The sequence below is a fragment of the Carcharhinus amblyrhynchos genome, chromosome 20 (assembly GCF_965287045.1).
Source record: "Carcharhinus amblyrhynchos chromosome 20, sCarAmb.v2.hapA, whole genome shotgun sequence".
NCBI classification, from domain to species: domain Eukaryota; kingdom Metazoa; phylum Chordata; class Chondrichthyes; order Carcharhiniformes; family Carcharhinidae; genus Carcharhinus; species Carcharhinus amblyrhynchos.
In genome coordinates, this window is record NC_137343.1 from 1,370,006 (window position 1) to 2,511,553 (window position 1,141,548).

A 1,141,548-nucleotide genomic window follows, 5' to 3' on the forward strand; every position below is an offset into this window, starting at 1 on the left:
CACCACTTTATCTGAAGACTACACTTATTCTTAATTCCTTATGCGATATGGAAGATTAACACCAACAACTTGTGTTTATATGGTGCCTTTATATAATAAGATATCTCCTGCTCTTCACAAGAGTGCTGTCATGCTACGTGAGATGTTAGGACAGACCATAAGGAGTAGGCTGTTTGGTCCTTCAAGTCTGCTCTGCCGTTCAGTAGGATCATGTCTGATCGACATTCCGCATGACCACTTTCCTGCCTGTTCCCCATAACACTTGATTCCCATTCTAATCAATAATTTATCTACCTCAGCCTTAAATATACACAAGGACTCTGCACCCTAGTTCTCTGTGGCAAGGAGTTCCAAAGATTCACAGTCAGCATGGTGGCACAGTGGTTGGCACTGCTGCCTCACAGCACCAGAACCTGGGTTCAATTCCAGCCTCAGGTGACTGCAGAGTTTGCACATTCTCCCCATTCTGCGTGGGTTTCCTCTGGGTGCTCCAGTTTCCTCCCACAGTCCAAATATGTGTGGGTTAGGTTGATTGGCAATTCTTAATGCGAGGGGGATTAGGACAGTAAATATGTGGGGTTACAGGCATAGGACAAAATCTGGGTGGGATTAAACTGATGGACCTGTAATTGCTGGGGCTATCCTAACAGTCCTTTTTGGACAATGGCGTAACATTTGCAATTCACCAGGCCTTTGGCCCCTTCCCTGAATCTAAAGGAGATAGGAAGATTATGGCCAAAACCCCTGAAATTTCCATTCTCACTTCAATATCCTTGGATGCATCTCATCTGGTCCTGGTGTCTTGTCAGCTTTCAAAACTGACGGTCTGTTCAACGTTTTCTCCTTATCCATCTTGAAGTCTTTGAGGAATAGTTTCCTAATCTATCATGATGGCTCGGATAGCATCTACTTCCTTGGTAAAGACAGATGCAAAGTATTCATTTATTACCTCGGTCATGCTCTTGGCCTCCAGGCGTTAATCCCCTTTTAGATCCACTTCTTAATAAGGACCAGGACATTGGCGAGAACTCCCCTGCTCAAGTTGTGTTTGGATTTTGAGTCCACCTGAAACGGCAGATGATTCAATATCTGGTTCAAGTTAATCTTGTTGGTGTCATAGTCCTTCGGTGCTAGAGTGAGAACTTTGTTACACACGCTCAGATTCTTGATGTGATGTTTTAATATATGTCCTCCTAGTTTCAGTGCTCTCACTGAATGGATTCTGTATGATAAAAAATTAGCAACTTTTTAACAGGAGGGCAGCTTATGTTTAGCTGGTGGCTTCCTTATTTACAACCCTGTCTTCTGCTCCTGCAGAGGAATAATCACATTCACCATCTGCATAACTGTGACAGCACTGATCGCTCAGTCATTGTGCGTTGCCTACAATCTGCCCATTGTCAAATCTATCCACGTGGCATAGAGCAGGTTTGATCGTGGTCTGATTACCAGATTACAGCTTGTAGAGGTGAACATTGTTCCCAAATCTCTGTCTCAGTCACATCTTTTTGCATCAGAAACATTGGACCTTTGATCGTAGAATTCCTACAGAGCAGAAGGAGGCCATTCAGTCCATCAAATCTGCACCAACTCCCTGACAGAGCATCTTACCCAGGCCCTCTCCCCCACTCTATCCCTGTAACTCATGTAGCCCTTTAACCCTGTAGGCATTTCTCATCACTAATCCTTCTAACCTACGTATCTTTGGATACTATGGGATAATTTACCATGATCAATCAGCCTAACGTGCACATCTTTCAGACTGTGGGAGGAAACCCACACTGACACAGGGAGAATGTGCAGACTCCACACAGACAGGGGCCTGAGCTGGGAATCGAACCTGGGTCCCTGGCACAATGAGGCTGTAGTGCGAACCCACTGTGCCGCCCACTGTTCAGCAAACTCAAATCACTCCATTGTTATCTACTTTCCAAAACCTTATTTCAAAGGCGCTAGACTACAAGGGGATGGAAATTCTGCTTTAGTTGTAAAAACTCTGATTAAAGTGTATCTGGATCAGTTGGACATTTGATAAGAGTGCCACAGGATAGGGGAAAAAGGCAGGTAAATGAACTTAAGATACAATTCAACCATGAGCTGATGGAGCCCATTCCACACTTCAATGGGATGACTGGCCTCCTCCTGTTCCTGTGATCATATTCCAGGTGTATTACTGAGAGTCTATGGGTGAAATAACCATGATGTGGAGATGCCGGCATTGGACTGGGGTAAACACAGTAAGAAGTCTCACAACACCAGGCTAAAGTCCAACAGGTTTATTTGGTAGTAAACACCACAAACTTTTGGAACGCTGTTCCTTCATCAGGTGTGTGGAAGGTTCTGATCAGAAACAGGGCATATAAAGGCACACAGTTTACAGAATACTGATTAGAATGCAAGTCTTTACACCTAATCTGCTATTCAAGTCTTGAAGGTGTAGATAATGTGCGTGGAGATAGTATTAAGCACAGGTTAAAGAGATGTGTATTGTCTCCAGACAGGACAGTTAATGAGATGTTGCAAGTTCAGGCAAGTCATACACAACACACGACAGCGCTGAGTCGCTGAGCAGAGACTGATAGCCAAGTTCTGCACACATGAGGACGGCCTCAACCGGGATCTTGGGTTCATGTCACACTATCTGTAACCCCCATGACTTGCCTGAACTTGCAAAATCTCATTAACTGTCCTGTCTAGAGACAATACACATCTCTTTAACCTGTGCTTAATACTATCTCCACACATTATCTACACCTTTAAGACTTGAATAGCAGATTAGGTGTAAAGACTTGCATTCTAATCAGTATTTTGTAAACTGTGTGCCTTTATATGCCCTGTTTCTGATCGGAACTCCCACTCACCTGATGAAGGAACAGCGTTCCAAAAGCTAGTGGCGTTTATGGTCAAATAAACCTGTTGGACTTTAACTTGTGGTTGTGAGACTTCTTACTGTGAAATAACTTCCATTCATTTAATAACTCTTTGGAAGATAAAGAACATCAAGTCAGTGGGTAGTAATCTCCCTGCCTGCTGTATGGCAGACCTGATATTAAAACCCATTCCAATCTGTTTATTCATTGGCTAAATCTTGTTGACCTATGCAGATTAGCATCTGCCAAAGGCAGATATAACCTCGCTGTTTGACCAAACGTTAATCATGCTCTCTCGTGTCTCAGTGTTAACGTTTATCAATGAAGCAGCTTGTAGAATGCAAGTTTGAGGAATAGAGACTGGATGGTGCAGGATGCTATTCAGCTTCTGCCAGACAGAGCAAGGCTGCCACCTGCTGCACAAGCACTGGAATTGTAGCCCAACTCTGAGAGAGCAGGGAATGGAACACACAAGCATTAAACCTACTGTGTGGGGGGTGGGAGGAGGGGAAATACATCACAGCCAAATAAATAATTTTTATCATTGTTATGTGAGAAAATTTGATAGTCAATTTGTGCAAACAAATCCCACAAACAGCCATCAAGATGAGTGGCTGGGTCCACTGATACTTGCTGGAAACTGTTTTTCATTCTCTCACAGGATGAGAGGGTTGTTGGTACTGCCAGTTTTTGTTGCCCATTCCTAATTGCCCTTGAACTGAGTGGCTTGCGAGACCATTCAAGAGGGCTGCCACATTGCTGGGGGTCTGGAGCCAGAAATAGGCCAGAATAAGGTTAATGACGGCAGATTTCCTTTTCTGAAGGATCTTGGTGAACCAGATGATCTTTCTGACAATTGAAGATAGTTTTGTGATCACCAGAACAGTCTAGGTTATATTCCAGATTTATTCCTTTAAATTCCACCAGCTGCCACGATGGGATTTGATTCCATGTCCCCTGTGCATTTGCCTGGGTTACTGGATTACTAGACTAGTAACGTTACCACTGATTTTTCCAGGAGAATATCCAGTACCCAACATTCATCTTCCACACGTTAATGGCAGTTTTGGATTTTATTGTGCCTTTAGCCCAGTGAAATGTCTACGAAGTGCTTCATCGGACACTGACACTGAGAAAGGAGATAATAGAACATGGAAGATCCATTTTGAAGAACATTTTAAATGACAGCATTAGAGGGGCAATGAGTTTAAAGTGGGAATTCCGGAGCCTCATCCCTCAAAAACTGAAGCTACAGCCACTCATCAAATCTTCCTATGGAGAGCAGAATTTTTTTACTCTACCTCAGTCAGCCTTGGGTCTGATGAACAGTGCTGTGCCAACATATCCCGGCTCACCCCCTCCCCCATCTCCACCTCCCTGTTCCCTGCACCCCCATGTGCGAAGATGGATTATTTTGTTCCTGATTCAATCTGTTTCATTGTTGTCTGATGAGGCAGGTTGCACATCACCAGGTGGTGAAAGTGGATTCAGGAATAATCTTTCAAATATAGATAAAGAGCAGGGAGGAATGGGACTAATAAGATATCACTTTCAGAAGTGGGACAGGCAAGATGGGCTGGATGGCCTCATTCCCTGCTGTATGACTCCTTGATATGTAGGCTAAATTCTTCCATCTCTCTCTCTTTCTCACATGAGGTGTGAAAAGTAAATTTTGCTGTTTTGAATCATTTGATAACCTGGTGTAGCCCAGGATTAAAAGGCTCAGATAAAGACAACACAAAACTACTTCCTCGAGGTGCTTGGATCGTCACTGCCTAAACAAAGGAAAACATTCTGATGTGAAATAATAAAAACAGAAAATGTGTTATTATCCCGTCGCCATCTCCTTACGTTCTGGATAATTTTTCTGGCATTCAATCTCCCCCTGTCTTCCACCCAACCTCAGGCTTTCCTGTTGTCCTTGTCCTTTCCACCCTTTCTCAAGAACAATCACAGTTCTCACTTCCCCAGTTCTCCTGATTGGTCACAGAGGTGAAACATTAACAGCTTTTTTCTGACTCCACACAGCCAACCGGCTGCAGTTTTGCCCTTTAGCTTTTAGATTTCTAGCATTTGCAGTATTCTGCATTTTGATTTAGATGTACTGTGTAGGAAGATACTTTTTGAACCTATTTGTGTACCTGGTCTGTATCTTTCATCCAATCTTCTCTCTAATTACTGTTACTAAGCAACCAGCATCAACACAGCCTCAAACAGAATGAGTCCAGAAAAATATCTCCCCTAACTACTTTCAGTCATCCTCACATTCCAATCATTATTCTGTAAATTGAGTTTGTGTCTTTATATGTCCTGTTTGTAATTAGAACTCCCACTCATCTGATGAAGGGGCAGTCAGTGCTCCAAAAGCTAGTGGCTTTTGATACCAAATAAACCTGTTGGACTTTAACCTGGTGATGTGAAACTTCTTATTGCCTGATGCCAGGGTTTGGGATATCTGCCTTGGGCTGGAGAGGAAATTGGATTGGGAAAGGGAGGATCCCATTGTCATGATCCATATAGCTACTAATGACATAGGTAGAATGAGGAAAGAGTTTCTGCATTGACAGCTTGAGGAACTAGGCACTAAGACAACAGACCTCCAAGGTTATAACTTCAGGATTATTACCTGAACTGCATGCAAACTAGCCCACGGTGCATAAAATTAGAGAGATGAATACGTGGTTCAAATACTGGTGTGGGAGAGGTGGATTTCAGTTTGTGGACACTGACATCAGTACTGTGGAAAGTCCTGAACTTCCTAACTCACAGACCACAATCAATAAGGATAGGCAACAACACCTCCTTCACGATCGTCCTCAACACTGGTGCCCCACAAGGCTGTGTTCTCAGCCCCCTACTATACTCTTTATATACCTATAACTGTATGGGCGAATTCCCCTCCAACTCGATTTTCAAGCTTGCTGACAACACCATCATATTGGGTCGGACCTCAAATAATGATGAGACAGAGTACAGGAATGAGAGAGAGAATCTGGTGAACTGGTATGGCAACAATAATCTCTCAATGTCACAAAACAAAGGAGATTATCATTAACTTCAGGAAGTGTAAAGGAGAATATGCCCCTGTCTAAATCAATGGGACAAAGTAGAAAGGGTTGAGATCTTCACATTTTTAAGTGTCCAGATCACCAATAACCTGGTATGGGCTCCTGCTCTGCCCAAGATCTCAAGGATCTACAAAAGGTTGTGAATGTAGCCCATCCATCAGGCAAACCAGCCTCTCATTCATTGACTCTGTCTACACTTCCCGCTGCCTCGGCAAAGCAGCCGGTATAATTAAGGACCCCACACACCCCGGACATTCTTCCATCTTCTTCCTTCGGGAAAAAGGTACAAAAGTCTGAGGTCACATACCAACTGACTCAAGAACAGATTCTTCCCTGCTGCTGTCAGACTTTTGAATGGACTTATCTTGCAATAAGTTGATCTTTCTCTACACCCTCATTATGACTGTAACATTGCATTCTGCACACTCTCATTTCCTTCTCCATGAAAGGTATGCTTTGTCTATATAATGTGCAAGAAACAATACTTTTCACCATATATTAACACATGACAAAAATAAATCAAATCAAATCAAAGCACAGAGGGATTTGGTGTCCTGGTGCATAAATCACAAAAGGCTAGTGTGCAAGTTCAGCAGGTAATAGGAAGGCAAATGGAATGTTGGCCTGGAGTTCAAAAGGAATGAAGTATAAAATAGGGAAGTCTTGCTAAAACTATACAAGGCCCTAGTTAGACCACACTTGGAATACTGTGAACAGTTTTGGTCCCAGTACATATCTACTGGTTTCCCTTTATCCACCCTACTTGTTACATCCTCAAATAGCTCAAATATATTTGTCAAACACAACGTCCCTTCCATAAAACCACGTTTATTTTCATTTTCTAAGTTATTAAGTAATGATTGATTCTAGCATTTTCCAATGACAGATGTTTGGTTAAATGGCCTATGCTTTACTGCTTATAGTTTCACACTTTCTGTCTCTCTTCTTTCTTGAATAGTAAGAAGTCTCACAACACCAGCATAAAGTCCAAAAGGTTTATTTGGAATTGCAAGCTTTCAGAGCGCTGCTGCTTCATCAGGTGAGTGGAGATAGGTTCACAAACACAGCATATATAGACAAAGACATAATTTCAAGATAACTACAGATTGGAATGTGAAGAATGGTTGGAATGTGAGTCTTTGCAGGTACAAATGGTGTGTGCGTGGAGAAGGATAATCACAGGTTAAAGAGGTATGAAATGTCTCAAGCCAGAACAGTTGGTAGGATTTCCCAAACCCAGGCCAAATGGTGGGAAAATCACCACATGACCCAATCTCAGAATAAGGAGCAGGCCACTTAAAAACTGAGGCAGGGAGGGTATTTTTCACTGGTGAATCTTTGGAATTCTTTACTCCAGAGGGCTGCTGTAGAAGTCATTGAGTTTATGCAAGGCAGAGATTGGTAGATCTGTAGATATCCGAGTTATCAAGGGATGCAGGGATGGTACAGGAACATGGTATTAAAGTAGAGCCACGATCTAGTTGAATGGCAGAGTGAATTTTGGGAGCCACATGGCTCCGACTTCCCAAATTCCCATGATGCAACTTCCGGGTGAGCTTGGAGAAACCTTTTGCTCAGTTCTCCCTTGGGATACATCCAAACCTGTTGTGACTTGAGCAGTGCTTGTGCACTGAGGAATTTCACATGGTGTTTTCATAAAGGTTGATTTCTGTATCTGGCAAAGCATTGTGCCAAACAAGATTCCTATTGGGTGAAAGAGCCCAAATCATCCATGATTCACTTGTCAAAAAGGGAGAGATGTGTCATAGGAATGCAGTTGTCTAAAAGTTCAAATACCTGAGGAAATCCTGTTACAAAGGATGAGCACGTTCTCGGGAGGTTTTCTTGTTGTAACCAAGCTTTCTTATTCCGAAGAGTTCAGTACAGTCTGATGCAAAGTCATTTAGCTAAAAGGTTAATTGTTTTTCTATCCACAGATGCTGCCTGACCAGAATATTACCGGCATTTTCTATTTTAATTTCAAATTCTGACCACCTGCAGGATTTGGTTTCTGTTCATTATTAGATTAGGGTACAGGCTTAAAGGTAGGGATTGCTCATGCCCTTGATACTAATATCATCAAAGCTTTTCACCATACACTCATCAGGACAGATAGAAAAATGCTAAATTTCAAAAGGAGCAACAATTTATACTGCATAAGGATGCTGATTGGTTGGCAAGTAAACTCTGATTGGTCAAGAACTAGTCATAGAGAATACACCTGTTGTTCCTCCACATATTTGTTTAATTCGAGTAAGATTGAATGCCTGAACGTGTTCTTTTTGTCTGCAGATGAAAGTTCCTCCGGACAAGTACTTTCTCTAAAATAGCAGGTAATTTATAGGAGTGAAAAAATTGTGTTCAAGATCTGGTGATTGCTGCTGCTAACACAGCAGGGACAAGTATATATGGTTTAACAAACCTTAATTAACTAAAAACGCTACTTGAAGAAACATCAGCAATCAAGATGAATACAAGTACAAAATCTTCATTTTTATATTTCAGTCACTTTGTACAGTAAAATTTACTTAATGATGTTGAGGTGATGTATATGCCCTTGTTTCAACTGCTCAAGAGGAGCCTTAGGTTATGCAGATTGACAATGAACCAAGTGCTACTGATGGAAATGGGAAAAGTACACTTGCTAGAATGAGTAGATAGTATAATTGTATTGGACTTCTAGAAGACATTGTTAAGGTGCCACACAAGCGACTGATTCAGAAGGTTCAGTCCCAAAGGGTTGGGAGTAGAGTTGTGGCTTGAATTGAGGATTGATCGACTGATAGAAAACAAAGGCTTTGGATAAATGGGACCTTCTCCAGTTGGCAATCTGTAACTAGGGGGTCCCACAGGGTTCAGTTCTTGGACTACGACTATTTACAATCTATATCAATGATCTACAAGCAGAGACAAAGTGTAACATTGCAAAATTTGCTGACAACATAAAAATTGGGGGAAAGCAAGCTGCGATGAGGAGATAAAAAGTTTACAAATGGATATTGACAGGCTAGGGGAATGGGCCAGAATCTTGCAGACGGAGTTTAATGTGGATAAATGCGAGGTTATCCATTTTGGCTGGAAAACTAAAAGGGCAAATTACTATTTAAATGGGAAACAGATTCAAAAGGCGTCTGTGCAGAGGGATCTGGGTGCCTTTGTGCATGAGTCTCTGAAAGTGGGTATACAGGTGCAGAATGTTACAAGGAAGGCAAATGGTATCTAGGCATTTATTGCAAAGGGTCTGGAGTTTATAAGTAGAGAAATGTTGTTACAACTGTATAAGACATTGGTGAGACCACACTTGGAATATTGTGTTCCGTTTTGGTCACCTTCTTTGAGGAAGGAAGTGGTGGCACTGGAGGTGGTTCAGAGGAGCTTCACTAGATTGATTCCGGGGTGAAGAGACTGGTATATAAGGGTTAGTTGAGTAACTTGGACTTGTACTCGCTGGAGTACAGAAGAATGAGGGGGGATTTGATTGAGGTATAAAAAATACTCAACAGGATTGATAAAGTAAATATTAATCAAATGTTCCCCTTTCTAGAACAGTTTAGGACATGAGGTCAGGATTGTAAAGTAGGAGGGGGGGAAAATCAAGACAGAGATAAAGAAAAGCTCTTTCTCACAGAGGATTATGAATCTATGGAACTCACTGCCCCAGAGTGCAGTGGATGCAGAATCAATCAGTGGATTCAAGAAAAAGATAGATAAATATTGGAGTTAGGATGAAATGGAGATCAGCCATGATCATATAGAATGGCAGAATGGGCTCAAAGGGTTGAGTTGTCTATATTCTTTAATCTGTTTTATTATTGCCACATGTATTATTATACAATGAAAAGTATTATTTCTTGTGTACTGTACATACAAAGAGCATTCTCTACATGGAGAAGGAAAAGAGTGCAGAATGTACTGTTACACTCATAGCTAGAGTGTGGAGAAAGATCAACTTAATATGAGGTAGGTCCATTTAAAAGTCTGATGGCAGTAGGAAAGAAGCTGTTCTTGAGTCGGTTGGTACATTTCCTCAGAATTTTGTATCTTTTTCCCAACGGAAAAAGGTGGAAAAGAGAATGTCCGGGTGCATGGGGTCCTTGATTATGCTGGCTGTTTTTCCAAGGCAGTGGGAATTGTAAACAGAGTCAATGGATGGGAGGCTGGCTTGCGTAACGGACTGGGCTTTGTTCACGACCTTTTGAAGCTCTTTGCGGTCTTTGCCAGAGCAGGAGCCATGCTAAGTTGTGATACAACCGGAAAGAATGCTTTCTGTGGTGCATCTGTAAAAGTTGGTGAGAGTTGTAGCTGACATGCCAAATTTCCTTAGTCTTCTGAGAAAGTAGAGGCATTGGTGGGGCTTTCTTGATTATAGCGTCAGCATGAAGAGACCAGGACAGGTTATTGGTGATCTGGACACCTAGAAACTTGAAGCTGTCCACCATTTCCACTTTGTCCCCGTTGATGTAGACAGGGTATGTCCTCCACTACGCTTCCTGAAATTGATGACAATTTCCTTTGTTTTGTTGACATTGAGGGAGAGATTATTGTTGCTGCACCAGTTCACCAGATTCTCTATCTCATTACTGTACTCTGTCTTGTCATTGTTTGAGATTTGACCCCCACTGCGGTGATGTCATCAGCAAACCTGAAAATTGAGTTGGAGAATTTGGTCACACAGTTATAGGTGTATAAGAAGTATAGGAGGGGGCTGAGAACACAGCCTTGTGGGGCACCAGTGTTGAGGATGATCGTGGAGGAGGTGCTATTGCCTTTCCTTACTGATTGTAGTCTGTCGGTTTGCTCCCAATTCCTATGTTACAAATTGTGTTTTTGATATGGCAGCTGTTCTCAATCTACAGTCCATAAAATGTGATTGGGGAATCAATTGCTGTAGATTGAGCAGAACTGTTGGTTGCTTTCTTGACTTCTTCATGGTTTCAGTTGCTGGTGGAAATATTCCAGTTTGGACAGATTAGTAAACAGCCAAGGAGGAGGAATATAAACCTGAAACAGCAGAGCTGTGCAATGAATAGGCAGAATAATGCTCAAGATATCATGACAATATTCCCACTGAGCTTAATCCCACCCCAGGAAGAGGAGGGAGATGTGGTGTGGTGCTGTATTCAACAAGTATGTTGCTGAACTTGTTAGGTCACCTATCTGAAGGGAGGATAAAAGTTTTCACATCACCAATTGCATCAATGTTGACAACATTGGAAAGGCTTGAAAATCCTTTAATTGACACTGATGAATTTTACATCCAGAAACACAAATGAGCAAAGCATTTATCGCACCGTAATTCACACAATCCGTGGGCAACACTCATTCAACTGTTCAATGCATCCTCAGCCAATAGAAAAATATTTTCCATTTACCCAATCTAGGCTTTGAAAATCCTTTTTCAGACTGCAGGTTAAATTTTACATTAAAAAAAATTCTAGGAATCGAAAATTGAAACCTCTGGAAATGCATAGCAGCTTTCTCTCCAGCCCTCACCCCCAAGTGGGGTTTTTGATAAGCAATATCTGTTCTTTTCTCCCCACCAGTCTATCTAGAAGCCCATTGCATTTACTGATTACTAATCAAGAAAAACTTCCTGATTTGGATGTGTAAGGATTTTTTTAGAATTTGCACAGTATGTTTGTTGCAATTAGCTCCACGGATATACATGCAAGTTTGTTAAAATAAACCCCTGAAGATGAAGTTAGTTATCAGAATGCAAAGGACTCAGCAAAAGGTAACTATTTGGCCCATTACATATGTTCTCCAAACCTATCTGGGATTAAGCTATCCCAATAATTGCATTATTCTTCCATTTTATATAAATTTAACCCCAATGACATAGTCAAACAGAGGTTAAAAATGTTAAATTGCATGATTACACATGTGCATTTTATAGAACTAAAATGTGTATTTTATTGACCTATTTATTTTCTAAAATACTGACAGCCATTCTGATTTACAATTTAGGACCTATTTATTTGTCATTAATTAGGATTGCGGGGGGGGAGGGGGGCATAGTGCTTAGCACTGCTGCCTCAGCACCAGGGACCCAGGTTCAATGGGGTTCAATTTCCAGCTTGGGTCACTGTCAGTGCTGAAGCTGCACATTCCCCTGTGTCTGCGTGGATTTCCTCTGGGTGCTCTGTTTTCCTCCCAGTCTGAAAGACATGCTGGTAAGGTGCATTGGCTACGCTAAATTCTTCCTCAGTGTACCCAAACAGGCATCAAAGTGTGGCAAGTAGGGGATTTCCACAGTAACTTCATTGCAATGTTAATGCAAGCCTACTTGTGACACGAATAAACTTTAAATTGTCGTTTGGGGGAAATTTCTATTTATGCAATGACATGTTATACCATAAATACCAAGTGCAAATAAATCAAAATATACCTGCAGAATTTTACCATGCTGTTTTAACTCGATTGTATTTGAATCCATTCATCAAGCTGTACTAATCTTTAATACAAATTAAAATCCTATCTTTTCATAAATTGATTCATTCATGGGAATGTTGACATTGCTGGTTTGGCCAGCATTTATTGCCATTGAAGTCATGGTGAGCTATCTTGTTGAACCACTACAGTCCATGTGTTGTGGGTGCACATAGGGCTGTTAAGGGAATTCCAGAATTTTAACCCAGTGACAGTGGAGGAACATGGACACAGTCCCAAGTCAGGATGTGTGCCACTTGGAATGGAACTTGCAGGTAGTGGTGTTCCTATGCACCTGCTGCCCTTCAAGGTGGTAGGGTCACAGGCACGTTAAACATACCCACACATGTAGAATTGACAGGAATATGAAAATCATTAATTATTGGAGAGGATTCTTCGAGACAGGTTTTATTCCCACTTGGAAATAAGTGGACGTGAAGGGAAGGTCGTGTCTCACTAACTTGCTCGAGTTTTTCAAGTAAGTGACAAAGATGATTGATGAGGGTAGGGCAGTGGATGTTGTCTACATGGACTTCAGTAAGGCCTTTGACGAGGTCCCTGATGGCAGACTGGTGCAGAAGGTGAAGTTGCACAGGGTCAGAGTTGAGCTGGCAAGGTGGATACACAACTGGCTTGGTCAAAGAAGACAGAGGGTAGCAGTGGAAGGGTACGTTTCTGAATGGAGGGCTATGACAAAGTGGTGTTCCTCAGGGAACAACCTTTGCTGTTTGTATATATATATATATAATATATATAAAAAAAAATGATTTGGAGGAAAATGTAACTGGATTGATTAGTGAGTTTGTGAACGACACAAAGGCTGGTGGATTTGCATATAGTGATGAGAACCATCTGATACAGAAGGATATAGATCAGTCGGAGACTCACAGAGAAATGGCAGATGGAGTTTAATCCGGACAAATGTGAGGTCATGCATTTTGGAAGGTCTAATACAGATAGGGAATATATAGTCAATGGCAGAACCCTTATGACTGCAAGCTCCTAAAGCGCATCTGTGTACAAAATATACAAAAGCATTAAGGTATAAAAAGTTCTAAAGATGCAAAGACCACCTCAGCACTGATCAGAATCCAGTTGTCTTCATTAGCTATCTTGATTGATTTGTGATGAGACTTAGAGCAAGCAAACCAAATATTTTAAATAGTTACACTATTTTAAAAGATGGAAATTTAGCTCATTGATAGGCAAAGGGATCTGGGTGTACAGGTACACAGTTCACTGAAAGTGGCAATGCAGGTGGAGAAGGTAGTCAAGGTATACAGCATGCTTCCCTTCATCTGCTGGATTACTGAGTTTAAAAATTGGCAAATCATGTTGCAACTTTATAGAACCTTAGTTAGGCTGCACTTGGAATATAGTGTTCAATTCTGGTCACTACACTACCAGAAGGATGTGAAGGCATTGGAAAGGGTACAGAAAAGATTTACCAGGATGTTGCCTGGTATGGAGGGCATTAGCTATGAGGGGAGGTTAGAGAAACTTGGCTTGTTCTCACTGGAACAGAGATTGAGGGGAGATCTGGTAAGTCTACAAGATTATGGAGATACATGGACAGAATGGATAATCCGAAGCTTTTTTCCCCCCCAAGGTGGAAGAATCAACTACTAGGAGGCATAAGTTTAAGATGCAGGAGGGTGGTGGATGCCTGGAAGGTAGCTGGGGGTAGTGGAAGCAAATATGGTAGTGACTTTTAAAGGGGCATCTTGACAAGTACATGATTAGGATGGGAAGAGGGATATGGCCCTTGGAAGGGTAGGGGATTTTAGTTCAGTCAGGCAGCATGGTCAGTGCAGGCTCAAAAGGGCCAAAGGGCCTGTTCCTGTGCTCTAAATTTTCTTTGTTTGTTCTTTGTTCATTGTTGAATTTTGAAGGCAAGACTCTCAATCAAAACCTCCAAATATAAATTCAGCACTGATAACAACCACCATAAACTGGAATATTGTAAATGATCACCAACATCCTTACCTGGTCTGGCCCTGAACATGACCTCAGTCTTATGTCAAAGTGGTGACTCTTAATTTGTTCTGTCAACTCCCCCCACCCCCAATTGTTAATGTTGCAACATTTGGGTTAGCATCACAATGGTCTGAGTGAACGCACACAGCTGACAATGTGAAACATAAATGGGTCATAAAGACCACATTGATTAGTTGTGTTTAATGACATGATTTCCTTGAGGCAATGAAACAGTTTCTATTCTGGTCAATTAGGCTCTAACTGCAACAATTCACCCTTTTGTTTATGCAAGATGGTAGGTTTGTGCAGCCATACAATTCATTTATACAGAAAACTAAATTACAATTGTTCAACATTGATGCATTAGTGGGCTGAAGGTGACCAGTTCCCATTCAGATAATTCAACAAGAGTCTCCAGGACACACTACACACACTACCCTGCAATGCAATTAAGTCACAGAGTTTATTTAAATATTCTTCAACATGAAGCTTCTGTATACAAACTTTAAATAGCTGTTTACAACAGATGCACAGGCAAATGATGTGAAGCCCTGCTTTAAAATTGAATCTAAGCTAATGTGAATAAATGCTCATACTTGGTATTCAGAAATGTCCAATTACAGCTTCCAGATGGAAGTGACCAAATTCATTACCCAGAATGTGAACACTTTCTAAAAATGGTTTATTATTTTATAAGTGACACCATTTGATCTCTTAAATATGCAGAAGTAATTTATAATTGAGCACAAAAGCAGACCTAGGTTGCTAATACTGTACAACTGCTCAACATTCTGGAATAGTTTATATAAAAAACACAACCTTCCTTATGACTGCAAGCTCCTAAAGCACATCCGTGTACAAAATATACAAAAGCGTTAAGATATAAAAGTTCTAAAGATGCCAAGACCACCACCTCAGCAGTGCTCAGAATCCAGTTGTCTTCATTGGCAATCTTGATTAAGTGCCACATCACAAATCAGAGCAAGCAAACCAAATATTTTAAATAGTTATGCTCTTTTAAAAGATTGAAATTTGGCTCATTGCTTCAGCCAGGGATGTGCAGCAATTGATGCTTTGCTTCGGTCTCCATAATCATAAAGCAGCTCCTCACCCTTTGCAATATCCCGAGATGCAACAAGAATGAGGTGCGGCTTCCCATCAACATTGTGCAACTTAGTTTGACAGTTCCCATTCTTGCTGTGGTTGATCAGGCGACCAAGTTGTGTAGTTTCCTTTGTGGCATCCACACTAAAAATATTTAAACATAACACTTAGAAAACAAATATTCTCAAGATTACAAACATTGGGGTAACTGTGCCTAGCAGCTACATAGAATCTATAGCACAGTCATTCAGCCCAACTGACAAACTTCCTCACACCCTATACTTTTCACCCCATCAACATTTTCTGCTCTTTTCTCCCTCAAGTTTATTAATTTTTTCCTCAAATGCATCTACAGTATTTGCTATGTTTAACTCCATACAACAGCAAGATCCACAGTTTAATTACCTGAGTAAAGAAGTCAAATTGGACAAAGTGATTTCTGGACAAGAGAAATTTGATTCTGCAAAATTCCCAGCAACTTTAATTGCAGTTGGTGAAGACTCGATGGGCTGAATAGTCTCTTTCTGTAGTGTATGGATTCTAGTGATTCGATGGCAGTCTTTAGATTAACAAAGACCAAAGCTTTTACATCAGCTGTCAAAATTACTGTTCTGATGAAAGGTTCCAATGATCACCCTCAAGTACAATTAATTTGTGAATGATATTCCACACCACTGAGGATATAAAATTGCACAAACTCATGAACGGAACCAAGGCTGTCACTTCAGCCCAGTCTCAGATTACCCTGATAGAGCAAGGTACCTCAAAAATTTGAGTAAGTGGATAAGCAAGCCGTTTTTTACTGCTACTACATGATAGTGACAAATGGTATTCACCACTATTGCTGCCGTCAAGCCAAAAAGGTGCTGTGCCTATCACACAAATGATTAAGGTAAGATATGAAATTCAGTGCCAGTGTAATACGAGGTAAGTAGCTGAACATCCCAAAGACTGGCAGATTGTATCAAACAGCTTGTCCTTTCTAATGTTCACAATGGGCAAGGTACAGGCTGTGCCCAACCACCCCATACTGCAAAACTTAAACCCAACATTTGGTGTGATTCTGTAGCTGGACAACATTTGGTAGGTAATCCTTCTGTGTTAAAAATTACACTGACTACCAAGATGGTCATTCAGGCTGAAGAGGCTACATATATTAGTATGCAGGGCCATGTTCTTTGCAGACAGAAAGAACCTGTGCATACATTACATCGGTTACAGGATAAGGCCACTGCTTCAGCAAAAATGGCACTGGTGTGAATTCAGTACTAAGTTCAAATGTTGCTACTACATTCAGGTTCCCCCATGTGGGAGTCACATTCCAATCCTGTTACCCCAACCACCACCACAACCACACCCCTTTGCTGGAAATGGGGTGGAGTCTCCATGACTCCTGTGAAAATCCAGGCCAAGGTTTTCAATATACAACTAGAAATATTGCTGGTAACAAATTCAGCAAGTGTGGCATAACAGAAGGCCACCAAGTACACAAGGCTACAGAGAAGGAGACTTACCAGTAAGTTTTACTGAGGTATTGAAAGTAGTACATGTAGCAGCCAGTAGAGGGATCTTGGGCATACTTAGCCTCTCGATTCTTGGCATCTGTAAATTCTATGAGGTCTCCACTGTACTCCACCACAAACTCTCCACGTTGAAAAGGTTTTGTGGCCACCACACCACGACCTTTTCCATCAATTATACCAACCTGTGAGAACAAAGAATACAGTTAGAAAAAGGGTTTGTCCAGTACAGCTGCTATTAGCCACAGGAGAGATTACGAACAATGTTTCAGCTTCAATTTAGTGGACAATACTTTGCACAGTTGTGTAACAGAGCATACGAATTAAGAGTAGAGTAGGCCACTTGGCCCCTCGAGTCTGCTTCGCCAAATAATACAATCATGGCCGATCTGATTGTAAACTCAAATGGCCGATCTGATTGTAAACTCAACCCCCACATTCCTATCGACCTCAGATTACCTTTCAGTCCCAGATTAATCAAGAATCCATCTGCTCTACTTGAAAAATATTCAAAGACTCTGCTTTCCATTGCCTTTTGAAAGAGTTCCAGAGACTCATGACCCTCATCTGTCTTAAATGACCAATCCCTTACTTTTAAAAAGTGACCCTTAATTCTAGATTCTCCAACTAGAGAAACTACCCTCTCCACATCCACCATGATCTTAAGCTTTAATCAAATCACCTTACTCTTGTAAACTCTAGTGGATACAAACTCAAACTCTCCAATCTTTGCTCAAGACTGACCCATTCCTAGATTTAGTTGAGTAATCTTCTCTGAACCACTTCTAATGCACTTGCATCATCTTTCCTTAAATAAGACCAAAACTATACACAATAATACCTTGTACAACTAAAGCATAACTTCCCTACTTTTGTAACCAATTTCCTTCACATTAAATTATAATCTATTGGTTTTCCTAATTACTTGCTGTACCTTCATACCAGCCTTTTGAGATTCATGCATCAGGGCACCCAGATCCCTCTGCAATCTGTTTAGGTAACACAAGTTTTTCATTCTCCCTGCCAAAATAAACAATATCACATTTGCTCACAGTATATTCCAATTGGATAAGTGAGTGGCTGAAAGAATGACAACGTTCATTTGTAGCCTTCTTATATCCTCTTCAAAGTTTACTTTGACTTATCTTTGTAGGTATGATAAATTTGCTGACAACACAATCTCTTCACCCAAATCATTTAAATGAATTGTAAACATTGATCCTTGTGGCACACCACTCATCACATCTTGCCAACCAGAAAAAAGGACATTTATGCCAAATCTTCAATCATGCCAATGTCACCCCCATACCATAAACTTTTATTTTCTGCAATAACCTTTGATGTGGCACGTTATCAAATACCTTCTCTAAATCTAAGTACAATACACCCACCAGAACTCCTTTTATTGTGAATCCTTCAAAGAACCCAATAAATTGGTTAAAACAAATTCCTTTTCACAAAACCAGTCTGCTTGATAGGTCTTCAATTTTTCCCACTGTCATGCTAGAACATCTTTATAATGGCTTCTAACATTTTCCCAATATAACTATTAGGCTAACTGGGCCAGTAGCTTCCTGTCTCTCTTCCTTTTGAATAAAGAAGGGACATTTGCTAAGTTTCAATCTGATGGAACATTCCCCAAATCTAGGGGAATTTGGGAGCAGTAGCTGGACAATGGGCCACCTTCAAAGAAAAATATTACAGGCAATGACAAGGTGTATTCCTTTAAAATGAGACAGGTAGAGCAAATAAATCTCGAGCACCTGAACGATGAGAGAGATAGCAGAGAAGGTGAAAAGGAAAAGTACACAGAACAGATGTCAGGTACAATGGAGAATCAGGCTAAATGTGAAAGGGCCAGAGAGGAAGTGAAAAAAACTAAGAAAAGGAGAGAATGAAAGGAGATTGGCAGCTAACAAGAGAATCCCAAGGCCTTCATTAAGCAGATACATGAAAGGATGTTAGAGAGTAGGGTTAATTAGAGATAAAATGAGACTGGCAGGTAGCAGCAAGAGAAATAGAGGAAGTATTAAACAAGTACGTGGCAGCTATCTTTACAAAGAATAATGATACTACCCAGGTTGTGATGAGGGGAGATAACTGGTACACCAGAAGAATTTACAATGGAGAAGGTGGTGGTGTTAAAGAGGCTATCTTTACTTAAAATTGATAAAGGTATCAGGACCAGAGGTCTTATAAGGTTCACGGTGGGAGATATAGGAGGGATGTCCGAGGTAGGTTCTTTATTCAGTGATTGGGGTGTGGAACAGACTGCCTGCAGTGATAGTGCAGTTGGACACTTTAGAAACTTTCGAGCAGTTATTAATAGGCACATGGAACACATCAGAATGACAGGGAATGGGATAGCTTGATCTTCGTTTCAGACAAAGCTTGGCACAACATTGACAGCCAAAGGGCCTGTACTGTGTTGTACTGTTCTATGTTACCTTCGGGTAAGCATTCTCCAAGGCAGCCTTCACAACACAACAGCACAGAGTCGCTGAGTAGAGACTGATAGCCAAGTTCCGCACACAAGGACGGTCTCAACAGGGATCTTGGGTTCATGTCGCACTATCTGTAACCCCCATAACTTGCCCGGGTTTGCTAAACCTCACTTACTGTACTGTCTGGAGACAATACACATCTCTTTAACCTGGGCTTAATGCTCCTTCCACTCATTGTTGGCCACTTTAAGACTTCAATAGCAGGTTAGGTGTAAAGATTTGCATTCTAACCAGTAATCTGTAAACTGTGTTGTTACATGGTCTGAGGTCAGAACTCTCCATTTGCCCTGACGAAGGGGCAAACCCTGAAAGCTTGTGAGTTTACTATCAAATAAATCGGTTGGACTTAAACCTGTTGTTGTCAGACTTCTTACTGTGTTTACCCCAGTATCTCCACATCATGACTATATTTTATGTACCAGATGATACATCCAAGCGTACTGAGGGAAGTGTGTGGAAATTGCAGAGGCACTGGTGATAATCTTCCAGTCTTACTTAGAGTGGTGCCAGAGGACTGGAGGATTAAGACTTTTACACCCTTGTTCAAAAGGGAAGCAAGGATAGAGCCAGCAATTACAGGCCAGTTTGACTTCAGTGATATGGAAACTTCAGTTCATGACAAAAATCAATACTGAGACAAATGCAAGATAAAAGGGAAACAGCATGGATTCATCAAGGGGAAATCATGTTTACTAACTTGGGAGTTTTGTGAAGAGGTAACAGAGAAGGTTGATAAGGGCAATGCCGTTGATTTGATGCACATGAACGTTGAAAAGGCATTGTTACAGTACCAAACAGACTTGGGCAAAAATATTATCTCGGAGTAAAAAGGAAAGCAAGTAGTTGGATAAGAAATTAGTTGAGGGGCAGGAAACAGTGTTGACAAATGATTGTTTTCCAGATTGTTGGAAGATTTGAAATGGAGGTCCCTATAGGTCAGTTTTGGGATACTTGCTTTTTCTGATATATATCAATGACCTAGACTGTGGCATTTGGGGCATGATTTCAAAATTTCCAAATAAGATTGGAAAAGTGAGGAAGAACTTCTTCACTCAAAGGGTGGTGAATCTCTGCCCGTTGAAGTGGTGGAGGCTACCTCACTAAATATTTTTAAGACGTGGGTTGATGGGTTTTTGATGAGGGGATTAAGGATTATGGGGAGAGGGCGGGAATGTGGAATGAGCCACGACAGATCAGCCATGATCTTATTGAATGGCGGGGCAGGCTCGAAGGGCTAGATGGCCTACTCCTGCTCCTATTTCTTATGTTCTTAAGTGGTCAACTGTGATGGATAGTCTGGAATTTCAAAAAGGAAATGCTGGTGAAATGTGAGGTGATTAATGTTGGCAGGAAGAAAATGGAGTGTAGAAAATAAAGGGAGACATTCTGGAGGAATATACACAGTACACACACCTCATCTGGATGTGTATCAATTGTGTGCACTATACTTGAGGAAGGATGTCAAGGCATTCGGATGAGTACAGAGAAAAATTCTTAAAAATATTCCAAGGATAACAAACTATAGCAGAAAGGATGGATTGAAGTGTTTAGGACTGTTTTCCCCCAGAGAAAAGGAGATTGATAGAGGTATTCAATATCCTGAGAAATAGCAAGTCACTGTTCCCACTCAAGAGCACAAGAAGATTGAGATGGCACAGGTTCAAAATAATTGGCAAAAGTAAAGTGATGAGAAGAAATATTGTTTCACCCAGAGGGGGTTTAAGTCTGGAAGAAGCTTCCTGAGAAGGTGGTGGAAGCAGATTTGATCAAGGTATTCAAATGAGAATTGGATTGCTGTCTGAAAACCTTTTGTGGCACCTTAAAGCAGGGACTAGGAAGAATGTTCTTTCAAAGGCAGTGCAGACTCCATGAGCTGAACATTCTCCTTCTACATTGTGAAGAGTGACAAGGAGAGAGATGTCTCCTAAGCCACAGCTGTCCCAGAATGTCAATTAGTGGGGGTCCACTGGATCACTGGCCAATTTACTGTTCACACATGGCAACATCCTACATGCCCAGGCTGGCTTTGAAGCCATCACTAAGTGAACTCACTGCACAATACTCCCAGGCAAGTCAATTTTTCTATATTTTAATGGTACCTTCATTCCTTCTTCCTTCCCACTGCGAATCAGATCATCAATTATTTTCTTTTCTTCTGACTAAAAAGAAAAAGATAGAGTTGATGAGTCTTTGGATTTTCCAATGTCAGTCTGTGCATTGTATATAAACCAACCCTCCATCCCAGCAACACAAAGCAGTTGAAAGGGTAATTTATTTAAATAAAGCACCACTCCCATGTTACACTAAGAGCTGTTACTACACATTTACCTTCAGCTGCCCTTCACACTTCCTGCAACTTCTACGAACAGGATAATAATCGGTGACCTTACGATTCCGGCCTGCTGAGTTCTTTACACTGAGGGAGGGGGAAAAATAGACCTTGTTTAAAAAGTACAGAACTGTCAGAAGCAGCACATACATTGCAGAATGGAAGCCAGAAACAGCATGATAAACATACAGCAAAGGTTTTTCAGTCCCCCACCTCCACCTGCCAAATGATTAAACATGGGTTATTTCCCTACTCCAGCACATGGCTCAGCCAAGGCAAACACACCAGCAACAAGGTCCCATCTTCAAACATTGCAACAATCTCTTCTGTGGAAATCAGCCCCTCCTTCCACAGTTGAAACAATTGCTCAATCGGAAATCAAATACATTTCAGGGGATGACATCACTGTACAAACACACCAAGTCAAGGTGGGGGGTGTTAGAACTCCAAACCCTCTCTCCCACTTCCCTGCTGCTTCCCAGGGCACTGAAAACGTTTCCTTTTAAACAAGTATTTACCTATTCCCTTAAATTGAATCTGCGTCCACCACCCTTTCAGGCAGCATATTCGTAGATTGGAACTTGCAGAGTAAAAATAATTCTCCCATCATCATTTTAAATCCATGCATTGTGATTACCATCAGCAGAAACAGATTTTCCCTCCTTATGTTATTGTAACCTTCGCTAGAGCAAGGAAAGCTCAAATGCAGATGATTAACAAAGTCACTATGAGTGCATAACTTACCGTGTACGTTTTGGAGACTTCCCTTTACCTTTCTGCTGAACAGACTTTGTGTTTGTTTTAGTGCCGTTCTTGCTGACAGAAAGCAGAGCAGTAGACTCATCCTTTATAGCAGTCTCACAGACAGTACGTGGGACGGCTGCTGCAGTCTCTGCTCCTTCCTCAATTACCACTTTTTTTTCACTGTCCAACTCCTTATTGGACTTGGTAGAACTGTCAGCACATACACAACCACTTTGGTCACCTGCAAATATAACAGATCTGAACATTACAAGCCTAAATTTAAAAAAATTCAATTCGAGGCAAGCCTTTCTGCTCACAATAAGTAGCCAACCTATGTTTCTGTCTTCACGAAACAAAGATGGCCAAATCTCTCATCAAGAGCAGAAACAAAATGAGAAATAAAAAGACTAAACCAACAATAACTTTAAAAGGGGAATTGGATAAATACTTGAAAAGGAGAATCCTTCAGGATCATGGGTTAACAGCTGGATGTAGAACCAATTAGTTGGCTCTTCCAAAGAGCCAGCACAGGCATGGTCAGCTAAATGGTCTTCACAGTTGAACAATTCTATACAATAATATTTCTTGAAATATAGCAACCCTGGTTAGTAGCTTCAACATGATGTAAATGGAACTACACAAAGTAGTTGCAATTATTCAAGGGCTACCTCAAGACCCTTCTCCAGAAGGAATGATGGCATGAGTCATTTCCCCACTCACTTGTACATCACTGACTAGTGGAGTGTGGTTGGGAAAAATAATACTATGCCCAGGTAGGTAATTAAATCAGCAGGAAATCTGACCGATAAAACTTCTCAAATCTTGTGTTTGCATTAAGGAAGACAGCTGGATATTTGACTGAAGGGCTTTACATGACTGAGGACTACATGACATATTGCTACTAACACCACTGTAGAGCTGTTCTACTTCCTTGAGGCACTATGTTACAGTATAACCAAAATGAAGCCAATCCAACACTGGAGAGTTTCACAAAACTACTAATTGAGCTCCTTAAAACGAACACTATAATATGGTCTGAGGGTGGAGTCCAGAACAAGGTGCGTAACCATAAATTAGCGAGAGGTTGTTCAGAGGCCATATCAGAAAGCACTTCACACAATGTGAAGGAGGTGCCACGGAGTTTTGCAGCACAGAAAGAGGCCCTTCAGCTCATGTCTGCACCAGCCATAAAGCAAGCACCTATATCTATCTTAATCCCATTTTCCAGCACTTGATCTGTAGCCTTGTTGGGCATGATTAAAATTTCCAATATGCGGATAGTTGAGATTGTTAGGGAGGGGTATAAAATCATATGGATCAGAATTAAACCAATTTAGGGATATAGCTTAGCAATAATCTAATTCAATGACAGAATGGGCTTGTGAACAGAATGACTTCGTGCTGTTCTTGTGTTTGCTAAACTGAGTTTAAAAATGCTGCTGAGCTCTGTGCTCTTCAAGGAATTGCTAAAATGTAATTGGAATAGATTTATTTACATGGGTAGAGCTCAGGCACTCTCAATGTGGGTGTTTGGATTTAAATTGCAGCTTCCTCCCACACAGGAGTTTACAGTTCAAACCAAGCAGCATTCATAATAGTAGGCCTGACTTGAAGCTGTGTTCAGCAACCACAGGCCACTATTAACGCACCATTACTGCGTAGCAGGGAAACTGTAAGCCATTCAATTCAAAATAAGCCAGCAAGTAGTTACATTATATCTGCACATTGCTAATGTGTCTCACTGCCACGACTACGCCGGCCTGAAGGATTATCTGGTACAATTATTTCTGTAATTATATAGCACATATGCAATTCTTACCCTACGAAGCAACACTGGATTTGTTGTCCTGCATCAACCATTATAGCGACACACTAAGTAAAATTAGAGGCCTTCTGAAACTGAAACTGTTTGCTTTCTTTACAAAACAGCCTCCTGAAACACTTGCAGCTGTTAACCTTGCATACCTCCTTCCTCTTTCTGCATTTCACGTTTTACAGTACATTTGACTTGGAACTTCATTTGTTTATTTGAAGCAGAGTTTTCATCTTGTAATGGAGCACGAAGAGCGGGTGTTTTTGCAGAGTTCAAACGATGGCAAATCTTTGATTTTACATGCGCATTCTCCTGTAAGGAAGGGAAAGAACTTATTCATACGGCACTGTGTCTACAGGACGTCCCAAAATGCTTACAAGATAAAATGTCTAAACAGTCCAAAGTGACCATGTCCAATCAAAAGATATATTATTAGACTACAACAACCAGCATTGCTGCTTGTAAACACTGGATACTGGAGCAATATTGCATTGTTGGTTAGGGCATCCCACTTTAAAAAATGGTTGATTTAACAAACATTTATAATTTTTGTAATCCAGAATGAAGCAGGAAGTGCTGCACCATTAACCATTAAAACAAAAGATGCCACAAGAACCATAGATGGTTCAAGGTGCATCACAGATGTCCCACTGGACAGACATTGACAGCGCAACGCTGAAATCAATGTCATTTTGATATAAATGATTGAATATTTTCAATTTTCTTCTCAAGCAAAGCTGACAAAAAAGATAAGTTCAAAACTATAATTAAGTTTCCAGTTTCAAGTAACATCTACAAGACCTGAAGAAACACCAAGGACCATTAGCCTAGCTGAATGTTTACAGTAACACTATGGACTATAAACTGATGAAATATTTTCCCTGTAGCGTGGAATTGGAGTTCAGTGGAAAGCCAGCTATAGGATTTTGCAGATGCTTCTGTACAGAGGGCAATATAAGGAACGACGTTACAAAAACTACCCCATCACGCTAAAAAAACCTGCAGGTAAGTAATCTCAAGTATACCCTCACTTCGCAGCTGGGAGGATATCAATTTATCAGCTCAAATTACTGATCAAAAAGATGGCCATTACAAACTATACACGTCAAGAATAAAATCAAAAAATTTACTATGACTGTTTACCAAAATACATTACCTCTACTGAGACATAACTGAAAGCACTACAGTCATTGTAAGCCTGCTCAGTGCTGTGACATAGAAGCCAGGGTTAAAAGCGTCTGTTATCTCCCCACTAGCTGAAATGGTGCGTCGGAGATGAACAGTAGCTTGGTTTGTACTTTTTTGTGGGAAGGAGCAGATGGCGATGCACAATTGTCTCATGTTGACCAGACTGATTTCAAGCCACATTTATTGCAGCTGCTTATTACTGGTGCTTTTTAGGATCACATTTCACAACCCCATCCATAAATAACTAGAGTAAGTCGGGGAAAATTAAAAAGATAATTTGATTTACAGCATGGAAGTAATTAAGCGTTTTTTTTTAGTAAACCTGTGGGGTGGTGGCCGGGGGGATTAGAAATATTATTCTGCAATTTATCGACGAAAAATCACTTCAGCCCGAACTCAGGGACAGAGAGATGGAAGTGAAGACGCTGCAGCTCACCGTACTCCCAGCCCTTTCCCCAGACACTGATGCAGCAGCAGCTTGGCAGTGGCTCAGCTGCGGTGCCACATAGGTACCGACTGTCCTCAGGGCAAGCAGAGTTAGGCAATAAATGACAACCTTAACCCACAAACAACAGGGTGGAGTCCCTATTTAAAAACAAGGGGTGGGTATCGGAATCAAATGTGTGTTTTCCTCAAGTTAATTCCACAAGGTAAACTTTATTTTCTTTATGATTATATTCATGTTTTTAATGCTTCGCTATTTTAATAGCGAGTTAACACTTGACTTCTTAAAAACGTTTTAAACATAAAATACGATAAATGTCAGGAGCTTGGAAACAAGCCTGGGTTCACACTGCGAAGCCTCGCTGGGCCAAGTGTTTTTTTAATTCGGAATTATTTATTGAATGTTTTGATCTATCGATGCCCAATGCCCCGGCCCACTCCTCCGTCCAGGGAGTGGGGGAAGTGCATCCACCCCGCTCTCTCCTTCAGCCTGGATTGTAAAGGAGCGGGAGGGGGTGGGGGGGGGGGGGGGAAGGATGGAGGAGACTCCCCCGCCCGCTGGGCCGCTCTCCCCCGCCGGGGCCGCCACACGTACCTCAGTCATGGCCAGTTGTTGGTTCTCCTTAGCGGCCGCGGCCTTATCTCCGCCGCTTCTCTTCCCCGCCCCTTGAGCTACAGCCTTGGCTTTCCCTGAAGGATTAAAACATGTTGATGAGAAATCCGGGGGTCGGGGGTGGGGGGATGGGGGCGGGGGCGGAGGTGTGTGGAGAGGCCGTTTTTCCGCCTTTCACTCAGCAGAAACCGGCCACCGAATCCAAGAGCGTGGCGACTTCGCCATCTTGAAAACGTTACCGTATTTATCCGAAACGCCGGGCACTGAGCCGCAGAGCCGCCCGCAGCCGCCAGGGGCCGCAGCTTACATATCGCAAACATCAACTGTTTTAACATCAAATAATAAGTAACAGGAATGAATAAAATACCCATTTTACTGCAAAAAAAATTGATTGAAGGAGAAAGAAATTTTAAGTAGTAATAAGATGAACTCTTGTTTATAGAACACACTGTTGTGAAGTGACTACACCAGAAACGGCTCCCGCTCTTCCAAAGCCATTTAAATGCCCGCTCTACCCTTCGACCTGACCGGGGGCGGGGGGGGGGGGGGGGGCGGGGGGCGAGATATCCTACAACCCGCTTGTGATTGGACAACAGTGGCGCGTGTCTCCGGTCGAATTCCAGACTCTCAATGCCGATTGGCTGGGCGCGCTGTCTGTCAGCGCCATGTCCTGCCCCCGCGCGCATGCTCACCTCTTCCGCCCCTGCGCTGCCCCGGGCATTTTAAATTACGCGCTTGCTTTCTATTGGTCGCGTTGACGTCAAGACGGCGGCCGATTGGCTGGGCTGAGGCAGGGGGCGGGGAAAGGGGCGCGCGGTCACGTGACCGGCAATTGCCGCCGGTGATTTGGGGACGAGAAAAAAATAACGTAAATTCAACAAAATTATGCCACATCTCTTAACTTTCTTAGGGGTGTGTCAGAATTCGGTGGCACCGTGCTTGTGTGAAACGATCCGCGGTCAGCGGCCTGAGCGGACGGTTGGCGGCGGCGCCCGGCTGGGGGTCACGTGATGGATGATGGCGGCGGCGCCTGACATGGCGGCGAGGGGTTAGCGGGCGGACCGTGCGCGCAGCTCTCTCCTCACCTCAGCGCAGCTCTGAGTAACTACAGCCGCTCTCATCTCTGCTCCCGCTACCCAATTGTACCCAAATCTACTGGGAAACCTTCCGACGGGGACCTAGCGTCAGTTTGAGGTAAAATCTCAGGGAAAAGGCCGTTTTTTTGAAAAAAAGATAATTCCCCGTCTCCTGACGTGAACGCGAGGCTCCACTCGGTCGGTTGATTTTTTTTTATTTGGTCGCCGTACCGCGGCCCTCGGACGCCGGGGGCTCTGATTTTCCCCTCTAAGTATCTCTTTATGTTATAAACTTCAAGACAAAGAGGAAAGCGGGTGTTGATTTTCGGGCAATTCTCGGCGTGAAGCGCCTGGGCCTGGCTCTATGAGAGTTCCAGTCTCTGAGTGCATGAGTGGGAGGAGGAGGGGGTGTTACGGTTTGTTTTATTACAGTTTCTCTTCCTCCTTTTCTCGGTTGTTTAAAGCGTTCAGGTTTCGGCCACGTTTGTCTGTAGTCACCATTACACAGCTATAAAACAACCCGGAAGTTTGCTGTATATACTGAGCACGTGTTACGACCAGAAAACTAAGGTTTCTCTCACTGCATTATTTTCTTTCCCCCACCTTCCCATCTCGTTTTGTAGTTTGTTCTTTACCGCTCCCTTTCCCTTTGGATCTGATTTCTACTTTACTTCCCCTCCTGGGACGGTCTCGTGTTCAATGGTTTAACCGTCCTGAGAATGTCTATCTTTGTATGAACAACCAGGGTTCCAGAATTGGACACCAAGGGTTGTAAACAAAGTTGTCCAAACCCCCGCCGAGGGTTTAGATATTGCTGAGCCTTCCCCGAGGATGGGGGAAACAGTATGTTGGGTGGGGGAACTACACATATCGGACTTTCCCTCTTTGTTTCACTTAGATGCAAGGTTTCTCCACTCTTCTGCCCCCCCCCCGCCACCAAAGCCCAGCTTTAATTTCCCCTGTGTATAATTCGCCATTATGGCAGGGAAAATAAACGCCTCGTTGATATATTGTGTTCTTTTTATGTTGAAAATAAAAAAATACAGTAAGAAGTTTTGTACTCTTAATTACTTTGAAGGGCAAATATCAAACGTGTGGGCATGTGATGTTTTGGGTGGTTCACTGAAAACCCCAGGTCTTTTCGTATAGGGGTAAGAGGGGAAGGTATACAGACCCCAGTTACTAATGACATTGTTTCACCACGTGGACAAAATATTTTTCCTTGACTCATAACCATTTTCAAGGAGTACACTTCAGCTATGGGTAATGGAATGTTTGAAGTTTAAAGTCACAAGTAAGCTTACATTAACACTGCAATGAAGTTAATGTGAAAGTCCCCTAGTTGCCACACTTCAGTGCCTGTTTGGGTACACTCAGGGAGAATTTAGCATGATCAATGCATCTAACCAGCACATCATTTTGACTGTGGGAGGAAACCCATGCAGACACAGGCAGAACTCTGCACAGACAGTGACCCAACCTGGGAATCAAACCTGGGTTCCTGGCACTGTGAGGCAGCAGTGCTAACTGCTCTGACAAAGGGCATCTGGGCTTGAATCATCAGCTCTTTTCTCTTCTTACAGATGCTGCCACACTGGCTGAAATTTTCCAGCGTTCTCTTCTTTGGGTGCTAACCACTGGGTTGTCCCATTGGTTTAAGTTTGCTGTTTAACTGGTTGGATTGTTTATAGGTTTAAATATCTGGGCATGTTCCAGTTATGTTTATGATCCTTGAATATCAATGGATACAGTGTTTTTATTTTTTAAACAGGCTGCTTTTGCTATTCCGTTGTATAGCTTTTAAGATTATTTAGTAATGATTTAAAAACAATGGCTGTTTGCAAGTTTTACACACAAAATGAGCAAAGAACAGTACGACACAGGAACAGGTTCTTCGGCCCTCCAAGCCTGCGCCAATCACGTTTATCAAGACCAACCACTTACATCCCTTCTATCCCCCATTTGCTCATATGCCTATCAAGATAAGTCTTGAAAGTGGCTACATAACTGCCTCAACCACCTCACTCGGCAGTGCAGTCCAGGCCCCCATCACTCTGTAAAAAAAAAAACCCCTGTACATCACCACTGAACTTTTCTCCCCTCATCTTGAACTTGTGCCCACTTGTAATTGTCATTTCTGACCTGGGAAAACACTTCCAACTGTTCACTGTATCTATACCTCATAATTTTATACGCTTCTAACAGGTTGCCCCTCAGGCTTCTCTTTCCAGGGAGAACAATCTCAGTTTATTCAATCTCTCCTCATAGCTAACATACCAGGCGATATCCTGGTAAAGCTGGAGTACTGTGTGCAGTTTTGGGCGCCGCACCTGCGCAAAGATATTTTGGCCTTGGAGGGAGTGCAGAGGAGGTTTACTAGGCTGATACCGGAGTTGAGGGGGTTGAGCTATGAGGAGAGGCTGAATAAACTGGGCTTGTACTCGTTAGAGTTTAGAAGAATGAGGGGAGATCTCATTGAGACGTATAAGATGATGAATGGGATGGATAGGATAGAGGTGGAAAGACTCTTTCCGCTCAAAAAAGACAGTAGGACTAGGGGGCACAGCCTCAAGATAAAAGGGGGGGCGGTTTAGAACGGAGTTGAGGAGGAACTTCTTCACTCAAAGGGTGGTGAATCTCTGGAATTCTCTGCCCGTTGAAGTGGTGGAGGCTGCCTCGCTAAATATTTTTAAGACGCGGGTTGATGGGTTTTTGATAGGAGAAGGGATTAAGGGTTATAGGGAGAGGGCAGGAAAGTGGAACTGAGCAGCGACAGATCAGCCATGATCTTATTGAATGGCGGGGCAGGCTCGAAGGGCTGGATGGCCTACTCCTGCTCCTATTTCTTATGTTCTTATTAAACCTTTTCTGTACTCTGTCCAAAGCCTCCACATTCTTCTGGTAATGTGGTGACCAGAATTGAACTCAGTATTCCAAATTTGGCCTAACCAATGTCGTAGACAGCATAATTTGCCAAATTCTATACTCTGCCCTGTCTGATAAGGCAAGCATGCTATATGCTTTCTTCGCCATTTCCATCTGTGTTGCCACTTCTAAGGATCTGTGGATTTGATTTGATTTTTTATTGTCACATGCACAACATACAGTGAAAAGTATTGTTTCTTGCACAGCATACAGACAAAATGTACCATTCATAGAGAAGGAAAGGAGTGCAGAATGTAGTGTTGCAGTCATAGCTAGGGTGTAGAGAAAGATCAACTTAACGCAAGGCAAGTCCATTCAAAAGCTTAACAGCAGCAGGGAAGAATCTGTTTTTGAATTGGTTGGTACTGACATCAGATTTTTGTCTTTTTCCCAAAGGACGAAGATCTGGGATCTGTACTCCCAGATCTGTGATGCTCCTAATTGTTCTGCCATTTATTTTATAGTTCCTACCTGAATTGGATCCAGCAAAATGCATTACCTTGCATTTGTCTGGATTAAATTCCATCTGCCATTTCTCCACCCAATTTTCCAGCCTGTCAATATCCTGCTGTATTCCCTGACAGTCTTCATCATTATCCACAACTCCACCAATCTTAGTATCATCCACAAACTTGCTCATCAACACAGCTATGTTTTCTTTCAAGCCACATATTATTATAAGCAGCAAAGGTCCCAGCACTGATTCCTGCAGGACACCACTAGTTACAGATCTCCATTCAGGAGAACGCCCTTCGACTGCTACCCTCTGTCTCCTATGGCCAAGCCACTTCTGAATCCATCTAGCTACTTCACTCCTGATCCCATGAGATTTAATTTTATGCACCAGCCTGTCATAAGGGACCTCGTCAAACACTTTCGACTATTATCTGCTTCATTATTGTATGCAGCTCTGGTCATCACACAATAAGAAGGACATGGAAACTTTGGAGACAGTGCAAAGAAGATTCACCAAGAGGTTGTCTGGTCTTGTGCGCGTTGGTTATGAGGAGAGATTGAATAAACTAGGATTGTTTTCACTGGAAAAACCGAAGTTTAAGGGAAACCTCTGAGGTCTACAAAACTGAGGCTTAGACAAGATAGATAGTCAGAGGCTTTTTCCCAAGGTGGAATTGTCAATTACAAGGGGGTGCAGGATCAAGGGAGATGTGCAGAAGTTTTCCACGCAGAGAATGGTGGGTGCCTGGAGCGTGCTACCAGAGGAGATGGTGGAAGTAGGCACATTTAGCAATGTTTAAGAGGCATCTGGGTTGGTACATTAATAGGGAGGCAATCGAAGGATATGGACTGAGTAGCGGTAGTTTTTTTCAGTTGGGGCATCATGATTGGTACAGACTTGAGAAGGGCCTGATCCTGTGCTTTGTTTTTTATTATGTTACTTTGGCTACCTAGAAGGCTGGTGTTTTTTGTTCTTGGACAACACTGTCAACACATTCTTAGTTGACCTGTGGATATTCAGTTAGCCACATGAAAATGGTGTCAAATATAGGCTCATCTTTGGCAAGTCTTAATGTTCTTGGGCAATGTGACATTGTGTGAGGGGGGGGAAATACATTTTCTCAACTTTTACCTTTTCTGGTTTGAAATCACAAACTCTGGGTTGCCAGTAAATCATGTTTCCCCCTGTGATAATTGTTCATAGTGCAGCTAACCCTCGCAATGAGGATGGATGAAAGCCAAGCCTCATGGAGTACTGTGCTGCTAATGGCTTTTGTTGTTTGTCCCCTTCCCTTAGTTAATTTAGCAATAAAAATGTGTTACATTGTGGACAAAGCTGTTCAGTTCAACTTTGCCTATCAGAAACAGTCTTTTGGAGTCTACTGCATCAATTACACACACCAGTAGATTCAGTTGAGTCGTGAATGGCATTGTATCATCTATTGTGATTTGTGATGTTTACATTTAGGATTCCAGCATTAATGGCAGAGACTGATCATTGCTTTGAGAAATGTGCTAATGAGTTTCTCTCTCAACTTGAGAGCTTTTTGCAAATATATTCTGTTGGTATGATTTACGTTGCATTTATTGAAAGATATCTGCCACAACTGTTTTGGCTTGATATCTGTAATATGACTGTCTGACCAGCCATTTCTTACATGAGTGGAAATAGATTTTCACGGTTGTGAGCCTGGATTAATTTTAATTGGATTGCTCTGGATATATTTTACTGAACGTGATGTAAATTAAAGGACAGTTTTGGTCTCCTTACTCGAGAAAGGATATACTAGCACTGGAGGGAGGGGCAGAGGAGATTCACGAGGTTGATTCCGGAGTTGAGGGGGTTGGCTTATGAGGAGAGGCCGACTAAACTGGGGCTATACTCATTAGAATTCAGAAGAATGAGGGGACATCTTATAGAAACGTACAAGATGATGAAGGGAATAGATAAGATAGAAACAGGGAAGTTGTTTCCACTGCCGGGTGAGACAAGAACTAGGGGGCATAGCTTCAAAATAAGGGGGAGCAGATTTAGGACTGAGTTGAGGAGGAACTTCTTCACACAAAGGGTTGTGAATCTGTGGAATTCCCTGCCCAGTGAAGCAGTTGAGGCTACCTTATTGAATGTTTTGAAGGCAAGGATAGATAAATTTTTGAACAGTAAAGGAATTAAGGGTTATAGCAAGTGGACGGGCAGGTAGAGTTGAGTCCAAGAAAAGATCGGCCTCGATTTTATTGAATGGCGGAGCAGCTCGAGGGGCCAGATGGCCTACTCCTACTCCTAGTTCTTCTGTTCTTATGAAATAGCCTTGTCTCACTTCATAAATGCTCCTTAAATTAATAAATATTTACATTTTGATCTAATAGGCGATTGGAGAGAGATTTGCCAGTAAACCAAATGTTCCTCCTGTGATAATTGACAACATGGTGGCACAGTGGTTAGCAGTGTGCCCTTCACAGTTCCAGGGACCCGGGTTTGACTCTGTCACTGTCTGCGGAATCTGTACTTTCTCCCCACGTCTGCATGGGTTTCCTCCCACAGTCGGAAAGATGTGCTGGCTTAGCAAAGACCATGCTAAAGTCTTCCTCCGTGTACCTGAACAGGTGTCGGAGTATGGCAACTAGGGATTTTCATAGTAACTTCATTGCAGTGTTGATGCAAGCCTACTCGTGACACTAATAAATAAACTTTTTAAGTGACAATACAGTTTCAGTTGGAGCTGTAATGTCATGTGACATTTTAATTTTACAAACTTTGCTATCAACAGTACTCTTCTGTCCCATTGTGGATTGATGACCTGCTCCCTGCTCTAGTTTGTGAAATTGAGCTTAATATTTTGGGAAATTCACTGAGAACAAAGAACAACACAGCACGGGAAACAGGCCCTTCGGCCCAACGAGCCCGCGCCGCCGTCCTACTGTCTGTGACCTATTCCTGATTTTAGTCTACGCCTAACGTTAGCATTTCATTGCAAGGTGGTTGAGTTTGATGGCAAAGCTGTCGCCAAACTTAAACATAAAAGGCTCGCATATCTTAGGGAAGTTGTAGCAGTTGCTAATGGGCAGGCCAATGCATAGTTATTTATATTGAAGTAGTTTTTTTTGTATTCATGGGATGTGGACATCATGGGCAGTAACTGCAGGTCTTGTCAATCCTTGATTGTCCTCAAGTGGTGGGGAGGCACCTTGAATTGCGACAGTCCCTGTGGTAAAGGTACTCCATTGTACTATGTGGAATTCTATGAGTTTGACCCTATGATAATGAATGAATGGCAATACAGTACTGACTGGGTGGTAAATGTATGTGACTTGGAGGGGAACTTGGATGGTGATTTTCCCATGTGCCAGCTCACATGCTTTACTAGATGTTGGGTTTGGAAGGTGCTGTCAAAGGAGTCTTGGGGAGTTGCTGCAGTACATCTTGTAGAGATTATATACTGCTGCCACTGAGTCAATAATGGAACCAGTGAATCAGAAGCTATCATGTCACTGCCAGCCATTGAGCAGCTATTTATTCTAATCCAATTTTCCAGCACTTGGTCTGTAGTCTTGTACGGCAATGAATTCCAGATTTTCTACCATTCTGGGTGAAAAAGTTTTTCCTCAAAAACCCTCAATCTCCTGCCCCTTATTGTAAGTCTATGCATCCTGGTTACTGGCCCCCCTACTAAGAGGAAAAGGTTCTTCCTATCAAGGCTACCTGTGCCTCTAGTAATTTTGTACACCTCAGTCAGGTCTCATTCTCTGCTATAAGGAAGACAATCCCAGCCTAGCTAGTCTCTTTCCATAGCTGAAACGCTTGGTGAATTTCCTCGGCACCTTTTCTACTGAAATCACATCTTTCCTATGATGTGACAACCAGAACTGCACACAGTACTCTAGCTGTGGCCTAACAAGCATTTTATGCAGCTCTGTCATAACTTCCCTGCATCTGTATTCTGTGCTTCGCCTTATAAAGGCTAGCATCCCATATGCCTTCTTAACCACCTTACATACGTGTCCTGCTGCCTTCAGGGATCGTTGAACATGCACCCCAAGCTCCCTCTGGACCTCTGTACGTAGCATCCTACTGTTCATTGTGCATTTCTTTGCTGCTTTGCCTCTGAAAATGTCCTGCCATCTGATCAGCTGTGCGCTTTCATCCTGTAATCTAAGGTTTTCCTCTGTGCTATTTTCCACAGCTCCAATTTTCATGTCATTTGTGAACTTATGATCTTACCTCCCACATGATGTTAGACTCACTGGCCTGTAATTACTTGGTTTTTCCCTATTTCCCTGCTTGAATAAAGATACCATATTAGCTGTCCTCCAGTTGTTTGGCATCTCTCCATAGAATCCCTACACTGCAGAAGGAGGCTGTTTGGCCCACATGCCCACCCAAACTCCATTCCCATAACCCCATGCATTTACCCTAGCTAGCCCCCCTAACAAGGGGTAATTTAGCACATTACAGCACAGTACAGGCCATTCGGCCTTCAATGTTGCGCCGACCAGTGGAACCAATCTAATGACCCTCTAACCTAAACTATTCCTATGTTATTCATATGCCTATCCACTGACCATTTGAATGCCCTTAAAGTTGGCGAGTCCACAACTGCTGCAGGCAGGGCATTCCACACCCTTACTACCCTCTGAGTAAAGAACCTACCTCCGACATCCGTCCTATAATTACCACCCCTTAACTTAAAGCTTCGTCCCTTCGTGTTAGCCATCACCATCCGAGGTAAAAGGCTCTCACTATCCACCCTATCTAACCCTCTGATTATCTTGTATGCCTCAATTAGGTCACCTCTCAACCTCCTTTCTAACAAAAATACCTCAAGTCCCTTGGCCTGGGCATTTAGCATGGCCAGTCCACCTACCTGCACATCTTTGGACTGTGGAAGGAAACCCATGCGGACATGGAGAATGTGCAAACACAGACAGTGATCAAACTGGGTCCCTGGAGCTGTGAGGCAGCAGTGCTAACCATTGTGCCGCCCTCCTGTGGTCAGAGAGAATTTGAAAATTAGTGCCAGAGCTCCTGCAGTCCCGTCCATTGCCTTACACAGCAGCCAAGGATATACCTCATTTGGGATGTATAAGGTATAGCATGAGGTGCTGATAAAGCAGGCCCCTTTATCCTGGATCACGTTGAACTTTGTGTAGGAACTGCACTCATCCAGGCAAGTGTATTCACCCTGCCTTGTAAATGGTGAATAGGATTTGTGGAGTCAGTTGAGTCACGTTACAGCATTCCCAGCCTATAATTGTAGCCACAGTATTTATATGGTTGGTCCAGTTAAGTTTCTGGACACTAGTGTTGATGCGGGCTATTCAGTTATCTGGTGCTCTCTCGTTATCCAAGTCATACTTGACACGGGCATGGACTGCAGCATGGCAGCACCTGTGGAGAGAAGAGAGACATTCCAAATGACTTCTCTTCATTTTCTGAGGAATTTCAAATGGAATTGAAAGTTGTGAAGTCGTGAGACTACATTCCTCCTTGGTTTACTCTTGTTTGAGGGGCTGTTGCTTTTAATTGCTGGTTTAGATTTGTCCTTTGTATTTGCAGACAAGCCTTACCTGGGCAGTATTCCACTTTGCCAGTTTTGAAGTTGTACTGGAACAGCTTAAACAAGGTTTAGTGGAGCAGGTAGATTTTTTGGGAAAGTATGAGGTTATGAACTGAAAATAATCAAGCTTGTTGATGCACGTCCTTGCACGTTCTTTAGATTTCCCTAATGTCATTGAGCACCTATTGTTATAGTTGAGTTGATTAATTGTGGGTGTGGGACTTAATGCCTGCTGGTAAATTTTCGTTTGAGAGTATAGTTTTTTTCTATATAGAGGCAGGAGTAGGCCATTCAGTCCTTTGAGCTTGTTCTATCATTCATTTTGATCATGGCTGATCATCAAATTCCACATACTGATCCTTCCCTCAATGTGGAATGCCATAAGCATAGACAAGGGTCATGGGTGGAGAGGGGACTCATAATGTTAAAATGGCAGCGCGGGCTCGTTGGGCCGAAGGGCCTGTTTCCTGTGCTGTGTTGTTCTTTGTCGTCCCCCCCACATATGCCTTTAGCCCCAAACATTTTATCTAATTTCTTCTTGAAAGTACACGTCTTTATCGACTACTTTCTGTAGTAGTAAATTCCACAGGCTCACCACTCTCTGGGTAAAGATATTTTTCCTCATGAGTTCTAAAAGGTTTATTCCTCATTGTCAAACTATAACCAAAAGATGTTTGGGTTAGATGTATTGGCCATTCTAAATTGCTCCTTAGTGTCCTGGGATGTGTAGGTTAGAGGGATTAGTGAGGTAAATAGATGGGATTATGGGGATAGAGCTTGGGTTCGATGGTTGTTGGTGCAGACACGATGTGCCGAATGGCTTCCTCCTATAGGATTTCTGCCCCTAGTCCTGGGCTCCCCCACCTTCAGGAATCGACCATGTCTAATTCCGTTAGAATTTTAAAAGTTTGAGATTCCCCTCCTCTCTTTAAATGCCAATGAATATAAATCTAACCAATGTAGTCTATCTTAACAGACCTCCATACCAGGAATCAGCCTGGTAAACCTTTGCTGCGCTCCTACAACAAGGACATGTTTCCTCAGATAAGGACACCAAAAGTGCACACGCTACTCCAGGTGTAGCTTCACCAACACTCTATGCAATTGCAGCAAAATATCCTTATTCCTATACTCAAATTGTCTTGCTATAAAGGACAACATAACATTTCCTGCCTTTACTGCCTGCTGTATCTGCATTCATTCTTTCAGCGACTGATACACGAGGGCACCAATGTCTTGCTGCATATCCACCTCTCAATTTGTGTCCGTTCAAATATGTATCTTTCTATTATTGCCACCAAAGTGGATAACTTCACATTTATCCACATTATACTCCATCTGTCATGCATATACCCACTCACTTAGCCTGTCCAAATCACGCTGAAGCATCTCTGCATCCTCCTTACAACTTACCCTCCCACCCAGCTTTGTATCATTTACAAATTTGGCGATAATACATTTAGTTTCCTCTTCCAAATCATTAATATATAATCTGAATAACTGGGATCTTAGCACAGGTCCCTGCAGTAGCCCACTAGTCACTGCAGCCAATCGGAAAAAGATCAATTTATGCCGGCTCTTTACTCCTGCCTGTTAACGAGCTTTCAATCCATCTCAAGACCCCAGTTGCAATCTCGTGGTTTAACTTTACATAGTAGCCTATTATGTGAAACGTTGTCAAAAGCCTTCTGAAAGTCTAAACAAATCATATCCACTAGTTCTCCTCAGCCAGCTCTACTCATTAGATCCTCAAAGAATCCGAATAGATTCCTCAGGCATGATTTCCCTTTGTAAATCCATGCTGCCTTTGTCTGATTGTACCACTGCTTTCTAAATGATGAGCTATGAAATCCTTGATAATGAACATCAGCAGCTCCCCAGTACCGAAGTTAGGCTCACTGGTCTCTCTACCTCGTTTTTAAATAGTGGGCTTACATTAGCTATCTTCCAGTCTGTAGGAACCAGTTCAGTTCTGGTTGAAAAGGATTTAACATGCTTTTGGGCCTCCACTAACTAAAGGATGTACAGCACAAAAACCGATTGTGTGATCCATTCAGTCTATGCTAGTGTTTATGCTCCACGTGCATCACCTCCAGCTTTACCATTGTAATCATCTTCCGTTTTTCCCCTTTTTAACTTCCCCTTAAATGCATGTTATATTTGCTTCACCGTTCTGTAGCAGATTGTTCTACGTTGTTACCATTTCTTGAGTAAAGAAGTTTTTCCTAAAGTCCCAGTTGGATTTCTTGGAGATTATTTTGAATTGAATGGCCACTGCTATTGCTCTTCCTTGCAAGAGGAAATATTTTCTGTTGCTACTCTCAAAACCTTGAATTGTGCTTCATGTTGTTTAATCCAACTGTGTCAGAGGTTTACAGCATGGAAACGGGGCTTCGGCCCAACTTGTCCATGCTTCCCAGTTTTTACTGCTAAGCTATTCCCAACTGCCTGCATTTGGCCCATATCCCTCTATCTTCTCGTGTAACTGTCTAAATGCCATGTAAAAGACAAAATTGTACCTATCTCTACTACTACTTCTGGCAGCTTATTCCAAACACTCCTTCTGGACCCTTTTGTATCTCTCCCCTCTCGCCTTAAACCTATGCCCTTTAGTTTTAGACTCCTCTATCTTTGAGGAAAGATGCTGACAATCTAGCTGATCTATGTTCCTCAGTACTTGGAGTACTGTGCTCAGTTCTGGTCGCCTCATTGCAGGAGGGATGTGGAAGCTATTAAAGGGTGCAGAGGAGATTTACAAGGATGTTGCCTGGATTGGGTGGCATGCCTTACGAGGATAGGTTGAGGGAGCTCGGTCTTTTCTCCTTGGGGAGACGAGGGTGACCTGATAGAGGTGTATAAGATGTTGAGAGGTATAGACCGGGTAGATTCTCAGAAGCTTTGTCCCAGGGCTGAAATGATTGCTACGAGAGGACACAGGTTTTAAGATGCTGGGGAGTAGGTACAGAGGAGATGTCAGGGGTAAGTTTTTCACTTAGAGGGTGGTGGATGAGTGGAACCGGCTGCCGTCGGTGGTGGTGGAGGCAAATTAGAACATAGAACATTACAGCGCAGAACAGGCCCTTCGGCCCACAATGTTGCGCCGACCAGTTTTTTTAAAAAAAAACACTGACCCACTAATCTAAACCAATCCCTTTTCGTCCATAAACCTATCCATAGATCTCTTAAACGCCCCCAAACTAGGCGCATTTACAACCGCAGCAGGCAGGGCATTCCAATCCCTCACCACCCTCTGGGTAAAGAACCTACCCCTGACATCGATGGGGTCTTTTAAGAGACTTCTGGATGAGTACATGGGACTTAATAGGATTGAGGGTTATAGGTAAGGCTTAGTAGGTAGGGATGTGATTGGTACAACTTGTGGGCCAAAGGGCCTGTTTGTGCTGTAGCTTTTCCATGTTCTAAATTCTGCTGTTTACCGACAGATGACAGACCCAGGTCAAGATCTTCTGCTTGCTGCTTTGAGCGAAAGTGGAATTAGCCCTAATGACCTCTTTGATGGAGATCCACTTGATACTGGCCTGATGACACCTCTGCCATCCAGTGGCATACAGCAGGTAAAATGGCTTTTAAAGATTACTTGGTATCTGCATTGAATTTAGTTCATGTTTTTCTTTTCTGAGTTGGGTTTGAAATTATTCACTTGCAATTCTGTGCTGCAACTTTCAGTGGTTCATATGTGAGGAAGCTGGGATTGAAGTTTTATGTATCTTTGGTCCATATTTTAATTGCAGCGATCTTGAATATGTACATAATGCAAAACATGTCATGATGTAACTTAGGACCACTTTATCTTTCTCGAACTTCTGAGTTCAGTATCAGCTTTCACAGAAGAGTTTGATAAACAACTTGTGATGGCCCATGTGCTTTTGGAAAACAAACAATTTGTTTTGTTAGGGTGATGGTTCCCTTTGAGAACCAGGTTTCTATAGGAGAGGATGTCTGGTGAAGCATCTGGCTTTCAGTAATTGATCATGTGACCAAGTTATCTGGTAGATGAGCAGGAAAAGGATCAAGGAGAAGTTTATTATAGGGGGAGTAGATGATATTGAGCTGGGTTTCATTTATAGATTTTGAACAATCTTGCTGCTGTAAAAATGTCTTTCAAGCAGAGTTCATTTGAAATTGTGATGGCTAAAATATAAGATCACATGGCCTAAGTCTGCTCTGCCACTCCACACAATTATGATGGATCTTTGGCTTCAATTCCATTTTCTTGCCTGCTTCCCATTCTCCTGAGACTAGAATCTATGAACCAGCTTAAAATTAGCATAGAACTCCAGTAGTGCAGAAGGAGGCCATTTGGCCTATCAAGTCTGCACTGACCCACTTTTTTTACGTCACCCAGATCCAATCCCCGTAACACCACGTATTTACTCAGCTAACTTCCCTAACCGACGCTTGGGACAATTTAGCATGGCCAATCCACCTAACCTTCGCATCTTTGGACTGTGGGAGGAAATGGGAGGAAACCCACACAGACACCAGGAAGAATGTGCAAACTCCACACAGTCACCCAACCTGGCATTGAATCTGGGGTCCCTGGCATTGTGAGGCAGCAGTGCTAACCACTGCCGCCCCAACCTTCTATCCCAACCTTAAATGTATTCAGTGATGGAGTATCCACAGAACTTGACATTAGAGAATTCCAATGATTTGCAACACTCTGAGTGAAATAATTTCTAATCTCAATCCTAAATGATCAGCCCCTTTCCCAAGATTGTGCTCCTATGTTTTAGGTTCCCCAAAAAGAGTTTAAAACATTTTTTTAACTGAAAGACTCCAGAGTGAGTTGAGCTTATGTTATAAATCTCTGCTGATTCTCTTTGTTGTTAGCTCTGATAAAGGGTCATCTATTCTCATAGATTTCCTTCAGTGCAGAAGGAGGCCATTCGACCCATTGAATCTTCACCTACCACAATCCCACCCAGGCCCTATCCCCATAACCTCATGCACTTGCCCTAGCTAGCCAGCACCCCCCCCCCCCCCCCCCCCCCCCCCAAACACTAAAGGGTAATTTAACAATCCATCTAACCCATGCATCTTTGAACTGTGGGAGGAAACCCACACAGACATGGGGGAGACTGCAAACTCCACCTAAGCCGGGATTCAAACCCGGGACCCTGGCGCTGTAAGTCAGCGGTGCTAATCACTGTGTAACCGTGCTGTCTTGAAACATTGACTCTATTCTCTCCCCACAGATGCTGTTGCAGTCAAACCTGCTAAGATTTTCCAGCATTTTGTTTTTATTTGTAGTTATTTGTATTCATATTTTTTGTCTAAAAATTCTTGTAAACCTCGAGACTTCATTCTTTTAATAAATATCTTGGTTTTCAGAATCTAAGTAAATCTATGACTGGTCTTCACTGAGGTCATGAATTGAATGGAAAGCATTTGTAGGGATGTGGGGAAGGAGCTGGAGCAAGGGACTGACTGAATTGGTCTAGCTGGTGCAAACAGTGCCACGTGGCCTCCAATATTGTGCTAGTCTTTGATTGTTTTCTGTTGGAGGGGGCTCCAAGTGTAAATCCTCTGATGCTGTTGCAGGGCTGAAAATGTTCATGCTTGATTGTTTAGCTGTTACGCTAGTGAAAACAAAGTACCAAGCCAGCTTGAGCATTGTCTGAAGTGCTCATGTTTATTGAAGATAACTCCACATCTTGTGGCACAGCGTCAGCAGTAAGATTTGAATTAAATGAAACAATTAATGTTTAATGTACAGCTAATTTCTACATGTATCGCAGAGGATCTGAGAGATTTTTATAATACGGATGGAGTCTCAGAAGCAAGAATGTTGAGGACCTCTTCAATAATTGATTTTAGATTCAAATAATTTCAAAATTACCATTTTGGGAGATAGGATGTAGCAAGACTCAGAATATTTGTTAACTTGCTTTCTAAGCCATTAATAGTAAATCTTGGGCTTTCCCCCCATTTGTTTTACCTCTGGGAGCAGGCAGCTCTGGACTGAAGTAGCAATATGACTGAATGGTAGGACCAGCGGCTGAGAGAAATTGCTTCTCTGTATAGGATGTGTTGGAATAAGTACTGTTTGAGAGAACTGAGTGCAGGAGTGGTATGTCTATGTATTTGTTCAATGGGTCATGCTGCCACAATTAGGGTGTTGCTCATGCTATTTTTCTTTGGCTAAGCAACATTAATGCGAGTGATTTCATGGGTAGCACTGAGGTTTCTGTATTGACTGGTGTGATTTTGTTTTTACTTTTATAAGTTTAAAAATTGTTTGATTTTTCTGATTCAGGTAGTCAAAACCAACCTGGAAGAACAGTAGTATGTTCTGCCAAGGTTTTCAAATATTTCGTGCACTTTGTGAGATCATTCAAGCATGCACTTTTTGTTCATTTGTGGGACATGGACATCGCTGGCTGGCCAGCATTTATTGTCCCTTGGAGGGCAGTTGAGAGTCAACCACATTGTGGCTGTGAAGTCACATGTTGGCCAGACTACATGAGGATGCAGATATCCTTCCCTAAAAGGGCAACCAGATGGGCTTTTCTGACAATCGACAATGGTTTCTTGGTCATCAGGAGATGCCTAATTCTCAATTTTTTTTTTATTGTATTGGAATTCCACTATCTGCTGTAGCGGGATTCGAGCCTGGGTCCCCAGAATATCAGATGAGTTTCTGGATTGATAGACTAGTGAAATAACTAGACCATCTTAACCCCAACCAGGAGTAAGTAATGTGCTTTGACCTGGAAAACAGATTTAAATCAGTCTTTAATTGCACATTAGCAAGTAACACATCTTTCTGATTGTAATCGAGATTGGTCTGTGATTTTTGACATTTTCTGGTGACTGAAGTTTGGTGATGGTGTTGATCATTCTCCCTTGAAAATGGCAATGAAGAGTTATGTTATTGAGTCTCAGCAATAGTTTTCAAAAACTACACAGAAATATTGAGGTAATTTGATCAAAGTCTAGTTGAAGACAGTAAATTATTGACATTGGCATAATGTTTTTCAATGTCAGAGCCTGGAAAATGTAGACTGTTGTATTAAGCTTTTTCGTCTTCTATTTTAGAAGATGAGAACTCATTGAATCTAAACCAGTTAACTGTTAAGTTAATACTCCGAATAATGTGGCACAACCGCTTTGTGTAATAAAGCTAGTGGTGTTTGCTACCCAATAAACCTGTTGGACTTTAACGTGGTGTCGTGAGACTTCTTACTGTTTACCCCAGTCCAACACCATCTCGACAGCATGTGTAGCACTTTATCAGTGCGCTTTGGTAGTCCACGTACGCCACCAACAACATTACTCCAGGCAAAACCCTGTTACCTCATCAAAGAAATCTCCAAGTTAAGTAAACATGATTTGCCCTTAACAAATTCATGCTGGCTTTTAATTGGCTTTATTTTCCCAGTTGACTAATTCTGTACCAAGTTATTGCTTCTTGAAGCTTACCTACCACCGATGTTAAACCAACTGGTAGTTATTGGGTTTATCTTTGTCATTTTTTTTGAACAAGGGTGTGATGTGCAATTTGCCAGCTGGCACAAATCAAGTCCAAAATAAATTGGGAAAATTGTGGCCAGCGCCTCCGTAATTTCCACCTTGACTTCCCTCAGTATTTGTAGGAAGTATCTCATCCAATCCTGGTGCCTTATTAAATTTAAATACAGACACACAATTTAATACCTTATCAATTTTAAACTCCTTTGAGTTCTGAACTATTTGCGCTTTCACAATGATCTGAGCAACATCTTCCTTGGCCGAGACAGACGCGAAGTATTTAATATCTACCTCCATGCAAAGATCTAATTGGCCCTTTTGACCATCCTTTTTACTATTTATATGCCAAGAAAACTTTTGAATTGTCTCTTAAGTTAGCTGATAGTCTCTTATATTCTGTTTGTTTCTCTTATTTGCTTTGTCAATTTCCCTCTGAACCTTCCAATTTTGGCTAAGTTTTTTCAGTTGGATTATCCACCTGACATCTGAATCTCATACAATGATCAACACCTGACCTACTTGGCCCACCTTGTTCTTAAGAACCAAGTTCAACGTTCCCCCTTGCTTATTGGACTGGAAACATATTCCGGTAGAAGATTTTCCTGAACACATTTTGGGAACTCTTACTCCTCTCCTTTACACCAGTCTATGCTTGGATAATTAAAGCCCTCCATTATAGCTACTCCAGAATTATTGCACCTCTTTTTAATTTTCTTGTAAATTTGCTCCCCTGTCTTTCCCAATAGTTAGTGGCCTATAGATTACACCAAGCAATGCAATTGCATCCTTTTTGTTCCTTAGCTCTAACCAAATAGATTCTGTCCTTGATTACTGCAATACTCTCCCTTTCCAGCACTACAATATTCTCCTTATTACACCCATCCCTCCTTTCCTGAACACCTTGTATCCAGGGGTATTTAATTGCCAGTCGTGCCCTTCTTTGAGCCAGGTCTCTCTTGCATTATATTTTGATGTGGTTGTCTATGCCTGCAGCTGACCAATCTTATTTATCACACTCTGCCTATTTGCATACATGAGGTGAAACCCTAATTTTGACTTTGACTTTCCCTCTTATGTTGAACCCATATTTCCCTTACAGGCTGAGCCTGCATAATATCTTAGTATTTCCTTCCGTCCCCACCCTCCTGCTTCCCCTCATGCACACTTTACCTGCCAAGTTAGTGTAAACTCTCCCCCAAAAACACTATCAAATCACCCTGTAAGAAAATTGGTCCCAGTTCTCTTTAGATACAACCCATCCAGCCTACGCAGGTTCCAGACAATTCCTAATCTTTCGAATCTAGAGGTTTGGCCTGCACTGTCTCTGCAGTAATGCATTCATCTGCTGTAGCCTACTATTCCTGTACTCATCTTACCTAGTTCCCTACATTTTGACTGCAGGACCACATCTCTCTCTCTCTACCTATATCATTGGTACTAGTGTGGGCCATAACTGGCTGTTCACCATCCCCACTCTTCAGAGCTCTGCAGCTGTTCAATGACATCTTTGATTCTGGCATCTGCATCCTGGATTCGGGTTCACGGCCACAGAAATACCTGTCTGTTCTTCTAACTATCAGATCTATCACTCACTTTTCCACTCATCTTTGTAGTTCCTGCCACATGCGCATATGTACTGAAGCTGAACCAGCAGTGGTTTTGTGGTTGAGGCTTTGGCTGTACTCCTTAATTTGATCATCACTATTCAGAATTGAGTACTGATTGGATGTGTTCGTGGGAACTCCTCTATCTGCCTATTACTACTTCAATGGCGATCACCTTGCATACTCTTAAGCTGATAGGTGATCATGTTAATAGATGCATTTTTCCTAAGTGCTGAACCCTGAAGATGCATCACAGCAACGCCAGCTGCTGCTCGAGCTCTGAAACGCATTAAATGATTGATTATTATTCCCTGTTCGTTTTTGGGGTTTTTGTTTCTACAATGCCTAAGATCAAAGTGTGAAGGCCTTTTTTCTGCTTATTTTTCTTAGATTTTTGTGTTTTTAAACTGTGCTAGCAGTTTAAAAACAAAATTTCCAATTAGAAAAATCATTGTAATCATTACTGTTTTCTTATTTAACTTGACATTTTGATCCTCCAAAGGGTTGGTGAAAAGAGGAATTTTGTAGGACACTGTTAGCAGTGGAAGAGAGTCTAGAGAGACTTCAAGATGCACATTATAAAATCAATTATTGATCTTCTTTCTCTTTCACTTATTCATTCTATTTTGTTGTCTTTGGATGTTGTAAGCCAATCAAATTTCGAGCAGGAGTGATTTGCAGGATAACTTATCTTCCCTCGGTCTTTGCGAGGAGAGGTGTATATGCCTCATGGGGCAGAGAGAAGTTTGATTTCAATCTCTGCTAAAATAGTGACATATTCACAAACAAATTACGCAGATTGTTGCTGACCTTTTTGTGGTAAGCTTGTTAATTTGGTCTCCAAGGTTTGTTAATTGTTGTATTCCCCAAATAATTTTACCAGTTAGGCCCCTGTGAAATCACTTTGAGCGGTATCACTTTCCCTTCCACCATTAAAATGGTGCCTTCATTTACTGGCCTAGTTAAAGCATTGTTGTCTTTTATTTACCTGGTAGCTATGTACTAAGCAACACTACATAGTGCAAGAATACAGTAAGATATCTCTCAACACCAGGTTAAAGTCCAATAGGTTTATTTGGAATCATGAGCTTTTGGAGTACTGCTTTTTCCTCAGATGAGTGGAGAGTCGGTTCACAAACACGTATAGATAGAGGTATAATTTGCAAGATAATTGTTGGAATGTGAGTCTTTACAGGTACGGACAATGCAAATGGAAAGAGGGATATATCCATATCCCACGACTCATTGGTCGGCAGTTCTGACATGCCACAGCGAAAAACTGCACTAACCACCTCAGAAGACAAACATGATACTCAACTGAAAGAGTATCCTTTGTCATCCAGTACTTCCCCAGAGCAGAGAAACTACAACAACATCTTTGGAGCCTTCAACGTGTCATCAATGAAGACGAACATCTCGCCAAGGCTGTCCCCACATCCCCTCTACTTGCCTTCAAACAAATGTGCAACCTCAAACAGACCATTGTTCGCAGCAAACTACCCAGCCTTCAGGAAAACAGTGACCATGGCAACATCTGCAAGATGTGCCGGATCATTGACACAGGTACCACCGTCACGCGTGAGAATACCACCCACCAGGTACACGGTACATACACATGCGGCTCCGCCAGCGTTGTCTATCTCATACACTGCAGGAAAGAATGTCCTGAGGCGTACATAAGCAGACCATGCGGACGCTACGACAGCAGATGAACGGACACCATGCACCAATCACCAGGCAGGAATGTTCTCTTCTGTCGGAACGCTTCAGCAGTCAAGGACTTTCAGCCTCCGATCTTTGGGTAAGCACTCTCTAAGGTGGCCTTCAAGACACTACAATGCAGAATCGCCAAGCAGAAACTGATAGCCAAGTTCTGCACGCGTGAGCATGGCCTCAAGCAGGATTTTGGGTTTATGTCACTACATATAACCCCCACCATTTTGCATGGGCTTGCAAAATCCTACTAACTGTCCTGGTTTGAGACAATTCACACCTCTAACTTGTGATTATCCCTCTGTCCACTCTCATTGATTGTACCTGCAAAGCCTTGATTACCTGAAAAGACTTGCTTTTCAACCATTATCTTGCAATTGCATCTCTGTCTATATATGTTGTGTTTGTGAACCCAACTCTCCACTCACCTGAGGAAGGAGTAGTGCTCCTAAAGCTCATGATTCCAAATAAATCTGTTGGACTTCAATCTGGTGCTGTGAGACTTCTTATGTGCCCATCCCAGTCCAATGCTGACTTCACAACATCGGTGCAAGAATACCAGCAAAGAGCATCTAGTGCTTTTGTAACAGTCGCATACACCTTGTCGATCTAAAAAATGAACTGAAGAAGAATTTTGAGTTTTAGATTAGTGCTTTCAGTGGAGCCATTTTCTTAACCACCATTTAAAACTAATTTAGTTTGGAAGGCTGAATCATTTGTTGTTATCCATGGCTGCTGATTATTTGAAATTAAGAAAAGTTTACAGTTCTTCAAAAAGACTCGGACCTCCATCTTCTGAACCAACAGGCAATGCCTAACCCTCCCAGTCGTTTCCATGGTTCTTAAATGTGTTGTTGCCACCTAGCTGTATGCTCTTCTGTTTCATGATTTCCTATTAAAATCCCTTCTTAGTATGAGTTTGTGCTGATTTAAATTCAGATGAATGCCACTATTGACTCTTTGCATTTTAGCCCAACTTGCCTTTTCAAACCCTCTGCGTTTGCTGTTGTCCGATCATTGCATCATTCTTCAGAGTGCCTCTTCTGTTGTAGTGCTGCTGTTTGGTTCCTTTTGGCTGTCCCAAAATAACACAAGACTGTGTAGTAGCTTTGCCTCTCAACTTGATTGTCATTGTGTTCCATAGTTAGCCATTGCCTTCTCATTTTTAAATGCCACAGTAACAACGCTAATTGAGTCTGGGACCAACCTCACTGAAGTATGCCTGTGGATGCCTAATATTGCCCAGAGTGTAGCTGTTGTCACAATTGAGTCCCTGCTTACTTCTCTGTGGACTAACAGTTGAACCGGAGCTTAAATGTAACATTTGAACAAGACCATGTCATTATTTTGGGCTCCTGTAATAAAATTTCTCACCCTGGGCAGATTGTATCCTCACTGATTATTTGTTTGGGCTGAACCAAAAGTATAATTCCATGTTTTGTTTGACCTCAAACTGTGCCTTGAACACATCACTAATTCATCCTTAAGAGAAACTACTACAGAACTGCAACATTTTGCATTTCCACCATTAAGCTCAACCCATCATGATGGAGGCCATCATGCACACCTTTGATGTTTTCATTGTCAGCTTCTGTGGCATGTTCCTTGTGGGCTTCCCCAACTCGTTAATAATCTCCAAATCATTCCAATCTGTTCCTCGTATTCCACAGACACGTACTGCTTGTCTATCTCTTCTGTTTATTGAGCTCCATTAGTACTCTTATGCTTTACCCAAGTCAAGTATCACCACAGAAAATTTAGGATTAGTGACTACACCCTGTTAACCTTATCTGTATCCTCAGTGCCTTAGTCTTTGGCAGCTTTAGCCACATGCTCAAATTCTGTTCCTTAACAGCTGTGTCCTGCTTCCCCTTTCTCTGACTTCAGATCTATTCTTTTATGTTTTTAAATCACCTCTCATAACTATTTTATCTTTTTGGTATTTTGACTCAAAAATGATGGTTGTAATTGAAGGTTAAATAGTATCGGAGTACAGTGTGGAACTAGCAACTTAAAGTGCAACAAATACGCTCATTCCCTGGGGCGTTAACTCAATTGAATTGTGATTATACTAACTGGTTGACATTGTCACAATCACTTCAGTTGTATTGTCAAGCATATGGTGAATGGCATTACAAGTAAAAATGCAGTACAGGGTTTTGAAACTGGCCAAATGAATTGCAGCTGCTTTCTGGTTGTGTATGTTGTCATGCCATGTCAAATAAGCTGTAACCTCCACGTTGGTATTTAGAAGAATAGGACTGAGTAGTGTTATACATAAGAACATAAGAAATAGGAGCAGGAGTAGGCCATCTAGCCCTTCGAGCCTGCCCCGCCATTCAGTATGATCATGGCTGATCTGAAGTGTCTCAGTTCCACTTTCCCGCTTTCTCCCCATAACCCTTAATTCCCTTGTCTATCAAAAACCTATCTACCCGTGACTTAAATATATTTAGCGAGGTATTCTCCACCACTTCAACGAGCAGAGAATTCGACATTCACCACCCTTTGAGTGAAGAAGTTCCTCCTCTACTCTGATCTAAACTGTAACCCCACCCCCCGTGACTTCTAGTCCTGCTATCCTTTCTACGCGGGAAGAATCTCTCTACCTCTACCCTATCCATCCCCTTCATTATCTTATATGTCTCTATAAGATCCCCCTTCATCCTTCTAAACTCCAACAAGTACAGACCCAGTCTATTTAGTCTCTCTTCATAGTCCAACCCCCTCATGTTTGTTATGTGATAGTGGAGCTCACTTGTACGTATTTGTACATAATCCTATGAATTTAGTCCTTTTCTACAGGGAAAATAATCTAATGCTTCAAATGGTTTTACTGTATCTTTAGTGCCCATCAGTTCTTTAGAACTTGGTGTGGGAGCTGGACCATTTTCTGCAATGAAATTGGCATCTGAAACTGGTGGGTGTAGCAATGCTTAAAATGTAGAGAGACGTCTTTTAAGCCCAATGATTCGTTCTTATGTTGGGGTTGTGTAGTATGTTGCTCTCTGCCAATCTTTAATTACAATAGCAACTTATTTATATAGCATCTGTCATGTAATAAAATGTCAAGATCCTTCACAGAAGTGTTATATAATAAAATTATACATTAAGCTACAGATGGCAGAAGCTTATTAAGTAGGTTTTAAGGAGTTTGATAAAGAAGAAATGTGGAAGGTCTTGGGGATGGAATTGCAGGCAGCTGAGCATACAGCTGGAACAGTAGAAATCATGGATGTTCAAGAGACCAGAATTAGAGGATCACTATCTTCAAGGGCTGTAGGATCAGAGGAGATTGATTGCACTGAGGGGTAAGGAAATGGGCGTTGACAATATGGATGAGAATCTCAAAAATGAGGGGATGCTTAACTGAGAACTAATTTAGGCTGCAAATGTGATGGGTGAATAGAGCTTGGTGCAAGTATGGGCAACGTCACCAGGTTTTGGATGGCCTCCAGTTTGAGGGAAGAAAGTAGGAGATCAGCCAGCAGCGCATAGGAATAGTCAACTCTTGTGGTAACAATGATTGACTGGGGGCGGGGGGGGGGGCGCGGTTTCAAGAGAGTTGAGGCAGGTTGGAGTCAAACGATATTACAAAGGTTGAAATTGACGTTCGTAGTAATGACATGACTACATGGTTGGTAGCCCATCTGAAGGCTGAATGTGATGGTATAGCTGTCAGTTGTCTGGTTCAGCCACAGCCAGTTGTCAGCAGAGGGATGGAGGCACTCATCCAGATGTGGATTATTCAACCTTCCCAGTATTTAATTGGAGCAATCATCCACTCACCCAGTACTGGATGTCTTACAAGCAGCCCCATAACTTGACAACAGTGGAGGAATTGAGAGGTGGTGAAGTTGCGCTGACTGTTGTCAGTTTACGTCAGAAACCTCCAGTATTTCAGATGTCACCGAAGAGCAGCATGTAGAAGAGAAATGGACTAAGGATAGATCTTTGAGGAACCCCAGAGGTAATGGTGTGAGAAGAGAGACATTGCAAGTGATTTTCTGGCTGCAATTAAATAAGAATGAAACCTATTGAGGACAATCCCATCCAGCTAGAGAAAGGTGAATAGATATTGGAGAAGAGTGAGGTGTTCAGCTGTCAGTGGCAGCAGACTGGTCCCAAAGAATGATGGGAAGTTTGCCGTGCTGCAGTCTCATAGAATATCATTTGAGACTAAGTGTTGTTCTAGCATGTTGGCAGGGATGTGTGTTTGGAAATCTGCTTTGAGGGATTCGGCAGGCATGAAGTTCTAGGAAAACGAGAGAAAATGCTGGAAAATCTCAGGTCTGGCAGCAATTATAAGGTGAGAAAAGAGCTGACTGTAGGAATGAAGTCCCATGTTTATATCAATGGTATACCAGTGCTTCTGTACGTGTACTTTGTATATTACCACGAAATGAACTAAAAATAGATAGCAAATAAAAGGAATTAATAACGTGAGGGAAAGTCCATGCTTTAAATTAATTTACTTTTCCAAAGGCACTGTTTTTAGTTTCTTCCTAAGTTAATAAACTTTGGCAAGGTGCTCGTTTGTAAGAGTACCGACAAGATGTATGGAACCTGACTATTTTGCTTTGAGTATTGAAAAGTGGCATTGGTTAGTTGTTCATTAGAAAGGCATCTCATTTTTTTCTCGTTGACTATCTTCCTGCTGTAATAAGGGCTGAATGATTTAATGGTGTACTGGAAAGGGTCAGTGTACATATGTGTAAGATGAAATTCCTTGGAAGGAATAAACAGTAAGAACAAACTTGCATTTATGTAACATTTTTCATGTCCACTGATTTGCAGCTGGTGAATTGCTTTGAAATGTGGTCATTATTATGTAGGCAAATGTGGCAGCTGATGTGGATACAAAGATCCCACAAATAGCACCATCTGTTTCTTTGGTTTTGGTGCTGTTTATCTGCTGAATAAGTTGATGTTTTTAATCCAACTTCAAATGGCAGATCTTTACATACTGAATTTAAAATTAAAGCACATCGATCTTTTTGAAGTCAAGATTTTGATATTTTCTCTTCCTCCCTTTTAAAATTTATGCTACTTTCGATGACTGAAGATGGTATAACCTCTTGCAAGCTCAAGTCAGTGTCAGTGTGTACTTGTTCACAAGGCAGTTCTGAAGTATTGCATTGGTTACCTAGAAAAGAGCCTGTCTTTAAGATCTCAAATCATTACTCCTGATGATGTAGCTCAAGATACTCTATCTCACCCAATATTTTAGAATCCCATTTACAAAACTGATTACATGTAGTTGGGCCAGAGCTATGGCTGTTGGCAGCCATGTGAGTTTCTGATTGAACCTGATTCTTCCATCACCATGTTCCCAAACAAAACTACAATTTAATTTCTAGCTTTTTTAGTTAAATCTGTGTATTTTTTTGAAACCTAACACATTATTCATCATTACTATAACTTGAAAGTGCAATATTTTGAGCAGTTTGGGTTGTCAAGCTTGTGTTTAAAATTTAAATAAGTAAATGAAACACAATGTGCTCTCTCAAATGATCTAATTTGGTGTTCTGTAGATTTGGAAGACCAAAAACCATCAACAAATATTGCTCAAGTCTTGTATGGTGTATTTTTATTGAATTATTCAGTGTAGTTCACGCCTACATTTTTTGGTATCTAATTTTTAGTGTTTAATTTTCAGTGAGTTTCATTTCTAAATTTGCTAACTGTGCATTGTTCTATTGGTAGCATACTAAATCATTTATTTCAAGTATTTGTCTAAACTGTTTGGTCATTTTGCAACAAATCATCCAATTAATGTATCCTATGGAACAAATGCTGATCTCAAGTCCTGCACCTTTTGTTGATTGCCAACTACAGTGAATGGGGGAATGGTCTTTATGGAACTGCAGAGTAATTGGTGGTGAGCCCTCAAGACTGCTATTTAATTGGATAAAAACAAATTACTGCAGATGCTGGAATCTGAAACCAAAAGAGAAAATTCTGGGAAATCTCAGCAGGTGTGGCAGCATCTATAAGGAGCGAAAAGGGCAACGTTTCGAGTCCAGATGACCCTTTGTCAAAGCTTTGTCGAGTCACCTGGACTCAACATCAGCTCTTTTCTCTCAAAGATGCTGCCAGACCTGCTGAGATTTTCCAGCATTTTCTCTTGTCTGCAGTTTAATTTCCTCTCTATGCCCTTTAAATGCAGCTGACAGAACAGAAGAATATGTAGCTGAAGCAAAGTACCAATCCATCTGTACTAGGCACTTCATGTTGTACGTACATACAATTTTCTATTTGGTTATGATCATGATGTCCAGAAATTCTCCTTGGGTTTCATGTCAAACATTCTTTTAAAGCATTTTATTCCTATGAAAATGCCTTTCTCTCAGCACAACATAGAACACTACAGCGCAAACCGGCCCTTCAGCCCACAAGTTGCACCGATCACATCTATAACTACCAAGCCATAGAACTATCTGTAACTTCCAATGCCATTAGATCCCATATACTCATCCAGAAGTCTTTTAAAAGACCCCAGCGAGTTCGCCTCTACCACCACCAGTAGCCGATTCCACTCACTCACCACCCTCTGAGTGAAAAACTTTCCCCGAACATCTCCTCTGTACTTGCTTCCCAGCACCATAAACCTGTGTCCTCTCGTAGCGACCATTTCAGCCCTGGGAAATAGCCTCTGAGAATCCACCCTATCTATTCCTCCCAACATCTTATAAACCTCTGTCAGGTCGCCTCTCAACCTTTGTCTCTCCAGGGAGAAGAGACTGAGCTCTCCCTCAACCTATCTTCATAAGGCATGCCTCCCAATCCAGGCAACATCCTTGTAAATCTCCTCTGCACCCTCTCAATAGCTTCCACATCCTCCTTGTAGTGAGGCGACCAGAACTGTGCACAGTACTCCAAGTGGGGTCTGACAAGGGTCCTATAAAGTTGCAGCATTACCTCCCGACTCCTAAACTCAATCCCTCGATTAATGAAGGCCAGTACACCATATACCTTCTTGACCACATCCTCCACCTGCGAGGCCAATTTAAGAGTCCTATGGACCTGGAACACCAAGATCCTTCTGCTCTTCAACCCAGCTAAGACTCCTACCCTTGATATTGTATTCCTGCATCCTGTTGGTCCTGCCAAAATGGACCACTACATATTTATACGCGTTGAAGTCCATCTGCCACTTCTCCGCCCAGTCTTGCATCCTATCTATGTCACGCTGCAACTTCTGACATCCCTTCAGACTATCCACAACACCACCAACCTTCGTATCGTCGGCGAACTGACTTACCCATCCCTCCACTTCCTCGTCTAGGTCATTTATGAAAATGACAAACAGCAAGGATCCTAGAACAGACCCCTGGGGCACTCCGCTGGTGACTGACCTCCATGCAGAAAAAGACCCATCCACAACCACTCTGCCTTCTGCAGGCAAGCCAGTTCTGGATCCACAAGGCCAAAGCCCCTTGGATCCCGTGCCCCCTCACCTTCTCAAGAAGTCTTGCATGGAGGACCTTACCAAACGCCTTGCTGATGTCCATGTAAACCATGTCCACCGCTCTTCCTTCGTCAATGTGTTCAGTCACATTTTCAAAGAAGTCAACTAGGCTCGTAAGGCACGACCTGCCCTTGACAAAGCTGTGCTGACTATTCCTGATCATTCTAAACTTCTCTAAATGCTCATAAATCTTGTCCCTCAGAATCCTCTCCATCAACTTGCCAACCACTGAGGTCAGACTCACCGGTCGGTAATTTCCCAGGCTATCCCTGTTCCCTTTCTTGAAAATAGGAACCACATCCGCAATCCTCCGGAACCTCTCCCATCTCTGTTGACGATGCAAAGATCATTGCCAGGGGCTCTGCAATCACTTCCCTCACCTCCCACAATGACCTGGGGTACATCCCATCCGGTCCTTGCGACTTATCTATCTTGATGGAATTTAAAAGTTGCAACATATCCTCTTTCTTAATATCCACATAATCTTTTCAGTCTGCCGCAAACCTGTAGTACAACCTCCCAGATCACTTTCCACCATGAATACTGAGGCAAAGTACTCATTAAGCACCTCTGTCATGTCTTCCAGTTCCACATGACTTTTCCCCCTTCACCTTTTATAGGTCCTATCCCTTCACTTCTCATCCTTTTACTCTTCACGTATTTGTAGAACACCTTGGGATTCTCCTTAATCTTACCTGCCAAGGCCTTCTCATGTCCCTTTCTGGCTCTACTAATTTCCTTTTTAAGGTTCTTTCTAAAGCCTTATACTCCTCTAGATCCTTAACATCTCTTAGCTCTCTGAACCTTTTATACACCTTTCTTTTCTTCCTGACCAGGTTCATCACAACCTTTGTGCACCATGGCTCCCGTGACCTACCAAAACCTCCTTGTCTCATCGGAACGTTGTCGTGCAGAGCTCCAGTCAAACATTCCTTGAAAATCTGCCACCTTCCTTCAGTACTTTCCTCAAGAACACCACCTTCCAGTTTACTCGTCCAATTGTCTGCCTGATGTCATCATATTTCCCCTCACTCCAGACAAACACCTTCCTAGCCTGCCTGATCCTATCTCTATCCAATGCTATCGTGAACGAGATAGAATTACGATCTCCATCCCTGAGATGCTCTCCCACCGAGAGATCCGTCTCCTGTCCTGGTTCATTAGCCAGCACCAGGTCACGTACAGCCTCTCCTCTTGTAGGCTTATCCACATGCTGTGTCAGGAAACCCTCCTGAACACACCTAACAAACTCCTTCCCATCCAAACCCCTTACCCTAGGGATAGGATGAGAGGAATTGGCAAATGTAGATTGGGGGTGCAGATTGGTCGGTAGGACTGCTGAGGAACAGTGGAGGATCTTTAAGGAGATCTTTTTCGGTGCTCAGCAGAAATTTATTCCGATGGTAAAGAAGGAACATAGGAGAAGGGATAATCAGCCATGGTTAACAAAGGAGAGTATTAAATTAAAAGCTGCTGCGTTTAGAGTGGCTAAAAGTAGTGGGCGAGTAGAAAATTGGGAGAGGTTTAGAAGTCAACAAAGATTGGCGAAGAAGATGATAAAGGAAGGATAGAATATGAAGCTAAACTAGCACTAAATATAAAGGAGAGTAAGAGTTTTTATAAATATATAAAGAGGAGGAGGCTGGCTAGGGTGAATGTTGGACCCTTAGAGGATGAGAGGGGGGATTTAGTAGTGGGGGATGAGGAAATGGCTGAGGACTTGAATAAGATTTTTGCATCGGTCTTCACGGAGGAGGACGCGAATAGTTTGCCGGGTATTAAAGCCGGCAAATGTTAGCAAGTGTGAGGTTATCCACTTTGGCAGGAATAATAGTAGAGGGATTACTATTTAAAGGGCGAAAAGCTGCAGCATGCTACAGTGCAGAGGGACCTGGGGGTCCTTGTGCTTGAGTCGCAAAAACCCAGCCTGCAGGTGATCAGGAAGGCAAATGGGATGCTGGCCTTTATAGCGAGGGGGATTGAATATAAAAGCAGGGAGGTCTTGCTGCAACTGTTCAGGGCACTGGTGAGGCCGCAGCCGGAGTACTGTGTGCAGTTTTGGTCGCTGCACTTGCGCAAGGATATTTTGGCCTTGGAAGGAGTGCAGAGGAGGTTCACTAGGCTAATACCGGAGTTGAGGGGGTTGAACTATGAAGAGAGGCTGAATAGACTGGGTTTGTACTCGTTGGAATTTATAAGGATGAGGGGGCATCTTATAGAGACGTATAAGATAATGAAGGGGATGGATAGGGTAGAGGTAGAGAGATTCTTCCCGCTCAAAGGACAGCAGGACTAGAGGGCACAGCCTCAAGGTGGGGGGGGCAGTTTAGTTTGGAGTTGAGGAGGAACTTCTTCGCTCAAAGGGTGGTGAATCTCTGGAATTCTCTGCCCGTTGATGTGGTAGAGGCTACCTCGCTAAATATATTTAAGAGACGGGTGGATAGGTTTTTGGTAGGCAAGGGAATTAAGGGTTATGGGGAGAAAGTGGAACTGAGCCACTTGAGATCAGCCATGATCTTGTTGAATGGTGGGGCAGGCTCGAAGGGCTAGATGGCCTACTCCTGCTTGTATTTCTTATGTTCTTATATTCCAGTCGATGTTTGGGAAATTAAAGTCTCCCATCATGACAACTGTTATTACTACATATCTCTAGCATCTGTTTCCCTATCTGCACCTCAACTTCTCTGTCACTATTGGGCGGCCTATAGAAAACACCCACCAAAGTTATCGTCCCTTTACTGTTCCTAACTTCCACCCACAGAGACTCTGTAGACTGTCCCTCCATGGCATCCATCTTGTCTGCAGCCATGACACTGTCCCTGATCAACAGTGCCACTCCGCCACCTCTTTTGCCCCCTCCCTGTCCTTCCTGAAGTATCTGAATCCCGGCACCTGAAGTACCCAGTCCTGTCTCTGAGACATCCAAGTCTTTGATGGCCACCACATCACATTCCCAAGCAGCAATCTACGCCCTACACTCCTGGCGTTAAAATAGACACACCTCAGACCCTCGGTCTGGGCACTTCCCTTCTCCATAACCTGTCTAACCTCCCTCTCATACTGTCTATAGTCCTTCTCTATCTGGGAGCTAACGTCCTTGCTCTGTCTCCTCATCTCTATTCCCTCCCCCCAACCTTTCTAGTTTAAAGCCCCCCCAGTAGCCCTAGCCAATCTTCCCGCCAAGATATTGGTCCCCCTGGGATTCATGTGCCACCTGTCTTTACTGAACAGATCACACCTGCCCCGAAAGAGGTCCCAATGATCCTGGAACCGGAATCCCTGCCCCCTGCTCCTGTCCCTCAGCCACGCATATACCCTCCACCTCATTCCATTTCTGCTCTCACTCTCTCGCGGCGCAGGCAACAATCCTGAGATTACTACCTTCGCGTTCCTCTTTCTCAGCTGTCTACCTAATTCCCTATAATCCCTTTTCATGACCCCTTCCCTCTTCCTGCCTATGTCAGTAGTACCTATGTGAACCACAACCTCCGGCTCCTCACCCTCCCCTTTCAGGATGACTGGGACGCGTCCAGAGACATCCGGATCCCAGCTCCAAGGAGGCAAACCACCATCTGCGACTCCTGTCTGCGTCTGCAAAAATGCCTGTCTGATCCCCTCACTATGGAGTCCCCTATTAACACTGCCTTGCTGCTCTTTTTCTTTCTTTTTTGAAGTACTGTGTCAGGCTCCACTCCAGAGACCTGGCCACCGTTTCCTCCCCCAGGTGAGCTGTCGCCCCCCAGCAGTACTCAGACAGGAGTACTTATTTTGAAGGGGGACATCCACTGGCGTGCTCTCCATCATGTGAGCTTTCCCCTTCCTAACAGTTACCCACTTGCCTTTTTCCCATTGCCCCGGTGTGACCACTTGCCGGTAGCTCCTGTCAATTACCTCCTCGTTCTCTCTAATGAGACGAAGGTCCTCGAGCTGCAGTTCCAGTTCCTTAACCTGGTCCCTTAGGGACTGCAGCTCCACACACCGAGCACAGATTTGGATGTCTGGGAAACCAGGAGCCTCCAGGACCTCCCACATATTGCATTGGCAACAACACACTGGCCTCACACTCATACTTCCCTTTTTAGAAATACAGAGATGAAGAAAATTAGCAATGAAGAAAATTTGGTGGAAGCTGAGGTAGCATTTGATTATGGTAGATGTGCACCTCTTAGTCTTTGTGGAATTTTGCATACTGATTGCAGAGTGATGTTTGCATAAATGTGCTGTGTTTGATTCAAGTGAAAAAGAAAACCACATGTAGAGCTGAGTGATTATTATCTAATTCTTTCCTCTTCCAAGGAAAGGTTAAGGAAGCAGCTCAATCCTTGATGTGATAGTTATGTTTAAAAATTCAATCCTCTAATACAGCCAGTTGGGCAGTCGATATGTCTGCTAGGAACGCAGCTCAGACTTTGAGAGCAGGATGATTATCCATTTCAACATTGCAAGTGGTTATGTTGAGTTAATGAACTTTTGTTTACTTAAGTTCCCCTGGGATTTTGGATTAGAGTGAATGACAGGGTCATGGGATGATGTGGTTTATGTATAGCCCTGGGTCTGTAACAGAGAAAAGGCCTGTGCAGAAAGGAGGTGAAGTTTACTGTTCTGGTTGAGGTTAGGGAGAATTTTACAGGCTTCTGGAAGCTTTACATCTCTCTGAAAACTCTCAGGGCAGTTCACACTTATAGCAAGTATATTTGAGATTGCTAATTATATTTAAAGTAGCCTTTAAGTATTTAAGAGGAAAGCTGCTCATTTGGAGCTGAAACAGTAAGTTAGACATTAAAGTTGCTTCCTTTTGTTTTTAAATATTGGTCAACTGTTAATGGTTAAGCTGCTTCATTTGTTAGTTACAATAGAACTATTATTAAATAAAGTTTTTTTCACTATAAAAACAAATGTCTACTTTGTCAGTGGAATTATTCCTCAAAGGAAGTATCTTTTCCTCACATTTATGCTAAAATAAGAATCTTGGTGGGGGGGGGCGGTGGTGGGTGTGTAGTGTGGCTTCCTAATGTAACTTGTAGTTCTGACTCAGAACCCCAACATTGTCCTTTGTCATATTTGTCTGAATTTGGACACGTTGGGTGTCTTCAGATTTTGAATATATTCTCAGGTTCATTTTATTGAATTGCAACCCAAAAAGAATTGTTATTAATAGATGCCAAGTGTTCCCTTTTGAACTGTTAGTGAATAAAGTGGTAAAATTGATCTGTTTCTGACCTTTATGTAAATGGGAAATAAAGACCTTAACAGAAACAGGCCATTTGGCCCAACAGATCAATGTTGGTGTTTGTTCTACAGAAACCTCCTTTCAACTCACCTCATCTTGCCATATCAATATAGCCCATTGATTCCCTCCCCCTCCATGCTTATCTACCTTTTCCTGTGCATAATTTCTGTTTTTGTCTCAAATACTCATTACAACAGGTTCTATATTCTCATTCTAAATTAAGTTTCTCTTATTGGATTATGAGCAATTGAGTGGCACGGTAGCACAGTGGTTAGCACTGCTGCTTCACAGCTTCAGTGACCTGGGTTCGATTCCCAGCTTGGGTCACTGTCTGTGTGGAGTTTGCACATTCTCCTGCTGTCAGCATGGGTTTCCTCCGGGTACTCCGGTTTCCTCCCACAGTCCAAAGATGTGCGGGTGAGGTTGATTGGCCATGCTAAAAATTACCCTTAGTGCCCTGGGATGTGTAGGTTAGAAAGATTAGTGGGTAAATGTGGGGATGTGGGGGTAGGGCCTGGGTGGGATTGTGGTCGGTGCAGACTTAATGGGCCAAATGGCTTGTTTCTGTACTCTAGGGATTCTAAATTCTAAAATCTATTTACAGCATCTAGTTTTAGACTCGGGAGCAAATGATAACATCTTCTGTCTTCCCTTTTGGGCCATTTTGTAACTTTAAAGGCATCTACTAGGTCACCCCTTGGTCTTCTCTCTTGAGAGAACAAAGCCCCAGCCTATTCAGTCTTTTTAGTTATTCTATTTGTAACATAAAATTAGTAATTTGAAATTTTATTTTTTTCCCCCTAACAGCCACCAACAGCTACCACTTTTGTGCTAAATCAGCTGAATCAGCTGCCAAACCTGGGAACAACATTAATTGTGACAAAGGCACCTGCTAATGCAGTATCTCGTCCCACAGTTAGTGTAGCAAAGGTTGTTCAGACCAGCTCACTTGCACTATCATCTACAGCTGCTCCAACTGTAGCCACAGCATCAACCAAGGATCAGATACAGCTTAAAGACTTACTTAAAAGCAACAGCTTGTCTGAACTGATGAAAATGAAGCCACCGTCCAATATTGTTCAGCCCATTACAACAGCAGCCAGTAAGTTATTTTTATTCAAATCTATTTTATTTGAAATTGTACATTTTATAGAGTTTTGGGGATATCAATTATACACTATACAAGTATTTCATTAAATGCTCTTTTGATCACATAGCATCTGCTTTAGCTTTGATTTGTTTAGTTTGTAAAAAAATTATAGCCATGAATTGAATGGACAAATTGAATTGGATGCAGGTAGGTGCCATTGGTGTATTTGCAATTTGTTTGAAAGGTACAATGGTTAGGCTGATTTATTTTAAATTTAGTACTGAATGTGCAAGTTTGAATAGTATGCATGTGCATTTGATAAATATTAACTTGTGGCACTAGAATTTTTGGTTTACTGACATTGGAATGTGTAAGCCCTCAAGTGGTGAAAGTTAGTTAAGCCTCCACCTTTCTTATAATTCTTGAAGGTCTGCATATGCCTTTTGCATGCTGGCTGATGTGCACATTCATGTTTTTTCAAAAATGATGAAGCAACGCAGCAGCATTCTCTGTGTGAAGGCTAATGCATGTTCCAGGATCACTTACCTGTGTTGCAGTTGCATGCCATTCAAGAGTTCAGTGTGAAGAGGCTATATGTTCTTGCATGGTAAATAGATCCTTTGCGTTGATTGTCTTTTCAAAATTAAAAAGTAATGGAGACAAAACATTAGTGAGGACAGTGCTGTTAGATATGTGCATGTAAAATATTGTGCAATCCATGGTGCAAAAAATGTTTCAGAAGCTATCCACAGCAATGAGTTCCATTTGAAATATGACTGGAGCGTCTTTAATTTTATGTGGCTTTTATTTGGTTTCATGCTTATCTAATTAACTGAAAGAAACACAAGCTACTTAATAGTTGTTTAAGAAGGGTGCCAGGCAAAAGGCAGGGAATTATAGGCCGGTTAGTTTAACGTCTGTTGTAGGTAAAATGTTAGAATCCGTCATCAAGGAGGAAATAGCGAGGCATCTTGAGAGGAATTGCTTGATAGAGCAGACGCAGCACGGTTCCATTAAAGGGAAGTCGTGTCTGACAAATTTACTGGAGTTCTATGAGGATGTGTCTAGGGCGGTGGATAGAGGAGAGTCGGTGGATATGGTCTGTCTTGATTTTCAGAAGGCGTTTGACAAGGTACCTCAAGAGGTTATTGCAGAAGGTCAGGGGACATGGAGTTGGGGGTAGGGTGTTAGCGTGGATAGAGGATTGGTTGTCAAATAGGAGGCAGAGAGTGGGGGTCAACGGGTGCTATTCGGATTGGCGGATGGTGACTAGTGGAGTGCCCCAGGGGTCGGTGCTGGGGCCTCAGCTATTTACCATTTATATAGATGATCTGGAGGAGGGAACCGAGTGTATGGTGTCGAAATTTGCTGATGACACCAAGATTGGTGGAAAGGCAAATTGTGCGGAGGGTGTGGAGAGTCTACAGAAGGATCTAGATAGGCTGGGCGAATGGGCCAGGAAATGGCAAATGGAATTTAATGTTGGCAAGTGCGAGGTGGTCCACTTTGGTAGGAATAATGGTAGGAAGGATTATTACTTACGTGGCGAAAAACTGCAGCAGGCGACGGTGCAGAGGGACCTCGGGGTCCTTGTGCATGAGTCGCAAAAACCCAGCTTGCAGGTGCAGCAGGTGGTCAGGAAGGCGAATGGGATGCTGGCCTTCATAGCGAGGGGGATTGAATATAAAAGTAGGGAGGTCTTGCTGCAGCTGTATAGGGCATTGGTGAGGCTGCAGCTGGAGTACTGTGTGCAGTTTTGGGCGCCGTACTTACGCAAGGATATTTTGGCCTTGGAGGGAGTGCAGAGGAGGTTTACTAGGCTGATACCGGAGTTGAGGGGTTTGAGCTATGAGGAGAGGCTGAATAAACTAGGCTTGTACTCGTTAGAGTTTAGAAGAATGAGGGGAGATCTCATTGAGACGTATATGATGATGAATGGGATGGATAGGATAGAGGTGGAGAGACTCTTCCCGCTCAAAGAATAGTAGGACTAGGGGGCACAGCCTCAAGATAAAGGGGGGGCGGTTTAGAACGGAGTTGAGGAGGAACTTCTTCACTCAAAGGGTGGTGAATCTCTGGAATTCTCTGCCCGTTGAAGTGGTGGAGGCTACCTCGCTAAATATTTTTAAGACGCGGGTTGATGGGTTTTTGATAAGAGAGGGGATTAAGTGTTATGGGGAGAGGGCGGGAATGTGGAACTGAGCCACGACAGATCAGTATGATCTTATTGAATGGCGGGGCAGGCTCGAAGGGTTGGATGGCCTACTCCTGCTCCTATTTCTTAAGTTCTTATTGCAAGAGAATTTCCAGCACTGGATATTAGAAACTTTTTCTCCTAATTAACTTTCTTACAGAAATTGTACTACTCACTTCTAAGATGATGAATAAATCAGGTAAGGTAATAGTGCCATGAAACCACCAGAAATACACAAAATGGGTGCACGTTTCATTTCTCTATGGTGGGAAATCTCCAACTTAATTGCAGTTAGCTGCATTATGTTACTTGTAGAAAGCAAGTCAATTCATTGTGAAGCTTACCTTCTGGTAATTAGAAATGCATGTAAGAAAAAGTGCTTTTATAAGATAAAAGTTGGAATTGTGTTACTATTTTCACACTAGCTGCCTCCTGAATCTAGTATCAAGAGCGTGCTTGCTATATTCCTTTTGGTGTCTGACAATTCTCACTTTGTCTCTATCCGGGTGTCACTTTTTGCATTTTGCATACATATAACTGTCATAGAATAGTGTGTTTGCACATTGGTGTTGGGGTGAAATACAATTGACCTAATTAATTGAACATAGCCATTTATTTGCACTTAGCATGTACATTCTGAACAACTGTATGCTACATCTAATAACCTGAAAAGGGTGTATCAAAATGTTTTATTGAATAATACAAGCCTGGTTATGAGGCTGTGAAATGCACTTTCAAACTTAGTGATGGAAACAACTTTTCGATCTGTAACCATAGCTTAGGTAGCTAGAAAAGCAGACTTAAAAGAATTTGGAAACAAGGCAATACATAAGCAACCCCACAGACTGGTTGGGCTGCATTGTCCACGCATAGAACGTTCATAGGGCTAATTGGGCTGAATGCCGTCTCGTGACTGCTTGTAAGCAGAGGTGTAATCTAATTTTGGCATTTAACAGTATTAGAGTTGTTAATGTTCAAGTGCTCAGCTGAGTGACATAAATAACACGAATTTAAAAATGCCAAAAGTCATGATGCCATTGAGATTGTAATTACGTGCATGTTTTGTTGTACCTAAAATCACTTGCGTGCAGTCCTGAAAATTTGGAGAGGCCTGTTGTTTAAAGTGGGTTTACTTTTTTTGGAAAGATGAGTTTGAAGTCAGAAAACCAAGATCTATAAAAATTGCTAGCTTGAGATGCATGCAGATTTCTGTGATCATGGGTGAAATGTGACTATCCAGGCAACATGATATGAACAGCGCAAGTCACAAAGAGGGAAAGCTTGGACTCTCCTACCTAGATCATTCCACTGTTGAGGAACTGCCGATCTAAAACATCCACTCAATCCATTTATTGATCAATTTCTCCCCCATCTTACTCCTTTCCTGAAGGCACCTACTCACTTGGAAGAACAATTCCCCAGGTGCTGGTTGAGCTCTGGACATGGACAGTAGGTGTTGGTAGAGTATCTGAACATTTCTGGGCATTATAATTGAGAAATATCAAGAGTTGAACTGTTACTGCATGTGCTGAATAGCAATCAGGCAAAAGGATCATGGCTTATCCTGTCCTTGTCATCCAAGCCACATACTGTATGTTCTCAAGTAGATGTAGCTTAGATTGCAACACTTAAAATTTCAAAGCAAAATAGCTGAAAATACAGACAAATATAGGCAGACAGTGGTACATGCACAAATTCTTTTCATGCACTTTAAGCCTATTGCTACTATCAATTTGAATGCTTGGTAGTATGGTGCAAGTTTAGGATCTCTAATTATCTGAAATGGACAGAATGATTAGGATTATAAAAATTCTGAATTTTGATTGGTGTTGAATTTGCACTTTACGTAGTCTGACTTTGATACAATGTGCTGAGAATGGAGCAACCAGTAATTCAAATCAGAAGTAAAATACAAGTGCAGATCTCTGATGTGTGTGTGGAATTTCTAAAGTTGTAAGTGAGCTTTCATAACACTGAAGCAAAATACTGTGGATGTTGAAAATCTGAAATAAAAACTGGAACTGCTGGATATGCCCAGATTAGGCAGAATCTATGGCGAGAGGAGCAGAGTTATTGTTGCAGAACAATGACCATTCATCAGAGCTAATGAACGATCATTGACCTCCAATTTTAACACATTTTTCTTGGCTGCTGAATATTTCCAGTGTTTTTGCTTTTGTTAGTGTTTGATACCTTGACTCAAAATTGACGAGCTCTTCATACCAAGTGTTGTTCTGCATGCAGTCCAAAAAGTTCATCACTTGTAGGTTGCATCTTCTCTTGGCAATGAAATGGCTAATAAGGTTTCTTGACGAAATGCAATATTATTGATCAGTCTAGTTATAGTCATATGTTAAGAGTTGACTTTGCAAGTACCATTAACAATATTTTATAGTTAGATTTTGTAGAATTTAAACACTGTACTTTATCTGCAGCTGACTTGAACAATGGTATTGTAAGGAAGGACTCATTGAGTAAAGAAGTGGCTCGGATATGGGTCAATGAAGATATCAAAATGCGAAGCTTTTCTCCAACTCCGGTAAATACACCTTGTTGAAGGGGTTTTCTTTTGAGGCTGTGTATAGCTAAAAGTTAAGCTAAATACAAAGACTCGTGAACTTGGTGTCCTGCTTCAAAGATGTCTTTATTTGACCATGACAAAGAGATGCCAACGTTGGACTGGGGCGGGCACAGTAAGAAGTCTCGCAATATCAGGTTAAAGTCCAACAGATTTATTTGGAATCACAAGCTTTCAGAGCAATGCTCCTTCATCAGGTGAGCAGTTATCCAAAAGCTCATGATTCCAAATTAACCTGTTGGACTTTAACCTGATATTGTGAGACTTTATTTGACCAATATGTATTGGGAGAGTGATGCAGGAAGGATTTCAACTTTTCTCTAAAGTTACATCACGTGAGCACAATTGATGCAGTATTTTTGAAGGTTTGTATTCTCTGCTCAATCTGTCATACAGACTGGATAGCCCAATTACATGAGTAAACATTATTTACCTTGGCCAGTAGCATTCTACTCCTGACATAATTAGGAATTCATTGGCTAATTGGACCCATAAGTCCTTCCTCTATCGTTCGCAACCTGCTCATGTACATCAGGCTGGTGTCAGACCATGAGAATTGATGAGAAGTCACTTTCCTTGTTAGCTGGTCATGCTTTTATCAGCAAAAGCTGATCTTATTGAATGGCGGGGCAGGCTCGAAGGGCTAGATGGCCTACTCCTCCTATTTTTTATGTTCTTATGTAATTCCATTCGTTGCAATTAGCACTTAAACACTTCTATTCATGATCTCAGCAATTCTCTAGCTGCAAGGACTTTAATAATTCTGTATCCTGTTGTTACCAGAGAATGCAGTCTGTTTGATTTCACTTTTTCCCATTATGCTGTGGGGCAATTGCTTTTGACCAAATCTGACAAATACCTTTAAAACTACATTTCAAAGTTACAATACTTGTTAAAAATACATTATATATTTGGTCAATAAACAGTATCTTTGCATAATATAGGAGGCGCATTGTGAAACCTTTGGTCCCTAGGCACAATGCCCCTAACAAACCTACTTTGGTCTAAAAGCTGCTTATGCAGCGGTCTCAGTCTCCCCTGCTACATTCCTTTATTCAGAATTTTGAACAATTTTTGCCTGTTATCTGTCTCTGCTTTCAAATTTTCAATTGGACACTTCTAAGCACACTTCTATTGAGACTGCTTACTTAACAATCAGTAGATTTCCATCTAAAGCTGTATGTGGCATCTAACATTCATTTATTGTGCAGCGATCCTTGTGCCCATTCACTGGCTCACAAATGTAGTGCCCACTTAAAATTAATTATGTTGGAGCCAATGATGCTTTAATTCGGTCACCAAGTGAAGCAAATGTACTGTTAATGGATGGTTTTGTGTATTTGTAATTCTTTGCAAACTGAATTAGGTATTGATGAACTGTAAAATTCGAGTAAATTCTACTATGGATGACCACTTGATATTGTTTTGTTCGTATTATACACTGTTTTGATTACATGCATTAGTGAAAACATTTTGAATTTTGCATTCCCATAAAGTAACGTGCATCACCAAAGCAGCATTTCCACCCTTCAAACTTCTTTACTTTGAAGTTTTTGGCCTCCTTGTACCTCTCCTCCATCCACTCAATTGAAGGAGCTGCCGGCATCTCTAATCTATTTATTTTGATGTGTTCAGATGGTATCAAAATTTCATTAAAATCTTTTGGAAACCAGTATTGGCAATCTTTTTATGTGGCTTTTTTCCCATTATAGAAAGTTTGTGAGCAGGAATGGACAAAAGTCACTATCAATTGATTAACTGCTATTCTTTACAGAAAAGAGCATCTTGGTAACATGCATGGGGATTTCCCCTCCCCCACTCTTGTACCAGTTTGTGAATGAGAATGCAACTTTTCACTAAAACATGACGTTCAATTTGAAGTCAGGATTTGTGCTGTGCATTTGTATATAAAATGTGCAAAACTCCCTTGCTGAGGAATGTCTTATCTGGCACTCCTTGGCGGGAGGCAATTCCACATTATTTGATGCATGTAAAAGTTCAGACTTTTTCAAAATAACTTAGATTTTCTTCAGCCCGTCAAGTGAAAGTTTCACTTCATGTAACAGTTTCTCTGGATGTTATCAAATGGCTCTACTTTGGTGTTCTTGGGCTGAAAAAAAATGGATTCAGCTTGTACTCATCTCTTATTTCAAATGATTCATAGAAATTACCTCTGAAAGATGAAGAGGAGCCTGAGGAGGAAGATGATGAGGAATTGGGCCATGCAGACACGTATGCTGAATATATGCCAATGAAGTGTAAGCTGCCTTCCTCAAAATTAAATTGAGTTGTCTGTCTGTTTTCAAGTAATAATTGCTCCATTAGGAATTACATAGTTGAATTTGGCTGCGGTACCTAATTCCACTGAAATTAATTGCAGTTGAGTGAATGGAAATTAGATTAGTCAGTAAGACACATTAAATAGAATTTCGTTCACACTGGGCACATTTTTTACAACGTAAGTTTTGTTTACCTTTTGATATAACTGGTTTCTGACCTCTCCTAAATTAACTAAATGTAAGCAAGGGCAGTATTTAGTCTTGCTGAAAAAAAGATGGTGTTGAGGCTTTTGATCTTGCACTCACCAGGGCAGTTTTTGAGAATACCAATACTAAAGGGCACAGCAATTCACGAAAAGGGAGTGCTGATTGGTTGGAAATTTCACCCTGATTGGTAGAGACGTTGCCGGTTAACTGTTGAGCTTTTGTTCAAATTCAGCCAAGCCAGTTGACTCTGGTCAAGGCATTACCATGAGGAATGCACTTGGTGTTCTTGCAAACCCTGTGTGTTAAGATGGAAATAAAAACAAAATACTGCGAATGCTGGAATCTGAAACAAAAACAGGAAATGCTGGAAAATCTCAGCCGGCTTGACAAGTAACATCAGCATGGCTCGTGACACTAATGTAATCCCATTTTCCAGCATTTGGTCCATAGCCTTGTATGCTGGTAATGTGTCAGTAATTTTCACAGTAACTTCATTGCGGTGTTGAGGTATGTTTATTTGTGACACAAATAATATTTCCAGTGTTATGCACATAATGCTGGAAAACTAAAATATGTTAAACCTGTTAAAACTCTGTTTAAATAAGTTTAAAGCACTTTGTTCTTTGTAGAACTGTTTAAAGCATTTATTGTATTTACTGCTTTAAGAATTCTGAGGGAGTGGTTAGAAGGAGTTGTGGCCCAGCAAGCTTTAAATCAGCGCCAGGTTTAAAAGGAGGCCTGGTCTCGACAGCGGGCAGTGTCAGAGCGGGCAGTGGAGTGAGAGGGAAGTACAGTGAGCTATTAGGGCTTAATATCAAAACGGCTTGAGAGAAAAAGGGCCAGGTGAGTTTGAGTGGAAGTTTTCCATATTACTACAGTGAATAATGGAGGGGCATGTGATGTGTGGTTTCTGTATGATGTGGGAACTGGTGGACCCCAGGGTCCTCCCCGGTGACCATGTCTGCAGTAAGTGCAGGTTGCTGGAGGAGCTCCAGCTCAAGGTAGATGAGCTGGCCTCTGAGCTACAGATGCTGAGGCTCATCAGGGGGAGAAAGGGTGCCATTGTCAACGGGGTGCAAGAGACATCCACCCCCCCTAGACTGGCTAACTCTAAGGGTCAGGAACAAGAGGGGGCTGCTGAGAGGAGGAAGGAGGGTGGGGAGAGGAGGCCTCAGCCTCTCAAGCTGCATAACAGGTTTGAGGTTCTTGCTTCCAGTCTGGACAAGGACGAGGGAGGTGAGGTCGGTGAGCAAACTGCACATGGTACAGTGATGCAGCAGGGCATAGGCAAAGAGAAGGTGAAAAGGAACGTAGTTGTAATTGGGGATAGTGGGGTGAAGGGTATTGACACTGTCCTTTGTCACAATGACAAAGTGCACAGAAGGGTGTGTTGTCTGCCTGGTGCTCGGGTCCGGGATGTCGCATCTGGGCTGCAGATGAACCTGGAGTGGGAGGGTGAGAATCCGGTCGTTGTGGTTCATGTGGGTGCCGATGACGTAGGCAAAATGCGAACTGAGGATCTGGGGAAGGAGTATGAAAAGCTGGGAATGGAATTACAAAGTAGAACCGACAAGGTGGTCATCTCTGGGCTACTGCCTGAACCGAGTGCAGACGGGCGTAGGGTTGTTAGGATTAAGGAAGTGAATGGGTGGCTCAGGGATTGGTGTGGGAGGAATGGGTTTGAATTTATGGGGCATTGGCACCAGTATGGGGTAGGTGGGACCTGTTCGGGCGGGATGGGGTTGGTCTGAACCGTGCTGGGACCAGAGTGCTGGCGAATCGTGTAAAGAGGACTGTAGACAGGGCTTTAAACTAATTGGGGGGGGGGAGGGTGCGAGGGTAGGTGACGTTACGAGGCCTAAAGTTAAGGAGAGGGTACAGGTAAGGGTGGAGGCCGAGGATGTCCCAATAACAAAGGGAGTAGGGGGCGTGAGTATGAATAGGGTCCAGGGGAAGGCTGGGATGAAGGCACTTTATCTGAATGCACGAAGCATTTGGAATAAAGTGGATGAGCTGGTGGCGCAGATCGACACAAATGGATATGATCTGGTGGCCATTACAGAGACGTGGCTGCAAGGTGACAGGGACTGGGAGCTGAATGTCCAGGGGTATCAAGTGTTTAGGAAGGGGGGGGGTGGGGGGGGGGGGGCGCGTAGCTCCGCTGATTAAGGATAGCATCAGGGTGGTAGCAAGGGATGATATTGGAGCCAAAGAGCAGAAAGCGGAATCGTTGTGGGTAGAGATTAGGAACAGCAAAGGGAGGAAGACGCTGGTGGGTGTCGTCTATAGGCCCCCGAATAATGATCTGGAGGTGGGGCGGGCTGTTAACGCGCAAATAAGTGCAGCGTGCAGGAATGGGACGGCCGTAATTATGGGGGATTTCAATCTGCGTATTGATTGGTCGACCCATGTTGGACGCAGTGGGCTCGAGGAGGAGTCCTTGGAATGCTGCCGGGATAGTTTCCTTGAACAGTGTGTGTTGGAGCTGACGAGGGAGCGAGCTGTTTTGGATCTGGTGTTATGTAATGAGGTGGGTAGAATCAGGGACCTTGCGGTGAAGGATCCTCTTGGGGAGAGTGATCATTGTTTGGTGGAGTTTCTGGTGCAGATGGAGGACGACAAAGTGGGTTCCTGGACACGCGTCCTTTATTTGAACAGAGGGGAGTACGGTAGGATGAGAGGGGAATTGGCGAATGTGGACTGGGGGAGCGCGTTGGAAGGTAGGTCTGCTGAGGAGCAGTGGAGGATTTTTAAGGAGATCTTTCTTGGTGCTCAGCAGAAATTTCTTCCGATGGTCAAAAAGGACCATAGGAGGAGAGGTAATCAGCCGTGGATAACGAAGGAGGTGAAGGAAAGTGTTAAATTAAAAGCGGAGGCGTTTAGAGTAGCTAAGAGTAGTGGGCGAGAAGAGGATTGGGAGAGGTTTAAATGTCAACAAAGATTGACAAAGAAATTGATTAAGAAGGGTAGGATAAACTATGAAGCTGGGCTAGCGCTAAATATAAAAAAGGACAGCAAGAGTGTTTTTAAGTATATAAAAAGGAAGAGGCTGGCTAGGGTGAACGTTGGACCCTTAGACGATGAGAAGGGGGACTTAGTGGTAGGGGATGGGGAAATGGCTGAGGTCTTGAATAACTTTTTTGTTTCGGTCTTCACGGAGGAGGACATGAATAATTTGCCGGGTGTTAGAGATGGAACGGTGGTAGGACTGGAGGGTCTCGATGACATTACTGTTACTAGAGAGGTGGTGCTCGACAGACTGGAGGGGCTGATTGTGGACAAGTCCCCAGGACCGGATGGAATGCATCCGAGGGTTCTGAAAGAAATGGCGGAGGTGATAGTGGATGCCTTGGTGGTTATTTTCCAGACGTCGTTGGATTCCGGGGAAGTGCCGGAAGATTGGAGAGCGGCTAATGTTACGCCGTTGTTTAAGAAGGGTGCCAAGCAAAAGGCAGGGAATTATAGGCCGGTTAGTTTAACGTCTGTTGTAGGTAAAATGTTAGAATCCGTCATCAAGGAGGAAATAGCGAGGCATCTTGAGGGGAATTGCTTGATAGAGCAGACGCAGCACGGTTTCGTTAAGGGGAAGTCGTGTCTGACAAATTTACTGGAGTTCTATGAGGATGTGTCTAGGGCGGTGGATAAAGGAGAGCCGGTGGATGTGGTCTGTCTTGATTTTCAGAAGGCGTTTGACAAGGTACCTCACAAGAGGTTATTGCAGAAGGTCAGGGGACATGGAGTTGGGGGTAGGGTGTTAGCGTGGATAGAGGACTGGTTGTCAAATAGGCAGAGAGTGGGGGTCGATGGGTGCTATTTGGATTGGCGGTTGGTGACTAGTGGAGTGCCTCAGGGGTCGGTGCTGGGGCCTCAGCTATTTACCATTTATATAGATGATCTGGAGGAGGGAACCGAGTGTATGGTGTCGAAATTTGCTGATGACACCAAGATTGGTGGAAAGGCAAATTGTGCGGAGGGTGTGGAGAGTCTGCAGAAGGATCTAGATAGGCTGGGCGAATGGGCCAGGAAGTGGCAAATGGAATTTAATGTTGGCAAGTGCGAGGTGGTCCACTTTGGTAGGAATAATGGTAGGAAGGATTATTACTTACGTGGCGAAAAACTGCAGCAGGCGGCGGTGCAGAGGGACCTCGGGGTCCTTGTGCATGAGTCGCAAAAACCCAGCTTGCAGGTGCAGCAGGAAGGCGAATGGGATGCTGGCCTTCATAGCGAGGGGGATTGAATATAAAAGTAGGGAGGTCTTGCTGCAGCTGCATAGGGCACTGGTGAGGCTGCAGCTGGAGTACTGTGCGCAGTTTTGGGCGCCGTACTTACGCAAGGATATTTTGGCCTTGGAGGGAGTGCAGAGGAGGTTTACTAGGCTGATGCCGGGGTTGAGCTATGAGGAGAGGCTGAATAAACTAGGCTTGTACTCGTTAGAGTTTAGAAGAATGAGGGGAGATCTAATTGAGACGTATAAGATGATGAATGGGATGGAGAGGATAGAGGTGGAGAGACTCTTCCCGCTCAAAGGACAGTAGGACTAGGGGGCACAGCCTCAAGATAAAGGGGGGGCGGTTTAGAACAGAGTTGAGGAAGAACTTCTTCACTCAAAGGGTGGTGAATCTCTGGAATTCTCTGCCCGTTAAAGTGGTGGAGGCTACCTCACTAAATATTTTTAAGAAGAGGGTTGATGGGTTTTTGATAAGAGAGGGGATTAAGGATTATGGGGAGAGGGCGGGAATGTGGAACTGAGCCACGACAGATCAGCCATGATCTTATTGAATGGCGGGGCAGGCTCGAAGGGCCAGATGGCCTACTCCTGCTCCTAGTTCTTATGTTCTTCTGAACAATTCTGGAAACATAGAGCTGGTGGTCAGTAAAGAATTACATTTAACCATTGGGATGCGCAGTTTTCTGAAAATGAGGAAACACCTCAAAAGTTACCCTTTTCTCTTTATGGCTTGTGGTTGAAATGTTGATTCTTATAATAATATAGCCTGAGGGTGCTTTTTATGGATTTTAGTGAAGTGCCCCAAATATGACAGAGGATAATTTTCTAAATGCAAATTCTATTTTGCCATGTGATTTTAAAAAAAAAATCAGTTATCCAAGAAGTTTAGTTAATTGCATTCAGTTTAACAACGAACCTGTATGTAATTGTTTACAACCTCAAATGTCTTTTGTTAACAGTGAAGGTTGGTTTGCGCCATCCTGATCCAGTTGTGGAGACGAGTTCTTTGTCCAGTGTAACACCACCTGATGTTTGGTATCGGCTGACTGTACAAGAGGAGACGATTGACAGTGGTTGGCTTTCTGCCTTGCAGCTGGAAGCAATCACCTATGCTGCTCAGGTATTGGATTTTAAAAACATTAGCTTTGCTGAAATAAATTGATACTCAATACATTTCATTGATATCCATTTAGAAATTTATTTTGGGTACACTGTTAATAAAATACATAATTGAATAATGCTTAAAAAAAAATGACCAATGACACAGTTCTATCCTTAAGATATATTAAGAACTATTTCAATGCATTAAAATAATCAGTCAGCGACTCCCACCTTAAGCACATATCCTGATCCAAGCATCAAACTCTTATTAAAATTCCTTCTAGAAAAGGGCCTTTCCCCTGAATGTGTCCAACTACAATTTTGAGGGTGATTCTCATTGTTCGTGCCTGGTTCAATAGTATTCTTAAAGAGCCTGCATTCCTAAAATAGTCGTGTCAGGTCAAATATCTGAAAAAGATAGCACTTAACTACAGCTGTGTAGACGTTTCACGATTGTAAGATCGACACAAAAGTTCAAATTTCTGAGATAGTATAATTTTGTCTCTATACTGTTCCCTTCAATTCAATGAATAGAATCATAAAATCTCTACGGTGCAGAAGGAGACAGTTCATCCCATAGAGTCTGCACCAACAGAGTATCTTATTCAGGCACTATCCTTGTAAACCCATCCATCCCCCCCACATGTTTATCCCGCTAATCCCCCTAAGCTACGCATTCTTGGGACATTAAGGATCAATTTACCGTGGCCAATCCACCTAACCTGCGCAGACTCGGTCTGTGGGAGGAAACTAGAGCATCCTGAGGAAACCCAAGCAAACACAGGGAGAATGTGCAGACTCCACCCAAAGCTGGAATTGAACCTGGATCCCTGACACTGAGACAGCAGTACTGCTGTGCTGCCCCATCTACTTTGATACCCAGATACTTGTGGGTAGTAGCAATTTCAGTGTCCACAACATGAATCTTTACAAGAACAACATCAGTAACTGGCTGTTTCTTTAAAATCTATAACTAGATCTTTCATCTTGTTTTCAACATTCTGTGGGGATTTGTAGTATTTAGTACAGCTATTGTTAAACAAAACATACGTTTATTGTTTAAACTGTAGCAACATGAAACATTCCTCCCTAATGGGGATCGTGCAGCCTTCCTGATAGGGGACGGTGCTGGTGTGGGTAAAGGAAGGACCATTGCTGGCATTATTTTTGAGAATTATCTTCTTGGTAGAAAAAGATCTCTATGGTAAGTTTAAATCAGCATTTATTCAAATTCTTAAAAGCAGATGTACTTTAGTTGGCTTCAGTTAAATTTTGTGCTTGTTATAGGTTTAGTGTATCCAATGACTTGAAATATGATGCTGAACGGGACCTGAGAGACATTGGAGCAAAAAATATCCAGGTTCATGCGCTGAATAAGGTAAATTACTAAACAATTCCTCTGTGTAAAGGCAGTACTTCATATCGAAAGCAGTGGTCCATTTATTTAGCATGTTTTTCATGGTCTCCTAGAGAGGTGAAGCAGGCTCGGCTGATCATTTGGTCTATTTCTTGTTTTCTCATCTACACAACATGTAAATTTTAGCAATGTACGTATTCCTTTTTGCCATCCCAGTGAGCCTATTAATGCACCCATCCACCCAAAAATATCTCATTAATTATCTCTTGTTTCTGTTTCTGGCCCTTTGAATCACCCATTAGAAGGACTGGGTGGACTTAACTTATCCTGACCTGAGGGGATATTTTTCTCCATGGAATGTTCCTCTTTCGATCTGGAATTGGGAATGCCGATGAAGGCTGCACCCTGTCACTCTGCAGCCAGTAACTATTACGTTACACCAAGTTTTGGCTTGGAGATATTATTGCTTAATTTTAATGATATGCAAATTGATGCTTCCTTAAAAAATGACTTGTCAGCAGTTTTTAATTTATAAATGCTTATTGCAGTAATAAATATCTCAGTGCCCAAACATGAAGTATGTCGAGTCAACATGGCTGTTTGAGAAGGAATTTTTGTTTAACCAATTTATTTGAGATCTTTGAGGAAGTAATGTGCTTGAAGATAAAGGAGAACTGTTGCATGTACTGTACTTAAATTTCCAGAAGGCATTTAATAAGTTGTTGCATCAAAGGTTACTACATAAAATAAAAGTTCATGATGTAGGGGCTAACATATTGGCATGAATAGAAGATTGGCTAGCTATCGGAAATAGTAGGCATAAATGGGGCTATTTCTGGTTTTTAAGCTTTAAGAAGTGATATATCACAGGGATCAGTGCTGGGACCTGATTTTTTTTTTTACAATTCACATAAATGACTTGGATGAAGGGACCAAAGGTATGGTAGCTAAATTTGCAGATGATGGGTAGGAAAGTAAATTATGAAGAAGACGTAAGAAGACTACATAAGGAGCTGAAGTGAGTGGGGGAAATCTCTCCAAATGGAGTATAATGTGGGAAAATGTGAAATTATCCATTTTGGCAGCAAAAATAAGAAACATATTACCTAAAATGGTGTGAGATTACAGAGCTTTGAGAAGCAGAGGGGTGTAAGTGTCCTCATGCATGAATCATAAAAGGTCAGCGTACAGGTACAACAAGTAAGTAGGAAAGGAACAATGTTAATTGTTCATTGTGAGGAGAATTGAATACAACAATAGGGAAAGTTGAAAGTTTATTAGTGTCACCAGTAAGCTTGCGCTGCAATGAAGTTACTGTAAAAATTCCCCATTCGCCACACTCTGCCTGTTAGGGTACCCTGAGGGAGAATTTAGCCAGTGCACTTAACCAGCATATCTTTTGGGCATGGCAGTTCAGTTATAGAAGGCATTGGTGAGACCACATCTGGAGTACTGTGCACAGTATTAGCCTCCTTCGTTGAGGACGAATATAAATGTGTTAGAAGCAGTTCAGTGAAAAGTTCACTAGACTAATACTTGTGATGAAAGGGTTGTCTTTTGAGGAAAATTTGGACAGACTGGGCTTGTATCCATTGGATTTTAGAATAGTAATAGGTGACTTGATTGAAACTTTTAAGGTCCTGAGGGCCTTTACAAGTGGATGTGGGAAAGGTGTTTCTTCTTGTGGAGAACCTCTAACTGGGTGCCACTGTTTTCAAAATAAGTTGTTGTCTATTTAAGACAGTTGAGAAGAAAGTTTGCTTGCAGAGGGCAGTGAGCCTTTGGAATACTTCCCCAAAGGTTGGCCACAGAGCCATTGACTGTTTTTAAGGATAGTTTAAACTCAAATCTGAATATGGATAATGTTTCACTCAGTGAATTGGGCAACATCTGTGAAGAATTTCCAACATTTTCTGTTTGTGATTATAAATTGATTATTTGTTCAAGTGGGTGTGGGTATATTTTAATTGATTCTAATCTATACATGCAAACGCAACTTAAACACAATGGAATGGATAATGATTATTAACAAAACCCTGACTGATTTACCCATTTCTCATGTGGGGACACTTAAAGCTAAATGTAAAACAATGAAGACTTGTCCTTGAAGGGCTCGAAGGGCTAGATGGCCTACTCCTGCTCCTATTTCTTATGTTCTTTATGTTCTTATTATGATGGTGCCTTTCACAACTGCCAGATGTTCCCAAGTGCTTGACAATCAATGGTGTACTTTTGATGTGTAGCCACTGTTGAACTGTAGGAAACATAGCTTATTTGTGCAGTGCAAGCCCCCACAGTGTTTTAATAACCAGATATCTTTTTATGGTGTTGATTGTGGAATATATGTTGATCAGGTTACAAAAGGTAACTCAGCTACTCTTGTATGAAGTAGTGCCATGGGATCCTTTATGGCACTGAAGGCTAATGGATCCTCATTTTAGCATCTGATCTGAAAGATGGCACCCCCAACAAAGCCGAACTCCTTCATTACCACACTGAGGTATCAGCTTTGATTTTTGTGTTTGAGCCCTGGAATGGGACTTCAAACAATAACTTTCTGACTTCAGTGAATGTTCCCAATTGAATGATGGCTGACACACAAGTATTATTACAGTTATTACTTAGATCAGCTGATCCAGTGCAGACCAGGAATTGAACTTGACACTTCCTGCAGACTTTACTAGCAGTATTCCCTGTAGCATGTGATTCCATTGAATTGCTGCCTCCCTATCTTGGGCAGGTACTAGAGGGTGATTTGCCCTTTTGGCAGCAATTCTCCACCAGAAAAATGTAGAAGAGAAGATTGGAAGTTTTTGTTCGATGGAAGGGCAAGGTATTTAGAGGTGGGGTGGGGGGGAGGGGGGGTGCCTGGAAGGGAATTGGGCTCCTCCCCACCCCCCCTGCATTTTGTGCTGCTCCAGTGATTCAACTTGGGTGGAATTTTTATGTTTTTAGTCACACTAGGATGCTGATTAAAATGTACTGTATAAGCTTATTTCTGGGGAAGCACTAGTTTTATTATTTTTGAACCAATATTTTATCTAAAATGCTTACAGTTGAATTAAAAATTCTACAACGACTTTTTTTAACTTCATCTCCATCCTTCCCATTTGTTTTGTATACTCCAGTTTTTTGTTCTGTCTTGGATTCTGCCATGCAGTAATGGAAATGCTGGAATTGGTTAGAGCTGCTGCAGCATTGCTGTGACATTACTTTGGCAGGAGGAAAATTTTGTGATTATGAATGTGATTCAGCCTATTTTAACAATATAATTGTTTACACTATTTTTTCAGTTCAAATACGGAAAAATATCTTCGAAACAAAATGGAAGCGTAAAGAAAGGTGTAATTTTTGCAACATACTCTTCGCTCATTGGTGAAAGCCAATCCGGTGGAAAATATAAAACCAGGTTAAAGCAACTTCTGCACTGGTGTGGTGAAGATTTTGATGGAGTTGTATCCTTTCTGGCTGTGCAAAAATTTAGATTTAGCTGGTGCTGTATTGCTACAGGCCTGCCTCTGCAAATGATATTTTGCAATCAAAATGTCTATTTTGCACAAAGATGTATTTAATAAAAGTTTAAAAAGCTGCTTCAGAGTTACCTATTTTGCTTAATTATGAAGTGCATGGTTATTCATCTTCTGTTTCAGAAGAGAAGATCCCTTTTCTCTTCCTTACTCTGACTCTTCATAAGGTTGCCTGCATTATTCTCTGCTGCTTTCTGTTCCAGTTCCCACCCCTGCCAGCTTTGAAGACTTCTGTAGATACATGATTTACCCACTTTCTTCTCTGGCATGCTGTCATTTCAAGGCACTGTCCATAGATATAGGAAGAAGTCTTAACACCAGGTTAAAGTCCAATGGGTTTATTTGATAGCACAAGCCACTGGCTTTTGGAGCGCTGCCTCTTCATCAGGGGAGTGGGAGTTCATTTCACCAACAGGGCATATAAAGACTGAAACTCAATTTACAAAATAATGATTGGAATGCGAGTCTTTACAAGTAATCAAGTCTTAAAGGTACAGACAATGTGAATGGGGGAGAGGGTGAAGCACAGTTTAAAGAGATGTGTATTACTCCAGCCAGGACAATTAGCCCAGGCAAATGGTGGGGATTGCAGACAGTGTGACGTGAACCCAAGATCCCAGTTGAGGCCATCCTTGTGTGCGGAACTTGGCTATCAGTCTCTGCTCAGCAACTCTGCATTGTATGTGGTGAAGGCTGCCTTGGAGAATGCTACCCGAAGATCAGAGGCCGAATGCGCATGACGACTGAAGTGTTCCCCAACAGGAAGAGAACAGGCTTGCCTGGTGATTGTCAAGCGGTGTTCGTTAATCCATTGTCATAGCATGGTCTCCCCAGTGTACTGTGCTTGGGACATCTTTTTCTGCAGCACATCAGGTAGACAATGTTGGCTGAGTTGCAGGTGCATACCCGGCGGATGGTGAGCCCATGCGAGTCGGTGGCATATGTGTTGATGATCCGGCACGTCTTGCAGAGGTTGCTGTAGCAAGGTTGTGTGGTGTTGTGGTCACTGTTCTTCTGAAGGCTGGTAGTTTGCTGTGACAGTCATCTTTTTGAGCTTGTATGGTTGTTCAAAGGCAAGAAGAGGAGGTGTGGGGATGGCCTTGGCAAGATGTTTGTCTTCTTCAATGACTTGTTGAAGACTCCCGGGAAGACGATGTAGCTTCGCTCCGTGGAAGTACTGGACGACAAAGGGTACTCTGCCACTGTGTCCCATGCCTGTCGTCTTCCAAGGAGGTCGGCACAGTTCCCTGCCATGCCGTGCCGGAACCATCGATCGATGAGTCGAGCGCCATATCCTGTTCTTATGAGGGCACCTTTCAGCGTTCAGAGACGTCTGTTGAGATCCTCCTCATCTGAGCAGATCGCTGTGTATATGGAGGATACATCGATGACACTTTCTTCCTTTGGACTCATGGTGAACAATCACCTGAAACAACTATATCAACAAGTTCCATCCCACCATCAGACTCACCGTGGACTATTCTCTGGAATCAGTTGCATTTTTGGACACACGCATCTCCATCAAGGACAGTCACCTCAGCACTTCACTGTACCGCAAGCCCAAGGATAACCTTGTGATACTCCAATTCTCCAGCTTCCACCCTAAACACGTTAAAGATGCCATCCCCAATGGACAAGCCCTCCGTACACAAAGGAACTGTGCAGATGAGGAGGATTGCAACAGATACCTTCAGAGGCTGAAAGATGCCCTCGTAAGAACAGAATATGGCGCTCGACTCACCATCGACGGTTCCAGCAGGGAACCGCACCAACCTTGGAAGGCAGGCACGGGACACGGCAGACAGTGCCCTTCGTCGTCCAGTACTTCCCTGGAGGGGAGAAGCTACAACATCATCTCTGGAGCCTTCAACATGTCATTGATGAAGACTAACATCTCTTCAAGGCCATCCTGACACCCCCGCTTCTCGCCTTCGAACAACAGCACAATCTCAAACAGACCATTGTCCGCAGCAAACTGCCCAACCTTCAGGAGAAGAGTGACCACGGCGCACACAGCCTTGCCACAGTAACCTCTGCAAGATGTGCTGGATCATTGACATGGATGTCGTCGTCTCGTGGGGGTACCATCCGCTGGGTACATGGCACATACACTTGGCCAACGTCTACCTGATACACTGTCAGGTAGACAACGTTGGCCAAGTGGATGTACTGTGTACCCGGCGGATGGTACCCCCATGCGGTAAGAACATCCCAGGGCATGGTACACTAGGGAAACCGTGCAGACGCTACGACAACAGATGAATGAACACTGCTCAACAATCACCAGGCAAGTATGTTCTCTTCCTGTCGTGGAACACTTCAGCGGTCACGGGCATTTGACCTCTCATCTTTGGGTAAGCATCCTCCAAGGCGGTCTTCACGACACACGACAACACAGAGTTGCTGAGCAGAGACTGATAGCCAAGTTCAGTACACGTGAGGATGGCCTCAACTGGGGTCTTGGGTTCATGTCACACTATCTGTAACCCCCACCACTTGCTTGGGCTTGCATAATCTCACTAACCGTCCTGTCTGGAGACAATACACATCTCTTTAACCTGTACTTAATCCTCTCTCCATTCATACTGTCTGTAAGTTTAAGACTTGATTATTTGTAAAGACTTGCATTCCAACCATTATTTTGTAAATTGAGTTTGTGTTTTTGCCCTGTTTGTGAATACAACTCCCACTTACCCGATGAAGGGGCAGCACTCCAAAAGTTATGGCTTGTATTACCAAATAAACCTGTGGACTTTAACCTGGTGTCGTGAAACTTCTCACTGTGTTTACCCCAGTCCAACACCAGCGTTTCCACGTCAAAAGATAGGGGTTCAGCTTTCACATGGTGACACTTGGCTCTGTCACTTCACATATCTCTTAACCCTACCACTGCCTATTGTCGAACCTCCTGTCTGTCATCCAGTTTTTGATGAGCTTACCTCTTATAAAGATTGGAAATTTTTGTGTGTCCTCACCCCGGTCGCTTTTTAGTTACCCCTGTCCTTCTCCAACTTGAGCAGAGCAGTTTATCCTATAGTGTCTCTACTACAAACACCATTTATTCCTACCTCAATTGTGATGTCCATCTTTACTCATTTGATACTGAAACCATCACATCTGCCTTTGTCTGGCCCAGGCTTGTGTCAAGTTATCTGAGCTGGTCTCCTGTCCTGCCTGTTCTCTACTGCCTATATGTTGCACAAAGTCAAACTTGTGCTTAGCACCAGACCTCTGATTTTTAATTCCCGTTTTGTGTCTTGATTCCTCCGTTTCCCCTTCCTGATTTCTGCTGCTATGACTTTATCCGCCATCAAACATTCTACGCTTCTGACTCGAGTGTTTTTTTTTGCATTTCACTTCTTGCTGCCTTCAGCTACCAAGCGCTCTCTTAAATTTCTTCCAAACCAAAGAAAATTTCTCAATACTCCGCTCAAAACCCAGCCCTTTGGTCATCTCACCTCAGATTATCATCTTTTGGCTTGATGTCAGTTTCTTTGAATCTCTACAATGCGTAGGTATATATTAACAACGCTATGCAAATCCTCGTTGTCTGTTGAAGTAGAATTCAAAGAATTGCAGCGCCTCATGATTTTGTGTGAATCTTAAACATCCGAGTGAAGCTACATGCATTCATTCACTGTGGTGGGCACTGCAGGTACCATGTTTCATGGTGAATTGACTAGTGACACAGTAAGCTGAAGGAAACCTTTGACTTACTGTTGCTACCACAGTGAAACTGCTTCAACGTTTGGTTCTGAACCATAAAATCAAACTTGGTTATAGTTTCCTGAAGCTGGTCACATAGTAATTCTGTTACCATTAATTAAAAATAGCCTTGACTGAATTATTTCAGATAGTGTTTGATGAATGCCACAAAGCTAAAAACTTGTCTCCGGTTGGTTCCTCAAAACCCACAAAAACAGGTCTGGCTGTACTGGAATTGCAGAACAAATTGCCAAAGGCAAGAGTAGTGTATGCTAGTGCTACAGGTATGCAAATTCCATTAGGTTTTTATTAAATAAGTTGTAATCTAACTGAAGTGTTGAAGCAGTTAATAGGGTAGAGAGAGAGAATGATTTCTTCTGGTGATCCAGAACAAAGGACCATAACCTGAAAGTTAAACCTTCATCCTTTAGGAGTGAAGTCAGAAAGCAGTTTACATAAAGGGTAATGTAAATCTGTAATCTTTGCCCCAAGAAGCTGTTGAAACTGAGAATCAGTTTAGGATTTGAAGTTGATTTTTGTTATACAAGGATAGTATCAGATAATGTAACTAAGACAAGACAGACATGAGACACAAATCAGTTGTGACTTCATTGAAGGGTAGATTTGCTTGAGAAGCTAAAAGAAAAACAATGCTGAAACTACTCAGGTCTTGCACCATTTGTGGAGAGGGAACAGTTTCAGGTTGTGACCTTTCATTAGAGCTAGAAAAAGTTAGGAACCTAATATCTTTTAATTAGGTAGAATGAGCCAGTTAGGATTATATTTGCTGGAGTTCAGAAGAATGATTTGATTTACTATTGTCACATGTATTAGTATACAGTGAAAAGTATTATATAGACAAAGCATACAGTTCATTGAGAAGGAAAGTAGTGAGTGCAAAATGTAGTGTTAAGTCATAGCTAGGGTGTAGAGAAAGATCAACTTAATGTGAGGTAGGCCCATTCAAATGTCTGACCGCAGCAGGAAAGAAGCTGTTCTTGAGTTGATTGGTACATGACTGAATGAGGGGGGGAATGTCGTGGAAACATACAAAATTCTAACAGGGCCAGGCAGGGATATTCCTGATGATGGTGGTGTCCAGACCCAGAGGTCACGGTCTGAGGATACATGGTAGACTGTTTAGGACAAAGATGAGAAATTTCTTCAGAGTAGTCAGCTTGTGAAATTCGCTACCACAAAGTAGGTGAGGCTAAAACAAAATGTTTTCAAGAAGCAGTTTTTATATATATATATAGTACTTAAAGCAAAGTGGGCTCAAAGGATATGGTGGGAATTTGGGATCAGACTACTGAGTTGGATGACCAGCCATGATTGTAATGAATGGCGGAGTAGGTTTTAAGGGCTACATGGCCTCCTGCTCCTATTTTCTATGTTTGTATGTAATGGGGGAGGGTGGGAAAAGTTGAAAGGGAAAAAGCCTGTTAGTGTGGAAGTGGGAGACATTAAATGACACATGATTTGGAAGTGCAGAGCCAAACACAAGTTAGTCCAAGAGGAGATGCAAATATCAGGACAAGAAACAAATGCTGTCTGAAAGCAAAGATGAGAAAAATAAGGTTAGGACTGACTCATGCAAAGAAAAGGAAACAAATAGCAGTGAGCAGAGATCATAGCCTGAAATTGTTGAACTAAATGTTAAATCCAGAAGGCTATCAAGTGCCTGATTGAAAGACAAGTTGCTGTTCCTCAAGCCTACATTGTGCCTCACTAGAATACTGCAGCATGCTGATGGCACGAAGGTCAGCTTGAGATCAGAACAGAATCGGAATGGCAGGTCTCTAGAAGATTGGAGTCATGTTTGTGGATTGAATAGAAACGGGTAACCGCTTTGTCAGACAGTCTGCATTTGGCTTCCCTAATGCATTGTTTGATTTAATACCTGAAAATTATTTGAGAAAGTAACAACCTGCAGATGTGATTCGAAAAGACATTTTTGTCTTTCTAAAAGACATTCGCTAAAGTGCCACAGCAAAGGTTATTTCATAAATTTCATAATTGTGTAGGCAGTAACATTAACATGGATAGAGGATTGGCTAGCCAACTGGCAGCAGAGAGAATGGAATCATACAAACATACAAATTCAGAACAGGAGCAGACCGTTTGTCCCCTCGAGCCAGCTCTATCTTTTGATGAAATCATAGTCGATCTGACTTTGACTTCAATACAGTAAAGGGTTCCAAGTACCCTTTGATTCCCTTGCAGACAAGAATCGATCTATGCTTTAAAAAATACTCAGTGACCCTGCCTTTATTATTCTCTGTGGAAGTGTGATCCAAAGGTTCAGAATGCTCTGGGATATAAAGAAAAAAAAATTCATCTCCATCTGAAATCAGCGAACCTTTACTTGTAAATTGTTTACTAGTTCTAATCTCACCCTCAAGGGAAAACATCTTTTCAGCATCCACCCTGTCAAGTCCCCTCAGGGTTTTGTATGTTTTAATAAGATAATCTCTCATTCTTCTAACCGCCAATGGATATAGGAGCGAACCTTTTCTCAAAAGATTCAACTTCCTCATCCCAGGAATCAGCTGAGTGAATCTTCTTGAGCTGTTAATGGAATTAAATCCACTTTTTAAATAAGGAGACCAAAACTGTATGCAGTTATCCAGACATGGATCTGAACAATGTTGTGTGCAACTGGAGCAAAACATTCCTCCTTTATATTTCAATTCTGCTTCGACTATTTATGATCTGTATTAATGACTTGGATGAGGGGACCAAATTATGTATGATGCGTACATTGGGCAGGGGGTGGGTGAAACAGAAAAGTGGACCAAAATCGAATCACAGGATTTTATTGAATAGCAGAGCCAGCTGTGGGGTCATCTCAGGACCATCTCTCAGGTTCCTTGCAGAGTGAGGGGGAGTGTGGTCAAGGAAGTTGTGGGAGTTGGTGAGTTGAAAGTGAATATTCGTTAAGCCTGTCTCCAGAAATGGAAATGTTTGCGGGGAAGGAACAAATCAGCTAGACCATGTGAGTGTGAAAGAAAATTAGAAAGTTGGCACGTTTCATTCAAATGTAAACTAACAATACATCTGCCTCCCTCTATTGTGCTTTGAACACTTCAGAACTTGTACAGAAAAGCTTTCAACAGTTCTGCACAACTATTTCATGCTGCAAGACATGATCAGTGGTGATTAATGCAGCAGTTGTCTTTTGTTGAAGCGGAATTTTTCCAATGCAGTTAGGTAAACTATCTTTCTTCAAAATAGGTGCATCAGAACCACGAAACATGGCTTATATGAATCGACTTGGTATCTGGGGCGAGGGCACACCCTTCAAGGAATTCAATGATTTTATTCAGGCTGTGGAAAGAAGGTAGAAAAAGCTGCACTATCAGTACAATATTTGGTGAATTACATTTTGTATTTTCCTAATGGGTTTGTAAAGAAAGCTCTCCAATGTTTGCACAGTAAGAAGTGTCACAACACCAGATTTATTTGGTGGCACGCGCCACAAGCTTTCGGAGCGCTGCTCCTTCATCAGGTGAGTGGGACTTGTGTTCACAAACAGGGCAAGTTGTTACCCACTCTGTAACCCCCACAAATTGCCTGGGCTTGCAAAATCTCGCTAACTGTCCTGACTGGAGACAATACACACCTCTTTAACCTGTGCTTAACTCTCCCTTTCTCCACTCACATTGTCTGTACCTTTTAAGACTTGATTACCTGTAAAGACTTGCATTCCAACCACTATTTTGTAAATTGAGTTTGTGTCTTTATGTGCCCTGTTTGTGAACACAACTCCCACTCACCTGATGAAGGAGCAGCGTTCCGAAAGCTTGTGGCTTGTGCTACCAAATAAACCTGTTGGACTTTAACCTGGTGTTGTGAAACTTTTAAAACAGAACATAAAAAAACTACACAAACAGGCCTTTTGGCCCAAAAGTTGCACCAATCATATTGCTAACTAATAGGCTTGCCTATAACCCTCAGTCCTATTAAGTCCCATATACTCATCCAGAAGCCTCTTAAAAGACCCTATCGAATTTGCCTCCACCACCACCGACGGCAGCCGATTCCACGCACCCACCACCCTCTAAGTGAAAAACTTACCCCTGACATCTCCCCTGTACCAACTCCCCATTACTTTAAACCTGTGTCCTCTCGTAGCAATCATTTCAGCCCTGGGAAAAAGCCTCTGAGAATCCAACCGATCAATACCTCTCAACATCTTATACACCTCTATCAGGTCACGTCCGTGTCTCCAAGGAGAAAAGACCGAGCTCCCTCAACCTGTCCTCATAAGGCATGCCACCCAATCCAGGCAACATCCTTGTAAATCTGCACACTTTCAATAACTTCCACATCCTCCCTGTAATGAAGCGACCAGAACTGAGCACAGTACTCCAAGTGGGCCCTGACTAGGGTCTTATAAAGCTGCAGCATTATCTCCCGACTCCTAAACTCAATCCCTTGATTGATGAAGGCCAGTACACCATACACCTTTTTAACCACATCCTCTACCTGCGAGGCTATTTTGAGTCTTATGGACCTGCCCATTGTGGGTGGGTCCCACTCCCTACTGTGCCCACCCCAGTCCAATGCTGGCATCATGGCTCCAATATTTGACCAAAATTTCTAAGGAGATTGAATTAAATCCCAGCACAATAACAGATTTTAAAACCTAACTGAATGAGTAAATGTGATCTTTATCATATGAGTACGAGAAAATGACCTTGAACATTTTTGTATCTCAGACTCAACTGGTTCATTCTTTTGAGAGAAGAAGGCCTACATAATTGACTTTCAATGTCCTGGAGCAAATGGTGAACAGTAAATTGTGCCCCCTTAGTGTTGGCCATATAGCATGTGCCAATAATGAAAGTAAACCGAATCCTGTCCCCCCTCACATCCTTATATACGTGTCAAGTGCGCTGAGCTATGTGACTTTTCCCCGACAGAAGAATTTCCCCTTCAATTGTTACAGAAGTTTGTGTACTTGTACATAATGTGAACATCTCTGTACTGATTTTAGTTTGCTTTAAATATAGAATTTTAAGGCATCTCAAATTTCCTAAGTGGAAAGGGTTTGTGCTGTTGGAATTTGTGGAAACAGAATCAAGTAATTCTTTAAACCCTTCAAGTTCTGAAATGATTCAGTGAGATTCTTATTAGTCAGAATTCCAGTAGTGTTATTTTACTCAGTATAAGTAAAATTAATGCATGCTAATGTCTGAATAGCAATATCTTAAGTACAATAGCATCACTATTTTGCCCTGTTTAGGATGAGAGCTCCGTGTAACTACTACTTCATAGCGCCCCAGATACTTTGCACAATTCACAGTGCATTCATAATCTTGGGAAATCCCCTCATACAGCAAAGCCTCCAGAAAATGATTTAGCTCTAGAATTTCATTGCTCTTGTTTGAACAGCCCGATTATAGATGTTATGGATGCATTTTCCTGCCCAGTGAGATCAGTACTGTCTGATCACAAGTGTGATCCTGAATCATAAAATACTCTTCTCAGTATTCTAGCTATATTTAGAGTATTCTCATGTAAGAGCTGATTTTCAGACACCTATTTGAGGGTGATTATTGTAAAATTGCTTAGAATTATGTCTGCATTTATTTTATTTTCTACTGTAACAAACCAGAGGTGTTGGGGCAATGGAAATTGTTGCCATGGATATGAAGCTAAGAGGAATGTATATAGCAAGACAACTGAGCTTTTCTGGTGTAACCTTCAAAATTGAAGAAGTTCCGCTCAGTCAAGATTACATCAAGATGTATAATAAAGCAGTTAAACTGGTAAGTTGTTTAAATTTCATCCTTTTTATTGAATGTGTGAAAATTGGAACTGAAACTGCTGTGACCCACAGTTGTCACTTGTTTCAAGCAAGGTTCTGTAGCGGATGTTCTGAAAATTTAAGGTTAAACTTCAAACTCCATTTAGTTGGCATTGATTTTAGACCTTGACCGCGTCAGTAGTTTCCATACATGGTTGTAAACCCCTGCTCTATTTTGAGGAAGCTGAGGAAATGATGCTGCAGCAGTAGGTTGCTCGAGTGTGTATGAGGAGTCAGTGGTCAAGTGCACTTGAGGTACAGTGGCACCAGCTAGCTACTAGCCTTACTGTAGGGAGAAAAGCTGATAGTAAGTAATAAAAGAATTAAGACCTGGAGTATGAAATTTAGCCCAAATATCTGCTTTTGCTGATATTAAAAAGTATTGTTTTCCTACATATTTAGCTTTCTGAGAGAAAGTTCTATGTAAATCAAAAGGTAATTCATCAAAACTGTAGATTGTGCTAAATGGAAAGACTTGGTATAGCATTTTTGCAATCTCAGGCCTTTCCAAAACGCTCTGCAGCCAATGAAGCACTTGCGTGGTGTAAACATTGTGAGAAATGTAGCAACTGTTTGATGCACAGCAGGCTCCATTGAACAGCAATTTGATGAGTAGAAATATTTTCTGTGATTCCTGAGGCATCCAGGAGAATTTCCTAGCTTTTTGAATAGTGTTACAGAATATTTTATAGCCGTGTTAGGGCAGTTTAACTGCTTTCTTGAACAATGACACCTCAGACCAGCACGCTCAGTCCTGCCTGTACTGTTTCCCTTGGCTGGGGCCTGTAACCTTCACTTCACATAATTTCTCAGTTGCTCGACCTGAGCATTTCAGATCAACAATTCCCGAGCTTTAATTTGTGGTTTGTACCAAGTTAACCTGAGCAGCAGTCTATATTTGGCCTTGAAGTCCCTCAAGGAGAAAAGTGTTTGCCAGATTTGTACCTCTAAGTCGTCCACATGTTGAGTTTAACTGACTTTGAGTAGTCCCCTGTCTAGAAACATTCATTAATGACTACAATGAACAAGGTACCTTTGGGGGAGGAGGGAGGCAGAAAATTGATTGAAAATTTCATTTTTCAATCCTTTTTTCACTACCCTTAAATCGTAAAGTTTGTGATTTAATGGCACTGGTGAAATTAATTAGGCGGCATTCATTTTTTTGTGTAAAGTAGGTTGTTTTAATTACAGTCTGTTCTATCTCTGTATCCTTTCATATCTTCCAGTATTAATGCAATTTTCTTTTAAATGATATGTCTGTCAGGAGTTACTGACAAATCATTATGTTCCAATAACCTTTCTGAAGATACGTTTTCATTGATAAGTTTAAAATATTCTACCATATCTGTTGTGAGAATATTATGGTTAGATAAGCAATTTTTTGTTCCTGGAATGAAACTGTCTTGAGTTGTATAAGACCAGATGTGAGAGCTGTTTTCTTTTTGCCTTTACAGTGGGTGGAGGCCAGGGAGAAATTTCAAATGTCAGCAGAGCTGATTGATGCAGAGCAACGGATGAAGAAGTCCATGTGGGGACAGTTCTGGTCGGCACATCAGAGATTTTTCAAATATCTCTGCATCGCATCCAAAGTTAGAAGAATTGTGCAACTTGCCCGAGAAGAGATCAAAAATGGAAAGGTAATGGGACATGTGTTCAAGCTAAAAGGACTTGTGTCAGGAAATCCTTTATTTATATGGCATGATCAATGTATAGAATGGAATCAGGAACACTAAATATAGATGCTCATTAATAAATCCTATAGGGAATTTGGGAAGAACCTTTTTACCCAGAGGATAGTTAACTTCTGGTAGCGAGTTCCATATTCTGAGGCAAACAGCAAACACCGTTCTAAGAGGAAACCAGTTCAGCATAAGTGGATGAAAGATAACGGATATGAAGTTCATCAAATGTTAGTAGATTGCCAACAGGAAAGTAAATTGCTGGATACTGAAAATTGGAAACAAAAACAAAATGTTCAGCAGGTCAGGCAATATCTGTGGAGAGAGAGAGTTACATTTTGGGACCAAGCAGGAGACTTCTAGCTCTAGCTAAAGCTTGGCAAATCCTCCATTCATAAATTTGATCTTTCCATTCCAGCATGACCTCTCACCTTCATTCCTGCATGGTAAACCATAGAAAATTTCAGCCTATACCAGCTCTCCCTCTCTTCTGGATTCTAACAGCCTAATCTATCCAAGATATTTTAGAAAAACCTATAACCTATATCATGGTGACTTCCTCTGTATCCTTCACACCGTAATCCATCATAATGGCAATGTCAATCACATGGACCTTGTATCCAGGTAGAGATTCAGCTTAGCTATCCTTGAGATGCTAATTATTTTATCTTGGAAGTGAAGCACAAGTATTTATAACCTGACATTGTCAATGCCTGTCTTTGAAGTTGGGGCTCTCTCTATTCACTATTTGGCACACAGGCTGCTGCCATTGTCTCCAAGTGTAGCCACTTTGCAACTTCCCAGTGAGACAATCTGGGCCAACTTTATTGCCAAACAAGCAAACTACTTTAGACTTCAGAATATTCATATGACCCCCTTTTAAAGAAAGCATTCCAAAACAAAACTATCTTTATTATTATCCACCTCAGGAGCTGATAAACTGTGCCTGGGGTGTATGTGACTTTAATATTGAAAATCGTCTGTTGCGATTGTAGAGGCCAATTGTGTGGCAGTCCACAGCTAGCAGAGATCAATAGCACTGGCCCCTTAATGTTTTTTTTCCTTTTGGCAGGCTCTTCTCAGCAATCTGGTTATGTTTTGTCCTCTGTTTCTTCCAAGCCTTTCCTGACTGCTTATCTCCATCTTAAATATCTTATAAACCTAATTATCTGCACAGGAAACAAAATGGGGTCAGAGGTTACAATTTGAAATCGTTGAACTTAATGTTCAGCTGGAGGCCAGTAAAGTGCTTAACCAATGAAGTGCTGTTCCTCCAGCTTGTGCTGAACTTCAATGCTGCAAGAGCTTGTCCTCCCATTCCAGGCCCCAAAGACTCCTTCTAGGTGAATTTTGTACTACTTTCACCTTGGTATACTATATTTACTGCTCACAATGCTTTTTCCTCTACATTGAGGAGACCAAATGCAGATATCATGATGGCTTCATAGAACTCCTCTATCAGTCCAAAAATGTGACCCTATACTCTCTACTTTGTTCTCTTGCTGAACTGTACCATCGATCTGAAGGGAGGGCATCAACTACTTCTCACACCACAAAAAGATGATGCCTGATGTGAGTAATTCCTGCATTTTCTGTTTTTCAAAACAGAAGTAGGCCATTCAACCTGTCAAACCTGACCTGCCATTCAATATGATCATAGCTGATCAAACACTTCAGTGTCTTTTACCCACTAATGCTTAGGATTAACCCAATATCACTAATTTGATAATAAATAACGGTTTGTTGGGCTGCAGTGTTGGCATATGCTCGACTATATTATCAACCGATAAGAAAGGACACAATTCCAACACTCTCCCACCCAATAAATAGTTGGAATATATTATTGGTAGTAATTAGGATAATTATTGAAATTAAAAGGTATTTATTTGATGAAGCGATTTGTATTTGGGTCAGAGTGCATTTACGAGAGGGTGAATTCGCCAATAGATCAGGTAGCATATAGGGCTACAGGTGTAAAGATAATTGAGTAGAGATTAACTTGAGCTTTAAATTTGATGTTGAAGGGGCCCACGTTTATCCAGTCTCAGTTGGTGACGATTAATTCTAAACCTTGGTGAAGAGAAATAAATAGAGGGATTAAGCTAATAAAGGAACTTTACAGCAGTTTTTACATAGGGATGATCAATTGGGTTTAAGCTCATTTGGTGATAGGAAATTAATGGGAAGATGAGACTAACAAAGATTGGTAGAAATGATGAGCTAAAGATAATATTTCCAAGACACTTACATTTTGGATCAGAAATTTCTGATCATCAATGAGAAAAAAAATCAGTAGAAACAAGTCATGGTGGGATGTGAAGTAAGATGATTAGTTTGGGACTTATCAGCAAAACCAGCATAAACACATTTGTGGTATAAATGCCTTCGGTTCCATAAAGTTCTTCATGGTAACTTGGGTTTACTGTGCTTGAGTTTATTGTGGCTGATCACTTTTAATTTGCCTTCTCTATGGCATGTTGCTCCTTGTTTTGAAGAATTTATATAGCTATTCTGTGACAGTCTTACAACTGCCACTATAGACCTGGTGATTTATTTTGATGATTCCACAAGAATTCGCAGTTCTGGAAGCCTGAGTTGGGTTATGCTGTGCCCACTGTAATTGGCTCCAATGATGGATCACTGTTTCAAAGTTTATACAAGTTATTTGCCTTTTTCCGGATAAAAGGTGGCATAATTCAGAACTGTAATATTCGTGTACTTGTGCCTTTAGAATATTGCAGGGCCTTGTCATTCTGACCTCGGTTCTGGATTTCATCTTGCATACTCTCCGCAGCAGAGTCAAGAGCTGACTATTGTGCCCTCGTCAGACAGTGTTCTGACTGAGGGGTCTTTTCAATCAAATCTATCCCATGCCTGTATTTGGCAAGGCTGTATTGGTAGCAGCACTTCGTCTTACGCTCCCTCTTGGTGTCCTCCAAGTTTGACACTGGATACTAGCACTGCAGTGGCTGTGATGCCTGACTTCCTTTAGTTACTTGATATCCGATGGACTTTGAGATGTTTTGTGCTGTAACTGTGTTCAGCATTCGTTGCTCCAATTTTCTGATCCGTGCACAACTCTGGGTTTTTTTTGCACCAGGCAGATTGTGTTACTTTATAAAGGTGAAATTGATCGGATGTCAGTTCTTGGACTAAGGGTCAATTCACAATGTTCTATGTGTGTCTTGCTTGAGAAAATTTTGAATGAAAAGTGGGGTGCCCCAGGGGTCGGTGCTGGGGCCTCAGCTATTTACCATTTATATAGATGATCTGGAGGAGGGAACCGAGTGCAGGGTGTCGAAATTTGCTGATGACACCAAGACTGGGGGAAAGGCAAATTGTGCGGAGGGTGTGGAGAGTCTGCAGAAGGATCTAGATAGGCTGGGCGAATGGGCCAGGAAATGGCAAATGGAATTTAATGTTGGCAAGTGTGAGGTGGTCCACTTTGGTAGGAAGAATGGTAGGAAGGACTATTATTTACGTGGCGAAAAACTGCAGCAGGCGACGGTGCAGAGGGACCTCGGGGCCCTTGTGCATGAGTCGCAAAAACCCAGCTTGTAGGTGCAGCAGGTGGTCAGGAAGGCGAATGGGATGCTGGCCTTCATAGCGAGGGGGATTGAATATAAAAGTAGGGAGGTCTTGCTGCAGCTGTATAGGGCATTGGTGAGGCCGCAGCTGGAGTACTGTGTGCAGTTTTGGGCGCCGCACCTGTGCAAGGATATTTTGGCCCTGGAGGGAGTGCAGAGGAGGTTTACTAGGCTGATACCGGAGTTGAGGGGGTTGAGCTATGAGGAGAGGCTGAATAAACTAGGCTTGTACTCGCTAGAGTTTAGAAGAATGAGGGGAGATCTCATTGAGACGTATAAGATGATGAATGGGATGGATAGGATAGAGGTGGAGAGACTCTTCCCGCTCAAAAAAGACAGTAGGACTAGGGGGCACAGCCTCAAGATAAAGGGGAGGCGGTTTAGAACGGAGTTGAGGAGGAACTTCTTCACTCAAAGGGTGGTGAATCTCTGGAATTCTCTGCCCGTTGAAGTGGTGGAGGCTGCCTTGCTAAATATTTTTAAGAAGCGGGTTGATGGGTTTTTGATAAGAGAGGGGATTAAGGGTTATGGGGAGAGGGCGGGAAAGTGGAACTGAGCCTCAACAGATCAGCCATGATCTTATTGAATGGCGGGGCAGGCTCGAAGGGCTAGATGGCCTACTCCTGCTCCTATTTCTTATGTTCTTATGTTCTTATAACTCGGCTTTGATGCAATATGTTTTAGAGTGTTGGTCTTCCTAGAATTTAGAGACAATAATACCTCTCGTTCAGGAGAATTGTCTGATTCATTGTCTTGGGTCTTATTAATTTGACTTAGTGTAGTTGTCAGTTGTGGCTCATTGGTAGTGCATCCACCATTCAAATCCAGCTCCAGCGAGTGGAGCCATAGCACCATTCAAAGAAGAGCTCACCTGATTACCAAGAGGGGGGAGTTCTGTCCAGTTTCTTGGCCAATCATTATCTCAACCATTTTACTTAAACAATGTGGTCGTTTTGTATTGCTGTTCATGGGAATTTACTGTGCACAAATTGACAGACGTTGCAATTACAGTTCAGAAACACTTAATTGACTGTAGAGCACTTTGGGATGTCCTGATGTTGTGGAAGGTACTTGTATAAATGCAGTGACATTTCACCTAGGACATGGTAATAGCATAGCCCTTTTGTTTTGTTATTGTGGTGACTTGAGATTACAATAAAGGTAATCAGGTGAGCTGTTTAAAAGAAGGATCGTATTTGTATAATAAAATTTTAATAACAGTAACTCAACAGAACAGTAACTGAAATCAAGAGCAACAAGTATACAGATCTTGCTTGCAGAACACGCTTAGGCAAACTAAAAGCCTGCATGTGCTCAGAACCCTCAGTAGATGCCAGTAATACAATTGCATAGGTGAAACGCTTAAGAACACTACTTAAAATGACACTAACAGTTTGCTAATGCTGCTTATGCACTCCTATTTTTGCCAGATGTCTTCTGATTTGATTTATTATTGTCACAGTATTGGTATATAGTGAAAAGCATTGTTTCTTGCATGCTATGCAGACAAAGCATACCATTCATAGAGAAGGAAACGAGAGAGTGCAGAATGTAATGTTATAGTCATAACTAGAGTGTAGAGAAAGATCAACTTAATGCAAGGTAAGTCCGTTCAAAAGTCTGATGGCAGCAGGAAAGAAGCTGTTCTTGAGTCGGTTGGTACATGTCCTCGGACTATTATAGCTTTTTCCCAACGGAAGAAGGTGGAAGAAAGAATGTCTGTCTAGGGTGCGTGGGGTCCTTAATTATGCTGGCCACTGTGCCGAGGCAGCGGGCAGTATAGACAGTCAGCAGATGGGGGCTGGTTTGCATGATGGCCTGGGCTTCATTCACAATCCTTGAGTTTCTTGCGATCTTGGACAGAGCAGGAGCCATACCAAGATGTGGTACAACCTGAAAGAATGCTTTATATGGTGCGTCTGTAAAAGTTGTAGTGGACATGCCAAATTTCCTTGGTCTTCTGGGAAAGTAGAGGCGATGGACTTTCTTAGCGTTGGCATGGGGGGCCAGGGTAGGTTGTTGGTGATCTGGACACGTAAAAACTTGAAGCTCTCGACCATTTTTACTTTGTTACCATTGATGTAGACAGGGGCATATCTTCCACTATGCCTTCTGAAGTCGATGGCCATCTCCATTGTCTTGTTATGTATTTGAATCTAATACTGAATTATGGGCAAACATCTCTTGTTCATTTTAAATGCCTTGGATGCAAGGAGTTGGGTGGTAAATGTGAAATTACAGCAAAAAAAATTGAATGTTAACATTCTTGTATCTGAAGATTGCATGTAGCTACCGTGAACAATGGGAAAGAAATCAGTGCTGTTTTGAACTGGGATTAAAGAATATTGGGCTGAAGTTACGAGAACTTTAATAATGAGTGAATTTGTGCTGTACCTGACTGAATACTGACAGTCACAAAAATGGATTTCCATTCCCTAGCATTGAAACCTTGTGAGAATGCATTCATCAAAAATTAAATGGGGAATTGTACAGACAGCTGTCAAGTAAAATGTAATCTTTTCTAATAGCTTTATTTTGGAATTGTTTCTAGTGTGTAGTCATTGGTCTACAATCAACTGGAGAAGCAAGAACCCTTGAAGCCCTGGAGGAAGGTGGTGGTGAACTGAATGATTTTGTTTCAACTGCTAAGTAAGTTTACCTGGTACAACTGTCCACAATTGTAAATTTTAATCATTTTTAAAAGCCATCAATAGCTGTATTAATTTTGATTTAAAGAATTCAAAACCTCAACTCTTTAAATTGAAGAAACTCAAGTACTCCGAATTGAATATGTAGGAGTTAATTGTATTGAAATTTTATTCTGCAGTCATTGTCAACTAGCATGTCACTTGTTTGCTGCATTTGCTTCAATATGTCAATTACTAATACAAGGAAGGAAAACTTTGTCTGAAGGGTTGAGGACTAAGTTTATTGCTTCTGTGTTTGCTTTATTAATTAGCTGGGAAGCCCTTCAGGATTTCCAGATGTCATCAGGCTGTATCTATATAAATGCATGTTTTATAAAAGTTCTGAAGAAACAGCAGGCATATAAATGTAAGGAAGAATTTTAAAAACCATCCACCGTACAGTTTATTGTTTGAATCTTTTTGCATGAAAAGATCCTTTTGAAATGTTTTTCATTGGCCTGTGTCAGCATTAGAATGTTGTATGTCCATGCTGGATTGTTGTGATTTGTTTGGACAATTTATGAATGCTGTATATAGTTTTAAGTATTGCTAACTATTACTGTAAGCAAACTGCACCAATGGTTTTACAAAAACATGCCATTTTACATATTAAAGCCATATTCTAAGATTCCCTGATGCTATACATGGGAAAATTTGGGGTTCACTGTAGTCCATGAATCAACGTAACCACTCGAGGCTTATCATTTGAACATGCACTATTGAAAAAAGATTTTAAAAAGAAAGATGTATTTATTCAAGACTTTCTCAATTTCAGGATGTCCCAAAACACTTGCCAGCCATGCAGTACTTTTTCAAAAGTTACTTAACTGTTGACAGATATGTGGGAACCAATTTCTGTACAATGTTAGAAAAATCTTCTGGTACTTCGGGTTCTAAACAGAAGATCCATGAAGTTGATCATTAATCAATATGTCTTCTGTTGGTGGCATGAAGTATATAAATGTGTTTTGTTTATGTACTCTTAAAATGTAGGTGAGGCTGACTCCCTGACTGATCAGTCAATCATACTGACCAGGAAAGATCTGTATTTGATCTGTACTGAGTTTTCTGTTCTCAGCCCAGGTAATTGTTGATGCTCTTGTTAGTCCACGGGGCGGTAACAGTTATTGAATGTATCCAGCCCTGATCATTGTTCGTTAAGTCCCTCTTGAAAGTGCATGGATTAAGATAGAATGGGATTCAGACCTGAAGACAGACAGCTTGTCAACTTGCTAAAAGCTGTAATGTGCACAATAGTAGTGGAACTAATAACGCCTATAGAAACAGTTGTGGTCGGAGGAAGTTTAAAATCTGTTCAGATTGAAGAATGTAGGACAATTGTTTAATTCTGTGAAAATGACTTATTTTATTCATGTGTGTTAACTATTTAATATTTGGTGTAAAATTGACAGTTCTTGGCATGAACAGCAGTTGACTGTGTAACTTAAAGAACTGTTGTAATCACTTCAGGGGAGTCCTACAGTCTTTAGTTGAGAAACACTTCCCAGCACCTGACAGAAAGAAGCTGTACAGTTTGTTGGGGATAGATATGAGCGTGTCCAGCAATCATGACTCTCCCATGGACAGCCCATCAAGACAGAGCAAAGGAAAAAAGAGAAAAGGTACAAATTTTCTTTATTCATGTTGCTAATTGTCACCAACGAGCACTTTCTACTGTGTGGCTGCCAGCCAAAGCATAAACGATGATCTTTCGTCATTGCTATGTAAACTGGATCTATATATCTCTCTCACACAATTGAGATTACAAATTTTATAGACTTTGTACTTGAGTTCATCTTTGCATAAGCAAACGTCATATCTATTTTCTAGTTGAGTAATAGTGTGGCCTGGAAATCATGACTTGGAATTCCTTTTGCATTCTGACTGTAACCTCATTGATAATCCATGTATATGCTTCTGTCTTTAGAATAAGTTAAAAGCATCAGCAGTGCAAGATAGAAATGTAAGCCAAAATGAAATCCACCAATTCCCTCACTTGTACACAATACTCCCAAGTGTAGCCTCATCGCCAACTTAAGCAATTATAATGTAATACCCTGACTGATGAAAGCCAGTGTGCTAAACTCATTCACCCTATCTATCTGATGTTGCTTTCAATGAATTATGTACTTGTATTCTTATGTCCCTCTGTTCCTCAACACTTCCCAGGGCCTTACAGTTCAATGTATAAGTCCTTTCCTGGTTTGATTTTTCCAAAATGCAACACCTCACAATGTACTGAAATCCATTTGCCAATCCTTGGGCCACTTCCCTAACTGATTAAGATCTCCCCCTGGATTTCCTCCAGGTCTCTGGTTTTCTCCCACATTTTGAAAGATGTGCTGGTTAGGTTCGTTGACCTGAACAGGCACTGGACTGTGCCTTCTAGGGGAATTTCACAGTAGCTTCATTGCAGTGTTAATGTAAGCCTTACTTGTGACTAATAAATAAACTTTAAAGTGAACGAAAATATATTTTCTTGCTATTCCAGGCCTAAACTTGTGAATTAAATGTTCCTCAATCACTTGCTTTGTCTTCCCCAGTTACAAGCCATATGCGTTCATGAGCAGGAGAGAAAGATAAAGATTATTCTTTGACCTCTGTCAGCTCTGTGCAGGAGATTGGCCCACAGTTATGTCAAAGTTATGTTTCTCCTTCAATGTGGAGCTGATGGTGCTGGTTTGCCTCTTTGGTTCATTTCTTCTGCTGGATATGCTGAATGAAAATGAGTAAACCTCTCTCTCTCCTAAAGCAACATTTGTTCTGCCTTTGTGCTAGTTGATGCAGACTTCCTGTCCCAAATACTGTGAAATTTCATGCCTTCTCTCTAAATTTCTCCATGACTTGGCCTCATCTTCTGTATTCTCCATCAGTCCTACCTCTTCTACCTGTCCACCCTTCCTATTTCTAAACACTTCACTCCTTTAGAATTATATTGCCTCCCCTCAGCCTATTATTTCAGGGTCTTCAGAAGCCTTGACTCTAATACTTGAAATTTTTTTCCAACAATGCTGATCTCTTCTAAGCCGTTATTGTGATCCAAACATGGGTAAAATCCTTGTCTTTCCTTTTTTTTTTGACTGAGCACCTGTTTACTTTGTGTCTACCTGAAGCACGCTGGGCATTTTTGTTCAGGATTACCTTCATTTGCAGCTTTCTATAACTATATGCATGTGAATTCAGGAAGTAGTTTTTTGATAGGGGAACCTTGTAAATTTTGTTTTTAAGCTAACGAGGACAAAAGGGAAGCAAAAAAGCCCCGCAAAAGCAAAGGTCTTGCTGGGAGCAGCTCTTCAGAGAGCGAATCTGAAGTATCTGAAAGTGAAGGCAGTGATGAAGAAAGTTTTCATTCCGTCAGTTCTGGTGATGATGACTTTAACCCTTTCAGAGATGAATCTTCTGATGAAGAAGATGGTAAGTCATTGAAAGCGACAAACGTAATTTTCTGATGGTCAAGAAAATGCAAGCAAAATTCAGTGTTATCCCTGTTATAATTCACTGCATTCAGCACAGTGAGGACTTAACACTGGACAACAGAATTTTAAACCATGTAGTAGACAACTTGCATAGTATCTTTGTTATAATCAAACAATATCCCAGAATGTTCCATAGGAGGTGGAGCAACTTTGATCCTGAACAGGAATTTGTCAGTTAGGGAGTAGATCAGAGGAGTGAAGAATACATTTTGAGGCTTTTGATGATGAGAGATATATTAGATTGGATTTAGGTACAAGGGGGAATTCTAAATTGGCTTCATAGCTGCAGACTGCCACCACAATTGGTGTCTAGGATGGAGAGGAGGATCCTATAGCTAGGCTCTGACAATTAAAAGGTGTGAGCTGATGTTTAAATGTGGTGTGCAACTTCAGGTATGGTCTGAAGTTGTGGGTTGCTTTGTTGTTGAAGATATTTGTGGTGAAATGGGAGTTATTGCTGATGCACAAGTTGGGAAGGAGCATGGTAGGCAGGTCATAATACAGAGATTGGTTTTATTGTGCAAATTGTGGTCTTGCTGAGGGATTGGATATAGGATCAAAATTCAGCTCCAGGTTGAGTGGGGTAATTGGAGAAGACTGGCCCTTGGGGTGTGTTTCTTTTGTGCAGTGATGCAATTTTCAAAAGAAAAAATGGAGATCAATGTTTGAGATACAACAGTTGCTTTCTTTGAGATTAAGGATATCAAAGGAATTGGTGAGAGTTCTGAAAGTTAGTTTCTCTGTGAGAAGCTCGAGTATGTTCTGGGAAGTGTAAAGGCTCGTGATGCCGCAGGATAGTGAACAGGTTAGATTCATCTCTGATACTGAGAAATATAGACTTCTTGTCCCATAGAGATGGAAAGAAGATGGGTTGTGCTGGAGGGAAGAATTTGAGTTTGTATCATGAGTAAAGTAACCAAAACTTTATACCAACTAAGGTGGTGTTATTGTGGATGGATGACCAGCATGAGAGTTGGGAAGGTGGTGTGCTGGTAAGAGTACCATGGCGCTTCTTCTGGATTGGAGGGTAAGGGTAAAAAGGAATCATTTGGACGTCAATATACTGAGGGTGACAAAGAAATATAGTGAAATCTCTTTGTAGCAAGATTAATTGGATGCCATGGTTGTGTTATAATGTCAGTTGATATAACTGGATGGGAAGATCCCAGAATGGAACTCTGGCTCAAAAGAATGTAATTTTTTTTTTACAGTTTTCAGTGTGGAGGAACAGTCACATGACCACAAATTAGCTTTAACAACAAGAACATTAATTAAAATAGATTATACTACAATACACTTTAGCTTAACAAAAACACACATTTTAACATTAACATGAATGACACAGTATAATTGAAGTTAGTGGTCACATTAGCACAGTCCCTTTGCTCACCATCCTTTTGACAAATGCAAGATGACTGCAGTCAATCATAGAACCCTTACAGTGCAGAAAGAGGCCATTTAGCTATTTGAGCCTGCATAAACTCTCCAAAAGAGCACCATACCCAGGCTGGCACCTCTACCCTTTGCCTGCAATCCTGTGCATTTACCATGGCAAATTCACCGAACCCACACCAAGTATGTTTGTGGATTTTTCCACAGAATCCCCCTCTTCCCCTGCTCCCCCTTAAAACTCCAAGGTGTTTTATGAAGATAGCCTGGACCCATTTTTACATTTGAGTTTGGCACAGGTGAGCAACTGTATTTAACTCCAGACATTATTCAAGTGACCCACTGGAAGCTTTTATCAAACAAAATTTATCTAAGAATACAGTTAACGTGAGAAAAAAGCTTAACTTTTACTACTTACAGGAATCAACATGATATAAACCTTAACAGCTAGTTATGATGTTCCAAGACAAGCAACATCCAACAAACACACATCTTTCTAGACTTCACATAAAAAAGCAAGTATGCTCATGTGATGCTGGATTTTGCAGCTTTTTAAACATCTGCTCCGGAGAGCTTCTAGCTGCTAAGAAACGTGTGCTACTTTTTTTCATGCTGCAGCGCTCTCAGCACAATAGAATCTCAGCTGGAACTGAAACCAACCCCCATGCAAACAAACGCCTTTTCTCCAGCATGAAATCTAACTACACTTTCCTTCCAGGCACAGAAATGATAAATTAAACCCACTTGCTTTTTATATTCATCCATACAAATAAAAATCCCTTAACCCTACCTTTGCAGATAGAGCTTTAAACTAGATAGTGGTGGGGAAGGTTCAGTTGAAGAATTAGGAAATCAAAGTTAAAGGAGAGGGTAAAAGTGCAGGTTAATGGAGCTGAGGGCTCAGGAGAAGTTAGTAAAATTTCTAAACCACGTAATAAAGCAGAGTATAGAAAGTGACATGAGTCTAATCTCAAATCAAAAAAGGTGACAAATATGAGAAGGGAGATGGTCAATGCAGGACTGAGGGTATTGTACCTAAACACACACAGTATACAGAACAAGGTAAATGAGCTTGTTGCGCATGTTGAAATCGGAAGGACAGGCAGATGGGCAAAGGGGGCGAAGTTGCATTGTTAGTGAAGAATGAAGTTAAATCGATAGCAAGTAGTGATATAGGATTAGAAGGTTTAGAATCTCTGGGTAGAGTTAAGGAATAGCAAAGGTAAAAAGACCCTGATGGGAGTTATGTCCAGGCTCCATAGTAGTAATCAGGATGTGGGACAGAAAATAAATCAGGAGATAGAAAAGGCATATAAAAAAGGTAATGTTACAAGAATCATGGGGTCTTCAATATGCAGGTGGATTGGGAAAATCAGGTAGGTAGTGGATCCCAAGTAAAGGAATTTGTGGAATATTTGAGTGTTTTAGAGCAGCTCGTGACAGTGCCTTCTAGAGAACAGGCAATTCTGGATTTGGTGATGTGTAGTGAGGCAGACTTTATTAGGGGGTTGAGGGTGAAGGGACTCTTAAGAAGCAGCGACCACATTATGATAAAATTTACCTTGCAGTTTGAGAGGGAGAAGCTGGAGTCAGATGTAACGGTATTACAATTAAAGGTAACTACAAAGGCATGAGGGAGGAGCTGGCCAGAGTTGATTGGAAAGGGAGCCTAGCAGGGAAGGAATGGCAATGGCAGGAATTTTTGAGTTACACTCTGAAGGCATAACAGAAATTCATCCCAAGGAGGAGGAAACATGCTGAGGGGGGGATGAGGCATTGTGGCTGATGGGGGAAATCAAAGACAGCATAAAAGCAAAAGAAAAAGTGTATAAAGTGGCAAAGATTAGTGGGAAGCCTTTAAAAGTGAGCAGAGGACAACTAAAGAAGCAATAACGGGGGGGAGAAGATGAAATGAGTGTAAGCTAACTAGTAACTTAAAAGAAGATAGGAAAAATTTTTTTAATATAAAAGGTAAAAGAGGCAAAAAAAAAGCCATTGAACCACTGGAAAATGAGGCTGGAGAAGCAATAATAAAGAAAGCAATGGCAGAGGAACTGAATAATTTGCATCAGTCTTCACAGTGGAAGACACCATTGGGATTCCAGAGCTGCAGGAGAATCGGGCACAGATGAGTGTAGTGGCCATCACCTAAGGAGAAAGTTCTGGGGAAACCAAGGTCTGAAGGTCGATAAATCACCTAGACTGGATGGACCACACCCTAGGGATGTAAAAGAGATAGCTGAGGAAATTGTGGAGGCATTAGTGGTGATCTTTCAGGAGTCGCTGGAGGCAGCTTGGGTACCAGAGGACTGGGAAGTAGCTAAAGTGACACCGCTGTTTAAGATGGGAAGGAGGCAGCAGATGGGAAATTATAGGCCGGTTAGCCTGACTTTGGCAAGATTTGAGAGTCCTTTACTAAAGCTGAGATCACAGAGTACTTGGAAGTGCATGATAAAGTAAGACTGAGTCAGTATGGCTTTGTCAAGGGAGGTCATGTCTGACAAATCTGTTTAGAGTTCTTTGAGGAAGTAACAAGGAAGTTAGATAAAGGTGAACCAGTGGACATGATGTATTTAGATTTCCAGAAGGCCTTTGACAAGATGCTGCAGAGGAGACAGTTAAAGTTAAGAGCCCATGGTGTTAAGGGTAAGATCCTGGCATGGAGCAAGGACTGGCTGACTGGCAGAAGGCAGAAAGTGAGGATAAAGGGATCTTTTACAGGATGGCAGATGATACAAAGGTATGTATTTAGAGGGACAGGTAGTATTGAGGAAGCAGGGGGCTGCAGAAGGACTTGGACAAGTTAAGAGAACGGACAAAGAAGTGGCAGATGGAATACAATGTAGAAAAGTGTGAGGTTATGCATTTTAGAAAGAGGAATGGAGGCACAGACTTTTATAAACGGGAAAATATTTAAGAAATCCGAGAAACAAAGGGACTTGGAAGTCCTTGTTCTAGATTCTCAAGGTTAATGTATAGGTTCAATTGGCAGTTAGGAAGGCAAATGCAATGTTAGCATTCATGTTGAGGGGGCTAGAATACAAGAGCAGGGATGTACTTTTGAGGCTGTATAAGGCTCTGGTCAGACTCCATTTGGAGTATTGTGAGCAGTTTTGGGCTCCATATCTAAGAAAGGATGTGCTGGCCCTTTGAAAGAGTCCAGAGGAGTTCACAAGAATGACCCCTGGAATGAAGAGCTGCTTGTATGAGGAATGGTTGGGTTTGTACTTGTTGGATTTAGAAGGATGAGGGGGGATCTTATTGAAACTTATAGGATACTGCGAGGCCTCGATAGAGTGGATGTGGAGAGGATGTTTCCACTAGTAGGAAAAACTAGAACCAGAGGACACAAGCTGAAGGGAAGATCCTTTAGAACAGAGTTGAGGAATAATTTCTTCAGCCAAAGAGTGGTGAATCTGTGGAACTCTTTGCCTAAAAAAGACTGTGAAGGCCAGGTCATTGAGTGTCTTTAAGACCGAGATAGATAGATTCTTGATTAATAAGGGGTTATGGGGAACGGGCAGGAGAATGGTGATGAGAAAAGTATCAGCCATGATTGAATGGCGGAGCAGATTTGATGCGCCATGTGGCCTAATTCTGTTGCGATGTCTTATGGTTTCCTAACTATGTGGAGAAATTGAGTGGTGAGGTTACTTAAGTACAGAATAGTTTAGTGTGATATTTAAATCAGCTGCCATGAGATCCACAGGTAGTTAAATTTCTTATTTAAAGTATGCTCAATTTCTGTTTATCATTTTATTCTTTTTGCTGTTTCAATCAGATCCTTGGTTAGTGAGGAAGGACCGCAAGAAGGATAAAGACAAGAAAAAGAAGAAGAAAAGTATTGATCCAGATTCTATCCAGAGTGCCTTACTAGCATCTGGCCTTGGATCAAAAAAGCCTAGCTTCTCCACGAGCACAGTCAGCAGCACAACAAATAATGCACTCCCTTCAGGTACAAATTTTGGAAATGTAAAAGTATTCAGCCATAGTTAAGAATTGAAATTACATTTCATACAAATGTTCAACATTTAAGTAGAAATAAGACTGTATTCATGCATGTACTTTGTATCCTTATTCTGGCACTGAGATTTAGACTAGGGATTTTTAAATCTGAAAATGTCAAGTCCCTTACCAATGTGACTTAATTTTTTCTTCCTCTCTGTGCTCTAATTAAAATTCAGGTAACAGCAGCCATAGTATCGTAGCCAGCCAGGATGCAGTGGAACGAGCTCAGCAAATGAAACGAGAGTTGCTTGAAAAGCTAGAGAGGCTTGCTGAGGATCTGCCTCCCAACACGCTGGATGAATTAATAGATGAACTTGGCGGTCCAGATAATGTAGCAGAGGTCAGTTCAAAGAGCGTGTTAGAACGTGCGTGCATTTACAACAAGAAGGATTTGTATTTATTTAATACGTTCAATGTAATCTAAAGACCCCAAGGTGCATCATAGAGCTATTATCCAACAACATTTGATGCTAATCTTCATGAAATAATACAACAAATGAGGAAAAGCTTATATGAAGTGCTTTAAAAGAAATAGAGAGGCAGAGGAAATGAATTTAGGCCGCAGTATTTAAAGTACAACTGACTGAAGCAATGTAAATCAGAATTGCACGAGGTGTCTTTCAGAGAGCCCATGCAGATTCGATGGGCTGATTGGCCTGCTCCTGCACTGTAAAGATTCCGTGTAGCAATCCAAAGACTTACTGTCACCCCACCTTATGCAACTTGGAAGGAGCCATTCTGCATCTGGTTCTGGGGAATATTATCGGCCTTTGAGAATGTGATGTTTCAGGCATACTGTTAGGAATATTACAAGAATGAAAAGTAGGGGAACCAAAGCTATGACTTTTTGAATGCTATGGGAAACAGAGAACATGATGAAACAAAGGCGTTCAACGTGGTAAAATAAGGAAGGCAATGAAAAGCTGTTCCCATTAGTTGATGGACCAGAAGGCTCAGATTTATGGCTTTGGGAAAGAATTGCCAAGAAGAGTGGGTATGGGAATGTGAGGAAGACCTTTATTACCCAAATAAGTAATGTCAAGGAATGGCCTCCTAGAGGATGATGGAAGCTGAGACAAAGGAAATTGAATTAATACATGAGGGAGATTAACTTAAGAGGTTGCAGGAATAGAGCAGGGAAATGGGACGAATTGGTTTACTTTACACTTAGCATACTCTTGATGGGCCACACAGATAGTTGTCATAACGACTTTAACTTTAAGTTCTTTGACTGCAGGTGAGTAAATAAGAATGGAACTAGCTGAGGGCAATCCCAACCAACTGGATAAGGGGAAAAGACATGGAGAGAGTGGGACAGTCAGTTCTGCCAGAGACTGCAGGCAGCTTTTGTCACATTCATATGGGATATCACTTGTGATTTTGGTAAAGACTTTTTCCTGTGGTACCTGACTGAAGAAATTCAAACTTGGAATTGTATGAAAAATGGGTATAGATTCTGCAAGGGTGTTCAAGCACTTTGGAGAGGAAAGAAAGGTCAGGAAAAGGATGTTAGTGTGCATAGAAGGAGGGGTCAAGGTTTTTTGGGTGAAGGACAACAGCTGCAAATTTACTGGGAGAAGATGGCAGTAGAGGAGCAACAGTTAACTGAGCGTTTAGTGTTGATATTCAGTTGTTACAAATGAGGTCTGGCTACGTGGATACCATGCTAACAATGCTGCATATCTGCCCCTTGGTGCTTTGATATACTCAGTAACTAAGAATAGCTTCCACTATTCATGTAGTTGCAGCTCCTTACTGTTGAAAATACTGTTGCTCATTCCTACCCCATTCCCCAGTCTCCCTCTTGGACTGCAGTGGCTCAAGATGATCTACCATTTGGGGGAAATTAGGGATGTGTATTTAATGTAGCTATCCTATTGGCATCCACACCTAAATGCTTTTAAATAAAAATCTCTGCAAAGCTAACAGCACTCGACCTGCTCTACTGAGTAGGTTGGCTTACATCCTCTACCTTCTAGCACTGCTGGAAAACCCACTGTTAAAAATGAGTTAGTTGTCATTGTCAATTGTCTCAAAATTTGAAGGTAGTGCCTACTTGGGACCATAGGTTTTTGTCATCAGTCTTAATATAACTGAGCAGGCTAATTCTTGGCCTGCAGGTCTTTGGGCACATGAGGCAGGATGTCCCACAAGCTTGTGGAATCTGGAGTTCAGAATTTGCTTCCTTTTTCCCTTTCCTGCTGCTCTGTCTCAAACCAATTTTTTGGCGGTGATTTCATAATTATTATATAATTTGGCTAAATGTATCATGTTTGTGAATGTTATTCTATTTTACTGTTGAATTTAATAAGACGATCCCTTTAAATCATATGAACAGCCAAATTTTTATTTAAGAACATAAGAAAATAGGAGCAGGAGTAGGCCATCTAGCCCTTCGAGCCTGCTCCGCCATTCAATAAGATCATGGCTGATCTGTCATGGCTCAGTTCCACATTCCCGCCCTCTCCCCATAACCCTTAATCCCCTCTCTTATCAAAAACCCATCAACCCGCGTCTTAAAAATATTTAGCGAGGTAGCCTCCACCACTTCAACAGGCAGAGAATTCCAGAGATTCACCACCCTTTGAGTGAAGAAGTTCCTCCTCAACTCCGTTCTAAACCGCCCCCTCTTTATCTTGAGGCTGTGCCCCCTAGTCCTGCTATCCTTTCTGAGCGGGAAGAGTCTCTCCACCTCTATCCTATCCATCCCATTCATCATCTTATACGTCTCAATGAGATCTCCCCTCATTCTTCTAAACTCTAACGAGTACAAGCCTACTTTATTCAGCCTCTCCTCATAGCTCAACCCCCTCAACTCCGGTATCAGCCTAGTAAACCTCCTCTGCACTCCCTCCAAGGCCAAAATATCCTTGCGCATGTGCGGCGCCCAAAACTGCACACAGTACTCCAGCTGCGGCCTCACCAATGCCCTATACAGCCGCAGCAAGACCTCCCTACTTTTATATTCAATCCCCCTCGCTATGAAGGCCAGCATCCCATTCGCCTTCCTGACCACCTGCAAGCTGGGTTTTTGCGACTCATGCACAAGGACCCCGAGGTCCCTCTGCACTGTCGCCTGCTGCAGTTTTTCGCCACGTAAGTAATAGTCCTTCCTACCATTATTCCTACCAAAGTGGACCACCTCGCACTTGCCAACATTAAATTCCATTTGCCATTTCCTGGCCCATTCGCCCAGCCTATCTAGATCCTTCTGTAGACTCTCCACACCCTCCGCACAATTTGCCGTTCCACCAATCTTGGTGTCATCCGCAAATTTCGACACCCTACACTCGGTTCCCTCCTCCAGATCATCTATATAAATGGTAAATAGCTGAGGCCCCAGCACCGACCCCTGGGGCACTCCACTAGTCACCATCCGCCAATCCGAATAGCACCCATTGACCCCCACTCTCTGCCTCCTATTTGACAACCAATCCTCTATCCACGCTAACACCCTACCCCCAACTCCACGTCCCCTGACCTTCTGCAATAACCTCCTGTGAGGTACCTTGTCAAACGCCTTCTGAAAATCCAGAAAGACCACATCCACTGGCTCTCCTCTATCCACCGCCCTAGACACATCCTCACAGAACTCCAGTAAATTTGTCAGACACGACTTCCCTTTAACGAAACCGTGCTGCGTCTGCTCGATCAAGCAATTCCTCTCAAAATGCCTCGCTATTTCCTCCTTGATGACGGATTCTAACACTTTACCTACAACAGACGTTAAACTAACTGGCCTATAATTCCCTGCCTTTTGCCTGGCACCCTTCTTAAACAACGGCGTAACATTAGCCGCTTTCCAATCTTCCGGCACTTCCCCGGAATCCAGCGATGTCTGGAAAATAACCACCAAGGCATCCACTATCACCTCCGCCATTTCTTTCAGAACCCTCGGATGCATTCCATCCGGTCCTGGGGACTTGTCCACAATCAGCCCCTCCAGTCTGTCGAGCACCCCCTCTCTAGTAACAGTAATGTCATTAAGACCCTCCAGTCCTTCTGCTTGAGTTAATATAGGCATTTCCTAATTAGATCAGTTTGAATTATCTCCTTTTTAATTAAACGCTGCCAGACTTGCTTAATCTTCAACTTTGTTTTCTAGATGACAGGTCGGAAAGGTAGAGTTGTGAGCAACGATGATGGCAGCATATCTTACGAATCGAGATCAGAACTTGATGTGCCTGTTGAAATTCTGAATATCACGGAGAAGCAGCGGTTTATGGATGGAGAGAAGGTATGAGTAATTTCAGCCATTGCCTTTAGAAAATAAGTTGTGTTCACTGTCAACAATCTGTCCTATTTGCCTTTCAGAATATTGCTATCATTTCGGAAGCAGCCAGTTCTGGTATTTCATTGCAAGCAGATCGTAGGGTTAAGAACCAAAGGCGGCGAGTGCACATGACTTTGGAGTTGCCTTGGAGTGCAGATCGTGCCATTCAGCAATTTGGTGAGATAATTGAACGTATTGTTTATTTCCCTAGTTTTTATTTGGTAATCATTGTGTATTAGGTATTATTGAAGTTGTCAGGCCATCTAGGAGTTAGATGAGAAAGCACTTCTTAATGTCATGGACGATAAAATTGAATTGTGAAATTTTTAATTGAAATTTTTGATCAAGCATAGCAATAGAAATGGTACAAGGATGAGTAAATGTAGCTACCGATCTGACATAATCTAAATGAATGGATCAGACTTGAGAGGCCAAGTGGCCTACTTGTGTTTCTGTGATGTGCTTGAGGGCCTCGGGTAACAAAAGGCTACTTGCGTGTATTGGGACGTGAATACAGTTATCTGAAGCAATCTCGTCATGCATCAGGAGTTCAGATCAGGAGATGGACTGGCATTTTACTGTTGCTTTTAAAGCTCCAATATTGCCTAATAGACCTGTTTAGTATGCCAATTACTACTGTGTAGGTGGCTTTGTGGAATTTCATCAGGCTGAGAAAGTGATTGTCTTGCTCAAGATTTTCTTTAAAACTTCTGCACAACAAAACCAAGCTTAAGTTAGAGGTACAATATTGGTTATTTTTTCACCTGGCTTTGAACAGTTATTTGCAGATTAGTGAGAATATTGGGGTTGTTTCCTTTATGAGATTACAGTGTGATTTGACAGGAATATTCAAAGTGAAAGAAACAAACTGTTCCCAGTGATTTGAAGGGTTATGAATGAGGGGCATATTCACAAGACTACCACCTCAGAGGACAAGGGGACAAACATATAGATGGTGATGCTCCTACAAGTTTCCTCCGAGCCCCTCCCTGGGCTACAGTGGTTAGGGAAGGTGGCTCACCACCACCACTGCCTTCTGGGCAATAAATGCTGGCCTGGCCAGTTTCAAAAAAGCAAGAAATTTTAGATCAGGGAACAGTCCAAAAATGTTCACACAGGCTGAGACTAAATGCAGTTGATTTGATTTATTATTGCCAAATGTATTCGGGGATACAGAGAACCAATGAATGACAGAACACCACAGCACAGAAATAGGCCTTTTGGCCCTTCTTGGCTGTGCTGAATCATTTTTCTGCCTAGTTCTACTGACCTGCACCTGGACCATATTCCTCACCTATGTACCTGTCCAAGTTTTTTTTTTAATGTTAAAAGTAAGCTTGCATTTACCAGTACATCTGGCAGCTCATCGTTCCACACTCCCACCACTCTGCAAAGAACACACACACACACACCCCCACCCCATATCCCTTTTTAAATTTTTCCTCCTTCACCCTTAACCCATGTCCTCTAGTTTTTTTCTCCCCTAGCCTTAGTGGAAAAAGCCTGCTTGCATTCACTCTATCTATACCCATCATAATTTTATACACCTTTATCAAATCTCCCCTCGTTCTTCTACACTCCAGGGAATGAAGTCCTAACCTATTCAACCTTTCTCTGTAACTCAGTTTTTCAAGTCTCGGCAATATCCTTGTGAACCTTCTTTGCACTCTTTCAACCTTATTAATATCCTTCCTGTAATTAAGTGACCAAAACTGCGCACAATACTCTAAATTCGGCCTCACCAATATCTTATACAACCTCATCATAACATTCCAACTCTTTATACTCAATACTTTGATTTATAAAGGCCAGTGTTCCAAAAGCACTCTTTATGACCCTATCTACCTGTGATGCCACTTTTAGGGAATTATGTATTCCCAGATCCCTCTATTCTACTACATTCTTCAGTGTCCTACCATTTACCTTGTGTGTTCTACCTTGGTTTGTCCTTCCAAAGTGCAATACCTCTCACTTGTCTGTATTAAACTCCATCTGCCATTTTTCAGCCCATTTTTCTAGCTGTTCCAAATCCCTCTGCAAGCTTTGAAAACCTTCCTCACTGTCCACTACACATCCAATCTTTGTTTCATCAAATTTGATAATCCAATTTACCACATTGTCATCCAGATCGTTGATATAGATGACAAATAAGAATGGATCCAGCACTGATCCCTGTGGCACGCCACTCGTCAAGGCCTCCACTCAGGGAAGCAATCCTCCACTACCACTCGCTGGCTTCTTCCATTGAGCCAATGTCTAATCCAATTTACTACCTCTCCATGTATACTGCTCCATGTATACCTAGTGAAAAGTATGAAGCAGAGACTATACCGACGTTTTAGAAAAGGATTAGCTGGGTAATTGGAAGAAAGAGGAACACAAAGATGAAGCAACATAGGATTAAGACGACCGCTCACCTGGAGGATAAGCCGAGTATGGTTGCCCTCGATTACCTGTTTCCATGTAGCTCTTTGTGAATATCTATCTGCTCTCCTTATTTTGCATTGAGTGACATAACCTGTGGTGAACTGTCTTTGCATGTACCTTGTGTGTTGGTATTGCTCTGTTGAAATAGTACAAAAATGTGCTCAAATGTCTTGCTGTTAATTGAACTGGATTGCAAAGTTGAGGTTTAACCACATCAATCCGATTTGCACGTCAAAATAGATGCAGGATTACAGAAGGAATGGCTCCTAGCTAGGCTCAACAGTATCTGGGTAACTGAGTTTGGTGTTTTTTGCTGGAAATGTGAAATCATGATTATTTTATTCACAGGTCGAACACATCGGTCAAACCAAGTGACTTCTCCTGAGTATGTTTTTCTCATCTCGGAATTGGCAGGAGAACAGAGATTTGCATCTATTGTTGCAAAAAGACTTGAAAGTTTGGTAAGTTGGTTTCTCTGAAAACAGTGAATTAAACATTATTGCAATTCCCCTTGTTTCCATAGTAAGTTCAACTGATGGACAGAACTTGAGCATTGATCTAAAATGTTGCCATGTTGTGATCCAGTTAGATGCTTGTTTATTTGCATCGCCTATCTTTCTCCTCCTTGTTCTGTAAGGGTAACTGACAACAGAATAAGATCTTTTAGCTGGCAGATATTTGTACCAAATGTTGTCTTTTTTTATTGCTTGTGTGATATAGTTAATTAAACAATTAGTTGTTGATATATTCTCAAGATTGTTTTGAAGTGGGTTTTCTTTTTTATATAAAAGTACTCTAGTTTTCATGAGTCTTTTTCCACCAGCATAGAAATAAAGAGAAAGAAGAAAGTCACCATACAAATTGAGCTCTCCTCCCTCCTGCAGTCATGCTGATTCTGTCAATATAACTTCCAGCAGAGAGCAGAAACAGTTAGCATTTTTACCAAATACTGTGGATTCTGGAAAGCTGTAAATTAAGTGGAAAATGTTGGAAAAGCTTAGCAGGTTTGACAGCATCTAAGGAAAGATGTTTCTAATGAAAAGTCATTGTCTTAATTGTGTCTTTCTCCCAGATGCTGCCAAACCTCGCATTTAGCATTTTCCATTTTTATTGCATTGCTGTAGTGTGCAGCATCTATTGGCATAGAAATTGAGATGTCCTTTGACATTTGAGACCATTTCTGAGGCACTTAGTGAGATGGTTCTTGGATATTTGATGCCCTGTCCGATAACTGGGTGTGTAGGAAGCAGGCATTTTCAATAGAATCGCAACAGACTAGCGTGATAGTGCATTACATAGTCTTTTATAACTATAATTGTTCCCATTGCTCCATATGTTGTTTTCATTGCTGCTGTGTTACGGGATACAAGTATTTATTCAGATTATACTTGGCATAATGAAAGGAATTACGTGGTGGTTGGGGGGGCGGGGAGGTGGGGTGGTGGCGGTAGTGGAGTGAAATTTCTGCTTAGTTTCCTCTAATTCTTAGAGCAAAGTTTTTGCTTCGAATTAATCATTTTAACAGAAAACTGCATTCATAACATGGCAATCATTCATCATATGCCTTTCCCTTAATGCCAGAGACAAGATCAGGGTTTGCTTATGTGAAAACTTTGTCAAAATTTTTTTTGCTTGATATATGGTAACATTTTGCCTTTTGGACAGGGTGCCCTCACACATGGTGACAGACGAGCCACTGAAACCAGAGATTTGAGCAGATTCAATTTCGATAACAAGGTAATTTTTTGATTATTTTGGCTTCAAGCATTTGTTGGAATTTCATTGTGTTTATTGTGACTTCTACGTAATAAAGTTTATCTTACTTGTCACCTCTGTCTAAGTCATTGTACGCAGTTTGCCTGCTTCAAACTTGGAAAATGTGAAATTATGTGACATATTGTCCACCAGAAAACAAATAAACAGGATAGGATGTATGTGCACTTAGAGCGTTGCGATCTGATTAAGGATACGCAGCATGGCTTTGTAAAGGGGAAGTCTTGCCTTACGAATCTGGTAGAATTCTTTGAGGAGGTGACAAAAACGGTTGACGAAGGACGAGCTGTTGATGTCATCTATATGGATTTCAGTAAGGCATTTGACAAAGTCCCTCATGGTAGGTTGGTACAGAAGATTAAAGCTCATGGGATATGTGGTCAGGTATCTAGATGGGTAGAGAACTGGCTTGCAAAGAGGAATCAGAGTAGTAGGGGAGGGGTCCTTTTCTAGCTGGAGGTCTGTCACTAGTGGTGTGCACAGTAAAAAGTCTGACAACACCAGGTTTTAGTCCAACCTATTTATTTGATAATATTCTCACAAGCTTTCGAGGGGTTACCCTCTTCGTCAGGTGAATATTATCAAATAAATAGGTTGGACTAAAACCTGGTGTTGTCAGACTTTTTACTGTGTTTACGCCAGTCCAACGCCGGCATACCCACATCATGACTAGTGGTGTGCCGCAGGGCTCAGTACTGGGACCTCTTCTCTTTGTAGTGTATATAAATGATTTGGAAGAGGGAGTAGTTGGTGTGATCAGCAAATTCGCTGATGACACCAAGATGGCTGGATTGGTGGGCAGTGAGGAGCAGTGTCTGGCAATACAGCGGGATATTGATAGGCTGGTTGATTGGGCAGATACATGGCAAATGGAGTTTAATCCAGATAAATGTGAGGTGATGCATTTTGGCCGGAATAATGTAGGGGGGAGTTATATGGTAAAGGGTAAGCCCGTAAGGAGTATAGAATCGCAGCGAGACCTGGGGGTGCAAGTGCACAAGTCTTTGAAGGTGGCAGTGCAAGTGGAGAGTGTGGTGAAGAAAGCCTATGGTATGTTAGCCTTTATAGGAAGGGGTATAGAATATAAGAGCTGGAGTCTAATGTTGCAGTTGTACAGAACGTTGGTTAGGCCGCATTTGGAGTATTGCGTCCAGTTCTGGTCGCCTTACTACGGGAAGGACGTGGAGACTCTGGAGAGAGTGCAGAGGAGGTTTACCAGGATGTTGCCTGGTATGGAAGGACTGGGGTATGAGGAAATATTGAAGAAATTGGGGCTCTTTTCCCTTGAAAGACGCCGACTGAGGGGGGATCTAATAGAGGTATATAAGATTATGAAGGGTATAGATAGAGTAAACAGAGGTAAGCTATTTCCTATGATAGAGACACATAAGACAAGGGGCCATGGACTTAAGGCGAGGGGGGAGAGGTACAACACAGATATTAGAGGGAGGTTTTTCAAACAGAGGGTAGTGGGGATATGGAATGCTCTGCCAAGTAAGGTGGTGGAGGCAAACACGCTAGAGTCATTTAAGAGTAACTTAGGCACATGACTGGGTTGGAGATTGTTTTAAATAAGGGTCATTTAGCATTGGGGCGACCCTGGTAAGGTAAATGGATATGGTATAATGTTTTTTTTCCCTTTTCATTCACAGGTTATAAGTCGGTCCGCCTCGTGTCCAATGAGGGGCATACACGCGATGGGTCGTACTGGGGCTGCTCTTGGTTGTTCGAGATTGGCCTAGTGCTTCATGTCGTTAGTGTGTGCCTAAACTGGACCAGATACTGAGCAAGACGACAGCTCAGTGACTATCACTGATTGCTGTGCAGACACATGGATTTGGGCCGGTGTCTGTGGGAGTTTGCGCATTCTCCCCGTGCTTGTGTGGGTTTTCTCCGGGTGCTCCGGTTTCTTCCCACACCCCAAAGATGTGCTGTTAGGCTGATTGGCAGGAATAAATTGTCCCTAAATCAGTTTCCCTCAATCTCCCTCATTAGACGGGGGTCATGGGTGGAGAGGGGAACAGGTGGTGTTGGGATGGCGGCACGGGCTCGTTGGGCCAAAGGGCCTGTTTCCCAGGCTGATTTTGTTCTTTGTTGTTCTTTGTTCTTTGCTGCAATTTTACTGTGAACAGCTTTAACGCAAATAAAATAATCTTATGCATTATGTGTATAGAAGTTTTGTTGTTAGTATGATGCCAGTATTGCAATGTGGTGACTGACTGTTTGACACTTCTGCAGTATGGAAGAAATGCCTTGGAAATAGTAATGAAGTCTATTGTAAATCTGGATAGTCCACTGGTGTCTTCGCCCAAAGACTATGTTGGGGATTTTTTCAAAGGTACAGTACAGATTTCTATCCAGCTTCTGTTCGTTTGGGTTAGGAGTATGGAACTCAATTTCATTGGATTCCTTTACATTGCATTTAAACAGTTTTTGATACATTAGTAGTCATTGTCAATTAACCAGGTTAATGTAACTTAATTTGTCTGTGGCAGCTGTAAAGTTTCTGATTTATTTGATTTTGCTTCCATGCTGATGTTTCCTGATTTGGTTATTTCCTATCAGTGAACCTTAGTTCAGTTGTAGATTTTTTACTCAATGACGACATTCGTTTAAGTTCTCATTACAATGTGTTGAGAACAAACTGAGTTGACACTTCTGTGCAGTGTTGAGAGTATATTTTACAGTTGGGTGAAATATTATACTGAGGCCCTGCCTCCCCCCTCAGACAGATGCACTGTCCAAAGGGCAGGGGAGTTGTCCTACCAGTGTTTATCACCTTGCTGTTGGCAAATTGTAACATTTCCTGTCTTTGCAACCATGACAGCACTCGAAAGTAATCAGAAATCATTTGAATCATAGACTCCGTACAGTGCATAGAGGCTGTTTGGCCCATTGAATCTGCACTGACACTTCAAAAGAGCATTCCACCCAAGCCCCTCCCCTCTTATCCCTGTAGTGTTGTGCATTTACCATGTGTAATCTACCTAATTACACGTTTTTAAGCATTAAGAGACAACTTAACATGGCCAATGTACCCTAATGTTCACATCTTTGGACTGGGGAAAGAAACCCACACAGTCACCCAAGGCCAGAATTGAACCCAGGTCCCTGCGCTGAGAGGCAGCAGTGTTAACGACTCTGCCGCCTCTCTTGATTGTGAAGTGTCTTTCTGAGGATGTAGAAGGTGCTATGCAGATATTTTTTGATTGACAGCAAATTTGGTAGTCCTCACTATTTCTGCTCATTAGAGGGGAGCCAATTCATCATTATACATATGAGATATTAGCAACATATTTATTGAATAGTCAAACTACTAAGCTTTAAGGTATTGATGAATAAAGATAAGTGTCGATAATTGGGGGAAGGCTAATTACAACAATATTAGGCAGGAATTGAAGAATGTAGATTGGGGGCAGATGTTTAAGGGCAAATCAACATCTGGCATGTGGGAGGCTTTCAAATATAAGTTGATAGGGATTCAGGACTGGCACATTCCTGTAACAATGAAGGATAAGTATGGCAAATTTTGGGAACCTTGGATAACGCGATATTGTGAATCTAGTCAAAGGGAAGCATTTGTCAAAGTTAGGCTGGGAATGCATGAAGCAAGTGTAAAAAACAAAGTAGAAAGAAAGTAAAGGAAGTTGTAAGGAGCGCTAAAAGAGGTCATGTAAAAGCACTGGCCAGCAGGATTAAGGAAAATCCCAAAGCCTTTTCGACATACATAAAGAGCAAGAGGGTAGCCAGGGAGAGGGTTGGCCCACCCAAGGACAAGGGAGGGAATGTATGCATGGAGCCAGAAGAAATGGGCAAGATATTAAATGAGTACTTTGTACCTGTATTCACCAAAGAGAAGGACTTGGCGGATGATGAGTCTGGGAAAGGATGTACAGATAATTTGTCATGTTGAGATCAAAAAGGAGGAGATATTCGGGTCCTTGAGAAACATTAAGATAGACAAGTCTCCAGGGCCTGATGGGATATACCCCAGAATTCTGAGAGGCAAGGGAGGAAATTGCTGGAGCTTTGAGAGCAATTTTTGTATCCTCACTGGCTACAGGGAAGGTCCATAACATCAGGTTAAAGTCCAACAGGCTGATTTGGTAGCAAAAGCCACAAGCTTTCGGTGCACTGCCCCTTCTTCAGGTGAGTGGGAGTTGTGTTCACAAACAGGGCATGTAAAGACACAAACTCAGTTTACAAGATAATGGTTGAAATGAGTCTTTACAGGTAATCAAGTCTTAAAGATACAGAAATGTGAGTGGGGGAGAGGATTAAGCACAGGTTAAAGAGATGTGTATTGTCTCCAGCCAGGACAGTTAGTGAGATTTTGCAAGTCCAGGCAAGTCATGGGGCTTACAGACAGTGTGACATGAACCCAAGATCCCGATTTGAGGCCGTCCTCATGCGGAACTTGACTATCAGTTTGATTGCCGAGTAACCCCCATGACTTGCCTGGGCCCGCAAATTCTCACCAACCGCCCTGACTGGAGACAACACACATCTCATAAACCTCTGCTCAATCCTCTCCCCACCCACACCATCTGCACCCCCAAGATCCAACCAACTGCAAAGACGTGCATTCCAACCACCATCCTGTAAATTGAGTTTGCGTCTACACGTGCCCCGTTTGAGGGGCAGTGCTCTGAAAGCTTGTGGCCTGTGCCACCAAATAAACCCGCTGGACCCCAACCTGGCATTGTGAGACCTCTTAAAATGTTTTTACGCAGGGTAGTGGGATGGCTGGAATTCACTGCCTGTGTTGATATTGCAGGGAGAGAATCTAAATGCTATGTGTTGCAAGCTACAGGACTACGAGCCGGGTGCCAGAAGCTGGGATTGGAAAGGGCTGCCAGCATCTCCACACTAAGAAGTCTCAACGCCAGGTTAAAGTCCAACAGGTTTATTTGGTAGCTTTCAGGGTTCTGCCCCACTCATGTGAGTGGGGAGCTCTGATCACAAGCAGGGCATATGAAGACCCACTCACCTGACGAGGGGGCAGAGCCCTGAAAGCTAGTGGCGTTTGCTACCAAATAAACCTGTTGGACTTTAACCTGGTGTTGTGAGACTTGCTGTGTTTACCCCAGTCCAATGCTGGCATCTCCACATACAGGGAAGGTCCCAGAGGATGGGAGAATAGCCAATGCTGTTCCTTTGTTTAAGAAGGGTAGCAAGAATAATCCAGGTAATTACAAGCTGGTGAGCCTTATGTCAGTGGTAGGGAAATTATTGGAGAGGATTCTTCAAGACAGGCTTTATTCCCACTTGGAAATAAGTGGACGTATTAGTGAGAGGCAACATGGTTTTGTGAAGAGGAGGTTGTGTGTCGCGAACTTGATCGAATTTTTCGAGGAAATGACGAAGATGATTGAGGGTAGGATAGTGGATGTTGTCTACATGGACTTCAATAAGGTTTTTGACAAGGTCCCTTATGGCAGACTGGTGCAGAAGGTGAAGTTGTATGGGATCAGAGATGAGCTGGCAAGGTGAATACAAAACTTGCTTGGTCAAAGAAGACAAGGTAGCAGTGGAAGGGTGTGTTTCTGAATGGAGGGCTGTGACAGGTGCTGTTCCTCAGGGATCAGTGTTCAGACCTTTGCAGTCTGTTTATATATATATATCTAAATGATTTGGAGGAAAATGTAACTGGATTGATTAGTAAGTTTGCAGACAACACAGGTTGGTGGATTTGTGGATAGCGATGAGGACCATCAGAGGATACAGCAGGATTTAGATCAGTTGGAGACTTGGGTGGAGAGATGGCAGATGGCGTTTAATCAGGACAAATGAGAGATGATACATGTTGGAAGATCTTAATACAAATAGGAATTATACAGTAAATGGCAGAATCCTTAAGAGTATTGATAGGCAAAGGGATCTGGGCGTACAGGAACACGGGTCACAAAGTGGCAAGGCAGGTGGAGAACATAGTCAAGAAGCATATGGTATGCTTGCCTTCATCGGCTGGAGTATTGAGTTTAAAAATTGGCAAGTCATGTTGCTTTATAGAACCTAAGTTAGGCCGCACTTGGAACGTAGTGTTCAATTCTGGTCGCCACACTACCAGAACGTTATGGAGGCTTTGGACAGGGTACAGAAAAGATTTACCGGAATGTTCCCTCCCATATGGAGGGCATTAGCTATGAGGGGAGGTTGGAGAATCTTGGTTTGTTCTCACTGGAGCAACGGAGGTTGAGGGGAGACCTGATAGAAATCTACAAAATTGAGAGGCATGGACAGAGTGATTGTCAGAAGCTTTTTCCCAGGGTGGAAGAGTCAATTACCAGGGGGCATAGGTTTAAGGTGCAAGGGGTAATGTTTAAAGGAGATGTACGTGGGTGCTTGGAACTCATTGCTGGGGCAGGTAGTAGAAGTAGATACAGTAGTGACTTGACAAGTACGTGAATAGAATGGGAATAGAGAGATACGGTCCCCGGAAGGGTAGGGAATTTTAGTTAAGTTGGACAGCATGGTTGGTGCAGGTTTGGAGGGCCAAAGGACCTGTTCCTGTGCTGTAATGTTCTTTGATCTTTGTTCTTTGTACTAGTTTAATAACTGGTGATGCTTTCTGTTTAATACATAAACAATACTGATTTTGTATGCAATTTTAAAAATTGGTCTTGAATTAAATGCTGGGATTAGTTGCTTCAACTACCTATGTTTATTTACTGTGTGGAGCTTTCAAGCAGCTCTTCCCATTTTTATTCCTTGAACAGCTGGGTGACATGCGTTCAGTACAAAATCTTTGTACTGTTTTACTGGCCATAATTCAAGTGCTGAAGAAACTGGAGATTTTATAAACTTCATAGAAATCGTAGAAACCCTACAGTGCAGAAGGAGGCCGTTTGGTCCATTGAGTCTGCGCTGACGACAGTCCCACCCAGGCCTTATCCCTGTAACACCACATATTTACCCTGCTAATCTACCTAATCTGTGCATCCCAGGACACTAAGAGGCCATTTAGCCTGGCCAATGAACCTAACCTACACATCTTTGAACTGTGGGTGGAAGCTGGGACACCTGGAGGAAATCCATGCAGACATGGGAAGAATGTGCAGACTCCACACAGACGTTGACCCAAGCTGGGAATTGAACCAAGACCCCTGGAGTTGTGCAGCAGCAGTGCTAACCACTATGCTAACATAATTGTATTATAGAGTCATAGAGGTTTACAATTTTAATTCATTTAATTGGATGATGGTGAGGGCATTGACGAAGAATTTACTTGAGCCATATAAATAGATTAAGCTGTAGTGTGCTTTTAAAAACAAGGTTCCAGTCTATCCTTCAAAAGGCTTCGTCCTTTACCAGTGATAGACAAACCACAGTTTTTTCTCTACCTGGAGAGTTACTCATACATGGAAACAACGTTATTAGTAAAATTGAATTTTTTAATATTTGGAAAGTATTATTAAAAAGCCAGGAACTGGGATAAGAGTGCATTGTTCCAGTTTTTAAAAACCCAGCAACAACATGTGAAATGGGCCCAATGGTCTCGTGCTGTGCTTTCTATCATTCTGGAAGAATTAAGAATGAACTGGATTGATATCTGTTGATAGTGGGATCAAGGGTAAATGACTTAAAAGATTTGAAAAGAAAATTAGTGGAAGAGGGACTAATTTGCAGCTATGTCCTGCATGACCAACTCTAGTCACAGTTGTAGTCCCCCTCCTCCACTCCTTATACACCTATGACTGTGACCAAATTTCCCTCTACAACCAACGGGTCAGATCTAAGCTCTGCACTCCTTACACATCCAGTCAGGAATGGTGGTGGGCAATTAAACAACTGACTGGAGGAGGAGGCTCCACAAATATCCCCATCCTCAAGATGGAGAAGTCCAGCACATCAGTGCAAAAGACAAGGCTGACGTGTTTGTAGCAATCTTTAGTCAGAAGTGCTGAGTGCATGATCCTTCTCTGCCTTCTCCAGTGATCCCCAGTATTGTGATACCAAAATACGGTTGGAGACGCTGGATACTGCAGGGGCAGTGGGCCCTGATACCAGTTCAGCAGTTGTATTGAAGACTTGTGTTCAGAACTTGCTGTTCCAATAGCCAAGCTCTTCCAATACAGCTACAAGACTGGCATCTACCCAACATTTGCCCAGGTATGACCTGTACGCACAGCAGGACAAATCCAACCCAAGTAATTACCGCCCAATCCGTTTTCTCTCAATCATCAGCAGTGTTATCGAGCAGCACCTGCTCAGTGACACCCAGTTTGGGTTTTGCCAGGGTCACTCAGCTCTTGACCTCATTACAACCTTGGTTCAAACATGGACAAAAGAGCTGAACATGGAACATTACAGCGCAGAACAGGCCCTTCGGCCCACGATGTTGCGCCGACCAGTTTAAAAAAAAAACAATGACCCACTAATCTAAACCAATCCCTTTTCGTCCATAAACCTATCCACGGATCTCTTAAACGCCCCCAAACTAGGCGCATTTACAACCGCAGCAGGCAGGGCATTCCAATCCCTCACCACCCTCTGGGTAAAGAACCTACCCCTGACATCCGTCCTATAACTACCCCCCCTTAATTTAAAGCCATGCCCCCTCGTGCTAGCTTTCTCCATCCGAGGAAAAAGGCTATCACTATCCACCCTATCTAAACCTCTAATCATCTTATATGTTTCAATAAGATCCCCTCTTAGCCACCTTCTTTCTCGCGAAAACAACCCCAAATCCCTCAGTCTCTCCTCATAGGACCTCCCCTCCACACCAGGCAACATCCTGGTAAACCTCCTCTGCACCCTCTCCAAAGCCTCCACATCCTTCCTGTAATGTGGGGACCGGAACTGCACACAGTACTCCAAGTGCGGCCGCACCAGAGTTGTGTACAGTTGCAACATGACGCTGCGACTCCTAAATTCAATCCCCCTACCAATAAACGCCAAGACACCGTATGCCTTCTTAACAACCTTATCTGCTTGATTCTGTGAGAAACACAGCTCACAGTTAAACAATTTAGTCAAGTTCTGAAGGAGCAAGATTTTATTTGTCGTTCTTGCAAGACCGGGTGTCTAGTCAAAATAGGCACACCTTACATAGATTTGCAGCACATTTTATACTGTTTTTCAAACATTGTGATGGCTTGTATTGTGTTATTCCCCCTTATTTGGCTGTTAACCTTGTTAACTTTAAACACTGTAAATGGCTTGTATTGTGTCATTCCTTCAATTAACACTCTCTCAACTCCCATTTTGCGCTTAATCTCATCACTGCGGTTATCTGTTTCGTGTAACCTAGTTAACTGTCTGTCATGTGCCTCCCCCTTTCTGTATGCTGCTGAACTCGTCCATCACTGCTGATTGTACTGTTAGCTCTTGCAGCCTTAAAAATTACACTACTTCTCACAATCCCCCCTTTTCTTTTTACTGTCTGTAATTTTTCACTAGCATCCCTTTTTCCAGGTTTAGTCCAGATATGCGCGAGTAGGTTGTTCCAGTTTGGCTAACATACTATTCACTTGCTCGTCCCAATCTTATATAATTTATCCAATCTACGTTCTTATTTATTGTTACCCACCAAAACAAGGATTCAAACCCAGCTGTAATCTGATTTCGAGCTTTAAATTCATCTGGAACTCCCCGAGGCACTCCTATGGGATCTAGATATATCTTTTCATCAAAAGAAATTCCTATCACTGATCTCTTGTTTTTCCTGATCCTTTTGATTTTTCAAATGCCAGGGTAAATGGTATAGCCAATTGGACAATTGCACATGTACCTTTCCACTGAGGGGGTAGAGTTGGCCTCAGTACCCTTCCTCCACAATACCACCATATATCTGCTCTGGGGATTTTCAGTGATGAATAGTTCCCTCCCATTCCGTTCTCTGTAATGCTCCTGACCTCTGAGCATGATTCTAACTCCCCCATATTATGAGTTAACTCTGCCCTTTGTCGGTTCACACATGAAGTGTGATTCACAACGGCAGTGAGAAACTGAGGGGGAGTTTTTAAGTTCTTTGCTTCCACAGGAGGGAACATCAGGGATAGGAATGTGCAGTTCGGGTTGCCCCATGCTTCCTTTTCTTGATACAGGGCTAACATGCACTCCATACCTCTTCTGTCGCGTTTCCATCCCAGAGGGAAGGGTACTATTTGGGCCACTGGCTTCCCAGACGCACAGGCATAGCAATTGCTTTTATTTAAGCTTTTTACAGTGTATTTGACCCATTCTACCCAGGCATTAGTCTCCTCATACCCAGTCTCTATTTCAAGGATTTGTTTTAGGTTGTTTACTTCGACCACTCTTACTGCCCTTGGGTCGTTTTGGGGAACCTTATCATTCTAGTCAGGTGTTTTCAAATTTTTATCTACATAGATTCGGAAACAACATTTCAATTTGCTATCTTTTCCTCCCTCCTTTACCCTAATTCCAAATACTGCCTGGTGCAATTGTTGGTCCCTGGTCCAGTTACCTGTAAAGAAGGGCCCACCAGCTATGGAGTACCGGGAGAGGTTCTTAGGATCTAAGACTGGACCGCTTATTATTTTTTTTTTCAGTCCATTTGGTCCCTATAAGATTGTATTCCTTATCTAGGCATTCTGATCTTGGCTGCATATGTTTCTGATGAAGGGATATTATGGAAGGGAGTTTACCCCAAGGATACTTTCCGTCGGCATAAAATTGTAAGGATTCTACCGAATATTTTCGCTGGCTCACCAGATCCCCACATATTACCAAAGAACACAGGTCTGTCTCTACTACCTGTGTTGTAGTGAGATCCAGAACCGTAACTGAGCTCATAGTGTTTCCCTTGTCCTCTTCTAACTTATCTGAATTATATCCCATACTTGTAAGTACTCTCTTGGACAAGAGGAAGGAAAGCATTATCCAGGTTACCCCTTCCATTCTATCCCTTTCTCGTTACCTTTTAGGAGAGAACTTAATTCAAAACAGTTCCTTTCCCGCGCTCACGACGCAACTAAAAATTGATTATTTAGAGTCTTTTAAATTTCAGCTTCAAAGGTTCTTCAGTCGGTTTGACCATCCACATGTTGGAATTATCTGGAGGTTTTACCAGTCCCTTGATTATAGTATGATGTGTCCACCCCTTTTCAGCAGTCCTGATTACTGTCTCAGTTGTTAGGAGTGCTTGATATGGTTCCTCCCATTCCGGTTGCAGCTTAGTTTCTTTCCATGACTTTACCAGGACCCGATCTCCTGGTTGAATTGTATGTACCGTGAAGTCGAGGGCTGGAGTCTGCGACAATAATCCTTGTTTCCTAAGGGAAGATATCGAGGAGGACAGGCCCAGTATATATTTCTTTACAAATTGATCATTCATTTCAGGAACCGGTAACTCCCCGACTGCCCCCATATAAGGTAGTCCAAATAGCATTTCATAGGGGGATAAACCCAAATCCTTTCGAGGAGCTGTACAAATACGCAAAAGTGCTTTTGGTAAGCACTTAGTCCAAGGGAGTTTCGTTTCTATTATCAGCTTAGATCCTCTGTCCACTTTAAAACATTAGGTTCTTCTTCTAACAGTTTCAAATATAGTTGTTTAGTTTTCTGTGCGTACCCTTTGATCCACAATCTACAGTATCCTACTAATCCCAAGAACCTCCTAAGTTCCTTTTTAGTCCATAGTATATTTAGATCTAGGATTCCTTGTATTCTTTCTGGATCTATTCTTCTCCTTCCCTCACTGATTAGGTGTCCAAGGTATTTAACTTCCTTCTCTACGTACTGCAGCTTTTTCTTTGGCACCCTGAATCCCTGTTGTCCCAGATAATTCAATAAGCTATTTGTGGCTTCTATTACCTTTTCCTTTCCTCCTCCTGTTACTAGTAGGTCATCTACATATTGTAGTAACGTGATTTCATCAGGCTTTTTAAATCTTTCTAACACCTGCTCTAAGACTTGACCGAAAAGATTTGGGGACTCTGTGAACCCCTGTGGGAGCACTGTCCACCTAAACTGCTGTTTCCGTCCTGTGATAGGATTTTCCCACTCAAAAGCAAATAAGTCTCGACTTTCTTCCACCAGTGGGCATGTCCAAAATGCATCTTTTAGGTCCACTACACTGAACCATCCGTGATCAGGAGGAATCTTGCTTAATAGAATATAAGGATTAGGGACAATGGGGTGTCGCATCGTCACTATCTGGTTCAGGGCCCTTAGGTCCTGTACCAGGCGGTACGTTCCCTCAGGCTTCTTTACAGGCAATATAGGGGTATTATAAGGGGACATGCAGGGTTCTAACAGTCCATCTCTAACCAATCCTTCAATTACTGGCTGTAATCCTTTTTTTCCTTGCAAAGGTATAGGGTATTGCTTAACACACACCGTCTCTCCTTTTTTTTTAAATTTATTTGCAGAGGAGGAGCGTCTAATCCCCCTCGGTTTCCTTCCCCTGCCCAGACTATCAGGTCTATTTGCTATTCCTGTCCATCTGTTAATACTGCCATGGTTACTGTTAATTGGTTCTTTTCCACTCCAATTGCCAAACCCAATTTAATTATTAAGTCTCTGCCTAATAAATTACTGCCAACTTCTGGTATGTATAAGAGTTGACCCTCTATCCGCTCAGTCTGGTATTTAAGCATAATCGGTTCAAACATGGGGACTGTAAAACCTTCCCCTTTTACCCCGATACCATTAATTTCTTATCGATTAACTTTATTCCTCTCGGTATAAAATTCAGAGAGGATCTAGTGGCCCCCGTATCCACCAGAAACACCGCATCTTCTTGTTGGGGACCCACCTGCAGATTTATCAAGGATTCCCGGTGGATCCCCGGGGGTAGGAACCCCTGACCTCCCTAGTCTTCATCCATACTCATGAGAGGGACTACCCTCTCTTTTTGTAATTCAGGGCACTGTCTTCTAAAATGTCCAACCATTCCACAGTGATAACACCCCTTTTGTTGGGTTCTTTATGTTACCCCACCTTTTAGTGCCCCACCTTTTCTACTTCCTCGTCCCTTCCTTTCAACATACTGATACCCTCGTGTCTTTCCCTCAGTTATTGGTTCCACCCTCTTCCTCACAATCTCATCTACGGCCGCTACCATTATCTTTGCCTTCTGTTTCTCTGTCTCATCTCAGTCAGCTCCTCTTTTTTTTTTCCTTTTCTATAAAGATTGGATTCAATCCACGGGGCATTAGGGAAATAAGGGCCTGCATCCTAATTGGTTGTGGGTTTAGGGTTGCTTCTTTTGCTATTTCATTGGCTAGCCTGTCCACGGGCATCTCCTTGATCCTTTGGAATATTAAATGTCCCAAATATAACACCTGTGCTTATCGTCTACTATAAAGAAAAACTTATCCTGTGAGTTCAAGTTCAAAGCTATATATCTAATACTATAAATACTTCCTGGGACAATGATAATACCAAAATTTGGCCTTTGAACTCCAGGACTGGAGTTTTCCCAGTGACACTAGGATCTGATGTCTTTCCCTGGTGTGAAGTATTTAAATTGGTCAATGGATTATTCACTGTTCCTCTCCTCGTTACCGGAGCAAGGTTAAAGACCTTCTCCTCAGTATTAAAGTCACCCCCAGGCGCTGTGAGTTTCATGGTCATACTGCCGGGGTAGGGAGGTGATGTCCCCCTGCAGTAGTCTTCTAACACTTGGTTTTGTTTCTCCAGTTCCCTTACTCTGAATTCTAATTCCTTAATCTTTTTTATCCCCACTCCACTTCTTAGTGGAAGTGACTACTTGTTCAATTAGTCCAGCTAACTGATGTATTAACAATACTGCTATTTTCTTTGTTTGGTTTCTCTTTTCTAACTCTCTAATCTGTGATTCTGACGTTTTAATTTTCTCCTTGTCGTCAGCCCAATATTTTTTTACCCAAGACTGAGATGTGTTCAATTAATCTGGTTTAAACCTGTTCAATTAATTCGAACTAAGAGAATTCCAATTTTCTTAGTTCTGTCCTTTTTTTTTTCAATCATTTCCATTGTTGATCTAGTGGGTGAAATGGATCCCACCCCTAGGTCGCTCTTATCACAGTCCGGTGATACCTATCAGGGGTGATCAGTCCCCTCCGTACCACCGCTTACACTCGTGAGCTTACACCTTTAAGCTCACACTATTAAGCCGGCTTTCTTTCTTACTCACGTCTGAACATCACACCCCAGGCATCCTTCTCTAGCCTTTACACCCACTTCAAACTCCTGAGCTTTGCGTAGGGGGCTACCCCTCTTAACAACTGGTCTAGGGCTAGGTGTAAAGACAGATGCCTCCTTGTCTGTACGTGCTCAGCTCAGACCTCTCACACACACTCACACTTTTTCATCACAGATGAGCACCTACTGTACTTTGATTCACTCCCTTAAATTTGGTAATCTGTTCCGGAGCTCCAGTTGTGGCCATTCAACCGGACCCGTAAACAGATCCCAGGTTTCAGCACCAATCCTTGTAGGTAAAGATACCTCTGAGACTAATTGTGAGTCAAAGTACAGCAGTTTAATTAACTAAAGCCTGATTCAGAAAATCCAAAATAAGATTTATTTTTATCACCATTAAATATCCTCACTAAATCAAGACCCTTGCACCTTCTTACAATTCTGGTACAATAAAACAAAACATCACTTGGAGCACAGATGCACGAAGAAATACTGAAAGCATTCTAATGTGCAATCTATATGTTTAATTATTTCTACAGCTCTGCCTTTGTAACCAACACAGGCAAGTACAAAATCAAATCTACTGTGTGCCTAAATGGTTATCTCTCCTCACAACTTTAAAATGCAATATAATGCCACCTTTCCCACTTGGCAGAATTCAAATCTCTGTCCGATCCCTACATAATTTAGTAAACTTAAAAACTTAAAGCAATTCACTTTGGCTATATCTATTACATCACATGAGGGTCTCAATTACACAGTTACACCCTCTCTCTCTCTCTCTCTGTACCATACAGAGTCAGCCTGCTTGTCTCTTTTTAACCCTTTACTGATGGGAGCTCACTGGCCTCTAATAAATTTGACCATGTTTGATTCGGGTGCCTCATGTCGTGACAAATCCCTTTCTCTCTCAAACAGTCATATAGTCATGCACAATTCCAAATACATAACCACTATTAGCGTTCTCCCCGCACCTCAGTAAAAGCCCATGTCAGGGTTCCCAGTTCCACTGACATACTTCTCTCTACCTCTTTCTGCTCAGACCAATTGTAGGTCCGTCCCATTCATGCTGATCCATCTATATACTTCGTGACCCATCCACAAACTCCAGTGCCCCTAGGGGCACCTCCCTTATTCGACTTTCCTCTGCTCCCTCATCACATAACCTCCCCCGCAGCCCCTAAATTAACATTATCCAGCAACTTGCATGATCAATTCCTTCCTGGGACGCCGGCTGCTTCTGTCTCACATATTTATTAAGAATCTGACAAACCCAATCCTCAACCGAACCGTACTTTGGCCAGAAGACGGACGGACTCCTGATTGGTTCCTTCACCCAAACAAAACACAATATTTCATCATTGTCGTCTTGTTTTTATCCCTAGTACTAGTGCCCAAACCTTCCAACATCCTTCCCAACGGACTTTCTGGAGGGATGTTCCCTGGGGCCCCACCCTTTCTCCGCGGATTCCCAGCACCTTTCCCGGGGGACTTTGTCCTACTACCCCCACTTCCCATGGTTTACCTACCACGACCCGGTCGCCAAGGCAATACTTAAAAGTCACTTTTCTTACCTTGGTCCGCAGCGTTGCCCGACCACATGACGGTGCCTATCGTTTCCCACTTACTCGTTCAGAACAACTTTCCTAGGATTCTCAACAGTCAGTGGCAGAGAAGTCCACCGATGAACACCTGGGACCATTCAATTTGGAATGGGACGCGTCTTCCCAGTTGTCACCGGCAACCTCCCTACCAGGGATGTTAGGATCCCGGACGAGCCCCCAATTGTGAGAAACACAGCTCCCAGTTAAACAATTTAGTCAAGTCAAGTTCTGAAGGAGCAAGATTTTATTTGTCGTTCTTGCAAGACCGGGTGTCTAGTCAAAATAGGCACACCTTACATAGATTTGCAGCACATTTTATACTGTTTTTCAAACATTGTGATGGCTTGTATTGTGTTATTCCCCCTTATTTGGCTGTTAACCTTGTTAACTTTAAACACTGTAAATGGCTTGTATTGTGTCATTCCTTCAATTAACACTCTCTCAACTCCCATTTTGCGCTTAATCTCATCACTGCGGTTATCTGTTTCGTGTAACCTAGTTAACTGTCTGTCATGTGCCTCCCCCTTTCTGTATGCTGCTGAACTCGTCCATCACTGCTGATTGTACTGTTAGCTCTTGCAGCCTTAAAAATTACACTACTTCTCACAATTCCCAACTTTCAGGGATCTATGTACACATACACCTAGATCCCTCTGTTCATCCACACTATTCAAAGTCCTCCCGTTAGCCCTATACTCGACACATCTGTTATTCCTACCAAAGTGAATCACCTCACACTTCTCCGCATTAAACTCCATCCGCCACCTCTCGGCCCAGCTCTGCAACCTGTCTAAGTCTCCCTGCAAACTATGACACCCTTCCTCACAATCTACCACACCTCCGACTTTGGTGTCATCAGCAAATTTACTAATCCACCCAACTATACCCTCATCCAGATCATTAATAAAACAGCAGTGGCCCCAAAACAGATCCCTGAGGCACACCACTCGTAACCGAACTCCATGACGAATATTTACCATCAACCACCACCCTCTGTCTCCTATCTGCTAGCCAATTCCTGATCCAATTTCCTAGACTACCCTCAATCCCATACATCTGCATTTTCTGCAGAAGCCTACCATGGTGAACCTTATCAAACGCCTTACTAAAATCCATATATACCACGTCAACTGCCTTACCCCCATCCACCTCTTTGGTCACTTTCTCAAAAAACTCAATAAGGTTAGTAAGGCCCGACCTACCTGCTACAAAACCATGCTGACGATCTCCAATCAATTCATTACTCTCCAAATAACTATAAATCCTATCCCTAATAATTTTTTCTAAAACCTTGCCCACAACAGAAGTAAGACTCACCGGTCTATAATTCCCGGGGAAGTCTCTGTTCCCCTTCTTAAACAATGGGACAACATTCGCTATCCTCCAATCTTCCGGTACTATACTAGAAGAATTCCAGAGATGAATTCCAGAGATGAATTCCAGAGATGAGTGACAGCCCTTGACATCAAGGCCACACATTTCACTGAATGTGGCAGCGAAGAGCCCTAGTGAAACTAGAATCAATGGGTATCAGGGGAAATCCTCTCTGCTGGTTGGAGTCATACCTGGTACATGGGAAGATGGTTATGGAGGGTCTGTCATCTCAGCTCCAGGACATCTCTGCAGGAATCCCTCAGGGTAGTGTCCTGACCCAACAATCTTCAGCTGCTTCATCAATGACCTTCCCTCCGTTATAAGGTCAGGAGTGGGGATGTTCGCCAATAATTGCACAATTTTCAGCACCATTTGCAACAATTCAAATATTGAAGCAGTTCGTGTTCAAATGCAACAAAATCTGATTGATGTCCAGGCCTGGGCTGGCAAGTAACGTTCGTGCCACACAAATGCCAGGCAATGACCATCATCAATAAGAAACACTCTAACCACTGCCCCTTGATATTTAATGGTGTAACCATCACTGAATCCCCCACTGCCAATATCCTTGGGGTTACCATTGACCAGAAACTCAACTGGATTCCCCACATAAACACAGTGGCTACAAGAGCAGGCCAGAGGCTAGGAATACTGCGGCGAATAACTCGCCACCTGACTCACCAAAGCCTATCCACTATCTACAAGGCACAAGTCAGGAGTGTGATGGAATACTCCCCACTTGCCTGGATGGGTGCAGCTCCAACGACACTTAAGTTTGACACCATCCAGGACAAAGCAGCCTGCTTGATTTGCATCACATCTACAAATATTCAACCCCTCCACCACTGACACTCAGTAGCAGCAGTGTGTACTAACTACAAGATGCACTGCAGCAATTCACCAAAGATCCTTTCAAACCTCTGACTGCTTCCATTCAGAAGGACATGGGCAGCAGATAAATGGGAACATCACCTGTATGTTCCCCTCCAAGTCACTCACCACCATGACTTGGAAATATATCACCGTTCTTTCACAGTTGCTGGGCTAAAATCCTAGAATTCCCTCCCCGAGGGCATTGCAGGTCAACCCACAGAATATGGACTGCAGCGATTCAAGAAGGCCATTCATCACCACCTTCTCAAGGGCAACTAGGAATAAGCAATAAATGCTGGCCAGCCAGCAACATCCACGCCCCACAAATTAATAAAAATAAAACAGCTTCTTCCCTGTTGCCATCAGACTTTTGAATGGACCTACTTCCATTAAATTATCTTTGTCTACATCCTAGCTATGACTGTAATGCTATGTTCTGCACTGTCTCGTTTCCTTCTCTATAAATGGTATGTTTTGTCTGTCCAGCGTGCTAGAAATAATACTTTTCACTGTATACTAATACATGTGACAATAAATCAAATCAAAAGATCCCCTCCAAGCCATAGAGGTTGCTAGATCTTGGTGTGCTGGTTTCCTCACGATCAGTAACAACCTATCCTGGTCCCTCCATGGTGACACTATAGTTAAGAAAGCCCAACAATGTCTTTACTTTCTCAGGAGACTAAGGAAATTTGGCATGTCTGCTATAGTTCTCTCCACTTTTATAGATGCACCATAGAAAGCATTCTTTCTGATTGTATCACCAGCTTTGTATGGCTCCTGCCCTATCCAAGACTGCAAGAAACTACAAAGGGTTGTGAACAAAGCCCAGTTCATCACTCAAACCAGCCTCCCATCCCACTGACACTGTCTACACTTCTCACTGCCTTGGAAAAGCAGCCAGCATAATCAAGGACCCTACGCACCCAGACATACTGTCTTCCTCCACCTTCTGTCAGAAAAAAAGATACAGAAGTCTGAGATCACATACCAACCAACTCGAGAACAACTTCTCTGCTGCCATCAGACTTTTAAATGATCCAACCTCACTTTAAGTTGATCTTTCTCTACACCCTAGCTATGACTAACACTACATTCTGCACTCCGTTACTTCTCGATGAATGATATGCCTTGTTTGTAGAGCACGCAAAAAACAATACTTTTCACTGTATACCAATACATGTGATAACAATCAAATCAGTAACAAACACGACAGCTAATTTGTGCACAGCAAACTCCAAAACTCAGTATTGTGATTAGCAGATAATCTGCTCTGATGCGATAGAGGGGCAAATATTAATCAGGACATCCATGTGGGAGAGAGAAACCCCCTAACATAGGGAGCAATGAGTGCTAGTGGCCTTCAACATAGTGAATTTAAAAGATTAAATGGTGTTTTCCAGATTCTGCTACTGCTTTTTATGAAGTAGGAGAAGTTGTGGGTGAAAGGTACTTTGATCCATTAATACACGGGGGAGGAGGACAGACGAACTGGTTAAATGTCAAAACTCTGAAAATCTACCTTTTCAACATAAGTAATTTGGCTTTTCACTTTTGATTTTTGTGATACTGTAGTGAATTTGTATCTTTGATCCATGTTAATTACCTGACACCCCAGAGACTAGGTTTATTTTTGGATTTCTTATTTTGGATTCTGTACTTGGTTTTCTTAAAAAAAAATCAAATGTTTTGGTGGCCAGTTCCTGACCCCTTCAATCTCCTCTCTGGCCATGTTGAGTCTCCTTTCTTTTATACAGCTTACATGGCCTCTGTCATATCTCCCAGTAAGAAGTCTCATAACACCAGGTTAAAGTCTTAACAGGTTAGTAGCAAAAGCCACTAGCTTTGGAGCACTGCTCCTTTGTCAGGTAAGTGGGAGTTCTGCCGCTCCCTGAGCTCCTGGTCCTGCTGCTTCACTCTCAGCCACCTCCCTCTCTCTAAGCAACTCAACTCAGACCCAGGCTGTAATCTGGACAGCAGTTGAGTTGCTTAGAGTGAAGGGAGCAGCAGAACTCCCAGTTACCTGATGAAGGAGCAGTACTTCAAAAGCTAGTGGCTTTTGCTACCAAATAAACCTGTTGGACTTCAACCTGGTGTTGTGGGACTTCTTACTGTGTTTACACCAGTCCAATGCCAGCATGTGCACATCATATCTCCCAGCCCAATACAGCCTCTGCCTAATCTGATAAGGGCTTGTCTTCCCAGCCACCTGTGTCCCAAGTGCTTTACATATGGCGTTACGCAGATAAGTGTTGCACTGTTGCCTTTAATCTGCCTGGTGCATTAGCACTAAGGGAGGGTAAATTTGTATTATTTTGAACCATTAAGTTGTGATAAATATTAACTGCATTCTTTGTTTTAATCATAGTGCTATTGCTCATTCAAAGTAAATTCTCTTCAAAATAATTAAGACTTTAAATTGTTCTTGGAATGCTGGCAAGTGCTGTATTTATTATTATTCTACAGCGATCTTGAGAAGGTGGTGGCAAGCTGTTATGACCATGGGACTGGGTCCTTTGCAGGGAGAGACAGAATTTATAATGAAACATGGGGAAATGACTAATAAATAATTACTTTGTCACAGAGGAGGTACAAGAAATAACAGCAAACTGAAGAACTAGTAAGAATGACGAACTGAAGGAAATTATTAATAAAAATAGTAGTTTTGGAGAAATTAATGGGATTGAAGTTCCTAATCCCTGTGACCTGATTGATATCCCAGTATGTTGAAAGACGTGGCCTTAAATTGTTTAGATTTTTGGAACGGTGCATGCAGATTTGAACATGGCAAATATTGCTCGCTTTTTTAAGGAAGGAGGGAGAGAAAACAATGAACCACAGATCTGGCATCAGCAGTCAGGAGTGTCAGAATCTATTATAAAGGATGTGATAACTGGACACTTAAAACAAAGATAGGATTGGGCAGAATCAAATGAAAGAGAAATCATGTTTGACAAAACTTGTTGGAGTTTTATGAGAATGCAACTAACAGAATAGATAATGGAGAACCAGTGGATGTGGTATATTTGGGTTTTCAGAAGGCTTTTGACAAGGTCCCACACAGCAGGCTAATAGCATAAAATTAGAGCACATGGAATATAGGTAATATTCTGGCACTGAAGGTCATTTGCCAGCTTGGAGGCTGTGACTTGTAGGGTACTGCAGACATCAGTGCTTTGGCCCCAAATGATTCCTATCTATATGAATGATTCAGATGTGGGAATTATCCAATTTTATGGATAAGATAAAACTAAATGGATTTGAGAATTAAGGAAGAGGCAGAGAGGCTTCAGGTGGATTTTACAGGTTTAGTGAGCGGCAGGAACATGACAGATGGACTATATTGTGGACAAGTGGGAGACGGAGCTGCAGAACACTTGAATGGGAGAGATCGGAAAGTGTTGATTTCCTAAGGGTTCTGGGTGTTCTTGTTCATTAGTCACTGAAAGCTAACATTGAAGTGCAGCAAGCAATTCGGAAGGCAAATTGTATGTTGGCTTTTATTGCTAGAAGATTTGAGTATAGGAGTAAATTGTTTCAATTGTATAGAACATTGGTTGGACAGTACTTGCTGTATTGATCCCCTTCCCTAAAAGGGTAGGCTTGTTGTCGGTGGGCAGGATGCAACAGAAGTTTACCAGACTGATTCCTGTGATGATGGGACTGCCCTTCTGACGAGAGGTTGAACAGATTGGGCATGCATCCTCTGCAATTTTGAAGGATGAGGGGTGATCTTATTCAAATTTAAATTCTTAGAGCTGGGCAGCATAAAGTCAGAGGTTTACAGCATGGAAGCCAACTTGTCCATGCTGCCCTTTCTTTAAAAACCCCTCAGCTAATCCCAATTGGCCCATATCTCTCTATACTTTTCGTACCCATGTAACTATCAAAATGCTTTTTAAAAGATAAAATTGTACCTGCTTCTACTACTACCTCTGGCAGCTTGTTCTAGACACTCACCACCGTCTGTGTGAAAAGATTGTCCCTTTGGACACTTAGGCATCTCTCCTCTCTTATCTTAAACCTATGCCCTCTAGTTTTAGACTCCCCTACCTTTGGGAAAAGATATTGACTATCTACCTTGTCTAAGCACCTCATTATTTTTTACAGATTCTATAAGGTCACCCGTCAGCCTCCTACGCTCCAGAGAAAAAAGTCCCAGTCTATTCAGCCTCTCCTTATAACTCAATCCATCAAGTCCTGGTAGCATCCTATTAAATCTTTTGTGCACTCTTTCTAATATCCTTTCTATAATAGAGTGACCAGAATTGCACAAGTGTGGCCTTACCAATGTCTTGTACAACTTTAACAAGACGTCCCAACTCCTGTATTAAATGTTCTGATTGATGAAACCAAACATGCCAAATGCCACCTTCACCACTGTGTCCACTTTCGAGGAGCTATGAACATGTACCCCTAGATCTCTTTGTTCTGTAACTCTCCCCAGTGCCCTATCATTAACTGAGTAAGTCCTGCCCTAGTTCAGACTACCAAAATGCATCACCTTGCATTTGTCTAAATTAAACTCCATCTGCTGTTGCAAGATCCTGTTGCAATTGGAGATGATTTTCTTCACTGTCCACTATGCCATCAATCTTGGTGTCATCTGCAACCTTACTAACCATGCCCCCTATATTCTCATCCAAATCATTAATATAACTGTCAAATAACAGTGGGCTCAGCACTGATCCCTGAGGCACACTGCTGAAAAACAACCTTTTACAACCATCCTCTGACAAGCCAATTTTGTATCCATTTAGATACCTCACCCTGGATCCCATGAGATTTAACTTTATGCAACAATCCACCATGCGGTACCTTGTCAGAAGCCTTGCTAAAGTCCATATAGACAACATCAACTGCACTGTCGTCATCTACCTTCTTGGTTACCCCTTCAAAAAACTCAATTAAATTTGAGACATGATTTTTCCATGCTCAAAGCCGTGCTGACTGTCCTAATTAGTGCTTGCACCTCTAAATGCCTGTAGATCTGTCTCAAAATACCTTCCACCAATTTACCGCCATCGATGTGAGGCTCACTGGCCTGTAGTTCCCAGGCTTTTCCCTGCAGCCCTTTTTAAACAAACATACAACATTTGTCACACTCCAATCTTCAGGCGCCTCACCCATGACTATTGATGATTCAAATATCTCAGCTAGGGGACCTGCAATTTACTCCCGAGCCTCCCATAGTGTCCTGATATATACCTCATCATGTCCTGCAGATTTATCTACATTGATGCGCTTTAAGACTTCCAGCACTAACTTCTCTGTAATATGTACACTCCTCAGGACATCACTATTTATTTCCCCAAGTTCTCTAACATTCATGCTTTTCTCAACAGTAAATATAGATGAGAAATAGTCATTTAGGACCTCACCCATCTCTTGCGGATCCACACATAAATGACCTTGTTGATCCTTAAGAGGCCCTACTCTCTCCCTTGTTACTGATTTGTTGATGCAGAAAGCATGTTTCCTCTGGCTGGTGAATCTAGAATGGGAGGGTTGGGGGGAGATACAGTCTTGGAGTAAGAGGCAATTAATTTAGGACTGAGATGGGACATTTCTTCACTTGAGGATGGTAAATTCTCAACCTCACAGGGTTTTGCAAGCTTAGTCACTGAATATATTCAAAGTGGTGATAGATTTCTTAAGAACATAAGAAATAGGAGCAGGAGTAGGCCATCTAGCTCTTCGAGCCTGCCCCGCCAGTCAATAAGATCATGGCTGATCTGAAGTGGATCAGTTCCACTTTCCCGCTTTCTCCCCATGACCCTTAATTCCCTTGTCTATCAGAAACCTATCTACCCGTGACTTAAATATATTCAGCGAGGTAGCCCCCACCACTTCAACGGGCAGAGAATTCGAGATTCACCACCCTTTGAGTGAAGACGTTCCTCCTCAACTCTGATCAAAACTGCCCCTCCCCCCTTATTTTGAGGCTGTGCCCTCTTGTCCTGCTATCCTTTCTAAGCGGGAAGAATCTCTCTACCTCTACGCTGCCTATCCCCTTCATTATCTTATGTCTCTATAAGATCCCCCCCTCAGCCTTCTAAACTCCGAGTACAGACCCAGTCTATTCAATCTCTCTTCATAGGCTAACCCCCTCATCTCTGGTATCAGCCCAGTGAACCTTCTCTGCACTCCCTCCAAGGCCAATATATCCTTATGCAAGTGCAGTGACCAAAACTGCTAACTATTCTTGCACACAGTATTTCTTGATACTAATCACATCCAGGGATAAGGGGATAGCACAGGAGAAGGCCCAAGGGGCTTATTACTGTGTGCAGACTCCACACACAGTCACCCAAGGCCAGAATTGAATGGCCTACTGCTTCTCTGTTCCTACGTTCTTCCAGAGGAGACCAGTCTGGCACGTTAAGCAACCTCAATCTCTCTGTAGGACATTGATGAACCGGTTGAGTTTGTACATTAACCAGATAGCTTTATGCTTGTTTTTTTTCCGGTGTCAACTCGAGCTTTATTGAATTCATTTTTGTCAGCTGCTGTACTGAATTCTGCCTTTTATCCATTCCAATTTGATGTTTCTAGTTTTTAAAAATTTGTAGCATTAAATTGAATGTTTAAAATAATATGGATTTTAATATTCAATGAATGATGGGCCTGGTTTAGGAATTTGAGTTGCATCTGCAGTTTGCTCGGCATTTTCAGGTTGGCAAACTTGAACTAGTGGCATGCCACAGGGATCAGTGCTGGAGCCTCAACTATTTAGAATGTATATCAAAAACTAGGATAAAGGGACTAAATGTACAGTAGCTGAATTTTCTGATGACAAAGATAGGAAGGAAAGGTATAAGGGTAGAGTCTACAAAGGAGAAAAAATGAGTTAAATAGGCACAAATATTGGCATATGGAGTATAATGTGGGAAATTGTGAACTTATCCACGTTGGCAGCAAGAATAGAAAAACAGTACATTATTTAAATCGAGATTGCGTGACTTTGGTACAGAGTATTCAGATGTCTGTGAATCTCCAGAAGTTAGTATGCAAGTACAGCAAGTAACTGGGAAAGCAAATGGAATATTTATTATTCTGATTTAGAAAAGAAAAATGATTGCATGAGAAGCAGTTCGGAGAGAGTTTACTCAACTCCTTCCTGGGATGAAATATTTGTTTTATGAAAGTTTGAAGAGTTTGGGCCTACATGTATTGGGATTCAGAAGAATGAAGCATAGATCTTGAAGTGATTTGATAGGGTGCATTACAGCAGGATGTTTCCTCTTGTGGGTGAGAGTAGAACTAGTGGACACAGTTTAACATATAACCATACAAATTAGAAGCAGTAATAGGCCATTCGGCTCCTTGAACCTGCCCTGCCATTCAATTAGATCAGGGTCAATCTGATTGTAGCCTCAACTTCACGTTTTGTCTACTCCTGAAAACCTTTGACACTCTTTTTAGTGACGTATCTATCTACCTCTGCCTTAAATATTCATTGCCCTGCCTCTACTGCTTTCTGGGAAAAAGCTCCAAGATTCACAACAAAAAGTTGTTCTCATCTGTCACAGATGGAAAATGTTATTTTTAAACCACATCTCCTTGTTCTAGTCTCTCCCACAAGGAAACATCCTTGCAATATCCACCCTATAAAATCCTGTCAAGATCTTGGGCTTTGGTAAGATCACTTGTTAATTTCAACAGAGGCAGGTTCAGTCTGTCCAACATATTTCCATCTAAGTCCCCAGTCCCAGGTATCAGTTGAGTGAACCTTCTCTGAACTCCTTTAAATAAGACCAAAATTGTGCACAAATCTCTGTGGTCTCATTAGATGTGCAACTGTGACAAAAGATTCCTACTTTTATATTACATTTCTCTTGCAGTAAACAACAATATTCCATTTACCTTCCTAATCACATGATGTAACTACCAACAAACATTTCCTCATTCACGTACCAGGATACCCAGTATCTTTCTATCCGCAGTTGCACCCTATTTAAATAATATGCTGCTTTTCTATTTTTCCTATCAAAATTCAAATTTTTCCACATTCTCCTCCCATTTGCAAACTTTCCTTCCACTGGCTTAACCTATCTACGTCGCTTTGCAGACTCCTTATGTCCGATGAACATGCAAAATAGCAGAAGTAAGCCTTTTATCCCTTGAACTTGCTCCGCCATTGATTTAAGATCATGGCTGTTCTGTTTTTTCTCAAATTTCATGTTCCCATCTATCCCTAATAACTTTATTCTTGATAGGCAAAGGAATCAATCAACTCTGCCTTAAAAACATTCAATGATTCCCACCTCCACTGCCTGTTCCAAAGTTGCGCAACCCTCGTGAAAAAATTTCTCTCCATCACTGCCCTAAAGGGTGAGCCATTATTTTAAGTACAGTGATCCCTAGTTCTGGACTCGTGTACAACAGTGAACATCCTTTCCATGTCCAACCTGTCAAAACCATTCAGGATCTCAGATATTTCAATTGAGCTGTCCTTCGCTCTTTAAACTCCAGTGGAAACAAGTCATAGAACATAGAACACTACAGCACAAACAGGCCCTTCGGCCCACGAGTTGCGCCGATCACATCAACACCTACCAATCTATAGACCTATCTATAACCCCCAATCCCATTAAACCCCATATACTCATCCAGAAGTCTTTTAAAAGACCCCAGCGAGTTCGCCTCCACCACCACTGACGGCAGCCGATTCCATTCACTCACCACCCTCTGAGTGAAAAACTTACCCCTAACATCACTTCTGTACTTTCCTCCCCGCACCTTAAATCTGTGTCCTCTCGTAGCGACCATTTCAACCCAGGGAAATAGCCTCTGAGAATCCACCCTATCTATTCCTCTCAACATTTTATAAACTTCTATCAGGTCGCCTCTCAACCTTCGTCTCTCCAGGGAAAAGAGTCCCAGCTCCCTCAACCTAACTTCATAAGGCATGCTTCCCAATCCAGGCAACATCCTTGTAAATCTCCTCTGTACCCTTTCAATAGCTTCTACGTCTTTCCTATAGTGAGGCGACCAGAACTGCGCACAATACTCCAAATGAGGCCTGACAAGGGTCTTATAAAGTTGCAGCATTACCTCCCGATTCCTAAACTCAATCCCTCGATTAACGAAGGCCATACACCATAAGTTCGCTGATGACACGAAGGTCGGTGGTGTTGTGGATGGTCTGGAAGGATGTCAAAAGTTGCAGCAGGACATAAATAGGATGCAGGACTGGGCGGAGAAGTGGCAGATGGACTTCAACGTGGATAAATGCGTAGTCGTCCATTTTGGCAGAACCAACGGGATGAACGAGTACACTATCAAGGGCAGGAGCCTTAGTAGTGTTGAAGAGCAGAAGGATCTTGGGGTCCGGGTCCACAGGACTCTTAAATCGGCCTCGCAGGTGGAAGAGGTGGTCAAGAAGGCGTATGGTGTACTGGCCTTCATTAATCGAGGGATTGAGTTTAGGAGTCGGGAGGTAATGCTGCAACTTTATAAGACCCTTGTCAGGCCTCATTTGGAGTACTGTGCGCAGTTCTGGTCGCCTCACTATAGGAAAGGCGTAGAAGCTATTGAAAGGGTACAGAGGAGATTTACAAGGATGTTGCCTGGACTGGGAGGCATGCCTTATGAAGTTAGGTTGAGGGAGCTGGGTCTCTTTTCCCTGGAGAGACGTAGGTTGAGAGGCGACCTGATAGAGGTTTATAAAATGTTGAGAGGAATGGATAGGGTGGATTCTCAGAGGCTATTTCCCCGGGTTGAAATGGTCGCTACGAGAGGACACAGATTTAAGGTGCGGGGAGGAAAGTACAGAAGTGATGTTAGGGGTAAGTTTTTCACTGAGGGTGGTGAGTGAGTGGAATCGGCTGCCGTCAGTGGTGGTGGAGGCGAACTCGCTGGGGTCTTTTAAAAGACTTCTGGATGAGTATATGGGGTTTTATGGGATTGGGGGTTATAGATAGGTGTTGATGTGATCGGCGCAACTCGTGGGCCGAAGGGCCTGTTTGTGCTGTAGTGTTCTATGTTCTATACGCCTTCTTGACCACATCCTCCACCTGCGAGGCCGATTTAAGAGTCCTGTGGACCCGGACCCCAAGATCCTTCTGCTCTTCAACACTACTAAGACTCCTGCCCTTGATAGTGTACTCGTTCATCCCGTTGGTTCTGCCAAAATGGACGACTACGCATTTATCCGCGTTGAAGTCCATCTGCCACTTCTCCGCCCAGTCCTGCATCCTATTTATGTCCTGCTGCAACTTTTGACATCCTTCCAGACCATCCACAACACCACCGACCTTCGTGTCATCAGCGAACTTACTTACCCATCCCTCCACTTCCTCATCTAGGTCATTTATGAAAATGACAAACAGCAAGGGTCCTAGAACAGATCCCTGGGGCACTCCACTGGTGACTGACCTCCATGCAGAAAAAGACCCATCCACAACCACTCTCTGCCTTCTGCAGGCAAGCCAGTTCTGGATCCACAAGGCCAAAGCCCCTTGGATCCCATGCCCTCTCACCTTCTCAAGAAGTCTTGCATGGGGGACCTTATCAAACGCCTTGCTGAAGTCCATGTATACCACGTCCACTGCACTTCCTTCATCAATGTGTTCAGTCACATTATCGAAGAACTCAACTAGGCTTGTAAGGCACGACCTGCCCTTGACAAATCCATGCTGACTATTTCTGATCATGTCAAACCTCTCCAAATGCTCCGAAGCCTCTCCATCAGCTTACCAACCACTGAGGTCAGACTCACCGGTCGGTAATTTCCCGGGCTATCTCTGTTCCCTTTCTTGAAAATAGGAACTACATGCGCAATCCTCCAATCTTCCGGAACCTCTCCCATCGCCATTGACGACGCAAAGATCATCGCCAGGGGCTCTGCAATCACTTCCCTCGCCTCCCACAGTATCCTGGGGTACATCCCATCTGGTCCTGGCGACTTATCTATCTTGATAGAATTCAAAAGTTCTAACACATCCTCCTCCTTAATATCCACATACGCAATCTTTTCCATCTGCTGCAAATCCGTAGCAAAATCTCCCAGATCAGATTCCACCATGAATACTGAGGCAAAGTACTCATTAAGCACCTCTGCCATTTCTTCTGGTTCCACACAGACCTTTCCCTCTTCACCTTTTATAGGTCCTATCCCTTCTCTTCTCATCCTTTTACCTTTCACATATTTATAGAAGGCCTTGGGATTCTTCTTAATCTTACCTGCCAAGGTCTTCTCGTGACCCCTTCTGGCTCTCCTAATTTCCCTTTTAAGCTCCTTTCTACAGTCCTTATACTCCTCAAGATCCTTAACATCTCCTAGTTCCCTGAACCTTTTGTACACCTTCCTTTTCCTCCTGACTAGGTTCACCACAGCCTTCGTGCACCACGGTTCCCGCAACCTACCAAAACCCCCTTGTCTCATTGGAACGTTGTCATGCAGAGCTCCAGACAAACATTCCTTGAATATCCGCCACCTTCCTTCGGCACTTTTCCCTAAGAACGCCTCCTTCCAGTTTATTTGTCCAAGTAACTTCCTGACTTCTTCGTATCTCCCCTTACTCCAGACAAACACCTTCCTAGCCTGCCTGATCCTATCTCGCTCCAATGCAATTGTGAAGGAGATAGAATTATGGTCACCATTCCCAAGATGCTCTCCTACCGAGAGATCCATCACCTGTCCTGGTTCATTTGCCAGTACCAGGTCAAGTACAGCCTCTCCCCTCGTAGGCTTATCCACATACTGTGTCAGGAAACCTTCCTGAACACACCTAACAAACTTCTCTAAAATGCTTCCAAAGCAACTACATCCATCCTTAAACAAAGAGACCAAACTTGTGTACAGTATTCAAAATGTTGCCTGCACGACACCCTTTTATGTTTTATTCCTCTTGTAAAAATGAACAGCGTTCTTTTAATTATTTGCTCTATCTGCACACTAGTTTTTTGTGACTCATGCATCAGAACTCATAGCTCCCTCTGAATTCTGAAGTTGCTCTCCATTCAAATAATACTTATTCTTTCTGCCAAAATGAGCAACTTCACATTTTCACACATATACACTATCTGCTAGATTATTGTCCACTTACAACCAATACACCATGCTAATGTGTAACCACTTACACCATGAGTTCTTATTTTACTTAGTTATGTTTGATATGGCATTTTGCAAAATGCCTTCTGGCAATCCATGTATAGCAGGTCACAGGTTCCCCTTTATTTGCTTGCTTGTTACTTCCTCAGAGAAGTCCAGTAAATTAGCCAAACATTTTCCTTTCAAGAAACCATGTTGATCGCTTTAATAAGCAATCTTCCTTTTAAGGTGAAGATGGAGAGAATTATTTTCCTTGAGTTGTTTGCCTGTGGAATTTTCTTCTCTTTCAAGTAGTGCAGGTTGAGTTCCTGAATTTATTCAAGGCTGAGTTAAATTTTTGATAGACAAGGGAGTTGAGGGTTATGGACATGAGACCACAACCAGATTAGCTAGTATAATTTCAAATGGCAGAGCAAGCTCAGGGCCAAATGGCTGCCTGATGTTCCTAATTCCTGTGTTCCAATGCATCAGTTATTGAAGCTTTGCTGGAGATTGATTAAATCCTATGGTAGTGTTTGAACTCAGCTTGGGTCAAGAACATTACCAGTTGAACCAACCTGGTATGGAACTCCCTCTCAGTATAGTGAGTGACTTTACTGGCATTGTGTTTGGAACAGTTTCATAACAAATTTTCTCAGTGCTTTTCATTGTTGCCATTTCTTATCGAGTATATTTCATGCAATGTGGCATTGTTTATTTGTGTCCTTAGATGTTCGACAGGGATTAATTGGTGTGGGTTTGATAAATGTGGAAGACCGTTCTGGATTACTCACGCTGGATAAAGGTAAAAATGTATTAAAATTTAAACAGATTATTGCTGGTATTTTTGTAATTTGGATTCCCATGTCTAACCATATGATGAATCAATTTCAGATTATAATAATATTGGGAAATTCCTGAATCGAATCCTTGGTATGGAGGTACACCAGCAGAACGCACTCTTCCAGTATTTTTCAGACACTTTAAGTGCTGTAATTCAGAATGCTAAGAAGAATGGAAGATACGATATGGGCATTTTAGGCAAGTCTTTGGTTTTCTAGTGCCCTAATGTGAAGTTTACTGCACAGCAGTTGCTGATTTACTTTTGTTTTTTGACAGATCTGGGTTCAGGGGATGAGAAGGTGAAGAAACTAGAAGCGAAGAAATTCTTAACTCCAGGGTATTCTGTATCAGGACATGTTGAAATTTACACTGTAAGTGCTTGATCATTCATATGGTGATTTTTTTTTGCATTTTGTGTTGCTTTCCTTCCCTCAACCCTAGGGATGTTGTCCTCACCTGAGTTCCCATTCCCCAAGTCTTCAAATCTTGTGCCAAAGTGTAAATGGAGCTAGGTCCAGTCCTCATCTAAGGCCTATGTGCATGCTGCCAAAGAGCAAGACTTGAACTAACTCTCCCTCCCATCTCTGCACTGCTGAGGCTGTTATTCTTTTGATGCTGTGGAAGTTACTATTGACCAAGAGTCGGGAGCAGGTCAGGGTCTGGGAATTCTTTCACGATATCTCATCGCCTGTCCACCGTCTACAAAGCACGTGCCTGGAGCCCAATAGAAACCTCTCCACTTGCCTGGATGTATGAAACTCCTACAACACGCAAGCCTGCAACCATCCCAGACAAAGCAACTTGCTTGATTGACATTTCATCCACCACCTTAAATGTTCACCCCTCCATCATCAATGTACCATACCAGCAGTGTGTACCATCTACTAGATGCACTGCAGCAGCTCACCAAGATTGCTTTGTCAGCACCTTCCAAATCCAAGACCTAGACCACCCAGAAGGACAAGGGTAGCAGATGCATGGGAACACCATGTCATGCAAGTTCCTTTCTAGATTGCACATCAGCCTGACTTGGAGCTATATTGCTATTCCTTCAGTGTAATTAGGTCAAAATCCTAGAACTCTCTCCCATTCAGTACTGTGAACTTCCCTGCATCACATGGAATGCAGCGGTTCAAAAAAGTGGCTCTTCTGAAGGACTTACAGATGGACAACAAATGCTAGTCAGTGATCCCCATGTACTGTGGAAAATGGAGACCGGTACAGACCAGGATTGAACTCAAAAGCATTCTAAATTTTCATAAATAAAAGCAAATTACTGCGGATGCTGGAATCTGAAACCAAAAGAGAAAATGCTGTAAAATCTCAACAGGTCTGGCAGCACCTGTAAGGAGAGATTAAAGGACCTTTGAAATCTCCTTACAGATGCTGCCAGACCTGCTGAGATGTTCCAACATTTTCTCTCTAAATCTTCATAGCTATGTACTAGTTGCTCCAAATGGGATTTTTTTTCATTCGTTTGTGGGACATGGGTGTTGCTGGCTGGGCCAGCATTTTATTGCCCGTCTGAATGCCGAAGGCATTGCTGTGGCTCTGGAATCACATGTAGGCCAGACTGGGTAAGGATGACTGATTTCCTTCCCTAGAGGGCATTAATGAACCAGATGTGTTTTTCCAACAATCGACAACGATGTCATGGTTATCAGTAGATTCTTAATTCCAGATTGTTTTTATTGAATTCGAATTCCACCATCTCCTGTGGCAGGATTCAAACCCAGGTACCCTGAGTTTCTGGATTAATAGTCTAGCGATAATACCACTAAGCCATCTCCCCAAAAAATACCCAATCCCAAGCAGCACAGTCAATAGACAGTTACAAAGCAAATACAAGTATCTCAACGCAGCAAACGTTGGAATGCCTAAATTGTTTTGTGGTAAATCAAGTTGTATGCTTAACATTTTGCTTTATGGATTATCAATGTGTATTTTAATTCGGTATTGATTTTTGTAGATAAGTGTTGAAAGAGGGATGTCCTGGGAAGAAGCTACAAAGATTTGGGCAGAACAAATGGGAACAGATGACGGCTTCTATTTGTCAATGCAGGTAAACGAGGAGAGAGAAATGAAGTGAGCAGTAACTCTTCATAGAATCCTACACTGCAGAAAGAGGCCATTTGGCCCATTGAGTCTGCACCAACCACAATCCCACCCAGGCCCTATCCCAGTGACCCCATGCATTTATCCTAACTAGGCCCCCCTCCCTAGCACTAAGGAGAAATTGAGCATTGTCAGTCCATCTAACCTGCACATCTTTGGACTGTGGGAAGAAGCTGGAAACCCACACAGACACGGGGAGAATGTGCAAACTCCACAATTTATCCTTTCGTAAATTGGAATTGATGAAATAACACTGCACGTGATATGGTTAGTTTGCTGTGCCTGCCTGTTCCCAGTCCTCTGCTCTGCGATTGTGTATGGATTGTGCAGCAGTAGAAATAGAGAAGACTTGGCAATAACCAAGCAGTAAGTGTAATCTATGTCGTGTTTGCAATACTGTAAAATGTTCAAGCCTTTGGGTTGACGGAGATTCTAGGTTCAGTCATTGTTACCCATGCTTGGTCTGAGTTTGAAGTGACCTGCATTTCTGAGGATCTGAAATGTATAATGTGAAATATGGTCATAGTGCTGTGTTGGTGAGGTCTGCTTTTTGTTAACAACCTAACAACTGAAGAATACAACATGGAAATTGCAAAGTACTGCAGATGCTGGCTAATGAATAGGTTTTTGCAGGTACCACAGCTGCAGGAGGAAAAAAATTAACTGGTTTCAATTATACCTTTCTGAAAACAGAAAAGAGGGCTGCAGCCAAAATAATCCATTCACTGACTTAGCTGCTATGTAATTTCAGTATTTCTTTTGTGAAACAGCAGGGAGATTTTCTTTTGTTCCCAAAAATAAAGAATTTCCTTGAACATAAAATGTCTCAAATTACATTTCACATAGGAGAGAACACACTGAATTAGAATTGAGAAAGGTGATTGATAGCAAAATTGACTTGAGGCTTGTCAAGGCAGGGAGAGAAGTAATAGGTTTGAGTGGAGGGGATTGAATTTGAACTTTGAATCTTTTCATTTCAATGCAAGAATTTTTTGCACTTCTGGTTTTCCAAATAGCTAGAGCAGATCTGAATGTGATTTGAAAACATTCATCGTATTCATTTGATTAGAGCATTTCATTTTCATTCTAACACCTAAGTATTTCTAGCATTTTCTTTCTTTAGTTGATGCTTCCCTGACCCACAACACAATTCTCCAGAATACACAGAAACCTAACACCTCCATGGCACCTTCCCATGCAACCGCAGAAGATGTAAAGCCTGTTCCTTTACCTCTTCTATGCTTATCATCAGAGGTCCAAAACACATGCTCCAGGTTAAACAGCATTTCACTTGCACCTCTTTCAATTTGGTGTATTGCATTTGCTGCTCCCAATGTGGTTTCCTCTATTGGAGAGACCATGCGTAGACTGGGTGATTGCTTTGAGCATCTTCATTCTGTGCGCAATCTGGATCCTGACCTTCCTGATGTTTGCCGTTTTAACACATGATCCTGCTCCTGTGCCCACATGGCTGTCCTTGGCCTGCTGGAATGTTGCAGTGAAGCTCAACACAAAGTGGAGGAATAGCATCTCATCTTCCAGTTAGACACTTTACAACCTTCTGGGCTCAACATCGAGTTCAGAAACTTCAGGTGATTAGCTCCACCCCATCTTGACCCCTTTGTTTTCATTTTATTTATTTTTTTTACTGTCGTCTTCTTTATATCTTTTTTATTGTCCTTCATTTTTCTTCCTCCTCTCCACGACTGTTTCCCCTACTTGATCCCCTTTTCCTTTTTCTCCATGTTTGCTTCCCCTTCCCCCTCCCAGCTTCTTCCCACAGTCCCCTTCCCTCTCCCAGCTTCTTCCCACAGTCCAAAGATGTGCAGGTTAGATGGACTGACCATGCTCAATTTCTCCTTAGTGCTGGAGGGGGGGTGGGGGGGCAGGTGGTGCTAGTTAGGGTAAATGCATGGGGTCACTGGAAAATAATGCTGACTGAAACTGGGATTTTTCTAAGATGCATTCTGTTGTGGGAATGCTGCGTCTCTAGCAAGGAGATTGAATTTTGATGGAAGAGTCAAATAACTTGAAGCAGAAACTGAAATTGAAATCCATGAATTACAGCGTGCTGCTCCACAGAATAAGTTGAGCTTTTGTGCGTGCTCTGACCACTTGAGCATTATTCTTAATTTGCAGCACACTGATTTATTAGTTCTTGAGCTGTACTGGAATTATCCAGACTTTGTACCGAGAATTGAAAGTGGAAGACTAGGATTCCCATCCACATTCACTGGTGGGTGATGAATTCTCCATCAGCAAACTCCTGTGATGCTGACTGGGGGAGTTGCTAAACAACTGTCACCAAATTGTGGAAACACCTCAGAGCTTTCCTCCTGAACTCTGAAAAGCAAGTTCCAAGAGATTGCTGTTATCTTTGAAGTTGCGCAGAATGTATTTCACAAATCCTTGCTGCTCTAGTTTTGTGATTCTTATTCTACATTTTGATCTCCAGAATTAAGCTAATTTAATTAACAGAAGTATCCTCCATCTTTTTTCTAGTTTTCTGTCTTCCTGAAGAGTGTATGATGCTGAATATTCAAGCCCCAGTCTTTGTCATCCTACAGCCATGTCGCTGTGATGGTTAACAGATCATACATATTTATTTCAATTTGTGCTGTCAATTTGTGTTTTGCTATGAATGTCGCATGCGTTCACGGAATCGCTGTCCAGATAATAAATTTAACAACTTACCAGCACCCAGCTCACCTTTAACAAGTAATGAGAGCAAAGTGCAAATTAAAGCAGCTTGATGGGTATTCGAAGCAGATGGATCCAGAAAGGACCAGATTTTATCATTGCAGGTCCTCTTCAGATTTGGCCTTTTCAGTTCTGGATCTGTAATTTGACAGTGCCTGGTCATATGAAAACACTGGTGCTTCTGAGTTCATAAAAAGTCTGGTACAAAAAGCAACTGGAGAAAACATGTTTTTTGTTGGTGACAATGCTGATGGGCAGTGTAATCTGTATCATGGGTCACAGCATTCCTAGAATGTAAATTTATTTTGGTAAAAACATCGATCTGAAAATAAATAGAGGGAGGATTATGTGAAATATACTAGAGATAAAACATTACAGACTTTAAACCCTATGCCGTCGTCTTGTGCACCTTCCAAGGGTCGACACTGTGCTTATAAATGGCACAGAATTAGAAAATTAGGTGGCTTTGTGAGTTTGTTCAAGTAATTAAGACAACGTAGAATTTTGCAAAACTGTTGAAAGCTGAATACAGTCAGGCCACTATCAGCATCTGCTTCAAATACCCATCAAGCTGCTTTGATTTGCACTTTGCTCTCATTACTTGTTAAAGGTGAGCTGGGTGCTGGTAAGTTGTTAAATTTATTATCTAGACAGTGATTCCGTGAATGCGTGTGACATAGTTTAAGTCACGGATAGATAGATTTCTGATAGATAAGAGAATTAAGGGTTATGGGGAGAAAGTGGAACTGATCCACTTCAGATCAGCCATGATCTTATTGAATGGCGGGGTAGGCTCAAAGTGCTAGATGGCCTACTCCTGCTCCTGTTCTTATTCATAGCAAAACATATAAATTGACAGCACAAATTGAAATAAACATGTGTGATCTGTTAACCATTACAATGACATGGCTGTAGGATGACAAAGACTGGGACTTGAATATTCTGCATCATTCACCCTTTAGGAAGACAGAAAACTAGAAAAGGGTGGAGTGATAGCTTTGTTAATTAATGATTACATTGGTTCAATAGAAAGAGATTAGCTTAATTCTGGAAATCAAGATGTAGAATCAGTTTGGGTAAAGCTGAGAAATGGTGAATCTAAGTCATCACTTGGGGTGGTTTTTAAGTCCCCGAACAGTAACCACAGGATGGGGTATACAGGAAGAAATAATGAGGGCTTGTAAAAGTATGGCGATAATCATGAATTATAATCTCTGTATAGATTGGATAAATCAGAATGATGATGGTAGCCTGGATGATGAGTTCATTGTGTTTTTGGGACAGATTTGGAGCAAGCTATCCGAGATCTGATAACGTGTAATGATACAGGATTAATTAATGACCTTAGTGAGGTATCCCCTAGGTAGCAGTGATCGTATAATTGAATTTTACATTGTTTGAGGGAGCAGGACTAGAGCTTTAAATAAGGCAATTATGAGGGCATGAAAACACAGCTGGTTCTGGTATCCAGGAAATTGGGTTGAGGAATAGGTCAGCCAATAGGTGACAACAATTTCAGAATGCTCAAAAGATGCATTCCAATGAGAAGGAAAGACTCAAGGACAGAATTTACTATCTGTGGCTAACTGAAGAAGTTACAGATACTGTGGCATCAAATTGAAAGTGTATAATTTTGCAACAGTGGGAAGCAGGTCAGAAGATTGGACAGAATATAAATAACAGTAATGAATGACAAAGATTGAGGGAGAAATTAGATATGGGAGAAAGCTAAGTAGAAATATTGAGTTTGTACAGGTCAAAGGAAAAATAGGGAGTGTTGGCCCTCTGGATTATTGAGAATGGGGAATGAACAATGGAAAAGAAAATATTGGATATATTGAACAACTGTTTTGCATCTGTATTTACTGTGGAGGATACAAATAACCACCCAGAGGAGGTGAAGGGGAGCAGGATATAAATTGCTTTGAAAATACTAAATGCGTGGTAGCTAAATTTGATGACACCAAGATATGTGGGAAAGTAAGCTGTGGAAAGGACTCGAGTCTGCAAACACATATGGAATCGTCGCAAAATTACAGAATGGAAGGAGGCTTTTCGGCCCATCTTGTCTGTACCAGCCCAAGGATACCCACATGCCCTTTCTAATTCCACTTTCCTGCACTCGGCCCATCACCTCGTAGCTTCCAGCACTTACGATGCAGGTCCAGGTACTCTTAAGAATTTAGGGTCCCTGCCGCCACCTCCAATTTGGGCAGTGAATTCCAGACACCCATCACCCTATGCATAAAAAAAAGTTCTACCTCATGTCCCAATTACACCTGCAGCCACCTATCTTGAATCTATATCCCCTCATTTTAGAAATTCTTCTCCAAAGGAAACAATTTTATCTTGTCCATTCTATCTCTTCCCCTCAATTTTATACCCCTAAGTCTTCCTTGTTCCAAGAAAAATAACCCCAGTCTATCCAAATTCTCCTCAAACTGCACTTTTCTAGCTCTGTTTATTCTCAAACTTCCTCTGCACTCACTCCAGAGCAATTACGTCCTTCCTGTAATATGGTGACCAGAACTGCGCACAATACTCCAGTTGTGGCCTCGCCAGTGTTTTATAAAGTTCAACATTATACCCTTCTGTATTCTATACCTCTGCTAATGGAGACCATTCCAGATAGCTTCTTTATGGCCTTGTCTACTTAAACTGCTACCTTTAGGAGCCTGTGTACGTGTATGCCAAGATTTCGCTTCATTTACCATTAGTACATTTTATTTATTGTGCATGTCCTTTTAACTGTTTGATCTCCTGAAATACATGAACTCACACGTGTTAAAATCTAAATGTGATGGAAACCACTTTACCGCCCACTGTACCAACCCATCAGTGTTGTTTTGGAATTATAGCTAGCTATCCTCTGCTCTATACCAACCAGACCAATCTTTGTGTGGCCTGCAAATTTTCCAATCGTGTCCCCTATGTTATCCAAATTGTTAATATATAACACACAGCAAGGGGGGGTCCCAGTATAACCCTGTGGAACACCACTTGGAACAACTTTCCATTTGGGAGAGCATCCAACAACCATTTACTTTTGTTTTCTGTTACTAAGCCAACTTATGATCCAGTTTGCCGTGTTACCCTGTATCCAATGGGCTTTTGCATTGTTGATCAAACTGCCGTGAGGGACCTTGTCAAATGCCTTGCTAAAATCCACATTTGTACATCCACCATTACCTTCATCAACCCTTGTCACTTCAAAGAATTCAATCACGTTTGTGAGGCAAGACCTTCCTTTAGCAAATCCATTCTGACCATTCCTGACAGGTCCATGCCTTTCCATGTGACAGTTAATCCTATTTCTCAAGATCGATTCTACTAATTTGCTCACCATTGGTGTAAGACTAACTGATCTATAATCGTTTGATACTTCCTTCAATCCCTTTTTAAACAAGGAAACTGTGTTTGCATTTCTCCAGTACCTCCCCTGTATACAATCAGAGTTGGAAAATCATTCGCACAGTATCTCTCTCTTTTCCCTGACCACATTCAGCAATCGATCCATCTGGCCCTGGTGACTTTTATCAGGATTCTTTCAAGGATTCCAACCCTTTGAATAGTTCCTCTCTATTATCCCATCCAATATCTCTGTTCCTTCTAGACTGTTAAATCTGCATCATTCCTTTCCTTTGTAAACACAGACAAAATATTCATTTGAAACTCTTCCCACAGCCTCTGCGTCTACACACAAGTTCCCTTCATCACTGATAGATCCCACTTTCTTCTTGATTAACCTTTTACCATTAATAGATTGGTAAAACATGGAATATAGAAACATAGAAAAACTACAGCACAAACAGGCCCTTCAGCCCATAAGTTGCACCGATCATTTCTCTACCTAGGCTTACCTATAACCCTCAATCTTAAGTCCCATATGCTCATCCAAAAGTCTCGTAAAAGACCCTTTCAAATTTGCCTCCACCACCACCGACAGCAGCCGATTCCACTCACCCACCACCCTCTGAGTGAAAAACTTAGCCCTGATATCTCCTCTGTACCTACTCCCCAGAACCTTAAACTATTCCAGCCCTGGGAAATAGCCTCTGAGAATCTGCCCGATCTATACCTCTCAACACCTTATAAACCTCATCAGGTCACCTCTCATCCTTCATCTCTCCAGGGGGAAAAGACTGAGCTCCCTCAACCTATCCTCATAAGACATGCCCCCCAATCCAGGCTACATCCTTGTAAATCTCCTGTGCACACTTTCAAAAGCTTTCACATCCTTCCTGTAATGAGGCGACCAGAACTGAGCACAGTACTCCAAGAGGTCTGACTAGGGTCTTATAAAGCTGCAACATTATCTCCTGACTCCTAATCTCAGTCCCTTGATTGATGAAGGCCAGTACACCATACGCCTTCTTGACCACATCCTCTACCTGCAAGGCTGATTTAAGAGTCCTATGGACCCGGACCCCAAGGTCCTCCTGATCCTCTACATTGCTAAGAGTCTTACCCTTGATATTGTACTCCTTCATCCCATTTGACCTGCCAAGATGGACCACTACACATTTATCCATGTTGAAGTCCATCTGCCACTTCTCAACCCGGTCTTGCATCCTGCCTGTGTCACGCTGCAACTTCTGATATCCCTCCAAACTACCAACAGCACTTCTGACCTTCGTGTCATCGGCAAACTTACCGACCCATCCCTCCCCTTCCTCATTCAGGTCATTTATAAAAATCACAAACAGCAAGGGTCCCAGACAGATCCCTGGGGCAGTACATCTTAGGTTTTTTTTTAACTTGCTAATCTTTTTTCATGCCCTCTCTGATTTCCTGTTTCCTTTTTTACTTTGTCCCTGCATTTTCTATATTCATCTAAGATAAGTGAGTGAGCAAATATTTTGCAGATGGTGTATAATGTAGGGAAACATGAACTTGTCCACTTTGACAGGATGAATAGAAGAACAGCATAATATTCGAATAGAAATATTGTGGAACTCTTAAGTTATGGAGTGATGGGACATTAAGTATTTAAATTGTTTCTGAAAAAGTATGGTGCTCATTTTTGGATAAGATTCTTGAAAGAACACAGAATTTTTGTAAAGGCCATTGAATATTTTGTTGCATTTTCATGCATTGAAATGGAGTGAATCATCAAGGTCAGCATTACCTGTTAATGAGCACATCTCACGCTCCCCACCCCTCCCCAAAATATTCTTAATTATGTTAACTCTAAGGGTGGAATAAACTCTAGAAATCCCATCTCAAAATCCAAATATATTTAAAAGCCTGTGGAAATTTAATTTGTAAGGTTATCTCACAATGAGCTGTAATGACACAGCATAAAATACCTAGTTTATCTTCCATGAGTTACAACATGTACATTTTTTTCTTCCAGATAAGAAATAATAAAAAGACGGCAATTCTGGTCAAGGAAGTTAATAGCAAGAAGAGATTATTCATGATGTACAGGCCAAACACTGGCAAGCAGCTCAAACTAGAGAATTATATTGACCTAAAGAAGAAATATAAAAAGGTGAAGGAACGTGGACTGAACTTTTAAGTTTTTGTTTATTTGTGTCGCAAATAGAGTTACATTAACACTGCAATCAAATTATTGTGAAAATTCCCTAAACGCTACACTCCAGCACCTGTTCAAGGAGGCTGAGGGAGAATTTAGCACAACCAATGTACTTAACCAGCGTGTTTTTGGAGTGCGGGAGGCACCTGGAGGAAACCCATACAAACACAAGGAGAACGTGCAGACTCCATACAGACAGTGACCCAAGCTAGGAATTGAACCTGTGTCCCTGGCACTGAAGCTAATTGAATGTGCATTGTGCCTGTAGTCTTGCTTGTGTTATAACATACATTGGAGATGATCTTTCTTTACCCTAAATTACCTTGTTTCCTCATTAAAGAGCCTGACATAGGTGAAACATTGCTGCATTGGTAGTGTTATTTTTAACTCTTCAAAGTCAAATGAATTGACAGATACCAAAGTTCTATTGCTATAGTAATAATTCTGTAGCTGACTAAAAGCAGGGAGGGCCACTTTTTTGTAAAATTGAGAAATATTTTTGCATCTGTCTTTATAGGTAACCTCTGGGGAAGCAGAGTCACATTGGATGGAACAGTACAAGTCATCTGCAGATACATGTACTCATGCATATTGGTTAGTATAGCCATTAAAAATAACAGTTTAAATGTTTCTAAAGGCTGTATCATTTTTCTTTGTGAATGCTGCAATTCCTCTATCTTTCTGAACTACTCCGCATCTACCAAATTTCCCCTCCTTTCTAAAGCCCATCTTTCCCACAATTGAATTTGAATCCTTTCAATCAGATTAAACCTGTTGCAGCAGTGACTGTTCTAACCCTGTGGTCTCAAATAATCGATCGCAATCAATTGTCGTTGGCTGCAGAAAATGCGCGGGTTTCAGGTTTCAGGCTTCTTATCACAACGAGCAAATCAGTTCATTGCCTGCAATTCAGCTGCCAATGAAAGGTGGCCTAAACTCAGTGAAGACAAAATGATGAGTAAGGGGCCAAGAGAGTACAAATCTTCACTGGGAATGGGAAGGTGAATTTATTCTTATGAACGTCAACGGTAAGACCATTTGTCAATAGCCTCGAGTAAAACAAGTAATTTGGAATGGCATCACAAGACAGACAATGCATGCATAATTTCAAGAAAATTTCCCTTTCGATTGCACCATTTGAACAAAGAAAGTTGGGTAGTTACAGGAAATATTACAAGTTCAAAAGTCACACTTTTCGAAACCTGTGGCTGAAGGCAAGGCTAGCAAAAAGGCATATTTCTGCATTGGTCATCTGCTGGCACAATGTAAGAAACTGTTCACCAATGGCAAAGCTATAGCAAGCAGCCTATGACGGATGCTCCTGACACCTTTTTTTAAAGACTTTAAAAACAAATGACAGCCATCAAGAGTAACAATAGACAGAAGGGTGGAATTGTTGTAAGGATGTATCAGCAAATACACCAAAAATTATCAGGCTGTCAATGTTTCTCATGGCAGTTTGAGAGGGTAGATATGATGCACGTGGCCAAGTTGATGCAATGCCATGCAAATGAAAACAAAGATGCAACAATAAAGCAGGACTTGACTTTCCTCATTCTCGCGCCACTTGGGACAAGAGGCAAGGATGACTGCTACAAATTTAAAAGGTGTGTGGCTATGAAAAACATTCTGATCAAGAAACTGGTTTCAGTCACAACCAATGGTGCACAGTCCATGCAGGCTTTGTGGCACTTTGCAGAAAAGATCCCGAATTCCCTTAATTTGTCAATTAGTGCTGTGTTAACTACCAACAAGCGTGAGCAAGCAACATTTTTGATTTTTCTTATATAATGACAGTTCTCGAGCGCTAACTCAATTTATGCCAGAACTCTGCAATATCACTTGTTCAAATCATTACTCAATGCCACCATAGTGAGCTAATCCTTCATGCAGATATGAGGTGGCTAAGTTGAGAAAAGTCCTCCTGAAATTGTCACCTTAAATCAAGACATGAGGTGTACTGCGAGCTGTCAGACAGCGCATGGTTCTGGACTTGGTGTTTCTTACGGACGTAATGCAGAATTGAATGAGCTGAACCGTGAACTGCAACGGAGGGATGGAGATCTGTCACGCATGATCAGTGCAGTGAATGTGTACAGGTTGAAACTGGGCTTATGGTCCTCCCAGGTAAAGAACAAAATTAGTGAGCACTTCTCAAATCTAGAGAAAATCCAACAGCAGGTCAAACAAAGGGTTCCACCCAAACAAATTCTGTAACCACCTGAACAAATTGGAAAAGGAATTCAACTGACGATTTCTGGAGTTAGACAAGATGGACCAAATCATTGTTTGCTTCATCCTTTTTTACAAGTAGACATTGGAGAACTGTCAGCAAAATTTCAGCAAGTGTTCAAACAAAACAGTGGGATTGGCATGGAAGTAATCACCAAGCAAAATGACATAGAGCTGAAAGCTAGGTCAAGAGACAAAGATTTTTGGGGACTTACAAACAGGGAGAAGTACCTCTTCTGACATGTGCACTAAATGTGAAGGTTGACTTTAGTTCCACGTACCTAATGTGAGGTGCCATTTTCCCTGGTGAAAATCAAGTCCAAATGTCATAGTTGTCTCACAGATGCCCATCTGATGGGACACTGAGACTGGCCATCTCAAGCTATAACCCAGACTTCACAGCATTGTGTGCAGGCATAGGTGTCACACTAAGAATTGATGGGTGTAATGCATAGGTATATTTTAGGGGTTTTGTAATGTTAAATTTTTGAGGTGATCACCTGGTGCATTTTGATACTAAAAGTGATCTTGTGATTAAAAGATTGGAGATTATCATTAGACTATTAAACCAGAAACTCGGCTAATGTTCTGGAGACCCAGCTTCGAATCTTGCCACAGCAAATGATGGAATTTGAATTCAATTTTAAAAATCTGAAAGTAAGAGTCTACTGATGACCGTAAAACCATTGTCAATTATCGGGAAAACCCATCTGGTTCACTAATGCCCTTTAGGGAAGGAAATCTGCCGTCCTTACATGGTCTGGTCTACATGTGACTCCAGACCCACAGCAGCGTGGTTGACTTCCAACTGGCCTCTGAAATGGCCCAGCAAGCCACTCTGTTGTATCAATCGCTACAAAGTCTCAACAAAGAAATGAAACCAGACAGACCACTTGGCATCAACCAAGGTACTGGAAAAGACAACGGCTAAACAAACAGCCCTGTTGACCCTGCAAAGTCGTCTTTGCTAGCACTTGAGGGCTAGTGCCAAAATTGGGAGTTGGTCTCAGACTAGTCAAGCAAAAGTCTGACGTAGTCATTCTCACTGAATCATACCTTACAGATAACACCCCAGATACCACCATTACCATCCCTGGATGTGTCCTGTCCCATCGCAGGACAGACCCAACAGAGGTGGCACAGTGGTATACAGTCAGGAGGGAATTGCCCTGGGAGTCCTTAACATCGACTCTGGACCCCATGAAGATTTCTGGTTTCAGGTTAAACATTGGCAAGGAAACTTGACTACCAGGCACCATCCCCCTTCAGTTGATGAATCACTACTCCATGTCGAACAACGCTTGGAGGAAGCAATGAAGGTGACAAGGATACATAATGTATGCTGGGTGGAGGATTTCAATGTCCACCACCAAGAGTGTTTGGACTGTCAGGTCCTAAAGAATGTAACTGCTAGCCTGGGTCTGCGGCATGTGGTGGAGGAGCTGACGAGGGAAAAGCATACTTGACCTCATTAGTCTGCTGGCTGTAAGTGCATCTGCCTGTGACAGTATCGATAAAAGTGGCCATCGCACAGTCCTTGTGGAGACACTGTCCCGCCATGATATTGAGAATAACTCCAGTATTGTGTGGCATTATCACTGTGCTAAACGGGAGAGACTTTGAACAAATCTAGCAACTCGAGACTGGGCATCCATGAGATATTGTGGGACATCCATGAGGCGCCGTGGGCCATCAACAGCAGCGGAACTGTATTCCAGCACAATCTGTAACCTCATGGCCCAGCATATCTCATCATTCAATCATTACCATCAAGCCAGGGAATTAATCCTCATTCAATGGAGTCTGCAGGAGGGCATGTAAGGAGCAGCAGCAGGCATACCTAAAAATCAGGTGTCAACCTAGTGAAGCTACTTGCATGCCAAACAGCAAGTGATAGCTAAGTGATCCCACAACAATGGATCAGATCTAAGCTTTGCAGTCATCAATGGTTAATTAAACAACTCACTGGAGGAGGAGACTCCACAAAGATCCCCATCCTCAATGATGGAGAGCCCAGCACACTCGTGCAAAAGATAAGATTGAAGCATTCACAGCTGGAAGTGCTGAGTGAATGATCTGTCTCGGCCTCGTCCAGCAGTCCCCAACATCTCAGATGCCAGTCTCCTACCAATTCAATTCACTCACGTGATATCAAGAAGTGGTTGGAAGCACTGGGTACTGCAAAGGTCCTGATAATGTTCTGGCAATAATACTGAACTCTGCCACAAAGAGCTGTTGGGGCAGAGACTATAGAGCCAAAGAATCCATACCATGCAATAAGAGGCATTCGGCCCATCGAGTCTACCAAGTCTGAAAGAGCTAACCATCTGGGCCTTCCCCTCCATCCTATCTTACGCATATTTAGATACTAAGGGGCAATTTAGCAAGGCTAATCCACCTAGCCTGTGCATCTTTGGACTTTGGATGGGGTCCTTGTATATGTTAATGGATAAGATTGATAGTTGATCAGTAAGAGAACCAAGAGTTATGGAAAAAGGGCAGGAAGTGGGTGTGAGGGATGTCTGATCAGCCATGATCCTGTTGAATGGTGGAGCAGACTCGGGCTGAATGGCCTTCAATCCCTGTCTCGTGGAATACACAGTGCTCTGTTCTTTGCAGACAGAACAGGTGCACAGATTGTGCCTGTTTCAGTTAAACAAAATAATTGACATTCATTCGCCGATTAATCCTTCATAGTCCGTGAACAATCTGGGTCAAGCTGTCAGGTTTAAATTTCAAACAGTGCTTGGCAGTAATCTGTCAGACACAATCAACTGGTGTATTCTCCATGGCACTGCATCTACCAATAAGTCTGCTTGCCAGCCAGCCCACCTTCTTCACTTGTGTAGTTGGTTGTTTTTCCTTTTTACTGACGTTCTTGTGAAGTGTTCCAAGGAGTGTAAGGCAAAAGGCTTCACTGTGTCTCTGTTTCAGCAATACACAAGTTCTATACTACCAAACAACTCTTTAATTGCACTTCATTGAAGCATTTTGGCATATTTTTGCTACATAAATGTACATGAGCACTCAAAACAAAATGGATGAATTAGTTGTGCAGATGGATGTAAATGGGTATCATATAGTTGGCATTGCGGAGACATGTCTCTAGGGCGACCAAGGTTGGGAATAAAACATTGAGGTCTATTGAGTATTTAGGAAGGGATAGTATTAGGTTCAAAGAAGTAGTATACAAATTGGCAAGAAAAAGCAATAGACCAGACGATTGGGAGTAGTTTCAAATTCAACAAAGGAGGACCAAAGGATTGAATAAGAAGGGAAAAAGAGTATGAAATTATGTTAGCGGGAAACATAAAAACTGACTGTAAGGTATGTAAAGAGAAAAAGATTGACACAAATGAATGACCCTTAGTCAGAAGTGGGAGAATTCATAGGGAATAAAGAAATGGCTGAGGAACTAAATTCATACTTTGTCCATGTCTTCCTTTGCAAAGATAGAAGCAATGTACCAGAAGTTCTGAGAGAAACAAGTTTTAGTGAGAAGCTGGAGGAAATGAGCATTAGTAGAGAAATGGTTTTGGAGAAATAAAAAATTAAAGCTCCAGTTGCTGATGATCTTCGTCCCAGAATACTTTCGTGGCCCTGGAAGCAGTAGATCCATTGGTCATTTTTCAAAATTCTTTGGACTCTGGACTGGTTACTACAGATGAGAGGGTAACTAATGTAACCCCACTATTTTAAAAGGAAGGTAGAGAGAAAACTAGACTAGTGAGCCTAACATCTGTACTGAGTTGCTAGACAATATTATCAAGGATATTATTGTAGCTCAGTGTTTGAAAAGCAGCGGTATAATCAAAGGGAAAATCATGCTTGACAAATCTATTGGATTCTTTGAGAATGTAACTAGTAGCATTCACCAAGGAGAGCAGGTGGATGCGATTTATTTGGACTTTCAGAAGGCTTTCGGGAAGGTCTCACATAGGCAACTATGTAAAGTTAAAGCGCGTGGGACTACGGATGGTATTTTGAGATAGATAGAAAGCTGGTTAGCAGTCTGGAAGCAAAGTTGACATAAATGGGTCTTTTTTGTTGGCTGGTGGGTACCATAGGGATCTTTCAGACCCTAACTGTTCACTATATAATTATCTGGAAGAGAGAACTGAATGTATCATCTCCAAATCTGCATATACAAAGTTGGGTGGGAGGATGAGGTGTGGGGAGGATGCAGAGATGCTTCAGCATGATTTGGACAGGGTGAGTGACTGGGCATATGCATGGCAGATGCAGTATTGTGTGGATAAATGTGAGGTTATTCACTTTGATAGCAAAAGTAGGAGTGTAGATTATTATTTGAAAGAATGTAAACTGAGGGGTAGATATTCAGCGAGACCTTGGTATCCTTGTGCATCAGTTAGAACATAGAACGTTACAGCGCAGAACAGGCCCTTCGGCCCACGATGTTGCGCCGACCAGTTAAAAAAACAATGACCCTCTAACCTAAACCAATCCCTTTTCATCCATAAACCTATCCACGGATCTCTTAAATGCCCCCAAACTAGGCGCATTTACAACTGCAGCAGGCAGAGCATTCCAATCCCTCACCACCCTCTGGGTAAAGAACCTACCCCTGACATCCGTCCTATAACTACCCCCCTTTAATTTAAAGCCATGCCCCCTCGTGCTAGCTTTCTCCATCCGAGGAAAAAGGCTATCACTATCCACCCTATCTAAACCTCTAATCATCTTATATGTTTCAATAAGATCCCCCCTTAGCCGCCTTCTTTCTAGTGAAAACAACCCCAAATCCCTCAGTCTCTCCTCATAGGACCTCCCCTCCATACCAGGCAACATCCTGGTAAACCTCCTCTGCACCCTCTCCAAAGCCTGCACATCCTTCCTATAATGTGGGGACCAGAACTGCACACAATACTCCAAGTGCGGCCGCACCAGAGTTGTGTACAGTTGCAACATGACGCTGCGACTCCTAAATTCAATCCCCCTACCAATAAATGCCAAGACACCGTATGCCTTCTTAACAACCTTATCTACTTGATTCCCAACTTTCAGGGATCTATGTACACAAACACCTAGATCCCTCTGTTCATCCACACTATTCAGAATCCTCCCGTTAGCCCTGTACTTGACACATCTGTTATTCCTACCAAAGTGAATTACCTCACACTTCTCCGCATTAAACTCCATCCGCCACCTCTCGGCCCAGCTCTGCAACCTGTCTAAGTCTCCCTGCAAACTATGACACCCTTCCTCACAATCTACCACACCTCCGACTTTGGTGTCATCAGCAAATTTACTAATCCACCCAGCTATACCCTCATCCAGATCATTAATAAAAATTACAAACAGCAGTGGCCCCAAAACAGATCCCTGAGGCACACCACTCGTAACTGAACTCTATGACGAACATTTACCATCAACCACCACCTTCTGTCTCCTATGTGCTCGCCAATTCCTGATCCAATTTCCTAGATTACCCTCAATCCCATACATCCTGCATTTTCTGCAGAAGCCTACCATGGTGAGCCTTACTAAAATCCACATATACCACGTCAACTGCCTTACCCCCATCCACCTCTTTGGTCACTTTCTCAAAAAACTCAATAAGGTTAGTAAGGCCCGACCTACCCGCTACAAAACCATGCTGACTATCTCCAATCAATTCATTACTCTCCAAATAACTATAAATCCTATCCCTAATAATTTTTTCTAAAACCTTACCCACAACAGAAATAAGACTCACCGGTCTATAATTCCCGGGGAAGTCTCTGTTCCCCTTCTTAAACAATGGGACAACATTCGCTATCCTCCAATCTTCCGGCACTATACCTGAGACCAACGACGACCTGAAGATCAGAGCCAGAGGCTCTGCAATCACCTCTCTTGCCTCCCAGAGAATCCTAGGGTAAATCCCGTCCGGACCAGGGGACTTATCTATTTTCAAACCCTCAAGAATATCCAGCACATCCCCCTTATCAACTGCAATACTGTCTAGTTTACACCCCTGCAACCCAGTGTTCTCCGCTACATTCATGTCCCCCTGCGTGAACACCGAAGAGAAATATTGGTTCAGTGCCTCTCCAATCTCTTCCGGTTCCACACACAACTTCCCTCTGCTGTCTGTAACTGGCCCTAATCTTGCCCTAACCAACCTTCTGTTCTTAACATACCTATAGAACGCCTTAGGATTCTCCTTAATCCTATCAGCCAAAGTCTTCTCATGTCCTCTTTTTAGCCCTTCTTAACTCACTCTTCAACTCCCTCCTAGCCAATCTACAGCTTTCTAGTGCACTACCTGAGCCCTCAAGTCTCATCCGAACATAAGCCTCCTTTTTCTTTTTAACCAACGAATCAACTTTTTTAGTGCACCACGGTTCCCTAGCTCGACCAATTCCTCCTTGCCTGACAGGGACGTACCTATCAAGGACTCGCAGTAGCTGCTCCTTGAAAAAACTCCACATTTTGGACGTTCCCAGTCCCTGTAGTCTCCTAGTCCAACCTATGCTTCCTAATTCTCTCCTAATAGCCTCATAATTACCCTTCCCCAGCTAAAACTAGTGACCTGAGGTTCATGCCTATCCCTTTCCATCACTAAGGTGAACGTAACCGAATTGTGGTCACTATCACCAAAATGCACACCAACTTCCAAGTCTAGCACCTGGTCTGGCCCATTTCCCAGCGCCAAATCCAATATAGCCTCACCTCTAGTTGGCCTATCTACATACTGAGTCAAAAAACCTTCCTGCACGCTTTGTACAAAAACTGACCCCTCTAACAAGCTAGAGCTATAGCAATTCCAATCAATATTAGTAAAGTTAAAGTCCCCCATAACAATTACCCTATTACTTTCACTCCTAACCAGGATCGTCTCCGCAATCCTTTCCTCAACCTCTCTAGAACTTTTAGGAGGTCTATAAAAGACTCCCAACAGGGTGACCTCTCCTCTCCTATTTCTAATCTCCGCCCATACTACCTCAACAGACAAGTCCTCATCAAACTTCCTCTCTGACACTGTGATACAGTCCTTGACTAATAATGCTACCCCTCCCCCCCTTCTACCTCCTTCTCTACTCTGACGAAAGCATTTGAACCCCGGAACCTGCAACAACCATTCCTGACCCTGCTCTATCCATGTCTCTGAAATGGCCACAACATCGAAGTCCCAGGTACTGATCCACGCTGCAAGTTCATCCACTTTATTGCGAATACTCCTCGCATTCAAGTATACGCATTTCAAACCCTGCTCCGCCCCACCCCCACGATGCCATGCATTGCAGTCCCCATCTATGCCCCCTCACTTTCACCCCCTCTACTCAGGATCCCACCCCCCCTCCGAATCAGTTTAAACCTCCCTGCATAGCCTTTGCAAATTTACCCCCCAGGATATTGGTTCCCCTCTGATTCGGGTGTAGACCATCACTCTTATAGAAGTCCCACCTTCCCCAGAATGAGCCCCAATTGCTCAAGTACCTGAACCCCTCCCTCCTGCACCATCCCCTCAGCCACGAGTTCAAACTTTCCCTCTCTCTATTCTGCTCTAAACTATCCCGTGGCACAGGCAAGAGTTGCTCAAAGTAAGCATGCAAACAGTATTTCATAGTGAGAGGATTTAAGTTTGGGCATAAAGATGTCTTGGTGCAATTGAATAGGGTGTTGGTGAGGCCACATTAGAGCACTGTGTGCAGTTTTTGAGCAAGGATGCCCAGCTATAGAGGGAGTACAGTAAAGGTTTACCAGGCTGATTCCTGGCATGGCAGATCTGACAGGAGGAGAGACTAAGATAGTTAGGATTATATCTATTGGAGTTTAGAAGAGGAGAGAGGGTCTCATGGAAACTTATCTAATCCTAACAGGGTTAGACAGGGTAGATTCAAAAAGAATGTTCCCAATGATGAGGGCGGCCAGAACTAGGGTTCATATTTGAGGATAAGGGGTAAACCTTTTAGAACTGAGGTGAGAAGAAATTTCTTCACCCAGAGTAAATCTGTGGAATTCACTACGACAAAGTAGTTGAAGCCAAAACATTCTGATTCCAAGAAGAAATTAGATATAGCTGTTGGGGCTAAAGGAATCAAGGGATGTGGGAGGAAAGGGGGGACCTGAATGTTGAATTTGATTATCAGCCGTGATCAAAATGAATGACCACCTGCTAGTTTTTATATACTGTGTAAACTTTGTACAATCCTTCTTTCCAGATGCGTTTGCATTTTTCCTCTGTTCTTTCTCCACATTATTCCCTGACACAATTTAGCAGAGGGCTCGGAGAGTTCCATTTTGTCACTGCAGAATCTATTGCTTGGCTTGGTGATTACTGCACTTAAAAAAAAAATTGGAGGATTGTTTGCCTTTCCCCATTTTTTTGGGACGTGGTGAGTTTCAAGACCTCAGTGCTCCAAGCTGGAGAGGCACTGCAAGTTGATTTGTCATCTTCAAGTTCTCGACATGAAAATACAAACTCATGTCTGAAGATACTTGGCTCCAGCAATTAAATAATGTATTGTTAAGTTATTGAAGACTGTGCTGTAATTCCATAGATAACTTCAATTAAAATAACCAGTACTCAACCCTCAATTAACTTATTGCATAGGAAATAGGAACAGAAGTAGGACCATTCAACCCCTCTGCCATTTAACTAGACCGTGGTTAATATTTCTATCTTTGCTATTACCTGTTGAGTTCGGTCTTGCATATACTCAACTTGAGCTTCCTTTGGGATACAATTCCAATGTTTCATCACCCTTCTTGGGAAACAGTAGGGTCCATAGACCAAACTGACAATTTGTGTATGGAGCTGGAAGACATCAGTGAGGTTTTAAATGAATACCATGCATCTGCATTCACTATGGAGAAGGATGATGCAGGTGTAGAAATCAGGATGGGGCATTCTGGTTTCCTTGAACAACTTAATATTGAGAGGGAGGAGGTATTAACAGTTTTAACGAGCCTAAAGTGAATAAATCCCCAGGCTATGAAGGGAGGCAAAGGAGGAGAATACAGCAACTCTGGCACTTCTCTGGTGGCCAGAGAAGATTTGAAAATTGCCAGAGGACTGGAGGGCAATTAATATAATACCATTATTCGAGAAGGGAAGTGGGGAAAAGCCAGGAAAATATAATCCAGTGAGTATAACTTTAGTGATAAGGAAATTATTGGAAAAAATTCTGAGACAGAATTATTCTCCAATTGGGGAGGCAAGGATTAATCAAGTAGTCAGCATGGTTTTTTCAAAGGGATTTCGTGTCTTTCAAATTTGATGGAATTTTTCCAGAAGGTATAGAAGATGTATAGATAAGGGTACTGTAGTTCACATGGATCTCGGTAGCGCTTTTGACCAAGTCCCATATGGGAAGCTGATGAAGGTAAAAGCCCAAGAGGTCCAGGACAATTTGTCAAATTGGATCCAAAATCCAATTTGACAAATCCACTTGGCAGCAAGTGGACAATGATTGGGAGTTTTTGTGACTAGAAGCTTGTGTCCAGTGATGTTCAGAATTGGTGCTGGGTCCCTTGTTTGTTGTATACATTAATGATCTGCATGTGAATGTAGGAGGTACAATTAATAAGTTCGCAGGTTACACAAAAATTGGTGGTAAATAATGAGGAGCAAAGTCTTAGATTGCAGGACAATATAGGTGGGCATATGGAATTTAGCCTGGTAAAGCATTTTGGGAGGACTGATAAGGCAGGGGAATGTACAAAGGATCGGAGGACGTTGGTGTGCATGTGCATATGTTGCTGAAGACAGCAGGACCGGTATAGATAAGGTGGTTGAGAAGGCATTTGGGAAACTTGCCTTTATTAACTGCGGCATTGAATATAAAAGCAGGGAGGTTATGATGGAGCTGTATGAAATGCTGGTTTGGCCACAGCTGGAGAAGTGTCCAGTTCTGGTCACCACACTATAGGAAAGATGTGATTGCACTAGAAGAGGGTATGGAGGTGATTCACCAGGATGTTGCCTGTGTTGGGGCATCTCAACTACAAAGAGAGGCTGGGATTAGAGCAAAGAAGACGGGGAGGGGGGGAACTGATTGTGGTGTATAAAATTAAGGGGCATTGGTAGAGTGAATAGGAAGGAACTTTCTCCCTTAGCAGAAGGATCAATAACCAGAGGCAGAGATTTAACGAGGTTTATAGGAAATGTGAGGAAAAGTTTTTTCACCAAGGGTGGTGGGAATCTGGAATTCACTGCCTGAAAGGATGGTAGAGGCAGGAACCCTCACAACATTTTAGAAGCATTTAGATGAGCACTTGGAAGACCATGACCTATTTTCAAGAAAGGGAACAGGGATAGCCTCAGTGGTTGGTAAGTTGATGGAGAGGATACTGAGGGACAGGATTTATGAACATTTAGAGAAGTTCAGTATGATCAGAAATAGTCAGCACGGCTTTGTCAAGGGCATGTCGTGCCTTACGAGCCTAGTTGAGTTCTTTGAAAATGTGACTAAACACATCGAAGGAAGAGTGCTGGATGTGGTTTACGTGGACTTCAGCAAGGCGTTTGATAAGGTCCCCCATGCAAGACTTCTTGAAAAAGTGAGGGGGCATGGGATCCAAGGGACTGTTGCCTTGTGGATCCAGAACTGGCTTGCCTGCAGAAGGCAGAGAGTGGTTGTGGATGGGTCTTTTTCTGCATGGATGTCGGTCACCAGTGGAGTGCCCCAGGGTTCTGTTCTAGGACCCTTGCGGTTTGTCATTTTCATAAATGACCTGGATGAAGAAGTGGAGGGATGGGTTGGTAAGTTTGCCGACGACACGAAGGTTGGTGGTGTTGTGGATAGTCTGGAGGGATGTCAGAAGTTGCAGCGAGACATAGATGGGATGCAAGACTGGGCGGAGAAGTGGCAGGTGGACTTCAACGAGGATACATGTGTAGTGGCCCAGTTTGGCAGGTCCAATGGGATGGAGGAGTATAATATCAAGGGTAGGACTCTTAGCAGTGTAGAGGAGAGAAGGACCTTGGGGTCTGGGTCCACAGGACTCTTAAATCGGCCTTGCAGGTGGAGGATGTGGTCAAGAAGACGTATGGTGCACTAGCTTTCATTAATCGAGGGATTGAGTTTAGGAGTCGGGAGGTAATGCGGCAACTTTATAAGACCCTTGTCAGACCCCACTTGGAGTACTGTGCGCAGTTCTGGTTGCCTCATTACAAGAAAGATGTGGAAGCTATTGAGAGGGTGCAGAGAAGATTTACAAGGATGTTGCCTGGATTGGGTGGCATGCCTTATGAGGATAGGTTGAGGGAGCTTGGTCTTTTCTCCCTGGAGAGACAAAGGTTGAGAGACGACCTGATAGAGGTTTATAAGATGTTGAGAGGTATAGATCGGGTGGATTCTCGGAGGCTATTTCCCAGGGCTGAAATGGTCGCTACAAGAGGACACAGGTTTAAGGTGCTGGGGAGCAGGTCCAGAGGAGATGTCAGGGGTAAGTTTTTCACTGAAGGTGGTGAGTGAGTGGAATTGGCTGCCGTCAGTGGTGGTAGAGGCAAACTCGTTGGGGTCTTTTAAGAGACTTCTGGGCGCGTACATGGGATTTAATGGGATTGAGAGTTATAGATAGGCCTGTTAGGTAGGGATACGATCAGTGCAACTTATAGGCCGAAGGGCCTGTTTGTGCTGTAGTGTTCTATGTTCTATGACATACAAGTGCTCGAAAATGGAATTTGAAAAGCTAGATGCTTGATGGCCAGCATGGACACAGTGGGCTGAAGTGCCCCTTTCTGTGTTGTAAGATTCTATGGCTCTGAGTCCTGAGTGCAGAAGTTCCTCCTCATCTCAGTATTAAATGACCTATCTCTCTTATTCTGAGACTTCTATTTTTCCCAGCCAGGGAAAACATCCTCTCTGCATCGAACCTGTCAAGTCCTTGAAGAATTCAATGAGATTGCCCTTCATTTATCTGGACTCCAGAGAATACAGGCCCGTTGTCCTCAGTCTTATAGGTCCCAGGGTTTAGTCTGGTAAAACTTCACTGCACTGCTTCTGACAGATATACCTTGGGTAAATACATCAAATTCCCACAATGTAGAAGGCCATTTGCTCCCATCAAGTCGGCGCCAAGAGATGTGGCATGATCAGATTTCTGTTCACAGCACCAGGGACCCAGGTTCAATTCTGGCCTTGGGTGACTGTGTGGAATTTGCACATTCTCTCTGTCTGCATGGGTTTCCTCTGGGTGCTCCAGTTTTTTTCCCACAGTCCAAAGATGAGCAGGCTAATTGAATTGAACATGGTAAATGTGCAGGGTTACGAGAATAGGACAGAGGGGCTAGGCTGGGTCAGATGCTCTTTCAGAGAGTCAGTGCAGACTCGGGTCGCATGGCTTCTTTCTGCACTGTAGCGATTCTGGTTCTATGGTTAATTGCAGCACGTCTCTTTCTTCCATACTCTAATCTTTTTGTAATGAAGGCTAATGAATCATTTGTCCTCCTCATTGCATGTATTCTTTGTGACCCAGGGCCCTTTGGAAATCAATCTCTCCCCAATTCAGAGCTTTTGTTTTTGTCATGCCTGTATTAGGCATTTATGGAAGGCTTAGAAGTTGCTTTTCAATTTGTTCACTTTCATCATGGCAGAAAGTAATTATTAATTGTCTACCCCAAAATCAAGTGAAAAGAAGTTGTGATTGAATTTATCTGGCATGTGGAAATATGTTAACCTTATTCCTTTAGGCACAGGACAATTGCACATCAAGTGCATTTCATGTGGCATCAGTGACTCTTTAAAGAGTGAAATGACTTGTTTTGTAATTTTCTTTTCATCCTAAAAGGCGTGGAAACTGCAAAAAAGTAAGCCTCGGAATGGCTTGTGAAGTCGGGTTGCGGTGCCGCACTTATCATGTCCTCTGTGGCTCAGTTCTTAGTGTCTGGACAAAAGTGGAAGGAGTCTTGGCCTCTGTAAGTGGGACAAATGTAAAAATGCAGATTGTGCGATTAAAAACAGAAGATGGGCAAAGGATTGTTGGTGAGTATGAGCAATGGATTAGCGTTATACTGCAAATGGAAATGCAATGTTTTACTTAATACTGAAGCTGGATGGTAAACTATCAAAAATGCAATTACTTCTGAGCCAATTGTTGTGGAGAAGATCAAATTTGTGCCTGTTGAGGACTTCAAGAGAACTTGGATTTCTTTGATCTAACCTTGATCCTGGCATCAGCATGGCAGCATACCATCCTGGAGTCATGTCTGTAGTTGCAAATATTCCTGACAGTTCCTCTAACAAATTTCCCATCACTATTGCACTACCATTCTTCCTATTCCACTCGTATGCATCTCACCTGTGGTGCTAGGAAATTGGCTCTTGCTGCAGTCCTCTGAGGAACCATCATTGTCACCAGTATCCAAAATGGCAAACCAGTTAGTGAGCACAATTGACCCTGGGTCCTCCTACATAACCTTCCCAGTTCTCTTGGATTATCTGGCGGTCACCAATTCCTACTCTGCCTGCGTGCTGCAACCTGCAGTGTGACCATCTCATAGTTTTCATCTTCATGAATGCACTGCAGTGATTTGCTATAGTTCAAATGTTAAACCCCTGCAATCAGTGACGATACGTTCAGGACAATGGTGTGTCAGTGATTTCTCACATTTCAGGGGATGCACATTCCATTCGACCATGCTGCCCTGCCATGCCTTAAACTTACAAGATGTTCATAATAAATAGAGTAACTTGCCAATCAACTTCTTTCTTCGACCCAAGTACCTTTCTAGATATTTTTAGATATTTTACGGTAACTAAATTGCAATTTACTGACTTCCCTTGATAGAAAAATGTACACATGAATTGAAAGACATAAAACTCTGACAAGGCTGGACAGACTGGATACAAGGATATTGTTTCCTCTGGCTGGGAGGTGTAGAACAAGGGGTCACAGTATTAGGACATGGAATAGGCCATTTAGGATTAAGATGAGGAGAAACCTCTTCACTCAGGATGGCAGACCCATGGAATTCTCTACCACAGGCTATTTAAGCCTAGACACTGAATATGTTTAAGAAGGAAATTGATATCTAGACTCTAAAGGCATCATGGGGTATGACAGGTTCCCCAGAGTATGGCATTTGGATAGAAGATTAGACATGATATTGAATGGAGGAGCAGGCTTGAAAGGCCAAATGGGCTGCTTCTATTTTGTGTTTATGTAATCTGATACATAGAATACCTACAGTGCAGAAGATGCAGATTCGATAGGGTCTTTTAAGAGACTTCTGGATGAGTTAATAACAGATGAGTTAATAATGAGATGTTTTAATAACAGAGTTGTCGTGATGGGAGACTTCAATTTCCCAAACATCGACTGGAATATCCCTAGGGTAAGGGGTATAGATGGGGAGGAGTTTGTTAGGTGTGTTCAGGAGGGTTTCCTGACGCAGTATGTGGACAAGCCTACGAGGGGAGAGGCTGTACTTGACCTGGTACTGGCGAATGAACCAGGGCAGGTGATGGATCTTTCGGTAGGAGAGCATCTTGGATATGGTGACCATAATTCTATCTCCTTCACAATTGCGTTGGAACGAGATAGGATCAGGCAGGCTAGGAAGGTGTTTGTCTGGGGTAAGGGGAGATACGAAGAAGTCAGGAAGTTACTTGGACAAATAAACTGGAAGGAGGCGTTCTTAGGGAAAAGTACCGAAGGAAGGTGGCAGATATTCAAGGAATGTGTGTCTGGAGCTCTGAATGACAACGTTCCGATGAGACGAGGGGGTTTTGGTGGGTCGAGGGAACCGTGGTGCACAAAGGATGTGTTGAACCTAGTCAGGAAGAAAAGGAAGGTGTACAAGAGGTTCAGGGAATTAGGAGATGTTAAAGATCTTGAGGAGTATAAGGACTGTAGGAGGGAACTTAAAAGGGAAATTAGGAGAGCTAGAAGGGGTCATGAGAAGACCTTGGCGGGTAAGATTAAGGAGAATCCCAAGGCCTTCTATAAATATGTGAAAGGTAAAAGGATAAGAAGAGAAGGGATAGGACCTATAAAAGGTGAGGGGGGAAAGGTTTGTGTGGAACCAGAAGAAATGGCAGAGGTGCTTAACGAGTACTTCGCCTCAGTATTCACGGTGGAAGCCGATCTGGGAGATTTTGTTATGGATTTGCAGCAGATGGAAAGGATTGAGTACGTGAATATTAAGGAGGAGGATGTGTTGGAACTTTTGAATTCTATCAAGGTAGATAAGTCGCCGGGACCAGATGGGATGTACCCCAGGATACTGTGGGAGGCGAGGGAAGAGATTGCAGAGCCCCTGGCGATGATCTTTGCGTCGTCAATGGAGACGGGAGAGGTTCCAGAGGATTGGAGGATTGCAGATGTAGTTCCTATTTTTAAGAAAGGGAACAGAGAGAGCCCGGGAAATTACCGACCGGTGAGTCTGACCTCAGTGGTTGGTAAGCTGATGGAGAGGCTTCTGAGGGACAAGATTTACGAACATTTGGAGAGGTTTGACATGATCAGGAATAGTCAGCATGGATTTGTCAAGGGCAGGTCGTGCCTTACAAGCCTAGTTGAGTTCTTCGATAATGTGACTGAACACATTGACGAAGGAAGTGCCGTGGACGTAGTGTACATGGACTTCAGCAAGGCGTTTGATAAGGTCCCCCATGCAAGACTTCTTGAGAAGGTGAGAGGGCATGGGATCCAAGGGCCTTTGGCCTTGTGGATCCAGAACTGGCTTGCCTGCAGAAGGCAGAGAGTGGTTGTGGATGGGGCTTTTTCTGAATGGAGGTCAGTCACCAGCGGAGTGCCTCAAGGATCTGTTCTGGGACCCTTGTTGTTTGTCATTTTCATAAATGACCTGCATGAGGAAGTGGAGGGATGGGTAAGTAAGTTCGCTGATGACACGAAGGTCGGTGGTGTTGTGGATGATCTGGAAGGATGGCAAAAGTTGCAGCAGGACATAGATAGGATGCAGGACTGGGCGGAGAAGTGGCAGATGGACTTCAACGCGGATAAATGTGTAGTCGTCCATTTTGGCAGAACCAACGGGATGAACGAGTACACTATCAAGGGCAGAAGTCTGAGTAGTGTTGAGGAGCAGAAGGATCTTGGGGTCCGGGTCCACAGGACTCTTAAATCGGCCTCGCAGGTGGAGGAGGTGGTCAAGAAGGCGTATGGTGTACTGGCCTTCATTAATCGAGGGATTGAGTTTAGGAGTCGGGAGGTAATGCTGGAACTTTATAAGACCCTTGTCAGGCCTCATTTGGAGTACTGTGCGCAGTTCTGGTCGCCTCACTATAGGAAAGATGTAGAAGCTATTGAAAGGGTGCAGAGGAGATTTACAAGGATGTTGCCTGGACTGGGAGGCATGCCTTATGAAGTTAGGTTGAGGGAGCTGGGACTCTTTTCCCTGGAGAGACGAAGGTTGAGAGGCGACCTGATAGAAGTTTACAAAATGTTGAGAGGAATGGATAGGGTGGACTCTCAGAGGCTATTTCCCCGGGTTGAAATGGTCGCTACGAGAGGACACAGATTTAAGGTGCGGGGAGGGAGGTTCAGAAGTGATGTTAGGGGTAAGTTTTTCACTCAGAGGGTGGTGAGTGAATGGAATCGGCTGCCGTCAGTGGTGGTGGAGGCGAACTCGCTGGGGTCTTTTAAAAGACTTCTGGATGAGTATATGGGGTTTAATGAGATTGAGGGTTATAGATAGGTCTGTAGGTTGGTAGGTGATGTGATCGGCGCAACTTGTGGGCCGAAGGGCCTGTTTGTGCTGTAGTGTTCTATGTTCTATGAGTACATGGGACTTAGTAAGATTGAGGGTTATAGATATGCCTAGTAGGTAGAGATATGTTCGGCGCAACTTGTGGGCCAAAGGGGCCTATTTGTGCTGTAGTTTTTCTATGTTCTATGTCCATTTGACTCATCAAGTCTCCCTTGACTTCCCAAAAAAGCATCGTACCCTGTCCCCACAACCCCTTACATTTATGGCTAATCCACCTAACTACACATCTTTGGAGTGTGGGAGGAAACCAGAGCACTCGGAGGAAGCCACTGGAGGCATGGGGCGAATATGAACAAATGGAATCTGGAAGGCTGGAATCAGACCTCAGTCCCTGGTGCCATGAGGCAGTGGTGCGAACCACTGTGCCATTACTTTGGTGCAGTTTATTTCCTAGAATTGGTTCATGCTTCTTTTTAAACTTGTAGGTCAACTAGAACTCCCCTCTGTTCCTCAGACAGGCTGTACCATTGGGAAATTGCCATACCAGGTTTTTTATAGTTTAATGTCCATTAGAAGCTAAATCTATATGCACAATTTGCATTACTAATAGTCAGCTTGCTGTCAAATTCCAACACTTGCAGATTGCAGACATTCATTTCAGTTTAATGAGTAACCATGCTCTTCAAGAGCTCTTAGATTAGCAAGCAGGATCTTTTTTTAGAATAAAAGTGTGCATATGTCATACCAGTTCAAGTGAAGCAAGAGCATTAGGCAGGTTTACTTTTTTTGTTCGTGGGATGTGGGCATTGCTGGCTGTTGTCCATCCCTAATTCATAGAATCCGTACAATGCAAAAGGAGGCCATTTGGCCCATTGAGCCTGCACCGACCGCAATCCCACCCAGTCCCTATCCCTGTAGTCTTGCGTATTTACCCTGTTCATCCCCCTGACATTACGTGGCAATTCAGCATGGCCAATCAACCTGATATGCACATCTTTGGTCTGCCTGCTCCTCCATTCAATCGTGCCCTTGCTCGGGGTATTTAAGAGTCAAACATGTTGTGGCTCTGGAGTTACATATACAGCAGCCTTCCTTCTTTGAAGAACATTAGTGGGTTTTTTATAGCAATCAAAAATGTTGATCAGCAGACTTGTAATACCAGATGGTGGGATTCTAGCCATGGTAGAATTTAAACTCAGAATGTTAGTCCAGTGACTACCCCAGCACCTCCCCATACAGTTTGACAAAAAGGGTTATTTGACCTGGGTGTCTTTGTATACCAGTCACTAAAGGTAAGCATGTAGTGCAGCAGTGGTGAAGAAGACCTTCATAGCAAGAGGATTTGAGTGCAGGAGTTGCAATTCTTCAGAGCTTTGAGATCACACCTGAAATATTGAGTGCAGTTTTGTTCTCCTTATCTGAGGACAAATATTCTTGCTATAGATGGACTGCAGGGAAGGTTTACCAGACTGATTCCTGTGATGGTGGGACTAACGTATGAGGAAAGATTGAATCAGTTAGGATTATATTCGCTGGAGTCCAAAAGAATGAGGGGGGATCTCATAGAAACCAATGAAATTGTAACTGGACTAGACGGGAGACGCAGGAAGAATGTTCCTGATGGTGGGGGTGTTCATCACCAGGGGTCATAGTCGCAAGGATAAGAGGTAAAACCTTTAGTATTGAAATGAGGAGAAATTTCTTCACCAAGAGAGTGATGAGCCTGTGGAATTTGCTACCGCAGAAAGTACTTGAGGCCAAAGCATTGTATACTTTTGAGAGATTAAATATAGTTCTTGTGGTGAAAGGTATTAAAGGATAAGGGGGGTGGGGGGGGGGGGGTGGAGAAGGAGGCAACGTGATCAAGCTACTGAGTTGAATGAGTTATGAAAATGAATGGTGGATCAGACTTTAAGGGCCGAATGGCCTACTCTTTGTTTCATGGCATACTGTTGTAAAATTTGTTTCATTTAAATTGGGAATTTGAAGCAGAATTTCAACAACACATTATTGTCTTTATTAAAAACTTGACCCAGTCTTGAACTTATATGAAGGCCAGAGATGGAAATTTTAATAAGAACATGTTTGCTTAATACAGTCCTTTCTCACCAGATTTGAACATCCTGTTATGTGCAGCCTTACAAAGAAGTCTTAAAGGATCCAAGTCCATTGCTCTCCTTCCACTAAAGTCAGAGGTTGACTTCTCAGCAAGCTTTAACTTCCCCCAGCTCCTAGTTGGAAGACAGTGTCCCTCAACTTTACCATTTTGGGGTTTCCGTTTGGATGCACATGGTTCCAGAGAACCAGAAGACTTTGATTAATTGGCAAAAGAAACAGTGAGGGAAACTCCTTTCACGTTGCAAGTGTTTAGGGTCAGGAATGCATTACTGAGAGTGTAGTGGAGATTGCCAATTGAGGCTTTCAAAAGAGAATTGGATCATTCTATGATTCAGCCAAGCTCCATTCTTACAGTCCTTCAGTTGGGAAAGGTGAATATTTTGTAAACTTCAGAAAGCAAGAATACATCAAATTTCTCATTGTGCTTGGAAGTTATCACTGACATTATTTAACTACTTTATCAAGAACAGATTTCTCATCACTGGCAATTATGACTGACTAGGGTGAGGCCTTTTTTCACCTGAGTAATGGCTGCATGCAGATTACAAAGTCCCATGTGACTGAAGCAGACAGCCTCAAAAGTTTGCTGTGCTTAATTTTGTCTACACATCGTAACACTTGAACTTTGTTGTTCTTCCTTGGTAGTTCAGGTGCAAAAAAAACTTGGTTGATTATTTTCGCAAATATTGGCTCGGTGTAACCCTGAAATCTGACTAAAAGGCTGTATTCTGCTTGCCGAAAATGTAGTTGATTGCATTGATGTATTTTTAATCCTTAAACCTACATCTTAAAACTTTGTATTACAGGTTTGATAATTCCTCAGAACTGTGTCTCACCATTGATGAACATTCTGTCAACGTCGGACCAGTCACAACAGCTGGCACTGCAGCAGCAACAGATGTGGCAGCAACTCCACCCTCAAAGCATGAGTCACATGAGCAACACATAGTGACGAGCTGCACATATTGAGACTAACCTTACTTGAAAACTGTAACTTACAGGAGTGCAACGCCATGTGACCTTCACTATTTTCAGAAATTCAGGGTCATATTCCAAAGAGATTCCTTGATTAGTGAAGTATTGGTGAAAATAGTGAATCTGGGATTACCCGTAATTAAATCAGAGACAAGTTCTGATTAACAAACGGGCGAAAGTTGAAGGCCAAGATGTTTGGACGCTTTACTTTTTTTCTCTTTCCCTTCCTACACTTCTTCATGTTAGCACTTTGTTCTTTACTGACAGCTGCTATAATTCTCCACTTTCATTTCTACTGTTTAAGTAATGGAAAGCAATGTGTGCACTCTTTGCACATCAAATGCTTCACCTTCAAATTAATTTCATTTAATTTCCTGTGTCTTGTTTTGTAGCATAAGTGAGGACATTTTGTAGCTTGTTACAAATGAGTGTGCACTGGTTCTGGAGACATGCTGAAGGCTACGTTACTTGCTGTACGTACCTGGAATGTTTCATGTTAAATACATGCTTATTGGAATTACAACCCTGTAAAATTCTTCCCATCTCTGGGCTGGGTTTGTAAACCCTGCAGTCTTAAAAGTGAACAAGCATTTATTCAGGGTCTGATTATCATGTATATCCTATAAGCAGGATGTAAATATGATACAAAAAATGCAAAAATCCTGGCCTATTTAAAAAAAAGGCAGTATAATTGAAACTTTATTGGGGAATTAATTACTTTATACAGAAGCTGTTTTGAATATGTTGATATGCTTTCTTTCTCCACAATGTGTAATTTCTGGGTAACTGCAAAATGTATGTTCTGTATTTGTTTCATGGCACAATCTTAAATTATCTGGTGATTTTATATTAAAATTCTGAGAACCACTTTAAAAGCTTCATCATATTTAATCACTAATCTAATGTTGGTTATTATTTTCTACCAAGCAATTTTATGCAGCACTTAGTGTAGTTTAGAAAACATCCTTCGACATAAAGGATCACAGTTTTTAAATAAAAACTGTCATTTGTGAAGTTCAATGGAATATTCTGGATTATGGTCATTGTGAGTGCATGCAGGTTGAGGCTGGTGAATACTGTCACCCCTCAGTCATTAAAAGTTAATAATTTAAGAAATGTACATCTTGTACTCTTGTTGCCCTCTGATTCACAAATATGCTGGTTGCATGTTTTACTCATGCTGATGAAGCTGGTTGCTTAGACTAGTTGTAAAATGTAAGGGAGAGCCCATAAGACCATCTCAGGAGCCTCTCAGACAACTGCACTGTGCAGTTTCCTCAAGTGCTGTTCACAGTTCAAAGCTATTTAAGAGAGCATAGTTATTACTTCAGTAAGACTTGTACTGTACAAATGTGTATAGGGTCAGCTATGATATCAATACTTTGTTTTGACTACAAATAGTTTTGTCAACTTTATCAGAATAGTGAGGGAAATTTTGCCATTTCATGCTGGCACAAGTTGCACTACTGAAGATACTGAATTGTTTGTAATTGTATATTTAAGTTAGAATTGTCAACAAAATAAGTTGCTGCAAGACACAGGACCCTTGCAGACTATTAATAAATCATATTGTACTAATGGAAACTAATGGTGTAGAGTTTTTAAAGATGAGAAAAATGATGTGTATTCCACAGGGTACAGAAGTATATCCTGACTGAACCAATTATAAATAATGGGATATTTCTTATGTTCTTATGTTCATATTCGATGTAAAATGTTACACTTCCCAGTTCTGTTTGTACTGTGGTAAGTATTAAAATTTCCCTTGTTCATCCAGTATTCAATTGGGGAAGGGAAAGAAGAAATATTGAAATGTTCTTTCTCTGACTTTTATCATTGCTGTTTTTGGAGGTGACCTTTCTCCTCAGTTCTGTAACTGGAGAATGTTTGCCTCTGGAATTAATATCTTATGGACCATTTAGTGTTTGAACCATTGAATCCATGGATCTGTCAATATTTTCAAGGCCTTATAATGTTGGCTCTTCTTTGAGCTCAAGATTCATGAGGGTTGTTCTCCATTAGTTGGGCTGTTTATATTTAGCATTTAAATAGGACGTCAGAAAGTTACTTACATTAGATTTTTGTTAAAAGGGGAAGTTACTTTTAATGAACCTTGCTATTATTACTTACGTGGCGAAAAACTGCAGCAGGCGACGGTGCAGAGGGACCTCCGGGTCCTTGTGCATGAGTCGCAAAAACCCAGCTTGCAGGTGCAGCAGGTGGTCAGGAAGGCGAATGGGATGCTGGCCTTCATAGCGAGGGGGATTGAATATAAAAGTAGGGAGGTCTTGCTGCAGCTGTATAGGGCATTGGTGAGGCCGCAGCTGGAGTACTGTGTGCAGTTTTGGGCGCCGCACCTGCGCAAGGATATTTTGGCCTTGGAGGGAGTGCAGAGGAGGTTTACTAGGCTGATACCGGAGTTGAGGGGGTTGAGCTATGAGGAGAGGCTGAATAAACTAGGCTTGTACTCGTTAGAGTTTAGAAGAATGAGGGGAGATCTCATTGAGACGTATAAGATGATGAATGGGACAGATAGGATAGAGGTGGAGAGACTCTTCCCGCTCAAAAAACAGTAGGACTGGGGGCACAGCCTCAAGATAAAGGGGAGGCGGTTTAGAATGGAGTTGAGGAGGAACTTCTTCACTCAAAGGGTGGTGAATCTCTGGAATTCTCTGCCCGTTGAAGTGGTGGAGGCTGCCTCGCTAAATATTTTTAAGAAGCAGGTTGATGGGTTTTTGATAAGAGAGGGGATTAAGGGTTATGGGGAGAGGGCGGGAAAGTGGAACTGAGCCACGACAGATCAGCCATGATCTTATTGAATGGCGGGGCAGGCTCGAAGGGCTAGATGGCCTACTCCTGCTCCTATTTCTTATGTTCTTATTATATTTGACCAGAATGAAGGGCTGTTGACTGGAATGAAGGGTGATATGGAAGTGTGTTCACATTCAAAGCCCCCTTTTTCTAATTGCAGTTCATGTTGGCCCAATTATCTTTCAAAATAACTCGTGCTATACCTATAAAATAAAATCTCATTGCTAACAAGGTTTGTGTTATCAAATTCTTGGGAGCAATCTTTTCTCTCTCCTTCCCCTCCAGCTGTTTGTTGAGTGGGGTATGAAGGTTGATCTAGATTCCAAGAAAGAACATTGTACATCTAGTGGCTAAGGTAGTATTAATCTAAAGATTTACTTCAGTTAAATATTGTGGATCATGTTTGATAAAATATACAGCAGTTTATACACCAAAGTTAAATCTGGGAGGGGAATTCTTATTGTTTTGTATAAAGTGTGGCATTTGAACATGTGAAAATGTGAAGATTGAAGAAAAAACAGAAAATGCTGGCAACACTGGTCAGACAGCATCTGTATGAGATGATTCAGGTCAACAATCTTTCATTAGAAGGCCGAGGTGAAATTGGAACAAATGGGCTTCAGAATCCAAGACATTCAATGTGGGGGCGTAGGGTTGATAGGATTAAGGAAGTGAATGGGTGGCTCGGATTGGTGTGGGAGGAATGGGTTTGAATTTATGGGGCATTGGCACCAGTATTGGGGTAGGTGGGACCTGTTCGGGCGGGATGGGGTTGGTCTGAACCGTGCTGGGACCAGAGTGCTGGCGAATCGAGTAAAGAGGACTGTAGACAGGGCTTTAAACTAATTGGGGGGGGAGGGTGCGAGGGTAGGTGACGTTACGAGGTCTAAAGTTAAGGATAGGGTACAGGTAAGGGAAGAGGCCGAGGATGTCCCAATAATAGAGGGAGTAGGGGGCGTGAGTATGGTTGGTGGCGTTACGGCAAATAGGGTCCAGGTGAAGGCTGGGATGAAAGTGCTTTATCTGAATGCACGAAGCATTCGGAATAAAGTGGATGAGCTGGTGGCACAGATCAACACAAATGGATACGATCTGGTGGCCATTACAGAGACATGGCTGCAAGGTGACAGGGACTGGGAGCTGAATGTACAGGGCTATCAAGTGTTTAGGAAGGATAGGCAGGAGGGAAAAGGGGGTGGCGTAGCTTTGCTGATTAAGGATAGCATCAAGGTGGTAGCAAGGGATGATATTGGAGCCAAGGAGCAGAACGTGGAATCGTTGTGGGTGGAGATTAGGAACAGCAAAGGGAGGAAGACGCTGGTGGGTGTCGTCTATAGGCCCCCAAATAATGATCTGGAGGTGGGGCGGGCTGTTAACGCGCAAATAAGTGCGGCGTGCAGGAATGGGATGGCTGTAGTTATGGGGGATTTCAATCTGCATATTGACTGGTCAACCCATGTTGGACGCGGTGGGCTCGAGGAGGAGTTCTTGGAATGCTGCCGGGATAGTTTCCTGGAACAGTGTGTTGGAGCCGACGAGGGAGCGAGCTATCTTGGATCTGGTGCTATGTAATGAGGCGGGTAGAATTAGGGACCTTGCGGTGAAGGATCCTCTTGGAAAGAGTGATCATTGTATGGTGGAGTTTCTGGTGCAGGTGGAGGAGGAGAAAGTGGGTTCCCGGACACGCGTACTTTGTTTGAATAGAGGGGAGTACGGTAGGATGAGAGCAGAATTGGCGAATGTTGACTGGGGGAGCGCGTTGGAGGGAGGGTCTGCTGAGGAGCAGTGGAGGATCTTTAAGGAGATCTTTCTTGGTGCTCAGCGGAAATTTATTCCGATGGTCAAAAAGGACCGTAGGAGGAGAGGTAATAAGCCGTGGATAACGAAGGTGGTGAAGGAAAGTGTTAAATTAAAAGCGGAGGAATTTAGAGTAGCTAAGAGTAGTGGGCGAGAAGAGGATTGGGAGAGGTTTAAATGTCAACAAAGATTGACAAAGAAGTTGATAAAGAAGGGTAGGAGAAACTATGAAGCTGGGCTAGAGCTTAATATAAAAAAGGATAGCAAGAGTTTTTATAAAAATATAAAAAGGAAGAGGCTGGCTAGGGTGAACGTTGGTCCTTTAGAGGATGAGAAAGGGGACCTAGTGGTAGGGGATGGGGATATGGCTAAGGTATTGAATAACTTTTTTGTTTCTGTCTTCACGGAGGAGGACGTGAATAATTTGCCGGGTGTTAGCGATGGAAAGGTGGTAGGACTGGAGGGTCTCAATGACATTATTGTTACTAGAGAGGCGGTGCTCGAAAGACTGGAGGGGCTGATTGTGGACAAGTCCCCAGGACCGGATGGAATGCATCCGAGGGTTCTGAAAGAAATGGCGGAAGTGATAGTGGATGCCTTGGTGGTTATTTTCCAGACATCGCTGGATTCTGGGGAAGTGCCGGAAGATTGGAAAACGGCTAATGTTACGCCGTTGTTTAAGAAGGGTGCCAGGCAAAAGGCGGGGAATTATAGGCCGGTTAGTTTAACGTCTGTGGTAGGTAAAATGTTAGAATCCGTCATTAAGGAGGAAATTGCGAGGCATCTTGAAGGGAATTGCTTGATAGAGCAGACGCAGCACGGTTTCATTAAAGGGAAGTCGTGTCTGACAAATTTACTGGAGTTCTATGAGGATGTGTCTAGGGCAGTGGATAGAGGAGAGCCGGTGGATGTGGTCTTTCTGGATTTTCAGAAGGCGTTTGACAAAGTACCTCAAGAGGTTATTGCAGAAGGTCGAGGGACATGGAGTTGGGGGTAGGGTGTTAGCGTGGATAGAAGATTGGTTGTCAAATAGGAGGCAGAGAGTGGGGGTCAACGGGTGCTATTCGGATTGGCGGATGGTGACTAGTGGAGTGCCCCAGGGGTCGGTGCTGGGGCCTCAGCTTTTTACCATTTATATAGATGATCTGGAGGAGGGAACCGAGTGTAGGGTGTCGAAATTTGCTGATGACACCAAGATTGGGGGAACGGCAAATTGTGCGGAGGGTGTGGAGAGTCTGCAGAAGGATCTAGATAGGCTGGGCGAATGGGCCAGGAACTGGCAAATGGAATTTAATGTTGGCAAGTGTGAGGTGGTCCACTTTGGTAGGAATAATGGTAGGAAGGATTATTACTTACGTGGAGAAAAACTGCAGCAGGCGACGGTGCAGAGGGACCTCGGGGTCCTTGTGCATGAGTCACAAAAACCCAGCTTGCAGGTGCAGCAGGTGGTCAGGAAGGCGAATGGGATGCTGGCCTTCATAGCGAGGGGGATTGAATATAAAAGTAGGGAGGTCTTGCTGCAGCTGTATAGGGCATTGGTGAGGCCACAGCTGGAGTACTGTGTGCAGTTTTGGGCGCCGCACCTGCGCAAAGATATTTTGGCCTTGGAGGGAGTGCAGAGGAGGTTTACTAGGCTGATACCGGAGTTGAGGGGGTTGAGCTATGAGGAGAGGCTGAATAAACTAGGCTTGTACTCGTTAGAGTTTAGAAGAATGAGGGGAGATCTCATTGAGACGTATAAGATGATGAATGGGATGGATAGGATAGAGGTGGAGAGACTCTTCCTGCTCAAAAAAGACAGTAGGACTAGGGGGCACAGCCTCAAGATAAAGGGGGGGTGGTTTAGAACGGAGTTGAGGAGGAACTTCTTCACTCAAAGGGTGGTGAATCTCTGGAATTCTCTGCCCGTTGAAGTGGTGGAGGCTGCCTCGCTAAATATTTTTAAGACACGGGTTGATGGGTTTTTGATAAGAGAGGGGATTAAGGGTTATGGGGAGAGGGCGGGAAAGTGGAACTGAGCCACGACAGATCAGCCATGATCTTATTGAATGGCGGGGCAGGCTCGAAGGGCTAGATGGCCTACTCCTGCTCCTATTTCTTATGTTCTTATGTTATGTTCTTATGTATTTTTACAGTCCAATTTGTGATGGGACATTGAAATCTGTGTACACATTTTGAATCTTGGAATTGAAGTTTAAGTGGGGGGGAGCTCTTAGCTGGAATGTAAAAGCACCTTAACCATTGCCAGACATCATCTAAATTGTAAACATGAAAATAAATTGGTTGACATTTACAAATCAAAGTCTTTGCCAAAACACTTCTTTCCCCTGCAGTTCTTTTGTGCCTTTATGTATCATTGTGTTTTTAATCCTCAACCAAGCTTATGGCAGAAATATCCTTGAACGCCTACGATAGGATCTGAACATTCTTAGTGATTATCTTAGACGGAGGAAACAATAGTGCTGTCTTCGTGCAACTAACTGCAAACCGCAGATTGGGACAAGAAGGCACCATCTGGGGATCCAAATCTTTGACGGAAGCAAGCCATTCAGCTCGACCAGTCAGTGTTGGTATTTACATTCCATGTTGTTTTCTTGAATTATCTCATGGGATGTGTGTCATTGGCAAGGCCAGTATTCATTGCCTTTTCATAATTGCCCTCGAAGATTGCGAGCTGCTTTGGATACTGCAATCCATTCAGTGTAGGCGCATCTGCAATGCTTTTGGCAGGGTAGTTCCAGGATTTTGATCCAGTTACAGTGAAGGAATGACTACATAATTCCAATACAGGATCATGCATGGCTTGGGGACATCTTGGGGGTGGAGGTGTTTGTAGGCATGTGTTGCCCATTTATTATTGTCACATGTATTGGTACACAGTGAAAAGTATTGCCTCTTATTCTATACAGACAAAAAACCATTCATAGAGAAGTTAAGAGAGGGTGCAGAATGTTGTTACAGTCATAGCTAGCATATAAAGATCAAAAATGCAAGGTAGGTCCATTCAAAAGTCTGACAGCATCAGCGAAGAGGCTGTTCTTGAATTGTTGGGACGCATTTAGATTTTGTGCCTTTTTCCTGACAAGAAGGTGGAAGAGAGTATGTCCAGGGTGTGTTGGGTCCTTGATTATGTGGGCTGCTTTTCTGAGACGGCAAAGTGTAGATGGACTTAATGAGTGGGAGATTGGTTTGTGTGATGGACTGGGCTTCATTCACACTCCTTTGTGGTCTCTTACAGTCTTAGAGCACGAGCTATACCAAGCTGTGATCCATCCAAAACGGATGCATTCTATGAGGCATTTATAAAAGTTGTTGAGAATTGCAGCAGACATGCCAAAAGTCCTTAGCCTCCTGAGAAATTAGTGGCTAACTATAGTGTTGGCGTGAACAGATTAAGACAGTTGGTGATCTGAACACCGAAAAACTTGAAGTTATTTGATTATTATCACACGTATTAGTATAGTGTATTGTTTCTTAGACGCTATACAGATGAAGCATACCATACATAGAGAAGAAAGAAGAGATTGCAGAAAGTGGCATTACAGTCATAGCTAGGGTGTACAGAAACATCAGCTTAATGCAAGGTAGGTCCACTCAAGTCTGATGGCAGCAGGAAAGAAGTTTTTGAGTCGGTTGGTATGTGATCTCAGACTTTTGTATATTTTTCCTGACAAGAAGGTGGAAGAGAGTTTGTCCAGGGTGTGTAGGGTCCTTGATTATGTTGGTTGCTTTTCCAAGGCAGCGAGAAGAGTAGACAGTAATAATTGACGGGAGGCTGGTTTGAGTGATGGACTGGGCTTCATTCACGACTATAGTTTGGATAGAGCAGGGGCCATATCAAACTGATACAACCAGAAATAATGCTTTCTATGGTGCATCTGTAAAAGTTGGTGAGAGTTGCAGTGGAGTTGCCAAATTTCCTTTTACTCCTGAGAAAGTAGAGGCATTGGTGGGCTTTCCTAACGATAACGTCCACACAGAGGGAACAGGGCAGGTTGTTGATGACCTATTCACCTAAAAACTTGAAGCTCTGGACTATTTTTACTTCATCTCCATGGATATAGATGGGCATGCCCTCCACTACACTTTTTGAAGTCATGACTTATCTCTATTGTTCTGTTGGCATTGAGGGAGAGATTATTGTCATTGCACCAGTTCAGCAGATTCTCATTATTTTTGAGATGTGACCCACAGCAGCAGCGTCATCAACAAAACTGAAAATTGAGTTGGAGGAATTTGGCCACATGGTCAAAAGTGTATAAGGAGTATCGTAAGGGGCTGAGGACACAGCCTTTTGGGGCATCAGTGTTGTGGATGGTTATGGAGGTGGTGTTGTCTATCCTGACTCACTGTGGTCTGTGAGTTAGGAAGTCTAGGATCAGGTTGCAGAGGGAGAAGCCGAGCCCCAGGCCACAAAGTTTGGAGATGACGCTCGTAGGCGTAATGGTGTTGAAGGCTGAGCAGTAATCTATAAATAGGAGTCTGATGTAGGTGTCTTTGTTAGCTTGGTGTTCCAGGGTTGAGTGCTGTGGACCTATTGCAACGATAGTTAAGCTCTTGTGGATCCAGGTCGTTTCATAGGCAGGAATTGGTTTGTGCCATGACTAACCTTTCAAATCTTTTCATCATAATGGACGTCAGAGCCATCAGATGATAGGTACAGGATGATGGTAATCTTGAAGCAGATAGGGACCTCAGATTGATGGAGAGGGAGGTTGAAGATGTCTGTGAATACTCCTACCAGCTGGTTCTCACAGGACCTGAGTGCTCGTCTGGGTACTTCATCTAGGCCAGTTGCTTTCCATGAGTTCACTTTCGAGAAGACTGCTCTGGCATCTGCAAAGTGACCTCGGATACAGGTTCATCCAAGGCTTCCGGGATGAAGGACGTGCTCTCATTGACCTCTTGTCAAAATAGAATGCATTGAGCTCATTGGGGAGGGATGCATTTGAGCTGGCAATTTTACCTGCCTTATCTTGTAGCCTGTTATGTCTTGCAGTCCTTGCCATAGTCAGCAGGGGTCAGTGTAGCTAGCCTGGGATTCTAGCTTAGTTAGGTACTCTTGGCAACTCTGGATCGCTGTAGATCATATCTGGCTTTCTTAGAAACAGAAAAACTACAGCACAATGCAGGCCCTACAGCCCACAAAGTTGTGTTGAGCATATCCCTACCTTAAAGATTACTAGGCTTACCTATAACCCTCTATCTTACTAAGTTCCACGTACTTATCTAAAAGTCTCTTAAAAAACCCTATCAAATCCACCACCACCGTTGTCAGCAGCCCATTCCACACACCCACCACTGAGTGAAAAACTTAGCCCTGACATCTCCTCTGCACCTACTCCTGAGCACCTTCAACCTGTGTCCTATTGTAGCAACCATTTCAGCCCTGGGAAAAAGCCTCTGACTATCCACTCATTCAATACCTCTCACATCTTATACACCTCTAACAGGTCACCCTTCATCCTTCGTCTCTCCAAAGAGAAAAGGCCGAGCTGCCTCAACCTATCCTCATAAGGCATGCTCCCCAATCCAGACAACATCCTTGTAAATCTCCTGTGCACCCTTTCTATGGCTTCTACATCCTTTCTGTAATGAGGTGACCAGTACTCCAAATGGGGTCTGACCAGGATCCTATATAGCTGCAATATTATCTCTTGACTCCTAAATTCAATTCCTCGATTGATGAAGGCCAGTGCACCATACACCGCCTTAACCGCAGCTTCAACCTGCGCAGCTGCTTTGAGCGTCCTATGAACTCAGACCCCAAGATCCTTCTGATCTTCCACACTGCCAAGCGTCTTACCTTTAATATTATATTCTGCAATCCTATTTGACCTGCCAAAATGAACCACTTCACACTTATCTGGGTTGAACTCCATCTGCCACTTCTCCGCCCAGTCTTGCATCCTATCAGTGTCTCGCTGCAACTTCTGACATCCCTCCACACTATCCACAACACCTCCAACCTTTGTGTCATTAGCAAACTTACCGACCCATACATCCACTTGTATAGGTTAGGGTCACCTGATTTGAACGCCTCAGACCTAGACTTCAGGCAATGGATATCCCTGTTCATCAATGGTTTCCAGTTGGGAACATATGGATTTTTGGTTGGGAAACAAGCTCAACCATTTCCACCTCATTCCTGATGATGTAGACAGGGTCATGTCCTCCATTATGCTTCCTGAAGTGGATAACTACTTTATTTTGCTGATATTGAAGGAGAGATTATTGTTGTCACAGCAGTTCACCAGATTCTCTATCTCTTTCCTGTATTCTATCTTGTCATTTTTTTGAGATCTGACCCACTATGGGGGTATCATCAGCAAATTTGAAAATTGAGTTGAAGAGTAATTTGACCACTGTCATAGGTATATAAGGAGTAAAGGGGCTGAGGACATAACAAAGTGGGGTACCAGTGTTGAGGATAATTGTGGAGGACGTGTTGCTACCTATCCTTGCTGATTACAATCTGTGGTTCAGGAAGTATAGGATCCAGATACAAAGGGAGGTGCTGAGTCCTAGGCTGAGGAGTTTTGTAGGGATAATGATGTTGAAGGCTGAGCTGCAATCAATAGGAGTCTGACATGAGTGCCCTGGTTATCCAGGAGTCGATGGTAGCCATGATGTGGAGATGCCGGCATTGGACTGGGATAAACACAATAAGCAGTCTCGCAATACCAGGGTAAAGTCTGACAGGTTTGTTAGCACAAGCCACTAGTTTTTGGAGCGCTGCTCCTTTATCAGATGCATGGGATTTCAGTTCACAAACAAGGTGTATAAAAACACATTCAATTCATAAAATAATGGTTGGAATGCAAGTCTTTACAGGTAATTACATCTTAAAACATGATAAAATGTGAGTAAAGAGAGTATTAAGCATAGGTTAAAGAGATGTGTAATTGTCTCCAGACAGGATAGGTAGTAAGATTTTTCAAGTCCAGGCAAGTGATGGGGGTTACAGATCGCGTGACATGAACCCAAGATCCCAGTTGAGGCTGTCCTTGTGTGAGCGGAACTTGGCTATTGATCACTAGTCAGCACCTCTGTAACTGTGAAGGCCACCTTGGAGAAGGCCTTCCCCAACAATCAGATCTCTGGTGTTCTCAAACAGGAAGCCATTACTCTTGCCTGGTGATTGTCATGTGCTGTTCATTCATCTGTTGCTGTAGTGTCTGCATGGTTTCCCGGGTGTACTGTGTCCCTGGACCTTATATTGCAACTTGAGTCTGTGTCTTTATATGCCCTGTTTGTAAACACAACTCCCACTTACCTGATGAAGGAACAGCGCTCGAAAAGCTAATACTACCAAATAACCCTTGGACTTTGACCTGGTGTTGGCTGACTGGCTTCTCCACGTGGTAGAGCCCGTGTCCAAGGGGCGGGGCCGATCCTGGGGTGGGCGGGCCCTGGGGGTGGGGGCGGCCCTGGGGGGGTAGGGGGCGGTCCTGGGGGGGCGGGGCCGGGCACTCTGCGCAGTGCCCGGATGGCGGCGCCGCTGGGTATTTTGGCGCCATCATAAAGCGTCCGCAGCCGCGGGTTGTCGGGATGAACAGCAAGGCGAGCGTGGGGCCTGCTCTGTCAGTGAGTCACGGTAAGAACCCCAGCCTCGGAGGAGAGGCCTCGGCCTGGTTAAATGGATGGAAATGATCGGAATCCAAGAACGTAATCCCGATCGGGGAAGGGGGGTGGTGTGGCGGGGGAGAGGGGCCGTCGCTGGTGTCGGTAAATGGTTGAGAGGAAACGGGTGAGGGTGGAGAGATGGTGCGAGTGATGGGTGGGAAATGGAGAGAGGGTAAAAAGACGGGGAGAGATGACGAACAATCCAGATGTTGTGGCAGTAAGCGTTTGCTCCCCCTTTTAGCGTTGCCGTTGAGCACTCCTGATTGCTCAACATCCGTGACGTTTTGCTGCGGTGTTTGCCTGAATTGTAAAATGATCTGGAATGTTCTCATAATGTCAGCAACAAATGGGAAGGAAGGAAGAGGCATAGAAGTTTAGTTTAAGTTGTTTTTTACAGCACAAGTAGGCTTACATTAACACTGTAGTGAAATTATTGTGAAAATCCCCTCGACGCCACAGTCCAGCACCTGTTAGGAGACACTGAGGGAGACTTTAGCATAGCCAATACACCATAACCAGTACGTCTTTCGGACTGTGGGAGGAAACCAGAGCGTTTGGAGGAAACTCACGCAGACGTGGGGAGAACATGCAAACTCCACACAGACGGTAACCCAAGGCCAAGAATTGAACCCAGGTCCCTGGTGCTGTGTCACAGCAGTGCCGTGCTACTGTGTGGGTGACCAGCTCCCTCCCCACCAAGTTTGGGCAGTACTTCAAGAGGAATCGATCTGGAGGTGGTGGTCTGGTACTTAACCTTTGACTTTCAGCTGGGTCCAGGCCTGCCCAACCTTCGCCCTGCTTATCACTTCTCTGCTTATCGCTCTTCTCTCAAGCCTTTGCTTGTTTTCCTGAGGGTGAGAGAGCAGCACTCTATAAACAGAGCAGACAACTATCTTCACAATACTCGGTGCTCGTCCAATCAGAGATTGGATTTCTCCTGTATTTGCTGCTGATAGACCTGGTAATTTATTGGAGAATCAATCTGATTCTGCACAAAGATGTTGCAAGATCTTTTGTAATTTGAAGAGTGAGTCCACGGACCACGCACAGAGGCTTCAGGGGCCGTGTTGTGGTCCAAAGGCTGGGGTCCAGAGTCTCCATCAAATATAAATTGGCTGAGTGACAGGTTACCAAGAATGTAATGGCTTTTGGACAGGAGGATGGTTGTAGTGGAAGTGAGGGATAGTGGTGGTGGTTAAGAAGGCATGTGGAATCGTTTATTAACAAGGTTTAGAACAAAAGAGCAAAGTTAAGCTAGTACTACAGAAAACATTAATTAGACTACAATTATGTGCAGCTTGGGCCACGTTACATAAAGCATGTAATTGCATTAGTGAGGTATAGAGTAAATTTACAGTGATGTTGCCAGGACTGGAAAATTGCAGCAGTGAGGAACGATAGGCTGGGGTTGTTCTCCTTGGAACAGAGGAAGCTGAGGGGAGATTTGATTGAGATGCACCAAATTGTGAAAAGCCCAGATAGAGTTGGTTTCATAGAATAGAATCCCCACAGTGCAGAAGGAGGCCATTTGGCCCATCAAATCTACATCGACAACTGTCATAATTGAAAAAGAAGTGGAAGCAGATTCAGTTTAAACTTTCAAAAAGGAATTGGATCAATTCTCGGGAGCAATTGCAGGGATTATGAGCAAGAACAGGAAGAATGGAGCTAATTGGATAATTTGCAGAGAGCTGACATTGGCATGATGTTCTGAATTGGCTGCAGTGCTGTATGATTCTGTAACAAAATTGGAATTGTTCTTGGAATAGCTTTTTTGCCAAGTATGAGGAAAACCTCACTGGACCCTCATGCATGCCTTCATACCCTCTAGATTTAGAAACATAGAAAACTACGGCACAAACAGGCCCTTCGGCCCACAAGTTGCACTAGGCCTACCTATAACCTTCAGTCCTATTAAATCCCATGTATTTATCCAGAAGTCTCTTAAAATACCCTAACGAATTTGCCTCCATCACCACCGGCAGCCGATTCCACTCACCCACCACCCTCTGAGTGAAAAACCTACCCCTGACATCTCCTCTGTACCTACTCCCCAGCACCTTAAACCTGTGTCCTCTCGTAGTGACCATTTCAGCCCTGGGAAATAGCGTCTGAGAATCCACCCAATCTATACCTCTCAACATCTTATAAACCTCTATCAGGTCACCTCTCATCCTTCGTCTCTCCCGGGAGAAAAGACCGAGTTCCCTCAATTATTCTAACATTCTCCTGGCTGGTTTCCCACGTTCTCCCTTCTTTAAAATTAGGTTATCCAAAATTCTATTGCCAATGTCTCCACTCAGAACTCGGGAAGGGACTATCTACATATTGCTTCAAAGAGCAATGTTCAAGTTCCTGGCACTAAAGACATCCAATCTATGTTCGGGAAGTTAAAATCGCCCATCACAACAACCCTGTTGTTTTTACATCTTCCCATAATCTGCTGACATATTAGTTCCTCCACTTCACGCTAGTTGTTGAGAAGTCTGTAGTACAATCCCAACAGAGTGATTGCACTGTTCCTGTTCCTGAGTTCCACCCATATGACTTCACTGCATGATCCTACCAAGGTGCCCTCCCTCTTGTGTATGACATTCTCCCTAATCAGTAAAGCAACATCCCCACTCTTTTGTCACCCTATCTTGCCTGAAACATCTAAATCCTGGAATGCTAACTTGGCAGTCATGCCCTTTCATCCAAATCTCCATAATTGCCACAACATCATAGTTCCATGTAGTAGTCCAAGCTCCATCCGCCTTGCCTGTCATGCTCCTTGCGTTAAAGCAAACAGACCTCAGACCATCTGTCTTGTCACATTTTGCACAAAGAACAATACAGCACAGGAACAGGCCCTTCGGCCCTCCAAGCCTGCACCGCTCATGCCCCCAACTAGATCATTCGTTTGTATCCCTCTATTTCCAGTCTGTTCATGTGGCTATACAGATGAGTCTTAAACGATCCCAGTGTATCCGCCTCAACCACCTTGCTTGGCAGTGCATTCCAGGCCCCCAACCACCCTCTGTGTAAAATATGTCCCCCTGACATCTGTGTTGAACCTTGCCTCCCCTCACCTTGAACCTGTGACCCCTTGAGTTTGTCACCTCCGACCTTCCCACTGTTCACCCTATCTATGCCCTTCATAATTTTATATGCCTCTATTAGGTCGCCCCTTATCCTCTGTGTTTCCAGGGAAAACAATCCAGTTTTTCCAATCTCTCCTCATAGCTAAGACCCTCCATACCAAGCAACATCCTGGTAAACCTTTTCTGTACTCTCTCCAAAGCCTCCACATCCTTCTGGTAGTGTGGTGACCAGAACTGGACGCAGTATTTCAAATGTGGCCTAACCAACGTTCTATAAAGCTGCAACATCACATGCCAACTTTTATACTCTATGCCCTGCCCAATAAAGGCAAGCATGCCATATGCTTTCTTCACCACTCTCTCCACCTGTGCTGCCACCTTTAAGGATCTGTAGACTTGCACACCCAGGTCTCTCTGTGTCTCTATACTCCTGATGGTTCTGCCATTTATTGTATAGCTCCGCCCTACGTTAGATCTACCGAAATGCCTCACTTTGCATTTATCTGGATTAAATTCCATCTGCCATTTCTCTGCTCAATTTTCCAGCCTATCTATATCCTGCTGCATTCTCTGACAATTTTCATCACTATCAGCAACTCCAACAATCTTTGTGTCGTCTGCAAACTTACTAATCAGACGAGCTACATCTTCTTCCAAATTATATATATCACAAACAGCAGAGATCCCAGCATGGAGCCCTGCGGAACACCACTAGTCACAGATCTCCAACAGGAAAAAGACCCCTCCACTGCTACCCTCTGTCTTCTATGGCCAAGCCAGTTCTCCACCCATCTAGCTAGCTTACCTTTTATCCTGTGAGATTTAACCTTTTGCACAAGCCTGCTATGAGGGACCTTGTCAAACGCTTTATATGGATTTTAGTAAAGCATGGATGTAGTCTATATGGATTTCAGTAGACTGCATCCACGGCCCTTCCCTCATCAATTGTTTTTGTCACCTCAAAAAACTCAACCAAATTTGTGAGGCATGACCTCCCTCGTACAAAACCATGCTGTCTATCACTAATGAGATTATTCTGTTCTTAACGTGTGTACATCCTATCTCTAAGAATCTTCTCCAACAATTTCCCTACTGCGGACGTCAAGCTCACCGGCCTATAATTGCCCGGGTTATCCTTGCTACCCTCCTTAAATAACAGGACCACATTTACTATCCACTCCTCTGGGACCTCATCTGTGTCCAGTGAAGAGACAAAGATTTCTGTTAGAGGCCCAGCAATTTCATCTCTTGTCTCCCTGAGTAGTCTAGGATAAATGCCATCTGGCACTGGGGATTTATCTACCTTAATGTTTCCTTAAAAAACCCAATACTTCCTCCCTTGTAATTGAGATTTTTTCTAACAGGTCAACACATCCCTCTGAGACACTACCGGTCAACATGTCCCTCCTTTGTGAATACTGATGCAAAGTATTCATTTAGATCTCACCTACTTCCTTTGGTTCTAAGCATAATTCCCCTCCTTTGTCCCTGAGAGGTCCGATTCCTTCCCAGACAACCCTCTTGTTCCTAACGTATGTATAAAATGCCTTAGGATTCTCCTTAATTCTGTCTGCCAAGGACATTTCATGACCCCTTTTTGCCCTTCTAACTCCCTGTTTGAGTTCTTTTCTACTGTCTCTATTCCTCCAATGCTCCATCTGTTTTTAGCTGCCTGGACCTTAAGTATGCCTCTTTTTTTCTTTTTGATTAGACTCACAATTTCACTGGTTATCCTTGGCTCTCGAATCCTACCTTTCCTATCCTTCCTTTTTGTAGGCACATGCCTGTCCTGCAGCCCCACCAACTGCTCCTTAAAAGAGTCCCACATGCCAGATGTGGATTTATCCTTGGACAGGCTCTCCCAATCAACAGCCACCAGATCCTGCCTAATCCAGCTGTAGTTAGCCTTCCCCCAATTCAGAACCTTACCCATAGGACAACACTCATCTTTTTCCATTACTATCCTAAAATTTACAGAATTATGGTCACTATTTGCCACATGTTCCCCTACTGAAACTTTGATGACCTGACCAGGCTCATTCCCCAGTACTAGGTCCTCTCTAGTTGGACTATCAACATATTGTTCCAAAGAACCTTCCTGTATGCATTTTATAAATTCCTCCCTGTCCAGACCCCCAGCCCTAAACGATTTCCAGTCTATACATGGGAAATTAAAGTCTCCCACTACAAAAACCCTATTTTTTCTGCACCTGTCCAGAATCTCCTTACAGGTATAGTGCCGGAAGACTGGAGGATAGCAAATGTTGTCCTCTTGTTCAAGAAGGGGAGTGGAGACCATCCTGGGAATTATACACTGGTGAGCCTTACTTCTGTTGTGGGCAAAGTTTTGGAAAGAATTATAAAGGATAGGATTTATAATCATCTAGAGAGAAATAATTTAATTAGGGATAGTCAACACGGTTTTGTGAAGGGTAGGTCGTGCCTCACAAACCTTATCGAGTTTTTTGAAAAGGTGACCAAAGAGGTGGATAAGGGTAAGGCAGTTGACGTGGTGTAGATGGATTTTAGCAAAGCGTTTGATAAGGTTCCCCATGGTAGGGTACTGCAGAAAATGCAGATGCATGGGATTGAGGGTGATTTAGCAGTTAGGATCAGGAATTGGCTAGCTGATAGAAGGCAGAGGGTGGTGGTTGATGGGAAATATTCAACCTGGAGTTCAGTTACAAGTGTGTACCTCAGGGATCTGTTTTGGGGCCACTGCTGTTTGTCATTTTTATAAATGACCTAGATGAGGGTGTAGAAGGATGAGTTAGTAAATTTGCTGACGACACCAAAGTCAGAGCAGTTGTAGACAGTGAGGATGGATGTTACGGTTTGAAGAGGGACATAGATAAGCTGCAGAGCTGGGCTGAGAGGTGGCAAATGGAGTTCAATGCGGAAAAATGTTAGGTGATTCACTTTGGTAAGAATAACAGGAGTACAGAATATAGAGCGAATGGAAGGACTCTTGGTAGTGTCGACGAGCAGAGAGATCTCGGTGTACATGTGCATAGCTCCCTGAAAGTTGGCACCCAAGTTGATAAGGTTGTTAAGAAGGCATAGGGTGTGTTAGCTTTTATTGGTAGAGGGATTGAATTTCGGAGCCGTGAGGTCATGTTGCAACTGTACAAAACTCTGGTGCGACCGCGCTTGGAGTATTGCGTACAGTTCTGGTCGCCGCATTATAAGAAAGATGTGGAGGCATTGGAAAGGGTGCAGAGGAGGTTTACCAGCATGTTGCCTGGTATGGTGGGAAGGCCTTATGAGGAAAGGCTGAGGGACTTGAGGTTATTTTCGTTAGAGAGAAGGTGGTTAAGAGGTGACCTGATTGAGGCATACAAGATGATCAGAGGGTTAGATAGGGTGGACAGTGAGAGCCTTTTTCCTCAGATGGCGATGGCTAACACGGGGGGACATACCTCTAAATTAATGGATGGTAATTATAGAACGGATGTCCGAGGTAGGTTCTTTACTCAGAGGGTAGTAAGGACGTGGGATACCTTGCCTGCAGCAGTTGTGGACTCTCCAACTTTCAGGGCGTTCAAATGGTCATTGGAATAGTTAAATTTAGAGGGTCAGTAGATTGGTTCCACTGGTCGGCACAACATTGAGGGCCGAAGGGCCTGTACTGCGCTGTAATGTTCTATGTTCTGTATCTGTTCCTCAACTTCCCGTGGGCTGTTGGGAGGCCTGTAGTATACCCCCAGCATAGTGACTGCGCCCTTCCTGTTTCTGAGCTCCACCCACAGTGACTTGTTACATGACCCTTCTAAATTGTCCACCCTCTGTACCGCTGTAATATGCTCCCTAACCAAGTATTGCTACTCCCCCACCTCTTCTAGCCCTTCCTGTCCGTGTGCTTTATTTCTCTCAGCCTGAGCGGACCAGCTTGCTTTGAAGCTGCATCACATTCAACAAAGTATTGGGCGTGATAGAGCTTTTACTTTTTACCGAACAATGTACTTGACAACTTTTTGTTTATAAAAAAACTGGTGAACTTTCAGAATTTACAAACTGGTGCATCATTAACAGAAATTCTTCTCCAACAGTTGGAAGTGTTCCATCTCCTTCTACAAGTATGGGGAGCTCAGTGCAGTCCTTTAGACCACTGTTCAATGACTATGGACCACCCTCGATGGGTTATTTGCAGGTACAATAAAATATATATTTGCATCACGTCACTGGGTAGTATAATTGACTATCAATCAACGCCGGCATACCCACATCATATCAATCAATTGGCCATAGGTTCAAATCCCAGATGGTGTCACTGAATTAAATAGTGTTGTGTGGGCTGTCAACACAAGGAGTGACCATAATGTTTACTACATTGGAATGAGAATCTGACTGCTTCACTAAGCCCCTTTCCTCTTTTGCTGGGCAGGAATGTTTCAGGAACTCGCACTGCAGTGACCTGAACAAGCCAGGCACTCACTGTGGGATAAGTAGCAGTCTCAAACCAGGCTCTAACACTCGGGCAGGCTGGCTGCATTGAGTTAATGTTTGCTCTCCAATATGACTCCTCTTTGGAACCTGTAGTGAGGTTTGTAGATAAAGATTTTTGTGTAATAGTTAGATCTTCCCTGAGAATCCACACTTTATTTTCCTGCAGCTTTGACGTCAACTGACTCAGCAGACATCACATGACTGGTTTCAGTGTGAAAATGAACAAGGTTGATAATCTGATCTGTACTTTTAAAAAAGCTGCTGAATCCTGCATTCCTTACCTTGTGTTGAATTCTTTTATCAATTATTTATATAAAATATTATATTCACTTACTCAACATCTGTTCACATTATTCATTTCATTGTTACTTATACCTTTCAAAGATTATCCAGCACTCATTTTAACCCAAACACTTATTCAATTTAATTATATTTAGCCATTCCCTTTATCAGCAGTCCTGATTCTGTTTTATCTTGATTTTCCTGTTGATCATCAGTCATGCTTCAGTGTATCTGCCACATTTCCTTCCTTCACAGACTATCTGCTCAGGCTGACAGCTTTCAATATCGCTTCCTCTCAAGCCACTGATTCTAATTTCATAACTAGGGTCAGGCTTGCCATTGCTGCTTCTAACTTCAAACATAGGAACGGAGACGTCCATTCTCTATTAGCCACTCTGTCAGATCATGGCTAATCTGTATCTTAATTACAATTATCCACCTTGGTTCCTTAAACCTTAATACCCTTTCTGTAAGATATCGGAGTAGAATTAGGTAATTTGGCCCATCGAATCTGCTCCACCATTCGATCATGGCTGATATGTTTCTCAACCCCATTCTCTGCCTTTTCTTTGCAACCTTTGACCCCCGTACCAGTCAAGAACCTCTCTCTCTGCCTTAAAGACACTTTAATGACCTGGCTTCCACAGCCTTCTGTGGCAATAAATTCCACAGATTCACCATCCACAAGCTGAAGAAATTCCTCCTCACCTCGGTTCTAAAGGGTTGTCCCAATATCCTGAGGCTGTGCCTTCAAATCATAGTCGCTCCTGCTAATGAACACATCTTACCCATATCCACTCTATCCAGGTCTTTCAGTATTCTGTAAGTTTCGGTGAGATCCAACTGGTTCTTTTAAACTCCATCAATTACAGACCCAGATCTATCTATTTCCTCTATCTACTGACCTCAGTTTGAATTGTTCGATTAACGCTCAGTTTTGGGAGAGGGCTCTATATTTCCACAACTGATTATGAGAAGAAATGCTTCCTGACACCAGCCTGAATGTTTTAACTCACCTTTGAAAGTTGTGACCCCGTTTTGTTTCATAAACTTAAATCCCCTAACTCTCTGCTGCTACTGCCCTAAATTACATAAAGTTCTAATCACCCTTCACCCTTGTTGTCACTGATCTCTGTTGGCTCCTGAATTTTAAAATTATCACCCTTTTTTAAATAATAATCCCTCCATGACTTCACCTCCCTCCAGCTCTACAACGCTCTGAGATACTTGTGCTACTTGAATTCTAACAACTAGCTCATCCTGATTTGAATCACATTACTGATCGTGAAGGACTGAGATGAGGAGAAACTTCTTAGTTCAAAACATTGTGAAACTTTGGAATGCTCGACCCAGAGGGTAGTGGTTGCTCCCTTTTAATTATTAGTCACAAGTAGGCTGACATTAATGCTGCAATGAAGTTACTGTGAAAATTCCCTAATCACCACACTCCGACATCTGTTCGAGCACACTGACCATACTAAATTCTCCCTCAATGTCCCTAACCAGTACATCTTTCAGACTGTGGGAGGAAACCCACGCAGACACAGGGAGAACGTGCAGACTCCGCACAGACAGCGAACCAAACCGGGAATTGAACCCAGATCCCTGGTGCTGTAAGGCAGCAGTGCTAACCACTGTGGAGGTGGGATTGACAGATTTTTAAGCCTCATGGGGAATAAAGGATATGGGGAGCAAGTGGGAAAGTGAATTTTTTGTTTTTTACTTTTTCGTGGGACCTGAGCATCATGAGTTGGCCAGCATTTATTGCCCATTCCTTGTTGCCCTTGGATGAGAGTGAACCACATTGCTGTGGATCTGAGTCACATGTAGACCAGAGCGGGTAAGGACGGCAGATTTCCTCCCCTAAAGGACATTAGTGAACCAGATGTGTTTTTCCAACAATGGTTTCATAGTCATCAGTAGATCCTTATTCCAGATTTTTTCCTTGAATTAAATTCCAACATTTGTTGTGACAGATGTTGGAACATTAGCTGAGTTTCTGGATTAATAGTCGAGTGATGTAACCACTAGACCATCGCCCCCCCCATTTTAATTGAGACAGATCAGCCGTGATTGTATCAAATCGTGGAACAGACTTGACTGACCATACAGCCGATTGCTGTTTCTTATGTTATTAGTACTGGTTTCTGTACCTTGGCTGCTGAACTCCTAGGCTCTGAAGTTTCTTCCCCAAACTTAGCTCTACAATCAAGCTTTTGATCATTTGTCTTATTACCTCTTCATGTGCTCATGCTTTGTTTGAGGCTCCAATGAAGTGTCTTTGTATGTTTTACAACATTAAAGGTGCCGTATAAATGTTGGTGGCACAGTGGTTAGCATTGCTGCCTCACAGCACCAGAGACCCGGTTCAGTTCCATTCTTGGGTCACTGACTGTGCAGAGTCTCCATGTTCTCCCCGTGTCTGCGTGGGTTTCCTCCGGGTGCTCTAGTTTCTGCCCTCACTCCAAAGATGTGCAGGTAAGGTTGATTGGCTGTGGTAATTTGCCTCTTTGTCAGGGACTAGAAGGATAAATATGTGGGGTTATGGGGTTAGGACCTGGATGGGATTGTTGTTGGTGCAAGCGTGATGGGCCAAATGGTCTCCATGTGCACTGCAGGGATTCTTTTTCTCTGTCAAATGCACAGCACTGAACACAGTGCTCCAGATATGTATAATCACTGTTTTATGTAACTGTAACATAATTTTCAGCCTTTTTTTCCAGTTCCCTTAAGATAAAGACTGATGTTACATTTTTACATTTTTTTCTATCTGTCCATGAGCTTTAGTGATTTTTGTACTCAGATCCATAAATTTGTTGCTGGCAAGTGTTTTTAAACTTTTTAAACCTTCCCCCTCCAAAAGAACAAAACAAAGAACAACACAGCGCAGGAAACAGGCCCTTCAGCCCAACAAGCCCGCGCCGCCATTTTAACATTAGTGAGCGCCTCATTCCAATCCTCCTTCTACCTGTGACTTTCGCCTACACCTCTTGGACTCCACAATAAAGGTGTGCAAATTTAGAGAATTATATGTGTGCCAGATTGATCGAGGTCTAATTTAGGGATAATTTATTAACACCAATCAGCCTAAAAGCACGTTTTTGAGGTGTGGGAGGAAGCTGGAGCACCCAGAGAAAACCCACGCAAGCACAGGGAGAATGTGCAAACTCCCACAGACACTGACCCAAGTCAGAGATCCACCCCAGGTCCATGTATCTGCACAGCAAACAGTGATAGTCACTGAGCTGTCGGGTTGCCCGTCAGATGGTCCAGTTTAAGCGTACACTAACGACGTGAAGCACTAGGCAACTCTCGGAGCAACATCCAAGAGCACCCCTCGCACGACCCACCGCGTGTATGCCTCTTATTGGCCAACAAGGCGGACTGAATCACTTGTGGATGTAAAAAAAAAAGATATCAATAAACATACACAACTTATACAGGCATTCACAGAAGATTCACGGAAGATCCCCAGAAGCTCAAACGTAAGACAGGTGAGCCATAAAATATGTTGCACGGCCCATAGGAATCTATTGATTCCCAGGAACGTCCTGAGGCTCTTGATCCTTATTTAGAACAGTCTTTTGTACCCCTCCATCTCTAGTCTGCTCATGTGCCTATCTAGGTAAGCCTTAAACAACTCTAGCGTGCCTGCCTCCACCACCCTACCAAAATGAAAATATGTTTTTAAAATAGGTCATCCTCGTAATTAATTTGTCACAAACCATACATAGAACTAAATAATGCTTCCACAATGCTGGATTACTCAGAACAATGTATCTTCTATTATTTTCTCATGAGACTTAGCTCCCAGCAGAAATAAAATTGCTGTTAAGAATTCAATCTAAATGATTTATTTCAGGATATGATTTATCTATAAATTGAGAGGCAATGCTGGAAGAGTTATTTTAGGCACTGCATGTCTTGAGTGTCTACCTGAAGTCATTAAGAACTATAAATTTGGAGAAGAGTTTCTTTAAATATAAGCAGATATAAAAATTACATTTAGTTTATGGAAAGAAATGTTTTAGGACGGTCAAGCAGGTCATGAACAAAATTTAATGATGTCATAGGTCCAACCTTTGTTCCACATCTTTAACAGACAGCAGTATTTGTGACCAAGCTTTCATAAACAATTATGACTTCTTGCGATGACACGATTGCTTGCGAGAGCTCTGAATGAGTTATACATAAAACAATGACTAAAGTAACCTAAAGTGTTTCAACATTTACTGCAATTAGTACATAGACTACATCTAACACTGTCAGTTTTGCTTGTGTACTGATGGTCTCCCTGGCTTGTGGCGACATGGAGAGGGTCAGATTAGAGATGGCTATGCTGGCAGGAACTGGGCTGGTGTGCTTTATTAAGTTCACCATGTAGAATTCTGCCTTCCACCTCTGTTTCCACTAACACCAGGAAACAGCCCCCTTCTCGTGTGAAGTAAAGGAGGGAGAGGGGAGTCTGCTGCTTTGGTTGACTCTGATTAATAAGGAGCTCAGGTCAGTTGCTGCCTTGGACCACGGGATTCAGCCTCAAAACTGCCAATCCCTGGTGGAAATGAGTGGGATTGTGCAGGGGAACAAAACCTGTGCTGGGTTCCATACACTGGTTTGCAATTCTGAATCGGATAGCTTTTTCAAAGAGCTAGTTCAGATATACTGAGCCTCATAACCATCTTGTGTATAAAATCAATTTGTGTTTTTTTTATTTGTCATCGCTACTGAATGCACTGAACTTTCAGCGTTGATTGTGTATTTCTGGGCTTGTTACTCTTTCTTTTCTTTCTCAGGGATTGAGCAGTGGTCAGGCGCCACAAAGTAAATATGCAGAGCTACTTGCTATAATCGAAGAACTGGGGAAAGACATACGACCAACGTACGCTGGCAGTAAAAGTGCAATGGAACGCCTAAAACGTGGTATGTAACAGATCAACACTGTTTGTGCTTTTTTAGTGTTAGTTCTTGAATGTTGTACTGTTTGATTTAGCAAGTGCTAAAGTGAGTGATTGCTTTATATTTGTTTAATAGGTTATAGAATATCCCACTTTTAAGCATGAGTGGTGTGGTTGGTTTCTGGCCTAATAATTCAGGGAGCAGCAGCATGAGAATCTGGCACCAGTAAAAGTAGCCTCAAAGTTTTGGATTATTGTAAAAGCCCAACTGGTTCACCACCACACAAAACTTGCAATTGTATTGCACCTTAATATGATGAAACATCCCATCCCAAGGCACTTCACAGAGAATATTACAATATTAGACTGGACAGGTGAAAGCTTGGTCTTTTGGATGGATTTTAGGAGTTGCCCTGAAAAGGAGAAAAGCAAGCTGATGAGGCTTAGGAAGGGAATTCCACATTGACACCAATGGTGAAACAATCAGAAACTGAAAAACTTAGAGACAGAATTAGATGAGCAGGAAAAAAACCTTGGTGTCTTGTGGGCCTGAGGGGGGCGGGGGGCAAGGCCATGGATTTAAAAAGTTTCTCTCGGGGAAAGGAAATTTGTCTTCCTTTCCCCACCCAGGCTCATATTGACTCTAATTCTGCCATGATTGATTGTTAATTGCCACAAGAAAGGGTTAGCCCATCCCACCATCAGTGATTCAAAGAGCAGTGTCCTAAGGGCAAGTAGGGGTGGGCAATAAATGCCAGGCTTGTTAGCAATATCCTTGATAGATTAAGATGTTTTTATTTCTTTCACTGGATGTGGGGGTCACTGACAAGTCTAGCATTTGCTGTCATCCCTAATTTCTCTTGGACTCAGAGGGCTGTTATCAGTCAACCGTATTGCTGTGGGTTTTGAATTCACATGTAGGTCACACCGAGGAAGGATGGCGGATTTCCTTCACTTAAGGACATTTGTGAACCAGGTGGTTTTGATGTTGTTAGTTTCATCATTAGTTTTTAATTCCAGATGTATGAAATAATTCCATTTAGTAATTAATAATTAACTCCATTTAATTGAGTTTAAATTTAATCACACCAGCTGACATGGGATTGGAACTCCCCTGAGCTTCTGGATTACCAGCCCAGTGATGTTACCACTACCTTCCTGTCTCCCCCTGTGATGATGTTTAGAGGCAGGCTAGCTAATCCAGTTCCTTTTTACTGCTCTCTCCCAGATCTTGAAATTTTTATTCATGTTATTAACTTGGCTTCAGCAATCCCTGTTTCATAATTCTTCGCTTCAGAAATTCTCCCCTTCATTCTTCTCACACTCGTCGCAGTGCTGATCAATCTTACCGATTCGCTGAGTCAGTGGAAATAAGTTTTTGCTGAGTACCCCATCACACTTTTTTATCATTTTGATTATTTCAGGAATGTCGAGCATTCTATCTATTATGTTAACTGAGAGGTGCTGCATTGATGACTGCCACTTTGTGATCTGATGCAGTACAAGATTCTGGATGAATTCGGAGTTGGCTGATTTCAGCCAGGGTGCTAGAGTTAGGGCGCTCCAACTATCTGACCACTGGGACAGAACGATTTGAAATAATTGCCCCTTCTGAAAATTAACTCAATGTGTGGAGATCAGTTGGGGTTCAGTTTTGATGCCATTGTTCCTGTGATCTAGATTATCTCTCTAAACTGACACATGAAACCATTTGCCTTGGATAAGTTGAGTTGGCTGGAAACTTTCAGTAATTCCATTATATATTGGAAGAGGAAGAGGGAGGCACGAATGCGTAATGACAGCTGTTTTAATCCTTTGTGCCAGTTGCTTCAGTTCCAGGAACTCTGAAGTTGGTTACATATTTATGTCATAAAAGGAAAATACAGAGTCTGAAACTGCAAAATCCAAAACAAAAAAATAAGCTGCTGGAAGTACTCAGTAGGTGTGACGGATCTGTGGAGAGAGAAACAGAGTTCGTAAATTGAATATGACTTCTTCAGAACTGAATATGTAATTGTTTCTCTTTTCATCTTCTAGGAATTATTCATGCTCGAGGTTTAGTGAGGGAATGCCTGGCTGAAACGGAACGCAATGCAAGATCATAGCTTTAGCATCTTCTGAAATTATAATAAACTTCCAAGAAGATTTTGAGTAGTTTATTTCTACAGAAGAAAAGTGCTACTTCTTTTGTAACATTGTTTTTGATCACACTGATTTTTCTAAGTTTAAGTATTGTCAACTTTGCATTTGAGCCATAACAAAAAGGTGATGTAAAAGATTTTTCACCGCAGAGGATACTTGAACAAAATGTTGGGTTCTTCATCCAACTTTTGATTTTTCAAAGTATGCAATAGATTGATTGTTGCAAAGGTCAAGTTGTTTATTTAATAAAAAAGCAAACAGCCTGTCAGAAACAATCTGGCCCTTTATTCTGTTGAACCTTGCCAGGCCAATATTAAAAGTTTTGAATTTATTCAAAGCAGAATACAGGGATGTAATTAGAATAAATATTTTTGCACTTGGGAGACCAAACTGGAGGAATGGATTTGCCTGGAACTTTGCAGAATAAGACTTAGTTTCCTCTGAATTATAATTTATGTTTTGCCATTGTACAGAAGGTAAATGAGCATCTTTGTATTGATTTCTTCTTATAATAAAGCTTATTTTCATTACCCGTTTTTTGTCTGCTTCTGAATGTTAAAAATTGAAGATCTCCTATTTGTAAGTCTGTGGTCACCCATCACGAACAACTCGTGTCTCACTATTTGACAAAAAACTAATCTGGACCAGCCACACACACTACTGTGGCTGCAGGGCAAGGTCTGAAGCTGGGTATTTGGCAGGAAAATGACTCACTTCACTCCCCAAAATCGAGCATTCTATTTAATATGTTAACTGAGAGGTGTTGTATTGATTACTGTCACTGTGTGATATGATGCAGTACAAGATTCTGGATGAATTCGGAGTTGGCTGATTTCAGCCAGGGTGCTGGAGTTGGGGCGCTCCAATTATCTGACCACTGGGACAGAATGATTTGAAATAATTGCCCCTTCTGAAAATGATCTCATTGTGTGGAGATCAGTTGGGGTTCAGCTTTGATGCCATTGTTCCCGTGATCTAGCTTATCTCTCTAAACTGACACATGAACCTATTTGCCTTGGATAAGTTGAGTTGTCTGGAAACTTTCAGTAATTCCATTATATATTGGAAGAGTTAGAGACATGTAAGAATTAATGTAGTTATAATGGGGAATTTGATTATCCGAATATAAACTGGGATAGTTGCAGTGAGCAGCAAGAGTTGCTTGGCTGTGCTCAAGAAAGTTTTCTATAGCAGTACATTTCCAGTCCAATGAGGGACTGCTGGACTTGGGATTGAGGTGGGCCAAGTAGATCAAGTATCTATAGGAAACAGTAATCATTGTATCATAAGGTTTATGTTAACTATGGAAAAGAACAAATAAGAATCCAAAGTAAGAATAATTTATTTTGAGAAAGCTACTTCAATGGGGTAAGAATGGGTCTGGGCCAAAAAAATTGGAGTCAAAGATTGGCAGAAAAAACAATAGCTGGACAATGGACTACCATCAAAGAAGAGAGAATTCAGGCATGGCTCTCTTGGAAGGGAAAGAGCAAACAAATTCAGAACTCCCTGGATGACAAAAAAGATAGAAATTAAGCCAAAGAAGAAAATGTGTGCTTATGATTGATGTTGGGTAGGAAATAGCATTGAGAATATAGAAGGTTCAGAGGGGAGGCGAAAAAGCAAATAAAAGAAGCAAAGAAAGAACATGAAAAGAAACTGACATCTGACATAAAAAGGAATCCCAAAGTTTTCTGTGAAATATAAATATTAAAAGAAGGAATGGACCATTAGGCAGCAGAAAGATTAATGCATGGAGGCAGGAGACATAGCTAAGGTATTAAATTCATATTTTGCATCTGTTTTTACGAAGGAAGATGTTATTCAGGCCATGGTGAAGGAGAAGGTAATTTAGAAGGTAACTAGAAGGGTTTACCATTGATAAGGAGGTGGTATTAGACTGGTCGTCCCTACTTAAAACTGAAAGGGAACCAGGACCTGATGAGATACTTCCAAGTATACTGAGGAAAATGGAATCGGATGTTAGCAGAGGCGCTGGTCATAATTTTTCAATCTTCTTTAGACTTGGATGGTGCCAGAGGACTGGAGAATTGCAGACAAAGGGCGTAAAGATTGTTGCAATCCTAGTTGATGTTACTACTGGACAGGAAGGGCCCAGAATGGAGCACTGCCTCCCAAGACCATAACTTTTACTTCTTTCGAAATTGTGGATGTACAGAGTCATAGGATTGCCAATTAGCTTTTAACACCAAAAAGAATTACTGAACATGAAAACTTTGACTGCACACAATCCTCTACATTCCCACTGATCTTCACAAATGTTCAGAGATTTAAAGGATAACACAAGTTACAAAATTGATCTTGTGCAATAAATTTTTCAGTAAATGCACAATCCCTGGCTAACTAGTCAGATACACCCCACTTTGAAACCAAGTAGCAAATGCCATTCAATCGATTTTTCTGGAGATTTCTCTTCAAATTCCACCCAGATGACAATTACACTGTGAGCGAACTGAAAACACTGGACTCTGGCTTCCACCAAATGTTTCCAAACTCCATTCTTGAACAGACAAGAATCTTGTTTGAAATAATGCTTTTCTTCAGCTTTTTTCAGTGATGATCCACCTCCAAGTTTTCCAAACTCTTGTGTTCTTTTGTCTTGAATAGTCAAGAACTTTCACACTAACACTCAGGGACCCAGCTACCAATCGCTTCAACTTTTTACTTCACAGACTGTAGTAAGATATTACCTGCTCTAAGAGCGCTGCAGATGTCATTGGCTTTTCAGTGACTAAGTCCACCAGGTCTGACTTTAATTTTAATGAACGATGTTCCTCATTGTTCAATTTTACTTCAATCTTCCTGAAAACTTCTCTTCATTTCCTAGCTTCTAGAACTAATTGTCCTTTAGCTCCTGGACTTGCTTTGTTGCTCCACTTAAATTATGTTTCTGCTTCTAGCAGGGCTGTGAGAGCTACAATTTCTTTCACTGCTAAGCTCCAACTGCCATGAAATCAGTTAAAACAAAATTCAAAAGCCTTCCTACACTAAAGGTGCCCTGATTGCTACACAATTAATTTGATTGAGTTTCTTTGAAAAGGTAACTAAATGTCTTGATGAGGGTAATGCAGTTGAACTACGAGAGGATATATTGGCCTTGGAGGGAGTACAGAGAAGGTTCACCAGGTTAATACTGGCGATGAGGGAGTTGGCTTATGAGGAGAGATTGAGTAGATTGGGCCTGTACTCGTTGGAGTTTAGAAGGCTGCGGGTGGATTTTATAGAGACACATAAGATAATGAAGGGGCTAGATAGGGTAGAAGCAGAGAGATTATTTCCACTTAGAAAGGAAACCAGAACTAGAGGGCCCTGCCTCAAAATAATTGGGGGGGTGGGTAGGGGGGGCTGCAGTTTAGAACAGAGTTGAGGAGGAACTTCTCTCAGAGGATAATGAATCTCTGGAATTCTCTGCCCATTGAATTGGTGGAGGCTACCTCGTTGAATATGATTAAGTCATGGGTGGATAGATTTCTGATCAATAAGGGAATTAAGGGTTATGGGGAGCAGGCGGGTAAGTGGAACTGATCCACTTCAGATCAGCCATGATCTTATTGACTGGTGGGGCAGGCTCGAAGGGCTAGATGGCCTACTCCTGCTCCTATTTCTTATGTTCTTATTAACTGGTTTACATGAGTTTCAGTAAGTTGGCCTTACCAACAAAGTTACACAGGTTGGTCCAAAAGGTAGAGCCCATGGGATCCAAGGTAAGTTGGCAAATTGGATCCAAAATTGGCTTGATAACAGCAGGCAAAGGGTAATGGTGGAGGGTTGCTTTTGTGATTAGAAGCCTGTGACCAGGAGTGTACCACAGGGATCAGTGTGGAGACCCTTGCTGTTTGTTACACACATCAACAACTTGGGTATGAATAAAGGAAGTATAATTAATAATTTTGTAGATGACACGAAAATTGGTTGTGTTGTTGATAATGAAGAGACTAGCCTGAGGCTGCAGTCTGATATTGTTCAACTGGTAAGTTGGGCAGAGCAATGGCAGGTAGAACTTAATTCTGATAAAAGTGGGGTGACATATTTTGAGAGGTCTAATAAGGATAGGATATACGCAATGAACAGTCGGTCCCCACAGAGTATTGAGAAACAAATGAATCTTGGTGTACAAGTCCGTAGATCCCTGAAGTGGCAGCATAGGTAGATAGGGTAATAAAGAAGGCCTACGGAATGCTTGTCTTCATTAGCTGGGGCATAGAATATCACCAATGGGATTGTTGTTAGCGCAAACTCAATGGCCTGAATGACCTCCTTCTATATTGTAGGCATTCTATGATTCTAAGAAAATCTTCCTCATCTCAATCCTAAATGACCTGTCCCTTATTCTGAGAGTGTGCTATCTGGTTCTGAACTCACCAACTAGGAAAACATCCTGTCTACATCTACCCTGTGCTGTCCTGTAAGAACTTTGTGAGTTTCAAGGAGATTCCCCCACATTCTTCTAAATTCTAGATTTGCAGTCCCAGTTTCCTCAGCCTTCCTTTATAAGACACTCCTGCCATCCCAGGAATCATTCTGCTGAAACTATGTTGTATTCCCTCCATGGCAAGTATGTCCTTCTTAGATAAGGAGACCAAAACTGTACACAACATTCCAAATGTGGTCTCACCATAGCTCCATACAACTGCAGTGGTGAAGCTGCACTGGTGTACTCAGATCTTATTGTGATGGAGGCCAACATACCATTTGCCTTCCTCATTGTTTGCTACATCTGCTTGCTAGCTTTTGGTGACTTGTGACAAAGGTTCCTTTGGACATCAACACTTCCTAATGTCTTATCATTTCACAAAGAATCTAGGTGAATTTTCCAGCTGTGCTTGCCCTAAAACTGGAAAATCCCATCCAAGGACAACAGACCTTTCCATGGTCTGCCCCTTGCCCGCTCCAATTCCCATGGTGGGTGGAACAGGAATATTCGTCCCTCTGTCTTTCCATTTTTTTCTACCAAGATGGATAATAATACTTAGTCACATTATATTCCATATTCTTGCCCATTCACTTACCTATCTAAGTTCCCTTGAAGACTCTTCGCACCTTCCTCACAATTTAGATTCCCACATAAATTTGTGTCATCAACAAATTTGTAAATGTTACATTTGGCCCCCACTTCCAATCATTGATATAGTTTGTGAACAGCTGTGGCCCCAGCACTGATCCTTGTGATACCCCATTAGTAAACAGTCTGCCATCCTGAGAATGACCCATTCATTCTCTGTTCTCTGTCTGTTAACCAATTCTCAGTCCATACAGTATATTACTCCCCAGTCCCATGTACACTAATTTTATTTACTAACCTCCTGTGTGGAACCTTATCAAAAACCTCCTGAAAATCCAAATATCCCACATCCACTGGTCCTCCTTTATCTACGCTATAGGTAACATTCTCAAAAACTCCAACAGGTTCATCAAACATGATTTCCATTTCATAATTCCATGTTGATTCTGTTCAATCATATCATTATTTTCCAATGTCTAGTTATCATCCTTTGCACTGGATTCTGACATTTTCCCTACGACTGATGTCAAGTTTACTGATTTGTAGTTCTCCATTTTCTCTCTCCCTTCCTTCTTAAATGGGGAGGGGGAGGAGGGAGAGAGAGAGAGAGAAAAGGGTGGGCCACAGTAGTTAACATTGCTGCTTTACAGCACCAGGGACCCAGGTAAGCTTCCTGGCTTGGGTCATAGTCTGTGCGGAGTCTGCATATTCTCTGTGTCCTCCATTTCCTCTGGGTGCTCCGGTTTCCTCCCACAGTCTGAAAGATGTGCTGGTTAGGTGCATTGGCCGTGCTAAATTCTCCCTCAGTGTACACGAACAGGCGCCAGAGTGTGGCAACGAGGGGATTTTCACAGTAACTTCATTGCAATGTTAATGTAAGCCTACTTGTGATAATACATAAATATTTTCACAAGTCCCTTGGTTTGTTTGTGTTTCTGGCAGATTTTCTGTATCTTCCTCCATGAAGACAGTCACAAATTAATTTAGTTTTGCCACAATTTCCCTATTCTCTGTAATGAATTCTCCTGTCTCTGCTGGTTATGGACTCTTATTTGTTCTTTTTCACATAACTAAAGAAGCTTTTATAGTCCATTTTTATGTTTCTCATTAACTTACGTTCATATTCTCTTTTCCCCTTTCTTTACCATTTCTTGGTCCTTCTTTGCTGGATTCCAAATTTCTCCCAATCCTCCTGCTTACCACTTTTTCTGGAAACATTATAAGCCACTTATTTTGATACAATACAATATATAACTTATTTTCTTAGCCACAGTTGGAATCATCTTTTGTGTTGGTATTCAGTGTCTTGACCTAAAGTGTGGTAGGGCAAACCCAGGGAGTGTGGGCTGCAGCACAAGAAGGAGGAATGGAAACGGTTAAACAGCCAGCATTATAGTATCCATGTTCACTGCAGGCAGACAGGACAAAATACGAATAACTATATGCAGATGGCACTAAAATAGTCACACCCCAGGTGGTATTGCTCCAAGGTTACAACAACCACGAGAATTGGTATCAATTATCAAGGCTCTGAAAGGTCTGGAGGAACCAATGTGTCTCTGAAAACTTCATTAAATATCCAGGAGATGAGATAATTAACACTCCATTGAAATCAGTTTGACAAACACAATGCTTTGCTATTGTAAACAGGTAGACAGGAGAGGTACAGAAAATAATTAAAAACTAAAGCACCCAAGACAATGGAACCACATAATATAATCAAAAACAGAACTGTAACAATTCAAAGTAACAATATGATGACCTGATGTAAATGTGGTACTTTGTAATGTAGAGAAAGGGGTATAAGAATCGAGATCCAATGCTCAGTCGAGTAGCTCAGAAGCAAACTGTAGTTATAGCCACAAGTCCTGCCCTCCCTCATGCATGTTGAATAAAAATGTTGTGGGAAAGTCAGCACTTCAGAGTCAGACTTGGAGGTTCAACAAACAGTTTTATTTGGACAAAGCTTTCGGAGAAGCACTGGCACTCCGCAGTACAGACAGAGACTTTCTCAACTACACAATGATAGTTGAGCATCTTTTATTTATTGCTATATAACAGACAGTACGGACATTAGCCGTTAGCACATCGTTAAAAGTTGAGTAGACAAGTACGGACATCAACAGTTATCACATTGTTGTATATAGAGTAGATAAGTTTATGCATTTATGTCTCTATCAATGACTGAGCTTGTTGTATACTTTTATGCATTTATGTTCCCCCCATCAGTGGCTGATCTCGTTATCAAACTGGGTCTGCTTTTATCTCAAGTTTAAGGTGCCTCAAGGTCTGACCTGTTTCCTGCATTAATTTAAACACTGCAGGTTTTAACTCTTTGTGTACTGTCTGTGCCCAAAGTCAGTGCCTTTCAATGTCTTTTCCCTGAGTCCATTTGGTGCCAGGTAACCATTTTGTGTCTTTTAACTTTGATTTCAGTCCAACAACTTCCCATTTTGGTCAGATTATGATTTAATAATCCACAGACCAACAACAGCAGCATCGTTCATAGGTAGATGTCCACCTTCTCGCCTTTTCCTTCCTTGTAGTCCTTGGTATCTTTGGGAGTTCCCATCAGTTGTTTTTCTTTGATGGTTATACTGGTTCCTGACACAATCCGAGTCATCATTACTTCGTAAAAGATATGAAGACATCTGACAATTAAACAACAGATCATTATTATTGCAGTGAGAATGATCAGTCCACGCATTAAATAGGGTCCCCCAGATCCCTCACTAGCCATTTGAGGCAGCTACTCCCTTTCTTGGGTCCTTGTCTAAAGTCATCGAGCTGCTTTCTTATGTCATTAATGATTTGGATAATGTTATCGGATTCATCTGTAACATGTGTTATACGTTTATCTCCTGTTTTTGTACATGCTCCCCGCTGTTGGGCTAACTGACAGTTTAATGCATATCGGGTCTGCTGTGCATATAATCTTAATTCAGCCGTTCTTGATTGATGGCCTCCCGTGCCTTTGATGTACTGATTCCCAGGACTGTTAATCCACAGATAATATGGTTTCTATTTTTGGCACTAATTACTCCTGCCGCCGCTGCCGACCCCCCCCACCCCCCACCCCCCACCCAACCCCCCCCGCCCCCCCCCCCCAACTCCCCACCCAACCCCCCCACCGAGACAGGGCCCCAAGGAACCCGTATCCCAGTGATGATCCCAGTGTGGCCAGGATTTCCCAATCAGCACAGAATTCCTTGCTGATGGCCCAGGTCACTGTCTTTCTCCAGATATTCCCCTTCTGAGGGCACGGAACAGTGAATGGTCCCATTGTTCCTACTGCAAAAAGGATTGGGACAGTTGGTGTTGCTGTCGTGTAGGTGCTGTTGAAGAGGAACACAAATTCCTTCTTAGCCTGGTAGCATTTAATATCCTGATTATTGGTTTGTGTATATCGCCAGTTGCTTGGTTTACTTGACTCTCTGTTTGATCCCACCACTTGCTAAGTATCAAACGGGTATGTCCATTCCGCTGAGCTGACGTGAGTCCCATTACACTGTCCACAAATAAGCTGCCTCCCTGAGGTTCCATTTAGGCATCTCTGCTCGTTACAGGTACAAGTAAACTGACATCTATTTACCCGACAGTATTGACAGACACAGTGTGTCTGTATGCAGGAAACATCCTTGGGGACCAAGGCACATTCCCATCCCTGCCCTGAGAAACAAAGCGGGTAGCTTGCTTTATCATAGCAAACTCTTCCTCCCACTCCCTGGAGCCCTCTGCACACAGAATCTGTGGGATTTATAAGTTCCACACATCTTCCCTGTATACCCCTTTTATATCTGCCAATTTGTCCTTTACAGGGTGCGTCTGAGGTATCTGCCGTGTATAAGTCATTGGGGGGTCCACCCAGGGGTGGCCACAAATAGGGCTTCTACAGATTGGGCTAATGGGTAACATACAGTTCGATTACAGTGTAAATGTACATGAGCCTTGCAGAAAAGGTTATCCTCTAGCCCAGGCAAGTTTACAATCGCGACAACACAAGAGTAATACAATTAAATGCGCAATCTTATGCGTGTCCGCAACAAGCAAGTATCAATCTTATTACTTTATGTGAACAATTTTCCAAAAGTTATTTTGCCAACCCAAACGTATCAGTTCCTCTTGCTTGTAGTCATCACCTGTTTTGGGGAAAGCACTCTGATCACTTTAATTCCTTCATTCATTTCTTTGTGTAATTTCAGTTGGGTCCAATGTTTCCATAAACCTTTCCCTCTTATATCCAGACAGGCACAGGTGTCTCCACTAATTATAACTTCATACGGCCCATTCCATTTTGGTGCAAATCCTGGTTTTTCAGGTAATGTTTCTACCAGGATGCGATTTCCTGCTGTTAGGCTGTCAGGGAGCATTTCAAATTCTCTCTGTGCTTCTCTTTCTTCCTGATTATCTTTTACTGATTTATGCATCCCTTTTAGTTGGGCACTCAGTTCCAAAAGATATCTTTTGATTTTGTCTTTTAGTGGTCCTACATCAGTCCCACCTGTTATGATGCTTTCTGGTAATTGCATCACCCTCTTGTCATTAGATGGTAACGGGTTAATCTGGTTGTCCAGTTTGCGATGGCTCTTAGTCTCATTAATGTAGTGGGCAATACTTCTGTCCACATCTTTCCTGACGCTTGAATGGCTTTGGCCAGGGTATTCTTAAGGGTTCTGTTCATACGTTCCAGCATTCCAGAACTCTGTGGGTGGTAAGTGATGTGGGATTTTTGTTTTATTTCCATCACTTGGCATACTGTTTTTAACCACCTTTCCAGTGAAGTGCGTCCCTTGATCCGAATTGATTTGTTGGGGTACCCCCCACCTAGGGATTACCTCCTCTGCCAATATTCTAGCCATCGTGTGAGCAGCACAATTTTTAGTAGCAAACACTCCCACCCACATGGTAAACTGGTCTATGATAACCAAACAATAGGTTTTGCTGTGAGATTGTGGCAGTGGCCCTGTGAAATTTATTTGCAGATGTTCCCAATGCCCCTTCGGTCGGGCCTGATGTCTCATTTTAATTTTTATGTGTTGACCAGGGTTGTGTTGTGCGCATGTCACGCATTGGTGACAGTGTTGGGCTGTGTCCCTTCCCATTCCTTTCCTATACTCGTTGCCATGGACTCTCTTCCCGCATGTGACAGTCCATGGTGTAGTTCCAAGAGGGTGTTTTGTATACACTCTGGTGCTATTACCTTTTCATTTCAACTCCAAACGTTATCTGACCCTTTGCTCACTCTCTGTGCTCCCCACTTCCCCTTTTCCTCTTTCGAGGTATCCTCATGTAAGTCCTGAATATCTATTTCATCTCCTGTCTGTCCCTTTACTGCTCTTTGCAGCTCGCCAACTGTGTCCTGCTCTAAGGTTAATTGTGCTACTCTATTTGCAGCTTGGTTCCCTTTGAAATTTAATCAATCTGGGTTATCTCTTCCTGGTTCTTTCTGGTGTGCTTTAATTTTTATTACTGCCACTTCTCAGGGTTTCTCACTGGCTTTTAGCAATGTCCCGATCCTTTGTTGGTGTTTAATAGGAATTCCTCCCATGGTTACAAACCCCCTTCTACCACATGCTGTCATATAATCATGTATTACCCTGAACGCGTATCTACTATTGGTATATATATTTACCATCTTGCCTTTGGAAATTCTAGTGCCTTTGTGAGTGCCACTAATTCTGCCACTTGTGCGGATAGACCTCCACCAATTCTTTCTGACCTTACTGTTTCTAATTTGTCATTTACTACTGCCCACCCTGTCTGGGGTGATCCTTCCACATATTTACGTGAGCCATCTACAAAAAGGGACTCCTCAGCTGTTGTTAAAGGCACATCCTTTATCCTACATTCTTCTACATCCATATCTATGTCCCCACAATTATGCGGCTCTCCTATATCTAAAATTCCTTCTTCTCGGTTATCTCCTGTGTCCCTTACTATTGTGACTGATTTGCTGGGAGGTAGGAGAATGGCTTCCCATTTAGCCCTTCTTATTTTGAGAAGGACCTTAACTTTCCCAGATTCAGCAGGAGGACTATATTCCCTGTCATTATTATTGGCTTGCTAACCTTTATGATCCAGGTGGCGCAAGCTTAGGTGGCTATGCACCTTGGCAGTCCGGTTACTACCAGCCCTTCTGCTGTTGAAAAGTAACCTATGGGTTGCCGTTTATCGCCATGATCTTGTGTTACCACTGCGGGTTAGAAACCCCCGCCTTCATTATTACAGTGTATGTGGAAATCTTTATTGGTAGTCCCAGTCCGGGGGCTGATACTAGTTCTGTTTCTAATTTGTTGTAAGCTTCTTCCTGCTCAGGTCCCCATTCTACGGAGTTTAAATCTGGCTTTCCTCTCTTAACTAGTCTTTGTAAAGGCTCTACCAATTTTGCGAATTCCAGGGTGAAATTTCGGCTATAGTTAAACAGTCCCAGCACCTTCCTGACCCTCTTACGGTGACGCACCATGGCATTTGTTGTACTGCCTTTTTCCAGTCTGTTGGCATTTCTTTAAGCCGTTGGGATATTAGGTGTCTGAGGTACAGGAGTTGTGTTTTCCCGATTTGTGCCTTTTGGGGCTCACCTTTACCCCTGCGGTTTTTAGTTTGTTAAACACTAAGTGTAGTGCTTCCTGATGTTCTGGTTTAGATTCTGAAGCTATTAAGATATCATCCACATATTACACAGCCATGCTACCCTCTGGTAGGTCTACCCTGTTCTGGATGTCACTCATTAATCGATGTAAGATAAGAACAAAGAACAAAGAACAAAAACAGCCCAGGAAACAGGCCCTTCGGCCCAACGAGCCCGCGCCGCCATTTTAACACCACCAGTCCCCCCCTCCACCCATGACCCTTATCTATTGATTTATGGCCATCCACATTGAGGGAAACTAATTTAGGGACAATTTATTACCGCCAATCAGCCTAATAGCACATCTTTGGGGTGTGGGAGGAAACCGGAGCACCCGGAGAAAACCCATGCAAGCACGGGGAGAATGCGCAAACTCCCACAGACACTGGCCCAAATCCATGTGTCTGCACAGCAAACAGTGATAGTCACTAAGCTGTCGTGTTGCCCAGCATCTGGTCCAGTTTAGGCACACACTAACGACATGAAGCACTCGGCCACTCTCGAACAGCCAAGAGCAGCCCAAGTACGACCCATCGCGTGTATGCCCCTCGTTGGACACAAGGCGGACCGACTTAAAACCTGTGAATGAAAAGAGAAAAAACATTATTATTGTACCATATCCATTTATCTTACCAGGGACGCCCCAATGCTAATGAACCTTGTTTAAAACAATCTCCTATATCCTCCCATCTCCAACTCACTCATGTGCCTGTCTAAGTTACTCTTAAATGACTCTAGCGTGTTTGCCTCCACCACCTTACTTGGAACAACCATACTCAGAAGCTCCTTCCCCCTTTAGCTGCTTGGCCATTGTAATTTTGCTCCAATCAGTACGAGCATTTCCTAAAGCTCTTTGGACTTCTGTTTTAAATTGGGCAAAGGGTGCCTGTTGGGCATCTATTTCTGCTGTTAGGGCGACTATATGTGTCCAAAGTCCCCCACTATAACCTTGTGGTGGGGGAGTGGCAGGTCCTCCAGCTACCTGCCTCCACTTATCTGCTGGACATGCTGCCCTGACCAGTTGGTGTATGTCCCTTAGGTGCAGTTGATGTCCTACCCATACTGTATCTAATTCTTCCCAAAATTTAGTGTTTGCGCTTCTAGGTTGTAGTTTACCCAGGGAAGCAATTATCTGCTGTCTTTCGCCTGGGGTAAATGGTTTATAATTTGCTGTTGGCTGCACATCTGTTCCCCCTCAGGTTACTGGTGCTAAGTTGCGTTCTAGCGCTTCCCCTTTCTCTGGAGGGATGGTTGGTCCCTGTTGTGTGTACTCATAAGGGGATAGAGCTACAGTTTCCCTTCCCCATTGATTCTCCTCTACACTCAGTTCCATTTCTCCAGTTCCCTTACTCTGGATTCTAACTCTCTAATCTTCTCTTTATTTTTGCTCCACTTTTTGGTGGAAGCGACTACTTGTTCAATTAGTCCCACCAATTGATGTACTAATAATACCCCTGCCTTCTTTGTCTTGTCTCTCTTTTCCCTATCTGTCCACTTTCTCTACTGTTCTGAGGTCTGAGAAATATCCCAGCCATCCCTTTGCATCCTCTTAATTAATGTGTCTGTCTGTCATGTACTTTTCAATGACAGATCCTGCAGGTCCCCACTTAATTTCTTTATCTGCCATCTTGCAGACTTCACTACCCCCACCAGCCACGATTACCTCCTTTGCAATTTCTCCACTGGAGTCCCGCTCTAGGTCAGAGTGATCAGCTCCTTTTCTGCACTGCTTTACAGCATGATAGACAAGTACTCAACTATACAAACTTTCATGCAAATAGGTGGCAAATTCTGCGTTTGTTCGCCTCTACAGAGTTTGATGTTAAATGACCTTTGCCACTTGTGCTTCACGATCCTAAGTGCCCTTGTGCCTCTTTAGGGTCCTGACCTTCACGTGGGAGATTTCCCCTCTTAACAATCGGTCTAAGGCTGCGCACTTGAAACAGGCACTTCCTTGTCCTCTAGTCGATCAGCACAAGTAACCGTCAATACTTATTACTATACCATTAACAATCAATGCTTATTTCTATACCATAAATTCCCCTTAGTTTTTACCCCCTTTAAACTGTATTGTTGACTCAATCTGACTCCCACAATTCAAAGATCTCTACCCCAGTTTGCTGACTGAGGCCATCTGATCGAACTTACGAGCAGTGAGATCCTGCTGACTACGCCAATTTGTGGTGGGAAAACTGCCACTTCAGAGTCAGACTTGGAGGTTCAACAAACAGTTTTATTTGGACAAAGCTTTCCGAGAAGCGCTGGCACTCTGCAGTACAGACAGTCACCTTCTCAACTACACAATGATAGTTGAACATCTTTTATTCATTGTTAGATAATAGACAATATGGACATTAGCCGTTAGCACATTATTAAATGTTGAGTAGGCAAGTAGATGTGGACAGTTATCACATTGTTGTACATACAGTAGATACATTTATACAGTTATGTCCTCTATCAATGGCTGATCTTGTTATATACATTTATGTCCCCCCCATCAGTGGCTGATCTTATCAAACTTATTGTTCTGGGTCTGCTCTAATCTCAGGTTTAAGGTGCCTCAAGGTCTGACTTGTTTCCTGCAGTAATTTAAACACTGCAGGTTTTAACTCTTTGTGTACTGTCTGTGCCCAAAGCCTCTTAATGTCTTTTCCCTGAGTCCATTTTGTGCCAGGTAACCATTTTGTATCCTTTAACTTTGATTTCACTCCAACAAAATCATTTTTGTTGAAGTACTACATGGTCTCAGAAGACACAGTTTATTCATTCCCTCCTACATAGAAGGTATATATGGTGTAGACCATTTAATACTTCTTTCAATACTAACCATTGCTATTGTCATTTTTAGCGCATTTTCCCATAGCCAAACTTGCCTCTCCTACTTTAATAGTTTCCTTTGTTCAGATTTAGGACCCTAGTTTCAGAATGAACTAAATTACTTTCATAGGGAACATAAAATTGTATCAAATCATGATCACTATTTCCTAAAGGCTGGTTCACGGAAAATTTACTAATTAACTCTTTTTCAGCGGTGGCCTGGTATTATTGCTAGACTATTAATCCAGAAACTCAGATAATGTTCTGGGGGTACCCATTTGTATCCTGCCACAGCAGGTGATGGAATTTGAATTCAATAAAAAATATTTGGAATTAAGAATTTACTGATGACCATAAAATTGTTGTTGCTGGAAAAAACATCTGGTTCACTGGTGTCCTTTGGGAAAGAAAATCTGCCATCCTTACCTGGTCTGACCTACATGTGACTCCAGAGCCACAACAATGTGGTTGACTCTCAACTGCTTCCAGAAGCAATTAGGGATGGGCAATAAATACTGGCCAGCCAGTGATGCCCATGTCCCACGAATTAAAAAAAAGATCTAAAATAGCCCAATCCCTAGATATTTCTTCAATGTACTGCTTCAGAAGCTCAACTCATACACACTCAAAGAATTCATCCTCCACACTATGCTAGTTAGTTTAGCCAGTCTGTATGTGAATTGAAGTCACTAATTATTGTTGTATTTCCTATGTTGCATGCAGCTCTAATGTCTTGATTTATATTGTTTGGTGGCTTTTGATGTTTTGTTTAGCTCCATCCAACTGACTCCAAATCTTGATCCTATGATCTAAGATCCTCTCTCACTAATGTACTATCTTGTTCCTCACTAACAGCGGTACCCCACCTCTTTTTCCTTTTTGTCTATCCTTTCTAAATGATAAATATCCTTGAATATTCAGTTCCCCGTCTCGGTCACACTGTAACCACATCTCTGCAACAGCAATTAAATCATATCCATTAATCTCTATTTGTGCCTTGAAATAATTGATTTTATTACCAGTGCTGTGCTGCATGCATTCAGTGCCCTTAACATTGTCCCACATTGATTCTTTCTGATCTCATCTTTTGCTTCATCTGCCTCCTAATTTCATTTACTATTTCACTACTTGTTTGTAAATCTCCCCATGAAGATATTAGTTCCAGAGCTGCCTAGATACAATCTTGTACAGGTCCCATCTGCCCCAGAATCAGTCCCAATGTCTCAGAGTCTGATGCCCTCCCTCCGACACCAGTTTTCTAGTATTTGTTTAATTGCTTAATCCATCAATTCCTACACTCATTTAACTTGTTTCACTGGGAGTAATCTTGATATTACTGATTTTGAGGTCCTGTTTTTCAACTTCTTTCCCAATTCCCTAAAATTTACTTTCAGGACCTCAACCCTCTTCCTTCTTATGACATTGGTACCAGTGTCCACTCTGAAATCCTTAACCCTGGCACCAAGGAAGCAAGTCTATGGCTGCAATAATATTTTTCTATTCCCCTAATCCAGGGCTTCCCAAACTAGGATCTATGGGACCCTCCCAGGGGTCCTTGGCAAAATAGGCACATTTGAAGAATTTGAAAAATGCTACATAGCTGCTTGCCCAATTGCCTCAGAATGGAACTTGGAGTAGGCAGGAAGCAGAGCTGGTCTTGGGGCACAGCAGGCATTGGGAAGCTGGGGGGGGGGAATAGACCAGCCCTATGGAGGTGGGGGAGGAGGAGGAACAGAGGAAACCAGGTGGGGGAAGCAGTTTTGGACCCCTTATTTGAGGAAGGATATAGTGGCATTAGAGACAGTTCAGAAGAGGTGCACAAGACTGATTCCAGAGGATGGGTTTGTTTTATGAAAAGAGATTAAGCAATTTAGGCCAATACTCCCTGAAGTTCAAATAAGAGGTCTTACTGAGGTTTATAAGGTGATAGAAGGTAGATGTGGCGTGGCTGCTTCCTTTTGAGGGTCAATCTAAAACAAGAGGTCATAGTTTTAGGATAAGAGATAACAGACTTAGAACAGAGATGAGTAGAAACTACTTCTCTGACAGGTCTGTGGAATTCACTGCCCCAAAGTGAGGCGGGGTGCCAGGACCTTGAGTAAATTTGAGGAGACAGATAATTAGTAATGGGTTGAAGGATTCTGGAAAAAAGGTAGAAAAGTGGAGTTGAGGCCAAGATGAGATCAGCCAGGATTGCAGCAGGCTCAAGGAGCTGAATTGCTAACTCCTAGTTCTTATGACCCCTGACAGAGGCACAATTCTTCAGCATTTGTGGTCAACACAGTAATTGATGAGTGCCTGTCCTGTGAGTATGTTATTGGGTGAATGATCTGCAACATCTGAATAAGAAGTGTCGGTGGCATCAGCAGCAGTAACCCAGGATTAATCACTTCAGAAGCAGCAGGACCCAGAGTCTGGGACTCAGCGACATTGCAACAAAGTCCATCGGGAAGGAAACTGGATCACTTTGCCTCATCACAAGTAGTGTATTTCTAAGTCCATGTTGTGAATTGGGATATTTTGTGAAGTTTTGAAACCTTTTGAATACCTTGTTTATAATGAAGTAAAATGAATGAACACCGCTCGACAATCACCAGGCAAGACTGTTCTCTTCCTGTTGGGGAACACTTCAGCAGTCATGGGCATTCGGCCTCTGGTCTTTGGGTAAGCGTTCTCCAAGGTGGCCTTCATGACACATGACAGCACAGAGTCACTGAGCAGAGACTGATAGCCAAGTTCCGCGCACGAGGACAGCCTCAACTGGGATCTTGGGATCATGTCACACTATCTGTAATCCCCATGACTTGCCTGGGCTTGCAAAATCTCATTAACTGTCCTGTCTGGAGACAATACACATCTCTTTAACCTGTGTTTAACCCTTTCTCCACTCACATTGTCTGTACCTTTAAGACTTGATTACCGGTAAAGACTCGCATTCCAGCCATTACACTGTAAGTTGAGTTTGTGTCTTTATATGTCCTTTTTGTGAATAGAACTCTCACTCACCTAAAGGAGCAGCGCTCCGACATTGTTAGTTTTTCCTTAAAAACTCCAAACGTGCTTGGTGCAGGTTAGACTGAAGACAAATCATGCAACAAATCACCAAGTTACTTCTTTATTTCAGTGACATCTGAAGAATCTTCTAACAGGTCCTTAAATAGTCTCTTTCTTTCTAAATTATCTTTTGCTTTCCTTTTCTTCTCTTGTTTTTTCCATTGCTGTTCTTGTTTTTGCTTCACAATTTCACTGTTCACACCTTTGTAATGTACGTCAAGTTTTTCTTGCAAAATTGTTCTGGCTATTTTTCTGTTCTGTTCCAATGATCTGGTTTGATGGCACTGAAAAGGAAATGCACACAATGACTTGTAGCCTATTCATTGTTTATGAAAATTTGAACTTACATGAAAAAAGCATGCTACTTCAATATGCTATTATACTTCATAAGCAGCTACCTTCACCACAATCCCAGATGGAACATGCTTCAGCACCACACAGTTACTGGTTTTATTGGTTGCTTGACCTCCAGGCCCACGACCTCGGACGAACTGTTCATCTAATTCATCTTCTACCACAACAGGCAGGTTTAGAAAACTCTTTTTCCAAGCAATAGGCATCATTAAAGAAGTATGTTTGACTCCCAGAAAGAGTTTTGCTGAATTGCTTGAACTCCATTGCCACACAGAAAGTGCTTGTGCTCTTGCTAATGACCATAAGAAACTGTATAAAATGGAGGAAGTCATTGAACGCAGAGTTTGGATCACGATTCAAGTTTTCTGAAAAATACAAATTCACGTTAGTGAACATGTTAAAAATAAAGGGAAACAGAGATTGAAATGCTCACTACTTACTTTTTCTTCTATGAATTATGCCCCTTTTATCAGCCATAATATCTTTCTATTGGATTCAAGTGTCTCTGCATTGATCATCCGTCCTGGAATTTTGTCTGCCGACTACAAGCACAAATGACTGTCCCATTTATATAGTTCCATTATTCTACTGACATAATTTCCTCATTAAAAAATACCTTGTTCTTTCAACATTTCTTGTCTTGATTCACTCCATCTGCTGATACTGAAATCCCACCCAAACGGCTAACCTTTTCTGACAAAACATAATCATAAATAATTGAACCTATAAGTTCCTGTAGAGTGATAAGCTAAACAGTCTGATGAAGGGTCATCCTGACTCAAAATGTCAGCTCTATTCTCTTCCCACAGATGCCATCAGACCTGCTGAGATTTTCCAGCATTTTCTGTTTTTGCTTCAGATTCCAGCATCTGCAATATTTTGCTTTTAAGATAAACAGTAACTTAGTTTGAGAAATTACTTGCCTTAATAATTCCTACAGTAACAACTATCCTTCAGATAAGCATGTTCACTCTCATTCTTGCTAGTGTTCATTTCGCAGCATGTATTTGCTCTTTCCAGTATTTGCTGCCATCGCTTCTTGAAGATCTCCTGATTAGTCACTTCTATGTCCAAACTCAATCCTTTTCAATGATAAATGTTGTCCCTCTTCATTTCCTGTTCTTGTCATAAGCTGTCCATTCTATTATACCACAAAAAAGTGGTTGATGCTCCCGTTTTCTGAATCTACAATATTATTTGACACACCATTACATCTACTGTACTGGTTTCATCCTAGTTTTTATTTAATAGCCACCAAAATAACATTGGACTACTAGCGGTACAATGGTTGCACAGCGCCAGGGACCCAAGTACAATTCTCAGCTTGGGAGTTTGCACATTCTCCCTGTGTCTGTGTGAGTTTCCTCCAGGAGCTCCAGTTTCTTCCCACACTCCAAAGATGTGCGGGATAGATTGATTGGCCATGTTAAATTGCCCCTTAGTGTCGGGGGAACTAGGAGGGCAAATACATGGGGTTATGGGGTAGGGCCTGGCAGGGATTGTTGTCAATGCAGGCCTCCTTCTGCACTGTAGCGATTCTATGAATGCCCTAGGGATCCAGGTTTGAATCCCGCCATGGCAGATGGTGACATTTGAATTCAATAAAAATCTAGAATTAAAAGTCTAATGCTGACCATGAAACTATTGTTGACTGCAGTAAAAACCCATCTAGTTCACTAATGTCCTTGCGGGAAGGAAATCTGCCATCCTTACTTGGTATGGCCTATATGTGACTGCACATCCACAGCAATGTGGTTGAATCATAATTGCCCTCAGAGAGGCACAATAAAAGCTAGACCAGCCAGCGATGCCCAAATCCCATGAATGAATAAATATGAACATCTTCTCTGGCAAACTCTTTCCCATTTCACTCTACTCTCTTCTGCCCTCATTCCTTTGAAATGTTGCTTATTTAAGTTTAGTACTGTTGTTTCTGACCCAAGTTTCTTTCTCTTAAACTGAATGATGAATTCCACATTAGTCATTGTCCCCTAGGTGACCTTTTACTCAGAAATTGTTTATCAAACCTGCCTCATTACATACCACCAGATCCAAAATAGCCTGGTAAGATCCACAACATATTGTTCTAGGAAACTGTCCCAAAACTGTTCTATGAATTCCTTCTCACGGGTACCTCTGCCAATTTAACTTGTTCAATCCAGATGTAGATTAAAGTCACCAACGATGAATGTCCTGCCTTTTTAACATGTGCTCATGACCTCCTAACTTATCAGCAGCATCTACCATCTTATCTCACCTCCACCCATATGGATTCTATATCTTCCAATCCAAGATCATCTCTATCGTAATTGTTCAATCTTCTACTGATAAAACTACCCTCAAAACTTTTCTTCATGCCTGTCCTTGTGAAAAGTCACATACTCACAAATGTTTAGTTCCCAGCTTTAATCTTGAAACCATAAGAACATAAGAAATAGGAGCAGGAGTAGGCCATCTAGCCCTTCGAGCCTGCCCCGCCATTCAATAAGATCATGGCTGATCTGTCGTGGCTCAGTTCCACTTTCCCGCCCTCTCCCCATAACCCTTAATCCCCTCTCTTATCAAAAAACCATCAACCCGCATCTTAAAAATATTCAGCGAGGTAGCCTCCACCACTTCAACGGGCAGAGAATTCCAGAGATTCACCACCCTTTGAGTGAAGAAGTTCCTCCTCAACTCCGTTCTAAACCGCCCCCCTTTTATCTTGAGGCTGTGCCCCCTAGTCCTACTGTCTTTTTTGAGCAGGAAGAGTCCACCTCTATCCTATCCATCCCATTCATCATCTTATACGTCTCAATGAGATCTCCCCCATTCTTCTAAACTCTAACGAGTACAAGCTCAGTTTATTCAGCCTCTCCTCATAGTTCAACCCCCTCAACTCCGGTATCAGCCTAGTAAACCTCCTCTGCACTCCCTCCAAGGCCAAAATATCTTTGCGCAGGTGCGGCGCCCAAAACTGCACACAGTACTCCAGCTGCGGCCTCACCAATGCCCTATACAGCTGCAGCAAGACCTCCCTACTTTTATATTCAATCCCCCTCGCTATGAAGGCCAGCATCCCATTCGCCTTCCTGACCACCTGCTGCACCTGCAAGCTGGGTTTTTGCGACTCATGCCATGTCTCTATAATGGCTACAATCAGACCCATTAACCTTAACTTACACTGTTAACTATTTTGTACTGAATACTGCGTACTAAGTAAATATGATGTGGTGATGCTGGCATTGGACTGGGGTAAACACAATAATGTCTCAATACCAGGTGCTTGCTGCTCCTTCGTCAGGTGAGTGGGAGTTCTGTTCACAAACAGGGCATATATGTAAGTGCTCCAAAAGCTAGTGGCTTTTCCTTCCAACCCGTTGGACTTTAACCTGGTGATGTGAGACTTCTTACTGTACTAAGTAAACAGCCAGGCATTTTGCTTTCGTATCTTCCTCTCCTTGACCGTATTTACTGTCGTTTTAATCTTTGATCCGCCATGATCCTACTCAATGGCGAAACAGCCTGGACGTACTGAATAGCCTCCTCCTGTTGCTGATTTTTGGATTAAACCAAAGGTGGGAAAATAACACGAGCCGCGGTCCACACCTGTAAAAGTCGCTGTTCCTGTGTATACCGCAGTGGCTCCGCCTGAAATCCCACGCTCCACGGAGCAAACTGAATCTCTCCGCCTCCCCCCCCACCTGGCCTCTCTCTCCGGACCTGGGCCTCTCTCTCCGGACCTGACCTCCCCCCTCTCCAGCCCGGATCTGGGCCTCTCTCTGCGGCCCGAGTCAGGGCCCCTCTCTCTCTCTGCGGCCCGGTTCTACCAATCAAACTGTGCCGCGGTTGTTGTTGTTGTCTCGCGGGGAAGGGGTGGGGACACCCGCCAGCCAATCAGCTTCTGCCGGAGCGGCTTTGCGTTGGCAGCTCGAGGCGTTTGAAAATAAACGGCTGCGCGTGCGCGCCAGGGGCTGTGGTTCCAACGGTCAAATTGGAGAGTCCGTTGCAGGACAGGGGCGCCCCGGCTAGTTTCCAGAGCTGTAAGGAAATTGCGCTTGGCGCCGTTTGGGTTTGAACGGGTTGGAAATTGGCGTGGAATCCCTTCAGTGCCGCTCTTAATGCTGCGTCTTTCCTTGGCCAAGGTGAGGAGCGGGGAAGGGGGAAGAAAAACCATGCCGGCGGGTGATTGACAGGCCAGCCGGCCAAACGGGAAACCGTCCCGGCGGTGATTGACATATCAACCGGCCAGTCACCAAAAGAGACCCACCTGAGACGGTTCTAAAACAGAACGCTGTGGCAGCGAACGGCCAATGAGCGTGAAGAGGGGCGGGTCTTTCTCTAAATCACTCGAATCCGGGTTGGAAGGTGTTTTGGGGCCCAGCTTGGTGCTTTGGATGAGCTTGTATTTCTCTCTATCCCAGCCCCAGTGTGCTGCTTGCTAATAGCGCCTGTCCCCTCTGCTTGTTCTTACTTGAGGCTTCTGGATTGGATTGCTGTGTAAGCTGCAGTGTTTTGGAAGCGAAGGATCAGGGCATCTTTAATGGCTTGTTGGATGCTGCTCATCCCCCCCTCCTTATCTGTATAAAGCGAAGGCCTAATTTTCATTCACTTTAATTAAAGTGTTTGTGAATTAATTTGTCTTTACATTGTTGCCTGCTGCCAGAAATGTGAATGATGTGCCGATGCAAGTTCTTTTGACCATTCATTGCCATCCAGCTTGGGGAAAAACAGTTGTACTCAAGTGTCTTACTCCCGTCAAAAGCTTTTTGAGGCCAGCAACTGAGAGCGCCAACCGCACAAAGTACAGCAATTGTGACATTGGATCATCGTTCAAATTAATGTCTGTGTTCTTTTTCAGTAGATGGCCTTTGAATTTAATACAGTCAAACTTCCCAGTAGATGACGATATCTGTCAAGATTCCGGAGGACCATGGAGGACTCTGATTCTGAGTCCTTGCGAACTGTTAAAGAATTGACCAACAATTCACCAAAAACCACAATTCATCAAGATCTTGGTTATAATTCCCTGGCACCGCCCACAGATACTGCACCTCCTGCAAATAGGTATGAGAAAAGACTCAATTTGAAAATTATTAATTGACTTCTTCTATCGTGCATGGCTTTAAATTTCATTTGTATGGAATCACAAAATTGTTATTTTGCGGAAAGAGGCCATTTGGCCCATCGTGTCTGCACTGGCTCTCCAATCGAGTGCCATGACTTAGTGCCCCACACCAGCTTTTTCCATTTATCCATGCACATTGTTTCTATTCGAGTAGTCATCTAATGCCCTCTTGAATGCCTTGATTAAATCTGCCTCCACCACACTTCAAGGCAATGCATTCCAGACTTCTTTTGCAAATCACTTTTTAAATCTGCCCTCTCATTCTTGATCCTATCTATTCAGCCCAGCCCCACGTGAGCAGCTCTATCAAATCTCCTCTTAGCCTTCTCCTCTCCAAGGAGAAAGTCCCAACCTCTCCAATCTATTTTTACTGATGTTTCTCATCGCTGGAATCATTCTTGTAGACCTCTTCTGCATTCTCTCCAGTGTGTTTGCATCCTTCCTGTAGTGTGGTGCCCAAAACGATACGCAGTATTCCAGCAAAGGTCTAACTAGTGTCTTGTATAAGCGTGACCTCATAAAATCCTACAGTGCAGAAGGAGGCCATTTGGCCCATCAAGTCTGCACCAACTACAATCCTACCCAGGCCCTATCCCCATAACCCCTTGCATTTATCCTAGCTAGCCCCCTTGATACTAAGGGGCAAGGTACTTCAGGTGCCAGGTTTCAGATGCTTCAGGAAGGACAGGGAGGATGGCAGAAGAGGTGGTGGAGTGGCACTGTTGATCAGGGACAGTGTCATGGCTGCAGAGAAAGAGGATGCCGTGGAGGGACTGTCTACAGAGTCTCTGTGGGTGGAAGTTACGAACAGCAAAGGGTCAAAAACTTTGCTGGGTGTATTCTATAGGCCACCCAATAGTGACAGGGAAGTTGAAGTGCAGATAGGGAAACAGATTCTGGAGAAATGTATTAATAACAGAGTTGTCGTGATGGGAGACTTCAATTTCCCAAACATCGACTGGAATATCCCTAGGGTAAGGGGTTTGGATGGGGAGGAGTTTGTTAGGTGTGTTCAGGAAGGTTTTCTGACACAGTATGTGGATGAGCCTACGAGGGGAGAGGCTGTACTTGACCTGGTACTGGCGAATGAACCAGGGCAGGTGTTGGATCTCTCGGTAGGGGAGCATCTTGGGAATGGTGACCATAATTCTATCTCCTTCACAATTGCATTGGAACGAGATAGGATCAGGCAGGCTAGGAAGGTGTTTGTCTGGAGTAAGGGGAGATACGAAGAAGTCAGGAAGTTACTTGGACAAATAAACTGGAAGGAGGCGTTCTTAGGGAAAAGTACCGAAGGAAGGTGGCGGATATTCAAGGAATGTTTGTCTGGAGCTATGCGTGACAACGTTCCGATGAGACAAGGGGGTTTTGGTAGGTCGTGGGAACCGTGGTGCACGAAGGCTGTGTTGAACCTAGTCAGGAGGAAAGGGAAGGTGTACAAAAGGTTCAGGGAACTCGGAGAGGTTAAGGATCTTGAGGAGTATAAGGACTGTAGAAAGGAGCTTAAAAGGGAAATTAGGAGAGCCAGAAGGGGTCATGAGAAGACCTTGGTGGGTAAGATTAAGAAGAATCCCAAGGCCTTTTATAAATATGTGAAAGGTAAAAGGATGAGAAGAGAAGGGATACGCCCTATAAAAGGTGAAGGGGGTAAGGTCTGTGTGGAACCAGAAGAAATGGCAGAGGTGCTTAATGAGTACTTTGCCTCAGTATTCACGGTGGAAGCTGATCTGGGAGATTTTGCCACGGATTTGCAGCAGATGGAAAAGATTGAGTTTGTGGATATTAAGGTGGAGGATGTGTTGGAACTTTTGAATTCTGTCAAGATTGATAAGTCGCCGGGACCAGATGGGATATACCCCAGGATACTGTGGGAGGCGAGGGAAGTGATTGCAGAGCCCCTGGCGATGATCTTTGCGTCGTCAATGGAGACGGGAGAGGTTCCGGAAGATTGGAGGATTGCGGATGTAGTCCCTATTTTCAAGAAAGGGAACAGTGATAGCCCGGGAAATTACCGACCGGTGAGTCTGACCTCAGTGGTTGGTAAGCTGATGGAAAGGCTTCTGAGGGACAAGATTTATGACCATTTGGAGAGGTTTGACATGATCAGAAATAGCATGGATTTGTCAAGGGCAGGTCGTGCCTTACGAGCCTAGTTGAGTTCTTCGATAATGTGACTGAACACATTGACGAAGGAAGTGCCGTGGACGTGGTGTACATGGACTTCAGCAAGGTGTTTGATAAGGTCCCCCATGCAAGACTTCTTGAGAAGGTGAGAGGGCATGGGATCCAAGGGGCTTTGGCCTTGTGGATCCAGAACTGGCTTGCCTGCAGAAGGCAGAGAGTGGTTGTGGATGGGTCTTTTTCTGAATGGAGGTCAGTCACCAGTGGAGTGCCCCAGGGATCTGTTCTAGGACCCTTGTTGTTTGTCATTTTCATAAATGACCTGGATGAGGAAGTGGAAGGATGGGTAAGTAAGTTCGCTGATGACACGAAGGTCGGTGGTGTTGTGGATGGTCTGGAAGGATGTCAAAAGTTGCAGCAGGACATAAATAGGATGCAGGACTGGGCAGAGAAGTGGCAGATGGACTTCAACGCGGATAAATGTGTAGTCGTCCATTTTGGCAGAACCAACGGGATGAACGAGTACACTATCAAGGGCAGGAGTCTTGGTAGTGTTGAGGAGCAGAAGGATCTTGGGGTCCGGGTCCACAGGACTCTTAAATCGGCCTCGCAGGTGGAGGAGGTGGTCAAGAAGGCGTATGGTGTACTGGCCTTCATAAATCGAGGGATTGAGTTCAGGAGTCGGGAGGTAATGCTGCAACTTTATAAGACCCTTGTCAGGCCTCATTTGGAGTACTATGCGCAGTTCTGGTCGCCTCACTATAGGAAGGACGTAGAAGCTATTGAAAGGGTACAGAGGAGATTTACAAGGATGTTGCCTGGACTGGGAGGCATGCCTAATGAAGTGAGGTTGAGGGAACTGGGTCTCTTTTCCCTGGAGAGACGTAGGTTGAGAGGCGACCTGATAGAGGTTTATAAAATGTTGAGAGGAATAGATAGGGTGGATTCTCAGAGGCTATTTCCCTGGGTTGAAATGGTCGCTACGAGAGGACACAGGTTTAAGGTGCGGGGAGGAAAGTACAGAAGTGATAGAACATAGAACACTACAGCACAAACAGGCCCTTTGGCCCACGAGTTGCGCCGATCGCATCAACACCTACCAACCTACAGACCTATCTATAACCCTCAATCTCATTAAACCCCATATACTCATCCAGAAGTCTTTTAAAAGACCCCAGCGAGTTCGCCTCCACCACCACTGACGGCAGCCGATTCCATTCACTCACCACCCTCTGAGTGAAAAACTTACCCCTAACATCACTTCTGAACTTCCCTCCTTGCACCTTAAATCTGTGTCCTCTCGTAGTAACCATTTCAACCCGGAGAAATAGCCTCTGAGAGTCCACCCTATCTATTCCTCTCAACATTTTGTAAACTTCTATCAGGTCGCCTCTCAACCTTCGTCTCTCCAGGGAAAAGAGTCCCAGCTCCCTCAACCTAACTTCATAAGGCATGCCTCCCAGTCCAGGCAACATCCTTGTAAATCTCCTCTGTACCCTTTCAATAGCTTCTACATCTTTCCTATAGTGAGGCGACCAGAACTGCGCACAATACTCTAAATGAGGCCTGACAAGGGTCTTATAAAGTTGCAGCATTACCTCCCGACTCCTAAACTCAAACCCTCGATTAATGAAGGCCAGTACACCATACGCCTTCTTGACCACCTCCTCCACCTGCGAGGCCGATTTAAGAGTCCTGTGGACCCGGACCCCTAGATCCTTCTGCTCTTCAACACTACTCAGACTTCTGCCCTTGATAGTGTACTCGTTCATCCCGTAGGTTCTGCCAAAATGGACGACTACACATTTATCCGCGTTGAAGTCCATCTGCCACTTCTCCGCCCAGTCCTGCATCCTATCTATGTCCTGCTGCAACTTTTGCCATCGTTCCAGACCATCCACAACACCACCGACCTTCGTGTCATCAGCGAACTTACCCATCCCTCCACTTCCTCATCCAGGTCATTTATGAAAATGACAAACAACAAGGGTCCCAGAATAGATCCTTGAGGCACTCCGCTGGTGACTGACCTCCATTCAGAAAAAGCCCCATCCACAACCACTCTCTGCCTTCTGCAGGCAAGCCGATTCTGCATCCACAAGGCCAAAGCCCCTTGGATCCCATGCCTTCTCACCTTCTCAAGAAGTCTTGCATGGGGGACCTTATCAAACGCCTTGCTGAAGTCCATGTACACCACGTCCACGGCACTTCCTTCGTCAATGTGTTCAGTCACATTATCGAAGAACTCAACTAGGCTTGTAAGGCACGACCTGCCCTTGACAAATCCATGCTGACTATTTCTGATCATGTCAAACCTCTCCAAATGGTCATAAATCTTGTCCCTCAGAAGCCTCTCCATCAGCTTACCAACTACTGAGGTCAGACTCACCGGTCGGTAATTTCCCGGGCTATCTCTGTTCCCTTTCTTGAAAATAGGAACTACATCCGCAATCCTCCAATCCTCCGGAACCTCTCCCGTCTCCATTGATGACGCAAAGATCATTGCCAGGGGCTCTGCAATCTCTTCCCTCGCCTCCCACAGTATCCTGGGGTACATCCCATCTGGTCCAGGCGACTTATCTACCTTGATAGAATTCAAAAGTTCCAACACATCCTCCTCCTTAATATTCACGATCTCAATCTTTTCCATCTGCTGCAAATCCATAACAAAATCTCCCAGATCAGCTTCCACTGTGAATACTGAGGCGAAGTACTCGTTAAGCACCTCTGCCATTTCTTCTGGTTCTACACAAACCTTTCCCCCCTCACCTTTTATAGGTCCTATCCCTTCTCTTCTTATCCTTTTACCTTTCACATATTTATAGAAGGCCTTGGGATTCTCCTTAATCTTACCCACCAAGGTCTTCTCATGACCCCTTCTGGCTCTCCTAATTTCCCTTTTAAGTTCCTTCCTACAGTCCTTATACTCCTCAAGATCTTTAACCTCTCCTAATTCCTTGAACCTCTTATACACCTTCCCTTTCCTCCTGACTAGGTTCAACACAGCCTTTGTGCACCACGGTTCCCGCGACCTACCAAAACCCCCTTGTCTCATCGGAACGTTGTCATTCAGAGCTCCAGACACACATTCCTTGAATATCTGCCACCTTCCTTCGGTACTTTTCCCTAAGAACGCCTCCTTCCAGTTTATTTGTCCAAGTATCTTCCTGACTTCTTCGTATCTCCCCTTACCCCAGACAAACACCTTCCTAGCCTGCCTGATCCTATCTCGTTCCAATGCAATTGTGAAGGAGATAGAATTATGGTCACCATTTCCAAGATGCTCTCCTACCGAAAGATCCATCACCTGCCCTGGTTCATTTGCCAGTACCAGGTCAAGTACAGCCTCTCCCCTCGTAGGCTTATCCACATAATGTTAGGGGTAAGTTTTTAATGTTAGGGGTAAGTTAGTGATGTTAGGGGTAAGTTTTTCACTGAGAGGGTGGTGAGTGAATGGAATCGGCTGCCGTCAGTGGTGGTGGAGGCGAACTCGCTGGGGTCTTTTAAAAGACTTCTGGATGAGTATATGGGGTTTTATGGGATTGGGGGTTATAGATAGGTGTTGGTGTGATCGGCGCAACTCGTGGGCCGAAGGGCCTGTTTGTGCTGTAGTGTTCTATGTTCTATGTCTATGTTCTAAATTTAGCATTGCCAATCCATCTAACCTGCACATCTTTGGATTGTGAGACAAAACCAGAGCACCCAGAAGAAACCCACACAGACATAGGGCGAATGTGCAGACTCCACACAGACAGTGATCCAAGCCAGGAATTGAACTCAGGACCCTGGGACTGTGAGGCAGCAGTGCTAACCACTGTGTCACTGTGCTGCCCATTAAATCCTTGCTCAGAATGCCATATGCTGTCTCCACCTGTCCTGCCACAATCAGTGATCTGTACAAATACATCCAGGTCCCTCTGCTCCTACACCCCCTTAAGAATTCTACCTTTTTTATTGTCTCTCCATGTTCTTCCTACAAAAATGCATCATCTCTCTCAAAAACAGAAAAATGGTGGAAAATCCCAGCAGGTCTGACAATGTCTGTGGAGAGAGAATAGAGTCAACATTTCGAGTCTGATCTCCACAGATACTGTCAGACCTGCTGAGATTTCCCAGCATTTTTCTGATTCTGCAGATCCAGCATCCATAGTATTTTGCCCTTATGCAAGACCTGATAATTCTCCACACTGATCTTAATGTGCCACACCTACCTCTCCACTCCAATTTGTCTATGCCCCTTTGAAGTTCTACACTATCGCCTTCTTGGTTTACAATATTTTCAAGTTTTGTGTCACCCACAAACTTTGAAATGGTCCACTGCACCCTAGAAGCTAGCTCATTAATATTTATCAGGAAAAGCAAGGGACCTGATAGCAATCCCACAAACCTTCCTCCAGCCTGAAAAATATCCATTGACCATTATTCTCGGCTTCCTGTTCAGTCAATTTTGTATCTACATTGCTGCTGTCACTTTTATTCCATGAGCTATAGTCTTTCTCAAGTTTTTCTGAACGTGCACGTGTACCATATCAACAGCATTACCCCCATCTAGCCTTTCTGCTATCTCTTCAGAAACCTCCAGCAAGTTGTTAAACATGATTTCTCCTTTAGAAATCCATGCTGACTCTTCCTAATCAACCCACATTTTTCTATATGTCTACTAATTCTGGAAGTTTGCTCACCACTGATGTTAAAATAACTGATCTGTAATTGCTGGGGCTACCCTTGCATACTTTTTTGAACAAGGGCATAACATTTGCATTTCTCTTCCCCAAAAGAAGATAAGAAGATTATGACCAGCATCCCCGCAATTTCCATTCACACTTCCTTTAATATCCTTGGATGTATTTCATCCAGTCCTGGTGCCTTGTCAACTTTCAGTACAGGCGGCCTATTCAGTACTTTCTCCTTATTGTATTGAACCTTTTAGGAACGAACATTCTCATTTGTCACCTGTCATCTACCTTCTTGATAGTGATGGATGCAAAGTATTAATTTAATACCTCAGCCATGCTGCCAGTCTCCATATGTAAATTTCCTTTTACGCCCCTAATTGGCCCTACTCCTTCTTGTATTATATATACGTCTATAGAAGACTTTGAGATTCCCCTTTATGTTGGCTGACAGACTTTTCTCGCAATTCCTTTTCGATTCTGTACACGCGTGCGCACGCGCATGCGCGCGCGCACACACACACCCCCCACCCCACCCTTCTGTACTCCTCGTGGTTTCTATCTGCCACTTGGCATAAGCATACTTTTTCTTCCAGGGAGCTCTGGATTTGTTTGCCTTTCCTTTCCAGGTATAGCTTGACCATTCAGACCATTTTTGTATTGAACCATTGTTCAGCTACAGTTTTTCCCACCAACCTTTTTAATTCCAGTTTAACTTTAAATCGCATTAACTTTGAATAGTCCATGATGGACTATTCCCCAGAATCAGTTGCTTTCTTGGACACACGCATCTCCATTAAGGACGGTCACCTCAGCACCTCACTGTACCGCAAGCCCACAGACAATCTCACAATGCTCCACTTCTCCAGTTTCCACCCTAAACATGTTAAAGAAGCCTTTCCCTATGGACAAGCCCTCCATATACACAGGATTTGCTCAGAGGAGGAGGATCGTGACAGACACCTCCAGACCCTGAAAGGTGCCCTCATAAGAATGGGATATGGTGCTCGACTCATAGATCGACAGTTCCGATGCGCCACAGCGAAAAACCGCACCAATCTCCTCAGAAGGCAAACATGGGACACAGTGGACAGAGTACCCTTCGTCGTCCCGTACTTCCCCGGAGCGGAGAAGCTACGACATCTTCTCCGGAGTCTTCAACATACCATTCAACATCTCGCCAGGGCTATCCCCACACCCCCACTTCTTGCCTTCAGACAACCACAAAACCTCAAACAGACCATTGTTCACAGCAAACTACCCAGCCTTCAGGAGAACAGTGACCACAATACCACACAACCCTGCCACAGCAACCCCTGCAAGACATGCCGGATCATCGACGTGGATACCATCATCACACGTGAGAATACTATCCACCAAGTACATGGTAAATACTCTTGCAATTCGGCCAACATTGTCTACCTGATATGTTGCAAGAAAGGATGTCCCGAAGCATGGTACATTGGGGAGACCATGCAGACGCTACGACAACGGATGAATGAACATCGCTCGACAATCACCAGGCAAGACTGTTCCCTTCTTGTTGGCGAACACTTCAGTGGTCACGGGCATTCAGCCTCTGACCTTCGGGTAAGCATTCTCCAAGGCGGCCTTCACGACACACGACAGCACAGAGTCGCTGAACAGAGACTGATAGCCAAGTTCCGCACACATGAGGACGGTCTCAACAGGGATCTTGGGTTCATGTCACACTATCTGTAACCCCCGTGACTTGCCTGGGTTTACAAACCCTCACTTACTGTACTGTCTGGAGACAATACACATCTCTGTAACCTGTGATCAGTGCTCCTTCCACTCACATTGTCAGCCACTTCAGGTCTTGAACAGCAGGTTAGGTGTAAGGATTCGCATTCTAATCAGTAATCTCTAAACTGTTTGTGCTTTATATGCTCTGTCTGAGGCCAGAACTCTCCATTCACCTGACGAAGGGACTAACCCGAAAGCTTGTGAGTCTATTATCAAATAAATCGGTTGGACTAAAACCTGGTGTTGTTAGACTTTTTACTGTGTACTGGCTCAGAGCCAGAGATGTAAGTCAGTATGGACAAATTTTTCACCATCAACATTAAAAAGACCGAAGTCATGCACCAGCCTGCTCCTCATGCACCGTACACCGAACCCATAATCACAATCAAAGGGCAGAAACTACAGGCAGTGGACCAGTTCACTTACCTTGGCAGCACTCTGTCCCAAGCAGTGACTATTGATGCAGAAGTTAACTGCAGAATAGCAAAGGCAAATTCTGCTTTCGGTAGATTGCGCTTCACTGTATGGGAACGTCGAGGAATCAGCCCAGCAACAAAACTGAAGGTCTACAGTGCCATGGTACTCACTACCCTCCTGTCTGCCTGTGAAACGTGGACTGTGTATCAAAGGCATGCAAGACAGCTCAATCATTTCCACGTGACTTGTCTTCGCAGAATATTATGCGTCAGATGGCAAGACAAAGTACCAGACACTGAAGTTCTCTCTAGAGCAAGTCTACCATCATCCACACACTGCTGATGAGAGCGCAGATCCGGTGGGCAGGTCATATCATCCGTATGCCAGACGAGCGCATACCCAAGCAGCTCCTCTTTGGGGAACTCTACTGGAAGACACTCGCAGAAGAAATGTTACAAAGATACACTCAAGGTCTCCCTGAAGTTGCTTGATATAGACATGACCATCTGGGAAACGCTAGTGCAAAACTGCCCTACTTGGCGCTGCCTCGTCCACAAGGGCTGTCAAGCTTACGAAGCAAGATGCATTGCAGAAGCACTACTTAAGCGCGAGCTGCGCAAGTCCAGAGCCACCAGCGCAACAACTACAGTGTCTACACAAGTCTGTCTGATATGTGCCAGGACATTCCATGCCTGAATTGGCCTGATCAGTCATCTTCGGACACATCGCAACCAGCCTCAAAATGACTAATGAGGTCCTCATCGATGACGGATGAACAGCGAGTAGCTCCAATGTTGTCCCATTAAAATTGGCTCTTTCTCCAATTAATTATTTTTACTCTTGATTGCCTATCTTCCTTTTCTATCAACATCCTAAAACTTAAAAACAATGATCATGGTCTTCTCAATGTTCTTCCACTGACACTTGATTTACGCAGCCCATCTCATTTCCAAGAACCAAATCTAATGGTGCATCCTTTCTTGTTGGACTGGACACACACCGCTATAGGAAATTTTCCTGAATACAGCATAGGAATATTTTACTCCTTTCTCTCCACCCTTTTACATTACCACTGTCTCAATTAGTGTAACATGTAGGCTTACATTAACACTGCAATGAAGTTACTGTAAAAATCCCCAAGCCTGATCGGGTACACTGAGGGAGAATTTAGCATGGCCAGTGCACCTAACCAGCATGTCTTTTGGACTGTGGGAGGAAACCAGAGCACCTGGAGGAAACCCCCACAGTCATGGGGAAAACATGTAGATTCCGCAGACAGTGACCCAAGCCAGGAATCGAACTTGGGCCCTGGCGCTGTGAGGTAGCAGTGCTAACCACTGTGCCATTGTGGGTAATTAAAATACCCCATTAAAACGACTTTAAAATGTTTGCATCTCTCTGTAATTTTCCTGCAGGTTTGCTCTTATATATTCTCACTAATTGGAGGTTAATAGGCTACAATGAACAATGCAATTCCACTCTTTTTGTTTCTTTGCTCTTTCTTTCCTATCTTTTCTGGACACCTTGTACCTAGGAATGTTTAACGCCTAGTCTTGCCCTTCCTTGAGCCAAATCTCTGTTCTTGCTACAACATCATATTTCCACAGTACAATCTCTGCTTTTAATTCTCCAATTTTATTTGTGATACTCCATGAATTCATGTATGTGCATATTAACCTTGATTTAGATGTCATTACTGTGTCCCTTACACCAGCATCATTTATTAAACTACTATTCTCTATGCTAATGCTTTCTGCCCTCCCATTAGTTTGTGCATCCTGGTATTCCTTTCTAATATTTCCTTTTGGTTCTTAGACCTCTGCTGAATGAGTTTAAAGTCATGCTTATATATTAGCATAATGCCCTGCAAGGAACTCGGTTCTAATTCTGTTTAGGTGCAACCCGTCTGGCTTGTACAGGTGCCATTGCTCCGAGTCAGCAGTGCCCAGGAATCTAAAGCCCTCCTTCCTGCATCATCTTTCCAGCCGTGCTTCATCTGCCTTATCCTACCTTTTCTGTGCTCACTTTCACATGGCACTGGGAGTAATCCAGAAATGACTACGTTTGAGGTCCTGCTTGCTGATATTCTGCCTAGCTCCCTAAATTCTGATCACAGAACCCTATCCTCTTCCTTCCCAAGTCATTGGTACCAATGGGGCGAAACAGTGGCACAGTGGTTAGTACTGCTGCCTCACAACACCAGGAACCAAGTTTGATTCCGGCTTGGGTCACTGTCTGTGTGGAGTTTGCATGTTCTGCCTACGCTTTGTGGGTTTCCTCTGGATGCTCCAATTTCCTCCCACAGTCCAAAGATATGCAGGTTAGATGGATTGGCTATGCTAAATTACCCTTAGTGTCAGGGCAACTAGCTAGGGTAAATGCATGGGGTTATGGGGATAGGCCTGATTGGGTTTGTGATTGGTGCAGATTCAATGGGCCAATGGCCTCCTGCACTGTCGGATTCAATGTGGGCCATGACCTGTGGTTGTTCACCCTTCTCCAGATTGATGCCCTGCTGCTGCTCTGTGACCTCTTTGATCCTGGCACCAGGGAGACAATATACCATCCTGGAGTCATGTCTATGACCACAAAAACACCTATCAGTTTCCCTAACTAACAAATTCCCATCTCTCTTGTTTCTCCCTTTTTGGTCCTCCCCTTGTATACAGCCAAGCTGCTCGCGATGCCATAAACCCAGCCCTGACTACATTCTTGAGGAACTAGTGCCCTCACCAACTTCCAAAATGAAAGACCAATTTCAGAGAGGGACCCCAGGGGATTCCTATACTACTTGACTGTCTGGTGGTCACCCTCTCTGCCGACGGGCCCTTAAGCTGAGGTATGACTACCTCTCTGAATGTTCTATACATGTAGCTCTCAGCCTCTTGAATGCACCACAGTGACTCCAGCTGCTGCTTGAACTTTGAAAGCCAAAGTTCAAGTTCTTGCAGTTGGCTGCATTTTCTGCACACATGGTTGTTGAATAGACTGGTAGCTTTCATGACTTTGCATATAGTGCAGGGCACACATTCCATTCAACTGAGCTGTCCTGCCATGTCTTTAGTTTAATTTTCTTATGTTAACTTACATTGTCTATATTGTGTTACCTTACTATATAGGCCTAACTTTCCCTTATCCCAGATGCTGGTTTTTTGCACATTGCCTCTTGCACTGAGTACATGTCAGCCAGTCAACTTGCCAGTTTCCTGTGACGTCACGTTGTCTTATCCCACTGCTGCCTCGCAGTAGCTGAAATACTCTCCAAATTACTAGCCTCTTCTTCAGCTGGGCAGAAGGAGAAAAAGCGAGGAAGTGAAAGAACTCCCTTATGCACCAAATTTCTACTTTGATCCAAATTCCCAATACACTCAATTGGATGTGTTTGACTTGCAACAAAATCTGTCACTGCTTTTGTGCCACTTAGCCAGCATATGATGATTGGATGCTGAAGGAAGTTGCGAGCAAAGAATGGGGATAAATGGGTGTTTTTCTGGTTGACGATTAGTGACAAGTGGTGTGCCTCAGGGACCCCAATTGTTTACAATTTACATAGAGGATTTGGAGTTGGGGACCAGGTGTAGTGTGGCAAAGTTCGTAGATGACACTAAGATGAGTGGTAGAGCAAAGTGTGCAGAGGACACTGAACATCTGCAAAGGGGTACATACAGTTTAATTGAGTGGGCAAGGGTCTGGCAGATGGAGTACAATGTCGGTAAATGTGAGGTCCATTTTGGTAGAAATAACCGCAAATTGGACTATTATTTAAATGGTAAAAAATTGCAACATGCTGCTGTGCAGAGGGACCTGAGTGTCCTTGTGCATGAATCACAGAAAGTTAGTTTGCTGTTGCAGCAGGTAATTAAGAAGCAAATGGAATTTTGTCCTTTATTGCTAGAGGAATGGAGTTTAAAAATAGCAAGGTTCTGTTGTAGCTGTATAAGGTGCGTGTGAGACTGCAGCTAGAGTACTGTGTACAGTTTTGACCTCCTTACTTGAGAAAGGATATACTGGCACTGGAAGGGGTGCAGAGGAGATTAACTCAGTTGATTCCAGAGTTGAGAGGTTTGGCTTATGAGGAGAGACCAAGTAGACTGGGACTATACTCATTGGAATTCAGAATGAGGGAGATTTTATAGAAGCATATAAAATTATGAAAGGAATAGAAGCAGGGAGGTTGTTTCCACTGATGGGTGAAACCAGAATGAGGGGGCATAGCTTCAAAATAAGGGGGAGCAGATTTAGGACTGAGTTGAGGAGCTGAGTTGTGAATCTGTGGAATTCCCTGCCCAGTGAAGCAGTTGAGGCTATCTCATTGAATGCTTTAAGGCAAAGATAGTAGACAGTAAAGGAATTAAGGGTTATGGTGAGTGGGTAAGTGGAGCTGAGTCCATGAGAAGATCAGCCATGATCTTATTGAATGGCGGAGCAGGCTTGAGAGGCCAAATGGCCTACTCCTGCTCCTAGTTTTTATGTTTTTAAAACGTATCCTAGTTTAGCCAGTTCCCGTTGTAAGGTGTAATTGTGTGTAAAGAAAGATTGCAATCCTTTAAGAACAGGAGGAGGCCCTCTCAAACCTGTTTGGCTATCAATTGCTGATCTGTGATGAATTGCCTTTCAGTCTTTTAGATTCATGTTAAACAAAAATATTAACAGTATCAAGTAGCTTCATTAGGATTCGATTGGAAAATTGGCTGCTTCTATGAGGTGGAACCTGGCAAGCGATCAAAACTTAGAGGAGGATAGGTTTAAGGAATTTATGGAGAAAAATTGGTGAGAAAGGGAAACTTTGGATAAAATGTTTTTTTTTTCCTTATTTATAACAAGAGTGCAAAGCTTGGTTGTAATATTTAACACATTTTTCATGAAAGTATAGTAATATATGATATTGTCAGTGAACCGTAACGGTATGACTGAGCCAGACAGTAGTTTGGAATAAGTGAAGAGGGATTATAGCAAGCAGTGATTTCTTCTCCAGACTAATAAAGACCAAAACAAATAAGTTAAATTTCAGAAAAATGAATTGAAAGTAAATGAAAACTTTGAAGTGAAATGGATGTACAATCTCCTCTTGGGAGGAGAGAAACTGTAAAAAAAACAGATAAGTGATCTTTTTAGGATGCAATCAGCCCTTTGAGTGATGACTGATCTCCGAGAATGAGCAAGGTACTATAGAGCCTCAGATAACTTTTTATTCTTGATAACTTTCCATCCAAAGCAAGAAATTGAGAGCAATGGTGGGTTAAAATGTTAACTATAATTTTCGCTGCAAACAATGACTGAGAGGCCTAGAGACCATTGCAAAGGTGAAAATCTGTTTTTATTCCCAGTAGTGACGTGTGCCTACGGATCAAAATACAATGGGAAAGGAGATTATTTAGATAAACCCAAAATTAGAGCTTTAAATTTGAACAAAGCAGTTACGAGGAGTAACTTGGCTAATGTATGTTAGGAAACTAGATTAAAAGATGTATAAATTATATATAAAATGGCACACATTTAAAGAATTAATTTGATGTCTGCAACAAAATACATTTCCTGAAGTGATAAAAGTTCTACAAGGATAGTGGCCCAACTGTGACTAATGAGAAGTTAGATTACAGATAAAATAAAAATTGTAAAAACTTTTATTGGCATATGGCTGCATCTCCTACTTCCTGCCACTAGATGCTGCAAGTCACCTGGCAAAGGGGAACAGTCCAAGTAAGTAGTCATTGAAACTCTTGTTGTTTAATACATTCAGTCACATATCCATTAGTGAATGAACTCTCCTGTTTTGTTAAGAGAAGATGCTGAATGGTTAATATCCCTGTTAAAATAACAGAATTTGGTATGAATGTTAGACAAATGAGAGTAGTACCAACTAACTTGCTGCAGCTGTATAGGGCATTGGTGAAGCCGCAGCTGGAGTACTGTGTGCAGTTTTGGGCGCCGCACCTGCGCAAAGATATTTTGGCCTTGGAGGGAGTGCAGAAGAGGTTTACTAGGCTGATACCGGAGTTGAGGGGGTTGAGCTATGAGGAGAGGCTGAATAAACTAGGCTTGTACTCGTTAGAGTTTAGAAGAATGAGGGGAGATCTCATTGAGACGTATAAGATGATGAATGGGATGGATAGGATAGAGGTGGAGAGACTCTTCCCGCTCAAAAAAGACAGTAGGACTAGGAGGCACAGCCTCAAGATAAAGGGGGGGCGGTTTAGAACGGAGTTGAGGAGGAACTTCTTCACTCAAAGGGTGGTGAATCTCTGGAATTCTCTGCCCGTTGAAGTGGTGGAGGCTGCCTCGCTAAATATTTTTAAGACGCGGGTTGATGGGTTTTTGATAAGAGAGGGGATTAAGGGTTATGGGGAGAGGGTGGGAAAGTGGAACTGAGCCACGACAGATCAGCCATGATCTTATTGAATGGCGGGGCAGGCTCGAAGGGCTAGATGGCCTACTCCTGCTCCTATTTCTTATGTTCTTATGTAACTGTTACTTAGAATTCAAAAGTGATTGTTCATGTCCAGCTGAAATAACTACTTTGGGTAATCTTTTAAGTAGATTATTATATTACTACTTTGGGTAATCTTTTAAGTAGATTATTATATTAAGCCACAAGGCAAACAGTTGAAATATTATGGGAGCAGCCATATCTGTTTGAACGAATTATGGATTTGTGGATGGTGAAAGAACTGTTAAGGGTGCGTTGTTGTTGCCCTTAGTCTTTCTTTGGCTGTTTGGCTAAGGTCAAGCATCAGATCAAGCCCAAGATGGGGTGCAATGCCTTTTCTTGTCAGGTTGGAACTTGTTAGAACATAGAACATAGAACACTACAGCACAAACAGGCCCTTCGGCCCACAAGTTGCACCGACCACATCACCTACCAACCTACAGACCTATCTATAACCCTCAATCTCATTAAACCCCATATACTCATCCAGAAGTCTTTTAAAAGACCCCAGCGAGTTCGCCTCCACCACCACTGACGGCAGCCGATTCCATTCACTCACCACCCTCTGAGTGAAAAACTTACCCCTAACATCACTTCTGAACCTCCCTCCCCGCACCTTAAATCTGTGTCCTCTCGTAGCGACCATTTCAAACCGGGGAAATAGCCTCTGAGAGTCCACCCTATCTATTCCTCTCAACATTTTGTAAACTTCTATCAGGTCGCCTCTCAACCTTCGTCTCTCCAGGGAAAAGAGTCCCAGCTCCCTCAACCTAACTTCATAAGGCATGCCTCCCAGTCCAGGCAACATCCTTGTAAATCTCCTCTGCACCCTTTCAATAGCTTCTACATCTTTCCTATAGTGAGGCGACCAGAACTGCGCACAATACTCCAAATGAGGCCTGACAAGGGTCTTATAAAGTTGCAGCATTACCTCCCGACTCCTAAACTCAATCCCTCGATTAATGAAGGCCAGTACACCATACGCCTTCTTGACCACCTCCTCCACCTGCGAGGCCGATTTAAGAGTCCTGTGGACCCGGACCCCAAGATCCTTCTGCTCCTCAACACTACTCAGACTTCTGCCCTTAATAGTGTACTCGTTCATCCCGTTGGTTCTGCCAAAATGGACGACTACACATTTATTCGCGTTGAAGTCCATCTGCCACTTCTCCGCCCAGTCCCGCATCCTATCTATGTCCTGCTGCAACTTTTGCCATCCTTCCAGATCATCCACAACACCACCGACCTTCGTGTCATCAGCGAACTTACTTACCCATCCCTCCACTTCCTCATCCAGGTCATTTATGAAAATGACAAACAACAAGGGTCCCAGAACAGATCCTTGAGGCACTCCGCTGGTGACTGACCTCCATTCAGAAAAAGCCCCATCCACAACCACTCTCTGCCTTCTGCAGGCAAGCCAGTTCTGGATCCACAAGGCCAAAGGCCCTTGGATCCCATGCCCTCTCACCTTCTCAAGAAGTCTTGCATGGGGGACCTTATCAAACGCCTTGCTGAAGTCCATGTACACTACGTCCACGGCACTTCCTTCGTCAATGTGTTCAGTCACATTATCGAAGAACTCAACTAGGCTTGTAAGGCACGACCTGCCCTTGACAAATCCATGCTGACTATTCCTGATCATGTCAAACCTCTCCAAATGTTCGTAAATCTTGTCCCTCAGAAGCCTCTCCATCAGCTTACCAACCACTGAGGTCAGACTCACCGGTCGGTAATTTCCCGGGCTATCTCTGTTCCCTTTCTTAAAAATAGGAACTACATCCGCAATCCTCCAATCCTCTGGAACCTCTCCCGTCTCCATTGACGACGCAAAGATCATCGCCAGGGGCTCTGCAATCTCTTCCCTCGCCTCCCACAGTATCCTGGGGTACATCCCATCTGGTCCCGGCGACTTATCTACCTTGATAGAATTCAAAAGTTCCAACACATCCTCCTCCTTAATATTCACGTACTCGATCCTTTCCATCTGCTGCAAATCCATAACAAAATCTCCCAGATCGGCTTCCACCGTGAATACTGAGGCGAAGTACTCGTTAAGCACCTCCGCCATTTCTTCTGGTTCCACACAAACCTTTCCCCCCTCACCTTTTATCGGTCCTATCCCTTCTCTTCTTATCCTTTTACCTTTCACATATTTATAGAAGGCCTTGGGATTCTCCTTAATCTTACTCGCCAAGGTCTTCTCATGACCCCTTCTGGCTCTCCTAATTTCCCTTTTAAGTTCCCTCCTACAGTCCTTATACTCCTCAAGATCTTTAACATCTCCTAATTCCCTGAACCTCTTGTACACCTTCCTTTTCTTCCTGACTAGGTTCAACACATCCTTTGTGCATCACGGTTCCCTCAACCCACCAAAACCCCCTCGTCTCATCGGAACGTTGTCATTCAGAGCTCCAGACACATATTCCTTGAATATCTGCCACCTTCCTTCGGTACTTTTCCCTAAGAACGCCTCCTTCCAGTTTATTTGTCCAAGTAACTTCCTGACTTCTTCGTATCTCCCCTTACCCCAGACAAACACCTTCCTAGCCTGCCTGATCCTATCTCGTTCCAACGCAATTGTGAAGGAGATAGAATTATGGTCACCATATCCAAGATGCTCTCCTACCGAAAGATCCATCACCTGCCCTGGTTCATTCGCCAGTACCAGGTCAAGTACAGCCTCTCCCCTCGTAGGCTTGTCCACATACTGCGTCAGGAAACCCTCCTGAACACACCTAACAAACTCCTCCCCATCTATACCCCTTACCCTAGGGATATTCCAGTCGATGTTTGGGAAATTGAAGTCTCCCATCACGACAACTCTGTTATTAAAACATCTCTCCAGAATCTGTTTCCCTATTTGCACTTCAACTTCCCTGTCACTATTGGGCGGCCTATAGATTACACCCAGCAAAGTTTTTGACCCTTTGCTGTTCCTAACTTCCACCCACAGAGATTCTGTAGACAATCCCTCCACGACATCCTCTTTCTCTGTAGCCATGACACTATCCCTGATCAACAGTGCCACGCCACCACCCCTTCTGCCACCCTCCCTGTCCTTCCTGAAGCACCTGAAGCCTGGCACCTGAAGTACCCAGTCCTGTCCCTGAGACATCCAAGTCTCCGTAATGGCCACCACATCACAATCCCAAACAGCTATCCACGCCCTAAGCTCATCTACCTTATTCACTATACTCCTTGCATTAAAATATATACACTTCAGCCCCTCAGTCTGGGCATTTCCCATCTCCACCACCTGTCTAACCTCCCTCGCATACTGCCTGCGGTCCTCCCCTACCTGGGAGCGAACCTCCTCCGTCCCAGTTTCCCCAACACAGTTCCCTCCCCCCATCCTTTCTAGTTTAAAGTCCCCCCGGTAGCCTTAGCCAGTCTTCCCGCCAAGATACTAGTCCCCCTGGTATTTAAGTGCCACCCGTCCCTACTATAGAGGTCCCACCTACCCCTAAAGAGGTCCCAGTGATCTAGGAACCGAAATCCCTGCCCTCTACACCAGTCCCTCAGCCACGCATTCACCCTCCACCTCATTTCATTTCTTCCCTCATTCTCCCTTGGCACAGGCAGCAATCCTGAGATTACTACCTTCGCTTTTCTCTTCCTCAGCTGCCTACCCAGTTCCCTATAGTCCTTTTTCACAAGTGCCTCCCTCTTCTTACCTACATCAGTAGTACCTATATGTACTACTACCTCCGGTTCCTCACCCTCCCCTTTCAGGATGTCTGGGACCCGCCCAGAGACATCCTGGATCCCAGCCCCAGGGAGACAAACCACCATCCGCGACTCCCTTCTACGTCCACAAAAACGCCTGTCTGCGCCCCTCACTGTGGAGTCCCCTATTAATACTACCTTTCTGCTTCCCTTTTTGATTTTTTGGCTCACTGGCTCAGCTCCAGAGAGCTGGCCATCGCTTCCTCCCTCAGATGAGCTGTCCCCCCCAGTAGTACTCAGGCCGGAGTACTTATTTTGAAGGGGGACATCCACCGGAGTGCTCCCCATCACCCGTGTTTTCCCCTTCCTAATGGTAACCCAAGTGCCCTCATGCCGTTGCCCTGGTGTGACTACCTGCTGGTAGCTCCTTTCTATAACGTCCTCACTCTCCCTAACTAGCCGAAGGTCCTCGAGCTGCATTTGCAGCTCCTTAACCTGGTTTCGTAGGGCCTGCAACTCCACACACCGAGCACAGGTGTGGATGTCTGGCAGGCCAGGAGCCTCCAAGACCTCCCACATGTTGCATTGGCAACAACATACAGGTCTCACACTCATATTTACCCCTTATAGCAACCCAAAGGAAAAAAGGAAAAAAAAACTTACAACTTACCTTATCTCTTTGGCCCTGTGAGCCAAAGCACTTACAGCACACACAAATACAAAAGCAGTCTTACCAGCTCTCAGACAGAGCCCCTCTCTCTCTCTCTCTTTTTTTTAGGTTAGGGGAGGGGGGAGGGCTGGGATACTCTACCCGTGTAGAGTATCGGGAAACCCCTCCGGTCTAATTTATAGTCGGGTAAAAAAAACGCGACCCGAGTGCCCTCGCAACTACTTCCGGGGTCAAACCGGGGTCAAACTTAAAAAAAAACAATCAAAAAAAAAACCCACTAAAAAATAAAGTTAGTTTCTAAAAGAAAAAGTCGCTTTTACTCACCCACAGCTCTCCACTCTCAAATCGCAGCCTCTCTTCAATGCTCCCACGGAACAATGAGGCTGGACCCCCGAGGTGAGTAAACTTTTAAAGGTGAAAAAAAAACGCGACCCGAGTGCCCTCGCAACTACTTCCGGGGTCTTGGACCATAAATTGGATTCAGTTGAATTTTGTAGTTTGTTTTTGAAGTAAGCAAGGAATGGATTCGGGGTCACCCGATCCATTTTGAGCACTGGTTTTGTGACTTTAAGGATGGAGTGAAAAATTCATTGTTGAAAAGATTCATTGTTGTTGCCCTTTGGGAATGTTCTAGGTATACTGGGGTCACGATGTGGAGATGCCAGCGTTGGACTGGGGTAAACACAGTAAGAAGTTTCATAACTTCACCAGGTTAAAGTCCAACTGCTTTATTTGGTAGCATAAGCCACTAGCATTTGGAACGCTGCCCCTTCATCAGGTGAGTGGGAGTTCTATTCACAAACAGGGCATGTAAAGACACAAACTCAATTTACAAAATAATGGTTGGAATGTGAATCTTTACAGGTAATCAAGTCTTAAAGGTATAGACAATCTGAGTGGAGAGAGGGTTAAGCACAGATTAAATAGATGTGTATTGTCTCCATCCGGGACAGTTAGTGAGATTTTGCAAGCGCAGGCAAGTCATGAGGGTTACAGACAGTGTGACATGAACCCGGTTGAGGCTGGAACTTGACTGTCAGTCTCTGCTCAGCAACTCTGCGTTGTCGTGTGCTGTGAAGACTGCCTTGGAGAACACTTACCTGAAAATCAGAGGCTGAATGCCCGCGACCACTGAAGTGTTCCCCAACAGAAAGAGTTCACTCTTGCCTGGTGATTGTCGAGTGGTGTTCATTCATCCGTTGTTGTACCATCTCCCCAATGTACCATGCCTCGGGACATCCTTTCCTGCAGCGTGTATCAGGTAGACAATGTTGGCCAAATTGCAAGTGTATGTACAGTGTACCAGGTGGATGGTGTTCTCGCTTGAGATGATGGCATCTTGTGTTCTCCTGAAGGCTGGGTAATTTGCTGCGGATAGTGGCCTGTTTGAGGTTATGTGGTTGTTTGAAGGCAAGAAGTGAGGGTGTGGAGATGGCCTTGGTGACATGTTCGTCTTCATCAGTGACATGTTGAAGGCCCCAGAGACGATGTTGTGGCCACTCCACTCCTGGGAAGTACTTGATGACGAAGAATACTCTGTCCCTTGAGTCCCATATTTGTCTTATGAGGAGTTTGGTGTGGTTTTCCACTGTGGTGCGTTGGAACTGTCGATCGATGAGTCGAGCACCATATCCTGCTGTTATTAGGGCATCTTTCAGCATCTGGAGATGTCTGTTGCGATCCTCCTCATCTGAGCAGATCCTGTGTATTCAAAGGGCTTGTCCATAGGGGATGGCTTCTTTAACATGTTTAGGGTGGAAGCTGGAGAAGTGGAGCACTGTGAGGTTACTTGTGGGCTTGGGGTACAATGGAGTGCTGAGGAGACCGTCCTTGCTGGAGATGTAGAACATAGAACATTACAGCGCAGTACAGGCCATTCGGCCCTCGATGTTGCGCCGACCAGTGGAACCAATCTAATGACCCTCTAACCTAAACTATTCCAATATTATCCATATGCCTATCCAATGACCGTTTGAATGCCCTTAAAGTTGGCGAGTCCACAACTGCTGCAGGCAGGGCATTCCACACCCTTACTACTCTCTGAGTAAAGAACCTACCTCTGACATCCGTCCTATAATTATCACCCCTCAGTTTAAAGCTATGTCCCCTCATGTTAGCCATCACCATCCGAGGAAAGAGGTTCTCACTACCCACCCTATCTAATCCTCTGATCATCTTGTATGCCTCAATTAGGTCACCTCTTAACCTTCTCTCTAATGAAAACAACCTCAAGTGTGTGTCCAAGAATGCAGCTGATTCCGGAGAATAGTCCGTGGTGAGCCTGATGGTGGGATGGAACTTGTTGATGTCATCATATAGTTGTTTCAGTGATTGTTTGCCATGAGTCCAAAGGAAGAAAATGTCATTGATGTATCTAGTGTATAGCATCGGTTGAAGGTCCTGTGTGGCGAAGAGGTCTTTCTCGAACCTGTGCATGAAGATATTGGCATATTGAGGTGTGAATTTGATCCCCATGGCTGTTCCGTGTGTCTGGATGAAGAAATGGTTGTTGAAGATGAAGAAATTGTGGTCCAGGATGAAGTGGATGAATACTGTTGGCGGTTGTTGGCGTTGAGTACTGAGGCTGTTGCAGCAATGCTTCTCCTTTTGAAAGTTTGTACAGTTCTCTGAGAAGCCTGAGTTCCTCCAATTTTGACCTCTATGTCCCCATCTGGCTACTGTGCTTTCAGTTGCCTGGATCCTAATCTCTGGAATTCCCTCCCTAAACCTGTTGGGAACACTGTAGCGGTCACAGGCATTCGGCCTCTGATCTTCGGATAAGCGTTCACCAAGGCGGCCTTCATGACACACGACAATGCAGAGTCGCTGAGCAGAGACTGATTTAAGTTCGGCACACATGAGGACGGCCTCAGCCGGGATCTTGGGTTCATGTCACACTATCTGTAACCCCCATGACTTGCCTGGGCTTGTAAAATCTCACTTACTGGCTGGCTGGAGACAGTATACATCTCTTTAGCCTGTGCTTAAACCATTCTCCATTCACATTGTCTGTACCATTAAGACTTGATTACCTGTAAAGACTTGCATTCCAACCATTATTTTGTAAATTGAATTTGCGTCTTTATATGCCCTGTTTGTAAATAGAACTCCCACTCACCTGATGAAGGGGCAGCGCTCCGAAAGCTAGTGGCTTGTGCTACCAAATAAACTGTTGGATTTTAACCTGGTGTTGTGAAACTTCTTACTGTACTGGGGGTGGCATGGTGGCACAGTAGTTCACACTACTGTCTCATAGCGCCAGGGACCCACGTTCAGTTCCGGTCTCAGGTCGCTGTCTGTGTGGAGCTTGTACATTCTCCCCATGTCTGCATGGGTTTCCTCTGGGTGTTCCAGTTCCCTACCACGATCCGAAGATGTGCAAGTTAGGTTGATTGGCCACGATAAGTTGCCCCTTAGTGCCACGAGGATTAGGTGGATAAATATGTGTGGTTGTGGGGATGGGACCTGCGTGGGATTGTTGTTGGTGCAGGCTCTATGGGCCGAATGGCTTCCTTCTACACTGTAGATTCTATGACTCCAGTTTTAACATTTCTAAAATTATTTTACAGGATGTGAGCATTGCTGGCTATGCCAGCATTTATTGTCCATCCCTAAATGCCCTTGAGAAGGTGGTGGTGAGCTGTTTTCTCAAACAGCTGCAGTCCATTCTGAGTATCAGAAACACTGCTCAGTGAGTAAACTTTAGGTTTTTTTTGTATATAACACTTGTAACATCAGGCCTCTCTCTCTGATCAGGTATCCCTTTCACGAAAATTTGAGGAAAAATTTACCATTGATTAATCCAAGTGCGCTTGAAACCTTGGGCACTCTAATGCAAGAGATTCAAAATACCAGCGGGGCAGATCCTGAGATTCTGAAGAGCTGTGAGGTTAGTTATCAGGTTCCATTTTGGAAATTAAATAGTACTATTGTTTAAGATGCTATGCTAATATGAATGAATGTACAAATGTGTGGATTCATCAATTCAGACCAGCCAGGTTGCAGCTTGATTTTTGGTCTGTTGATTTAGCTGTTCTTCGAAATAACCTTGACACATCATTTTTTTCAATACTTGACATCATCTGCACAATCTCCAAGTGACTTCTAGTTTGTCTTTTTAACTCTTAATATAACTGAAACACTTTTGTTTTGAAATTAAAATAACTGACACTTGTTGTCTGCTGTCCTTGTAAGAATTTACCTTTTGTATAGTCCAGTTAAAAAGGAAGAACTTGATTTCCTCTATGGCTTTTATATCTTTGGAATGTCCCGAGGTGCTTCACAATTGCAAATTACTTTTGAATTATTGTTATGTAGGTAAATGTGGCAGTCACACAGCAAGATCTCACAAATAACAACTGAGGGGGTGAGGATGTGTTTTAATGTTTCATCCAAATGTCAGTGCCATTGATATTGCATCAGTCCCTCAGTATATTGAAATTGCTATCCGCATTAAATACTGAAATCCCGGAGTGTGACTTGAACTCATAGTCTTTGGACTCATAATCTTCAAACTCTCATGCTGAGAAAGCTCCCATTTAATCAATGACAAGATAGCATTCATATCATTGACTTTTCAGTACCTATTCTAACGAAAATCATTTCTAGAATTGTGAGTTAGAGAGATGTGGGAGGGAGAATTTATTGGTGAATGAAAATTTGATGCATTCTTATCATTAAACAGATAACATTGTATATTTTTTTTCCTGTGGTTTGTTAGGCAAGATGGCTGCAGCTCTTTAAATTAGTGGAAAAACAATACCAGGACCAAATCTTGTCTCAGCAGGACCAATACCAATGTCAGATCCAAGTGAGTAAATCATACTAAATAATATTGTTGCTTTCACGGGTAAAAGAATATGTTTGTTGTGACTATATTGAGCCCATTAAGATGAAGAGTCAGTAATGGCTAACACTGACTCTTCCACGTTGGGCATCCATTGTTTATGTCAAGCACTTCTAGCTCTTTATAGCTAGGCTGGATGCAGAGAAAATCTTACCTGTTCCTTAGCCTGAGCATTTTCCCTCGGACTAGTTACATTTTCAAAAGAACAAAACAGCCTGGGAAACAGGCCCTTTGGCCCAACGAGCCCACGCCGCCATTTTAACATTGAGTCCCCCCTCCACCCATGACCCTTGTCTATGCTTAAGGCATTCCACGTTGAGGGAAGACTAATTTAGGGACAATTTGTTACACCAATCAGCCTAATAGCACATCTTTGGGGTGTGGGAGGAAACCGGAGCACCTGGAGAAAACCCACAGAAGCACTTTCACTTCCTCTTTCTTGCCATATCTTGTGGTTTTCCTGATTGTGATTAATAATTTGGTGCAGATCATAGGGCAGCTTTATGGTGTGAATTGGTGCTCTCTTAAAAACATTGAAGGCTGCCAAAGTAATTTTACATAATTAAAAAAAACTTATGGCACTTATTTGGTCTTGATTTTGCTATCACATGGTACAGTATTCACAACATTGCTACATGTTTCTACATTTGCCAAATGTTGAGCAGTTTACTTTCCAAAATCACAAAACAAAGTTCTGTATCTCACATTCCCAGAGATAGTGAAAATGCTTGTACCCAAGTGATAACAAATTACCTAATAATGATGGGTTGTGTACAAACTGAAAACATTGCCATAGTGCAATAGGGTGTTCTGCTGAAGTAGAAGTACAAGTGTGTTAGAGCATGATAAGGAGGGAGGAATAGAGACAGACATTTTAAAAATGGTTGAATGTGATAAATATACATGTAATTTTAATATGCTGACTTTTCTTGAGAGTACAAATTACTTTGGAACTCTTCTCCCCAAAACTCCAAAAAATTGAGAATCAGTTTTTCAGTAGAGCCACTTTCATGTCTCTCTATGCCAAAATATAATTTGTGCACTTACATTCTTGCAGCCTGGCACAATAGGTAGGGGAAAACTGCATTGTGAAATACTGTGATCTATAGTAAAATGGTATTATCAATGTAGGAGCCAACTCACTCTTTTTTACATACTTTTATTTCCAGCTTATCCAGGATGAAATCAAAGCACTAATTCAGTTACAAAATGACATTGGTCTCGCACACTGTACAGCCAGATTGCCATCCTTTTCAGAACTCGCAAGTGACTCAATTGCATCTGGATTTCATAATGGTCATCACTTGGAGGAACAGGGATGTAAAATAGAATCTGATGTTCAGTCTGATTGCAGTGAAATAGAGGAACAGGTAATGGCTACCAGTGAGTGTAATCGTGAACAGAAAGAACTTCAGGACAACACACTACTGACCAGTGGATATGGAACATTTTTAGCCTCTGCACAATCCAGTTTTGTTACTGCAAATAAGGCCAGATTAAATGTTACTAACAGTACACAGAATATGAAGGAAAATTATTCGGTCCCTGTTGAGCGTAAACGATCTGGTTTTCCTCACCTGAAAGAAAATGGACAAGCATCATTTGTTTTTGCCACTGGTGATGAACACTCTGTTGCACTTAAATTTCCAAACAAACCAATTCAAGACATGAGGACTAATCAGGAAGCAAGCAGCAATAAATCTAATTTGGAAATTAAAGCTCTGACTGATGGTCTGCATGGAATGCAGAATAAGGCTAATGGGTATGTACAAAGTTTTAAATGAAATGTTTTTAAAATTAATATTTGTCTCTCACGACAACTTTCAGTTTGTCCAATTAGAAGTTGATGATGGGATCTGTATTTTGGAAGATGGCAGTAACAATGTGGAGAGTTTATTTTTAACCAAATCCAAATGAATCACAACTAATAGCTTTAAAAGTCTTTTTTGAGGCCTCGATCCCAGTGTGGAACTTGGCAGCATCAGGCAAAAGGTTGAATAGCAGGGGTTAGGCTGGTGCACTCGCCCCTCATGGGATTCTATGTTGCTTAGAATGGTTATGGCACAGAAGAGGCTGCTCAGCTTATTGAGTCCACGCTGTCTCTTTGCAAGAATTACTTGGCAAGTTCCACTCCCAAACCCTTTCCCTGTCATCCTTAAATTTCTTACCTTCAGTTGCTTATCCAGTTTTATTTTAAAAGATGTTTGAATCTGCCACAACACTCTGCCCAGGCAGTGCATTTTTTTTTAGAAAAAAACAGTTTTCCCTAATTTTACATCTGGTTCTTTTGCTAGTCATGTTAAATCTGGGTTTCTCAACCCTTTCACCACAGGAAACTGATTCTATCTATAGTTACGATCCCAGCTGATACTACCAGACAAGTCATATCCCAAGGTGGAACCTAGCTTGATAGATCTTAACTTTTACTTTTTGTTTAGAAAGTCACAGGATGCCAAATTTAACTTTTAATAAAGAACAGAACATTTATTAAACAAGAAAAAAATCAACTGTTAATACATTATTTCAACCTCTCTATACCTTTACAGATATATACATATTTGTAAGGATTGCATAAGTTACAAAATATATCTTGTTTGCTAATATTCTCAATAAGTACACATTCCATGTAAGCTGAGTGGTAAAATGTGATCAGACACACCACATTCAGAAGGCAAGTGACAGATGCCATCCAAACAAATCTCTATAGATTTCTCAAATACTGAGTCAACTGATCTCACTGGAACTCTAATACACTTTTGGAATCTCCTCCCCCACAAGGCTTTCTCTTAGATGTCTTCACCAAAAATCCACATTCAAGGTTAGAACATAGAACATTACAGCGCAGAACAGGCCCTTCGGCCCACGATGTTGCGCCGACCAATTGAAAAAGCAATGACCCTCTAACCTAAACCAATCCCTTTCCATCCATAAACCTATCCACGGATCTCTTAAATGCCCCCAAACTAGGCGCATCTACAACTGCAGCAGGCAGGGCATTCCAATCCCTCACCACCCTCTGGGTAAAGAACCTACCTCTGACATCCGTCCTATAACTACCACCCCTTAATTTAAAGCTATGCCCCCTTGTGCTAGCTTTCTCCATCCGAGGAAAAAGGCTATCACTGTCCACCCTATCTAAACCTCTAATCATCTTGTATGTTTCAATAAGGTCCCCTCTTAGCTGCCTTCTTCCTAACGAAAACAACCTCAATTCCTTCAGTCTCTCCTCATAGGACCTTCCCTCTATACCAGGCAACATCCTGGTAAACCTCCTCTGCACCCTCTCCAATGCCTCCACATCCTTCCTATAATGTGGGGACCAGAACTGCACACAATACTCCAAGTGCGGATGCACCAGAGTTTTGTACAGTTGCAACATGACGTTGCAGCTCCTAAATTCAATCCCCCTACCAACAAACGCCAAGACACTGTATGCCTTCCTAACCTTATCTACTTGATTCTCAACTTTCAGGGATCTATGTACACATACACCTAGATCCCTCTGTTCATCCACACTATTCAGAGTCCTACTGTTAGCCCTATACTCTACACATCTGTTATTCCTGCCAAAGTGAATTACCTCACACTTTTCCGCATTAAACTCCATCTCCATGTAATCATCGAGGGCATTTTGCATCTGCACAACTTCCCACATGCTGTAGGAGCATGCAACGCAAGAAACAATATTTTTCACTGTATGTTAATATGTGTCAAAAATAAATCAAATCAAACCAGTCTTTCTATAATCGCTACCAAAGTGGATGACCTCACATTTATCCACATTATTCTGCATCTGCCATGCAGATGATCTCACACACAGCCTGTCCAAATCACGCAAAAGCATCTCTCTTCACAACTCACCCTTCCACCCAACTTTGTATCATCTGCAAATTTGGAGATAATACATTCAGTTCCCTCTTCCAAATCAGTAATATATAAGATGAACTGTTGGGGACCTAGTACAGATCCCAGCAGAACCCCACTAGTCACTAACTGCCAATCAGAAAATGACCCATTTATGCCAACTTGTTGCTTCCAATCTGCTAACCAGCTTTCTATCCATCTTTAAAATTCTTGATTCTGGTTTACATAAGAACATAAGAAATAGGAGCAGGAGTAGACCATCTAGCCCTTTGGGCCTGCTCCGCCATTCAATAAGATCATGGCTGATCTGCAGTGGATCAGTTCCACTTTCCCGCTTCCTCCCCATAACCCTTAATTCCCTTGTCTATCAGAAATCTATCTACCCGTGGCTTAAATATATTCAAGGAGGTAGCCTCCACACTTCAATGGGCAGAGAATTCCAGAGATTCACCACCTTTTGAGTGAAGAAGTTCCTCCTCAACTCCGTTCTAAATGGCACCCCCCCCAACTATTTTGAGGCTGTGCCCTCTAGTTCTGTTTTCCTTTCTAAGCGGAACGAACCTCTCTACCTCTACTCTATCTAGCCCCTTCACTATCTTGTAAGCCTCTATAAGATCTCCCCTCAACCTTCTAAACTCCAACGAGTACAGGCCCAGTCTATTTAATCTCTCCTCATAAGCTCACCCCCTCATCTCCGGTATCTGCGTGGTGAACCTCCATGCCTTGCCCTTCCCTGACTTTGTAATCTTCTCCAGATCTACAATCCTCCAGGATATGTGCACTCCTATAATTCCATCCTCTTGATTTTAATCGATCTACGATTTGCAGCTTTGCCTTCAAACTCTGGAATTTCTCCTCCAACTCTATACCTCACCTTTCTCCTTTAATCCACTCTTTGATGCTTTATAAATATAGTTGTTGTTGCCTCACAGACTGAACACTCCAATTCTGGTATTGGATTAATACAAATCTTTCCTTCCATGCCTGCCTGCTGTATGTAAAGAACGATGGGGGCAGACACATGTGCCTAATGGATTTCTCTTATGCCTGCTGCTTTGTGGAACCACCATGGAGAAGGTGGTGGTAAGTGCTGAAAAGCAACAGCTCTGACATTCCCGAATGGAGGAAGCAGACAGTACACCAGCTCATCAGTCACCATTTTATTTTCAGCACTGCAAAACCCCAATCTTGGCCATGGCCTTCAATGAAACTACTGGTTCAATCTTCCCCCAGTTCAACCCCTTTAATGGTGTTTTCAACGATTCTCATCTTCATTGGCAATCTTGCTGTAAAACCAATGGGACTTTATAACTGGACAATGGCAATGAATCACACTGGAACGCCACCATGCATATTTGATTAATCTTAATTCAATCTGGGCTCCAGAAGTGCTGAAGAGGCACACAGTTGTCTCAACACTGCTGGAGAAGAGAATGATGGTTATTAATTAATTTGAAGGCAAAATAGGTGCTAAGATCCCATTCATTGAGAAGGAAACGAGAGAATGCAGAATGTAGTGTTACAGTCATAGCCAGGGTGTAGACAAAAATCAACTGCAGGATAAGAGTATTTCAGTCTGGTATTCTGCACGTCAGATGCAGAATAATGTGGATAAGTGTGAGGTTATCCACTTTGGTAGCGATTATAGAAAGACTGGTTTGATTAGATTTATTTTTGACGCATATATTAACATACACTGAACAGTATTGTTTCTTGCGTGCGATACAGACAAAACATAAGGAAACGAGAGAATGCAGAATGTAGTGTTACAGTCATAGCCAGGGTGTAGAGAAAAATCAACTTAATGCGAGTTCAAAAGTCTGACAGCAGCAGGGAAGAAGCTGTTCTTGAACATAGAACATAGAACATTACAGCGCAGAACAGGCCCTTCGGCCCACGATGTTGCGCCGACCAGTTACAAAACAATGACCCACTAACCTAAACCAATCCCTTTTCGTCCATAAACCTATCCACGGATCTCTTAAACGCCCCCAAACTAGGCGCATTTACAACTGCAGCAGGCAGGGCATTCCAATCCCTCACCACCCTCTGGGTAAAGAACCTACCCCTGACATCCGTCCTATAACTACCCCCCCTTAATTTAAAGCCATGCCCCCTCGTGCTAGATTTCTCCATCCGAGGAAAAAGGCTATCACTATCCACCCTATCTAAACCTCTAATCATCTTATATGTTTCAATAAGATCCCCTCTTAGCCGCCTTCTTTCCAGCGAAAACAACCCCAAATCCCTCAGCCTCTCCTCATAGGACCTCCCCTCCATACCAGGCAACATCCTGGTAAACCTCCTCTGCACTCTCTCCAAAGCCTCCACATCCTTCCTGTAATGTGGGGACCAGAACTGCACACAGTACTCCAAGTGCAGCCGCACCAGAGTTGTGTACAGTTGCAACATAACGCTGCGACTCCTAAATTCAATCCCCCTACCAATAAACGCCAAGACACCGTATGCCTTCTTAACAACCTTATCTACTTGATTCCCAACTTTCAGCGATCTATGTACACATACACCTAGATCCCTCTGCTCATCCACACTATTCAAAGTCCTCCCGTTAGCCCTATACTCGACACATCTGTTATTCCTACCAAAGTGAATTACCTCACACTTCTCCGCATTAAACTCCATCTCCCTGCAAACTATGACACCCTTCCTCACAATCTACCACACCTCCGACTTTGGTGTCATCAGCAAATTTACTAATCCACCCAACTATACCCTCATCCAGATCATTAATAAAAATTACAAACAGCAGTGGCCCCAAAACAGATCCCTGAGGCACACCACTCGTAACCGAACTCCATGACAAATATTTACCATCAACCACCACCCTCTGTCTCCTATCCGCTAGCCAATTCCTGATCCAATTCCCTAGATCACCCCCAATCCCATACATCTGCATTTTCTGCAGAAGCCTACCATGGTGAACCTTATCAAACGCCTTACTAAAATCCATTTACACCACGTCCACTGCCTTACCCCCATCCACCTCTTTGGTCACTTGCTCAAAAAACTCAATAAGGTTAGTAAGGCACGACCTACCTGCCACAAAACCATGCTGACTATCTCCAATCAATTCATTACTCTCCAAATAACTATAAATCCTATCCCTAATAATTTTTTCTAAAACCTTGCCCACAACAGAAGTGAGACTCACTGGTCTATAATTCCCGGGGAAGTCTCTGTTCCCCTTCTTAAACAATGGGACAACATTCGCTAACCTCCAATCTTCCGGTACTATACCAGAGGCCAACGACGACCTGAAGATCAGAGCCAGAGGCTCTGCAATCACTTCTCTTGCCTCCCAGAGAATCCTGGGGTAAATCCCATCCGGACCAGGGGACTTATCTATTTTCAGACCCTCCAGAATATCCAGCACATCCTCCTTATCAACTGTAACACTGTCAATTCTACTCCCCTGCAACCCAGTGTCCTTCTCAGCTATATCCATGTCCCCCTGCGTGAACACCGAAGAGAAATATTGGTTCAATGCCTCTCCAATCTCCTCCGGTTCCACACATAACTTCCCTCTGCTGTCTATAACTGGCCCTAATCTTGCCCTAACCAACCTTCTGTTCTTGACATACCTATAGAACGCCTTAGGATTCTCCTTAACCCTATCAGCCAAAGTCTTCTCATGTCCTCTTTTAGCCCTTCTTAGCTCACTCTTCAACTCCCTCCTAGCCAATCTAAAGTTTTCTAGTGCACTACCCGAGCCCACACGTCTCATCTGAACGTAAGCCTCCTTTTTCCTTTTAACCAACGAAACTACTTTTTTGGTGCACCACGGTTCCCTAGCCCTACCAATTCCTCCTTGCCTGACAGGGACATACCTATCACGGACTCGCAGTAGCTGCTCCTTGAAAAAACTCCACATTTCGGACGTTCCCAGTCCCTGTAATCTCCTAGTCCAACCTATGCTTCCTAATTCTCTGCTAATAGCCTCATAATTACCCTTCCCCCAGCTAAAACTACTGACCCGAGGTTCATGCCTATCCCTTTCCATCACTAAGGTGAACGTAACCGAATTGTGGTCACTATCACCAAAATGCACACCAACTTCCAAGTCTAGCACCTGGTCTGGCTCATTTCCCAGCACCAAATCCAATATAGCCTCACCTCTAGTTGGCGTATCTACATACTGAGTCAAAAAACTTTCCTGCACGCTTTGTACAAAAACTGACCCCTCTAACGAGCTAGAGCTATAACAATTCCAATCAATATTAGTAAAGTTAAAATCCCCCATAACAATTACCCTATTACTTTCACTCCTAACCAGGATCGTCTCTGCAATCCTTTCCTCAACCTCTCTAGAACTTTTAGGAGGTCTATAAAAGACTCCCAACAGGGTGACCTCTCCACTCCTATTTCTAATCTCCGCCCATACTACCTCAACAGACAAGTCCTCATCAAACTTCCTCTCTGACACTGTGATACAGTCCCTGACCAATAATGCTACCCCTACCCCCCTTCTACCTCCTTCTCTACTCCGACTAAAACATTTGAACCCCGGGACCTGCAGCAACCATTCCTGCCCCTGCTCTATCCATGTCTCTGAAATGGCCACAACATCGAAGTCCCAGGTACTGATCCACGCTGCAAGTTCATCCACTTTATTGCGAATACTCCTCGCATTAAAGTATACGCATTTCAAACCCTGCTCCACCCCACCCCTGCGATGCTGTGCATTGCAGTCCCCATCTATGCCCCCCTCACTTTCAACCCCTCTACTCAGGATCCCACCCCCCCTCCGAATCAGTTTAAACCTCCCTGCATAGCCTTAGCAAATTTACCCCCCAGGATATTGGTCCCCCTCTGATTCAGGTGTAGACCATCCCTCTTATAGAGGTCCCACCTTCCCCAGAATGAGCCCCAATTGCTCAAGTACCTGAACCCCTCCCTCCTGCACCATCCCCTCAGCCACGAGTTCAAACTTTCCCTCTCTCTATTCCTCTCTAAACTATCCCGTGGCACAGGCAAGAGTCCGGAGATAACCACTCTATCAGACTTGGCCTTTAGTTTCCACCCCAACTCCATAAACCTCTGCTTAATATCCCCTTCCCTTAACCTCCCTATGTCATGTGTCCCCACATGAACTATAACTTGGGGTTGATCTCCCTCTCCCCTAAGAGTCCTGAATACCCTTTCTGATACATCCCGGACTCCAGCCCCTGGTAGGCAACACACCAGCCCTGAGTCCCTACCTTTACTTCCAACTCTCCTATCTGTCCCCTTAACTGTGGAGTCCCCAATCACTAGGCCCAATCTTTTACAGCCCCTAACCACCTGAGCTTTCACACTAGGCTCACCCCCAGAGACCTGCTCCCTTTGGCTATCCCCAGTTGATTCCTCCTCAACTGTAGCCTTCAGGACCAAAAACCTATTTTGGAGGGGAACAGCCCCAGGGGATTGTCCCCCTGCTTGCTTCTTTCCCCTCTTCCTGGCAGTGACCCAAGACTCATTTCTAGGAGTGACTATCTCCTTATAACTCCTATCAATTTCCACCTCCGCCTCCCGAATTATGCGGAGTTCCTCTAATTCCACCTCCAGCTCCTTTACACGCTCCTCCAGAAGCTGCAATCTAACACACTTCCTACAAGTAAAATCACCTGAAACACTACTAGATTCCCTCACCACATACATCCCACAGGAGATGCAGCTTACTGCCTGAACTGCCATCCCTGAAGCAATTACCAGCAGAAAAATAAAAATAAAATAAAAAAAAACTTCCCCCACACTTATAATTAGGTTAGAGGAGGTGGGAGGGTGGGATTCTCTACCAGTGTAGAGGATCGGGTATCCTCTCTACACTAATTTATAGGGTTAGGGGCCCGAGGGAAAAAAAAACTACAACTACCAGCAAGCGTCCTAGTGACGATTTCCGGTTTCTAACTAATTTAAAAAAACTGCCGAAACTCGCGACTTTAAAACTATAAATAAAAAGTTAAACAATATAAACAGAAAAATGTACCTTTTTGCTGCCTCCTCTCACGCCCAAAAATCGCTGCCTCTCGATACTGCTCCTCAGGAACAATGAGGCCGATACACGGAGGTAGGTGCTTATAAACCTGAGGGGAAAAAAAAACTACAACTACTGGCAAGCGTCCTAGTGACGATTTCCGGTAGTTGAGTCGGTTGGTATGTGATCTCAGACTTTTGTATCTTTTTCCTGATGCAAGAAGATGGAAGAGAGAATGTCTGGGGTGCGTGGGACCCTTAATTATGCTGGCTGCTTTGTGTAGACAGAGTCAGTGGATGGGAGGCTGGTTTGCATAGTGGATTGGGCTACATTCATGACTTTTTGTAGTTTATTGCGGACTTGGGCAGAGCTGGAGCCAAACCAAGCTGTGATACAACCAGAAAGAATGCTTTCTATGATGCATCCGTAAAAGTTGGTGACAGTTGTGGCTGACATGCAAATTTCCTTAGTCTTCTGAGAAAGTAGAAACGTTGGTGGGCTTTCTTAACTATAGTGTCAGCATGGGGAGACCAGGACAAGTTGTTGGTGATCTGGACACCTGAAAACTTGAAGCTCTTGGATTAAGACAGATTATTACTTGAATCGGTGTAAATTGAGGGAGGTGGATATTCAACGAGACCTTGGAATCCTCGTGCATCAGTCGCTGAAAGTAAGCCTGCAGGTACAGCAGGCAGTGAAGAAGGCAAATGGCTTTCATAGTGAGAGGATTTGAGTATAGAGAACTGAATGTATTATCTCCAGCTGTTTTGCTGCAGTTGTATCTGGTGTTGGTGAGGCCAAATCTGGACTATTGTGTGCAGTTTTGGTGTCTTTATCTGGGTAAGGATGTCCATGCTATAGAGGGAGTGCAGCAAAGGTTTACCAGGCTGATTCCTCGGATGCATGTCTGTCATTCGAGGAGAGATTAAATTGGTTAGGATTATGTTCACTGGAGTTTAGAAGAGTGAGAGGGGATTTCATTGAAACTTACAAAATTCTAATCGTGTTAGACAGGATAGATTCAGAAAGAATGTTCTAAATGATGGATTCCAGAACTGGGGGTCATTGTTTGAGGATAAGGGGGTAAATTTTTTAGAACTGAGATGAGGAGAAATTTCTTCACCAGAGGGTGGTGAGTGTGTGGAATTCACTACCATAGAGTGTTGTTAGGCTAAAACGTTGTGTGATTTCAAGAAGAAATTAGATATAGCCCTTGGGGATCAAGGGATATGGAGGGAGGGGGAATCAGGATATTGAATTTGATGATCAGCTGTGATCAAACTGAATGGCAGAACACGCTCGAAGGGCCGAATGACCAATTCCTTTTAATTGCTTCTTGTTGCTTTTGGTTTCTGTGTTTAAAACAGAAAGCTTCACCAGCCAAACTTTCCCTTATTCTTTGCTGTGATCCTCACTGATTCTTGATGAGATTACAGAGGAAAATCCAACCCAACATATCGTAAGGTAGAAGAAAACAGAGATCCAGATTTGTAGACAGTTTAACTTCATTTTCATGGGCGTGTCCAATAGCATCAAAATAATAATCATTTTTTTAAAGGTTGACATCTTGGGCACAGAAAGTTAAACAGAAGAATCAGAAATCAAAACTTGCAAAGGCATCTGGATTGGAGAGGACACAGCCACAAGGATGTGGGCAGCCACAGGAGATTGAAACACCAGAAGATGTAAGTGTTGATGTTATTTAAACTACAATTAAAGCTACTCTTCCAGCAGTTTTCTCTGAATACTCATGAATTCTACACCTCTTCAAAGTGGAGAACTACCTCTATGGCTTTTGAAAATCTATTGTAATTTTATGCTGTTGATTTAATGTTTCTTTAACTTTTACAAATTTGCATCACATAGACCAAATCATCTTCATTGCCTCTTGTTGCTGTTTTGACCAACAATTTGGAGAGTGAGCATGGAATTTCATCATGAGTCATTGCTGCTTTGATTCAGTGTTGTACACTGCAGGTTGTAATTTAATTCAGTTAGGTGCATTAGTAAAATGATCTATCTAATGCATCACTGAAAGCCACAAAACTTGCTCTTATCCAATACAAATCTAGCTTGATGATCATGTCCTGTGCTTTACACAGATTTGCACATGGTCAAAATCCTGTAACTTCCCCCTTAACAGCCCTGTGGGTGTGCCTACACTATTTGGATGGCTATGGTTGAAGAAGGCAGCTCACTACCAGTAACTCAGGGGCAATTAGGGATGGACAATGAATGCTGGCCTAGCCAGCGAAGCCCGCATCTCATGAAATTTGTATTTAACAGAGGAAAGATATGCAGGTTAAGTGGGTTGGCCATGCTAAATGCACAAGGTTATGGGATAGGGTACAAGCAAAAGATGCTCTTTTGGAGAGTGAATGCAAACTCAGTGGGCTGAATAGTTTCTTTCTGCATGATAGGGATTCTGTGGTTCTTTGATAAAAGCTGTCAATGAACATTTAATTATTGTGCATTGTGGAGTATTGACTAGTCATGGTACTTTTTGAAGCATCGAACGCAACTGTTTATCAGTTAGTTCTGAGGAGATTTATCAATCTATCTGGAGATGTATGAAAACATGAATGAACCATGGCACTATGTTTAACTAAATAATAATCTTGTTCTAAAGTAATCCTTAGGGATGAGCAACCATTGTGTGGGATTATATTTAAAAGTGAGGTGGTTCAATCTGCACTAGGGTTTTAAATTTGAACAAAGGAAACAATGGAAGTATGAGGGACAAATTGGCTGAGGTGGATTGGGAAAATATGTTAAAAGATGGAACATAGGCAATGGATAGCCTTTAAATAATTATTACATTGTTTACAGCAAATATACATTTTTTCAAGGCACAAAAACCCACAAAAAATGTCAGTTAACTTGTCTAACAAAAAAATTAAGGATTGTACAAGGTAAAAAGAAAAGGCCTATAAAGTTGTCAGAAATGATAGTAAACCTGATTATTAGAATACAGCAAAGTAGGACCAACAGACTGTTAGAGATAGGGGGAAGAGAATATGAATGTAAAGTAACAAAATAGGCTGTAAAATCTATAAGTATGTTCTTTAAAAAAACTTTTGACTAAGATAAATATGGATCCAATACAGGCAGAGTCAGGAGAATTTATAATGGGAAACAGCAAAATGGCAGAGAAGCTAAATTATTTCTTTATGTCTGTCTTCACTGTGGAAGATACAAAAAACTCCCTGAATTAGAGATCCATGGGACTAAGGAGAATGAGGAATTGAAGAAAATCACTATTATTAAGAAGGTTGTATTGGAGAAATTAAAGGGACTGTGGGTGATTTGAGTGATCTTCTTGGCATAGTGAGCCGCAAGACAGTGTGGGAGGTGAAAAATTGGGTTCGCACCTGGTTTCTCTACTCTCACGATGATACCAGCACTGAATTGCTGGCATAATCAGCCTCTCACTTGAGAAGAACGCAAGGCTGATTCTAATGTTCATTCACTAATTTAAATATTATTAGTGAACCCAGGATGTAATCATCTGGCGCACCTGCCTTAACGGCTTAGCTAGCAGAAAGTGAAAACCCTCACTGGCGTGGATCAAGGGGGGACCTGACGTGATGGCCTCGCTGGCAGGATTAGAAGACATTGAAGCACCCCTCCTTCCCCTCCTCCTAACCCCTGGCTGATTGGAGGTGGAGAGACAGTGCCTCTTGGACAGTGCCTCTTGCACACTGGAACTGCCCACAGATGCCTAAGGGGAGGCAGTGTGTGGGGAGCTAAGCACTCTGCATCGGGGATTGCCTGGGTGAGAATCACACTTTGCCTCTTTTTTTCTAAATCATAAAATTTGATATTTTTTCTCTCACCGAAAACACTGGTCTGAAACACTTCTGTTTTCACAATTGTTCGGCACTTAGAACGTTTTTGGTAAGATTGTCCCCTGGGATCTGATATTCTACATCCTAGAGTGATGAAAAGTTTTTGAAGTTTATTTATTAGTGTCACAAGTAGGCTTACATTAACATTGCAATGACATTGCTGTGAAAAGCCCCTAGTTGCCACACTCCAGCACCTGTTCCTGTACACAGGGAGAATTTAGCATGGCCAACGCACCTAATATCATGTCTTTCGGTCTGTGGGAGGAAACCTGATCACCTGGAGGAAACCCATGCTGACACTAGGAGAATGTGCAGACTTGGCCCAGGCAGTGACCAAAGCCAGGAATTGAGCCTGGATCCCTGGTGCTCTTACGCACCAGTGCTAACCACTGTGCCATCATGCTGCCCCATAGAGATTGTGGATACATTGGTTATTGTCTTCCAGAATTCTATAGAATTTAGAATGGCTCCTACAGATTGGAAGATAGCAAAAGTCACCCTATTATTTAAGAAGCAAGGAGAGAGAAAACTGGGAACCACAGACCTGCTAACCTGACGTCAGTAGCAGGGAGAATGCTAGTACTACAAGGATCACAACTTGGGCCCCAGCTGTTCACAAAATATATCAATGATTGGGATCTGAGAACCAAATGCCCCCCTTATCTTAGGAAGGATATTATTTACAAGTTTGCAGATAACCCAAAGTTAGGTGGGAATGTGTGTTGTGAGGAAGATGCAAAACAGCTTGAAGAAGAGTTGGGCAGACTTAATGAGTGGGCAAGAAAATGGCAGATGGAATATGATGTGAAAAGCTATGAGGTTCTCCAGTGTGGTAGGAGGAATGGATGTGCGGAATAATTCTTAAATAGTGAGAGATTAGTAAGTGTAGATGTACAAAGGGGCTTGTGTGTCGTCGTCAGCTGCTGAAAGCTAACATGCAAGTTCACAAAACAATTAGGGAAGCTAAAGGTATGTTGGCCTCGATTATTGCACTTAATTACTCTTGTGATAGTGAAGTCTTGCTTCAATTTGATTTGAGTTATTATTGTCACGTGTTAGCATACAGTGAAAAGTATTGTTACTTGCGCGCTATACAGACAAAGCATACTGTTCATAGAGAAGGAAAGGAAAGAGTGCAGAATGTAGTGTTACAGCCATAGCTAGGTGTAGAGAAAGATGAACTTAATGTAACTTAATTGTACAGAAGCTTAGTTAGACTCCACCTGGAGTACCGTGTGCAGTTTGGCCCACTTGTCCCAGAAAGGATATAATTACCATTTAGGGAGTCAATGAAAGTTCACCAGACTTGTTCCCAGGATGGTGGCACTGTACCATGAAGAGAGATGGAAAAGCTGGACCTGTATTCTCTAGTGTTTCGAAGAATGAGAGGTAATCACATTGAAACCTACAAAATATTTAAAGGAGCAGACAGGGTAGATGCTACTAAGATGTTTCCCTTGGCTGGGAGTCTTGAGCTGGGGCTACCACTTAAGTCTGAGATCAGGAGAATCTTCTTATCTTCTTAATCTTATTGTGAATCTTTGGAATTCTCTGCCCCAGAGAATTGTCCAAACTCAGTCATTGAGCATGTTTAAAACAAGGATTGACAGTTAAATACCAGTGACATAAATGCCATATGGTATTTAGATATGTAAGGGATAGCAAGAGGCTTTTGCCAAGGATGGAAGTGTCAATTATAAGGGAGCACAAATTCAAGGTGAGAAGGAAAGAGTTTAAGGGAGATGTGTGGGGGAAGCTTTTCATACAGAGGGGTGGGTGCCTGGAATGTGCTGCCAGAAGAGTGGAGGAAGCAGGCACATTAACAAATTTAATAGGCATCTGGATGGGCACATGAATAGGGAGGGAATACAGGGATATAGACCGAGTAAGAGCAGAAGGTTTTTTTTTAGTTTAGTTAGGGCGTAATGATCGGCACAAGCTTGGAGGGCCGAAGGGCCTGTTCCTGTGCTGTACTTTTCTTTGCTCTTTATAAAGGGATATGGGATAGTGTGAGCAAAAAGGCACTAAAGTGGATGATCAACCGTGATTGTATTGAATATTGGAGCAATCTCAATGGCTTACCCATGTTCTTATGTTCCTGTGTTTCCAGAAATTGTGGGATCTATGTAAGGCAATTTAACCAACTTTTTGACATTTTTCATGATGTACATTTAAAGAATGCCTTCATGCATGTTATTTAGGTAATTCAAATGCACAATTAAAATGTCATCAAACTTGTCAATTCCTTATGTAACACCATCAAAAGGACTGCAGCAATTCAAGAAGGCCCCACTTGTTTGGGCAAATGTGGATGGGCAATTCATACAATCTAACCAGCAAAACGCTCAGTCTGAGAAGAAATTGAAAGAACAGTATTAAGTAATTTAAAATTACTTAATGCCATTATTTTTGTGTAAAACAAAATTTTACATTTAAATTATTTTTCTAAATTTCAGGTGAATTTGCAGTCTGCAGGCTCATCTCATAGCTGCTTCTACCTCAACAGACCTTCCACCAGTCCAAATTCCTTAGTGTCTAATGTTTCAGGTAAATAGAAATTCCAGCTTCTTTGACCCTTGAATTTAATGTCTGGTTTATTTTGTAATTAGTCATTCTATCTTTCTACATTAATTAACCTGCCCAGAATTCCATCACATCCACGATGCAGAAAAACTGTTTTCAGACCTATGCAGTGTTTCCTTATGTTTGGGAACCAAGATGTTGTACAGACAGAATGGATACCTATTTTCCCATGAAGCTCTCTCTGAATACTGCTGCACCTCTTTGTCTGTCTATTGTGTTGCTCAGAGGGGAATTAAACATAGTGTGGGATCAGACATAGTGATGTTTTTACTCAGGATGGTGCAAGTTGATGTTCAGCACACCATATAACTGTGTCATATTGAGCTTAATTTTTATTGAAAAGAGTGCATTTTTATTTGTAGGATGGCATTAAATGCAGAAAAGTCCCTCAATTTGTGAAGGTTGCCATGAAATCTTGCCAGTAATGAAATTGCAAATGAAAACCATGCTTCTGAATGGAACTGAATTATATAGTTTGCAGCCATGCAAGGGCAATATTAGTTTGGGCAGTTACTTTAAAGCAGTGGTTCCCCATCAGTGTGCCATGAAGAAACCCTCCAAGTGTGCTGTGAAAAAGAGTTCAAAATGATTACAAATTCTTGTAATTAAAACTAACCTTTGCCTTCAATTCTGTGGTTGACATCACCAAGACTTCGTCAGAGATCCTTAGTTACCAGCAACCTTGGGCACAGTTATTTGACTCTCAATACAAACAGCGCTGGACACTGTTCATTCAATGCAAGGTCTTCAATTACTTGTACACGGAGAACTCCCCTCCCTTCATTGAAATGGCTGGGAGTAGTTCTGACATTACAGAGAAATAACGCAGCAGTTATAGTCAATTACAGCAAATCAGGAACAAGAGATTTTTCACATCTTTCGTTGATATACAGATTTGCCAATTAAATCCTAACTTTTTGCCCTTTCTCATTCAATGAAAAATTGACTCCTGCTAATCCTTTATTTGCGTGGCTTATCTCCATATCTCACCTTTGGTTTTTGTTTTGGAAAAAATCTGATCTTGTTCACCCACTGGTGAAGGTCAAAAAAGCAGAATGTTATGTGGCTTAGTCTGAAGCAAGCAGGCTCCCTTGAAGGGCTGCAGCTGATAACATTCTCACAAGCTGTTACAAAGAAGGCATGATTTTTTAAAAAATCTGAGCATTTTACCTTCCACAACCTGATAATCCTCAGGCTTCGATAGGTTCCTGAGACTTCTGTCCTGCGCTTCACCTTTCTCTTTTTAAATTATAATACTGCTTTTTTCCCATGCTTCATTTCTCTACCTGAGGCAATAGTACTCAAAATAGCAATACAAAAGCAAAGTACTGAAATTTGACACAAGAAGAAAACATGTTAGAAAAACTGATAATCAGGCAGCATCTGTGTAGAGAAATGGTCAACGCTTATTTTGAAAACCATTTCAAAATATTAAATCAAGTATGTACTGGATAAATTATTTGTGAACTGTGTCAAAGTTCCCTTTATATTGTACTGTATACATTTTTTCAAGTCAATAGCCCAAATTTAGTGATAGGAGGAACTGAAGCTATCAGTACTCAGCATTATTATGATGGAAATCAGGTTTTTGGCATCCATATGTGCACAGTGAAATATACAAACTCGCTTTTCCTGATTCTCCTTCGGATTTTCCGCCTGTGTCACCATTCTATCTGATGACGAACACGGGCTAAAAATCGCCCCAAAAAGCCTTTTGCTGAAAGGCAGTTCAGCGCAAAAAGCAAGTGTGCCTCAATTTTTTTATAGTTTAGAAGTGTGTTGTGACATGTTAAAGGTTGGGAATCACTGCTGTACAGTAAATTGTAAATTATGGCTCAGTACCTGTATACAACAGACAGGGGAGTCTCTGAGCAGTACATTGGTGAAGATTTAAAATTGAATAGAGCCATTGTTGCAGCTCTGGACTCAGCAGTTCAGACATTCCTGGGTTAATTCCTTCAATCGGGCTGCTCTTCAGCTGAAACGATTCCAGTCTCTGCTCCGTCATGGTTGCCATCTCCCCAGGGAAAGAAAAGAGAGGGAGATAAGTGAACATCATTGATGCAATGGACGATGCAGTAAACAAAATACTAAGTGCAAGCAAGTGAGAACGTGAACCAGGAAGTCACGAATAGCAGAATGTTAATGTATTTACATCTGAATGCAATATTTGTATCTAAATTACAAAGCAACTTGCAGTTGACCAGTGGATACAAAAACATATATCATTCTTTGTATTTTAATAGTGTTTTTACATTTGATCTCTGGTTACTGACTCATTCCCAATTTGTCTTGACAAAATTGATCTTAATTTTGAACACTGCTGACAATATCCTGGCAATAATATTGAAATCTTGTGATCCAGAGCCTACTGCATCCTTAGCCAAGCTATCCCAATACAGCTAAAGCACTGGCATGTGGAAAATTGCCCAGGTATGTCCGGTACAGAAAAGCAGGACAAATCCAACCTGGCCAATTATTGCCCATCACTGTCGATCAAGTGGCACTTGCTTAGCAATAACCTGTTCATGACATCAGTTTAAGTTCCACCAGAGCCTCTCCGCTTCTGATCTCATTACCACCTTGATTGAAAAATGGACAGAACAGCTAAACGCCAGGGGTGAGATGAGTATGATTGCCCTTGACATCAAGGCAGTATTTGACTAAGCGTGGCATCAAAGAGTCCTAGCAAAACTAGAGATAATAGGAGTCAGGGACAAAACACTCTGCTGGTTGGAGTCATACCTAGCACAAACAAAGTTGGAGGTGGTTATTGGATGTCAGTCATCTCAGTTCCAAGATATAAATGCAAGATTTCCTCAGGGTAGTGCTCTAGGCCCCAACCATCTTCAGCCGCTTCATCAGTCACCTTCCATCATCGGGTCAGAAATTAGAATATTCGCTGATGAATGCATATTGTTTAGCACCTTTTGTAACTCCTCAGATACTGATGCAGTCCATGTCCAAATGCAGCAGGTCTTGGACAACGTTCAGGCTCTAACAAATGGCATGTAATATTCATACTACACAAGTGCCAGTCAATGACCATCTCCAACAGGAGAGAATCTAACCATTGCCCCACCCAAAGCCTGTACATCATGTACAAGACACAAGTCAGGAGTGGATGAATGCAGCTCTAATAACACTCAAAAACTATAGAATCCCTACTATGCAGGAGACCATTTGGCTCAGAGTCTGCACTTACTGTCCGAAAGAGCATCTTACAAGGCCTATCCCCACCTATTTCCCAGTAACACCGTGCATTTATCCTGTTAATCTCTCTAACCTACACATCCTGGGACACTAAGGAGCAATTTAGCATGACCAATCCACATAACCTGCACATCTTTGGAGTGTGGAGGGAAACTGAAGCACCTGATAGAAACCCATGCACACACTGGGAGAATGTGCAAACTTGTCACAGACAGTCACCTGTGAAGGTCTGTGTGGAGTTTGCACGTTCTCCCCGTGTCTGTATGGGTTTCCTCCGGGTGGTCTGGTTTCCTCGCACAGTCCGAAAGACATGCTGGTTGGGTGCATTGGCCTTGCTAAATTGCCCCTTTATGTCCTGGCATATGTAGGTTAGAGGGTCAGTGGGGTAAGTATGTGGGGTTAGGGGGAATTGGGCCTCGGTGGGATTGTTGTCGGTGTGGACTTGATGGGCTGAATGATTCACCTACTGCACAGTCTGTTTTAACTCTTATAAGATGGACAAATAATTGTGAGTGGACTTCTTGTTAGTACAGTATTTATTCACACACAATTATTAACATCTACCCAATCAATACTAAGATATCTTATGGAATACTGACATTCAAGTCCAAGACAAGATCTTGACTTAGCTTTTGTGTGACTGGCAAGTATCCAGGCAGATATTGGCCTTTATCCATGTATTGGTCTTTACGGTCCTCTTCGTAGTCTGGTCTGATACTCTGGCTCTGGTCTTTCTTCCTTCCTTTGGTGTGAACAAAGAACAAAGAAAATTACAGCACAGGAACAGGCCCTTCGGCCCTCCAAGCCTACACCGATCATGCTGCCCGACTGAACTAAAACCCCCTAACAACTAAAACCCCTATCCTTGTGGAAACCATATCCCTCCATTCCCATCCTATTCATGTACTTGTCAAGATGCCCTTTTAAAAGTCACTATCGTATCAGCTTCCACTATCACCCCTGGCAGCGAGTTCCAAGCACTTTCCACCCTTTGTATATAAAAAAAAATCTTGCCTTCTACATCTCCTTTAAACCTATGAGCCCTAGTAATTGACTCCTCCACCCTGGGGAAAAGCTTCTGCCTATTCACTCTGTCCATGCTCCTCATAATCTTGTAGACTTCCTTCAGGTCCCCTTTCAACCTCCATCGTTCTAGTGAGGACAAACCAAATTTCTCCAATCTCTCCTCGTAGCTAATGCCCTCCATACCAGGCAACATCCTGGTAAATCTTTACTGTACCCTCTCCAAAGCCTCCACATCCTTCTGATAGTGTGGCGAGCAGAATTGAACACTATATTCCAAGTGCAGCCTAACTAAAGTTCTACAAAGTTGCAGCATGACTTGCTAATTTTTAAACACAATGCCCTGGCCGATGAAGGCAAGCATGCTGTATGCCTTCTTGATTACCTTCTCCACCTGTGTTGCCACTTTCAGTGACCTGTGTATCTAGATATCCAGATCCCTCTGTCTATCAATGCTCTTAAGAGTTCTGCCACATACTGTGTATTTCCTATGTGTACTAGACTTTCCAAAATTCATTACCTTACCTTTGTCTGGATTAAACTCCATCCGCCATCTCTATGCCTAAGTTTCCAACTGATATTTATCCTGCTGCATCCTCTGATGGTCCTCATCGCTATCCGCAAATCCACCAACTTTTGTATCATCTGCAAACTTATTAATCAAACAGTTACATTTTCCTCCAAATTATTTATATATATTACAAACAGCAAAGGTCTCTGAGGAACGCCATTCAGAAACACACACTTCCACTACTACCTCTGTCTTCTATGACTGAGCCAGTTCTGTACCCACTTCGCCAGCTCTCTTCTGATCCCATGTGACTTTGCCTTGTGCAGTCTGCCATGAGGGACCTTGTCAAAGATCTTACTAAAGTTGTGTGGTAGCTCTCCTTGTGTTGGTCATTGCTAGTGATGGTCATTGTTATTGTGGTTCATTCGTTGGGGAGAGAATGAGAGATTTTTCTGGTGTGCAGCACCTTTTACACTTCGTTGGCTTCGCGCCCTTTTTGGCCATTGCCAATCAATCGATCAGGGCTTGATCATCTTGCTGCCACACCGATCTCTGGGTATGTACCCAGTGGCCATGCCTGAAAGTGCTGAAACACATAGGTCGCATACTCCCTCCTAAATAAGGGGTTATGGCACTCCTGTGTCTGGTAAACTACCCAGTCAGGGGTAAGCTTTTCACTCAGAGGGTGGTGAGTGAGTGGAATTGGCTGCTGTCGGTGGTGGTGGAGACGAACTCATTGGGGTCTTTTAAGAGACTTCTGGATGAGTACATGGGATTTAATTTGATTGAGGGTTACAGATAGGCCTGGTAGGTAGGGATATGATCGGCGCAACTCATGGGTCGAAGGATCTGTTTGTGCTGTAGTGTTTTATGTTCTAGAAGATGTCCTTTGTCCTTGAGATGGCCTATATTCTATGTATTCCAACGCCGACAGCAGCAACCTGTTTATTTCTGTCCAATTTATTTTGAGGCTGCAGCCTATCTGTTTCAGTGCTTATCCAGTTATCCCAGTGTGCTCTTGTAAACCGCCATTTTAGGTGGCCCATTTGGCCACAGTCCCTCCTTTTGATCTTGAACGTGAAGCATTATGGATCACAGACTCAGGTCCAATATTTGTCAGGAATTCCCAGTCACTCAACAGTCAAGTAAAGCTCAGGCATTGGCATGCACAGTAATAACAAACCCCTACAACACATTTAATTTCAGAAGCCACAGATAGCAAACACTCTACTGTTAACCATGAATTGCAAACAACCACTCATTCTAAAACAAAATCATTACAATAAGCCAATTACAAACAATCAAACATTCTAAACACAAATTACAATGAAATATTCACAAATCTGAGGTACATTCCGATATTAAGATTTCCAGTTATCCATTAGTGCAATTAGCACTCCAGCAGGTTTCTTATAAACGTTGATCAACTGAATTACAGGGGACCGTGATCAAGGGTGAACCCTATGTCCTGCCTCCAGGTGATCCTCTTTTTCAGCAGAAATGGACTGTGAGGATGATGAGAGATATCTGGGTGAACAAGATCAATAATACTGTCAGGTGTGACATTAGACGAACAAATGGATGTATTTGAATGTTTGAGACCCAGTTCCAAAGATTATCCCACCATGTGGTGGCCTTAATTTCTTTAATTTTCCTTTTCACCTCTTGGGTTTGCTGTATTGCTTTGCTGATGGTTGTGTGGGCTATAGTCAATTTTATCTAAACCTTGTTTAATTCCTCTGGTAGGGGTTTTAGGCTTGTGTCATAATTCTCATGGTACTCCCCTAGACTCTGTCGGAGCTCATCAGTGGCGTTTAAATCTACCCTCTCTATCTTGTGAGTATCTATTAGTTGAATGAGACCACCCTGGCTGCTGTGTCTGGTTTGATGCAGAATGTAGTGTTGGTAATGTTGCAATGTGTTGTGCCATACCAATGTTATTTCAGGGAGGTGGTAAGGCAGGAATTCCCTGCTCCCTTATAACCTACTGAGTTATGTCTGTGTCTAGGCTACAAGCTTCTACTGAGCAATATAGCTTTAAATTAAGGGGTGGTAGTTATAGGACGGATGTCAGAGGTAGGTTCTTTACCCAGAGGGTGGTGGGGGAATGGAATGCCCTGCCTGCTGCAGTTGTAGATGCGCCTAGTTTGGGGGCATTTAAGAGATCCGTGGATAGGTTTATGAATGGAAAGGGATTGGTTTAGGTTAGTGGGTCATTGCTTTTTTCTTAATTGGTCGGCGCAACATCGTGGGCCGAAGGGCCTGTTCTGCGTTGTAATGTTCTATGTTCTAATGTTCTAATTTAGATTAGTGTTTGTTCTGAAGCCATATACTGCATGCTCATTTAAATAAACTAGGGACGGGCATGCAATTATTTCATCAGTGTGCTGACATCTGTCCAGAGTAGTGCCTATGAGCCTCCCTTCTTTCTCCACTGCATGAGATAAAGTGCCATCGTACTCTATCCAGATATCATCCTCCTGGAGAGCCCCTATATTTCCTACTTAAAAAAACCCTCAGTCCAACCCGGTCATCAGTGATTATGGGGATCCTTAATACCATTCCCAGGGCTTTCCCTGGAGTCCCTTTGCAGTTGTCATTGAACCAACTGTCAACTGTCGCAGCCAGATCACTTTGGGTGTTCTTACCTGTGAATAGGTGTTCCATCTGCTCGTCACTAATCCAAGACGGAACCTGTCTAATACGTACCTGTTCTAGGTTTTCCCTTAGCTCCTCTATTATCCACTGTCCATATGCACTACATAATGTCCGGTTCTATTGTCGGTCATTATCCTCCAATTTTTCCCTAATTGGTTGATTGTCTGGGCGTGCCCTTCTAATACTGGCTGCATTCCCGGTCAGTTCCCCTTCAGCATCTTGTAGGTTGTTCTCATTAATGGAATTTAATGTCTGTTTAAACTGTCAGGTCAGAATCCTCAGTTTATTGTCGAGGTCGACTAAATCAAGAGCATTGAAGGTTGCTACCCCTGCCCCACATGTTGTGGCCATGTCATTAATGCTCTCTTGGATCTTTGCTGTCTTTCATCCGCTCCTATCTTTCTTCCTAACAGTCTGTGAGTCAGATGGAGGTATAGTCTCATGTTGGGGAGAGCACCAGTCTGGCAGTTGGGTCACCACCACAGGAATCAATTTGTGATGGATGCTGTCATATAAAGCTTTTCCTGTGTGTTTTATGTCCAATCTGTTCTGTGATCCGGGGTGGCTTCAGGACAAATAGAGTGGAATGATTTGGATTTGATTTCAGTCCCTTATTTCATACAGGGCAAAATTCCCTTCTATGAGTGCCCTGGGGCACCGCTGCCTTAGTTCCGATTCTTTTTCTGGGCTGTTAACCAGACATCCAATTTGGGGCACCCATTATTTGAAAATTCCACCAATAAGATCAGTCATGATGAAAAGGTTATGTTTATGACATATTCTAGGTACAACATGCATTAACCTTTTCCCTACTTCAATTGCATTTGCCTTCCTAATTGCTGACTGAACCTGCATGTCAATCTTGAGAGAATCTTGAACAAGGACTCCCAAGTCCCTTTGTGTTTCTGATTTCCGAACCATTTCCTCATTTAGAAAATAGTCTGTGCCTCCATTCCTCCTTCAAAAGTGCATAACTTCACATTTTCCCACATTGTATTCCATCTGCCACTTCTTTGCCTGCTCTCTTAACCTATCCAAGCCCTCCTGCTTCCTCAACACTTGTTCCTGTACATATCTTTGTATCATCTGCAAACTTAGCAACGTTGCCCTCAGTTCCTTCTTCCAAATCGTTGCTGTCTATTATGAAAAGCTGTGGTCCCAGCACTGACCCCCGAGGCACACCAGTAGTCACATAAGAACATAAGAAATAGGAGCAGGAGTAGGCCATCTAGCCCTTTGAGCCTGCCCCGCCATTCAATAAGATCGTGGCTGATCTGAAGTGTCTCAGTTCCACTTTCCTGCTTTCTCCCCATAACCCTTAATCCCCTTGCCTACCAAAAACCTATCTACCCGCATCTTAAATATATTTAGCGAGGTAGCCTCAACCACTTCAACGGGCAGAGAATTCCAGAGATTCACCACCCTTTGAGTGAAGAAGTTCCTCCTCCACTCTGTTCTAAACTGCCCCCCTCTTATCTTGAGGCTGTGCCCTCTAGTCCTGCTGTCCTTTCTGAGCGGGAAGAACCTCTCCACCTCTACCCTATCCGTCCCTTCCATTATCTTATACGTCTCAATAAGATCTCCCCTCATCCTTCTAAACTCTAACGAGTACAAGCCCAGTCTATTCAGCCTCTCCTCATAGCTCAACCCCCCTCAACTCCGGTATCAGCCTAGTGAACCTCCTCTGCACTCCCTCCAAGGCCAAAATATCCTTGCGCAAGTGTGGCGACCAAAACTGCACACAGTACTCCAGCTGTGGCTTCACCAGTGCCCTGTGCAGTTGCAGCAAGACCTCCCTACTTTTATATTCAATCCCCCTCGATGTGAAGGCCGGCATCCCATTTGCCTTCCTGACCACCTGCTGCACCTGTAGGCTGGGTTTTTGTGACTCATGCACAAGGACCCCCATGTCCCTCTGCACCGTAGCATGCTGCAGCTTTTCGCCCTGTAAGTAGTAGTCCTTCCTACTATTATTCCTACCAAAGTGGATAACCTCACACTTGCCAACATTGTATTCCATCTGCCAGGTCCTCGCCCACTCGCTTAGCCTATCTAGATCCCTCTGCAGACTTTCCACACCCTTCGCACAATTTGCTGTTCCACTTATCTTTGTGTCATCAGCAAATTTCGACACCTTACACTCGACTCCCTCCTCCAGATCATCTATATAAATGGTAAATAGCTGAGGCCCCAGCACCGATCCCTGGGGCACTCCACTAGTCACCAACTGCCAATCCGAATAGCACCCATTGACCCCCACTCTCTGCCTCCTATTTGACAGCCAATCCCCTATCCACGCTAACACCTTACCCCCAAATCCATGCCCCCTGACCTTCTGTAACAACCTTTTGTGCGGCACCTTATCAAACGCCTTCTGAAAATCGAGAAACACCACATCCACCGGTTCCCCTCTATCCACCGCACTAGACACATCCTCATAGAATTCCAATAAATTTGTCAGACACGACTTCCCCTTAACGAATCCGTGCTGCGTCTGCTCTATTAAACAATTCTTCTCAAGATGCCTCGCTATTTCTCCTTTGATGACGGATTCAAGCATTTTTCCTACAACAGACGTTAAACTAACCGGCCTATAATTCCCTGCCTTTTGCCTGCTACCTTTTTTAAACAGCGGCGTAACATTAGCCGTTTTCCAATCTTCCGGCGTTTCCCCGGAATCCAGCAAGGTTTGGAAAATAATCACCAAAGTATCCACTATCACCTCTGCCATTTCCTTCAGAACCCTTGGATGCATTCCATCCGGTCCTGGGGACTTGTCCACCATCAGTCCCTCTAGTCTGTCGAGCACTGCCTCTCTAGTAACAATGATCTCATTCAGGCCCTCCACTCCTACCATCTTTCCATCGTTAACACCCGGCAAACTGTTCGTGCCCTCCTCCGTGAAGACCGAAACAAAAAAGTTATTCAAGGCCTCAGCCATTTCCTCATCCCCCACCACTAAATCCCCCCCTCTCGTCCTCTAGGGGTCCAACATTCACCCTAGCCAACCTTCTCCTTTTTATATATTTATAAAAACTCTTACTATCCTTTTTTATATTTAGCGCTAGCCCAGATTCATAGTCTATCCTTCCTTTCTTTATCAACTTCTTTGTCATTCGTTGTTAATATTTAAACCTCTCCCAATCCTCTTCTCGCCCACTACTTTTGGCCACTCTAAACGCATCAGCTTTTAATTTAATACTCTCCTTTATCTCCTTCGTTATCCACGGCTGATTATCTCTTCTCCTACGATCCTTCTTTACCATCGGAATAAATTTCTGCTGAGCACCAAGAAAGATCTCCTTAAAGATCCTCCACTGTTCCTCAGCAGACCTACCTCCCAATCTGCGCCCCCAATCTACATTTGCCAATTCCTCTCTCATCCTATCGTACTCCCCTCTGTTCAAACAAAGGACACAGGTCTGGGATCCTACTTTCTCCTTTTCACGGGCTGCCATCCTGAAAAAGACTCCTTTCTCTCCACTCCCTGCCTTCTGCCAGTTAGCCAATCCTCTGTCTGTACTAGGATCTTACCCATAACTCCATGGGCTCTTATCTAATGCGGTACCTTGTCAAAGGTCTTTTGGAAATCTAAATAAGTCATGTCCACTGGTTCTCAAAAAGGGAATTCGGGAGAAACCTCTTCAGCCAGAGCAAAATTAAGTTATGGAACATACCACTACATAGAGTGGTTGAGGTGAATGGCATTGATGCATTTCAGGGGAAGCTGCATAAATACGAAAGAAAAGGGAATAGAAGGATATGCTGGTGAGATGAAGTAGGTTGGAAGGAAACTCATGTGGAGCATTAACACCGGCTTGAATGCCATATTTGTGTGCTGTATCTCATTATCCCTGTGTTCATATTAAGTTTGTTTTCCTTTAGGACTATCTTATTGGAGGCAGGATGAAGGGGAGCTGTACTACCGTTTACCAAAGAACAAGGAGACTGACCTTGCTGACATACTTTTTCCCACCAAAACTGTTGACAGATATCAGGTATGTAAACAAAAAAGGCTTTGTTAATCGGTCAAATATTATTCAGTTATTTGAAATGGAAGGTCTTTGTACCTCAGGAAAAGCAAGCTTATGTAAAACTGTTGATTTTCCCAGTTATGTTTTCTTTACAACTTATCTTCTTGTATGCCTTGAATCCTCACTGCATTCATTTATATTTTGAAGTGGAAATGCATCACTATGTCCAGCTTTCCAGGCATTAAATAATCAAACTAATTTTTTCCTTTTCTTCCTTGTGAGCATAAACAGTGACTGTTCTTGAATGGAATTGAAGTGGAAAAACAAAGAGTGAGCATAGGATCTGTTATATTATTGGGGCAAGGCTAATAGAAATGAGAATGGAAGTGTTGAATCAGGTATAGAGTAAAGAAAGCAGATTATACTCCATCCTGTTCTGCCATGATTATATTTTGTTGCATCTGACTTAATTATTTTCTGTGCCTGATAATTCCTGTTAATTGGGTATAATAGGTGAACGTGGTGGTGCAACTGTCACAACTTACGATTTGGATTTTTTTTTAAAGTTGCAGTAAATTGTCAGAAAAGTCATTATTGTGTCTGAGTCACAGCATTTTTATCGCAGCTCCGAGTATGACTGATCAGTCTTACATTGGAGTAGTGTTCTGGGATGGGTGTTAATGATGTAATTTCTTTTAACATTAAACTGCTTTTTTCTGTCAGCTTTGATTCTCAGCAACAACTTTACCTGAAAAAAAAAGGAACATTGAGGTGTGATGCATTTTGCTCAGTAACTCTTAGATGTAAGACTTCAGTTGTCTTCAAAAATTCCTTCTTGGGATGTGAGCTTTGTGGGCAAGGTTAGCAATTCATTACCCATCCCTAATTTCCCTTGAGAAGGCAGTGGTCACCTCCTGAACTCCATGTTACGCAGATGGACCCATTGTGCTGTTAGAAAGAGAGCTCCAGGATTTTGATCCATCACCAGTGAAGGAACAGCATCCTGACTTGGCACCATGTGTGTGACTTGGAGGGAACTTGCAGGTGGTGGTATTTCCTTGCAGTTGCTTTAGATGTTAGAGGGTTGCAAGGAAAACTCTGCAATACACTAATAGATTATACACATTGCTGCCACTGTGTTTGCCAGTGAGGGAAGGTTTGAAATGTTTAAGATGGTGAATGGCTGACAGTCAAACAGGCTGCATTATCCTGGATGCTGTTGGGGCTTTTAAGAACATAAGAAATAGGAGCAGGAGTAGGCCATCTAGCCCTTCGAGCCTGCCCCGCCATTCAATAAGATCATGGCTGATCTGAAGTGGATCAGTTCCACTTTCCGCCTCTCTCCCCATAACCCTTAATTCCCTTATCTGTCAAAAACCTACCTACCCGTGACTTAAATATATTTAGCGAGGTAGCCTCCACCAATGGGCAGAGAATCCCAGAGATTCACCACCCTTTGAGTGAAGAAGTTCCTCCTCAACTCCGATCTAAAGTGCACCCCCCACCCCCCTCCTTATCTTGAGGCTGTGCCCTCTAGTCCCGCTATCCTTTCTAAGCGGGAAGAATCTCTCTACCTCTATCCTATCCATCCCTTTCAATATCTTATAAGAACATAAGAACATAAGAAATAGGAGCAGGAGTAGGCCATCTAGCCCTTCGAGCCTGCCCCGCCATTCAATAAGATCATGGCTGATCTGTCGTGGCTCAGTTCCACTTTCCCGCGCTCTCCCCATAACCCTTAATCATCCTACTAAACTCCAACGAGTACAGACCCAGTCTATTTAGTCTCTCTTCATAGTCCAACCCCCTCATCTCCGGTATTAGCCTAGTGAACCTCCTCTGCACTCCCTCTAAGGCCAAAATATCCTTGCGCAAGTGCGGCGACCAAAACTGCACACAGTACTCCAGCTGCGGCCTCACCGGTGCCCTGTATAGTTGCAGCAAGACCTCCCTGCTTTTATATTCTATCCCCCTCGCTATAAAGGCCAAGAAAAGGAAGGTGTACAAAAGGTTCAGGGAACTAGGAGATGTTAAGGATCTTGAGGAGTATAAGGACTGTAGAAAGGAGGTTAAAAGGGAAATTAGGAGAGCCAGAAGGGATCATGAGAAGACCTTGGCGGGTAAGATTAAGGAGAATCCCAAGGCCTTCTATAAATATGTGAAAAGTAAAAGGATGAGAAGAGAAGGGATAGGACCTATAAAAGGTGAAGGGGGAAAGGTCTGTGTGGAACCAGAAGAAATGGCAGAGGTGCTTAATGAGTACTTTGCCTCAGTATTCACAGTGGAAACTGATCTGGGAGATTTTGCTACGGATTTGCAGCAGATGGAAAAGATTGAGTGTGTGGATATTAAGGAGGAGGATGTGTTAGAACTTTTGAATTCTATCAAGATAGATAAGTCGCCGGGACCAGATGGGATGTACCCCAGGATACTGTGGGAGGCGAGGGAAGTGATTGCAGAGCTCCTGGCGTCGTCAATGGAGACGGGAGAGGTTCCGGAAGATTGGAGGATTGCGGATGTAGTTCCTATTTTCAAGAAAGGGAACAGAGATAGCCCGGGACATTACCGACCGGTGAGTCTGACCTCAGTGGTTGGTAAGCTGATGGAGATGCTTCTGAGGGACAAGATTTACGAGCATTTGGAGAGGTTTGACATGATCAGAAATAGTCAGCATGGTTTTGTCAAGGGCAGGTCGTGCCTTACGAGCCTAGTTGAGTTCGTCGAAAATGTGACTGAACACATTGACGAAGGAAGTGCAGTGGACGTGGTGTACATGGACTTCAGCAAGGCGTTTGATAAGGTCCCCCATGCAAGACTTCTTGAGAAGTTGAGAGGGCATGGGATCCAAGGGGCTTTGGCCTTGTGGATCCAGAACTGGCTTGCCTGCAGAAGGCAGAGAGTGGTTGTGGATGGGTCTTTTTCTGAATGGAGGTCAGTCACCAGTGGAGTGCCCCAGGGATCTGTTCTAGGACCCTTGCTGTTTGTCATTTTCATAAATGACCTAGATGAGGAAGTGGAGGGATGGGTAAGTAAGTTCGCTGATGACACGAAGGTCGGTGGTGTTGTGGATGGTCTGGAAGGATGTCAAAAGTTGCAGCAGGACATAAATAGGATGCAGGACTGGGCGGAGAAGTGGCGGATGGACTTCAACGCGGATAAATGTGTAGTCGTCCATTTTGGCAGAACCAACGGGATGAACGAGTACACTATCAAGGGCAGGAGTCTTAGCAGTGTTGAAGAGCAGAAGGATTTTGGGGTCCGGGTCCACAGGACTCTTAAATCGGCCTCGCAGGTGGAGGAGGTGGTCAAGAAGGCGTATGGTGTACTGGCCTTCATTAATCGAGGGATTGAGTTTAGGAATCGGGAGGTAATGCTGGAACTTTATAAGACCCTTGTCAGGCCTCATTTGGAGTACTGTGCGCAGTTCTGGTCGCCTCACTATAGGAAAGATGTAGAAGCTATTGAAAGGGTACAGAGGAGATTTACAAGGATGTTGCCTGGACTGGGAGGCATGCCTTATGAAGTTAGGTTGAGGGAGCCGGGACTCTTTTCCCTGGAGAGACGAAGGTTGAGAGGCGACCTGATAGAAGTTTATAAAATGTTGAGAGGAATAGATAGGGTGGACTCTCAGAGGCTAATTCCCCGGGTTGAAATGGTCGCTACGAGAGGACACAGATTTAAGGTGCAGGGAGGCAAGTACAGAAGTGATGTTAGGGGTAAGTTTTTCACTCAGAGGGTGGTGAGTGAGTGGAATCGGCTGCCGTCAGTGGTGGTGGAGGCGAACTCGCTGGGGTCTTTTAAAAGACTTCTGGATGAGTAAATGGGATTTAATGGGATTGGGGGTTATAGATAGGTCTGTAGATTGGTAGGTGTTGATGTGATCGGTGCAACTCGTGGGCCGAAGGGCCTGTTTGTGCTGTAGTGTTCTATGTTCTATTCCATTCGCCTTCTTGATCACCTGCTGCACCTGCAGACTGGGTTTTTGCGACTCATGCACAAGGACCCCCAGGTCCTTCTGCACTGTAGCACGCTGCAGCTTTTTGCCCTTTTAAATAGTAATCCCTCCTACTATTATTTCTGCCAAAGTGGATAACCTCACGTAACCTGGATAACCTGGCTTCTTCAGTGCTGTTGGAGTTGCAGTCATCCAGACAAGTGGAGCGTATTCACAACAGACTCCTTGTGTTTTGTAGATGCTGGACATGATTTGGGTAATCAGGAAGTGACTTACTGCAGAATTACTATTTTCTGACCTGCTCTTGTAGCCTCAGTATTTACATGGCTGTTCCAATTCAGTTTCTGATCACTGGTAGCTCCTGGATGTAGATGATGGGAATTCAGTGCTGGTAATGTCTGATGTGTCACTGCGAGGTGATTGGATTGTCATTGCCCAGTAGTTGTGTGGTGTAAATGTTACTTGCGAATTATCAGCACAAGCCTGAATGCTGTCCTAGTCATGTTGCATGTGGGCATAGACTCTTCATATCTGATGATTTGCAAATGGTGCAATCATCAGTGAATGTCCCTACTTCTGGCCTTACGTCGAAAGGGGTCATTGATGAAGCAGTTGAATATGTTTGGGTTTAGCAAACTACACTGAAACAACATCCTGGGATGAAATAATTGGCTGCCAATAGCTGCAACTATCTTTTTTTTCCATTGACTTGAATTTTACAAGGCCTCCTTATCCTGTTCTTCTGCCCGTATCTGGACCAAGGCTATGATGAGGTCAGGAGCAGGGTAGCCCTGGCAGAACTCAAACTGAGCATCATGAGTAGGCTGTTGCTGAGTAAGTGCCCTTGGTAGCAATGTTGACGACATCTTCCTTGATGATAATGTATTGGGCAATAATCACTTGGTTGGATTTGTTCTGCTTTATGTAGACATGCACTCCTGGTCATTTTCTACATTGTTGGGTAAATGCCAATGTTGTAACTGTACTGGAATAATTTGGCTAGGGACCAGTGGTGTTGAAGTAAGTCTTCCGTATTATTGCTGGGATGTTGTCAGAGGTCCTTTGCCGCATCCAATGCCTTCTGTTGTTGCCTGATATCACATGGGGAAAATTGAAGAAGTCTGAAGACTGGCATCATTGATGATGAGGACTTTAGAAAGACATAAAAAGACTAGAAATTCTGGGATTCTTTTCCTAGGAGAAGTAAAGATTATGGGGACATGATAGAGATGTTCAAAATCATTCAGGATTTTATTAGAATAAAGAAGAAAATGTTTTCAATGACAGAAAAATCAGCAACTATAGGTTGTGGATTCATAGTAATTGACAAACCCATTGTTGAAATGAGAAAAAACAATTATGCTGTAGAAATTACTGCTTGAAATGGTGGGAGTCAGTTCAGCAGAAACTTTGAAAAACACTTGAGGGAAATTTGCCAGCAATATATGGGGAAAGATAGGCAAATGGGACTAATTGGAATCTTTTTCAGTGAGCTGGCACAGGTGATGGATTAATTGACTTCCTTCTATGCTGTATCATTCAGTGATTATTTGAAATCATGAAGTCTTAACATTTTAATTTGCAAATTCCCCATCATAGTGCATGAGTAGGCATCAGTCAGCTAGGAATGATAAAAGATAATTGGCAATATAAACGTCAAAAATTAGAATTCACTCCATGGTAACCAAGATAACTAAGGGTTTTTAACCTGGCCACTATACAATGGCTCTTGATTTCATGCATAAGTAGTGTTATAATAGCGGGCTTATTATATAAAAGATATAGATGATTATATAGCTGTAGGATTAGTAAATTTGCAAATGACACAGAGATTGGGCGGGTCTCTTGGGCTACAAGAAGATATACAAACATAGAAACTAGAAACAGGAGTAGGCCATTCGGCTCTTCAAGTCTGCTCCGCCATTCATTTTGATCATGGCTGATCATTGAATTCAGTATCCTGATTTTCAGTATCCTGATTTCCACCCCCCCGCTTCCTCCCATATTCCTTGATCCCTTTTGCCCCAAGAGTTACATCTTATTTCTCCTAATATAGACAGAATGGCCAAATGGACAGATAAGTAGCAGATGGAATTTAACTCTGAAAAGTGTGAGGTGTACACTTTTGAAGGAATAATTTGATGAGGAAATATTCAGTGAGCAGCATGACATTAGGACGTTCTGAGAAACAAAGGGACCTTGGTGTGTTTGTCCACGTGTTATGTTCGTTTTTGGTGAGATTCTTCCATCCTTGATACAAAGGCAAACACCAAACGCTGTCTGAATCAAAAGTTCTTTATTCTTCTTACATATGCAAGCTGGCAAACCTTTGCTACCCAATTCTACTCAGTGCTGGAACAGTCTTCCGTTATGTAGCTTTTACAATCCTTATGATCACATGTGGTCTGATACAATATAGCTAAACACAAGACACCCTTTGTTCTAGTCAGGTTAATGATATCTATGGTCGTAATATCGTTATGTTGAAAGAAAGAGGAGGAGGACGCGAATAGTTTGCCGGATATTAAAGATAGAAGGATGGTAGGAGTTGAGGGCCTGAATGTGATTACTGTCACTAGAGGGGTAGTGCTTGATTGACTAGCGGGACTGATGGTGGACAAGTCCCCAGGACCGGATGGAACGCGTCTCAGGGTTCTGAAGGAAATGGCAGAGGTGATTGTAGACGCCTTAGTGATTATTTACCAAACTTCGCTGGATTCTGGGGAAGTGCTGGAAGATTGGAAAATGGCTAATGTTATGCTGCTGTTTAAAAAAGGTAGCAGGCAAAAGGCAGGGAATTATAGGCCAGTTAGTTTAACGTCTGTTGTTGGAAAAATGCTGGAATCCGTCATCAAAGAAGAAATAGTGAGGCACCTAGAGAAGAATTGTTTGATAGAGAAGACGCAGCACGGATTCGTTAAGGGGAAGTTGTGTTTGACAAACTTATTGGAATTCTATGAGGATGTGACTAGTGCAGTAGACAGAGGGGAACCAGTGGATGTGGTGTTTCTTGATTTTCAGAAGGCGTTTGATAAGGTGCCGCACAAAAGGTTGCTTCAGAAGGTTAGGGGGCATGGAGTTGGCGGTAAGGTGTGGATAGAGGATTGGCTGTCTAATAGGAGGCAGAGAGTTGGTATCAATGGGTGCTATTCTGATTGGCGGTTGGTAACTAGTGGAGTGCCGCAGGGATCAGTGCTGGGGCCTCAGCTATTTACCATTTATATAGATGACCTGGAGGAGGGGGCTGAGTGTAGGGTGTCAAAATTTGCTGATGACACAAAGATGAGTGGAAAAGCAAATTGTGCGGAGGGTGTGGAAAGTCTGCAGAAGGATCTAGATAGGCTGAGCGAGTGGGAGAGGACCTGGCAGTTGGAGTACAATGTTAGCAAGTGTGAGGTTATCCACTTTGGCAGGAATAATAGTAGGAGGGATTACTATTTAAAGGGCGAAAAGCTGCAGCATGCTACGGTGCAGAGGGACCTGGGGGTCCTTGTGCATGAGTCGCAAAAACCCAGTCTGCAGGTGCAGCAGGTGATCAAGAAGGCGAATGGGATGCTGGTCTTTATAGCGAGGGGGGTAGAATATAAAAGCAGGGAGGTCTTGCTGCAACTATACAGGGCACTGGTGAGGCCGCAGCTGGAGTACTGTGTGCAGTTTTGGTCGCCGCACTTGCGCAAGGATATTTTGGCCTTGGAGGGAGTGCAGAGGAGGTTCACTAGGCTGATACCGGAGATGATGGGGTTGGACTATGAAGAGAGACTGAATAGACTGGGTCTGTACTCGTTGGAGTTTAGAAGGATGAGGGGAGGATCTCATAGAGACGTATAAGATAATAAAGGGGATGGATAGGGTAGAGGTAGAGAGATTCTTCCTGCTTAGAAAGGATAGCAGGACTAGAGGGCACAGCCTCAAGATAAGGGGGGGGTGCAGTTTAGAACGGAGTTGAGGAGGAACTTCTTCACTCGAAGGATGGTGAATCTCTGGAATTCTCTGCCCGTTGAAGTGGTGGAGGCTACCTCGCTAAATATATTTAAGTCACGGATAGATAGGTTTTTGGTAGGCAAGGGAATTAAGGGTTATGGGGAGAAAGCAGGAAAGTGGAACTGAGACACTTCAGATCAGCCATGATCTTATTGAATGGTGGGGCAGGCTCGAAGGGCTAGATGGCCTACTCCTGCTCCTACTTCTTATGTTCTTATGTTCTAAAGGCTAAATTCGTTAATGACACATGTCTTAAGCTTGTCATTTTGAAATCAACTCAAAAGTTCTTCGTTGCATGTGATGTTAACCCTTTAATATCTCACATGGATTTCTGAAAGTGGAAGGACATGTTATTAGGGTGGTGAAAAAGGCATTTGGGACACTCGTCTTTATCAATCGAGGCATAGATTACAAAAGCAGGGAAGTCATATTGGAGTTGTGTAGGACTTTGGTGAGGCCTCAACTAGAGCACGGTGTGCAATTCTGGTCGCCACATTATAGGAAGTACATGAAAGCACTGAAGGAGGTGCAGAGGAAATTCATCAGGATGTTGCCTGGGATAGAACATTTATGAAGAGAGTTTGGGTAGACTTGTGTTGTTTTTGTTGGAACAGAGAAGACTGAGGGATGTCCTGATTGAGGTGTACAAGATTATCAGGGGCATGAACAGAGTGGAAAGTGAGCAGCTGTTCCCCATAGTTGAAGGGTCAGTCACGAGGGACATAGGTTCAAGGTGAGGGACAGGAGGTTCAGAGGTGATGTTAGGAAAAACCTTTTTACCCTGAAGGTGGTGACGGTCTGGGATGCGCTGCCAGGGAGAGTGGTAGAGGCTGGTTGCCTCGCATCCTTTAAAAATGGATGAGCATTCGGCATGTCATAACATTCAGGGCTATAGCTCAAGTGCTGGTAAATGGAATTAGGTGGGAGGTAAAGTGTTTCTCGTGTGTCGCGAAGGGCCAAAGGGCCTCTTCTGCGCTTTATGATTTTGACTAAGAATGGTAATGGAAATATATATCACTGTTCTACAGTGTTATGTTGAATGACAGTGTGAGATGCATCTAATGTGACCTGGTTCCCAGGCCTGGAGTGATCAGTATGATATGAGTGGGTTGCCTACTTGGAAATGGGCTTCAGAATAATTGGGAGTGTGAAAAAACCAAGAGATCACACATCCTGTATTTCTAAGGTGTGGATCAACAAGCTCCTGCCATCCATGCCACACATGTAGCCTAAGTAATCTGCCTTGGAAGTTCTATTCTAATACTATAATACACATTTTGCCTGTGCTTGCATAATATGTAGTGCATTTTTAGCACAAGCTGCATTTTTAGATGTTTACTCACTTCCTAATCTTTTCCGTCTTTGCTTTTGTTCTCCAAACTTATGTTCTATGTACTCAGTTTAAAAATATCTTTATCTGCTCAAAGCAGCTGCCCAGGTTGAAGCTGTGGTTAAGAAGGCATATGGTGCACTGGCCTTGATCAATCGAGGAATTGAATTTAGGAGTTGAGAGATAATATTGCAGCTATATAGGACCCTGGTCAGACCCCACTTGGAGTACTGTGCTCAGTTCTGGTTGCCTCATTACAAGAAGGATGTGGAAGCTATAGAAAGGGTGTAGAGGAGATTTACAAGGATGTTGCCTGGATTGGGGAGCATGCCTTACGAGGATAGGTTGAGGGAGCTCGGCCTTTTCTCTTTGGAGAGATGAAGGATGAGGGGTGACTTAATAGAGGTGTATAAGATGTTGAGAGGCATTGATCGAGTGGATAATTAGAGGCTTTTTCCCAGGGCTGAAATGATTGCCACAAGAGGACACAGGTTTAAGGCGCTGGGAAGTCGGTATGGAGGAGATGTCAGGGGTAAGGTTTTCATTCAGAGAGTGGTGGGTGCGCGGAATGGGCTGCTGGCAACGGTGGTGGAGGTGGATTCAATAGGGTCTTTTAAGAGACTTTTAGATAAGTAAACTTAATAAGGTAGAGGGTTATAGGTAAACCTAGTAATCACTAACGTAGAGACATATTCGGCACAACTTTATGGGCTGAAGGGCCTGTATTGTGCTGTACTTTTTCTATGTTTCTATATTTACTACACAATATGATGTCTTGGCAACTGGTCTCTTATCAATGTATGAACTTTTCTCACAACTTGGATGTTTGTCAGTTTCTGCCATTTCATTTCAGTGAGCTTGTGCATACAAGACAAGATTACAATTTTCACTTTTCTTTATTTTTGCTATGATATAAAAACTAAACTGGAATGATAATGCAATAGATTGACCATTAAAATCGTAAAACATTCTTACAAGCTAGCAGAGCGGACTGTGTCACAATTGTGAAAATAAATCAAATTTATCTTTAGCTTCCAACAGGCTCCCAAGGGCAGGTTCCTTCACTGAAGGAAATTTATTGTGTGAAGCAAAAGGGAAAACAGAGTGTCCCTGACTGGCAATTGAGTTCCCCTCCACTTCATCAGTCTCCCCCACAGGTAAGACAGTTCCAGCATTCACTTCTATAGTGCTGTCAACATAGCAACATTTTGGCAAAGCAGTTTGAGAGTTGGTGGTGTCCTGACTGATTAGCAAACATGAGTTACAAGAATTGAGGTATACCTGCAAACTAGATTCTGGAGCTTCGAATGAGGGTTAAGAGTAGCAAAATGGATGGGATTAAGAACAGGCCAATATCATTAAAAGTTCTTGAGTACAATACAATAGCTCAGAAACAGATGAATGGAAGTCACGAGATGGCATGCAGATCTGATTGTGGTGGGGCTGCTACTGGCAAATCTGTAGATTAGGAAAAGACTTCTAAAATCATTGGAAGTTGGCAGGGTTGGAGTGAGGACTACCCATCACTGAAATTGACACCAGTGGGCTACATGGACTTTTGCAAGGCCTAGGTTCAATCTCACAGGATCCAAGGTGTCCAATTGGATACAAAACTGGCTTGATGACAGAATAAAAAGTCTGACAACACCAGGTTTTAGTCCAACCGATTTATTTGATAGTAAACTCACAAGCTTTCGGGTTAGCCCCTTCGTCAGGCGAATGGAGAGTTCTGGCCTCAGACAGAGCGTATAAAGCACAGACAGTTTAGAGATTACTGATTAGAAAGCGAATCTTTACACCAGCTTAGGTGTAAAGATTCGCATTCTAATCAGTAATCTCTAAACTGTCTGTGCTTTATACGCTCTGTCTGAGGCCAGAACTCTCCATTCGCCTGACGAAGGGGCTAACCCGAAAGCTTGTGAGTTTACTATCAAATAAATTTAGGAAGGATAGGCAGGAGGGAAAAGGGGGGGGGCGTAGCTCTGCTGATTAAGGATAGCACCATGGTGGTAGCAAGGGATGATATTGGAGCCAAGGAGCAGAGGGTGGAATCGTTGTGGGTGGAGATTAGGAACAGCAAAGGGAGGAAGACGCTGGTGGGTGTCGTCTATAGGCCCCCGAATAATGATCTGGAGGTGGGGCGGGCTGTTAACGCGCAAATAAGTGCGGCGTGCAGGAATGGGACGGCCGTAGTTATGGGGGATTTCAATCTGCATATTGATTTGTCGACCCATGTTGGACGCGGGGGGCTCGAGGAAGAGTTCTTGGAATGCTGCCGGGATAGTTTCCTGGAACAGTGTGTGTTGGAGCCGACGAGGGAGCGAGCTATCTTGGATCTGGTGCTATGTATTGAGGCGGGTAGAATTAGGGACCTTGTGGTGAAGGATCCTCTTGGGGAGAGTGATCATTGTATGGTGGAGTTTCTGGTGCAGATGGAGGAGGAGAAAGTGGGTTCCCGGACACGTGTCCTCTGTTTGAATAGAGGGGAGTACGGTAGGATGAGAGAAGAATTGGCGAATGTGGACTGGGGGAGCGCATTGGAGGGAGGGTCTGCTGAGGAGCAGTGGAGGATCTTTAAGGAGATCTTTCTTGGTGCTCAGCGGAAATTTATTCCGATGGTCAAAAAGTACAGTAGGAAGAGAGGTAATAAGCCGTGGATAACGAAGGAGGTGAAGGAAAGTGTTAAATTAAAAGCGGAGGAATTTAGAGTAGCTAAGAGTAGTGGGTGAGATGAGGATTGGGAGAGGTTTAAATGTCAACAAAGATTGACAAAGAAGTTGATAAAGAAGGGTAGGAGGAACTATGAAGCTGGGCTAGCGCTTAATATAAAAAAGGATAGCAAGAGTTTTTATAAATATATAAAAAGGAAGAGGCTGGCTAGGGTGAATGTTGGTCCTTTAGAGGATGAGAAGGGGGACCTATTGGTAGGGGATGAGGATATGGCTAAGGTATTGAATAACTTTTTTGTTTCTGTCTTCACGGAGGAGGACGTGAATAATTTGCCGGGTGTTAGCGATGGAAAGGTGGTAGGACTGGAGGGTCTTAATGACATTACTGTTACTAGAGAGGCGGTGCTCGACAGACTGGAGGGGCTGGTTGTGGACAAGTCCCCAGGACCGGATGGAATGCATCCGAGGGTTCTGAAAGAAATGGCGGAGGTGATAGTGGATGCCTTGGTGGTTATTTTCCAGACGTCGCTGGATTCCGGGGAAGTGCCGGAAGATTGGAAAACGGCTAATGTTACGCCGTTGTTTAAGAAGGGTGCCAGGCAAAAGGTGGGGAATTATAGGCCGGTTAGTTTAACGTCTGTGGTGGGTAAAATGTTAGAATCTGTCATTAAGGAGGAAATTGCGAGGCATCTTGAAGGGAATTGCTTGATAGAGCAGACGCAGCACGGTTTCATTAAAGGGAAGTCGTGTCTGACAAATTTACTGGAGTTCTATGAGGATGTGTCTAGGGCGGTGGATAGAGGAGAGCCGGTGGATGTGGTCTTTCTGGATTTTCAGAAGGCGTTTGACAAAGTACCTCACAAGAGGTTATTGCAGAAGGTCAGGGGACATGGAGTTGGGGGTAGGGTGTTAGCGTGGATAGAGGATTGGTTGTCAAATAGGAGGCAGAGAGTGGGGGTCAACGGGTGCTATTTGGATTGGCGGATGGTGACTAGTGGAGTGCCCCAGGGGTCGGTGCTGGGGCCTCAGCTTTTTACCATTTATATAGATGATGAACTGAGTGTAGGGTGTCAAAATTTGCTGATGACACCAAGATAGGGGGAACGGCAAATTGTGGGGAGGGTGTGGAGAGTCTGCAGAAGGATCTAGATAGGCTGGGCGAATGGGCCAGGAAATGGCAAATGGAATTTAATGTTGGCAAGTGTGAGGTGGTCCACTTTGGTAGGAAGAATAGTAGGAAGGACTATTACTTATGGGGCGAAAAACTGCAGCAGGCGACGGTGCAGAGGGACCTCGGGGTCCTTGTGCATGAGTCGCAAAAACCCAGCTTGCAGGTGCAGCAGGTGGTCAGGAAGGCTAATGGGATGCTGGCCTTCATAGCGAGGGGGATTGAATATAAAAGTAGGGAGGTCTTGCTGCGGCTGTATAGGGCATTGGTGAGGCCGCAGCTGGAGTACTGTGTGCAGTTTTGGGCGCCGCACCTGCGCAAAGATATTTTGGCCTTGGAGGGAGTGCAGAGGAGGTTTACTAGGCTGATACCGGAGTTGAGGGGGTTGAGCTATGAGGAGAGGCTGAATAAACTGGGCTTGCACTCGTTAGAGTTTAAAAGAATGAGGGGAGATCTCATTGAGGCGTATAAGATGATGAATGGGATGGATAGGATAGAGGTGGAGAGACTCTTCCCGCTCAAAAAAGACAGTAGGACTAGGGGGCACAGCCTCAAGATAAAAGGGGGGCGGTTTAGAACGGAGTTGAGGAGGAACCTCTTCACTCAAAGGGTGGTGAATCTCTGGAATTCTCTGCCCGTTGAAGTGGTGGAGGCTGCCTCGCTAAATATTTTTAAGACACGGGTTGATGGATTTTTGATAAGAGAGGGGATTAAGGGTTATGGGGAGAGGGCGGGAAAGTGGAACTGAGCCACGACAGATCAGCCATGATCTTATTGAATGGCGGGGCAGGCTCGAAGGGCTAGATGGCCTACTCCTGCTCCTATTTCTTATGTTCTTATGTTCTTAAATCGGTTGGACTAAAACCTGGTGTTGTCAGACTTTTTACGGTGTTTGCCCCAGTCCAACGCCGGCATATCCACATCTTGATGACAGAAGACAGAGGGTTGTTTGTCAATCTGGAGACCAGTGACCAGTGGTGTGCCTCAAATTGTGGCTGGGTCCATTATTATTTATATTAATAATTTGGATGAGAATTTAGGGCGCATGGTTAGTTTGCTAATGACACCAAGATTGGTGTCCAGTGGGCCACCAATGGCAGATGGATTTTAATTTAGATAAGTGCGAGGTGATGCATTTTGGTCGATTGAATCAGGGCGGGACTTACTCTGTTAATGGCCAGGCATTGGGCAGAGTTATAGAACAAAGAGATCTAGGGGTGCAGGTTCATAGCTCCTTGAAAGTGGAGTCAGAGGTGGTTAGGGTGGAGAAGAAGGCATTCAGCTTGCTTGATTTTATTGCTCAGAACGTTGGATAATGGAGTTAAAATGTCTTGTTGAAGTTGTGCATGACGTTGGTAAGGCCACACTTGGAATATTATGTACAGTTCTTGTCACCCTAGTATAGAAAGGATATTATTAAATTAGAAAGAGTGCAGAAAAGATTTACTCGGTTGCTACCTGGATTTGATAGTTTGGCTTATAAGGAGAAGCTGGATAGACTGGAAGTTTTTTCCCTGGAGCGTGGGAGGCTGAGGGGTGATCTTATAGAAATCTATAAAATAATGAGGGGCATAGATCAGCTAGATAGTCAACATCTTTTCCCAAAGATAGGGGAATCTAAAACTAGAGGGCATAGGTTGAGGAAGAGAGGGGAGAGATACAAAAGAGTCCAGAAGCGCAACTTTTTTCATACAGAGTGGTGAGTGTTTTAAATAAGGTTCACGTCAGTGGTAGGCAAGTTGATGGAGAGGATTCTTAGGGATAGGATGTATGAGCACCTAGAGCGTTGCGATCTGATTAAGGATACGCAGCATGGCTTTGTTAAGGGGAAGTCTTGCCTTACGAATCTGGTAGAATTTTTTGAGGAGGTGACAAAAACAGTTGACGAAGGACGAGCTGTTGATGTCGTCTATATGGATTTCAGTAAGGCATTTGACAAAGTCCCTCATGGTAGGTTGGTAGAAAAGATTAAGGCTCATGGGATACGAGGCCAGGTATCTAGATGGGTTGAGAACTGGCTTGCTAAGAGGAGACAGAGTAGTAGTGGAGGGGACATTTTCTAGCTGGAGGTCTGTCACTAGTGGTGTGCCGCAGGGCTTAGTACTGGGACCTCTTTTCTTTGTAGTGTATATAAATGACTTGGAAGAGGGAGTAAGTGGTGTGATCAGCAAATTTGCAGATGACACTAAGATGGCTGGATTGGTGGGCAGTGAGGAGCAGTGTCTGGCAATACAACAGGATATTGATAGGCTGGTATATTGGGCAGATATATGCAAATGGAGTTTAATCCGGATAAATATGAGGTGATGCATTTTGGCCGGAATAATGTAGGGGGGAGTTATATGGTAAAGGGGAAGCCTATAAAGAGTATAGAAATGTAGCAAGACCTGGGGGGTGCAAGTGCACAAGTCTTTGAAGGTGGCAGTACAAGTGGAGAAGGTTGTGAAGAAAGCTTATGGTATGTTAGCCTTTATAGGAAGGGGTATAGAATATAAGAGCTGGAGTCTAATGTTGCATTTCTATAGAATGTTGGTTAGGCCGCATTTAGAGTACTGTGTCCAGTTCTGGTCGCCTTACTACTGGAAGGACGTGGAGACTCTGGAGAGAGTGCAGAGGAGGTTTACCAGGATGTTGCCTGATATGGAAGGACTGGGTTATGAGGAAAGATTGAGCAAATTGGGGCTGTTTTCCCTTGAAAGACGCCGACTGAGGGGGGATCTAATAGAGGTATATAAGATTATGAAGGGTATAGATAGAGTAAATAGAGGTAAGCTATTTCCTATGTTAGAGACACACAGTACGAGGGGCCATGGGCTTAAGGTGACGGAGGAGAGGTATAACACGGATATTAGAGGGAGGTTTTTCACACAGAGGGTAGTGGGGGTATGGAATGCTCTGCCAGGTAAGGTGGTGGAGGCAGGCATGCTGGAGTTGTTTAAGAGCAACTTAGACAGGCACATGAGTGAGTTGGAGATGGGAGGATATAGGAGATTGTTTTAAATAAGGTTCATAAGCATTGGGATATCCCTGGTAATGTAAAAGGATGTGGTGTGATAATAATGTTTTTCTCTTTTAATTCACAGGTTTTAAGTCGGTCTGCCTTGTTGTCCAATGAGGGGCATACACGCGATGGGTCGTACTTGGGCTGCTCTTGAATGTTCAAGAGTGGCCTAGTGCTTCATGTTGTTAGTGTGATGGGTAACACGACAGCTCAGTGACTATCTCTGTTTGCTGTGCAGACACATGGATTTGGGCCAGTGTCTGTGGGAGTTTGCGCATTCTCCCCGTGCTTGCGTGGGTTTTCTCCGGGTGCTCCGGTTTCCTCCCACACCCCAAAGATGTGCTATTCGGCTGATTGGAAGTAATAAATTGTCCCTAAATTAGTTTCCCTCAATGTGGATGGCCATAAAACAATAGATAAGGGTCATGGGTGGAGGGGGGAACTGGTAATGTTAAAATGGTGGCGCGGGCTCGTTGGGCCGAAGGGCCTGTTTCCTGGGCTGTTTTTGTTCTGAGTGTCAGGCACGAGCTGCCTGAGGTAGTAGTAGAGGCAGGTACAATTTTGTCTTTTAAAAAAACATTCAGACAGTTATGTGGGTAAGATTGGTATAGAGGGATATGAGCCAAATGCAGGCAATTGAAACCTGCTTAGTGGTAAAAACTGGGCAGCACGTACAAGTTGGGCTGAAGGGTCTGTTTCCTTACTGTAAACCTCTAAGACTTTATGGTTGAGTTTTCCAGATAGCTTGAGCTTTGAATAGTGAAACTCGGGAAGGTGACTTGGAGAGCATTTGAGAAGTTAAACTTGGTGGCAATGAAGATGTGAATGCAGCATGGGTGAAGTGTGAACTGAATGTAAAAAAACGCTACAAAAAGTGACCTTAGTACCAGCATGTTGTCATTTAAAATAAGCCCATTTTCCCAATCTGATATTTATTGTTGCTTTTTGGAAATATTAAATTTCACCTAAATTGCACATTTGCTTATTTAAAACTTGGACAAAATGCTTAATCACCCCATTTTAAGCTTAGTGGATTCTCCATCTTGTGTTATAATTCTGAATGTAATATACCAAAGATCCTGAGTTTAACTTCTAATTTGTGCTGAGGTAGTTGATCATTTCGCTTAAAGTTTATTTGTTAGTCACAAATAGGCTTACAACTGCTCTGCAATGAAGTTACTGTGAAAATCCCCTAGTCGCCACACTCTGGTGCCTGTTTGGGTACACTGAGGTTGAATTTAGCACGGCCAATTCACCTAACCTGCACACCTTTGGACTGTGGGACGAAACTGGAGCACCTGGAGGAAACCCCACATAGAGACGGGGAGAATGTGCAAACCCCACACCCAGTGACCAAGCTGGGAATCAAACCTGGGTCCCTGGCACTGTGAGACAACAGTGCTAATCACTGTACCACTGTGCTGCCTCACAGTTAACCTAAGTATCACCAGGCGAGAAAGGAGATAACTCAGCTGGGCTTGCACTGCTGATCATTCAGAGGGAATAGTCACATGCAGTTGTGAAGTGAAGAAATCGTGATATTGGGCTATCATCTAAAGGTGGGGTTCACTCCTTCTCATGAAATGATGGAGGCCCCTTCAGAAAGCAGCTGGTTGGCTGATTTCTGGTTGTCAAGATGGAGGATGTTATTGTTGAGGATTTTAATATCTTCTATTTCAGGTACTAGTGTTGATAATGAAGCTCACACCATGCAGCCTGTTGCAAAGCCAAGAAATATCTGTCATGACTTCTACCCCAAATCAGAAGGGCTTCCCAGTGTAACATTTATCAATTTTTTAACACCAGCTAATCATTGCCTGTCTGAATGAGATTGCTGTTTAGGACACTTTGGTGCTGTAAACCAAGATGAATTTGATTGGAACTGTCCAAGTGTATTTTAGATAGGATCCTTACTGGGCAGGATTTGAACTTATGACCATAGGGAAACCTACTGTGACACTTTTCTATTCATTCGTGGAACATTCGTATCACTGGCTGGCCAGCGTTTAATGCCCTTGCCTAGTTGCTCTTGAAAAGGTGGTGGTGATACAGCTGAGCGGCTTACCAGAGGGCATTTGAGAGTTAACCACATTGCTGTGAATCTGATGTCATGTGTTGGCCAGACCAGGTAAAGGATTTTCTTCCCTAAAGGACATTAGTGAACCAAATGGGTTTTTATGACAATCAGCAATGATTTCACAGTCATCAGTAGATTCTTAATCCCAGATTTTTATATTGAATTCAAATTCCACCATACGCCATGGCAGGATTCGAACCCGGGTCCCCAGAACATTAGCTGAGTTTCTGCATTAATAGTCTGGCGATAGTACGACTCGGATAATTTCCTCTGCAGAGTTTTCTTTCATGTAAAATGAGAATTGCACAGCCCAAATCTGATACTATTCTTTCTATCACATGCGTTAGTGTTTATATCATTTTCATTTTCTTTTTCCTCCTTCTAAGCCTGAGAAGACAGGCCAGTTTTGTGCCCTCTGTTGCTGGCTAACTTGGCTCAGGTCAGCATTTGGCATCCTTAGATCTGTATGATGTGCTTATTTATCTGAGGTCATTATACCTGTCCCCTTTTTGTGTTTGTGCAGCAGTACTTCAACTGTCTGTATGCACATAAGTCTACTTAGTCATGCAAAGGTTTGGACTTCTGCTGGGATGTAGATAATGGATTAGTTTAGTGGGATGACAGGCTAACTGCAGCTTTGTCAACTATTTAAATCATCTCTCTTGATGGCATAAGTACAAGGTAATAGTTCTTTTGAGGTACATAAAATTGCGTTGGGTTTTACAGCAAATATACCAGCTATCTTTACCTATACACCACATTCCATGTGGTAGTCTTTCTTTTTGTCACCACTGAGTTAATGCATGTTGCTAATAAATGTGCAAACTAACGTATCAACATATCAGAGCCACATGGATCTTTTACCAGCAACGAGGAATTGTATTCTATATTTTTAACAAAAGAATAGTTGAAATGTACTTTTTAGAAGAGTATTTGTTTTGATTTTTGATAGAGATCTAATTTATCTTTCAATATTTCTCTCTTAAATAAGGTTTTAACGCTAGATCCCACTCTTCATATGAAGCCATCTGCAGTATTTTCGCCATGTTATAATTTCAGTACTCCAGTAGCAGTTTCAGAATCTGACGCTCGGTCTTCAGTCAGCCCAGACTCCATAGTGGGTGTAGCCATCCAAAGCTATTCTGAACCCAGATCAGATTCACGTGTCGATTCTTCTCCAGAACCAGAATTGATCAGAACTTCCAGATGTTCCCCACAGAAAAACTCGTCACTATTGCAAAACTGGAATCTCCAACTTGCCTCTCTGCCATCTTCTGTTATGGACAGTCCAGACTCTAAAATCTTAAAGCCAACAAGGAATGCAAGCTCACTACATGATCAAGGGGAGAGCAACAGTTCCGCATTGGGTCAGCCATCTGTATCCTGTATTGGGCCAACAGGGATTACAAATACTGTACATGGATCATTGGACCACACATCATCTCTTGAAGATCCTATCATGTTATCGATGTAAGTAACATTTTGTCAGAAAATACTTCAGAACTTAAGAAATATTTTTATATTGTTAAGAATCTGTTCGGGGATATAAAAACGTTGCAACTTTTTACATAGCTTTTGATGTTTAAGAGTATTTTGTGCGCCTGCCATGATGCTAGTTATTTTCAGTAGGAGCTGAATCTGGATTTCAGCTTCATAGCTCAGTGCAAATGTACAGAATTTTAAATTTTCTAGATGATTGCATAAACAGATATTACAAATACTATATATGATAATGTACTGTCAATCCAACTTGCATTGTAAACCTAAATTTAGAATTTTAAATGGAATTTAATTTCTAGAGCTCGTCTAAACTTACGTGAGAAACATGCACGTCACGTAGCTGACATTAGAACTTACTATGAGGCAGAAATAAACAGCCTTAAGGAAAAGCTGGAAACCTTAAATGGATCTTCTACAATATTTGAAGCAGAGAAACTCAACAAGAATCTTTTAAAAAGGTGATTTTTTTTTTTGGTTTCAATAAAAGCATGCATTTAAAGTAGTCAAATATATTTAATTTCCTTTACCTCACTTGCTGTTCTTTCATTTAATTTTTCATTCAAATGCATAACCAAATTATAGATTTTTTTAACTGAAGATTGTAAAAAAATTATTGTACTACATGCAAATTATAAAGATCATACGTGCTTGAAAGAAGAGTATTAATGCCCTTATAAATGTGTGCATCTGAACTTGTTCTGCCTTCTTGAGCACAGGATGCCAATGTGCCCAAATAGTATAATAACAAGTCTCACAACACCAGGTTAAAGTCCAACTGGTTTATTTGGTGGCACAAGCTATCGGAGTGTTGCTCCTTCTTCAGGTGAGTGAGGAGTTGTGTTCACAAACAGGTCATATTTAGACACAAACTCAATTTACATGATAAAGGTTAGAATGTGAGTCTTTACAGGTAATCAAGTCTTAAAGATACAGACAGTGTGAGTGGAGAGAGGGTTAAGCACAGGTTAAAGAGATGTGTATTCTCTCCAGCCAGGACAGTTAGTGAGGTTTTGCAAGCCTAGGCAAGTTGTGAGGGTTACAGTTGTGTGACGTGAACCCAAGGTCCCGGTTGAGGTTGTCCTTGTGTGCAGAACTTGGCTATCAGTTTCTGCTCAGCAATTCTGCGTTGTCATGTGTTGTGAAGGCCGCCTTGGAAAATGCTTACCTGAAGATCAGAGGCTGAATGCCCGTGATTGCTGAAGTGTTCCACGACAGGAAGAGAATACTCCTGCCTGGTGATTGTCGAGCAGTGGTCATTCATCTATTGTCATAGCTTCTGCATGGTCTTCCCAATGTACCATGCCTTGGGACATCTTTTTCTGCAGCGTATCAAGTAGACAACGTTGGCCGAGTTGCAAGTGTATGTACCATGTACCTGGTGAATGGTGTTTTCACGTGAGATGATAGCATCTGTGTCGATGATCCGGCATGTTTTGCAGGAGTTGCTGTGGCAGGATTGTGTGGTGTCGTGGTCACTGTTCTCCTCAAGGCTGGGTAGTTTGCTGTGGACAATGGTCTGTTTGAGGTTGTGCGGTTGTTTGAAGGCAAAAAGTGGGGGTGTGGAGATGGCCGTGGCAAGATGTTCATCTTCATCGATGACATGATGAAGGCTCTGGAGAAGATGTCGTAGCTTCTCCGCTCTGGGGAAGTACTGGACAACAATGTGTACTCTGTCTGCTGTGTCCCGTGTTTGTCTGCTGAGGTGATCAGTGTGGTTTTTCGCTATGGTGCGTTGAAACTGTCGATCAGTTAATTGAGTGCCATATCCTGTTCTTATGAGGGCGTCTTTCAGTGCCTGTAGGTGTCTTGTTGCGATCCTCCTCATCTGTGTATACGGAAGACTTGTCTGTAGGGGATGGCTTCTTTAATGTGTTTAGGGTGGAAGCTGGAGAAGTGCAGCATCGTGAGGTTATCCGTGGGCTTGCGATTCAGTGGAGTGCCAAGGTTACTGTCCTTGATGGAGATGTGTGTGTCCAAGAATGCAGCCGATTCAGGAGAGTAGTCCATGATGAGTCTGATGGTGGGATGGAACTTGTTGATGTCATCATATAATTGTTTCATCAAACCATCAAGTCATCAAATAATGTGTCATGGGGCATGAGGAAATAAGATAGATTTTTAATTAGTAATGAGTTAAAAGGTTATGGAGAACGGGTAGGGAAGTGGAGTTGAGGCCAAGACAAGGTCAGTCATGATTATACTGAAAGGCAGAGGATGCTGAATTGCCTACTTCTGCTCCTGGTTCGTATGTTCTTGAACATACTTAATGGCCCAGACTCTACAGCCTTCCAAAGAATTCCATAGATTCACTACCCTCAGGAGAAGAAATTTCTCTTCCTCTCGATCTTAAATGGATTACCCCTTTCTCTGAGAGTATGTCCTCTCTCACAGTGGGAAACAATCTCTCAGCATCTACCCTGTTTAGCCCCTGAGGATCCTACAGATCTAAATTGGGTCACCACTCATTCGTAGAAATTCCAATGAGTATAAAACTCAAATTACACAACCTCTCATTAGAAATTAATTCCATATTTTTGTGCTATGAATCAATGGAATTTGAATTTTGTCAGTGAAGTGATGAAATTGCAGGAGGGTGTAGGTAGGTCTAGGTCACTGTGGTATGAAGAGAGTTACAGAATCCACTAAAGAATGGATCAAATGACAAAATCTGATTTCACTGTTAGCTGAGACAAACTCCACTGTATTTTGTAGTCTCCAATCTTGGAACAAATAAACTGATGGAAACTTAAAAACATTGACAAGATGATGGCAAATGCAGCTAAAAATTCAGGATGAGCATTGTATATATTTTGTTCCAATTTTTTCCTCGCCTGCATTGAAGATGTTAACTTCAGATGCTAATGGAATGATACCGTTTATTAAAGAATAGTTTTGATCCCCTTATTTAAGGAAAGATACTGGCATTAGAGGCATTCCAGCAAAGGTTTACTAGGTTGACCCCAGGTATGGAATTAATTTCTTATGAGAGCTGTGTAATTTGAGCTTTATACTCATTGGAATTTCTATGAATGAGTGGTGACCCTGTTAGATATGTAGGATCCTCAGGGGCTAAACAGGGTAGATGCTGAGAGATTGTTTCCCATTGTGGGAGAGGGCGTAATCTCAGAGAAATGGGTCATCCATTTAAGATAGAGATGAAGAGAAATTTCTTTTCCTGAGGGTAGTGAATCTATGGAATTCTTTGGAAGGCTGTAGAGTCTGGGCTATTAAGTATGTTCAAGAACATATGAACCAGGAGTAGGAGTAGGCAATTCAGCATCCTCTGCCTTTCAGTATGATCATGACTGACCATGCCTTGGCCTCAACTCCACTTTCCTACCCGTTCTCCATAACCTTTTAACCCATTACTAATTAAAAATGTCTTATTTCCTCAAATTTACTTCATGTCCTGGCATCCACTGCACTCTGGGTAGTGAATTCCATAGATTTACAACCCCTTTTGAGAGAAGTTGTTTCTCTTCATCTCTGTTTCAAATCTGCTGCCCCTTATCCTAAAACTGTGACCTCTTGTTTTAGATTGCCCCACAAGAGGAAGCAGCCACTCGATATCTACTTTGTCAATATTTCTATCATCTTGTGTACCTCAATTAGATCTCTCATTTCTCTAAGTTCTAGAGAGTGTAGGCATCATTTGTTCCTTAACAGCCTGAGAATTTAAGGCTCTCCAATGGTTGAGGTGTTTTCTCAGGATGGCATCCGTAGTAGTTAGCTCTGCTGCCTCGCAGTGCCGGAGACCACGGGTTCGATTCCTGGTTTGGATCACTGTCTGTGAGTCTCCGTGTTCTACCTGTGTCTGCGTGGGTATCCTCTGGGATCTCTGGTTTCCTCCCTCAGACCGAAAGAAGTGCTGGTTAGGTGCATTGGCCATGATAAATTCTCTCTCAGTTTACCTGAACAGGTGCCAGAGTGTGGCTTCTAGGAGATTTTCATAGTAACTTCATTGCAATGTTAATGTAAATCTACTTGTGACACTAATAAATAAACTTTATGCAGATTTCATATGAAACTAGTCCTAACCTTGAAACCACGCAGGGCCATTCCCAAGATTCTTTAATAATATCCTATCACCTGCCGTTAAATGTCTCTCATGGCTGGTGTTGTTGTGGGCACAGCACAGGGCTTCTTGATGCCTTTCCATGCTCCATCCACCAGATTTGGGAAGTTCAGACTCAACCTAGAGTGGAGTGGGCTGCCCATGAGCAGCTTGGCTAGTTGCTATTTCTGGTAGTCAAATATCACTGCCAATCCATCTTTTTCGATGTGGGCATATTTGCATTCTGCGATAGCCAAGGTCCTGGAAGCATATGCAATTGGGTATTCCACTCCAATTGGCCACCTCTGTGCCAATACCACCCTGATGCATACGTTGTAGGTCAGAAATACTTCTTTCTGGGATCGTAATGTGCCAGAACATTGGACGAGGGAAGCTGTTGCTTTACCTTATTGAAAGCCAAAGAATGACTGGAAGCCAACTCCCAAGACTGATCCTTTTTTTCATAGTTGGGGTAATGGGGCCGGGATGGAGGCAAGATTGGGTATAAATTTCTCGTATTAGGTTACCAACCCTTGAAATGCTCTTAACTCCTGAATGGATGTTGGATCCTTGGTGCCTTTGATCACCCGCACTTTGTCCTCCAAGGGGCATAGACCAGTCTTGTCTCCTCTGTAGCCTGGATAGATCACTTGGGGGGATCCACAATACACGTTTTTTCCTTCTAAGGCATAAGCCTGCCTTGAAAAACCGACTTAGAATTTCCTCAAGGTTCTCTAGGTGTTCCTTACTTGTTTTTCCTGTTATAAGGATGTTATCCAGATAGATAGCAACCTGAGGTAGACCTTGTAAAATGTTTTGCATCATTTGCTGGAAACTTGAGCAGGCTGACGGTACCCCAAATGGCAGTCTGATTTCTTGGTAAAGGCCCTTATGTGTGTGAATTGTTGAATATCTCTGGAATTTTTTGTCTAGTTGTTACTGTAAGTAAGCGTGACTCATATCAAGTTTTGAAAATGAGAGTTCTGCTGCCAACTTTGAGTATAAATCCTTGATCCAAGGGGTTTGGTATTTATCCAGCTGTAAGAAATGGTTTACTGTTTGTTTAAAATTCCCATAAAAGTGAACTGTGATGACTAGTGGTACTCATTCCACAATTGGACTTGTTGGTTGATCCTTTCATGCCCCAGTTTTTGGATTTCTGCTTCAACGTTTTCCTGCAAGGCAAATGGTAGTGAATGGGCCTTGCAAAATTGCAGAATTGTGGAATTGCTCCCTGGTCAACATGCAAGGCTCCTTTGCCTTGGCTCCTTTGATAGGCCCGAGACTTCTATGGAAAACCTCATGGTATGTAAGCAGGACTTCATGAAGGTGATCATTCTCTAGCTGAAAGAAGTTGAGCCAATCGAGGTGGATCTCTAGCAATCAATTTATACCAGTCTACAAATTGTTTTTCTAGATCATGTAGGACTCCTTTGTTGTTTTGACTCCGCGTACTGGCAACAATTACAGTGAACTACCAGGAAGGATTCTGAAGGGACTTGTAACTGGCCGAAGTTTGGCTTTGGTTTGGGGCTGAGTTGTGGACAAATCTGGAATTACATGTATCTGGATGCATCCTGAATGAGGCTACACAATCTCCTGCACTCAAGAGATGGTCTTCGCATTCAATTTGAACTGGTATGGGTGTCCTCTTCCATTGGGATACCTTGCAACTCATATACTCCACTTGGAGCATTTTCCAGTGATCAGGCCAGCTGTAGCAGCTGTTTGAAGTCCAATTGAGCTTCAGCTTATAGACATTTTTGAATAGTTATGTTATCCCGCATATCAAATAGTCTCTTAGCATCTCACTGAGGGTTAAACTATATTCGCATTATTCCTCCAGTTGACTTAACCTAGTTAAGAAACCCAGAACAGATTCACCTGGCTCTTGTAATGCTGAGTGAAAATGACGATGTTTCGGAATTAGAGGTGGCTCGGTTGTAGTACTCTCTAGCTAGTTCAGTCAATTCTTAAAAGGTTTTAGTTTCCGGTGCCTCACAGAGAGTTAAATTTCAAATGACAGGAAATATGGAAGTGCCACGGGAGAATTACCCATTGGTTTTCATCTGCCATAATGTCATTTGCCCAAAAAAAAAGCTTTCCACATATTGGATCCAGTCCTTCACAGCAAGGTTGAGCAAGCCTAGTTTTCCAGACAAAGACATGATGCATAAGAATGACTTACCCCAACTTAGGCCAATTGTAACAAGCATATTCCTTAAGGGACATTGTTTACCTCATTATCACTGAAATCACTCCTCAGAGGCTGATGTTCCTTCACCAAACTTAAATTTATTTATATAACCAGTTCTATCCTCATACAGAGCATAAATCCAGAGTGCCAGTAACCCTGACACTTCACATTATATATGGGCGTGGCTGCTCAATTAGACAGGTCATTATTGCTTTAATCAGGGAGCTTGTATCCTAAGAGGTCGACATCACCATTCCACTTTATAAATCATTGGTTCAGCCTCAACTGAATTCGTCGAATTTGGTGCACCACATTTTAGGAATGTTTTGAAGACAGTATAGGAAAGATTTACAAAATTGTTTCCAGGGATGTGAACTTTAGTAATATGGATTGGAAGCTGAAGCTGTTTCCCTTGGAGAAGGGAAGATTGGAAGGAGCTCTGATAGAGGTGCCTGGACAGATGGCGAAACCTTTCCCAATAGCTGAAGGGTTGAGAATAAGACACAGATTTAGGCTGATTGGCAAAATAACCAAAGGTGACATGAGAAAAAAACCTTTTTATGCGCATATGGTTAGAATCTGGAATATTGCCCAAGTATGATAGTGACAGCTTCAATAATGGCTTTAAAAATGAATTGGATAATTATCTCAAGAGAAAATTTGCAGAGTCTTGGAGAAAAAGGCAGGAGAGTGTCACTGGTAGAATTGCTGGCGCAGGCACAATGGGAGGATTAACCTCCTGTACTGTGACCATTATTATGATTCTGTATTTATTAATTGATTAATGGAAATCTTTGCACTATTTCTTATGGTATTTTGAATTTTCAGATGTGAACAACTGGAAAGAGCTTTAACTGAAGCTGGTAATCGTATTCGAAACCTAGAGAACAAGAACTACTTAATGGAAATGCAGTTGGTGGGTAGAAGCCCTTGAACGATTGAAGGAAACTTTTGTGTATAATTTGGAGCAAGTATTGTAGACAGAAACCTTGAGCGAGCTGACCTTTAGTCTTGAGTAAAAACCATTGCAATAATTTGGAAAGCATTTGTACAATGAATAGAGCTTGAATTGTATTTAACAGCTTAACACATCTAGATAAAAGCCAACAATAATAGTGGTTAGCACTGCTGCTTCACAGTGCCAGGGGCCTGGGTTTGATTCCAGTCTTGGTTGACTGTCTGTGTGGAGTTTGCACATTCTCCCCTGTGACTGTGTGGGTTTCTTCCTGGTGCGCCAATTTCCTCCCACAGTCCAAAGATGTGCAGGTAAGGTGGATTGGTCATGCTAAATTGCCCTTTGGTGTCCAAGATGTGCAGTTGAGTCGGATTAATCGTTACGGTTCATAAGGCATGGGATTGGGCCTATGTTGGGTGCTTTTTCGAAAGGTTGGTGCAGACTTAATGGGCCAGATGACCTCTTCTACATTGTAGGGATTCTGTGATTCTAATAACTCGCTAGTTCATTTCTTAATGTTAGGAAGTTAGAAAGTACAAGTGTACAAAGGGACCTGGCTGCTTTTGTCCATAAGTCACTAAAGCCTAGCATGTAGGTGCAGCAAACTATTAGAAAGGCTGCTGGAATGTTAGCTTTTATCGGAAGAGGATTTGAGTACAGGAGCAGTAAGATCTTGCTTCAGTTGTAAAGGAGTTGGGTTTGACCGCATCTGGAATACGGTGGAGTTTCCCTTACATCAGCAAGATTATTGTTGTCATAGAGGGCATGCAGCAGAGATTCACCAGGTTTGTTCTGGGGATGATAGGACTGTTATATGAAGGGAGAGTGGGCAAACTGGGCCTGTATTCTTTAGCGTTTCAAAGAATGAGAGTTGACCTAATTGAAACCTACATAATACTCAAAGGAATAGACATGGTAGAGGCAAGTGAGATGCTTCTCTTGGTTGGGGAGTCTAGAACCAGGAAGTATAATTTCAAAACAAGAGGGATGTCACTGGTATGAGGAGAAATTTCTTTACACGTGGGGCCCGTTTTCAGGCATGAAAACTTGGTAAAGTTGGGCATGAGGTGAGTAGTGCGATCTGTGACTGCCTCCACATCCGTTCTCATTTTACCAAGTCCCTAAAATGGTCATGATCAGGACTGCGCCCGTTTTGGGCGTGACGACAATTTAAATGCATTTGCATGCATCTAAATTGGCTTAATGGACTGGATGCCCAAAATTATCAGCATTTCCCCCTTTACCACCACGTTCGCCCAGAATCGGCGCAAAACAGACATGGTCTGCAAAAGTCCGATTCAGGTGCTTCAGCTTCTGAGGAAGTAAGTTCAGAGCTTCTGGTGGTGAAGGAGGGAGGCAGGTCAAATGTGTCTCTGTGCTGGTGGGGAGGAGGGAGGCGAGTCAGATGGCTGTCTGGAGGCGCGGGCAGTCTGCTGCCATCTTGTGTGCAATCGGTCAGGCGGCCTGGGGGCCATGACCAGCCTGTGTAGCGGGGGCTGCGGAGTGGTGGATAAGGGGGACAGTTGTTGTGGGAGTGGGGCAAGGTCTGTGGGGGTCAAGGGGGGTGGCGAATGGGATGCTGGCCTTTATAGTGAGGGGGATAGAATATTAAAAGCAGGGAGGTCTTGCTGCAACTGTACAGGGCATTGGTGAGGCTGCAGCTGGAGTACTGTGTGCAGTTTTGGCCGCCGCACTTGCGCAAGGATATTTTGGCCTTGGAGGGAGTGCAGAGGAGGTTCACTAGGCTGATACTGGAGATGAGGGGGTTGGACTATGAAAAGAGACTAAATAGACTGGGTCTGTACTCGTTGGAATTTAGAAGGATGAGGGGGGATCTTATAGAGACGTATAAGATAATGAAGGGGATGGATAGGGTAGAGGTAGAGAGATTCTTCCCACTCAGAAAGGACAACAGGACTAGAGGGCACAGCCTCAAGATAAAGCGGGGGCAGTTTAGAACGGAGTTGAGGAGGAACTTCTTCACTCAAAGGGTGGTGAATCTCTGGAATTCTCTGCCCGTTGAAGTGGTGGAGGCTACCTCGCTATATATATTTAAGTCACGGGTAGATAGGTTTTTGGTAGGCAAGGGGATTAAGGGTTATGGGGAGAAAGCAGGAAAGTGGAACTGAGACACTTCAGATCAGCCATGATCTTATTGAATGGTGGGGCAGGCTCGAAGGGCTAGATGGCCTACTCCTGCTCCTATTTCTTATGTCCTTATGTTCTTATTATTGGGCCCGGGAGCGAAGTGGCAGGGATGCATTTTTATTTTTTTTTACTGCACAAGTGCAGTTGAAGGCTCGATCGGAGCAGCAGCATTTCAGGCATGATAAACCCTGCCCACAGCCTTCTGCAGTATGATTCAAAATCGCTGCTTTTTTTTTTCTGGCAGAGTGTGTATGGGGGAATCTGAAACATTCCCAGATTCGGCACTTAGAATCAAAATGGCAAAATCAGACCCATAGGGTTGTGGATCTTTGGAATTTTCTACCCTAGAGAGCTGTGGAAGCTCAGTCATTGTGTATGTTTAAAGCAGAGATTTCTCATTACCAATAACGTAAAGGGTTATGGGGATAGTTGGTGTAAAGGCATTAAAGTATCCAATAATCCATGATTGTATTAAAAAGCAGAGCAGGCTTGAAGGCTGAATGACAATATTAATTTATGTATAGTCACTTTATTTCCTACTGTTCAAGATTACTCTTGTACTTTTGGTTAGGCTGATTGGCCGGGGCGCTATGATGCAGTTAGTGCCACGTCTCATGCATTGCAACAGCGTCTTGATGAAATGCGAAAAGACAACAAAGACAAAGATAACATGATCAACAAGCTCAATAGCAGGCTGAAAGACCTAGAAGAGGCTTTTGAAAAAGCTTATAAACACTCTGATAATAAAGATGCCAGAATGAAACAAGAGCACAAAATATTACAGAATGTGAGTTTTGAATTCACTTACATGAATTGAGTTTTGATTGATTTATTATTGTCACACATATTGGGATACATTAAAAGTATTAATATACTATTTGCATGCTATACAGACAAAATATACCACTCATACACTACAAAGGGGAGAAGGAAACGAGAGGGTGCAGAGAGAGTCATAGAGTCACCTGTTTCCTGTGTTTTATTGCAAGTTTTTGCAGAGTGCTTTCCCTTTTATTATTGTCACATGCTTTTGACTCTGTTCTTTCATTAACAGCATTGTTAAATGCAGTTTTTTACTTTTGGTTCAAATGTAAAAGCTAACCTCCCTTTTCTATTGCAGCTGCTTACAGAATATGAGTCACTAGGAAAAGAACATGAAAAAGTAAAGGTAATTTCCCACTTCTTTGCAAACTTTGGGAGGTTGCAACATATTCTTTACCAGAAACCTAGGTGATTATCCTCATGTGGGACATAAATGTTGACAGAGTTTTTTGTATTTTTTTTTATTTTTGGCTAGGAGACTTTGAATAGTACAGAAGATAAACTAATTGATGCAAATTCTCAAATCTCAGAGCTGAAAAGGTTAGTATATTGGATCTTGATTTTGTTACAGAATGCTGTGAAGCTTCTTGAGAAGCTTAACACAGAATTTTTTAATGTCATTTTGAAAGTGATTGTATAGACTTGGCTGCAATGATGTATGAAAAATTTAAATTAGAGTAGGATCAGGCTACAAAATTCATTGGCATCGCAGAATATTTTTGATGTTAGACCCGTTGATACTTTTCATATTGTCATTGTTACCTGCCATACTCTTTACAAGCTTTATACTTTGTGAAAAAAGAGAATCTAGGTCATATCCCTTTAATTTAGAGTTGGAAATTTATCACTGGGCGATGGAATTGTTTTGGATTGCTGCACAAATGCATCACTTAGCTCCTGTGTTATAAACTTACAGTTAATCAACCACTGTGACTTGAGTCATAACGCATCTAGATTTCACCATTGTTTCTTCTTGAGTTTAGTGACAGAGTGCCCCCATAAATAAACATATATACAAGTGACTAAATAGCCTTCCAAATTCACAATAAACCTACAACCACTTCCCAGATTTATGATCTTTTGTGATCTTTTGCAGCTTCATTTGAGTTGCTCTGATTCCCTCAGCTGCATATTTAATTCCTCTATGAACAGTGTGATACTTCATATAATGCCTGTCACAAGAAATCCATGTCAAAATAACGCCTTGGCATCTTTTAGACATTAGGCAAACTCAGACTTCAGTTTAACATAATCATCTGAAAGATGACACCTGTAACAGTTCAGCACTTGCTCAGTACAGCATTGTGAAGGTCAACTTGATTTTATGTTTGTTTTGAGTTGGTTTAGAACATGTTCTTTTGATTCAGGCAAGATTGCTACCACTGGATCAAGATTGACACCTTAAGAACAGAAATAGGAGCATCATTAGGCTATATGGCACCTCAAACCAGTTTTGCTATTCAGTAAAGTGATTGCTGATCTGATATTGGTCTCAATTCCATATTTTTGTCTTTTCCCTCGAACACTTCCCTATATTCAAGAAACTGCTTATCCCAAACTATTCAAAGACTCAGCTTCATAGCTATCTCGAGGAAAGCTCTTTCCATATCCACCTTGTCAAGACCGTTCAGGATCTTGTATACTTTCATCAAGTCATCCTCACTCTTCTAAACTCTACTGGAAACAAACCCAGTTTATCTAACCTTTCCTCTTGGGGAAACCTGCTCATTTGATTTGATCTGATTTATCATTGTCATGTGTATTAGTATACAGTGAAAAGTATTGTTTCTTGCGCGCTATACAAACAAAGCATACTGTACATAGAAAAGGAAAGGAGATGGTGCAGAATGTGATGTTACAGTCATAGGGTATAAAGATCAACTTAAGGCAAGGTAGGTCCATTCAACAGTTTGATGGTAGCAGGGAAGAAGCTTTTCTTGAATGAATTGGTACGTGACCGTAGAATTTTGTATCCTTTTCCTGATGGAAGCGAGTATGTCCGGGGTGTATGGGGTCCTTAATTATACTGGCTGCTTTTCTGAAGCAGTGGGAATTGTAGACAGAGTTAGTCAATGGGAGGCTAGTTTGTGTGATGAACTGGGCTGTGCACATAACCCTTCATAGTTTCTTGCTGTCTTGGTTAGAGCAGGAGCCATACCAAGCTGTGATACATCCGGATGCTTTCCGTGGTGCATCTGTTGGTGAGAGTTGTTGTGGACATGCCTTGCTTCCTGAGAAAGTAGAGGATTTAGTGGACTTTCTTAACGATAATGTCGGCGTGGAGGGACCAGCTTGTTGGTGATCTGGATACCTAAAAACATGAAGCTCTCAACCATTTCCACTTCGGTCCTGTTGATGTAGGCAGGGGGAAGTTCTCCACTACACTTCCTGAAGTCAGTGACTATCTCCTTCATTTCACTGACATTGAAGGAGGGATTATTGATGTCACACCAGTTCAAACCAGATTTTCTATATCTTTCTTGTACTCTGTCTGATCATTGTTTGAGATCTGACCCACTACAGTTATGTCATCAGCGAACTTGGAAATCAAGTTGGAGGGGAATTTGGCCACACAGTCATAGGTGTATAAGAAGTATAGTGAGGGGCTGAGGACACAGCCTTGCGGGACAGTGGTGTTGAGGATAATCATGGGGGAGGTGTTGTTGCCTCTCCTTATTGATTGCAGTCTGTGGGTTAGGAAGTCTAGGATCTAATCGCAGAAGGAGGAGCTGAGCCCAATGCCACAGAGTTTGGGGATTAAATTTTTAGGAATAATTGTGTTTAACTCTGAGCTGTTGTAATTAGGAGTCTGACATAAGCATCTTCGTTATCCAGGTGTTCCAGGGTTGTGTATCAATCCAGTTAATCTTCTCCAACACATTTTCATCCTTGTTTAAATAAGGAGACCAAAACTCCACACAATATTTGATCTGTGGTCTCCCCAATTCCCTGTATACCCGAAGGATGACATCCATATTTTTATTTTAATTCCGCTCGTAATAAAGGATAGCATTCCATTAGCCTTTTTATATACTTGCTGTAGCTTTTGTGACTCATACTTTACAACACCTAGATTTCTGCATCCAAAACCATAAAATATAGGAATAGAAGTAGGCCTTTGGCTCACCGAGGCTGCTCTGCTATTCAATGAGATCATGGCTGATCTGATGTAATCCTCTACTCGACCATCTTATCCCCACAGCCCTTGATTTTCTTACTGATTAGTTATCTGTCTTTCTCAGCCTTAAATATGTTCAATGACTAAGCCTTTACAGCCCTCCTGTGGGAAAGAATTCCACAGATTTACTACGCTCGGAGAGAAGGAATTCCTCCTCGTTTCTGTCTTAAAAAGGCAATCCTTTACTCTGAGGTTATGCTGTCTGGTCTTAGACTCTTTCACCAAGCAGAACAACCTCTGAGCATCTACCCTCAAGCGCCCTGAGAGTCCTATATGTCTTAATAAGGTCGACCCTCATTCCTCTCAACTCTGATGAGTAGAGGCCCAGTCTACAGCGCAAAGGATTTATTTAATTCCTCTGCTATTTCCTGGTTCCCCATTATCATTTCGGCAGTCTCATTCTCCAAGTGACTCATGTTCACTTTGGTCTTTTCCTTTTTATGTACTTAAAGAAGCTCTTGCTGTCCGTTTTTGTATTACTTGCCAATTTACCCTTATAGTTCGTTTCCCCTTTAATTTTTTGCTTTTTTTTCCTGTTGGTTTTTACCACTTTACCAATTCTCGTGCATTTAAGAAAAGAGCCTTTAATTTTGCCTTTTTGCCATTTTTTTGCCCTTTGATCTTATTTGCTGCTTTTAAAAAAATGTCTGCATTTTCTCTCCCTTCTTGTCACACTCTGGATATCATTATCAAATAGTTACTTTGCAATGATGTTATATCCTTTTGCTTTGTAAGCTTACGTATCCGCTCTCAAGCAACATTCCCCCCACCCCTCCCTCAATTTACTTTAAAGCATTCATAGAGCAGACGCAGCACGGTTTCATTAAAGGGAAGTCGTGTCTGACAAATTTACTGGAGTCCTATGAGGATGTGTCTAGGGCGGTGGATAGAGCAGAGCCGGTGGATGTGGTCTTTCTAGATTTTCAGAAGGCGTTTGACAAAGTACCTCACAAGAGGTTATTGCACAAGGTCGAGGGACATGGAGTTGGGAGTAGGGTGTTAGCGTGGATAGAGGATTGGTTGTCAAATAGGAGGCAGAGAGTGGGGGTCAACGGGTGCTATTCGGATTGGCGGATGGTGACTAGTGGAGTGCCCCAGGGGTCGGTGCTGGGGCCTCAGCTATTTACCATTTATATAGATGATCTGGAGGAGGGAACCGAGTGTAGGGTGTCGAAATTTGCTGATGACACCAAGATTGGGGGAACGGCAAATTGTGCGGAGGGTGTGGAGAGTCTGCAGAAGGATCTAGATAGGCTGGGCGAATGGGCCAGGAAATGGCAAATGGAATTTAATGTTGGCAAGTGTGAGGTGGTCCACTTTGGTAGGAAGAATGGTAGGAAGGACTATTACTTACGTGGCGAAAAACTGCAGCAGGCGACGGTGCAGAGGGACCTCGGGGTCCTTGTGCATGAGTCGCAAAAACCCAGCTTGCAGGTGCAGCAGGTGGTCAGGAAGGCTAATGGGATGCTGGCCTTCATAGCGAGGGGGATTGAATATAAAAGTAGGGAGGTCTTGTTGCGGCTGTATAGGGCATTGGTGAGGCCACAGCTGGAGTACTGTGTGCAGTTTTGGGCGCCGCACCTGCGCAAAGGTATTTTGGCCTTGGATGGAGTGCAGAGGAGGTCTACTAGGCTGATACCGGAGTTGAGGGGGTTGAGCTATGAGGAGAGGCTGAATAAACTGGGCTTGTACTCGTTAGAGTTCAGAAGAATGAGGGGAGATCTCATTGAGACGTATAAGATGATGAATGGGATGGATAGGATAGAGGTGGAGAGACTCTTCCCGCTCAAAAAAGACAGTAGGACTAGGGGGCACAGCCTCAAGATAAAAGGGGAGGCGGTTTAGAACGGAGTTGAGGAGGAACTTCTTCACTCAAAGGGTGGTGAATCTCTGGAATTCTCTGCCCGTTGAAGTGGTGGAGGCTACCTCGCTAAGTATTTTTAAGACACGGGTTGATGGGTTTTTGATAAGAGAGGGGATTAAGGGTTATGGGGAGAGGGCGGGAAAGTGTAACTGAGCAGCGACAGATCAGCCATGATCTTATTGAATGGCGGGGCAGGCTCGAAGGGCTAGATGGCCTACTCCTGCTCCTATTTCTTATGTTCTTATGTTCTTTGTTAGTTATGCAGTTTGCGAGAAAACTGATCCCAGCATAGTTCAGATGTCGGCTGCACCAATGGCGCAGACCCCACTTTCCTCAGTACTCATGTCAATGCCCCACAAACTGAAGCCCAATACTTTGATATTAGTCTTTGAGCCTTGTAATTATCTCACTAATTTTATGTACCATGTGCCAATTTGGACATGGCTCAGGTAATGATCCAGAGATTATAACCTCGGAAGTTCTTTTGTTTAATCTACTACCTAGTTCCTCAAACTGTCAATACAGAACTTCATTCCACCTATGACAATAGGATAAGAAACATAAGAAATAGGAGCAGGAGTAGGCCATCTAGCCCCCCGAGCCTGCCCCACCATTCAATAAGATCATGGCTGATCTGTCGTGTCTCAGTTCCACATTCCCGCCCTCTCCCCATAACCCTTAATCCCCTTGCCTATCAAAAACCTATCAACCCGCGTCTTAAATATATTTAGCGAGGCAGCCTCCACCACTTCAACGGGCAGAGAATTCCAGAGATTCACCACCCTTTGAGTGAAGAAGTTCCTCCTCAACTCCGTTCTAAACCGCCCCCCCTTTATCTTGAGGCTGTGCCCTCTAGGCCTACTGTCCTTTCTGAGCGGGAAGAGCCTCTCCACCTCTTCTCCTATCCATCCCATTCATCATCTTATACGTCTCAATGAGATCTCCCCTCATGCTTCTAAACTCTAACGAGTACAAGCCTAGTTTATTCAGCCTCTCCTCATAGTTCAACCCCCTCAACTCCGGTATCAGCCTAGTAAACCTCCTCTGCACTCCCTCCACGGCCAAAATATCCTTGCGTAAGTGCGGCGACCAAAACTGCACACAGTACTCCAGCTGCAGCCTCACCAGTGCCCTGTACAGCTGCAGCAGGACCTCCCTACTTTTATATTCAATCCCCCTCGCTATGAAGACCAGCATCCCATTCGCCTTCCTGACCACCTGCTGCACCTGCAGGCTGGGTTTTTGCGACTCATGCACAAGGACCCCGAGGTCCCTCTGCACCGTTGCATGCTGCAGTTTTTCGCCATGTAAGTAATAGTCCTTCCTACCATTATTCCTACCAAAGTGGACAACTTCACATTTGCCAACATTAAATTCCATTTGCCAGTTCCTGGCCCATTCGCCCAGCCTATCTAGATCCTTCTGCAGACTCTCCACACCCTCCGCACAATTTGCCGTTCCAGCAATCTTGGTGTCATCAGCAAATTTCGACACCATACACTCGGTTCCCTCCAGATCATCTTTATAAATGGTAAATAGCTGAGGCCCCAGCACCGACCCCTGGGGCACTCCACTAGTCACCAACCGCCAATCCGAATAGCACCCATTGACCCCCACTCTCTGCCTCCTATTTGACAGCCAATCCCCTATCCACGCTAACACCCTACCCCCAACTCCATGCCCCCTGACCTTCTGTAATAATCTCTTGTGAGGCACCTTATCAAACGCCTTCTGAAAATCAAGAAAGACCACATCCACCGGCTCTCCTCTATCCACCGCCCTAGACACATCCTCATAGAACGCCAATAAATTTGTCAGACACGACTTCCCCTTAACGAAACCGTGCTGCGTCTGCTCTATCAAACAATTCTCCAAGTTCCTCTCCAGCCCAACATAGACGTCCCAAACTCTGGTACCTGGCAGGCAACACAACCACCTGGACTCTTGCTGCAGAAACAGTGTCAATCCACACCACCACCACCACTACAGCCATGACTTTCTCTTTCCCTGATTTGTTGTATTATCTGCAGCTCAGTCTCTAGGTCAATGACTGTGATCCAAAACTCCTTAAGTCGTAAACACTTACTGCAGATGTGTTTGCTCCCACATGCTGCAGCCTTAACACCTTGCCTGACTTGCCATCTTTAATGCTTTTTAAATAATTAATTAAATTACCAAAGCTCTTTATACAGCAGCTCCCAAATTTCCATTTAGAAGGACAACGGCAACAGTGACATGGGAACACCACCTCCTGCAAGTTCCCCTCCAAGTCATACTCAATCCTGACTTGGAAATATTTCACCTTTACTTCATAGTCGTAGTGTTAAATTCCTGGAATTCCCTCCCTAATGGCATTGTGGATTATTCCACAGCATATGGACTGCAGCGTTTCAAGAAGGCAGATCACCATCACCTTCTCAAGGTAACTAGGGATGTGCAGTAAAGGCTGGCCAGCCAGCGACGCCCATGTCCAATGAATGAGTAAAAATAAATACTTCTCTCCCTTTCACACCTAATTCAAACTTTGTTTCAAATTCCCAAATATATTCACTTGGACTGTGTCTCACTTGGGTGATGTCTCTCCCAACTGCACCTCTCACGTCAGTTCTGCAGCTATTCTCCATTTAAGTAATACTCTGCTTTTTTTATTCTTCCTGCCAAAGTGTGCAACTTGCATTTTCCCACATTATAGCTGGGGAAAACGATACAAAAGTCTGAAGTCACATACCAACTGACTCGAGAACAGCTTCTTTCGTACTGCCATTAGACATTTGGATGGACCTATCTTATAAATTAATCTTCCCCTACACCCTAGTTCTGGCTGAAACATTACATTCTGCACTCTCTTTTTTCCTACTCTATGAACGGTATGCTTTGTCTGCATAGTGTGCAAGAAACAATATTTTTCCCTATACTAATACATTTGACAATAATAAATCAAATTAAAAAAAATTATTTGATGCTTCTTTCAATTTGATAGCATCCTCAACTTAGTTAGCCATGAATGATGCAACCTTTTATAGTGTTCTTTCTCAATTAACTATACCTTCAAACAATCTACTTCAGTGACTGGCACTGTTCATCTCTTTAATTAATTTTCCCAGTCCACTGTAGCTAACTTGGTCTTCAAATCTTTGTAATTGCCTCTAAGTTTAAAACATTATTGTTGGTTTAAGTTTAATGGTTAAATGTGGATGTATTACCAAAACTTGAGAGAGCAGTGTGTTCTCTGGCTGCAATTGGAGAATGGAATCATCTACAATGGAGGTTGCGATGTTGGAACATGTGCTTGGTATGGTGAATATGATATCAATCTGATTTTGTAAATTCTTTGAAATTGGACTTTGATAATTGATTAAAAAAAATACCAAAGTGTATGGATTCGAGCGGGAGAGTGGGACTAGAAAAGGGAGACATATCAGAAGTTTTACTTAACATTGTAGAACAGTAGGTGATGCAGCTTGGTGTTGGTGTCCCACTGTGACTATCCAACTTCCTGCTCACTCTAGCATTTTGCTATGACCAAAGTTCTAATCATGGCTGTGAATCAGGCGATAGGGCAGAGGTCAAACATTTCCCATTTAGGAGGACAACACTAGCACAAATTTCTTTTCTCTGCTTTGGAGTAGCTTTTAATGAGTAGTTTGTTGACCAGTATACATTACATTATGCATTTGAATATGTAACTATTGAGATAAAACCAAAAGAAGTTTACAAATTCACCATATCTAGCAGCATCTATGGAAAAAGAAAGTTGATATTTCAGGTCTGTGACTTTTCGTCAGAACTAATGCAGCTTTTGAGGGTGGACTTCGGTAATTCCAAATCCATGACCACTGCTATTTCACCTTCCAGACACATGACCACTGTCATCTAGAAGGACAAGGGCAGCAGGTACCTGGGAGCATAACCACCTGGAGACTCCCCTCCAAGTCACTCACCATCCTGACTTGGAAATATATTGCCATTCTTTCACTTGGACTGCAGTGGTTCAAGAAGGGAGCTCACTACCACCTTCTGAAGGAAGATTAGAGATGGGCAATAAATGCTGGTCAAGCCAGCAGTACCCACATCCCGTAAATGAATATATATGCTGAATTTTATTTCATTAGTCATAAAAATGTTCATTCTTGTATTTCAGGGTTGTTTCAAAACTTGAGGCTCAAATTCGACAAGTAGAACATGAGAGAAACTACATGAAGGTCCGATCCAGTGCCCATAGCTGTTCACGGACATCGAGCAGTAGGTAGGAACATTACATGTACTTATTACACCATCAAGGAAGTTAATAGATTTTTCCTTTTTTAATATGGCTAATGCAAAAAATGTATTTTAATGTTGAAATATTGATGATTGCCTTCCATCTCATAAGACAGTCGTTTGTGCCAGAGCAATCAATTCTGTATTAAACATCTCTTGATGTGGCTCAGGAGCTCCACCTTGGTATTACAGTGTTCATTGCTGCAGAGGAAGATAGTGGCCTGAAAAGTTGCTCAAGCCTCTGACTTCTCTTTTTTCCCTCTGGGCTTACTGCTTGGCCAGGACTTGGGTACCTTTGTCTTGGATCTAAGGCAAGCAAGATTGAACAGCTTTCCATTAGTTCTGGTACGTAAGTAGAGGGGACGCAGTGGCATAGTGAAATTGTCACTGGCCTAGCAATCCAGAGAGCCAGTTAATGCTCTGGGAACCTGGGTTCGAATTCCACTGCGGCGGATGCTGAAATTTGAATTCAATAAATATCTGGAATTAAAAGTCATTGTTGATTTGTTGTAAAGACCATCTGGTTCACTATTGTCTTGGTAAGGAAATATCCTGTAAGGAAATAAGAACATAACATAAGAACATAAGAAATAGGAGCAGGAGTAGGCCATCAAGCCCCTCGAGCCTGCCCCGCCATTCAATAAGATCATGCCCCCCCCCCCCCCCAAAAACCATCTTGAGGCTGTGCCCTCTAGTCCTGCAATCCTTTCTGAGCGGGAAAAATCTCTCAACCTCTATCCATCCCCTTCATCATCATATACATCTCAATAAGATCCCCCCTCATCCTTCTAAACTCCAACGAGTACAAGCCCAGTCTATTCAGCCTCTCTTCATAGTTCAACCCCCCTCAACTCCGGTATCAGCCTAGTGAACCTCCTCTGCACTTCCTCCAAGGCCAAAATATCCTTGCGCAAGTGCGGCGACCAAAACTGCACACAGTACTCCAGCTGCGGCCTCACCGGTGCCCTGTGCAGTTGCAGCAAGACCTCCCTACTTTTATATTCAATCCCCCTCGCTATGAAGGCCAGCATCCCATTTGCCTTCCTGACCACCTGCTGTACCTGTAGGCTGGGTTTTTGCGACTCATGCACAAGGACCCCCATGTCCCTCTGCACCGTAGCATGCTGCAGCTTTTCGCCCTTTAAATAGTAGTCCCTCCTACTATTATTCCTACCAAAGTGGATAACCTCACACTTGCCAACATTGTATTCCATCTGCCAGGTCCTTGCCCACTCACTTAGCCTATCTAGATTCCTCTGCAGACTTTCTACACCCTCCGCACAGTTTGTTTTTCCACTTATCTTTGTGTCATCAGCAAATTTTGACACCCTACACTCAGCTCCCTCCTCCGGATCATCTATATAAATGGTAAATAGCTGAGGCCCCAGCACCGATGCCTGGGGCACTCCACTAGCTACCAACCGCCAATCAGAATAGCACCCATTGACACCTACTCTCTGCCTCCTATTTGACAGCCAATCCTCTATCCACGCTAACACCTTACCCCCAACTCCATGCCCCCTAACCTTCTGTAACAACCTTTTGTGTGGCACCTTATCAAACGCCTTCTGAAAATTGAGAAACACCACATCCACTGGTTCCCCTCTGTCCACCGCACTAGACACATCCTCATAGAATTCCAATAAATTCGTCAGACACGACTTCCCCTTAATAAATCCGTGCTGTGTCTGCTGTATCAAACAATTCTTCTCAAGGTCCCTCGCTATTTCTTCTTTGACGGATTCAAGCATTTTTCCTACAACAGACGTTAAACTAACCGGCCTATAATTCCCTGCATTTTGTCTGCTACCCTTTTTAAACAGCGGCGTAACATTAGCCATTTTCCAATCTTCCGGCACTTCTCCGGAATCCAGCGAGGTTTAAACATAGAACATAGAACATTACAGCGCAGAACAGGCCCTTCGGCCCATGATGTTGTGCCGACCAGTTTAAAAAACAATGACCCTCTAACCTAAACCAATCCCTTTCTATCCATAAACCTATCCACGGATCTCTTAAACGCCCCCAAACTAGGCGCATTTACAACTGCAGCAGGCAGGGCATTCCAATCTCTCATATTCTTATGTTATGGAAAATAATCACTAAGGCATCCACTATCACCTCTGCCGTGTCCTTCAGAACCCTTGGATGCATTCCATTCGGTCCTGGGGACTTGTCCACCATCAGTCCTGCTAGTCTATCGAGCACTACCTCTCTAGTGACAGTGATCGCATCCAGGCCCTTAACTCCTACCATCCTTCTATCTTTAATACCTGGCAAACTATTCGCGTCCTCCTCTGTGAAGACCGAAGCAAAAAACTTATTTAAGGCCTCAGCCATTTCCTCACCCCCCACCACTAAATCCCCCCTCTCATCCTCTAAGGGTCCAACATTCACCCTAGCCAGCCTCCTCCTCTTTATATATTTATAAAAACTCTTACTATCCTTTTTTATATTTAGCGCTAGTTTAGCTTCATAGTCTATCCTTCCTTTCTTTATCAACTTCTTCGTCATTCTTTGTTGATTTTTAAACCTCTCCCAATCCTCTACTCGCCCACTACTTTTAGCCACTCTAAACGCATCAGCTTTTAATTTAATACTCTCCTTTATTTCCTTCGTTAACCAAATCTGCCATCCTTACCTGGTCAGGAACATGTGATTCCAGACCCACAGCAGTGTGGTTTACTTTTAAATGACCTCTGAAATGGAGGGCGGTTAGGAATGGGCAATAAATGCGTCACGTGTTCCACCCACATTCTAATCATAGAATCCTTACAGTGCTGAAGGAGGCCATTCTGCCCATCGATTCTGCACCAACTGCAATCCCACCCAGACCCCCTATTCCCCTAATCCCACATATTTACCCTGCTAATCCCCTGACACTAGGGTCAATTTAGGTTGGCTAATCAACCTAACCCGCACACCTTTGGGAGGAAACCGGAGCACCCGGAGGAAACCCACGCAGTCATGGGGAGAATGTGCAAACTCCACACAGACAGTGACCCAAGGCTGGAATTGAAAGCAGGTCCCTGGTGCTGTGAGGCCGCACCTGCGCAAGGATATTTTGGCCCTGGAGGGAGTGCAGAGGAGGTTTACTAGGCTGATACCGGAGTTGAGGGGGTTGAGCTATGAGGAGAGGCTGAATAAACTAGGCTTGTACTCGTTAGAGTTTAGAAGAATGAGGGGAGATCTCATTGAGACGTATAAGATGATGAATGGGATGGATAGGATAGAGGTGGAGAGACTCTTCCCGCTCAAAAAAGACAGTAGGACTAGAGGGCACAGCCTCAAGATAAAGGGGAGGCGGTTTAGAACGGAGTTGAGGAGGAACTTCTTCACTCAAAGGGTGGTGAATCTCTGGAATTCTCTGCCCGTTGAAGTGGTGGAGGCTGCCTCGCTAAATATTTTTAAGAAGCGGGTTGATGGGTTCTTGATAAGAGAGGGGATTAAGGGTTATGGGGAGAGGGCGGGAAAGTGGAACTGAGCCACAACAGATCAGCCATGATCTTATTGAATGGCGGGGCAGGCTCGAAGGGCTAGATGGCCTACTCCTGCTCCTATTTCTTATGTTCTTATGTATCATGCTGTGTGCCTCCCCAAATATGGACATGGTGAATATGGATTGGATGTAAGTGTGGACTTTAAGGCATTGGGATCTAATTCCACCAGAGAATTAAAGAATCAGCACAGGAGGGTAGGAATTTTCTGTATTTAATTAAAGACTGGAGATAGTGACCAGTTACTGGTAGCAACAATATGAAGTCTGTTTTTGAGATATAGTTGAATTTATATGCGGCCCCATGTTCAAATGCAACAAAATTTGGACAATATCCAGGCTTGGGCTGACAAGTGGCAAGTAACAATTGCGCCACACAAAGCAAGGCCATGGCCTTCACTAACACGAGACACTCTAACCACTGACCCTTGACGTTCAATGGTGTAACCATCACTGAATTCCCCCCAGTGTCAACATCCTTGGGGTTACCATTGACCAGAAACTCAACTGGACTCACCACATAAAAAGAGTGGCTACAAGAGCAGGTCAGAGGCTAGGAATACTGTGGCGAGCAACTCACCTCCTACAAGACACCATCTACAAGGCACAAGTCAGGAGTGTGATGGAATACTTCCCACTTGCCTGGATGGGTGCAGCTCCAACAACACAACTAGCTTGACACCTTCTAGGACGAGGCAGCCTGCTTGATTGGCACCCTGTCCTCAAACATTCACTCTCTCTGTCACTCAGTTGCTGTGTGTACTATCTACAAGGTGCACTGCAGCAATTCACCAAAGATCCTTAGACAGCACCTTCCAAACCCACGACCACTTTCGTCTAAAAGGGCAAGGGCAGCAGATAAATGGGAACACTGGCACCTGCAAGTTCCCCTCCAAGCCACTCACCATCCTGACTTGGAAATATATCACCGATCCTTCATATCCTCTGGGTCAAAATGCTGGAACTCCCTCCCGAATGGCATTGTGGGTCAATCCACAGAACATGGACTGCAGCGATTCAAGATGGCAGCTCACCACCACCTTCTCGAGAGCAACTAGGGATGGGCAGTAAATACTGGCCAGCCAGCAACATTCATGTCCCATAAATGAATAAAAACATGACAGCAGCGAAGAGAAGAATATGCCAGAACATGAGCCTGTTTGACCTCACTGCAGATCTCTTGAGGGTTACCCATCATGGAAAAAAGAATCATGTTGGTGGACAGCCAATCTTTTTCCAGCAGCTTAGTAGTTTGCCTCTGCGCACTTGGCTGAATGCCTTAGTAATATTGATGAATACAATATATTGGGGGCGTTTAAGAGATCCGTGGATAGGTTTATGGACGAAAAGGGATTGGTTTAGGTTAGTGGGTCATTGTTTTGTAACTGGTCGGCGCAACATCGTGGTCCGAAGGGCCTGTTCTGCGCTGTAATGTTCTATGTTCTATTGTGGCTTCCTTGGTTCTTGGCATGGTGGCACAGTGGTTTGTGTTGTTGTCTCACAGTGCTAGGGACCTGGATTGATTCCCGGCTTGGCGAAGTCTGCATGTTCTCCCTGTGTGTGTGTGGGTTTCCCCTGGGTGCTTCGGTTTCCTCCCACAGTCCAAAAGACATGCAGGTTAGGTACATTGACCATGCTAAATTCTCCCTCAGTGTAACTGAACGGGTGCCAGAGTGTGGCAACTGGGGGATTTTCGCAGTAAGTTCACTTCTTTGAGTGTTAATGTAAGCCTACTTGTAACTAATAAACTTTTAATTTAATTTTTTTTCTCTTGTACCTACCGGATTGAGAAGATCATATCAATTGTAGATCTGCCAGTTTTGAAACCATTGAGAGTTGAGGTAGATGTGTTTAGTCTAGATCTGCAGTCTGATGAGGCCAGAAACTTTACCCATGATGCTCAACAGAGAGATATCTCATAGTTAAGCTCACCCTTGTTTTTATATAGGGTCAAAATTACACCTTGCACAGTAAAGAGCCCCTTCCTCCAGCAGAGACAGAGAATTTCAACTAGATGCTGTTATTTCCTGGGCTTTGGTGTCCCACACAACTCTGCGTGAAGGGTTTATAACATCCATTTCTTGCCATTTTCACAATAAACAGGCGATAAAGAAAAAGGAACAGGGTTCAGGGCACGACCACAATAAATACAAGTTTAAGGTGTTACATGTGTCCAGAATTGGAATTCAATGGAAGGCTTCTTCTGAGGGGAGATTAGCTGATTATCGGGTGATCCACTTTTCAGGAGCAAAACTTCCACAATGACACATAGAGTTTGTCTTGGAGGTATAAGTTCCAAGGTTCCAGCAGGTTGCAGTTTTTAATGAAGGTCAGAATTCTTTCTGCTGCCACCAGCTTGATGGTAAGATGCATAGGCTGTTGCCTGGAGTTCTGTTCATGTTGGAAGTTGAGCGGTAACTCCCTGTAAGGTTCAAAGACTGCATAATTAAAGGAAGTCAGTCCACCCAACTCTTGGTCACGTTGGTTTTAGGTTGTTAAATGAAGCCCTCTTGTTGAAATCGTTTTGTTAGAACTGTTAATGCTTAGACCTTTGCACCATTATTGGAGATTAGGATCCACAAAGTGCTGTCTGTGTTCCATGTTGACCACAGCAGACTGACCATTTGCTGGGCCATTGTGTTGACTTGGCTGGAATGCTTGCGCTATGCAAGGAATATTACATTCCAGACATTTGAGGTTTTAGCCTTTGTTAACTTTGAAACTTCTGGAAGTGGGGCACTGTAAGGATCAATACTTGGGGCCCCAGCTGTTCAGAACCTATATCAATGATTTGGATAGTGGGGATCAAAGGGATCTTGGCATGTTTGTCCACAGATCTCTGAAAGTGGAAGAGCATGTTAAGAGATCGGTGATAAAGGCAAATGTCCTGTATGCTTTTTTCAATCAACGCATAGATTACAAAAGCAGGGAAGTCATGTTGGAGTTGTATAGAACTTTGGTGAAGCCACAGAAAGAGAATTGTCTGCAGAATCAGAAAAGTGGAGTATATCTTAAATAGAGAGAGATTGGGAAGTGTTGTTGTCCAAAGGAACCTGGGTGTTCTTGTTTACAAGCTGTTAAAAGCTAACATGCAGGTGCAGCAAACAATCAGGAGAGCAAGTACCTTTCTTGCAAAGGATTTTAGTACAGGAGTAAGGAAGTCTTTCTGTAGTTGTACAAGAGCCTTGGTGAAACCACAACTGGAGTATTGTGTTAAATATTGGTCTCCTTACCTAAGGAAGAATATACAGGTCTTAATGGGAGTGTAACAAAGGTTCATCAGACTAAAAAATTCTTCCAGGGCTCACCACAATAGCTGCAAGAAAGTGTCCAGGACCACAGTCTCAGAATAAGAGGTATACCACTTAGTAGGAATTTCTTCAGTCAGAGTGATGAATCTTTGGTATTCTCTCCCTCCCCAAAAGAGCTGTGGAGGCTCAGTTATTGAGTTTATTTAAAACAGAATTTGATAGATACCTAGATGCAAGTGACATCAAGGGATAGTGGGATAGTGCAGGAAGATGGTGTTACGGTAGAAGATCAGCTGTGATCTCGTCAAATGGCGGAGCAGGCTTGAGAAGCCAAATGGCCTACATGTGCTCCTGTATTCCTAAGTTGTAACCAGTGGTCATTGATGCAATGTAATGGCTGGAAAAGAAAGGCCCGTAACTTCCTGTCTCCCCAGTTTTGGATTTAGTTGGGAGGGCGGATGCGGGGGAGTACGAGGCAATTGTCCAGAAGTGTCAACTTCCTGTTGGCAATTGTCCTGCTCTGGGAATTATCTGAACAACCTATTTAAGTCATCAACTTAAGATGCTTCTGCCAGTGTTACCCTAACAGGCACTCTAAAAGAGAAGAAAGAAAAATACCTGTAACTTCATGTAACTGCTTTAAAGACCTGGACTGGTCCCCACATGGGCCATCTTCCACACTCCCAAACTCCCAGGGTATTAGTTGTCTGACTTCAAGTGGGCAGTAGTTGACCAATGGACATGATGGGTCCTCACCTTGATGGGGATAGCCTGTAGCACCTATCAGTTGAATTGGGCTTATCAATTATAACTGCTGTCTCCTTTGTTGTGTTAACTGGAGTGTCCTCTTCAGTGCACAAGCGTAGGTAAAATTTATTGAGACCATGGTGTGCCCATGTCCCCAGAGTGGCAGCCTGGGCTTTTTATTACTAGTCCAGTGACATTACCATCATGTATCTATCTCTCTGGTTTGATTGCAGAAGTTGCTGGAAAGATGACATATTTAGACATCTGCCAACTGTAGGGTTCTACTACAGATTTTTTGTCATGTTTACCCTTTTAAACTTTGACTCTCCTGTGGTATCCATAACACTGTGGAACTATTTGCCCAAAATGGAGAGTTTAATTCATGAGTACCAGAATGTGCCCACATGTTGGTGGGCCTGCACACCACAGGAGTGATTCTCCCAAAAATATTCTAAGTGCTGAATTGGTGGGAAAAATGGTGTAAACCACAATTATTTTCTCAGTGGGAGTTCAGACTTAAATCTCCCACACCGTGAGCAATGCAGAGGTCAGAATCGAGAATGTCATTAAAAGCTCGGGCGGGTCTATTCACTCTAGAGTCGGACAGTTCAGGGCTTCAGTGCGTGCAGAGCTGCCCCTTCCAACCACACCCCCCTCATAGACTAATGCCCCTCCACCTCCCCACCAGCAGTGACGATCCTGCCCCACTCCCTCCACCCCAGCAGACCTCCCCCACCAAGCCCACCCCGGTAGACCTCATCCACCATGACCACCCCAATCACTGGCCTCCCACCAGCCCAGACTGATCCCCATTCTGAGTGACAGTGGGATCCCACCCCCCTCCCCCCCCCCCCCCCCCACTGATCACCCCTTGGTCCCACCCACAATTGCCCCCCACCCCCATGGCACTGCACAGTGGGCAGTGCCAAGGTGCCCCCTGTGCATGGGCACTTAGCCTCCTGGGCAGTGCCAGAAGGCACAGGCTGGCACTACCTGGGGGGGCACCCCACTCCAGCAGGGTCTCTTGCTAGTCCTCTGAAAGTGGGGAGGTATTCTAAACTCCACTGGAGTGAAATACTCTTGGCAGGGTGAGAGATGCTATCAGGCCCGATTTATGACATTTAAATTACATTACAAATAGATTAAAATCACTTACCTGGTCTTCCTGTCGGTTTCCAGCCTGGTCTTGACCGTGCTTGCACTCTGGCAGTGGGAAATGCGCATACATCGAGAATGTAGGTGTGAGTCTCACGAATTGGCGCATGCGCGCATCTCCCAATCCAACCCACCAAAGAATTAGTGGGTTGCAATGGGAGAATTGCTCCCTGCATGTCTGGGGTTAACTGTCATTCGAGTTTCTCTGAAACTTTAGCCAGGGGCTGTCAGGATTCCAATTTCCAGTTAAATAAAAGCAAATTACTACAGATGCTGGAATCTGAAACCAAAAGAGAAAATGCTGGAAAATCTTAGCAGGTCTGGCAGCATCTGTAAGGAGAGAAAAGAGCTGATGTTTCAAGTCCTGATGACCCTTTGTCAACTTTGATCCCTGGAACCTGATGAAGTGTATCCCAGGACATTGTGGGAGGCTTGGGAAGAAACTGCGGGTCCCCTAGCTGAGATATTAGAATCATCGATAGTCACAGGTGAGGTGCCTGAAGATTGGAGAGTGGCAAATGTTATGCTGTTGTTTAAAAAGGGCTGCAGGGAAAAACCTGGGAGCTACAGGCCAGTGAGCCTCACATCTGTGGTGGGTAAATTGCTGGAAGGTATTTTGAGAGACAGGATCTACAGGCATTTAGAGACAAAAGGACTGATTAGGGCCAGTCAGCACGGCTTTGTGAGTGGAAAATCATGCCTCACAAATTTAATTGAGATTTTTGAAGGGGTAACCAAGAAGGTAGAAGAGGGCAGTGCAGTTGATGTTGTCTACATGGACTTTAGCAAGGCCTTTGACAAGGTACTGCATGGTAGGTTGTTACATAAGATTAAATCTCATGGGATCCAGGGTGAGGTATCTAAATGGATACAAAATTGGCTTCTTGACAGAATGTGCCGGCATTGGACTGAGGTAAACTCAGTAAGAAGTCTCACAACACCAGGTTAAAGTCCAACAGGTTTTTTTGGTAGCAAACGCCAGTAGTTTTCGGAGCGCTGCTCCTTTGTCAGGTAAATAGGAGTTGTGTTCACAAACAAGGCATATAAAGACACAAACTCAGTTTACAGAATAATGATTGGAATGTGAGTCTTTACAGCTAATCAAATCTTAAAGGTACAGACAGTGTGAGTGGAGAGTGCACAGGTTAAAGAGATGTGTATTGTCTCCAGAGAGGACAGTTAGTGAGATTTTGAAAATCCGAGCAAGTCTTGGGGGTTACAGATGGTGTGACATGAATCCAAGATCCTGGTTGAAGCCGCCCTCATGTGTGCGGAATTTGGCTATCAATCTCTGCTCAGTGATTCTGCACTGTTGTGTCTCATGAAGGCCGCCTAGGAGGACGCTTACGCGAAGGTCAGAGGCCTGTGACCACTGAAGTGTTTCCCAACAGGAAGAGAACAATCTTGCCTGGTAATTGTCGAGCGGTGTTCGTTCATCTGTTGTCGTAGTGTCTGCATGGTCTCCCCAATGTACCGTGCCTCAGGACATCATTTCCTGCAGCGTATCAGATAGACAATGTTGGCCGACTTGCAAGAGTATGTGCCGTGTACCTGGTGGATGGCGTTCTCACGTGAGATGATGGCATCCGTGTCAGTGATCCGGCACATCTTGAAGAGGTTGCTGTGGCAGGGTTGTGTGGTGCCATGGTCACTGTTCTCCTGAACGCTGTGTAGTTTGCTGCGGACAATGGTCTGTTTGAGGTTATGCGGTTATTTGAAGGCAAGATGTGGGGATGTAGGGATGGCCTTGGTGAGATGTTCACCTTCGTCATTGATATGTCGTAGATTTTCTGCTCTGGGGAAGTACTGGATGACGAAGAGTATTCTGTCCACCGTGTCCCGTGTTTGTCTTCTGAGGAGGTCGGTGCGGTTTTTTGCTGTGGCGCGTTGGAGCTGTCGAATGATGAATTGAGCGCCATATCCTGTTCTTGTGAGGACATCTTTCAGCGTCTGGAGGTGTCTGTTGTGATCGTCCTCATCTGAGCAGATCCTGTGTATATGGAGGGCTTGTCCGTAGAGGGGATGGCTTCTTTAACATGTTTAGGGTGGAAGCTGGAGAAGTGGAGCATCGTGAGGTTATCTGTGGGCTTGCGGTACAGTGAGGTGCTGAGGTGACCGTCTTAATGGAGATGTCTGTGTCTAGGAATGCGGTTACATTACTGTCTTCTCACCAGTTCACCAGATTCTCCATCTCTTTCCTGTAGTCTGTCTCACCATTGTTTGAGATCTGACCGACTAAGGTGGTGTCATCAGCAAACTTGAAAATTGAGTTGGAGGGGAATTTGGCCACACAGTCCTTGGTGTATAGCAAACTGTGTGCAAAGGTTTAACTTAAACAATATCACATGTATGCAGCACTGTAATGAACAGTGAACTGCATTTGCCTCATTGATGCATGAAGCCATGTATCCTGTCTCCTTCAGACAACCAGAAGCTAATTTTGAAATTTTTCAATATCTGCATTCCAACCTACATTTGTTTCCTCTTCAGAGCTGAAATCTAGAGCAAATGTTGACTGCTATCACCAGAACAGATTCCTGATCCCTCCAGTAAAGTTCTCTCATTTATGATTTTTCTCAGTGAGAAAAATTACAAAGCTAGGGCCAGATTTTACTAATCAAGAGCAGAAAATAAACATTGTTCCCATTTGAAACAGTTCCTTTGGTGATATATTCCTAAATTACTATATTCTGAATATAAACACTTAGAATATAACTTGAAGCTTAGGTGGTCTTTCACATTTAGACATTTTAAGATCACAGATTATTGTAGGTAGAATAATGTTTGTTTATGCCGTTATTTAAAGAACTTGAGACAAGTCCTAATTGAAAATGTGAATCGCAAAAATTGTTTGATCACAATTATTTTGATTTAGTTTTATGTCTTTTGTGACTTTGTGAGTTGTTCTCTTAATGTGTTACCAAAAACAGCCTTTTCCATCATCCTGATGACAATCATACTCCTACAAAAACTCCTCCTGATGATGTTGCAAGACGCAAGTGGCTTACTCCAGGTTCTGACTATTCCATATTCACTGGGCAACCCTTAGAAAGTAACAGCAATGCTTCTAGCAATGAATTTGAGGAGATTCACCTGCAGCCCAAAAGGTCAGCTGAACATCCTTATGTCAGCCATTCTTTCTGCTTTATTTGCTATTGACATTTAACCCAAAGAATATTTTAAAATGATACAATACCATACCATATTTTATGATTTCATGTTGTGTTTTTTTAAGAGACTTATAGATATTCTACAGCGTAGTTCAAAGTATGATGCAACATGTGTCAGGCTTGTCCAACCTTTTCACTCGAGGGGCCACATTTCCTTTTTTTCCCAGAAAGATGACATTTGGCACAAACTGAATTTTGAAAAGAATTGAGGTATTATGTGTTATAGTGGGTACACTAAGGATCTTCTTTTCAATATGTTTATTGACATCTTTAGTAGGTGTGAGCATGTGCAGGTGACTTCATCATTAACACAGATTATTGTAGCCACAAGGAACTGACACCAGGTTCTGTGTCCATATTGTACTGCTTATTTTATATTTTTATAAGTAAAGAAGATTAAGCATTTAAGTGTGTTTGTCTGCTGTTGTCAAGTTACCAAATCTTTCTGGCCAAATGCGTGCACTCAATCACTGCCACACCCACACAAGCTACACACCTGCATATTCAGTCACCGCCACATTTGCACGCACACACATGAGCATCAACACTCACACTCACTTGCTCAAGATCACATGTACATCCACAATTGCCACTGCTGAAAATACACAGACGTACTCATACTGAACAGAATTGTCACACTCTTCCAAGACTCTAGGGTGGGCCCATTCATTTTCTCTAGAACACTTTTCTAGCAGTTTTGTTTCATGTCCTTTCTTTTCTTTGCCCTTGATTTTCACCTATTATGTATTGGGATGCTTTTTATGCTTTCTTAAAAACAGATGCAAAATACTTGTTCAAAGCCTCTGCCAATTTCTTGTTTCTATTTATTAATTCCCTAGTCTCAGCTCCTAATAGACAAATGTTTTGTTTGTTTAGCTTCTTCATTTTTTAATATATTCTTTCTCCCTTTTTTGTTATTGCTAGCTTCTAAAATCTTCCCAATCTTGGATGCTTTTCAATTTGATATCATTCTTAACTTCTCTGGTTATCCACAAGTGGTTCATCCTTCTTGTAGCATCTTTCTTTTCAATGGAATTTATCTTTATCGAGAGGTATGAAATATCTCCTTAAATCTATGTCCTTCCTTCTCTACTTTTTAATCTATTCTCCCGGTTCACTGCAGCTGATTTTGACGACATATCCTTGTAATTCCCTTCATTTAAGACACTTGTTTCTGAACCAAGTTTCCCATTGTCAAATTGAATATGCTATTCTATCATGCTATAACCGCTCTTGGCCTGCATATCAGTGGCATCCAACATTCAGTACTGACTTTCTAATGAAGATTGTGACATGTAGCATCTGGCACAGCCTAAACATAATATTTGGACATTTCCCTGTGCCTCATATAACTAGATGACCCTTCATGGTCTTGTCAAACCTCTGGCAGAAAGTGTATCAAATCTCCCTGTTCCTTTTCTTCTTCCCAATATGTAGCAGTTTACATTTCTCTACGATTTTTTTGCCTATTTCACCAATTTATGTCTTCCTAACGTATGTCATCATCTTCCTGAACTGCAAACTTTGAAACTGTGCTTTCTATTTCCAAGTCTAGTTCATTATATCAAAAATGCTTTAAAAAGTATCAAGTGATTGGAAATGTCCTCAAGTCATGAAAACTGCTGTGTAAATGTCAGTTCTGTGTATATTCTTTGAAACCTCAAAGTAAAATAGATTGTTCTGTAATTGAAAATGAATTACTAATTGACTACCAAATATATTACATTTTGTTATTTTATGCCTATGCTTAGGCTCACAAAAAATTACTGTATCTTCTGATTGTTGGCTCTGTTCCCATGGAAGAAGTGTTTGTTGGCAATATGTGAAACTGAGCTCTGGATCTGATTAAGCATTTGTTGTTTGGAAATGGTGGATTGTTACCCACCAGATCTGGGTGGTTGTACTGTAGGCTTGCGGCAGACTGAAAAGATTGAGTATGTGGACATTAAGAAAGAGGATGTGCTGGAACTTTTGAATAGTGTCAAGATAGATAAGTCACCGGGACCGGATGGGATATACCCCAGGTTACTGTGGGAGGCGAGGGAAGAGATTGCAGAGCCTCTGGCGATGATCGTTGTGTCGTCGATGGAGACGGGAGAGGTTCCAGAGGATTGGAGGATTGCGGATGTGGTCCCTATATTCAAGAAAGGGAATAGGGATAGCCCAGGAAATTACCGACTGGTGAGTCTAACCTCATTGGTTGGTAAGTTGATGGAGAAGATCCTGAGGGACAGGATTTATGCACATTTAGAAAAGTATAGTATGCTCAAAAGTAGTCAGCACGGCTTTGTCAAAGGCAGATCATGCCTTACGAGCCTGGTTGAGTTCTTTGAAAATGTGACTAAACACATTGATGAGGGAAGAGCAGTAGCTGTGGTATATATGGACTTAAGCATGGCGTTCGATAAGGTCCCCCATGCAAGACTTCTTGAGAAAGTGATCCATGGGGCTGTTGCCTTGTGGATCCAGAACTGGCCTGCCTGCAAAAGGCAGAGAGTGATTGTGGATGGATCTTTTTCTGCAAGGAGGTCGGTCACCAGTGGAGTGCCCCAAGGATCTGTTCTAGGACCCTTGCTGTTTGTCATTTTCATAAATGACCTGGATGAGGAAGTGGAGGGATGGGTTGGTAAGTTTGCTAACGACACGAAGGTTGGTGGTGTTGTGGATAGTCTGGAGGGATGTCAGAAGTTGCAGCATGACATAGATAGGATGCAAGACTGGGTGGAGAAGTGGCAGATGGACTTCAACCCAGATAAATGTGTAGTGATCCATTTTGGCAGGTCAAATGGGATGAAGGAGTATAATATCAAGGGTAAGACTCTTAGCAGTGTAGAGGATCAGAAGGACTTGGGGTCCGGGTCCACAGGACTCTTAAATTGGCCTCACAGGTAGAGGATGTGATTAAAAAGGCGTATGGCATACTGGCCTTCTTCAATAGAGGGATGCACAGTAGCACAGTGGTTAGCACTGCTGCTTCACAGCTCCAGGGTCCTGGGTTTGATTCCCGGCTCGGGCCACTGTATGGAGTTTGCACATTCTCCTCGTGTCTGTGTGGGTTTCCTCCGGGTACTCCGGTTTCCTCCCACAGACCAAAGATGTGCAGGTTATTTTGATTGGCCATGCCAAGAAATTGCCCCTTAGTGTCTAGGGATGCGTAGGTTAGAGGGATTAGTGGGTGTAATATGTAGGGATATGGGGGTAGGGCCTGGGTGGGATTGTGTTCGGTGCAGACTCGATGGGTCGAAGGGCCACTTTCTGCACTGTAGGGTTCTATGATTCGATGATTCTATGGATTGAGTTTAGGAGTCGGGAGATAATGCTGCAGCTTTATAAGACCCTAGTCAGACCCCACTTGGAGTACTGTGCTCAGTTCTGGTCGCTTTATTACAGGAGGGATGTGGAAGCTATTGAAAGAGTGCAGAGGAGATTTACAAGGATGTTGCCTGGACTGGGTGGCATGCCATATGAGGATAGGTTGAGGGAGCTTGGTCTTTTCTGCTTGGAGAGACGAAGGATGAGAAGTGACCTGATAGAGGTACATAGGATGCTGAGAGGTATAGATCGTGTGGATTCTCAGAGGCTTTTTCCCAGGGCTGAAATGGTTGCTATGAGAGGACACAGGCTTAAGGTCCTGGGGAGTAGGTACAGAGGAGATGTTAGGGGTAAGTTTTTCAGTCAGAGGGCAGTGGGTGAGTAGAATTGGCTGCCTTCGGTGGTGGGGTAGGCAAATTCGATAGGGTCTTAACAGACTTCTGGATGAGTACATGGGACTTAATAGGATTGAGTGTTATAGGTAAGTTTAGTAGGTAGCGATGTGATTGGTGCAACTTGTGGGCCGAAGGGCCGGTTTGTGCTGTAGTTTTTCTATGTTCTACGCTCTTTGTTATGGTCAGCTTTAGTCAAGATTGGGACCCACTAATTTGGGATTTTACGGCTATCCCTACAGTGTAAATTCAAGGTCTAACTTGGTTGGGTAAGCAGTGATGTTCAGCCCAATCCTCCAAAGTTTCTCAGCATTGAAGCATTGATCTGTCAACATTTTGAACTAATTTTTAGTTCATCTGTTTTATTATCTCTGTTGTCCTGGGTCACTGCTTTGAAGAAAACTGATTAATGAAGGTAGAACTTATAGCAACACCAACAACTGTTCAGGATATCTTGTGAGCTGATATACATTAGCTCATGTTTTAAATATGTTAAACCAACTTTATGTATAAATGTATTGAATCATCTTTCTTTTTGCCTACTAGCAGCGTTTTAAAGTTTCGTTTGTTAAAAATTGAACAACTTGCACCAGGGTTTTGGTTTAGCATTGAAGTTTGCAGAACTAGATATTGCAGTGGAACAAGATTTAAAGGTTTGTAAAGCACAATGTGACTTGGCACAAAGAGGACACTCATTGTTTACCCGGCATAAACTAGAGAAACCAACTAATCATAATGGGTTATTCGTTGCAAAAAATGGCTCCTTGTGTTGCATCAAATATATATTGGAGCCATTGGACATGATTTCTGTAATTTTACACTTACTAATACAAAAGTGAATTGCAATTCGTGCTATGAATGGAAACAAATTATATCATGAAAGATCATTGAAAAGCTGCAAGTTGGATGTAATATTTTGTTCTAAACTAGTTGATTGCATATGGGAAGTCCAGATCCATCATAGCTTTCAGATGAGAGGTGGCTGGAGAATTGGTTATAGTTTAGGCTCATTTTACAGTGATATATTTTATGTTTCCATCATTAATTCTTGTATTGAGAATTATAATAAACATATGAAAACTTGTCTTGCTGTAGTTGTGATCTCCTATTCATGGCAGCACCATTAGTCTCTGCAAACAGTCCCTGCCACCACAGGTGAGAGAGTGTCATTACAAGCTGACAAATTTACATCTGAAATTTCTGTTATAAATGTGGACATAGGAATTTATAATGGCAAAAAAATCAGCAAACTGCACATAGACTTCAGTTTTAACATATGTACAATGGGAACTAAGTTGTTTGGCTGCAGTCAGTTAAACTTTTTCTTTGCCCTTTGTTCTCAATTATTTCACGAACTCCAGAAGCTTTCCAGAAACTTTGACTTGTGATATAAATATTATTTTGTTAATTTAAAATAAAGGGTAATGGTTTTGTGTTAGTTTTAACTTCTAGATGTGGCAGAAGGCTTGCAGTGCCACAGATGGTTCTTAGAAATGAACCCTTTTTTTCTTGCTAATTTGTTTAGGTTCCATTCACCTCCAGAGAAGGATCGCCCCTGCACTCAGCAAGATCCTTCAGATGATTTAGAGGAACCAATTCCTCCTATTCTGAAAGCATTACAAAAGCTTGATGCCAGAAATGTGTCTGAAAGCTGGGGAGCACAAATACCAACACATGATGCCTCCGAAACTGGTGATGGTACAAGTAAGGCTCATCTTGCTACACTTTGCTGTTCAGTCAACTATGTTGGAATTGAAATCAAATCCATTAAGCTTCAGTTCTTCTGTTAATGTATAGATTTATTGGGATATCATTATATAATTGCTGAGTATCACAATCAGTGGATTTCTGTTCTTCAGACTGCAGTGTGAATTCTCTCTCTGATTGATGCATGTCAATAAACCCTATTCTCATTGCAAGTAAAGATGCTCTTTTGAACACCCCTACTGAAATAATGTAAATATTAGATGCAGGTTAAATTGCCTGTCAGTGTATTACACAAGTTAGGAGAGAGGGCTAAGCGGCAGAAATGTCAGTAAGTGTAAGATGTATTATTTTAAAAACACAACAATAATTACACACTTGAGTTGAAGGAGGCTCTGTGTTGTGGACGAACATTATTATTTGGGCACAGATCCAGGTTCGTGGGACATGAAATGCAACGCCTTGGGTTAATAAAGCTGTAGAAAAGTTGGATTTTGTCTCGATATATAGAATGGAAAAGGCAAAAGGGAATGATGAGAATATATAGAACTGTAATGAGATCTCCAAGCATTGTGTGTAGTATTGGACACCACATGAGGAAGAGTTTTGAGGCTTTGACCAGTTACAATGCAGGTTCACTGGAATTTTCCCTGGGAGCACTGCAGAGAGTCCCCTGTGCCATCCTTGCATTTTTGGCACAATGAGAATATAGCAGTATCAAACTTGTGTCTTAAGCTTGGAGTAATATGCAGATGGTACAGTATCTTAAGCTGAGTCTCCTTTGGTATAGACTCAGAAACGTTTACAGCATAGAGGAAACAGGCACTTCAGCCTAACTTGTCCATCCTGCCCAGTTTTTAACCACTAACCTAATTTCAATGTTCTGACCAATGAAACTAAGCATGTCGAATACCAACTTCACCACCCTATCCACCTGTGACTCTACTTTCAAGGATCTATGAATCTGTACCTTAGATCACTTTGTTCTGTAACTCTCGCTAATGTGCTATCATTAAGAACATAAGAACATAAGAAATAGGAGCAGGAGTAGGCCATCTAGCCCTTCGAGCCTGCCCCGCCATTCAATAAGATCATGGCTGATCTGTCGCTGCTCAGTTCCACTTTCCCGCTTTCTCCGCATAACCCTTAATCCCCTCTCTTATCAAAAACCCATCAACCCGCGTCTTAAAAATATTTAGTGAGGCAGCCTCCACCACTTCAACGGGCAGAGAATTCCAGAGATTCACCACCCTTTGAGTGAAGAAGTTCCTCCTCAACTCCGTTCTAAACCGCCTCCCCTTTTATCTTGAGGCTGTGCCCCCTAGTCCTACTGTCTTTTTTGAGCGGGAAGAGTCTCTCCACCTCTATCCTATCCATCCCATTCATCATCTTATACGTCTCAATGAGATCTCCCCTCATTCTTCTAAACTCTAACGAGTACAAGCCTAGTTTATTCAGCCTCTCCTCATAGCTCAACCCCCTCAACTCTGGTATCAGCCTAGTAAACCTCCTCTGCACTCCATCCAAGGCCAAAATATCTTTGCGCAGGTGCGGCGCCCAAAACTGCACACAGTACTCCAGCTGCGGCCTCACCAATGCCCTATACAGCCGCAGCAAGACCTCCCTACTTTTATATTCAATCCCCCTCGCTATGAAGGCCAGCGTCCCATTAGCCTTCCTGACCACCTGCTGCACCTGCAAGCTGGGTTTTTGCGACTCATGCACAAGGACCCCGAGGTCCCTCTGCACCGTCGCCTGCTGCAGTTTTTCGCCCCATAAGTAATAGTCCTTCCTACCATTCTTCCTACCAAAGTGGACCACCTCACACTTGCCAACATTAAATTCCATTTGCCATTTCCTGGCCCATGCGCCCAGCCTATCTAGATCCTTCTGCAGACTCTCCACACCCTCCGCACAATTTGCCGTTCCCTCAATCTTGGTGTCAAGAGCAAATTTTGACACCCTACACTCGGTTCCCTCCTCCAGATCATCTATATAAATGGTAAAAAGCTGAGGCCCCAGCACCGACCCCTGGGGCACTCCACTAGTCACCATAATTGAGTAATTGAATAATTGAGTCACCATTAATTGAGTAATCCTGCCCTGGTTCGATCTACCAAAATGCATCATCTTGTATTTATCTAAATTAAACTCCATCTGCCATTTATCAGCCTACTGGCCCAATTGATCAAGATCCCTAGATAACATTCTTCACTGTCTGCTATGCCACCAATCTTGGTGTCATTAGCAAACGTACTTCTCATTCAAATCATTAATATAAATGAAAAATAACAGTGGACCCAGCACCAATCCCTGAGGCACATGCTAGTCACAGACCTCTAGTTTGGAAAACAACCTTCTACAACCACCCTCTGTCTTCTGTCATCAAGTCAATTTTGTGTTCAGTTGTCTATCTCACCTTGGATCCCATGAGATTTAACCTTATGCAATAACCTAACATGCGGTACCTTGTCAAAGGCCTTGCTAAAGTCTACGTGGACAACATTGACAGCTGTGCCCTCATCTGCCTTCTTAATTACCCCTTCAAAAAACTCAAATCAAATTCACGAGACATGATTTTCCATACAAAGTCATTGCATGATCAGTGCAGACTTGGAGGGCCGATGGGCCTGTTCCTGTGCTGTAATTTTCTTTGTTTTTTGACTGTCCCTAATCAGTCCTTGCCTCTCTAAATGCCTGTAGATCCTGTCTCTCAGGATACCTTCTAACAACTTACCCACTACAGATGTTAGGCTCACCAGCCAGTAGTTCCCAGGCTTTTCCCTGCAGCTTTCCTTAAACAAGGGCACGGTATTTGCCACCCTCTAATATTCAGGCACATCATCTGTGGCAATTTCCTCCCTAGCATCCCACAACATCTTGGGATACACTTCATCAGGTCCTGGGGATTTATCTACTTTGATGCACTTTAAGACTTCTAACGCTGCCTCCTCTGTTATATGTACACTACTCAAGACATCACTGTTTATTTTCCCAAGTTCCCTAACGTTTATGCCTTTCTCAACAGTAAATACTGATGAGAAATATTCATTTAAAATGTTACCCTTCGCTTGTGGATCTGCACATGGATGACTTTGTTGATCCTCAAGAGGCCCTATTCTCTCCACAGTTACACTTTTGCCCTTTATTCCTGTAAATTGAGATTTTATTGACACATTCTCAAACATCGCCCCATTTACTGCAAGCTCTTTTCTCAAGATCATGATAGTGCATAAGAATTCATTGGACAATCAGATAGTGTACAACACACTTTCATAATATTTGCTGATCAATTGCGAAGGCTCTGCAGATAACAGGATTTTTTTCCACCGGAGAATCGTAACTTATAAGAGTTATCTTACTGAGGATGAAGTCCCTGTGAATCTAAAAAAGGAATATTTCAGAACAGCTGCTCAAGAGACAATAGGGAGCCACCATCAAACACATCACCGAGCTTATAGAGCCCTCTATCTCTCGAGATATCAAAACTGTGGACCTTGAGACCTGCAGGGATACCTGGATTACCCTATATGGGAAAAAGTGTGAAGTTAAGCTCGATCGTCATTCCAACTCGCAGACCATTCTCCATGCTTTCATAGTAATAATAGTGTCACATTTGTCCAAAACATTCTTAAAATCTCTAAGAAACAAGAGTGACTGTAAGGAGTGTAACAACTGGCCAGCTTCAATATCAAGTCATATGAAGGAGCAGTCCTTCTAATCCATTCTCATATGAATTTGAGGTGGGAGACTAACTGATAATATTTGGCATCCCGAACCATCCCTTAGAAGTGGGAGGCTGCAGCTTAGCCAGCTTTAAGCAAGGTATTATAAGCGAGGTGGATAGGGGTAAGGCAGTAGATGTGGTATATGTGGATTTTAGTAAGGCGTTTGATAAGGTTCACCATGGTATGCTTCTGCAGAAAATGCAGATGTATGGGATTGGTGGTAATTTAGGTACTTGGATCAGGAATTGGTTAGCAGATAGGAGACAGAGGGTGGTGGTTGATGGTAATTATTCATCATGGAGTGCGGTTACGAGTGGTGTGCCTCAGGGATCTGTTTTGGGGCCACTGCTGTTTGTAATCTTTATTAATGATCTGGATGAGGGTATAGTTGGGTGGATTAGTAAGTTTGCTGATGACACCAAAGTCGGAGGTGTGGTAGATTGTGAGGAAGGGTGTCGAAGTTTGCAGGGTGACTTGGACAGGTTGCAGAGCTGGGCCGCGAGGTGGCGGATGGAGTTTAATGCGGAGAAGTGTGAGGTAATCCATTTCGGTAGGAATAACAGATGTGTTGAGTATAGGGCTAACGGGAGGACTTTGAATAGAGTGGAGGAGCAGAGGGATCTTGGTGTATGTGTACATAGATCCCTGAAAGTTGGGAATCAAGTAGATAAGGTTGTTAAGAAGGCGTACGGTGTCTTGGCGTTTATTGGTAGGGGGATTGAATTTAGGAGTCGCAGCGTCATGTTGCAACTGTACACAACTCTGGTGCGGCCGCACTTGGAGTACTGTGTGCAGTTCTGGTCCCCACATTACAGGAAGGATGTGGAGGCTTTGGAGAGGGTGCAGAGGAGGTTTACCAGGATGTTGCCTGGTATGCAGGGGAGGTCCTATGAGGAGAGACTGAGGGATTTGGGGTTGTTTTCACAGGAAAGAAGGCGGCTAAGAGGGGATCTTATAGAAACATATAAGATGATTAGAGGTTTAGATAGGGTGGATGGTGATAGCCTGTTTCCTCGGATGGAGAAATCTAGCACGAGGGGGCATGGCTTTAAATTAAGGGGGGGTAGTTATAGGACGGATGTCAGGGGCAGGTTCTTTACCCAGAGGGTGGTGAGGGACTGGAATGCCCTGCCTGCTGCAGTTGTAAATGCGCCTAGTTTGGGGGCGTTTAAGAGATTGGTGGATAGGTTTATGGACGAAAAGGGATTGGTTTAGATTAGTGGGTCAATGTTTTTTTTTAAAAATAAGACTGGTCGGCGCAACATTGTGGGCCGAAGGGCCTGTTCTGCGCTGTAATGTTCTATGTTCTATGTTCTATTTTTTTCATGTTTCGTATAAAAGAGCCAAGTACTCAATTAATTTCCTTTAGGATCTTTGCAGACAGCAGAATAAATAGTATCAGCCTAGGCAACACATTAATCTTAATCAATGCTATCCTACCTAGCTAAGATATCGGCAAGGAGGACAAACAATGTATGCCCTACTTAATAGAAGCCAACAATGAGGGGATGTTTGCCTTATATAAGTGCCTATAAGAGGGAGCGATATCGGTATAGGTTCAATAGCAATTGCATCACAAAAAGGAGATATGGACATCTCTGCTTAGCCCCTCTCTGAAGGCTAAAATTATCAGATGTTTTAGGTTTGGACAAGTACGTAGGCAGAAATGGTTCCCACTCATGAAAAATTCAGGAATGAGAGGTGCAAGTTTAAAGCAATAGGCAAAAAGAAGCAAAAGTGAACTGAGAAAGAACTTTTTCGCACATTGGGTGGTTAGCCTCTGGAATGCACACTCTGAGAATGTGGCGAACATGGGTTCAACCAACTAATTAAAAAGAGCATTAGGCTGCAATTTGTAAAGGATGTGCAGGGTTACAGAGAAAAGGAAGGAGAATGGCACTAGGTGAATTACTCAATTGGACAGTAGGTGCCGACATGTTGGGCCAATTGGCCTATTTCTACATTCTAATAATTCTGATTCTGTGATGTAAATAGTAAGCAGGCAGTAGGAGGTGGAGTGGGTTCTAACAGAGCTAGAGAAGGTGACCTACCTGCTTAGAGGTACAGAGCATGGCTACAACACCAAATTATTATTTTTGTATCAGTATTTACTAAGGAAGAGGAATCTAACAGTATTGTTAACAATATTGCCTTAATTTTGAAGCACTTGGAGACATTTGAGTTAATTCAGAAATTCAGGACAAGGCAGTTCATGTTTGATCAATTTAATAGAATTTTTTGAAAAAGAGAATGAGATAAAAGAGTACGTTTTCTATCTGGGTTTTAAGAAAGTATTTTGAGAAGACTTGGAGAATTGGCGAAGAGTGTGGTTGATATGAGTTGCCTACAATAGGATATAGGTCAGCAAATTGGGCAGACAAGTCATAAATTCATAGAGGTTTATAGCATGGAAACAGGCCCTTCAGCCCAACTTGTCCATGCTGTTCTTTTTTTCAAACCTCTGAACTAATCCCAATTGCCTGCATTTGGCTCATATCCCTCTATACCCATCTTACCCATGTAACTGTCTAAATGCTTTTTAAAAAACAAAATTGTACCTGCCCCTACTACTACCTTTAGCAGCTTGTTCCAGACACTCACCACCCTCTGTGTGAAAAAATTGCCCCTCTGGACACTCTTGTATCTCTGCCCTCTTACTTTAAACCTATGCCCTCTAGTTTTAGACTCCCCCACCTTTGGGAAAAGATATTGACTATCAAGCTGATTTGTGCCCCTCATTATTTTATAGACTTCTATATGATCACCCCTCAGCCTCCTTCACTCTAGAGAAACAAGTCCCAGTCTATTCAGCCTCTCATTATAACTCAAACCGTCAAGTCCGGGCAGCATCCTAGTAAATATTTTCTGCATTCTTTCTTGTTTAAAAATATCCTTCCTATAATAGGGTGACGAGAACTGTACACAGTATTCTAAGTGTGGCCTTATCAATGTCTTGTACAACTTCAATAAGACGTCCCAACTCCTGTATTCAACGTTCTGACCAATGAAACCAAACATGCTGAATGCCTTCTTCACCACTCTGTCCACCTGCGACTCCACTTTAAAGGAGCTATGAACATGTACCCCTAGATCCCTTTGTTCTGTAACTCTCCCCAACGCCCTACCATTAACTAAGTCCTGCCCTAATTCAGTCTACCAAAATGCATCACCTCGCAACCTCGCATTTATCTAAATTAAACTCCATCTGCCATTCGTCAGCCCACTGACCCAATTGATCAAGATCCTGTTGCCATTGGAGATAACTTTCTTTACTGTCCACTATGCTACCAATCTGCTAACTTATTAACCATGCCTTCTAGATTCTCATCCAAATGTAAATAAATTAACATAAATGACAAATAACATTGGGCCCAGCACTGATCCCTGAGTTGCAGTAAGTGACAGATCGAATTTAATACAGTGAAATGAGGGTGATACCTTTTGGCAGAAGGGATGGGAAAACTTTATGGCATAATCTGAATAAGTGTGCAGGAACAGAACATCCTGGGGGTGCATGTACATTGATCTTTGAAGGTGGCAGGACGTATTGTGGTTAGCAAAATACATGGGAGTTTAATGTTGATCAGAAGGGGCATTGAGAACAAAAACAGCTAAGTTATGCTGATCACAAGAGGTTATTGCAGAAGGTCAGGGGACATGGAGTTGGGGGTAGGGTGTTAGCGTGGATAGAGGACTGGTTGTCAAATAGGAGGCAGAGAGTGGGGGTCAATGGGTGCTATTCGGATTGGCGGTTGGTGACTAGTGGAGTGCCTCAGGGGTCGGTGCTGGGGCCTCTGCTATTTACCATTTATATAGATGATCTGGAGGAGGGAACCGAGTGTATGGTGTCGAAATTTGCTGATGACACCAAGATTGGTGGAACGGCAAATTGCGCGGAGGGTGTGGAGAGTCTGCAGAAGGATCTAGATAGGCTGGGCGAATGGGTCAGGAACTGGCAAATGGAATTTAATGTTGGCAAGTGTGAGGTGGTCCACTTTGGTAGGAATAATGGTAGGAAGGACTATTACTTACGTGGCGAAAAACTGCAGCAGGCGACGGTGCAGAGGGACCTCTGGGTCCTTGTGCATGAGTCGCAAAAACCCAGCCTGCAGGTGGTCAGGAGGGCGAATGGGATGCTGGCCTTCATAGCGAGGAGGATTGAATATAAAAGTAGGGAGGTCTTGCTGTGGCTGTATAGGGCATTGGTGAGACCGCAGCTGGAGTACTGTGTGCAGTTTTGGGTGCCGTACTTACACAAGGATATTTTGGCCTTGGAGGGAGTGCAGAGGAGGTTTACTAGGCTGATGCCGGAGTTGAGGGGGTTGAGCTATGAGGAGAGGCTGGATAGACTAGGCTTGTACTCGTTAGAGTTTAGAAGAATGAGGGGAGATCTCATTGAGACGTATATGATGATGAATGGGATGGATAGGATAAAGGTGGAGAGGCTCTTCCCACTCAGAAAGGACAGTAGGACTAGGGGGCACAGCCTCAAGATAAAAGGGGGGCGGTTTAGAACAGAGTTGAGGAGGAACTTCTTCACTCAAAGGGTGGTGAATCTCTGGAATTCTCTGCCCGTTGAGGTGGTGGAGGCTGCCTCGCTAAATATTTTTAAGACGCGGGTTGATGGGTTTTTGATAAGAGAGGGGATTAAGGGTTATGGGGAGAGGGCGGGAATGTGGAACTGAGCCACGACAGATCAGCCATGATCTTATTGAATGGCGGGGCAGGCTCGAAGGGCCAGATGGCCTACTCCTGCTCCTATTTCTTATGTTCTTATAAAACTCTTACATGACCCCTACTATTGCATCCAGCTCTGTTCAACCGTCCTTCAGGAAAAACGTGAAGGTCCTTGAGAGGGTACAAGGGACATTTAATAGAATAGTTCCAAAGTTAGGCTGCGTTTGGAATATAGTGTTCAGTTCTGGTTGCCACACACTACCAGAAGGATGTGGAGGCTTTGAAAAGAGTGCAGAAAAGATTTACCAGGATTTTGCCTGGTATGGAGGGCATTAGCTATGAGGAGAGGTTGGAGAAACTTAAGAACATTACAGCGCAGAACAGGCCCTTCGGCCCACGATGTTGCGCCGACCAGCTTTTAAAAAAAAACAACACTAACCCACTAATCTAAACCAATCCCATTTCGTCCATAAACCTATCCACAGATCTCTTAAACGCCCCCAAACTAGGCGCATTTACAACTGCAGCTGGCAGGGCATTCCAGTCCCTCACCACCCTCTGGGTAAAGAACCTACCCCTGACATCAGTCCTATAACTATCCCCCCTTAATTTAAAGCCGTGCCCCCTCGTGCTCGCTTTCTCCATCCTAGGAAAAAGGCTATCACTATCCACCCTGTCTAAACCTCTAATCATCTTATATGTTTCAATAAGGTCCCCTCTTAGCCGCCTTCTTTCCAGCGAAAACAACCCCAAATCTCTCAGTCTCTCCTCATAGGATCTCCCCTCCATACCAGGCAACATCCTGGTAAACCTCCTCTGCACCCTCTCCAAAGCCTCTACATCCTTCCTGTAATGTAGGGACCAGAACTGCACACAATACTCCAAGTGCGGCCGCACCAGAGTTGTGTACAGTTGCATCATGACGCTGCGACTCCTAAATTCAATCCCCCTACCAATAAACGCCAAGACACCGTATGCCTTCTTAACAACCTTATCTACTTGATTCCCAACTTTCAGGGATCTATGTACACATACACCTAGATCCCTCTGCTCCTCCACACTATTCAAAGTCCTCCCGTTAGCCCTATACTCAACACATCTGTTATTCCTACCGAAATGAATTACCTCACACTTCTCCACATTAAACTCCATCCGCCACCTCGCGGCCCAGCTCTGCAACCTTTCTAAGTCACCCTGCAAACTATGACACCCTTCCTCACAATCTACCACACCTCCGACTTTGGTGTCATCAGCAAACTTACTAATCCACCCAACTATACCCTCATCCAGATCATTAATAAAAATTACAAACAGCAGTGGCCCCAAAACAGATCCCTGAGGCACACCACTCATAACCGAACTCCATGACGAATATTTACCATCAACCACCACCCTCTGTCTCCTATCTGCTAGCCAATTCCTGATCCAATTACCTAGATCACCCCCAATCCCATACATCTGCATTTTCTGCAGAAGCCTACCATGGTGAACCTTATCAAACGCCTTACTAAAATCCATATACACCACGTCAACTGCCTTACCCCTATCCACCTCTTTGGTCACTTTCTCAAAGAACTCGATAAGGTTAGTAAGGCACGACCTACCCGCTACAAAACCATGCTGACTGTCTCTAATCAATTCGTTACTCTCCAAATAACTATAAATCCTGTCTCTAATAATCCTTTCCAAAATCTTACCCACCACAGAAGTAAGACTCACCGGTCTATAATTCCCAGGGAAGTCTCTTCTCCCCTTCTTAAACAATGGGACAACATTTGCTGTCCTCCAATCTTCCGGTACTGTACCAGAGACCAACGACGACCTGAAGATCAGAGCCAGAGGCTCCGCAATCACCTCTCTTGCCTCCCAGAGAATCCTAGGGTAAATCCCATCCGGACCAGGGGACTTATCTATTTTCAAACCCTCTAAAATATCCAGCACATCCCCCGTATCAACTGCAATACTATCTATTTTACACCCCTGCACCCCAGTGTCCTCCTCAGCTACATTCATGTCCCCTTGCGTGAACACCGAAGAGAAATATTGGTTCAACGCCTCTCCAATCTCCTCCAGTTCCACACACAACTTCCCTCTACTGTCTGTAACTGGCCCTAATCTTGCCCTAACCAACCTTCTGTTCTTGACATACCTGTAAAACGCCCTAGGTTTCTCCTTAATCCTATCAGCCAAAGTCATCTCATGTCCTCTTTTAGCCCTTCTTAACTCCCTCTTCAACTCCCTCCTAGCCAATCTAAAACTTTCTAATGCACTACCTGAGCCCTTAAGCCTCATCTGAACATAAGCCTCCTTTTTCTTCCTAACCAACGAATCAACTTTTTTAGTGCACCACGGTTCCCTGGACCTACCAAATCCTCCTTGCCTGACAGGGATATACCTATCACAGACCCGCAGTAGCTGCTCCTTGAAAAATCTCCACATCTCGGACGTTCCCAGTCCCTGTAATCTCCTAGTCCAACCAATGCTTCCTAATTCTCTCCTAATAGCCTCATAATTACCCTTCCCCCAGCTGAAACTACTGACCCGAGGTTCAGTTCTCACAAACTTGGTTTGTTCTCACTGGAATGATGGAGGTTGAGGGGTGATCTGATAGAAGGTTACAAGATTATGAGAGGCAAGGACAGAGTGGATAGTCAGAAGCTTTTTCCCAGGGTGGAAGAGTCAATTATTAGGGGGCATAAGTTTAAGGTGTGAGTGGCAAGGTTTAAAGGAGATGTACGAGTTAAGTTTTTTACATAGAGGGTGGTGGGTGCCTGGAACTTGCTGCTGCGGGAGGTAGTGGAAGCAGATATGATAGTGACTTTTAAGGGGCGTCTCGACAAATACATGAATAGGATGGGAATATAGGGATACGGTTCCCAGAAGGGTAGGGGTTTTAGTTAAGTCAGGCAGCATAGTTGGTGCAGGCTTGGAGGGTCGAAGGGCCTGTTCCTGTGCTGTAATTTTCTTTGTTCTTTATTTGGGATGGGTGAGGGTGTTTAGGTTTAGTTGTAAGATTAGGTAGAAATAGCGATTAAGGAAAGGTTTAAAAAAGATGCACAAGGAAATGTTCTTCCCATTAGCTGATTGTACAAGGACTCAGGGACACAGATTTAAGATTGTGCAAAGGTAGAGAACTGAGAGGAAGAACTCGTTAGTCATGAGAGTGGTGAAAGCTGAAGTAATTAATGATTCCAAAAGAAAATTGGATGGATGCATGCAGGAATTAAACTTTCAAGACTGAGTGGGGGAATGAAACTGACTGGATTGCTCTCGGTAGCTGTCATGGACTTGATGGACCAAATGGTCTTCTCCTGTGCTGTATATATCTCTTGTCTCTGGTGTTCACTTACACATACTTTCCAATAAGGGTTACCAAGTAGTAGGCAGGAGCAATATTAATCCAGGACCAGAGATACAGTTGTTGTAATCTGACCAAGATAACTGAAACAGAAACAAACCGTACAACCTTCCCCATATGTGTGGCTCAGAACTCCTTCTGATAAGCTAGCTGTGTCATTTATTCATTTCTTTTAAACAGAATTCTTGAATCGCAGACAGACTGTAGGATTTGCAGACTCCACCTACAATAGAGGCAAGTCTATGGACTCCTGTAAGGATCGAAACAGGTCAAAAGGCAGTAGTTCCCCCTCAGGCCAAAGATCGTCTTCTGTACCCCCTTCAAATCGGAGGTCGACACCCACTTCTACACCAAGTAAGAAAATTTCGGCGAATTCTACAAGCTCGATTATTGACAATTTCCTTCATTTTTTTTGTTAACTTGTCTAGCAACTTTTACCTATATAGGAGGCACTGGCTTCTGTCAGTCATACCTAAAATACAGTGGCAAAAATCAAGATTTTTTAAAATAAAATTTTACTTTTGGTTTATGTATGAAGTATTTTCACAATAATAAACCTCAATAGAATAGAATCCATACCTTCATGTCTCACCAATATTGTTTATTGTACATTAACTTCAGCATGTTTGGAATGACTGCCTAGTTGGTAGAAGATGAACCTTGTGGTGACCTTGGTATTTCTTATGTTCAAATTTTCCAACACTGAGTGTATGTTGCATGGGCCTCACTATGATGAATTACACTGAAATTATTATTTTATACCTTGCATTTAAATGGTGCCTTTCATAACTGCATGATGTCCCAAAGTGCTTCCAGCCAATTAGTTACTTTTGAAGTATAATTCCTGTTGCTGTGTAAGTAAACATAGAACCAATTAATGCATCATACGATGCCACGACAAGCAATAAGGTAATATGACTGAAACACACAATGATCTGCCTCAGATGAGAGTGCTATCACTGAGCCAAATAGTAAAGAGATTTAGAATACCAATTTTAAAAAGAACTGTGGCGAGTAAGCATGTGTTGGTCAGCAGAGACCAGGATGATGGGTATGTGAACAGGATCTGTGCAGAACAGATTTGAAATCTGATGCATTAAAGGGTAGCAACTGAGTAGAGCTAGTAAAGTGAAGTCTCAAAGCCATTAATAGGGTTTCGGTGCCAGAGGGATGAAAGTAGGCAGTGTTGAGGAGGTAAATAGTCAAACATAGAAACTAGGAGCAGGAGTGGACCATTTGGCCCTTCGAGCATGCTCTGGTATTCATTATGATCATCCTCTATCTCGATGCCATATTCCTGCTTTTTCCCTATGCCTCTTGATGCCATTACAATCAAAAAAGTATCTATCTCTTTCTTGAATACATTCGGTGACTTTGCCTCCACAGCTTCTGTGGTAGAGAATTCTATCAGTTCATTCCCCTTTGAGTAAAGATTGTTTTCTACATCTCAGTCCTAAATGATCTACCTCATATCCTGAGATTGTGTCCCTGGTTCGAGATTCCCCAACGAGGGAAAGTATCCTCCCTGCATCCAATCTATTGAGCCCTGTCGAATTTACACATTTCAATCAGATCTCCTCTCATCCTTCTAAACACCAGCGAATACAGGTCCATTCGAAACAATCTCGACTCGTAGGACATCCTTGTCAACCCCAGTATCAGCCTAGTGACTCTCTGCTGCATTCCCTTTATGGCAAGTATATCCTTGGGTAGGGGGACCAAAACTGCACACACTACTCCTGGTATCATCTCACCAAGGCCCTGTATAATTGCAGTAGGACATCCCTACTTCTGAAATCAAATCATCTTGCAACGAAGGCCAACGTATTTGCCTTCCTAATTGTTTGCTGCACCTGCCTCTCCACTTTTATTGACTGGCGTACAAGGACACCTAGATCCCTTTGTACATCCACACATTCCAATATATCACCATTTAAATAATACTCTTCCTTTCTGCTTTTTACATCAGTGGATAGCTTCACATTTAGCCATGCTGTGCTGCATCTGCCATGTGTATGCCCATTTACTCAATTTGTTTAAATCATCTTGAAGTCGCTGTGGCATCCTCCTTACAGCTCACAATTCCATCCAGTTTTGTGTCATCAGCAACTTGGAAATGTTATGTTTGGTTCTCTCATCCAGGTCATTTATGTATATTATGAGCAATATACGTAACCTGTGGCCCAAGCACTGATTTCCTCACTAATCACTGCCTGCCACTTGGAAAAAGACCCATTTATTCCCATTCTGTTTTCTGCCTGCTAACCAATTCTTGGTCTGTGCCAATACACTACCCCCTATCCCATGTGCCTTAACCTCTTCTGAAAGTCCAAATGCACCACATCCACTGGTTTCCCCTTTTCTATTCCACTAGTTACATCCTCAAAAAAAATTCCAGTAGATTTGTTAAGCATGATTTGTCTTTCAGAAATGCATGTTAGCTTTGCCTAATCCCATTAATGCTTTCCAAATGTTCTGTTTAGCATCTTCTCCACTACGTCATGTCAGGCTAGCTGTTCCAGAAATCTCCCATTTTTCTCTCCCTCCCTTTTAAACAATGGGGTTACATTTGCCACCCTCCAAACTGTAGGAACTGCTCCAGAGTCTTTTGAATTTTGGAAGATGACCATCAATGCATCTAATATTTCCAAGGCCACGTACTCTGGGATATAGATTATCCCAGTGGTTCTGGTGATTTGTCAGCCTTGAAATTCATAGAGTCCCTACAGTGCAGAGGTAGGCCACTCGGCCCATCAAACCTACGGTGACAACAGTCCCACCCAGACCCTATCCCCACAATTCTACGCTTTTACTGTGCTAGTCCCTCTGACACTGAGGGGCAATTTAGCATGGCCAATCAACCTAATCTTCACATCTTTGGACACAAATTAAAAGCTTTGTGGGTTGTATTTAAAGCTCTGCTCAGATTTGAACAGGCTGTCAAACTTGTCAACAAAGAGGGAAATGGAGTTAATGGAAAGAGGGTGGAGTTTGTGGTGTTGAGTTAAAGGCAGTGTGACTCACCCAAGATTTTGTGCTGGGCAAACAATTTGATAGCACAGGTTGGAGTAGACGTGGGTTTGTCACTGTGAAAGAGGAATGAAGAGGAGGGGACCTCCTGAGATAACGGTGCAGGACTTGGAAGAGAAGACTGGAAATGTGCTCTTGTATTACAAGGCAAGTCAGATGGAATAGAACCATTGGAGGAAGATAATATGGTTCACTTAAACATTGTGCAAGAGTGAAAGAGAGAGTTTGCCACAGTGTAGTCACAAAAGGATTCCATTTGTTACATTTGTGGTGGTGTTTCAGTTGAAGCTGGTTGGAATGTATTTCAGTAGAGATGAGCACAGTGTTGGAACGTGCAAAAGATCTTGGGGGAGGGGGTAGATGGGGCTATAATTGATGAGGATAGATGATTTGAATGTAAGTTTTTAAGGTGATGGAAGTTTGGGGAGAGGGATAGTCAGAAAAAAAAATCATTGTTTTCAGCTAGCACCCGGAAAAGGTGTCAATGGCCAGGAATTGGAGGGGAAGGAAGTAATAATTCCCATTGACAATTTCCGACAGGAGAAATGGCTGAGAAACTGCAATAGAAGTGTTTGTGAATGGGAGACTTAGAAATGTTAGGGGACTGTGGCTAGAAGAAAGAAGAGAATTGGAGGTAGTAGTTGTTGGAAATGATGAGTCCTTGTGAGCTTTCCACCATGTGCGAAAACCAAGCTAGCTTTATAAGTGGAGGAAGTGAGTGAAACTCAAATGAGTAGGAGGCTGCTGTAGATAGATGAAGTGAATTTGATAGTTAAAGAATGAGCACCACGTCACCTTTTATTTTGCTTCCCTATGAGCAGTAATGATGAAGGCAGTTTAAGCAAATAACTTTGCAGTACGTTCTTGGTGGTTCATGCATTGTGTTAGGAGTTTGGGCATTTATGAAACAACTGGAACTTATCTATGGGTGTGCAACTCTCACTAGAATCATAAATGTTTTCTGAAATAAACTGCAATGCATTGTGTGACATTGCTGTTATGTTACAGGTCGATGATATACAGCTGAGAGTTGATAACTATATTCCTATGAACTAAAGAATCAGTAAAAACCAAGATTTTGTGAAACCTTGACATCCTTAATTGTGGAATCAATAATTTGGAAGACAAAAAGCTGGATGAAGATTTTAGTTGAGTGTATGACTTCGTAGTTAAGGATTTGCCTGATAAGGCTTCCCAGAAATAGATTTTCATGATTCAGTTAACATATAACTCTTTAAAAGTTCATCCTGCGATGGTCAGAGGGATAGGCAATAAAAGTTGGCTGAGTTAAGAATGCCTATATCCTGTGAATGTGAAAGAAACATGGGCATGATTCCAACTCTTGAGCCGTGCCAAATGCTGAGGTACTGAGATAAAGTGTGCGAGTTGGGAAGTCATATCAGGGCAGTTGTTTATTTCTTTCCTCTCAGCAGTTGGACATACTGGCTGCCTGGCAGCAAGTCAGCACTTTGACATGGTGGCGCATTGCTGCCTCACAGTGACAGGGACCGGGATTCAATTTCGTCCTTGAGTGACTGTGGAGTCTGCACATTTTCGCTGTGTCTGCGTGAGTTACCTCCGGGTGCTCCATTTCCTCCCACAAACCAAAGATGTGCAGGTTGGGTGGATTAGCCATGGTGTATGTGTGGGTTAATGTGGGGTGGGGATGGGGTCCTTGGTAATATACTCTGTCAGAGAGTCACTGCAGTCTCAATGGGCCTACTGGCATCTTCTGCACTATTTTTTAACAAAAAGGACATTTGCCCGCATTGTCAGCAGCAAATACCAGACTTTAGGTCTAAAGATGGGAAATAATTTAGCAGAATAAAGAAACATTTAACACATTCACCACAAATATTTGCATTGCTTATTGGAAAATGCTGTGATCCAGCCATGGAACTTGGCTATCAGTTTCTGCTTGGTGATTCTGCATTATCATGTGTCTTGAAGGCCGCCTTGGAGAAGGCTTACCCAAAGATCGGCAGCTAAATGCCTCTGATTGCTAAAGTGTTCCCCAACAAAAAGGAAACACTCCTGCCTGGTGATTGTTGAGCGGTGTCCATTCATCCGTTGTCGTAGCATCTGCATGGACTGCACACATGAGGACAGCCTCAATCGGCATCTTGGATTCATATCACACACCTGTAAAAAAAAACACCCCGCATCATTTGGCCTGGGCTTGCAAAATCTTGCTAACTGCCCTGTCTTGAGACAATTCATACCTCTTTAATCTGTGTTTAATCCACTGTCCACTCACGTTGTCTGTACCTGTAAAGACTTGATTACCTGTTAATGCTCGCAATCCAACCATTATCTTGAATTGAGTCTGTGTCTATATATATCCTCTGTTTATGAACCCAACTCTTCACTCGCCTTGATGAAGAAGCAGCACTCTGAAAGCTCGTGCTACCAAATAAACCTGATTATCATCTACATCATTTATGTATATAACAATAAGGAGCCCAGTACTGAACCTTGTGGTAAGCTGTTGGACACCAGCCTCCAGTCACTCAAACAGCCTTCTACCACCACTCTTTGTATCGTATTACTAAGCCAGTTTGTGATCCATCTTGCCAAGTTTCCCTGAATTCAGTATGCTTCAACCTTGTCAATCAATCTCCTACGGTGGGAACTTGTCAAAATTTTTGCTGAAGTCCACATAAACTACATCAACTGAACTTCCCTCATTCACATTTTTGAAAAACTCTATCAGATTTGTTTGACATAACCTGACAACATGCTACCTATCCCTGATTAATCCATGCCTTTACAAGTGGAGATTAATTATTTCCTTCAGAATTTTCTCCAATAGTTTCCCTACCACTAACATGAGACTCACTAGTCTGTAATTTTCAGGCTCTTCTTTATCACTCTTCTTGAAAAGTGGGACCACATGAGTGGCCTCCTGTGGCCAGAGAGGAATTAAAAATTTGTGTCAGAGCCCCTACAATTTCCTACCTCCCTTCCCACTGCAGCCTGGGCGGCATTTCATCTGGGCCTGGGGATTTATCCATTTTTAAAGCCCATCAGAGCCTCCAATACGTCCTCAAACTGCATGTTTCTCTCAACCCCTTTTCCTGAATTCTATACCTATGTTCTCCTCTTCCTGAGTGAAGACCGATGAGAAGTATTCATTTAACACCCTTCCAATGGACTGTGGCTTCATATATGGATTGCTCCCTTGGTGTGATAGAATGGACATCGAGATTCTAGGATTGATGGCACAGCCTCAAAATGAAGGACCTTTAGAGTTGAGATGAGGAGGAATTTCTTCAGCCAGTGGGTGGTGAATCTGTGGAATTCATTGCCCCAGAAGGGTGAGGAGGCCAGGTCATTGAGCGTATTTAAGACAGAAATAGATTCTTGATTGGTAAGGGGATCAAAGATTATGGGGAAAAGCAACAGAATGGGGCTGAGAAACATATCAGCTATGGTTGAATGGCAGAGCAGACCCAATGGACCAACTGCCCTAATTCTGCTGCTATATTGGATGGTCTCTGATGTGCCATACTCTTTCCCTGGATGACCTCTTCCTCTTAATGTATTTATAAAATATCTGGGAATACTCCGTAATCTTGTTGGCAAGTCCTTTTTTGTGCCCTCTCTTTGTTCTTCTAATTGTTTTCTTAAGTTCCCTCTTGCACTTCCTATAGGGCCGCAGCTGAATTGGTCCCTTTGGACCTGTTCAGATACAGTACTTATTTTTCTTTCTCTCTTTTACAGCTAAACGAAACACTTTGTTAACATCATTGTCTGCTAAGTCGAGTCCCAAACGCTGCCCTAAAGAGAACCTGTCCCCTGGGTTTAATCACCTCCTTGGCAAAGAAGAAAATACAGTAACAAGGTAAAATCTAAAGTTCAGAATAATATCATTAACCATGAGTTCTTCAACGAATAGTGAGACAATGGGGCTTGCCTGTGCAACTCGCACATTGTGCGGTGTATATATAGAGGGAGGATGCTGCTCACAATGCATTTGTGTGAAGATACTTCAAACTGGCGTATTAAACTCTACCTGTTTCAAGATATTATGTGATACTTCATTAATACAAAGGTTGACAAATGTTGAATTTTTAAATATGTTTAACAAGTTGTAAACTAAGTCTAAATTTAGTTAGAGTGACGTGGGGAAGTTATTATACTTGTCTGTCATGGGCAGCGAGTCATTACAGCCCAGAAGGAGGCCATTTGGATCATTGAGATTGATTTGATTTAGCTGGTCTGGTAGGTTTCTGCTGTTGCGAATAGGTATTATATGTCCTTATTTGAGAAGTGCTCTTAATATAATCTTTCAGTGATTAATTTTATTGCCATATTTTCACATTTGGTTGCATAGAATATTTGAATTTTCATTTTTTAAGTATTTTCATTTTTTAACCAATATTTAACTACAGCGGCATATATATGAACTTAGCCAAATGATAGTGCTCCAGTCTCAAGCTGTGCCATTGTGTAAGGCTGAATATGTTCCAGGATGATAAATCCCGCACAAAAAATACTTGATTGGTCACATTGAAATGTTGCCTACATTATGCAGTTGTTATGATTAATAATGTATGTTGTATGTAGTTATGTTATAAAATGCCAGTAACCTTTGTGTAAATTAACACCATATGGGCAAAAAATAAGCGGCGCAAAAGAAAGTCAGCTTTTGTCTTATTGAATTAAGATTGAGTGAGCTTGAAATAATTGGTTGACTGGTTTGTAGACATGGTATTCAGCATTATTTCAAACAGTATTTAAGATCCATACAAAAGCAGTAATGGATCTGTTATAAACCTGTTATTTGCAGAAAACCTGAAATTATGCCACATGCATATGTCATGTATCCTAGTATCAAGCTATTTGACAGAGGGGATGTTAAATATAAAATTAGAGATTTTACTAATCTAGGTAAACAATCAGGGTTGCAAATTTGGTTAGTGTTGTATCAGACCATTTACTGGGTCTGAGCCAGTGTCACATGAACTATCATAATGTTGGTATTGCAATTTCTGCATTTCTCGAATGCAAACTTTGGACCAAAATTAGTGCTGTTCACTGAGTGGTTTTGACTATTCAGATATTAATTAGTATGCTTTCCATGTGTACTCTTTTTAATGAATCATTTTATATTTAGATTTGATGTAAATTTGGATGAAATGGAACTTCCAAATTCAGTCAACTCTCAAAGTTCAAGTCCAAGAAAGAGGCTCTTTCCACTGGAAAATACAAAAGGTAAAGATGAATAATATAAAATTATTTGAAAAATATTTCAAAATTGCAGAAACTAAAACTAGAGTTATTTCATTGTTCATTTAAAAGAATGTGAAATTTCTTCTGCAGCAATGTGAAGTTCAAGGAATTGTGTTGCTAAGTTTTAAGTTGAATCAATTTCAGATTCTGTACTAAACGCAGTGAAGCTGGGATCTGTTACGAGTCGGCCTGCTTGGGAAGACCAGATATCCACTTTTCTTCAGAAAGAGAAGAAAATTCCTGTGCTACAAACGCCCTTTGAGACAGAACTTACGTACAAAGCAAGAATGGAGGCACTAGGAGAAACTGAGAAGCTTTTTGATATACTTACACAAGAAAAGCAGCAGGTAATTAAGTGAATTACAAATTCGTGTTGGAAAATTTTCAGTTAATTTTTCTGTTAATTGGTAATTATACCTTGTACTAAAGTTTTGAGATTTCACAAAGACCTTTGCAATTGACCATCTATCAACACTCTATCAGTTAATAGGCATATAAAAATTTTTGCATCATTTTTACTTGCAGTGTGGTTTACAAATAGTGCCCTTTAGTGCCAGATTTTAAAAAATGCTGCGTCCAGCAAAGTATGGACAATGTAAACTTCAGTTGGAGATAGTGGGATAGTGGTAATGATGAGTAATCCAGAGGTCTGGGGTAATTCCCTGGGGACATGGGTTCAAATCCCACCATGGCAGCTGGTGGAATTTAAATGAATATGAAATATAAAGTTAGCTATGGCAGTGATTGTCAGTAGTTGTAAAAACCCATCTGGTTCACAAAAGTCCTTTATGAGAAAAATTCTTTTATCTGTATCTGATTGACGTGACTGCAGACATTTCATTGACTTCTAACTGCTCCCTTGAAATGGCCGAGCATGCCACTCAGTTCAACGGTATATCTACAAATTAGCTGCATTCGAGAAATAAGGCTTTCCGCTTGAACAGAGATTGCTAATTTGCAGTGGCTTCAAAGCTCAGCAAAAATGTTGCTGGATGAAGGAGGCATATTTTAATAAATGGACTTCAAAGCTAAATTAATCTAGTAAAGGGATTCCTGTTCGTAGTGAGTCAGAATTCCTTTGCTGTTTAATGCCAAATAATGTGATAAAATAATGCATTCAAAAATATACATGTTTAATTATGATATATGGAGTACCTACTTCCCTGATTTTGGATTCAGATTTTTTTTCTCACGAACTGGAGACAGATATGAAGCATGTTAAAATGAGTTTTCAAGAGAAGCTTGATTAGCTGTTCCAGACAATTCTACTATGAAATACAAATCGAGCAGCAATTGTGAGGTGGTTTAAACGGTGGGGATGGGGGTGCGTGGGGAGTGGTGAAAGAGTTCACAAATAATGGTCTACTCATTAGCAATGCCCAGTCATTCAGGAAACCTTCACCTTGGAAACAAAGAAACATGGAAAATAGGTGCAGGATTAGACCATTCAGTCCTTCGAGTCTGCAACAACATTCAATACGATCATGGCTGATCATGCACTTTCAGTATCCCACTCCCGCTTTCCACATGCCTTGATCTCTTTAGCCACAAGGGCCACGTCCAACCCTCGCTTCAACATATCTAACAAAATGATCCCAACAATTTTGTGTGGTAGAGAATTCCACAGGTTCACGACTCTCTGAATGAAGAAGTTCTTCCTCCCTTCTCAGCCTTGCCATTCCAGGAATCAGTCTGGTGAACCTTCGCTAGACTCTGTTCCTATGCCTTATGGTCTTTTGGGGATCAGGGGTTATGGGGAAAAGACAAGAGAAAGGGGAAGAGAAAAATATCAGCCATGCTTGAATGGCAGAGCAGACTCGATTGGCTGAGTGGCCTAATTCTCCTTCTATGTCTTATGGTTTTATGGACTCTCTCAATAGCAAGAATGTTCTTCCTCAGACTAGGAGACCAAAACTGCACACTTTTTAAATATCTATGCATGTCTTTGAAGATAGGCCCTTTAAAAACCACAATACAACACTAGATAGGGATGGAAGAGGCAGGTAGGGGTGTGTGAATAGGTGAGTTATAACTGCTGATAGGATAGGTAGCAAAGAAGGTGATTTTTAAATTATGTTACAGTATTCAAACAGAAATTTAACTGATTTAACAAGTAACTGATTTTTAAAATCCTGTTTGGTGTTCTATGTATTCTGTCAAGCAGAATAAAACAATTTATGAACTGAGCCAAATGAGCCTCTTTGAGTGTTAACTCAGTCTGCCTTTGCAAAGTAAAGGAATGCAGGCACTGATCAACATAACAAGAGTTTCATTGTTCCATTCCTAAGTTTTTCTATCATAACTAGTAGAAGGTTAGAAACAGAATCCAAATGAAATGAAATACAAGGAAAGAAGGGATCAGCTAAAATGAAATAATGCAGGCTGCCTAATTGTGGAAAGGTGATGGAACAAGAGATATGTAAGCAAATACATGAAATGAATAAAAGGACAGAGAATTACAAACATGGGAGATTTTAACTACCTTCAAATAAACTGATGAGGGGCAGTAATAGGGTTAAAGAGTTAAAATTATGTTTTTAGAATGTGTCTAAGGAACTGTTCTGATGCAGTATATACAAAGCCCTACAAGAGAATGCTGGCAAAATGATGGAGGCCATTAATGAGGTGAAAATTGATTGGGCAGGGTATATTAGAAAGGCTGCTGTTTTTTGTCTTCATTCAGTGGGGACCTATCCCTGATCCATGTCTTCATCCCTGCCTGGTTTTAGATATTCTTGGTTTAGAATCTTCTTCCTGTCCCTTCCCAATATCTTATTGCTTCCGACAACTTCTCTTAAATGGTGCTCCTGTTCAGGTCTCCTTACCTCCAGTTTTGCACTGTTTCACTTCCTCGCTTCCTTTTCTTCTGCGCATGTATGCAGGGCCGGTTCCCAGCCTAGAGACTAGAAATGGACAAACTGCCCATGTGTGGCCTTTTCCCGGCTGGCGCATGTGCAGAAGTCCCAAGGTCCGACAGGAACTGTAGTTCCTGAACTACGACTCCAATTTAAACTTGAGGTAAGTCATTTTTTTTGTTTCCTCACAGATAGGATCACAATTTTTCATACATATACGTGTGTGTATATTTTACATAAAAGTGTTTGTGTGTATATATTTAGATTTGCTGATGATATCAAACTTGGTAAATGGTGGGGATGGTATCATTTCACTACACCAGGACAATGGGCCAGTGGAATGGGCAGATAGGCGGTATGGAATCTAATACAGAGTGTAAAATTTTGGCAGATGGAATGTGGTGGATGGGCAATATAGACTTCATTGCGTGGTTCTAAAGACTGTTTAGAAATAGAAAGACCTGAAGGTTCATGTGCATATACCTTTGAAGATGGCAGGATACGTTGAGAGTGGTTAGCAAATTGGTCTTGTACTTCAGAAATGCAGGTACTGAATACAAAAGCAGTGAAGTTATGCTGAACATGTATAAAGCTCTGCCTAATACAATAGAGTATTGTGTCCAGTTCTGGTCAGCAAAGGTAAGGATATAAGAGTGCACAGAAAAGATTTACCAGAATAGTAGCTTTCCTTAGGTTAGGAAAGTTGAGGGGAAGTTTAATAAAATTTGCAAGATTATGACAGATTTATATAGGATAGACAAAAGCTGTTATATTCCTTGATAGTACAAAGACCAAGGATCACAGAATTTAGGGTTTGGACAAGTGATACATAAGACCATAAGATATAGGAGCAGAATTAGGCCATTTGGCCCATTGCATCTGCTCCACCGTTCAGTTAGATCATTACTGATCTGATATAATAATCCTCAACTTCACTTTCCTGCCTTATCCCCACAACTCTTGATTCCTTTACTGATTAAAAATTCAGATTGTCTCAGCCTTTAACATACCTAATGGGCCAGTCTCTATAGCCCTCTGTGGCAAAGAATTTCACACATTCGCAACCCTCTGAGAGAAGAAATTCACCCTCATCTCTGTCTTAATTGGGTGACCCCTAACTCTGAAATTGTTCCCCAAGACCTTAGACTCTCCCACAAGGGGAAACAACCTCTCAGCATTTACCCTTTCAAGCCACCTAAGAATCTTATATGTCTTAATGAAGTCGCCACTCATTCTTCTAAACCCCAGTGAGTACAGCTTACTCACCCTCTCCTCATTTGAAAATCCCTCTGTACTCAGGATTAACCTAGTGAACCTTCCTGGGTTATCCTTCAATATCAGGGTGTATTTCCTTAGATAAGGGGACCAAAACTGTTCACAGTATTCCAGGTGAAGTTAAACTAGCGCAAGACATCCCCATATTTATACTCCATTCTCATTGAAATATAGACCAATAATACATTTGCCTTCCCTATTAGTTGTTGAACCTGCAAGCTAGCTTTTAGCGATTTATGCACAAGTTTCCTTCCATCCCTGTGCTGCGACTTTCTGCAGTCTTCATTTAAATAATGTTCAACTCCTTTATTCTTCCTACTAAAGAGCGTGTAGTGTGTGACATCATATTTTCCGACATTACCTTCCATCTGCCAAGTTTTGTCCACTCACTTAACCTATTTATATCCTTCTGTAGACTCTGTGTCATCTTCACCACTTGTCTTCCCACCTACTTTTGCATCATCCACAAACTTGACATTCACTTAACTTGTCCAAGTCATTAATGTATATTGTAAATAATTGTGACTCCAGCTCTGATCTCTGACACTTCACTAGTTGCAAGTTGCCATTCTGAAAGTGCCCTTCCTGCCCCAACTTTCTGTCTTCTGTTAAATAGCTAATCCTCTATCCATGCTAATACACGACTCCCAACACCATGGGATCTTATCTCAATAAGTAGTCTTTTGTGCAGTACCTTATCAAACAAGGGGGATGCGAGGAAGAATATTTTTATATGGTGAGGGGTATTGATCTGGAACTTGTTACCTGCAAGAGCGGTGGAAGTGTAGACAATAAATGTTTTCAAAAAGAATTTGAGAACTTGAAGGAAATAAAGTAACAGAATTATAGAAGTAGAAGGAGTCTGTGGGACTGACTAGATAGCTCTGCAGAGAGCTGGCATGGACTTGATGATGCTGAATGACCTCCTATGCTGTAAAAAATGAGGAAGGGAGCACTGCTGGATCTAATAATGGGGATGGAGCAGAAGCTAGAGCAGAAGTAGACAATTTAGCCCCTCAGCCTGTTCTGCCATTCAGTGACAAAATGGGAATATGAAAAGGTTAGGAACAAAGTCAAATAAACAACAGGAAAGTTTAAAAAAAATTCTAAATTAAATGATCAAGAATATATTAAAAAAGTAATGCGTTCTACAGATAAATAACAATGGAAAAATCAGATTGGAGTTAGGATTAGGAAGGTATTCATATGATTAACTTACAGATAATGACAGGAAATGCAGAAATATGAAATAATTACTTTGCCTTGTTATTTAGCAGGGTGACTAAAATGGCCAATGTGAAGAAATTGAAATAGACATAAAGACATTTAAGATAGAAGATGTGTTGATAATTGATAAACTCATCAAATTTGGAGGGATGCACCCCTACTCCTGGATTGCATCAGTGTATGTTAAAAGAAGCTAAGCAAGAGATAGCAGACCACTAAACATTCATCAGAAAATACAATAAAGCTATAATAGTAAACTGCTGATGGGTTCCCTATAGATAGTTCTCTGAACTTGTTCTTTGGCCGATTAGAATAACATTAGTAATCCTTATTCAAAGATTAAATAAAATAGATCTAGAAACTGAAGATATAATCGTCAGCGCAGACGAAAAGGAAATATGATGTTTGGGTAAAATTACAAAATTTTTTGAAGAAGTGGGAGGATAGTAACAGTGCAAATATGGGTAATACTGTAAATGTAATATGTATATTTGGATATCCAACAGGCCCTTTCTTGATAGATTAATGACTGGGTCGTGATATGTGGAGTTGGGAGTGTGCAGCAAAATGGATAGCACGTTGACTTCATTTCAGAAAACAAGAGAAGGAGAGGATATGAGGAAGATCTTTTTTATGCAAAGGGTGGTGGGTGTCTGGAATTCACTGTCTGAGCTGGTGGAGGCAGAGACCTAAATTCTTCTTTAAAAAATTACTGGATCTGCAGCTTAAATGCTTTAAATTACAGGGCTATGGACTGTGTGCAGTAGTATGAGATTAGAAAGGGCATCTTGGTGTCCTCAGGCTGGCATGAATAAGATGGGCTGAATGGCCTCCTTCTTTGCTGGAATTTTTCTATGGGCTGAAGGTTCTAAATGCTTTGGACTCAGGAATCAGAAATATAATTTTGAAGCTTGTGGATCTGCAGTTAACCCAGAGGAAGATGCGACAAAAGCCAAACATAAACTTGCGGAGTATCATTAGCAAATGATCTACAGTATAGATAAATATGAAGCGAAATCTTTTGGTGGAAAGAATGAGCCTCATACTGCTCAGAAAATAAGTTACCTAAATGTGTTAGAGAAATTCATGGTTGGATATACATATATGTAAATTATTAAAAGGGGGTGGCACAGTGGTTAGTACAGCTGCCTCACAGCACCAGGGAAACAATTTCAATTCCGGCTTTGGATGACTGTGGAGTTTGCAATTTCTCCTCGTGTTTGTGTGGATTTCCTCCAGGTTTTCTGGTTTCCTCCCACAGTCCAAAGATGTGCAAGTTCAGTTGATTGGCCATGCTAAATTGCCCTGTGGTGTACAAGATGTGTAGGCGAAGGGGATTAGAGGGGAAAATATGTGGGATTTTGGAGATAGGCCTCGATGGTATGCTTTGCTGAAGAGTTGGTGCAGATTTGAAAGGCCAAACGGCTTCATTCTACACTGTAGGGATTCTATCCTATTCTGTTCTGTTCTAGTGACTGAAGTTAACAAAACTATTTTTAAAGAAGTAAACAAAACACTGGGAGCATTTTGAGAGCTATAGAATTGAAAGGTAAAATAAATTATGTTGAGCTTGTGTGGAACCTTGATTAGACCACACTCAGACAATCTATTATAGAGGGATTGGAAAAGGTGCACGAGAATGATGCCAGAACTAGGAGATGTTAGCTAATAGGAAGAATTGAACAGGATAAAGGCTCTTTCCTCTATAAAAGAGGTTGAGCATAATCTGATAGACGACTTGGGATTCTGAAAGGATTGATTGGTTAAAGAAGATGCTTCCAATTATATAGACTAGGATCATAAATGCATAGAATCCCTACACGGAAAGCCACTCTGCCATTGCGTCTACACTGACACTTTGAAAGAGCACTCTACCAATGTCCACTCCCCCTCCCTATCCCCCACAACTTTGGATACTAAGGGACAATTTAGCATGGTCAATCCACCTAACCTGCACATCTTTGGATTGTGGAAGGAAACCGGAGGAACCCCACGCAGACACAGGAAGAACGTGCAAACTCCTCACAGTCATCTGAGACCGGAATCGAATCCAGAGCTGGTAAGATTTTCCCAGTGATGACTACATTGCTTACAAAGAAATGCAGCACTTAGTTGTTCTGTTTTGGGTGTTTAAACTACTATTAAAAGCATTCGGTGACTGTTGGAATACTATCTTGCTCTAAAGATGGGTGGAACTTAAGAATGTTCTAGAGTTTCAATTCTGCCTGTGTGTTTGCTGGGGAAGTGAATGTTATGAAGCAAGGGAAATGTCCATACCAAAAATGATGATGTTTGCAGGCTTCAGGCAGCAAATGGGTTGCTGTTAGTTGGTTTTGTGTAGTTGGGACTCAGGAGAAATCCCAAGAGCCATGAATAACTAAAATGGTGGCAGCTGTAAAAGGTTAGAGCTCAGAGGAAGCTCTGGGAGCCATTAATAGTTTGGTGTAGTTGGGAGACTGGAAATCCAGGAGCAATGCCAACTCAGAGACTAATGGGCTATTAAATGTTGAAATTGTACCAGTAAGTAGGGGCTGGAGTGCAGACTTAGAAATTCAGGGGAATGCAGTCTCGGGAAATGAAATTGAAACCCTGGGAGATGAGCAGTTTTTGAGGCAGTCTGAGCTGGAACTGGGAATTCAGAGGCTGTATCTTTGAAAGTAAAAGATTTGGAATCCCTCATTAAACAGACAGAGATTCAGTAAGATTGGCTGACTCAGTGTTTACTGATATCTGGGTGGATTGCTGAGAAATCAATGGGATTTGTCCTGGTTGCATTTGTAATTTATTGTGCAGTGTGGTGTGTTTGACCACAGCTTGCCGATTAGTTTATATGTAGCTCCTATTAACCCTGGATCTTAAAAGTATAGATGGATATTGTATATTGTTTTATCTTTCTGACTTTGTATAGTGAGGTTTATTTTTGTTTCTTTAAAATCCATGGAATCATAGAATCCCTACAGCGCAGAAGGAGATTGCTCGGCCCATCACATCTGCACTGACACTCTGACAGAATATCCAACTCGGGCCCTGTTTCCACGTATTTACTTCACTGATCCCCCTGACCTACACATCTTGGGACACTAAGGGGCATGGCCTATTCAGCTCACCTGCATATTTTGTATCTTGTGGCTTTATTCTCTTAGCAAATGTCTTGAATATCAAATCTTTTCTACTTCAAACAAAATGCATTGATCCCAAAAGTGATTGTGCCATGAATTTGGGGGTCTGGTCAAGGATCGTAATAGGAGGGAAAGTCCAGCTGGTTATCAAGAAGAGTACCTGTAATTTCTTACAGCAATGGAGAGATGACATGAGAAGGCTAAAGCTGGGATGAAAAATCAGGAGAATACTGTTTTTAATTCAAGAAAAAATAAGAGAAGACTGTGAAAATGTCTTTATATTTTTATAGAGCAGTGTTTTTGACAGTGCTTTGAACAAGTAATGTCATTTTAATCTAGCTGTTAGGTATACAGGTAAATGACCAGAACAAACAGATTGCCATAAGCAAACTGTAGATGAACAGATGGCACTGTAGAAAAAAAATAACTAAGAATGTTGGAATGAAAATGACAAAGCAAGACAGATTATAATATTTGCAATGTAAAAAGTCAAAGAGGAGCAAAATGGCTGATTATATGTGGCATCATTTGTAATTATGCATTTTGAGAAGTCTACACATTGCAAAGTGTTCAGAATATAGAATCAGAAGTAGGCCATTCAGCTCATTGAGCCTGCTGTGCCGTTCAGTTGCTATGCCATTCAGTTGGACCATGGCTGATCATCTATCTCATACGTCACTTTCCTGTCCTCTTTCCATATCCATTGATGTCATTGGTTGCCAGAAATGTATTAATTTCTGTCTTGAACATACCTCAGTCATTGAGCTTCCACAGTTCTCTGTGGTAGAGAATTCCAAAGATTCACCAAACACTGGGTAAAGAATTTCCTCCTTGTCTTAATCTTAATGGCCTGCCCTTATTCTGAGACTGTGTCCTGGTTTCTAGACTCACCAGCTGGGGGAAATAACCTAACTACATCCACTCTGAAACATACAAAAATCTTACAGGATATAACAATGAGATCACCTCTCATTCTTTAAAACTCTAGAGAATACGTGACCAATTTCCTCAATCTTTTCTCATAAGACAATCCCACCATCTAGGGATTTATCTAGTGAATCCCTGTTGCACTCCCTTCATGGCAAGTGCAACCTAACTCTACACAATATTCCAGGTGCAGTTTCACCAAGGCTCTATACAGAGCAAGACATCTTTACTCCTATACTCAAATACCCAACATACCATTTGCCTTCCTTATTGATTGTTGTATCTGCATGCTAGCTTTTAGTGTTTCATGAGCAAGGATACCTAGGTCCCTTTGGACACGAACATTTTCCAACCTCACACCATTTAAGAAATCTTCTGCCTTTTAATTTTTTCTCCCAAAGTGGATAACTTTACACTTGTTCACATTATATTCCATCTGACATATTCTTGCCCATTCATTTTGCCTGTCCAAGTCCATTTGAAGCCTCCTTACATCTCCTCACAACTTACATTCTCACCTAATTTTGTGTCATCAATAAATTTGGAAATACTATAATTGATCCCCACGTCCAAATCATTGATATAGATTGTGAAATGCTGTGGCCCTACCACTGATCCCTGCAATACCCCACTAGTAACAGCCATTCATTCCTACTCTCCTTTCTGTCTTTTACCAATTCTCAATCCGTACTTGTATATTAACTGCAATCACACGTGCTCTAATTTTGTTTATTTAACCCCTATCCAGGACCTTATTAAAAAAATCTACTGAAAATCCAAATACACCAAGTGCACTGGTTCCCTTTTATCTATGTGACAATTAATATTTTTACAAAACTCCCAACAGGTTTGTCAAATATGATTTCCCTTTCATAAATCCATATGTTTTAAGTGTCCACGTACCATATCTTTACGTGCATTTTCTCTATTACTGATGTCAAACTAACAGGTCTATAGTTTCATTCTTCCTCTCTCTCCTTTCTTAAACAGTGGGGTTACTTCTGCTACTTTCTAGTCTGCAGGAACTTTTCCAGAATCTATGGAACTTTGAAAGATAAACCAATACACATCATCTCTATATGTTCCAAAATAAATCACTGAATACAGGAAATCACTGCTCTTTCATTATATATTTTCTTATAAATTAAGCTATAGTAACATGTATCTTAATTTTTTCACTGCAGATTGAAGCTGCATTAAGTCGCATACCTGGTTCAACAGGTAGAATGACTCTGAATGCAAGGCTTGAAAAGGTATGGCGAAATTTGGTTGAAACATGTATTTTATTGTGATGACACTATAGTGAATTTTTAAATCATTTTTTCACTTCTGATTTTCTGCTGAGGTAGAGAGATGACCAAAAACGTATAAGATGAGTACTACATCATACAACATAAAGTAAATTGGCAGCATTATGACACATGAAATTTACATGTAAGTTTGCAATAGTCAGGCAGTTAAAATGAGATTATCTCGTCAATGATAACTTTGAAAGATCTTATAAACTGGGAGAATCTTCAAGAAATTGAGGAGAATCAGAAAAATATTCAAACCCAGTAACAGGATGAGAGGTTGGAACCAGGAGTAGCAATCTCAAGGTGGTTAGTGGCAAGTAGTGAAATTGAATTATATAAATTTAGGAGTTTGTCAAATTACTGCAGTACTTTGCCAAACATAATCGTGGACTTTCAATGGAATTTCATGATTGCCAGTGCCCTCTTAGGGCATGTTACCCGAAGGAGGAGTAATTTGTAGTTTTCTATCCGGGAAAGAAAAGGTTGCCTGACTGCTCAAACAACCCTACATTTTCACCTGTGTCCTTCAAGGAAGAAAACCACCACCCTCCACATGATGTGTTGATTTCTGGTGTCTGCAGAAAGACTTAACAAGTTAGTAGGAGAAAGAGCTCACCAACTACTTCAGCTAGGGGTGGCTAATAAATGTGGCATTGCCAAATTCCCCACATCCTGAGAACAAATAAGAAACAAGACTCTTTGAAGTATTACCAGGATCAGCTTCAGTATCAATCCTTTAAAAGTAAAAGGATATTTGTTGCAGGGTGTTGTATGTACAAAAAGATAGAAATTTGTGAGAAATGGGCAGAGGATGTATGGAAGGTGACAGGGGCAGCTGATGAAGAGTGCAAACTGGACTCCCTACAGTGAGATGGAGAAGAAAGAATCAGAAACCTCTCCAGAATCAGCTTGTTCAACCCAGAACAGGACCAAGATTAACTGAGCACAGCCAACAATCACTCATAAGGGAAATTTATATTTATAAGTATTTCACCAGAGATGAATATATAATGTAGTGCAATACTTCTGGATCAAACATTTTAAAAACTTATGACACTTCAAAAACATATATTTTCTCAGTTTTCTAACCAGCTAAATAATCCTTGAATAAGATGCTGGCTTACTGGGTGGAGTTTTACGAGATTTTTTTCTAAGTGCCCAGTTAGTCTGAAAATAGGAGTGTCCCAAAATAATGTTTTCCCCCTGCTTCTCCAGGGACTAGGTCCAACTGGTTAATGTTTTTTATTTGGGTGAGTTTTCACATCCAATCTTCTGCACTCTGTCTCTGAAAAGATGGGCTAGTCAGTTTCTAGCCAGAGGCTGTGGGCAAGGCTTAACTCTCCAGCCAGTCTATAGAGAGAGGTATTGCGCATGTGCAGACCTCTAATGCTGCACATGCGCATTAACAGTAACAGGGGTCTGACAGACACAGAGAGCCCATGCTACTGCAGACAGCTTCAACTAGCTCTCATCCCCCGCATTCGCAGGGGCCCACCGCCCGAGATGTAAACCCTGCCACCCAGACCGATCGCAGACAGAGTTGCAGCGGACCCCGGTTCCATCGGTGTGGCCAACACGACTGTTCCACAGTTGTGGGGAGCAGGTATTTTCCTTGCCAAAGAGAACCTCTCCCGTCGAGGCCATAAAGGAAAGCGAGCCTGAATGATTGAGCGCTGTGTTAGATAAATTGAAATAAATTAATTAGCTTCTCGCCCATTTCTGGTGAGAGGCTGAGCGCGTCTGATTTGATTTGATTTATTGTCACGTGTATTAAGATACAGTGAAAAATATTGTTCCTTGTGCACTATATAGTCAAAGCATACTGTTCATCGAGAAGGAAACGAGAGTATGCAGAATGTAGTGTTACAGTCATAGCTGGGGTGTAGAGAAAGATCAACTTAATGCAAGGCAAGTCCATTCAAAAGTCTGATAGCAGAAGGGAAGAAGCTGTTCTTGAGTCAGTCGATTGGTACATGATCTCGGACTTTTGTGTCTTTTCCTCGATGGAAGAAGGTGGAAGGGAAAATGTCCGGGATGTGTGGGGTCTTTAATTATGCTGGTTCTCATAAAATCGCAAGAAATGAGAAATTGGGCATGATCCTGATTTCTCAGTCACACAATTTTACCGGCTAGGCGGGGCAAGCTGGTAAAATTCCACCCACTGTGTCTGTAATCTAAATTCCAGCAAATTCTGCTGCATATAAAATAAATTTATTTGTTTGGAAATGTAACTTGGTTGAGACAGTTTGAAAGGCTTAAGTTTGTCTGATCCAAGTTGCCTGCCCCAGTGGGGTTGGGAAACAGATCATCTTCTCACCACAAAAATATATCTTGTGCATTTTCTTCCTATAGCCTTGATTGTGCACAGATTTCACATCATGCACTGAGCATAGCTAATATTCTGAATTGTTTTCACAGGAAGCTTTGGAAGATCGTTTAGAAAAGATCAATCGTGATCTAGGATCAATCCGCATGACATTGAAGCGGTTTCATATTTTACGAACTTCTGCAAATTTGTAAGCTGTTTCCCATTCTCCATTTGACCAAATTTTTACTTGCACTAAAACTACATGTGTATGCACAGTTTTCACTGGCAAAATGTGGGTCTGTTTTGGATCGTGAAGGATGGCCTTAATATATTACAGGTCACATTGTATATGTAAAGCGAAACATTCTGTGCCTTTTTTAGGAAGTGTAGTCCATATCTCATAGTTTTATTGTAAAAAAATTGGAACCAAAACCGACACAAGATATATTTTAGTAATGCTCAGAGAGTGCACAATATCTGTACTTTTGTATATGATATAGACCATGTGGAAATGGATACTGTTTGTTAAAATCTGCACTAAGATGTAAAGTGTATTGTCACAAAATATTTTGCAAACTCGGGATTTTTGTTTCTCAGAATTTTTTAATATTTTATATTTGATGTTGAAATATGTTTTCTTGAACTAATTTTTCAAAAAAAATAAAAATGCAGTGTTGAAAAACCTATAACCAGACATTTTATTGCAATAAACTGTCTTAATTCAGTGAGAATATCTCAAAATGACAAGCCAATTAAGCACTTTTTTGGTATCTGCAACAGGTTTCATAGAGCCTGTGAAAGTTATGCCAATAATTTTAACAGTGTGCACATCACTCAACCTCCAAATTTATTTCTAATTACTGAACTATGCCTAGATAATTTAATTGGCCAACAATGCTTTGAATATGTAAGACTATAAATTGCTGTTTGGAAACTTATTAAAATGTAATGCTGACGCTGGAATGACTTTTTTTTGAGTTACAAATTAATGAATTGGAACAGTGTTCTCTTTATAATAACATATAAGCAGAAAACGCTGGAAAATCTCAGCAGGTCGACAGATCTGTGAAGAGAGCATAGAGCCAACATTTCGAGTTTGGATGGCCGTTTGTCAGAGCTGTCAAAGTTGTGAACAATCTGGTTCAGCCTTGAGCAGTTGCCAGGGAGAGGATAGAGTCTATCTAGGGAAGAGAGTTTGTTTGTGTGAACTGAAGACAGTGGCTTTGGTCTTCCCAATAAAGTTGGGAAATTTCAGATTATACACTACTTTTGGGTGGCACAGTGGTTAGCACTGTTTTCTCACGGTGCCAAGGATCCGGGTTGAATTCTGATCTCTGGTGACTGTGTGGAGTTTGTATATTCTCCCTGTGTCTGCGTGTGTTCCCTTTGGGTGCTGTGGTTTCCTCCCACAGATGTGTGGCTAGGTTGATTGGCATACTAAATTGCCTCTTCGTGTCAGGGGAATTAGCAGGGTAAATTTGTGGAGTTACAGGGATAAGGCCTGGGTGGGATTATTGTTGGTGCAGGCTTGATGGGCTGAATGGCCTCCTCTTGCACTGTAACTATTTTAAGGACAAGCAGCTTCACAATTTAGGATCAGAGGAGGAGTCAGGAGAGATATTGAGGTAGAGTTGTGTGTCATCAATGCACAAGTTAAAACTAATGCTATGTTTTTAGATGATGCCCTCAGGTGAATAGTTGAGTTATATATATCAGAATGCTCTAGATTCTTTATTTGGTCAGCTGGGATAACACTGCAGGCACTGCCTTAGCACTAATGGGTTAACGTGAAAAAATCAGGAATTCATTCTTGCTCATTGGCCAGTGAAAAACATCCATCTTAGTTGAAGATTGCATCATGCTGTTACGCTTAACTCGGTGATATCACTCTCACACTTAGAAGGTTGTTCAAAAATAGTCCAGAGACTTGAGTCCAAAATAAGAATATCATAAAAAGAATAAGGGGCTGACCATTTAAGACTGAGATGAGGAGGAATTTCTTCATTTAGATTGGTGAATCTTTGGAATCCCCTATCCAAGAAATCTGAGTAATAGATTTCTGGATACTAATGACATCAAGGGATATGGGGCTAGTGGGGAAAATGAGAAAGGTTGATGATCCGCTGAGATTTGATTGCGAGAGAAAGCTCAGTGGGTAGAATGGCCTACTTCTGCTCTTATGTTGCTGTAATCCAGAATGACATTTCATTACAGTACTGAGGTTGTGCTGCATGGTGGGAGGTTCTTGCTGAAAGCTTGTTACTGTTTACGTCGGTGGGACCTTGTGGTCCTGCGGTCCCTCCCTTCTCAATGGCAAAGAATGTGTTCAATGGCAACCCCGTTGCCATCGACGATGGCAGCCACCAGCGAATGATCTGCTGCCTCCTGCCATGGAGTGGGAGGAAAATCTCACCCTCTGTCTTTTGAATAAGACAAGGTCCTTTGTGTTCTCTGACACGGTGGCACAGTGGTTAGCACTGCTGCTGCACAGCGCCAGGGACCCAGGTTTGATTCCCAGCTTGGGTCACCATCTGTTTAGAGTTTGCATGTTCTCCCTGTGTCTGCATGGATTTCCTCTGAGTACTCTGGTTTTCTCCCACAGTCAAAAGGTGTGCAGATCACATGAATTGGCCATGCAAAATTCTGCCTCAGTGTACCAGAATGTAGCGATTCGGGGATTTTCACAGTAACTTCGTTGCAGTGTGAATGCAAACCTACTTGTGACTAATAAATAAACTACTTTTTTTCTTGGATGAACGTAAGTACTTCCATAGAACAATCGCTTTTGACCAATGTTTATCCCTCAAACAATATTTCTAAAAGCAGATTACCTGGCCATTTACCAGTACTTAATTGCCTTGTTATGAGCGAATTGCCGTTGCATTTTCTAGTTATAACAATGACTACACTTCAAAAATTACTTGTCAGGCCTGAGGTCATGAAAGGCGCCATGTAAATGGATTTTTTTCATTTTTCTGTTGTGCCATATGGTTGGATTACTCAAACGTGAAGATGACTACTTGGATAATGAGATGAATGGCCCTGGACTGTATACCAGTGAGGATTTTTTTATTCAGTCGTGGCCAGCATTTATTGGTGATTCCTAGTTGCCTTTGAGAAGGTGGTGGTGAGCTGCCTTCTTGAGTCGCTGCAATCCATGTGCTGTGGATTGACCCGCAATGCCCTTGGGGAGGAAATTCCAGGATTTTGACCCAGTGACTGCGAAGGAATGGCAATACATTTCCAAGTCAGGGTGGTGCGTGGCTTGGAGAGGAACTTGCAGGTGGTGGTGTTCACATGTATCTACTGCGCTTGTCCTTCTAGATGGAAGTGGCATGGATTTGGAATGTGAAGTCTGTCCCATTAGAAGAGATGAACAAACTGACAAAATAAAGGTGTGTATGCTTCTCTTGATAAGAAAATTTTTATTTTTAGAAAATATACATTCATTATATTTTAATGTGTCAAATTTAAAACTAAATTAAGAATTATGAATTTAATTTGCATTTTTTATATTTTGTTTGGCAACAACACTAAAAAGAGATTAGTATTTAGATGTAAAGTGTGCGTGTCTGTGTGTGAATGTATGTATGTGTGTGTGTGTGTGTACTCATATATACTTCAGTACAGACATGATAAACTGTAACTTGAACACAAATATTGGAAGATTATGGGGAAATAACCATGAAATTGCTAAAGTGTTGGGACAACCCCAGTGGCTAAATGGCCATCCTATCTTGTATCATTCTGAGCTTACTGAACAGACAAAAGGTGTTTATTCAGTCTATGAGGCCTGTGGATCACTAACTTCTACCATGTGAGTTAAATTTCATTTTACGCTTTATTTCCATGAATCTTGATTTGATGTACAGTTGAACTCACGTAGATGTAACTCTAATGCTTGTAATGTAGGTCTCTCTCAGACCCCACTGTCTTTATCGAAACAAAATGGTCATCCCTTAATGCACAAGTTGTATTGTTTTCCATTTAGCCTGTTGTATATAACAATGCTTCCCAACCACTGTGCACACTCGTGCTGTGAGAAGCTTGCAAGTGTGCCCGCTGCCTGCTTTGGAATATTTTGGTGAGTGCAGTACTGGCGGCAGGGGGTGGGTAAGCAGGGATGGGAAGAGAGCAGCTGCTAGGCCTGGCCTAGGAGCCCAGCCTCAGACACCCTGTGGGACTGATTGATGCATTGAATAAAAGTAACAGAATAACCCAGATTTGCTTCCCATTTCTAATGGTTAAACTGATTGATCAAAGTGCATGGAAGCACCTCAAACACACACACACACACACACACACACACACACACACACACACAAAAGTTTGTCTTTTCTGGGGAGCTTTTTTACTGCTGAGTTCTGGCCAGCATCCCCACCCTAGTGCTGCCAAAAGATTCATGTGTGACTCTATAGAAAAGAAATAAAATAACTATTCCAAGTACTCCACGGCCAAAGAAAGTCTCTGGCTGGGACTGTTATTCTCACTTTCCAGTTATGCTGGTCTAGTTGTTATTGCTCAGCCCTGCGATGGTTTTTAGCAAAATGAACCTGGTTATTTTCGTAGTTGGAGTTTTCTCAGGTTCACAGGATCTCCAAGGAGGGTCTACATTCCCTCCCAATACTTCTGCAATTTCAAATCAAACACTGAAAGAAATCTTTTGCATTTCTTATTGTGATCCTTTTTTATTTAACAAAAGCTCATTGCAAAACTGTAACGATGGAAAACAAAACAAATCAGAAATGCAAGCAGATGTTGAAATTGCATGGTGCAGGTTAACCAAAAACTGAGGAGCAGTGCCTGGGTGTAAAGAGGAGTCCTGCTGCATTTTCACCATTATCCTGACATTAAAGCTGCATAAGGCAATGGGAGTTTCTCATTTGGGGATTTCAACTTCTGTAAGGATGTGTCCACAAATTCAGAGAAAACAAATAATTTTTATGAAACACAGGAACAGCAAAAGGTGAAGGAGCCTCGCTCTGAAACTTACTCCCCCAGATGAGTTAAAAAGAACAGAGTGCAATTTTTCTTATCTGCATCTAAGAAAGCCTGGGTCCTGCTGACCTATCTGAACCTCTGTGACACAAACTGATTGTCTCTCGCCATTTTGGAGACGGACTTCTAAAATTAGATCAATCATGTTTTCCACCCAGGCTTTCGAGAGTGTTTTCTGCATTGGTTTACTCCCACTGAAACAGACTTGAATTTTCTTCAGTATCGTTAACATTACAGTTTCAGTAATGTTTACAAGATGAGAGTAAAGGATCACCATTAATGTGTAATCACATAAACACTGCTCATTCAAAAATATCCCAAAAATACACAATTACAAAATGTGATCCAAGATTAACCTCATCACCATTTACCACCCCATCATCCAAGAACTTCTGACAAACAGCCAGGGTCCCAACACTGATTCCTGCAGGGCCCCACTAACTCAGGCTTCCAGTCAGAAAAACACCCCTCGACTGTCCTCTGCTTCCCGCCACTCAGCCAATTCTGGATCCAATTTGACAAATTTTCTTGGTTCCTGTAGGTTCTTACGTTTGCTATTAGTCCCCTGTGTGGGACTATGTCAGATGCCTGGCTAAAGGCCAAGTAGACTATGTGAAATGCATTGCCCTTATCTGCACACTGTGTCACCTCGTCGAAAAATTCAATCAAGTTGGTCAGACATGACCTCCTCTTAACAGAACCATGTTGACTGTTCTTGATTAACCTCTGCCTCTCCAAATGCAGATTCATTCTGTGTCTCAGAACTGCTTCCAATAGTTTCCCCACCACTAAGATTAGACTGACTGAATAGTAGTTTCCAGGTTTACTCCTTCCTCCCTTCTTTAACAGTTTGGATCTTCATGTTCAAGTCAAGTAGGCATATTTATCCAGGTTTGAGAAAATAATTTCCAAATCATTTTTTCCCTCCCTTCCCACTCTTGTCCCAAGTTAATGGTTGTGGTTTCCAACCATGGCAACATTTTAAATGTAATCTAAGCTGACAATTCAGCACAGTGCTAAGGGCATCCTCAGTGTTATAATCAGCACCTTTAGGATACTAAATCAGTTATATCAAACCTCTATAAGTCACTTTGTAGACAATTCTGGGCTTGATGGAAAAGGTGCAGAGATTTAATGAAAGATACCATGTCTAATGAACTTCATTTAAGGGGGAGAGACTGGAGGTTTTGGGGACTATTCTCCTTGGAGAAAGCTGTTGGGCCTGTGTAGACTTCTTGAAAGAACTATCCAATATGTTGCATATTCCCACACAACTGTTCCTCTGTCCTTCTCCTGCAAGTATTTACAGTTTCCTCTTGGAAATTATGATTTAATCTCATCCCACCTTTCAGCTTGTGTTTAAAATAAACATTTTCTTGCCCTCTGCTTAGAGAGTCATAGTGTTTTAGAGTTTACAGCACAGAAACAGGCCCTTCAGCCCATCATGTTCATGTTAACCATCAAGCACCTAATCCCATTTCCAAGAATGTGGTCCATAGCCTTGTATGCTATGGCATTTCAAGTGCTCGTATAAATGTTTCTTGAATGTTGTGAGGCTTCCTGCCTCAAGCATTTTTTTCAGGCAGTGATTTCCAGATTCCCATCATCCTCTGGGTGAAAATCCTTTCTAAATCTCCTGCCCCGAACCCTTAACCTATGCCCCTGGTTCTTGATCCCTCTACTACGGGAAAGTGTTTCTTCCTATCCACCCTATGTCCCTCCTAATTTTGTACACCTCGCTTAGGTCTCCCTGAGCCTTCTCTGCTCTAAGGAAGACAACCCCAGCCTTGCCAACTTTGCTTCATAGTTGAATGCTCCAGCCCCAGCAACATTCCTGGTGAATCTCCTGTGCACCCTTTCCAGTTCAATCACGTCCTTTCTATAGTGTGGTGAGCAGAACTGCACACTGTACTCTAGCTGTGGCCTAATTCCCATATGCCCTCTTAACCACCTTACTCTCTGGTTCTGCTGCCTTCAGAGATCTTTGGACATGCATCCCAAGGTCCCTCTGGTCCTCTGTACTTCCTGGTGTCCAACCGTTCATTGTGTATTCTCTGGCCTTGTTAGTCCTCCCATAATTTTCAGGGTTAAATCCTATTTGCCATTGTTCTGACCAGCCCATCTATATCATCCTGTAATCTAAGGGTTTTCTCCTCACTATTTACCACACTACCAATTTTCATGTCATTTGCGAACATACCAACCACATTCCCATCTAAATCATGAATGTGTACTATGAACTGCAAGAGATCCAGCACTGATCCCAGTGCTACACCTCTGGAGACAGACTTTCAGCCACACTAACAACCTTCCACCATCACCCTCCACCACCTGCCACTAAGCCAATCTTGGATCCAATTTGCCAAATTGCCCTGGATCCTATGGAATCTTTCTTCTTCCTCTGTCTCCGATGTGGGACCTTATCAAAAACCTTACTAAAATCCACGCAGGCCAGATCAACTGCACCTGCCCTCATCCACACACTTTGTCATCTCAAAATTCAAATTTGTTAGAAATGATCCCTGACAAAGCCATGCTGACTACCAAGATAGTACAAACATATCTCCTGTTCCCCAGAACCCAAACATCCTAGACCACTGCTAACAAATACCAAACACGCTACTGCTCTATTGCCTGCCCACACTTTGGCAAATCAGACCACAAGGCTCCATTTCTGCTCCTGGCTTACAAGGGAAAGTCCGTCAAAGAAAGACATGCAATATTGAGCTGAGGAACTGGATGATCTCTTGTGAAACTGACCAGAGTCAGTAGACTGGTCCATATTTAAAAACTCTGCGACCAGCCTGAACGAATATGCCACAACAGTAACTGACTTCATTAGTAAGTGTGTACATAAGAACATAATAGGAGCAGGAGTAGGCCATCTAGCCCTTTGAGCCTGCCCCGCCATTCAGTAAGATCATGGCTGATCTGTCGTGGCTCAGTTCCACTTTCCCGCCTTCTCCCCATAACCCTTAATCCCCTTGCCTATCAAAAACCTATCTACCCGCGTTTTAAATATGTTTAGCAAGGCAGCCTCCACCACTTCAACGGGCAGAGAATTCCAGGGATTCACCACCCTTTGAGTGAAGAAGTTCCTCCTCAACTCTGTTCTAAACTGTCCCCCCCTTAGCTTGAGGCTGTGCCCTCTAGTCCTACTGTCCTTCCTGAGCGGGAAGGGCCTCTCCACCTCTATCCTATCCATCCCATTCATCATCTTATACGTCTCAATGAGATCTCCCCTCATCCTTCTAAACTCTAACGAGTACAAGCCTAGTTTATTAAGCCTCTCCTCATAGTTCAACCCCCTCAACTCCAGAAGAATTTGTAGAAGAATGTGTGCCAAAGAGGCAAATCCATGTGTTTCTCAACCAGAAACCATGGATAAACAGGGATATTCATTGCTTGCTGAAGTCCAGGTCTGAGACATTCAAGCCAGGTGACCCTGACCTGTGCAAGAAAGCCAGATATGATCTAAGAAGAACCATCAAAGATGCCAAAAGACAGTATCGGACCAAGCTTGAGTCCTAGGCTAGCCTCATAGACCCTTGCCAACTATGGTAAGATCTGCAAGACATAACAGGTTACAATATGAAAGCATGTAAAGTCGCCAACACCAATGCACCCCTCCCAAACGAGCTCAGCGCATTCTACACCCATTTTGAGCAAGAGGTCACAAGAACACACCCTCCATTCCCACAGAGCACACCTTTACCCTGGAAGCCTCGGATGAACCTGTGTCTGAGGTCATCATTGTAGACACCAGACCAGTCTTCTCGAAGGTCAACCCACTGAAAGTAACTGGCCTTGGGTGGGATACCCGGACAAGCACTCAGACCAGCTGGCTGGGGCATTTGCAGACATATTCAACCTCTCTTTACAACAGTCTTACATCTCGATTTGCTTCAAGAAGATGATTATCATCCCAGTACCAAAGAAAAGCCAAGCAGCGTGCGTTAATGATTATTGTCCGGTGGCTCTGACATCCATCATTATGAAGTGCTTTGATAAGTTAGTCATGGCACATATCAGTTCCTGCCTCCCAGACTGCCTGGATTCACTATAGTGCTCTTTTGCATGCCGAACTCAAATTAACTTAGGGACAAATTAAAAGGGGCAGCCCCCCAAAAAGGAAGGGGGGAACAGTTCACTATAGTTCACCTACTGCTGCAGCAGACACCATCTCCCTGTCTCTGCACTCAACCCTGAAACATTTAGATAACAAAGACATCTATGTCAGACTCCTAGTTATTGACTGTAGCTCAGCCTTCAACGCTATTATTCCTACAAAACTCATCCCCAACCGCTGTGGCCTGGGACACGACTCCCTCCTCTCTGCCTGAATTCTGAACTTCCGAACCCACAGATCACAATCAGAAAGAATGCTTTCTATGACACGTCTGTAAAAGTTGGAGAGAATCGTAGCTGATATGCTAAATTTCCTTAGCCTCCTAAGAAAGTAGAGGTGTTCGTGGGCTTTCTTAACTATAATGTCGGCGGGGGGGATGAGGACAGGTTGTTGATGACCTGGACGCTTAAAAACTTGAAGCTCTCAACCATTTCTATTCTGTCCTCATTGATGTAGTAAGAAGTCTGACAGCACCAGGTTTAAGTCCAACCGATTTATTTGATAGTAAACTCGCAAGCTTTCCGGGTTTGCCCTTTCGTCAGGCGAACTTCATCATTCATCATATATGCATATATGCTCTGTCTGAGGCCAGAACTCTCCATTCACCTGACGAAGGGGGTAACCCCGAAAGCTTGTGAGTATATTATCAAATAAATAGGTTGGACTAAAACCTGGTGTTGTCAGACTTTTTACTGTGTTTACGTCAGTCCAACACCAGCATTCCCACATCATGATTGACCCAGTGACCAGCTCTGATTAAGTCCCTGTCTCAGTGCGCAGCCTGGGGTGTAATGGAGACTCCTGGGCTGCGGGTGGCGCTCTTTCCCCGGGTAGCTGGTGGCCGTTGGAACCAACGGACGGGAGCAGCGGGACCGGAGCCGGAGCTTCCCCATCGGGACCGGGACCGGAGACGGAGCCGGAGCTTCCCCATCGGGACTGGAGCTTCCTCAGCGGAACCGGAGCCGGAGCTTCCCCAGTGGGACCGGGACCCGGACCAGAGACGGAGCTTCCCCGGCGGGACCGGAGCCGGAGCCGGAGCTTCCCCCCCGGGACCGGGACCGGAGCCGGAGCCTCCCCAGCGGGACCGGAGCCGGAGCCGGAGCCTCCCCAGCGGGACAGGAGACGGAGCCGGAGCCTCCCCAGCGGGACCGGAGCCGGAGCCTCCCCAGCGGGACAGGAGACGGAGCCGGAGCCTCCCCAGCGGGACCAGGACCGGGGCCAAAGCTTCCCCAGCGGGACCGGGACCGGGGCCGGAGCCGGAGCTTCCCCAGCAGGACCGGAGCCAGAGCTTCCCGACCGGGACCGGAGCCAGAGCTTCCCGACCGGGACCGGAGCCAGAGCTTCCCGACCGGGACCGGAGCTTCCCCAGTCGGACCGGGACCGAAGCCGGAGCTTCCCCAGCGGGACCGGGGGTCTCCGCTGAGGCGACGGGACGCGCAGCTCCGACTCCCGGGTGGATGGACAACCGGCACCATGACTGAGGCGGTTTCCCAAGGACGTCCCGAGCTCGGGCGGAGCCGGGGGACTTTCACCGGGAGCTGAGGTGAGCGGAGGCGGCGGTTTGGGGCGGGGAGAGAGAGACCGGGACCCCCGCCCCGGGCGGGTGGCGGCGATCCCACTCAGCAGCCGCAGTGTCTCGGGCGGGGGGACTAACCCCCCCCCCCGCAATTCGCTGGGTTTCTTTCTTTCAGTAAACGTTTCTGGAGTTGAATTGATATCTTGGCGGTTTAAAGCTTCCTCGGGTACAAATTCTAAATTGAATTATATGATCGGCTTTTGACCAAAATTATTGCCTGATAGATATCAGCCGTGACATTTGAAGTGGCGATGAAGAGGCTGCGATTGAGAATGAAACCGCGCTCCCAACTCGCAATCCTGCCCTGCCTTCCCAATCCCAGGATCATGTCCCTGCCCCAGGGGGCAAGTGTAATGTTGGACCCTTTCTGTCAATGTTTTCCAGTAAGGAAAACCATTGATTGGAATTATGTGTAATGTTTCACGGCTGGTCATTTAAGGTGCATCTTCTTCAATAATGGAGGGGGTGAGATGATTTGATAAGTCTTGCTTCTCACATGGGAAGGAGAGGGGGTTGAGAGATAGTAACGCAGTAAATCTTCTAAAATGAACTTGCAGTGTTGTTAACAATTTGTCCCCTCCCATTTTCCTCCCAAAGAAGATGCCTTTTCATTGTCACTGTGGTGTGATCTGCACACCTTCATTCTACAGTAGCCTGTGTAATTCTCACCAAGCTGATATTGGTATGTGCTTTCAAATAACTTCTGCCCATTGGAACTATTTAGTTTTACAACTATGCTGCTTAAAGCCCAAAATTTTAAATGACCCCAAAAGAAAAGGAAGAATTCAGAACAAAAATAAAATACTGCGGATGTTGGAATTCCAAAACAAAAACAAAAAATGCTGGAAATAATCAGACCAGAAAACATGTGGAGAAAGAAACAATTAACTTTTAAGATTGATGATTTTTCATTGGAGCTTTGATCAGGAAGGGCTTTTATGACCTCCAGGATGTATCAAAAATACTTCAGTTAAGTACTTTGTCATCTCTGTGATGTAGTGCAATGCAGCAGCATTTGAAAGGCGTTTAATAAGGTGCCTTGTAAAAGGTTGCTACAGAAGGTTAGGGTACACGGAGTTGGGGGTAAGGTGTTAGCGTGGATAGAGGATTGGCTGCCTAATAGGAAGCAGAGAGTTGGTATCAGTGGGTGCTATTCTGGTTGGCAGTTGGTGACTAGTGGAGTGCCGCAGGGATCGGTGCTGGGGCCTCAGCTATTTACCATTTATATAGATGATCTGGAGGAGGGGGCTGAGTGTAGGGTGTCGAAATTTGCTGATGACACGAAGATGAGTGGAAAAGCAAATTGCGTGGAGGATGTGGAAAGTCTGCAGAGAGATCTGGATGGGCTGACCGAGTGGGCGAGGACCTGGCAGATGGAGTATAATGTTAGCAAGTTTGAGGTTATCCACTTCGGCAGAAATAATAGTAGGACGGTTATTATTTAAAAAGTGAAAAGCTGCAGCATGCTACGGTGCAGAGGGTCCTTGTGCATGAGTCGCAAAAACCCAGTCTGCAGGTGCAGCAGGTGATCAAGAAAACCTATCTACCTGTGACTTAAATATATTTAGCGAGGTAGCCTCCACCATTTCAACAGGCAGAGAATTCCAGAGATTCACCACCCTTTGAGTGAAGAAGTTCCTCCTCAACTCTGATCTTTATAGCGAGGGGATGTTGGCCTTTATAGTGAGGGGGATAGAATATAAAAGTAGGGAGATCTTGCTGCAGTACAGGGTACTGGTGAGGCCGCAGCTGGAGTACTGTGCGCATTTTTAGTCACCACATTTGCAGGATATATTGGTCTTGGAGGGAGTGCAGAGGCGGTTCACTGGGCTGATACCGGAGATGAGGGGGTTGGACTATGCAGAGAGACTAAATAGATTAGGTCTGTACTCGTTGGAGTTTAGAAGGATGAGGGGGGATCTTATAGAGAAGTATAAGATAATGAAGGGGACGGATAAGGTAGAGGTAGAGAGATTCTTCCTGCTTAGAAAGGATAGCAGGACTAGAGGACACAGCCTCAAGATCGTTTGGGGCGGGGGGGGGGGTGCAGTTTAGATCAGAGTTGAGGAGGAACTTCTTCACTCAAAGGGTGGTGAATCTCTGGAATTCTCTGCCTGTTGAAGTGGTGGAGGCTACCTCGCTAAATATATTTAAGACACAGGTAGATAGGTTTTTGATAGGGGAATTAAGGGGTTATGGGGAGAAAGCGGGAAAGTGGAACTGATCCACTTCAGATCAGCCATGATCTTATTGAATGGTGGGGCAGGCTCGAAGGGCTAGGTGGCCTACTCCTGCTCCTATTTCTTATGATCTTAGCAGCAAAATTAGACCTCAACAAGACTACACAAATACCAGTTTGAAAATGAGCAGGGTGCCTATTTTTAATGACACAAATAATGGCAGGACACATGGGGGACAAAGGAATTTCTGGATGGGGAAAAGACCAAGGTGCATCTTGTTGGCATATTACCATCTTAGAGTCATAGAGGTTTACAGCACAGAAACGGGCCCTTCAGCCCAACTTGTCCATGCTGCCCTTTCTTTAAAACCCCTAATCTAATCCCAATTGCCTGCATTTGGCCCGTATCTTTCTATACCCATTGTACCCATGTAACTATCTAAATGCTTTTTAAAGACAAAATTGTACCTGCCTCTACTACTACCTCTGGCAGCTTATTCCAGACACTCACCACCCTCTGTGTGAAAAAATTTTCCCTCTGGACACTTTTGTCTCTCTCTCCTCTCACCTTAAACTTATGCCCTCTAGTTTTAGACTCCCCTACCTTTGGGAAAAGATATTGACTATCTAACTGATTTGTGCCCCTTGTTATTTTGTAGATCTAAGATCACCCCTGAGCCACGACAGATCAGCCATGATCTTATTGAATGGCGGGGCAGGCTCGAAGGGCTAGATGGCCTACTCCTGCTCCTATTTCTTATGTTCTTATGTTCTTCCTACACTCAGAGAAAAAAGTCGCAGTCTATCCAACCTCTCCTTATAACTCAATCCATCAAGTCCTGGTAGCATCCTAGTAAATGTTTTCTGCATTCTTTCTAGTTTAATAATATTCTTTCTAGTTTAATAATATTCTTTCTATAATAGGGTGAGCAGAATTGCACACAGTACTCCAATTGTGGCCTTACCAATGTCTTGTACAACTTCAACAAGACATTCCAACTTGTGTATCCCATGTTCTGACTGATGAAATCAAGCTTCTGAGCAACTAAATAACTTGGTTGTCAGCAATGATTATTACATAACAGACAGGAGCACAGGAAGACTGTTTGGCTCATTGAGCCCACTGTAATTCATGGCTGATTTGGGGCTTCAGCTGCACTTTTCTGCCCACTTCCCATATCCCTTGATTCTCTGATAGACCAAAGATTTTGTTTATCCCGGCCTTCAGTATATTCAACAATGAATGCAACTCTCTGGGGGCAGAGAATTCTAAACATTCGCAACCCTCAGTGAAGGAATTTCTCCCATTGTTGTTGCTAAATATGTAATGATGCATCATTCACTGAACGTCTGAGATTTAATGGGTAGCATTGGTAGTATGTGTTATCTTTCATGTACTTCCCAATCTTTAATCCTGTCTGCTCTTATTAAGGATCACCTGTATTGGCTTGTAAATAGTCGCTGGGAAAGTGCACCCCCTTCTCCAATCCTGGAGAATGCTCTCAATCACAATGCACACCCCAGAAAGCCACATTTTCTTATTGCCTAAGATGGTGAAATGCCCATGAATTTGCGATCCAGATGATAGGTATTGGTCTCTGCATTGGGTAGTCAAAATGTTGATCTCAATCTTAAAAGCTCTAAAAACTCTCAAGGACTTCCAGTGTGCACAGTTTTTGGTGAGAGAATTCCTGATTTCCAGTATGTCATGCATGGGCAGAGTTCTTCCTGAAATTCCTTTTTAATTTCTCTAATTCTTAGGACTTCTTATTCTGGGTTTTCCCACCAGAGGAAATCGTTTCTCTAGATATCCTATTGAAATCTTTAGTATCTCAATTTGATCACTCTTCAACCATCTAAGTCTGTGGGAATACCAACCAAGCTTATGCAAACAGATGTCAATTAATTATCCTTTTGAGCCTGGTGAATCTGCACTGCACCTACCAAGGGCAATATATCCATCCTGATATTCAGTGCCCAGACAAATGCAGTACTCCAGATGGGATCTGACCAAAACACTGTGCAACGTTTTTGTGATAAAAGAGGTTGGTGACCCAAATTTTGTCCTTGTAATGACAGTGAAGTATTTGCCATCTTAACTCCTCTGAAACTGATATTAGCCTCTGGTATCTGTATAGTCATAGGTAAACATGGAAATCCAGAAGTTACCAGTAATTCCTTGCTTCTCCATAGAGAGTGCTAATTAAGCTTTGGCAGATTAAATATTTAAAATCACTGATTTGACGAGCTTGTACTGTTACTCTTAATGTTAAAAGCAGAAGTTTTGCCTTGTTCAATGGAGTATACCTGGGCTTTTGACAAGGTACTAAGTCATCAAATCCCTACAGTGCAGAAGGAAGCCATTGGGTCTGCACTGACCACAATCCACCCAGGCCCTTTTCCTGTAACCTCACATATTTACACTGCTAATCCCCTGATACTAGGGTCAATTTAGCATGGCCAATCAACCTAATGTGCACACTTTTGGACTGTAGGAGGAAACCGGAGCACCTGGAGAAAACCCACACAGACACAGTGAGAATGTGCAAACTCCACACACAAAGTAACCCGAGGCCAGAATTGAACCCAGGTCCTGGTGCTGTGAGGCAGCAGTGCTAACCACTGTGCCCCATTTTGGATCACTAAGTACTACTGCTGAACAACTCCTCTGGCTCTGAAATGCTAATCGTATACTTATGGGGTATCAAGTTTCTCCATTCCTTGTTAAATTTAGGTTTGTCATATAAGAACTTTTTAAAGTTTGATACTTCAGTTTCTACCATAACCTCATCTGTATGTTTCATCTTTGTTTCACTTTCTGCACGCTCAGAGTGAACAATAAAACTGGTAACACTTTCTGATCTTTGGCTTGAGAGAATTCTTCAGTATGATTGGCTGCTTAGTCTGTTTGATGACTACACTGTTGCAGGATATCAGAGCTCACTATAAGCTTACAGCAGAATAAAATTAATATTGGGAAAAGGAAAGTCCATCCTGCAGAAGTTGCTACCTCTTTTGCAGGCAGCTTTTTCTGTGGTCAGCAGAGAGTGCTGACACTTCATTGTCAACCTCAAAATCTAGGCCAGTGTTTTCTTTTTACACTGCCCTAGTTGATCTCCTTGAGGTTTTGGGGATTATTAAGACTGCTATTGTGAAACTGTTTCTGGTTCTCCACTATTTTGAATGAAAGCAGACTTGTATTTTGAGCTTGGAAAGTTATGTTTTTCTCCATTGCTAGTTTTTGGTGACTAGGAACGTGGTACTTTGAAAAAAAATCTGTATCCCATTTCTCAGAACTCCAGTTTTGCACTGTGTGAAGGAACCTCAAGTCAGCTTCTTGCTTCTCTTGCAACCACACTGGGCTAAATAAGGGCTTGCAGTTGGACATAAATGTCTCGACCAGGAGATAAAGTTACAATTTTTGATAATAGTTGAGCGGTTAGAGGTGATTGATTTTTCTGTCCTGGGACAGAATCTTGTGACTACCTCAGAAAGAAAACCAAAACTTGGGAGGAGTTTGTTTTTTTTTCCTATTCATTCGTAAGATGTGGGCTTTGCTGGCTCGCCAACATTTATTGATGATGTGGAGATGGCAGCGCTGGACTTGGGTAAGCACAGTAAGAAGTCTCTTAACACCAGGTTAAAGTCCAACAGATTTATTTGGCAGCACAAGCTTTCGGAGTCTCAGGCTCCAGTTGTGTTCACAAACAGCGCATCTACAGACATAAACTCAATTTACAAGATCATGGTTAGAATGCGAGTCTTTACAGGTAATCAAGCCTTGAAGGTACAGACAATGTAAGTGGAGAGAGGGCCAAGCACAGGTTAAAGAGGTGTGTAGCCAGGCCAGGTCTCCAGCCAGGACAGTTTGTGAGATTTTGCAAGCCAGGCATGTTGTGGGGGTTACAGATAGTGTGACATGAACCCAAGATCCTGATTGAGGCTGCCCTCATGTGTGCAGAACTTGGCCATTAGTTTCTGCTCAGGTATTCTGCGTTGTCGTGTGTCGTGAAGACTGCCTTCGGGAAGGCTTATCCGAGGATCAGAGGCTGCATGCCCATGACAGGTGAAGTGTTCCCCAACTGGAAGAGAACACTCCTGCCTGGTGAGTGTTGAGCAGTGCTCATTCATCTGTTGTCGTATCATCAGTGTAGTCTCCCCAATGTACCATGCTTTGAGACATTCTTTCCTGCAGCGTATCAGGTAGATAATGTTGGCTGAGTCACAAGAATATGTACTGTGTACCTGGTAGATGCTGTTCTCATGTGAGATGATCTGGCACGTCTTGTAGAAGTTGCTGTGGCCAGGTTGTGTGGTGTCACGGTCACTGTTCTCCTCAAGGCTAGGTAGTTTGCTGTGGACAATGGTCTGAGGTTGTGCGGTTATTTGAAGGCAAGAAGTGGGGGTGTGGGGATGTCCTTGGTGAGATATTCGTCTTCATCGATGACATGTTGAAGGCTCTGGAGAAGATGTCACACCTTCACCACTCTGGGGAAGTACTGGATGACGAAGGGTACTCTGTCCACCATGTCCTGCGTTTGTCTTCTGAGGAGGCCGGTGCGGTTTTTCACTGTGGCACATCAGAATTGTCGATTGATGAGTCGAGCGCCATATCTTGTTCTTATGAGGGCATCTTTCAGCGTCTATAGTTGTCTGTTGCGATCTTTCTCATCTAAGCGGATCCTGTGTATCCGGAGGGCTTATCTATAGGGGATTGATTTTTTTAATGTGTTTAGAGTGGAAGCTGGAGAGGAGGAGCATTGTGATGTTATCCGTGGGCTTGTGGTAAAGTGAAGTGCCGAGGTGACTGCCCTTGATGGGATGCGTGCGTCCAAGAATACAGCGATTCCGGAGAGTAATTCATGGTGAGTCTAATGATGGGATGGCACTTGTTGATGTCATCATATAGTGATTGTTCACCATGAGTCGAAAGGAAGAAAATATCATCGATGCTATACACTAGATACGTTGGTTGAAGGTCCTGTGCGGTGGAGAGGTCTTGTTCGAACCTGTGCATAAAGATGTTGGCTTATTGAGGCAAGTTTGGTCTCCATGGCTGTTCCGTGTGTGTGGATGAAGAACTGGTTGTTGAAGATGAAGATGTTGCGGTTCAGGATGAAGCGGATGAGTTATAGACTTGCATCTCGAGATTGGCAGTTGTCGGCATTGAGTACTGAGGCAGTTGCAGCAATGCCATCATCGTGGGGGATGCTGGTGTAGAGTGCCGAGACATCCATTGTGACAAGGAGTGCTGTTGGTTCAACTGCTCCATTGTGCTTCACCATCCAGTACTTCCCCGGAGCGGAGAAGCTATGACATCTTCTCCGGAGCCTTCAGCATGTCATTGATAAAGACGAACATCTCGCCAAGGCCATCCTTACACCCCACTTCTTGCCTTCAAACAACCACACAACCTCAAACAGGCCATTGTCCACAGTAAACTACCTAGCCTTCAGGAGAACAGTGACCATGACACCACACGACTCTTGTGACGCGGCCAATGTTGTCTACCTGATATACTGCAGGAAAGGATGGCCCGAGGCATGGTACTTTGGGAAGACCATGCAGACACTACGACAACGGGTGAATGAACGTCGCTCAACCATCACCAGGCAGGAATGTTCCCTTCCAGTCGGGGAACACTTCACCGGTCATGGACATTCAGCCCCTGATCTTCGGGTAAGCATTCTCCAAAGCGGCCTTCGCGACATATGACAATGCAGAATTGCTGAGCAGAGACTGATAGCCAAGTTCTGCACACATGAGGATGGCCTCAACCAGGATCTTGGGTTCATGTCACACTTTCTGTAACCCCCAGAACTTGCCTGGGCTTGCAAAATCTCACTAACTGGCCTGGTTGCACACCTCTTTAACCTGTGCTTGGTCCCCTCTCCACTCACATTGTCTGTATCTTTAAGACTTGATTGCCTGTAAAGGCTCGCATTCCAACCATTATCTTGTAAATTGAGTTTGTGTCTGTATATGCCCTGTTAGTGAACACAACTCCTCACTCGCCTGAAGAAGGAACCTGAGACTTTGTGCTGCCAAATAAACCTGTTGGACCTGGCATTTTGAGACTTTTAACAGCATTTATTGCCCATCCCTAGTTGCCCTGGTGAGTTGTCTTCTTGAATAGTTGCAGCCCATGTGCTGTGGGTTGACCCACAATGCTGTTAGGGAAGGTATTCCAAGATTTTGATCCAGCGACTGTGAAGGGGTGATGGTATATTTCTAAGTCAGGGTGGTCAGTGGCCTGGAGGAGAACATGGAGGTGTTCCCATTTATCTGTGGCCCTTGTCCTTCTAGATGGAATTGGTCGTGGGTTTAGAAGGTGCTGTCTAAAGATTTTTGGTGAATTGCTGCAGTGCATCTTGCAGATAGTACACACTGCTACTGAGCTTTGATGGTGGAGGGAGTGAATGTTTGTAGATGTGGTGCCAGTCAAGCGGGCTGCTTTGTCCTGGATGGTGTTAAGCACCTTGTGTTGTTGGAGTTGCACCATCCAGGCAAACGTATTCCACCACACTCCTGACTTGTAACTTGTAGACAGTGGATAGGCCTTGGGGAGTCAGGAGGTGAGTTACTTGCCGCAGTATTCCTAGCCTCTGATCTGCTCTTGTAGCCACTGTGTTTACGCGGGGAGTCCAATTGAGTTTCTGGTCAATGGTAACCTCCAAGATGTTGATAGTGGGGAATTCAGTGATGGTGGTACCATTAAATGTCAAGAGGCAATGGTTAGAGTGTCTCTTGTTGGTGATGATCATCGTCTGGCCTTTGTGCGGCAAATGGCAAGTAACATTTGCACCGAAGGGCAGAAGTTATAGCTGGGGAAAGGAAATTGAGGCAATTAGGTAAGATTTAGGATACATAGGTTGGAGTAGGAAACAGCAGGGGCTGGGAACAATTGAAATGTGGAGCTTGTTCAAGGAGCAGCTACTGTGAGTCCTTGATAAATATGTACCTGTCAGGCATGGAGGAAGTGGTCGAGCGAGGGAACCGTGGTGTACTAAGGAAGTTGAATTTCTGGTGAAGAGGAAGGAGGAGTCTAATGTAAAGATGAGACGTGAAAGCTCAGTTAGGACACTGGAGAGTTACAAATTAGCCAGGAAGGAGCTAAAGAGAGAATTAAGAGCTAGAAGAGGACATGAGAAGACTTTGGCAGGTAGGATCAAGGAGAACCCTAAAGCTTTTTATAGGTATGTCAAGAATAAAAGATTGATTACGGCAAGATTAGGGCCAGTCAGGGACACTAGTGGGAAGTTGTGCATGGAGCCTGAAGAGATAGGAGAGGCACTAAATGAATATTTTTCGTCAGTATTCACGCAGGAAAAAGTCAATGTAGTCGAGGAGAATACTGAGAGACAGGCTTTTAGACTAGATGGGATTGAGGTACATAAGGAGAAGGTGTTAGCAATTCTTGAGAGTATGAAAATAGATAATTCCCCTGGGCCGGCTGGGATTTACCCTAGGATTCTCTGGGAGGCTAGGGAGGAGATTGCAGACCTTTGGCTTTGATCTTTATGTCTTCATTGGCTGCAGGTATAGTGCCGGAAGACTGGAGGATAGCAAATGTTGTCCCCTTGTTCAAGAAGGAGAGTAGAGACCATCCTGGGAATTATAGACCGGTGAGCCTTACTTCTATTGTGGACAAAGTTTTGGAAAGGATTATAAGAGATGGGATTTATAATCTAGAGAGAAATAATTTGATTAGAGATAGTCAACACGGTTTTGTGAAGGGCAGGTCGTGCCTCAGAAACTTTATTGAGTTCTTTGAGAAGGTGACCAAAGAGGTGGATAAGGGTAAAGCAGTTGATGTGGTGTATATGGATTTTAGCAAAGTGTTTGATAAGGTTCCCCATGGTAGGCTACTGCAGAAAATACGGATGCATGGGATTGAGGGTGATTTAGCAGTTTGGATCAGGTATTGGCTAGCTGATAGAAGACAGAGGATGGTGGTTGATGGGAAATATTCAGCCTAGAGTTCAGTTACTAGTGGTGTACCGCAGGGATCTGTCTTGGGGCCACTGCTGTTTGTCGTTTTTATAAATGACCTAGATGAGGGTGTAGAAGGATGGGTTAGTAAATTTGCGGATGACACTAAAGTCGGAGGAGTTGTAGACAGTGAGGATGGATGTTACAGTTTGCAGAGGGACATAGATGAGCTGCAGAGCTGGACCGAGAGGTGGCAAATGGAGTTTAGTGCGGAAAAGTGTGAGGTGATTCACTTAGGTAAGAGTAACAGGAGTACAGAATATAGGGCGAATGGAATGACTCTTGGTAGTGTCAATGAGCAGAGAGATCTCGGGATACATGTGCATAGACCCCTGAAAGTTGGCATACAGGTTGATAAGATTGTTAAGAAGGCGTACGGTGTGTTAGCTTTTATTGGTAGAGGGATTGAATTTTGGAGCCGTGCGGTCATGTTGCAACTGTACAAAACTCTGGTGCGGCCGCACTTGGAGTATTGTGTACAGCTGTGGTCGCCGCATGATAAGAAGGATGTGGAGGCATTAGAAAGGGTGCAGAGGAGGTTTACCAGGATGTTGCCTGGTATGGTGGGAAGGTCTTGTGAGGAAAGGCTGAGGGACTTGAGGTTATTTTCGTTAGAGAGAAGAAGGTTAAGAGGTGACCTAATTGAGGCATACAAGATGATCAGAGGAATAGATAGGGTGGACAGTGAGAGCCTTTTTCCTTGGGTGGTGATGGCTAACACGAGGGGACATGGCTTTAAATTAAGGGGTGGTAATTTATAGGACGGGTGTCAGAGGTAGGTTCTTTACTCAGAGGGTAGTAAGGTCGTGGAATGCCCTGCCTGCAGCAGTTGTGGACTCTCCAACTTTAAGGGCGTTCAAATGGTCATTGGATAGGCATATGGATAACATTGGAATAGTTTAAGTTAGAGGGTCATTAGATTGGTTCCACTAGTGGGCGCAACATCGAGGGCTGAAGGGCCTGTACTGCACTGTAATGTTCTATGTTTCTTTGTGTGGCACAAATGATACTTGCCACTTGTCAGCCCAAGCCTGGATATTATCCAGATGTTGTTGCATTTGAACCTGGACTGCTTCAGTATCTGAGGAGTGGCGAATAATGCTGAACACTGTGCAGCCATTGGCGAACATTCCCCATTTCTGTCCTTATAACGTAAGGAAGATGAAGCAGCTGAAGGTTGTTGGGTCATGGTGTTAAATTAAAAGCGGAGGCGTTTAGAGTAGCTAAGAGTAGTGGGCGAGAAGAGGATTGGGAGAGGTTTAAATGTCAACAAAGGTTGACAAAGAAGTTGATGAAGAAGGGTAGGAGAAACTATGAAGCTGGGCTAGCGCTTAATATAAAAAAGGATAGCAAGAGTTTTTATAAGTATCTAAAAAGGAAGAGGCTGGCTAGGGTGAACGTTGGACCCTAGAGGATGAGAGAACATATAAGAACATAAGAACATAAGAAATAGGAGCAGGAGTAGGCCATCTAGCCCTTCGAGCCTGCCCCGCCATTCAATAAGATCATGGCTGATCTGTCGTGGCTCAGTTCCACATTCCCGCCCTCTCCCCATAACCCTTAATCCCCTCTCTTATCAAAAACCCATCAACCTGCGTCTTAAAAATATTTAGCGAGGCAGCCTCCACCACTTCAACGGGCAGAGAATTCCAGAGATTCACCACCCTTTGAGTGAAGAAGTTTCTCCTCAACTCCGTTCTAAACCGCCCCCCCTTTATCTTGAGGCTGTGCCCCCTAGTCCTACTATCCTTTCTGAGTGGGAAGAGTCTCTCCACCTTTATCCTATCCATCCCATTCATCATCATATACGTCTCAATGAGATCTCCCCTCATTCTTCTAAACTCTAACGAGTACAAGCCTAGTTTATTCAGCCTCTCCTCATAGCTCAACCCCCTCAACTCCGCTATCAGCCTAGTAAACCTCCTCTGCACTCCCTCCAAGGCCAAAATATCCTTGCGTAAGTACGGCGCCCAAAATTGCACACAGTACTCCAGCTGCGGCCTCACCAATGCCCTATACAGCCGCAGCAAGACCTCCCTACTTTCATATTCAATCCCCCTCGCTATGAAGGCCCGCATCCCATTCGCCTTCCTGACCACCTGCTGCACCTGCAAGCTGGGTTTTTGCGACTCATGCACAAGGACCCCGAGGTCCCTCTGCACCGTCGCCTGCTGCAGTTTTTCACCACGTAAGTAATACACCTTCCTACCATTCTTCCTACCAAAGTGGACCACCTCACACTTGCCAACATTAAATTCCATTTGCCATTTCCTGGCCCATTCGCCCAGCCGATCTAGATCCTTCTGTAGACTCTCCACACCCTCCGCACAATTTGCCGTTCCACGAATCTTGGTGTCATCAGCAAATTTCGACACCATACACTCGGTTCCCTCCTCCAGATCATCTATATAAATGGTAAATAGCTGAGGCCCCAGCACCGACCCCTGGGGCACTCCACTAGTCACCATCTGCCAATCCGAATAGCACCCATTGACCCCCACTCTCTGCCTCCTATTTGACAACCAATCCTCTATCCACGCTAACACCCTACCCCCAACTCCATGTCCCTTGACCTTCTGCAATAACCTCTTGTGAGGTACCTTGCCAAACGCCTTCTGAAAATCAAGAAAGACCACATCCACCGGCTCTCCTCTATCCACCGCCCTAGACACATCCTCATAGAACTCCAGTAAATTTGTCAGACACGACTTCCCTTTAACGAAACCGTGCTGCGTCTGCTCTATCAAGCAATTCCTCTCAAGATGCCTCGCTATTTCCTCCTTGATGACAGATTCTAACATTTTACCAACAACAGACGTTAAACTGTTAACGCGGCTGCGAGGGGACCTTATTGAAACACATAAGATGATTAGAGGTTTGAATAGGGTGGATAGTGATAGCCTTTTTCCTCGGATGGAGAAAGCTAGCACGAGGGGGCATGGCTTTAAATTAAGGGGTGGTAGTTATAGGACGGATGTCAGGGGTAGGTTCTTTACCCAGAGGGTGGTGAGGGATTGGAATGCCCTGCCTGCTGCGGTTGTAAATGCGCCTAGTTTGGGGGCGTTTAAGAGATCCGTGGATAGGTTTATGGATGGAAAGGGTTTGGTTTAGGTTAGAGGGTCATTGTTTTTTAACTGGTCGACACAACATCGTGGGCCGAAGGGCCTGTTCTGCGCTGTAATGTTCTATGTTCTAACTAACCGGCCTATAATTCCCTGCCTTTTGCCTGGCACCCTTCTTAAACAACGGCGTAACATTAGCCGCTTTCCAATCTTCCGGCACTTCCCCGGAATCCAGCGACGTCTGGAAAATAACCACCAAGGCATCCACTATCACCTCCGCCATTTCTTTCAGAACCCTCGGATGCATTCCATCCGGTCCTGGCGACTTGTCCACAATCAGCCCCTCCAGTCTGTCGAGCACCGCCTCTCTAGTAACAATAATGTCATTGAGACCCTCCAGTCCTACCACCTTTCCACCACTAACACCCGGCAAATTATTCACGTCCTCCTCCGTGAAGACAGAAACAAAAAAGTTATTCAGGACCACAGCCATATCCCCATCCCCTACCACTAAGTCCCGCTTCTCATCCTCTAAGGGACCAACGTTCACCCTAGCCAGCCTCTTGAGGGGGGACTTAGTGGTAGGGGATGGGGAAATGGCTGTGGTCCTGAATAACTTTTTTGTTTCTGTCTTCACGGAGGAGGACGTGAATAATTTGCCGGGTGTTAGTGGTGGAAAGGTGGTAGGACTGGAGGGTCTCAATGACATTATTGTTACTAGAGAGGCGGTGCTCGACAGACTGGAGGGACTGATTGTGGACAAGTCCCCAGGACCGGATGGAATGCATCCGAGGGTTCTGAAAGAAATGGCGGAGGTGATAGTCGATGCCTTGGTGGTTATTTTCCAAACGTCGCTGGATTCCGGGGAAGTGCTGGAAGATTGGTAAACGGCTAACGTTACGCCATTGTTTAAAAAGGGTGGCAGGCAAAAGGCAGGGAATTATAGGCCGGTTAGTTTAACGTCTGTGGTAGGTAAAATGTTAGAATCCGTCATCAAGGAGGAAATAGCGAGACATCTTGAGGGGAATTGCTTGATAGAGCAGACGCAGCACGGTTTCGTTAAGAGGAAGTCGTGTCTGACAAATTTATTGGAGTTCTATGAGGATGTGTCTCGGGTGGTGGATAGAGGAGAGCCGATGGATGTGGTCTGTCTTGATTTTCAGAAGGCGTTTGACAAGGTACCTCATGAGGTTATTGCAGAAGGTAAGGAGGCATGGAGTTGAGGGTAGGGTGTTAGCGTGGATAGAGGATTGGTTGTCAAATAGGCAGAGAGTGGGGGTTAATGGGTGCTATTCGGATTGGCGGTTGGTGACTAGTGGAGTGCCCCAGGGGTCGGTGCTGGGGCCTCAGCTATTTACCATTTATATAGATGATCTGGAGGAGGGAACCGAGTGTATGGTGTCGAAATTTGCTGATGACACCAAAATTGGTGGAATGGCAAATTGCGCGGAGGGTGTGGAGAGTCTGCAGAAGGATCTAGATCGGCTGGGCGAATGGGCCAGGAACTGGCAAATGGAATTTAATGTTGGCAAGTGCGAGGTGGTCCACTTTGGTAGGAATAATGGTGGGAAGGACTGTTACTTACGTGGCGAAAAACTGCAGCAGGCGACGGTGCAGAGGGACCTCGGGGTCCTTGTGCATGAGTCGCAAAAACCCAGCCTGCAGGTGCAGCAGGTGGTCAGGAAGGCGAATGGGATGCTGGCCTTCATAGCGAGGGGGATTGAATATAAAAGTAGGGAGGTCTTGCTGCGGCTGTATTGAGCATTGGTGAGACCGCAGCTGGAGTACTGTGTGCAGTTTTGGGCGCCGTACTTACGCAAGGATATTTTGGCCTTGGAGGGAGTGCAGAGGAGGTTTACTAGGCTGATACCGGAGTTGAGGGGGTTGAGCTATGAGGAGAGGCTGAATAAACTAGGCTTGTACTCGTTAGAGTTTAGAAGAATGAGGGGAGATCTCATTGAGACGTATAAGATGAATGGGATGGATAGGATAGAGGTGGAGAGACTCTTCCTGCTCAAAGGACAGTAGGACTCGGGGGCACAGCCTCAAGATAAAGGGGGGGGCGGTTTAGAACAGAGTTGAGGAGGAACTTCTTCACTCAAAGGGTGGTGAATCTCTGGAATTCTCTGCCCGTTGAAGTGGTGGAGGCTGGCTCGCTAAATATTTTTAAGACGCAGGTTGATGGGTTTTTGATAAGAGAGGGGATTAAGGGTTATGGGGAGAGGGCGGGAATGTGGAACTGAGCCACGACAGATCAGCCATGATCTTGTTGAATGGTGGGGCAGGCTCGAGGGGCTCGATGGCCTACTCCTGCTCCTATTTCTTATGTTCTTATGACTCCTGCTGCGATGATTGATCCTCCACATCCATCTTCCTATGTCCCAGGTATGACAACAATCAGCACAGAGTTCTCCCCCTGATACCCATTGATTCCAGTTTTGCTAGGGCTCCTTGATGACACTCAGTCGAACGCGGCCTTGATGTCAAGGTCTGCCATTCCCACCTCACTTCTCGAATTCACCTCTTTCCTCCAAGTTTTAACCAAGTTTGTAATGAGGTCAGGATAAAGAACGAAGAACATCCCAGCACGGGAAACAGGCCCTTCGGCCCAACGAGCCCGCGCCGCCGCATCTTCCCACGCCTACCCTGCCCTGTGTGTATGTGAGTGGAACCCCTAATTTAGCTAGATTCGGGGAGAATAGTGTCAATTTGGTACACCAATCAGCCTAAGAGCACATCTTTGGGGTGTGGGAGGAAACCGGAGCGCCCGGAGGAAACCCACGCAACCACAGGGAGAACGCGCAAACTCCCACAGACACAGGCCCAAATCCATGTATCTGCACAGCTAGCAGTGATAGTCACTGAGCTGTTGCGTTGCCCATCTGCTGGTCCAGGATTAAGCACACAACGACACGAAGTCCTAGGCCACTCCCGGAACCTCCAAGAGCAGCCCATGCATGACCTACCGTGTGCATGCCCCTCGTTTGACAACAAGGTGGACCGACCCTGTGGAATAGAAAGACAATACGTTAACATATAATACTACATTTCCGGTGTCGTCCCGAGGCTCTGACACTATTTAATACCCTCTACTATAACCCTCCATCCTTGCTTCGCTCATGTGTCTGTCTAAATAAACATTAAACAAGTCCAATGTGCCTGCCTCCACCACCCTACTCGGTAGCGCGTTCCATACCCCCACGACCCTCTGCGTGAAAAACCTTCCTCACATATCCAAATTATACTTCTCCCCCCTCACCCTTAGATCGTGACCTCTCGTAATTGTCCCCAGTCTAGGGAAAAGCCTACCATAGAGTAATATACCTCTATCATATCCCCCCTTAATCTCCGTCTTTCTAAGGAGAAGAGCCCCAGTTTCTCCAACCTTTCCTCGTAACTCAGTCCTTCCATGCCAGGCAACATCCTGGATCTGAGTGACCCTGGTGGAACCCAAACTGGGCACCACTGAGCAGGTTATCGTTGAGCAGGTGCTGCTTGATAGCACTGTCTGTCCCCTTCCATCACTTTACTGATGATCAAGAGTAGACTAATTGGTAATTGGCTGGGTTGGATTTCTCCTGCTTTTTGTGTACAGGATATACTTGGACAATTTTCCACATTATTGGGTAAATGCCAGTGTTGTAACTGTACTGGAAGAGCTTGGCTACGGAGCTGCAAGTTCTGGGGCACAAGTCTTCAGTGCTATTGCTGGAATGTTATCAGGGCCCATTGCCTCTGCGGTTCCCAGTGCCACCAACCATTTCTTACTGTTATGTGAATGAATTGAATTGGCTGGAGATTGCATCTGACTTGCAAGGGACCACTGGAGGAGGCCAAGATGGATCATCCACTTCACACTTCTGGCTGAGGATTGCTGCGAATACTTCAGCCTTATTTTTTGCTCTAATGTGCTGGGCTTCTCCATCATTGAGGATGGAGATATTTGTGGAGCCTTCTCCTCCAGTGTGTTATTTAATTGTCCACCATTCTTGACTGGATATGGAAGGACTGCAGAGCTTAGATCTGATCTGTTGGTTGTAGGGTCTATTACTTGCTGTTTTTGCTGTTTGTTAGCTGACAAGATTGAAAACAGAAATGGGTGGAAACTTTCAGCAGGTCTGATTGCATCTATGGAGAGAGAATAGAGCTGTCGTTTCATGTCTGGATGACTCTGCATCAGATCACTGAAATTTTCCAAAGTTTTCTGTTTTTGTTTCAGATTCCAGCATCTACAGTAATTTGCTTATAGCTGATAAGATCAGCTTTCCCGTTTTTCCTTGCGTATAAACTACGTGCGGTTTTTTTGCATTCAAAGTGATTGGATATTGAATTTGTAGTATAGAAATGGGCCATTTTGCAGCACTTCAGTTCTACACAAGTCTCATTTCGCTATGTCAACATGTGCATTGCTGAGAAAAGGCATTTTGTTGAAGCTTTTCATCTTGCACTTCTCAGGACAATCATTAGAATACCAATGTCAGGGGAAACAACAGATTTATACTGTATGAGAAGAGGCTGCTGATTGGCAAGTGGACTCTGATGGAAGAACTGTTATGGAGAGTGATGATATCAATAATGATATCTACCATTAACTACAAAGCAATTTTTGAAATTTAAACCAGGCAGCATGACTCTGGCCAAGGTATTGCCCTGCACTCATTTTCTTTAGCTGAAACAAATACAATGTGTGAACATGTCCTTTCTGTCTGCAAAGAACAGGGTCTTGTGTATTAATATATGTAGCTTCCAATACATGCAAAAGTGCCATGCTGTGAGCCCTACATACATAACACAACACTGGTACTGAAATTTATATACTACATTACTAATTTGTGTTATCTGTAAACCATCGTTTTAGTTTGACAGCAGCATCCTGTTAGTTGCAAGTATCGCTTGTGTTGCTACTGCATTGTAACAGTTTGAAACAGCTAGCTTTACCTCTGATTTTTGAAATACCCTTCTCCATCCAGGATAACCTGAGGTAGACTTGGCATTTTTCAGGGCCAACATAGACAGTCTTTGGCCGGCTCCCGAGTTTGTGCAATATGCAGTATGGTGATCTGATCAGATCAGAATAACCATTTCCCTGCAGGATGTGGGACGTGTGAGATGTGCCCTATTTCAGCATTCAGCATTCTTGTATGATGAGCAAATGGCATGGCCCCTGTTTATGAGGTAATCAATAAGGCCAATCTTATACCTTGTGCAATTGTAAGGATCCTAATGCGTGAATTGACCAGTGAAGGTTGGCTTGCAGTACACCATTATAGAGAACACACTGACTCAATGAGTATGTCAAGACAAGTGAATTAATTTGACTGCTCCATTTTGAAGGTGAATTTGAGCGCAGGATTGCGTGCTTGTGCAGGTTTAAATATAGCAAATGTATCATCCACAGATTGGAAATGTGTAAGGGGTAGGATGTTAGGTGTCATAGGAGCAGGAGTAGACCATCTGGCCCCTCAAGCCTGCTCCGTCATTCAAGAAGATCATGGCTGATCTTTTTGTGGACTTAGCTCCACTTACCCGCACACTTACCATAACCCTTAATTCCTTTACTGTTCGAAACTTTTATCTATCCTTGCCTTAAGAACATAAGAAATAGGAGCAGGAGTAGGCCATCTAGCCCTTCGAGCCTGCCCCGCCATTCAATAAGATCATGGCTGATCTGAAATGGATCAGTTCCACTTTCCCGCTTTCTCCCCATAACCCTTAATTCCCTTGTCTATCAAAAACCTATCTACCCGTGACTTAAATATATTTAGCGACGTAGCCTCTACCACTTCACCGGGCAGAGAATTCCAGAGATTCACCACCCTTTGAGTGAAGAAGCTCCTCCTCAACTCCAATCTAAACTGCACCCCCCCTTATCTTGAGGCTGTGCCTTCTAGTCCTGGTATCCTTTCTGAGCGGGAAGAATCTCTCTACCTCTAACCTATCCATCCCTATCATTATCTTATACGTCTCTATAAGATCCCCCCCGTCCTTCTAAACTCCAACGAGTTTAGAAACATTCGCTTAACAACGAGCTTAAAAACATTCAATGAGGTAGTCTCAACTCTTTCACTGGGTAGGGAATTCCACAGGTTCACAAACCCTTTGGATGAAAAAGTTCCTCCTCAACTCAGTCCTAAATCTGCTCCCCCTTATTTTGAGGCCATGCAGTAGACAGAGGGGAACCAGTGGATGTGGTGTTTCTCGATTTTCAGAAGGCATTTGATAAGGTGCCACGCAAAAAGTTGCTTCAGAAGGTTAGGGGGCATGGAGTTGGGGGTAAGGTGTTGGCATGGATAGAGGATTGGTTGTCTAATAGGAAGCAGAGAGTTGGTATCAATGGGTGCTATTCTGATTGGCGGTTGGTGACTAGTAGATAGCCGCAGGGATCGGTGCTGGGGCCTCAACTATTTACTATTTATATAGATGATCTGGAGGAGGGGGCTGAGCGTAGGGTGTCGAAATTTGCTGATGACACAAAGATAAGTGGAAAAGCAAATTGTGCGGAGGGTGTGGAAAGTCTGCAGAGGGATCTAGATAGGCTGAGCGAGTGGGCGAGGACCTGGCAGATGGAGTACAATGTTAGCAAGTGTGAGGTTGTCCACTTTGGCAGGGATAATAGTAGGAGGGATAACTATTTAAAGGGCGAAAAGCTGCAGCATGCTACGGTGCAAAGGGACCTGGGGGTCCTTGTGCATGAGTCGCAAAAACCCAGTCTGCAGGTGCAGCAGGTGATCAAGAAGGCAAATGGGATGCTGGCCTTTATAGCGAGGGGGATAGAATATAAAAGCAGGGAGGTCTTGCTGTGACTATACAGGGTACTGGTGAGGCCGCAGCTGGAGTACTGTGTGCAGTTTTGGTCGCCGCACTTGTGCAAGGATATTTTGGCCTTGGAGGGAGTACAGAGGAGGTTCACTCGGCTGATACCGGAGTTGAGGGGGTTGGACTATGAAGAGAGGCTGAATAGACTGGGTTTGTACTCTTTGGAATTTAGAAGGATGAGGGGGGATCTTATAGAGACGCACAAGATAATGAAGGGGATGGATAGGGTAGAGGTAGAGAGATTCTTCCCACTCAGAAAGGGCAGCAGGACTAGAGGGCACAGCCTCAAGATAAGGGGGGAGCAGTTTAGAATGGAGTTGAGGAGGAACTTCTTCACTCAAAGGGTGGTGAATCTCTGGAATTCTCTGCTCATTGAAGTGGTAGAGGCTACCTTGCTAAATATATTTAAGACGCGGGTAGATAGGTTTTTGGTAGGCAAGGGAATTAAGGGTTATGGGGAGAAAGCGGGAAAGTGGAACTGAGCCACTTCAGATCAGCCATGATCTTATTGAATGGCGGGGCAGGCTCGAAGGGCTAGATGGCCTACTCCTGCTCCTATTTCTTATGTCCTTATGCTCTTATTATGTTCTTAATATAACCTCACTGTTTGTAAATTTCATCCCTCTAGCAATGAAGGACAAAATTCCATTTGCCTTTTTAATTACCTGCAAACCAACTTTTTGTGATTCATGTACAAGGACATCCAGGTCCCTCTGCACAGCAGCATGCTGCAATTTTTTACCATTTAAATAATAGTCCATTCTGCTGTTATTCCTACCAAAATGGATGATCTCACATTTACCAACATTGTACTCCATCTGCCAGACTCTCACCCACTCATTTAGGCTATCTATGATGTGGAGTTGCCAGCGTTGGATTGGGTTGGTGCAATAAGTAGTCTCATAACACCAGATTAAAGTCCAACAGGTTTATTTGCTAGCATGAGCTTTTGGAGCACCACTCCTTCATCAGGTGAGCGCTCATCTGATGAAGGAGCGGTGCTCCGAAACTCGTGCTACCAGATAAACCTGTTGGACTTCAACCTGATGTTGTGAGACTACTTACGTAGACTGTCTATATCCCTTTGCAGACTTTCAGCATTCTCTGCACACTTGGCTCTGCTGCTCGTCTTAGTGTTACCTGTGAATTTTGACACACTACACTTGGTCCCCAACTCCAAATCATCTATGTAAATCGTAAACAAATTGCAGTCCCAACACTGATCCCTGAGGCACACCACTAGTCACTGATCACCAACCAGAAAACCAACCATTTACCATGACTCTTTGCTTTCTGTTGGTTAACCAGTTTTCTATCCATGCTAATACATTACCCATCACACCATGTCATTCCACTGAAGACACGTTTCTCATGAAACCCTACGAGAATATTTGCCATCTATTTGATGTAGAAATGCTGAGTTTTGCTCTTCAGCTCCCAGTTGATTTTAGTTTAGGCATTTTTTAAAAAACAAGATGCTATAGGTCAAAAAGATTAAAGAATGACCCGACACCTAAAAGTTTCAACTGTGATTTCTGTTCAATGCTGGGTTAGTAGCTGTTAGCTTAGAGAGTGGTCAGAGCTACAATTAGCTCCAGTTTTTCTGGATTTGAGAAAGGAAATTATTCAGACTTTTGCCCAGAATTGCTTCCTACGATTCCTGTTGAGTGGTGTGCGTTTGCAGATGTTGGATGAAGGAAGTAAAAAAAACTTGTCAACACTCATCGTCTCAGATTTTCATGTAAAGATTAGGCACATGACAACGATATCAAGGGGAGGAGCGACCTGCACCCCAAAGAGAGGGTCACTTCATTCAGGGGAGGAGAGACCTACACCCCAGGGAGAGGGTCTTTTTGCTCAGGAGAGGAGAGACCCATAACCCATTGAGAGATCCATGCCTTCAGGTGGGACTTGACAAACAAAAGTTACACGTTTTAACATGCCAAATAGATGGTAGATATTCTTGAGAAATGTGTCTTCAATGGAATGACACCTAACAATACTACCCCTTGCACATTTCCAATCTATAGGTGATACATTTGCTATATTTAAACCTGCAGAAGCATTTAATCGTTGCTCAAATTCACGTTCAAAGTGGAGGAGTCAAATGAATTCATTTGCCTTGCCATAGTAGTTGAGCCACTGTGTTCTCTACAATGATGTTGATGGCAGTGTATGAATTTTTGTTGCAATAACTAATTTTGTATAGAGTGAATAAAAGATCAAAGAAAAGTACAGAACAGGAACAGACCCTTCGACCCACCATGCTTGTGCCCATCATGATGCCTTAACTAAACTTAAAAAAAACTTTCTGCCCTTACACTGTCTGTATCCCTCTATTCCCTCCCTATTCATGTACCCATCCAGATGTTTCTTAAATGTTGCTAATGTATCTGCTTCCCCTACCACCTCTGGCAATCCAGATGCTACCACTCTCTGCGTGAAAAACTTCCCCTGCACATTTCCCTTAAACTCTCCCTCTCTCCCCTTGAACCGGTGCCCCCTTGTAATTGACACTTCCACCATTGGAAAAAGCCTCTGACTGTCCAGTGGAATGGATCGTCATCAGAAGCTGATTCTGTATGGATTTGAAATGTGTTGGGAAGGCTGAAGAGCTGCTAAATGTAGCACAGGATGGTATTTGCTGTTATCTTGGGCACATTGATAAATTGCCCAATTCCATGAGGATACGCTGTGTATTCTATATGTAGCAATCTTATTTGTGAGAAGTGCTAATACAAGTCATTGCTTTTACAAAGAAACAATTCAGGATCCACATTTTTTCTTTAAAACAAACATGCAGTGGTAAAATACCCTAATGCCACCTCTCTTAAATTGGTGCAGAAACAAAAACAGCCCCTATGCGGGGAGGTTTTTCATGCAGAGTGGTGGGTGTCTGGAACGCACTGCCAGTGATGGTGGGATATTTTATGGACCTGGTTGTTCTTGGTGCTTGTGAACAATATGGAGCAGGGTTGCTGCAGCATGATTACATTCCTCTCACACCTTCTTCCATCGGGGGAAAATGATACAAAAGTCTGAAATCGTGTACCAACTGATTCAAGAACAGCTTCTTCTCAAAAGTCGGCTGTCAGACTTTTGATTGGACATAACTTGAGAAAGTGAGAGGGCATGGGATCCAAGGGGCTGTTGCCTTGTGGATCCAGAACTGGTTTGCCTGCAGAAGGCAGAGCGTGATTGTGGATGGGTCTTTTTCTGCATGGCGGTCGGTCACCAGTGGAGTGCCCCAGGGATCTGTTCTGGGACCCTTGCTGTTTGTAATTTTCATAAATGACCTGGATGAGGAAGTGGAGGGATGGGTTGGTAAGTTTGCCAATGACATGAAGGTTGGTGGTGTTGTGAACAGTCTGGAGAGATGTCAGAATTTGCAGCGAGACATAGGTAGGATGCAAGATTGGGCGGAGAAGTGGCAGATGGACTTCAACCCGAATAAATTGAATAAATCATTTTTATAAATGATCTAGATGAGAGTGTAGAAGGATGGATTAGTAAATTTGATGATGACACCAAAGTTGGAGGAGTTGTAGGCAGTGAGGATGGATGTTACAGTTTGCAGAGGGACATAGATAAGCTGCAGAACTGGGCCGAGAGGTGGCAGATGGAGTTTAATACGGAAAAGTGTGAGGTGATCCACTTTGGTAAGAGTAACAGGAGTACAGAATATAGGGCTAATGGAAGGATTCTTAGTAGTGTTGACGAGCAGAGAGATCTCGGGGTACATGTGCATAGCTCCCTGAAAATTGGCACCCAGGTTGATAAGGTTGTTAAGAAGGCGTACGGTGTGTTAGCTTTTATTGGTAGAGGGATTGAATTTTGGAGCCGTGAGGTCATGTTACAACTGTGCAAAACTCTGGTGCGGCCGCACTTGGAGTATTGCGTACAGTTCTGGTCGCCGCATTGTAAGAAAGATGTGGACGCATTGGAAAGGGTGCAGAGGAGGTTTACCAAGATGTTGCCTGGTATGGTGGGAAGGTCTTATGAGGAAAGGCTGAGGGACTTGAGGTTATTTTCATTAGAGAGAAGAAGGTTATGAGGTGACCTGATTGAGACATACAAGATGATCAAAGGATTGGAGAGGGTGGATTGTGAGAGCCTTTTTCCTCGGATGGTGATGCCTAACACGAGGGGACATGGCTTTAAATTAAGGGGTGGTAATTATAGGACGGATGTTAGAAGTAGGCTCTTTACTCAGAGGGTAGTAAGGTCATGGAATGCCCTGCCTGCAGCAGTTGTGGACTCACCAACTTTAAGGGCGTTCAAATGGTCAGTGGATAGGCATATGGACAACATTGGAACAATTTAGGTTAGAGTGTCATTAGATTGGTTCTATTGGTGGGCGCAACATCGGGGGCTGAAGGACCTGTACTGCGCTGTAATGTTCTAAATGTGTAGTGGTCCATTTTGGCAGGTCAAATGGGATGAAGGAGTGTAATATCAAGGGTAAGACTCTTAACAGTGTAGAGGATCAGAAGGACCTTGGGGTCCGGGTCCATAGGACTCTTAAATTGGCCTCGCAGGTGGAGGATGTAGTCAAGAAGGTGTATGGTGTGCTGGCCTTCATTAATCAAGGGATTGAGTTTAGGAGTCGGGAGATAATGCAGCTTTATAAGACCCTAGTCAGACCCCACTTGGAGTACTGTGCTCAGTTCTGGTCGCCTCAGTACAGGAGGGATGTGGAAGCTATTGAAAGGGTGCAGAGGAGATTTACAAGGATGTTGCCTGGATTGGGTGGCATGCTTTGAGGACAGGTTGAGGGAACTCGGTCTTTTCTCCCTGGAGAGATGAAGGAAGAGAGGTGACCTGATAGAGGTTTATAAGATGTTGAGAGGTATAGATAGGGTGGATTCTCAGGGGCTATTTCCCAGGGCTGAAATGGTCGCTACGAGAGGACACAGGTTTAAGGTGCTGGGGAGTAGGTACAGAGAAAATGTCGGGAGTAAGTTTGTCACTCAGAGGGTGGTGAGTGAGTGGAATCAGCTGCTGTCGGTGGTGGTGGAGGTGAATTTGTTAGGGTCTTTTAAGAGATTTCTGGATGAGTACATGGGATTTAATAGGATTGAGGGTTATAGATAGGCCTAGTAGGTAGGGATATGATCAGCGCAACTTGTGGGCTGAAGGGCCTGTTTGTGCTGTAGTTTTTCTATGTTCTACTTTGCATTAAGTTGATCTTTCTCTACATTGTACCTGTGACTGTAACGCTATATTCTGCACTCTTTTGTTTCCTTCTCTATGAATGGTATTATTCATCTGTATAGCATGCAAGAAACAATACTTTTCACTGTGTTAATACGTGTGACAATAAACCAAATCAAAATTGGCGAATCATAAAGATCTGTGAGAAATCTAAATAATCAAAGACAGCCTACTGAGAATACCTTTTATGGGAAGTTGAATAGTGATGCACTGTAATTCCACTGCTTACCTTATCCTGTCAGGGCATTTTCTGTTGTTCTCAAACCCTCTGGTTACTTGTCAATGATTCTCAGTCTGCTTTTCACCCCCACCTAAATGGGTTATGAAAATCCAAGTCAGCTGCATCTGCTGTTACAGCAATTCCCCAGCTCACATTTCCTTTCAAAAACATCTTCACTATCTGTGAAATATGAGATTGTTTAACCAGTTTACACCTGTGCCTTTTGTATAATTGTAGATTGGTTGTGGCAAATATAATGTCTGCAAGACTGTATTAGTAACAGTCTGAATAAGATGATGTGTTGGCTCTGATTTTTGATGCAAACTATAGCCCATAGTGAGAGAAAATGATATCTCGTCACTTGAACTGTGTTAATCTTTATCTTTGTTATTGGCTGATAGCATGGGCTAGTGCAGTCAGCGACAGGCTGCTTTTATTTTAAGAACAAACAGCCTGGAAACTCTCTTGGTGATGCCACGCCATTTACTACACCAGCGGCAATTTAGAGTTGTGGTATAACATCATCAGTCTGATGTTGTGATGATATTGTTTGTGTCTGTATGTTAGGTGCTTTAAGTGTAAAGAATGGACAGGTGTTGCTGGTATGAAAGGCAGTCAGCTGCACAGCAGACAATTGAAATGCAAAGTGACAGATATAGCCTCTTCAGGGCTGCAGTGTTCATGCAGCTTTAGGGTATGTGCACAAACTCCAGTTCCACAGCTTTTGGTGTAAAGCTGCTGGACTTGGGCTACAATGCTAATGGCGAGGTGTAAAGATAGACATAGTATGCCTTGGGAATTCATGCAGCACCACATCACTAGTCCCAATCTTGGAGGCACATGCTGTCTCCTCTGGTAATTTGCAGTCATTGTGTTGCTTGAATCTTCATTTGCTCCTCAACCTCAAATTACATCAAAAGTACAGAAACAGACTGTTCAGCCTAACTGCTCTATTCTGGTGTTTATACTCCAGTAAGAAGTCTCACAACAACAGATTAAAGCCCAACAGTTTTATTTGGTAGCAAAAGCCTCTAGCTTTTGGAGCGCTGCTCTTTCGTCAGGTGGGTGGGAATTCTGTTCACAAACAGGGCATATAAAGACACAACCTCAATTTACAGAATAATGATTGGAATGTGAGTCTTTACAGCTAATCATGTCTTACAAGTACAGACAATGTGAGTGGAGAGAGCGCTAAGCACAGGTTAAAGAGATGAGTCTTGTCTCATAGAACCCTACAGTGCGGAAACAGGCCCTTCGGCCCATTGAGTCTGCACCAAACACAATCCCACCCAGGGCCTATCCCCATATCCCTGCATTTTGTACCCACGAATCCCTCTAACCTACGCATCCCTGGACACTAAGGGACAATTTCTTAGCATAGCCAATCAACCTAACCCGCACATCTTTGGACTGTGGGAGGAAACCCACGCAGACATGAGGAGAATGTGCAAACTCCACACAGACAGTGACCCAAGCCAGAAATCAAACCCAGGACCCTGGAGCTGTGAAGCAGCAGTGCTAACCACTGTGCTACCGTGCCGCCCAGCCAGGACAGATAGTGAGATTTTGCAAGTCCAGGCAAGTTGTGGGGGTTACAGGTAGTGTGACATGAACCCACACAAGCCTTCTATTCTAATTCATCTGACCCTATCAACATGCCTTTTTTTTTCCCCCTTATTTAGCTTCTCAATCAAATACATTCATTTTTTTGCTTTAACTGCCGTCAGTCATAATGACTTCTCCTGTCTCACCACTCTCCGGAGTTCCCTATTAGAGGAACAGGAATATTTTTGCTTTTTTTCCTAAATGCTTCTGAAATCTGTTATAATGGAAGTCAATCTTGAACTTGTTTGAGTGGATTTCCTATTTCATTCAGACAAGTTAATCATCCTCCATTTGTAGAGAGATGTGGAATAGTTCACCAGGAGTTTAGGAGGGAAAAACTATTGAATTTTAAAGAAAGTATCAGTTAATACTGACAGATATCTGCATGTATTCATATCAGCGTTTCACTTGTGATGGGGCTAATGTAGAAAAATAAATTTATTAAAGAAAGTGGGATAAATAGGGCTGAAGTAGACCAATAAATGAGTATGCTTTTGTTTAATTTGCACGTGTCTGGGAAGTGTGTCCTGTAGCCAGTTCTTGTTACCACAGTTTCCCACGAGAGTGTAGAGAGAAATCTGAGTGCTAGCTTGTAGTTTACAGATCCAGAGATGACTTGGGATTCAGAAGTGAAGCAGCTGATTGGGTGAGTATAGTGGGGTAAAAGTATTGACTACTTTTATCACTTATAGTTTGTAACATCTTTAATTTGTAGTTGGTGGTTTGTCAGGGCTCCATTCTGTAATATTGGAGACCAAGGAAGAGGAGTCCAAGAGTAATTAATATTATTTGATTTAAGTATCTTCTAAAAGGTTTAATCTAAAGGGTAAGTAATGACAGGAGAACACAAAGCTGTGATGTGCTCACCCTACTCTATATGGGAAGCTGGGAACATTTCTCTTGCCAGGGGCCAGTATGGGGAAGTGTCTCTAGCTGCATCCCTGGAAGCCCAGGTTTCGGAGCTGGAGAGGCTGGAGGGGACACTGGAGTATCTGGGAGGCAGAGTTTATTGTGGAAAGCATATATAGAGAAGTGGTCACACTGCAGGTTAAGACTCCACAAGCAAGAAGGGGATGGGTGACCATTAGGTAGAGTAGGAGGACCAAACAGGCCATGCAGGAATGTTCTGTGGCCATCTGAAGATGTCTTCTGTTCTAGAAGCCTCGGCTGAACTGGCATTTGAGGTCACCATTACAGACATCCGATCAGTCTCGTTGAAAGTTAACCCACGGAAAGCGAGTGGCCCAGATGGGGTATATAGATGTGCACTTGGATCCTGTTTGGACCACTGGCAGGGGTGTATGCTGACATTTTTAACCCCTCCTTACAACAATGTGAGGTCCCTACCTGCTTCAAGAAAATGTCCAAAATTGTACCCGCCTCTAATACTACATCTGGCACTTGTTCCAGACATTCAGACCCTCTGTGTGAAAAAATTGCCCCTCTAGACACTTTTATATCTCTCCCCTTTCACCTTAAACCTATGCCCTCAAGTTTTAGACTGCCCTACCTTTGGGAAAAGATATTGAGTATCTAGCTGATCTGTGCCCCTCACTATTTTATAGACCTCTATAAGATCATCCCTCAGCCTTCTACACTCCAGAGAAAAAAGTCACAGTCTATCCAGCCTCTCCTTATAATTCAATCCATCAAGTCCCAGGAGCATCCTAGTAAATCTTCTCTGCACGCTTTCTAGTTTAATAATATCCTTTCTATAATAGGGTGACCAGAATTACACACACTATTCCAAGTGTGGCCCTACCAATGTCTTGTACAACTTCAACAAGACATCCCAACTCCTGTATTCAGTGTACTGACCAATGAAACTAAGCATGCCGAATGACTTCTTCATCACTTTGTACGCTTTCAAGGAGCTAAGAACATGTATCCCTAGATCTCTTTGTTCTGTAACGTTCCCCAGTGCCCTATCATTAATTGAGTAAGTCCTGCCCTGGTTCAGTCTACCAAAATGCATCACCTCACGTTTGTCTAAATTAAACTCTATCTGCCATTCATCAGCCCACTGGCCCATTTGATCAAGATCCCATTGCAGTTGGAGATAACTGTCCACTATGTCACCAATCTTAGTGTCACCTGCAAACTTACTAACTATGCCTTTTTATATTCTCATCCAAATCATCAGTATAAATGACAAATAACAGTGGACCCAGCACTGATCCCTGAGGCACACTGCTGGTCACAGGCCTCCAGTTTGAAAAACAATTCTCTACAGCCACCCTCTGGCTTCTGTCAAGAAGCCAATTTTGTGTCCATTTAGCTACCTCACCCTGGGTCCTGTGAGATTTAACTTTATGCAACAACCTACCATGCGTATGGTAATATTGATTTTTATCTACTGATCTTTTTATCTGCTGGACCTTCAGTTTTAAAGTTTATTTATTAGCCACAAGTAGGCTTGCATTAACACTGCAATGAAGTTACTGTGAAAATCCCCTAGCCGTCTCATTCCGGTGCCTGTGTGTATGCACTGAGGGAGAATTTAGCATGGCCATGCACCTAACCAGCACGTCTTTCGGACTGTGGGAGGAAACCGGAGCACCTGGGGGCCCCATGCAGACGTGAGGAGAATGTTTAGACTCTGCACAGTCATACAAACTGTGAATCAAAACAGGGTCTCTAACTCTGTGAGGCAGCAGTGCAAACAACTACGGTACTGTGCCGCAAAAAATCTGGGGAATGAAACCGGTTAGGTGATTGAGGTGACAGTGGGGGAGCATTTTAGTGATAGCAATCACAACATGGTACAATTTAAGCTTGTTATGAGCAAAGATATAGACAAGTTGCAAAAAAAGATTTTAGATTGGAGAAGGGCAGATTTTAGTAAAATAAGACAAGTTCTGGCCAGGATAGACTAGGAACAGCCACGAGTGGGAAAATATACAGAAGGGATGATGTTCAAACAAAAAATGGGGAGGGCACAAGCGCAGCATGTTCCCCCAGGGGTGATAGGAACGAACATGAGTAACAAGCCCAGAGAACCATGGATGACCAGAGATATTTAGAATATGATGAGAAGAATAGAAAGGCTTTTAGCAGGTACAAGAGGAGCAAATCAGAGAAGACAGTGATGTGGAGAGAGTGCAGGGTAGAGCTTAAGAAAGCAGATAGAAAAACAAAGAGAGGATATGAGAAAGCTCTGGCTGATTAAAAATGGGGAAAATTCCAAGCTATCCTATAAAGTATATCAATGGGAAAAGGATAACCAGGGAAAGAGTTAGGCCTGTTAAGGAGCAAGGATGGAATCAGAGGTAATTGGTAGACTTTTGAACGAATACTTCACATGAATCTTCACCCAAGAGAATGAGAATGAAGGAATGGAATTCAGGGAAAGAGACTACAAGGTTCTTGAGCAAATTGACATACAGAAAACATAGGTCTGGAGGCATTGGCAGGCTCAAAAAGTGGATAAATCTCCAGGTCTGGATGAATTGTGTCCCAGGCTGGTGTGGGAGGCGATTGAAGGGGCTCTGACCCAAATTTTTGATTCCTCTCTGGCCATAAGGTAGGTGCCAGGACTGGAGAACAGCTAATATGGTTCTGCTATTTAAGAAGGGTTGTAGAGGTAAGCCAGGGAACTACAGACCAATGAGTCTCATGTTTGTGGTAGGGAAAGTATTGGAGAAAATTCTGAAGGAGAGCATCTGACTCTACTTGGAGAGGCAAGACTTTATCAGGGATAGTCAGCATGGCTTCATCAGAGGGAGGTCATGCCTAACAAATTTGATTGAATGTTTTAAGGAGGTGACCAGGTGTGTCGATGAGGCTAGTGCAGTTGATCTAACCTGTTTGGATTTCAGGAAAGCCTTTGACAAAGTCCCACGTGGGAGACTTATAAAGAAGGCAAATGTACATGGGATACAAGGTGATCTGATAAAGTGGATTCAAAATTGGCTCAGTTGTCGGAGACAAAGTATGAAGGCAGAAGGCTGCTGGTTAGCAATGAGGCGGAGTGTCTTGGGCTACAAGAAGATATAGACGGAATGGTCAATTGGGCAGGTAAATGGCAGGTGAAATTTAACCCTGAAAAGTGTGAGGATGATGCACTTTGAAAGGAGTAATTTGACAAGGAAATAGTCAGTGAGCGGCAAGACATTTCGATATTCTACGGAATAAAGGAACCTTGGCATATTTGTCCACAGATCTCTGAAAGCGGAAGGATATGTTAGTAGGGTAAAAAAGCACATCGAGGCATAGATTGCAAAAGCAGGAAGATCCTGTTGGTGTTGACTAGAACTTTAGTGAAGCCACAGCTAGAGTACTGTGTGCAGTTTATGAAGAGAGGTTGCATAGGCTTGGGTTGTTTTTGTTGGGGCCGAGAAGACTGAGGGGAGACCTGTTCAAGGTGTAAAAGACTCTGAGGGGCATGGACAGAGTGGATAGGGAGCAGCTATTCCCCTGAATTGGAAGGTCTGTGATGGGGCATAGGTTCAAGGTGAGGGGGAGGAAGTTTAGGAGAGTTGTGAGGAAAAACTATTTTATTGATAGCCTGGAATGTGTTGCCAGGGAGGGTGGTGGAGGCAGGTTGCCTAACATCCTTTAAAAAATAGTGATGGGTACTTGGCACATCAAAACATCATGTCTATTAGCCAAGTGTTGGTAAATGAGATTAGGTGGGAGGTCAGACGTTCCTCGCTTGTCAGTGTACACTTCATGAGCCGAAGGGCCTCTTCTGCACTGTGTGATTCTATAATTTGTGAAAAATCAGTTGAATGTGCATGGGAATTGACAAAACCAACATTTGCAGTGAGTGGTTAACCACAGGATCTGGTATCAATCAGTTCAGATCTGAGTAAACTGCATGGTGCAGTTTATCAGAACTGAATTGTAATTTTTTATTTACTAAGCAGGATAATGCATTTACCGGAAGCTTGTTTTCTTTTGAAGTTTAGAAGAATGAGAGGCAATCCCATTGAAACCTATAAAATTCTGAAGCAGCTTGCTGGGTGGGTGCTGAGAGATTGTTTCCATTGGTTATGGGATCTAAAACATTGGGAGATTGTCTTTAGATAAGAGGATGATCATTTAGGACTGTGATGAGAAAACATTTCTTTCTCAAAGGTTTGTGAATCCTTGAATTCTCTGCTACAGAAAACTGGGGAAGCTCCATTGTTGAATACTTTCGAGGCTAGGGTGGATTTTTGGACTGCCGGGGAATTAAGGATGTGGAGAGTAGGCAGGAAAGTGTAGTTGAAGCCCAAGATCAGTCACAATTATATTGAACGGCGGCAGTCTGTTTTATATAGTATACTTCTCCCCTATTTCATATTTTCTTACCTCTAGAGAGACTTGATCTATTGTTCCCATTTTTCTGGTGGAAAATGCTTTTGGCAGCAGTCTTGAGCATGTGAACTCACCGTGTTTATCAGCAGCTCAAGTTATTGCGTTGGTGTATAAATCCTTACACGTGATTTCCTTCTGGAACCTCTTTTTCTTATAATAGATTACAATGTTATTTTTCACCAGCGTAGCCAGATGTGCTGCTCCATTCAAGTACGTAAATGAACTACTGTTGAATTGAGTGGTATTCATTGCTGGTAAAGGAGATGTGCAGTCAAAGTTTCTCATCTTGCACTCTTTGGGATAAATATGCAAGGATATCAATTATAAAGGAAACAACACCGCACGAAGAGAAAGAACTGATTGTTTGGCAAGTGGTCTCTGGTAGTTCTGCTGCCTTGGAGAACACATCACAAATTAGTTAACTGGCAAGCTTTTGGTTCAATTCAAACCAAGTGGTTGACTCTGGTCAAGATGTTGCCTGGGTCGAATATGGTCAAGGTATTGCCATGGAGAAGAACCAGGAAATGCTTTCCCTCAAACTTCTGTTTAGTTGAAAAAGGCACAGTATTGAAGATGCAGCTTCTGTGTGTAAAGGACAGGGTCCTGTGTATGAATATATGCAGCTTTTAGTGCTCATAAATAAGCCTGGCGGATAATTTTCAAAATCAAAATACGACTACTACCATCTAGAAGGACAAGCAGCAGACTCATACAAACACCATGACCTGGAAGTTCCTCTCCAAGCCACCCATCATCCTGACTTGGAAATATTTTGCTGTTCCTTCGCAGTTGCTGGATCGAAATGCTGGAACTCCCTCCCTAACGGTATTCTGCTGTACCACATGGTTTGCAGCAGTTCAAGAAGACAGCTCATCATCACCTTCTTGAGGGCAATTAGGGATGGACAATGAATGCTGGCCTGGTGAGTGAAGCCCACATCGCAAGAATGAACTTAAAAGATGAGTTCAACAACTTCAGAATTCCATAGCGACCATTCCCTCCCTCTCCAGTCCAGTCCCCCATAACCCCCAACACAGCATCCCTTTCAAATGTCACCTTGCAACACAATTCCAGAGTGTGCAACACCTGCCCCTTTACCTCCTCACTATCCAAGGTCTCAAATACTCCTACAGGTGAAGCAGTGATTTTCTTGCACCTTTTTCAATTTAGGCTACTGTATTTGATGCTCACAATGATCTGCTCTACATTGGTGGGGGGGTGGTCTACACACAGATTGGGTGACAGGTTTGTGGAACAACTTTGCTTAGACTGCAAACATGACTCCCAATTGTCATGTTGCTTGCTATTTTAACTCACCGTCTTGCTCCCATGCCCACATTTCAGTCCTGGGCCTACCACAATGTTCCAGTGAAACCCAGTGCAAACTGGAAGAGCAGTACCTCATCTTCTGTTTAGATACTTTGCAGTCGGGTTCAACTGCTTCAGAACATGTGCTCTCTCCTCCACTGTGATTTTTATTTCCCACAGGGCCATCTGTAACCTGCTTTGCTTCCACAGCGTGCTAATCCTTGTCCTATTAGCACACTTCTACCTTATGTGTTAACATTAGCATATCCTTTACTTTTTAATGCTATCGTTAACATTCCCATTTTTGTGTGTCTGTGACCTCTTTGTCAAACCTCTCTCCTGAGCTCCCAAATATCACTGACTTTCTATTCTGCTCGATATTCTCCACTCCTCTCTTCAACTATAGAATCCATTGCATTTCTGCCTCTCTTCAGCTCTGAGGAAGACTCGTACAAACTTGAACCGTTAAAACTCTCCCTTCACAGATGCTGCCAGACATGCTGTCTTTCTAGAATTTTCTGAATTTGTTTCAGATTTCAAACATCTGCAATATTTTGCTTTTGTAAAAAAAAGTCTTGCAGCTTCCTCGAAGAGTGCATCTATGATCAGGCTAAAAACATTGAACATTAGCATGGACGTGGCAATGCTATTAATATGCCATTCCTGCATGATTTTTCAAAAGGTGAAGGAATCCTTGCTCCTACAACAGGTTTTAGCAATTCACCCTAATATTTGGCCAATTCATGTCATGCAGAATGAGTTGTAGATAAGGTAGAACAGAAAGGGACATAATTTTGAGTGTTTTTGGTAGCCCATACATATGTGGACACTGAATTGAGGGTGAATCCTATTGTATGTACACCTGGCATCCCATTACTCCTACACAAGTCCAGCAAGCATTTTATAACTTGTTTTTGAGCAGGGCATTGCCATATCTAATGAACCAGGGAATGGCTATCTCCCAAGCTTTGCACTTCCACACATTGTTCCTTTTTTAATACCAGACAAAGCTTGGGAGGCCACCATTCCCTGGTTCATTTCCCATGGTAAAACCTTAACCAATCATTGTCAAACTGCTTGGTTTGAATTTAAATGAGGCTCAGCGGTTAACTGTTCCCTGATGCATTCTTCATGCCAACACTTTTACAAATCAGAGTCTACTTTATAGTAATCAGCGTTCTCTTCTCATGCAATATAAATTATTGTTCCTTTTACAATTGATATTTTCGCATATTTGTCCTGATGAGAGCAAGACAAAAAGCTTCAACAGCATTTCTCACCAATATTCAAGGTTTATATTACCAAATGACTGAGAGTTGCTTTTTAATATTAGGAAGGATTGACTGTTTTCTGGTAGGAAGTGAGGTTCTATACTAGTGAAGGGAAATGAGAGTGAATGATGCAATTTGATGTTGATGCAGACAGCTGTGCTTTTGCTAAGGTTTCTGAATATCAGTGTAACATGACAAATATTCAATCTACAGAGACATTTCGGGCTATAAAAATGATAGACCTTTCACAGATTACAAGGTAAGATTGGGTTTTATTAGCTGCGTTGCTGAGAGAAATGGATCATTGCGTTTAAGTTGGTTTTAATGTATGTTGTTGGGCAGAGTAGAAGGTTGGAATGATGAACTTGAATTTATATAGCACTGTATTATTCTCTCAGGTTATCTTGAAGTCTTCATACACAAGGGATTACTTTGAATTATCTTTTGTTAACTTAACATTTATGAAGAGCCTTTTAGGAGGAGCTCCCATGGTTAAGAAACTTATTAGCCTCTTCTGTTTAATCTGAAACCAGGGCTTCCATAATCACCTGTACAGACAGAAGGGAAACAAGTTTATCTGTGACAATCATTGTGGTACTTTCCTTCTCTTTGCAACAGGAAACGTTCTTGCAGAAATTATTCTCAACAGGATTATCTTTCATCTCACGCAGTGCACCTAGAACCAGTGTCGCTTTTGTGCTGGATGAGGAATGGTTGGTTTAATCTTTGCACTGCCCCAAATTCAAGAAAAATATTGCAAGAAGAACATTGTTCTTATGTTCCTTGATCTGACCACAGCCTTCGTAACATTAGATTGCATCCTGAGCTTTAAAGATCATATCATCAAAGGAAAGGTGAAGGTGGTAGTTAGGACCTCATCTTAAGCAAGCTGGCCATCTTTAAATGGGAAACTGACTTGACAATATTATAGACAATTGCCCTGGGCTACTCATCAGCTTCTTAAGGGCAATTGAGGATGAGCCTAGTCAGTGATGCCCAAATCCCGTGAACAAATTAAAATAAATAAAAGGTTGAATGTGCTTGCCAGTCTGGGAATGCTTTTCTCCACACAACTTGAGCTATTGCTAGCTGCCTGAAGCTTATTAAAGTGGGCAATCTTTACCTGCTTGCTGGTATTATTTCAACATCATGAGGCAAGTTATTTCAAGTAGACTGAGCAAAATATGCTGCTGACATTCGCCATCCTTTCTGCCAAATATTTAACAAATATTTTTGCATCCTCTTTGACCACTGGCGAAGTTCCAGAGGACTGGAGAATAGCCAATGTTGTTCCACTGTTTAAGAAAAGAAGCAGGGATAATTCAGCAAATTATACCTTGGTGAGCCTGATGTCAGTGGTGGGGAACCTTCTGAAAAAGATACTGAGAGACAGAATATATGTTCATTTGGAAAAAAATAGACTAGTTACTGACAGGCAGTATGGTTTTGTATGGGAAGGTTATATCTCACCATCTTGATTGAGTTTTTGAAGAGATGACAAAGATAATTGATGAGGGAAAGGTTGTGGATGTAGTTTATATGAACTTTAGTAAGGCGTTTGATAAGGTACCACATGGCAGACTGGTACAAAAACTAAAATCACATGGGATTCAGGATGGGCTGGCTAGATGGAAACAGAACTGCCTTGGTTATAGAAGACAGAGTAGCAGTGGAAGGGTATTTTTCAGAATGGAGATCTGTAGCTAGTGGTGTTCTGCAGAGATCAGTGCTGGCACTTCTTGTTTGTAGTGTATATAAATGATATGGAGGAAAGTGTGGGTGGCCTGATTAAGTTTGTGGATGACGCGGAGATTGGTGGAGTTGCTGATAGTGCTGGAGATTGTCAGAGGATACAACAGGATAGAGATAGATTGGAGATTTAGGCACAGAAATGACAGATTGAGCTTAATCTGGACAAATGCGAGGCGATGCATTTTGGAGAATAAAATTTAGGTGTGAATTATAGTATAAATGGCACATAAGAATGTAAGAACATAAGAAATAGGAGCAGGAGTAGGCCATCTAGCCCTTCGAGTCTGCCCCGCCATTCAGTAAGATCATGGCTGATCTGTCGTGGCTCAGTTCCACTTTCCCACCTTCTCCCCATAACCCTTAACCCCCTTGCCTATCAAAAACCTATCTACCTGCGTTTTAAATATGTTTAGCAAGGCAGCCTCCACCACTTCAACGGGCAGAGAATTCCAGAGATTCACCACCCTTTGAGTGAAGAAGTTCCTCCTCAACTCTGTTCTAAACCGCCCCCCCCCCCTTATCTTGAGGCTGTGCCCTCTAGTCCTGCTGTCCTTTCTGAGCGGGAAGAGCCTCTCCACCTCTATCCTATCCGTCCCATTCATCATCTTATATGTCCCAATGAGATCTCCCCTCATTCTTCTAAACTCTAACGAGTACAAGCCTAGTTTATTCAGCCTCTCCTCATAGTTCAACCCCCTCAACTCCGGTATCAGCCTAGTAAACCTCCTCTGCACTCCCTCCAAGGCCAAAATATCCTTGCATAAGTGCAGCAACCAAAACTGCACACAGTACTCCAGCTACGGCCTCACCAGTTGCAGCAAGACCTCCCTACTTTTATATTCAATCCCCCTCGCTACGAAGGCCAGCATCCCATTTGCCTTCCTGACCACCTGCTGCACCTGCAGGCTGGGTTTTTGCGACTCATGCACAAGGACCCCGAGGTCCCTCTGCACCCTCGGCACAACCTATAGGAATATTAACATAGGGTTCTGGGTATGCCACTATGCCTGTAAGTGGTACCACAGTTGGCTAAGGTGATTAAAAGGTACATTGCATGCTTGCCTTCGTTAGCCAGGGCATTGAGTGCAAGAGTTGGGAAATCATGTTGCAGATACATAAAACCTTGATTAGGCCGCCTTTGGAGTATTGCATGCAGTTCTGGTCACCACACTATCAGAAGGATGTGGACGCTTTGGAGAGAGTGCAAGGAAGGTTCGCCAGGATATTGCCTGGTCTCGGGTATTGACTATGAGGAGAGGTTGAATAAATGAGGGTTGTTTTCACTGTCAAAGATGGAGGCTAGACAGGGTGGATAGTCAAGAGGCTTTTTCCGAGGGTGGAAGTGTCAATTACAAGGGGGCACAGGTTCAAGGTGAGAGGGAAAAAGTTTAAGGGAGGTGTGTAGGGGCAGTTTTTCACATTCCAGGTGGGTGCCTGGAACATGCTGCCAGAGGAGATGGTGGAAGCAGGCACATTAGCAAACATTTAAGAGGCATTTGGATGGATACATGAATAGGGAGGAAATAGAAGGATATGGACTGAGTAAGGGCAGAAGCTTTTTTTTAGTTTAGTTAGGGCATCGTGATTGACCCAGGTTTGGAGGGCCGAAAGGCCTGTTCCTGTACTGTACTTTGCTTTTGTTCTTTGTTCTTGTTCTAAAAAGAGGATCAGGTCAAAGGGGAGCTTCTTTCATATTGTCCAGCCCCTGTGTTATAAACTGCCTTGCTAATTGTTCAACAAATCTATTGAGGAGGCTGAGGATGACTTGATTGAGGAATACAAAATTGAGGGATCTACATAGAATAGACAGGAAAGACTTGTTTTCCCTAGTGAAGAGGTCTGTTGCCAGGAACACAGATTTATGGTGAATGATAGAGGATTAATTGAGATATTAGGAAAGATTTCTGCACCCAGAAAGTGGTAGGTGTCTGGAATTTTTGTAGTTGAAGCACTTGAAGTGCTGAACCTGCAAAGCTAAGGACCTGGTGCAGGAAGGTAGGATTGGAATGGGTGGTTTTTTTCAGCTGGCGCAGACATGATGGGCTGAATGGCCTACTTCTGTCTGTAACATTTATTTGGTTCCATGAAGGCATGAGTTGTCCAGTGACCCTGTGATATCCCTCCCATCAGGAGCCAGCGAAATCAGACACATTTGACTGTGTCCCAGATGCCTCAGGGCTGGTGTCTTCCACTGCAAGGCCTTACTGATGTTGAGATACAGCCACACAAATTTCATTGACTGTGACTGTGGAGAAGCCTTCCGAACAATGGAAAATCTCCTAGAATGGTCTCTAGTACTAGAATCATGCAGCTCCTGAAGATTTAGGAACATAGAACTTAGGAACAGGAGTAGGCCATTTGGCCCTTCAGCCTGCTCCACCATTTGTTATGACCATGACTGATCGTTTTGTGGTCTCAATTTCACTTTCTTGTCTGTCTCCCTTAATCTTTGACTCCCATGTCTATATAAAACAAAAATTGACTCATCCTTGAATAAATTCCATGACACAGCCTCCACTGCTATCTGTCTTGTTCATGCCAACAAGCTGTTGAGAGGAAAAAAAATTGTCATCTTTGTCTTAAAAGGGACACCTCTTAAACTGCTCCCTATTAGTAGTTTTGCAAATGAGAAGAATCATCCTACTGGTATCTATCAGGATTTTATTTATATGTTTCAATAGGTCACTTCCCATTGTTGTAAACTCCAATGGGGAGAGCTTATCCTAATCAACCTTTCTTCATATGATAAGCTGCTCAGCCCAGGGATGAGGACAGTGAATCTTTTCTTAATTGCTTCTAACACAATAATATCTCCTTTCAAATAAGGGGATCAAAATTGATGCACAATACTCCAGATGCAGTCTCACCAAGGCTGTGTACAACTCAGGTAAAATGTACCAATGTTTATACTCCATTCCCCTTGAAAATTTGCAATAAATTTGAAGGTGTTCAACTCTCAGATTAGAGTCTACGCAGGACAGTGGTGAGGAAAGGCCCAGCAACATGAGAAGAAGCAAACAGTAATGGCCCAAGCACTGATCCTTGTGGAATGCTGCATCCCACCTTTGCCACTCTGAATAACATTCTGTGCTTTCTGTGTTGGAACCAGCTAGAAATCCATTCTACCCCTTGTCCCTTGACTCCATATTCTCTGACCTTATTCTTCAGTGTTTGGCACACTTTATCAAAAGTATTTTGAAAATCTAGATAAATTACATCTACTGCATTACTATTGTCTACTCTGTGCTCCAAAAAAAAATTAATAATGTTGATCAAACAGGATTTATCTCTTGAAATCCATGCTGATTAATCATTATGTGCCACTGCAGTAACACATTTCATGTTAAAATGTAGGTTTGTATCCATGAGGCTGGTGGATGGCTTTGGCACAAGAGTAAAATAATTTTTATGAACAGGAAAATGCCATTTGGCCAACACACATTTCCTCCTTTTGAGGAAGGAAAATGTTTTTAGCATTGAACTCTCATTATATTCTGAAATTAACAAAACTTGCTTTCATTTAGTTTTTAATTGGTAGCTGCAGCTAAATTTTTAGTGTGCAAGGTAGGGAGGAAGCAAAATTCTTAACTTGCATCCAGGGGAACTTTTCTAGCCTGTACGTAGAAAACCCAACAAGAGTGGGGACCGTTCTGGACCTAATATTTGGAAATAGGCGAGCATTTTGGAGATATTGACCATAATTTATTTAGCATTAGGTTAGTCATGGAAAAGGATAAGGATGGGCCAGGAGTAAAAGTTTGTAACTGGGAAAAAGCTAGTTTTATTAAAATAGCATGCTATTTAGCACAAGTGGACTGGGAGCAGCTACATGCAGATAAAGCTGTGTCAGAGCAGTGTGAAATCTTCAAGGAGGAGATAGAGAGAGTACAGAGCAAATATGTTCCCTCGGACCAAGATCAGAGAATCCTGGATGTCAAGAGGTGTAAAGGTCAGGATTAAAAAAATAGAGAAGCTTTGGGCAGATACTGAGGACTTGATATGGTAGAGTCCCGAAAGGGCTATAAAAACTGCAGGGGGAACTTCGAAAGGAAATTAGGAAAGCTAAGCGAGTGTATGAAAAAGCTTTGGCAGGTAGAATAAGGAAATATTTTTAATATATTAAGAGCAAGGATATATCTAGGGAAAGAGTAGGATCAATTAGGGACCATATTAGGTGATCTGTGTGTGGACAAGGAACATCGAGTCCTCAATCAATAGTTCACATCAGTCTTCACCTTGGCCAATCAGTCTAATCTCAGTGGTGGGGAAGTTACTAGAAAGAATTGAGGCACAGAATATGTCTGCGCTTGGATAGACATGGATTAATCAGGGATGGTCGGCATGGATTTTTCATGGGAAGATTGTTAGACAAATGTAATCAAATATTTTGAGGAGGTAACCAGGAGTGTTAGTGAGGGTAATGCATTTGGTGTGGACTGTGTGAACTTGAGCATTGTTTTTGATAAGGTCTCTCTTGGCAGACTGGTCAAGAAAGTAAGGACCCATGGGATCCAAGGCAAAGTGGCACATTTTGGAAGCAGATGTTGATGTTAGAGGGATGTTTCTGTGACTGTAAGTCTTTTTCCAGTGGGGTTCTGCAGGATTTGGTGCTGGGACCCTTGCTAGTTGTCTATGTTAGTGATTTGGACTTGAATATAGGAGGTGTTATCAGGAAATTTGCAAACTACATGAAAATTGATAGGATGGTATATGATGAGGACAGCACAGACTACAAGAGGATATGAGTGGACTGCAGAGGTGGACAGAACAATGGCAGATGGAATTCAACTCAGAAAAGTGTGAGGTAATGCATTTGGGGAAGGTGAACGAGGTAAGGGATTACACTTGTCGGACTTCGTAAAACCTTGGAAAGTACTATAGATCAGAGGGACTTGGAGTGCATGTCCACATATCCCCATTGGCAGGGTAGGTCGATAAAGTGTTTAAAAAGGCATATGGAATTCTTGCCTTTATTAGCAAGGTATAGAATACAAGGGCAGGGAGGTCATGCTGGAACTGTATAAGATGTTGGTTAGGCCACAGCTGGAGTACTGTGTGCAGTTCTGGTCACTACGTTATAGAAAGGATATGATTGGACACATACTCAGCAATAACCGGCTTATGGCACTCAGTTTGGGTTTTGCCAGGATTACTGAACTCCTGACCTCATTAGTGGATGCCTTGATGGTTATTTTCCAGACGTCGCTGGATTCCGGGGAAGTGCCGGAAGATTGGAAAACGGCTAATGTTACGCCGTTGTTTAAGAAGGGTGCCAGGCAAAAGGCGGGGAATTATAGGCCGGTTAGTTTAACGTCTGTGGTAGGTAAAATGTTAGAATCCGTCATTAAGGAGGAAATTGCGAGGCATCTTGAAGGGAATTGCTTGATAGGGCGGACGCAACACGGTTTCATTAAAGGGAAGTCGTGTCTGACAAATTTACTGGAGTTCTATGAGGATGTGTCTAGGGCAGTGGATAGAGGAGAGCCGGTGGATGTGGTCTTTCTGGATTTTCAGAAGGCGTTTGACAAGGTACCTCACAAGAGGTTATTGCAGAAGGTCAGGGGACATGGAGTTGGGGGTAGGGTGTTAGCGTGGATAGAGGATTGGTTGTCAAATAGGAGGCAGAGAGTGGGGGTCAATGGGTGCTATTCGGATTGGCGGTTGGTGACTAGTGGGGTGCCCCAGGGGTCGGTGCTGGGGCCTCAGCTATTTACCATTTATATAGATGATCTGGAGGAGGGAACCGAGTGCAGGGTGTCGAAATTTGCTGATGACACCAAGATTGGGGGAAAGGCAAATTGTGCGGAGGGTGTGGAGAGTCTGCAGAAGGATCTAGATAGGCTGGGCGAATGGGCCAGGAAATGGCAAATGGAATTTAATGTTGGCAAGTGTGAGGTGGTCCACTTTGGTAGGAAGAATGGTAGGAAGGACTATTACTTATGGGGCGAAAAACTGCAGCAGGCGACGGTGCAGAGGGACCTCGGGGTCCTTGTGCATGAGTCGCAAAAACCCAGCTTGCAGGTGCAGCAGGTGGTCAGGAAGGCAAATGGGATGCTGGCCTTCATAGCGAGGGGGATTGAATATAAAAGTAGGGAGGTCTTGCTGCAGCTGTATAGGGCATTGGTGAGGCCGCAGCTGGAGTACTGTGTGCAGTTTTGGGCGCCGCACCTGCGCAAGGATATTTTGGCCCTGGAGGGAGTGCAGAGGAGGTTTACTAGGCTGATACCGGAGTTGAGGGGATTGAGCTATGAGGAGAGGCTGAATAAACTAGGCTTGTACTCGTTAGAGTTTAGAAGAATGAGGGGAGATCTCATTGAGACGTATAAGATGATGAATGGGATGGATAGGATAGAGGTGGAGAGACTCTTCCCGCTCAAAAAAGACAGTAGGACTAGGGGGCACAGCCTCAAGATAAAGGGGAGGCGGTTTAGAACGGAGTTGAGGAGGAACTTCTTCACTCAAAGGGTGGTGAATCTCTGGAATTCTCTGCCCGTTGAAGTGGTGGAGGCTGCCTCGCTAAATATTTTTAAGAAGCGGGTTGATGGGTTCTTGATAAGAGAGGGGATTAAGGGTTATGGGGAGAGGGCGGGAAAGTGGAACTGAGCCACAACAGATCAGCCATGATCTTATTGAATGGCGGGGCAGGCTCGAAGGGCTAGATGGCCTACTCCTGCTCCTATTTCTTATGTTCTTATGTTCTTATGTTCTCATTATAGCCTTGGTACAAACATGGACAAAAAAGCTGAATGTCTGAGGTGAGAGTGACTGCCCTTGACATCAAGGCAACTTTTAACTAAGTGCGGCATGAAGAAGTCTTAACAAAACTGGAGTCAGTGGGAAACAGGAAAGACCCTCGATTGGCTTGAATCATACCTGGCATAAAGGAAGATTGTTGTGGTGGTTGGAGGTGAATCACCTCAGCTCCCAGGACATTCCTCAGGGAGTGTCATAGGCTTCATCAATGGCCATCTTTTTATCATAAGTTCAGATGTGGGGATGTTTGCTGATAACTGCACAATGTTCAGCACCTTTTGCGATTCCTCAGATACTAAAGCAGTCCATGTCTAAATGCTGCATGACCTGGATGATATCCAGGCTTAGACTGACAAGTGGAAAGTAACATTCATGCCGCAAAAGTGTCAGGCAATGACTGTCTCCAAAAAGAGAATCTAAACATTACTCCTTGACATTCAATGGCATTACATTGCCGAATCCCCCACTATCAGCATCCTAGGGATTACCATGGACCAGAAACTGAACCGAATTGAACTAGCCATATCAGTACTGTGGCTGTAAGAGCAAGTCAGAGGTCAGGAATCCTGTGGTGACTGACTCACCACCAGACTCCCTAAAATCTGCCCACCATATACAAGGCACATCAGGAGTGTGAAGGAATACTCTCCACTTATGAGTGCAGCTCCAACAATACTCAAAAAGCTTGACACCATTCAAGACAAGGCAGCTTGCTTGATTGCTACTCCTTCCACAAACATTCAACCCCTCCACCAGTGAACAGTGGCAGCTGTGTGTACCACCTACAAGATGCACTGCAGCAACTCACCAAGGCAGCACCTTCCATACCCATGACCACTTCCATCTAGAAGGGCAAGAGCTACAGATTCCTAGCAATGCCACCATCTGAAAGTTCCCCTGCAAGTACTTAACATCCTGGCTTTGAAGTATACTGCTGTTCCTTCACTGTCGCTGGGTTAAAATCCTGAACTCTCTCCTAACAGCACTGTAGATGTACCTGCACCTCAGGAATTGAAGTGGTTCAAGCAGACAGTTCACCACCACCTCTTGAAGGTAACAAGGGATGGGTAATAAATGCTAGTGTAGCCAGCGATGCCCACATAGAGTCCCTACGGTGCAGAAGGAGGCCATTTAGTCCATTGACCTGCACCGACAACAATCCCATCCAGGCCCTATCTTTGTGACCCCACGTATTTAACTCGCTAATCCCACTGACCTTGAGCAATTTAGAATGAAGCCTTCCATTGTTTGCTGGAGCAGACGAGTGAAGGAGCAGAGAGAGAGCTAAGATTTTACCTGTTAAAAACCTGTTTAAAATAAGTTTAAAGCACTTTGTTCTTTGTAGAACTGTTTAAAGCATTTATTGTATTTACTGCTTTAAGAATTCTGAGGGAGTGGTTAGAAGGAGTTGTGGACCAGCCAGCTTTAAATCAGCGCCAGGTTTAAAAGGAGGCCTGGTGTAGACAGCGGGCAGCATCTGAGCGGGCAGTGGAGTGAGAGGGAAGCAGAGTGAGCTAATAGGGCTTAATATCAAAAAGGGCTTGAGGGGAAAAAAGGCCAGGTGAGTTTGTTTGAAAAAACAAGGGGAAAAAAAAATAATTTTTTTTCAAAACTACTACAGTGAATAATGGAGGGGCATGTGATGTGTGGTTTCTGTATGATGTGGGAACTGGTGGACCCCAGGGTCCTGCCAGGTGACCATGTCTGTAGTAAGTGCAGGTTGCTGGAGGAGCTCCAGCTCAAGGTGGATGAGCTGGCCTCTGAGCTACAGACACTGAGGCTCATCAGGGGGAGAGAGGGTGCCATTGTCAATGGGGTGCAAGTGACATCCACCCCCCCCCTAGACTGGCTAACTCTAAGGGTCAGGGACAAGAGGGGGCTGCTGGGAGGAGGAAAGGGGGTGAGGAGCGGAGGCCTCAGCCTCTTAATTTGCATAACAGGTTTGAGGTTCTTGCTTCCAGTCTGGAAGAGGACGAGGCAGGTGAGGTTGGTGAGCAAACTTCACACGGTACAGTGATGCAGCAGGACATAGGCAAAGAGAAGGGGAAAAGGAACGTAGTAGTGATTGGGGATAGTGGGGTGAAGGGTATTGACACTGTCCTTTGTCACAATGACAAAGTGCACAGAAGGGTGTGTTGTCTGCCTGGTGCTCGAGTACAGGATGTCGCAGCTGGGCTGCAGAGGAACCTGGAGTGGGAGGGTGAGAATCCGGTCGTTGTGGTACATGTGGGTGCCGACGACTTAGGCAAAGTGCGGACTGAGGATCTGGGGAGGCAGTATGAAAAGCTGGGAATGGAATTAAAAAGTAGAACTGACAAGGTGGTCATCTCTGGGCTACTGCCTGAACCGAGTGCAGACGGGCGTAGGGTTGACAGGATTAAGGAAGTGAATGGGTGGCTCAGGGATTGGTGTGGGAGGAATGGGTTTGAATTTATGGGGCATTGGCACCAGTATTGGGGTAGGTGGGACCTGTTCGGGTGGGATGGGGTTGGTCTGAACCGTGCTGGGACCAGAGTGCTGGCGAATCGAGTAAAGAGGACTGTAGACAGGGCTTTAAACTAATTAGTGGGGGGGAGGGTGCGAGGGTAGGTGACGCTACGAGGTCTAAAGTTAAGGATAGGGTACAGGTAAGGGAAGAGGCCGAGGATGTCCCAATAATAGAGGGAGTAGGGGGCGTGAGTATGGTTGGTGGCGTTACAGCAAATAGGGTCCAGGTGAAGGCTGGGATGAAAGCGCTTTATCTGAATGCACGAAGCATTCGGAATAAAGTGGATGAGCTGGTGGCGCAGATCAACACAAATGGATACGATCTGGTGGCCATTACAGAGACGTGGCTGCAAGGTGACAGGGACTGGGAGCTGAATGTCCAGGGGTATCAAATGTTTAGGAAGGATAGGCTGGAGGAAAGAGGGGGCGGCGTAGCTCTGCTGATTAAGGATAGCATCAAGGTGGTAGCAAGGGATGATATTGGAGCCAAGGAGCAGAAAGTGGAATCGTTGTGGGTGGAGATTAGGAATAGCAAAGGGTGGAAGACGCTGGTGGGTGTCGTCTATAGGCCCCCAAATAATGACCTGGAGGTGGGGCGGGCTGTTGACGCGCAAATAAGTGCGGCGTGCAGGAATGGGACGGCCGTAGTTATGGGGAATTTCAATCTGCATATTGATTGGTCGACCCATGTTGGACGCGGTGGGCTCGAGGAGTTCTTGGAATGCTGCCGGGATAGTTTCCTGGAACAGCGTGTGTTGGAGCTGATGAGGGAGCGAGCTATCTTGGATCTGGTGTTATGTAATGAGGCAGGTAGAATTAGGGACCTTGCGGTGAAGGATCCTCTTGGAGAGAGTGATCATTGTATGGTGGAGTTTCTGGTGCAGATGGAGGAGGAGAAAGTGGGTTCCCGGACACGCGTCCTTTGTTTGAATAGAGGGGAGTACGGTAGGATGAGAGAAGAATTGGCGAATGTTGACTGGGGGAGCGCGTTGGAGGGAGGGTCTGCTGAGGAGCAGTGGCAGATCTTTAAGGAGATCTTTCTTGGTGCTCAGCAGAAATTTATTCCGATGGTCAAAAAGGACCGTAGGAGGAGAGGTAATAAGCTGTGGATAACAAAGGAGGTGAAGGAAAGTGTTAAATTAAAAGCGGAGGGATTTAGAGTAGCTAAGAGTAGTGGGCGAGAAGAGGATTGGGAGAGGTTTAAATGTCAACAAAGATTGACAAAGAAGTTGATAAAGGAGGGTAGGAGAAACGATGAAGCTGGGCTAGCGCTTAATATAAAAAAGGATAGCAAGAGTTTTTATAAATATATAAAAAGGAAGAGGCTGGCTAGGGTGAACGTTGTTCCTTTAGAGGATGAGAAAGGGGACCTAGTGGTAGGGGATGGGGATATGGCTAAGGTATTGAATAACTTTTTTGTTTCTGTCTTCATGGAGGAGGACGTGAAAAATTTGCAATGGAAAGGTGGTAGGACTGGAGGGTCTTAATGACATTACTGTTACTAGAGAGGCAGTGCTCGACAGACTGGAGGGGCTGATTGTGGACAAGTCCCCAGGACCAGATGGAATGCATCCGAGGGCTCTGAAACAAATGGCGGAGGTGATAGTGGATGCCTTGGAGGTTATTTTCCAGACGTCGCTGGATTCCGGGGAAGTGCCGGAAGATTGGAAAACGGCTAATGTTACGCCGTTGTTTAAGAAGGGTGCCAGGCAAAAGGCGGGGAATTATAGGCCGGTTAGTTTAACGTCTGTGGTAGGTAAAATGTTAGAATCCGTCATTAAGGAGGAAATTGCGAGGCATCTTGAAGGGAATTGCTTGATAGAGCAGACGCAGCACGGTTTCATTAAAGGGAAGTCGTGTCTGACAAATTTACTGGAGTTCTATGAGGATATGTCTAGGGCAGTGGATAGAGGAGAGCCGGTGGATGTGGTCTTTCTGGATTTTCAGAAGGCGTTTGACAAAGTACCTCATAAGAGGTTATTGCAGAAGGTTGGGGGACATGGAGTTGGGGGTAGGGTGTTAGCGTGGATAGAGGATTGGTTGTCAAATAGGAGGCAGAGAGTGGGGGTCAACGGGTGCTATTCGGATTGGCGGATGGTGACTAGTGGAGTGTCCCGGGGTCGGTGCTGGGGCCTCAGCTTTTTACCATTTATATAGATGATCTGGAGGAGGGAACTTAGTGTAGGGTGTCGAAATTTGCTGATGACACCAAGATTGGGGGAACGGCAAATTGTGCGGAGGGTGTGGAGAGTCTGCAGAAGGATCTAGATAGGCTGGGCGAATGGGCCAGGAAATGGCAAATGGAATTTAATGTTGGCAAGTGTGAGGTGGTCCACTTTGGTAGGAAGAATGGTAGGAAGGACTATTACTTACGGGGCGAAAAACTGCAGCAGGCGACGGTGCAGAGGGACCTCGGGGTCCTTGTGCATGAGTCGCAAAAACCCAGCTTGCAGGTGCAGCAGGTGGTCAGGAAGGCGAATGGGATGCTGGCCTTCATAGCGAGGGGGATTGAATATAAAAGTAGGGAGGTCTTGCTGCAATGGTATAGGGCTTTGGTGAGGCCGCAGCTGGAGTACTGTGTGCAGTTTTGGGCGCCGCACCTGTGCAAAGATATTTTGGCCTTGGAGGGAGTGCAGAGGAGGTTTACTAGGCTGATACCGGAGTTGAGGGGGTTGAGCTATGAGGAGAGGCTGAATAAACTAGGCTTGTACTCGTTAGAGTTTAGAAGAATGAGGGGAGATCTCATTGAGACGTATAAGATGATGAATGGGATGGATAGGATAGAGGTGGAGAGACTCTTCCCGCTCAAAAAAGACAGTAGGACTAGGGGGCACAGCCTCAAGGTAAAGGGGGGGCGGTTTAGAACGGAGTTGAGGAGGAACTTCTTCACTCAAAGGGTGGTGAATCTCTGGAATTCTCTGCCCGTTGAAGTGGTGGAGGCTGCCTCGCTAAATATTTTTAAGACGCGGGTTGATGGGTTCTTGATAAGAGAGGGGATTAAGGGTTATGGGGAGAGGGCGGGAAAGTGGAACTGAGCCACGACAGATCAGCCATGATCTTATTGAATGGCGGGGCAGGCTCGAAGGGCTAGATGGCCTACTCCTGCTCCTATTTCTTATGTTCTTATGTTCATCTAACTAGCATATTTTTTGGACTATGGGAGGAAATCGGATCATCAAGAGAAAACCCGTGCAGATTCCATACAGGCAGTGACCCAAGCCGGGGATCGAACCCAGGTCCTTGGCGCTGAGAGGCAGGCCACTATGTGGTCTGAAAGATAACTTCCCTGACCAGGAATCAAATCTGTGCCATGCCGGTGAGAGCACCAAATCCGAACCACTAGAGCACCAGGGAACACATTTCCCATAAATGGATTAAAAGAAGAGATTCACTTGCCATAACCTCCAGGGCCATGGACAAAATGCTAGAAAATGGGATTATTGTAGTCAGACCTTTGACCAGCCTGGACACAGTGAACTGAATGGCCGCCTCCTGTGCTGTAATTGTCTGAATCTATGACCTCAGAGTGAAGGGACACTCTTTTTTAAAACTGAGTTGAGGAGGAATTTCTTCAGCCAGAGGGTGGTGAATCTGTGGAACTCATTGCCACAGAGAACCGTGGAAGCCAGGTCATTGAGTGTCTTTAAGATACAGATAGATAGGTTCTTAATTAACAAGGGGACCAGGGTTATGGGGAGAAGGCAGAAGAATGGGGATGAGAAAAGTATCAGCCATGATTGAAAGGCAGAGTAGACTTGATGGGCCGAGTGGCCTAATTCTGCTCCTACACCTTATGGTCGTATGTTGGAAGTAGTTTCAAGATTGTATTTTAATATTGAGGTAGGGATGATCTGAAAACTAAGATATAGTCAAATGAGTGTTTGCATTGTAAAATATAATTACTGCTTTGTACTTAATCTTTTTGTAGTGTTTACTTAATAAACATGTTCTTTCAAAGCTAAATGCCATTTCAACTGTGGCAGCTTGGTAAACAAGGTCATTGTGATAGAGTACTTGCATTGTAACAGGAAAAGGCATTATGAAGTCCAGTGCAATATGATCCTTCAGTTACAAATAGGCTGAGCTGACATTGATGATCCCTGACTGATTGCCATTGCCAGGAATGAGATCACATTAGACTTCATCATGTTTTTGTGTTTTACAGCAGATGAAAAATGAACTGGATACAAAATATGAGGTGGCGTCAGGGCCAGTTATGGTAGGCTTTCAGGTCAAGTGCAACATGAAGCTATCTGTGATTTTGGTTTCTCATGACTCTGCCTAGTTCTTAGTTTAAGAATAAATATATAGCTTGTATTTAATGAGTTGATGTGAAAGCCTCTTGAGAGCTTTTTTAGAAGGTTGGCACCGCACAGTAATGTATTTCTACAGTAGCCAAAGTGATGACAAACAACTGGATATCAGACAGCACTCGTCCTCTGGATGGTAGGGGTCAGAGTACACCGAGAGGAATGGTGAATGATTATAGCCTGTGAACTTTGTGCGGGATCACAAAACTGAATCTTTAAAGGAAGTTATTTTTGGTATGATTTATTGTTGTCACATGTATTAACATAGAGTGAAAAATATTGTTTCTGGCTCGCTATACAGACAAAGCATACTGTTCAAAGAGAAGGAAACGAGAGAGTGCAGAATATAGTGTTACAGTTATAACTAGGATGTAGAGAAAGATTAACAACGTAAGGTTAAAATTCTGATGTGAGCAGGGAAGAAGCTGTTCTTAAGTCAGTTGGTACGTGACCTCAGATTTTTGTACCTTTTTCCCGATGGAAGAAGGTGGAAGAGAGAATGTCTGGGGTGAGTGGGGTCCTTAATTATGCCGGCTGCTTTGCCGAGGCAGTGGGAAGTGTAGACAGAGTCAATGGATGGGAGGCTGGTTTGCGTGATGGATTGGGCTACGTTCATGACCTTGTATAGTTCCTTGCCTTTGGTTTTCTGCCTTTGTTTAATCCCATTATAGCTGGGCAGCATAAGAGCTAATCACTGATTCTTGTGTAGGAAGATTTGGATTGTTAATATGTCCAATATTTTTAGAATCATAGAATCACTACAGTGCAGAAGAAGGCCATTCGGCCCATTGACCCAGCACCAGAACAATCCCACTCAGGCCCCATCTGCATAACTGGATGTATTTATCCTGCTAAACCTCCTGACACTAAGGAGCAACTTACCATAGCTGAGCAACCTAACCTGCATATCTTTGGAGTGTGGGAGAAAACCGGAGCACTCGAGGAAACCCATGCAGACATGGGGAGAACTTGCAAACACTACCCAATCCAGGATTGAACCTGGATCCCCGGTGCTGTGAGGCAACAGTGCTAACCACTGTGCCGCTGTTCAGTTAAGCTCCAAGGGAAAATCTAGTTGCAGTAAGCAGTGAATGCTTGGGGTAAACATGTGACTTTGTATCTCTGCCACTGGGGTTTTCACAGAACATAGAAAAACTACAGCACATACAGGTCCTTCGGCCCACAAGTTGCGCTGATCATATCCCTACCTACTAAGCTTACCTATAACCCTCAATCCTATTAAATCCCATGTCTGTTAAAAGACCCTAACGAATTTGCCTCCACCACCACCGATGGCAGCCGATTCCACTCACCCACCACCCTCTGACTGAAAAACTTACCCCTGACATCTCCTCTGTACCTACTCCCCAGCACCTTAAACCTGTGTCCTCATGTAGCACCCATTTCAGCCCTGGGAAATAGCCTCTGAGAATTGACCCGATCTGTACCTCTCAACATCTTATAAACTTCTATCAGGTCGCCTCTCATCCTCCATCTCTCCAGGGAGAAAAGGCTGAATTCCCTCAACCTAGCCTCATAAGGCATGCCACCCAATCCAGGCAACATCCTTGTAAATCTCCTCTGCACCCTCTCAATAGCTTCCACATCTTTCTTGTAATGAGGTGACCAGATCTGCGCACAGTACTCCAAGTGGGGTCTGACTAGGGTCTCATAAAACTGCAGCATTATCTCCCGACTCCTAAACTCAATCCCTCAATTGATGAACGCCAGGACACCATACACCTTCTTGACCGCATTTTCCACCTGCGAGGCCGATTTTATGAGTCCTATGAACCCGCACCCCAAGGTCCTTCTGATCCTCTACACTACTAAGAGTCTTACCATAGAACCATAGAAAATTTACAGCTCAGAAACAGGCCTTTTGGCCCTTCTTGTCTGTGCTGAACCATTTTATGCCTAGTCCCACTGACCTGCACTTGAACCATATCCCTCCACACCCCTCTCATCATGAACCTGTCCAAGTTTTTCTTAAATGTTAAAAGTGATCCCACATTTACCACTTTATCCGGCAGCTCATTCCACACTCCCACCACTCTCTGCGTGAAGTAGCCCCCCCTAATATTCCCTTTAAACTTTTCTCCTTTCACCCTTAACCCATGCCCTCTGGTTTCTTTTCTCCCCTAGCCTCAGTGGAAAAAGCCTGCTTACATTCACTCTATCTATACCCATCAAAATCTTATACACCTCTATCAAATCTCCACTCATTCTTATATGCTCCAGGGAATAAAGCCCTAACCTTTTCAATCTCTCTCTGTAACTCAGCTTCTCAAGTCCCGGCAACATCCTTGTAACCTTCTCTGCACTCTTTCAATCTTATTTACGTTTTTCCTGTAACTAGGTGACCAAAACTGTATACAATACTCTAAATTCGGCCTCACCAATGCCTTATATAACCTTACCATAACATTCCAACTTTTATACTCGATACTTTGATTTATAAAGGCCAGTGTACCAAAAGCACTCTTTACGACCCTATCCACTTGTGATGTCACTTTTAGGGAATTCTGTATCTGTATTCCTCTGTTCAACTGCACTCTTCAGAGTCCTACCATTTAGCCTGTACGTTCTACTTTGGTTCGTCTTTCCAAAGTGCAATACCTCACACTTGTCTGCGTTAAATTCCATTTGCCATTTTTCAGCCCATTTTTCTAGTTGGTCCAGTCCCTCTGCAAGCTTTGAAAACCTTCCTCACTGTCCACTACACCTCCAATCTTTATATCATCAGCAAATTTGCTGATCCAATTTACCACATTATCATCCAGATCTTTGATATAGATGACAAACAACAATGGACCCAACACCAATCCCTGCGGCATTCCACTAGTCACAGGCCTTCAGTCAGAGAAGCAATCCTCCACAACCACTCTCTGGCTTCTTCCATTGAGCCAGAGTCTAATCCAATTTACAACCTCCCCATGTATACCCTTGATATTATACTCCTTCATCCCATTTGACCTGCCAAAATGGACCACTACACATTTATTCGGGTTGACATCCATCTACCACTTCTCAGCCCAGTCTTGCATCCTATCTATGTCACGCTGCAACTTCTGACATCCCTCCAGACTATCCACAACACCACCAACCTTCGTGTCGTCGGCAAACTTACTAACCCATCCCTCCACATCCTCATCCAGGTCATTTATGAAAATGATAAACAGCAAGGGTCCCAGAACAGATCCCTGGGGCACGCCGCTGGTGACTGACCTCCATGCAGAAAAAGACCCATCCAAACAACTCTGTGCCTTCTGCAGGCAAGCCAGTTCTGGATCCACAGGGCCAAAGCTCCTTGGATCCCATGTCCTCTCACTTTCTCAAGAAGCCTTGCATGGGGGACCTTATCGAATGCCTTGCTGAAATCCATATATACCACATCTACCGCTCTTCCTTCATCAATGTGTTTCGTCACATTTTCAAAGAACTCAACCAGGCTCGTAAGGCGCGACCTGCCCTTGACAAAGCCGTGCTCACTCGTTTTGAGCATACTAAACTTCTCAATGTTCATAAATCCTGTCCCTGAGGATCCTCTCCATCAACTTACCAACCACTGAGGTTAGACTCACCGGTCAGTAATTTCCCGGGCTATCCCTGTTCCCTTTCTTGAATAGAAGAACCACATCCGCAATCCTCCGGGACCTCTCCTGTCTCCATTGATGATGCAAAGATCATCGCCAGAGGCTCTGCAATCTCTTCCCTCGCCTCCCACAGTAACCTGGGGTACATCCCATCCAGTCCTGGTGACTTATCTGCCTTGATGCTGTTCAAAATTTCCAACACATCCTCTTTCTTAACGTCCACATACTCAATCTTTTCAGTCTGCCGCAAACCTGCAGTACAACCACCCAGATCTTTTTCAACTGTGAATACCGAGGTAAAGTATTCATTAAGCACCTCTGCCATTTCTACCGGTTCTGTACAAACTTTCCCACATTCACATTTTATAGGTCCTATTCCTTCACATCTCATAAGAACATAAGAACATAAGAAATAGGAGCAGGAGTAGGCCATCTAGCCCTTCAAGCCTGCCCCGCCATTCAATAAGATCATGGCTGATCTGTCGTGGCTCAGTTCCACTTTCCCGCCCTCTCCCCATAACCGTTAATCCCCTCTCTTATCAAAAACCCATCAACCCGCGTCTTAAAAATATTTAGCGAGGCAGCCTCCACCACTTCAACGGGCAGAGAATTCCAGAGATTCACCACCCTTTGAGTGAAGAAGTTCCTCCTCAACTCCGTTCTAAACCGCCCCCCTTTTATCTTGAGGCTGTGTCCCCTAGTCCTACTGTCTTTTTTGAGCGGGAAGAGTCTTTCCACCTCTATCCTATCCATCCCATTCATCATCTTATACGTCTCAATGAGATCTCCCCTCATTCTTCTAAACTCTAACGAGTACAAGCCCAGTTTATTCAGCCTCTCCTCATAGCTCAACCCCCTCAACTCCGGTATCAGCCTAGTAAGCCTCCTCTGCACTCCCTCCAAGGCCAAAATATCTTTGCACAGGTGTGGCACCCAAAACTGCACACAGTATTCCAGCTGCGGCCTCACCAATGCCCTATACAGCTGCAGCAAGACCTCCCTACTTTTATATTCAATCCCCCTCGCTCATCCTTTTACTCTTCACATATTTAGGGTTCCCCTTAATCTTACCCGCCAAGGCCTTCTCATGACCCCTTCTGGCTCTCCTAATTTCCTTTTTAAGTTCCTTTATCGCATGTTTGGTCTGTTATAAATTCATAATTTGATTACGTCGACTCTATTATTGTTGTATTGTATAGTGATCCAGACAAACATTTGTCTTTTTATTATCCATGAATTCCTGTATTCCTACCATGATTAAAAATAGATTTATATTTCAGTGAAAATACAATGGACACTCAAGACCTTGGAGTCCTTGTGCATCAGTTGTTAAAAGTAAGCGTGCAGGAAGAGCAGGCAGTAAGGAAGGCAAGTGATATGTTGGCCTTCATAGCAAGAGGATTTGGGTACAGGGACAGGGATATTTTGCTGCAATTGTATCAGGTGTTGGTGAGGCTATACCTTGAGTATTGTGTGCCACTTTGGTGTCCTTATCTGAGGAAGGATGGTCCTTGCTATAGAGGGAGTACAAGGAAGGTTTACCAGGCTGATTCTTGGGATGGCAGGTCTGTCATATGAGGGGAGACTAAATCGGTTAGAATTATATTTATTGGAGTTCAGATGAGTGAGAGGGGATCTCATAAAAATGTATAAAATTCTAACAGGATAGATTCTGACAGAATGCCCCCAATGGTTGGGGGGAGTCCAGAACCTAGGGGTCAGAGTTTGAGGATAAGGGATAAACCTTTTAGAACTGAGGTGAGGAGGAATTTCTTCACCCAGACGGTGGTGAATGTGTGAAATTCACTCCCACAGAATGTAATCAAGGCCAAAGTATTGTGTGATTTCCGGAAGAAATTAGATATAGCTCTTGGGGCTAAAGGGATCAAGGGATATTGCGGGGGAGGGGGAATCAGTATAATGAATTTGATGATCAGCTATGATCAAAACGAATGGTAGACCAGGCTCGAAGGGCTGAATGGCCTACTGCTTCTAGTTTCTATGAAATGCATGCACATATACAAAACTGGGAAATGTTTTCCTGGGTTTCAAAAATAAATGTTTAGTTCCTCTTTTCTGTCACTTGATTTAATCTCCAGGCAAATTTTAAAACATTTATTCATGGGAAATGGATGTTACTGCATTTATTTTCTGTCATTAATTTTCCTTCTGGATATGGTGGTGAGTTGAGCTCTTAATAACTAAATAATTTGTTAGGTTGTTTTCAAAGGGCAGTTAAAAATCATCCACATTGCTGTGGGTCTGAAGTTGCACACAAGCAAGCTATCCAGATCTGTATTTTGTTGTGCTTGCTCTGTGTACTCCATCACAAAAACAAGTGCATGATTATCCATAGATAATTGTTGGCCAGAGTTTAAATGAAAATGCAAGTCATTAGCTGTTCCAAAGCATCAAACGGCAGAAATCTATATGGGGAAATTCAAATACATTGTAATATCTCCAGTCTGGAAATGTGTTCAGAAACACCAGTTGTTCAGTATATTTTCAGAATATACCCAAGTGACTCATGGGCTTGTCACTTGACTGTTTAGTGCAGTTCTTAAGGAGTGGAGGAGTGGAACCATGTAAGATGCACTGTTTTGTTACAATCGCTGTACAGACCAACTTTTTGGAAGAGGTGAATTTTCCAAATAATCAATGGAAATAGAACATTGAACAAGATTTTACTGTTGACGACTTTAACTGTAATAAACAGTTAAACGACATAGATCAAACATTAATTACGAGCCTGGTTGAGTTCTTTGAAAATGTGACTAAACACATTGACGAAGGAAGAGCGGTAGATGTGGTTTATATGGACTTCAGCAAGGGTAATTAAAACTAAAGAAAAAAACAAATTTCACTCAGCGAGTTTCAATAACAGCTGAAGAATCTCTTATGAAACATTTTCCTCCAACTTCACACTTGTTTAGGTGTGGAACATTTGCCACAGTGATTAGCCCTGCTGACTCATAGTGCCAGGGACCCAGGTTCAATTCCGGCCTTGGGTGACTGTGTGGAGTTTACGTGTTCTCCCCGTGGCTGTGTGGGTTTCCTCTAGATGTTTTGGTTTCCTCTCTCATGCCAAAGATATGCAGGTTAAGTTGATTGGCCATGCTAAATTTCCCCATTAATGTCCCTGATGTGTAAGTTAGGGGGATTAGCGGGGTAAATACATGCGGTTACACGGATGGGGGAATTTGGACATGAGCAAGAAAGTATGTTTTGGCGATTTGATCCAAACTTGATGGGCTGAATGGCCAGTTTCTGCACTGTAGGTATTCTTTGGTATTCTGTGGGATTTCAGAAATAATGCCACAGCCACTCCCAGCTCTCCTGCTGAGGTTCATGTCTTCCTGCAATTGCAATGTGGACCTTCCAGTGACCTTAGATGACAATTCTATTCAGCCCAAGTTTTCCCAGATTCAGTTACCAAGATAAACCTTGGCTCCTCTTCATTTCTTAAATCTCCCTCTTTTCCACACTGTGACAAGGTGTTTAAACTGTTGACACAGAGGAAGGTGCAAAAAAAACTCCCAAAAATACAAAGGAACCAAGGGGCTTGTGAAAACAACGAACTTGATTGAGTTTTTCGCGGAATGGACAAAGATGATTGAGGGTAGGGCAGTGGATGTTGTCTACATGGACTTCAGTAAGGCCTTTGACAAGGTCCCTCATGGCAGATTGGTGAAGAAGGTGGAGCTCCATTAGATCAGAAGTGAGTTGGCAAAGTGGATGCAAAACTGGCTCGATCAAAGAAGACAGAGGGTAGCATTGGAAGGGTGCGTTTCTGAATGGAGGGCTGTGACAAGTGGTGTTCCTCTGGGATCAGTGCTGGGACCATTGCTGTTTGTAATATATATAAATGATTTGGAGGAAAACGTAACTGGATTGACTAGTAAGTTTGCGGATGATACAATGGTTGGTGGATTTGCAGATAGCGATGAGGACCATCAGAGGATACAGCAGGATACAGATCAGTTGGAAACTTGGGCGGAGAGATGGCAGATGGAGTTTAATCTGGACAAGTGTGAGGTAATGCGTTTTGGAAGGTCTAATACAAATAGAAAATATACAGTAAATGGCAGAACCCACATGAGTATTGATAGGGAAAGGAGTATAGGTACACAGGTTACTGAAAGGTTGTCAAGAAGGCATACAGCATGCTTGCCTTCATTGGCCAGCATATTGAATTTAAAAATTGACAAGTCATGTTGCAGCTTTATAAAACCTTAGTTGGGCCACACTTGGAATATAGTGTTCAATTCTGGTCGCCACACTACCAGAAGGATGTGGAGGCTTTGGAAATGGTACGGAAAAGATTTACCAGGATGTTGCCAGATATAGAGGGTATTAGCTATGAGGAGATGTTGGAGAAACTTGGTTTGTTCTAATTGGAGCGATGGAGGTTGAGGGGAGACCTGATAGAAGTCGACAAGATTATGAGAGGCATGGACAGAGTGGATAGTCAGATGGTTTTTCCCAGGGTGGAAGAGTCAATTATTAGGGGACATAGGTTTACGGTGCGAGGGGCAAGGTTTAAAGGAGATGTACGAGGCAGATGTTTTAGACAGAGAGCTGTGGGTGCCTGAAACTCATTGCCAGGGAAGGTAGTGGAAGCGGATACAGTAGTGACTTTTAAAGGGCGTCTTGACAAGTACACGAATAGGATGGGAATAGAGGGATGTGGTCCCCGGAAGGGTAGGAGGTTTTAATTAAGTCGGGCAGCATGGTTGGTGCAGGCTTGAAGGGCATATTCCTGTGCTGTAATTTTCTTTGTTCTTTGAAATAAGTTGATGTTACTAAAAGAACATGGAACATTCCAGTGCAGTATGTGCCCTTCAGCCCTCAATGTTGCGCCCACCAGTGGAACCAATCTAATGACCCTCTAACCTAAACTATTCCAATATTATCCATATGTCTACCCAATGACCATTTGAATGCTCTTAAAGTTGGCGAGTCCACTACTGCTGCAGGCAGGGCATTCCATGCCCTTACTACCCTCTGAGTAAAGATGTGGCAAAATGGGCTCTTCAGCAAATGAATGCTGGAGGAAGGATAGTCAATTCAAGAATTGTGGAAAAAATGGGTCCTATTGCAAAAGCTTCTTGGTTGAGATTAGCTTCCATGAAGAAGAATATTCAGAAGAAGAATAGGGTACCTTCAAGAAGTTGAGTACCTTCAGAGTTGAGGAGGAACTTCTTCACTCAAAGGGTGGTGAATCTCTGGAATTCTTTGCCCGTTGAAGTGGTGGAGGCTGCCTCGCTAAATATTTTTAAGACGCGGGTTGATGGGTTTTTGATAAGAGAGGGGATTAAGGGTTATGGGGAGAGGGCGGGAATGTGGAACTGAGCCACGACAGATCAGCCAGATCTTATTGAATGGCGGGGCAGGCTCGAAGGGCTAGATGGCCTACTCCTGCTCCTATTTCTTATGTTCTTATGTTCTTAAGAAGAACAGGTTACATTCTAGAAAAATAATTTATAACATAGAAGAAAAGAATTTCGACTAAAAAAAAGAAGTGTCCAAAAATATGAGGAAGAACTCCAGCTGAACGTCTTATCCATACATGATGAGTCACATAGATTCTGGGTGATTCCAAAGTTAAGTGGACAACTTATTAGGATGAAGGTTGATATTGGTGCTGTCACATCTTTAATCCCTTAAATTACATACCAACAAAATCAGAGGAAAATTCCCTTAAAACCAGTTGATGTGATTTTTAAAGAAATACATGGAAGAGATCGTGCCATTGAAAGGTTACATCTTTGGGGCGGCACAGTGGAACAGTGGTTAGCATTGTTGCCTCACAGTGTCAGGGGCCCGGGTTCAATTCCTGGCTTGAGTCACTGTCTGTGTGGGGTTTGCATATTCTCCCCATCTCTGCATGAGTTTCCTCTGGGTGCTCCAGTTTTCTCCCACAGATCAAAGATGTGTGCGTTGGGTGGATTGGTCATGTTAAATTGTCCCTTAAATGTCAGGCAGACTAGCAGGATAAAAACGTAGGGTTACAGAGATTGTTGGTGCAGACTCAATGGGCCAGATGGCCTCTTTCGGTACTGTAGGGATTCTAAATAGAGTTGAGCGGACAAACCGTGGAGTTGCCTCTCCATGTGATCCATGATAATTTTCCAGCTATATGTTGGGAGGTTGTGGTTGGAGAAGATTAAGCTTAATTGGAGTGCTGTCAACAGAGTGGTTGATGTCAAAATAGACCTTCTGGGTAAGTATGAGAGTGTATTCGAAGAGACACTTCATGAAAGGAATCCATGAAAGGAATTGAAGTGAAACTCAAGATAAAGCCTAATTGTCAACCAAAAAGTCCCAAAGCAAGAGCGGTGCCGTATGCAATTTGCCCCAAGGTCAAAAGAATTAATACGACATGTTAATACTGGTGTGTTGGAGCTGGTTACAATGAGTGACTGGGTTATCCCCATCATACCGGTCATGAAACCAGGTAGTTCACAGAATGAGGGGTGAATTGATTGTAAGTATGTAAGATCCTTAATGGTATTGGTTAAGTAGATGTGGAAAGGATGTTTCAAGTTGGGGGTGTTTCGAACTAGGGGGCACTCTTAAAATTAGGGGTCACCCTTTTAGGACAGAGATGAGGAGAATTTATTCCTGAGGGTTATGTGACTGTGGAACATTCTGTCTCTGAAGGAGATGGAGGCGGGATCATTGAATATTTTTAAGGCGGCGATTGATAGAAGCTTGTTGGGCAAGGGAATCAAAGGTTATTGGGGTAGAATGGAACATTGAATTTGATCAGCTACAATCTTATCAAATGGTGAAGCAGACTTCGAATCAGAGAATCATACAGTGCAGAAGAGGCCTTTCAGCCCATTGACATGTGAGAAACACTTAACCTCCCACTTGATGCCATTTACCAGCCGTTGGCCCATAGCCTTGAACGTTATGATGTGCCAAGTACCCATCCAGGTACTTTTTAAAGGATGTGAGGTAATCTGCTTCTACCACCTTTGCTGGCAGCGCATTCTAGACAGCTGCTCCCGATCCCCTCTGTCCATGCCCCTCAACCTTGTACACCTCAATCAGGTCGCCCCTCAGTCTTCTTTATTTCAAAGAATAAAGCCAAGCCTAACTAACTTCTTTTCATTACTTAAATGCTCCTTGCAGGGCTTACGGTGTCTTTCTCCTATTTTGTATGTTCACGTAACCCCACTATTTAGGAAGGGAGGCGGAGAGAAAATGAAGAATCCCAGACTTGTTAGCTTGACGACTGTAGTAGAGAAAAGTTGGAATTAATTGTAAAGGAGGTGATGTCTATAGACTTGGAAAATTGTAATACGATTAGGCAGAATAAACATGGGTTTATGAAAGGAAAGTCATGTTTGACAACCTTTTGGTATATTTTGAAGATGCTCTTTGTAGCATACATGAAGGTCTATGCTGCGTTGGTAGTCACAAAGGAGACGGACATGTTGATTGGTGATTCGGAGGGGCCTGTAAAGTCATTATTAAAGTGAGGAAATGTTAGGTGTGTTAGAAGCGTTAAGATAGACAAACCCCCAAGCCAGATGGCATCTATCCCAGATTAGTGAGGGAAACGAGAGGAAATTGCTGGGCCTCTAACAGAAATCTTTGTTTCCTCGTTGGCTACAGATGAGATCCCAGAGGATTGAAGGATAGCTAATGTTGTTGCATTATGTAAGAAGGACAGTAAGGATAACCTGGGTAATTATTGGCCAGTGACCACAATATCAATGATTGTGAAATTGTTGGAGAAGATTTCTTATTTTGTACGCTCATGTAACCCCACTATTTAGAAGGGAGGGGAGAGAAAATGGAGATTCACAGACTTGTTAGCTTGATGTCAGTAATAGAGAAAGTTAGAATCAATAGTAAAGGAGGAAAATAGTGATACGATTAGGCAGAGTAAACATGGATTTATGAAAGGAAAGTCATGTTTGACAACCTGTTGGTGGATAGGATCAATACACGTTTGGAACTGAGTGGTCTTACTAGCGACAGTATGGTTTTATACGAGGGAGGTCATGTCTCACTAATTCAAATGAGTTTTTTGAGAAGGTGACAAAAAATAATTGACGAGGGAAGGGTCGTGGATGGTGTCTGCACGGACTTTAGTAAAGCATTTGGCAGGGTCCCTAAACTAAAGTTTAGTTTATGTGCAAAAAGTTAAATCACATGGTGCCAAGGGTGAACTAGCTAGGTGGATTTAGAATTGGCTTGGCCAGGTGGAAGGGTGTTTCTCTGAGTGGAGATCTGTAACTAGTGGTGTTCCGCAGGGGTAAGTGCTGGGACCTCTTGTTTGTGATGTATATAAATGACTTGGAAGAAAACGTAGCTGGTCTGATTAGCAAATTTGTGGATGTTACTAAATTGGTGGAGTTGTGGATAGTGGTGAAGATTCTCGGGGAATACAGCAAGATATAGGTGAGCGGAGAAATAGCAGATGGAATTTCATCTGGATAAATGCGAGGTGATGCATTTTAGTAGATCCAATTCAGATGGAAGCTATAAAATAAATGGCAGAACCAATAGGAGTATAAACACACAGAGATCTAGGACTACAGGTCCACAGATTCTTAAAAGTGGCTGCACATGTGGAAAAGGCAGTGAAGAAAGCATACGGCATGTTTGCCTTCATTGGCTGGGGCATTAAGTATTAAAGTTGGCAAATTATGTTACACTTATATAAAACGTTGGTTAGGTCACATTTGGAATTTTGTAGCCAATTCCGATAACCACTCCACCACGTGGATGTGGTGGCTTTGGAAGGAGTACAGAAAAGGTTTACCAGGATGTGGTCTGGTATGGACAGTTTTAATTAAGAGGAGAGATTGAATAAACTGGGATTGTTTTCCCTGGAAAGATGGAGGCTGAGGGGTGACCTGATCGAAGTTTATAAAATTATGAGTGACATAGATAAGCTTTTTCCCAGAACAGAAATGACAATTGCAAGGGGGCACAAGTTCAAGATAAGTGGGGAAAGGTTCAGTAGAGATGTGTGCGGGAAGTTTTTTTATGCAGAATGTTGGGGGCCTGGAATGTACTGCCAAGTGAGGTCGTTGAGGCAGACACGATATCAACATTTAAGACGTATCTCAGTAGACACATGAACAGGTGGGCAATAGAGGGATACAGGTGGTAGGCCTAGATAGGACAATGTGATCGGCACAGGCTTGGTGGGCCAAAGGGCCTGTTCCTATGCTGTGCTGTTCCTTGTTCTTGTTCTCTTTTATCTGGAACTTAGAATCAGTGAATGTGGTATATTTAGATTTTCAAAAGACTTTTGATCAAGTCCCACATGGGAAGATGGAATATAACGTAGCAAAGTGTGAGTTATCTATTATGGTAGAAAGGATAGGAAAATATTATTATTTAAATTGTGAAAGATTACAGAATTCTGTGGTAGAGGGATCTGGGTGTCCTTGTACATATGATAAAAACTTTGTTAGCATGCAGGTGCAACAAGTAATTAGGAAGGTAACTGGAATATTGTCTTTTATTACAAGGGGGATAAAGTACAAAAGGGAAGTCACGTTACAATTGAGACTACAGCTAGAGTATGGACTACAGTTTTGGTTCCTTTATTCAAGGAGGCATATACTTGCATTGTCGGTAGTTCAGAGAAGGTTCACTTGATTGATTCCTGGGATCAAGGGGTTATTTTATGAGGAAACATTGAGTAGGTTGGGCCTATACTCATTGGAGTTTAGAAAAATGAGAGGTGATTGTACTGAAACATATGAGATTCTGAGGGGGCTTGATGGGGAAGGTACTGCAAGGATGTTTCTCCTTGTAGAGTGATCTGAAACTAGGGGACATAGTTTAAGACATGGTCAATTTAACAGAGAGATGGAAAGGAGTTTCACCTCTTTGGAGTTGTGAAACTTTGCAATTCTCTATGCCTGAGAACTATGGGTAATTGAATATATTCAAAGCTGAGGTAGAGAGATTTTTGAACTGTTGGGGAGTTGCTGGTTAGAGGAACAGATAGAAAAGTAAGATTGAGGCAAAGATCAGATCAGCCGTGGTCTTATTGAGTAGTTCGAGGAGCTGTATGACATACTCCTGTTCCCATGTCTTATGTTCTTAGCTTATGTTCTTTTGTATCCCCTGTAAGTTTCAGAGCATCCAAAACTGCTCATGCCCTTCCTTGCACTCAATCCCATTCACCAATCACCTTTTGTGCTCTGAGCCCTAGTTAAGCAATGCCTTGATTAAAAAAATTCTCATCCATGTAGTCGTATAGATCTGTTCAAATTCAAAGCAGGCAGAACGACTCTGGTCAAGGCATCACCTCGAGGAATGAACCAGAGAATAGCTGCCCCCCTCCCCCCAACCTTTTTCTTCAAGTGAAAAAGGTGTAATGTACCTACAAGCTCCCTCTGCCTTCTAAGAACACTGCCCTGTGTGTGAATATATGTTGCTTCCAGCATGTGTAAGTGAACCACACTACCAGCCTGACTGATGATCTTAAATTGCTTCTTAGTGCAATTCTTAGCACAATCAAGATCATTTAGTATGTGTTTGCCAGCGCTGATGTGATGTCAGATATGTAGGGTCTTTATCCTCTTAGTTCTAGGGTAGAAAACCTAAAGTATATTATGACTATTCTCCAACAGTTTTTTTTATTTTGACCGTGTGAGGATCAGGTGTTCCACTCTGTATTCTGTTTACACATAAGGAAGCTTTTATCAAAACAAAATTTATTTTATGATACAGTTCAGCTATAACAAATCAGCTAAACCTGAAGGTACTGTTTGAGTGCTGCGGGTTCCACGCAGCAGACGTCTGCGGTGTGGCTGAATACAGCAACCGGCCCTATGTGGATGTCAGTTTCAGGAGCCTGTCAGGATGCCTCAACTTCCTGACAGCCCTCATGGAGAAAGGCAAAGAGGGGCCCCTCTCCATCCTGACGGCGGAGCCCCTGTTCACCGTGCCGTCCCAGTGGAACCGGGTTATCACGTTCCAAATGTATAACCCCTACGTCCCTGTGGCTGATGTGCTGACGTTCCTCTCCAGGTACGTGGAGGTGAAGGGTGAGAGCGTGGACGTGATGGACAAATGCGGGATCTGGACCTGTAAGAGACAGGTGAGAGTGACTCTCAAGACTGACCCCAACGGAGGCCTCCTGCACCCGCCCTCCAATTTTGCCATCGGGGGGGAATCGAGGCTTCCTATACTATGTGGGACAGCCACGAGTGTGCCGCACCTGCAGCAAAACCGGCCATTTTGCCGCAAGCTGCAGCACCACCTTCTGCAGAAACTGCTTGAAGGAGGGGCGCGCGACAAAGGACTGCAAACACAGCAAATGTTGCAACCTGTGTGGGGAGGCTGGCCACGTTTACAGAGCCTGCCCCAAGCGGAAGGTCACTTACGCCCAGATCACCGGAGGCGGAGTGAAGAAGGCAAGCGCCCCTGCCACCTCAGGCAAAAAGACCACCGGTACAGAAGTGGGCCCAGCGAAAGCTTCTGAAGGACGAGTGGACCCCCCAGTGCAGCAGGAGGACGCACCGACAGCACCACCAGCAGAGGACGCAGAGACCATGGAACAGGAGAGTGCAGATCCCGAGAGCCCCTGGCAACGTGTCAAATCCAGGAGAAACATCCGGAAAAGGAAATCCGTGGCAGCTAGAGCCTTGAGTGGTGACGTCTCCTCAGACGAGGAAAGAAAACCTGCCAGACAGAACCGCAAGAGGCTCAATTTAAAAGTGGCACTGGATCCGCAGACGACAGAGACAACCGACGCCATCGCAGCACCAGCGGACCATCCAGACGATGGAGGCAACACTGCGGCCGCAGCGATCCTGACTCCGCAGAGCAGGAACAAGGACGCTGACACCATCCGGTACGAAGACTGGCCAGCAACCCCGGCACCAACTGACGGCCACGTGACTCTGACGATGTCACCCGGTCGCCGGCGGGGATCTGAGGCAAGGTCGGACTGCTACATCAGCCCTGCGGCCCTGCAGAAATTCATCAGCGCCACAGGAATGCGGCACCTGGTGCATGCTGACTGACGGACGTGTAAGAACTGACAAATCTTTTCTACTTTAAAAATGTCTTTAAAGTTTGCCTCTGTTAACGTACGCAGTGTTAAAGACGGGTTGAGATGTGCGTCCACATTATCCTACCTGGCCAATGTCAAGGCTGACCTGCTGTTCCTGCAGGAGTGTGGGATCCCTCACCTCAGCAGCTACAGGCGTTGGTCGAGTGTGTGGTCCCACAGACCGTCCATCTGGTCAGGTGGGAATGACTGCCGTTCCTCGGGCCTCGGCATCCTGCTGCGGGGAGGTGGCTTTACCATCTCCAAAGTTAGGGAGGTGGTGGGGGGACGCCTCCTCGTAGCAGACGTCACGTACAAAAACTGCCCTCTCAGGTTGATTAATGTGTATGCTCCTGCCGCCAAAACCGAGCGGCTGGCGGTTTTTGAGCAGCTGCCGCTGCTGCTCTACCTCCAGGCCGGTCATTCTGGGTGGGGATTTCAATTGCATCATCAACAAGGCCGACCGATCCAGCTGGGCTGAAAACAAACTGGACGCTACGTCCAGAGCCCTGCTGGAGACGGTCAAAGATGCCAAGCTGCTCGACGTCTTCAGCAACCCAGCAGACGGAGGGCAGCGCAGGTACACGTGGTCGCGGCCCGACGGGTCAGTCCGCTCCAGGATCGACTTTATGTTTGTGTCCCGCACGCTCACGGACAGGCCCACCGACGTCAGGCCGGTGTTCTTTTCTGACCACTGCCTCCTGCTGGCCAACTGTCAGCTAGAGGCAAACCAGAAAGTGGGCAGGGGGTCCTGGAAGCTGAATGTAGAACTGTTGACCCCAGAGAACCTCGAGGAACTCAGGGTTTACCACGGTTGGAGGACCGTCAAACCCTTCTTTGAGTCTCCATCGCCCTGGTGGGAAACCATCAAAGACAACATCAAAAGGTTCTTCATTCGCAAAGGGGTTCAGAAGGCCAGGGAGAGACGGGGGGAAATGTCCCGACTCCAGAAAAGCATGCAGGAACTGCTCCAACTGCAGTCGATGGGGGTCGATGTCAGGGAGGAGCTTCAGGAGGTGAAGAGCCAGCAAGCCTCGCTCTTTGCCTCGGAGGCCACCAAGGTCATCTTCCGGTCCAGGGTCCGCTCCGTGGAGCAGGACGAAAAGTGCTCACGTTTCTTCTTCCAGAAGGAACACAGAGAAACCTCTGTGATCAGCAGCCTGAAGGAAGAAGGCAGCTCAGTAGGGTCATCGCAGTCTGACATTCTGAGGATCTGCAAATCCTTCTATGCCGGACTATATGACCTGAAGCCAACAGACAGCACGGCCTCCCAGTCTTTCCTGTTGTCTATCACGCAGGTCTTAAACGATGGAGAGCGGGACAGCCTGGACAGACCGGTGTCTCTGGATGAGCTGACCAAGGCCGTCGAGTCCTTTCAGAAGGGTAAAACACCTGGAAACGACGGCTTACCAGCTGGGTTTTACTCGGCGTTGTGGGACTTCACGGGTCCAGACCTGCTGGAAGTATACGAGAGTATGCTTCTGGAAGGCAGGATGTCAGAATCCATGAGGACAGGCATCATTACCCTCATCTACAAGTAGAAGGGGGAAAGGGAGCAAATTCGAAATTGGCGACCCGTTTCATTATTGAACGTGGATTATAAAATTCTGGCCAAAGTCATCGCCAACCGGGTCCAGTCTGCTCTGGGGTCAGTGATCCATCCTGATCAAACCTGTGCTGTACCCGGCAGGAAGATCTCTGACAGCCTGGCGCTACTCAGGGATACGATCGCCTACGTGCAGGACAGGCAGGTGGATACCTGCCTCACCAGCCTAGGCCAGGAGGAAGTGTTTGACAGAATATTGCACAGCTACGTGATGGATGTGCTCTCCAAAATGGGCTTTGGGGAGGGAATCCGCAATTGGATCCGGCTGCTCTACACAGACATCAGTAGTGCAGTTTCAGTCAATGGGTGGGAAACAGCTTCCAAATCAGGTCTGGAGTCAGGCAGGGCTGCCCTCTCTCCTCCGTCCTTTTTGTGTGTTGCATTGAACCCTTTGCTGAAGCCCTCAGAAGCGACACAGGTATCAAAGGGGTGACAACCCCAGGCAGTGGAGGCACACAGTTCAAAGCCTCCCTGTACGTGGATGACGTGGCTATCTTCTGCTTGGACCCCTCGTCTGTTCGCAGGCTCCTCCAGGTCTGCGAGCAGTTCGAGCTAGCCTTGGGGGCCAAAGTCAACCAGACTAAGAGCGAGGCCATGTTCTTTGGGAACTGGGCTGACAAATCCTTTGTCCCCTTCACCGTCAGGGCAGATTTCCTGAAGGTGCTGGGGATATGGTTTGGAGCGGCAGGGGCATGCGCCAAAAACTGGGACGAGCGCATCGCGAAAGCCAGGCAGAAACTGGGCTTGTGGGAGCAACGGTCCCTCTCCATGACAGGAAAAAACCTGGTGATCCGATGCGAGGTGCTGTCCATGTTGTTGTACGTGGCGCAGGTGTGGCCTATCCCCAAATCCTGCACTGCAGCAGTGACGCAGGCCATCTTCAAGTTTATCTGGAGACCAAAGATGGATCGCGTCCGGAGGGAAGCGATACACAAATCTCCAGAGGACAGAGGGAAAAACGTTCCCAACGCCGCCCTCATCTTGATGGCCACCTTTGTGTGCGGCTGCATCAAGCTGTGCGTAGATCCTCGGCACACTAACAGCAAGTGCCACTACTTTTTGAGGTTCTACCTGTCCCGAGTATTGCGAAGGATGGATCTGACCACACTGTCTCGGAACGCTCCGAGTAGTTCGACCGTACTGCAGCACCTGTCCTTCGTGGAGAAATTTTCCCGGAAACAGACCTTTGACCACATGGCGATTATGCAGTGGTCAGCGCGTAACATCCTTGGGGCCCTGAGAGAAAAGGAGACGGCGGATCCTGTCGGATGATTCCCTGAGCAGACTGTCAGTGTCATCTGGCAGAACGCCTCATCACCAGAACTGACAAACAAGCACCAAGATCTGGCTTGGCTGGTGGTGAGAAGGGCACTCCCCGTCAAATCCTTTATGCACGCTCGAGGTCTCAACAGCACCGCACGCTGCCCTCGAAGCGGGGCTGATTAGACGGTCGCACACCTCATTGTGGAATGTGCCTTTGCAAAGAAGGTCTGGAGTGAGATGCAGTGGTATTTGTCGAGGTTCGTCCCGAGCAGCTCGGTGACACAGGACTCTGTGCTCTACGGGCTGTTTCCAGGGACACACACCAAGACAAATATCAACTGCTGCTGGAAGATCATCAACTCGGTGAAGGACGCACTTTGGTCTGCCTGAAACTTGCTGATCTTCCAGCTGAAAGAACTGTCCTGACCGAGTGTCGCAGACTGGCACATTCCAAGGTCCAGGACTACGTGCTGAGGGACGCGCTGAAGCTTGGAGCGGCCGCCACAAAGGCACAATGGGGAAAGGCCACACTGTAAGGCCTTTTAATGGAGGCAGACCAAGGGCCTGGGAACGGCAGAATACCCTCGACCTGCGTAACTGTGTGCCAACCTGAGCAACAACGGCACACAGTAATTTTTTGAGGCATGTATCTAGTTTTAATCATTGTAATTTGTACAGATCTGTAAAACTGTCTTGATTCTGCACTGTTTGCAGTTCAAAGCCCTGTACATTTGCAATAGTTTATTTGAGATTTTTATGAATAAAGTATATTTTTGGAAAAAAAAATTAGCTTAACCTTTACCAATTGAAATACTTAAATATGACAAGATAACCTATCTATGTTAATTACAATTCGATAGACTTTACCTCCTCTTGAAGATCAGTTAGCAAACCCCCAGGCTTACACGTTTGTACTTGTTAGCAGTTCCGGCCTTTGAACACTTCTGGAGAGAGAGAACGATAGAGGAGTGAATTTTCTAGTCCCACCCGGCATAAGAATCGTAGCAGGTGAGGGGTGGACCACGCAAGGGTATGGTGACCTTGGGTGGGATATTTCAGTTTTGGGGTGAATGCTGGAAAATGCTACCCAAAGAGACACCTGTCTCTTAACCCCAAACAGTTGCCTCCAGAGAGAAATAAACAGAAAGACACCTCTTGTTGCTTTCAGGACCAGGCAGAAACTTTTAAAAGAGAACTGTATGTTTTCCCGACAAGCTTAACACCGCCCATTCACATGACTCTGCCTCTGTCAATCAACCTAATTGAAACCTAACTCTGAAACCCCAGGGGAAAAACCAAAATAATCAAAAATTAAAAACACATCCCTAGCTAAAATCAGTCATTAGCCTGCATTCCCAGTTACCTAGTGCAGATAAACTGGTACCTTGTAAACCAGGGTTGAATTCCAAACATACCCCTTTCAAGAATCATGATATGAAAACATTTCTTAAGGCACACAATCATCACAGTCCCAGTGACTGGTGGAATGTATCAAACAGCATGCCCCTTCACCTGTTCACAACAGGCAAAATACAGACTGTATCCACAAAATTCAAAACAGTGTCCAACATTTGAAGTAATTTTTAAAGTTTATTTATTAGTGTCACAAGTAGGCTTACATTAATACCGCAATGAAGTTACTGTGAAAATCCCCTAGTTGCCATGCTAGAGCACCAGTTTAGGTACACTGAGGGAGAATTTAGCATAGCCAACGGACTGAACCAGCATATCTTTGGAGTGAGGAGAAACCGGAGCACCTGGAGGAAACCCACGCAGACACAGGGAGAAGGTGCCGACTCCACACAGTCACCCAGGCTGGAAATTGAACCTTGGTCCCTGGCACAGAGGCAGCAGTGATAACCGTTTAATTTGGTCCTGCAGTTTGATAATGCTTGCATATTGTTTCCCAGGGAAGGTAAACAATCGTAGACCTTGAGTTAATTTATGCATGTCACACACAGTGTTGTCTATATATATCAGATGACATAATTCAACCAATTTATAAATCAAACTGATGAGCAACCCATAATATCCAGAACTCGTAGTGTGCTTGCAGCTGTGCCCTGGAACCTTCTCACTGATTACTGATATTATTAATCCCAATTACTATAACAAGGTCACACCCTTCTTGACTTTTTGTCTTTTGATTGGTCAGAACGTTGAACTATTTGGTGAGTCAGTTAATTGCTGATTGTTTGGGTGTCAAGTAGTGGTAACTGATCACATTTGAGTTTGTTGTTCTGTCTGTTGACGCCCACATAATTATAGACTCATTTTAACAAAATGCATGATTACTTTGCTGTGGAAGTGAATGTGGCAACTTGTGGTATATAAACACATTATATAGAGTGAGCTTCAGAATATAAATGATGTCAGGTAAGGACTTTAACTAGGCTGACTGATTGTGAACTCCTTGCTATACCCACTTGGAACATTCATTTTGAATTTCAGTTGTTATATCCTAGTTCTGCAACTTGTACCAAATAGCAAATGGTATTGATGTGAAGCAAGTAGTTGAGTGGGCAGCAAGATGGTACAGTTGGTATCAATGGGTGCTATTCTGATTGGCGGTTGGTGACTAGTAGAGTGCTGCAGGGATCAGTGCTGGGGCCTCAGCTATTTACCATTTATATAGATGATCTGGAGGAGGGGGCTGAGTGTAGGGTGACAAAATTTGCTGACGACACAAAGATAAGTGGAAAAGCAAATTGTGCAGAGGGTGTGGAAAGTCTGCAGAGGGATCTAGATAGGCTGAGCGAGTGGGCGAGGACCTGGCAGAAGGAGTACAATGTTAGCAAGTGTGAGGTTATCCACTTTGGCAGGAATAATAGTAGGAGGGATTACTATTTAAAGGGCGAAAAGCTGCAGCATGCTACGGTGCAGAGGCGCCTGGGGGTCCTTGTGCATGAGTCGCAAAAACCCAGTCTGCAGGTGCAGCAGGTGATCAAGAAGGCGAATGGAATGTTGGCCTTTATAGCGAGGGGGATAGAATATCAAAGCAGGGAGGTCTTGCTGTGACTATACAGGGCACTGGTGAGGCCGCAGCTGGAGTACTGTGTGCAGTTTTGGTCGCTGCACTTGCGCAAGGATATTTTGGCCTTGGAGGGAGTGCAGAGGAGGTTCACTAGGCTGATACCGGAGATGAGGGGGTTGGACTATGAAGAGAGACTAAATAGACTGGGTCTGTACTCGTTGGAGTTTAGAAGGATGAGGGGGGATCTTATAGAGATGTATAAGATAATGAAGGGGATGGATCAGATAGAGGTAGAGAGATTCTTCCCGCTTAGAAAGGATAGCAGGACTAGAGGGCACAGCCTCAAGATAAGTGGGGGGGGACAGTTTAAATTGGAGTTGAGGAGGAACTTCTTCACTCAAAGGGTGGTGAATCTCTGGAATTCTCTGCCCGTTGAAGTGGTGGAGGCTACCTCGCTAAATATATTTAAGTCGCGGATAGATAGGTTTTTGACAGACAAGGGAATTGAGGGTTACGAGGAGAAAGCGGTAAAGTGGAACTGGACCATTTCAGATCAGTCATAATCTTATTGAATGGTGGGGCAGGCTCGAAGGGCTAGATGGCCTACTCCTGCTCCTATTTCTTATGTTCTTATTAACTTGGTAAAAACAAAAGGGCAGAATAATTTATAAAAGGTGAGTGTTTATGTTCAGTGAAATAGGTGTGCTCTTGCAAACAATGCAGAAAGTTAGCATGCAGGTGACATTTGGAAGACAAATGGTATATTGACCTTTAAGATATTTTTATTAGTGTCAAAAGTAGGCTTGCATTAACACTGCAATGAAGTTACTGTGAAAATCCTCCAGTTGCCACACTTTGGCACCTGATCGGGTGCATTGAGGGATAACAGCATGGCCAGTGCACCAAACCACATCTTTTGGACTGTGGGAGGAAACTGAAGCACCCGAAGGAAACCCATGACAACATGAGGAGAACGTGCAAAGTTGAGTGTGCCCTATTGAAGCTAGCTGATGCTTGTGATCCAAAATCCTTGAAAATGGAACTTAAAAGCAATTACTATCAAAAAGAAAAGTAGTGGAGTCAATATTGGGACTAAAAATCAATAATTTTATTTCAGTTCGTGGAAAGTGAGAATTGGTAGCATTTATTGCCCATCCCTAATCATCCTTGAGAAGGCAATGATGAGCTGCCTGTACTGCTGCCAGTTCCAAGACTTTGATCCAGTGACAGCAAAGAAACAGGGATAGTTCCAAGTCAGGTTGGAAAGTTCTGGGATAGAAGTTACCTGGCTGGGAAAGTAAAAAGGAAGCTACCCATCGGAAGCACCTGTGAACTGTTGAGATAAGAACTGTAATTCTGTGGAGAGTGTGCTACATGAAAATAAGTCTTTTATTTCTATAGATTAAAGTACAGAGTTGCCTATGGGGAAAAAAACAGCATTTTGCCAGTAGTATTTTTAATAATCCATTACAATAAAACTTTGAAAATGTGAAATCTTAAAATTTTCAGTTAACTTATAAAGAGAAATTTGATCTTCCAGTTGTTGGTGTTGAGAGATGGTAACAGTACGCTGTTAAAAAGCTAGCTACACCTCGTTCAGCAAGTTGCAGCATTTTCTTTGCTTTTTACAGCAAGATAAAAAAATAGACATTCTCATCTGTTCAATTGATTTCCAACTGACAGATTTTTGGTTCCTCAACAGCACACCATCTGGAGAAGAATCATTGATAGCATCTACTGGATTTTTGTGCTTACCTATCTATGTATGGACTCCAGGAGTTGCTGTCGATTCCAGGGTTGTAATTATAGTTTTGCCATAATTACTAGCGTAAAATCCAGGCCATAACAACCATGTTTGGGGACAATGAAAAACTAGATGAGAAAGTAAGTTGTGATGAAAAGATATGGAGGGTTTTGACCAGTCGGGTGAAGTTGGTAGGTAGAATATAAAGTGGGAAAGTATGAAATGTTGACGTTGCAAGGAAGTGTGGAAAGGTAAAATGTTTTTTGAAAAGTGAGAGACTAATAAAGGCTGGGTTTCGGAGGGATTTGGATGTCCTTGAACACTAATCACGGAAGGTGAAACTGCAGCTCCAGTAAATAATTAGGAAAACAAACGGCATGTTGGCTTTTTGCAAGGGGTTGAAGTACACAAAATTACCTTCTGTTAATTTAACAAAATCCAGTCTAATTAGTCAAATGTATTTAGCCTTTAACAAATCTATGCTGACTTTCATTAGTTATCCTTATTTTTACTAATGTTAGTTAATTTTATCCTGGATATCTGTCTCTGCAAGTTCTTCCATCACCAACATTGACTGTCCTGTAGTTGCTGAGTTTTATCCCTCCTTTTTAACAATCATGATGAACATATTAAACAGTTAACTTAGTTTGACTAATGGTATGCTTTAGTTGCAGTAGTTGAAGGTCAAATGGGCAGGTTTGGTTCTATCTACAGTAAAATTATAGATAAACAGTGTTTGCTGTAAAATTACAACATCACGTGCCTGAATATTTGGTTGATCTTCCCATTCTTATTAAGGAAACATTTATTAACAAAACACACCGAGTGTAATTCTTGAATAATGAGTACTTCTAGTTCAGGCTAATTTGGATATTCTGAGTTTTTAGAGTCTTGATTGTTCTAAAACAATTTGAATATTCTTTCGACTGAAGGCACAGAGTGATCTCCCTTCAGGCTTTTCTCTTTGTTGCTTTGTGACTGGATGCTGGGTTGTTCTAACCTGAGTCATCACTTTGTTAATCTGCAGAGGAATTTTTTTCTTTCTCTACTTTTGACTAGAAAATCATTTCACCTTGCTTTCACCCATGATGGTCTCACTGGCTGTTACTCAGGGTGGTGAGGGTGAACTTGGATCCTTGTGCTATAAATGGCGAAGTACCACATCACGACTGCTTTAGTGGGTCTCAATCTGCATTCAGATACTACATATCATAAAACAGATGCTGGCAATCTGAAATGAAAACAGTAAAAGCTGGAAACATTTAGCAGGTCAGGCAGCATTTATTTCAAACAGCTTATGTTTCAGATTGTTGACCTTCCATCAGACCTGAAAGAAATGAGAGATTTAATAGTTTAGAAGCAAGTACGGCCACAAGAAAAGAGGGGCAGAGCAACAAACAAAGGAGGAGTAGAACTTAGTCCCCTCAGAAAAGCAAATTACTGCTGATTCTGGAATCAGAAACAAAAAGAGAGAATGCTTTAAAATCTCAGCAAGCATGACCGCATCGGTGGAGAGAGAATAGAGCCAATATTTTGAGTTCAGATGACACTTCGATCATGGCTGTTCTTCTGCCTTCCCACCCATTTCCTATGCTCCGTTTGGGAGACCAAAATCTGTGCTGGGATGGAAAGCAGGAGTCATTAAATGACAGAAGAGATAATAGTGCATGGGGCTGGTCGTGAGACAGAGACAAGAAATGGGTCTTGAGGAGGCCTAAATGGGAATAGCAGAATCATTGCCAACACCTGCTGTCCAAAAACATAGAATCAATGGTTATGATGTGCACTTTGCCTCATTTCGAAATAATCATTGGTATTATGTTTGTATCTATGTAGGAGCTTTTATCTAACGCTACACTTTTATCACAGACAGCTATCTATCTTATGCTAACCATTTGGCAGGAGCATAGGAATCCACAAAAAAAGTGCGATACTTGGTCATTGTAGCAACTATTTTTATAGTTTAATAAATTCTTCACACCTCCGTGGGAAAACCAAGCTATGCAGATTTGTCCAATGTGTTAATCCTCTGTATTACTGACTTAAAAGCTCTCCCGATTTCAGGCTAAATCAAATCTTCAAGCAACTTCAGTCAGCTCTTTGCACCTTGTTAAATTGTAATTACCTTGGTGATTGGGATTTGCAGCATTAGTATTGATTCAGATACAACTGTAAAATATTACAGGAGGCAGTTAAAAAGTGAAGATTTCAGGCATTCTGTGCCAAGCTTGATTTTTGAAAGGTCTACATATGAAGTGTTTCCTCTGTCTCTCAAGATATCTTGCCAAATTAATCAACATATTGTAAATGAATTCTGTGCATCAATATTTGCAAATGCAGTTTTGACAAAGGGTCATCTGGCCTCAACGGCAGCTCTTTTCTCTCCTCCTAGATGCTGCCAGACCTGCTGAGATTTTCCAGCATTTTCTGTTTTGGTTTGCAACTACAGTGTTGTTTATTTATTTGCTTTTTGCAACTTGGTTGATTGATTCCTTTTGCATTGTGCAAGTAACTGAAGGGTTTATTATTGCCTAAAACTTGTGGATCTAAAAGAAAAATCCACGAGTTTCCAGTTAGTTTAGACTGTGCAACACTAATTGTGTACTTAGTTGAGTCTATGCTGGGGCAGCACAGTGGTTAGTACTGCTGCCTCACAGAGCCAGGGGCCCGGGTTTGATTCCAACCTTGGGTGACTCTGTGTGGAGTCTGCATGTTCTCCCCATGTATGTGTGGGTTTCCTCCCACAGTCCAAAGATGTGCAGATTAGGTGGAATGGCCATGCTGAATTGCCGCAAGATGTGGAGGCTAGTAGGACTAGTGGGGTAAATGCATGGATTTACGGGGTGGATCTGGGAGTGTACCTGGGTAGAAACTCTTTCAGAGAGTCGATACAGACTTGATGGGCCAGTGATCTTCTATACTGTAGGCATTCTGTGATCTCCTAGTTATACCACGTAGTTAATTTGTGATAAGTTGCATGAATTTTATGTTGTCAGTATTTGGATCATCGTAACAGACACTTCTGTCCAAACTGGCGTTTTATTGTTTGTGTATAATTTGGCATTAATTGATCTGTAAATCATATTTTTATTTTTATTTTTCTCTCCCAAGATTTTTATTTGCAAGCTGCCAGGAAATGCTTTGCAATTTTAAAGGAAGTGTAGCACAGTGGTTAGCACTGCTGCCTCACGTGCCAGGAACCTGGGTTCAATTTTGGTATTGGATCACTATTTGTGTGGAGTTTGCACATTCTCCTTGTGTCTGTGTGGATCTCTTCTGGGTGCTCCGATTTCCTCCCACAGTCCAAAGATGTGCAGGTTAGGTTGATTGGTCATGCCAGACTACTCCTCAGTGTCGCAAGATGTGTAGGTTAGGGGATTAGCGGGATAAATATGTGGGGTTACAGGAAAGGTCCTGTGTGGGGTCCTCTGTCAGAGAGTCAGATGATCTGATGGACCAAGTGGCCCCTTTCTGCACTGTAGGGATTCTATGGTGATTCTAAGCATGCCTGTTGGTACTGGATGAAAATCCTACAAATTGCGCTCAAATTCCAGCTGGATATTGTTGGGCTAGCATCAGAAGAATAACAATGGAAGCTTCTGGATTGTTGTAACAAAAAACCTTTAATATCCAGCAAATCAATTCAATACATTGCCAGTTTGAAGGAGTTGTTGGCAGCATACTTTTCTGGAATCTAAACTGTTCTGTGCAGTATGGCATGTCTTTTCCTGTTTTATGTTTGAAGCTATATCTACTGAAGGTTAACATTCTGAACCTGAAGTGACAAGCAATCACACTGCTGCCTGTGAGTGGAGAAATGAATGTCACTTGTTTAAAATATGACCTTAGCAGAGCAGCAAGGAAGAGCAGAGAGATCAATTTTGCGTGGGTGTTTGGGTTTTCATCTCATTGCCTTCATGGCCATGGAGCGAGAAGAAAGCTAGTTGCTCCATATTCAAGAAAGAGCATTTTACTGGCTCTGAGAGGTAGCAGATGACTTCTCAAGTATGGTACTCGTTCTAATATATTATTCCTTATGGTTAAAGCAGGGCTTAGATAGAGGATGTCAACCTATGACAGAACATTTGTGATTGTCATCAGCAGCCCCTGTATTTGTGTTTATAATGATGTGGAGATGCCGGCGTTGGACTGGGATAAACACAGTAAGAAGTCTGACAACACCAGGTTTAAGTCCAACCGATTTATTTGATAGTAAACTCACAAGCTTTCGAAGTTCGCTGATGAGGTTTAACCGAGGCGCGATTATTGCTTATTGAAAACTTTTCCCAATACCCCTCTTCGTCAGGTGAATGACCTGACGAATTCACCTGATGAAGAGGGGAACCTCGAAAGCTTGTGAGTTTACTATCAAATAAATCGGTTGGACTTAAACCTGGTGTTGTCAGACTTCTTTTTGTGTTTATTAGCAATCACTACTCAATGTTGGGCTTGTGTGGTAGGTTTCTGTATATAGAAGCAGTTAATCTAAGTTTAGTTCATGTCCTATTCCTTTCCTCCTTTTTGTCCTTGAGTCCTAGCAACCTAGATAACAGAGTATGATGAGACAAAGTAATTTGTTTACTCTGAGGTTTCTGATATGTTTATATCTGCTCCCTCCATCCAGTTGGGTCTTTTTCTCTCACATTAGTATATGGTCCCAGGGCGATTTGCTTATAGAACATAGAACACTACAGCACAGACAGGCCCTTCGGCCCACTAGCTGCGCCGATTATATCCCAACCTACCAGGCCTATCTATAACCCTCAATCCCATTAAATCTGCCAGTACACTATTTCACTGGTTATCCTGTGCATGCAGGCTCAAGCTCTGAAAAGATCTGACTATATTAATTCCATTTTCCAGTGCTTGACCCATAGCCCTGGATGTTATGGCAGTGCAAGTGAATATCTAAATACTTCTTCAATAGTACGAGCGTTGCTGAATCAAGCACCTTTGAGGCAGAGTGTTCCAGATTCCCACCACTCTAAGTGAAAAGTTTATTTTCAGTACATCTTCTGGCCTTCTACCTCTTACCTTAAATTGATGCCCCCTGGTTACTGACTCCCCCCTCCCCCAGTGGAAAATGTCCCTTTCTCTCCACCCTATTTATGCCCTTCATAATCTTTCCTAGGTGTATCTGCAAGTGGGAATGGATGAGAATTCACAACCATTCTTAACGATTATCACCCAAAAAGGATTGTTTTGTTACAAGCGACCACCCTTTGGAATTACCTTGTCTCCGACTGTTTTCCAGAGGGCAATAACCAAATTCTAAGTAATCTTCAGGGACTGCAGTGTCACTTAGATGACATATTAATCACAGGTGCCACTGACAAGGAGCATTTACGTAATTTGGGTAGGAGGTGATGGAAGCGGATATGATAGTGAGTTTTAAGGGGTGTCTTGACAAATAGATGAATAGGATGGGAATAGGTGGATATGGTTCTCGGAAGTGTAGTGGGTTTTAGTTCAGTTGGGCAGCATGGTGCAGGCTTGGAAGGCTGAAAGCCTGTTCCTATGCTGTAATTTTCTTTGTTTTTTCTTTGCAATCTGGAGGAGACACACTGCAAGAATATGGCCTCCAAATAAGGAGAGGCAAATGCGAATTTTTCAACGACTCAGTAGAGTGATTGGGCCACGTCATCGATGGTGGGAGTTTGCATAGAATGCCAAAGAAACTGCAAGCTATTATGAAGGCACCCAGATCGGGGAATATGTCCCAGTTGAGGTCCTTTCTGGGATTGATCAATTATTATTGCAAATTTGTGCTGGATTAGGTGATGTTATTGAAGTCTGTGCGTTGATTACTAATGAAATATCAGATGTGGCAGTGGATGCCGGAATGTGGGAAGGCCTACCAACTGGCAAAGGATGCATTAAAGGCATCTGGGGTTTTGTGACACTTCAACCCAAAGTTAGCTATTCAGCTGGCATATAACCTGTCGTCATATGGGATGGGAGCAGTTCTCACCGGCGTGATGGACAATGGGGAAGGTAGACCCATCACTTTCACATTGCATCACTCTCTCAGGCAGAGGGAAATTATGCCCAAATAAAGAAGGAAGCACTGAGTATCATTTTTCCTCTGGTGACGTTTCACCAATTCCTGTATGGCCAGAAATTTGTCCATTTGACAGATCATAGATCACTCAGAATTTTGGGTCTCTAATCAGGTGTTCCATCAATGACGGCCATGAGACAGCAAAGGTGGGCCTTGATCTTGTCAGGACATTTGTATGAGATCCGTTATTGCCAGCCAGACCAACACATTATTGAGACTGCCCTCGCCAAGGAAGGGAGGATTCCAAGGAAACAGTGAAGAGAATGCATCTTTTTGCAAGAACATAAAGTTCCGACGACAGCCGCAAGAGAAGATCCCATCGTCCAGAGGGGGGCTGACTTATCAGGAGGAGGACCCAGAGTTGAGGCTTTGTTAGAATTAACAGTGAGAAATGTCGGTACTGAATGGCTGCTTGTTGTGGGATACGCAGGTCGTCATCCCATCTGCATTGAGGAACTAGGTTCTGGAGCAGCTACACCAAGTGCACCCAGGGATGATATGAATGAAAGAGGTGGCCAAGCATTGATGCTAACACACAAGAGAAAGCAGGAGCACATGTAGCATGCTCCCAAATTCGAAAAGCACCACTAGCAGAAGAACCGAGGGAACACGTCCATATTGATTTCGCTGGGCCAGTGAAAAACTGCATGTTACTAGTGGCTGCGGACGCAGCCTCTGTGGCCAGAGGTGATGTGCATAAAAGCAACTAGCATAGAAGTGACCCTGGACAGGCTTAATGACATGTTCACAAGGTTTGGTTACCTGAGGAAGTGGTAAGTGATAATGGGCTGTTGTTTGTTTGTGCCACAGGAATTTAAACAGTATGTAGAACTGCATGGCATGCGACATAAAATCTGCACCATATCATCTGGCACTGAATGATCCAGCGGAGTGGTTTGTGCAGTTGGTAAAATACTCCTTGGAGGGGTCAAAGGGGGAAGAGTTGTTGAGGCAAAGAGAACCAATTTTTAAATATGTATCGAGAAACGCCGCAAGTAACGGCAAAATGCACCCCCGGTGACATTGATGATGGGAACACAGTTACATACAATGTTCAATTTACTGAGGCTGGAAGAGACCAGGCGAGTGGTGGAGAGAGGTCAAGAGAGGCAGATGGATTGGTGAGTCCAACATGCAAAACTGAGAACCTTTCAAAAGGACAAAGTAGTTCCAGTGAGGAGCCACATGCCGGCGAGGAAGTGGATTCCGGCAGTAATACCAGCCAAGACTGGAACCCTGTCCTACACTGTGGAGATACAAGACGAGTTGCTTTGGCATAGACATGCACACCAACTACAGGCGGCACCATATCAAGGAGTGGAAACACCGATTGCGGAGATAGAGACGGTTTAGCCACAACTGGCAGAGGTTCCTGAGAAAGGGAGCAGGGGACCCAGAGCTACACCTTTGGCTGATGAGCCGGGAACACCGGAAGTAGTGACTGATATTGTGTGTATGGAAAAATCATTGGAGCCACGACCACGGGAGAGGGATTGAAGGCCAGTTCCAGCTCTCAGGAAAGAACATCGTCGACCATCAGTCTCTGGACAGATTGATTGTGTCTATATAATGTCAAATGAATATTGTTACTGTCTGTAATGTGTAAGTAGTTACTTGTTATTTCTGGATGGGGATTGCTATTTAGGAGGGAGGGGTGTTATGTATATGGGGCAGGGCCAGGTGACCCACCTGAGATAACGCCCCTAAAGTCACTCGAGGGCTAGAGTGCAACAATTACAGTTCATTAATAAACCCTGTTGTTTCTGTGGCTTGCCTGTCTGTGTGACTTCTATGCAGCTACCTCCCCGGTAGTCTCAGACTTAACAAATAATAACATATAACTCACCATTTATTGTCTTACAACATGCTACTGTGCAGAGGGACCTGGGGGTCCTTGTACATGATTTACAACAACTCCATCTGCAGGTGCAGCAGGTGAAGGCAAATGGAATGTTGGCCTTTATCGCCGGGGGATGGAGTATAAAAGCAGGGAGGTCTTGCTACAATTGTACAAGGTACTGGTGAGGCCACAACTAGAGTATTGTGTGCAATTTTGGTCCCCTTATTTGCAAAATGATATATTGGCCTTGGAGGGAGTGCAGAGAAGGTTCACCAGGTTGATACCGGAGATGAGGGGGTTAGCTTATGATGAGAGATTGAGTAGATTGGGCCTGTACTCATTGGAGTTTAGAAGGCTGAGGGGTGATCTTATAGAGACATATAATGAAGGGGGGGCTAGATAGGGTAGAGGCAGAGAGATTCTTTCCACTTAGAAAGGAAACAAGAGCTAGAGGACACAGCCTCAAAATAAGGGGGAGTCAGTTTAGAACAGAGCTGAGGAGGAACTCCTTCTCAGAGGGTCGTGAATCTCTGGAATTCTCTGCCCATTGAAGCGGTGGAGGCTACCTTGTTGAATATGTTTAAGTCACAGGTAGATTTCCGATCGATAAGGGAATTAAAGGTTATGGGGAGCAGGCGGGTAAAAAGTTAGAATTTTTAAAATACCATTTTGGATTTTTGGTTTGCAAATAACGGAAGATAATAGATGCATAATAAATACAGTTAGTCATTAAAGTGGCTACATCTTTTTGTTTAATTGCTCTGAGAAAAGGATTGGTTATCCGGTACTGTGTTTCTTTGGAATCTAATTGTGGTATGACTCATCACTGCTTTCCAGCCCAATGAGGACATTCTGAATTTACTGAACTGAATTAAAGAAAAATAATAGTGTTTATGAAGCACCTTTTACAATCTCAAATATCTTAAAGAACTTTATAGCTAAAGGAGTATGTTATCGTTTAGTTGTTGTAGGTCATAAAATGATAGAATGTTTGGCGACGTGCATACTTCCATGCACACAAGTCTCTGGAAAAACCAAAGTGTATAGCCAACTGCTGAAAAAGATGGTGCAATTTTGATTCTGCTGACTGGCTCGTTAGACCATATCTGGGGCAATTAAGTTTCCCCTACATTAGTGTAGGGCAGGGGTCACACATAGACCAAGCAGCAAGTTTCCTTCCTGAAAACACATTACTTAATAAGCTGAACAGACTAGGTCATTAATATAGATAAGCAGTGGTACCAATATTAACATCTGAGGAAGCCTCTATACAAATATCTACCGTCATTCCTAAAAAGGAATGGATCATCATGTCTTTGTATGCTGTCACTTGGTCAATTTTGGATCTGTCCCTTTTCATTCCATAGCCTTCAACTTTGCTGAGAAGCCTGTTATGTGGGACTACTTCAGATGCCTTTTGGAAAGCATATTCCCTTTAAAAGGACATTCTCGTGCTGGAAAGAATTGAGGGGAGTGGTGGGCATAATTCTAGGAAGTAAAACTAGCAGGATTTTACTTTTGGGCTCCCTATTTAAGAAAGGATATAAATGCGTTTGAAGTTGTTCAGAGAAGTTTGTTAGACGGAAGTGTTATCTTATGAGGAAAGGTTGGACAGGCTGGACCTATGTCCATTGGTGTTTAGAAGGTTGAAAAATGTTCTTATTGAAGCATATAAGATTGTGAGGGGACTTAATAGGGTGGATGTTGAAAGAATGTTTTCCCCTGTGGGAGAGACTAAGCTAGGGGACACAGCTTAATAATAAAGAGCATTCCATTTAAGACAGATGAGAAATTTTTTTCTCTGAGGGTCATGAATCTTTGGAATGCACTGAATGCAGGGTTATTGCACATTTTAAGGTGAAGGTCGATGGATCCATGACTAACAAGGTGTGGAAAGGTAGGTTTTGTGAAATGTGGAGTTAAGGCCCCAGTCATAAGAACATAAGAAATAGGAGCAGGAGTAGGCCATCTAGCCCTTCGAGCCTGCCCCGCCATTCAATAAGATCATGGCTGATCTGTCGTGGCTCAGTTCCACAATCCCGCCCTCTCCCCATAACCCTTAATCCCCTCTCTTATCAAAAACCCATCAACCCGCGTCTTAAAAATATTTAGCGAGGCAGCCTCCACCACTTCAACGGGCAGAGAATTCCTGAGATTCACCACCCTTTGAGTGAAGAAGTTCCTCCTCGACTCCATTCTAAACTGCCCCCCCCCCCTTTATCTTGAGGCTGTGCCCCTTAGTCCTATTATCCTTTCTGAGCGAGAAGAGTCTCTCCACCTCTATCCTATCCATCCCGTTCATCATCTTATACGTCTCAATGAGATCTCCCCTCATTCTTCTAAACTCTAACAAGTGCAAGCCTAGTTTATTCAGCCTCTCCTCATAGCTCAACCCCGTCAATTCCGGCATCAGCCTAGTAAACCTCCTCTGCACTCCCTCCAAGGCCAAAATATCCTTGCGTAAGTATGGCACCCAAAACTGCACACAGTACTCCAGCTGCGGCCTCACCAATGCCCTATACAACCGCAGCAAGACCTCCCTACTTTTATATTCAATCCCCCTCGCTATGAAGGCCAGCATCCCATTCGCCTTCCTGATCACCTGCAAGCTGGGTTTTTGCGACTCATGCACAAGGACCCCGAGGTCCCTCTGCACCGTCGCCTGCTGCAGTTTTTCGCCACGTAAGTGATAATCCTTCCTACCATTATTCCTACCAAAGTGAACCACCTCGCACTTGCCAACATTAAATTCCATTTGCCATTTCCTGGCCCATTCGCCCAGCCTATCTAGATCCTTCTGTAGACTCTCCACACCCTCCGCACAATTTGCCTTTCCTCCAATCAGTCATGAACTTATTTAAATGGCTGAGCAGGCTTGAAGGGAAGTGGGGAGGGCAGAAAATGATCAGAGGCCCACAATCATTATGGTGGGAGGTGAGGGGAGTACTCCACTGCAGTCGGAAGCCATTTGATAAATTGAGATCACTGTGATTTTTACAAGTGCCTCAAAATTTTGCAAGCAGTGCACAAGTGACTTTGGAAGTGGCATGGGCATTCCGTTAAGTCGTTCATGGATACTTTTTCATTTAATTGCAAAGAAGGACAATGGCAATTGTTTGTTTTGGCTTGAGGCCTCTTGAGCAGTTGGAAGAACTGGGTGGCATTTCTACAACCATGTAAAGTTACTTGGGCCAAATGCAGGCAATTGGGATTAGCTTACAGGTTTTAAAAAGAAGGGTGGCATGGACAAGTTGGGCTGAAGGGCCTGTTTCCCTATTGAAAACCTCTATGACTATGACTCGATGACATTGCCCAGATTATGTGGGGATCATGCAATCTGAAGGTGTTTCTTCCAGTGAGGAGGTGAACCTGAGAGGGAGGGAGGTGGACAAATGGAGATGGACATCAGCCACCTCCTAGCCATCTACAGGGGCAACTGGTGGTGGAGAAGCTGTAGATGAGACCTAGAGCAGAGACTGATGTGGAAACCCAGTACTCGGTCGCCAGGTTGTACAGACTATAGATGAGCTACCTTGAGATGTTGTGTTAGTAGTTTCTACCTTCTGCAGAGGCCATGGCTGATTTGTGCATATTGATGGTGGAGGAGGTGAGTCCCAGTTGTATTGATGGGCATTTGACACCAGTGGTTCTCAAGGTCATCTTGGCTCAGAAATTTACATTTGGAACTCATTCCTAAGGAGATGTGGTCTCCTTTATATCAGAGAGTCCAAATGTAGACTGGGTGATCGCTTTGCTGAGCACTTTCGGTCTGTGTGCAATCAGGACCCTGACCTTATGGTTGTTTGCCATTTTAACACACAATCCTGCTCCTGTGCCCACATGTCTGCCTTTGCCCTACTGCAATGTTCCATTGAAGCTCAACACAAACTAGAGGAACAACATCTCATCTTCTGGCTAGGCTCTTTACAGCCTTTCTGTTTTAACATTGATTTCAGCAACTTCAGATGATTAGCTTTACCCTACCTTGACCCCTTTGTTTTAATTTCATTTAATTTTTAACTGTTCTCTACCTTTTCCTTCTCTATTGTCATTCTTCATTTTTCTTTTCTCTGACCCTTTTTTTTTCCTCCTATTTTATCCCCCTTTCCTTACCTTTTCTCCCCCTTTATTTCCCCCTTTTCTCCATTTTATCTCTCTCCCACCCATTCTCCGACTGACCGACGACCCCCCCCCCCGTCTGTCACACTTTACCCTGTGATTTCGGCTTCTCTACCTTTTGGCCATTCACACCTTCTATTTTCTGTACGATCTACCATTAGTAGCCTTTTCCCCTGTTTTCTGTGACTATGACTCATCTTCCTTTCCCTCAAACTGCAGTATCAGTAACTCCCACTTCCTCTGCCTTTTAGCTTTGTCAAACAGCCATCTGGACTCGAAGCATCAGCTCTTTTCTCTCCTTACAGATGCTGCCAGACCTGCTGAGATTTTACAGCATTTTCTCTTTTGAATAAAAAAACATTTATGTAGGGATTAGATAAGTTGCCAACAATTTTTTGCAATTGAACTTTATTTTAAATTACTATTTTTGCCACAATTAATACTTGTTATAAATTACAATTGTTGGTCACAGCCGCAATGTTCAACAAAGCTGTTGGCTCCCTCGTAAAAGATGCTATCCTCTTGGCGTTTCTCTCGTTGAAAACAGAAAATTAGGTAAAATAACCAATGATAGCTATTTTAGCTTGCATTTTCAGCACCCTTCTTTTACTGTTTTAGTCATAGCTGTCAGACTGAAATATTCATACACTCTTTTGTGACTTATCAACATCATTCCACAAAAGTTTTTGCATTATTCATTGTAGCCATAAATACTTAATATGTTTTAATAATAGATTCTTTGTGTGAATTGCAAAATATTGTTCATCTGGGATCTTTTTCTGTGCATTTCATAGGATGTGGGCATCGTTGGTAAGGTCATTATTTATTGCCCATCCTTAATTGCTTTTGAGAAAGCAGTGGTGAGGCCCCTTGAATTCAACTGAGTAGCTTTCAAAGTAATTTCAGAGAGTAGATAAGATTTAACCACTTTGTTGTGAGTTTGGAGTCACATATATAAGGCAAACTAAGAAAAGACTGGGCATATCCTTTCCTAAGGACATGTGTGAACCAGATGAGTTTTCACAATTATCTGGTAGTTTCATGATTTTCATTGCTGAAACAAGGCTTTATATGTGTGTGTGGAATTTTAATTCATGGCTCTGATTCATTAATATATGATGTAGAGATACTGGCATTGGACTGGGGCAGGCACAGTAAGAAGCCTCACAACATCAAGTTATTTGGTTTATTTGGTAGCACAAGCTTTTGGAGCACTGCTCCTTCATCAGGTGAATAGAGGGTTGAGTTCACAAACAGGGCATATATAGACACGGACTGAGTCCTCAGCATACTTGGTTGTAATACACACACTGTTCCTTCATCAAAATTGTTAATGCAGATTGTAAATAATTGAGGCCCAGTATCATTCCACGAGTTACAATTGTCAACTTGAAAATGACCCATCTATTCCCATTAGCCACAGCTTGATATGGCTCCTGCTAGACATAGACTGGGTCTGTACTCGTTGGAGTTTAGAAGGATGAGGGGGGATCTTATAGAGACGTATAAGATAATGAAGGGGATGGATCGGGTAGAGGTAGATAGATTCTTCCCGCTTAGAAAGGACAGCAGGACTAGAGGGCACAGCCTCAAGATAAGCGGGGGACAGTTTAGAACGGAGTTGAGGAGGAACTTCTTCACTCAAAGGGTGGTGAATCTCTGGAATTCTCTGCCCGTTGAAGTGGTGGAGGCTACCTCGCTAAATATAAGTCACGGGTAGATACGTTTTTGACAGACAAGGGATTTAAGGGTTATGGGGAGAAAGTGGGAAAGTGGGACTGATCCACTTCAGATCAGCCATGATCTTATTGAATGGTGGGGCAGGCTCGAAGGGCTAGATGGCCTTCTCCTGCTCCTATTTCTTACGTTCTTATGCTTTGCCTAAGACCGCAAGAAACTACAAAAGGGTTGTGAATGTAGCCCAGTCCATCACACAAACCAGCCTCTCATCCATTGACTCTGTCTACACTTCCCGCTACCTTTGGCAAAGCAGCCAGCATAATTAAAGACCCGTACACTCTAGACAGTCTCTCTTCCTTTTCCATGATTCGGTTAGATCATGGTTGATCAACACCTTGAATACATTTACCTACCTTTTATTACATATTCTTTGATTATACATATCTGGCTTTAAAACAAAACGTACAGGAGTAGAAGATGGCCATTTAGCCAGGACTGTCTCAATAATATGCCTCAGTATTAAGTGTCTTTTTACTTTTTGCAAACCATTCCTCAGTCAGTACAGACATACAATTGATTTTTGGTTCCTTCCTCCAGGGCACTAATTGAGATGGCCTGTGGTAACTAATTTACCAAATTGTGCTTCAAGGACTTGTATACAAAAAAATCAATCTCTCTCTCTCTCTGTTCTGATGGCAGTTGGTTTTGTGGGAAATCAAGTGCAACATTACATGGTTCTGCTACAATTCCGATATTAAACCTCAGGATTTCAGCACATGAAGCTTTACTGTGCTTGTTACAAATTCACTGATTGCTATTTTTAAAATATTTTATTTTAAAATAAGTAACTCAACACCTTAGCTAAATTAACAATGGGAATGTCAGACAAATGCTTCAGCATTAATTTGCTAATATCACAGTGCCATTACTGGACCAGTATTTCTTTCTTTTATTTCCAATGTTTAAAGGTTCTTGCGTTCACATAATTTCATGGGCATTGCTCACTGCAGTAGCTCAAACAATTTTGTTTGCGTGGAATGGATCATTAAGTGAATGATTGCTTCGATTTCTGGAAAGTCTGTTTCTTGCTAGAATAACATGACAGTCTGATTGTTACTAATTCTTCCGTGTTCAGTACTTGCAGTGATGTTTGGATCAAACTGCTGACAGTTTGGCCTTTTGGAATGCTGGCCTTTATAGGAGGGAGATAGAATATAAAAGTAGGAAGGTCTTGCTACAACTGTACAGGGTACTGGTGAGGCCGCAGCTGGAGTACTGTGTGCAGTTTTGGTCACCGCACTTGCGCAAGGATATTTTGGCCTTGGGCGAGTGCAGACGAGGTTCACTAGGCTGATACCGGAGATGAGGGGGTTGGGCTATGAAGAGAGACTAAATAGACTGGGTCTGTACTTGTTGGAGTTTAGAAGGATGAGGGGGGACCTTATCGAGACGTATAAGGTAATGAAGGGGATGGATAGGGTAGAGGTAGAGAGATTCTTCCCGCTTAGAAAGGATAGCAGGACGAGAGGACACAGCCTCAAGATAAGGGGGGGGGGGTGCAGTTTAGATTGGAGTTGAGGAGGAACTTCTTCACTCAAAGGGTAGTGAATCTCTGCCCATTGAAGTGGTGGAGGCTGCCTTGCTAAATATATTGAAGTCATGGGTAGATAGGTTTTTGATAGACAGGGTTATGAGGAGAAAGCGGGAAAGTGGAACTGAGGCTCGAAGGGCTAGATGGCCTACTCCTGCTCCTATTTCTCATGTTCTTATGACAGCTGACAACGAAATCTGCCAACGAGTAAGGAAGTTGAGGAAAAAAAGTGAATTTACTTTCAGATTGACTTATCCCAGTAAATTCTAAATTATTCACAGTACACTATTTTTAAGAAGCATCATCATTAAACTCCTTAGAACAAAAATATTCAACATTATTGAAACATTGTGGTATGAGGCATGTAACTTGCACTTTGAAAGCCATTTTAGTTGCGGTTGACTTTAGTTCAGATACTACTGAATCATTCCTTGAAACCTGGGAGAAAATAACATCACTTTGGTTTCAATTATAAATTTAAAATACTATAGTCCCGAAGGACAAAGTGCAGCATTGTGACACTGTGGTTAGCACTACTGGTCCACAGTGCCGGGGATTCCAGCCTTGTGTGACTGTGTGATGTTTTCACATTCTCCCCTGTTGCCTGTGTGGGTTTCCCACAGTCCAAAGATGTGCAGGTTAGGTGGATTAGCTATAGTAAATGCCAGGTGGTGTTGGGATAGCTGGAGGGGTGGGCCTGGGTAAGGTGCTCTTTTGGAGAGTTGATGGAGACTCTGGGCTAATGGCCTCTTTCTAGACTATAGGGTTCTGTGGTCCTATGGACATAGGAGTAGGAGGAGACCATTTTGCTCCTCAAGATTGTCCTTTAATTCAGTAAGATCATAGGTGATCTGTGACCTAACAGTAACTGTGTCCCATATCCCTTGAGACTTTAGCTCTACAAAAGTTTGTCAACGTAAGATTTAAAAATAACTTCTGATCTTGCCATTTGCAGCAGGTAGCTCCAAACAACTTTTCCATGTCCAGCTTCACTCCTCCAAGGCCTGACTCTAATTTTTAGACTATATCCTCTGGTTCTATGTTCTGTAAACAGCAAACAGTATCTACCTTCTATATTTGTTCCCCTTAACATCTCCGAAACTTCGATCAAATCATCCTCAATCTTGTAAACTCCCAGAAATACAGCCCTAGTTTGTGAGGAAATTCTACAACAGCTGAAAATCTTTAGTTCAAAGCTCTCCTCATGCACCAGGACGTACTCTCTTCCAGCTTCTTCCATCGGGAAAAAGATACAAAAGTCTGAGGACATGTACCAACCGACTCAAAAACAGCTTCTTCCCTGCTGACATCAGACTTTTGAATGGACTTAGTTTGCATTAAGTTGATTTTTCTCAACGCCCAGCTGTGACTGTAACACTACATTCTGCACTCTCCTTTCCTTCTCTACGAACAGTATGTAAAGCTTGCAAGAAACAATATTTTTCACTGTTTGATTTATTATTATTGTCACATATGTTAACGTACAGTGAAAGGTATTGTTTCTTGCACGCTGTACAGACAAAGCATACCGTTCATAGAGAAGGAAACAAGTGAGTGCAGAATGTAGTGTTACAGTCATAGCTAAGGTGTAGAGAAAGTTCAACTTAATGCAGGATAAGTCCATCAAAAGTCTGACAGCAGCAGGGAAGAAGCTGTTCTTGAGTTGGTTGGTACGTGACCTCAGACTTTTCTATCTTTTTCTGGATAGAAGAACGTGAAAAGAGAGAATGTCTGGGGTGGATGGCGTCCTTAATTATACTGGCTGCGGGAAGTGTAGACAGAGTCAATGGATGGGAGGCTGGTTTGCGTGATGGATTGAGCTACATTCCTGACCTTTTGTAGTTCCTTGCGGTCTTGGGCAGAGCAGGAGCCCATACCAAACTGTGATACGACCAGAAAGAATGCTTTCTATGGTGCTTCTGTAAATGTTGGTGGGAGTTGTAGCTAACTTGTCAAATTTCCTTAGTCTTCTGAGAAAGCAGAGGCGTTGATGGGCTTTCTTAACTGTAGTGTTGGCACGAAGGGACAAGGACAGGTTGTTGGTGATCTGGACACCTAAAAACTTGAAGCTCTCGACCCTTTCTACTTTGTCCTCATTGATGACGACAGGACATGTTCTCCTCTATGCCTTCTGAAGTTGATGACGATCTCTTTCGTTTTGTTGACATTGTGGGAGAGATTATTGCTGCTGCACCAATTCACCAGATTCTCTATCTCATTCCTCTACTCTGTCTCATCATTGTTTGAGATCTGACTCACTATGGTGAAAATCGAGTTGAAGAGGATAGTAATGCAGGTATTAGTATACTAATTATAATAATTATAAGTAATAATGTATACTAATACAAATGACAACAATAAATCAAATCAATTCAAATAAAAGCAAAATACTGCAGATGCTGGAATCTGAAACCAGAAGAAAAAATGTGGAAAATCTCTGCAGGTCTGGCGGCATCTGTAAGGAGAGAAAAGAGCTGACGTCTCGAGTCCAGATGATCCTTTGTCAAAGTTGGACAAAGGGTCATCTGGCCTCAACATAAGTTTCAACATCAACTTGTCCATGACGCCCTTTTGTTTTTAAAACCCCTAAGCTAATTCCAGTTGCCTGCATTTGACCCATATCCCTCTATACCATTGTACCCATGTAACTATCTAAATGCTTTTTAAAAGATAAAATTACATCCGCCTCTACTACTACCTCTGGCAGCTTGTTCCAGACACTCACCATCCTCTGTGTGAAAAAATTGCCCCTCTGGACACTTTTTTTTCTCTCCCCTCTCACTTTAAACCTATGCCCTCTAGTTTTAGACTCTCCTACCTTTGGGAAAAGATATTGTCTATCTACCTTGTTTATGCCCCTCATTATTTTTATAGATCTCTAAAAGGTCACCCCTCAGCCCCCTGCATTCCAGAGGAAAAAGTCCCAGTCTATTCAGCCTCTCCTTATAACTCAATCCATCAAGTCCCAGTAGCATCCTAGTAAATCTTTTCTGAACTCTTTCTAGTTTAATAATATCCTTTCTATAATAGGGTGAGCAGAATTGCGCACTGTATTTCAATTCTGGCCTCACCAATGTCTTGTACAACTTCAACAAGACATCCCAACTCCTATATTCAATGTTCTGACCGATGGAACCGAGCATGCTGAATGCCTTCTTCACCACTCTGTCCACCTGTGACTCCACTTTCAAGGAGCTATGAACATGTACCCCAAGATCTCATGGTTCTGTAACTCTCCCCAGTGCCCTATCACTAAGTGAGTAAGTCCTGCCCTTGTTCAATCTACCAAAATGCATTACCTCGTTTTTGCCTAAATTAAACTCCATCTGCCATTCGTTAACCCACTGGCCCAATTGATCAAGATCCTGTTACAATTGGAGATAACTTTCTTCACTGTCCACTATGCCACCAATCTTGGTGTCATCTGCAAACTTACTAACCATGCTTCTGATATTCTCATCCAAATCATTAATATAAATGACAAATAACAGTGGGCCCAGCACTGATCTCTGAGGCACACCGCTGGTCACAGGCCTCCGGTTTGAAAAACAGCTCTCTACAACCACCTGACAGAAGCCAGTTTTGTATCCATTTAGATACCTCACCCTGGATCCTGTGAGATTTAACCTTATGCAGCAACCTACCATGCAGTACCTTGTCAAAACCCTTGCTCAAGACTCTGGAGGAGAGGGGCATGGCAAGGCAGTGGCTTGGAAATGCCCCTGGCACTGCCCCTTGGCACAGGTTTGCATCATGCCAATCTGTGATGATGGGGGTGGTGGGAGGGAAACAGGGGCCAATGATCAGTGATGTGGGGTAGAAAAGCACTGACTCTGATCGTGAGCGGGGAGGGCACTAACCCCGAGACTTTTCGGGGCGGAGGGGGGCTGGTTTGCTCAGATTGTGATTGGTGTGCCCTTTTTAAAGATGGCTCCCTGATCTCTGAGCAGTGAGTATTTCTTGAGAGAGTCGGAAACATCACCTTTTTGGTAAGAATTACCAAATGAAATGTTGATCAAATTGGTATTCCTCAATGTTCAAACTGAGAGAGAAAAGTAGTATTTGTTTAATTGTATATATTCCCTATAGTAAAAGTAAGCAACAGTAACCATGATATGTGTTTATTTCCTCAGATACTTACTATGTATGTGAGGCAGCTGTTGTGACGTTGACAAGTCAGTGATGCTTTTCTGACTTCCTCTTTGTATTTGAAACTGAGTGGAAGCTGCGTACAACCAGGGGAAGTAGCTGTACTCCAAAGATCCACAATTTTCACTGTCAACTTGATAGATATCTTGCGGCAGTGGGAAGTGAATGATCACACCACAGAGGTACACAAGATTTGTAAGTTCAGATTTCTCTTATGTATGAAACTATTATCTTCTGCCATTTGTTAGTCGTTGTTCAGAGTTGTAGTAATTCATTGTTGTAGACAACAGGCTAGAGATAGGATAGTGAGAGAGCTTGATAAGGTCCAGTGGCTTATAGATGCAGACAGGAATTGTATTCTGATTTAAGGTTTTTCTCTCGTTCCTGTCGTGGAATTTCATTTGTACAGTTGAATTAGGCTGCTTGTGTAAAACAATAATGCTTTTAGATAAACATTGAATGTTAAGTCAAAATTAGTATTTTGCTGACCTAAAATTTTTTGCAATCTTTATAATTGTTGCATAGAACTTTGTGTTCAGCCTTGGATGTTACAAGTGCTTGGGACAAGAATTAGTGCTTGGCTGAAGTAAATACTAATACTTAAGTGGTGGATGAATCAAAGTAGTTTTATTCAACAGTATTTTATATTTATATAGCACCTTCAATGTAATGAAATCTTCCAAGATGCTTCACAATCAATTAAATCAATCCATTTCTTCCCCTCAAAGCTAACTATCTCTAACTGCCAAATATCAATTTAAATATTGATGAGATCAAAGTGTCTGAAATCCAGAGCATAATAATTAGTATCCATGAATAGAAAATACAGGTTAGCACTTCAGGTGTGTACACTTCTGTAGCACTGGAGAGCAACATTATTGAATTTAGTTTATTGCCTGTGGGTTTTTTTTTGCTAATGCTTTTGTTCTGTTCAATTTACTTAGTCATGGCAAGCTTCCTTCCCCCTTCCTCTTGGCTACACCACCTTAGCTGAAGGTCTGGTGACCCATTTTGTTCTCTTGCTCTTTCCCTTAAACAGGACTCTTCCCGCTTTGCCCATGTTTTCTCTTTCTCTATTGCTGTATGTTTGTTGCTCTCCTGCCTGCCCAGTCTTCCTGGTTGTTAGCCTCATAGAGTCAATAGAGGTTTCCAGCTTGGAAAGAGGCCCTTTGACCCAACTTGACCATGCTGCCTTTTTTTTTAATCCTGAAGGTAATCCCAATTGCCCACATTTGGCCCATATCCCTCTATAGCCATCTTACCCATGTAACTGTCTAAATGCTTTTTAAAAGACAAAATTGTTCCTGCCTCTGCTACTACCTCTGGCAGCTTGTTCCAGACACTCACCACCCTCTGTGTGAAAAAATTGCCCCTCTAGACACTTTTGTATCACTCCCCTCTCACTTTAAACCTATTCCCTCTAGTTTTAGACTCCCTTATCTCTGGTAAAAGATATTGACTGTCTAACTGACCTGTGCCCCTCATTATTTTATAGACCTCTATAAGATCACCCCTCAGCCTCCTATGCTCCAGAGAAAAAAAATTCCCAGTCTATCCAGCCTCTCCTTATAACTCAAATCCTCAAGTCCCAGCAGCATCCTAGTAAATCTTTTCTGCACTCTTTCTAGTTTAATAATAGTCTTTCTATAATAGGGTGATGGGGGCAGCACGGTAGCACAGTGGTCAGCACTGCTGCTTCACAGCTCCAGGGACCTGGATTCGATTCCTGGCTTGGGTCACTCTCTGTGTGGAGTTTGCACATTCTCCTCGTGTCTGTGTGGGTTTCCTCCAGGTGCTCCGGTTTCCTTCCACAGTCCAAAGATATGCGGGTTAGGTTGATTAGCCATGCAGAAAAAAAAATTGCCCTTAGTATCCTGAGATGTGTAAGTTAGAAGGATTAGTGGGTAAATATGTAGGGATATGGGGGTAGGGTCTGGGTGGGATTGTAGACGGTGCAGACTCGATGGGCCAAATATCCTCTTTCTGTACTGTAGGGTTTCTGTGATTCTAGAACAGTACACAGCCTGAGTACTTTTGTAGCCTGCAGGTTTTAGGCTCAAGGTACCTGATGGTACCTCGATCCAGACCGAATGTTTCATTGCAGGCCTAGCTCAGGTTATCTAACACAAATCAGGCCAGCGATCAAGTTTAGCACAGTGGCATACGTTACTTAGCTTGTTCTCCTATTGCATGAGTTTTGATTAGTTTTTTTTGATGGGAGTTTACTTTTCAAAATGATTTTACTTTGAGATGTTGCTGAAGACAAATTCCGTTTTGAGAATATGAGTGATGTTAGTATCATAAAATATTTGCAGCACACTAGGGTTTCTGTTAGCGTCCCTCTGGTATTACTCATCTCAAATAAATACTTCAAAATAATTCCTGTGATGCTAGGGATTTTGAATGTATCCAGTGAATATTACATGCATCTCAGTTGTAATGACATCTCGGAGTGAAACTTGATCTATTTAGACAACTGTTAAGTACCTTTGCATCCTTTTTAATGACCATTTTAATGTTTCTTTGACTGTATTGAAGCACCTCAGATTGTTACTTGATGTATGTGAAGAATCTGAATATTATTGCATTTTGGAATGCTTGTCATGTTCTTTTAGATATTCTATGAGTAAAGTATATTTTTGCAAAGAAAAATATGCTGGAGATTTTGTGCAGAATACTTCTGGAGGGAATATCTATTTCAGCTACATAATCATAGAGTTTTACAATGCAGTAGGTGGCCATTTGCTGTTCTTTTCATAGCTGCAAAGGAAATGCGTACAAATGTTTTTAACAGATCTTAATCTGCATGCTGAATTTGTGGTTTGATTGTTTCAGTGCATCTTATCGACCAGTAACTGCTTGGTAAGCTGATGATGAGAGGATGATGTATTTGAGTTGCTTGAAACGCAGACTTTAAAGATGTGGTAGTGGTGTATAATGGAGAGAGCATGTTAAACTCTACACACTTCTGCAAAGGAAGTAATTCCAAATTGTCACCATCCTCATGGTTAGAAGGTTTCCCTCACTTCCCCCCCCCCCCCCCACCTCCTGCCCCCTCTTCCCCTCTCCCCCTCTTCCCCTCTCCCCCTCTTCCCCTCCCCCTCTTCCCCTCCCCCTCTTCCCCTCCCCCTCTTCCCCTCCCCCTCTTCCCCTCCCCCTCTTCCCCTCCCCCTCTTCCCCTCCCCCTCTTCCCCTCCCCCTCTTCCCCTCCCCCTCTTCCCCTCCCCCTCTTCCCCTCCCCCTCTTCCCCTCCCCCTCTTCCCCTCCCCCTCTTCCCCTCCCCCTCTTCCCCTCCCCCTCTTCCCCTCCCCCTCTTCCCCTCCCCCTCTTCCCCTCCCCCTCTTCCCCTCCCCCTCTTCCCCTCCCCCTCTTCCCCTCCCCCTCTTCCCCTCCCCCTCTTCCCCTCCCCCTCTTCCCCTCCCCCTCTTCCCCTCCCCCTCTTCCCCTCCCCCTCTTCCCCTCCCCCTCTTCCCCTCCCCCTCTTCCCCTCCCCCTCTTCCCCTCCCCCTCTTCCCCTCCCCCTCTTCCCCTCCCCCTCTTCCCCTCCCCCTCTTCCCCTCCCCCTCTTCCCCTCCCCCTCTTCCCCTCCCCCTCTTCCCCTCCCCCTCTTCCCCTCCCCCTCTTCCCCTCCCCCTCTTGCCCTCCCCCTCTTGCCCTCCCCCTCTTGCCCTCCCCCTCTTGCCCTCCCCCTCTTGCCCTCCCCCTCTTGCCCTCCCCCTCTTCCTCTTCCCCTCTTCCTCTTCCCCTCCCCCTCTTCCCCTCCCCCTCTTGCCCTCCCCCCAAGGGACAACTGCTCCTTATCCACTCTCTGTGTGTCTCAATCTTGTCCACCTCGACCAGGTTGGCCCTTCAAGTAAAAAAGTAAATTTTGCTTTAAATAGTTGATTCAACAAAGATGAATCTCTCAAAAGTTCAAGCACTCACATTACTTTTCGAACAAATGTGGGACTGTGTGCAATCTTTTCTGCTTTACTTACACTTTGCAGGATTCCTCACTTCCCATCAGTTCTCCAGTAACTGTATTCCATCCGAAACACCTAGACATGGTCACCACCGATAAATCCTTTCTCACTCATTTCACAACAGCCTTGATGGCACAAAATCCCCAAAGACTGCATGACATTCATGTGTACTCCCCCCACTTGAATGGCTTTGTGTACCACAATATAGGATCAGGCAGGCTAGGAAGGTGTTTGGAGTAATGGGAAATACGAAGACGTCAGGAAGTTACTTGGACAAATAAACTGGAAGGAGGCGTTCTTAGGGAAAAGTACTGAAGGAAGGTGGCGGATATTCAAGGAATGTTTGTCTGGAGATCTGCATGACAACGTTCTGACGAGACAAGGAGGCTTTGGTAGGTCGCGGGAACCGTGGTGCACGAAGGCTGTGGTGAACCTAGTCAGGAGGAAAAGGAAGGTGTACAAAAGGTTCAGGGAGCTAGGAGATGTTAAGGATCTTGAGGAGTATAAGGATTGTAGAAAGGAGCTTAAAAGGGAAATTAGGAGAGCCAGAAGGGGTCATGAGAAGGCCTTTGGCGGGTAAGATTAAGGAGATTCCCAAGGCCTTCTATAAATATGTGAAAAGTAAAAGGATGAGAAGAAAAAGGATAGGACCTATAAAAGGTGAAGGGGGAAAGGTCTGTGTGGAACCAGAAGAAATGGCAGAGGTGCTTAATGAGTACTTTGCCTCAGTATTCACAGTGGAAACTGATCTGGGAGATTTTGCTACGGATTTGCAGCAGATGGAAAAGATTGAGTGTGTGGATATTAGGGAAGAGGATGTGTTAGAACTTTTGAATTCTATCAAGATAGATAAGTCACCAGGACCAGATGGGATGTACCCCAGGATACTGTGGGAGGTGAGGGAAGTGATTGCAGAGCCCCTGGCGATGATCTTTGCGTCGTCAATGGAGACGGGAGAGGTTCCGGAAGATTGGAGGATTGCGGATGTGGTTCCTATTTTCAAGAAAGGGAACAGAGATAGCCCGGGAAATTACCGACCAGTGAGTCTGACCTCAGTGGTTGGTAAGCTGATGGAGAGGCTTCTGAGGGACAAGATTTACGAGCATTTGGAGAGGTTTGACATAATCAGAAATAGTCAGCATGGATTTGTCAAGGGCAGGTCGTGCCTTATGAGCCTAGTTGAGTTCTTCGAAAATGTGACTGAACACATTGACGAAGGAAGTGCAGTATACATGGACTTCAGCAAGGCATTTGATAAGGTCCCCCATGCAAGACTTCTTGAGAAGGTGAGAGGGCATGGGATCCAAGGGGCTGTTGCCTTGTGGATCCAGAACTGGCTTGCCTGCAGAAGGCAGAGAGTGGTTGTGGATGGGTCTTTTTCGGCATGGAGGTCAGTCACCAGTGGAGTGCCCCAGGGATCTGTTCTAGGACCCTTGCTGTTTGTCATTTTCATAAATGACCTAGATGAGGAAGTGGAGGGATGGGTAAGTAAGTTCGCTGATGACACAAAGGTCGGTGGTGTTGTGGGTGGTCTGGAAGGATGTCAAAAGTTGCAGCAGGACATAAATAGGATGCAGGACTGGGCGGAGAAGTGGCAGATGGACTTCAACACGGATAAATGTGTAGTCATCCATTTTGGCAGAACCAATGGGATGAACGAGTACACTATCAAGGGCAGGAGTCTTAGTAGTGTTGAAGAGCAGAAGGATCTTGGGGTCCGGGTCCACAGGACTCTTAAATTGGCGTCGCAGGTGGAGGATGTGGTCAAGAAGGCGTATGGTGTACTGGCCTTCATTAATTGAGGGATTGAGTTTAGGAATCGGGAGGTAATGCTGCAACTTTATAAGACCCTTGTCAGGCCCCACTTGGAGTACTGTGCACAGTTCTGGTTGCCTCACTGTAGGAAGGATGTAGAAACTATTGAAAGGGTACAGAGGAGATTTACAAGGATGTTGCCTGGCCTGGGAGGCATGCCTTATGAAGTTAGGTTGAGGAAGCTGGGACTCTTCTCCCTGGAGAGACGAAGGTTGAGAGGCGACCTGATAGAAGTTTATAAAATGTTGAGAGGAATAGATAGGGTGGATTCTCAGAGGCTATTTAGAACACTACAGCACAAACAGGCCCTTCGGCCCACGAGTTGAAATTTCCCAGGGTTGAAGTGGTCGCTACGAGAGGACACAGGTTTAAGGTGCGGGGAGGCAAGTACAGAAGTGATGTTAGGGGTAAGTTTTTCACTCAGAGGGTGGTGAGTGAATGGAATCAGCTGCCGTCAGTGGTGGTGGAGGCAAACTCGCTGGGGTCTTTTAAAAGACTTCTGGACGAGTATATGGGATTTAATGGGATTGGGGGTTACAGATAGGTCTATGGATTGGTAGGTGTTGATGTGATCGGCGCAACTCGTGGGCCGAAGGGCCTGTTTGTGCTGTAGTGTTCTATGTTCTATGCCATGGCCAGCTAGCTCACCACTTTGTAATGCCCATGAACTTCCAAACAAGGTGAGAAAACATCACGCCTGTTAGACAATTGGAGAGGCTGAAACTTCTGCCCTCTGGATGCCTTTACCTACCTCAGCTGCAGTCACACCCCCCCTACCCCCATCCCTGACCACTTTCCAAATCGGAAGACTCTATCCTCAGGGATGTGCCTGCCTGTGGAAATAAAGCGACCAACTAACTCTCTTCCTTGCTGATGTGTCGCATTGGCGGAGCTTAGCCTCCAGCTCAATAATTCCGGGGTAGATAGTTCCAAAGATTCACCACCCCTCAAGAACCTCTTCCTCATCACGGTCTAAATGATGTACCTCTGATATGTGTGCCTTGGTTTTAGATTCACCAGCTAGGGGAAACATCCTATCTATATCTGCCCTGTAAGAATTTTGTCAGTTTCAATCAAATCACCTCTCATTCTTCAAAATTCCAGAGAATACAAATCCAATTTCCTCAATCTCTTCTCATAAAATAATCCCACCATTCCAGGGATTAGTCTGGCTAACCTCCGTTATGCTCCCTCCAAAGCAAATATATTCATCAATTGGTGAAGAGACTAAAACTGTAAGCAGTACTCCAGGTGTGGTCTCACCAAGGCTCTATACAACTGCAGCAAGAAATCTTTTCTCCTATGCTCAAATCCCCTTGTGATGAAGGCCAGCATATCATTTGGCTTCTTAATTGCTTGCTGAGCCTGCATGCTAGCTTTTAGTGACTCATGAGCAAGGATACCCAGATCCTTCTGGACATCAACATCCCCAATCTCTTTACATTAAAGAAATGCTCTGCCTTTCTGTTTTTACCGCCAAAGTGGATAACTTTACACCTTCTTGCATTTTATTCCAAATGCCATGTTCTTGTCCATTCACAATCCCCTGGCAGCCTCCTTGTAACCTCTTCACAACTCTCATTCCCATCTAGTTTAGTGTCATCAGCAAATTCAGAAATATTGTATTCGGTCCCCACGTCCAAATCATTTGTGTATTCCTCAACTTGATGACGTTTGAGTTATGACAGACAGCATTGACAGCTTTGACACCATGTTTTGACTTTATGATGCCACACCAGTGAACAATTGATTTTTTATCAATTGTTAAATTCCTTTATATTCAGCCTTTTACAACTTTAGGAGGAGCAAATTGCTTCTCAGATATAGTATAGAAATGCCTTTGAAAGTGTAGGCCCTATTACATAATGGGAAATACAATCCTGTAAAGGAATTATACTGAAGCAAGTTCTCTCAAACCTTTCACTACTTAGTGAAAATAAGGTATTGTGCCTTGGCAACCAATTCCCATTGCTGCCAAGGGAAAACCGGTTCCACCTTAACCACGGTTCTCAGGAGCCAGTCATGTCATAGGTCTGAGGACTGCCTGTATACAGATAGGGAACAGATGTTACCATCGCACTGATTCAGCAATATCCCATTAGTCACAGCCTCAGGCATTCTGAGAATAGTCTGGTTATTCATACTCTCTGCTTTCTGCATGTTAACCACCCCAATCTCTTGTGCTCTAATCTGCTGACTTCCTGACCTTATCAAAAACTGCTTCTACTTTATCTATGCTACAGGTAACATCCAGAGGTATGTCAAACATGATTTCCCATTGAAAAATCCATATTGAGTCTGCCCAATCATACCATTATTTTTGAAATGTCTATTTATTGCACCCTTTATAATAGTTTCTAACATTTTCCCTACTACAAATGTCAAACTAACTGATTTGTAGCCCCTTGTTCTCCCTCTCTTTCCATTCTAAAATAGTGGAGTTATATTCCCTACTTTCCAGCCTGTAGGAACCTTTCAGGAATCTGTAGAATTTTGAAGGATAATCATCAATGCACCCATTACCTTGATAGCCATCTTCTTCAACACTCTAGGATTTAGCTCATTAGGTGCAGAGGATTTATCAACCTTCAATCCAGAAAAGGTTTTGAGTGTTCCTCTTTAGTAATACTGATTTCTTTCCATACCCCATTTTCATAAGTTCCGTGGTACCCAGGAGATTTGCTTTGTACTGTCCTCCATGAAGATAGACACAAAATTGTTTAATTTTCCCACCATATCCCTTATCTCTATGATAAATTTTCCTGTGTCTGCATGTAAAGGATCCTTTTTGTCCTTGCTAACCTTTTCCTTTTCTCATACAGTCCGCCTTTGTTTCTCACTAGCTTGCATTCATATTCTATTTTCCCATTTTTAAAAAAATTTCTTGGTCCTTTTTTGATTCCAGATTGCTCCCAATCCTTGGACTATTTTTGGCAAATTGGTCTCCAGAATCTAGCCTCTGATCAGACAAGCTGGAAACGGCACAAAACTTGTATTGATCAGGGTGAGTGCAGTGAAGGAGCCATAGTGAGACTAGGGCCTGCAAGGACCATAGTGAGACTAGGCCCTGAACAATGGGGAGAGTGGGGCCTGAGTGGGGCCTGCGAGAGGCTGAGCGATGGGGAGAGAGGGGCCTGCGAGAGGCTGAGTGATGGGGAGAGGAGGGGCCTGCGAGAGGCTGAGTGATGGGGAGAGAGGGGCCTGCGAGAGGCTGAGCGATGGGGAGAGGAGGGGCCTGCGAGAGGCTGAGCGATGGGGAGAGTGGGGCCTGCGAGAGGCTGAGCGATGGGGAGAGAGGGGCCTGCGAGAGGCTGAGCGATGGGGAGAGAGGGGCCTGCGAGAGGCTGAGCGATGGGGAGAGAGGGGCCTGCGAGAGGCTGAGCGATGGGGAGAGGAGGGGCCTGCGAGAGAGTGAGCAGTGGGGAGAGCAGGGCTCTGCGAGCGAGTGAGCGGTGGGGAGAGCAGGGCTCTGAGAGTGAGTGAGCAATGGGGAGAGCAGGGTCTGCAAGAAGGTGAGCGATGGGGAGAAAGGGGCCTGTGAGAGGGTGAGCAATGGGGAGAATAGGGCCCGCAAGAAAGTGGGTGATGGAGAGAGTGGAGCTTGCGAGAGGGTGAGCGATGGGGGGAGCAGGGCCTCAGAGAGCAGGGTCTGCAAGAGGGTAAGTGATGGGGAGAGAGGATGGGGGTGGGGGTAGAGAAATTGGACCCAGCAGCGAACAGACAGGATGGATTCCTTGGGGAAATGTGAGAGATCAGTGTGTGTGTGAGAGAGAATCCAGCATCCTAGCAGCACTCTTCCCATTTGAACCAAAAGGCCAGCAACACACTTCCCATTAAAAATGGCCAAAAGATATTTTTAGTAGAACTTCTAAATTATAGTAAACCTATATGCTTAAGGAATAGAAAAGATTAAATTGGGTTTTTGTCTGTTTGTACTTTTGCGTGAAAACGATCCTTTTTTTGTGTTTTGCCTCTTCAATGCAATAAGAATGTTTCTCAGGAGTTCCTGCAGTATTCGTTGGAGGTCAAAAGGGTTCTGTGATTGGAAAAGTTTGGGAAAGCCTGATCTAATGTAAGCTTTATTTTGTTAGCCATGGTTGATTCATCTTTCCTGTTAAGTTTTTATATCTTTGAGGAATGTATGTTTGTTTGAGATCATATAATACTTTATGTATTAGCCAGAGCCTGTCTACCATCAATTCTTTTGATGATTTCACAGTAGCCAACTTGCCCCTCATACCTTCATAGTTTCCTTTGTTCAGATTTAATACTGCAGCTTCAGGATGAGGTATATACATTTTGGTCATCCGTTTTGGTAGGAATGACAGTAAAATGGACTATTATTTAAATGGTAAAAAATTGCAGCATGCTGCTGTGCAGAGGGACCTGGATGTCCTTGTGCAGGAATCTCAAGGAGTTGGTTTGCAGGTGCAGCAGGTAATGAAGAAGGCAAATGGAATTTTGTCCTTAATTGCTAGAGGGATGGAGTTTTAAAAACAGCGGGGCTATGTTGCAGCTGTATGAGGTGCTGGAGTACTATGTACATTTTTGGTTTCCTTACTTAAGGAAGGATATACTGGCACTGATGGGGGTGCAGAGGAGATTCACTAGGTTGATCCCAAATTGAGAGGGTTGACTTATGAGGAGAGACAAAGTAGACTGGGACTATACTCATTGGAATTCAGAAGAATGAAGGGAGATCTTATAGAAACATATAAGATTATGAAGGGAATAGATAAGATAGAAGCAGGGGAGTTGTTTCCACTGGCAGATGAAATGAGAACAAGGGGGCATAGCCTCAAAATAAGGGGCAGCAGATTTAGGACTGAGCTGAGGAGGAACTTCTTCACACAAAGGGTTGTGAATCTGTGGAATTCTCTGCCCAATGAAGGAGCTGAGGCTATCTGCACTCAGCCCTAGAACAACTAGATAACAAGGACACCTACGTCAGACTCCTATTTATTGAGTACAGCTCAGCCTTCAATTCCATTATTCCCACGAAACTCATCTCCAAACTCCGTGGCCTGGGTCATGGCATCTCCCTCTGCGACTGAATCCTGAACTTCCTAACTCACAGACCACAATCAGTAAGGATAGGCAACAACACCTCCTCCACGATCATCCTCAACACCGGTGCCCCACAAGGCTGTGTTCTCAGCCCCCTACTATACTCCTTATACACCTTTAACTGTTTGGCCAGATTCTCCATCAATTCGATTTTCAAGTTTGCTGACAGCACCACTAGTAAGTTGGACCTTAAATAATGATGCGACAGAGTACAGGAATGAGATAGAGAATCTGGTGAACTGGTGTAGCAACAATAATCTCTCCCTCAATGTCAGCAAAACGAAGGAGATTGTCGCCGACTTCAGGAAGTGTAAAGGAGAACATGCCCCTGTCTACATCAATGGGAATAAAGTAGAAGGGTCGAAAGCTTCAAGTTTTTAGGTGTCCAGGTCACCAGCAACCTGTCCTGGTCTCCCCATGCCGAGAATTAAGAAAAGCCCACCAACGCCTCTGCTTTCTCAGAAGACTAAGGAAATTTGGCATGTCAGCTACAACTCTCACCAATCTTTACAGATGCACCATAGAAAGCATTCTTTCTGGTTGGATCACAGCTTGGTATAGCTCCTGCTGTGCCCAAGACCGCAAGGAACTACAAAAGGTTGTGAATGTAGTCCAATCCATCACGCAAACCAGCCTCCCATCCATTTACTCTGTTTACATTTCCCGCTGTCTCAGCAAAGCAGCCAGCATAATTAAGGACCCCAAGTACCCAAGCATTCTCTCTTCTACCTTCTTCCATTGGGGAAAAAGATACAGGGTCACATCCCAACTGACTTGAGAACAGCTTCTTCCCTGCTGCTGTCAGACTTTTGATTGGACTTAGCTTGCATTGTGTTGATCTTTTTCTACACCCTAGCTATGACTGTAACACTACATTCTGCACTCTCTCGTTTCCTTCTCTATGAACGGTATGTTTTGTCTGTATAGCGCAAGAAAAATACTTTTCACTGTATAGTAATACATGTGAAAATAATAAATCAAATCAAACTTCATTGAATATTTTTAAGGCAAGGATAGATAATTTTTTTGAACAGTAAAGGAATTAAGGGTTACGGTGAGTGGGCGGGTAAGTGGAGCTGAGTCCACAAAAAGATCAGCCATGATCTTACTGAATGGTGGATAGGCTTGAGGGCCAGATGACCTGCTCCTGCTCCTAGTTTTTATACAAAGAATAACACAGCACAGGAAACAGGCCCTACGCGCCCGTGCTGCCATCTTAACAAGGTGCTTTTCCTCCTCCACCCTTGATCCATGTCTATGCTTATGGTACCTCCATTGGAAACCAGATTAAGGGAAGAATAATTTAGGGACAATTTGTTACACCAATCAGCCTAAGAGCACATCTTTGGGGTGTGGGAGGAAACTGGAGCACCGGGAGGAAACCCACTCAACCACAGGGAGAATGCGCAAACTCCCACACACGCTGGTCCAAATCTATGTATCTGCACAGCTAGCAGTGATAGTCACTGAGCTGTTGTGGTGCCCATCTGCTGGTCCAGTTTTAAGCGTACACAAATGACGCAAAGTACTAGGCTACTCTCGAAACATCCAAGAGTAGCCCACGCACGACCCACCGCGTGTATGCCCCTCGTTAGACAACAAGGTGGATCGACGCACCTGTGGAGTAAAAGAGAAAAACATCAACACATGTAACAGTTGATTTCCAGGAACGTCCTGAGGCTTTGATCCTTATTTAAAACAGTCTCCTATAGCCTCCATCCCTATTTCGCTCATGTTTCTATCTAAGTAAACCTTAAACAAGTCCAGTGTGCCTGCTTCCACCACCTTACTTGGCAGTGCATTCCATACCCCCATGACCCTCTGTGTGAAAAACCTCCCTATAGCATCCAAGTTATACCTCTCCCCCCTCACCCTAAGCCTGTGGCCCCTTGTGATATTTGTCTCCAATCTAGGAAAAAGCCTGCCACTGTTTACTGTATCATTATTTTATACACCTCTATTAGATCCCCCCTCAATCTCTGTCTTTCTAAGGAAAACAGCCCCAATTTACCCAATCTTTCCTCATAACCCAGTCCTTCCACACCAGGCAGCATCCTGGTAAACCTCCCCTGCACTCCCTCCAGGGTCTCCACGTCCTTCTGGTAGTAAGGTGACCAGAACTGGACGCAGTACTCCAAATGCGGTCTAACCAACGTTCTGTACAACTGTAGCTCTTGTACTCTATACCCCTTCCTATGAAGGCTAGCATACCATAAGCTTTCTTCGCAACCTTCTCCACCTGTGTTGCCACCTTCAAAGACTTGTGCACTTGCACTCCCAGGTCCCTCTGCATTTCTATACTCTTAATAGGTCTACCTTTTAACATGTAACTCCCCTTTACATTATTCCTTCCAAAATGCATCACCTCGCATTTATCAGGATTAAATTCCATCTGCCATTTATCTGCCCAATATACCAGCCTGTCTATATCCTGCTGTGTTGCCTAACACTCCTCCTCACTGTCCGCCAATCCTGCCACCTTTGTGTCATCTGCAAACTTGCTGATCACACCACGTACGCCCTCTTCCAAGTCATTTATATATATTACGAATAGAAGAGGTCCCAGTACTGAGCCCTGCGGCACACCACTGGTGACAGACCTCCAGCTAGAAAAGAGCCTTCCACTACTACTCTCTGTCTCCTGTTACCTAGCCAGTTTTCAATCCATCTAGATACCTGTCCCTGTATCCCATGAGCCTTAACCTTTTCAACCAACCTACCATGAGGGTTCTTATGTAGCAGATCCAAACTTAATGCAAAATTCTATTATATTTTCATCCCTACTTCTGAAATGTTCCTTTTTAGCAAGGTTGTTATTGGCCCTTTCTTATTACACAATACTAATCTAAAATAGCCTGGTACCTCATTGGTTTTTCAATGTACTACTCCAGAAACAACTCTTGTACATATTCCAGGAATTCACCCTCCACAGTATGAGCAGTAATTAGGTTTATCCAGTGTGTGTGTAAATTGAGGTTGTCCGTGTTACGTGTAGCCCTAATTTCCTGACTTGTATTGTGCCCAACATTACCACCACTGTTTGGTGGCTTACAAGCAACTTCCACTACTGTTTGCTTCCCCTTTTTGTTTCTTAGCTCCACCCAAACCGATTCTACACCTTAATCCTTTAATCTAAGAACCCTTCACACTAATGAGCTGATCTTGTCCCTTGTTAACAGCGTTACCCTCACAACATTTTCCTTTTTGTTTATCCTTCCTTGATGACAAATATCCTTGAGTATTCTGATTCCAGTCTTGATCACCCTGTAAGCATATCTCCATAGTGGCAATTAAATCATCTAATTTCCCTCTAGTTGTGCCTTCAAATCACCCTAGCTTGTTGCAAATGCTGCATGCATTCAGGTAGATACCCTTAGCCTTGTCTTTTCAATGTTATTCTTCATTCTGATCCCATTTGCTGCTCATTTTCGCTTTGTCTGCCTTTTAATTCTATATACTAACTTTCTACTTCCTAATACTGGTTTTCCTTCCCTCCAATCCAAACCCTCCCCCCCTCCCCCTCCCCCCCTCCCTCCCCCCCTCCCTCCCTCCCCCCCCTCCCTCCCCCCCTCCCTCCCCTCCCTCCCTTCCCTCCCTCCCCTCCCTCCCTTCAGATTCCCACCTACCTACTAATTTAAACCCTTTCCAACTGGAAAGTTTCCCTTTGAGGATAAGAACGTAAGAACATAAGAAATAGGAGCAGGAGTAGGCCATCTAGCCCTTCGAGCTTGCCCCGCCATTCAATAAGATCATGGCTGATCTGAAGTGAATCAGTTCCACTTTCCTGCTTTCTCCCCATATCCCTAAATTCCCCTGTCTATCAGAAACCTATCTACCCGTGACTTGAATATATTTAGCGAGGTAGCCTCCACCACTTCAATGGGCAGAGAATTCCAGAGATTCACCACCCTTTGAAGAAGTTCCTTGTCAACTCTGATCTAAACTGCAGCGCCCCCCGCCCCCCCCCCCCCCCGCCCTTTTATCTTGAGGCTGTGTCCTCTAGTCCTGCTATCCTTTCTAAGCGGGAAGAATCTCTCTACCTCTACCCTATCCAACTCTTTCATTATCTTATACGTCTCTATAAGATCCCCCCTCATCCTTCTAAACTCCAACGAGTACAGACCTAGTCTATTTAGTCTCTCTTCATAGTCCAACCCCCTCATCTCCGGTATCAGCCTAGTGAACCTCCTCTGCACTCCCTCCAAGGCCAATATATCCTTGTGCAAGTGCGGTGACCAAAACTGCACTCAGTACTCCATCTGCGGCCTCATCAGTGCCCTGTACAGTTGCAGCAAGACCTCCCTGCTTTTATATTCTATCCCCCTCGCTATAAAGGCCAACATCCCATTCGCCTTCTTGATCACCTGCTGCACCTGCAGACTGGGTTTTTGCAACTCATGCACAAGAACCCCCAGGTCCCTCTGCACCGTGGCATGCTGCAGCTTTTCGCCTTTTAAATAATAATCCCCCTTCTTATTTTTTCTGCCAAAGTGGATAACCTCACACTTGCTAACATTATACTCCATCTGCCAGGTCCTCGCCCACTCGCTCAGCCTATCCAGATCCCTCTGCAGACTTTCCACACCCTCAGTGCAATTTGCTTTACCACTCATCTTCGTGTCATCAGCAAATTTCGTCACCCTACACTCAGCCCCTCCTCCAGATCATCTATATAAATGGTAAATAGTTGAAGCCCCAGCACCGATCCCTGCGGCACTCCACTAGTCACCAACCGCCAATCAGAATAGCACCCATTGATACCAACTCTCTGCTTCCTATTAGACAACCAATCCTCTATCCACGCTAACACCTTACCCCCAACTCCGTGCACCCTAACCTTCTGTAGCAACCTTTTATGAGGCACCTTATCAAACGCCTTTTGGAAATCTAAAAACACCACATCCACCGGTTCCCCTCTGTCTACCGCACTAGTCACATCCTCATAGAAATCCAATAAATTCGTCAAACACGACTTCCCCTTAACGAACCCGTGCTGCGTCTGCTCGATCAAACCATTCTTTTCTAGGTGCCTCGCTATTTCTTCTTTGATGACAGATTCTAGTGTTTTTCCAACTACAGACGTTAAACTAACTGGCCTATAATTCCCTGCCTTTTGTCTACTACCTTTTTTAAACAGCGGTGTAACATTAGCCGTTTTCCAATCTTCCGGCACTTCCCCGGATGCGAGCCTTTATCCTGCTAAGGGTCAGCACATTTGTCTTGTACAGATCCCATCCACCCCTGAATTAGTCCTACTGCCTGAGAAATCCTGCAGCAATTCTCCATACATGTATTCATAGAACATAGAACATTAGAACATAGAACATTACAGCGCAGAACAGGCCCTTCGGCCCACGATGTTGCGCCGACCAGCTTTTAAAAAAAACACTAACCCACTAATCTAAACCAATCCCATTTCGTCCATAAACCTATCCACAGATCTCTTAAACGCCCCCAAACTAGGCGCATTTACAACTGCAGCTGGCAGGGCATTCCAGTCCCTCACCACCCTCTGGGTAAAGAACCTACCCCTGACATCAGTCCTATAACTACCCCCGCTTAATTTAAAGCTGTGCCCCCTCGTGCTAGCTTTCTCCATCCTAGGAAAAAGGCTATCACTATCCACCCTGTCTAAACCTCTAATCATCTTATATGTTTCAATAAGGTCCCCTCTTAGCCGCCTTCTTTCCAGCGAAAACAACCCCAAATCTCTCAGTCTCTCCTCATAGGATCTCCCCTCCATACCAGGCAACATCCTGGTAAACCTCCTCTGCACCCTCTCCAAAGCCTCTACATTCTTCCTGTAATGTGGGGACCAGAACTGCACACAATACTCCAAGTGCGGCCGCACCAGAGTTGTGTACAGTTGCATCATGACGCTGCGACTCCTAAATTCAATCCCCCTACCAATAAACGCCAAGACACCGTATGCCTTCTTAACAACCTTATCTACTTGATTCCCAACTTTCAGGGATCTATGTACACATACACCTAGATCCCTCTGCTCCTCCACACTATTCAAAGTCCTCCCGTTAGCCCTATACTCAACACATCTGTTATTCCTACCGAAATGAATTACCTCACACTTCTCCACATTAAACTCCATCCGCCACCTCGCGGCCCAGCTCTGCAACCTTTCTAAGTCACCCTGCAAACTATGACACCCTTCCTCACTATCTACCACACCTCCGACTTTGGTGTCATCAGCAAACTTACTAATCCACCCAACTATACCCTCATCCAGATCATTAATAAAAATTACAAATAGCAGTGGCCCCAAAACAGATCCCTGAGGCACACCACTCGTAACCGAACTCCATGACGAATATTTACCATCAACCACCACCCTCTGTCTCCTATCTGCTAGCCAATTCCTGATCCAATTACCTAGATCACCCCCAATCCCATACATCTGCATTTTCTGCAGAAGCCTACCATGGTGAACCTTATCAAACGCCTTACTAAAATCCATATACACCACGTCAACTGCCTTACCCCTATCCACCTCTTTGGTCACTTTCTCAAAGAACTCGATAAGGTTAGTAAGGCACGACCTACCCGCTACAAAACCATGCTGACTGTCTCCAATCAATTCATTACTCTCCAAATAACTATAAATCCTACCCCTAATAATTTTTTCTAAAACCTTGCCCACAACAGAAGTGAGACTCACCGGTCTATAATTCCCGGGGAAGTCTCTGTTCCCCTTCTTAAACAATGGGACAACATTCGCTATCCTCCAATCTTCTGGCACTATACCTGTGACCAACAATGACCTGAAGATCAGAGTCAGAGGCTCTGCAATCACCTCTCTTGCCTCCCAGAGAATCCTGGGGTAAATCCCATCCGGACCAGGGGACTTATCTATTTTCAAACCCTCTAGAATATCCAGCACATCCCCCGTATCAACTGCAATACTATCTATTTTACACCCCTGCACCCCAGTGTCCTCCTCAGCTACATTCATGTCCCCTTGCGTGAACACCGAAGAGAAATATTGGTTCAACGCCTCTCCAATCTCCTCCAGTTCCACACACAACTTCCCTCTACTGTCTGTAACTGGCCCTAATCTTGCCCTAACCAACCTTCTGTTCTTGACATACCTGTAAAACGCCTTAGGGTTCTCCTTAATCCTATCAGCCAAAGTCATCTCATGTCCTCTTTTAGCCCTTCTTAACTCCCTCTTCAACGCCCTCCTAGCCAATCTAAAATTTTCTAATGCACTACCTGAGCCCTCAAGCCTCATCCGAACATAAGCCTCCTTCTTCTTCCTAACCAACGAATCAACTTTTTTAGTGCACCACGGTTCCCTGGGCCTACCAAATCCTCCTTGCCTGACAGGGACACACCTATCACAGACCCTCAGTAGCTGCTCCTTGAAAAATCTCCACATCTCGGACGTTCCCAGTCCCTGTAATCTCCTAGTCCAACCAATGCTTCCTAATTCTCTCCTAATAGCCTCATAATTACCCTTCCCCCAGCTGAAACTACTGACCCGAGGTTCATGCCTATCCCTTTCCATCACTAAGGTGAACGTAATCGAATTGTGGTCACTATCCCCAAAATGCACACCAACTTCCAAGTCTAGCACCTGGTCTGGCTCATTACCCAGCACCAAATCCAATATAGCCTCACCTCTAGTCGGCCTATCTACATACTGAGTCAAAAAACCTTCCTGCACACTTTGAACAAAAACTGACCCCTCTAACGAGCTAGAGCTATAGCAATTCCAATCAACATGAGTAAAGTTAAAGTCCCCCATAACAATTACCCTATTACTTTCACTCCTAACAAGGATCGTCTCCGCAATCCTTTCCTCAACCTCTCTAGAACTTTTTGGAGGTCTATAAAAGACTCCCAACAGGGTGACCTCTCCTCTCCTATTTCTAATCTCCGCCCATACTACCTCAACAGACAAGTCCTCATCAAACTTCCTCTCTGACACTGTGATACAGTCCTTGACCAATAATGCTACCCCACCCCCCCTTCTACCTCCTTCTCTACTCCGACTAAAGCATTTGTACCCCGGGACCTGCAACATCCATTCCTGACCCTGCTCTATCCAAGTCTCTGAAATGGCCACAACATCAAAGTCCCAGGTACTGGTCCACGCTGCAAGTTCATCCACTTTATTGCGAATACTCCTCGCATTAAAGTATACGCATTTCAAACCCTGCTCCGCCCCACCCCCACGATGCCGTGCATTGCAGTCCCCATCTATGCCCCCCTCACTTTCACCCCCTCTACTCAGGATCCCACCCCCCCCCCGAATCAGTTTAAACCACTCCGCATAACCTTCACAAATTTACCCCCCAGGATATTTGTTCCTCTCTGGTTCAGGTGTAGCCCGTCCCTCTTATAGAGGTCCCACCTTCCCCAGAACGAGCCCCAATTGCTCAAGTACTTGAACCCCTCCCTCCTGCACCATCCCCTCAGCCACGAGTTCAAACTTTCCCTCTCTCTATTCCTCTCTAAACTATCCCGTGGCACAGGCAAGAGTCCAGAGATAACCACTGTGTCTGACTTGGCCTTTAGTTTCCACCCCAACTCCATGAATCTCTGCTTAATATCCCCTTCCCTTAGCCTCCCTATATCATGTGTCCCCACATGAATTATAACTTGGGGTTGATCTCCCTCTCTCCTGAGAGTCTTGAATATCCTCTCTGATACATCCCGGACCCCAGCCCCTGGTAGGCAACACACCAGCCCTGAGTCCCTATCATTGCTACCAACTCTCCTATCCGTCCCTTCAACGGTGGAGTCCCCAATCACAAGTCCCAATCTTTTGCAACCCCTAACCACCTGAGCTTTTACAATAGGCTCATCCCCAGAGACCTGCTCCCTTTGGCTATCCCCAGTTGATTCCTCCTGAACTGTAGCCTCCAGGACCGAAAACCTATTTTGGAGGTTAAAACCTATTCGATTGCTCAATCCTCCTACTCCTATGCTCACTAGCATGTGGCACTTGGAGTAATCCTGAAATTACTACTTTTGAGGTCCTGCTTTTTAATTTTTTTCATAACTCCCTAAAGTCCGCTTGCAGGACCTCATCCCCCCTCCTATCTACATCACTGGTATCTATGTGAACCATGACTGTAACTGTTCACCCTGCCTGGAGGATTGTATTCAACTGCCCTGTTATATCCTTGACCCGAGTGAGCACCAGGGAGGTAGCATGTCACCTGGAGACATGGGACAGCTCAGAAACACCTATCTGTCCGCCCAACTAACAAACCTCTCATCACTTCTGCTCTTCGATTCTACTTTCTCTCCTCCTGTCCAGCTGAGCGTACTGTGGTGCCCTGGACTTGGCCCTTGCCACTCTCGCCTAAGAAATCTAAATGGAAAACTGGTTAGCAAGTGAGATTGACTCAGAATACTCCTAGACTACCTGCTTGGCTCTCCTAGACAGTCTGGCAGCCATCCTTTGCCTGTATGTCCCTAACCTGTGTTGTGACCACCTCCCTAAAGGTGCTTTTCATGTAGTTCTCTGCCTTGCATATATGCCACTTGACTCCACCTACCTGATGTTCCAACTTCTGAAACCTGGCGCTCAGGCACCAATGACACTTCCTGCAGATGTGTGTTTGTCTCGGACACATGGTGCGTCCATGACTTGCCATGTGTCATAGGATGCACATTCCACTTGATTGAGCTGCCCTGCTATACCTTAACTTTTCAAACTATCTATTTTAAGTAGAATGCCCAGAAAAATTAGGTTTTCCCCCTGTACCGACGTAAGAAGCAAATATTGGAGGCTGAAAAGGGTTCCAAAAGAAAAGATCAACTCTGTGCCCTCTTCACTGAACTCTTGGCTGCTCACTCTGCCAAGCCACATTTTATTTTCAACTTTCTATCCTGAAGTCTTGCTGTTAACCAATCTTCCATCTCGCTGAATATTCCACTCCCTTGCTACTGACTCCATTCCCCTTGCTGGTTGGTGAGAGACACTGAACCAAGTGAGTTGCTAGACCCAAAACTAATCTTCCATCCTATTGTTTATTGTGCACTAAACCTGTTCACTTGTGAAGTTATCATGTTTCCAGCCATCATTTCCCTCTCCTCCTCCCAGCCCCATCATAGCAGAAAACCTCATGCATCCTTCTGTCAACCTTCAGATTCTCTTTCACCAATGGCCTCCTCCTGAATTCCACCTCCATGATTTTGATTCTAAAATGGTGGATGTGTCAGACTGGTAAAAGGCCAGTGATGAAGCTGTAAAAAGGTTAGTAATATTTTGGGTTTCAGCATGGGTTACAAAAGTGAAGCAGTCATTCTGCAGTGATTAGCCCTGAGTTGGATTCATGTGAGCAATATAAAAGATATTGAAAGCTTCAGGTAGACTGAGCCAAAAAACTACCTTGAAGTTAGAAGAAGGGTGGGGCCATGTATAAAAACACAAAACAACTGAATCTATTTAAGAAAGGAAATTATCTGATGGAAGGATCAGCTATTTTGTGCCCTGGATGGATTATCTTAAATCAACTTTTCAAATTTTAACAAAGAATTGTGAACTTGTGTGCAAGAGATGTTGATTTGGTGGAAGTCATTTAAGGAGGGGCATTTAGCTTAATAATAACAGGATTAAATTCTGTTTCGATTCTCCTTTGGCTGCTTTTCCCCATTACAATTTGCCTGTGGCAATGTCACCAGTCCTCAGCTGTTTGTTTATTGGGTTGTGACTTTACAATAAATGTGTGTTTTGCAATAAATGCTGTCAACCCACAAAAGAAATCTAACTGACAGCTACAAATTTTAGCTCCACCTTTGTTATTGCCAAGTTCAGCAGCACTGCTCACTCACTAGTTTTAAGATAGCTATGGAGAGTGAAAGATCTGGCCCAAAGTTAGAATTCTAAATTGGGACAGGGTTAATTTTGATGGTATCAGGCAGAAACTTTGATAAGTTAATTGGGGGAGTCTGTGAGAAGGCAACAGGATGTCTGGTAAGTGGCAAGCTTTCAAAAGTGTGTTAACCAGGGTTCAGGGCAAACAGATGCCTCATAGTGTGAAGGGCAAGGCTGGTAGAAGTAGGGAACCCTGGAAGACTCAGGATAGAACATAGAACATAGAACATTACAGCGCGGAACAGGCCCTTCGGCCCACAATGTTGCGCCGACCAGTCTTATTTTTAAAAAAAAACATTGACCCACTAATCTAAACCAATCCCTTTTCGTCCATAAACCTATCCACCAATCTCTTAAACGCCCCCAAACTAGGCGCATTTACAACTGCAGCTGGCAGGGCATTCCAGTCCCTCACCACCCTCTGGGTAAAGAACCTGCCCCTGACATCCGTCCTATAACTACCCCCACTTAATTTAAAGCCATGCCCCCTCGTGCTAGATTTCTCCATCCGAGGAAACAGGCTATCACCATCCACCCTATCTAAACCTCTAATCATCTTATATGTTTCTATAAGATCCCCTCTTAGCCGCCTTCTTTCCAGTGAAAACAACCCCAAATCCCTCAGTCTCTCCTCATAGGACCTCCCCTGCATACCAGGCAACATCCTGGTAAACCTCCTCTGCACCCTCTCCAAAGCCTCCACATCCTTCCTGTAATGTGGGGACCAGAACTGCACACAGTACTCCAAGTGCGGCTGCACCAGAGTTGTGTACAGTTGCAACATGACGCTGCGACTCCTAAATTCAATCCCCCTACCAATAAACGCCAAGACACCGTACGCCTTCTTAACAACCTTATCTACTTGATTCCCAACTTTCAGGGATCTATGTACACATACACCAAGATCCCTCTGCTCCTCCACTCTATTCAAAGTCCTCCCGTTAGCCCTATACTCAACACATCTGTTATTCCTACCGAAATGGATTACCTCACACTTCTCCGCATTAAACTCCATCCGCCACCTCGCGGCCCAGCTCTGCAACCTGTCCAAGTCACCCTGCAAACTTCGACACCCTTCCTCACAATCTACCACACCTCCGACTTTGGTGTCATCAGCAAACTTACTAATCCACCCAACTATACCCTCATCCAGATCATTAATAAAGATTACAAACAGCAGTGGCCCCAAAACAGATCCCTGAGGCACACCACTCGTAACCGAACTCCATGATGAATAATTACCATCAACCACCACCCTCTGTCTCCTATCTGCTAACCAATTCCTGATCCAAGTACCTAAATTACCACCAATCCCATACATCTGCATTTTCTGCAGAAGCATACCATGGTGAACCTTATCAAACGCCTTACTAAAATCCATATATACCACGTCTACTGCCTTACCCCTATCCACCTCTTTGGTCACCTCCTCAAAGAACTCAATAAGGTTAGTAAGGCACGACCTTCCCGCTACAAAACCATGCTGACTATCTCTAATCAATTCATTACTCTCCAAATAACTATAAATCCTATCCCTAATAATTCTTTCTAAAACCTTGCCCACTACAGAAGTAAGACTCACTGGTCTATAATTCCCAGGGAAGTCTCTGCTCCCCTTCTTAAACAATGGGACAACATTCGATATTGAGCCCTGGTCAAGAAGAAGAAGGAGGCGTATGACATGCATGGGCAGCTGGGATCAAGTGAATCTCTTGAAGAATGTAGGGGGTGTAGGAGTAAAGTTAAGAGAGAGATCAGGAGGGCAAAAAGGGGATACGAGATTGTTTTGGCAGATAAGGCAAAGGAGAATCCAAAGAGCTCCTACAAATACATAAAGGCCAAAAGAGTAACGAGGGAGAGAGTACGGCCTCTTAAGGATCAACAAGGTCATCCATGTGTGGATCCACAGGAGATGGATGAGGTCCTAAATGAATATTTCTCATCAGTATTTACTATTGAGAAAAGTATGGATGTTGGGGAACTTGGGGAAATAAATAGTGATGTCTTGAGGAATGTACATATTATAGAGGAAGAGATACAGGAAATCTTAAAGCGCATCAAGGTAGATAAATCCCCGGGACCTGATGAAGTGTATCCCAGGACACTGTGGGAGGCTAGGGAGGAAATTGCGGGTCCCCTTGCCGAGATATTTGAATCAGCGATAGTCTCAAGTGAGGTGCCTGAAGATTGGAGAGTGGCAAATGTTGTGTCTTTGTTTAAAAAGGGCTGCAGGGAAAATCCTGGGAATTACAGGCCAGTGAGCCTCACAGCTCTGGTGGGTAAGTTGTTGGAAGGTATTTTGAGAGACAGGATCTACAGGCATTTAGAGATGCAAGGACTGATTGGGGACAGTCGGCATGGCTTTGTGAGTGGAAAATCATGTCTCTCAAATTTAATTGAGATTTTTGAAGGGGTAACCAAGAAGGTAGATGAGGGCAGTGCAGTTGATGTTGTCTACATGGACTTTAGCAAGGCCTTTAACATGGTACCGCATGGTAGCTTGTTGCATAAGGTTAAATCTCATGGGATCCAGGGTGAGGTATATAAATGGATGCAAAATTGGCTTCTGGACAGAAGCCAGAAGGTGATTGTGCGGGTTGTTTTTCAAACTGGTAGCCTGTGACCAGCGGTGTGCCCTCAGGGATCAGTGCTGGGTCCACTGTTATTTGTCATTAATATTAATGATTTGGATGAGAATATAGGAGGCATAGTTAATAAGTTTGCAGATGACACCAAGATTGGTGGCATAGTGGACAGTGAAGAAAGTTATCTCCAATTGCAACAGGATCTTGATCAGTTGGGCCACTGGGCTGACGAATGGTAAATTGAGGTTGATTTAGACAAATGTGAGGTGATGCATTTTGGTAGATTGAACGAGGGCAGGACTTACTTAGTTAATGATCGGGCATTGGGAAGGGTTAAATATATAAAAAGGAAGAGGCTGACTAGGGTGAATGTTGGACCCTTGGAGGATGAGAGGGGGGACTTAGTGGTAGGGGATGGGGAAATGGCTGAGGCCTTGAATAACTTTTTTGTTTCGGTCTTCACGGAGGAGGATGTGAATAATTTGCTGGGTGTTAGCGATGGAAAGATGGTAGGAGTGGAGGGCCTGAATGACATTATTGTTACTAGAGAGGCAGTGCTCGAAAGACTGGAGGGACTGATTGTGGACAAGTCCCCGGGACCGGATGGAATGGATCCAAGGGTTCTGAAAGAAATGGCGGAGGTGATAGTTGTCCACTTTGGTAGGAATAATGGTAGGAAGGACTATTACTTACATGGCAAAAAACTGCAGCATGCAACAGTGCAGAGGGACCTCGGGGTCCTTGTGCATGAGTCGCAAAAACCCAGCCTGCAGGTGCAGCAGGTGGTCAGGAAGGCGAATGGGATGCTGGCCTTCATAGTGAGGGGGATTGAATATAAAAGTAGGGAGGTCTTGCTGCAACTGTACAGGGCACTGGTGAGGCCGCAGCTGGAGTACTGTGTGCAGTTTTGGTTGCCGCACTTGTGCAAGGATATTTTGGCCTTGGAGGGAGTGCAGAGGAGGTTTACTAGGCTGATATCGGAGTTGAGGGGGTTGAACTATGAGGAGAGGCTGAATAAACTAGGCTTGTACTCGTTAGAGTTTAGAAGAATGAGGGGAGGTCTCATTGAGACATACAAGATGATGAATGGGATGGATAGGATAGAGGTGGAGAGACTCTTCCCGCTCAGAAAGGACAGTAGGACTAGGGGGCACAGCCTCAAGATAAAGGGGGGGGGGGCGGTTTAGAACGGAGTTGAGGAGGAACTTCTTCACTCAAAGGGTGGTGAATCTCTGGAATTCTCTGCCCGTTGAAGTGGTGGAGGCTGCCTCGCTAAATATATTTAAGACGCGGGTTGATAGGTTTTTGATAGGCAAGGGGATTAAGGGTTATGGGGAGAGGGCGGGAACGTGTAACTGAGATACGACAGATCAGCCATGATCTTATTGAATGGCGGGGCAGGCTCGAAGGGCTAGATGGCCTACTCCTGCTCCTATTTCTTATGTTCTTATGTTACAGAACAAAGAGATCTAGGGGTATGTGTTCATAGCTCCTTGAAAGTGAAGCCACAGGTGGATAGAGTGGTAAAGAAGGCATTTGGCATGCTTGATTTCATCAGTCACAGCAGGAGTTGGGATGTCTTGTTGAAGTTGTATAAGACATTGGAGAGGCCACACTTGGAATACCGTGTACAATTCTGGTCACCCTATTATAGAGTGCAGAAAAGATTTACTAGGATGCTACTGGGACTTGATGGATCAAGTTGTAAGGAGAGGTTGGCTAGACTGGGACTTTTTTCTCTGGAGGGTAGGAGGCTGAGGGGTGATCTTATAGAGGTCTAGAAAATAATGAGGGGCATAGATCAGCTAAATGGTCAATATCTTTTCCCAAAGGTAGGGGAGTCTAAAACTAGAGGGCATAGGTTTAAGGTGAGGTGGGAGAGATATAAGTGTCCAGAGCGGCAATTTTTTCACACAGAGGGTGGTGACTGTCTGGAACAAACTGCCAGAGGTAGTAGTAGAGGTGGGTACAATTTTATCTTTTAAAAAGCACTTAGATAGTTAAATGGATAAAATGGGTATCAAGGGATATGGGCCAAATGTGGCCAATTGGGATTAGTTTAGGAGTTTAAAAACAAGGCGGTATGGACAAGTTGGGCCGAAGGGCCTGTTTCATGCTGTGACTCTTCAAAGTGGTTTCCATGTTTTGTCCAAAATTTAATACAGCTTTCTGACGCAGTTTGTGATGAAAGGCTCGCTTTTGACTGAATTTTGATCCTGAAATTTTGATCAAGAAAGGGAACAGGGATAGCCCGGGAAATTACTGACCAGTGGGTCTAACCTCAGTGGTTGGTGAGTTGATGGAGAGGATACCGAGGGACAGGATTTCTGAGCATTTAGAGAAGTTTAGCATGATCAGAAATAGTCAACACGGCTTTGTCAAGGGCAGGTCGTGCCTTACAAGCCTAGTTGAGTTCTTTGAAAATGTGATTGAACACATTGACAAAGGAAGACCGGTGGATGTCGTTTATATGGATTTCAGCAAGGCGTTTGATAACGTTCCCCATGCAAGGCTTCTTGAGAAGGTGAGAGGGCATGGTATCCAAGGGGCTTTGCCCTTGTGGATCCAGAACTGGCTTGCCTGCGGAAGGCAGAGAGTGGTTGTGGATGGGTCTTTTTCTGCACGGAGGTCAGTCACCAGTGGACTGCCCAAGGGATCTGTTCTGGGACCCTTGCTGTTTGTCATTTTCATAAATGACCTGGATGAGGAAGTGGAGGGATGGGTTGGTAAGTTTGCCGATGACACGAAGGTTGGTGGTGTTGTGGATAGTCTGGAGGGATGTCAGAAGTTGCAGCATGACATAGATCGGATGCAAGACTGGACAGAGAAGTGGCAGATGGACTTCAACATGGATAAATGTGTAGTCGTCCATTTTGGCAGGACCAATGGGATGAAGGAGTACAATATCAAGGGTAAGAGTCTTAGCAGTGTTGAGGAGCAGAAGGATCTTGGGGTCCGGGTCCACAGGACTCTTAAATCGGCCTCGCAGGTGGAGGATGTGGTCAAGAAGGCGAATGGTGTACTGGCCTTCATTAATCGAGGGATTGAGTTTAGGAGTCGGGAGGTAATGCTGCAACTTTATAGGACCCTTGTCAGACCCCACTTGGAGTACTGTGCGCAGTTCCGGTCGCCTTACTACAGGAAGGATGTGGAAGCCATTGAGAAGGTGCAGAGGAGATTTACAAGGATGTTGCCTGGATTGGGAGGCATGCCTTATGAAGATAGGTTGAGGGAGCTAGGTCTTTTCTCCCTGGAGAGATGAATGTTGAGAGGCGACCTGATAGAGGTTTATAAAATGTTGAGAGGAATAGATAGGGTGGATTCTCGGAGACTATTTCCCAGGGCTGAAATGGTCGCTGCGAGGGGACACAGGTTTAAGGTGCTGGGGAGCAAGTACAGAGGAGATGTTAGGGGTAAGTTTTTCACTTAGAGGGTGCTGGGTGAGTGGAATCAGCTGCTGTTGGTGGTGGTAGAGGCGAACTCGCTGGGGTCTTTTAGAAGACTTCTGGTTGAGTATATGGGATTTAATGGTATTGGGAGTTACAGATAGTTCTATGGCCTGGAAGTTATGGATATGATCGGTGCAACCTGTGGGCCAAAGGGCCTGTTTGTGCTGTAGTGTTCTCTGTTCTATAAATGGTGGGGGATCCCCACACCTCCCAGCCATCATGATGATGACTTGGTCATGTATATATTTTGTATTCTTTTTTCTTCAGAGAGTACCTCCATCTTGAGGCACCTTTTTGGCTCTTCCCCCTTTGGTGGCATTTCTCACCACCTACCCAGAGCTGCAGGCACACCCATTGGACCTCTTGACCATGGAGTTCACCCGCTGTCCTTAGATGGACAGGTAGCTTCGATCATGACCACCACTGGGTTCCCAACCCTGAAGTCAGCCAGCCCTGCGGATCAAGTCCTTGGAACCACAGTTGCATGCATCTTTGCTTAGCTATCAGTGGGTGGACTGAAATCACTTTAGTAACCTACATCAAGTTGATCAGCTGATTTATTTTATATGCAGCAAGTGAATGTATCGAGTGGCTCTTGACGCATAAACCTCATTTTACTTGAATTTTTAACCCTTCTGTCCGCCAGTAAAAATAAACCGTTCCACACCATCATGTTACTTGGTCTGTTTTTATTGATCAACATTTTGATTCAGCCCTCAGCTTAAGCTGTGTAGGTTTTTCCAGCTCTCCTCCCTCCTGCATGTTTGTTTTATTAGAGCACAGCAAGTAGATGGGCTATGCCTTCAACTTCTTCTCTGTTCAGTGAGTTTCCAGCAGGTCTGTCCATCAGACTGAATAGTATGTCTCATCATTTGCAGATTTTGAGTTGAATTATTATTGTCATATGTATTAACACACGGTGAAAATTATTGTTTCCTGCGCACTGTACAGACAAAGGATAATGTTCATAGAGAAGGAACAGAGAGAGTGGAGAATGTGATGTTACAGTCACAGTTAGAGTGTAGCGAAAGATCAACTCAATGTTAGTAGTTACATTCAAAAGTCTGACAGCAACAGGGAAGAGGCTGTTCTTGAGTCAGTTGGTACTTGACCTCTGACTTTTACATCTTTTTCCCGACAGAAGAAGGTGGAAGAGAGAATGTAAGGGGCGTGTGGGGTCCTTGATTATGGTGGCTGCTTTTCCGAGACAATGGGGAAGTTTAGACAGAGTCAGTGGATATGAGGCTGGTTCGAGTGATGGACTGAGCTTTGTTCACGATCCTTTGTAGTTTCTTGCAATCTTGGACAGAGCACCAAGCTGTGATACACCAGAAAGAATGCTTTCTATGGTGCATCTGTAAAAGTTGGTGAGAGTTGAAGAGAACATACCAAATTTCCTTCGTCTTCTGGGGAAGTAGAGGTATTGGTGGGCTTTCTTAACTATAGTGTTGGAGGGACAGGGACCAGTTGTTGGTGATCCGGACTAAAAACTTGAAACTCTCAACCTGTCCCATTGTTAATGACGACTGTCTCCTTCGTTTTGTTGACATTGAGGGAGAGATTGTTGTTGTTGTTGCAACAGTTCACCAAATTCTTTATCTCTTTCTTGTACTCTGTCTCGTAATTGTTTGAGATCTGACTCACTACGGTGGTGTCGTCAGCACACCTGAAAATCGAGTTGAGGGGGGGGAAATTGACCACAATCAAAGGTGTATAAACAGTATAGTAAGGGGCTGAGGACACAGTCTTGTGGGACATTGGTGTTGAGGATGATCGTGGAGGTGTTGTTGTTGCCTCTTCCTACTGATTGCGGTATGTGGTGTAGGAAGTTCTGGATCCAGGTGCAGAGGAAGGAGCTGAGCCCCAGCCTACGGAGTTTGGAGATGAGTTTTGTAGAAATAATGGTGTTGAAGGCTGAGTTGTAGTCAACAAATAGGAGTCTGACATAGGTGTTCTTGCTATCTTGGTGTTCTAGGGTTGAGTGCAGGACCAGGAAGGTTGCATCTGCTGTGGACCTGTTGCGGTGATAGGTGAACTTATGGATCTGGGCAGTCTCGGAGGCAGGAGATGATTCGTGCCTTGACTAACCTTTCAAAGCACTTCGTAATGATGGATGTCAGAGCCATTGGCTGATAATCACTGTGTCCTCAGCCCCTTACTATATTCTTTATACACCTTTTGACTGTGGTCAAATTCCCCTCCAGCTCGATTTTCAGGTTTGCTGATGACACCACCGTAGTGGGGTCAGATCTCAAACAATGACGAGACAGAGTACAGGAAAGTGATAAAGAATCTGATGAACTGTGGTAACAAAAACAATCTCTGAATGCCTGGCTTTTCTTTGGTACGGGATGATGAGGGTCATCTTCTTGAAGCAATTAGGGACCTCAGATTGGTGTAAAGAGAAGTTGAATATGTCTGCAAATATCTCCACCAGCTGGTCCACGCAGGATCTGAGTGCTGATCTGGATACGCCATCCGGGCCAATCGCTCTCCGTGGGTTGACCTTCAAGAAGGCTGCTCTTATGTCTGCGATGGTGACCTTGGATACGGGTTTGTCCGAGGCTTCCGAGATGAAGGGGCGTGGTGTTGTTGACCTCTTGCTCAAAACAGGCATAGAATATGTTGAGCTCATCAGGGAGAGATACATTGGAGCCAGCAATTTTACAAGCCTTCATCTTATAGCTTGTTATGGACACAGGGAGGGCACAGAGTTAAAATGATTTGTGAAAGGAGTAAATGAGATACGAGAACTTCTTCACAGAAAGAGTGGTTTGGGTCAGCACTGTCTGTATGGTGGAGGCCAGTTCAAACGAGGCATTCAAGAGAGCATGAGATGTTTAACTGAATAGAAGCAATGTGCAGGGATATGGGGGAGCCATGATGCTGTTTTGTAGAACTGGTGCAGACATGATGGGCCAAAGGGCTTCCTTTTACGCTGTAACAATTCTGTGATTCTTTGCCTTGAAGTGGAGATTAGTTTTCCTAATGTCATGATAAAAGTTGTGATGTCGAGATCTCAGTGTTAGACTGGGGTGGGCACAGTGAGATTTCTCACTATAATAAAAGTCCTCTTTGTATCACCTCAGATATTATCTTTTGCAACCTCTCCAAGACCTTGACATTCTTACTAAAGAAAAATAACCAGGTTCAGGGCAGAATCTTGCAGTTTCTCCCATCCCAGGTTTGTTGATTATGGGGGCTAGGCGTTTAATCAGTGGGAGAGTAGCATGGGAACTGTGCTGCCCTCCTGCCTCCATCTGACTAAGTTCATGGTGACTGTGCCCATGGGCTCAGCTGTCAATTGTGGCCCTCAAGCAGGCAATTACACCAGTTTAAGGACCCCACCTGCCACCATTGATATTCACCCAGCAGCAAGTGGGGGAGTTGCCCACCATGTGAGGAGTATGACCAGCAAACCCTGGCAGGTTTGTTTGTGGGTGCCTGGGTGTGATCTCTCATTTAAAGGTGTTCAGTCTCTGATAAAGGAACTTGGGCACTAAGCCATCTTGCCCACTGCCCCCTCCACGATCCCTACCCAGTGAACGTCATGTCCTGCTCACCTTTTACCTTTGCCTGGGTGCATGGCTGCCCTGGTCCTTGGTGGGTATCATTCTTGTAGCAGCTACCCCCTACCTGGTGGCGCCACTGAATAAAGAAAGGTTGCCATGTTCTGATTGGCTGGCAGGTCTCGGAAGGTGTGACCTCTGCCCCGATATTCTGTGAAGCCCGGGAAAGATCTGCACTCGCTTGTTAAAGTGCCTGAGAGGCACAAGCTGCAGTGGATCTTCTCGAAAACAGACTGCAGAGGTCTTGTCGGCCCTCGAGCCAGCGACCAAGACCTGGTCTTCTCAAGATTCTGTCTCGATCCTTTATCGGTCCTGACACTGTCGCTGATTCAATGCTTCCCATCTTCAAACATTTTGTGAAACGCCTATTAGCAATACCTATTCCTTTTTAAATTAGCTCTAGTTTTCAAAAATCCTGATTAAATTGGTCCGCTGTAAATTTCTTTCAGCTCTCTCTGAAGTTTAGTACATCTTTTCTGGGGGGGAGCAGCAATGACCATTATTTTGTTGATTCCCATACATGCTCTGAGTTTCATATGTTCAGTGTGGAAATTCCTGCTCAGCATCTAATTACACAACAAATAGCCTGACTCAGGTGGAACAGTAAGGCAGGCCCTTGTGGTCCAATCTCCTGTTCTTTTTGTGTGCTCTCATGTGATTGCCTTCAGAAGGATTACAGGCAGACTCGAATATTCTAGTAAGATGAGGATGGATACAAACCTTTAAGCTGCTTCATTTTATAGATAGCAAGTAAACAAAAAGAGTTAAAGTTTATTTATTAGTCACAAGAAGGCTTGCATTAACGCTGTAATGAAGTTACTGTGAAAATCCCTGAGTCGCCACGCTCCGGCACCCGTTCGGAGGGAATGAGGGAGAATTTAGCATGGCCAATCCACCTAACCTATACATATTTGAACTGTGGGAGGAAACTGGAGCATCCAGAAGAAACCCACGCAGACATGGGGAGAAGGTGCAAACTCCATACAGACAGTGACCAAGCTGGAAATTGAACCTGAGCCCCTAACACTGAGAGGCAGGAGTGCTAACCACTGTGCCACTCTAAAGCATTCTCGCTTTATCAGACTAACTACAAAACCTTCTTTCAGAACAAGAAAAATACTAAAAATATGCCATCCTAAAAATATATTGAGCAGATTCACTTCATTTTTCCTGCTGAGCTATTCTGATGCAAAACATCTCTGGGTTGCAATAATTGCATTTGCCCTATCAGCCAGGCTCCCTGTCAGGACCTGGACCATCTGTCCCTTTGCTTTGTGTTACACAGCTGGACTGGGGGGAGGAGGAGAGGGGCTATCCCTCTGAGTCTTTCCCTTATCATTGCCATTTATTTCAAGGGAATTGAGTATAAAAGTAGGGAAGTATAGCTACAGCTATACAGGTACTAAGTGAGACCACATCTGGAATACTTTATACAGTTTTGGTGGTATTAATTAAGAAACGATATAATTCCATTCGCTGTTCAGACTGATTCCAGGGGTGAAAAGTTATTTTATGGGGAAAGGTTTGGTCTATGCCCATTAAAGTTAGAAGAATGAGAGATAATTGTATTGAAACACATCGGAAACTGGCGTGACAACGTGGATGCTGAAAGAATGTTTCCCCTGTGGGGGACCCTAGAACTAGGGGGACAAATTAAAAATTAGGGCTTCCCATTAAGACTGAAATGAGGAGAATGTTTTTCTTTGAGTTTGCCAGCGGCAGATTTTGGCAAAGTGTAAAAGTAACAGGGTTGTTGAGGTGGGAGATTTTAATTTTGCCTATGTTCATTGGGACTCACTTAGTGCTAGGGGTGTGAATGGGGCAGAGTTTGTAAGGAGCATCCAGGAGGGCTTCCTGAAACAGTATGTAGATGGGCCATACTGGACCTGGTATTGGGGAATGAGCCCGGCCAGGTGGTCAGTGTTTCAGTAGGGGAGCAGTTCGGGAATAGTGACCACAATTCAATAAGCTTTAAGGCACTGATGGGTAAAAATAAGTGTAGTCCTCATATTAAGTTGCTAAATTGGGGGAAGGCTAATTACAACAATATTAGGCAGGAACTGAAGAATGTAAATTGGGGGCAGATGTTTGAGGGCAAATCAAAATCTGGCATTTAGGAGGCTTTCAAGTCTCAGGATGAAGGATAAGTATGGCAACTTTTGGGAACCTTGGATAACGAGAGATATTGTGAGCCTAGTCAGAGAAAAAGGAAGAATTTGTCAAAGCTAGGAGGCTGGGAACACACGAAGCAAGTGTAGAATACAAGAAAAGTAGAAAGAAATTTAAGCAAGGAGTAAGCAGTGCTAAAAGGGGTCATGAAAAAGCATTGGCCAGCAGGATTAAGGAAAATCCCCAGGCTTTTTATACATATATAAAGAGCAAGAGAGTAGCTAGGGAGAGGGTTGATCCACTCAAGGACAAGGGAGAGAATCTATGTGCGGAGCCAGAGGGAATGGGCGAGGTATTAAATGAGTACTTTGCGTCAGTATTCACCAAAGAGAAGGACTTGGTGGATGATGAGTCAGGTAAGGATGTGTTGATAGTTTGAGTCATGTTGAGATCAAAAAGGAGGCATTGGGGTTCTTGAGAAACATCAAGGTAAACAAGTCCCCAGGGCCTGATGAGTTATACCCCAGAATACTGAGAGAGGCAAGGGAGGAAATTGCTGGGGTTTTAAGAGAAATCCTTGTATCCTCACTGGCTATAGGGGAGGTCCCAGAGGATTGGAGAATAGCCAATGTTGTTCCTTTGTTTAAGAAGGGTAGCAAGAATATTCCAGGTAATTACAGGCTGGTGAGCCTTACATCAGCAAAATTATTGGAGAGGATTCTTCGAGACGGGATTTATTCCCACTAGGAAATAAGTGGACGGATTAGTGAGAGGCAACATGGTTTTGTGAAGGAGAAGTCGTGTCTCATGAAATTGATTGGGTTTTTCAAGCAAGTGATGAAGATGATTGATGAGGCTAGGGCAGTGGATGTTGTCTACATGGACTTCAGTAAGGCCTTTGATAGGGTCCCTCATGGCAGACTGGTGCAGACAGTGAAGTCGCATGGGATCAGAGGTGAACTGGCAAGGTGGGTACAAAACTGGCTTGGTCAAAGAAGACAGGGTAGCAGTGGAAAAGTGCATTTCTCAGTGGAGGCTGTGACAAGTGGTGTTCCCCAGGAATCAGTGCTGAGACCTTTGCTGTTTGTAATATATTTAAATGATTTGGAGGAAAATGTAACTGGATTGATTAGTAAGTTTGTGAACGACACAAACGTTGGTGGATTTGCGGATAGCGATGAGGACCGTAAGAGGCCACAGCAGGATAAAGATCAGTTGGAGGCTTGGGCGGAGAGATGGAGTTTAATCCGAACAAATGTGAAGTAACGCATTTTGGAAAGTCTAATTCAGATAGGAAATATACAGGAAATGGCAGAACCGTTAAGAGTATTGATAGGCAAAGGGATCTGGATGTACAGATACACAGGTCACTGAAAGTGGCAATGCAGGTGGAGAAGGTAGTTAAGAAAACATACAGCATGTTTGTTTCATTGGCCGGGATATTGAGTTTAAAAATTGGCAAGTCATGTTACAGCTTTATCGAACCTTAGTTAGGCCTCACTTGGAATATAGTATTCAATTCTGGTTGCCACACTGCCACAAGGATGTGGAGACTTTGGAGAGGGTGCAGAAAAAATTTACCTGGACGTTGCCTGGTATGGAGGGCATTAGCTATGAGGAGAGGTTGGAGAAACTTGGTTTGTTCTCACTGGAGTGACTGAGGTTGAGGGGAGACCTGATAGAAGTCTACAAGATTATGAGAGGCATGTACAGAGTGGGTAGTCAGAAGCTTTTTCCTAGGATGGAAGAGTCAATTACCGGAGACATAGGTTCAAGGTGTGAGGGAGAAGATTTAAAGGAGATGTACGAGGCAGATTTTTTACACAGAGAGCAGTGGGTGCCTGGAACTTGTTGCCGAGGGAGGTAGTAGAAGCAGATACGGTAGTGATTTTTAAGGGGTGTCTTGACAAATAGTTCAGTCAGGCAGCATGGTCAGTGTAGGCTTGGAGGGCTGAAAGGCCTGTTCCTGTGTTGTAATTGTCCTTGTTCTTTGTTGGTCAGTGGAATTCTCTTCCTCAGAGAGCAGTGGAGGCAGAATCATTGAATTTGTTCAAGGCCAAGTTAAGAGTTTTGATCAACAAGGAAACTGGAGTTAAGACCACACTCCGATCAGCCTTGATCCTATCAAATGGAACAGCAGGCTTGAGGGGCTGAATGGCTTACTCCTGTTCCTCACGCTCAAGTTAATTAATTCACCGGTGGCCTTGATTAACATGCCAGCCTCTCCCCTGTCTGCGTGGTTTTAACAAAACTATTTCTATTATTCTTGAAGGTGAATCAGGAATGCCTAGTTTGATGGGATTAGAATGAGATAATTGACCCTCATTGTGCTGACTTATTAGAGAAACAGGATGTAAAGGTGTGTATAATTTCTCAGTACATGGTTCCTGCGTGTCTAAACACCTAACTGATCAAAATGATCTTCATTACAGTAGTTTAAACAATGTGTACAGATTTGTACGTTGCCCTTTTAATAGTTTATTGTAAATAACTCAGTGACATGAGAAATATTTCTGATTCTGGAAGCTGCAGGAAGATGTGGAGCAATTCTAATGTTTAATGTATGAATATATTTTGATGAACTGAGTGAACGAAACGAGGGGCATTGGGAAGGTTTTGTGTTGAGCAATTTCTTTTCCAGACTAAATTTAGTACTAAAGCGGATTATCTCATTATTGACCACATCCAGGCAGACTTGTGATATCCTCTTAAGGGAGAGCCAGCGTAGGCATGTGGTGCAAATAGCACTCCATTTCTGCAAACAAAACTCAGCACACTGAATCTTCTGATTGCAGAGACTGAATATCACAATACTGCAAGGAACATTGTTGGAGGAAAAACTCAGTTTTCTAACTGTAGCATCAGATATTAGCTGGCAGTTAAAATGAATGCATACGGCTGACTACATCACTGTACTGAACCTTGTGCCTGCCATGTGTCTGTCACATGATTTTGTTTCACAGGAAGCTTTATGTTTTTATTAAGCTCTCTTGTACATGTCAGTAATTGCTTCTTAAAAGCATAATTTGGTCAGTGCTAGGGAAGACGGAGGGGGAGATGTGGGGGACCGGGCTGGGGAAGAGGTGTGCATGGGGTTAGGGTTAGGGTGCCTCTGCTGGTGCTGGAGTTCTGTTCTGTTCTGTTCTGTTAAGCAAAGCTGACAGGCTGCTCAATTTCAGTCAGAATGTTAGCTCCAACGAGAAACAAACTTCGAGACAGTTGATGTACTTGTTAGGAGCTGTGTATGAAATGACAAACCAAGCACTGACTTTCACAACGTCTGGTCACTTTCCACTGCTGATTCCCTGCCCCCACAGCGATTCACCGAGACGTTTGCCAGGCTTATTGAATTCATTCAAGAGTTCCAACCAGATGTGTGACTTCATTGCTCCTTGTTTCCTGCTCGAGTTTACTGTCTTTTCCCTCACGTATCTGTGAAATTCTTCCTCACAACAATGTTACCTGGAAGAGGCAAAGGTGAGGTGAAATCTGGATAATTGCCTGCCTCAGATGATTGAAATAAGTCTAGGAAATCTCAGAAGAAAGTGTAAAAGAAAGCTCGGATACAGTCAGTATCCTGATTTACGTTGATCCTTTTCATTCTCCTCACACAGTTAAAGAAATGTATTGTGGAATTGATCTAGAGTCTGCACTTTAAATTGGGCTAATGATCTGAGCTGCTGATGATTGTGCAGATTTTACTCTTTCCTTCACCTTTCATCGTTGCACAAAGATGAAACTGTTTTTAATTACTCATATTGCTGCTTCAGTTCACAATTTATCTAGTCAGAATAAAGTATCTTTCATGATCACTATCTATCAATATAGAAAAGCTTTAGCAGGGAATATATTGTGCAATCAAATCAGTTGTGTTAAAACAAATGCATGAATTTAAAATAGGAAATGATCTATTTTGTCTTTATAATTTTTGACCTGATCGGAAATGAGATTAGAATTTTGTCTTACAATTTTTATTGAGCCAAATCAGAAAACTGCTGTTATCAAACTTGACTTTTCACGCAGGCAGTGCTTAAAAGTATCACTGGGAAAAAGATATTTTGAGGGGCAAAATTCTGGGGATTAAAGTTGTCCTGGTTTTCTCCTTGTTCTTTGATAGAATGTATCTGTTTAAAACTGTGCATGGTGCATTGAGAGGACTTTGAGTTTATTTGTGAAATGTAAATTCATTCTCCGATTCCATTTCCCTATCAAAATCTGGAAGTCTCTCCAAAAGGAATATTTGGAATACAACAAATTCAGAAATGCTTCTCTTTGTCCTTGCATGGCCCCTGCCCCTCCATTTCCCTAGCCTCAGGGTGGAAATATCTTGCCGACCTACTTAGAAAATTATTTTTGCAGATAAATGTTAAAATTTGTGTGCATTTTGTATTGGGGAAGAATGTTGGATATTTGCTCCTTTTTGAAGTATTGTTGTAATGTTGGCAAAAGCAGTAGTAATTTGTGCACAACTAAGTCTCTCAATGGCAAATGAGATGATTGATGTTGGTTAGCCAGGATACTGAATAAACTTCCCTGCTCATCCAATAGTACTGTGGGTTCTTTTTTCTATAGTGGATTGTGAGCTCGGCCAGCCTTTGTTGTCCAACCGGCTGGAGAAGAATACTCTACCACAAACCTACCAGCGAACTGAGGCCTTGAAATAATTGCAACATCTTCTCCATCTAACTGTATCCAAAAGACAGCCAACCTCAATCAGCCGGAATGTTTAAAGTCTATACCCCAGGAACAATCAAAGGGCATGTAACAGTATATTCCTATATTGTTTTTGATGCCATTGTGTGTGTGTATATAACACGCCACTTTTGAAGAAAGGAGGGAGAGAGAAAATGGTGAACTTCAGAGCAGTTAGCCTCATGCAGGTTGTTGGGAAAATGCTGGAATCCATAATAAGGAAGTCTTAACAGTGCAGTTCGAAAGACATAGAGCAGAAGCTCACTATGGAAAGTGTATTGGGCAGGACATGGACCATGCAAAGGTCCATTGACCTCAGATGGAATTTTCCGACTTTGGGGCAAGTGCGGCTGGAAAATCTCATCCATTGTATGATTAGAAAAGGTCAACATAGTTTCACTAAAGGGAAATCCTGTTTGACACATTTATCGGAGTTTTTTTGAAGATGTATGAATGGGGTAAATGAGGGAAACCAATGAGCCTGGTATACCTGGATTTCCAAAAGGCATTGAATGAGGTGCCACACCTATAGCTGGGCAGATCTTATCCTGTCAGGCCTTGTTAAATTCTTGTTACTGCAGTTATTCGCCAGATCAGGGTGTGACCAGTGATGTGCCTCAGGGATCGGTGCTGGGCCCACGATTATTTGTCATTTACATTAATGATTTGGATCAGAATTTAGGAGGCATGGTTAGTAAGTTTGCAGATGACACTAGGGTTGGTGGCATAGTGGACAGTGAAGGAGGTTATCTCGGATTGCAACAGGATCTTGATCAATTGGGCCAGTCGGCTGACGAATGGCAGATGGAGTTTAATTTAGGTTAATGCGAGTTGATGCATTTTGGTCAATTGAACCAGGGCAGGACTTACTCAGTTAATGGTAGGGTGTTGGGGAGAGTTCTGGAACAAAGAGATCTAGGGATACAAGTTCATAGCTCATCGAAAATGGAGTCACAGGTGGACAGAGTGGTGAAGAAAGGCACTTGGCATGCTTAGTTTCATTGGTCAGAACATTAATACTGGAGTTGGGCATCTTGTTGAAGTTGTACAAGACATTGATAAGGCCACACTTGGAATACTGTGGGCAGTTTCTATTATAGAAAGAACATTATTAAACTAGAAAGAGTGTCGAAAAGATTGACTAGATGCTACCCACACTTGATGATTTGAGTTATAAGGAGAGGCTGAATAGAGTGGGACTTTTTTTCTCTGGAGCGTAGAAGGTTGAGGCGTGATCATATAGAGGTCTTTAAAATAATGAGTAGCGTAGATCAGCTAGATAGTCAATATCTTTTCCCAAAGGTAGGGGATTCTAAAACTACAGGGCATAGGTTTAGGTGAGATACAAAACAGTCCAGAGGAGCAGTTTTTCACAGAGAGGGTGTGAGTGTCTGAAACAAGCTGCCAAATATTTAGACAGTTACATGGGTAAGATGGGTATGGAGTGATATGGGCCAAACGCTGGCAATTGGGACTAACTTAGGGGTTAAAAAAGAGGAAGGCATGGACAAGTTGGCCAAAGGGCCTGTTTCCATGCTGTAAATCTCTATGATTCTGTGATCCGTGACAAGAAGCAAAGTGCATGTTGGCCTTGCTACAAAATTGTTCAGGATTTTGATGAAACCACATCTGGAGCCCTGTGCAGTTTTGGTCTCCACATTTAAGAGAAGATATGCTTCCATTGGAGTCGGTATAATAAAGGTTCATCAAATTGGTCCCTGAAATAAGGAGGTTGTCCTACGATGAGAGTCTGAGTCAATTGGCTCATATGTGAGGCAATCTCATTGAAAGCTATAAAATTCTGAAGGGGCATGATGGGGTAGACACTGAAAGATTGTGTTTGCTGGTTGGAGAATCTAAAACATGGGGCATTGTCTCAGGATAAGGGCTGATCATTTTGGATTGAGGTAAGGAGAAAGTTCTTCACTCAGAGGGTGGAGAATTTTTGGAATTCTCTACCCCAGAGGGTGGTGGATGCTCCATTGTTGAATATATTCAAGGCTAGGATAAATTGATTTTGGTCTCTCAGGGAATGAGGAAATCGGGGGGGGGAGTATGCAAGAAAGTTGTGTTGAAGCCCAAGAGCAGCTATGATTATATTGAGTGGCAGAACAAGCTCAAGGGGGTGCATGGGCTATTTGTTGTGTTTTTATGTAGCATACGTGGTCAAATGCTGCCTTGATTTCAAGGGCAAGCACTCAACACCTCACCTTTGGAATTCAACCCTTTTGTCCATGTTTAGACCAATGCTATAAAGAGGTCAGGAGCTCAGTGGCTCTGGCAGAACCCAAAGAATCAGTGAGTAGATTTTTGCTGTCGAAGTTCCATTTGATAGCACTATCAATGACTCTTCTCGTCATCCGGTGGCACAGTGGTTAGTACTGCTGCCTCACAATGCCAAGGACCCGGGTTCAATTCCCAGCTTTGGTCACTATCTGTGTGAAGTTTGCATGTTCTCCCTATGTCTGCGTAGGTTTCCTCCAGGTGTGCCGGTTTTGTCCCACAGTCCAAAGATGTGCAGGTTAGGTGGATTGGCTGTGCCAAATTGCCGTTAGTGTCAGGGGAACTAGCTAGGGTAAATGCATGGGATTATAGGGATAGAGCCTGCGTGGGATTGTGGTCAGTGTAGACTCGATGGGCCGAATGGCCTCCTGCACCGTAGAAATCTATGATTCATCACTTTGCTGATGACCGAAAGTAAACTGCTGGAGTGGGAGTTGCCTGCTTTGTGGACAGGACATATTTGGATAATTTTCCACATTGTCGGGTAGATGCCAGAGCTATTGCTGTATTGGAACAGCTTGGTTAAGGACATGGCTGATCAGGAGCACAAATCTTCATTCCTACTGATTGGATGTTGTCTGGGCCCACAACCTTATTCAATTGCATCTTGTGGAGTGAGCTAAAGGCCTCAGGAGAAGGCCTAGATAGATCGATCATCCATTGTCTCTGCTGGCTGAAGATGAGTACCAATGCTTTTGCTTTCATTTTTGCACTATTGTGCTCAGTGTCCCTATAATTGAGGATATTTATGGAGCCTCATCCTCCTGTTAGTTGTTTCATTGTCCACTACCATTCACGACTCTGTGACAGGATCCTTTGGTTGTGGGAGCATTTAGCTCTGTCTGTTCGTCTATCACACACCGCTTCCACTGTTTTGCATGGAAATAGTTGTGTTGTTTCACCAGATTGATACCTCATTTTTCGATATGCCAGTTGCCGCTTCTGGCACATTCTCCTGTTCTCTTCATTGACCCTGAATTGACTACGTGGTTTGTTGATAATGAATAGAGTGGGGAATAGCCAGGCCATGAAGTTACAGTTTTATTGTTGAATACAACTGTGTTGCTGCTGATGGCCCAATAATGCCTTGTTTGAGTTGCTCAATCTGTTTTGAATCTATCTCATTTAACACGCTGGTAATGCCACACCACAACATGATGGAGGCCACCCTCTGTCTGAAGATGGGACTTTTGTCCCCACAAGGAATGTGAAGTGATCACACCTCCCAATGTGAACAAAGAAAGTTACAGCACAGGAACAGGCCCTTTGGCTCTCCAAGACTGCACCGACTTAACTAAAAACTTCTACCCTTCCGGGGACCATATCCCTTTATTCCCATCCTATTTGTGTATTTGTCAAGATGCTGCTTAGAAGTCACTATCGTATCTGCTTCCACTACCTCCCCCAGCAATGAGTTCCAGGCACCCATCACCTTCTGTGTAAAAACTCTGCCTTGTATACCTATTAAATCTTGCCCTTCGCACCTTAAACCTATGCGCCCTAGTAATTGACTCTTCCAACCTGGGAAAAAGCTTATTATCCACTCTATCCATGCCTCTCATAGACTTCTATCAGTTCGCCCCATAACCTCTGTCGTTTCAGTGAGAACAAACCAAGTCTCTCCAACGTCTCCTTATAGCTAATGCCTCCATACAGGCAACATCCTGGTAAATCTTTTCTGTACCCTCTCCAGAGTTTCCACATCCTGTCACAGATCGACACATTTGTGGCAGGTAGATAAGTAGATTTAAGATGAAGTATATTTTTCCCTCTTGTTGGTTCCACACCATCTGTTGCAAATGTGCTTGAGGATTTCCCTCGCTTGGTCACTAGTGGTACTGCTGAGCCACTCTTGGTTATGGACATTGGGGTCCACTACCCCAAGTACATTCTGTACCCTTACTACTCACAGTGCTTTTTCCAAATGTTTAACATGGAGGAGAACAGATTTATTAACTGAGGGCTGACAGTAGGTGACAATCTGCACAAGGTTTCCTTGCTCATGTTTTGACCTAATGCCCTGAGGCTTCATGGGGTCTGGAGTCAATGTGAAGGATTCCCAGGACAATTCCCTCCCAACAGTATACCACTGGCTGTGAGCTATGATTCTGTGCATAAGACAATGTCAGGCTGTTTCTTAGTCTGTGGGCAGCCGTCCCAATTTTGGCAAAGATTACCAATGTTGCAAGGGGGACTTTTCTGGGCTGATTGGGCAGGGTGTGCTGTTGATGTTTCTGGTGCCCAAGATGATCTTATTTTTGTCCTTTTCCAGTTTGCTGAAGAACATTGATGCACCAGGTGGGTTTTAGTAATTCCTTTGATTTTGAAGTAAGTGGTAAGAATAGGTGAGAAGTTGCATACATTGACCTTCCTTTTAGCATTCCTACCCATCTACCTTTCTATTCACTGCATGTTGTTTAATATATAATAAAAACACATACATTACTTTTCTATTATAAATATTGTTTTTGCAGCAATACGCAATTCCATTTTTTATTTAAAACAGTAAATTTAAGACTGTAAGAAATAGAAACAGGAGTAGGCTGTTATTACAGACATTTGGAAATTAAACTCTTGTTGGACTTTGATTATTGCATTTGACTTTTCTGAAATGACTGATTTGTTTAATAGCTGAGTCCAACAGGTAGTAAGTAATTCAGGGTTACTTAATATAGTGAATCCGGCAGTGGTTCAAATTATTCTTCAGTGGAGTGGTAGCAAAACGTTCTTGATTTAGTGATAGGCGCTGCATTTTGCATTACAGATCTTTTGTGACCTCCCAAAAATATTACCTTAAACTAATATGAAGAGAAAGCTGTTTCCTTCGTCAGTAAAACGCGCATTCTATTTCTACCACTTTTTCCAACTGTGTCTGTGTGGGTGTGTGTCAGTCCCCCACAATCCACGTGAATCTTGTTTATTATAATAACTTTGTGAAATCAATAAACTAAATTACAAGTGCTTCTTGTGCTGCCCTACATTATTAAAGCCCTGCAGCTCCTTGTCTTTGGCGGAAGATCTATTGGTGTTATCTGAGTGTAATGGCATCTTCTGCTTGTTGTACATGCACCATATAGAAAATGATTGACTCTAACTGGTATGAATATTTTCCTTCTCAAAATGATTGAATGGAATTTAATTCAGATTTCTGGCCATCAAACTAGAGAACGACTATCCAGCTGCATGGACGTATGCTGAAAATCTAAGGTGCTTGAATCTGGATGCCTTCCTGCAATCAGTGAGGGTTACCATTTCACTTTGCATATCCTTGATCATAGAATCATACAACGTAGAAGAGGCCCTTTGGCCCATGGAGTCCACACTAACACATTAGAAACACCTGAACTCCCACCTAATCCCATCTGCCAGCCATAGCCCTGAATGTTATGATGTGCCAATGCTCATCCAGATACTTTTAAAGAATGTGAGGCAACTCGCCTCCACCACCTTCCCTGGCAGCGCATTCCTGAGCGTCTCAACCCTCTGGGTAAAAAGGTTTTTCCTCAAATCCCCCATAAATCTCCTGCCCCTCAACTTAAAACTATGTCCTTAATCCTCCAACTAAGGAGAATAACCGCTCTGCCCATGTTTCTCATAATCCTGAACACCTCAATCAGGTCCCCCCTCAGTCTCCTCTGCTCCAGTGAAAACAATCCAAGCCTACGCAACCTTTCTTCATAACTTCAATGTTCCATCCCAGGCAACATCCTGGTGAATCTTCTCTGCACCCACTCCAATGCAATCACATGATTCCGATAATGTGGTGACCAGAACTGTACACAGTACTCTAGCTGTGGCCCCACCGAAGTTCTATACAACTCCAACATTACTTCCCTGTTTTTGTAATCTGTACCTCGATTGATAAAGGCTAGTGTCCCAAAACCCTTTTTCACCACCCCACCAATGTGCCCTTACACTTTCAGAGATCTGTGGACAAACACGCCAGTGTCCCTCTGTTCCATAGAACTTCCTAGCGTCGTGCCATTCATTGAGTACTTTCTTGTCAGATTACTCCTTCCAAAGTGTATCACTTCACACTTTCCAGGATTAAATTCTGTCTGTCACTTATCTGCCCATTTGACCATTCCGTTTATATCTTCTTGTAGCCCAAGACACTCCGCCTCATTGTTAACCATCTGTCCAATCTTGTGTCATCTGTAAACTTACTAATCCTGCCCCACACATAGTCATTAATGTCATTTATATAACTGATGAATAATAAGGGGCCCAACACAGACTCCCTGTGGTATGCCACTGGACACTGGCTTCCAGTCAGTAAAGTAGCCTCTGTCATCACCCTCTGTCTCCTACAACTGAGCCAATTTTGAATCCACTTTGTCAAATTACCCTTCATCCCATGTGAATTTACCTTCGTTATAAGTCTCCCATGTGGCTCCTTGTCAAAGGCTTTGCTGAAATCCATATAAACTGCATCAGCTGCACTACCCTCATCTACATACCTGGTCAGCTCTCAAAAAATTCAATCAAATTTGTTAGGCATAACTTTCCTCTGATGAAGCCATGCTGCCTATTCCTGATGAGCCTGGTCTTTCCAAGTGGAGGTAGATGCTCTCCTTCAGAAGTTTCTGTAATAGTTTCATTGCTACAGACCAGTGAGACTCATTGGTCTGTACTTCCCTGGCTTATCTCTGCAAACCTTCTTAAATAGTGGAACCACATTAGTTGTTCTCCAATTCTCTGGCACCTCCCCTGTAGTCTTGATGTGGGTATGCCGGCGTTGGACTGGCGTAAACACAGTAAAAAGTCTGACAACACCAGGTTTTAGTCCAACCGATTTATTTGATAATAGACTCACAAGCTTTCGAGGTTTCCCTCTTCGTCAGGTGAATGGAGAGTTCTGGCCTCAGACAGAGCATATAAAGCACAGACAGTTTAGAGATTACTGATTAGAATGCGAATCCTTACACCTAACCTGCTGTTCAAGACCTGAAGTGGCTGACAATGTGAGTGGAAGGAGCACTGATCACAGGTTACAGAGATGTGTATTGTCTCCAGACAGTACAGTAAGTGAGGGTTTGCAAACCCAGGCAAGTCACGGGGGTTACAGATAGTGCGACATGAACCCATCTGTAACCCCCGTGACTTGCCTGGGTTTGCAAACCCTCACTTACTGTATTGTCTGGAGACAATACACATCTCTGTAACCTGTGATCAGTGCTCCTTCCACTCACATTGTCAGCCACTTCAGGTCTTGAACAGCAGGTTAGGTGTAAGGATTCGCATTCTAATCAGTAATCTCTAAACTGTCTGTGCTTTATATGCTCTGTCTGAGGCCAGAACTCTCCATTCACCTGACGAAGAGGGAAACCTTGAAAGCTTGTGAGTCTATTATCAAATAAATCGGTTGGACTAAAACCTGGTGTTGTCAGACTTTTTACTGTAGTTACCTCCCCTGTAGCCAGAGAGGAATTGAAAATTTGGGTCAGAGCCCCTGAAATCTCCTTCCTCACCTCCCACACCAGCCTATGGCACAATTCAGCTGGACCTGGAGATTTATCCACTTTTAAGGCTCCAATACCAGGGAAGGTGGTGGAGGCGAGTTGCCTCACATTCTTTAAAAGTATCTGGATGAGCATTGGCACTTCATAACATTCAGGGCTGTGGCTGGCAGATGGGATTAGGTGGGAGTTCAGGTGTTTCTAATGTGCCAGTGTGGACTCCATGGGCCAAAGGGCCTCTTCTACGTTGTATGATTCTATGATCAAGGATATGCAAAGCGAAATGGTAACCCTCAACACCTCCAATACCTTGTCCTTCCCAAGTCAATTTGATGGGTTTAATCTTATGAAACAGAGGCCAAAGAAATATGCAGTTGTAATCTGAATCATGGATCTGGTTACTTGTATCTTGTATCATTCTCTTAAAATGATTCCAACCATTCCTCATTGAAAGTGAGTTCTAATGCTCCTCCCATGATGCCCTCTCTCAGTTTGGCCCCTTTGTCCAAATTGCCTAACTGAGTGTGGATCCAAAAGAGAAAACGCTGGAAAATCTCCGCAGGTCCGGCATCATCTGTAAGGAGAAAACAGCTGATGTTTTGAGTCCAGATGATTTGACAAAGCTTTGACAAAGGGTCATCTGGACTCAACACCAGCTCTTGTCTCTCCTCTTGACTGTCCTCAGAAGTGAAACAGAATGATAGTTGTATTAATCTCTGAGAAAGACATTCTCTCCTTCTCTTGCTCTTCGTCTTTCACTATGTGTTTGAACAAAGAAAATTACAGCACAGGAACAGGCATTTCGGCCCTCCAAGATTGCAGCGTCCACGCTGCCTAACTGAACTAAAACCCCCTGCCCTTCTGGGGATCATATCCCTCTATTCCCATCCTATTCATGTATTTGTCAAGACGCCCCTTAAAAGCCCCTTATTTGCTTCCACTACCTCCCCTAGCAACAAGTTCCAGGCACCCACCACCCTCTGTGTAAAAAATCTGCCTTGTACATCTCATTTAAACCTTGCCCCTTGCACATTAAACCTGTGTTCCCTCGTAATTGACTCTTCCACCCTGGGAAAAAGCTTCTGACTATCCACTCTGTCCATTGCCCTCAGTTTGTCTATAATCTGGCTGTGCAGCAGTGGTTTTTGTGTGACTTATGTAATAGCCAGCTTATAGAATCATAGAACATAACAACCCAAGTGAGGGCCATTCTGCCTGTTGTGTCTGGGCTGGCAACTCATCTCGTCGCACTGCCCTGCAGACGGTTTTGCTTTAAATGATTACCAAATTTGCTTTTGAAGCCTCTGGTGCCATCTCAGGCTAAGCGTCCCAGATCCTAACCACCCACTGCATAATAATGTTTTTCCTCGTGTGGTTGTTGCTGCTTTTGCTAATCAGCTTAAATCAATGTCCTCTGGTTCTCAATCCTTCTGCCGGTTTCTCCCTATCTACTGTGTCCAGAGATGTTGTGATTTTGGAAATCTCTGTCCAATCTCTTCTAATTTTCTCTAAGAAGAAGTGCCAGCTTCTTCAGTCTATCCACATAGCTGCAATTCCTCGTCCTTGGAACCATTGTTGTGAATCTTTCCTGTATCCCTTCTAAAGACTTCCCGTCCTTCCTACAGTGTTATGCTCAGAACTGGCCAAAAAAGCTCCAGTTGAGGCTGAACCAAGGTTTATACAAATTCAACATAACTTCCTTTCTTTTGTACTCTATGCCCCTATTCATAAAGCCAAGATTGTGAAAATGATTAATAAAGCATATGTAATCTGTCCTGTCACGTTCAATGATTTATGCGTATAGTCACAGCTGCCTCTGCTGCTGCATCCCAAGCTCCTGAGGTTTGTGGTCCAGGTTTTAACTTGTTTGGGTGATATGCTGTTGTTCGTTTCTGTTGATATTTCCACCATTCTTGTTGCCTTTCTTTCTTCCATGGAATGTGAGTGTCATTGTGAAGACCAGCATTTGTTGCCCATCGCTTATTGCTCTTGAACAAGGAATAGCAATGTAATTCTAAGTTACCGTGTTGTGTGGCTTGGAGGGAAACTTGTAGGCAGTGGTATTCTCCCATGCATCAGCTATGTTGTTTGTTCTAGGTGGTAGTCTCTGAGGAGTTGCAAATGGCCCTGAACACTATGCAACCATCCCCACTTTTGACCCTATGATTGAGGGGAGGCCATGATGAAACAGTTGAAGATGGTTGGGTCAAGGTCACTCCCTGAGGAACTTCTGCAGCAATGTTCCAGGCCTAAGATGATTGATCTCCAATAACCACAATTATCTTTCTTTGTGATAGGTGTGACTCCAGTTGGGGAATGTTTGCCCTTCTAACTCCCGTTGACTTCAGTTTTGCCAGGGCTTATTGCTATGCTGTATCAAATGCTGGCATAGTGTGAGGTTAGTGATCCCCGCCTCGCCTTTTGAGTTCAGTTCTTTTTCCATCATTTAGACCAAGGCTGTAATGAGGTCAGGAGCTGACTGAGCCTGTCTGAACCCAAATTGAAGATCAATGAGCAGGTTATTGCTGAGTAAGTGACTGGATAGTACTGTCAGTGACACCTTCCATCACCTTGCTGTTGATTGTGGTCGACTAGTGTTATAGGAATTGGCAGGATTGGATTTGTCCTTTTGTGGACAGGGCATATCTGGGTAATTGCCCACATTGTCGGGTAGATGGTGCTTGTTGTAGCTGTACTGGAATAGCTTAGAAAGGGACGCAGCTACTTCTGGAGCACAAGTCTTCGTACTACAGCCATGGTGTTGTCAGGGCTTTGTAACCTTTGCTGCACCAATGTCTGCTGTCATTTCTTAATATCATGTGGAGTGAATCGATTTGGTTGAAGACTGACATCTGTGATGTTGAAGACTTATGGGAAGTTGTGATTAATCATCCACTGCTATCAGTTATCTGGTTGTAACATGTTTGATGTGCATTATTGCCATCCATACTGTTTTGTAATATTTCATAGCTTTCTTTTGCTTTTATGTGTAGTTTTTTTATTCTTTCCTCACATTTTATAATGGTGAGAGTTGTGGGGGGGGGTTGGTTGTAGTATGGTAGGTCTTAATGAAGTCTTTATAGTCATAATTATGTCAAGTATGTATATTGTTACATAGAATTATGTATTTATTAACTGCAAGAACTATGTACACATATACAGTAAAGGGTTCAAGCTGGGAACTGTCTCCAGGCTTCCTTATACTCACAGCTCTGTCCAACACTAGATTGGCCCCCTCAGTGCAGATTGTATTGAATCCCACATTAACCCTATATGTACCAGACTCTTATACTACACTTTGTTAGCAAGGTAGCTTTAAGGATGTGATGATGCGAGCAGACAACTAACTAGCTGCGATAATGAATTGCTGTTTTTTTGTTATGAGAAAGCTCCACCAATTTAAAGCAACGAAAAGCACCCACTGAAAATCGTTTTTTGAAAAGGTGGCTATTTAAACCTGCTGATACCAAGACCACAATTGAGTTGCTAAGCAACGGAGATGGTCATTGGAGGCTGAACATTCCTTTCATTCTGAGTTTGGCTTCAGGCACCAGTCTCTGTGCTTTGAGACTTGCAAATTGCGCAAGAGCACTCACTCAGGATTGGACCAGGTGCTGGATGTGATTTAATGACAAAACAACTATAGCGATACCATGCGTTAGATGTTCATTGGAGGGGAACAAAATTAGACCTGGGGCAAAAAAGCAGTGTTTTTTGAGGATGGAAGTACTGGTTGAATAATTTGAAATCAGCTTGATGCATGTCTGTGATATTTAAAGACTTCTGTTCACAAACCCGTTTATTGCTGATGGAGGTGAAATTTGATCACAATTGAGGAAATAATCTTGTGTCCTTGCACATTAAATCAGCCCATTAAGTAGACTGCCAACATTGGCTTTAATATTGAGCCGATAATTTAATGTTCTTCTTCCACTTTAAAATGAAGAATGCAATTCTTGGCTATCGGAAAAGCTTTTAACTTTAATGCATCGATGAATGAGGAGGAGGAGCCTTTTCAGTTTAAATAGCTGCGTACCTTGTTGATTGGCTTTGCATACAGATCACAGGCGCAGTCGTTTCTGCCGAGCTGAGAGCAGCTGCTGGTTGCAGTGAGATATGTGGTGCTGCTGATTGGCCATTATTGGCATAGTGTGTCCTGCCCGGGCCTCCGAGCAGCTCCTTTCGCCATGGCAACTTAAGCTGATGGTTCCAGCAGAGAAGAGAATCGGCATTGTTTCTGAAGGTGCCATTCCAGTTGAAGTGACATGCTGGCATGATTGTATCCCTCTGTCTCTGTATGAACTCACAGCCAGAGGACGTAAAATGGGAAGCACCTCCCGTTCCACAAGGAATTCATGAAGATGCTTGAGTAACCAAAGCTTAATGAGTTAAAAAGGTAATTAATTTACGCTACTACAGTGGAATATATTAGTACTGGAGTTAAGTATGTGGTCTTTTACAGCAATGAACAGGGTGGCCTATCTCACTTATAGAATGTTATGTCAATAAATGAACATTTTAAATAACTTGGTCACATCGGAAGTGATGAGATATGTAATGTGGACCATGCTTACTTTGATTATATTGATTATGCGATCCTTACGAATAAAATTAGTTGAGAAACAAATGCATCTGTGTTAGAGGAGAAACTAAAGTTTGAGCAAATGTTCAGACCCTTGTTGGAATCTTCTTGTTGAAATGTAGAGGCCCATGAAATAAATAATACAATTTAACTGATAAAAAAGAGCTTTCAGTTTGGTGTCTGCTTGAGGTTTCACATCTATAAGCTGACAGAACATTGTTAGTGTACCTCAGAGTGGGTAGCTCTATCGAGAAAGAGCTGTAAGATTCCTTTGGAAATTCCATTCAAGACTTTTCCTTTTTGAAATAATCATGTTGGGTGACATTTTTGTAAGTTGTCTAATGGTAGTTGGGAGTGTAGTAGCTTTACATCTCTTAACCCCTTGCTGTTGGTAGTTAAGTGCTGGCTGTACCTTTCCACCTATGCTTGTGGCTTATTTCTATCCCACTTTTATTTAGAAATCATGGGAAGAAAATACATTGTAATACCCAAGATTGTTGCCTGTTTATATTTTATTTACTATTGCCCCCAATTGACCACTCCGTGTTTATTTGTTCTGCTCTTATTTTGTGTAGAGAAGGGGTTTCCAGATTTTCCAGCCATGGAACCCTTTTGACATCCCAAGAGTGCTGACTGATCTCCTTTTTAAAAAAAAATCCTTCTTGAAGAATTGAACCGCACAAAATGATTGTTATTGTGCAATAGGTACAAATATATAAAAACAAACGTAAAAGATGTTTCTATGTCTTATATTTCCATTTATTATAATTAAAATGTTCTGTTATTAAACAAATAGCTATTATTAACAAAGTCTTATCGTTTTGTCACTTTTAGCGGGAGGAGTGATGGTCGCTCCTTTGCTCAGTCATTTAAAACTGGGAATGCTGCTGGAGAGCTGGATTCTCATTTCAGATGTGTGTGTGTGCACACACTGACCCTGCTCTCTCTCTCATGCAGGCATACACACCCTCTCTCTTTCTCTTTTTCTCTCTCTCTCTCTCTCTCTCTCTCTTGCACGCACACATGCTCACCCTTCTCTCTCTCTCTCTCTCACACACATGCATGTACTCACCCCTCTCTCTTGCATGCCCCACATGCACGTATGCCATGTGTGCATGAGCGCAAGCGAGCCCCGCGTGCGTGCACGTCCTGCGAGCCCCGCCACCCCTGTCCTGCTCCCCTCTCCTGCTTGTGCTCACCCCCCCCGCCTCCCACCCGCTTGCACCCCCCCAGCTCCTCCCTGCTCGCCCTCCTGTAATCAACCCCCCATCCTCCTCACACTCCCTCCCCATACCCCCTGCCACACACACACACTCCCTCTCCCACCGCACCCTCTCTTCCCCCCCACCCACACACCCACTTCAGTATGGTGTCTTGGCTGATATTTATCCCTCAATCGGAGCACACAAACTGATGATCTGCTGATGATCACTGTGGTACTGTTTGTGGGAACTTGCTGTGTATAGATTGGCTGCCATGTTTTACATTACAGCAGTGTTTACCTCAAAGTGCTCCTTTGACTGTAAAGTGGTGAAACGTCCTGTATAAATGCAATATATTATTTTTAAAAGGCTTGATTATTGTGCTGTAATTAGTATTTGCATAAACTGCATGGCTAATGTATAATTTAGCTAAATGTACTTGCTTTGTTTAATTCTTGTGCAAATGCACCAATCACTAATATTGCACCACAGGTTAGCAAGGGCTCAAAAAAAGTTAACCAAGCACCCAGACTTTTTCTAGAGGGCTAGAATTGAGAATTAGGGACGCTGTGCTAAACCTGCACCATGTGAAGTTCTGATTGCCACTTACAAAAAAGATATAGAGGCATGGAAGAGGGTGCAGAGAGGATTTACGAGGATCATGCCAGAAATGCATGGATATACATATTGACAAAGAATGAAAAGGCTGCCTCTCCTTTTGGGTGAGGCCAAGGTGTGATATATTTGAGATCTTTAAAATTGTGAAAAATTTTAATGGCGTGATACAGAGAGTTTAATCAGAGGTCATTGATATAAGATAATAAAGAAATCCAACAGGGAATTCAGAAGAAACATTATTTTCCTAAAGAGTAGTGAGCAAAGGGAATGATTGATGGAGATAATGATGCATGTATGGTAAAGCATATTTTGCTTTCATGGGATGTGTGAGATGCTGACTTAGCCAGCATTTGTTACCCAGCCCTACCTGCCCTTGAGACGGTGGTGGTGAGCTGCTTTCTCGAACTGCTGCAGTCCACATGGTGTAGGTGCATCCACAGTGCTGTTCGTGATGGAGTTTCAGGATTTTGAACCAGTGACAGTAACAGAATGGCGATACATTTCCAAGTCAGGATGGTGTGACTGGAAGGGAAATTAGGGTTGGTGTTCCTATGTCTCCGGTCCCATGTCTTTGGAGAATTGCAGAATTGGAAGGTGCTGTGGAAGGAGCCTTGGTGAGTTTCAGCAGTGCATCTTATATTTGAATTGGATTAATTTATTATTTTCACGTGTATTGGGATACAGTGAAAAGTATTGTTTCTAGTGCACGATGCAGACAAAGCACACCATTCTAGAGTACAAAGAGGAGAAGGAAAGGAGAGGATGCAGAACATAGTGTTGTAGTTACAGTTAGGGTTTGGAGAAAGCTCAGCTTAATATATGAAAGAAGTATTCAAAAGCCTGGTGGCAGTAGGGAAGAAGCTGTTCTTGATTTGCTTGGTGTGTGGCCTCAGACTTTTGTATCTTTTTCTCAACAGTAGAAGAGAGTATGTCCTTGTTGAATAATGCAGCCACTGTGTTCCAGTGGTGGATGAAGCAAATGGTTTTTTTTCTGCTCAAGATCGAAACTTTTATTAAAAATCCACATTCATGTCCAGTATTGCAGCAGCTGATATCACAAATATTTGTGGCATTGTTGATTAGTCACTGAAGGTTAATACTGATGGAACCTCCATTATTCCTGTTGGTCACCTATCTGCTCCATCTCTTTGCTTCTTCCACTAATTGCTGTCAGTTGCTGAAATTCACCAGTTTCAGAGTTCCGCCTACAGTTTATCGTCACTTTGAAGACCGCCACCGAGCAGTTTTGGAAAATATGCTTGTTCAAAGCTCAGTGAGGCACACGTCATAATCAAAAAAATAACGTCACAGCACTCTTCTATAATGTCGTGGGCAACCCAAGTTGCCACAGCTGTGGCCCAAGACAGTGTGAGAACTGTGGCAACTGCCCAGCATCGAGTGTAACAGTTACTGTAACTATGGGGTTTTCACAATAATGAGATTGCAGTGTTGATGTAAGTCTACCTGTGAGAGTAATAAATAAATTCAGAGCATGAGCAAACTCAGATTCAGTATAGCGGTCAAACTACTTGCTCACTTCCACCTATGTGCGTTTGGTGAACAGAAGAACAACTTCACTTTGTAACTGTTTAATGATCTTTCACAAACAAACCTTCCTTCTACTTGTCTGCCTGTTGTTTCTGTTCCCAGGACCCCCTCATCAGTTTGTTTTTACCAAAGAAAAACTGACAATGTTTCCAGGCACTTGTGTGCCCTTTAGTTTATTATTTCTCTCATTCTCAGAAGACAAAAAAATGTAGGTATCCACATGTTTTCTTAACCCCTCAATTAGTTTCTGTTTGACTTGCAACCCTTTCTTTGTTGTTTTAGTCAAAGAAACTTCAGAAATAATATAAAAGGAGTGAGTGTGTAGAATGAGTTTTTGCTGAATTTGTAGGAACTTAAAGGCTCCAGTATGTGAAGGATGAGCTGCATCTCATGGATTCAGTTTTGTTCCAGTTCAGCTAAGTGGTAAGGTGTGCTTTTTAAAATGGGAGTCCTGAAAATATTGCATGAATGGTGCATTATCTAATAACAGCCTATTAGAAGCAAAGGCTGAGCCACTTTGAGAGATTTAGAAGAAAATTAAAATAATCGGCACTTCACGTAAGCCTGAAAGTAGAATTTTGGAGATTCCACGGTCATTCCACGGTTTTGTGGAGGGTAGGTCATGCCTTACTAACCTTATTGAGTTTTTTGAGAAAGTGACCAAAGAGGTGGATGGGGGTAAGGCAGTTGACGTGGTATATATGGACTTTAGTAAGGTGTTTGATAAGGTTCACCATGGAAGCCTTCTGCAGAAATTGCAGATGTATGGGATTGAGGGTGATTTAGGAAATTGGATTAGGAATTGGCTGGCGGATAGGAGACAGAGAGTGGTGGTTGATGGTAAGTATTCGACATGGAGTTCAGTTACGAGTGGTGTGCCTCAAGTAACTGTTTTGGGGCCACTGCTGTTTGTAATTTTTATAAATGATCTGGATGAGGGTATAGTTGGGTGGATTAGTAAATTTGCTGATGACACCAAAGTTGGAGGTGTGGTTGATAGTGAGGAAGGATGTCTTAGTCTACAGGGAGACTTGGACAAGTTGCAGAGCTGGGCCGAGAGGTGGAGGATGGAGTTTAATGTGGAAAAGTGTGAGGTAATTCACTTTGGCAGGAATAACAGATGTGTAGAGTATAGGGCTAACGGTAGGACTCTGAATAGTGTGGATGAACAGAGGGATCTAGGTGTATGTGTACATAGATCCCTGAAAGTTGGGAATCAAGTAGATAAGGTTGTTAGGAAGGCATACGGTGTCTTGGCGTTTATTGGTAGGGGGATTGAATTTAGGAGCCGCAGCGTCATGTTGCAACTGTACAAGACTCTGGTGCGGCCGCACTTGGAGTATTGTGTGCAGTTCTGGTCCCCACATTATAGGAAGGATGTGGAGGCTTTGGAGAGGGTGCAGAGGAGGTTTACCAGGATGTTGCCTGGTATGGAGGGGAGGTCCTTTGAGGAGAGACTGAGGGATTTGAGGTTGTTTTCGTTAGAAAGAAGGTGGCTAAGAGGGGACCTTATTGAAACATATAAGATGATTAGAGGTTTGGATAGGGTGGACAGTGATAGCCTTTTTCCTCGGATGGAGAAAGCTAGCACAAGGGGGCATAGCTTTAAATTAAGGGGTGGTAGTTATAGGATGGATGTCAGGGGTAGGTTCTTTACCCAGAGGGTGGTGAGGGATTGGAATGCCCTGCCTGCTGCAGTTGTAAATGCGCCTAGTTTGGGGGCATTTAAGAGATCTGTGGATAGGTTTATGGATGGAAAGGGATTGGTTTAGGTTAGAGGGTCATTGTTTTTTAACGGGTCGGTGCAACATCGTGGGCCAAAGGGCCTGTTCTGCGCTGTATTGTTCTATGTCAGACCTTGTACAGGCTGATATTTGGGTTTATGCCTGTGATGTTTGATGAAGTAAGAAGTCTCAATACCAGGTTAAAGATCAGGTGAGAAAGGTGCAGCGCTCCGAAAGCTTGTGATTCCAAATAAACCGTTGGACTTTAACCTGGTGTTGTGAGACTTTTTCCTGTGCCCACCTCAGTCCAATGCTGGCAACACCCCTTCATGTTTGATGAAGTTAAAGTTGAATTTCTCTGTGAGACAATTCATTTCCTACTTGAGATTCAGAACCATTTAAGAAAGTTTCAAAAGGCAATAGAGGGATGACTAACACCTCATTCACATTCACAGGATGATTTCTCTGAGCAGCAGACTATCAGGGCAGAAGCAGAATTCCTAACGGCATTTCATTCATAGTGAGCAGTGTGCTCTGAATTGCTTCCAGTTCCGGATGCGACCTTTATTGACCAAAGTTTGAGCTGTTGCAGACTCTCACTGCCCCGTGCAGCAAATGAGAGCTTGATACAATCACTGACACTGATGTTATATTGGGCAGATGTTTAAGCCAAACTGTCAATGAATCTTGGAACCAGATGCAAAAGTTTGCGAACAGGCTTGTCTCATTGATTTTGATTTATTTTAGAATTGATTCCTTACAGGATTCATGCCAGAATGGAATGTATAATCTAAAAGAGACCCATATCATCCAAGACTTACCGTTCAGTGCTTTTCCTTAATTACAACTTGCGCAATGAAATTTTGGAAAGATTGAAGCGTTAGTTTTCAGTCCCTTTCCAAACTTCATTCCCTAGCAATTAAATCCATCTCTCTCCCTGGTGACGGTCTAATATTAAGCCAATTTGTTCACAACATTGATGTCACTTTTGATCACAAGATCAACTTCTGATCGCTTATTCACATCATCACTAAGACCACCTATTTCCACTTCTAAGAGTGCCTGACTTCAGCCCTGCCTCAGCTCTGATGCTACAGAAACTCTCATTCAAGCTTTTGTTACATCTAGGATTGATCATTTACAATGCCATCCTAGTTGCTGTACAGAATTCTACCCTCCAGGAAAGTGAAATTATCCAAAACTGTGCTGCTCTATCATAATTTGTGCCAAGTTGTGTTCTGAAGCTCGCTGACCTATATCTTACATAGAACAGTACAGGCCCTTCAGTCCTCGATGTTGTGCCGAGCAATGTCCAATCCCAAGATTAAGCTATCCCACTCCCTATAATTCTGGAGTGCTCCATGTGCCTATCCAGTAACGGCTTGAAAGTTCCTAGTGTCCGACTCCACTATCACAGCAGACAGTGCATTCCACACCAAAGTTCTTGAGTTTCAAATTCTCACCCTTGCTCCAAACCACTCCATACCTTTTCCGTTTCTTACCTGTGTAACCTCCTCAGCCTCACAATGCTCTCAGACATCTGTGCTTATTTAAGAGCTTTTCCCCTCTGATATGTTACAAAATTTCAATCATTGAACCATAGAAAATTACAGCTCAGAAATAGACCTTTTGGCCCTTCTTGTCTGTGCTGAACCTTTTTTTTGCCTAGTCCCACTAACCTGCACTTGAACCATATCCCTCCGCACCCCTCTCATCCATGAACATGTTCAAGTTTTTCTTAAATGTTAAAAGTGACCCCACATTTATCACTTTATCCAGCAGCTCATTCCACACTCCCACCACTCTGTGTGAAGAAGCCCCCCCTAATATTCCCTTTAAATTTTTCTCCTTTCTCCTTTCACCCTTAACCCGTGCCCTCTGGTTAAAGAAAGTGGAAAAAGCCTGCTTGCGTTCACTCTATCTATACCCATCAAAATCTTATACACCTCTATCAAATCTCCCCTCGTTCTCTGCTCCAGGGAATGAAGTCCTAACCTATTCAATCTCTCTCTGTAACTCTGTAATCATTGACCAAGCTTTTGGTTGTCTGACTTAGTTATGATTTGGTTTTACAATGCCCCTGTGACGTGCCCAGGAATGTTTTATTAAGCTAAAGGCTCCATGTAAATGTAAGTTACTGGTGGCGGTGGTGCTGCAATAATAAGGTTTCTCTCTGGCTATTCAATGCGTGTTATACATTGCACAATAGTGTATTTCAAAAACCAACATGGCTAATTGAAAGATAATGGTAAGAGTGCAGGTATACAAAAACATCCATGATACTGAAGCTCATTGAATGGATTTCTAATTCAACTGTCTCCACGCCACTAAGCTGCTGTTTCGCGATTGTTCCAGCAGCAATATTACACTAGCAATATATAGTGTTTTTGCTCACAGTATTCTCCGATTCTGGTAGATGATCCATTTCAAAACTACAAATCAAAAAAGGAGCATAACAGTCGGGGGGGGGTTTTGTTTTTGCACTATCATGCACAAACATAGAATCTTATAGCAGGGTTACGGGTAACAGGCAGGAGAATGGTGCTAAGTCATAATGCTGGTTCAGAGAGCTGGTGCTGACATGATGGGCTGAATGGTGTCCTTCTGCACTGTAACAGTGCTGTGATTCTGAGCACAGAAGGAAACCATTGTGTCTGCTCTGGCTCCTAAAAGAGGTATCGAATTAGTCCCACACTACTCCTGTTTCCCTATAATCATGCAGTTCTTTCATAAAATCATAAGAAATAGGAGGAGCAAGAATAGGCCATTCAGCCTATTGAACCTGCTCCATCATTTTTTAAGGTCATGGGTTGATCTGGATGTCACCTTCCTGCCTGTCTCCATAACTTGACTGCCTGGCCGATCAAAAATCTTTCTAACTCAGCTTGAATATATTCAATGTCTCAGCCTCCACTGCTCTCTGTGGGGGAAAATTCAAAGACTCGTGATCGTCTGAGCGAAGAAATTCCCGCTCTCCTTTTGTCTCAAATGCAAGATCTCACATTTTGAAACTAGCTCTGGATTCCCACATGAGGAACCATTTATTTCTCATTCATCCTGTTTAACCCTTTCAAGATCCTGTATGTTTCAGTGAGATCACCTCCACTCCTTAAATCTCCATGAGTATAGGTCCAATCTTCTGATTCTTTCCTCATAAGGCAATCCCTTCATCCCAGGAACTCCTCTGAACTCCTTCCAATGCAAGTATATAAGTAGGCCTCACCAATGCCAAATACAGTTGTAGCAAGACTTCCCTACTTTTACTCCTTCCATATGCCACCTTAATTACTTGCTGTACCTGTATGTTAACCTCTGTGATTCATGTACAAGGCCAACAAGATCATTCTGTACGAGCAACCTTATACTATAGCTGCTAATTTTTTTTGCTCACTCATTTTATCTATATCTCTTTGCCTGTGCTTTGTTTCCTCCTCACAATTTGCTTTCTTACTGTACCAGCTTTGACAAAGGGTCATCTAGACTCGAAATGTCAGCTCTTTTGTCTCCTTCCAAATGCTGCCAGACCTGCTGAGATTTTCCAGCATTTTCTGTTTTGGTTTGCTTTCTCATCTATCTTTGCATCATCAGCAAATTTAGTTATAATACAGTCAGTCTCTTCATCCAGGTGATTAATATCAATTGTAATTAGTTGCAGCCTCAGTGCTTATCCCCTTCTGCTTGTGCTTCTCCTTCCAGGAAGCAGTATTTATTTCCAGTAGTTTGCTGTGATGGAACAAGCAGCAGTCAAAGCCTCATTATATCCTCAACTGGAATCTTGAGTAGATGTCAAAGGTAGGAATCTAAGTAGCTGTTTTGAACAGAAAGGACAAACTAGGATTAAAGTATTTATTCGTCACAGTTTATAACGTCCTTGCTGGAAAATTAATTGGAAAATGATAAACCTCTCTTTCAAAGGATCAGTATCCCTCAAATTAACTGGATGTAAATTGTATTACAGTCTATACTCCTGCTGATCCTGTAACGTACTGAAGAAACACTTTCCTTCCCCCTAACTATCTCAGCCATTTTCTCACACTGACAATTTTTCTTGCATTTCCAAAACCTTCCATACTCCATACCTGTGTAACTGACAGTATCTGTTCATCTTTGGAAATAAAAATTCTCAAATTTCTTCTCTACTTTTGAAAAGGAGTTAATGTTTTGGAAAATTGTAAATTTGGTTATGATGGGGCCAAGAAACTTCTGAACTTTATTTGGAGAATAACTAAATTGCAACAGAAGCTAATTCTATCAGTCACGAGAACTCAATTTTCATATGATTAAAATATTGTAAATGACAAAGTAAAATATTGTAAATGACAAAGTAAAATATTAATGTTAAACATTTAGCATATATATTGTATCTAGAAATATGTAATCTATTTTAAAACAAAGCAACAAAATTTAGCAAACCATTGTCTGATTGTTTGAGTTCACATACTGACTTTGTATTCAGGGGATTCTGTTCAATATCACCTTGTGTCAAAACACGTCAACATTCATTCTTCTAACTTTTCCCGTGTAGCAACCTGTTGTCTGAGGGTTTATAATCGAAGCTCATGGTGTTACTCTCGCACAAGGCTAGGGGCGATCCCCAAGAACTACCTCTGCCGAAATGGGGAGTGGCCTTGCCCTATTGGCATTTTCTGCTCCAAACTCTAACCAACTGAACTAACTGTCTCCTATTAAGTTACATTGGCTCTTTAATTGTTGGATGCTTGGGTGCCCAGAGTTTTCAAATAAAATTGAAGGTAAGCTGTTCCCTGGGTTACAACCTAGGTTTTTGCATGTAGCAAATGGAAAATCTATTCTGACGCTTAGAAGGTCATATGCTGGAGCAGAGCCTTATTCCCCAGCTGTTGGGTGATCTCTCAGCATTTCCACTCATTTTAAAAATGTCTCCCAGTTGCTGAGAGCACAATGGAACATTAGTCCAAGCTGCACAGAAACTTGGGATAATCTATTCCACGCACATAAATACAAAATGTGCTGCAGTAGCCTACAGTGGCATCTTTCAAACCTTTTATGTAAGTTCACTATCATCTGTATTTTTAAGATGGAATTAAGTGTTAATATTTATTTAAAAACATTTAAAAAAATTACCCAAGATTTCAGAAATGATTTGCTGGTTTTCTCACTGCTGAGAACCCAGTTGCTTCCAGTTTGTGTTTAATAAAATGTCATAATAACCTTTAAGCTTTATGCTGGTGTTATAAGCTACATTGTGGATACTGACACAGAATTGAAGAGTTTTTAATCTTGTTGTTAGGTGATGTCTGTTCATTCAGAACAGCTGTGCTAGTGCACTCTCTTTGAGGGGATAAGTTGTTGTCAGGCTGAAAGCGCCTCTATTTGTTTGTCATGCCAGTGTATTTGAGTTGCTAACAGCCAAAACATTTTATCGCTGCGGTTAAATTTATCTGGCTGTAAAGTCCGAAATTTATGGAATGGAGGCTGAAGCTGCCTGTCATCTGAGCATCATTTAGACCTTGCATTAATCCAATTTATGGCTATCGCTCATTCCATCAGAAAGCAATTATGCAAATGCTAGCCTGCTGCATCAGAATAATATCCTACCATAAAGTACACGGATGAAGTGCTCCATTCTGTCTTTACGTAAAAAGAGTTCAGTACGGAGAGGTGTTGAGCAGATATTATAATCAGGATGATCCCAAGCTGTATATGTATACACATCAGGTGGCTAACTCCTTATGGTATTGGCTTATGGCTTTGACAGAGTCACCTATATACAATCTTGGCTGTGAATGATGAGAGGACTTCTGGGTAGAAGAGTGATGACTGCACATTCTTTTGATGTTTTGATATTTTTAGCTTTAGTTGAATTACTTGCATTTAGTTCGGTGACTGTGAGAGCATAGGTAAAGTCACCGTAGTCACAGGTAGCCATAAGGCTGTTCTCCCTTTGAGGGCGAGAGCTGATTGGTGCTGATTTTAATTTGAGGCTCAGCGCATCTCAGGCAAGGTTGAGAATATGGACCTGCCAGTCTGGGAATTGAACCCATGCTGTTGGTGTCATTCCGCATCACAAATCAACTGTACAGTCAACTGAGCTAACCATATGGGATTGTAATGAGAAGGAATCTTAACTGGAATTTCTGGCAGTGGAATCATTATCGTTGCGATGCTGTTGTTAATGTGAAGTTAGCGTTCCTTTAAGAGAAGATTTTTCTGCAGCTTGCAGTCTCAGTGGTTTCATGCTCTCAGCCTTAGGTGCTGTCAGGAGGAAAAAACTGTAACACGTCAGGTGAAAAGGATTTCATTTACAGTGTCAGTTTTGAGCTGCAGGTTTGAGTTGGATTTCAAAGGGAATGGACGTCAGACTGGAAGCAGTCTCTCTCTCTCTCTCTCTCTCTCTCTCCTTTAGACCTTACATAAGAACATAAGAACATAAGAAATAGGAGCAGGAGTAGGCCATCTAGCCCTTCGAGCCTGCCCCGCCATTCAATAAGATCATGGCTGATCTGTCGTGGCTCAGTTCCACTTTCCCGCCCTCTCCCCATAACCCTCAATCCCTTCTCTTATCAAAAACCCATCAACCCGCTTCTTAAAAATATTTAGCGAGGCAGCCTCCACCACTTCAACGGGCAGAGAATTCCAGAGATTCACCACCCTTTGAGTGAAGAAGTTCCTCCTCAACTCCGTTCTAAACCGCCTCCCCTTTATCTTGAGGCTGTGCCCCCTAGTCCTACTGTCTTTTTGAGCGGGAAGAGTCTCTCCACCTCTATCCTATCCATCCCATTCATCATCTTATACGTCTCAATGAGATCTCCCCTCATTCTTCTAAACTCTAACGAGTACAAGCCTAGTTTATTCAGCCTCTCCTCATAGCTCAATCCCCTCAACTCCGGTATCAGCCTAGTAAACCTCCTCTGCACTCCCTCCAGGGCCAAAATATCCTTGCGCAGGTGCTTGTCTAAAGCTGCCTTGTCTTCAGACTGTTTTGAATCTCAAGAGCATGACACTGCTTAATTCAACTAACAACCTTGACCCCAGTATCAAGTGAGTCATGCTGTGTTAAACCCGTGAAAAGGGTTTTTTGTTTTCTATGGAATTTGGTTTTAAATGGAACACATCAGAGATATTCGTTAAGGGTTATACATTGTAGTGGTTGTTTTGGTTCTTTGTAATTGATAAATTTATTGAGTCATAGAGGTTTACAGCATGGAAAGAGGCCCTTCAGCCCAACTTGTCCATGCTGCCTTTTTTTTTTAACCTCAAGCTAATCCCAGTTGCCCGCATTTGGCCCATATCCCTCTATACCCATCGTACCCATGTAACTAAGTGCTTTTTAAAAGATAAAATTGTATCCACCTCTACTAGCACGTCAGACAGCTTATTCCAGACACTCACCACCCTCTGTGTGAAAAAATTGCCCCTCTTGACACTTTTGTATCTCTCCCCTCTTGCCTGAAACCTGTGCCCTCTAGTTTTAGACTCCCCTACCTTTGGGAAAAGATATTGACTATCTACCTTGTCTGTGCCCCTCCATTATTTTGTAGACCTCTAAGGTCACCCCTCAGCCTCCTATGCTTCAGAGAGAAAAGTCCCAGTCTATTCAGCCTTTCCTTATAACTCAATCCATCAAGTCCTGGTAGCATCCTAGTAAATTTTTTCTGCACTCTTTCTAGTTTAATAATATCCTTTCTATAATAGGGTGAGCAGAATTGCACACAGTATCCCATGTGTGGCCATACCAATGTCTTGTACAACTTGAACAAGACGTCCCAACTCCTGTATTCAATGTTCTGACTGATGAAACCAAACATGCCGATTGCCGCCTTCACCACTCTGTCCACCTGTGACTCCACTTTCAAGGAGCTATGAACATGTACCCCTAGATCTCTTTGTTCTGTAACTCTCCCCAACACCCTACCATTAACTGAGTAAGTCTTGCCCTGGTTCAGTCTACCAAAATGCATCACCTCACATTTGTCCAAATTAAACTCCATCTGCCATTCGTCAGCCCACTGGCCCAATTGATCAAGATCCCGTTACAATTGGAGATAACCTTCCTCACTGTTCACTATGTCACCAATCTTGGTTGTCATCTGCAAACTTACTAACCATGCCTCCTATATTCTCATCCAAATCATTAATATAAATGACAAATAACAGTGGGCCCAGCACTGATCCCTGAGGCACACCGCTGGTCACAGGCCTCCAGTTTGAAAAACAACTCTCTACAACCACCCTGTGGCTTCTGTCAAGGAGCCAATTTTGTATCCATTTAGATACCTCATACTGGATCCCGTGATATTTAACTGTATGCAACAACCTACCATGCAGTACCTTGTCAAAGGCCTTGCTAAAATCCATGTAGACAACATCAACCACACTGCCCTCATCTAACTTCTTGGTTACCCCTGCAAAAAACTCAATTAAATTTGTGAGACATGATTTTCCATTTACAAAGCCATGCTGACTGTCCCAAATCAGTCCTTGTGTCTCTAAATGCCTGTAGATCGTGTCTCTGATACCTTCCAACAATTTACCCACCACAGATGTGAGGCTCACTGGCTCTGTACTTCCCAGACTTTTCCCTGCAGCCCTTTTTAAACAAAAGGGTAACATTTGCCACTCTCCAGGCACCTCACCCATGACTATTGATGATTCAAACCTCCCACAATGTCCTGGGATATACTTAATCAAGTCCTGGGGATTTATCTACTATGATGCACTTTAAGACTTCCAACACTACCTCCTCTGTAAGATGTACACTCCTCAAGACATCACTATTTATTTCCCCAAGTCCCCTAACATCCATGCCTTTCTCAACAGTAAATACTGATGAGTAATATTCATTGAGGATCTTGCCCATCTCTTGTGAATCCACACATAGATGACCTTGTTGATCCTTAAGAGGCCCTACTCTCTCCCTTGTTACTCTTGCTAATTTTCTTACTATACATATTAACTATATTCTTAAATAAACTTTGTTTGATAAAAGCTCCCGAGTAGGTGTTTTGAATCACACCTGAAGCGAAACACCTCATGCTTATCCAAGCCAAATTCAAAATGCAAAACTTGTGATTCAGGCGGGTTCCCCCCTTTGTTCTTCTGAACTCCAGTGAATATAATCCTAACTGACAAAATATTTCCTATCTCTGAAATCAGTCTAGTAAACCACTTCTGCATGCCGTCTATTTTACACCCCTGCACCCCAGTGTCCTCCTCAGCTACATTCATGTCCCCTTGCGTGAACACCGAAGAGAAATATTGGTTCAACGCCTCTCCAATCTCCTCCAGTTCCACACACAACTTCCCTCTACTGTCTGTAACTGGCCCTAATCTTGCCCTAACCAACCTTCTGTTCTTGACATACCTGTAAAACGCCTTAGGGTTCTCCTTAATCCTATCAGCCAAAGTCATCTCATGTCCTCTTTTAGCCCTTCTTAACTCCCTCTTCAACGCCCTCCTAGCCAATCTAAAATTTTCTAATGCACTACCTGAGCCCTCAAGCCTCATCCGAACATAAGCCTCCTTCTTCTTCCTAACCAACGAATCAACTTTTTTAGTGCACCACGGTTCCCTGGGCCTACCAAATCCTCCTTGCCTGACAGGGACACACCTATCACAGACCCTCAGTAGCTGCTCCTTGAAAAATCTCCACATCTCGGACGTTCCCAGTCCCTGTAATCTCCTAGTCCAACCAATGCTTCCTAATTCTCTCCTAATAGCCTCATAATTACCCTTCCCCCAGCTGAAACTACTGACCCGAGGTTCATGCCTATCCCTTTCCATCACTAAGGTGAACGTAATCGAATTGTGGTCACTATCCCCAAAATGCACACCAACTTCCAAGTCTAGCACCTGGTCTGGCTCATTACCCAGCACCAAATCCAATATAGCCTCACCTCTAGTCGGCCTATCTACATACTGAGTCAAAAAACCTTCCTGCACACTTTGAACAAAAACTGACCCCTCTAACGAGCTAGAGCTATAGCAATTCCAATCAACATGAGTAAAGTTAAAGTCCCCCATAACAATTACCCTATTACTTTCACTCCTAACAAGGATCGTCTCCGCAATCCTTTCCTCAACCTCTCTAGAACTTTTTGGAGGTCTATAAAAGACTCCCAACAGGGTGACCTCTCCTCTCCTATTTCTAATCTCCGCCCATACTACCTCAACAGACAAGTCCTCATCAAACTTCCTCTCTGACACTGTGATACAGTCCTTGACCAATAATGCTACCCCACCCCCCCTTCTACCTCCTTCTCTACTCCGACTAAAGCATTTGTACCCCGGGACCTGCAACATCCATTCCTGACCCTGCTCTATCCAAGTCTCTGAAATGGCCACAACATCAAAGTCCCAGGTACTGGTCCACGCTGCAAGTTCATCCACTTTATTGCGAATACTCCTCGCATTAAAGTATACGCATTTCAAACCCTGCTCCGCCCCACCCCCACGATGCCGTGCATTGCAGTCCCCATCTATGCCCCCCTCACTTTCACCCCCTCTACTCAGGATCCCACCCCCCCCCCGAATCAGTTTAAACCACTCCGCATAACCTTCACAAATTTACCCCCCAGGATATTTGTTCCTCTCTGGTTCAGGTGTAGCCCGTCCCTCTTATAGAGGTCCCACCTTCCCCAGAACGAGCCCCAATTGCTCAAGTACTTGAACCCCTCCCTCCTGCACCATCCCCTCAGCCACGAGTTCAAACTTTCCCTCTCTCTATTCCTCTCTAAACTATCCCGTGGCACAGGCAAGAGTCCAGAGATAACCACTGTGTCTGACTTGGCCTTTAGTTTCCACCCCAACTCCATGAATCTCTGCTTAATATCCCCTTCCCTTAGCCTCCCTATATCATGTGTCCCCACATGAATTATAACTTGGGGTTGATCTCCCTCTCTCCTGAGAGTCTTGAATATCCTCTCTGATACATCCCGGACCCCAGCCCCTGGTAGGCAACACACCAGCCCTGAGTCCCTATCATTGCTACCAACTCTCCTATCCGTCCCTTCAACGGTGGAGTCCCCAATCACAAGTCCCAATCTTTTGCAACCCCTAACCACCTGAGCTTTTACAATAGGCTCATCCCCAGAGACCTGCTCCCTTTGGCTATCCCCAGTTGATTCCTCCTGAACTGTAGCCTCCAGGACCGAAAACCTATTTTGGAGGTTAAAACCTATTCGATTGCTCAATCCTCCTACTCCTATGCTCACTAGCATGTGGCACTTGGAGTAATCCTGAAATTACTACTTTTGAGGTCCTGCTTTTTAATTTTTTTCATAACTCCCTAAAGTCCGCTTGCAGGACCTCATCCCCCCTCCTATCTACATCACTGGTATCTATGTGAACCATGACTGTAACTGTTCACCCTGCCTGGAGGATTGTATTCAACTGCCCTGTTATATCCTTGACCCGAGTGAGCACCAGGGAGGTAGCATGTCACCTGGAGACATGGGACAGCTCAGAAACACCTATCTGTCCGCCCAACTAACAAACCTCTCATCACTTCTGCTCTTCGATTCTACTTTCTCTCCTCCTGTCCAGCTGAGCGTACTGTGGTGCCCTGGACTTGGCCCTTGCCACTCTCGCCTAAGAAATCTAAATGGAAAACTGGTTAGCAAGTGAGATTGACTCAGAATACTCCTAGACTACCTGCTTGGCTCTCCTAGACAGTCTGGCAGCCATCCTTTGCCTGTATGTCCCTAACCTGTGTTGTGACCACCTCCCTAAAGGTGCTTTTCATGTAGTTCTCTGCCTTGCATATATGCCACTTGACTCCACCTACCTGATGTTCCAACTTCTGAAACCTGGCGCTCAGGCACCAATGACACTTCCTGCAGATGTGTGTTTGTCTCGGACACATGGTGCGTCCATGACTTGCCATGTGTCATAGGATGCACATTCCACTTGATTGAGCTGCCCTGCTATACCTTAACTTTTCAAACTATCTATTTTAAGTAGAATGCCCAGAAAAATTAGGTTTTCCCCCTGTACCGACGTAAGAAGCAAATATTGGAGGCTGAAAAGGGTTCCAAAAGAAAAGATCAACTCTGTGCCCTCTTCACTGAACTCTTGGCTGCTCACTCTGCCAAGCCACATTTTATTTTCAACTTTCTATCCTGAAGTCTTGCTGTTAACCAATCTTCCATCTCGCTGAATATTCCACTCCCTTGCTACTGACTCCATTCCCCTTGCTGGTTGGTGAGAGACACTGAACCAAGTGAGTTGCTAGACCCAAAACTAATCTTCCATCCTATTGTTTATTGTGCACTAAACCTGTTCACTTGTGAAGTTATCATGTTTCCAGCCATCATTTCCCTCTCCTCCTCCCAGCCCCATCATAGCAGAAAACCTCATGCATCCTTCTGTCAACCTTCAGATTCTCTTTCACCAATGGCCTCCTCCTGAATTCCACCTCCATGATTTTGATTCTAAAATGGTGGATGTGTCAGACTGGTAAAAGGCCAGTGATGAAGCTGTAAAAAGGTTAGTAATATTTTGGGTTTCAGCATGGGTTACAAAAGTGAAGCAGTCATTCTGCAGTGATTAGCCCTGAGTTGGATTCATGTGAGCAATATAAAAGATATTGAAAGCTTCAGGTAGACTGAGCCAAAAAACTACCTTGAAGTTAGAAGAAGGGTGGGGCCATGTATAAAAACACAAAACAACTGAATCTATTTAAGAAAGGAAATTATCTGATGGAAGGATCAGCTATTTTGTGCCCTGGATGGATTATCTTAAATCAACTTTTCAAATTTTAACAAAGAATTGTGAACTTGTGTGCAAGAGATGTTGATTTGGTGGAAGTCATTTAAGGAGGGGCATTTAGCTTAATAATAACAGGATTAAATTCTGTTTCGATTCTCCTTTGGCTGCTTTTCCCCATTACAATTTGCCTGTGGCAATGTCACCAGTCCTCAGCTGTTTGTTTATTGGGTTGTGACTTTACAATAAATGTGTGTTTTGCAATAAATGCTGTCAACCCACAAAAGAAATCTAACTGACAGCTACAAATTTTAGCTCCACCTTTGTTATTGCCAAGTTCAGCAGCACTGCTCACTCACTAGTTTTAAGATAGCTATGGAGAGTGAAAGATCTGGCCCAAAGTTAGAATTCTAAATTGGGACAGGGTTAATTTTGATGGTATCAGGCAGAAACTTTGATAAGTTAATTGGGGGAGTCTGTGAGAAGGCAACAGGATGTCTGGTAAGTGGCAAGCTTTCAAAAGTGTGTTAACCAGGGTTCAGGGCAAACAGATGCCTCATAGTGTGAAGGGCAAGGCTGGTAGAAGTAGGGAACCCTGGAAGACTCAGGATAGAACATAGAACATAGAACATTACAGCGCGGAACAGGCCCTTCGGCCCACAATGTTGCGCCGACCAGTCTTATTTTTAAAAAAAAACATTGACCCACTAATCTAAACCAATCCCTTTTCGTCCATAAACCTATCCACCAATCTCTTAAACGCCCCCAAACTAGGCGCATTTACAACTGCAGCTGGCAGGGCATTCCAGTCCCTCACCACCCTCTGGGTAAAGAACCTGCCCCTGACATCCGTCCTATAACTACCCCCACTTAATTTAAAGCCATGCCCCCTCGTGCTAGATTTCTCCATCCGAGGAAACAGGCTATCACCATCCACCCTATCTAAACCTCTAATCATCTTATATGTTTCTATAAGATCCCCTCTTAGCCGCCTTCTTTCCAGTGAAAACAACCCCAAATCCCTCAGTCTCTCCTCATAGGACCTCCCCTGCATACCAGGCAACATCCTGGTAAACCTCCTCTGCACCCTCTCCAAAGCCTCCACATCCTTCCTGTAATGTGGGGACCAGAACTGCACACAGTACTCCAAGTGCGGCTGCACCAGAGTTGTGTACAGTTGCAACATGACGCTGCGACTCCTAAATTCAATCCCCCTACCAATAAACGCCAAGACACCGTACGCCTTCTTAACAACCTTATCTACTTGATTCCCAACTTTCAGGGATCTATGTACACATACACCAAGATCCCTCTGCTCCTCCACTCTATTCAAAGTCCTCCCGTTAGCCCTATACTCAACACATCTGTTATTCCTACCGAAATGGATTACCTCACACTTCTCCGCATTAAACTCCATCCGCCACCTCGCGGCCCAGCTCTGCAACCTGTCCAAGTCACCCTGCAAACTTCGACACCCTTCCTCACAATCTACCACACCTCCGACTTTGGTGTCATCAGCAAACTTACTAATCCACCCAACTATACCCTCATCCAGATCATTAATAAAGATTACAAACAGCAGTGGCCCCAAAACAGATCCCTGAGGCACACCACTCGTAACCGAACTCCATGATGAATAATTACCATCAACCACCACCCTCTGTCTCCTATCTGCTAACCAATTCCTGATCCAAGTACCTAAATTACCACCAATCCCATACATCTGCATTTTCTGCAGAAGCATACCATGGTGAACCTTATCAAACGCCTTACTAAAATCCATATATACCACGTCTACTGCCTTACCCCTATCCACCTCTTTGGTCACCTCCTCAAAGAACTCAATAAGGTTAGTAAGGCACGACCTTCCCGCTACAAAACCATGCTGACTATCTCTAATCAATTCATTACTCTCCAAATAACTATAAATCCTATCCCTAATAATTCTTTCTAAAACCTTGCCCACTACAGAAGTAAGACTCACTGGTCTATAATTCCCAGGGAAGTCTCTGCTCCCCTTCTTAAACAATGGGACAACATTCGATATTGAGCCCTGGTCAAGAAGAAGAAGGAGGCGTATGACATGCATGGGCAGCTGGGATCAAGTGAATCTCTTGAAGAATGTAGGGGGTGTAGGAGTAAAGTTAAGAGAGAGATCAGGAGGGCAAAAAGGGGATACGAGATTGTTTTGGCAGATAAGGCAAAGGAGAATCCAAAGAGCTCCTACAAATACATAAAGGCCAAAAGAGTAACGAGGGAGAGAGTACGGCCTCTTAAGGATCAACAAGGTCATCCATGTGTGGATCCACAGGAGATGGATGAGGTCCTAAATGAATATTTCTCATCAGTATTTACTATTGAGAAAAGTATGGATGTTGGGGAACTTGGGGAAATAAATAGTGATGTCTTGAGGAATGTACATATTATAGAGGAAGAGATACAGGAAATCTTAAAGCGCATCAAGGTAGATAAATCCCCGGGACCTGATGAAGTGTATCCCAGGACACTGTGGGAGGCTAGGGAGGAAATTGCGGGTCCCCTTGCCGAGATATTTGAATCAGCGATAGTCTCAAGTGAGGTGCCTGAAGATTGGAGAGTGGCAAATGTTGTGTCTTTGTTTAAAAAGGGCTGCAGGGAAAATCCTGGGAATTACAGGCCAGTGAGCCTCACAGCTCTGGTGGGTAAGTTGTTGGAAGGTATTTTGAGAGACAGGATCTACAGGCATTTAGAGATGCAAGGACTGATTGGGGACAGTCGGCATGGCTTTGTGAGTGGAAAATCATGTCTCTCAAATTTAATTGAGATTTTTGAAGGGGTAACCAAGAAGGTAGATGAGGGCAGTGCAGTTGATGTTGTCTACATGGACTTTAGCAAGGCCTTTAACATGGTACCGCATGGTAGCTTGTTGCATAAGGTTAAATCTCATGGGATCCAGGGTGAGGTATATAAATGGATGCAAAATTGGCTTCTGGACAGAAGCCAGAAGGTGATTGTGCGGGTTGTTTTTCAAACTGGTAGCCTGTGACCAGCGGTGTGCCCTCAGGGATCAGTGCTGGGTCCACTGTTATTTGTCATTAATATTAATGATTTGGATGAGAATATAGGAGGCATAGTTAATAAGTTTGCAGATGACACCAAGATTGGTGGCATAGTGGACAGTGAAGAAAGTTATCTCCAATTGCAACAGGATCTTGATCAGTTGGGCCACTGGGCTGACGAATGGTAAATTGAGGTTGATTTAGACAAATGTGAGGTGATGCATTTTGGTAGATTGAACGAGGGCAGGACTTACTTAGTTAATGATCGGGCATTGGGAAGGGTTAAATATATAAAAAGGAAGAGGCTGACTAGGGTGAATGTTGGACCCTTGGAGGATGAGAGGGGGGACTTAGTGGTAGGGGATGGGGAAATGGCTGAGGCCTTGAATAACTTTTTTGTTTCGGTCTTCACGGAGGAGGATGTGAATAATTTGCTGGGTGTTAGCGATGGAAAGATGGTAGGAGTGGAGGGCCTGAATGACATTATTGTTACTAGAGAGGCAGTGCTCGAAAGACTGGAGGGACTGATTGTGGACAAGTCCCCGGGACCGGATGGAATGGATCCAAGGGTTCTGAAAGAAATGGCGGAGGTGATAGTTGTCCACTTTGGTAGGAATAATGGTAGGAAGGACTATTACTTACATGGCAAAAAACTGCAGCATGCAACAGTGCAGAGGGACCTCGGGGTCCTTGTGCATGAGTCGCAAAAACCCAGCCTGCAGGTGCAGCAGGTGGTCAGGAAGGCGAATGGGATGCTGGCCTTCATAGTGAGGGGGATTGAATATAAAAGTAGGGAGGTCTTGCTGCAACTGTACAGGGCACTGGTGAGGCCGCAGCTGGAGTACTGTGTGCAGTTTTGGTTGCCGCACTTGTGCAAGGATATTTTGGCCTTGGAGGGAGTGCAGAGGAGGTTTACTAGGCTGATATCGGAGTTGAGGGGGTTGAACTATGAGGAGAGGCTGAATAAACTAGGCTTGTACTCGTTAGAGTTTAGAAGAATGAGGGGAGGTCTCATTGAGACATACAAGATGATGAATGGGATGGATAGGATAGAGGTGGAGAGACTCTTCCCGCTCAGAAAGGACAGTAGGACTAGGGGGCACAGCCTCAAGATAAAGGGGGGGGGGGCGGTTTAGAACGGAGTTGAGGAGGAACTTCTTCACTCAAAGGGTGGTGAATCTCTGGAATTCTCTGCCCGTTGAAGTGGTGGAGGCTGCCTCGCTAAATATATTTAAGACGCGGGTTGATAGGTTTTTGATAGGCAAGGGGATTAAGGGTTATGGGGAGAGGGCGGGAACGTGTAACTGAGATACGACAGATCAGCCATGATCTTATTGAATGGCGGGGCAGGCTCGAAGGGCTAGATGGCCTACTCCTGCTCCTATTTCTTATGTTCTTATGTTACAGAACAAAGAGATCTAGGGGTATGTGTTCATAGCTCCTTGAAAGTGAAGCCACAGGTGGATAGAGTGGTAAAGAAGGCATTTGGCATGCTTGATTTCATCAGTCACAGCAGGAGTTGGGATGTCTTGTTGAAGTTGTATAAGACATTGGAGAGGCCACACTTGGAATACCGTGTACAATTCTGGTCACCCTATTATAGAGTGCAGAAAAGATTTACTAGGATGCTACTGGGACTTGATGGATCAAGTTGTAAGGAGAGGTTGGCTAGACTGGGACTTTTTTCTCTGGAGGGTAGGAGGCTGAGGGGTGATCTTATAGAGGTCTAGAAAATAATGAGGGGCATAGATCAGCTAAATGGTCAATATCTTTTCCCAAAGGTAGGGGAGTCTAAAACTAGAGGGCATAGGTTTAAGGTGAGGTGGGAGAGATATAAGTGTCCAGAGCGGCAATTTTTTCACACAGAGGGTGGTGACTGTCTGGAACAAACTGCCAGAGGTAGTAGTAGAGGTGGGTACAATTTTATCTTTTAAAAAGCACTTAGATAGTTAAATGGATAAAATGGGTATCAAGGGATATGGGCCAAATGTGGCCAATTGGGATTAGTTTAGGAGTTTAAAAACAAGGCGGTATGGACAAGTTGGGCCGAAGGGCCTGTTTCATGCTGTGACTCTTCAAAGTGGTTTCCATGTTTTGTCCAAAATTTAATACAGCTTTCTGACGCAGTTTGTGATGAAAGGCTCGCTTTTGACTGAATTTTGATCCTGAAATTTTGATCAAGAAAGGGAACAGGGATAGCCCGGGAAATTACTGACCAGTGGGTCTAACCTCAGTGGTTGGTGAGTTGATGGAGAGGATACCGAGGGACAGGATTTCTGAGCATTTAGAGAAGTTTAGCATGATCAGAAATAGTCAACACGGCTTTGTCAAGGGCAGGTCGTGCCTTACAAGCCTAGTTGAGTTCTTTGAAAATGTGATTGAACACATTGACAAAGGAAGACCGGTGGATGTCGTTTATATGGATTTCAGCAAGGCGTTTGATAACGTTCCCCATGCAAGGCTTCTTGAGAAGGTGAGAGGGCATGGTATCCAAGGGGCTTTGCCCTTGTGGATCCAGAACTGGCTTGCCTGCGGAAGGCAGAGAGTGGTTGTGGATGGGTCTTTTTCTGCACGGAGGTCAGTCACCAGTGGACTGCCCAAGGGATCTGTTCTGGGACCCTTGCTGTTTGTCATTTTCATAAATGACCTGGATGAGGAAGTGGAGGGATGGGTTGGTAAGTTTGCCGATGACACGAAGGTTGGTGGTGTTGTGGATAGTCTGGAGGGATGTCAGAAGTTGCAGCATGACATAGATCGGATGCAAGACTGGACAGAGAAGTGGCAGATGGACTTCAACATGGATAAATGTGTAGTCGTCCATTTTGGCAGGACCAATGGGATGAAGGAGTACAATATCAAGGGTAAGAGTCTTAGCAGTGTTGAGGAGCAGAAGGATCTTGGGGTCCGGGTCCACAGGACTCTTAAATCGGCCTCGCAGGTGGAGGATGTGGTCAAGAAGGCGAATGGTGTACTGGCCTTCATTAATCGAGGGATTGAGTTTAGGAGTCGGGAGGTAATGCTGCAACTTTATAGGACCCTTGTCAGACCCCACTTGGAGTACTGTGCGCAGTTCCGGTCGCCTTACTACAGGAAGGATGTGGAAGCCATTGAGAAGGTGCAGAGGAGATTTACAAGGATGTTGCCTGGATTGGGAGGCATGCCTTATGAAGATAGGTTGAGGGAGCTAGGTCTTTTCTCCCTGGAGAGATGAATGTTGAGAGGCGACCTGATAGAGGTTTATAAAATGTTGAGAGGAATAGATAGGGTGGATTCTCGGAGACTATTTCCCAGGGCTGAAATGGTCGCTGCGAGGGGACACAGGTTTAAGGTGCTGGGGAGCAAGTACAGAGGAGATGTTAGGGGTAAGTTTTTCACTTAGAGGGTGCTGGGTGAGTGGAATCAGCTGCTGTTGGTGGTGGTAGAGGCGAACTCGCTGGGGTCTTTTAGAAGACTTCTGGTTGAGTATATGGGATTTAATGGTATTGGGAGTTACAGATAGTTCTATGGCCTGGAAGTTATGGATATGATCGGTGCAACCTGTGGGCCAAAGGGCCTGTTTGTGCTGTAGTGTTCTCTGTTCTATAAATGGTGGGGGATCCCCACACCTCCCAGCCATCATGATGATGACTTGGTCATGTATATATTTTGTATTCTTTTTTCTTCAGAGAGTACCTCCATCTTGAGGCACCTTTTTGGCTCTTCCCCCTTTGGTGGCATTTCTCACCACCTACCCAGAGCTGCAGGCACACCCATTGGACCTCTTGACCATGGAGTTCACCCGCTGTCCTTAGATGGACAGGTAGCTTCGATCATGACCACCACTGGGTTCCCAACCCTGAAGTCAGCCAGCCCTGCGGATCAAGTCCTTGGAACCACAGTTGCATGCATCTTTGCTTAGCTATCAGTGGGTGGACTGAAATCACTTTAGTAACCTACATCAAGTTGATCAGCTGATTTATTTTATATGCAGCAAGTGAATGTATCGAGTGGCTCTTGACGCATAAACCTCATTTTACTTGAATTTTTAACCCTTCTGTCCGCCAGTAAAAATAAACCGTTCCACACCATCATGTTACTTGGTCTGTTTTTATTGATCAACATTTTGATTCAGCCCTCAGCTTAAGCTGTGTAGGTTTTTCCAGCTCTCCTCCCTCCTGCATGTTTGTTTTATTAGAGCACAGCAAGTAGATGGGCTATGCCTTCAACTTCTTCTCTGTTCAGTGAGTTTCCAGCAGGTCTGTCCATCAGACTGAATAGTATGTCTCATCATTTGCAGATTTTGAGTTGAATTATTATTGTCATATGTATTAACACACGGTGAAAATTATTGTTTCCTGCGCACTGTACAGACAAAGGATAATGTTCATAGAGAAGGAACAGAGAGAGTGGAGAATGTGATGTTACAGTCACAGTTAGAGTGTAGCGAAAGATCAACTCAATGTTAGTAGTTACATTCAAAAGTCTGACAGCAACAGGGAAGAGGCTGTTCTTGAGTCAGTTGGTACTTGACCTCTGACTTTTACATCTTTTTCCCGACAGAAGAAGGTGGAAGAGAGAATGTAAGGGGCGTGTGGGGTCCTTGATTATGGTGGCTGCTTTTCCGAGACAATGGGGAAGTTTAGACAGAGTCAGTGGATATGAGGCTGGTTCGAGTGATGGACTGAGCTTTGTTCACGATCCTTTGTAGTTTCTTGCAATCTTGGACAGAGCACCAAGCTGTGATACACCAGAAAGAATGCTTTCTATGGTGCATCTGTAAAAGTTGGTGAGAGTTGAAGAGAACATACCAAATTTCCTTCGTCTTCTGGGGAAGTAGAGGTATTGGTGGGCTTTCTTAACTATAGTGTTGGAGGGACAGGGACCAGTTGTTGGTGATCCGGACTAAAAACTTGAAACTCTCAACCTGTCCCATTGTTAATGACGACTGTCTCCTTCGTTTTGTTGACATTGAGGGAGAGATTGTTGTTGTTGTTGCAACAGTTCACCAAATTCTTTATCTCTTTCTTGTACTCTGTCTCGTAATTGTTTGAGATCTGACTCACTACGGTGGTGTCGTCAGCACACCTGAAAATCGAGTTGAGGGGGGGGAAATTGACCACAATCAAAGGTGTATAAACAGTATAGTAAGGGGCTGAGGACACAGTCTTGTGGGACATTGGTGTTGAGGATGATCGTGGAGGTGTTGTTGTTGCCTCTTCCTACTGATTGCGGTATGTGGTGTAGGAAGTTCTGGATCCAGGTGCAGAGGAAGGAGCTGAGCCCCAGCCTACGGAGTTTGGAGATGAGTTTTGTAGAAATAATGGTGTTGAAGGCTGAGTTGTAGTCAACAAATAGGAGTCTGACATAGGTGTTCTTGCTATCTTGGTGTTCTAGGGTTGAGTGCAGGACCAGGAAGGTTGCATCTGCTGTGGACCTGTTGCGGTGATAGGTGAACTTATGGATCTGGGCAGTCTCGGAGGCAGGAGATGATTCGTGCCTTGACTAACCTTTCAAAGCACTTCGTAATGATGGATGTCAGAGCCATTGGCTGATAATCACTGTGTCCTCAGCCCCTTACTATATTCTTTATACACCTTTTGACTGTGGTCAAATTCCCCTCCAGCTCGATTTTCAGGTTTGCTGATGACACCACCGTAGTGGGGTCAGATCTCAAACAATGACGAGACAGAGTACAGGAAAGTGATAAAGAATCTGATGAACTGTGGTAACAAAAACAATCTCTGAATGCCTGGCTTTTCTTTGGTACGGGATGATGAGGGTCATCTTCTTGAAGCAATTAGGGACCTCAGATTGGTGTAAAGAGAAGTTGAATATGTCTGCAAATATCTCCACCAGCTGGTCCACGCAGGATCTGAGTGCTGATCTGGATACGCCATCCGGGCCAATCGCTCTCCGTGGGTTGACCTTCAAGAAGGCTGCTCTTATGTCTGCGATGGTGACCTTGGATACGGGTTTGTCCGAGGCTTCCGAGATGAAGGGGCGTGGTGTTGTTGACCTCTTGCTCAAAACAGGCATAGAATATGTTGAGCTCATCAGGGAGAGATACATTGGAGCCAGCAATTTTACAAGCCTTCATCTTATAGCTTGTTATGGACACAGGGAGGGCACAGAGTTAAAATGATTTGTGAAAGGAGTAAATGAGATACGAGAACTTCTTCACAGAAAGAGTGGTTTGGGTCAGCACTGTCTGTATGGTGGAGGCCAGTTCAAACGAGGCATTCAAGAGAGCATGAGATGTTTAACTGAATAGAAGCAATGTGCAGGGATATGGGGGAGCCATGATGCTGTTTTGTAGAACTGGTGCAGACATGATGGGCCAAAGGGCTTCCTTTTACGCTGTAACAATTCTGTGATTCTTTGCCTTGAAGTGGAGATTAGTTTTCCTAATGTCATGATAAAAGTTGTGATGTCGAGATCTCAGTGTTAGACTGGGGTGGGCACAGTGAGATTTCTCACTATAATAAAAGTCCTCTTTGTATCACCTCAGATATTATCTTTTGCAACCTCTCCAAGACCTTGACATTCTTACTAAAGAAAAATAACCAGGTTCAGGGCAGAATCTTGCAGTTTCTCCCATCCCAGGTTTGTTGATTATGGGGGCTAGGCGTTTAATCAGTGGGAGAGTAGCATGGGAACTGTGCTGCCCTCCTGCCTCCATCTGACTAAGTTCATGGTGACTGTGCCCATGGGCTCAGCTGTCAATTGTGGCCCTCAAGCAGGCAATTACACCAGTTTAAGGACCCCACCTGCCACCATTGATATTCACCCAGCAGCAAGTGGGGGAGTTGCCCACCATGTGAGGAGTATGACCAGCAAACCCTGGCAGGTTTGTTTGTGGGTGCCTGGGTGTGATCTCTCATTTAAAGGTGTTCAGTCTCTGATAAAGGAACTTGGGCACTAAGCCATCTTGCCCACTGCCCCCTCCACGATCCCTACCCAGTGAACGTCATGTCCTGCTCACCTTTTACCTTTGCCTGGGTGCATGGCTGCCCTGGTCCTTGGTGGGTATCATTCTTGTAGCAGCTACCCCCTACCTGGTGGCGCCACTGAATAAAGAAAGGTTGCCATGTTCTGATTGGCTGGCAGGTCTCGGAAGGTGTGACCTCTGCCCCGATATTCTGTGAAGCCCGGGAAAGATCTGCACTCGCTTGTTAAAGTGCCTGAGAGGCACAAGCTGCAGTGGATCTTCTCGAAAACAGACTGCAGAGGTCTTGTCGGCCCTCGAGCCAGCGACCAAGACCTGGTCTTCTCAAGATTCTGTCTCGATCCTTTATCGGTCCTGACACTGTCGCTGATTCAATGCTTCCCATCTTCAAACATTTTGTGAAACGCCTATTAGCAATACCTATTCCTTTTTAAATTAGCTCTAGTTTTCAAAAATCCTGATTAAATTGGTCCGCTGTAAATTTCTTTCAGCTCTCTCTGAAGTTTAGTACATCTTTTCTGGGGGGGAGCAGCAATGACCATTATTTTGTTGATTCCCATACATGCTCTGAGTTTCATATGTTCAGTGTGGAAATTCCTGCTCAGCATCTAATTACACAACAAATAGCCTGACTCAGGTGGAACAGTAAGGCAGGCCCTTGTGGTCCAATCTCCTGTTCTTTTTGTGTGCTCTCATGTGATTGCCTTCAGAAGGATTACAGGCAGACTCGAATATTCTAGTAAGATGAGGATGGATACAAACCTTTAAGCTGCTTCATTTTATAGATAGCAAGTAAACAAAAAGAGTTAAAGTTTATTTATTAGTCACAAGAAGGCTTGCATTAACGCTGTAATGAAGTTACTGTGAAAATCCCTGAGTCGCCACGCTCCGGCACCCGTTCGGAGGGAATGAGGGAGAATTTAGCATGGCCAATCCACCTAACCTATACATATTTGAACTGTGGGAGGAAACTGGAGCATCCAGAAGAAACCCACGCAGACATGGGGAGAAGGTGCAAACTCCATACAGACAGTGACCAAGCTGGAAATTGAACCTGAGCCCCTAACACTGAGAGGCAGGAGTGCTAACCACTGTGCCACTCTAAAGCATTCTCGCTTTATCAGACTAACTACAAAACCTTCTTTCAGAACAAGAAAAATACTAAAAATATGCCATCCTAAAAATATATTGAGCAGATTCACTTCATTTTTCCTGCTGAGCTATTCTGATGCAAAACATCTCTGGGTTGCAATAATTGCATTTGCCCTATCAGCCAGGCTCCCTGTCAGGACCTGGACCATCTGTCCCTTTGCTTTGTGTTACACAGCTGGACTGGGGGGAGGAGGAGAGGGGCTATCCCTCTGAGTCTTTCCCTTATCATTGCCATTTATTTCAAGGGAATTGAGTATAAAAGTAGGGAAGTATAGCTACAGCTATACAGGTACTAAGTGAGACCACATCTGGAATACTTTATACAGTTTTGGTGGTATTAATTAAGAAACGATATAATTCCATTCGCTGTTCAGACTGATTCCAGGGGTGAAAAGTTATTTTATGGGGAAAGGTTTGGTCTATGCCCATTAAAGTTAGAAGAATGAGAGATAATTGTATTGAAACACATCGGAAACTGGCGTGACAACGTGGATGCTGAAAGAATGTTTCCCCTGTGGGGGACCCTAGAACTAGGGGGACAAATTAAAAATTAGGGCTTCCCATTAAGACTGAAATGAGGAGAATGTTTTTCTTTGAGTTTGCCAGCGGCAGATTTTGGCAAAGTGTAAAAGTAACAGGGTTGTTGAGGTGGGAGATTTTAATTTTGCCTATGTTCATTGGGACTCACTTAGTGCTAGGGGTGTGAATGGGGCAGAGTTTGTAAGGAGCATCCAGGAGGGCTTCCTGAAACAGTATGTAGATGGGCCATACTGGACCTGGTATTGGGGAATGAGCCCGGCCAGGTGGTCAGTGTTTCAGTAGGGGAGCAGTTCGGGAATAGTGACCACAATTCAATAAGCTTTAAGGCACTGATGGGTAAAAATAAGTGTAGTCCTCATATTAAGTTGCTAAATTGGGGGAAGGCTAATTACAACAATATTAGGCAGGAACTGAAGAATGTAAATTGGGGGCAGATGTTTGAGGGCAAATCAAAATCTGGCATTTAGGAGGCTTTCAAGTCTCAGGATGAAGGATAAGTATGGCAACTTTTGGGAACCTTGGATAACGAGAGATATTGTGAGCCTAGTCAGAGAAAAAGGAAGAATTTGTCAAAGCTAGGAGGCTGGGAACACACGAAGCAAGTGTAGAATACAAGAAAAGTAGAAAGAAATTTAAGCAAGGAGTAAGCAGTGCTAAAAGGGGTCATGAAAAAGCATTGGCCAGCAGGATTAAGGAAAATCCCCAGGCTTTTTATACATATATAAAGAGCAAGAGAGTAGCTAGGGAGAGGGTTGATCCACTCAAGGACAAGGGAGAGAATCTATGTGCGGAGCCAGAGGGAATGGGCGAGGTATTAAATGAGTACTTTGCGTCAGTATTCACCAAAGAGAAGGACTTGGTGGATGATGAGTCAGGTAAGGATGTGTTGATAGTTTGAGTCATGTTGAGATCAAAAAGGAGGCATTGGGGTTCTTGAGAAACATCAAGGTAAACAAGTCCCCAGGGCCTGATGAGTTATACCCCAGAATACTGAGAGAGGCAAGGGAGGAAATTGCTGGGGTTTTAAGAGAAATCCTTGTATCCTCACTGGCTATAGGGGAGGTCCCAGAGGATTGGAGAATAGCCAATGTTGTTCCTTTGTTTAAGAAGGGTAGCAAGAATATTCCAGGTAATTACAGGCTGGTGAGCCTTACATCAGCAAAATTATTGGAGAGGATTCTTCGAGACGGGATTTATTCCCACTAGGAAATAAGTGGACGGATTAGTGAGAGGCAACATGGTTTTGTGAAGGAGAAGTCGTGTCTCATGAAATTGATTGGGTTTTTCAAGCAAGTGATGAAGATGATTGATGAGGCTAGGGCAGTGGATGTTGTCTACATGGACTTCAGTAAGGCCTTTGATAGGGTCCCTCATGGCAGACTGGTGCAGACAGTGAAGTCGCATGGGATCAGAGGTGAACTGGCAAGGTGGGTACAAAACTGGCTTGGTCAAAGAAGACAGGGTAGCAGTGGAAAAGTGCATTTCTCAGTGGAGGCTGTGACAAGTGGTGTTCCCCAGGAATCAGTGCTGAGACCTTTGCTGTTTGTAATATATTTAAATGATTTGGAGGAAAATGTAACTGGATTGATTAGTAAGTTTGTGAACGACACAAACGTTGGTGGATTTGCGGATAGCGATGAGGACCGTAAGAGGCCACAGCAGGATAAAGATCAGTTGGAGGCTTGGGCGGAGAGATGGAGTTTAATCCGAACAAATGTGAAGTAACGCATTTTGGAAAGTCTAATTCAGATAGGAAATATACAGGAAATGGCAGAACCGTTAAGAGTATTGATAGGCAAAGGGATCTGGATGTACAGATACACAGGTCACTGAAAGTGGCAATGCAGGTGGAGAAGGTAGTTAAGAAAACATACAGCATGTTTGTTTCATTGGCCGGGATATTGAGTTTAAAAATTGGCAAGTCATGTTACAGCTTTATCGAACCTTAGTTAGGCCTCACTTGGAATATAGTATTCAATTCTGGTTGCCACACTGCCACAAGGATGTGGAGACTTTGGAGAGGGTGCAGAAAAAATTTACCTGGACGTTGCCTGGTATGGAGGGCATTAGCTATGAGGAGAGGTTGGAGAAACTTGGTTTGTTCTCACTGGAGTGACTGAGGTTGAGGGGAGACCTGATAGAAGTCTACAAGATTATGAGAGGCATGTACAGAGTGGGTAGTCAGAAGCTTTTTCCTAGGATGGAAGAGTCAATTACCGGAGACATAGGTTCAAGGTGTGAGGGAGAAGATTTAAAGGAGATGTACGAGGCAGATTTTTTACACAGAGAGCAGTGGGTGCCTGGAACTTGTTGCCGAGGGAGGTAGTAGAAGCAGATACGGTAGTGATTTTTAAGGGGTGTCTTGACAAATAGTTCAGTCAGGCAGCATGGTCAGTGTAGGCTTGGAGGGCTGAAAGGCCTGTTCCTGTGTTGTAATTGTCCTTGTTCTTTGTTGGTCAGTGGAATTCTCTTCCTCAGAGAGCAGTGGAGGCAGAATCATTGAATTTGTTCAAGGCCAAGTTAAGAGTTTTGATCAACAAGGAAACTGGAGTTAAGACCACACTCCGATCAGCCTTGATCCTATCAAATGGAACAGCAGGCTTGAGGGGCTGAATGGCTTACTCCTGTTCCTCACGCTCAAGTTAATTAATTCACCGGTGGCCTTGATTAACATGCCAGCCTCTCCCCTGTCTGCGTGGTTTTAACAAAACTATTTCTATTATTCTTGAAGGTGAATCAGGAATGCCTAGTTTGATGGGATTAGAATGAGATAATTGACCCTCATTGTGCTGACTTATTAGAGAAACAGGATGTAAAGGTGTGTATAATTTCTCAGTACATGGTTCCTGCGTGTCTAAACACCTAACTGATCAAAATGATCTTCATTACAGTAGTTTAAACAATGTGTACAGATTTGTACGTTGCCCTTTTAATAGTTTATTGTAAATAACTCAGTGACATGAGAAATATTTCTGATTCTGGAAGCTGCAGGAAGATGTGGAGCAATTCTAATGTTTAATGTATGAATATATTTTGATGAACTGAGTGAACGAAACGAGGGGCATTGGGAAGGTTTTGTGTTGAGCAATTTCTTTTCCAGACTAAATTTAGTACTAAAGCGGATTATCTCATTATTGACCACATCCAGGCAGACTTGTGATATCCTCTTAAGGGAGAGCCAGCGTAGGCATGTGGTGCAAATAGCACTCCATTTCTGCAAACAAAACTCAGCACACTGAATCTTCTGATTGCAGAGACTGAATATCACAATACTGCAAGGAACATTGTTGGAGGAAAAACTCAGTTTTCTAACTGTAGCATCAGATATTAGCTGGCAGTTAAAATGAATGCATACGGCTGACTACATCACTGTACTGAACCTTGTGCCTGCCATGTGTCTGTCACATGATTTTGTTTCACAGGAAGCTTTATGTTTTTATTAAGCTCTCTTGTACATGTCAGTAATTGCTTCTTAAAAGCATAATTTGGTCAGTGCTAGGGAAGACGGAGGGGGAGATGTGGGGGACCGGGCTGGGGAAGAGGTGTGCATGGGGTTAGGGTTAGGGTGCCTCTGCTGGTGCTGGAGTTCTGTTCTGTTCTGTTCTGTTAAGCAAAGCTGACAGGCTGCTCAATTTCAGTCAGAATGTTAGCTCCAACGAGAAACAAACTTCGAGACAGTTGATGTACTTGTTAGGAGCTGTGTATGAAATGACAAACCAAGCACTGACTTTCACAACGTCTGGTCACTTTCCACTGCTGATTCCCTGCCCCCACAGCGATTCACCGAGACGTTTGCCAGGCTTATTGAATTCATTCAAGAGTTCCAACCAGATGTGTGACTTCATTGCTCCTTGTTTCCTGCTCGAGTTTACTGTCTTTTCCCTCACGTATCTGTGAAATTCTTCCTCACAACAATGTTACCTGGAAGAGGCAAAGGTGAGGTGAAATCTGGATAATTGCCTGCCTCAGATGATTGAAATAAGTCTAGGAAATCTCAGAAGAAAGTGTAAAAGAAAGCTCGGATACAGTCAGTATCCTGATTTACGTTGATCCTTTTCATTCTCCTCACACAGTTAAAGAAATGTATTGTGGAATTGATCTAGAGTCTGCACTTTAAATTGGGCTAATGATCTGAGCTGCTGATGATTGTGCAGATTTTACTCTTTCCTTCACCTTTCATCGTTGCACAAAGATGAAACTGTTTTTAATTACTCATATTGCTGCTTCAGTTCACAATTTATCTAGTCAGAATAAAGTATCTTTCATGATCACTATCTATCAATATAGAAAAGCTTTAGCAGGGAATATATTGTGCAATCAAATCAGTTGTGTTAAAACAAATGCATGAATTTAAAATAGGAAATGATCTATTTTGTCTTTATAATTTTTGACCTGATCGGAAATGAGATTAGAATTTTGTCTTACAATTTTTATTGAGCCAAATCAGAAAACTGCTGTTATCAAACTTGACTTTTCACGCAGGCAGTGCTTAAAAGTATCACTGGGAAAAAGATATTTTGAGGGGCAAAATTCTGGGGATTAAAGTTGTCCTGGTTTTCTCCTTGTTCTTTGATAGAATGTATCTGTTTAAAACTGTGCATGGTGCATTGAGAGGACTTTGAGTTTATTTGTGAAATGTAAATTCATTCTCCGATTCCATTTCCCTATCAAAATCTGGAAGTCTCTCCAAAAGGAATATTTGGAATACAACAAATTCAGAAATGCTTCTCTTTGTCCTTGCATGGCCCCTGCCCCTCCATTTCCCTAGCCTCAGGGTGGAAATATCTTGCCGACCTACTTAGAAAATTATTTTTGCAGATAAATGTTAAAATTTGTGTGCATTTTGTATTGGGGAAGAATGTTGGATATTTGCTCCTTTTTGAAGTATTGTTGTAATGTTGGCAAAAGCAGTAGTAATTTGTGCACAACTAAGTCTCTCAATGGCAAATGAGATGATTGATGTTGGTTAGCCAGGATACTGAATAAACTTCCCTGCTCATCCAATAGTACTGTGGGTTCTTTTTTCTATAGTGGATTGTGAGCTCGGCCAGCCTTTGTTGTCCAACCGGCTGGAGAAGAATACTCTACCACAAACCTACCAGCGAACTGAGGCCTTGAAATAATTGCAACATCTTCTCCATCTAACTGTATCCAAAAGACAGCCAACCTCAATCAGCCGGAATGTTTAAAGTCTATACCCCAGGAACAATCAAAGGGCATGTAACAGTATATTCCTATATTGTTTTTGATGCCATTGTGTGTGTGTATATAACACGCCACTTTTGAAGAAAGGAGGGAGAGAGAAAATGGTGAACTTCAGAGCAGTTAGCCTCATGCAGGTTGTTGGGAAAATGCTGGAATCCATAATAAGGAAGTCTTAACAGTGCAGTTCGAAAGACATAGAGCAGAAGCTCACTATGGAAAGTGTATTGGGCAGGACATGGACCATGCAAAGGTCCATTGACCTCAGATGGAATTTTCCGACTTTGGGGCAAGTGCGGCTGGAAAATCTCATCCATTGTATGATTAGAAAAGGTCAACATAGTTTCACTAAAGGGAAATCCTGTTTGACACATTTATCGGAGTTTTTTTGAAGATGTATGAATGGGGTAAATGAGGGAAACCAATGAGCCTGGTATACCTGGATTTCCAAAAGGCATTGAATGAGGTGCCACACCTATAGCTGGGCAGATCTTATCCTGTCAGGCCTTGTTAAATTCTTGTTACTGCAGTTATTCGCCAGATCAGGGTGTGACCAGTGATGTGCCTCAGGGATCGGTGCTGGGCCCACGATTATTTGTCATTTACATTAATGATTTGGATCAGAATTTAGGAGGCATGGTTAGTAAGTTTGCAGATGACACTAGGGTTGGTGGCATAGTGGACAGTGAAGGAGGTTATCTCGGATTGCAACAGGATCTTGATCAATTGGGCCAGTCGGCTGACGAATGGCAGATGGAGTTTAATTTAGGTTAATGCGAGTTGATGCATTTTGGTCAATTGAACCAGGGCAGGACTTACTCAGTTAATGGTAGGGTGTTGGGGAGAGTTCTGGAACAAAGAGATCTAGGGATACAAGTTCATAGCTCATCGAAAATGGAGTCACAGGTGGACAGAGTGGTGAAGAAAGGCACTTGGCATGCTTAGTTTCATTGGTCAGAACATTAATACTGGAGTTGGGCATCTTGTTGAAGTTGTACAAGACATTGATAAGGCCACACTTGGAATACTGTGGGCAGTTTCTATTATAGAAAGAACATTATTAAACTAGAAAGAGTGTCGAAAAGATTGACTAGATGCTACCCACACTTGATGATTTGAGTTATAAGGAGAGGCTGAATAGAGTGGGACTTTTTTTCTCTGGAGCGTAGAAGGTTGAGGCGTGATCATATAGAGGTCTTTAAAATAATGAGTAGCGTAGATCAGCTAGATAGTCAATATCTTTTCCCAAAGGTAGGGGATTCTAAAACTACAGGGCATAGGTTTAGGTGAGATACAAAACAGTCCAGAGGAGCAGTTTTTCACAGAGAGGGTGTGAGTGTCTGAAACAAGCTGCCAAATATTTAGACAGTTACATGGGTAAGATGGGTATGGAGTGATATGGGCCAAACGCTGGCAATTGGGACTAACTTAGGGGTTAAAAAAGAGGAAGGCATGGACAAGTTGGCCAAAGGGCCTGTTTCCATGCTGTAAATCTCTATGATTCTGTGATCCGTGACAAGAAGCAAAGTGCATGTTGGCCTTGCTACAAAATTGTTCAGGATTTTGATGAAACCACATCTGGAGCCCTGTGCAGTTTTGGTCTCCACATTTAAGAGAAGATATGCTTCCATTGGAGTCGGTATAATAAAGGTTCATCAAATTGGTCCCTGAAATAAGGAGGTTGTCCTACGATGAGAGTCTGAGTCAATTGGCTCATATGTGAGGCAATCTCATTGAAAGCTATAAAATTCTGAAGGGGCATGATGGGGTAGACACTGAAAGATTGTGTTTGCTGGTTGGAGAATCTAAAACATGGGGCATTGTCTCAGGATAAGGGCTGATCATTTTGGATTGAGGTAAGGAGAAAGTTCTTCACTCAGAGGGTGGAGAATTTTTGGAATTCTCTACCCCAGAGGGTGGTGGATGCTCCATTGTTGAATATATTCAAGGCTAGGATAAATTGATTTTGGTCTCTCAGGGAATGAGGAAATCGGGGGGGGGAGTATGCAAGAAAGTTGTGTTGAAGCCCAAGAGCAGCTATGATTATATTGAGTGGCAGAACAAGCTCAAGGGGGTGCATGGGCTATTTGTTGTGTTTTTATGTAGCATACGTGGTCAAATGCTGCCTTGATTTCAAGGGCAAGCACTCAACACCTCACCTTTGGAATTCAACCCTTTTGTCCATGTTTAGACCAATGCTATAAAGAGGTCAGGAGCTCAGTGGCTCTGGCAGAACCCAAAGAATCAGTGAGTAGATTTTTGCTGTCGAAGTTCCATTTGATAGCACTATCAATGACTCTTCTCGTCATCCGGTGGCACAGTGGTTAGTACTGCTGCCTCACAATGCCAAGGACCCGGGTTCAATTCCCAGCTTTGGTCACTATCTGTGTGAAGTTTGCATGTTCTCCCTATGTCTGCGTAGGTTTCCTCCAGGTGTGCCGGTTTTGTCCCACAGTCCAAAGATGTGCAGGTTAGGTGGATTGGCTGTGCCAAATTGCCGTTAGTGTCAGGGGAACTAGCTAGGGTAAATGCATGGGATTATAGGGATAGAGCCTGCGTGGGATTGTGGTCAGTGTAGACTCGATGGGCCGAATGGCCTCCTGCACCGTAGAAATCTATGATTCATCACTTTGCTGATGACCGAAAGTAAACTGCTGGAGTGGGAGTTGCCTGCTTTGTGGACAGGACATATTTGGATAATTTTCCACATTGTCGGGTAGATGCCAGAGCTATTGCTGTATTGGAACAGCTTGGTTAAGGACATGGCTGATCAGGAGCACAAATCTTCATTCCTACTGATTGGATGTTGTCTGGGCCCACAACCTTATTCAATTGCATCTTGTGGAGTGAGCTAAAGGCCTCAGGAGAAGGCCTAGATAGATCGATCATCCATTGTCTCTGCTGGCTGAAGATGAGTACCAATGCTTTTGCTTTCATTTTTGCACTATTGTGCTCAGTGTCCCTATAATTGAGGATATTTATGGAGCCTCATCCTCCTGTTAGTTGTTTCATTGTCCACTACCATTCACGACTCTGTGACAGGATCCTTTGGTTGTGGGAGCATTTAGCTCTGTCTGTTCGTCTATCACACACCGCTTCCACTGTTTTGCATGGAAATAGTTGTGTTGTTTCACCAGATTGATACCTCATTTTTCGATATGCCAGTTGCCGCTTCTGGCACATTCTCCTGTTCTCTTCATTGACCCTGAATTGACTACGTGGTTTGTTGATAATGAATAGAGTGGGGAATAGCCAGGCCATGAAGTTACAGTTTTATTGTTGAATACAACTGTGTTGCTGCTGATGGCCCAATAATGCCTTGTTTGAGTTGCTCAATCTGTTTTGAATCTATCTCATTTAACACGCTGGTAATGCCACACCACAACATGATGGAGGCCACCCTCTGTCTGAAGATGGGACTTTTGTCCCCACAAGGAATGTGAAGTGATCACACCTCCCAATGTGAACAAAGAAAGTTACAGCACAGGAACAGGCCCTTTGGCTCTCCAAGACTGCACCGACTTAACTAAAAACTTCTACCCTTCCGGGGACCATATCCCTTTATTCCCATCCTATTTGTGTATTTGTCAAGATGCTGCTTAGAAGTCACTATCGTATCTGCTTCCACTACCTCCCCCAGCAATGAGTTCCAGGCACCCATCACCTTCTGTGTAAAAACTCTGCCTTGTATACCTATTAAATCTTGCCCTTCGCACCTTAAACCTATGCGCCCTAGTAATTGACTCTTCCAACCTGGGAAAAAGCTTATTATCCACTCTATCCATGCCTCTCATAGACTTCTATCAGTTCGCCCCATAACCTCTGTCGTTTCAGTGAGAACAAACCAAGTCTCTCCAACGTCTCCTTATAGCTAATGCCTCCATACAGGCAACATCCTGGTAAATCTTTTCTGTACCCTCTCCAGAGTTTCCACATCCTGTCACAGATCGACACATTTGTGGCAGGTAGATAAGTAGATTTAAGATGAAGTATATTTTTCCCTCTTGTTGGTTCCACACCATCTGTTGCAAATGTGCTTGAGGATTTCCCTCGCTTGGTCACTAGTGGTACTGCTGAGCCACTCTTGGTTATGGACATTGGGGTCCACTACCCCAAGTACATTCTGTACCCTTACTACTCACAGTGCTTTTTCCAAATGTTTAACATGGAGGAGAACAGATTTATTAACTGAGGGCTGACAGTAGGTGACAATCTGCACAAGGTTTCCTTGCTCATGTTTTGACCTAATGCCCTGAGGCTTCATGGGGTCTGGAGTCAATGTGAAGGATTCCCAGGACAATTCCCTCCCAACAGTATACCACTGGCTGTGAGCTATGATTCTGTGCATAAGACAATGTCAGGCTGTTTCTTAGTCTGTGGGCAGCCGTCCCAATTTTGGCAAAGATTACCAATGTTGCAAGGGGGACTTTTCTGGGCTGATTGGGCAGGGTGTGCTGTTGATGTTTCTGGTGCCCAAGATGATCTTATTTTTGTCCTTTTCCAGTTTGCTGAAGAACATTGATGCACCAGGTGGGTTTTAGTAATTCCTTTGATTTTGAAGTAAGTGGTAAGAATAGGTGAGAAGTTGCATACATTGACCTTCCTTTTAGCATTCCTACCCATCTACCTTTCTATTCACTGCATGTTGTTTAATATATAATAAAAACACATACATTACTTTTCTATTATAAATATTGTTTTTGCAGCAATACGCAATTCCATTTTTTATTTAAAACAGTAAATTTAAGACTGTAAGAAATAGAAACAGGAGTAGGCTGTTATTACAGACATTTGGAAATTAAACTCTTGTTGGACTTTGATTATTGCATTTGACTTTTCTGAAATGACTGATTTGTTTAATAGCTGAGTCCAACAGGTAGTAAGTAATTCAGGGTTACTTAATATAGTGAATCCGGCAGTGGTTCAAATTATTCTTCAGTGGAGTGGTAGCAAAACGTTCTTGATTTAGTGATAGGCGCTGCATTTTGCATTACAGATCTTTTGTGACCTCCCAAAAATATTACCTTAAACTAATATGAAGAGAAAGCTGTTTCCTTCGTCAGTAAAACGCGCATTCTATTTCTACCACTTTTTCCAACTGTGTCTGTGTGGGTGTGTGTCAGTCCCCCACAATCCACGTGAATCTTGTTTATTATAATAACTTTGTGAAATCAATAAACTAAATTACAAGTGCTTCTTGTGCTGCCCTACATTATTAAAGCCCTGCAGCTCCTTGTCTTTGGCGGAAGATCTATTGGTGTTATCTGAGTGTAATGGCATCTTCTGCTTGTTGTACATGCACCATATAGAAAATGATTGACTCTAACTGGTATGAATATTTTCCTTCTCAAAATGATTGAATGGAATTTAATTCAGATTTCTGGCCATCAAACTAGAGAACGACTATCCAGCTGCATGGACGTATGCTGAAAATCTAAGGTGCTTGAATCTGGATGCCTTCCTGCAATCAGTGAGGGTTACCATTTCACTTTGCATATCCTTGATCATAGAATCATACAACGTAGAAGAGGCCCTTTGGCCCATGGAGTCCACACTAACACATTAGAAACACCTGAACTCCCACCTAATCCCATCTGCCAGCCATAGCCCTGAATGTTATGATGTGCCAATGCTCATCCAGATACTTTTAAAGAATGTGAGGCAACTCGCCTCCACCACCTTCCCTGGCAGCGCATTCCTGAGCGTCTCAACCCTCTGGGTAAAAAGGTTTTTCCTCAAATCCCCCATAAATCTCCTGCCCCTCAACTTAAAACTATGTCCTTAATCCTCCAACTAAGGAGAATAACCGCTCTGCCCATGTTTCTCATAATCCTGAACACCTCAATCAGGTCCCCCCTCAGTCTCCTCTGCTCCAGTGAAAACAATCCAAGCCTACGCAACCTTTCTTCATAACTTCAATGTTCCATCCCAGGCAACATCCTGGTGAATCTTCTCTGCACCCACTCCAATGCAATCACATGATTCCGATAATGTGGTGACCAGAACTGTACACAGTACTCTAGCTGTGGCCCCACCGAAGTTCTATACAACTCCAACATTACTTCCCTGTTTTTGTAATCTGTACCTCGATTGATAAAGGCTAGTGTCCCAAAACCCTTTTTCACCACCCCACCAATGTGCCCTTACACTTTCAGAGATCTGTGGACAAACACGCCAGTGTCCCTCTGTTCCATAGAACTTCCTAGCGTCGTGCCATTCATTGAGTACTTTCTTGTCAGATTACTCCTTCCAAAGTGTATCACTTCACACTTTCCAGGATTAAATTCTGTCTGTCACTTATCTGCCCATTTGACCATTCCGTTTATATCTTCTTGTAGCCCAAGACACTCCGCCTCATTGTTAACCATCTGTCCAATCTTGTGTCATCTGTAAACTTACTAATCCTGCCCCACACATAGTCATTAATGTCATTTATATAACTGATGAATAATAAGGGGCCCAACACAGACTCCCTGTGGTATGCCACTGGACACTGGCTTCCAGTCAGTAAAGTAGCCTCTGTCATCACCCTCTGTCTCCTACAACTGAGCCAATTTTGAATCCACTTTGTCAAATTACCCTTCATCCCATGTGAATTTACCTTCGTTATAAGTCTCCCATGTGGCTCCTTGTCAAAGGCTTTGCTGAAATCCATATAAACTGCATCAGCTGCACTACCCTCATCTACATACCTGGTCAGCTCTCAAAAAATTCAATCAAATTTGTTAGGCATAACTTTCCTCTGATGAAGCCATGCTGCCTATTCCTGATGAGCCTGGTCTTTCCAAGTGGAGGTAGATGCTCTCCTTCAGAAGTTTCTGTAATAGTTTCATTGCTACAGACCAGTGAGACTCATTGGTCTGTACTTCCCTGGCTTATCTCTGCAAACCTTCTTAAATAGTGGAACCACATTAGTTGTTCTCCAATTCTCTGGCACCTCCCCTGTAGTCTTGATGTGGGTATGCCGGCGTTGGACTGGCGTAAACACAGTAAAAAGTCTGACAACACCAGGTTTTAGTCCAACCGATTTATTTGATAATAGACTCACAAGCTTTCGAGGTTTCCCTCTTCGTCAGGTGAATGGAGAGTTCTGGCCTCAGACAGAGCATATAAAGCACAGACAGTTTAGAGATTACTGATTAGAATGCGAATCCTTACACCTAACCTGCTGTTCAAGACCTGAAGTGGCTGACAATGTGAGTGGAAGGAGCACTGATCACAGGTTACAGAGATGTGTATTGTCTCCAGACAGTACAGTAAGTGAGGGTTTGCAAACCCAGGCAAGTCACGGGGGTTACAGATAGTGCGACATGAACCCATCTGTAACCCCCGTGACTTGCCTGGGTTTGCAAACCCTCACTTACTGTATTGTCTGGAGACAATACACATCTCTGTAACCTGTGATCAGTGCTCCTTCCACTCACATTGTCAGCCACTTCAGGTCTTGAACAGCAGGTTAGGTGTAAGGATTCGCATTCTAATCAGTAATCTCTAAACTGTCTGTGCTTTATATGCTCTGTCTGAGGCCAGAACTCTCCATTCACCTGACGAAGAGGGAAACCTTGAAAGCTTGTGAGTCTATTATCAAATAAATCGGTTGGACTAAAACCTGGTGTTGTCAGACTTTTTACTGTAGTTACCTCCCCTGTAGCCAGAGAGGAATTGAAAATTTGGGTCAGAGCCCCTGAAATCTCCTTCCTCACCTCCCACACCAGCCTATGGCACAATTCAGCTGGACCTGGAGATTTATCCACTTTTAAGGCTCCAATACCAGGGAAGGTGGTGGAGGCGAGTTGCCTCACATTCTTTAAAAGTATCTGGATGAGCATTGGCACTTCATAACATTCAGGGCTGTGGCTGGCAGATGGGATTAGGTGGGAGTTCAGGTGTTTCTAATGTGCCAGTGTGGACTCCATGGGCCAAAGGGCCTCTTCTACGTTGTATGATTCTATGATCAAGGATATGCAAAGCGAAATGGTAACCCTCAACACCTCCAATACCTTGTCCTTCCCAAGTCAATTTGATGGGTTTAATCTTATGAAACAGAGGCCAAAGAAATATGCAGTTGTAATCTGAATCATGGATCTGGTTACTTGTATCTTGTATCATTCTCTTAAAATGATTCCAACCATTCCTCATTGAAAGTGAGTTCTAATGCTCCTCCCATGATGCCCTCTCTCAGTTTGGCCCCTTTGTCCAAATTGCCTAACTGAGTGTGGATCCAAAAGAGAAAACGCTGGAAAATCTCCGCAGGTCCGGCATCATCTGTAAGGAGAAAACAGCTGATGTTTTGAGTCCAGATGATTTGACAAAGCTTTGACAAAGGGTCATCTGGACTCAACACCAGCTCTTGTCTCTCCTCTTGACTGTCCTCAGAAGTGAAACAGAATGATAGTTGTATTAATCTCTGAGAAAGACATTCTCTCCTTCTCTTGCTCTTCGTCTTTCACTATGTGTTTGAACAAAGAAAATTACAGCACAGGAACAGGCATTTCGGCCCTCCAAGATTGCAGCGTCCACGCTGCCTAACTGAACTAAAACCCCCTGCCCTTCTGGGGATCATATCCCTCTATTCCCATCCTATTCATGTATTTGTCAAGACGCCCCTTAAAAGCCCCTTATTTGCTTCCACTACCTCCCCTAGCAACAAGTTCCAGGCACCCACCACCCTCTGTGTAAAAAATCTGCCTTGTACATCTCATTTAAACCTTGCCCCTTGCACATTAAACCTGTGTTCCCTCGTAATTGACTCTTCCACCCTGGGAAAAAGCTTCTGACTATCCACTCTGTCCATTGCCCTCAGTTTGTCTATAATCTGGCTGTGCAGCAGTGGTTTTTGTGTGACTTATGTAATAGCCAGCTTATAGAATCATAGAACATAACAACCCAAGTGAGGGCCATTCTGCCTGTTGTGTCTGGGCTGGCAACTCATCTCGTCGCACTGCCCTGCAGACGGTTTTGCTTTAAATGATTACCAAATTTGCTTTTGAAGCCTCTGGTGCCATCTCAGGCTAAGCGTCCCAGATCCTAACCACCCACTGCATAATAATGTTTTTCCTCGTGTGGTTGTTGCTGCTTTTGCTAATCAGCTTAAATCAATGTCCTCTGGTTCTCAATCCTTCTGCCGGTTTCTCCCTATCTACTGTGTCCAGAGATGTTGTGATTTTGGAAATCTCTGTCCAATCTCTTCTAATTTTCTCTAAGAAGAAGTGCCAGCTTCTTCAGTCTATCCACATAGCTGCAATTCCTCGTCCTTGGAACCATTGTTGTGAATCTTTCCTGTATCCCTTCTAAAGACTTCCCGTCCTTCCTACAGTGTTATGCTCAGAACTGGCCAAAAAAGCTCCAGTTGAGGCTGAACCAAGGTTTATACAAATTCAACATAACTTCCTTTCTTTTGTACTCTATGCCCCTATTCATAAAGCCAAGATTGTGAAAATGATTAATAAAGCATATGTAATCTGTCCTGTCACGTTCAATGATTTATGCGTATAGTCACAGCTGCCTCTGCTGCTGCATCCCAAGCTCCTGAGGTTTGTGGTCCAGGTTTTAACTTGTTTGGGTGATATGCTGTTGTTCGTTTCTGTTGATATTTCCACCATTCTTGTTGCCTTTCTTTCTTCCATGGAATGTGAGTGTCATTGTGAAGACCAGCATTTGTTGCCCATCGCTTATTGCTCTTGAACAAGGAATAGCAATGTAATTCTAAGTTACCGTGTTGTGTGGCTTGGAGGGAAACTTGTAGGCAGTGGTATTCTCCCATGCATCAGCTATGTTGTTTGTTCTAGGTGGTAGTCTCTGAGGAGTTGCAAATGGCCCTGAACACTATGCAACCATCCCCACTTTTGACCCTATGATTGAGGGGAGGCCATGATGAAACAGTTGAAGATGGTTGGGTCAAGGTCACTCCCTGAGGAACTTCTGCAGCAATGTTCCAGGCCTAAGATGATTGATCTCCAATAACCACAATTATCTTTCTTTGTGATAGGTGTGACTCCAGTTGGGGAATGTTTGCCCTTCTAACTCCCGTTGACTTCAGTTTTGCCAGGGCTTATTGCTATGCTGTATCAAATGCTGGCATAGTGTGAGGTTAGTGATCCCCGCCTCGCCTTTTGAGTTCAGTTCTTTTTCCATCATTTAGACCAAGGCTGTAATGAGGTCAGGAGCTGACTGAGCCTGTCTGAACCCAAATTGAAGATCAATGAGCAGGTTATTGCTGAGTAAGTGACTGGATAGTACTGTCAGTGACACCTTCCATCACCTTGCTGTTGATTGTGGTCGACTAGTGTTATAGGAATTGGCAGGATTGGATTTGTCCTTTTGTGGACAGGGCATATCTGGGTAATTGCCCACATTGTCGGGTAGATGGTGCTTGTTGTAGCTGTACTGGAATAGCTTAGAAAGGGACGCAGCTACTTCTGGAGCACAAGTCTTCGTACTACAGCCATGGTGTTGTCAGGGCTTTGTAACCTTTGCTGCACCAATGTCTGCTGTCATTTCTTAATATCATGTGGAGTGAATCGATTTGGTTGAAGACTGACATCTGTGATGTTGAAGACTTATGGGAAGTTGTGATTAATCATCCACTGCTATCAGTTATCTGGTTGTAACATGTTTGATGTGCATTATTGCCATCCATACTGTTTTGTAATATTTCATAGCTTTCTTTTGCTTTTATGTGTAGTTTTTTTATTCTTTCCTCACATTTTATAATGGTGAGAGTTGTGGGGGGGGGTTGGTTGTAGTATGGTAGGTCTTAATGAAGTCTTTATAGTCATAATTATGTCAAGTATGTATATTGTTACATAGAATTATGTATTTATTAACTGCAAGAACTATGTACACATATACAGTAAAGGGTTCAAGCTGGGAACTGTCTCCAGGCTTCCTTATACTCACAGCTCTGTCCAACACTAGATTGGCCCCCTCAGTGCAGATTGTATTGAATCCCACATTAACCCTATATGTACCAGACTCTTATACTACACTTTGTTAGCAAGGTAGCTTTAAGGATGTGATGATGCGAGCAGACAACTAACTAGCTGCGATAATGAATTGCTGTTTTTTTGTTATGAGAAAGCTCCACCAATTTAAAGCAACGAAAAGCACCCACTGAAAATCGTTTTTTGAAAAGGTGGCTATTTAAACCTGCTGATACCAAGACCACAATTGAGTTGCTAAGCAACGGAGATGGTCATTGGAGGCTGAACATTCCTTTCATTCTGAGTTTGGCTTCAGGCACCAGTCTCTGTGCTTTGAGACTTGCAAATTGCGCAAGAGCACTCACTCAGGATTGGACCAGGTGCTGGATGTGATTTAATGACAAAACAACTATAGCGATACCATGCGTTAGATGTTCATTGGAGGGGAACAAAATTAGACCTGGGGCAAAAAAGCAGTGTTTTTTGAGGATGGAAGTACTGGTTGAATAATTTGAAATCAGCTTGATGCATGTCTGTGATATTTAAAGACTTCTGTTCACAAACCCGTTTATTGCTGATGGAGGTGAAATTTGATCACAATTGAGGAAATAATCTTGTGTCCTTGCACATTAAATCAGCCCATTAAGTAGACTGCCAACATTGGCTTTAATATTGAGCCGATAATTTAATGTTCTTCTTCCACTTTAAAATGAAGAATGCAATTCTTGGCTATCGGAAAAGCTTTTAACTTTAATGCATCGATGAATGAGGAGGAGGAGCCTTTTCAGTTTAAATAGCTGCGTACCTTGTTGATTGGCTTTGCATACAGATCACAGGCGCAGTCGTTTCTGCCGAGCTGAGAGCAGCTGCTGGTTGCAGTGAGATATGTGGTGCTGCTGATTGGCCATTATTGGCATAGTGTGTCCTGCCCGGGCCTCCGAGCAGCTCCTTTCGCCATGGCAACTTAAGCTGATGGTTCCAGCAGAGAAGAGAATCGGCATTGTTTCTGAAGGTGCCATTCCAGTTGAAGTGACATGCTGGCATGATTGTATCCCTCTGTCTCTGTATGAACTCACAGCCAGAGGACGTAAAATGGGAAGCACCTCCCGTTCCACAAGGAATTCATGAAGATGCTTGAGTAACCAAAGCTTAATGAGTTAAAAAGGTAATTAATTTACGCTACTACAGTGGAATATATTAGTACTGGAGTTAAGTATGTGGTCTTTTACAGCAATGAACAGGGTGGCCTATCTCACTTATAGAATGTTATGTCAATAAATGAACATTTTAAATAACTTGGTCACATCGGAAGTGATGAGATATGTAATGTGGACCATGCTTACTTTGATTATATTGATTATGCGATCCTTACGAATAAAATTAGTTGAGAAACAAATGCATCTGTGTTAGAGGAGAAACTAAAGTTTGAGCAAATGTTCAGACCCTTGTTGGAATCTTCTTGTTGAAATGTAGAGGCCCATGAAATAAATAATACAATTTAACTGATAAAAAAGAGCTTTCAGTTTGGTGTCTGCTTGAGGTTTCACATCTATAAGCTGACAGAACATTGTTAGTGTACCTCAGAGTGGGTAGCTCTATCGAGAAAGAGCTGTAAGATTCCTTTGGAAATTCCATTCAAGACTTTTCCTTTTTGAAATAATCATGTTGGGTGACATTTTTGTAAGTTGTCTAATGGTAGTTGGGAGTGTAGTAGCTTTACATCTCTTAACCCCTTGCTGTTGGTAGTTAAGTGCTGGCTGTACCTTTCCACCTATGCTTGTGGCTTATTTCTATCCCACTTTTATTTAGAAATCATGGGAAGAAAATACATTGTAATACCCAAGATTGTTGCCTGTTTATATTTTATTTACTATTGCCCCCAATTGACCACTCCGTGTTTATTTGTTCTGCTCTTATTTTGTGTAGAGAAGGGGTTTCCAGATTTTCCAGCCATGGAACCCTTTTGACATCCCAAGAGTGCTGACTGATCTCCTTTTTAAAAAAAAATCCTTCTTGAAGAATTGAACCGCACAAAATGATTGTTATTGTGCAATAGGTACAAATATATAAAAACAAACGTAAAAGATGTTTCTATGTCTTATATTTCCATTTATTATAATTAAAATGTTCTGTTATTAAACAAATAGCTATTATTAACAAAGTCTTATCGTTTTGTCACTTTTAGCGGGAGGAGTGATGGTCGCTCCTTTGCTCAGTCATTTAAAACTGGGAATGCTGCTGGAGAGCTGGATTCTCATTTCAGATGTGTGTGTGTGCACACACTGACCCTGCTCTCTCTCTCATGCAGGCATACACACCCTCTCTCTTTCTCTTTTTCTCTCTCTCTCTCTCTCTCTCTCTCTTGCACGCACACATGCTCACCCTTCTCTCTCTCTCTCTCTCACACACATGCATGTACTCACCCCTCTCTCTTGCATGCCCCACATGCACGTATGCCATGTGTGCATGAGCGCAAGCGAGCCCCGCGTGCGTGCACGTCCTGCGAGCCCCGCCACCCCTGTCCTGCTCCCCTCTCCTGCTTGTGCTCACCCCCCCCGCCTCCCACCCGCTTGCACCCCCCCAGCTCCTCCCTGCTCGCCCTCCTGTAATCAACCCCCCATCCTCCTCACACTCCCTCCCCATACCCCCTGCCACACACACACACTCCCTCTCCCACCGCACCCTCTCTTCCCCCCCACCCACACACCCACTTCAGTATGGTGTCTTGGCTGATATTTATCCCTCAATCGGAGCACACAAACTGATGATCTGCTGATGATCACTGTGGTACTGTTTGTGGGAACTTGCTGTGTATAGATTGGCTGCCATGTTTTACATTACAGCAGTGTTTACCTCAAAGTGCTCCTTTGACTGTAAAGTGGTGAAACGTCCTGTATAAATGCAATATATTATTTTTAAAAGGCTTGATTATTGTGCTGTAATTAGTATTTGCATAAACTGCATGGCTAATGTATAATTTAGCTAAATGTACTTGCTTTGTTTAATTCTTGTGCAAATGCACCAATCACTAATATTGCACCACAGGTTAGCAAGGGCTCAAAAAAAGTTAACCAAGCACCCAGACTTTTTCTAGAGGGCTAGAATTGAGAATTAGGGACGCTGTGCTAAACCTGCACCATGTGAAGTTCTGATTGCCACTTACAAAAAAGATATAGAGGCATGGAAGAGGGTGCAGAGAGGATTTACGAGGATCATGCCAGAAATGCATGGATATACATATTGACAAAGAATGAAAAGGCTGCCTCTCCTTTTGGGTGAGGCCAAGGTGTGATATATTTGAGATCTTTAAAATTGTGAAAAATTTTAATGGCGTGATACAGAGAGTTTAATCAGAGGTCATTGATATAAGATAATAAAGAAATCCAACAGGGAATTCAGAAGAAACATTATTTTCCTAAAGAGTAGTGAGCAAAGGGAATGATTGATGGAGATAATGATGCATGTATGGTAAAGCATATTTTGCTTTCATGGGATGTGTGAGATGCTGACTTAGCCAGCATTTGTTACCCAGCCCTACCTGCCCTTGAGACGGTGGTGGTGAGCTGCTTTCTCGAACTGCTGCAGTCCACATGGTGTAGGTGCATCCACAGTGCTGTTCGTGATGGAGTTTCAGGATTTTGAACCAGTGACAGTAACAGAATGGCGATACATTTCCAAGTCAGGATGGTGTGACTGGAAGGGAAATTAGGGTTGGTGTTCCTATGTCTCCGGTCCCATGTCTTTGGAGAATTGCAGAATTGGAAGGTGCTGTGGAAGGAGCCTTGGTGAGTTTCAGCAGTGCATCTTATATTTGAATTGGATTAATTTATTATTTTCACGTGTATTGGGATACAGTGAAAAGTATTGTTTCTAGTGCACGATGCAGACAAAGCACACCATTCTAGAGTACAAAGAGGAGAAGGAAAGGAGAGGATGCAGAACATAGTGTTGTAGTTACAGTTAGGGTTTGGAGAAAGCTCAGCTTAATATATGAAAGAAGTATTCAAAAGCCTGGTGGCAGTAGGGAAGAAGCTGTTCTTGATTTGCTTGGTGTGTGGCCTCAGACTTTTGTATCTTTTTCTCAACAGTAGAAGAGAGTATGTCCTTGTTGAATAATGCAGCCACTGTGTTCCAGTGGTGGATGAAGCAAATGGTTTTTTTTCTGCTCAAGATCGAAACTTTTATTAAAAATCCACATTCATGTCCAGTATTGCAGCAGCTGATATCACAAATATTTGTGGCATTGTTGATTAGTCACTGAAGGTTAATACTGATGGAACCTCCATTATTCCTGTTGGTCACCTATCTGCTCCATCTCTTTGCTTCTTCCACTAATTGCTGTCAGTTGCTGAAATTCACCAGTTTCAGAGTTCCGCCTACAGTTTATCGTCACTTTGAAGACCGCCACCGAGCAGTTTTGGAAAATATGCTTGTTCAAAGCTCAGTGAGGCACACGTCATAATCAAAAAAATAACGTCACAGCACTCTTCTATAATGTCGTGGGCAACCCAAGTTGCCACAGCTGTGGCCCAAGACAGTGTGAGAACTGTGGCAACTGCCCAGCATCGAGTGTAACAGTTACTGTAACTATGGGGTTTTCACAATAATGAGATTGCAGTGTTGATGTAAGTCTACCTGTGAGAGTAATAAATAAATTCAGAGCATGAGCAAACTCAGATTCAGTATAGCGGTCAAACTACTTGCTCACTTCCACCTATGTGCGTTTGGTGAACAGAAGAACAACTTCACTTTGTAACTGTTTAATGATCTTTCACAAACAAACCTTCCTTCTACTTGTCTGCCTGTTGTTTCTGTTCCCAGGACCCCCTCATCAGTTTGTTTTTACCAAAGAAAAACTGACAATGTTTCCAGGCACTTGTGTGCCCTTTAGTTTATTATTTCTCTCATTCTCAGAAGACAAAAAAATGTAGGTATCCACATGTTTTCTTAACCCCTCAATTAGTTTCTGTTTGACTTGCAACCCTTTCTTTGTTGTTTTAGTCAAAGAAACTTCAGAAATAATATAAAAGGAGTGAGTGTGTAGAATGAGTTTTTGCTGAATTTGTAGGAACTTAAAGGCTCCAGTATGTGAAGGATGAGCTGCATCTCATGGATTCAGTTTTGTTCCAGTTCAGCTAAGTGGTAAGGTGTGCTTTTTAAAATGGGAGTCCTGAAAATATTGCATGAATGGTGCATTATCTAATAACAGCCTATTAGAAGCAAAGGCTGAGCCACTTTGAGAGATTTAGAAGAAAATTAAAATAATCGGCACTTCACGTAAGCCTGAAAGTAGAATTTTGGAGATTCCACGGTCATTCCACGGTTTTGTGGAGGGTAGGTCATGCCTTACTAACCTTATTGAGTTTTTTGAGAAAGTGACCAAAGAGGTGGATGGGGGTAAGGCAGTTGACGTGGTATATATGGACTTTAGTAAGGTGTTTGATAAGGTTCACCATGGAAGCCTTCTGCAGAAATTGCAGATGTATGGGATTGAGGGTGATTTAGGAAATTGGATTAGGAATTGGCTGGCGGATAGGAGACAGAGAGTGGTGGTTGATGGTAAGTATTCGACATGGAGTTCAGTTACGAGTGGTGTGCCTCAAGTAACTGTTTTGGGGCCACTGCTGTTTGTAATTTTTATAAATGATCTGGATGAGGGTATAGTTGGGTGGATTAGTAAATTTGCTGATGACACCAAAGTTGGAGGTGTGGTTGATAGTGAGGAAGGATGTCTTAGTCTACAGGGAGACTTGGACAAGTTGCAGAGCTGGGCCGAGAGGTGGAGGATGGAGTTTAATGTGGAAAAGTGTGAGGTAATTCACTTTGGCAGGAATAACAGATGTGTAGAGTATAGGGCTAACGGTAGGACTCTGAATAGTGTGGATGAACAGAGGGATCTAGGTGTATGTGTACATAGATCCCTGAAAGTTGGGAATCAAGTAGATAAGGTTGTTAGGAAGGCATACGGTGTCTTGGCGTTTATTGGTAGGGGGATTGAATTTAGGAGCCGCAGCGTCATGTTGCAACTGTACAAGACTCTGGTGCGGCCGCACTTGGAGTATTGTGTGCAGTTCTGGTCCCCACATTATAGGAAGGATGTGGAGGCTTTGGAGAGGGTGCAGAGGAGGTTTACCAGGATGTTGCCTGGTATGGAGGGGAGGTCCTTTGAGGAGAGACTGAGGGATTTGAGGTTGTTTTCGTTAGAAAGAAGGTGGCTAAGAGGGGACCTTATTGAAACATATAAGATGATTAGAGGTTTGGATAGGGTGGACAGTGATAGCCTTTTTCCTCGGATGGAGAAAGCTAGCACAAGGGGGCATAGCTTTAAATTAAGGGGTGGTAGTTATAGGATGGATGTCAGGGGTAGGTTCTTTACCCAGAGGGTGGTGAGGGATTGGAATGCCCTGCCTGCTGCAGTTGTAAATGCGCCTAGTTTGGGGGCATTTAAGAGATCTGTGGATAGGTTTATGGATGGAAAGGGATTGGTTTAGGTTAGAGGGTCATTGTTTTTTAACGGGTCGGTGCAACATCGTGGGCCAAAGGGCCTGTTCTGCGCTGTATTGTTCTATGTCAGACCTTGTACAGGCTGATATTTGGGTTTATGCCTGTGATGTTTGATGAAGTAAGAAGTCTCAATACCAGGTTAAAGATCAGGTGAGAAAGGTGCAGCGCTCCGAAAGCTTGTGATTCCAAATAAACCGTTGGACTTTAACCTGGTGTTGTGAGACTTTTTCCTGTGCCCACCTCAGTCCAATGCTGGCAACACCCCTTCATGTTTGATGAAGTTAAAGTTGAATTTCTCTGTGAGACAATTCATTTCCTACTTGAGATTCAGAACCATTTAAGAAAGTTTCAAAAGGCAATAGAGGGATGACTAACACCTCATTCACATTCACAGGATGATTTCTCTGAGCAGCAGACTATCAGGGCAGAAGCAGAATTCCTAACGGCATTTCATTCATAGTGAGCAGTGTGCTCTGAATTGCTTCCAGTTCCGGATGCGACCTTTATTGACCAAAGTTTGAGCTGTTGCAGACTCTCACTGCCCCGTGCAGCAAATGAGAGCTTGATACAATCACTGACACTGATGTTATATTGGGCAGATGTTTAAGCCAAACTGTCAATGAATCTTGGAACCAGATGCAAAAGTTTGCGAACAGGCTTGTCTCATTGATTTTGATTTATTTTAGAATTGATTCCTTACAGGATTCATGCCAGAATGGAATGTATAATCTAAAAGAGACCCATATCATCCAAGACTTACCGTTCAGTGCTTTTCCTTAATTACAACTTGCGCAATGAAATTTTGGAAAGATTGAAGCGTTAGTTTTCAGTCCCTTTCCAAACTTCATTCCCTAGCAATTAAATCCATCTCTCTCCCTGGTGACGGTCTAATATTAAGCCAATTTGTTCACAACATTGATGTCACTTTTGATCACAAGATCAACTTCTGATCGCTTATTCACATCATCACTAAGACCACCTATTTCCACTTCTAAGAGTGCCTGACTTCAGCCCTGCCTCAGCTCTGATGCTACAGAAACTCTCATTCAAGCTTTTGTTACATCTAGGATTGATCATTTACAATGCCATCCTAGTTGCTGTACAGAATTCTACCCTCCAGGAAAGTGAAATTATCCAAAACTGTGCTGCTCTATCATAATTTGTGCCAAGTTGTGTTCTGAAGCTCGCTGACCTATATCTTACATAGAACAGTACAGGCCCTTCAGTCCTCGATGTTGTGCCGAGCAATGTCCAATCCCAAGATTAAGCTATCCCACTCCCTATAATTCTGGAGTGCTCCATGTGCCTATCCAGTAACGGCTTGAAAGTTCCTAGTGTCCGACTCCACTATCACAGCAGACAGTGCATTCCACACCAAAGTTCTTGAGTTTCAAATTCTCACCCTTGCTCCAAACCACTCCATACCTTTTCCGTTTCTTACCTGTGTAACCTCCTCAGCCTCACAATGCTCTCAGACATCTGTGCTTATTTAAGAGCTTTTCCCCTCTGATATGTTACAAAATTTCAATCATTGAACCATAGAAAATTACAGCTCAGAAATAGACCTTTTGGCCCTTCTTGTCTGTGCTGAACCTTTTTTTTGCCTAGTCCCACTAACCTGCACTTGAACCATATCCCTCCGCACCCCTCTCATCCATGAACATGTTCAAGTTTTTCTTAAATGTTAAAAGTGACCCCACATTTATCACTTTATCCAGCAGCTCATTCCACACTCCCACCACTCTGTGTGAAGAAGCCCCCCCTAATATTCCCTTTAAATTTTTCTCCTTTCTCCTTTCACCCTTAACCCGTGCCCTCTGGTTAAAGAAAGTGGAAAAAGCCTGCTTGCGTTCACTCTATCTATACCCATCAAAATCTTATACACCTCTATCAAATCTCCCCTCGTTCTCTGCTCCAGGGAATGAAGTCCTAACCTATTCAATCTCTCTCTGTAACTCTGTAATCATTGACCAAGCTTTTGGTTGTCTGACTTAGTTATGATTTGGTTTTACAATGCCCCTGTGACGTGCCCAGGAATGTTTTATTAAGCTAAAGGCTCCATGTAAATGTAAGTTACTGGTGGCGGTGGTGCTGCAATAATAAGGTTTCTCTCTGGCTATTCAATGCGTGTTATACATTGCACAATAGTGTATTTCAAAAACCAACATGGCTAATTGAAAGATAATGGTAAGAGTGCAGGTATACAAAAACATCCATGATACTGAAGCTCATTGAATGGATTTCTAATTCAACTGTCTCCACGCCACTAAGCTGCTGTTTCGCGATTGTTCCAGCAGCAATATTACACTAGCAATATATAGTGTTTTTGCTCACAGTATTCTCCGATTCTGGTAGATGATCCATTTCAAAACTACAAATCAAAAAAGGAGCATAACAGTCGGGGGGGGGTTTTGTTTTTGCACTATCATGCACAAACATAGAATCTTATAGCAGGGTTACGGGTAACAGGCAGGAGAATGGTGCTAAGTCATAATGCTGGTTCAGAGAGCTGGTGCTGACATGATGGGCTGAATGGTGTCCTTCTGCACTGTAACAGTGCTGTGATTCTGAGCACAGAAGGAAACCATTGTGTCTGCTCTGGCTCCTAAAAGAGGTATCGAATTAGTCCCACACTACTCCTGTTTCCCTATAATCATGCAGTTCTTTCATAAAATCATAAGAAATAGGAGGAGCAAGAATAGGCCATTCAGCCTATTGAACCTGCTCCATCATTTTTTAAGGTCATGGGTTGATCTGGATGTCACCTTCCTGCCTGTCTCCATAACTTGACTGCCTGGCCGATCAAAAATCTTTCTAACTCAGCTTGAATATATTCAATGTCTCAGCCTCCACTGCTCTCTGTGGGGGAAAATTCAAAGACTCGTGATCGTCTGAGCGAAGAAATTCCCGCTCTCCTTTTGTCTCAAATGCAAGATCTCACATTTTGAAACTAGCTCTGGATTCCCACATGAGGAACCATTTATTTCTCATTCATCCTGTTTAACCCTTTCAAGATCCTGTATGTTTCAGTGAGATCACCTCCACTCCTTAAATCTCCATGAGTATAGGTCCAATCTTCTGATTCTTTCCTCATAAGGCAATCCCTTCATCCCAGGAACTCCTCTGAACTCCTTCCAATGCAAGTATATAAGTAGGCCTCACCAATGCCAAATACAGTTGTAGCAAGACTTCCCTACTTTTACTCCTTCCATATGCCACCTTAATTACTTGCTGTACCTGTATGTTAACCTCTGTGATTCATGTACAAGGCCAACAAGATCATTCTGTACGAGCAACCTTATACTATAGCTGCTAATTTTTTTTGCTCACTCATTTTATCTATATCTCTTTGCCTGTGCTTTGTTTCCTCCTCACAATTTGCTTTCTTACTGTACCAGCTTTGACAAAGGGTCATCTAGACTCGAAATGTCAGCTCTTTTGTCTCCTTCCAAATGCTGCCAGACCTGCTGAGATTTTCCAGCATTTTCTGTTTTGGTTTGCTTTCTCATCTATCTTTGCATCATCAGCAAATTTAGTTATAATACAGTCAGTCTCTTCATCCAGGTGATTAATATCAATTGTAATTAGTTGCAGCCTCAGTGCTTATCCCCTTCTGCTTGTGCTTCTCCTTCCAGGAAGCAGTATTTATTTCCAGTAGTTTGCTGTGATGGAACAAGCAGCAGTCAAAGCCTCATTATATCCTCAACTGGAATCTTGAGTAGATGTCAAAGGTAGGAATCTAAGTAGCTGTTTTGAACAGAAAGGACAAACTAGGATTAAAGTATTTATTCGTCACAGTTTATAACGTCCTTGCTGGAAAATTAATTGGAAAATGATAAACCTCTCTTTCAAAGGATCAGTATCCCTCAAATTAACTGGATGTAAATTGTATTACAGTCTATACTCCTGCTGATCCTGTAACGTACTGAAGAAACACTTTCCTTCCCCCTAACTATCTCAGCCATTTTCTCACACTGACAATTTTTCTTGCATTTCCAAAACCTTCCATACTCCATACCTGTGTAACTGACAGTATCTGTTCATCTTTGGAAATAAAAATTCTCAAATTTCTTCTCTACTTTTGAAAAGGAGTTAATGTTTTGGAAAATTGTAAATTTGGTTATGATGGGGCCAAGAAACTTCTGAACTTTATTTGGAGAATAACTAAATTGCAACAGAAGCTAATTCTATCAGTCACGAGAACTCAATTTTCATATGATTAAAATATTGTAAATGACAAAGTAAAATATTGTAAATGACAAAGTAAAATATTAATGTTAAACATTTAGCATATATATTGTATCTAGAAATATGTAATCTATTTTAAAACAAAGCAACAAAATTTAGCAAACCATTGTCTGATTGTTTGAGTTCACATACTGACTTTGTATTCAGGGGATTCTGTTCAATATCACCTTGTGTCAAAACACGTCAACATTCATTCTTCTAACTTTTCCCGTGTAGCAACCTGTTGTCTGAGGGTTTATAATCGAAGCTCATGGTGTTACTCTCGCACAAGGCTAGGGGCGATCCCCAAGAACTACCTCTGCCGAAATGGGGAGTGGCCTTGCCCTATTGGCATTTTCTGCTCCAAACTCTAACCAACTGAACTAACTGTCTCCTATTAAGTTACATTGGCTCTTTAATTGTTGGATGCTTGGGTGCCCAGAGTTTTCAAATAAAATTGAAGGTAAGCTGTTCCCTGGGTTACAACCTAGGTTTTTGCATGTAGCAAATGGAAAATCTATTCTGACGCTTAGAAGGTCATATGCTGGAGCAGAGCCTTATTCCCCAGCTGTTGGGTGATCTCTCAGCATTTCCACTCATTTTAAAAATGTCTCCCAGTTGCTGAGAGCACAATGGAACATTAGTCCAAGCTGCACAGAAACTTGGGATAATCTATTCCACGCACATAAATACAAAATGTGCTGCAGTAGCCTACAGTGGCATCTTTCAAACCTTTTATGTAAGTTCACTATCATCTGTATTTTTAAGATGGAATTAAGTGTTAATATTTATTTAAAAACATTTAAAAAAATTACCCAAGATTTCAGAAATGATTTGCTGGTTTTCTCACTGCTGAGAACCCAGTTGCTTCCAGTTTGTGTTTAATAAAATGTCATAATAACCTTTAAGCTTTATGCTGGTGTTATAAGCTACATTGTGGATACTGACACAGAATTGAAGAGTTTTTAATCTTGTTGTTAGGTGATGTCTGTTCATTCAGAACAGCTGTGCTAGTGCACTCTCTTTGAGGGGATAAGTTGTTGTCAGGCTGAAAGCGCCTCTATTTGTTTGTCATGCCAGTGTATTTGAGTTGCTAACAGCCAAAACATTTTATCGCTGCGGTTAAATTTATCTGGCTGTAAAGTCCGAAATTTATGGAATGGAGGCTGAAGCTGCCTGTCATCTGAGCATCATTTAGACCTTGCATTAATCCAATTTATGGCTATCGCTCATTCCATCAGAAAGCAATTATGCAAATGCTAGCCTGCTGCATCAGAATAATATCCTACCATAAAGTACACGGATGAAGTGCTCCATTCTGTCTTTACGTAAAAAGAGTTCAGTACGGAGAGGTGTTGAGCAGATATTATAATCAGGATGATCCCAAGCTGTATATGTATACACATCAGGTGGCTAACTCCTTATGGTATTGGCTTATGGCTTTGACAGAGTCACCTATATACAATCTTGGCTGTGAATGATGAGAGGACTTCTGGGTAGAAGAGTGATGACTGCACATTCTTTTGATGTTTTGATATTTTTAGCTTTAGTTGAATTACTTGCATTTAGTTCGGTGACTGTGAGAGCATAGGTAAAGTCACCGTAGTCACAGGTAGCCATAAGGCTGTTCTCCCTTTGAGGGCGAGAGCTGATTGGTGCTGATTTTAATTTGAGGCTCAGCGCATCTCAGGCAAGGTTGAGAATATGGACCTGCCAGTCTGGGAATTGAACCCATGCTGTTGGTGTCATTCCGCATCACAAATCAACTGTACAGTCAACTGAGCTAACCATATGGGATTGTAATGAGAAGGAATCTTAACTGGAATTTCTGGCAGTGGAATCATTATCGTTGCGATGCTGTTGTTAATGTGAAGTTAGCGTTCCTTTAAGAGAAGATTTTTCTGCAGCTTGCAGTCTCAGTGGTTTCATGCTCTCAGCCTTAGGTGCTGTCAGGAGGAAAAAACTGTAACACGTCAGGTGAAAAGGATTTCATTTACAGTGTCAGTTTTGAGCTGCAGGTTTGAGTTGGATTTCAAAGGGAATGGACGTCAGACTGGAAGCAGTCTCTCTCTCTCTCTCTCTCTCTCTCTCCTTTAGACCTTACATAAGAACATAAGAACATAAGAAATAGGAGCAGGAGTAGGCCATCTAGCCCTTCGAGCCTGCCCCGCCATTCAATAAGATCATGGCTGATCTGTCGTGGCTCAGTTCCACTTTCCCGCCCTCTCCCCATAACCCTCAATCCCTTCTCTTATCAAAAACCCATCAACCCGCTTCTTAAAAATATTTAGCGAGGCAGCCTCCACCACTTCAACGGGCAGAGAATTCCAGAGATTCACCACCCTTTGAGTGAAGAAGTTCCTCCTCAACTCCGTTCTAAACCGCCTCCCCTTTATCTTGAGGCTGTGCCCCCTAGTCCTACTGTCTTTTTGAGCGGGAAGAGTCTCTCCACCTCTATCCTATCCATCCCATTCATCATCTTATACGTCTCAATGAGATCTCCCCTCATTCTTCTAAACTCTAACGAGTACAAGCCTAGTTTATTCAGCCTCTCCTCATAGCTCAATCCCCTCAACTCCGGTATCAGCCTAGTAAACCTCCTCTGCACTCCCTCCAGGGCCAAAATATCCTTGCGCAGGTGCTTGTCTAAAGCTGCCTTGTCTTCAGACTGTTTTGAATCTCAAGAGCATGACACTGCTTAATTCAACTAACAACCTTGACCCCAGTATCAAGTGAGTCATGCTGTGTTAAACCCGTGAAAAGGGTTTTTTGTTTTCTATGGAATTTGGTTTTAAATGGAACACATCAGAGATATTCGTTAAGGGTTATACATTGTAGTGGTTGTTTTGGTTCTTTGTAATTGATAAATTTATTGAGTCATAGAGGTTTACAGCATGGAAAGAGGCCCTTCAGCCCAACTTGTCCATGCTGCCTTTTTTTTTTAACCTCAAGCTAATCCCAGTTGCCCGCATTTGGCCCATATCCCTCTATACCCATCGTACCCATGTAACTAAGTGCTTTTTAAAAGATAAAATTGTATCCACCTCTACTAGCACGTCAGACAGCTTATTCCAGACACTCACCACCCTCTGTGTGAAAAAATTGCCCCTCTTGACACTTTTGTATCTCTCCCCTCTTGCCTGAAACCTGTGCCCTCTAGTTTTAGACTCCCCTACCTTTGGGAAAAGATATTGACTATCTACCTTGTCTGTGCCCCTCCATTATTTTGTAGACCTCTAAGGTCACCCCTCAGCCTCCTATGCTTCAGAGAGAAAAGTCCCAGTCTATTCAGCCTTTCCTTATAACTCAATCCATCAAGTCCTGGTAGCATCCTAGTAAATTTTTTCTGCACTCTTTCTAGTTTAATAATATCCTTTCTATAATAGGGTGAGCAGAATTGCACACAGTATCCCATGTGTGGCCATACCAATGTCTTGTACAACTTGAACAAGACGTCCCAACTCCTGTATTCAATGTTCTGACTGATGAAACCAAACATGCCGATTGCCGCCTTCACCACTCTGTCCACCTGTGACTCCACTTTCAAGGAGCTATGAACATGTACCCCTAGATCTCTTTGTTCTGTAACTCTCCCCAACACCCTACCATTAACTGAGTAAGTCTTGCCCTGGTTCAGTCTACCAAAATGCATCACCTCACATTTGTCCAAATTAAACTCCATCTGCCATTCGTCAGCCCACTGGCCCAATTGATCAAGATCCCGTTACAATTGGAGATAACCTTCCTCACTGTTCACTATGTCACCAATCTTGGTTGTCATCTGCAAACTTACTAACCATGCCTCCTATATTCTCATCCAAATCATTAATATAAATGACAAATAACAGTGGGCCCAGCACTGATCCCTGAGGCACACCGCTGGTCACAGGCCTCCAGTTTGAAAAACAACTCTCTACAACCACCCTGTGGCTTCTGTCAAGGAGCCAATTTTGTATCCATTTAGATACCTCATACTGGATCCCGTGATATTTAACTGTATGCAACAACCTACCATGCAGTACCTTGTCAAAGGCCTTGCTAAAATCCATGTAGACAACATCAACCACACTGCCCTCATCTAACTTCTTGGTTACCCCTGCAAAAAACTCAATTAAATTTGTGAGACATGATTTTCCATTTACAAAGCCATGCTGACTGTCCCAAATCAGTCCTTGTGTCTCTAAATGCCTGTAGATCGTGTCTCTGATACCTTCCAACAATTTACCCACCACAGATGTGAGGCTCACTGGCTCTGTACTTCCCAGACTTTTCCCTGCAGCCCTTTTTAAACAAAAGGGTAACATTTGCCACTCTCCAGGCACCTCACCCATGACTATTGATGATTCAAACCTCCCACAATGTCCTGGGATATACTTAATCAAGTCCTGGGGATTTATCTACTATGATGCACTTTAAGACTTCCAACACTACCTCCTCTGTAAGATGTACACTCCTCAAGACATCACTATTTATTTCCCCAAGTCCCCTAACATCCATGCCTTTCTCAACAGTAAATACTGATGAGTAATATTCATTGAGGATCTTGCCCATCTCTTGTGAATCCACACATAGATGACCTTGTTGATCCTTAAGAGGCCCTACTCTCTCCCTTGTTACTCTTGCTAATTTTCTTACTATACATATTAACTATATTCTTAAATAAACTTTGTTTGATAAAAGCTCCCGAGTAGGTGTTTTGAATCACACCTGAAGCGAAACACCTCATGCTTATCCAAGCCAAATTCAAAATGCAAAACTTGTGATTCAGGCGGGTTCCCCCCTTTGTTCTTCTGAACTCCAGTGAATATAATCCTAACTGACAAAATATTTCCTATCTCTGAAATCAGTCTAGTAAACCACTTCTGCATGCCGTCTGGGGCAAGAACATCCTTTGTCAGATGAGACCAAAATTGAAGGCCTTGGGGAAAAGTTGGGCAGATGGTTAAAAGCAGCAATTGATCCTCCCCTCCCTCCCTCCCACCCACCAGATGAAAAGGCACTGTGAGGAGGATAAGCAAAGTAAAAGGAAGGTAAGTTTCTTAATTAATAACTTTAAGTGTACAAGGATAGAGATGGTAGTTAGGTCAGTAATATGCTCCTCCTGCTCAATGTGGGAAATCAGAGAGCTTTCTAGCATCACTGACAACTGTGTCTGCGGGAACTGTGACCAGCTGTAGCTCCTCACAGACTGTTATTCAGTTGGAGCAGCAGCTGAATACACTGTGGAGCACATAGGAGGCAGAGAGTGTGATAGAACATTACAGCGCAGAACAGGCCCTTCGGCCCACGATGTTGCGCCGACCAGTTAAAAAAACAATGACCCTCTAACCTAAACCAATCCCTTTTCATCCATAAACCTATCCACGGATCTCTTAAACGCCCCCAAACTAGGCGCATTTACAACAACAGCAGGCAGGGCATTCCAATCCCTCACCACCCTCTGGGTAAAGAACCTACCCCTGACATCCATCCTATAACTACCCCCTCTTAATTTAAAGCCATGCCCCCTCGTGCTAGCTTTCTCCATCCGAGGAAAAAGGCTATCACTATCCACCCTATCTAAACCTCTAATCATCTTATATGTTTCAATAAGATCCCTCTTAGCCGCCTTCTTTCTAGCGAAAACAACCCCAAATCCCTCAGTCTCTCCTCATAGGACCTCCCCTCCATACCAGGCAACATCCTGGTAAACCTCCTCTGCACCCTCTCCAAAGCCTCCACATCCTTCCTATAATGTGGGGACCAGAACTGCACACAGTACTCCAAGTGCGGCCGCACCAGAGTTGTGTACAGTTGCAACATGACGCTGCGACTCCTAAATTCAATCCCCCTACCAATAAACGCCAAGACACCGTATGCCTTCTTAACAACCTTATCTACTTGATTCCCAACTGTCAGGGATCTATGTACACATATACCTAGATCCCTCTGTTCATCCACACTATTCAGAGTCCTACCGTTAGCCCTATACTCGACACATCTGTTATTCCTACCAAAGTGAATTACCTGACACTCCTCCGCATTAAACTCCATCCGCCACCTCTCGGCCCAGCTCTGTAACCTGTCTAAGTCTCCCTGCAAACTATGACACCCTTCCTCACAATCTACCACACCTCCGACTTTGGTGTCATCAGCAAATTTACTAATCCACCCAACTATACCCTCATCCAGATCATTAATAAAAATTACAAATAGCAGTGGCCCCAAAACAGATCCCTGAGGCACACCACTCGTAACCGAACTCCATGACGAATATTTACCATCAACCACCACCCTCTGTCTCCTATCTGCTAGCCAATTCCTGATCCAATTTCCTAGATTACCCTCAATCCCATACATCTGCATTTTCTGCAGAAGCCTACCATGGTGAACCTTATCGAACGCCTTACTAAAATCCATATATACCACGTCAACTGCCTTACCCCCATCCACCTCTTTGGTCACTTTCTCAAAAAACTCAATAAGGTTAGTAAGGCCCGACCTACCCGCTACAAAACCATGCTGACTGTCTCTAATCAATTCATTACTCTCCAAATAACTATAAATCCTACCCCTAATAATTTTTTCTAAAACCTTGCCCACAACAGAAGAAAGACTCACTGGTCTATAATTCCCGGGGAAGTCTCTGTTCCCCTTCTTAAACAATGGGACAACATTCGCTATCCTCCAATCTTCCGGCACTATACCTGAGACCAACAATGACCTGAAGATCAGAGTCAGAGGCTCTGCAATCACCTCTCTTGCCTCCCAGAGAATCCTAAGGTAAATCCCGTCCGGACCAGGGGACTTATCTATTTTCAAACCCTCAAGAATATCCAGCACATCCCCCTTATCAACTGCAATACTGTCTATTTTACACCCCTGCAACCCAGTGTCCTCAGCTATATTCATGTCCCCCTGCGTGAACACCGAAGAGAAATATTGGTTCAATGCCTCTCCAATCTCTTCCGGTTCCACACACAACTTCCCTCTACTGTCTGTAACTGGCCCTAATCTTGCCCTAACCAACCTTCTGTTCTTAACATACCTATAGAACGCCTTAGGATTAAGGAGGATCCTATCAGCCAAAGTCTTCTCATGTCCTCTTTTAGCCCTTCTTAACTCACTCTTCAACTCCCTCCTAGCCAATCTAAAGCTTTCTAGTGCACTACCTGAGCCGTCAAGTCTCATCCGGACATAAGCCTCCTTTTTCTTTTTAACCAACGAATCAACTTTTTTAGTGCACCACGGTTCCCTAGCTCTACCAATTCCTCCTTGCCTGACAGGGACATACCTATCGAGGACTCGCAGTAGCTGCTCCTTGAAAAAACTCCACATTTCGGACGTTCCCAGTCCCTGTAATCTCCTAGTCCAACCTATGCTTCCTAATTCTCTCCTAATAGCCTCATAATTACCCTTCCCCCAGCTAAAACTACTGACCCGAGGTTCATGCCTATCCCTTTCCATCACTAAGGTGAACGTAACCAAATTGTGGTCACTATCACCAAAATGCACACCAACTTCCAAGTCTAGCACCTGGTCTGGCTCATTTCCCAGCACCAAATCCAATATAGCCTCACCTCTAGTTGGCCTATCAACACACTGAGTCAAAAAACCTTCCTGCACGCTTTGTACAAAAACTGACCCCTCTAATGAGCTAGAGCTATAGCAATTCCAATCAATATTAGTAAAGTTAAAGTCCCCCATAACAATTACCCTATTACTTTCACTCCTATCCAGGATCGTCTCCGCAATCCTTTCCTCAACCTCTCTAGAACTTTTAGGAGGTCTATAAAAGACTCCCAACAGGGTGACCTCTCCTCCTATTTCTAATCTCAGCCCATACTACCTCAACAGACAAGTCCTCATCAAACTTCCTCTCTGACACTGTGATACAGTCCTTGACTAATAATGCTACCCCTCCCCCCCTTCTACCTCCTCCTCTACTCCGACTAAAGCATTTGAACCCCGGGACCTGCAACATCCATTCCTGACCCTGCTCTATCCATGTCTCTGAAATGGCCACAACATCAAAGTCCCAGGTACTGGTCCACGCTGCAAGTTCATCCACTTTATTGCGAATACTCCTCGCATTAAAGTATACGCATTTCAAACCCTGCTCCGCCCCACCCCCACGATGCCGTGCATTGCAGTCCCCATCTATGCCCCCCTCACTTTCACCCCCTCTACTCAGGATCCCACCCCCCTCCGAATCAGTTTAAACCTCCCTGCATAGCCTTTGCAACTTTACCCCCCAGGATATTGGTTCCCTTCTGATTCAGGTGTAGACCATCCCTCTTATAGAGGTCCCACCTTCCCCAGAATGAGCCCCAATTGCTCAAGTACCTGAACCCCTCCCTCCTGCACCATCCCCTCAGCCACGAGTTCAAACTTTCCCTCTCTCTATTCCTCTCTAAACTATCCCGTGGCACAGGCAAGAGTCCGGAGATTAGTTTCCACCCCAACTCCATAAATCTCTGCTTAATATCCCCTTCCCTTAACCTCCCTATGTCATGCGTCCCCACATGAACTATAACTTGGGGTTGATCTCCCTCTCCCCTAAGAGTCCTGAATACCCTTTCCGATACATCCCGGACCCCAGCCCCTGGTAGGCAACACACCAGCCCTGAGTCCCTACCATTACTTCCGACTCTCCTATCCATCCCCCTAACTGTGGAGTGCCCAATCTTTTACATCCCCTAACCACCTGAGCGTTCACAATAGGCTCACTCCCAGAGACCCTTTGGCTATCCCCAGTTGATTCCTCCTCAACTGTAGCCTCCAGGACTGAAAACCTATTTTGGAGGGGAACAGCCCCAGGGGATTGTCCCCCCAATTGCTTCTTTCCCCTCTTCCTGGCATTTACCCAAGACTCATTTCTAGGAGTGACTATCTCCTTATAACTCCTATCGATGTTCGCCTCCGCCTCCCGAATTATGCGGAGTTCCTCTAATTCCACCTCCAGCTCCTTTACACACTCCTCCAGAAGCTGTAATCGAACACACTTCCTACAAGTAAAACCACCTGAAACACTACTGGAGTCCCTCACCACATACATCCCACAGGAGATGCAGCTTACTGCCTGAACTGCCATCCCTGAAACAATTACCAGCAGAAAAAAAAACTTCCCACACACTTAGGTTAGAGGAGGTGGGAGGGTGGGATTCTCTACCAGTGTAGAGGATCGGGTATCCTCTCTGTGCTAATTTATAGGGTCAGGGACCCGAGGGGAAAAAAAAAACTACAACTACCGGTAAGTGTCCTAGTGACGACTTCCGGTTTCTAACTAATTTAAAAAAAACTGCCGATACTCGCGACTTTAAACTAGAAATAAAAAGTTAAAAAATATAAACAGAAAATGTACCTTTCTTGCGGCCTCCTCTCACACCCAAAAATCGCTGCCTCTCGATGCTGCTCCTCAGGAACAATGAGATAGACACTAGCTTCAGGGAGGTAGTCATACCATATCCAGACAGGCAGATGGGTGATCGCCAGAAGAGGCAGGCGGTAAGGCACGTAACTCCTATGTCTATTTCTCTCTCAAATGGGTATACCATTTTGGATACTGTTGAGGGGGAGGACGGGGGGGTGATAGCTTCTTGGGGGAAGATACCAACAGCAGCCAGGCCTGTGGCTTCACAACTGGTTCTGCTGTAGAGCAGGTACAGGCTCGGTCCAAGGAGTGATCACAGTAGGAGACTTGATAGTCAGGCTCACAGACAGACGTTTCTGAGGCTGCAAACAAGATTCTAGGATTGTGTGTTGTCTCAATGGTGCCAGGGTCCTGGATGTTTATAAGCAGATACTGGACATCCCGAAACAGGAGGGTAAATAGACAGATGTCATTATCCACATTGGCACTAATGACATAGGGAGGAAGAAGGAAGAGATCCTGCAAAGATAATTCAGGGAGTTAAAAAGCAGGACTTCTGGGGTAGTAATTTCAGCATTATTCCATGGCAGTAGGCCTTGGAATAGGGAGTTAGTAAAGTTGAACATGGGGCTAAAGAACTGGTTTAGGAGGGAGGGCTTCTGGGGAAGGTAGGACTTGTACAAGAAGAATGTGTTGCACCTGAACTGAAGTATAGAATCCTACAATGCAGAAGGAGACCATTTGGCCCATTGAGTCTGCACAACCACAGTCCCACCTAGCCCTATCCCCATAATCCCATGCATTTATCTTAGCTAGTCCCCCTTGACACCAAGGGGCAAGTTAGCATGACTAATCCACCTAGGCTGCACATCTATGGACTGTGGGAGGAAGCCAGAGCACCTGGAGGAAACCCACGCAGACATGGGGAGAATGTGCAAACTCCACACAGACAGTGATCCAAGCCAGGAATCGAACCCAGGTCCCTGGCGCTGTGAGGCAGCAGTGCTAACCATTGAGTTACCCTGGAGGGGCACCAATATTCTGGGTGGGAGGTTTGCTAGTGTAGGGTTTAACTAGTGTGACAGGAGAGTGAGAACTGGTTCAGCAGGCCAGTAAGTGTAGAGACTGGGGAAACTTAGCTAAGAGCAAGCAGAGGGAAGTCACAGAACTCAGCGGGACTTTAGGTCTGGAGTGCGTTTGCTTCAATGCAAGAAGTATAACAGGTAAAATAGATAAGACCAGAAGACATAGGAGCAGAATTAGGCTGCTCGGCCCAATGAGTCTGCTCCGCCATTCAATCACGGCTGATATTTTTCTCATCCCCGTTCTCCTGCCTTTTCCCCATAACCCCGATCCCCTTATTAATCAAGAGCCTCTCTATCTCTGTCTTAAAGACGCACAATGATCCGGCCTCCACAGCCTTCTGCAGCAAAAAATTTCACAGATACACCACTCTCTGGCTGAAGAAATTCCTCCTCATCTCTGTTTTAAAGGATCGTCCCTTTAGCCTGAGGTTGTGCCCTCTGGTTCTAGTTTTTCCTACTAGTGGAAACATCCTCTCCATGTCCACTCTATCTAGGTCTCGCAGTATCCTGTAAGTTTCAATAAGATCTCCCCCACCCCCCCATCCTTCTAAATTCCAATGAGTATAATCCTCTATTGTTCCTCACACGACAAGCTCTTCATTCCAGGGATCATTCCTGTGAACCTCCTCTGGACACTTTCCAAGACCGGCACATCCGTCCTTAGATATGGGGCTCAAAACTGCTCACAGTACTCAAAATGGGGTCTGACTGGAGCTTATACAATCTCAGAAGTACGTCCCTACTCTTGTATTCTAACCCTCTCGACATGAATGCTAACATTGTATTTGCCTTCCTAATTGCTGACTGAACCTCAACATTAACCTTAAGAGAATCTCCCAAGTCCCTTTGTGTTTCTGATTTCCTAAGCATTTTCCCATTTAGAAAATAGTCAATGCCTCCATTCCTCCTTCCAAAGTGCATAACCTCACACTTTTCCACATTGTAGAACATAGAACACTACACGAACAGGCACTTCGGCCCATGTTGCGCTGATCACGTCCCTACGTACTAGGCCTATCTATAACCCTTAATCCCATTAAATCCCATGCACTCGTCCAGAAGTCTCTTAAAAGACCCCAACGAGTTCGCCTCCATCACCACCGACGGCAGCCGATTCCACTCACCCACCACCCTCTGACTGAAAAACTTACCCCGACATCTCCTCTGTACCTACTCCCCGGCACCTTAAACCTGTGTCCCCTTGAAGCAACCATTTCAGCCCTGGGAAATAGCCTCAGAGTCCACCTGATCTATATCTCTCAACATCTTATACACCTTTATCAGGCCACCTCTCGTCCTTCGTCTCTCCAGGGAGAAAAGACCGAGCTTCCTCAACCTATCCTCATATGGCGTGCCACCCAATCCAGGCAACATCCTTGTAAATCTTCTCTGCACCCTTTCAATAGTTTCCACATCTTTCTTGTAATGAGGCGACCAGAACTGCGCACAGTGCTCCAAGTGGGGTCTGACTAGGGTCTTATAAAGCTGCATCATTATCTCCTGACTCTTAAACTCAATCCCTTGATTAATGAAGGCCAGTACACCATACGCCTTCTTGACCACATCCTCTACCTGCGAGGCCGATTTAAGAGTCCTCTGGACCCGGACCCCAAGGTCCTTCTGATCCTCAACACTGCTAAGAGTCCTACCCTTGATATTATACTCCTTCATCCATTGGACCTGCCAAAATGGACCACTGCACACTTATCTGGGTTGAAGTCCATCTGCCTCTTCTCCGCCCAGCCTTGCATCCTATCTATGTCATGCTGCAACTTCTGACATCCCTCCAGACTATCCACAACACCACCAACCTTCGTGTCGTTGGCACTGTATTCCATTGCCATTTCTTTGTCCGCTCTCCTAACCTGTCCAAGTCCCCCCAGCTTCCTCAGTACTACCTGTCCTGAGATGAACTGAGAGCCTAGATTACTGCATGGAATTATGATATTGCAATTATGGAAACATGATCAAAGAAGGGATAAGACTGGCAGCTTAACATTCCGGGATATTGTTATTTTAGACAGGACAGAGGAGGAAACAAAAGGGTGGGGAGTTGCATTGCTGATTAGGGAGCAGATTGCAGCTCTGTTGAGGGGGGACATATTGGAGGGATCTTGTAGTGAGGCATTGTGGGTGGGGCTCAGGAATAAGAAGGGTGAAATCACAATGTTGGGAGTGAGATCGCCAAACAGCCCACAGGAGACAGAGGAGCAGCTGGGTAGTCAGATACTGAAACGGTGTGAAAAAAGGATAGTTGTGATGGGTGACTTTAACTTCCTCCATGTTGAACTGGGACTCCCTTAAAGCCAGGGGCTCGGATGGAGAGCAATTTGTTACATGTGTCCAGGAGGGCTTTTTGATGCAATATGTTGACAATTCTTTACTCAGAGGGTAGTAAGGGCATGGAATGTCCTGCCTGCAGCAGTTGTGGACTCGCCAACTTTAAGGGCGTTCAAATGGTCAGTGGATAGGCATATGGATAATATTGGAATAGTTTAGGTTAGAGGATCATTAGCTTGGTTCTGCTGGTCGGTGCAACATTGAGGACCGAAGGGCCAGTACTGCGCTGGAATGTTCTATGTTCTAATCCAACTGGAGAGGGTGCCATACTAGACTTGGTATTGGAGAATGAGTTGGGTCAGGTGATCGATGTTTCAATGGGGCAGCATTTTGGGCTGAGCGACCATAATTCCTTAAGATTTCAGGTAGTCATGGGTAAGGACAAGAGTGGCTCTCGAGTGAGGGTGCTTAATTGGGTGAGAGCCAATTACACCTAAATTAGACAGGAACTGGGGAATATGGATTGGGAGCGGCTATTTAAGGGCAAATCCGCATCTGGGAGGCTTTTAAAGGCCGGTTGACTGAAGTGCAGGGCAGACATGTCCCCACAAAAATGAAGGCTAGAAATGGCAGGATTCGGGAACCATGGATGACCAAATTGTAAGCCTTGTCAAAAGGAAAAGCAAGCATATGATAAGTCTAGGCATCTAAAAACTGATGAAGCCCTTGAGAAGTGCACTGAAAATAGGAAAGAACTTAAACATGGAATTAGGATGGCTAAAAAGGGTCATGAAATGTCTTTAACAAACAGGGTCAAGGAGAATCCTAAGGCTTTTTATGCATTTATTAGGAGCAAGAAGGTAACAAGAGAAAGAGCGGACCCGCCCAAGGACAATGGAGGGAAATTACGTGTGGAGCCGCAGGAAGTGGGTGAAATCCGTAACGAGTACTTTGTATCAGTATTCACCAAGGAAAAGGACTTATGGATGTTGAGATCAGGGATAGATGTGTGAATGCTGTAGAGAATGTCAATATATCGAAGGAGGAAGGGTTGGGTATCCTAAATTGCACTAAGGTAGACAAGTCCTGGGACTGATGGGATTTATCCCAGGTTACTGCAGGAAACAAGAAGAACTAGCTTGGGTTTTAATAGATAGCTTCACATCCTCTTTAACCACAGTCGAGGTTCCAGAGACTGGACAACAGCTAATGTTGTTCCCTTATTTAAGAAAGGAAGCAGGGATAATCCAGGAAATTATAGGCCAGTGTGCCTGACGTCAGTGGTTTGGAACCTTTTAGAGAAGATACTGAGGGACAGGATATATGCACCTTTGGTAGAAAATGGACTAGTTAATGACAGGCTTTGTACAGGGAAGGTCATGTCTCACCAGTGAGGGAAGGGCTGTGGATGTAGTTTATATGAACTTTAGTAAGGCATTTGACAAAGTACCATATGGCATACTGGTACAAAAACTAAAATCACTGGGGATTCGGGGTAGACTGGCTAGATGAATACAGAACTGGATTGGATATAAAAAACGGAGTAGCGGTGGAAAAGTGCTTTTTAGAATGGAGATCTGTAGCCAGTGGTGTTCCAAAGGAATCCGTGCTGGGACCTCTTATTTGTACTCAATATAAATGGTTTGGAGGAAAATGTGGATGGTCTGATTAGTCAGTTTACGGATGACACAGATTGGTGGAGTTGCTGAAATTGTTAGAGGATACAACTGGATATAGATTTGGAGTCTTGGGCACAGAAATGGCAGTTGGCATTCAATCCAGATAAATGCGAGGTGATGCATTTTGGAAGATCAAATTTGAATTTTACTGTAAATGGCAGAACCCTTAGGAACATTAACACACAGAGGGATCTGGGCATGCAGGCCCTCAGTTCTCTCAAAGTGGCAACACAGGTGGCCAAGGTGATTAAGAAGGAATATGGTATGCTAGCCTTCATCAGCTGGGGCATTGAGTACAGGAGTTGAGAAAAATATTGCAGCTATTTAAACCTTGGTTAGGCTGTATTTGGAGTATTGCGTGCAGTTCTGGTCATTACACTACCAGAAGGACATGGAAGTTTTGGAGAGAGTGCAAAGAAGCTTCACCAGGATGTTGCCTGGACTCGGGAGTGTTGTCTATGAGGAAAAGTTGAATAAACTAGGATTGTTTTTATTGGAAAAACGGAGGCGGTGGATAGTCAGAGGCTTTTTTCCAGGGTGGAAATGTTAATTACAAGGGGGCACAGTTTCAAAGTGAGAGGGGGAAAGTTTAAGGGGGATGTGTGGGGGAAATTTTTCATGCAGAGAGTACTGGGAGTCCGGATGTGGTGGAAGCAGGCACGTTAGCAACATTTAATAGGCATCTGAATGGGTACATGAATAGGGAGGAAATAGAGGGATCAGGACACAATAAGGGCAGAAGATTTTTTTTTAGTTAGGGCATCATGATTGGCGTGGGCTTGGAGGACTGAAGGGCCTGTTCCTGTGCTGTACTTTTCTTTGCTCCTGTTCTAAACCACTTCCTGAGGTCATCCTTGCTTCATCTAGGAACAGTAATGATGCACCAGCTAGAGTACAATGCTGTCAAGGGTTGGGCCTCTCGCGTATCATTTGTACAATCGAGGCATTTGGTACAATGTATGAATTAAGAGCAGGAATAGATCATTTGGCCCTCAAGCCTGCTCCTTTATTCCGTAAGATCAGGACTAATCTGATTGTTGCTTCAAATCCATTTTCCTGCCTGAAACCTGTGGTCCCCCAAACCTCATCACCCTTAATTCGCTAATAGAATCATAGAAACCCTTCAGTGCAGAAGGAGGCCATTAAGCCCATTGAGTCTCCACCGACAACAATCCCACCCGTGCCATCTCCCTGTAACCCCATATTTATCCTAGCTAGTTCCTCTGACACAAAGGGGGCAACTTAGCATGGCCGGTTAACCTAACCTGCACCTTTTTGGGGGATCAAAAATCTGTCCAACTCAGCTATGGCAGTTTGTCTTCCATCCTGAACCAGCTGCAATTTCTAAATTTAGTGAGAGTAGTTCCTGTTTGCCAGTATGGAGAAAAAAACTCATTTAAAATGAGGCAGATTATTTAGATAAACAAAAGGTTACTGACTGAAGATGTTTGGCATGCACACACAAGAATTTTACAGGAAGGTGATTAGCCAGATGTCCTGATCTGGAGGCTGATCTATATCCCTGGAAAAGATCATCTTGAACGAGTTGACATTTTGAGTACTGCCTGCCATTCTTGCTTGGCGAACTTGATTACTGCTCTATTTGCAGACTTAAATTTATTTTGGAATGTGTTTCCTGTCATGGTTTGTGGCTTCTCTCTTGCTGATGTATGCCTTCTGCGCAATACATTGACATTTAAGAATGTAATGGTATTATTGTTGACCAAGGTAAGTTTTACTTGAGCAATCTTGTTGTCCTCGACATATGTTTGTAAATGTGTAGGGAAGTCTGTGAATCAAAATTGTAGCTTAATAAAACAGTTCATTGAGCTTCTGTCTTGAGTAAGTTTATCCTTGGAGTTTAGGGAATGGTTGATGAATCTTGCTATGTAATCTGCTGCCTTTCAGATCAATTTAATGAAAGATTGACAGCAATTTCCAGAGGAAATGTGGGATAAAATATCAATCTTTGATTATGAGAGCAATGTATTTGGATCACCGTTATAGAAGGCGGCGTGCAGGATTAAGATCATCCAGCTTTTCAGGCGTACAGTGACTTCATGAGTTTCTCCTTGCTCTTTTCAGCCTTTTTAGTATCAGCACAATGAGGATTTTTTCATTCATTTTGGAAGGCTGATATTGAAGAGCATGCTATTTCTGAAGGTGTTTGTTGAGAAGAGTATCAAGAAGTGAAACATGCGGGAATGCATTAGTTATGGGTGATTCAGTTGTAAGGGGAATAGATAGACATTTCTGTGGCTGCAAATGAGACTCTGGGAAGGTATTTGCCTCCCCAGTACTAGGGTCAAAGATGACATTCTGAAGGGGGAGGGTGAACAGTGGTTGTGTTACACATTGGTACAACTGACGTAGGCTTTAAAAAAAGGGTGAGGTCCTAAAAGCAGAATAAAGGAAGTAAGTTGAAAGGTAGATTCTCAAAAGTAGTGATCTCAGGATTGCTTACAGTGCCATGTGCTAGTCAGAGTAGAAATAGCATAGGATGAATATGTAACTGAAGAGTTTTAAGTTTATTTATTAGTGTCATAAGTAGACTTTACATTAACAACGCAATGAAGTTATTGTGAAAATCCTCTTGATACCACACTCCAGTGTCTGTTTGGGTACATTGAGGGAGCATTTAGCACAGCCAACACACCTAACTAGCATGCCTTTCGGATGTGGGAGGAAACTGGCACACCCGGACGAAATCCATGCAGGAGTGGGGAAAGCGTGCAGATTCTATACAGACAGTCACTCAAGCCAGGAATCGAACCCGGGTCCCTGGCTCTGTTCATTCCTTCATTCTTCTCTGGCAGAAAAATAAAATTGGAAAGGTCCCTGTGAGTGTGAGGTGTAATGTTTCAAGTGCCTGGGACATTGGGATTGTTTCTGGGGAGGTGGGACCAGTTCAAACTGGACAGGGTTACACCTAGGCAGGACTAGGATGTCCTTGGTGGAGTATTTGCTAGAGCGGTTGGGGAGGGTTTAAGCTAATTTGGCAGGAGGATAGGAAGCAATGCAAGGAACCAGAGGAGGGAGGAATCCAGGACAAGAACAAAAGAAATGAGGGGGGATAAGAAAAGTGATAGGCAGAGAAATCAAGGGCAACATTCGAAACAGGTGTCAGTGAAAAATAATGGGAATGGGCCAGGCTTTGTACCTTAACGGTACAAAGGGCAGCACGGTAGCACAGTGGTTAGCACTGCTGCTTCACAGCTCCAGGGTCCTGGGTTCGATTCCTGGCTCGGGTCACTGTCTGTGTGGAGTTTGCACATTGTCCTTGCGGACAAGTCCCCAGGACCGGATGGAATTCATCCAAGGGTTCTGAAGGAAATGGCGGAGGTGATAGTGGATGCCTTGGTGATTATTTTCCAAACCTCGCTGGATTCCGGGGAAGCGCCGGAAGATTGGAAAACGGCTAATATTACGCCACTGTTTAAAAAGGGTAGCAGGCAAAAGGCAGGGAATTGTAGGCCGGTTAGTTTAACGTCTATTGCAGGAAAAATGCTTGAATCCGTCATCAAGGAGAAAATAGTGAGGCGTCTTGAGAAGAATTGTTTGATAGAGCAGACGCAGCACGGTTTCGTTAAGGGGAAGTCGTGTCTGACGAATTTATTGGAATTCTGTGAGGATGTGTCTAGTGCGGTGGATAGAGGGGAACCAGTAGATGTGGTGTTTCTCGATTTTCAGAAGGCATTTGATAAGGTGCCGCACAAAAGGTTGTTACAGAAGGTTAGGGGGCATGGAGTTGGGGGTAGGGTGTTAGTGTGGATAGGGGATCGGATGTCAAATAGGCAGAGAGTGGGTGTCAATGGGTGCTATTTGGATTGGCAGTTGGTGACTAGTGGAGTGCCCCACGGGTTGGTGCTGGGGCCTCAGCTATTTACCATTTATATAGATGATCTGGAGGAGGGAACCGAGTGTAAGGTGTTGAAATTTGCTGATGACACAAAGGTAGGTGGAATGGCAAATTGTGTGGAGGGTGTGGAAAGTCTGCAGAGGGATCTAGATAGGCTGAGCGAGTGGGCGAGGACCTGGCAGATGGAATACAATGTTGGCAAGTGTGAGGTTATCCACTTTGGTAGGAACAATAGTAGGAAGGACTACTACTTACATGGCGAAAAGCTGCAGCATGCTACGGTGCAGAGGGACTTGGGGGTCCTTGTGCATGAGTCGCAAAAACCCAGCCTACAGGTGCAGCAGGTGGTCAGGAAGGCAAATGGGATGCTGGCCTTCATAGTGAGGGGGATTGAATATAAAAGTAGGGAGGTCTTGCTGCAACTGTACAGGGCACTGATGAGGCCGCTGCTGGAGTAGTGTGTGCGGTTTTGGTCACCGCACCTGCGCAAGGGTATTTTGGCCTTGGAGGGAGTGCAGAGGAGGTTCACTAGGCTGACACTGGAGTTGAGGGGGTTGAGCTATGAGGAGAGGCTGAATAGACTGGGCTTGTACTCGTTAGAGTTTAGAAGGATGAGGGGAGATCTCATTGAGACATATAAGATGATGAAAGGGATGGATAGGGTAGAGGTGGAGAGGTTCTTCCCGCTCAGAAAGGACAGCAGGACTAGAGGGCACAGCCTCAAGATAAAGGGGGGGCAGTTTAGAACGGAGTTGAGGAGGAACTTCTTCACTCAAAGGGTGGTGAATCTCTGGAATTCTCTGCCTGTTGAAGTGGTTGAGGCTACCTCGCTAAATTTCTTTAAGACGCGGGTAGGTAGGTTTTTGGTAGGCAAGGGGTGGGAAAGTGGAACTGAGCCACTTCAGATCAGCCATGATCTTGTTGAATGGTGGGGCAGGCTCGAAGGGCTAGATGGCCTACTCCTCCTATTTCTTATGTTCTTATGTCTGCGTGGGTTTCCTCCGGGTACTCCGGTTCCCTCCCACAGTCCAAAGATGCGTGGGTTAGGTTGATTGGCCATGCTAAGAAATTGCCCCTTAGTGTCCAGGGATGCGTAGGTTAGAGGGATTAGTGGGTAGGATAATGGGGGTAGGGCCTGGGTGGGAGTGTGTTCGGTGCAGACTCGATGGGCCGAAGGGCCTCTTTCTGCACTGTAGGGTTCTTAACACGTGGAGCATTTGCAATAAAGTGGATGAATTAATCATACAAATACATGTAAATGGGATGCTATAGACAGGATTATGGAGAAATGGCTACAGGGTGATCAGTGATGGGAAATGCACATCAAGGGGTATTCCGTATTTAGGATGGCCAGGGGAAAAGAAGAGGTGGTGGATTTGCATTGCTGGTTAAAGAGAAAATCAACGAAATAGTGAGCAAGGATATTGGCTGCAACAATATGGAATCTTATGGATACAGCTGAGAAACATCAAGGGACAAAAATTGTTAGGGGATGTATGTAGATGCCCAAACTGTCGTGGTCATGTTGGGAATGGCATTAAACAGGAAATTAGAGACACATGCGATTAAGGAACATCTGTAATTATGGGTGACTTTAATCTGCAAATAGATGGGTAAATCAAATTAGTTACAATACCACGAAGGAGGAATTCCTGGACCAGTAGACTAATTAGGGATCAGGCCATCCAAGACTAGGTGTTGTATAATGAGAAAGGAATAATTTTGGCAATCTAGTTGTGTGAGACCCCCTGGGGATGAGTGACCATAACATAATCAAATTCTTTTATTAAAATGCAGAGGGGTAAAGCTGATTCTGAGACTAGGGCCCTGAATCATAATAAAGAAAACTATGATGGTGTGAGGCATAAGTTGGCAATGATGGATTGGGCAACCTTACTTTAAGGGATGATGGTGGATCGGCAATGGCAAGCGTTCAGAGAGTGCATGGGTGAACTGCAACAATTGTTCATTCCTTCATTCCTCTCTGGCAGAAAAGTAAAATTGGAAAGGTGACTTGTAGGGGGAAATTACAGATTGTATTCGATCTAAGGCAGAGGCATATAAACTGGCCAGAAAATCAGAAACAACAGACCTGAGGATTGGGAGCAGTTTAGAATTCAGCAATTCAGTATTGATTAAGAAGAGAAAAATAGAGTCTGGGTGTAAGCCTGAGGGGAACATAAAAGCTGACTCTAAAAGTTTTCTACAAGTACGCAAAGAGAAAAAAGATGTAGGTCCCTTACAGTCAGAAGCTGGGGAATTTATAATGGGGAACAAAGAGATGGCTGGCCAACTAGACAGGGTTAGAGAGAGTTTAAACTAATATGGCAGAAGGATGGGAACTGTTGCAAGCATTCAGAGCAGGGGGAATTAAGGACGAGTAAAAGATAGTATGGAGAATAAGAAAAGTGATAGGCAGAGAAATCACAGAACCAGATAAGGAAACAGTCAAGAACTAGTAGGAATGGGACAAGAAACATGAAAACCTTTAAGGTTTTGTGCCTAAGTGCTCAGAGCATTCAAATCAAAATAGATGAATTAGTTACACAGATGTAAAGGATTATGATGCAGTTGGCATTATAGAGATATGGCTCCCAGGTGATCAAGGTTGGGAATGAAACACTGAGGGTTTCAGTGTGTTGGAAGGACAGACAGAAAGGAAAAGATGGTGGAGTTGCATATTTGATCAAAGATATTGATACGATTTTGAGGAAAGGTATTAGCACAGGCAACATGGAATCTGTATGGATCAAGTTAAGAAATACCAAGGGGCAAAAAATATTTGTGGCATAGTTTACAGACCATCAAACTGTAGTAGTAATGCTGGGAAAAGCATTAGACAGAATCAGAGATGCATGAATTAAAGGAACATCCGTGATTATAGGTGATTTTAATCAGATATAGATTGGGAGAGTCATAGTACAATAGAGGTAGAATTTCTGGACTGCATATGCGATGGTGTTCTGGACCAATATGTTGAAGAACCAATAAGGCAACAAGTTATCGGGTATTCTGCAATGAGGAAGGATTAGTTGGGAATCTGGTTGTAGGAGAACCCTTGAGAGTAAGTGAACGTAATATGGCAGAATTCTTTGTCAAGGTAGACAGTGATGTAGTTGACTCTGAAACCAGGCTCCTGAATCTCAGTAAAGGTAACTATAATGATATGAGACATGAATGGATTGGGAAATATAACTGAAAGGAAAGACAGTGGACAGGCAGTGGCAGGCATTTAAAGAGCAAACCGGTGAACTCCAGAAGTTGTTTGTTCCAGCTTGGCGCAAGAGTAGTGAGAGAATTGTGATCAAACCATGGCTTACAAAGGAAATTAGAGATAGTATCAGATTTGAAGATGAAGCGTATTTGGGCAGGACTCACTCAGTTAATGGTAGGGTGTTTGGGAGAGTTATGGAACAAAGAAATGTGGGGGTAAAGGTTCATAACTCCTTGAAAGTGGAGTCACAAGTGGACAGAGTGGTGAAGAAGGCATTCGGCATGCTTGGTTTCATCGGTCAGAACATTGAATACAGGAGTTGGGACATCTTGTTGAAGTTGTACAAGACATTGGTAAGAACATAAGAACTAGGAGTAGGCCATCTGGCCCCTTGAGCCTGCTCCGCCATTCAATAAGATCATGGCTGATCTTTTTGTGGACTCAGCTTCATTTATCCGCCTGCTCACCATAACCCTTAATTCCTTTACTGTTCAAAAATTTATCTATCCTTGCCATAAAACATTCAATGAGGTAGTCTCAACTGCTTCACTGGGCAGGGAATTCCACAGATTCACAACCCTTTGCGTGAAGAAGTTCCTCCTCAACTCAGTCCTAAACCTGCTTCCCCTTATTTTGAGGCTATGCCCCCTAGTTCTAGTTTCACTGGCCAGTGGAAGCAACTTCCTTGCTTCTATCTTATCTATTTCCTTCATAATCTTGTATGTTTCTATAAGACCTCCCATCATTGTGAATTCCAGTGAGTATAGCCCCAGCCTAGTCAGTCTCTCCTCCATAAGCTAACCCCCTCAACTCTGGAACCAACCTAATGAATCTCCTCTGCACCCCCTCCAGTGTCAGTATATCCTTTCTCAAGTAAGTAAAACTATAGACAGTACTCCAGGTGAGGCTTCACCAGCACCTTATACAACTGCAACATAACCTCGCTGTTTTTAAATTCCATCCCTCTAGTAATAAAGGACAAAATTTCATTTGTCATCTTAATTACCTGCTGTACCTGCAAACCAACCCCTTGAGATTCCTGCACAAGGACACCCAGGTCCCTCTGCACAGCAGCATTTTTTACCATTTAAATAATAATCCATTTTGTTATTGTTCATACCAAAATGGATGACCTCACATTTACCAACATTGTACTCCATCTGCCTGACCCTTGCCCACTCACTTAGACTATCTATTTCCTGTTGCAGACTTTCAATATCCTCTGCACACTTTGCTCTTCCACCCATCTTAGTGTCATCTGCGAATTTTGATACATTACACTTGGTCCCCAACTCTGAATCATCTATGTAAATGGTAAACAATTGAGGCCCTAACACTGATCCCTGAGGCACACCATTAGTCACTGCCAACCAGAAAAACACCCACTTACCCCCACTCTTTGCTTTCTGTTAGTTAACCAATCTTCTAGCCATGCTAATATATTACCCATAACACTGTGCACCTTTATCTTATGTAACAGCCTTTAGTGCAACACCTTGTATCTGGATTTCCAGAATGCATTTGACACCACATCCACAGGTTCCCCATTGTCCACTGGGATGTAATATTCTCAAAGAATTCCACCAATTAATCAAACATGACCTTCCCTCCATGAACCAATGCTGCATCTTATCAATGGGACAGTTTATATCCAGATGTCTCACTATATCTTCCTTGATGATCGATTCAAGCATTTTCCCTGCTACAGAAGTTAAGCTAATCGGCCTAAAGTTATCTGCCTTTTATCTACCTCCTTTTTTAAACAATGGCATCATATTTGCTATTTTCCAATCTGGGGAAAACACCCAAGAGTGCAGTGAATTTTGGTAAATTACCACTAGTGCATTTGCTATTCCTCCTGCTATCTCTTTTAGTACCCTGCCACACTTGGAATACTGTGTACAGTTCTGGTCATCTTATTCTAGAAAGGATATTATTAAATTAGAAAAAGTGCAGAGAAGATTTACCGGTACTTGATGGTTTGATTTATGAGGAGAAGCTGGATAGACTGGGATTTTTTTTTCCCCTGGAGTGCAGGAGCTGAGAGGTGATCTTTTGGAGTCTATAAAATAATGAGGGGCATAGATCAGCTCAAGTCAACATCTTTTCCCAAAGATAAGGAGGTCTAAAACTAGAGGACATAAGTTTAAAGGGAGAGTTATATAAAAGGTCCAGAGGGGTAATTTTTTTTTACACAGAGGGTGATGAGTGTCTGGAACGAATTGCCAGGGGTAGTAGTATAGAGGGTGCAATTTTGTCTTTTCAAAAAAAAAGACTGTTACATGGGTAAGATTATATTCCCCCAATGGGGACCATAAACAAAAAAAGTTTTGCAGGTTTGTATAAGGAAAAAAATTGACAAAAACGAATGTAGGTCCCTTGCAGTCAGAAATGGGGGAATTCATAACGGGGAACAAAGAAATGGCTGAGAAACTAAATTTGAACATTGCTCCTGTATTCACAAAGGAAGACATAAATAATGTACCAGAACTTCTGAGGGAAACAACTTTAGTGAGGAGCTCAAGAAAATCAGTAAGTAGAGAAATGGATTTGGGGGAATTGATGGACTAAAACCCAGGGCTAAAATTGATGGATAAGTACCCAGGGCTCAATAATCTTCATTTTAGAGTGCTTAGGAATATATGTGTAGAATATACAAATTCTGCAGCTCCATTTGACAGAAACACCATTTGAGGCATGTCCATGCTATGATCAGCAGGCTGTGGAGATGAATATGGAGAGAAACATTGATAGCACAGGAGCCCATTGGATCCATTTGTGTTGTTCCTGATTTTAAAAAGTTATTCAGTCTTAACCCACCTTCCTGCTCTTCGTCTATAGCCCTTCCCTGTAGGTTAGGACAGCTCAAATGCTTATTTAAGTGTTTTTCAGATGTATTGATGGTTTCTACCTCTGAGTCATTTAGAGAGCTAGATCCAGACCCTCATTACCCTCAGTGTGCCAATATTCCTCAAGAACCCTCTCATCCATTGGCCAATTAGTAATTGATTTCTGGGAGGACTGAGGGATGTGATTCCAGTTGACATAAATGATGATGAAGAGCAATGTTGGACATATATCACCTTCGTTGCTGGATCAAAATCCTGGCACTCCCTGTCTAATAACATTGTGTGTCTAAATCACAAGAAAGTCTATCACCACCATCTTGGGTCAACCAAGGATGGATAATGAATGCTGACCTCAGTAGCAATACCTACCACATGCAAGTATATTTTTAAAAATGGGACTAGCCAATCTGTCTGATAATGGGATCCGGCAGGATAGACTAATAATGAGGCCTGGGTTCTTTCCAACTCTGTTCTTGGTATCCGTACAAGTCAATGGATAATCCCATCTGGAAATGGAAAGTTTACGTAAACTTCAGCAGTTGCCGTTGTGCACACTCCAGTCAGTGTTCAGCAGCTTTGATTCTTGCTAAGCTGTACCTAAAGCAATGGAGTTAGTTGGTGAGCTGTGCCCCATATTGTACAGACACAAAATCCACTTGTGTGGATTTAGTGATTCACGTTTGTAATACTGATTGAGTTGAACCTAAGTGCACATTTGTAGTTTTTGAAAGAACATCTACAATGACTTTGGAAGCCTGACTGGAAAGCAATTTAGTTTATTGCAGAATGCAAGGTAAAACCAGTACCATGGTGAACACACACTATAGTCCCTGCCTGGAACAGTACAGCAGGCCCAGTCCTTGGCCTGCCTTATAATAAGCTCAGGTAATGAGTTGTAGCTGGGCTGACCACTGCCTGTTACCAGGGTAACTCGATGTGTCTCACAGTCAGATCAGTTAGTGATTCCTCATGGACCTCATGCATGTTATCACAACATCCATCCAGAACTTAAAGAAAATAAGATATTTGTAACTGAACTTGGCTCTGATGGATGCAGTGCTGTTCCAGATATGGCTCTTAAGTGCACAAATATTAAATCAAACACTAAAGTATTACCAGTAATGCACTTGAGTTACTCGTGATAATATTTTAATCAGCGGGTTTAGAAATAAATTATTATCCGTATGAGAAAAACATGAAACTGTGCACCCATTGTCAAAAGTCCCTAGATTGAAATGGAACTCTTGGCAGTGTTGCTACGACACCCTGCAGTGTAGCAGTCATTCAGCAGAAACGTACTTTATAAATTTCACTTCCCTCTGCAGCATATTTCTCAGTGACTGCATTCTTGGTCAATTTCATGACTTCATTCCTGAAAAGGTGGTGAAAGCAGATTCATTATTAATTTTCTAAAAAGAAGTGGATAAATGCTTGAAAAGGAAGAATTTGGAGGGCTATGGAGAAAAGGCATGGCACAGGGCTCATTGGATAATTCTTCCAAAGAGTCAGTGCAAGCATGGTGCACTGACTGGCTTCCTGCTGCGCTGTTGTTCTGTCATTCTAGGCTATTGAGCCAGAAACTGTTGAAAAATCTTGTCTGATTAAAATTGTTAAAAATAAATGACTGATCTTAGGAATGCATGTATTTAATGATATATTCTCACCCAAGAGTTTAATTGCCAAATCCTAGTCGGAACCTATGTAACATTTTTTGGATAGTTGTCTTGTTTATACAAGCCAGTGAACAAGAGTTGCAGACATTAATTCCAAACAAGTGAGAAGATCTTGTGGAAAATTTTTAATTTTAGAGCTTTGTGATTTCCTTTGCTGCCATTCCAACATTCTGACAGTTCTATGAATAATGTTCCCTTATAAATTGATTATGAAATGTTCAGGGATAAAATACTTTCAGAACCAGAGGTTCACATTTTTAATATGAGTAATTATTGCAATGTTTTCTTTCTTTAAGTCCCATGGGAACTAGTGAACTTTAATTGAAATTTGTGATCTGTTTATTGAAGCTGATTCCAGTTGAGATTTAATGTGTAACACAAATTTAGTACACTTTTCATAAGGTCATTTGCTAGTGCTTTTCTTTTAACCAGTCTCTAAATCTGAACTTTAGTGTATTTGCAACTTTTGGCTTTTTGATCTAACGTAATATTGGTTGCATTTTTGTTTGAAATGTGGCCTCTGTGTCATTTCTTGCCTATCCCTGGTTGGAGCCAGGCCACTGCAGTGGGCAGTTAAGAGACAACCACATTGGTGTGGGGATTGGACACTTAGACTAGAGTGGTTAAGGATGGCAGGTTTCCTTCCATAAGACCCATAAAATATAGGAGCAGAATCACGTCATTTGGCCCATCAAGTTCTCTCCACCATTCAATCTTAGAATCCTACAGTGCAGAAGGAGGCCGTTTGGCTCATCGAATCTGCACCGACCACAATCCCACCCAGGCCCTATCACTATAATCCCATGCATTTATCCTAGCTAGTCCCCCTGACACTAATTTAGCATCGTGTTTCCGTCCGTCCCTCCCTCCTTTAACCAACAAGAAAGGCCACTGTGAGAAGGCAAAAGTGAAGGCAAGAATTTTATAAATTTTCTCAATTAATTTAAGTTAATCAAAATGTCAGTCAATGGGATTAGGTGTTGCACTTGAGATGTGGGAGATCTGTGACACTTCCAGCATCTCGGATGACTATGTCTGCAGGAAGTGCACCCAATTGCAGCTCCTTACAGAATGCATGGATAGGTCAGAGCAGCAATTGGATGCACTTAAGAGCATGAAGGAGGCAGAAAACATTGTAGATAGGAGCTTTAGAGACATGGTCACACTGAAAGTGCAGGCAGATAGATGGAAGACCACTATAAGGGGTAGGCAGTCAGTGCAGGAATCCCCTGTGGTCATTCCCCTCTCTAACGTAGACCCTTTTGGATACTGAGAGGGGAGATGGCCTATCAGGGGATAACAGCAGCAGCAGCGAAAGCAGTGGCACCATGACTGGCTCTCTTGTAAAGCAGGGAGGGACAAAGAGGACTAGAACAATAGTTATAGGGGACTGTATAGTGAGGGGTGCAGATAGCGCTTCTGTGGACATGAAAGAAACTCCGAGATGGTATGTTGCCTCTCTGGTGCCAGGGTCTCAATGGACAGAAAGCATTCTGAAGGGAGAGGGTGAATAGCCAGAGGTTGTGGTACATATTGGTACTAATGACATAGGCAGGAAGAGTGATGAGGTCCTGCAGCAGTAGTTTTGGGAGTTAGTAGAAAGTTAAAAAGCAGGACTTCTAGATTTGTAATCTCATGATTACTCCTTGTGCCACGTGCTAATGAGGCTAGAAATATCAAGATGGTGCAGTTCAACCTGTGGCTAAACGGCTGGTATAGGAGAGAGGGTTTCAGATGTTTGGACCACTGGGGTCTCTTCAGGGGCAGATAGGATCTGTACAAGAAGGACAGGTTGCATCTAAACTGGAGGGGCATAAAAATTCTGGCCGGGAGGTTTGCTAGTGCCGGCTGGGAGGTTTTAAACTAATTTGGCAGGAAGGTGGGAACCAAAGCAAAGGTGAATTAGCTGAAGGGGAACCAGAGAGTAGGGCCAGTAAGGCTCAGCGAAACAGCAGGCAGGGTGGGGTTGCTGATCAAAGAGGGTCTGGTGGACTGAAGTGCATTTGTTTCAATGTGAGAAGTGTAACAGGTAAGGCAGATGAACTTAGAGCTTGGATTAGTACTTGAAACTATGTTGTTGTTACCATAACAGAGACTTGGTTAAGGGAAGGACAGGATTGGCAGTTTAACATTCCAGGATATAGATGTTTCAAGCAGGATAGAGGGGGACATTAAAGGAGTAGGGGAGTATTGGGGTTCTTGAGAAACATTAAGGTAGACAAGTCCCCAGGGCCTGATGGAATATACCCCAGAATACTGAGAGGGGCAAGGGTGGAAATTGTTGGGGCCTTGAGAGAAATCTTTATATTCTCACTGGCTACAGGGGAGGTCACACATAAGAAGTCTTACAACACCAGGTTAAAGTCCAACAGTTTATTTGGTAGCAAAAGCCACTAGCTTTCGGAGCACTGCCCCTTTGTCAGGTGAGTGAGAGTTTTGTTCACAAACATAGCATATAAAGGAACAAACTCAATTTACAAAATAATGATTGGAATGCGAGTCTTTACACGTAATCAAGTCTTAAAGATATAGACAATATGAGTAGAGAGAGCATTAAGCACAGGTTAAAGAGATGTGTATTGTCTCCCCACAGGACAGTTAGTGAAATTTTGCAAACCCAGACAACCCCAGACATTATGGGGGTTACAGATAGTGTGATATGAACCCAAGATCCTAATTGAGGCTGTTCTTACATGTGTGGAACTTGGCTATCAGTCTCTGTTCAGCGACTCTGCACTGTCGTGTGTCATGAAGGCCGCCTTGGAGAATGCTTACCCAAAGATCAGAGGCCGAATGCCTGTGACCATTGAAGTGTTCCGCAACAGGAAGAGAACACTCTTGCTTGGTGATTGTTGAGCAATGTTCATTCATCCATTGTCGTAGCGTGGACTCCCCAATGTACCATGCCTTGGGACATCCTTTCCTGCAGCTATCAGGTGGACAACACTGGCTGAGTTGCAAGAGTATGTACTGTGTACCTGGTGGATGGTGTTCTCACGTGAGATGATGGCACCCGTGTTGATGATCCAGCATGTCTTGCAGAGGTTGCTGTGGCAGGGTTGTGTGGTGGCGTGGTCACTGTTCATCTGAAGGCTGGGTAGTTTGCTGCAGACAGTAGTCTGTTTGAGATTGTGCGGTTGTTTGAAGGCAAGAAGTGGGGGGGTGGGGATGGCCTTGGTGAGATGTTTGTCTTTATCAATGACATGTTGAAGGCTCAGGAGAAGATGTCGTAGCTTCTCCGCTCTGGGGAAGCACTGGATGACGAAGGGTACTCTGTCCACCATGTCCCATGTTTGCCTTCTGAGAAGATCGGTGCAGTTTTTCGCTGTCGATCGATGTCGATGGGGGAGGTCCCATAGAATTGGAGAATAACCAATGTTGTTCCTTTGTTTAAGGGTAGCAAGAATAATCCATGTAATTACGGACTGGTGGGCCTTATATCAATGGTAGGGAAATTATTGGAGAGGATTCTTCGAGACAGGATTTATTCCCACTTGGAAATAAGTGGACGTATTAGTGAGAGGCAACATGGTTTTGTGAAGGGGAGGTCGTGTCTCATGAACTTGATGGAGTTTTTTGAGGAAATGACGAAGATGATTGAGGGTGGGGCAGTGGATGTTGTTTACATGGACTTCAGTAAGGCCTTTGACAAGGTCCCTCAAAGGCTATGCAGGGGGGTTTAAACTGATTCAGAGGGGGGGTGGGATCCTGAGTAGTGGGGGTGAAAGTGAGGGGGGCATAGATGGGGACTGCAATGCACGGCATCGTGGGGGTGGGGCGGAGCAGGGTTTGAAATGCGTATACTTTAATGCGAGGAGTATTCGCAATAAGGTGGATGAACTTGCAGCGTGGATCAGTACCTGGGACTTTGATGTTGTGGCCATTTCAGAGACATGGATAGAGCAGGGTCAGGAATGGTTGTTGCAGGTTCCGGGGTTCAAATGCTTCAGTCGGAGCAAAGAAGGAGGTAGAAGGGGGGGAGGGGTAGCATTATTAGTCAAGGATTGTATCACGGTGTCAGAGAGGAAGTTTGATGAGGACTTGTCTGTTGAGGTAGTATGGGCTGAGATTAGAAATAGGAGTGGAGAGGTCACCCTGTTGGGAGTCTTTTATAGACCTCCTAAAAGTTCTAGAGAGGTTGAGGAAAGGATTGCGGAGACGATCCTGGATAGGAGTGAAAGTAATAGGGTAATTGTTATGGGGGACTTTAACTTTACTAATATTGATTGGAATAGCTATAGCTCTAGCTCATTAGAGGGGTCAGTTTTTGTACAAAGCGTGCAGGAAGGTTTTTTGACTCAGTGTGTTGATAGGCCAACTAGAGGTGAGGCTATATTGGATTTGGTGCTGGGAAATGAGCCAGACCAGGTGCTAGACTTGGAAGTTGGTGTGCATTTTGGTGATAGTGACCACAATTCAGTTACGTTCACCTTAGTGATGGAAAGGGATAGGCATGAACCTCGGGTCAGTAGTTTTAGCTGGGGGAAGGGTAATTATGAGGCTGTTAGGAGAGAATTAGGAAGCATAGGTTGGACTAGGAGACTACAGGGTCTCGGAACGTCTGAAATGTGGAGTTTTTTCAAGGAGCAGCTACTGCGAGTCCTTGATATGTATGTCCCTGTCAGGCAAGGAGGAATTGGTCGAGCTAGGGAACCGTGGTGCACTAAAAAAGTTGGTTCGCTGGTTAAAAAGAAAAAGGAGGCTTATGTTCGGATGAGACTTGATGGCTCGGGTAGTGCACTAGAAAGCTTTAGATTGGCTAGGAGGGAGTTGAAGAGTGAGTTAAGAAGGGCTAAAAGAGGACATGAGAAGACTTTGGCTGATGGGATTAAGGAGAATCCTAAGGTGTTCTATAGATATGTTGAGAACAGAAGGTTGGTTAGGGCAAGATTGGGGCCAGTTACAGACAGCAGTGGGAATTTGTGTGTGGAGCCGGAAGAGATTGGAGAGGCTTTGAACCAATATTTCTCTTCGGTGTTCACGCAGGGGGACATAAATGTAGTTGTGGAGAACACTGGGTTACAGGGTTGTAAACTGGACAGTATTGCAGTTGATAAGGAGGATGTGCTAGATATTCTTGAGGGTTTGAAAATAGATAAGTCCCCTGGTCCGGACGGGATTTACCCTAGGATTCTCTGGGAGGCAAGAGAGGTGATTGCAGAGCCTCTGGCTCTGATCTTCAGGTCGTTGTTGGTCACAGGTATAGTGCCAGAAGATTGGAGGATAGCGAATGTTGTCCCATTGTTTAAGAAGGGGAACAGAGACTTACCCGGGAATTATAGACCAGTGAGTCTTACTTCTGTTGTGGGTAAGGTTTTAGAAAAAGTTATTAGGGATAGGATTTATAGTTGTTTGGAGAGTAATGAATTGATTGGAGATAGTCAGCATGGTTTTGTAGCGGGTAGGTCATGCCTTACTAACCTTATTGAGTTTTTTGAGAAAGTGACCAAAGAGGTGGATGGGGGTAAGGCAGTTGACGTGGTATATATGGGCTTTAGTAAGGCGTTTGATAAGGTTCACCATGGAAGGCTTCTACAGAAAATGCAGATGTATGGGATTGAGGGTGATTTAGGTAATTGGATCAGGAATTGGCTGGCGGATAGGAGACAGAGGGTGGTGGTTGATGGTAAGTATTCGTCATGGAGTTCGGTTACGAGTGGTGTGCCTCAGGGATCTGTTTTGGGGCCACTGCTATTTGTAATTTTTATTAATGATCTGGATGAGGGTATAGCTGGGTGGATTAGTAAATTTGCTGATGACACCAAAGTCGGAGGTGTGGTAGATAGTGAGGAAGGGTGTCTTAGTTTACAGGGGGACTTGGACAAGTTGCAGAGCTGGGCCGAGAGGTGGCCGATGGAGTTTAATGTGGAAAAGTGTGAGGTAATTCACTTTGGTAGGAATAACAGATGTGTTGAGTTTAGGGCTAACGGTAGGACTCTGAATAGTGTGGATGAACAGAGGGATCTAGGTGTATGTGTACATAGATCCCTGAAAGTTGGGAATCAAGTAGATAGGGTTGTTAGGAAGGCATACGGTGTCTTGGCGTTTATTGGTAGGGGGATTGAATTTAGGAGCCGCAGCGTCATGTTGCAACTGTACAAGACTCTGGTGCGGCCGCACTTGGAGTATTGTGTGCAGTTCTGGTCCCCACATTATAGGAAGGATGTGGAGGCTTTGGAGAGGGTGCAGAGGAGGTTTACCAGGATGTTGCCTGGTATGGAGGGGAGGTCCTATGAGAAGAGACTGAGGGATTTGAGGTTGTTTTCGTTAGAAAGAAGGTGGCTAAGAGGGGACCTTATTGAAACATATAAGATGATTAGAGGTTTAGATAGGGTGGACAGTGATAGCCTTTCTCCTCTGATGGAGAAAGCTAGCACGAGGGGGCATAGCTTTAAATTAAGGGGTGGTAGATATAGGACAGATGTCAGGGGTAGGTTCTTTACCCAGAGGGTGGTGAGGGATTGGAATGTCCTGCCTGCTGCAGTTGTAAATGCGCCTAGTTTGGGGGCGTTTAAGAGATCCGTGGATAGGTTTATGGATGGAATGGGTTTGGTTTAGGTTAGAGGGTCATTGCTTTTTAACTGGTCGGCACAACATCGTGGGCCAAAGGGCCTGTTCTGCGCTGTTATGTTCTATGTTCATGGCAGACTGGTGCAGAAGGTGAAGTCGCATGGGATCAAATGGAAGCTGGCAAGATGGAAACAAAACTGGCTCGGTCAAAGACGACAGAGGGTAGCAGTGGAATGGTGCGTTTCTGAATGGTGGGCTCTGACAAGTGGCGTTCTTCAGGATCAGTGCTGGGACTTTTGTAATATATATAAATGATTTGGAGAAAAATATAATTGGATTGATTTAGTAAGTTTGCGAATGACACAAAGGTTGGTGGATTTGCAGATAGTGATGAAGAACATTTGGCCTTGTGGATCCAGAACTGGCTTGCCTGCAGAAGGCAGAGAGTGGTTGTGGATGGGTCTTTTTCTGCATGGAGGTCAGTCACCAGTGGAGTGCCCCAGGGATCTGTTCTAGGATCCTTGCTGTTTGTCATTTTCATAAATGACCTGGATGAGGAAGTGGAGGGATGGGTTAGTAAGTTCGCCGACGATACGAAGGCTGGTGGTGTTGTGGATAGTCTGGAGGGATGTCAGAAGTTGCAGCGAGACATAGGCTGCAAGACTGGGCGGAGAAGTGGCAGGTGGACTTCAACGCGGATAAATGTGTAGTGGTCCATTTTGGCAGGACCAATGGGATGCAGGAGTACAATATCAAGGGTAAGAGTCTTAGCTGGGTTGAAGAGCAGAAGGATCTTGGGGTCCGGGTCCACAGGACTCTTAAATCGGCCTCGCAGGCGGAGGATATGGTCAAGAAGGCGTATGGTGTACTGGCCCTCATTAATCGAGGGATTGAGTTTAGGATTCGGGAGGTAATGCTGCAACTTTATAGGACCCTTGTCAGACCCCACTTGGAGTACTGTGCGCAGTTCTGGTTGCCTCACTACAGGAAGGATGCGGAAGCTGTTGAGAGGGTGCAGAGGAGATTTACAAGGATGTTGCCTGGATTGGGAGGCATGCCTTATGAAAGGTTGAGGGAGCTAGGTCTCTTCTCCCTGGAGAGATGAATGTTGAGAGGCGACCTGATAGAGGTTTATAAAATGTTGAGAGGAATAGATAGGGTGGATTCTCGGAGACTATTTCCCAGGGCTGAAATGGTCGCTATGAGAGGACACAGGTTTAAGGTGCTGGGAAGCAAGTACAGAGGAGATGTCAGGGGTAAGTTTTTCACTCGGAGGGTGGTGAGTGAGTGGAATCAGCTGCCATCGGTGGTGGTAGAGGCGAACTCGCTGGGGTCTTTTAAAAGACTTCTGGATGAATATATGGGAACTAATGGCATTGGAAGTTACAGATAGTTGTATGGCTTGGTAGGTATAATGTGATCGGTGCAACTTATGGGCCGAAGGGCCTGTTTGTGCTGTAGTGTTCTGTGTTCTATTAGATGGTACAGCAGGATATAGATCGGTTGGAGACTTTGGCAGAGTGGTGGCAGATGGAGTTTAATCCGGACAATGTGAGGTAATACGTTTTGGCAAGTCTAATACAGATAAGAAATATACAGTAAATGGCAGAACCCTTAGGAGAATTGATAGGCAAAGGGATCTGGGTGTACAGGTACACTGGTCACAGTGGCAATGCAGGTGGAGAAGGTAGTCAAGAAGGCATACGGCATGCTTGCCTTCATTGGCCGGGCACAAAGTTTAAAAATTGTCAATTCATGTTGCAGCTTTATAGAGCCTTAGGCCGCACTTGGAATATAGTGTTCAATTCTGGTCGCCGCACTACCAGAAGGATGTGGAGGCTTTGGAGAGGGTACAGAAAAGATTTACTAGGATGTTGCCTGATATGGAGGGCATTAGATATGAGGAGAGTTGGAGAAATTTGGTTTGTTCTCACTGGAGTGATGGAGGCCGAGGGGAGACCTGATAAAAGTCTACAAGATTATGAGGGGCATGGACAGAGTGGATAGTCAGAAGCTTTTTCCCAGGGTGGAAGAGTCAATTACTGGGGGGGCACAGGTTTAAGGTACAAGGGGCCAGATTTAAAGAAGATATACGAGGCAGATTTTTTACACAGAGTAGTGGGTACCTGGAACTCATTGCCGGGGGGAGGTACTGGAAGCGGATATGGTCGTGACTTTTTAAGGGGCGTCTTGACAAATACATGAATAGGATGAGAATAGAGGGATATGGTCCCCGGAAGTGTAGGGGGTTTTAGTTCAGTTCGGGCAGTGTGGTTGGTGCAGGCTTGGAAGGGCCTGTTCCTGTGCTGTAATTTTCTTCTTTGTTCAATCCACCTAACCCACACAATGTGGACTGTGGGAGGAAAACGGAGCACACGGAGGAAACCCATGCAACCAATATGTCGCTTGACCAGGGTATAAGGGCAACAGGATTTGCTGTGAGTTAAGACAAGGGCAGTAGAGTTTTGGATGAATTGATGTTTGTGAAGGATAGAATGCAGGAGATCAGGCAGGAACTGAACCACAAACTTTGCGCACACATGCGACTTTTTGGGGTAAAGCCAGGTTCTGATGCAAGATCAGAGTTGAAAAGTGAACTTGGCTTTTCTCCCCACAGCTACTCGACCTGCTGAGCATTTCCAACTTTTTCTGTCTTCATTGCCGATTTCCAGCAGCTGCTGTATTTTGCTTTTCTAAATTTTGAGTGAGGTGTTTTAGTAAAAGCATTTGAATCTAATCTTCTATTGTGAAATGAGTGTGTAATAGATATTATATGCAGCCTAAAGAAGCACTGGTTGTCAATGTTTCCGTCCTTTTTTGTTGCTGTGAAATCGAGTCATTCTGTCAGTATTATACCAATTACACATTGCAGCATGTAACACCCACACAGTGCCAAGTACATCAACACGCCCTATGATGCACTTTCCCTGCTGCTTTAGTGGGTTTATCTAGTAAGTAGCTAAACTGTATTGGGAAGATCTTGAATTTAATGCCTGTTCTGCCCTGATTCAACTGATTTAACGCAGATGGATTTGATGTTTTACGATTGGCCTCAGTGTCTGTAGAAGTGGAGAAGTTGTTTTTGATTTCTATCTGCCAGAAGCTGGTAGAATTATGTATATGCAATTTAAACGGGGACAGATTGAGGTTAGATTGTGATGCATCCTGTGACCAAATAGCTCACCACAATTTTTGATTAGTTAATGAGATGTGAGCATCACTAGCAAGGCAAGCATTTCTTGCCTTTTGCAATTTCTCCTTGAGATGGTGGTGATGTCCAAGGGGTGACTGCAGCAATCAAAGTGGCCACATTGAGGAAGGGGTGTAGAGTGAGCTAGTGTTGTGCTTCAGCCACTGTGACTGTATGCTCTATGAACAAGCAACTATGCTCTGTCAGCCTCTTGTTAAACTCTAGTTTTCACTCATTCTCTGTATCTTCAAAATAGCATTCTTTTTGTCTGTTCATTTCAGTCAGCTGGTGTCCAATTGCAGCCTGCCATTTATTTTCTTCTCAGAAACCCTTTGGGACCTATGTTATGTTCGGGTATTTCTGTAAAATTAATTTGAACGAGTAGTTTGAGATAATCTATTCACTTGGGTATTAAATATGATTGTGAGAAAGACATGAAAATATGAAAACATGAAAATTTATCATTCACAGTATCTCATTTTGTAGTAATCATTGCTATGTAAATGCTCGGTGCTAAATGGGCGGAACGGTGGCACGCAGCAAGAAGTATGTCCTGTGTCTGCATGGTTTTCCACCGGTACGCTCCAAAGATGTGGAAGCTCGGGGGATTGATGTGCCAAATTGTCCCTCTGACTCAAGTATGTAGGTTAGGGGGATTAGTGGGGTTGGGGAATAGAGTTTGGGTAAGGTTCTCCGTCAAAGAATTGGAGCAGACTCGATGTGCTGAATGGCCTCTTACTTGAGAACATAAGAAATAGGAGCAGGAGCAGGAGTAGGCCATCTAGCGCTTCGAGCCTGCCCCGCCCTTCAATAAGATCATGGCTGATCTGTCGTGGCTCAGTTCCACTTTCCCGCCCTCTCCCCATAACCCTTAATCCCCTCTCTTATCAAAAACCCATCAACCCGCGTCTTAAAAATATTTAGCGAGGCAGCCTCCACCACTTCAACGGGCAGAGAATTCCAGAGATTCACCACCCTTTGAGTGAAGAAGTTCCTCCTCAACTCCGTTCTAAACCGCCCCCCCTTTATCTTGAGGCTGTGCCCCCTAGTCCTACTGTCTTTTTTGAGCGGGAAGAGTCTCTCCACCTCTATCCTATCCATCCCATTCATCATCTTATACGTCTCAATGAGATCTCCCCTCATTCTTCTAAACTCTAACGAGTACAAGCCTAGTTTATTCAGCCTCTCCTGTGATTCTAAACTGAACCTATTGCTAGGAGTGATAAATGTGGTTACTAAAGTCCAGGCCAGGTGTATAATTGTGCTTGGCTTGTACCTTTTGAGGCTGAAAGGACCTCTGGTTTGCGGTACAGTACCTGGCATTGATGAATATTGGTTTTGTTTTACTTGCTGGGATTCAGTGCATTGCTTTGAGTCGATGGTGTTAGAGATTGAGTATGCATTGCTGATTGTGCTGCTGAATTACATTGAATTTTACAGCATAGCAAAAGGCCATTTAACCACAGCCCATCTAAACTAATGCTTATATTTTACATGAGCCTCGTCCCCCATACTTCATCTCATCCTATCAAAATATCTTTCTAATACTTTCTGTCTCATATCTACCCAGCATCACCTGAAATTTATGAAGGTGACTTACCTTCACTGTTCTTTGTGTTTGCAATTTCCACAATCCCTCCACTCTGTGGCTGAAAACGTTTCTCCTGAATTGACAACCTTATAATGATGGGCTCCAGTCCCCACATTACCCAATCGAATAGCCTCTTGCTATTCCTGGTGCATGATGGAGTAGCCTCTACATAAGAACGTAAGAAATAGGAGCAGGAGTAGGCCATCTAGCCCTTTGAGCCTGCCCCGCCATTCAATAAGAACATGGCTGATCTGAAGTGGATCAGTTCCACCTTCCCGCTTTCTCCCCATAACCCTTAATTCCCTGTCTATCAAAAACCTACCTACCCGTGACTTAAATATATTTAGCGAGGTAGCCTCCACCACTTCAATGGGCAGAGAATTCCAGAGATTCACCATCCTTTGAGTGAAGAAGTTCCTCCTCAACTCCGATCTAAACTGTGCCCCCCCCCCCCCCCCCCCCCCCCCCGACCTCCCCACTTTCTAAACTCCTAACAAGTACAGACCCAGTCTATTCAGTCTCTCTTCATAGGCTAACCCTCTCATCTCCAGTATCAGCCAGGTGAACTTTCTCTGCACTTCCTCCAAGGCCAGTATATCCTTGTGCAAGTGCGGTGACCAAAACTGCACACAGTACTCCAGCTGCAGCCTCACCAGTACCCTGTACAGTTGCAGCAAGACCTCCCTGCTTTTATATTCAATCCCCCTCTCTATAAAGGCCAGCATTCCATTCGCCTTCTTGATCACCTGCTGCACCTGCAGACTGGGTTTTTGCGACTCGTGCACAAGGACCCCCAGGTCCCTCTGCACTGTAACATGCTGCAGCTTTTTGCCTTTTAAATAATAATCCCTCCTACTATTATTTCTACCAAAGTGGATAACCTCGCACTTGCTAACATTATACTCCATAATCTCTGATTAGTCATAACTAGGCTCAGATGTGGGAGTAAGGAGCTGGACTCAGATCCATGTCCATCTAAATTGCAGAGGCACAAACTACTGGATTCACTTAATCAATCTTATAAGAAGTTGCTGAGTCTAAACCCCTCAGCTTGTAATGTAGGAAGGACATCCAGTACACAATTTTATAAAAGCAAATTACTGCAGATGCTGGAATCTGAAACCAAAAGAGAAAATGCTGGAAAATCTCAGCAGGTCTGGCAGCATCTGTAAGGAAAGAAAAGAGCTGACATTTTGTGTCCACATGACCTTTTGTCAAAGCTGGTGAACAATTTTAATAGGTCCCTGGATATTTTGGTTTTGTGTTCAGTGGCAAGTTTGCAGATGAGTTGCTGATATTGTTGATTTGCATTATAGTGAATGTGTCCTTAGATTGTGATATCCCAGATATTCCCCCCTCCTTGACCCTCCGCTCCTTGAATGTTTTGAAGAAAGCTCCTGTAAACTGTACTTGCCTGTGACATCGCTGACACTGAAGTCACTGGTCTCTGTCATGTCAAAGATCCATAGCTGAGCTTTACCCCCACAGGATGCGAGGTATCTCTGGATGTTGTTGAAGCTCCCTCGCAGCTCGTTTTCAAGTTCTGTTGGTGCAGGCCGGATAACACATTGCTTATCTTGTCCCCTGGCTGGTGTGACAACATTCAATTGTGGAAAGTCAGGAAAATGAGTTTGGGTTTACAGTGTCACCTGACTGGCTGGACATGTTGCTTCTCTGAAGATCAGGTTGCACCTGCTTTTTTTGTTTTTATTCCAATTCAAGTCCAATTCAGAGTCTCAACAAGTTGGGACATTCCCGATCCAAGCTGACAAGACAGGGCTCTCACCTCCTGTCTTGGGCTTGATCTACATGATCCAAGCTGATTGGACCAGGCATAGCTCCTCCTCCAAGGCTTGATCTCATTTACATCTTAGCCAAAAGGCTGAGATGCCGCTTTTAAAAATTGCTTCAAATGAAGCTAAAATATAACCTAATGACTCCAACCAAGCACAACATGTCAATGCTACACTTGATCTGAGCCAAAAGGCACCTGTTTACCTGCCATAAATATCGCTGCCATAAATATCAGCTAAAAGGCTGGGATGAAGGCACTTTATCTGAATGCACGAAGCATTCGGAATAAAGTGAATGAGCTGGTGGCGCAGATCAGCACAAATGGATATGATCTGGTGGCCATTACAGAGATGTGGCTGCAAGGTGACGGGGACTGGGAGCTGAATGTCCAGGGGTATCAAGTGTTTAGGAAGGATAGGTGGGAGGAAAAAGGAGGGGGGGGGGCATAGCTCTGCTGATTAAGGATAGCATCAGGGTGGTGGTAAGGGATAATATAGGAGCCAACGAGCAGAAAGTGGAATCGTTGTGGGTGGAGATTAGGAACAGCAAAGGGAGGAAGACGCTGGTGGGTGTCGTCTATAGGCCCCCAAATAATGATCTGGAGGTGGGGCGGGCTGTTAGCGCGCAAATAAATGCTGTGTGCAGGAATGGAACGGTGATCTTATGGGGGATTTCAATCTACATATTAATTGGTCGACCCATGTTGGACGCGGTGGGCTCGAGGAAGAGTTCTTGGAATGCTGCCGGGATAGTTTGCTTGAACAGTGTGTGTTGGAGCCGACGAGGGAGCGAGCTATCTTGAACCTGGTGTTATGTAATGAGGCAGGTAGAATTAGGGGCCTTGTGGTGAAGGATCCTCTTGGGAAGAGTGATCATTGTATGGTGGAGTTTCTGGTGCAGATGGAGGAGGAGAAAGTGGGTTCCCGGACCTGTGTCCTTTGAACAGAGGGGAGTATGATAGGATGAGAGAGGAATTGGCGAATGTTGATTGGGGGAGTGCATTGGAAGGTAGGTCTGCTGAGGAACTGTGGAGGATCTTTAAGGAGATCTTTCTTAGTGCTCAGCAGAAATTTATTCCGATGGTTAAAAAGGATCGTAGGAGGAGAGATAATCAGCCGTGGATAACGAAGGAGGTAAAGGAAAGTGTTAAATTAAAAGCGGATGCGTTTATAGTAGCTAAGAGTAGTGGGCGAGAAGAGGATTGGGAGAGGTTTTGTGAAAGTAATAGGGTAATTGTTATGGGGGACTTTAACTTTACTAATATTGATTGGAATTGCTATAGCTCTAGCTCGTTAGAGGGGTCAGTTTTTGTGCAAAGTGTGCAGGAAGGTTTTTTGACTCAGTATGTAGATAGGCCAACTAGAGGTGAGGCTATATTGGATTTGGTGCTGGGAAATGAGCCAGACCAGGTGCTAGACTTGGAAGTTGGTGTGCATTTTGGTGATAGTGACCACAATTCAGTTACGTTCACCTTAGTGATGGAAAGGGATAGGCATGAACCTCGGGTCAGTAGTTTTAGCTGGGGGAAGGGTAATTATGAGGCTATTAGGAGAGAGTTAGGAAGCATAGGTTGGACTAGGAGATTACAGGGACTGGGAACGTCCGAAATGTGGAGTTTTTTTCAAGGAGCAGCTACTGCGAGTCCGTGATAGATATGTCCCTGTCAGGCAAGGAGGATTTGGTAGGGCTAGGGAACCGTGGTGCACTAAAAAAGTTGATTCGTTGGTTAAAAAGAAAAAGGAGGCTTATGTTCGGATGAGGCTTGAGGGCTCAGGTAGTGCATTAGAAAGCTTTAGATTGGCTAGGAGGGAGTTGAAGAGTGAGTTAAGAAGGGCTAAAAGAGGACATGAGAAGACTTTGGCTGATAGGATTAAGGAGAATCCTAAGGCATTCTATAGGTATGTTAAGAACAGAAGGTTGGTTAGGGCAAGATTAGGGCCAGTTACAGATAGTAGAGGGAAGTTGTGTGTGGAACCGGAAGAGATTGGAGAGGCATTGAACCAATATTTCTCTTCGGTGTTCACGCAGGGGGACATGAATATAGCTGAGGAGGACACTGGGTTGCAGGGGTGTAAAATAGACAGTATTGCAGTTGATAAGGGGGATGTGCTGGATATTCTTGAGGGTTTGAAAATAGATAAGTCCCCTGGTCCGGACGGGATTTACCCTAGGATTCTCTGGGAGGCAAGAGAGGTGATTGCAGAGCCTCTGGCTCTGATCTTAAGGTTGTCGTTGGCCTCTGGTATAGTACTGGAAGATTGGAGGATAGCGAATGTTGTCCCATTGTTTAAGAAGGGGAACAGAGACTTCCCCGGGAATTATAGACCAGTGAGTCTTACTTCTGTTGTGGGCAAGGTTTTAGAAAAAATTATTAGGGACAGGATTTATAGTTATTTGGAGAGTAATGAATTGATTGGAGATAGTCAGCATGGTTTTGTAGCGGGTAGGTCGTGCCTTACTAACCTTATTGAGTTTTTTGAGAAAGTGACCAAAGAGGTGGATGGGGGTAAGGCAGTTGACGTGGTATATATGGATTTTAGTAAGGCGTTCGATAAGGTTCACCATGGTAGGCTTCTGCAGAAAATGCAGATGTATGGGATTGAGGGTAGTCTAGGAAATTGGGTCAGGAATTGGCTAGCAGATAGGAGACAGAGGGTGGTGGTTGATGGTAAATATTCGTCATGGAGTTCGGTTACGAGTGGTGTGCCTCGGATCTGTTTTGGGGCCACTGCTGTTTGTAATTTTTATTAATGATCTGGATGAGGGTATAGCTGGGTGGATTAGTAAATTTGCTGATGACACCAAAGTCGGAGGTGTGGTAGATTGTGAGGAAGGGTGTCATAGTTTGCAGGGAGACAGACAGGTTGCAGAGCTGGGCCGAGAGGTGGCGGATGGAGTTTAATGCGGAGAAGTGTGAGGTAATTCACTTTGGTAGGAATAACAGATGTGTCGAGTATAGGGCTAACGGGAGGACTTTGAATAGTGTGGATGAACAGAGGGATCTAGGTGTATGTGTACATAGATCCCTGAAAGTTGGGAATCAAGTAGATAAGGTTGTTAAGAAGGCATACGGTGTCTTGGCGTTTATTGGTAGGGGGATTGAATTTAGGAGTCACAGCGTCATGTTGCAACTGTACACAACTCTGGTGCAGCCGCACTTGGAGTACTGTGTGCAGTTCTGGTCCCCACATTACAGGAAGGATGTGGAGGCTTTGGAGAGGGTGCAGAGGAGGTTTACCAGGATGTTGCCTGGTATGGAGGGGAGGTCCTATGAGGAGAGACTGAGGGATTTGGGGTTGTTTTCGCTAGAAAGAAGGCAGCTAAGAGGGGATCTTATTGAAACAAATAAGATGATTAGAGGTTTAGATAGGGTGGCTAGTGATAGCCTTTTTCCTCGGATGGAGAAAGCTAGCACGAGGGGGCATGGCTTTAAATTAAGGGGGGGTAGTTATAGGATGGATGTCAGGGGTAGGTTCTTTACCCAGAAGGTGGTGAGGGATTGGAATGCCCTGCCTGCTGCAGTTGTAAATGCACCTAGTTTGGGGGCGTTTAAGAGATCCGTGGATAGGTTTATGGACGAAAAGGGATTGGTTTAGATTAGTGGGTCATTGTTTTTTAACTGGTCGGCGCAACATCGTGGGCCAAAGGGCCTGTTCTGCGCTGTAATGTTCTATGTTTAAATATCAACAAAGAATGACAAAGAAGTTGATAAAGAAGGGTAGGATAAACTATGAAGCTGGGCTAGCGCTTAATATAAAAAAGGATAGTAAGAGTTTTTATAAATATATAAAAAGGAAGAGGCTGACTAGGGTGAACGTTGGACCCTTAGAGGATGAGAGGGGGGACTTAGTGGTAGGGGATGGGGAAATGGCTGAGGCCTTGAATAACGTTTTTGTATCGGTCTTCACGGAGGAGGACGTGAATAGTTTGCCGGGTGTTAGCGATGGAAAGATGGTAGGAGTGGAGGGCCTGAATGACGACATTGTTACTAGAGAGGCAGTGCTTGACAGACTAGAGGGACTGATTGTGGACAAGTCCCCAGGACCAGATGGAATGCATCCAAGGGTTCTGAAAGAAATGGCAGAGGTGGTAGTGGATGCCTTGGTGATTATTTTCCAAACCTCGCTGGATTCCAGGGAAGTGCCGGAAGATTGGAAAACGGCTAATGTTACGCCGTTGTTTAAGAAGGGTGGCAGGCAAAAGGCAGGGAATTATAGGCCGGTTAGTTTAACGTCTGTTGTAGGTAAAATGTTAGAATCCGTCATCAAGGAGGAAATAGCGAGGCATCTTGAGGAGAATTGTTTGATAGAGCAGACGCAGCACGGTTTCGTTAAGGGGAAGTCATGTCTGACGAATTTATTGGAGTTCTATGAGGATGTGTCTAGGGCGGTGGATAGAGGAGAGCCGGTGGATGTGGTCTGTCTTGATTTTCAGAAGGCGTTTGATAAGGTGCCGCACAAGAGGTTATTACAGAAGGTCAGGGGGCATGGAGTTGGGGGGAGGGTGTTAGCGTGGATAGAGGATTGGTTGTCAAATAGGAGGCAGAGTGTGGGGGTCAATGGGTGCTATTCGGAGATTGGCAGTTGGTGACTAGAGGAGTGCCCCAGGGGTCGGTGCTGGGGCCTCAGCTATTTACCATTTATATAGATGATCTGGAGGAGGGAACCGAGTGTATGGTGTCGAAATTTGCTGATGACACCAAGATTGGTGGAACGGCAAATTGTGCGGAGGGTGTGGAAAGTCTGCAGAAGGATCTAGATAGGCTGGGTGAATGGGCCAGGAAGTGGCAAATGGAATTTAATGTTGGCAAGTGTGAAGTTGTCCACTTTGGTAGGAATAATGGTAGGAAGGACTATTACTTACATGGCGAAAAACTGCAGCAGGCGACGGTGCAGAGGGACCTCTGGGTCCTTGTGCATGAGTCGCAAAAACCCAGCTTGCAGGTGCAGCAGGTGGTCAGGAAGGCGAATGGGATGCTGGCCTTCATAGCGAGGGGGATTGAATATAAAAGTAGGGAGGTCTTGCTGCAACTGTACAGGGCACTGGTGAGGCCGCAGCTGGAGTACTGTGTGCAGTTTTGGTTGCCGCACTTACGCAAGGATATTTTGGCCGTGGAGGGAGTGCAGAGGAGGTTTACTAGGCTGATACCGGAGTTGAGGGGGTTGAACTATGAAGAGAGGCTGAATAACCTAGGCTTGTACTCGTTAGAGTTTAGAAGAATGAGGGGAGATCTCATTGAGACGTATAAGATGAATGGGATGGATAGGATAGAGGTGGAGAGGCTCTTCCTGCTCAGAAAGGACAGTAGGACTGGAGGGCACAGCCTCAAGATAAAGGGGGGGGGCGGTTTAGAACGGAGTTGAGGAGGAACTTCTTCACTCAAAGGGTGGTGAATCTCTGGAATTCTCTGCCTGTTGAAGTGGTGGAGGCTGCCTTGCTAAATATATTTAAGATGCGGGTTGATAGGTTTTTGATAGGCAAGGGGATTGAGGGTTATGGGGAAGGGCGGGAATGTGGAACTGAGCCACTTCAGATCAGCCATGATCTTGTTGAATGGCGGGGCAGGCGCGAAGGGCTAGATGGCCTACTCCTGCTCCTATTTCTTATGTTCTTGTGCTGTTCTACAAAAGCGGGATACTGCTGATGCTGGAAATCTGAAATAAAAACAACATTCCTGATGAAAGGCCATTGGCCAGAATTCTCCGACCTTGCCCGCAGCTGGGATTTTCCGGTCACACTGCTGTGGATGGAGATTTGGCTGAGCACCAAATTTTCCATTCTTGCTGACAGCGGTAATGTGCGAGACTGGAGGATTCTGTCCATTAAATCCTGATTTTTTTTTTCCCCCGTGGCGAGCCCAGCTGAGTGTTTCCAGCATTTTCTGTTTTTATTTACTTGCCTTTGTGCAGGTAGCACAGGAAAAAAGTGCCATCCTTATTTGTGGCTGTCAGCTGTACATAATAGGTTTTGTAATGCATGAATCACCAGCATCTCTTGAACTTTGATATCCTTGCCAGAAATAAAACAACTGATCAAGCAGCTTGCAGGCTGTGCAATTTTAGTATAATGTCAAAAGTGGGGCAGCTCTCTCTCATTGAGCTTTACAATGGAAAATGGCATTCTCCGAATTGTGAACCAGACCGTGCTACTCAATAGAATACTCAAAGTGCTTTGATCTTGTATTTGAAAGCTTTGAACCCAAAATGTTTAATTTCTCATTAACATTCTGAGGGACCATCTGCATCCTATCATACCTTTTGAAGACATATGATTAACAACAAATTCTCAAAAGGATTGAATGACACAAATTTCTAGTTCTCTGTCATTGTTGCTTTGAGGAAAGATTATCCCGACTCTGTGGGGATGTTTATGACTTGTGTAACATCATCCCAAAAGACTGTCTTATCAAAGAATGAAATGTTGCTACTAATTCAGCCAGTGTACTATTACACTCCTCAAGAGGATAAAGCAATCTGCTGCCTAAGAATCATATCACCCAACACAGAAGGAGGCTTTATCATTTTGAATGTCTCACTAAGGAAGAACCTGGATAATACTGCCGTTGTTTTGAGTAATGTGTTGTTTTATTTGTTAATAAGCCTGGACAATAGTTTTGGTTTTCCTAAAGTAGAGTTAACCCACCCAACACACACAACCCAGGCAACTTAGTTTGATTTAAGTTTATATTTGTTAGTCACAGGCTTATCCCGGTTGATTTTATGGTTAGAGTTTGGAGAGGACTGTTCTTAATTCTTTTATCTCATTGGTGGATAATCCTAAGTCAGGTGCCTGAGATCTGTCTCCTCCACGGTTTGAGATATAGTAGCACTTAATGTCTCACTTAACATAGTTTATTCATAAAGTTATAGTGAAACAAATGGCAATATATCTATTTAACATTGCCAGTTTCACTTTAACATTGTTTGCCATAGGCTTCCTCTTCTGTGGCCTGCCTGCTCATGTGACCTCTCCCGTAACACTTCCACACTCGCCGTCTGTTTCTCTTCCCTCTATTGCCAGCGTTGCTTCCTGGCCTTACTTCCCAGTGTTGCTTCCTAGCTTTGCCTGGTGTTACTTCCCTCCATCACCTTCCAGCCTGTCTTCCACCTCCTCCGGCAGCATGGTCCAGGCATTCACTACCCTCTGTGTCAAAAATTTGCCCGTTACACCTCTTTTGAACTTTGCTCCTCTCACCTTCAACTTATGTCCCCAAGTAATTGATTCTTCGACCCTGGGAAAAAGACTCTGATTATCTACTCTATCCAAGCCTTGTAAACCTCTATCAGGTCCCTCCTCCTCCGACGCTCCAATGAAAACAATCCAAGTTTGGTCAACGTTTCTTCATTGTCCATATCCTCCAAACCAGGCAACATCCTGGTAAGTCTCTTCTGCACCCTTTCCAATGCATCAACATCCTTCTGGTAGTGTGATGACCAGAATTGTACACAATATTCCAAATGCAGCCTAACCACCGTCTTATACAGCAGCAACATGATTTTCCAATTCCCATATTCAACAGCCTGACCAATGAAGGCCAGCATGCCACATACCTTCTAGACCACCTTGTCCACTTGAATTGCTGCCTTTGGGGAACTGTGGATCTGCATACCTCGATCCCTCTGTATACTAATATTTCTAAGGGTTCTACCATTTACTGCATACTTTCCTTTTGCAGTAGACTTTCAAATCGCATCACCTCACATTTGTCTGGGTTAAATTCTATTCGCCATCTTGCGGTCCAGGTCTCAACCTCATTTATAGCTGGCTGTTTCCTCTGATAATCCTCCTCACTATCCCCTACTCCCTGAATGTTTGTATCATCTGCAAATTTACTGATCAGATTACCTACATTTTCCACCAAATCATTTATATACAATAGGGGCCCCAGCACTGATCCTTGTGGAACACCACTTGTCACAGATCTCCAGTTAGAAAACTACCCTTCCACTGCTACTCGTTTTCTATGCCCATCCCAGTTTTATATCCATCTTAGTGGCTCGCCTCAGATCCCATATGATTTCATCTTCTGTATCAGCCTGCCAATAAGGAATCTTATCGAAGGCTTTACTGAAGTCCATGTATACAACATCTGCTGTCCTGCCCGGGTCAATTTTTCTTGTCGTTTCCTTAAAGAACTCAATCAAGTTTGAGACACGATCTCCTCTTCACAAAACCAAGCTGCCTATTGCTAATAAGCCTATTCTCTTCCATATGTCAGTACATCCTGGCCCCTAAGAATCTTTTCCAATAATTTTCCCACCACTGATGTAAGGCTCACAGACCTGTAATTTCCCGGGTTGTCTCTTCTGCCCTGTGTTAGCTACTCTCCAATCTTCTGGTACCTTGCCCATGGCTAAAGAGAATACAAAGATTTTAGCCAAGGCCTCCAGCGATTTCTTCCCTCACCCCTCTCGGTATTCTGGGATAGACCCTATCTGGCCCTGGGGACTTGTCCACCTTTAATGTTATTCAAAACCTCCAATACCACCTCTCTTTTTATCTCATGCAAAATACTCGTTAAGCACCTCACCTAGCTCCACACACACATTCCCTCTGCTGTCCTTGAGTGGACCTACCCTTTCCTTAGCTACCCTCTTCTTCTATATACACTCATAAAAACCCTTGGGATTCTCCTTAATCCTGCCAACTAAGATCATTTTGTGGTCCCCTTTTGGCTCTTCTATGTCCCTGTTTAAGTTCTTTCCTGCTATCTTTGTATTCCTCAAGTCTTATCCGTTTTCAATTTCCTGAAATTTATGTATGCCTCCTTTTTCATTAAGCTCGCAATCTCTCTTGTCATCCAGGGTTCCCAATCTTGCCATCTTTATCCTTCACTTTTACATGGACATACTTGTTCTGAATTGGTAAAAACAGACTTTTATACGGCTCCCACATATCGGATGTGGATTTGCCCTCAAACAGCTGCCCCCTGGCTCCTGCCTGGTTCCTGATTCCTGGCTCCTTGCAATGAAGTTCTGGCCTCCATCTAGTGGCAGAAGCTTGTCAGTGTATCTGCTACTTGTTGGAGCCTCGTCAATCTCCTGTCTACTGTAGGGAGTGTACTGTAATTATTTTAAACGTTTTACCTTGTACTGTTCGTTGTGTTTATTTTGTGCGTAAGTGATGTATTTCATTGTATGTGATTTCAGCTTGGAATGCACAGTACTTCAGCTTGTACGTGGATATTTCAAAGCGAAAAATGTCTGAAGGAACCGAACGCTGCCTTTAACATGGATCCCTATGGGAACTGATGATTCACTTAAAGCCATTTCACTTAAAGTCATGATTTTCAGGAATGCAATCATAACTTATTCTGTAGACTTTGTCATGAAATGATAGGATGCTATCAAAATGAATGTTTTCTTTTGCCTGGGCAGCAACTAAGAGAAAGGAAGGAAAAGGAAAGAATAGGGAACAGGGTGTTCTTTGTGGTTGATACAATTAGTAGTCAGAGTGCTATGAGCCAGGAAGCAACTTAGACACGCATGAGGTGTTGAAGAAGCAGCAGCAAGAGAGAAAGAGAGAGGCAGCCATCTGCAGTAACCAGTTCAGCCAGAGGTTAGGGGCTAAAGGCAGCAGAAGAGCAGGGGAGAGGGGCAACCATCCTCAGGAAATTGCTCAGCTAGAGATGAAGTGCTGAAGGCAAAAACTAGTTTGTGTGAAAGATAATTTTCTTTGCTAAACCAAAGATCATTTGTAAGTCCTGGTCACTTAAGCTGTACAGCGTGGTAATCAGTGGCTAGATTTGATCAATAAGTTTCTAGTTTTTGGTTTGGAAACAGGGTCTCAACAGAGTTTGGGAATACAGAAGAACGGATAATTTTGGGTTTTCAGTCTTTGAGGGTCTAAGTGCTTACTGTTAATTTGCCATAGTTATGATTGTTCTTTGCAGCGTTTTATTACCTTTTACTTTAATAAATATTTATTTGTTGCTTAATAAAAGAGAGCTTTGATTTCTCAGTGTTTCCGCAAATGTTTCTCACCAATATCCAAAAAAAGAACAATTCGCCACGGGAAACCAGTGTTTCAGGTTGGAACACTCCTGCACGTGACATCAGTGAGGTTTTGTAACAACTCCCTATATCAACATGTAGCCACATGTTGAACTTGAACTTTACACGTGGCCTGTAAAATTCTAAGATATGGACGGAAAGGCCATGAGAGCAATAAATTGAACATGGTGTACACTATGGTTCACTGGGAGTTTCTTGTCTGATGGGACAGGAACACTTGGTCATTGCAGCTTGGGACTAATGACCAAAAGCCGAGCTACACTACCCAAACAGAGAGTGAAGACAGAAGTCACAGCTCATTGGAAACTTGGTTTGTTTATGGAGCTGTGGATCTGATATTTGAGGTGAAGTGCTGCAGGCAATGGAAAAACCCGAATTGTAATTTGTAATCTCAAAAATTTCAGCATTGTTCTATTGAGATTGCATTCACTATGCATTTGTTTAAAGAAAAAATCTGGAATGGTTACTCTCTTGTCTGTGACACAGTGAATAACAGATGATGTATCCCTCCTGTCACCTATTTAATGGAAATTGATTCAGTCATAACCCAAAGGAACACTACTACTCAAAGGACTTACAAAATGTCAACAGAACCCCTCAGTATGCTGCAGCTTTCAGTCCCATCTGGTTATCGATTATTCATTTTATTACATGTGATTTTAAAACAGGAAAGTTCAGAGGTTTGATATTTTTCCATTATTATCAGATTAATTACAGCTAACATTTCCTGTGCAGCTTTGTCATGTGACCTGGCAGTATAACACACTGCACTGTATTGTGGGGCTGAAGTGAGTCAGATGCAACGTGTCTGAGGTTCCAGAGCTCATTACGTATGCAGCATCCAAAGCACAACACACTCCTCTAGTCACATGAAAACAAATGTTTCCTGGCTCTGTCCATCCACTGGCCTTTCTAAGGTTTTGGTCCCCAACTTCCAGAACAAATGAGAAGCAGAATACACAAATCTGTCCATCATTTAATTGTATTGTAGCTGACGATCTGTGCCTCCAATCCATTTACCCATCTTTGCTCCATATTCTTTGTAGTCATAACCTAAAAAAACTATTGAGTTCAGTCTTGGAAACTCCAGTTGTTCAACTTTGAGGGAGAGAGTTCCAGATTTCCACTGCCTTTTGTGTGAATATTGTTTCCTGATTTCACTCCTAAATAGCCTATTTCTGATTTTAAGATTGTGCCACCTTGTTCAGATTCCCAACAGATTTGGTGCTTGTTTTGGCCATTTTCCCAGAAGTTGACAACTCTGAAAACAAATGCCTTTGGCATCCATTTTCACTCTTACTCTAAGGATTTTGAATGAATGGAAAAGAATACTCAGTTTTTATCATCCACATCATGGAAGCTAAAAGGATTAGGTTATAGGTTTATTCCCTTGAATAAAGGAGATTAAGAGGTGATCGTATTGAAGATGAATAAAGGAGCTTATAGAGATGCACTATTTCCTCTATTGGAGGAGTAGGGAACAAAGTACATACGTATCTATCCAATTATAACCAGATCATTCAGGGTTGATGTCAGGAAACACTTCTTTGCGCGAGTGATTGGTGTTTCTGAGTGAATAAGCTATACTGAAATTGTATAGACCCTTAAGGAGACTGCAGTTGGGTGTATGCACTGTTTTGGTCCCCTTACCCAGTGAAAGATGCATTTGGCTTGGAGGGATGCAACAAATAAAGTTTAAAGTAAAGTTTATTTACTAGTCATAAGTAGGCTTACATTCACACTGCAATGAAGTTACTGGGAAAATCCCCTATGTTCATAAAGTTCATGAGATTGATTTCTGGGATGAAGATTCAGGAGATTAGTTCTGCATTCCCTGGAGTTTAGAAGAATAAGTGATCTCATTGATGCATGTAAAATTGTTAAGTGGATAAGGGATAGATGTTTGGAGGTGATTTTCCTGGCTGGAGAGTCTAGAACTAGGGAGTCACAGTCTCCGAATCTAAAAACTATTGATCATTTAGGACAATAATGAGGAGAAAGTTAGTCATTCGAAGGATTGTGGATCTTTGAAGTTTTCTACCCAGAGAGCTGTGGATGCTCAGTCAGAACCATAGAAAAGTTAGAACACAGGAGCCTATTCAGCCCATCTTGTTCATGCCAGCCCAAGGACATCAGATGCCCTTTCTAATCCCACCTTCCTGCACCTGGCCCATAGCCCTGTAGCTTACTGCACTTAAGATGCAGATCTGGGTACTTTTTAAAAGAATTTAGAGTCTCTGCCTCCACCACAACTTGGACCATAGATTCCAAACAATCACTACCCTTCTGCCACTTAACTTGAATCAATGTTGGCTGCTTTGAGAATTCTCTACTGAGGAAAAAAAAATTTTCTCCACTCTATCTCTTCCCCTCGTAACTTTGTACACCTCAATCAAGTCACTTCTCAGCTGCCTTTATTCCGAGGAAAATAACCTTAACCCGTCCCATCTCTCCTCATAGCTGCACTTTTCTAGTCCTGGCAATATTCTACTCTCCAGAGCAATGAAGTCCTTCCTGTAATGTGGTGACCAGAATTGTGCACACCGCTCCAGTTGTGGCCTCACCAGTGTTTTATACAATTATATCCTTATTTTTATATTCTATACCTCTGCCAATGAAGGAGCGCATTCCAGATACTTTCTTTACAACCTAGTCTACCTGAACTGCTGCCTTTAGGAACCTCTTGGTATGTTCCCATTTATTGTGTATTCCTTATAACTGTTTGACTGCCCTGAATGCATGATCTCACACTTCTGTGTTAAGATCCATCTACCGCTTTACCGCCCACCAACCCATCGATATTGTTATGGAGGTTATAGCTAGCCATCCTCTGCACTATCCCTACTTGGCCAATCTTTGTGTGGTCCGCAGATTTCCCAATCATGTCTTCCATGTTCACATCTAAATCGTTAATACAACACAAACAGCAAGGGTCCCAACGCAGACTCCTGTGGAATACCACTTGAAACAACCTTCCATTTGCAAGTCCATACATTGACATTACCATTTGTTTCTGTTTCTAAGCCAACTTCTAATCCAGTTTGCCACATTACCCTGTATCCCACGGGCTTATACTTTTTTGACCAAAAACTGACTAAAATCAGTAGATTTTTGGATGCTGATGGATTTGAGGGATTTGGGAATAAACTCTAGCTTGGTAGAGTTGAAGTAGATGGTTAATTGTGGCCTTATTGAATGTTGAATCTGGAACAAGGGGCTGAGTGTTTTGTCATGGCGCTATTCCTTGTATCCTGGACAGCTGTGGAAATTCTCAATTCACTCTTCCAAAAGGCTATGAAGCTGGAGATTAATTGAAAATTCCAGAACTCAGCTTGATAGTTTTGTTCAAGAAGGATATGAAGTGTTATGGAATTGAGGCAGGCAAATGGAGTTAAGAGACAGGTCAACCCTAATCTAATGTAATGGCAGAGCAGGCTCAAGAGGATGAATGGCCTATTCCTGTTCCTATGTGTACATGAACCATTAGCCTGTTTGTCTAAAAGTAAATAGTCTCAGCTTTGGGGGACAAGTCTAGTCCAGACCCAAAAAGGAGATAGTGATTCAGTCGTCTTACTTTGCACATTGTCTAGAATGCTGAAACTTAACATTTGTAGAGATTGAAATGCTGTACAAGTTCATTTGAATTGTTTAGTGTGTGTTGTCCTGCTGTGAAAACTAATAGTCAGGAGAGCAGCATTACATCTTTTTTGCTGATTAGGGTTTCTGCTGCTCATGGCTCACGTCACGAGCACTGGTCGGAGACGAGTATTTGCAATAAAACTTCATTCTTAAAATATTTTAAATGACAAAATGCAGTTTTCATTGTAAAATAATTAGTGAGCTAGAGGGTTAATTCTGGGCAGCAGAATTGTGCTCAGTGTGAGAAAAGCTGTTACTTGTTTGTTCTTGACGTTATCAGGTCCTTGTTGACATGGTAATTGTAGAAAAATGGCAATATCTATGGAAATTTGGTGTCTGCTTGTACGGCTTGATCACTGGAAGCAAAGCTAACCAGATGCTCTCAGTGTTCACTGAAAATAGAATTGTCATTTTGCTCTTTTCCAAAATCAAGCCTGCCAAGAATTCTGATTGGAATGTGAACAAAAGTATGGTTCACCATCTAGGAAAAGAGTGCATGATAAAACTTGTACTGTTTAGCCAGCTCAACCTGTTAATCAAGATAGACTAACATTTGCTTCGTTTAGATCGGCTTCAGTTTCAAAACGATCTTGTAAGTAAATGGGACTGTTCAAAACAAAAGGACACTGCTTATACTTTATTTAATGATATGTGGTCATGTTTTTGAGTTTGCTGAGATGTTAAAGCCTATAGTTTATTTCATTTCCAAAATAAAAATCTGAGCTATGTTTTGCAGTGAATTGCTGGCTTGCGGCCTTGGAGGGAGTGCAGAGGAAGTTCGTTCGGCTGATACCGGAGATGAGGGGGTTGGACTATGAAGAGAGACTAAATAGACTGGGTCTGTACTTGTTGGAGTTTAGAAGAATGAGGGGGGATCTTATAGAGACGTATAAGATAATGAAAAGGGATGGATAGGGTAGAGGTAAGAGATTCTTCCCGCTCAAAGGATAGCAGGACTAGAGGGCACAGTCTCAAGATGGGGGGGTGGGTGCAGTTTAGATCAGAGTTGAGGAGGAACTTCTTCACTCAAAGGGTGGTGAATCTCTGGAATTCTCTGCCCGTTGAAGCGGTGGAAGCTGCCTCGCTGAATATATTTAAGTCACGGGTAGATAGGTTTTTGACAGATAAGGGATTTAAGGGTTATGGGGAGAAAGCGGGAAAGTGGAACTGACCCACTTCAGATCAGCCATGATCTTATTGAATGGCGGGGCAGGCTCAAAGGGCTAGATGGCCTACTCCTGCTCATATTTCTTATGTTCTTAAATTCAGTTAATACGTCTGTAATATGAAACTAGCTTTGGTGATGGTGACCATGAAACTATCATCGATTGTCATAAAAACCCATCCTTTTGGCAAAGAAATCTGCTACGTTTATCCAGTCTGGCCTAAATATAACTTTAGACTCATATCAATGTGGTTGACTCTTAGCTGTTCTTTGAAATAACTGAGTAAGCCATTCAGTTCAGGGGAAATTAGTGATGGGTAACAAGTGTTGGCCTTGCCAGAGACAACTGCATCCCATGAAAGAATTTTAAAAAAACTGGGTTTCTTCTGCATTCGAGACTTTGCCTGATCAAGAAAGGAAAAACAACGGCAATTACTGCCAATCCAGTCGCTAATATTTGCAGTTTCATTTCCAGATACAGCTCAAATCTCTATTCTGGACACTCACAAAGGGCTTGAATTAATTTTTTTAAATATTTGCTCTTAGATGTAAGTCGCTGTCAAAGCCAGCATTTATTCCCATCCCTAATTGCCCCTTGAGAAAATGGTTGTGAAACGCCTTAACATAAGAAATAGGAGCAGGAGTAGGCCATCCAGCCCTTCGAGCCTGCCCCGCCATTCAATAAGATCATGGCTGATCTGTTGCTGCTCAGTTCCACTTTCCCGCCCTCTCCCCATAACCCTTAATCCCCTCTCCTATCAAAAACCCATCAACCTGCGTCTTAAAAATATTTCGCGAGGCAGCCTCCACCACTTCAACGGGCAGAGAATTCCAGAGATTCACCACCCTTTGAGTGAAGAAGTTCCTCCTCAACTCCGTTCTAAACCGCCCCCCCTTTATCTTGAGGCTGTGCCCTCTAGTCTTACTGTCCTTTCTGAGCGGGAAGAGCCTCTCCACCTCTATCCTATCCATCCCATTCATCATCTTATATGCCTCAATGAGATCTCCCCTCATTCTTCTAAACTCTAACAAGTACAAGCCTAGTTTATTCAGCCTCTCCTCATAGCTCAACCCCCTCAACTCCGCTATCAGCCTAGTAAACTGCCTCTGCACTCCCCCCAAGGCCAAAATATCCTTGCGTAAGTGCGGTGACCAAAACTGCACACAGTACTCCAGCTGCGGCCTCACCAATGCCCTATACAGCTGCAGCAAGACCTCCCTACTTTTATATTCAGTCCCCCTCGCTATGAAGGCCAGCATCCCATTCGCCTTCCTGACCACCTGCTGCACCTGCAAGCTGGGATTTTGCGACTCATGCACAAGGACCCCGAGGTCCCTCTGCACCGTCCCTTCTTGAGCTCCTGCTGCTCTGTGGTGTAAGCCCACGTTAAAGTCCAGCAGGTTTATTTGGTAACAAAAGCCAATAGCTTTTGGAGCGCTGCTTCTTTGTCAGGTAAGTGGGAGTTCTGTTCACAAACAGGGCATATAAAGACAAACTCAATTTACAAGATAATGGTTGGAATGTGCGTCTTTACAGCTAATCAAGTCTTAAAGGTACAGACAATGTGAGTGGAGAGAGGGTTAAGCACAGGTTACAGAGATGTGTATTGAGTCCTGACAGGACAGTTCGTGAGATTTTGCAAGTCCAGGCAAGTCGTGTGGATAGTGTGACATGAACCCAAGATCCCAGTTGAAGCCGTCCTCGTGTGCGAAACTTGGCTATCAGACTCTGCTCAGCGACTGTGCACTGTCGTGTGTTGTGAAGGCCGCTTTGAGAACGCTTACCCGAAGATCAGAGGCCAAATGCCAGTGACTGCTGCCAACATTCCTGCCTGCCTTTCCATCTCTAACACCCGGCAAATTATTCACGTCCTCCTCCATGAAGACAGAAACAAAAAAGTTATTCAGGACCTCAGCCATATCCCCATCCCCTACCACTAAGTCCCCCTTCTCATCCTCTAAGGGACCAACGTTCACCCTAGCCAGCCTCTTCCTTTTTATATATTTATAAAAACTCTTGCTATCCTTTTTTATATTAAGCGCTAGCCCAGCTTCATAGTTTCTCCTACCCTTCTTTATCAACTTCTTTGTCAATCTTTGTTGACATTTAAACCTCTCCCAATCCTCTTCTCGCCCACTACTCTTAGCTACTCTAAACGCCTCCGCTTTTAATTTAACACTTTCCTTCACCTCCTTCGATATCCACAGCTTATTACCTCTCCTCCTACAGTCCTTTTTGACCATCGGAATAAATTTCCGCTGAGCACCAAGAAAGATCTCCAAGATCCTCCACAGTTCCTCAGCAGGCCTACCTTCCAACGCGCTCCCCCAGTCCACATTCGCCAATTCTTCTCTCATCCTACCGTACTCCCCTCTGTTCAAACAAAGGACGCGTGTCCAGGAACCCACTTTCTCCTCCTCCATCTGCACCAGAAACTCCACCATACAATGATCACTCTCCCCAAGAGGATCCTTCACCGCAAGGTCCCTAATTCTACCCGCCTCATTACATAGCACCAGATCCAAGATAGCTCGCTCCCTTGTCGGCTCCAACACACACTGTTCCAGGAAACTATCCCGGCAGCATTCCAAGAACAACTCCTCGAGCCCACCGCGTCCAACATGGGTCGACCGATCTATATGTAGATTGAAATCCCCCATAACTACGGCCGTTCCATTCCTGCACGCCACACTTATTTGCACGTTAACAGCCCGCCCCACCTCCCGATCATTATTCGGGGGCCTATAGACGACACCCACCAGCGTCTTCCTCCCTTTGCTGTTCCTAACCTCCACCCACAACGATTCCGCTTTCTGCTCCTTGGCTCCAATATCATCCCTTGCTACCACCCTGATGCTATCCTTAATCAACAGAGCTACGCTCCCCCCCTTTTCCCTCCCGCCTATCCTTCCTAAACACTTGATACCCCTGGACATTCAGCTCCCAGTCCCTGTCACCTTGCAGCCACGTCTCTGTAATGGCCACCAGATCATGTCCATTTGTGCCGATCTGCGCCACCAGCTCATCCACTTTATTCCGAATGCTTCGTGCATTCAGATAAAGCGCTTTCATCCCAGCCTTCACCTGGACCCTATTTGCCGGAACGCTACCAACCATACTCACGCCCCCACACCCTCTATTATTGGGACATCCTCGGCTTGTTCCCTTACCTGTACCCTCTCCTCAACTTTAGACCACGTAATGTCACCTACCCTCGTGCGTCATTCCCCCCCCCCCCCCCCCAATTAGTTTAAAGCCCTGTCTACAGTCCTCTTTACTCTACTCACCAGCACTCTGGTCCCAGCACGGTTCAGACCAACTCCGTCCCACCTACCCCAATACTGATGCCAATGCCCCATAAATTCGGACCCATTCCTCCCACACCAATCCCTGAGCCACCCATTCACTTCCTTAATCCTATCAACCCTACGCCCGTCTGCACTCGGTTCAGGCAGTAGCCCAGAGATAACCACCTTGTCGGTTCTACTCTTTAATTCCATTCCCAGCTTCTCATACTCCCTCCCCAGATCCTCAGTTCGCATTTTGTCTACGTCGTCGGCACTGAGGATTGGTGGTCAAATAGGAGGCAGAGAGTGGGGGTCAATGGGTGCTATTTGGATTGGCGGTTGGTGACTAGTGGAGTGCCCCAGGGGTCGGTGCTGGGGCCTCAGCTATTTACCATTTATATAGATGATCTGGAGGAGGGAACCGAGTGTATGGTGTCGAAATTTGCTGTTGACACCAAGATTGGTGGAACGGCAAATTGTGCGGAGGGTGTGGAGAGTCTGCAGAAGGATCTAGATAGGCTGGGCGAATGGGCCAGGAAATGGCAAATGGAATTTAATGTTGGCAAGTGCGAGGTGGTCCACTTTGGTAGGAATAATGGTAGGAAGGATTATTACTTACGTGGAGAAAAACTGCAGCAGGCGACGGTGCAGAGGGACCTCTGGGTCCTTGTGCATGAGTCGCAAAAACCCAGCTTGCGGTTGCAGCAGGTGGTCAGGAAGGCGAATGGGATGCTGGCCTTCATAGCGAGGGGGATTGAATATAAAAGTAGGGAGGTCTTGCTGCGGCTGTATGGGGCATTGGTGAGGCCGCAGCTGGAGTACTGTGTGCAGTTTTGGTCGCCGTACTTACGCAAGGATATTTTGGCCTTGGAGGGAATGCAGAGGAAGTTTACTAAGCTGATGCCGGAGTTGAGGGGGTTGAGCTATGAGGAGAGGCTGAATAAACTAGGCTTGTACTCGTTAGAGTTTAGAAGAATGAGGGGAGATCTCATTGAGACGTATAAGATGATGAATGGGATGGATAGGATAGAGGTGGAGAGACTCTTCCTGCTCAGAAAGGATAGTAGGACTAGGGGGCACAGCCTCAAGATAAAGGGGCGGCGGTTTAGAACGGAGTTGAGGAGGAACTTCTTCACTCAAAGGGTGGTGAATCTCTGGAATTCTCTGCCCGTTGAAGTGGTGGAGGCTACCTCGCTAAATATTTTTAAGACGCGGGTTGATGGGTTCTTGATAAGAGAGGGGATTAAAGGTTATGGGGAGAGGGCGGGAAAGTGGAACTGAGCCACGACAGATCAGCCATGATCTTATTGAATGGCGGGGCAGGCTCGATGGCCTACTCCTGCTCCTATTTCTTATGTTCTTATGTTCTGATGATTGTTGAGCAGTGTTCAGTCATCTGTTGTTGTCGCGTCTGCATGGTCTCCCCAACGTACCATGCCTCGGGACATCCTTTTCTGCAGCGTATCAGGTAGACAACATTGGCCGAGTTGTAAGAGTATGTACCCTGTACCTGGTGGATGGTATTCTCACGTGTGATGATGGTATCCATGTCGATGATCCGGCGTGTCTTGCCGAGGTTGCTGTGGCAGGGTTGTGTGGTGTTGTGGTCACTGTTCTCCTGAAGGCTGGGTAGTTTGCTGCGAACAATGGTCTGTTTGAGGTTGCCTGGTTGTCTGAAAGCAAGAAGTGTGGGGATGGCCTTGGCGAGATGTTCGTCTTCATCAATGATATGTTGAAGACTCCGGAGAAGATGTCGTAGCTTCTCCGCTCCGGGGAAGTACTGGACGACGAAGGGTACTCTGTCCACTGTGTCCTGTGTTTGTCTTCTGAGGAGATCGGTGCGGTTTTTTGCTGTGGTGCATCGGAACTGTCGATCTGTGAGTCGAGCACCATATCCTGTTCTTATGAGGGCATCTTTCACGGTCTGGAGGTGTCTGTCACGATCCTCCTCATCTGAGCAGATCCTGTGTATACGGAGGGCTTGTCCATAGGGGATGGTTTCTTTAACATGTTTAGGGTGGAAGCTGGAGAAGTGGAGATTGTCTGTGAGCTTGCGGTACAGTGAGGTGTTGAGGTGACCGTCCTTGATGGAGATGCGTGTGTCCAAGAATGTAACTGATTCTGGGGAATAGTCCATGGTGAGTCTGATGGTGGGATGGAACTTGTTGATGTCATCATATAGTTGTTTCAGTGATTGTTCACCATGAGGCCAAAGGAAGAAAATGTCATCGACATATCTAGTGTATAGCATTGGTTGAAGATTCTGTGCGGTGGAGAAGTCTTGTTCAAACCTTGAGAAGGTTCTTGTGAAAGTCCTTCGGACTTGCGAAGAAGACTTCTTCGCCTCACAGAATCTTCAACCGATGCTATACACTAGGTACATCGATGACATTTTCTCCCTTTGGACTCATGGAGAACAATCACAAACAACTATATGATGATATCAACAAGTTCCACCTCACCATGGACTATTCCCCAGAATCAGTTACATTCTTGGACACACGCATCTCCATCAAGGACAGTCACCTCAGCACCTCACTGTACCGCAAGCCCACAGACAATCTCCACTTCTCCAGCTTCCACCCTAAACATGTTAAAGAAACCATCCCCTATGGACAAGCCCTCCGTATACACAGGATCTGCTCAGATGAGGAGGATCACAACAGACACCTCCAGACACTGAAAGATGCCCTCACAAGAACAGGACATAGTGCTTAACTCATCAATCGACAGTTCCGATGCGCCACAGCAAAAAACCACACCCACCTCCTCAGAAGACAATAACAGACACGGTGGACAGAGTACCTTTCATCATCCAGTACTTCCCCGGAGTGGAAAAGCTACAACATCATCTTCTCCAGAGTCTTCAACATGTCATTGATGAAGACGAACATCTCACCAAGGTCATCCCCACACCTCCACTACTTGCCTTCACACAACCACACAACCTCAAACTGACCATTGTCCACAACAAACTACCCAGCCTTCAGGAGGACAGTGACCACAACCCTGCCACAGCAACCTCTGCAGGACATGCCGAATCATCAAAATGGATGCCATCATCTCACGTGAGAACACCATCTACCAGGTACACGGTACATACTCTTGCAACTTGGCCAACATTGTCTACCTGATGCGCTGCAGGAAAGGATGTCCTGAGGCGTGGTACGTTGGGGAGATCATGCAGATGCTACAGCAATGGATGAATGAACACAGCTTGACAATCAACAGGCAAAAGTGTTCCTTTGGGGAACACTTCAGTGGTCATGGGCATTCGGCCTCTGATCTTCGGGTAAACATTCTCCAAGGCAGCCTTCATGACACATGACAACAAAGAATCGCTGAGCAGAGACTGAGGGCCAAGTTCTGCACACATGAGGATGGCCTCAACTGGGATTTTGGGTTCATGTCACACTATCTGTAACCCCCAAGACTTGCCTGGGCTTGCAAAATCTCACCAACTGTCCTGTCAGGAGACAATACACATCTTTTTGACCTGTGCTTAACCTTCTCTCCACTCACATTGTCTGTACCTTTTAAGACTTGATTACCTGTAAAGACTCACATTCCAACCATTATTTTGTAAATTGAGTTTGTCTCTTTATATGCCCTGTTTGTGAACACAACTCCCCTTTACCTGATGAAGGAGCAATGCTCCAAAAGCTAATGGCATTTGCTACCAAATAAACCTGTTGGACTTTAACCTGGTGTTGTGAGACTTCTTACTGTGTTTACCCCAGTCCAATGCCAGCATCTCCACATCGTACCATTACGGACAGTGCTAACTGAGTGAACGTTCTAAAGTGGTGGAAGAGGTGCTGATCGATCAGGCTGCTTCAAAATGTGCTATGGGCAAAAGGAGGTTTAATTTAAACAGCACTAATTTCTCGCCACCTGTCTGGAAAAGGGTGCTGTGGTTTGTTTCGCTTTTTGTCAGCAGTGGCGGATTTCCCAACCCCTCAAATCTTGGTGTGATCCAGTTTTCTATTAATGATCCCCATAGTGCACTTGAACTAGGATGGAATCAAACGATCAGAATGCAAAAAGAGGGTTTGCAATGTCCCCTTCACATTCAGATAGTAAAGAGAGGGATAGAGAAAAGAAAGATTTACAGTGCAGAGATCGCAAAGAAAATCAATATTGGCTCACATGAACTCCAGGGTCCAGAATTTAAATCCTACGTGGATTCCTTCACAGTGGTCAGTGGGCTAAAAACCAACGTTGGATAATTCACTTTTCCAGTGGTGTTGACTTCATGTGATGTGATCGGCATGCAGAGCTGAATTGCTGTCTGGGTGATGGTGCAGAATTTCCAGCAGAAGAATAGTAAATGGGGAGGTCAGCTATTCCCACCATGGCAGAGCTCCTTGTCTGTGAGGCTGTTGGTTAAGAGGTAATTAGTAGACCGAGCTATGCAGCTCCACAAGACGAGACCATGTCGCATGACTCCTATCTCTCCCTCCCATAGCTCTTTGAGAAAGGAAGTGTATCCCATTGCCCGGATTCCAAAGATTGTTTATTGTCTCAGCCATGAGGAGAATAAGAAGGAACTTTGCGGGGCCTTTGATATAGCAGACTTACCATCTCCTCCTGGCCAGCAAAGGGTTATTAAATGCAGATGACTTTTAGAACATAGAACACTACAGCACAAACAGGCCCTTCGCCCCACAAGTTGCACCAATCACATCTATACCTACCAAGCCATACAACTATCTGTAACTTCCAATGCCATTAGATCCCATATACTCATCCAGAAGTCTTTTAAAAGACCCCAGCGAGTTTGCCTCTACCACCACCGACGGCAGCCGATTCCACTCACTCACCACCCTCTGAGTGAAAAACTTACCCCGACATCTCCTCTGTACTTGCTTCCCAGCACCTTAAACCTGTGTCCTCTCATAGCGACCATTTCAGCCCTGGAAAATAGCGTCTGAGAATCCATCCTATCTATTCCTCTCAACATTTTATAAACCTCTATCAGGTCGCCTCTGAACCTCCGTCTCTCCAGGGATAAGAGACTGAGCCCCCTCAACCTATCTTCATAAGGCACGCCTCCCAATCCAGGCAACATCCTTGTAAATCTCCTCTGCACCCTCTCAATAGCTTCCACATCCTTCCTATAGTGAGGCGACCAGAACTGCGCACAGTACTCCAAGTGGGGTCTGACAAGGGTCTTATAAAGTTGCAGCATTACCTCCCGACTCCTAAACTCAATCCCTCGATTAATGAAGGCCAGTACACCATACGCCTTCTTGACCACATCCTCCACCTGCGAGGCCGATTTAAGAGTCCCATGGACCCGGACCCCAAGATTCTTCTGCCCTTCAACCCAGCTAAGACTCCTATCCTTGATATTGTACTCCTGCATCCTGTCGGTCCTGCCAAAATGGACCACTACACATTTATCCGTGTTGAAGTCCATCTGCCACTTCTCTGCCCAGTCTTGCATCCTATCTATGTCACGCTGCAACTTCTGACATCCCTGTTGTATTGTTCTGTTAAATTGGGTTATACAGTCTACAGTTGGTCATTAGTGACTCCTCAGAGTTAACAAGGTGCACGTTTTTCAGAAACTGCCAAATGGCTTCTTTTGTTTGGCGGCCGTAGAGAGACAGGTTCGGCTATTCTAAAGGTTTTTGTGCCAGTTTTAAAATTTTAGAAACAGCAAGGAGCATGTGTGTGTGTGTGTGCCTGATCTTAGTCCTCACGCTTGTCAAGTGGAGAGTATTCTATCACACCCCTAACTTGTGCTTTATAGATGATCAACAGGCTTTGCAGCATCAAATTCCAACAAGAGAGAATCCAACCCCTCCAAGAAATTTGACAGCATTACCATTGCTGGCACCTCAACTTAAGCATTCATCCCTCCACCATTGGAGCACTGTAGGCACGAGTGTGTGTTCCATCTACGTGATGCACTGCAACCATTCACCAATGGTTCTTTTGATAGCATTATCCAAACCCCTGAACTATACCACGAGGAAGGACCAGGGCAACAGACAAGTGACCTGCATATTTTACTTCAAGCCTCTCACATGCTGACTTGGAAATATATCAGTGTTTCTTCACTAGATTAAAATCCTGGAACACCCTCCCTTGAAGCAGTGTGGGTGGGGTGCACCATAGTTTCAGAAGACAGCTCAACACCACCACCTCAAGAGCAGTTAGCAATGGCCTCGTATCCCATGAAGGAATAGAATAAAGCGTCATTCTTGCTATTATTCTCTGTGCATTTGTTTACGAAGGATTACATAGATACTTGTAAACTACCAGAGGATCAGATTGTAACAAATGAACAATGAACTTTTACGTTCAAACCATAACCCCATCTTAGTTTGTTCAAACAATTTGTGAGAAGTCCTTTAGTGTCAGAAAATAGGCAGTGTAGCAGAATGGTTACATTGTTAGACTGTTAATCCGGGAGAGATGAATTCAAACCCCACCACTCAAGCGAAATTCAATTAATTAAAGAAATCTGGATTAATTAGTAAATATCAGTAATTGATGAAGGAGTAGTGCTCTGAAAGCTTCTGATTCCAAATAAACCTGTTAGACTTTAACTTGGTATTGTGAGACTTCTTACTGTGCCCATCTCAGTCCAATGCTGGCATCTGCACCTCATCAGTAACTGTGAACTGATAGTCTTAAAAAATCTATTTTGTTCCCTAATACCCTGTAATGAAAGAAATATGCATCCTTCCTCCGTCTGGACTACCTAAACATGACTGTTGACTCACATAATGTGGCTGGTTGACTCTTAACTGTCCTCTGAAATGGATTAACAAGCCATTCACTGCCACTTAGGGAAATTAAGACTAAATGCCACTGAGGTCCACATCTTAAGAATGAATAAAAAAATCTCTTTATAATGCAGTCCTGCTGATATGTCATGAACAGCTTTTGCGCTGCATTGAACTAATGCCAGGAATAATAACAAATTACTCTGAGGGGGATAGCCTTTCAATAATGTCATCAGAAACATCTCTCAATCTCTACAATAATTTTGAATCTCCTTCAGAATAGAAATTGACCATTTTATTAATTTTACTGTCTTTAATGTATAGTATAAAGGTGCTTCGTGACGAGATGCTACACAGTCTGATCTGTTTGAACCATCTTGCTCCCATTTTCCAATTCAATTCTTTTCATACCTATCTGTGACTATCTTGACCTTTCACCTTCTCTCCCTTTGAACTCTCTCCTTGTCTCTTTTCTCCTGTGTATATCTCTTTGGCAGATTATCTGCCTCCTTATAGTCCCTGTGTATCTAACGTTCTGTATACCACTATTGAGATTTTTCTAGTTTTGTCTGTCTTTTTTCCCCATGTTCTGTAACCGTTTAATTTTATTTCACCTCCGAGAAGATCTAGGATTCCATAGTCCACTGAGTTATGGAATTTCTTTTTCCATTCATGGGACATTATTTATTGCCCATCCCTACTTGTCCGTGGACGGCAGTTGAGAGTCAACCATATTGCTGTAGCTCTGGAGTCACATGCAGGCCAGACTATAAGGACAGCAGATTTCCTTCACTAAAGGACATTAGTGAACCAGATGGATTTTTCTGACAATCAGCAATGGTTTCATGGGCATCAATAGATTCTTAATTCAGTTTTTAAAAATTGAATTTAAATTCCACCATCAGCCTTGATGGGATTTGAACCTGGGTCTCCAGAACATTAGCTGAGTTTCTGGATTTATAGTCTCGCGATGGTACCACTAGGCCAGCGCCTCCCTTATTTCAGTTATTTTGTTGCATTAGTGATCAGGGTGAAAGTATTGATTGCAGAAGGAATGAAAGCTGAAGCTGGGACAGGAAAGGGGAGGAAGGGAGTGCAGATGTTGGGGATGGAATGGCAGGTTTATTCTTGATAATTTGTTGTTGACTGCTTGGACTACAATTTTGATTCCATACTGTTCCTGTTGTCAGATTATTGGCCAAAGCCAAGGGTGTAAGAGAAGGGAGGTTGCACTGTAGAAAATGCAAGTTTGACCACAGCTAGAATACTTTGTGCAATTCTGGTCCATGTTACAGAAGAGTACGATTGCACTCGAGGCTGTAGAAGGGATTTACGAGGATAAAAACAAAATGCAGGAAAACCCATCAGGTCTGGCAGCATCTCTGGGCAGAAAAACAGACAGTTGTATTTAACACCAAACATTATCCCTGGGTCTCTCTCCAGAGGTGCTGCCAGACCTGCTGAGTTTATCCAGCAATTTGTTTATTGTTCAGATTTCCAACATCTGCAGCATTTTGCTTTTGGATTTATGAAGATTAGAGAATCTTAGCTATGAGGAAAGCTGGAAGTTTTTCCTTTGGAAGACTAAGAGAAAATTTAATTGAGATGCAGAGCAAAGTATGAATAGAACAATTAGGAAAGATTTCTCTCTGTTAGCAGAGCAGGCAATAACCAGGGGCAGGAAGTTAGCTTAAGTGGTAGAAGGATTAGAGGGAAGTTGAGCATTGTTTTCACCCAAAGGGTGGTGTGGGTTTGGGACTCACTGCTTGAAAGGGTGCGGGAGGTAGAAACCCTCTTTGCATTTAACAAACACTTGGAAATGCTCTGGAGTCCAGGGGTCAAGAAGTGGAAGGTAGATTAGACTGAATCACAGAATTGTTATGGTGCAGAAAGAGGTCATTTGCCCCTAATGTCTGCACCAGCTCTCCGAGTGAGCACCAAGTACCATTTTCCTGCCCCTTCTCCTGTGGCTAAAAGCCCTGCGTTGCCAAACACAGATGAACCTAAGGCAAATGGGCTCCTCCTGCACCACACTTCTATGTTTTTAAATACAAATTGAATATAAAAGTAGGGAGGTCTTGCTGCAGCTGTATAGGGCATTGGTGAGGCTGGAGTACTGTGTGCAGTTTTGGGCGCCGCACCTGCGCAAAGATATTTTGGCCTTGGAGGGAGTGCAGAGGAGGTTTACTAGGCTGATACCGGAGTTGAGGGGGTTGAGCTATGAGGAGAGGCTGAATAAACTAGGCTTGTACTCGCTGGAGTTTAGAAGAATGAGGGGAGATCTCATTGAGACGTATAAGATGATGAATGGGATGGATAGGATAGAGGTGGAGAGACTCTTTCCGCTCAAAAAAGACAGTAGGACTAGGGGGCACAGCCTCAAGATAAAGGGGGGGCGGTTTAGAACAGAGTTGAGGAGGAACTTCTTCACTCAAAGGGTGGTGAATCTCTGGAATTCTCTGCCCGTTGAAGTGGTGGAGGCTGCCTTGCTAAATATTTTTAAGACACGGGTTGATGGGTTTTTGATAAGAGAGGGGATTAAGGGTTATGGGGAGAGGGCGGGAAGGTGGAACTGAGCCACGACAGATCAGCCATGATCTTATTGAATGGTGGGGCAGGCTCGAAGGGCTAGATGGCCTACTCCTGCTCCTATTTCTTATGTTCTTATGTTCAAATGCTGTGTGATTCTGTTGATTTTTGTGTTGTTTTTTGCTTGGCACCTTTCAACAACTCTTAATGAATGTTGCTGTTGTTACAAAGCGGCTGGGTATAAGAGTAAAGAAGTCATCCTACACTTGCACAGGGCATTGGTGAGAGACCACACCTGGAATATGAGTTATAGTTTTGATTCCTTTACCAAAAGAAAGGTAGACTTGTCTTACAGAGAGAGCAAGAAGGTTCACAAGATTGATTCTTCAGATGGGGTGGTTGTCCTGTGAGGAGAGATGTAACATTTTGAAACACTCTCATCGGGTAGGTGTTTGGAGAATGATTCCCATTGTTGGGAAGCCGAGAATATGCGTCACAATCTTAAAATAGAGGTTTATTTATGACAAAGATGACACAAAATGCCTTCACTTAAAGGGTTGCAAACCTTTGGAATTCTCTACTTCATAAAGCTATGAATGGTCAGTTGTGGAATATATTCCAATTAGAGATTAATAGATTTTTGGATGTTGAAGGAACAAAGGATATGGGGATGGGGTGGGATAGTGTAGCTGAGGTTGAGAATCTTATTGAATTGCAGAATGAGTTCAGAGGGCCTATACCTGCTATTTAAGTTTTAATGAAACTCTGACTAAGAGAAGGTCAATTTCCATCTTCAGTCCTGTGAGGTACTGGACTTGTGACACTGTGTGCATGCTCCATAGATGAGGCTTTTCATAAGACAAATAGATTCAGCCAAACTTAGTTCGTTTACCTACTTTGACATTCCTGGGTCAGTAACTGCTAAAAGTGATAATGGTTCAGTCACATTCTGAAGGTTGCATTATGTATAGGTACTTGCTTGCCCAGGGAATGGTTGTGTTGTGTGTACCCCATTTACCTCTTTCAGGGTTGGTCAGTTGTTACTCTGCACTGCACAACAAGTTATCATTTGCAGATTAAATAATTGTTCCCATTTTTAAAAACCACCCTGAATTAGATTTTGATTTTCTGTTTTAAGTGAAAGCATCACACACGAGCGCACAAAATTGAAGCAGGAGTGGGCACCAGGCCCTTTGAGCCTGCCTGCCATTCAGTATAACCAGGGCTGATCTGTGCCGGCCTCAACTCTTTTTTTCTGTGCCATTTCCCCATAGCCTATAAGAAGTAACATCAGTTACTGTCTTGATGTTTCAAATTCCTAATGGGAAAAATATAGGCTAAAAGACAAGTATCAGTTAATATTGTGGATAATCAGAGATCCTGCTTAGATCACAGTAACTCAGGCCAGAGGGGGAGCTTAAGTTGGGGAAAAGTCAATATAAAGCAAGCCTGGGTAGTAGCTTTACTGAAAAGGTAATAAATGTGTGGAATATCTGCCAGGTAAGACAGTGGAATTAATGACATAAAAGAAATCGAATTGCATGGAATGCTAGACAGGGTAAGTTACAATGACCTGGTCTTGTCACTAAACTTATGACACCTCTGTGTCTGTGATTAGTATCTGGACTGCATGTGTACAGCTGTGACAAGGAACTTTTTGGGTTTTATTTTGAAAATGTTGTTCAACTATTCTGATCATTTATTATTGCAGCTACTCAAAGCACTAATTCAATCAGCAGACTTTCTCCATTATATCTCGGACTATAATTTGTACTCTATAGGCAGTTTTTCAAGATGTCTTCGAAGTTGCTTACTTCAATGTTGATACTTTTGGCAAGTTTGGCCAACAAATTGTGACTGGAGAATATTTAGAATTCCTATTGTATCCAGAGCTGTAAATCCCCTTTATTGTGGTGAGTAGATTCCATGAACAACATAATACAGACAGTTAAGTTACCAATAGCTTCATTAAGTCTGATTGTTTTAATTTGTACAAAGTCTTCCATAATATAATGAATATGAGCACCAGGCAGTACCGAGAGATCTGGTTTCATATTGCTCAAAGCTTTGCAAGCAGACTTATTCAAATCCCTGGTTTGAATTTTTTAATTAAATATTGTAAGAGGAATATTTGGTGATTGTATCATGCTGTTTTTCCAGCTGAGAGTAATGAATTCAAGCTGTCAATTACTGTATCAACCTGCGTATCAAAATCTTCAGGCATAATGCTGAGGGTTAGCAATGGTTGGAAGCCTGATTACTGATAATACAGAATTTGATTGTCAGTTTGGATACAAGAGATGACTTCTTTTCACAGTATTAAAGGATTTATTTTATTGGGGAAATAAAATTATCTGTTGATGTTGCACGGTTTTGATGTGAAGGGGAACCTTGTCTAATCTGATCTCTTTGTTATTTATCATAATGCCATTATTTGCAAGTTTGGATGATGTGATTTGATGCAATTCACACAGTCATACATTGCAGTTTGAAACAATTTGCCAAATGTTTCTGCATGAAGACAGCATCACGATAAATTCCAAAATAACTATCCAATCAAAGTCACCTGGACGTAGAACTTGTCTTGGGAAAGTAGATTAAATGACTAATGGGCACCACAGAAACAAACTTGGGTGATACTTATACTGGTGTTTTCCAAACCATTTTCCAATGTTACCCTATCTTTGCCTTTTGGCAAAGATGCAAATGAGATCAAGCCTTGGAGGAGGAGCTATGCCTACTCTGATCAGCTTGGATTATGTAGATCAAGCCCAAGACAGAAGGTGAGAGCCCTGTCTTGTCAGCTTGGATCGGGAATGTCTCAACTTGTTGAGACCCTGAATTGGACTTGATTGGATTGAATTGGAATAAACACAAAAAAAATTAATATGACCCCAGATGCCAGCAGCAATAAAGCAACATAATAACAGTATGTAATTATTAAAGATAGCATATAATAAATGTATCCAGGCAAGTGGAAAGTATTCCATCATACTTGTGCCTTGTAGGTGATGGATAGACTTTGAGGCAATGGAGGTGAGTTATTCTTTGCAGGATTCCCAAACTTTGATCTGTTCATGTAGCCACACATTTATATGGCTGGTCAGTTGAAACCTCCGATGGCTGATCTTGGTAGTGGGAGATTCAACAATGGCAATATCTTTTGAATGTCAAGGGAAGGTGGTTGGATTCTCTCTCTTGTTGGAGATGGTCATTGCCTGGCACTTGTGTGGCAGGAATGCCCCTTGCCACTTTTCTGCCCAATGTTGCCCGGGTCTCCCTGCATATGGACACATGCTGTTTCAGTATCTGAGGAGTCGCAAATGGTGCTGAACGTTGTGCAATCAACAGCAAACATTCTCACTTCTGACCATATGATAGTCACTGATGAAGCAGCTGAAGATGGTTGGGCCTTGGACACTACAAAGGATTGGAAATTTTGTTACAGTGGTAGAGAGCTCTGTTCAGACGGCATTTACTCTAAGTGCAATTTTGGACACTATGGCTCAAAAAAGATATATCATCCTTGGAGGAGTGCAGTACAGAATTCACCAGAATGTACTCTGGCGAAAAGGGTTAAATCATGGGGGCAGATAGTGCATTTGTAATTTGACAATGTGGGAAGGGGGCTGCTGTTTGATATTGTACATCTACTTAGACGTGATTATGAAGTTTCAGTAGTAATCTTTCTTTTCTGTGATTAATTCTCTGGATGCAAATGTGGTGAATAAGCAAGGCTGAGATTTATTCATCTTGTCCAGCTTCCTCAAGGAAGGTATAGGTGATGGATCTTCTTCAACTGCTATAGTCCATGTTGTTTTTGTAACAGTTTGCTGCAATTGAGTGGTTATTTTTGGGCACGTTTAAGTGATTAAGAACATAACAAGAGCAGGAGTAGGCCATCTAGCCCTTCGAGTCTGCCCCGCCATTCAACAAGATCACGGCTGATCTGAAGTGGCTCAGTTCCACTTTTCCGCTTTCTCCCCATAACCCTTAATCCCCTTGCCTACCAAAAACCTATCCACCCGCATCTTTAAATATATTTAGCGAGGTAGCCTCCACCACTTCAACGGGCAGAGAATTCCAGAGATTCACCACCCTTTGAGTGAAGAAGTTCCTCCTCAACTCTGTTCTAAACTGCCCCCCCGCCCCCCCCCCCGCCCTTATCTTGAGGCTGTGCTCTCTAGTCCTCCTGTCCTTTCTGAGCGGGAAGAACCTCTCCACCTCTACCCTATCCATCCCTTTCATCATCTTATATGTCTCAATGAGATCTCCCCTCATCCTTCTAAACTCTAACGAGTACAAGCCCAGTCTATTCAGCCTCTCCTCATAGCTCAACCCCCTCAACTCCAGTGTCAGCCTAGTGAACCTCCTCTGCACTCCCTCCAAGGCCAAAATATCCTTGCGCAGGTACGGCGACCAAAACTGCACACAGTACTCCAGTTGCGGCCTCACCAGTGCCCTGTACAGTTGCAGCAAGACCTCCCTACTTTTATATTCGATCCCCCTCGCTATGAAGGCCAGCATCCCATTTGCTTTCCTGACCACCTGCTGCACCTATAGGCTGGGTTTTTGTAACTCATGCATAAGGACCCCCAGGTCCCTCTGCACCGTAGCATGCTGCAGCTTTTCGCCCTGTAAGTAGTAGTCCTTCCTGCTATTATTCCTACCAAAGTGGATAACCTCATACTTGCCAACATTGTATTCCATCTGCCAGGTCCTCGCCCACTCGCTCAGCCTATCTAGATCCCTCTGCAGACTTTCCACACCCTCCACACAATTTGCTGTTCCACTTATCTTTGTGTCATCAGCAAATTTCGACACCTTACACTCGGTTCCCTCCTCCAGATCATCTATATAAATGGTAAATAGCTGAGGCCCCAGCACCAATCCCTGGAGCACTCCACTAGTCACCAACCGCCAATCCGAATAGTACCCATTGACCCCCACTCTCTGCCTCCTATTTGACAGCCAATCCCCTATCCACGCTAACACCCTACCCCCAACTCCATGCCCCCTAACCTTCTGTAACAACCTTTTGTGAGGCACCTTATCAAACGCCTTCTGAAAATCGAGAAACACCACATCCACCGGTTCCCCTCTATCCACCGCACTAGACACATCCTCATAGAATTCCAATAATTAAGTGGGCAGTTTGGTACATCACATTTCCTTCAAGTAAACCATTGGTTTCTTTTTAACAACAGTGCAATTTTCTTTGTTTTCAGATTGTTTTAAACTGAATTCAATATTTTAAATTGCTGTGGTGCATTAAATTCTTGTTCTTTGGTCCAATAACATAGCTAATACATTTCCATAGTCCATACTAGACACTAAATTAGTGTCCTTTTTTTTCTTAATTTGTGGGACATGTGGGCTGCTGGCTGGCCAACATTTATTGCCCATCCCTAGATGCCTGAGGACACTTGAAAGTCGACCACATTGCTGTGGCTCTGGAGTCACATGTAGGCCAGGCCAAGTAAGGATGACAGATTTCCTTCCCTAAAGGACATTAGTGAACCAGATGGGTTTTTCCAACAATCAACAATGGTTTCATGTCATCGGTAGACTCTTAATTCCAGTTTTTTGTTATTGAATTAAAATTCCACATTCTGCCGTGGCAGGATTCAAACCCAGGTCCCTAGAACATTAGCTGAGTCTCTGGATTAATAGTTTAGCAGTAATACCACTAGGCCATCGCCTCCCCTAGTCGATTACTCCGAAGAGAGTATAATCTGTGAATAGTGTTCAAACAACATGTTGTTTTGGGCCTGTTTCTTGCCTGTTTTTAATTTTTTACTTTGCGCTATAGTGTCCTGTTGTTACCTTGCCAGTTGACTAATTTTGCATTATTTTGCTCCTTTGACTTATTTTTGGCAACAGGAAGCCCTCTAGAAATAATTGGATTTCTCTGAAAGTCAATGCGGAACATTTTTATTGAAACTGTTAATGCAAATGACAATTACTGAGCCATTATTCACTCCTTGAACAGGTGACATAACATTCCCTTCTAATTGATTGTAAGTTAATTGTGTGTAGACTGAAGAGATACAAAGAATGATGACCAGGCTACACACCCAGAGACTTGGCTCTGTTCTACCCAACGCATAATGCATTGTGGAGGCAACAAAGTCTAAATTAATTTTTTTTTGTGCAACAAAGATTATGGTTGGAATTTTATCCTGACTCACTCACCACGGGAATCAGAGTAGACAAGGGGCGGAGCATGGGAAAGTCCGTTGACCTCAGACAGGATTTTATGGTTTTGGGACGAGCAAGGCTGTAAAATTCCGCCCAATGACTCAAGAACATGGTTTTCTTTGAAAACAAATTCATCTGTCATTGAATATGAGTGAAGGTTAAGAGTGGGTTTTTGAATGAAATTGGTTGGAGGTTGGGGATAGTTGAATCAGGGTGTGTTCGTGTAATTTGGTCCACATGTTACAGTCAGACGCTCTGTCTTAATTTTTATATTTAACTATAAATTCATGCGGCCACATTTATAGTTGTTTGGTGGCACAACTTGAGTATTGATGAAAAAAGACATTTATTGAAGCGTTTTGTCTTACATCAGGGCAGGAGTAATCTGTCTGGATAAACATCAACTTTATATTATATGAGACAAGCAGGCTGATCGGCTGGCAAGTGGACTCTGATTGGTAGAGATGTTGACATAGAGAATGCACTAGTTAATGTTGACTGTTAACTGCCAAGCATTGTCTGAAATTTGAACCAGACAGCAAGCCTCTGGTCAGAGCATTGCTCTGAGGAACGTACCAGTGAAAAGCTGTCACTTGTTTAGCTGAAACAGGCGCATTGTGTGTACGTGTTCTTTCTATCCACAACAAACAGTGTTCTATCTATTAATATATTTAGCTTCTAGTACACACATATGCACCATGCTGTGAACCCAGAGAACCAGCAAAATTGTTTATCAGCGTAATCTTTAACTGACTGAGGATTATTTAGCAAATGTCCAATTGCAGAATCACATCGAATGTTGGACAGCATGTTTGGAGTTTTGCAAGCATGGGCTGGTTGAGTACAGTCTGTACTTCGTGAATAGCAGAAGGGACGTGCTATTTGATATGATCCACCAGTCATTAGGATGTACATGCTACATACCTGGTATCACACAGATAGTGAAATTCAGGTACTGCATTAAGCATTTGTGTGATAGGCAAAAAGTCTTTTTGACTTGATGGTAACATCCTGTTGGTGGTGAATACCATGTGTTGCTACTACATAGTAGCAGCGTGAAACAGCTTGCTTCACTTGCTCAAATTCTTGAGATTACCTCACTCCTCTGAGGTAATCTGAGATAGACTGGGCACTTTTCAGGGCTAGTAATGTTCATGGGTTTATGTGATATACAGTGTGAGATGATCTTAAGAGGGTTGTCAATATCCCACCAGATGTCTTGATTTGCCCTATTTCAGCATCAAGTCTGTATGGTGAGCAAAATCACTCAAGCCCTATTTACAAGATTGCAATAGGGCCAGTGTGATAGTGCGTGGAACTGTATGTTGGTATAAATGCCCCTGTTATGAAAGAACATATACACACTCTACTCCTGTTTCAGCAAAATAAATGTCAACTTTTCACTGTGTTCATTCCTTAGGGCAATGTCTGACCAATCAGAGTCAAGCTGCTTGGTTTAAATTTCAAACAATGCCTGGTAGTTATCCATAGAACTCCTACAGTGCAAAAAGAGGCCATTTGTCCCATCAAGTCTGCAAAGACTCTGAATGTCCCATCTAAACCCTCCCCTCTGCTCTATTCCTGCACATTTAGCACGGCCAATTTGCCTAACCTGCATATCTTTGAAGCGTGGGAGGAATCTGGAGCAACCAGAGGAAACCCATGCAGACATGGGAAGAATGTGCAAACTCAACGCAGTCACTCATGTCAGAATCAAACCCAGATCCTGATGCTGTGAAGTAACAGTGCTAAGCACTGTGTCACCGTGCTGCCCGTAACTGTCAGTCATGACAGTTTGAGCAGGAAATAGCAAAAGCTTCTCGTTGAGAAAGATAGAGACTGAACTCGCGTTTCAACACGTTAAAGGATAATAGTGGTCCACTTCATGTCAGATCCTATTCAGAGCTGACTGAAATGAGTTCAGAATCTTTCCTGCTGGCACATTTGGACCTGAGTTCAAGGTGACATAAATGCCTGGCTGAGGTGGTCTTCAACCCCATCCTCTAAATGGAAGGCTTAGAATATATAATGAAAAGTGATCTACATTTGATCCACTGATCGAGCCTATTGATCGGCACAAGTTCTAAGCAAGAGATTGAATATAAAATTGTCGTGAAAATTAAAATGGGTGAGCTCAAACCTTTTGTATATCGAAAGAAATGCTGCTGTCACAGAAAGAGGACAGGGGTTTGAAACTCTGTGAGAAGAAACACTCCAAGGCTAGTGAGACAGCGGTTAACTGAATAATCAGTTCTGGTATTCAATAATGTGTTCAGTTTAGCAAAGGTGCAGCTGGAAGACTGAATTTAGGCGACTCAGTTCTTAGGTCTGCGTTGAAGAAACAGTAAGTTTAGAGTGCAGCTTTTGGATGTCTTTTCCGAGTTGGGTGAGAAGCTGCAGGTGAATGCTCAGAAATTTACTGGAAGAAAACCATTTGCAACATTGCCAGTCCCAAGCGGGAAGCATTTGTATTAAGCCAATGGTAACACTTGACTAGCTTGTGTGTCTGTTAAGATATTCCTGGGATAAAGGAATTTGAATCATCATAAGAACATAAGAAATAGGAGCAGGAGTAGGCCATCTAGCCCTTCGAGCCTGCCCCGCCATTCAATAAGATCATGGCTGATCTGTTGTGGCTCAGTTCCACTTTCCCGCCCTCTCCCCATAACCCTTAATCCCCTCTCTTATCAAGAACCCATCAACCCGCTTCTTAAAAATATTTAGCGAGGCAGCCTCCACCACTTCAACGGGCAGAGAATTCCAGAGATTCACCACCCTTTGAGTGAAGAAGTTCCTCCTCAACTCCGTTCTAAACCGCCTCCCCTTTATCTTGAGGCTGTGACTTAAGTTTGTATTGCAATCTTGTCACTCTTTTGGTCTGGTGTAAGGTAGTTGATTTTTCTCGTTTTAATAAATACTTTTTGTATCAGAAGTTCATCAACAGAATCCTGTTAATTTGCTCAGTAACATAACATAAGAAATAGGAGCAGGAGTAGGCCATCCAGCCCTTCGAGCCTGCCCCGCCATTCAGTAAGATCACGGCTGATCTGTCGTGTCTCAGTTCCACATTCCCACCCTCTCCCCATAACCCTTAATCCCCTCGCTTATCAAAAACCCATCAACCCACGTCTTAAAAATATTTAGCGAGGCAGCCTCCGCCACTTCAACGGGCAGAGAATTCCAGAGATTCACCACCCTTTGAGTGAAGAAGTTCTTCCTCAACTCCGTTCTAAACCGCCCCCCCTTTATCTTGAGGCTATGCCCCCTAGTCCTACTGTCCTTTCTGAGCGGGAAGAGCCTCTCCACCTCTATCCTATCCATCCCATTCATCATCTTATAAGTCTCAATGAGATCTCCCCTCATTCTTCTAAACTCTAACGAGTACAAGCCTAGTTTATTCAGCATCTCCTCATAGCTCAACACCCTCAACTCCGGTATCAACCTAGTAAACCTCCTCTGCATTCCCTCCAAGGCCAAAATATCCTTGCGTAAGTACGGCGACCAAAACTGCACACAGTACTCCAGCTGTGGCCTCACCAATGCCCTATACAGCTGCAGCAACACCTCCCTACTTTTACATTCAACCCCCCTCGCTATGAAGGCCAGCATCCCATTCGCCTTCCTGACCACCTGCTGCACCTGCAGGCTGGGTTTTTGCGACTCATGCACAAGGACCCTGAGGTCCCTCTGCACCGTCGCCTGCTGCAGTTTTTCTCCACGTAAGTAATAGTCCTTCCTACCATTATTCCTACCAAAGTGGACCACCTCGCACTTGCCAACATTAAATTCCATTTGCCATTTCCTGGCCCATTCGCCCAGCCTATCAAGATCCTTCTGCAGACTTTCCACACCCTCCGCACAATTTACCGTTCCACCAATCTTGGTGTCATCAGCAAATTTCGACACCACACACTCAGTTCCCTCCTCCAGATCATCTATATAAATGGTAAATAGCTGAGGCCCCAGCACCGACCCCTGAGGCACTCCACTAGTCACCAACCACCAATCTGAATAGCACCCATTAACCCCCACATTCCCCTACAGTTTCTAAACAAAAGGTTAGGATCTATCTCACACCTATGATCTATGCACACACCTGACAAAGGGAGCAGTGCTCCAAAAGCTAGTGGTGTTTGCTACCAAATAAACCTGTTGGACTTTAACCTGGTGTTATGAGACTTCTGATGAGGATCTATCAGTCCAGGTTTCACTTTGGGATTCATTTTGACTTCCCAGGGATTAACAGCAGCTGTGTTCATAACTGTGTATATTAAAATCTTCCAACTCAAAATCTGTAAATCAAGTGTTTTTGTTCATTTATTATAAATAACTCTCTTGTACTCCATTTCCAAATGAAAATATGCAATTGGCTAAACTTGTCAAGGCAAAGAAAAAACTAGGGTGGAGTGCAATTTTGTCTTTACAGGCTGTTCTGTCATTGACTTGAAGGGAATCAACTCATAATAGACATTTGACATATTTTGATATTTTTGTTTCTAAAATGTGAGGCTTAAATTAGTTGGAGAGAAATGAAGAAAAAGTAAGCAAGTGAGAGTTAGTTAAGGAAAGAATGAGTTTGATCAGAGAAAAGCTTTCCAAGGTCGGATCTCACGGGGATGTTGAATTTATAGAATAAGAAAGGATAAATTAAGCAATATGTTTATGAAGAATTGCACAATAAGAATTTGTTAATCCTCATAGGGCTCAGTGTAATATTCCTGGCACTTGCTCAGCTCATTCCAATCTATTTTATCCAATAATAGTAACTTCATAAGTGTTCAGAATTAATGTCCCTGAAGTGTTCATGGGTAAACCCTCAATCATTCTTTTTCCGCCATGTGTATTTTCCTGCTTGAATTTTTAAGCATCATTTTGCAAGGACATTGAACAGAGCACTTGAACCACTGAGGTAGAGCAAGCTCGCAAGACACAATGCTTCATTTACAAGAAAAGCTGCCTTTGCTGCTGGTTCTGCCCTCAGCTAGTAATAGATCAAAATGCATTGCCAGACAAACCATTATTACATTTTGCTGCAGCATAGGAATTGAGCTGTTGAATCAGATTAACAGATTTGCAACCACATTACACATATTAAAATACGGATTTTGTGAAAAATAATATAATATATAATGTTAATGTGTCAGATTTTGCATGTTAAAATCACTTGTACAAGTCTAATTTTCATGCGATTGGTCTTTGACTCAGGCAGGCTGGTCGTCTTAAAGAATCAACCATTTCATGCATGTTCAGTTTTATAGCACAACAATTACTGATAGATCAACAAATGGAAATTGTTTTTCCTAATTTATCCCCTGAAAACCTTATATTAATGTTTCCATTAGGTCCCAACTTAACCTCCCTTGAACAGAGTGTCAGTTTCTCTGACATCCCCTTGTAACTGAGTCCCTCATCCTCTGGCATCATCTTTGTAAATGGCTTCTTTAGCCTCTCCACATTGTTGGCATCCTGCCAAAAGTAAGTAGCTCAAAACTAGGACAATGTTCTACCTGCAGCTTGACCAATATTTAACTAGGTTTATGTGACCTCATTTTCCATTTCTTTGTCCGCACATCCTTGTTTATTTATCCACAGCTGACACAAGTAAGCTCGTTGCTGGTGCTTTTGGAGATGAGATTTATGAGGCTTGCAAAGTGCAACACACAGAAGAGTATAGTACCAGAGAGCTCAGTTGTGAGGCCAGGCTAATATAAATGAATGGTGTGAGGTAGCTACTCCAAGTATATATTCCTCATGAGACTACAAACACCAATTCACAATACAAAACCTGCACCAAGTATGCTTTCTGCTTTGACTCATGTTAGAGTTCCACAAGACACTTCCAGCTTAGTACAACTGAGAAAAGTATCACAACGTTGAAATATCATGAGGAGTGGCTGATAAAGTTGGTTTGCAGCAGTGCAGTCTGAATGTTGTGCTGTTGAAGGGAAGCTTGCAGGTTTTGCATGTCTTAGCTTCCAGTGTTGTCTGATTCATTATAAGGCCCCATCTTGCTGAATGTCAAGTTATTCATGAATAGTGTCATCCTCAGATAGTGCTACATCACTTAAGAAACCTAAACTTCTTATTCAGACCATTAGGATCATTAGGGGGATTGAATATAAAAGTAGGGAGGTCTTGCTGCGGCTGTATAGGGCATTGGTGAGGCCGCAGCTGGAGTACTGTGTGCAGTTTTGGGCGCCGTACTTACGCAAGGATATTTTGGCCTTGGAGGGAGTGCAGAGGAGGTTTACTAGGCTGATGCCGGAGTTGAGGGTGTTGAGCTATGAGGAGAGGCTGAATAAACTAGGCTTGTACTTGTTAGAGTTTAGAAGAATGAGGGGAGATCTCATTGAGACGTATAAGATGATGAATGGGATGGATAGGATAGAGGTGGAGAGACTCTTCCCGCTCAGAAAGGATAATAGGACTAGGGGGCACAGCCTCAAGATAAAGGGGGGCGTGGTTTAGAACGGAGTTGAGGAGGAACTTCTTCACTCAAAGGGTGGTGAATCTCTGGAATTCTCTGCCCGTTGAAGTGGTGGAGGCTGCCTCGCTAAATATTTTTAAGACGTGGGTTGATGGGTTTTTGATAAGAGAGGGGATTAAGGGTTATGGGGAGAGGGCAGGAATGTGGAACTGAGCCACGACAGATCAGCCATGATCTTATTGAATGGCGGGGCAGGCTCGAAGGGCTAGATGGCCTACTCCTGTTCCTATTTCTTATGTTCTTATATTAACATATGATGCAGTGATGCAGGATATTTAAATCAGGCCTTGTTACTATTACATTGCCAAGTTACAGCACTGGATTCCAATGTTCAGATTCATTGTTTACCCTCTCTTTTTCTTTTTTAAATACTGTACCTTTACCTGAAAGAGGTAAACACGGCACCGGTGTTATTGAAGGATTGCCTGGAGTACTTTGGTTGGACGAGGGCCAACTAAAATATGTGATTTAATTTGTTTCAGTTTTGAGGAGAAAACACTTTGAACCTCACCATGTCATAGAGGCCAGCTAAGGGGAAACATTTCTTCCAATCTACACTGTCAATGTATATCTCAGTCCTCAGAGGGTCCCCCACCTGACAAAAGAACAGCCAGTTCCGAAAGCTAGTGGCATTTGCTACAAATAAACCTGTTGGACTTTAACCTGGTGTTGTGAGACTTCTTACTAAGGAAAACAACTCCAGCCTAACCAGCTTCATTTCATAGCTGAAACACTGCAACCCAGGCAACATTGGGGTGAATCTCCTCTGCACCTTCTCCAGTACAATCACATCCTTCCTGTAAGGTAATCAGAAACCCACATATCACCCGAGCTCCAGCCTAAGAAGTGTTTTATACAGCACCATCATAACCTCCCTGCTCTTATATTCTATGCCTTGACTTATAATGGCAAGCATCCCATATCCCTTAATCACCTTATCTACTTTGTTCTGCTGCCTTCAGGGACCTTTGGACATGCGTTCCATGGTCGCTTTGGTCCTCTGCTCATCCTAGCTTCTTAAGTTCATCGTGTATTCCTTGTTAGTCCTCTGAAAATGCATCACCTCTCACGTTTCAGGCTTAAATTCCATTTGCCACTGTTCTGCCCATCTGACCAGTCTTTCTATATCATCCTATAACCTAAGGCTTTCCTCCTCACTATTTACTACACCATCAATTTTTGAATCATCTGGGAACTTACTGATCACGCTCCCCACATTCATGTCTAGAACATTAATGTACACTACAGACACCATTTGACCCAGCACTGATCCCTGCGGTATACCACTGGACACAGGCTTCCAGTCACACTAACAACTTTCCACCATCGCCATCTGCCTTGTCCCACTAAGCCACTTTTGGATCCAAATTCTCCTGCATCCCATCGCACCTTGACCAGTCTCCCAGGTGGTATGCTATTTAAATAAATGGAAAGTAGAGCAAAGTGATTTTATGGATGATCTGAACACTCAGCTCTGTCTCTTCATTTTTCGTGGGACAGTAAGGTCACATGCTGCCACCTTTCACTTCAATATACAAATCTCTCTGAGCAGAATGAAGCAGTTGTTTCAATTTCCCAGTGTGAATTGCATCTCCTTCCTTTGGCCTTGAACAAGAGGGCGTTGAAGTAGAATTTTAGGATCATTCAAGATGAATAAATTAAGATGGACCGGATGGCTTTCTATCATTGATCTGCACAAAAGGGCATCCTTTGTAGCTCACAACCGAGTTTTTTTTTATGTCCTTGAGCTCCTAGTGCAGTTACAATTCCAGTTGATGTAACTGAATGGAAGATCCCAAGATTAGACCCTGGCTCAAGACTATAACTTTAACTTTTTTATCAAACTCCGAGGAACAGAATCACTGGATTGCTAAGCAGTTTTAACAACATGAAAAGACATTTAAACATGAAAAATAGTTATGATTCATATTTACTCCATCTCTAGCTTAACAAATACACATAGGCTTTAGGATTAACTGGGATGACACAGTACATTTGAATCTACAGTGATCTCATTAGCACACAAAATCCTTTTTAAAGCACACAAATTGGCTATGGGCAGATACACATTCCACTCTGAATCCAAATTAGTGTTTGTGGATTTCTCCTCTGAATCCCCCCAGCTGATTTGTCACATGAGAGTTTCCAAACTCTATTCCCAAAACACACCTCTCTCGCTTTCTATTAGCAGATTGCATTCCAATTCCACTCCATATTTTCCGATATCCAGCCATCGATTACTCTACAATTATTTCAGCTAACATCACACAAACTATAGTAGGTTATCACAAACCTTGGAACCACTTGAGATATCTTTCTGACTTCTCACTAGCCAGTCTTTTTCAGTTCTGTGATTTGAAATGAACAGCATCCTGTCCTGCTTCCAGTTCTTTTTTGATCTTCACTGGAACCCCCTCTTCATTTGTCTAGTTTCCTTAAGCAGCTGTCCTTTAAATTTCTGGCACTGGCTTCCTTAAACCTTAATCCACTGCATGGCTTTTCATTAAGCAAAGCTAAGAGAGATGCCCCCTGTCTAGTTGCCTTTCACCAACTGTCCTGGTTTCCAATTAAAAACAAAGGAAAGCTTTTTGTTCTACCTTACAAGAGTCTCTAGTTGCTAAACAACACCTGCATACATCTGCTGGCCAATTGATTTTTCACGCTGTATCTCTCCCTATCATAATAGAATCCTAGATGGAATTGAAATCAACCCCCACACATACAGATCTTTGTCCAGCACGAATCTAACTACAGGTCCCTTCCAGGTACTGAAATATTAAATTAAAATCACCTAAAACTATATCCTATCTTTAATGTTTACCCATACAAATGTAAGTCCCTTAAAACTACTTTTGGTTTCCTATCAGTGTATCATCGATGAATAGTAAGATTATTGTTGAAAGTGCAGAAATTTCCTGCTTTCTAGAACTTTGTGGTTCTTTCTCTGCTGTGATAAGGGATGGCCTACTTTACTGAGTTTTTGATTATGTTTGCATGAAACTGTATAGAAGTGTGCACTTAAGATGTTTATAATCATAATAGTAATATTAGTTTCAGGTAGGACCCCTTGGTCCGTCTAACCCATTTACCCACAATGTCGCCTTGGTGCATTTCAAAATCCCTTGCCTTCCGTTTGTTGATGTGAATCTATCTAGTTCCTCCTTGAAACTGATCAAGAGTTTTTGTTTTACCACTCATGATTGTTCCATACCAAGTAGAGATGTCGTTATACTTTAAAGATCATTAGACATTACAGAAGATGGATAAAAATATACTCTGCAATATTTATGTATTATTCTTGGGATGGTGGCACAGTGGTTAGCACAGCTGCCACACAGTATCCACATCCTAGGTCCGATTTTGGGACTGTCTGTGTGGAGTTTGCACATTCTCCCCATGTCTGCGTGGGTTTCCTCTGGGTGCTCCGGTTTCCTCCCACAGTCCAAAGATATGTGGGTTAGTTAGATTAGCTGTGCTAAATGCGCAGGGTTACAGAGATGGGGTTTGGGGGGAGGGGAGCGTGGGCCTGGGTAAAGTGCTCTTTCGGCGAGTTGGTGTAAACTCCATGGGCTGAATGGCCTCCTTTTGCACTGTAGGGATTCTATGGTTTTAAAAATGAAAATGAGTGGTTTGTTACATCTAAATTTCTATATTTTCCTGTTAGCTGATATTCATTTTAGTTGGATCTTTACTTACTGTTGCTTCATTGACCTCTGTATTAAAAATATTTCATAAAATATTGCAAGTGATTAAAATATCACAAGTGCCAAAAGCTACTGATCATTGTGTGAAGGCAGCTGTAAAAGTGCCATGGATCTGCTCACGAAGTGTTATGTTCCGAAAGGATGCTGACCTCCAGTGGAAGGGATTGACCCACTTTGTGATTGAAATTCAGTGTAATGCAGCAAGATTTTCTCACTTCAGGATTTAGAAAATTAGAAAAAAGTGTTGTAGGTTTCATACACCTGAAATAGCTGCGTTCAGAACATATAACAAAAATTCTCTCTCGTTCCATACTTTCTTCAGTCTCTTAAAACCATTCCTTCCAAACCATAGTCATGATTCTCTGAATACTTTTATAACTGTAAATCCTGTTTTTAATTAATCTGTTCCCTCCTCTGCTCAAGGCTCTGAATCTCTCTGGTATATAATTCCAATGGCAGTTCAATCCTCTACTAAATTGCTCACTTGGGTAATTTCTCAGAAGTGAACCACAGTGCTGATAAATGATTGAGGTGAAGGCAGCTTCCAAGCTAAGCCAGTCCTTAACAACAAGAATTTTGGGCAGTGATCAGATGTTGGACGCCTGATTGTTTTTGTACCTTCTTGAGTAAGATCTTTGTTGAAACGGGTTGGTTTCAGTTTGGTAGGTCTGAAAAAGTCTTGCCATACATGAGTTAACTGTAAATCTTTATTGACTCTTAGAACTATTTGTAACTATACAGTAAAGATTTGGAGATGCCGGTGTTGGACTGGGGTGGGCATAGTAAGAAGTCTCACAACACCAGCTTAAAGTCCAACAGGTTTATTTGGTTTCATGAGCTTTCAGAGCACTGCTCCTTCATCAGGTGAGTGGAGTTGGTTTCACAAACAGGGCATATCTAGACAGATTCAATTGCAAGATAATGGTTGGAATGTGAGTCTTTATAGGTAATCAAGTCTTTACAGACAATGCAAGTGGAGAGAGAGAGAGACTCAGGTTAAAAAGGTGTGAATTGTCTCAAACCAGGATAATTAGTAGGAATTTTGCAAGCCCGGCAAAATGGTGGGGGTTACACATAGTGTGAGATGAACCCAAGATCCTGGTTGAGGCTGTCCTCACGTGCAGAACTTGGCTATCAGAAAGTTTAACCTGGTGTTGTGACAGTTCTTACACTATACAGAGTACAAGCTGAGATCTGTCGCTGTGCTTGTTGGTACACATGTCGCTTGTCTAACAGTAAAATGACCCTGCAGCTCATATGTTCTCTTACAATGTGGGCGGTGCTGTATTCCGTTCACATTAACCCTATACGTGACAGACCCTTATGCTACACCTCCCCCCAAATCCAATGTATTTTAAGCAATTGTAGTTTACCTTATGTCTTGCATTGTTTTTACTATCTGACATTTACATTGTCATTACTACATTATCACTAACCCATCTACCCTTTTCAAATCCTTTCATTCACAGTTTCAGGCAGTTTGGAGGCCTTCCAATGCTTCCATATCTAGCCTACACCACCATCAGAGAAGTGATAGGTTCTCTTGCTGCTAATTCTAGCTCAGGTTTAGAGGTTGTTATGATATCTGGGTATGTTTTCATCCTTCTGTGCTGCTGTGTTGTGCTGTGCTTGGTTGGCATGGCTGTTGCCTTTGTTCTTGGGTGCTACTCAAACTTGTTTCTTAGGGGGTGGATGTACATTGTGCATCTTCTGTTGTCATGTGGGTCATCATGATATATGTGGAAGTGTATGTTTCAATATTGGAACTCTTGTTGCCACTTGTTTCACAATTTTTACCCACAGTTTGGGGTATTTCCTTCTCCAATTGCATTTTGAGTTTATGCCTCTTTCCATTCAGATCAGCTACTGTGTTAAGTTGAGTTCTTTAATTGAATTATCAACAAAACTCTTACGTAAGCTTGACAACTTCCCCTGAGTATTCAGCTCTGCTTGGAATCTTTCTTCCATGGTCACTGACTGCTCCTTGGACTCAAATTCACTCGTTGTTGTCAGTTTGTTTTGTAGAATTTCCCTCATCTGCTTTCAAAGGCTGAATTTTCTCTTCCATATTGTGTATCTTAATCTTCATGTTGTTCAAATTGGACCAAAGTTCAAGAAATTAATCAGTTTGGTTGTTAATTCTGCTTTCAAACAGCAGCTCTAATGCATCAGCAATTCTTTCTCCTGTTCCAGACATCTTGCACCATGTTTACTACAGATTTCTGATGCTTAAGTTTCAACAAATTTCAACTGAAGAGCTGTCTTTTTATTGAATACACTTTTAGAACACCAGAGCATAAACAGGCCCTTCGGCCCATAAGTTGTGCCAATCATATCCCTACCTACTTCTAGGGCATGTAGCATTGCTGGCTAAGTCAGTATTTATTGCACATCCCTGATCACACTTGAGAGGGGATTTTCACAGTAACTTCATTGCAGTGTTAATGTAAGCCTTCTTGTGACACTAATAAAAAAGCTTTTAAACTTTTGATGGTGAACTACTGCAGTCCCTGAGGTATAGAAACACCCACAGCACTGTTAAGGAGGGAATTCAGGATTTTGATCCAGTTACAGTGAAGGAACAGCAATAAACTTCCAATACTTCAGAGTGGTGAGTGACTTGGAGGGGAAGCTGCCGGTGGTGGTGTTCCCATGTGGCTGCTGCCCTTGTCCTTCTGTCTTTGTTCACTTTGCTTCTACATTTATGCATTTTAAATCCACATTCAAGTGTCCCCTTTTTTTTGCTGTTGATGGGATTTGGGCATCGCTGGCTGGGCCAGCATTTATTGTCCATCCCTGAGTGTGATTAAGAGTTAAATCATGTTGCTGTGGATCTGGAGTCACATCTAGGCCAGACCAAATAAGGGTGTCAAATTTCCTTCCCTAAAGGATGTTAGTGAACTCGACAATGGTTTCATGGTAATAGATAGACTTTTACTTCCAGATTTTATTATTGAATTCAAATTTCACCATCTACGTAGTGGGATTTGAACCCTAATCCCTAGAGCATTATCGTGGGTCTTTGGCTTACAAGTGCAGTGACAACACCACTATGCCACTGCTGCCTCCTCCCTGTGAGCTAAAATCCAGTGTTCTTGTCAATTCTTGTTTTTCTTTTATAAGCTCATCTTTCATACATGAAAGTTGATGTTTTTTTCTTTAGTATAGTACAATTCTTCTGTGTTACCCTTCAAGCTCACATTCTGTCATTGTACTTTTTGCCTATTCTGAGACCCTTCATAGTCTTGTGAGAAGTTCTACTTGCTCTTGCCATTCTTTTCATCTCTTCATACATATCTTTGGAAATGTGTTGTTTGCCCAAGTTTTCTTCCAAATCTCCAATCATTTCTTCAGCTCTGTCATCTCTTTATTGTATCTCTTGTCTTCCTCTTGAAATATAAAACATTTCTGTATCTTCTCTGCCAGTTGGTTCTTTAGTGAAAGTGGAAATAAATTAATTTTGTTTCATTTTGAAATTTCCCAAAGGAACAGACTTTGACTTGAGGGATGCTTGTAGCGTGTGAAGGTCCTTCAAAGGGTTTTCCTCTTGTTGAAAAGCCAAATTTCTTTGACTTGAGCTTTCTTGTCATCTGGTTTGTTCTGCAGTTCCACCATTCCGCCTTATTCCTTCATGCTACTGAAGACTTTGTACCATTTTTGGAATTTGATCTTGAAGCTAGTTGTTGACTTAATGCACTGCTTTAGGATTAGTTTATCAAATTCACCAAATTATTATAAAAGGGTATTAATCTGGACTTTTCTGATTTTTTTTTTAAATTTACATCTAAAATACTCCAGTAATTCAAAAATAATTTTCTCTGGGATGCTGAATATTGTGATCAACCTTGGGAAGGTTGGAATTCTGATCCACAGTCAAATTTTTAAGTGTTGGTTCTGATCGAAAGGCTTTCTGAATTTCAGCACCAGCATTATTTGGTAAAAAGACTTTTTGCTTTTGCTGGGTTTCATTACCATGGTAATCAGCTCAGCTTAAAAACATTTTCAACAATGGCTGTCTGGATTGACTGCCTGCAGAGTTCGTTTGTTCAGTATTTTACTTTAAAGTCACAGATTGGTCAAATCCTAGCTCTGACTTGCCTTTTGGCTGAGTTTAGAGATGGCAATTCTCCTGGATTATTTAATTAATTATATTTTCTGCTTTGGAGAGAGCTCAGAAGCCATATCGACATGAGGATCAAGTTTTAATGGCCCTTTTTTTTTAAACTGCACTTTTGCCTCTGAATAATTTAAAGGTTTCTCAGAACTTGCTGCAACCCTGATGTTGAAATGATTTAGCCCACCCTGTTAACTCCTAGATTTGAAGCTGGACTTCCAAAGGAGCTGTAATAGAGTTTCCTGCAGGTAAGGAGTTTTAATCTCTGCCTTCAGCTTCCAAGCCTTTCTTTGGAACTTTTCTGTTGGTTATTTTTCCTCTGTGCCTATGCTTCTGGCACTTCTTTTCAGTCATACTACCGTGCTTACTTAGTCGTCCAGCATTTTAGCTTTTCTCTGCATTTTCTGCAAGGATTTGAGATTTTCCACAAGCTACGGCCATGTTGTAAGGTGTTGTCTACAGCTCAGTAGCTCTGAAGTCTTCAGAGTCTCTATTACATCTCAAACCTGTTTACAAATATACAGTAAAAGTACAAGCTAGGAACTGTCTCCATGTGGCACAACGGTTAGCAGTGCTGCCCCACAGTACCAGGGACCCGGGCTCAATTCTATCCTTGGTTCACTCTGTGTGCAGTGCCTGCATGGCCTTTCGCTGGGTGCTCTGTTTCACTCCCACAATCCAAAGATGTGCGAGTTAGGTTGATTGACTGTGCTAAATTGCCCCTCAGTGTCAGGCGGATTAACGGTAAATACGTGGGGTTACAGGGATAAGGCTTGGGTGTGGGATTGTTGTCAGTGCAGTCTTGATGGGCCGAATGGCCGCCTCCTATATTGTAGGGATTCTATTTTGATTTATTATTGTCACATGTATTAACATACAGTGAAAAGTATTGTTTCTGTTGTTTCCTGCATGCTGTACAGACGAAGCATACTTCTATAGAGAAGGAATCGAGAGAGTGCAGAATGCAGTGTTACAATCATAGCTAGGGTGTAGAGAAAGATCGGCTTAATGCAAGGGAAGTCCATTTAAAAGTTTCACTGCAGCAGGGAAGAAGCTGTCCTTGAGTCGGTTGGTATGTGACCTCAGACTTTTGTGTCTTTTCCCCGACAGAAGAAGGTGGAAGAGAGGATGTCTGGGTGCGTGGGGTCCTTAATTACGCTGGGTGTTTTGCCAAGGGAAGTGTAGACAAAGTCAATGGATGGGAGGCTGGTTTGTGTGATGGATTGGACTACATTCACAATCTTTTGTAGTTCCTTGTGGTCTTGGGCAGAGCAGGAGCCCGTACCAAGCTGTGATACTACCAGAAGAATGCTTTCTGTGGTGCATCTGTAAAAGTTGGTCAGAGCCGTAGCTGACATGCCAAATTTCCTTAGTCTTCTGAGAAAGTAGAGGCATTGGTGGGGCTTTCTTAAGTATAGTATCGGCATAGGGAGACCAGGACAGGTTGTTGGTGATCTGGACACCTAAAAACTTGAAGCTCTTAACCCTTTCTACTTCGTTCCCTTGATGCGGACAGGGGCATGTTCTTCTTTACGCTCCCTGAAGTCGATGACAATGTTTGTTGACACACGCAGCTCTGTCTAACACTAAACTAACCCTGCATGCAGTTTATGTGCTCTCTTACTTGTGTGCACTGTTATGTACTCAGTCAACATTAACCCAAAATGTGTCAGACCCTTGTACTATGATCTGGTCACTGGACAGGAAGAAATATTTATTCAGTACTTCTGTGAAACCAGTTATTTTATGTTATTGCTTTTTGTGGAAGGCTATTCCACAATTTGCAGCTCTTAGATTGGATTGGGGCCTTTTCTCATTCTGGTTTATCTTCAGATTTATTAATTTCTGTAATTGTATCTTTCTGTTACACCAAAATTGAATAATTTATTTTGATCAACATTATCAGACATTGGGACACAATTTCCTTGCACATCTTCACTCTAAATCAATTGGAATTATGGAATGATATGGCACTGGAGGAGGCCATTTGGCCCATTCTCTGCCCGTTGAAGTGGTGGAGGCTGCCTCGCTAAATATTTTTAAGACGCGGGTTGATGGGTTTTTGATAGGAGAGGGGATTAAGGGTTATGGGGAGAGGGCGGGAAAGTGGAACTGAGCAGCAACAGATCAGCCATGATCTTATTGAATGGCGGGGCAGGCTCGAAGGGCTGGATGGCCTACTCCTGCTCCTATTTCTTATGTTCTTATGTGTCTGATCCATACCTTTTGAAAGGACCAAAAAAACCTCAAATTCCATAAGACATTTAAACTTCTCTTATTGAGAGAGGCAAGGGAGGAAATTGGGGCATTGAGAGAAATCTTTGTATCCTCACTGGCTACAGGGGTGGTCCCAGAGGACTGCAGAATAGCCAATGTTGTTCCTTTGTTTAAGAAATGTAGCAAGGTAATCCAGATAATTATAGACCAGTGAGCCTTATGTCAGGAAATTATTGGAGAAGATTCTTTGAGACAGGATTAACTCTCATTTGAAAATAAGTGGACGTATTAGTGAGAGGCAACATGGTGTTGAGAAAGGGAAGTCATGTCTCATGAACTTGGTCGAGTTTTTTGAGGAAATGACAAAGATGATTGATGAGGCTAGGGCAGTGGATGTTGTCCACATGGACTTCAGTAAGGCCTTTGACAAGGTCCGTCATGGCAGACCGGTGCAGAGGTGAAGTCACACGGGATCAGAGGTGAGCTGGCAAGGTGAATACAGAACTCACTCAGTCATAGGAGACAGAGGGTAACAGTGGAAGAGTGCATTTCTGAATGGAGGCTGTGACAAATGGCATTCACAGTAAGAAGTCTCACTACACCAGGTTAAAGAACTTTCCACACACTTGACGAAGGAACAGCATTTCAGAAAGCTTGTGGGTTTACTATCAAATAAACTGGTTGGACTTTAACCTGGTGTTTTGAGACTTCTTACTGTGTTTACTCCAGTCCAAAGCCGGCATCTCCACATCATGACAAGTGGCGTTCCTCAGAGATCAGTGCTGGAACCTTTGCTGTTTGTAATATATATAAACGGTTTGGAAAAAACTGTAACTGGTTTGATTAGTAAGTTTGTGGACAACTCAAAGGTTGATGGATTTGTGGATAGTGATGAGGACCATCAGAGGATACAGCAGGATATATATTGGTTGGAGACTTGGGCGGAGAGATGGCAGATGAAGTTTAATCTGGACAAATGTGAGGTAATGCACTTTGGAAAGTCTAATACAGATAGGAAATATACAGTAAATGGCAGAACATTTAACAGTATTGATAGGCAGAGGGATCTGGGTGTACAGATACACAAGTCACTAAAAGTGACAAGCAAGTGTGGAAGGTAGTCAAGAAGGCATACGGCATGCTCGCCTTCATCGGCCGGGGTATTGAGTTTAAAAATTGGCAAGTCATGTTGCAGCTTTATAAAACCTTAGTTAGGTCGCACTTGGAATATGTATTCAATTCTAGTCGCCACACTAACAGAAGGATGTGGAGGCCTTGGAGAGGGTACAGAAAAGATTTATCAGGATGTTGCCTGGCATGGAAGGCATTAACTATGGGGAGAGGTTGGAGAAACTTGGTTTGTTCTCATTGGAACGACAGAGGCTGAGGGGCGACCTGATAGAAGTCTGCAAGATTGAGAGGCATGGACAGAATGGATAGTCAGAAGCTTTTTCCCAGGTGAAAGAGTCAATTACTAGGGGGGCACAGGTTTAAGGTGCGAGGGACAAGGTTTAAAGGAGATGTACGAGGCAAGTTTTTTACACAGAGGGTGGTAGGTGCCTGGAACCCGCTACTGGGAAGGGGAATGGAAGCAGATACGACAATGAGTTTTAAGAGGCTTCTGGACATTTCCATGAACAGGACGGGAATAGAGAGATATGGTCCCCGGAAGGGTAGGGGATTTTAGTTGAGTCAGGCAGCATGTTTGGTGCAAGCTTGGAGAGGTAAAGGGCCTGTTCCTGTGCTGTAATTTTCTTTGTATTCTCCAGATTACCAGTCTAGGATTCTGATTAGCAGTTAAGTAAAGAATTCACTTTACTACAATCCTGGCACATAACTGATTTCCTTGCCCCCAAGACTCCGTGTTAAGATTGTGACTCTTCTCTGATCGCCCACAAATATGATTTTTTTTTAAGATTGAGTGCTCAAAACTCTGCTCAATATTCTAATCAGATGGATTTTCTTCTGAATGCAGCTCTCTCTCAGCACCAATGTTCATTGTTGTGTCAGAACATAACATAAGAAATAGGAGCAGGAGTAGGCCAACTAGCCCTTCGAGCCTGCCCCGCCATTCAATAAGATCATGGCTGATCTGTCGTGGCTCAGTTCCACATTCCCGCCCTCTCCCCATAACCCTTAATCCCCTCTCTTATCAAAAACCCATCAACCCGCGTCTTAAAAATATTTAGCGAGGTAGCCTCCACCACTTCAACGGGCAGAGAATTCCAGAGATTCACCACCCTTTGAGTGAAGAAGTTCCTCCTCAACTCCGTTCTAAACCGCCCCCCCTTTATCTTGAGGCTGTGCCCCCTAGTCCTGCTATCCTTTCTGAGCGGGAAGAGTCTCTCCACCTCTATCCTATCCATCCCATTCATCATCTTATATGTCTCAATGAGATCTCCCCTCATTCTTCTAAACTCTAACGCGTGCAAGCCTAATTTATTCAGCCTCTCCTCATAGCTCAACCCCCTCAACTCCGGCATCAGCCTAGAGCAAGCAGTAATTTTCTGTAATAATATTGAGCCAGTTTCATGGCTTGTTTCTGTGCTGTGTATCCTGTGTAATCCTTCGTAATCATCAATCTCTGTTTCATCTTTGACAGAATTGAGATGTTGTAAAAAGAAATCTTAAAAAAGCATGATCCAAGATTGGTTGCTGAGGTGAGAAGAAATTGGCTTGTAACCAGCAGAGTAAACAAAATTTGGTGTTTTCCCGCAATAGAGTTGTACCTGAACACAGTAAATGAATCTAGTTGTATTAATTCCTGCTTGATTTTTAAAAAAGTTCCCCATTGTATCTGCTCTGGTGTTTGGATGTTGCTGCCAAGTGTGTTCAAGGTTGCAGAAAGCTGCCTGATCGCAGTATTCCTCATTACCAAGCCTATGTCAGCAGCAATAACTAGGTTCTGGTTGGCACATTTATTATAGCAAGGGACGATGGTGACTACTAATAATCCAGAGCCCGTGCTTTAGGGTCACAGGTTTGAGCCCCACCATGGCAGATGGTGAAATTTCATTCGATAAAGATCTAGAATTCTATGTCTAATAGAACATAGAACACTATAGCACAAACAGGCCCTTTGGCCCACAAGTTGTGCCGATCATATCCATACCTACCAGGCCATTGAACTATCTGTAACTCCCAACCCCATTAAATTCCATGTACTCATCCAGAAGTCTTTTAAAAGACCCCAGCGACGGCAGCTGATTCCACTCACTCACCACCCTCTAAGTGAAAAACATCCCTAACATCTCCTCTGTACTTGCTTCCCAGCACCTTAAACCTGTGTCCTCTCATAGTGACCATTTCAGCCTTGGGAAATAGCCTCCAAGAATCCACCCTATCTATTCCTCTCAACATTTTATAAACCTCTGTCGGGTCGCCTCTCAACCTTTGTCTCTCCAGGGCGAAGAGACCTAGCTCCTTCAACCTATCTTCATAAGGCATGTCTCCCAATCCAGCAACATCCTTGTAAATCTCCTCTGCACCCTCTCAATAGCTTCTACATCCTTCCTATAGTGAGGCGACCAGAACTGCGCACAGTGCTCCAAGTGGGGTCTGACAAGGGTCTTATAAAGTTGCAGCATTATCTCCCGACTCCTAAACTCAATCCCTCGCTTTAATGAGGGCCAGTACACCATTCGCCTTCTTGACCACATCCTCCACCTGCGAGGCCGATTTAAGAGTCCTATGGACCCTGACCCCAAGGTCCTCCTGCTCCTCAACATTGCTAAAACTCCTACCCTTGATATTGCACTCCTTCATCCCATTGGTTGTGCCAAAATGGACCACTACACGTTTATCTGCGTGATAATGATGATCATGAATTGATTGTCGATAGTCATAAAAACCCATGTTGGATAGGAATTGAAAGTTGATCTGTGAGATTGTTGCCTATTTGACCAAACACGAGATCAATTTTATTCTATTTGTGAAAAGCACGCAGAATATTATGTTGAAGATTTATCAAAAATAAATTTGTACTATGTTAGAAAATGGCTGAATAAAACTGGCCTTGATTGGACTTCAAGTGGGTGTGCGAATGATATGTTTTGCACTGGAAACCCAAGTCTTAACCCGTCGAGTACAATTTGTCTCGTGAGGCCCATGTGAGCTGACCATGGGTGCATTTTGACTTGGATCAGTGTGAAATGCTGTAGGAAGCTTTTCTTCCAACGAGTTCAGCAAGTAAGCACGCTGTCCAGCCTTTGTTGCTAAAATATATTGGATGATTGAGCTGATGTTAATGCTGTTCACCTTGCTGTTTTTGAACTTTCCTTTTGCTTATGCTTTTGATACAGGAAATTGGCCTCCACTGATTTTATTACTTGGAAATTATTAAACTCAAAATTCCCTGAAATTTGAGCTGAGATTTGCAGTCAGTGAACTTGGATTGCAGATCAGGCGAAAGATGATTGGACAGACATGATTGTGAAACCCTTAACAGACTGCATTGATCTATGTTAATAGACGGGAACAGTGCAGGACCTTTCACCCTTTAATTGTAGTTTAACATCTTACAAGGTGATTCATAATTCAAAAGCAGTTAATGAAATGATGAATAGGAAAAAATGTCATTCTCATAAAAAGGCATCCAAGTGATTTGTTTTTGCTGCCTCTGCACCGCATCACTTGTCACATGCCTGGTGAACATCCAGCACACTGAACATTAAACATTGTAAAAACAGAAGACTGGTCATACGGAATAGGTCAGACAACATGTCTGGAAAGAAAATCCAAGTTAATATTTTAACTTGAAGATCTTTCATCAGAACTGGAAAATGGTTAAAACATGTGAGAGGCTTAAAACAAATAAAGGCTGGAAAAGATCAGAGAGAAAAGAACAAAAGAAAAGACAGGAGAGATTAGTTGACATTAATTTAAAGGTGATGAGCTTTAAAAAAGCTGCTTGTTTGGACATTGGTTTTGAAGGTGTGATTCACAGCCTGCCAACATCTTGAATGGAAACATCTCAATGCTGCCAAAATGTACTGATTTTAGAATTGCAAATAATGTTAAATATATGAAAGATAAAAGCAAAATACTGCAGGTTCAAATATATAAGAACATAAGAAATAGGAGCAGGAGTAGGCCATCTGGCCCTTCGAGCCTGCCCCGCCATTCAATAAGATCATGGCTGATCTGTCGTGGCTCAGTTCCACTTTCCGGCCCTCTCCCCATAACACTTAATCCCCTCTCTTATCAAAAACCCATCAACCCGCTTCTTGAAAATATTTAGCGAGGCAGCCTCCACCACTTCAATGGGTAGAGAATTCCAGAGATTCACCACCCTTTGAGTGAAGAAGTTCCTCCTCAACTCCGTTCTAAAACGCCCCCCCCTTTATCTTGAGGCTGTGCCCCCTAGTCCTACTGTCTTTTTTCAGTGGGAAGAGTCTCTCCACCTCTATCCTATCCATCCCATTCATCATCTTATACGTCTCAATGAGATCTCCCCTCATTCTTCTAAACTCCAATGAGTACAAGCCTAGTTTATTCAGCCTCTCCTCATAGTTCAACCCCCTCAACTCCGGTATCAGCCTAGTAAACCTCCTCTGCACTCCCTCCAAGGCCAAAATATCTTTGCGCAGGTGCGGCGCCCAAAACTGCACACAGTACTCCAGCTGCGGCCTCACCAATGCCCTATACAGCTGCAGCAAGACCTCCCTACTTTTATATTCAATCCCCTTCGCTATGAAGGCCAGCATCCCATTCGCCTTCCTGACCACCTGCTGCACCTGCAAGCTGGGTTTTTGCGACTCATGCACAAGGACCCCGAGGTCCCTCTGCACCGTCGCCTGCTGCAGTTTTTCGCCCCGTAAGTAATAGTCCTTCCTACCATTCTTCCTACCAAAGTGGACCACCTCACACTTGCCAACATTAAATTCCATTTGCCATTTCCTGGCCCATTCGCCCAGCCTATCTAGATCCTTCTGCAGACTCTCCACACCCTCTGCACAATTTGCCGTTCCCCCAATCTTGGTGTCATCCGCAAATTTCGACACCCTACACTCGGTTCCCTCCTCCAGATCATCTATATAAATGGTAAAAAGCTGAGGCCCCAGCACCGACCCCTGGGGCACTCCACTAGTCACCATCCGCCAATCCGAATAGCACCCGTTGACCCCCAGTCTCTGCCTCCTATTTGACAACCAATCCTCTATCCACGCTAACACCCTACCCCCAACTCCATGCCCCCTGACCTTCTGCAATAACTTCTTATGAGGTACTTTGTCAAACGCCTTCTGAAAATCCAGAAAGACCACATCCACCGGCTCTCCTCTATCCACCGCCCTAGACACATCCTCATAGAACTCCAGTAAATTTGTCAGACACGACTTCCCTTTAATGAAACCGTGCTGCGTCTGCTCTATCAAGCAATTGCCTTCAAGATGCCTCGCAATTTCCTCCTTAATGACAGATTCTAACATTTTACCTACCACAGACGTTAAACTAACCGGCCTATAATTCCCTGCCTTTTGCCTGGCACCCTTCTTAAACAACGGCGTAACATTAGCCGTTTTCCAATCTTCCGGCACTTCCCCGGAATCCAGCGACGTTTGGAAAATAACCACCAATGCATCCACTATAACCTCCACCATTTCTTTCAGAACCCTCGGATGCATTCCATCCGGTCCTGGAGACTTGTCCACAATCAGTCCCTCCAGTCTGTCGAGCACCGCCTCTCTAGTAACAGTAATGTCATTAAGACCCTCCAGTCCTACCACCTTTCCATCTCTAACACCCGGCAAATTATTCACGTCCTCCTCCGTGGAGACAAACAAAAAAGTTATTCAATACCTTAGCCATATCCCCATCCCCTACCACTAGGTCCCCTTTCTCATCCTCTAAAGGACCAACGTTCACCCTAGCCAGCCTCTTCCTTTTTATATATTTATAAAAACTCTTGCTATCCTTTTTTATATTAAGCGCTAGCCCAGCTTTATATAACTAAGTACTTGGTGGTTGATTAGTTAATTATTCAGATGCAGAATTATTTGTCTTACTTTGTCATTGTGTTAAAACCAATAAATTCTGGAAATACTCAGCATGCCGAGCAGCATTTACAGATAGAGAGAAATAGTTAATGGGTGGAATTTCCCATCTCACCCGCCATGGGAATTGTAGCAGGCAGGACAGAATATTTGGCAGACTGTGTAGAGGCCCATTGAGGGGCGACCTGGTTGAGGTGCTCAAGATTATGAGGGACATGGACAGGGTGGATAGAGAGCAGCTATTTCCCTTAGTTGAACAGTTAATTACAAGGGATGCAAGTTAAAAGTGAAGGGTGAGAGGTTTGGGGGTGGATTTGAGGAAAAACCTTTTTGCCCAGAGGATTGTGATGGATTGAAATGCACTGTCTGGAGGGTGGTGGAGGCAGGATGCCGCATATCCTTTAAGCATCTGGATGAGTATTTGGCATGCCATAACATTCAATAACTTGTCTATGGGCCAAGTGCTGTCAAATGGCATTAGGTGGGCAAACCAGGGCCCTTCATGCTTGGTGTTGATTCGATGGGCTGAAGGGTCTCTTCTGCACTATAGTATTTTGTAATTTTTTGACCTTGGATGGGAATGTCTAGCCTTGTGGCACATGCAGCTAGAAAATCCGCCCAATGTTTCAAACCAATGACTTTTATCAGAATTGGTGGAAGATCATTGACCTGAAATGTTAACTCTTTCTCTCTCTCCATAGATGCTGCTGGACCTGCTGAGTATTTCCAGCATTTTCTGCTTTCATTTCAGAATTCCCACTTCCAACAGTTGTCTTTGTTTAGTTGAGTGGCCTTGTGGGATTGAATGCAAATAAACTGCTGAACAAGATATATTGAGAGGCTGTGAATGGGGACTGAGTGGAGATTTATGAATGAGCTCAGATACAAAGGTCAGGAAACCTCCTGCTGATTACCACCCTCCACCTCCCCTCAGCTGATGAATCATCATCTTCTATGTTGAACACCACTTGGAGGATGCAGTGAGGGTTGTGAGAGCACATAATGTAGGAAGGGCACTTCAACCTATATTAGTAAGAGTGGTTTGGTCCCATCACTATTAATTGAGCTGGCTCAGTCCTGAAGGACTTAGCTGTCAGATTGGACTGGCAGCAGGCAGTAATAAGAGAGAAAAGCCTACCAGATCTGAGTCCTCGCCAATCTATTTTTCCCCAGTGCATCTGTCCGTGACAGAACTGATAGGTGGCCATAGCACTGCATCATCCATGTGGGGACAAAGTTTCATAATGACATTGAGAACACCCTCCACCATGTTGTGTGGCATTGCCACCGCGCTGAACAGGATTGATTCAGCACAGATTTCACAACTCAAAACTGCATCTATGAGGCACCCTGGGTCATCAGGAATTGCAGAATTGTATTCAAACATAACCTGTAACCTCATGCCTAGCATATTTCCCCTTTACCATTACTAAAAGTCCAAGGGATCAATCCTGTGCAGAGAAGTGTGCCTAAAAATGAGTTGCACTCCTGTTGGAGCTATGACATCGGCACAAAAGACATGGCTGAAACAATTTGTATGACTACAAAGCTGGCAATCTGGAAAATTGCCCAAGTATGCCCTATCCACAAACAGAGGGAAACTTGAATCTGATGAGTTACTGCCCTATCTGTCCACTCTCAGTCATAAGCAGATTGATGGCAGGTGTCATTGACAGTGCAATCAAGCAGTACTTACTCTTCCATCTCCTGCTCACTGCTCAGTTTCGCCAGGGCATCTCAGCCCAGACTTCATTACAGCCTTGTTCCAAACATGTACAAAAGGGTTGAGTTCCAGAGATGAAGTGAGAGTGACTGCTATTGACATCGGGGCAATATTTGATCAAGTGTGACATCAAGGATCCTGAGTAAAATTGAAGTCAGTGGGAGGAATGTTTTCCACTGGTTGGAAACATACCTAGCAGAAAGGAAGATAGTTGAGGTTGTTAGAGGCCAATCATTTAAACTCCACGAGTTACTTGGTTTTCCCCAAGGCAACAATGTCATCTTCAGCTTCTTCAATGACCTTCCCACCAGCATAAGGTCAGAAATGGGGATGTTTGTAGTGTTCATTCAGTACCATTTGTGACTCCTCAGACACTGAAGCAGTTCATGCTTGCATGCACCCAGAGCTGGACAATATTTAGGCCAGGGCTGATGAGGGGCAAGTAACATTTGTGCCTTACAGATGTCAGACAATGACTGTCTTCAACAAGAGAGAATCTAACCATCTCCCCTTGACACTCAAGGGCATTAGCTTTGCTGAATCCTCCACTATCAACATCCTGGGGGTTACAACAGACCAGAAACTAAACTGGATTAGCCAGTTAAATATTGTAGCTGCAAGAGAATCAGAGACTAGGAATTCTGTGACAAGTAACTTATCTCCTGACTTCTCAAAATCTATATACTGGCTACAAGGCACAAGTCAGCAATTGATGGAACACTCTCCAATTGTGTGGATGAGCGCAGCTCCAACAACACTCAAGAATCTCAACATAATCTTGGATAAGGCAGCCACTTGATTGGCTCTCCATCCACCACACTGTAGGGATTTGGACTTGGCACTAAATTCCAGAGTTAAAAATATTCTCGTCAAGGGATATTGGCAAAAAGGACAATTATTAATTTAAAATGCAAACTGGCTTGGCTTATTGGACAACAAATGTCATTAGTCAAGGCATGGCACAGTACATGGCATGTGTATTGGTCTGTGAATTCCAGGACTTCTGGCGTCTTCTGCTTTTGGTCTCTTGACTCAGGACTTTCTTTGAGATTTAGCTGAGGTGGATAAACTCTAACATACATAACAAGTCCATTTGCACCTTCAAGGATTCAACTTGATATGGCTGAGGTCTTGAATAACTTTTTTGTTTCGGTCTTCATGGAGGAGGACGTGAATAATTTGCCGGGTGTTAGAGATGGAAAGGTGGTAGGACTGGAGGGTCTCGATGACATTACTGTTACTAGAGAGGCGGTGCTTGACAGACTGGAGGGGCTGATTGTGGACAAGTCCCCAGGGCTGGATGGAATGCATCCGAGGGTTCTGAAAGAAATGGCGGAGATGATAGTGGATGCCTTGGTGGTTATTTTCCAGACGTCGCTGGATTCCGGGTAAGTGCCGGAAGATTGGAAAACGGCTAATGTTACGCCGTTGTTTAAGAAGGGTGCCAGGCAAAAGGCAGGGAATTATAGGCCGGTTAGTTTAACGTCTGTTGTAGGTAAAATGTTAGAATCCGTCATCAAGGAGGAAATAGCGAGGCATCTTGAGGGGAATTGCTTGATAGAACAGATGCAGCACGGTTTCGTTAAAGGGAAGTCGTGTCTGACAAATTTACTGGAGTTCTATGAGGATGTGTCTAGGGCGGTGGATAAAGGAGAGCCGGTGGATGTGGTCTGTCTTGATTTTCAGAAGGCGTTTGACAAGGTACCTCACAAGAGGTTATTGCAGAAGGTCAGGGGACATGGAGTTGGGGGTAGGGTGTTAGCGTGGATAGAGGATTGGTTGTCAAATAGGAGGCCGAGAGTGGGGGTCAATGGGTGCTATTCAGATTGGCGGTTGGTGACTAGTGGAGTGCCCCAGGGGTCGGTACTGGGGCCTCAGCTATTTACCATTTATATAGATGATCTGGAGGAGGGAACCGAGTGTATGGTGTCGAAATTTGCTGATGACACCAAGATTGGTGGAACGGCAAATTGTGCGGAGGGTGTGGAGAGTCTACAGAAGGATCTAGATAGGCTGGGCGAATGGGCCAGGAAATGGCAAATGGAATTTAATGTTGGCAAGTGTGAGGTGGTCCACTTTGGTAGGAATAATGGTAGGAAGGATTATTACTTACGTGGAGAAAAACTGCAGCAGGCGACAGTGCAGAGGGACCTCTGGGTCCTTGTGCATGAGTCGCAAAAACCCAGCCTGCAGGTGCAGCAGGTGGTCAGGAAGGCGAATGGGATGCGGGCCTTCATAGCGAGGGGGATTGAATATAAAAGTAGGGAGGTCTTGCTGCGGCTGTATAGGGCATTGGTGAGCCCGCAGCTGGAGTACTGTGTGCAGTTTTGGGCGCCGTACTTACGCAAGGATATTTTGGCCTTGGAGGGAGTGCAGAGGAGGTTTACTAAGCTGGTGCCGGAGTTGAGGGGGTTGAGCTATGAGGAGAGGCTGAATAAACTAGGCTTGTACTCGTTAGAGTTTAGAAGAATGAGGGGAGATCTCATTGAGACATATAAGATGATGAGTGGGGTGGATAAGATAGAGGTGGAGAGACTCTTCCTGCTCAGAAAGGATAGTAGGACTAGGGGGCAAAGCCTCAAGATAAAGGGGGGGGGGGAGGCGGTTTAGAACGGAGTTGAGGAAGAACTTCTTCACTCAAAGGGTGGTGAATCTCTGGAATTCTCTGCCCGTTGGTGGTGGAGGCTGCCTCGCTAAATATTTTTAAGATGCGGGTTGATGGGTTTTTGATAAGAGAGCGAATTAAGGGTTATGGGGAGAGGGCGGGAATGTGGAACTGAGCCATGACAGATCAGCCATGATCTTATTGAATGGCGGGGCAGGCTCGAAGGGCTAGATGGCCTACTCCTGCTCCTATTTCTTATGTTCTTATGTAACTTTCGTGGATCCATTTCCAGCCTACAGCTTCCTGTTAACCCGAATAATGGAAGCTACACACGTCACAGCTGCTTCTGAGTGCTTTCTCTTTCCTCAGTGGAAACAGCTTTCTAACAAAGTCTGTAGTTTTCCAGAGCTAAGTGATCATATGTTTTTTCACTCACCCTCTCTTAGCCCTGGCAATCCACTGATCTCCAAAACTGGATTATTGCAGCAATCCTCAGTCCTGTGACAGTTACTTTAGTCACTAAGCCTAATCCTTGGTTATTACTGCAGCCCTTGGCCTGAGCCCATGACAAGTAATGGCAATGTCCTACACAAATGCTAACTTCCAAGCAAGTGCCGTATTTCTGACATGTATACTCCCAGTGAGTGTTCCATTCCTAACTCTTCTCCCGTGACAAATGACCCAGCAAGTATCCTGTGACAAATGCTAACCCAACATTTGCAACTCCTGACCCATGGGAAGAGCATTCTTAGCATCCTCACTACAATCTCACCTTAATTTGAATCTCTATTGCATTGTTTGCTGGAGCAGACGAGTGAAGGAGCAGAGAGACATAAGATTTTACCTGTTTAAAAACCTGTTTAAATAAGTTTAAAGCACTTTGTTCTTTGTAGAACTGTTTAAAGCATTTATTTTATTGTATTTACTGCTTTAAGAATTCTGAGGGAGTGGTTAGAAGGAGTTGTGGACCAGCCAGCTTTAAATCAGTGCCAGGTTTAAAAGGAGGCCTGGTGTAGACAGCGGGCAGCGTCTGAGCGGGCAGTGGAGTGAGAGGGAAGTAGAGTGAGCATTTGGGGCTTAATATCAAAAGGGCTGGGGAGAAAAAGGGCCGGGTGAGTTCGTGTGGAAATTTTCAAAATTACTGCAGTGAATAATGGAGGGGCATGTGATGTGTGGTTTCTGTATGATGTGGGAACTGGTGGACCCCAGGGTCCTCCCCGGTGACCATGTCTGCAGTAAGTGCAGGTTGCTGGAGGAGCTCCAGCTCAAGGTAGATGAGCTGGCCTCTGAGCTACAGATGCTGAGGCTCATCAGGGGGAGAAAGGGTGCCATTGTCAATGGGGTGCAAGAGACATCCACCCCCCCAGACTGGCTAACTCTAAGGGTCAGGAACAAGAGGGGGCTGCTGAGAGGAGGAAGGAGGGTGGGGAGAGGAGGCCTCAGCCTCTCAAGCTGCATAACAGGTTTGAGGTTCTTGCTTCCAGTCTGGACGAGGGAGGTGAGGTCGGTGAGCAAACTGCACACGGTACAGTGATGCAGCAGGACATAGGCAAAGAGAAGGTGAAAAGGAACGTAGTTGTAATTGGGGATAGTGGGGTGAATCGTATTGACACTGTCCTTTGTCACAGTGACAAAGTGCACAGAAGGGTGTGTTGTCTGCCTGGTGCTCGGGTACAGGATGTCGCAGCTGGGCTGCAGATGAACCTGGAGTGGGAGGGTGAGAATCCGGTCGTTGTGGTTCATGTGGGTGCCGACGACGTAGGCAAAATGCGGACTGAGGATCTGGGGAAGGAGTATGAAAAGCTGGGAATGGAATTAAAAAGTAGAACTGACAAGGTGGTCATCTCTGGGCTACTGCCTGAACCGAATGCAGACGGGCGTAGGGTTGATAGGATTAAGGAAGTGAATGGGTGGCTCAGGGATTGGTGTGGGAGGAATGGGTTTGAATTTATGGGGCATTCGCACCAGTATTGGGGTAGGTGGGACGTGTTCAGGTGGGATGGGGTTGGTCTGAACCGTGCTGGGATCAGAGTGCTGGCTAATCGTGTAAATAGGACTGTAGACAGGGCTTTAAACTAATTAGGGGGGGGAGGGTGTGAGGGTAGGTGGCATTACGGGGTCTAAAGTTAAGGAGACGATACAGGTGAGGATAGAGGCCGAGGATGTCCCAATAATAGAGGGAGTAGGGGGCGTGAGTATGGTTGGTGGCGTTCCAGCAAATAAGGTCCAGGTGAAGGCTGGGATGAAGGTGCTTTATCTGAATGCGCGAAGCATTAGGAATAAAGTGGATGAGTTGGTGGCGCAGATCGACACGAATGGATATGATCTGGTGGCCATTACAGAGACGTGGCTGCAAGGTGACAGGGACTGGGAGCTGAATGTACAGGGGTATCAAGTGTTTAGGAAGGATAGGCGGGAGGGAAAAGGGGGGGGCGTAGCTCTGCTGATTAAGGATAGCATCAGGGTGGTAACGAGGGATGATATTGGAGCCAAGGAGCAGAAGGTGGAATCGTTGTGGGTAGAGATTAGGAACAGCAAAGGGAGGAAGATGCTGGTGGGTGTTGTCTATAGGCCCCCCAATAATGATCTGGAGGTGGGGCGGGCTGTTAACGCGCAAATAAGTGCGGCGTGCAGGAATGGGACGGCCGTGGTTATGGGGGATTTCAATCTGCATATTGATTGGTCGACCCATGTTGGACGCGGTGGGCTCTTGGAATGCTGCCAGGATAGTTTCCTGGAACAGTGTGTGTTGGAGCCGACAAGGGAGCGAGCTATCTTGGATCTGGTGCTATGTAATGAGGCGGGTAGAATTCGGGAACTTGCGGTGAAGGGTCCTCTTGGGGAGAGTGATTATTGTATGGTGGAGTTTCTGGTGCAGATGGAGGAGGAGAAAGTGGGTTCCCGGACACGCGTCCTTTGTTTGAACAGAGGGGAGTACGGTAGGATGAGAGAAGAATTGGCGAATGTGGACTGGGGGAGCGCGTTGGAAGGTAGGTCTGCTGAGGAGCAGTGGAGGATCTTTAAGGAGATCTTTCTTGGTGCTCAGCAGAAATTTATTCCGATGGTCAAAAAGGACCGTAGGAGGAGAGGTAATAAGCCGTGGATTTCGAAGGAGGTGAAGGAAAGTGTTAAATTAAAAGCGGAGGTGTTTAGAGTAGCTAAGAGTAGTGGGCGAGAAGAGGATTGGGAGAGGTTTAAATGTCAACAAAGATTGACAAAGAAGTTGATAAAGAAGGGTAGGAGAAACTATGAAGCTGGGCTAGCGCTTAATATAAAAAAGGATAGCAAGAGTTTTTATAAATATATAAAAAGGAAGAGGCTGGCTAGGGTGAACGTTGGTCCCTTAGAGGATGAGAAGGGGGACTTAGTGGTAGGGGATGGGGATATGGCGGAGGTCTTGAATAACTTTTTTGTTTCTGTCTTCACGGAGTAGGACGTGAATAATTTGCCGGATGTTAGCGATGGAAAGGTGGTGGGACTGGAGGGTCTCGATGACATTACTGTTACTAGAGAGGTGGTGCTCGACAGACTGGAGGGGCTGATTGTGGACAAGTCCCCAGGACCGGATGGAATGCATCTGAGGGTCCTGAAAGAAATGGCGGAGGTGATAGTGGATGCCTTGGTGGTTATTTTCCAGACGTCACTGGATTCCGGGGAAGTGCCGGAAGATTGGAAAATGGCTAATGTTACGCCGTTGTTTAAGAAGGGTGCCAGGCAAAAGGCAGGGAATTATAGGCCGGTTAGTTTAACGTCTGTTGTAGGTAAAATGTTAGAATCCGTCATCAAGGAGGAAATAGCGAGGCATCTTGAGGGGAACTGCTTGATAGAGCAGACGCAGCACGGTTTCCTTAAAGGGAAGTCGTGTCTGACAAATTTACTGGAGTTCTATGAGGATGTGTCTAGGGCGGTGGATAGAGGAGAGCCGGTGGATGTGGTCTTTCTGGATTTTCAGAAGGCGTTTGACAAGGTACCTCACAAGAGGTTATTGCAGAAGGTCAGGGGACATGGAGTTGGGGGTAGGGTGTTGGCGTGGATAGAGGATTGGTTGTCAAATAGGAGGCAGAGAGTGGGGGTCAACGGGTGCTATTCGGATTGGCGGATGGTGACTCGTGGAGTGCCCCAGGGGTCGGTGCTGGGGCCTCAGGTATTTATCATTTATATAGATGATCTGGAGGAGGGAACCGAGTGTAGGGTGTCGAAATTTGCTGATGACACCAAAATTGGTGGAAAGGCAAATTGTGCAGAGGGTGGGGAGAGTCTACAGAAGGATCTAGATAGGCTGGGCGAATGGGCCAGGAAATGGCAAATGGAATTTAATGTTGGCAAGTGCGAGGTGGTCCACTTTGGTAGGAATAATGGTAGGAAGGATTATTACTTACGTGGAGAAAAACTGCAGCAGGTGACGGTGCAGAGGGACCTCGGGGTCCTTGTGCATGAGTCGCAAAAACCCAGCTTGCAGGTGCAGCAAGAGGTCAGGAAGGCGAATGGGATGCTGGCCTTCATCGCAAGGGGGATTGAATATAAAAGTAGGGAGGTCTTGCTGCGGCTGTACAGGGCATTGGTGAGGCCGCAGCTGGAGTACTGTGTGCAGTTTTGGGCGCCGTACTTACATAAGAACATAAGAACATAAGAAATAGGAGCAGGAGTAGGCCATCTGGCCCTTCGAGCCTGCCCCGCCATTCAATAAGATCATGGCTGATCTGTCGTGGCTCAGTTCCACTTTCCCGCCCTCTCCCCATAACCCTTAATCCCCTCTCTTATCAAAAACCCATCAACCCGCTTCTTAAAAATATTTAGCGAGGCAGCCTCCACCACTTCAACGGGCAGAGAATTCCAGAGATTCACCACCCTTTGAGTGAAGAAGTTCCTCCGTTACGCAAGGATATTTTAGCCTTGGAGGGATTGCAGAGGAGGAGGTTTACTAAGCTGATGCCGGAGTTGAGGGGGTTGAGCTATGAGGAGAGGCTGAATAGATTAGGCTTGTACTCGTTAGAGTTTAGAAGAATGAGGGGAGATCTCACTGAGACGTATAAGATGATGAATGGGATGGATAGGATAGAGGTGGAGAGACTCTTCCCGCTCAGAAAGGATAGTAGGACTAGGGGGCACAGCCTCAAGATAAAGGGGGGGCGTTTTAGAACGGAGTTGAGGAGGAACTTCTTCACTCAAAGGGTGGTGAATCTCTGGAATTCTCTGCCCGTTGAAGTGGTGGAGGCTGCCTCGCTAAATATTTTTAAGACACGGGTTGATGGGTTTTTGATGAGAGAGGGGATTAAGGGTTATGGGGAGAGGGTGGGAATGTGGAACTGAGCCACGACAGATCAGCCATGATCTTATTGAATGGCGGGGCAGGCTCGAGGGGCTGGTTGGCCTACTCCTCCTATTTCTTATGTCCTTATGTTCTGTAACCAGAGGCCCTCGGAACATCCTAGGTCCAAGACCATTCTTCAAGTCAATCAGTTTTGCAGTCTAACTCTTAAGCTAATTTAAGTTTACTAACTCTTAAGCTATAACTGTATCTTTGACTAAAGGCCCTGGAACACCTAGTCCTCGGGTCACCTTGACCAATCAGCATTGTTGCTTTAGCTTCTCTCTATTGCGAAGCTGACTCAGTGGAGTTCAAATGTGTCCAAGCTACAACTTCACTCCCAAAGGATCCATGTGTTCTGTGCTTAAACATACATCTCAGCATTTGGCGCTCGCAGCTTTCTGTGATTTGAGCTTTAGGAATTTCTTGACAACGTACCCCAAAGTTCAGAAATCTTGCCAATAAGACTTCACATCACAAAGTTTACTTACAGTAAGGTTTGATCATTTGAGCCTTATTAATTACACAAATATGCTATTGAGATGAAGTCTAACAACATATTCCCTGAAGGATGTGGAAGCTATTGAAAGGCTGCAGAGGAGATTTACATGGATGTTGCCTGGATTGGGTGGCGTGCCTTATGAGGATAAGTTGAGAGAGCTTGGTCTTTTCTCCTTGGAGAGACAAAGGATGAGAGGTGACCTAATAGAAGTGTATAAGATGTTTAGAGGTATTGATTGGGTGGATTCTCAGAGGCTTTTTCCCAGGGCTGAAATGGCTGCAACAAGAGGACACAGGTTTAGGGTGCTGGGGAGTAGGTACAGAGGAGATATCGGGGTAGGTTTTTCAGTCAGAGGGTGGTGGGTGAGTGGAATCAGCTGCCATTGGTGGTGGTGGAGGCGGATTCAATAGGGTCTTTAAAGAGACTTCTGGATGAGTACATGGGACTTAGTAGGATTGAGGGTTATAGGTAAGCCTAGAAGGTAGAAATGTTCGGCGTGACTTGTGGGTCAAAGGGCCTGATTGTGCTGTAGTTTTTCTGTGTTCTAAGTGACACATAATGGCAGCAGTGAGTACAATCCACAAGATGCACTGTAGCAACTTGCCAAAGCTCCTTCAACATCATCTTCCAAACACAAGAGGTTGCCGCACAAGAGGTTATTACAGAAGGTCAGGGGGCATGGAGTTGGGGGTAGGGTGTTAGCGTGGATAGGGGATTGGCTGTCAAATAGGAGGCAGAGAGTGGGGGTCAATGGGTGCTATTCGGATTGGCGGTTGGTGACTAGTGGAGTACCCCAGGCATCGGTGCTGGGGCCTCAGCTATTTACCATTTATATAGATGATCTGGAGGAGGGAACCGAGTGTATGGTGTCGAAATTTGCTGATGACACCAAGATTGGTGGAACGGCAAATTGTGCGGAGGGTGTGGAGAGTCTGCAGAAGGATCTAGATAGGCTGGGCGAATGGGCCAGGAACTGGCAAATGGAATTTAATGTTGGCAAGTGCGAGGTGGTCCACTTTGGTAGGAAGGACTATTACTTACGTGGCGAAAAACTGCAGCATGCAACGGTGCAGAGGGACCTCGGGGTCCTTGTGCATGAGTCGCAAAAACCCAGCCTGCAGGTGCAGCAGGTGGTCAGGAAGGCGAATGGGATGCTGGCCTTCATAGCGAGGGGGATTGAATATAAAAGTAGGGAGGTCTTGCTGCAACTGTACAGGGCGCTGGTGAGGCCACAGCTGGAGTACTGTGTGCAGTTTTGGTCACCGCACTTACGCAAGGATATTTTGGCCTTGGAGGGAGTGCAGAGGAGGTTTACTAGGCTGATACCGGAGTTGAGGGGGTTGAACTATGAGGAGAGGCTGAATAAACTAGGCTTGTACTCGGAGTTTAGAAGGATGAGGGGAGATCTCATTGAGACATATAAGATGATGAATGGGATGGATAGGATAGAGGTGGAGAGGCTCTTCTCGCTCAGAAAAGACAGTAGGACTAGAGGGCACAGTCTCAAGATAAAGGGGGGGTGGTTTAGAACGGAGTTGAGGAAGAACTTCTTCACTCAAAGGGTGGTGAATCTCTGGAATTCTCTGCCCGTTGAAGTGGTGGAGGCTGCCTTGCTAAATATATTTAAGACGCGGGTTGATGGGTTTTTGATAAGTGAGGGGATTAAGGGTTATGGGGAGTGGACGGGAATGTGGAACTGAGACACGACAGATCAGCCATGATCTTATTGAATGGCGGGGCAGGCTTGAAGGGCTGGATGGCCTACTCCTGCTCCTATTTCTTATGTTCAACCTTGGCCCCTAGAAGGGTAAGGACAGCAGGTGCAGGTGTCGTTACTTATTGGCGTCGGCTTTAATTGCAAGTGTTTGTATTTTTGGATGGTTTGCCACTTGGCCACCATTCTGGCTGTTTTACAGACACATTGTGCAACAGTTGTCAGTCTTTCTAGCCCTTGTTTTACAGCTTTCTGGGTTATCCTGGCTTTTAAAATAATCCTCTACGTGTAAAACCAGAAATCTTGAATAATCTCACTGTTCCCCATTTGTAGATTTGCTGCGGTTGTAACAGTATTCCCCATGTGACAGCATGCGGCTGTGTGTCGAACTGTTGATGCTGAGTTGAGGGAGTTGATCCGGAGTTGAGGGGGTTGAGCTATGAGAAGAGACTGAATAAACTAGGCTTGTACTCGTTAGAGTTTAGAAGAATGAGGGGAGATCTCATTGAGACGTATAAGATGATGAATGGGATGGATAGGATAGAGGTGGAGAGACTCTTCCCGCTCAGAAAGGACAGTAGGACTAGAGGGCACAGCCTCAAGATAAGGGGGGGGGGGGGTTTAGAATGGAGTTGAGGAAGAACTTCTTCACTCAAAGGGTGGTGAATCTCTGGAATTCTCTGCCTGTTGAGGTGGTGGAGGCTGCCTCGCTAAATAGTTTTAAGACGCGGGTTGATGGGTTTTTGATAAGCGAGGGGATTAAGGGTTATGGGGAGAGGGCGGGAATGTGGAACTGAGCCACAACAGATCAGCCATGATCTTATTGAATGGCGGGGCAGGCTCGAAGGGCTGGATGGCCTACTGCTGCTCCTATTTCTTATGTTCTTATTGTTCTGAGGGGAAATGCTAATTCTGTTATTGCAGCTACCATTGAATATCTGGATAAATTGTGCAGTTTCTCTAAATGCACCATAACTAATTTATGCTGCAATTCGGCAAGTATGCAACATTTAAAATCAAAACATTTTGACAACATGAAATTGGAAGACAGGTCCTAGAGTTTAAAACCACTAAGTGCAGCACTGTGGCTAATGCTGGTCAGATGTTCAATGGACTGGGATCTTAAATCATAGGCATTTACTCCTAAAACTAAGAAGAGGATTCTTGTTTAGTGACATCCTCAAATGCAACAGTGAAGCCAGTATATTGTACAGATTGATAGAGCAGGGAATTGATGTATTCAATAATCAGCTTCTATTGTGACTGCTGTCTTGTGGATTTTCTAAGCAGAGGCTAGGGGTTTCGTTACTATATAAGTAAACATTTCTGAATGAATCACCTAAGGTCACTTTTATTCACCCTGCTAACTGGGACGTGAAATAGATTGAATAAACTAACAAGACTCTACTGTACCCGTAGGAGCATAAACATTTTATTAGAACCTTCATAGAAGTTAAGGGAAATACATTTTGAGTAATTGCCTATAAATTAAAATAAGTGAATTTAAACAATTTTGATAATTTAGTTTTGGCAATTACCTTTAGATTGTAGAATCTTTGAATTACATTTTCAATTCTATATTATGGCTTGTGTTTATTTCCCTTGAAAGCCAATAGGATAGTAGATGCTATACCATCATAAAGCCACAGTACATTTCCTGTCTGGTACATGTTCCGACTATTACCATTAAATATTTCCTCCCCAAACTGATGGTTTCCAACTAAGCAGAGTAAATAATGGTCAACCTGCCTGTAATTTGCTGTTCTTTATGAGCACAGAACATGTATACACCTCAGGGGGGAATGCCTTGTTTATAAACAAGTTCTGTAGGGTGGAAAATTTCAAGAGGAGTGACGTGGAAGTGACTACAGCCAAATACTGCTTTATTTCCAGCATTAGCAGTTATGTAGAATACAGTGATTAGCTGTATTGAACTAAGGACTAGTGCCAGGGTTTAAACAAATGGAGTGAAGGGGGTGGGAGGAATTTTAGCCAATGGATTAAGGAGGCAATTAAGGTGGGTGGGTTGTAACGCAACCTATAGAGTTAAGATGGTTATAAATAATTATTTGAAACAATGTTTAACAGGCTGCTGTTCCTTCTTTTTCCAGCTGTGTTTATGAATCATAAGCTCGAAGGGTTTGCTGGCAGTCCTTGGATTATTTTTTTAAACCGTGAAAGGACTTTCTATAAGACAAAATGCTTATAAAAGAATACCACATCCCTCTTCCCATGAGTGTTGATGAGTATCGTATTGCCCAACTCTACATGATACAGGTATGCTTTACATCAGACAGAAATTGTAACTGGCTTAAAATTAGACAAGACCAATGCTAATTTCATAATTTATTGGGAAATGTTCAATACTTCTGGTGATACAGAACTGGTTCAGGGTAGTGCAGCAAGATAAATGTTTACCAGTGTTACATTTACAAGAACAGTGTTCTTTATCTCCAGATGTGCCAGAGCACTAGATTTGTTCTGTACACAATTTTTTGTTTGATATCATTGAGGTATGATTTGAATTGTATATGCATGTAATGGAAGAATTCTCTGATTGTAAGCTTTATATAATAACTGACTATTTGAATCGGAAACACTGCTTAAGACGACTGTAAAAAGCTGACAAACTTTGAAAATATTCTAAAGGTGAAGGTGTTTTACTGTTCAACAATGCTCCTCCAGATTAAAGGACAAACATTTGCATAGGGCTATGAGTAAACTGGAATCCTATTTGTACAGCTTTTGTTACCAAACCATGGAGACTGTTTCTTCCATTGTAATTTATTTTTACCGATTCTGCGCATGGATGGGATTATAAGATTTACGTAGTTTTTTTAAAAAATGTAGCTTGTTTTTATCTTTTAATATCATTTTTGGTATTTAATACCCTGCTGACAGCTTTTCCATGTTAGACTTCCATGAGCTTAAAATCCAATAAAGCTGGACACTGAATATCCTGATATCCTGTGTGCATCAAGCTTAATTCTACTCTTTATCGTGTTCTTATTGAACATTACCCAAATACAAGCAAATTCAACATCTCAAATGTCAGATATAATTACACCATGTGGCTTCCCAGACTCCAAATTAGACCTTCAAAAATGATGCACAGTTCTGCATCTGCTCTGTGATATGGAATAGGATTCCATACTAAACTGATTTTGTACAGCTAGGTAGCATTGGAGTTGAAAGCGGGGTTGGTAGTTAGAGCCTTTGCCTCAAGAACTTGCTGATTTGAGTCTAACCAGATGCTGGGCAAAGACCTGGCTTTTCCCCAGAGCCTAGAGAGGGAAAATCTTAAGGTGATGCTTTCACGGTGAGCTGTTGTTGAACATTTTCTCACAAATCCTAAGCTTTCTCCTACTTATGCTTGCAGAGACCTGGGTGAGGATCTATGAAATCCATTAGTAGCACTGAGACTGCATTGATTCAAACCTCAAATAACCTGACATAGTCCTGTTGCTCTCCTCATCTTCCTCAATTCTTGGTACATTTAGACCACACCATCCTCTGCACATATCCCTGTGGCAGTGCTGTCTGCTGATTCTATTCATATTTATGGTAATGAGGCAGTATATAAACATATGGAGGATTCTTCCCTACTTTCAAGATCACCTTTTTGTATCTTTTGGCTTTGTTCATGGCCCCCTTCTCCCATATCGTTTATAGAAATAGATCTCTGGACCTGTCAGGTTTATGCAGCTATTTTTCTCCCTGCGCATATTAACCTTCTGTTGCTCACACCCAATGTCCTTCAGTATGCCCCTATTATCTTCCTGCTCCCTCATCCCTTTAATATTCCACCCACCTAATTTTGTTCAAGTCATTCCCAGATCCTTTAATGTCCATTGTTTCTTTGGTAACAGGAAACTGGCACATCTGCCAATGGCAAGGGTTCTGTGGCCCTTCTCCCTCCATATAGAACATAGAACACTACAGCACAAACAGGTTGTTTGGCCCACAAGTTGCGCTGATCATATACATACCTACCAGGTCTATCTATAACACTCAGTCCCATTAAATCCCATGCACTCATCCAGAAGTCTGTTTAAAAGACCCCAGCGAGTTCGCCTCTACCACCACCGTTGGCAGCCGATTCCACTCACTCACCACCCCCTGAGTGAAAAACTTAACCCTAACTTCTCCTCTGTACCTGCTCTCCTGCACCTTAAACCTGTGTCCCCTCGTAGTGACCATTTCAGCCCTGGGAAATAGCCTCTGAGAATCCACCCTATCTACACCTCTGGACATCTTATAAACCTCTATCATGTCGCCTCTCAGTCTTTGTCTCCCAAGGGAGAAGAGACCTAGCTCCCTCAACCTATCCTCATAAGGCATGCCTTCCAATCCAGGCAACATCCTTGTAAATCTCCTCTGCACCCTCTCAATTGCTTCCATATCCTTCTTGTAGTGAGGCGACCAGAACTGCGCACAGTACTCCAAGAGGGGTCTGACAAGGGCCTTATAAAGTTGCAGCATTACTTTCAGACTCCTAAACTCAATCCCTCGATTAATGAAGGCCAGTACACCATACGCCTTCTTGACCGCATCTTCCACCTGCGAGACCGAATTAAGAGTCCTATGGACCTGGACCCCAAGGTCCTTCTGCTCTTCAACACTGCTAAGAGTCCTACCCTTGATATTGTACTCCTTCATCCCAGGGGTCCTGCCAAAATGGACCACTACACATTTATCCGCGTTGAAGGCCATCTGCCACTTCTCCGCATCCTATCTATGTCTTGCTGCAACTTCTGACATCCCTCCAGACTATCCACAACACCACCAACCTTCGTATCATCGGCGAACTTACTAACCCATCCCTCCGCTTCTTCATCCAGGTCATTTATGAAAATGACAAACAGCAAGGGTCCTAGAACAGATCCCTGGGGCACTCCACTGGTGACCGACCTCCATGCAGAAAAAGACCCATCCACAACCACTCTCTGCCTTCTGCAGGCAAGTCAGTTCTGGATCCACAAGGCCAAAGCCCCTTGGATCCCACGCCCTCTCACCTTTTTCAAGAAGTCTTTCATGGGGTACTTTATCAAGCACCTTGCTGAAGTCCACGTAAACCACATCCACCGCTCTACCTTCATCAATGTGTTTAGTTACATTTTCAAAGAACTCAACTGGGCTTGTAAGGCACGGCCTGCCCTTGACAAAGCCATATATATGGAGGTGAAAATTTGATCCCGTCTCTGAATCTTGCTTCAGCCCTGTCCTCCGAGATTTCCATGTTTCTCTAATTCTAGCCTCTTGTGCATTGGTTTTACCAAATTGACACTATTCTCCCCTGAATCTGGCTAAGTTAGGGGTTCCATTTGTAGACACGCAGGGTAGAATAGGTGTAGGGTGATGCGGCGGCGCGGGCTTGTTGGGCCGAAGGGCCTGTTTCCCGTGCTGGGGTTGTTCTTTGTTCTTTGTATCCCTAATTTTCAATACTCTGCCTTTGGTAGTCTGCTTTCAGCTGCTGACTCTCTCTGCTTTGGAATTGCCCCCTAAATCTCGCTCTCTCTCTGCAGTTCTTTAATAAACCTTCCCTCCTAAAATCAACTTCTAAATTCCTACGGTAATGAAATCCTTTCATGCAAATGTAGAGTGAAAAATTGTTTCCACAAAGGCATAATTATTTCACTTTTTGTATTATTAGCTTCTAATTGAAATTTCATTTCAATTCATAGGATAGACATAGACGAGCGAGACAGATGAACTCGGCGTGGATGGGTACATGGGACTGGGATATTGTAGCAATTACTGAAACATGGCTAAGGGAAGGACAGGACTGGTAGCTCAGTGTTCCAGGGTACAGATGCTATCGGAAAGATAGAACAGGAGAGTTGCACTTCTGACTGAGGGAAACATCCCGCCGGTACTGAGAGGATATATTCGATGGTTTGACCACTGAGTCTATATGAGTCGAATTGAGAAATAAGAAGGGGGAATCACTTTGATAGGATTGTACAGTAGGCCCCCGATAGCGGGAAATTGAGGAGCAAATATGTAAGGAGATTACAGATAGCTCCAAGAAAAATAGGGTGGTAATAGTCAGAGATTTTAACTTTCCCAACATTGACTGGGACGGCCATAGTATTAGAAACTTGGGTGGAGAGAAATTTATTGACCGTATTGAGGAGGAATTTCTCATTCAGAATGTGGATAACCCAACTAAAGAGGGGGCAAACTTGATGACTTCTTGGGAAATGAGGAAGGGCAGGTGACAGAAGTGTTAGTGAGGGATCACTTTGGGACTAGTGACTATAATTTCATTAGTTTTAGGATAGCATTCAATGTTCTGAACAATGAAACCAAGCATGCTGAATGCCTTCTTCACCATTCTGTTGACCTGTTTTAGAGAATGATAGGTCTGGCCCAAAAGTTAAAATTCTAAATTGAGGCAAGGCCAATTTTGATGGTAGCAGGCAGGAACTATCAACAATTAATTGGGGGAGTCTGTGGGAAGGCAAAAAGGCATCTGATAAGTGGGAGGCTTTCAAAAGTGTGTTAACCAGGGCTCAGTGTAAGCACATTCCTCTTAAAGTGAAGGGCAAGGCTGGCAGAAATAGGGAACCCTGAATGATTCGGGACATTGAGGTTGTGGTGGAAATCAAGAGGGAAAACCGGAAACACGAGATTGTTTTGGCAGATAAGGCAAAGGAGAATCCAAAGGGCTTCTACAAATACATAAAGGGCAATACTGGGATGCTACTGGGAATTTATGCTTTGAGTTATAAGGAGAGGCTGGATAGACTGGGAATTTTTTCTTTGGAGTGTAGTAAGCTGAGGGGTGATCTTATGGAGGTCTATAAAATAATGAAGGGCACAGATAGATGGGCAATATCTTTTCCCAAAGTTAGGGGAATCTGAAACTAGAGGGCATAGGTTTAATGTAAGAGGGGAGAGTAACAAAAGTGTCCAGAGAGGCAATTTTTTCACACAGAGGGTGATGAGTGTCTGGAACAAGCTGCCAGAGGTAGTAGTAGAGGCGGGTACAATTTTGTCTTTTAAAAAGCTTTAGACAGTTACATGGGTAAGATGGCTATAGAGGGATATGGGCCAAAGGTCGGGTATTAGGACTAGCTTAGGGGTTAAAAAAAAAGGGCATCATGGACAAGTTGGGCTGAGGGCCTGTTTCCATGCTGTAAACCTGTAGGAATTGAGCCTGAGATTTTCAGCAGCTTTGGAATGGGGAAGGCTCTATTCATGTATTAGTCTGAGCTTTTTGTTTCATTTGTTAAGAAGCTAAGGGGGAAGCGATTATGTTTGATTTTTGTTAACTGGGGCAACGGAGTGGTAGGAACAGAAGAAAGCATGGATAACTTGAAAGGACGCAGGAACCATTATTTCAACTCAGTAAGATAATAAACATTCACAGTTGTAGCCTGACAAAAGGGCTGAATAATACTGTTTTTGTAAAACAGGTAATTTGAGATAAATTATCTGGGATAATTTTACATATGTGTTATTAAATGCCTTTATAAATGTTTTCTGCTTAAAAATCACAATAGCTTAAAATAATGAGAATTTACAGATTTCATTAAATGGTGTTGGTAGAATCTCAGTAGCATTAATGAATTCTCCTTTCATTTTGTGCACAAGAAAATATTTAGCTATATACTTTAAGTGCTGGAGTTCTGAAATAGATCTCAACATTGCAAATAATCATAATTAAGTCTGTCTCACTTGCATACATGAGATTTTTTTTAAATGCTGAGTTTAATTCCTGTTGTGTTAGAAATTTACAACTGCATGGAACTAATTTGTGTACTTTTATTAAGCTGAACTTAAATTGAGTACAGTTTCTGTTTTCAGTTTTCATTAGATGTGTACACAAATTGAAACAAAACAGAGGGATACGGACCGAGTAAGGACAAGAAGGGTTTTTTCAGTTAGGGCATTATGATCAGCACAGGCTTGGAGGGCTGAAGGACCTGTTCTGGTGCTGTAGTTTTCTTTGTTCTTTGTTTTAGTCAGTATTATAAGATATATTTGAGAAATAAGGGTTATGATACTGTAGTTCTGCGGCACAATTTTAATGACATCTGTGAACATCAAGAAAACTTTTAAATTATACTCACTTATTCATGGCCAGCTGTTTTCTCTTCTGTTCCGTATATACAGACTGATGGTTTGAGGGAGTGCACATTTGCTTCTTTGCTGTTTAATATAGGGAGTGTGTGCGCAGGATTGCAAAGCTGAGCTAGTATTATAGAACTAGAAGTCAAATAAAACCTTATTCAACGGTCCAGCTGAAAGTACACAGGCTAGTTTTGACCCCAACTATCAATGTAAAACATATATAACCATTAGCATACACCAGGCGTTCGACCCAGACACAATGGAATTTTGTTGACAGAATTTACCATGAAGTAGCCAGAGAGACTGAAGCGCAGGATGTGCTGAGTTGATTTACTGGTGTGCAGTTCCATTGGAAAAAACCTTTCAAACCTCAACATTCTGTTAGAAAATGAAACCACATCTTCCTCAACAAAATGCTGCTCGAACGTGCACGTTTGCCATCATTGGTAGGGGCATTGAGTGCAAGAGTTGGAAATTATGTTGCAGCTATATAAAACCTTGGTTAGGCTACATTTGGAGTACTGCATGTAGTTCTGGTTGCCATTAACATCAACAGAAGGATGTGAAAGCTTTGGAGAGAATGCAAAGAGGTTTCGTCATGATGTCGCCTGGTCTCGAGGGTGTTGGCTATGATATGAAGAGAGGTTGAATAAACTAGGATTGTTTTCACTGGAAAGACAGAGGCTGAGGAGAGACGTGATAGAGGTCTACAAAATTATGAGAGGCACAGACAGGGTGGATAGTCAGAGACTTTTTCCCAGGGTGGAAGTGTCAATTATAACGGGGCACAGGTTCAAAGTGAGAGGGGAAAGTTTAAGGAAATGTGTGGGTGAAGTTTTTCCTCACGCAGAGTGATGGGTGCCTGGAACGCGCTATCAGAGGAGGTGGTGGAAGCAGGCACATTAGCAAACATTTAAGAGGCATCTGGATGGGTATGTGAATAGAGATGGGATAGAGGGATATGGACCAAGTAAGGGCAGAAGGTTTTTTTTTAGTTAGGGCATTATAATTGGCATGGGCTTGGAGGGTCAGAGGGCCTGTTCCTGTGCTCTACTTTTCTTTGTTCTTTGTTTTTATTTCAAAGGTTTCATCCTTCTATTTGTCAAGTTACGTGATTGTGTGAAATGTCTGCTGTAGATAGAAATATCAAGGAAGCACATAAGGAACAAGATTCATAGGACAAAATGTGGGCTAACATTTTCTATGGTTGAGTCTCATTTTTGGCTTTATGTGACTTGCATCATTACTGACCTGTCAGAAGAACACTGTGGGGGCAATCTTACCAAAATATCCTAACTCCGGACCGAGCGTGAAAATGGGAGAGTTTCAAATCTGTTTTTTCAGTGACGCCATAGTCCAACCTTATACCACTCTGTGCAAAAAAATGAACAGTCTATTGCCCACCAGTTGGGGGAGGGAGCGAGGCCTATGTTTGCCAGAAAAACTAGCATGGTAGAGGGTGCAACCGTGCATGCGCAGATCTCTCTTCTGTGTTCGAACCACACCAGATGTATTGTGTAGAATTTTGGTCTCCTTACTTAAGGAATAGTATATGTTCATAAAGGAAATGTAACAAAGATTGAGCAGCCTCATTGCTGGGATGGCGGGATTGATCAAGGAGGAGAGATTAAGTACACTGGGTCTATATTCTCTCCAGTTTAGAAGAATGAGAGGTGACCTCATTGAAGTGTACAAAATTCTGCCAGGACTTGACAAGATAGGTGCAGAAGAGATGTTTCCCCTGATTGTGGGTTCTTGAATCAAGGGACAGTCTCAAAATAAGAGCTAGACTATTTAGAATCGAGATGAGGAATTTCTGCTGTCACTCAGGTGGTGATTTACCCCAGAGAGCTGTGCAATCTCAATCATTGAATATGTTTAAAGCAGAAGTTGATAGATTTTTAGATAACAATGACATCAAGGGATAAGGGAATAGTGCAGGAAGGTAGTGTTGAAATAGAAGATCAACCATGATTGATTTGAAAGGAGGAGCAGGTTCAAGGGGCCAAATGGCCTAATCCTGCTCCTGTAGGTCAGTGGGCTGACAAATGGCAGATGGAATTTAACTTAGGTAAATGTGAGGTGATGCATTTTGGTAGATTGAACCAAGGCAGGACTTACTCAGTTAATGGTAGGGCATTGGGGAGAGTTACAGAACCAAGAGATCTAGGGGTACAGGTTCATAACTCCTTGAAAGTAGAGTCACTGGTGGACAGAATGGTGAAGAAGACATTCAGCATGCTTAGTTTCATCAGTTAGGACATGAAATACAGGAGTTGGGATGTCTTGTTGAAGTTGTACAAGACATCGGTAAGGCCACACTTGGAATACTGTGTGCAATTCTGGTCACCCTATTATAGAAAGGATATTATTAAACTAGAAAGTGTGCAGAAAAGATTTACTAGGATGCTTCCAGGACTTAATGGTTTGAGTTATAAGGAGAGGCTGGATAGACTGGGACTTTTTTCTCTGGAGTGTAGAGGGCTGAGGGGTGATCTTATAGAGGCCTATAAAGTGATGAGGGGCATAGATCAGCTAGATAGTCAATATCTTTCCCCAAAGGTAGGGGTGCCTAAAACTAGAGGGCACAGGTTTAAGAAGAGAAGGAAGCGATACAAAAGTGTTCAGAGGGGCAGTTTTTTCACACAGAGGATGGTAAGTGTCTGGAAAAAGGTTGCCAGAGGTAGTAGTAGAGGTGGGGTACAATTTTGTCTTTTTAAAAGCATCAGACAGTTACATGGGTAAGATGGGTACAGAGGGATGTGGGGCAAATGTGGGCAATTGGAATTAGCTTAAGGCTCTTTTAAAAAAAAAACAAAAGGGCCTGTTTCCATGCTGTAAACCTCTATGACTCTGTGTCCCTATGAATGAGTGTCAGTGACATATTATAAGGTTTTTGAGTTCAATGCCCATAAAGACTGGTTTGAGACTTTCCAAACTTATTTATTTACCAGGATCGTTCTAGGGATGAGAAACCTGAGTTCTGAGAATAGGTTGGAGAGATTGGGACTGTTCTTCTTGGAAAGAAAAAGGTTATGAGGAGGTTTGATAAAGATGCTCAAAATCATGAAGGGTCTGGGTAGAATGGATAGGGAGAAACTGCTCCCCCTTGTTCTGGGTCATTTTACAAGAGGACACAGATTTAAAATGATTTGCAAAAGAAGCAATGGGGGAAAAACTTTTATACAAAGTGAGTGTCTCCTGTCTGGAATGCACTGCCAGGAAGTGTGGTGAAGGCAGGTTCAATCGAGGCATTTAAGAGGGCATCAGATGATTATTTGAATGGAAACATTGTGCAGTGGTATGGGGAAAAGGCAGGGGAATGCACTAAGTCACAAGGCTCATTTGGAGAGCTAGTGCAGACACAATGGGCCAAATGGTCTCACCATAATAATACTGTGACATTTGTGCTTTTACGTGGGATCCATACAGCAGACACTTGAGAACATCTGCTTCATTTGGCCTGGATTTGAAACCAGGTCTCTTGAGTGCCACTGCATCGCCCAACCCCAGTTTGTTGGTTGCTCATTAAAGCTTCTGTTATACATTGTGGAGCTGCTCTCTGTCCTCCAGTATTTGTAAATGTTGTGAAACTATACCATCAAAATTAAATGTGGAGCGGTTGGATATGTTTGGTATCCTGCAAGTGGGGTTGACCTGATGATTCACAAGTAATATAGTAATAAATGAGAATCAATAATTGGATCTCTTGACTCCTTCTATTAGGTAGGCAATAAAGTATTGTAAGCCTTGATGTCATTGGTTCAAAATTGTCATATCCATTTCTGAAATCTGGACATATTTGTGATAATAATGGCTCTGAATAGTGTTTAACTGTTGATTTCTCTCCATATCTGATTGGCCTGTTGAGGAGAGCCACCACTTGTTCACATTCCTTCTAAAGGATCAAGGTGAACCTTGGATTTGGATCCAGACCATTGAAGTTTTCAGATCCTGGATCTAAAGTCCAAATGCTGCACAATTTGGCCCTTCTGCTAACACTTTTGAAGAACAATCCCACTTCTTTGTTCTTTCCTCTTATCTCGTGACTTTTTTTTACTGAGTATTTTACCAATTCGCTTGTGAAGACTTCCTTTTAATCTGCAGCCATCATGTTATCAGGCAGTTCATTTTAAATCCTGACCATGTGTGTAAGAGTGTTTCTCCTTGTCACGTCTTACTCTTTTGAGAATTGTTTGAAATGTTTGCTCCCTGGTTATTGACCTATCAGCTATTGGAAACAAAGAAAAACTGTTTCCCCAGCCTGAATCCTTCATGATTTTTAAACACCACCTGATCACTCATCCTACCTACCGGCTAAGAAAGAAAAACAAATTGCCTGATTAGTCTAAGAGAGAATGGACAGAGTTTGGAGTGAGAAACACCAAAAGCAGTCAGAGGGATAGATTTTTGTGAGGCTTTGAAAGCTGGATAAGGGACAAAATGACTTTAGAGAAAATCCTGTATGTCCCAGCAAGATCCCTTCTCCAGTTCCTATCCGAGTTTGTGGCACGAAATGTGTGTTTAGGATTACCAGAAATGGTAATGTACAAATGGCAGGCAAGTTAGAGGAATGGGCTTACAGACTGAGACATGTGTCTCGAGAAGGTAACATGAAAAGGATGCACAGTGCTGTGAAATTCTATGGAGAAGAGGCTATGGAATGGTGTACATATTTATGGCAGGAGGGCATGACTTATGGTAATTGGCAACAGAACCCAAGGTAAGATGAAGTTTTTACACAGTGAGCTATTGTGATCTTGTTCATTCTCTGAAAAGGTGATGAAGCAGCTTGAGTGGCTTTCAAAAGTGAATTATTTAAATACTTGAAGGTGAAATTACAGGGTCTAAAGTAAAGGAAAGGGTACAGGTACGGGAAGAGGCCAAGGATGTCCCAATAATAAAGGGAGTAGGGTGCGTGAGTAAGGTTGGTGGCGTTCGTGCAAATAGGGTACAGGTGAAGGCTGGGATGAAGGCACTTTATCTGAATGCACGAAGCATTCGGAATAAAGTCAATGAGCTGGTGGCGCAGATCAGCACAAATGGATATGATCTGGTGGCCATTACAGAGACGTGGCTGCAGGGTGACAGGGACTGGGAGCTGAATGTTGAGGGGTATCAAGTGCTTAGGAAGGATAGGCTGGAGGAAAAAGGGGGGGGCGTAGTTCTGCTGATTAAGGATAGCATCAGGGTGGTAGTAAGGGATGATATAGAAGCCAAAGAGCAGAACGTGGAATCGTTGTGGGTGGAGATTAGGAACAGCAAAGGGAGGAAGACGCTGGTGGGTGTCGTCTATAGGCCCCCAAATAATGATCTGGAGGTGGGGAGGGCTACTAACGTGCAAATAAATGCGGTGTGCAGGAATGGAACAGCGATAATTATGGGGGATTTCAATCTACATATTGATTGGTCGACCCACGTTGGACGCGGTGGGCTCGAGGAAGAGTTCTTGAAATGCTGCCGGGATAGTTTCCTTGAACAGCGTGTGTTGGAGCTGACGAGGGAGCGAGCTATCTTAGATCTGGTGTTATGTAATAAGGCAGGTAGAATTAGGGACCTTGTGGTGAAGGATCCTCTTGGGAAGAGTGATCATTGTATGGTGGAGTTTCTGATGCAGATGGAGGAGGAGAAAGTGGGTTCCCGGACACGCGTCCTTTGTTTGAATAGAGGGGAGTACGGTAGGATGAGAGAAGAATTGGCGAATGTTGATTGGGGGAGCACATTGGAAGGTAGGTCTGCTGAGGAACAGTGGAGGATCTTTAAGGAGATCTATCTTGGTGCTCAGCAGAAATTTATTCCGATGGTTAAAAAGGATCGTACGAGGCGAGATAATCAACCGAGATAATCAAGGGGGCATGGAGTTGGGGGTAGGGTGTTTGCGTGGATAGAGGATTGGTTGTCAAATAGGAGGCAGAGACTGGGGGTTAATGGATACTATTCAGATTGGAGACTAGTGGAGTGCCCCAGGGGTCGGTGCTGGGGCCTCAGCTATTTACCATTTATGTAGATGGTCTGGAGGAGGGAACCGAGTGTATGGTGTCGAAATTTGCTGATGACACCAAGATTGGGGGAGCGGCAAATTGTGCGGAGGCTGTGGTGAGTCTGCAGAAGTATCTAGATAGGCTGGGCGAATGGGCCAGGAACTGGCAAATGGAATTTAATGTTGGCAAGTGTGAGGTGGTCCACTTTGGTAGGAAGAATGGTAGGAAGGACTATCACTTACGTGGCGAAAAACTGCAGCAGGCGACGGTGCAGAGGGACCTCTGGGTCCTTGTGCATGAGTCGCAAAAACCCAGCCTGCAGGTACAGCAGGTGGTCAGGAAGGCGAATGGGATGCTGGCCTTCATAGCGAGGGGGATTGAATATAAAAGAAGGGAGGTCTTGCTGCAGCTGTATAGGGCATTGGTGAGGCCGCAGCTGGAGTACTGTGTGCAGTTTTGGTCGCCGCACTTACGCAAGGATATTTTGGCCGTGGAGGGAGTGCAGAGGAGGTTTACTAGGCTGATACCGGAGTTGAGGGGGTTGAGCTATGAGGAGAGGCTGAATAAACTAGGCTTGTACTCGTTAGAGTTTAGAAGAATGAGGGGGGATCTCATTGAGACGTATAAGATGATGAATGGGATGGGTAGGATAGAGGTGCAGAGACTCTTCCCTCTCAGAAAGGACAGTAGGACTAGGGGGCACAGCCTCAAGATAAAAGGGGGGTGGTTTAGAATGGAGTTGAGGAGGAACTTCTTCACTCAAAGGGTGGTGAATCTCTGGAATTCTCTGCCCGTTGAAGTGGTGGAGGCTGCCTCGCTAAATATTTTTAAGACGCGGGTTGATGGGTTTTTGATAAGCGAGGGGATTAAGTGTTATGGGGAGAGGGTGGGAATGTGGAACTGAGCCACGACAGATCAGCCATGATCTTATTGAATGGCGGGGCAGGCTCGAAGGGCTAGATGGCCTACTCCTGCTCCTATTTCTTATGTTCTTATGATTATGGACAAGTCCCCAGGACCGGATGGAATGCATCCAAGGGTTCTGAAAGAAATGGCGGAGGTGATAGTGGATGTCTTGATTATTTTCCAAACCTCACTGGATTCCGGGGAAGTGCTGGGAGATTGGAAAACGGCTAATGTTACACCGTTGTTTAAGAAGGGTAGCAGGCAAAAGGCAGGGAATTATAGGCCGGTTAGTTTAACGTCTGTTGTAGGTAAAATGCTCGAATCCGTGATCAAGGAGAAAATAGCGAGGCATCTTGAGGAGAACTGTTTGATAGAGCAGACGCAGCACAGTTTCGTTAAGGGGAAGTCGTGTCTAACGAATTTATTGGAATTCTATGAGGATGTGTCTAGGGCGGTGGATAGAGGAGAGCCAGTAGATGTGGTGTTTCTTGATTTTCAGAAGGCGTTTGATAAAGTGCCGCACAAGAGGTTGTTACAGAAGGTGAGGGGGCATGGAGTTGGGGGTAGGGTGTTAGTGTGGATAGGGGATTGGCTGTCAAATAGGAGGCAGAGAGTTGGGGTCAATGGGTGCTATTCAGATTGGCGGTTGGTGACTAGTGGAGTGCCCCAGGGATTGGTGCTGGGGCCTCAGCTATTTACCATTTATATAGATGATCTGGAGGAGGGAACTGAAATTGGTGTCGAAATTTGCTGATGACACCAAGATTGGTGGAACGGCAAATTGTGCGGAGGCTGTGGAAAGTCTGCAGAAGGATCTTGATAGGCTGGGTGAATGGGCCAGGAACTGGCAAATGGAATTTAATGTTGGCAAGTGCGAGGTGGTCCACTTTGGTAGGAATAATGGTAGGAAGGACTATTACTTACATGGTGAAAAACTGCAGCAGGCGACGGTGCAGAGGAACCTCTGGGTCCTTGTGCATGAGTCGCAAAAACCCAGCCTGCAGGTGCAGCAGGTGGTCAGGAAGGCGAATGGGATGCTGGCCTTCATAGCGAGGGGGATTGAATATAAAAGTAGGGAGGTCTTGCTGCAACTGTATAGGGCATTGGTGAGGCCGCAGCTGGAGTACTGTGTGCAGTTTTGGTTGCCGCACTTACGCAAGGATATTTTGGCCGTGGAGGGAGTGCAGAGGAGGTTTACTAGGCTGATACCGGAGTTGAGGGGGTTGAGCTATGAGGAGAGGCTGAATAAACTAGGCTTGTACTCGTTAGAGTTTAGAAGAATGAGGGGAGTTCTCATTGAGACATATAAGACGATGAATGGGATGGATAGGATAGAGGTGGAGAGACTCTTCCTGCTCAAAGGACAGTAGGACTAGAGGGCACAGCCTCAATATAAGTGGGGGGGAGGAGGGGGGGGGGCAGTTTCGAATGGAGTTGAGGAGGACCTTCTTCACTCAAAGGGTGGTGAATCTCTGGAATTCTCTGCCCGTTGAAGTGGTGGAGGCTACCTCGCTAAATATATTTAAGACGCGGGTTGATGGGTTTTTGATAAGAGAGGGGATTAAGGGTTATGGGGTGAAGGCGGGAATGTGGAACTGAGCCACGATAGATCAGCCATGATCTTATTGAATATTGCGGGGCAGGCTCGAAGGGCTAGATGGCCTACTCCTGCTCCTATTTCTTACGTTCTTATGAGAAAATGAGTAGGGCTGTGTGAAAGAGCAGGTGAAGGAGTAATTGGATAGCTTTATCAAGAAGCTGACACACACTGGCATGATGGGACAGTAAATGGCTTCCTTTGGTGTAAGATTCAATGTTATAACATTAAAGGAATTAAAAGTCCAGAAAAATACCAACTGATCTATTAAGGCTTTCTTATGTGGACATGAGGGAACCATAGTGTCCCCCTCTTCCAGATCACTGTGTTAATTTTGCAAATATTATGACAATTAAGTGCATGCTGTAGTAGTGATTAACAACAGTTGGGGACGGGCCAAGGCATGTATACTGTGTGGAAGGGAAAAGTAGTCTGCACTTTGGTTTATTCACAAAACCCAGTATAACCAATGTTGAGAACAAACGACTGGCTCCAGTTTCTCCCTTTACTAGATGGTGTACATTGAATTAACACTGTTCTGAGACTGGAGAAGAGATGTGGCCAATTAAAGTCTTAGCTTCTAAAGCAGAGTGAGCCAGTTGGACTGGGTAAGAACAATAATAAGTGGATCTGATGGTAATTGCAAAGGAGAAAACTTGAGCCATAATATTCTGGGTTAGCAGGAATTTGTGACAGCTGGGTGTGTAGATTTCAGTGAGGAAAGATTGGAGAAACTGATCACCCAGATGGCCTTGGCATTGAGGGATGTGAGCCAGAAACCTCAGCTACGGGAGGAATTAGACACCAAGACTTCCTATTGTTTATTCATGCTTTGATGTCATTGAACTCAGCCAACCAAGTTTCAGATACTCCTTTCATTTAATAATGACAGTTTTTTTTGTAGTAAAATGTCCAAAAGCACTTCAATGAAACATAATCAAACAAAATTTGACTCTGACCCTCATGAGATATTAGGACACTGGGCAAAATCTTGGTCAAAGAGGTAGATTTTAAGAAATGTTTTATTGGACAGTAGATAGGTTTCCAGGAACCAATTCCAGGGTTAATGGCCAAAGCAGCTGAAGGCAATATGGGGATGATTCAAATCAGAGATAAGCAGGAGGTTGGGATTAGTGAAGTGCCTCAATTTTGGAAGGTTACAGAGATAGGAAGGATGAGATTTGAAAGCAAGGACTGGAATTTTAACATTGCTCAACTAGTGTGGGTCAGTAGGACAGAAGTGATGATGAATGGGACTTGATAAGAATTAGAATAGCAGTAGCAGAGCTTTGGTTGAGGTTTATGGGTTAATAGAAGGTGCTATATGAGATGCCAGGAGTGTGTTGGAATATCAAATATAGAAATAACAAAATTTAAATCCAAATGAGCCTCTTGTGAAAGGATACAGTAGACGGACCCATTTATCTATTGCGCATGATGAACCATATCAAAAGACCAGGCTGGATTCTAAATTTGTTTCATTGAATCAGCATTTATGTCAAAAGCTGCTGTAGAGCCAATGTAACCTAAATAACTCACTTCTGAAACAACCTATTCAATGAAAGCTTCAACGGAATTTTATGTAAAGTGGTTGTGCTGCAGAGTTTTATTGTTTATTTTGCAGTAATATTCAGACGTGAAATCTCACAAATTGAAGAGTGGACTTTGTTTAGTTACTCGTAATTTTCCTTTCCTTGCTACATCCTATTGAAAGAAGTCACTCATTATTCTCCATATCACCTCCTTCCGTATCTTATTGGGCTGCAATGTGTTCTGACATTGTCCAGTGACTAACTGAAAATTTTATAGGCCAGATTTGTTTTTACAAGTTTTTGTCAAATACAGAACATAAGAACATAAGAAATAGGAGCAGGAGTAGGCCATCTAGCCCTTCGAGCCTGCCCCGCCATTCAATAAGATCATGGCTGATCTGTCGTGGCTCAGTTCCACATTCCTGCCCTCTCCCCATAACCCTTAATCCCCTCACTTATCAAAAACCCATCAACCCGCGTCTTAAAAATATTTAGCAAGGTAGCCTCCACCACTTCAACAGGCAGAGAATTCCAGAGATTCACCACCCTTTGAGTGAAGAAGTTCTTCCTCAACTCCATTCTAAACCACCCCCCCCTTTATCTTGAGGCTGTACCCCCTAGTCCTACTATCCTTTCTGAGCGGGAAGAGTCTCTCCACCTCTATCCTATCCATCCCATTCATCATCTTATACGTCTCAATGAGATCCCCCCTCATTCTTCTAAACTCTAACGAGTACAAGCCTAGTTTATTCAGCCTCTCCTCATAGCTCAACCCCCTCAACTCCGGTATCAGCCTAGTAAACCTCCTCTGCACTCCCTCCAAGGCCAAAATATCCTTGCGTAAGTACGGCGCCCAAAACTGCACACAGTACTCCAGCTGCGGCCTCACCAATGCCCTATACAGCTGCAGCAAGACCTCCCTACTTTTATATTTAATCCCCCTCGCTATGAAGCCCAGCATCCCATTCGCCTTACTGACCACCTGCTGCACCTGCAAGCTGGGTTTTTGTGACTCATGCACAAGGACCCCGAGGTCCCTCTGTACCGTCGCCTGCTGCAGTTTTTCTCCACGTAAGTAATAATCCTTCCTACCAAAGTGGACCACCTCGCACTTGCCAACATTAAATTCCATTTGCCAGTTCCTGGCCCATTCGCCCAGCCTATCTAGATCCTTCTGTAGACTCTCCACACCCTCCGCACAATTTGCCGTTCCACCATCTTGGTGTCATCAGCAAATTTCGACACCCTACACTCGGTTCCCTCCTCCAGATCATCTATATAAATGGTAAATAGCTGAGGCCCCAGCACCGACCCCTGGGGCACTCCACTAGTCACCATCCGCCAATCTGAATAGCACCCACTGACCCCCACTCTCTGCCTCCTATTTGACAACCAATCCTCTATCCACGCTAACACCCTACCCCCAACTCCATGTCCCCTGACCTTCTGCAATAACCTCTTGTGAGGTACTTTGTCAAATGCCTTCTAAAAATCAAGAAAGACCACATCCACCGGCTCTCCTCTATCCACTGCCCTAGACACATCCTCATAGATCTCCAATAAATTTGTCAGACATGACTTCCCTTTAACGAAACCGTGCTGCGTCTGCTCTATCAAGCAATTCCCCTCAAGATGCCTCGCTATTTCCTCCTTGATGACGGATTCTAACATTTTACCTACAACAGACGTTAAACTAACCGGCCTATAATTCCCTGCCTTTTGCCTGGCACCCTTCTTAAACAACGGCGTAACATTAGCCGCTTTCCAATCTTCCGGCACTTCCCCGGAATCCAGTGACGTCTGGAAAATAACCACCAAGGCATCCAGTATCACCTCCGCCATTTCTTTCAGAACCCTCAGATGCATTCCATCAGGTCCTGGCGACTTGTCCACAAACAGTCCCTCCAGTCTGTCGAGCACCGCCTCTCTAGTAACAGTAATGTCATTGAGACCCTCCAGTCCTACCGCCTTTCCATCTCTAACACCCAGCAAATTATTCACGTCCTCCTCCGTGAAGACAGAAACAAAAAAGTTATTCAAGACCTCAGCCATATCCCCATCCCCTACCACTAAGTCCCCCTTCTCATCCTCTAAGGGACCAACGTTCACCCTAGCCAGTCTCTTCCTTTTTATATATTTATAAAAACTCTTGCTATCCTTTTTTATATTAAGCGCTTGCCCAGCTTCATAGTTTCTCCTACCCTTCTTTATCAACTTCTTTGTCAATCTTTGTTGACATTTAAACCTCTCCCAATCCTCTTCTCGCCCACTACTCTTAGCTACTCTAAACGCCTCCGCTTTTAATTTAACACTTTCCTTCACCTCCTTCGTTATCCACGGCTTATTACCTCTCCTCCTACGGTCCTTTTTAACCATCGGAATAAATTTCTGCTGAGCACCAAGAAAGATCTCCTTAAAGATCCTCCACTGCTCCTCAGCAGACCTACCTTCCAACGCGCTCCCCCAGTCCACATTCGCCAATTCTTCTCTCATCCTACCGTACTCCCCTCTGTTCAACCAAAGGACGCGTGTCCGGGAACCCACTTTCTCCTCCTCCATCTGCACCAGAAACTCCACCACACAATGATCACTCTCCCCAAGAGGATCCTTCACCGCAAGGCCCCTAATTCTACCCGCCTCATCACATAACACCAGATCCAAGATAGCTCGCTCTCTTGTCGGCTCCAACCCACACTGTTCAAGGAAACTACCCCGGCAGCATTCCAAGAACTCCTCCTCGAGCCCACTGCGTCCAACATGGTTGGACGCATACAAATCGTTACATTATATTTGGAGCATTTATCGTAATACTTTATTACGAAAGAGAAAAATCAAATGGAGAATTTCATATTTATTTTATGGCAAGTCTCGATTCAGTGGATAACACTCTTGTCTCTGAATCAGAAGGTTGTTGATTTAAACCTCTCTCCATATAATCCAGGCTGACAATTCAGTGCATGCTTGAAGTGCTGCACTGTTGAAGAGTCTTTCAGACGAGCATATAAGTCAGCAATCAGGGTAAAAAGGGAAATGATAACACCAAAACAATCACATTAAAGCAGCATAATATGGTGGTAAGTGAATTGGAGGACTATTCAGTTCCCATTGAAAATGTATTTTTATGCTACCTATTCATGTGCAAATATTGGAGTATCAGTTAGCTTCCATCTTTATTTTGCAACAAGAAAGTGCCTCAGTGGTACTGAAGACCTTGGTGATGAAATAAGAATGTTCTTGGATGGGAATGTGTAGTATTCAAGTACAAGATGGTGCAACATACCCTCTGCTGCTCCTGTATCCAGCTTGGTGTGATGGTGGCGTGGGGAAAGGAAACACTTAGGAGAAAGATGTCGTAAAAAATCAGGCAAGTTGATGTTACAGGTGAGCTGGCACAAATACAGTGGCCAAAATTTTACCACCCCGCCTGCTGGGATCTCCCACAAATCAGAGCGGGCAAGGGATGAAGCATGAAAAGGTCCATTAATCTCGCAGGATTTTACAGTTTCAAGACCAGCGAGGCTGTAAAATCCTTCCCAGGGAGTTTAATGTCCTTGTTAGCGCGAGTGGGTGAAACAACCACTACGGACTCGGGTGAAGTTCGATAACGGCACAGCTTTATTTTCTTTACGATGACAGAGTAGCACAGTCAGGACATACAATTGGACTGTCCCGAAAGTGCTCTAAAGACTCTCCCACAACGGGCTATAGTTATACCTGAACTTCGCGTTTCAAATGCTAATCCTTTATTTACAGTAGTTGACTTCAGCCATCCTGTTTCGATGTTTTCATGTCTTGGAGCAATTGTTTTAAGTGTGTGTTAATGGTTTTTGTCTGGTAGGTTATCAGTGGTCTGGAATCTCTGGGGTTTGAACCATAGGTGTGTTATTGATCTTAAGAGTTTTGAGGGGCCAGGGACACTTTCTTAACTGTGTTAATTTCAGGTGTCTCCATGGGTTGTTTGGTTTAGAAGTGCTGATTTTGATGAGGTGGGGATGTGTTCTTTAATTTAGTTCCTGTAGGTGCCATCCTGTCCAATTTCCCTTATGTGCTAACCCTCATTTGCATTCTAAAAGTATGCTTTTGCCTACTGATCAGTGTTGCTTTGTGATTTAGAGAGATTTACTCTCACAAAATTGGGGGGGCATGGTAGCACAGTGGTTAGCACTGCTGCTTCACAGCTCCAGGGTCCTGGGTTCGATTCCCGGCTTGGGTCACTGTCTGTGTGGAGTTTGCACATGCTCCTCATATCTGTGTGGGTTTCCTCCGGGTAGAATAGAAGTTCATAGAATCCCTACAGTGCAGAAAGAGGCCCTTCAGCCCATCGAGTCTGCACTGAACACAATCCCACCCAGGCCCTACCCCTGTATCATACCCACTAATCCTTCTAACCTACGCATTCCTGGACACGAAGGGGCAATTTCTTGGCACGGCCAATCAGCCTAACCTGCACATCTTTGGACTGTGGGAGGAAACCGGAGGAAACCCACGCAGACACGAGAATGTGCAAGCTCCACACAGACAGTGACCTGAGCTGGTAATCGAACCCAGGGCCCTGGAGCTGTGAAGCAGCAGTGCTAAGCACTGTACTACCGTGCCACTGTACCGGGTACTCCAGTTTCCTCCCACAGTCCAAAGATGTGTGGGTTAGGTTGATTGGCTATGATAAGAAATTGCCCCTTAGTGTCCAGGGGTGCATAGGTTAGAGGGATTAGTGTGTATAATATGTAAGGATATGGGGATAGGGCCTGGGTGGGATTGTGTTCGGTGCAGACTTGATGAGCTGAAAGGCCTATTTCTGCACTGTAGGGTTCTATGATGCAAAACAAAAGGGCTGAATATCAGCCATATGTTAAAGTGGAGATGCTGGTGTTGGACTGGGGTGGATAAGATAAGGGGTCAGACGACACCAGCTTATAGTCCAACAGGTTCATCTGAAATCCCCTGATGAAGGAGCAGCACTCTGAAATCTTATTATTTTAAATAAACTGTGGACTATAACCTGGTATTGTGTGACGTCTCACCTTAGCCGTATCCTGAGATAGAGCTTTTAGTGAGTTCACGTGTAATTGCATCTCGTGTGGTACTTAATGTGTGAAAACAAGAAAGAAAACTGCAAATGGAAGTCTAAAATCAAGAAGAAAATATTTGAAACATATCTCAGGTCCCTGAGTATCCTTTTTTTCCCTCCAGCATTTTCTGTTTGGAATTTTTTTTTACAGCTGTCACGCCCAAATAATAGCCCTGTAAAGATTTATTTATGAGCAAGGTAGAAATCATTCCAAATGTAATAATACTTAAAAATTCCATTGATTTGTTTTCTGTGCTGAGGAATAGCTATATTTTATTGCTGAAACAAATAGAGAAATAGGATGGACTGAGAGAAGCTAAGGTGGAAATAACAGTCACTCTTTTGCAATCCTCCGGTCCTCACTACAGGAGTGGCACTGGGCAATTGCAAATATTACCTCACTGTTTGAGAGGGGAATAGGGAAAAACCGAGCAACACCAGCCAATCAACTCAGCTTCTGGGTCAGGGAAAGTTTCCGAGACAGTTATCAGGGAAAAGCAAGATTGATTGGACAGGTGTGGGTTAATAAATGAAAGTCAACATGGATTTGATAAAGAAAAATATGTTCGACTAACTTAGTTTAGTTCTTTGATGAAGTGACAGAAAGGGTAATGAGGTGGAAATTGTGTAATGGATTTGCAAAAAGCTTTTGATAATGTAATAGACTTGTTAACAAAATTGAAGCACTTGGGATTAAAGGGACAGTGGCTGTGCGGATGCATAATTGCCTGAGGGACAAAAAACAGTAGTGGTTATTTTTGAGACGAGAGGAAAGTGTACAGGGATATTCCTCCGGGATTGGTACAAGGATTATTGCAGATGAAATAAAACTCAGAAATGGAGTAAACAAGAGAGAATGGTAACAGACTTCAGGAACACCAGTGAAGAGAGTAGACAGGTGCCAGATAAAATTGAACACAGGGATGTGAAGTAGTTCTTTTTGGCAGAAAGAATGAGCAGAGACAGTATAAACTGAAGGCTGCAGTTTTGAAAGGATGCGGAAACAGAGTTGGACACATACAGATCTTTGAAGTTAAAGCTGCAAAGGTTTTGGCATATTGGATCATTCATAGAGCAAGAATATAAAGGCAAGGAGGTTATACTACAGCTTTATAATACACGGCGTATTATATTCAGGGCACAGTTTAGGAAGGCTGTGAGGGCCTCAAAGGGAACAGATAAGACTTACTGCAGTAGTAGCAGGGGTGAAATGCTTGTTATGTGGAGAAATTAGAGACGAAAAAAATCTTTGTGCAGGATGGCCAACAAAGCTTGGACCACACAAAATAGTGCCTTTTACATCCAGGAATAATAAATACCCAAAATATGGAAACATAGAACCCACTACTTCAGAGAATGCAAAGTGGTTCAACTAGGGTTGTTCTCCTTAGAAATTTGATTGATACAGTTTCCAGTGGCAAAAGGGTCAGTAATCGGAAGATTCATTTAAAATGGCAGAAAAATCAGAGGCAGCATGAGGGGAAAAAATATGCAGTGAATTGTTGTGATCTAGGATGCACAGCATGAAAGGAAGCAGACTCAACTTTCACAGGGAGTTGCTGCCTCACAGCACCAGGGACCCAAATTTAGTTCTGGCCCTGGGCGACTGTGTGGAGTTGGCTTGTTCTTCCCATGTCTGCTTAGGTTTCTAGCTGTGCTCTTGGTCAGGCTATTCCAGTACAATACTGGCATCTACCTGGTACTGTGGAAAATTGTCTATCCACAAAAAACAGGACAAATGTAATCTGACCAATTACCATCACCCATCAGTCGACCTTTGATCATCAACAAAGTGATGGAAGGAGTCATTGCAGCACACTCAAGTTGCAATTACTCAGAAACAACCTGCTCATTGGTGGTCAGTGTGGGTTCCGCCAGGACCAAGCTCCTGACTTCAGTATATCCTTTGTTCAAATATGGGCAAAATGGCTGAACTCCAGACATGAGGTAAAAGTGACTGCCCATGACATTGAGGCAGCATTTGGTCGAGTGTGACATCAAGGCAAAACTGAAGTCAATCAAGATGAAAACTCTCCATTGGTTGGAGACGTACTTAACACACTGCAGATGCTGATGCAAAAACAGGAAATGCTGGAAAATCTCAGCAGGTCTGACAGCATCTGTGGAGAAAAAAAAAGTCACTGTTTCGAGTCAGAATGACCCTCGTGTTGCAGGACATCAATACATTCATTAAGGTAGAGTCCAAGGTCCAATCATCTTCAGCTGCTTCATTAATGATCTAATGTCCAATCAGAAAGTTAAAAGTGGGGATGTTCACTAATGATTGCACAATAATCAGCACCATTTGCCAACTCCTCACACACTGAAGCAGTCCATGTCCAAATGCGGCAAAACCTGGACAATGTGCAGGATTTATTTGATAAGTGACAAACATCATTCACAACACGCAAGTGCCAGACAATTTACCAACTCCAACAAGAAAGAATCTAACCATCTCCCCTTGGCATTCAATGGCATTCCTGCCACTGAATTATCAACATCCTGGCAGTTATCATTGACCAGAAGATGAACTGGACCAACAATATAATGGGGAGATGATGACCTAGTGGAATTATCACTAGACTATAAATCCAGAAACTCAGCTAATGTTCTGGAGACTTGTGTTCAAATCCCACCACGGCAGATGGTGGAATTCCTTTAGGGAAAGAAATGTGCTGTTTTTGCCTAGTCTGACCTACATGTGACTCCAGACCGACAGCAATGTGGTTGACTCGCAACTACCTTCTGAAATGGCCTAGAAAGCCACTCAGTAGAAGGGCAATTGGGGATAAGAAAATAAGAAATAGGAGCAGGAGTAGGCCATCTAGCCCTTCGAGCCTGCCCCACCATTCAATAAGATCATGGCTGATCTGAAGTGGCTCAGTTCCACTTTGCCGCCTTCTCCCCATAACCCTTAATTCCCTTGTCTATCAAAAACCTATCTACCCGTGTCTTAAATATATTTAGCGAGGCAGCCTCTACCACATCAACAGGCAGAGAATTCCAGAGATTCACCACCCTTTGAGTGAAGAAGTTCCTCCTCAACTCCATCCTAAACTGCCCCCGCCTTATCTTGAGGCTGTGCCCTCTAGTCCTGCTATCCTTTCTGAGCGGGAAGAATCTCTCTACCTCTACCCTGTCCATCCCTTTTATTATCTTATGTGTCTCTATAAGATCCCCCCTCATCCTTCTAAACTCCAACGAGTACAGACCCAGTCTATTTAGTCTCTCTTCATAGTCCAACCCCCTCATCTCCGGTATCAGCCTAGTGAACCTACTCTGCACTCCCTCCAAGGCCAAAATATCCTTGCGCAAGTGCAGCGACCAAAACTGCACACAGTACTCCAGCTGCGGCCTCACTAGTGCCCTGTACAGTTGCAGCAAGACCTCCCTGCTTTTATATTCTACCCCCCTCGCTATAAAGGCCAGCATCCCATTCACCTTCTTAATCACCTGCTGCACCTGCAGACTGTTTTGCGACTCATGCACAAGGACCCCCAGGCCCCTCTGCTCCGTAGCATGCTGCAGCTTTTCACCCTTTAAGTAGTAATCCCTCCTACTATTCTGCCAAAGTGGATAACCTCACACTTGCTAACATTATACTCCATCTGCCAGGTCCTTGCCCACTCGCTCAGCCTATCCAGATCCCTCTGCAGACTTTCCACACCCTCCGCACAATTTGCTTTTCCACTCATCTTTGTGTCATCAGCAAATTTCATCACCCTACACTCAGCCCCCTCCTCCAGATCATCTATATAAATGGTAAATAGCTGAGGCCCCAGCGGCACTCCACTAGTCACCAACCGCCAATCAGAATAGTACCCATTGATACCAACTCTCTGCCTCCTATTAGACAACCAATCCTCTATCCACGCTAACACCTTACCCCCAACTCCATGCTCCCTAACCTTCTGAAGCAACCTTTTGTGCGGCACCTTATCAAACGCCTTTTGAAAATCGAGAAACACCACATCCACCGGTTCCCCTCTGTCTACCGCACTAGTCACATCCTCGTAGAAATCCAATAAATTCGTCAAACACGACTTCCCCTTAACGAATCCGTGCTCTGTCTGCTCTATCAAACCATTCTTTTCTAGGTGCCTTGCTATTTCTTCTTTGATGACGGATTCAAGCATTTTTCCAACAACAGACGTTAAACTAACCAGCCTATAATTCCCTGCCTTTTGCCTGCTACCCTTTTTAAACAGCGGCGTAACATTAGCCGTTTTCCAATCTTCCGGCACTTCCCCGGAATCCAGCGAAGTTTGGTAAATAATCACTAAGGCATCTACTATCATCTCTGCCATTTCCTTCAGAACCCTGGGATGCATTCCATCCGGTCCTGGGGATTTGTCCACCATCAGTCCCGCTAGTCGATCAAGCACTATCCCTCTAGTGACAGTGATCGCATTCAGGCCCTCAACTCCTACCATCCTTCTATCTTTAATATCCGGCAAACTATTCGCGTTCTCCTCCGTGAAGACTGAGGCAAAAAACCTCATCTCCCACCACTAAATTCCCCCTCTCATCCTCTAAGGGTCCAACATTCACTCTAGCCAGCCTCCTCCTCTTTATATATTTGTAAAAACTCTTACTGTCCTTTTTTATATTTAGTGCTAGTTTAGCTTCATAGTCTATCCTTCCTTTCTTTATCAACTTCTTAGTCATTCTTTGTTTTTTTAAACCTCTCCCAATCTTCTACTCGCCCACTACTTTTAGCCACCCTAAACGCATCAGCTTTTAATTTATTTCCTTCGATAACCATGGCTGATTATCCCTTCTCCTACATTCCTCCTTTACCATTGGAATATATTTCTGCTGAGCACCGAAAAAGATCTCCTTAAAGATCTTCCACTGTTCCTCAGTCATCCTACCGACAAATCTGCGCCCCCAATCTACATTTGCCAATTCCTCTCTCATCCTATTGTACTCCCCTCTGTTCAATCAGAGGACACAGGTTCAGGACCCTACTTTCTCATCCTCCATCTGCATCAAAAACTCAACCATACAATGATCGCTCGTCCTAAGAGGATCCCTCACAAAAAGATCCCTAATTCTTCCTGCCTCGTTACACAATACCAGATCTAAGAGAGCTCGCTCCCTCGTTGGTTCTGTCACACACTGTTCAAGGAAACTATCCCGACAGCATTCCAAGAACTCTTCCTCAAGCCCACTGCGTCCGACTTGGGTCAACCAATCAATATGCAGATTGAAATCCCCCATAATTATCACCGTTCCATTCCTGCACGCATCATTCATTTGCTTGTTTATAGCCTGCCCCACCTCCAAGTTATTATTTGGGGGCCTATAGACCACACCCACCAGTGTCTTCCTCCCCTTACTGTTCCTTATCTCCACCCACAATGATTCCACGTTCTGCTCTTTGGAGCCTATATCTTCTCTTACTACCGCCCTGATATTATCCTTAATCAGCAGAGCTACCCTCCCCATCCCCTTTTTCCTCCCTTCTATCCTTCCTAAACACTTGATACCCCTGGACATTCAGCTCCCAGTCCCTGTCATCCTGCAACCATGTTTCCGTAATGGCCACCAGATCATATCCATTTGTGCTGATCTGCGCCACCAGCTCATTCACTTTGTTCCGAATCCTTCGTGCAATAAACGGGCAATAAATGCTGGCCAGCCAGTGACGCCCATGTCCTACGGATGAACATACATAAAAAAATACAATTTTTTAAAAAATAAGTACAGTGACAGCAAGACAGAGGCTGGGATCCCTGTGGTGAGTAACTTGTCTTCTGACTCCTGAAAGTCTATCCTCCACCAGCGAGGCACAAGTCAGGAGTGTGAGGAATATTCCCCACTTGCTCGGATGGGTGCAGCTCCAACAGCATTCAAGAAAACGCAACACCATCCAGGACAAGCAGCCTGCTTGGTTGGCACCCCATCCACCAATTTCAACATGACGCACAGTGGTAGTAGATAAATATGAAGTTATCCACTTTAAAACGAAAAACAGAATGGCAGAATATTGATAGGTTGAGAAATGTTGATGTACAAAGGGATCTGAGTGTCCTTGTACACCTGTGAATGAAAGCAAGCATACAGATACAGTAAGTGTTAGGAAAGGAATTGCTATGTTGACTTTCATTGCAGGAGGATTTGAGTACAAGAGCAAGGATGTTTTATTGCAGCTATACAGTTTGAAAGAATTGAAACTTCTACTAATTTGAAGTTTGCTTTATATTTGTTGACTTTGATATCTGCAATCCAATAGTTCCCATTTGATCCTGCAATTTCTCTCAAGAATGGCACTTCTGGCTCTTCAACTTTTTGAATGGTGGTTTGCCTTGGCTGTTTCTCCTTTAGTTGTTTTGTTAAGAGCTGTTCACTGTGGCAAATTAATTTAAAATGACCTAACTTCTTGCAGAACGATACTCTGCATTTTTGGTGGGACATCTTTTGCACCAATCCTGCTTTTTCTCCCACGCAGGCATGCTGGATAATGACATCTGCTGTGCTCTCTTTGCATTTTCTTTGTTTGGGATTAGGTGCACTGCAACTTCTTTGTACTACAAACTAGACTGTATCTTTTTTTTTTGACAGGATTTCTTTTCCACCTGAAATAAATGTGATTTTATGTCACTAATGATGAATCCTTTATACCACACTTTGATCATGCTTTCAGTTCCTTTTCTCTGTGTCCCTAAGTTTGGTGCCTGTTCCTTCTATCCTTTGTGAAGCATCTTTACTCTTTTCTCTGTTGAAGACACTATAGAAATGCCAGTTTTTACACTAACACTTCACTGCATCCCCTGGCATTCTGATTTTTCTATCCCGCTGCAAGTCATTAAGAATATTTACATTGAGTGAAAACAGGCATCTGCTTCACTTGATGCAATTATTTCATTTTTTTTAAATTCCAAAGGTTATTCAATATAATCTAATTCTTGACAGTTCAGATAGTTAATCAGCCTAATGAATATGTGGACATTGCTTGGGAATACATTTTAAATCAAATAAATTACTTGAAATTAACTTGGAACTAATTGACTATGGTTTGTGACTGTATTAAAGATTAGGTCTTGTGATGCTGCTGCAGGCACATTTGCATTCTATTAATATAATCTTTGTTGAAAAGTCTTGGACACAAAATTTGTTAAAATTCATCTCGATGGATTTGTTGACCATTTCAATTGGAAAATCCCAATCATTGTGGTGATGTACTTTGTGAATTTAGCTAAATGGAGAATTTTCATGGCAAATTTTCTCTTTGTGGTTTTTGGTTTCCACAATTAATCACTCCCATGATCTGCTGAATTTCCCTTCCTGTTAGTGTGTGCAGAAACCTTTAGTCTTATTCAGGTTCCACTGTAATTCTGTCTTTCTATTCCACCTGTTAAAATGGACTCCCTCACATTTACCTTTATACTCAATCTAACAATATTTTGCCTATTCACTTTACCTGGATCAAGAAGTCCCATCCCTAAAACCAGCCTTATCTGTTTTTGAAGGGAAAGGAAGGGGTTGGATTCTAATATGCATATGTTAAAGTGCAGCTGCCTTGGTTGAACTTGCTTATGGGTTTGTCAAAAACATGTGTACTTTACAGGAGGTAGGGGAGTCTAAAACTAAAGGGCATAGGTTTAAGGTGAGAGGGGAGAGATACACAGGGTAGTGAGTGTCTGGAACAAGCTGCCAAAAGTAGTAGAGGCAGGTACAATTTTGTCTTTTAAAAAACATTTAGATAGTTACATGGGTGTAGAGGGATATGGGCCAGAAGTGGGAAAGTGGGATTAGCTTAGGAGTTCTTAAAAAAAGGGCAGCATGGACAAGTTGGGCTGAAGGGCCTGTTTCCATGCTGTAAACCTCTGTGACTCAGAGTTAAGGTATCATTTTGGAGTGATAGGGTACTGTTTTGGCTGTGGTCCTGGGACATCTTTGAGAAAGAAAAGGAGTTCTTTGGGAGAAGAAAGGTATATTTTTGGGACTGGTAAAATGCCCTTTGAGATTGTTGAAAGTAGACATGAATGTGCATAAAAGTGTATCAACCGATTGGAATTGTCAAATGTACTATCAAGCTGTCAAGGCATTTTAAATTTCTTGCCCTTTAGATATGAAAGAAATAGTCTACGATGTTTTTAGAAAATCAGTGCTTGCTATATCACTCTTATCTGTTGACATAGGACTGAGGGTTATCATTATAGGATTTGTGCTTTCTGCCAAATCACTCAGATCTTGATTTTGACCTGCCCACACCCTCACCAACTCCAGCTGAGCAAATCAAACTCTTCCATTGCTACTTGCCTTGCAAACTGACCAGGGCTTCCCGTTGCATTATAACTGAAGATTGTGCTTCATTTGCCACTGCCCTTGCTCAACTTTGATACTCTCCATTATTATTCATTCCACTTTGCATTTCATTGAGGAGATGAGACTGCGTGAAAGTTATTGTTCATCTGCTGAAATTAACTGACACAATTTGCAGTTTAATGAGCAATGTAACCTGTGGGAGGTGATTTATTAACCCCTAAAAATCAAGACCAGTATGTCTCTGACAATGTCTCATTAAAAAACAATGAATTTGTCAAATGACAGGTGTGTGGTTGTTTAGAAAACATTTATTCCTTGAGTCTTACACTACAGAGTAATTCCATTTCATGTAATGATGCCCAGAGGTAGCAAGTCGATTCCGATAATTCTTTCAACTGTTGTCATTGGGATGAAATAGTGTGTGGTTAGAGCAACATTCCTGTTAAACTGGCAGGTTTCAAATGTAATTCTACAGGATTGGCATCCTGATTAATTTCATATTGGCAATATTATTGACTTAAAACAACTAAATAAAATCAGACCAGTTAATTCTGTAAAGGAACTTTAAATATGTAGATTCTCCTAAACAGAGAGAATTGCTGTTTAAGTATCTGAATATTTTGTTTATCTAAAACTATTTATAATACCTGGCTGAGTAGAGTTGGAAATCAGTCAAAAAAACCTGCCCTTGATGGAAGCAGAGCTGCTTCATGCCTCATAATGAAATATGCGAATGGAATGTTGGCCTTTATCGTGAGGGGGATAGAATATAAAAGTAGGGAGGTCTTGCTGCAACTGTACAGGGTACTGGTGAGGCCGCAACTGGAGTACTGTGTGCAGTTTTGGTCCCCTTATTTGCGAAAAGGATACATTGGCCTTGGAGGGAGTACAGAGAAGGTTCACCAGCCTGATACCAGAGATGAGGGAGTTGGCTTATGAGGAGAGATTGAGTAGATTGGGCCTGTACTCAGAGTTTAGAAGGCTGAGGTGGGATCTTATAGAGACATATATAAGATAATGAAGGGGCTAGATAGGGTAGAGGTAGAGAGATTCTTTCCACTTAGAAAGGAAACCAGAACTAGAGGGCCCAGCCTCAAAATAAGGGGAGGGGGGGTTGCAGTTTAGAACAGAGTTGAGGAGGAACTTCTTCACTCAAAGGGTGGTGAATCTCTGGAATTCTCTGTCCATTGAAGTGGTGGAGGCTACCTCGCTGACTATATTTAAGTCACGGGTAGATAGGTTTTTGACAGACAAGGGAATTAAGGGTTGTGGGGAGAAAGCGGGAAAGTGGAACTGATCCACTTCAGATTAGCCATGATCATCTTGAATGGCAGGGCAGGCTCGAAGGGCTAGATGGCCGACTCCTGCTCCTATTTCTTATGTTCTTAATGAAATATGCATTTTATTAAAACCACCCCTAATGCTGGAAACAGCAGACCAAGAATTATCAATGGAAAAAGCAGGTATAATTCTTTGTTAGAACAACAGATTGTACTGGAAACAATAACAAAATCATGGACTGTTTACAGCATAGGAGGAGACCATTCAGCCCATTGCATCTGTGCCAGCTCTTTCCAAGCGCTATCCACCTGCTGCTGCTCCCCTGCCTTTTACCTGTAGGCTTGTAAAGTTTCTCTTTAGATAAAGACCCAATTCATTTTTGAAAGCGTGCTTGAACCTGTCTCCGCAAACACACCTGCAGTACATTCCAGATCCTAACTACTTGCAATATATAAAAGATTTTCCCTCATATCCCCTCTGGTTCTTGCCGATTTTCCATGAATCTGTATGCTCTGGTTCTCAATTCTTCGAATAGACAGAACTCGGGCAGGATGCTGGGGTGTGTCTGGATCAGCCCCCGAATACCCATCAAGTGATCATCGCTTGTATTTAATATGCATGGGTGAATTATCTGCAGTCTAGATGGGGCCAGACTCCAAGGTGCCCGGTGCGAGCTGAGGTGTCCTGTCAACCCCTTTCAGGCAGCCCATTCTTTATAAAAAAATACTTTTCAGGATTGACAAGGAAGTGAATTACCAGCATCAATTGGTTTAGTGGTAGCTAGTGGTTACAATGGAGGTGACAAGATGGCCTCCTACCTATTGTCAATTATTTATACAATTATTTTGAGACGTTGATACATGCTTGCCTGGAGGTATTGATGCCAATCTGTATGCTTCAAGACAGCTGTTTGCCATCAGGCGTCACTCAAAGGGTTGCGAATCTATGGAATTCTGTTCCCCAGAGGACGTGGGTGCTCTGTCATTCAGTATAAAAAGAGAGATGGGTAGAGATTTGCATTCTAAGGGAATCAAGGAAGCAGGGATTGGTATAAGAAAGTGGAATTGAAATAAAAGGTCAACCATGATCTTACTGAGTGGCAGAACAGGGTTGAAGGGCTGAATGGCCACTTGTCCTTTTTTATTCTAACTGTGCTCAAATTGTAGCAGCGAGACAGGAATCCATGAAGCAAAGAAACATCAACCTGGGTTTCATCAGTGGCTCAGTTATAAGAAGCTGAAAAAGGCTCAAAGTTTGGAACACTCTTATTTTGCGACCATTTAAAATATTACATAAATCACATTATATCTACCATCAACAGGATTATTTTTGCTATAACAAATGTTCAAAAAATTAAGCTGCTAGTTGTAGTCTAAATAAAGCAGTGTGATGAATATTTCTTATCAGTATTTACTGTTGTGAAAAACCAGGATGTTGGGGAAATAAATAGTGATGTCCTGAGGAGTGTACATATTACCGAGAGAGAGAGATAGAACATAGAACATTACAGCGCAGAACAGGCCCTTCGGCCCACGATGTTGCGCCGACCAGTTAAAAAACAATGACCCACTAACCTAAACCAATCCCTTTTCGTCCATAAACCTATCCACGGATCTCTTAAACGCCCCCAAACTAGGCGCATTTACAACCGCAGCAGGCAGGGCATTCCAATCCCTCACCACCCTCTGGGTAAAGAACCTACCCCTGACATCCGAGCTATAACTACCCCCCCTTAATGTAAAGCCATGCCCCCTCGTGCTAGCTTTCTCCATCCGAGGAAAAAGGCTATCACTGTCCACCCTATCTAAACCTCTAATCATCTTATATGTTTCAATAAGATCCCCTCTTAGCCGCCTCCTTTCCAGCGAAAACAACCCCAAATCCCTCAGTCTCTCCTCATAGGACCTCCCCTCCATACCAGGCAACATCCTGGTAAACCTCCTCTGCACCCTCTCCAAAGCCTCCACATCCTTCTTGTAATGTGGGGACCAGAACTGCACACAGTACTCCAAGTGTGGCCGCACCAGAGTTGTGTACAGTTGCAACATGACGCTGCGACTCCTAAATTCAATCCCCCTACCAATAAACGCCAAGACACCGTATGCCTTCTTAACAACCTTATCTACTTGATTCCCAACTTTCAGGGATCTATGTACACATACACCTAGATCCCTCTGTTCATCCACACTATTCAAAGTCCTCCCGTTAGCCCTAAACTCAACACATCTGTTATTCCTACCAAAGTGAATCACCTCACACTTCTCCGCATTAAACTCCATCTGCCACCTCTCGGCCCAGCTCTGCAACCTGTCCAAGTCTTCCTGCAAACTATGACACCCTTCCTCACAATCTACCACACCTCCGACTTTGGTGTCATCAGCAAATTTACTAATCCACCCAACTCTACCCTCATCCAGATCATTAATAAAAATTACAAACAGCAGTGGCCCCAAAACAGATCCCTGAGGCACATCACTCGTAACCGAACTCCATGACGAATATTTACCATCAACCACCACCCTCTGTCTCCTATCTGCTAGCCAATTCCTGATCCAATTTCCTAGATTACCCTCAATCCCATACATCTGCATTTTCTGCAGAAGCCTTCCATGGTGAACCTTATCAAACGCCTTACTAAAATCCATATATACCACGTCAACTGCCTTACCCCCATCCACCTCTTTGCTCACTTTTTCAAAAAACTCAATAAGGTTAGTAAGGCATGACCTACCCGCTACAAAACCATGCTGACTATCTCCAATCAATTCATTACTCTCCAAATAACTATAAATCCTATCCCTAATAATTTTGTCTAAAACCTTGCCCACAACAGAAGTGAGACTCACCGGTCTATAATTCCCGGTGCTGGAAGTCTTAAAGCACATCAAGATAGATAAATCCCTGGGACCTGATGAAGTGTGCCTTAGGACATTGTGGGAGGCTGGGGAGGAAATTACGTGTCCCCTAGCCGAGATATTTGAATCATCGATAGTCACAAGTGAGGTGCCTGAAGATTGGAGGGTGGCAAATGTTGTGCTTTTGTTTAAAAAGGGCTGTAGGGAAAAGCTTGGGAACTACAGGCCAGTGAGCCTCACATCTGTGGTGGGTAAATTGTTGGAAGGTATTTTGAGAGACAGGACCTACAGGCATTTAGAGAAGCAAAGACTGATTAGGGACAGTCAGCATGGCTTTGAGTGGAAAATCATGTCTCACAAATTTAATTGAGTTTTTTGAAGTGGTAACCAAGAAGATAGATGAGGGCAGTGTGGTTGATGTCAAATGGTCTTTAGCAAGGTCTTTGACAAGGTACTGCATGATAGGTTGTTGCATAAGATTAAATCTCGTGGGTTCCAGGATGAGGTATCTAAATGGATTAAAAACTGGTTCCTTGACAGAATAAAATGTCTGACAATACCAGGTTTAAGTCCAACCGATTTATTTGACAGTAAACTCACTAGCTTTCGGGGTTAGTCTTAAACCTGGTGTTGTCAGACTTTTTACTGTGTTTACCCCAGTCCAACACTGGCATATCCACATCCTTGACAGAAGCCAGAGGGTGGTTGCAGAGGGTTGCTTTTCCATCTGGAGGCCTGTGACCAGCGGTGTGCCTCAGGGATCAGTGCTGGGTCCACTGTTGTTTGTCATTTATAATGATTTGGTTGAGAATATAGGAGGCATGGTTAACAAGTTTGCAAATGACACAAAGATTGGTGGCATAGTGGACAGTGAAGAAAGTTATCTAGGATTGCAATGGGATCTTGATCACTTGGGCCAGTGGGCTGCTGAATGGCAGATGGAGTTTAATTTAGATAAATGTGAGGTGTTGTATTTTGGTAGATTGAACCAGGGCAGGAATTACTCAGTTAATGGTAAGGCGTTGGGGAGAGTTACAGAACAAAGGGATCTAGGGGTACATGTTCATAGCTCCTTGAAAGTGGAGTCACAGGTGGACAGAGTGGTGAAGAAGGCATTCAGCATGCTTGGTTTCATTGGTCAGAACATTGAATACAGGAGTTGGGATGTCTTGTTGAAGTTGTACAAGACATTGGTAAGGCCACTCTTGGAATACTGTGTGCAATTTTGGTCACCCTATCATAGAAAGGATGTTATTAAATTAGAGTGCAGTAAAGATTTACTAGGATGCTACTGGGTCTTGATGGCTTGGTTATAAGGAGAGTCAAGATAGACTGAGACTTTTTTCTCTGGAGCATAGAAGATTGAGGGGTCATCTTATAGAGGCCTATAAAATAATAAGGGGCACAGATCAGCGAGATAGTCAATATCTTTTCCCAAAGATAGGGGAATCTAAAACTAGAGGGCATTGGGTTAAGGTGAGAGATACGAAAGTGTCCAGATGAGCAATTTTTCCACACGGAGGGTGGTGTCTGGAACAAGCTGCCAGAGGTAGTAGTAGAGGTGGGTACAATTTTGTCTTTTAAAAAGCATTTAGATAGTTACATGGGTATGTTGGATATAGAGGGATATGGGCCACATGTGGGCAATTGGGATTAGCTTAGGAGCTTTAAAAAAAAGAACAGCATGTACAAGTTGGGCTGAAGGGCCTGTTTCCATGCTGTAAACCTGTGACTCTATGTTTTCTACCTTTGAATGGTCAGATGGGCAGCCTGTGGTACCTATGCTGTGAAATTTGATGGTAATATCCAGAGGCAAAGTACTCCACTCAGAGTATTCAGGTTGGAAATGTCGTGTTGTCTTGCCAAATTTGTCGTTGCTCGTGCATGTCAACACTAAATGATTCCATCGTCTTCTGACTGAAGAGCCTGATGTGGGATAAGCGTGGATTTCCACAGAACTGGCACGTCATGCTGCTGGTGTGTGGGCAACTTTGGCAGTTGTGCCAACTTCAGATTGTTTCTGGGCATGTTGTACTTCAGCAAAACATGCTGAACTAATTTTGACAATTGCCTATACATGGGCTGGTCAGCCCAGTGTTTCCCCAGGGAGGTGGTTTCAAGCTGCAGAAGTTTGTAAGTCTGTTTTTTAGCGTGTCCTTGTATTGTTTGTACTGAGTACCTTGATGTCAGAAATCCAAAGACAGTATTCTCGGGGATTCTGTAGTCACTGATGTGGGAAACATTCATATTGTAAGAGAGATGGGAAGCTCAGAAGTCATGAAGAATTTTGAACTGACTGAATCATGACTGAATTTTGACAGTCTATTTCATGCACACAAATATTTTTGACTTTTATTAAGCATTCCCATTTCTATCTCTTCACAGTGACTACTGCTGAGAATGATTCCACCATTCACTGTTTGCATTTTTATCCCTCTGAGCATATCAAAGGCAGTAGACTAGCTGAGGATTCAGATACATATATCTTTTCATGTAGGTGGGCCAATTGAAAGCTGTTTAAAAATAAATCCCTGACTGTTGATTTTATAAATACAAAATTAAAGTACAATTACTGCACGGTGGCACAGTGGTTAGCACTGCTGCCTCACAGCACCAGGGACTCGGGTTCGATTCCGGCCTTGGGTGACTGTCTGTGTGGAGTTTGCACGTTCTCCCCATGTGCATGGGTTTCCTTCAGGTGCTCTGGTTTCTTCCTATAGTCCAAACATGTGTTGCTTAAGTGAATTGGCCGTGGTAAATTGCCCCTTAGTGTCCCAGGATGTGTGGATTAGATGGGTTAGCCATGGTAAATGTTGCAGGGAGAGGGACAGAGTAAGATACTCTGCCAGAGAGTCGGTACAGACTCGATGGGCTGAACGGCTTCTTCTGTACTTTTGGGATTCTCTGATGACTCTAAGATAATAGCTTTTAAAAAGCAAGTAGTGAACAGGAAAAATTTTTAAAAGGGAAAGGGCAGGTTTTTATTGGTCACTTCAGAATGCCTCACCTAATGCTGCTGTTTAGTTTACCCCTCTGTGTTGCTGTTGTCACATAGAAACTGTCGATAGTTCAAGGTGACTGAAGCTGTTACATTTGCTCAAAGTGGCAGAGTGTAAATTTGATGCTCGAGTGTAATAACTAGCTTTATTCAGTGCTATAAATCTGCAAGGAGCTGAGCCTCTCAATCCTGCAAACTAGCAACGATATTCACTAATAGTATTTGGTGATGCGGACTTTTGTGAGTTATCATTGTACTTCCCTTATCCCTGAGCTGTTTAACTGAAATATAAATGTCAGCATAGGTCAGGTAGAATATCTTCCGTGTTATCGTTTCTGGGATTCTTCATGTCCAGGCATGGAAATATGTCAATAGGTAAATGTAGTCTGTTAACTGCTGTTTAGTTTGTGGCTTCTTCCAGTTTTTCTTGTCCACCAATGAGAAGGATTTTGATTTAAAGATTATAATATGGAGCTTTCTTCTGATCCATGTGATCCACAAACAGATTGTGATCTATCTGTTGAAGAAGATGCTACTGCCAAATCCAGAAACCACGACAATCCACCATCTCACGGACTTCACATTCATTTCAGTCTGCTGATCGACTGGGATGTAACCATTAGGATTTTGGACAGCCATGTTCTAAAGACTAAAGAGACAGATTCGTCCAGTTCCTCCAACATCCAGTTGAACTTGTTTTATGTTTTTTCAATGATTCCCTAGTCTTTCCCCAATTGACCATGATACCATAAGGTGTAGGAGTAAATAGGCCATTAGGCCCATCGAGTCTGTTCCACCATTCAGTGAGATCATGACTGATCTGATATGAACAAAGTTCTCTTGCGTTTTGCAAATGTTTTAGTTTTAAAGCACATTTTCATGTGGCCATTTCAAAATGTTAGAAACGTCAAGTGTAAGAAGTGTAAGTGAAAACAGGAGTTCACCTGGTCTTTCCCTTCTGCCTGGCTGAAATTGTATATGGGTGACTGAAACAAGTACCCTCCAGTTGGTTATGAGATTGTGAGCTTTCTGTTAGGTCACAAGGAGCTCTAGGTTTGTTCTTATCTTTATCCCTCTTTAGGCATCTTAATCTCATCGAGTGCTGAGTCTAAAGCTTAGTTTTGGTTGAATGGAGCCCGCTGTTGTACAAGTTCACATTGAAAAATCTCACCATTCATAACCGAGAGATCTATTGTGTTGTTATTCCCATAAGTGCATGAGTTTAATCTGTAGCAGAGTTTGGAGACAAAGTATTGTTTATCTAATGGATTTGCATTGAGTTCCACGCTGCTAAGGGAAACGATTGAAGGGGCTGTGACCCAAATTTTTAACTCCCTGGTCACGGGGGAGGTGCTAGAGGACTCAAGAACAGCGAATGTGATTCCAGTCTTTAGGAAGGGTTGTAGAGATAAACCAGGGAACTACAGAGCAGTGAGTCTCGTGTCAGTTGTAGGGAAACTACTGGAGAAATTTCAAGGAGAGAATGCATCTTCCTTGGGGAGGCAAAGCTTGATCAGGGATAGTCAGCATGGCTTCATCAGAGGGAGGTCATGCCTAACAAATTTGATTGAATTTTGTGATCAGGTGTTTAGATGAAGGTAGTGCAGTTGATGTAGTTTATATGGATTTCAGCCAAGCCTTTAAGTTCCCACGTGGGAGACTTTTAAAGAAGGTAAATGCACAAGGGATACGGGGTAATAAAATTGGCTTAATTGTGAGAAATAGAGGTGATGACAGAAGGCTGCTTTCGTGACTGGAAGCCAGTGTCCAGTGGTGTACCTTAGGGATCTGTGCTAGGCCCCCTACTATTAGTCATTTATATAAACAACATAGATGACTCTATGTGGGCTAGGATTAATAAGTTTGTGGATGACACTGGATCGTCAGTGGTTAAAAATGAGTTTGAGCGTCTTGGGCTATAGAAGATACAAATGGAATGGGCAGATAAGTGACAGACGGAATTTAATTAACCCTGAAAAGTGAGAGGCAAAACACTTTGAAAGGAGTAATTTGACAAGAAAGTATTCAATGAGTGGCGTGCCCCCAGGAGGTTCTGTGGAACAAAAAGGGACCTTGGCATGTTTGTCCACAGATGAAGGCAGAAGGGTATGTTAATGGAGTGCTGAAAAAGGCATATGGGACACTTGCCTTTATCCATCGAGACATAGATTATAAAAGCAGGGAAGTCACGTTGGAGTTGTATAGAATTTTGGTGAAGGTGGAGCTGGAGTACTGTGTGCAGTTCTGGTTGCCACATTATCAGAAGGATGTGATTGCACTGGAGGGGGCGCAGAGGAGATTCACCAGGATACTGCCTGGGATGGAACATTTATGTTATGAAGAGAGGTTGGATATGCTGGGGTTGTTTTCATTGGAGCAGAGAAGACTGAGGGGACCTGATCGAGATGTACAAGATTATGAGGGGCATGGACAGAATGGATAAGGAACAGCTGTTCCCCTCACTCGAAGGGTTAGTCACAAGGGGACATAGGCTCAAGGTGAGGGGCAGGTCGGTCAGGGGATGTGAGGAAAATCCTTTTTAACTAGAGGGTGGTGATGACCTGGAATGTGCTGCCTGGGAGGGTGGTAGAGGCGAGTTGCCTCACATCCTTTAAAAAGTATCTGGATGAGTACTTGGCACACCATAACATTTGTGGCTATGGGCCAAGTACTGGCAGGTGGGATTAGATGGGAGTTTAGATGTTTCTCATGTTTTGGTGATGGCTCGATGGGCCAAAGGGCCTCTTCTGTGGTCAATGATTCTTGATCTAGATAGCTTTCTTACTCCTGCATATCCTCCATCTCTCAAAACTCGGTCACCAATATTTGTTCTTTTGCTAATCTGGCTCCATCTATAGAACACACTTTTCTTTACTCAGGCTTCCATCTGGCACCAGTTAGTTGCACTGAAAATATAAATCTGTTTTAACTAGTCGAGTTCTAGATTTATCTCACAAGAGAAGTGGTGTAGTGGTATTATAAGTAGTAATGCAGAGCCCCAGGTTAATGCTCTACAGCCCACAGCAGATGGTGAAATTTGAATTCAATAAAACTAAAAGTCTAATGATGGCGTTGAAACCATTGTTGATTGCCGTAAAAACCCATCTGGTTTACTCATGCCCTTACCTAGTCTGGTCTGCATGTGACCCCAGACCCACAGCAATGTGGTTGACTCTTAAACATCTTCTGAAATTGCCGAGAAAATTCAAAGGCAATTAAGGATGGGTGATAAATGCTAGCCAGCAACGCCCACTGAACAAATTTAAATAAAGCACCAGGAAAGTGGATTATCTGGGTCGTTATTGCTGTTTGGGGAGCTTGCTGTCTGCAAATTGGCTCCATTTCCTACATTACAACAGTAAATACAAATTGAAAGCACTTCATTGGTGCGAAAGTGATTTGAGATATCCGATAGTCATGAAAAGCGCTCAAGAAATACAAAACTTTCTTTTGTCAAATCTTATCAGAATTTCTGTTGACCTAGAGAGAGTCGGCAGCAATGGGTCAAAACAGTAACTATGTAGTGAGATCTTTATTTTTTGGCGAGGTGATTCCAGCAAGTTTATCTGTGGGGAATTTCACTGGGCCGTGTACACTGAGCTGGCCATTTGTTTCATTTCAAATTGATGAAAGAAGTTCATCAAAGAATCAATTTGCCAGCAATAGTTTGTCCCTGTTCCATTTTCCACTCTCTTGTTTTCTTGCTTCTCTTTCTGTCTCTGCTATTTGGAAAACAAAGTAAACTAGCCCCAGGCAAGAATGGGGAAAGATTTAATTCCATTAAGAGTAGGAAGTGTATGCAGGAAGTTAGTAAAGAATCCATGTGCAGTAATGTTGATGATGACCAATTTAACCTAATCCAAACAATAAAAAAAGCTGAAACATAGAATGTTGGAATAATGGATCCACTGCGTAATCTGTCGATGAAATTTAACGATACCCCTACTCTGAAGCATTGGAATGAAACATCCCTGTGGTCCAATTGTGTCCAGTACATTAACAACTCAGTACATGACTAATTTGGAATCCACATTTAATTGTATTTCTGAATAATAAGTAAAATGAATAATTGGACCTGTGATCTCAATGATTAAGTGGTAAGATAAAATAATAAAATCATAAAATTAGGGTGGCACAGTGGTTAGCGCTATTGCCTCACAGCACTAGGGACTCAGGTTCGATTCCCAGCTTGGGTCACTGTCTATGGGGAGCCTGCACATTTGCCCCGTGTCTGCGTGGGTTTCCTCCCAACTGTGCGTGCATATTTTGTTTACACAGAGTTCATGGCAGGAATGGGACGGTGTGGCCCTGGACTCAGTACCTCCTGATTGTCGGAAGGGACGGGGGTAGTTGTTTGTGTCAATATTGTGTGGATCAGTACCTGGGACTTTGATGTTGTGGCCATTTCAGAGACTTGGATAGAGCAGGGTCAGGAATGGTTGTTGCAGGTTCCGGGGTACAAATGCTTTAGTCGGAGTAGAGAAGAAGGTAGAAGGGGGGGTGGGGTAGCATTGCTAGTCAAGGACTGTATCACAGTGTCGGAGAGGAAGTTTGATGAGGACTTGTCAGTTGAGGTAGTATGGGCGGAGATTAGAAATAGGAGAGGAGAGGTCACCCTGTTGGGAGTCTTTTATAGACCTCCTAAAAGTTCTAGAGAGGTTGAGGAAAGGATTGCGGAGTCAATCCTGGATAGGAGTGAAAGTAATAGGGTAATTGTTATGGGGGACTTTAACTTTACGAATATTGATTGGAATTGCTATAGTTCTAGCTCGTTAGAGGGGTCAGTGTTTGTACAAAGCGTGCAGGAAGGTTTTTTGACTCAGTGTGTAGATAGGCCAACTAGAGGTGAGGCTATATTGGATTTGGTGCTGGGAAATGAGCCAGACCAGGTGCTAGACTTGGAAGTTGGTGTGCATTTTGGTGATAGTGACCACAATTCGGTTACGTTCACCTTAGTGATGGGAAGGGATAGGCATGAACCTCGGGTCAGTAGTTTTAGCTGGGGTAAGGGTAATTCTGAGGCTATTAGGAGTGAATTAGGAAGCATAGATTGGACTAGGAGATTACAGGGACTGGGAATGTCCGAAATGTGGAGTTTTTTCAAGGAGCAGCTACTGCGAGTCCTTGGTAGGTATGTCCCTGTCAGGCATGGAGGAATTGGTAGATCTAGGGAACCGTGGTGCACTAAAAGAGTTGAGTCGATGGTTAAAAAGAAAAAGGAGGCTTATGTTCGGATGAGGCTTGAGGGCTCAGGTAGTGCAATAGAAAGCTTTAGATTGGCTAGGAGGGAGTTGAAGAGTGAGTTAAGAAGGGCTAAAAGAGGACATGAGAAGACTTTGGCTGATAGGATTAAGGAGAATCCTAAGGCGTTCTATAGGTATGTCAGGAACAGAAGGTTGGTCAGGGCAAGATTAGGGCCAGTTACAGACAGTAGAGGGAAGTTGTGTGTGGAACCGGAGGAGATTGGAGAAGCATTGAACCAATATTTCTCTTCGGTGTTCACGTAGGGGGACATGAATATAGCTGAGGAGGACACTGGGTTGCAGGGGTGTAAAATTGACAGTATTACGGTTGATAAGGGGGATGTGCTGGATATCCTTGAGGGGCTGAAAATAGATAAGTCCCCTGGTCCGGATGGGATCTACCCTAGGATTCTCTGGGAGGCTAGAGAGGTGATTGCAGAGCCTCTGGCTCTGATCTTCAGGTCGTCATTGGTCTCTGGTGTAGTCCCGGAGGATTGGAGGATAGCGAATGTTGTCCCATTGTTTAAGAAGGGGAACAGAGACTTCCCCGGGAATTATAGACCGGTGAGTCTTACTTCTGTTGTGGGCAAGGTTTTAGAAAAAAATTATTAGGGATAGGATTTATAGTTATTTGGAGTGTAATGAATTGATTAGAAATAGTCAGCATGGTTTTGTAGTGGGTAGGTCGTGCCTTACTAACCTTATTGAGTTTTTTGAGAAGGTGACCAAAGAGGTGGATGGGGGCAAGGCAGTTGACGTGGTATATATGGATTTTAGTAAGGCGTTCGATAAGGTTCACCATGGTAGGCTTCTGCAGAAAATGCAGATGTATGGGATTGTGGGTAATCTAGGAAGTTGGATCAGGAATTGGCTAGCGGATAGGAGACAGAGGGTGGTGGTTGATGGTAAATATTCATCATGGAGTTCGGTTACGAGTGGTGTGCCTCAGGGATCTGTTTTGGGGCCACTGTTGTTTGTAATCTTTATTAATGATCTGGATGAGGGTATAGTTGGGTGGATTAGTAAATTTGCTGATGACACCAAAGTCGGAGGTGTGGTAGATTGTGAGGAAGGGTGTCATAGTCTGCAGGGAGACTTAGATAGGTTGCAGAGCTGGGCCGAGAGGTGGCAGATGGAATTTAATGCGGAGAAGTGTGAGGTAATTCACTTTGGTAGGAGCAACAGATGTGTTGAGTATAGGGCTAACGGGAGGACTTTGAATAGTGTGGATGAACAGAGGGATCTAGGTGTATGTGTACATAGATCCCTGAAAGTTGGGAATCAAGTAGATAAGGTTGTTAAGAAGGCGTACGGTGTCTTGGCGTATTGGCAGGGGGATTGAATTTAGGAGTCGCAGTGTCATGTTGCAACTGTACACAACTCTGGTGCGGCCGCACTTGGAGTACTGTGTGCAGTTCTGGTCCCCCCATTACAAGAAGGATGTGGAGGCTTTGGAGAGGGTGCAGAGGAGGTTTACCAGGATGTTGCCTGGTATGGAGGGGAGGTCCTATGAGGAGAGACTGAGGGATTTAGGGTTGTTTTCGTTGGAAAGAAGGCGGCAAAGAGGGGATCTTATTGAAACATATAAGATGATTAGAGGTTTAGATAGGGTGGATAGTGATAGCCTTTTTCCTCGGATGGAGAAAGCTAGCACGAGGGGGCATGGCTTTAAATTAAGGGGGGGTAGCTACAGGACGGATGTCAGGGGTAGGTTCTTTACCCAGCGGGTGGTGAGGGATTGGAATGCCCTGCCTGCTGCAGTTGTAAATGCGCCTAGTTTGGGGGCGTTTAAGAGATCTATGGATAGGTTTATGGACGAAAAGGGATTGGTATAGGCTAGCGGGTCATTCTTTTTGTAACTGGTTGGCGCAACATCGTGGGCCGAAGGGCCTGTTCTGCGCTGTAATGTTCTATGTTCTATGTTCTATATTCTGAGTAGCTCGGTGAATATTGTTGTGTTTTTGTTGATGATTATGTAATGCTTTCTATTTATTTTTTAAGTGCAATAGAATGGGTGAGGGATTGTTGTAGGAGGTAACTTGAATTCCTTACTGGAATTGGGTAGAGTTTTTAGGATAGATGATTGAGGTGATTGAAATGGGGGAATTTATATAATTGGTGGATAATAATAGATCATAACAATGAGAAAGAAGAAAATTAGAGTGCTTTGAAGTGGATGTCAAAGATTCCATGGACACTATTTTGAAGAAGCGCAGGAAGGTTTTCCTGGTGTCCTGCCCAATATATACCCTCAATGTTACTAATCACATTGTTCTTTGTTGATCTTGCTGTTCCAACACATGGTGCCATGTTTCCTAGATTAGGAAGTGACTTTACTTCAAAAAAGTGTTTAATTGCTGAAAAACACTTGGGGACATTCTGAGGCCATGAAAGATGGTATAGAAATGTTATTATTTATTTTGCCTTAATTTTTGTTTGCAGGACCTCTCATCTGTTCATGTCCATGTCAGTGATTCCAACATGAATTCAAGTGGCTGTTCCTTCTTCCTGTAAACCTTTTGCATTTATTCCACAGTATCCTATACCCTTACATCTGGGAAGGAACACCGCATTCATTGGCTGCAAAGTGCTTTAGAATATCCTGAGGATGTGAAAGGTGCTATAGAAATGCAGTTTATCTTTCTGACTTTCCATCTATTTTAAATTCACTTTAATGTGGCGTTTGAAATAATTTCTCTGTTTTTGAGGGCAAGCAGTTTAATTATTTGAAGCTTTGCGTGAAGTTATATATGTTATACCATAAAGGGCATTGGCTCTGGGGACCATGGTTACCAATGACGACATGTAGTGTCATATTGATGATGATTTGTTGCTATCCAGCTGCCTGAGGTTAGCTTCAACTAAATGAATCCAGAATTGGTTGCTGATGTAGTCATGTTGTCATAGCAACTGCTATTGGTACAGAAATTTGCCTATACCTTGATCTATCTGCTTCCTTGAGTAAACTGGCCAATTTACAGTCCTGAAATAGCATCCTTGTGTTCTGAAATGCAAAACATGCTTGAATCAAAGATGGAAATGATTTGATGTCAACATGCTGAGACTAATATTTGATTAGGTAATCAATTCACAAATGGATTGAGAATTTCACAATTTATTATTTTGACATCAACATTCCCTTGCGTTCCTCGCACCGGCTACCAGAGTTATTTTGACTCTGCCGACCATGTTAAATAAACGCTGGAGCACTGTCTTGTCTGGAGTACATCAATCATAAATGGAAAGGTTGGAAGACGAGCGCTGAAAGCAGTTTATTGGGTAATGAATTAACTGCCAGAGCTAATAAAAGAATAGGGGCAGCCACAGTCTGCAGGAGTCACTTCAATCAGGAAACAAGACCTTGCGTCAGGCATCAACCCTTCTGTCAGTGTGTAAGACAGCATACTTTTTTGTGATTTTTCGCTAATTTTCCCCTCTTCTGTAACCGTCACCTTAAGTAACTCCTCCCTGTCACTCCATGTGTGACAGTTTGCTTTCTGATGTGAAAGAGCAGATGAGTTCTATGGTTCAATGAGTTGCCTGTTTAGAAACCTCATTCTGCTGGAGGTTGACTTATTCCCTTCTGTATCTCTCTTCTTCCTTTTAAAGAACATGGTCAAAGCTCCAGTGAAATAGTCAGGCCTGGCAACGTCTGTAGAGAATGAAACAGAGTTAATGGGCTAGGTTTTTGGGAGTTGTGGAGATTCTGAAGAGTATGTTGTGCAGGAGCTAAATACATAAGCTGTGCCTCTATTTCTGATGGACCCCATTTTCACAAACACTGTGATCCACAATGTGGGAGTGACAGACTTTCACAACAAATGTGAATGTTTGTAAAGAACAGATAGAATTTGTAGAATATCCAGCTGTAAAATTATTTGAAAACCTAAAACTGTCTGTGTCAGTGACAGGCAGAATAAAGACTCAAGCTAGGGAGTTATTTAAATCCCCAAATGACTTTAAAAATAAAAAAAAGCCTGTGTCAGTGTTGAAAAATCTGTTGTAGCAGTTACAAAAATTGTTTGCTGACATTTTTCCGAGGGCCATTGTTATGTCATTAGTAACATTTGGCTGCTTTCGACACCATTCACAGTTTCATTGACAGCTTACAGAGGTTATTAAAAAATTTGTTGTCTTTAATATGGAGCTGTAAAGACTGTTTTATAAAGAATTATAAAGGGCTTTGAAAGCTTCGGATGGACAGGAATGGGATTTTTTAGTATAGTGAAGGCTGTAATAGATATTTAGACCTTTATTTATTTTATTTCATCGCAACATGGCTCCTGAGGTCTGTCTGTGATGATACAGCCTGGGTTGGCATCGATAATATGTGTTAAGTGTAGTGAGTGGTTTGGCATGTTAGCATTAAGTTGGCCAAAAGACTATAAGGGGCTATGGGGCAGGGTGGGGGACCATTGTATAGCATGGAATTGGCAGAGAACAGGAAACTAGCATCCCCCGTGACTACCTCCAGTCTGTGTCCAGCAGTGGCAGCTTGACTTCATCCACACCCACCCACTCCTAAGCAAAAGTCTGATAGGGCACCTTTTCCTGAGGTGGGAACAACAATCCAGGAAGTTTCCCAACTTGCGCTGCCTACCTCAGGTACTTGGGTTCTGTTTCTCTCTTCACTATTATTGCCAGGCCTGCTGAATATTTGACTATTATCTGTGTTTACATCAGATTTCCAGCATTCGCAGAATTTTGTTTTTATTTATAACGGTTGTGCTGATCGTTCAATTGGTATTCAGCAAATGTGAAAGTCTCACGGAGAGACCCTGCATTATAAAAATCACAGCTAAGTATCGAATAAGGAAGATGATTATTGGTGTGGCACGGTGTCACAGTGCCTCACAGATCCAGGGACCCGGGCTCAATTCTGGCTTTAGGTGACTGTGTGGAGTTTGCGTGTTTGCCCTGTGGGTTTTGTCTGGGTGCTCCAGTTCCTCCCACACTCCAAAGCTGAGCAGGTTAGGTGGATTGGCCATGCTAAATTGCCCCTTAATGTTCTAAAATGTGAGGGTTAAATGGGATTAACCATGGCAAATGTGTGGGGTCACAGGGATAGGGAGAGGGCTTGGGTAAGATGCTCTGCCAAAGAGTCAGTGCAGATTTGATGGGGTAAGTGGCCTCTTCTGCACTTTAGAGATTCTATTTTTCACACAGCTAGTTCTTCCTGCTCTAGAAATAGGCACTTGTTCCATCATCACAACTGACTGCCTTGTGACTTCTCTTCCAGTCCCAAGCCAGGGAAACCAAGGTTCCAGCTGTTGAACACTCGATTCAAAGTGCTTTCTGATATCAGTTCTGAATGTACATAAGAACATAAGAACATCCCTCTGTCACCTTTTCCTAAGTCCTGCTTTAGTTTGCAGTAGTGCTCTTAGTCGAGCTCTGATATTATTATATTCAGTGTCTTTTATATAAGGTCACCTTAATCACCAGTTTACAAGGTTGTCGTGCCCCACTTTTTCTAACTCTTCTTCATATCTCAATGTTCCAGTGCTAGTGATCAAAACCTCTCTTCCAGGTCTTGGATGTTTCCCTGGTCACCCATGGGCCAGGGATACTCGAGCAGAGCACGACACAGCTTAAGAATTCTGATTTTATATCTGCTGTCTACATATAAGTTGAATTGCATATGTCAAAATGATTACATTAGTTAAAGGTTATGTTATATGTAGAATGCAGTTATAAAAAAGTAATGTTAGAGCTGTATAATGCTCTCTTTGAGTATCTCTGGAAGGTAGGAAAAGGCAAAAATGTATATTCTCTGCCTTGAACATGTTCAACGACTGATCATCAATAATTCTGGGGTTACAGGATTTCAAAAGTTCGCAACCAATTTACTCCCTCTTTTTTATAGTGCACCACAGATTTAAATGCGCAGGCCCTTTAACAATTTTTGTTAGTTGCCTGTGCAGCTTAAAGATATTATTTACAATCCTCTGACTGAAGAAATTTCTTCTCATCTCAGGCCTGATGGCTGATTCCTTATCATCAGCCCCTAGTCTACACTCCATGTTGTCCAGCTAAAGGATACAGCCTCTTAGTATCTACCTCACCAGACCCTTTAAGAATTGAATAAATCAAAAGCAAAGCACTGCAAGTGTTAGAAATCTGAAATAAAAGCAGAAAATGCTAGAAATACTCAGCAGTTAGGCAACATCTATGGAGGGAAATAAAGTTAACATCCGAAGCAAATGATGGACAGTCACCATCCCTGACCTTCTAAGAATAGATCTTGGGATCCACTTTCCTACCAGTGATGTTTTTCTATCAAAACTTAAGACTTTGTACCAAGTTCCATGCATGTTATTTTAGGAACAGTATCCTGGTATAGAATTAGGAAATTGTAACAACCAATCTGTGTGTGTGTTTGACATCCATGTCATTGGTTGTTTCACAGTAAGAAGTCTCACAACACCAGGTTAAAGTCCAGTAGGTTTATTTGGTAGCACAAGCCACAAGCTTTCAGAGCGCTGCTCCTTTATCAGGTAAGTGGGAGTTGTGTTCACGAACAGGGCATATAAAGACACAAACTCAATTTACAAAATAATGGTTGGAATGCCAGTCTTTACAGCTAATCAAGTCTTAAGGGTACAGACAATGTGAATGGAGAGAGGGTTAAGCACAGATTAAAGAGATCTCTATTGTCTCCAGCCAGTACAGTAAGTGAGATTTTGCAAGCCCAGGCAAGTCGTGGGGGTTACAGATAGTGTGACATGAGCCCAAGATCGCAGTTGAAGCCGTCCTCATGTGCGGAACTTAGCTATCAGTCTCTGCTCAGCGATCAGTATGTCGTGAAGGCTGCCTTGGAGAACGCTTACCCAAAGATCAGAGGCCGAATGTCCATGACTGCTGACATGTTCCCCAACAGGAAGAGAACACTCTTGACTGGTGATTGTCAAGTGGTGTTCATTCATTCGTTGTCATAGCGTCTGCATGGTCTCCCCAGTGTACCATGCCTCGGGACATCCTTTCCTGCAGCGTATCAGATAGACAACATTGACCAAGTTGCAAGAGTATGTGCATGGTGTTCTCACGTGAGGTGATGGCATCCTTGTCGATGATCCGGCACATCTTGCAGAGGTTGCTGTGGCAGGGTTGTGTGGTGTTGTGGTCACTTCTCCTGAAGGCTGGGTTGTTTGCTGCGGATAAGGGTCTGTTTGAGTTTGTGCGGTTGTTTAAAGGCAAGAATTGGGGGTGTGGGGATGGCCTTGGCGAGATGTTCGTCGTCTTCAATGACATGTTGAAGGGTCTGGAGAAGATGTCATAACTTCTCTGCTCTGGGGAAGTACTGGATGACGAAGAATACTCTGTCCACCGTGTCTGTGTTCCTCCTCTGAGGTCGTCAGAGCAGTTTTTCGCTGTGGTGCATCGGAACTGTCGCTCGATGAGTTGAGCGTCATATCCTGTTCTTATAAGGGCATCTTTCAGCGTCTGGAGATGTCTGTTGTGATCCTCCTCATCTGAACAGATCCCTGTGTATATGGAAGGCTTGTCCGTAGGGGATGGCTTCTCTAACGTGTTTAGAGTGGAAGCTGGAGAAGTGGAGCATCATGAGGTTATCCGTACGCTTGCTGTGCAGTGAGGTGTTGAGGTGACTGTCATTGATGGAGATGTGTGTGTCCAAAAATGCAACCGATTCCGGAGAATAGTCCCTGGTGAGTCTGATGGTAGGATGGAACTTGTTGATGTCATCATATAGTTGTTTGTTCTCCATGAGTCCAAAGGAAGAAAATGTGATCAATGTATCTAGTGTTTTCTATCAGTTGAAGGTCCTATGCTGTAAAGAAGTCTTGTTCGAACCTGTGCATAAAGATGTTGGCATATTGAGATGCCAGTTTGGTCTCCATGGCTGTTCCGTGTGTGTGGATGAAGAACTGGTTGTTGAAGGTGAAGATGTTGTGGTCCAGGATGAAGTGGATGAGTTGTGAAATTGCATCTGGAGACTGGCAGTTGCAGCAATGCCATCGTCGTGGGGGGGTGCTCATGTAGAGTGTCGAAACATCCATTGTGAGGAGAAGTGCTCCTGGCTCGACTGCTCCATGTTTGCTGAGTTTCTGTAGGAAGTCCGTAGTGTTGTGACAAAAGCTGGGGATTCTTTGTACAGTGGGTACTATGAAACAACTGGTTGTTTCAACAGACAACTCGTTGGTCCTTCTTACTTGCAGAAGATTAAACTCCTGGTCATATGAAAGCAGGGAGTTTAGTTACAAAGAACAACCCAGCACGGGAAACAGGCCCTTCGGCCCAACGAGCCCGCGCCGCCGCATCACCCTACACCTATTCTACCCTGCATGTCTACGAATGGACCCCCTAACTTAGCCAGATTCAGGGGAGAATAGTGCCAATTTGGTAAAACCAATCAGCCTAAGAGCACATCTTTGGGGTTGTGGGAGGAAACCGGAGCGCCCGGAGGAAACCCACGCATCCACAGGGAGAATGCGCAAACTCCCACGGACACAGGCCCAAATCCATGTATCTGCACAGCTAGCAGTGCTAGCCACCGAGCTGTTGCGGCGCCCGTCTACCGGTCCAGGATCAAGCACACACACTGACACGAAGTACTAGGCCACTCCCGGAACTTCCAAGAGCAGCCCACGCACGACCCACCATGTGCATGCCCCTCGTTTGACACGAGGTGGACCTCCACCTGCGGAATAAAAAGACAAAAACGTTAATCTTACAAGCCTGCTTTTCCGGTGTCTCCCGAGGTTCTAACCTTATTTAATAGCCCCCACCATAACCCTCCATCCTCGTTTCACTCATGTGTCTATCTAACTGAACCTTAAACGAGTCCAACGTTCCTGCCTCCACCACCTTACTCGGTAGTGCGTTCCATACCCCCACAACTCTCTGTGTAAAGAACCTTCCTCTCACTTCCAAATTGTACCTCTCCCCCCTCACCCTTAAATCATGACCTCTCGCGTTTGTGCCCAGTCTAGGGAGCAGTCTCTCACTATTAACTCTATCTATTCCCTTCAGTATCTTATATACCTCTATCATGTCCCCCCTCAATCTCCGCCTTTCCAAGGAGAATAGTCCCAGTTTCTCCAACCTTTCCTCGTAACCCAACCCCTCCATGCCAGGCAACATCCTGGTAAACCTCCTCTGCACCCTTTCCAGAGACTCCACGTCCTTCCGGTAGTAAGGTGACCAGAACTGGACGCAGTACTCCAAATGCAGTCTAACCAACGTTCTGTACAACTGAAGCATTAGATGGCAGCTTTTATACTCTATACCCCTTCCTATAAAGGCTAACGTTCCATACGCCTTCCTAACAACCTTCTCCACTTGTGACGCAACCTTCATGGATTTGTGAACCGGCACTCCCAGGTCCCTCTGTATGTCTATACTCTTAATCTGTCTACCTTTTATCACATAGCTCCTCTCTGCATTATTCCTTCCAAAATGCATCACCTCGCATTTGTCAAGATTAAATTCCATCTGCCACCTATCTGCCCAATGCACCAACCTATCTATATCCTGTTGTATCACCTGACAATCCAGTTCAGTACCCGCCAACCCTGCCATCTTGGTGTCATCAGCAAACTTGCTGATCGCACCACCTACACTCTCTTCCAAGTCATTTATGTATACTACAAAGAGGAGAGGTCCCAGTACTGAGCCCTGCGGCACACCACTGGTCACTGGCCTCCAGCCCGACAAGGTCCCCTCCACAACTACCCTCTGTCTCCTATTACCCAGCCAGTTCTCAATCCACCTAGCTACCTGGCCTCGTATCCCATGCGCCTTAACCTTTTCTACCAGCCTACCATGAGGGACTTTGTCAAACGCCTTACTGAAATCCATATAGATGACATCAACGGCTCTCCCATCGTCAACCGTTTTTGTCACCTCCTCAAAGAATTCCACAAGATTCGTAAGGCAAGACCTCCCTCTAACAAAGCCATGTTGCGTATCCCTAATCAGGTCGCAATTCTCCAAATGCTCATACATCCTACCCCTAAGTATTTTTTCCATTAATTTCCCTACCACCGATGTCAAACTCACCGGTCTATAATTTCCAGGGTTATCCCTACTACCTTTTTTGAACAGCGGTACCACATTAGCTACCCTCCAGTCCTCTGGGACCTCACCTGTGTCCAAAGAAGAGACAAAGATTTGCGCCAGAGGCCCAGCAATTTCATCTTTCACCTCCCTAAGCAGCCTGGGATAAATACCATCAGGCCCCGGAGCTTTATCCGTCCTTACGCTACCTAAAAGCCCTAGCACTTCCTCCCTCGTAATAGATATTTCCTGCAACTGATCCTCAGCTCCCTCCAAGAGACCGCACGATTCCGAACCCCTCTCCTTCGTGAATACCGACGCAAAGTATTCATTCAGGAGCTCCCCCATTCCCTCCGACTCAATACACAACTCTCCACTCTTGTCCCTAAGAGGACCAATTTTCCCTCTAACTACTCTCTTGCCTCTAATATAGGAATAAAATGCCTTTGGATTTTCCTTAATCCTACCAGCCAAAGCCATTTCATGCCCTCTCTTTGCCCTTCTAATTCCCCTTTTTAGCTCCCTCCTACTCTCTCTATACTCCTCCAGCGCACTCTCCGTACCCAGTCATTTCGACCTAACATACGCCTCCCTCTTCTTCCTGACCAAGTGTTCAATACCCCCTGTAATCCACGGCTCTCTAACCCTACCTTTCCCATCCTTCCGCTTAACCGGAACATATCTCCCCTGCAACCATTTCATTTTGCCCTTAAAAGCTTCCCACTTGCCAACCGTGGACTTTCCAGCTAACAGTCCCTCCCAATCAGTGTCCTGCAGCTCCCTCCTAATCCTGCTATAGCTCGCCTTTCCCCAGTTCAGCACACTCCCGTTCGGCCGGCACTCGTCCCTTTCCATTTTTAACCTAAAGTAGACGGACTTGTGGTCACTGTTAGCCACATGTTCGCCTACCTCTACCTCTCCCACCTGCCCCGGCTCATTACCCAACACTAAATCAAGTATAGCCCCTCCCCTAGACGGACTAGTTACATGCTGCTCTAGAGACCCTTCCAAAACACATCTCACAAACTCCTCTCCCTCCGTACCCCCAGCTCTAGGCCCCCTCCAATTCACTCCAGGAAGATTAAAGTCACCCACTACAACCACTCTATTCTTCCTGCACCTGTCCAAAATGCCCCTGCAAATGCCTTCCTCCACCGACCTCGGGCTGTTGGGTAGCCTATAGTACACCCCTAGCAATGTGATCTCTCCCTTTTTATTCCTCAACTCCACCCACAGCGACTCAATCCCTGTCTCTTCCATATCGTCCTCCCTCTGCACTACTGTGATGTTTTCCTTTACTAACAGTGCCACCCCTCCACCTCTCTTCAACCCTCCTCTGTCACACCTAAAACACTTGTACCCAGAAACATTCATAGTTTGTGACAATCACCACCCAAGTTGCCGTATATACATCTTTAGGTGTTTTTGGGACTATCAATAAAAGTTAAACAATAAAACAAAAATATGCTGCATTTCATTGATTCAATATAGCAAGTAGTGTGGCTTTTACAACATTGCCTGCCAAATTGCCTTCCTTTTGCCCAACTTGTGGCTGCATTGCTTTTACTGAAACGAATAAAAGCTTTGGTCTCTCCATGAAATAATATAAACCCCATGATTGAAACTTTTGTACTTTAGCACCTATGTCAATGCTTGCTACTACTGTTTACTGAGAAGTATGGTGAGCTTAGTCACCATAGAAGGCTATAAGTAACTGCTATTCCCGCAATTAAAATGCACTTGCTCGTTGTGTTTCCCATTGCAATTGATTTATTGCCATTTGTTTAGCCAGAAGATATGTTACCATCTGTTCTGTACAGTGAATGGTGGCCTTGATTGTACATGAAGTCTATTTGTTGTCTAAATACAAGCACCAAAAATATGATGAGATATCCCCCTCTAAGATTAATTAGGAGTACTTTGCATAACTGCATAATAATAAGCCATGATCTTTTGATGCCATTTGCAGAAATGGCATCAAAACAATACGACTTGAGCACTGCATGGAGCAGGACCCGACAATGCAATAAGGAGAAAAAGAGAGAGAAAATAGCTTAAACCCATCACTTGGAATATTTTAGTTTGGAGTAGTCCCAATGAAGAACATTTGGAGAAATGTAAGCTGCCTCCTGTTCAGAAAGTGGACCCTTTGTGAAAAGGGTTAGCATTTGTTAAGGAAATACAAAAGTAATGCATGATGGGGCGTGCAGTGGACAGTGATGGAATTCTCTCCTTTCAGTCAGCTGGTAGTCAGTTTGAAAATGTTGGCAAGTAATGTGGGCTGTGTGACAATGTAGGAATGTCCAACAGGAATATTTCGGATGAGATGTCAGCCAGCTGAGATTGATATAGAAGATCTTGTTGCATGTTTAAAGAAGGGTGGGGCTAAATTTCCAGTGTCCAAGTGGAGATTAATCCCTGAACTCGCAGCACCAAACACTGAGGAACTGATTGTTCTTTTGTTGTTTGTGGGGCCTTGTGTACGAATTTGCTGCTGCATGTAGAACATAGAAAAACTACAAACAGGCCCTTCGGCCCACAAGGTGCACCAATCATATCACTACCTACTAGGCTTACCTATAATCCTCAATTCTATTAAGTCCCATGTACTCATCCAGAAGTCTCTTAAAAGACCCTATCGAATTTGCTGCCTCCACCACCGACGGCAGCCGATTCCACTCACCCATCGCTCTGAGTGCACAACGACAGTGATTACAATATTTAAAATGATTTGTTGGTCTGAGGCACTTTTGGATGTATTGTGGCCATTCAAGATGTTGTCTAGATGTGTGTCATTCTTATTTTAGTCGTATGATAAGCATTGCATTATTGGAAAGTGATAAAATACAAGATGTTTCACATTTGACGATTTATTATTTTTTATATGTTAACTAAGTGTTGGGAATACTGTCTGTGTATTTACTTCAGTGAATACTTTAGTGAAACAGTGGTGAAAGATTGTGAAGATCTGATATTTGGTGCTTTTCCACAGACTATGCTGCTTTTCATTTAATCAATCCTTCGTTGGCTTGTATGTTTCAAGCTGCGTTCTTGTTGAATTGTTGAATGGTTTTAGTTAAAAACAAAGTATGGACACTATTGCTATTAATATATTTCAATAAGCGCAGGATACGGATAGATTTTGGAAAGCTAATCCATTGTCTAATCTTGACCAGCTGGTTAACTTGGCTCTGCAGACTAGATTTCCCCTGCTGACCTTGGAATTCTGGCTGCCTGCCAACTTAGTGTCTCTAGGAAATGAAACTACTAAAGTACTTACCACAAATATTAATAAACACTTTTTCCATTGTAAATACATCTTCTTTATATTTGCTACTTAGTGAACAATGCTTCAAAATTTTTATGAACTATCACAATGAGGCCTTTTTCTAGCCACTGTTCAGGCATGACAAACTTAAACACATTGTTGTTAGTGGTATAGTAACTGCATTTTGATTGAGTCCTGAGATTTGGGAGATGGAAAGAACTCATTTTCTGCTTGTCCTTAGATTCTTATATACCGCTAAAGAACTGATGGATTGACCCAGCAGTTTAGTTCCTGGCTTCTCTACGCTGTAACTCAATTTTTGATTTTCTTCGCAAACTTGTCAATTTCCCATATTGTAACTTTGGACAGTTTTCAGGTGAAGTGGGGTTAGATGGTAGGAGATATTTGGATGAGGTATAGTTTTATCTTAAGAAATTAAATTCACATTTACAATGGAAATTGTTGCTGTAAACTTGCAATGCTGTAATTACATCCATTCACCAGTGGAGGTAGTGCAGTGCCTCTAGAGAGAAATCAAAACAAATCATAGCGCAGTTATTTAGCTGGGTTCAGTACCATCACTCAGTAGATCCAGGATTTAGTTCCCGACACTTCCAATCGTGTTGTGTTAACCAGGTCATGACAAGGGCCTTGCCTTCTGCTGTAATTCAGTTACAAGTGGTGTACTGCAGGGATCTGTTTTGGGGCCACTGCTGTTTGTCATTTTTATAAATGACCTAGGTGAGGGTGTAGAAGGGTTAGTAAATTTGCGGATGATACTAAAGTCGGAGGAATTGTAGACAGTGGGGATGGATGTTGCAATTTGCAGAGCTGGGCTGAGAGGTGGCAAATAGAGTTCAATGCGGAAAAGTGTGAGGTGATTCACTTTGGAAAGAGTAACAGAATTACAGAATATAGGGCGAATGGAAGGACTCTTGGTAGGGTCGATGAGCAGAGAGATCACGGTGTACATGTGCATAGATCCCTGAAAGTTGGCACACAGGTTGATAAGGTTGTTAAGAAGGCGTACGGTGTGTTAGCTTTTATTGGCAGAGGGATTGAATTTCGGAGCTGTGAGATCACGTTGCAACTGTACAAAACTCTGGTGCGGCCACAGTTGGAGTATTGCGTACAGTTCTGGTTGCTGCATTATAAGAAAGATGTGGAAGCATTGGAAAGGGTGCAGAGGAGGTTTACCAGGATGTTGCCTGGTATGGTGGGAAGGCCTTATGAGGAAAGGCTGAGGGACTTGAGGTTGTTTTCGTTAGAGAGAAGAAGGTTAAGAGGTGACCTAATTGAGGCATATGAGATGATCAGAGGCTTAGATAGGTTGGATAGTGAGAGCCTTTTTCCTCGTATGGTGATGGCTAACACAAGGGGACATAGCTTTAAATTGAGGGGGGATAATTATAGGGCAGATTTCAGAGGTAGGTTCTTTACTCAGAGAGTAGTAAGGGCGTGGAATGCCCTGCCTGCAGCAGTTGTGGACTCGCCAACTTTAAGGGCGTTCAAATGGTCATTGGATAGGCATATGGATAATATTGGAATAGTTTAGGTTAGAGGGTCGTTAGATTGGTTCCACTGGTCGGCGCAACATCGAGGGCCGAAGGGCCTGTACTGCACTGTTATATTCTATGTAATGTGGACAAATTAATTCCTCGAATATTCTGACATTGGGAAAACATGGTAATAAATCTGTGACATTGGCTGAAAATCACTATTGAGCCAATGACTTCAAGGATATAGGAGGACGTTATTCTCCTTGTCTTTGGTTATGTTGTAATTCTGAATATAGAGTTAACTGTAATTCAGAGTTGCTTAATGAGGACATTAGAGAAAGTACAGAGAAGTTGATAACAAAATTGAGAGAATATACGTAATCAGGAAGTGCTAGAGTGGCTGGAACAATTTTCTCTGAAGGATGACTTTAATGAAATCTTCAAAATTATAAAGGAGATTAATAGGATAGTTGTGGAGAAGATGTTTCCACTTTTGGAGAAATACATAGCTAAGCATATTTATACAATAACCTTACAACCAATTAAGAAGAGACAAACTAGCATGCCTCTATTCAATGTCCTCCATTGGTCAAAGTAAAGGTTTAAGTTTATTTGTCATGATGATATACCTTTTTCGGAATCAGAATGGATTTAACTACTTAATCTGCCATCAATAAGGAGCCAATCAAACAAGGTTTTCTTGAATCAAAGAGCAAATGCTAAACCCTAAAAAAAAAATCACAATCAGGCATTCAAATCTCATCCAGTCATTTGAGCCTACACACAAATATCAGAAATAAGTAGAGTCCAGTAAAATAAAGGTAAAAGAATATACAGTTATGAGTCCTTTGATTATCCTTGCAACATAGATTTAAGTGCTGCTGCTGACTTAGGTTGGTTGGTTTCTTGGACATGGTCAGATATAGAAGATGTTGCAATTATTCTGAGGTTTTAATTTGCTGTTCAGTTTCTGGTAGAGATGGCTTCTTGAACAGGAGACATTCTTATTCCAAAACAGAGTGGGTGGGAGAAAATAACCCTTAGCCTGTTTCCCCTGCTGAAGACTTTCTTGACATCATCTGTGTCATTTGCAATCTCTCTCAAGTGGGTTGGGCAGCTTTGTCTCGAAATACTTCAGCCATTTTCAAGAGGTTTTAGAATCATAGAGAAACTACAGCCCTTCGGCCCACAAGTTGCGCCGATCTGATCTCTACCTACTAGGCTTACCTATAACCTTCAATCCTATTAAGTCCCGTGTACTCATCCAAAAGTCTGTTAAAAGACCCTATTGAATTTGCCTCTACCACCACTGATGGCAGCCACTCACCCACCACCCTCTGAGTGAAAACTTACCCCTGACATCTCCTTTGTACCTACTCCCCAGCACCTTAAACCTGTGTCCTGTTGTGGCAGCCATTTTGGCCCTGAGGAAAATCCTCAGAGTCCACTTGATCAATACCTCTCATCATCATATACACCTCTATCAGGTCCCCTCTCATCTTTTGTCTCTCTAAGGGGAAAAGATCGAGCTCTCCCAACCTATCCACATAAAGCATGCTACCCAATCCAGGTAACATCCTTGTAAATTTCCTCTGCACCCTTTCAATGGCTTCCACATCCTTCCCTGTAGTGAGGCGACCAGCACTGAGCAGTGGTCTGACTAGGGTCATATAAATCTGCACCATTATCTCCCGACTCCTAAGCTCAGTTCCTCAATTGATGAAGGCCAGTACGCCATACGCCTTCTTAACCACATCCTCTACCTGTGAAGCCAATTTGAGAGTCCTATGAACCCAGACCCCAAGATCCTTCTGATCTTCCACACTGCTAAGAGTCTTACCCTTAATATTATATTCCTTCATCCCATTTGACCCGCCAAAATGTACCACCACACATTTATCCGGGTTGAAGTCCATTTGCCACTTCTCCACCCAGTCTTGCATCCTATCTATATCTCGCTGCAACTTCTGACATCCCTCCAAACTATCCACAACACCTCTGATCTTCGTGTCATCGGCAAACTTACCAACCCATCCCTCCACTTCCTCATCCAGGTCATTTATAAAAATCACAGAGCAAGAGTCCCAGGACAGATCCCTGGGGCACTCCACTGGTGACCCACCTCCATGCAGAAAAAGACCCATCTACAACCACTCTCTGCCTTCTGCGGGCAAGCTAGTTCTGCAGCGTCCCCTTGGATCCCATGCCCCCCCTCACTTTCTCAATAAGCCTTGCATGGGGGACCTTATCGAACGCCTTGCTGAAGTCCATATAAACACATCCACCACTCTTCCTTCGTCAATGTGTTTAGTCACATTTTCAAAGAACTCAGCCAGGCTCGTAAGACACGATCTCCCTTTAACAAAGCCATGCTGACTACTTTTGATCATACTATACTTCCCTAAATGTTTATAAATCCTGTCTCTCTCAGGATCTTTTCCATCAACTTACCAACCACTGAGGTTAGACTCACCGGTCGGTAATTTCCTGGGCTATCTCTATTCCCTTTCTTGATTATAAGAACCACATCCGCAATCCTCTGGAACCTCTCCCGTCTCCATCGATGATGCAAAGATCATTGCCAGAGGCTCTGCAATCTCTTCCCTCACCTCCCACAGTAATCTGGGGTACATCCCATCAGGTCCTGGCGACGTATCTATCTTGGTGCTATACAAAAGTTCCAACACATCCTCTTTCTTAATGTCCACATACTCCAGCTTTTCAGTCCGCCGCAAGCCTGCAGTACAACCACCAAGATCCTTTTCCACCGTGAATACCAAAGTAAAGTATTCATTGAACACCTCTGCTATTTCTACTGGTTCTATACAAACTTTCCCACCGTCACATTTTATAGGTTTTGGTGGGTCTATGGCAGCCTTTGTTTCAATATCCAATACTTTGCTTTTTTTAATGTCTCTTCTTTGGACAATTATAAGTTTTGATTGGTATCTGGATTATAGGATATAGGTGGTTAACACAGCTGCCTCATAGAACCAAGGACCTGGGTTTGATTCCAGCTGTAGATGACTCCCTGTGTGGAGTTTGTACATTCTCCCCTTGTCCTCCCACAGCTCAAAGATGCATGGATTAGTTGGCTAATCATGCTAAATTGCCCCTTAGTGTCAAGGTGGCTGCCATTCCAGGGCTGTCTGCCTCAGAGTGGACCTTGTCCAGGATGAATAGAAGAAACCAGAAGTGTTTCTAAGGGAAGTGTAAATGCTGATCAAAGCTTGAAAGACTTACCCTCCGTGGTAAAAATGACAGCAGCTTATCACAGATAGTAACTTCGTCAGTTTGGGTTTATCACCTTCCTGGCAGTGTGTGGCATCAGAGTGCTGGGCAGAGCTGTTTGGACCCCACCTGGCATCAGGAAGGCTGACACTGGAAATGAGCGCTGCTGCCTCAAATCAGGCCATTGGAGCGGAGGAACAGCTGTATCGGGAAGCATAGGGTGCCTGGAGACCAGAGGGGAGAGAGGGGCACAACAGAGGAGGAGATTCTACCCTGAGTCCAAAATCTACAGGAAGAAACAAAAAGGGCTTGGACGTGATTGAGAATCATTGCTAAAGAAGACTGTTACTGTCTGGCCAGTTGGTCACAGATATCTGTATCCTTATCAGTGCAGATCTCAGCACACAGCTGACAAAAAATTCCCTTCACAAGACTGGATAACATATCAGATTCACACTGATGGGGCATTGCAGGCTTAGGGCACTGAGTCCAGTACCTGGAGCAGACCTTCCTGCAAGAGTCTCTATCATTGTGCTGGTGTACTGCACTCTCCATAACATAGCCTCCAGAGAGAGACGCACCTTGAGGGTTGAGGCTCTGGACAACAGCTTACCAGAGAAAGAGTAGGAGGTAAGGGGCGGGGGGGAGGAATTGGAGACAGAGGACGATGATGCTGAACCAGGAGGGTTTTATTTTAATTGTTGAATTACAAATGCGGGCATCACTGGCAAGGCCAGCATTTATAGCGTATCCCTGAGTGCCCTTAGTGGTGGTGGTGAGCTTCCTTCTTGAACTGCTAGTCTGTGATAGAGCTACACCCACATTGCTGTTAGGGTGGGGGGGCCAGAATTTTGACTCAGTGACAGTGAAGGAATAGCGATATGCTTCCAAGCCTGGATGGTGTGTGACTTACAGAGGAACTTCCCACATGTTTGCTGCCATTGTCCTTCTAGATAGTAGCGATCATACGTTTGAAAGTTGCTGCTTAAGGTGCCTGAGGTAGTGGAGAGAGTGAATGTTTGTTGATGAGGTGCCAATCAAGCAGGCTTTGTCCTGGATGGTGTCGAGCTTCCTGAATGTTTGTTGGAGCTGTACTCTTCTTGCAAGTGGTGAGTATTTTGTATTCCGGACTTGCGCCTTGTAGATGGTGGAGAAGCTTTGGGGAGTCAGGAGGTAAGTTAACTTGCCGCACGATTCCTAGCCTTTAACCAGCATTTGTAGCCACAGTGTATATATGTATATGGCTAGACCAGTTGAATTTCTGGTCAGTGGTAACCCCAGGTTATTGATCGTGGTAGATTCAGCGACAGTAATGCCATTGAGTGTCAAGAAGCTATGGTTAAATTCTCATCTGAATGGAGGTGGTGACTGACTTGGCACTTGTATTTATGTAGGAAGATGTTCCATGTGCCCTCTTAATTATTTTTTCATGTCTTGCAGAAAAAGAGCATAGAGGAGACCAGTGGAGAAGGGAGTGGTGTGGAAATTCTTGAGAACAGGCCTTATGATGATGGTCCAGGTGGCTCTGGGCAGTACACCCGTAAAGTATACCATATTGGTATGCACATCCCCAGCTGGTTCAGATCTATTTTACCAAAAGCTGCACTACGTGTTGAAGAGGAGTCGTGGAATGCGTATCCCTATACCAGAACAAGGTATACGTTCACAAATGTTTTGTGTGTTCAAATAGAATTAATATATCATTGATAATCTTTGCATATAAAAAAAGCTGTTATTATTAGAAAGTGTTATTATTAGAGAAAGTGCATGGGATCCAAGGAGCTGTTGCCTTGTGGATCCAGAACTGGCTTGCCCGCAGAAGGCAGAGAGTGGTTGTGGATGGGTCTTCTTCTGCATGGAGATCGGTCACCAGTGGAGTGTCCCAGGGATCTATTCTGGGACCCTTGCTGTTTGTAATTTTCATAAATGACCTGGATGAGGAAGTGGAGGGATGGGTTGGTAAGTTTGCCAACGACACGAAGGTTGGTGGTGTTGTGAATAGTCTGGAGGGATGTCAGAAGTTGCAGTGTGACATAGGATGCAAGACTGGGCGGAGAAGTGGCAGATGGAATATGTAGTGGTCCATTTTGGCAGGTCAAACGGGATGAAGGAGTATAATATCAAGGGTAGGGCTCTTAGCGGTGTAGAGGATCAGAAGGACCTTGGGGTCTGGGTCCATAGGTCTCTTAAATCGGCCTCGCAGGTAGAGGATGTGGTTAAGAAGGCGTGTGGTGTTCTGGCCTTCATCAATCGAGGGATTGAGTTTAGGAGTCGGGAGATAATGCCACTTAGTGATGCCCAAGACCCCTTAGGGTCTTTATAAGACCCTAGTCAGACCCCACTTGGAGCACTGTGCTCAGTTATAGTCGCTTCATTACAGGAAGGATGTGGAAGCTGTTGAAAGGATGCAGAGGAGATTTACAAGGACGTTGCCTGGATTGGGTGGCATGCCTTATGAGGATAAGTTGAGGGGGCTCGTTTTCCCTGGAGAAACGAAGGATGAAAGGTGACCTGATAGAGGTTTATAAGATGCTGAGAGGTATAGATCGGGTGGATTCTGAGCCTATTTCACAGGGCTGAAAATGGTCGCTACGAGAGGACACAGGTTTAAGGTACAGAGGAGATGTCAGGGGTAAGTTTTTCACTCAGAGGGTGGTGGGTGCGTGGAATCGGCTGCTGTCAGTGGTGGTGGAGGCAAATTTGATGGGGTCTTTTAAGAGACTTCTGGATGAGTATATGGGACTTAATAGGATTGACGGTTATAGGTAAGCCTAGTAGGTAGGGATATGATCGGCGCCATGTGGGCTGAAGGGCCAGTTTGTGCTGTAGTTATTCTGTGTTCTATTAAGCATTAATTAAACTAATTTATGTCACCCCTCTGAGCTTATTCTTGCTTTTGGATATTAAAATTATTGATATTCTACCACCATGCATCTTTTTAAAATTCATTTGTGGCACATGGGCATCACGGGCTGACCAGCATTTATTGCCCATCCCTGGTTGTCTTTGGAGGGCAGTTGAGAGTCAATCACATTGCTGTGGCTCTGGAGTCACATGTAGGCCATCCCGGGTAAGGATGACGGATTTCCTTCCCTAAAGGATATGAGTGAACTAGATGGGTTTTTCCGACAATCGACAGTGGTTTCATGATTATCCATAGATTCTTAATTCCACATATATTTTATTGAATTCACATTCCACCACCTGCCATGGCTGGATTTGAACCTGGGTCCTTGGAATATTAGCTGGTTTTCTGAATTAATAGTCTAGCGATAAGACCATTAGGCCATCGCCTCCCCATGTCTAGTCGACCTTTCTGAACTCAAGTGCAGCGACTGAGTCAGACTGTAGCTTGAGATTCTCGGTTGCCTGTGAAGCTTCTGGCTGGTGGTGGTTCTCTCCTTAAGCTGCTACTTTTGTCTCAGAGTAATGTTGCTAAGTAAATACACATTACATTTATCTATGGACTTCTTCAGGATTATAGGAATTGAAAGATATTCAAAAAAAGTTGAAATTTTTCTCGGATAAGTTGCATTGTTTCAAGTTGAGCTTTTGTAGTTTGAGATGGGGCTGGATGTTTAGTGTTGGTTTGGAGTGGGAATGGAGGCAGGCATTAAAAATTCTGCTGTCAGCCTTTGTACCAGTTCCCTCGACTCAGTCCCACATCTAAGCTATTTTTGTGGCGGTGAGTTGGGGCTACAGAGCTACACGACAAAGCAACACTTTCCAAGTGATCTCCAGATTCCCGGAGATGACATGTGCCACTTAAACTGCCTGGAGGCAGCCTTTCATTAGCAGACTTGGGGCCCCAGTCCTCGAGGCCGGTCTAAATTTCCTTCCTACCTGCCTGAGAGCAGAGGGGCTCCAACAGTGGCGATGTGGTTGCAAAAGCCCTAATCAGTCCTTGCATTTCTAAATGCCTGTAGATCTGTCTCTCAGAATATTTTATAACAACTTATCCATGACCGATGTTTGGCTCACCGACTTGGCTCACAGGCTTTCCCCTGCAACCCTCCTTAAACAAAGGCACAACATTTGCCACCCTCTAATCTACAGGCACCTCCTCTGGCTGTTGATGATTCAAATATCTTTGCTAGGGGATCCGCAATTTCCTCCTAGCCTTCCACAACATCCTGGGATGTACTTTATCAGCTACCAGGGATTCATCTATCTTGATGCACTTTCAGACTTCCAGCACCACCACCTCTGTAATATGTACACTCCTCAAGACGTCACTATTTATTTCTCCAAGTTCCCTAACACCCACGACTTTCTCAACCTGAAATACTGATGAGAAATATTCATTTAGAATCTCATCCATCTCTTGTGGATCTGCACGTAGGTGACCTTGTTGATCCTTAAGAGGCCGTACTCTCTCCCCAGTTACTCTTTTGCCCTTTATGTACTTGTAGAAGCTCTTTGGATTTTCCTTTGAACATTGAAAATAAGTGTTCTAGTTTGATGCCTCAGGGATTGTTTTGTTGCTTGGCACTGGGTGAAAGTGATGATTATCAAATTATGGATTTTGATGGTGTAAATGAAACAGAATGGTTGTTCAGTTGTCAGTGTCAGCCCTAAAATATGTACAAAATTGCAATCATCTTTTATCTGCCTTGTTTTTTGTAATGTTGCTTTTTGGTACTGAGACCAGACAATGACAGCAAGGTCATCAGCCCAGGGTGTAAAGACCAAATACAAATTCAGAAACATCATCTACCTCTATCCAGTGTTATTCACCTGATGAAGGAGCAGCGGTCCGAAAGCTTCTGATTCCAAATAAACCTGTTGGACTTTAACCTGGTGTTGCGAGATTTCTTACTGTGCTACCGGAGCTGCAGTTACATTGCAGTTATCTGAGGTTTGACACTGTCTGAAACAGGAAGGATGCTGCTGACATTATTTGGCTACTGCTGCCTGGCACTTGAATTGTACTGTCTATGAGGTAATATCTTGAGATGAATAGAAGCTAGTTAGCAGATAGGAAGCAATGAGTTGGCATAAATGCTGATTGGCAGTCAGTGACTGGTAGGGTTTCGCAGGGATCTGTGCTAGGACCCAACAGTTCACGTTATTTATTAATGATTTGGAAGAGGGAACTGAATGTTTTATCTCCAAATTTGCAGATGATACAAAGTTGGGTGGGAGGGGGAGCTGTAAGGAGGATACAGAGATGCTTCAGTGTGATTTGGACAGGCTGAGGGTGTAGGCATCTGCATGGCAGATAAATGTGAAGTGTGGTAGCAATAATAGGGAGACAGATTAATACTTGAATGGGTATAAATTGAGAGAGGTGAATACTCAATGAAACCTTGGAGTTCTCGTGCATCAGTCACTGAAAATAAGTGTGCAGGTACAGCAGGCAGTAAAGAAGGTAAATGGTAAGTTGGCCTTCATAGCGAAAGTATAGGGCATTGGTGAGGTCACATTGTGTGCAGTTTTGGTGTCCTTGCTATAGAGGGAGTACACGAAGGTTTACCAGGCTGATTCCGGGGACGGTAAAGTAGTTCTGTCATATGAGAAGAGATTTAGTCAGTTAGGATTATTAAAGTTAAAGTTGATTTATTAGCCACAGGTAAGCTTACAGTCACACTGCAATGAAGTTGCTGTGAAAATCTCCTATTCACCACACTCCGGCGCCTGTTCGGGTACACTGAGGGAGAATTTAGCATGGCCAGTCCACCTAACCTGCACATTTTTGAACTGTGGGAGGAAATAGCACCCTGAGACCCATGTAGACAAGGGGATAATGTGTAAACTCCACACAGACAGTAACCCAAGCCAGGAATCGAACACCAGTCCCTGGCACTGTGAGGTAGCAGTGCTAACCATTGTGCCACTTCACTGGAGTTTAGAGAAGAGTGAGAGGGGATCTCATAAAAACTTATAAAACTCTAACAGGGTTAGACAGGATAGATTCAGAAAGAACGTTCCCAATGGTGGCGGGAGTCCCGAATTAAGGATAATAGTTTCAGGATAAGGAGTAAACCTTTTAGAACTGAGGTGAGGAGAAATTTCTTCACCCAGAGGGTGGTGAATGTGTGGAGTTCACTACCACAGAAAGTAGCTGAGGCCAGAACATTGTCTGATTTCAAGAAGAAATTAGATATACCTCTTGGAGGCTAAAGGGATTGAGGGATATGGGAGGAAGCGGGGATCAGGATATTGAATTTGAGGTGGCGCAGTGGTTAGCACTGCTGCCTCATAGCGCCAGGGACGCGGGTTCAGTTCCGGCCTTGGGTCGCTGTCTGTGTGGAGTTTGCACATTCTTCCCATATTTGCGTGGGTTTCCTCCAGGTGCTCTGGTTTCCCCCTCAGTCTAGAGATGTGGAGGTTACGTTGATTGGCCTTACTAAATTGCCCCTTAGTGTCGGGGGACTGGAAGGGTAAATATATGGGTTATGGGGATAGGGCGGGAATGTGGCCGGTGCAGACTCATTGGGCCAAATAGCTTCCTTCTAAACTGTAGATTCTATGATCAGCCATTATCAAGATGAATGGCAGAGTAGGCTCACAGGGCCGAATGGCCTACTCCTACTTCTAGTTTCTATCTCTCTTGAAAGCCTCAACTGAATCAGCCTCCACTCAAGCAGTATCCTCCAGATTCTAACTACATGCTGCATAGAAATGTTTTTTCTCTTGTCTTCATTGCTTCTTTTGCCATTCACTTTTAAATTGGTCCTTCCAACAAAGGGAGTAGTTTCTCTCCATCTGCTCTGTTTAAATCCCTCATGGTTTTGAACACCTCTCATCTCACTTTTTTTTTAAAGACAATAACTCCAACTTTTCCAATCTATCCACATAACCAAAATCTGTCAATCCTTTCTGTATTCTTTCAAAAGCCTTCCCAGAACTTGCTGTCCAGAATTAGGCACGTAGTCCAGTTGCGGTCAAACCAGTGTTTTCTAAAGTTTCGTTGCAACCTTGCAACCTCTTTGCTGTTGTATTTTATATTAAAAAGCCAAGTTTTTTTCTTGAAAAAATAGTCAAAAGTTAAATAGATATCTCAGAAATGCTTTTTGTAAATAAAGCTAAAATACGGCAGACGCTGGCGATCTGAAATAAAAACCAGAACTTAGCTGGTCTGGCAGCATCTGTGGAGAGAGAAACAGTTAATGTTTCAAGCCCAATATGATTCCTGTTTGGAACCGAGGAGTAGGAATGTGATGTATTTTATGTTATTGCAAAAGAAGGAAGAGGCAGGTGGAGCAAATGAGAAGGTCAAGGAGGGAAGGGGAAATTAAATGACAAATATGTTATAGAATGCAAGGCAAAGGGATTGGTAATGAGAGCATGAAATACAAAGAGCAATGGTCCAGAGTAGGTGTCAATAACAGAATAAAGGTCAGCGCTGTCTCAAAGCAAAATGGGAGAACATGATTCAGACTGACGTTTGGGTGGAAGTTAATGGGGGAATGTTCGAAATGGAGAACTGGGTTCATGGTCTGGTTTCTGAACTCAGTTTTGAGTTGAGAAGGCTGTAAAATACTGAGTAGAAGTTGAGATACTGATCCTCTGGCTTCCGTTGGGTTTTGCTGGAACATTGCAGCAGGCTGAGTACAGAAACATAACAGCAAAGCTGTTTGTAAAGTCTGTCCTAGATAGAAATGTTTGTATAAACTCTAGAAACAGCACATAATATTCTAAAGTATCTTTTGGCAATGAGTTGCTGTGAAAAGTTCTGTCATTCTTGTGTCAAAACAACTGACTTATTGAAATTGCACCACAATATATTTTAAAGCTTACTGTTGATTTCATGCCAGTAAAATAGCACAGTGTTAGTTGTACTTAGGCACGAGGAGGTATGCAAGTTCTCAGCATGTTGCAGGAAAGCTCACTGCTTTATTGCTCTAATTGTTTAATTATCCAGATATGGATACCTGTACAAAATTATTTTTTAATTTCTTTATGGATGTGGGCAGCACCAGCTGGACCAATATGAATTTCCCATTCCTAATCTACCCTTGAGTAAACTTTGGTGAGCTGCCTTTTTGAATCGTTGCAGTCCATGTAATATAGATAGACCCATAGTACTGTTAGAGAGGGACTTCTACGATTTTGACCCAGCGACAGTGCAGGAACGACCGATATATTTCCAAATCAGGATGGTGAGTGACTTGGAGGGGCGCTTCCAGGTGGTGGTGTTCACAGGTATATATACTGCTCTTGTCCTAGATGATAGAGATCTTGGGTTTGGAAGGTGCACTGCTGCCACTGTGCATTGTTGGTGGAGAGTGCGTGTTCAAGGTGGTGGCTGAAATGCCAATTAAGCAGAATGCTTTGTCCTGGATGGTGTCAAACTTCCATTGTGTGGCTGGAGCTGCACTCATCCAAGGAAGTGGAAAGTATTCCATCATGTTCCTGACTTGTGCCTCAGGGATTGTGGACAGGCTTTGGGGAGTCACTTCCCTCAGAATTCTTGGCCTCTGACCTGATTTTGTAGCCACAATGTTTATATGGCTAGTCTAGTTCATTTTCTGGTCAAAGGTAGCCCCCAGGATTTTGATGGAACTTTAATACAGAGGTTCCATTCCAAGATGTAATTTGTAAGTAACACTGAAGGTTATAATGAAACAACATTAAGTTTTTTTAAAGTTTATTTATTAGTATTACAAGTAGGCTTACATTCACACTGCAGTGAAGTTACTGTGAAAATCCCCTTGTCACCACACTCTACCTATTCAGGTACACGGAGGGAGAATTTATCATGGCCAATACACTTGCCCAGCATGTCTTTCGGACTGTGGGAGGAAACTGGAACACCCAGTGTTAACGCACGCAGACATCGGGAGAATGTGCAAATTCTGTGCAAACAGTGATCCAAGCCGGGAATCGAACCCTAGTCCCTGGCGCTGTGAAGCAGCAGTGCTAACTACTACGCCACCATGCAGTCCATAATTTTATTATCGATATGTAATCGTTGTTCTTGATAATATTGGTCATTATTTTGCAACCACTGGAGGGACTGATTGTGGACAAGTCCCCAGGACCGGATGGAATGCATCCGAGGGTTCTGAAAGAAATGGCGGAGGTGATAGTGGATGCCTTGGTGGTTATTTTCCAAACGTCGCTGGATTCCGGGGAAGTGCCGGAAGATTGGAAAACGGCTAATGTTACGCCGTTGTTTAAGAAGGGTGGCAGGCAAAAGGCAGGGAATTATAGGCCGGTTAGTTTAACGTCTGTTGTAGGTAAAATGTTAGAATCCGTCATCAAGGAGGAAATAGCGAGGCATCTTGAGGGGAATTGCTTGATAGAGCAGACGCAGCACGGTTTCGTTAAGGGGAAGTTGTGTCTGACAAATTTATTGGAGTTCTATGAGGATGTGTCTAGGGCGGTGGATAGAGGAGAGCCGATGGATGTGGTCTTTCTTGATTTTCAGAAGGCGTTTGACAAGGTACCTCACAAGAGGTTATTGCAGAAGTTAAGGTGGCATGGAGTTGGGGTGTTAGCATGGATGGATGATTGGTTGTCAAATAGGAGGCAGAGAGTGGGGGTCAATGGGTGCTATTTGGATTGGCGGTTGGTGACTAGTGGAGTGCCCCAGGGGTCGGTGCTGGGGCCTCAGCTATTTACCATTTATATAGATGATCTGGAGGAGGGAACCGAGTGTATGGTGTCGAAATTTGCTGATGACACCAAGATTGGTGGAACGGTAAATTGTGCGGAGGGTGGGGAGAGTCTGCAGAAGGATCTAGATCGGCTGGGCGAATGGGCCAGGAACTGGCAAATGGAATTTAATGTTGGCAAGTGCGAGGTGGTCCACTTTGGTAGGAATAATGGTAGGAAGGACTATTACTTACGTGGTGAAAAACTGCAGCAGGCGACGGTGCAGAGGGACCTCGGGGTCCTTGTGCATGAGTCGCAAAAACCCAGGCTGCAGGTGCAGCAGGTGGTCAGGAAGGCGAATGGGATGCTGGGCTTCATAGCGAGGGGGATTGAATATAAAAGTAGGGAGGTCTTGCTGCAGCTGTATAGGGCATTGGTGAGGCCGCAGCTGGAGTACTGTGTGCAGTTTTGGTCACCGCACTTACGCAAGGATATTTTGGCCTTGGAGGGAGTGCAGAGGAGGTTTACTAGGCTGATGCCGGAGTTGAGGGGGTTGAGCTATGAGGAGAGGCTGAATAAACTAGGCTTGTACTCGTTAGAGTTTAGAAGGATGAGGGGAGATCTCATTGAGACATATAAGATGATGAATGGGATGGATAGGATAGAGGTGGAGAGACTCTTCCCGCTCAGAAAGGACAGTAGGACTTGGGGGCACAGCCTCAAGATAAAGGGGGGGGCGGTTTAGAACGGAGTTGAGGACGAACTTCTTCACTCAAAGGGTGGTGAATCTCTGGAATTCTCTGCCCGTTGAAGAGGTGGAGGCTGCCTCGCTAAATATTTTTAAGAACATAAGAGATAGTAGCAGGAGTAGGGTTTTTGATAAGCGAGGGGATTAAGGGTTATGGGGAGAGGGCGGGAATGTGGAACTGAGCCACGACAGATCAGCCATGATCTTATTGAATGGCAGGGCAGGCTCGAAGGGCTAGATGGCCTACTCCTGCTCCTATTTCTTATGTTCTAACCACCATTTATTTCTTATTTAAAATGAATCTGACAGTATCCTGTACCAACTACTATGAAGAGACTAAATAGACTGGGTCTGTACTCATTGGAGTTTAGAAGGATGAGGGAGGATCTTATAGAGACGTATAAGATAATGAAGGGGATGGATCGGGTAGAGGTAGAGAGATTCTTCCCGCTTAGAAAGGACAGCAGGACTAGAGGGTACAGCCTCAAGATAAGGGGGGGGGGGCAGTTTAGAACGGAGGAACTTCTTCATTCAAAGGGTGGTGAATCTCTGAAATTCTCTGCCCGTTGAAGTGGTAGAAGCTACCTTGCTAAATATATTTAAGTCACGGGTAGATAGGTTTTTGACAGACAAGGGAATTAAGGGTTGTGGGGAGAAAGCAGGAAAGTGGAACTGATCCACTTCAGATCAGCCACGATCTTATTGAATGGCGGGGCAGGCTCGAAGGGCTAGATGGCCTACTCCTGCTCCTATTTCTTATGTTCTTAACTAGATTTCTCTGAAATCGCTATGCACACCAACAGACATAATTTGGTGTCTGCGGTTTACCCAAGAAAGACATTTATCCAAATAAAATTACACGCACTTACTATAGTATTATTTAGTCATATATCTCTGTCTCTGTGGTAAGATTGACATTTACTGTATGTCATCTCTTTTTAACTATCTGAGATTGCCACGTAATGAATGTATGGGCTGGATTTGTAATTTGTAGACTACGTCCATTCTTAGCAAAAATCTACATGTTATATAATTGCTTTATTTCTAATAAAGATTTAAAGCCTTAATGTTCCAACTGGGTGCACTTTCTATCGGACAGCCTTTATTTGGAAACAGACTTACAGCACTATTGGCTGATTCAGCTTATGCCTACTCTTTGTTAGAGCAATTAAAAAGCTTATCTCATTTCACTGCCCTCTCCCCAATGCCCAAATCAACCTGCCACTTCAAGTATTTATCCTTGGTTCCCATAAAAGTTCCAGTGATCTCTGTCTCACCTCTTACTCCATGTAACTGCTGTGAAATTTCTCTGACACCTCTGTCAATTTTAAATTTGTGATCTCGTGTCACTGTCACCCCAAGCCGAGGAAATAATCTTTTCCTTCTCCAAAATATCGTTACAAATCTGCTTTTAATCTTCTCTGCTCCAGTGTAAATGATTCAAATATCTCGTGTATTTTCAAAGATATAATTTCAAATCCCTGGCATTAGCTTAGTGATTTTTTTTCTGGATGCTTCCAAAACTTTAAGGTCCAATCCGTAAAATTGCAAACTGTACTCTAACCATGCCCCAATAAATGTTAAAAGTTAGTGTTGCAAGTAGGCTTACATTAACACTGCAATGAAGTTAATGTGAAAATCTCCTAGTTGGCACACTCTGGCACCTGTTCAGGCACACTGAGGGAGAATTTAGCATGGCCAATGCATCTAACCAGCGTATCTTTCGGACAGTGGGAGGAAACCAGAAATAGGATAATAAATAATGCTGACAATAGGGTAATAAATATTTTATAGTGGTCAAGACTGGGGACCTGTGTGGGAAATTGTGCCCTTCTGCTTCTCCAGTGGAAACCATGCTTTTACAGGAATGGTATTTAAGCAATTTGTCAAAGGTTAAAGGTGAAATAGCTGGGTCTTTTGCAGAAATGATTTTCACCTTTGCAATTTCTGTTGCAGATACACCTGTCCCTTTGTGGAAAAGTTTTCCATCGATATTGAAACATATTATAAATCTGATTCAGGCGACCAGGCCAATGTATTTAACCTTTCAACTGTTGAAAAAAGACAGAGGACAATTGGTACAGTATTTGCTTTCTTTTTGTTCAATATGGTTATGTCAATAAACCTTTGGTGATGGAAGGAAACTAATTAAAGAAGATGCCAAATAAAGTTCACACAGTATTAGTTTGTATTAGTTAATAAATTGTATTAGTTTAATTAAATAATTTCATGGAATAGATGCATGATTTGCTTCATACTGAGAGGTACAATGCTGGATAGTTTTATGCTGGTTTGTCAGTTACAGGCCTAAACCTACTGCTCAGTTAGACTGGTCGAAATTTGCCAGTCTTAGGCCAGTTTCCTGGGTTAGATGTGAAGCTGTGGTAGCATACTGCAATTTTAATAAATAGGAGATATCATCAACATGTCATTCCCTGATGTGACTGCATCTTTTGCATCCCTTTGTATATAAAATTCTCTATTGAAAAAAGACTTGAGTTTATGTAGTGCTTTTCATGACTACTAGATGTCTTAAAGTGTTTAACTTTTTGAAGTCTAGTCACTATTGTCGTGTGGGAAATGTAACAGCCAATTTGCACACAGCAAACTCCCACAAACAGCAATGTATTATCAATCAAATAATGTGTTCCTTGCGATGTTGATTAAGGGATAAATATTGCCCAGGATACCAGGGATAAATCCTCTACTCTTTTTCAGAGTAGTGCCACGGAATCTATTACATCCACTTGAGATGGCAGATGAAGTCCTGGTTTAATCTTTCATCCAACAATGCAGCCCTCAGCGACTGTACCAGAGTGTCAGCCTAGACTTTGGTGCTTAAACCATGAAGTGGGACTTTTATTTGGAAGTCTTCATATTATAAATAAAGTCGCATTGGAAAAAAAAACTTTAGTGACCACCTAAAGCATCCAGTACATTTTCATATTTGGAGCCTCAGGCAATGTTCACCATTTTTAGTATTTCATTCCCAGTTAGATTTTCCATCTGAACAAAAACAAATGGTTTATTAGCAATATTGTCTATTTTGACATTGCTGTGTCAAGCATTTGGGGTAATATTCAGCAGGGCAGAGATGAACACCATGCACCATTCTCAACGTGTTGCAGCTAACACTTGGTATCCTTTTAAATCAAAACTAAATGTTGGCTTCAGTCAGGTCAAATGTGACTTACCCGGAGACTCCACAACCCCAAAATGTCTTGTTTGAAGGTCAGGCCTTTTCAGTGTTGTGTAAAATACCCAATACATTGCAGTTCAGCGAATCCAAGCATTCACATTCTTTCAGAAAGGGTTTGACAAAGCCCTGCATAAGAGATTATCACGCAAGATTAAAGCGCATGGGATTGGGGCAAGTGTATTGAGACGGATAGAAAACTGGTTGGCAGAGAAGAAACGAAGAGTAGGAATTAATGGATGCTTTTCTAATTGGCAGGCAATAACTAGTGGGGTGCCACAGGCATTGGTGCTGGGACCCAGTTATTCACAAAATATATATTAATGATTTGGATGAGGAAACAAAATATAACATTTCTAAGCTTGCAGATGATTGCAACTGTGACGAGGATACAGAGATCCTTCAGAATGATCTGAACAGGTTAGGCGAGTGGGCAAATCAATGGCAGATGCAGTATAATTTGGATGAATGTGAAGTTATTTACTTTGGAAGCAAAAACAAGAAGGGAGATTACTACCTGAATGGCTGTAAATTGGGAGAGGGGAGTGTGCAGCGGGACCTGGGTGTGCTTTTGCACACTGAAGGTAAGCGTGCAGGTGGTAAAGAAGGCAAATGGCATGTTGGCCTTCATTGCGAGAGGTTTCGAATACAGGAGCAAGGATGTCATAGAGTCATAGAAATGTACAGCATGGAAACAGGCCCTTCAGCCCAACTTGTCCATGCCGCCCTTTTTAGAACCTCTAAACTAATCCCAGTTGTCTGCATTTGGCCCATATCTCTCTATACCCATTGTACCAATCTAACTGTCTAAATGCTTTTTAAAAGACAAAATTGTACCAGCCTCTACTACTACCTCTGGCAGCTTGTTCCAGACACTCACCACCCCCTGTGTGAAAAAATTGCCCCTCTGAACACTTTTGTATCTCTCCCCTCTCACCTTAAACCTATAGTTTTGAACTCTCCTATCTTTGGGAGAAGATATTGACGATCTAGCTGATCTGTGCCCCTCATTTTATAGACCTGTATAAGATTAACCCTCAGCCTCCTACGGTCCAGAGAGACAAGTCCCAGTCTATCCAGCCTCTCCTCATAACTCAATCCATCAAGTCCTGGTAGCATCCTAGTAAATCTTTCCTGCACTCTTTCCAGTTTAATAATATCCTTTCTATCATCGGGTGACCAGAATTGCACACAGTATTCCAAGTGTGGCCTTACCAATGTCTTGTATAACTTCGAGACGTCCCAACTCCTGTATTCAAAGTTCTGACCGATGAAACCAAGCATACTGAATGCCTTCTTCACCACTCTGTCCACCTGTGACTCCACTTTCAAGGAGCTATGAACATATTTGTTTTCTGGAGCAGACGAGTGAAAGAGCAGAGAGACAGATAAGAAATTACCTGTTAAAAACCTGTTTAAATAAGTTTAAAGCACTTTCGTAGTAAGAACTTACCTTGTAGAACTGTTTAAATCATTTAAAAGCATTTTTGCAGGCTTTTTGTATCTACCGCTTTAAGAATTCTAAGGGAGTGGATAGCAGGGAGTTGTGGGGGAGCAGGCTTTAAAACAGCGCCAGGTTTAAAAGGAGGCCTGGTGTGGGCAGCGGGCAGCGGAGTGAGAGGGAAGCAGAGTGAGCTATTAGGGCTTGGGAGAAAAAGGGCCAGGTAAGTAGTATTGAAAATTTCAACACGAACTACAGTGAATAATGGAGGGGCATGTGATGTGTTGTTTCTGTATGATGTGGGAGCTGGTGGACCCCAGTGACCATGTCTGCAGTCAGTGCAGGTTGCTGGAGGAGCTCCAGCTCAAGGTAGATGAGCTGGCCTCTGACCTACAGACACTGAGGCTCATCAGCGGGAGAGGGGGTGCCATTGTCAATGGGGTGCAAGTGACATCCACCACCACCACCACCACCACCCGCCCCCCCCCCCCGACTGGCTAACTCTAAGGGTCAGGAACAGGAGGGGGCTGCTGAGAGGGGGAAGGAGGGTGGGGAGTGGATGCCTCAGCCTCTCAATTTGCATAACAGGTTTGAGGTTCTTGCTTCCAGTCTGGATGAGAACGAGGTTGGTGAGCAAACTGCACACAGTACAGTGATGCAGACGCAGGACATAGGCAAAGAGAAGGTGAAAAGGAACGTAGTAGTGATTGGGGATAGTGGGGTTAAGGGTTTTGACACTGTCCTTTGTCACAATGACAAAGTGCACAGAAGGATGTGTTGTCTGCCTGGTGCTTGGGTCCGGGATGTAGCATCTGGGCTGCAGAGGAACCTGGAATGGGAGGGTGAGAATCCGGTCGTTGTGGTACATGTGGGTGCCAACGATGTAGGCAAAATGCGAACTGAGGATCTGGGGAGGGAGTATGAAAAGCTGGGAATGGAATTAAAAAGTAGAACCGACAAGGTGGTCATCTCTGGGCTACTGCCTGAACCGAGTGCAGACTGGCGTAGGGTTGATAAGATTAAGGAAGTGAATGAGTGGCTCAGGGATTGGTGTGGGAGGAATGGGTTTGAATTTATGGGGTAGGTGGGACCTGTTCAGGTGGGATGGGGTTGGTCTGAACCGTGCTGGGACCAGAGTCCTGGCGAATCGTGTAAATAGGACTGTAGACAGGGCTTTAAACTAATTGGAGGGGGGGGAGGGTGCGAGCGTAGGTGACATTACGGGGTCTAAAGTTAAGGAGAGGGTACAGGTAAGGGAAGAGGCCGAGGATGTCCCAATAATAAAGGGAGTAGGGGGCATGAGGATGGTTGGTGCCGTTCTGGCAAATAGGGTCCAGGTGAAGGCTGGGACGAAGGCACTGTATCTGAATGCACGAAGCATTCGGAATAAAGTGGATGAGCTGGTGGCGCAGATCAGCACAAATGGATATGACCTGGTGGCCATTACAGAGACGGGGCTGCAAGGTGACAGGGACTGGGAGCTGAATGTCCAGGGGTATCAAGTGTTTAGGAAGGATAGGCGGGAGGAAAAAGGGGGGTGCGTAGCTCTGCTGATTAAGGATAGCATCAGGGTGGTAGTAAGGGATGATATAGGAACCAAAGAGCAGAAAGTGGAATCGTTGTGGGTGGAGATTAGGAACAGCAAAGGGAGGAAGACGCTGGTGGGTGTCGTCTATAGGCCCCCGAATAATGATCTGGAGGTGGGGCGGGCTGTTAGTGCGCAAATAAGTGCGGTGTGCAGGAATGGAACGGCGATAATTATGGGGGATTTCAATCTACATATTGATTGGTCGACCCATGTTGGATGCGGTGGGCTCGAGGAAGAGTTCTTGGAATGCTGCCGGGATAGTTTCCTTGAACAGTGTGTGTTGGAGCTGACGAGGGAGCGAGCTATCTTGGATCTGGTGTTATGTAATGAGGCGGGTAGAATTAGGGACCTTGTGGTGAAGGATCCTCTTGGGGAGAGTGATCATTGTATGGTGGAGTTTCTGGTGCAGATGGAGGAGGAGAAAGTGGGTTCCCGGACACGCGTCCTTTGTTTGAACAGAGGGGAGTACGGTAGGATGAGAGAAGAATTGGCGAATGTTGTCTGGGGGAGCGCGTTGGAAGGTAGGTCTGCTGAGGAACAGTGGAGAATCTTTAAGGAGATCTTTCTTGGTGTTCAGCAGAGATTTATTCTGATGGTTAAAAAGGACCGTAGGAGGCGAGGTAATAAGCCGTGGATAACGAAGGAGGTGAAGGAAAGTGTTAAATTAAAAGCGGAGGCGTTTAGAGTAGCTAAGAGTAGTGGGCGAGAAGAGGATTGGGAGAGGTTTAAATGTCAACAAAGATTGATAAAGAAGGGTAGGAGAAACTATGAAGCTGGGCTAGCGCTTAATATAAAAAAGGATAGCAAGAGTTTTTATAAATATATAAAAAGGAAGAGACTGGCTAGGGTGAACGTTGGACCCTTAGAGGATGAGAGGGGGGACTTAGTGGTAGGGGATGGGGAAATGGCTGAGGTCTTGAATAACTGTTTCGGTCTTCACGGAGGAGGACGTGAATAATTTGCCGGGTGTTAGTGATGGAAAGGTGGTAGGACTGGAGGGTCTTAATGACATTATTGTTACTAGAGAGGCGGTGCTCGACAGACTGGAGGGACTGATTGTGGACAAGTCTCCAGGACCGGATGGAATGCATCCGAGGGTTCTGAAAGAAATGGCGGAGGTGATAGTGGATGCCTTGGTGATTATTTTCCAAACGTCGCTGGATTCCGGGGAAGTGCCGGAAGATTGGAAAACGGCTGATGTTATGCCGTTGTTTAAGAAGGGTGGCAGGCAAAAGGCAGGGAATTATAGGCCGGTTAGTTTAACGTCTGTTGTAGGTAAAATGTTAGAATCCGTCATCAAGGAGGAAATAACGAGGCATCTTGAGGGGAATTGTTTGATAGAGCAGACGCAGCACGGTTTCGTTAAGGGGAAGTCGTGTCTGACAAATTTATTGGAGTTCTATGAGGATGTGTCTAGGGTGGTGGATAGAGGAGAGCCGGTGGATGTGGTCTGTCTTGATTTTCAGAAGGCGTTTGACAAGGTACCTCACAAGAGGTTATTGCAGAAGGTAAGGGGGCATGGAGTTGGGGCTAGGGTGTTAGCGTGGATAGAGGATTGGTTGTCAAATAGGAGGCAGAGTGTGGGGGTCAATGGGTGCTATTCGGATTGGCGGTTGGTGACTAGTGGAGTGCCCCAGGGGTCGGTGCTGGGGCCTCAGCTATTTACCATTTATATAGATGATCTGGAGGAGGGAACCGAGTGTATGGTGTCGAAATTTGCTGATGACACCAAGATTGGTGGAACGGCAAATTGTGCGGAGGGTGTGGAGAGTCTGCAGAAGGATCTAGATAGGCTGGGCGAATGGGCCAGGAACTGGCAAATGGAATTTAATGTTGGCAAGTGCGAGGTGGTCCACTTTGGTAGGAATAATGGTAGGAAGGACTATTACTTAGTGGCGAAAAACTGCAGCAGGCGACGGTGCAGAGGGACATTGGGGTCCTTGTGCATGAGTTGCAAAAACCCAGGCTGCAGGTGCAGCAGGTGGTCAGGAAGGCGAATGGGATGCTGGGCTTCATAGCGAGGGGGATTGAATATAAAAGAAGGGAGGTCTTGCTGCAGCTGTATAGGGCACTGGTGAGGCCGCAGCTGGAGTACTGTGTGCAGTTTTGGTCGCTGCACTTACGCAAGGATATTTTGGCCTTGGAGGGAGTGCAGAGGAGGTTTACTAGGCTGACACCGGAGTTGAGGGGGTTGAGCTATGAGGAGAGGCTGAATAAACTAGGCTTGTACTCGTTAGAGTTTAGAAGAATGAGGGGCGATCTCATTGAGACATATAAGATGATGAATGGGATGGATAGGATAGAGGTGGAGAGACTCTTCCCGCTCAGAAAGGACAGTAGGACTAGGGGGCACAGCCTCAAGATAAAGGGGGGGCGGTTTAGAACGGAGTTGAGGAGGAACTTCTTCACTCAAAGGGTGGTGAATCTCTGGAATTCTCTGCCCATTGAAGTGGTGGAGGCTGCCTCGCTAAATATTTTTAAGACGCGGGTTGATGGGTTTTTGATAAGTGAAGGGATTAAGGGTTATGGGGAGAGGGCGGGAATGTGGAACTGAGCCACGACAGATCAGCCATGATCTTATCGAATGGCGGAGCAGGCTCGAAGCGCTAGATGGCCTACTCCTGCTCCTATTTCTTATGTTCTTATACCCCTAGATCTCTTTGTTCTGTAACTCTCCCCAATGCCCTACCATTAACTGAGTAAGTCCTGCCCTGGTTCAATCTACCAAAAGGCATCACCTCATATTTGTCTAAATTAAACTCCATCTGCTAGTCATTAGCCCAATTAATCAAGATCCTGTTGCAATTGGAGATAACTTTCTTCGCTGTCCACTATGCCACCAAGTTTGGTGTCATCTGCAGACTTGTTAACCATGCCTCCTATATTCTTATCCAAATCATTATTATAAATGACAAATAACAGTGGACCTAGCATTGATCCCTGAGGCACACTGCTGGTCACAGGCCTTCAGTTTGAAAAACAACTCTCTACAACCATCCTCTTTTGTATCCATTTAGATACCTCACCCTGCATCCTGTGAAATTTAACCGTATGTAAAAACCTACCATGCGGTACCTTGTCAAAGGTCTTTGTAAAGTCCATGTAGACAACGTCAACTGCACCGCCCTCATCTACCTTCTTGGTTACCCCTTCAAAAAAACTCAATTAAATTTGTGAGATATGAGTGGCACAAAATTTGCCACTCTCCAACCTTCAGGCACTTCACCTGTGACTATCGGTGATTCAAATATCTCGCCTAGGGGACCCGCAATTCCCTCCCTAGCCTCCCACAATGTCCTGGGATATACTTCATCAGGTCCCGGGGATTTATCTACCTTGATGCGCTTTAAGACTTCCAGCACCTCCTTCTCTGTTATATGTACACTCCTCAAGACATCAATATTTATTTCCCCAAGTTTCCTAACATCCATGCTTTTGTCAATAGTAAATACTGATGAGAAATATTCATTTAGGATCTCACCAATCTCCTGTGATCTGCACATAGATGGCCTTGTTGATCCTAAAGAGGCCGTACTCTCTCCCTCGTTACTGTTTTGCCTTTTATGTATTTGTAGAAGCTCTTTGGATTCTCCTTTGCCTTATCTGCCGAAACAACCTCGTGTTCCCTGTTTTCCCTCTTGATTTCTCTCTTAACTCTACTCCTACATCCCCTATACTCTTCAAGAGATTCACTTGATCCCAGCTGCCTATGCATGGCATGTGCCTTCTTTCTCATGTGTTGTTGCATAAAAACATCTGCAGAGAACACAAGGTCCTTGTTCCCTCCTCTTCTGACTCCTTACATAGGTTCCCATCCCCTGGCATATTAGTTTAAATCCTCCCCCCAACCACACTAGCAAACGCTCCCCTTACAACACCCAGTCCTGACCAGGTGTAATCTGTCCAATTTGTACAGGTCCCACTTCCCCCAGAATCGGTCCCAATGCCCCGGGAATCTGAAACCCTCCCCCTGATACCATCTCTTCAGCCATGTATTCATCCGATATATCCTGTCATTTCTACTCTGACTAGCACCGGCAGTAATCCTGAGATAACTACCTTTTGAGGTCCGATTTCTTAACTTTCTTCCAAGCTCCCTATATTCTGCTTTTAGGACCTGTCCCTTTTTTTAAAACCTATATCATTTGTACCAATGTGTACTACAACCACTGGCTGTTCACCCTCCCGTTCAGAATGTTCTGCAGCCGTTCAGAGACATCCTTGACCCTAGCACCAGGGAAGCAACATACTATCCTGGAGCCTTGTTTGTGGCCACAGAAATGCCTGTCTGTTCCCCTTACAATTGAATCCCCTATAACTATTGCACTGACACACTTTTTACCCTCCCCTCTCCAGCAATGATGCAACGAATTTGGCTGCTGCAGCTTTCCCCAAAGAGATCATTCCCCTCGTCCTATCCAAAGTTATATTTGCTGTGTTTTGCAAGGGAATGGCCACAGAAGATTCCTGTATTTCCTGTCTGGTGGTCACCCATTCTCTTCCTGCCTGTGGTGTGACCACCTCTCTATATGTGCTTTCCATGATATTCTCTGACTTGTGGATGCTCCACAGTGTCTCCAACCGCAGCTCCAGCTCTGAAACTCGAGCTTCCAGGAGCTGTAGCTGGAGAAATTTCCCACACACATGCTGACCGAGGGACTGGAACTGTCCCCAGCTTCCCACATGGAGCAAGGGGAGCAAACCACAGCTTGGAGCTCTCCTGTCATGTCTTACCCCTTTAAATTAAACTTTTGAAAGATGTTTTATTTCACATTACATCTAATTATCCTGGGTGCTGCTTTCCTGTTCCTTATTACTACCGAATATAATCTTTACTAACTATAAACTACAGAAATTACACAAAACATTTTTGTAGTGTACAACAACTGCAAAGCCAAGAGTAAAAAGAAAATAAAAAATTACTTACCAATCACTTACCTGCTGGCTGTGACGGCACAGTTCGATTTCCTTTTAGATCTCACTTGCCCTCACATCTCCCTTGCAGATCTGCCTCTCCCAAAGATGAGCACTTCTCCCTCGGCACTGAATTCCCACTCAGCTCCAGATTCCCAAAGCCTTCAGTCTGGCTGAAACTCGCTCTGGCTGCAGTCCTTCTCCCACTGGCTTGCACAGGCTCACTGGTGTGATTATACAGGGCCTTGGTGAAGCCACACCTAGAGTATTGTGTGCAGTTGTAGTCTCCTTTTCTGAGGAAGGATGTTCTTGCTCTCGAGGGAGTGCAGTGAAGGTTTACCAGGCTGATTCCAGGGATGGCGGGACTGATGCATGAGGAGAGATTGACTAGGTTAGGATTGTTTTTGCTGGAGTTCAGACGAATGAGGGGGGGGATCTCACAGAGACTTAAAATTCTAACAGGATTGGATAGGGTGGGTGCAGGGAGGATGTTCCCAATGATGGGAGAGTCCAGCACCCCCAGGGGTTACCCCCAGAGGATTCAGGTAGGCCACTTAGGAGGGAGACGAGAAGACATTTCTTCGCTCAGAGTGGTGAGCCTGTGGAATTCGTTACCGCAGGAAGTAATTGATGCCAAAACATTGAATGTATTCGAGAGGTGACTGGATATAGCACTTGGGGAGAAAGGAGGAATAGGCAACTGAGTTGGAGACCAACCGTGATTGTAATGAATGGTGAACCAGGCTCAAAGGGCGGAATGGCCTCCTCCTCCTATTTTGTGTTTCTGTGTGCGCTTGTATGTAGCCAAGGTAAATTTTTCCTTGTGCATAATTAAGAATCTGTGTGTGTGTTCCATATTGTGCCTATTTGAATATACTAGCACAATTCAAAAAGATCTTCTATGTGCCAGCATTAGTTTTGCAGTAATTACAATTTAGTTTTAAGATCATTTAAGGCCCATTACTTCCTCAGGGTGACACTCTGCAATGGATTGCCACTCTTGATGGACTTACCCACATTGAAATTGCAAAGCCTGTCTCATCCATCCTCCCTTGCTGAGCCTGGGTGAGACAGGAATAGCGAAACATACCCTTGGCTGCATCGGCATGGAGTAGCTGGGGCTGGGAACAAAGGGAAGCCTCTTTTTACAGCATTCGCTGTAGCAAAGGAGATATTTAGTGGGATAATTTAAAGGAAGAAGGTAAGTTTCAAAGTTAAGTGGTTCAGACAATTGGGGATATGGGGAGGGAGGAGGGAGTGTGGGATTGGGTCGGACTCGGGAGGTGGGAAGGCAGTGGAAGGGTCAGGTTGGTTCAAGATGGGACTGGGGGGTCATGTTTGACCAGGGTTTGGTGGTGGGTGGTGTCGGTGATCTGCTGGGGTTGTGTACATGCAAGTTCCTCAAGTTCAAAGTGATGTTCTTCCTTCTAAATCTCTTAAAGTAACAATCGGGGTAAAACTACCCAACCATCCAAAGTCTACAATTTAAATCACTTCCGTCAGATGGTTCCCAGTGCATCACATTTGGGGAATTAGGTTCCTGGACAATTGTAATGTAAATATTTAAATAGAAACTTTGGAGGGGGATTCCCCAGCGCATCATTGAAGTGCCCTTTAAATGCAATGCTAAGGAACCAGGAAGCTATGGCCTGAGCAATTTACTGAGATAACATTCGCTTGTTCTGTAATTTGTATTACGTTACATTTAACTATTCATGAATATTATAAACAAATCAAAAATTCATTGTGTTTTTCACTAATGCTGCAATGTCTGGATTTGATCCTGTATAATGATATTTACTGATAAAATCACTCAGTTGCAAATTGTACATCATTGTTCAAGAAAAATCCTGGTTATATCTGATTAAATCTCAGAGATACTTGGATTGAAAGTTTTGTTCCGTTAGACAAGTTTGTCGCATTTGAAATGCATCATAATAAAAGATTCTTGCTACACGTGATTCAAACCCATCAAAAAACAATCAGATTGGGACAAATGGCACATTGTGTAACGTGAACTGAAGCAATACTGCCCTCTGTACTGTGACATTTCTGATTCTAACCTGCATCTGAGACGGGACCTATAAGAAGAGCTAAGAACTTTTACCAGAAGGAAACAGGGTGGTGGGGAAGTGGACTGCGTTGGTGTTCAGCTCAGAACGGTTGGCTGTGGACTGAAACTGATTGTCTGGAGATTGTGGATGAACCAATAAAAAGGGAGAAATGATCAGTCTACTGCTTGTATTGCATCTTTATCCTATAAACTGTAGTCTTGTTTATTGATTTTGTTTCAATATTGTTTCTTGACCCCTGATATACTTACTTTTGTGCCTCTGTGTCCCAGATACGATTGATATTGTCAAAGACCCCATTCCTCCTAATGAATACAAAACAGAAGAGGACCCTAAACTGTACAAGTCTTTCAAGACAGGAAGGGGCCCCTTGTCTGATGACTGGATACAGGAGTGCAGAAAAAAGCCTGGGAAGATGCCAATTATGTGTGCATACAAACTCTGCAAAGTCGAGTTTCGCTACTGGGGAATGCAGTCCAAAATTGAGCGTTTCATCCATGATGTAGGTAAGTGTGGCAGCTGCAACTTTACACACTTGTGGAAAAGACATCTTTTCCTGATGAAACTCTATTGTTAAACATGTAAGCTAAAAATAATTCAGTGTTCTATAGTGTTTTCGAGCCTTGCTATGAAGGGTGACAAAAGCAGAATTATTTTCACTGGTTACTGACTTGGTGGATAATCAGAGAATGGCACCTGTGAAGAATTTATCATATCAACACAGACCATTGACCAGGGAGACATCAAGGTTAAACTTTGCATTTTAACTTTTTGAATGACGTTTTGCCTTAATGCGCTACTCACGGGAGTATATAATTTAGTAACAGGTCTGTATGTTGCATGTAGTTTCTGCAGTCCTCTCTTAGTAACCAGCTGCGTTCATTTCTGTGAAATTAGTTTGGAAACCACCTCCTGCTTTTAGCTGTGTCCTGTTTGAAAACTTTCATGCAAATATTAGCTTGCTAAGTGGATTTAAACCAGCAGGATCGAAAACAAATTAGTGTGAGCAATTGAGTGTGATTCCTACATAGTGCCATGAAATATTTAAGCTTTGAACCTGGAAACATGTCCTGCTGGCTAGGGCTCTAACAACATGGAGATTCTGATCCTTTGAGCTAATGAGGAGCTACAAGTCTATTTTGTCTTTAGGCTTTAACTTCAATTAGAAGCAGAATGACATGGACTGTATTCAAGAGGCTATCGCATCCAATAAAATAATTAAGTATAGAATTATACATTTTATTGCAGGTAGGTAGCAGAGCAGGTTTAACAAAAATAGAAGATACTGGAAATCCACAGTAGGTTAGTCAGCAACTGAGATAAACAAACAGGCTAACTTCTCAGACATTTCCCCTTGTTGGAATTTAGTTCTACAGTCGGCTAAAACATCAACCTATCTGACTTCTCCAACAGTACTTGACCTGTATGCCTGCCTCCAACACATTCTGTTTCTGTTCCAGATTTCCAATAGTTGCAGATTTTTTGGTTTTCTTTTCAGTAGAATTTGTTTAGGTTTTTCCTTTGAGAATTATCTTTTCATTAACTTTTGGAGCAAGTTCTATCTGAATCAGTCAGAGCCCTCAGCAGGAACAGGAGCAGACACAATGGACCAATAATTTCAATCAAGTATTCATATTTATTATGTGTCAATCGAAGGATGTTCAGTGTTGAAGAGAAGAACACTCTACGTTTCAGGAATTCTGTAGCAGCATTCATTCCACAACATTTAACACAACTACAATTAAAGTAAAAGCAAAATACTGTGGAAGCAGGAGATTAGAAATAAAAACAGAAAATGCTGGATATACTCACCAAGTCGGGCAGCGTCTCTGGAGAGAATAACAGTTAACGTTTCAAGTTCAACATGACCCTTCTTTGGAACTAAATTAAGATAACCCTCATTCTGTCCCAATCATATACTTCAGCCCCAAGCTCAGGAAAACAGCTCTCACTGCAATCTTCTCCATTCTTAATACCATCTATCATTGGATCGCTCTAAATACACTCAGTTATTGTTAAATGAGGGCTAGTTTTGTGCCACCGGAGGCCTACTGGAACAGATTGGAACTGACCAAACTCCTGGGTAATCAAAAGTAAAGAAAGGTCAGAAACTTGTATCTATGCTCACATTTTGTTCCAGATATTCACAAATGCATGGCAAGTGAGAGTCATCACACTATCTTATTCATCGCAGGGTTTTCCCAGGTGCCCACAGTGAGGTTGTTACCCACATGGAGGTACAAAAATAATTGGAAACAGTACCTACTTGTGTAACTGATCTTACGACCACTTGCTTTTATTTGTAACAGCCACTTCAACCATAAGCTACATGTACTAACAGCATAGCTGATTAAATTGATCTGACAGTAAATGAACAATCCCTATTAATAATGATTAAACTTGAATAAAGAGAAAGAAAGTGTGCATGCTCGGAAAACCGAACATGCACAATACTAGTTGCCCACTTCTATTGCATCTTAGTCCCCAGATATTGTTATGTTTAGTGAATTATTTCGAAATATAGATAAGATGCTGATTAAAAATTCACTGGTGTCATAAATTCTGTCCAGATGATAATTGGCTACCTGCAATTACAGTATCCAACCGATTGCCATCAATAAGGTAACCATATTCCACGCGAACCATGAAATAAAGGAAAAAATTTTTTTCATTAAACTTGATAATTGGCCCCTTCTAGTTATGTAATTTGCTGAATTATTTTCTATTAATAAGAAGAATTGTGATATTATTTATTACATAATGAAACAATGATGCAGCATGAAGGTTTTCTTCCGCCAAGTGTCTGATACTTGTGGAGAATCATCATGGAAAGCAAGTAACAGAGAAACCCACATATGTAGGATTTCTGTTTGCTTGATGTGGAGCTTTACACTTTACGCTATACGGTTTGGTGTTTTTTTTTTAATCAATGGAGTTCACTCACCATACATTGAATTCCAAAAAAGTAAAATGCGGAAAAGTCAACACTGCTTGAATGACTGCTCCCAACACTTTAACTCAGCTCTGATGAAGGGTCATCCAGACTCTCAACGTTGACTCTGTTCTGACCCCACAGATGCTGTCAGATCTGCTGAGATATTCTAGCATTTTCTGTTTTTGTTTCAGATTCCAGATACCACAGTAATTTGCTTTTATTTTTACTTTATGCCTTCTATGTAGTTCAGACACAAAATCTTAAACAAGCTTAAAGAGAGGAAGAATTTGAGTTTGTTTCTGTATGTGTGTGTGCCACCTTTAAACTTGTATTTGATTTCTGTAATGACGTTTTATTTTAGGCAATTTCTGCATTTCCACTTGAAAAGCGTAAGTGATTTTACTAGAGAAACGAAGATAGTATATTTAATTTGAATTATTGTGACATTGCTCATCTAATTTTTGAGAAGGAGCAGAGGGCAAGAGGAGGGATCTGAGAAACAGGGAGGTAAATGCCAGGGTGCCCCAGCATGCTGTAATCTGACAGTTTCCCAGGAATGGTCACTGATAGACATTTGCTTATGTCCAGCCTAAACCAGCCACCCATTATCTTAGAGATTCTATGGAGTTGTACTGAAAGATCCTTGTCCAGTTGATTTGTCTACCCTCCAGGTATCAGTAATTACCCAGACAAGCTGTTCAAGTGTCAACACTACCCTGATGTACTGTGACCAGTGTGGCTGAGCCTTGCAGAGATGACTTAGAGGCTGAACTATCTGTTGTGACCTTAGAACCACCTCAACTCCAAAGGGATCCTACTTCTGTCCTTCTCTCTCCTTTCCAATAATCCACCAAAAGAGTCCAGTTATTAAGTGACAAGGTTTTAAGCCCTTCTTAGTGGACATTAACTAAGAACTGGGCTTTTATGACAATTGGTGATAGTTTCATGATTACCATTACTAAGACTAACTTTATAATTCCAGATTTATTAATTGAATTGAAATTCTAGCTGGTGCCATGGTAGAATTTGAAGCCATATCCCTAGAGCATATCCCATTTAAAAAAAATGAGACAACAGGAAAACATCTGTGTGTACCACCATGTGTTTGTTTAATCCAATTTTACTTTTATTTAGGAGCCATGGCTTTAATACGTTCAAATGCATTTAGTTTCATGCATCTAATTGATTTAAAACTGTCTTTGTACATTGCAGGTTTAAGGAAAGTTATGTTGAGAGCTCACCGACAGGCATGGTGCTGGCAAGACGAATGGTATGGCCTCACCATGGAAGATATCCGGCGACTGGAGCGAGAAACACAGCTTATGCTGGCCCAAAGAATGGCCCAGTTCAACTTGAATGATGGTGAAACTGAACAAGTCAGCCCAAGTCAGTCCTCCAATGAGAGAGATCTGGACACCAACAATTCCATCATTGCCCTCGATCCAGAACCCAACAGTGCCAGCCTGAAGGACTTCCCTGTCTCCTTAACAGAGAGGTCGCTGACTAAGCAGTGGTCCACATCATCCAAATCATCACGCTCATCAAAGAGAGGAGGTAATGTCTGGGAACTCCTTCCTTACTGCTTTCTTAAGAGCTCTTTTAAAACAAAAATACCTATTTTACTTTCCTCCCTCGTTCTCTCTTTTCATTATTGTAACCAGGGTAATTCTGCCTAACATTTATATCTCAATCGAGCATCATATTACAGTTTGTGGAAGTTTGCTGTGCAAATTAACTGGCTGCCTCGTTTTCTCCTGTTACAACTGTGACAGTGCTTCAAAAGCACATTGACTGGAAAGTGCTTTGGGACGACATCTTGGAAGTGTTGTATAAACACAGATCAGCTCTGATGAAGGGTCATACAGACTCAAAACGTTGGCTCTATTTTCCCCTCCATAGATGCTGTCCAACCTGCTGAGACTTTCCAGCACTTTCAGTTTTTGTTCCAGATTCCAGCATTCACAGTAATTTGCTTTAATGTTAAATAAATACAAGTCTGTCTTTTCCATCTTAACCGCCTTTTTTTTTTGGTCTTTCTCTCCTCCCATTTTAAAAGGGTTGACTTCTTGCTGGAGTACAGATTTCGCATTTGCCAGTTGCCCTTCCAGCACCGCATCCAAATGGCGTAGCTGGTGTGTGAGCTGAGGCGAGATTAACCACATAGGCCATCACATCTAAATCTAATCCTCCTTTGGCAAGACATCCCCACACTCAGTTCCAACAGAGATCTGGCAGAATGGCGGCTTTGATCAGGTTTTCCCCTGCAATTCCTCACTTGTTTCTCTAACTTTATCTGGATAAACTTGTGCTTCCTGAGAAAATAAGTTTTAGTATTTCTTTTAATGGTGGAATTTCAAATTTGAAATATGACTACAACATTAAACAAGAGATAATTGGATAATCCCACTGGTTTGATTGCTCACTATGCTCTGTTTCTGTTATCAAGTCCCAAGTGATATTCCTTTTTTTAATCTGGAGATGAGTTCAGTGCCCTTGGTTTAAACGCTATTTCATATTGATTTGGCTGTCCAAGCCAAACTTCAACCATTGAAGTTGTGACCAAATAAATAATGCAAGTGAGTTCCTCCAACAGTTGATATTTATTTTCTTTTCACTTTGTGTTGTATATGTTAAATTGTTAAGCAGATATTCCATGTTAGTGGGTTTCCATGATCTTTTGGGTTCCCTTTCTGATGCAGTTCACCAGTACATCACAGGCGCTTAGCAGCTGCTGTCTTTCAATGCGGGTCTGCTTCTGTGGAGCCGAACTCTTTGTTGTAGCGCCAGCTGGCTACAAGACCCAATTTGTTGAGGCATGTGACAGCGGAATATTGTGTCGTGCCCAGCAGTGTAAGTGAAAAAGCAAGCTGGGCTTTGAGGGAAGAGCAAGAACTCAGAGCAGCATGACTGTCATTGTCCAAAGCATTTCAGAGGCATCAAAGACTTCTTCCCCTGACAAGACCCCTGATGCGATCTCTGCAGTTTTCTATAGTGAGAAGCACAGAATTCAGAATGATGGAATTTAAAAAAAAACGCCCTTTTGTTCAATGTTCAATTTTTTTCCAATTCTAAGTTTTTTGAAGTAATTAAACAGAAATGTGGGTTCTTCAATACTGATGGTGCTCACCTTTTTAAATACATTTATTTGAACAGTATGAAGGGCACCATTTGTCATTCTCCAAAGTGATAATTGTTTGGAAGGAGTAGAACATAAAATCATAGAACCCCTAAAGTAAGTGTGAGTAAGTGTGGAGTAATTGAGTGGTCACCGAGTTGACATCTTACCTCAGGACTGACCTAGCCTACTCTGTATGCCTCTCCTGTCACTTGCATGGAGACAGGTGCTGCCAAAGGAGTAGCATTGAACTGAGATCCATGTTTCTATTTTGATCCTACATAATCACTTCACCACAGGTTTGGGCTGCTTCTAATTCAGAATGTATAACGTTCTGCAAGGATTGCAATGCAATTCTGGTGGTTCACACAGGAGTTCCATGTTATCTTTCTCCACTTCTGGAGAATTCAAGAGCAAGCTATTCTATTCAGGTTAACCATCAGTCACATTTACTACGAGTGAGGAATTCACAAGTTGATTGCAGCTCGTTAAGTTTTACTTTGCAAACTATTTTTGCATTTGCAAAGTATGCTGCAGTTTTTGATAGTACCTTTTCAAAACATTGAAAATTAATCCTTGGGTATATTTTTGTGCATGATGACACAGTGGCCATATTCTCTATCGCCATGTTGACTTGAAAAATAATTGATTGAACTGAGAGATAAAAGATAAACTATCATTCTAAGGCCAGAAAAGGTGAGACATGACAAATGGCATCCTGGTCTGCTGTTACCTGGATCCATTTGGGTTTTAAAAGCGTCAGAAATTTGGCCAAAACAATCTTCACATGAAGTACTCCCTTTGAACAGTACATTTGTCAAAAATATTTGTTTGTTCTTATCAGTGCCTGTGTTTGATGTATGCTCTCATCAGTGAGAATGCAGCTGAAAATGAGGTATTACTATGTGGAAGATTCTGGTTCTAATCAGAGAAATGCTTGCCTTAGAGTCGTATTTATTTTCTTTCCTCAATTTTATATTTTCATAGTTGCAGTAAGCACTATAAATAATCTGTATCACAGACTGAATAATTGAGCTTTGTACATTTCTGAAGATAAATGACTCCTTTCCTCTGCATTGAGTTGTGATTGCCAGTATCCCGGATTGATTTCAGTCAGAATGAGCTACGACTTTGCTGAAAGCCTCCTGGAAGATCTGTGATATTGATGCCATCTGTTACTTGCGAAGTGGTTTATTTATAGAAATTATTAGCAATGTGGTGCTGACGTCTTTTGCTGCGTGAATTAACTTTGTCATTCAAACTGGCTGCTTGTGCTTTCTCAAATGGGTAGGACTGTTCATTAAAGAACTGTAGCAGTGAAGGGGAAATATATCACTGCCTCCACTTCTCCTCTTGGTCTGCACTGCTCTGTCATTAGATCAGCTTCAATATTTTGGGGAAAATTAAATTGAATCCTTTCGTAAACAGAACAAGACTGAGATAATCATTTGACAATATGGTTCATGGCTCAATGTATTGTCCTGCTTTTAATGTCCTTATTAATTAGGAATATTTCACAATATAATTTTACTAATCCCAGAGTGATGGAAAAAGATGGCAGTAATTGAAAACTATGTCCATTGAATATGAAAGAGTTCCGTTGTGATATTGATGCTAAAGCATGAATGGATTTTATTCAGTAAGGTTTCTTGCTTAATTCAGGATAGGTTTTCTGATCCATCCCTGTAACCTGCGTATGTTCTATTAATGTATATTAAAATTAAATCTTGCTGTTCCAGTTTCTTGCCAAAATGCTGCTGCATTTTTTGGGAAGGATTTGAAAATATCATGTATTTGAAAACTTATTCTGAGTGAAGTTTTTTTAGCTTTGTACTTCTCTCTCCTTAAAACCAGACATCTTGCTACGTTAAAAAAGTTCTGTAATTGCATGTTGTTGTTATTGATTCACGATTGCTTTGAACTTAATGGCCACTCAAAAAATAATGCCAGTCTTTAGAATGTTGTGTATCGAATACAGCGGTTTCTCACTGACATTTGGACATTGCACTTTTCTACAATTAACTTCAATTAATTGTCTCATATTTTACAAAACAACAAATCACAAAATACTGCAGGCAGCATGTGAGTTGAGTGCAGAAGAAGCAGGCAGTCCAATTTGCAATGGATAGATTCAGAATGCAGCAAAGATGGCCTAAAAAAAAAATCAGGCAGGAGAAAATAAATAGAGAGCAAGCTAGCACAAAACATAAAAACAGACAATAAAAGCTGTTATAAGTACATTAAAAGGAAGAGAAAAGTAAGCCCCTTAAAGAATGAAACTAGTAATTATGGGAGCAAGGAAATGGCAGGGGAGATAAATAGATATTTTGATATCGATACTTTACAGTAGAGGATACAACAAGCATCCCAAAAATAGTAAAAAATATGGAGGAGGAATTAAATACAGTCATCACCTCCAGAGAATTATTTTTAGGCAAATTATTGGAGTTAAAGACTGACAAATCCCTGGAGCTGATGGTTTGCACTCCAAGATCTTAAAGGAGAGGGCTACAGAGATAAATAGTCATTGTCCAAAAGCCCTTGGACTCAGACTGTCAGTTTTCCAAACTTCTTGCACAATGTAGTTCTCTTGTTCAAAATGGGAAGCAGGCAAAATGCGAGAAGCTACAGGATGAGTTGTCTAACTTCAGTTACTGGAAAAATATTGTCACAACACCATGTTAAAGTCCAACAGATTTATTTGGTAGCATGAGCTTTCAGAACGCTGCTCCTTCTTCAGGTGAGTGCTCTGATGAAGGAGCGGTGCTCTGAAAGCTCGTGCTACCAAATAAACCTGTTGGACTTTAACCTGGTGTTGTGAGACTACTTACTGTGGACATCCCAGTCCAACGGCAGCAACTCCACATCATGGAAAAATATTAGAATTGATTCGGGTTTTGGATCATTGAAAGGGTTTTTTGATTTGATTTATTATTGTCACATGTATTGGTGTATATAGTGAAAAGTATTGCTTGTGCACCGTACAGACAAAGCATGCCATACATAGAGAAGGAAAGGAGAGGATGCGGACTGTAACGTTAAAGTCATAGTTAGGGTGAAGAGAAAGATCAACTTAATATGAGGTGGGTCCATTCAAAAGTCTGATGGCAACAGGGAAGAAGCTGCTGTTGAGTCGGTTGGTACGTGATCTCAGACTTTTGTATGTTTTTCCCAATGGAATAAGATGGAAGAGAGAATGTCCGGGGTGCATGGGGTCCTTGGTCATGCTGGCTGCTTTTCGGAGGCAGTGGGAAGTGTAGACAGAGTCAGTGGATGGGAGGCTGGTTTGTGTGATGGACTGGGCTTCATTCACAATCCTTTGTAGTTTCTTGCGGTCTTGGGTAGAGCAGAAGCTATAGCAAGCTGTGATACAACCAGAAAGAATGCTTTATATGGTGCATCTGTAAAATTTGATGAGAATCATAGTGGACATGTCAGATTCCCTCAGTCTTCTGAGAAAGTAGAGGCGTTGGTGGATTTTCTTAACTATAGCATCAACGTAGATCATTTCCACTTCATCAATATGAAAATAAGGCAGGAGAATGGACACTGAGTGTTAGATCAGCCATGATTGAATTAACTGGCAGAACAGGCTCAAACAGCTTAATGACCAACTCCCAGTCCTTGGCGACCCACTCACTCCCAGTCCTTGGCGACCCACTGTCTCCCAGTCCTCGGAGGTCTGCTCGCTCCCAGTCCTCAGAGGTCCACTCTTGCACCTTGTCTCCTAATGCATTAAGGTTATCCTTCTGCCTGTTGTCTTCCCCACAACTCAATCTTTAGAACATCATGTAACCTTGCTCCTCCTTGTTCGCACTGGGCGGTTTTAACTCTGAGCTATATATTCTGCCGCTTTTCTGTGGATTTCTTCCCCAAATGACGCGGCTCTCCACCTTTTTAAAACAATCACCAAGTGTTAAGCTATTAGTGTAGATTGAATAATTTTAGCTTGAAATCCCTTGAGTTAAAGGCTAAGGGTTGATTTAATTTGTTTAAAATGATAAAAGGATTCAAAAAGGTTGATAATGGAAATTTCAAACAGCGGAAGCCTTACATAAAATTAGCATTAGTCTAATTACATTTTATCTTTATGAAAGATATCTTTGTACATGAAGGGTAGTGAAAGCTTGAAACTCTCTTCACACCCAAAGATTGGGAACCAATTAAAATCTTCAAAACTGAAATTATGTTCTGATTCCCATTCAAATCAATAACTTTTAAAAAGAAATGTGAACTTCCAATTAATAGTTGAATGAATGAAACAAGAAGATTTCACATTTTATGATGTTTACTGTAAGAAACAGAATAAAAGCACTATTAACAAAACACCACTAATGTAGGCCACTTGTACTCAAAACTATAGAATAGAACTTTTATTACAACAAAGAACCCACCATCAGGTACATGGTATATTGTCCTTTAATAAGATATTCAGTCCTGGATCAGTCCTAAGGCTTCAATTCTGGTCTTTTCCCAGCAAGGAAACTTTTAACTGTAGAACTACAGTGCAAATTTTCCTGGAGTCTTCTCCCTTGAACTAAAACTAGGCAAATCTTCTTCCTCATTTTAACTCCTCACAAATGTGGTCTTTCCAATCTGAGTGAGAGTTCCTGCCCAAATTCCTGTGTGATGAACCGCAGCAAGTTGCTGTCTACAGCTGCTCTCCCCCTGCTGGATCCTGGCAGAGTAATCCAGCTGTCTGTGATATCCAGTGATATTTTAAGGGAGCTTGTTACCCAATCTTTATGATGGCTTTCTTTGTTCTCTTCCCCTTGGCAAAGTGAATCAAATATGCCTTGTTTTCAGTAAAAATGCTGATTAGCTACTCTTTGAACCCAATGCTGGAATCAGACAGTTTAAAGTATATCCTTTAAAGTATTTTTGACATTTTCCTGTGATTTGGAGACCCAAAGTCTGTTTACCATCATCACAAGTGCTTTTGGCACTGTAAGCAAGTGTGAATACCTTGCACTTTTCCCAGTAAAATGATATAGACCTTCCTCTAAACTTTAACAACCCCATCACCCAGACCTGTTGTCTGGCAGACTGCTGCACAGGTCATGTGACCACCTTAATTTTAATGTAAATCAAGGACACAGACCCAAAACATTAACCTCACTTATAACAATTGAGTTTTTGTTCGATAAGGGCATTAAGAGAACTGGATCTGGTCAGTGTGATTAGGCTTGAAGGGCAAAATAGCCCACTACTGTTTCTACGTCCTAACTCTCCCTCAGACCGCCTCCGTCCGGACAGCGGTGGGCTGGGGGGAATTGTTGGCTCTATTCTGACTCCACAGATGCTGTCAGACCTGCTAAGATTTTCCAGCATTTTCTGCTTTTGTTTCAGATTCCAGCATCTACAGTATTTTGCTTTTATCCCAAGTTTGCATTTTAAATAAAGTAATTTTCTGGATTTGCATTTTCCGTATACTTAATTATCCTGTGTATTTTTCCATGATCACCTCAGCTACTTCATTTCAATTCGAGGCTGGAAACTTTAATTTTTTTTTAAGTCTTTCTCTAATTCCGATCTTTGGCACTGTGATGTAGCCATGTTGTTGTTCTCTGCACTGCCTTCATTGTTTGACTGTCTCCTTGAGTGGATCCACACCATGACATCAAGTCCAGTCAGAGCACTCTGCGCTTTGGCTGTGACTGCCTTTTGCGTGTGTCCTGCTGTCCTGATTTTGTAGTCTAACACTCTGGGATTTATTAATTGCTGGATGGATTTGTTAAGATTTAAAACCTCTTTCAGCTCCTTCCTCAGTTTACTTTGAGCCTCTGGGATCAATAGTTTGTATTAGTTTTGATGCGGAATTGCATTGTTGACTATCTAGCCCACCCAAACCACACTATGTTAAAGCAGTACAGTGACTGAAAAGGTTGTCTTTTGGACATGGTGGGGGAGGGTTAGTGGAATAGGAAAAGCCTCTTTATTTGAGGTAGCAGATTGATAGTGGTTTTTATTCTTATCCCTCCATTAGGAGAGGCGGGACTGACTGCCACTCCCCAGTTTGTTCCTACCACGTGATCTGACTGAGAATTGTTGGAATTCAAGTGGTGAAAGAAAACAAAATTGAGCGTCTAGAAGTTCCAGGAACTGAAACCTTGACTTTGTGAAAGATAATTGAGTGTCCGTCTTTTCAAGGTTCAAGGTCATTTTTGATATTCTGTGCTTTTTTATTGCTTGTACCCCAGTAAAGACAGGAATGGTGCCATTAACAGGGGCTGATGCTTCAAAGCAAGCAACAAGAAAAGGTAATTTGATTCATGCTCGAGGTCTCTAAATATGCCGAACTATATTGAATATCTGGTTTTAGGAACTTTTAACACTGTCCTGAAATGAAGTGGAGTGTGTTATAGGGGAGGCAGCTAACTTATTACGGTCGTTCCTTCTGATGTAGCCAAGATTCCTGCCATGTTTTGATATCTGAATGTTTCCAGCTTTACTGTGCATGATCGAGGGTGACACCATTTTCTTCGAAATGATTATTAGCACAACAGCAAAATGCCACGCATTTTCATCAAGCACTCAATCCACTGCCTCAACGTGTTATCCAAATGCAACTCAATCCCGATGGGTGGATCCCTAGGATTCGACTCACAAACGTGGTAATTGAAGTTTCATCTTAGCTGAGATTGCTCAATTCCTACATCAGTGCATCTCTACGTACAGGATGCCTACAACAAATTCAAATCAGAGTAAAGCAGTAAACGTATGAAAATATCTTCATTCGGTGCAGCATGGCAGCACAGTGGTTAGCACTGCTGCCTCATAGCACCAGGGACACAGTTTCAATTCCTATCTGGATCACTGTGGAGTTTGCATACACATAAACTGTGGACTTTTGGAGGAGCTAGAATAAAGCACTTGATGTTGCTTGTGAGCTTATTTGAATTTTGTAGAAGGATGTGTATAGTTATATGATTTCCCTAGTAACCAAATATGTGTGCAAATTTATATTGGGACACTAAGTCCCCCTCCCCGTCTGCATGGGTTTCCTCTGGGTGCTCCAGTTTCCTTTCACAGTCCAAAGATGTGCAGGTTAGGTGGATTGGCTGTGCTAAGTTGCCCCTTAGTGTCAGGGACACTAGCTAGGGTAAACTCATGGGATTATTGGGACAGGACCTGGGTGGGATGCAGACTTAATGGGCGCAATAGCCTCCTTCTGCACTAGGATTCTATGATTCAGGTTATTCGCGCTTTACAATAGCCTGACATTGAAAAGTGTAAGGAGTTAGCTCCAGAAAAAAAATCTGTAATCTTTCTGTGTTGAGTATGCTGTCTTTGGGTGTGTGTGATACAGTCCACCATATTGTTAGTGCATGTTTTCAGTGTTTTTGTACTGCAGTGCAAAATCCCAGAGCATCTCTGCGATCTTTGCCGGAAAGTGGTGAGAGAATGGGAAGGTATTCATTGATTAGTCCTCGGTTGAAGAACGCGATGCATTTTACAATTGTACTATCTGTGAGTCCTGTTGCACACTGCACAGCATTATTCACTTCTGTGTAAGTTTCCAAGGAAGTTCCTGCTAGCCTCCCGCAGGCAAGTAGGAAAAGCCTCATCATTGGGTTAGTTGGCCTCACCTTCCTCCTTTGCGTTTTTGAAACCTTGTGTAACCATAACCTGTTTGAACTCAGTGTGGCAAAAGTATTTGGTAATTATGGCTCCTGTCAGCATTTTCCACATCATCATCATCATCATGAACATGGCTCCAAGAATCATTAACCTGAGAGAGAAGCTGTCGTCAATTGTGGGTTTGGTTTCCAGCTTCCTCATCACCCCCAATCATTGACTGGAGCTTGGCTGTAGTGTTGGCGAGGAAGAACATCAGCTTGATGCTCTTGAAGCCAGTGATGTAGGTGTGCGTGGGGCAGTTGTCTGTAATGATGGCACTTCTTTTTTCATTGATATGTTTTGTCCTAATCCATGCCTTAAAATTGCTGAAGGTAGTGTTCTTAGTCTCGTGCTGCATGTCTTGACAGTCATGAAGCAATTGACTTTTGGACTTCCCAATTACAAAAATGCAGCAACTTTTTACTGCTGTCCATAGCAGTGACACGCTGCTTGCCCCACTTTACACCATTCCATGTTTCACACTTAAACATCATAGAGTTGTCTGGCAAAAGAGATTAAAACAGTTTAGTTTAATGCGTGTTAAAGCTGGGAGTGGTCCAGCATCTTTGCCAGGGCCACTTCCCTTTCTTACAGGATTGGACTGGAGATGGGAATTTTCCCTGAGCAGATTGCCTTGATCCGTATTAGCCAAACATCTTCAACGCCAGCATTGGCAGCAGCTCTCAAGCTCTTCCTTGCTGAAGAGAAAGATGGCTTGTCAAACTCTTCTTCGGGGTTTGCTTTGTGTTTCATAATGGTGGACAAACTCGATGCCATTTCTCATGCCTTAATGATGGTTGTCGTCTTACGTCACCCCACGGTTCTCCACTTGCTGTGTCAACTTCACTGTCTCTGATTCACAACACTTAATTTTCTCACAGCTGCAGCCTTATTCACAGGTTTTGCACATCCTTTTGCAGGGAGATCTCAATGTCAAATGATGGCCATCTCTGTGCTCTTGTGAATTCTGCTCTTGTATGGTCTAACTCTGCTCTGATTTATCAGCACAGTCTGCAAGCTGAGACAATTTGGGCTCATGCAGAGTTGAGTGCTGAATTTTGGTTTATCGTGAGCATTGTTGTATGAAATTCACTATTATGTCAGCGGAAATAGTTAGTGACTTTTTATATAAGATTATACAAATTGGAGCAGGAGTAGACCACATGGGCATCAATTCTGTTCCTCATTCAGTATGATCAAGGCTGGCCACAGGCTTCAATACCATTCTCCTACCCACTCCCCATATCCTTAATTCCCTGTGAGACCAAAAATTGGCTTAAATGATAGAGCATCCACTGCTCTCTGGTGTAGAGGATTATAAAGATTCACACCTTAGAGCTAAAGAATTTTTCATCTCAGACCTAAACAATTGGTTGGTTGTTTGTCCTGAGACCATGACCCCATGTTTTGAATTCCGTGACCAATGGAAGCAATCTCTCAGCATTCATCCTATGTTCTTCAAATAGACGGGAAACTCTTGGCTAATTGAACCATCACATGATCAAGAGTCACCCTGGCAACAGGATCAGGTGGCTGAAATACCAAATTACATCTGTGTATTTGAGCATGTTAATCTAAACACAAAGCAGCCATCCCTGTAAATGAACTAATTATAACAGCAAGGTACTAGATAAATGGGTTCTGATTGCTAGTTTATGTACACAGGCTCCTGTGACCTTTGCTTTAGTACATATGTTGTAAATCTTTCATCATGCAGATACTTTGAGGAATTATAACCATAAACTGAAAAATTGAACAACCTAAATACTCTTCCCCTATTCCTCATGGAACAGAACAAACATTGCATTTCTAGTACTTCAGTATGTAGAATATTATTTGTATTTTTTCCGAGTTCTTGGATATGTGTAACGTAGAGGTGCAGGTGACCTGGCTACAACATGACTTTATTTATTATGCCGCTTTCCAGCAGTTGTTATTTCTGCAGCATACTGATATCAGTATGTTGTCCTCTAACAAATGTTTCTTTGTTTCTCAGCCAGTCCTTCACGTCACAATATAGCAGACTGGCGAATGCAGAGTATTGCTCGAGATTCTGATGAGAGTTCAGATGATGAATTCTTCGATGCACAAGGTACACAATTCCAGTGCTAAGGAAAAGGTTTCTGTATCAGCAGTGGTTACTAGTGCAGGTGTCCCAGTTACCAGTCCAAATCGGCATTTAGCATCTAGACCCAGGTCTACCTCCTGGATTTTGGATATAGTATATGTATATTTCATTGCTGACTGGTTTGTAATGCCTTGGCACCTGGTCAGTAATGGTCTGGATCTAGAGAAGTGACTAATGAAGGATAACCTGTTTGAAATTTCTAAATAGTTAATTCTATGAAGGAGTGCCACATAACACTGAATGAGTTAAATACCATTGTATCCACCTATACTAGTCGTTCACTGTTTTTCATGTTAACATGGCACGCTCTGAGTCTTCCTTCTACCTGGCATTCTTATGAAATAACTTCATCTAACTGAATTTCTTTTCAATTTGATAAGGCCCACTAAACCTTACTTTTAATGGGTTACCCTGCACTGGTAATACTTTGATCTCTTATCCACACCTGCAAGTTCCCGTCCAAGCCACTCACCATCCTGACTTGGAAATATATTGCCGTTCCTTTGCAGTTGCTGAATCAAAATTCTGGGGCAGAATTTTCCTGCCCCGTCTGCCACAGGAATCATGGCAGGCAGGACTGAAAACTTGGCAGATCACGAAAATGTCCGTTGACCTCAGGTGGGAATTTCCATCCTTGGAGCAGGAAAATTCTGCCCCGTGAATTCCCTCCCTGATGGCAATGTCAACCCACAGCATGTGGACTGCACTGTTTCAACAAGACAGCTTACTACCACTTTCTCAAGGGCAACTGGCATGGGCAATAAATGCTGGCCAGCCAGCGATGTCCATGTCCTACAAATGAATAAAAAAAAAAGTTTTTTTCATCACATGCTGTATCCCTTTTAAATGTTGTTTAGCCAGCTCACCGGCCCTAGTTAATCTCCCCCTAAAGTTTGACACACAGTCCAGCAATGTAGTCTCAGAACACTGACTCAACAATTTCTCCTTTATCAATTTAAGTGGTCTTCTTCCCTCACGCCCAGAAATCAATTCAAATGGACTGAATTTAATTGATTCGGTAGCTGCATCTCTAATTGCAAAAGGTACAAATGCAATTCCTTTATCCCAATCCTTTGAATAACCCTGACTATAGACCCCCAACGTGGTCTTTAAAGTTTGATACTCTAACACTCCCTATGATTCTGGATGATACGCAATTGATTTAAATTACTTTACTCCTAAATTACCATAACTTCCCTGAATAACTCGCTCATTACTTGTCAAGTAGTGCACAGTTAACTGCATTTTTTTTGTTGAAATCTAGGGTACACGTGATCTGCCAAGGACTCTGCTATACTGGGTACACATTGCTAGCTGTGTTGACCAACCTGTGTTGTCTGTGCTCCCAGCTGAACTCTGCAATTTATAGCAAAATGCTCTACCTGTATCCATAGTCTTCAGCGAATGTAAACTTGACCTTTTGATATCTATAATTTAATTGTGGGTCTTGACAGACTACCTTCACCCTCTGAATTATTAATTATTTCCTGTAATTTATTTACGTTGTCCAGAGCAGTTTCTATCACTGAATATGGGAAGTTTACCAAGAGAGTGTGTGGACAGTGAATGGGGTGCCAATTTATAAAAATGGATAGAAGGACGAGCTGGAAAATCATAGCTAGACCTGACCAGCTGACTTACTGAGGAGAGTAGTGCAGAGGAGCTGCATTGCATAACAGATTGAGGACTAATGGCCTCATGTTCCTCCTTCCTGTAATTGCATGTGGATATTCTACGTAGCGGTTAAATGGTTTTTGATTCCTCTTTATGTTCACATCCAAAGAATCACTTTGCCTTAAGATGTGTCAGAATAATTCCGACTTTGTCCTCATATGCTTGCTTTCATCCCACAGAAGATTTTTCAGACAATGAGGAGATCTTCCCTCAAGAAATCACAAAATGGAATTCTAATGATCTTATTGATAAAATTGAAGCAAGTGGTGAAACAGAAGGCCAGAGTAAGCTCCATTTGTTCACAAAGTTACGGAAAAGCTTTAGACACTTTTCAGCATTTAATTTCTGTGATGTTTGAATTTTAAGAGCATTCGTCCATTTTCCTCCACTATTTCCCCATATCGCTGATCATTTCTCTCTTTCAAATATTTATTCAACTTTCTTTTGAAAATTATTATTGAGTCAATTTCCCACTCAGTAAGTGCAATCCAGATCCATTCCATTTACAAAAAGAGTCCTAACTCTTTCCCTCACCTTGCCTTCCTGTCCAGAATTTTAAACCTACAATCTTAAATTTCTGTCCTAATTACCAGCCTTCCTGCATCGAGTGAACAGTTTCTCCAAATCTCTCTTGAGAAGCCTCTAAATTTAGAACTCAGAATATCCCGTTAGAAGCAGGAATAGGCCATTCGGTCAGATCTTATTTAAATGTAAAAAAAAGCCAAAGTGAACATAGGCACCTTTAGAGAATGAGGCTGGGGAAATCAGAATGGGGCACCAGTAAATGGCAGGGAAAGCTAAATAAATACTTTGTGCCAGTCTTCATGGTGAAAGACACTAATACCATTCCAAAAATGCTAAAATTCACCGAGACAAAGTCCCAGGGAAACTGATGGAGCTGAAGGCTGATGAGTTGATTCTTAGCATACTAAAAGCAGTAGCTGCAGTAGTAATAGTAAGTAATCTTCCATGAATCCTTAAATTTAAGAAAAGTCACAGAGGATTAGAAATAAGTAATCTGCCACCCTTATTCAAAAAGGGAGGGAAAAAAAAGCAGGGTGTTTTTTGTAATTGACTTACAGGATGTGAGTGTCACTGGCTGAGCCCAGCATTCACTGCCCTCCATTTCAGAAAGCATTTGAGAGTCAACCACATTGCTGTGGAGTCACATGTAGGCCAGACCAGATAAGGATGGCAGATTTCCTTCCCTAAAGGACGTTAGTGAACCAGATGGGTTTTTACAACAATTGCCAGTGGTTTCATGGTCATCATGAGACTTATCACTACAGATTTTTATTGATTTCAAATTTCACCATCTGCCATGGTGGGATTTGAACCTGGGTCCCGTGAATTTGCCACGGGTCTCTGGATTATTGGTTCAGTGACAATATCACTGCCTACTCTAAAATAGTTACAGGTAACTAACTGTAGGCCAGTTATCTTAGCATCTGTCATTGGGAAAATGTTATCAATTTTGAAGGATGTAATAACAGAACATTTAGAAATACATAATATCTTCAAGCAGAGTCAGTGTGGCTTCATGAAGGGGAATAATACCTGACAAATTTATTAGAATTCTTTGAGGTGGTAATAAGTAAGATAGATAAAGGGGAACCTTTTTTTTTAAATTGTCCCCTGATTCTAGATTCCTCTATCAAAGGAAACACAATCTGAGCACCTGTCAGAGTTTAATATGTTTCAATAAGGTCATCTCACATTCTTCTAAACTCCAATGAGTATTGACCCAATCTGCTCAACCTCTCCTCACTGAACAATTGCTCCATCCTAAAAATCAGCCTCCAATGTAGCACCTTTATTAAAGCTCCCATTACTTTTCCCTATTCTAAGGAGAACAGTTTTGTATTCTATGGGCTGATTCTTATTTCACTTTTTAAAAATTCCTTACATTCTCCTGAAAACCGGATACATGCTGGCATGTATCAGGGCGAAAAGCTGCAGCATGCTACAGTGCAGAGGGACCTGGGGGTCCTTGTGCATGAGTCGCAAAAACCCAGCCTACAGGTGCAGCAGGTGATCAGGAAGGCAAATGGGACGCTGGCCTTCATAGTGAGGGGGATTGAATATAAAAGTTGGGAGGTCTTGCTGCAACTGTACAGGGCACTGGTGAGGCCGCAGCTGGAGTACTGTGTGCAGTTTTGGTTGCCGCACTTGTGCAAGGATATTTTGGCCTTGGAGGGAGTGCAGAGGAGGTTTACTAGGCTGATACCGGAGTTGAGGGGGTTGAACTATGAAGAGAGGCTGTATAGACTGGGATTGTACTCATTGCAGTTTAGAAGAATGAGGGGGGATCTTATTGAGATGTATAAGATAATGAAGGGGATGGATAGGGTGGACGTAGAGAGATTCTTCCTGCTTAGAAAGGATAGCAGGACTAGAGGGAACAGCCTCAAGATAAGGGGGGGCAGTTTAGAACGGAGTTGAGGAGGAACTTCTTCATTCAAAGGGTGGTGAATCTCAGGAATTCTCTGCCCATTGAAGTGGTGGAGGCTGCCTCGCTAAATATATTTAAGATGCGGGTAGATAGGTTTTTGGTAGGCAAGGGAATTAAGGGTTATGGGGAGAAGGCGGGAAAGTGGAACTGAGCCACTTCAGATCAGCCATGATCTTATTGAATGGCAAAACAGGCTCGAAGGGCTAGATGGCCTACTCCTCCTATTTCTTATGTTCTTATAGTGTTTGGCAGCTCAGTAGTGGTTCTTCACAGGGTTTGGATATTTTAGTACTGACCTTGAATGGCAGAGACCAAAGCCCACACACATAAGCTTTCTGCCCAGGATTGTAAACACAGTGGAGACTAGGCTGGACCCTTGTATATTGAGCCAAGACCAATTTAGCATTCTTCCCTTGTGCCAGCAGAGACTAGCCAGCTCTATACAAACAGGAGGTTAAACTTGGAACCAATCTGGACTGTATGTTTCCATGCCAGTATTTCATTCAGAATGTAGTTAGGGAAGGCAATGGTCTAGTTGTATTATTGCTAGATTATTAATCCAGAAACTCAGATAATGTTCTGGGGATCTGGATTCAAATCCTGCTATGGCAGATGGTGGAATTTGAATTCAATTAAAAAAAAATTTGGAATTAAACCATGAAACCATTGTTGATTGTTGGGAAAACCCATCCAGTTCACTAATGTCCTTTAGGGAAGGAAATCTGCCGTCCTTACTCGGTCTGGCCTACATGTGGCAGGGGGTTGGGAACTGATGCAGGAAGTAAAGTGGGGATAGAAACAAAAGACAGTAAGGGTAAAAGTGGAAGAAAAAGGGCCACAATATAGAGTACAGAGACTGTGGAGAACTCCAGAAAGGCTAAGAGAAATAAAACACAGGGAGAGTGTACAAAACAGGATAGGACAGATGGTCTGAGAAAGCAAGGCAGAGAGCAAGGGAAGTCTGGATTAAACTGCGTTCATTTCAATGCAAGAAGTCTGAAGGGTAAGGCATGAATGGGTATGTGGGACTGGGATATTTGTAGCTATTACTGAAACATGGCTCGGGGAGGGGGAGGACTTACAGCTCAATGTTCCAGGATACAGATGCTATAGGAAAGATGGAACAGGCTGTAAGAGAGGAGGGGGAGATGCTTTTGATTAGGGAGAACATCATGGCAGTACTGAGAGGGGCTATATCCAAGGGTTTGCCCACTGAGTCTATATGGGTGGAACTGAGAAATAAGAAGGGGGAAATCACTTTGATAGGATTATACGACAGCTCCCCAAATACGTAAGGAGATTTACAGATAACGTCAAGGAAAATAGGGTGGTAATTGTAGGGGACTTTAACTTTCCCAATGTTGACTGGGACAGCCATCGTATTAGGGGCTTGGATGAAGAGTGTTGTAGGTAAAATAATACCTCGAAGACTGTTAGTGAGTCAAGGTAGAGTGGGTTTTATTCCAAAGCTTTGGGGAGAAACTGGCTCCGATTAAGGCTTACCAGACTTCTCAAAGAACACAAACACAAGTAGGTTTTTATACATTCTGAGCTCCAGCAGGAATCACGATTGGAAGTCCCAATTCCTGCCAGACCTCCAGTTCTTCCTTCCTGGGTCGTGATGCAGCCCCAGAGTTAATCAGGAATTACAGTCCTGCAGTCAGGACACAGGACACCCTTCTGCAGCAGTAGTGGCATCCCTTCTTTGAAGTTACTTGTGTGATCGCGGCTGTCCCAGCAGGACTCTTCCTGTTAAAAGCTGGTATCGTAAACTACCATCTGTGTAACGATTCCCACTAATGCAAACAGGTAAGATTTGCAAAGTCTACAAAATAACAGTCACATTTAACTATCAGCTGTTACAAAAACGAGAGTTAAAGTATGTGAAACATGAACAAATAACTTATATTACTGCCAGGAACAGTATAAGCTAGAGAAGATCAGTCATGATGAAGGGTTATGTTTGTGACATATTCTAGGTACAAAATCAATTAACCCTTTCCCTTCAGGTACAAAATGCATTCAGCTTTTCCCTACTTCAAGAGAAATTTGTTGAGTGTATTCAGGAGGAATTTCTCATTCAGTATGTGGATGGCCCGACCAGGGAAAGGGCAAAACTTGACTTCCTCTTGGGAAATAAAGAAGGGCAGGTGACAGAAGTGTTAGTGCGGGATCACTTTGGGACCAGTGATCAGAATTCCATTAATTTTAAGATAGCTATGGAGAACGATAGATCTGGCCCAAAAGTTAAAATTCTAAATTGGGGTAAGGGCAATTTTGATAGTATTAGACAGGAACTTTCAATAGTTGATTGGGGCAGCCTATTGGCAGCCAAAGGGACACCTGGTATGTGGGAGGCTTTCAAAATTGTGTTAACCAGGATTCAGAGTAAGCACATTCCTCTTAAAGTGAAGGGTAAGGCTGGTAGAAGTAGGGAACCCTGGATGACTCGGGTTATTGAGGCACAGATGAGATGCAAATGAAGCTGGAATAAAGTGGATTATTTGAAGAGTTTAGAGGTTATTGGAGTAGAGTTAAGAGAGAAATCAGGGCAGGGGGGGGCAGAAAGGGGACATGAGATTATTTTGGCAGATAAGGCAGATGAGAATCCAAAGAGCTTCTCCAAGTACTTAAAGGGCAAAAGAGTAACCATGGAGAAAGATAGGGCTTCTTAAGGATGAACAGGGTCATCTGTGTGGAGATCCACAAGAGATGGGTGAGATCCTAAATGTATATTTCTCATTGGTATTCACTGTTGAGAAAGATATGGACGTTAAGGAACTTCGGGAGATAAATAGTGATATCTTGAGGAGTGTACATATTACAGAGAAGAAAGTGCTGGAAGTGCATCAAGGTAAGTAAATTCCTAGAACCTTGTGGAGGCTAGGGAGGAAATTGCAGGTCCCCTAGCAGAGATATTTGAATCATCGATAGTCACAGGTCAGCTGCCTGAAGATTGGAGGGTGGCAAATTGTTTAAGAGGGGCTGTAAGGAAAAGCCTGGGAGCTACAGACTGGTGAGCCTAATGTCTGTATTGATAAGTTATTAAAAGGTATTCTGAGAGACAGGATCTGCAAGCATTTAGAGAGGAAGGCCTGATAAGGGACAGTCAGCACGGCTTTGTGAGTGGAAAATCATGTCTCTCAATTTTGAGATTTTTGAAGGGGTAAAGTGCAATCAATGTTGTCTACATGGACTTTAGCAAGGCCTTTGGCAAGATACTACATGATAGGTTGTTGCAAAAGGTTAAATTTCACAGGATCCAGGGTGAGGTAGTCAATTGGATACAAAATTGGCTTGATGACAGAAGACAGAGGGTGGTTGTAGAGGGTTATTTTTCAAACTGGAGCCCTGCTACCAGTGATGTGCCTCGGGGATTGGTGCCGGGTCCACTGTTACTTATTATTTATTTTAATGATTTGGATAAGAATTTAAGAGGCATGTTAGTAAGTTTTCAGATGGCACCAAGATTGGTGGCATAGTAGACAATGAAGAAGCTTATCTAGGATTGCAATGAGGTATTGACCAATTGGGCCAGTGGGCTGACGAATGGCGGATGGGGTTTAATTTAGATGAATGCGAGGTGATGCATTTTGGTAGATTGAATCGGGGCAGGACTTACTCAGTTAATGGTAGGGCGTTGGGGAGAGTTACAGAACAAAGAGATCTAGGGGTACAAGTTCATTGTTCTTTGAAAGTGGAGTCACAGGCAGACAGATTGGTAAAGAAGGCATTTGGCATGATTGATTTCATTGGTCAGAACATTGAATACAGGAGTTGGGACGTCTTGTTGAAGTTGTACAAGACATTAGTACGGCCACACTTGGAATACTGTGTACAGTTCTGGTCACCCTATTGTAGGAAGAATATTATTAAACTAGAAAGAGTGCTGAAAAGATTGACTAGGATGCTACCGGGACTTGATGGATTGAGTTATAAGGAGAGGCTGGATAGACTGCTTTTATTTTACCCCTAGAGCGTAGCAGGCTGAGGGGTGACCTTATAGAGATCTATAAAATAATGAGAGTTAGATAGTCAATTTCTTTTTCCAAAGATAGGGGAGTCTAAAACTAGAGGGCGTAGGTTTAAGTTGAGAGGGAAGAGATACAAAAGGGTCCAGAGGGGCAATTTTTTCACACACAGGTCGGTGAGTGTCTGGAACACGCTGCCAGAGGTAGTAGTAGAAGCGGGTAAAATTTTGTCTTTAGAACATTTAGACAGTTAGATGAGTAAGATAGTTATAGAGGGATATGGGCTAGACACAGGCAATTGGGATTAGCTTAATGGTAAAAACTGGGCGGCATGGACAGGTTGGGCCAAAGAGCCGGTTTGTAAACTTCTATGACTCTGTGACTCCAGACCCACAGTAACTTGGTTGACAGTAAACTGCCCTTGGGCAACTCGGGATGGGTAATAAATGTTGGTCAGCATTTTATTTGCAAATTAATTTTTAAAAAAGGCGGCTGGATAGGACAGTTGGGGTCCTAAAGAACTCTGCTTCAGTGAGTTGTGTAACCATTCTTTGTCTGGGATCTCTCTTACTTTCCTGTGGTGCAGTTATACACTATATTGTTTGCAGGAGCTCAGGTTTCTGTCCCCTGACTTGGTGACCTGCCTGAATGCAAGAGCTCAGTATATCCAGAATGTTCTAACCAAAGTGCCATTCAAGATGTTTTGGTTTAGTGCACCACGCTCTGACTGTTGCACTGTTGGAGCAACTGGGTATACAGCAAAATCACTCAAACAGCGGGCTAGACAGGAACGTTCCATCATCTGTTTCTAAATGACCCTTTGATGGGGTTATCCCAGGCCTCTGGAGGAGGCTTGAACCCACTAATTTCTGACTAAGGCACAATAGCAAGATCAATTAGCCAAAGCTGACTCCATAAATAAAATAATTAAGTTGCCTTCATGAATAAATGCAAAATGTAGCAAGCAACAAAACTATATTTGTAATAAGGGGACATCAAAAATGCTGAATCAAATTCTTTGATGTTTCTGTAAACTCTCCCCATCATATTGAAAGAAAGATTGTACTGTAACTGAATCATGTTTCTTCCATAGGTGACTTGTTTCAAGGACAGCTGACAGATTATGTTCCTTCCGCTGCAGAGCAGCTCAACCGTATTGAGGTACGTTGGGGCACTTTATTACATGTAAGGTGCTATATCAGCGTAAATTGTTATGTTCTTTTGAAATCAGTATTTGGGAGTGAAAGGAATGAAGATAATAAACATTATGTTTGGGAGAAAGATTAACTGGCAGGAAAGTATAGGATAGCAATTCACATTTATGGCAATAATTAGGCCAGAAACCATTGCAGCATCAAGTAAACTGAAAACTTAGTCCTACTTCCTGTTATGCGAACTTTATATCGAGTAATCTATGTTGTTTTCTGAAATATTAGGTTTTCCCTACTCTGTGCACTGTGTGTAACTTGTTCTCTTCATTTTATCCTGAAAAAAGCTCTGAGAAGATGTGTGAGTGCGTTCAGGTATCAAATATAATCTGGCATTATAAATGAAATCAGACAATCTCAATAAAGTCACAAGGATGACTGATGTGGGAAAATAAAGTGTGGCACCAATGCTCTTGGAAAGCTGGGATGAAGATGCATCATTAGGACAGCATAACAGGAGCTTTACCTTTACCCTACATCTCTCCTGTGTTCTATAAAAATGTTGTGTTGTCCAGGACTGATGAATTCTATCTTGGAATAGAAGATTGCCTGGTAAAAATCACAGAAGAAAAGTTATAATAATGCACTGTAGGAAAATGTGAAGTTCTGCACTTTGATAGGAAGAATAAAGGAGCTGAATATTACTTGAATGGAGAAAAACTACGGAAAGCTGCAGCACAGAGGGACCTGGGGGCCCTGGTGCATAAACCACAAAAAGGTAGTATGCAAGTTCAGCAGGTAATAAGGAAGGCAAAGGAAAGCTGACCTGTAGCTCAAAGGGAATGGAGTATAAAAATAGGAGGTCTCGCTATAACTATACAAGGCACTGGTTAGCACTGAAATACTGTGAACAGTTTGATTCCCTTACTAAGGAAAGATGTCGTGGCATTGGAGGCAGTCCAGAGAAGGTTCACTGGGTTGATCCCAAGTATGGAGGGATTTTCTTATGAGGAGAGGTTGATTAGGTTGGGCCTGTGCTCATTGGAGTTTAGGAGAATGAGAGGTGACCTTATTGAGATATATCGGAATCTCAGGGGGTTTGACAGGGTCGATGCTGAGAGGTTGTTTCCTCATGTGGGAGAATCTAGGACCAGAGCACAGAATCTCAGAGTAAGGGGATCACCCGTTGAAGACAGAGATGAAGAATCAAGAACACAGAAAAGTGCGGCGTGGGAACAGGCCTTGCAGCCCTCCAACCCTGTGCCAATCATGATGCACTAACAGAAAAAAAACCTTCTACCCTTACTCGGTCCATATCTTTCTCTTTCCTCCCTATTTATGTACCCACACAGATGCCTCTTGAATGTTGCTAATGTGCCTGCTTCCTCCACTTCCTCTGGCAGCGCGTTCCAGACACCCATCGCTCTGCGTGAAAAACTTACCCGCACATCGCCTTTCAAGTCCCCCCCCCCCCCCCCCCCCCCCCCGCCTCACTTTGAACCTGTGCCGCCTTGAAATTGACACTTCCACCTTTGGAAAAAGCCTCCTGTTTTTGGCCCTCATAATTTTGTAGACCTCTTTCAGGTCTCCCCTTAGCCTTCATCTTTCCAGTGAAAACAATCCTAGTTTATTTGTAACCAGTGGTTACAAATCTCCATTCCAAAAAACATCCTTCCACTGCAACTCTCTGTTTTCTATAACAGCCAGTTCTGTATCCATCTCGACAGCCTACTCTGAATTCCATGTGATTTTAGTTTTTGTACCAATCTGAATGTGGGACATTGTCAAACGCCTCACTGAAGTCCGTATAACCTACACCCACAGCCCTTCCCTCATCAATTATTTTCGCCACTTCTTCAAAAAGCTTAATCAAGTTGGTGAGACGTGACCTCCTCCATACAAAACCATACTGCCTGTCACTAAGTAGTCAATTTGCCTCTAAACGTGCATATATCCTGTCCTCGGTATCTTCAAAAGCTTCCCCACTGCTGATGTCTGGCTCACCGGCCTATAATTTGTTGGATTACCCCTGTTTCCTTTCTTAAACAAGGGAGCACCATTGCCTGTTCTCCAGTCCTCTGGAACCTTGCTTATGCTCAAAGAGGATGGGAAGATTCCTGTTAAGGTCCCAGCTATTTCTTATCTTATCTCCCGCAGTAACTTGGGATGGATCTCATCTGGCCCCAGGGACTTGTCTACCTTAATGCAGTTTATAATACTTCCTCCTTTGACATATCAACAGTCTCTAGAACATTCACACAGCTATCCCTGACCTCAACATCCGTCAAGTGCTTCTCCTTGGTGAATACCGGTACAAAGTACTCGTTAAGGATTTCATCCACTTCCTGTGGTTCCAAGCATAATTTCTCTCCAATGTCCTTGAGAGAGTCTACTCTTTCTCTTGCTATCCTCTTGCTCCTAATATGCACACAAAAAGCCTTAGGATTCTCCTTGATCCTGTTTGCTGAAGACATTTCATGACCCTTTTTAGCCTCCTTAAATCCAAATTTAATTTCCTTCTCACTTTCACTGAACTCCTCAGTTTTTAGATGCCTAGACTTGTTATATGCGTCTTTTTTCCTTTTGACTAAGCTTACAATTTCCCTTAAACCAAAAGAAAAGATTACTGGAAAATCTCAGCAGGTCTGGCAGCACTGTAAAGAGAGATGCTGTTAGGCCTGCTGAGATTTTCCAGCATTTTTTCTTGGTTTCAGATTCCAGCATCCACAGTAATTTGCTTTTGTCACCATTGTCATCCATAGTTCCCGAATCCTGCCATTTTTATCCTTCATTTTTGCAGAGACACTTCAGTCAACCGGCCTTTAAAAGCCTCCCACACGCCTGACGTGGATTTGCCCTCAAATAGCCATTCCCAATCCACATTCCCCAGTCCCTGTCTGATTTAGATGTCATTGACCCTTGCTCAATTAAGCACACTCATGCAAGGGCCACTCTTGTGACTACTGTTGTCAGTAAATAATACCTCTGAGACTAGTTGTGAGTCAAAGTACAATAGTTTTATTACAAAAGCTTTTGGGAGAAGCCCAGTTCTTAAAGCGGTTCACCAGACTTCTCCCCGAACATAATTAAGAATAAATTTTTATACATCCCGGTTCCTGTCCCCTAGTTACGTCCACTGTTCTCCAGGATGTCTGCCGTGGTTCGTCATCCATCATGTGGTTATTGCTGCCTCAGCAGTTTCATGCTTTATGTAGTCCGTTGTAATCGTAGCTATCCCAAGGCTGTGACTGTCTCCGTTCTGTTCTTCTAATGTGATTAGCCATTATCGCATCTCGACACCTGCGGTTTGCTTAAGAACATAAGAAATAGGAGCAGGAGTAGGCCATCTAGCCCTTTGAGCCTGCCCCGCCATTCAATAAGATCATGGCTGATCTGTCATGGCTCAGTTCCACTTTCCCGCCCTCTCCCCATAACCCTTAATCCCCTTGCCTATCAAAAACCTATCAACCCACGTCTTAAATATATTTAGCGAGGCAGCTTCCAGCACTTCAACGGGCAGAGAATTCCAGAGATTCACCACCCTTTGAATGAAGAAGTTCCTCCTCAACTCCGTTCGAAACTGCCCCCCCCCTTATGTTGAGGCTGTGCCCTCTAGTCCTACTGTCCTTTCTGAGCAGGAACAGCCTCTCCACCTCTATCCTATCCATCCCATTCATCATCTTATACGTCTCAATGAGATCTCCCCTCATTCTTCTAAACTCTAACGAGTACAAGCCTAGTTTATTCAGCCTCTCCTCATAGTTCAACCCCCTCAACTCCGGTATCAGCCTAGTAAACCTCCTCTGCACTCCCTCCAAGGCCAAAATATCCTTGCGTAAGTGCGGCGACCAAAACTGCACACAGTACTCCAGCTGCGGCCTCACCAGTGCCCTGTACCGTTGCAGCAAAACCACCCTACTTTTATATTCAATCCCCCTTGCTATGAAGGCCAGCATCCCATTCGCCTTCCTGACCACCTGCTGCACCTGCAAGCTGGGTTTTTGCAACTCATGCACAAGGACCCCGAGGTCCCTCTGCACTGTCGCCTGCTGCAGTTTTTCTCCACGTAAGTAATAGTCCTTCCTACCATTATTCCTACCAAAGTGGACCACCTCGCACTTGCCAACATTAAATTCCATTTGCCATTTCCTGGCCCATTCGCCCAGCCTATCTAGATCCTTCTGCAGACTTTCTACACCCTCTGCACAAATTGCCGTTCCACCAATCTTGGTGTCATCAGCAAATTTTGACACCTTACACTTGGTTCCCTCCTCCAGATCATCTATATAAATGGTAAATAGCTGAGGCCCCAGCACCGACCCCTAGGGCATTCCACTAGTCACCAACCGCCAATCCGAATAGCACCCATTGACCCCCCCACTCTCTGCCTCCTATTTGACAGCCAATTCCCTATCCACGCTAACACCCTACCCCCAACTCCATGCCCCCTGACCTTCTGTAATAATCTCTTGTGCGGCACCTTATCAAACGCCTTCTGAAAATCAAGAAACACCACATCCACCAGCTCTCCTCTATCCACCGCCCTAGACACATCCTCATAGAACTCCAATAAATTTGTCAGACACGACTTCCCCTTAACGAAACAGTGTTGCGTCTGCTCTATCAAACAATTCTCCTCAAGATGCCTCGCTATTTTCTCCTTGATCACGGATTCTAACATTTTACCTACAAGAGACGTTAAACTAACCGGCCTATAATTCCCTGCCTTTTGCCTGCCACCCTTCTTAAACAACGGTGTAACATTAGCCGTTTTCCAATCTTCCGGCACTTCCCTGGAATCCAGCGATGTTTGGAAAATAATCACCAAGGCATCCACTACCACCTCCGCCATTTCTTTCAGAACCCTCGGATGCATTCCATCCGGTCCTGGGGACTTGTCTACAATCAGTCCCTCCAGTCTGTCGAGCACTGCCTCTCTAGTAACAATAATGTCATTCAGGCCCTCCACTCCTACCATCTTTCCATCGCTAACACCCGGCAAACTATTCACATTCTCCTCCGTGAAGACCGAAACAAAAAAGTTATTCAAGGCCTCAGCCATTTCCCCATCCCCTACCACTAAGTCCCCCCTCTCATCCTCTAAGGGTCCAATGTTCACCCTAGTCAGCCTCTTCCTTTTTATATATTTATAAAATATAAATATAGCCAGCATAAAGGCTACAAGTTCGCATAACCCCATCAACTGGCATACAAGGTTACAGGGGTGCAAGTCTTGCAATGCTTTGCACAAATCTTTAAGTATTACAAAGCTCATTAACCCGTTCCCTTCTTCATTCTCCCCTTTTGGTCGGGGCCAAACCAAAGCATGGCCCCATGACCAATTTAGAACCAAATGTTACCAGCATATGGGCCCAGCTCCTTTGTCAGGAGGTCTGCCTCCTCTGCCTGTACACTTGCATCTGGTATAACCCGGGCTGTTACTGTTTTACAACAGGTGGCCAATAATAATACAAACGCAGCAAGCAATAACAATTACAATTAATACAGTCAATCCATGCATCAGGTATGAATCCCATGACAGGAACCATTGCCCCAGCCAGCCCGGAGGGTTATAATTGTGATGTTGCTTCCCCTCATCCTGTATTATTTTTGCTGCGTGTTTAATATGATCTGCCAAGCGAGTTATATTCTCCAAAGCATCTGGAATATACGTACAGCATTTGGAGCCAACTGTAGCACATGTCCCTCCTTGGGAGGCTAGCACATAATTGAATGCGAATCGATTCTGTAATGCAACAGTTGGCATAGTTATGACCTCTGCTGATACCTCAGAGATGGCAGTGCTCACCTCCTCGAACCTGTCTCTAGTCTCATTTGCGATTCTCTCTAAGGTTGCGGCCGTGTGTATAAGTTCTTGTGCTGCCTTTGCCATCCCATCAGGTGGGTAGGCTAGCATGAAGAACTGTGCTATCTCACTAATGCATAACCCTGAGCAGGTGTATCTTGGGATGGTCCTGTAAGTCAGTGTAATGGTGAATATAGGGCACCACATATGCTAAATAATACGATCCTGCCCAATCCCATGGAAGCCACGGGTAAGCATTGTTTCCACAGACAAAATAGGTACCACTATATGCAGTCATACTGCTCACATAAGCACTTGCTCAAATTTGACTGTAATGTATACAAGAGAGACAAATGTAAGAAAGTGTTCGTGTGAGGGGATCCGATTTTAATGGTTTGGTGCAATGATCTCTTGGATTGGCCAAATCTCATGTTGATGTTCTCGTTCCCCCAAGCCCCATGCTGTTGCTGGGCACAGGTCCATTCCGGTCCCTCAGCTAAACACCGGAAATTTCAGTTACACCAAGTTACATTGAATGGGAGACCCCGCTCACCTCGCCCCTCCAACAGAGTTGGCAATATGGTATGGTTTAGGAATCCCGAGCAGCGGTCCCTACAGGGTCCTATTCCATGTGTCGGATGATTATAATAGACAGAGTCATCGTTACAGAGATGCTTGAGATGCTTTATCCCCAAGTCTACACAATTCCATCTATACTTTCCCTCTGTGGCTGACAGGGCAAGGTCATGAGAAGCAGCAAGAGAATCATTTTATCACTTAACTATAACCCGTGTGACCATTATACAATGGACCATAGGCTATATCGCCCATGCGCAACTTCCCGCGAACCTGTTCAGCTTGCTTGGAGGTCAGCCGACTGGCGTATCTGTGAATTGAGCACATTGTTTGGCTTAAGCAGGCAAGGGTCTATTGTCCATTAATTCCTTTTACATAGAACATTTTATTCATTGTGGGTAAGGGTAGGTCTGTGATAGATATGGAGGCTCCCGTGTCCACCAGCATTTCACATTGTCGGCCCCCTACAAGTGCAGACACCTAGATTCTACTCTCCTTACCCAACTCGCGGGGACTGCCCCTCATCAGTTTGCCCCTTCTGTGATGGCAGGGGAAGCCTGACTAGCTTATCTGGGTTTGCTCCAACAGGTGGCCTCTGTAAATTTGGCAGGTACGGGCCTGCCTTCTAAACCCCTTCCCTGCCCAACAACCTTTGGAGCCCTACAGTCTCTGGTAAAGTGGTCTGGCTTTCCACAATTATGGCATGTATTCTTTGGTTTAGTTCCTCCACTGTTTGCACTAACATTTTCCTGTTTTATTCGTGGGTATGGTTTTTCATCTGCTCCATCTTTAATTCTGCATGCCCATTCTACTAATTCATCATAATCCCTGAAACTAATAACTCCCATTTTAAAGATCTTTTTGTGAGCTGGTGATGACAGCCTGTCTTTAAATACTTATAAAAGGGCTCTATCTGTTCAGGCAGTTTCTTGGTATACTTTAAAGAGTCACTCTCCAAATTGAGAGGCTCCTTCACCCCTTTGTTGTTTAGTATTGGTAATTCTGGACCAGTTGGTTGGTGTATTGCCCAAGACTCATTGGACTTCTGCCTTAAACCAGTTAAATGGTTCAATCATTGCATCGAGCTCAGCGTTTAACTCTACGGTGAAGTTTTCCACGGGTGCTGCGTTTTGTATGGCTGGCGCATAGGGAGGCAAGGGTCCTCTAAAATTTGGTTTCTCTTTTCTAGTTCTCTATTGTGTGCTTCCAACATTTTGATTTTTGCTTTGTCGTCGCCCAATTTCATACCCGAGACTGAGACCTGTTCAGTTAATCCGGCCAATTGGTGAACTAAGAGAACTTTGTTCTTTGTAACTCCAATTTTCTTAGTCCGTTTTTCCTTTTCCAACCATTTCCGTTGTTGGTCTAGTGGGTGGGATGGATCTCCCCCCCCCCCCCCCAGCCTTTTCTCATCTGTTTAATGAATTTCTTCCTCTCAGTCATATATTTGTTTATTAGGGATCCTGGGGGTCCCCACTGTCCTTGTGATCCTGTCATAATACAGATAAGTTTATACTCATCACCTGGAGTCTTCTATTCTCTCTTCTCACTCTCCCCCTACTAGATTGCTCTTATCAGAGTCCAGTGGTACCTGTCAGGGGTGACCAGATCCCTCTGAACCGTGCTTATACTATTTAAGCCGGCTTTTCCTTCTACTTCGGCAATCACTCAATCTCTTTCTCACTTGCGTCTGAACATTGCACCCCAGGCCTATCTCTTTCTTCAGTCTCTACATCCACTTCAAAATCCTGACCTTCATGTGGGGAGGCTACCCCTCTTAACAACCAGTCTAAGGCTGGGTGTTAGAGACGGATGCCAACTTGTCCGTGTGTGTTCAGTTCAGACATCTTTCACTCACACACTCCCTCATCACAGATGATCACCTACTGTAGTTTGACTCACTCTTTTAAGTTCGGTGATCTATTCTGGAGCTCTGGTCATGACCATTCAACTGGACCCGTAAACAGATCCCGGGTTTTGGGTCCAATTTGTTGTCGGTAAATAATACCTCTGGAACTAGACACGAGTCAAAGTACGATAGTTTTATTACAAAAGCTTTTGGGAGAAGCTCGGTTCCTAAAGCGGTTTACCAGGCTTCTCTCCAAACACAAGCAAGAGTAAATTTTTATACATCCCGGTTCCTGCCCCTAGTCACATCCGCAGTTCTCCAGGATGTCTATCATGGTTCGTCATCCATCATGTGGTTATTGCTGTCTCAGCAGTTTTGTCCTTTGTGTAGTCCGTTGTAATCGTAGCTATCCCAAGGCTGTGACTGTCTCTGTTCTGTTCCTCTAATGTGATTAACCATTATCGCATCTCGACACCTGTGGTTTGTGTAGCCAGCATACAAGGCTACAAGCTCGCATAAACACATCAACTGGCATACAAGGTTACAGGGGCGCTAAAACAAGTCTTGCCACGCTTTGCACAAATCTTTAAGTATTACAAAGTTCATTAACCCATTCCCTTCTTCATTACCATTCATGACTACCCGAAATCTTATGGAATTATTGTCGCTCAGCCCAAAATGCTCCCCCACTGAAACATTGATTACCCTGCCCAGCTCATTCTCCAGTACCAAGTGTAGTATGGCATCCCCTCTGGTTGGATTGTCGACATATTGCATCAAAAAGCCCTCCTGGACACATGTAACAAATTGCTCTCCATCTGAGCCCCTGGCTCTAAGGGAGTCCCAGTCAATATGGGGGAAGTTGAAGTCACCCATCACAACTATTCTTTTTTCACACTGTTTCAGTATCTGACTACCCAGCTGCTTCTCTGTCTCCTGTGGGCTGTTTGGCGATCTCACTCCTAACATTGTGATGTCACCCTTCTTATTCCTGAGCCCCAACCACAATGCTTCACTACAAGATCCCTCCAATATGTCCCCCCTCAACAGAGCTGCAGTCTGCTCCCTAATCAGCAATGCAACTCCCCACCCTTTTTCCCCTCTGTCCTGTCTAAAATAACAATATCCCGGGATGTTAAGCTGCCGGTCCTGTCCTTTAGCTGTGTTTCCGTAATTGCAATATCATAATTCCATGCAGTAATCCAGGTTCTCAGTTCATCTGTTTTATCTGTGGAGGAATTTCTTTCTCAGAGGGTAGTGAATCTGTGGAATTCTTTACCGCAGAGGGCTGTAGAGGCTGGGTCATTAGAATGATTAAGGCTGAAATAGGCAGACTTTTAATCAGTAAGCAAATCAAAGATATGGGGGTAATGTGGGCAAATGGAGTTGAGGATTATCACAGAACAATCATGATCTCAATGAACGGTAGAGCAGATTTAATGGGCTGTATGGCCTACTGCAGCTTCTGTGTCTTATTGTCTAAAATATTTAATCGCTTGGAAATGAGGAAATATTACAATCATTTTTAACTAATTTGAAATCTGTAATAATCTGATCAGATTTTTAATCAATTTAAAGTAGAGCTTGTTGATAATTTTGAAATTGAAGGAATTCTCAAACAAATAGAGATTGAAGGAATTTAATTTTCAAACACGAGAAAGCTCTGAAGTGAGGCCACTCTTTCCAGTGTCAATCCTGAACAAGCAGCTATTACTCTGAACTGAAAAAGTTCCCAAATTGCAATGATGGTACAAATTAAACCACATTAATCTTATTTTGTCTCAAATTACAACATGCAGCGAGTTATAATAATTGTAATAAATTTCAGCTTCTGAGACTTGACAAAACTGGAGGAATGAGAAACAGTGCTTTGGAGATCGACTGTTTTGGTATTGTAGAAGAAATATACCAGGTGCAGATAAAATTGGATCTGTTCCTTTCGACCAAAGCTGAGTGTTGATGTGGTGAATTTAGAGAATTGCCTCTGTCCTTAGGACGTCTGGATTCTGATTTGTCTGTATCTCCTCAATGACTCTTAAAGCCCAGCGAAATTCTCTCACCAGCCCTTTAACCACCATTTTATAAATACGTCTGTTGCTGATATGTTTTCCACTGCAGACAGGGTAAAGATAACCTGCATTTAAATAACAGCCTTTCGCTACCTTTGGAAATTTTCCAGCACTTCACAGTCAATTCAATACTTCTGTAATCTAGGCATCACCGTATTGTGGGTGTACCCATAACAAATAGACTGCAGCAATTCAAGAAGAAGTCTCTCAACATCAGGCTCAAGTCCAACAGGTTTATTTGGAATCATGAGCGCTGTTCCTTCATCAGGTGAGAAAGCTCTGAAATGAGGCCACTCATTCCAGTGTCAATCCTGAATACAACCTGGTGTTGTGAGACTTCTTACTGTGCCCATCCCAGTCCAATGCCAGAATCTCCACATCATGGCAGTTCAAGAAGGTGGCGCATCAGCACTTTCTTGAAGGCAATTAAGAATAGGTAATAAATGCTGGCCCACCTAGCAACACCCACATCCTGTGAAAGAAATATAAAAGTGAAATTGCCCATTGCAAGGTCTCATGAACAGTAAAATGATAATGATTAGATAATGTGTTTTTAGTGGGGTTTGGTTGAGAGATATTAGTCAGGGAGAATGGGGTGGTGAGGGGGCTACTTTGCTATTCTTTGAATAGAGCTGTAAGATCTTTTATGTCTACGGGCAGAGGAAGGTAGTGCCTCAGTTTAAACCTGTGCCTCCAATTATGGAGTCCTCTCCCAATACTGCCCATCCAACGTAGCAGTGTTCACCTAGCACAGATCCTGCTATAATGCAATTTCCCCTTGTCCCTTCAGCAGTACAGCTCCTTCTCAGCACTGGCCTCCATCAGTGCAAAGTTCCCACCACATATCTTCAGTGCTTTACCCTCTGACAGTGCAATATTCCCTCAGCACTCTGCTGGAGTGAGTCTCGAGATATGGTGTGTCCTGAGTGGCCCATGAGACATTTTATTGACCGTTGCCCATGTGGAGAGTTGCCATGTTTTGCTGATTTTCATCTGCTTAGTTTTTTCCAAGTGGTCGGACTGAAATGATACATACTTAAAGCGAGGGCAAACGAGGTGCATGCTGAATGTGCATGACATTGACTATGAGAATTGTGTGTTGTCTTTGCATCCAATGTGTAATATTTCTTTTATTTTTAGTTGATGATAATCATTTATATAGTAACAAAATTATGTATTTTCTATAAGTCATTATGAAATATTCAGAGTGTATTACATATTTAATCCTTTTTATGGCTCATGGTTAGTGAACAAGCCTGATTTCAATCCCTTGAGGTGAAGGAGGGCCACTTATGGCCTTCTCACTGGTCTAGGTTGCTCATCACTGGTCTTGAATGTTTGGAGTGCAACTTGAAACCACAGCTTTCTGAGTCAGAGGAACACATTCTCCCTGAGTCATGGCTGAGCTTTAAGGTATTCACTGTCTCTTTCTGTATGACTGTTTACTCAGTTGGCAACATGTCCATTTTCTGCTTTTCCTTGAGGCTGTGAATTGATATGTTTCACTGGCACAACCTGTGCCTCATCTTGTACAATCCCAGGGACGGGAAATTTACCTCATAACTTGAAATATATTAGACAAAATTAGGATTCAAATTTTTGGAGCACAGGCTGCTGTGTTTAACCTGCCTACCTTAAACTTAGCAGTGAAAACTACCAGCACTTCCACAATATTTTAGTCTACAAATTAAGCTAAAAACAAATCCCCCACTTCTCCAGAAAAATAACAATTGGGATCCTCCGTGTGAGATTGTTTAATCTGTCAAGATTGACTTATCAACATAATTCACAGCTGATGCAGTTTACGGCACTAAGTGTTGGTGACTGTTGCTCTGCGCTTTGTGGGGTTTGAATGACTGTCGATGTTCCCTGTAGAGGAGTTTCATCCTCAGCTTTAGAACGATACTGATAGTTCTAGGGACGGCAGCACCAACACATGCCGGTGACTCCGAGAAGGTTAAAGTTTGACGACAACTCCACTATCCGGATGAGCGCTCGGATCCTCCATGATCAGCTGGTGGGTGTATACACAAAATTTTTCACCTGTCTTTACAACAATCTGAGGTCCCAATTTGCTTCAAGAAGACCACCACCATCCCGGTAAAGAAAAGTCAAGCAGCGTGCCTTAGTGACTATTGTCTGGTGGATCTGACATCCATCATTATGAAGTGCTTCGAAAGGTTAGTCATGGCACGAATTAATTCCAGCCTCCTGGACTACCTGGATCCAATACAGTTTGCCTATCGCTGCAACAAGTCTGCAGCAGACGCCATCTCCCTGGCTCTGCACTCAATCCTGGAACAACTAGATAACAAAGACACCCATGTCAGGCTCCTATTTATTGACTACAGCTCAGCCTTCAACACTATTATTCCCATGAAACTCCAAACTCCGTGGCCTGGGCCTCAGTTCCTCCCTCTGCGACTGGATCCTGAACTTTCTGACTCACATACCACAACCACAAAGGATCGGCAACAACACCACCTCCTGTATAGGGCATTGGTGAGGCCGCAGCTGGAGTACTGTGTGCAGTTTTGGGCGCCGTACTTACGCAAGGATATTTTGGCCTTGGAGGGAATGCAGAGGAGGTTTACTAGGCTGACACCGGAGTTGAGGGGGTTGAGCTATGAGGAGAGGCTGAATAAATTCGGCTTGTACTCGTTAGAGTTTAGAAGAATGAGGGGAGATCTCATTGAGACGTATAAGATGATGAATGGGATGGATAGGATAGAGGTGGAGAGACTCTTCCCGCTCAGAAAGGACAGTAGGACTAGGGGGCACAGCCTCAAGATAAAGGGGGGGGCAGTTTAGAACGGAGTTGAGGAGGAACTTCTTGACTCAAAGGGTGGTGAATCTCTGGAATTCTCTGCCCATTGAAGTGGTGGAGGCTACCTCGCTAAATATTTTTAAGACGCGGGTTGATGGGTTTTTGATAAGAGAGGGGATTAAGGGTTATGGGGAGAGGGCGGGAATGTGGAACTGAGCCACGACAGATCAGCCATGATCTTATTGAATGGCGGGGCAGGCTCGAGGGGCTAGATGGCCTACTCCTGCTCCTATTTCTTATGTTCTTATGTTCCACGATCATCCTCAACACCAGTGCCCCACAAAGCTGTGTCACATCGCCCTACTATACTCCTTATACACCTATGACAGTGCAGCCAAATTGCCCTCCAATTCGATTTTTCAGTTTGCTGACGACACCAACATAGTGCATCAGATCTCAAACAATGATGAGACAGAATACAGAAAAGAGCTAGACAATCTGGTGAACTGGTAAGGCAACAATAATTTCTCCCTCAATGTCAACAAAGCGAAGGAGATAAGTCATTGACTTCAGGAAGCATAGAGGAGAACATGCCCCTATCAATGTCAATGGGAATGAAGTAGAAATGGTCGACAGCTTCAAGTTTTTAAGTATAAAGATCACCAACAACCTGTCCTGGTTTCCCTATGCTGACACAATAGTTAAGAAAGCCCACTAATGCCTCTACTTTCTCAGAAGACTAAGGAAATTTGGCATGTCAACTACAACTCTCATCAACTTTTACAGATGCACCATCGAGAGCATTCTTTCTGGTTGTATCACAGTTTGGTGTAGCTCCTGCTGTTCCCAAGACTGCAAGAAACTACAAAAGGCCATGAATGTAGCCCAATCCATCATGCAAACCAGCCTCCCATCCATTGACTTTGTCTACACTTCCCGCTGTCTCAGTAAAGCAGCCATTAAGGACCCCAGGCACCTCGGACATTCTCTCTTCCACCTCTTCCTTCGGGAAAAAGAAACAAAAGTATGAGGTCATGCACCAACCGACCTCTGCTGCCATCAGACTTTTATTGGAACTACCTTGCATTAAGTTTCTCTACACTTTAGTTATGACTGTAACACTACATTCTGCACTCTCTCCTCTCCTCCTCCTATGTATGGTGTGCTTTGTCTGTATAGTGCACAAGAAACAATACTTTTCATTGTATTCATATGTGTGACAATAATAAATCAAATCAAATCTAACCTTCTTCCATAACAGCTCATCAATAGAAAAAGTTATTGCTTCTGTAATATGTTAGGTTGGGGGAATTAGCTCAAGTGGTAGAACACTCACTTCGCATGCGAGAGGCAGTGGGATCAATGTCCACGTTCTCCACTTTGAATTCCAGTTACATGGGTATGATGGGGATAGAGGGATATGGGCCAAATGCGGGCAATTGGGATTATCTTAGGGCTTTAAAAGAAAGGCGGCATGGACAAGTTGGGCCAAAGGACCTGTTTCCATGCTGTAAACCTCTATGACTCTTATCCTGTTTGTTAGATTTGGGGATTTCACAAAAGGAACATAAGAAATGGGAGCTGGAATATTCCCTTGAACCTTCTCAATCATTCAGAAATCACAGCTGATCTACCTCAATTCCATTTTTTCACCATATTCCCTTACTCCTTGATTTCCTTTAGGAAATGGGACTGCTTGTATTTTTTTAAGAGTCCGTAATCATTGAAGCATAGATGTGTTAGTTGTAATAGAATTTTCTTTTTCAAAATTAATTTACCATGCCTGTTTCAAAATTTCAATGTTAACAGTTTGGAAATCAGTTTCTGAAAGTAGTGGATGAATGTTTAATGCAGATGATGAACATCTGTTTATTTTCAAACCGATCAGAGCCTCTGCCCAAAACCAAGAAATGTGACCCGAACGTGCTAATGTCATAGGTATTTGATTCTGGACTGAGACTAACACTGAGATATGTACAGCCATTCCTCCACTTGACGATGTTTAGATTACAACAAAAGGCATTTATAAATTCACATCCCGCTTTGAGTTTCCGACACTAGTATTGGGCTTCTCCAGTTTCACAACCACAGGAAGGGCAAATTACTTGTCAGACACTGTGTAGAAGTGTTTTTGAATGCGTAGGCACTGTTATATCGTGGAGGCAGTTACACTGAAGTGAAAACAGTATTTTTCTATGGTTCAGGATTCAATCCCATTTCTAACATAAAACCAGTTCTGAATTACCATGTTTTGGTTTACAACACAGTTTTCAGGAAGTGTTGTAAGTTTGAGGACTACCCAGACACACTTTTGTAAATGATATTGTTATTGCAGTTCTCGTGTAGAAAAGTGCTGTGAAGGGTTTTAAGTTCAGTGGCCACGTTGCTGCCAGTTTACGTGTGTGAAGATTTGAATGATATTAAACAGCACTTACCAGTTTACAAGAATGTGATTCCATTCGTGTTGTTCACAGACACGGAACTCTGGCTTATTTGGAACTCAACAGCTTCACTCATTCACCACGTTATTGCAAGAGATTTTTCAAACCCGCCATTTAATTAACTGCATTAATCATATAGTTTTGTACAGTTTAAAGCCTCACAGTGCCAGAGACCTAGGTTCAGTCCCGGCCTCGGGTCACTGTCTGTGTGGAGTTTGCACATTCTCTCCATGTCTATGTAGCTTTTCTCCGGGTGCTCCGGTTTCCTCCTCCACGCCAAAGATGTGTGGATTAGGTGAATTGGCCCTGGTGTCAGTGGGATTAGCAGGGTAAATATGAGGGGTTATGGGGGTAGGGACAGGATGGGATTATGGTTGGTGCAGACTAGATAGGCCAAATGGCCTCCTTCTGCACTGTAGGGGTTCTATGAAAATGCTGCCACATTAGTAGCATTTGTTGTACAGGTTTCTATTAATTTCATGGTCTGTCATGTTGCAGTTTGACAAAGAATGGCTTAGCCTTCCTGGCATTCTTTGTTGATATAATGTACTCTCTGCAAGAAAACTATTCATGTGGCTTTCTGTGGTCTCCTGACTGACCTGTATTGTCATGCAGATACACAGCCCTGTTAATAATAAGTGTCAATACCTGTATACCAAGTATTCCAACAGTAAGTAACATTAGATCTTTAGCTTGGTGCCCTTACTACTTCCCAAGCGTATTGACTTGAGCAATATACTAATTAACTAACTCTGTAGTTCAAATTTGCTGCTGTAAGCAAGAAAAGACTTTTACTGTGGGTGTGTTTGCTTGCAATCAGAAATTAAACTGTTGGTTGTTGTTTGTGACTGGTTCAATTGACCTTTATTTTTCTTTGCTCCTTCCCCTTCTTTCTAGTGCAGTCATTTCCCCAGAATATGATACCACTGATAGTTATCATCCTTCAGCACTTTGACATATTTGAGTCAGTGAGTGTTAGCAGACTGTCGAAAGCAAGCACGACTGTGCCATACATATAGGGATTATTATTAGCCAGGAGCAGGAGCCTTGATCTTCTCTTTCCTTCCCAACTCATGTGTGATGGCCAACTATCACCTTCCTGTCACCTCCCTTGCTGACAACAGCTTACCTTCTGCGTTGAACGGGACTTTCCTGGTTTGTATGCTTCTGAGGTGGTGATATTACTTCAGAACCACTCTAGCAGCACAGTGGCAGTGCTACCTCACAGCGCCAGGGACCCGGGTTCGATTCCCGGCTTGGGTCACTGTCTGTGTGGAGTCTGCATGTTCTCTCCATGGGTTTCCTCCAGGTGCCCCGGTTTCTTCCCACAGTCCAAAGATGTGCTGGTTAGGTGCATTGACACAAACTGGCGCCAGATTGTGACAATTAGGGGAATTTCACAGTATTTCATTGCAGTGTTAATGTAAGCCTTACTTGTGACTAATAAGTAAACTTATACATACTTAAATTCTTCCTCAATGTATTGAATAGGCGCTGGAATGTGGCGACTAGGGGAATTTCATGTGAACTTAATTACAGTGTTAATGTAAGTCGACTTGCGACACTAATAAAAATACTATATACAATTAAGTTGTGGCTTTTTCACTTATTGGAGTGCTTGCAAGAGATAATGGGGAACATTGTCTGTTTTCAGTAGGTACTATGGAAAATTCCAGTAAGTTAGTAAAAGTGGTCAATACTTTACAGAGGTAGGAAGGTTATATTTTTGTGCTGAATCCTTAATATATCTTTTCAATGTATTATCGTCATCTGCAGGTTTGCCAAATAAATTGGCAAATGCCTTGTTGAAATAATTCCTTTGATAACCAATTGTGAAATTGTGTTGTGTAAGTCTAAAAAATATCCTCCATGCTTCTGCATATGCTACTGTTGATTTTAGTGATAGGGTAATGAGCGTATGGTAATGTTCTAATATTGACTGCAAGGATTTTACTGGAAAATAATTTTTGTCATCAATCAATTTGTGTTGCTTTAATAGCATCACAGTGAATCCAAGATAACTCAATTGTCTTCACTTATAAAATTTTCCCACGTTGTCAGCATGATGGTTGGTAAAGGTTATTTTTTATTCTTGTGTTGCTCTATGTTGCTTCTATGAGATTTGTAACATGATGTTGGAAGAGAATAACACGCCAAAAGATTGTATTGTTCCCGTATTTACTCTCTCTGCCCTGCCTTGTCTGGTTTTGTGCAGTGTCCAATTAAAGTACTTTCCTTCAAGACGGTGCACAGAGCAGGTGCAAGGCAGTGAACATCTCCACATCTTGGATTGCTGCTCCATAATCAGTAGCCAGAGAAATGCTTCTCCCTCCCCCAGAGTTATTTTGACCCATCTCACCTCACAATCTGTCAAAGGCTGACTAAACTAATTAATTGCGCTTGTTAGCTGGTGATTATATGTGTGGAGCAACCTGCTTATTTATCTCTTAATCCTTTGCCTTCCCTACCTTAATAGTTCATTAAAAGGATGGCCTTGTGTATCAGTTTGTTTTATAATCATTTTCCAATTATAATTGAACAGTTGTTTTGAGTTGTATTACAATTTAAAGTAATAGTGTGACATGTTAGAAGAATCATTCTGTCTTTATTCAATATAAACTGACAACCTATCGTTAAAATCCTTTTGTATCTATTGCTAAGTTTAGTGGCTTTTTGAATTTATATATATATCCTGTTTTCAGTTTGAAACAAATTTCCACCAAGCAATTTTATTTCTGGCTAGACTTTGAAATATGGTGGAGAATCTAATCAAAAATCATTGGAGTGATATGTCTCTTACATAAATCAGGAACCTTCAGCATGAAAGAAATAAAAATTAAGCATGAGATTTGTAACTGTGTGTAGGCTTTTAATAGGAGTGTTTAACTTGGCTTCTTCTTGCTCAATATTTTTGTTGCGTGTTTCTAAGCAGAGTTTGTGAACTTGCATGATTGGCTATGTTAATGTAACCATAATGATTATATATCCAACAATTGTAGCATTGGCAAGCGCTTTTGTTCTTGGTTCTCATGTGTGAGTCACTTGAGTTTGATATCAAACCCAATTGGGAGTTAGGGAACTGCAGGTTTAAAGTACTGTTTTGAAACTGTATGGTCTAAGGTGAAGATTTAGCAAGTGTGAATTTGTCTGACAATTGGCAGAAGATCATGTTCAAAATTTTTGTTTCACCACAGCCCTTACTAACTAACCTAAAAGGCATTAAGCAATTTAAAATTAGTGGCACCAGATGAGTTAGTGATATCTCAGTAAAAAGTCTGACAACACCAGGTTTAAGTCCAACCGATTTATTTGATAGTTAACTCGCAAGCTTTCGGGGCTTGTTGTCTACCTGACACGCCGCAAGAAAGGATATCCCGAAGCACAGCACACCAGGGAGACCATGCAGACGCCATGACAACGGACGGACGAACGAACAACTTGGCTGTCAGTCTCTGCTCGGCGACTGTGCGCTGTCGTGGGGGGCCGCCTTGGAGAGTGCTTGCCCGGGGGTCGGGGGCTGGATGCCCGTGACCACTGGGGTGTTCGCCAGCAGGAAGGGAACAGTCTTGCCTGGTGATTGTCGAGCAATGTTTGTTTGTCCATTGTCATGGCGTCTGCGTGGTCTCCCTGGTGTGCTGTGCTTCGGGACATCCTTTTTTGCAGCGTGTCAGGCAGACAACAAACCTCGAAAGCTTGCGAGTTTACTATCAAATAAATCGGTTGGACTTAAACCTGGTGTTGTCAGACTTTTTACTGTGTTTACCCCAGTCCAACGCTGGCATCTCCACATGAGTGATATCTGTCAGACTGCTGACTCCTTCAGATGATTTGTCATCCACCATCTTGGTTTATAATTTTCCAATGTTCTTATTAAACAGATCTCAATTTAGAGCCTTAACTCTGTTCAGACTCCTTTATTAAAATGATTGTTTTGATGCTTATCAGAATTGTTGCTGACATCCATCATAGCAATATTGCCCCACTCACACTGGGACACTCTAAACCATGTTTATCATGTCAGAGGTAAGTATCTTAACCACAGTTTTAAAGTGTTAATAGCAACTCAGAGCAGACATTAGGAAGAAAAATTATCCCTCCTGATTCTTTGCCTTTTCCCTTTAGGATGGAACATCACAGCAACCTCTACAGCCTTGCAAGATTCATGTCCTTGTCCTTATCCTGCATGGTGGCAACATTCTGGACCCTGGCAGTGGAGACCAAACCTCCAAACAGGCTGATGTCAACACGATAACCTCTGTCTTCGACACGGTGATGAGAGTACACTTCCCCGCCGGTCTTGGCCACATCATTATCAAGCTGGTTCCCTGCCCAGCCATCTGCTCTGAAGTCTTCTCACTGGTATCAAAGTGAGTTTTCCAGCCGGTGCGCAAGGATATAGTTAGTGGCCATGAGAAATGCATTTTGAATACAATGTGAAGTTTATATCATTTTTGGCAACTAGCAAATAATTACTAATACTGTGAAAAACTGCAGCAGGCGACGGTACAGAGGGACCTTGGGGTCCTTGTGCATGAGTCGCAAAAACCCAGCCTGCAGGTGCAGCAGGTGGTCAGGAAGGCGAATGGGATGCTGGCCTTCATAGCGAGGAGGATTGAATATAAAAGTAGGGAGGTCTTGCTGCAACTGTACAGGGCATTGGTGAGACCGCAGCTGGAGTACTGTGTGCAGTTTTGGGCGCCGTACTTACGCAAGGATATTTTGGCCTTGGAGGGAGTGCAGAGGAGGTTTACTAGGCTGATGCCAGAGTTGAGGGGGTTGAGCTATGAGGAGAGGCTGAATAAACTGGGCTTGTACTCGTTAGAGTTTAGAAGAATGAGGGGAGATCTCATTGAGACATATAAGATGATGAATGGGATGGATAGGATAGAGGTGGAGAGACTCTTCCCGCTCAGAAAGGACAGTAGGACTAGGGGGCACAGCCTCAAGGTAAAGGGGGGGTGGTTTAGAACAGAGTTGAGGAGGAACTTCTTCACTCAAAGGGTGGTGAATCTCTGGAATTCTCTGCCCGTTGAGGTGGTGGAGGCTGCCTCGCTAAATATTTTTAAGACGCGGGTTGATGGTTTTTTGATAAGAGAGGGGATTAAGGGTTATGGGGAGAGGGCGGGAATGTGGAACTGAGCCACGACAGATCAGCCATGATCTTATTGAATGGCGGGGCAGGCTCGAAGGGCCAGATGGCCTACTCCTGCTCCTATTTCTTATGTTCTTATGTTCTTAAACGACCCGTTTTCTAAATGCATTGAGATTTTATTTGCTTGTTTATACTGCAAGTACATTCCCTCTCTGTCATTGCATAGAATGCTTCTTTGCTGCATTATTTATAATATCACTGTTATACCTGTACCAATACCCCTATTTGTATACTGGTAAACCCATGGACATACACTTATTCATACGTAAGAAATACTAGCAGGAGTAGGCCCTCAAGTCTGCACCATAATTCAGTAAGGTTGTTGCTGATCATCTACCTCAACTCTACTTCCTTGTTCTAATATTTACCCCTTAATTCTGTCAGTATCCAAAATCTATGAATTTCTGAAACAAAAACAGAAAATGCTGGAAAATCTCAGCAAGTCTGATAGCATCTGTGGGGAGAGAATAGAGCTAATGTTTCGAGTCTAGATGACCCTTTGTCAGAGCTGAGAGCAAAGAGAATTGAAACATGGACTTTATTCTCTCCCCACAGACACTGTTAGACATGCTGAGGTTTTCCAGCATTTTCTATTTTTGTTTCAGATTCCAGTATTTGCAGTATTTTGCTTTTATCTATTGAATTTCTGTCTAGAATATTTCCAATGACTGAGTGTTCTCTAGGGTAGAGAATTTAAAAGATTCATAAATCTCCACATGAAGAATTTTCTCCACAGCTGACTCCAAAATGATTGGCCCCCTTATCCTGAGCAGGGCTTGGAAGAGAAGGCTGCACAAAGCTGTTAATCACCAGGGTCTGTCTGGGGAGGAGGGGGGAAGGGGGACATGGCCTAATTGGCTGAGTAACCCATCAATCAGGATGATCATTCTCCAGAGCTTCCAATCTGGCACATAGACCTGAGTGATGGGCTACTCGGCCAATGGTAGCCAAGTAGGGCACACCAGATTCCCCAGTTCCCCCTTTCTTGCTTCCCTGGCAGACTACTGTTTCTGGAATTTTGGGATAGCCAGATGCTTTCTTCACTCTTCACTTCAGAGCTGGCTGGAGGCTGCAGAAGTACAAGGTAAGGTAAGGTAAAGTGCCTCGTGTCTCAGCTCTACTTTGTTTACCCTCACAAGGCCCTTCCCTCCTTACCTTCTCCCTGGATGGTGTGGCCCTGGGCTGGGCCCTACCACCTCAACTTCCTCCCTCATTGGTGGCATGGCCCCTCCCCCTGATTCCCATCCTCCCCCAAGTCGAAGTGGCCATGGAGTGCGCAGGGCCATTGTTAGTAAAACTCAATTCTGTGAGTTTAAGGGGCTCTGCTTCCTAAGCAAAAAGGCAAAAAAGGTTTAATTGGTTAGATCTGTTGCTTGGCACATTTTGATCGTAATTGTTATTAAATGCTCATTTTTTAAAATGATCAATCTATTGCTTTGAAATTGGTTTTATTTGTTCAGCGAGCTGTTTATGTTTTACAAGTCAGGTTGGATGCTTCAAGGTGTTCTATGAAGTTCTGACCTGTGATGTTTTACACTGAATTTGGCTGGGATGAGCGTGAGAGGTTTCAACTCCAGGTGTGCTTTAATTGACCCACGAGGAATTTTTATAAAAACAAAGTTCAATTAAGAATATTGTTGACATGTATAGTAAGACAATTAGCAAGAACTTTTAATAATTACAAACAAGAAACACAACAACCGTGATAATGCGTAACTCTTCTAGGACGTAGAAGCTATTGAAAGGGTACAGAGGAGATTTACAAGGATGTTGCCTGGACTGGGAGGCATGCCTTATGAAGATAGGTTGAGGGAGCTGGGACTCTTTTCCCTGGAGAGACGAAGGTTGAGAGGCGACCTGATAGAGGTTTATAAAATGTTGAGAGGAATAGATAGGGTGGATTCTCAGAGGCTATTTCCCCAGGTTGAAATGGTTGCTACGAGAGGACACAGATTTAAGGTGCGGGGAGGCAAGTACAGAAGTGATGTTAGGGGTAAGTTTTTCACTCAGAGGGTGGTGAGTGAATGGAATCGGCTGCCGTCAATGGTGGTGGAGGCGAACTCGCTGGGGTCTTTTAAAAGACTTCTGGATGAGTATATGGGATTTAATGGGATTGGGGGTTATAGATAGGTCTATGGATTGGTAGGTGTTGATGTGATCAGCGCAACTCATGGGCCGAAGGGCCTGTTTGTGCTGTAGTGTTCTATGTTCTTAAGGAAATATCTCTGATGTGTTCCAACCAAAGCCAACATCGAATACATAAAACCCTCCAAGTAAATACAATACAGCATAAGGTAATGCCTACTTGTTACAGGAATCCAGCCTCCTGGGTTAAATGCTGAAAATCCTTTGTGAAGAAACTCAAAAGGCGTTGTAGTCAAATCTGTTTCCCAAAACACAGCTTCTTTAAAGAAGAACCAAACAAAGAGAAAAAACAGGGAGAGAAAAAGAGACTGCTTCTTAGCTTGCTGCTAACTGCGTGCAACAACAACACTGCTCAAAAATGAAACTCAGGGTTTTTTTCCCTTTGGGCTCTATCCCCTGACTGTCATAGCTTAGCTCCATCCCCAATGACATTGCTGAAGCTGTAAGCTGCATGACTTAAAATACATACGTTAACTTTTATTTAATAGGTGCTGTTTATGGTGCAGTCATCTATTAAAGCATCAAGGCAAAAATGGATCAAATCAAAAAATGTAATCAATTTGCACGCCACAGCCCAAGCACAATGTACAGCACGGTGCAAATCAGTAACCCTATTTTTAGACAGTCACATTTAATGTTGTGCAAAACCAGAAATGGGATTTTTCTGGCCTCGCTCATCCGAAAACTTTAAAATCCCGCCCGATGACAGTGGAACTTGTTATGGTCTGCCTGTCACCTGCTCTGACTTCCATGGCGAGCAAGATGGTAAAATTCTGGTCAAGATTTCAGGCAATTGCTGGTGAGGAGAAAGCAGAGGCTCACAAGTCTGGCTTTTTGGAGGGTTGGCAAAAGTAGAAACAAGGAGTGTTGAAAATGCTCAGCATTTCTGTGCAAAGAAAAAGAGGTCAGTAACCCTTCATCTGAATCAGCATTAGAACATAGAAAAACGACAGCACAAACAGGCCCTTTGGCCCACCAGTTGCGCCGAACATCTCTACCTACTACGCTTACCTATAACCCTCAAGCCTACTAAGTCCCATGTACTCATCCAGAAGTCTCTTAAGAGACCCTATCGAATTTGCCTCCTCCTCCACCGCCAGCACCCGATTCCACACACCCTCTGAATGAAAAACTTATCCCTGACATCTCCTCTGTACCTACTCCCCAGCACCTTAAACCTGTGTCCTCTTGTTGCAGCCATTTCAGCCCTGGGGAAAAGCCTCTGAGAATCCACCCAATCTATACTTCTCAACATCTCTATCAGGTCACCTTTCATCCTCCTCTCCAAGGAGAAAAGACCGAGCTCTCTCAACCTATCCTCATAAGGCATGCCACCCAGTCCAGGCAACATTCTTGTAAATCCCCTCTGCACCCTTTCAATAGCTTCCACATCCCTCCTGTAATGAGGTGACCAGAACTGAGCACAGTATTCCAAGTGGGTTCTGACTAGGGTCTTATATAGCTGCAGCATTATCTCCCGACTCCTAAATTCAATCCCTCGATTGATGAAGGCCAGTACACCAAATGCCTTCTTAACCGCATCCTCTACCTGTGAAGCTGATTTGAGAATCCTATGAACCCGGACCCTAAGATCCTTCTGACCTTCCACACTGCTAAGAGTCTTACCCTTAATATTATATTCCTTCATCCCATTTGACCTGCCACAGTGAACCACCACACATTTATCCAGGTTGAAGTCCATCTGCCACTTCTCCGCCCAGTCTTGCATCCTATCGATGTCTCGCTGCAACTTCTGACATCCCTCCACATTATCCACAAGACCTCCAACCTTCGTGTCATCGGCAAACTTACCAACTCATTCCTCCACTTCCTCATCCAGGTCATTTATAAAACTTACAAAGAGCAAGGGTCCCAGGACAGATCCTGGGGCACTCCACTGGTGACCCACCTCCATGCAGAAAAAGACCCATCTACAACCACTCTTTGTCTTCTGAGGGCAAGCCAGTTCTGGATCCACAAAGCAATGTCCCCTTGGATCCCATGCCCCCTCACTTTTTCAATAAGCCTTGCGTGGGGGACCTAATTGAACACCTTGCTGAAGTCCATATATACCACATTCACTGCTCTTCCTTCGTCAATGTGTTCATTCACATCTTCAAAAAACTCAACCAGGCTCGTAAGACACGATCTGCCTTTGACAAAGCTGTGCTGACTAATTTTGATCATACTATACTTCTCCAAATGTTCATAAATCCTGTGTCTCAGGATCTTCTCTGTCAACTTACCACTGAGGTTAGACTCACCGGTCGATAATTTCCTGGGCTATCTGTACTCCCTTTCTTGAATAGAGGAACCACATCCACAATCCTCTGGGAACACTCCTGTCTCCATCGATGAAGCAAAGATCATCACCAGAGGCTCTACAATCTCTTCCCTTACCTCCCACAGTAACCTTGGATACATCCCATCCAGTCCCAGTGACTTATCTAACTTGATGCTTTTCAAAAGCTCCAACACATCCTCTTTCTTAATGTCCAAACACTCAAGCTTTTCAGTCTGCCACAAACCTGCACTACAACCACCAAGATCCTTTTCCACTGTGAATACCGAGGTAAAGTATTCTTTGAGCACCTCTGCTATTTCTACCGGTTCTGTACAAACTTTCCCCTTAATCTTACCTGCCAAGGCCTTCTCATGACTCCTTCTGGCTCTCTTCTTAAGTCCCTTCCTACAAGTCGTATACTCCTCTAGATCCTTAACACTACCTAGCTCTCTGAACCTTTTGTACATTTTCCTTTCCTTTTTGACTAGATTCATTACAGCTTTTGTGCACCATGGTTCTTATAACCTGTCAAGAATTCCCTGTCTCATCGGAACGTTGTCGTGCAGAACTCCAGACAAACATTCCTTGAAAATCTGCCACATTACTTCTGTATGTTTCCCCGAGAAAACCTCCTTCCAATTGATGCCTCTAATTTCCTGCCTGATGGCTTCATAATTCCCCTTACTCCAGATAAACACTTTCCTAGCTTGTCTGATCCTATCTCTCTCCAATGCTAGTGCAAAGGAGATAGAGTTATGATCACTATCGCCAAAATGCTCTCCCACTGAGAGACCTGACACCTGCCCAGGTTAATTACCCAATACCAAATCAAGTACAGCCTCTCCTCTTATAGGCTAATCCACGTACTGTGTCAAGAAGCCCTCCTGAACACACCTAACAAACTCCTCCCCATCCAAACCCCTTCCCCGAGGGAGGTTCCAGTCAATATTTGGGAAATTAAAATCTCCCATCATGACAACTCTCCAGGGTCTGTTTCCCTATCTGTTCCTCAACATCCCTGTTACTACTGGGCAGCCTACAGAAAACACCCAGTAAAGTTATTGACCTCTTCCTGTTCTGAACTTCCACCCACTGAGACTCTGTAGACAATCCCTCCATGGCGTCCACCTTCTCTACAGCCATGACACTGTCCCTGATCAACAGTGCCACTCCCCCACCACTTCTGCCTCCCTCCCTGTCCCTCCTGAAACATCTGAAACCCGGCACTTGAAGTATTCAGTCCTGTACCTGAGACATCCATGTATTGAAACACTGATTTCTCTCTCCAGCTGCTGCCTGACCTGCTAAGTATTTCCAGCAATTTCTGTTCATATTTCAGATTCTTAGCATCCGCAGTACTTGGCTCCCCTTTTGTACACTCTATGCTGTGCATTTGTCAGTGTGGTTAGTTTCATTGAAGATGAGAAAATATTTATCAATCAATGTAAAGTGCAGTTTCTTTATTAAAGCTATTGTGTGAATAAAAATCACACATTATTACAGGTGAATTACTTGGGGCTAATTCACTGGATAGTTTAGCCAACTTCAAACTTGGATGTGAAACCAGGAGTTGTGTGCCAATTGAATCTATCAAAAGATTCTCTTGTGAAAAGGATTGATGTTTGCAGTGCTTGTGAGGTTCAACTCCTTAGGGTGTTGCTGTCCTGATATGTAGGGCCAGGTTCAAAGAAGTGAAGTTGGTTGCTTAATATGAACAGCCAAGTAGTGTGTAATTGTCTAAGAAAGCTGCACCATATTGAAAGCTGAGCTTTACAGAGCCATGGAATATAAAAGCCAAGAAGTTTTGCTGAACCTATATAAACATCTGCATTGTGACTAAGATTCCCTATTCCGGGCACCTGAAGGGTGTGGGGGCTTTGTACAGGGGTTCAGAAGAGATTTATTGGAACGCCTTCAGGAATGAGGAATTACAGTGAAACTGAGTTATTCTACTGAGAGTCAAGAAACCTGAGGGGATTTGCTGGAGATGTATAAAATAGTGAAGGGTTTAAATGGAATAAATGGAAACTGTCTCCAGTGTCCTGATGGCCAATAATCGGATGGTCTAGATTTAATTTAGGTTGATTGGCAAGAGAACTAGAGGCAACACGAGGAGAGACTTCTACACAGAGTGGTTAGAATTTCCTCGTTAGTATAGTGGTTAATATCCCCACCAGTTACGTGGGAGACTAGGGTTCAATTCCCTAACGGGGAGCTGCAAAATTTTCTTAGGCAGTGCGGTGGCACAGTGGTTAGCACTGCTGCCTTGCAGCACCAGGGATTTGGATTCGATTCTTTGCTTGGATCACTGACTGTGCAGAGTCTGCACATTCTCCCCGTGTCTGGGTTTCTTCCGGGTGTTCTGGTTTCTCCCCTCAGTTCGAAAGATGTGTGGGTTAGGTGTATTGGCCATGCTAAATTCTCCCTCAGTGTGCCCGAACAGGTACCGGCTTGTGGCAGCTAGGGGAGTTTCACTGTAACTTCATTGCAGTGTTAATGTCAGCTTATGACAATGATAATTAAAATAAAAGAATTTGGAATGCATTTTCAACCTGATATTGTGTAGATACAGGTTCAAATTTATGTCCAAAAGAAAATTGGATACATGGAGGAAAAATATGGGGAAGAGTGGATGGGAAAATGATGGGTATGGTAAGTGTCTCATTAAAAGAACTGGTACAGACTCGATGGACTGAATGGCCTGCTCCTGTGCTGCACTGTTCTATAGCACCCAAAGCTTCTCACGTTGACAGAAGCTATCAAGGGTTAAAGGGTGAAGAAATTGGGGCTCAGGAAAAGCATCAGGGTCCATCATTCCACTCACAGGCCCTGATCCTGAGAGACTGAGCCCTATTCCCCAGCCTGAGGGCAGCCTGTCTGTGCCCACTCTGTGAAGCCAATTCCCTAAATGTTGTGCATATACCTATACACACACACCTGTCCATAGAGGTTCTCTTAAGCTGTACAATCATTGGGGTACTTATTTACTGAGAGCCACAATAATAAAACAAAATCAGGAAAAACTTTGGAAGAGAGAACGAAACTAATCTATGAAATAATCAAAATACTGTGTAATGTGCTGACATAGAGCAAGAACGGGCAAGAATACACACCGCATTCATTGAGGAATAGCTGCTTCACACTAACAGCTTTAACCACATCTATCTGTATATTCAATATTTGCCACTGGCACCACAAGCTTTGGATTGATTACTGCAAACATACCACACAATACGTGCCAAGAATCCTATTGGTCTTTTTATTCTTTTAAGTGCAAATACTTAAAATGTTTAACTTATTTTGCTATTCCAAGTTCTTGTGCTTGACATGAAACACGTTATCACTGATTTCTTTTTGAGTTGAACTTTATTATTCAGTGAACCAAGCGATAACAAGTGTTAGTTTGTTTCAGATAACCTCTTTACTAAAAGAATGTTTTGCATTTTCAGCCTCAGCCCTATGAGCTATGATGAAAGCGGTTTGTCAAACAGCCAGGACCATATTCCCCTGGCTGCGCTTCCTTTGTTGGCGACATCATCTCCTCAATACCAGGAGGCAGTTGCCACTGTGATTTTCAGAGCAAATCAGGTGTACAGTGATTTCATCAAATCTCAGGAGGGTTTCTCCTTCAGTGGCCAGGTCAGTATACATAAAGTGACAATATTTAGAAATAAGTGGAGTTAGATTTGTAGACCCCACTGTGCCAGGATCACTTGACCGTTTTCGCTGAAGCAGAGTGAAGAGGTTAGTGGGGCTAACGCCCACACAATGAATGACTACTACAGTTTATTGAGATCCATTTAAGATCAATTTAATTTAGGGGTGGCACAGTGGCGAGCACTGCTGCGTCACAGTGCCAGGGACCTGGGTTAAATTCTGGTCTTCGGTCACTGTCTGTGTGGAGTCTGAATGTTCTCCTCATGTCTGCATGGGTTTCCTCTGGGCGTTCTGGTTTCCTCCCACAGTCCTTGTCACACCCACCCCTTACTTGAAGCACTTTACAGCTCAAACTTTTCCCAGTCCTGTTCAAAGGTCATTGAGCTGGAAATTTACTCTGTTTATCTTGCCCCAGGTGCTACCTGACCTGCTGAGTGTTTCCAGGATTTTCTGCTTTTATTTTATAAGTTTGTTTCTCATCTATCAAAAATACTTGTGATTATAATATAACATTTGAAGTTTCTAAGAAAAAGGTTAATGATTGGGCCAGGGATGCTTTTCCAAGGCGGGTGTTACTGGAGTGGCGATCAGTGAACAGAAATAGGGGCTGTGCTTCTCCCAAACCAGCTCAAAGTGCCAGCAGCAGCAGGAAATTTGGAACTGTGAGGTGGTTTCAGTCACCTGATCAATGCAAACTTGCACATCGTGGGAAATGCTCCTGCCAGCCTGGCTGTTCAGAGATTGGGTACCATTTTGAAAAAGTGCCCTGATCTCCACACTGACAGACAACCCTCCTCCCCCACCCCCAAACAACGGATATAGTGACTATGCAAACCCACCCCCCCACCACATCACAGAACAAGTCTCCTCCACCTCCACACCATGCAGGCACGAGGGTGACCTGACTTCTCCTCCTCCTTCCTGCCACTCCACCACACCACAAACCAGAAGCTTTTCTGGCACCACCATCCCCCCACATGACACCTCACTCTGAAGCTCTGAACCCCCCTGATGACAGCCCCCCCGCCCCCGCAGTCCCAACCTTGCACTCACCTGGCACCTTGTCCTCCAACAGGTGCCATGGAGGCACTTCTGACACTGCCAGGCTGCAGAGAGAGGGTCAGTACATGACACTGTCCATAGGGCACAGGGTGGGGCAAGGAACTGACCAGTCTATTTCAAAAATTTAACAGTCCACAGACCAGAATGAAGACTTGACAGCGAAATGCCAGAAATCTCCATGCCAAGAATGACATCCAGAGCTTGAAGAGATAATCTAGCAACAAGCCCCCATCCCAGGGAATGGGTTTAATGCCTGTCGGAAATCTGCTTTAAGCCCCAATGCCATATTCAGTGGGACTTGGGATTCCTGCCAGTGAATCTCCCGTCAAGGATTCCTTTTGTTCTTCCTGCAGCTGCTGTGTTTGTTTTTTATTGACTCCTGGTGTCAACTTTTACTGAGTGAAATGTAGAGTTCCCCAAAGCTTAATGCGACAGATCATAATTATAACACAGTCACCAGAAAGCTTCTGACACAGTGAGAGACAGATGAATTCACTCTTGTTTGGCATCTGCCCCTATTTAGTTTCACTTTCCTTTAAGCAAACAAAGAATAAAATTTAACAGGAAATCGTTCAAAAATAATTTGTGTAGCTAATGAAGGTGATGTTCAAAGAAAGAACAAAGTTACATTTATATAGGTTAATATTCAAATGGCTCTTCACAGCCAGTGAAGTACTTATTAAATTGTAACAAACATGCGATCACTTGTACTTGAGGCTTTAAGGATCGGAATTTTGTGGTTGACAGTCTTCATTTTCCAATCCATAAATACAGCTTCTGGCAGTGATATGGTAAGAGGAAAGCATTAGAGTTTAAGGATGAGCATGCAGGTTTAGAGCTTACATTAGTCCATTTTTCTTATGTATTTAGTGTTATCTCTCCTGCCTCAGGTATGTTTGATCGGAGACTGTGTTGGGGGAGTCCTGGGATTTGATGCCCTGTGTTTTAGTAATCAGACTGTGTCAGAGAGCCAGAACAGCAGCAGAAGAGGCAGCGTTGTGAGTGTTCAGGTAATGGATAAACCTTACTTCCATTTCATTGTCTTATGGTGAATTATCACTCGGGTTCCTTACCTATCAGATTCTCTGCTTCTGTCAGTTTCTCTGTGAAAACCAGTGGTCATTATATCTTTAGGGCTTAGGAGCAGGAGTCAGCCCTTTGAGTCTGCTCCACCATTCAGTGAGATTGTGACTGATTGTTGTCTCCCTCCCCAGTTACCCTTTGTCTATTATAAATCTGTCTAACCCAGCCTTGAATAAATTCAGTGACTCAAACCTGTTCTCTGAGCAAGAGAATTTCACAGACTAATGAGCACCTGTGAGAAAAAATTTTCCTCATCTCTCTTTTAAAAGACCTCTTATTTTTAAACTGTGTCCCCTCGCACTGGTCATCCCAAAGAGGTAACTTCCACCCCATCAACTCTTTTTTTCAGTTCTGACAAAGAATTATCCAGATTCAAAACGTTGGCTCTATTCTCTTTCCACAGATGCTGTCCAACCTGCTGAGACTTTGCAGCATTTTCTGCTTTTGTTTCAGATTCCAGCATTCGCAGTATTTTGTTTTTTTTTTGTGGGTTGTGAACATCGCTGACAAAGTTAGCTTTTGTTGCTCGTCCCTAATTGTCCTTGAATTGAGTGGTTTGCTTGGCCATTTCAGAGGGCAGTTAAGAGTCAACCACATTGCTGAGGCTCTGGAGTCACATGTAGGCCGGACTGGATCAGAAACGATAGATTTCCTTCCCTAAAGGACGTTATTGAACCAGATGGGTTTTTACAACAGTCAACAATGATTTCATCATCACCATTATTAGGATTAGTTTTTCAATTCCAGATTAGATTTGAAGGTCCACTCGGTTGATCCTGGGTATGGAAAGATTTTCTTCTGAGGAGAGGTTGAGTAAGCTGGGCCTGTACTCACTGGAGTTTAGAAGAATGAGAGGTGTACTTATTGAGATAAATAGGATTCTCAGGGGGCTTGACAGGGTAGATGCTGAGAGGTTGCTTCCTTTGTGGGAGAGTCTAGGACAAGAGGACATAATCTTTTCTAAGACAGAGATAAGGAGGAATTTCTTCTGTCAGAAGTTAGTGAACAGTCCCGGCACGTTGGAGGATAACAAATGTAACCCTTCTATTCAAAAAGGAGGAAGGGAGAAAAAAAGGAATTACAAAAAGAATTAAGGTAGCTCGGTAGCACTGTGGTTAGGACTGCTGCTTCGCAGGTTCAGGGACCTGGGTTCGATTCCTGGCTTGGGTCACTGTCTGTATGGAATTTGCACATTCTCCTCGTGTCAGTGTGGGTTTCCTCCGGGTGCTCTGGTTTCCTTCCACAGTCCAAAGATGTGTGGGTTAGGTTGATTGGCTGTGGTAAAAATTGCCCCTTAGTGTCTTGAGATGCGTAGATTAGAGGGATTGCAGATAACCTCTTTCTGCACTGTAGGTTTTCTGTGATTTCTATGAGACTGGTTAGCCTAACCTCAGTAGCAGAGAAAATGCTAGAGTCTATTATAAAGGGTGTGATAACTGGAACATAGAAAATACCAATGCAATTAGACAAAGTCACGTGGATTTATGTAGGGGAAATTATGCTTGACAAGTCTACTGGAATTTTTTGAAGATGTAACTAGCAGAATATATAAGGGAGAATTAGTGGATGTGGTGTAATTGGATCATCCATCCTTGTCAACTGTGTACTCGAGGTATCCAAGCCTCGCTCTTGGCTACAAAAACTTGTCTTTATCCTCCTCGCTATATTGTCCCCCTGTATTACAATATTCCTATTTACTGTAATAATAAACAGAAATGTCGGAAAAACTGAGCAGATCTAATGGAGAGAGAAACCGAGTTAACATTTCGAGTCTTCACCTGTTTATTGCCCTCACTTGAATGGCTTCCTGTACTATAATGCCGTACTCAGTTCACTCATCCACCTTGCAATCCCCGCTCTCATCCATATAAACCGCAAAAGCTTTTAGATAATAGAGAAAAAAACAAACAGCTTCTCTTGCTTAAAATAGAAATCAGTTTCTGTTTGCTTTCTGTTTCTTCTTGAGCAGTGTGGATGTCAAACTGTGATTTTCTTTTAAATGTTGAAAGATGGTATCAGGGTTCCATTTAAATCTGACCTTGCCTCTAAATTTTCTTGTACTCTTGATCTTCCTGCACTCTGCACAGTTCCTGAGCTTATAGGGCATAAATTCTACCAATACCCCACCAAGTCTGGTGACTAGGATATGCTTGACTACAGGTTAGATGATTTGCTTCCTACCTCCCCATACCCTGTATCTGCCCCTCTTTGATAATATGGTGGAAATTGGGAACTCTCTGGGTGTTCAATGTAAGAACCCAGCATTTGCCCTTTGGTGCTGTGTTGATGCTGGGAACAGCATGACTGCTGAGTACAGGTGGCAACAACAGATTGAATTTTTGTAGCAAACTACCCTAAAATGCTTCACAAAGTGTATACAGACAAATTTGGCACCAAACCAGGGGTTGGGCAGAAAGATACAAGTTTTAAGGAGCATCCTAATGGAGGAGAGAGAGATGAAGAGCTTTAAGGAGGAAGTTTCAGAGCTAATGATCCAGGAGCTGAAGACACAGCAAACAGTGTTGGGCCGAACAAAATCAGGACGTGTACAAAGCCAGCGCTGGAGGAGTGCAGAGATCATGAAAGATTCCCTGGGCCGAAACGTGGTTGATTGCACCCATTTTTACAATATCAAATTATTTTTAATTATCCTCCAAATCTCATTTATACACATCCAAATTTAAACTGTGTGTAAATTAGTGACAACAATCGGGGCCGAAGGAAACTAAGGTACAGTTTTAACATCATCCAACCCTATGAGAACTGTGATTGAGGGAACCACTGGCACTACTGCAAGTCTTGTATAATGTGACAGCAATGTAGGTATAAATAGATGATTTGGCTGAGCTGTAACAGTGCTGCTGCCTGTTTGAAGCTCCCAGCTGGTTGAACATTCTAAGGCGACAATAAACATTAATCATAGTGTAGCCAACTGGCCTGAGAGCTACATGGAAAACGTGCAATTTCACATTCACTTTTAGGTAGTCTTTTCTATTGGGAGCGGTTACCAATTGCCTGTAATTGATTTACAGGACAATGATCTATTATCTCCTGGTATAGTTGTGAACAACAGCTGTACGTGCAGCGCTTCCAACCTGGAGACCAGCAGGCATCTCAGTAGAAGTAACATTGACATTCCTCGAAGCAGCATGGATAATCCAAATAGACAGCTTCCAAGAAAAAGAAGTGATTCTTCAACCTATGAGCTGGACACAATTAAACACCACCAGGCTTTTCTTTCGAGGTAAGAGCTTAAAACATTCAACCAACCGTTAACTAACTTGGAGCAAAATGTGTAAAAATGTCAATGTGTTTTCTTTGCCTAAGGAAGGATATACTAGCCCCAGAGGGAGTGCAACAGAAGTTCACTAGACTGAATCCTGGGATGAGGCGTTAGTCCAATGAGGATATATAAGAACATAAGAACATAAGAAATAGAAGCAGGAGTAGGCCATCTAGCCCTTCGAGCCTGCCCCGCCATTCAATAAGATCATGGCTGATCTGTCGTGGCTCAGTTCCACATTCCCGCCCACTCCCCATAACCCTTAATCCCCTCTCTTATCAAAAACCTATCAACCCGCGTCTTAAAAATATTTAGCGAGGCAGCCTCCACCACTTCAACGGGCAGAGAATTCCAGAGATTCACCACCCTTTGAGTGAAGAAGTTCCTCCTCAACTCCGTTCTAAACCACCCCCCCTTTATCTTGAGGCTGTGCCCCCAAGTCCTACTGTCCTTTCTGAGCAGGAAGAGTCTCTCCACCTCTATCCTATCCATCCCATTCATCATCTTATAGAACATAGACATAGAACATTACAGCGCAGAACAGGCCCTTCGGCTCACGATGTTGCGCCGACCAGTTAAAAAAAAAACAATGACCCACAAATCTAAACCAATCCCTTCTCGTCCATAAACCTATCCACGGATCTCTTAAACGCCCCCAAACTAGGTGCATTTACAACTGCAGCAGGCAGGGCATTCCAATCCCTCACCACCCTCTGGGTAAAGAACCTACCCCTGACATCCGTCCTATAACTACCCCCCCTTAATTTAAAGCCATGCCCCCTCGTGCTAGCTTTCTCCATCCGAGGAAAAAGGCTATCACTATCCACCCTATCTAAACCTCTAATCATCTTATATGTTTCAATAAGATCCCCTCTTAGCCTCCTCCTTTCTAGCGAAAACAACCCCAAATCCCTCAGTCTCTCCTCATAGGACCTCCCCTCCATACCAGGCAACATCCTGGTAAACCTCCTCTGCACCCTCTCCAAAGCCTCCACATCCTTCCTGTAATGTGGGGACCAGAACTGCACACAGTACTCCAAGTGCGGCCGCACCAGAGTTGTGTACAGTTGCAACATGACGCTGCGACTCCTAAATTCAATCCCCCTACAATAAACGCCAAGACACCGTATGCCTTCTTAACAACCTTATCTACTTGATTCCCAACTTTCAGGGATCTATGTACACATACACCTAGATCCCTCTGTTCATCCACACTATTCAAAGTCCTCCCGTTAGCCCTATACTCAACACATCTGTTATTCCTACCAAAGTGAATCACCTCACACTTCTCCGCATTAAACTCCATCCGCCACCTCTCGGCCCAGCTCTGTAACCTGTCCAAGTCTCCCTGCAAACTATGACACCCTTCCTCACAATCTACCACACCTCCGACTTTGGTGTCATCAGCAAATTTACTAATCCACCCAGCTATACCCTCATCCAGATCATTAATAAAAATTACAAACAGCAGCGGCCCCAAAACAGATCCCTGAGGCACACCACTCGTAACCGAACTCCATGACGAATACTTACCATCAACCACCACCCTCTGTCTCCTATCTGCTAGCCAATTCCTGATCCAATTTCCTAGACTACCCTCAATCCCATACATCTGCATTTTCTGCAGAAGCCTACCATGGTGAACCTTATCAAACGCCTTACTAAAATCCATATATACCACGTCAACTGCCTTACCCCCATCCACCTCTTTGGTCACTTTCTCAAAAAACTCAATAAGGTTAGTAAGGCACGACCTACCCGCTACAAAACCATGCTGACTATCTCCAATCAATTCATTACTCTCCAAATAACTATAAATCCTATCCCTAATAATTTTTTCTAAAACCTTGCCCACAACAGAAGTAAGACTCACCGGTCTATAATTCCCGGGGAAGTCTCTGTTCCCCTTCTTAAACAATGGGACAACATTCACTATCCTCCAATCCTCCGGCACTATACCAGAGACCAACGACGACCTGAAGATCAGAGCCAGAGGCTCTGCAATCACCTCTCTTGCCTCCCAGAGAATACTAGGGTAAATCCCATCCGGACCAGGGGACTTATCTATTTTCAAACCCTCTAGAATATCCAGCACATCCCCCGTATCAACTGCAATACTGTCTATTTTACACCCCTGCAACCCAGTGTCCTCCTCAGCTACATTCATGTCCCCCTGCGTGAACACCGAAGAGAAATATTGGTTCAATGCCTCACCAATCTCTTCCGGTTCCACACACAACTTCCCTCTACTGTCTGTAACTGGCCCTAATCTTGCCCTAACCAACCTTCTGTTCTTGACATACCTATAGAACGCCTTAGGATTCTCCTTAATCCTATCAGCCAAAGTCTTCTCATGTCCTCTTTTCGCCCTTCTTAACTCACTCTTCAACTCCCTCCTAGCCGATCTAAAGCTTTCTATTGCACTACCTGAGCCCTCAAGCCTCATCCGAACATAAGCCTCCTTTTTCTTTTTAACCAACGAATCAACTTTTTTAGTGCACCACGGTTCCCTAGCCCTACCAAATCCTCCTTGCCTGACAGGGACATATCTATCACGGACTCGCAGTAGCTGCTCCTTGAAAAAACTCCACATTTCGGACGTTCCCAGTCCCTGTAATCTCCTCATCCAACCTATGCTTCCTAATTCTCTCCTAATAGCCTCATAATTACCCTTCCCCCAGCTAAAACTACTGACCCGAGGTTCATGCCTATCCCTTTCCATCACTAAGGTGAACGTAACCGAATTGTGGTCACTATCACCAAAATGCACACCAACTTCCAAGTCTAGCACCTGGTCTGGCTCATTTCCCAGCACCAAATCCAATATAGCCTCACCTCTAGTTGGCCTATCTACATACTGAGTCAAAAAACCTTCCTGCACGCTTTGTACAAAAACTGACCCCTCTAACGAGCTAGAGCTATAGCAATTCCAATCAATATTAGTAAAGTTAAAGTCCCCCATAACAATTACCCTATTACTTTCACTCCTAACCAGGATCGTCTCCGCAATCCTTTCCTCAACCTCTCTAGAACTTTTAGGAGGTCTATAAAAGACTCCCAACAGGGTGACCTCTCCTCTCCTATTTCTAATCTCTGTCCATACTACCTCAACAGACAAGTCCTCATCAAACTTCCTTTCTGACACTGTGATACAGTCTTTGACTAATAATGCTACTCCCCCCCCCCCTTATACCGCCTTGTCTACTCCGACTAAAGCATTTGAACCCCAGAACCTGCAACAACCATTCCTGACCCTGCTCTATCCATGTCTCTGAAATGTCTCAATGAGATCTCCCCTCATTCTTCTAAACTCTAACGAGTACAAGCCTAGTTTATTCAGCCTCTCCTCATAGCTCAACCCCCTCAACTCCGGTATCAGCCTAGTAAACCTCCTCTGCACTCCCTCCAAGGCCAAAATATCCTTGCGTAAGTGCGGCGACCAAAACTGCACACAGTACTCCAGCTGCGGCCTCACCAGTGCCCTATACAGCTGCAGCAAGACCTCCCTACTTTTATATGAAGGCCCTCGCTATGAAGGCCAGCATCCCATTTGCCTTCCTGACCACCTGCTGTACCTGCAGGCTGGGTTTTTGCGACTCATGCACAAGGACCCCGAGGTCCCTCTGCACCGTCGCCTGCTGCAGTTTTTCGCCACGTAATTGAGTAGACTAAGCCTATAATCCCTGGAGTTTAGATGAATGCAAAATAATAATATTGAAATGTATCCAACTCTTAAGTGGTGGACAGGATAGATGTAAGAAGAATGTTTCCCCCAGCTGGAGAATCTAAAACGAAGGCTCACAGTCGTAGAGCAAGGGGCCAGATATTTAGGACTGAGATTAGGAGGATTTTGGAACTTTGAAATTCTTTATACCAGAGAGCTGTTGAGTATATACAAAACTTAGATTGACAGATTTTTGCACATTTTTTAGTCTTTCATGAGGCGAAGGCATTGCTGGCTAGACCAGAATTTATTTCTCATCCCCAGTTGTCTTGAGAAGGTGATGGTGATCTGTCTGCTCGGATTATTGCAGACCACTTGGTGTAGGTACAACTGTGGTGCTGTTAGGGAGGGAGTTGCAGGAACAATATGTTTCCAAGTCAGAATGGTGTGCAGGTTAGAGGGAAATTTCCACGTGGTGGTGTTTGCATACACCTGCTATCTTTGACCTTCTAGATGGCCCTGGTCTTGGGTTTGGAAGGTGTTCTCTGAGGAGCTTTGGTTAGTTCCTGCAGTGCATCTTATAAATGGTACACACTGCCATTACTGTGTCTCGGTGACGCAGTGGGTGGATGTTGAAGGTGGTAGATGGCGTGTCCTGCCTTGTCCTGGATTGTGTCAAGTTTCTTGTTTGTTATCAGAGCTGTACTCATCCAGGCAGGTGGAAAGTATTCCATCACCTTCCTGACCTGTGCCTTGTTGATGATGGTTGAGTTCAGTTTCTGGTCAGTGGTAGACCCCATGCTATTGATGATTTAGCAATGCTATTGAATGTCATGGGGAGATGGTTAGATTTTCTTGTTGATGATCAGCATCTGGCCAACCCAAGCTTGAATGTTGAATTCTTGCTGCATTTGGACATGGACTGCTTCTGTATCTGAAGTATTGTGAATAGTGCTGAACATTGTGCAATCACCAGCAAACAGCCCCACTCTGACATAATGATGGAAGGAAGGTCATTGATGAAGTAGCTGAAGATGTTAGGCTGAGGAACTCCTGCAGTGATGTCTTCAAACTGAGATGATTGACTTCCAACCACCACAACCATCATCCTTCGCACTAGGTATGACTCCAGCCAATGGAGAGTTTTCCCCCGATTCCTGTTTACTCCAGTTTTGCTAGGTCACCTTGATGCCACACTTAGTCAAATGCTGCGTTGATGTAAAGGGCTGTCACTTGCACCTCATCTGTGGAATTCAGCTGTTTTGTCCATGTTTGGAACGTAATGAAGGGTAATGTGGATACTGTTGGAGAGTGAAATTCAGTCTGATATTGGTGAATTTTGGAATTATGGCCAACTTCTCCTCCCTGTTCTTTTATGTTGCTCTGATTTATATGTGGAGTTCGGTTTGCTGATCAGGAGGAGTGTTGAGATTTGACCATCGTGCTAGGAAGATAGGGAACTGAGGAGTACTGACTTACCTAATGTCCCTCCATGTCGAGGGACATGGAGTTGGGGGTAGGGTGTTAGCGTGGATAGAGGATTGGTTGTCAAATAGGAGGCAGAGAGTGGGAGTCAACGGGTGCTATTCGGATTGGCGGATGGTGACTAGTGGAGTGCCCCAGGGGTCGGTGCTGGGGCCTCAGCTATTTACCATTTATATAGATGATCTGGAGGAGGGAACCGAGTGTATGGTGTCGAAATTTGCTGATGACACCAAGATTGGGGGAACGGCAAATTGTGCGGAGGGTGTGGAGAGTCTGCAGAAGGATCTAGATAGGCTGGGCGAATGGGCCAGGAAATGGCAAATGGAATTTAATGTTGGCAAGTGTGAGGTGGTCCACTTTGGTAGGAAGAATGGTAGGAAGGACTATTACTTACGGGGCGAAAAACTGCAGCAGGCGACGGTGCAGAGGGACCTCGGGGTCCTTGTGCATGAGTCGCAAAAACCCAGCTTGCAGGTGCAGCAGGTGGTCAGGAAGGCGAATGGGATGCTGGCCTTCATAGCGAGGGGGATTGAATATAAAAGTAGGGAGGTCTTGCTGCAGCTGTATAGGGCATTGGTGAGGCCGCAGCTGGAGTACCGTGTGCAGTTTTGGGTGCCGCACTTGCGCAAAGATATTTTGGCCTTGGAGGGAGTGCAGAGGAGGTTTACTAGGCTGATACCGGAGTTGAGGGGGTTGAGCTATGAGGAGAGGCTGAATAAACTGGGCTTGTACTCGTTAGAGTTTAGAAGAATGAGGAGAGATCTCATTGAGACGTATAAGATGATGAATGGGATGGATAGGATAGACGTGGAGAGACTCTTCCCGTTCAAAAAAGACAGTAGGACTCGGGGGCACAGCCTCAAGATAAAAGGGGGGCGGTTTAGAACGGAGTTGAGGAACTTCTTCACTCAAAGGGTGGTGAATCTCTGGAATTCTCTGCCCGTTGAAGTGGTGGAGGCTGCCTCGCTCAATATTTTGAAGACGCAGGTTGATGGGTTTTTGATAAGAGAGGGGATTAAGAGTTATGGGGAGAGGGCGGGAAAGTGGAACTGAGCCACGACAGATCAGCCATGATCTTATTGAATGGCGGGGCAGGCTCGAAGGGCTAGATGGCCTACTCCTGCTCCTATTTCCTATTTCTTATGTTCTAATCCAAAGTTTGATCAGTGTGACATTAGAACTCCCTCTTCCACCAAGCAAACTGGATCTGAAGTGAGAAATGGTTATTTCCTAGGTAACTCAAACTCACCAAATGAAAAGATTCTACAGACAGTTGAGCTCAGTGTACCTCCTTGAATCTAAAAAGGAACCCAAGATGTAAAGTAGAACGGAGAAATGTACAAAACAACTCTGTTCAGATTAGCCAATTTACTCCCCAACCCAACTGGACAAGGTATTGGCAAAGTTTTACTAGCTAATAACAACAACATTCATTCATATAGCAACCAACATCTCAAGGTGGTTCACAGGAGTGTTATAAACAAAATAGGCACCAAATCCCATGTAAAGAAATAGTTTCTTAGCTATATTCACCACTACGTTCTTAAGGGCAATTACGGATGGGTGGTAATTGGTTGCAAGAACAAGAATTAGGAGCGGAAGCAGGCCACTTGGCCCCACGAGCCTGCTCAACCATTTAATTAGATCATGGCTGATCCAGTTGTGGCATTAACTCTACTTTTCGGTCTGCCCCCCTGAGCTTGTGACTCCCTTGCTGATTAAAAAGTCTCTCAAACTCAACTTTGAATATTTTCAATGCCCGCGCCTTCCCTGGGGAACAACAAAAGCACAAAGATCAGGAGCAGGTGCTAACCTCACCAGTAACACTTACATCCTGACAATAAATAAATTCATACAACTGAAACCTTTGTCAAAGTGGTTGTTTTAAGGAATATCTTAAAGGATGAAAGAGAGATTTAAGGAGGGAATTCTGGAGTTTAGGAGCTTGGCAACTGATGGTAGAGCCATCAATGCCAAAATCAACATTGCTGAAACAGTCAGAGGAGCACAGATATCTGAGAGCTCTTGGCTTGGAGAATGATAGGAAGGGGCAAGATAATGGAAAAATTTCAAATTAAGGATAAGAATTTTAAAATCAAGACATTGTTGGACTGTGAGCCAATATAGGTCAGCAAGTACAGGGGTGATGGAGCAAGTTAAAGCACAGCCAGCTCGAGTTTACGGTAAAAAAAAGGGAGGGGTCCTATTGGAATAGTCAGGTCTCAAGGTAACAAAGGAATGGATGATGAATTCAGCAAGGGCATTGAATATTTATGCTTTATTAAAAAAAAAATCATTTTCATTTATATGGCACCTTTAACAAAGATTCAGAAACAGGATAAAATTAGACATTACTGCTGATTCCTGTCTAGTAAGGTAGTTATTAAAGTGCTTTGCTTTTACAATTGCATTTTTACATGCACCGGAATTTGAAAATTATAGTTTGAATAGATAACTGTTGACACATTGACACTGTATTAAATGTTTTAAACATCACTGCCTCTAAAAATTACAAACAAATTATTTTTGCTGTATTTATGTATTGTGAATTGAAGTTTAAGGTCTGTTTGGTTCTGTATTATTTTGGCTTTGCAGCACAGTGCTGGTATTCAGTATCAGCAGACGTAATTGATGTGATTTATTATTGTCACATGTATTAGTATTAAATGAAAAGTATTGTTTCTTGCACGCTATACAAAACATACCGTTCATAGAGAAGAAATCGAGAGACTGCAGAATGTAGCATTACAGTCATTATTAGGGTGTGGAGAAAGATCAACTTAGTGCGAGAGAAGTCCATTCAAAAGTCTGATGGTAGCAGGGAAGAAGCTGTTCTTGAGTCAGTTGGTATGTGAATTCAGACTTTTGTATCTTTTTCCTGACGATAGAAGGTGGAAGATAGTACGTCCACAGTGCATGGGGTCTTTATTATGCTGGCTGCTTTTCCAAGGCAGTGGGTAGTATAGTCAGAATTAGTGGATGGGAGGCTGGTTTGTGTGATGGATTGGGCTACATTCATGATCTTTTGTAGTATCTTGAGGGCTTGGGCAGAACAGGAGCCATGGCAAACTGTGATACAGCCAGAAAGAATGATTTCTATGATGCATCTGTAAAAGTTGATGAGAGTCGTAGCTGACATGCTAAATTTCCTTAGTCTTCTGAGACAGTATAGACACTGACTATAGTGTCAGCATGGGGGGACCAGGACAGATTGTTGGTGATCTGGACACCCAAAAACTTGAAGCTCTCGACCATTTCTATTTGTCCCCATTGATGGGGCGTGCCCTCCATTACACTTCCTGATTTAAAGACAAAGATCCTCGCCTTTGATTTTTCATTTTAATTTTCCCTGATTCAAACTTTCAGACTTGACCTTTGTTCACAGTTAACAAGTGCTTCTGCCTTGTAATTTATGTTGATCTGAGAGTTTTTGTCACTTGGTTCCACTTCGTCTTTTGCTACTGTTTACTGGTTTTGCTGAATCTCTGCATTCACCTTCAACAAGGATGGGCAACAGCATTTATTAAAGGGCAGAATGGACCTGTTTTCCCAGCACTGCTTCCAGCTTTTTGCTAAATGCAAACATGCCCTTTAATAAGTTAACAGGTTGCTGAGAAAGCTGAGATGTGAAATTTGATTTAAAAAGAGTTGTGATATGATATTTGTGTTTTTCTTTAGTTTACATTCTAGTGTATTAAGGAATGACCCTGGATCCAGGCGGTCGAGTAGTTCCACCATGCTGGATGGAGTAAGCCCTGGAAAGTTTGAATTTGAAGTGACCGACTTCTTTCTGTTTGGTTCCCCCCTGGGACTGGTGCTGGCATTGAGGAAGACTGTAATCCCCAACTTGGACGGTGGGTAGCTTGACTGATCCGCTTCCCTTGGGTTGTTACACTAAGCTTCTACATTTTGGTGGAGAATGTGTACTGGCACCCAATCCCTTGCAGCCTTTCTTGTTCAATACTGTGCTCAGGAGGTGGATCTGCATCATTTTAATGGTGAAGACACATTGTTAAGACATGGCTGATGGTAAATGCTGAGCTGCCTGAATCCCAAAAGAAAACTTGAAACAGCTGCTAAAACATTTTTGCATTTTGTATATTATGATGAGGTGTTCTGAAATCAGAAAATAACATCTTTGACCAATTATGATGATTTTGTATTTATATTAAAGTAAACATTTATTAAAAAAGCAAGAAATTTTTTTAAAAATTGCGCTCAAATACAAGAATGCTTCACACAATAAACAATACTTAAAATCCATTCCAAAAGATCTGAACTTAAACTACCCTCAAAGCTAACCTTCCCTTTTCTGCTTGGCATCAATCCTTATTGATTCTTAAATCTGTAGAGTTCCAGTAATTTTACCATGCATCGCCAATTGCCTTTGGAATTAACATAACCCCAGAAATTACCTCTAAAGGAACAGTGCTTTATTGCACAAAATAAGGTAAAGAAAAACCAGAACCCTGTGGTGAACAGAAACAGCTCCCAACTGGGACAATACAATGATGGACCCACTTGGGGCTTGCTTTATACAGGGCTTGGTATACGAGCTCCACCTGCTGAGTTAATTATCAATCCCAAGGGAACTCGTATTCAACAAGTCCTACGGGGAGGCCAGTCAGTGATTTCCACATGCAAATCATGTTGTTCTCTGAGGCTGACAGCAACTGGCTCTCCAGATCTTGGCTTCACCACACCGTCTTGTGGAAAATGTGAGTAGCTGTCTTGCTGTCCTCTGGAAGATCTAAGCAGCAATCCCCTCACACAGACTTCAGTGTTTTCTTACACAAGTTCTTTGCCTTTGACCTTTCTATCAACTATTGTTTTATCCGGTCTCAGAAATGCCTCTTCCTGGAATTGATCAGACATCTTTATTTTCTTTAGCACCTCTGTTTTAAAGGGAAACTTGTCTTTCACTCACTTGTTTACAATTTTTATAACTTGTAAATTTCCCCCTTTGTTTAAGAAGGGTGCCAGGCAAAAGGCAGGGAATTATAGGCCGGTTAGTTTAACGTCTGTTGTAGGTAAAATGTTAGAATCCGTCATCAAGGAGGAAATAGTGAGGCATCTTCAGGGGAATTGCTTGATAGAGCAGACGCAGCACGGTTTCGTTAAGGGGAAGCCGTGTCTGACAAATTTACTGGAGTTCTATGAGGATGTGTCTAGGGCGGTGGATAGAGGAGAGCCGGTGGATGTGGTCTTTCTGGATTTTCAGAAGGCGTTTGACAAGGTACCTCACAGGTTATTGCAGAAGGTCAGGGGACATGGAGTTGGGGGTAGGGTGTTAGCGTGGATAGAGGATTGGTTGTCAAATAGGAGGCAGAGAGTGGGGGTCAATGGGTGCTATTCGGATTGGCGGTTGGTGACTAGTGGAGTGCCCCAGGGGTCGGTGCTGGGGCCTCAGCTATTTACCATTTATATAGATGATCTGGAGGAGGGAACCGAGTGTATGGAGTCGAAATTTGCTGATGACACCAAGATTGGTGGAACGGCAAATTGTGCGGAGGGTGTGGAGAATCTGCAGAAGGATCTAGATAGGCTGGGCGAATGGGCCAGGAAATGGCAAATGGAATTTAATGTTGGCAAGTGCGAGGTGGTCCACTTTGGTAGGAATAATGGTAGGAAGGATTATTACTTACGTGGTGAAAAACTGCAGCAGGCAACGGTGCAGAGGGACCTCTGGGTCCTTGTGCATGAGTCGCAAAAACCCAGCTTGCAGGTGCAGCAGGTGGTCAGGAAGGCGAATGGGATGCTGGCCTTCATAGCGAGGGGGATTGAATATAAAAGTGGGGAGGTCTTGCTGCGGCTGTATAGGGCATTGGTGAGGCCGCAGCTGGAGTACTGTGTGCAGTTTTGGGTGCCGCACTTACGCAAGGATACTTTGGCCTTGGAGGGAGTGCAGAGGAGGTTTACTAGGCTGATGCCGGAGTTGAGGGGGTTGAGCTACGAGGAGAGGCTGAATAAACTAGGCTTGTACTCGTTAGAGTTTAGAAGAATGAGGAGAGATCTCATTGAGACGTATAAGATGATGAATGGGATGGATAGGATAGAGGTGGAGAGACTCTTCCTGCTCAGAAAGGACAGTCGGACTCGGGGGCACAGCCTCAAGATAAAGGGGGGGGCGGTTTAGAATGGAGTTGAGGAGGAACTTCTTCACTCAAAGGGTGGTGAATCTCTGGAATTCTCTGCCCATTGAAGTGGTGGAGGCTACCTCGCTAAATATTTTTAAGACGCGGGTTGATGGGTTTTTGATAAGAGAGGGGATTAAGAGTTATGGGGAGAGGGCGGGAATGTGGAACTGAGCCACGACAGATCAGCCATGATCTTATTGAATGGCGGGGCAGGCTCGAAGGGCTAGATGGCCTACTCCTGCTCCTATTTCTTATGTTCTTAAAACAACCAAACTACCACTTTTATTGCCTTGTGTAAATTCTTATTAAAATTCCTCTAGGTTAATTAACATATCAAAACTATTTCTTCCTATCGTTTTAGATCATTGCAGGCTCTCTGTCTGTTAATCCAATGACAACAATCACATCTGCACCAACCTGTCTTCCGGTATATGAGAAAAATGACATTGGTATTAACAAAAGAAAAATATTATAATTTCTAATTTTCCGGACAGTATGAAGAAGGGCAGGAAACCAAGCAGCCTCTCCAGCAATGCAACATTCTCTCTGGAAACACAGTGATGAATCCATGTTTGGTATATGTGCTGCTCCAGGATAGATGGCACTGAAAACCATTACTCAGGATACCTAACCTAGCTTCACTTCCTCTTTCTGGATTTTGTGCTGATTCCCTAGTTGATTCTCTTCTTCCACTCTGGTTCAAATAGCTGGGATTTATTTTAACTTGGTGTGAGTACAAAATAGGTATTGGTGAATCGACAGGCTGTTTTACATCTGTTCCCCCTTTGATTTCCACTGACTTTCATCTCTTAAAGTCTAAATTACCCACAGTGTATTTTTAAAAATCGCTTGATTTGTGTCATCGTGTTTCAGGAAGAAACTGAAAAGAAAAGACAATTGCAGTTAACTGCCTTTCACAACCTTGGGATGTCCTTTAATGCTTTTGAAGTGTAGCCACTGTGATTGACATTTTTTTAAACTCATGCATGAATAAATGGCTAGGCCAGCATTTATTACTTAGCTCCAGTTGCCCTTGAGAAGGTAATTGTGAGCTGCCACCTTGAACCACTGCAGTTCATATAGGTACAGCCACAGTGCTGTTAGGGAGGGAGTTCCAGTATTTTGACCCAGCGATGCAGAAGTAACAATGATATACTTCCAAGTCAGGATGGTGAGTGACTTGGAGGGAAAATTCCAGGTGGTGGTGGTGTTCCCATGTGTCTTTCTAGATGTAAGTGTTCTTCAGTTTGGCAGGCGTGTGTGCGCGTGTCTGTGTGTGCGCGTATCTGTGTACATATGTGTGAATCTGTGTGTGCGTATCTGTACACGTATGTGTGAGTGTGTGTGCGTATCTGTGTGTGCGCGTATCTGTGTACGTATGTGTGAATCTGTGTGAGTGTGTGTGCGTATCTGTGTGTGTGCGTATCTGTGTACGTATGTGTGAATCTGTGTGTGCGTATCTGTACACGTATGTGTGAGTGTGTGTGCGTATCTGTGTGTGTGCGTATCTGTGTACGTATGTGTGAATCTGTGTGTGTGCCTAAGAGCCTAAGAGCTTTGGTGAGTCTCTGCAGTGCGTCTTGTCAGTAGTATATACTACTGCCGCTGTCAGAGGTGGAGGGTGTGACAATCAAATGCGCTGCTTGTCATGATTGTTGGAGCTACACTCATCCAGACAAGTGGAGACTATTCCATCACGCTCCTGACTTGTGCCTTTTCAGTGGTGGACAGGCATCAAGGAATCAGAAGGTAAATTACTCACTGCAGGATTCCTAGCCTCTGATCTGCTGTTGTATCCACAATACTTATATGGCTGGTCCAATTCATTTTCTGGACAATGGTAGCCCCTAGGATGTTAAGTGGGAGGAGATGCAGCAATGGTAATGTCAAAAGACAGTGGTTAGATTTCTCTTGTTGGAATTGGTCATTGCCTGGCATTTGTGTGGCACAGATGTTACATGCCCCTTGTCAGCCCAAGCCTGCTTATTGTCCAGATCTTTCTGCATTTGGATACAGACTGCTTCAGAATCTGAGGAGTTGCGAATGGTGATGAACATTGCGCAATCATTAGCGAATACCCCCACTTCTGATCTTATGATGAAAGGAAGGTTATTGATGAAGCAGCTGAAAATGGTTGGGTCGAGGACACTACGTTGAGGAACTCATGCAGAGATGTATTGAAACTGATTTGATTGACCCCTAACAACCTTGACCATCTTCCTTTATGCCAGGCTTGATTCCAACCAATGGAAAGTTTCCCTAATTCCCATTGACTCCAGTTTTTCTAGGGCTCCTTGATGCCACACTCGATCAGATGCTGTCTTGATGTCAAGGGCTGTCACTCTTACCCCAGCTCTGGAATTCAACTCTTCTGTCCATGTTTGAACCAAGGCTGTAATGAGGTCAGGAGTTGAATGACCCTGGAGGTTATCAAAATGAATCATCATGAAGCACTTTTGGTTGAATATTGTTGCAAATGCTTCAGCCTTATCTTTTGCACTAGTGTGTTCAGATCCCTTCCATTTAGGATGGGGATATGGGTTGTCAGACTTCTTACGATATTTGTGTTGGCAGTGAGTTGTTTAATTGTCCACAACTATTCACAGCTGGCTGTGGCAGGAGTGCAGAGCTTAAATCTGATCCATTGGTTGTGGGATCATTTAGCTCTATAAAGTAAAAATAGTTGTAATTCTATAAAGATGAAATGAAAACCAAGAGACCCACAAAACCTTCTTCAAGGAAGGTGATGTTTCCTTTTTCTATGTCTTATCATCTTGGATATCCCATGTTCCCTAGTTAAGCTGCTGGCAGCATTTTGCCACCATTGAGTTAATAGTTCATCTGGGAATGATAAGGGCTTGTACCAAATACGTTTTTGATGTATTACTATTGCTCATGTATTGCAACTTTTAAATTAAGAAATAATCCAATAGGTAACTTTAAATGGAGGTATGCGAACATTTAACCAACTTAAATTTAAAATGAATTTGAAGGTTTGCCTTCCAATAGCTGGTAAGAATAATGAGTAATCTACTGTTATCCCTTTCCTCAATAACATATTCCTTGTATCAGAAAAATTAATGTTGACTTTAGAATTCATTTTGTCAAACTAAAGTCGGTTAATTGTCACATCTCTTCCATTCTTCATTAGTCTCCCAGGTGAGACCAGCGTGTCAGCAGGTTTACAATCTGTTCCACCCAGCGGATCCTTTATCTTCCCGCTTGGAGCCACTTCTGGAGAGGAAATTCCACCTGCTTCCACCATTTCATGTTCCCCGTTATCAGAGATTCCCACTGGGTGACGGCAGCTCTGTGCTTCTGGGTAGGAACTTTTTTATCAGCAATTGGAAAATTACTATTTAACATAGTTAGAAATCCCTAACAGAAACCATGTATATGTTTTGAGAGTAAATTATTGATAATTAGCTAGCGTGATCGTTGCCTATAATACAGTGTGGTCTATTTAAAAACAATACTTTAATCATCTAGAACCCATGCATGAGAGGATCTAAGACTAGCAGTTGAGTGTGCTGCCAACAGACAGCTGATCTTTTAAAAAAATTATTGAACATTTTTGGACAAGGTTGAAGGAACAGGAAATAGCATACATTTCATATGCAAAAGGCACTGTCCCCAGACAGTGGTAAACAAAACATTAAGCCGACCATTCCTGTAATGAGTATGTATTTGTTTCTAAAGTAGAACAGCAACAAGACTAGGGACGTGCTAGATGTAAGTATTAATAACAACAACAGGAGACTGTACTTGATTCTCCTCATTGTTAATGCAGAAATAACTGAAGAATAATGTATTGAGTGTTTAAACAAGCTCGCCTTTATTCTCAGTCTTAAAGAAATAAATTTGATCTTATAGTGCAGGGCATTTAAAATTACAGAAGTAAAATTAGATAAGTTCTTAGTCTACAAACTATTTCGAATGACATCAAGAGAATTAATAAGTACCAATAAAGTTGCCAGTGTTAATCTTCATATCTCAGTGCTCTAAATGGTTAACTGTGATGTTTTTTTGTACAGTTTGTGGCTAGATGTCTGTCCTTTTTCTTTCCTGTCTGCTCCAGTTGAGACAGTCCAGAACAATCCCACCCTCATCCTGGAAACTCCATTTGCGACTCTCCAACGACAGGAGAGTGTAATGGAAACTAGTATACCCGTTCCTGTCCTTAACTGGCAAGATGGTTCCAGTAGGAATCCAACTGTTGCAGAGTGTTTGTAGTCTCTCCTTCTGTACTGTTGTGATCTGTGCTTTGTGCCTGCTTCTTTGCTTAGAGGTTGTGTGTTTTATGGTTAGAGTGGACATGAAAAAATTTTGCTGTTGTGGGGGCAGTGTGCAAGGAGAATATACACAACATGAGGAGTAATCTAATTCATCAATTGGGGAAAAATGGGCACAAACATATACACACACACACACACCTGTACTTACACACACACACATCTCCAACAACAATTGGTATTTATATTGCAATTTTGAAATAATAAAATGCTCTAAGGTGCTTCCAGACTTACAGGTGCACACACAAGTCTTCATTCTGAATCAAAAAAACCAATTCAAATTAAGTCCGATCATAGTCCCTACATGGGGGACAAACCAGCTCCAAGCTGACAAGACAAGATATTGCATCCCATCTTGGGTTCAAACAAACAAGATCCATGTTGACAGGGTGAGTCATTGTGCCTCCTCCTGGGCTTGATCTAACACTTCATTTTAGCTATGGCTTTAAAAAATTGCATCAGGTAAAGCCTTGGTTTGACGTCATTGGCCTCCCTGATCCTTCACTCTCCCCTAGTTTAGACAAACCATGATCGCAGGAGTCAGCACGCCCCCAGTGCAATGGGCTGACCTCGTCCCCTGCCTGATCATCACTCCTCACCTGGAGTAAGAGTTCAGTTGAAATCTCAGTCACAAAATGAGGACAGTCATTAACTAGTACTTGGTAATTAATAATTATACTACATTATTTTCAGTGCAGTTGGAATTCTTTCAAGTCCAATGCAATTAAATGTTTGAATTTCGTCTGCATTTACTGAAGTATCTATTTTAGTATGTAATCAGTTCATTTAAACCAAATCCAAGTGTTCATGTGGGAGTGTAGAGCATGTAACTTCATACTGGAAACTGAGTTATATTTGTGCTGCCTAGTTATCCCCTGCCCTCTAATCTCACTTCAGTTAACTCCCTGTGTGCAATGCCACATGAGATTGATTAATAAATTAAAAATCTGCTGAATATCTTTATTTGCTAAGCTGTCCCTGACCAATGCACAGCTGTTGAGTGGGTATCACTGCAAAGACCTAGGTTTATGGAATCCATTTCTTTACACCAGATTAATTCTGGTTTGTATACTGTTGAGGCACTATGGTGGCACAGTGGTTAGCACTGCTGTCTCACATCACCAGGGATCTGGGTTCAATTCTGGTCTTGGGTGACTGTGTGGAGTTTGTACGTCCTCCCTGCATCCGTGTGGCTTACCTCTGGGGTGCTCTGATTTCCCCTCTCAGTCCAAAGATGTGCAAGTTAAGTGGATTGACCGTGCTAAATTGCTCTTTAGTGTCCAAAGCTGTGCATCTTAGGCGGATTGACCATGCTAAATTGCTCTTTAGTGTCCAAAGCTGTGCATCTTAGGTAGATTAGCCATGGGTAAATGGGCAGGGTTATGGGATTGGCCTGGGTAAGATGCTCTCCAGATAGTTGGTGCTGATTTAATGGGCCAAATGCCCTTATTCTGCACTGTAGGGATTCTATGCAGTCATCCTTCCATCAATATCAAAAACTAAAATATATCTGAAAGGTCTTTGATTTCATCTAGCTACAGTTTATAATCGAATTTTTGCATATCGTTAATCTTTTCCTAGTAACAGTCGATTCCAATCCTGCTCTAATGGAATGAGTTTGGCTTTTATTTGCATTGTGCTTTTAATTTTTTTGGCATGACATCACTGTTGAGAAATTGATAGTGGAATAATTAGTATTGTTTGAAATTCCTCTAATCTGTTAAATGTACATTACAATAATCATTTTTAATTTGTTTTCTTTGAACAGATAAACCAAGATATAAGCAAATACAAAATAACTTTATTGTATGACACAAAGTAACTTCAAGATAAAAATATAGTGGAACATTGCACCAATAATGGTGCCAATTAAATTTAGAATATGTGGCATTAAGCAGTATCTCTGATGCAACTTTTTAACACAAATGGTTACGTTAGTTTGGTTCCCTCTTTGAGTGACTCTTCCCTTATTGCTATTCAGATTTCTTGATATTTTGATGTCAATTTGGAAATGGTCACACCTACTGGCCAGCTCTGCTCCTTGCTGCTTTACGGAAGTGAATTGAGAAGGCCAGTGCCCATTTGCTCAATTTCTCCCTGATGCAATGCGTTCTTGCTGCCTTCTACAATCTAACAAAGAACGAGCCAGCCCTAGGACTTGAACCCTCGATTATTGAGATTGAGACTAATTTATCTGGCAACTGTCCGGTTTATTTTTCACCGTCTTTATTGATTGATTGTGTTTCCATTTGTACGGGTCAGAAAGAGAGGTGTGACTAATAACTGAACAAGCTTTTCAGATAATGAAGGTGCTTAGATTTGTTTGCATGATTTTACTTAATCCAAAATATTGTTGTGGAAAGTGTTAGTTGATATTAGTGTTTGGAGTTTAAGTCTAGTGACCCAGTTAAGCGATATAGAATTTCCCATGGCCAGTGTTTGACATCACTTCACTACCAGCAATCTCTCAATTTCCACTTTTACAAACTCAGCCAAATTTTGCCCTTATCATCTTTATTTTTCCTCTTCTGTATCCCGACAGCCTTCACATGTGTTAATAGGCCACCTGCATACTCAGTTGGGAATTCCTTTTTGTCTTCAGACTCAAATGGAACATGTTTCCCCTTGAAATCAACGATAAAGATTTGCATCTTAGATATGATGTTTTGTGCTGATTTTCTTTTTGTTGTTGTTTTGATGGATCTAACCTTGATTTCCATGTTTGGTTCAATAGCGGACGTTATTCAGTCTCACGCTGGTATCTTCATGGAAAGCTCATCCCCTTCCTCCCCCTCAACAGCCCCAATATTCCGGGGATTCCGGAGGGCGAGTGAGGTCAGCATCGCTAGCCAGGTATCGGGAATAGCAGACAGTTACACAGCCTCCAACATAGCCAACAGTAAGTACTATAGGATATTGAAACATCCTGTGTCTTATCATTAAACATGAATACCATTTCACTGAGTTATTGTAGAGAAGCCTATCTGGTCTGATCCTGATGTCAGACTCGGACTCTGCAATCCAAACAATTGCATGAGGTGCCAAGTGGATCGAGTACTGGCACCTGCTGATCTCTGATCAATTATTTTGTTACAAACGTGCCTTTTTCTCATCTTACATGAGGAGATTTGACACCAGATTAAGTGGATAGCGAGAATTCATCTAACAAATTGAACCTATGAAGAATATCTCCCGCAAGGCAAATTCAGCTTCTCAATGCAACGAGAGCAATGTTCCAAAAATAGGAATTAGACAAAAATTTACTTCTACCAAATTCATGTCCCTTGGTATTTTACAAACTGTTCTGAAGATTCTCTCGATACATGTTAGGTAACTAGCTTGAGTATTTGTCTTGATTAGAAACGATATTCCTAAGGATGCAGAAGGTACTCTGGAATTTGACTGCAAATGGTGCTCAGGGTATCCGTTCCTCCGTCATCCTTCTCGCCATCCCTTCCCCACCATCTCCCTTTCTCACCACCACCCTCTACATTTATCCATTTATATTGAACTTCAAGCATTAATTATTGCGCCTGTTGAAATATATTGCTACTCAATATTACCAGAATACACTAATATGGCATCTATCCTAGACTGCTCAGGGAGACGAGAGATGAAATTGCTGGGCCTCTAACAGAAATCTTTGTCTCTTCACTGGACACAGATGAGGTCCCAGAGGATTGGAGGATAGTAAATGTGGTCCTGTTATTTAAGAAGAGTAGCAAGGATAACCCGGGTAATTATAGGCCGGTGAACTTGACGTCCGTGGTAGGGAAATTGTTGGAGAAGATTCTTAGAGATAGGATATATGCACATTTAGAACGGAATAATCTCATTAGTGATAGACAGCATGGTTTAAAAGGGATAAAAGGTGAGCTAGCTAGATGCTGGAGAACTGGCTTGGCCATAGAAAACAGAGGGTAGCAGTGGAGGGGTCTTTTTCCTGTTGGAGGTCTGTGACTAGTGGTGTTCTGCAGGGCTCTGTACTGGGACCTCAGCTGTTTGTGATATATATCAACGATTTGGAAGAAGATGTAGCTCATGTGATTAGTAAGTTTGCGGACGACAGGATATAGATAGGCTGGAAAATTGGTCTGAGAAATGGCAGATGGAATTTAATACAGATAAATGTGAAGTGATGCATTTTGGTGGATCTAAAGTAGGGGAGAGCTATACAATAAATGGCAGAACCATCAGGAGCATAGACACACATCTGTGCAAGTCCACAGATCCTTAAAGGTGGCAGCACAGATGGAGAGAGTGGTGAAAAAGGCATATGGCAAGCTTGCCTTTATTGGACAGGGCATAGAGTATAAAAGTTGGCATGTGATGTTGCAGCTTTATAGAATGTTGGATAGGCCACATTTGGAATACTGTGTTCAGTTCTGGTTGCCACACTACCAGAAGGATGTGGAGGCTTTGGAGAGAGTACAGAAAAGGTTTACCAGGATGTTGCCTGGTATGGAGGGTCTTAACTATGAGGAGAGATTGGGTAAACTGGGGTTTTTCTCCCTGGAAAGACTGAGGATAAGGAGCGACCTAATAGAGGTATATAAAATTATGAAGGGCATAGATAGGGTGAACAGTGAGAAACTTTTTCCCAGGTCGGAGGTGACGAACACAAGGGGTCACAGGTTCAAGGTGAGGGGGGCAAGGTTTAACACAGATGTCAGGGGGATGTATTTTACACAGAGGGTGGTTGGGGGCCTGGAATGCACTGCCAAGCAAGGTGGTTGAGGCGGATACGCTGGGATCGTTTAAGACTCATCTAGATAGCCACATGAACAGACTGGAAATAGAGGGATACAAACGAATGATCTAGTTGGGCACATGAGCGGCACAGGCTTGGAGGGCTGAAGGGCCTGTTTCTGTGCTGTATTGTTCTTTGTTCTTTCATTGTTCAAAAATGTGTTATCCTGTCTTTGTTCGGAATCCATTTTCTGTCACAATGTTGATTCACGCAAGCTGTTCCCCTGTCATTTGTTGCAATATTTAAGATGACATTGGGTGGGATTGTGGTGTGGTGAATTGAAATGCTGATGCACAGAGACACAAACTGTACGCAAACGTGCTGCTGCCCCAAGCGTAATCAGTACCTAATTTCAAGAGCAAATACAGAAATTGCCAGGAAATTACACATCAGTGAGTGGAAGGATAAGTTAATATTTCAGATATACAGCTCTTCATTAGAATTTAACAGGCAGGCTGCCTGAAGCAGTAACGTGTCTGTTCCCTCCAAAGTTACTAACTGATCTGCTGCATGTTTCCAGCATTGTCTGGTTTTGTTTACTATCAAACCTGTGGTCATAGGGTGATTTTAAATTGAAATTAAATACTTCCTCACAATAGAGGAGAGGAGGTCAGAGGGAGAATTTTACCTCCATCTTCCCCTAGCTGTTAGGTTGTTGGGGGGATGCATTGCCTAAAGCTTCAGCTCAGATTACCTCTCTGGCTGCTTATCAATTTGTTGGGCACAAGGTGGATAAGGGTGGGTGATGGGTGTAGGGTAAAATTATATGGGCAGTCTTTAAGAAATAGAAAGTGTCTTTCTAAGTGCATGATGAAATCTTTCCAGAGTATTATTTGTTCAGTTTTGACCACTTGTTTTCTCTTTCTTGTGTGGCTTTACATTTGGCATGGCAATATCTAAAACGCTTACAGCCTCATTTCACTTCTCTACATCTTTGTGATCTCCACATTTCAGGAATAAAGCAGAACACAAACAACATTCCCACATTAGGAGCGGGAAACATTTTCCCAGCTGTTTTATCTGAAGCATCGACAGTTAGAGGCATTAGGGATTTCTAAAAACCCTGAAGGTGCAATAAATGCAGAACAGATGGTTAAATTATTTTGCAATCTCATCACATTCATCAGACCAGATCATTTTTAAATCTTCAGTTCTTTGTTTAAAAGTTGGTTTATGATTGATAATTGATTTAGACATAAATCTTAATCCTTTAACTGAAAGGATTCAGAATGTCAAGGTATGTCCTGAGAAGCATTCTTAAGTAGTTCTTCCAGCTTCAACTGCCTCACCAACATTAGTTTATGTTTTATAACTTATTTTATAGACTGACATTGTGCACATTGTTTGTGTACATCTATCAACTCATCATACATCTTCATAAAATCATCTGTGGGCAGCTTCACTGTCAGATTCAGTATGTCATCCTTGTCATTACTTTTTATCAAGTTGATCTTGCTGTAACAGCATTTTTGCAATCTCCCGTCAGTGTAAGAATACACAGTGTTAAACACTTCCTTGATATCTTCAACTCCCAGCACATTCACACATTCCATTAATATACATTTTACTTTCTCAAAGAACTGGGATACCAGACTCATTCCTTGTTCACAGGAAAAGCTTCACAGTCTTTGTCAACACTATTGTCTTCATTGTTCTGAGCTAAAGGTAATGTCACCATTTATTGATGAGGCATCAGGTGTTAGCTGAGAAGTAGATTCCATCCTTAAGCATAAACTCCTTTTGGATGTTTTCCACCCCCAGGCCTCAGTTCACAGCATTTATTATTATTATTATTATTATTAAAGAAAGATTCTTTATAGTTCATGGACTGGAGGGGGCCTTGGTCCATCAGCTAAATTAATGACATTACGTTGGGGGGAAAGTAAACAGTGTAAACTTTGTTTTTCACCCACAGTTCAGCTGGGGCAAATGCTTAGCAATTGCCCAGGAGAAATGTGATTTTCCAGTTTCCTTCCAGTCCACAGTGCACACGTGCCTTTGGTAGTGGGTCAGATCTCAATCAATGGTGAGACAGAGTACAGGAATGAGTTAGAGAATCTGGTGAACTGGTGCGGCAACAATAATCTCTCTCTCAATGTCAACAAAACCAAGGCAATTGTCATTGACTTCAGGAAGCATAAAGGATAACATGCCCCTGACTACATCAATGGGGACGAAGTAGAAAGGGTCGAGAGCTTCAGGTTTTTAGGCATCCAAATCAACAACCACCTGTCCTGGTGTCTCCACCATGCCGACACTATAGTTAAGAAAGCCCACCGACGCCTCTGCTTTCTCAGGAGACTAAGGAAATTGGACATGTCAGCTACGACTCACACCAACTTTTATAGATGCAGCGTAGAAAGCATTCATTCTGGTTATATCACAGCTTGGTATGGGCTCCTGCTCTGCCCAAGACCACAAGGAACTACAAAAGGTCGTGAATGTAGCCTAATCCATCACGCAAACCAGCCTCCATCCATTGACTTTGTCTACACTTCCCACTGCCTCGGCAAAGCAACCAGCATAATTAAGGACCCCACACACCCCGGACACACTCTCTTCCACCTTATTCCTTCGGGAAAAAAATACAAAAGTCTGAGGTCGTGTACCAACCGACTCAAGAACAGCTTCTTCCCTGCTGCTGTTAGACTTTTGAATGGACCTAGCTCACCTTAAGTTGATCTTTCTCCACACCCTAGCTATGACTGTAATACTACATTCTGTACTCTCTCCTTCCTTTTCTATAAACGGTATGTTTTGTATAGCGTGCAAGAAACAATACTTTTCACTGTATGTTAATCCATGTGACAATAATAAATCAAATTTAAAAAAAAGTGGTTATGAAACCAATTAGAAACCATGTCCCTGGTTGCCCAAGCTCTCTTGTTGACTAAGTAACGAACAGGTAATGTATAACCACCCTTGAAACACCTGGGACATTTGCTCTTCCCAATTTACAGCCAATTTCTATTTGAGTGGCCCAGACACATTGACACAACCAAAGACAGTCAACCTATCCTGAGCACCCTTGACACCCATTGGTGCACTCTCCTCAGCTGCTGTTAGCATTTTCCTAAGGACTGATCACCAGAACAGACTCGATTGGTCACCAGTGTAAATTTGTTCAGGTGAAAGACTCTCATCTAAGTTAGCAGAGCAAACTCATCGATATGTTTTTCAGTAGCAGCACAGTCTGGGGAGGTGGTGGCACAGTGGTATTGTCACTGGATTAGTAATTCAGAGACCCGGAGTAATACTCTGGGATTCCGGGTTTGAATCCCACCATGGCAGATGTTGAAATTTGAATTCAATAAAAAATCTGTCAATTAAATCGTTAAATTGTCAAACCTCATCTGGATTCCTTACGTCCTTTATTTGCCATCCTAATCTATCTCTCTGCCTTACATGTGACTCCAATGTTTGGGCATTAACTCTTCAATGCCCAAATATGCCACTCAGTTCAAGGGCAATTAGGGATGGGCAGTAAATGCTGGCTCAGTCAGCGACGTCCACGTTCCATGAATAGAAAAAGATGCTTTATCATCACAAACTTCCACAGATTTGATACCATGACATTGCTGAATTTCTGCATCAGCCAGTGGTGTATTCACAAGCTTCAGTTCTTTGTGTTAGACCTCGCTGCACGTTCATTGGGTCAGTCAACCTTTCACTCCTGCGCTGACAAATCCACTGCATCACAACACCATCATGTTCAGAATCTTCCAACCGATGTGAAGTCTTCCCATTATTCAATAATTTTTGTGAATCACTTGCAATATAAAATGTCAATAACTTGCTTTATCTGAACATACAAATGAGGAGTGGGAGTGGGCCATTTGGCCCCTCGAGCGCTCTCCACCAATCAGTAACCTCAATCCATGGGCATGAATTTTCCAGCCGTTCTCACTCCATCACTGAGGCAAACGAGGATGGACAGTTTGGCTCTCGGCTAAATCTCCATTCACTGCAGCGGGACTGGAAAATCCCATCGGCGTGAATGGCTGGAAAATTCCAGCCCATGTTTCTGCCGACTCTGATAACCATTCATCCCCTTGCTTATCGCCAATCTATCCAGCTCTGCCTTAAAGATGTTCAAAGACTCTGCCTCCATTGCCTTTTGAGGAAGAGAATTCCAAATACTCTGTGCTCTGAGAACAAAGGTTTTCCTCATCTCTGTATTAAATGAGCAAGCCATTATTTTTAAACAGTGACCCCTTTCTGTTAGCTTAAATGGTATATGGTGGTGATACGCACCCCATACCCCTCACTCAATTTCCTCACAGTTACACCACGGTCACGTTTCTGCAATAACTCTACTTTCTACACAATTGAAAATTAAATTATGCTTGCGATTCTTTCCCCTTTGACAAGGTACTGCATAGTAGGTTGTTGCATAAGGTTAAATCTCACAGGATCCAGGGTGAGGTAGCCAAATGAATACAAAATTGGCTTGATGACAAAAGAGAGAGTGATTGTAGAGAGTTGTTTTTCAAACTGGAGGCCTGTGACCAGCGGCGTGCCTCAGGGATCAGTGCTGGGTCCACTGTTATTTGTCATTTATAGTAATGATTTGGATGAGAATTTAGTAAGCATCATTAGTAAGTTTGCAGATGTCACGAAGATTGGTGGCATGGTGGACAGTGAGGAATGTTATCTTGGATTGCAACGGAATCTTGATCAATTGGGCCAGTGGCTGATAAATGGCAGATGGAATTTAATTTAGATAAATGCAAGGTGATACATTTGGGTAGATTGAACCAAGGCAAGACTTACTCAGTTAATGGTAGGGTGTTGGGGAGAGTTACAGAACAAAGAGATCTAGGGGTACAGATTCATAGCTCCTTGAAAGTGGAGTCACAGGTGGACAGAGTGGTGAAGAAGGCATTCAGCATGCTTGGTTTCATCGGTCAGAACATTGAATACAGGAGTTGGGACGTCTTGTTGAAGTTGTACAAGACATTGGTAAGGCCACACTTGGAATACTGTGTACAGTTCTGGTCACCCTATTATAGAAAGGATATTATTAAACTAGAAAGAGTGCAGAAAAGATTTACTAAAATGCTACTGGGACTTGATGATTTGAGTTATAAGGAGAGGCTGGATAGAGTGGGACCTTTTTTCCTGGAGTGTAGGAGGCTTAAGGGTGATCTTGTAAAGATCTGTAAAATAATGAGGGACATAGAGAAGATAGATAGTCAACATATTTTCCAAAGATGGGGGTGTCTAAAACTAGAGAGCATAGGTTGAAGGTGATACGGAAGAGATACAAAAGGGTCCAGAGGGGCAATTTTTTTCAGAGGGTGGTGAGTGTCTGGAACAAGCTGCCAGAGGTAGTAGTAGAGGTGGGTACGATTTTGTCTTTTAAAAAGCATTTAGACAGTTACATGGGTAAGATGGGTATAGAGGGATATGGGCCAAACAAAGGCAATTGGGACTAGCTTAGTAGTAAAAACTGGGCGGCATGGACAAGTTGGGCCGAAGGGCCTGTTTCCATGGTGTAAACCTCTATGATTCTGTGACTCCCATTGTTAGCCATTAGGGTGTCTTATAGTCTATTTGATGTGTTCACCACAGTGGAAACAATTAGGTTTCCCATGCTAAAGGTTGGGCATGGTCAGCAAGGTTCATGTCTGCTTGGTAATGGCGACTTGGGTCAGGGGCTTCCTGACGCGGCACAAAAACAGTGCAGCTTTTGGATGTGTCTGGCTTTTGGTTTTATGGTTAAAGGATACTTGACCTGTACTGTTTTAAGCTTATGTCATAAGATCTCAGGTTATAAGGGCTCGTAAATCGGAATGCTTAATTCCCAACAGGGAAACTCGATGGTTCTGTTGGCCAGTGGCTGAGGTGAGCTTGTTCATTCTAAGCTGGAAGTACTGTGGGAAAAGAAGGAAAAGTGAATAGGGAAAGCTGGAATTGATATCTGTCCTAATGTCCCTACTGTCACTGTCCCCATTGGTGTTATCAGAACTCCAGGAAGCCAAAGTTACATTCATTCTGAAGAGAACAGTTCAAGAAGAAAACATGAATTATAAAAGCACAGCAAACCCATGACAGGATCTTGTCATAAATTAAACAAATACATTTTAAATGTTATTAGAATTAGAAAGCAAAGTCTTTGGTATTGATTGGTGTACTGTGTAATGTGAATTTTGTTTTACTTTCATTTCTCAGAGCAAAAATATCAACCCAACAATTGCAAAAGGTTGGCTTTCTTGTTCAAACATGTCCCCTACAACAAAGCCCTTTCAAAATGTACTTTCTGTACGGACTATAAACAGTCCAAACCCAAGTTGTCTCAGAGTCAGAACAAGCAAAAGCTGAAGCAGAATTGTGTGAATTCTGCTGAAAAACAGAGTCCAACACAACACACAGTCTCAGAGGTGGATATCCATTCAGGTATTGGGATCATAGAACCAAATCTAGTTATAACGTAGCTTTTAGACGCATCCTCGCTTATAACTCCTCCCCTAGATAAATTTATTTTCCTTTTTCCCTCAAAAAGAACTGCTAACTTAGTGTTAAAATTGGTCTTTAACACAAATATACGGTGTAATGTGAACCTTTATTTTCTTACACAATGGCTACATATGTGGGCGATGGACTGAGATCCGTAGAAGTCCTGTTTCAATGGGAGTCCAATGCCGGCATCTCTGGGAGTCACCAGAAACTCAAATTACTTTCCAAGAATTGCTGTCAAATTTCTTCTAAATGAAATTTTGGCAACCACTTGCTGGGGCAGGGAAGGTGCTGATTGTGTCCATATTCTTACTGTGTTGCATTTTAATTCCCTTCTACACCATTGGATTCAGTTTTAAAATGCAGCCGAGAAGAATTTGATAGCATTCCTTCAAACACTTGCACAGAGCCTGCTGAAAAATCTACCTCGTCACTTGTAGGAAACTACAGCTTGGGTATTATTATCTCTGCACCAGTTTCAGGCTCACTTATTCTTTAATAAAATTACATTGCAGCTGTGATTTATTTTGACTTTTGAGTGAAATTTGTTCCACACGTGAAGATCTTGACAGTAACAGGATGGATTCATTTCACACAACTCTTCACCTTAATATTAAAAAGCATCAGACACATCAGACACATCAGCACCTTCACCTTCGAACTACTCACTAAATTCTTTTCAGTCATTTTTAAAAGTTTAATAAGATTCTTTTTTGTTTTAGTTGCAGCGAAGTGGTGGGGTACTAAAAGGATTGATTATGCTCTCTACTGTCCGGATGCCCTGACGGCGTTTCCAACTGTAGCCTTGCCCCATCTATTTCATGCAAGTTACTGGGAGTCAACAGACGTCGTCTCCTTTCTGCTACGACAGGTAATTCACAAAGAAATTACCCAGAAAATTACAATTGCAACTTTCACAATCTCAGCAAGTCACAAACACTTTACACTGAAATACTTCTAAAGCGTAGTCACTTGTGGTAAACACAGCAGTCAGTTTGTGACATGGCAAGATCCCACAATCAGCAAACTGATAAATTATTAGATTGTTTGTTTTGATGTTAGTTGAGACGTAAGTGTTGCCCAGGCACCAGGAGAATTCCCATGTTCTCAGAGTCGTGCCAAGGCATCTATCATAGCCACCCAAGAGGCCAGATAGGCCTCCATTTCATACTCATCCAAATGATAGTACCTCTGACAGAGCAGCAATTTCTCAGTTGTGTACTGTGGGTGTCAGCCTGGGTTACATACTCAAGTCGCTGAAGTATGAATTTAGTCCATGAGTTTTTGACTTACTGATGATAGTGATATCACTGGGTCAAGCCTATTGCCTTGAAAACAAGTTAACAATCTGTGAAATTTTCCTGTTACCATTTTAATTTAGCATAGATACTGCTGCAATTTAACCTTCCAACACAATCTAAAAAGTAATTGAAATTCTCACAGTAGAATTATGGTGGAAAGACGATGAAGGATTAATAAACAGAAAACCTGAAATAAAAACAGAAAATGCTGGATAAACTCAGCGAGGTCTGGCAGCGTCTGTGGGCAAAAAAGAATTTAACATTTCTGACCTATCATCAGAAGAAAGATTGTATTTATTGAGTGTTTATCAAACCTCGGGACATCCCAAAGCACTTTACAATCACTTTAATCTTGAATTTAGTCACTGTTGTACTGCAAGGTAATAATTAATAATATATAACTCTATGTACATATAGGTTATGAGACATGAAAATGCGAGTGTTCTGGAACTGGATGGGAAAGAGGTTTCTGTATTCAGTCCTTCAAAACCACGGGAAAAGTGGCTTCGGAAAAGGACACAAGTTAAAATAAGGGTATGAAAACATTGTTATTAATTTAGGGTATGTGGAGTGTCTGATCTACTTTAATTATTTCTTTTGGTTAACTCGATAGCTGGAATGTAAGTTCAATTTCCCTTTTGCCATTTCATGCAGAATGTTACAGCAAATCACCGAGTGAGTGACGTTATTGTGACGGAAGATGGTCCTCAGACACTGACTGGGAGATTTATGTACGGTCCTTTGGATATGGTCACACTAACTGGAGAAAAGGTGAAATTTCCCATGCTGATCACGTGCTGTTTCTGGGCCTCGCTTTGGGAAAGCACACCACCACACCAGCTTGTCTAACAGGCAAAAACTTCTAAGAGAAACTTCTTTAAACAAGGGCTGTTTGAACACGAAAAGCTCTATAAGCAATAGTGCTAGATGCAGAATCTGTAAGAGGTTGTAACAGAGAAGTAGGTAAAATGTGAAAAATAACCGTTTTCAACAGTTCAAAGAGACGGGATTGTTAGTTCTTTCAGGGAGCCAGCGCAGAGGCAGTAGGCCAAGTGACCTGACTTTGTGTTGTAAAATTGCACAATCCCTTTCCTTTACTAGATAGCAGGGCCAATAAACCCAACAGCTAATAATGAAGCTTTGTTGTGTGTTAGGGATTTTGCACTCTCAACATTCCCTGCGCTAACACTTGGGTTTAAATGGCCAGTTATTTTTATATTGTGCTATTTGCCATGTGTTGATGTTGTATTGTGTCTCAGTCACCTCCCTTTTAGGTATGGTTCAGGTATTCAGTTCCTTTGTGTAACACAGGCAGCTTGAAAGCTCTTGTTGGATGCTGAGAAATTCCAGAAAGTGGGTCTGTGACATCGCAAGCAAGTATTTCCTCCTCACTGTGTTGGTTGGGCTGGAGATGTTGTTACTGCACTCTTTATTGGGCGTTTGTCTTACTGGTTCTCAGATATATGAATGGGATGCTGTGCTTGGGTAGCTGTACTGTCCCTCCTGGAGGAAAACAATCACATGTTCACTTATGTGTGTGTGTCCCAACCCTGAAGAACGCAGGACAGCAAATCTGTGCACTCTTTTCCAATACTGCAAGTCGATACTAACAGCCCCTCGGGGACTAGATAGGGTACATGCATGGGGCTAGGGCCTGGGGTGAATTGTGTTCTGTGCAGACTTGATGGGCCGAATGGCCTCCTCTGCAATGTAGGATTTATGATTCTATGAAATAACCACAATGCAATTGGTTTATTATTCTTACACAATTCATGTTCCTTTGTCCTTCTACACACACACATTATGGAATTCAGTCTGTGTCTGTGTAGCTGATTATATCACAGTGGTTCATTGTCATGCTTAAAGTATCTGCCATCACTCAAATTCTGAACTTGGGTGTTCCCTGGATCTTGTGTGTTGTGGCAATCAGCACAGTTTGTGTCAAATCCATTACAAACACAAAGCCACAAACTGATTAAATGATAGGACAACGGAACATGAATTGTGGAAGAATAATAAACCAATTGCATTGTGGTTATTTCATAGAATCATAAAATCCTACATTGCAGAGAAGGCCTTTCGGCCCATCAAGTCTGCACAGAACACGATCCACCCCAGGCCCTAGCCCTTTGCATGTACCCTACCTAGTCCTGCTTCCAATTCCACTCAGAGCAAATGGGTCATTGAGGTTTACAGCATCGAAACAGTCCCTTTGGCCCAACTTGTCCATGCCCCCCTAATTTTTTAAAACCCCTCAGCTAATTCCAATTACCCACATTTGGCCTATATCCCTCTATACCCAGCGTACTCATGTAATTATTTAATGCTTTTTAAAAGACAAAATTGTACCTTCCTCTACTACAGCCTCTGGCAGCTTGTTCCAGACACTGACCATCCTCTGTGTGAAAAAATTGCCCCGCTGGACACTTTTGTATCTCTCCCCTCTCACCTTAAAACCATGCCCTCTAGTTTTAGATTCCCCTACCTTTGGGAAAAGGTATTGACTGTCTAGCTTGTCTATGCCCCTCATTATTTTATAGACCTCTATAAGGTCACCCCTCAGCCTCTTACGCTCCAGAAAAAAAGCCTCCCCTTATAACTCAATCCATTAGGTCCTGGTAGCATCCTAGTAAATCTTTTCTGCACTCTTTCTAGTTTAATAATATCCTTTCTATAATAGGGTGATCAGAATTGCACACAGTATTCCAAGTGTGGCCTTACTAATGTCTTGTACAACTTCAACAAGACATCCCAACTTCTGTATTCAATGTTCTGACCGATGAAACCAAGCATACTGAATGCCTTCTTCACCACTCTGTCCACCTGTGACTCCACTTTCAAGGAGCTATGAATCTGTACCCCTAGATCTCTTTGTTCTGTAACTCTCCCCAGCGCCCTACCATTAACTGAGTAAGTCCTGCCCTGGTTCAGTCTACCAAAATGCATCACCTCGCATTTATCAAAATTAAACTCCATCTGCCATTTGTCAGCCCACTGGCCCAATTGATCAAGATCCCACTGCAGTTGGACTTTCTTCACTGTCCACTATGCCACCAATCTTGGTGTCATCTGTAAACTTACTAACCATGTACCCTCCCTCCCTATATCTCATCCAAACCATTAATATAAATGACAAATAACAGTGGACCCAGCGCTGATCCCTGAGGCACACCGCTGGTCACAGGCCTCCAGTTTGAAAAACAACCCTGTATACCCACTTGCTGGCTTCTGTCAAGAAGCCAATTTTGTCTCCATTTAGATACCTCACCCTGCATCCTGTGAGATTTAACTTTATGCAACAACCTATCAAGCGGTACCCTGTCAAAGGCCTTGCTAAAGTCCATGTAAACAATTGCTAAAGTCCATGTATTAAATAGGAACATAATGTCAGGATTAGATGGGGTCTGCATTGAACGGGGCACCCTCTGAATTGGTGCTGGGTCCATTATTTTTGCTAAAATCCAAAGAAGACTAAAAGTGAAATTTTAATACACGTAGACAGTTAAAATTGGTGCCATGGAGGTAGAAATGTAAATAGGTCAGATTCACAGATTAAAAGGGCAGTGAGAAGAAGTTGAACTAATCCAAAGTGCAACAGATGAAATTCAACAGAGACTAAGTGGAAGATTTTATATACTGAAAGAACAGTATGTTGTATGAACTAAACCAACTAGAGGAGAGGCGGAGAGAGATCAGGGAGTGCATTATAGCTTTTCATAGCATTATTCAACACAACTGAGTGGCTTGCTAGAATTATTTAGAGGGCAGTTCAGAGTCAACCACATTAGTGTGGGTCTAGAGTCACATGTAGGTCAGAACTGGAAAGGACTGCAATTTCCTTCCCTAAACAACTGTACAGAACAATCTAGATATTAACTTCATATTCCATCTGTATTAAATTAATTTAAATTCCTCAGCTGCTCTGCTGGGATTTGAACTCCTATCTCTGTGGGTTATTTAGCCGGGCACTTGGATTATGAGTTCTGTAACATAATCACAATGTCACCATTTCATATTTATACATCTGAACAACTCCTTCACCCTTGAGCAGTTCTTGCCACTAAACAATGGCAGCAAAATAAAGAAGATTAATCTCAGGATCTGCTACTGTAGGGTTTGGTAGCAGAGTGGTAATGTTGGTGGACTCGTCTCAGTAATGGTGACTCTTAAACCATTGGGTTGCCATAAAAGTCCCAAACTCCAGATCCACAGCTATAGGATTCTTAATCCCCTTAAATTGACCCAGAAAACCACTTAATTTCCCTCTCTAACAGCGCTAGGGTGTACCTACACTATCTCGAGGGCAAATAAGGATGAGCAATGTATTCTCGCCATACCCATATCTCATAAGTGAATCAGAAACAATATAGACTTAGGTGAAATGAAATTGAAACTTTCTGTTAGTCTAACTTTCTCAATGTAACTCATCAAATTTAATTTACTCCCCTATTTTCATCGTGCCAGCTAAGTTGCAAAAAGGAAACCAGCCTTCAAACAATCCAAACTGTGTATAAATAGTTTCCCCACAGTTCAAAGATGTGCTGGTTAGGTGGATTGGCCATGCTTAGTGTCAGTGGGACTAGCTAGGATAAATGCATGGGATTCTGGGGATATGGCCTGGATGGGACTGAGGTCAGTGCAGACTCGGTGGGCTGAATGATCGTCTCCTGCACTGTAGGGATTCTGTTCCTAATATTGCTTCAAAGGAGAGAGTGCCTGTGTTTAAAAAAAAATCAATCTCAAGTGTAAAGAAAACATTTGTCTTTTATTATTCTAATTTATTCAAAAATGACTGATTTGCAGAGGCAAAATCTACTTTGATTCCTTAAATATCTTCTAGTTTTGTTTCTGCTGCAGAGAATTGACTGCACCCTATGATGTAAATTCGATTCAAAAGGAAGAATGTTATGCTGTTTGAAATAGGATGTGGTAATTTCCAATGTAACTCGCCTTCAGTCTGAGGGGCCCTGCTTCACATCAGCTGGACTCCTTGAATAAACTGTTCTCACAGATTGTAGCTCTCTGCTATTCCAAAAACCTTTCTGTAATGGAAACCGTGTTTAGGATGTTTTAAGTTTGTTAAATGATTGGTTGTGGAGGGGATTACCAGGTCTATCTGATCCTCTGTGTAATGATTTCACTTTCGGCTGCCCATTGAGGAATCTGGATTACTGCCACCGATAAGCGGATAGCTGAGTACGCAAGGCCAGTAAATTCCTTAAAGATTAACATGAATTTGTCTGTGACCTCTTGCTGAAATCTATTTTGTCAGACATGAATGATATTGGATTGAATTCGCTGGTTCCTTGGAATATTTATTATGCAATGTCTGCTTGGTGTAATTTTCCTCTTTATTTTCTTTTGACAGGTGGATATTCATGTTATGACTCAGCCTCCTACAGGGGAGTGGGTTTATTTTGACACTGATATCACAAATAGCAGTGGCAGAATTTCTTATGTTATCCCAAAGGAAAAGAGACTGGGAATCGGTGTCTATCCAGTAAAAATGGTGATTAGGTAATTGTGTGGATATTAAACTTGGAAATTGCTGGAATTTTGATGTGCACAGTTATGGGAAACACTAAGAAATATATATTTTCTTTATACAAACTCACCTTTCTTCATATTTCTAAATAGCTGACTAGTTTTTAAGTTAAAATAATTATCTAATTTAATCTGAAAGAGGATAAGTTTTAATAAGAACATTTGGCTACAGATGTAGATCCAGGGTTTAAAGTTCAATCCGATCCGATGAAATGAGAGCTTGATTTCTCTCACTGGAAACCTTCAATATGGAATCCGTTCTGTTAATTTCAACCAATTCCCAGGGGCACAGCAGCAAAGCGCCTACAATATTGTGCTAAGCTGCTGCCCTCGGTAATCATCACTGTATCACCCATTGCACTGTAAACTCATGGATTCAAGCTTTACTCCAGGGATTTGAGCACCTAGCCCAGACTGACGTTGGTGCAGTACTGAGGAAGCACTGCACTGCTGTGGATAATTTTCAGAAACTGTTAAAGATGTGTACATTAATAAGGCATGAACAAAACAGTCTAACAAAAGGATTAAATGAATATGCATATCTTAAATGGGAAAGAATAATGTTATTTGTTTGAAAGCAGGAACTGTTTGATAGAGGAATGAGTTTGTAAAGAATAATTACATTTAAAACCGACCACTGCTGAAGTGGAAACTTATTTTGATTGCCTGTGAAAAGCATTTTTTAAAAATCTTTTTTCTAGGGGAGATCACACATCTGGCGATAGCTACATAACCGTACTGCCGAAAGGAACAGAGTGCGTGGTGTTTAGTATCGATGGGTCGTTTGCAGCAAGTGTCTCCATTATGGGCAGTGATCCCAAGGTCAGAGCTGGAGCAGTGGATGTTGTAAGGTAAATGGAAATAATTGCTCTTAACTAGCACTGAAGAAGTGGCTATACATTCCTTCATTAAAATTAGCAATTGTTTGCATGATTACCAAAGATATTTCACAACACTTGGCTCTCTAACTGTGGTGAAGTGAACTATGCTTCTGAATAGTTGTTCTTGTGGAAACGTGCAATGACCCGTGAACAGTAAACAAAATACTGCAGGTGTTGAAAATCTGAAATAAAGACAAAGATACCAGAAACGTGGCAGGTTAGAGAGTAACGAGAGGATAAATCTACACAATCAGAACTGAAACACTGGGTGGATTTTTTGATGTGGAGATGCCGGCGTTGGACTGGGGTAAACACAGCAAGAAGTCTCACAACACCAGGTTAAAATCCAACAGGTTTATTTGGTAGCACTGCCCTTTCATCAAGGTGAGTGGGAATTCTGTTCACAAACAGGGCATATAAAGACACAAACTCAATTTATAAGATAATGGTTGGAATGCAAGTCTTTACAGGTAACCAAATCTTGAAGGTACAGACAATGTGAATGGAGAGAGGGTTAAGCACAGGTTAGAGAGATGTGTATTGTCTCCAGCCAGACAGACAGTGAGATTTTGCAAACCCAGGCAAGTCATGGGGGTTACAGATAGTGTGACTCAAGATCCCGGGTGATGCTGTCCTCGTGTGTGGAACTTGGCTATCAGTCTCTGTTCAGTGACTGTGCGCTGTCATGAAGGCTGCCTTGGAGAATGCTTACCCGAAGATCAGAGGCTGAATGCCTATGATCGCTGAAGGGTTCCCCAACAGGAGAGAATACTCTTGCCTGGTGATTGTCGAGTGGTGTTCATTCATCCGTTGTCGTATCGTCTGCATGGTCTCCCCAATGTACCATGCCTCGGGACATCCTTTCCTGCAGCGTATCAGGTAGACAACATTGGCCAAGTTGCAAGAGTATGGGCCGTGTACCTGGTGGATGGTGTTCTCACGTGAGATGATGGCATCCGTGTCAATGATCCAGCATGTCTTGCAGAGGTTGCTGTGGCAGGGTAGTGTAGTGTCGTGGTCACTATTCTCCTGAAGGCTGGGTAGTTTGCTACGGACAATGGTCTGTTTGAGATTGTGCGGTTGTTTGAAGGCAAGACGTGGGGGGTGTGGGGATTGCCTTGGTGAGTTCGTCTTCATCAATGACATGTTGAAGGCTCCAGAGAAGATGTCATAGCTTCTCCACTCTGGGGAAGTACTGGACGACGAAGGATACTCTGTTCGCCGTGTCCCGTGTTTGTCTTCTGAGGAGGTTGGTGCGGTTTTTCGCTGTGGCGCATCGGAACTGTCGATCGATGAGTTGAGCGTCATATCCTGTTCTTGCGAGGGCATCTTTCAGTGTCTGGAGGTGTCTGTTATAATCCTCCTCATCTGAGCAGATCCTGTGTATATGGAGGGGATGGCTTCTTTAACGTGTTTAGGGTGAAAGCTGGAGAAGTGGAGTGTCGTAAGGTTATCCAGGGGCTTGCGGTACAGTGAGGTGCTGAGGTGACTGTCCTCGATGGAGATGCGGTGTCCAAGAATGCAACCGATTCTGGAGAGTAGTCCATGGTGAGTCAGATGTTGGGGTGGAACTTGTTGTCATCATATAGTTGTTTCAGTGATTGTTCACCGTGAGTCCGAAGGAAGAAAATGTGATCGATGCTATACACTAGATACATCGGTTGAAGGTCCTATGTGGTGAAGAAGTCTTGTTCAAACCTGTGCATGAAGATGTTGGCATATTGAGGTGCGAATTTGTTCCATGTGTGTGGAAGAAGAACTGGTTATTGAAGGTGAAGACACTGTGGTCCAGGATGAAGTGGATGAGTTGTAAAATTGCATCTGGAGATTGGCAATTGTTCGTGTTGAGTCCTGAGGCAGTTGCAGCAATGCCATTGTCGTGGGGGATGTTGGTGTAGAGTGCCGAGACATCCATTGTGACGAGGAGTGCTCCTGGTTCAACTGCTCTATTTGTGCTGAGTTTCTGTAGGAAGTCCGTAGTGACGCAACAAAAGCTGGGGGACCTTTGTACAATGAGTTTCAGGATGCCCTCAGTGTAGCTGGAGAGGTTCTTGCACAGGGTCCCGACTCCAGCTGCGCCAAGGGCAGAATTAGGCCACTCGGTGCATCAAGTCTGCTCTGCCATTCAATCATAGAACACTACAGCACAAACAGGCCCTTTGGCCCACTAGTTACACCGATCATATCCCTACCTACCAGGCCATAGAATTATCTGTAACTCCCAATCCCATTAAATCCCATATACTCATCCAGAAGTCTCTTAAAAGACCCCAGCGAGTTCGCCTCTACCACCACCGACGGCAGCCGATTTCACTCGCACACCACCCTCTGAGTGAAAAACGTACCCCTAACATCTCTGTACTTGCTTCCCAGCACCTTAAGCCTGTGTCCTCTCGTAGCGACCATTTCAGCCCTGGGAAATAGCCTCTGAGAATCCACCCTATCTATGCCTCTCAACATTTTACAAACCTCTATCAGGTCGCCTCTCAACCTTCGTCTCTCCAGGGAGAAGAGACCTAGTTCCCTCAACCTATCTTCATAAGGCATGCCTCCCAATCCAGGCAACATCCTTGTAAATCTCCTCTGCACCCTCTCAATAGCTTCCACATCCTTCCTGTAGTGAGGCGACCAGAACTGTGCACAGTACTCCAAGTGGGGTCTGACAAAGGTCTTATAAAGTTGCAGCGTTACCTCCCAACTCCTAAACGCAATCCCTCGATTTAATGAAGGCCAGTACACCATACGCCTTCTTGACCACATCCTCCACCTGCGAGGCCGATTTAAGAGTCCTATGGACCCGAACCCCAAGGTCATTCTGCTCCTCAACACTGCTAAGACTCCTACCCTTGATATTGTACTCCTGCATCCTGTTGGTCCTGCCAAAATGGACTACTACACATTTATCCGGGTTGAAGTCCATCTGCCACTTCTCCGCCCAGTCTTGCATCCTATCTATATCATGCTGCAACTTCTGACATCCCTCCAGACTATCCACAACACCACCAACCTTCGTATCATTGGCAAACTTACTAACCTATCCCTCCACTTCCTCATCCAGGTCATTTATGAAAATGACAAACAGCAAGGGTCCCAGAACAGATCCCTGGGGCACTCCACTGGTGACCGACCTCCATGCAGAAAAAGACCCATCCACAACCACTCTCTGCCTTCTGCAGGCAAGCCAGTTCTGGATCCACAAGGCCAAAGCCCCTTGGATTCTGTGCCCTCTCACCTTCTCAAGAAGTTTTGCATGGGGGACCTTATCAAACGCCTTGCTGAAGTCCATGTAAACCACATCCACCACTCTTCCTTCGTCAATGTGTTCAGTCACATTTTCAAAGAACTCAACTAGGCTCGAAAGGCACGGCCTGCCCTTGACAAAGCCGTGCTGACTATTTCTGATCATTCTAAACTTCTCTAAATGTTCATAAATCCTGTCCGTCAGAATCCTCTCCACCAACTTACCAACCACTGAGGTCAGACTCACCGGTCGGTAATTTCCCGGGCTATCCCTGTTCCCTTTCTTGAAAATAGGAACCACATCCGCAATCCTCCGGAACCTCTCCCGTCTTCATCGATGCAAAGATCATCGCCAGGGGCTCTGCAATCACTTCCCTCACCTCCCACAGTAACCTGGAGTACATCCCATCCGGTCCCGGTGACTTATCTATCTTGATAGAATTTAAAAGTTCCAACGCATCCTCTTAACGTCCACATACTCAATCTTTTCAGTCCGCCGCAAGCCTGTAGTACAACCTCCCATGGTCATGGCTGATGTTTTTCTCATCCCCGTTCTCCTGCCTTTTCCCCATCACCACTGGTCACCTTATTAATCAAGAACCTATCCATCTTTATCTTAAAGACATTCAATGACCCGGCCTCCACAGCCTTCTGTGGCAAAGAGTTCCACAGATTCACCACTCTGGCTGAAGAAATTCTTTCTTATCTCTGTTTTAAAGGATCATCCTGGTTTTAATTTTTCCTACTACTGGAAACATCCTCTCCACGTCCACTCTATCCAGGCCTCACAGTATCCTGTGAGTTTCAATAAGGTCCCCCCTCGTCCTTCTAAACTCCCAACGAGTACAGACACAAAATTCTCAACTGTTCCTCATACAACATTTGTTCCAGGGATCATTCTTGTGAACCTCCTCTGGACCCTTTCCAAGGCCAGCACATCCATCCTTGGATATGGGGCCGAAAACTGCTCACATTACTCCAAATGGGGTCTGACCAGAGTCTTGTACAGCCTCAGAAGTACATCCCTGCTCTTGTATTCTAGCCCTCTTGACATGAATGCTAACATTGCATTTGCCTTCCTAACTGCCGACTAACTTGTACGTTAACCTTAAGAGAATTTTGAACAATAACTCCCAAGTCCCTTTGTGTTTCTGATTTTCCTAAGCATTTTCTCATTTAGAAAATAGTCTGCCTCCATTCCTCCTTCCAAAATGCAAACTTCACACTTTTCTGCACTGTATTCCATTGCTACTCCTTTGCCCACTCTCCTAACCTGTCCAAGTCCTGCAGTCTTCTTGCTTCCTCAGTACTATCTGTCCCTCTACATATGTTTGTATCTTCTGCAAACTTAGCAACAATGCCTTCAGTTTCTTCCTCCAAATCGTTAATGTATATTGTGAAAAGTTGTGGCCCCAGCACCGACCCCTGAGGCTCACCACCAGTCACAGGCTGCCATCCTGAAAAAGACCCTTTCTCCCCACTCTGCCTTCTGCCAATCAGCCAATCCTCCATCCATGCCAGGATCATACCCTTAACACCATGGGCTCTTAACTTATTAAACAGTTTCCTATGCAGCACTTTGTCAGTGACCTTCTGGAAATCTAAATACATCACATCCACTGATGGACTTTGTGGCATTTTACTAACTACTAAACAATTGAAGATGTTGCAGATAATGGTCTTTACAGTGGCTGTGGTCTCAGTAACCTTTGCATTGTGTGCATTATCCAAGCATTGTTACATATTTGCAGGAATATATGAGAAACTACAAAATATTTACATGTTAAAACTGGAAGATGCAAAGTGTAATTATCTGAACCATAAGAATAAGCTGAATCAATTTTAGTGCAAATCATCTTGCAGTCTTTAATACTGTCTGTTTTGTTTTTTTCTCAAAATAGGTGTGGTATAGAAATATAATCTCTCAGTCAACTGGTCATAAAGCTCTGGGCTGATGTGGGGACTGTGCAGTTGGTCTTGGGATGCTGGAGTTGAGTAGGGAAAATTTGTCAGGATTTCTGCAGCAAATCAAAAAGCATGAATCCTTGCTGAAAATACAAATATGAGAATCAAGTGTGGACTGGATTGGTCTCAACCTTTCCATAACTGAATAAGTCACTGAGAGTCTTGCACTCTAGGGGTGCACAAGGGGCGGGATGGACAAGTTGGGCCAAAAGGCCTGTTTCCATGCTGTCAACCTCTATGACTCTTGCATGTGCAAGTTGGTTAGTTGGATAATGTTAACTTGAAACTTATAAAACGAAACAGCAACAGGAAGGAGGGCAAAATACCCAAATAGTGTAAAAATGAGGGAAGATGTGATGCTTACTCCATCTTCATCGCTCCACAATGGCTGTGTCTTCAATTGTCTGGGCTCTAAATCTGGAATTCCCTACCTAAACCTCCCCACTTCGCCCCCACCCCCCCTCCCCCCAAGCCTCTCTGATGACTTGCCCTGATATCTCCTTATGTAGCTTGGGGTTAAATTATGTTTGATAATTATTCCTGTGAAGTGTGTTGGGACAAGATTGTTACAGAACGAAATAAACTGAGCGTTGCACGACTTCGAGAACCTCTGCAGAAAGGGACAAAACTCTGAATTAGTCACTGGCTGTGTATAATAAGAAAATAAAATTCAAGCGAATTTCAGCCTTAAACGTGTTGGGACCTGTGAAAGTGTAAACCTTTTAACAGCAGTTGTTAATGAGCTGTTGTGTTGCAGGCACTGGCAGGATCTTGGCTACTTCATCATCTACGTAACGGGGCGACCTGATATGCAGAAGCAGAGAGTGGTGGCTTGGCTCGCTCAGCATAATTTCCCCCATGGAATCGTTTCCTTCTGTGATGGACTTGTTCATGATCCCCTCCGACACAAAGCCAACTTCCTTCGCAGCCTCATGCAAGATGTAAGCATTCCATTTTTAAACTGTATTGTATCTCTAATGCCTAAATTATTGATGATCAACTCTATTTTTCTCTTGTTCACGCATCTGTTTTTAATGAAACAGTGACTAGTAATTTAACATCTCAATTTCTAATGTCTCCAAGTGTTAATTCTGTTATATATTCCTGAAACTCGCAGGTGTTGATGAAGATTCATGCAGCGTATGGATCCACAAAGGATATTTCAGTTTATAGTTCCCTTGGCTTATCACCGTCACAAATCTACATTGTAGGTCGTTCATCTAAAAAGTACCAACATCAGTGTCAGGTAATACTTCACACTGTCAGATCATTTTAAAGTAGATACTATCTGAAGGACTGTAAACAGTATTGGTTGTCTTCTTTAAGGAAAGATGTAAATATTTCGGAAATAGTTCAGAGAATGTTTACTAAGCTAATACTTACAATGGGAGGGGATGTCCTGTGAGGAAAGGTTGGAAGTTAGGTTTGTATCGACTGGAATTTAGAAGAGTAAGAGGCAACTTGATCGAAACTTTTAGGAATCTAAGGATCTGACAGTAAGTGCGCAGGTACAGCAGGCAGTAAAGAAGGCGAATGGTATGTTGGCCTTCAGAGCGAGAGGATTTGAGTATAGGGAAAGGAATATTTTACTGCAATTGTACAGAGCATTGGTGAGGCCATACCTGGAGTATTGTGTGCCGTTTTGGTGTTCTTATCTGAAGAAGGATGCCCTTGCTATAGAGGAAGTACGGCGAAGGTTTACCAGGCTGACTCCTGGCATGGCAGGTCTGTCGTCTGAGGAGGAACGAAGTCGGTTAGGATTATATTCACTGAAGTTTAGAAGAATGAGAGGGGATCTCATAGAAACTTATAAAATTCTAACAGAGTTAGACAGGGTTGATTCAGAAAGAATGTTCCCAGTGGTAGGGAAGTCCAGAACTAGGAGTCATAGTTTGAGGATAAGAGGTAAACCTTTTAGAACTGAGGTGAGGAGAAATTTCTTCACCCAGAGGGTGGGGAATGTGTGGAATTCACTCCCACAGAAAGTAGTTGAGGCCAAAATGTCTGATTTCAAGAAGAAATTAGATATAGCTCTTAGAGCTAAAGGGATCAAGGGATATGGGGGAAAAGAGAGATCAGGATATTGAATTTGATGATCAGCTACGATCAAAATGAATGGCAGAATAGCCTCAGAGGGCCGAATGGCCACCTCAAAGAGAACAAAGAAAATTACAGCACAGGAACAGGCCCTCCAAGCCTGCACCGACCATGCTGCCCAACTTAGCTAAACTTCCTACTCTTCCGGGAAACATCTCTCTCTATTCCCATCCTATTCATGTACTTGTCAAGACGCCGGTTAAAAGTCATCACTGTATCCGCTTTCACTATTTCCCCCGGCAATGAGTTCCATGCACACGCTACTCTTTGTAAAAAATCTGCCTTGTACATCTCCTTTAAACCTTGCCCCTTGCACCTTAAACTTATGCCCCCTAGTAATTGACTCTTCCATCCTGAGAAAAAGCTTCTGACTATCCACTCTGTCCATGCCCCTCATAATCTTGAAGACTTCTATCATGTCTCCCCTCAACCTCTGTCGCTCCAGTGAGAACAAACCAAGTTTCTTCAAACTCTCCTCATAGCTAATGCCCTCCATATCAGACAACATTCTGGTAAATCTTTTCTGTACCCTCTCCAAAGCCTCCACATCCTTGTAGTGTGGCGACCAGAATTGAACACTATATTCCAAGTGCAGCCTAACTAAGGTTCTGTAAAGCTGTAACATGACTTGCCAATTTTTAAACTCAATACCCCGGCTGATGAAGGCAAGCATGCCGAGATCCCTCTGCCTATCGGTATTCTTAAGGGTTCTGTCATTTGCAGTATATTTCTATCTGTATTAGATCTTCCAAAGTGCATTACTTCGCATTTGTCTGTATTAAACTCCATCTGCCATCTCTCCGCCTCCAACTGATCTATGTCCTGCTGTATCCTCTGATGGCCCTCATCACTGTCCGCAAATCCATCAACCTTTGTGTCCTCTGCAAACTTACTCATCAATCCAGTTACATTTTTCTCCAAATCATTTATATATTATAAACAGCAAAAGTCCCAGCGCTGATCCCTGAGGAACATCACTTGTCACAGCCCTCCATTCAGAAACTTCCATTGCTACTGTCTGTCTTCTCCTGCTTCTAATTTCTATGTCTTGACCTTGTGGGAGAATCTAGAACTAGGGGTCACTGTTTAAAAATGAAGGCTTGGTCTTTTAAGACAGTGATGAGAAGAACTTCTTTCTCCTGGGGTATTTGTGAGTCTCTGGAATTCTCTTCCTCAAAAGGCAGTTGAAGCAGAATCTAAATATTTTGAAGGCAGAGTTAGATAGATTCTTGGTTAACAAGAGGGCGAAAGGTTATTGTAGTTGGCAGGAACGTGGGTTAAGGTTACAATCAGATCAGCCATGATTTTATAGAATGGCGGAGCAAGCTCCAAGTCCCTGTTTTTTAGCGATGTTGGTTGAAAGAGAAATTTTTTCCATGACAGTCAGGGGGCCCCTCTGATGTTCCTCAAATAGTTCCAGGAGATCTTCAATGTTCACTAGAGAATGCCTACGTTTAATGAGTCACCCTACCATTGCCATGTTCTTTATGCACTGGTATCAGCCTGGATTATGTTCTCAAATCTCTCGAGTTGAAGCCACAGTCGGCTGATTTTAGGGCCAAGAGCTACTCATTGAATCAAGTGCCGTGGGCTATCTTCTGAATGATTTTCCTGTCACGCAATTTAATCTGATAATTCAGTCAGCACTAAAGGAGTGTTGCGTTGTCAGAAATTCCATCTTTGGGCGAGAACCTCGTTGCGATATTAATCTGAGGCCTTGGGTGGCATCTCAGATGGGCTAAAAAAAAATCCTGTGACACGATTCAAAGAAGGGGAGCTCTTCCTGCTTTTCTATGCCCATAGTTATCTCTCAACCAACATTATTAAAATAGGTTTTCCTATCATTTGCACACACTGGCTGCCATATTTCCTACATTTTAACAATGACTATACTTCAAAAGTACTAGATTGGTTGTCATGTTTTTGGATGCTCTGGGTTATGGAATCTGAGATTTCTTAACTGTATATTTTTAAAGACGCAAAATGTTTTAGTCTTTGGCTGTTTAATGAGCATTGATTATATTTTCCTAAAGTCTAGCCAAATGCCTCTCTTGTTAAATGTGTTGTGTTCTTCCAGTTTTTATCTGATGGATATGCAGCACATCTGTCCCAGCTGGAGTATAACCATCGATCACGTCCTGCGAAAAGTAATTCCAGAATGGTTCTGCGAAAGGGCAGCTTTGGGTTACCTGGGCAGACAGACTTCCTGAGGAAACGGAACCATTTGCTGCGCACTATCTCCAGCCAGCAAACCGCATCCACACCTCCAAAACCTGAGCGGACACATAGCCAGTCTGACAGCGAGCGAGAGCGAGACAAGGAGCGCAGTCAGAGAAGCATGAGCATAACTGCAGGATGCTGGGGTCGCACAGGTGTATCAAAACTGGAAACTGGTGTTTAATAGCGGCAAGTTACTGGCGTCGAGTCCACTTCAGACCAAAGGGTCAGCAAATGAGAAATCTGCTGGTGACATAAGAATTGAAGCAAGCACTGCAGGTGAATGAGTACCATGGTGCTAACAAAAAAGATACTGAAGATGTGAACTCATTGTGTTTAATGTGAACTGCAGGCCTTAACAATTCAGTGTTGCATTTGTGGAACACTAGCCGGAAGGTTAACCTTAACTTCGTCATAGAATTGTAGATCAGACTTTTAGAACCTGCTTAATTCTGCATCTTTTCTATTCAGGTTTTGGCAATGACTATTGTAAATACCCATGCTCCTGTTCACAGTAACTTCTGGTACTTTTACTTCACTAGGTTTCTGTTACAGACCAGATACTTTCACCTTGTTTTCTTGAAATTCAGCAGGAACATCACATAGGATTAACTGTTATTTTTCATGCAGTTTAGCTTTAGTAACTTGATACTGTAAAACCTCTGTTTTTGCACTGATTAATTTTAGATTGGAATTCTGTTACTATCTCATGTCACTACGTCATCTCTAGTAGTGCATGATAGTCACTTAACATCAATGTCAGAGTAATCCTCTTGTGTAGACTGTAAAGGTGTGAGGATTCACCAAGGCAGCTTGCCAAATCTCCTGAAGTTGCAGGGTGAAATCGTCCACGTGACAAAAATAAGCCATGTTTAAAAAGGTCTTGGTTTGTTGACGCTAGTAAGAAACTTAATACCATCCAAAAGGACAACGTCCATTTTTGCAGTAGTGACAGGTTAATTATAAATGTGATTTCACGCCAAATGTTAGATAAATCAAATTCAAAGTTGGTGCTTTTTGTGATTCTTTTTCCCTTTGAGGTCAGTTGAATTTGCATTTTACCTAAGATGAGGTATTGTGATTATACGTCAGCACAGATTGTTTCCCACTTGCATAAGAAGGAAAAATGCCTCAGATGTGATATAAGATACAATTCGAGTATCTTTTATCCAAAAATCTTGGGGCTGATTGCATTTTGGACTTGAAATAATTTCAGTTTTTGGGTACCACTTCTAAACTTACATTACAATAGCCTAAACCTAAAAAGCTTTAGTCTAAAGTAAATAAAATAGCTAGCAAAGTAAGATATATCCCTGAATAATAGTATACCTGAAAATATTTCTTCCACAAAACTCTCAAGGCAGACTTCCCATGCTAAAGCTCAATGTGGATCAAATGAAATGCAGTTTTTGGATATATGGATCCAGTATACTTGATCCATATAATGACAAAACAGCTGGTGATCCTTAGAATTAAGCAACGGTCATTCGTCAAGTGTTCACTGACTTGGAGTCAGAGCAAATGGGTGCATTATCTCATAGTTACAATTTCAGATGGCGGTAGTTTAAAGTATGACTGCAGAAGGAATTTCCCTGTTAAACAAAGATGTTAAACTGACAGTTACACTTTAGCTTCTTTGCGTTTCTTGGACAACTTGATTTTCTGTTCATTAAATAAGATTTTTGTGCATGTTTAAGTTGATACTTTAATTTACAGATGCATGACTAATAATTTGATTTTGAGTTGTCTTGGAGGCCAGTGATCCCTAGGCATATATAAAATTGTGTTTCGTTTACATAAGTAACAAATGATTCTACATTGCTACAGGTTTTTGAGACAGTTGGTCAAATCCATGCAGTGAGATCAAGTTTTGAAAGTTGGTCAACCCCTGTGCTTCCAATAGTAATGAAAGCTTGAGTGGTTCGGGTTGTATGTTCATTTCACTCGCCATGTTATAGTGTCTGAATTATTTGTGATGGGGTTGGAGAGAATCAAAAACTATTAACTATCCTCCAATCCTTGAAAATACTCAATTGGATAACTTCAAAGAAGGAGGAGGAACTGACCTCAACATGTCCCAGAACAAAAATAATTTCTGTTTCTCAGTTCTCACTGACAACACTACAAGTAATGACAGCAAATGCATTTTTCCCAAAAGATCACCTTTTTATAACTGAGTAAATTTTTGATTCACAAAGCCTGCTTTCTGACTATGTCATCCTAATTTCCCTCTTTCGTTGGTGTCCTTGCCTCTTTCAGCCTGCAGGCACCCTACTCCCAGTCTCTACCAATGCTTCTTTGAAAGCAGCCTTCAGGAAGTAGATGAGTGAGTTTAATGGAACCCTCCTCCCTCAGCTCTGTGATGTGTTAATGAGGGAAGGGATACAATTGTGTGCAGCATTCATTTGCATCAATGGTGTATGGCAACACTTTCCTGTTTCCATTTACTATAACTACACTTAATGCCACTTAACCCACTTAGAACAGTTTCAATTAGTTGTTCTGCTTTCTTGTAACTGAAAGGTTTATCCATGTATTTAATATTAGATACCAGTACCTATACTAGATTGACCTGAATGATTAGATCATTAAAAGGCAAGTGGAATTGTGATGATGTTTGGCAAATCCCAAAACTTAACGCACAAGGAAGTTAAACCAGGTAACAGATACACTCTGCAGGGAGATGTTGGAAATGTTCTGTAACAAATATTGTGTGTAGATAATGTAAAGCAAGATATGTAAATGTAGGTTTAAATAAGGCAAAAGAAGTATTTATTTGTGTAGATAAACTGCAGGAGGTTTCAAATCCTTTCAATTGTATTAATATTTGAAACATAGGATTTTGTTTTGAACATTATATATAAAAAATTGTTTTTATGGACCAAGAATAATTTAACTGCCATTGCACAAGTGCAATATACAACCACTATTCACAATCAGTAATCATGGCATTGACAATCAATGTAGTGGGTGGACTGGAATAAAAGTGACCTTTTGGTGACTCCTGGTTAAAGCATTAAATCTCTTCCCTCTTCAGTGATAAGGAACTGCTATCCTCTGGAGTTTCAGAATGTGGACCTGATTTTTATACAGAAATAGAATTTACAACCCAATGAGGTGATGCGATAATCCAAAGCTTCCAAAATGAGCGTTGACCTCCTGCACTCTATGCAGTTTGCATTGGATAGCAGCTTCCTTGAAGCAGCTTTCAACCATAGACAGAGCTTGTTGTAGTAGGATGGTTTCCCTGTATAATAAGTTGAGGTGGCATCTTTTTATTCTGAAACCAAGATACTTGTTCATGAAACTGCAAATTTCCATTGGTCCCAAAGACAGAAGCAAGTGCCAAATATATTTGTGTTTATATTTTATCCTAAGAGAGAGAAACGTCAAGTGAGAAACCAGTTAGATTTTACTTCATTTCCTTCCATCCCTTCTCTACAAGTCAGACATGATGCCACTGTCACTTGTACCATTGTAGACTCCTAACCAACTGAGTTTTGAAGATTCAGAAGTTTGGCTCGACTCTGCATGTAACTGTCAGAACTGGTGGATGTGCCTTTGCTGTGAACCCAACAGAGATGCTGTTAATATCTCCACCATCAAACATGCTGGGTACATATTTAGCATGTACTGTTAGACTCGCTGAACAGTGCTATAAAAGGGGTGCAGCAAAATTTGACACCAATGAAGATTGAGAGTTCATTGAATTTCACTGTGTTCTTCCACTGCTATTCTGTAGATACTGATTCTTAATTCTCAGTATCGTACAAATTATAGCACACTTTTCCGCAAGATTTTCAGAGTTAATTCTAATTGTTTATTGCACTGATATTTAGATTTAAGGCCCTGTAAAGTTGTAGTTGATACTGAGGGATAGTCCAGCAGTTGCTTGAAAATGCGATGTTTAATTATCTTTACCTCAGCATTATTTATTTACAGTATTGTTACGGAAACAGGTTAAAGTCTATTATATTGACCATTAATTCAGTATAGGGGTCATCTGCTTCTGAGCAATGCCTGGCAGACAAACACAATATACAGATTTGTAGTTTTTTTTACAACTCACCAAAGGGTCACTAATAAATCCAGCCACGCCCTTCACAAGCGTGTGAACACTTGGTGGTCTTGCTGCGGAAAGGTAAGACAACTTGCTGCATTTAAGCATTAGCTGCTGAAGCCTCATGTCCTCTGTTCTGTGCAAAATCCATGGATATATTGATAACTTTGACAGTAATTTTTTATTCAGAAGTGTTTGTTATATTTTATTTATAGAAATGTTACATATAACCACAAGTGAAATATTGCAACTAAAAAATGTATACAATTTGTTTGACCTGTTTAAATAGTTGAGCACCCCAAATTAATTAAAGATTATATTAGATTTAATCTGCTGCCCCGGGTCTCCATTCCTTAGATTTTAGTTCCGTGTAAGTGTGTAGAAAGAGAAGTTTTGAGATATCTGTTCACTTGTATATGTAACACTTGCACAAATCTCTACTACCTGCTGTTGTCATGCATTGTTATGCCTGGGTGTGTTTCTGTGCATAATTGTACGTTACATGGATTAAATGAAAATGGGACAGCATTACTTTGTGTTTTATTTATTACTTCCGTTCGCAACACTGACTGACTAATATATTCTCAGAAAGTCAGTGTAGATAATAGAATTTAACCAGCAGTATGCTGGAGGTGGGGTTACTAAGCTTGATGTCAGTGTGATATTACTGATGTTAAAGCAGATTGTAATGGAGTTTAAGAGGTGAATCAGTAAATGGCTGATTAAAATAATCAATGCAAAACAAACATCATTTAGTAAGCTTTCTATGGGGAAAGCTCTTTGGTCTGTAGTCTCAGTTGCAATTATGGGCTCAAGTTCCTGGTTGACGCAGTAGGGCTATAATCACACCCCAACCTCAGAGTCTAGGTTGATTCAAGCTCCATTCCAAGGATTTGATCACAAAACCTTGGCCAATGCTTCAGTGGTACCCTGAGGAAGCGCTGCACTGCCAGTGGTTAAGGGACAGTTACTCCAGATGTGGTTTAATCTGTGCTCTGTAAGGAAACAGCCACGAGAGAGAATTTCAACAGCAAGTTTCACATCCTCTCAATATCCCAGTATTCCCCTTTGTTTTACAGGTGAACATTGCAGCCAGTTGAGCAAACTAAGATTAGGAGAGATGGAGGCTTAATAATGTTGTTACTGAACTCATAATCCAGAGGCCCAGGCTAATGGTCTGGGGAAAGTGGTTCAAATCCCACCACAGCAGTGAATAGAATTTAAATTCAATTAATGTGAAATATAAAGCTGGTCTCAGTAATGGTGACTATCATTGCTGTAAAAACACATTTGGTTTACTAATTTGGTTTGACTCCAAAACCACAGCAATGTAGTTGACTCTTAAGTGTCCTCTGAAATGGCCTAGCAAACCAATCAAGAATGTGCCTTTGTCATAACACCCGTGCTGCATTAAATAATTTTAAGATCCACAAACAGCAATGGGGTTATGCTTCAACTAAACTGATTTTAAGATGAGGGATGAATGTTGGCCAGGACACTGCTATTACAAAATTCCATGAGATCTTTTACCCAAACAGACAGGTATCTTAACATTAACATCTCATCTAAACAATAGCATCACCAACAAAGCAGCACTCCCTCAGTACTGCATATGGTTAAAACTCTTGTGTAGCGCTTATATTAATAATGCAGATAGCTCAAATCACAATTAATTACCATAACATCTCCATTTTCCCTCCTAATCACTTCAAGTAATTCAACTTCAGTAGGGGAAATTGCATCCATTGGACTTGAAGTATTTGCATCTGTGATTCACTAATAGTTTGTGCATTTTTGCAGAACAATCAGTATATCCAATTTCAGTGACTGATTACAGTGTCATTAGGAAAATGAAACTTGGCATTATTTTACAACATAAATAATAAAACTGCAACTGTAACAATAGAAGCTAATGACAAGTCATCCTTAAAAAAAATTCTAACCCACAGCACGTATGAAAGTTGCAAACTTCAGTCTTCCGAAAGACTTCTACCTCCTGTCACCTTTGATTTAGGCCCATTTTCACTTGGAAAGTGAATCCATCGCCCACTGTAGCAAGCTGCAGAAACAAAGTTATAATTAGGTTGGCAAAGCTGGAGCTGTTCATCTTCAGGTAAAAGAGAAAGATGGTCTGATAGAGATATACAAGATTATCGTGAGGTTAGATATTTCCTATTAGCTGATACAAGGACGTAGGTTTAAGAGGGATGTAAGGAAGAACTTCTGTTTACAGAATGAGTGGTAAGGGCTGGAGCTTGCTGCCCACAAGGGTGCTGAAAGTGGAGACAAATTATTTTGAAATAAAATTGGAAGGACACTTGTGGAAATTAAATTTGCATAGCTACAGAGATTGGTTAGAGTGGAACTGACTGGGATGCTTTGGAGAGACAAAATAGAATCAGGGCTAAATGACTGCCTGCTTTCTGTAATGATGTTATAACTAAGAATAAAGCTTCTCCCACAGTCCAACAAAACTAATCTCAGAATGACGAGAATGCAGCCAAATTATCTGACAGTTTGTTTTGGTATTAGTAACTGTTACTGCATTTCATTATGTGATTAATTATGACAGTTACTGAGCTTAAGGTCTGGTGACTATTAACCTCAGAGCAATAAAACACAAGAGAAAGCTGAGAAGGTTTTCAACAAAACGGATGTGGTTTTTCTCTAGAATTTCAATGAGATTCTATTGGAAAATTCCAGATGTGCCTTTTGAACCCTCACTATTTTCTTCTCACAGACACACACACCCAATATAAACATACGCATACACCCTTACACATACAGACACATGTAGGTGGCTGCAGGCATGTGTTTATATACATGTGTCAGCTTCTAGCTCCCAAGCCCCTGCATCTGAGAAAACTGCATAGTTAAAATAGGACGATGATAAAGTCTGATTTCGTATTTTATCAGGAACATGTGCTGAATATTACTGTAGAAGATGGTCACTGTTTTGACAGTGCTTCCCTTTTAAAAGTTCATGCAGCTTCCCAAACTCATTCTGGTTATGCATTCTGTGTCTGAATAACCTGCATCTAAAATTCTAATGACTCCTTTCCTCCTCGTGCTCCTCTGGGTATTGAGTTATAATGATGTGGAGATGCCGGCGTTGGACTGGGGTAAACACAGTAAGAAGTCTGACAACACTAGGTTTACCTGACCTGACAAAGAGGCAAACCTCGAAAGCTTGTTTACTATCAAATAAATCGGTTGGACTTAAACCTGGTGTTGTCAGACTTCTTATTGTATTGAGTTATAAACCAGTGGAATATTTACTTCATCAAAACCCTTTATCATTTTGAATCCATCTATCAGAGTTCCTTTTAATCTCTGTTTTAATGAAGGAGTCCTAGTTTCTCTCACCTCTTATTCTAGGTATTAAGTATCCTCTCTGTGGCCTTTCTGAAATAGGAACTTGAAAGTAGACCCAGTGGGCAGTGCCTGCATAATGATTAACACAGGCAAACTGTTTTTCTGGATCTACCCTATTGAATCCCTGACCATTTGATCAATCTGGGATCATAATCTTCCAAATTGAAGGGATTACTACCCTAGTTGATGCAACCTGTCCTCAGAATTTAACCATTTTCATTCTGGTGAATTTGTGCTGCACCCATTCCAAGGCCAAGATGTCCTGTGGGTGCTAAGATGGGTCTGTTTTTGTTTGCAAAGGATGCCAAGAGTGATGGAGCCAAGGTGCGTGAACAAAAGAGAAAAACTAAATGGCAGAGTGGACTCCAAGAGTTGAATGGCATCCTCACAGCTGTGCAATACCAAGGTTTGTTGGCTGGTTGGGAGAGAAGAATTTCAACCCTCCCTTCAGCTGACAGTTTTACTGGAGGTTCTGTCTACTACTTTGAAATGAAAAGGTGAGGAAATTGCCTCAGCGACCACATCAACACTTGACAAGGACCGAATAAAGAACATAGTTGTGGGAATGTTTTTAGCTGATTTTACCCCAGAATGCACTGCATGGGAAGATAGTGGAGAACAGAAACCTTACAACCTTTACAAAATATTGGGAACTACCTGACATTACTACAAAATTACAAGCATTTATTGAAGAAAAAAGATCACCTCTAAAACAATTTCTAGACAGTGTTCATGAAAATCTGACTCTCAGAAATTATAGAAACCTGCAGTGCAGGAGGCTGCCATTCAGCTCATCAAGTCTGCACTGACCACAATCCCACCCAGGCCCTATCCCTGTAATATTTACCCCACTAACCCATCCAACCTACGTATCTCGGGACACTAAGCGGCAATTTAGCATGGCCAATACATTTCATCCACACATCTTTGGACTCAAAATGTTCTTCAGTACAATACAAACTAGGAATTCTTTTTACCTTATTTATTTCTTTGTGTCGTTCTCTACTAACAATTTCTTCCAGAACTTCTCCATCACCTTTAATAATCCTGTAAAGTCAGATAAAATGCAACATGTTTTAGTTTTTTTATCCAAAGTAATAAAATCAATATTAATACCATTGTTGAAAATGATCAAAGAGACACATCTTGACCCTGTTTCTGCAGTAATTAAATGCTTCCAGCTCAGGAAAGAGCCATAAATGTGCATTCAGCTGTTGTTTCTGCTATCAATCAAGCTTAATCCTTTTGGCTATCTGATATGTGCAGGAGTGCTGCATAAAGAAGCATTTCGCCCTCACTCTTCTATTCTGTGTGTTAACTGTGGACCCATTGAGAGTAATCTCACCTCTGAGTCACAAGGTTCTGAGTGCAAATCCCACTTCGGGACTTAACTCAAAAATCAAGGCTGATACTCCAGTTCAGTACAGAGGGAGTTGTTTTCAAATTTAATTGTTTAAAATTTATTCTTTCATGGGTTGTGGGTGTTACTGTCTAGGACAACGTTTATTGCCCATCCCTAATTACCCCTTGAGAAAGATTGCCTTCTAGAATCGCTGCAGTCCATGTGGGGTAGGTACAGCCACAGTGCTGTTAGAGAGGAAGTTCCAGGATTTTGACAGAGTGACAGTGAAGTCAGCATGGTGAGTGACTGTCATGTTTCCTCTATTACAATAGTAACTACACTTCATGGTTGAAAACCCTTTTGAGACTATTGCTAGTTGTGAAATTATAAATACAAGTGTTTTGAATTGCCTGTCTGTGGCCATGACTCTGAGTGAAGCAGCAATATACCAAATCCCTTGATTAATATTCAATGCAACCAGTGGTGTGGTGCACAGTGCCACCAGGTGGAAGCAGCAAGTTATTACAATTCTCATTTCGCTGCCGGTTTTGTATCCCACAGCCTTCCTAAACATTTTAAACTGGAAGGCTATTAGTGTCATGGAACAAGTAATCTCACACTTGTCGACATTTCTACACTGAAGTCTCTCGATCTGCACTGGGTATACCTACATCACTTGGGAGTGCAATGGTTTAGGAAAGTGATGACCTTCTCGAAAGGGTAACTGGCGACGGGGTGAAAATTGCCAAAGGTGCCAGTGAGGGTAAGAGTAGGATGTTCAGGCAGATGAACATGTGGCTGAGGAACTGGTGTAGGGAGCAGGGTTTCAGATTTCTAGATCATTGGGACCTGTACAAGAGAGATGGATTACACCTGAACTACAAGGGGACCAATATACTTGCAGGGAGGTTTGCTAATGTTATTGGAGTGGTTTAAACTAGATTTGCAGGAGGATGGGAACCAGAGTGCCAGAGCAGATAGTGGAGTGGGGGTGAAAATAAATTATCTTAATATTTCATGCAAAATCATAAATAGAAGGGTTTTGTGTGGTGGAAATAATCTTTTGAGGTGTGTCTATTTTAATGCCAGGAGTTTTGTGGGGAAGGCAGACGAAGTGAGGGTGTGGATTGACACATGGAATTATGACATTATAGCCATTAGTGAAACTGGGCTACAGGAGGGGCAGGACTGACAGCTCAATGTTCCAGTGTTTCAGACATGTTAGAGGCAGAAGGATGGGGCAGGGCAGGGGAGAATTCCTAGTCAGGGAATATGTTGCAGCAGTGCTCAGGCAGGACAGATTAGAGGGCTTGTCTCCAGAGGTCATATGGGTGGTGCTGAGAAACAGGAAAGGTATGACCACATTAATGGGATTGCATTATAGACCACCCAATAGTCAGCGAGAATTGGAGCAGCAAATCTGCAGAGAGAGATAGCTGACAATGCTGGAAATATAAAGTTGTGATAGGGGATTTTAATTTTCCACAAAAAGATTGGACATCCATACTGTTAAAGGTCTAGACGGGGTGGAGTTTGTAAAATGCGTTCAGGGAAACTTTCTAAATCAATATATAGAGGTGCCAACTAGAGAGGATGCAATATTAGATCTCCTATTAGGAAATGAGTTAGGGCAAGTGATGAAAGTGTGTGTAGGGGAATACTTTGGTTCCAGTGATCATAACACCATTAGTTTCAACTTGCATCTTTAAGACTTGAATAGCAGGTTAGTTGTAAAGACTTGCATTCTAATCAGTATTCTGTAAACTGTGAGACTTTATATGCCCTTCTCTGATCAGAACCTTCCACACACCTGATGAAGGAACACTGTTTCTGAAAGCTTGTGGGATTACTATCAAATAAACTGGTTGGACTCTAACCTGGTGTTGTGAGACTTCTTACTGTGTTTACCCCAGTCCAATGCCAGCATCTCTACATCATGACTAATGGTGTGCCACAGGGATCACTGCTGGTTCCACTGTTTATCATTCAGATCATTGATACAGATGACAATGTGGTAAATTGGATCAGCAAATTTGCTGATGATACAAAGACTGGAGGTGTAGTGGTCAGTGAGGAAGGTTTTCAAAGCTTGCAGAGGGATTTGGACCAGCTTGAAAAATGGCAGATGGAGTTTAATGCAGACAAGTGTGAGGTATTGCACTTTGGAAGGACAAACCAAGGTAGAACATACAAGGTAAATGGTAGGACACTGAAGAGCACAGCAGAACAGAGGGATCTGGGAATACAGATACTCATCCAGAAGTCTCTTAAAAGACCCCAGCGAGTTTGCCTCTATCACCATAGACAGCAGCTGATTCCATTCACCACCCTCTGAGTGAAAAACTTACCCCTAACTTCTCCTCTGTACCTGCTCCCCAGCACCTTAAACCTGTGTCCTCTCGCGATGACCATTTCAGCCCTGGGAAATAGCCTCCGAGAATCCACCCTATCTATTCCTCTCAACATTTATAAACCTCTATCAGATTGCCTCTCAACCTTTGTCTCTCCAGGGAGGAGACCTAGCTCCCTCAACCTATCTTCATAAGGCATGTCTCCCAATCCAGGCAATATCCTTGTAAATCTCTTCTGCACCCTCTCAATAGCTTCCACATCCTTCCTGTAGTGAGGCGACCAGAACTGCGCACAGTACTCCAAGCAGGGTCTAACAAGGGTCTTATAAAGTTGCAGCAGTACCTCCCGACTCCTAAACTCAATCCCTCGCTTAATGAAGGCCAGTACACCATATGCCTTCTTGACCACATCCTCTACCTGTGAGGCCGATTTAAGAGTCCTATGGACCTAGACCCCAAGGTCATTCTGCTCCTCAACACTGCTAAGACTCCTACCCTTGATATTGTACTCCTTCATCCCATTGTGTAGTGGTCCATTTTGGCAGGACCATTTATCCACGTTGAAGTCCACCTGCCACTGCTCCGCCCAGTCTTGCAGCCTATCTATGTCACGCTGCAACTTCTGACATCCCTCCAGACTATCCACAACACCACCAACCTGCGTATCAGCGGTGAACTTACTAACCCAGCCTTCCACTTCCTCATCAAGGTCATTTATGAAAATGACAAACAGCAAGGGTCCTAGAACAGATCCCTGGGGTACGCCACTGGTGACCAACCTCCATGCAGAAAAAGACCCATCCACAACCACTCTCTGCCTTCTGCAAGCAAGCCAGTTCTGGATCCACAAGGCCAAAGCCCCTTGGATCCCATGCCCTCTCACCTTCTCAAGAAGTCTTGCATGGGGGACCTTATCAAATGCCTTGCTGAAGTCCATATAAACCACATCCACTGCTCTTCCTTCGTCAATATGTTCAATCACATTTTCAAATAAGGGCACGACCTGCCCTTGACAAAGCTGTGCTGACTATTTCTGATCGTACTAAACTTCTCTAAATGCTCATAAATCCTGTCCCTCAGAATCCTCTCCATCAACTTACCAACTGCTGAGGTCAGACTCACCAGTCGGTAATTTCCCGGGCTATCCCTGTTCCCTTTCTTGAAAATAGGAACCACATCTGCAATCCTCCAGAACCTCTCCTGTCTCCAAAGACCATCGCCAGGGGCTCTGCAATCACTTCCCTCACCTCCCACAGTAACCCAGGGTACATCCCAACCGGTTCCGGCGACTTATCTATCTTGATAGAATTTAAAAGTTCCAACACATCCTCTTCCTTAACATCCACATACTCAATCTTTTCAGTCTGCCGCAAACCTGTAGTACAACCTCCCAGATCATTTTCCACCGTGAATACCGAGGCAAAGTACTCATTAAGCACTTCTGCCATTTTTTCCGGTTCCACACAGACTTTTCCCCCCTTCACCTTTTATAGGTCCTATCTCTTCACATCCTTTTACTCTTCACATATTTGTAGAACGCCTTGGGATTCTCCTTAATCTTCACTGCCAAGGCCTTCTCATGTCCCCTTCTGGCTCTCCTAACTTCCTTTTTAAGCTCCATTCTACAAGCCTTATACTCCTCTAGATCCTTAACAACTCCTAGCTCTCTGAACCTTTCGTACGCCTTTCTTTTCTTCCTGACTAGGTTCATCACAACCTTCGTGCACCACGGTTCCCGCGACCTACCAAAACCTCGTCTCATCGGAACGTTGTTCTGCAGAGCTCCAGACAAACATTCCTTGAAAATCTGCCACCTTCCTTCAGTACTTTTCCCTAAGAACACCTCCTTCCAGTTTACTTGTCCAATTTTCTGCCTGATGTCTTCATATTTCCCCTTACTCCAGATAAACACCTTCCTAGCCTGCCTGATCCTATCTCTTTCCAGTGCTATCGTGAAGGAGATAGAATTATGATCTCCATCCCCGAGATGCTCTCCCACCGAGAGATCCATCACCTGTCCAGGTTCATTCGCCAGCACCAGGTCACGTACAGCCTCTCCTCTTGTAGACTTATCCACGTACTGTGTCAGGAAACCCTCCTGAACACACCTAACAAACTCCTCCCCATCCAAACCCCTTACCCTAGGGATATTCAAGTCGATGTTTGGGAAATTAAAGTCTCCCATCACGACAACTCTGTTATTACTACATCTCTCTTGGATCTGTTTCCCTATCTGCACCTCAACTTCCCTGTCACTATTGGACGGCCTACAGAAAACACCCAGCAAAGTTATCGACCCTTTGCTGTTTCTCCACTCACAGAGACTCCGTAGACAGTCCCTCCACGGCATCCTCCTTCTCTGCAGCCATGACACTGTCCCTGATCAACAGTGCCACTCAGCCACCTCTTTTGCCCCCCTCCCTATCCTTCCTGAAACATCTGAATCTTGGCACCTGAAGTACCCAGTCCTGTCCCTGAGACATCCAAGTTTCTGCATTGGCCACCACACCACATTCCCAAGCAGCAATCCACGCCCTAAGCTCATCCACTTTATTCACTACACTCCTGCTGTTAAAATAGACACACGTCAGACCCTCGGTCTGGGTGCTTCCCTTCTCCATCACCCGTCTAACCTCCCTCACATACTATCAACAGTCCTTCTCCACTTGCAAGCTAACCTCCTTGCTCCCAGTCACCTCATCTTGATTCCCTCCCCCCCAGCCTTTCCAGTTTAAAGTCCCCCCCCACCCCAGTAGCCCTAGCAAACATTGGCCTTTATAAATCAAAGCGTTGAGTATAAGAATTGGAATGTTATGGTGAGGTTGTATAAGACATCGGTGAGGCCGAATTTAGAGTATTGTGTGCAGTTTTGGTCACCTAATTACAGGAAGGATATTAATAAGGTTCACGAGGATGTTGCTGGGGACAGAGAAAGGTTGAATAGGCTAGGACTTTATTCCCTGGAGCGTAGAAGAATGAGGGGAGTTTTGATAGAGGTGTATAAAATTATGATGGGTATAGATAGAGTGAATGCAAGCAGGCTTTTTCCACTGAGGCTAGGGGAGAAAAAAACCAGAGGACATGGGTTAAGGATGAAGGGGGAAAAGTTTAAAGGGAATATTGGGCGGGGGGGGGGGGTTCTTCACACAGAGTGGTGGGAGTGTGGAATGAGCTGCCAGATGAAGTGGTAAATGCGGGCTCACTTTTAACATTTAAGAAAAACTTGGACAGGTACATGGATGAGACGAGTGTGGAGGGATATGGTCCAGGTGCAGGTCAGTGGGACTGGGTAGAAAAATGGTTCGGCACAGCCAAGAAGGGCCAGAAGGCCTGTTTCTGTGCTGTAATGTTCTATGGTTCTATTCTGTGAATTAACATTTTTTAAAATGTTCTTTTAGCAAAAAAGAGGCAGGATTCCAGAAACACGGAATCAAGTTGGAAGATCAGCTGCTGCAATCCAAGAATCAAAGTGTAGCAGCACAGCCTGAACGATATGATCCAAACATATCACTATTTAACTTCCTTGCCATACTGCTCTGTATTTCTGTATAATACAATTGTACACATTTTAGTGTAACGGTTACTGAGTTTTCTGTGGCCTCAGTGCAACATTGATCACACTCCGAATTACAGATAGTATCATATCATTACATCAGGCATAGGGAAGTGGTCACATGAACTAGTAATCCAGAGATAAAAGCAAATTACTGCAGATACTGGTGTGGGGTCTTGATGTAAGGTCATCCACAATCAATGTTGATGATTGTCTTTCCACAGATGCTGAGATTTTACAGCATTTTGTGCAGTAATCCAGAGACCCTGGTAATGAACTGAAGACCTGGGTTTGAATCTCATCATAACAGATGATGGGATTTGAAATTCTGGAATGAAATTGATTGTTGTGAGAATACATCTGGTTCAGCAAAGCCCTTTAGGGAAGGAAATTCTTACCTGCTCTGGCCTACATGTCCCTTGATCCACAGCAATCTGGTTGACTCTGAAATGTCCCAGCAAGTCACTCAATTGTATTGAAGCACTAAGTCAATAAGGAATGAACTGGCATTGATCTAGGCTTCAGAAAGCAGAGCAGCATACTCAGTCCTGTCGACACTGAAAAAACTGGGGATCTGTCTCAGTCAACAGCCTGACAGAATAATACCTTATCTATAATGTCCCAGAAACCACCATCACTATTCCCAGGACAGATCCAGCAGTGGTGATGGCACAGTGATATACAGTTGTGAGGGAGTTGCCCTGGGAGTCCTGAACAGTGACTATAATACATAAAGTCACACCAGGTCAGACATGGATAAGGAGACCTCCTGCTGATTACCACATACTGCCCTCAGCTGATGAATCAGTAATCCTCCAAGTTGAATACCACAGAGAAAGCACCAAGGGTGGCCAACACGCAGGACATACTCTGGGTGGGAGACTTCAATGTCCCATTACAGACCAAGCTGGTCAGGTCCTAAAGAACACCACTCTAGACTGAGACAATGGCAGGTGGTGAGGAAACCAACAAGGGAAAAACATTTGACCTCATCCTCAGCAGCCTGCCTGCTGCATCTTTCCATGACAGTATCAGTCAGAGTCATCACTGCACAGTCCTTGTCAAGATCTTCCATCATGTTGTGTGGCACTACCACTGTGCTCAATGGGACAGATTTCAAACAGATCCAGCACCTCAACACAGTCATCCATGAGACTCTGTGGGCCATCAGCAGCAGAACTGTACTCAACCACAAGCCACAACCACAGCATTTCATCAGCAATAACCTGCTCACTGACGCTCAGTTTGGGTCCCACAAGGAAACTCAGCTCCTGATCTCATTACAGCTTTGGTTCAAACATGGATTAAAGGGTTGAATTCCAGAGATGAGATGAGAGTGACAGCCCTTACATCAAGGCAGCATTTGACCAAGTGTGGCACCAAGGAGGCCCAGCAAAACTGGAGTCAATGGGAGTCAGGGAGAAAATGCTCCGCTGGTTGAAATCATACCTGGCACAAAGGAAAATGGATGTGTGGTTGGAAGTCAATCATCTCAGCTCCAAGACATCTCTGCAGGAGTCCCTCAGGGTTAGTGTCCAAGGCCCAACCATCTTCAGCTGCTTCATCAATGACCTTCCCTCCATCATAAGGTCAGAAGTGGTGATGTGCAATCACCAGTGAACAATGCTCAGCACCATTTGCAACTCCTCAGATACTGAAGCAGTTGACGTCCAAATGCAGCTAAATTCAGACAATATCCAGGCTTGGCATGACAAGTGGCAAGTAACGTTTGTGCCACATAGTGCCAGGTAATGACCATCTCCATCAAGAGATGATCTAACCATTGCCCTTTGACATTGTGGGCCGAAGGGCCTGTTCCGCGCTGTAATGTTCTATTCAATGGCATTGCCATCACTGAATCTCCACTATCAACATTGTAGGGGTAACCATTGACCAGAAACTGAGCTGGACTAGCCGTATGAACACTGTTGATTCAAGAGCAGCTCCAAGTTTAGGAATTCCACAACAAACAATTCACCTCCTGACTCCCCAAAGCCTCTCCATCATCTATAAGGAAGGGGGATGAATATTCCCCACCTGCCTGGATGACTGCAGCTCAAGAAGCTCGATATCATTCAGGACAGAACAGCCCACTTGATTGTTGAGAATGGAGTGACATTCACTCCCTTCATCACCAACACAAATAGGCATCAGTGTTTATACAAAGAACAAAGAACAACCCGGCACGAGAAACAGGCCCTTCGGCCCAACGAGCCCGTGCCGCCATTTTAAAGCATTTTCCTACACCTACCTTGTACCATCTACAGATGCACTCTAGCAATTCACCAAAGCTCCTTAGCCACCATTTTCTAAACCCATGACTTCTGCTGGCTAGCAGGACAAAGGCAGCAGACATATGCAAACACCACCATCTGGAGGGTCCCCCCCAAGCCACACACCATTGTGATTTGGAAATAAATCACTGTTCCTTCACTGTCACTAGGTCAAAATCCCTTAACAACATTGTGGGTTTTCCTATAACTTGGATACAGTGGTTCAGAAGTTAACATAGCACTGCTGACTGAAGGGCAATTAGAGACGGACAATAAACACTGACCTAGTCAGCAGTGCCCACACAAATCAATAAAAAAATCTAAAATAATTTACACCAAGTTAAGTTCTGTAAGCTACATATTATGATTGCAAGTGGAACTTTATAAGTATCTTTCATAACCTCAAGACTCAAAGCACTTGCCATTTGAAGTATAGTCAGTGTTGTACTATACTGATTGAAAAGTAAATGTCAGTCAATACACCAAAGAATACTCTTCCTCAAACAGTTGCTGTGGGAGACTTTATTGGAGGGAGTCGAAGGGGCCTTGGTTTACTGTCTCACCCAGAGACAGCACCTTCACTTGTGCACTGCTCCTCAGTGCTGCATTTGGGAATGCCAGCCTAGATTATGGGGTCAAGTCTCTGGCTTGGAACTTTCTAACTCAAGAGGTGAGTGTTTCCCTCTGAGTCCAGGCCAAGTCAAGGTCAATATTGATGAGATTTGAACCATCCAACCCTCCTCGTCTGGCAAACAGAACAAAAAATAAACAGATTTTATTCGAAGTATTCCCCCTTCAATTGCTAAAAAACTCACACACAAAATTATGTTACTCAATTTCTTTTAAACTGCCGGACTTCTTGGTGAGACACGTATGCTCTGACATCATTGTCTCCATGGGAGTCATTATTGGAAGCTAATGATATTTGTGAATCGGCCACAAAGTGATGTGAGACTGTCGAACTCTGAGCTCATTCCAGTGGGCTGGAGGTTCCCGCATGCACTGCCTTTAGTGCAATCACACCAATCAGTGTCATATCAGTGATATCCACAACCTTCAAAAACATTTGAAGTCTTAAAATGACGAGGATAATCTTATTAACATCAATTTGTGAATACAGAAGGTATTTTAAATGGAAAGTATCTGCCATTGATTTAATTTCCCATTCAATATATTTTGTGATTTTGTTTCTATCGTTTGATTCTTCTTCCTCCATTCTAACGGATCTATTTATTGGGAGGATAAAAATTAAAATTCTCAGCTGAGATATTTAATCAGAATTAAACTGATATTTATTTTAACATAATGACAGACTAAACCAAACACTTCCAGAAGTTTCCAATAATAAATGTACTTCCCCATTAATCTACTTGTACTAATGTTTACACAATTAAACCCATGTTACTGGCACTCAGTAAAATGGGTTTTAAACCACATTGATGTTGGTACAACGTAGTATGTACTCCAGAGCTTACTAATCTTCCAAACCTCCCAAATAAAATATCTGCACATTAGATTCATCCAATAACTGGTAATAAACCTGTGGTGCCCATGTCCCACGAATGAATTAGAAATGACTGTACCTTGACCTGCCAGTCTCTGGATCGACCACTCGCCGGATAACACTTTGCCTGGCATCCCACTCCTCTTTTGTCATTGGTCGCATGGCCTGAATTCGAGCTCTCTGTTCCTCTGTAATAGCTGAAAAGTTGGCATGTGTTACAGCAAGGCACACCCACACAAGGTAACGCACAAACATGCGCACTGTAACAAGGCACACCCATGGCATTACCTTTGCTGCCCCATTTATGTTCTCTACTTTAAAGGAAGACTGAAAAACTGTAACATGTAACTTTTCTCACCACCTCAGAGAGGTGTCTGCACTTTAAAGAAGAGAAACATTAAACTCTGAACAAGGGGGAAAGGGACAGTTAGAGGGAAAGGTTTGATGAATTCTGAATGTGGAGAGGGAGGTGGATAATTAGTAGTAATGAGTGTATTTTTTTTTGTTAGTTTTATTTTATTCACTTGTGGGATGAACTTGTGGTTTCTCTAAGGTGGTGGTGACTCATTAACTTTACTCAATGGCAGTTTGACATGACTGAGGGCTTGTTCAGTTTAGAACACAGTTAGATCAACAATGATGGTTTGGGACGGGAGCCACAAAGGTCCCCAGAGGGATGAGGAAAGCTGGTTTCCTTCCCTATAGGATCAGAGTAACCGACCCAATCTTTTCATCAGGGTTTTTAAAAATCCTGAAATCAATTCGCAGACTGCCCTGGTATGTTCTGCAGTCACTCTCTCAGGATTATTTATCCAGTTACATCACATTACTGATGCTCTATTATTGTCATAGCTGGTTTTTTGTTACTCATGTTGCCTCCTGCCTCCAACTTTCCTGTTCGAGTGGGAGGAGACTGGATTTTCTCCGTGAATTTCTTGGACACTGATCCCAGACTTTCCTTCACCTTTTACTCTTCCTTTCGCTCAGAACTTGCTATTGCACACCTCTCCCCCCTTCCCCATGTACAGCTTTCCTCTCTCCGTGTACAGCCGTGTACAGAAGGCATTTGACAAGGTGCCGTACCAAAGACTGCTACATAAGATAAAGGTGCACAGTTTTATGGGTAATGTATTAGCATGGACAGATGATTGGTTAACTAACAGAAAGCAAAGAGTGGGGGTAAATGGGGGTTTTTCTGGTTGGCGATCAGTGACTAGTGGTGTGCCTCAGGGATCAGTGTTGGGACTGCAATTGTTTACAATTTACATAGATGATTTGGAGTTGGGGACCAAGTGCAGTGTGTCAAAATTCGCAGATGACACTAAAATGGGTGGAAGAGCAAAGTGTGCAGAGGACGCTGAAAGTCTGCAAAGGAATACAGATAATCTAAGTGAGTGGACGAGGGTCTGGAAGATGGAGTACAATGTTGGTAAATATGAAGTCATCCATTTTGACAGGAATAATAGCAAAATGGACTTCATTTAAATGGTAAAAAATTGCAGCATGCTGCTGTGCAGAGGGATCTGGGTGTCCTTGTGCAGGAATCTCAAGGAGTTGGTTTGCAGGTGCAGCAGGTAATGAAGAAGGCGAATGGAATTTTGTCCTTCATCGCTAGAGGGATGGAGTTTAAAAACAGTGAGGTTATGTTGCAGCTGTATAAGATGCTGGTGAGGCCACACCTGGAGTACTGTGTACAGTTTTGGTTTCCTTACTTGAGAAAGGATATACTGGCACTGGAGGGGGTGCAGAGGAGATTCATGAGGTTGATTCCGGAGTTGAGAGGGTTGGCTTATGAGGACAGACTGACTAGACTGGGGCTACACTCATTGGAATTCAGAAGAATGAGGGGAGATCTTATAGAAACATCTAAGATTATGAAGGGAATAGATAAGATAGAAGCAAGGAAGTTGTTTCCACTGGTGGATGAAACTAGAACTCGGGAGCATGGAGCTTAGCCTCAAAATAAGGGGGAGCAGATTTAGGACTGAGTTGAGGAGGAACTTCTTCACACAAAGAGTTGTGAATCTGTGGAATTCCCTGCCCAGTAAAGCAGTTGAGACCATCTCATTGAATGTTTTTAAGGCAAGGATAGATAAATTTTTGAACAGTAAAGGAATTAAGGGTTATGGTGAGTGGGCGGGTAAGTGGAGCTGAGTCCACAGAAAGATCAGCCGTGATCTTATTGAATGGCGGAGCAGGCTCAAGGGGCCAGATGGCCGACTCCTGCTCCTAGTTCTTATGTGCTCTCCCTCTCTCTATTTACAGCTCTACTTCTCCCTTTTCTCTTCTTTGGAAGCTCAGCCAATGACTGATCAAATGTGTGGCTGTTGAGAGTTGGCCAATGTACAGATATTACTGAAACTGCTCATCAGCATTTAGGAGTTGATAAATTAGAACAGAATTAGAATGCAACAACAGTGAGTTAGAGTCACAGAGTCAGAGAGGTTTACAGCATGGAAACAGGCCCTTCGGCCCAACTTGTTCATGCCGCCTTTTTTTTGAACCCCCAATCTAATTCCAATTGCCCACATGTGGCCCATATCCCACTATACCCATCGTACCCATGTAACTATCCAAATGCTTTTTAAAAGCTAAAATTGTATCCACCTCTACTACTGCCTCTGACAGTTTGTTTCAGACACCACCCTCTGTGTGAAAAAATTGGCCCTCTGGACATTATTGTATCTCTCTCCTCTCACCTTAAACCTGTGCCCTCTAGTTTTAGACTCCTTACCTTTGGGAGTTAAAGTTAGACGGGGCTGAGCTCCATCCCAATCAGTCACAAGCTTTGAATGTGGGAACACATTAATGCCAAAATCAATTCTCCTTTTAATATTTGCCCAATAAATTTAACTATTAAATCTTTTTAAACAAAGAAGAACAGGAACTTTGAGCTTTTGGGGATGTTACCTATTTCCGTCTGTTGCTCTTCCAGACTCCCAGACACTTGCTCAGCTGGAATCCTCACCTCCAGGGGCGCCTCACTCTTTATCTTCATTTTCTTCTTCAGCTTCTTGAGTTTCTTTTTCTCCTTTTTCCTTTTCCTCTTTCTCTTTTTGTCTTTGTCTTTCTGTTTTTTTGAACCGTGACTCCTTTTTTTACACTTTTCTTCCCTCGATGATGGATATGAGGAAGAGGAGGAACTGGATGAGGAAGATGAAGAGGACAAACCTCGCTTCCTTTTAACTTTAGTCTTTGATGTTATTCCCTCGTCCTTGTGTGGCGCTGAGCTTTGGGAATGTTTATGAGAAGCTGATGGGCTTTCGCTGTGGCGCCGCTTCCTTTTTTTCTTTTTCTCTTTGTTTTTTACTTCACTCCTGCTTTGCAAATCTTCTCTTGAATCACTGCGACCCATTTTTGTTTGTTCCAGAGATTATATAAAAAACCTAAAGAAACACATTGCATTACCAGTCACCCCCTTGTTTTATAGCACAGAACAGGAGGAAGGATATTTTACTATACAAGGCATTGGCGAAAGACCACACCTGTAACTTCAGTCTCCTTGTCTAAGAAAGGATATACTTATCATAGAACATGGAAAAACTACAGCACAAACAGGCCCTTCAGCCCACAAGTTGCACCAAACATATCTCTACCTATTAGGCTTACCTATAAGCCTCTATCTTACTAAGTCCCATGTACTCACCCAAAAATCTCTTAAAAGACCCTATCGAATCTGCCTCCACCGCCACCGTCGGCAGCCGATTCCACCACCCTCTGAGTGAAAAACTTACCCCTGACATCTCCTCTGCACCTTCTCCCTAGCACTTGAAACCTGTGTCCTCTTGTGGCAGCCATTTCAGCCCTGGGAAAAAGCCTTTGAGAATCCACTCAAGTACTGTGTGCAGTTTTGGGCGCCGTACTTATGCAAGGATATTTTGGCCTTGGAGGGAGTGCAGAGGAGGTTTACTAGGCTGATGCCGGAGTTGAGGGGGTTGAGCTATGAGGAGAGGCTGAATAAACTAGGCTTGTACTCGTTAGAGTTTAGAAGAATGAGGGGAGATCTCATTGAGATGTATAAGATGATGAATGGGATGGATAGGATAGAGGTGGAGAGGCTCTTCCCGCTCAGAAAGGACAGTAGGACTAGGGGGGCACAGCCTCAAGATAAAGGGGGGCGGTTTAGAACGGAGTTGAGGAGAACTTCTTCACTCAAAGGGTGGTGAATCTCTGGAATTCTCTGCCCGTTGAAGTGGTGGAGGCTGCCTCGCTAAATATTTTTAAGACGCAGGTTGATGTGTTTTTGATAAGAGAGGGGATTAAGGGTTATGGGGAGAGGGCGGGAATGTGGAACTGAGCCACGACAGATCAGCCATGATCTTATTGAATGGCGGGGCAGGCTCGAGGGGCTAGATGGCCTACTCCTGCTCCTATTTCTTATGTTCTTATGTTCCACGATCATCCTCAACACCAGTGCCCCACAAAGCTGTGTCACATCGCCGCACTGTCAGGGGGTCAGTGCCGAGGGAGCGCCGCACTGTCAGGGGGTCAGTACTGAGGGAGCGCCGCACTGTCAGAGGGTCAGTACTGAGGGAGCGCCGCACTGTCAGAGGGTCAGTACTGAGGGAGCGCCGCGCTGTCAGAGGGTCAGTGCTGAGGGAGCGCCGCGCTGTCAGAGGGTCAGTGCTGAGGGAGTGCCGCGCTGTCAGAGGGTCAGTACTGAGGGAGTGCCGCGCTGTCAGAGGGTCAGTACTGAGGGAGCGCCGCACTGTCAGAGGGTCAGTGCTGAGGGAGCGCCGCGCTGTCAGAGGGTCAGTGCTGAGGGAGTGCCGCACTGTCAGAGGGTCAGTGCTGAGGGAGTGCCGCGCTGTCAGAGGGTCAGTGCTGAGGGAGTGCCGCACTGTCAGAGGGTGTAAGGAAATTTGTACTCAATATGTAAGCATGTTAGTATTTAGAGAATTTGTACAGAATAATTGTACCTAAACTGGATATGAAATACGGAATCACGGATAGTATTAGAATGTCTTCCTTGAAGTAGAATTAGGATGGGTAATCAAGTATAGCTGATTTGTAACCTAATATAATCAAGTGTAGCAAATGTGATCAAAGCAGGAGACCCAGAGAAGTAGTATAGCAGTTACTTATTAGCAAATGCAAACAATAGTCCCTTGGGGGGACAATGGACACAACCCAGCTGTCCAGCTTGAGATTGACCGTAATAAAAAGGAAGTAATAAAGTGAGCATGTTTTTCTTCACATTCGGCCTAAGTCAGCTAAACCACTATTGTTATACAAGCAGAGTCGTAAAGATAAAAGCAAAGGATGTAACCACCATGGTTTCAAGAAGAGAGGAAACAGGGAGTGACCAATCTCAAGCAAAACAGATAAAGGGTCAGTATAGAAACAATGGTGGCAAGGAAGGTTGGGTCGTAAAAGCGAGATAAGGATCTTGAGGTATGGAGCTGAAATGTGCTTAAAAAGACTGTAAGCCGATGGCTCGTTGGAGTGTTCCGGACATCCCGGCTTTATTCTCTTGTGCTGGAAAATAAAGTCTACTGCTTGGAGGATTACAACTCAGACTCTCTGTTTCAATCGGGTTAAATAAGTTGTCGTCTTGGGGAACCACGACAAGGGTCAGTGCCGAGGGAGCGCCGCACTGTCAGAGGGTCAGTGCTGAGGGAGCGCCGCACTGTCAGAGGGTCAGTGCTGAGGGAGCGCCGCACTGTCAGAGGGTCAGTGCTGAGGGAGTGCCGCACTGTCAGAGGGTCAGTGCTGAGGGAGTGCCGCACTGTCAGAGGGTCAGTGCTGAGGGAGTGCCGCACTGTCAGAGGGTCAGTGCTGAGGGAGTGCCGCACTGTCAGAGGGTCAGTGCTGAGGGAGTGCCGCACTGTCAGAGGGTCAGTGCTGAGGGAGTGCCGCACTGTCAGAGGGTCAGTGCTGAGGGAGTGCCGCACTGTCAGAGGGTCAGTGCTGAGGGAGTGCCGCACTGTCAGAGGGTCAGTGCTGAGGGAGTGCCGCACTGTCAGAGGGTCAGTGCTGAGGGAGTGCCGCACTGTCAGAGGGTCAGTGCTGAGGGAGTGCCGCACTGTCAGAGGGTCAGTGCTGAGGGAGTGCCGCACTGTCAGAGGGTCAGTGCTGAGGGAGTGCCGCACTGTCAGAGGGTCAGTGCTGAGGGAGTGCCGCACTGTCAGAGGGTCAGTGCTGAGGGAGTGCCGCACTGTCAGAGGGTCAGTGCTGAGGGAGCGCCGCACTGTCAGAGGGTCAGTGCTGAGGGAGCGCTGCACTGTCAGAGGGTCAGTGCTGAGGGAGTGCCGCACTGTTAGAAGGTCAGTGCTGAGGGAGTGCCGCACTGTCAGAGGGTCAGTGCTGAGGGAGTGCCGCACTGTCAGAGGGTCAGTACTGAGGGAGTGCCGCACTGTCAGAGGGTCAGTGCTGAGGGAGTGCCGCACTGTCAGAGGGTCAGTGCTGAGGGAGTGCCGCACTGTCAGAGGGTCAGTGCTGAGGGAGTGCCGCACTGTCAGAGGTTCAGTGCTGAGGGAGTGCCGCACTGTCAGAGGGTCAGTGCTGAGGGAGTGCCGCACTGTCAGAGGGTCAGTGCTGAGGGAGTGCCGCACTGTCAGAGGGTCAGTGCTGAGGGAGCGCCGCACTGTCAGAGGGTCAGTGCTGAGGGAGTGCCGCACTGTCAGAGGGTCAGTGCTGAGGGAGCGCCGCACTGTCAGAGGGTCAGTACTGAGGGAGTGCCGCACTGTCAGAGGGTCAGTGCTGAGGGAGCGCCGCACTGTCAGAGGGTCAGTGCTGAGGGAGCGCCGCACTGTCAGAGGGTCAGTGCTGAGGGAGTGCCGCACTGTCAGAGGGTCAGTGCTGAGGGAGCGCCGCACTGTCAGAGGGTCAGTGCTGAGGGAGTGCCGCACTGTCAGAGGGTCAGTGCTGAGGGGGTGCCGCACTGTCAGAGGGTCAGTGCTGAGAGAGTGCCGCACTGTCGGTGGAATGTTTCTGATGTTAAACGGAGGTTTTATTTATCACTGGTTTTATTATTTTAAGGAGTTGGGGAATTTCTCCCAGGTTTTCTGCCGACATTCGGCCCGTCCTGAAGCTGCTGACTCTAATCCTACTCCCTGTACATTCCCCACACAGGTTTTATCTTTGGGAAGTTTATATTTTTACCTCAGTCTCCGCTCCAGTTGTTGTTGTTGTTGAAATTCCGCGCTCGCTTCCATCCCCCGGCCACTTCCGGTTATCCAACTCGATGCGACAACATTCTGTGTCCGTCCGGAAACTCAACCCCGAGCAGACAGCCCGGGGGAGTTGGAAGGTTCCTGATGTCCAAACAGCTTTAAGGTGGAGTTAGTGGCTCTGCCATGATTACAGAGGGAGGGGATACTGCCTTCCTGGTTTATATTTTAACTGTTATGGGATAACTCATGAACGGTGGTCAACTGTGCAACCAGTTCATGGCTGTCAATTTTACAGCAGAATTATCCAGGATTTACCCAAGGCGTCTCTCATTTACCTAAAGATGTGCTGAATTCTTTCACTGATCACTAAAGACAATTTTGTCATTTATTTTCACAATGCTTAGTTACTGTAAATGGTTTTTCATATAGAGTATCTATTTTAATTAAAAATCACATACTGAGCGTTTGTGTCACTGTTATCCTGTTGGAGAGACTTGGTGTTTGTAAGACCAGGAGCAGAATTAGGCCACTCGGCCCATCAAATCTGCTCCACCATTCAATCATAGCTGATATTTTTCTCATTCCCATTCTCCTGTCTTTTTCCTCATAACCCCTGATCCCCTCATTAATCAAGATCCTTCCTATCTCCGTCTTAAAGACACTCAATGACCTGGCTTCCACAGCCTTCTGTGGCAGGATTCCACAGATTCACCACTCCCTGGCTGAAGAAATTCCTCCCCATCTCTGTTTTAAAGGATCGTCCCTTTAACCTGAGGATGTACTTTTCAATAATATTATTCATGACCTCAAGTATTTTTTTCAATCAAATAAATATTTCTAAAGGCTAAACCCCTCCAAGAATCATTGTTTCCAATTCTTGTTTGACCTTTTCCAGGAGAGCTGATCGTGTGCTATTTACTTACCCGCTGTTTGCCAAAGTTACTGCAGTTATTGTAGCATCTTATCACACAAAACCAGAAATAAAATAATGTTAAAGTTAAATCATTAAAAGAACACATTTAAGAAAATGTAGCAGTGCTCGAGTGGCCAGTTCCCCGACCTGTCAGAGAATCCCTACAGTGCAGGAGGAGGTCATTCGGCCCATTGAGTCAGCACTGGCAACAATCCCACCCAGGTCCTATCCCCATCACCCCACATATTTATCCTACTAATCCCCGGTCACTAAGGGGCAATTTAGCATGATCAATCAATCTAACCCACGTATCTTTAGACTTTGGAAGAAAACTGGAGCATCTGGAGGAAACCCACGCAGACACAGGTAGACCACGCAAACTCCACACAGTGACCTGAGGCTGGAATTGAAACCTGGTCCCTGGCACTGTGAGGCAGCAGTGCTAACCACGATGCTACCCAAAGGGAGCATGTTGTAGCAGCGCAAGGTAGTAGCTAATTTGTCTGCAGCAAGGCCCACAAACAGCAATGAAATACTCCTTTGTCAGTCTTCCATCTCATAAGACGATGGTTTGTGCCTTGGCAGTTAATTCTGTGTTAAATATTGTGTAGCATAGCTCAGACATCCCACTCTGGCTTGGCAGTCTTGGCCACATTCTCTGTGGACAGTGGGGTGAAAAGGTACACGATTCACTGGTCTTCATTTTCTCTGAGCCCACTTCTCAACTCACTGAGCTTTTAATTTCTGTTCTCTTCCAGTTGGTCAGCCTCACGAGGTCACACCCATCAGTGGCAATATCAATCATCTTCATATTTCACTTGCCTTTGCCCTTGTAGCAGAAGTCTGGACACCCGGGGGTCATGATCCTATGGCCAGTTCCCTTACAGTATATCTTTAGAAAAATGGCTATCACCCATTTAAAGAACATAACTGAGCCAGCACAGACATTGTTAAGCAATAGGTATATGCCAATGGAATGAATACATTCTGGAACTCTGGGATTGTAACTTTGTCCTGCCAAGGGATGCTGAGGCGATGTCTGATATTTAACATGGTAAAGGTGGGAACTGTTGAGCCTTTTCTGCTGTTTGGCATATGTTGTCCATGTCTTACCCCTGTGGAGAAAAGCACTGAGGATGCAGGCTTGCTAGTTGGCTGTTTGGTGTTCTCAGTTGCAGCTTTTGTGATGAATGTGTTATTTCAGCATCAAGTGACAGATTGCTGGTGATTGTGGAGCCTCAATATAAGGACATAAGAAATAGGAGCAGGAGTAGGCCATCTAGCCCTTTGAGCCTGCCCCACCATTCAATAAGATCATGGCTGATCTGAAGTGGATCAGTTCCACTTTTCCGCTCTCTCCCCATAACCCTTAATTCCCTTGTCTATCAAAAACCTATCTACCCGTGACTTAAATGTATTTAGCGAGGTAGCCTCCACCACTTCAACGGGCAGAGAATTCCAGAGATTCACCACCCTTCGAGTGAAGAAGTTCCTCAACTCCGATCTAAACTGCCCTCCCTCCTTATCTTGAGGCTGTGCCCTCTAGTCCTGCTATCCTAAGCAGGAAGAATCTCTCTACCTCTACCCTATCCACCCCCTTCATTATCTTATATGTCTCTATAAGATCCCCCCTCATCCTTCTAAACTCCGAGTACAGACCCAGTCTATTTAGTCTCTCTTCATAGTCCAACCCCTTCATCTCCAGTATCAGCCTAGTGAACCTCCTCTGCACTCCCTCCAAGGTCAATCTAGCCTTCCGCAAGTGCAGTGACCGAAACTGCACACACTACTCCAGCTGCGGCCTCACCAGTGCCCTGTACAGTTGCAACAAGACCTACCTGCTTTTATATTCTATCCCCCTCGCTATAAAGGCCAACATTCCATTCGCCTTCTTGATCACCTGCTGCACCTGCAGACTGGGTTTTTGCAACTCGTGCACAAGGACCCCCAGGTCCCTCTGCACTGTAGCATGTTGCTGCTTTTCACCTTTTAAATAATAATCCCTCCTACTATTGTTTCTGCCAAAGTGGATAACCTCATACTTGCCAACATTATACTCCATCTGCCAGGTCCTCGCCCACCTGCTCAGCTTATCCAGATCCCTCTGCAGACTTTCCACACCCTCCACGCAATTTGCTTTTCCACTCATCTTCGTGTCATATGTGAATCTAGAAACACCCCCAGCATCACATTGTCAATGCTGATAATTAGCATCCTGTTTACTGACGACAGCTCAGCCTTCAACACTGTTATAGCCACGAACCTCAACTCCAAAGTCCGTGGCCTAGACCTCGGCACCTCCCTCTGCAACTGAATCCTGAACTTCCTAACGCACAGACCACAATCAGTAAGGATCGGCAACAACACCTCCTCCACGATCATCCTCAACACCGGTGCTCTACAAGGCTGTGTTCTCAGCCCCCTACTATACTCCTTATACACCTATGACTATGTGGCCAAATTCCTCTCCAACTCAATTTTCAAGTTTGCTGATGACACCACCGTAGTGAGTCGGATCTCAAACAATGACGAGACAGAGAACAGGAATGAGATAGATAATCTGGTGAGGCAACAATAATCTCTCCCTCAACATCAACAAAACGGAGATTATCACCGAATTCAGGAAGCAAAAGCCCCTGTCTACATCAATGGGGCTGAAATAGAAAAGGGTCAAGAGCCTCAAGTTTTTAGGTGTCCAGATCATCAACAACCTGTCCTGGTTTCCCCCATGCCGACATTATAGAACATAGAACATTACAGTGCAGAACAGGCCCTTCGGCCCACGATGTTGCACCGACCAGTTAAAAACAAAAATGACCCACTAATCTAAACCAATCCCTTTTCGTCCATAAACCTATCCACGGATCTCTTAAACGCCCCCAAACTAGGCGCATTTACAACTGCAGCAGGCAGGGCATTCCAATCCCTCACCACCCTCTGGGTAAAGAACCTACCCCTGACATCCATCCTATAACTACCCCCCCTTAATTTAAAGCCATGCCCCCTCGTGCTAGCTTTCTCCATCCGAGGAAAAAGGCTATCACTATCCACCCTATCTAAACCTCTAATCATCTTATATGTTTCAATAAGATCCCCTCTTAGCCGCCTTATTTCTAGCGAAATCAACCCCAAATCCCTCAGTCTCTCCTCAAAGGACCTCCCCTCCATACCAGGCAACATCCTGGTAAACCTCCTCTGCACCCTCTCCAAAGCCTCCACATCCTTCCTGTAATGTGGGGACCAGAACTGCACACAGTACTCCAAGTGCGGCTGCACCAGAGTTGTGTACAGTTGCAACATGACGCTGCGACTCCTAAATTCAATCCCCCTACCAATAAACGTCAAAATAAATATATATATATATTATATATATATATATACACATTATAGTTAAGAAAGCCCAGCAACGCCTCTACTTTCTCAGACTCAGGAAATTTGGCATGTCCACTACAACTCTCACCAACTTTTACAGATGCGCCATAGAAAGCATTCTTTCTGGTTGTACCACAGCTTGGTATGGCTCCTGCTCTGTCCAAGACTGCACGGAACTACGAACAGTTGTGAATGTAGCCCAATCCATCATGTAAACCAGCCTCCCATCCACTGACTCTGTCTACACTTCGCACTGCCTCGGCAAAGCAGCCAGCATAATTAAGGACCCCAGGCACCCGGACATTCTCTCTTCCACCTTCTTCTGTTGGGGAAAAGATACAAAAGTCTAAGGTCACCTTTCATCCGACTCAAGAACAGCTCCTTCTCTGCTGCTGTCAGACTTTTGAATGGATCTACCTTGCAGTAAGTTGATCTTTCTCTACACCCTAGCTAAGACTGTAACACTACATTCTACACTCTCTCCTTTCCTTCTCTATGAATAGCATGCTTTGTCTGTCTAGCTCGCAAGAAACAATACTTTTCACTGTATAGTAATACATGTGACAATAAATCAAAAGCAACATCCTGGAGCCTGACATTTTGCTGATGGTCAAACCAAGCTCTTCACAGGAGTGAGACATTTGTCCATTTGCCACTGTAGCTGTTCCTCAGTATGACATGTGAGTGCAGCATCATCAGTGTAGAGCAACTCTCTGATGAAGACTTGGGACACCGTTGTCTTGGATTTCAGGTGAGCAAGGCTGAACAGCTTTCTGCCAGTTCTGGTAAGTAAGGAAACGCCTGCTGTAGATGGTCTGGAGACACATGACAGCAGCAAAGAACAGAAGATGCCAAAGACTATCAGTGTCTGAACACAATCCTGTTTGAACCAACTGCAGATCTCACAGTATTCCCAAGTTGCCCTCTCAAAGCTGTCTTTAGCCATCCTGTTGTGATGAAAAGAGGACATTGCACTGAGCAGCTTCAGGGGCCAATCAGGTTTCTCCAGCAGCTTGAGTTGCCTGCCTCAGCTCACACGGTGGAATAGTGTTGTAGGTAAAGATACCTCTGAGACTGAGACTAATTGTGAGTTAAAGCACAGCAGTTTATTTAAAAGCTTTTGGGAGATACACCTGGCACCTAACAGCGGTCCCCCAGGCGTCTCTCCGAACACAAGTTAAGAGCACATATTGATACCCCCCCAGTTACGTACACATCTTCTCATTCTCAGCAGGTTCCCAGGCTGTGGGTTGTCCTCCATCATGGGAACACGCCTGCCTCGGCATTTCTTCATGGTTATCTCAAGGCTGCGATTGACGTGTGAGATTAGCCCTTAGCTAACATACAGGCCGACAAGACAAGTTAAACTTAACGGGCCGGTATAACAATCTGTGCTCATAAGTTGTATAACATATGTATATGTATAATATGTTAGTAGAACATAGAACATAACAGCGCAGAACAGGCCCTTCAGCCCACGATGTTGCGCCGACCAGTTAAAAAGCAATGACCCTCTAACCTAAACCAATCCCTTTCCATCCATAAACCTATCCACGGATCTCTTAAACGCCCCCAAACTAGGCGCATTTACAACTGCAGCAGGCAGGGCATTCCAATCCCTCACCACCCTCTGGGTAAAGAACCTACCTCTGACATCTGTCCTATAACTACCACCCCTTAATTTAAAGCTATGCCCCCACGTGCTAGCTTTCTCCATCCGAGGAAAAAGGCTATCACTGTCCACCCTATCTAAACCTCTAATCATCTTATATGTTTCAATAAGGTCCCCTCGCAGCCACCTTCTTTCTAACGAAAACAACCTCAAATCCCTCAGTCTCTCCTCAAAGGACCTCCCCTCCATACCAGGCAACATCCTGGTAAACCTCCTCTGCACCCTCTCCAAAGCCTCCACATCCTTCCTATAATGTGGGGACCAGAACTGCACACAATATTCCAAGTGCGGCCGCACCAGAGTTTTGTACAGTTGCAACATGACGCTGCGGCTCCTAAATTCAATCCCCCTACCAATAAACGCCAAGACACCGTATGCCTTCCTAACAACCTTATCTACTTGATTCCCAACTTTCAGGGATCTATGTACACATACACCTAGATCCTTCTGTTCATCCACACTATTCAGAGTCCTACCATTAGCCCTATACTCTACACATCTGTTATTCCTGCCAAAGTGAATTACCTCACACTTCTCCGCATTAAACTCCATCCGCCACCTCTCGGCCCAGCTCTGCAACTTGTCCAAGTCTCCCTGTAAACTATGACACCCTTCCTCACTATCTACTACACCTCCGACTTTGGTGTCATCAGCAAATTTACTAATCCACCCAACTGTACCCTCATCCAGATCATTTATAAAAATTACAAACAGCAGTGGCCCCAAAACAGATCGCTGAGGCACACCACTTGTAACTGAACTCCATGACGAATATTTACCATCAACCACTACCCTCTGTCTCCTATCTGCTAGCCAATTCCTGATCCAATTACCTAAATCACCCTCAATCCCATACATCTGCATTTTCTGCAGAAGCCTTCCATGGTGAACATGACACATAAGCATTATGTAGGACATACAGGCTTCACTATATTAGTCAAAAGTCCACAAAATTAAAGACACAACACAGCTACAAGCTGGGTCAACTACATTTCTAAGCGGGCTTGTCATAAAGTTGTGTACAATAGCAAGAGCAGCTGCCGTCTCCTTGTCTGGGTCACCTGAAACTTGTGTACAACAATAAGGGCAGCTACAGTCTGGGCACACAAAAACAAAGTTACATTTATCTGAAATATACGAAAACAGTCTGCATCTAGGCTACTAGATATTTTTCTCATTCTTTCAAGTGTTACAAAGTTCATTAACTCATTCCCGACTGCAAATAGCTTCATGAGAGTGAAGGTTGTTTATTTTTGTCACATGTATTAACATACAGTGAAAAGTATTGTTTCTTGCACACTATACAAACATATCGTTCATAGAGAAGGAAAGGAGTGAATGCAGAATGTAGTGTTACAGAACATAAGAACATAAGAAATAGGAGCAGGAGTAAGCCATCTAGCCCTTTGAGCCTGCCCCGCCATTCAATAAGATCATGGCTGATCCGAAGTGGATCAGTTCCACTTTCCCACTTTCTCCCCATCACCCTTAATTCCTTTGTCTATCAGAAATCTATCCACAATCATAGCTAGGGTGTAGAGAAAGATCAACTTAATGCAAGATAATTGCATTCAAAAGTCTGACAGCAGCAGAGAAGAAAATGTTTTCGAGTCGGTTCATACGTGACCTCAGACTTCTGTATCTTTTTCCCAATGGAAGAAGGTGGAAGAGAGAATGTCCAAAGTGCATGGGGTCCTTAATTATGCTGGCTGCTTTACCGAGGCAGTGGGAAGTGTAGACAGAGTCAATGGACGGGAGGTTGGTTTGTGTGATGGATTGGGCTACATTCACGATCTTTTGTAGTTCCTTACGGTCTTGGGCAGGTCAGGAGCCATACCAAGCTGTGATACAACCAGAAAGAATGTTTTCTAAGATGCATCTGTAAAAGTTGGACAGAGTCATTGTTGACATGCCAAATTTCCATAGTTTTCTGAGAAAGTTGGGAGGGGCGGGTTGTTGGTGATCTGGACACATAAAAACTTGAAGTTCTTGACCCCTTCTATTTTGTCCTCATTGCTATAGACAGGGGCATGTTCTCCTTTACGCTTCCTGGAATCGATGACTATCTCCTTCGTTGTGTTGACATTGAGAGAGATTATTGTCATTTCAACAGTTCACCAGATTCTCTGTCTTGTCATTGTTTGAGATCAGACTCACTATGGTGGTGCAGTCAGCAAACTTGCTGTAGTGGAGTAGAGGGAGTTTTTAAAACTATAACTGGCTGTACTACACAAACTTTTCAAATATATTGTTCTTGGATGTTGCCAACAACATCCCAGATTTGTATTCAATGTTCATTTGACACCACAACTCCACAGGGGCCAGAACAATTAGGTTTGACAAAAAACCCTTTATGTTTCATATCAGAATTGTTGAAATCAGCATCACAGCTTGAAATCTTGTCCCACTGAGCGAATAACATTGTGAAATATCCTGTTTTTCAACACTGACATCCTTCATCAAGGATTTCATAATTCAAACATTTATTTCAATACGTTTTTACATTTGTTCAAAATGACAATTTGCTGGATATTTAACAAGGTCCTTGAAGATTAACAAAATTACAATGGCAACATTAAATTATCTCAATGGATCCAGCTTGTAATGATTTGTCCGTGACTGGGATTAACTGATACCAAAAACAGATTGTGTCTCATTCCTGTTCACATACCAAATACTTTACACTTGATTCAGATATTTCAATAGCACTAACAGAAATATTCCAGACTGGAAAAAACATTAGCGTTCAATCCCTGATACAACCAGACTCCAGCAAAGAGGGGCCAGGTGGAGATGCCTCACCAACCTGCAAGAGGGCGGCAAAATCAGAAATAAGCTCATCTCCCAAGAGCTGGACAAAAAGAGGGTTGGCGGGTGAGGGATTGCACCTGCAAAGCTCCCTCAATGCAGCAACACAAGATACGTAACACCCAAAAAACCGAAGGAGACTGAATGCTCCGAAACTCCACACACAAACATTAGCAGATGGTTGAGGGAAGATACATTGAGGATGCAAGCTTGAATCACCAAAAGCATTTCTTCTGCCAATGATTGTGAATCAACCAAAGGTTCACAGAGGTGCCTCAGGGAGCAGGACCTCAGCTCCTTGACAGAGCAGGAAGAAACCTCACACAGCTTGGAATTTGCTAATGCAAAGTGCAGACACTCACTGTCTCCTGCTGTTGTTGCTGAACCTCTAATAACTGAGAGGTGAAACCATCCCCAAATCCCACAGCTTCCACCAGTTCTGGCTTTCTATCACACATTGGGCAGAGCTCATTGCGAACTGGAGACGATCGCATCCAAATGATGAGATTCCAGCGTTCCCCTGAAGAGATGGGTAGGGCTCCATGGCAGTGTTGGCCTCGATGGAGCAAACCATAACTCATTTTGTGCTCAATCTCTACACATTCGCTCTCACTTATTGGAACCTGAGACCACAAAGTGCAGACACACAATAAATTAATGTTTATATAACAGCATAATTGCTTTATTTACTTGTTCCTGGGACATGGCAAGGCCCAATATTTATTGCCCATCCCTAATTGCCCTTGAGAAGGTGGTGATGAGCTGCCTCCTTGAACCGCTGCTGTCCCTGTGGTGTAGGTGCACCCACAGTGCTGTTAGGGAGGGAATTCCAGGATTTTGACCCAGTGACAGTGAAGGAACAGCGATTTATTTCCAAGTCAGGATGGTGAGTGGCTCGGAGGAGAACCTGCAGGTGGTGGTGCTCCCAAGTATCTGCTGATCAGATAGTACACATGGCCGTCACTGTGTGTTGGTGGTGGAGGGAGGGAATATTTGTGGACGGGGTGCCAATCAAGTGGGCTGCTTTGGCCTGGTTGGTGTCGAGCTTCTTGAGCGTTGTTGGAGATGTACTCAGCCAGGCATAAGAAATAAGAACAGGAGTAGGCTAGTTGGCTCGTAGAGCAGGCTCTGTCAGTCAGTAAGATCATGGATGATCTGATGATGGCCTTAACTCCACTTTCCTGCCTGTTCCCATAACCCTCAATTCTCTCATCAAAAATCCATCTAACTCTCTTAGAATATATTTAATGACCCAGCCTCCACTGCTGTCTGTGGAAAACAGTTCCAAACACTAACTGCCCTGATGGAAAAAATTCCTCATCTCCATCTTAAGTGGGAGTTATAGAGCAATACAACAGGCCCCTTTAGCCCAACCTCTGGCCCTTCATGCTGTCCTCTCAGCTAGTCCCAATTGCCCGCGTTTGGCTCATATCCCTCTAATCCTTTCCCATCCGTGTACTTATCCAAAATAAGCTGTGTACTCTCATTCTAGATTCCCCCACAAGAGGAAACACCCTCACAGCATCTACCCTGTCAAGCCCCCTCAATATCTTACATGTCTGAATAAGATTAATTCATTCTTCCCTTACAATGAGTATGAGCCAAACATTACTGCCATGTAGGCAAGCAGACAGAATTCCATCACAATCCTAACTAGTGCCTTGTCAACGGTGGACAGACTTTGGGCAATCAGGAGGTGAATTACTCGCCACAGATTTCAAGCCTTTGACCTGCTTTTGCAGCCACAATTTTGCATGGCTGGATGCAGCTCAGTTTCTGGTCAGTGATAATCCCCAGGATATTGACAGTGGGGAATTCAGTGATGGTAACGTCATTCAGTACCGAGGGCAGATGGTGAGGTTCTCTCTTGTTGGAAACGGTCATTGCCTGACACTTGTGTGGTACGAAATGTTACCTGCCATTTGTCAGCCCGAGCCTGGATATTGTCCAGGTCTTGCTGCGTTTGGACATGGACTGCTTCAGTATCTGAGGTGTCGTGAATGGTGATGAACATCTGTAATCATCATTGAGCATCCCGACTTCTGACTTTATGATGGAGGGAAGGCATTGATGGTGATTGTTGGGCCTAGGATATTACCCTGAGAGATGTCCTGGAGCTGAGATTCTTGACCCTCCAACCACCACAACCACTTTCCTCAGTTTTATGTTTTCCTCTTCAAAAACCACACTTAATAAAGACAAGGTGGTAAAGGACACAAGGATTTAATTCCCTCCTGACCCTATCCATAAAAATCACTTAACATTTTCACCGCTCCCTCAGCACTGACCCTCTGACAGTGCGCCACTCCCTCAGCACTGGCCCTCAGCATAATGTTGGGAGTTTCAGCCTGATTGAATCTCTGAAATGTGTTTGCTCCATAACGTTCCGACTCAGACGCCAGATGTACCCACTGAGTACGGCTGAGACCTGAATGGTCAGGGACAGTCACTGGAGGGGGAAGGAAACTGAGGAACATGGGGTGGAACGTGAGGGAGTGAGTGACAAAACCCTATGAGAACTTACAGTTTTTCTACAGTACCTGTCTCATGTCACCAAAGTAGAGATTCCCTTCACTAAACGTCTTCCCGAGTGACACATTTAGAGTGACTTCTGCGTTGTCGTAATGGAAACTCAATTCCTTGTCCTGGTTTACAGCGTATTTCACGATAAATGCTTTGTGACTGTCCATCTTCAAACCTCCACAATCTGGGTAAAGAATTGATGTGATTGGCTGAAGATAATCCTCACGCAGTGAAGTAATAAAAGTTTCATCAAATCCAAGTTCATTTAAAAGGACCTTGATCAGATGATGAAAATGTTTTAATCTGTGCCCTTCACAGTCAACATATTCAACAAACAGGGATTAATTACAGAGATTAAAAACCAAAACCTCTGAAACAGACAGAATTATAAAATAAACCAAGCAGTATTTTCCCCCAGTGTCAATTCATTCAAGCCCTATGTTCTGTGGGATATGTCACATCCAGCCAATCTCTAACCCCATTACACAGAAGGAGCCAAAATCAAGCGTTAGGGGGAGGTGAGAGAACATGGGGAGGAAGCACGTGTGGAACATAGACACTCGCATGGAGTCGATTCTGTGCTGTAAATTTCCCATTGTTCTTGCCTACTGCTGAAGAGGGAGTAAAGGGTGAAGAATAATGGAGTTAGTGATTTGAGCGCTGGTTACCTCACCAGTAATTTAAAAGATTGCAAGTTCATAAGATACAGGAACAGAATTAGACCATTCGGCCCATCGATACTGCTCCACCATTCGATCATGGTTGATATGCTCCTCATCCCCATTTTCCTGCCTTCTCCCCATAACTCTTCAACCCATTCCCAATTAAAAATGTCTAACTCCTCCTTAAATTTACTCACTGTCCCAGGATCCACCGCACTTTGGGATAGCGAATTCTACAGATTCACAACCCTTTGGGAGAAGTAGTTTCTCCTCAACTCTGTTTTAAATTTGCTGCCCCTTATCTTCAGACTATGACCTCTCGAATGGCTCACGAGGAAGCATTCACTCTACGTCTACTTCATCCGTACCTTTTATCATCTCATATACCTCAATTTGATTTCCCCTCTTTCTTCTAAATTCTAGAGAGCAGAGTCTTAAGCTGTTCAATCTCTCTATATATGACAAACCCCTCACCTCTGGAATCAATCTAGTGAACCTCCTCTGAACTGTCTCCAATGCCACTACATCTTTCTCTACTCCACCACCCGGCCCCACCCCCGTTCCCCCCCTCTCTCCCTTTCTTACATGATTTTAACCAGTTGTGTTGGCTGGAGAGCATCCATTGAAATACAGAGCAGTTTCTGAGCTGCGAGGTAGCAAGTTGACGATCAGAAAGCTGCTGTTCATTGCTGTGGTGTAATGGAGGTGTGTGACCAGTGAATAATGATGCCAGTTATTAACTGACCAGCTAGGTGCATCTTCAAATCTTACCCCATAGTTATTCATGGTGTTGGGTCTGCCCTTTGGCATGTTGGACTGTTCAAAATTCTCAAGCTCTCCAACCAACTGGTTGCAGAATTCTTCAGTGAATACTGGGATTGAATAAACCCGCTCAGCTATAAGAAAATTTTAGAAACAGGAAAACAGTCCATAAATTTTCTTTTTCTAAACATTTTAGACACATTAAGGTTAGTTAATTAGTACACAACTTAAATATAATTAAGCAGATAAATAATAAAAGGAGGCCATTCAGCCCCTCAAACCTGTTCGATCATCCAGTTAGATCATGGCTGATGTATTTTAACCCTATTTACCCACCTTGGTTCTGTAACTCTGAATATCCTTGGCTAACACAAAGAACTTTCAAGCTTTACTTTGAGATTTTCAACTGGCTCCCCAACCCCAAATGCCTTTTACAGAAAGAGATGTTCGGGTTCTCGGGGCAGGGGGTAATCCTGGCAGCATACTATCAGGAACTGATTTGTGCAGTCAGGAATACTTGGTGAGTACCAGGCTCCACTTCCAGTTGGTGCTGCCCTCAGTACTGGGAATTTTATTAAACTTATGACTGCTTCACAAAACCTTCCACTGGTTCTGATGAAGCACAGAACCATGCAGAGTTGAATAACGGTGGTTTGCAACTTTGTAAAAACTGGCCTCAAATCCAGTTCTCAGAAACTATTTACTTTGCACCGAGTTTAACGCCAACATTTTCAGGAACACTTAAGAACAGGCCACTGGGCCCAAGGCTGTTCCACCAATCAATTAACAAATCTGCAACTTAACTTCACTTCCCTGCCTTTGCCCATATCCTTGTGTACATTTGGCTAACAAAAACTTGTAAATCACAGATTTTAAAATGATCTAGCATAAGTTGATATTTGCAGAAGAGAGCTCCAAATTTCCAGCACCCTTTGTTGAAAGGTTTCCTAATTTCACTCCTGGTGTCCGACTTCAGCTTTTGTTTGGCAATATCTCCAAGTCCTGGACTCTCCAATCAGCAGAACGTGTCAATCGACAGCATCAGTCCTCCTTAACATTTTAAAAAATCTGGTCAGATCACCTCTCAAACCTTTTAATTCCTAAGGTATGGTGTACAGAATTGCACATAGTACCTTAGGTGTAGCCTAACCAGGGTTTTGTACAACTAAAAATGACTTCCATCTCTTTGTATTCTAGTCCTCTCAGTTTAGTTTCCAATGGATCTTTGCTCTGATTGCCCACTTTTCCCTCATTGTTTATTAAAAGAATATAAGGGTTTCCATGATTCTAGACTGTCTCAAACTTTTACAGATGCACAATAGAAAGCACTTTTTCCAGTGTATTACAGTTTCACAGGGCTCCTGCTCTGTCCAAGACTGCAAGAATCTACAAAAGGTTGCGAACGAAGCCCAGTCATCATGCAAACCAGCCTCTCATCCAGTGACCCTGTCTACACTTCCCGCTGCCTTGGAAAAGCAGCCAGCATAATTAAGGACCCCATGCATCCGGACTTTCTCTCTTCCACCTTCTTCTGTCAGGAAAAAGGTACAAAAGTCTGAGATCACATACCAACCGACTCAAGGACAGCTTCTTCCCTGCTGCTGTCAGACTTTTGAATGGACTTACTTCACATTAAATTGACCTTTCTCTACACCCTAGCTACGACTGTAACACTACATTCTTCACCCTCTCCTTTCCTGCTCCCCTATGCACTCTATAAACAGTATGCTTTGTCTGTGTAGCGTGCAAGAAACAATATTTTTCATTGTATCCCAATACATGTGACAATAATAAATCAAAGCTGCAAGTTACCACAAGCTGACAGCATAGAAACAGACCAATCGGCCCAAGAGGACCAGGCTGGAATAAAAACAGAAAATGCAGGAATGACAGATCTGGCAACGTGTCGCTGTGGAGTGAGAAACAGTCAATATTTTCACACAGTCACAACAAAGTCACACTCAACTATTGAGTTTAAATATCCTAAAAGTTACAGCACAGCCAGAATGTGGATGCTGATCTATTGGGACTGATTTGGTTTCCCCCTCTAGGTACAGTGACTCTGTACAGAAATATTTCACATTCCTGTCTGACAAATATTGGTCTATTTTTGTATCTTTATTTCTTGCTGTTGAAACACATACCTGGTAACGAATGAATATGGTTCAGCAGCCCTTCAAAATCTGCATCCTCACTTCTGCAGTAGGTGACAATGTCGCAGAATTCTGGAGCAAGGAAGGATTCCTGGAAATAAATTAAGCACAGCATTGCTTTTCGCACTGCGCAATGTACAAACATACAGAGGAGATGTCAGGGGTAAGTTTTTCACTCAGAGGGTGGTGAGTGAGTGGAATCGGCTGCCATCGGTGGTGGTAGAGGTGAACTCGCTGAGGTCTTTTAAGAGACTTCTGGATGAGTACATGAGATTTAATGGGATTGAGGGTTATAGATAGGCCTGGTAGGTATGGGTATGATCGGTGCATCTTGTGGGCCGAAGGGCCTGTTTGTGCTGTGGTGTTCTATGTTCTTTAATATCAGAGTGATCACAGCGTCACCCTCTCCCCATGAGCACCAGAGTTATGTGGTTACTGACAGAAAACAGCCCATCAACTTCCCCACCACAACACTGGTAACAAAGACAGACTTGATTTCAGTTGTGCCTTTTTACAACCTCAGGACAATCCCACAGCACTTCAAAGCTCATGAAGTACTTATTGAATTGTAATTACTGTTGTAACTTAGGAAACACAACAGCCAATTTGTACACAGCAAACCCCCACCATCAGCAATCTGATAACGGTGAAATAATCTGCTTTTGTGATGTTGACCGAGGGATACATTTTACTGGGACAGTGGAGAGAGCTCTCATGTTCTTCTTCAAAATACTAAGTGTGGATCTGCTACGTCTGCCAGAGGCAGCCAGGGTCTCATCTGAAAAACACTACCTCTGACAATGCAGCACTCCCTCAGTATTGCCTAGGAAAGGAAGTCTGGATTCTGAGTGTCTGGAATGAGGTTTGGGAACAAATGGCTTTATAACTCAAAAGCCAGAATGTCATCAGCTGAACCTGAGGAGGCCTGAACCAATTCTTTTTAAAAAAAGTAAAATAAACCTAGTAGTTGCCGCACCAAAAGATAGGAAATATGAAGTATAGGCCTTTCGCCTCTCAGGCCTGTTCTGTGAGGTCATGGGTGATCTGACCTGGCCTTAACTCCACCCTGCTGCATGCCCCCCTCAGCCCCATAACCCTTGCCTCAAATTCCTCCTACTATTTTCTTAATAACGGATACCAACATTTTCCCCAATGACAGACTTAGGCTAACTGGCCTACAGTTCACTAACTTTCACTCCTTCCTTTCTTGAATAATGGTATTATATTTGCATTTCCAATTTGCTAGCTTCTTTCCAGAATTAAGGAAAATTACAACCAATGCATTCACTGTCTCTGCGATCACTTCTGTAAAGATGCAGGGATACTGGTCAGCGAGTCCTGGGAGCTCTTCAGGCTTCAGTCCCATTAGCTTGCTGGATACTTTTCCTCTAGTGATGGTGATTGTTTTAAGTTCCTTATTCTTTTACCCCTGATTTTCTGCTATTATTGGGACACATTTAGTGTCTTCAAACACGAAGCAGTTTATACAAAAGGAAAAGAGATGAACTCTTTGGGCTTGCAGCCAGACTTGAGAGCGGCAATGATCCAACAAGTTTGTTTACACTCACCCCCTGCCACTGAAATTTAAAATGACAGAGAAACAAAGGTGAATTATCACAGACAGACTTTCTAAATAGAAAACCCTGCACACACTTTCAATGAATGAATCTAACAGAAACAAGAAGCCAATTAAAGCAGCCATGCTGACAGTGTGTGCAAATTGGGGAATATTAACTTCTAGTTAATGTAATACTGTGTATTATCCCAGACTCTTTGGAATATCTGAAAGGTTACTGATGAAAGGTTATTGATTTGAAACATTACTAGTGTTCCTCCTCCCACAGACACTGCCAAGGTATTTCTAGCATTTTCTGTTCTTTCTATTAAATTGCTCGCTATTCTCTTGTTCGGAATCTAATCTTTCTGTCTTTAACATTAGCCTAAAGTCTGTTAAATAATATCCACTAGTTGTAATGCCAGGTTTTTGGAACTCAGACTGGCCCTGTCACTCAGCACCATGCCGCTCTGCTTTAGAAAAATGAAGAGCAGGCGACAAACAGAAGAATAAAACTCAGGAGTTCCACTTTTAGCAGGATAACAGCATTAAAAAAAAATGGTTATTTTGGAAAATCATGACTGGAACAAAATTGGTCCACGTTGTTTAAATTCCCGGTCGGATAGTCCTATATTCCCCAGCACAGGCCCCATTCTATATTGTAAGTGGAGTTGTTCAGCTGTTTGGCGAAGATCGATTCGTACCTGTAAAACATACAGCTCAGGATTCAGTGGTCTGTAACACGATGAAATCACGCTTGTTCTCTCCAAACTATGCTGGCGGAGTGACTTTCTTCTCTGAACTTCCTCATCAATCTGAGGAATGGAACAATTGCGTGAGACTCGAAGGTTATCGAATGCTTTGCTCAGAGTTATATCGATAGACTTGACATAATGTTGTTATTGTAATCCAGCTGCAACAATCTCACAGTACAGTTCCATAACACACAAGAACATACAAAATAAGTGCAAGAGTAAACCGACTGGCCAGTTAAGCCTGCTCTGCTATGCAACATGATCACGGCTGATCTTGAGTTTCAACAGCATTTTTCCACCAATTCCCCAAAGCCCCTAAATTCCTGAGACACCAAAAATCAATCTCAGCTTCAGATATATTCAGCAATGAAGCATCCACAACCCTCTGCGATTGAGAAATCCAAAGATTCACAACTTATCACATTCCAGTCCTAACCAATTGGCCCCTTATCCTGAGACTGTTTCTCAAATGGAGGCACAATCTCTTACTGTTTAACTCATCAAACCCGTTAGCCTCCAGTAGGTTTCAATGAGCTCGTCTCTCATTCTTCCAAATTCCAGAGAATATAAACCTAATTTATTCATCATTGGACAAACCATCATCCCAAGAACCAATTTAGTGAACCTTTGCTGTACCAACTCCAATTCAAATATAATATAGCCTTTCTTAATGTAGAGACCAACACAATGCAGTGTTCTAGATGTGTTGTCACCAAAGCCTGAACAATTTAGGACGACAGCTTTATTCTTGTGCTCCAATCCCATTGCAACAAAGATCAGTTTGCAGTTTGCTTCCTAATTGCTTGCTGGAACTGCGTGTTAACTTTGTGTTCCTTGTACGAGCACACCCATGTCTCTCTAAATATCAACATTTACAAGTTTCATATCTTAACCAAAGTGGATAACTTCACACTTCCCCACATTATTCCATCCACCATCTTGTTGAACACTCTCTTCACCCGATCTGCACCTCTTCGTAGCCTGTGTCTCTTCACCACACTTCAACTTACTACTTAGCCTATTAGAAAGTCTAGGTATGTTACTCTGTCTCTTCATCTAAGTCATTAATATAGATTTTAAAGGTTGAGGTCTGATGCTTGCAGCACTCCACCAGTCACGCCTGCCAACTTGAAAATGTCCCAGTGTCCACTGCCTGCTTCCTGTCTGTCCTCTGTTCATGCTGTAACCTTCAGTTCCATAAGGCCTTATCTGTGTGGTACCTTATCAAAAATCGTTTGGAAATCAAAGCATACTACATTTTCCTCTTTAATATTCACCTGCTAGTTACATCTGCTTAACACAATTGTCAGACAGGATTTCCCTTTTGGAAAACCAAGTTGATTCTCTAACTGTACAATGTTTTTCTAAGGCAATGTCTCCAGCCTGACAGATGAGTATTTAGTGAAAGGTTTTTGTAAAATATTTGTTCATATAAATACCGTTGGCTAGGCCAACATTTATTGCAAATCCCTAACTGCCCTTGGGAAAGCGGTGATAAGCTGCTTTCTTGAACTGCTGTGTCACAGGTACACCCACAATGTCGTTAGGGAGCGAGTTCCACGATTTTGACCCAGCCACAGTGAAGAAATGGTGATATATTTTCAAGTCAGGATGGTGAGTGGCTTGGAGGGGGACTTGCAGGCGGTGCTGTTCCCATGAAACTGCTGCCCTTGTGCTTCTAGGTGCTGGAAGTCACAGGTTTGGAAGGTGCTGTTGAAAGACCCTTGGGGATTTGCTGCAGTGCATCTTGTAATGGTGCACACTGCATCAGTAAAGGGAGTGGATTGTTTGTGAATGGGGTGCCAATCAAGCAGGCTGCTTTGCCCTGGTATCGAGATTCTTGAGTGTTGTTGGAGCTGCACTCATCCAGGCAAGTAGGGAGCATTCCATCAAACTCCTGACTTGTGCCTTGTACATGGTGGTCAGGGTTTGGGGAGTTAGGCGAGTTTGTTTTCACAGAGTTCCCAGCCATTCACCTGCTCTTGCAGTGGCTAGTTCAGTTCAGTTTCTGGTCAAGTTACTGTGAAAATCCCCTAGTTGACACACTCCGGTATAGGTTTGGGGACAGCGCGGCGCTCCCTCGGCACCGACCCCCCGACAGCGCGGCGCTCCCTCAGTACTGAGTGCCTCAATTTCTCTGGAGTAAGGATTGACCCCTTGGTCCTCTGATGCAGAGTTAAGTGTCCTTCGCACAGTTGTTCTAAAATAATTCTGTGTTATTGTTGTCAGTATGAATTAATAAAAAGATATGAAGTGTAATACTGTAAATAATTGATCTTAATTTATTGGAACTGAAGGGAAGCAGCAGTCACAGTAACTCTAAGTTTGGTGGACCCCCGGGCAACAGAGGGTCACTCCCTTTACAACAATCTGAGGTCCCTATCTGTTTCAAGAAGGTGACCATCATCCCGGTACCTAAGAAAACCCAGGCATCGTGCCTTAATGACTATCATCCAGTGGCATTATGAAGTGCTTCGAAAGGTTAGTCATGGCACGAATCAATTCCAGCCTCCTGGACTACCTGGATCCACTACAGTTCACCTATCGCCGCAACAGGTCCACAGCAGACGCCATCCCCTTGGCCCTGCACTCACCCCTGGAACACGTAGATAATAAAGACACCTATGTCAGATTCCTATTTATTAACTACAGCTCAGCCTTCAACACTATTATTCCCATGAAATTCACTCCAACCTCCGTGGCCTGGGCCTCGGCACTTACCCCGCGACTGGATTCTGAACTTCCTAACTCACAGGCCACAATCAGTAAGGATCGGCAACAACACCTTCTCCACGATCATCCTCAACACCGGTGCCCCACAAGGCTGTGTTCTCAGCCCCCTACTATACTCCTTATACACCTATGACTGTGTGGCCAAATTCCCCTCCAATTCAATTTTCAAGTTCGCTGACGACACCACCATAGTGGGTCGGATCTCAAACAATGATGAGACAGAGTACAGGATGAGAGAGAATTTGGTGAACTGGTGCTGCAACAATAATCTCTCCCCCAATGTTAAGAAAACGAAGGAGATTATCATCAACTTTACGAAGTGTAAAAGAGAACATGCCCCTGTCTACATCAATGGGGACGAAGAACAAAGAGTTAAGAGCTTCCAGCTTTTAGGTGCTCAGATCACCAACAACCTGCCCTGTTTCACCGCATGCTGACACTATAGTTAAGAAAAGCCCACCAATGCCTCTACTTTCTCAGAAGGCTAAGGAAATTTGGCATGTCAGCTGTAACTCTCACCAACATTTACACATAGAAAGCATTTTTCCTGATTGTATAGCTCCTGCTCTGCCCAAGACGCCAAGGAACTACAAAAGGTTGTGAATGTAGCCCAATCCATCACGCAAACCAGCCTCCTGTCCATTGACTCTGTCTGCACTTCCCACTGCCTCAGTAAAGCAGCCAGATTAATTAAGAATCCCACGCATCACAGACATTCTCTCTTCCACCTTCTTCCGTCGGAAAAAGATACAAAAGTTTGAGGTCATGCACCAACTGACTCAGGAACAGCTTCTTCCCTGCTGCTGTCAGATTTTTGAATGGGCCTACCTCGCATTAAGTTGATCTTTCGCTACACCCGAGCTATGACTGTAACTCTACATTCTGCACTCTCTCCTTTCCTTCCCTATGAATGATATATTTTGTCTGCACAGTGTGCAAGAAACAATACATTTCACTGTATGTTAATACGTGACGATAATAAATCAAATAAGCTCAGGGTCTGAATATTTGAGCATGACAGTGTGATATTGTGCGGCACGCATAGCTGGGCCATTTCAGGTTTTACCTTAGCTCGAACCTTTTGGAACTGTTCTTCAGTCTTGCATCCTTTGCTTCTTAAAATCTGAAACATCAGCAAAAGCTCAAAGTCAGTGAAAGAAATCCAAATACATTGAACCCAATTTTTAAAATGCTGCAGAGTATTATTAAAAACCAAAGGCCCAACAACAGCAGTGTTGTTGAGGGAAGGTATTGGACCGGTCAAGGTCCTAAATGTGTATAAAAACAGTAGCTTCATCTCTTAAGAGTGAGAATGTGTATCTGCCACCATCATTTTTTATGCTTTTCCTATCTCACTAACCTCCTCCAGCCTGAAAGCACTCTGAAATATTGATCATGCTCCTGTGAAATGTCTTGCAACTCGATTATGTTAAGGGTGCTATATAATTACCAGTTGTTGCTGTTGAGCAACAAATTAATCTTGAATTTCACCATCACTGCCAGAAGCCCAACCTGGCACCAGGACAGCAAAGACAGAAGCAGGTACCAGACTGTTAAGTCCAAGCAGCCACTTCACATCAAGGTGAGAGTCAGTCAACATAACAGATCCCCTACGGCCAATATAGTAAAATCCCCATCGTGCAGCAGGAGGCCATTCAGCCCATCGAGCCTGCATCAACCACAATCTCACCCAAACCCTATTCCCGTAACCCCACACATCTACCTTGCTAATCCTGACACTGAGGGGCAATTTAACACGACCAATCAAGCTAACCGGCACGCCTTTCAGACTGTGGAAGGAAACCAGAGCACCCGGAGTAAACCCACGCAGACACGGGGAAAACATGCAAACTCCACACAGACAGTGACGCGAGGCCAGGAATTGAACTGAGGTCCCTGGGGCTGTGAGGCAGCAGTGCTAACCCACTGTGCCAGCTATATATTTATTTCCCAGTTAACATAACTAAATCAGGAAGCTGCTGCCAGTCACACTGTGTCTATGGGATCTTCTTGTGTAAGTTGACTGTGGTTTTTCTCACATTTACAACACAACGTTTCCAAAATACTTCACTGTGAAGCTTCAGGAAACAATAAACGCCCCTATGCGGCCATTCAGCCCATCAGCATCATACTAGCCCTCCCTGAATCAATCGACACTCGCTTCGGTTTTATTTGGATAAATGTGGAAGTTTTCTCACAGACTCCAGTTCTGGTTCAGTGGAGCGGACATGGAGCCCGAAATCCTCCAGGAAGATGTTGTCGGTGTAGAAGCAGCTGCAGGAATAGAAAGGCCCCGGGGAGGCGGCGGGAGCCGCGGGCCGAGGCCCCGGGGAGGCGGCGGGAGCCGCGGGCCGAGGCCCCGGGTTTGGCTTCCCGGTCGCCGCGTCCATCCCGTTCCTCCGCTCCCCGCCCGCCCGCCCGAGCGCTACTGCCCTGGAGCCCGGCCCGAGAACCAGAAAAACAACCACCCGGCGCGCCGCTTAACCCGCTCCGCCCCGCCCACGGACCCGCACGAAGGTTCCGCCGGCGGCTCCTCACCCCACCGCGGCGAGAGATTCCCGGGGCCCCGGGAATGGCCGAGGAGAAGCGCAGCGTGGCCACTCAGACGGAGCGCGGGGCCTCGGTGGATCGGTATCGGCAGGTTTATAGATACCTGTCCCGGGGAGCCTATTCCCGGGCTCTGGGCCCCCTGCAGCGGAGGAGCGTCCGCAGGTTCGCCGCTAATTTCAGGGTGGAAGGTGAGGAGGAAAAACAGCCGCCGATCTCCCCCCCCCATCTCCCTCCCTCTCCCACCCCGCCCCCCATCTCCCCCCCCATCCCCCTCCCCCTCCCCCCCCCCCGCCCCCCCATCTCCCTCCCCCCCCCCCGCCCCCCCCATCTCCCTCCCCCCCCCCGCCCCCCCATCTCCCTCCCCCCCCCCGCCCCCCATCTCCCCCCCCATCTCCCTCCCCCCCCCCCGCCCCCCCCATCTCCCTCCCCCTCCCCACCCCCCATCTTCCCCCCCGCCCCCACCGAGCCCCCTCCCTCCCTCAGTAGCCCCCACCGAGCCCATCCCCAATCCAATCTTCTCATCCATTTCCCACTCCTCATTGACACCCCCACCTCTTGATCAGATGCTTTGAGAGCAGGAGGGGGAGAACCGTAGATGAATTGGGCTTGCAGAGGCACAGTGGACTGACTGGCCGCCTTCTGCACTGTAATCATTCTGCATCACAAGAGGATTCTCAGAATTTTTACTGGTTGCTTTTAGGATTGTCATGTCTCTCTCTGAACTCCCCTCAGATTCTCTCTGATGTAATCTTTAAGATCTTTCTCCTGCCTCAATCACCATCTCACAAAAATGCTGACTATCTAACTTCAATGCTGTCCTCACGCAAGTTGATGTTGTAAATGTTCTCAGTTAGTGTTTAGCTGCCTTTCAAAACCATCCTTGTACTGTGTTACAGCAGACTGCTGGCCCTTTGAAAGTACTTTCCAAATAACTCCACTCCCCTTGCCCCTTCCCTCTTCAGGTATTTTTTCAATTCTCTGTGAAAGTTATTATTGAACCTGCTTGCATTCAACAGCAGAGTTTCAAACCAATTCTCTTCAGCTTTTGTCCCAACTCTTCTGCCAGTGAAATTTGCTGATGACACCAAGATTGGGGGAAAGGCAAATTGTGCGGAGGGTGTGGAGAGTCTGCAGAAGGATCTAGATAGGCTGGGCGAATGGGCCAGGAAATGGCAAATGGAATTTAATGTTGGCAAGTGTGAGGTGGTCCACTTTGGTAGGAAGAATGGTAGGAAGGACTATTACTTACGTGGCGAAAAACTGCAGCAGGCGACGGTGCAGAGGGACCTCGGGGTCCTTGTGCATGAGTCGCAAAAACCCAGCCTGCAGGTGCAGCAGGTGGTCAGGAAGGCGAATGGGATGCTGGCCTTCATAGCGAGGGGGATTGAATATAAAAGTAGGGAGGTCTTGCTGCAGCTGTATAGGGCATTGGTGAGGCCGCAGCTGGAGTACTGTGTGCAGTTTTGGGCGCCGCACCTGCGCAAGGATATTTTGGCCTTGGAGGGAGTGCAGAGGAGGTTTACTAGGCTGATACCGGAGTTGAGGGGGTTGAGCTATGAGGAGAGGCTGAATAAACTAGGCTTGTACTCGTTAGAGTTTAGAAGAATGAGGGGAGATCTCATTGAGACGTATAAGATGATGAATGGGATGGATAGGATAGAGGTGGAAAGACTCTTCCCGCTCAAAAAAGACAGTAGGACTAGGGGGCACAGCCTCAAGATAAAGGGGGGGCGGTTCAGAACGGAGTTGAGGAGGAACTTCTTCACTCAAAGGGTGGTGAATCTCTGGAATTCTCTGCCCGTTGAAGTGGTGGAGGCTGCCTCGCTAAATATTTTTAAGAAGCGGGTTGATGGGTTTTTGATAAGAGAAGGGATTAAGGGTTATGGGGAGAGGGCGGGAAAGTGGAACTGAGCCACGACAGATCAGCCATGATCTTATTGAATGGCGGGGCAGGCTCGAAGGGCCAGATGGCCTACTTCTGCTCCTATTTCTTATGTTCTTATGTTCTTATGTTGTGTCCTATTGCTACCAACCCTTCAGCTACTGGAATCACTTTCTGCTTACTTACCGCATAAAAACCTTTCATAGGACATACAACTTTACAGCGCAGTACAGGCCCTTTGGCCCTCGATGGTTCCGCTGGTCGGCGCAACAATCTAATGACCCTCTAACCTAAACTATTCCAATGTTATCCATATGCCTATCCACTGACCATTTGAATGCCCTTAAAGTTGGTGAGTCCACAACTGCTGCAGGCAGGGCATTCCACGCCCTTACTACCCTCTGAGTAAAGAACCTACCTCTGACATCAGTCCTGTAACTATCACCTCTCAATTTAAAGCTATGTCCCCTCGTGTTAGCCATTACCATCTGAGGAAAAAGGCTCTCACTGTCCACCCTATCTATTCCTCTGATCATCTTGTATGCCTCAATTAGGTCACCTCTTAACCTTCTTCTCTCTAACGAAAAAAACCTCAAGTCCCTCAGCCTTTTCTCATAAGACCTTCCCACCATACCAGGCAACATCCTGGTAAACCTCCTCTGCACCCTTTCCAATGCTTCCACGTCTTTCTTATAACACGGCGACCAGAACTGTAAGCAATACGAGAGCTGCACCAGAGTTTTGTACAGTTGCAACATGATCTCACAGCTCCGAAATTCAATCTCTCTACCAATAAAAGCTAACACACTGTACGCCTTCTTAACAACCTTATCAACTTGGATGCCAACTTTCAGGGATCTATGCACATGTACACCGAGATCTCTCTGCTTGTCGACACTACCAAGAGTCCTTCCATTAGTCCTATATTCTGTAATCCTGTTACTCTTTCCAAAGTGAATCACCTCACACTTTTCCACATTAAACTCCATTTGCCACCTCTCAGCCCAGCTCTGCAGCTTATCTATGTCCCACTGCAAACCACAACATCCATCCTCACTGTTTACAACTCCTCTGACTTTAGTGTCATCCGCAAATTTACTAACCCATCCTTCTACACCCTATAACTTTGAACATCTCTACCAAACCGCATCTTTCTCTGCTCAAAGAACAACCCAAGCTACTCCAAACTCTCCTTGTAAGTGGAGTTCTTCAACCTGGGTATCATCTGGTAATCGTAACAATATTTAGAAAATGGAAAATTGAGCATTGGACAGAGTGGAAAAAGGAGGCCATTCTGCCCATTTGAGCCTGCTTCATCATTCGTTGAGATCATGCCTGATTTGGTAGTAATGTCAACTCGTTTCCCGTCTGCAGCCTTGACCCAGCCTCCACTGCTTTCCAGGGAAGAGAATGCCATACTCTAACGATCCTCTGAGAGCGAATATTTCTCCTGATCTTTATCTTGAGAGGGAGACCTCTCATTTTTAACTGTGTCCCCAAGCTCTAGTCTCTAGCACAAGAGGAGACATCCTCCTGATATACATCCTTATCAAGCCCCCTCAGGATCTCCATTACGATCATCCCTCATTCCTCTAAACTCTGATGGACATAACTGCAACCCATTAAAACAGCCTTTATGGAATGAACCCCTCATTCAGGAATCAGTTGAGTAAATTGCATTAGAAGCAGTTCAGAAGCAAATACATATATTTTTAAGTATGGAGACCACAACTATACACTATATTCCATATGTCACCAAGGCCCCATACAGCGGTAGTCCCTACATATTTATTCTATTCCTTCACAATAAACACCATTCAGTTGTGGTGTAACTTCTTGGTTTGCATTCCTTGATGCTCCAATGATGTTGGGGAGGGAATTCCAGGATAACGACTCAGTGATGATGACTGTTAGCCAGGGCCTTGTTGTTTTGTGAATTGCTGGCTTGCTTTGCCTGTGTAATAACCCAGGTGGGTGATTCTTTGGATGAGGGGTCTGGCTGATTAGAGGAGCTGCTCTTGCAGAGAGCTGGCAAGGACACATGGGGCTGAATGGCTTTCCTCTGTGATGTAACTGCCCCCAAGGCTTCATCGCTTGCCCCCAATCGCTACACTCAACCACACAGCCAATACTCCAATTCCCAATAAGTGAGTGTTCTACCAGAGTGGGAGAAGAGGCAGCATTGATGCCAAATACTGTGTTGTTCAGAAGCAGCATTGCTGGAAGGTTGGCAATGCCAGTACCATCAGTGCCCAGTCAGTGGGGTTCCTGCTGCTTTGGGCCATTCAGGATGGGGATGCTGAGCCAGGCCTTCCTGTTGCCATGGTGACGCCTCCTTACCCACTTCCGGCCGGTGTGACCCTCAAATCCACCCGGGTACTTCCGGTCCGTTCCCAGGGTTTCCGGGCTCCGCTAACGGGAGGAGGATAGAGCCGGGGCCGCCCCCAGCCGCGGAGCCGGGAATCCCGCCCGCTGGCCCCAGCTCCCGGCCCGGCCCCTTCACCGCCATGGCCGAGTCCGGGAATAAATTTAGTGACATCCAGCGGTACCTGTCCGATGGCCGCTTCCCCTCCACCTTCTGTCCGGCTAAAAAGAAGAATCTCAAGCGGTACGCGCAGAAATTTCAACTGGAAGGTAGGTAGGTGGCAATCACACCCCCAACAGCACCCCCCACCCCCATCACCACCCCCCCACCCTCCATCAACCCCCCCCACCCCCATCACCACCCCCCACCCTCCATCAACCTCCCCCACCCTCCATCATCACCCCCCCACCCTCCATCACCACCCCCCCACCCTCCATCAACCCCCCCCACCCCCCATCACCACCCCCCACCCTCCATCATCACCCCACCACCCTCCATCATCACCCCCCCCACCCTCCATCATCACCCCCCCCACCCTCCATCATCACCCCCCCACCCTCCATCATCACCCCCCCCACCCTCCATCATCACCACCCCCACCCTCCATCATCACCACCCCCCCACCCTCCATCACCACCCCCCCCACCCTCCATCACCACCCCCCCCACCCTCCATCACCACCCCCCCCACCCTCCATCACCACCCCCCCCCCACCCTCCATCACCACCCCCCCCCCACCCTCCATCACCACCCCCCCCCACCCTCCATCACCACCCCCCCCCACCCTCCATCACCACCCCCCCCCACCCTCCATCACCACCCCCCCCCACCCTCCATCATCCCCACCCCCACCACCCTCCATCATCGCCACCCCCCACCACCCTCCATCATCGCCACCCCCCACCACCCTCCATCATCGCCACCCCCCACCACCCTCCATCATCGCCACCCCCCACCACCCTCCATCATCGCCACCCCCCACCACCCTCCATCATCGCCACCCCCCACCACCCTCCATCATCGCCACCCCCCACCACCCTCCATCATCGCCACCCCCCACCACCCTCCATCATCGCCACCCCCCACCACCCTCCATCATCGCCACCCCCCACCACCCTCCATCATCGCCACCCCCCACCACCCTCCATCATCGCCACCCCCCACCACCCTCCATCATCGCCACCCCCCACCACCCTCCATCATCGCCACCCCCCACCACCCTCCATCATCGCCACCCCCCACCACCCTCCATCATCGCCACCCCCCACCACCCTCCATCATCGCCACCCCCCACCACCCTCCATCATCGCCACCCCCCACCACCCTCCATCATCGCCACCCCCCACCACCCTCCATCATCGCCACCCCCCCCACCACCCTCCATCACCCCCCACTCCCCTCCCCCCACTCCCCTCCCCCCCAGAATCCTTCCCACTCCCCACACGCACATACAATAAGTGCTTATCTTCTGCAGAGTAGTTGGGATTGATCTATTGGAGTTTAGAAGAATGAGAGATGATTTTATTGAAACATACAAGATCCTGGGGTGATTCGGTGGAGTTAGATACGTAGAAGATATTTCCATTTGTGGGAAAACTAGAGCTCAAGTATACAGGTTATGAGTAAGAGTTCTATTCTTTAAGATGGGAATGAGGAGAAATGTTTCCTCTCAAAGGATTGTTTGTCTATGGAATTCCTACTCCAGAAAGCAGTGGAGTCTGTATCATTGAATTTATTCAAGGGAGAGTTAGGCAAATTTGAGGGACAATGGAGTCAAGAGTTACAGGGTGCAGATGGTTAAGTGGATTTGAAACAGCCAGATTGCTTTTGATTGTTTTGAATGGCAGAGCACGCTTGCCAAGGGCTGAATAGCTTTCTACAGCTCCTAGGTCCAATGATAACCAGTCATGGGATAATGTGAAGTTAAACAAATATCCAATGGGTTCCAATTATCTGAATATATAACTCAATTCATACTTGGATCGTGGCACTTTTTTTATCTTAACTAATTTATTGATCATAAGACTATATGACGTAGGGGCAGAAGTAAGCCACTCAGCCCATTGAATCTGCTTCACCATTCAATCATGGCTGATATTTTTCTCATCCACATTCTCCTGCCTTTTTCCCAAAACCCTTGATTCCCTTATTAATCAAGAACCTCTCTATCTCTGTCTTAAAGACACTCAATGACCTGGCCTTCACAGCCTTCTGCGGCAAAGAGTTCCACAGATTCACTGCTCTCTGGCTGAAAAAAATTCCTCCTCATCTCTGTTTTAAAGGATCGTCCTTTTAGCCTGAGGTTGTGCCCTCTGGTTATAGTTTGTCCTACTAGTGGAAACATCCTCTCCATGTCCACTCTGTCCAGGCCTCGCAGTATCCTGTAAGTTTCAACAAGATCCCTCCTCATCCTTCTAAACTCCAACGAGTACAGACCCAGATTCCTCAACCGTTCCTCATACGACAAGTTCTTTGTTCTAGCCTTGTTGGTATGGACTAAGTATTGTTGAACAAAAAAATAGTCTACCATGATATCCTTCCACTATTTACTGCATAGCAGCAGGCCATTCGGTCCAACTGCACCATGCTGGTGTTTATCCTCCACACAATCTCCTCCATTCGCTTTATCTCATTTGATCACTGTATTCTTCATTTCCTCTCCCGTGGAAATGTTTATCCAGCTTTCCCTTCAATCCATCTCTATTATTCACCTCAGTCACTCTGTGTCATGAGTTCTCAGTGAATTCTCAGCTCTCCCTGGCTATATTTCTAGTTTAACAGTCTGATCAGCTGCATTCTCTACTCCTCCTGCACTGCCAGGGATGCAGACAATTCTGACAGCATCAATGGAGAGAGAAATAGAGTTAATGTTCAGGGTCTGTGATCTTTCACTACTGGACTATTTCCAGCATTTTCTGTTTTTGAGTTCCAGTTTCTACAGTATTTTTCAGTTGTGTTGATACAAATCATTCTGGTTGCTTGATCTAGATAGTTTTACTCAAGGTGCTCAGCTCTCTATCATTTCACCGACTGTATGGCATATGTACTTAACCAGTGAGGAAGGAGGTGAATGATTCCCATTTTACCATAACATTACCTCTGTCAATAGTTGTGGTAAAAGTTCCGTTTTTCTCATTCATATCCTGGCCAAAAGACCTATTGCCCATTAATACCCCAGCAGGATCTGTTATTTATTGATTAGCAATCTTGTTGATCTGATACGTGTTGTGTTATTTTAAGGTGGATGTTTGTATTATGTGGGGCCAAAGAAAGACGAGAAGAGAGAGGTGGTGGCGGATCGAGAGAAGCGAAGGCAGATATTTCTGGAGTGTCACTTCTCCGATATCGGCAGCCACCTGGGTCAGAAAAAAACTGTGCACAGGATCCAAAGCCGATACTATTGGTTGGGAATTGTGAAGGATGTCGTTGATTGGGTAAGGAAGGAATCACAAAAAAATTAACTAATAACTGACAAGATTTTGTTTACAATCAGGTTAACTCCATAGTCTTACAGCTCATAAAAAAGTTTCTCCTTATTTACACCATCTAAACCCCTCAAGAATTTGAACTCATGAATTTAAAACTCACCTGAATCTTCTCTGCTCTAAGACCTCTCTAATGTTGATTGGAGACTTGGCTGCTTCTTAACTTTCTGTAACAAACTTTATCATTTGGAGAAGTTGTTGCCTAAAGTGATGCCATTTAATTGTTGGTTGTTTGAGAAGTGATTTTCTAAAGGACTGTTTCTTTTGTGTTGAAACTGTAGATTAAAATGTGTGACACCTGTCAGCATGCAGAACACTACAAGAATATGTCTCGCAAGTCCCCATCCCTGAAGGTGACCAGACCATGGGAAATTCTCGGCTTCGACCTCATTGGTGAGGCAGCTTTTCAGTTGTGAATGTTCCCTAATGTTTCGTTTCTATAAAATCTGATGGTATTTGTGTCTTCTGAGGTCCCTTCCCAGAAACCACCTGTGGAAATACATACGTGCTGACGGTCACTGACTATTTTACTAAATGGGTTGAAGCCATCCCAATAACGAAGAAAGATGCTTCATCAGTAGCCAAGGGGTTGGCTGCCACCTTTTACAGGTAAGCCCTTTAAATGCATTGGCTTTTCTGCCATTACTCATGTTCTAGACATCAATTATTTGTTTTCTTTTGTCGAGTAAATTCCTATTGTAAGTAGGAATCAGTGAAAGTTTACTCCAAAAAGCAGTGTCCAAGATATTTGAAACTCAGAGCTAAATGTAAATACTTCATTCAATGCACCTGTTCCTTTTCAAATATTCCAAACGGCACATACAGATCCTAAAGTTCTGATTTTGGAATTCATTCAGCTTTGGGGTAAAAACTTCTTCCAAACCTCCAGACCCACGAAATCCCAGAAGATCAGGTTGTTGTCTCTGGAGCAATTGAGTCGACTGGACAAATCTATATTCCCAAGAGTTTCAAAGAATGTGAGGCAATTGAAACATAAAGTTCTTAAAGAAGCCCAACAAGATAGATACTGAGAGACTATTTCCATTGGCTGGAGCACAAGTCTCGAGTTAAGGGGTCAGTCGTTTAGGATTGAGATGAAGAGAAATTTCCTAAAAGGAGTGTGTACTTTTGGAATTCCCTATCAAAGGATTTTTGATTTGATTTATTATTGTCACATATATTAGTATACAGTGAAAAATATTGTTTCTTGCGCACTCTATAAAGCATACTGTTCATAGAGAAGGAAATGAGAGAGTGCAGAATGTAGCTTAGGTGTAGAGAAAGATCAACTTAATATAGGGTAGGTCCATTTAAAAGTCTGGTGGCGGCAGGGAAGAAGCTGTTTTTGAGTCAGTTGTCTACGTAACCTCAGACTTTTGTTTCTTTTTCCCAACGGAAGAAGGTAGAAGAGAGAATGTCCAGGATATGTGGAGTCCTTAATTATGCTGGCTTCTTTTCCGAGGCAGAGGGAAGTGTGGACAGCGTCAGTGGATGGGAGGCTGGTTTGTGTGATGGATTGGGCTTTGTTCACGACCTTTTGTAGTTTCTTGCGGTCTTGGGCAGAGCAGGAGCCATACCAAGCTGTGATACAACAGAAGGAATGTTTTTTATGGTGCATCTGTAAAAATTGGTGAGAGTCATAGCTGACATGTCAAATTTCCTTAGTTTTCTGAGAAAGTAGAGGCATTGGTGGGCTTTCTTAACTATAGTGTCGGCATGGGGGGGGTTAGGACAGGTTGTTGGTGATATAGACATCTAAAAGCGTGAAGCTCTCGATCCTTTCTACTTCGTCCCCATTGATGTAGACAGAGGCATGTTCTTCTCTACACTTCCTGAAGTTGATGACAATCTCCCTGTTTTGTTGACATTGAGGGAGAGATTATTGTTGCCTCACCAGTTCACCAGATTCCCTATCTCATTTCTGTACTCTATCTCATCATTTTTTTGAGATCTGATCCACTATGGTGATGTCGTCAGCAGACTTGAAATCGAATTGGAGGAGAATTTTGCCCACGGTCATAGGTGTATAAGGAATATAGTAGAGGGCTGAGAACACAGCCTAGCGGGGCATTAGTGTTGGCGATGATTGTGTAGGTGGTGTTGTTGCCTGTCCTTACTGATTGTAGTCTGAGAATTCGGAAGTTCAGGAACCAGTCGCAGAGGGAGGTGCCAAGACCCAGGCCATGGAGTTTGGAGATGAGCTTTTGGAACAATGGTGTTAAAGGCTGAGCTGTAGTCAATAAATAGGAGTCTGAATAGTGTCCTTGTCATGTAGGTGTTCCTGGAGTGAGTGCGGGGCCAGGGAGATGGCATCTGCTGTGGACCTGTTGCACCAATAGGCAAACTGTAATGGATCCAGGTAGTCCGGGAGGCTGGAATTGATTCCTGCCATGACTAGCCTTCCAAAGCACTTCATAATGATGGACTAAAAACTTGAAGCTCTCACTGGCCTACTGGCTTAATTGATCAAGATCCTGTTGTAATTGGAGATAACTTTCTTCACTGTCCACTATGCTGTTAATCTTTGTGTCATTTGCAAACTTACTGACGCTGCCCCCAATATTCTCATCCAAATCATTAATATAAATGACAAATAACAGTGGGCCCAGCACTGATCCCTGAGGCACACCGCTGGTCACAGGCCTCCAGTTTGAAAAACCCTCTACAACCATCCAGAAGCCAATTTTGTATCTATTTAGATATCTCACCCTGGATCCCGTGAGATTTAACCTTATGCAACAACCTACCATGTGGTACCTTGTCAAAGGCCTTGCTAAAGTCCATGTAGACAACATCAACTGCATTGCCCTCATCTACCTTCTTGGTTACCCCTTCAAAAAACTCAATTAAATTTCTGAGACGTGATTTTCCACTCACAAAGCCATGCTGACTGTCCTTAATCAGTCCTTGCATCTCTAAATGCCTGTAGATCCTGTAATCTATCAAGAAAGTAGAAGCCCGTTGGTGGGTTTTCTTAACTATAGTGTTGGCATGGGGGCACCAGGACGGGAGGCAGTGGCTGCTGCAGCATTGAATGTGTTGAAGGCTCTTATGGGATAGTTTTTTGGGCATGAGAGGAATGGAAGAATATGGGACCAGGTGGGAAAGTGGAGATGAGGAAGAAGATCAGCCATGATCTTACTGAATGGCACAGCAAGCTCAAGGGGCTGAATGTCACCCACTCTTGTTTCTTCTGTTCTTAAAACCTCAAGGAGGACAAAGCAGCGAGTTAGAAGTATAAGTGCCAATTGAATGAGGTTAGTTGGGTTTCACTACAGTTTACTGGGGCTGGATAAATGACAATGGTCCACAGACTGTTGGATGGGTCCCTTGCTTCTTGACATTATAAAATCAACCTTTAGCAGTGTGAATGCTGTCTTGGATTTTTTTTTCAGCCCCTTGTATACTGCACCTTAAAAGATGCTTTTTTAATTTGTCTTGCTTGTAATTCAAATTTTCTCTAAAAGATTTTTAGAAATGCATAATATTAACACTCTGACATATAATACTCTAATCCTTTTATTAGGAGCAAGAATAGGCCACTCTAACCTGCTCCATCATTTGATAAAATCATGGTTGATGTGACTGTGACTGTGGCCTCAGCTCTATTTTTCTGTCTACCCATTGTAACCTTAGACTCCCTTGTTAATCAAGATTCTATCTAACTCAGCCTTGAAATATTCAATGACCCAGCATCCAATGCTTTCTGGGAAAGAGAATTCCACAGTTTAACAACGAGAGAGAAAATTCTGCTCATCTCCATCTTAAATGGGAGATTCCTTGTTTTTAACATGTCTCGTAAAGCCTCAGCCTCCTTGTGGGTGCGATTGGAGACAGTTGGTGTTGCTGGGCCATCACTAATAATAGCATTTATTTATTCTGCAATGCTTGCTTCAAAATCTCAGACTTGTGTTGACGAAGTGGTATACTTTGATTGGAGCATTCTCTTATTTCTGCATCAGCTGATTATCGGCCTCATGGATGTCCTTTGTTTGACACAGGTTTGGGGCTTCAAAAGACATATTCTCCAATGAAAGCAGAATATTTTGTGATGAGGTAATGGATATTTTCAGTCTTTTGCATGGATATAGGGGGTGTGTGTGTGCGCGTACTGGAATAACAACAAAAAATGTGTTAAATCCTGCCATCAGTCAATGTAAGTATTACTCCAGAACCTGCTCACTCCCCCTACCCCACGTTGGACAATGCTAACCATTATGCTGCTAATTACAATGAGCAGAGTGCTTACAGTCTCTAGCTATTCAACTTCTGATTAGACCACACCTGAAGATACTGTGTACATGTCTAGGAACAGCACCCTAGGAAGGAGATATTGGTTTCGGAAGGAGAACAGTATAAATTTACCAGGATGAGACCTGGACTCCAAGGGTTAAATTATGAAGGGAGATTCCACAAACTAAGATTCTGCTGCCTGAAATTAAGAAGATTTAGCAATGATTTGATGACAGTTTTCAAATTATTAAGGGGAAGGAGTAGGATAGAGAGAGAGAGAGAAACTATTTCAACTGGTTGGGAAGTTCAAAACTAGAGGGCATTGTCTGAAACTTAGAGCAAAGACCTTTCAGGAGTAAAAAATGGAAAACACTTCTTAACACACATTGTTGGGAAAAGCATTAGACTCTTCCACAGGTGCCAATAGATGTGAGATCACTTGTTAATTTTAAAATTGAGATTGATAGATTTAACCAAAGGTATTAAGGATTATGGGGCAAAGGCAGGTTTATGGAATTAGATTGCAGATTAACCATGATCACATTGAATGGCTGTACAAGCTCAAGGGGCTAAATGGCCTCCATCTGATCCAATGTCCAGTGTGACTCCGCACTTTAATAATTGTAGGGTCTCCTTGTCCATCAAATTGGTATTTTATTCTTTCTTTCCCCTATTCCTGTCTCCTTGTGGAAACCTAACCCTTGACTTTTGTTGTACAAATCAGATTGTGGATTTGTGATTCACCTTTACTAACTGATATCCTCCAATTTAGCCCTGTTTCCTGAGAAGAGGAGTGAAGAAAGCTGCCTTATTTCTGGCTTCTCATTGAGCTGTTTTGAGCAGATTTCAGGGAACTCATTCTTCTGTTGTTGAATCATTCTGATTTCTATTCTTGGTGCTGTTTTTCAGTGCCTGAAATGTTTAATGTTGTGCCAGGGGTGGAGTTGATGTTTCTCTAGCTTTACATCCTAAGCTCGTGTCTTGTTTACTTTTGGTAGGTGAGCAAAAACCTGTTAGAAAGATGGAACATTAATCACAAAGTGACTCCCGCTGAACACCTACAGCACACAGGACTCGACAACAGAACCAATGAGATATTGAAAGCAGCAATCAGAAATGCAGTGATCTCTAAGCAGAGGGAATGGGATGACTGCTTGGATCCTATCTTGTTTGAGTTTCGGACATCAGTAAATTCGAGTACTAAGTTTACACCCTTTTTCCTGCTGTATAATCGAGAAGCTCGGCTGTCGTCTGAGGTAGGATTGTGATCTGCTATTTTCTTGCAGTTACTATGAAGTAAAAACAGATTGTTGGTAAATTGTTTAGATATGGCCTTACGTGATATTTCTTTGAACCCACGACTGATCCTGATGGAAGGTCCTTGACCCTGCAGGTGATGTCTGACCTGCTGAGAGTTTCCTGCATTGTCTGATTTTATTACATTTGGGGTTTGTGACAGTTAATGTAGTGGGGTGACTTGATGCAATGGGTTTCAGTTGTTATTGAGATGTGGTTTCAACCCAGGCAGGAAGGGGAAAAGGCTTGTACCCAGTGTGGAAGTGTGAGCAGTGACTTGATTGAAACAAACAAGATATTGACGGGTCTTGACAGAGTGGAGTGGGAGAATCTAGAATTAGGTACCACTGTTTGAAAAAAGTGTTGTGTATTTCAGAGGCAATTAATTTTCTCAAAGGGCTGAGAGACTTTGGAACTCTCTTTCTCAAAAGGTGGTGGAAGCAGAGTCTTTGAATATCTTTAGGGCAGAAGTAAGTAGATTCTTGATAAGGAAGGGGGTGAAAGCTTATCAGGATAGCTGGAATATGGAGTTGAGGTTAAAATTAGATCAGCCGTGATCTTATCGAATGGTGGAGCAATTTTGAGGGGCCGAATGGTCTACTCCTAATTCAGATGTTCAATTGAGAATCTGTAGCTAAAGACCATCAAGAAATGGTCTCCAATCTGTTCCCAGGACAAGGATGCTGGTGTTATTCTGCTTTGAGAAGTCTCACTCCCAAGTTGAGTTCGATAACCTGCCCCAAGAACCAGAACCTAATAGCTCCCAGGTAAACAAATCTTCTGGCCAGTTATCGATAAAAGCATACAGTCCCCAGGCACCAGCAGAAACGGCCGGATGTGAAGCTAATGTTTGTGTAAATGAGAAATTGCCCCAAAAAACTTGATCAGCTCAGAGTCAGAGTTCTTGAACTACTTCAGTGATCTGGGCTTTAAGGATTAAGCTGATGGTTCAGTACGTCGGTCAGTGGCGCAGTGGCATTGTTGCTAGATCACTAATCCAGAGACCCAGCATAATGTTCGGAGGAACCTGGGTTCAAATCCTACCACAGCAGATGGTGAAATTTAAATTCAGTTTTAAAAAAGAAAATCTGGAATTAAAGGTCCAATGATATTGTTAAAGCTCCTCTGGTTCACTAGTGTTCACTATATGTGACTCCAGACTCAGGTTGTGGTTGACTCAATTGTATCCCACTGCTGCAAAGAAAACAAGAGAATGAAACTGGATTGCAACACTTGAAACGACAACAGCAAACCTGAAAAACAGTCAGACATGGGCAAGAAAACCTCCTGTTCACTACCACGTAGTGCCCGTCCCCCTCCTCAGCTGATGAATCCTCCATTTTGAACACAGAATTACCAGTAAGAGAGAAAAATGTACTTGAGCTCATCCTCACCAGCCTTCCTGCTGCAGTTGCATCTATCCACGACAAATATCGGTAGGACTGGCAGTACTTGCGGAGATAATGTCCAGTCTTCACATTAAGGATACTCTCCATTGCCTTGTGTGGCAGTACCACTCAACTACTTCACACAAACCTAGCAACTCACAACTGGGCATCCATGAGGCACTGTGAGCCATCACCAGCAGCAGAATTCTACACAACCACAATCTGTAACCTCATGGCCTGGCATATCCCCCACTCTACCATTACCACCAAGCCAGGGGATGAACCCTGATTCAATGCAGAGTGCAGGAGGGCATGCCAGGAGCAGCACCAGGCATATCTAACAATGAGGTATGGTGAAGCTGCAACACATGCTGTTTGACAGGTAGTCCCAAGCAGAAAGTAATAGAGTTAAGCAATTCCTCAACTAACAGAAGAGATCTAAACTCTGCAGTTCTGCCATATCCAGTCTTGAATGGTTTTGGACAAATAAAAACTCACTAGAGGAGGAAGCTCCACAAATATTCCAGTTCCCAAACATCAGTGCAAAAAATAAGGCAGTTGCAACAGTCTTCAGGCAGAAGTGCTGAGTGGGTGATCCATTTTGGCCTGCTCTTGAAGTCCCCTACATCACAGATGGATAGTACAGTATTCCAGCAACTACTGCAGACCTGTGCTTCAGAACTTGCCAAGCCTCTAGCCAAGCTCGTCCAGTACAGATACAACACTGGCATCTACCCAATGATCTGGAAAATTGTTCAAGTATGTCCTGTACACAAAAAAAAAGGACAAATCTAACCTGGCCAATTACTGCGTCATCAGTCTACTCTCAGTCATCAGTAAAGTGATGGAAGGGTTATTGACATTGCTATTGAGTGACACTTACTCAGCAATAACCTGCTGAAGGTGCTCAGTTTGAGTTCTGCCAGGGTCACTCAGCTCCTGACCTCATTACAGCTTTTGTTCAAACATGGATTAAAGAGCTGAATTCCAGAGGTGAGGTGAGAGTGACTGCCGTTGACACCAAGGCAGCATTTGACCAAGTGTGACATCAAGGAGCCCTGGCAAAACTGGAGTCAATGGGAATCGGGAGAAAATGCTCTTCTGGTTAGAGTCATACTGGCACAAAGGAAGATGGTTATGGTGGTTGGAGAACAATTGTCTCAGTTCCAGCACCTCACTGCAGGAGTTCCTCAGGGTAGTGTCCAAGGCCCAACCATCTTCAGCTGCTTCTTCAAGGACCTTCCCTCCATCATAAGATCAGAAGTGGGGATGTTGGCTGCACAATGTTCAACACTATTCGTGACAACTCAGATACTGAGCAGTCCATGTCCAAATGTCCAAATCCAAGTCCAACGCCGGCATACCCACATCACAAATGCAACAATACATGGACAATATCCAGGCTTGGGCTGAAAAGTGGCAAGCTGGGCAGCAGTGTTAGCGCTGCTGTCTCACAGCGACAGGGACCCGGGTTCGATTCCAGTCTTGGTGACTGTCTGTGTGCAGTTTGCATGTTTTCCCCGTGTCTGTCTTGGTTTCCTCTGGGTGCTCCGGTTTCCTCCCAGAATCTGAAAGACGTGCTGGTTAGGTGGATTGGCCATGGTAAATGCACAGGGTTATAGATACGGTGGGAGCTTGGGCCTGAGTAAGATGCTCTTTCAGAGAGTTGGTGAAGACTCAATGGACCAAATGGCCTCTTCCAGCACCCCAGGGATTCTATGGTTCTAAAATTCGTGCCACACAAGTGCCAGGCAACAACCATCTCCAACAAGAGAGAGCTTAATCCCCCACTCTCAACATCCATTGACCCGAAATTGAAGCGTTTCTTCATTATCGCTGGGTGAAGACCTGGAATTCCATACCTAACAGCACTGTGGATTTACCTAAATCACAGGGACTGTAGCAGTTCAAAAAGGCAGCTCATCATCACCTTTTGAAGGGCATCTAGGGATGGGCAATAAATGCTGGCCCCAGCTGTGATGCCCACATCCCCTGAATGAATAAAAGAAACTAGAAGTGTTGCACCATTTTGTATATGTTAAACTGAGGTTCCATTAGCCCCCTCAGGCAGATATAAAAGATCCCACAGATCTCAAAGAAATCCTATCTTTTCCCATTATAACTTGAAAACCTCCATCAAAATCACTCAACCTTATAAATTCCAGGGAATGCAGCTCTAGTTCCTGGAATTTTTCCTCATAATTTAACCCTTAGACCCAGGAATTATTCTAGTAAACTTACACTGCACACCCAGGAAGGCAATATATCCTTCTACAGAACTACACAGTGACTCCAGGGTTTTGTGTAGCTGAATCATGACTGATACACCCTTGTATTCTAACCCTCGAGGTAAAAAGACCAACACTGCACTCAGCACTTTGATGTTTTGCTGTACTGTTCAGGATTTGTGTATCTGGAGTCCCAAGTGTCTCTGTCTCCACTGTTCCTGGCTTTTCACTGTTTGAAAAGTCCCTGTTCTATCCCTTTCGGTCCAGAGTGGATAATCCCACATTTGTCCACGTTGAAATCCATTTGTCTCCATTTTAGCCATTCACTTAACCTAGCGATACCTCTTTGTAATGTTATCCTTCCATCTAGAATACCACCTAGTGCTTGTGTCATCAGCAAAAATGGATATTGGATTTCTATCTCATCAGTCATTTATAAACACGGTGAATAGCTGAGGCACAACACTGATCTTTGTGGGACACCATTTGACACATCCTGCAATTAGAATACCTGCCCATTATCCTGCTGTCTCTTTCCTCATAGCCAATGTCCTGACCAGATCAATAATCTGCCCTCAATTCCTTAAAGCTTCAACTTGACAAACAATACTTTTTATAAGGCACATTATCGAAATACCTTCTGAAAGTCCATGTAAGTAACATCCATAGTCATTCTCAGTGCACTACTTTAGTCATCGCCTCAAAGATTTTAATTGGGTTTGTTATGCCTAACCTACACTTCACAAATCCTGATGAAGTAAAACTCCGATTATACACAAACAAACAACAAGAATAAACTATTCCAATGCATTTAAATAATCAGTCAGTGAGTCCCGCTCTGAGTGCATATCCAGATCCATGTGTCAAACTTAATCTTGTTAAAAGTTCTTGCAGAGAAGGGCAAAAATTAGCTCAGGAACTGATTTGTCCTGCACTTGAGGGAATGTAGCTTTCTCCCTGAAAATATCTAACAGTATTACTGAGACAGGGTAATTCTCAATCAAACTCTCTATTCTCATCAAAATTCTCTGAGCGCAGATTGGTTCTACATTTGGAATAGTTCAAATTTCTTGCTGTAATCTACTACAGATATAAAGTATATAATAAAGTACCTTCAGCTCCCAATTATAGCTCAGTAACTTCATATCTATGGTTGAGAATTTACCAGAGTTTATAATTCAGAAGGAGTGACTGAACAACATGAAAACTTCCAGCTGATGAGAGAGAGAGACTGGATTTTCCAATAAATGAGCGCTGTTATCTGAGATTAATTTACACGTGTATAATGAAGTGAAATTAAATTGAAATGTTAATCTTTGTGTTTTCAGGGGAAGTTTGAAATTGCACACGAACACCAATCGCCAGAAACCTGTGACATCAAAACTGAAAGCATAGATGAGTTCACCAGTTCTGTGAGTGAGCAGCAGAGTGCAGTTAAAGAAATGGTAAGTGTGAGAAGGCTCGACAAGTGGCTCCCCCTGTGAGCCACAGTGATGTTCGTTTCCTTTTGATCGGGTTTGTCAGATTTGATCATGGATATCAGTTAGTAAAGACCTGGATCCTGGTTTTGAGTCCAGCGTTGGTGGCTGTTCCATCCAGGTATTGGCTTTACCATTTTCAATGTTAGTGAGTCGAGTGGAAGTGTGGATTAGCTGCATTGTGTTCAGGCAAAATCACAGTTCAGTTTTGCAAGTTACATCAACTTCAATGTGGACGGTCATTTTTTTCTAATTTTTATCTAGTTTAAGGCTTTTTTTTTGACTTCAACAACTAACTCATGAGGCTATATGAAGTAATAGAGAAGCAAAGCTTCCCGTTTGGAGGGGCTGTGCACAGATCAGCACCTCTCAGGGTAAATAATTTCCACATCTGTGGATTTCCTCATGACTTCAATTTGAAGACTTTGAAACAGGCTGAGGTTTTCTGTGTGTCAGAGATGCCTGACTGACTGAAACTCTGATTTAATACATCCTTCCTCTCCCTACTCTCCAAGCATTTGATGTACACACAGCTTCAAAAATGCCACTGAGGCAGCATGGTGGTGAGCACTGCTGTCCCACAGCACTAGGGACCTGGGTTCGATTCCTGGCTTGGGTCACTACCTGTGTGGAGTTTGCACATTCTTCCATGTCTGTGTGGGTTTCGTCCGGGTTTTCGGGTTTCCTCCAGGTGGTCCGGTTTCCTCCCACAGTCCAAAGATGTGCAGCTTTGATGGATTGGCTATGTTAAATTGCCCCTTAGCTAGTCCCCCTGACACTATGTAAATGCATGGGGTTATGGGGATAGAGCCTGGCTGGGATTGTGGTTGGTGTAGACTCAATGGGCAGAATGGCCTCCTTCTGCTCTGTAGGATTTAACGATTATAATCACTCTATGAAATCTTCATTCAAAGAATTTTCACCAAATTTGCGCGTTAGCTATTTGCTGAAACTTGACACAACTTGTATTTTAATTTAACGTGAGCTTCAAAAGGTTTTTAAAAATTGTTTCATCGTTGCCTGTGAAGCGGTTTATGTTGGAGTTAACCAAAGAGGAACATGAAGTCTGAGCCCTGTGATTAGCTGTCTTTTGCCTCTTCAGGTAATCGCTAACATGGCTGCTGCTCATAAACGGGAAAAGAAGAATGCAAAAAGGAAAGCCAGGAAAGGAATTGTGCTCTCTGCTGCAGAAGAGGGATTTCCAGGCAGCACTGACCCAACAACTAAAAAGCACAAAAAAAGTCACTTTCTTTCTTTCCAAATTGAAACAACGTTGTCCTCTGAACACAATGTGAACAGCGGCATGGCGTGAGAGGGCTTTACTTCAATGTACAATAATGCCCAGGAACTGAGGCGGAGAAATTGTTGGAATGAATCCTCCTTGGAATGTCCTCTCATCAATGGATTAGGCGACAGTGAAGAAATCAGAGCTCCAAGCCCCAATGCTGTGTCCAGCATCAAACAGTCCAAATGCCAGCTGTGAAGTTAACAATGAACCTGATCAAAACATCTTGCATCAGAATTACTTTATAAATAGGCAGCTGCCAAATGCAAATACTGTAGATGTTGTTCATTCATTAACTGTTCAGTTGTTTGTGCTGAATTTGCTTTACAATTTGCACCGTGTAAATAGCTAATGCTTGTTAGAATCCATCATTGTAAAATTGAGGTATGCGATAAAAAGTGGTTTAGTAAGTTTGCAGAATTATACTATAACTGCTTCAGAAACTGAAATGATCCACAACTTGGCTTAAAAAAGGCACTGAAATCCACCCAACTTTTCCTACCTTGATCCTGAATGGGTGGAATCCACAACAACCACTGTGAACCTTCTCACCTTAATCTGCTGTAGGACAAGTACAGCTAAAAGATATCAGAGAGACGCAGAGAATAGGCTGCTTGAAGTGTAAGGAGTATTTATTTAATGAGGAATACTGATACTGAAAATTGAACTTGTGTCAGAGTTGGTATCAAACACTCCACGTTGTCAATGGGAATCAATGTCTTAATGCTGCCCTATCTTCGAATAAGGTCTTTATCTTGCACTTGGTAGGACCTTGGTGCCTGTTCCTCCTCGCTCCACCCAGGATCTATCCAGTCACCTTCCTATTTCTCAACCACTAGTTTTACCCCCGCTGGAATTATCCAGAAGTGCAGTGTTAGTTTCTACCTGGATGCTGATGATAACACCTAGCTCTACCTCACCACATCCTCTCTTGAACCCGCCACTGCCTCTATCAGATTGCTTATCCGACACCAAGTACCCAGAAACAGAAATAACCCCCCCTCCCCCAGCCAACTAATTATTGGGAACACTGAAACCGTTATTGTTTATCTTTCAGCACAAACTCTGTCCCTCGACAATTCCGTTCCCATCCATGGAAACCGTAAAGATTAAACCAGACTGCAACCTCTGTCACGTTTGACTGTAAAATGATTTTCCGACCACATTTCTGCACCATTGCTAAGACCACCTATTTCCACTTTTGTAACATTCCTTAATGCTACCCCTGCCTCAGTTCATTTGCTGGTTTTACCACCTTTGTCATCTTGAAAATGACTCTCCAGATTGAACTCCCCACTCTCCAGAAACTACATCCAAAACTCTGCTGCCCATATATTAACTCTCCGTGTGTTCTGTTCTCTCATCTCCCCGTGGCTCACTAGCCTCCATTGGCTTTTGGTCTTAATTTTTAAATTCTCAACTTTGTTTTCATATGTTTCCATGGCCTCAGCTCTCTACCTCTGTAAATTCCTGCAATCCGTCAAGATGTCTGTGCTGGTCTCTTGTGTACCAGTTTTTAATTGTTCTGCCATTGGCAGCTGTGCTGTAAGCTCTAGAATTCCTTCCCTGGATCTCTCCACCTCCTTATCTTTTCATGACTCCCTTGACCAAACTTTTGGTCGTTTATCCTAATATCTCATGTGGCTCATTGTCAAATTCTGTTTGCTGATACTCCTGTGAAATGCCTTGGGACCTTTTACTGTAGTGAAGATGCAGTATTTCCTGCATCAGCTGTCCTGAGATCCTCTCTGTACAGGTTGACAATTACCGTCGAGTTTTCTGCAATTCTGGGTTTTAATCAGAATTGTGAAATGCATTAGCCACTGACCACATGTTAATTGTATTCCTGATTTTAAATTGAAACAAGTGACGGACACAGTCGTCCAGTCATGTGATCTCTGTGCTCTTCACGTAAGCTTTTTTGTGTGTTTGTAAGTAAAACAATAATGAAAAGCAGAGAGTGAGAAGATTTTTATCTGCGCGTCTTACTTGGTTACTGAATTAGATGTTTGTTCAGTAAATATCTGTCTGTGGAATACATGTTGCCTACTGTTTTGTACTATATTTAGTACACGTAGATCAAACCTGGGGTTAGTCAGCAGTTTCTATTTGAGCCAACCAGGAACTGCCTGGCTACTTCTTACATCGGACCCCTACGTTCAACTAACATAGAGAAGGAAGCGGGCTCTGGAGGGGGAAAGGCCAGGTGTCTGAGCAACTGCACCATTTTATCTCTGCAAAGGGATATTTTACATGATTGTAGCTCAAACTGATAAAGATCAAGCACTCAGTTAAGCCTACCCTATCCTGGTTTAAATCTACATAGCCATAGAATCATAGAGGTTTACAGCGTGCAAGCAGGTCCTTTGGCACAACTTGTCCATGCTGCCCCTTTTAACCCCGAAGCTAATCCCAATTGCCTGCGGTTGGCCAATATCCCTCCATATGATCAACAGTGAGAAGTAAAATACAAAACTAGGAAAATCCTGCACACACCCACCCACCCACCTCATGCATGAGAAGGTCCTTGATAATTGTGCTGGTGATTCAATTAGTTCTGTTTTTTCCCTGTAGTACTGTTTAAAAATAAATCCTTCAAGTATTTATCCAATTCCCTTTTAACAGCACGGTGCGGGCAGTGCATTTCAGATCACAATTCTTGCATAATTTTCCATCATTCTCTGGTCAAAGACGTTTGAGAGATTGGGGAGTCTGTTTAGCCACTTACCTTACAGATACCGTCACATAAGAGCAACACTAAATGTGTTAGAAGCAGCCCAGCAAAGGTTTACTAGACTAATACCAGAAATGGGTGGGTTGTCTTGTGAGGAAAGGTTGGAGAAATTAGGTTTGTATCCATTGGAGTTTAGAAGGGTAAGAGACCACTGGATTGAAAGTTTTAAGATCCTGAGGAGTGTTGACAGGGTGGATGAACTAGAGGTCACTCATTTAAGATAAAGATGAGATTTTTCTGCTTGAGATCTTGAGCTTCTGGAATTCTTCCTCATGAGGCAATGGAAACAGAGTCTTTGATTTTTTTTAGGGCAGAGCTAGATAGATTTCTGATAAATAAGGGGGTGAAGGGTTATTGGGATAGATAGGCATGTGGGGTTGAGGTTACAGTCAGATCAGTCATGATCTTACTGAACGGTGGAGCAGGCTTGAGGGGCTGAATTGAACCTGGGTCCCTGGCACTGTGAGGCAGTAGTGCTAATCACTGTACTACCTTGATATTAAGGTACCTGTGTATTTGTGAGTGGGTGGACGAGGCAAGTGTTTGTAGTCGTCTTGATCCCAACTGAATTATAGAAAATACTCCGCATGTGCAAACCTGGATCACTGGCTAAAAATGCTGTCAACGTTTAAACTTTTTGAATAGAAAGTCCCTGTGTTTATGTGGCACCTTTCACATCTTCAGGACTTGCCAAAGTGCTTTATAACCTGCTGTTGTGCTGGAAAATAAGTCGCTAAGAAATCCCACCCAAAGACCTTTTAACATTTATTACAGATTGCAACCAAGCAGCAAGTTTCCAAAATGAAGGCTGAGGAATTACAGCAAAGTACCAAAGCTCATTGCAATTTTGGTAGATGAACAATAAGGCTGAATAGAGGGGCTGTTTTGCTCATTGAAAGAACTACCCAATTATTCTCTGCCTTCCAATTGCCCTTCAAATTTTCCCCTTTCAATTCCCTTTTGAATCGAGACCCCCTCAAATAGTTGGATTCTACATCAAAGTCTGGTGATTGGAAAGTGCCAAATTATTGATCTCTGCTGAGGATCAGAGGCCATGTTGACTTGTCCCTTAGTGACCTATTCTACCACGGTTGCATTCTCACCTTTACTGATCAGAATCTGTATAAAAATGAGTTACATTCCTCATTACTGCATGATGTCTATCCAAACTGGTACACGGACTCCATCTGCATCTCCTGATCACTTCTGCTGGGAACACAAAGCTACATCTGGAATCTAGTTTCAAGCTCTCAGCGTATGAGTAGATTAGAATCTTGCAGAATAAATCAAGTAAGAGGCAGAATTGAGGCAAGGCAATCCACTGACCTTCCCCAATGCACATACAAACATAAAAATTAGGAACAGGAGTAGGCCATTCAGCCCCTCGCGCTTGCTCTGCCATTCACTAAGATCATGGCTGACCTGATGTTATCTCAACCCCACATTCCTGCCTACCTCAATAACCTTCCACTCCCTTGTTAATCGTGGCTCTATCTAGATTAGAATTAAAAATATTTGTAATAACACATGAAGCCCAACTGGAAAAAATCATAGTTTATTTGCAGAATGCCAAGTGAAATCATTACCATGGGATAGACCCACCAGTCCCTGCTTGGATGAGTAATTCAGCAGGCCCAATCCTGGGTCTGTCTTATAAAAGGCTCAGATACTGAGTTCCAGCTGGGCAAGTCGTAGCCTGTTATCAGGGGAATTCATACTCAACAAGCCCCACAGAGAGATCAATCAGTGATTCCCCATGGATCTTGTGGGGTTATCACAATATTCAAAGACTTTGCTTTCACTGCCTTTTGAGGAAGAGAGTTCCAGAGTGTATGATGAACTTAGTGTCTACGACAGCCACTTTTAAAAGATTTGAGCTAACCCTTTTCTTGATTTGATTTATCATTATTACATGTATTGGGATACAGTGAAACGTTTCTTGTGCACTGAACAGACAAAGCACACCGTTCACAGAACACATAAGGGAGAAGGAAAGGAGAGGGTGCACAATATAGTTTTACAGCTATGGTATAAAGATCAACTTAACATATGGTAGGTCCATTCAAAAGTTTGATGCAGCAAGGAATTAACTGTTCTTAAATTGGTTGGTACATGATCTTAGACTTTAGTATCTTTTTCCCGTCAGAAGAAGGTGGAAAAGAGAATGTATGGGGTGCATGGGATCCTTCATTACTTCTCCGAGGCAGCAGGAAGTGTAAACAGAGTCAATGGGTGGGAGGCTGGTTGTGCGATGGACTGAGCTTCGTTCATGACCCTTTGTAGTTTCTTGCGGTCTTGGTCAGAGGAGGAGCCCATACCAAGCTGTGATATATTCAGAAAAGATGCTTTCTATGGTTCATCTGTAAAGATTGGTGGGAGTCATAGTGGACACGCAAAATTTCCTTAGCTTACTGAGAAAGTAGAGAAAGGAGCACACTAGAATGACAGGGAGTGGGGTAGCTTGATCTTGGTTTCGGACAAAGCTCGGCACAACACCAAGGGCCAATGGGCCTGTACAGTGCCGAACTGTTCTATGTTTCTATGTAGAATTTGGTAGATTTTCTTAACTATAGTGTCGGCATGGTTGTTGCTGATCTGGACATCTAGAAACCTGAAGCTTTCAACCATTTCCACTTCATCACCGTTGATATAGACAGGGACATGTCCTCCGCTATGCTTCCCAAAGTCAATGTTTATCTCTCTCGTTTTACTGACATTGAGGGAGAGATTATTGTTGCCACACCATTTCTCTATTCCTGTCCTCCATCTTGTCGTCATTTGAGATTTGACCCACTATGATGGTGTTATCAGCAAACTTGAAAATCAAGTTGGAGGGGAAGTTGGCCACACAGTCATAAGTGTATAAAGAGTTCAGTAAGGGACTGAGGACACAGCCTTGTGGGACACTAGTATTGAGGATGATTGCGGTCTATGGGTTAGGAAGTTTAGGATCCAGTTGCAGAGGGAGGAGCCAAGCCCTAGCCACCAAGTTTGGAGATGAGTTTTGTTGGGGATAATGATGTTGAAGGTTGAGCTGTTGTCAATAAATAGGAGTCTGACACAAGTATTCTTGCTATCTTTGTGGATGACAGTGTTGTTTGCTGATTAACTTAGGAGTCTTGCACCTAGAGACCTGACCATCTCGATCCAGTGGATGTCACCAGTGATACATGGTGGTGGATGTTTTTGGATTGCCATAGTTCAGGGATCTAGGGATCTAGGAATGGAGTCTGTGGTGTTGTGTTCAATCCATGCCTAATAATGGAAATTGGGAAATGCCTCCTTTCTCTTTGCCAGTTATCAGTAGCTTTCCAGTACTGCAGACCACTTGCTGATTGATCAGTCCCAGAGTTTGAGGACAGTTGGGCTGAGGAGCTTTGGATTTTGGGGGGTGAGGGTGTGGTGCTGCAGAGGTGCCCCAGGGGTGGATCTAGATAAAATAATACACTATGATATGAATGTATTAATTAATATCTATTCTTAGCATTGTGTTGATTTCAAATAGCGAATAAGTGAGCTAAGAGCACAGAAAAGAGCATTTCAGTCTATTGTGACAAATTAGTTACTGTAGAAGGAAAATTGTTAGAGTCAAGAGACAGGTAGAGTTTGAAGATGTGCTGATCATTCCTGTGATAACCCTTTCAATTACAGCAGTAAGATGGCTAGAAACTCAAGATGTTTGGTTGGTGTACTGATGTGTTGGGGCTCACACAGCTGTGCTTCTCCAGATCGTAAGTGCTTAACCTCGATTGAATTGGTGTCTGGAGTATTAGTTCAGTAATGGAAAGCTTTTAGTCTTGGAATGCGTGAGCTAAAACCTTTTTCCCTAAAAAAAAATGTGACACTTGGAAGCTGCCACTAATCCAATGATTACAGAACCATATCACAGCACAGCAAGAGGCCATTCAGCCCATTCTGGTTTCTCAACACTAATTCCATTTCTCTGTCCGGTGAATCTCTGGAATTCTCTGCCCGTTGAAGTGGTGGAGGCTGCCTCGCTAAATATTTTTAAGACGCGGGTTGATGGGTTTTTGATAAGAGAGGGGATTAAGGGTTATGGGGAGAGGGCAGGAAAGTGGAACTGAGCAGCGACAGATCAGCCATGATCTTATTGAATGGCGGGGCAGGCTCGAAGGGCTAGATGGCCTACTCCTGCTCCTATTTCTTATGTTCTTATGTTCTTTTACATTCTTCCTTTACAAATCATTTATTCAATTCCTTCTCAAATACAATTCAGCAATTCTTCCTGTAGAACTATAAATTTTATAAAGATATTCAAATATCTCATGGTCAGAAGTTTTTCCCAGGTTGGAAGAGCCAATTACTAGGGTGCATAGGTTTGAGGTGCGAGGGACAAAGTTTAAAGGAGATCTGCGAGGCAAGTTTGTTTTTTTTACACAGAGGGTGGTGGGTGCCTGGAACTCAAATGGGAGTAACTACAATAGTGATTTTTAAGGGGCGTCTTGACAAATATTGGAATAGGATGGGAAGAGTGATATGGTCCCCAGAAGTGTAGGAGGTTTTAGTTCAGTTGGGCAGCATGGTCAGTGCAGGATTGGAGGGCCGAATGTGGGGATTTTCACAGTAACTTCATTGTAGCATTAATGTAAGCTTACTTGTGACACTAATAAACTGGAATTCCGGCACTCTAGGGATTCTATGATCTGGCTGTGGTTGCTCTCAAAGTCAAGCATCTTTTTTTCTCTCTGCTGACCCTACAAAGCTGCTGTCTGTGATATTCACTGAACATCTAAAATGGATTCCTCTATCCACGTCCCCATAGCAATGTGAAACACATCAGTATTTGTCTATAGACCCAAGGTTAATTTGCTATCGTTGATCCCGATTCCCTTTTATCTGACAAGGAAATGATCATTGTTATGGTCCCAGCTGATGTTACTACTGGACAGTCACTTCCCAGAGTAGAACCACAACTCGATACATCATAATTTTTTTGTTTCAGAATACGCGGTGATTAGAGTTGGAAGATTGTCGATTAACTCCTAATAGAAGAATGAAACAATAAAAGATTAACTATAATGCACTACTCCTTCACCCCAATTATGCCTTTAGAGGTGTACACAGATTTGTAAGGATAAATAAGTTACAAAAGATATCATATTCTCTAATGTTCTCAGTAAGTACACAGTCCATGTAAACTAACAGGCCAACTATAGTCAGATACACCACTCTCTGACCAAGTGATAGGTGCCACCCAATATAACTTTTGCAGATTTCTCATCAAATCCATCCAGATGCTTGTCACACTGAGCCAAGTGGACTCACTGGAACTTTGACTTTCACATAAGGGCTTCCAAGCTTTGCTATCAAAGAACACCCCTTGGAATCTGCTCCTAAATAATGCCTCCCCTCTGATACCTTAACCAAGGATCCACATCCAGGATTTCAACCCGTCCTTTCAGTATTCCTCTGCCATGGATCACCACGAGCATTCAAGCTTCCATCCAATCTCTCAGGTATCCAACCACGCCAACAGAGCACCACTGCTTCACAGGCTGTATTAGGGCTGAATGCTAAGCTACATCTTAGTTTTCTTAAAGCTTGTAACTGCTTTTATGTCATAAATCCTTAATTATAATGCAGGCAACGTTTAAAATGAAACTAAATTGATGACTTGCAGGCATCTCTGTCAAGCATGAAGCCAAACTGAAGTTTTAAGCCTTTCTTAGCACACAAATACTGATATACAAATTCAATTTGAACTCATTCCTTATTTCTAGTATCAACAATACTAATATAAATTGTTTAAATTATCCCTATTTCCAAAAAGTTTACATTACAGCTGTTTGGAACTTGGTACCTTCAATACTTTTCTGGGACTCAAAGTCTACTCATTTCAAACCCAGAGACTGTTGTCATTATCTTCAAGCATAAATACCTGCACATTTTTCTCAGCAAAATAATCTAGGTCTTCCTTTTATGTCTTAACAATCGAACCACCAAAACAGACTGCAGAATAGGTCATATGACACCAATGATTTATCCTAAATAATTTAGATTGATTGGCCATGCTAAATTGTCAGTGTCAGGGGGATTAGCAGGGTAATTGTTATGGGAGTAGGCCCTGGGTGGAATTGTAGTTGGTGCAGACTTTCTGGACTATAGGGATTCTATGATTCTAAATTTAAAGCCACAGTCTCAAATGATAATAATCTTATACAAACCTCACAATTGTAGCAATAACCTTAGTCTCAGTAAGACACTTTAGTGAAATATGCTCCCATAACTTGGCCTGGGAAAAAAATAGTCTTTTAACTGCTCTTGTGCTAATCCTCAATTCAATCCTAACAGGAAGGAGCTTTTGACTCTATCTCTGAACATTGTGGATTAAAATGTATTTTAAATTCGTTCAGATTTTTCCAAAAACTCTGGCAGTGAAAAGGTGGTGTGAGTGAAAGTGAATAGGAAGCTGTAGAATTGTTGTATAAATCCAAATGACCCAGGAGAAGGAAAGGTGTAGTCCACCTGGGATGGTCTATCGGTGACTCTTGTCCTGTACCAGTTTAGTTGATACTTAACTGCCCTCTAAAGTGAAGGCGCTACATCAGGGCAATAAATGTCAGCCATGCCAGCATTGACCACATCCTGAGAATGAATTTTGACTCAACTGAAAAGAAAATGATGAAATGTAATTAAAAATATTACTTACATTGAACAAAGTGCTGGTCCCAATGAGATTAATTAAACAAAATCGTCTCTCCGAAGAGGGGAGAACAAATAAAATAATCCTTTAAAGCCTCTCTCTGTAGTCTTGTGGAGTTTAGTTTCTCTAATATTTGAATAAGTCATAGAGGTTTACAGCATAGAAACAGGCCCTTTGACCCAACTTGTCCATGCCACCTTTTTCTTTTAAACCCCTAAGCTAGTCCCAATTGCCCGCATTTGGCCCATATCCCTCGATACCAATCTTACCCATGTAACTGTCTAAACTCTTTTTAAAAGGCAAAATTGTATTCACCTCGACTAATATCTCTGGCAACTTGTTCCAGACGCTCACCACCCTCTGTGTGAAAAAATTGCCCCTCTGGACACTTTTGTATCTCTCCCCTCTCATCTTAAACCTATGCCCTCTCGTTTTAGACCCTCCTACCTTTGAAAAAAGATGTTGACTATCTAGCTGATCTGTGCCCCTCATTATTTTATAAACCTCTATAAGATCACCCCCTCAGCCTCCTACGCTCCAGAGAAAAAAGCCCCAGTCAATCCAGCCTCTCCTTATAACTCAATCCATCAAGTCCTGGTAGCAGCCTAATAAAGTATGTGGTCGCGTGTGAAGTTAAATGAACTACTGCTCCAAATTAAACATTTCTAAATTTGCCGAGTGCAGACATTGAGTCATCCATAAAACTGGATTCTTATAGATTATGTTCAGCCAACGGCACTCAACATTTATGGACAGAAGTGAAAGAAATATCTTGTTTCAGTTAAATGTAATTGCTTTAACTAATTAAATTATTTGCTAACAACTGCAGTGTTAGTTACAAGCCTAATTTAGTTCTGCAAAAGTAAATTTAATGGAATGAAAGTGGATTTTTCACATAGCGACAGAACAGAACCTAACACTACATTTTTAAAAGCAAAATACTGCGGATGCTGGAATCTGAAAGAGAAACAGAAAATGCTGGAAAATTTCAGCACGTCTGACAGCATCTGCGGAGAGAGAATAGAACCAATGTTTTGAGTCTGGATGACCCGTGGTCAGGGCTGTATATTTTTATATCTTTATTGCTATTTCTTAAGTTTAAACTGGACCTTTTGGCTGATCATTAGTCACTAAGATAGCCGACCCTCTGTCTGTGAGTCACTAGAACAAAATAAGTCACCTCTCAGTTTCAGAAATGTCATATTTTGTTATATCTGAGGAGCTTCTAATAGACCACCTGGGCACCACCCAGGCCAACTTCAAAGGGATCTACATGAAGGCCATTTGCATCTGATAGGCCAAGTTTGCCAGGGGATACAAAGAGTCTACTAAACCTCTCAAACATTCCATTTAACCCATAATGGCAGGGATGTTAGCAGCCCTGAAGACCAAATCAAATTCCAGACACCAGATACATGCCCTTTGTTGAAGATCTTGTAGAGAGATAAGGTCACATGACCCTGGCTGTGGCTTGCTGAACAAGTTAATATTGCCTTCCTGAGCTGTAAGTCAGTCTGCTGCATTTGACTAGCAGACCACACACAGGTGCTCTGGTCAGACTGGTGAACTGGCACCAACTACCCTGCCTCAGTTAAATGTTCTGCATCATCATCTACAAACGGAGTCATCACTGCATGCGTATTTCAGCTTGTGAAGGCACCACCACCAGAAAAGTGAACCTTACACTATCAGTTTTCAGCCGTCAACTGCGGTGAAGGAATTCCTCACGGAACGTTGATTCTGGGGCCGGGACCTCACGTGAACTAATAATTATTTTCTCTGTGATCACTGTAAAACCTTCTTTTCTCTATCTCTTGCTTTACTGTATGGGTACAGAAGGGGACATTGCAGACCCTCTTCTTAGTCATTTTTGAATGTATGTAATAAACTAACCTTTCTGAGTTCACCCCACCTCAAGTTTGCTGTGGGGTTATTAGTAAAAACTGGATCACACATCAATGGAGGGGTTGGTAATAATCACTGCTTATAGAATCATAGAATCCCCACAGTGCAGAAAAAGGCCATTCAGCCCATCTAGCCTGCACTGACACCAATCCGACCCAGGCCCTATCCCGTAACCCTGCTAATCCTCCTGACACGAAGGGCAATTTAGCATGGCCATTCCACCTAACCAGCACATCTTTGGAGTGTGGGAGAAAACCGGAACACCTGGAGGAAACCCATGCAGACATGGGGAGAACGTGCAAACTCCAAACAGACAGTGAGTGACCCGAGCTCACAACTGAACCCGGTCCCTGCTGCTAACCACTGTGCCGCCGTGCCATCCATATTAAAAATCAAAACATCTCTTCATTTAGACGGTGCTGAAGTACTGTTTGGATTGCACTGCCTACTATCTGTATCTGTGTATAATCAATATTATACAATTAAAAATCCCGTGTAAGGCATTCACTTTCAGTCTACTGCGTTGTTCCTATTTATACCAATTTACAAGGACAATATGACGTAGGTATTTTCCATTCTGTTTTCACAGTGTAGTTACAGACTCAGCTCATGTGGAGCAAAATTTTTAAAATTTCAAATTTTGTACCCATCTTGTTTTTAAAAAAGTGACATTAACTAATATCACAAGAATCTTACAATTTAAAATTGTGCGTATGCAAGGTCTCATCTACAGTTCAGATGTCACATTTTCTACGTTGCTATTTGATTTATTTATTGCTACGTTGGATTTGATTTATTATTGTCACATGCATTGGGGTACAGTGAAAAGTATTGTTTCTTGCATGCTATACAGACAAAGCATACCATTCATAGAGTACATAGGGGATTAGGAAAGGTGAGGGTGCAGAATCTGAGGCTATATAAGGCCCTGCTCAGACCCCATTTGGAATATTGTGAGCCCCCTATCTAAGGAAGGATGTGCTGGCTTGGAAATGTCCAGAGGAGATTCACAAGAACGATCTCTGGAATGAAAAGCTTGTTGTATGAGGAACGGTTGTGGACTCTGGGTCTACTTGTTGGAGTTCAGAAGGATGACAGGGGAATCTTATTGAAACTTATAAGACACTGCAAGGCCTGGACAGAATGGACATGGAGAGGATGTTTCCACTAGTAGGAAAAACTATAATTAGAGGGCACAACCGCAGGCTTAAGGGGCGATCCTTTAAAACAGAGATGAGGAGGAATTTCTTCAGCCAGTGGTGAAATCTGTGGAACTCTTTGCTGCAGAAGGACAGGTCATTGAGTGTCTTTAAGACAGAGATAGAAAGGTTCTTGATCAATAAGGGGATGAGGGGTTATGGGGAAAAGGCAGGAGAATGGGGATGAGAAAAATATCAGCCATGATTGAATGGCAGAGCAGACTTGATGGGCCGAGTGGCCTAATTCTGCCCCTATGTCTTATGGTCTTATAATATAACATTTTCTTGAGTTTTTGGACTGGAAAGTAATTATGGCCAATGGAATACTTTTGAACTGTAGTCACTGCTGTAACATGGGAAACAGATTGTGGACCAACCATATAAATACTATGGCCGCCAAGAACAGGTCATAGGCTTGGGATCCTGTAGTGGATAACTCAGTTCTTGACCCCTCCCCAAAGCCTGTTCATCATTTACAAGGAGCAGAAATGTGATGGAATTCTTTCTCTCTACTTGCCCAGATTAGTGCAGCTCCAACACTCAAGAAGCTCAAAACCATCCAGCCTGCTTGATTGGCATCTGTTCGACAAATATTCATTCCCTCCACCATTGATACAGTGGCAGGAGTGTGTAGCAATAACAAGATTCACTTGCACTCACCAGCACTCATTAGACAGCACCTTCCAAGTCCACATCCGCTACCATCTAGAAGAGCAAAAGCAGCAGATACATGGGAACCCTCCAAGCCACTCACCATCCTGACTTGGAAATTTATCACTGTTCCTTCACTGTTGCGAGGTCAAAATCCTGGAACTCCCTCCCTAACCACACAGTAGGTGTATGTACACCTCATATACTGCAGATGTCCAAGAAGACATCACCACCTTCTCAAGTGGAATTAGGGATGGGCAATAAATACTGGCCGAGCCAGCAATGTCAATATCCGTAGATATAGGAGCAGAATTAGACCATTCATAGAGTCATAGAGGTTTACAGCACGGAAACAGGCCCTTCGGCCCAACTTGTCCATGCTTCTCTTTTTTTAAAACCCTAAGCTTATCCCAATTGCCCACATTTGACCCATATCCCTCTGTACTCATCTTACCCATGTAACTGTCAATTTTTAAAAGACAAAATTGTATCCACCTCTACTACTACCATGACAGTTTGTTCCAGATGCTTACCACTCTCTGTGTGAAACAATTGCCCCTCTAGACACTTCTGTATCTCTCCCCTCTCACCTTAATCCTATGCCCTCTAGTCTTAGGCTCCCCTACCTTTGGGAAAAGATATTGACTATCTAGCTGATCTATGCCCCTCATTACTTTATTGACCTCAAAAGATCACCTCTCAGCCTTCTACACTCCAGAGAAAAAAGTCCCAGTCTATCCAGCCTCTCCTTATGATTTAAACCATCAAGTCCCAGTAGCATCCTAGTAAATCTTTTCTACACTCTTTCTAGTTTAATAATATCCCTTCTATAATAGGATGACCAGAAATGTACATAGTTCGGCCCATCATGTCTGCTCTGCCATTCAGTCATGGCTAATGTGATACTCATCCCCATTCTCCTGCCTTCACCCTACAACCCTTGATCCCCTTATTGATCAAGAACCTATCTATCTCTGTCTTAAAGACACTCAATGACCTGGCCTCCACAGCTCTATGTGGTAATGAGTTCCACAGATTCATCACCCTCTGGCTGAAGAAATTCCTCATCTCAGTTTTAAAGGAGCATCCCTTCACTCTGAGATTGTGCCCTCTGGTTCTTGTCTCTCTCACTAGTGGAAAGATCCTTTCCACATCCACTCTATCCAGGCCTCGCAGTATCCTGTAAGTTTCAATAAGATCCACCCTCATCCTTCTAAACTCCATCGAATACAGACCCAGAATCTACAATCATTCCTTATATGACAAATCCTTTATTCCCAGGATCATTCTTGTGAACCTCCTCTGAATGAATAAAGAAAAACAGTAACCAATTTATACACAGCAATCTCCGACAAACAGCAAAGTGATAAATGACCAGACCGTCCATTGTTGTGATATTGGTTGAAAAATAAACATCTGCCAGAATGCTGCAGACGGCTCTCCTCCTTGTCTTCAAGTTAATGTTGCGAGATATTCTACATCCTCCTGGTGGGCTGACATACCTCTTTTTAATGTTATATTAAACTTACAAATTTCTGAAGCAGTTCAAGAGGGTGGGCACTGAGAGATTGTTTCCACTGGATGGGGAGTATAAAACATGGGGCCACAGTCTCAGGCGAATATCGGATTGAGAGGAGAAATTCCTTCATTTAGAGGGTTGTGCATATTTGCAATTCTCTATCCCACAGGCTTGTGGATGCTCCTTCATTGAATACAATTAAGGCTGGATAGGCAGATTTTTGGTCTCTCTGGGAATCAAAAGATATGGGGAGTGGGCGGGAAGAGGGAATTTATAGTTTATTTATTTGTCACAAGTAAGACTTAAATGAAGTTACTGTGAAATTCCCCTAGTTATCAAACTCCAGCACCTGTTCGGGTCAATGCACCCAACCAGCACAACTTTCAGACTGTGGGAGAAAACAGAGCACCCAGAGGAAACCCACACAGACATGGGGAGAATGTGCAAACTCCACACAGACAGTAACCCAAGCCAGAAATCAAACCCAGGTCCCTGGTGTTGTGAAGCAGCAGTGCTAACCACTGTGCTACCATGCTGCCTGTTAGTTGAATTGAATTGAAGCCCAAGATCAGCAATGACCAATTAGAACGGCAGAATGGGTTTGATGGGCCATGTCATCTCCTCCTGCTCCTGGTTCTTGTGTTCAAAAGACAGTGCAGAACATCCTCACTAGCACAATGCGACTGTCAACCTGGATTCCCTTTCCACATCCTTGTGTCTTGGAGATGAGAGTGGTATATCACTGAGTCAAAATGACACCTTAAATAAACATGTGACATAATAGGCTCAAAGGTGGTGTATATACCAAGAGCTGCCCCCTGGAATAAAGGAAAGGAAAGTCTGAGTGTGGGGCATTGCTTGTCCAGCAGCAAGTGTGACTAGCCCAAGAATCCAATGATAGAAGCCTCACTACTGGCTAATCACTCTGCAGCCTCCACCCCCCCCCCCCCCCCACAACCACCCCCCTCAGCTGTAACACAGTCTCCTCGTGATGTGAGGCTGTATTATGGTCTCCGTGTCCTTCCATGGCTGTATTATGGTCACCTAGGGACAAGGAGAAACAGATCAGCTCTGTGCTCATCCAAACGGTGGTAATGTTGCAATGAATGGTGTCACACTGAGATTCTCAAATCACCAAAGCCAAACAGCAAAGGAACATCTGACCACATGGAATCCAGAGAATGGACATTCTAAATATTTATTTTGTCCCATGTTGAGCATGTTTTTTTTTATTTTACAACAGTTTGCATACAGTGATAATATTAAAATAAATTTATCACTGATCCGTTTGCATGAGCAGAAACACTAGGTGCTGCTAATCTCTTCAATATTTCAGGTCCAGCAAACAGCATTCAAGATGAAGAAGCACAGCATCATGGACACCATACTGCACCATCTGAACACTGTGGAAAAAGCACAGGAAACAACCTTCATCGACAACAGCACAGTGATGGAACAAGGCACTCAGGGGCTTTGAAGAAAGGAAACCTGTCGTATAAAACTACTTTCTATTACAAAGCATTTTGTTAAAAAGATTCGGTACATAAAGGAAAGCTCATTGCCAATTGGGATTGGCTTAGTCGTTAAAAAAAAAGGAGACATGGACAAGTTGGGCCGAAGGGCCTGTTTCCATGTTGTAAATCTCTATGACTGTATGATTTCATGCAGGCATCTCAGTGTATGGGTGTTCTGCAGGGTGCCATTGCACAACAAAGTAATTCATAACCTCAAGTCCCAAGACAGTTTTAAAATTCAGATTGATTCTAAAAACACAAAATAAATTCAGGAACTCATTTTTATTTCACAATTCATCAGAAGGTTATAGTATAAAACTACTTTCTATTACAAAGCATTTTTTAAAAAGGTTCGGTACATAAAGGAAAGCTTATTGCCAAAGCAGCTGTGACTCAGTTTGCCAGTGTTGGACTGGGGTAAACACAGTGAGAAGGGGCAGAGCCCAGAAACCTAGTGGCATTTGCTACCAAATAAACCTGTTGGACTTTAACTTGGTGTTGTCAGACATTTTACTCAGCTGGCCACCAGGAGGTGCACTTGTGCTATGTGGCAGGTAATCCTTCAATTTGCTTTCCTCTCTGGAGTAAAGCTATGTCTCCCAGTTTCTGGGCAAGTTTGCAAATTTAACAATTGTGCATTTGTGAATGAGAATTGGCATCTAGCATTCCAACACCCAGCACAGAGTGATTCCAACATAACTATTTCCCCCTGAATGTCATTGCAGAAACTGTGTACACAAACCTCTCTAACTTTAAGATTTGCAGCACTGAGTCTAAAATGTGTTCTCTTAAACTGTTATTCATCTAAAATATATATCTTATAAGTGAATCTTTGGCAGTGACCCCCACAACATCCACCACCTAGAAGGTCAAGGGTAGCAGGTAAATGGGGACAATGCTGTTCCAATTCATAGACTGCCTACAGTGCCGAAGAGGCCATTCGACCCATCGAGTCTGCACTACCTTTTTGACAGAGTATCTTACTCAAGCCCTTTCCCCCACCCTATCCCCATAACCCTGCTCATTTCCAATGGCCAATGCACCTAATCTGCACATCTTTGACTTTGGGCTATGGGAGGAAACTGGAGGGAACCTAGTGAACATAGGGAAAACATGCAAACTCCACACAGTTACCCAAGGCTGAAATTATCACAGTGATAACTCCCCTGATCTTTGAGATCTTTTATAATAACTCAAGTGGGAACATGGGCCTTAATTTAATGGCATCCAAATTGTGGCAGCTCCCCCTCAGCACTGACCCTCTGACAGTGCGGTGCTCCCTCAGCACTGACCCTCTGACAGTGCGGCACTCCCTCAGCACTGACCCTCTGACAGTGCGGCACTCCCTCAGTACTGACCCTCTGACAGTGCGGCACTCCCTCAGCACTGACCTTCTGACAGTGCGGCACTCCCTCAGCACTGACCCTCTGACAGTGCGGCACTCCCTCAGTACTGACCCTCTGACAGTGCGGCACTCCCTCAGCACTGACCCTCTGACAGTGCGGCACTCCCTCAGCACTGACCCTCTGACAGTGCAGCACTCTTTCAGCACTGACCCTCTGACAGTGCAGCACTCCCTCAGTACTGACCCTCTGACAGTGCGGCACTCCCTCAGTACTGACCCTCTGACAGTGCGGCACTCCCTCAGTACTGACCCTCTGACAGTGCGGCACTCCCTCAGCATTGACCCCCTGACAGTGCGGCACTCCCTCAGCATTGACCCCCTGACAGTGCGGCACTCCCTCAGTACTGACCCTCTGACAGTGCAGCACTCCCTCAGCACTGACCCCCTGACAGTGCGGCACTCCCACAGTACTGACCCTCTGACAGTGCGGCACTCCCTCAGTACTGACCCTCTGACAGTGCAACACTCCCTCAGACTGACCCTCTGACAGTGCGGCACTCCCACAGTACTGACCCTCTGACAGTGCGGCACTCCCTCAGACTGACCCTCTGACAGTGCGGCACTCCCACAGTACTGACCCTCTGACAGCACAGCACTCCCACATATTCACCCTCTGACAGTGCAACACTCCCTCAGTACTGACCCTTTGACAGTGCGGCACTCCTTCGCACTAGATTTTTGTGTTCCAGATCTGCAGTGGAATTTGAACTTGGAAACTCAGCAATGAGAGAGTTACCAGCTGAGCCTCAGCTTCCTTCGTTTTTTTTCCCAGCCGAGGAAGGAATGGGGATCCGAGTGATAGTTAATGGTGGAAGCTATTATGTGAATGTTAAGGCTCAAGGGGTAAGAGGTTGGGGAGCATTATGCCTAATGAGGTGCTAATCCTTGAGTTTGCAGTCACCTTTACTAGTGTCATAATCACAGAGTGTTACAGAACAAAAAGAGTCCTTTCAGCCAATTGTGTCTGTGCTGGTCATCAAACACCTATGTATTCTAATCTCATTTTCCAACACGTGGTCTGTAGCCTGGTATGAGCAATGGGAACAGTGCAGAAGGCTGTGATCAGGGTGGGAGCTGAGGTGGGAGTGATAGAGATTGGAAACTGACCAGGAGCTCCATGTGATATATGTAAAGAAGGGAGGGTACTCAAACTGTATCTATTGGTCTGCTCTCTGAACTCCTCTGTGGAGGATAATGACTAAGAGAAGCAAGTATAATGCACTACTAAAGTTTAGGAGGCACAGGTTAATCAGTGTTTTACCCAGAGGAATGCTTCATGTCCTAGGAATTCACTCCAGATTGTTGCCAGTTCAACTTCACCCTTCAGAGACCTTCTCTTCCACTCCTATTTGAAGTTACATCCTGTGGCATTATCAATGCCATTTCACAACTTCTATGTACATGGTTTAAAGTTTATTTATTAGCGTCACAAGTAAGGCTTACGTTAACATTGCAAATGAAGTTATTGTGAAAATCTCCTTGTTGCCACACTCCGGCGCCTGTTTGGGTACACTGAGGGAGAATTTAGCATGAACAATACACCCTAACCAGCACATCTTTCAGACTGTGGGAGGAAACTAGAAGACCCGGAGGAAACCCAGCTAGACACGGGGAGAATGTGCAGTCTCCACACAGACAGTGACCCGAGCCGGGAATCGAACCCAGGTCACTTATGTAATTTCTAGCAGCTTATGTTTATAAAACAACTTTAACATAGTTAAACGCCCCAAGCTGCTTCACCAGAATGTTAACAAGCAAAATCTGAAACTGAGTCACATGAGGAGATCAAAAATTTTACAAAATTTTTCAGAGTGTGATAGGCAGGTGGAGAGGTTTAGGGATGGAGTTCCAGAGCTTAGAACCTCAGCAGCTGAAGGCACGGCTGTCAGTGGTGGAGCAAAGCAAAACCATTGGTTTTAACTTTTTAAAATTTATATTACGGGATGTGGGTGTCAGCATTTATTTCCCATCTCTAATTGCCCTTCAGAAGGTAAGCTCCTTTCTGAAACACTGCACTCCCTGAAGAATAGGTGCAGCCACGGTGCTACGAGAGAGGGAGTTCCAGGATCGGTGATGGACATTAAGGTCCCACTTGCCACCTTTGGTGTTTCCTCCAAATAGTGTTTAACATGGAGGAGCACAGATTCAATGGCTGACAGGGGTTGGTAATCAGCAGGAGGTTTCCTTGTCCTTGTTTGACCTGGTGCCATGAAACTCCAATATTGAGGACTCCCTCCCCACTGTAAATCACTGTGCCACCACCTCTGGGACAGGACACACCCAGGGATGGTGATGGTCATATCTGGGGCATTGTCTGTAAGGAAGAGACCAAATGATCCCGTCAGTATGATTACATCATAGAACATAGAACATTACAGCGCAGAACAGGCCCTTCGGCCCACGATGTTGCGCCGACCAGTTAAAAAAACAATGACCCACTCACCTAAACCAATCCCTTTTCGTCCATAAACCTATCCACGGATCTCTTAAACGCCCCCAAACTAGGCGCATTTACAACCGCAGCAGGCAGGGCATTCCAATCCCTCACCACCCTCTGGGTAAAGAACCTACCCCTGACATCCGTCCTATAACTACCCCCCCTTAATTTAAAGCCATGCCCCCTCGTGCTAGCTTTCTCCATCCGAGGAAAAAGGCTATCACTGTCCACCCTATCTGAACCTCTAATCATCTTATATGTTTCAATAAGATCCCCTCTTAGCCGCCTTCTTTCCAGTGAAAACAACCCCAAATCCCTCAGTCTCTCCTCATAGGACCTCCTCTCCATACCAGGCAACATCCTGGTAAACCTCCTCTGCACCCTCTCCAAAGCCTCCACATCCTTCCTGTAATGTGGGGACCAGAACTGCACACAGTACTCCAAGTGCGGCCGCACCAGAGTTGTGTACAGTTGCAACATGACGCTGCGACTCCTAAATTCAATCCCCCTACCAATAAACGCCAAGACACCGTATGCCTTCTTAACCACCCTATCTACTTGATTCCCAACTTTCAGCGATCTATGTACACATACACCTAGATCCCTCTGTTCATCCACACTATTCAAAGTCCTCCCGTTAGCCCTATACTCAACACATCTGTTATTCCTACCAAAGTGAATCACCTCACACTTCTCCGCATTAAACTCCATCCGCCACCTCTCGGCCCAGCTCTGCAACCTGTCCAAGTCTTCCTGCAAACTATGACACCCTTCCTCACAATCTACCACACCTCCGACTTTGGTGTCATCAGCAAATTTACTAATCAGGCTGTTGCTTGATTAGTCTGTGAGATAGATATTCAGTTTGGGCACAAGCCCCCGGGTGTTAGTAAGAAAGACTTTGCAGGGTCAACAGGACTGGATTTGCTGTTATCATTTCCAGTGCATTTCAACCACATTGCTGTGGATCTGGAGTCACATACATTCTTTCAGTAAATGCTGCTATAATGAATGGAAATGATAAAGATCTAACGTACCTTTCATTTACAGATGACCAACCATCATTCGTTATTTTACACAACTTATCTCATGCCAGAGTCCAACAGAAAACCCCTTATCTTTGGCTCCAGTAGCTGATGAAACTAGTGGGAGTGGGGTAAAAATATACAGAAAGCCCCTGTGCCTGCCTGTCCCACCAGAGCAGCATGCTAGTCTCTGTTACAGACATCCATCAACCACATGTTTGTAAGTTTCAAATGACTCCAACATTTACAGCATTTTGGGGGGAACAGAGTTTCAAATTTCCATCACTTTTTGCCCGACATCACCTCTGGATAACCAAGTTGTAATTTTAGAAACATATTAAAATTACAGCATAATTACAGGCACTTCGGCCCACAAAGTTGTGCCGAAGATGTCCCTACTTTAGAGATTACGAGGCTTACCTATAACCCTCTATCTTACTAGGTTCCATGTACTTATCTAGAAGTCCCATAAAAGACCCGATCAAATCCGCCTCCACCACCGTTGCAGGCAGCCCATTCCACACACTCACCACTGTTTGAGTGAAAAACTTGCCACTGACATCTCCTCTGTACCAACTCCCCAGCACCTTAAACCTGTGTCCTCTTGTGGCAACCATTTCAGCCCAGGGAAAAAGCCTCTGACTTCAACTCGATCGATACCTCTCAGCATCTTATACACCTCTATCAGGTCACCCCTCATCCTTCGTCTCTCCAAGGAGAAAAGGCCGAGCTCCCTCAACCTATCCTCTTAAGGCATGCTCCCCAATCCAGGCAACATCCTTGTAAATCTCCTCTGCACCCTTCCACATCCTTCCTGTAATGAGGCGACCAGAACTGAGCACAATACTCCAAGTGGGGTCCTATAAAGCTGCAGCATTATCTCTCAACTCCTAAACTCAATTCCTCGATTGATGAAGGCCAGTACACCATACACCTTCTTAACCACAGCTTCAACCTGCGCAGCTGCTTTGAGCGTCCTATGAACTCGGACCCCAGGATCCTTCTGATCTTCCATACTGCCAAGAGTCTTACCATTAATATTATATTCTGCCATCCTATTTGACCTGCCAAAATGAACCACCACACACTTATCTGGGTTGAGCTCCATCTGCCACTTCTCCACCCAGTCTTGCATCCTATCAATGTCTCGCTGCAACTTCTGACATCCCTCCACACTATCCACAATACCTCCAATCTTTGTGTTATCAGTAAATTTACTAACCCATCCCTCCACTTCCTCATCCAGGTCATTTATAAAAATCACAGAGTAAGGGTCCCACAACAGATCCCTGGGGCACTCCACTGGTGACTAACCTCCATGCAGAATATGACCCATCTTTACCACTCTTTGCCTTCTGTGGGCAAGCCAGTTCTAGATCCACAAAGCAATGCCCCCTCACTTTCTCAATAAGCCTTGCATGGGGCACCTTATCAAACGCCTTGCTGAAGTCCATATATACTACATCTACTGCTCTTCCTTCATCAATGTGTTTAGTCATATCTTCAAAAAATTCAATCAGGCTTGTAAGGCATGATCTGCCTTTGACAAAGCCATGCTGACTATTCTTAATCATATTATACCTTTCCAAATGTTCATAAATCCTGTCTCTCAGGATCTTTTCCATCAACTTACCAGCCACTGAGGTTAGACTCACTGGTCTATAATTTCCAGGGATATCTCTACTCACTTTCTTGAATGAAGGAACAACATCCGCAATCCTCCAATCCTCCGGAACTTCTCCCGTCTTCATTGATGATGCAAAGATCATCGCCAGAGGTTCAGCAAACTCTTCCCATGCCTCCCACAGTAGCCTGGGATACATCACATCCGGTCTTGGTGACTTATCTAACTTGATGCTTTTCAAAACCTCCAACACATCCTATTTCTTAATATCTACATACTCAAGCTTTTCAGTCTGCTGCAAGTCTGCACTACAACCACCAAGATCTTTTTCCATAGTGAATACTGAAGTAAAGTATTCATTACGTACCTCTGCTATTTCTTCCAGTTTCATACAAACTTTCCCACCATCACACTTGATAGGTCCTATTCTTTCACGTCTTATCCTCTTGCTCTTCACATACTTGTAGAATGCCTTGGGGTTTTCCTTAATCCTGCCTGCTCATGACCCCTTCTGGCTCTCCTAATTTCCTTCTTAAGATCCTTCCTATTAGCCGTATACTCTTCTAGATCTCTAACATTACCTAGCTCTCCGAACCTTTTGTAAGCTTTTCTTAAGGTCATTCCTTCCTCATTCTGGACTGTAATAGTTTTTCTCTTTCTACCATATCATATCTACCCTTAGACTTAATAAAGACATAGAAGCAACTTGAGAGGTTTATAAAACAACAAAAAGGCTGGAGTGTGTCTCTATTGATATATAGTATTGATATGTTGGGGCGATTGCGGCGGGGGGGGGGGGGGGGAGGAAGAGGGGACATGAGTTTAAATAGTGTAGGAGTTGGATGTCGGGGATTTCTTTCTGCCCCAGAGAGCAGTGAACTCTGGAATGTGTTGCTGTTGCGGTGAGTGCTGACTCTCTCTCTACCTTTAAGCCATGTTGTGGAATTGCCGGCGTTGGACTGGGGTAGGCACAGTAAGTAGTCTCACAACACCAGGTTAAACTCTAACAGGTTTATTTGGTAGCATGAGTTTTCAGAACTTTGCCCCGAAAGCTTCATCAGGTGATGAAGGGGCAATGCTCCACAATTTATTTAAATCAGTAATTTAATATATTTTAAATCCTATTAGTGAGCCTGGGATTGAAGTCTCCAGCTCTGCTAGCATCTCCCCCCTGCCAGGAATGTTTCACTACAGCGGGCTGATCATGGTGAGAATGATGGTGGGTTGGGACTTGTTGATGTCATCATATAATTGTTTCAGTGATTGTTCACCATGAGTCCAAAGGAAGAAAATGTCATTGATGTATCTAGTGTATAGCATTGGTTGAAGGTCCTGTGTGGTGAAGAAGTCTTGTTCAAGCTTGTGCATGAAGATGTTGGCATACAACATTCGGGAGAGCAGGGTGTGAGGGGTACTTTGATGCAGAAAACTTTCAGCTCGACAGCCAAGCACTGGGGACCGAATCAATCCAATGGCAATGTCTCACGTGCAGAACTTTCCTTTAAGAACCCAACCCAGAAATCCTGCAGCACCCAAAGCCCTCAACCTTCAGCCTGTGCAACATCCAGCCAGTGTACAAAGCATGTCGCCAAGCCAGCTCATTGAATTGAGCAACATGTTTATGTGACTTGATATAAAAGCAGCATACAAATATTCCAAACCTAACAGAAAATTCAAATTAGTTGACACAAATAGTATCACTTGTGACACATACCTGTTGTACTGAAGGTGCCTTAAGTGTGCACCTGTGGGTGCTGCATCTTGGTGCCACTTCCCTTGCTGGCAGTGGCATTGGAGGCAGCCTGGTGATTTCACTGTCATGGTAGGCATGATGACCTTGGCAGGTGACTTTGCCCGAGTTGGCTCTGGCTGGGAAGGAGTGTCCAGCCTCATTTGTTGGGAATTTCTCAGTTGTTGGGGAACGTCAGATGCAGCGTCCACTGGCAAAGAAGTGGAGGAGCTGCTCCCATTCACAGACATTTAACTCAGAATTTTCATAACCCTCAGGTAGATTAGGGGATGCCAACACTGAAAGAATTTGGCTCTTTCATACAACGCATCCTATGTGTTGTCATCCACACGCAACAACAATAATTTTTCTTCCAAGATGAATTCCTGGCGTTATAAGAAATGCCTTTGGGATTCATAGGGGTGGGACAGGAGTAACCCTGGGGGTACAGAGGGTTTACAGTTACCACGTCTTGTGCACAACTGCCAAGTGTAGTTTGGAAGAAGGGACTGGTAGGTGCTGCAGTTTTAAAGAATTTCAAATAAAGCCAGTAGACTACTTACTATCACCAAGCAGCCAAATAAAAACCAAAGTAGCCAAATTGGAGACGATTCAGAGGAGATTTACTAGATTGATACCTGGAATGAGTGGACAGGTTGGACAGACTAGACTTATTTCAATTGGAGTTTAGAAGAGTAAGGGGTGACTTAATTGGAGTTGGTTAGCTCAGTTGGGTGGATGCCTAGTTTGTGATGCAGCATGACTCGTTAGAGTTTAGAAGAATGAGGGGAGATCTCATTGAGACGTATAAGATGATGAATGGGATGGATAGGATAGAGGAGGAGAGACTCTTCCCACTCAGAAAGGACAGTAGAACTAGGGGGCACAGCCTCAAGATAAAGGGGTGGCGGTTTAGAACGGAGTTGAGGAGGAACTTCTTCACTCAAAGGGTGGTGAATCTCTGGAATTCTCTGCCCGTTGAGGTGGTGGAGGCTGCCTCGCTAAATATTTTTAAGACGCGGGTTGATGGGTTTTTGATAAGCGAGGGGATTAAGGGTTATGGGGAGAGGGCGGGAATGTGGAACTGAGCCACGACAGATCAGCCATGATCTTATTGAATGGCGGGGTGGGCTCGAAGGGCTAGATGGCCTACTCCTGCTCCTATTTCTTATGTTCTTATGATGCCAACAGTGCAGGTTCAATTCCTACATCAGCTGAGATTATTCATGAAGACCCTGCCTTCTCAACCGCACTCTTCACCTGAGGCATGGTGAGCCTCAGGTTAAATCCCCACTAGTCAGCTCTCCCCCACAAAGTGGAAAGTAGCCTATGGTCATCTGGGACTATGGTGATTTTGCCTTCCTAATAAGATTCTGAATGGTTTCGACAAGGTGAATGTGGGAAGGTGTTTCCTCTTGTGGGTGAGTCTAGAATTAATAGAATCCTACAGTGCAGGAGGATGCCATTTGGTCCATTGATTCTGTACTGACCACAATCCCACCCTTGTCCTATCCCTGGAGTTCCACGCATTTACCCTGCTAATCCCCTGACAGTAGGGTCAATTTAGCATGGCCAATCAATCTAACCCGCACATCTTTGGATGGTGGGAGGAAACACGCGCAGACACAGGGAGAATGTGCAAACGCCACAAAGAGAGTGACCCAAGGCTGGATTTGAACCTGGGACCCTGGTGCTATGAGGCAGCAGTGCTAACCACTGTGCCACCATGCCATCCTATTTAAAGAGCACTGCTTTAAAATTAGGGCCAGCCTTTTAGGACAGAGATGAGGAGAATTTCTTTTTCTCAGGGGGCTGTGCGACTTTTGAACTCTTTCCCAGAAGCTGGTGGAGATGGGGGTCATTGAATACATTTAAGGCTGAAGCAGATAGATTCTTGTCAGGCAAGGAAATCAAAGTTTATCAGGGCTAGATCGGAATGTGTAACTCAACACAAACAGATCAGCCATGATCTCATTGAATGGTGGATCAAGTTTGAGGGACTGAATGGTCCCCTCCTGCTCTTATTTCATATTTTTGTATATCACAGGCATGAATCTGTGGTCAGGCTCATGGGTAATTCTGAAGAGACAATATATGACTGGGCAAACTTGCATGAGGCCTGATTCTCACCTGAAACATAGAACCAGGAGGTAACCAAGCCAAGTTTTAAGAATAAAGATTGGATGAACATTATATGGAACCCTCCCATCAATACTTGAAATATAATCACAGTTCGGACAACATTAGCAGTCCCTTAATTCACTCCATGACCCCGGCATAGGAAAGTCAGCCTATTCTCACTATCACTGATCACTATCTGGGAAGATGGTTTTTAAACTGTTGTTTAACTGCACTCAGGGTAGAAATAGGAAATAAACTGAAAGTGGCTGTTTCTCTTCTTCGTTAATGTTGCTCCATTTTCCATTCTGAAAAAGAGGAAATTGCTGCAACACTGTTTTGAGAAAGCTGTGGTTGCCTGATAACACCAGTGATATATCATTTCTTTGGAATTGCCCATGAACCTGAACACAGGTTCATTCCTGTGATATACATGAAATAGGAGCAGGAGTAGACCATTCAGCTTCTCAATCCTGATCCACCATTCAATGAGATCATGGCTGATTTGTTTGTGTTGAGTTCCACATTACCATCTAGCCCTGATAACCTTTTAATCCCTTGCTTAACAAGAATCTATCTACCATGGTCTTGAAGGTATTCAATGACCCCCACCTCCAGGGAAGCTGCTTTTTGAGCTTTCTGAGAAAGCTATGGCAGTTCTTCCACTGGGGAAATATCAATGACCAGGTAGAAATGAACATGTTGGGATGTGATAACAGAATAATTTGAGACATGACACCCAAACAGTACACAGGTAAGCGCATAGACTGGGTTACAAGGCCACTATATGGCTGACGATGATGAAAGAAAATACAATATCGTGTTAAAGTTCAAAACCTTTTGATTTGATTTATTATTGTCACATGTATTAACATACAGTGAAAAGTATTGTTTCTTGTATGCTACACAGACAAAGCATACTGTTCATAGAGAAGGAAATGAGAGAGTGCAGATTATAGTGTTACAGTTATAGCTAGGGTATCGAAAAAGATCAACTTAATGCAAGGTATGTCCATTCAAAAGCCTCTCAGCAGCAGGGAAGAAGCTGTTCTTGAGACAGTTGGTACATGACTTCAGACTTTTGTATCTTTTGCTGAAGGAAGGAGATGGAAGAGAGCACTAAAACATTGTTAGAGAATTTAAAAGAGTTAGAATGAAGTTTTAGAAGCATAGAACGCGAGTAAAAGATAGAATTAGAAGGTCTGCTGGGCACAGCTTGCAAGAAGTCACCTCACCCTGACACCATCTTGGAGTTTTCTTAAGCTCACAACAGATGCATCTTCATGTTTTTAGCTACTCACATTGGTCAAGCAAGTTTCAATTTATTCATTGTAATAGTTTGTTGAGTATGAGTTCCCCTGGTAACAGGCCTGGTAACCTGCCCAGCTGCAACTCATTACCTGAGCCTTATAAGGCAGGCCCAGGACTGAGCTCTGGGTTTTGGAATTTGAATGGTGGCTGGAGTCATTGGCTAGGCAGAGAACTATGTAAGAGTATGTTTAAGGAGGTGATCACACTGCTTGTTGGGAGTTTACAGCTAGATGGAATGAGTGACCTCAGGCAAGCTAAGAGAATCAGGCAGGTAATTCTCTTGCTTGCTGACTGGTTTTCCATTTTGGATATTGATTTCTCAGAGGAAGAGCCAAGTCCTTGGTACCACAGGTAGCACAGCTGCACAGGAGGGGAGAAAGAAGTGTAGAAGAACAATAGTGATAGGGGATTTGTTAGTTAGTGGCACAAACTAGTGGCCATAAACAAGACTCCCAAGATGGTATTTTATCTCTCTGGTATCTGGATCAAAGGTGAACAAAGAAGAAAGAACAAAGAACAATTCGGCACAGGAACAGGCCCTTCGGTCCTCCAAGCCTGCACCACTCATGCACCCAACTATGTCTGGTGTCACAGAATAGCTGCAGGACATTTTTCTGGGGGAGAGTGAACAGCCATAAGCAATGGTGCACATATGCCACGGGCCACATTTGCATCAACAACTTAGGTAGGAAGAGGGATGAAGTTCTGAAAGCAGAGTTTTAGGGAATTAGGAAAGAAACTAAACAGCAGGATGTCAAAAACAGTAATCAAGTGCCACGTGCTAGTGAGCACAGGAGTAGAAGATTGAGCAATGGCTGGAGAAATCACAATTAAAGCCAGAAATCCCAACATAGAGTGAGTAGATTTCATAGAGTCCCTACAGTGCAGAAGGAGGCCACTTGGCCCACCGAATATGCACCGACACCAATCCCATCCAGGCCTTATCCCCACTTAGTTACCCTGCTAATCTCTCTAACCTATCACATCCAGGACACTAAGGGTAAATTTAGCACATCCAATCAACCTAACCCGCACAGCTTTGGACTGTGGGAGGAAACCGAAGCACCCGGAGGAAACACACCCAGACACGAGGAGACATGCAAATTCCACATGGACAGTGACCCAAGCTGGGATGCTTAACTCTCAGCCAGAATAGCCCTTTTATATAGCTCATTATTGTTGTTAAAATCTTTGTTGTAGTTGTTCTTTCTCTGTCTACAAATAAGCTCTCAAAGATCTTGACACAGGGCATAAAGTTAAATCTCATGGGATCCAGGGTAAGGTATCTAAATGGATACAAAATTGGCTTCTTGACAGAAGATAGGGTGGATGTAGAGAGTTGTTTTTCAAACTGGACGCCTGTGACCAGTGGTGTGCCTCAAGGATCAGTGCTGGGCCCACTGTTATTTGTCATTTATATTAATGATTTGGATGAGAATGTAGAGGGCATGGTTAGTAAAGATGCAGATTTTACCAAGATTGGCGGCATAGTGGACAGTGAAGAAAGTTATCTCCAATTGCAACAGGGTCTTGATCAATTGGGCCAGTTGGCTGATGAATGGCAGGAGTTTAATTTAGGCAAATGCGAGGTGAAGCATTTTGGTAGATTGAACCAGGGCAGGACTTACTCAGTTAACAGTAGGGTGCTGGGGAGAGTTACAGAAGAAAGAGATCTAGGGGTACATGTTCATAGCTCCTTGAAAGTGGAGTCACAGGTGGACAGAGTGATGAAGAAGGCAATTGGCATGCTTGGTTTCATCAGTCAGAACATTGAATACAGGAGTTGGAATGTCTTGTTGAAATTGTACAAGACATTGGTAAGGCCACACTTGGAATACTGTGTGCAATTCTGGTCACCCTATTATAGAAAGGATATTATTAAACTAGAAAGAGTGCAGAAAAGATTTACTAGGTTGCAACTGGGACTTAATGGATTGAGTTATAAGGAGAGGCTGAATAGATTGGGACTTTCTGCTCTGGAGCGCAGGAGGCTGAGGGGTGACCTTACAGAGGTTAGTATGTGGGTGGCCCAACTTCACCTCATCTTGGGAAATATGGAAGGGCAGGTGACAGAAGTGTTAGTGAGGGATCACTTTGGAACCAGTGCCCATAATTCTATCAGTCTTAAGGAAGCTATGGAGAATGATAGGTCTGTCCCAAAAGTTAAAATTTTAAATTGGGCCAATTTTGATGGTATCAGGCAGGAACTTTCAAAAGTTAATTGGGGGAATCTGTGGAAGTGGCATGCTTTCAAAAATGTGTTAACCAGGGTTCAGGGTAAACACATTTCTCTTAGAGTGAAGGGCAAGGCTGGCAGAAGTTGGGAACCCTGGATGACTCAGGATATTGAGGCTCTGGTCAAGAAGAAGAGGCACATGCCATGCATAGACAGCTGGGATCAAGTGAATCTCTTGAAGAGTATAGGGGGTGTAGGGGTAGAGTTAAGAGAGAAATCAGGAGGGCAAAAAGAGGACACAAAATTGTTTTGGCAGATAAGGCAAAGGAGAATCCAAAGAGCTTCTACAAATACATAAAGGGCAAAAGGGTAACAAGGGAGAGAGTACGGCTTCTTAAGGATCAACAAGGTCATCCATGTGTGGATCCACAAGAGAAGGGTGAGATCCTAAATGAATATTTCTTATCAGTATTTACTGTTGAGGAAAGCATGGACATTAGGGAACTTGGGGGAATGAATATTGATGTCTTGAGGAGTGTACATATTACAGAGAAGGAGATGCTGGAAGCCTTAAAGTGCATCAAGGTAGATAAATCTGCAGGACCTGATGAAGTATATTCCAGGATGTTGTGGGAGGCTCGGGAGGGAATTGTGGGTCCCCTAGCCGAGATATTAGAATCATCAATAGTCATGGGTGAGGTGCCTGAAGATTGGAGAGTGGCAAGTGTTGTGCCCTTGTTTAAAAAGGGCTGCAGGGAAAAGACTGGGAACTACAGGCCAGTGAGCCTCACATCTGTGGTGGGTAAATTATTGGAAGGAATTTGAGAGACAGGATCTACGGACATTTAGAGATGCAAGGACTGATTAGGGACAGTCAGCATCACTTTGTGAGTGGAAAATCATGTCTCACAAATTTAACAGAGTTTTTTGAAGGGGTAACCAAGAAGGTAGATGAGGGCAGTGCAGTTGATGTTGTCTACATGGACTTTAGTAAGGCCTTTGACAAGGTAACACATGGTAGGTTGTTGCATGAAGTTAAATCTCATGGGATCCAGGATGAGGTATCTAATTGGATACAAAATTGGCTTCTTGACAGAATGTGGAGATGCCTTACTGTTCTTGGCAGAAGCCAGAGGGTGGTTGTAGAGAGTTGTTTTTCAAACTGGACGCCTGTGACCAGCGATGTGCCTCAGGGATCACTGCTGGGCCCACTGTTATTTGTCGTTTATATTAATGATTTGGATGAGAATATAGGAGGCATGGTTAGTAAGTTTGCGGATGACACCAAGATTGGTGGCACAGTGGACAGTGAAGAAAGTTATCTCCAATTGCAACGGGATCTTGATCAATTGGGCCAGTGGGCTGATGAATGGCAGATGGAGTTTAATTTAGACAAATGCGAGGTGATGCATTTTGGTAGACTGAACCAGGGCAGGACTTACTCAGTTAATGATAGGGGACTGGGGAGAGTTACAGAACAAAGAGATCTAGGGGTACATATTTGTAGCTCGTTGAAAGTGGTGTCACAGGTGGACAGAGTGGTGAAGAAGGCATTCAGCATGCTTGGTTTCATCGGTCAGAACATTGAATACAGGAGTTGGGACGTCTTGTTGAAGTTGTACAAGACGTTGGTAAGGTCACTCTTGGAATACTGTCTGCAATTCTGGTCACCCTATTATAGGAAGGATATTATTAAACTAGAAAGAGTGCAGAAAAGATTTAGGATGTTACTGGGACTTGATTGATTGAGTTATGAGGAGAGGCTGAATAGACTGGGACTTTTCTCTCTGGAGCACAGGAGGCTGTGGGGTGACCTTATAGAGGTCTATAACATAATGAGGGGCATAGACATGGCAGATAGTCAAAATCTTTTCCCAGAGGTAGGGGAGTCTAAAACTAGAGGGCATAGGTTTAAGGTGAGAGGGGAGAGATACAAAAGTGTCCAGAGGGGCAATTTTTTCACACAGCGTGTGGTGAGTGTCTGAAACAGACTGCCAGATGTAGTAGTAGAGGCGGGTACAATTTTATCTTTTGAAAAGCATTTAGACAATTACATGACTAAGATGGATATAGAAGGATATGGGCCAAATACGGGCAATTAGGATTAGCTTAGGGGTTTTTAAAAAAGCGCAGCATAGACAGGTTGGGCCGAAGGGCCTGTTTCAATGCTGTAAACCTCTATGACTACACATTCAATTCAGAGCAGTTGGCACAAGGATCAAGGCTTGCACAAAAGTTACTGAACAGTTATCAGGCAAACTCTTATTTGCAGATAAGAACATAAGAACATAAGAAATAGGAGCAGGAGTAGGCCATCTAGCCCTTCGAGCCTGCCCCGCCATTCAATAAGATCATGGCTGATCTGTTGTGGCTCAGTTCCACTTTCCCGCCCTCTCCCCATAACCCTTAATCCCCTCTCTTATCAAGAACCCATCAACCCGCTTCTTAAAAATATTTAGCGAGGCAGCCTCCACCACTTCAACGGGCAGAGAATTCCAGAGATTCACCACCCTTTGAGTGAAGAAGTTCCTCCTCAACTCCGTTCTAAACCGTCTCCCCTTTATCTTGAGGCTGTGCCCCCTAGTCCTATTATCCTTTCTGAGCGGGAAGAGTCTCTCCACCTCTATCCTATCCATCCCATTCATCATCTTATACGTCTCAATGAGATCTCCCCTCATTCTTCTAAACTCTAACGAGTACAAGCCTAGTTTATTCAGCCTCTCCTCATAGCTCAATCCCCTCAACTCCGGTATCAGCCTAGTAAACCTCCTCTGCACTCCCTCCAGGGCCAAAATATCCTTGCGCAGGTGCGGCGCCCAAAACTGCACACAGTACTCCAGCTGCGGCCTCACCAATGCCCTATACAGCTGCAGCAAGACCTCCCTACTTTTATATTCAATCCCCCTCGCTATGAAGATGATTATCTCGTAACACATTCTCTGATGGACATTCAGTTGCTTGTTGATCGCTTTGCCCTTGCCTCAGAACACTCTGATCTGTCAAGACTGAAGAAGTCAAACTGCCCCTTGCCACACACTCCAAGGCTCCATAGTCATTATTAGCAACAGGACAGTACAGAAATGTTGCTATCTTTGGTGTAACCTTCTCAATAACACTACTCTGGATGACAAAATCAACCATTGCCTGGCAAAAGCAATCTCATCATTTTCAAATGTTGAAGAGTGTGGAGTTTGTCTCAGAACAAATCAAAGTCTACCAGACAGTGCTTCTTGTGTTATTTCTTTATGGGTATGAGACTTGGACTGCCAAATGAATGACATAAAACAACTCCAGCTCTGATGAAGAGTCATCTAGACTTGAAACATTTGCTCTGTTTTCTCTCCACAGGTGCTGAGATTTTCCAGAATGTTCTGTTTTTGTTTCAGATTTTAGCCTCCGCAGTAATTTGTTTTAATGATAGAAGTATTTCATCTTTCAACATCTGGTTGCAGAATGAAATCCCCAACACTGAGGTTCTTTTGAAGTGCTGCACACCTGGGATCAAGAGCATGCTCTTCAGACCTCCGATTTGCTGGTTTGATTTGCATGGAGGATTCCCGCATACCAACAAAACAATACTTAATAACCAACTGAGCACAGAACCTGTACCAACAAACTTAGATATAAAGACCATATCCAGTAAACCAATCTGAACTTGGAAGCTGGATTCTACTGCAGGAGAAAAAACAACCCTTGAAAGCCCCAGTTGGAGCAATCTCAGTCATCAGGTGATTTTGACATCTGAATAGAACAAGTGCCTTCAGGACAATGGGTGAGGCCCAAAGCCAATGGGAGGGATTTTCCAGCCATGCTTGCCCTAAAACTGGACAAATCCCTCCTGAGGTCAACGGACCTTTCCATGGTCTGCCTCTTGTTTGCTCCAATTCCTGTGACAGGTGGAATGGGAATATCCATCTCAAAGTCTCCACCCATCCCTCCAACATTGAATTCATATGCAATCATTGCAATTGGTTATGCAAATTGATACTTGACACAATGTCACACTAGATGACATCAACCTAGAGTATACTGGTCTCTTTTTTTACTGAACATTTGTCCATCAGAGTGATGGGATAATTGAATTAATCAATAACCGTTACATCAGCGATGACATTCCAATCCAGAGTAACTTAACCGACCCATCAACATTCTGCCTGAAATCTAAAAGATTGGCTTGGGCCAAAGTCCTTCAGCAATCTCACCTCAGCCCCAATGGTAGATAGCATAATACATGGAATAACTGTGACATACCAAATAGAATTTTTATAAAAGACCCCAAAGGACAGGCTGAAGGGTCAAACCTTTCTCACAAATAGTGAACAACCATCCACTACCTCAGAACTGGTAGTGACTGCCACTCCTCCAGAGATAGAAAGCTAAAACAGTTCATTGAGGAAATTTGTTTGTTATCCCTTGATGTTTCTCACATTTGGGGCTATTTGAAGGTCCAGACATTTCCTTTTTCACTTGTTTGTTGTGAATATATTTATTTTAATATCCTTTTGTGGAAAAATTACATGGAAAATATTTTCCAAAGGTATCAATAGGGCAGAAATTGAATTGAACTGATAATTAGAAGAAACAATATATGGCAGAATTTTTGAAATTGTAGTTGTAAATTTCTGAATGCATCTGGGGCTTTAAGAACATAAGAAATAGGAAATAGGAGCAGGAGTAGGCCATCTAGCCCTTCAAGCCTGCCCCGCCATTCAATAAGATCATGGCTGATCTGTCGTGGCTCAGTTCCACTTTCCTGCCCTCTCCCCATAACCCTTAATCCCCTTGCTTATCAAAAACCCATCAACCCGCGTCTTAAAAATATTTAGCGAGGCAGCCTCCACCACCTCAACGGTCAGAGAATTCCAGAGATTCACCACCCTTTGAGTGAAGAAGTTCCTCCTCAACTCCGTTCTAAACCGCCCCCCCTTTATCTTGAGGCTGTGCCCCCTAGTCCTACTGTCCTTTCTGAGCGGGAAGAGTCTCTCCACCTCTATCCTATCCATCCCATTCATCATCTTATATGTCTCAATGAGATCTCCCCTCATTCTTCTAAACTCTGACGAGTACAAGCCTAGTTTATTCAGCCTCTCCTCATAGTGGAAAGAAATTGAATTCTGTTGATGGAATGAAAATAAAGATGCCTCCATTTGGAATCCAGTCTGGGAAAGTCAATATCAATTCTTTCCAGCTTTTATCTACAGCAAACAGAAGCCACAACTTCCTTTCCATGTAATTTAGCTATTGGTTGTTGAGTTTTTGCAAAATGACCAATGAATCCTCTTCACTTAGCTCCTCCCAAAGGTGGATTCCTAACCTCACCATCAGATCCTTCTTGGCTTCATAACATGTTTAGCTGAGCAGATTCTGTCTTGGTCTGGTTAAGAGGAACTCTGGTGAGTGCTGGCAAATGGCAGCTTGAATGTGGGAAGTAATTAGAAAACTTTCTGGTCAGCTGCTTCTTTGCTATTTGTGCTTCATGTTTTAATGTGATCTGAAACCAAGCAGAATTTAATTGTTGTTTGGTGAAAAAGTTTTAAGATCGATGAATAATTATAAATCTCAGGAAGGGATTGGGGATGCAGGGGTGAGAGAGGGGAATGGGGTGGTGAGGGAAGGGGGGAGTGTGAGGGTCGGGGAGGATGGGGGATACGAGATGGGAGGGATGGAGGGATGCGGAGGTGGTGAGGGTGGGTGGGAGGTGAAGGATGGGGGATATGCAAGGGTGGTGATGGAGGTGGGGGGATGCAGGGGTGATGATGGAGGTGGGGAGATGCTGGGGGGGAGTGGTGTGGGATGGGGGGACGGGGATGGTAGCCACATGGATACAACAGTGGCTGAATAATAAGAAGCAGAGAGTAATGTTCAATGGATATTTTTCAGCTTGGAATAAGGTTTGTCATGGTGTTCCCCAGGGATCAGTAGTGGGACCATTGCTTTTCTTAATATATATTATTTTGCTGTACAAGAGACAATTTACAGATGATACAATACTTGGGGGCATTGTTGTAATTTGTGAGTAGGACAGTGTGAAACTTCAGAAGTCAAATTGGTGGAGTGGGCAGATAGGTGGCAGATGATGCTCAATGTGGAGAAGTGTGATGTGATGCATGTTGGAAGAGCATGGAGAGACAATATAAAAAAGGGATGAAATTCTTAAGGGCATGTCAGAGCAGAGGGACCTGCGTGTTACATATACATAGATCATTGAAGGTGGCAGGACACGTGGAGAGAGCAGATAATAAAGTGTATAGTATTCTGGGCTTTATTAATAGAGGCACAGAGTACAAGAGCAAGGAGGTTATATTGAATTTATACAAGATACTTGTTAGACCTCAGCTAGAATATTATGTACAGTTCTGAGCTCCATACTATAGGAAGGATGTGAACACATTGGAAAGCGTGCAGGAAAGTTTTACAAGAATGGTGCCAGGGATCAGAAGTTTCAGTTATGAGGCAAGTTTGGGACTGTTCTCCTTGGAGAGAAGGCGGCTAAGAGGAGATTTGATAAAGATGCTCAAAATCATGAAGGGTCTGGACATAGTAGATAGGGAGAAACTGTTCCCGCATGCAGAAGGATCAAGAACGTAGGGCACAGGTTTAAAGTGATCTGCGAAAGAAGCAAATATGACGTGACAAAAACAGTGAGTAATGTGTGGGTCTGGAATGCACTGCTCGGTAATTCTTTAAAAATTCATTCATAGGAGTCACTTGCTGGCCTAACATTTGTTGCCCTTCCCTAATAACTCTTGAGCTGAATGGCTTGCTCAGCCATTTCAGAGATAACCACAGGCATGCCAGGTAAGGAAAAGACTTCCTTCCCTAAAAGAACATTAATGAACTAAATGGACCATTACAGAATTGATAACAGTTTAATGGTCATCATTATCTGGCTTTTAATTTCAGATTTTTAAATTAAATTCAAATTTGACCATCTGCCAGAGGATTCAAACCCTGGTTCACAGAGCATTGCCTTACGTTTCTGGACTATTAGTCTAGTGACAAAACCACTACTCCTTTGCTTTCCTGTGGTAGAACTGATTCAATTGAAGCACTCAAGAAAGTATGAGATCATAGAATAGAATCATAGAATTTCTACAGTACAGAAGGAGGCCATTTGGCCCATCGAATCTGCACCGATCAGAATCCCATCCAGGCCCTAATCCCATAACCCCACACATTTAGCCTGTTAATCCCCCTGACTCTAGGGTCAATTTAGCATGGCCAATCCATCTAACCCATACATCTTTGGATGATTAGACTGAATAGAAACAATGTGCAGGGAAAAGGCAGGGGAATGCCATTAAATCTAGATGTTCATTTGGAGCATCGTGGAAACATGATGGGCCAAATGGCCTCCCTCTGCACCATAGTAATTGTGAAATTGCTATCCTCACTGAAAATAAACATTTGTTTAAGTGTGATGTTAATGCATTGTTAATTTCAAATCCTACACATATACAGTTCAATACCAAAAAAAATCACACTTGGGCACTAATAACTCAACTTCCATTTCATTCATGGAAATGTTCCACAATTTATAATTAACATTAAAATGTAGTGAAACAGATACTGCTGAAACAACTGTAGTACTGAAAGCAATTTTGATGTTTACTCCCCTTGCACTGGTTGGTTAAGTGCATCAAATAATCTTATTTGGTTGCAGGTTTAATCCAGTCCAGATTAGGAGCTGCTAGATGATGTTTAGTTCTTCTTGTGGAGCATAAGTAAAATCATAGAAGTCTCCAGTGCAGAAGGAGGCCATTTGGCACATCAAGCCTGCACCCTGGCTATATGCTTGTAACCTCTCATATTTACCTTGCTAATCCCCCTGACACCAAGGGGCAATCCAGCATGGCCAATCCACCTAACCTGAAGGTCATCCAGATTTGAAATGTTAGCTCTATTCTCTCTCCACAGATACTGTCAGACCTGCTGAGATTTTCCAGCATTTTCTGTTTTTGCTGCCCATCTTTGAAGTGTAGGAGGAAACTGGAGCACCTAACAGAAATCCTCGTAGACACGAGGAGAATATGTGTAAACTCCATGAAGTCACTCAAGGTCAGAACTGAACCTAGATTCCTGGAGCTCTGTGGCAGCAGTGCTAACCACTGTGTCACCGTGCCACCCTAGAAGCCATGAGTTTAAGATAACCACCAAGAAATCCAATTGGGAATTCAATAGAAATTTCTTCCTCCAAATAATGTGGAATTCTTTTTAAATAGTATAGATACATTTAAGGGGAAACTAGACAAGCATTTGAGGGAGAATGAAATAGAGGGTTACAAAGAGGTAAACAGGAGGGAATTTGAGAAGCATAAACACTAGCAAGGACTGATTGGGCCACTTGGCCTGTTTCTGGGCTGTATATCCTATGTAATCCTTCCTTTTTTAATAAGATATGAACTGTAGCAGCAATAGCTTGAATAAAAAGAGGCAGGTTGTTGTTCGGGTGGTAATGGATACCAAAATGGCAAGAAGAATGTTGAAATGGAATCAGGGTGCCCACCATGTTAGTAAAAGCTGTAAAAATCATCATGTTCTGCAGTGTCCAGATTTCAAGGAGGTGTAAGATCCTTTTCATGTTCACATAAAGGGTCCAATGTCTTCCATTACAAGATTATTTCACCCTGATACAGGAAAACTGCTAGAATCCATCATCAAAAAAGAAATAGCGAGGCACCTAGAACAGTTTGATCAAGCAGACGCAGCACGGATTTGTTAAGGGGAAGTTGTTTTTGACGAATTTATTGGATTTCTATGAGTATGTGACTAGTGCGGTAGACAGAGGGGAGCCAGTGGATGTGGTGTTTTTAGATTTCCAAAAGGCATTTGCTAAGGTGCCTCACAAAAGGTTGCTGCAAAAGGTTAGGGTGCACGGAGTTGGGGGTAAGGTGTTAGTGTGAATAGAGGATTGGTTGTCCAATAGGAAGCAGAGAGTTGGAATCAATGGGTGCTTTTCTGGTTGGCAGTTGGTGACTAGTGGAGTGCCGCAGAGATTGGTGCTGGGGCCTCAACTGTTTACCATTTACATAGATGATCTGGAGGAGTGGGCTGAGTGTAGGGTAATGAAATTTACTGATGGCACAAAGATGAGTGGAAAAGCAAATTGCGTGGAGGGTGTGGAAAGTCTGCAGGGGGATCTGGATAGGCTGAGCGAGTGGGCGAGGACCTGGCAGATGGAGTATAATGTTAGCAAATGTGAGGTTATCCACTTTGGTAGAAATAATAGTAGGATGAATTATTATTTAAAAGGCAAAAAGCTGCAGCATGCTACGGTGCAGAGGGACCTGGGGGTCCTCGTGCACGAATCGCAAAAACCCAGTCTGCAGGTGCAGCAGGTGATCAAGAAGGCGAATGGAATGTTGGCCTTTATAGCGAGGGGGATAGAATATAAAAGCAGGTAGGTCTTGCTGCAACTGTGCAGGACACTGGCGAGGCCGCAACTGGAGGACTGTGTGCAGTTTTGGTCGCCGCCGCTTGACCAAAACCTGGGAATGGCGATGATCCGATTCGCGCCCAAAACGGGCACAATGGCAATTTAAATGCATTTGCATGTATTTCAATTGAATTAATAAACTGCCCGCCCAACTTTATCAGCATTTCCCCCTGTACCACCGCGTCCACCAATCCAGAATCATGCCAAAATGAAGTTGCTGAATAAAAGTCTGAATCGGGTGCTCCGGCTGCTGAAAAGGCGCGTTCAGTGCTTCCAACGGCTCTCAGTGGCGGAGAGGAGGGAGGCGGGTCAGATCATTCTCTGCTGGGGGGGTGTGGGGGAGGCCCGATCGTTGTCTGGTGGTGGTGGGGAGGGCTTATGATTGTCTAGTGGTGGTGGGAAGGGGGCAGGTCGGATGTTCCTTTGGGTGGGGGCTGTAGTGAGGCCAGATTGTTCTCTGGGGAGGGTGGGGGGGGGGGGGGGGGGTGAGATAAATCATTCTCTTGGGGGAGGGGGAGAAGGCCTGATCGCTCACTCGTGGAGCTGGGGGAGGGGGGTCTGCTGCCACTCTGCAGGTGATGAGGGACAATGATGTTGTGGGGGGGAGGGGGAGGGAGATGGGTAAAATGTATCTCTGGTGGGGGAGGGGGGAGGCCTGATCACTCACTGGTGGGTGGGTGGGTGGGGGGGAGGTGTGGTCAGATGTATCTCTATTGCGGGGAAAGCCCGACTGCTCACTGGTGCTTTGCGGGGGGTGGTGGTCAGATAGATCTCTGGTAAGGGGAGGAGAGGGGGAGGGCAAGGGGGTCTGCTGCCACTCTGCAGATGATTGGTGGGACAGGAGGGGTCAGGGAGTCGCGATTAGTCTGATTAGCGGGGGGTACTGGTGGATAAGAGGGACAGTGATGTCTGTGAGGGCTATTGCTCCTGCTTTTCACTCTCAGGCTGCGTTCTCCGCTTTCTGCGGCCCGCAAGCAATCTGACTTGGGTTGCGTTTTCAAATTTTTTTCCAACTGTGCATGTGCAGGTCAGAGCCCCGACCGTTTCAGGCATGTTAAGCCTCGCCCACAATGTGAATGGCACCCATGATTTTTTTTCAGGTTGAATGCGTAAGGGAATGCCTGAAAGCAAATTTCTAAGTCAGATCTGAATTGCACCCAGATTCAACACTTAGAATGAAAATGGTAAAATCAGGCCCACAGAGTCATGGAAACAGGTCCTTCGGCCCAACTTGTCCATGCTGCCCTTTTGTTTTGAACCCCTAAGCTAGTCAGTATTGGTTGTAAAAGTGTTATTCAGAATTGAAATATCTCCTCCATTCCTAAAATTTCTCTTCCAAAGTGTTTTAAATATTGATGGAATATTTTCAACATTTTTTTGACTTTCTTCTTTTGCATTACAGTAATGGAAAATTCGCTGATTGCAACTGCAAATGTTCTGTACAGAAGAAATAAAAGATGAAAATCTGGCAAGCACAGATATATGCCTTTGTTTTTAAGATTCTGGACCTGGTCCTAACGACGCATTTATATACCCGGGGCGTCCACTATAGTCAGTTCCACTCTGACACAATGCACTTTGATATTTCTCATTCTTTACTTGATCTTTGGGCCCTCTGTTTACTTAGGGTCAGCTCACTAGCTGGAACCTCGATTGGAATTTGTGTTAACCCAATAGATGGACCAAAAAGAGTAAAGTCTGCTGAACTCTGCAGAATTATACTCTGCCTGATGATTCCCATATATGCAATAATAAAATTGTTGCTTTACTCTGAAACTGAGAACTTTCCAAATGATCCATGGTTTTGGTGTCTCTTTGTATGGACTTTCATATCTTCAGTTATCACCTTCCACATTTTGCATCAATTTTCATGCTTAAAGACACCGGCAACTTTTGCAATTGGTTTAGAAGGAGGAAGTGGTAAAAATGAGAAGAGTTTAACGAACAACATTGACCAGAATGAGAGAGAAAAGGTCAAGAAAAGCTCAAATTCATTGAGCACTACATGGAGACTGTTGACCTACTCTAAAAAGCACACAGGCTTGATCTCAGGAGCATTTGTCATACTTTTGATAGCTACTGTGGGTATGTAACATTTATTCCTATTCAATTAAAAAGTTAATCTCTCTTTTTCAAAAGCTAGTTTATCTAACTCACCTCTCATTCTGCAAACTTGTAGTCCCACTCATGGACGTGAAGGTTAAGCTCCAGTACAGTACCTGCTGCTCTGCCATTGTCCTTTGAATGAAACGTTGAGTCTGCAGGGTGCCTGTTAGTAAGATGCAAGGCTTCATTTAAAGAAGGTCAAGAAATTCTCCTAGCTTCTTAGTCAATATTCCTCAACAGACACCATCAAAAATGAACTATTTAGGCGTACATCTCATTACTCATTCTGGGAGTACCTCGTGCACAAGATGTGTGTTGAATAGATACTAACAGTTCAAAATAATTAATTGTATTTGAGGCATCTGAGATGCTTCTGTATGTACACTTAATGAAAGGCTTTGTTTTCTTCTGGTACAGGAGACCTTTTCTTACCATTCATTTATTGATTAATAAGTAGCAATGTAATGGTAATGGACTGCATTACCTGGGCCAGTACAACATAAGGCTCTGATACTTGCCTGGCTCTCAGTGTATCATGAGCGTTGGAAAGAATCTCGAGGAACTCAGTAGCTCAGAATGCTCTCCCTTGTAATTTCAGGAAAATATGTATTTGCAGGGGCAAGCCATAAAGTAGCTAAATGGGGAAACAGGGGTGGACTACTTAAACAATAATGAAGTATATAGCACAGAATAAGGCCCTTTGGCCCATTGCTCCTGTGCCAGTCAAAGACAAACCACTGAACTCTTCTAATCCCATTTTCCAGCACTTGGCCCAGAGCCTTGTCTGCCTTGGCACTGTAAGTGCACATCTGAATACTTCTTAAATGTTATGAGGTTCTCTGCCTTCACCCAACCTTTCAGGCAGGGAGTTCCAGACTCCCATCACCCTTTGGATGAAAAAGGGTTTTCCTCACATCCTCTCAAACCTCCTGTCCCTTACGGTAAATCTATGCCCTCTTGGCATTTATCCCTCCTCAAATTTGCCAAATTTCCTTGGATACCATGGGCTTTTACCTTTGTTATTAGTCTCCCTTGTGGGACCTTATCAAAAGCCTTGCTGAAGTCTAAGTCGGCTCCACCAAATGCATTGTCCTCATCTACACATCTGGTCACCTCTTTCAATCAAGTGGTCAGATACGACCTCCCCTTTACAAAACCATGCTGACTGTTCTTGATTAATCCCTGCCTCTCCAAATGCATATTCATTCTGTTTGTCAGAATTGCTTCCAATAGATTCCCCTTCATGTTTGACTGATTGGCCTGTAGTTTCTTGGTTTACCCCTTCCACCTTTCTTGAATAATAGTACCACACTGATTGTCCTCCACTCCTCTAGCACCTCTCCTGTGGCCAGAGAGGAATTGAAAATTATTGTCACTGCCCCTGCTATTTTCTGCCTCGCCTCATTCAACAGCCTAGAATACATTTCTATCTACTTTTAAGCCTGCCAGACCACTCAGAACCTCCTCTCTATCTTTACTTGTATCACATTCCTTCCCCCTGATTTCTATATCCACACCATCTCTCACTAGTGAATACTGACACAGTATTCATGTAGAACCCTACCTATTTCCTCCAGTTCTACACACATTGTGGTCCTTAATGGACTCTATTCTTTCCCTAGTTATCCTTTTACCCTTAATGTACTTGTTAAACAACTTAGGATTTTCCTTCATTTTACCTCCAAGTGTCCTTTTATGTCCCTGTTTTGCATTCCTAATTTTCATTTTAAGTTGCCTCTCGCACATTCTATACTCCTTTCGGGCTTCTGCTACTTTGAGCCCTTGATGTCTCTCTTTTCCTCTTTATTCAATGCTGTATATCCTGCAATATCCGGGGTTCACTGGATTTGTTGGTCAGTCTCTTTCTCTTTATTAGAACATGTTAGCCCTGTATTCTCCCTATTTCCTTCTTGAATGTGCCTCACTGTTTTGTCACAGATTTACCAAAAGCGTCAGCTTTCTGTCCATTCGGGCCAAATCCTATCTGACTTCATTAAAATTGGCCTGCTCCCTTTTAAACCTTTGAGTTCAGGCCCATCCTTGTCCTTTTCCATAACGATCTTGAATCTATGATTACATAAGAACATAAGAAATAGGAGCAGGAGTAGGCCATCTAGCCCTTCGAGCCTGCCCTGCCATTCAATAAGATCACGGCTGATCTGTCGCTGCTCAGTTCCACTTTCCCGCTTTCTCCCCATAACCCTTAATCCCCTCTCTTATCAAAAACCCATCAACCCGCGTCTTAAAAATATTTAGCGAGGCAGCCTCCACCACTTCAACGGGCAGAGAATTCCAGAGATTCACCACCCTTTGAGTGAAGAAGTTCCTCCTCAACTCCGTTCTAAACCGCCCCCCTTTATCTTGAGGCTGTGCCCCCTAGTCCTACTGTCTTTTTTGAGCGGGAAGAGTCTCTCCACCTCTATCCTGTCCATCCCATTCATCATCTTATATGTCTCAATGAGATCTCCCCTCATTCTTCTAAACTCTAACGAGTACAAGCCCAGTTTATTCAGCCTCTCCTCATAGCTCAACCCCTTCAACTCCGGTATCAGCCTAGTAAACCTCCTCTGCACTCCCTCCAAGGCCAAAATATCTTTGCGCAGGTGCGGCGCCCAAAACTGCACACAGTACTCCAGCTGCGGCCTCACCAATGCCCTATACAGCTGGCTGCAAAATGCTCCCCAAATGAAGCTTCAATAACTTGCCCAGCTTTGTTACCTAAAATTAAGTCAATGACTGCCCACTCTCTTTTAGGGCCTTCTATGTACTGGACGCATTGTAAGAATTCAGCTTCCTCTAAATCTTTCACACTATGACTACTCCAGTTACTGTGGGGGAAGTTGAAATCTCCACTATCACTACCCTATTACTTTTACTCTTCTCAGAAACGTGACTTCATATCTGTTCTTCTACTTTCCTTGGACCGTTAGGGGACCTCCCAGCAATGCGTTGGCTACATTTTGGTTTTTACGTTTCACCCATATGGATTCATTTGAAGTGCCTTCTAAGGTGTCATTCCTTCTTACTATTGCATTTGGTTCCCAGATCAAAATCACGATACTCCTTCCTTTTCTTCCTTTTTCCCTGTCTGCCCTGCAGATCCTATACTCTGGAATATTAAGGTGCCAATTTTGTCCCCTCTCAAAAACAGCAATGACATCATACCCTCATGCTTTAATTTGTGCTTCAACTCATCTTCCTTGTTCTTCAGACCCCTTGCATTAAAACAAATACCATCCAATCTTGCTAAATTTCCTTGCACTTTAACTAGCCTATAACCACTATGTCTTCCTGACCCACTTGCTGTCTCTTCTAATTATGGCTGTGCATCTCCCCCTGCTCTCACGATCCCAATCTCTTCCAAGTTAGTTTAAACCATCCCTAGCAGCTCTAGCAAACCTCCATGCAAGGGCGCTGATCCTATTTTGGTTCAGGCGCAACCCATCCGCCTTGTACAGGTTCTACCATCCCCAAAAATGCTCCCCATGCATCCCCAGAAATTTGAAGTCCTCCCTCCTGCACCATCTCACCAGCGATGCTGGATGAAGTAGAAAGGTCAAGAGCTTCAAGTTTTTAGGTGTCTAGATCACCAACAACCTGTCCTGGTCCCCCCATGCCAACACTATAGTCAAGAAAGGCCACCAATGCCTCTACTTTCTCAGAAGACTAAGGAAATTTGGCTACGACCCTCACCAACTTTTATAGATGCACTATAGAAAGCATTCTTTCTGGTTGTATCACAACTTGGTATGGCTCTGCTCTGCCCAAGACCGCAAGAAACTATAAAAGGTCATGAATGTAGCCCAATCCATCACACAAACCAGCCTCCCATCTATTGACTCTGTCTACACTTCCCACTGCCTTGGCAAAGCAGCCAGCATATTTAAGGACTCCACGCACACTGGTCATTCTCTCCTCCACCTTCTTTCATTGGAAAAAAGTTACAAAAATTTGAGCTCACTCACCAACCGACTCAAGAACAGCTTCTTCCCTGCTGTTGTCTGACTTTTGAATGGACTTAGCTTGCATTAAGTTGATCTTTCTCTACACCCTAGCTATGACTGTAACACTACATTCTGCAGTCTCCTGTTTCCTTCTCTACAAATTGTATGTTCTGTTTGTTTAGAGTGCAAGAAACAATACTTTTCACTATTATTATCTCATTAATATTATTGTCACATGTTAATACGTGTGACAATAATAAATCAAATCAAGTGCATTCATCTGGATGAACCTCCTATTTCTATATTCACTAGCATGTGGCACTGGAAGTAATCCAGTGATTACTATCTGCTGGGTCCTTTTTTTTAATCTACTTCCTAACTCCCTAAATCTTGCTTGCAGGACCTCATTTTTTTTTACCTACATTGTTGATATCAATATGTACCATAAAATCTTGCTGTTTGCCCCGTTCCTTCAGAATGCCCTGCAGCTGTTCAGTAACATTCCTGACCCAAGCATGAGGGAGCCAATACACCATCCTGAAATCCTTTTTTGCAGCTGCAGAAATGCCTGTCTATTCCCCTTACGATTGAATCGCTGACTACTATAGCCCTGCCGTTCTTCCTCCTCCCCTCTTGTGCAGCAGACCCACCCATGGTGCCATGTAACTGGCTGACACTGCTTTTGAAAATATATTGAGACTGATTTCAACATCAAAGTTGCGCCCATTTTTGGGCGTGGAAACTTGGTTAAGTTGGGCGTGAGGCGAGTGGTGTGGTCTGTGCCCACCTCCATGCCAATTCCCCTTTCACCAAAGCCTGAAAATGGCCGCAATCCGAACTGCGCCCGAAATGGGCACGACGGCTATTTAAATGCATTTGCATGAATTTAAATTGACTTAATGAGCTGCACACCCAACCTTACCAGCACTTCCCCCTTTACGACCGAGTTCCCCCATCCAGAGTCGGTGCGAAACAGACATGCTCCACAAAAGTCTGATTTGGGCACTCCCCATAGTGAGGCATTATCCAGCCCAGGAGCGAGATGGTGGGGAGCTGTATTCTATCATTTTTTTTCTGTGCATGGGCAGTTGGAGGTGCCAATTGGGGCTGCAGGATTTTGAGTGTGTTAAGTCCCGCCTACATGTTTCTTCAGCGCATTTCGGAATTGCTGATATTTTTTCAGACACAGTATGGGGTGCCTGAGAATGGGTCTAAAAGTCAGATCTGAAACAATCCCAGTTTCAAGTCCGCCCAACACTTAGAATTAGAATGGTAAAATAGGGTTCATTGACTGGAACTGCTTGCCCTGAATAATGGCCTGCAAGTGTTATCCAACAGGAATTGCTGACTATCCACATCCTTAGAGTCATATAGGTTTACAGCATGGAAATAGGCCCATCAGCCCAACTTGTCCATGCCGCCCAGTTTTTACTATTAACCTTGTTCCAATTGCCTACGTTTGGCCCACATCCCTCTATACCAGTCTTAGCCATGTAACTATCTAAATGCTTTTTAAAAGACAAAATTGTATCCACCTCTACTATTACCTCTGGCAGCTCGTTCCAGACACTAACCACCCTCTGTATAAAAAAATTGCCCCTCTGGACACTTTTGTATCTCTCCCTCTCACCTTAAACCTATGCCCTTGAGTTTTAGACTTCCCTATCTTTGGGAAAGATTGTTGACTATTTACCTCATCTATGTCCCTCATTATTTTATAGACCTCCATAAGATCACCCCTCAGCCTCCTACACTCCAGGAAAAAAGTCCCAGTCTATCCAAACTCTCCTTATAACTCAAACCATCAAGTCCCATTTGGCTATGGTAACACTGTTTTAATCACATGTACTAATTATGACCTAGAACCGTAGAACCCTACAGTGCAGAAATAAGCCCTTCAGCCCATGGAGTCTGCACCGACCACAATCCCACCCAGGCCCTATCCCTACACATTTTACCCGCTAATCCCTCTAACCTACACCCCAGGACACAAAGGGGCAACTTTTAGCATGGCCAATCAACCTAACGTGCACACCTTTGGGCTGTGGGAGGAAACCAGAGCACCCGGAGGAAACCCATGCAGTCACGAGGAGAACGTGCAAACTCCACACAGACAGTGACCCGAGCCGGGAATCGAACTCAGGTCCCTGGAGCTGTACAGCAGCAGCGCTAACCGCTGTGCTACCGTGCCACCCAGCACAGTAGCACAGTGGTTCTGATTCAAGTGAAAGTGAAAATGAAGAAAAAGGTTGTGTGCATCACATCCACAAGCATTTGGAGACATTCCATGAGATGATTCTGGTCATTATTCATCTTCTGTTTGCCCAATTCAGCCTCCACCCCAGACTCAACCCTTGTCCCCTGGCTCACCCCCATTTCCCACCTCACCCCCTGAATCTCCTAACTCGGCCACTGTCCCACTCTTGCTCCCCTGAAGATATAGAGCCATTTTGTGAGCACTAAGCTCACCTTGGAGTCCTGCTTGCTAGGTGAATGTCTTTTGAAACCAATCGTATATCATGCCATTCTGACATCACACCACTGTGGATGCATTATTTGGTTGGGAGTATGATTCTGGCACATGGGCCAGATAATGATATGTTAATGTACAACAGTGAGGTTCCTGGTGTTAAATGGCAGAAACTGCAGCTTGTCACTGACAGGGGACAATCATGTTCTGCATTTATGTCGAATTGAAATGTGACTAAGAATTTCTCGTGACTTTTTCCCCACTCGCTGCCAAACCGCTCCCCCCCGCCAATATGAATGGGAATAGAAAATTTGGTCATAGAGTCTCTTCAATAGGGTGAATATTGATGGATGTTCCATTTCTGACTCTTGTTGTGTCTTTGGAAAGCAAATATATCTTAACGTTAGTTGAAATTGTACTTCTTGTTTTCATAAATACAGCAGAAATCATGATCCCGCATTTTTTGGGTGCATTAATGGATGGATTGTCTCAGAACGACAGGAACAAATTCAACAGAAGCCTAACTGGAATGTTATTATTCTCATTGTTAGGGTAAGCATCTTCTACAAATATTTATTGTTCTGCATTATTTAACTTTTCATACAGGTATATTCCATTGTTGAAAACCTTGAGTTTGGAAGAGTACTATTGATGGGGCATGTGGAATAAAGATTATTGAGTAAAATATTGGCCAGGGATTTTGCTGTTATGCCCAGGATGGAAGGAGTATGCAGTTTTTCTAGCTTCATAAATCCACAGATGGCATCCACCATTAGTTTAAAAGTTTAATTCACTCACTAAAATAACCAACTATTTACCTTTGGTACAGTTACCCAGAATAAAATGGACTTTAACCAGGTTTCTTTCAGTACACAAACTTATTAGTTGATTATAAAACCAATGTTATCAAACAGAAAGACAAAGGGCTGGGAAAATTGCACCTGAGGTGTTTATATTACTGAGGAATGAACATTTGGAACTTTATTTGCAGAAAATTATACTGGTCTAGTTGTTGTAATTATATTTATTGCAAATTATCCTATGATGCATTTATGGTAGTGAGGTCCCATAAGGGAATGTTACCTGAGGGCCATGTGATCGCATTGGACCCTATAGATTCTCAAGGTGGGAATCTGAGCCAATCAGGAGGAGAATTCGTATTCCGGCTCAAGGAAGGTCCCAAGGAAGGAGTTTGGGAGGAGAGTTGTACGGTTGCCTAGTTAGTTCAGTGTGACCTTTTTGTGTACATGCTTCTTTATTATTGGCAGTAGGCCTTTGTTTATCCAGACTTTGTTTATTCATAGAGTTGCCCTCAATCTATTGAAATATTTCTGTGAGAAAAGTACACCTTCGTTGAAAGTATTGATTGTTGGAAAACATGGGTCAGCATGGTGGCACCGTGGTTAGCACAGCTGCCTCACAGTGCCAGGGACCCAGGTTCAATTCCAGCCTTGGGTCACTGTCTGTGTGAAGTCTGCACATTATTCCCATATCTGTGTGGGTTTCCTCTGGGTGCTCCGCTTTTCTCCTACAGCCAAAAGATGTGCAGGTTGGCCATGCTAAATTGACCCTAGTGTCAGGGGATTAGCAGGGTACAAATATTACTGGGTGAGATTGAGGTCAGTGCAGACTTGATGGGTTGAATGGCCTCCTTCTGCACTGTAGGGACTCTATGGTTAATTTAGATAATGGTCATTGTCATGTTATAAGGCTTTAATTGGCAGAGACAATAGTTTTCTTATTTTAATGTATCTGTTCCGCAGAGCAATTACAACAGGTTTTCGAGAATGTCTGTTTAATCTTGCATTTGCCAGATTAAATGTCCAAATGCGCAATGAGCTATTCAGTTCCATACTGCAACAGGAAATTTGTTTCTTTGATTTCCATCAGACAGGTGAGTGGAACTTATTAAAAAGTGCAGAATCAGAGACTGAAAATACAATTATTTAATGGGCTAGCTCTATAATATCTATTGTGCACTGCAATGTTGCTTTGCAATATTTTGGCCTCTGTAATTAATTAATGCAAAAAGAATCCTGTTGAAAAGCAACAGGAGTTCAGGACAAATGGAAAGTAAAATTGGGCAATATAAAACATTCATTAGGATTGAATCCAGATATTTCCTGCTGGCTAAGTTAAGTCAAAATTATTTCTTTGCACACCCCAGCATTCATGAAATGTCAGCTTCTTTCGAATAATAAATTCTTTGAAAAGATCTGCAAACTGAGTTACTGAAACATTTGTTGAACTTCCAAATCCCAGCATCTAAAAGGACAAGAATGATTAAATCACACAATGGTTATGGTGCAGAAACCATTCAGCCCATTGTGTCTGCTTGCTCTCTGCAGACACTCTCAGGAAAAGCAGGTTGAAGTCATATATGTGGAATATAAGGAGTTTGGATGCAAATTAAAAAGTAGGACCTCAAAGGTACTAACTGCAGGATCCCACCCAACCCAACCACCGCCCCCCCCCCCCCCCCCCCCACCCCAACCACAAATATCCCTTGGTCCCTTTAGCCCCAAGAGCTAAATCTAATTCCTTTTTGAAATCACACGATGTTTCTGTCTCAACTATTTTCTCTGGTAGTGAAATGGCTTCCATTGTTTTTTGAAGAAGAGTTCCAACGACTCACAACATTCTGAGAGAAAATATTTCCCCTTATCTCTGTTTCAAATAAGCGACCCCTTATTTTTAAACAATGAGCTCCTAGTTCTAGCTTCTCCTACAAGAGGAAACACGTTCTTCATTTCCATCCTGTCACGGCCCCTCAGGATCTTAAACGTTTCAAACAAGTTGCTTCTTACTCTTCTAAATTCAGTGAATACACACCTAACCTCTCCAACCTTTCCTCATAAGAAAACTCACCCATTCTCGGGCCTGGTATGAGGAAAAGAACAAGTTGTGGTACTGAGTGCTAACTGATTGGTTTAGCTTGATGTTTGCCTCCTACTCAATTTGTAACTGTCTTTTTATATCCTTACTATTGAAAATAAATCCACTTTATGATAATTAAATCTGGTTACTTTTACAGGAGAAATCACATCTTGGTTGGCCTCTGATGCAACACTAGTGAATAACAACCTCTCGCAGAATGTTTGTTTATTTTTACGGCACATGACAAAGATTTTTGGAGTCTATACCTTCATGATCATTCTGTCCTGGAGACTTTCCATGCTTGCAGTCATTGGATTTCCACTCATATTCTTATTGTCAATGTTTTATGGGAAGTATTATAAGGTATGTTCTGGTACAAATACACATGATCATTAAAAATCCAAAAGGTCCTTTCACCTGGACTGGTGGATTATCTTGTGTCACTGAAGTGACTCAACTCCCAGCTAAGATTCTGAACCCAATATCCTTTCCATCACAAACTCTACCTACTTCCACTTCTGTCTTACCCCAGACAATCGATTGCTTGGTGTCTCCAACGTGCTTCTGTCAGGTTTTCTACTCTGAAATACACTGTCCTGTACAGCATAGTCATATCCTCTGTTAGTGTATCACCCTTCACAGGAAAGTCTGAACAAATTCTGGGAATGAGACCTAAGCTACCAGATAGGTGGAATTTGGGAGATAAAAATGCAGTGTAATGCAGGAAAGTCAATTCAAACACTGAGCATATATGGACAAGTGATGCGATACAACATGGGCAAGGATTTTCTGCTCCCACTTCTCTCTGGTGGGTTTAGAACATAGAACACTACAGTGCAGTACAGGCCCTTCGGCCCTCAATGTTGCGCCGACCAATGGAACCAATCTAATGACCCTCTAACCTAAATTATTCCAATGTTGTCCATATGCCTATCCACAGACCATTTGAAAGCCCTTAAAGTTGGCGAGTCCACAACTGCTGCAGGCAGGGCATTCCATGACCTTACTACCCTCTGAGTAAAGAACCTACCTCTGACATCCGTCCTATAATTACCACCCCTTAGTTTAAAGCTATGTCCCCTCGTGTTAGCTATCACCATCCGAGGTAAAAGGCTCTCACTGTCCACCCTATTCAATCCTTTGATCATCTTGTATGCCTCAATCAGGTCACCTCGTAACCTTCTTCTCTCCAATGAAAATAACCTCAAGTCCCTCAGCCTTTCCTCATAAGACCTTCCCACCATACCAGGCAACATCCTGGTAAACCTCCTCTGCACCCTTTCCAATGCCTCCACATCTTTCTTATAATGCGGCGACCAGAACTGTACACAATACTCCAAGTGCGGCTGCACCACAGTTTTGTACAGTTGTAACATGACCTCACAGCTTCGAAATTCAATCCCTCTACCAATAAAAGCTAACACACCGTAAGCCTTCTTAACAACCTTATCAACCTGGATGCCAATGTTCAGGGAGCTATGCACATGTACCCCGAGATCTCTCTGCTCATCAACACTACTAAGAGTCCTTCCATTAGCCCTATATTCTGTACTCCTGTTATTCTTACCAAAGTGCATCACCTCACACTTTTCCATATTAAACTCCATCTGCCACCTCTCGGCCCAGCTCTGCAGCTTATCTATGTCCCTCTGCAAACTGTAACATCCATCCTCACTGTCTACAATTCCTCCGACTTTAGTGTCATCAGCGAATTTACTAATCCATCCTTCTACACCCTCATCTAAGTCATTTATAAAAATGACAAACAGCAGTGGCCCCAAAACAGATCCTTGAAGTACACCACTTGTAACTGAACTCCAGGTTGAATATTTCCCATCAACTACCACCCTCTCACCCTCTGTCTTCTATCAGCTAGCCAATTCCTGATCCAAACTGCTAAATCACCCTCAATCCCATGCATCTGCATTTTCTGCAATAGCCTACCATGGGGAACCCTATCAAACGCTTTGCTAAAATCCATATACACCACGTCAGCTGCCTTACCCTTATCCACCTCTTTGGTCACCTTTTCAAAAAACTCGATAAGGTTTGTGAGGCACGACCTACCCTTCACAAAACCGTGTTGACTATCCCTAATCAGTTTATTTCCCTCTAGATGATTATAAATCCTATTCCTTACAATTCTTTCCAAAACTTTGCCCACAACAGAAATAAGGCTCACTGGTCTATAATTCCCAGGATGGTCTCTACTCCCCTTCTTGAACAAAGGGACAACATTTGCTATCCTCCAGTCTTCCGGCACTATACCTGAAGCCAATGACGACATGAAGATCAAAGCTAAGGGCTCTGCAATCTCCTCCCTAGCCTCCCAGAGAATCCTAGGGTAAATCCCATCCGGTCCAGGGGGCTTATCTATTTTCACACTCTCAAGAATTGCCAACACCTCCTCCTTATGTACCTCAATCCCGTCTAGTCAACTACCTGGTATTGCAGTATTCTCCTCGACTACACTGACTTTTTCCTGTGTGAATACTGTCGAAAAATACTCATTCAGTACCTCTCCTATCTCTTCAGGCTCCACGCATAACTTCCCACTGCTGTCTCTGACTGGCCCTAATCTTGCCCGAACCAATCTTTTATTCTTGACATACCTGTAGAAAGCTTTAGGCTTTTCCTTGATCCTATCCACCAAAGTCTTCTCATGTCCTCTTCTAGCTCTTCTTAACTCTCTCTTTAGCTCCTTCCTGGCTAATTTATAACTCTCCAGTGCCCTAACTGAGCCTTCACGTCTCATCTTTACATAAGCCTCCTTCTTCCTCTTCACCAGAGATTCAACTTCCTTAGTACACCATGGTTCCCTTGCTTGACCACTTCCTTCCTGCCTAACAGGTACATATTTATCAAGGACAAATATGCAATATTTGGCAACAGGAACAGAAAATCTCACTTTTTATGTCGGTGGAAAGTCTTGATGTGATCGTTATGAACCCCCTCCCACCATGAAAATGACATAATAGGTTTCTCGCCATGCAATATCAGAAACTTTGGCCATGATTCTCCCAAAATGCTGAATTGGCGGGAAAACTGTTCTAGATCCCGACTGTTTTGTCAGTTCAGCTTCTCACCTGAATCTCCGCACTCTGAGCACGGCAGAGGTCCCAATTGTGAATCTCATTAAAAACCCATGGGCCCGGGTCTATACGCGCCGGAGTCGGGCAGTTCTGGAACTCTGCGCAATTGCAGTGGTTCTGATCTATCACGCTCCCCGTTTGCTGGCCAGCCCGATCACTGGCTAGTCTGGGACCCCCACACTGCTACCCCTCCAGCCCACGACCCCCTGCCCGATTGCAGCCCCAATAACAATTCCCGGGCCAGCCGTGACCACCCTGGAGCACCCCAATGTCCAGCCCACACCCCCCCACCCAGCAGTGGTGATTCCCCTCCCCCAGCCTGCCCCAATCGCTGCCCTCCCTCCAGCCCCTACTAATCCTATCTGCAGAATGGCAGCGGGATCCACCAATCCCACCAATCGCCCCAGGCCCCTCCTACAATAGGCCTGTCCCCATGGCACTGCCTGATGCCCATTTGGCAGTGCCAAGGTGTACCCTAGGCAAGGGCACTTTGCCCCTTGGGCAGTGCCGGAGACATAGGCTGGCACTGCCAAGGTGCCCATGCCCAGGGGGCACCACCCTCCTGCTGCCAATGCCCTGGAGGGTCCCAATGGCCCCCCTTCATTCCGGTGGGGTCTCCCACTAGTTCCCCGAACATGGGGAGCTACTCTAAATCCTGCCAGAATGAAGTACTCCTGGCGGGGTGGGAAATTCAATCAGGACCAATAAATTCCTGATAATTACAGATAAAAGACATTTAAAACATATTTTAAAAAGATTCAAATTACTTACCTGCCTCTTAGCCTATTTCCAGTGTGGTCTGGACTTTGACTGTTCTCTGGCTCTGGAAGATGCACACACATTCCTGGCGCATGCACAAATTCTGGAACAAGGCCAGCGACGTGCATCTCCCACTCCGACCCACCAGAAAAGTTGCGAGTCGCGATAGAAGAATCACGGCCTTCATTTCCATCTCATCACCCACCTCACATTCAAAAGTCCATGCATGATGGCATGACATCACAACTTACTGTAAATTACTACTGCTTTCAAAAGGAGTGAGACTGGGGAGTTTGGAGGTGGGCACACAGTTCGCAAAGTGGCATCACTTGTCCTGCGGGGAAAGAGGGCAACAGCAAAGGCTTTGAGGGTATTGGGAGAGGCAAAATCTTAACAGCAGAGGTGAAGGTGCTACTGGCAGAGGCGCCAGGGGTCCCAGCTGAGGAGATCATGGTTCTTGCAGAGGCAAGGGGGAACTGTAAGAGGCAGGGGTACTGGCAGGACAATGCCTAAAGCTATGGCCACTTGGTCAAGCTATGTGGGGCAAGAGTGGTGTATATATCTGCAGCAGCGAGTCTTGCACTAAGGTCTCCACTGCGGCTACTATCCTGGCTGTGTTGACCTGGTTTGTCGGAGTGTTAGCACTACCTCATTGGATAGAAGGCAGTAGGACTCCTCCATTCAATCCAAGGAACGTAGCTGACATGCTTTCCTGATGTTCCCAACTTTGCCTTTGGAGCTTCAGGAACCAGGGGATGACCGAGTCCAAAGGCACATCATCTGATTGGAACTCAGCTGGTTCCTGGCCTCCAGCAATCCTCCAAACGCCAGAAACCCTGGGATGTCCCTGCTTCCACTTGCTACTGATTAAACAGAATGAGAGATGCTGAATAGTTTGTGACTTGAGGCCTCTCCACAAATAGGTCCCAGCAAGGTGTGTGTCTCTGCATTGGTGAAGGGTGTGGGTGAGTGCTGTGACAGTTCTTCATGTCAAATAAATCACCTATGCTGGTCTGGGAGCTCTCTATGACTTGGCTGGCAGATTGCCTGGGCTGCTCCTTTGATGTTCCTACGAGTGGAGGGAGATTTCATTAGTACATGCCAGGGGCCTTCAGATATAGGAGATACATCTCACATCAGTAGTGGATGATGTTGTACTGAGTCCTCAATTGGTTTATTGTTGACCACTTTATTGTTGGTACAGGAGTGGTCAGGTGCCTCCCTGGCCTGCTGGAGAGTGCGGTCCCTGAAGTCAAAGGACTTTTAACTCGGGCATCCCTTGGCCCATCTGAGATCTCTCCTTGCTATGTGCCAGTTTGTCCTGCATGAATACAGTGGGAGAGAGTATAAGCAGGGCGCATGGTAGGGCAGATGCTAAGGATGCCTGGCATGTGCGGATGATGAGTGGGAGCAATGAGGTGATGAGGACATGACCTGCAAGGAAGATGAAGCTGCATGTGGGAGAGAGCGTTCTGCTGTCTCTTCAACTGGCAGCGAATGAGATCCAGGTGGATGTGTAATGGTTGAGTGTGAGAGTTGAGAGTGGTGGGAAGGGTGACTTACTCAGGCAAAATGGAGAAGACCATTCATCCTTTGAATACTTGTCCTCTTCTGCAGAGAATTAGCATTGACCAGACCTGCTACTACCTCTCATGTTGGATTGTTGTCCCTGCTAGCTAATCCCCTACTTGTGTAAGAGTAGATGTCATGACACACCTCCACTACATCCAGAAGTCTGTTCAGATAAACATCTGAGAACCTGGGGGAGACTTTCTAGCAGCCTTGAGTAGTCGTGGACTATGAAGAAGTAGCTGGTGAGTGCTGGGGTGGTCTTTAAATGGACTGCACCCCTGATTAAAGCACTCAGATGATGGTGGGGTGAGCCAATCAGATGCTATCCACCACAGAGTGGGTGTGAATCCCAAGGATGGTTTTTTTTCTAAAAACCTACCAATATGGCATGAAAACATCATTACCGCCAGAGGGCTAAATGCTGCTTTTCCCACTCACCACCAGTCTCTGCCAAATATCAGGAAAATTCCACCCATTGTATTCACACACATTTCCTGTGTAGCAATTATACTCTGTATCGTTATTTCATTCTGTTTTATCAAAACTGAATTGAATTTGAAACAAAATCAAAATATTCTGTTCATACAAATTGAAGTAAAACAGAGGGTATGACAGAGAATTTATGAATTTCTCAAGTTCCTGTGGCATTGTTCAGAGGAATTCCTGGCTAGGCTGTTTTCGAATGAAATGGAATTAGGGTTTGATTTGATTTATTATTGTCACATGTATTAACATACAGTGAAAAGTATTGTTTCTTGCGTGCTACACAAAGCATACCATTCATAGAGAAAGAAATGAGAGAGTGCAGAAAGTAATGTTACAGTCACAGTTAGGGTGTAGAGAAAGATCAACTTGATGAAGTGAAGTGGAAAGAGGGTGGGGAATAATTGGGTCAGGGCCACAGATCATTCAGTTCCCATTTTTAGGTCATACTTTCAATTCTAACTTTTACATAATATTTCAATTTTATATTGTCGTTTATGATTAAAAATCAAACATGTGATAGTTTGGGAAATAAATAAGTAAAGTTGGTTGAAGCTTAGGAGTATGTTCGCAATACAGGCCATAGTGTCGTGAGTTACAAAAAGAGGTGCTCACCACAGCACCATCTCTAGTACAGAAGTATAATTACAGCATGATAAGTTTACATGGCAGTTTCCGTTAATAGTGAAGACATAGGAATTTATAATGGGAAAGAAAATTCTCACAAAAACATGAAATGATTGTGACAATAAGAAGTAAAGTTCAGTAGATAGGAAATGTGTCCAAATGGTTTTCAACATACTATCGATTGATACTTATTTAGCACTCTTTGGAAAATTATATTTTTCAGTTAAGTATCACACAATCTAGTAATTTAATCTATTTTACTTTCCTTCTTTAGGAAACAGCCAAACAGATTCAGGATGCTTTGGCAAATGCAAACAATGTAGCAGAGGAGACAATTTCATGTATAAAAACTGTACGTAGCTTTGCTAATGAGGAAACTGAAGCAAACATTTACAATGAGCGACTGAAGATAATGTATAACCTGAACAAGCACCAAGTTTCAGCATTGACCATGTATACTTGGGGAACAAAGGTAAGAACCAATTTATTGTATATTTGTTATCTAGCTAGTGCAATAGATTTCACAACCTCAGCGTGGAATCAGCAGGTGAAAATAATATGCGTATTCGTAGAGGAAATGATATGCACTAACCAGAGCTGAAACTCAGACTTTGTAATCATGTATGTAACAGCATATGAACTTGAACATCAATTCTTTTTGAAGCTTCAGTTACTAAGTTTTCTTTGCAGTGTTCAAATGTGCAACTAATTCTTAGTCCATTACACTCATAGCTTTAAGGTGAGAAGAGAGAGATACAAAAGGGTTCAGACAGGCAATCTTTTCACACAGAGGGTAGTGAATGTCTGGAACAAACTGCCAGAGGCAGTAGTAGAGGTGGATACAATTTTGTCTTTTAAAAAGCATTTAGATAGTTACATGGGTAAGATGGGTACAGAAGGATATGGGCCAAACTGAGACAATTGCCCTGAGTTTAAAAATTGGCAAGTCATGTTGTAGCTTTATAGAACCTTAGTTATGCTGCACTTGGAATACGGTGTTCAATTCTGGTCACCACACTATCAAAAGGATGTGGAGGCTTTGGAGAGGCTACAGAAAAGGTTTACTAGGGTGTTGCCTGGTATGGAGAGCATTAGCCATGAGGAAAGGTTGGAGAAACTTGGTTTGTTCTCAATGGAACGACAGAGATTGAGGGGTAACCTGATAGAAGCCTACAAGATTATGAGAGGCATGGACAGAGTGGATGCCTCTAATAAGTAAAGTGGAAGCTTTTTCCCAGGGTGGAAGAGTCAACAATTAGGAGGCACAGGTTTAAAGTGCGAGGGCCAAGGTTTAAAGGAGATGTACAAGGCAGATTTTTTACACAGAGGGTGATGGGTGCCCGGAACTCGTTGCCGGGAGAGGTAGTGGAAGCAGTTGCAATAGTGACTTTTAAGGGGCGTCTTGACAAATACATGAATAGGATGGGAATAGAGGGATATGGTCCCCGGAAGGGTAGGAGGTTTTACTTAAGTCAGGCAGCATAGTCGGTGCAGGCTTGGAAGGCCGAAGGGCCTGTTCCTGCGCTGTAATTTTCTTTGTTCTTAGCGATTAAAAAAAAGGCGGCATGGACAAGTTGAGCCAAAGGGCTTGTTTCCAAACTGTAAAACTCTATGACTATGACTCTATGACAATCATTCAGTAATCCTGGTTGACATCTAGTGATGCTACATACAGAGAGTGAAAACTAAAGGTAATCTTCAACTGAGATGTGCTGAGGGATTCTCTGGCCACATGCACCCCAAGAGTAGAAATTCCCACCCAAGCTTGATGGACCTTTGAATGGTCCGCCAAATTTTCTGTCTCACCTGCTACGATTCCCACTTTGGTAGGAATAATGGTAGGAAGGATTATTACTTACGTGGAGAAAAACTGCAGCAGGCAACGGTGCAGAGGGACCTTGGGGTCCTTGTGCATGAGTCGCAAAAACCCAGCTTGCAGGTGCAGCAGGTGGTCAGGGAGGCGAATGGGATGCTGGCCTTCATAGCGAGGGGGATTGAATATAAAAGTAGGGAGGCCTTGCTGCGGCTGTATAGGGCATTGGTGAGGCCGCAGCTGGAGTACTGTGTGCAGTTTTGGGCGCCGTACTTACGCAAGGATGTTTTGGCCTTGGAGGGAGTGCAGAGGAGGTTTACTAGGCTGATGCCGGAGTTGAGGGGGTTGAGCTATGAGGAGAGGCTGAATAAATTAGGCTTGTACTCGTTAGAGTTTAGAAGAATGAGGGGAGATCTCATTGAGACGTATAAGATGATGAATGGGATGGATAGGATAGAGGTGGAGAGACTCTTCCCGCTCAGAAAGGATAGTAGGACTAGGGGGCACAGCCTCAAGATAAAGGGGGGGCGGTTTAGAACGGAGTTGAGGAGGAACTTCTTCACTCAAAGGGTGGTGAATCTCTGGAATTCTCTGCCCGTTGAAGTAGTGGAGGCTACCTCGCTAAATATTTTTAAGACGCGGGTTGATGGGTTTTTGATAAGAGAGGGGATTAAGGGTTATGGGGAGAGGGCGGGAATGTGGAACTGAGCCACGACAGATCAGCCATGATCTTATTGAATGGCGGGGCAGGCTCGAAGGGCTAGATGGCCTACTCCTGCTCCTATTTCTTATGTTCTTATGATTCCCATGGTGGGTGAATCAGGAGAATTTTGGCTGTGGTTTGAGGCCAAGATCAAACCCAGCTATATTCCGCAACCAATTCCATACCCATTTTAATTGTATATGCTTTGTAACTATTTAAAAAAACTGGGAATTTATTGTTAAATGGCAAAATTTGCAGCAATTTGGGAAACAGACAAGTAATGACAGTTAGAATAAGAGTTTTTCCACTGTCTGAAGACTGGGAGATGCAAAGCTGTGGTACAATAGCACAACTACTGGCTGAAGAGTATAATTGCAGTGTGACAGGTTTACATAGGCAGTTAGCATTATAAATGAGGATCTAGGAATTTATCATGAAATGCACATAGTTTATGTTTAGAAAATGAAGACAGATATGTTTAGGTTGTGGTCAGTGCAGACTCGATGGGCCGAATGGACTCCTGCACTATAGAGATTCTATCATTCTATGTTCTAACATGTAGGAAAATTGTTTTGAGTTCATTTGCGGCATTACTCACAGATAGTCACTGTAATGGTGACGGAGCAGTTGCACAGAATAGGGGAACAAGAGGAACACCTTCAGCAACAAATGGATAGGATCTCTTAGGCCAATAAACAGTTTGATTTGAGCATTAGAAAGACAATTGCCATGGCTCAGGATGTTGCCATTCTGCCATCTTTCAGTATTTACATTGTGATGATGAAGGTTATTGATAGTTTTCACATATCGAGGCTCTGCAATCCTCAGCAATCTGTCACTTGATGCTGAAATAACACATGCATCACAAAAGCTGCAGCTGAGATCACCAAATAGTCAACTAGCAAGCCTGCATCCTCAGTGCTTTTCTCTACAGTGGTAAGACATGGACAACCTATGCCAAACAGCAAAAAAGACCTTCGCTGTGTCAGATGTCAGACATCTCCTCAGCATCTCTTGGCTGGACAAGGTAACTATTCCAGAGTTCCGTGACATGCTCATTCTATCGGTATACACCCATTGCTAACCAGCCATGTCAGCTATGTTCATCAGATGGGTGATGGCCATATATCCAAAGACCTTCTGTGTTGTGAACTAGCCACTAGGTCATGACCTCCTGGGTGTCCAAACCTCTGCTGCAAGGAGACCTGTAAGCAAAGATGAAGTTGGCAGGCATTGACACTGACAGCTGGAAGACAGTAGCTGACGGCTGACCATTTGGAAGGGCACTGGAAGAGGAGAGTGGAAATGAAAACTCAGGTGGCCAAGATGAGAGCCTCAGGGAAAACAGGGGACCTTCTAGTCTGCAGTAATTGTGCAGATATTGCCATGCTAAAGTGATGCTTAACACATAATTGGCAGCCATGTCACAAACCACTGTCTTACATGAGGGATAGCTGCCATTAAGGGACAGGAACAGAGCAAAGCTCTGGTGGAGGTGGAGGGGTGGCACTGTTAGTCAAGGAAAACATCACAGTAGTGCAGAGGGAGGACAATATAGAAGAGATAGGGATTGAGTCACTGTGGGTGGAGTTGAGGAATAAAAAGGGAGAGATTACGTTGCTAGGGGTGTACTATAGGCTACCCAACAGCCCGAGGTCAGTGGAGGAAGGCATTTGCAGGGGCATTTCGGATAGGTGCAGGAAGAATAGGGTGGTTGTAGTGGGTGACTTTAATCTTCCTGGAGTGAATTGGAGGGGGCCTAGAGCTGGGGGTACGGAGGGAGAGGAGTTTGTGAAATGTGTTTTGGAAGGGTCTCTAGAGCAGTATGTAACTAGTCCGACTAGGGGAGGGGCTATACTGGATTTAGTGTTGGGTAATGAGCCGGGGCAGGTGGTTGAGGTAGAGGTAGGCGAACATGTGGCTAACAGTGACCACAAGTCTGTCTACTTTAGGATAAAAATGGAAAGGGACGAGTGCCGGCCGAACGGGAGTGTGCTGAACTGGGGAAAGGCGAACTATGGCAGGATTAGGAGGGAGCTGCAGGACACTGATTGGGAGGGACTGTTAGCTGGCAAGTCCACGGTTGGCAAGTGGGAGGCTTTTAAGGGCAAAATGAAATGGTTGCAGGGGAGGTATGTTCCGGTTAAGCGGAAGGATGGGAAAGGTAGGATTAGAGAGCCGTGGATTACAGAGGGTATTGAAGACTTGGTCATAAAGAAGAGGGAGGCGTATGTTAGGTCGAAACGACTGGGTACGGAGAGTGCGCTGGAGGAATATAGAGAGAGTAGGAGGGAGCTAAAAAGGGGAATTAGAAGGGCAAAGAGAGGGCATGAAATGGCTTTGGCTGGTAGGATTAAGGAAAATCCGAAGGCATTTTATTCCTATATTAGGAGCAAGAGAGTAGTTAGAGGGAAAATTGGTCCTCTTAGGGACAAAAGTGGGGAGATATGTATTGAGTCGGAGGGAATGGGGGAGCTCCTGAATGAATACTTTGCGTCGGTATTCACGAAGGAGAGGGGTTCGGAATCGTGCGGTCTGTTAGAGGGAGCTGAGGATCAGCTGCAGGAAATATCTATTACGAGGGAGGAAGTGCTAGGGCTTTTAGGTAGCGTAAGGACGGATAAAGCTCCGGGGCCTGATGGTATTTATCCCAGGCTGCTTAGGGAGGTGAAAGATGAAATTGCTGGGCCTCTGGCGCAAATCTTTGTCTCTTCTTTGGACACAGGTGAGGTCCCAGAAGACTGGAGGGTAGCAAATGTGGTACCGCTGTTCAAAAAAGGTAGTAGGGATAACCCTGGAAATTATAGGCTGGTGAGTTTGACATCGGTGGTAGGGAAATTAATGGAAAAAGTACTTAGGGGTAGGATGTATGAGCATTTGGAGCGTTGCGGTCTGATTGGGGATACGCAACATGGCTTTGTTAGAGGGAGGTCTTGCCTTACGAATCTGGTGGAATCCTTTGAGGAGGTGACAAAAACGGTTGACGATGGGAGAGCCGTTGATGTCATCTGTATGGATTTCAGTAAGGCGTTTGACAAAGTTCCTCATGGTAGGCTGGTAGAAAAGGTTAAGGCGCATGGGATACGAGGTCAGGTAGCTAGGTGGATCGAGAACTGGCTGGGTAATAGGAGACAGAGGGTAGTTGTGGAGGGGACTTTGTCCGGCTGGAGGCCAGTGACCAGTGGTGTGCCACAGGGTTCAGTACTGGGACCTCTCCTCTTTGTAGTCTACATAAATGACTTGGAAGAGAGCGTAGGTGGTGTGATCAGCAAGTTTGCTGATGACACCAAGATGGCAGGGTTGGCGGGTACCGAAGTGGATTATGAGGTGATACAACAGGATATAGATAGGTTGGTGCATTGGGCAGATAGGTGGCAGATGGAATTTAATCCTGACAAATGCGAGGTGATGCATTTTGGAAGGAATAATGTAGAGAGGAGCTATGTTATTAAAGGTAGACAAATTAGGAGTATAGAAACACAGAGGGACCTGGGAGTGCAGGTTCACAAATCCATGAAGGTTGCGACACAAGTGGAGAATGTTGTCAGGAAGGCTTATGGAATGCTAGCCTTTATAGGAAGGGGTATAGAGTTTAAAAGCTGCCGTCTAATGCTTCAGTTGTATAGAACGTTGGTTAGACCGCATTTGGAGTACTGCGTCCAGTTCTGGTCACCTTACTACCAGAAGGACATGGAGTCTCTGGAAAGGGTGCAGAGGAGGTTTACCAGGATGTTGCCTGGCATGGAGGGGCTGGGTTACGAGGAAAGGTTGGAGAAACTGGGACTGTTCTCCTTGGAAAGACGGAGATTGAGGGGGGACATGATAGAGGTATATAAGATACTGAAGGGAATAGACAGAGTCGATAGTGAGAGACTGCTCTCTAGATTGGTTACAAATACAAGAGGACATGATTTAAGGGTGAGGGGGGAGAGGTATAATTTGGATATGAGAGGAAGGTTCTTTACGCAGAGAGTTGTGGGGGTATGGAACACGCTACCGAGTAGGGTGGTGGAGACGGGAACGTTGGACTCGTTTAAGGTTCAGTTAGATAGGCACATGAGTGAAACTAGGATGGAGGGTTATGGTAGGGGTTATTAAATAAGGGTTAGAACCTCGGGAGACACCGGATAGGCAGGCTTGTGATTAACGTTTTTGTCTTTTTATTCCGCAGGTGGAGGTCCACCTCGTTGTCAAACGAGGGGCATGCACACGGTGGCTCGTGCGTGGGCTGCTCTTGGAGGCTCCGGGAGTGGCCTAGTACTTCGTGTCGGTGTGTGTGCTTGATCCTGGACCGGTAGACGGGCGCCGCAACAGCTCGGTGACTAGCACTGCTAGCTGTGCAGATACATGGATTTGGGCCTGTGTCTGTGGGAGTTTGTGCATTCTCCCTGTGGATGCGTGGGTTTCCTCCGGGTGCTCCGGTTTCCTCCGGGTGCTCCGGTTTCCTCCCACACCCCAAAGATGTGCTCTTAGGCTGATTGGTTTTACCAAATTGACACTATTCTCCCCTGAATCTGGCTAAGTCAGGGGTTCTATTTGTAGATACGCAGGGTAGAATAGGTGTAGGGTGATGTGGCGGCGCGGGCTTGTTGGGCCAAAGGGCCTGTTTCCCGTGCTGGGATGTTCTTTGTTCTTTGTAAAGCTAATCATGGAGCTGGTAAGATATGTGATCATGGAGGGAACTAAGGCTGATGCCAGGGAGTATTGTAGCCAGACTGTACTTCAACTCAATCTTAGTTCCATAATGTTTTGTACCCTTAGATAACTAAAACTGATCAATTTCAGGCTTGAAAGCATCAATTGTCAAAGTATCTATAGCCTTTTGGAGATAGAATGATGCTTACCTTAGTGGAGATATAATGAAGATTCACTTTCAAAAATTGGAGTTGAAAAAAAAACCCATGTTGGACGTGGGGGGCTCGAGGAAGAGTTCTTGGAATGCTGCCGGGATAGTTTCCTCGAACAGTGTGTGTTGGAGCCGACGAGGGAGCGAGCTGTCTTGGATCTGGTGCTATGTAATGAAGCGGGTAGAATTAGGGACCTTGTGGTGAAGGATCTTCTTGGGGACAGTGATCATTGTATGGTGGAGTTTCTGGTGCAGATGGAGGAGGAGAAAGTGGGTTCCCGGACACGCGTCCTTTGTTTGAATAGAGGGAAATACGGTAGGATGAGAGAAGAATTGGCGAATGTGGACTGGGAGAGCGCGTTGGAGGGAGGGTCTGTTAAGGAGCAGTGGAGGATCTTTAAGGAGATCTTTCTTGGTGCTCAACGGAAATTTATTCCGATGGTCAAAAAGGATAGTAGGAGGAGAGGTAATAAGCCGTGGATAACAAAGGAGGTGAAGGAAAGTGTTAAACTAAAAGCGGAGGAATTTAGAGTAGCTAAGAGTAGTGGGCGAGAAGAGGATTGGGAGAGGTTTAAATGTCAACAAAGATTGACAAAGAAGTTGATAAGGGTAGGAGAAACTATGAAGCTGGGCTAGCGCTTAATATAAAAAAGGATAGCAAGAGTTTTTATCAATATATAAAAAGGAAGAGGCTGGCTAGGGTGAACGTTGGTCCTTTAGAGGATGAGAAAGGGGACCTAGTGGTAGGGGATGGGGATATGGCTAAGGTATTGAATAACTTTTTTGTTTCTGTCTTCACGGAGGAGGACGTGAATAATTTGCCGGGTGTTAGCGATAGAAAGGTGGTAGGACTGGAGGGTCTTAATGACATTACTGTTACTAGAAAGGCGGTGCTCGACAGACTGGAGGGGCTGATTGTGGACAAGTCCCCAGGACCGGATGGAATGCATCCGAGGGTTCTGAAAGAAATGGCGGAGGTGATAGTGGATGCCTTGGTGGTTATTTTCCAAACGTCGCTGGATTCCGGGGAAGTGCCGGATGATTGGAAAACAGCTAATGTTATGCCGTTGTTTAAGAAGGGTGCCAGGCAAAAGGCGGGGAATTATAGGCCGGTTAGTTTAACATCTGTGGTAGGTAAAATGTTAGAATCTGTCATTAAGGAGGAAATTGCGAGGCATCTTGAAGGGAATTGCTTGATAGAGCAGACGCAGCACGGTTTCATTAAAGGGAAGTCGTGTCTGACAAATTTACTGGAGTTCTATGAGGATGTGTCTAGGGCGGTGGATAGAGGAGAGCCGGTGGATGTGGTCTTTCTAGATTTTCAGAAAGCGTTTGACAAAGTGCCTCACAAGAGGTTATTGCAGAAGGTCGAGGGACATGGAGTTGGGGGTAGGGTGTTAGCGTGGATAGAGGATTGGTTGTCAAATAGGAGGCAGAGAGTGGGGGTCAACGGGTGCTATTCGGATTGGCGGATGGTGACTAGTGGAGTGCCCCAGGGGTCGGTGCTGGGGCCTCAGCTATTTACCATTTATATAGATGATCTGGAGGAGGGAACCGAGTGTAGAGTGTCGAAATTTGCTGATGACACCAAGATTGGGGGAACGGCAAATTGTGCGGAGGGTGTGGAGAGTCTGCAGAAGGATCTAGATAGGCTGGGCGAATGGGCCAGGAAATGGCAAATGGAATTTAATGTTGGCAAGTGTGAGGTGGTCCACTTTGGTAGGAAAAATGGTAGGAAGGACTATTACTTACGAGGCAAAAAACTGCAGCAGGCGACGGTGCAGAGGGACCTCGGGGTCCTTGTGCATGAGTCGCAAAAACCCAGCTTGCAGGTGCAGCAGGTGGTCAGGAAGGCGAATGGGATGCTGGCCTTCATAGCGAAGGGGATTGAATATAAAAGTAGGGAGGTCTTGCTGCAGCTGTATAGGGCATTGGTGAGGCCGCAACTGGAGTACTGTGTGCATTTTTGGGCGCCGCACTTGCGCAAAGATATTTTGGACTTGGAGGGAGTGCAGAGGAGGTTTACTAGGCTGATACCGGAGTTGAAGGGGTTGAGCTATGAGGAGAGGCTGAATAAACTGGGCTTGTACTCGTTAGAGTTTAGAAGAATGAGAGGAGATCTCATTGAGACGTATAAGATGATGAATGGGATGGATAGGATAGAGGTGGAGAGACTCTTCCCACTCAAAAAAGACAATAGGACTAGGGGGCACAGCCTCAAGATAAAAGGGGGGCGGTTTAGAACGGAGTTGAGGAGGAACTTCTTCACTCAAAGGGTGGTGAATCTCTGGAATTCTCTGCCCGTTGAAGTGGTGGAGGCTGCCTCGCTAAATATTTTTAAGACGCGGGTTGATGGGTTTTTGATAGGAGAGGGGATTAAGGGTTATGGGGAGAGGGCGGGAAAGTGGAACTGAGCAGCGACAGATCAGTCATGATCTTATTGAATGGCGGGGCAGGCTCGAAGGGCTGGATGGCCTACTCCTGCTCCTATTTCTTATGTTCTTATGTTCTTAAATACATCTTCTGTTCCAGCTAGAGACGCAGCTAAGCTTTAGATTTTTAGAATGTATGGTGTATGTGTGTTTTAAGTTACGATTTTGAGAACATTGAAAATTAGGAATATGTTCTCTAAGAGATGTGGAACAGATTACGGATGCTGCTTTAAAATGTACCATGAGATTATTAAATCCCAGCTCCAGAAAGATGGTGATGGTTGATAAGAGTCAATCACCTCAGTTCCAGAGCACCACTGCAAGAGTTGTTCAGGGTAGTGTCCTAGACCTAACCATTTTCAACTGATTATCAAAGGCTTTCCTTCCAAGATAAGCTCAGATTTCCAGGATAAGTTCACTGTTGATAGCACAATGTTCAGCACTATTTGTGACTCCTCATATACTTAAGTAGTCCATGTCCAAAAACTGTCAAGACCCGGACAATATCCAGGCTCGGGCTGACAAGCAGCAAATAACATTTGTGCCACACCACACAAGTGCCAGGCAATGCCCATCTTCAACAAGAGAAAACCTAGCCATTGCAGAACCACCTCCTCATCCCCTTGATCAAAATATCCTGGAGGTGATCACTGACCAGAAACTAAACAGGATTAGTCCATTTAATACTGTGGCTACAAAGTGCAGGTTAAGAGACTGGGAATTCTGTGATGAATAACTCACCTCTGACTCCCCAAAGTCTGTTTACCATCCACAAGGCACAAGTCAGGAGTGCGATGGAATACTCTCCACTTGCCTGGATGAGTATGAGTCCAACAAAACTCAAGAAGCTCAACACTATCCAGGTCAAAGCAGCCCAGTTGTTTGACACCCATCCATGAACATAAATATTCACTCTTTCAACCAGTAAGGTACAATAGCAGCAGTATGAACCACCTACAAGATGCACTGTGGCAACTCACCAAGGCTTCTTTGACAGAACCTTCTAATCCCATAACCTGTACCATTTAGAAGGATAAGGGCAACAGCTGTATGGAACAGTAACACCTACAAATTCCTTTCCGAGCCACACACCATTCTGACTTGGAAATATGTCATTGTTCTTTCACTTCAGCTAGATCACTCACTGAAACTCCCTTCCTAATAGTGCTAAACCTAATCAGGAAAAATAAAAGTTGGGAATAGTAAAAGTGACCACAAATCTTTTGGATTGTCATAAAATTTCAACTGGTTTATTCCTGTCCTTTGGTAAAGTAAACCTGTTGTTAACTGCTTTGCCTTTTACGTGACTCCAGTCTACTCACCAAAGCTATTGACTCTGAGTTCTATCAAAACTACTGCGCTGTAACAGTTCCAAACAGACCAGTAAAATCTCCCCAGGGCAACTAAGGATAAGCAAGAAATGCCAGTCATTTCAGATTTCACTGAATGAACAAGAAGGAAAAGTTTCTTTTAAAATTGAGACTCTGGGCCCGATTTTTACCATTTTGATTCTAAGCGCTGGGTGTGACTTGAATCTGGGAGTGTTTCAGATCCGACTTTTAGACCCATTCTCAGGCGCCCCCATTCGCACTCTGCCTGCAGAATTATCTGTGATTCCGAATCGCGCTGCAGAAGCCTGTGGGCTGGGTGTAATGCGCCCAAAACACTATAGCTCTGATCGATGCTTCCAACTCTGCATGTGCAGTACAAAAAAAAGAAAAATGTACCCCTGCCACATTGCTCCTGGGCCAGATAATGCCTCCCCCTGGCCCCTACAGACATTGCCCCATCCCCACAACATAACTGACCCCCTTATCCCCCCCACACTGCTGCAACTCCCGATCACGGCCACCTGTTATCCTCGCCCCACTGATTGCACACAGAGTGGCAGAGGACCACCCCCCCCCGGCCGCCCCCCACTGCCCCACCGATCTGAGTCAGAGAGCCATTGGAAGCTCTGAACTTACCTCCTAGAAGCTGGAATGCCTGAATTTGATCTTTGTGGACCATGTCTGCTTCGTGCCAAATCTGTATGGGTGACCGTGGTGGTAAAGGAGGAAGTGCTGGTAAAGATGAATGGGCATCAGCTCATTAATTCAAATTAAATGCATTCAAATATATTTAAATTGCTGTCATGCCTGTTTTGGGCGTGGTCCTGAAGACCACCATTTTCAGCTGTTGGTAAAGTGGAGGCGGTCACGGATCATGCTACTTGCCTCATGCCCAACTTTACCAAGTTTTCATGCCCGAAAACAGGTGCAACTTGATGGTAAAATTGGGCCTGCTGTTTCTGCAGCCTTTTATGGTAAGACTTTTTTCCTCCCTCATTTTGTCTAAGTATCTGAATATCTAGCATTTCTACCTTTAAACCATTTCCTGATCCTTCCTCCTACTAATTGGTTGTTGCATGTTCCTTTCATTTCCCCATCCTGTTCCTTTTCAACTGTTGCTCATCTGTAATACCTTTCAATCCTGAGGAAGGATTTATGCCTAAAATGTCAACCAGATTTCTGTGTCTGTTCTGAAGATGAGAACAGGCTAATTTCTCCTCACTAATTGCACCTTTTCTCCCCAGTTTTTTCAGGTTACTCTCCAGATGGCCATTGCATATTATGGTGGGTACCTTGTCCTGAATGACCAATTAACATCTGGTGATCTACTCTCCTTCATCTTTTATCAGATGATGCTAACTGATGTTCTTCAGGTTAGTAATTTTATACCAAAACAAATACTGACCTTTGAAGAAATAACAAATATTGCATTAATTTATAAACAGGTATTTTTTTTTTCAGAATGTCAACAATGCATTTACTGGATTGATTCAAGCAGTTGGTGTGTCAGAAAAAATCTTTGAGTGTATTGACGATAAATCAACCAGGCAAAAGACTGGAGTATTCATTCCAGAAACTCTGAAGGGTGAAATCACATTTAAGAATGTCAGTTTTGCATACCCTACTAGGCTGCAACACAAAATTCTCAATGTAAGTTGTCCTAAATGAAGCTGAAACATTGAGTTGTATATCATTGCTGTTAAAGCTCAAGAGACTGATTTTTCTGCTTAGTCCTCACCAACGTTAAGTCAGCCAGTGTATCCAGCCAAGATTTTACTAAATCCACCTACATATCTCATGGGTGGGATTACATCAGACTAGCATTTGGGAATGATCACTCTTTCACTGGAAGCTATTACCAAAAGCCTGCAGCAATTAAAATTCAGGGCAACATTTAGGTCAGCTATTAGAAACAGCAGGCAAAGGTGTTACAATTTGATTAAGGATCATTAATATTTAAATAGAAACCCAAACACCTAATTTTAACCCAAAAAAACTATGCCACAAGATCTCACCTTTTTAACCAAAGTCCAAACTTTATATAAAAGACTTAAGTTAATAACACTTATTTTACATAGAACATAGAACAGTACAGCACAGTACAGGCCCTTTGGCCCTCGATGTAGGGCCGAGCTACGTCCAAACCCAAGATCAAGCTATCCCACTCCCTATCATTCTGGAGTGCTCCATGTGCCTATCCAATAACCGCTTGAAAGTTCCTAAAGTGTCCAACTCCACTATCACAGCAGGCAGTGCATTCCACACACCAACCACTCTCTGAGTAAAGAATCTACTTCGGACGTCCCTCCTATATCTCCCACCATGAACCTTATAGTTATGCTCCCTATTAACAGCTACATCCACCCGAGGAAATAGTCTCTGAACGTCCACTCTATCTATCCCCCTCATCATCTTATAAACCTCTATCAAGTCACCTCTCATCCTCCTCCGCTCTAAAGAGAAAAGCCTCAGCTCCCTCAACCTTTCCTCATAAAACCTACCTCCAAACCAGGCAGCATCCTGGTAAATCTCCTCTGCACTCTCTCCAATACTTCCACATCCTTCTTATAGTGAGGTGATCAGAGCTGCACACAATATTCCAAATGTGGTCTCACCAAGATCCTGTACAGTTGCAGCATAACCCCACAACTCTTAAACCCAAACCCCCGTTAATAAATGTTAACACACTATAAGCCTTTTCACAGCTCCATCCACTTGAGTGGCAACCTTCAGAGATCTGTGGATATGAACCCCAAGATCTCTCTGTTCCTCCATATTCCACAGAACCTTGCCGTTGACCCTGTAATCCGCATTCAAGTTTGTCCTACCAAAATGAATCAAAATGAATTTTGTTTAACAATGTATTTTAGAACTATGTTACACATTCAGGCTTACATCTTGCTGCCCTCAAGAATTCACAAGTAAGGCTCATCAATCTTAAAGCTATTTACTTCAGAAGGGATCACCTCTCAGTGTGCCCCAGACATCTGGATAACTGTCCTCAGTTCCACCTATTCTCAAAGGTAAAACTTTAATTTACCCTATTTGACTGTGGATGCCTAAGTCCCCTTCAAACTAATCTGCTTGTTGCTTTTTTTGTTACAAGGTTCTGTGAGGACCGCTTTAGATTCTTCCACTACTTTCAAGCCAGGCAATCTTCCATCCTCTATTCCTTCACAAAATTCAAACTGAGATTAAGCTCCTGACATTCTACATTGTAATGATATGGCAGGTGGTAATTGCCATGCTGCCCAAATCCCAAAGAGAAGTTTGGACAATTTTACATAATGAGAGAGTATCAGCATTGGAATCAGGAGCAAAAATTTCAAACCATTTTTGGAGCATTTACGTATTACATTTAAACATTTACTGAAAAAAGAAAATGCACAATATTACATTTACACAGATAGCTTTCGGTTTACAAACATTTCCTAAAAGATTTCTACTTGGTTAAACTCAAAACTAAATACCCTTTCTGGCAACAATTCTCATAGGTTTTCTCTATAAAAATTCCAGCAAAATTACCACAAAATTGCCACAGGGTCTCTGAGGCTGCCTGGAAGCTGCTTTCTTCACAGGTCTGTTTTCAGCACACATGCTCTTCAAGATCTCACATCTCACCACACCTTCAATCTCCCTTTAATTGTATTTTTCCCTTTTTATCTTTAAATCTATTGTATTTACATCCCTTTGGATATTCCTTGGATACACTGATCTTTCATGTTATTTTTCATGTCTACTATTTTTGGATAACAAATAAACTTAAAACTTTGCTTTATTGATATACTCATTGAAATACAATAGTTAAACATCAAATCATCTCTTAATGCAAATTTCTATTCATAGAACATAGAACATTACAGCACAGAACAGGCCCTTCGGCCCACGATGTTATGCCGACCAATTAAAAAGCAATGACCCTCTAACCTAAACCAATCCCTTTCCATCCATAAACCTATCCACGGATCTCTTAAATGCCCCCAAACTAGGCGCATTTACAACTGCAGCAGGCAGGGCATTCCAATCCCTCACCACCCTCTGGGTAAAGAACCTACCTCTGACATCCGTCCTATAACTACCACCCCTTAATTTAAAGCTATGCCCCCTCGTGCTAGCTTTCTCCATCCGAGGAAAAAGGCTATCACTGTCCACCCTATCTAAACCTCTAATCATCTTATATGTTTCAATAAGGTCCCCTCTTAGCCGCCTTCTTTCTACTTGGAGGGAGTGCGGAGGAGGAATGCAGAGTGTGGCACTTGGTGATCAGTGGAGTGCCGCAGGGATCGGTTCTGGGGCCTCAACTGTTTACCATTTACATAGATGATGTGGAGGAGGGGGCTGAGTGTAGGGTGAGGAAATTTGCTGATGACACAAAGATGAGTGGAAAAGCAAATTGCGTGGAGGGTGTGGAAAGTCTGCAGAGAGATCTGGATAGGCTGAGCGAGTGGGCGAGGACCTGGCAGATGGAGGATAATGTTAGCAAGTGCGAGGTTATCCACTTTGGTAGAAATAATAGTAGGAGGGATTATTATTTAAAAGGCGAAAAGCTGCAGCATGCTATGGTGCAGAGGGACCTGGGGGTCCTTGTGTACGAATCGCAAAAACCCAGTCTGCAGGTGCAGCAGGTGATCAAGAAGGCAAATGGAATGTTGGCCTTTATAGCGAGGGGGATAGAATATCAAAGCAGGGAGGCCTTGCTGCAACTGTACAGGGTACTGGTGAGGCTGCAGCTGGAGTACTGTGTGCAGTTTTGGTCACCGCACTTGCAGAAGGATATTTTGGCCTTGGAGGGAGTGCAGAGGAGGTTCACTAGGCTGATACCGGAGATGAGGGGGTTGGACTATGAAGAGAGACTAAATAGACTGGGTCTGTACTCGGAGTTTAGAAGGCTGAGGGGGGATCTTATAGAGACATATAAGATAATGAACGGGATAGATAGGGTAGAGGTAGAGAGATTCTTCCTGCTTAGAAAGGATAGCAGGACTAGAGGGCACAGCCTCAAGATAAGGAGGGGGGGCAGTTTAGATCGGAGTTGAGGAGGAACTTCTTGACTCAAGGGGTGGTGAATCTCTGGAATTCTCTGCCCGTTGAAGTGGTGGAGGCTACCTCGCTGAATATGAATGAGGGGGAGTGCAGAGAATTCATATTCACTGTTCTCATATTGTCCACCTGATCATCTTCACAAAATAAATTCATGAATAGGTCAGTCCTTCAAGCATGCTCCGCCATTCAATATGATCACAGCTGATCCTTTTTGACACTCCTGTGCTTTCCCCATACCCCTGATGGCTTTAGAATCTGGCAAAGAACGAGTCACATGCATACACATATATAAAAGCTTGTTTCACAGTTACAACATAGTAAATTATGAAGTTTTGCTCTACTTACAATGCAGCCCCAGCTAGCTATCATTTGTTACAGTAAGCTGCAAACCACACCAAATCAAAAACTTCAACTGACTCTTTACATAAGAACATAAGAAATAGGAGCAGGAGTAGGCCATCTAACCCTTTGAGCCTGCCCCGCCATTCAATAAGATCATGGCTGATCTGAAGTGGATCAGGTCCACTTTCCCGCTTTCTCCCCATAACCCTGTCTATCAGAAACATATCTACCCTTGACTTAAATATATTCAGCGAGGTAGCCTCCACCACTTCAACGGGCAGAGAATTCCAGAGATTCACCACCCCTTGAGTCAAGAAGTTCCTCCTCAACTTCGATCTAAACTGTCCCCCCTCCTTATCTTGAGGCTGTGCCCTCTAGTCCTGCTATCCTTTCTAAGCAGGAAGAATCTCTCTACCTCTGCCCTATCTATCCCCTTCATTATCTTATATGTCTCTATAAGATCCCCCCTCAGCCTTCTAAACTCTGAGTACAGACCCAGTCTATTTAGTCTCTCTTCATAGTCCAACCCCCTCATCTCCGGTATCAGCCTAGTGAACCTCCTCTGCACTCCCTCCAAGGCCAAAATATCCTTCTGCAAGTGCGGTGACCAAAACTGCACACAGTACTCCAGCTGCGGCCTCACCAGTACCCTGTACAGTTGCAGCAAGACCTCCCTGCTTTGATATTCTATCCCCCTCACTATAAAGGCCAACATTCCATTTGCCTTCTTGATCACCTGCTGCACCTGCAGACTGGGTTTTTGCGATTCGTACACAAGGACCCCCAGGTCCCTCTGCACCATAGCATGCTGCAGCTTTTCGCCTTTTAAATAATAATCCCTCCTACTATTATTTCTACCAAAGTGGATAACCTCACACTTGCTAACATTATCCTCCATCTGCCAGGTCCTCGCCCACTCGCTCAGCCTATCCAGATCTCTCTGCAGACTTTCCACACCCTCCACGCAATTTGCTTTTCCACTCATCTTTGTGTCATCAGCAAATTTCCTCACCCTACACTCAGCCCCCTCCTCCACATCATCTATGTAAATGGTAAACAGTTGAGGCCCCAGTACCAATCCCTGCGGCACTCCACTGATCACCAAGTGCCACAATAAGAAGTCTGACAACACCAGGTTTAAGTCCAACCGATTTATTTGATAGTAAACTCACAAGCTTTCGAGGTTTCCCTCTTCGTCAGGTGAATGAAGAGCTCTGGCCTCAGACAGAGCATATAAAGTACAGACAGTTTACAGATTACTGATTAGAATGCGAATCTTTATACCTAACCTGCTATTCAAGTCTTAAAGTAGCCGACAATGTGAGTGGAATGAGCAATGATCACAGGTTAAAGAGACGTGTATTGTCTCCAGACAGTATAGTAAGTGAGGTTTTGCAAACCCAGGCAAGTCATGGGGGTTACAGATAGTGCGACATGAACCCAAGATCCCTGTTGAGACCGTCCTCACGTGTGCGGAACTTGGCTATCAGTCTCTGCTCAGTGACTCTGCGCTGTCGTGTGTCGTGAAGGCCGCCTTGGAGAATGCTTACCCGAAGGTCAGAAGCCAAATGCCCGTGACCACTGAAGTGTTCACCAACAGGAAGGGAACAGTCTTGCCTGGTGATTGTCGAGCGATGTTCATTCATCCATTGTTGTAGCGTCTGCATGGTCTCCCCAATGTACCATCCTTCGGGACATCCTTTCTTGCAACGTATCAGGTAGACAACGTTGGCCGAGTTGCAAGAGTATGTACTGTGTACCTGGTGGATGGTATTCTCACATGTGATGAGGTCATCCATGTCGATGATCCGGCATGTCTTACAGAGGTTGCTGTGGCTGGTTTGTGTGGTATTGTGGTCACTGTTTTCCTGAAGGCTGGGTAGTTTGCTGCGAACAATGGTCTGTATGAGGTTGTGTGGTTGTCTGAAGGCAAGAATTGAGGGTGTGGGGATGGCCCTGGCGACAGCAACCTGTGTTGAAGGCTTTCGCGAGGTCAACAAAGGGTGTGTAGAGCTCGCAATTCTGCTCCTAACATTTCTCCTGAAATTGGCGTGCAGCAAAAATCATGTCAATAGTCCTGTGAGCTTCGCGGAAGCCACACTGTGACTCTAGAAGCAGGCCCAGCTCCAGATGAGTGACCAGGCGATTTATCAGGACTCTTGCAAGGGTCTCTCCTGTGATGGAGAGCAGCGAGATTCCTCAGTGGTTGTCACATACTTGCCGATTGCCCTTCCTCTTGTAGAGGTGTACAATGGAAGCATCTTTAAGTTCCTGAGGAATGGATCCTTGCTTCCAAAAGGACTGGAACAACTCGGTGAGCTTCTCAGACACAGGACCAGCAGCTTTGTAGATCTCTGCAGGTATGGCATCTTCCCCTGGGGCTTTGCCACTGGATAGCTGGCTGACAGCTTTCATGACTTCAGCTACTACCAGTGGGTCATCCATGGTGCTGTTGATATCAACCTGGGGAATCCTGTCTATTGCCTCATCGTTAATAGATGATTGTCAGTTGAAGACGGCTTCAAGGTGGTCAGCCCACTTCTGCAAGATCTGAGCCTCCTTTGTAATGAGAGTGGTATTATCTGTACTCAGGAGGGGGGAGCTCCCGAGAGATTGAGGTCCGTAGAAATTGTTGAGGGCTTCGTAGAACCGTTTCAAGTTGTTTCTGTCAGCGTATCCTTGTATTTCATCTGCCTTGGCACTCAGCCAAGCATCCTGCATTTTAAGCAGTTTATTCTGGACTGTCCTGCGAGCACTGGTAAAAGCATTTTTCTTGGCAGCTGAAGATGGGTCGTTCTGACAGGCCCGATGAAGATGGTGCTTTTCAACAAGTAGAGCCTGTATCTCCTCATCATTCTCATCGAACCAGTCATGCTGCTTGCGTGTAGACGGCCTGAGCATCTTCAGTGCAGATGTATGGATGGCATCCCTGAAGCGTTCCCAGTCATCCTCAGCGCTGCCTGCGAGGTGTAGGTCAGCAAGCTTGATTTCTAATACTTTAGCCAATGCTGAAGCTATGCTGGGGTTCTTTAGCTTGGCCGCATTGATTCTTTTCATAACCTTGCTTCCCTGTGGTCATCTCTTGGGTCTGATTTGGAGCCTCATTTTGGAGACAATGAGCCTGTGATCTGTCCAGCAGTCAGCACCACACATGGCCTTGGTCACTCTGACATCCTGCCTGTCTTTTCTCCTGACAATGACACAGTCGATAAGGTGCCAATGCTTAGAGCGGGGGTGCATCCAGGAGGTCTTGTTTCGAGTAGGCAGACGGAAGGTTGTATTGGTGATAAGGAGGTCGTGTGCTGCACAGGTCTTCATTAAGAGCATGCCCATTACATGCCTCCCAATGACTCCCTGTCAGATTGCAAAGTCACACCGTACTGGAGGGTGTGGAGAGTCTGCAGAAGGATCTAGATAGGCTGGGCAAATGGGCCAGGAAATGGCAAATGGAATTTAATGTTGGCAAGTGCGAGGTGGTCCACTTTGGTAGGAATAATGGTAGGAAGGACTATTACTTACGGGGTGAAAAACTGCAGCAGGCGACGGTGCAGAGGGACCTCGGGATCCTTGTGCATGAGTCGCAAAAACCCAGCCTGCAGGTGCAGCAGGTGGTCAGGAAGGCTAATGGGATGCTGGCCTTCATAGCGAGGGGGATTGAATATAAAAGTAGGGAGGTCTTGCTGCGGCTGTATAGGGCATTGGTGAGGCCGCAGCTGGAGTACTGTGTGCAGTTTTGGGCGCCGTACTTACGCAAGGATGTTTTGGCCTTGGAGGGAGTGCAGAGGAGGTTTACTAGGCTGATGCCGGAGTTGAGGGGGTTGAGCTATGAGGAGAGGCTGAATAAATTAGGCTTGTACTCGTTAGAGTTTAGAAGAATGAGGGGAGATCTCATTGAGACGTATAAGATGATGAATGGGATGGATAGGATAGAGGTGGAGAGACTCTTCCCGCTCAGAAAGGATAGTAGGACTAGGGGGCACAGCCTCAAGATAAAGGGGGGGCGGTTTAGAATGGAGTTGAGGAGGAACTTCTTCACTCAAAGGGTGGTGAATCTCTGGAATTCTCTGCCCGTTGAAGTGGTGGAGGCTGCCTCGCTAAATATTTTTAAGACACGGGTTGATGGGTTTTTGATAAGCGAGGGGATTAAGGGTTATGGGGAGAGGGCGGGAATGTGGAACTGAGACACGACAGATCAGCCATGATCTTATTGAGTGGCGGGGCAGGCTCGAAGGACTGGATGGCCTACTCCTGCTCCTATTTCTTATGTTCTTATGTTCTTAAATTGCCAAGCAAGATCAGCTTGTCGGTACTGCTCACTGCTGATAGTAGGGCATCTAGTTCTTCGTAGAAGTTATCTTTCATCTCGTCTGGGTTGTTCATTGTGGGGGCGTAGGCGCTGATCAGGGTGGCTTCACTTCTGTTCTGTAGCGGAAACTGTAATGTCATAAGCCGGCCGTTCACACCGTTGGGTCGACTATCAAGTTTCCAAACAAGGTGGCTCCTGACGGCAAATCCAACTCCAGCATCACGATGCTCATCGCTGTCACGACCGCTCCAGAAAAAAGTGCACCCACTTCCAGTTTCAGTCAACTGACCTATGTTGGCAAGACGCGTTTCACTCAGGGCTACAATGTCAATGTTGTATCTTGCAAGCTCTCTGGCAACTAAGGCTGTTCTTCTCTCGGCTCTGTCTGCTGTAGGGTTGTCCAAAAGCGTGTGCATGTTCCAAGTGCCGATGGTGAGTGGTGTCGCCTTGTGTTTTATTTTGTTTGTTTGGCCGCAAGATGGGATGCCTGCCAGCTGTGGTAAACTGGCCAGGGTGTAGTGAAGCAGGCAATGTTTAGGGCACCTTTTCTAGCCCCTTTCTCATTCTATGGAGGTGAGCAGTGCGTTCCTGAAGAGGACTGCTTAGTCGCCTCGGTAAATGCCGAGTTTCACTGCTGCTTCGGTCAGCGGAAAATTACCATTAGACCTGAGCCGCCTGTGTGCAGGTCTGTGACTACAGCTCCCAGTGTATCCTCACCTGCTGCTTTGTCGCTCGCCCATTGCCACAGGACTTCAAGGGTTGAACAGGAGACTGATGATGATGGTGTTGAGACAAGCATTTGATTTGGATTAAAGTGAGGGAGAGTTGTGCAGCATCAGCCTCACTCTCTTTTCCCAATTCCCATCTAGATCCAGTGACAAGAGTCAAGATGGCTGGAGATGGGACTAAGCGCAGTGGATGACCAGGATGTCTTCTGTGTCTTGTCCTGCTTTTTGCGTTCCACGACGCTTGCAGAGACTGCCTTCTTGACCGTTGGACCTTCCATTCGTCTCATCTGCTCAATCCGCCGGAGTCTGTCTTCACATGCTGGGATAGACATCTCCCTATCTCACCGAGGGCTGAGACACATCGGCTACCCTCACCTGGCTTGTCGAAGCTGTTGCCTGGCGTGTGGCCGCTGTCACATGCAAACAGCTACGGGGGAGCCACAGGTGAGAGCTGAGTGCCAGGTGGAGACAAAGGGTGGACAAACAGCCTTGAAAGGACACGACATGTTCCCCCACCAGAGGTACTACCCCTCCCTGACACCCCATACACACCCAAGCTGTGATACAACCAGAAAGGATGCTTTCTATGGTGCATCTGTAAAAGTTGGTGAGAGTTGTAACTGACATGCCAAACGTCCTTAGTCTTCTGAGAACATAGAGGATTGGTAGCCTTTCTTAACTATAGTATTAGCATGGGGGGACCAGGACAGGTTAAAGAAGAACTTTGCAGAAGAAAGTTGTTGGTGATCTGGACAGCTAAAAACTTGAAGCTCTCAACCCTTTCTACTTCGTCCCCATTGATGCAGACAGAGGCATGTTCTCCTTTATTGAAGTTGATGACAATCTCCTTCATTTTGTTGACATTGAGGGAGAGATTATTGTTGCCGCACCAGTTCACCAGATTCTCTATCTCATTCCTGTACTCTATCTCATCATTGTTTGAGATCTGACCCACTATGGTGGTGTTTATAGAATAGACCAATAGAATCCTACAGTATAGAAGGAGGCCATTCAGCCCATCGAATCTGCAATCCCACCCAGACCCTATTCCCACAACCCCATGCATTTACCCTAGCTAGTCCCCTGATAGTAAGGGGCAATTTATCATGGCCAATCCACCTAACCTGCACATCTTTGGACTATTTTTTAGTGTTCGCTCTATCTCTAAAGCCCAGAATTTTAATATCTAAAATATTACCATAAGCTAGGTATTCATACCAATTGCCTCTACCATGTCACCCAATTCAGTTCTGCTATTCTTACCTAAAATCTCAGTAATTTGCAAGTTGCAATTTCACAAATCTGTCAGAAGGAGCTGCTCTAGAACTGTGGTGCCTAATATAGCAGCCAATGGCTAAAGTGGCTAATTGACAATTAAATAAAAATGAACAATGGACATAATCAGTGGATCGATTATCTCAATGTATATTTGTTGTAAAACAGTAATATGTGAATGTTTTAATTCCTTGGTTAGTTGGAGATGTCTGTTCAGTAAATATCAATGCATGGTGTGCATTTATCTGTGTTTGGAAGATGCTGAAAATACTTGGCAAGTCTGATAGCTGCTGTGGTGATATACTGTTAACGCTTCAGATGGATGGCTTTTCATTTTACATGTTTTCCATGAAAATTAGTACATGTGGCTAAATGGTTAATACTTTTAAGGGTCTTATCTTTTTTTTTGGTAAACAAGAATCAAACATACATTACTTTTACAGAATGCATCTTTCACACTATATCCTGGTGAAATTACAGCTCTGGTGGGTGTCTCAGGGAGTGGGAAGAGCTCTTGTCTGCAGTTGATGGAGAATTTCTACAATCCACAGGCTGGTGAAATTTTACTGGATGGCTACCCAATTCAGGATTATGATTACAAGTATTTTCACACTAAGGTAATGTTACTGTTTGATTACTAATTGTTAAATATCCAGGATGTAATTTATGATAATATATCACAGGTGGAATTTTGTAGTCAGTTGCACAGAATGCTGGTTGAGGTGAGAAAACTGGTGTGTAGATCTCCAGTTGCACAGCTGAATTTTCTCTCCAGATATTATTGTACTCTATGCACAAAATACCTAGAGGTGTGGTTTTTGGCATTGCGCTGGCAAGGTGGGGCCTGATACAGCTGATAGCACAGGCTCCACAGAGATCGGATGCCAATTTTAGAGCTGCAGGCGAAGCCTCTTGATGTTCGAGCAGAAGCTGCAGGTGGAACCTGCAATTCCTTCCTGCATGTGCATGATTTAGGAGGGACACAGACACAGGCGGTTTAAGTGAATTTGTTAGTCCCAAGTAGGCTTACATTAACACTGCAATGAAGTTATTGTGAAAATCTCCTAAACACCACTCTCCAGCATCTGTTCAGGCACAGCAAGGGAGAATTTAACTTGGCCAATGCACTAACCCGCACATCTTTAGACTGTGGGAGGAAACTGGAGCAAACCCACACAGACACAGTGGGAATGTGTAAACTCCACACAGACAGTGACCCAAGCCAGGAATCAAAGCCAGGTCCTTGGCACTGTGAGGCAGCAGCACTAACCACTGTGCCACTGTGTTAATGGGGGCGTGCACAGCAATGAAAAGACAGTAGACCTCCTTAAAGTGCAACTGTACATATAATAACAAGTGTGCACAAATAATCAGCAATAATAGTGTACTCATGTCACTACTGTGAGATCAGCACTTCTTTATTTTATGTTTCTTGCCACTATGTCAAGGTGCTCCCCAACTGACATCCATAGCAGGTTGGATACAAGCTGCTCACTAATATGGAGCTTTGAGGCCCTGAGGCCCAGCTTGGTTTGGATCTCCTGCAGGGACAGGTGTACTCGTTGTGGTCCCATAAGCCTGAGCTGATAGGGTCCCTCAAAAGATTCCCTGCATTTCACCTGACAATCCTCTTCTCTTTTGGTGTCTGAGGGCCCCTCATTGACTCCTTGAAGGAAAGAGGATCCTGGGAGGAGGTTGAGGTGTCCCACCCCCCTCTCTGCAAAAGCTGGCTCATGACTGCAGCATTGGAGTTCTGGTCTTTGTGCATTTCTGGCAGAAACTGGGCCTTCTCCTGGACCTGGTTCTCCACGGTGTCTGCCACCCTCCTCATGGAGACCTCGATATGCACACATGTCAGTACCACTTCATCAGTCTGAAGGCAGACGTATTCCTCCACCTTATGTGCCACTCTGATGAGGGCTTCAGCCTGATGTTCTCTCACCTCTTGTTACATACCAGCATCTTGTCTAGGACCTCACTCAGAATTAGATGAAACCTCTTCCCCATCAGTTCTTCAAGTGCTGGTGACATTGGCTGTCTCTTCCTCTTCCTCCTCTGTGGACACATGTCAGTAAGGTGACCACCAGAGTGCGAGACCCTACCTGAGCTAGATGTAGTAATCACCAAAGTGTACATCTTTACATTGGTAGAGGGTGTAGGTGAAATGTAAAATCTGAAGTCTGTGTCCTTGCAATGAAAGGATATTATTTGAATCTGTCTCCATTTATGTGAATTCGTTGAGATAAAATTCCCATTTCTGTTTAGCATGAGGTAACTTTGTGCAGAACATTTTGATAAAACTTTTTAAAAAATTCTTGTTCAAGGTTGCTATGGTTGGTCAGGAGCCAGTGATGTTTGCCCGATCAATACAAGAAAACATTGTATATGGCCTGCAGGAGTGTTCTATAAATGTAATCGTGCAGGCTTCTAAGAAAGCTCATGCACATGAATTTATAACTGAACTGAAAGATGGCTATGATACAGGTAAAACATATTAACTACAGGTATTGTAATACTGGTGTTTTGATGTATAAAATTTGTAACAAACTCCTCCCTCAAAAGTACTGCATAAATATTTAATTTGGTCCACTTTTCATTTCATAATTACAGCAATGATCAGATCTGCTGCTTTCTTCCTCAAGCCTGAGGTTTCTTTTAAAATATATAAGCTATGCAACACACAAATGGGCATTGTTTTATCTTCTGCTAATGTGATCAATGTATAGTGTGAAAGGTGACATAGACCAAGCTGATAGATAGCAAGTGCCACACAAATGCCATCACTAACAAGAGAGAATCAAACTATTTCTCCTCTTGGCATTCAATGGCATTAATATTGTTGAATCCCCACTATCAACATGCTGGGAGTTACCACTGACCAGGAATTGAGCTTGTCCAGATATATAAATACAATGGCTACAAGAATAGTGAAGAGGTTAGGAATTCTGGGAAACTAATTCACCTCCTAACCCCCCTCCAAAGCCTGTCCACCATCTACAAGTCACGAATATGATTGAATACTTTTGACACTTCAGGAAGAGTGCAGCTCCAAAAACAGTCAAGGAGCTCAACACTACCCAGAACAAAGCACCCCAACCATCACTTTAAACATTCATTCTTCCACCACGCTGCAGTATGTAGCATCTGCAAGACGTGCTGCAGTAATTCACTAACACTCCTTCAACAGCACCTTTCGAACCCTCAACATCTTCCATCTAGAAGGACAAGGGCAGCAGATACACAAGAATCCTATTACCTGTAAGTTCCTCTCCAAACCACTCACCATCCTGACTTGGAAATCTACAGTTGCTGGGTTAAAAGCCTGAAATCCTTCTCCAATAGCATTGTGGGTTTACCTGCACCAGTTGTGCTGCAGCACTTCAACAAAGCGGCTTAGCAACAATTTATCAGGGGCAATTATGTGCCATTGTTCCTGAGGAGCAGTATCCAGAGGCAGCGATTTTTGGGCGTGTGAAGAGGCAGCAAAAAAGGTGCATTTTTCTGTTTATTTTGTTTAACTGTTTATTTCTAGTTTAAGTCGCGAGTTTTTCGGCGGTTTTTTTAAAATTAGTTAGAAACCGGAAGTCGTCACTAGGACGCTTACCGGTAGTTGTAGTTTTTTTTTCTTGAGCCCCTAATCCTATAAATTAGCGCAGAGAGGATACCTGATCCTCTACACTGGTAGAGAATCCCACCCTCCCACCTCCTCTAACCTAAATTATAAGTGTGGGAAAGTTTTTTTTTGGTTTTTTTTCTGCTGGTAATTGTTTCAGGGATGGCAGTTCAGGCAGTGTGCTGCATCTCCTGTGGGATGTATGTGGTGAGGGACTCCAGTATTGTTTCAGGGGATTTTACTTGTAAGAAGTGTGTTAGATTGATGCTTCTGGAGGAGCGTGTAAAGGAGCTGGAGGTGGAATTAGAGGAACTCCGCATAATTCGGGAGGCAGAGGTGGATATTGATAGGAGTTATAAGGAGATAGTCACTCCTAGAAATCAGTCTTGGGTCACTGCCAAGAGGAGGGGAAAGAAGCAAGTGGGGGGACAATCCCCTGGGGCTGTTCCCCTCCAAAATAGGTTTTCGGTCCTGGAGGCTACAGTTGAGGAGGAATCAACTGGGGATAGCCAAAGGGAGCAGGTCTCTGGGGGTGAGCCTATTGTAAAAACTCAGGTGGTTAGGGGATGCAAAAGATTGGGCCTCGTGATTGGGGACTCCACAGTTAAGGGGACGGATAGGAGAGTCGGTAGTAATGGTAGGGACTCAGGGCTGGTGTGTTGCCTACCAGGGGCTGGGGTCCGGGATGTATCAGAGAGGATATTCAAGACTCTTAGGGGAGAGGGAGATCAACCCCAAGTTATAATTCATGTGGGGACACATGACGTAGGGAGGCTAAGGGAAGGGGATATTAAGCAGAGATTCATGGAGTTGGGGTGGAAACTAAAGGCCAAGTCAGACAGAGTGGTTATCTCTGGACTCTTGCCTGTGCCACGGGATAGTTTAGAGAGGAATAGAGAGAGAGAAAGTTTGAACTTGTGGCTGAGGGGATGGTGCAGGAGGGAGGGGTTCAAGTACTTGAGCAATTGGGGCTCATTCTGGGGAAGGTGGGACCTCTATAAGAGTGATGGTTTACACCTGAACCAGAGGGGAACAAATATCCTGGGGGGTAAATTTGTGCAGGCTTTGCGGAGTGGTTTAAACTGATTCAGAGGGGGGGTGGGATCCTGAGTAGAGGGGGTGAAAGTGAGGGGGGCATAGATGGGGACTGCAATGCACGGCATTGTGGGGGTGGGGCGGAGCAGGGTTTGAAATGCGTATACTTTAATGCGAGGAGTATTCGCAATAAAGTGGATGAACTTGCAGCGTGGATCAGTACCTGGGACTTTGATGTTGTGGCCATTTCAGAGACATGGATAGAGCAGGGTCAGGAATGGATGTTGCAGGTCCCGGGGTACAAATGCTTTAGTCGGAGTAGAGAAGGAGGTAGAAGGCGGGGTGGGGTAGCATTATTGGTCAAGGACTGTATCACAGTGTCAGAGAGGAAGTTTGATGAGGACTTGTCTGTTGAGGTAGTATGGGCGGAGATTAGAAATAGGAGAGGAGAGGTCACCCTGCTGGGAGTCTTTTATAGACCTCCAAAAAGTTCTAGAGAGGTTGAGGAAAGGATTGCGGAGACGATCCTGGTTAGGAGTGAAAGTAATAGGGTAATTGTTATGGGGGACTTTAACTTTACTAATATTGATTGGAATTGCTATAGCTCTAGCTCGTTAGAGGGATCAGTTTTTGTTCAAAGTGTGCAGGAAGGTTTTTTGACTCAGTATGTAGATAGGCCAACTAGAGGTGAGGCTATATTGGATTTGGTGCTGGGTAATGAGCCAGACCAGGTGCTAGACTTGGAAGTTGGTGTGCATTTTGGTGATAGTGACCACAATTCGGTTACGTTCACCTTAGTGATGGAAAGGGATAGGCATGAACCTCGGGTCAGTAGTTTTAGCTGGGGGAAGGGTAATTATGAGGCTATTAGGAGAGAATTAGGAAGCATAGGTTGGACTAGGAGATTACAGGGACTGGGAACGTCCGAAATGTGGAGTTTTTTCAAGGAGCAGCTACTGAGGGTCTGTGATAGGTATGTCCCTGTCAGGCAAGGAGGAATTGGTAGGGCTAGGGAACCGTGGTGTACTAAAAAAGTTGATTCGTTGGTTAGGAAGAAAAAGGAGGCTTATGTTCGGATGAGGCTTGAGGGCTCAGGTAGTGCATTAGAAAGCTTTAGATTGGCTAGGAGGGAGTTGAAGAGAGAGTTAAGAAGGGCTAAAAGAGGACATGAGATGACTTTGGCTGATAGGATTCTCCTTAATCCTAAGGCGTTCTATAGGTATGTCAAGAACAGAAGGTTGGTTAGGGCAAGATTAGGGCCAGTTACAGACAGTAGAGGGAAGTTGTGTGTGGAACTGGAAGAGATTGGAGAGGCATTGAACCAATATTTCTCTTCGGTGTTCACGCAGGGGGACATGAATGTAGCTGAGGAGGACACTGGGGTGCAGGGGTGTAAAATAGACAGTATTGCAGTTGATACCGGGGATGTGCTGGATATTCTAGAGGGCTTGAAAATAGATAAGTCCCCTGGTCTGGACGGGATTTACCCTAGGATTCTCTGGGAGGCAAGAGAGGTGATTGCAGAGCCTCTGGCTCTGATCTTAAGGTCATCGTTGGTCTCTGGTATAGTACCGGAAGATTGGAGGACAGCGAATGTTGTCCCATTGTTTAAGAAGGGGAACAGAGACTTCCCCGGGAATTATAGACCGGTGAGTCTTACTTCTGTTGTGGGCAAGGTTTTAGAAAGAATTATTAGGGATAGGATTTATAGTTATTTGGAGAGTAATGAATTGATTAGAGATAGTCAGCATGGTTTTGTAGCAGGTAGGTCGTGCCTTACTAACCTTATTGAGTTCTTTGAGAAAGTGACCAAAGAGGTGGATAGGGGTAAGGCAGTTGACGTGGTATATATGGATTTTAGTAAGGCGTTTGATAAGGTTCACCATGGTAGGCTTCTGCAGAAAATGCAGATGTATGGGATTGGGGGTAATCTAGGTACTTGGATCAGGAATTGGCTAGCAGATAGGAGACAGAGGGTGGTGGTTGATGGTAAATATTCGTCATGGAGTTCGGTTACGAGTGGTGTGCCTCAGGGATCTGTTTTGGGGCCACTGCTGTTTGTAATTTTTATTAATTATCTGGATGAGGGTATAGTTGGGTGGATTAGTAAGTTTGCTGATGACACCAAAGTCGGAGGTGTGGTAGATTGTGAGGAAGGGTGTCATAGTTTGCAGGGTGACTTAGACAGGTTGCAGAGCTGGGCCGCGAGGTGGCGGATGGAGTTTAATGCGGAGAAGTGTGAGGTAATTCATTTCGGTAGGAGTAACAGATGTGTTGAGTATAGGGCTAACGGGAGGACTTTGAATAGTGTGGAGGAGCAGAGGGATCTAGGTGTATGTGTACATAGATCCCTGAAAGTTGGGAATCAAGTAGATAAGGTTGTTAAGAAGGCATACGGTGTCTTGGCGTTTATTGGTAGGGGGATTGAATTTAGGAGTCGCAGCGTCATGTTGCAACTGTACACAACTCTGGTGCGGCCGCACTTGGAGTACTGTGTGCAGTTCTGGTCCCCACATTACAGGAAGGATGTGGAGGCTTTGGAGAGGGTGCAGAGGAGGTTTACCAGGATGTTGCCTGGTATGGAGGGGAGGTCCTATGAGAGACTGAGGGATTTGGGGTTGTTTTCGCTGGAAAGAAGGAGGCTAAGAGGGGATCTTATTGAAACGTATAAGATGATTAGAGGTTTAGATAGGGTGGATAGTGATAGCCTTTTTCCTCGGATGGAGGAAGCTAGCACGAGGGGGCATGGATTTAAATTAAGGGGGGGTAGTTATAGGACGGATGTCAGGGGTTGGTTCTTTACCCAGAGGGTGGTGAGGGACTGGAATGCCCTGCCTGCTGCAGTTGTAAATGCGCCTAGTTTGGGGGCGTTTAAGAGATCTGTGGATAGGTTTATGGACGAAAAGGGATTGGTTTAGATTAGTGGGTCAGTGTTTTTTTTTAAAAAAACTGGTCGGCGCAACATCGTGGGCCGAAGGGCCTGTTCTGCGCTGTAATGTTCTATGTTCTATTAGAGATGGACAACAAACACTGCCAAACCAGCAATGCTCACATCCCATGAAAGAATTTTTACGAAGTGCAATGCTGTGAGATAATCAAAGTCTATTTCAATGGTGTCATACTCCTGTCATATCACATTTCTGCAGTAACACCTTTGTCAGATCTGCAAATCTCCTTGTCAACACTTACAATCACGTTGATTCATAAATTAGCAGCAAATTAGATTTGAATAGAATGGAACATACCAATTCATGATGTGGATATGCCGGCGTTGGACTGGGGTAAACACAGTAAAAAGTCTGACAACACCAGTTTTCAGTCCAACTGATTTATTTGATAGTAAATTCACTAGCTTTCGGGTTACATCGAACATAGAACACTACAGCACAAACAGGCCCTTCGGCCCACAAGTTGCGCCGATCACATCAATACCCACCAATCCATAGACCTTTCCATAACCCCCAATCCCATTAAATCCCATATACTCATCCAGAAGTCTTTTAAAAGACCCCAGCGAGTTCGCCTCCACCACCACTGACGGCAGCCGATTCCATTCACTCACCACCCTCTGAGTGAAAAACTTACCCCTAACATCACTTCTGAACCTCCCTCCCCGCACCTTAAATCTGTGTCCTGTCGTAGCGACCATTTCAACCCGGGGAAATAGCCTCTGAGAATCCACCCTATCTATTCCTCTCAACATTTTATAAACCTCTATCAGGTCGCCTCTCAACCTACGCCTCTCCAGGGAGAAGAGTCCCAGCTCCCTCAACCTATCTTCATAAGGCATGCCTCCCAATCCAGGCAACATCCTTGTAAATCTCCTCTGCACCCTTTCAATAGCTTCCACGTCCGTCCTATAGTGAGGCAACCAGAACTGCGCACAGTACTCCAAGTGGGGTCTGACAAGGGTCCTGTAAAGTTGCAGCATTACCTCCCGACTTCTAAACTCAATCCCTCGATTAATGAAGGCCAGTACACCATACGCCTTCTTGACCACATCCTCCACCTGTGAGGCCGATTTAAGAGTCCTGTGGACCCAGACCCCAAGATCCTTCTGCTCTTCAACACTGCTAAGACTCCTGCCCTTGATAGTGTACTTGTTCATCCCGTTGGTCCTGCCAAAATGGACCACTACACATTTATCCGCGTTGAAGTCCATCTGCCACTTCTCCGCCCAGTCTTGCATCCTATTTATGTCCTGCTGCAACTTCTGACATCCTTCCAGACCATCCACAACACCACCGACCTTCGTGTCAGCGGCGAACTTACTGACCCATCCCTCCACTTCCTCATCGAGGTCATTTATGAAAATGACAAACAGCAAGGGTCCCAGAACAGATCCCTGGGGCACTCCACTGGTGACCGACCTCCATGCAGAAAAAGACCCATCCACAACCACTCTCTGCCTTCTGCAGGCAAGCCAGTTCTGGATCCACAACGCCAAAGCCCCTTGGATCCCAAGGGGATCCCCTTCACCTGACGAAGGGGCTAACCCGAAAGCTAGTGAATTTACTATCAAATAAATCGGTTGGACTGAAACCTGGTGTTGTCAGACTTTTTACTGTACATAACAATTCAGACAGACAAAGAAGTATGAAAATTACCAAACGTGAGTCAATGATCTGTAAATTGCTGCCAATAAAACTAGCAGGAAACTAGTAAAATTGATCAAAATCCTTTCTTGGCAGCACACTTTCTCAGTAACTGGAGTCCACAGTACTTCAAATGTGGTAGGATAGTGCAATTCCTGGCAATGATTATTGAGCATGCTTATTGTGAAGAATGACACTTTCATGGGTTTATAGAGACCCTGCAGTGCAGATGGAGGCCACTCAGCCTACCAAGTCTGCACCAACCACAATCCCACTTAGGCCCATCCCCATAACCCAACATATTTACCCCACTAATCCACACATCCCAGGACACTAAGGGGCAATTTAGTATGGCCAATCAACCCAACCTGCATATCTTTGGATTATGGGAAGAACCAGAGCACCTGGAGGAAACCCACACAGACACAGAGAACGTGCAAACTCCACACAGACAGTGACCCAAGCCAGGAATTGAACCCAGGTCCCTGGAGCTATGAAGCAGCAGTGCTAACCACTGTGCCATTCTACCACTGGAGCATCACCAGTGTTCTTTGGTCTTTAGGGTTAGTCACTGTTTCAAAAGCCGTGAAGTCGAAGTTTAAGTTCTTCCAGTAACTTGAACAATATAGCAGAGCTGTGCAGCTGATTATTTCTATTGGTGACTGAAACAAATCTGTAGAGGAGAACTCACCTCACAGCATGCAAAACATTAATTTCTGTGTAAGATCGTTTAAACAGTTTTCTACTTGCCTTAATCAGAGACTGGACAGAAAGGCACAAAGCTGTCAGGAGGCCAGAAGCAAAGAATTGCCATAGCTCGTGCATTGGTTCGTGCTCCTCAAGTTTTATTACTGGATGAAGCTACTAGTGCATTGGATGGAGAAAATGAATTTAATGTAAGTAAATATGTCACTCATTGGCACAGCTTCTAACCTTTTACATAAAAAGTGTGACAAGGTATTTAATAAGTAAATGCAAGGAAAAGATATGCTGATTCAGGAAAGATTAGGAAAGACCAACAATGACTTACATCCATCTAGTATTTTAATATAGAAAAACAGTTCAGGCATATACCCAGGGACATAAGAAAAATATGGATTCTAAACCAAAGAAAATAATAGGAGGGGTGACGAAAATATTTATCAAAAATCTGTGTTTTAAGGAGAGTAATTAAGGAGGAAGAAGAGTTGGAGAGATTTTAGGAAGAAAATTATGGAACATTGGGTTAGGTGGGAGAAAGCACTGCTGTCAATGGCAGTCTGGAAGATACATAAAAGACCATGGTCATGGAAATTGAATTCAGATAGGTTGAGGATGCGGATGGGAGTGGGGAATGGGACAGAGTTGTAGCACTGGAGAAGTTTATAGACAGTGGGAGGGGTGAGGAAACAGGAAATGAAACCTAAGGATGACAACAAAATTTGAACTCCATATTGGGGAATTAGGTGCCGAAATGGATCAGCTGGTTATGGAGAAATGAGCATGTGTGATGAAACTTAAGAAATGACTAGCAATATTTTGGTCGCACTGGTGTTTATGGAGGGTGGATTAAAGGTTGTTTAGGAGATCTGTGGAATTCCCTGCCCAGTGAAGCAGTTGAGGTCACCTCATTGAACGTTTTTTAAGGCAAGGATAAATAAATTTTTGAACAGTAAAGGAATTACGGGTTATGGCGTGCGGGTGGGTAAGTGCAGCTGAGTCCATGAGAAGATCAGCCATGATCTTATTGAATGGCAGAGCAAGCTCAAGGGGCCAGATGGTCTACTCCAGCTTCTAGTTCTTATGTAGATTATTGGAATTGTCAAGTATAGACAAAGGCATAATTAAGTGATTAGGGAGTAAATGGCCTGAGTAGGAGCACAGGTGGATACAGTATACTGTATTATTCATCTAACTTCCACTTCTTGAAGATGTGCTGAATGCTATTCTTCAATTCCACATCTCCACAACCCAGAATTCCATGTTGCCTTTTCCATAACATTTTCTTGATTATTGAAAGCACTATATATGGACCTGTTTTATTTTAAATATGTTAAGCATTCCCACCTTGGTGCATGTTTTTGTATTTAAATCAGGAGTGTTATAACTTCTGATTTAGAAATGCTCTGGTGTAATGTTTTCACGAATATTTGTTTCCAACTTCTCAGATCATAATTTTAGTACATGCCAAATTGCAGTGAAATATTCTTCTCAAGAGAACCTCACAATATTAGTCAAACTTAACCACAATGACAAGGATATTGATTATGTGTTATGAATAATTTACTCTATTTTTATTGTCCAGTATCACTGTGGCAAAGAAGAATAGCCAAGAATATAGAATTTTTTCTCAGACAGCTTTGTCTGCCCTTTCATTTCATCGTTTAATAACAAATTATTGTACAATATTGCTAAAATAAATTGGTCAAATGTCTTTTTGACTATTATGAAATGTAGAAATTTCTATATTTTACTACATTGGCATGAAAGATTATGAATTGCGTTTCTATTATGAATACATTCTCCCCTTGTTTGCATAGTTTCTTCTGGGTGCTCCAGTTTCTTCCCACAGTCTGAAACACGTGCAGGTTAGGTTGCCTCTAAATTGCTAAATTACTTCTTAGTGTCCCAGAAGATTTGTACATTTGGGGGATTATTGGGGTAAATGGATGGGGTGAGGCCTTGGTAACATGCTCTAGTGGACAGTCAGTGCAGACTAGATGGGCTGAATGGCCTTCTTCTGCACTGTAGGAATTCTATGATTCTATGGACTCGTTGGATTTTCACAATATTGATTTGTGCCCATCATTGATATACATCTTCAATACAGGAATTCCTTATGTTTTCACTGTGGCAACATAAGCAAAGTCTCATCGTGGATTAAAAATTTACTCACTATTTCAGATCCTGCAAGAACTGTCCAACTTGAAGAAAAGCTGCACCATCCTTGTCGTAGCACATCGTCTAAGCACCATTAAAAAGGCACAGAAAATAATTGTCATCAGTGCAGGTGTGATAATGGAACAGGGGACTCATGAAGAATTAATGCAGAGAAAAGGTGCCTATTTCAGATTGATGCAAACGCAAATACCTGTTTCAGAGCCTGACATTAACAGTTAATTATAAATCCTTGAATTTAAATGAAGTTCATAACATTGGAAAAAATGGGAAGATTGAGAATAAGTGAATTGAAATAAGTAAAACATTTGAAGTATGTGAGGGAATATGTAGGATGTGAGGAAAAATTTCCTATAAATATTTCGGAAAGACTTTCTATGTTAACTATATTTATGATGTGTAATTTTCTGGCAAATGAAATCTTCTCTAAATCTCTGAGCTCTAAATATTTAAATGTAAAGAAAGAAGAGTTTGCTTCACCAAATGAAAATAAGTTCAGAATGAAACTGTGACTTTGTGAAAGAGGGTGCAGAACTAAAACACTTGTACAATTCTGCTTGTTTTTTCTTGTAAAATGTGTGTATTCTTCTACATAAGAACATAAGAACTAGGAGCAGGAGTAGGCCATCCAGCCCCTCGAACCTGCTCCGCCATTCAGTAAGATCATGGCTGATCTTTTTGTGGACTCAGCTCCACTTACCCGCCTGCTCACCATAACCCTTAATTCCTTTACTGTTCAAAAATTTATCTATCCTTGCCTTAAAAGCATTCAATGAAGTAGCCTCAATAGCTTCACTGCACAGGGAATTCTACAGATTCACAACCCTTTGTGTGAAGAGATTCCTCCTCAACTCAGTCCTAAATCTGCTCTCCTTTATTTTAAGGCCATGCACCTCAGTTCTTTTTCACCCGCCAGTGGAAACAACTTCCTTGCTTCTATCTTATCTATTCCCTTCCTTATTTTATATGTTTCTATAAGATCTCCTCTCATTCTTCTGAATTCAAATGAGTATAGCCCCAGTCTACTCGGTCTCTCCTCAAAGCCAACCCTCTCAACTCCAGAATTAACCTAGTGAATCTCCTCTGCACCCCCTCCAGTGCCAATCTATCCTTTCTCAAGTAAGGAGAGCAAAACTGCACACAGTACTCCAGGTGTGGCCTCACCAGCACCTTATACAGCTGCAACATAACCTCGCTGTTGTTAAACTACATCCCCCTATCAATGAAGGACAAAATTCCATTTGCCTTTTTAATTATCTGGCGCACCTGCAAGCCAACTCCTTGTGATTCTTGCACAAGGATACCCAGATCCCTCTGCACAACAGCATGCTGCAATATTTTACTATTTAAATAGTCCATTTTGCTGTTATTCCTACCAAAATGGATAAGCTCACATTTACCAACATTGTACTTCATCTGCCAGACCCTCACCCACTCACTTAGACTATCTATATTCCTTTGCAGACTTTCAGCATCCTCTGTACACTTTGCTCTGCCACTCACCTTAATGACATCTGCAAATTTTGACACACTACACTCAGTCCCCAGCTTCAAATCATCTAAGTAAATTGTAAACAGTTGCAATCCCAAAACTGATCCCTGAGGCACATCACTAGTCACTGATCACCAACTAGAAAAACACCCATTTATCCCCACTCTTTCCTTCCTGTTGGTTAACCAATCCTCTATCTATGCTAATACATTATCCATAACACCATGCACCTTTACCTTATGCAGCAGTCTTTGGTTGTTGCAGCACTTTGTCAAATGCCTTCTGGGAATCCAGATATACCATATCCACAGGTTTCCCATTGTCCACTGCACATTAATGTTCTCAAAGAATTCCATCAAATTAGTCAAACATGACCTCACCTTCATGAATCCATGCCACGCCTTACCAATGGGACAACTTATATCTAGATGTCTTGCTATTTCTTCCTTGATGATAGCTTCAAGCATTTTCCCTACTACGGAAGTTAAGCTCACCGGCTTATAGTTACCTGCCTTTTGTCTAACTCCTTTTTTAAACAATGGCGATTTTAGTCTCAATATAGTACTCACATTGCTTTGCAAATACAAATTAAACTAATTGTGGAAATTTACCAATGTCAAGGTGTTTTATTTTGAATGATGTGGCATTATTAAATTCTTCAGTTGATACGAAGAAAAGAGGAAGCTTAACACATGCAATGATGAACTTTCATGGTGATCTGGAGGCGGGACTGGAGAGATGCCAACAGTTTCCTGCTTGCGGCTGGCATGCCAGTATGCCACCGTGGTCTAACCTCCAAGTTATTTGAGAGAAACTGCATCTTTGGCACATGGGGATTGACAGCTGACTGCCTGTCAGCAGCAAGTAGCCAATTAAATTGTCCGTTCAGGGCACTGATCAGAAACCAACTACAACATTCCAAATGGCAGGCAGAACCCCCACTGAGGCCGAGGTCCTGCCAATAAATAGCAGATGCCTCCTGCTGGTAATCCAAGGGGCCAGTGATGCCCCATTTAATTTAACTCATCATTGCAGCTGCAATCAACAGGGCCACAGTTAAGGTCCCCCCCTCCACAATGATTGTATCACAGTTGTATCCACTTTTTATCTTTCAAAGTTTTAAATTTTCAGAGGGCACTTTCGTCTTGAGATGCCATTTCATTATCAACCCTGCCTACCTCTGATGATACTTCTGATGGTTTGGTTGCCAAACTCTCAGTGCTGAAGGGGCTCCTTTTGGCCCACCGGTTTCGGGAACCCATCCACCATCCTTAATCTCCCCAGGGAACCAAAGGACTTGTGAAAATGAAGAACTGAAAGAAATTAGCATTATTACAAAAGTGATATTTGAAAAAGGAATTAAATTGAAGGCTGATAAATGCTGTAGACCTCATGGGTTGTATCCCAAAGTGGATGCGTTAGTGATTACCTTTCAAACTCCTATTAATTTCCGAAAGGTTCCTGCTGACAGGAAAGTAGCAAAGATAATCTCAGTTAGGAAGAAGGAGTCAGAAAATTGAGAAATACAAACATTATAGTTTGACATCAGAAGTAGATAAAAAATGTCAGAATTTATTATAAAGAATATGATAACTAGATACTCGGAAAATAATGATATGACAGGGCAGAGTGAACATGGACTTAGGAAAGGAAATCATGTTTTACAAATCTGAAGAAGTTTTTGAGGATGCTACTTGTAGTGCAGATAAAGGGGAACCAGTGGTAATGGTGTATTTAGATTTCCAGAAGGTTTTTGATAAGGTCCCACATAGAAAGTTCACAAACATCTTTAGAGCACATGAGATTCTCAATCCATATCAGTATATTACCCCAATTAACAGACTGAAAGCAGACAGTAGGAATAAATGGGTCATACTCACGATGGCAGGTTGTTATTGGTGGGATATTGCAAGGATCAGTGCTGGATCTATAGCTGTTCACAATCTATACAAATGATTTGAATGTGAGTACCAAATATAATATTCTCAAATTTGCTGATGACACAAAACTAGGTCAGAATGGAAATTGTGAGGAGAATACCAGGGGTCTTAAAGGGGATTTTGACAGAATAAGTGGATGGGCAAGAACAAGACAAATATTTCAGATATCCAGCACATGCAGTAATTTGCTTTCATTAAGGAAACATTAAGGAAACAGACTGCATTCTCTAGAGTTTTTAAGAATAAGAAGTGATCTCATTGAAAGTGACAAAATTCTTACAAGACATGACAGTATAGGAATAGGTAGGGTGGCTGGTGGCTCTAGAATCATGGCTTGGGTCTCAGAATAAGGGGTAAGTCACTTAAGTAAAATGAGAAGGTGTTATTCACTTAGTGAAATAAAATATATATAAAAAAGAAATATAAAATGTGAATAATATAATTAAGTCATTAATTCAAACACATCAAGGATGGCAGCAGACAGGAGATGTGTCAAGGCATGTGGGAGATCCTGGATGTCAATGCGATGCAGGGTAAACATGACTGCAGGAAGTGTTTGTGGCTCGAGGATGACACCCAGGTCACGTTGCACTTCCCTTTTCCCTTGAGATGAAGGCTAAGCTGCAGACACTGAGAGACATCAGGGAGGGGATAAGTTCTCTAGATACTTTGTACCTGGTGGCAGTCACACCACTTAGGGTAGAAACACAGAAAATAGATGCCATTTGGCCCACACCACCATTCAATATGATCATGGTTCATCATGCATTTTCAGTATCCTGCTCCCACTTTCTCTCCATATCCCTTGAGCCCTTTAGCCACAAGGGCTATGTCCAGCTCCCATTTGAATTTATCTAACAACCTGGCTCCAACCGTTTCCGTGGTAGAAAATTCCACAGGTTCACAACTCAGTGAACAAGTTCTTCCTCATCTCACTCCTGAATAGCTTATCCCTTATTCTTAGACTGTGGCCCTCTGGACTTCCCCAATATCGGGAACATTCTTCCTGCATCTAGCCTGTCTAGTCCCATCAGGATTTTATATGTTTCTAAAAGAGCCGCTCTCATTCTTCTAAATTGCAATGAGTACAAGCCCAGTCAATTCAATATTCTTTCATGTGTAGGTCCTGACATTGCAGGAATCAGTCTGGACTCCTTCAATAACAAGAATGTCCTTCCTCAGATTAGGAGACCAAAATTGCACACAATACTCAAGGTGTGGCCTCACCACTGCATCCTTACTCCTATACTCAAGTCCTCTTGCTATGAAGGCCAGCATTTCTGGTGAGCAAATTAACTTTTGTCACTGCCTGCCAACTTTCAGCGACTGTTCCACTATGACACCCAGGTCACATTGCACTTCCCTTTTCCTAAACTGCCACCATTAAGATAATAATTTTCCTTCCTGTTTTTGCCACCAAAGTGAATAACTTAATGTTCATCCACATTATAATACATTTGCCAAATATTTGCCCATTCAGCCAACCTGTCCAAGTCACCCTGCAGCCTCTTAGCATCCTCCTTACAGCACACCCAGCTTAGTGCCATCTGCAAATTTGGAAATATTGCATTTAATTCCTTCATCCATTTCACTAATGTATATTGTGAATAGCTAGGGTCCCAGCACTGGACCCTGCGGTACCCCACTAGTCATTGCCTGTCACTCTGAGAAGGACATGTTTATTCCCTCTCTACTTCCTGTCTGCCAACCAGTCCTCTATCCATATCAATACATTACCTCTAATACCACAAGCTTTAATTTGGCTCACTAATCTCATGTCAGACCTTGTCAAAAGCCTTTTGAATGTTTAGATACACAACCATCCACTGGTTCACCCTTGTTCAATCTACTGGTCACATCCTCAAAAAATTTCAGAAGATTTCCCTTTAGTCAATCCATGCTGACTTAGTCAGAGTCATAGTCATAGAGGTTTACAGCATGGAAACAGGCCCTTTGGCCCAACTTGTCCATGCTGCCCTTTTTTTTGAAACCTCTAAGCCAATCCCAATTGTTGGCATTTGGCTCATATCGTTCTTTACCCATCTTACCCATGTAACTATCTAAATGCTTTTTAAAAGACAAAACTGTACCTGCCTCTACCACTACCACTGGCAGCTTGTTCCAGACACTCACCTTCTGTGTGAAAAAAAATTGCCCCTCTGGACTCTTTTGTATTTCTCCCTCTCACCTTAAACCTATGCCCTTTAGTTTTAGATGCCCCTACTTTTAAGAACATAAGAAATAGGAGCAGGAGTAGGCCATCTAGCCCTTCGAGCCTGCCCCGCCATTCAATGAGATCATGGCTGATCTGAAGTGGCTCAGTTCCGCTTTCCCGCTTTCTCCCCATAACCCTTAATCCCCTTGCCTACCAAAAACCTATCTACCCGCGTCTTAAATATATTTAGCAAGGTAGCCTCCACCACTTCAACAGGCAGAGAATTCCAGAGATTCACCACCCTTTGAGTGAAGAAGTTCCTCCTCAACTCTGTTCTAAACTGCCCCCCTCTTATCTTGAGGCTGTGCCCTCTAGTCCTCCTGTCCTTTCTGAGCGGGAAGAACCTCTCCACCTCTACCCTATCCATCCCCTTCATCATCTTATACGTCTCAATAAGATCCCCCCTCATCCTTCTAAACTCTTACTAGTACAAGCCCAGTCTATTCAGCCTCTCTTCATAGCTCAACCCCCTCAACTCCGGTATCAGCCTAGTGGACCTCCTCTGCACTCCCTCCAAGGCCAAAATATCCTTGCGCAAGTGCGGCGACCAAACCTGCACACAGTACTCCAGATGTGGCCTCACCAGTACCCTGTACAGTTGCAGCAAGACCTCCCTACTTTTATATTCAATCCCCCTCGCGATGAAGGCCAGCATCCCATTTGCCTTCCTGACCACCTGCTGCACCTGTAGGCTGGGTTTTTGCGACTCATGCACAAGGACCCCCAGGTCCCTCTGCACCGTAGCATGCTGCAACTTTTCGCCCTGTAAGTAGTAGTCCTTCCTACTATTATTCCTACCAAAGTGGATAACCTCACACTTGCCAACATTGTATTCCATCTGCCAGGTCCTCGCCCACTCGTTCAGCCTATCTAGATCCCTCTGCAGACTTTCTACACCCTCTGCACAATTTGCTGTTCCACTTATCTTTGTGTCATCAGCAAATTTCGACACCTTACACTTGGCTCCCTCCTCCAGATCATCTATATGAATGGTAAACAGCTGAGGCCCCAGCACCAATCCCTGCGGCACTCCACTAGTCACCAACCGCCAATCCGAATAGCACCCATTGACACCCACTCTCTGCCTCCTATTTGACAGCCAATCCCCTATCCACGCTAACACCTTACCCCCAACTCCATGCCCCCTAACCTTCTGTAACAACCTTTTGTGCGGCACCTTATCAAACACCTTCTGAAAATCGAGAAACAGGGAATCTAAAACTTGGACCGATCCTGTCACTGCATTCCAAGTGCTCAGTTATTAATTACATCCTTAATAATTGACTCCAACATTTTCCCCATCATTGATATCAGTCTATAATTCCCCGTTCGCTCTCCCTCCTTTTTTAAAATGTGGGATTACATTTGCTATTAATCCACTGGAATGCTTTCAGAGTACATGGAATGCTGGAAAATGATCACCAATACACCCATTATTTCTCGGGCCACTTTCTTGAGTACTCTGGGATGCAGAGCATCAGGCCCTGGGTACTTAATGGGTTTTAATCCCAGCAATTTCCCCAATACAATTTCCTGACTAACAAGGATGTCCTTCAGTTTCTCTTTTATGCTACTAGATCCTCTGTCCCTTAGTATTTCTGGAAGATTATTTCTGTCCTCCTTAGTGAAGACAGATCCAAAATATTTGTTCAGCTGGTCTGTTATCTCTTTGTTGCCTATTATGAATTCACCTGATTCTAACTGTAACGGACCTACATTTGTCTTCACCAGTCTTTTTCTCTTCACATGTCTGTAGAAGCTTTTGCAGTCAGTTTTTGTTTCCTGCAAGCTTACTCTGGTATTCTATTTTCCCTTTCCAAATTAAATCCTTTGTCCTGGATTTTAAATTTCTCCCAATTCTCAGATTTGCTGCTTTTTCAAGCCAATTTATATGCTTCTTCATTGGCTTCATCACTATCCCTGATTTCCCTCCTTAGCAACAGATAAACTACCTTCCCTGTTTTAGTCTTATGTCAGACAGCGATGTACAGTTGTTAAGTTCATCCATGTGTTCTTTAAATGTCTGCCATTGCCTATCCACTGTCAACCCCTCAAGTAAAGGTCCTCTGATTTGGTCAGTTGTAAGGGACAGGAGAATGTGACTATGGGTAAGGTAGGTAAGGGGAACCAAAGGGCAGGAACGTCAACCTTTGCAATTGTCCAATGGGTTTGAGGTTTTCTCAGCTTGTTTGGAGAGAGTGAGGCTATAAGGTGGATGAGCAAATTGACCATGATAGTTTGGTATAGAAAATTATTCAAATAGGGATAGTTAGAAGGTATGTAATGGTAGAACTAGGGATGAGGAAGAAATGCTGGCCAGCCAGTGATGTCCATGTCCCACAAATGAGTAAAACAAAAGTGGGCAGTACGGTCGGAAGAATTGACACTGCCCTCTAAAGCAAACAGCAAGACTCCTGATGGTTGTGTTGCCTTCTCAGTTTGGGACGTCTGATCGGAGCTGAAGACCAATGTGCAGCTAGAGAGGGAGGTTCCAATTATCATAGTTCATATAGGTACCAAAGACATAGATAGGACTAGGAAAGAGGTTCTACATTGACAGTATAAGGAGCTAACATTAAATCTGAATTATTACCTGACCCATGTACACATTGACATAGAGTACATAAAATTCCGGTTTGTGGGATGCTTGTGAAAAGTGGGAGCTGTCCTGTCAGGAATGGTCTGCACCTGAATCATGCTGGTACCAGTGTTTTTGTGAACTGCATAACTAGAGAAGTAGGGAGAGTTTTAAACTAAATAGTTGGGGCTAGGATTCAAATGTGAGCAGATGTGGTATATCATGAAGTAGAGACAAGGGAAGATAGAAAAGACTGTGACCAGACGGGGCATGGAATACAAATCTAAACATAAAGTACAGAGAAGGCTAGATGTTACAAAAATAATAAAGTGACAAAGCTTAAAGCTCTGTATCTGAATGCACATAACATTTGAAACAAAACAGATGAACTGAACAAATAAAGATTAACAAGTGTGATCTAATAGCCATTACAAAGACAGGGCTGTAGGATGCTCTCGACTGAGACAGAAATATTGAAGGTGGTCTGAGTTTTAGGAAGGATTGGAAGTTAGGAAAGGTGGCGATGTGGCTATGTAAACCATTTCTTCTCACAAAAATACGGTCCGGAGAAAATAAATAAGATTTAAAGAAACCCTTTTGTCACCTTGAGTACTCTCCAGACTAACTGCTTGCTTTGAATTCCCACGTGCTTTTTCCCGCCCTCAGACAGCTCCCACTGAGCATGCGCACAGCCGACAGGACCGCACTACCTCACCGCCTCCCTACTGAATCCTTCCACTCTCCCCGGTGTTAAATAAATAGCTCTATACAAATCTATGTTTTTAAAAAATCAAACTATTTATACAACACATCCGTACGATGGAAATTGTTTAGTGGATCTAACAATTGTTGGAAGGAAAGGTTAATTAGAAGGAAAGGTTTCGGTTGTGAAGTAGGAGTGGCGGAGGGATAGGAAGGGGAGTGTGGCGGGAGCGCGTGCTGAAGGCGGTGGCGGTTAGAAGCCGCGCGGGGCGGCTCCGGGTGGGGAAGGTCTGCTGCTGTCGGAGCTCAAAGACCAGGTCGGCAATTGTCCACTGTACTTTCCTGGGCGGTTGCAACGTAATTTATCTCTTTTTTTAGACGAAGACGTCTGAGTGGAATGGGTTGTTTGCTTTCTTTACCCCAACCCCCAGCTAGAAAAAACTGGCCCTTTCTCTACCTTCCATTCGCAAAACTGGCCCTTTCTTTACTACCCCCCCCGCAAAAAAAACTGGCCCTTTCTTTACCTCCCCCACCCACAAAACTGGCCCTTCCTCTACACATGACAAAATTAGCCACTCGAGCAAAAACAAGCTTCCCCCCCCTTCCACCAAAATCACACTGGTTCTACCCTCCCCTTAAAACCACTGGCCCTTTTCTCCCCTTTCCCCCCCCCCAAAAAAAAACATTTCTGGCTCTTCCTTCTCCAGTAAAAAGTCTGACAGCACCAGGTTTAAGTGTTGTCAGACTTTTTACTGTGTTTACCCCAGTCCAACGCCGGCATATCCACATCTTCCTTCCCCTCCGCGCACACAACTGACTTTTCTCTCTGCCCCTCCCTCCTAAAAACTGGCTTATTTGCCTCCACGCCACACACCCCAAACTGGCCATTTCCTTCTCTCTTCTGTCCATCCCGACTGGCCACCTTCGCCTGTTTCCCCCTCAACCTCACATCTGACCCCTTGTGCTGATGAGCCCAACCCCCCTGACTGATAACTTCAACAGCAAAAACAGAAAATACTGGAAATACTTAGCAGGCCTGGCAACATGTGGAGAAAGGAAATAGTGTCAATGTTTTGAGTCTGTATGACTTCAGCTCCGAAGAAGTCGTCAGGGCCTGAAACGATGTTCCAGCATTTTCTGTTGTTTCAGATCTGCGGCTTTAATGTTAATTTGAAGACTTTTGTTCATGTACTGGTTATTATGTTTCTGCGATTTCTTGTTGGATAGCACATAATGCTGCTGGCACTTGTGGTAATTTCATACAATTAGTTTTCAGCTGGCGTTTACATTGTTTTCCTCAGCCAGGAGCCGTATGAAGCTAAATTTATAAAAAAAATGAGTGGAAGAGCTCGTTCCCGGGCTCGAGGGAGGGCCCGTGTCCCTGATGTAAGTGCCCAGCCTCTTCCCCCAAGGCTGGTAAGCAACTTTGCGTTTAAACACGTGTTTTAAATGCTCTATAGTTTACATTGATTTATACTGTTTATATCAGTTTTGGAGTAAAGTGTTCATTTGCATATAGTAGAACTACTCACTGGCAGTTGTCATTTGTCATCAGGTGAAAACCAATCTGAAAAAATAGTTTAAAAAAAAACTTGTAACACTTGCCAAGAGCACCAGAAGTTATCGTCTGGATTTTGCTATGGACAGCAAAGTGACAGCACTCACCACCTCAGGAAATTAGCAAATATCAGTGATATGTGTGGTATGGACCTCCACTTTGCTGGTGTTAGTGTTGTTATGGAGCATCTGGCTGATGTCATCACGCAAGCTAAATATTAAAGAACTCTCACATGGCAAACCAGGAAGTAAAAGCCATTGATTGTGCCCAGAAGGTTGTTTTATGGAGAGTGAAATAAAGTTAGAATTAAGGTAGGATATCTGAAGGTCAGAGCGGTAGTGCAGCAGAAATACAATGTTAGCACATCATTAAAATCCCACTTGCAGCTCATTGAACAAGCTGTAACTTTTCCTGTGTTTTTCAGTGACACTAATGGTGTTTTACGAAATGGAGATTCTCTAAAAGTAGCTTTCACCAATAGTCGATAACTAGCTTGGTAGGAAGGTTTTTATTCGTTCGTGGGATATAGATGTTGCTGGCTGGGCCAATGTTTATTGCCCATCTGTGAGGGTATTTTAAAAGTCAACCTCATTGCTCTGGGTCTGGAATCACAGGTAGGCCAGACCAGGTGGCAGATTTCCTCCCTGAGGGACATCAGTGAATCACATGGGTTTTTACAACAATCGACAGTGTTTTCATGGTGGTCATTAGATATTAGATATTCAACTTTTGACATCTGCCATGGTGGGATTCAAACCCAGGTCCTCAGAGCATTACCCTGGGTTTCTGGATTACTAATCTAGCGACAGTACCACTATGCCGCTGTCTTTCCCCCTGATGTCCCCCATTTTACAGTTGTATTCTTGTTGCTTGATGATTTCCCTGAATATTTTTTTTTTAGAAAGCTTGTTTCTCTCCCAGTAGAATTTTATATTTGTGCTTTTTGATCATGGCTTTTTGTTTTGTTCACTATTGCTCTGGCCAATAGAATGTGTCCAGGATCACTCTTATTTTCCCCTCACAACTCTGACCCTCGTGTACTTGTTCCCTCATGAACACTTCTGTTTCTCAAAATCAAGTCTAGCCATGATATAAGAACAAAGTAATCCTAACTTTTAGGTGATTCTTCATAGAATGTGAGAATGTAAGGTTCTGGATCTGGGCAGAGCTTGGTATAGGGGGCATGAGGGGTTTGCAGTGATGGGTGGAAGGGTAGAGCCTGGCATTGGGGGCACAAATAGGTCATTTTGAATTTTCCTTTCAAAGATCCCCTCATGCACATTAGGGTTCATGACTCCTCTAAGCAATTAAGAGCCTCAATTCTATTAAAAACGTGACCAGACTTTATTAAAATTGCATGGAAGAAGATAATCCTATCTCTGCAATGGAATTGGCCAGGTTGGGAGTGCTGGATGTGGGCTTCTGTCAGGAAGCTCGAGATCTTTCACTCCAGGAATTTCACAACCCAGGAATAGGGTTGTGAATCCTAAAATCAGCACCTGCCAACCATTTTTCACAGGGCTCCTGAGTCAGTCCGCCTCAGTGAAAATTCAAGCCAATGTTTTTCCTATGTGAATCTAAACTGATTTCAATCTTACACATACATTGAAGGCAGCATCGAGATTACTATGACTAAAAAGAAATGAATGTAGCACTATCTTATACTTGAAACGTAGGCACCTGCTCCAGTACCTGCTCCCGCAAGACCTATCACTGCAGGGGAACCGGAACTACTTGGACGTGGTCGACAAAGAGGGCCCTCTGGAGCAGTGGGACGCAAAGATGGTGAGACTTGATTAAAATGTACGTCATTATTGGTCTTGCGCAAGAAACTTGAACATGTTTAAATAACTGAACAGGTATTTATATGAATGGAGGGAAAATAGGGGCATTATCTTGTGAGCAAAGATTTTTGTTAAGATGTGTCACAGTTGGTCAAACCTGAAGTCATACTCATGCCATCATGGTGATGAATCCACATCTGAGAAGCTTGCTGGAAGGTTTCGGGTTGATTTGTGTTTTCATTAAGCCCTCTTGTGACATAGCTCATTCGATTCTGGATCAACTAAAACATTATCCAGTGATGAAATTGGTGTTCTCCAGACTTTCTTGTTTCAGAAATTAAATATTGCTGTTGCATATTAAGTAAAACTGCTAAATTACAAAACTGCTAACTTACAAAGCTGCTAAATTGCTTGTTGCATAATATTTTAATCAAATACTGTATTTCCTTAATTGGCTTTCACATTTTGAGTAAAGTAGGCCACTCTATCATCATTTTAAAAATACCTATAAGAATTTTGCACGTATCTTCCTGTTATTTGTGGAGCATATGTGATTGCATTAGATTAATATTGTATGCAGCAATGAAGGTTTAATTTGTTGAACAGCACCCAATGCAAATGGAAGCTAGACATGATAGGACCTTGTCATTTCTTGAGACTAGCAAAATAAATACAACTTCACTGCACTGGATTTTATATTGCATAATTTATTCTCGTTTCTTGTAAATGTGGCAGTCGTTGAGGTGATATCTGCTGGATTTAAAGAGATGTCATTGGCAGAAAGAGGCGGTCGGCGGCGTGATTTCCATGATCTTGGAGTTAACACTAGGAGGGCAATGGAGCATGTCAAGGATTCCAAAACAGGTAAAGTCCAGTGTGGAGTAGTTCAGTTTTATTTGAGGTTGCTTGTACTGATCGTTAATGAAATCTTGATCATATGTTATTCAGAGTTTTATCTTCTAATCCATCTATCTCACCGAATAATTCATGAAATTGAGTGTTCTAGACGTGTCTGGAAAATAATTTTAATAGGTTTTTGGTTTCTCATTTCACTTCTACTTGATCCATTTCATTTTCTCTAGTTTGCCATCAGAAACTAAGCTTTTCATTAAAAAAAACCACAAGCTCAGTTCAGCACTAACCACGGTTTTTGTTACGACTCCTGTGGTAATACAAAAATGTAATTGTCTTGCACTTGGATTTTTGGTACAACAGCAAAGCAGTTGGTATTGTATTGATGATGCTGTTGTGAATTGACTCCCAAAGATTAGCAGTGTGACCCGGAATCATTATGTATTGGTGGAACCATTAGTTAAGTGTAATTTATTACCTGGTTAACACACACAGCATTAGATTCCCGATTAGACAAACCTTCTGAGTGGACATATCTGCAGTTGCATCCATGGCATGGATATCATTTTCTGTGGATAAATGAGCATCTGTTATAATCTGGCTAAAAACAATAAGGCTTTTTCCACTTGGAGGTGAAATTACACCACCAGGTAGATGTAGTGGATTAACTTTTTAGAAGCTAGTAGTGAGACTGAATTGGAGAGGTGGGGCGGCACGGTGGCACATAGGTTAGCACTGCTGCTTCACAGCGCCAGGGACCCGGGTTCCATTCCCGATGTGTGGGGTTTGTACATTCTGTGTCTGTGTGAGTTTCCTCTGTGTGCTCCAGTTTCCTCCCGCACTCTAAAAGACGTGCTCGTTGGGTGCATTGACCCAAACAGGTGCCGGATTGTGGCGACTAGGGGAATTTCACAGCCACTTAACTGCAATGTTAATGTAAGCCTTACTTGTGACTAACAAATAAATCTTAAAACTAAAAACAATAAGGAAACTTGTAGAAAGTGTGCTTTAGACCACCAAGCTTTATCTTGCTTTTTTTTAATGTATGGTCTGGGGCAGAAAATTCCCAGTCAGTAACCATTCTCATTGTAAAGATTTTTCTCATCTTTGGTCATTTTGTGATCATCTAATTTTGGCAAGTGGAGATGATTTCAATTTACCCCCTTACAACTTTTGTACTGTTTGGCTACCTAATGTTGCAGAGAACGTCCAATTATGATCCAACGTGTCTACATTTGAAATTGTCTTATTGCTTTTATTCTCTGCATCTCTTGATATAGTGTCTAGGATTTGTGTGCCATTTTATGGCATTTATCTACTCTCATGCCCACTACGTCTTTAAAAAACTCCATATTTATGCAAATCACAGCGCATTTACTGCATTTCGTTGTTTAAGATGTATTATTTTTGAGTTCCAAGAAATATTGCTTGTTTTTCTACACTATCAACTAAATCTAACCCTGTTCTATAGTCATCTGCAAACCTATACATCAGAATATTTATTTTAATAGCCAATCTCAGTTTCTAAATTCAGATTTTTTTTACTGGTATATGGTTAAATCAGAGAAATCCCAACAAAGTCCTCTGCAGCACAGATTGCTGCATTCTGCCAAATTTCTGTTCATCTATAATCTGCCCTCTAGCCAAGTTTTGTCCATGCAGCATTTTGCACTTGAATTTCTATGTGCTGTGCTGTTTGCCATTAACCTCCTTGGAGGTTTCCTATCTTCTAGTATTCAAACAATTTTCCATTCCACTGAATTTTGGAATATAATGTTCAGCCTCTGTCATCTACTAGTATTTATGATCCTTTGGATCTCTTAGAACAGTAATAAAAATAAAAAATGCTGGAAAATCGCAGCAAGTCTGTAAGCATCTGTGGAGAGAAAGAACAGCTGATGCAACCTACTGAGACTTTCCAGCATTTTCTGTTTCTATTTTAGATTCCTGCATCTGCAGTAATTTGCTTTTATCTTTGAATAATAATGCAACTGACTGCTAAATGTCTGAATTGTACTCTTTTTTTCTATTGTAAAATAATTACATGAGTTCTCTCCATATTTGAAGTTGTAGTTTAGGTAAGCTCATGTCATAAAATAAGCAGGACTTCTGAAGTGGGGGTGATACGGTGTCACATTGGTTAGCACTGCGTCAGGGGCCCAAGTTTGATTTGGGTCACTGTCTGCGGGGTCTGTATGTTCTTCCCTTGTCTACGTGGGTTCCCCTGGGTGCTCTGGTTTCTTCCCACAGTCTGAAAGACATGCTGGTTAGGTTCGTTGGCCATGCTAAATTTTCCTTAGTGTCAGGGGACTAGCTAGGGTAAATACATGGGTTATGGGGATAGGACCTGGGTGGGATTGTGGTCGGTGCAGACACAATGGGCCAAATGGCCACCTTCTGTCCTGTAGGATTCTATGATGAGATCCTGGCTGTCGTAGTGCAGGAAATCATTAATCTTTTGTATTTTCAGGTGTTTCTGGAAGTCTAATACGTCTGATAACAAACTATATTCGCCTAAATTCACGACCCCAATGGGCCCTATATCAATACCATGTGGATTATAACCCTCAAATGGAATCGAGACGTCTGCGTACTGTACTCTTGTTTATGCATGACAAAATTCTTGGTACAACTCGTGTTTTTGATGGTTCGATCTTATTCCTCCCTAGAAAACTGGAAAAGAAAGTAAGTTCTAAATCCTTTTATGACATCATTAGGAATGTAATCATTTGCCTTCAGAGAAAAAGGAGCTTCGTATTGTGGTGGAATGAGAAAAGCATAATGCAATTAACTTTTTTTAGAATTCAGTTTTCTCGCTGTTGGTTGTAATATTGAGGAATTTGTTGATAAATCCTTGTTTCCCAGCTTTCAGAGCATTTATAGAATATCTCAATGCAGTAACAGGCAGTTCAGCCCATTTTGCCCGTACTGACTCTTTTTAGAACACCAGCCATTTAGTTCTGCTTTCCTTGTCCTGCAGAGTTTTCCTTTTCAGGTATATATCAAACTTCCTTTGAAGGTCACAACTGAATCCTTTTAGCATTCCAGATCATGGGTGGGATTTTCTCGCCCCAAGTCTGGAAAATCCTACCCAAGGTCAGCAGGCCTTTTCATAATTTATCTTGCCTCCTACAATCCCTGTGGTAGGTGGGATGGGAAAATTCTGTCTGATAACTTTGAAGCAGTAACACCAGATAATGTAAACGGAAGTGTCTGCTCGGGCCTGAGTTCTGTTCTGTGCTATTATAGAACTAGACTCATTTAAATTGCTAAAAGAATGGGCAGGCAGGGAAGAGTCTTTAAAAAAAGCCTGCATCTTATTAACCACAGCATGTCCTGAAGGACTTTAATGAGACCACTGTACTGTATAGTTTTGGTCTCTAATCCCACAGGGTTGAGGCTGACTTGCTTGCACTGTGGGATCAATTGGTTCTGAGATGGCGAAATCCAGATTCTGCTGTGTGGGTATGTGGTGCTTGAAGGGCAGATAGAAAGATTACTCTGAGTCTCATGTACTCACGCTTTGAATCCACCTCTGCATGTTCCTGACGAGTCGCTCGACATGTTTGGTGCCTTACTGAATGAACCTTCTCAGTTTCAGTCGGTTACAGGCAAGGGCTCTGAGTCAGTGAGAACTTTAGACTTTGTGGATGCTTTGATGCCATCCCTCAAGTGTTAACATTGTTCCAGGAGTCTGCTGCTGTAACTGTGTTTTGTGTAGAACCATTGCTTTGGGAGTTTGTCAGGCATACAGCATATTATGTCCAGCAGAGTTGGTTTTGAGCAATTAGTGTCTTGACGCTGGGCAAGTTGATTTGGGGGAGGATACTGCACTGCCTCACTTGACAACAGACTTGGAGGATCCTGTGAAGACATCACTGGTGGCACTTCTGTGCTTTGAGATGTCTGCTGTAGGTTGAAGTATACAGGAGCATAGGGACTCACTGCTACCTGAAGTCAGCAACTGTGACCTTAATCTTTAATTTGAGATCCTGGCTTTCAGATAGCCAAAGTGTTATGTTTTAGGGATAAATATTAGCCAAAAAAACCTGGATAACTCCCCAGCTCTTCAAAATAGTGCTGTGCAATCTTCATCCATAGGAGAGATGCCATGTCTGACAATGCAGCTCTCATTCTCTGGGGTGTCAGCTTTTTTGACTTTTATATTCTAGTCCTGGAATGAGAGTTGAACGCATAATACAACATAGAAAAACTACAGCACAAACAGGCCCTTCAGCCCACAAGTTGCACTGGTCATATCCCTACCTACTAGGCCTACCTATAACCCTCAATCCTATTAAATCCCAAGTATTCATCCAAAAGTCTCTTAAAAGACCCTAACGAATTTGCCTACACCACCGACGGCAGCCGATTCCACTCACCCACCACCCTCTGAGTGAAAAACTTACCCCTGACATCTCTATACCTACTCCCCAGCACCTTAAATCTGTGTCCTCTTGTAGCAACGATTTCAGCCCTGGGAAAAAGCCTCTGAGAAGTGGCTAGATGGGTGGAGAACAGGTTCACCACCCAGTGGAGAGGGTGTTTTTCCACCTGGAGGTCTGTGACTGGTGGTGTTCCGCAGGGCTCTGTACTGCAGCCTTTGCTATTTGTGATATAAATGATTTGGAGGAAGGTGTAACTAGTGCGATCAGTAAGTTTGCGGACGACACAAAGGTGCTGGACTTGCGGATAGCGATGAACACTGTCAGAGAATTCAGCAGGATATAGACTGGAAAATTGGGCAGAGAAATGGCAGATGGAATTTAATCCAGATAAATGCGAAGTGATGCATTTTGGTAGAACTAATATAGGGGGGAGCTATACAATAAATGGCAGAACCATCAGGAGTATAGACGCACAGAGGGACCTGGGTGTGCAAGTCCATAGATCTTTGAAGGTGGCATCACAGGTGGGAAAGGTGGTGAGGAAGGCATATGGCATGCTTGCCTTTGTCGGATGGAGTATAAAAATTGTCTGATGTTACAGCTGTGTAGAATGTTGGTTAGGCCACATTTGGAGTACTGCGTCCAGTTCTGGTTGCCACACTACCAGAAGGACGTGGAAGCTTTGGAGAGAGTATAGAAGAAGTTCACCAGGATGTTGCCTGGTATGGAGGGTCTTAGCTACGAGGAGAGATTAGGTAAACTGGGGTTGTTCTCCCTGGAAAGACGGAGAGTGAGGGGAGACCTAATAGAGATGTATAAAATTATAAAGGGCATAGATAGGGTGAACAGTGGGAAGCTTTTTCCCAGGTTGGAGCTGACGAACACGAGGTGTCACAAGTTCAAGGTGAGGGGGGTGAGGTTTAACTCAGATATCAGAGGGATGTATTTTACACAGAGGGCTGTGGGGGCGTGGAATACACTGTCAAGCAGGGTGGTGGAGGCGGACACGCTGGGATCGTTTAAGACTTACCTGGATAGCCACATGAACAGACTGGGAATGGAGGGATACAAATGAATGGTTTAGTTGGACCAATGAGCGGCGCAGGCTTGGAGGGCCAAAGGGCCTGTTTCCTGTGCTGTTTTGTTCTTTGAATCCACCCGATCTATACCTCAACATCTTATATACCTCTATCAGGTCATCTCTTATCCTTCATCTCTCCAAGGAGAAAAAACCAAGCTCCTTCAACCTATCCTCATAAGGCATGCCACCCAATCCAGACAACATCCTTGTAAATCTCCTCTGCACCCTTTCAATAGCTTCCACGTGCTTCCTATAATGAGGCGACCAGAACTGAGCACAGTACTCCAAGTGGGGTCTGACTAGAGTCTTATAAAGCTGCAGCATTATCTCCCGACTCCTAAAGTCAGTCCCTCGATTGATGAAGGCCAGTACACCATTCGCTTTCTTAACCACATCCTCTATCTGCGAGGCCGATTTTAAGTGCTATGCATCTGATCCTCTACACTGCTAAGAGTCTCACCCTTGACATTATACTCCTTCATCCCATTTGACCTGCCAAAATGGACTGCTACGCATTTATTTGGGTTGAAGTCCATCTGCCACTTCTCCGCCCAGTTTTGCATCCTACCTGTGTCATGCTGCAACTTCTGACATCCCTCCAAACTATCCACAAGACCACCAACCTTTGTGTCGTCGGCAAACTTAACCAACCCATCCCTCCACTCCCTCATCCAGGTCATTTATGAAAATTACAAACAGCAAGGGTCCCAGAACAGATCCCTGGGGCACTCCATTGGTGACCAACCTCCATGCAGAAAAAGACCCATCTACAACCACTCTGCCTTCTGCAGGCAAGCCAGTTCTGGATCCACAAGGCAACAGCCCCTTGGATCCCATGCCCTCTCACTTTCTCATAAGCCTTGCATGGGGGACCTTATCGAACGCCTTGCTGAAGTCCATATAAACCACATCTACCGCTGTTCATTCTTCAATGTGTTTGGTTACATTTTCAAAGAACTCAACCAGGCTCGTAAGGCACAATCTGCCTTTGACAAAGCCGTGCTAACTACTCTTGAGCGTATTAAACTTCTCTAAATGTTCATAAATCCTGTCCCTCAGGATCTTCTCCATCAGCTTACCAACTATTGAGGTTAGACTCACCGGTCAGTAATTTCCTGGGCTATCCCTATTCCCTTTCTTGAAAACAGGAACCACGTCTGCAATCCTCCAGAACCTCTCCCGTCCCCATTGATGCAAAGATCATCGCCAGATGATCTTTGCACAATCTTCTGACTTGGATGAGAGTGTTAACCATCTAAGCTGTGGCTGACATTTTTAATATTGGCAGGTATTGTTTATGTTGTGACTATTACCTTGGTAGAGGCTGGTAACTTTATTTAGACAAAATTAAAAAATGCAAATAATGAAGCCACAAAATTCCATGGCTGAAAACACTTTTTTTTTGCAATATGAGAGTCAACAAAACAAATACAATATTTCTTATCCGTTCCTCTAGCTTCCAGACTTAACATGAGTTAATGGGCAAATGTAGTCAAATGTAAACTATAAACTAATACAAATTAGTACAGATATTATGAATTGGCTCAGTAGTCCCCTCAGATATTGGTAATTACACAGTGGAGTCTTTCAGACTCTGCCTTCCTGACAAGGAGTTCAGCTTCTCCTAGGAGCACATCTGATCCTCAGCTGGCAACAGCTACAGGCATAATCTTCACAATTGCCACACCTCTGTAGAATCTTCTCATACCGGTCTGGATGATGTAGATCCACCAATTTTAATCTTTAAGTAACAGAAACAGCATCCTATTCTCCCTTAGCCTCGACTTCTGGTCTAGGCTTTTCGTGAGCCTTCAACTTGTCTGTTCTGTTCTAGTGGACTGAGCACCTGCTTCTGCATAGCTTGGATGGATGTGTTCCGTTTCTAGCTTTCACCAAGTTTTGATTTCTCAATTTTGGCTTGCTGCTCTTGTCCTTGGAGACTGGGAGGTTTCAGTTTTACTGTGTGTTGACTCTTCCACTTTTTTAGTTTTGTTTTTGTTTTGAGGTAGGGGCTACCCCAAAAACATACAATCAAACTTAAAAATATAGATTCCTTCACTGTTAATATACAGCAAGCTTAACAAGATTGTCCTGTTAGGTGAGGTATTTGATCTGAGTGGAACTGTCAGGCTGAACAATCCTCTTGTAATTGTGACAAAATGTGTTGAGAATTCATATCCGTTGACTGCTGCCAGAGAGGGCCAATGAGCCTATACTCATCAATAGTTCAGTTAGACAAAAGCTACCCATGCTAGCCAATAAATTCAAAGTAGCATGGGATTTGTGATAGGCAGTCTATTAACTCAACAAAGTGTCTGTCTGTGGACTACAGCAGATGGAATTTTGAGCGAAATTACAGCAGCTTCTGATAAAAGCAGGATCCTGCAAAAAGCAATGAGCAGAAGATTGTTCATTCAAAATGTGTGTTATGTTGGTGCCAGTCAATTACAACTGTGGTTATGGCTGGGAATAGCTTAATTCAGCACTTGAACATACTAACAACGCCAAAAGATCTGCATTCGATCAGCAGAGCTGGATTTACACCTAGGCGAAGAGATAAAATTGACCTGCTGTGTCCACATTACAGTCTTAACCTTTTGTGAATAGGTTGATATTAGGCATAGGAATTTAGGAGGTCATTCAACCCTTCAAGCCTTTTGCACCATTCAATAAGAACATGGTTGATAGGGTTGTGGTCTCAAATGGTGCTTTTTAATGAAATTCTTGAGGTCCTCATTTTATCTAAAACAGGGATTATTTCAGAAAATATGACTTTTTTTTTAATTGCAAGGTCACTGAACTAATCAGCCAGACACGTGATGGCCAGAATGTGAAGGTAACAGTTACCTTGACCAATGAATTGCCTCCGACTTCTCCAACGTGCCTTCAGTTTTACAACATTGTGTTCAGAAGGTAGGTGATTGGAAATTTTTAGGGATTGTGGGGACATGAGTAATCAGTCCCAGCAGCTGAAGTCGTGCAAGCATGCTGGGTAGGATAGCTACCTATTTTGTAAATTCTGATTCTCTGAGCTAATCAATACTGTCTAATCATGACACTTAATTCAATGTGAACCTCTTTTCTATTGGATTAAAAATTTACTATTTGGATGCGCTATTTTAAGTCAGCTTGGAGAGTCAAGTGCCCCAGGTACTAGAGAAAGTGTAGTATTGAAAGAAATGTCCTTGTGTGTAACATGCACATTTTGTGCAAAAGATATTCCTACTTGCAAGAATCTATTTACAGGACAGAATTTCTGGTGTGAATTCACTGCTGGTCAGACATCTGACCGATCAATGAAAATTTCAGATATGCTGAGTTGGTCCTGACATTTTTGATTGTAATTCCGAGGTTTATGTTATATCTGTTATCATTTCACGAATGGTGTTGCCTCAGTAAAGAAACTGAAATTGAGTAAAAACTTGCAGTTGGGCTAATTTAGCAAGAATTCTTTTTCTCTGCCATGTTAAATAAACCTGATTGGAATTTTCACATTTTTAAAATCGCTTCCATTTCCTTGACAGAAATTCAGAACATAGAACATAACAGTGCAGAACAGGCCCTTCGGCCCATGCTGTTGCGCCGACCAGTAAAAAAAGCAATGACCCTCTAACCTAAACCAAACCCTTTCCATCCATAAACCTATCCACGGATCTCTTAAACGCCCCCAAACTAGGCGCATTTACAACTGCAGCAGGCAGGGCATTCCAATCCCTCACCACCCTCTGGGTAAAGAACCTACCCCTGACATCCGTCCTATAACTATCACTAAGTTTAATTGTTTTTCAGGCTTTTAAAGATGATGTCCTTGCAGCAAATTGGCCGAAATTATTACAACCCTCAAGATCCCATTATGATTCCACAGCACCGGTAGGTGATGAGTTACAAGTGCTAACACTTGATTGAGGCTGGTGAATCTTCCTTGTATTTGGTGAGTCAAGATTAAATTTAGTCTTCAGGAATAGCAATGTTAGATGTCAGAAGATAACTGGACTAGGTCATGCAGCATAACTCAGTCATTCTAAAATACTACGTACTTACCCTTTTGTTTCCACTTGAATCCATATTATCATGACTTGTCAAATTGTAAATATACCTTCATACAGGTGGCTAAATTGGCAGCAGGGTAGAATTACTATCTAAAAAGTTATCTATTATTACTTTAGATGTTGTCAGGGGAATTTGCAAATTGCCATGAGTTGTATTCAAATGTGAAATTTTTATTATGGGTTCTATAATAAAATTAAGCATGCATGAACTGTAAGAAAATTTAAAATGGTGGAAGATGTAAACTTTTACATTAATTTATCAAATCTGCGTGTCACTGGGTATTGCCTATCTCTAATTGTCCTTGAGAAGATGCTGCTGAGCTTCCTTCTTGAACTATGATCGTCCATGTTGTGTAGGTACACCCTCAGTGCTATTACGGAGTTCCAGGATTTTAATCCAGTGAGAGTGAAATAACAGTAATATATTTCCAAGATAGGATAATGTGTAGCTTGAAGGGGAACTTGCAGGTAGTGGTGGCGGTGTTTCCCTGCATCTGTTGCCCTTGTCCTTCTAAGTCATAAGAGATCGCAGGTTTGGAAGGTGCTGTCTCAGGAGCCTTGGTGAGTTGTTGCAGTACATCTTATGGATGATACACACTGCTGGGGCAGAACATTATCAGGAATAGTGATGATGGTGTCTGGGACATTATGATGATTCCTTGAGTGTGACTGTCGGGCTGTTGCTCGACTAGTCTATTGGGCAATACTCGCATTTTTGGCACAAGCCTCCAGATGTTAGTAATGAAGACTTGCTGAGTTTGACGTTGTTTCCAGTGCTTGGATCAATGCAGGGTGGTCCATATGCTTTCATTCCTTATTGACTTTGTAGCCATTTGATCTAATTGAGCGCTTTGCTGAGCCATTCCAGATAGCATTGAGAGTCACATAGCTGTGTCTGGAGTCATGTAGGTGAGACCAAGTAAAGATGATGGATTTACTTCTAAAGGATATTGTATGAACCTTTTCAAGTTTTTGTAACAAATTACAGTGGTTTTGTGGTCATTATTAGATCAGCTTTCAATTCCAGATTTGTTAATTGAATTTAAATTCCACCAGTGCCCCCAGAGCATTAGCCTGGACTACTTCTACTCCATTGATAGCCCCACTCACTGTTCCCTGCCTTGACACTAACATTGTGACATTTTCTCCTATGACAGGATCATGGTCTGGCCTGGGTACACCACTTCAATTCTACAGTATGAGAATAGTGTAATGTTATGTGCAGATGTCAGTCACAAGATTCTGCGTAGCGAAACCGTACTTGATGTCATGTATCAGCTGTATGAGCAGTTTGGTGAACATCGGTTTCAAGAGGCCTGCTCTAAGGAGCTAGTCGGAGTAATAGTTCTTACCAGGTAGGATCTGATGGAGTGAGTGTTGCTTCGTGGCTCCCATATAGAAAAAGGGAATGTCTAATGGTAGACCTTGAATTCAAAAGGAACTTGTATTGAAGAGCATGAGAAGGAACTTTACTCTAAATCTTGGTCTTGCAGTGAATGTGAGATGTTGATTTTTCCTTCTGCTTAAATTAGGTTTTATTCCATAACTTGCATTTTTAGGATATGTTCATTTATAGATTAATTCATTTATCATGGTATCATCCAGGTATAATAACAAGACTTACCGAATCGATGATGTTGATTGGGTTCAGAATCCGCGAAACACCTTTAAGAAGGCAGATGGATCTCAGATTAGCTACATTGATTACTACAAGAAGGTATAACTGTATGCTGTTATTGATCTTCAGTAAGAAGTTATAATGTTTCTAATTTCCTGTGTAATTTACTGAAAAAAAAAGAGCTCTGACATGCAGTCAATTAGATTTAAAACATTGGCTCTTTTCTCTTTCCACAGATGCTGTCAGACCTGCTGAGATTTCCCAGCAGTTTTAATTTTTGTTACTCGATAGTATGTTGGTAAACTGGTTCTTGTGATGTGGGATAGGAAGATTTGAGCTATATCTTTTTTTTTCCCCCCTTCACAGCAATATAGTACAGACATCACTGACCTAAATCAACCAGTGCTCATTAGTCAGCCCAAACGTCAAGGACCTGGAGGTATGAGTATTGGACCCATCTGCCTCATTCCAGAGCTGTGCTACCTTACAGGTAACAGGAGATTAAAAGATGTCAAATTTGAATAATTATGCCTAGTGTATAACTTCTTGTAGGTATGAATGTCATTATAGACTGGATTTTGTACATGTAGAGGGGCATGGTGAAGTATTTTGCTACTGTCAAGTGGTCGTTGAATTATGTCTTTTGGTCTTGTCTGAATGTACTGATGAGATGTATACTTGTGATCTTCCTGTCTGAGATTTTGTCCCATTTTTCACTCCAGCCAGTTGCTGGGAGGAAATCTTTGAACAATTTTTTTTGACATTCTAAATTGGCAATCTTAGTACACAATTTAGTATGCACTGATAATTCTTCAATAATGATTTGCAGCAAAGTTGTTCTGGATTGAAGGCAGTTGCTCCAAGGGGCTGCTGTTTGATCAGTGAATCTTTGATCTGCACAGATGTGTGTTGGCATGGATAGGTGATCTGCACTGAGCTCCTCTTTTCAGTCCTTGTGGAGCACAGTGTGTGACTGCAAGAGGCTAAACTATATGCATGAGTCTTCATGAAAACATGTCTCATCCTTCTCAAGCCTGACATGCCCTGAGTTGGGTTCACTCCATTTTGACATTTAAAAAGCAGTTGAGTGCACTTGATTCAGAAAGCCACTGAGTCAGGACAGCATCTTGGCTGGCAAAGAGGATTTGTACATCAAACCTAGCTGGCCCTGTTGCCAGGATTCTCCAATGCTGCTATCTTAACTGCATTTATTTGACTGTGTGTAGAATTATTCTAGCATGCCAAATCTACAAAAGTAGGACAAATTTAACTTGATCAACCCCTGTTCTATCAGCCTTCTAACCAAGGAATCCTCATCGCCATTATGTGAAATCTCGCTGACCCTCTGTTTTGGCTCTGCCAGAACCAGTTGACACTAGAATTCACCACAGCTACAAAGCTAAAAGAGGTGAGGTTCTTTAAGTCAAGGCATCAAAGTGCCTAACAGCTTTTTGCTCAAGCTAACAATAAGCACAACAGAGGAGGAAAAATGTTTCTGCAGCTTGTGACTTTCTGACTACGATGGGAACACATTTGTAGCTCTGCATCAACGTTTTTTCAAACCCTGAAAAATTAATTCTAGAAGTTTAAATGTACAAAGAAAATTTTTTTTCTGTCTTCATTGTGTCTTATTCTTTAGCCAAACTGAATTTTGCTTTTAATAGCATCAGCTTCAACAGCTTAATGGTAGCACCTGCCTCTCGCATCACAAGGTTCTGGTAAGTCCCACTGCAGGGTTTGAGCACAAAATAATCAGTGCAGTACTGAGGAGTGTTGTACTGTTGGTACCATCTTTCAGACAAGGCATTAAACCGGCCTCATCAGTCGCTAAGGGTGAAGGTAAAAGATCCTATTGAAGAGTAGGGAAGTAATCCTGGTGCCTTATCCCTCAATCAGCATCACAAAACAGTTTCTTTGGTCATTTTCACATGGCTATTTGTGGGAGTTTGCTATGCATAAATTACATGACTTCACTTCAAATAAACACTAAATTGGTTTAGTAACATGCTTTGTGCCTGTGAAAGGCGTTATATAAATGCAAGTCTTCCATTGTAATTTATAGGTATGACCGATAGGATACGTTCTGATTTCAGTGTTATGAGGGACTTGTCTGTACACACGAGACTATCACCAGAACAGAGAGAACAGCGGCTGTGGCGCTTCATGGACTACATCCAAAAGTATGTTCTTGAATGAAATGAAAGTTGGAAAAGTGAAAAACACAATTTTGTAATGTAGCTTATTGTAATTTAAAGTCGGTTCTTTCAATAGACGCCATGTTTATTGTTCTAACCGGCCTCATCAGTCGCTATTTTCTGCTTGTGTGTTGATTGTTTGGATTAGTAGATTAACTCTCTCTTTAATTTGAATGTTTCCTTAGCCTCAGAATTTAGTCCACATCAGCACTGGGCCTGGAATCTGAACCTGTTTCCACTAAGAATTTATAATGTAACTTGCGTCTGAAATTTGGATATTAACAATTAAGAGTACAAAATTAGTTTGTTTAATATAATCAATTTACATAGAATGTACAGCATGTTAAAAGGCCATTTGGCAAAACTGTTCAATGCTGGTTTTTGTATTCCATGTGAATCTTCTTCCACCCTTTTCATCTAACTGTCAGCATTTTTGTGTTAATCTACTTTCCCTTTGAATATATATATATATGGCAGTTCTGGCTCTCATGCAAGTAGCTTGGTGACAGCACATCTGGATAAACTGTCATTTATGAACTGAACTCTTTTTATTGTTCAAGCTAGTGTAATAGAATTTCTTTTAGATGCTGTCAATGCTGAAAAGAGATTTTAAACTTGATTATTAGGTTACAATAAATTTTAAAACTTTATTTTTGAAAACAGGGATGATAATGTACAGAAGGAACTCTCTGATTGGGGTCTTCAGTTTGATAACAAATTGCACTCACTGTCTGGCCGAGTTGTGCCTTCAGAGAAGATCCACCAAGGCGGAAAAATGGTAAAGTGCGAATGTAAAATGGAGTAGCAATCTTGTCTTAATTTAAACCATTTTGAAAACGCAACCAGATTGTAAATGGCTATAAATAGTATTTAAATCAATACGTAAAAAGTTGTTGCTAAATTCCATTAGCTAGATGACTCCTGAATCTACTTTATAACATTGAGTTGAAAGTGAAGCCTCTGATTTCTTGCTATGTTTTTGGAAGCTGTTGTGTACTAATGTTTTTCTCAGTATGAAGGAGTAAAACTTAAGATCTTGAGTAGGTATTCTTTGCAAAAAAACAGTGTCTACGTTCAATTGTATGTTATGCTTTGACTGAATTTGCTATGCATGGGTCCCATTGCTTTTCAGTTTGACTATAATCCTCAAGCAGCAGAGTGGTCCAGAGAAACCAGAGGTGCTTTCCTGATCAATCCTATTCCACTGGAGAATTGGGTTTTGGTTTTTACGCGAAGGAATGCAGATGTAGCTAGGAGCCTTTTCCAAACTCTAGGCAAAGTGGTAAATGCTATGGGCATTAGGATGGAGAAGCCATTAATGTGAGTATTCAACGGAATGGCGTATAATTCACACTTACTGCGCAGTTGACCTTAATTGTATTACATAATGCCCATAAGATGCTTTTAGGAACATAAGAACAGAATCGGGTATTTAGACCTTCGAGCCTATTGCCTCTTCAATGAGATTATAGTTGATTTGTGACCTGTGTATCTGCCTTTGCCCCATATCCCTCTGTTTTGGTCAAAGGAAATCTGTTAATTTTAAAGCTCGTCATCAACCTTTGCTTGGAGGTTATGAACTCCTGTCACCTATGTCTGTACATGTGTTACCTAATTACGTTCCCAGAAGGCCTGGCTATAATCTGTTTTCTCCTCAGTCCTAGGTTCCCACCCAGTGGAAGTTTGTTCTTTTGTGAATATTGGAGTATTTTTGTATGTGTTGGTTACAAGTGTTTTAGTAAGACACCATCTGAAAAGAATATACACAAGCAAAAATCTTTACCTACACTGGCAACAAAATAGAAAATAAAATGTCCTGTTCTGTGAGCTGTGAAGCAGAGGACATTTCACACCAGGAAATGAAATCCCAAGGAGAGGAAATTTGGAAAATCCATGTGTTTTAATGCCTTCATCACCTTCTAGCAAATCAGATTGAGATATTAATATTTCTGTATTATTTGAAAGTTCACTTGACTTCAATTTCAAAACTATGTGTTGTGGCATTGAGAAAAACTGAAATGTGGACAAAAGTTGAATTTGTGTCCAAAACAGTTTCAAATTGTAAACGCATTGAGGTGGGCTATGATTTCTAGTTTCTTGAATGGAAAACCCAGATCCAGCCCTATTGCAATTAATTTATCAATCCCTTCATTCACAAGACTGAGTCAGAATGAAGTGGTCAAGCATTGGGGAAATTGTATAATTAGTAACATGGAGTGAATTGACAGCGACTGTCCTGTAAACCATGGGCCCAACATCGATTCCCTACTCCAGTGAAGAAAGGTGAACATCCTGCAGTCAGTGTGTGGAAGTTTGACAGGAAACAAAAGGGCTTCAATCAGATGCCCCTTGGAGAAAGCTGATGAGTAGCAAGTTGGTCAGGGATCACTCATCCTTAATGTCATTTGTGAACAAAGAGCTCCAAGCTTACACTGGAGAGTTGGAGGGTCATCTTATACTCTGCTCAATTTTTTTCCCTCATTGATGTTTGCTGCATTGGCAGTTCCTCAGGTAACAACTATCCTTGACCATGGACTGCAAGCCCTGTACAAGATCCAGGCTTGAATTGGCAAATAGCAAGTAGCATTTTGCCACAAGTGTCCGACGATGACAATCTCTAACCAGAGAGTCTAACCTTTTTGATGTTTAATGGCATTACCCACCACTAATTTCCTACGATTAAGATCTTGGGGATGAGAAACTTGACCAAAACAGTCCCATAAATACCATGGTTATATCACCAGTTCAAAGACTAGATATTGTGAGGTGAATAGTTCACTTGACTTAACTCCTGCAAGTCAGGAGCATGATGGAATATATTTCACTTAGGTGGGTGCAACTGTCAAAGAAATTAACCTGAAGTATTAACTGCTCCTTTCCACAGATGTTGCTTGATCTGCTGAGAATTTCTAGCATTTTTCCTTACTGCTAAATTGAATCTTGTGGAATGCTTGAAGTTCTATTTTGAACAGTCAGCTACTTTTTTGGGGCATTGATGTAGACAGAGGAAATTTTCTGTGGCTAGATTTCAGCCATGAAAATTTGGTGTGGCTGTATTTGATGGGATTATACTATATTACCAATATGATCTGATCACTGTCAAAAAAAACTCCAGTTTTTATTGTTGTTCTAAAATGAGCGTTTCTGTTGCAGGATTGAGGTGGAAGATCGAAGTGAGGCATTCTTGAAAGCATTGCAATCTAACGTTACTCAGTCTACAAGAATTGTAAGGGGGCATATTCATTAAAGAATTTTTTTTCTAGTGTTATATTTCAACTTGCAATTTTGCATGTGTGAGAGGTAAAATGGCAGAACAAAAATTATTCCTTTTGGAGCCAAGTAATTCTTTCTGGAAAGGTAAAAAATCCATATCTTAAAAAAAGGAGGAGCAGAGGGACAAATTAATAAAGTACAGAAGAATTATGTTTCTAATCCTAGTTTGTGAATAAAAATATTAAATATATAACCAGCAGCAAGTGCTAAACCTATCCACATTGATTGGGCTGTGGTTAAGGTATTGTACTTCAAGAATAATGTGGCACAGGTGCCAAAAAGATTCTCTAACGTATGTCAAAGCTTTAGTTATCAGACCTTTGAACTATGGAGGCTTTTGATGAGGTTAACTGATGAAGGTTTGGATGAGTTCTAATAGCAGTGGCACAATGGTTATCACTACTGCCTCATTGGGTTTGATTCCAGTCTTTGGTGCTGTGTGGCATTCACATGTTTTCCCTGTGTCTACGTGGGTTTTCTCCAGATGCTCCAGTTTCCTCCCACAAACCGAAAATATGTAGGTTAAATGGATTAGCCATGGTAAATGTGTGGAGTTATGGGGATAAGTGGGAAGGGGGGCCTGGACAAGATGCTGTTTCAGAGAGTCAGTGGAGAGACAATGGGACCTACGCTGTAGGGATTCTGTGGTTTTACGTTCGGAAGGGTTTTGTTAAAAAGGAATCAGTTGGCGAAGCAGGAAGCTCTCAATTGTTCGTGTCAGTAACTTGGTTAGTGGCTTTTCCAGACAGGTCTTCAAATGGTATTATTAATGGGAAGGAATTAATAAAATTGAGGAGATTGGATGAGATGGAAGTACTTTCGAGTAGCAATTTGCACAATGTCAGTTGCAGTGATAGACTTTTATGAAGAAAAATAAACTGCGTTGAAGTGGCAATTCTGTGCTCAAACTAACTTTCATCCCTTCACAGGTTGTTTGTGTCCTTCCATCCAACCGCAAAGATAAATATGATACCATCAAGAAATACTTGTGTGTTGAATGCCCTACTCCAAGTCAGTGTGTGGTCGCCCGCACCCTGAGCAAACCACAGGCATTGATGGCTATTGCTACAAAAATTGCCTTACAAATCAATTGCAAAATGGGTGGTGAACTGTGGAGTGTTGAAATACCAGTAAGTATTTGTACTTGAATGAAAATCCACATGCAAAACTTATTTAGAAGTTGCTTTTTTACCTAATTAATTATTAGGAGAGAATACAGCCTTAAATATTGAAATATCATTTGCTATATTACAATCAAAGAGACTGCTGTAATGTCACAGTCTTCTGTGGATTCAAACAGCCAACAAACCAGCTATACAGTGTTGTGATGATGCTGTGCCATCAAGAAATATATTTATATCTTATACAGTAAATAGCAGAACCCTTGAGTATTGATAGGCAGAGGGATCTGCGTGTATGGGTACATAGGTCACTGAAAGTGGTAATGCAGGTGGAGAAGGTAGTCAGGAAGGCATACGGCATGCTTGCTCTCATTGGCCGGGGCATTGAGTTTAAAAATTGGCAAGTCGTGTTGCAGCTTTATAGACTCTTACGCAGCACTTGAAATATAGTGTTCATTTCTGGTCACCACACTATATCAGAAAGATGTGGAGGCTTTGGCGAGGGTATAGAAAAGATTTACCAGGATGTTGCCTGGTATGGAGGCATTTGTTATGATGGAGGTTGAGGGGCGACCTGATAGAAGTCTACAAGATTGAGGGGCATGGGCAGAGTGGATAGTCAGAAGCTTTTTCCCAGGGTGGAAGAGTCAATTACTAGGGGGGCACAGGTTTAAGGTGTGAAGGGCAAGGTTTAAAGGAGATGTACGAAGCAAGTTTTTTTAACAAAGTGTGGTAGGTGCTTGGAACTCGCTGCTGGGGGAGGTAGTGGAAGCAAAGATGATAGTGACTTTTAAGGGGCATCTTGACAAATACATGAATAGGATGGGAATAGAGGGATATGGTCCCTGGAATGGTAGGGGACTTTAGTTTAGTCAGGCAGCATGGTTGGTGCAAGCTTGGAGGTTCCTGTGCTGTAATTTTCTTTGTTCTTTGTTCCTTGAAAGGGGTATGTTTAAAATTTAGCTGCTTTGTAAGATGACAATTTGTCTAGGAGAGCAGGAAACGTACCCATTTTAGAAATGAAATGTTTAAGCAGAACTAATGTATTTGTGTTTACTTTGATTCCCCATGGGGTTTGAGTAGAGTTTTGATCAGGTTGACTCACAGGGACAGAGTCATGTGCTTAATGAGAGGAGCAAAGCTTACATGAAATGTTGTTACACTTTAAAAATATTGGCTGCCTGAAGAATGCAGTGCCTCTCTCCAGAGGTATTCTGAAAGTTCCAGGACTGTTCACCTAAGCCAAGTAAGTATGCCTGTGATTTGTGAATCAATTTTAAAGAGAGGCTTAAGTCTATATAGGAACATTTGTTGAATTGGAGCTAGTGCCAATAGGTTAGCAGTCAAACATGACAAGATACTATTATTAAGTTGTGTTTAGTTGTTAAAAGTTAAGCTAATACATTTGTTCTAATTAAACTGTGGCATTTATTTTGATGAAAGCTCCCTGGTTTGTCAGTAGAATTGTCTGGAGTGAAACATCCTATCCTCTGTAATGCTAAAATAGAAAATTGTTGGGGTCGAATCTGGCTTCATAATATATCTTGGGGTTTCTGATCCGTACCCCAATAGTGTGCAAAATAAAATGAGCTCTCACTAATAGCGCAAAGCTATTCAGTTGCACTGAATCAGGAAGGCCAGTTTTGATACTGAACCAGAGTGAAATGAATTCCCTTGAATTTGGCATGAGCAGTTGATTTTGACTTTATTGCATCTTAAACATGGCTGGCTTTTTAATTTGATGCATGTTTTTGCAGCTCAAACAGCTCATGGTGGTTGGGATAGATTGTTACCATGACAATGCTGCAGGGAGAAAGTCTATTGCAGGATTTGTAGCCAGTCTTAATCAATCAATAACAAGGTAAGTACTGATTGGAAGGTATCCTCATGATGCTGTAACTAAGATGTATCAAACATTTCTCTCCATATGAAACTTGACAGTTCGTTCCTAATCTTTAGATTGAAATTAAATTAGGTTTCCATGTTTTCAGGAGCTTGTAAAATAGTGCTTTTGAGGAAGAGTTAATTCGTTCTTGGTGAACTGAGAGAAGCTTGAAAGTATTCATCTGCCACAGAGATCAGATCTCCAGGGGAAAAGGGTTTTTTCAGAATTTGTTTCTTTATCTCAATTTAAAAACTGCTTGGCTAATTATTGGATGCTTAATATCATTTGGGAATAATACTGGGTGCAGTGCAGTTTCAAAGTACACCTTCATCTGTTCTGATCCTTTCAGATAAAAGAGCTTATGCTCAGTGCCTTGAAGTTAATTTTGTGAAAACCTGCTTCTAAATAAGCTGAATCCTGAAGACTGGATCTTGTAAGCAGTCTGTACTTAAACGATCCAGTGGCATTTTTGTCTGGTGTTCAAGTTTTATAAGGACAGCACGGCGGTCTTCGACTCAAACGTGTCTGATTTTTCAGCAATCTTGACAGTGCAAGATTGTCCTTTGTAGGATTTCACCAGTTTCTGTGGAACCAATCTAACTACAAATTATAGATGGTGCAGTGATCAACATTTTAAGTGTTATGAAGTTGTAGAAATGTTGATGGATTTTTGTTCTGTTTTCCTGCATTGAGCAGGGTTTTCTACTCGAGTAAACAACTTGGTTAGATTGACCTTGTCACTGAGTTGCCCGCATTTAAAAGCTAGAAAGGTCTCTAGAATTGTGGAAGTCTGGGCTAGTAGGAGTTGGTAAAGGATAATGCAGCTGAGGTTTAATTTGAATTTTTTTTGTATTCTCAGAGACTGTGTTTTATAATTTTGAGATGTTCTAATATTTGCTTTTCAAATATCTATAAAGACGTGGGTATAATCTTGATAGACTGGGAGAAATCTATGTGAAGCACTATACTGCAAACGTAATAACTTTATCTTTGACTAGGTGGTTTTCTCGCTGTATCTTGCAAGAGCGTGGACAAGAACTTGTGGATGGATTAAAAGTCTGCTTACAGGGTAGGTTTATGTCAGAATTGGTGAGAGTCAGAAGTATGCAAATTGGAATAGAGGTTTGTGTTAAACACGTTTATGATAAATCCCTGTATGCAATGAAATTATATACAAATTTCTCAATGTTGCACATTTTAATGGTATGCATTTAAAAATTTTTGACCAGTGTTATAAATGTTTGGCATGTTAGTATTTGAGTAACGACCACCAGAAAATGTTGACTCAGTCAAGAAGCTGAGCTTGGAATGTGATTGCAATTTGACAAAAGTCCCATTTTTTTTCATCCTGCTTGTATGGTGCAGCAGTTGTGGGATTATCCACCAGTTCCTGCCAGGAATGACTCTGCTGCTAACATTACAACTGAAGAGGGAGAAATCCCCTCTGATCACCCTTTGATGTCACTTGTAAGTCACATCCCTGCAGGCTTGATGGGCTCAATTAATAACTTTTGGGAGTCACAATGCTGAAATTGATTAGGGAATGAGGACTACGAAGTGCAGACAGTTTGCTTCGACGATTGGCCAGATTTTGTTGTTCATTTATTATTGAGAGTCATAGTGAAATGGTCAGTGGCCACATCATTACTTCTCTGAAATTGATAGCAATTTATGGAGTCTGTACATTTTGCAATTCAACAAATTAATTTTTGTGTTTAATGTTAAATTTGTCCATAAATTCCAGTTTTTAAAATTCTGGTATTTTTGTACCTGAGCTCCATGGTGAGCAATTATTATTTTGTCATCTATATAAAAAAGAATTAAAGTGAAGGGATACTGGGTTTTTTTGTCTTCCTGACTTGTCTGAGAATACGAAATACGTTGTGACTGCATACTCTGTTTGATGACAGGGAAGTCCCTTGGTGACCATAGAGGCAAAGTTTGTGTCACAGATCACAAGTTCCTTCTGGGCAACTTTCTCCCATGTTTGTGGAGAGTGTTGTTACTTCACTGTTGACTTCATAACTTGGGCCAGTATGTGAGGTGCTGCTAAAGAATGATAAGTGTGTCATACCAGGCATACCTTAAAAATGGCAAGATATCAAGGTGGTGAAGCTACAACCCAGGACTACATGAATGCCAGCTGGCATAAGCAGCATGTGGTAGACAGCTAAGTGATCCCACAATCGACAGATCAGATCCAAACTTTGCAGACTTGCCACATCCAGCTGTGAAACATAGGGGACAATTAAAACTAACTGGAGAAGCCTCCATAAATGTCCTCTTCAGTGGGGAAGCCCAGGCGTCAGTGCAAAAAATAAGGCTGAAGCATTTACAAACATCTTCAGCCAGAGGTGCTGAGTGGATGATCCACCTCAGATGCTTCCTGAGTTCTCCAGCATCATATGCTGTCAGTCTTCAGCCAATTTGATTCACTCCTCGTGATACCAAGAAACAGCAGGATGCTCTGGATACTACATAGACAATTCTGTGAGCTTGTCAAGGGTCTGGGAGTTCTGTGGTGAATAACTTGCCTCATGATTTCAAATAAAGCCTGTTCGCCATCCAAGAGTGTGCTGGAATACTTTGTGCTGGAATACTTGCCTGGATGAGTGTTTTTCCAACAACCCAAGTTCAGTGCCATCCAGGACAAAGCAGCCACTTGAGCTTTCACTTTCTCCATCGTCCTATATTAGCAGTAATGTGAGTCAGATGCATTGCAGCAGTGCATCAAGGTGCTTTCAACAGCACCCTCCAAACCTGCAACCTCTATCACCACAAGAGAATAAGGAACACCACCTCTGCCTGCAAATTGCCTCCCAAACCACTCACCATCCTAACTTGGAAATGTATTGTTCTTTTACTTTTGCATGGTTAAAATCTTGGAATTCCCACTCTCAGCGTTCTGGGTGTACCCACGCCACATGGACTGCAGCAGTTCAAGAAGGCAGCTCACCACCACCACCTGAAGGGCAATATATATCCCTTTGTCAGAGACGGTTGCATCCCATGAAAGAATAAAAAAGAGAGAGTAGGATCTAAAATAACGAAACCAATTTGGGCACCTAAAAATGTTTAACTTTGCATCAATAACCAGCAAATTATTTAAATTTACCATTAGACACAAGCTTGAAGATCACCTGAATGGAAATTTCTGTACTTACTAGTAAGCAAATGTGGAAGTTTTAAAGATTAATCGGTTTTGAGCCTAATTCATGGTAAAAGGATATGGTTAATAGTTGAGTATTTAGTAATTGTAAAGGATGTTTTCTATTTTTTTGAATTTGCTACATTTTGATTTCCTCAGCTGCTTTGAAGACATGGCATGCGTACAATAAGTGTCTACCTGGTCGTATCATTGTGTACCGTGATGGAGTTGGTGATGGGCAGCTGAATACAGTGGTAAATTATGAGGTTCCACAACTGCTAGACTGTTTGAAATATCTGGCTAACTACAAGTGAGTTATGGAAATTTTCAAACACCTAACCAGTATGAGAAGTTGTTATTGGCACATAGTAAATGTTTATTTTTCAGTCCAAAGCTATCGGTGATTGTTGTAAAGAAGCGTGTCAATGCGAGGTTTTTTTCACAATCTGGTGGCAGATTACAGAACCCACCTCCTGGCACAGTCATTGATACAGATGTCACAAGACCAGAATGGTAAACTGCAGCTTTTAAGGTTCAAGCATCATTTTAGCTTAGAGTTTTAGTTGATCAGTTGTTGCGAATAGAAATCAGACTTGTAAACACATGTTTTTTTTTGAATCAGGTATGACTTCTATATAGTCAGCCAGTCAGTGAAAGTTGGTACAGTTACACCAACGCACTATAACGTAGTGTATGATAGCAGCAACTTGAAACCAGATTACATGCAGCGGCTAACCTACAAGTTGTGCCACATGTATTACAATTGGCCGGTGAGTGAAATGATCTCGCTTTTTTTAACGAAAGATAACCAGGCTGCATGCTTGAATGTTCTGATGTTTTAAAAGTAACCCTACCTTAATGTTGCTCGATTAGTGTCAGCTGTCAGGCTTCTGAAGCTAATAAGAAGTTGCATTTAATCACTTGAGGGCAGTTGCTGCAAATATAGTTGAAGCCTGACATTTTTGAATTATTTTTAGTATGGAGAGCTTGACATTTGTTGAGAATATATATGTATTGGGAAGAGCAGCAAGCTTGAAGTGCAAAAGTGAATGGGGAGGGGGAGTTTCATCATCAAACTCAATGTATGGATGTTAAATTATGTTCATATTTCAAACAAATTCAGGGGAGTTGAACCAGAGGATGTAATTAACAACTGAATAAAATGTGAATTAAGGTTGTCCATCCTAGATGGCGTGGAGGCCAAAACATTGGCATGATGGTGAATGTGAATGAACTTTAACTGAATGAATTCCTTTTCTTAATTTAGGGCACATTGTCATATTTGAGATTTTTATTGTGCAGTGGTTTGAGGTTTATTATATTTCTGCTTTGCCTTCAAGAAACAGTGAATTAGTTGCTCTTGCTTCAGTTGGTTAATTTAAGAGGGGGAATATTGCAGTTCAGAAAGAAATGACTATTTCATCCAGAAAGCAAAATCAGGATATTTAAATGCTGCATTTAACTTGGGGTTTTGTGCTGCAAATGCATGAAATCTTTGTAAATAAATTGATCTTGTTTTGTTTCTTTATGTAGGGTGTCATCCGTGTGCCAGCCCCCTGCCAATATGCCCACAAGTTAGCATTCTTGGTGGGGCAGAGTATTCATCGAGAGCCCAGTCTAGCATTGGCAGACCGACTTTATTACCTGTGAATATGATGAGCCAATATGTTTCCTGTCATGATTACTGCTTAAAGCAACTTTATAGAATATGGCATTTACCAAGGATATATATTTTCTAGGCTAGAGAAATGTTCAAGTCTTTGAACATGTATGAATGGAAAACCAGATCTATTCACATACTTGTTCCATCTGGATATTGATTTTTTTTTTGTGCACACACTTGCAACTTTCTAAATCTATTTTTCTGCAACTACAGAATTTGAGACAAATGTTACTACTGTCTTTCAATCAGATTCCCCGCCCCCATCCCTGCAGCAATCTTTATTTACAAAAAAAACAGTTGAAGCTCTGAATTAAAGCAACCTTGAGTCAGAAATTATTGTGCACCAAATCCAATGTGCTTGTGATATTTTGATTGGAACTGTCTATAATCCCTTTCTCAGTATCCTTATTTTCTTTTTCCAATGTCTACTCTTTCCATATTCCACCTAGTCACTTCATTCCATCTTCTAATTACTCAAGTTCCAACTTATTGAATTTTATAATGGGGAGATGGCATTTGACCTGCATCATATCTTTTTCCACAAAAATATTCATCCATGTTGCCCTTTTTATTTTTAACCCTATGCCCTTAACTAGCTTTTTAATTTTATTCATTTTCATTTTGTAAGCTAGTTAAGGATATTCATTGTTTCAGGAAATCCATTTGAGGAGAGCTCAGAGTTTGTAAATTTATCTTTATAGCTATGACCGCACATTCCTTTTTTATTCGTTCACTGGATGTGGACACCCCTGGGCTGGAATTTATTGCCCATAAAGTGTGTCTTAGCTAGGGAGTTCCAGGATTCTGACCCATTCTTAATACTGATCTGGTGTATCATCTTCATCTCCTAACAGCGCCCCACACTACGATCAATACCTATTGTGGAGTAACTAATGCCTTGTATAAATTCAGTGTTTTATATACATTGCTCCATGAATAGAACGCATCCATTTATTTTATTGCTGTTTACTACTAGTGTTCTTTCCAACTAAAGATTTTTCTCTGCACAATTAGCGCACTTGTAATTTTTACCATCTTACTGCTCAGAATAAACTGCAGTTTTCCCCCATAATGATCCTTTCATGATACGTCATGATCCTTTCAGTACATTCCACAGTCACCTGCGCTCGTCTGATTTCACACCTGTGGCTTTTCTGCGATTCTGGATGGTGAGCATTGGCAGGATATTTGATCATGAAATGTTGTAGCTGAGTGACCTGATCATCATATGTAAGGAGATTTGGGGACAATTTCAGTTTCCCCACTATAGTTCTGCTGAAGCTGATGGTTCTGATCAGAGCAAGAGTGTACAGACTCGATAATCTAATCTGGACAGTACAGAGAGCAGTGCCCTTCTCCCCGATCAACAGACTTTTTTTTTACAGGGTTGAACTGGAAGCTGGTGACACATGGTTAGCACCAGGCACCTGGGTTCAATTCCTGGCTTGGGTCACTGTCTGTGTGGAGTCCGCACATTCTTCCCGTGCCTGTATAGGTTTCCTCTGGGTGCTCTGGTTTCCTCTCAGTCTGAAATAAGTATAAGTTAGGTGAATTGGTCATGCTAAATTCTCCCTCAGTGTACCTGAATAGGTGCCGAATGTGGTGACTAGGGGATTTTACAATAACTTCATTGCAGTGTGAATGTAAGCCTACTTGTGACGCTAATAAATAAACTTTAAGCGTAAACACCTTTGTTGCTCCATGTTGTTTTCTTTCTGAAGTACATTCAAATTGCAGCCAAAGGGACAGTATCCTTTGCCTACTGTGAAGCAGCTAACGTTATACATGTGGGATTGTGGATAGGGATCCCAGTTCCCTTCACTACATAATGTAGTGCAATGGACCTGAGAATATGGATCTATTTAATCAGATTTTATTTTAAGGGTGTAAGTGGATTATCAATGTCAAGCTTTGACTGTCAGGTTTATTTTGGCATTTTGCTAACTGCTGGTATCAGCACAATTTACTGTATTAACGTGCATCTTGTCCAAGTGGGCATCAGTTGGACAAATTACTTGCTGTGAATAAATAGTGCAAAATACATGTCAGAATAATTTTGCAGACCTATCACATTTTGAACCACTGTCCTGTTTTGAGTATTACTATCTGTATTAGTTAGACACTATGATTTAGTAAGTTATAGTATGCATTTTGCAATTATCCTTTTTTGTTGACAATTGTAATTGTTGGGACCATTGAATTGGTTGGGATGCCAATTATTGTGGGTGTTTTTGGAGAAGCTTTACCTTAGTTCTACCAAGGTTTGAGTGTGGAAGGATTGTTGAAAACAAAAATATTTTTGTTAATGTTACAAGAGTTTAACATGGGCAGAGTTGTTAATTCTAGATATTGCACTTTTACTTGGCACAGTGGCAAATTAGGAGTTTCAAATCTTCAGGCTGAATGTTATTGTTCCTTTGAGTTCTTTAGTTGCTTTTATTAATTTGGAGAAATGTTCTGTGGCTGAAAACAGCAGTTAAGAAATAACTTTCTGGAGGACAGTTCTGCAAACACCAAGCATAGTAATGTTGTGGTTGCAGCGTACAAGAATCTGTGACCTCGTTCAGATAAAGTGAAATCCAGTTTGCAAAATCCTGAATACTGATTGTTTGAACTATTAAGCAACATTTTGAACAGGTTAGAACTACATTTAATTATTGGAGATTTCAAACATCAGCCAATCAACAGCATAGAGTCATGTCATGAATATCACCAAATTCAGTGAATAAGTTGCACTTTTTAAAAAGGGTAAGTTGAAATGTGCTTGGTAAAGGATCTGCTGCAACCTCTGGTTTTATTTAACTTGGTGAAACAGTTCGTAGAAGACCTGGCGTGTAGATAGTTTGAGTTACTGATCAATTTCTTCAGGATCTTGAGTGTGCGTGCTCCTGCACCTGGTTTGTGAGGGTGCACCATAAGTTCTTATGTGTACCCTTTCACTAGGATGTGTCTGATCCTTGGCACTAATCACTACTGATGCCTTAACATGGTGAGCCATGTTTTCTGCTGGTTTGAATGATACCAAATGTGTAATGGTGGCCAACCAAAATGGTTTTTTTATTCTTTCATGGGGTGTGGTAAAGCTAACATTTGCACATCCCTAATTCCCCGTCAGTAGATGGTGGTGAGCTGCCTTCTTGAATCGCTGCAGTCCATGTGATGTAGGTACATCCGGTGTTGGGGAATTCCAGGATTTTGATCCATCTTCGATTGTTGGTTCATGCAGCTGTAAACTTGTGCTGTTTCTTTATATATTTCTGCATGTACATTGAATCAATTCATAGCTGGTTCAGAATAAAAATGTTGGAAGTTTCTGAAGTGATAGTTGATGCTTCTTCACAGCGTGCATTCAGTTTGCAAATTATGCACCAGTCCAGCTTTGCTTGAGGGTTGCACCAGGGTATAATTAAACATTCACTCCTGCTTAAAGATCTGATGCTACACAGTCCAGCCACGCCCTGGTAGATGGGATATATGACCCTGAATTAACTTATGGGCATGATCTCAAACGGTTGCCCATTTAAGGCAGAGATGAGGAGAACTTTCTTATGAGGGTCATGAATCAGTAGAATTCTTTACTGCTGTAGAGGCTGGGTCGTTAAGTAAGTTTAAGGCTAAGAGACATTTTTTTAGTAAGGCAGTCAAGGATTATGGGGCATGATAGAGTTAAGGATTATCAGATAATCATGATATCTGAATTGTGGAGAAAACTCAATGGGTTGAATGGCTTACTTCTGCTCCTATGTCTTCTGTTAACTATGTCACTGGAAATATTCAAAGTTGATGAAGTGTTGGAAAGACTGTCAGTACTTAAACTTGACAAGGCATAAACTTGACATGAGATGCATCCAAGGATATTGAAAAAAATGAGAATGGACATTGCAGGGGTGCTGGCCATATTCTTCCAATCTTCCCTGGACTCTGGAGATGCCAATGGACTGGAGAATTGCAAATGTTAAACCTTGTTCAAAAATGGCTGTAAAGATCAGCAATTACAGACCAGTCAGTTTAATTTAGTGCAGGGGAAGCTTCTAGCAAAAAATTTGGAACAAGTTGTAACTTTGGCTTCCTATTTCATCCTGAACTGAGCTTATGACACCATGTGTTCACCACCACCACAAAGACAGCCAATTCTATCATCGTGTTTCTTCTCCCCACCTCCTCAGTTCAGTTATTGAATCCTTCATCTTTGCCTCTCTCACCTCTAGCCTTGACAATTACAATTGATCTTCCTGCTTACTTTGTAGTGACTGTGGAGTATGGCTCTTTAGAACAGCACAGCAGAAGAGGGTCACCTGTCTTGAGGGTCCAATTGGAACTGAATGAATGATCACATCAGAAGGAGTTTTCCATGGGCTGTGATATCCTGTACCTGATTTCTCTTGGTCAATAAAAGGTCTAAAAAGACTTGACATTGCTGAGGGGTGCCACATCATTACAGCTTCTACCATGCACCCTTGATAAAGTTCAGTACATCTAAAATTACTACTTGTGTTCCAGCTCTACTTGTTCACCCACCAATTCTTTATTCTCTGACCTAAGTTAGCTAAGAAAGCTTCATTTAAATTTCTCATCCTTGTTTTCAATTCCCTTGAGGGTCCCTTTAGCGTAATCTCCTCCAGCCCTGCAATTCTCCAAGATCTCTGTACTCCTACTCTGACCTTTAGTGCATCTGTGATTTTAATCACCACCATTGACAGTTGCGCCCTCATCTGCTTAGGCCATAAGCTCTAAATCCTTCCCTAAACCATTCTGCCTCTCAACCACTCCTTTTAACGAGCTCCTTAAAACCTCTGATCAAGCTTTTAGTCACTTGTTTCAATTTTTTTTGTGGCTTGGTATCGGTGTCAGAATGTGTGGCCAATTCAGTTTCTCGAGTTCATTCTGCCGTTGACATCATGACTGATTTGTAAACTTAACTCCGTAAACCTGCGTTGCCCCGTATCCCATAATCTAAGAGTTCCAAACCCCTCCCACCCTCTGCTCACGTGTTTACTAACTTTGTTTAAAGCCAGGCATTTAAGTCATGTAGAATTTAGGCCTAGGAAAGAATCACCAAAAATACTTTTTCACAAATCTACTGTATCTGTTCCGCTTGCATTTTGTTAATGTTGCAGTGAAGGGCACTGGGAGCATTTTATTACTGAAGGTGATATTTGTAATAGTGCAGCAAAACTGCCTAAAAAGCTGCTAGAGTAGAAAGGCTGTGAGCATCATGTCCTGATAGTGAAGAATCTGCATGTTCGGCAAGAATTGTTTAAAACTCCTTTATTGGAAATTCCAATGCACACAGCCCACATACGGATCACATCAGTTGGAGTTTTCCAGCAATAAATGCTGTTGGATGTTACTGCCTACATGTTTACAAAAACAAGCAGCAACTGAATTCTTTGTTTCAGCATTTAGGCTTTATTTGTAGTGACAATGCACAACATTTAAATATCGGAATATGGGAGCCTGAAGTCTCAACTTTTCACCTGTACCAAACATTCTTGTAACATTCTTAAGTCAATCGATTAAACAGCTGATTCTATGTGAAATATCAAATGTTAGCATTGAGATTCTAATGATTTTGCACTCTTTGACTATTTTCCATTTCCTTTAAACATTTGAATTTTAAAAGCCCGTTGTAACCCTGCAAAAGACAGGGATTTGAAATGGTAGGTAAAGATGCTAATGGATGAGCTTTGCCTCCTTATAGAAGGCAAATGATTGCCCATTCATAATCTTGTGATAATAAACATCTCGTAACTTATTGGGTTTCTCTCTGTGTGTAGTTACAAAATAATTACCGATATATTCTGGGGTTATGAAACTGGAGGCAGTTAGGCTCTGAGTAAGGTGTGATCCTGGGAAATCAGTTTAATTTGGACCCACCAGAGTGCTATAATATGGCATTGATTATTGTCACTAGACTGAGGTTATATTTCTAGAAATGAGTCAATCTGAGAAATTCTACATGTCCATCTGACAGAAATAAAGCAGCTTTTATAGTTTAAAAAATCATCCTCCGGATGGCAAGATTAGTGTTTAATTCTCTAAGGTAGTGGGGAGCAGCTATTTGAACTGCTGTAGTCCGCCTGTTGATAAGGGAAGGGTGGCAAGTGCAGTGGAGAATGGGATGCATCTGAAGTGGTGGTGCAACTGCTGTCTCTGGGTGGTCATGGGTTTGGGAGTTGAGAAGTGAATGTTTAGTACACACTGCAGTCAGTAGAAATATTGAATATTTAAGCTAGTGGATGAAGTACAATCAAGTGGACTGCTTTGTCCTGGGTATTGGCAGTTTGCCTGCGTGTTGAAAGATGCACCATCCAAACAAATGGACAGTATTCCATTACATTCCTGACTTGTGCCTTGAAGGTAGTGGCAAGGGTTGGGGGAAGTTGATAAGTGGGACATTTGCTGCAGAGTACCAAGTCTTTCCTGCTTTCATAACTGACGTGGCTGCTCCGGCTAGCTTTCTGACCAATGATGACCTCGCCTTCCTGAGTGCTGGCAGATTTGGTGGTGTTGAATGTCAAAGGAATGAATATGGGCACTTGTAACAGGTGGTGTTTGACGTGTGTTGCATGAATGTTACTTGCAATTTATCAACCTGAATGTGTCCAGGTTTGGGGAACATGATAGTTATCAATGAATATATCCAGTTCTGACCTTGTGATGGAGGGAAGGTCAATGCTGAAGCAATTGAAGATGGTTTGGCTTAGGGCAGTCCCCTGAGGAATTCCTAGGGCTGATTTGGCCTCCAATAACCACAACTTCCTTTGTGTTAGGTTTGACTGAATGGAGCGTTTCCTCCTGATTCTCATTTGCTCCAGTTTTTCTAGGGCTTCTTGATGCCACATTCAGTCAGATGCTGCCTTGATATCAAGGGCATTCACTCTCACCTCATCTCTGGAGTTCAGCTCCTTGTCCACTTCTGAACCAAGGCTGTAATGAGGTCAGGAACTGATGGTTCTTGCAGAATCCAAACTGAGTGGTGAATGGGTTACTGGTAGCGCTATTGACAATATCCAATATCTTTTATTTATCACTTTGATAAACTGGGTGATAAGGTGATAACTGGCCAATAATTTGAGCCTTTAACATTGTAAAATACGCCAAGACACTTTATTGGAGCATAATCAAACATTGAGCTAAAGGAAACATTAGAAAAGATGTCTAAATGTTTGGTCAAAGATAGGTTTTAAAGTGGAGTGGTGCAAACTTTTAAGGAGTCTATGGAGTTTAGGGTCTAGGCGGCTAAAAGCACTGTCTCCAGTAGTGGGACAAAGGGAGGGTCTCACATAAAAGGCCAAAGTTTGGACTTGCTCCTTTGCAGTGTTTTAGACGTAGTGAAACAATTTGGCTGGTGGAGTGGCTCATTCTGAAGCATAAATCTTGAGTTGGGGCCCGTAGCCTTCACTATTCAGTTAACTTATCCACTTGACAGCCAAAATGGTTAAATTGAATTAGCTGCAGACTGCTTTCTGATGGAGGGGTCCTTGGGGAGGGTGGAAATTGATTATACATTTGGCACTTCTAGCTGAAGATGGATGCAAACATTTTAGTTTTTTTTGCACTCATATACTAGGCTGCATCGTCATCATTGAGAGTGGGGGTGCTGATTGATCTGCCACCTCCCCAGTAATTGCTGAATTGAGCAACATTATTCACGATTGGATGTGATAGGACTGCAGCGTTTTAATCTGAACCATTAGTTGCTTCTCTATGTTCTGTCTACATTAGAATGATACACAGAAGACAGAGTATGCACTCCAGATGACAGAATGTTACACATAGGTACAGCATGAATGGTGGCCATTTAGTTCACTGTCTATGACAGAATTGTCCAATTAGTCAAAAATGCTGCTTTCCCCCTGTGCCCACCTCCCTTTTAACTATTTATTCAATTTTATTTTGAAAGTCATTGATTCTGCTTCCACTAATCTCTCAGGTACGGCATTCAAGATCATCACACTTTTATAAAAGAACTTATCTCCCTTTCTGGTTCTTTTGTCAATTACCTTGGATTGGTGTAATGTGGTTACTGCCCCTGCTGCCAGCAGGAACCCGTTTCTCCTTGTATAACAGTCTCACTTTGCCCCGTCACCTTTTAAAGATTTGTGTATGTGGAGACTGATGTTTCTGCTGCACCCTGTAAAATTGCACCAGTTTGTTATTTTCCAAATGGATGATTAAATTGGACTGTCATGCGTCTGCTCATTCATCAATTTGTTTATGTTCTCCTGAAATTTGCTACTACCCTTCTCACTGTTTACTACATTTCTGTTGTGTGCCATCTGTGATATTTCCTGTTTATCTGCGTCCAAGTAAAAATAAATATCAAAGGAACACTGATCCTAATATCAAATTCAGTGTCGGGGGGGGGGGTGTGGAAAGCGTTATCAGTGTGTATCACTCTGTGGTTTGAAAGCAAATGTTCATCTCTGCCTCAGCCAAGTTAACATCCTTCTTGCTGCTTCTGTTTTGTTGACATTATTGTCTATTGGTAAATTTTAAAATGGCTTTATACAGATTAACAACACTGCCGTACCAAACCTCTCCATTTCTTTACCAAAGATCTTGATCAATTTTGTCGGACGCTATCGCAAGAATTCTACCAGCCCACCCAGCACACAATGAAAATGTTCATTGACCTCTGGCAGGGCTTTCCAGTCTCTCTCGAATGAGGCAATAAAATCCACGTTAACAAATCTGTGACTCACTTCTCCAACATTTGACCTGGATTATTATCAAAACGTTTCCCCACTATTGACCAGCTGTCTGGCCTGTGAGTACAGTAAAAAGTCTGACAACACCAGGTTTTAGTCCAACCGATTTATTTGATAGTAAACTCACAAGCTTTCGGGTTAGTCCCTTCGTCAGGTGAATGGAGAGTTCTGGCCTCAGACAGAGCATATAAAGCACAGATAGTTTAGCGATTACTGATTAGAATGCGAATCTTTACACCTAACCTGCTGTTCAAGTCCTGAAGTGGCTGACAATGTGTGTGGAAGGAGCACTGATCACAGGTTAAAGAGATGTGTATTGTCTCCAGACAGTACAGTAAGTGAGGTTTTGCAAACCCAGGCAAGTCACGGGGGTTACAGAGAGTGCGACATGAACCCAAGATCCCTGTTGAGACCGTCCTCGTGTGCGGAACTTGGCTATCAGTCTCTGTTCAGCGACTCTGCGCTGTCGTGTGTCGTGAAGGCCACCTTGGAGAACGCTTACTCGAAGGTCAGAGGCTGAATGCCTGTGACCACTGAAGTGTTCGCCAACAGAAAGGGAACAGTCTTGCCTGGTGCTTGTCGAGCTGTTCTCCTGAAGGCTGGGTAGTTTGCTGCGAACAATGGTCTGTTTGAGGTTGTGTGGTTGTCTGAAGGCAAGAAGTTGTTGGGGTGTGGGGATGGCCCTGGCGAGCTGATTGTCTTCATCAATGATATGTTGAAGACTCCAGAGAAGATGTCATAGCTTCTCCGCTCCGGGGACCACAATACCACACAACCTTGCCACAGCAACCTCTGCAAGACATGCCAGATCATCGACATGGATACCATCATCACACGTGAGAATACTATCCACCAGGTACATGGTAAATACTCTTGCAACTCGGCCAACATTGTCTACCTGATATGTTGCAAGAAAGGATATCCCAAAGCATGGTACATTGGGGAGACCATGCAGACGTTACAACGGATGAATGAACATCGCTCGACAATCACTAGGCAAGACTGTTCCCTTCCTGTTGGCGAACACTTCAGTGGTCACGGGCATTCAGCCTCTGACCTTCGGGTAAGCATTCTCCAAGACGGCCTTCACAACACACGACAGCGCAGAGTCGCTGAACAGAGACTGATAGCCAAGTTCCGCACACATGAGGATGGTCTCAACTGGGATCTTGGGTTCATGTCACACTATCTGTAACCCCCGTGACTTGCCTGGGTTTGCAAAACCTCACTGTACTGTCTGGAGACAATACACATCTCTAACCTGTGATCAGTGCTCCTTCCACACACATTGTCAGCCACTTCAGGACTTGAACAGCAGGTTAGGTGTAAAGATTCGCATTCTAATCAGTAATCTCTAAACTGTCTGTGCTTTATATGCTCTGTCTGAGGCCAGAACTCTCCATTCACCTGACAAAGGGACTAACCTGAAAGGTTGTGAGTTTACTACCAAATAAATCGGTTGGACTAAAACCTGGTGTTGTCAGACTTTTTACTGTGTTTACCCCAATCCAACGCCAGTATATCCATATCATGGCCTGTGATTACCAGGGTTTAGCCCTCCCCCAGTTTTTGCATAGGGTGTAACATTTGCAAGCTTCCAGTCCTGTGCTGTGGATTGCCTACCCGAGGAGTATTGAAAGATTGTGGCCACAGTCCGAAGTTTCCACTCTTTCTTCCCTCTAATGAAGATGCCTCCCATTCAGACTTTACTCCTATGACCACCTTTCCAATTGCCAATGTTTTATTTTAATCTGATTCAATTTCCCTACTGCTCTTCCTTTACTGTGACATTGGAGATGGATGCAGAGTGCGCATTTAGTACTTTGAACCCCCATCAGTCTCATTCCTTCTTTGATTATCCTCTCACTTTGTTAATATAAGACTTAGAATACCAACTATTTTCATTCACCCTCTTCAGTCTTCCCTGCACTTATTGATTCCAGTTTGATTCTCTAACCATCTAGGAATCTGACATTTATTATCTATCTGTATTTTTTGTATTTCACTTTAATCTCTCTAGCTTTGTATGCCATCCTTTACCCACCCTGTGGGAATCTGTCTATTCTATACCCATATTATCGTTACCCCCACCCCCATTTCACGTTTACTGTTTTACCTACCAGCCTTTTGATTCCAATTCACCCGAGTGAGATTTCATTTCAGCTCTGAATTGAACCCTCTTCCAGTGAGTATCATCACCTTCAGTTCTTGTTGTTAGGGAGTAAAATCGACTCCCACGAAAGGTGCACAGATTACCTGATGGCAATGGATGCCATTGAATGTCAGAGATATTTATGCAAGTGCTGAATTTCTAACAGTGATCCTTTGACAGATTTTAATGTTCTACAGCAAGGTTGGACCCTAGTTAGAAGTGAGGATTTCCATTTCTACACCATGATTTCTCCCACAATCTAGACATGAGATGTCTCCAATATAATCCAACGCGTTTAATCATTTTCTAGTATCCTGTGTATAGAAGATAATTGCCAAACGCTGCTAAACCAGGGGCACAGCCCAAGCAAAGTTCCTTATTTCAGCGACCTCCAGCTTTCAGAGCTTTGTATCATCGGTCATATTGACGTGTTTCTCAGAATGAATGATTCTACACTTTTGCTGTTGAAGGAGGTCGTTTCCAAGAGGAGAGGTTTCCAACAAATACTTAATCACAACAGGCTAACCATCATTCTTCATGCAGTAACTCTGCCTCTGCGACAGTAGATCTGGGGTGCAACCACATGCAGGCTTTGAGCATGTCATCCCAGTTAACATCAGTGTAGGACTGAGGCATCATGGCAGGTGCTGTCTTTAAGATGAAACCTGCCTGTTTTGCACAAATGATCTATTGTAATCAGCAGATTTCCTCCAAGGTCCTGAGTCAATATTTATCCCTTGACCAACATTACGAGACAAGGTCATCCAGGCTCAACGTTGGCTCTATTCTTTCTCCTCCGATACTGTCAGACCTGCTGAGATTTTCCAGCATTTCCTGTTCTGTCACAAGATGATCAGTTGGCCACTAATCTCACCATTTGAGCACATCTGTGTGTGTGCAGATTCACTGTGCTTCCCTTCATAACAGTGACTTCACTTTTAGCAGCAATTTGAGTATAAAGCAGTTAGTTCCTTCAGGAAAGTTCAAGCTTGTCACTGTTTACAGTCAGTAATCTTATCTGCACATTGAATAATGTGGGTTGTCACAGTCTCTTCCAGTGTTTGGTGCTGAGTGTAATTTGATGCAGATTAGATTGGGCAGATTTATCAATAGTGTCTCGTAAAGAATGGAGAAGAAAAGGAAAGGTACATCCTCCTGAAGAGAATCTCCAACTTGGGGTGCCTAATGGACAACTGCATGCTCACTGATATCTTCAGACCCCCATAGCTTCTGAAGCCTTGTTGCTAACTGAGGTTATCTACCTGCTTGTGACTGGGCGGACTGTCATGTGTGGACTTGCTGCTGGTTGTAGATTGTACAGAGGGGATGAAACACACTGATCTTTACGATTTGTTGGGCAGAAGAGAATTTTGTTCTTGGGTCATTTTTGGTGTTCGGTTTTGAACATCTGTGTGGAAGCTATACCATCGGCATCTTCCCTCGATGCAGACGAAAGGTTAAATTTAACACTAACCCCCTGGAACAGTACTTCAAAGGACTGGTTTAAAACAGAAAGAATCGCAGATGCACTTGGTGACTGAAGCAACCTCTGCTTTAAATGCTTAGATTGACAAATAGAAGTATTTGATTCCAGGGAAATAGCTTCAATCCATGAAGTCAAAGGACATTTTTGTCGTCATTTATGATTTGAGCATTCCTTTCCAAACAAAATTTACCAAATTAGTTTTGTATTACAAAACCATGGCCTGGAATTTGCAGTCTGGCCTATGGTAGGACTCGAAATTCCCACCTAAAGTCAACAGAGGCTTGGTTACCTCCAGATTTTCCATCCTGCCTGCAATGAATCTCAGTCCACCTTTACAGCACTAACTGGGGATTGTTTCACCTTTGGTACATTGCTGAAAGCTAATGACCATAATACACATCTGCTGTCTGTGATCCATGCAGACTTCAAATCAAGTCACAATGAGAGACATTTAGAATAACTTGCACAGGTTCACCAAGAGTTTCTGCCTTGGCGCTTTCCTCATGAAAAGACTTTTAAACTTGGTCTGCTGTACACCTAAGACTTTATGGGAACTTGTTGATGACCAATGGAAACAGTCAAAAGGGAACTAAAAAGATATAGAATAGTGGTTGTGGGTAGGGGAGAAATGGAAGAAAAGCCAAAGTTGGGTTTGGACCTGGAGTGGGTGAGTATACAGAATGTTTGTGTTCTGTTGCTGACAACATCAGTATCAACAATGTTTTTGTAGAATCGCACAGTAAAGGAGGAGGCCATTCAGTCCATCATGCCAATGCTAGGAATTATCCAATTAGCCCCTTGCCTGTTTTCCCACGGCTCTGTAACTTTGCTCCTTAGGGAAGGGGAGGGGCAGTACTTTTAAGTTTTATCTTTCATGAGCATTTTTTGTCTACAAGCGACATGGATCTTGTAAAATGGGGGTGGAAATAACTGGCTTAGATAACGGGCTCCTTCAATTGAGGTGGTTTCAATTGAGGAAAGCTTCATGTGTTGCGAGCAATGTCATTATTGTTCCCATAGACACATTCTTAATTTTAGTTGTTGAAGATGCAGCCCAGGTGTTACAGCTTCCATTGATTTTCTTCACTGAGGCAAAGGTCTGGATCTCAGTGTGCTGCCTACTGAGACACTCACTCGAAATGACAAGGAGGGGATTAGGAGGAAGCAATTATTTAATCTGTGTTATCTTATTCCTTCACTAAAGCACTTTGAAGTTTGGCTCAATTTCTAAATTTCTCTTTCTCCTTCCTAAAACAATCCTTCTTTGAAGATAGCCAATGGCTGCAATTCCACAGCTGGTAACCGTTTCAAAAGCTCCATGCTGCAAGTTCCCAGCATCTCCAGCGTAGGGGAGGTAAGGATATTGTTCCTCTTGTCCCAGTTCACAAACCATGACCATCTCACCATCACCTTCGTTGATCCATTCGGCCTGACAACGATTGGGCTTGAAGGTTGCTGGAGTAATTTGTAACAAAAATATATATTTTTAAAAACTGCCTTTAAAAAAAATAGCACCCTCCAGAGGGGAATGGAGAGATCCTCGCCGTGACCCAATTTTTAATTTAGAAAAGAAAGCAGAAAGAAAATGCTGTTCCTTCCGAGTTTACTGTAGATGTGGCCAGTCAGTCGCCATTTCGGGGCTGCTGTCTTGTGGAATATGTTCTCGGTGACTCCTGCCTATTTGGCATCTACCTGAAGTGAAAAAATAATCAGGATTAGTAAAACTGGTTAACAAAATATTCTCAACTGCATGAACATTCTTAAAACATAATTTCTGATTATAAAAGAAGTGTCTTAGTTGAAAGTTATTGGAATTATGGAAAGCAGATGAAGGATTAATAGTGTTACACTGATGAACTGGACCTTGATTTTCCAATGCAACATATCATTAATGAATAAACACCGATTTAACTTCAAGTATTTATTTTATTCTTTCTTCCTTGACTCGTAACCTCTCCATTGTATAGTGCATGAATGGTTATGGGGACAATTTGAATGGGGTCGAGTTTCCAGGTGTGAAATATCCTACAGTTCCCTGGATGTAAGAATTTGCATTGTCTTCTATCTGTGGGGAAGAAAAAGCAGGCTTGACAACATCTAATCACTGTGAGCTGTTTTATTTTGTTTCATTCCTTTTTATTGGTTTCAACCTTGGTGTTCCTGGCTGTGCACCAAGTGGTCAGCCTGTCCCCATTACTGCTCAGTAAAGGAAATGGTACTTCTCACCATAACACCACCACAATGAAGTGCTATTGAGCAGCTGTAGTTAATTTGATATTTAAAACTTGATTACACCCCCTGCCGCCTTCATCTGATAGAACTCCACCATTGAGCTAATTAATCTTGGCTCATATTTTGCTAATTATTCATTGTAGATGGATTTCAGAACAAGCTATTTGTTATATTCTGACTTCCTTAGAAATTCTGATCTGTGGCTATCATGTTTTGTTGGCTATTGTAGCTGACAGTCAATAAATGTAAGATTTGAATCGACGGGAAAAAAATACGCTTGCTTGTAAGTAAGGCTGAGAGATTGCTGTGGTTGAGTGAACGTTAGCACAGGGTGCAAAGGGCTGACTGGCCTCCTGTGCTGTAATAACCATCAGTGGCCTAATGAACATAACTTGAAAGCAGGTGTCAGGTAAAGACGTTTCATAGAGATGTCGATAGACATCGTTTTCCAACTTGGGGAATCCATTTGCCAGTAAATGCCCAAGGCACAACATATACAATAAAGAAATAGGTTATTCTACAAAAAATCAAATCATTTATTTATAAAAACTTTTTACACATGAATAAATTTACACATGCATGCACCCACATCTGTTACCACAAACATATTAAAGGCTGATTAGCTCTTCAGTAAGGATAGCATGTGAATACAGCAATAATTTACAATACTTTACACTGTAGTCTGATTGTTGTCACAATCTGGGGAGAGGGTAGCATCATTTCATTGGAAGGATATTTTACAAAAAGGAAGGCAATCTGTAAATAATGTATAGAAACAGTAAAAACAAGAATTTACAAATGATCCGATGTACAAAAGAGAAACATCAGTTAAATGTCATTATACTAAACTAAAAGAATGTACGAAATCTGTTTAATTGGCTGGTTAATGTTCATTTGCATACTTCTGTATCCATACCTGATGGGGTGTAAAGATCACTCCTGACCAGCATGTAAAAAACATTATTCAGCCAAGCAATTGGGTTTTTTGTAATACAAAGCTGCTGTTGCTCTTAAAACAACCCATCAGCTGCAATTTGATGGGGACGAGGCAATATGGAATAAAAACTCTGGAGTGAACACATTAAAGATATGTTTTACTTAACATTGGTCTTGCACCTGCTGTTTTTTTTTTGCACAGTTTGCATGCCATTATTTTATCAAGAACATATACCAATTTTAACCAGTTTAGGACACAAAAACTGATATAAAGTATACATTTTGATGGAAAAGCATGCATTTTCATGTACGTGGTATGAAATGCATTAAATGACAAAGAGGAAGGGGCTTGCTAATTTGCTCTGCAGTTGAATGCAGTTTTATGTTGCTAAGATGATGAAACTTCACTGAGGAATGGATAGGTACAGCCATATTCCAGAGAAAAAGAGAGGAACACTGGACACTGACCCAGGTAGGCAAACACAAGACTTTCACAGTTTTTAACTAATGGCTTTTGGTGGGAAGAGGGATGATGAATACAGACACCACATACAACATATACCTTCTCCATCACTGGGCAATGAGTTTAAAATAAAATGATCATTGTGTATCTCTAAGGCAAAACCGTAAAGGGCAGCTATAACACCATTTGGAAATAAGACAGTGGAAGTGCATGATTATTCAGAATACACAAGAATCACTTCACTCCACCAAGCTTCCTCAGCAGTTTCTTTCCTTTTGATAACAGTCCCTTTTTCTTTTTTGAAGCCATATCTCTGCCCCAGATTGGGCTGTCTGGCCCATCTACAATAGCAGCTCCAGAGTGGTGATGGTGATGGGGATGTACAGTTGGAGACGGAGCCCTCCTTGGCGTGTTTTCACCAGGGACCTAGTGTGTATCATACGATTTGATTAGTTTTTTTAAATGTAGAAAGGGATTGTGTTAAAGGATAAATGAAAACCAGAAGCTGCACACGGATTTTAAAACACACAAAGGACTACTCTCTGACTCTGCACAAAATATTACACACCTGAAGATACCATAGATGAGATTTGTCTAATGCATCTAGCAGCTCAAACTGAACAAATCTACTTGTCTTAGCTTTAAAGAGGAAAACAAACAGCAGGTCTTGAAAGAAAAAGTGTTCCCCAAAGTCTTGGATTAATCTTTCAGCTAAAACAAAAGAGACCAATGAATAGTGTGCTACAATGATAGAGATAACTGACCCAAATAGTAACTTGTGATCTTAGGCAAATGAAAATGTTTCTTTTTTAAGTTATTTCAGGTGAATTTAGTGTGCAGAGTGAATGAACATTCACAAGATCACTTTTGGGGAAGAATGTTTTTCTTTCACAATCATTTCTAAATCAGGCTTAGCTGCATCAGATCTACAGGAGCTCCTACTATAGGTATCTTCAGTTGCTCACTTACGTGAAGGTTACAATGCGTTTATTAAGATGTGAAATGAACACTCTTCTTCTGTTCCCAGCAGATGAGCAAAGAAACAAAACAGAAAAAATTGCAATGATGATACTGAAATGGAAAAATCAAAACCCCAACACACATTACTCGTATTTAAAAAAAAGACAGGCCATCCCAGTCTCAACCCCAGAGAGATTTCTACCTACGTTCTAACTGAGATGTTGGGTCCAACAGAGGAACTAACTGGAATTCTCATGGTAATGTTTTAAGAATTTGTTTGCTTTACTGGCTGCTTCAATTCAGCTTTGGGTGATTTTTTAAAAATGTTTGCTTTAAAAAATGAAATGCTTTTTCATCTTTACAAAAGGGCAGCCTGTGATTGTAGTGGGATAATTTGCACCTTATCTCTTAGCAATGTTTAGTCACGTAAACTTGTGCAATGGTTAAAGCACACAAGGCCATTCAGCCCAACCTATTTGTACCAACAACTCTAAAGGAGCAATTCACCTGGTGCCGTTCCCCCATTCCCTACCCACACCTTCGCATTCTCCTTTTTCAAATAATAATCCACTGCCTGTGGAATTCCTTGACTGGCCCCACCTCTGCGCTCTCAGGCAGTGTGTTCCACATCCTAACCACTCACTGTGTGAAAAAGTTTATCCTTGTGTTGTCGTTGCTGCTTTTGTCACTCAGTTTCAATCTTTGTCCAATGGGAAGAGTTGCTCCCTCTCTACTCTGTCCAGACCTCTCATGATTTTGACTATTTCTATCAAACCCCTCTTCTCCCAGGAAAACATTCCCAACTTCTCCATCTATCCATGCTCCTCAGCCCTGGAGCCATTCTTGTGAAATTCAAAGTACAGAAACAGCCCAGCTGGTGTATGCTGTTATTTATGCTCCACATAAACATCCTTGTACTTTTCTTCATTTAATCTGAGCACATAACCCTTTAATTCCTTGCTCTCCCATATGTTTATCTGATCTCCTCTTGAAGGCACCTATGTTACTTCAGACATTTTTTATAGTAGCGAATTTCACATTCTAGTTGCTCTTTGGGTAGAGGGTGGCACAGTGGTTAGCGCTGCTGCTTTACAGTGCCAGGGACCCAGGTTCAATTCCTGGTCTGGGTCACTATCTGTGTGGAGTTTGCACATTCTCCCCGTGTCTGCATGGGTTTCCTCTGGGTGCTCTGGTTTCCTCCCATAGTCCGCAAGACGTGCTGCTTGGGTGCATTGGCCGTGCTACATTCTCCCTCAGTGTACCTGAACAGGTGTTGGAGTGTGGCGACTAGGGGATTTTCACAGTAACTTCATTGCAGTGTTAATGTAAGCCTACTTGTGATACTAATAAATAAATTTTAACTTAAGTTTCTCTGAATTCCCTATTAGTGACTGTCTGATGTTTATAGCTTTTGGTTCTGGTCTCTCCCAACAAGCAAAAACACCTTTTCCACATCTAACCTATCAGATGCTTTTCTGATCTTATAGACATATGTCTGGTCTCACCTCAAATCTTTTTTCCAGTGAGAAATGCCTCAGCCTGTTTAATCTTTCCTAACAGTTATGGCCTCTCAGTTTTGGTATCGCCCTTGAACATCTTTTGCTGTATCTTTTCAGTGCCTCAATATCCTTTTTATAATACAGGTACCAGAACTGTCCATAGGATATTCCACTACGGCATAGCAGCACAGTGGTTAGCACTGCTGCCTTACAGCGCCAGGGACCCGGGTTCAATTCCCAGCTTGGGGCACTGTCTGTGGAGTCTGCGCATTCTGCATTGGTTTCCTCCGGGTGCTCCAGTTTCCTCCCACAGTCCAAAGATGTACGGGTTAGATAATTTGCCATGCTAAATTTCCCCTTAATGTCAGGGGAACTCGCTATGGTAAATGCATGGGCTTATGGGAATGGGGCCTGGGCCGAACTCTATAGGCTGAATGGCCTCCTGCACTGTAGGATTCTATGAAATGTGGCCTAAACAAGGTTTAATACAACTCTGCCTGTCTAGAAATGGAACTCCGTGCTTTGCTGCTTTGTGTAATGACCTGTCCTGTTACCTGCAATGATTCCTCCGTTTGTATCCTCAAATCCTCTCTGCTTCCTTATCCCATTGAGAAATATATTTTCCAAGGAATAAGTGGCCTCCTTATCCTTCCCACGAAGATACTTTACACATAATGAAGTACTCTGAAGTGTGCTGACTGAATTGGTTTCTATGGAAAGAGTAGGATATTCCCAGGAAAGCAATGTTTTGGATTTATTTATGAGGAGGTTTTGAAAAAACTGGAATAATTTGGGGATAGCAGCTGATGAAGATAGGTTGCCAGTTCCATATTGGTGAATGAGGGAAGGCTCTCAGTAACAAGGACACACAGACAGCACTGTTCGAATACTCTGCTCATTACCTGAATGAACACACACTCCACGTTTTGTAAATTACATATACACTGTCAGAAATCCCAGCTGTGGTCAGGTGATTATTTCAGATAACACTGCTGAGTGTAACCAATGCAAACACACACACATACAAACAGAGAGCACTGAACGTGTACAGAAACAGCTCGGAGGATTCTGCTCCAAAGGGACCGAAGCAAACTGGAAGGAAAAATAAAACACAAAATACAACAACAACATGCATTTATATAACACCTTCAACACAGTGAAATGTACCAAGTACTTCATAGATGCAATTAACAAAATTTGACATTGAATCATGCAGGGAGAGGTGAGGACAGCTGATCAAAAACTTGTTCAAAGAGGCAGATTTTAAAGACCATCTGAAAGATGGAGCTAAAGAGAGAGAGAGCCAGAGAACTCCAGAGTTTAGGAGCTTAGCAACTGAAGGCAGAGCCACCAATAGCGGAGCAATGGAAATGGGATTGTTCGCCATGACCATTCTTCACTTTCCTCTTTCACACATTGTTATTTTCCAGGTGAATGGTGAGCTTTTAATTCATTTCTGGAAGAATTCCCACCAACTGGGAGTTACGGATTGACTGGGACTGGTGATGTTAGTCGCTGTGCCAATCAGATCCTGCTTATTCACCCTACACCAGGGAAGAGGAATATTCCAGATTTACTACTTCCTGATTTGTTCTGTTCTGATAGTTTGTCTCACTTGGGGAAATTGTGGGTAGGAGATGGGGAGCGGGTTGATGGTGCAAGTGGGGAGTGGAATTTAACCCCCTCCCCGGGGCGAGTTTGATGGTAGGGGGCATTCAATTAGACAGGAAGCTGACAGTGGGACCTTCCCACCTCCACCCCAATCAAGCTTGTGGATGCACTTCCCAATCGAGATCTCGCAGTGGGCACCATGCTGGGAGCAGGATAAATAAATCCTCCAGGAGGGGGTGGGGGTGTCCTGTGCTTTATCTGGGAGACTTGGCATCAGGAAGAGCCACAGAGAGCTGCCCTTGCTGCCGGCACCCTCCTCCCCTGTGACATACACTCTGCCATCAGTCACTTGTGCCTGGATCCACTGGAGATCCTGGGCTCAGATTGATGTTGCACTGGCAGCAGCCTCTGTCCTCCGGGGTGGCACTACCAAGCAAGGAAGAGATACCAGTCTCTGACTGGCCAACAGTTGGCAGCGTGTGGGCCTTCCATCCCTGGGCTCTTTGATAACGGAGAGGGTCTGCTGATGGCCTGATTGGCACTGAGTGCTGACTCTCTATCCAGTGGGCAAGAGTCCTCTGCAAAATACTGCCAATGGTGGAAACAGGCTTGGCAGGAGCGTGATGTGATTCTCTTTCTATTATTATACACATTCCTCATTTCCAATCGATGACATTTGCACAGCCAGCCTCCAAACGGGCTGATTCCCATCTCATAGCAGCAGTTAGTCTGGCATTAGTGAGACTTTCCACAGCAGAGGCAACTGAACTGGACTTTAATCCGATAAAGGACTTGCTTGTATCGAGTTACAATTATACCAATCTTAAACTAGCAGAACATGTTCCCCTCTCTGAGGGAAATCACATGCATTCAATGAACTAAATGTCTGAAAGCAAAATAATTGATCAATTGATTCACAAACAAATTACAGCTACAGATGAGATTGGCAGGTAGGAAATGCATGAAGCAGTAATACCACAGAAAGCAGATATTGCAGTGACCCTGACAACAACGGCTGAGTGAGAATGATTCCCTTCACTGCAATAACATTAAAAACACCAACATTCAGCCACGTCAGAATAAACACTATATGGTGCCTTGTTAATAACTGATTACAATATTATGACTAGTTTAGTTACTATGGAAAAATGATCTGCATATTAAAAATATCTCATCCTATGTCGCAGCAAAGCCATGTGTACATTGATGCCAGCTTGTACAGAGTAAACTTGGTAATTTTTCTAAAGTTTCAGATCTTATTGCTGGCAGTGTGTGAAGTCCTGCTCGCCATCCCAACAGAAATGCAGCTTTGCATCTTTTGTCTTCCTAACTTCTTCACATTGCCCTTTTTAAACATCCTGGATTTCTTTAAAGATCCAGCACGCTTCATATCACAGAGGAACCCACAGAAAGCAGAGTTCCAAATTGGGGTCAGCACTGAAATTAATTTAATTGTCTCACAGAAAGAAAGGACACTGCATGGAGGGACTCTTGCGTTTGAGGAGTCAGAAAGTGAGTTATTTGCCATAGGATTCCGAGCCTCTAACCTGCTCTTGTAACCACGATATTTCTATATCTAGTCCAGTTCTGTCTCTGGTCACTGGTAACCCCCAGGCAGTTGATAGTGGGGGAGGTTCAGTGATAGTGATGCTATTGAATATCTACTGTACAAAGTCTCACAATGCCATGTTAAAGTTCAACAGGTTAATTTGGAATCACGAACTTTTGGCGCACAGCTCCTTCCTCACTTAGTGATTCCAAATAAATCTGTTGGATTTTAACCTGGTGTTGTGAGACTTCTTATTGTGCCCACCCCAGTCCAACGCCGGCATCTCCACATCACTGAATATCTACAGAGATGTTGTGATACTTTTTTGTTGGAGATATAACTCACTTCCTGATTTCACAAAGTCTATCCATAATCTACAGGCCATAAATCAGGAGTGTGATGGAATATTCTCTACTTGCCTGGAAGAGTGCAGCTCCACCAACACTCAATAAACTCAACACCATCCAGGGCAAAGCAACCCTCAAACATCCACTGCCTCCACCACTGACACACAGTGGCAGCCATGTGTACCATCTACAAACGCATTGCAGCAACTCACCAAGGCTCCTTCAAAGCACCTTCCAAGCCCATGGCCTCCACCACCACGAAGAACAAGGGCAGCAAACATTTGGGAACATCACCACCTACAAGTTCCCCTCCAAGTCACTCACCATCCTGACTTGGAAATATATCCCGTTCCTTCACTGTCGCTTGGGAAAAATCCTGGGACTCCCTAACAGCACTGTAGATGTACCTACACCACATGGACTGCAGTGGTTCAAGAAGGTAGATCACCAGCACTTTCTGAAGGACAATTAGGAATGGGCAATAAATGCTGGCCAGCCAGTGATGCCCATACCCTATGAAAGAATGAAAAAAATCATTGTCTGGCACTTGTGTGACACAAATGTTATTTGCCACTTACCAGCCTAAGCTAGAACATTGTCCAGGTCTGGCTGCAAATGCATACAGACACCTTCAGTTTCTGAGGAGTTGTAAATGATGTTGAGCATTGTGCAGTCATCAGCCAACATTTATACGTCTGACCTTCTGATGAAAGGAAGGTCATTGACAAAGCAGTTGACGATGTTTGGGCCTAGGACTTCCTGAGGAATTCCTACAGTGATGTCCTGGGACTGAAATGATTGACTTCCAAGAACATCTTCCTTTGTGCCAGGTATGACTCCAACCAACCTGACTCCCATTGATTCCAGTTTCGCTTGGGCTCCTTGATGCCACGCTGGGTCAAACGCTGACTTGACGTAAGGGCTGTCACTCTCACCTCACCTCTGGAATTCAGCTGTTTTGTCCATGTTTGAACCAAGGCTGTAAGGAGGTCAGGAGCTGAGTGCACCTGGCAAACTGAGCATCAGTGAACAGGTTATTGCTGAGTACATATCACTTGACAGTACTGTTTATGACCCCCTCTATCACTTCTTAGTGATGATTGACTGGACTGCGTTGGATTTGTCCTGTTTCTTGAATGCAGGACATATCTGGGCAGTTTTCCACATTGCTGGGTAGATGCCAGTGTTGTAACTGTACTGGAACAGCTTAGCTGGAGGCGCAGTAAATTCTGCAGCACAAATTTTCAGTCCCACTGCCAGGACCCATTGCCTTTGCAGCGTTCAGTGCCTTTGGCTGTTTTTTGCTATCGCTGGAGTGAATTGAATTGGCTGAAGACTGATATTTCTGATGCTGGGAAACTCTGTCAGAGGCCGAGACAGATCATCCACTCAGCACTTCTGGCTGAAGATTGCTGTGAATACTTCAGCCTTGTCTTTTGCTGACGTGTTGGGCTCCTCCATCAGTGATGATGGGGACATTCATGGAAGTTCCTCCCCCTCCAGTGAGTTGTTTAATTGTCCATCGCCATTCACGACTGGACTGCAGGACTGCAGAGCTTAGATTTCCATTGGTTAAGGAATTGTTTAGCTCTGTCTATTACTAGCTGCTTATGCTGTTTGGCACACAAGTAGTCAAGTGTTGGCGCTTCACCAGGTTGGCATCTCTGTCCGGCACTGCACCTGGCATGTCCTCCTGTATTCTTCATTGAACCAGGGTTAATCCCCAGATTGTAGTTGAGTACAATTCTGCTGTTAATGGCCCACAGCACCTCACAAACAGCCAGTCTTGAATTGCTAGATCTGTTTGAAGTCTATCCCATTTAGCACAGTGTTCGTGCCACTGAACATGATGGAGGATTTCCTAGATGTGAAGACAGGACTTCGTTTCCACCAGCACTGTGTGGTGGCCATTCCTACTGATACTGTCATGTGCAGGTAGATTGGTGAGAATGAGGTCAAGTATGTTTTTCCTTCTTGTTGATTTCCTTGCCACCTGCCACAGGGACCAAGAGATTGGTTGTTGTGGGGGGAGGGGGGTGGTAGTGGAGATGGGACACACGATGGTTTGGGAGGTTGGGGTGAGAGGGGTGGTGGTGGAAGACCTGGAAGGAGAGGGCCTGGGTTGTGAGTAGTAAGGGGTGGGTGGGTGGGGGGGAGGGATGGTGCAGGGGTGGTGCAGGGGTGGTTGGTGGTGGCGGTTAGGGAATTGGAGGGGGGGGGCTTGTCATCAGGAAGGGGGGAATGGGTTTCCGGAGTGGGGGGAATGGGAGGGTTGGGGGGTGGTGTCAGGCCATTGGTGAATGGTGTGGGAAGTCTGCTCTGGAGCCATGTGTGTGTGTGTGGTGTCCCCTATGAGGCTGGGTCTGGGTGTTTAGTTCCTCTGGGTTCAGTTAATTCTTTCAGAATAACTATCAGTGTAAAACTGACAGAACCAGCCGAGTTTGGTGATTTAAATCACTTTGTTGGATGGTTCCCAGCCCAACACAATTGTCCAGAGGAAGTTAGCGCTTCTCGACAATTGCTGGTTAAACGTGAGATTCCTCAGTGCATCATTGGGGTGCCCCCTAAATACAACACTGGGGAACCAGAAAACTTGGGTCATTTCCACAACACCATCAACTTTCCTTAAAGGCTTGTTTTATTCCTTACACTCCAGAGTTGTGTGACTGGAAGTTGAAAGGGAAGTTTCTGAGCACGTACTCTGCCAATGAAAACTATTTTGTTAGAAAAATAGTTGGCATTTTGAGCTTCAGTTTCTGATGAAGGGACCACCACATTGGGCCTGCTTCCCCAGGCCAGATGAAGCAAGACCATTATTGGAGACTGCAAGCAATTCTGACTTTATTGGGATGCAATCCAGAGTCACTGGCCCAGGCCAATAAAAACCACCCCAGATAAACAGCGGGTCCATGGGTGAGATGCAAAGACATTGGGGATAATCTATTACTCTTCATGACTAAGGATGATCTGGAAGTCCAGGGTAAGACTAATTAGTAGTTTGTTAATCATACCAGTGACTGCAAAGTGAAGAAATCCAATCCTAACTGGCCAACCTTCAAATCTCAAAAAATGATGCTCAATGTTTACATCAAAAATAATGTTGAAAAGGCAACAAAAATATAAATCCAACAAAACAGCCATGGAATGAAGCAAAACCTGAATGCGTCGATGATTTATTTAAATCCACTTGAGAGTAAAATACTTGCCCTTTTTCCTTTCATACGCACTGGTGCATCTTGAGGGTATCTGGCTGGGGCTTCAGAGAGATAAACCTCAACATCATCAGGCACTTCTTCCAGGAAATTTGAAGGAACCAGACCCTTGTGGCCATTGATTTCCCCCTGCAAGTTAATGATACAACGTTAGCCCATAGGATCTTATAACACACATGGAGACCATTAGGCCCATTATATGGTGCTGGCTCTTCCCTGATAACCCGGCAAACATTTTCCCTTCAAGATTTTATCCAATTCCTTCCGAGAGGTATTGAATTCGCTCATGCCACCCTTTCGGTTTGTGAATTTCACATTACTACAACTCACAGGGAGAAATTCACAATCGTTTATAAATGTTTAACCACCTAGTTGTTCAAAACTCTTCTTAGAAGCCCGCACAATACAAGATACAAGTTTCAGAAAAACAGAAAGCTGTAGCAAAGAATAAATCAATTATGTGGATGTGGGGGGTTTATCAATTAAAATTTTAAAAACTCAGATGTGCAGATTGTTAATGAATGAAGAGTAAACATGGGTAAATGGGCACAGTAAGAAGTCTCAGAACACAACAGTGTGCACCTGATGAAGAAGCAGCGCTCCGAAAGCTCGTGCTACAAAATAAACTATTGGACTTTAACCTGGTGCTGTGAGACTTCTTACTGTATTTACCCCAATCCAACCGGGCATCTCCACATCATGGGTAAATGGAGTTGAGGTTCAGATTAACCAGATCTTACTGAACTGTAAACGTAAATCGTATCAAAATAGCTACATCAAAGTGATAGCAAATAGCTTGTGAGAATGTACTGAGCACACACACAAGGCTCAGCTTTTCTAAGAATTCCACTGGCTTTGATTTATTCGGACTTTGACACTATTGTCGGAGTATGTTTACAGCAACAATGGCTGGAGGAAGCTGAGGTCACTGATCTGTCTGTCCCATCCCATGATGCAAACTGCCCAGAAACCCATCAAACCTCAGTGCTTGTACACCCCTCCCTTGAACCTTACAATGGAAGGGACAAAAACATAGAAAAAATATTTCTATAATTTACTCTTTAATTGCCATTGGCTGTAGGTGACAGGTGCCGTTGTCCTAATCACCCCATTGAACTCAATAATTCCTAATACCTCTGCACACAAGGTGTTTCCCTTCTGAACATGTATTATTTGTTCTATTTTGCTGTTTGTGGGATTGCCCTGTTCCTACATCTAATTACGTAACAGTAACTACAACTCAAAAATCAATAACTGAATTTGAAGCACTTTGGGCTATTTCCAGGAAACAACAACTTGTTTTTATAAACATCCACTCTCTCCACCACTGATGCCCAGTGACAGCCGTGTGCACCATCTACAAGATGTACTGCAGCAACTCACCAAGGCTCCTTCGACAGCACCTTCCAAAACCACAACATCTACTATCTAGAAGGACAAGGACAGCAGTCACATGGGAACAGCACCACCAGCAAGTTTCCCTTCAAATCATACACTGACCTGAGTAATACATGATCACTGTTCCCTGGGTCAAAAATCCAGGAACTCCCTCCCTAACAGCGCTGTGGGTGTATCTACAAACATGGACTACAGCAGTTCAAGGCACCAAAACCTTCTCAAGTGCAGTTAAGTATGGGTAATAAGTTCCAGCCTAATATTCCTGGAAGATAGAAGTTTCATATTTCACATTGTAATTTCCAAAATTATTCATAACTTTTTGAGCTTTTTGGATAGAATGTTAACCTGGGGAAATCTGTTGAAATTGAATGAATAAGGCCACTGGCTTTTCCTCGTATAAAGCTAACTTTTATTCTCAGTTCAATAAAACAAAGACAGCTTTTATTTTAAATATTGTGAAAGCTAAACCTACGTAATAAAATCCATCTTCATCCAGTTCTCCCCAGACGTTGATGATGTCTCCAGCACAAAATGTTAACTCAGCCTGAAACAGAGAAACGTGAACAAATTTCAACACCGTCCTGTTTCTGTAAAAAAACACAAGTGATGGAAGGAGATTCTTTCCTGTTTATTATTTGGCAACAGCAACAGGGAATGAAGGAAGTGGTGGGGATTTGGACCTCACTCGAAATCTACCTGTGTGAAACAACTTGTATTTGTGTAGAGCTTTACACAGGTTAATAACAACTTTCAGGGTTATTCATGAAGTGTCACTTGCCAAAAGAAAGAAAAAATTGCATTTGATTAGGTTTGATGGAGGAATTCAAAATCATAAGGGGTCTGGACAGTGTGGATCGGGAGAAACTATTCCCACTTGTGAAAGGATGGAGAATGAGAGGGCACAGATTTAAAGTAATTGTAACAGGGCAGCACGGTGGCACAGTAGTTGGTACTGCTGCCTCAAAGCGCCAGGGACCAGGGTTCAGCCTTGGATGAGTGTGTGTGTGTGTGTGTGTGTGTGTGTGTGTGTGTGTGTGTGTGGAGTTTGCACATTCTCCCTGTGTCTGTGTGGGTTTCCTCCGGGTGCTCCAGTTTCCTCTCACAGTCCAAAGATGTGCAGGTTAGATGGATTAGCCATGGGAAATATGGTGGATTACAGGGATAGAGCCTGTGTATTGAAACTGTGTCAGGGTTGGTGCAGAATCAGTGGCCCGTATGATCTCTTCTGCAATGCAGGGATTCTATGATTCTAATTAGCAAAATAAACTAAAGTGACATGAGGCAAAAACAAATTTCATGCAGCGAGTGATTAAGATCTGGAATGCTCTGCCTGAGAGTGTGGTGGAAGCAAATTCGATCAAAGCAGTCACAATGAAATTGGACTTCCCTGAAAAGGAAAAATGTGCAGGGCTACAGGGAGATGTCAGGAAGATGACATTAGATGAGTTGCTCATTTGGTGAGTTGGTACAGAAACAATGGACCAAATGGCCACCTCTGTGCTCTAATAATTCCATGATTTAATTTTACAATTCTTTCATAACCTCAGGATGTCCCAAAGTGCCGAATATTATTTAATTGGAGAGAAATTACAGGACGGTTTGGCTCCAACAAAACGTTAGTGTGCAGGTACAGCAAATAATTCGGGAAGCCAGTGGTTTGTTGGTCTTTATAGTGATTCTGCACCAACTCTCTGACAGAGTTTCATACACAGGCTCTACCCCTTTAACTCACCATATTTCCCATGGCTAATCATCTAACCTGCACATCTTTGGGAATTGAATATAAAAATAAGGAAGACTTGTTACAATTATATAGGGTGTTGGTGAGACTGCACAGGGAGTACAGGATTCAGGACAGTTTTGTGACTGGGATTTTGTGTTTTAAAGTAGCCGGGAAAGGTGCAGAATTAGATTTGCTGCCTCTAAAAGAGCGCAACACAACAGGTTAGGTGCTGTTGCACACATGCTCTGAGATGTTCGATTGTTATTGTCAGGTCCAGGGGAAATTTTTATTTTTCATCCCACAGTATTTTTGGAAGCCTTTGGAAAACCTGCCAGGTACAAGAGTTCAAAACCTTGAGGGAAGCTGCTGAGGAATCAAGAACATTGTGACAGGAGACAATCATCTTACAACTCATTATTTGATGTTATCGGGTAAGTGTGATGTGTTTGTACTGCAGTGATTGTAAATGTGGCTCTGTCCTGCAAACATTAGTTGACCATTGCATTGAGCAGAATTGTGTAAATGTGGAGATGCATTCAAGTACTTTTCCCATTGGAAAAGTACAATTATTCCTTCAAAACTGGAGAAAAAGTACCTGGGAATGCCTCTACCATGATCTGATTAAAATGTCCAGAGTGCTACAACTTCGAAACAATCGCCCTGTTGCTGAATAAATTTCAAAAAAGATCCACCTGGCCCTTTAGTTTCAATAAACCTCACTGTCTGGAGCTGAAATAGTTTAGCTGGCTGAACCCATTATGAATGCTTGGCTGACTTTAAAAAGTTTTTGAATCAGGTAGGTAGCTCAGAACTAAGAACATGATTTGATTGACAGTTTTAATATAAGGTTAGCTATCTGATGCAGTTTATCAATGCATGTTTTTTACTATCTTAATGATCACTTAAAGGGATTAATTTTTTTTCACTGGGACAGTGCTGTATGAATGACTATGTTTGATTGACAGTTTTAAAGTTTATTTATTAGTCACAAGTGAGGCTTACATTAACACTACAATGAAGCTACTGTGAAATTCCCAGAGTCGCCACAGTACAGCACCTGTTCAGGTCAATGCACCCTAACCAGCACGTCTTTCAGACTCTGAGAGGAAACCCATGCAGACACAAGGAGAATGTGCAAACTCCCACACAGACAGTGACCCAAGACGGGATTTGAACCTAGGTCCCTGGTACTGTGAAGCAGCAGTGCTAACCACTGTGCCACCCGACAGTTTAGTTTTATTTCAAATTCATTTTGCAAGTTTGCCATTACTATTTTCTGACTCCTGAGATCGATCCATAGTGGATACAGGGTGAGCAGCTACGAAGGATGCATGGAGGGGACATAGAGGACATGAGGGTGCACGAGGTTTCTGAGGAGATATAGGGGTATGAATATAGGGGAATTCATACCGGAAAACTGGAGCACCCGGAGAAAACCCACGCAGACACGGGGACAATGTGCAGACTCCACACAGACAGTGACCCAAGCCGAGAATTGAACCCGGGTCACTGGCGCTGGAGGCAGTCCAGAGAAGCTTCACTAATTTGCTTTCTAGAATGAAGAGGTTTGTCTTATGAGGAAATATTGAGCAGGTTGGTCCGTACTCACTGGGGGTTAAAGAACAACAGGCAATTCGATTGAAACCATTGGCAGAATAGATGCTGGATAGGGTAGATGTTTCTTCCCACATTGGAAATGTAGAACTAAGGGGCACAGTTTCAAATAAAGGGTCTCATTTAAGATAAGGAGAGTTTTTTATCTTTGAAGTTTTCTACCCCAGAGAACCGCAAATTATTCTATGACAGTGCGGCGCTCCCTCGGCACTGACCCTCTGACAGTGCGGCGCTCCCACGGCATTGACCCTCTGACAGTGCGGCGCTCCCTCGGCACTGACCCTCTGACAGTGCGGCGCTCCCTCGGCACTGACCCTCTGACAGTGCGGCGCTCCCTTGGCACTGACCCTCTGACAGTGCGGCGCTCCCTCGGCACTGACCCTCTGACAGTGCGGCGCTCCCTCGGCACTGACCCTCTGACAGTGCGGCGCTCCCTCGGCACTGACCCTCTGACAGTGCGGCGCTCCCTCGGCACTGACCCTCTGACAGTGCGGCACTCCCTCGGCACTGACCCTCTGACAGTGCGGCACTCCCTCAGCACTGACCCTCTGACAGTGCGGCACTCCCTCAGCACTGACCCTCTGACAGTGCGGCGCTCCCTCGGCACTGACCCTCTGACAGTGCGGCGCTCCCTCAGTACTGACCCTCTGACAGTGTGGCACTCCCTCAGTACTGACCCTCTGACAGTGTGGCACTCCCTCAGTCCTGCACTGTGCGCTGCTTGAATGACTGTGAGGCTGGGTGTTTGATAAGTGAAGAGGAAATTATGAATTAACTGAGAGAAATAAATTCTGTTTACATAACAAAGATGCAGACAGGTTTGGTGTCACAGCTGCAGTACATGGAAAATCCTGGTTGCCACGCACTCCATGGCAACCAGGCGTGTAATAAGTTCTTATGGATTCTGGAATTTTAGCTCCGGGTCAGCAAGCTGGAGGCTGAGCTGCAGACACTGCGATGCATCTGGGGGTGGGGAAGGGGGGGGGAGGAGCAGCTGGAAGCTCAGCCCCAGAAGTCAATCACACCCCTTAGGTTAGCATCATCTCATTGGCCAGTGGTCAGGCGCAGAGGGGTGGGACTGCGAGTCAGGGAGTGAAGGGGATTGAGAAGGTTGGCAGTGGAGAAGACTCAGCCCTTACTATTGAGCAACAAGTTTGAGACTCATGCAGTTTGTATGGAGAAGAGTGAGGGGCTGTGGTGTGGCTGAGCAGACTGCCCAGGGCACCTGGATACTAGATCAGGTGAAGGTGCTAAAAGGAATGTCGTGGTGGAGGGGCTGGTGTAGCCAGTGGGATTGACACTGTTCTCCACAGCTGGGGGCAAGGATTCAGATGGCTTTTTTGCCTGCCTGGTGTCAGGGTTCAGGACATCTGCTCAAAGCTGGGGAGAAAATTGCAGTGGGAGGGGGAGAATCTAATTATCATGAACCATAATCAAGGCAAGGAACGAGGTTCTGCTTGGGGGGCATGAGGAGAATGACGCTAAACTAAAAAGCAGAACATCAATGGTAATAATCTCTGGATTATTACTCCAGCCACATGCAAATTAAAATAGGGTAAACCAGATTCGAGACATGTATAAGTGGCTGAGAGGGTGATGTGGGAGAAGTAGGTTCCAACTCCTGGACACTGACATCAACACTGGAGAAAGTGAGGTCTGTACCGTTGGGACGGCCTACATCTGAACCGTGTTAGGGGCCAGTGGTCTGGTGAGTTGTATAATTAAGGAAGGAAAGAGGATTTTAAACTAACTGGGAGTGGAGATCATGCAGAGATGTAGAGAAAGATTGAGTAAATGAAAGGAAATGATCAAGACAGCAGTAGCAATAATCAGAGTATAAGCAGGAAGGAAGAGTGATTGCAAACTGATAGGGCCTGAGTTTACACAAACAGTAAAGCTACTGAAGTAGTTCTGTATCTGATTGTGCTTCTCAATTTTAATAAAACGGATGAATTGTCAGCTCAAATAGAAATTTACATGTAGAAGCTGATGTAGCCATTAGACACGGCTACTTGTAAACCAAAGCTGGAACCTGAATATCCAAGGGTACATGATATTTAGGGAGGACAGAAAACTAGGAAAGGTGGTGGGGTAACTCTGTTAATTAAAGAGAGCATTGGTACTGTAATGAAAGACAACCTTCATTATAAAGCTCATGATATAGAATCAGTTTTGATGGAACTAAGAAACAGCAAGGATCACAAACATTACTGCGAGTTGTTTATGGGCCACCAAACAACAGTCACAATGTAAATCAGGAGTGTGTGTGTAATAAGCGTAATATAGTAATCATGGGGGATTTCAATTGAAATACAGGTTGGGTGAATCTAATCAGTATTAATGTTGAGTATTATGTAGCATTAATGTAATATTAACGGGCAGCATGGTGGCAGTGGTTAGCCTCACAGCGTCAGGGACCCAGGTTCAATTCCAGCCTTGGGTCACTGTCTGTGTGGAGTCTGCATGTTCTCCCCATGTCTGAGTGGGTTTCATCCGGATGCTCTGGTTTCCTCCCACATTCCGAAGATGTAGTTCAGTCAGAAACTAGGGTCTTAAATCAAAACAAAGGAAACTCTGAAGGTCTGAGGAGCCTGTGATAGACTCTGAAACTATGTTAAAAGCAATGATAATGGAGAGGCAATCATTAACATTTAAGGAACTAATACATAGTTTATAACAAAAATACATTCCTTTAATGCACAAAAACCCAGCAAAGGGAGTGTTCCAATCAGGTCTAATGAAAGAAATGAAGGATGGCACTGAATCAAAGAGAGAGGTGTGTAAAGTTGCCAAAATAATGGCAAGTCTGAAGATCGGGAGTATTTTGAAATTCTGCTAAGGAGGACTAAGAAGAAGATTAAGAAAAGGAAAATAGAATATGAGGGTAAACTAATGAGGGACATAAAAATGAACTGCAAAAACTTCTTTAGTTTTGTAAAGAGGAAAAGATTAGCAAAATCTAATGTGGATCTATTGCAAATGGAATCAGGAGAATTTATAATGAGGAATAAGGAAATAGAAGAGAAACTGAACAAATACTTCCACCGAAATCTTGCTGTGGTTTATGCTGGTGGATTTTCTGGTCCCTCTGATGGTTTGTGCAGTCTCCCCTTGCTGTGGGTTTCCTGGTGGGAATCCCACTGACAATAGGACGACGCACTGTCTCCCACCGCCGTGAAACACACTGCAGAGGGAGCAAAATCCCACCATATGTCTTCACAGTGATACGCGCTAAATACTAAAAAGCTTCCAGTAAGAATTGAGTATCGAGGGAGTAGCGAAACCAAGGAACTGCAAGACAGTAATACTTGTTAAAAAAAGCACTCAAGAAATGAATGGGACTGAAAGTTGATAAATCCCCGGGGCCTGATGATCTACATCCCAGAATGTTGAAAGAGGTTGCTATAGAGATAATAGATATATTGGTGTTCATCTTTCAAAATTTTATAGATTCTGGACTGGTTCCTTCAGACTGAAAGGCAGCAAATGTCACCTCACTATTAAAGAGGCGGAGGGGAGGGGGAGAGAAATCAGGGAACTACAGACCTGTTAACCTGACATCAGGAGTAGGGAAGATGGTAGAATAAAAGGTGTGATAAAAGGACATCTTGAAAATAATGGTAAGATTGGACAAAGTCAACATAGGAAATTGTTTAACTATAAAAGAACAAAAAACAGCATCAGAGCAGGCCCTTCAGCCCTCCTAGTCTGTGCTGCCACATGATGCCCTTCTAAACTAAAGACCATTTGCCTCTATGCAGTCCGTAACCCTCTATTCGATGCCTATTCATGTATCTGCAAAGATGTCTCTTAAACATTGCTATCGTACCTGCTTTGATCACCTCCTCTGGCAGCGCAGTCCAGGCTCTTATCACCCTCTGTGCAAAAGAACTTGCTTCTCTCATTACCTTTAAACTCCTCCCTTTTGCCTTCAATCTATGCCCCATAGTAACTGACATTTCTACTGGGGTGGGGGGGCTGGTGTGTGGAATCTCTTGGTGTTTTTTGATGATGTAGCTTGCAGAGTGCAGTAGAACAGAGGGATCTGGGAATCCAGATACATAGTTCCCTCAAAGTGTCGTCACAGGTAGATAGGGTCGTAAAGAGTGCTTTTGGAACATTGGCCTTTATAAATCACAGTATTGAGTATAAGAGTTGGAACGTTATGGTGAGGTTGTATAAGACATTGGTGAGGCTGAATTTAGAGTATTGTGTGCAGTTTTGGTCACCTAATTACAGGAAGGATATTAATAAGGTTGAAAGAGTGCAGAGAAGGTTTACAGGGATGTTGCCGGGATTTGAGAAACTGAGTTACAGAGAAAGGTTGAATAGGTTACGACTTTATTCCCTGGAGTGTAGAAGAATGAGGGGAGATTTGACAGAGGTGTATAAGATTTTGATGGGTATAGATAGAGTGAATGCAAGCAGGCTTTTTCCACTGACGCTAGGGGAGAAAAAGACCAGAGGGCATGGGTTAAGGGTGAAGGGGGGAAAGTTTAAAGGGAATATTGGGTGGGGGGGAGTTCTTCACACAGAGAGTGGTGGGAGTGTGGAATGAGCTGCCAGATGAAGTGGTGAATGGGGCTCACTTTTTAAGAAAAACTTGGACAGGTTCATGGATGAGAGGGATGTGGAGGGATATGGTCCAAGTGCAGGTCAATGAGACTGGGTAGAAAAATGGTTCGGCACAGACAAGAAGGGCCAAAAGGCCTGTTTCTGTGCTGTAATGTTCTATGGTTCTAAATCCCACCATGGCAGCTGGTGGAATTTAAATTCAATTTATTAATAAAAAGATCAATTAATAACCTGGAATTGAAAGCTCATATCAGTAGTAGTGACCATAAAAGTATCATTGATTGTTGCAAAAACAAATCAGGTTCATTGATGTTCTTTCGGGAAGGAAATCTGCCGCCCTTACCTGGTCTGGCCGACATGTGACTCCAGAGCCACAGCAATGTGATGGACTCTCAAATCTGAAATGTCCTATGGCAAGTAACTGTGGTGTGGCAGTCGGGACTGGGAAACACATGCTGGCCTTGCTAATGATACCCACATCAATAAAAGAATATAGAAAAAAGTGAGGCTTATTTGAAATTACTACCTCCACATCAACGTTAGGCGAACTTTCCCTTGGATCATAATCATATAGAGCCACCATTCTCCGTGTGGTGATGGAATGCTGCTGGCTGCTTCGCCTGTTCCTTTCTGTTGCAAAATACACAGGTTTTAAAACAATACACACTGATGATTCTTACACTAGCAGAATTAGCTGTGTTAATTCTGCCCCTCCTGCCCTGCTCCCAGCAGTTTTGGATCTATTTTGAAGTCTCGCTGGGAGAAGGGAAATGGGCTTTGATTCGGTAACTCGGTTAGGGGAGAGAGGCAAACTGACGCTCAAAATCCTTCAAACAATCAGCAGCGGGCAGGGGTTGGGAAGATTTCCTCAGGTCAGCACTGTTAACAACCAATAAACCCAAGTGTTTGGTTATTCCTGATAGAATGAGAAGACTTGGATTTATGTCGCATTGTTGATGATCACTGAACATAGATACAAGTGCTTCAAGGCCAATGAAGACATCATTTTTGAAGATCAGTTACTGTTACAATGTAGGAAACGCAGCAGGCTCTTTTCACACAGCAAGATCCCATAAACCAAACACTCTGTTTTCGTGGGGGAGAAATATCGGCCAGAATTCCCTTGCTCATGTTCAAATCACATCAGGGGATCATTTACAATCATCCAAGAGAGCCAACTGGGCATTGATTTAGATAATCCAGCACATCAGGCAGTTCAGCTCGCCCTCCGTACTGTTGGAGTCTCAGATTTGATCACTTTTGTTGTGGAGTGAGGTTTGAAGCCACAACAAACCTACAGGCAACAGGCAAGTACACTGTAAATGTAATAGGTTTATTCACTGTTAACAAAATGCATCAAGCTGAGGAAATCTGTGCCGACTGTTGGAGGATTCTGACTGCAGGTTTTTATTTGCACGAACAAAAATGTCAGGACCGGATGAGATTCGGTCCTTTGATTGGGTTGCCAATTCTAGTCGGATATATTCCTGGAGATTGCATCGCATGACCACCCCATGCAGTCAAACACTTTTATCTTCAAATACTTGTGATATTTTTGTAAGTAATCAATCAAAATGTCCAATTTATTTTGTGTATTTCCCCACACTGGGGGGTCCAGGGGATCAATCCTTAATTGCAGGGAGCTCCAGAACAATCCTGGAGGATTGGCAACTCTATCCATCAGCTGGTCCCACATATTCACATTGCTTTAACTCAGACATCCCAGACACACCATCACACCCGGAATCACCTCGATACCCGGGAGAGGCAAACAAAAAAACAGGGAAAGGCCAATTAATGAAGAAAGAAAAGGTGGAGAATCTCCCTCCACCAAACCAATCAAAGACAGTCAGCTGGGATTTGATAAGTAAAGATGTGGCTGGCTAATGTGGGTTAGTTTGGAGGAGGAGACAGGAAGCGTCACTGAAGGCAGCACATTTAGTGGAATTTACATGGATTTTCCCAGGGTTTTTGAAAAGATGCCACACGACAGACAAAAGTAAAAGCTCTTGGAATCCAAGGAAAGGGGCTAAGCTGGATTGAGGATTGGCTCAGGGCTGGTTATGGTCAGTGTGTATTTTTGTGCTGGGAAAGCAGTTCCTGGTGGAATTCCACAGGACTCAGGACTCGTCCCTTGCTCTTTATGGTAAATGACCTGGACTGGACTGTCGAGGGTATGATTGAGAAATCTGCAGGAATCTCAAAAATTGGCGGTGTGGTTAGTAATGAAGGAAATTGTAGACAGCAGGAAAATAGCAATGCAACAGTCAGGTGGGTGGAACAGTGACAAATGGGGTTGGGAAGGACAATCTGGAATTAATGGATTTGGGAAAACTAACAAGTCAAAAGTATAGACAATAAATGGTGGAATATTGAGAAGTTTCGAGGAACTGAGGGAGTGTATACAGACCCCTGAAGGGAGCTGGAGAAGGTGCTCAGGTTAGTATATAGGATCCTGATTAGCCGAGGCAGAGAATGTAACAGCAGCACGTTACACTGGGACTGTGTGAAAGAGCAGTTAGATCACAGCTGGAGAATTGTCTGCACTTCTGTTAACTGGATGACAGGAAAGATGTAATTGCTGTTTCGGGGGTACAGAGGAGATTCACAAGGATGTTTCCGGGATTGGAGAATTTGAGTTCTGAGGAAAGTTTGGATAGGACAGGAGTTTTATTCTTTGGTTATAGAGAAGCCTGAGAGGAGGCCGGATTGAAATATTTCAGATTATGAGGGGCCCAGATAGAGTGGATAAGATATTCTCCTGGGTTGAGAGACGCAGAACCAAGGGGCAAAAATTTAGTATAAAAGTTCAGAGGTTTAAAGGGGATGGGGGGAATTCAGGAACCCACTGCCTGAAAGAATGATAGAAGCAGCAACCTCATAGCAGTTCAAAAATATTAGAATGTACAGTTAGCCCCCTGTGAGCAACAGTGACCCGAGAGCTGGGAAATGGGATTGGGCTGGACACTTATATCTCACTCAGACTGAACATGGCGCAAATGTCAGTGATTCCCCCGGTGATCAAAACTCATTTAGGCCGCCTGGTTTTGTGAGATTCTGTTGCCAGGGGCTCATTGCGGTGGGGGGGAGCGGGGAAGTGTTTGGGAGAGAAGGGAATGGGGAGAAATTCACACCCAGAAAAATGTGACAAGGAACTCGTGTAGACAGATCAAACTTGGCAAAGGTCAAACTTCATCTGTGCACCAATCCTGGGGCAGGAGTCTGCAGCTCAGCTGGAGAGTGTGACAACTCCTGGCTTTCTGTTCTCATCAGCCTGTCCCTCTGATGTTGCTGAGGGACCAGGTCAATGTGGGGGGGGGGGAGGGGGGTGTGTGTGTGTGTGTGTGTGGGTGGGGGGTGGTGGGGGGGGTGGGGAGGGTGGGCAGCTGAGGAATCAGAGGCTGTAAACTCTACTGTCGGTGTCTCCAGAGAGGCCATGCCTGGTTCTGGTTCAACACCTGAGGCCCAAGATCATGGAGGGACCCCAGGGACAGGCGCCTGATAGCGAGAGTGGAGTTCACAGGGAGGAGGTGAAGGGGCAGCAGCAAGGGCAGGTGGGTGGCTCTCAGTGGGCCTCTCTCTCCCGAGGTCAAGTCTCTCGATCGGGCTAAATGAACCTCGCACCCCCCCCCCCCGCCCCTGGTTAATAGCAGCAGGATGAGTCACACATTCACGGGACACGAAGGCCTTCGATAGGCCTCCCTGTCTGGGCCTGAGTCGGGGTGGAGGTGGGATGGCAGTGCCCTCCCCATTCACCCCCCACCCACCGAATTAAATACCCTCATCATCACAACACCCACAATGTGGGTGGGTGTTAAATTCCAGCCCTGGTGAATGACTGGATTTGGGGAGGCGGGGGGACTGGGAGAGACGGGGGGGGTTTGGTGGAGATCAAAAAGGGACTGAAAGAGGCAGAGAAAGGATAAAATCCTCCATCACTGAGTGTGTCCAGACACACTGTGCAGCAGCTAACGCAGCCGACCGAGAGAGAAATATCCTCCGAGAATGAAAAATAAACCGATTGGCTCATAAATGAGGAGTTGAAGATAAAAGAGAATCATCCACACACCCACACACACCAACCCCCCCAGACACACACACCCCTCCACACACCCTGCCCCCCACCGCCCCCCCCCCCCCCCCAGACAAACGCACACACATATCCCTCCCCACACCCCACTGCCCCCAGACAGACAGACAGACACACACACTCCCCTCACACCACCGCCCCCAGACACACACATACACCCCTTCCCACACACCATCCCCCCCCGAAACACACCCTCCCCTCACACCATTCCCCCCCCGAAACACACACACACCCTCCCCTCACACCACCACCCCCGAAACACACACACACACACACACACAGACCCCTCCCCACACCCCACCCCCCTCAGACACACACACACACACACCCCCTCCCCACACCACTGCCCCCAGACACACACACACACCCTCCCCTCATACCAACCCCCTGAAATACACACACACACACACACACACAGACCCCTCCCCACACACCACCTCCCTCAGACACACACACACCCCCTTCCTGCTACACCAGCCCCCCGAGACACACACACACACACCCCACCCCCCTCCTGCTACACCAGCCCCCCGAGACACACACACACACACACACACACACACACCCCCTTCCTGCTACACCAGCCCCCCGACACACACACACACACACACACACACACACACAGTGTTCAATTCTGGTTGCCACATTACCAGAAGGATGTGGAGGTTTTGGAGAGGGTACAGAAAAGATTTACCAGGATGTTGCCTGGTATGGAGGGCATTAGCTATGAGGAGAGGATGGAGAAGCTTGGTTTGTTCACACTGGAATGACGGAGATTGAGGGACAACCTGATAAGCCAGACTTGGAATACTGTGTGCAATTCTGGTCACCCTATTATCGAAAGGATATTATTAAACTAGAAAGAGTGCAGAAAAGATTTACTAGGATGCTACCGGGACTTGATGGATTGAGTTATAAGGAGAGGCTGAATAGACTGGGACTTTTCTCTTTGGAGCGTAGGAGGCTGAGGGGTGATATTTTAGAGATCTATAAAATAATGAGGGGCAAAGATCAGCTAGATAGTCAATATCTTTTCCCCAAAGATAGGGGAGTCTAAAACTAGAGGGCGTAGGTTTAAGGCGAGAGGGGAGAGATACAAAGGTGTCCAGAGGGGCAATTGTTTCACACAGAGGGTGGTGAGTGTCTAGAACAAGCTGCTAGAGGTAGTTGTAGAGTTTGGTACAATTTTATCTTTTAAAAACCATTTAGATAGTTTCATGGGTAAGATGGGTATAGAGGGATATGGGCCAAATGTGGGCAATTGGGATTAGCTTAGGGGTTTTAAAAAAAAAGGGTGGAATGGACAAGTTGGGCCAAAGGGCCTGTTTCCATGCTGTAAACCTCTATGACTCTAAGTCTACAAGATTATGAGGAGCATGGACAGAGTGAATAACCAGAAACTTTTCCCGGGTGCAAGAGTTAATTACTAAGGGACACGGGTTTAAGGCGCGAGGGGCAAAGTTTAATGTAGATGTGTGAGACACGTTTTTTACACAGAGGGTGGTGGGTGCCTGGAACTCGTTGCTGGGGGAGGGAGTGGAAGTGGATACAATAGTGAGTTTTAAGGGGTGTCTTGACAAATACATGAATAGGATGGGAATAGAGGGATATGGTCCCCGGAAGGGAGGGTGGTTTTAGTTCAGTTGGGCAGCATGGTCAATGCAGGCTTGGAGGGGCCGAAGGGCCTGTTCCTGTGTTGGAATTTTCTTTGTTCTTTGTATCACCCACCCACGCACACCCACAAAAATACACACAGACGACACACATTGCTCAAGTTAGACAAGCATCGAAATACAAGTGAAATGAAACATATCTTTGCACTGATCAGCCCAAAGCAAGGCAGCACACTCCAAAAATTAAAACAGCACATGAGTTTTATTGAAGAAGTTAGTTTCCACAGACCTCGTTTAGACTTGCGGGATCTGCGGGTGACAGAGCGTGTGCTCTCTTTATCACGCTCACAGCTCACTGCAGGAAAGGGATGCGTAAAATAAAAAACAGAGAAGAGAAAACGTGAAGCAACCAGAAGCTTTGTGAGGACACCCTGACTGGGTGCAGAACAATGTGATAATAAACTGTTAGAATCAACGAGGAAAGCAGCAGAGGTTCAGAGCTGGGTGTTACTGACTAGACTGGGAAGAGGTAACCATGACTGCACCTTACCAAGGCTCAGGATTACAGTGACCCTGGGGTCTGGGTACTGATTCTGGGCTGGTGAAAGCTGGTATCTGAGATTGCTGTCACAGTGTGTAGTTAGGCTGACTGAATTGTTGAAACTCCAAAGAGCTAACTGGAATCACCACATTTAAATAGAAAGTTACTAAATAAACTAATTATGCAGCAGGCTAATTTTGTTAATCTTATTATTCAGCCCATTCTCCTGTCTCCTCTCGCTGCTCTGGGAAATCTATCCCTTTGGAGCCAGGCTCTGGAGTTTGCCATCTTAACAGAACTGCCCTTTGACAAGCTGCTGTTCTCTGCTGGTGTTTGTACCCTGGTGTTTTATTGGGGTCCTGCATCATTTGCTGTGTGTTTCATTAAGATGCATTAAATTCAAAGCTGAATGAGGTAAGCCGTTCTTAATGCAGTAACAATCAGAGACAGGAAATCTCCTCCAGTGCATATGTACAGTCGCTGTTTAAAGCAAATCGGGTGCAGAGCTTCTAAAGACTGCAAATGAAGGCATACCAAGCACAATCAGATGAAGCATCTCTTAATGCTACAAGGACTAATACCAATTTTCTCCACTGGGGTGTTGAGAGGCAGGTAACCCTGCTTCATCAGCTGATCCATCATTTCTTCATCATCCGTCTGGATTTCAGAGATCATATTGCAAGGAATCAGACCCACTCTCCCATTTGCCTCCCCGTGATAGAATCCATCCGCATCCTTCGTCCCGTGGACCTGAAAAATATTTGTTTTCAAACAAAGCCACAGATTATTGCCATCCAGCCCTCCAACCACACACAAGATGCCTGGCTGAAGGAAGATGGGAGAGTAGAATCATACCGTGCAGAAAGAGGCCATTCGACCCATCGATGGTCTGCCACCCTAGTGGCATCTGGAGGTAACACAGGGTGATGGCTTCAGTAGCAGTGGGGTCGGGGGTGAGAGACATTGGAAATGGAGGGCATGCTCAGCTGTGTCTATGTTACAGAGAGAATGGGGGGGCCGGGCGGGGGGGAGATCACACTCACATAGAATGTCATTGGTGTCATTTCAGGGCTGAGAGATGAAGGATCTGATTGGTGTGGAGGTTCAAACATGGAAGATAGATCTGGATTTTGGTGATGACAACATGTTGAAAATCTGGGTTATTGATAAAGGTTATAAATCAAACCCCCTCCCAAAAAAAACTAATATAACAAATTCACATAAAACATTTTTTAAAGGTTTCTAATTTTTAAAAAGTTTTTATTTTTGCTGAAACACTAGGGGGGAGCACTTTCTGCACATGCTCAGTTCCAGTGACAGTATCAGCTGCATGCATTAGATCAAATAAGTTGGCTTGACAGAGACTAACAATAAAGTTTAAGTTACTTGTTCTTAAATCTGTTCAGTCAAATGCAAGCTCTTGTATTTAGTCTATGCATTGTATTAACTGTTCCCTATGTGAGGTTATCCACTTTGGTAGCAATGATAGGAAGAATGGGTGTAAATTGAGAGGTGGATACTCAGTGAGACCTTGGAGTCCTTGTGCATCAGTTGCTGAAAGTAAGCGCGTAGGTACAGCAGACAGTAAAGAAGGCGAATGGTATGTTGGCCTTCATAGCGAGAGGATTTGAGTTTAGGGATAGGGATGTTTTGCTGCAATTGTACAGGGTGTTGGTGAGACCACACCTGGAGTATTGTGTGCAGTTTTGGTCTCCTTATCTGAGGAAGGATGTCCTTGCTATAAAGGGAGTACAGAGAAGATTTACAAGGCTGATTCCTGGAATGGCAGTCTGTCATATGAGGGGAGACTAAGTCAGTTAGGATTATATTCACTGGCACTTATAGAACATAGAACACTACAGCACAAACAGGCCCTTCGGCCCACAAGTTGCGCCAATCACATCTATACCTAAAAGAGTGAGAGGGGATCTCATAGAAACTTATAAAATTCCAACAGGGTTAGACAGGGTAGATTCAGAAAGAATGTTCCCAATTGTGGGGAGTCCAGAATTAGGAGTCATAGGATAAGGGGTAAGCCTTCTAGAACTGAAGAGAGGAGAAATTTCTTCACCCAGAGTGTGGTGAATATTTGGAATTCACTCCCACAGAAAGCAGTTGGGGCTAAAACGCTGTGTGATTTCAAGAAGAAATTAGGTATAACTCTTGGGCTAAAGGGATCAAGGGACATGGGGGGAAAGGGGGAGAGGGTCAGGATATTGAATTTGATGATCAGCCATGATCAAGATAAATAGCAGAGCAGGCTTGAAGGGCCGAATGGCCTCCTCCTACTTCTTGTTTCTGTGAAACTTGTATCTGATGGTTCAGTAAGTGATGAAGATATATGATCAGGAAATTAAAATTCCCAACATCCAATGAACTTGGTGGAGAATTGATTGTAATATTTAGTTTATGTATAGTTCTGGAAGAAAAAAATCAATAAAAGAAGGTAATTTGAAAACTTTTAAGAAAAAACCTTACCCAATGTAAGACTTGAACCACTTATCCAATTAGTTACCGACTGAACTAACCAACTGCATAAGTGATTCTTCCATAAAGACAGATCCTAAATGGAAATAGTCCATTTTACACTTACATTACCCATGTGATGTAATTTGTGGGAAGTAGATGGAGACCAAAACAAACTCACCGGTGCCCACATACTCTGAACTCCTGCTGCTATCAGTAGTTTCAGTGTGAACCACGAGTCTGTCCATAATTTCCCTGATAGTCCCCAGTCAATGGCAACAGTTAGTGATTATAGAATTGTCAACCAGATTCACTATACAAAGCATCATGCAGAACCACACATGGATCACTAGTTTAAAAAATTATAAGAACATTAGAAATAGGAGCAGGAGTGACCATTCGGCCCATCGAGCCTGCTCCGCCATTCAACATTCTCAAGGCTGATCTTGGGTTCCAACTCCACTTTCTCGCCCACTCCCCATATCCCTTGATTCCTGAGAGACCAAAACTCACTGAGTTTATGTTTCCAATCTCGGCATTCACAACACAGCTGTAATGGAGTTATCGAACCAAGAATGAAGAAAGATCATTGGTCAGAAATGTTAACTCTGTTTCTCTCTCCACAGATTGGCTGAGCAATCTCAGCATTTCCTGATTTTATTTCAGATTTCCAGCACCTGCAGTATTTTGTTTTACCTTGATTATTTGTCCCTCCTTAAACGGAAGTTCTTCCTCTGCGGCATCAGGATTGGGTGACATCGATAAAGGATCGTAGTCGAAAAGAGCCACAAACACTCTGGGCGGGAGGTCCTCACTGCCCACATCAGCTTCTGATTCTGGAGACAGACGTCCGCGGCCACAGTATCTGCCTGAAACATCCAGACAGGTCACTCAGTCACCCGCTCACCGAGCAGAAACATAGACCCACTCAGAAAGGCATCTCCTCTTGTTCAAACCTGGCAGCTGTTGTACTTGAGAACACATCTGTATGAGCTGCTGCTCTCTCTGTTACAGGACATCCCCCAGCAATTCACTAATAATCAGTATAGAACCCACTGCAATGTGAGAAACGGGGCAGCCAATTTGTGCACAGCAAGATCCCACAAACATCAAGGTGATAACAACAAATAACACCTGTTTTAATGATGTTGGCTGTGGGATAAATACTGACGACAGGAAACCGGACACCAATATCCTGCTCACCTTCAACACACCCACCCAGAGGGACAGGAGGGGTCTCAGTTTGAACTCTCAAATGAAAGATGGCACTTAACACTCCCTATCCTCTGACAGTGCAGCGCTCCCTCAGCACTGACCCTCTGACAGTGCGGCACTCCCTCAGCACTGACCCTCTGACAGTGCAGCGCTCCCTCAGCACTGACCCTCTGACAGTGCGGCACTCCCTCAGCACTGACCCTCTGACAGTGCGGCACTCCCTCAGCACTGACCCTCTGACAGTGCGGCACTCCCTCAGCACTGACCCTCTGACAGTGCGGCACTCCCTCAGCACTGACCCTCTGACAGTGCGGCACTCCCTCAGCACTGACCCTCTGACAGTGCGGCACTCCCTCAGCACTGACCCTCTGACAGTGCGGCACTCCCTCAGCACTGACCTTCTGACAGTGCGGCACTCCCTCAGCACTGACCCTCTGACAGTGCGGCACTCCCTCAGCACTGAGCCACTCCTTTGACAGTTGTTTTACTTTGGCTTCACCCAGGGGGTTTTCACTCTGAATTGAGGGTCTTTCTGACAGAGTTGGGGGTTACGCGTCTCACTGGGAAAATTATCATCTGTGTGTGTGTTTTTTTGAATATTCTCATCCTGTTTGGAACGGAGCAGCAGGAAAATGCAGCTGGAAACCTCTTCCATCTCACACAATCCTGAACACTGTTAGTGTGAAAAGAGGAATTGGGATGATTGCTGAGATGTGGTACGGACTGTCCCAGAGTCTAATTTAAATGCCACTGTCTCATTCTGCTTCACGAGTGTTTAACTGGTCTGTCTCTGTAATTAATCTGGACATCCTGTGATCTGACTGATCTCACTGCCTTTTATGGGAATTTGTGAAACACAAGTTGACTGTCACACTTCCTGCGTACCGACTTGTTCTGATGAAAAATCATCCCAAAACATTCACTGGAATTTTACCGCCCTGCTCAGCACGGGAATCGGAGCGAGCGAGGGGTGGGCAATGGAAAGGTCCATTGATCTCGGGCCGGACTTTCCAATCTCCAGCCAAGTGAGGCCGTAAATTCCTGCCCGTTATCTCTGTTCCTCTCTGTCAGACCTGATAAGTATTTCATAAGAACTAGGAACAGGAGGAGGCCATTCATCCCCTCGAGCCTGCTCCACCACTCAATCCCATCATGGCTGATCTCACCTTGGCCTCAACCCCACTTTCCTGCCCGTTCATAACCCTTTGTCACCATTGCTAATTAAAAATCTCCTCAAATTTACTCAATGTCCTGGCATCCACCGCACTCTGAGGGAGAGAATTCCACAGATTCATTACCCTTGGTCGTCCCTGTTTTAAACCCACTGCTTCTTACCGTAAAACTATCTCTTGCTCTCGCTTTCCAGTGGTTTTTGTGTTTATTTCAGGTTGCTGGCACCTGCAGCATTTTGCTTTTACAGTTTGAGGGTATTTCATTGGCTCTGAGGGGCTTTGGGACAGGTTGAGGTTGTGGAAGGCGCTATAGAAATGCGTTCAATGTGCTGTGTTGAAGTGTCCAGTCACCCCCACATTGCCGCTGATCAAGGACGCTCCAGGTGACACAGGCACAGGGGGCGGGATTTTCCAGCCTCGCTCGAGTGAGGTCAGAAAATCCCGCCCGAGGCCAACGGAGGTTTCCGGAAAGCTGGGAATCTCATCCACCCCGGTAGGGTTTCGGTGAGAGTGTCCCAGCAATTCAGGGACGCAGGGGCTGCGTAAAACTTTAAAACTTTCACTTTTTAACTGCTTGGTGTCTTTTCAAATTAAAGAGTCCAGGATGTTTTTTAAGAGCCTGCTGTAACGGTGGAGATAAAGTGGGGAGGATTGAGAGATTGTGGGGTGAAAGCTTTCTCTGACAGCCCTCTAACTGGTTACTAACAGTGAGAAAGGACTCTGTTGTGATGGAGAATGAAGGGGAGCTGGTTGCTAATTACCGTAGCGGTTCTCAGACATGGTGCCGTGTTGGCGTGGCCATTTCCTCCGCCCAGCGATGTTACGATAATAAACATCCTCTCTCGATGGAGAAATATTACCTTCACTTCCTGAGCGGGAGCGGCCTCCTTCACTGTTACTGTCTACTGTGATCTCTACACGGGGATAGAACAGGAGATGTTACAAAGATATTAAAACACAGCCTTTCACTGAGTCTTTATTCTCATCCCCAGTAACTCATTCCGCTGTCACTATCCAGTGATATCACCTGGATCACCATCACTGCCTTTAAATTTCTTCAAAGTTTGTATCTTGTTTCATTCTTGAGAAGTTTCAGCCTTTTTCAGTGTAGAGTACAAACTGAGACAGATCAGTAACCCCCAAACAGTGATGTTCAATCACGTACATTTACTGAACTTACCTCCACAGAAAATAACTTTCCAATCAGATGGGAAGGTTCCCCCCGCCACCCTGTACTTATCTAAAGAGGGATAATAACTAATATTTTGCCACAGATCGAGTAAATATCAGATAACTGGCAAAAGAACCAAAGAGAAGTTCCTTTTACACATCCATTCAACAGAACTCACTCCATTCACCCAACCCACATCTTGTAACTTTTTTCTTTAATCTTTCATGGGATGTGGCCGTGGCCAGTATCTGGGTTAGACAGGGTCATTTCAGAAAGTATGTTCCCAATGGTGGGGAGTCCAGAACTGGGGGGGAAGGGGGGGGGGGGGGGGGTCATAATTTGAGGATGAGGGGTAAACCTTTTAGAATTGAGGTGAGGAGAAATTTCTCCACCCAGAGGGTGGTGAATGTGTGGAATTCACTCCCACAGAAAGTAGTTGAGGCCAAAATGTTTGATTTTGAGAAGAAATTCAATATCGCTCTTGGGGCCAAAGGGATATGGGGGAAAAGGGGGGAATCAGGATATTGAATTCAATGATAAGCCATGATCAAAATGAATGGTAGAGAATGCTTGAAGGGCCTACTTCTGCTTTGAGTTTCTATCTGCTGCCCCAGAGGGCAGTTCAGAATCAGCATATTGTTGTGGCTCTGGAATCACGTGTAGGCCAGACCGGGTAAGGATGGCAGATTTCCTTCCCTAAAGGAACCAGATGGGCTTTTACAACAATCGATCACGGCCACCATTAATGAGACCAGTTTTATGTTCTATATTTCAGTAGCTGTGGCAGGATTTGAACCCAGGTCTCCAGGACATCAGCCTGGGACTCTGGATTACTGGTTGACATTACCACTGTGCCACTATCACACTTTGCCTTTGGCTAATCTCAATGGCTGTTTGTAAAAGATTGTTCCAAATGTGTCCGCCCTTTGAGTGAAAAATCTTTCCAAATTTCTCTCTTGAAAGATTTAAATCTAATCTTTTGATTCTGCACCATAGTCCTAAACTCATCAACCAGTGGAAATCATTTCTATCGACCCATTAATAACTGGTAAATGTTGACCATTTCCCCCGTTCATCTTAATTCCAGAGAATCCACCACGATCTGATTTTACCAGCCCGGCCATCTGAGGACAATGGGGAATGCCGTTCTGGGAGCCTCGCCTGTTTCGGGGCAGCCGTGCCAGTAATATCAGGACTCACGTTCTTGTATTTCTCCTCTGAATTTAACCCTTAGGGTCAAGGATCATTGTGGAAAATCTACACTGCAAACACTGGAAGGTAATGTATCCTCCTGCAGAGCTGCTGACAGTGACAGGGTTTTGCCTAGCTGATCATAACTGATACCCCCTTGTGTTCTAACCCTCCAGATAAAAAGACTAACGCTGCACTCAATTCTTTGATGTTTATCACTTCCTGTTCTGGATATTTATGAATTATGTACCTGGATCCCACAAACCTCTTTCGACCTCCACTGTCTTTTTACTAGATTAAACTCCATTTGCTAGTTTCTCGATTTGCCTAATCTATCAATACCTCTCTGTAATCTTATTCTTCCATCGACACTGCTTAAAATGTCACTTTTGTGTCACCAACAAATTTGGAAATGTGGATTTCTATCCCATCAACTAAGTCCTGAGTTAACAGTCAGCTGTTGTGATCTGGAAGGTGCTGCCTGAAAGGGCGGTGGATGCAGATTTAGTCGGAACTTTTAAAAAGGAAATCAGAAGTGGAAAAATTGCAGGGATATGGGGACAAAGCAGGAAAATGGGACTAATTGGATAGATCTTCCAAAGAGCCGGCAAAGGCACGATGGGCTGAATGGTCTCCTCAGGTGGCATCTGATTCATTGCAGAGAAGAGTCTTCCCTCCCACTTCCTGATATCACTATTTAGGGGTTTAACTCACCAATCGATGGCACGGTCATGGGCCTCCCTCTCTGCACAGTGCTACCGTGCGATGCCCTTCGGCCCACATGATCCATTCTGTCTGACATTCGCCCGGCTCCCGATGGATTCCCTAAAATCTGGAGAGAGAAATCCAGACAGCAGGAGGTGAATTGTGACATCAGGAACTTGTTAGATTATCATTTTATTGCAAAGAAACTAAAGGAAACAGACACACACGGGTCTACTGGGGTAAATTCTAATCTACAGAAAAGCAACTGGTCAAATGAACAGTGGCAGCAATGGGTACAAACAGACCCAGTGAAAATTCAGGCTCATTGCAAGCAGATGAAAAGATTCACAATGATGTTTTCGAGCACTGAGTGCTGATCAAGCCAAACAGAGCAGAAATAAATCATGAAATGGACTGAGAAATGAAAATAAATAAGCAGAGATAAGAAAAATAGGAATAATTAATAAGACTGATTGGCAGGCAGATGGCAGAGAGGGGGATGTTTATTCCACACACCAGTAATCTTTCCTTGTCCCTGTGGACACATATTGTAATTGCATTTGGCACACTAGAGTTACTTGTTTTTAATTTAGTTGTCCAGGCAACCTGCTTCTCTTCTGTGGAGAGAAAGTCCCTTCCATTAGTGTTCTCTGTCACATTCTTCACAGCTCTGTATTTTGGTGTGTCCCTACTTGCAAGATCTGAGACTGATATGGACCTCCTGTCTGAAGCCTCCACATTGAAGAAGTCGTCTTCAACGCTAACTTGCCTTTGTAAAGGTCTTTTGCGTCCCCTTGTCTGCAGGGGGGTGCCTCTGCCTGGGCCGCCAGCAGCTCCCGAAACATTGTCCCGTCCTGTTGTTGAAAGTCTCAGGTTGACACAGCTCTGTCTGTAACTCAAAGATGGAGCAATCTCTTCCCCACTGGCCTCTCTACTTAGTCTGCTAACCCTATCTTCCCACAAGTAATCATCCAGATTGGAGGCAGCCTTTGGAGATGAGCTCTGTTCCTGAGATTGTCTCTTTGATGTTAAGGGCAGTGTTTGCTGATTGTTGTCTTGTGTGTAGGCTTTGCACGTTCTATCACTCTGCAATCTTCTCTCCATTTTCGATTGCTCCTCTACCTTCCGTCTACCAGTCGAGTTTGGGTTGCCTTTGACTGTTCTGGGTGGCAGTCTTCCTGCAGTTTCTCCACCTTCCTCGGCTAGCTCGGGAATACTGAAAAGCTTTTTACAATGAAGTTTCTGTGATGAAATCTCAAGACTCTCCTTCTGAGCTTCTCCAACACTTTTACTCTGATGGGAGATCTATAAGCAGTTTGTTAAACAAGACAATAGACAGCGTGGTCAAACAGTCAAATGGGGAAAAGAAAATAAAGACAGTATTAGTTTTTCGAGCCAGTGAGAAACGGGAAGCATGCAGTCCATCCCATGTGGGTGATGACATGCTCTGAATGGGACATCTTTAACTATACGATCGTGATACAGAGGTTACTTGTAGTATTAAACAGAGAGTTTAAAGCTTCGTACAAACACAAGGGGCTTTGCTGTTCCATCACTTACTCAATCAGACAGGCAAACCAATATAATATTAGCGCAAACAAAACTGCAACAAATAAAACTGAGGAGCTCCTCTGAACAGGTCTGAACCAACAATGAAAACAAAAGTATCTGCCCAGTGACCCCATCGCTCCACAAGCTTGTCTGTAACATTAGTAACATTCACATCATCGTTAGGGGAGATAATGGTAAAATGGTCATATCACCAGGATCCAGAGGCCCAGGTTAATGTGCTGGTGACATGGAAGCCCAATGAAGTTTGAATTCAATGAATAAATCTGGAACGTAAAGCTGGTCTCAGTAACGGTGACCATGAAACTATCACGGATTGCTGTAAAAAACCCACCTGGTTCACCAATGTCCTTTAGTCCAGTCTGGCCTACATGTGACTCAGATCCACAGCAATGTGGTTGACTCTGAAATAGAGCCACTTAGTTGAAGGGCAGTTAGGGATGGGCAACAGATAGTGGCCTCGCCCACATACCCATTAAACAGAAAAAAACACGGCCATGGAGAACTGGAACATTCAGAAAGGCCATGAACAAATTTTACATTTCACACACAGGGAACAGCCTTGTTTGATATATTTAGTTACATTGACCGTCCATCCAGAACAAACATTAAAACACAGATGTGCCTACAATTTGGAAACTCTGGGAGCTAAGGACAGATTTAATGCTTTACGTCACCCAATGTCGTACTTTGTACCAAGGGAATGCACACTGGGGATTGGACAAAATTCATTTCTATTGGGAAAAGTCTCCACTGCCCTATTGGAAAATCCACTCCCCTTACAGGTGTAATCTCGGTTCACATTTCACTACAGGACGTTATAGGGGCAATAAGGAATGAGCAGTGAGTGTCAGACTAATTGGATACCACAGGGTCAGTCAGCTGAATAACAATCTTCCAAGTTCTATGGTTAAATGCTGGACAGGCAGTGCAATAAACTGGGGCAGAGAGAGAGAACAAAGGAGAAATTGGTGTTAAGAATCAGGGTTGAATAAAATATTGTTTCTGGCTGGAGTTGGTGATTGGCAGGCTGGCACACAGCCTGGTCACTCCCATACAGCACAGCGTAAACATCCTCGGACACTACTACTGCAACACACTCTTATCCCCATTTCTCTCTGTATCATGAAGTTTATGACTCTCCGCTAACCGATTCTATCACCCAGGAGTAATCAAACTGGAGACACTCAGGACAGAATTTTCCAGTCCCGCCTGCCACAGGAATTGTAGCGGGAGAGGGTGGACCATGCAAAGGTCCAATGACCTTCGGCAGGAGCTTCCGGCCTTGGGGTGAGCGTGGCCCCACCCTCTGAGTGAGCAGCTCTGGAGTTTGAGGCAACACAGAGAGGACCTGGTTTGATTAACATGCCTCTTGCTGAGGTCCCAGATGCCAGTCTGAGGCCAATTCAATTTGCTCCATGTTATATGAAGAAACGACAGAAGGCATTGGTATTCAGCTGTTGCACTGAAGGCTTGATGCTTCAGAATTAGCCAAGCTGTCCCTGTACAGCTACAACATTGGCACTGACCCAACAATGCCCAGCTAAAAGCAGGACAAATCCAAACTGGCACTTGCTCAGAAACAACTTACTCACTGATACTAGTTTGGATTCCGTCAGCGTCACTCAACTACAGACATAGTTACAGCCTTGGTTCAAACATGGACAAAAGAGCTGAATTCCAGAGGTGAGGTGAGAGTGACAGCCCCTGACATCAAGGCAGCATCTGATTAAGTGTGGCATCAAGGAGCTTCAGTGAAACTGGAGTCAATGGGAATCAGGGGGCAATCTCTCTGCTGGTTGGAGTCATACCTGGCACAGAGGAAGATGGATGTGTGGTTGGAAGTCAATCATCTCAGCTCCAGGACATCTCTGCAGGCGTCCCTCAGGGTTAGTGTCCGAGGCCCAACCATCTTCAGCTGCTTCATCAATGACCTTCCCTCCATCGTAAGGTCAGAGGTGGGGATGTTCGCCGATGATTGCACAATGTTCAGTGTCATTCACCACTCCTCAGATACTGAAGCAGTTCATGTCCAAATGTAGAAAGACCCGGACCATATCCAGACTTGGGCTGACAAGTGGCAAGTTGGTACCACACACGTGCCAGGCAATGACCATCTCCAATAAAAGGAAATCTAACCATCTCCCCTTGACATTCAATAGAATTACCATCGCTGACTCCCTATTATCAACATTCAGGGGTTACTATTGAGCTGAAACATAACTGGACCAGCCATATAAATACTGTGGCTACAAGAACTGGTCAGAAACTAACAATTCTGCAGCCAGTATCTCACATCCTGACTCCCCAAATCATAGCACAATTCAGAAGTGTGATGGAATCCTGTCTGGATGGGTGCTGCTCCAACAACACTCAGGAATCCAACACCATCCAGGACAAAAGCAGCCTGTTTGAATGACACCCCATCCATCACCTTAAACATTCACTCTCTCCAGCTGTGATGAACAGTGACAGCCGTGTGTACCACCTACAAGATACACTGCAGCAACTCACCAAGGCCCCTTCCACAGCACCTTCCAAACCCACAGCCACTTCCATCCAACAGGAACAGGGCAGCAAACAGGAACACCACACGTTCCCTTCCTAGTTACTCATCATCCTGATTTGAAAATATATCACCGTTCCTTCATTGTCGCTGGGTCAAAATACTGGAACTCCCTCCCTAACAGCACTATGGGTGTACCTACAGGGGGTTAAGAAGGCAGCTTAGCACGATTAGCACTGGGCTACTCATTCTGACTCTACCAGCACATGCTCACCCCAGGAACAGATTTTAAAAAGCTGGATTGTTGAGCCAATTTGGTGTAAAGGGCGCCAGTATAAAACAAATAGGTTCAGGACTAGGCCACTCAGCCCCTCGGGATTACTCTCCTGGCTGATCTTCAATTTCTACTCCATCTTTCTGCACTATCCCCATATCCCCACGTTCCATTCATGTCCAAAAATCTATCCATCTCCGTGGTGATTATATGGAATGAAGAAGCATCCACAAGCCGCTGGGGTAGAGAATTCCAAAGATTCACAGGCCTCTGAATGAAGACATTTCCCCTCATCTCAGTCCAGCATGTGTTTACACACCAAGTCTGCAACTTCCATTCGTAAATCCTCGTGCTGCCTCTCTAACGCTTTGAGGTCCCAATGAAATGGTAATGAGTCACTCACAGGGCAGCTTTCTCACTGTGTGTTGTTAGTGTATGGACCAGAAACCACAAAGAATTTTAAAAGTTTAAAGTTTATTCATTATTGTCACAGGTAGGCTTATATTAACACTGCAATGAAGTTACTGTGAAGATCTCCTAGTCACCACACTCAGGTGCCTGTTTGGGTACACTGAGGGAGGATTTAGCATGAACAATGCACCCTAACCAGGACATCTTTGGACTGGGGAGGAAACCGGAGCACCCGGAGGAAACCCATGCAGACACGGGGAGAACGTGCAGACTCCACATAGACAGTAAGCCAAGCCAGGAATTGAACCCAGGTCCCTGGCGCTGTGAGGCAGCAGTGTTAACACTGTGCCATCCAACTATGAAGCCCAACTAAACCTGACAGTTATTCTATTTTGGTATTAGTGTGAGGGTAAGGTGCTTCACTCCAGGTGTGATTGTATTAACACACTTGGGCGCTTTTATCAAAACAAACTTTATTTAACAATACAGATTAACTATAAGAAATGAATTAGTTTAATTTACCAATTGAAATACTTAAATATGACAAGATACAATTCTTAACTGCTGATCTATCTCCATTAATTTCAATTCAAGCAATATTCCTCTTATAGATTTAAATTCCTCTTCAAAATCAGTTGGCAACACACAGAAAGTCTGACTGGAAAGGAACATAGTTTATCTACAGAATGCAAAGTAAAACCACTATTGTGGTGTCCCTGCCTGGGACAGTTCAGCAGGCCCAGTCCAAGGCCTGCCTTATAAAAGGCTCAGCTAATGAGTTTCATCTGGGCAGGCCACTCTGAGCCCAACAGAGAGATCAATCAGTGATTCCTCATGGGGGTTTCCCCCTCCCCATTTACTCAGTCCAGGAGTATCCCCTCACTCCCATAACAATGGGGCCTTCTCCATCTCCCCCCCCATGGCCAATTCTCCATCGCTTGTAGGGTCTGATTGGGGGAGGTGGGGGTGGGGTGGGGGTGTAATGGACTGGTGAATGCCTCTTCCACAAAGAACATATAGGGGGCTCGGCCTTGGTGGTGACCTCTGACTGGGTGTCCCCACAGCCTCTGTCTCCATGACTCAGATGACTGGCTCTTGAGGTTTTAAAGGTCGGATTCCCCTGTCCTCAGGCCAGTGTGAAGATGCCAAAGATGTCACATCCATAGAACCTATTGCCTCTGTGAAGGGTTCGCTTGGTGGAGTTTATTTGTGCTTCTTTAAGGTCTTCTACCTGGTTTGTACTTTGTAAGACACTCGCCTTGTTTTCTCAGCAATTCCCAGGATTCAGGGAGAGCTACCACTGACCTTCCTCATGTGGACTGTATCTCCCGGGAGTCTCGATGGCCTCTTGTCTGGGCTTCTTGTTTTAACTCAAAATTCAGGCCAAATTTGGGAATCTCAGGTTAAGCCTGGTCTGAAGGTGTCGGCTCAGCAATAGCTCCACCAGGGCTGTTCTCATCGTTATATGCAGCGTAGACTGATCATTAAAAAGGAAACTGTGTGAGCTTTGTTTTTAGAGCCTGTAGTTTGATTCTTTATGCCACTGGAGAATGTCTGGACCTGTGCGTGGGAGGGTGTGTGGGAGGGTGGGTGTGTGGGAGGGTGGGAGTGTGGGTGTGTGGGAGGGTGAGAGGGTGGGTGTGGGTGGGTGAGAGGGTGGGTGTGTGTGTGTGTGTGTGTGGGAGGGTGGGTGTGTGTGTGTGTGTGTGGGTGGGAGGGTGGGTGTGTGTGGGTGGGAGGGTGGGTGTGTGGGTGGGTGAGAGGGTGGGTGTGTGTGTGGGTGTGTGTGGGTGTGTGTGGGTGGGAGGGTGGGTGTGTGTGGGTGGGAGGGTGGGTGTGTGGGTGTGTGGGAGGGTGTGTGGTGTGTGTGTGGGAGGGTGTGTGGGAGGGTGGGTGTGTGGGTGTGTGGGTGGGAGGGTGTGTGGGTGTGTGTGTGGGAGGGTGTGTGGGTTTGTGGGAGGGTGGGTGTGTGGGTGTGTGGGTGGGTGTGTGTGTGGGTGGGAGGGTGTGTGGGTGGGAGGGTTTGTGGGAGGGTGTGTGGGTGTGTGTGTGGGAGGGTGGGTGTGTGGGTGTGTGTGGGTGGGAGGGTGTGTGGGTGGGAGGGTGTGTGGGAGGGTGTGTGGGTGTGTGTGTGGGAGGGTGGGTGTGTGGGTGTGTGTGGGTGGGAGGGTGTGTGGGAGGGTGTGTGGGAGGGTGGGTGTGTGGGTGGGAGGGTGCTGGGAGGACCTGCCTTGCTCCACTCACACTCATAAAGGTCTGAAACTTCCCGATGATAAACTGTTGTCTGTCACGAGAATCTCGTGTATACTGTAGATACTGAAAGGTTACTGGAGTTTCTCTATGGTATTCTAAGAGATCTCCAAGCCACCCAGTACACGGTCATTCATTCTGAACTGGTGTCAATGAGAATTAAAAACATGGCGCTCAGAAATGGCCCTGTGAAATCTGCATGTACTCACCCCCTGGGTCTCTCCGGCCATTCCCACCAAGGCTGCTGACGGATCTTCTGGTTTTCCTGGAAAGTTTTGCACCACTTGACCAGGTTTTGATATCAGAGTCTCTGCCAGGCAGCCAGACACCGCTCCTTGCGAGCATTTCCATCTTAGATGTTTCTGGGTGGCCATTGTGCAACTGGCCTGGACATGGGACAACAACCCAGGCTCCCCACAAGGTGATGCCATCTGCTATTCCCAACTCCTGATATTCAGAGAGGTTTTAAATCCTGTATAGGATGCCCTTGTGGTCCAGCATTTAGATGTGATGTATTTTCGCCAATGTAGTGCCCTTTTGGGTCCAAGCCTGGATTTGTTTGTGTATACTGGCAGAGTGTCCGTGAAGCCCGGAGTCATGATGACTTTATCCCTGTGTGGAGGAGAAGGTAGGCTGGTAGCGGCAGGTGGATCAAGGCAGCTGCATTGCCTACATGTCTCCCGGGATGGTATTCGGAGATATGTTCACAGACACCCATAGCAGAGCCCAGCACTGAACCTGAGCTGATGCGATGGGAGGAATCAACTTGTCTTCCTTGAAGAGGTTAGTGATTATGTTATGATGGTGAAATGCTAACTGTAGACTGACTGGTGGAATTCTTTCACTGCAAACACTGTGACCAAACATTCTTTTTCAATCTGGGTCAACATCCCCTCTACCTCCACCAGTGCGATAATACCGCTCCTATCCCACAGAGGGAGGTTACAATGAATGGTCTCAGGGGTCATAGTGGGTTAATATATTATTTCTCTCGTGGCATTTGCTGTAACCGTTTCTGGTTTTTTTACAGTACATAGAACATAGAACATAGAACATTACAGCGCAGAACAGGCCCTTCGGCCCACGATGTTGCGCCGACCAGTTACAAAAACAATGACCCACTAGCCTATACCAATCCCTTTTCGTCCATAAACCTATCCAGAGATCTCTTAAACGCCCCCAAACTAGACGCATTTACAACTGCAGCAGGCAGGGCATTCCAATCCCTCACCACCCGCTGGGTAAAGAACCTACCCCTGACATCCGTCCTGTAGCTACCCCCCCTTAATTTAAAGCCATGCCCCCTCGTGCTAGCTTTCTCCATCCGAGGAAAAAGGCTATCACTATCCACCCTATCTAAACCTCTAATCATCTTATATGTTTCAATAAGATACGTGGACAGGTTCACTTATAAACTCAGTACAAATTTTCCAATAGTAATTGATGAGATTGAGGAAAGACTCTAATTCCATTGTGTTCCATGGAGTCAGAGCCAATTTAACCTTCTCTTCAACATCCAACCTTGTCAACTCGACTCCAGGTATGTTACCTCGCTGACCAGGAACACATCTTTTTCCCTTTTTAACCAGACACCAGCATCAAAAAAAAGCTGGAAGACCTTGTCCAGCCTCTCCAAATGTTCCTTTGCAGTGGTTCCTGAGATTAAAACGTCATCCAGATCCACTCACTCTGTGCACCCCGTGAAGGATGTTCTTCAACATCCTTTGAAAAATGGCACAAGCTGAAGACACCCCAAAGGGTCAGCGAGTAAACTCATTCAGTCCTTTGTGAGTATTTATACTTCCTGGGTGACACCTCAGGCTCTAGGTGGTGGATGTACCTGTTCCAGGTAAACTTCCTCCCATTTATAATCTCTCACTCTATCCACATATTCTTCAATTCTTTTCCCTCTCATGCATTTATCAACCTCCCTGAGTTTCTCTATGGTATTGTAAGAGACCACTCCCCGTGGGGGTGAGATCCACATTCTCCCCACTCCCCGTGGGGGTGAGATCCACATTCTCCCCACTCCCCGTGGGGGTGAGATCCACATTCTCCCCACTCCCCGTGGGAGTGAGATCCACATTCTCCCCACTCCCCGTGGGGGTGAGATCCACATTCTCCCCACTCCCCGTGGGGGTGAGATCCACATTCTCCCCACTCCCCGTGGGAGTGAGATCCACATTCTCCCCACTCCCCGTGGGAGTGAGATCCACATTCTCCCCACTCCCCGTGGGAGTGAGATCCACATTCTCCCCACTCCCCGTGGGAGTGAGATCCACATTCTCCCCACTCCCCGTGGGGGTGAGATCCACATTCTCCCCATGGGAATGAGATCCTCATTCTCCCCGTGGGAATGAGATCCACATTCTCCCCACTCCCCCTGGGAATGAGATCCACATTCTCCCCACTCCCCCTGGGAATGAGATCCACATTCTCCCCACTCCCCGTGGGAGTGAGATCCACATTCTCCCCACTCCCCGTGGGAGTGAGATCCACATTCTCCCCACTCCCCGTGGGGGTGAGATCCACATTCTCCCCACTCCCCGTGGGAGTGAGATCCACATTCTCCCCACTCCCCGTGGGGGTGAGATCCACATTCTCCCCACTCCCCGTGGGAGTGAGATCCACATTCTCCCCACTCCCCGTGGGAGTGAGATCCACATTCTCCCCACTCCCCGTGGGGGTGAGATCCACATTCTCCCCACTCCCCGTGGGAGTGAGATCCACATTCTCCCCATGGGAATGAGATCCTCATTCTCCCCGTGGGAATGAGATCCACATTCTCCCCACTCCCCCTGGGAATGAGATCCACATTCTCCCCACTCCCCCTGGGAATGAGATCCACATTCTCCCCACTCCCCCTGGGAATGAGATCCACATTCTCCCCACTCCCCGTGGGAGTGAGATCCACATTCTCCCCACTCCCCGTGTAAATAATTTTCTCCTGAATTCCCTATTGGATTTATTAGTGGTTCTCTGCTATTGGTGGCCCCTAGTTGTAGAAGCATCTTCTCTACATCATTCGTATCAAACCCTTTCATAATGTTAATCACCTCTGTCAGGTAATACCTCAGCTTTGTATTCTGTAGAGAAAGAAGCTCCCCCCCAACCCCCCTGCACCCCCCCAGCCTGTTCCATCTTCCCTGATTGTCATAGTGTCTCAGTTCAAAGAACAAAGAACAACACAGCACGGGAAACAGGCCCTTCGGCCCAACGAGCCCGCGCCGCCGTCCTACTATCTCAGTGTCCTATTCATGATTTTAGTCTACGCCTAACGTGCGAGGATCAGGGAGGTCCAATTTAGGGACAATTTTAGTACCCAATCAATCAGCCTAAAAGCACATCTTTGGGGGATGTGGGAGGAAACCGGAGCACCCGGAGGAAACCCACGCAACCACGGGGAGAACGTGCAAACTCCCACAGACACAGGCCCAAATCCATGTGTCCGCACAGCAACAGAGATAGTCTCTGAGCTGTCATGTTGTGTCTCCAAGCTGGGAAATCCATCCTGTACTTTCTCCAGAGCCTCAATACCCTTTTTCTAACATACTGTTCCAAACCATTTACAATGCTGCAAAATCTATTCTTAGCAAAGTTCAATCCCTTTATGGTCTTATTTACCAGCGTCACATCAAAAAACTAGCACAAAATATTAAAAAGGACAGCAAAAGCCTCTATAAGTATATAAAAGGGAAGGGAGTAGCTAAAGTGAATGTTGGCCCCATAGAGAATGAGTGTGGGGAGTTAATAGTGGGGGACACAGAAATAGAGGAGATAATAAATCAGTATTTTGCCTCAGTTTTCAGAGTGGAGTACACGGGTACCATCCCAATAGTAACAGGTAACGCAGAGGAAATAGAAAGGGAGGAGCTTAGAACACTCATCAATAGGGAAATAATACTGAGAAAACTAATGGGATTGAGGGCAGACAAGTCCCCAGGATGGCCGGTATCCTAGAGTATTAAAGAAAGTGCAGTGGAGATGGTGGATCCATTGGTTATAATATTCCAAAATTCCTTGGAAGTGGAAAAGGTTCCAATGAATTGGAAAAATGCTAATATAACATCCTTATTCAAAAAAGGAGACAGAAGGTCAGAGGCTGTAGACCAGTTAGTTTAACATCTGTCGTTGGGAAGTTGTTAAAATCCATTATTAAGGAAGCAGTATCAGGACATTTGGAAAGTCAAAACGCAGTCCATCAGAGTCAGCATGGTTTTATGAAGGATAAATCTTGTTTGACTAATTTGCTAAAGCTCCACAAAGTTGTAACAAGTAGATAATGGGGATTCGGTAGATGTAATATATCTGGACTTCAGGGAGGTGTTTGATCAGGTGCCATACATAGAAACATAGAAATTAGAAACAGGAGGAGGCCATTCAGCCCTTCAATCCTGCTCCACCACACATTTTCATCATGGCTGATCACCAAATTTAACATTGTGCACCGATTGGTAATGGAATTGAGGCCAAGATGAGATCAGCCATGAGTGTATTGAATGGCGAACCAGGTTCAAGGGGCTGAATGGCCTCTTCCTGCTCCTAGTTCTCATGAACTTACGTTTGTTTTTGTTTATCTATCCCCAGGACCCTCCAATCCTTCGCCACATTCAGAGATTTATTATCCAAGGACTACGCAATCTCCTTTATCTTCTTACCTCACGCTCAAATGGTAGCCGGTAACATCTCAGCTCCAGGGCAGTGAATCTGGGGGTTACCCCAAAGGTGCCCTGTTACCCTGCCCTGGAAGTTCTCGGTAAGGACTGTACAGCAACTGCCCAGGAAGTTCAGACTTCTGGTGGACAATTATCCTGCCCTGATCTGAACTGTAAACCTCGGATGGTTTGGACAGTCAGAGAGGAACAGTTACTCAGAAAATCTTTGCGTTAAAACCACTTGTAGTTTCTGGGTAACTATTGTACAGACTGACACTGACCCCCTCACAAGACCCAGAGGAGCTTCCAACTACTCCTGTCTCCTCCCTCCCCACTCTCCAGACCACCCCAACCCTCCATAAGACCCACCCGACTGCCCGCCACCACATACGCCACCTAAACCCTGTGGCACACCCCCCACACCCCCGAGCTCCCCCCATGGGACATCCTGATCCACAAAGGACCCTGCCACAACTACACCCCCCCACCCGACCAGCTAACCCACCACCCCACGCCCCTCCCTCCTAAATCCTACCAACTTACCTTCTAATGATCCTGCTGGTTTCTCCGTGGTTGGACCTTTAAACTTACCCAATAACGTTCGATGTTAGACTCTACAACCCTCGACAGCAGGTTTCAGGAGTTCGCTCGTTGCGCCTCTCAGACCTGGCCTCAGGAATCGGATTTTCCCGGAAGGAACTGGGAGAGGATTCTCCGGTTCTGCACAGGTTCAGGCCCAGATTGACATTCATTTGCTCTCTTCCAACACAAGAGGGAAAACTTGTCCAATCAGAGCCCTAACGCTGCAGAATATCACAGCAGGTCACTCAGGCCCGCTAACCTGTTCTCGCATTCAGAGAGATTCTGGCTGATTGTGATCCTAACATCAAACAGCTCCTTATCCTGGTATCTCCCAGAAACCCACCCGGCCTTCCATCATAAATCACTCTGAGATCCACCATTTCTCTGGGAGACAGTCCCACATTCTTACCACTTTTTGTGTGAAGAAATATTTCCTAAATCCTCCTCAATCGACTACCTCTGATTTTAAAGTTCTCTCTCCTTTCTCTGCCCACCCCTCCCTCCATCACCTTGTTAATTCTACCCCCCTCCTCCCGACCCACCATAAACAAACCTCAACGGCACCAGCAGCAGGAAGAGATTCTCCTGATTCCTCTCACCGCAAAATAACCTCAATCCAACTCATCCTCTAGGGAATAGGAGCCAGCTTCCTGGAATCTCACCTCCCAATCCATTGGATAACACTCTGCTCACCTTCCAAACTCAATCTATTCTTCCGAAGGAGTGAGGCCCAGACTGTACACAGAGTGAGTGAGTGGCTGGATTCTCACCAATGGAGAACGCCATTGAGGCAAAGAGGGAAGAGGTTTCCCGGCATCATCCCTCCCCCGAGGGGTCATTCTCCGGGAGGTGGGATTGGATGAGGGAGACATTGAGACAAATCTAGCGTAAGTGGCAAGTGGCCAATGAGGATCTTGCTGGGAATTTTCCAGCAGGTTTCCAGGCCTCAGTGGGGGTCAAGAAACAGCCCAGTGGTCTGGAGCGGCCGACCACCCCCCCTGGGCTGAGCAGACACCAAACCGCCACCCTCCTCCACCCCCTCCCCTCTACCCCCTCCCAGGCAGCCTCCGAGGCTGCTGTCCATTAGCTGAGGCTGCAGCATCACCCTGTGGAGGACACCCCCCTCCCCCACCACCATCGGCCCCTCCTCCAACCCGTCCCTCCACCATCACCCCTCACTCTTCCCCTCCTCACCACCCAAAACTGCCCCAACCCCCACCCCCACTTCCCTCCCTCCCTCCATCATCACTCCCTCCTCCCCCACCCCCACTATTATGTCCCGACAGACAGAGTATTTCCTGTGTGAAAGGTAGTAACAAAGTTGGAGAGAGGGTCCCTCGATCCTGGGACACTTTCTCTTTCTCTTACCTGAAAAGACTCCTGCTGCTTCTTCCGCGCTGCCAGGCCTCCTATTGGCTCCCCAGCTTCAAGAGCCGCCGCCCACCATCCTTATTTGGACGGTGATCCCCTCCCACCCTCTATACCACCCCCCTCCGATTGGCCAATCTGGGGGGAATCACATGGCAGGGAATGTCCTGTCCCTGGTTTAACCGGGGCTTCGGAAAACTGAAGGAAAACCTCCCTCCCCCCCCCCCCCCCTTTATACACCAGTTAGAAAGGCCATTCTGTCAATTCTCTTGTATTCTGGCTCAGTGACTGTTTTAGTAATTCTAAATCTCATTCAGGTGTCCATTGTTCCTGTCTTTTGAATAACGTTCTGATCTAACCCCGGAACGAAGAATCCGTTGGGAAGACTATTCTCATTTCCCTGTTTTATTGCTCTTTCCTTCTGGCTCCTTCCCAAAATGGATGACCTCACACTTGCCCACGTGGAAATCCGTCTGCCAAAATTTTGTCAACTCACTTAATCCACAAATCCATCCACAAGGATTACTGCACCAACGGCCTTCGTGTCACTTTGTAAACTTTCAGCTCCAAACTATCAAGAATTGGGAGAATGGATCTCCGCCAATGGCAAAACCCTTTCCCCGTGGGGGGATCGGCTGCCATAACGTGGTGAGGGGGAGCAGAGAAATGGCAAAAGGAGCCAGATTTCATCAAAATCTTTACAACCTACCTCCTCAAAATTAGACAATAAAACATCCGAGGCGTCCACAACCCAGAGCTTTGAGCAGGAGGCAAAATGGGCCTGTTTTGGAATAGAGAGAATTAACTCTGAAACTGGAAGAGAAAATGCTGGAAAATCTCAGCGGGTCTGTAAGGAGAGAAAAGAGCTGACGTTTCGAGTCCAGATGACCCTTTGTCAAAGCTTTATCACGTCACCTGGACTCTTTTCTCTCCTTACAGATGCTGCCAGACCTGCTGAGATTTTCCAGCGTTTTCTCCTTTGGTTTCAGGTTCCAGCATCCGCAAGAATTCGCTTTTATCCAGAATCTGAACCACCCAAAATGTTTCACACCAATACTTGTGGGAGTGCGGTTAGTGTTATTTTATCTGTGGAATGTGTCTTACCTTCAGTGCGTTATGTGAGGTCACACTGTGCCTTCTCCTACCCCCCTCATCCAGTTGTATTTCTGAATACAGCTCCTCTTCATCCTCCTCCAGGATATCGGACAAATCCGACCCACGGCTGCTCTCTGTGTGATAGTCATCCACGTGGCTGTAGTGTTGCTGTTAGTACAGAGAGTACGGTTACAAACTAGCCTCTGCATATCCTTACACTGGGAATCATGGAATCCCTCCAGTACAGGAGGAGGCCATTTCGCCCATCGAGTCTGTACCGACCACAGTGCCACCCAGGCCCTATTCCCATAACCCCACATATTTACCCTGCTAGTCCCCCGAAACTAGGGTCAATTTAGCACGGCCAATCAACTAACCTGCTCACCTTTGAATTGTGGGAGGAAACCGGAGCATCCGGAGGAAACCCACGCAGGCATGGGGAGAATGTGCAAACTCCTCACAGGCAGTGACCGAGACTGGAATTGAACTCGGGCCCCTGGCGCTGTGAGGCAGGGTGAACCACTGTGCCACCGCGCCACAGATTACTTAAGGATGATCCTTAAATAATCAGCATTGCCGCATAGGGTAAGAGGACATCACTTGTTATCTCCCTGTAACCCTCCACCTGTTACCAGTACTGGGGCAAGTGTATTGTACCGTTGGGGTGGGCTTCACCTGAACTGTACAGAAGAGGCCCTTTGGCCCATCAAGTCTGCCCTGACCTAACTGCACTGAATGTACACAAAGCCCACTTTCCAACACTTGGCCCATCGCCTTGAATGTTACGACTTTCCAGCCTCCATGACCCTTCCAGGAAGCCCATCTCAGATTCCCCCACCCACTGGCTGAAAACCCTGAGCAGCAATAAACAGAGAGAAGGTTGGATGTTTCGGAATATTCAGGACTTGGTAAGAAAGGAAGGAGAGGCTTTTAACAGGTACAAAAGGAACAAATCAGCAGAGGCCTTAGCTGGGAATAGAAACTGCAGGACAGGAATTAAGAAAGCAATTTGAAGAGTGAAGGTGAGAAAACACTGCTGGGTAAGATTAGGGAGAATCCCAAAATATCTGTAAGTATATCAAAGAAAGAGGATCGAGGGAAAGAATAGGCACCAAAGGGGAAATGTGTGTGTGGAGGTGGAGAACATTGGTAGGGTGTGAGACAATGTTGGAGAAAGGAAAAATAATCCGAGAAGGTTAGAGAAAATTTTAAACCATTAAGCATTTAGGACACTGACAGAACTACCAGCATTGAGCTAAATAACTCTAAATCAGATTATAAACTAACAAGGGAATAGTTTACACACATAGGGATGCAGTAAAAGATTTAAAACGAGTGATTGTGATTTAAACATGTATTTTGGTATTTTAAATGTATTAACCGTATTTTATAAAATATAATTGTACACCTTAGCCAAGAGGACGATCAGACAGAACCACATTCTTAGGAAACAATGAAACCTCAGAATGTGAAAGTTTTTATTAATGAGAATTGCGAGCAGTAAAGTTATCAGAGATGCTAATAAATAGAGTTATTCACCATCCAGATAAGGCAATGCTTTCTCAGGCGTGAGGAGGTGCATGAGTCTGATGTGGCTGGTGACGCGGAGGAAAATGGCAGGAATATTAACTTTGACCTCAGTGTCTGGGACTGTGAAGCAACAGAGGAAGTTGAGTCATCAATAGGGAGGAGCAACTGGGGTCCACCGACCAATGAAATCTCATCATGTGAGAGGGTCAAATGCAATTGGTTAAAGTATGTGACAGGTTTTATTACTGATTTCTGGTATTGAAGATGAAAGTCATGGTGTGGAGATGCCGGCGTTGGACTGGGGTAAACACAGTAAAAAGTCTGACAACACCAGGTTTAAGTCCAACAGGTTTATTTGATAGTAAACTCCAATAAATTGGTTGGACTTAAACCTGGTGTTGTCAGACTTTTTATTGAAGTTGAAAGGCAGGGGAATTTAATAAGAGAAATAAATAACTGATCTATTTTAAACATTGTACATGAGAGTTTATTGCCCACTTTTAAAAACAGATTTTAAAGAAGAGAATGTGCAAGAGAAACAAATTTTTAAAACTTTTTCATTGTTCCTTTTTGGCGCGGCAGCTCCAACAACACAAAAAACTTGATGCCACCCAGAACAAAGCAGCTGGTTTGATTACAACCCCTTCCACTGTCTTCACTGACACACACTGACAGCTGTGTGTACCGTCTACAGGATACACTGCAGCAACTCACCAAGACTCCTTCAACAGCACCTTCCAAACCCACAACCACTACTAGAAGGACAAGGGGAGCAGATACCTGGGAACATCACCATCTACAAGTTCCCCTCCAAACCACTCACCATCCTGACTTGGAAATATATCGGCTGTTCCTTCATTGGGTCAAAATATTGGAATTCCCTCCCTAACAGCACTGTGGGTGTACCTACAGTGTTTGAAGAAGGCAGCTCATCGCCACCTCACCAAGGGGCAGTTAGGGATGGGTAATAAATGCTGGTCCAGCCAGCCACACCCACATTGTAAAGACTGAATTAAAACCAGCTGGAACTCTGTCAGAATCGCGATTACGTAAAATCTTCAACTTTGACAGCAGAAAAGTTTTGAAATCTTTAAACGACAGACAGGAGTATCAGTGGCTGTTCCTAAATTCTCACCTGTCTCCCCAGCTCTGAACCCCTCAGGAAATCGTCCACCGAGCCACCTGGCCTTTTGATGATTTGTCCGTCGTAAACATCTTCCTCATCGTCCGAGTTTTCCTGCTGCAAGGATTGGCTTCTCTCGCTGAAGATACTTCGTTTCTCAGCCTGAAAACAAGCGGTAGATGAGCATCAGAGACGCACGGACAGAGGATCAGGGTGGGATTTACCAGCCCCGCCCGCCATGGGAATCGTAGTCGGGGGGACAGAAAAGTTGGGGGACCGTGCAAAGGTCCGCTGACCTCGGGTGGGAACCTCCAGCCTCGGGGCGAGCGTGGCCGATAAAACCCACCCAATGTCTCAGTTCGATGGCCTTTCGTCCTCAACTCAGTCTCTGTCCCCACAGGTGCTGCCCAACCTGCTGAGTGTTTCCAGCATTTTCTGTTTTTGCATTATTTCAGTAACTGAGCTGACGGTAACACGGGCATTGGATTATTCTCCGAAGCGGAAGAACGGGCAGGGCTGCTGAGAAAAGGCAGGGAAAGTGGCTCGAGTTTTAGCAGAGGTAATTATACAGGCCTGAGGAAAGAGTTGGCCCAAGTAAACCAGATCCAAATAATAAGAACATAAGAAATAGGAGCAGGAGTAGGCCATCTAGCCCTTCGAGCCTGCCCCGCCATTCAATAAGATCATGGCTGATCTGTCGTGTCTCAGTTCCACTTTCCCGCTTTCTCCCCATAACCCTTAATCCCCTCTCTTATCAAAAACCCATCAACCCACGTCTTAAATATATTTAGCGAGGTAGCCTCCACCACTTCAACGGGCAGAGAATTCCAGAGATTCACCACCCTTTGAGTGAAGAAGTTCCTCCTCAACTCCGTTCTAAACCGCCCCCCCTTTATCTTGAGGCTGTGCCCCCTAGTCCTGCTATCCTTTCTGAGTGGGAAGAATCTCTCTACCTCTATCCTATCTATCCCCTTCATTATCTTATACGTCTCTATAAGATCCCCCCTCAACCTTCTAAACTCCAGCAAGTACAGACCCAGTCTATTCAGCCTCTCTTCATAGTCCAACCCCCTCATCTCCGGTATCAGCCTAGTGAACCTCCTTTGCACTCCCTCCAAGGCCAAAATATCTTTGCGCAGGTGCGGCGCCCAAAACTGCACACAGTACTCCAGCTGCGGCCTCACCAATGCCCTATACAGCTGCAGCAAGACCTCCCTACTTTTATATTCAATCCCCCTCGCTATGAAGGCCAGCATCCCATTCGCCTTCCTGACCACCTGCTGCACCTGCAAGCTGGGTTTTTGCGACTCATGCACAAGGACCCCGAGGTCCCTCTGCACCGTCGCCTGCTGCAGTTTTTCGAGGACAGGACATTGAGGAATAATGATGGACGTTAGGGAGATGTTGAATAATTAAATATATTCCTGAGAGGAAGAAGAATTGTAAAAGGAAGAAAAATGTTCCGTGGCTGGACGAGGAAGTGAAAGGGGAATAAACACAAAAACTAGGGGATACCAAACTGCAAAAGGTAGCGGGAAGCTGGAGATTTCAGAAAACTTTAAGGTTCAGCAAAAGGCTGCTAAAAATAGAATCAAAGGAGTTAAAATAAAGAACAAAAGGAAACCAGCAGTAAACATAAACACTGATATCAAAACTTGGACAAGTATATAAAGAGGAAGAGAATAGTAAATGTTGGCCCTTTAAAGGGCAATACAGGTAAGGTAATAATGGGGAACAGAGAGATGGCAGAGGCATTAAACTAATATTTTACTCTATCTGCACAGTAGAGAATAATGAAACATTTCCACAAACTGCAGAGAAACTTGATGCAATAACCATTACTAGGGAGAGGGTATCGAAAAAAAAATAGGATTAAAGGCAGCTAAGTCTCCAAGGCCTGATGGCCTACATGTTAGGGTATTAAAGGATGTGGCAGCAGAGATAGTGAATGCATTGGTTGTAATATTCCAAAATTCCTTGGACTCTGGTAAGGTCCCGGTGCACTGGAAACACGCTAATGTGACACCCCTATTCAAAAAGGGAGAGGCAAAAAGTAGGAAGCTATAGGCCGGTTAGCTTGACCTCTGTGGTGGGGAAGTTGCTGGAATCAAACATTGAGGGGATTAAGGGTAATGGGGAGAAAGCGGGAAAGTGGAACTGAGCCACGACAGATCAGCCATGATCTTATTGAATGGCGGGGCAGACTCGAAGGGCTAGATGGCCGACTCCTGCTCCTATTTCTTATGTTCTTATGTTGAGGAGGAGATGACTGAATATTTGGAAAGACAAAGCACAATCCACCACAGTCACATCGTTTAATGAAGGGAAAGTCATGCTTGACAAACTTGCCTGAGTTCTTGAAGGTATAACCAGCAAGGTGGATAGTGGGGAGCCTGTGGATGTGATATATCTAGACTTCCAGAAGACGTTTGACAAGATGCCCCATAAAAGACTGATCCAGAAGGTAAGATCACAGGGGATGGGGGGTAGAGCACTAGATTGCATTGAGGATTGGCTGACTGACAGAGAGCAGAAGATGATGTGTCCTTGACTGGCTGGAGGAATGTAACTAGCGGGGGTGCTGCAGGGGTTAGTTCTCGGAACTGAACTCTTTATAATCTATGTAAATTATCTGCAAACAGAGACAGGGTGTAACGTAGCAAAATTTGTGGATGAAACTGAAACAGGTGGGAAAGCAGGCAGTGAGGAAGATATAAAGATTCTACAGATGGGTA

General features: G+C 43.5%; 12 protein-coding genes, 1 non-coding gene and 2 pseudogenes across 45 annotated transcripts in view; 8 read left to right on the plus strand and 7 right to left on the minus strand.

Moving 5' to 3' along the window:
- Window positions 1–13,484: 13,484 nt before the first annotated feature.
- Window positions 13,485–27,724, minus strand: kmt5aa (lysine methyltransferase 5Aa). The gene is made up of 9 exons (XM_080208780.1): window positions 27,689–27,724; window positions 26,843–26,926; window positions 26,586–26,774; window positions 24,511–24,670; window positions 22,546–22,786; window positions 21,801–21,888; window positions 21,572–21,631; window positions 16,963–17,153; window positions 13,485–15,592 (listed from the first exon to the last, which is right to left on the minus strand). Exons 1-9 carry the CDS (start codon window positions 27,722–27,724, stop codon window positions 15,382–15,384), a joined length of 1,260 nt encoding a protein of 419 aa, XP_080064906.1. The 3' UTR covers window positions 13,485–15,381.
- On the plus strand, window positions 27,422–178,292 carry sbno1 (strawberry notch homolog 1 (Drosophila)). Of its 2 annotated transcripts, XM_080207934.1 has the most exons (31): window positions 27,422–27,797; window positions 40,059–40,190; window positions 60,935–61,229; window positions 65,847–65,950; window positions 68,154–68,247; window positions 73,663–73,823; window positions 74,875–75,008; window positions 75,092–75,182; window positions 78,455–78,616; window positions 82,542–82,677; window positions 85,628–85,733; window positions 88,014–88,167; window positions 89,660–89,842; window positions 96,023–96,120; window positions 97,629–97,780; window positions 99,387–99,572; window positions 104,805–104,978; window positions 105,208–105,371; window positions 109,137–109,268; window positions 109,346–109,481; window positions 112,080–112,192; window positions 113,397–113,468; window positions 115,743–115,842; window positions 144,214–144,288; window positions 144,378–144,524; window positions 144,603–144,697; window positions 146,296–146,388; window positions 154,498–154,635; window positions 155,198–155,274; window positions 169,654–169,847; window positions 176,461–178,292. In XM_080207934.1, the coding sequence occupies exons 2-31, from the start codon at window positions 40,059–40,061 to the stop codon at window positions 176,601–176,603; spliced, it is 4,041 nt and encodes a 1,346-aa protein (XP_080064060.1). In that variant the 5' UTR covers window positions 27,422–27,797; the 3' UTR covers window positions 176,604–178,292. The 2 variants fall into 2 exon arrangements, with proteins under 2 accessions (XP_080064060.1, XP_080064061.1); XM_080207935.1 differs by lacking the exons at window positions 27,422–27,797; window positions 40,059–40,190; window positions 60,935–61,229 and adding an exon at window positions 63,578–63,610.
- A 10,411-nt stretch (window positions 178,293–188,703) lies between these two features.
- cdk2ap1 (cyclin dependent kinase 2 associated protein 1) lies at window positions 188,704–204,243 on the plus strand. The gene is made up of 4 exons (XM_080207936.1): window positions 188,704–188,834; window positions 195,996–196,096; window positions 201,468–201,594; window positions 203,607–204,243. The coding sequence occupies exons 1-4, from the start codon at window positions 188,789–188,791 to the stop codon at window positions 203,672–203,674; spliced, it is 342 nt and encodes a 113-aa protein (XP_080064062.1). The 5' UTR covers window positions 188,704–188,788; the 3' UTR covers window positions 203,675–204,243.
- A 17,035-nt stretch (window positions 204,244–221,278) lies between these two features.
- Window positions 221,279–225,264, minus strand: mtrfr (mitochondrial translation release factor in rescue). Of its 3 annotated transcripts, none has more exons than XM_080207938.1 (3): window positions 225,176–225,264; window positions 221,632–221,952; window positions 221,279–221,517 (listed from the first exon to the last, which is right to left on the minus strand). In XM_080207938.1, exons 2-3 carry the CDS (start codon window positions 221,917–221,919, stop codon window positions 221,287–221,289), a joined length of 519 nt encoding a protein of 172 aa, XP_080064064.1. In that variant the 5' UTR covers window positions 221,920–221,952; window positions 225,176–225,264; the 3' UTR covers window positions 221,279–221,286. The 3 variants fall into 3 exon arrangements, with proteins under 3 accessions (XP_080064064.1, XP_080064065.1, XP_080064066.1); XM_080207939.1 differs by lacking the exon at window positions 225,176–225,264 and adding an exon at window positions 222,511–222,787; XM_080207940.1 differs by lacking the exon at window positions 225,176–225,264 and adding an exon at window positions 222,028–222,502.
- A 110-nt stretch (window positions 225,265–225,374) lies between these two features.
- Window positions 225,375–369,301, plus strand: mphosph9 (M-phase phosphoprotein 9). Of its 8 annotated transcripts, none has more exons than XM_080207941.1 (25): window positions 225,375–225,711; window positions 226,428–226,633; window positions 250,195–250,327; window positions 251,159–251,248; window positions 252,454–253,046; window positions 262,681–262,807; window positions 267,427–267,517; window positions 278,844–278,956; window positions 289,230–289,355; window positions 298,105–298,583; window positions 298,913–299,071; window positions 305,693–305,780; window positions 308,539–308,754; window positions 309,088–309,135; window positions 309,265–309,329; window positions 317,973–318,077; window positions 329,671–329,847; window positions 335,140–335,318; window positions 347,262–347,435; window positions 353,835–353,955; window positions 355,231–355,328; window positions 355,491–355,693; window positions 362,679–362,762; window positions 365,934–366,002; window positions 368,463–369,301. In XM_080207941.1, the coding sequence occupies exons 2-25, from the start codon at window positions 226,500–226,502 to the stop codon at window positions 368,562–368,564; spliced, it is 3,774 nt and encodes a 1,257-aa protein (XP_080064067.1). In that variant the 5' UTR covers window positions 225,375–225,711; window positions 226,428–226,499; the 3' UTR covers window positions 368,565–369,301. The 8 variants fall into 8 exon arrangements, with proteins under 8 accessions (XP_080064067.1, XP_080064068.1, XP_080064069.1 ...); XM_080207942.1 differs by having other exon boundaries at window positions 226,431–226,633; XM_080207943.1 differs by having other exon boundaries at window positions 225,375–225,609.
- Window positions 369,302–378,628: 9,327 nt separating this feature from the next.
- On the plus strand, window positions 378,629–875,476 carry pitpnm2 (phosphatidylinositol transfer protein, membrane-associated 2). 9 transcript variants are annotated; one of them, XM_080207949.1, is made up of 27 exons: window positions 378,629–379,022; window positions 471,970–472,180; window positions 688,818–688,983; window positions 749,976–750,190; window positions 760,783–760,904; window positions 772,310–772,543; window positions 776,185–776,526; window positions 787,704–787,799; window positions 789,689–789,793; window positions 797,026–797,093; window positions 816,711–816,955; window positions 825,619–825,808; window positions 827,779–827,898; window positions 831,004–831,215; window positions 840,082–840,257; window positions 845,692–845,862; window positions 846,619–846,765; window positions 849,567–849,731; window positions 857,757–857,981; window positions 858,764–858,912; window positions 859,760–859,876; window positions 859,997–860,113; window positions 864,711–864,859; window positions 865,588–865,737; window positions 871,730–871,913; window positions 872,090–872,218; window positions 875,147–875,476. In XM_080207949.1, the coding sequence occupies exons 3-27, from the start codon at window positions 688,906–688,908 to the stop codon at window positions 875,468–875,470; spliced, it is 4,230 nt and encodes a 1,409-aa protein (XP_080064075.1). In that variant the 5' UTR covers window positions 378,629–379,022; window positions 471,970–472,180; window positions 688,818–688,905; the 3' UTR covers window positions 875,471–875,476. The 9 variants fall into 9 exon arrangements, with proteins under 9 accessions (XP_080064075.1, XP_080064081.1, XP_080064083.1 ...); XM_080207950.1 differs by lacking the exons at window positions 378,629–379,022; window positions 471,970–472,180 and adding exons at window positions 568,829–569,123; window positions 569,885–570,014; XM_080207955.1 differs by lacking the exon at window positions 471,970–472,180.
- LOC145356232 (U4 spliceosomal RNA) lies at window positions 456,762–456,908 on the plus strand. The gene has a single exon (XR_013889098.1). It is a non-coding gene; the product is annotated as a U4 spliceosomal RNA (small nuclear RNA).
- On the minus strand, window positions 525,338–533,403 carry LOC145356173 (mRNA turnover protein 4 homolog; annotated as a pseudogene).
- On the minus strand, window positions 572,244–580,309 carry LOC145356174 (mRNA turnover protein 4 homolog pseudogene; annotated as a pseudogene).
- Window positions 875,477–878,386: 2,910 nt separating the features above from the next.
- arl6ip4 (ADP-ribosylation factor-like 6 interacting protein 4) lies at window positions 878,387–900,935 on the minus strand. Of its 2 annotated transcripts, XM_080207959.1 has the most exons (6): window positions 900,849–900,935; window positions 896,655–897,130; window positions 893,824–893,941; window positions 883,699–883,768; window positions 881,350–881,405; window positions 878,387–878,659 (listed from the first exon to the last, which is right to left on the minus strand). In XM_080207959.1, the coding sequence occupies exons 2-6, from the start codon at window positions 897,097–897,099 to the stop codon at window positions 878,389–878,391; spliced, it is 960 nt and encodes a 319-aa protein (XP_080064085.1). In that variant the 5' UTR covers window positions 897,100–897,130; window positions 900,849–900,935; the 3' UTR covers window positions 878,387–878,388. The 2 variants fall into 2 exon arrangements, with proteins under 2 accessions (XP_080064085.1, XP_080064086.1); XM_080207960.1 differs by lacking the exon at window positions 878,387–878,659 and having other exon boundaries at window positions 879,175–881,405.
- A 7,118-nt stretch (window positions 900,936–908,053) lies between these two features.
- ogfod2 (2-oxoglutarate and iron-dependent oxygenase domain containing 2) lies at window positions 908,054–923,170 on the minus strand. Its single transcript, XM_080207964.1, has 7 exons — window positions 922,966–923,170; window positions 921,834–921,890; window positions 917,984–918,094; window positions 915,716–915,815; window positions 913,581–913,705; window positions 912,165–912,422; window positions 908,054–910,247 (listed from the first exon to the last, which is right to left on the minus strand). The coding sequence occupies exons 1-7, from the start codon at window positions 923,155–923,157 to the stop codon at window positions 909,963–909,965; spliced, it is 1,128 nt and encodes a 375-aa protein (XP_080064090.1). The 5' UTR covers window positions 923,158–923,170; the 3' UTR covers window positions 908,054–909,962.
- Window positions 923,171–923,182: 12 nt separating this feature from the next.
- LOC145355707 (gypsy retrotransposon integrase-like protein 1) lies at window positions 923,183–944,985 on the plus strand. 3 transcript variants are annotated; one of them, XM_080207963.1, is made up of 8 exons: window positions 923,183–923,505; window positions 930,805–930,998; window positions 931,331–931,442; window positions 931,520–931,658; window positions 935,051–935,105; window positions 936,281–936,538; window positions 941,523–941,639; window positions 942,775–944,985. In XM_080207963.1, the coding sequence occupies exons 1-8, from the start codon at window positions 923,340–923,342 to the stop codon at window positions 942,982–942,984; spliced, it is 1,251 nt and encodes a 416-aa protein (XP_080064089.1). In that variant the 5' UTR covers window positions 923,183–923,339; the 3' UTR covers window positions 942,985–944,985. The 3 variants fall into 3 exon arrangements, with proteins under 3 accessions (XP_080064089.1, XP_080064087.1, XP_080064088.1); XM_080207961.1 differs by lacking the exon at window positions 923,183–923,505 and adding an exon at window positions 927,611–927,833; XM_080207962.1 differs by lacking the exon at window positions 923,183–923,505 and adding an exon at window positions 927,653–927,837.
- Window positions 944,986–983,861: 38,876 nt separating this feature from the next.
- Window positions 983,862–1,035,495, plus strand: abcb9 (ATP-binding cassette, sub-family B (MDR/TAP), member 9). The gene is made up of 11 exons (XM_080208638.1): window positions 983,862–984,489; window positions 991,365–991,476; window positions 992,688–992,818; window positions 993,959–994,164; window positions 1,000,609–1,000,806; window positions 1,012,704–1,012,832; window positions 1,012,921–1,013,109; window positions 1,023,597–1,023,770; window positions 1,025,478–1,025,637; window positions 1,033,156–1,033,292; window positions 1,035,280–1,035,495. Exons 1-11 carry the CDS (start codon window positions 983,862–983,864, stop codon window positions 1,035,493–1,035,495), a joined length of 2,280 nt encoding a protein of 759 aa, XP_080064764.1.
- Window positions 1,035,496–1,045,535: 10,040 nt separating this feature from the next.
- Window positions 1,045,536–1,072,802, plus strand: piwil1 (piwi-like RNA-mediated gene silencing 1). The gene is made up of 20 exons (XM_080208639.1): window positions 1,045,536–1,045,616; window positions 1,047,435–1,047,543; window positions 1,048,278–1,048,406; window positions 1,050,865–1,051,079; window positions 1,056,655–1,056,776; window positions 1,057,653–1,057,733; window positions 1,059,070–1,059,267; window positions 1,059,518–1,059,629; window positions 1,059,897–1,060,020; window positions 1,061,593–1,061,710; window positions 1,062,389–1,062,503; window positions 1,062,858–1,063,045; window positions 1,064,879–1,064,951; window positions 1,065,928–1,066,128; window positions 1,067,877–1,067,980; window positions 1,069,003–1,069,073; window positions 1,071,312–1,071,462; window positions 1,071,540–1,071,665; window positions 1,071,775–1,071,922; window positions 1,072,686–1,072,802. The coding sequence occupies exons 1-20, from the start codon at window positions 1,045,536–1,045,538 to the stop codon at window positions 1,072,800–1,072,802; spliced, it is 2,583 nt and encodes an 860-aa protein (XP_080064765.1).
- A 15,163-nt stretch (window positions 1,072,803–1,087,965) lies between these two features.
- The window catches only part of rimbp2b (RIMS binding protein 2b), a 269,586-nt gene continuing 216,003 nt past the window's right edge, over window positions 1,087,966–1,141,548 (minus strand). For 4 of the 12 annotated variants that reach the window (XM_080207973.1, XM_080207968.1, XM_080207965.1 and 1 more), the window contains 11 exons: window positions 1,138,826–1,138,975; window positions 1,136,170–1,136,328; window positions 1,121,460–1,121,577; window positions 1,119,145–1,119,297; window positions 1,116,693–1,116,865; window positions 1,114,112–1,114,280; window positions 1,113,279–1,113,344; window positions 1,107,813–1,107,916; window positions 1,099,847–1,099,918; window positions 1,097,971–1,098,105; window positions 1,087,966–1,089,224 (listed from right to left, as the gene is read on the minus strand). In XM_080207973.1, the coding sequence (XP_080064099.1) occupies window positions 1,089,033–1,089,224; window positions 1,097,971–1,098,105; window positions 1,099,847–1,099,918; window positions 1,107,813–1,107,916; window positions 1,113,279–1,113,344; window positions 1,114,112–1,114,280; window positions 1,116,693–1,116,865; window positions 1,119,145–1,119,297; window positions 1,121,460–1,121,577; window positions 1,136,170–1,136,328; window positions 1,138,826–1,138,975 (1,491 nt within the window). In that variant the 3' untranslated portion in view covers window positions 1,087,966–1,089,032. Of the gene's footprint in view, window positions 1,089,816–1,097,970; window positions 1,098,106–1,099,846; window positions 1,099,919–1,107,812; window positions 1,107,917–1,113,278; window positions 1,113,345–1,114,111; window positions 1,114,281–1,116,692; window positions 1,116,866–1,119,144; window positions 1,119,298–1,121,459; window positions 1,121,578–1,136,169; window positions 1,136,329–1,138,825; window positions 1,138,976–1,141,548 lie in introns of all 12 variants that reach the window. The other 8 variants (XM_080207976.1, XM_080207967.1, XM_080207977.1 and 5 more) reach the window with 6 other exon arrangements.

What these genes read in the sequence shown, in the direction of transcription:
- piwil1 (XM_080208639.1), top strand. Translation starts at nt 1,045,536, where the DNA reads ATGAGTGGAAGAGCTCGTTCCCGGGCTCGAGGGAGGGCCCGTGTCCCT. An exon ending in AGCAGTGGGACGCAAAGATG is followed by an intron (nt 1,047,544 to 1,048,277) that starts GTGAGACTTGAT and finishes TAAATGTGGCAG; the next exon opens with TCGTTGAGGTGATATCTGCT. An exon ending in ACATTGATTACTACAAGAAG is followed by an intron (nt 1,059,630 to 1,059,896) that starts GTATAACTGTAT and finishes CCCCCTTCACAG; the next exon opens with CAATATAGTACAGACATCAC.
- cdk2ap1 (XM_080207936.1), top strand. Translation starts at nt 188,789, where the DNA reads ATGAACAGCAAGGCGAGCGTGGGGCCTGCTCTGTCAGTGAGTCACG. An exon ending in CCTCGATGGGTTATTTGCAG is followed by an intron (nt 196,097 to 201,467) that starts GTACAATAAAAT and finishes TTTCTTTCTCAG; the next exon opens with GGATTGAGCAGTGGTCAGGC. An exon ending in AATGGAACGCCTAAAACGTG is followed by an intron (nt 201,595 to 203,606) that starts GTATGTAACAGA and finishes TTCATCTTCTAG; the next exon opens with GAATTATTCATGCTCGAGGT.
- arl6ip4 (XM_080207959.1), bottom strand. Translation starts at nt 897,099, where the DNA reads ATGGGTCGCAGTGATTCAAGAGAAGATTTGCAAAGCAGGAGTGAAGTA. An exon ending in GACACAAAGAAATAAATAAG is followed by an intron (nt 881,406 to 883,698) that starts GTAAAAAGAATT and finishes TTGTTTCTGCAG; the next exon opens with CTTGCTACAGTGGGCGATGG. An exon ending in AAAATGGGCCTAAATCAAAG is followed by an intron (nt 878,660 to 881,349) that starts GTGACAGGAGGT and finishes TCTCTCTCTTAG; the next exon opens with GATAAAATATAAACACAAAT.
- sbno1 (XM_080207934.1), top strand. Translation starts at nt 40,059, where the DNA reads ATGACAGACCCAGGTCAAGATCTTCTGCTTGCTGCTTTGAGCGAAAGT. An exon ending in AGGTTCATGCGCTGAATAAG is followed by an intron (nt 75,183 to 78,454) that starts GTAAATTACTAA and finishes CTATTTTTTCAG; the next exon opens with TTCAAATACGGAAAAATATC. An exon ending in ATAATAAAGCAGTTAAACTG is followed by an intron (nt 88,168 to 89,659) that starts GTAAGTTGTTTA and finishes TTGCCTTTACAG; the next exon opens with TGGGTGGAGGCCAGGGAGAA.
- abcb9 (XM_080208638.1), top strand. Translation starts at nt 983,862, where the DNA reads ATGAAAATCTGGCAAGCACAGATATATGCCTTTGTTTTTAAGATTCTG. An exon ending in ACTTTTGATAGCTACTGTGG is followed by an intron (nt 984,490 to 991,364) that starts GTATGTAACATT and finishes TCATAAATACAG; the next exon opens with CAGAAATCATGATCCCGCAT. An exon ending in ATGGAGAAAATGAATTTAAT is followed by an intron (nt 1,033,293 to 1,035,279) that starts GTAAGTAAATAT and finishes TCACTATTTCAG; the next exon opens with ATCCTGCAAGAACTGTCCAA.
- ogfod2 (XM_080207964.1), bottom strand. Translation starts at nt 923,157, where the DNA reads ATGGACGCGGCGACCGGGAAGCCAAACCCGGGGCCTCGGCCCGCGGCT. An exon ending in CTGAGCTGTATGTTTTACAG is followed by an intron (nt 915,816 to 917,983) that starts GTACGAATCGAT and finishes ATTTATTTCCAG; the next exon opens with GAATCCTTCCTTGCTCCAGA. An exon ending in CCATATTCATTCGTTACCAG is followed by an intron (nt 913,706 to 915,715) that starts GTATGTGTTTCA and finishes ATTTTCTTATAG; the next exon opens with CTGAGCGGGTTTATTCAATC.
- pitpnm2 (XM_080207949.1), top strand. Translation starts at nt 688,906, where the DNA reads ATGCTTATAAAAGAATACCACATCCCTCTTCCCATGAGTGTTGATGAG. An exon ending in ACGCTCATCAAAGAGAGGAG is followed by an intron (nt 776,527 to 787,703) that starts GTAATGTCTGGG and finishes TTTGTTTCTCAG; the next exon opens with CCAGTCCTTCACGTCACAAT. An exon ending in AGCAGCTCAACCGTATTGAG is followed by an intron (nt 797,094 to 816,710) that starts GTACGTTGGGGC and finishes TTTTCCCTTTAG; the next exon opens with GATGGAACATCACAGCAACC.
- mphosph9 (XM_080207941.1), top strand. Translation starts at nt 226,500, where the DNA reads ATGGAGGACTCTGATTCTGAGTCCTTGCGAACTGTTAAAGAATTGACC. An exon ending in GATCCTATCATGTTATCGAT is followed by an intron (nt 298,584 to 298,912) that starts GTAAGTAACATT and finishes TTTAATTTCTAG; the next exon opens with AGCTCGTCTAAACTTACGTG. An exon ending in GAAGAAAATACAGTAACAAG is followed by an intron (nt 353,956 to 355,230) that starts GTAAAATCTAAA and finishes TTTTATATTTAG; the next exon opens with ATTTGATGTAAATTTGGATG.
- LOC145355707 (XM_080207963.1), top strand. Translation starts at nt 923,340, where the DNA reads ATGGCCGAGGAGAAGCGCAGCGTGGCCACTCAGACGGAGCGCGGGGCC. An exon ending in TGAAGGATGTCGTTGATTGG is followed by an intron (nt 930,999 to 931,330) that starts GTAAGGAAGGAA and finishes TTGAAACTGTAG; the next exon opens with ATTAAAATGTGTGACACCTG. An exon ending in AGAGTGCAGTTAAAGAAATG is followed by an intron (nt 941,640 to 942,774) that starts GTAAGTGTGAGA and finishes TTGCCTCTTCAG; the next exon opens with GTAATCGCTAACATGGCTGC.
- mtrfr (XM_080207938.1), bottom strand. Translation starts at nt 221,919, where the DNA reads ATGACTTCCTCCATTTTATACAGTTTCTTATGGTCATTAGCAAGAGCA. An exon ending in CATCTGGGATTGTGGTGAAG is followed by an intron (nt 221,518 to 221,631) that starts GTAGCTGCTTAT and finishes TTTCCTTTTCAG; the next exon opens with TGCCATCAAACCAGATCATT.
- kmt5aa (XM_080208780.1), bottom strand. Translation starts at nt 27,724, where the DNA reads ATGAGAGCGGCTGTAGTTACTCAGAGCTGCGCTGAG. An exon ending in AACAACTGGCCATGACTGAG is followed by an intron (nt 24,671 to 26,585) that starts GTACGTGTGGCG and finishes CCTTCCTTACAG; the next exon opens with GAGAATGCGCATGTAAAATC. An exon ending in AAGTCTCCAAAACGTACACG is followed by an intron (nt 21,889 to 22,545) that starts GTAAGTTATGCA and finishes CCCCTCCCTCAG; the next exon opens with TGTAAAGAACTCAGCAGGCC.